A 1153433-nucleotide genomic window follows, 5' to 3' on the forward strand; every position below is an offset into this window, starting at 1 on the left:
AAGTCCCCCTACAATTTCTTATTAGATTTTCATTTTATTATGTGAGCAATCCCTTTACTTCTATTCTCCTATAACATTTTTTTAGGAAAAGTGTTCATTGGTAGTGGGACAAGAGGACGATGAAAACAAAATTTATTTTGAACATCCACATTGAAAATAAAGGGCAATGCCTTGGTTATATTTATGCAATATCTTTATCCACATTAGTCATGTAATATAAGACAGATACAGTTGTAATTTCTCTCTTAAGCTTAAATCTCACATGTAATGGATAATAATTTCATTTTAATGGATTCTTTCACTTTCGCTTGACCATAACTTGCTACGGGTTGAATTGTGTTCTCCCCCAAAAAGAAACGTGAAGTCCTACCTGCAACAGGTCTGAAAGTGACCTTACTTGGAGATGAGACTGCTACCGAGCCAGGCTCGTCTTACCTGTCAAGTCAAAGCGCTGAGACACCGAGGTTTGCAGAGAAGAGAGCGTTTACTCGCAAGGCAGTCCAGCGAGGAGCAGGAAAACGAATCCCAAAGCCGCCTTCCGCCTTCCCAGAAGGCAAGGGGCTCCGGGTACCGATGGGATAACAAATGAGAAAGCACGGCGGCTTGAGGCCTGGGGAGCATGGGGAAAGGTGATTGGAGGAAGGTGTGTGGTTCTGCGCAGGCGTAACTAAGCTACAGGCCTCTGTCAGTTCAGGTCACCGAGAGGACGCTAGCGCATGCCCAGTTGGAGGGTCTTAGATTCAGATTGATTTAGAGGCAGCTGACACCAAGTTCCTAGAAAACAACTCAGGCAAACAACTTATCGTTAAGGCTACCTGCGGCCTGGAGGGCATGCAAATCTTAAAATGGCCTTGATTAGTAAAGGCAGGTGAAATGGATTTAACCATGGTTTCAGCGTCTTTACAGAAGTAAGTTAAAGTGAGGTCATTAGGGTGAGCCCTAACCCAATATGACCAGTATCCTGAAAAGGAGAAAGTGAACACAGAGGCAGATGCAGGGGAAAGACGATATGAAGAGAAAGGGGAAAAGAAGAACAGCTAGAAGCTAAGGAGAGGGACCTGCAACAGACTGAGCTCCATAGAAGATACTAACCCTGCCAAAACCTTGATTTTAGAGGTCTAGCCTCAGAACTTGAGATAATACATTTCAGCTGTTCAAACCACCCTGTTGATGCTACTTTGTTACGGCAGCCCCAGTGAACTAATATAGTACCTGTCCTATATGCATATTGGTTTGTTCTCATCGTTATTCCTCTTAGATTATACTCTTCTAGAACTTGGTAGATACGTCCAGTTCTTGCTAATCACTGCTTTTATGCACATCACCATGTCAGCAGGCTTTAAGGACCTATAGGAATCAAAATACTCTTGAAGGAAATGGAAGAACGAAAAGGACATTCTATATTCAGCAGTTTTCCCATTCTGAAGATGGAAGATAATATTAATTTTAGGGACTTTGAGAAAGACTGAACACCCCCAGCCGGCAATTCCACTTCTTGTTTATGCCAGTTACTTGAGGGAATTACTTCTCATCCAGCATGCAAGGGCTTCACGGGACTGTAAGATTCCATGCCCTTTTACCGGCAAAGGGTGAGGACACAAAGGGCAAACCCTTGGGTTCTCTCTCCTGGGCTCTGAATCTTGAGTAAAGTAATACAAGAATGGAACGATAGTTGGTAATCTTTGATTTCAGTAATAGTGACCTGAATAGATTGATGACTATTTCTTGCTACTAGGATGTACACATACACAGCAAGTGGGCATTTGATAAATGCTTTTAGTCAACATTCTCAGGGTCAAGATAGTCTGGAAGTTAATGAGTCAGTAGTCTGCCCTGCCTTGATTTTTAGTTAAATGTTCAGCATTCTTGTCCATGATGGGCCACATAGACTTGCATGTAGTGATTAACTGAAAGCTTCATTTTATAGCAACAGGCATGATTGACCTGAAACACTCATTATATTTGAATAAAAGTATCCCTGCTTCCCACTGTCACTAGCATTTTAAAGACCACTTCGTTACCATACTCCTTCTCCACAGACTTTATGCACTAAATAATGGATTATTTCAGCCTAACTGATATATCACATGTAGTTCTCTAAGTGTGGGTTAGATTCATGTGGGTTAGTCTTACGTAGTTTGAGGGCAGGAATCACTTTTATAAATCTACTACATCCTCCATAGAGTCTACTTATGGGGTGGGGTAACTTAATTTGGGTGCAGTAAGTACACAATCAACTGATTTTACAGCAATGTTTAAGACCAATTTGTAGAAGATTCATAATTGGGGATTTTTGAGGGATGAAATCAATGGATTTCCCAACAAAGAACAAATTGAAATGAATAATCCAAAGTCTGTTCTAATATGAGTGAGTTAATACTCACTCAATGAATAAATTAGTGAGCAATGTATTTCTCCTTTGAGATCTAAATTATCCAAATATTTATTTTCATATTTCTCCTTGTTTTGGTTTTGGAAAACTGCCTCAGGATTTCTACATGATCACAAATTTTTACGAAAATAACTAAACAGTAAATTCTAGGGAAGAATTATTTTTTTCGGTTGATTCTATTTCATAACTTTTAAAAAAGATTTATTATTTATTTTTGGCTGCATCGGGTCTCAGTTGCGGTGCGTGGGCTTCTCTCTAGTTGTGGCGTGAGGATTTTCTCTAGTTGTGGTGCACAGGCTCCAGGGCACGTGGGCTCTGTAGTTTGTGGCACGTGGACTCTCGTTGAAGTGTGTGAGTTGTGGGATGTGGGCTTAGTTGCCCCGCAGCACGTGGGATCTTAGTTCCCTGACCAGGGATCGAACCTGCGTCCCTTGCATTGTAAGGCGGCTTCTTTACCACCGGACCACCAGGGAAGTCCTTCGTAATTTTCGTGATGGTGAATTTCAAATGTTGGCATATGAAATAATTGAAATGGCAATTTTATGGGTGATTTGTTACACCTGTAAAGCAAGCTCTTCATGAAACAGACAAAAATCAACAAACAAATTTGGAATGTTATCACATTTGGGCCTGGCATTATATATCTGAGGAAAAAATAAATAATAGACTTCTCTCTTCAGATGCTGTGCTTTCAATAATAAACCAAAATTTACTCTATAAGTGAAGGATTATAAACAAGTCACCTTGTGATTAAGCACCATATTTCAGGGGACAGATTTTGAAAGGAATATATGAGGTTTGAAAAGTCACAGAAAAATATTCAATTTCTGTTTTAATTTAGCAGGTTCTTCGTGTTTGGTGAGGGGATGGTGGCGTGATGCCCAGTGTATCTTGTTAACCTGATTTCACATTAATTCAGTACTTTTATTAAATCTCACATGTTTCTGTTTGGGAATTTTTTCCTAAAAAAAAAGTTACCTGAAATTATCACTGTACTAAAGAGCATAGCTTCAGTATGTTTGTGTCTTTATGATGTGTTAATCAAATCTGTCCATTCAAACTAAAGAAACAAGAGTGCAAAAGATCAGTTCTCTGTTTGATGTAGTTTGTTTTAAGGTTCTGGGCCGTTTTTATTTGTTAACATAGATGTACATAACTGAGTTATTTTCAAAGCATCCAGTAAGCTCCTTATCTAAATGAACTTTTTTTCCCTGCAATCATTGGGACTTTGTAGAAATAGTGTTTATACATAAAGTTCTTTTTTTCTTCAATAACGCTATTAAACTACAGTATGAAATCAAGGCCAACCTATTAATAAAGGAACTACAAGTAATGTGAATTATTAGAAAGCATAAGGTTGCATTTTTTACATTTCTAATTCTAATATGTAACAAAGTATCTCCTATAGTATTTTTTTAAAATACTTTAATAAAATAATCTAAATGGATTGGAAATACTAGTGGTGATGGTTGCACAACACTGAGAATGTCATTAATGCCACTGAAGCGGACACTTAAAAATGGTTAAAATGGCAAGTTTTATGTTACATATATTTTACTACAACATTTTTAAATAGAAAAAATTTAAAGAATTTAATATTTTTAAATATCAAGTAAAATATTTCTCAAGTATTAAAAGTAGGAGAGCATTGTGCAGTTTAAGATGTAATGTCAGGACTTCCCTGGTGGTCCAGTGGTAAAGAATCTGCCTTCCAGTGCAGGGGGACGCAGGTTCGATCCCTGGTTGGGGAACTAAGATTCCACATGCCGTGGGCCAACTAAGCCCATGCCACAACTACTGAGCTCATGCCTCAGCGAGAGCCCACATGCCTGCAAACTACAGAGCCCACACGCCGTGGAGCCAGCACACCACAACTACAGAGAAGCCTGCACGCCGCAACAAAAATCCCGCGTGTGGCAGCTAAGACCCGACACAGCCAAAAAAATAAATAAGAAAATAAATAAATAAAAATTTTTTAAAATGTAATGCCACATGCATTATCTTATTTTCTCCCCATCTTTTTGTGCCACATTTGTCTTCTGTCAATTAAATTCACATTAAATTTTCTATAGGACAAATAGTTTTACTGGCTGTTCAGAAAATTTAAACGTACATAAGATGTCATAGTCCCCTCTAAAACAATGTGATAGTTTTTAAAAATTAAGATTTCTTTGGAAAATAGTTGCTGTGATTTCAGTTCTACTTTAAAAATTCATTTGTTGCTTCTTCTGAATCACATGACTTCAATCTGCCATGCTTTAAAAGTTTTCTGGGCAATCTATTACTTTCAGAAGTCATGTCTAATAGCGTAAGTCATGGGGGCAGTGTTTACAACATTCTGAAGAAGTTGATCTGTCTCTTTGGGGATCATTAAGCTGTATCCTCCAGTGGAAAAACCAAAGTGATACTTCAATCATTTTGATTTCTAAATGCTTAAAGACTCAAAAAAAAAATTCATGTTATGATATTGCTATTGTTTAAGTAGTACTTGATTTCTTTATCAGATTTTTCTATAAAGACTAATCAAAGATGTTTAAAGAAATACATTTTAAATAAGACTGTTTCAGCAAAATGTCACTGTTAAATAATTTTTTTTTTTTTTTAGTAGCTAAGTTTTATTTTCTGCAGTAATAAACATTGAAGCATCCCACTCCTCAAGCTGCAGGGAAACAAAACAAGTGAACCAAGAGATACCAAGGGCCAGTAGAGGCAAAAAATTAAACCCAAATAACAAAGTGGCAATTACTCTAAGTTTGAATTCTCTATGCCTTCCCTAGTAGGGGACACAAGGTTAGGCCACAGCCCCCTTTCCTCCACCTAGCCTTTGGGGAAGCAGGGGCCCAAAGCGCCGAATATTCCGAACCACCAGGGAAAGCTAATCCAGGAATAAGTTGATGGAAATCCAGAAGAGGACAAGGTCTTCAGCAGACCATCCAATAGCCGGGGCACTGCCATTCACTGTATATTCCTTATGAATCATGCCTTGGTGGCATTAGGCATCTGGGATCAGAGACCTGTGGGGGCATGTCTGCCCCCACCCCCAGGGGGGGGTCGGAAAGGCACTGTGAGTGTGAACACCAGCAGTCCACTTCCAGGCCCTACAGCCGCGGGTGCTGCATCTCCACCATGTCCTAGGGCACGTGGTGCCGGCTCATCCTTGGGACCAGCGGCAGCTATTTCCATCCCTGCGCCTCTGCCAGGCCCACCCCGGCCTTCTGAGCCCCGGTGACCACCCTCGCCTCCAGGGCTACCTGAACTACTCTGGCGATCAGGAGTTCAAGGGCTTTGCTGACCAACTCCGCCCCCTGCTCCTACAGTGCTGTCCCCCGGGGCCTGCACGGCCACCACGTCCCTCTCTGAGCTGAGCGGAGACTTACATACATTTTTAAGTTATTTAAAATTTAAGTCAAGAAAGTAGCTAGGTCCAGGTTACAAAAAAAAAAAAAAAAGCATCGTTTATGAATTTGCCTGTGATCACATGACATTTTGAAGACAATGACATTCTGGTTTTGTCTTTAGCCTCAGCTTCTCCTCAAAGCCAATCAGTGATGGAAACACTAACATCTGTCAAGCATGCACCCTGGCTGGCACATGGGAGTCACTGAAATAATTTAGATAGTTCCTTTCCCAAAATTTCTTCCCGATATAGCTGCTGAACAGATTAAGTGAAACCGTGTATTGAAAGAGATTAGAACACAGTACTAGAAAAATATTTATCAGGTGTCCTGGGACCTACATTACCAGAAAAAGAATAACACGTGGGAAGTGACAGGAGGGCAAAACACTACTCAAGTACATTGGTCATAAATTAAATGATTAAAATGATTCAAAGCAAGTCAACATCTTAGATGATATTTATCAGTTTTACATGTGCCACCTCCCAGAGTGATCACAATAGTGCAATATTTTCAGCTTCTGGGCTTTTATTTTAGATTTAAATTTTGAGCGTATTTATTTGCTATGATCACATAAACTTCATGGAATGTTTTCTCAAACCGTAAGTATAATTTTAATATATCCAAGTGAATTAAAAATTTCTTCTCCACAGAAACATAATTTTAGGATGGAACTAAATAAGAATATTGGAGCCTATATGCAAAAAGAAAAAAAACAACCCTATCTTACATATGAGTTTATAAACCACAGCTATTCTATGAATACTTTTAATGGAACGTTCTAAAATCGTCAATATTTTCCAGTAAAGGCATCCACTACTCTGATCAAATTCTCCTCTTCTTAAACTACATCTTTCCATAAAATTTTTTTTTAATAAATAAATCTTTCTAAAGAAGTCTCATATATTAAAAAAAGAAGGAAAAAAAAAAGCTAAGTCTTAAAAGTATGTACTAGTTGAGTTCTGAGTAAACTGAGCCGAATTCTTCAGTATCATGTCCAACACTGATATCTTATGGAAACTTGGCTTTGATGTAATTCTTCTCACAATTGCTCAATATGTTCATTTGCCTTCAACTTCCTTCTATTATTTTTACCCATCTTTATTTTTTTCTTACAATTCTATTTTTCCCCTTCCCCATATCAAACTGCAACTGGAAAATAGCTCACTCATTTCTTATTTTCAAATTTCAGTTTTTCTCTTTTGAGATACCAAGTAAGAAACATTCAAATGGTCTTCCCCTCTGTAATGTTTTGTCATTATACACTCTGAAAATGCTACCTGGTAGAACATTCATTTTAGAAGCACCTATGATCTGGCCAAATGCTAAGACATCTGGTAATAGATTTCTTTCCTTGTCATATAAACATAAGTTGACTCATATTTTAAAATTGCTCTTTTGAGTAACAAACATATTCTACATATCATTCTTTCTTAAATAGTAATAACTTGTAGATGTTAAGGCCGTAGAGTAACAACCCATACTAGCATCAAAAGAAATTTATATTAAAAAAATAATCTGACTTGGATAACATAATTAACTATGCTATAACTCTGTAATTATCACACTATATTTTTCTCTCATTACATAATTTTTACATGTGGGGGAAATAAATAATCTAAAAGCTCTATGTGATTATCAGATGCTTTAATGGAGTAGGTGAACTTTAACATAGAATGCTTTCATTACCTTTTATGCAGAGTAAAGTGAGACCATCTCAACGGTAAACAAAAATGTTCTTCAGTAATTTCTCACCCTAGATCCATCAATAAGAACATTTTTGTCCATAGGTAAGTCAATCAGTATTTTTAATACACAGTGACTTCATCTGTGTGGTAAGCTGAATAAAGAGCCACCCCTTTTCCTCCATAACCCCTTACCTGTGTCCTGATCCCTGTGAATGATAACTTACCTGGCAAAAGGGACGTCAAAGATGTGATTAAGTTAAAGATCTTGAGATGGGGAGATTATCCTGCGTTATCTGGGTAGACCCTAAATGTAATCACAGATATCCTTATAAGAGATAGGCCGAGGAAGATTTGACTACAGTAGAGGAAAAAGAGATGTGACCACAGAAGCAGAGATTGGAGTAAGGAAGCCAGGAGCCAGGAGCCAGAAATGACAACAGCTTCTAAAAGTAGAAGTAAGGATGGGCTTCCTCCAGAAGGAACCAGCCCTACAGACACCTTGATTTTATCCCCTTTAGACTCATTTTGGACTTCTGATCTCTAGAACTAAAAGAGGATAAATTTGTGTTGCTTTAAGTTATTAAACTTGTGGTCATTTGTTATAAAATCTACAGGAAACTGATAAAAATCTATAAAAAGGAGTTTCAATTAAGTGACCCCCAAGAACTTTCTATAATTCGAGAAAACTGCTCTGCACTGTCAGCTGTGTGCATTTTTATTTTTAAGCATTTTTATAGGCATAACTTAAAGAAAATCATCTTTCATTAGTTATCGCAGAGGTGACATTCTTTGTTGTAATTAGTCTGTTGGGTATTAACATCAAAAGGCAGCAAACATGAGGGGAGATAATTCTTTTATTTTCCTTTACCAAGTTGAAGGAAAATGTTATGTTGTTGATTTCTATGTTTGAATAGCCAATTCAATTAGAAATTCAAAACACAAGAATCTTGCAGAAATCAGCTGCCAGATTTATTAATCTATCTGAAAATAAAAATACAACCAAACAAAAAGTAGAATAAGAACAGAACCAAAAAAAAAAAATTTAGATACATTTCCCAAGAGTTTATAATGTAATGTCTTGAACCCTTCTGTATGAGAAATATACTTAATGTTGGCCAATTACTTACTTCATTCAGTGAGTTAGTACTGTAAACAGCAAAATATATAATTTGTCCTTAAATATTATATAATCAATATCAATTCTTCCTTGATTCCTTAAAATAACTCATAGCCCAATTTTCTCACTGTCAAACTAGAAGTTTTAAAAGAATAAAAGAAAAAGAGAAAAAAAAGAATACTCAATATAATTTTCACTTAGATCATATTTTAAGGACCCACTTTCAATTTCTCCTTCAATTTCTCCAAATGTGTCAATTCTCTTTCCAGTAAAACTTTAGCTGAATATTTTAAAATCTGTTTTTATTCTACATGCTGTAAATGGCCACATGAGCAAAGTGGGGGGGGAAAGTTCTGATTTTTAAGGCATATTTATTAGCCCATAATGGGCCTAATGCTATATAATGTAAATGTAGAACGAGCCTTGAAATCACAGGTTACATAGATGTGTTGAAATTAGAATTTTTTTTGTAGGATTAAATGTGAGTAGTATTGATTATGGTATGTGGGTTTCCCAATAACTGTTCAATTTAAAGACGTGAGTTGTGATCCATGTCATGTTGGAAAATGGGTAGCCAGGAGATCATCTTTCAACAATTTTTCCTGTGTTCATCATGAAAAGCTTTTATAAGTCGATTTTGGCTTTGTGTTTAGGACTTTTTTAAAATTTTGCTACTGACTCTTTAAAAATTTTTGTTCCTCTGGGATATTGATGGAGTGAACAAAATTCGTGTTTCTTGCTTGAATCATTTTAGCAAGCTCTTCAGAGATACTGTAACACCATTTACTTATGGTTTTGTTATACCCTGCTTTCAGTATTTTCTCCAAATGCAAAACAAAACCAAAACAAAAACCTTTGAAACTTTAAATCTTTAAATCTTCTTTCAAACAATCCAATCACATTTACACGAGTGTCCAAAACAAGATGATGGATAGTACCAGCGCCAGCACTATGTCATACAGCAACTTCCTCATATTCTTTGACAGTTTGTAAATAATTTTCCATTTCACCAAAAGTTACAAAATTTTCCACAGTTTCCCTTAGCAAGCTGAAGCTTACTCTTCATTTTGTCAATGTGCATAAAAGCTGCTTATAGCATAGCATGGCATAAGCTATTTTTTAAGCAATAAATGGTTCGAGTCATCTATTTTGTCCTGAAATGCTATCTGTAGTTAACTGCATTGCTTATAAATGGTCATAGTAAATTCAGCATGAAAGAGAATATTACAGAAAAGACAGCAGCAGAAGCATTAGCATTATCTAATATTTATATATGTTTCAACATAACACAGCAGTAAAAGGTTTAAATGCATATCAATGGGTACCATGTCTAAAAATTACTATAGTACCTATTTAGTGTATTGGATATTTTTCTTAAGGAGTGCTTGCTGTATCTAGAACAGCATATTATGTGATTTAGTACAGTTAATTCTTATTGATTAAATAATGTTTTTATGTACTGAAGGAAGCGAAAGGAGACAGATATTTTTTGCTTCACTGTGATCCCAGATTTACCATTTAAATGAAGATCTCAAAGGACCATGAAAAATATCATTATTTAACTGAAATGAGCTTCAAAATACTTTAACAACAGTATGATTTGTATCTAAAGAGCAAGGTGGCACCAGATACGTATACTGCTACTGGCCTGTGACTCAGTTTGGAGCCAGAGTCCAAAATTGTGCCCCTCATTTACAGTCATGGTGATTACTCAACTTCAGAGAGAATTACCCATTTTATGGTTATCCTCTAAGAGTCATATATAAAGCAAAACGAAACAAAAAGCAGCAAATGCAATCTCTAGATACCTTTTTACAAGAGGTGCAAAAACAGTCATTTCTAACAATTAAACTGCCTTTTACAGTAGTTTTTTTTTTGTACACCTTGCAGAGACTCAGAAAGATAGGGGAAAATGCCCAAGGCAAATAGTCTCCAAGTGGATATTTACACAATGTGAATTAACTGTGTACTATAGACACCCAGAGGAAATGAACATTTTCTAGGTTGTTATGAAATCAAATCAACATGATAGAGCTTCATCATACTTAAAACCTGTAGGACCCCATCCCAAGCCTAAGTAAAAAGTAATCCCCCAATCCCCCCCTCCCATTCACCCATTACCTTCCTGTTACACAGAATAAATGTTTAGATTACTCCCACCCACCCTCAAATAAAGTGCACAGTCCATGGCAGACCATAGAATAATGCAACAGGAAAAGCCCCTTTTTGTGTATTATTATTTAAAAATAAAATACAAACAACAAAAATCAGACAAAGATTGAAGAGAATTCAGAGATTCTCTGCATCTCGCAAAAGAGGAGAGGCGCGAGGAGGCCCTTGACTGTCACTTGTGTTAATACACGTAGCCTTCGTTATAGGGGTGAGGGTTGCAGCAGCCCCCTTCTGGCATATAGGCCATGCTCTCATCAAAGTGGGACAGAGGCACCGTGTCCTCTTCGTTGATATGACGCTCCATGTCTGTCTTCAGCAGTGGGCGCTGATTATCTGGAAAGGCCATGGAGAAGAGGGCTTCTGGATCACATACAAATTTGTAGACGTATCTCTCTCCAGCCACCTAAGGGAAACACGGAAGAGAAATCCCATCCTTATGTGCAGTGCCGGATGGTAACTGGACTTAGCGTGGTGAGCATTTCCCAAGAGATACAAATATCCAATCGCTGCGTTGTACACCTGAAACTAATGTGAGGTTGTTATGTCAACTACATCTCAGCTTAAAAAAACCCAACAACTCATCTTCACCATCCCAGATTGGAAGGGCAGAGAAAGAAATAAACAAAAACATGATTTAATACTCCAGAAAGGATGAATAACAAAAGAAGAAGCAATGAACTATTAACAGATAGAAAAAAAATCCTCACTTTGTGTGATAAACTACGGTTCAATCGAGGGACATGCAAAATGTTGACCTTGAGTAATAATTACATTCATTCCAGATATAGCTAGAAAGCTTAGCAGTTTGCTTGTTTTCATGTAAGTGTAAACTTACATTGCTATTTGGGGGGAAAAAAAATCAATGATTTCATGCAGGCATCTTCACATTACAATGTTTTCCCCTCTGTTTGAAAAGGTAATATCTATAGTACTTATAAAATAACCAGGCCTTTAAAGTGTAGTGTCTCCCTCTTAACATTATATTTCTGAAACTGTAGAAAGACTAAACTTCCAAACCTTGGAAGAAAAATGTATTGTGTTCCTAGTAAGACTAGACTAGTGATTCACTGATTCGCAGGGTGAACTGTTCTTTTTTTTCTTTTTTCTTTTCTTTTGCACTGTATATTCTCACCCGAAAAAAAAGATACATAGCCTTATTTAAACGAAAGATGGATCGAGACGTACCCAGCATTATCCTGGGTACGTCACTTTTAAAAGTGAAAGCAAGATGCCTTAGACAGAAGGTAAGGATGTATATAAAGTGTCAAATTGAAGTAAGACGGTGTAAAAAAGTGAAAGGAATTTAAAATACACGATGCATAGGGAGGAAATGAAAAAAAGGAATGTGACAGCTGCCTGAAATAAAGGAGAAGTGGCGTAATTTGTAGGAAATAACATGTCCCAAACTTAAATTTTGAAGAGTAATGCTTCTCTAGGAAATTATAAACAATTGAGTGGAACAAATACAGCCCTGCCCCCGCTGCCATTAATAGACAATGCTGAGCTTCTCAAAAACCCACGGGGGGGGTTGGGCAGGGCGGGAGTGGATGAATACAGTTCTTTGTATTAAGTTTGGCAGTAACTTTTTGTGTGTATGTAGAGTTCAGTAATTTTAGAAAGGTGCAAATTACTCAACCCCTCTGCTACTTGCTGTGTGACGTGGGGGTATGGTGAGTTCATAGTTTATAAACTATCTGTGCATGTTTGGGAAGAAAAAAAAATTACCAAAAAGCACTGCTGTTCTGGACTCAGATTTAGAATGTTTTTTGCCCTGGATTTTTTTTACCCTGTAAGAGGAATCAATTTAGAGAATTCAAATACTCTGAATATCCTTAGGCTTGAAAACAGCCAAGACTTAGTTTTTATGAATTTGGACATGTTTCTTAAACTGCCCCCAGTTCCCCTTTTTTTTTGTGAAAGGGAGTCAGGAATGGCTTCTTGGAAAGCCTGTTGCAAGACTAAGCTGGAAGTCTCTAGCACAGGGCATGGCAAACAGAGGAGTCTGGCATAAATTTATTCACTTTAGTCCTTCATAAAAAGGAAATTAAGTTCGTAAAGGTGAAATGGTGAAACTGCCATAAAAGTAAAAATAGACCATATCAGAAACAAAGCTTAACTATACTAAATCTCCGTTTCCCGTGTTTCTTTGTTCAAAGCACTTTGAGAATAAAAATAAAATAAATGGCCTGCATACCTCAGAGCATTTAATAACCTGCTTTGTTTTGTCTGCAGCCGCTGAGAAGGAGGCATTTGCTTTAGGATACTGGAAGTTTTTTTGTACAACCTGTTGCTATTGGTTATAATTAGAAATGATTCGATAAATCACTGTGGGGAATTAAAATGTATAATATGCAATCAAGATTATAAAACCTCTTAAGGACTCTGCCTTGACTCACTGTTTTATTTTCCTTACAGTAAACATATTTAGGGCTACTACTATAATTACTGGACTATGTTAAATGCCACAAAGTTTAGAACAAGGGCTGATAACCAACCACGGGACAGAACGTCTTCTGTTATTCAGTTATAATATGGAAAATGCTATACATTCAGTATACACAAACTGCAATGCTTAGATAGATAAAACATGAATTTTGAAAGACTAGCTATTTAAATTATGTGTTAACTTTTAAAATTTCAGAAGTGATACAGGGATATTGGAAGAAAATTTTAAATTACAGATTAAGACAAAAGAAATAATCATCTGATTATATCAACCAGAAATAACCAATGCTTAAATGTTTGTATATACTTTTCCCATCATTTCTAAATTTTGAAATTCACACATATACTGTCTATAAGGTATAATGATCATTACTTCATTTCTTATTTCTTTCATAACTACTAAAATAATCAGGGTTTCTTTGATGTTTCGATCCACTTGGGTTTTATTTTATCCTCTAATCTTTCCGTTTTATTTTCTTTTACATACACCACATACACACAGAGTTTTAAGTTCATGAACAAGCGTGGTCAGATAAACACTTTCCCCATACATTAAAATATATAATTCTACATCAGAGTTTTCTTTTTTTAAAGGACTGCATCATTTTCCTCTGAATGACTATACTAGAACTTACTTAACCATTATGTTAACAGGTAAAGATAAGATGGCAGGACATTCTAAAAAGAGTGAAGCAATGAGAGTCACAGGTGTGTCAGCGAGTGGCAAGTAGAACGGCTCAACACGTGGAAGGAAGAATAAGTATATGTACGTCTGTAAAAAAAAGTCTTGATTGCTGTGCTAGTTATAAGCAGACTTCAACTTTTGCATTTTTCACCTTTCAACGACCTGCTTTTCCTTATATCATATGCAATACCCCAAAAGGCCTGTGATGTACAACATTTTGCTCTCCTATATTAGCTGACAAATAAATAGTTGCTAATAGTTTCCTTTGGCAATTACAGCCTAATAGAAAAAACGTGAGGAGCCACAACATTTTTCTTTGTTTTTTCAACATCTATGCTGTCATTTGACTATTTGATAGCATCTTGCCTTATTAATTTATTAAAGTAAGAGGTAAATAAATAGGATATGTGATAACTGTATAAATAAATAGGAACATGGAAGTGGTGGTATCAGTAATAAGCATAAGTTTGAACACCTTTGAGAATATTTAAGACCAGACATGTCATCCTGAAGATACCCCCTCAAATACCGTGTCTGAAACCTGAGGTATGATTAGACATTTTACGATACTTTTTAGCTCTCTGTGACTGTTCCATTTAGTAAGGGACTTACTGGTCAAGACACACAAGCTAGATATGCCTTGGATTCAGGGTGTGAGATGCATTCACAGCTACCATTTGTTGAAGGCTTTTGCGTCAGGTACAATGCAAGTGTCTCAAGTACATAATTTCATTTAATAATCACAGCAGCTTCACGAGGTAAGAATACCACTGCTTAGTAGCAGAAGAATCTGTTCAAAAAAGGTGATCTAATGAGAAGGTAGCATGCAAACCAAAGTCATGACTGCATTTTGTGTAACACTGCCCAGGGGACCTGCAGAGCACCTACTGTGCAAGCCCACTTGATGTGCCCAATTAGGAAGATGGTGATGAAAACGAAAAGAATGGGATGTATGTGAAAGGGGTTGGCTGCAAATGGGAGTGGTGGATGAGAGAAAGGGAGGAATTAAAAAAGACTCCAGGGTTGAGATGGAGAAGACAGAGCAGATAGTAACTGGTTTTACATTTTGAAGGTGAGATTCAGGGAAATAGGAAGCAATTAAGAATCTAATTCAGCCTTATCTTTTAAGGATCTTCCAAGTTCTAACTTCCAGGCTGGCCAGCTCCAGAGCACAGATTCCCTTTGGTCTAGAAAACTCAATGATGCTGTTTCCCTGTCTTCTAGTAAGTTTCATGGATCAACTGGTCTAGTTTTTCTTGGCAGAACCATGGTGACATAAAACTATGCCACAATCTGTGATATACGTCTGTGTCCCCCCAAATGAACAAAGGATGCATAATAAAACTATAATGTAATATTCACGATGAATAAATCCTAAACGTTGTTCACAGTCAAGACTATTAGATCGAATATGCATGCAAGGCTGAAGGATGTAACAATAACAAATACCCAAATGTTTTATCTTTATTTATTCATTACCTTCTTCAAAAATTTTATATTTTGTTCTAGGTGTAATTCATTTGTTTTATCTCACACCTTTTAAAAAAGCTACCTGGAAATATTAAGAGACACTCATTTGAAATAAAATAAATTTAACTTCATTATACCAATGAAATAAGATCAAATACTTATTTTTAATCAACGGTTTAAGATGTTAAGCTGTCAAGTAATGAAATCAGCCACGAAAAAATGTTTTTCAGAATGAGAACAAGCAATGTTCTGAATGTTTTAAGAACCAGAACAAGAGGGAAAGGTAACAATTCAGTTAGTATTCAAAATTATATACTTGTGGAGAATGTAGCAAAATATCAACGACTTCTGGGGATATATGCTTGCCATATTAGTACGAAAACAATATTTTTTCTACCAAACACAGGAAAGTGGGGACTTCCAGAAAGTCTACTACTTTGTATATGATATTATTACACATTTGTCTATAATGCCCATGCATTTATAAACAGAAAGGCTTGTAATAGCAAAACAAACAGCTAAGCATATGTTAAAGTGGGCGAAAACCTTGCTTCAGCAGTGTAATGATATGTGGCTTTAAAGTATGACATGCAGATGAATGTGCAACATTTCAATGAATTTTAATACTGTATTAGCTGCTTACCTTTTGCATGATTCCTTTCTCATAATAATAGCGGAGTGAACGGCTAAGTTTATCATAGTTCATCGCTGGCCTGTTTTTCTGAATGCCCCAACGCCGGGCCACCTGCCACCAAAACAGAATTACATTGTAGTGTTAAGTATAAACTTATCAACATATCTCATAAAAATTAGTTAATTCATTAATTACTTCCAAACGCTCTAAAACACATCCAAATCAAAAACATAAGTAAAGACACAAACGCTATCATGATCTGCATATCCTGCGTCCTGGTTTGCTTTTTAAACCAGGCCTTCAGTGATCACCCTGGAGCCGAGGCATGCTTCGCACTCTGAGGTTCCCTGTTTTTCCTTCTTATTTTTTCTTTTCAGATAAAACCTATAGATCAAGAGTGGCTTCGTGATCTCTTTGTAAAGGTGTTTTTGAGGTTATGATAAACCAAAGGAAAATAGATATCCTGCATGACGCTGAATAAAAGAGTGAACAAGTGGCACAGTGTGTACAGCAGAGGAAACAGTATACCAATCAGTAAGCTGAACTGCAAATAATTTTTATTGCCTGAAGCAGCATCAGGATAAAATTGTAGCCAATACTACACTGGGGAATTAAGCGTTCATTTAAAGAACAGTAATCAGATGCTAAAAATACGAAGGTCACCGTGTATATGAGTCCACAGACAAAAATCTCTAAAGCACAATATCCACTTTTGTTGTTTAGTGAACAATCTCCGAGCTTCAACAGAGCTTCAGCAAAACCTCCTTCCTCAACATATCTGTATCCCCTACCTCACCACTACCCTGGCTACATGCAGAACAGGGTGGCCTGCTTCTATGACCCCAGCTAAAGTCACCTTCGCATTAATTTCCACTCTTGCTTCATCTGAGCAGAAATTGCAGCTGCCATGCATACCTAGGTAACCCTGAGACACCATTTTTAAATAGGGTTAGAGTTTTCCTTCATGTTCACAGAATTCCAAGTTGTTGCTACGTGTAATATACTAAAACAGAATGCTTTGCAAAGAGATCATTCTGTCTCTCTCTACTTCATTAGCAATAACCTTTCTCCAGAGTTTTTTTTTTTCTCTTTTAAAAACACTGATCCTTGCTATTTTCTCTCTCACTAATTTCTACTTCCTGAATGAAGATACAATGTAATTTGGTCACATATATCAGTATAATTTTTTAAGAGCAGAGAGATGTAATGTCACAGGGACGTGACTATATATCAAAACAGAGTCACTGTGACAGGTACATCTTAAAGTTCCAAAGACAAACTTCGTTTTAATGTAAATGTTCTAAGCAATAGCAAAATGGGCTGATGGCAATAAGAAGTGAAAGCAATAATTTCTAAATAAAATGTCTTTTAAAAAGCTAACAATGGACATCAGTGAATCTTTAATAGACATGACAACTGAACAGCCTGCGAACCTGGAGGGGATGTGAAAATAAATTATTAGTATCTCCTGAAATTGAACAACAATTTCTGAACACTTATGCATTTGTAAATGATACTTTTCTAGAGGCTCACCAGGAGGCACCTAGAAAGTAAAATACGTGCAACAAACTTCAAGACAACACAGTGGAAGTCTTTGGGGAGAGAAAGATGTTTTTTTAATACCATAAGCAGAGTTTGACTTTTATGATGCCAGTTAATTCTCAGCACCATGGGTATCAGTAGACATTTTAAAACAATCAAATTTCTTCTTCTTTTTTCTTGTGGTATGCGCACCTCTCACTGTTGTGGCCTCTCCCGTTGCAGAGCACAGGCTCTGGACGTGCAGGCTCCGCGGCCATGGCTCAGGGGCCCAGCCGCTCCGCGGCATGTGGGATCCTCCCGGACCGGGGCATGAACCCGTGTCCCCTGCATCGGCAGGCGGACTCCCAACCACTGCGCCAACAGGGAAGCCCCCAAATTTATTCTTAGAGCTGTTTCAATATCACATTCATTATAAAGTTGAGGGAAATGGATACTCATATGCCTGAGAGATGCAGACAAGTTGTGCAAGATGAAGGAATAAGATACAGAAATCTGTTGTACAGCACTGTTCCTATAGTTAATGATACTGGATTGAACGCATAAAAATTTGATGAGAAGATAGATCCCATGTTGTGTTCCTATCATGATAAAAATTTTTTAAAAGATTGCAACTTAAAATGAACAGATAACGTAAATAATTTCCAGGATAGGTTAGACCATCCAACAACTAAGAAAGTCCACTCAGCCCTCACATATGACCCCATCAATCACCACTATATCTGGCGCCACTAAAAGCCAAGGTACCAAATGTAAAACAGATAGCTAGTGGGAAGCAGCTGCATAGCACAGGGAGATCAGCTCGGTGCTTTGTGACCACCTAGAGGGGTGGGATAGGGAGGGTGGGAGGGAGACGCAAGAGGGAGGAGATATGGGGATATATGTATACATATAGCTGATTCACTTTGTCATACAGCAGAAACTGACACACCATTGTAAAACAATTATACTACAATAAAGATGTTAAAAAAAAAAAGCCAAGGTACCATTTTCAACATGGAGTGGGTACGATGATGGCAATACTTCCAGTAAATTCCTTTTAATACTCTTTCAAAAGAAAACTTTGGATGTTAATGAGGAGAGTGAAAAGATCTCTATAGCACTCTAGCATTTATCCTTATCACCAAATGAATTAAACAGGAAAATGCAATCGTTCAATTATTATTCAATTTATTTTTAAAATCACGCTTGAATATGCAACAGTAAACCTAGAAATCACAATCAGGCCCTGGCTATCAGACTTCTCGATAACTCTTCCAGCTCAACAAGCTTGCATATTAGCAGAAGACTTCTACTCTGCCTCCTACAGATGCTTCACTATGTCAATAACTGTTCCCTGGAACAATTCCCCAGAACCCATGATTAATTAAAAAATAACATCTCGTTATCTCGAATATCTCAAAAAGAGATGTTAAAGATTATGTGCTTGCTAAAAGTTATCCAAACACACTGAGCAGATAGTCAGCCACAAGACTGCAGTCTCACTCAGTATCATTTGAAACTGCAAGAGGAAATACAAAAAGCGGAACTCATGAGTAATTCCAACAAGGATGGCTTCAGAGCCACCTTTCATGAGCTGTGCTGTCACAGACCCTCAATTAACTGCTGTGTAGTTGAAAGAAGAGGGTGACCGTGGGCCACAGAGACGAAAGAAATTTCGCAAACATTTTCCAAAGAAGAAATTTAAACATAAGCAGCACAGTCATTGCCTGATGGAAGCAATTGTAGCAGTGAGCAATGCAGCAATCAGAAATGGAATGTTTCATTTTGAACAAAGGGCCTTAGGAGACATTGAGCGCTTATTGCACAATTGCCAGGGAGTTAGGCTGACTCTGAATTCCCCTGTCCTTTTTTACTTTCTGAGTCTGATACAGAAAAGGTGTCTAAATGTTGGTTTGTTGTATGGAACAGAAATAATTGTATTCCTTCCCGGCATTTAAAAAAAAAAAATCACAGAAATTCACAATTTGATGTAACTTAATGGTCCCCTGGTCAAGTCTCCTATTCTACTTGTTCAAACATGATCAGCTTAAAAATCAACAATTGCTATATAAAGAACTTAATGACGTGTGCCTAAGTATTTTTACACTTCTGAGTGGATCAATAATCACAGACATAATTCAGTCATTTCCCCCATCTTAACAGACAGATGGCAAAAATAAAAATTCTGTTTCTGCTCACTTATTTTAACCACAGATGGACGGAAGTAATTGATATAAATCCCTGTTGAATGTCCTCAGTTCTAGCATGAAGCAACTCTTGCAGAGATTATTAACATCTTTCACGAGGTGAAGAGCACACATTCCCATCATGTTAAAGGGCTTTCAAATTACTTTATGTTAAGTGTTTCTAGTCTCAATTTTTAGTGCTTCACATTTTTGCGGTTCTTTCACTTATATCATTTAAGTACACCTACATAAAAAATGAATTTCTTTTGACAGCCAAATTAAGTTTTAGATGCAGTACAAAATTCAAACACCCAAACATTTAGCCTATACTCAATTGAATTTCTGATTTAACTTGAGCCCTCAAATGCTACCAGGGTATTGATGTAACCCGGAGTACACTTAATTGTACTAACCATCTCCTCTGATTTCATACTTTATTTAATACATATTCGAATCGGATAATCTCTTAAATCTTAATAAGTAATGTCACCTTATCTTCTGGAAATCAAATTAGGACACGTTATCTGATTATGATTAAATACATGGTCTCATAGAGCAGAAAATGCAAGATGTATAGGCCCATTAGCCTAGTCTAGGTTGTAGATGTCTAGTCTACGTGAAACTAATCACTTTGAGTTAAAAAATAGCTGGATATCTCTCTCTGAATTTTTCGACTTTTCTGAGGTGTTTAGATCCTATAGCCAATATGATCAGTCATAGGCATGTTAGCTAAAAGTCTTCCATTGCTTTCTCAGCTAACGTAAACTGAAGTCAATTTTAACAGCAGCAGAAAAAGCATCTTTAATAAGACACAAACATTTCATATAAAAGTCACCTTTCTTTTGAGATCCAAAATGCTATTTGGTAGGTTATGTTGTAATAATAATAGTAGGCTTGGGACTTCCCCGGTGGTCCAGTGGTAAGGAATCTGCCTGCCAATGAAGGGGACACGGGTTTGATCCCTGGTTGGGGAACTAAGATCCCACATGCCGTGGGGCAACTAAGCCCGTGTGCCACAACTATTGAGCTCACGCACCTCAACGAGAAAGAGAAATCCTGCATGCCACAACTAGAGAGAAACTCGAGCACGGCAACGAAGAGACTGCCCCGTAATGAAAAGATCCTGCATGACTCAACAAAGATCCCATGGGCCGCAACCAAAAAAAGAAAAAAAAAAAAAAATAGTAGGCTTAAGCCTAAAGTTAGTCCTGGGCAGAATAAAAATTGAACTGAGAGGTTTTTCAGGAAAACACTCCATTGGTATGTGCATGGGGGAGGGTTGGAGGAAGAAAGACAGCTGAACAGAATGAAAGGTGTTCCATTTACCTGTATTCTCTCTATCCAGAGTCTTCTTAGGTATGGTGACATTTTAAACTTTATTCCTACCTTCCAAAGGAGCGTACACAGCCCAGCTGATTCAAAACAGATGTCACCAATAATCAAAGGGAAACAATGGTTGTACAGGTCTGTGTCTCCCAAGAAACACTTAAGGAGTAAGAATTTCCCACTGTGGCCCTTGTGTGCCTTTATTGCCCACAGCTACGTCTCCCCTACACCCTCTTACACATGACTTTGTTCTCTAAATGTTCCTCTCTAACCCTCTTGACAAAAATCAAGACTGTCCAAATAATAACTGCTAATTCTCAAGAACAATTCCTCCATACCCAAAACTAGTTGAACTTTGATAGACATCTCTCTTCCTCAAAGACCATCAAACGTGCCCAACTTAGATGCACCTTTAGAGACTTCCCAAGCCCTGCTCTCTTGAATAAAGGATTATGCTAACAATCCGGCTGATTTCCTTCAATTCCGGTAGGATGGTATGCAACTGGAAAAAGCCTGCAACATATTCATGTCTTATTTTAAATACATTCCTGCTTTTTTTTTTTTTTTGGCCCACCTTTTAATTCACAATGTTTCCCTATAGTGTTAAAATTAAAAAATACTTCTTTGGCATATTAATCAAGTCTATGTTTCCTTATATTAGAACATATCTGATCTTCCTAAGTAGAATCTACTAAACTCACCTCTTCAGGCTCAATCAATTTAAATTCCATGCCTCTCCCAGTCCAGGCAATGAAATGGGAATTGGAAGGGTCGTCCAGAAGTGCTACCAAAAACTGCCAGAGCTGAAGTGATCCCCGCCGCTGGTACGTGGGTCCTTCCCGATACATTCCTGGCTCTTGCTTTATATCTCCTAAATTAAAAACATTTTAAGTTTCTATGATTAGCCATGATATTTACATAAAATTTATATTAAACCAATCACTAAAATGGTTACACCACAACCAATTTAAGGGTGTCTATGAAATATACTGTTACCATTAAATAGGGATTTAAAATAGGTAAAAGGGTGAATATAACCCAGGAATCTACAAATTTACACACAACTGTACATATAAAGGTCACTATAAATGCACAAAGGCCAGAATAAATCCATGGAGGTCATTTACTTATAAAAATGCTGTATAACTTTTTTCTTTAGATACTATTTTAAAAACTGTAGTATCCGATCATACTTCTTGCCTTCATTGTTAATGCTATTACTTACTGCTCTAAGTAACAATGCAGAGGGAGTAATCAATTTTAAGCTCTGTGCATTTTATTTGCGCAAATTAAATTCTGCAATTTGTAAATACCTCATTGACCTGCACATGACAAACTAGTGAAAATTTTAATGCAAATACTTCAAAGCAAAGTTAATAGCATCTTAGACTCTGTGAGTTAAGTAAAAACTAGGACAATGTCATGGGTAATTCAGGGCATACTGGATTACCGGTATACCATCTTTCTTCCACACCTTCACTGGCACTCCGCTTTCTCAACTGGCAGCAAATGAAAATTCTCTCATTTTTCCTTGCCTCTTGTTTGTATTGTACTTATTTGAGTTTAGCTTGCTATTCTTCTTCTAAAAGTCCAATTTTATAATGTTTACACACACACAAAAAAGAATACACCAGAGTTTTCTGTTATCTATATTTTTAAACAAGAAAGGTTTGTTTGTGCTACATTTATTTGTTATTCATACAAAGTGTAAAAAACTCTATTAAATAGATTACAGCAGCAAAGGTGTTAGTTTCCAATTCTTTGGAATATCTGGCCAGATATTTTGATTTTACCAAAAAACAAACAAACCAAAAAAAAAAAAAACCACAACTCAGTTTCATGACTACTGATTATTTACTTCTATCTCCAGCAAATTGTCCCAAAAATATGTGGAATTAGTCACATTGGGGATTGAATGTCTAGGGCCCTACAAGCATATCACTATTAATGCATGAATTTCTCTCCTGCACTAAAGAAACAATTCAGACAGAATATATTCGAGCCGATCTTCTGACATTAAGTGTGAATTATAAACCAGACCAAATCACGAGCTTTTTAAAAGTTTCCTTTGGTCAAGAGACAGAAATACACCTCTTAAAATAATTACAGAAAAACACTTAAAAAACCTAAACCAGGGCTTCCCTGGTGGCGCAGTGGTTGAGAGTCCGCCTGCTGATGCAGGGGACACGGGTTCATCCCCGGTCCGGGAGGATCTCACATGCCGCGGAGCGGCTGGGCCCGTGAGCCATGGTCGCTGAGCCTGCACGTCCGGAGCCTGTGCCTGTGCTCCACGAGGGGAGAGGCCACAACAGTGAGAGGCCCGCGTACCGCAAAAGAAAAACCTAAACCAAAATAAAATTATTCACTCAACAGCTGCTAAAAATAATTATGTTGTTTTGGTTTAAGCTATAAAATATAGAAGTGTCTCTTCATACTGATTTCAATGACAGGTTTATTTATCTCCGTTTTTCCTTCTGAGATTTAGAAATTTTCATGGGGGTAACTGAGCAATTATGCAGACAGAGTGAAACACTGTCAGATTCAGATTTTCTAACCTTTAGATTGCTTCTGCCTGTAAATGTGACTGACCATACTGGACTTGTACAATGAAAAAATAACCCTTTCTTCTTTCTTCTTGGTCTCTATTCCTTATAAAATGTAAGCCCAATACTATCTTCCCAAAAATATTTTCTTAGTATAAAATTGAGGAGTATTTCAAAGCCAAAGGGAAAATATAATCAAGACAGTTAGCTTCCCCAAACATGTAAGTGACTTAGACTTTGCCCTGTTAGATTATATCATAATCCTGTCTACAGTTTTGAGCTATTTTCCTTCCTTACGTACCCATACTAATTATCGTGATCTCTTAAAATGTTAAGCTCACTAAGCATGAAATAAACTGATGAAGGTCATGCCAAAAAGTAGACTTTATGCTTTATCTCAAGAGAAAAAGCTGGACTTTAAGGATGTTGATGCTCTGCGAATGATGCCAAAGAAAATAACACAGATCACACCTCTGAAACTCAAAGGTTAAAAGTAACATCTATTATAGAGTAAGGCTGAAAAAGTGATCCCTATTGGAATTTAACCCTGTGACCTTGGCATGAATTTAGCAATGTAAAGGGAGGCTAAGGAAACAGATCTTCCCAAGACTTATATCACCCCTTCTGAAACGTCTACATGTAGCGAAAGCCTGGGGAACACAGTAGACTTCAAGCAACTAATTAGAGACTGCGAAGCAATCTGCACATACACTTTGCTGTTTAAGTAATGACAATTAAAAACTCCTGAGAGCTACCAGGCCATTACAGCCATGATCCCTAAAGTTTGTGCAATCAGCTAATCAGAGGGCCCCTGCTTGTTTCCTGTTAAACAATCAAAGCAGGAAATACGGAGACCGCGCTGAAGAACCACTAAGTCAATCAACTGTTCACTTTTTACCCAAGCCTCTGTGTAGATGCTGACTGCTGCCACCTTTGTCAAGAAAAGAAGATTCTAACTTGACACCCCTTTCTAACGTGTGTGTGTGGGGGGATATTTTCATTTTCATTGCCACAGCAAGTGATATTAAAAGAGTGATGCAGGGCTTCCCTGGTGGCGCAGTGGTTGAGAGTCCACCTGCCGATGCAGGGGACACGGGTTCGGGCCCCGGTCCGGGAAGATCCCACATGCCGCGGAGCGGCCGGGCCCGTGAGCCATGGCCGCTGAGCCTGCGCGTCCGGAGCCTGTGCTTCGCAACGGGAGAGGCCACAATAGTGAGAGGCCCGCGTACGGCAAAAAAAAAAAAAAAAAAAAAGAGTGATGCTTTCCTAACTCCATCTGAAGCAATTACAAAGTAATGTCACATTAGTAATGAACATCTTCCCAGGGGAAAAACAAAAAAGGAGGACTCACAATCACTAACTAAATGGGCAGCTGTATTGTTCCTGTGTTCCATAATGCATGTTTTCGTGAACAATAAAAGGCAAGAGGCTGCATTAGTCATCCATGCATCCACAGTAGCACGCTTTCTCCTCTGCTTTGTTAATTACGGGATCAGCTCTCAGTAAATCTCAAGCAACAAGCTGCATGTCCTCAGCCGGGCAATGGAAAGGGCCCCCTTATTCTACATAAAGCCCAGCAAGAATGACACTCTGTCTAACTCTAAAAATGGGATCTCTCATAGGACAAAAGAAAAAAGCTTCTTAATGGGCAAAGGAAAGGGAATTTATAAGAGGCAAAGTTTAGCGAGACTTGAGTGCATCGTAAGTGACGGGCATAAAGATCGTTAAGTAGCGATGTTGACTGCTTTCAGGAGAGGCGAAGGTGATCTCTCCTCGCCCTCTTACAGAAATCAAAACTTGATACACAATGAAAAACCTACCATCGAATTTCTCTGGGACAACACAGGTGTCATCATAAAACTGCCTGGGGCCCTTTTCAAACATGCAGCCTGTGGGGGGAAATGAAATACATTTACTCATGACAGAAATAACACTCACAAATAAATCAAAATATAACCATTAACGCAAAAGCGGAGGTAGAAAAGGACTCTTCTACTTTTCCACTCCGTGACCTTGGACACATTATTTAACCCCTGAGCCTCAGTCTCCTCATCTATAAAATGGGAATGATAACAAAGCATCTTCCTTATGGGGTTGTTGTGAGGATTACATGATTTAATATATGCAACCTTAGAACACTGCCTAGCACATGGTAATACATGAGAGTTAGCAATTTATATTATTACTAACCAAAGCATAGAGCTTACATAAACACTGGCAAACCTGGGATGTACAACGTATCGTTTCCTTTTCCATTTTCTTCCAAGTTTTGTTATTCAACGAGATGAGAGGGAAATCAGAGTGAATTACTGCCATGTACCTTGCATTATGACCCTGAGGAACTGAAACAGGTACGGTTTACCCCCTTACTTCTTTGCAGAAATATTTAGCTAGGTTAACTTTCTCATGTTTTCATCTTCAATAGCCAAGGCAGTTAAAAAAAACTTGCCTTTTTTGCTGTAACATAACTAAGTCCACAGGAAAAATGCAAAATAAATTGACAGCTTTTCACAATCATTTTCTCCCCCAAATATCCTTGACTGTGGGACTTTCATTTAATTGCTGTTACCTTTCATCACCAGGAAGAAATTTCCCATAGTTTAGTCACAGTTTTATTTCTCAAAAGTATTGGTCTCTGTGGTAGGTACATAATATTAAAAATAGCAACAATAATTATATTGCATTTGTGCAAAATTTTTGGCCTCGTATTTTCTGGATTTACCATCTCATAATACTATCCTTTAAACATGGGGATTTACTTCTATTAATGTTATTTAAACAAAACAACCAATGCTGGACTCAACCTAGAAGGATGGATCTAAGTCATTCACTGAAGATACATAGTGTTGACATCAAGGACCATGCACATAATTCCGGAAATACTTTAAAGGGGAGTCTATCCAGATAAAATCATTTTCATTCATTACTTTGCAGGTATCATGCCCATTAGAACAAAACTTTCCCCCCACGGTTACCATAACACATCCACAACAGAAAACTCCTTTTCTAAGTCTCTTCTGTGAAAGTCCATTCTTAACAATTACTTGTCCCAAAATGTAAAATCTAGGATATTTAAAGGTGAATGTATTTAAATCAACGGTGCTTTATTTCAAAACAATGACTTAGGTCTCTAAAGCAGAACTGAAAATTCCTAAAAGATACACTTCAGTAGAAAGCAGTAAGGTAAGGTGATCTTATAAAAGCACACGTTCTCTTTCAACAGGATGTGGTTGCTGGCAAAAAAGAACAGAGAAGTCCACTTTTCAGCTGTTTATATGCACATGACTCATGTTAACAACCAAATATAAGAGATCATGACCTGAAAAATCTTCCTTTTACTTTAGAAAGAAAAGTTTTAAAATAATGGTTTAGTGGACATAAGTGATTTTCCCCATGTAATATAATGATAATCTGACAGCATCCTTAGGATGTCCAATTATGTTGACACGTATTTACAAGAATTTCAATAGTGGAAAACTTAACTTCTGTTCTGCTGGGATGAGCCAGGAAGCCTTCTTGCCTCATATAAATGGAGTGGCAGCTAGGCACTTCTGCAAGAGGAAACAACAGCGGTCAAAGATGTCTGGAGCTGAAAATGTGCTGTTATCAGTGGACAGAGTGCAGAAAGGAAAAGTAACAGAAACTGACACGAGTCTCTTGAGGGGAACTTGTCAACACATAGTTAACATTTCAGGCAGGGCCCACACAAGAAACTTAAGGATGAGAAGTATCAGTATCATGGTGGATACTGATTCTCCTGAACAGGCAGGTGAATTCGAAGTTTTACCCACACCAACCTTCATAAAGTAAAGGTGGTTTTACCAGCAACCCTGCATAAATGTGATTGTGTCCTCAGTGTCATGACTTAAAAAATATTTCAGGACATGTATGGAATAACTTTGTATACTCAATGTCATGCAAAGCAAAGATCAATAAAAGACTCATTCATAGTTTATTTCATGAACACTGGCTAGAAATTATTATGAGAAGACGAAATTGTTATATCTCTTAAAATTACTCCAGCCTAGTAAGGTGACTGCTCTTTTTTCTTCAGATAGAAACAAGACTGGCTTTTCATTTTGTTAAGCCCACAGGTCAGATTCAAATCCAGTGAGGCTATAAAAGAGAAATCCAACAACTTTTTGGCAAACACCATTGTTACCTTAAGAGTGAGGCCTTGCCTGTGTGACCAAGTTAACTCATCCCTGAGAAAATAAACTTGGTTAATGGTTAAACTTGAGTCATAGTGATGGTTGTGTATCTAATGTGTTTAGTAGCTTTAGATATGGGGACAAGGAAAGATATATAGATTAAGAGACAAAAGATTAAAATTCAAGTCCTTCATTTACTACTAATAAAACTACATGACTTTAGATAAGCCATTTGTGTCTAAGTTTATATAAAACAAAGGGTTGGGTGAGATGTTATCTGAGTCTGTGATCCTCCCTAGTTCTTTAACTCTGAATATAGAAGTTCACTCACATAACCAGAGGTCTATTCATGGTGAAGAGAGTGTAGTTTCAACCTCAAGACCCTCTACTTGCAAGAGCCCTACTGAAATCCTATGCCTAATTTTGTATATGTCATTTCCTTTTCCTTTTCTTTCAGAGGGTTCCCCAAATTTTATAAGTTTTAGGTACCAAAAACCTGGGCCCAACCCTACATATAACATATATAGGTTCCACAGGAATATATACACATGTGATTAAGTTGATTCTATCTTCTGTATGTATTACTTAAGTTTTTAAAACAACATGTACAAAACTAAATGTATAAAATATATATGACAAGTGTGCTATTTAATATAAGAATATATCTTCCTTTCCACCACTTGTAGTAAGTACTTAACTTCTGAACAAGTAATAACATTTAAATGAATGGGAATCCAAAGGCCCTTACCTCTCTTTAACTATCCATCTATAGACTTTCATGCTGTAATAGATAATGAGCATTGTTTAGCCCAGATGTCATTCTTTCTTGGTCTGGAATGTTCCATTTTTAAAGTCTACCTGATGTTCTAAAATTTTTTCTAGTGATAAATATCAACCAAAATATGAGATATTATTTCACAGAAAAAAGCTTATCTTATGTGGTTTTAGTCAAAAATAGCTTAATGGCGATCCCTAATAGCAGTAATATTGAAAAGTATGTGGCAATCAATAGCTTACAAGCCGAAAATAGTGTAAAACTCATTTTCAAACACTTTATTACATTGTGCCTTCTTTATATAAAGTATTATGTAGTATATAATTCTGACCCTACAGGGTTAAACCGTGCTTTCTGATATCAGTGCTTACAATAGGGTTGCAGTGGAGTTGATCTTCTGGGTTAACAAATGATTAGCAATGCATTTTATCCCAACTCTTTAACCAATGGTACTTCAAATCAATTTTTCATGTTATTTTGATTTATTACCAAGGCGTAAGTTCCCTCAGGCAGCTGGGCCTGGAAAGGAGAGTGTTAATGACTCTGCCATCAGCTCCGCAGCTGCTTAGAGGCAAGCATTTTGTTGTACCAATGTTGACACCCTGCCACAAAATACTTTTACTGACTGCTGCCCAGCTGGAGTGTGGCTGTAAAAACAGCTGGCTGGCTCTGGAGGCAGCTAGGAAATGTATAGGTTAAACTCTATTATATATCTAGCGTGACTAAATGTAGTTTCCTCCCCAAAGGGGGAGAAAAAGCGGAAGAAAGAAAATGCAAGCGTTTCTGAGAAACCCACTGTTCAAAGTTGAAGGGTCGGCTTATAAAAGTGCCCTAACATCATATGAAATAATCATAATCCTGGAAAACTAGACATTTGACATCGAAGATAGGATTCGATGGATAATTTCACTAATACTCGTGTCTATTGAACTAGCTGATTTATTGGTTTCTGTTGTACTTATTCTGTAATATTATTCATAAATTCTACTTATTATTCTATGACATTTAAAGTATACTGATTTAAAATTCGTCGTAAATTAATGACATAAAATATGGCTAATGCCGCAGCCTCCATTACGTTTCCAAAGGCTCAACTTGTGGCCTAAGTTCTAAACAAAAAAGCACTGAACAGCAATTTAGAAAAAAATGCATACATGAGAATATATTTGTGATTATGCCAGTTCTTAATACTATTGATTACATCGCAGAGCAAATAAAATTAACATCTCGCTCTTGAAATTGAGACACTTGGCCAGCATCGTTTAAGTCCAGTCTATCTTTAAAATCGGTGCCCTCTGTATGGTCCAGAGAAGCCTGAAAAAAATATGGCTAAGAGAAGTTTACTCCCCTAAAGTAACGAAAGTCATGTTATCCTAAAGCGATATCAGTTAATTTATGACCATCCGAGTGGGTCAGACTCTAATCAAATTTTAGAAACATTTCCAAAGTGATTATTCAATCAAATGACTAACATGGTTAATTAGGAGCCATAAACGTTGCTCTGAAGTTCATCAAAGTAATGACTTGCCCAGAAAAATTACTGCTAATTAAATTGCCTGCTGCTTTCATTTCTACCTTATCTAATAAAAAATCCAACCAATGAAGTTTGGCATTACATTTTAACTTTTGCTAAATGCTCAACTCAGATCCAAACTAGCTAAGTGGCGACTTCAAAGGGAAATGTTTTGTAGCAGGGAATGGAGGCATTTCATACGTATTCGTTTATGTTTATCCATGAAATAAAACTTACATAATTCAGTGACAATAATAAGCTGCAGTTTATCCTGTTCACAAACGTTAAGATGAGAGCATATTTACACTGTCTTAATATGCATCCATGATTATAATCTTAGGATCGTTAGTACAGCAGTGATTACAAACGTTCACCTTGTCATCTAAGAGACCCGGTTTTGAATCTCAGTTCTGATATTTTATGGGAGTATAACATTTTGTTAGTTATTTAACACCTCTTAACTCTCAACCTCCACATCTGTAAAATGGGAATAACAGTGATTTCCTTCAAAGGGTTTTTGGAAGACCATATGGAGTAAGCCACGGGCAACATTCTGCCCACTTTCTGCTAACACTCAGGATTCAATATAAGGTACTTATTATTAACAGAATCTACTTTTAAGTGAACCTCACAAGTATTTAAACTGTGTGAATCACCATACTTAAAACTAGAAATAATTACATATCAAAATTATTTTTGTAACTTTATTTGCTATTCTTAAAAATCATGTATCTATTGAGATGGTTGACATTGCTTATTCGTGTACTTATTCAGTAATATTCTTCATAGATCTATTAACCTATGGTATTTAAAATATATTGATTTTAAATTCATTATAAATTTATAAGGTTTAAGTGAGAAGCTCCATTATATTTTCAAAATATTTGGAGGTACCTCTTTTGAGCTTCTTTTTACAGTATTACTCCCTGATATTTGATGCTAAATGGCTTTAGTCTAAAAAGTTTTAAATTCAATCTGTAAATTGAATTATGTATATTTAATTTAGGGTAAAGGATTGTTTTTTATTATTTGGAAACTTATGGATCAAAGAGCTCTTCAGCATGACCTTAGGATGGGGCCAAATCAGCTTGCAGAAACTAAACTGCCTATAATTTGTCACAGATGAGTTCATGGTGATGAAAGCTGATCTAATATGCTGCAAAAATTCAAAGCAGCAAAGCACTGTTGTCATTTTAATGCGCTAGTCATAGTCACTGTGGCGGAAGTTAAGAAGAAGTAAACTAACACACTAAACTACCTGATTTGATTAGTCTTCACCTTTAGTAACGCAGTTAAAATTTCCTTTAAATTAAGATAAGCAAGTATGAAACTAAAAAGCTGTTTCTTGACTTGCATTTTAAAACTGTATTGGGAAACATAATACTGATTTGGGAAGCTTTACCAAAGGTCTGCCCACAAAGTGCAGTTTTGAAGTTGCTAGGCACTTTTCTGATTTGCATATGCGTTGCCCCATAGTACAGGATGAAGTTTCTTCTTCAGGTCATGGTTTGCCTAAAGTTTCTAGGAGCTATAACAGGCCGGATCAGAGAGAAACTATTTGCCACAGTTGTATGAGACATCCCTATGATTTGTTGAAATTCTTTGTTATCAAATAGTGTACGAAGCTGAAAACACTTCAGATTGTAAACTCTAAATAAGGGGGAAAAAGCACCTTTCTTTCATTTGATGCTTCTAGTTAAATTCCTGGAGAAACAATCAGTGTGATAACTTAATTAAGCATTCAAATCTCTGAGAGTAAATGAGAAATCCCAGTAAAATAGAAATAAGTTTGATGTTGTATTTTAATGTGATTTTGCTTTCATGTGAGTGTACGCTGCAGAGATGGATTGATTACACACTTAACTAACTCCTTGAGGAGGTGATGTAACAAGATCAAGTCCACCTAAACTTGTTTATGGTATAATGATGATGGCGGAAATTAAAACTCCAGGGCCAAAATGTGTGTGTCAACATACATCTGAAATTAACAGGTACTTGGTGAAAAATGTGCTTGTGTGTGTGTGTGTGTGTATTTCAATGTAAACACAGGAGTTTAAACAAGTTTTCAAAGACATTTATTTATCATCTAAACAAATACTGAGCTGTACCAAGAACTAATGGCATCTCATTCAAGAAAGAAGAGCATTAGGACAGATCTTGCCTAAGTTTTGTCTTTCTTAAACTTAAGTTTTTTGTTTCTTCTCATTTCCTGGCAAATTCAGTTTCATGTTTAAAATCCAAAGGTTTTCCAGAGTGCATAAATAAATGAGCTTCATAAAGATGTATTTAAATGCACAGGTCTTCACATACATACTAGTGTAACATCCTTTTACTCTGCATTTCTACTTGCCACATGAAGAGATTTCGTGTAACTAATCAAGAAAATATATTTTATAAAGTGTTCTAAAAAGGATGCTAACATGAGGATTTTTTTTACATCCATACAAGCTATTTATAGAACAAACCTGAAAGTAATTAACTCTAAAAAATAAGGCCCAGTATTAATATGTCTGAATTCAAGTGTGAAGGCTTTAAGTCAAGTTTTATAAGATCTATCTGTTGTCAGTCACAAAAGCTCTATATAAATATAACAACTTAGTCACTGAAACATGTAAAGAAGGCAGAAAAGTTGGAGGTGGCTGAAATCTTAAGAGAGTGATGCATTTGGTATTACTTCATTCACACTTAGATGGGAGCTTTGTCATTAGGATTTTTAGTAAACTGTGAATATAAATAATGTAAAATCTGCAGAGATATTTCTTTTGCCACAGATCAGATGTACTGAATCTACTGTTGACAGACTTTGAGGACAGAAAGAGAACTATGTCAGTCTTTGTATGCCTAGAATAGTGCTTGCAAAACCTTGAAAAAGAAAAAAAAAGTAACACAGTTATCTGCATTCAGATGCTTTTAAAACTTAAAGGCTATATAACCTAAAACAACAGCATAGAATTTTACCTAAGAAACCACAAACTTCTCTTGTAAGCATCTGGGTTTTTTGGCTTTTTTTTTTTTATTGCAGGGGACAGTATCCTACACAAATAACCACCACATTCAAAGAGGATTAGCTTATTATGATCTAGTTGGCTCACAGTTTTACAAGTTTTACAAGCCTGTGGAGGTTTCAGTAAGTTAGAGTTGAAAATAAAGTTGCAATGATAGGAAACACAATTGCACAAAATAAGCACAATTTTAACTTTGACTACTTATTAGATATTATTGCACTCTGACAATTAACGGAAGTTTAAAAATATATATGAGAAAAGATGCCATTAGTTGCCAAAGCGGGCCACAAAAAAAATGCTGAAGTGGGGAAATTTTTCATGATGAGCTTCAATACTGAATTGTTCCCTTTCTGGAACCTACACAATTTGAAACAAATACATCATGAATTGCTTTGTCCTCTCACTCATTTTTCCTTGGATCACCTCAATATTCAGATGATTTAGTCTCCTTGCTTTAAACATGAATAACACTAGCAGTAAGTTCAGTATGACTGTTTCACTACGTCAGAAACAGCATAATTGTACACTATCTTGCTGGCTATGCACAATATGATTGTTTTTTGTTTTGTTTTGTTTTTTGCGGTACACGGGCCTCTCACTGTTGTGGCCTCTCCCGTTGCAGAAAACAGGCTCCGGGACGCGCAGGCTCAGCGGCCATGGCTCACAGGCCCAGCCGCTCCGCGGCATGTGGGATCTTCCCGGACCGGGGCCCGCACCCGTGTCCCCTCCATCGGCAGGCAGACTCTCAACCACTGCGCCACCAGGGAAGCCCCAATATGATTGTTTTAACATAAGAATATCTCTCTTATTTTGTCTTATCCTTTAGCCCTGAAGTATATTTATAAATATTGTAATAGTGGCACCTCATTCAAGAACTAGCAACAGTCTGAGGAAATCTCTAGAAGTTAAGATAAAATCATATCAACAGAAATCCTTATTCTAATTGCCTAGACCCCTAACACTATATTAGCAATTTTACAAACATAGTCATATTTAATCCTCACGAAAACACAAAAGGTATAGGAATTATTTTCCCCTTTCCATGAATGAGGAAACTGAGGACAAAAGAGGTAACAAAACATGCTCAAAATGACATTAGTAGTAAATAGGTAACAGGTCCAGGATTCAGTATAATGTTTCCAGTGTCATACCAAGTGGGTGGTTTTATTTTTTAATGCTAAGAATAACAAAAACATGTGGATGAAAACAGTGAACTGTGAGGGCCCACACACTGCAAAGAAGGGTTAGCAGAATGGAATGTTCAAAGATACTTTTCTAAACTTAAGAGAATAGTAAATAAATCATAATGATATATGCGTGTCATTCTTTCAGTTTTGCCTTGCTTTGTTTTTCACACGTGTTTTTGAATAGCTATCTTTGTAAAATTTTCAAGACTATCTTAGAAGCAATTAAATAGAAAATTTACACACATGTACACACATGATAAAAACCATAATCTATTTAATCTGAAAAAAATTCCTTGAAAAGATTTCAATTAAGTTATGCCTATGTTAGGTAAAAATATTTTATGAAATAAAAAGTCTCCCTTTAAACTATTAAATAGTTAAGTCACTTAAGTATAGAGATCCTTTAAGTGTAAAATATTCTATAACAATATTCTAAACCTAAAAATATATACTCAGATATATACTTGTAAAAAATAAATATTTATCTTCCCTCTCTTGTTCACGTTTATGAAACACACACACAGAGGGAGAAATCCAAATGCGCATCCTTAAACTGTCTCATTTAATTGCAAATCTTAGTTGCACATATGAAAACAGTTGTATGTTCATCTCACCCACTCGCAATAAGCAGTTCTGGGCCTAAGCATCCTGGTTGTTTTCTTTAAAAAGAAACTAAAAATCCTACACTAAAAAAGTACACCCCCCTCCCCATTCTAATTCCCTTTTTTCATGCTAGTTCAACTCACAAGCAGATTATCCCTCCCTTCCCCCTTTCCTGCCTGTAAAATCCCAGTTAGACAAACACTGTGTGGCTGAAATGACATATTTGAATGGAATTCAGACCCACCAGTTCCTGTTTATGTTTCTGATTTGAGAATGTTGCCTTCTCATTCACTATACATTAGGAACACTGCAAGGCCATAAATAGTGTCAGGTTACATGCAGGCAGGACCAATGAGCATTAATCATTACTTCCAGTCAACTGGCAAAAGCAGCAGCTGATGGAACACTATACCCTTCAGCTCTGTATAAATGGACATTCCAGAGAGTAAAGAGTGTGTGTGTGTGTGTGTGTGTCCTTTCAGTCTCCATTTTATGAATGAAACTCCAGGCTCTATAGAGTCCATTCATGTAAGAGAAATGCTTACAGGGCTCTGCCCCTAGGGATCAATCAGTCATGGGTAAAACTGATATGATTGGTTTAAGACAGCCTTCAGCCTTCCATTACTGACTTAAAATACAGTCCCTGTCCATTTGACCTGTGTTAATGCATAAAGAGTAAATCCAGACCATAGTCTCAATTCTCAAATCAAATCACTAGCCAATGCCACTTACTGTAACTGTAGATTTAGAGCATACTGAAGTATTTCTTAGAAAAACTGATATAGTGGACCAAAGTACTGTTTGGGGAGATTTGCTATTTTAACCCAGAACTGAATGAGGAAAACTCATATGAGATCTGCTAAGCAATAAAAAGCAAAGTCAAACTGTGAGCTCTATTATAATAACAAAATCAATTAGGAAGGCATCACCGTCACTTTTCATAATTTAAGCACCTAAATATCAGAGATTAAGTGATCTACTAGTCCACAAATCACACACTGAGAAAAAGAAAATTATATTTGGATTCTAGAGAAACAGGTAAGATGTTAATTCTTTCTGAAGGATCAATAGCTCATTCCTTTAAATTCCCGAGTGATTCTCCACTTGAAATTTTTGGAGCAATGGTTTCAAAGTTAGGAGGGAAAAAAATCAGCTGCCATGTTTTAGGAGAAAATGTGGCCATAAGCAAATGATGCTTAGTAATGGAGTAGGGCCAAGGCTTGGCCTTTGGGAGTGTTAAATAGCAGGTACAAAAAGCCAAAGTTCATGGAACCATAATCATCACTGCGCTGGAAATTACTAAAGATGGTAATGCTTAAAAATATCCAGAGTTTTTAGGAGGGAAGAAAACTATTTATGAGCAATTATGGGAATGATTTGTAAAGAGTCAGTCCAATACCAAACACTGTTAAAACATATAATGGGTTTTATCAGCCATCTGTAACTTGGTCCTTGACTCCAGAGGGAAGAAAATACTTTTCTCTTCCAGTGACCTGAAGCCACATTGGGAAATGGTTGCAGTCAACAATCCCTGAATATATCTCTAACTGATTTCTCATAGGATCTTTGCTATGCCTATAGAAGAAGGAATGAGGAGAAACATGAAAAATGCATGGTCTTTGGTTTTAAATGTGTGCAAGATTTTCTACTATGGTGTTATAATTTAATATTTATCTTCCAATTTCTAATATCTGGCTAATAAAATGATAGAGAATAAATCAAGTTACTACCATATTTAACTTTAAACTAAAATTAAAATACTTGACACAGCCAGGAGGGGAGATGATAAGGAATCCTATAATCTATCATCCAGAGAAAACATGGAACAGAGAAAGACCACTGAAGAGTCAACGTACATTCAATTATTAATTCTTAAATAACATTCTCTTTTTTTGGCTTTAAAAAATTTCAGTATTCTTTTAAGAATTAGTTTTTAAGGTGGTTCAAAGATACGTAAGTAAAAGTGATGAAGTAAAGCTTAATATTTCTAAATGTTTTTATTTCATATTTTTAAAAATTAAAGTTATAATTATCAATCACGGGGCCTTCCGTTTCAGAAATGAAGAAGCTAGTTTATGGCAAGCCTGGAAGTTCAAAAGAAATATCAGTAGCCTTTACTTCTCTTCTCTCTGTTCCATCCAACTTTAATGAGCATTTTTCAACAGTTTCCTTTTGTCATCACTGCATTCCTTGTATTTCTTGAACAATATTTCTGGTTGTTTACTTATGTATAACTCAATTGTTCAGAAGACATATAAGAACATTTATTATAAAATATATGAGGTTATTAGTTTCCCTAAAATATATATCCCCTCTTAAAAAGTAAATAATAAGAAATCATTAAAAAATAATATATCCTGATGACAGAATTTCTGAGCCATTACTACAGGAGTAGTAGTAACAATCATAGTAGTAACAGTTTAGAAATAAGCTACTGAGTACATCTCGCCTTCTGAATTTTGGTGCTTTCTGGGTTTTGTTTTTTTGTAATTTTGTGCAAGTTGAGCCAGTTGATTGAGGCCCTGACAAATCATCTCCAAACACATAAAGCACTATTTACTCATATTTCCATGTGGCTGCAGAAAACAAGTACGTTTTTCTTGCTCTATTATCTACTGATTTCATCCTATAACTTTAACCTTCAAACCATAGTCTAAATTCTGCAAGGGGAATCCCAAGCAATGCTCACTAAGAGCAGCATTAGGAATTACTTCACTATCTTCTCTGCTATCTAAGATAAGTACCCATCAACACAGCAAAACACAGAATAACATTGACAACATAAAAATCTTCTCTCGCCACTTGAGAAACGCAAAACTATTTAACTCTTACGACTACATTGCCAGCTTGGCCCTATGTGAGTACCAGATATATTTGTCAGCTCTCACAGATGAAAGTTAAACGTATTCCTAGTTTTAACGTACTTAACATGAGCTAAGTATTGTGCACCTATTTTATCATTTCTCTGCCTACATATTATTTTTCTACATGCTAAGTACAGATAATTACTCTCCAAATTTGAAGGTTTGTCTATTGGCCTTCATCAAAGTCCTAAGGTGATGAAGTATATGGAAACTTGGAAAGGGTTGCTAGGATTTAAAAATGAAAGATATTTAAAAATGAAAGATTATTTTTCCAAATGTAAGCTTTCCTTATATGTTCTTTTGTTTGTTTTGTTTTTTAATTTTTTGGCCATGCCACACAGTATGTGGGATCTTAGTTCCCGAACCAGGGATCGAACCCTCGCCCTCTGCAGTGGAAGCGTGGAGTTCCAACCACTGGACGGCCAGGGAAGTCCCGTATCTGTTTTAGATACCGCAGTCCTTCATAAGCTTTCTGCTGAAAAATAGATTCAGCTGACAAAAGTTTGAAAATGACTCTTATAGTTAAATTTTAAGCCATCAAGCTATCAAGTGTTTTAACAAAGAGTGAAGTCCAATAAGAAAGAAGGCTCAGACAAACTCAAAGTTTATATAGTCAATCAAAGAATTTTCGAGCTGGCTAGGCCATCAATTTGATACTTTTCCTTCTAATAATTGTTCAGCCTTTTCCAGAAGAAGTATTAGGGAAAGTTACTTCTCTGACAATCTCAATGTTTGATAATGTTTATGGTGTATTTTTAAAAAGGAAATAGAACACATTTTAAACTGAAATATCATTTGAAGTTTTATATTTTCCTACCTTACAACAGTGAGCACCTAACAGAATAAAATCTGGGGACTGTCTAATGTGAAATAAATACCCCCACATTAGGAAAAGCACACCTTAAGTTTTAATGCAAATGCTTTCTTTGCCCTGGGTCACATAGAGCTTTTAAAAGACATAGGCAGGGCTTCCCTGGTGGCACAGCGGTTGAGAGTCCGCCTGCCGATGCAGGGGATGCGGGCTCGTGCCCCGGTTCAGGAAGATCCCACGTGCCGCGGAGCGGCTGGGCCCGTGAGCCATGGCCGCTGAGCCTGTGCGTCCAGAGCCTGTGCTCCGCAGTGGGAGGGGCCCCAACAGTGAGAGGCCCGCGTACCGAAAAGACATAGGCAAATACTCATTCTAAGAATTAGAGAAAAGGGTAAATAATATATCTAACAAATTGTAGATTAAAGTACTTTATCTTGGACAATTATATAGAAAGATAGGCTGTGGACTGTGCACTAAACTAAGAATAAGAAAACCTTGGTTCTGGTTTTGGCTGTTTCACAAAACACCTTTGTAACTGATGGTAAGTTAACTTGAATAAGCCTCGGACATTTTATCTGTATAATAGGGCGTAAAGAAGGAATGTGAATTAGGTGATACCCCAGAGCTTTCATGAGTTTAAAGGTTTATGATTCTATGAAACAGCTATTTGTGTCAATTTCCCAATTGAAAATAATGCTAACATTTACTACCACATAAATGCGACATGCCTCCAAACTGAAAGAAGGCCTCATCAGTACCAGGACTCATGGCCCTAAAAAACACAATCAAAAAATACAGAAACTTTTTCTTCAGAAAACATGACGTCAGCTTTCTCCCTTACCCTCTACAACTACTTCCTCCTCTCCCGAAGCTCCAAGCACACGCTTTCCCCCTTTTTCTTACTTCAGAAACCTTATTCTGTCCCTGAAAGTTCTCTTTCCCCTCTTCCTTCCCAGCTCCTAGCTTAAACTGCTCCACCACAGGGCTGGGAAGTATCTTTTAAACTAATTAAAGTAATAGAATAGGCGCTGAGTGTTAAAAACACCTTATTAATGTATCACCCCCTCCAGTCAACTCCTAGGTTAAGATTTTTAAGACACCCCAAAATGCAAAGGAACGTAATAGCATTACATGATGGTACTGCAAGAACAGTGCAGGGATGAACCTGAAACCCACCAAGTAGCATATTCATTCTCCTCCCTCTCTAAGGCAGTCCTGGAAACAAACGAATAGAAAGTCAGGTTTGCAATGAATGAGACTGTGTCATCTTTAACTTAGCATTCTTTTCACTTATAGTACTGATGTGATTAATTTGGACACTTTTTTTCTTCAATTCTAAATTGGTTGATACTTTAAAATATAATACGTACTCTGTCTGAATAGGAAAGCAGTACGTAAGCACTGTTGAAAGACAAAGCACTTTACAGACAAAATAAATATTGCCTATAATAGCACCACGCATGTATAACCACAGTATTTATGTCCTGAGTCTTATTTTGCATAAGTCGGGCTTTACACTTATAATTCTTTTTACTCAATAGTCTCATTTCACTAAATATTTTTTAAAACCTGACTTCTAATGGCTGCATAGTATTTCTGTTATTGGCAGCCATAACTTACATTACCATTCAATTACTCTGTAATATTCCTCCCCCCCCCAAACATTCATCCTGCAACTCCCCTTCCTTAAGATAATTTTCTGAGAGTGAAAATACCTACTAATCAAAGCACATGAACATTGTGTGCTGATATTTTCTTGAGTCAAACTTTAGTTTCATGTGCCCACCACCCTCCTAAAAATACTACCCGAAGCTATCCAAAACAAAAACAAACAAAAGACGAACACATACAATTCTAATAAAATATGTTGCTGTGAGTATCTAAAATATTTACCTCATTGGGCATTTTGAATCTGCAAAACCTCATATGCAAGCATAATGGGAAAATAACCACGATTTTATGAAAATGGAGCATTGCATCCACATGAAGTGCACAATGCTTATTCAACGCTTTTTACATAGTCACTTGGCCATAGGAGCAAAAGAGAGGAACCAGGTTGGATTCAAGACAAAGCAACCAACCAACAAAAAACCTGTGTCCTGCTTTATGCAGCACTATTAGGCTAAAGAAGCAGAGGAGGGAAACAACAATAATAGATGCAATTGGACTGCTGAGAACTTAATATCATATAATCATGATCACACTGTACTGGTTCACCAAATTGGCCCTAAATATCCATTTTTTTTATCTCCTCAGTGTCTTCTGATCCAAGATTTGTCCCTTTTCCTGAATAAAATTTCTACTCTACTAACATAATATTTTGCAATTTTTTAGCTTAAATACTCAGCAGTTGAAATTGCATTCCTGTAATTATAACTAATAGACCTTCCATTTCCCATATCATAATTAATGTCAGGCTTTATTAGAGCATAATCGTGCTACCTTTTCACTTACAAAGCTTCTTTTATTTTCACAACATTTATGCTATATTGAATTAAGCAATAACGAGTTCTAGAGGCCTTCTTAAAGGACAAGCTTTGGATCACAGATGCTGAGTAAATGGACTATGAAACGTTTTTGCATTGTCTTTAAATCACATTAAGTATTTTCTAATGTGCTACTTGTTCAACATCAATAAGTGAACAAAGAACTTAATGATTCAGTGATAAATACATTAGATTTGCTAAAAAGGTTATTTAATATTCTGTCAGCAAGGATGAAAGAACTAATGACAACAAAACAAAACATCTGGAGATCGTACTTGTTGACGGCAATGTATGACGTATACAGATGCGTCAACTTAATTGCAGCAATTTGGTGGCCAGTAAAACATATTTTGAAACACACAGGTTAATTTTTCATCTGCCCTGGTTACACAGTAACTACAGTTCTTTAGACCACATCCATCCAGAAGATACAACTTTACTATTTAACTATTCAAGCGAAACTGAAGTGTATCTTATTGGCAATATTGAAATTAGAATTCAAAGGTGTTGTCCAACTTTAGCAATCGGAAATATAATTTACAGGAGAGACAGTAACATAAATTAACAGCTTCTCAAATATTAAACAAATATTCCACAAGTCATTTGCAAGCTTTATGGCAACTTACAAAAGAGATGCCCTATGTACCTTTAAAACAGGATACTGGACTGTTATAGACTGAATGATCGTGTCCCCCATAATTCATTGTGAAGCCCTAATGCCCAAAGTGGTGGTATTTGGAGGGGGGCGGGGGCTTTGAGAGGTAATTAGAATAAGACTAGGTCATGAGGGTAGGGCCCCCATGGTGGAATTAGTGTCCTTATAAAAGAAGAGGAAGAGAGACCAGAGCCCTCTCTCTGCCTCATGAGGACACAGTGAGTAAGTAGCCATCTGCAAAGCCAGGAAAAGAGGCCTCACCAGGAAATGAATCTTCTGGAACCTTGATCTTGGACTTCCCGGCCTGCAGAACTGTGGAAGTTAAATGTCTGTTACTTCAGCTTTCCCACCGATGATGGTATTTTATTATAGCAGATTGAGCTAAGGAATGGACTATCCTTCTTTAGGTTAGAAGTGACTGAATCTGTGCTTTTGAGGGTCAGACCGTAGCTGACTCGAATTCATATTATATATGGTCCACAAATAATGCAATTAAACCTCACAGCCCGAGTTCCTATTTTTTTGCCCTCAATGTATTATTTAAATATTTTTCTTGTTTGCTTCACATCTTCTCAGGAAAAGTTACACGTCTTCAACATCATGTTATATATAATTTTATATACAATATAGATATAAGGAGAATATATACGTGTGTGTGTATATGTATATATATATATGTATGGAAAACCACAGAATCAAGAAAATGATTTCAATGATAATCTTTCTGAGATTATACCTATAAAAACATTCTAAAAAACACAAAGAATTTTCTAAAACTGCTATGCCCTACAAGTCCTTTTGAACCAATTATTTGGGCTATTTTAACTGATTTCCATGTAAAGTTTCTTGAAATCATGATGAATTCAAAAAACTGTGCAGCAAATTAAAACGTGGTTTGGAGAGTAAGAATAACATCAGTTAACAGGACTAGAAACTTGCAGAGAAAAATGAATCGTGTCTATAATAAAGCCCATTGTAGTGCAGAGTTCTTAATTATGCCCGTAAATCATGGACAAACATAAAAGGTTCTACAGTGTAAACACTATGGTACATTCTAGGACCCTCTCCAAATTACAGGGCCTGGGACAAGCATTCAAGTACAGTCCCTCACACCATATGTTTAAATTTTTAAACTATAAACCAGCCAAACAAAACGATAAATAAATATGTTCTCTCCTCCTATTCCTTGAAACTATAAAAACATAACAACTTGGAAGGCCAGGCCAAACCTAGAATTTGGGGAAATCTCTAGGATTAGTGCTGAAAGAGGATGGTATGCAGCCAGTTTTCAGTCTTCAGACCCCGGCCCCTCCACACTCCCTTCCTGCCTCTCTCCCTATCCCTCAACCCCACCTTGTTCCACACCACGGGGGCCTCACACACCAAACATATGGGCACAACCAAGCTTCATCCTCATCCTCCCACAAGCAGCTGTCCCTTGGCCACCTCCTTGGACCTAGACAGGAACAGTGTGCTCTGCCTTCAGAAAACTAGGCCTGGGATAAACTTGCTCAGGCCCTGGAAGTGGACTCAAGGTTGGCTGGGCGGGGAATTCATGGGCCCTGGGTAACTGGTATACCTTCCAGAAGTAGAGGTATAGCCTCTCAGTGGGCAACTCCCCTTAGTCCTTTTCAACTTCTTGGCCAATGAGGAAGGGTGGCCAGAGGGAGACTCTCAGTGGTCGGGCTCCTTCTTGCTGAGCTTTAAGACCAGTTTATAATAAAACAGGTAACTTTATGCAAGTTGGAAACTGAAGACCAGCAGACAATTTTCTTTCCTCAAGTAGAACCGATAGAAAAACTCAGCAGAGTTATGCCTAGAGAAGCAATAGTTCCTTCATAAAGAACATCCACAACTTTGCATCCAGATGAAAGGAAGTCACATTGTTTTCCAATATTTTTAAGTCCACAACCATCTATTGACCGTGCTTACAATAACGTTAGTAATATTTTGCCTGGTGCCCTTCTTAGAAGCATTAGCTTTTATTTCATACTTTTTCCCCAAATTCCTGAGATTTCTGAAAGGCAGGTGTCCTGATTTTGAGATTATAACAAAAGAAATGAGCACAGAATAGTTAAGTAATTTTTCTGAGTTCTTAAGGTCAAATATTGGCAAAGTTGGTGGTAACATTAACAATAGACATAAGTGCTTTTTACTTTCGGGAAACCCCAATTCTCCATCTTGACGTACTACTTAGTGAGATCTTTCAGGCTCAGTGAGACTAGAGCTAAGCCTATTATTGCTATTTTTGCTATCCCTCTCCCAATATGGAAGAGTCCTTACTTCCGGACCCTTGGAATCTTGCCACAAAAATAAAGAAACAAACAAACAGTTATAAGCAATAAGTTACTCAGTACAGAAGAATATTGCTTTCTGTAAATACTGTTATTAAACAGTGCAGCAGGAGCAAATGGAAAGAAAGCCCAGAATCAAGAAAAGAAGGATCACGTTACTCTCTTGGGCTGAGAGTGTGCATAATTTTACAAATTGTACTCTTCTTTGGACAGGTTTCATTTCTAGACACTATTTCATCCATTGGCTCATGCCAAAATGGTTTGACAGTCCAACCCTTCACATAAAGAGAAAGGGAATAAATCAGAAAGATGCCACCAAAAAATGGTCAGGAGCCACCCCATCTGTGGCCAACACTAATGAAACTGACAAGCAAGTGAAAAGATTTATCTTAAACATAACTTAAAGCACAGGCCTACCTGAATCATATGCAAAATCTCTGGGCTCCTGTTTGATCATCAGAGGAGGGGGGAAGCTTTGGCTGGCCGCACCACCAACCATGGTGTTGTGTTCATACACTGGGTCGTGGTACTCCTGCTTAAAGCCTTGAGGTGGGAAGGGAATGTTTGGCTCAGACATCTGCCGTTGGTACATGGGACGTCCTTCCCTTGGCATTGTCGGCAAAGGAGGAAAGGAATTACAGGGTTCAGAAAGTTGGCGGCGAAATCTGGGAAATAAGAGAGCATGTTTCAAATAAAATAGTAACAAGGAATACCCTTTAAAAATACTGGCACGATTTTTAGCTTCTAGCTAATGAACATGACACCAGCTGACCCGAAGTGTAAATCTTTACCAAAGACTAGATACTTCCTGGGTCAGTAGCACTGTGATTTCTAATCATAATACACCTTGCGTTCCCCTTCCAATTAGTTCCATTCAGCACTATTTCAGTACCTGACAAAAAGTTAAAGATGTGCTTCGGGGAAGGCTAGGAGAGCATTGTAGTGTTTGCAAGAAATAACACACTCTAACAGTTAAAATGCCCAACTAGAAATCAACTGGATCATTTACCAGATTTCCTTATTAAGAGGGTCTCAAATTAATTATAGACAAGAAAAACAAAACAACAAAACAAAACAGGGGAACCAGAAAGAATCTGATTTCAAACTGCAGCCTCCAGCTTTTAATTCTGTTATCAAACTAACCAACCAACAAACAAAATCAACCACATAAAAACCTCCTTATTGGTTTTCCTTCCCTTACCATCAGTTATCAAGGGAGCGAGAAGGGAATGACTTTCTTCTCAAATGTGCAGGACTCTTACATCTTCAACCATGTCCTAAATAACACTGTATTCTAGTGAGAAATTAAACTGGGAAATATTATAGAGACTGAAATCCAAGCTAGTTGTAAAAGACTACTTCTTTACTGTCAAACAGCAACACAGAACTCACTGGCTTCCAAGATTTTCAAACAAAATATCAGGTTGATAAAAATAAGCATAAAGTATTACAGCAGACCTCCAATGATGGAAGGAACATGCATGCGTCACATAGCTTTGGGACAGGTCGTGCTGTTAGGTCATGAGGAAGTTCTGAGGCCTTGGCAGAAGGCTGAGAGTGAGTCTCTACGCTCCTTCTTTCTTGGTTATCCTGTGTACTGATTGGCTAATCACTTCATCAGTTCAGTTCTGTGTTTCTCATCCTAATATCACTGACCCACCGCAAAGATGTGGATTAATTAAAGATTTAACAGCTCTAAACATGCCCAGGAGTGCTTAAAAATAACCTATCCAACATTTCTATGAGCAAATGTAAGCCTATTAACTCCCCTGCACCTGCCCCCAAAAGCATTCCTCAGACTTTAATTTGGAAAGTTAACATTTAATTTTGGTAACGTTAAATGAAAACAAGGTAAAAGCGAAAGAATGGCAGGGCAATTGCTTTAGCATTTCTAAGAACACTCCACCCTGTGATTTAACTCTAGCCTCTCTGGCTGCCATGGAAAGCACTGAAATTCCACCTACACCTGCAGAAAATAAACTCAGAAACTCAGATATAGCAAAATAGGCTGACTGGCACTGCATTCACTTCCCTTCGCTTGCTTATTTCATTAGCCAAAAAAAGAAACAAATTATCATTAAGAACTGTCAAGGAATGAATAAGAAAATTGTAAGTTAAAAAAAGAAACCAGCTCACTTGGGAAGCCTTCAAAGGAAGATAATAATACTTCTACTAAAAGCTTTGTTGAAAAATCAAGCCATTTGTTTTCGCAAGTCAACATGATTCCAGTTGGTACTCACTGAGGACCAGGAATATATCAAACACACGTGCTTCCTAAGAAACTACAAGTTTGTGGTATCATTCTTATGACCCACTGTAAAGAGAAAGCGACTCCAGAAGCTTTCTGGAGAGAGTTCATGGGTAAGGAGGGCGTGCTGATGAGCTCCTGGGTAAAGAAAAACAGTGCCTAAGTGGTGGGAAACATTGAGAAAAAGAGACAGGGCTCCTGCACAGTGGGTTCAGGAAAAAGTGCCAAAGGGCTGGCCCAAGGAGCAGAATGAGGCTGAGGAAAGGAAGCGGGGTGCAGCCCAGTTGGCCATGAAGCATTCCCAGAGTGAGGTGGGGTGCCTCGGCTGGATGGGGCTATTTGGGGGAAAGGATCTGTTCCCAGAGCAAATTTGCCAATTATAACTGAGGGACTGTCATTTGTTGGCTAGAGCTCTCCAAGAAATCCTCCTCAGAAGCATACGGCTTCAGAGATTTTCCTGGGATCGGCCAGCTGGTGCTGTCCTCAACACTCAGTGGGGGGCAGTGGGAAAAGACCCTGAGCTTCCCTCTTCTAGTTCCGGGCCGGCTGTTCTCAGTCTCAAATATTTGAGTTCAAGTAGAGAAACTAAAATGGGTTTGGCTACAGCATTTCAAGTTAGGTCACCTAAAAACAGCCATACTGCTTGTTCAGCGGTCACCTCCCATAAGAAAGAACTATTCTGCACAGAGCACCGACTATGCAATCTCTAATTCTGGCCCTCATTTGAGGTGTGAGACGCGCTATCAAGAACTCTGGGAAGTCACCAGAAGTAGACAAAACAAAACTTGCTTTTCTTTGGTCGTCTTCTTTTTCCCTTTCAGCCCTGCACAATGTGCATCTGTTTAATGGCCCACCCGGCAATAAGATGTCTTTCATCTGTATTTACAAAACTGTTTACACAGATGCACATACCATTACACTCGGACAAAGTCTCAAGTCCACAGGGTGAGAAGGGAAAGATAATGGGAAGCATTTCATAACTAAAGCACAAGAGGACTCAGGGATGGAAACCAAGGTAGGAAAGTTCTTACTTGGTCTCACATTGGAAAGAATGCTTTCATCTTACCTTCATATCAAAAGAGTTACTGAACTTGAGATTGAGTCCCATTAAATAACCTATAAAAAGCAGATCTGAGTATTCCCTTATTTTCCGAAAGTTGCCAGTGGCACATCTTCTGGTTTCCTCTGCTGATCTGGGAGATTCCTCTGGCTGAGCTATTTTTATAATGGTGTGTCAGAGCCAATTTGCACGGGCTCATTGTTAAATTTTCAGGAATTATGGGAGCCAACTCTTAAACACAGCCATTGTTAAGAATTAAATTATGCAAGTTTAAAATTATTAAAAAATTATATTTAAAACAAAGGCAGAAAACACTCAAAACTCATCAGTTCCTAATTCTTTCACTACATTTTACTACTAATTATACTAATTATGCTCTGGAGGTTATGTCTATTGTATCTGTTTGGCAGAAATACTGTTTCATGGCATGTTACTACACATCTCTTTGCAATTCCACATTCAGGGTTGTCACAGTGATACCCCGGAGTCTGCCATGGGGGCAATATTTACATCACAGACACATCAAATGTTATAGATCAAGGTCCTTGGGTTTACTCCCATAGAGCCTGCGGTTAACCATTTACCAGCACACCACTCACTCTATATAAGTACAAGGTAGAAGGGGAAGAAAGGATGCTATACATAATTGACTTGTGTTTTAAGTTGTATTATTAAGGCCTCTAAAGGTCCTCCAATATTTTATTTCAATATGAATTTTTTCATCTCTAGGAGTCGAGAATTACCCACCGTAACATTCTCTTTACCTCTATGTTGTGTCTTGCATTATTCCTTTCTAAGTAATACTAATTGAGTCTCTACCTCTTTATATTCTCAGCGTTCAGGGTCATGCCTCTACTGACATTAAATATTCATTACTTGGAAAGGAGGAAAGATAGTTCTATCAAATAAGTTTTCTTCTGCAAAACTACGTACAGCTAAACCACTCATCTAAGGTAAAGAACCTCATTCTGTAAGCCACCTACTAAAATTAGTCTCCTAACTTTATAGAAAAAGTACACACATATGCTCATAAAAATGGGATGATCTGATTTAAAGTTTAAGTGAAGCAATTTAATTCAAGCAAAGTGAAAGGGAAATGTTCAAATGTCAGTATATAGATTAATTTTCCATTTTAGCAACCAATTTAAATGTTTATAAAGGAATGTTTATAAATGACCTTCTCCATAAATTATTTATAGCTAAAGATAGAGCAAGCTCTTCCTAAAAATATTTTGCACAGATGTGCAAAATTAATACACTCCCCTTGAATTTACTATAGGTCTTAGGAATTGGTAGTAATAGGACTTTCTTCCAAGAATGCTAGAAACAGTTGTTTTTTTGGTTTGTTTTTTGGTTTTTTAAATGGTACTTGCAGTTACCAGGGGGTAAGGGTGGGAGAAGGGATAAATTGGGAGACTGGGATTAACACATACACACTACTACATATAAAATAAGTAACTGATAAGGACCTACTGTATAACACAGGGAACTCTACCCAGTACTCTGTAATGGCCTATACAGGAAAAGAATCTAAAAAAACAGTGGATATATGTATGTGTATAACTTAACCACTTTGCTGTACAGCAGAAACTAACACAACATTGTAAATCAACTATACTCTAACCAAAAATTTTTTTAAAATGGTACTTGCAGTTACCTGTGGTCCATGGGGTAGCTACTGTCTTGAATGGGCTGCGACGGAGGGAGGTGAGCTGGGAAGGCGCGGTCAGGTTTCGAAGTGTGAGCTGAGTTGGGAGACGCATGGTGCAGGGGGGACACTGGGGTGCTGGATGGTGTTGGGGGGTTGGAGGGCCTCATTCCCACTTGTGGCTTCTGATCATAGGCACTACCCAAGGAATGAAAGAAAAGAGAACATGTGCTTCTTGGGAGCAATTAAAACTTTTTTTTCCCCCCAACCCAAGGGTAGAAAAAATATTTTAGGCTTAAGTCTTAAGGAAGTTGGAATTGCATGTTTTTTGGTTTCCGCATCTCTAGAACACGTAATCTTTGAAACTGTCACACACTTAAAAAGAAAATGGGATAATGAATGTATAACTTGGTAACAGCATAAATATACAACATCTATTTTTAATATATATACAAACAACACAGTATAAGGAACATCTCTGTCAATGAAAGCAGTGGCATATTATTTCCATCTATTCTCGATATGTCTCCTTAAGCAAGTTCCATAGATCTTTTCTAGATCATTAAATATTTCTGATATTATAATCCTTCTATATTACATAAGATTTTAGAATAAGAACTCATGTCAGTTTAACGAGATGCGGATCATACCTGGCTCGTCTGTATTTGTGGTAGAACTCTAAGAAGGCCATGCTTTTGCCTTATTGTCATTTTTTTAGTGTAAAATAAATGACGCCTGGCATTAATTTCCTCACATAGGATAATAAAGGTTTATGAGGCAAATTAATAAAGATTTATGTCTCTGATATCTTTAAACTTTCTTGGAGTATAAGAATAGGTACAAAATAATGTTCTTAAGAGTAAAATCCTGTTATCATCGTCTAACTTCGGAACACAGTTACAAAATAATAAAATGAGTAAGCTTGTTTTTATATACATTATGAATTTAAGTTGCTTTCTTTAGCGTAGCTCTCAGGAATATGATTTAACTAATTTTTGTAATCTAAAAAATATTTTATTGAAAACAAATTGTACTTAAATTTCTGAACAAAAAAAGATGTTCTAGATTAAAATACTGTATTTCATTTTAAAATAAAAAGCATTCATTAATATATATTTTTCTTTAAAAAAGAAACTTTAAAAAAAAACTGACTTATGTAATAATTTACCCTGTTGCACCATCTATACAACAGAATAACATACAAGTGCAAAAATACTTTATAGAACTGAAGGAGTATGTGCTGCATAAGTCTTCCTTGCTTTAAAGCAAAGTCAGTGGAACTCATATTATGTTTGGTCCTACCTATTTCACTTACCAATATTTCTGAATGTGAACCCACTTCTTTTATAAAATGGTTCACATGTCTCATTCCCACATAAAAAGAAAAAATGATACATCTCCTGTCCTAGAATATTACTTTTTTCCCTTATGAAATGCTGTATTGAGTTACACTGTTTGTATAGAAATGGAAATAACAAAATTTAATCCATATATCACTGTGGGAATTACTGGTCCCCAAGAAGAACCTCAAAATATTCAGGTAATTCTTCTACCATTAATTTATGAAAGTCAGATATGTCTTTCTTCTTTCTAAGTCCATAAAGCAGCAGTTATTTCACAGTCACACTTCTGATCAATGCTAAAATGCAATGGCAATTCTATACCTATTTGGTTTATTAATTAAAAATTCCTCCATATGTTAAATAATTACTCTGAGAATACACAGTACTCTTAAGGAGAAAATGCAAAAGTTAAAAACATGATAAAAATAAAACTCAGATTGATCAATATTGTTTTATCTGAACTCAGTATGTTTTATTAGTTGGCTTCTACAAGAGATCTGTTTTATAAAAGCTTTGAAGTTCAACTGAACTGCCTCATCATTTCAGGCTCTGGTGAACCTCCTAGAAAAACAGATATAAAAGACAAGTTGGCAAGAACAAATAGTAATAGAATGTCCAAGCACTGGTCAGGTACTGTGAGACTGCACAAATCGAAGTTTCTCAAATCTTAACTATCTTGGACAACAAACTAGTGAATATAACAAAAAGGAAGCAGACTCACAGATATAAAGAACAAACGAGTGGTTACCAGTGGGGAGAGTGAAGTTGAGAGGGGCAACACAGGGGTAGGAGATTAAGAGGTACAAACTACTAGGCATAAAATAAGCTACAAGGACATACTGTACAACACAGGGACTATAGCCAATATTTTATAATAACTATAAATGGAGTATAACCTTTAAATGTTGTGAATCACTATCTTGTACACCTCTATCTTATATAATATTGTACATCAACTATACTTCAATTTAAAAAAAAGGAAAAAAATTATTCCACGAAAAAGAAAAAAGAAAATATGTTAAAAAAATCTGAGGAAATAGAAGACTCCTTTGGATTATAACGTATTATGAACTGGAATCAACATAATTCATAAGATCACAAATATTTGTAATCATTTTTATAAGTTTCTAAACTAACTCCTTTAAAGAACTACGTACGTCTCTACTATAATTGAGAGTAATAACATGCAATATACAGAGCCAACTTTTTCCGTACGCAATTAGAGGCCGATATGAAAAGCAGCAGAATGCAATTTACTATGAAGGGTTTTTAATGAACATACATGTTATCAAATTTTCCAACAAATGAACAGTGCACTTCTACTGCTCCACCCCCCTTTATTATCACCCGAAGGAACAACTGGCTTTTTAATAGATAATAGCCTCTGCTAAGCCTTATAAAATTCTAACTTTACTGCAATTGTCCATGAATGCATCTTATAGATCATCTGCAAAACCTGTCAGATAACTAATGTACTGCTTAGACCTGCCAAATGGTTCATTTTTTCCTACACACTCTATCTAAAGTGCATAATGCTTTCTTCCTAATGAGAACTTTCAGCAGCTATTCATGCATGCAAAGTAAGAACCTCTCTCTCTCTCTCTCTCTCTTTTTTAAGTGAAGATAGACACAGGAAGCACCTTTCTCTTTTACTTGTTTATTTATTTATTTATTTGGGCACACCGCACAGCATGTAAGATCTTAGTTCTCCGACCAGGGATTGAACCAGTGCCCCCTGCAGTGGAAGTACGGATTCTTCACCACTGGACGGCCAGGAAAGTCCCCAGTCCCTCTTTTCAATCCCATAGTGCATCACTACGGTAGAAAAGTAACTCATGATTTGGATAAAAATGACTGCATTAAAATGATTCTGGGGGCTTCCCTGATGACGCGGTGGTTAAGAATCCGCCTGCCAATGCAGGGGACATGTATTCGAGCCCTGGTCCGGGAAGATCCCACATGCCGCGGAGCAACTAAGCCTGTGCGCCACAACTACTGAGCCCGTGCTCTAGAGTCCGTGAGCCACAGCTACTGAGCCCGTGCACCACAACTACTGAAGCCTGCACGCCTAGAGCCTGTGCTCTGCAACAAGAGAAGCCACTGCAATGAGAAGCCTGCAAAACCCAACGAAGAGTAGCCCCCCTCGCCGCAACTAGAGAAAGCCCCCACACAGCAACAAAGACCCCCCCCCCAAAAAAAAAGATAGGTCTCTGACTTGACCTTTAATTAAAATGATTCTGAAAGTATGTAATCAGACAGTAAATGGTCCTTCCGAGTTCTGCTAAACACATAACCTAATTAGCTTGTTATATGCTGCAGGTGTAACTCATAAAATATGAGTTGAGATTTTATATTATGCTGGAACTGTGTTTCAATAAGAACCATCAGGCCTTCTCTGTACACCTGATTGCTTTACCTGACATTGTACAGGCACTTTTCTCCATAGCTGAATTTAAAGGGCTGTTCTTGACTGCAGGCAGAGCCAAGTTCTGAACATGGACTGTGGGGTTCTTTCTTGATTTTCAGTGGGAGGCCATGAAAAGCCACTAGAAAACAAAACACAAATACCCACAAAAATGAAATACAGTTAGGAATTAAGTACACTAATCTGTTCTACTCCTCTTGGTTAAAATGTCACTAACATTTCATATTAACTTTCATACATAAGAAAAATCACATTGGATGAATTTCATGCAAGAAAAGATTCTGGAGGATCTCCATATACTCGTTGTTTGCTTTTATTGCATAACGAAATGCATGCTTAAACTCTCTCTCATTACTTAAAGTCACATGAACTACTTGTAATTGGTTTAGCGGATATTGACAATACTAGAAGTTTTCAGAAAGTAAGCTTGAAAACATTTCAGAAAGGTTTCCAATGACTAAAGCAGAAAAAATACAGCTGATTATCCAAGAATTAACTGAAGACAGGAACATAAATTTAAGTATTATTGAAAGGAAAATATATCAAATGTACCAATAGTAATGGTTTAATGGAATAACAACTGGACTATGAGAAAGAAAATCCAGATGCATGCCGTTCTCAGGGTAACTAATGATACTTTGGACGAAAGGACAAAAAACTCGACCTCTTTTTAGGCCAGTGCTCATATATAAAAATACACATAAAACTATTTGCCTAACTACTTACCACAAGTGTGAAGATACATTGTGAGAAATATGTTAAAGTTATTTTTCATATATAATCTACCATAAAACAATTATTCTATATGAAATGCTGTTTCCTCCTTTTTCATATGACTCAGTGTCATATGTCATTACTGTTCAATATAATATAAAGACAATATCATAAAATAGGAAGAAATATGTGTATTTGGGATGGAATCATAGCTTTCCAACCAATAAATAAATAAGATTATATATTTTTATTCTTCTATATGAAACTGAACAAATGCATATTAGAGATCCTCAGAATAATTGAAGTTTTAGTATAAATGGAAAATGAATAAAAAGATAAGGGGAAAATAGACATGAGAATGAATTTTATTTTCATACAATTTGCACAGGTATGAATTATCAAGGATAAACACAAGAAGGACACACTGTGGATAGTTACTCCAAGTCCTATAAAACCTGGGATTAAAACAAAATATTAAGTGTATACACTATAAAGGAAGATATTACAAGAGAAGCTTTGTGGCTTACGATGCCATTCAATCTTGATTATGATATTACATCATTATGAACTTGTAGTAACTTGAATGTCATATATAATTTTAGTATAAGAAATTGATATCAAGAGCTACCAAGCTCCAGGAAGATAAATGCTATTTGTTTACGTAAGCACATAATTTTGACAAAAATGTTCAGTGGTACTCAAGAGACATCTGAAACACTGTAGAAAACCAATGTGCCACAGAAGTAAACAAGTTTCATCTAAATTAGTTGTCTAAGGAAAACTTAATAAATAATAATACAATTATTTCGCTGAGTGGTCTATTTCAAAGTATTTTTTTCTTATTTAATGTGTGTTTAATATACCTACTCAAAGTAGAGAGTTAGAAACAAAGGGGAAATTACATGTCTCTTCATATGCAAAGGGTACGTATGTTCATTAACTTTACCAAGTCAGAAAGTTATAATTTATAAAACGTTACGATAGAAGAGGCTTAAGAACCTCAAGAATCAATTGTAACATGAGGACTTGTTTGGATTCTGACTTGAACAAACCAACTGAAAGAGACACCTTTCCAACAAATAAGATATTTCAAGGTGGACTAGGTATTAGATGTTTAAGAAATTATTGTTAATTTTGTTGGATGTGATAATGAAATGGCAGTTGTACCAAAAAGAAAGGTTTAAAGCTAAAGCTTCATAAAATATTTACAGATAAAAAATAAGCTCTGGGATTTTCTTTAAAATACTCTAGAAAAAAATGTATGAGGGAAGAATCAAATAGAAAAATGTTGATAAATGTTAAAAGCTGACTGATGGATAGGTGGCAGTTCACTACATTATTTTCTTTACTTTTACCTGAATTTGCAAGATGAAATGTTTTTTAAATGTGGGAAAAAAATCACAAAAGATTTAAAGTAGTATTCTATAAGAAAATTCTCTCCCTGTGTGTGTGTGTGTGTGTGTGTGTGCTACTTCTTAGAATGACAAATATTGTATGATGCAATCTTGTAATATCTTAACCATGCATTTGTTGCTTTCTTAACAAATAGTTTTCCACTGTTTATTACTTACTTGAACATATACAACAAAATGTGTATACCCTAGTTCAGCACTTTAGATTAAGTAGTAGGTTTTATATTTTCCTAAGAAAAAGCAGCAGCAACATCAAAGGAACTCACTTTGCCATTCAACTAAGTAACAAATCATTATACCTGAAAGATGAGATCTAAATTATATGAATGAAAATGGATAAGAACCTAAAAGCTAATAAATTGCCAGTATGATGCAAAGTTTATCATATTTATCAAAATATCAAACATACCAGAGACTGCCGTATTCAACATTACTATATTTTAAAAGTCTTTGGGACCATAGTGTAGGAAAAGGTTAGTAAACAGGATGCAAAAGGCATTAACCATAAAAGAAAATAATCTACGAATTAGGCTTCATTGAAATTAAGAACTTCTCTTCATCAAGACACTAAGTTACAGACACCAAGAGGATACTTGCTATAGAAAGATCTGACAAAGAAATCATATTCAACATAGTAAGAATTGCTACAAATTAATAAAAGGAAACAAGAGACCCAATTAAAATGGGCAAAAGACTCAAACGGGCAGTTCATAAAAGAAGATACCCAAACGACAAACAAATGAGCAACAAAGCAAGCATATATGAAAAAGTATTCAGCATCTTTACTCATCAGGAAACTGCAAATAAAATCACACGAGGTTTTCACTATACACCCACTAGAATGGCTAAACTGAAAAAGACTGGCATTACCAAGAGATGAAGAAGACCTAAAGCAATAAGAACTACTTATATATGCTGCTAAGAGTATAAACTGACAAAAACACTTTGGAAAATTTTTTGAAGTATCTACCAAGTCTCCATATAAATCTCCACTATGATCCAGTAACTATACTCCTAGGTAGGTATCAAAGAGAAAGGATTGAATATGTTTACTAAAGTACGTGTTCATAGCAGCTTTACTCATAATACCAAAAACTGGAAAAATTCCAATGTTCATTAGCAGAAAAATGGATGAGTAAATTGTGGCTTATTCATACAATGGAATATTCCACAAGAATTAACAAGGAACACATTGATGACACATGCAGAAATGTGGATGGTCTCACAGATGGTAAATTGAGTAAAAGAAGACAAACACAAGAGTATACAAGGAGTACACAGTATATGAATTTCAAGTACAGACCAAACTAATGGATAATGAAAGAATCTCCTTCTGTTGGTGGATGGGAGTGTTCATGACAGAGAAAGGGCACTAGTAACCTACTAGAGAACTGTAAATATTTTATATCTTGCTCTTGGCGGTGTATATATGAGTATATACCTATGTAAAATTCATCAAGTTATACACTTAAGATTTTTGCATTGTAATGAATGTGTATCTCCATAAAAAGATTTAAAAGTATGAGAAGCATCAAGCAATGCTATACAAATTAAGATGTTTGAAAATGTCTGGTGGCCTCCTCTTCCAGCAGAGACGTCTGATCATGTGCTTCAACTTCACATAATAAATAATTCCAGATGACTCATGGGAGGAATGACAAGTCTGGGATACCACTGGGAATGGTTGCTAGCAGGACAGTAGCCTCCTATCAAAATGTCCATTAATATCAGCCTAGAAGCAAAAGGCATGACCCATCCTTGTAGATACACCATTTGGAGCTCTAGTGCTTTCAGACTGGCCCCATGAGTTTCCCAAAGTGACTTTAGAAGAAAGAACACATAAGGATTCCCAAAGTGCTATCAGAGGCAAGTAGATCCCTAAACAGGGGTCCCCCAAATGTGGCCAATCATCAGATTACCGAGGGAAATTCTGGAAAAAAACAAACAGGCATTCCCATACTCCATATGTTACAGGTTCAGTTGTGTCCCCTCCAAATTTTATCCTGAAGTCCTAACCCCACCTCAGAATGTGACCTTGTCTGGAAAATTAGTTAAGATGGGGTCATTAGGGTGGGACCCAGTTTGTGGTGCCTTGTTATGGCAGCCCTAGCAAACTCATACCCTGTTCCCAGAAACTGATTCACTAAAGCTGGTATATAGATCAGGATTCTGTATCTTATAACATTTTCTAGGTGATTCTCATAACGGGGCAAATTTCAAATCCACTATGATGCTTGGCAACACCTGGATCCAGTGTGTGCTGCACTGAAACAGGTCCAGTACTTGAAAAGACGTTTTTTAAAAAACTAACAATGTCTTCCTTTTTGTTAGATGCCAACACTCAAGGATTCTCACAGGTTCTCCAAGAAGTTTAGGGCTCCCCTACTCTCTCCGTGTGTGGGCCTCTTAATCACTGTGTGCCCTTGGAATCATGACTTTTTTTTTCTAGTCGTAAGCCAAATGCGAGGATTTTTTTTTTTAATTGCTGTGTTGAGGGGAAAAAAGAAGCCAGCCTAAGATCGTCAACCTTTTGCACAAGAACCAGAGCTACTTTATTTTCCTCCATTTCACTTTTCTGCTTCCTCGAGATTTTAGATCACAAAAATGACTTCCGTTATTTATTCTTCTTCAGTAAGAGTAGTACAGAGACTCCCACCAGAGAGGGCTGAGCTGAGACCCTGTTGGGTATTTCATCACAGGGCTGAGAGCCTGAGCGTCTGTGAACAGGCAGTTTTCCAGCTCACCGGCACAGTCACAAGTGGAAGCAGCACATTCATTTTGTGCAATTTGCTTTGCCTTCCCACAAGGAGTTGGTGCATGTAAAAGGCTGTTAAGTACTAAATTATTCCTTATCAAATCACCATCATCTGGAGTCATGATCAACACTAATTAAATTACTTTCGCTGAACATGGCTCCAGCCTGCTGCCGAGGCTGCTTAGGTACATTTCATCTCGCTTACTGTACTGTCCTGGCTGGCTCTGGAACCAGGGCTACAGGAATCGGCATTGTTTGTAGTTTTAACTAAAGTGAATCTTTCCTTCTTCAAGTGTATCAAATCAAGTGAGTTAACTCCTTCATTTCATTTACAAAGAAGTGATGGTTCCCAATGATATTATATTATATCCTTATCCCTGACTTCAGACAGTTCAGATCATTTATCTATGAAATCTGCTGTCTTCCTCAAACACGTTTCCATGCAAACTTTTATGACCTGCAACTCCTCTGGACAATCAGATTTTTAGGAGGAGAAGCCAAGAGAACTCTCAAGAGATGATTCTTGCATTTTTTCTTTGATGGAGGCTTGACCTTTAAAACCACATCTTAAGGCTGACTTACAATGACTGAATTCCTCTAATGGTTAAACGTAAGTGCTCCAAAGTACCAGGACTTTAAAAAATGCACTTCCAAAATAAACTTAACCACTTCTTAATTCACACAGTTTACTTGGGTTTATGGTATTCATCGTAAAGTATTTGTTAGATTAGTGATTGTTTTCATTTTAGAACTATGAACTATGAGGCATCATCTTGGATTCCATTTTTTTCTGCCCACATTTTTGACCAGAGACCCACTCTTGTTGTCATCATTCTCCTGGAGCACAGAAATCCCCTTGGCTTTACAAATGCAACAATGCTGGTATACAACCAAGTCTTTGGCTCAGGGTAGACATATAAGTCATATGTGAACATCTACAATATTAGAGATGGAGATAATGAATTTAAAAATTTGCTCATAGGAGAATAATTTCCTAAACAGTCATGACCCTGGAGTATTTTTTGGCACCACTAAATTGAGAACAGACCATGTTATGACTTACTGGTTCATGTTAGTCCAGAGAATAAACAATGAAACTTATGAATTGAGTTTCTGTTTATATTTCTATAGTGAACATGATATAAATTTAAGAAAGATAATATGCTAAACTGTAGGTGTTAACATACTGAACTCTGGTTGAGTTTGGAATAGTGCTAGAAAACACCAGCTATAATGCTTTTTTTTAAAAAAAGACTCAAATTTACATAGTATTATAAAGTTTTTCAAAGAATCTTCACCAACTCTCGATTCTCATCATTCAAGATAAGGACATTAGCATTCCAATTTTGCAAAAAGAATTTTTAAAGGCATGAAGAAGCTAAGCTTCATGTCCAACTAAAGACCTAGGACTAACTTATAACAGCCTAGGAATTAAAGCCATGGGCTTTGGGCAGCAACTCTTGAACCCTTGAGCATACAATTCAAATATATTTTTGAATAAGCACACTTAAGATCTCCTTCATGCATGAGCACCACTACAACATTATATCAGATGGTTCTTTATCCATTTACTTCTTCATTAATTCATTCATTTTCTACAGCCCAGACATTATGCCAGTTGCTAAGGGGCAGGGAATGTGGAGCTATAGAAGAAGCTGAACAGTAAGGCACAGTCCTAACCATCAAGAGCTCACAGAAGTCCAATTAGAGCTTTATTTAGTTGTTTTTTTTTTTAGTTGTTTTTTTAAGAAAAGTTCTAATAAATATATTAGCCAGTCTTCTTTAAGTTTGATCAATTCGTGTGTATGCTATGCATATTTCTGTATACATGATCTTAATAATATATTCTTGCACTTGTATCTAAATGAAAACAGAGCATTCATGCTTGCTTTTAGGCATTCTGCCTTCTTTCAATTTATTGCTGTGGCCAAAGGCATTTAAAAATTCACACCACTCATATTCCACTGAAGGAAAAACATTGCTATACAACATCTAAAGCTTCCCCTTGATTCTGATAACCAAAATGTCACAAGTGATGGGTCCCCTTCTCTATGTGGACACCGAATGTTAATACGGTGATAAATTGTCTTAGCTCTGACCTTTCACTCTGCTTTCCTCCCAGCTCTTATCCTAAGAGTGAAATAGAGCAGTAATTTCTGTGAGTACAAAATAATTACCCTGCAGAGAGAAGCACATCAGATTTTTAACTACTTCTTCTGTAAACAAAACTATGTCTTTGAATCACGTCTGTAGTTTCTGAATCAATATTAGCTGGGAATTTAGAGCCTTGATGAGACTCTCCTGAGTTTGATGTTGCGATTTCTGATCTGCTCAAAAAGTCTGTTTTAGAATAGTCTACTGTACAGTATTCTGGAACAGGGGTTAGCGAATTGCAGCCCATGGGTCAAATCCAGCTTCCCACCTGTTTTGGTAAATAAAGTTTTATTGGAACACCATTCTACCCATTCATTGAGGTAGAGTCTAGGACTACTGAGGTAGAGTCTAGGTAGAGTCTAGTCTACCTAGTCTAGTCTAGGTAGAGTCTAGGACTACTAACAATGGGATATTTGTGACAGAAACACTTTGACCCACAAAGCCTAAAATATTTACTATCTGAAAATAGAAAAACAGAAAAAAATGTCTGCTGATCCCTAGTCTAGATTAGGGTCCGCAATGAGAAAGGAGAAACGTCTGGTACAGTGACCCCTGCTAGTGATAGGGAACAGCTAAATTAGTTAACAACGGATATTTAATGTTGCTTCACTAACCCTGTGTTTACTCTGGCTGTGTAGCCAGTTTAAAGGGATATACACAAAAAAGATGGTGAAAAACATGACATGATATTCAGGCTCTAAAACACTAGAAATTTATGTGTTTTGAGGTATTTCAAGGCATTTACTTAGACCATGGTTATGTATAATGCAGAGAGTTTTTTACACTTGTCTACAAAATATAGCTGAGGAAGTCAAAACAAATCATTCTGTGGACACAAAAGTGTTTGTAAAATAATTTCACTTGGCTATAGCAGCAAATTAAAAAAAACTCTGTAAAAAGGGGAAAAAGTAAATGGTATACATAAATTAGGTTATTTAAGACCAGATACAAGCATGGCATGAAAAATGCATGTAGCCTTTTATACAAATATATATAGTTGGGAATACACTCACTAGATGAAAAGCATTCACTTTAAGTTAACATCACTTCAATTTCAGGTGATAAATGGGTGGCAGTGACCTCAATTAGTACTGGGTTAAATTCCAGAAGCAAAGGGGAAGGCTTGTGTACAAATAAAGACAATAGTGTCACACACTCCGTAAATCCATCTTCCAAGTCTTACAGAAAATCGGCAGGCACTTCTGCTGCATCTGAGCCTCTCTAAGATTCTTTTCCAGTACACTTACTTCTTCCAAGCCCTCCCCACCCCCACTGTGTACACGTACCACTCACACATACACGCACCGACATCCATTACTAAAGGGCCTAATCTCAGCTATCAGCAGAGTGCCTCTATGGGGCCATTAAACCATTTCTCTTGTTTACAGTGCCCGAAGAAAGATGTGAATTATGCCTGTGACAAAACAAGCGATAACATTTCTAAACTGCTATCAAAATGCAAACTGAAACACATTTAAGGACAGAGACCCTGATTCCACTTTCCATGATTTTCCATTATTTGCAGCATCTGGAAATAGATTCACCTATAATATTTCCAAGACAAAAATGTAGACCACTGCACAGCAAGTTGATATATATTTTTTTCTGAAAGAATATTCTATGAGTAAAGCAGTTATCAAAAAGATGATACAATGTTTCTTAAAGGAATATTATCAGTGGGGATAGATCCCATACCTAGTTGGTCCTTTGATGTTAGTTTGGCAACACATAGAATGCTGCACCGTAGTAATCACAAAGATAAAGTAAGGGAGACTCTCACCTCTTGTTATCAATCTCAGAATTTTTAAATTGAAAACATTAGATATGATCAAGTTTTAGCGATTGAGCCGGTGTTTGTACTCAGAAACCCCTGTGCTAAAGGAACCATAAGTGGACACCTTTTGGGTAAAAATATAAACAAGAGGAGCTACTTTAATTGGAGGAAGGCAAACAGTCATCAAACTGCCCCTGCACTGCTCCCAGAAGTAAATGTTCGGCACATGCAAGGAACTTCCTGGGCAGTCTGAAAACCAGAACTGAACCTCAGAGAAGCCACACCTTTCTCAGAAGGGCATATCAAACTCTTTTTCCTAATCCCAAACTCCTCCTATCAGTAACAGGGACTGCATGCTCCATGGCAGGGATTCCTGAATGGTCCTGCCAGGGGTGTACATACCCGAACAAAAGAGGGGATGGAGCTTGAAAAAGTCCCGGAGGTCATCCTGCACCCCACAGCCCCATCCAGAATCTGCTGTGGTGTCTACAGACATGGAAACCAGTGCTGAGGACAGAGCCAAAATCAGAAGCCAGGAATCCTCACAATCTACAGAGAAAAGCCTCACGCAAGACAGTTATTTCTTAAAAGTACACTTCATAATTCAACTTTCTCTACACCACAGACTACCGTTACGCCATCTTAATAGACAGAATAGAATGGACAAGTATTCTGGATTTGGAACCCTCCCTCTTCAAAAGAGGCAACCAACTCTGACTCATCTGAAGGTCACTTATCTACCAGTCCTGATGGTCTAAACCAGAGGTTGCCAATGTTTCTGTTTGGTTCACATAGTGGCTTCAAATAATTTCAATTCGTTGTGATTTTTTTTTTTTTTTCCTTGCGGTACGCCGGCCTCTCACTGTTGTGGCCTCTCCCGTTGCGGAGCACAGGCTCTGGACGCACAGGCTCAGCGGCCATGGCTCACGGGCCCAGCCGCTCCACGGCATGTGGGATCTTCCCGGACCGGGGCACGAACCTGTGTTCCCTGCATCGGCAGGCGGACTCTCAACCACTGCGCCACCAGGGAAGCCCCCGTTGTGATCATTTAAAAATCAGCTTAAAAATCTTTTTCTGGTTTAAAATTCTGGCTTCTCTAGAAAAAAACACAATATCCAGCAACACTGAATCCACTTTCCAGCCTGAAAAATAGGACAGCAGTTGACTGAGCCCTATATCACCTTCCCCTTTGGCCACAACCCATGTTTTCCTATTTGTCACAGTTCCCACCATCGCTACCACTCCACACTCCATTCTCTCTGGCACTAAATTCACTTCCCTCATTTCTATGCTTGGCATGAGAGTTTTCTACACCTCATCAAACACATAGCTAAGAAATCATTAGTCAGTGTGTTTCCACATGTGAATGTGCATGTGCCCAGACACACACACACACACACACACACATTACCTCTAATCAGCAAAAATAACTATTACAAAACTTATAACATGCTCTGGCTTAGGTACTCAAGTACTCGTTCTCAGGCAATAGGGCAGAGCAGTGAAGGTAACAAGTACTTAAATCTGCCTGGTTTCAAATTTTGCCACTGTTACTTACCAGTTGGAAGACTGGGCAAGCCTCTGTGTACTTCACTTTCCTCTTTTATAAAGTCGGCATGATAATAGCACCTGCCCTGTGGAGTCGCTGTTAAGATTAAGTGGGATGCTACGTGTAAAGTACGTAAGTGCTCAATAATATTAGGTATTGGCATTGCTATGATTCAAACCCAGAATATTTACACATGACAGCTAAAAGAGAACACGTAGATCACCCAGAAACATAACAGCAGTGGCTAAGAGCGTGGAGATGAAATTTGGCTTTGCTACTTACTAGCTTAAGGACTTCTGGTCAACTAGGTAGCTGCCACAGGATTCAGTTTCTCCCTGTGTAATATGGGGCTTATCATAGACCTTCCTCAAGGAGTTTGTGTGAGAATTAAATGAGGTAATGCACAGGAGAACTCTGAAGAGTACCTGGCATGTGGTAAGAACTCAGGAAATGTTAGTTATTACCATTATTACTCCAAGCACTTCCTTTCACGGAAGATAAACTGAAACTCAAGAAAGTAAAGTGACCAATGATAGGAACGGGACTTCAACCATCAGAGTGTTACCATACTACGTTTTCTATTTCATCTTGTTTCCAATTTCATAGGGAAACTTCACACATACTACACATACTACTTCACAGTAGTTATGTCAAGTCAACCACTCACTAAGAACAAAAAATGTACACATGGAGAAGAATCTATAAGGAAGGTACCTTGACGAGAGGAAAAAGCAAACAGTGTGGCCTGGCAGAATGAGCATTGGATAAGGAGTCAAGTACTCTGTACCTAGTTCCTACCACCGCTAACTAGCTGCGTGACCTCAGGCACAGTGTGCAACCTCTCTGGGCTTCTGTTCCTCATCTCCAAAACGAAAGCATCAGACTAAGCAATCTTGTAGTTCTAAAATGTAACTCTGGGGGCTTCCCTGGTGGCGCAGTGGTTGAGAGTGCGCCTGCCGATGCAGGGGCGATGCAGGGGACACGGGTTCGGGCCCCGGTCCGGGAGGATCCCACATGCCGCGGAGCGGCTGGGCCCGTGAGCCATGGCCGCTGGGCCTGCGCGTCCGGAGCCTGTGCTCCGCAATGGGAGAGGCCACAACAGTGAGAGGCCCGCGTACCGCAAAAAAAAAAAAAAAAAAAAAAAAAAGGTAACTCTGGGTGTAAGTACCTGCTTGCTGCTGATGTCAAAGAAAAATGTAAAAATCTGATGCAAGAATTCAGAGGGCATAACGTTCTGAGGCCACACAGCTCTAAGCACCTCAAGAATCCGAGGGCATTACTGGATTTTAGCAAATGGTGGTCACTGAAATTCATAATGAGACTTAATGACCAAGAAAAGGCAACATTGGGTGTGATCTACTATATTCAAGAAAGGAGGGTGCATATGCACATTAGAAAGGTGTACCTATGGTTAACATTTTAAAACACTTGATGCTTTTAAAAGGCATTTCATGGACCACCTTCTTTCCAGCGGATGATGGAAAGTAATGTTATTATGTTGATAAAATAAAAAGCAGAATCAAAAGACAAAAAGTTATATTCCTAGTTTAAAAGCATCACAAGCAGCATTCATTTAAAAATAGAGAGACCAAAAAACAAAAAAATAAATAAAAAATTAAAAAAAAAAAAAAAATAGAGAGACCTCGGACAGTGTTGATTCATTCCTCTGAATTTTAAAGCCTAATCCTACTATAACAGTACTTCAGCAGGAGTGGTGCTAAATGATCCTCACCTTCACAATTTAACTGCCAGGAGAAAGTGCCCTGGTGGGAAACTGGTTCTTCCATCTGGAAAAGGGTAAGAACAGGGAAAAGAAGACCTAATGTAAAAACAATCCAAATCGAATCAGTTTTGCATTCTGTACTGGCTTCAAATCAGATCTTCCTTCCCCTACTGGTCCAGTAGATGGAAAGCAGCACGACACTATTTTTTTGGAAAGAGATTCTGTACAGCGAGCCCAAACAGAGAGTACTTCATATCCAGCTGGCAGGAATCAAACCTGAACAAGCTGCAGCTATTTGAGAAACAGATCTAATAAACTGAAATGAAGTTTTGAATCAAGATGCCCACCCAAACCCACACCCCTCAAAAACTGCCCTACTTCATCAATTACCTACTTACGACCTTTATAAATACACAAGATACCTCTTCTGCAGAAACTGTTCCATTGTGCTTTGATATGGATACTCGTTAAGACCTATACGGTTACAAAAATTAATATTACTTCTCTACCTTGTAATTCTGTAATTTCTTCCAAATAATGGACAATACTGTCTTGGAAAAGGCTGATCAGCATCTATTATTATTCCTAGGTGACTTGGAAGATGCCAACACTACCTGGTGTTTCTCAGTCTAGCATGAAGAAGTTCTGAAGAAGGCCATGACAGATGGGCCCTGCTGAATACCCAGACACCAAGAGTGCTCCGTCCTCGATACTGTGTGACCATGAAGACAGCTCCTTCCCACAGGAAGGACATGTAAAAGGTGGGCTTCTTCTATCCTGCACCCCCCTGCCTCGTCCAGCTCTCCAGAACAAACCTCAGATTATCACCCTCTGCAAACTATCTGTATAGATCTCTAACAAGTGGTTCAGATAAAAGGTGGTAAATATATTCTTTGAAATCTATTGATTAAAAAAAAGAAAGTAGGGCTTCCCTGGTGGCGCAGTGATTGAGAGTCCGCCTGCCGATGCAGGGGACACGGGTTCGTGCCCCGGTCCGGGAGGATCCCACATGCCGCGGCGCGGCTGGGCTCGTGAGCCATGGCCGCTGGGCCTGCGCGTCCGGAGCCTGTGCTCCGCAACGGGAGAGACCACGGCAGTGAGAGGCCCGCATACCGAAAAAAAAAAAAAAAAGAAAGTAGACAACAGACAGTAGAGAAGAACCAAGGCAGATAGTAGCATCTAAGGATATTTTTACTTAGAAGTAGCAAACAATAAATGTAATCTTTAATTTTCCTTTTTTATTAAATCACAAATACAGAAGCTCCAACCTAAAATTTTACATTAATTACTCTATAGACCATAGTAACATAAAAAACAAAATTAAGATGATATTTCATTGCCAAAGAAGACTGCCAATTACTAACATGCCTGTCATCACTTTGGAATAATAATTAGTAAAAAGACCAGCAGTTTTCTATGATTTGTAAGTCTTACTCACTAAGAACAAGTAGTCAAATAAATAAGTTTTTATGAAATAAAGTATAACCACTTTCTCCAGTATTATTTTCAAAGCAATGAAATAAGTAATTAGTGATGCAAAGACTTGCTTAAACGAATTTGGTGGTCTTCAAAACTAGAGCAGTATAATTCTAAATTTAGAATTCATCTCACATGTAATGGCTTGAACTAGAAAAGTCTTTAAATAAGCCCAGAGGTAAGAGAAATGGTACATGGGCGACAGAGTGAATACCACCACCAAGACAACTGAAATTCCAAACGTATATGTCACACTCCCAAGTCTAACAAAATTCTATTATAGCACCATTTCTTCAATGTTTGGGCTTTACTTCTTTTAATATTCACCTCTTGAAAAGAATCTTTCAATTCTGATTTGGTGACCCGGTACTGCTTGAAAGATTCTATTTTCTTTCAAATTAGTGAATCCTCACTTTCGATTCATAATTTCAACATACTTTTCCTCCAGGCTGTATGTGAAAGAGCCTGTAATTTGCATGGTCTTAAATTGACCACTTTGGTTCCACAATGATACACGGGATAAGTAGGATACAACACTCAAATGGCTGAAGTACACCTGCAGTATTCTGATGTCACTCTCCTGAAGACATGATTGAGAACAATTCAGACATTATTAGCCACTTGGCTCCTTGTTCAAAAAGACACCATCGGGAGACAAAGTTGAAAATATGTCGTGAATACCAGAGCTAGAAAAGTTTACCCCACAAAGAAAGGCAGCTGCCTAGAGCCAAAAAAAGTACCTTTCAGTAAATGCCAATAAAACTTTACAGGCTGCCAAAATAACAAAGAGTAATTACAAAGGAAACTTTGTAATTTTCCTGACAATAAACACCTTCTTAAAAAAGAAATTATCTGTCACTTGGCCTCAATTGTTACAGATGTTACTACTAACGAAGATAAATCCCACAAACACATCTTACTTAAACCAACTACTAATTTGGTACAAAATTTTTAGAATTTCTTCCCCAAAATAAATTTGGGGATTTTCTTTAAATATGCCCTGTAATATTTAATTCAAGGTACACTAGAGCATTTTCCATGAGAAATTACCACTCTTACAGAAAAGCTTTTATCCAAACTATTTTGCCCATCTTGAAAAATGGTTATTTAACTGTACCAGATTAAGAACTCTCTCCAAGAAAAGGGAGATTCATGAAATATAAAAGTAAATACTATGATTTGGGAGCCACATTTTTAACCCCAAAATAGCCTTTATGAAGAAAAAAATGTTTCATTATTACGTAGAAACATTTAGAAAAGTGCACGTTATTTTTCATACAGCAGGTAATATTGCTGACCAAACTTCCTTATGAAAATCCATAAGATTTTCTTAAAAAATGAGACTCATAGCTAAGTAGAGTGTTTGCTTCCTAAACTGTGACAATACCATCAGCACCTCCAGATGCCAATCAAGCCCTTTTGTCATTTCTTAACAATAAATATTAACTTAAAAAATCTATAGCACGAGTGATATCAGAATAACTATAAAAAGTCTCTACTGACACAGGCCCAGCCTTCATAAATAAAATAAGTAAATAAGCCAAAGGATGAAGGGAGCTTTGGATAGGCTTAAACATGGCCATGAAATAAACAGTCAAGAGATACCACGTAAGATAGAGTATATAAGGAGCTGATTTTACTTTGCAAATGTTTCAGAAAGCAAATGTAAACAATCAGTGTATACACAGATCGCATTTCCACAGCTAAAGGATATGATCCCAAGAAAACTGTTATTGGGATGAAGACTTTCAGAATTACACTAGCATTTTTTAAGTGGTTTCTGTGATTTCTTAACATACTTATTTTTAAAAGATTGCTTCCAGGGCTTCCCTGGTGGCGCAGTGGTTAAGAATCCGCCTGCCAGTGCAGGGGACCTGGGCTCGAGCCCCGGTCCGGGAATATCCCACATGCCGCGGAGCAACAAAGCCCGTGCGCCACAACTACTGAGCCTGTGCTCTAGAGCCTGCAAGCCACAACTACTGAGCCCATGTGCCACAACTACTGAAGCCCACGCGCCTAGAGCCCATGCTCCGCAACAAGAGAAGCCACCGCAATGAGAAGCCTGCTTGCTGCAACTAGAGAAAGCCTGCACACAGCAACGAACACCGAACGCAGCCAAAAATAAATAAATAAATAAATTCATTTAAAAAATAGATTGCTTCCTTTGAATATAAGTTTTTTAAAAAAAATGTATTATATTATAGGTTAAATTAATTTTTTTCTACAGGAAGACATCTCTAATTTTTAATTGGCATAACAGTTGGGAGTTATGAATCACAAATGCACCAAGTCAGTTTATGGTACTACATAAAGAGTTTAAGAGACTACTCTTGTCCACTTTCGCAATCTTCACAATGAACAATTATTGAGAAAGACTTTAACCATGGATAATACAACTTTTTAAATATGATTTTTATACCCTGCAGCCCAAGTTATCTCAAGACATATTTATATAAACTTACAATTATATGTGACTTACTTGCTATGATCTAGGGATATATAATCATAAGAATAGCTGAAAATACGAAATCAAGTATTATACAACTATTCATTAATTACACATACTGATAACCTTAGAAATTTCCTTAATTTTCACCCTATTCACAGTATTCCAGAAGGGCTTCTTAAATGTGTAGAAAATTATCCCCAAATTTTTATTACACTTCATAGAGTTATTGATGTAACTTCGCAGCTGCTAGTTCAAAGGAAGTCTGTTCCTTTTTTCCCCTACTCTAGAGCCTTCCTATTGCATGATCCCACAAGTGCATCCTTGAGGTTACATTACAGGGGAAAACGCCATGTAATAAGATCATTCTGCTTGGTCCTTCAGGAACCAGCCCTGTCTGATAGGAACCAAGACTTCTCACCGGTTACTAAATTTGGCTCCAGAGCAATAGTGTCATGGCAACTTTCCAATGTACATTTTTTACTTTGACTTGCTAATTGCAAATAAGGGGAAATTAGATTACCACATTAAACATAAAAGGTAGAGCATAACTAGGTAGCAGTATTGCACAGGTGTTATTGGAAATAGAAAATCACAGCACGGAGGCAATAATATTTGCATATTACAAATCTTTTTACTTCTACTTTGGACAAAGCGTTTTGTGGTAACATCAAGGTACATATCAAATCATACTAATCTTTGCACAATGCAAGTCTTTATGTTATTCATAATATATAGATGCACACTAACTGGGAAATAAATTCTGCATTGGATTGTATTTTCACATAAATTTCACTTAAATAAATATTAGTTACTAATACTCCTTGTGGATTTAAAAAATTAAAGATGTAAGGTATATATAAATGGATCTCCATGCTCAAATGAGTTGGTATATCCAAACAATCAATGTATTCGCATGTTTAACTGCTTTCTTTTAAAACTGTCAAAACTAGATTTACTGCTGTGTCAACCTAAAGCACCTATTTAAAATTTGCCTCTTGAGATGCTTAGATGTTAACAGCAAGCCCCTGTGAATAAACGGATATTATAATGCCTACTGTTGATCACAAATTATACAGGAATAATCATTTTTCTACAACTGAGTGATCAGAGGATGACAGACAATGAAAACAAACAGCGTTTTTTCAAGCCGCTTAATGTTTTACCGATGTAACACAATGTAGGAAACTCATGAGTAAAATGGACTTTTTTATATTTCTTTTGTATGTTGTATTCTGAAATATAATCTCATTCTTTAGAACACAGAGCTCCACCAATGCGTCTGCTATAACTGCAGGTGTAAAGTCAGTATTAAGTTTGTCAAATACTGTAGCCAGCTGATATGTTCGGCAGCTTATATTAGCACTTAAACCACACAAAGAAGATTTATACAGCCCTCCTTTGTAATTGACATTTCCAAGAAACTAGAAAAATATGAAGATGAAAGAGGACTCGGCTCTCCTTCCGTGTGTGCAAATAGAAAAGATGAACTTTGGAGAAACACAAGGATACCACCCACAAAACAAGTGTATGATCACAAACAAAACAGGCCTGGTTTGCATTCTCCACATCATTCCTTTGAAGTTAATCGAAGCTTTGTAAACTGAGGGTGTGCATAGGGATAAATATTGTCAGATTAAGCTTGATTCCCCTCTCCCTTTACAACTGCATGCGTATAAATTCTTAGCCACTGCACATTTCTTCAATTTACCACATTAGATTCCACCGACATAATTATAACATTTCTGATACAGGTGCATTACTTAGTATGTACCTCTTTTAAATATGGTTACCTACAGTGTGCTTATATGCTGAAATATATGTACAAAAAATATAGGGCTTCCCTGGTGGCGCGGTGGTTGAGAATCCGCCTGCCGATGCAGGGGACACGGGTTCGTGCCCCAGTCCAGGAAGATCCCACATGCCGCGGAGCGGCTGGGCCCGTGAGCCATGGCCACTGGGCCTGCATGTCCGGAGCCTGTGCTCCGCAGCGGGAGGGGCCAGAGCGGTGAAAGGCACGCGTACCGAAGAAGAAAAAAAAAAGAAAAGAAAAAAATATATATTATGCGCCTTTGTTTTTTTCTCTCCACTTTCTCTTCCTCAATAACATGACATCTGATTTCATGCTTAGAAATTTCCAGGCTGGCCTGTTTGTCCTTAGGAATAAATCCCAAATGTACCTGACGGACTTTTGCTGACTCACAAATGTTGACTGTGACCTATCAAATTTCATCTTCCCACTATCCAATGCACACCTATTCTCCAAATACTGCTGCCTTTCTCCCCAAAGGACAGAAAATGCTCAGGCCTTCTTCAGAGAAATTAACACCTGGCCTTCATCTCACCTCACAGGCCCTCCCATCATGACTGGGGAAATCACACAAATCACGAAGAGCCAGTTGAGGTGGCGGATGCACAGAAGTATTGCAAATTAGGCGCTAAGAAGGATTAAGTGCCTAACTTCTTGGGCACTAACTACTAGTCACCTTGAGCAAATTGTTTTCCCCCACCAACCTTAGTTTTGGCACAAAACTCTATCTGGAACAGCATAGGATAGTGGTTATGGGTGTAAACTCTAGAGTCAGATCTGCAACTTGGTCACTGTGTGATCAGAAACAATCCACTTAACCACTCTGTGCCTCAATCTTCCCACCTGAAAAAAAAAGAACTAATAGTTTGCAGTACACAAGGTTGTTGTAAAAATTGGATGATGCATGAAGATATATATAAAGTGCTTAGAAAAGTACCCAGCACACAGGGAGCACTAAACAAGTATTCACTACTACTGCCCATGAAGGGTGGATAATCTCTAGGTTCATTTCATTTCATGGATCATTTCATTCCATGAATCTGGGTTTCTAGTTCCAGGTCATGTTTCATTTGCTTCATGCAGACATTCTCAGCTACTCCAATTTACATTAATCTCTTAAAAAAGCTATAGAAGTTATGTAACATTTATTTAATTTGTTAGTCATGCAGGACTTTTATTAATTTTATAATAGTAATAGTGTCAATAATTATGAACGCCCTGATTAGTTGTATGCGTGCTCCCTTGTTCCACATCTATAGCATCCTGACCATTGAGAGCCTTTTTGTAAGCTGAGGAAATGGAAGTATTGGGAGACTAAGTGACTTACTAAGATCACTGAATTAGAAAGTAGCAGATCGAGTTATGAGCCTAACTAGTAGGACCCCAGAACCTGTACTCTTAGCTGCTATGTTAACTCCTCACTCTACTGTATCTTAACTATCTCAGGCATATTTCACCCTCTTCTTCCAAACTTCCCACTATGTTTTTTGAATTCAAGGATCATGGTTTTGGTTTTTAACATATTTTTATGCACAAGAACTGTACTCCATGTAAATAAAGACTTAAATATTTGTCTATCTTTATCTTGGCACTACATCTATGCAAATAATTCACACAATTTCTAAAATGGAATGACTCTTAACCATGGTTTAAAAATGGCTGGGTCTCAGAATTCTAAATTGTTGATATACTTTTTTTCCTCTACTAGAAATAAACTGAGGGAAAAAGATATTCCATGCAAATGGAAATCAAAAGAAAGCTGGAGTAGCAATACTCATATCAGATAAAATAGACTTTAAAATAAAGAATGCTACAAGAGGCAAGGAAGGACACTACATAATGATCAAGGGATCAATCCAAGAAGATATAACAATTATAAATAGCTGTGCACCCAATATAGAAGCACCTCAACACATAAGGCTACTGCTAACAGCTATAAAAGAGGAAATCAACAGTAACAGTAATAGTCAGGGACTTTAACATCTCACTTACACCAATGGACAGATCATCCAGACAGAAAATTAATAAGGAAACACAAGCTTTAAATGATACATTAAACAAGATGGACTTAATTGATATTTATAGGACATTCCATCCAAAAACAGCAGATCACACTTTCTTCTCAAGTGTGCATGGAACATTCTCCAGGATAGATCACATCTTGATCACAAATCAAGCCTCAGTAAATTTAAGAAAATTGAAATCATATCAAGCATCTTTTCTGACCTCAAGACTATGAGATTAGAAATCAATTACAGGGAAAAAAACGTAAAAAACACAAATACATGGAGACTAAACAATATATTACTAAATAACCAAGACATCACTGAAGAAATCAAAGAGGAAATAAAAAAATACCTAGAGACAAATGACAATGAAAACACGACGACCAAAAACCTATGGGATGCAGCAAAAGCAGTTCTAAGAGGGAACTTTATAGCAATACAAGCCTACCTCAAGAAACAAGAAAAATCTCAAATAAACAATCTAACCTTACACTTAAAGGAACTAGAGAAAGAAGAACAATCAAAACCCAAAGGTAACAGAAGGAAAGAAATCATAAAGATCAGAGCAGAAATAAATGAAATAGAAACAAAGACAACAATAGCAAAGATCAATAAAACCAAAATCTGGTTCTTTGAGATGATAAATAAAATTGATAAACCATTAGCCAGACTCATCAAGAAGAAGAGGGAGAGGACTCAAATCAATAAAATTAGAAATGAAAAAGGAGAAGTTACAACAGACACCTCAGAAATACAAAGCATCCTAAGAGACTACTACAAGCAGCTCTACGCCAATAAAATGGACAACCTGGAAGAAATGGACAAATCCTTAGCAAGGTATAACCTTCCAAGACTGAACCAGGAAGAAATAAAAAATATGAACAGACCAATCACAAGTAATGAAATTGAAACTGTGATTAAAAATCTTCCAACAAACAAAAGTCCAGGACAAGATGGCTTCACAGGTGAATTCTATCAAACATTTAGAGAAGAGCTAACACCTATCCTCAAACTCTTTCAAAATATTGCAGAGGAAGGAACACTCCCAAACTCATTCTATGAGGCCACCATCACCCTGATACCAGAGCCAGACAAAGATACTACAAAAAAAGAAAATTACAGACCAATATTACTGATGACCATACATGCAAAAATCATGAACAAAATACTAGCAAACAGAATCGAACAACACATTAAAAGGATCATACACCATGATCAAGTCGGATTTATCCCAGGGATGCAAGGATTCTTCAATGTACGCAAATCAATCAATGTGATACACCATATTAACAAACTGACGAAGAAAAACCATATGATCATCTCAATAGATGCAGAAAAAGCTTTTGACAAAATTCCACACTGATTTATAATAAAAACTCACCAGAAAGTGGGCATAGAGGGAACCTACCTCAACATAATAAAGGTCATATATGACAAACCCACAGCAAACATCATTCTCAATAGTGAAAAACTGAAAGCATTTCCTCTAAGAAAAGCAACAAGACAAGTATGTCCACTCTCACCACTATTATTCAAAATAGTTTTGGAAGTCCTAACCACAGCAATCAGAGAAGAAAAAGAAATAAAAGGAATACAAACTGGAAAAGAAGAAGTAAAATTGTCACTGTTTGCAGATGACACAATACTATACATAGAAAATCCTAAAGGTGCCACCAGAAAACTACTAGAGCTAATCAATGAATTTGGTAAAGTAGCAGGATACAAAATTAATGCACAGAAATCAATTGCATTCCTATACACTAATGATGAAAAATCTGTAAGAGAAATTAAGGAAACACTCCCAATTACGATTGCAACAAAAATAATAAAATACATAGGAATAAACCTGCCTAGGGAGGCAAAAGACCTGTATGCAGAAAACTATAAGACACTGATGAAAGAAATTAAAGATGCTATAAACAGATGGAGAGATATACCATGTTCTTAGATTGAAAGAATCAATATTGTGAAAATTACTACCCAAAGCAATCTACAGATTCAATGCAATCCCTATCAAATTACCAATGGCATTTTTTACAGAACTAGAACAAAAAAACTTAAAATTTGTATGGAGACACAAAAGACCCCGAATAGCCAAAGCAGTCTTCAGGGAAAAAAACGGAGCTGGAAGGATCAGACTCCTTGACTTCAGACTATACTACAAAGGTACAGTGATTAAGACAGTATGGTACTGGCACAAAAACAGACATATAGATCAATGTAACAGGACAGAAAGCCCAGAGATAAACCCATGCACCTATGGTCAACTAATCTATGACAAAGGAGGCAAGGATATACAACACAGAAAAGACAGTCTCTTCAATAAGTGGTGCTGGGAAAACTGGACAGCTACATGTAAAGAATGAAACTGGAATACTCCCTAATACCGTACACAAAAATAAACTCAAGATGGATCAAAGACCTAAATGTAAGACCGGGCACTATAAAACTCTTAGAGGAAAACATAGGCAGAACACTCTTTGACATAAATCACAGCAAGATCTTTTTTGACCCACCTCCTAGAGTAATGGAAATAAAAACAAAAATAAACAAATGGGACCTAATGAAAATTAAAAGCTTTTGCACAGCAAAGGAAACTACAAACAAGACTAAAAGACAACCCTCAGAATGGGAAAAAATATTTGCAAACGAATCAACGGACAAAGGATTAATCTCCAAAATATATAAACAGCTCATGCAGCTCAATATTAAAAAAAAACAAACCAATCCAAAAATGGGCAGAAGACCTAAACAGACATTTCTCCAAAGAAGACATACAGATGGCCAAGAAGCACATGAAAAGCTGCTCAACATCACTAATTAGTAGAGAAATGCAAATCATAACTACAATGAGGTATCACCTCACACCCATTAGAACGGGCATCATCAGAAAATCTACAAACAATAAATGCTGGAGAGGGTGTGGAGAAAAGGGAAGCCTCTTGCACTGTTGGTGGGAATGTAAATTGATACAGCCACTATGGAGAACAGTATGGAGGTTCCTTAGAAAACTAAAAATAGGATTACCATATGACCCAGCAATCCCACTACTGGGCATATACCCAGAGAAAACCATAATTCAAAAAGACACATGCACCCCAATGTTCATTGCAGCACTATTTACAATAGCCAGGTCATGGAAGCAACCTAAATGCCCATTGACAGACGAATAAAGAAGATGTGGAACCAAAAAAGAAAAAAAAAGATGTGGTACATATATATAATAGAATATTACTCAGCCATGAATAGGAACAAAATTGGGTCATTTGTAGAGACGTGGATGAATCTAGAGACTGTCATACAGAGTGAAGTAAGTCAGAAAGAGAAAAACAATTATGGTATATTAACGCATATATGTGGAACCTAGAAAAATGGTACAGATGAACCGGTTTGCAGGGCAGAAACTGAGACCCAGTTGTAGAAAACAAATGTATGGACACCAAGTGGGGAAGCAGCGGAGGATGGTGGTGGTGGTGTGATGAACTGAGAGATTGGGATTGACATATATAATCTGTATAAAATGGATAGCTAATAAGAACCTGCTGTATAAAAAAAATTAAATTCAAAAATTCAAAAAAATAAATAAATAAACTGAGTTCCTCATGGGAATGAAATACAGAATTGAGAAATATAAAGTACTTTAAAATACAGTATTGTGCCATGAATTGTATTTTGTCACTGAGATTCTTCTGCATTGTGTGATTTTGGAGAGGGTTGGGTTCTTTTTACATGCATTTTTCCCCCCCTGTTCTCCAGGGAGCTTGTAGTACTTAAAACTGTGCTGAATAATAGATAGTATAATCACTGTAAATTAAATGTGCCTCTGCCAATAAGAAATAAAATAAAATAAATAAAAATGGTTGGGTCTGTCAAACCACCTTTTTTTTTTTTCCCCCCCAATTGTGAGTCACAAATACAGTGTTTATCTTTCCTACAGGAAAAACTTCAAGCACTGGGCATAGACAACCTACCACACCAACTAGAGAAAGAGCAGGATCTTCCACAATTTTGTAATGTATACGCTGCTACATCTGTAGTGTTTCTTCCTTGTGGGTTGGTAATGGAGCATAATGGAAAGGAGGGTGAGGTTTACTTTTTAAAGAACCATCTATTGATTATCTCTATCTAGAGTAGGTATATTACCAACAGGTGGTTAGGTAGCAGGAATGACAACACAAACCAAATTTCTTCACCACTAGGTCAATCAAATGCAGTCACTTTCAATTGTTTTTAACTGTATTATTAGCATTACTATTCTGAAACTGTCACTGTAGCTTATGAAATCCTCTGGCCTCAAAAGAGTATAGACATCGATAACGTCTTACTTCTATAGAGTTACTGAGTTATCAAATACTAACTTGCATGCCAAAATCCTGACATAAAATATCTCATTTAATCATTACACCAATCCATTTACTTTCTCCTCTTACTTACAAGGGTTAAAGAAGTTAAGTAATTAGCCCAAGATCACAAATATGGTAAACTGTGGAACTTAAGATTTGAACCTAAAGCCAACATGTTGCCTTGTGAGATTATAGCTACTTTAAGATCTTTATTTACTTCAGTGCTGAACAAGCATCCAACGTTAGTAATTCCAGTTCTGTTTTAGGTACAGCTAGAACCAACTTTTCTTAAATTTAGCACGCAGAGTCCAATTTTTAGGTCGAACACAATTGGTCTGGTAGAAGCCCATCCACTGCCTAACTAATTCATTCATCCTATTTGATAAGGATGATCTTAGGTCATTCACAACTTAAGCAACCAATTACTTTTAAATGGGCTTCCACAGGCCACATCTAAAGCTGAATACCCTTTCATTGCACGTAGTGTTACAGCGAAGGTCCTGGGGATTAATTTTTATTATTTAAATAAGAGAGGATCATAAAATTAGCACCCTTCTAATATAGTTCTCATCTTGATTATTGCTATTTAACTGGTGAGATTTTTTCTTCAGGCTGAGTGAACACTATAATTATTATCGCTTTGCACTGTAAAGGTTGCATCTTGAAAAATCAACACTTTTTTTCCCTTTCAATGAATACATCAACTTCAAAATCAACAAAAACATTGAAGATGCAGGCAATTTTGCTAGACCCACAAATCAGGGTGTCCTTGATCAACCAGAATGCATAACACATAATCTTAAATGTAAGATGTTAACTGATCCTATAACCAGGTCTGTTTTTCAAGTACCGAATGTTTCCAGGTCAACTTTCTGTTTATGAATCCTTAGAGTCAAAATGACAGTAGGTTTGCACAAACAACACTTCTGAGTGTCTTCTGACAGTATCACTGTGGATATGCACTGAACTGCTTAGTGTGACCAACAGTAAAAGGTCAAATACTATTCTTTTGACCTTTTAAAATAGTATTCTTCTACTATTTTACAATATGTGTAGATAAGCCTGTAAGCTGGGAGGTATAGATAATTTCTGAATATGGCAAAAGCAAACAAACAAAAACAACACAGAAAAGTAAGTTGATCAAAATAAATGCATTTGTGAAATATTATATGAATTATGTATTTTGTGTATTTCATATATATTTGTGTATATATAGAATAAAAGCTTATATGGTGTCTTCTATGTGCCAGACATACAGTTGTTGCCCAGGCATCCTCGGGGTATTAGTTCTAGGATCTGTTCCCACCCATGGATACCAAAATCCCAATGCTCAAGTCCTTATTTAAAATGGCATAGTAGTTTATTACTCACTGTTCATTACTTACATATTTTATATAAACATACACAAGTGACCCTAAGGGACGGGAACATTATTATCCAGGTTTTAAACAGGAGGAAACTGAGGCACAATGATCTTAAGTTGCTTATACAAAGCCACACACCTAGTAAATAGAGATTTCAACTCAAGCATCCTAGGTCCAATGCCTTGCTCTTATGTAGTACACTGCCCTTGGTCCCCTGAAAGGATCCCATGTTTATATTACATGGCTTTAGTGTCTATAGCATTAATACTATAAAACAGCATGAATAGACATAAAAATGTTGTACCAGACAGAATGTCAAATATAATGTTCAATTAATTTCTGCACAATATTAGGAATTATTTCTGGCCAAATTATACAATGCCCAAAGAGAAATAGTGTTCCAAACCAAAATTTAAAAATTCTCTTTTGAGAGCTTCATTATTTTGTTAATCAAACATTCAGGATTCCTGAAGCTGAAGGCTTATGTATACACAGGAGTTAACCATACCTCTCTACAACTCAAAGTATGAGCATGATTTTCATAGAGTAATAGGGAACTTAAAGGACTGTCTACTCCACCCGTGCTTTCCATATATGTTATTTTGTACATTGTTATAAATTAGAAGAAATCCATAAACAGTAAGAAACTTTTGGATGTTTTCCATTTTTCCTTTAATTTATTATATTATACAAACATAAATTTATGTATGTATACATGCAAATGGAAAAAATACTTATGTTTTTTATTCACTTGTCTAGTCTTAGCATTTCAAGGAATGACGGGTTAACACATTCTGCTCAGATGCGTGTAAGAGAAAATGCTACAAGGTGAGTTGGTTCTGACATTCACTATCTATGAGACTTTGGGAATCTCACTAAACCTGTATGACGTTGTCTGCTCTGCCTACATCCCAGGACCACTGCGAGGTACAAATGAAACGTGGGTGTGAAAATGATCTATGAATTCTAAATTGCTAAACAAATAGAGATTAGTATTATCACAAATATTGTTTTTAAATTTCATTCTATAGCACCTAGCATAATGCCTGGCACTATGAATATTTGTTGGCAAAACTTACTTTTCATTATGGAAAAAAAAAAGCAATGGTAGGAACTCAACCAAAAGAGCAAGCTTCGATTTACCAAAATAAAGAAGCGAAATCTTAAGATTCTTAAGCTATTATCTATTTAACTACGTAATTAATATGAAAATAAGAGTATTATTTTTCTGATTTCACAATCTGCATTTGAACCTTTATCTCCTATGGGTGCAATTATTGAAAATTCACTTTAGGGGTTTAGAAGACATCTTAATACCAGTCTTAACAAAAATAGGTTTTATATATTTAGAGAGATAGGGAGAGAGAGGTTTACTGATCAGAATTTCAAAAAAAAAATTTAAGAAAAGTGAGAACGATATGTTAAATAAAATACAGTTAAAGACTTTTTTTTCTTTGCAGTACGCGGGCCTCTCACTGTTGTGGCCTCTCCCGTGGCGGAGCACAGGCTCCGGACGCGCAGGCTCAGCGGCCATGGCTCACGGGCCCAGCCGCTCTGCGGCACGTGGGATCTTCCCGGCCCGGGGCACGAACCCGTGTCCCCTACATCGGCAGACGGACTCTCATCCACTGCGCCACCAGGGAAGCCCTAAAGACATTTTTATACGTGGATCTGCTTCTGTGTACATCACACACACACATTAAACTCATACGACTACCTCTCAATATACACAAGAGGATTGGGCTATACATTCCATAAGCACATTCTCCAAACCTTCAGAAACTGCCATTTAAAGGCTAAGGGCCTAATTTCCACTTTGATCAATGAAACAGTTTTATCACAAGATGGGATGCCTGAAGTTTATTGATTAGCTGATAACCTTCTAATGCACCAGCCTTTAATCTGCAATAAAACAGTGAACGAACGTAGAGCTTTCAGAAAGGAAAATAAGGTTTGATTACCCTAGAAGAAAACAAGAACGTGGAGAGACTGAGGAAGGCAAAAACATTCAGAAAAAAGGGAGCAATGACATCCAGTTACTTGGCTTTCCCTGCAGCCCTGTCAGTTGAGACAACTGAGTCACCTGACATTCTAGCCCCAGTGCCATGGACTAGAGAATCAAATCAAATCAATGTAATAAGGCTGTTGTGTCCATGAGGATGGAGGAAAACCACCTCAAACAGCAGTAAGAGTTCACTTCACAGCATGACCTCCATTTCAAAGGAAAAGCTAACACTATTGAAAGGTTTGCTTCAATATTATCCATACATCTTGATAAGAAAGAGCCACTTTTAACCGAGTCCAGTTGCCTTGAGAGTATTTGACAGAACTTTTCCTGGCAACTCTATAGCTGGAAGACAATCTAAGAAGAGCGTATTATGGTTTAGGATTAAATGTCAGTGTTGAGAAGTTCAGAGGGAAAAGTGGACAGAGCAGGGTATATATTTCTTTCTGATCAAAATGTATCCAGAATTTTGTAGCAGTTTATAGATGTTGATCATACTTAATGTGAAAAACCTAAATAATAGTAAACTAAGAATTAAATACAGACACACTAAAATTGGTAAAGCAGATAAACAAAAGCCTACCATAAAGACGTATTGAATTAAACTCATTCCTTTATCTGAAAAATACACATTTGTGCTAATAAGGTTGCAGAGTTTAAAAGTACCTTCTTGAATGAGAAAATGGTTGAGAAAAATATTTTTTATTCCAGGGTTACAAACAGAGAATTTGATAAAGAAAAGGCCACATATAAGTGACAGTGTCTAGGTTCATAGAATTTTTATTTGCTGTTTTACCTACACACAAGTGAGAGCATATACTCTTTTTAAAATCAGAGACAGCCCAAAAATATTTCTGGATTTCAGTTTTTCACCTTTAACATAAGAATGGTGATATCACTAATCTATAATGTCTCTTCAAGCTGCAGCTTTGGGATTTTCATGAATATTTACTACTATTTTGGCAATTCCATGGACACTACGACTGTGACTAGTACTCTTACTAATTCTGCTGCTGCTAACTACTACTACTGTCATAATTACCCAAACTATTCTCCTCCCTCCACCTCCTGCGAGGAAAATATGCCAGGTCTGAAACATTTCTGAAGTCAAAACCTGCACATAAACATGAAAATATATAGTGTTGTCATAAACCTCTCAAATGTTGGAAAAGTAAGATAAAATATTTGAGGAAGAGGAAAAAAAGCACTGTAGCCTAGATAAGGATTGGCAATAGTCCCCAAATACCAAGTCCTCCCATCTTGCTTTCCTGTAGGTAATTAGCTCATATCAGTTCACAGAATATCTTTCTTGGGACAAACGCCCGGCTCTCTTGGTCTCTGTCAATTTATCACACCTTGATAAGAAGAATTTTCAAACAATATTGATGTCTCATATGAAGAACATTCTTTTTTAACAATGTAGGTTTTTTCCCAAGGGTAATAACAGTTTTGAAATCTTTACAAGTGGGCTAAGGAAGGGCTCTCAGGGAAGGAAGATTTCCACAGAGAAAGAAAGTATGAGCTGGGGTCTGACCTCTGTAATATCAGTCATCACATGCTTTACCTACTGAATTATTTTACATCCTAGGTTTCTCTCTGTATAAAACTGGAACAATACCAAGTTATGTCAGAGTATTCGTGCTAAATAGAGATTACTGAGAAATGTGAGATATGAGTCTTAAATAATATTTATCAGAGACCCCTAATCTGATAACTGAGACTTGGCTCTAATGTTACACAAATGCAGACAGCTTTCCATTATCCTTCAAATAAAAATGAAACATGGAAAATAAAAGAAGATATCTGCGTTAGATTTCAAACAACTTAAGCCACCTGTGCATGAATATGTTTTTAGAAAGAGTCTAAGTACCCAAGAAGCTATTCAGTCATTTCAATACTCATTCAATCGCCACAACATGTGAATCATACAAGGATGAGTAGGACATGATCCATCCTCTACAAGCCAATTGAAATAGTGTTTAAATTGAGATGCACACAAAGCATTTATGGGCACACAGAAGTCATTAATTCGAACATAATTAAGGAATAAATGACATATGAACGGAATCTTAAAGAACGAGTATGATCTCAAAATGTAGAGGTTAATACACTGTATATAGTAATATACAATGTATAGTATTCGGTTGGCCAGAAAGTTCATTCGGCATTTTCCGTATGATGTTACACGAACTTCCTGGCCAACCCAATATTAACATGAGAGTACATAATTTTTAAAAAGCTGTAAAATATTCTTCTTAGTCAACCATCACAGGAATTTAGGCTTAGGCTAAAGAGGTATGAACACAGAGAGTCATCCACTGGGAAATCCAGTGGCTACACATTTAAGCAGAGTGCTTTCTGTGGAAATAAACATAAAATTTGAAAAAAACACCTAAGTACATTTTCTTCAGAACATAACAGATCAGAGTCTGAACAGACAATGACTATGAATACACACTGATCCTGATACAATTTCACATCCCTCCACATGGGATGAATAAGACTTTATCAGTTACATGCAATAAGAACGAAAGCTTCACGAGAGCAGAGGTATTTTTCTGGTTTGCCCACCACTGTATCAGCAATGCCTAGAACAAAGCACGGCATATAATAGGCTCAAAACACATTCGCTGAATGAATAAACTTTCAGTGTCTTATAAACTTACTTAGCATCCTTAATATACAACTGTATAGACGTATGTATCAGTAAATAAGTTAAATTAAAATCTCATAAGTAAAATAAAAATGTTTATACTACGAAGATATATTATTCATATTTTAAATAATAAAAATGAAGATAATGGATATGGCTCACGCTTGTAAGCATACATAAGCACTCCAATTTTGCAAACAGAAATATGAATATAATATTTCCCTATAAAACATAAAGGAACAATCACAATTCAAACCTCTTCCATGGCATCTAAAAATCGCTCTTAAAAGCACTGTAAATTCAACAACTAGGAGTAATTATGAAACAAACCTGAACGGTTTAACAATGTAGTATCTATGGCAAAATGAACTTTGCTAACCTTAGATTTAAATAAGATTTAAAGATGGCATACAAAATCATTAGCACACAAAAGTAGTTTTTCTTAAACTTTAATCAGACATTATATAAGTAGGATTTTTAGCCACTCCTGATAAATTGCCGATAAATACGTTCTTGGGTTCACAAAAGCCTCAGCTAATGCCAAAGCAAAGTAGTGCTTGTTGGGACACAATTCATTAGATTTAAAAAAGCAACCACATCAAACCAACCATTTTTACTTAGTGAGACACAGCACAAACTCTCATTAGGAGAAAATTCATTAACAGACAGAAGCAAATAAGCACTGTGCATATTAAGTAGACGTTTAATGTTATAAAAGGGAAAAAATGGAAAAAACAGAACGATATAAATAAAACCCCATAAGAACACTAAACATACAATTATGACATAAAGATTCTCATGTACTAGTTTAGCTCAGATTACCTCTTCATCGGTCCTTTATATCTGATTTCATGAAATTTACATACATTTGGTGGCCCCCAAACGTACTCATTTTCATGACTGCTTTGGCTTTATTTGCAAATACTAATAAATGTTGTTTTTGCTTTTTTAATTCATCAATATATATATACGCATCTGTGTATATATTAAAAATACTAGAACAAAGAACATAACTTTGGTTCTGCAAATACTTTTCCACCTTCATCCCTTACCTAAATTTTCCAATAAATACTATTTGGCTTTCAGACTAATAAATCCAGTTACTGCATAACGATATACTTATTTAATATTGAGTAACGTTCAACCAAAGGCACAGATCACTTTTCTCAAAATAATTTGTTACTAATTATAGGCAGGCTAAGTAGAAAGCATTTGTTAACGTACTCCCTTTGAGCATGTTTCTGAAGTTAATTTCTAGGATAATTTGTTATACTGAAGGCAAAATTAAAGAACGATAAAGAAAATAGGAAACAAAAAGCTAAAATCTTGGGTTGAGATACGTTTAGCTTTCAGCTATAAGGAAACAACAAACTCCAATTTTTTTTGGAAGGTGGGGTTGTTTTCCTTTGTCTTTTGGTTTTCACTTTGGCACTGAGTCTGAACTATCTACCTTATGAAGAATAAACCGGTAGAACCAAAATTTGTGAAAGGGATCTCTCTCCTAGAGCAGATCTTAATAAAATTGATCCAACTGTTTACTTATAAGTACATAGTAATTTATGGTAATTGCTATTTATACATTTCCCCATTATGTTTTTTCTAAAGTCCACTTTCAAATTCAAGCAAGCATTTACCATATTTAGATGTTACCCTTCCTTTTTTCCCTTGAGCGTGGAAAAAGAGTCACAATCACAACGTGGCCTGGGTCTGAGAGATTATTTCTTTGTCATTTTACGGATAAGTAAATAAAGATCAAGAAACAGGCCCAAGGTGTATTATTTAGATTTTCTTTCTTGTCTAAAACTTTGTGGATTCCTGGGAGGTTATCTAAAATGAAAATTATTGCAAGATGCAGCTTATTTTTCACTGGGTTTCTATTTTGGTTTGAAAAATACATTCCTTGTGAAACAGTCAAGCACCAAATTAAATTTTTTTTTGCTGAAAATGTGGTTGCTGGACTCAAAACTGGCATAGATAGGGCAGATGTGCACTCCCAAAGGAAGAGCAGACTATCTAATAACAAGAATCCCTAATGAATGTACTTGGAAAAGGATGGGGCCCCCAATGCTTGGTTCTCTCTAACCAGATTGGGAAAATTCACAATTTACTAGGTAGCCTTCTAAAGTAGAATTGATTGAAGGATGACCGGGATCTACAATCAGCCATGACTTTCTTATAGCTAAAGGTAAGAGAAAATAAGTAGAAAATAGTCTTTGCAATTGGAAAACACAAATAACTCAAGTAAAAATGATAAAAATGAAGAAACCACTTCAACAGTATCATTTGTATATAGATTCAATTCCCTAGTATATTTCAACAAGATGACAATATATTACTTAATAACATCTTCAGAAACTGTATCTATTACATAATGAATTGTGTATGAACAGCCAAGTCCATCTTACAACTTAACTGCAAAAAATTGATGCTGCTATCTTTAGTCTACAAATAAGTAAATAACAGGATAGTAAAATTTCTAACGTTGTGCTCCTTGGAAGGCCTGCATCAGAATCACCTAACAGCTCGTTAGAAATTACAGGGCCCAATTCCAGACCTAAACGGTCAAACTCTCACAGATAGGGACCATAAACCTGCATTTGAATAAGCTTCCCAAATAATTCATATTCACACTCAAGTGTGAATAAGTTTACTGGACTCATGTAAAATTACATAGCTGATGACTTTCAGGAAAATAATTTAAACTTACCCAAAGTGATTATCTATCTGAACAGGACAACAAAAAAACCCTAAAACTGATAAATCAATAAGTTGCAGTACAATTACATTATTTAGTATGTGAGCCAACTACAAAGGAAAAAAAAAAATGGTTGCCTCTAGAGAAGAGAACTGTGAAAAATGGGGAATGATCTTACTTGTGTTTTCCACTCTATCAATATATTGCTTTGATAAAATATTTAAACTGTAAAAAAAAAAAAACCAAGAAAAAAACCCCAAAGCAACAAACAGACCAAAAACAACAAAAACCATACACAAAGGAATCAACCTTCAAGGGCTGGCAATGGCTGAGATCATACACATACGTATGATCGCAGGTGAGAAAGGCAGAAGACACTTCATCCTTGAAATGGATAGTTTAAGTCTGATGACGGTGACATGCTTAAATTTACCTCCAAAAATGTTTAAAAAGAAGACAAAACACAGTAACAAACTCACTTCCTCAAATCTCAGAAACGGAATTCCTCTGTGAATGTGTGCTCACCTTCTGGTAAAAGCAGTTAGAGAAATAAAAGACAAAATCTTCCTGACCAGTCACATCCAAAACATGAATCAGGTAAGAAAGGTTTCAAAATTAGTAACGAAAAGTAAATTTTATAAAGTACTCACTGTCTGTGTAGAAAGGAACAGAATGCAGGAAGGTAGCTTAGTAGAAAGGAAGAAAATTAAGAAACACAAACACTAAGTGGAACTTTCCAACCCAGGACAAACGCATGTTAATATAAAAGGAATTATTCAGTCAGGGTCTGCATAGACCTAACTTCAGCTTTTTTCAGAAGCAGATTTGTAACATGAATCTGTTAAGGTATTTTTTTTCTCCACTTCACTGCAAAAAGCACCCCAAGTGCTGTTTTTTTGTAAAAAAATTCCTACGAAGATGAAGTGCAGCTAGGACTTTCATTTACATAGACAACGTATCACCCGTGTAATAATGGCTTTAAACAGTTGAGTCCGCACACACTGGTTTGTCTTATTTTCAGAATGGGTCACTAGTATTGTGTTACAAACTTCAGTTAAAGTAGAGAAATTTGCAAACTTTTTATATTTACTTTCATAAATATATCAGAGAAGAGTCAAGGTTATTATTCCTTTAATGACATCATTCTAATTGATTTGCATTCCAGTGTTCTTTCTCGGGTGTGAAAGAAAGGTGTAGAGTTACAAGGATCTATCCTACTGGGAATTTTGCATAACCCTGGCTAAACCCCTGGGAATGTTCTGGGAGAACATAAAATGTAAATGTGAATATCATCTATCATGTGAATCACTGTAGAGGAAACATGGAAGGGAACTAATGTAATCAAATGGAAACCAACAAGTTAGAAAAATAGTAACACACAACTTTGTAAATGAAGAAAATGAGGGGTGGTAGATTTTAAAAGACTAGTGGTATAACTAAATTTAAAGTATATGACTTAAAATATAAGATTATTGATGTATTGAATTTAAAACACATGGTTTACAAAAATTCAGTCTATACACAAATTTGTATCTACTTTGGAAAGATAAGGCTCATCTATTATTCTAAACACTCTTTTAATTCTCTTTTCTGAAGAGATATAATTCTACTTCCTCTGGACTAAAGTGTATCCTAAAGTTATTCTATCTTTTTCCACAGTGTCTGAATTCTGAAAAGATTCATTTCTAAGAAACAGTTTGTTTGAGCCACATAATTGTTTTTCTTAACCTCCATTCAATTCCTAGGATGGGCTTGTATGATGTTTTTGTTTGTTCTCATTTGTTTTTAATGTCTATACATGCTTCAAACGTCAGCATCCTTCAAAGGTTACCAAACTATAGCATGACATCATTAAGATTCCAGGTTTCCAACAGAAAAACTTTATAAATAAAAATAAGAGATGCTCAGGAAAATTTTTAGGCAATACCCCAGTGTTATGGTTTAATTTCATTTTTCAGATTTTTTGAATGCTCTGTTCACTACTCTTCTACGTATGCTTATACACGTGACACTCGAATGTATGTTCTGTAATACAGTGCTGGGCAGAAACTTGCCATTCATTCTCCTAACCTACATTTACCAAAGGGCTAAAGCAATAAAAGCAAAAACAGAAGCATTTTATTCGATTGAGGTATGTAAGGAAATCTGATTATTCCCATTGGAAAAAAATAGCCCCATAGAAGTTATAGACGGGCCACACAGAGGGGATGGAGTTTCCTTCTGTTCCTAGAGATAGGATCCCTCTGCCCCACTAAGCTTTTCCAGACAGACAAGTATCAAACATTTGCAAAGGGCATTTAGGAGACAAGATGGCCTTTCAATTCCAATATTTGATAACCTTCTCCATCCAGAAATGCTCTTTAGAGTCTAATCCATATGCCCTATTCCTCTATTTAAATTATTTCCCTCTTTCTCCATCCTCAGTGAAGATTGAAATTAGCTGGTCACCATCATCCGAACAATAGTCCTTTAAGTCAGTGAAACTTAAAATAAATCACATCTCCACTTTCTTCTTATTAGACTATTTCAGATTTATTTTTACGTGTGTTTATAGGTTTCCCTTTATAATTAGGTGTTTTATTCATAAGTCCTAGAGCCATATTTGTTAAACTGTAAATACTCACTCATTGAAGTAAAATAAAATTTCAGCATTCTGAAAGTGCTTGGCTAAATTAATTCATGGTTTTAGCATGTTTTTCCAGAAGGATACTATATATAATGCTTTAAGGCATGATCAGATGTTTCTACCTTAAGAAGGGAATTAGGACTTCGAAAATACTTAGGAGAAAATCAGCACTAAGAAGCTGATCATGGTTATGACAACAATTTTACTTATGGTGCTTCTGAAACACGCCAGGCATACTGACTATGACATGCTCCTAATCCTCAAGAAGTTCACAGTCTTACTGACATGGATCTACAATATTATAATAAACAGAAGATACAAGATGGTATAGAGTCTAACTCTGCAGGGTAAGGATGCAAAGAAAGGTCAAGAAAGACCTCAGTGCGGTGAACTCGCAGCTGAGTCTGGAGTTGGAGGTACACCAGACTGCAAAGCAAAACTTAAAAAAATGTAAAGCAAAATGAACACGTGCAAAGCTCACTCTGTTTGGGGGACTGAAAAATTAGAAAGGCTCAAGTTTAGAGAATGGAGAGACACAGGTTGCTGGGATAGCAAGAGTTAAAACTGAAAAGATAGCCAAGGCCCAGGTTATAGAACAATGTTCTGTACAGCTAAAGAATTAGGACTTTGTCCTGAAAGAAGTTTAAAGAGAAAATTAACAAGGTCACATGGCTGTGTGTTAATATCATTGCAGAGAGCGGACTGGAAGGAGGGAAACCCGAAGGCAAGAACACCAACAGAAAGGCTGATTCACAAGTTCCGTGGAGGCAGAAAGTGGGTGTGAACTAAGGCAGTGAAATATTAGAAATGGAGTCGAAGCCATGAAATTAAGATACTTCTGAGACGTAGAATTAACAACTTGGTACGCAAAGGGAGGCTAATGGTAAAGAACTGGGACGGACTGAAGATAAATTAAAGGTTTTCAGCTTGGATTGATGATGCCATCAACTTAGAAGGGCAACAGAAGTTGAAGAGAGATGCTGGGCAGAAAAAAAGTAAAGATTTCACCATTGGCCTTACTGAGAGTGTACTGTCACTGGAGAATCACATTGAAAACTGGGGGTGCTACGTAAATGGTGTTTTATGCTGATGCTCAGCTGAGGGCGGAGGGGGTGAGTGCAGAGGTGCTGCGTTTTTCTAATTTGCACCAGGACCTCAGTGGTGGATCGGGGCACCAGATGTTCAGTAGACGGGGACAGACTGGAGACCTGCACTAGAGAAAACGACGTAGGAGACATAGCTCAACAGAAGCACGCTAACCACAGTAGCTGATAGCCACATGTGTTCACATACATTTAAAGTCATAAAAAATAAATAAATTAAAAATTAATTTCTTCAGTCCCATTAGCCACAGTTCAAGTGCTCAATGAGGAATGTGGTTAGTGGCTCCTATACTGAATGGTACAGACGTAGATTATTCCCATCATCGCAGAAAGTTCTGTGGGACTGTGCTGGCATGGCATAAGAAAAAGAAGAGGAAAGGTCTGGGGACAGAACCCTGGGAAAGACAGAGAAAGCAGATGAGTGACTTGAGAAGGAGTAATCAAAGGAATAAAGAAAGAAAGAAAAAATCATATGCTGTGAACCTAGAGAAGTGAGTTCAAGGAGACGAATTAATCAAGAATACGAAAAAACAAAAAGACGGCAAATAAGAAAAGGAATAAAAATTACCTTTAGGCATTTGGTAGAGTATTAAAATCATTACCAATTTCTTCAGATATAAAATGACTCCATGAGACTAACTCTCCCACTCAGATGACAGGTTTAGTTTTTAGAAAGAACTCCAGTGCCTCACAGGAAGGGACATGTGGAAATGTGACCATTCTCTTCCCACACTTCACCGAAGAAAGGGAGACCTTGCCTAGCTGTCATCCTTAGCCATCATCCTTCCGGGAATTTCTAAGAGTCTCTAATTAAGGTCTAAACCTTAGCTGAACAGGTTTCTTGAAGTCCTATGTCTAATAAATATATCAAACAGTACAGAAAATTCTCTTCTCAGATCAAAAATCAAGCTGATACAACAGCAGTTACCAGGTGCTGGGGGCAGGGTAAGTGGGGAGTTAGTTTTTAGTAAGTACAGACTTTCAGTAGGGATGATAAGAAAGTTCTGGAAATGGATGGTGTTGGTGTTTGCACAACAACATGACTGCCATTGAACTGCACACTTAAAAATGATTCAAATGATAAATTTTCTGTAATATATATTTTACCACAAATGAAAAAAAATTGTAATGACGCCGAACTAAAATAGGTAACACGGGAGAGAATCTGGAAGAAACCTCTTACGACCCTTGACACCTGGGAAATGTAAGATAGCAAACATAAAAGCTGAAAACATTGCACACGAACATCTGTTACTCAAAGTAACGTAGGTATTTGTGTTAGATTTATGATATTAGGTGTGAAAATATGGGTTTGATAAGTTGTAAGGTATTAAGCATCTGTTGTTGCTGTTGCTACTGCCTCCTGTGAAACCGTCAATGGCCTGGAAAAATGAAACAAGTTGGAGCTTTAATTGGTGCTAAAAGAACAAAAATGTATTAGGTCAGTTTTATAATCAGGATGGCATTTATACCCTTATCTTTACTATTCACACCTCAGGTCAATAGCTGCAGTTTGCTGGGCAAACCATAAATATCGGAAGCAAACCCCGAGGCAACCATGTTGATACAGGCAAAATGCTCATTCTTTGATTAGAGGAGGGGAGAACCCCTGAATCACTCCTCTCGCATGCTATGACAAGCCCTGGAGCAAGGCTCGGGGAAAGAAACACAGAAGGGATCCTAAGAGAAGCCAATGGCTACTTGCATTTGTGTGACTGCAACCGGGAAGCAGATAATGAGGCTAAAAATTAAATCCAAGCAGGTGAAAGTTCATGAGTGTAAAATAATACAATAAGCCAGAGGATGTGTGGTCTAAGATTTTTATGTTATACAATAAATCTCATGAGGATTTGAACTACTGACCGTCTCCCATCAGCACACACACTTTTCCTGCTGGACATACTGAAAAGCTGGAAGTAAACACCCGCATGTTCATGGATCACACCCTGTTTCTTCTCCAAGGATATAAACGAAATAGAGAACAGGACCCTCTTTTAATCCAATCAGTTTTCCTAAGCTCTTTTCAGATCCTACAGGGGTTCTACTGAGGTCACAACCTGACAAATACAATCACCTCATGACTGTAAGGTAAAAAGGCACGGGCACAATGCAAGAAAAGACACTGGAAGTGGAGACCAACCAAAGAGAAAGGATAAAAGCAGGAAACAAAGACAAAGAAAAGTTCAAGAGATGAGTCATAGTATACTTACAACTTTCAGCCTGATAGTCTGGCACAAACTGCTCATCATTGTCAGGTACCTGAGCTGAAGAAAAAACAAGAAAACAAAATTAAGAGAGAAACTGCCAAGGCATAAAGAATGTCAAGTAAGATCTCTCATGGAAGAGCTTTTTAGACTGAGACCAAACCTATGATTATTTGCCAATGAGCTCATATTTAAAATGGCATTGACAGCAATATTGGGGAGGAGAAATAGAAGCCATCATCAGTGTCACCCAGAAAACACGTATGTCAGAAATAAAATGGTGGAAGTTGTAGTCCCTCTGAATTTCACCTGCCACGTGGAAATAAAAGAAACATGCAAAATAAAAGAAGCTACAGGAATTCCATTAGATGCAGTGGGGTTTTTTTTGTTTTCTGTTTTTGCAAGAATGGAGTAAGAAGTATTTCAATTCACCTACTGCCGGTGCTTAAGCGGCTCATTTAAATTAACCACACAATTCTTCCAAATGATGTGTAATTACTACACATATCCCCTCTGCTTTTTAGAAATATCTGCTTTTGATATGTTCGGTCTACTGCCAATTAGACTACCATAATTAAAAATGTTTGCCCTAAATTTGGCCAAAATATGTGACGAAGTTTTTTACATGAAAAGATTATCATTGACTTTGGTCATATATAATAAAATATTATATCTCAATGATTATGGTCACAATAATAAAAATAATAAATAATAAAACAAACTCCATCTTTTCATGCAAAATATTTTCCAGGTGACTATTTAGTACTAACAAAAGAATATCACTATTTCATCAGTCCTAATGTCAAATGACTACCCTATTTTTAGTAAAGGAAAAAAATTCTGAAGAGCAAGAACTTAATGCATTCGGCAATCAAAACACAAGTATATTTTTCACTTCTAGAATATTTTCATCACAGTTAATTTAGGTGTCAAAATAACCTATTCCAAATTGACATATTAAAAAAATGAGTTTTCATCTGCACACACAAATATGCACACTTACAGACATACAAGCTACATAAAAGCTGGGTTTATAATGAGTTATAATCCTAATTAACTTTAGCTATAACCTGATTAGTTAGTATTACTTTACTAGTATTATCTAAGAGTGAAACTTTTTATCCAATCAAGTCATACTAAAACAGATGTCAATTAATTTTTTTAAAAGTGCCTATTCTGTATGGGGAATTCTTATTAACATAATCAGTCTTTGTTGAAAAAGCTTTGTGTTGGTAATTAAGAAAAAAATTCATATAAAAAGAAATTCTACATTTTAAAAATTCTGTATAAAAAAGGAACACAACATACATAGAATTAAAATGTCTGTTGTGTCAGCTTATTTAATAGGATTTAAAAAACCAAATATTTGGTTGAATAAAATTTATGTTATATTATTAAGAGCGGAACAAACGATAATCTTGCCTATTACCAAGACATATGCAGTTTGACATTCAATTATTTTCTAACAACTTTCTTCTGTACACCAATACTTTATTGAAGACAAATTCCATCCTCTGCCACTTAAGAAAACCAAACAAATTAAGCGCTTTTTTCCAAATTAGAACTGATACCTATTTGATCAGCCTGTACTGGAGGAAGAGGTACTTTTTTCTTCCGATTCCACTAATTCCTGATACCAAGGTTAACTAAAGGCCAACAACCTTCAAATCATTGTTCCATGTTATGCTGTGTAAACTGTGTAACATTATTTAACCTCTTTGAACTCCATTTTACTCATCAGTTTAATAGTGATAATATAGGTTTTTCATGAGGATTAAATGGAATAGTCTAAACACAACGCCAGACACAATATCAGATACTCAAGAAACGTTACTTATATTCTTCTTTCCAAACCTCCACCACCCATCCCTTTTTTTCAATTCACACACGAAGTACTACTCAAATCATTACAATGCAAGTTTAATATCTTTACTTCTAATGAATTATATTGGAGACGGATAAAAATCGCAGCTAAAATTTGTACATTAGCATTCTCTTAGCTATAAACATTCTTTTGACAGTACAGTAAACCTGATTTTTCTCAAAGACTCACAAATTATAAGTGGAGGAGTAACCATCAAAATAAGTCTTTTCACCAAAAAAATTACAAAAAGTGTTTTTAATATCTATTTAATAAATAACAGCAGGCAGACAGAATCAAATCCTACACATTTTTCCCACCATATCCACAGGTTTTGGTTTTCCTTTGAAATTAACAGCTAAACTCAGATAACTACTGAGATGCAAAATTATCAACCACAGCAATTACTATGCTTTTAAAAAGCCAACATTTACAAGAATCTAATAAAAACATAATATCCCTTTACAGGAATAGTTAAAAATAGTGGGTGAGTAACAAAAACGTATTTGTAACAGAATATGCTGGTATGACTGTCCCAAAGGCCAGACTTTTTTTTTCTTACTATCAGAAGACAAAGTTGCAATTCAATGATATATATCACTGCAAGAAAGGCGTAAAAATCGCTGATGGATAAGCAGCGTATGTTGGGAGATGGGAGCTGGGGAGGGAAAACTTCAGGAGGAGAAGAAACCAGAAGTTATACCTCACAAATACAGAAAATAGCTACATACCAACAATTTTGTAAAAAGAATAAGAACTGCTATTTCTGTTCTAACTCCTTAACATACTGAATAAATACTTCACACTTATGCCTGAACATATTCCAGAATTTTAACAAAAAACATATGACTCACATTTTCACAGAAGCTAATCTTAAGAAACTGAATAGACCAAATGAAGCAGCATGCTACTTAAATGGACAAAAGCTGAAGTCTACCTCTAACTTCAAGTTAGAGTCAAAGGAAAGCAGCTAACGAAAAACACAAGTTGGATCTGGGCAAGGAAAATATGACAAAGTATTGCCACACTCGTATCGTACATTTCCTTTTTTTCCTCCATTCACGGGGAATTCTGTGAAGTAGCAAACTACAGCTTCCTGAAAATTTGCGGCAAGCCATACCAACTCCAAAGTGGAAAATTAACAATAGAGGCCAACCTAAAAATAAATTAGTTTTTTCACTGCTATCTATAATAAACTATGCTTGGAATAATCACCTTTGGGGAATGAAAATGTTTCCCCACACTCTGTAATTAAAGAGGAAGGGGAAAGAGTAAGAAAGGAGAAGAGAAAGTATATACCAAAAGACCAATAAAAGGCTTTCAAGAAGATGAAGCATGTGGATTTTACTGGTAATAGCTGGAGCGCTTCTATCAGTTCATCACACATTAATAGACAAGTTGCCATCAAGTCTCAGGACTTCGCCTTTATAAGGGAAGTATTTGCACTCTCAGCTATTTACCTACATTATTATCCAAAGTTGTTTCTCCTCTCTCCCTCTCTCTCTCTCTCTCTCTCTCTCTCTCTCTCTCTCTCTCTCTCTCTCTCGTTCTACTACATCGCAATACATATTATGAGAAAGAAACCCATGAAAATATTAATCACAATCTTGATGTCACAGAATCACTAACCCTTATTTTGAATTTTAATATACTTTCTTAACTAACATTTCTTGGGCGGGGCTGGGGTGGGGAGTGCACAATGTCTTTTGTGCTTATTTTAAACCTTCAAATAAAGTAATAATCATTACTTAAGGAAAGGTGAGTGTTGAAATATTTTCCAAGTTTGGCTGCAAACAAGTAAAAACCCCCTTTTTCTTACAAACTAGGCGCCTGTCAGGTTTTCTTTTAAAGCTAGGGAAAAAGTGGAAAAATTACAACTGAAACAAATGTCAAGTTGAAAAGGGGTTAATATTTAATTAAAACCAGTTCTATCCACTGTAACAATGACCTGGAGCCAAACAAGGCGGAAGATGTATGAGTCATTCTTTCTGCCCGTGAATGAGACAGCTGATCTCCTCAGCAATTCCTCCAGACAAGCAGGCAGAGCTGGAGTTCCGCCTCCATTCACAAAAACACAGTCCAGCATGAGCCATGGGGCCCAACCGCAATCTTTTCATGTCACACCCTTCCAGAGAGCTAAAGCAAGTCAACTTGAACTTGCAGTATAAACATACCAGTTTTATTGCTCTGTCTCAAATACAGCTCAAATCCATTAAGGTACACGTTTAAATAAATGACAAAGTTAAATCCATATATATATTTACATATGTTTAACCCATCCTGCTTTATACGGTAATTTGTCACAGAAACTTAAATGTATAAAACTAAGAAGGAAAAAAGAAAAGAGGTAAAGATAGACGGATGGATGGATGGATGGATGGATGGATGGATGGATGGGTGGATGGAAGGAAGGAAGGAAAGAAGGAAGGGGGAAAAAAAGCCAAACCATTAAAGAAATACCTTATTTTTCTTGCTTATTATTCAAATGCTCTTTTTATCTTAAGATTATAATAGTTTATTGCTGAACTTAGTAGCATTTCACTCTCACAGGGTTAAGAAACAAGTTTCTCTAAAGAAATTTAAATTTTCTTTTAAATAAAAGTAAAACAACAAGAAAATCAACCTTCACACAGTCATATTTTGTTTAATCCTAAAATGAAGCTTCAGGCCATGGAAGAAAATAATCATGAGGCCGCTAAGCCTGGTTTTATACCACATCGCTTTTAACATTAAAATGATTGTACCAATGTATAAACATTAATTAATGCAGAAATATAAATACACTGAAACAGATGAAAAAAGAGGGGGCATTTTCCCCATGACAAAAACATCTTTAATATTGATAAAGGCATTCTTTCTGTATGCTCTAAAAGAAAGAAAACAGTAAGTTTTAGTTGTCTTTAGTCTCAAATCAACTTCAATTTCCTAACTAACCTATAGAGAAACTTGAAAACTTAAGCGTAGCTCAGAGCTGTTGTTATTATCCATATATTTTCTCTAATGCTACTGAGGTCTGACTTCTATTATTATTATCATTATTATTATTTTAATTACAATGTTGTGCACAGATCAAAGGAAATAAAGTTATATTATGAAATTCAAGAAATTATACATTTTCTGTAACTGAATTAGAAAAGTTCAGCAATATTTCATTAACATGTATTAGGACCCTCTGGAAAACCGATATCTAGGCTACATCAAATCCGAATTCTATTTTTAACAAATTTTTCTATTTTGCAAATAGACCCTAGATGAAAATGCATTTATATACTTCCAATAAATGTTGAGAAACAGAATACATCTACTCTACCTGCTACCCTTTAATGAAGTCCAAACAAGAAGTCTTTGTTTCATAGTTTAGAGTATTTCCTGGTACAAGAAAAAGATGGAGAGTAGCTCCCCCCTCCCCCCATACAATGACTCTTGCTCAACTCTAAGAAATAGTATGGACTTCTGTAATTTAATGCCTAACTCTCAATTCCTTTTTTATTTAAACCACACAAAATAATGTAGTCTTTAAAGCTTTTTCTCCTTACTGCCTCACATTTAAAAAAAAATCGTGAGTACATACCCAATTTATGTTCCGTTTCAAAAAGAAACAGTCTAGTTTTTAAAAAATAAAAATGAGTACATTATGACTACTGTGTATTATGGGTGGCATTATGTATATTGAGTAACAAGAGCACATATTATTTGATGAAATTCATAATAAATGATTTTGATTATAAATTTAGTATCAGCCACTAAAGTGAACTGAGGAGATAGAATGACATCTCTACTTTTCAGCAAACCTGACTATTAATAGAAGGTCACATAAAACAAAAGGAAAAAAGCTTATCGGCATGAGGGCACGAGGTAATAATAATCTTTAGTGTAGAAAGGTTATTCTTGGAGGCACAACTTTGACTAAAGTGTCCTGGCAGCATGAAACTTGACTTACCACACAACTGAAAAACATTCTACCCTGATGGCAGCGAATCACTATCGACAATTTTCCTTAATATTACTGATGAAAAGAAACCTCAAGGACATCTAGACCAACATCAAAAATAACACTCAAAAGTTGCTATGTATTTATATTAGATACATATGAAATGTATTATTTTTCTTTAAGTTGTGTTAAAGGTAAACTTTAACAAGCAACTTTAAAAGAACGTGATCCTCTTTTAACTCAATTTTACATCCTTCAACTTCTGTCCCCCCCACACAAAAGGTTCCATTTTAACTATGAATTTCTAGGACGCCCTTCCTTAAAGCACCACTTAAAAAAACAGGACGTTACCAGGATGTTGATAGAATTGATATTTGAACTCATTATTTCATGGGATCAAATAATTGGAATTGCCTTTCTGTCAAGTGGCAATCCAATTCAAAAGTCAAAGAATCAATAAATAAAGAATTGTACACAGTAAAATGACAATATAAACTGGCTATGGCAAAATTTAAAATAAGCACATTCTTCACTTTTTTAACTGCTACTCTGGTCACTGAAAACATTACCTTTTCAATTTTCTTCAGAATAAGATGTGATTATTTTAAATTGTGGTGTATATGTTAAAAAACCTTAAAATTGCAGTGTTAGTACTTCAGAACTGATACTAATATAAAGTTATATTCTTCAAAAACATATTTTTGATCCCTGTTTAGAAATTTGGGGGAAGAATGGAAGCATATTTTTTGGAGAGGACTTTAGTGAATTGAAAATGTAACCGGTTCCAACCCCACCCTCAAATAAGTCCTACCTTATCTATCCAAATTTTTCCTTGGACATAAAACACATTTCATAATCCATAATAATTTACCTCTGACCAATCCATGTTACACTTCGGGTCTACCTTATAAAAATTTTTACAGGAAAAAAATAAATTAAACCTGAAACAATATTATTTCCCAAGTATTTAGGGACTGTGATAATTTTTTAAAAATTCATATGACACATTACAAGTACCTTGACTCTCCTGCCTAGTAACATTTTTAGACCTGTTTAACTTCCCCGTGGGATTCTTATGGGAGAAACTTGGTTAATTGCCAATGGTCTTTTTAAAAAGGGTCAAGATGACTTAAAATTCCATGGTCCCTTTCTTGGCGATAAAGAATTATGAAAAGAAATATGTGAACCGTTTATAGTCTGCCAGTTTGGCAATGTTTTAATTTCTGGATGACCAGAAGAACATAAATGAACAGATCTAGCTACAAATAAACTAGTATAATTTTGAGATCTCTTCTTAGCTAATATTGTTCAAGATGTGGGATAAGTTAACATGCTAATGCAAATAACATAATTATATAAAATTGCTAAAAATAAATGTGCAGTCCATTAACAGATAATTTTAAAAACCCACCTCTCTTCTTACTCTTAGATTTTTAAAAATAAAGTTAATGTTATGCTTATACCATGACAGGATACATTAACGTAAAGTATTCTGAACAAATGTTTAAATTATCCTCAAATGCAATCTTACTCATGGTTTGTAAATAGGAGCCCACCTGGGTATTCAATAAAACACTCCGAGGATTAATTCCTGAACTTATTTAAGCTTATAAATTCTTTTCTAAGTAAAAGTCCATGTTCTTTCAAATACATCAATCATTTTCTAGGTTTATTTTATATAAAGCTAAATCTTCAGATCTGATTTACAGGTAAGTTAATTATCATGGGTAAGAATATTCAGTGTAGAGTTTTAAAATAAACTTGGATAAATTACCAAATCACTTATCTGAGGGACAAAGAAACAAAACAAGTCAAAAGTAAAACACTGCACTGAAACTGATTATAAAATGGTAAGAGTCTGTCACAGATTCCACATTTTTAAATTCCAGGAACAGAGTTGCTGTGCACATTCAAAATCTGCCAGCAAGTGCACTGACTTGGAATCAATGAGACTTAAACATTTTAAGAACCAACAAACCTTCCAGAACAATTAAAATAGATATCTGAAGGTATTCTGGATAAGCGAATAAATTCCCTCATAAACATAGTGTTCTCACAACATTTAACTTTGCAAAACTAACAGATAAAATTCATGCAAGAGCCTCTGTGCAGATTTTTCTTGAGAAAGTTACATTTGAATATATGGCTTATGTTGCAATAATAAGTAATCTATTGCAATAAGTTTCATTTACAGTGACAAGCAAAATGACCTTTAAATGTAACTAAAACTTTCATTAATACTTACCTTTCATTAACATACAAATACAATCACCCTTGCAAAGGGATACTGGAAAAGCTATTTAACTTAAAAGCTTTATAAAGATTGCAGAAGCCCTTTGGAAGAACTAGAATATCAGCAAAACAAAGAAACTTATTTTACATGCTAACAGCAACTTGATCAACTGCAAGCAAGACCACTAGAAAAAACACAGCAGTCTGCCTCAAAGTAGCAACAGCATTGCTTGGGTTCCTTTTAAAGAGACCCTCTCTCTTCTTTGAACCATCTTAAAAATCTGTTCCAAAAACTGCATGTTTCCCATGTAATGCAAAGACAGAAATAACACAACTATACTCAATACCTAACTATCTATAATTTTCTCTTTGTATTTCCCACAAAACACATCGTAGGATAAAATTATTATTTCACATTTAGTGTACCAAATCCAAAAGAAAAATTTCAAATTATAGACGCCAACAAAAGTCCCTCAACATTAGACATTTCTCAAGTTGTATAAAGCTGTACTGAAGCAATATCTCCTTGTTCCTATAAAATAAAGTTTCACAAAAAAAGATACAATAGACTGCAACACAGAATTTTATCAAAAATAAAAGTAATGCCTTTAAATATCTCCTTGCTATATTAAATAAATCCTAATAAAAGTGTTATAATAGCAAAGATCAATTTCAACAAACATCACATCATAGTAACAAACAGAAAACATTTTAAAAATCCTCCAATCCCCCCAAGATTTATTTTAAAGCCATGGATTTCCTTAGCATTGGATACACACCTAACGTTCTGTGTTGTGAACAAGGTGGAAAGAAGACACTTGCACTTAAATCTTGAAGCATCCCGTCCTGATGAACCCAGAGAAACTAATTTCTGCCATCAGAAAAGTCCTCCGCCAGAACACCAAATAATGATATGCGCTGCTCTAAAGGAAACAGCAAGCCGAGTTCTGGCTCTAGGAGGTCTCTCGAGGTACAATAATATAAACCTGATCAATTGCAATTAAAATCTGAACAGAGGCTTAGAACTTGAAGTCTTGGTGCATTAGTTCTTGCCAAAAGCAGATGTGATTGTGAGCTGGAAGCAATTTCTCCTGGTAATTTGTGATGACACTGGGTAGTGCAGTCCCAGATTCCCCGAAGACAAACTCATCAGAGGCTCTAATGTATGCATGACACATGAGGTGGCTCTTTTAGAGCTCAATTAATTGGGCTGAACATTAAGACAGCAAGTTCAGGACTTTTTTTCCCTCCCCTTCTAGAGTTGCTTTTCCCCTCCTTTGAAAGCAATTTTTTGCCTTACCTTCTGCAAGCCATGTTTCCTGTAATTGACTTAGATCTTGAAAGAGTTCTAAAAAACAAGTCAAAGACATAAACAAAAGATTTGCAAACCTTTAGCCTACATTAAATGGAAATGTTTGTCATGAAATTAGTACTATAGATCAATTTAATTTGGGGAGGGGAGTCAATATAAAAAGAAATCAGGATTTGTAACTTAATTATATCAATAATCCTGCCCATTTTGATGTCTATTAAGCAATACTTCTCAATATCTTTTTTTTCCCCTTTTTAACAGTTAGCTTAATAAATAAGCTTAGGGACCTCAAACAACACGCATACACTAGAACTCAAAAAGGCTGAGGTAAAGGCATGTCTATCCATAGAAACCTTTCTTAAATATATTCAACTCTTGCTAAAACAGTAGTAGGGGAAAAATCAGAACGACTGAAAAACGTTTTATTTCTATCTTCCGAATCTTATATAAAACATGTAACAGTACATTGTATAATTCTCAAAGTACTATATGTTTTGAAGTTCAACGCCTCAAAACTAAAAGGGACAACTTTTAAATACAAGATTTTGGAAGAAAATTTCTACAGGAATAGGTTTACAAAAGTCAGAGAGATAATTCTCTGGTACCTGATTATTATCAAGTCCAAAACTGTGTATTCTGTCATAGTGGGGAGGGAGAGGCACGTGTAACTTATTTATACTTATATGAAGATTTGAGGATGTTTCAGAATCCAATATACCTAATCTAAATGGCAAACTGAACTTTGGTAATTAAATCTAAGTATGGTAAGTTTATTATGAATGCCTGCATAGGGCTGGAATAATTTATAATATATTGACCTCCTACCAACAGTTCATAAAAGGAATCTGTGACCCAATTTCCCAAATAGGTATTATAATTACTAATTAGGCCTTGATTATGATTCATTGAACATTTTAAGGCCTCACCATGTGGTCATCAAAATCATCAATGAAAAGTTTGATAACAGTATATGGTTTTAGTGTAAGGGGATGGGAAATCAAACAATCACTTACATTGCTCAACTTCTAACACAGGAGAAAAGAGAAATTAAGCAGTGTGCACAGCTGCCTAATTTGTCCCACTGTGTTGGATATTTCAAAATTGTTACCTTAGTGTATGGGATTACTTGTATGCCATATGGACAAAGGTATTTAAACACAAAAGAATGATTAAAAGAAGGTTGTCACTGTTTTTATTTCCTTCTTGCATTAGTTTGTGACAGAGCCATAAAATATCTCTCAACGCAAACTGTCACATCATGTTAATTGCTCCAAATAAAAGTCTTGGTTAAATGCAGTAATTTGAAAGTGTATTATTCTTTAAGGTAAGACTGAAGTGCTTCTCTTCTTTATGAGGGTGGGAAGTATAGGTAAAGAGGGGGGATTCAGCCCCAAATCAAACCTCACCTTCTGAATCATGAGCCAGATCTCTGTTAATGAATTTTCTTTTCCTGACATTTGTTGGTTTCTCGTTACAATTTCTCCCACGCTGATTCTACAAAGGGAAAGATAAAATCCTTTAAAAGAATGTAAACCTCACATGGCACACACACACAGAAACACACATGCATACAAAAGTCTACTGGATCTTCTCCCTAAATAGAAAAATAAAAGTCCATCGTATCAATTCCAATAATCATTTTCTGTGTTCATTTGACAGTGAAAGCTTATGCTGAGAACTCAACAGCCAGGGAGAGTTGCTCCCCTGTGCCGATGGTAATACACTATTTATCAGTCATATATTCATGGTATCTCAACATCAAAACAACATTAAGCAATTACACTTAAAGTCGTTTTAGGCTGGATCAACGCTAGATTAAAACACAGTGAATTTTATTCTCCCTGAAACACCCCTAAAAAAAGAACAAAAACAGAGTGGTGAAATGAAAAATGTAAGAGAGACAATGAAAAAAAAAAGAAAAAAATAAACACCCCATATAAACAAAAAGTGTCAGCATTTGTCTCAACTTCATTCTTTTCAATGTGGCAGACAAACCCAGCCAAAAACTTTGAGAGCAGCAGCTGCTGCTGCCCCCCATCTCCTCTTCCACTCATCTTGAGCACTTTAATCAGAAAAAGGAGTCTTAAAAACAAAACTATGCCTTATCCAAATCACTGAAAGGTAAGCTCATTTTGAAGATTGGGCTTCTAGAAGCAGAGTCGCCCTACAGTGGCAACAAAGCAGATAAAGTATCTGCAATCCCAGCCCCCTTGCCCCCTCCCTCCTCATTCTCTCCCTCCTCCCCACCCCACCCCCTCCGTCGGAGTCAAGTTTATAAACAGCAACTTTCGAACTGATCACTCACATTGGTGACCATGTAAGGCACTTGCTGGTCATAAAATCCATCCATTCTGCTGCTCTTCGCAAATCTCAGCTCAGTATTTTATATTTTGAGCATTTAGCTGGAGATTTCCTCGGGATCTGGACTTCTATCAACCTAGAGGGGAACAAGATGGCTTTTAGGCTACAAAAAAAAAAAAAAAAAATCATGAATGAAGCTCTTGAATTTGCATAGCTAATTACCCTCCGACAGTCCCATTCACAAAAATAACCCTCCCTACACCGCCTCCTTCACCTGGATCCAAAGAGAGACAAGAGAGTTCACAATTTACATATTTTCGGCAATAGCAAAAATCCGAACCAGAGGCGATGTATTTATTTACACTCTCGATGTTTCCCTGCGCGGTCGGTGTACCCCGGGCAGCTCTGATTCGCAAACGTGTGCAAAACTAGCAATGGCGATCAACGAGACTTGCTTTGCACCTAACGGGACTAAAGAAACGGAGACACCTCTTTCATAAGGATAGTTTTTGCAACCCACAACCATGCAATTATCTGGAGAGACATAAAAAGTTGTTGGAAAGACCCACCTGAAGGCCACGCTAGGCGAACGGCTGCAAAAAATTCCCTCCAATTTTAATAAAAACATTAATTATTGCCCAGCACTTCCCCCTTGGAAGCCGAAAGCGCCTCTGACAGAGCTCAATTCGGTGGTTTTTCCTCTACTTCTCCTCCAGGGGCCTCCAATCCAAACTGATGGATCGCTGCCTCCCATTGGCTCCGCGTCTCTTTCACAAGATCGGATTTCGGGCTGTCAATCAGGAGGCTTGCTGCCCCTGCTCGTGAATCTCCCGCGCCCCTCTGCCCATACCCGTGCTCCGCCGGCTGGCGCGGTGACCACAGCCTGGAAACGCCACAGAGCAAATCGACTGCCGTCCTAACCCGCTGCTTATTGTTAAGGCGCCCGGGGACACCGAAGCCATGTGTTTCGAGTCGCCAGTTCCCCTTACTGGTGTGTTTGGTCCACTAATTGGGCTGATTTCCTCAAGCACATTCGTTCGGGTCAGATATATACTCTGAAGTGCGATCCACCAAGACCGTGCCTCCTTAGTCTCCCACCACCCCTCCCTCAAGATCTCCAGCCCCTCTACTTTGAACCTGATAAGAAGCCCACCTCACACTATAGCCTCGTTCCCACTAAGTTTTTGGCCCAGGTTCTCTTCCCATTTTTCAACACCCACCATAACCATTATGGCGCATCAACAACATTATTTTTTTAACGTCATCCTCAAGTAAATCTTTCATGGGACAGTAAAATCTATGGGGAAAGCACCTGGGAGAAGCAGAGGAATTGCTTCAGGAGTGGTTGCGTTGGAAGGGAGAACTACAGAGCGATCTAGGTGAGGTAAAGTATTAAAATAAAATTTGTCCCACGTGTGCACTGGGACAAGGTGTTTCCAGTCCCCGGTGGAGGTGGGGAGGAGCAGGGATAGGTTAGGGGTGGCTCGGATATCCTAGGGACCCGCACGTTTCCTGAGCTTTTGTTATGTATACACGGAGGCGGAGGGTATCACTTACTGTACTTGACGCTTTCACTTCCTCTCCAGCTTTTAAACAGCCAGAGCCGGGAGTTGGGGGAGAGAGGCGAGGGGGGTCGGGTTTCAAGGACAATGACTAGGACGTTAAAAAGTGAGGGCTGCAATTCTGAAACCACTTGCCCTGACCCTCCTACGGGGCTTAGAGCTGTAAAGAGTCACTTCAGAAGCCTCGGCCCAACCGCGGATGAGAGGCCTCGGGGATGGGACCAGGGACTCAATGGTGTTGAAATTCATTTGTGATCCTGGTGGCGACCAGAGCTAGAGACCAAAGGGTGTTTCCGGCAGCTGTTCAGCCCTTTGAGAAACGTGCTGCAGTTCTTAATTTCTAATTGAAAGTTTCCTTCCTTAAATGGAACGTTATGGAGCCGTATTAAACCGGAGTGTGAGCGCACAAGGCTCAATTCCGGACCCATGGAGGTCATGGGTCAAACATTTTTTTAATATTAAAAAAAAAACTTATTACTGGGGAAACACCCAGTAACTGTGGACAGCAAGGACACACACCGTGCGTTCCCTGAAAGTAGTAAATCAGAGTTAGCCCGTCCTAAGGCGCGCACCTACAAGCATTTTGAGCGGGAACTGCACATTTACCCGAGCCGGGGAGGGGTTCGGGCGCAGCCGGGCCTCGAGGCTGGCATCGTGAGGCTCCAGGGTACTTTCTGAGGGTGCAGTCAGGCGGCAAGTGTGTCCCGCCGCCCAGCACTCCCGGGATAACCCAGCCCCCGTAACCTGACCAACAGTTTCCAAAGACCTTCTCTGCGGCTGGAGCCTGACGGGTAACGATGGTAACCGGGAGGGGGCGGAGCTTCAGACTCAGCCCCCGCGAGGTTCTCTCGGTAGCCAATAATTTACCGTCTGTTCCCAGCCCATTGTTGTTTATTGCTGACCCCGCAGCGCTCCGCTAGGAGATTGGCCGCTTTAGGAAAAGAGGCGGAGCCTCTCCCGCCCTGGAGCCACCTTTCGGCTCCATTCACAAAATTCCGGCCTTTCTTGGTCACGTGGTTGGGGGCGTGACGGGGTAGGGGAAATGACACAACAAAGGCCCAAGTTTTCCAAACCACAAAACTTTTCTGCCTCGCTACCCCTTCTCTGTTCCGTCAACGAACAAATACTAGAATATGAGGAAAAGGAGGCTTGGGTCTGGGAGCAACAAAGAGGGGGGAAAAAAATAAGTCCGAAATTAAAGGAAGACTCACAGGGAGATAATTACGGGGTACATACACTGCATATGAGAAAAGCTGCGAAAGAGGAAAGGAAGAGAATAAAGGAGTGGGGAGAAAGCCTTAAGGACAAGCTAGGAACTTAGGCTTGCTGTTTCAAGTCATTGCTTTTAGACTGTCAAAGAGCAAATGGATTTCAGTTTTCTCACAACACTCTAATTTTCATTCCCACCTTAGATTTATCCCATAGTTTGTTAACTTTTTAAAGCTTCTTTTAGGCACACTGCAGGTTTTCACTGGCTGACAGTTTTAGTTTCCATTTGCCAAGACTTCACTTCGGCCCCCAAAAGCACTACCCCTACTTCCCACCTACGCTGGACTGACCAAGAGAAGCTGAGCCTTAATCCTCGGATTTGACTACGTATTGCAGGGGCTCCATAATTTCCCTTTGTATTCTTTAAACGAACTCAGCTTTTCTAACTATTTGATCTTAACAGTAACTGAATATGATAATATGTGAATAAGCAGACAAGCCAGTCTCACTACAGCTTAGTTTTGTTGAAACAGCACACAGTTTTGAAATTAATGTTTCCCTCTAGCAAGTGGACTATCGGACCACGCTCCCTCCTCCCTCCCACTTTCTCTTCTGCCCTTTCTCTTTCTGTCCTTTTTGTGCCGTGATACTTAGTGAGACGCTAGCTTTTAGTTTGGCTTCTGTTTATCTTCTCTGCTTGGCGCTGGGAAAAACCAGTAGACCTAGTGGCTGAAGGCATTGGAAGGGCTAAAAATTCGTTTTTCAGAAATTGTTACCATTGTGGAAAATGTCTACAGAGGCAGCTGTTGTATCCACAGAGAGGAACGTCAAAAGTTGCACAAAGTTTCCACTACTTTTGAAAGTGAGTCTTTAAAAATCAGCTTAGTAAACGCCAGTCCTTCTTGAATGGAAAATTTCATTTTGGCAGGATTTCAGGCATAGAATGGCAGAGCAGAGGCCAAGAGGCTTTGACATTTATTTACTTGTATTTTGAAATTCCATTTGGGTTTTGAAATTAGAGCTCTTGAGAGAAAGCCCACCTCTCCCCCTCTGCCCCCCATAAAAATCCATTTCTGAGTTTGGAAAGTTTTTAACTTGCATAAAAAGCTATTTAAATCTTTATAGTTCCTTTGCTGTTATTTAATAAAATAAAATTCATTAGTGGCTTTTCTGCAGTTAACTTATTATAGCATTATACTGAAAATGCCTGATGTTAAAGCACATTTCTAAAAGCAGCAAAAACAAACTAAAATGGTACTACTGATAGTCTGAAATGGTTAATATGATTAAAATTAAATGAAATTTGTTCAAATTGGGTAGATTATTAAGTAAAATAGTAACCTGTATAATTTTTTGAATTCTTTATAAGCAAACTGTTAATGGCCTAGTTTGCACAGAGCTACATCAAATAGATAAGGAAAAGACAGACCATTAAATAGACAAGTGGGCATAGGAATGAACAGGTGAATATAATTTTAAAGGAAAACTTAGAAACCTGACAGAATAGTGAAAGATAATGAGTGGCTATAGTGGGCTCCCTGTGGGAAGAGAAGCAGGGATTTGAGAGGAGGGTAGACCCTAGGAAGAAGGTAAGGGTATCAAGAAAGTTGACACTGTGTACAAGGTGTTAGCTCCCACTCTAACCCTGCCATTCTCAGCAGGGGAATATCTCCAATATTCCCTTGTAGAGGAAATGTGATTTAAAAAATGGTTAACTGCACTGGAAGTCAGGACATTATTCATTAAAAAAATTTAAAATATCTTTATCCCATCAAATTGGAAAAAAATTCTAATGTCCAGGGATGTTAGTGTTGGGATAAGGGCACTCACATGTATTGCTGGTTGGAATGTGACTTTCTGCAACCTTTATAAAGCAAGTATCTACTAGACCCTAAAATGTCTAAAGTAAGTATGAAGTCAGTATCTACTAGACCCTAAAATGTACAGTATCTATTAGACCTTAGTTAGACCCAATAATCCTGATTTGGGAAATCTGTTCTATAAAAATAAAAGCAATGTGCATAAGGACATTTACTGAAGTATTATGTATAGAAGGGGAAATTTAGAAGCAACTTCAATACCCACCAATGAGGACATGGTTTTTAACATAGTATGATCATTTCATACTTTGGAATTCAATTATGGTGCTTATATAACTATTAAAAAGTATGCTGTGTTCTTGGTTCTCAAACTTGAGATTACTTAAGAAACTCCTTGTTAAAACTTCAGATTCCTGGATGGACCCACAGAGTTTCCGATTCAGTAGACCTGAACTTGGGCCCAGCAAGCACATCACATGAAAATTCTGTTGCAGAGGATTTTGTTGTAGTTGGCCTCTGAATCTTTCTGGGAAACCCTGGGTTGGACCTCTACCAGAAATCCAAAGGGAGACCTGCAAGGTTTACTAGTTTGGACATGTTTTGCTTGACCCACATAATGTTGACATGCTTGGAAATTTCATCATCAACACGTAAAATTTCGATTTCCACTATGGCTTGACAAATCAGAGAATATGATAACACTGAGACTAAATTCCCAAATAGCAACCATCAGCTGGAGCCTGTGAAGCTCTTGTGAAGGAGCATGGGTTTCAGTTTTGCCATGGCCCACACTCTTCCCTAATCCCTGTTTTTCTTATTTATGTTATGTTATTTATGTTACCCACCTGACCCCTGTAAGCATTTGCATGTGTCAGTCCCGGATTACACGTGGCATAGCATGTTAATAAAAGCAAGGGACAGAATATAGAGTATCATATATTCTGTTTTTGTTCAAAAGAAAAAATAGTGTGCATAAAGGTGCCTGTATACACATATAGGAGACATATGTGTATATATACCTATACACCAGTGTTTGTCAACAATTTTTCATTACTGCCTCCCCAAAGAGGCTTTGTGGACATTTTTTATTTCTAATTGCCCCCCTCCCATTCAATTTTAATACTACAGATATACTATATATTTGTTTATATCCTTAATCCTTTGGAAGGTCACAAATTAGTGTAATATCTAACATTTATCCCTCCAAGAACCAATTTTCAACACTTGGGGGCAATATCACCCCCATTGAGAATGTATAATATATACCTTTACTTTTCTCTTTCTATAGGTACTATATTTAGCTAAAAACATTGATTTTTATCATCCCAAAGAATACACATCCATCTCTTATTATTAGTTACAGGTACCTCTAGTAGGTCTGATTGGAGGTGTGAGGTAAAAGATAATCATAGGGGGCTTCCCTGGTGGCGCAGTGGTTAAGAATCTGCCTGCCAATGCAAGGGACATGGGTTCGAGCCCTGGCCTGGGAAGATCCCACATGCCGTGGAGCAACCAAGCCCGTGTGCCACAACTACTGAGCCTGTGCTCTAGAGCCCGCAAGCCACAACTACTGACCCCACGTGCCACAACTACTGAAGCCTGCATGCCTACAGCCCGTGCTCCGCAACAAGAGAAGCCCGCGCACCGCAGTGAAGAGTAGCTGCCACTTGTGGCAACTAGAGAAAGCCTGCACACAGCAACAAAGACCCAACACAGCCAAAAAAAAAAAAAAAAAACCAAACAAAGAAATTTATAAAAAAAGATAATCATGTTTTTCTTTTAGCACGTGGAATGGTTTGTTACAACATGCATGTATCAGTCATTTTCTAATCCATTTAAGGGGTGAACACATTAGTAATTTAGAGTTAATTTTGTAAGAACCATAGAAATTTTCATTTATAGAATAACAATATATCTAGATAGTCATGGATCTTAACTTGGAGTGATTTATAAATTTTAGAATAAATAATGAACAAGAAACAAAACAAATCTTTAACCTTTCTTTGGAAAGAGGACTACTTGCATTTGAAGGCATGGCATTGGTAACATTAAACAGTAAGACATCAGCGGAGTTCACCAATCTCTACCCTTGTAGTTGTTTTCTGGACCACTGTGAGAGATGCAGGTTTGGTGGAGGTGCTTTCCTCACGTAAAAGGGAAAAAATGATTCTAAAAGTCCACTTTAGAAATGGAATTTTATTCTCCTGGGACAAAACTTGATTTAGAACAATCTAAATCACCAGCAATAAAGTTAATCTTTTATGTGTATTACACATTGGGAGGACTATTTCCAGGCTGGCTTCCCAAAGTACCTCCTCTGGGTGGTCCTCCTGGAAATAGTTTGTTTTCTCCAGTTCTGAATCCCAAGGTAGCTTTAGGAGAATATCTTCTTCTGGCCTCTCAGAGCTGGCATTTTTTCATAGCTCTAAATTCTGTGTAAATGTTAATAACTGTCCTTCATTCAGTACTTAGGACCTGATTACAAGTACCTTAGCCACTGGCATATAGAAGGTGTTTAATGCTTGTTGTAGGATGAATGAATCAGTGAATGGATAGCCTACTACTGAACTGCCTCACTCTACAAATATAAACACATTTCAAATATTAACTAAGTAATGTTGTAGGCAGACTGTACTGAAAACAAATAAAAATTTGCTGGACAACTGAAAAGGGCCGATTTACCTGAGTACAAATGGCTTTTTGATAAAAGTTTGTTCTTGATTTATTATCAAAAAGAAAATTAAAAGCTGCCTTGAGCTAAATATATTTCTCCTATGTATAGGTTTCTTTCATTTTTTTTTGACACAGAGAAACATTCTTTGTGATTTCTCAGGATCTGATATTTGTGACTGACAGCAAAGTATCTGAAGTATATAATTCAGAATCATAACTTGTACCAATGTAACCTTTCTTTCTTTTTTAAATGTATTAAATGAAGGGTTTGTAATAGATACCCTTGAGATCCCTTATGAAAGAAGTCTCCTATCTTATTTTTAGTCAGCGACTGTGATAAAGTCACTCAGAGGAAAAAAAACAGTGGTGTAGTGGAAAGAGGATTTTGTATCAGATGGTCATAGATCTGAATGCCGGTCCAACACAGGCTAAATTATGTCATGTCTCTGAGTCTCAGTTTCCACAGCTATATAATGGATATAAAACCTCTTTTCCAAAATTGCTGAGGAAGAAATGAGTTAATGTATTTAAATTGCCTCGCAGAGTTGGTACTCATAGAAGTTGCCTTTCTTGTCCTGTGTGTTAGAGATTTTCTCTGACATAAGACAAAAGATTTCTCCTCTCTGGGTCAGTCCTCCTTGGCCTAATGTCACAGATCTATCCCTGTGACCTTCCAGATGACTTTTAGAACTGTCCTTAATACCTAAGAACAGTCAGCCTGACTTCCTGTTATGGACTTCCTGTCCATGTTTAAAATAATTTTCTAGCTTCCTATCAATGTGGAGGTCAATTCCTGGTCTCCAATACTTATCCTGCTCAGGCAGGGGACTGACACATCAGATTCCTCTCCCTGGTCTCTAGTGATCAGCCAACGTGACGCCTGACACCACATGCCAATTATCTTGCAGTTAAGATCTCCTTGCTGAGTTCAAAACTCTAGCACAGTAGCTGAAGGAGAGAGAAAATGCTGCTTGACGGCAGTGCACAACAGAGGAATTAGTCTCAAGAAAGTAAAACAGAAAAGTTGTCCAAACAGAGCAGTTTCTGCAAAGGGGGCAAGAGAAGAGCCTCGTGTCCCTCACTTCCTTAATACCTAGAGAGTCTTCCCTGAATGAGGGTCACCAATGATCCTTAAGTCAGTTTCTTGGTATTTGAAGAACAATGTGTCTTTGAACTTTGTAATAGTGATTTCACTTCTTTGTGATCTTCCTGAATTCTCTTTTATATTTAAAATGTTCCTTTTGTCCTGAATTTCTTCTCAAGTTTAAAAATAGCCCTTTGACTACAGGCATTTCATGTGAGCACATCAAAGAAAGCTACAAATCTTCTTTGTATCTGTCTGACACACTCTAAATACAACTCAGGTTTTTATTCTTGGTTCACTTTTATATTCTAAATTGAAATTACTCCCTATTTCTCTTGTGTCAAATAATATCAATGCTCATAAGTTTATCAAATATATCTTGGAACAACATAGTCCACCCAGAAAAATAAGTTATTTATGATGAGAGTCTTACCTTTGTTAGGAAAGATTTGTATCTGACACTCTTGACATCATTTGAGTCCATAAAGGAAGGCATTATCAGAAAGGCATTCAGGAAGCGGGTATGTATATGGATACGACCTAAAAATAATTTTGCATTCAGAGTTAAAACAAAGATATTCTTTCCTGTACATATACATATTCTCACACCCACTCCTACTGAAATATCAGAATTCTTAAAATAATAAGTGTTATCAGTTAAAACAGAGGAAAAGGCCATGACATTCATTACAAATAGTCCTTGTTATTTGACTCATTCATGACGTAATGTGAGATATCCGTGCTTGGTTTCTAGATAATTCAGTCTTATAGCTCAAAGGGGCATCAGTAGCTCATCAAGTTTGTTATCAATGCCATCACTACTCTTCTTATTTTCCAACACATAGAGCTATACTTATTTAGAGCTTATCAATTCTTACTTAAGCCTTCCATATCTGATCACTGATCAAGAACATTCTAGATCACTGTCTCTCAAATTATCTGCAGTGAAAGACCAGCGTTAGTTATCCATCACTGAGTTACAAACTATCTCCAAATTTAATGGCTTAAGTTACTCCACATTTATTATCTCACTATTTCTGTGAATCAGGAATCTAAGAAAAACCTAGCTGGGTATTTCTGGCTCAGGGTCTCTCCCGAGGCTGTAGTCAAGCTGTGATCTGGAGCTAGGAAATCTGCTGCCAGGCTCACTCATGTGGTGGCTGGTGCCCTCAGTTTCTTGGGACTATTGGCCACATAGCTCAGTTTTTCACCATGTGTGTTTCTCCATAGGGCTGCTGATGGCAAGGCTTTCAAGTACCCATAATCCAAGAGAGACAGCTCAAGATGGAAATCAGTCTTTTACAACCTAATCTCGGAAGTGACAAACCATCAGTTCTGCCATAGACTATTGGTCATACAGACTAATACAATGTGAGAGAGAGATGGCACAAAGGTGTGAATATTAGGAAGCTGGGATCACTGGTGGCAATCTTAGAGGCTGACTATAAGAACTTTTTTCTTTTCAAATGTCCAGTCTATCACAGATTGAACACAGATTTACTTGCCATTTTAATGTATGCCAAGTGGCTTCCGCAATGAGACCCAAGGCTCCAAGAGAACAGGGACTTCATGTTACTCATGGCTGTATTCCTATCACCTCAGTCATCTCTGAGGGATGACTGTTAAAGGACTTATTAAACACATCCTCTTGTTAAAGATGCGTGTATGGACTGAATGTTTGTGTCCCTCCTCGCCAAATTCTTATGTTGAAGCTCTAACCCCCATTCTGATGGTATTGGGAGGTAATTAGGGTTAGATTAGTTCATGGGGGTAGGGCCCTCACAAGAAGAAGAAGGAGGAAAAGAAAGAGGAACTCTCATTCTCTCTGTCTCTCAAATCCCTTCCCTCCCTCCCTCTCCACTCACAGCTTCTTGAGCACAGTGAAAAGCCAAGCCAGGAAGAGAGCTCTCACCAGAACATGACCATGCTGGCACCCAGATCCTGGATTTCCAATCTTCGCAACTGTGAGAAAATAAATTTCCATTGTTAAGCCAGTCTGTGGTATTTTGTTGTGGCAGCCCGAGAAAACTACAAGAACTTCAAATTACAACACCATTTAGGGATTTAACGCTTCAGGATTGGGATGTGCTTAGTAATAGCTAAACTAAATCCCTTATGCTGAAGTGGAAACTTATTTCCTCTTATTAAATTCTCTGTTCAGCAAATGAAGAAGTGCAGCTGCAGGTCTCAGCGCTCATCATCACAGCATACCAGGCACTGTGTTATATGAGGAAGACACAAACAACATAGCACCCCCAATAGATGAAAAACGTAAGCTAGAAGGAGAGATATCCCAGCCAAGCAGCCTTTTAGAGGGCCCCTCCGTGACTCACCCCGTGTTTCCCCTAACTCACTGTTTCTCCGGCATATTAATCTGCTTTATTCATCATAGGATTTAGCTTGTTTAAAATATTCCCACTTGTTTACATACAAGTGGGAATGGTTTTTGTTTGTTCCCTGGTTTTTGTTTGTTCCCTGACTCTTCCTTACCCACTACAAGATGTAACTCCAGGAAAGTTGGGTGGGTCCTGGTGGTCTTGTTGATTATTTTATTTACAAACCTGCCTGGAATTGGACTGAGCTCAAACGAAGCATTCACCAAATACACACTGAATGAATACAGTTAACTAGAGGTACATTCAAGGCAAGATGGGATCTGTTACGCTTTTCTATAAATCCTGTCTCAAACTGTCCATGACAAGGCCTAAAATTCTACTTTGTTCATTTACGCTTTCACCTAATTTCTGGCCTTTCAATATTTTGATCATTGTTTTTTCCCTTCACTCCGTCCTCTTCTTCCGGCTTTTTAAGCTTTGGCGCCACAGTACAAGCACAATATTCTCGTGTCTGTTCAGTGATTCTACTTCATCTTTGGATCACCTAATTTAGTTTGGAATCAAGTGACATCAATGGGAGTTTTGCATGAATAAGGGTTGCAGATGAATCTGTTCAAATTAAATGGAAATTAAAGAGATGTTTTCAAGGACATTTGTTCTAAAAATTGATCTGCTTTATAATTAGTCTCATGTAAAATTATTTTTCAGTAGTCATGGAAATTGCCAGGTAGCCCACTAACACAAATGAGTAAATTAACCATTACCTAGGAATTTATAAAACTGGGATGGGAAAGGCTTTTTTTAATCAGAATTTTTTTTGGTTAATATTTAACTGTTTATTTGTGAAAAGAAACATTGAGTTCTGCTCTGTGCTAAGCTGTGCAGTGGGCATATTATATACTGCACGATTTCTCTCACCAGATCGTCAGAACAATACTGCAACAGTGGTACTGGTGTCCCATTTTACAGTCTAGGAAACTGATAAAAAAAAGGAAAAGGAATCACCTGGCTCACAGAGCCATCAAGTGGAGGAACAGAGCTGCAAACCCCAGCTCATATGACTCCCAGGTACCTCAAGACCATGAATAATTGGCTGCTGAATAATTGCTCAAGTCTGGTTTGAAGCACTTTCTAATGTGTAGTCGGGACAAATGTGACTACACAATAAACAGAACAGAGTTCCCCAAAGTTTTTCTTGAGGGAAGGACTTGATCTTGAAATACTAATAGATATCTGGAGAGGAAAAAGTTGCCAGGGTAGGTTTGAAAGTTTGAGAAATCCTGAAGGGAACACAAATCAATTTACGACAAAACAAAAGAAAGCAAATAACCCTTTGGCACTTATTAGAACCTTCAACGCACTAATGCTCTGGGTGAATTAAATCTCCATGGTGGTGGTTTAGAGCCCCCTAGAGACGGGGAAGATGGGGACCTGGATTGAGACAGTACAATAAAATTTCCAGAAGTAGTTGATCATCTAACATTTTTCCCTCTTAGAACATTTTTAGGACTAAAGCCCTATGGGTTACAGTTTGTAAAATACTTGCGTAAATTATTAGAGCAAAAAAAAAAGCAGCAATTCTGAAGGAGTTTACAATGAGGGCTGCTAATTATACTGATTCAATATTACCACATGAACACAAAAGATGCCCTTTTCGAATGCTCCTACACTGTTGGTGGGAATGTAAATTGGCACAGCCACTATGGAGACCAGTATGGAGGTTTCTTAAAAAACTAAAAGTAGAGCTACCATATGATCCAGCAATCCTACTCCTGGGCATACATCTGGAGAAAAACATGGTTCAAAAGGATACATGCACCCCAATGTTCACTGCAGTATTGTTTACAATCGCCAAGACATGGAAGCAACCTAAATGTCCGTTGACGGAAGAATGGATAAAGAAGATGTGGTACATATATACAAGGGAATATTACTCAGCCACTAAAAAGAATGAAATTATGACATTTGCAGCAACATGGATGGACCTGGAGGTCATCATACTAAGTGAAGTAAGTCAGACAAAGACAAATATCACTGATATCACTTACATGCAGAATCTAAATTTAAAAAATGATACAAATGAACTTATTTACAAAAGAGAAACAGGCTCACAGACTTAGAGAATGAACTTGTTTGACTTGAGTCCTAGGCTTTGTGAAATTGACCTCAGCTACCTTTTATTGTGTCTACTTTTCCTTATGATTGTCAGTATGGGTTTAAAAGTTATAAGTGATATTTGCATGAAAAGGATGATTCTTATTTCTTAATTTGTTTTGGTTGGGAAAAGATAATAGCATGCCATTGCCTGGGAAATATGAAGGATGCTAAATAATAGGCAGATAACTTTTGGAGAAAGTTATTTCTACAACAAAACTTAAGAGTGTTTGACTGTGAACTTTATTTTTTAATGAGAGGCAGCATAGCACAATGGTTAAGAACATGGCTAGATTTGACTTCTTTGAACCCTGAATATCTTTGTTTTCATGGGCTCCTTCCTCCATTAAAAATTAATAGTAAAACTATAAAATTATATTGTTATATTTTAAGACTGTCTTGGCATAAGAAATCTGAAATTATATATTCAGTGTTATGATATTAGTTATATTATACACTTGATATTATACTTATTATCTACTTGTTATTATTAAATTCATTTTTTGCTTCTGATTTTAAAAGAAACTTAAATTGAAACATTTTTTATGGTCCTCTAAAATATGGCAGGCCCTTGCCTCTATGTCTATGTGCCTAATGAGAAGTCAGCTCTGCTTAAGAATGTAGGTTCTGAAGCCAGACTGCGATGTTGCAAATCCTAGCTTTTCTACTTAGCAGCTGTGTGAGCTTGGGCAAGTTATTTTACTTTTCTGTGCCTTTATTTGTTCTTCTGCAAAATGGGGATAATTAAATACCTCCATCACAGAGTCGATAAAAGGAATTATCTCTTGTCAAGTGCTTAGATCAATGCTTGGCACATTCACTTTCTAGTAGGTTATACCAATTTATTTTATTAAATTAAAAATAGCTGATATTAGAGTTGAAGTTCTTTTGAATAGAAACAGGCTTCTCCTTGCCCAGGAAGACAAATAATAATAAAGAAATGTGTTGCATTCAACTGAGAGAAGATGGGAGAGGAGGTGGACATTGAGAAGGATGAATTCCTGGGGCTACATCGCCTGATTCCAAACTTGCTTCAGCCATTTAATAGTTGTGTGATCCTGGGCAGGTTGCTTAATCTCTCTAAGCCCTGTTTCTACATTTTTGAAATGCGGATAAAAATAGCATCCAGTTTATAAGGTCTTTGTTAATTGAAATGACCAGTTTATGATATACTTATAATAACAGTTACATACTATCAGCAATTATTTTTTTAATTTATTTTTTCTTTGCAGTACACGGGCCTCTCACTGTTGTGGCCTCTCCCGCTGCGGAGCACAGGCTCTGGACACGTAGGCTCAGCAGCCATGGCTCAGGGGCCCAGCCGCTCCGCGGGCTGTGGGATCTTCCCGGACAGGGGCACGAACCGTGTCCCTTGCATCAGCAGGCGGACTCTCAACCACTGCGCCACCAGGGAAGCCCAACAATTATTTTTGTTTCTTAACTTTCTACCAGCTGTTTTGCACTTTAGTTCTCCCTTATTACTTCCACATTTCCTTGGAATCCAGAGTGTTGGCCTCAACTCTATGGAGTGACAGCAGTAGCTGTAGTTGGGGAGCCCAGAGTAGCCTCCTTGATCCAAAGTGTGTAAGGAACTATGAAACTAAGGAAATTTTACAGTATAAATACAAATTTTTTATCATTAAAAAATTCTTTGTCTCCATTTTCTCACCGATCTCCACAAGCACAAGTCCTTTCTTGATTTGTATTATCAATTTAGCCATTACTAAAATACAAAAGTGGTGGAGTGTGAGGAATGAGGATGTAAGAGGGAAATATTAAGTATAACTTCCAATGACATTTGCTGTATACATCACTGGTTCTAAAGAAGAATCTCTGATGTATGATCATTACCAAGAGTGGCTGAAATGACGTTTACATGCAAGCTAATCAATCTTTTCAGGGCAAAATTATATTTGGGGATAAAAATTCATGTGAAGGCCTATATAAGTGTGGGACCCTTGTCAAGTATGAGTCCCCTCTTGTCTAAGGACAGAACTACTTGGATGCTTCATAAGTCTCTTCTATTCCCTTCTATTCTTCCACACTTTTAAGAATGAAAAGGCGTATGACACGTATGTACATTTGGTATTCATAACCTCATTCTAATGGTTGGCTTATGTTCAACAAGTCTTTCATTCAATGAAATGGCATATCTTTAATGGAAGAATAACAAAGAAGGGCAATTTGCATTTCCTGTTCGGTAAAGTGAATACAATATATAGAATTTAGGAAGTGACTGCTAATATTGTCAGGAGGTAGTTATATACTATTACAAAAGATTTGTTTTCCAAATAATATCATACATACAGACATAATTTTTAAGTCTTTAAAAAAAAGAGTTGTGAGTTTTATTTATTTTTTTAAAGATTTTTTGACGTGGACAATTTTTAAAGTCCTTATTGAATTTGTGACAATATTGCTTCTGTTTCATGTTTTGTTTTCTTGACCCCAAGGCATGTGGGAGCTTAGCTCCCCGACCAGGGATCGAACATTCACCCCCGCATTGGAAGGCAAAGTCTTATCCACTGGACTGCCAGGGCAGTCCCCACGAGGTGAGAATTTTAAATCACAGATTGAAAATATGGGTACTTTAGGGTAAGTCTATGTGTGCATAGATAAATATACAAATATAAAGACATTTTTTAAAAATCAGGAGAAAGAAAAATATTTATGACATTTGTCTATTCATACAAGTTTCTACAATTTGACTGCTTATTTTCTGTTTGGTTAAAGAAACCAAAGATATGATTTCTTTGCTGTTTAGATGTAAAAATTTCATACACACTTCAGAAGACAGACTGCATCCCCCCCCCACCCACGTATTATCTATTTTGTGTTAGTTAGTCGTATAATTTTCCTTTAGGGAATGGGCAAAAACTCGCCTTATTGGCTAAGTATTCTTGTACTTCGTACGTACAAAGTATAGCCAGAAAGTTTTACTGCGAGACTTAATCTAACTTTATTTCTTTTCATCCAATGGAAGATAAATGCCTTACGATTCTTTTTTTTTTTTAATGGAAGTATTGTTGCTGTACGTTTTTCTGGATTTTCCATTGAAAATTTCAGCAATTCTGTTGATGTCACATGCTAACTGAAGTCCACATCGATTGCTCTTGATTTCTCGGAGTCTCATGTTTTGCTCCTGATACATGAAAGGGACTCCAGAATGTTTTAATGGGAGGATTTGAGACAACAACCAGACAATAATCTGTCCTGGCTGAGAGGAAGGGCAGTGGAACATGGCAGCTGCATTTGCCTCACAAGTTTACTGTTCTTACACAGATTTTATTTAAGGTGTCTTGGGACACTGATCTTCAACTCAGATAGAAAGAGAAGGAAAAAAAGGCCATAGTCAATATTAGAGCTATGTTAATTTAAATGTCTTTATTAGTTATATATTTTTCAAAAAAAATGACTCGTTGGGTAGCTATTAAGGTACTAGAACTGATAAATGTGTACAGGGTCCTTTTGCAATAAAACTGCCTATGACTTGAAAAATAATTCTTTATGTTCTAGATTTAACATCACCTCCTCCATAAGTTTTGGAACTCAATTATGCCTCTGCTTCGGTTTTCCCAACTATAAAATGGAATTACTACCTTCTCTGCTTTCTTTCCTGCCCTCAAATCTTGTGGACTCCTCTGAGTATTGAGTTCAAATGAATGCCCTTGTTTTAGTCTCGTTAAAGTATTGCAAACAGTTCCCATTGATAAAGGCTAATGTACAAAAAATATGTATGCATATTGTGATTGTGTCATTATTGAGCTGATTTCCAGCAAACATTCTAGATCTTTCAATTCAAAAGAATGCTGGCGCTTTGATATTTTGGCTCTTTGGTTAGCAGTGGGCATATGCCTAACAGATGCTTCTAGAAAAGGGCATTTCTTGAAGAAAATCATAAATAAGGCAAATATACATTCCTTATATTTAGTGAGTTGAATACAATATATAGACTAAAGGATGATGTTTATTTCAAAGACACCGCCATCACCTAAAGCACTTTCAGATTTCATGCTTTGTAGCTGGCATCAATGCTGGCAGGATATTCTTATTGAATAATTTTAACATAAGGGAGTCTTTGAGTATGGATTTTCTTTGAAACAACTAAAACCTTTTGGAGGGCATCTTGTGAATAAAACAAAGTGGGGGCTTCCCTGGTGGCGCAGTGGTTGAGAGTCCGCCTGCCGATGCAGGGGACGCAGGTTCGTGCCCCAGTCCAGGAAGATCCCACATGCCGCGGAGCGGCTGGGCCCGTGAGCCATGGCCGCTGAGCCTGCGCGTCCGGAGCCTGTGCTCCGCAACGGGAGAGGCCACAACAGTGAGAGGCCCGCGTACCGCAAAACAAAACAAAACAAAGTGGGTAATGTTACTTTTGTTCAAACACTGATGTGAGTTTAACGTACTAGTATTGAGACTCACTCTGTTGTGTAACTCAGATGGACTCTGAAGACAATAAGAAAAGGGAATTCCAAAACTGTTAGCTGATGAGAGAATCATTGTAGTGACTCCTTTAACTTTCAACATTAATACATGAATGGCAGTTAAGATGGCAGTTCTTAGGTTATTGGGCTAAAGGCCAGGGAAACAAAGTATTTGGAAAAAATTACCATTATAACAGAAAATTCAAGTTGGCCGAAGCTTTGGAGCCTCTTATCACAATCTTTTTAACTTACAGAGGATACTTTTGAGAATCAGAAGAGTTAAGCAATTTAACCAAGTCCACAGATGTAAAATCAGAAACTGGGACTAGAGTTAGGATACCTGACACACAGTAGAGTTTTTTTCGCACCACTGCATCATGAATGGTGACAAGTTCACTGGGCTGTCTCTCAAAATAACAAAGCTTTGTAGAGGCAAATCTCTTGAATGTGTAATGATGTACACAGATAAGGGCTAAAGAATGCTGTATTTTTTTTATGTTAGGTCTCACCCCTTGAGCTTGTAAAAACAAATTTGAAAGCTTTAAATTTTTCTGTGCATTGGAAAGTCCTAGAGAGTTTTTACCTACGATGATGCATTCTAACAAACAGAACATTGGATCATATATGTTTATTTGATATATATAGTTTGAACTTTGCCTTTTGATGTTTATAGCAGAGGAAAGTAATTCTAATTTAATTATTCAGAGTTATGTTTATAGTTAATTTTCAAAGGAATTTTTATTGCTCAATACTTGCAGCCATTATAATTTTCAGTTTCTAAGTACATGAGCAAGAAATGTCACATTATCTTTCTTGTCGTTAAATCAAATTGCATCTGACTCCAAGCCTCTCCTTGTTTGGCTGGTAAGAGATCCAAATTCAGTCATTTTGGCAACATCCATCTGCCTCTCTAGGACCACACAGAAATCCACGTATTTAATAGGAAGACTGGAACATGGAAGAAGGCCTCAGTTCTTTAGTCAAATATGACTTTAGTGATATGCTCAATATTCAACCCCAGTTTTTTTCCAAAAAAATAAATTATATTTTAATTTTATGTTTTAGTCAACTTATTTAAACTAAAAACAAACAAACAGTTCTTTCATGTATCCCATCCCCATCCCCAGCTCTGGCAACCACTACTCTGTTTTTGGACCTATAAACTTAGTTTTAGGTTTATTCTTTTTTATGCACGAACACACACACACATATATAGTATTTGTCTTTCTCTATCTGACTTATTTCACTTAGCATAAGGTCCTTGAGTTGCATCCATGTTGTTGCAGATAGCATGATTTCATTGTATTTTACGGCTGAGTAATATTCCATTGTGTGTGTGTGTGAGTGTGTGTATACACACACCACCTCTTCTTTATTCATTCATCCATTGATGGACACTTAAGTTGCTTCTATATCTGAGCTATTGTAAATAATGCTTCAATGAACATGAGGCTACATATCTTTCTGAAGTAGTGTTTTGGTGTTCTTTAAATAAATGCCCAGCAGAACTGCTGGAACATATAGTAGTCCTATTTTTAATTTTTGAGATAGTGTTTTCCATAGTGGCTGCACCAATTTACATTTCCACCAACAATACACAATGGTTCCCTTCTTCTCACATCCTCGCCAACACTTGTTACTTCTAGTCATTTTTATAATATCCATTCCAACAAGTATGAAGTTGTATCTCATTGTGGTTTTGATTTGCATTTCCTTGATGATTAACGACGTTGAGCATCTTTTCGTGTACCTGTTAGCTATCTGCATGTCTTCTATGGAAAAAAGTCTATTCATTTTTTCTGCCATTTTTAAAATTGTTTTTGTTTGCTTGAGTTGTATGAGTTCTTTATATATTTTGCATACTACTCCCTTATCAGATACATGATTTGCAAATATTTTCTCTCAGTAGGTTACCTTTTCATTTGTTGATAGTTTCCTTTGCTGTGCAGAGCTTTTTAGTTTGATGTAGTCCCACTTGTTTATTTTTGCTTTTGTTGCTTTTGCTGCTTTTGCTTTTGGTGTCAGATTCAAAAATCATCAACAAGACCTGTGTCAAGGAGTTTACTGCCTATGTTTCCTACTAGGAGTTTTATGGTTTCAGGTCTTACACTCTGTAAGTCTTTAATCCATTTTGAGTTAGTTTTTGTATATAGTATAAAATAGTATTCCAGTTTCATTCTTTTGCTTGTGGCTGTCCAATTTTCCCAATACCACACATTGAAAATACTCTCCTTTGCCCATTGTTTATTCTTGGCTCCTTGTCATAAATTAATTGACCATATATGTATGGGTTTATTCTGTTCCACTGATCTATGTGTCTGCTTTTATGCCAATACCGTACTGTTTTAATTACTATACCTTTGTAATACTTTGAAATCAGGTAGTGTGATGCCTCCAGCCTTGCTCTTTTTTTTCAGGATTGCTTTGGCTGTTTGGGGTCTTTTATGATTCCACACAAATTTTAAGATTTTTTTGTTCTAGTTCTGTGAAAAATGGCATTGGAATTTTGACAAGGATTGCACTGAATCTGTATATTGCTTTGGGTAGTATGGACATTTTAACAATATTAATTCTTCCAATCCATGAGCATGGAATATCTTTCCATTTATTTGGTCTTCTTTCATTTTTTTCACTAAAATGTCTTATAATTTTTAATATACAGGTCTTTCACCTCTTTAATTAAATTTATTCCTAGATACTTTGTTTTTTTGAGGCATTTGTAAATGGCACTCTTTTAATTTCCTTGATTGTTCATTATTAGTGTATAGAAACACAACAGATTTGTGTACTGATTTAAAACTACAACTTTACTAAATTTTTTATTAGTTCTAACAGGTTTTTAATGGAGTCTCTCAAGTTTTTTTATATATAACATCAGGTCAACTGCAGATAGTGACACTTTTCCTTCTTCCTTTCCATGGGTGAGTTATTTTTTCCTGCCTAATCAGTCTGGCTAGGACATCTAAAACTATGTTGAATAAAAGTGGCAAGAGTGGGCATCTTTGTGTTATTCCTGATCTCAGAGGAATAGCTTTCAGCTTGTAACCACTGAGTATGATGTTAGCTGTGGGCTTGTCATACATGGACTTTATTATGTTGAGGTATGTTCTCTCTCTACTCACTTTGTTGAGAGCTTTGATCACAAATGGATATTGAACCTTGTCAAATGTTTTTTATGCACCTACTGAGATGATCCTATGACTTTTATTCTTCAATTTGTTAATGTGGTGTATCACATTGACTGATTTGTGGATGTTGGTTTATTCTTGCATCCCTGGAATAAGTCTCACTTGATTGCGGTGGCGTATGATCCTTTTAACGTATTTTTGAATTCAGTTTGCTAATATTTTGTTGAGGATTTTTGCATCTGTGATCCTCAGGGGTATTGGCCTGTAATTTTTTTTCTTGTGGTGTGTTTGGTTTTGGTATCAGGGTCATGCTGGCCTTGTAAAATGAGTTTGGAAGAGCTCCTTCCACTTCAATTTTTCTTGGAATAGTTTGGAAGGATTGGTATTAATTCTTTGAATGTTTAGTAAAATTTACAAGTGAAGCAGTCTGGTCCTGGATTTTTGTTTGTTGGGAGGTTTTTGATTACTGATTCAATCTCCTTACTAATAATCAACATATGTTCAGATTTTCTATTGTATCATGATTCAGTGTTGGTAGGTTGTAAGTTTCTAGGAATTTATCCATTTCTTTAGGTTGTCCAATTTGTAAGTGATTATTCATGGTAGTCTCTTATGATCCTTTGTATTTCTGTGGTATCAGTTATAATATCTCCTCTTTCATTTTTGATTTTTTTAATTTGAGTCTCTTTTTTATTGGTGAGTCTAGCTAAAGGTTTGTCAATTTTGTTTAACTTTTCAAAGAACCAGCTCCTAGTTTCATTGATCTTTTCTATTTTCTTTTTAGTCTGTAAATTCATTTATTTCTGCTCTGACATTTTATTTTCTTCCTTCCCCTAACTTTGGGCTTTCTTCTTCTTTTTCTAGTTCCTTGAGTTGTAACATTAGGTTGTTTATTTGAGACCTTTCTTGTTTCTTTTTTTTTTAAATTTATTTAATTAATTAATTTATTTTTGGCTGTGTTGGGTCTTCGTTGCTGTGCATGGGCTTTCTCTAGTTGTGGCAAGTGGGGGCTACTCTTTGTTGTTTTGGTGGCTTCTCTTGTTGTGGAGCATGGGCACTAGGTGTGTGGGATCCAGTAGTTGTGGCATGCAGGCTCAGTAGTTATGGCTCGTGGGCCCTAGAGCACAGGCTCAGTAGTTGTGGCTCATGGGCCTAGTTGTTCCGTGGTATGTGGGATCTTCCCGGGCCAGGGCTCGAACCCGTGTCCCCTGCATTGGCAGGCAGATTCTTAACCACTGTGCCACCAGGGAAGCCCCTTTCTTGTTTCTTGAGGTAGGCATTTATCTTTATGAACTTCCCTCCTGGAACTGCTTTTGCTGCTTGCCATAAATGTTGGTATGTTAATTTTCTATTTCCGTTTGTCTCAGAGTATTCTTTGATTTCTTCTTTGACCCATTGGTTGTTCAGTAGCATGTTGCTTAATCTCCTCATACTTATGAATTTTCCAATTTTCCTTGTGTAATTAATTTCTAGTTTCATAACACCGTGGTCAGAAATGATGCTTAATATTATCTCAATCCTCTTAAATTCACTAAGACTTGTTTTATGGCGTAACATATGATCTATCTTGGAAAATTTTCCATGTGCCCTTGAGAAGAACATATACAATTGACCCTTGAACAATACAGTGGTTAGGGGTGCTGACCCTTTGGTGCAGCCAAAAATTCCTGTACAACTTTTGACTTTCCAGAAACTTAATAACCTACTGTTGATCAGAAGCTTTACTGATAACATAAACAAATGACTGACCTGTATTTTGTATATCTACATTTTTATTCATTCATAACATACCTTTTTCTTATTTTTTTGATATTTCTAGGCTATGCAATTCACCTGTGAGTTTTTCAAATTGTTTCAAATCTCCAAAAGATTTTCCAATATCTTTATTAAAAAGAATCTATATATAAGTGGATCCAAGCAGTTCAACTCATGCTGTATAAGGATCAACTGTATTCTCTTGGTTTTGTATGGAATGTTCTGTAAGTACCTATTAGGTCTATATCATTTAAGGCTGATGTTTCTTTATTGATTTTCTGTCTGGATGATCTATCCATTGATGTAAGTGGGATATTATAGTCCCCTACTATTACTGTATTGATGTCTATTTCTTTCTCTAGGTCTGTTAATATTTGCTCTATATATTTAGTTGCTACTATGTTGGGTGAATAAATATTTACAAATGTTATATCTTCTTGGTGGATTGACTCCTTTATCATTATGTAATGCTCTTCTTTGTCTCTTATTATAGTATTTGTTTTAAAATGTAGTTTGTCTGATTAAATATGGCTATTCCAGCTTTCTTTTTGTTTCCAGTTGTATGGAATAACTTTTTCCATCTCTTCACTTTCAGTCTGTGTGTTTCCTTACATCTAAATGAGTCACTTGTAGGCAGCATATAGTTGGGTTTTGCTTTTGTTTTTGTTTTAAATCCATTCAGCCACTCTATGGTTTTTGATTGGAGAATTTCATCTATTTACATTTGAAATAATTATTGATCAATTTATGCTTACTGCCATTTTGTTAATTGTTTCTGTCTGTTTTTGAAGTTCCTCTCTGTTCCTTTCTTCTTCTCTTGCTTTCTTCTTTTATGATTTAGTGACCAAGCCCACTTCTTTTTTTTTTTTTACAACTTTGAGTATAATTGCTTTACAATGGTGTGTTAGTTTCTGCTTTATAACAAAGTGAATCAGTTATACATATATATATGTTCCCATATCTCTTCCCTCTTGCATCTCCCTCCGTCCCACCCACCCACTTCTTCTTGAAGGTAGGTAGTGCCAGTGAAAGGAATCTTTGTTAAGTCCTTCAACAGCAACCTCCCTAGAAGTCCCGTGTACTCAACCAACCTCCCCCAGCTTTTTCCATACTCTTGGGGTTTCTGCAAGGCCTGAGGCCTGGATCCCTATAAATCAAGGGTTCCGTAGTCTTCCATTCCCTTCCTTTAATGCTTCCTCTACCTTGCATCTTTCTCCATTCCTCTTTCCCTCTCTCTCTCTGTCTCTCCAATCTCTAGTATAACTCCTCCTAGTAAACTGAAAACAAAAGCTGGGGAGTGAGTTTATCTTCAGGTAACAAAAGGAACACAAATTCTGGTCACTTACTGGAATGAGGACGGGAATGTAATAGAAATGTCAAAGTAAAAATAATTCGTGTTCTTTCTGATCCTTCCATAGCAGTGAAAATGAAACACAAATTAATATTTCAATAAATTATCCTATCACACATTCTGCCATGAATGTACATTGTATTTTGATCATTATAAACACTGGTATATAAAAATAATGGTTAAGCACAATTCTTTACTACTCCAGTATCCTATCACCAGAAGGGACTCTGAAGCTGATACAGTATCAATTCCCCATTTTATAGGAAATGAAACTAAGATCCAGAGTGAGACATCTTCATTCTTACCATCGTATACTTTGGTAAAGTTAGTATTAACTCCCAGTGCAGCAACTTTGTATTAGAGAAATTCAAACACTTTTCCTTATCAATAGGAATAAATGACTCCAATGAAAACCAAAGAATTTCTTAAAGCACCAACACTGCCAAACTTGACAATAGTTTCAGAGTAATTTGCACATAGCTCTTCCCTGATATAGACTTAAACTCTAGTTAAAATCAGTCAATAAAACATTGAATAAATGCATAGAAATATACAATTAACTTACATTACAAATTACTTCAAATTAGAACATTCTTCCTGCCTCTCCACCCCACCTTATAGAGAAAGCAGAAAATCAACATGGATAGGCATGAAAAAATGAATTTTTTGTTTGTTTCCCTTTTTTTTTTGAAAGAGAAAGCACCTTTTAATTGAAACAAATATTCATACAGTATAGGTCACAAAAATCCAGGTCTTACAAAAAATACAGATAGGAATAGAAAATAACCACTTTTACACTGTCATCTAGTAAATCCCTTTACTGCAGCTGAATTATGAACACATTTATAGGTAGTACTGGTGGTTGTGTTTCCTCTTTAATGATGTAATGATAGTTTGGGGGCCCCACTTTCTTATGGAATCTCCCTTACCTTTTCTCTAACCATGGCAACTGGGCGCAAATAACATACTTGATGGGTTACCCTCTTCAGAATTCCTTATAAAAAAAAGAGAGAGAGAGAGAGAACAGCAATTATTAAACTGTGGGGGAAAAAAAAAGTCAGAATTGTTAGGCCCATTTTGACATGAAATTTCTAATAAAACTGGGCAAAGGATTTTTGGGTTGGATAGCCAACCCAAACAAATATAAAATAACTAAGAGAGAAATTTCAGTACTGAATCTTTAGGTTACAGTAACACCATTTAAACAACTTTATATTTTCAGTTTTCAGACCCCAGGTCTTCAGTGTGAGTGTTGTACAATAATTACTAGCTGCATATTAATTTCCAAGGGGAAAAAAACCAGTTAATCCCTAAATTCTCATTATTTTGAGCTTTCTAAAACAGTTCCATCTTGTATATAAGGGGTTTAAAAGCAATTTAAGGGTTTGACCATCTCAGTATTATTAATGAAAAATATAGCTAAATGTATAGCGGTAGATCTTACTAAGTATCATGGCAAAGTAGTAGGAATTTTGAAATAAAATTGTATGATATATATAGTATTTTGCTTCTCATATGATATTTTGATTGGACTACAGGCAATCACTAGCAATCACTCAGGGAGGCAAAGTTTTGGTAAAATTAATAAATGCTGGATATTTTGTTTAATGATGTCATTTTCACATGGAAGTCAATTTAAATGTGTAAAATATTCTGGAGTGTATCTATATAAACATGATTCATGAGGTTTCCCTTTTAAGGAAGGGTTGACTGAAACTGATTTTGGGTAACGTGTATCAGAATTAATCTGAGTAATTGTTAAAAGTTCAGATCTTAAGCAATTTTCTCATGAATTTTATTACTGCAGATTAAAAATTGTACCTTTTCATTCTTCTGTTTGGTGCAAACAGAAAACAAAATCCAAATCCCTCAATATTTTAAAACATAGTTTTACTCATTTAAATTGCTAGCATTGGGGCTTCCCTGGTGGCGCAGTGGTTGAGAGTCTGCCTGCTGATGCAGGGGGCACGGGTTCGTGCCCCGGTCCGGGAAGATTCCACATGCCACGGAGCGGCTGGGCCCGTGAGCCATGGCTGCTGAGCCTGTGCATCCGGAGCCTGTGCTCCATGGCAGGAGAGGCCGCGACAGTGAGAGGCCTGCGTACCGAAAAAAAAAAAAAAATTGCTAGCATTTAAATGAAGTCATTGTAATTTCTCACACTAGTAGAAATAGGAATAATCAAAAATAATCAGTATAGGCCAGTCATATAAACATTTTGTCAAGTATGAAGACAAAACTGAATATATATATATATATATATATATTTTTCAGTTTCATAATGGAGATACAGAAACTAAATTTCTATATTGGTTAATTTTCATTTATTTTCTTACAAGTTGCACTTATTACAAGGAATATCTAGAATTGTATCTTTAGAAGTTAAACCATTTTGACATATATACATATTTCAGATATTAAATATAAATGTAAACATAATAAAAATTACTTCCTTTGGCCAATGGAATGTGGGCAGAAATGATAGTTTGACAAATCAGAAAAAAGCAAAACAGCATGCCCTAGGTAGCTGCTGCCCCCTTCGCTTCCCATCAGAAAGAAGACACATGAAGAAAACCTGAACCCACCCATCAGTCTGTAGCTAAGCCCAGCTGAATTGTAGCCTAATGCAGAATTCAGTGTAGTTCAGCTGAAGAACAGTGGACATCAATCTCCTAAACACGAGGATCGATGCTTCTTGTTGTATGCCAGTAGAACTGTGATGATTATACAGCGTTGTTGAAACAATAGAATAAGCTTATACAGGACACTTACAGAAATGTGAAAAATAAATACACTGATGTATAAGTGTACATATATACAAATGAAATAAGTGTATAAATCATCTGAACAGAGAATTAGTCCAATATACTTCTGGACTCAGTGTCATCCTTAACAGTATGATTTGGGCAAGTCATTGTGTTACTCATATTTCTCAACTGTCGTGCTAGTGTTGGATGGGGTAGTTTTTAAGGTCCATATACAGTCGATAAAGCAAGAACACCCTTGCATTCCAAGAGTAATTAAAAGTGCCAAAGATAAATATTTCATAAGTTGAGCGTCTCTAGAAAACTATTATTGCAAGTTACATGTTACGATCATTAATTCATTCAGTGGTTCCTTTGAAACAACCATCCTGAGTCCAGTATTTATGCCAAGCACAACAAGGGACGAAGAGAAAGAGATAATGATGTGTTTTTTTGTCTGTAAGAAGTGAAAAACCTAACAGGTGACATAATACAAAAAAGAAAAATCTAAGTGTTTTAAGAACATTACAAACTAAGGGCTTTAAGAAGGTAATCTCTTGCAGCTGAAGAGATTAGGAAAAGCTCTTGGGAGGAAGTGCCATTCACACTGGATCTTGGTGGACATGATTTCAACGGGAAGAAATTTTAAGTCATTTGTTGACTGAAGGAAGGGCATTGAAACAGGGCAGAACTATTTATTTGAAATGCTGAGGGTTTTTTTTCTTTTTCTTTTCTTTCATTAGAGTATACTGTGTCACGGACAGCGTAGATATACGGCTTAAAAGAGAGATAGGGGATATATTTTGAGGATTTTGATTTCTATGTTCAGAAGCTTAGACTTTATCATGTACAGGATGATTAACAACTAAAAATTTTGAAGTGTGCATAGTGAGTGCTAGAAAGTTCCTATGGGTTATATGCAGGAAGAAAAGAGATGAGGAAGACACAAGGGGAGTTGGAAGCAGTTTTCAATGGGCCTGAGCTAAGGTGAGTGGGGGGGGTAACAGGCATTTTAATTTAATTTTTTCCTCCAGTTTTACTGAGATACACTTGACTACAGCTCTGTGTATTTTTAAGGTGTAGGCGGACTTTTTGTTTTGTTCACTGTGCAAAGGCTTTTTAGTTTGATGTCCCTTTTGTTTAGTTTATTTAATCCCACTTGTTTATTTTTGTTTTTTCTTGCCTGAGGAGATAAATCCAAATATATATTACTGTAACTGATGTCAGAGAAGTTACTACGTATGTTTTCTTCTAGAATTTTTATGGTTTCAGGGCTTATATTTAAGTCTTTAATCTATTTTGAATTTATTTTTGTGCATGGTGTGAGAAAGTAGTCCTGTTTGATTCTTTTGCACATAGCTGTCCAGTTTTCCCAGCACCATTTATTGAAGAGGCTGTCTTTTCCCCATTATATATTCTTGCCACTTTTGTCCTAGATTAATTGTTCATATAAGCATGGGTTCATTCTGGCCTCTTTATTCTGTTTCATTGATATATTTGTCTGTTTTTGTCCTAGTACAGTACTGTTTTGATTATTGTAGCTTTGTAGTATAGTTTGAAATCAGGGCACATGACACCTTCAGCTTTCTTGTTCTTTATCAAGATCATTTTGGCTATTCAGGGAAGGGGGCACAAACCCCAGCAATGTGCATTTATTTTCTTTCAGGAAGTTAGCATATTGATAAGATAAAATGGAGTTACTAAAGAGTGACTTTAAACTACTGCCAGATGATAAGAAAACAGCATTTTAAAAAAGGAAATTCAAGTATTAAAGTAATGTTTCTCAAACTTTAGTAGAAGAAGTAAAACTGTCACTGTTTTCAGATGACATACTATACATAGAAAATATGACACTATCAGTAAACTACTAGAGCTCATCAGTGAATTGGGTAGAGTTGCAGGATACAAAATTAATACACAGAAATCTGTTGCATTTCTATACACTAACAACAAAAGATCAGACAGTGAAATTAAGGAAACAATCTCATTTACTGTCACCTCAAAAAGAATAAAATACCAAGGAATAAACCTACCTAAGGAGGAAAAAGATTTGTACCATGAAAAGTCTAAGATGCTAATGAAAAAAACTGAAGACCACACAAAGAGATGGAAAGATATACCATGTTTTGGATTAAAGAATCAATACTGTTAAAATAACTAAAATGCCCAAGGCAATCTACCAATTTAAGGCAATCCCTATCAAATTACCAATAACATTTTTCACAGAACTAGAACAAAAAATTTTTTAATTTGTATGGAAACACAAAAGACCCCAAATAGCCAAAGCAATCCTGGGGAAAAAAAAGGAGTTGGAGGAATCAGCCTTCCTGGCTTCAGACTATACTACAAAGCTACAGTAATGAAAACAGTATGGTACTGGCACAAAAACAGAAATATAGATCAATGGAACAGGATAGAAATCCCAGAAATAAACCCATTAAATTAATCTTTGAAAAAGGAGGCAAGAATATACAGTGGAGAAAAGACAATCTCTTCAATAAGTGGTGCTGGGAAAACTAGACAGCTACATGTAAAAGAATTAAATTAAAACATTCTCTAACATCATACATAAAAATAAACTCAAAATATATTAAATCCCTAAATGTAATGCCAGACACTATAAAACTCTTAGAGGAAAACACAGGAAGAACACTCTGCAATAAAGTGCACCAATATCTTTTTGGATCTACCTCCTAGAGTAATAAAAATAACAACAAAAATAAACAAATGGAACCTAATTAAACTTAAACTCTTTTGCACAGCAAAGGAAACCATAAACAAAACAGAAAGACAACCTACTGACTGGAAGAAAATATTTGCAAATGAAGTAACCTACAAGGGATTATTCCCCCAAATATACAAACAACTCATGCAGCTCTATATCAAAAAAAAAACAAACAACCCAATCAAAAAATGGGCAGAAGATCCAAATAGACATTTCTCCAAAGAAGACATACAGATGACCAAAAAGCACATGAAAAAGTGCTCCACATCACTAATTATTGGAGAAATGCCAATCAAAACTACAATGAGTTATCACCTCACACCAGTAAGAAGAGCCATCATTGAAGTCTACAAAGAATAAATGCTGGAAAGGGTGTGGAGAAAAGGGAAGCCTCCTACACTGTTGGTGGGAATGTAAATTGGTAAAATCATTATGGAGAACAGTAGGGAGGTTCCTTAAAAAACTAAAAATAGAACTACCATATGATCCAGCAATCTCACTCCTGGACATATATTCAGAGAAAGGCATCATTCAAAAAGATACATGCACCCCGATGTTCACTGCAGCACTATTTACAACAGCTAAGACATGGAAGCAACCTAAATGTGCATCAACAGAGGATTGGATAAAGAAGATGTGGTACATATATACGATGGAATATTACTCAACCATACAAAAAGAACAAAATAATGCCATTTGCAGCAACATGGATGGACCTAGAGATTATCATACTAAGTGAAATAAGTCAGAGAAAGACAAATATCATATATCACTCATATGTGGAATCTAATTAAAAAAATAATACAAATGAACTTATTTACAAAACTGAGACAGACTCACAGATTTTGAAAACAAACTTATGGTTACCAAAGGGGAAACATGGGTGGGAGGGATAAATGATGAGTTTGGGATTAACATATACACACTACTATATATAAAACAGATAACCAACAAGGACCTACTATATAGCACAGGAAACACTACTCAATATTCTATAATAACCTATATGGGAAAAGAATTTGAAAAAGAATGAATATATGTATATGTATAAATGAATCACTCTACCATACACCTGAAACTAACACAACATTGTAAATCAACTATACTCCAATAAAACTTAAGTAAAAGAAAATATACATAAACATCAATGTTCATAGCAGCACTATTTACAATAGCCAAGACATGGAAGCAACCTAAATGTCCATCGACAGAGGAATGGATAAAGAAGTTGTGGTACATATACACAATAGAATACTACTCAGCCATAAAAAGGAATGAAATAATGCAATTTGTAGCAACATGGGTGGACCTAGAGATTATCATACTAAGTGAAGTAAGCCAGACAGAGAAAGACAAATATAATATGATATCGCTTGTATGTGCAATCCAAAAAAAAAAAAAAATGATACAAATCAACTTATTTACAAAACAGATACAGATTCACAGACATAGAAAACACACTTATGGTTAGCAAAGGGGAAATGAGGGGAGGGAGGGATAAATTAGGAGGCTGGGATTAACATATGCACACCGCTATACATAAAAGAGATAACCAACAAGGACTTACTGTATAGCACAGGGAACTATACTCAATATTTTGTAATAACCTGTAAGGGAAAAGAATCTGAAAAAGAACAGATGTGTGTGTGTGTGTGTGTGTGTGTGTGTGTGTGTGTGTGTGTATACATATATATATACACACACATTATACATGTATCTATGTATAACTGAATCACTAGGCTGTACCCCTGAAACTAATATAACATTGTAAATCAACTATACTTCAATTTTAAAAATCAAAATAAACTGATTAAAATTGGAAAAAAATGTTTTAATATGCATAAGAATCACCTGGGGTTCTTGTGAAAAATGTAGATTTCTGGGCCTCAGACCTAGAGATCTTGAAAGAGTTGGTGCTGAGAGAGACCCAGAATTTGTAGTTTAATAAGTACCTCAACAGATAACAATAAAGGTGGTTTACAAATCATTCTTTGACACTGGTTGGAATATATAACAGTAACAATAAAAGGAAACACTTATTGCCCACTTGGCTAAATGCATGTATACAGTATCTCAATTTACCCTTTTAGGAAGCCTAAAATGTAGCTATTAATATTATTTCTCAAAGTTACAAAAAACCAAGAATTAGAGGGGTTTTACAGCACTTTAAAAGTCATAGAGTTAATAAGTGATGAATTCAGAAGAAGAGTCAAAGACTGTCCAACTTCAGAACTCATATTGGATAAGTTTATGTTATTAAAGACTGTAGCTTTTGCCTCTCTTCTTATACTTTCTCTTTTCGAAACTTTCAACTGATTGGGACGAGTGCCACATTTAACAGGATTTTCTGATTAAATTTACTCCAGTAAAAAATTTCATTCCTAAGTAGAGAAAGACCAGCTGGAACATAATCAGTCATCATAGTGGGATGCCCTAGATATGAAGATGCCCATCCTACCAAGAATAATACATATGTGCATAGCAGTAATTCTAAAATAAATATAGGAAATTTCTGCAGCATGTGTTATTGTAACTATTTAAGCAAACACATAAGAACTTTAAAGTAGGACGTTATCATTGCCTAGAACATTTTTCTCTCATTTTTCTTTCTGTCTTAAAACTGACAGCTCAAAATAAATCCATCATCTAGAATTTGAAGCATTAATTATTGAAAGGAATGGTCCACAATAAAACATGCTAAAAGTCAGATTTAATTTATTCTTCTTAACTATCTCTTGACCTAAGCTACTATTTTTTTTTAAGACTGAAGGTCCAGTCATTTATCTACATTTCCTATGATAATGGAAGCAGTAGTAGCTTACGGTGTTTGAAGTAAAGGAAATGAGTTAAATATGTTATGTGCCACTATTCGAAGTCCAATCAACCCAGAAAAGACTTTACAAACACACTGAGAAAAAGGCCTAAAGTGGGAATCATTAATAGATTCTTTCCTCCAAAAATTTAAGGAGAAATGAACTCAAAAATTTTCCAGAGTTGGAGAAGCAATTGATATCTGTTATCAGTTGTAATTTTCCAGTTTCAAACCCAACAACTGTTCATTGTTATTTGTTCTTGAAGATGGTGACTGAGAAAAAGGTGATGGTAGTATGTTGCCACTTTAAACTGATAATAGAATTTTTTATTTGCTTTTCTTGTCAATGATATTCTTTCCAGTAGTTCCCTTGCTCCGCAAGTGAAAAGGATAGTGTTAGAAAAATTTCCTTTTAATTTCAGACTTACTAATCAAGGTCCACTTACAAAGTTTTCATTGTTTTTTCTAGGCCACGTAGAGGGAGCTTCTTTTATTTTTTTCTAATACATCTTTATTGGAGTGAAGTTGCTTCACAATATTGTGTTAGTTTCTGTTGCACAACAAAGCAAACCAGCCATATGCATACATATGTCCCCATATCTCCTCCCCCTTGAGCCTCCCTAGAATCCTCCCTATCCCACCCCTTGAGTTCACCACAAAGCACTGGGCGGATCTCCTTGTGCCATGCTGCTGCTTCCCACGAGCCAATTATTTTACATTCGGTAGTATATATACCTCGATGTTACACTCACTTTGCCTCAGCTTCGCCCTCCCACCCCATATCAAGTCCATTCTCTATGTCTACCTCTTTATTCCTGCCCTGCAACTACATTCATCAGTACCATTTTTTTTTAAGATTCCTTTTTTTCCCCACATCTTTATTGGAGTATAAGTGCTTTACAAGGGTGTGTTAGTTTCTGCTTTATAACAAAGCGAATCAGCTATACATAAACATATATCCCTAGATCCCCTCACTCTTGCATCTCCCTCCCACCCTCCCTATCCCACCCCTCTAGGTGGTCACAAAGCACCAAGCTGATCTCCCTGTGCTATGTGGCTGCTTTCCACTAGCTATCTATTTTACATTTGGTAGTGTATATATGTCCATGCCACTCTCTCACTTCATCCCAGCTTACCCTTCCCCCTCCCTGTGTCCTCAAGTCCATTCTCTACATCTGCATCTTTTTTCCTGTGCCGCCCCTAGATTCTTCAGAACCATTTTATTTTTTAGATTCCATGTATATGTGTTAGCATATGGTATTTGTTTTTCTCTTTCCGACTTCACTCTGTAAGACAGACTCTAGGTCCATCCACCTTACTACAAATAACTCAATTTTGTTTCTTTTTATGGCTGACTAATATTCCATTGTATATATGTGTCACATCTTCTTAATCCATTCATCTGTTGATGGACACTTAGGTTGCTTCCATGTCCTGACTATTGTAAATAGAGCTGCAATGAACATTGTGGTACATGACTCTTTGAATTATGGTTTTCTCAGGGTATATGCCAGCAGTGGGATTGCTGGGTCTTGTGGTAGTCCTATTTTTAGTTTTTTAAGGAACCTCCATAGTGTTCTCCATAGTGGCTGTATCAATTTACATTCCCACCAACAGTGCAAGAGGGTTCCCTTTTCTCTACACCCTCTCCAGCATTTATTGTTTGTAGATTTTTTGATGATGGCCATTCTGACTGGTGTGAGGTGATACCTCACTGTAGTTTTGATTTGCATTTCTCTAATTAGTGATGTTGATAATCCTTTCATGTTTTCTTGGCAATCTGTATATCTTCCTTAGAGAAATGTCTATTTAGGTCTTCTGCCCATTTTTGGATTGGGTTGTTTGTTTTCTTGATATTGAGCTGCATGTAAATTTTGGAGATTAATCGTTTGTCAGTTGCCTCATTTGCAAATATTTTCTCCCATTCTGAGGGTTGTCTTTTTATCTTGTTTATGATTTCCCTTGCTGTGCAAAAGCTTTTAAGTTTCATTAGGTCCCACTTGTTTATTTTTGTTTTTATTTCCATTTCTCTAGGAGGTGGGTCAAAAAGGATCTTGCTGTGTTCTGCCTATGTTTTCCTCTAAGAGTTTTATAGTATCGGCCTTACATTTAAGTCTTTAATCCATTTTGAGTTTATTTTTGCATATGGTGTTAGGGAGTGTTCTAATGTCATTCGTTTACATGTAGCTGTCCAGTTTTCCCAGCACGACTTATTGAAGAGGCTGTCTATTCTCCATCATATGTTCTTGCCTCCTGTGTTGTAAATTAGGTGCCCATATGTGCATGGGTTTGTCTCTGGGCATTCTATCCTGTACCATTGATCTATATTTCTGTTTTTGTGCCAGTACCATACTGTCTTGATTACTGTAGCTTTGTGGTATAGTTTGAAGTCAGGGAGCCTGATTCCTCCAACTCCATTTTTCTTTCTCAAGATTGCTTTGGCTGTTCAGGGTCTTTTGTGTTTCCACATGAATTGCAAGATTTTTTTGTTCTAATCTGTGAAGAATGCCATTGGTAGTTTGATAGGGATTGCATTGAATCTGTAGATTGCTTTGGGCAGTATAGTCATTTTCACAATACTGATTCTTCCAATCCAAGAACATGGTATATTTCTCCATCTGTTTATGTCATGTTTGATTTCTTTCATCAGTGTTTTATAGTTTTCTGAGTACAAGTCTTTCACCTCCTTAGGCAGATTTATTCCTAGGTATTTTATTCTTTTCATTACAATGGTAAATGGGAGTGTTTCCTTAATTTCTCTTTCAGGTTTTTCATCATTAGTGTATAGAAATGCAAAAGATTTCTGTGCATTAATTTTGTATCCTGCAACCTTACTAAATTCATTGATTAGCTCTAGTAGTTTTCTGGTGTCATCTTTAGGATTCTCTATGTATAGTATCATGTCATCTGCAAACAGTGACAGTTTACTTCTTTTCCAATTTGTATTCCTTTTATTTCTTTTTCTCCCCTGCTTGCCGTGGCTTGGACTTCCAAAACTATGCTGAATAAGAGTGGCTTGAGTGAACATCCTCATCTTGTTCCTGATCCTAGTGAAAATGCGTTCAGTTTTTCACCATTGAGTATGATGCTTGCTGTGGGTTTGTCATATATGGCCTTTATTATGTTGAGGTAGGTTCCCTCTATGCCCATTTTCTGGAGAGTTTTTACCATAAATGGGTGTTGAATTTTGTCAAAAGCTTTTTCTGCATCTATTGAGATGATCACATGGTTTTTATTCCTTAATTTGTTAATGTGGTGTATCACATTGATTGATTTGCATATACTGAAGAATCCTTGCATTCCTGGAATAAATCCCACTTGATGGTGGATGATCCTTTTAATGTGCTGTTGGATTCTGTTTGCTAGTATTTTGTTGAGGATTTTTGCATCTACATTCATCTGTGATATTGGTCTATAATTTTCTTTTTTTATGTGATATCATTTTCTGCTTTTGGTATTTAGGTGATGGTGGCTTTGTAGAATGAATTTGGGAGTACTTCTCCATCTGCAGTTTTTTGGAAGATTTTGAGAAGGATTGGTGTTAGCTCTTCTCTAAATGTTTGATAGAATTCGCCTGTGAAGCCACCTTGTCCTGGACTTTTGTTTGCTGGAAGATTTTTAATTACAGTTTCAATTTCATTACTTGTGATAGGTCTGTTTATGTTTTCTAATTTTTCCTGGTTCAGCCTTGGAAAATTTTACCTTTCCGAGAATTTGTCTATTTCTTCGTGGTTGTCCATTTTAGTGGCATATGGTTGTTTGTAGTAGTCTCTTATTATCCTTTGTATTTCTGTGGTGTCTGTTGTGATTTCTCCTTTTTCATTTCTAATTTTATTGATTTGCGTCCTATCCCTTTTTTTCTTGGTGAGTCTAAGGGTTTATCATTTTGTTTATCTTCTCAAAGAACCAGCTTTTAGTTTTATTGATCTTTGCTATTGTTTTCTTCGTTTCTATTGCATTCATTTCTGCTCTGATCTTTATGATTTCTTTCCTTCTACTAACTTTGGGTTTTCTTTGTTCTTCTTTAGTTGTTTTAAGTGTAGTGTAGATTGTTTATTTGAGATTTTTCTTGTTTCTTGAGGTGAGACTGAATTGCTATAAACTTCCCTCTTAGAACTGCTTTTGCTGTGTCCCCTAGGTTTTGGGTTGTCGTGTTTTCATTGTCATTTGTTTCTATGTATTTTTTTATTTCTTCTTTGATTTCTTCAGATCACTGAAGAAATTGGTTATTTAGTAGTGCATTGTTTAGCCTCCATGTACTTTTTCTGTAATTGATTTCCAATCTCATAGCGTTGTCATCAGAAAAGATGCTTGATATAATTTCAATTTTCTTAAATTTTCTGAGGCTTGATTTGTGACCCAAGATGTGATCTATCCTGGAGACTGTTCCATGTGCACTTCAGAAGAAAATGTATTCTGACACTTTGGGGTGGAATGTTCTATAAATATGAATAACATGTATCTGGTCTATTGTGTCACTTAAAGCTTGTTTTTCCTTATTTATTTTCTGTTTGGATGATCTTTCCTTTGGTGTAAGTGGGGTGTTAAAAGTCCCCTACTATTATTGTGTTACTGTCAATTTCTCCTTTCATGTTTGTTAGCATTTGCCTATGTACTGAGATGCTCCTACGTTGGGTGCATAAACATTTATAATTGTTATATCTTCTTGGATTGATCCTTTGATCATTATGTAGTGTCCCTCCTTATCTCTTGTAACAGTCTTCATTTTAAAGTCTATTTTATCTGATACGATTATTGCTACTCCAGGTTTCTTTTGATTTCCATTTGCGTGGAATATGTTTTACCATCACTTCACTTTCAGTCCGTATGTTTCCCTAGGTCTGAAGTGGGCCTCCTGTAGACAGCATATATATGGGTCTGTTTTTTGTATCCATTCAGCCAGTCTGTGTCTTTTGGTTGGGGCACTTAATCCGTTTACATTCAAGGTTATTATCGATATGTATGTTCCTATTACCATTTTCTTAATTGTTTTTGGTTTGTTTTTGTGGGTCTTTTTCTTCTCTAGTGTTTCCTGCTCAGAGAAGTTTCTTTAGCATTTATTGTAAAGCTGGTTTGGTGGTGCTGAATTCTTTTAGCTTCTGCTTGTCTGTAAAGGTTTTAATTTCTCTGTTGAATCTGAATGAGATCCTTGCTTGGTAGAGTAATCTTGGTTGTAGGTTTTTCTCTTTAATCACTTTAAGTATATCCTGCCACTTCCTTCTGGCTTGCAGAGTTTGCACTGAAAAATCAGCTGATAACCTTATGGGGATTCCTTTGTATGTTATTTTTTGTTTTTCCGTTGCTGCTTTTAATATTTTTTCTTTGAATTTAATTTTTGTTAGTTTGATTAATATGTGTCTTGGTGTGTTTCTCCTACTGTCTATCCTGTATGGGACTTTCTGTGCTTCCTGGACTTGGGTGACTATTTCTTTCCCCATGTTAGGGAAGTTTTCCACTATAATCTCTTCAAATATTTTCTCAGACCCTTTCTTTTTCTCTTCCTCTTCTGGGACCCCTGTAATTCGAATGTTGGTGCATTCAGTGTTGTCCCAGAGGTCTCTGAGATTGTCTTCAATTCTTTTCATTCTTTCTTCTTTCTTCTGCTCCTCAGCAGTTATTTCCACCATTTTGTCTTCCAGCTTACTTATTCGTTCTTCTGTCTCTGTTATTGTTATTGATTCCTTCTAGTGTATTTTTCATTTCAGTTACTGTGTTGTTCATCTCTGTTTGTTTGTTCTTTAGTTCTTCTAGATCTTTGTTAAACATTTCTTGTATTTTCTCAATCCGTGCTTCCATTCTATTTCAGAGATTCTGGATCATCTTTACTATCTTTACTCTGAGTTATTTTTCAAGTAGATTTCCTATTTCTTCTTCATTTATTTGGTCTTGTAGGTTTTTACCTTGTTCCTTCATCTGTGACATATTTTTTTAACGTCTTTTTTTTTTTTTTTTTTTTTTTATGAGTGAGATTGTGTTCCTGTTTTACTGGTTGTTTGGTCTGAGGCTTCCAACACTGAAGTTTGTAGGCTATTTTGTAGAGCTGGGTCTTGGTGCTGAGATGAGGAGCCCTGTGAGACCTCACGCCGATGAATATTCCCTGGGGTCTGAGATTCTCTGTTAGCTCAGTGGTTCAGGATTGGAGCTCCCACTGCAGGAGCTACCCCCCGACCCCAGGTTCATGAATCAAGATCCCACCAGCCACGTGGGGCAGCAAGAAAAAAAAAAAGAGAATAACAAAGTAAAAAATAAAATTAGACTAGGAAAATAAGAGATATATTAGAAAGAATGTAAAAATAAACATACAGATGAATCAACAGCCAGAAGGTACATCAGTACCACAATAGTAAAACAGAGGAGGAGGGAAAAGAAAAAAAAAAAAAGGCAGGGGTGGGGCAGGAAAGGCCTTGGCTGTGGTGAGCGGGGCTAAGCAACAGCGAGGTTTGTGTGGTTTGTGGGGCCAATGCTTAGGACCCACAGGGCTGGAAAATGCCCTGGGAGCTGTGGGGGATGGGGCTTAGGCTCAAGGAACAGAAGGGGCCCAGGCATGTCCCCCTCCCCTTGTCTCAGAGGGCAGGGGACCTCACCTGGGAGCCCAGCAGGCTTCCTGGGCTCAAGTGGGTGGGGTAAATGCCTTACTCTCCTCTCCTCTCCTGCTCCTCTGGTCTGGGGTCTAGGAAGTCCCCTCCCGCCTGCCACTCCTGATCTCCCCGGCCTCCCTCCTATGCCTCCAGGAACCACACTGCCTGGATGGGGCTTTGGAGGTGGGGGAACCAGCTTGGGAGCTCAGCAAGCTCCCCCACCCAAGTGGGCCAGGCGATCACCCTCCACTCCTCTCCTGCTCTTCCTGGAAAGTCCCTCCCACCTGCCTCTCCTGATCTCCCCAAGTTCAGGGGCACCAATCTTGTCTGGCCTCCACTTCTCCTCCCCCCCTCGGTCCCCCTATGTCCTACCAGTTCATTCCAGGGTTCCTCCCACCTCCTTGGGGGTCAGAGTTCCCCACCAGTTGCCGGCAGGCATCATAGTTGTGGGGAGACGCTAACTCTGCATTTTCCCACACCGACATCTTGATTCCTCAGGAGCTTTTATTTAAAGTTTATTTAGAACCAACTATGTCCCAGACACTGTGCTAAACTATATGCAGAGCCCTGGTGGGTACTGATTTCTCTGCTTTGCTTTCCATTTGTATCCAGCTTGCTGTGTATCTTCTTTTATCCTCCAGGAGCTTATTAACCCTTCAAGCATAAGGGAAAAATTAAAGTCTACTCAGTACCATGAACAGAAATTTTGATATATGATAAAGTATGTATATTTGAAAAATCTATCAAATGAGAGTGGCAGAATTTCTCTAATTCCTTTAAAAGAATCATTCATCAGAGGTGCTAGACATTTGTGGCTGACAGAAGATGTATCAGATAATCCTTCAAGATCCCGTTTTACATATGTCCTCTGGTTTATACTTCAGTATAAACTTTTTTTTTTTCTATGTGGTATATTTTTTATTTATTTTAGCCAGTCACATAACCCATTTTATTTGACTCTCAGGTGAAAACAGAGTATCTGCCCATTTTAAAGATAAAGACACCGTAGTTGAGTAATTTCTCTGAAGTGACACAGGTAGAAAGGAAAGAATTAAGGACTATAATTTATGCCTTTCCATCTTTTTTTTATGCATAACTGATTTACTTTGTTATAAAACAGAAACTAACACACCATTGTAAAGCAAATATACTCCAACAAAGATGCCAAAAAAAAAAAAACAATAAAATGTTGCCATTTCCTCCAAACTCTCAGTATTCACGTCTCATTATTAATTCACCACTCTGTTATTAGGGGTTACCACTGAATCAGTGATGACTCCAGAACTTCTGTAGAAGGGGTTTGGGGCAGGTGAGCAATTCATTCTGGGAAAGAGAGTCTAAAACCAAGTGAACGGCCCTTTACATTAGCATGGGGAAACTTCCCACATCCCACCTTGTCTCAACAGAGCCATTAATCTAGAAAAAACTACAGTGTCACTTTTCAGAGGTCTACCCTGTGTGCACACATGGAGAAGACACTTAGAATGTTAAAGTCAGCATGTTAAGTAATTTTCTTGAAATACTGTAACTAGCACCCTATTACTTTCTTCACAGTCCTTTTCATAATCTATTTAATTTTAGTCCTTTTTAATTGTCTGGTACACCATTAACACCTAAACTCCAAGAGAGAAGGAGCTTCATCTTATTTCCAGTGCCTAGCACATAATGGTTTCTAAATGGAACTGATTCCAAGATTGGCCTCATTTAGGAATGGATCTGTTGTTATAATCAGGCTTCCGAAATCTTTAGTATCAATATGGAATCCTTTCCTCTCACGTTTCACAGGAAGCTAGACTTCTTAAAGCCCAAACATGGATACGTCTGAAGTTTCCTTGACTGATTTAAATTGAATTAAAATAATTATATTGTACAGGAAAAACTTTCAAAATTTTTACATTTTTCAGAACATAACCACCTTTTCTTTCTCTACTTTCTTCCCTTCAAAACAAACTTTGCAACATTGGGGTGAGTTAAATAATCAGAAATCTAGCCCCAAATTAAGCTCTCAATGACATGAAACACATTTTTTGCTCCTTTTTAATAAAAATCCTATATGCAGTACATTAATGTTTTCTTTTAGAAATTACGTTGACAACTTAATCCCTAATTTGAGGCATCCATATAATTGGTTTACAGAAAGGTTCTTCGGCAAAATATATATTTTTTTTTATCTGATTTAGATGATATTTATTTATTTATTTATTTTATTTATTTATTTTTTTAACATCTTTATTGGAGTATAATTGCTTTACAATGGTATGTTAGCTTCAGCTTCACAACAAAATGAATCAGTTATATACATACATAGTATAAACTTTTTGATTACTTGATAATGTGGAGAGAGCCTGGCAGTAGTTCTAGAAATGGAAGACTGAAAACAGGGTGCCATAGTTATTTACTTAGGATATGATTTTATTTATTATGACACCAAAGAGAATCAACTGAAACTGTTTAAAACCAATGTATAAATACGAAAAGCAGATACAAAATGAATACATCTAAATCAATATTCTTACATTTATCAAAAAAATACATCAATAATAAAAAGAATATCCCACTCCTAGCAAAGAAATACAAAGTAATAAACCTAAAAAATGGACAGAAATTATATGAAAAATCTCTAGAAAATTATCTCTTTATGTAACATTTGCATAAATGAAGAGATAGCAGATGTGAATACTCAATATTGCAAAGATTTTGATCCATTCTAAGTGAATCCTATAAATTTAGCACAATTCCACTCAATATCCCAATTAGATTTTTCTTATAAAAATAAATAAGTGCATTTTCTTTTTGATGGAATGACTTTCTATCTCCAACTTTTGTTTCATTTTCTAGCAGCAACTTATATTCTTTAAGTGAATTATCAGCCTGCAATACTTGTTTTATTTTTTTCAGTTTAGAAAAATCTCTCTCAACCTCACGTATTCCTCAAGCTGCCATTTGTTTCCTCTTTCTCTTTACAGCAGTACTCCACCAAAGATTTGTCTATATTTTTAAAGTTTCCCTCTATCTAGTCTTTCTTCAATTCACCCTAACTCTCCACCAGAATGCTTTTATCAAGGTCACCAAGCAACATGACATCCAACATCCATGTTACTAAAACTAATTGTCCTTTCCCAGGTCCTTAATGTATTTGACCTGTCAGCCTCCTTATACACAGCGAGTTGAGGCATGTTTTTCTCCTGACCTCCAGGATACCACACTCTCCTAGTCTTCCTATTTCCTTACAGTTTTCTTCCTCTCAGGCTCCTACTTATGGATCCTCCTCAGCTCCCTGATCTTTAAATTTTGGGGTGACTCCCAGTTTGGTCCTTAGATCTTTTTTCTGTTGATATATAAGTTCTAGGTGGTCTTATCTAAACTCAAGTCTTTAAATACCACCTACAGGTATTCTGAACATTCCCAAATTCATGTTTGCGATTGGGCCCTTTCTCTTGTTATCTGACTCATACATTCAATTGATGACTTGAAGCTTCACTTGGATGTGCATTAGGCATAGTCAATGGACAGTTGTCAGACTCAGCTCCTATTTCCATCACCTCCAAACCTGCTTCTCTCATAGCATTTCCCCATCTCTGTAGATGGCAGATCCATCTCGCCAGATACTTTGGAGACATTCTTGACATTTTTCTTTCCTTTCCATACCCTCCATCTATTCCATCAGCAAAGTCTTTTGGCTTTTTCTTTAAATGTATCAGATTCTCATCACTTCTTAGCACATCCACTACTGTCACCCTAGATTAAGCCTCCATCTTCTCGCTTGAACTAGAGCAAGCAAAAGCCTCTTAAAACTTTGCCATGGACTTCATGTTTGTGTCCCCTCAATTCATATGTTGAAACCTAGTGCCCAATCTAATGATATAAGGAGGTGGCGTCTTTGCGAGGTGCTTAGGACATGAGAGTGGAGCCCTTAAGGAAGGTATTAGTGCTCTTATAAAAGAGGCCCCGGGCTTCCCTGGTGGCGCAGTGGTTGAGAGTCCACCTGCCGATGCAGGGGACACAGGTTCGTTCCCCGGTCCGGGAAGATCCCACATGCCGCAGAGCAGCTGGGCCCATAAGCCATGGCCACTGAGCCTGCGCGTCCGGAGCCTGTGCTCCGCAACGGGAGAGGCCACAACAGTGAGAGGCCCAAGTACCACAAAAAAAAAAAAAAAAAAAGAGGCCCTGCCCAACTCTGTAGCTCCTTTTAGCATGTGAAGATACAACAAGAACTCAGCAGTCTACAACCTGGAAGAAGAGGGTTCTCACCAGAACCCAACTATGCTGGTACCTCATTTACACTTAAAGCCTCCAGAATTGTGAGCAATATATTTCTGCTGTTTATAGGCCACCTAATTTATGATGTTTTGTCATAGCACCCTGAAAGTACTAAGATACTCTTCTTCTTGCTTATGTCCATATTCCCCTGAAATTACTGCCAGTAGAGCAGCAAGCAGAATCCTTTCAAAATGTAAGTCATCACAGCTCCGCCCAAAATTTTTCAAGAGCTTTTCATCTCACCCAGAGAGATAAAATGTCACCACAGTGACCTATAGTATCTTAAATGATATATTAGTCATCTATGGCTATATAACAACTTACCCCAAAACTTAGAGGCTTAAGACAAGAAATGCTTATAAATCACAATTTTTGTAGGTCAGGAATCTGGGGGCAACTTAGTTGGTTCCTCCAGCTCAGGGCCTCTTAGAAAGCTGTAATCAAGGTGTCAGCCAGGGCTGTTGTCTCATAGAAAGGGTCCACTGTGGAAGACCCACTTCTAGTCTCACTCAGGTGGTTGTTGGCAGGCTTCAGTTCCTTGCTGACTGTTGGATGGAGGTCTCCCCTAGTTTTGTCACAGTCCTCTCCTTAGGTCAGTTCACAACATGGCGGCTGGCTTCCACCAGATCAAGTAAGCAAGAAAGTAAGAGAAGTAAAGCAAATTTAGAACCAGAGTCTTTTTACACTTAACCTTGGAAGTGATATCCCAGGATTTCTGCTTTATTTTCTTTACCAGAAACAAGTCACTAGGTCTAGCTCACACTAAATCGTTGGTAGTGAAACACGAGCATGAATGCCAGGAGGTGGGCATCATTGGGAACCAACTTAAAAGCGGCCCACAGCAAATGACTACCCCTCTTCCATTACACATGTGGCTTTTTCTCTTGCCATTTTCATCTCAGTTGCTCTGCTTTAATTACATAGGCTCCATGGATATCCCATGTGTGAGCTATACCCTCTCAGGCCATTTGGGCTAGACAGGTTGAAGAGATTTTTGATTTTTAAACGTTGTAGCCAAATCCTAAGAAGTTGTCTGGAGGATCAAGGATGGTAGTTATCTCATCTCAGCTTCATAGGAATCCACTGTTGTCCTGAAAACAGGAGCATGTTTAGTATCTTGCTGCTGAAACTAGGCTACGTGAAGTAGTACCATGAATTCACAGCATCGTGCATGATGGAAAGTATCTCAGAAATCATATGAAGCTGGCCTTGTAAACCGCAGGATTCTCTTGACCAGTTATGATTTTACCAGCAGGTAGGAAGTGAATCTCAATTATCGCAGAGCTTGTTCATTAGTTAAGATAAGAATGTCATGGTGGCTGCAATGTTCAGAATGATCAACAGCAACAAACAGACAAACCAAAAACCAAGAGGAAAGCAAAACTATTATAAAAGTTTACCAGGTTGAGCTTCACAGGACTTGAAGCAAAGGCTACAGACAACCTAGAAAGCCTGTGAATGAACTGAAAAGTGAATATGATAGGATAGGGGTAAAATATACCATTATTATAGAAGCAAGGCCAGAGATGAGTACCTAAATTGTGACTGTGAAATAGTACACATCATTAATCTGTTCTGATGGAACAGTGAGAGGAAGCGAGAAGGTCTAAAGGACAATAGTATTATAAGAGCTCCAGTTTGATACAATATCTTGCCTTTGTTCCACCAGCTCTTTCATTAGTAACTCCTTATAAAGGTTGGCTACATTAGCAGATACTCCTTCAGACAAAGATCGGGCTTTGTGGGTTTCCACGGAACTTTACTGACAATTAATAAGTATTAAATAATTAATTTCAAGTCAGCAAACAATGACAGGATCTTCAACAATAGCACTACATTTCCCCATTACATTATCTACAGATAAACAAATAAAAAAAATAGTATGATTATTTAGAGTATATCTTTTTCACTAAGTTGCTATCTCCTACAAAACACTTATAGCGTATTTATTATGAACTCATATTTTCTATTTAAATATCAGGTAAAATTTGAGTATAATTACCAGTGTAAGTATCAAACACTAAGAAAGAATACTTAAAGAGAAGTAATTTTACCATAATATTAAAAGTTCTAGACCTTTAAAAATTCTTAGTCTGTAAAAAGTTCACTATAAGTTAGACTACTAAGGCAAACATTCCCAGTTGCTCTATAGCACATAAATAGTAAGGTTTTTTAATATTATATGGTAATGGAAAGGGGTCATGGTTTGGATTAAATGTTTCTAATGCTAGCTAATCATATTCAGAGTTCTCTTTACCTCACATGGTTCACCTGATATTTAAAAATGGGAAGAAATGCATCTAAATCTATACTACACGTTTGAAATTGATAGTTTATATTTGGTATAAAAGGGATAAAATTTATAGTCCTGAGTGACAATTTTATGTAACAAGGCATGAGAATGTAAAATTCCATTCAAATTCCCCTCTTATCACTATTCATGAAAACAGCATTTCTCAGCTGGGAAAGCTAACAGCGATATTACATGGTGACATTATTTCAGAAGAGTTGTCTACGATGCAGAATATCTAATTTTTTCACACATGAGTAAGGACTATGTAAAATTTAGCATTTAAGTTGCATTCTGTACACAATATTTTAAAGGGCAAGGGTAAGTACTTTTTGAAATAATATAATAACCTAAATTAACTTCAAAACAAAATTTAATATTCATGTACTTCTTTTCTTTCAAGTCTTTCCAAACAGCTTTTCCAAAAAGAATAGTATATCTTGATATACTAAAAATAACAAACACTCTTATTGCTGTTTTAGTAAAAAGGAAACTGGAGCATGGAATTGCATAAATGATTTTTCGAAGGGAACCCAAATAAAGTATAGGGGTAGAAGAATCATAATATAGCCACAGTATTCCTAATTTTAGTGCTTGATGCTTTTCTTTTAAATAATAAAACCAGTGGAACAGCCTAATAACATCAAGTGCAAGCAAGGAAGATGTTAACTGCTCTGTTTTCACAACCTTATGGAATCACAGCTGATGCGAAACCATGCAATTTAATCCCCTGTATTTATGGACAAGGAAATTTAAATTTAGAGGCATTGTGACTTGTTCAAGGCCATCGAGTATGTAAATAGCACATACAAGAATCAAACTCATGTGTCCTTTATCCCTTATATAGTGCTGTGTCCACTATGATTAAAATGAAAGAATTCATTCCGGTTGCCAGATATCAATACTTTGATCCTTTATGTAATTAGATTAATGGTATACAGAGTTTTGGTTTTGACTTTAGTATGTTTCAAAAATAGTCTGCACATGAGGCATTATACTGCATCTGCCTTTTATATTTAAGAGGTAACATAAGTTTAATAATCATTTTTACCTAATTCAGAAATAACAAGAAAATATTTGCTACTCTTCACAGCTGATTTTCCACTTATTTGTTTTTTAACAAAATAGCCACCAACTCTTATATTCCTGCAACTTAGCCATCTAAAGCATGTGTCAGCAAGCTTCTTCTGTAAAGAGCCAGGCAGTAAATGTTTTTGTAACTACACAATTCTGGTGTAACTCCCAGGGTTTGTAGCATGAAAGCAGCCACAGACAATAGGTGACTGAACGGAAGTAGCCATGTTTCAATAAAACTTTATTCACAAAAACAGATCATTGGCCCATGGGCTGTAGTTTGTTGACCCTATCTAAAGCATGGTGATTGCAGAATGAAGGACCAAGATGGTGATATGCTATGGCATTTCAGTTCAGGAGTATCTCAAGTTCTGTAATAAGAGCACCATCAAAGTCTGAGAGTTCTGGTTTTCCTAAGTGATATCTAGAAACCACCTGAGTTGGCATAACTTTTAAAAAATAAAATATCTTAACCTTTCTCAGATTTCTTTTTTGTAATACTTATCGTAGTGTTATCACTGGCATCCTATTTTTAGGAGAGAATTAGACAATATACAGAGTTTAAACTTTTCTTTTGGCCATTTTGCACGGTTTGTGGGATCTTAGTTCCCCAACCAGGGATGGAACCTGCGCCCTTGGCAGTGAAAGCATGGAGTCCCAACCACTGGAACACCAGAGAATTCCCTACAGACTTTAAATAACACATTATATTCCTTCTTAATTTGAACTTTTCCAAACCTTTGACCCTCACACCCATTTGTCTCATCACTCATTTTTGTCTCTTCAGAGTCCCAATGAAACGTCAATAAAAGAATTGGAAACAAACTAGTGAATGTAACAAAAAAGAAGCAGACTCACGGATATAGAGAACAAACTAGTGGTTACCAGTGAGGAGAGGCAAGGGGGGAGGGGCAATATAGGAGGAGGGAATGAAGAGGTGCAAACTATTAGGTACAAAATAAGCTACAAAGACACATTATACAGCACAGGGGACATAGTCAATGTTTTATAATAACTATAAATGGAGTATAACCTGTAAAAATCGTGATTCACTCTACTGTACACCTGAAACTTAAATAATATTGGACAGCAACTATACTTCAGTGTTAAATAAAGAATTTAAAAAGGTATAAACTCACAAGTTTACAGAGAACCAGAGGAGTAAAATGATGGGCCAAAATTCTAAGCCCACTTTTGGAAGAAGGGAACCAGAGGGAGTGGTGTTGAGACAGATTAGTGGAGGAAGCTAAGTGTAAAGTACCTGCAGGGGAGGCCCTGCAGGGGAGAGGGCTGATCCCAGCTTCAGGGTGCAAAGTACCGGGAGACTCAGCACTTGAAGGCAAGTATCAGGGCAAGTTGACGAGGAAGTTAAGATGTGAGGCATGGAAGCAAAGATTGGATTAGAGTTTGCATATAAAAAGTGTAGTTGCCTTTTTCCCACTCCCAGAGTCCAACTGTCTCACAGCCTTACGTCCCTTCAATGCCTCCATAATTAGTAGGTACTGGACATTTACTTGGAAGTAACTGAGCCAGAGAAGCTCAGGGCTCAGGGACATCCAGTCTGATGGGGAGCTGGAGAGGAATGGGACAGATAGCAAGGAGATCAAGCTCCAGTCAGGACAGTGAATTCGAGATCCTCTAGGCTTCCTTGTACCTTGTTCCCAGAACACCAGCCATAAAGCCCAAGGAGATGTCTCCTGAGAAACTAATAGTCCTGGAGAAGAAAAGAGAAAACAAAAAAGCCCCACGAAAGGACTTCCCTGGTGGCACAGTGGTTGAGAGTCTGCCTGCCAATGCAGGGGGCTCGGGTTCGAGCCCTGGTCTGGCAGGATCCCACATGCCAAGGAGCAACTAAGCCCGCGCGCCACAACCACTGAGCCTGTGCTCTAGGGCTCACGAGCCACAACTGCTGAAGCCCGCACACCTAGAGCCCATGCTCCACAGCAAGAGAAGGCCCCGCAACGAGAAGCCTGCGCACCGCAACAAAGAGTAGCCCCCGCTCGCCACAACTAGAGAGAGCCCGTGCATAGCAACGAAAACCCAATGCAGCCACAAATAAATTAATTAATTTTTTTAAAACCCACTATGTCTTAACATATGAGGGTCTCAGTTATTCACCCTAAATTCTCAAACCTCAGACTAAGGGCAAGTGGATTATGACACACTGGGATGATATGGTGAGAATAAAACATCAAACAATGAAAAATCTGGGTCCTAGAGCTCAGGATAAAGATCATTAAAATTGGAAAAGAAGAATATAATTATTCAATGTTAATTAAACACAATGCATCAAGTGGTAAGATAAGCATTTGAAACACGTGCATACTGATTTATTCTCAATGACAATCTTGTGGAATGATTATCGTTATCTTCAATTAATCAATTACTAAAGTGAGACAAAAAAATACAGGCGAGTTGCTATTGTTATAAAAGTAATTTTCACAGGTTGTATATTTTTCCCAATGCCTTTCCAGTAGAAGGATTATATATGTCTGCTCCTTGCTGTATCATTTGCTATGCCTCCCTGAGGAAGGAATATACTTTTGCAGATCATGAGCGTCATACTTGTTTATATGACTTACTCTAGACATATACGTAAGCTATATTCAATTAGAAACTTCAAGAACAATCACACGAATTTGTTATTGTTCTTTTCCTTTTTCCAGAAGATAGGATTTTTCTCCTTCAGCCTGGCTCCAGTATAAATAAAGCATGTGAAACAGAGTAGAATACATATGACATAAAATATAAGCAAGGAAGTAAAATTTTCTGTTGTAAACAAACAAACAAAGTTCTCAAACCTCACTTCCCTGTCTCTCCTTTCCAATCTCTCCTCCCCACCCCAGCTCCTCTCAGCTTTTCAGCATTTTATTATTATATGTGGTTTGTCAGCTAAAGATCACCTGTTATTGCAAGAAGTTCTCTGACACAAAAGCAAAAGACACCAAATAAAACATTAAAAACAAGAAAGAAAACTCCAGAATAGGAACCTAGAGGAAAGACCTAACACAGGAAATAGAAGGATACTTACATTTAATAGCGTCAGAGGGATAAGAATATTTATTACATCTCCAAAATGGGAACGGAATGCTATTATAAAGGAGCGGTGATAGAATAAAAGGAAATCTCTTAAAATGAAAAGTATGACCATGACTATAAATCAAAGGTAGAAAGATAAAAAGAGAAAATCTCATAAATTAGAACAATGAATCAAGAAGTGAAAAATAAAGAAAAAATAAAATCAAAGGATTGATCCCAAGTGACAAACATCCAACAAAGAGAGTTTTCTGGAAAGACACAAAAGAGAAGGAAGTTCAATTATCAAAGAAGCAACAAAAGAAAAATTTTGAGAAATTATAAATACTTAAACAAATTCATAAGGTGTTGAGCATATTTTAATATTTTCTAGTCTATAGTACTTTTATATATAAAGAATGGTTATAATAGAGATCAGAAAATGCGATACTATAAAATTTAGAGCAATTTGGAAACATTGACAAATGAAATGAATTATGTATAATGTAGGAGAGGCTAATTTTGATCTATTCTGCTTTAGTCAGATTGGAAATGAGAATACTGTATTCTGTATCATACTTTCAAGGGATAGATACTCCAAGGATGGAGTAATGGAATGAGTAATGGGCAATTTACTGTATCGGTTATTTATTGGTAGGTAGATTTGAAACCAAATCTTTGTGGTTTCAAACAACAATCATTTCGTTTGTTTGTGATTCTAGAAATCAGCAATTTGAGCTGGGCTCAGCCAGGCAGATCTTCTGCTGGTCTTGTCAGGGGTCATTCATACAACTACAGTCATCTGGTCACTAGACTAGGACTGGACACCTCCTTTATGTGTCTAACAATTTGTGGTGGCTAACAGCTGAGCCGCTCTCATCCTCCCAGAGACCAGCCCAGGCGTCTTCGCACGGATGTCTCAGATTCCAAGAAAGTGAGACTAGAGGCAACAAGACCTCTTTAGGTTTATATTCAAGCCTCTCATAACTTCACTTCTACCGTATTTTATTGGTCAAAGCAAGCTGCAAGGCCAACCCGGATTCAAAGCGGTGGAGCAACTCTATCTCTCACTTCTTGTGACGAGCTACGAAGGCACGCGCATACAGGGATGGGAAGAAGCTGTAACCATTATTTTTCAATCTGCTATATTTACTCCAAACCATGTAACATGAAGAATGCTTGAAAAAGTTAGGCATGACAGTATAGGAGCAGTACAGTACAGGAGCTATGGTCATTATTTTTGACATTTGAAGTGTTGTAATGTGGAGGGGACATCACTCTTATTTTTTATGGACACTACAGATCAAATGAAGTAAGTATACAGAAGTTTCAGAGAGTCAATTTCCGTCAAATACAAGAAAGAAGTTTTAAAACTTGTGAAATGCTCTATCAACAGGAAGGATTCAGGTGTATGTGGGACATATCTTTCCTGGGAGGATAAATTACCACAGCTGTGGGTTTAAAAATCTATGGTTACCTTCCAACCTCCTGCATTTTTAACTGAGTTTATATTTGGCCTCTTCTGAGAGAAACACAACTAAACAACCAGGAGAAGGTTGCATTACCTAATCCAGTTGTACATTCGTTGCAGGACAAAAACAAACTCTAGCCCCAATAAGCAAGGTAGACAATTTCCTGGAGACTCTTGTGTTTCCTACTTCTCTATTTAGCTCTTACCTGGGACTGACTCTAGTATAATGGTGATACAGAGACACCTACATTCTTATGAATCCCTCCCGACTCATATAGCAACAAGACCTTTATAAATTTAGTAGCTGAAAGACCACAGAAAGAATAAAAGCAAAGCTGTCGATAAAAGATTAATTATGAGAAAGTTTTCAAATAGAATCATGAAGCCTGCAGGTATATTGGATCAATGTAAAAGACAGGAACTTAACATACGCAGTAGACATTATGTTCAAAGTAAGAATGGGGTTCCTTCTAGACTTAGAGTTAGCACTGGATGTCATTTGATGTGGGTGTGTCCCTTTACTGAGGCGGCTTAAGGAATGAGGAGGGAACTGCTGGGCTGGAAGAATCCATGGATTCGTCCTGTGCCTTCCTCCAGCCTCACTGGAGAGCAGACCATGATCAAGCAATGTGAATGTATGCTTTCCTGTCTGGGTTTTCCTATCTGGAAATCCCCTGGCTGGCACAATTGGCACTCATTTCCTTGCGGTATTTCTAGCAATGCAGATGTGTGTCCTACTACACCCATCATTAATTTTTTTCTACATCATTTAACTGGACTATGTCTAGGAAATTCATATTCTTCCTTCCAAATTCTTCTGGATTTTACTGTGGCAATCTTTGACGACTAGGTAACCCACATAGTGCCCTTTTCCCCAGCTTTCTAAATGAATGTCAAATTTGGACGTTTATATTTATATAAATTTTACTTAAATATATGTTGTATATAAGAAAAAAATTTATGTGTATTATATATAAAAATTGATTTAGAGACATAAATATATGCCCATATATATTTTCATATATATGCATAATTATTTCCAATTTCTCTTTCTCTATCTTATAAAGTTTTAAAAAGTCAAAATAAGGTTTTTAGGAGACTTTAAGTAGAGTTTCCTTCCTGGCAGCTGTTAGCTTTGGTATTTGTCCTCAGTTACCAACAACAAAAATGCCCAGCATTTTATTTATACTCCCAAAGCAGAAAAAAAAAAATACTGGGATTAAAGTAATATGCTCACATTTCAATAACTTCAGCTTCTAATATATTTCTTTTTCCAATAGTTAACCAATCCTTGCTTAAAACACTTATTGCATATTCCTCAGAATCAGCAAGAACACCCCTCACTTACTTGAGAAATCACTAATTATTATTTTTGTTGATCCATGTTTTTATGTATTATTACTGATTCATATTCACATCACATTAGCGGGAAATAGATCAAGTAAGAGGAGAAAATTCCCTACACTTTTCCTCTAACCCCGAGTCTCAAAGGCCATTCCTGTTAACTATTTTATGTCCACCAGAATTCCCAGCTCCCACCACTCTGTTCTTTTATTCCTGTCATTAACTGGCATCGTGCCATACGTTTGGATTTTGATAATTATATATCACTGACATTGTTCCAGATCAACATACATAGCTTTCTCATTAATCTTAATAGCTTACAGAATATTCCTCTATTTTATTTATTGATTTCTTCATTGACAGACATGTAGGATTTTTTTTTTACCCTATTACAATCAATGGTGCAATGAACATAAACACAGAGGCACAAACTTACACTTTTTTTTTTTTACTATAGAGCATTATTTTTTAAGTGGAATTATTGAGTAATAAGAAACAAATTTACCTGTTATAAAAGACAGGTATATAAAAGTATCAAATTTGTACTCTCATCAACACGTTTTGAGAGTATCTTTTCTTCAATAATCCATGTCAAAATATTTTTAAATTTTTTAACTATGATGGGTAAAAAATATTAAAGTGGTACTTACTTAATTTTTAGTGGGAATAACGATTGCTACATAACCTTTGCCCATTTTTGAGTTGGGCCATCTTTTTTTGCATTGATTTTGTATCTAATGATTTGGCAAATTTTATATCTCTATATTTATGTCTCAACAGATCTGTTATAGTTGTTGCAAATGTTTTTCACCTGCCTATTATTTTTTCCATTTGTTTTTCTTTTTTTTTCACACCTTTATTGGAGTATAGTTGCTTTACAATGGTGTGTTAGTTTTTGCCTTACAACAAAGTGAACCAGCTATACATATACATATATCCCCATATTCCCTCCCTCTTGCATCTCCCTCCCACCCTCCCTATCCCACCCCTCTAGGTGGACAGAAAGCACCGAGCTGATCTCCATGTGCTATGCGGCTGCTTCCCACTAGCTATCTATTTTACGTTTGGTAGTGTATACATGTCCATGCCACTCTCTCTTTGTCCCAGCTTACCCTTCTACTTCCCCGTGTCCTCAAGTCCATTCTCTACATCTGCGTCTTTATTCCTGTCCTGCCCCTAGGTTCTTCAGAACAATTTTTTTTTTAGATTCCATATACATATGTTAGCATATGGCATTTGTTTTTCTCTTTCTGACTTACTTCACTCTGTATGACAGACTCTAGGTCCATCCACCTCACTACAAATAACTCAATTTCGTTTCTTTTTATGGCTGAGTAATATTCCATTGTATATTTGTGCCAAATTTCTTTATCCATTCATCTGTTGATGGACACTTAGGTTGCTTCCATGTCCTGGCTATTGTAAATAGAGCTGCAATGAACACTGTGGTACATGACTCTTTTTGAATTACGGTTTTCTCAGGGCATATGCCCAGTAGTGGAATTGCTGGGTCGTATGGTCGTTTTTCTTATGAAAGAACTCTGTGTGCTGTCTCCTAATCACATCCTCTTACCTGTTCCCACTCCACAGAGATAATAATTGTCTAGAAATCTCTTTTCTCATTTCTTGCTCTTTTTCATAAAATATAATTTTAGCACATATGTATGTATTCCTAGATAACATGCTGCTGAATTTTGCTTGTTTTTGAATTCTAAAAACATGGAATTGTACTGTTTATATTCTTCTGTATCTTGCTTTTTTCATGCAATGATATATTTCCAAGTTGAATTCACGTTGATATTTGTAGCTGAAGTTCATTTCTTTTCATGTATTACTCTTATGTTCAAAAAACTGGCTAAACCCTATTTTTAATTATACTAGATGATCCATGTACTTTGTTGTGTTTTCTATGTGGGCGATCATAACACCGTTAAGTAATGACTGTTTTATTTCTTCCACCCCAACTGCTATCTCATTCATTTTTCTTCTTTAACTGATCTTACCCAGCCCTCTCTACTAGGTCGTGTTTTGACAAACCAGCTCCCTCCTACTGAGCCCCATTTTCCCCCACCCTCTACCCTGAAATCCTTGATTTGTAATATTTGCCAGATTCAGTAATGCAAATAACCATAGCCATTTTCAAGCTACCAATAGTATCTTGGAGATGGGAAGAGGGAGAAGGCGTACCTAAAGGACTCTCTTTGAGCCTATACAAGCAGGGTCCACGAGCCCATCATACTGTAGGCACTTTTGTCTGGTCCCTAACTTCTTTTTATCATTGAATCAGATGATTGCTGTAAGTTTTTTTGTTCTTGTGGTATTTTTTTTTTTAATAGATACCTTTGATAGGTTAGACAGTTCTTTTCTATTTCAAGTTTGCTAAGAGTTCTCATCATAGTTTTTTAATATTCCAGCAGGTTTTCTGTGCCTAGGGAGATGATTTTTTTCCTTCCTCCTTTACCTGTTAATATGTAAATGAAATTTAGAAATTTTCTTGTGCTGATACCCTTTATTCCCTTGGTAACCTAACTTGGTGATTATCTATTATCTTCTTTACATAATGTTAGATGTAGTTTGCTAGTATTTTCTTCGGGATGTTGTATCTGTGTACAAGTGGTAGTTTAACTTTATACATACCATTTGGCAATATAATACCCTTAGTTAGTCTTAATGTAGTTTGGGAAGCTTTTCTTCTTTATCTGGGTGAGTCTATACATGTTCTCAATTATCTGTTCCAGAAATATTTGGTAGAATTTTCCTAAAAAAAAAAGCAGGTTGAGACTGGTGCCTTCTTTGTGAGAAGATTTTTAATTAATAATTAAATTTAATTAATGAATATAGGAAATTTCAGGGTTTTTGTCCATAGGTTTTAATCACTTTTGATAAGATTTTTTTCCAGGAATTTTCCATTTTTTGTGTACTTTTAATACTAATGAAGTATTTCATAGTGTTTACTACTATTTATTCTTTATTTTATCCCTAATTATGTCCCATTTCTAAATTGTCTTTTTCTTTTTTCTTTATTAGTCTTATTAGAAGATTGTACATTACATAGTTTTCTTTAAAGAACAAATTTTGTTGTTCTTGGTTGAGCCGCTATTGTAAATTTGTTTTTATTTTATTAAGTTCTGCTTGTATATTTATTATTTCTTCTATATTCTTTAGTTTTTATCTGTTTTTTAATAAATTTATTCATGGTGTACTTTAACATACGCAAGGTAATAAAAGTGGTATCATATATTTTCTTCCAGTACTTTTATCATTTCTTTGTTGTTGCTACTTACGTATTAAATCCAGTTGGGATTTACTTTTGTTATGGGGTATGTTATTTTTCTCCCAAACTGACAGTTAATAGTCTCATCAAGGTTTAGTAAATGCTTTCGAAGTTTGATATCCTCCTTTGAAAACCATATATTAAATTCCCCTCTCTGCCTGGGTTCTTCATTCCATGCTACCTAGCTAGTTATTTATTTGTCTTGTGGTAATATGCTCTTTTAACGATAATAGCTTTATAGATTATTTTAACTTTTAATAATAAAGTCCCCTCTAATTATTTTTGTCATTTTCCTACAATTTTCTTAGCTATTTTCACACACTTATGTTTCTTGATGAACTTTATTCCTTTTAGGATTTGGTAATATGTACGTGTGTTACAAAATTTACAAAAGGAAATACAGAGAAAAGCCTCTTTGTACACCTCTCTGCCAGCTCTTTAACCTCTTATTGGAGACAATTCCTCTTATTAGAGACATTCTATGCAATAAAAAAAACAAAACATATAAATATATTTTCCTTTTATTCTCATAAAATAATAGCATTTGTGATGTACTTTGCCTTTATTCACTTACTATCTTGGCCATTTTCTCAACATCAGACATAAGGGTTTATGTCTGATGAACTTCAGAAACAATTTGGCAAATTTTCAACCAAGTCTATATGTTCTCTCAAGCATATGACCAAATGCCATTTTCAAATGCTATTTCTAGCAACTTAAATCAAAGAAAGTAATATTTTATCATGTCGTATGAGGTCAATTTTTCAATTCAATCAAATAACAAATTATATCAATTTGTGGATAATATTCTTTAAAAGATGAAATATACCAGCTTTCCTGTTATCACATTGTACTGAGGCAGGAAATGTTAACTTAAATATAAACTTATATATATATATATATACATATATACACACATATGTATACATATACATATTTTTCATAAATTTGGGCAAAGTACTTATTCTTCTATGCTTCAATTTCCTCATCTTTTACAGCAAGTATGAATAACTGAGATCTCTTTCAGCTCTAAAAGTCTACTATTTTATTATATTCTCAAAGTAATTACTTCCTGTTAGCTCAAACACAGCAATGTATTGGAAGGATAATGTAAAACATCATTGCCTTTTCTGGAAGAGGTGAATCGTTGATACTTAAAAAGCTTTGTGATCATAGCAGCATCAGTGGCCTCAGCAGTAGCCAGCCATGGGCTGCTTAGCAAAGTATTGCCATTGATATGATTCAGCCTTCTAAACTTCCCTTTTCCCTGTCTCTGGGTTCAAAATTGCATGTTCTTAGGGTGGAGTATCTGGACTAGCTTGACTTGACTTGAGCCTCCAGCCACCTCTGGAACAAGAGGCCAAAAGGAGCAAGAATTGGAGCATTTCACTGTGAATTGAAGCTTTTCTGAAAAGAGAACAACATTGTTATGACTTTGGTAGCTGTATCAAGAGGTGTTTATTCATCCAATATGAACGGTACTCTGAGTATAATTCTGTATACTAGGCATATTATAGTTTTCATAATACATTAGGGAAAGAGTACTGAACACCATTATTAAGTACATATTTTGATTTCACAAGGGCAATTCAATTGTAAACACTAAATTTGCACTGCTTTTTTTCTGTATACATAAAAATTCTTGAATTTTCTTTTCAGTTTACCTCCTTCTTGTTTGGGTGTGGGATTACTGCCAAAATGTAAGGTTGATTCCTTAAAAATATTTTAGAGTCTAATAGAAAATGAAGTAGTATTGATTTCACGAAGAAGTCAAAGATTTCTTATTATCTTACCTAATTTCTAAGATAATACATTCATGTTTGTTATTATATAGCTATTTATTTAATGGACATGGCAGTAGACTGAAAACCAAGGCATGTTACTTTATTTATCTACGAATGAGGACTAATAATTTTGACCTAAGGAAAAAAGAGACTGTAAGGGTTAAGTAATGTATTTAGAGGAACTTGGGAATAAAGGAAGTTGAAAAGGTGACATTGTAAAGGTTTATTCGTGGTCTAGCTTTTCCTCAATAGCTTTACCAGACTATTGCTAGTTTGTGAGCTCTCTAAGGGCTGGAATCAAATCCTTATCACTTATTATTCCTAGAAATTATGGCAAATACTCAATGTCTCTGTATTTGATAGAAGGAAAGTGGTACTAGGAGAAAATACAAATGGAATTACAATACAAAATATACTTAAAATGAGACTAATAAAGCCATAATTGTAAAGGTAAACTGGCATAGAAGCTCGACAGGAATGCATACACAGAGGAAACAGAATCAGGGAAAATGGAGGTCATAGCCCAGCTGGGCCAGACAACAGGCACACACAGAGGATTTGGCCAGCCCTCAAACTCTACTACCCTAGGTAACTGTTGATCATCTTCTTGTCCTTGCGCCAGCCTGTCACTCTCCTCTGATTCTTTGAAACCATACAGATTCTGAAGCCATCCAAGGAATATTTCTCTTTTATGGCTTTGAATCTTGAAATCATATTCAGTTGATATTTGACATACTTGTTGACAGCCTAAATGGATTTTTTAATAGTGTAGCTTAGATAAATCTCTCTTCTATTGTAGGGGAGCCAAAAATGTTTTTATGGCTAACTCTAGCTTAATAAGCAGCCACAGCTTTAAAAAATTCAACCATTTAATTTTTAATATGGATTGGTTCCTTTTGGTAATTAAAAACAAACATTTTGTAGAACTGCCAACATATTAATCAAAACAATATAGTGTTACGTACATCAGGCACTTAAATATGTTTTAAACCTTTCTGAGGTGGAACCATGAAATAAAATTAAAATAGATGGAAACAAGGCCTTTTATTGCTTATTCCCAGTATAGACCAAAGGTCATATATAAAGTTCAGTTACGGCCACAATAAACTTTAGTAGATTCTAAAGTTTGCTTGGGGTAATACATATCTAAATGTTGTGTCACTGTGTTAACATGTAGGACCAGGAAATAAAAGAACTATATAGCACTTTGGTTATGCAAGCCTCAGAGTTTTTGCCACTAGTCAAGGCTGATCAATGATGACCCAGATCTCTTACATTTTTCTTATTAGCAGCAGGGCGAATATGCTGCTCTTGGGTGAGGATAACAATGTAGCTACACCTTTTTTTGGAAACTTAGAGCTAGAAACTCTCTGTTTTAGCTGCAGACCAAATTTAAAAAGCCCCAAAAGAGATGTTTCTTTCTTTTATTTTCTGCCTAGAAAGCTAAGTAATTAGTATGCTCCCAGACATAAGGATTATCAAGTATAATTATTTCAAGGGCTTGAAATGGTTGTGCTTTGTGTAGTTCTATGCAGTGTGCTGGCGTTTCATTCACTTCTATTATTTCTGTACTGCTGGGGGTGTTCTAGAATTATTTTTTGCCATCTGTTATTACATCAGTAAAAAGGAAATCAAATACTAGTTATCTTACATTGGTTTGTAATAAAAGTCAACATGTTAACACTTTTATCTTAATATTAACACGACGTGTCTTACTCTTTGGCTAATATCTTACTAACTTTCCAACCTCAAATCCTGATATATATGTATTTGTATAATATTTTATTATGCCATCCTTGCAGTTCTCTTGGTTTAATCAGATTCTTAGATTATTGGAATATTAAGAATGATCAGACAGCATATGGAACCACAGAAGATCCTGAATAGCCAAAGCAATCATGATAAAGAAAAGCTGGAGGCGCCACAATTTCTGATTTCAAACTATATTACAAAGTTATAGTAATCAAAATAGGATGGTTTTGCCATAAAAACAGGCATGTAGATCAATGCAACAGAATAGACAGTCCAGAAATAAATATGTGTGATTAATTTTCAACAAAGGAGCCAAGAATATACAATGGAAAAAGGATAATCTTTTTGATAAATGGTGCTGGGAAAACTGGATATCCACATGCAAAATAATGAAACTGACCCCCATCTTACACCATACAGAAAAGTCAACTCAAAATGTTTGATTAAAGATTTGAACGTAAGATCTAAAACCTTAGAAGTCCTAGAAGTAAACATAGAGGTTAAGCTCTTTGACATTGGTCTTAGCAATGATTTTTGTGGATTTGATGACAAAACCAAAGGCAACAAAAGCAAAAATAAACAAATGGGACTACATCAAACTAAAAAGCTTCTGCCCAGCAAGGGAAACCATCAACAAAAAGACAACTTACGGAATGGGAGAAAATATTTGCAAACCACATGTCTGATAAGAGGTTAATATGCAAAATATACAAGGAGCGCATACAACTCGATAGCAAAAAACCCAAATAATCCAATTTAAAAATGGGCAGAGAATCTGAATAGACCTTTTTTTCAAGGAAGACGTACAAATGGCCAACAAGTACATGAGAAAATAACATCACTAATTATCAGGGAAATTCAAATCAAAACCACAGTGAGATATCACTTTACACATTCAAAACGCTACACCTTCAAAAAGACAAGAGATAACAAATACTGGTGAAGATGTGGAGAAAAGGCAATCCTGGTACACTGTTGGTGGGAATGTAAACTGGTACAGCCACTGTGGGAAATAGTATGGAGGTTCCTCAAAAAATTAAAAACAGAACTACCACATGATCCAGTAGGTCCACTTCTTGGAGAACCTAGCGGCAGGACAGGAATAAAGATGCAGACATAGAGAATGGACTTGAGGACACAGGGAGGGGTAGGGGTAAGCTGGGGCGAATATATATATATGGTGAAATCACAATCTCAAAGAGAAAATCTGTAGTCCCATATTCATTGCAATATTATTCACAAAGGTATGGAAACAACCTAAATTTCTATAGATGGACGAACTAATAATGAAAAATTAATGAATTTATGAATATGAATATGGATATTATTGGCCTGCCATTTGTGGATGAAACTGGAGGGCATTATGCTAAGTGAAATAAGCCAGACAGAAAAAGACAAATACTGCATGTTTTCACTATATGTGGCATGAGAAAAAAATAAAAATAGAGACAGAGATTAGAATGGTGGTTGCCAAGAACTGGGGGTGAGGGAAATAAGGAGAGGCTGTTAAAAAGTACAAACTTTTAGTTACAAGATGAATTGGGGCAGATGATCTAATGTATAGCATGGTGACTATAGTTGACAACATTGTACTGTGTAATTAAAATTTCCTAAGAGTTGAACTTAAGAGTTCTCAAAAAACCAACAGAAAACACATAAATATGTGAATTAGTGGATGTATTAATTAACTCGCTGGGAATTGCTTCACAAAGTACACTATCATTTCATTGGTCAATTATACCCCGATAAAGCTGCAGAAAAAAAAAAAAGAATGATCAGACATATTTGTCAATTCCACCCTTTCAAAAGGTTGAGCTGAGAAGGTCATAAAGTTCTTAATTCTGAACTTAATTTTTCTCAGTAAATAAATCTAGTTTAATAGTAAGTGATCATCAATTAAATGATGAACTCAGTGTAGTTAGTTCAACACTGAATTCAAGAGAACATTCCCTCTGCTCAAAGACAATGCAGCATCATTAATTTTCAGAGAACTGATAAGTTCCAAGTGCCAATAGTTTGGCCTCTATAATATTTACAAGTTTTAAGCACTTTGAAATAATGTGAAGATGCAGATGGAGTTTGGAATGAAACTTGAACTACCATATAGATCTGTCTGCTTCCTCCTGATTGTTAGTTTTTCCATGTACTTTTGCAGAACTATGAAGGTGAAGATCACTAGACTCTCATTTTCTTTATGTTGATGGAGCCACTGAAAGCCCCAAATCACCACAAAGTCAGGAAATGTGAACTGTGGTCGCTTTCCACAACCTATTATGAAATAAAACTGCTTAGTCTTCTTACCTTATGTGAGGTCTCAGATATTGATCTGGAGCATACATCATCAACAAGCAAACAAATGAATGTGGCCCTCTTCCCCCCTTTAGTCTCCATAATAATCAGCCTGATATTATAGCCAGCTACAAACTTCTTTCTGCCCCCCAAAAGATTAGCATAGGTGCGCTACGAAAAAAGTGTTTTTTATTATTATATACCATTAATGTTCAGTTTATTTTTGCAATAAGACTCTAAAATTACCTTTTTTTATAGGAAGATTTCCTATAGTTCTGTGTTTGGGAAATTCAAGTATAAACAGTAAGAAATGCTCCACCTGAAATACAATATACTGAATTTTGGCCGTTGGAATGTAAGGCCATTTTATAGATGCCACTGAACTGAAATGGTCTTTATTCACTGAACAAAAGATAAGATGTATTTTGCCAGTTAATGCAGCTCTTCAAGTAAAAACGTATAGGTTGATATAAGCTTCCATTTAAAATAAATTTTTGCCACAGCATCATTAAACATGTTCTTTAAACTTTTCATGTTTTCTTAAGAAATAACTTTATCAACTTTCCCCTGAAATAATCAGCCTCATTTGCAGCTGTGAACTAAGATTATTTATTGAGACAATTTGAAAATTCTTAAGAGTTTCTCTAAGGCCCCCAAAAGTCTGTAATGCAAAATACTATAGGATTTAAATGTGTTCTTTGTTTTACTATCACTCTCCGCCATTACAAAAAGTAACACAAATGCAAGCCAAAATCCAAAACTAAAAACCCAAAACAAATTCTGTCATGACAATATAGTTGTGGAACATGTAGAATTTGGAACACAGTAAACTCGGGTTTGAATCTCAGCTTTCCTGTATTACCTTGAACAAAATATTAGCTTTTCTAAATTTTAAATTTATATGTAAAATTCTGGGCAATGATAGTGGCAATCTTGGGAGATTCTTGGAAATATTCCATGATATAGTCTGTTTAGAAGAGCAGCTGTCACAGGAGACAGTGGTTTTCAGGCAAATGCTTGTTGGCTCTTATCAGACTTTATCTATTGTTATGAGCTGATTTATATTCCCCCAAAAGTCCTATTGAAGTCCTAATGCTCAGTAACTCAGAATGTGACTGTATTTGGAAATAGGGCCTTTAAGGAGGTGATTAAAGTAAAATGAGGTCATATGGGTTGGCCCTAATCCAATATGAATGATGTTCCTTCAAAAGAAGAGATTTTGACACAGATGTGTGGGCACACAGAGTAGAGAGAAGTCAGCTACCCACAAGCCAAGGAAAGAGGCCGCAGAAGCAACCATGATGGCACCTTGATATTGGACATCTGGCTTGTCTATCTATGAGGAATTAAATGTCTGTTATTAAAGCCTGTACTGTTTTGTTATGGCAGTCCTATATATCTCCCCAAATTTCTCCTCTTGTTTCAGACTTACTGTGTTGGACAGAAGGGTTGAGCTTATGACTAGGCTAGGCTGTGACCCTAGCACCTTATAACAGCCATAGTCATCAGGTACCCAGAGAGAAGTAAAGGTGAAAGGCAGAGAGAGAGAGAGAGTCCCAGAGCTGCCCTTTGATTCAGCCACTCTCTTTAATTTTGTGAGCTTCCCTCCAAACTTTTTTTCTTTTTAAGTAGGGTTGCAGTTACTTTTAGCTAAAAGAATACTGACTATTCTTTTGATTATTGTTATAAAATTGAACATATGGTTCATGAGGAAAAAAGCATTCTTACATCAACAGAATTGACATGTTATGGGTTAAATTGTATATTCTCAGTCCAAAAAATAAGGTGTGTTGAAGTTCTAACTCCCAGTACCTCACAATGTGACTTTATTTGCAAATAGAGATTTTGCAGATATAATGAGTTAAGATTAGGTCATACTGTAGTAGGATAGGCCCCTACTCCAATATCACTGGTGTTTTTATAAAAAGATCACCATATGAAGAAGCAGAGACATGCAGGGAGAATGGTTTTTAAAGGCAGGCATCATTTCACATTTTTTAATAATACCAATGGGCTTCAATACAGTAGGTTTTCAAAAACTACTTGTTGAAGCTATTTTCGTATGAGGGTTCAGTTCCATGAGCAGTATGTCTTGTTTCAAACCTTGGATCACTACACTACTAGGTATGAGAAGAGTGTCTACCTCTTAAATTGTTGATTCTGAAGTTAGTCTTTACTTTTTCTGCTATTACGTTATTTTATTTCACTTTCTTATCATTTTTCATGTTATATTTTCAGTTTCAACATGCTATAATATTAATTGTATGAAATATCCAAATGAATGAGTACATTTCAGGTCTGTACTGCAACAGGTTTTTCTATCTGGGAATACTGTAGTATTGACAAAAATTACAAACATTTCCATAATTCTCTCAGATTCATAGCTGATAAGTTATATCTAATTAAGTAATGGAATAGCCTCTTATGGAATCCTTTTGGCTAATCATTGTAACTTTGTTCTTTATGAACAAAAGAAAATCATAATATACTAGGATTTTTTGATATCATAGAGATGACAAGTAATGATCACTTATCAGAGAAGAAAGAATATACATAACTTAACTGAAATGTTTATCATTTGGGGAAATGTTTTAGAAAATCTTTTACATAATGGGAACCTAAAAGTCCCTGGACTGAATTTCCGAAAACCAGATTGAGGTTTAACTGCATAGTAATTGTGATTTCGAACCAAATGACTTAAATTCTTAGCATCTCAGCTTCCTTTCTTATATATTATTTTCAAAGCATCTCATCAAGGTAAATAAATAGGAAGCCTTATTTTTCTCTTCTTTTAACAAGGTCTTATTCATACTTGTGTGTGAAGGTTCAGCCCTTTCTTTAAAATAAAAAATTTATGGCACAACTAGTCCTAAAATGAACATTTCAGCAGACATGCAACTAGTATGCAGTAGGGAATCTAGGCTATGGTTTCCTCACCTAAACATTATGTCCTAGTCATGCCATGTAGATTGAAAAACTGAGACATTTTTGCTTCCTTTCAAACTGGCCACTCAACTAGCATTCAGAGAGTTTTGCATTTGAGTCAAACAGATGCTAAAGGGTTGGGAAGAAAGAAAAGGAAGGAATCAAATCTACATCCACTGCAAAAGGAATCTAAAAGACTAAATGACTTGTTGGAAGATATTCTAAATTGCAGCTATTACAAGAACGACATTTTAAAATGAAATTCTACATCAGGGGTTCATAACCTCACATCCACTAACCCCTGGATCCATAAACAAATTTCAAGTGCTGTGTGAACTTGTATGAGGAAAAATTACACCTTTATTTTCATTATCCTCCAACTGAAATTTACATTTCGTTCAATTATAAATGCAGGCAACCAAAGTAGCACTATATATAATTTAATCACCAATAGAAATCAGAGATATTTAAAATCACATTACAGTTGTTGGTGATATCACCAGCTACTGTTTACGCTCACACTGTTTTGACAGTGATTTTACACATTGCTAAGTCTTGTTATTTAATGTGTTAATGGAGTCACACCATTTAAAAAAATTAAATGGCTGCATTTTAATATAATTGGCTTTGCTTTTTTTATAATCCTATATGCTTTGTTTTATGCATTTCAAAACATCATTCTTAGAACTTAGTCAATAAGTGAATACCAAAAAGGTCCAAGACACAAAAAAATGTTAAGAATGTCTGATATTCTGTATTAAATTAGTATAATCTGCTAAGATTTGTGTTTTAAACCAATTTCAAGGACAAAATAAAAAGAATTGGGGGAAATTTTCCTTAAAATTCTCAAAATGGTATAACAATGTCAATTTTAAAAAAGCACTATTGAAAAGAATATAAATGAAACTTATAAGTTTATGTGTATTATTAAATGGTGGGAGGGTAACTGTCTTCCAATAAAGCATACTAATACAATTCTAAAATGCTGACCCTGTGCCAGAAAAGGAAAGCTTTCTTATCTCTCTCACACAATTTCTGTAGTATGAATATGTGTCTGCCAGAGAAAAGACAACACTCACTTTCCATTACTTTGACATTGCCTTTGAAGAGACATGTGTGAAAATTCTCTCACAGAGATTTTGATATATTTAACATCAACTTCCATATTGTTTGCACATTTTTGTTGAGAAATTTTCTAGACACTATTGCCCTTGTGACGGAAATATACCAAAAAAAACCAGGTGTCTTTTCGTAAACCTAAAAGAAAAAAAAAAACTTTAAATGTAACATTGGATTTGGATGCCCAAGAATAAGATTTCCATCAATCTTTACTCTTAAGAGCATCTCTACTTCTAGAAAGAGATAACTGAAATTTTTCCATTTTCTTTTTTAATTTCTGAGGAATTATTGAGGTGTTGTTTTTTTCCTTGAGTTTTGCTTTTTTAAGTGGACATAAAATGTCTTTTATGTTACCATAACATTTGAAAAAACTCTATAGGCAGTGAGAAGTCACCAGATTGGTTCTGAAGATAAAAAGGAAGCATATTGACAAACAAAAATAAGCCCCAACATCAATAACAAATTGATTGTGAGGTCAAGGCATTACAAACCTAATTCAAAAAAATACTGGGCTTTAAAATAGGGTAAATAAATATTATTTATTTTAGGAAAGCCATACTCGGTTACATAGTCATATGCATATTAGTCCTGATTTGTACATGAACATGACCCTAATATCCTCTAATTTCTTTTTCTCTGTATCTATCTTTCTTGAACTTGTGGAGTGAAGTAAAGGGGTGAGGAAGAATGATAACAAGATATTTTAATCTTGCTTGAAAACTTAATGGTACAGTGCATACCAGCTCTTCTAACCATAATCTAACCATAATACACCAAAATAGATATTATGATAACCTTTAATCTCTCTATTGGGATTGTTTTCAAGGTGTGTTTTATGAGAGGTTAAACAAGAAATATTCCTTTTTTAAAAAATGGGGTAAATTAATTCAGAAATTATGAAACTAGAGCCACAGGTATTCAACCACCATCTAGTTTATATTTATTTTTCCACTTTGGGAAACAACATATGAGCCACAAACTGACAATAAAATATAGAGAGTTGAACAACATGGGGTACCTTCTATGTACCATGAAAAAGATGTCACTTTTTGAAGTGTTAGTAGTTAAATCTTTTTCACCATATCTCTTATTACCAAATAGAAAGGTCTTGAAATTGAAGGCTACCCAGTATTCCAGAAAAAACTGACTCATAACTTAAGTCTTTCAGAAGTTTTATAGCTGGTCCTTCTATCTATAGAGAGAAGCATGTTTAAACAGTAAAGTTACAAGAAAGAACGACTGAATTGATCAATTTTTTAGACCTTGAGTGAACAAAAGGTTAAAATCTCCCTCCGTTTTTATGATCAGAAAGCCTTTTCTCTCTCTCACCTAGGGAAATTTAACTCGTTCATTAGCTTGTTAGTTATTCTCTGTTTGAGGATGCGTCATAAATTCCAACACAAATAAGGCAAGAACTGTAACTTTTGCTTTTCTTACTTTCTCTAAAACGTCTCACAATAATAATGGTCCTTGATGTTTGTATGAATCGATTCTTAACAAATGTAGGCTCTCCCGCATACATTATTTTATTCAATTCTTACTAAAACTCAGGAGTAGATACAGCAGTGTTCTGGAGCCAGCCTGTCTCAGCTCCTGAGACCCAACTGCTAAATTTTCAGAAATAAGTTTAATAAAATTAAATATTAAGCTATATAGCTTATAATCACATAAATTATACTTGAAACAAAGGTACTAAATACTCAAGACTCATCATTTCCTAATTACCACAAACTCTATCAATCAGGGATCTTTTTCCTCTACTAAGTAGCTATTATTAGCCTAACTTTATTAATGGGAAAACTGAATCTTGAAGAGTGGAGAAAGTAAGTGACTTACTTAACACAATAGGGACTGGAGCGGGGCCTCTAACCCCTATCTTCTCACTCTCGTTTTAATTTTTTTGTGTCAGTTCCATAAGCCAAAAATATTGAGCACTAATCAATAAGTGAAAAGCATTATAACTGGAAATTTACAGGGAAATCCCAACACCACCTCCATCCTTACTCTCAGATGATGACTTTGCTCTCCATTCCATCAAGAACATAGAAAGTCTCAGGAGAGAACGTACTCAAGCTCCCTCAGCCACGTGTGATCTATCTCCTTGCGTCTACCCCTCACCTTAGGTGAGTTATTTGCATCATTTGATAGTGAGGACTACTCTTCTCTGAAACACATCCTTCTCTGGGATTCCAGGATATCACTGTGGGCTAGTTTTTCTCGCTACCTTTCTGACTGCAGTGTCTCTCTTGCTTTCCTTCTCATCTCACTGACCTCCAAGTGTTGGGCTGTGACTAGGGAAGCTCACCATGTCTCATGGCTTTATAATCTGTCCATCTGTCTATTTATCCACCTTTCTATCAGATTTATATATCTCCAGTCCAGAAAGCTCCCCAGAACTCCAGATCTCTATCTCTCACTGACCTATTTGACATTTCCACTCAGATTTGATGTCTTAAATTTAACATGCCTTAAGCTTAAGACTGAGTTCCTGATATACCTGTCTGCTACCTAGTGCTATAACAGCTCTTCCTACAGTCTTCCCATTTCAGGCCCCAAATCTTGATTCTTTTTTTCCCTCATCCCCCAAATGCACCTAAAAGCCAATTCTTTCAGTAATATTTTCAAAATATACGTAGAATTTGGTTGCTTCCCAGCACCCCCGTTGCCACCACCCTGGTCTAAAGCGACCATTCAGCTCTCATCTCGACTATAACAAAGGCCTCTTAACGCACCTTTCCCTCTTCCCTTAGGCACCTGTTGTCTGTCACCAACACAGTAACCAAAGCGACGCTCTTAAAACTTGTCAGAACATGCCACTTCTCTACTCAGAACTTCCAATAACCCACCTCACCTGGAATAAAAGCCAAAATCTGTACTGGGACGGAAAAGGCTCATCGTGATCTATGGCTCTACGTCTCACTCCCCCCTGGTCCCACCTCCCCACGACCAAGGCTCTCGGACCTCACCTCCTAACATTCTTCCCCTTGTTTATTCTGCTAGTCTTTGAAAACACCTGCCACGAGGTCTCTGTGTTTGTTTTCCCCTCTGTCTGCATAGGATTTTCCAAGTATGCTCATAGTAATGCTCTTATTTACTTAAAGTCTTTACTCAAAAGTAATGGTCTCCCTGTGGCCTATTCTGGCCACTTTAAAACTCAACATCCCGCCTTCCCTACTTCAGTGTTTCATATTCCCTTCCTTTGTCTTATTTACTGTCTTTCTTAGCATTATCACTATCTTATAAAGTATGTTTAACTTATTCATCTTCTTTATGGAATATCACTTTCTGTAACATAATTTTCAGGAGATCAGGAATTTATTTTTGTCTTTCTTTATTCAGTATCTTATCCTAAAACTTAAAACAGTGCCTAATGTTACTCAATACATGTTTGTTGAATAAAAGATTAAATGACAAGACAAAAAATATGGAAATGAGAGCCGCGAATTATCCAGTTATGCTTATATTGATATAAAGAAGGGAAGTTCAGCCAAGCTTCTCCAAGTTACGAGGTAGTGATTGTGGGTATATATACCAGGAAGTCAGGAATTCTGAGGTTTATTACCAGGTAATTCCAAGTCAGTTCAGGGGACATGGGCTATAAGAATTTGTGGATCCTCACTTAAGCACTGAACCATTTACTTGATTTTTCTCCCATCCTGCTAACCTACTTTCAGACAATGTATTCTTTTCTGCATTGTAGAGTTTTATTCTCTCATGCCTTTGGCTTGAACATAGCCCATGTCCCGCCCACCCCACTTCTGGCTTTATATATCAGGAACTTTCAGCTTCACTGCTGTTTACTTTTGTCTCTTACATGTAAATCATAAGAGATATAGTCCTCTAGTGGATATTTTTACAATTTAGGTAACTGGTCAGTCTAAGAATTGGCTGTCTTTGTTTCAGACACACTCTTAGAATATCATCTGGTACAACGGCAGTCAGTGTCTTATTTTACAAAATGGTTTCCTAGGGAAGAACACTTTTTTTAAAAAAAGGTTTAACATGTCAATTTTAATTGGAGACAAAATAATATGCCATTGACTCTCTCGACAAATCTCTATTTCAGGATTAATGGCTACTATCAGTAATTTGGATTTAACATTTTCCTCACATCTTTCAGAAAGTAATGTCAGAAATACCACTATCTCATCTCATGCATTCAGTATAATAATTTTAGGTTAATTCATGCAGTTGAAAATATTTACTAGTATTTATGCAAGAAAATGGAATATACAGAAAACCAAGACTGAGTCCTAAGGACTAACTCTTTAGCAGAAGCTATTAACAAGGAATGGTTGGCATCAAGACTGATGTATTCAGTAAAATCTAATGGCATAAGAAACATCATTATCATGTTAAAAATAGAACAATTATCACAATGCATGCTAGAGTGGTCAGTCATTCAACACATATTTATGGAGCAATTTTTATCTCCATACACTGTTCTAGGCACTATGCCACAGTGGTAGACAAAATCCATAAGGTCCTTGCTTGTATGATACTTAATGCTGGAGGACAAGATGGACAATAAACAAGTAAATAAAAGAATTTCTGACGGCAATGACTGCAGTGAGGAGAAGCAAAGTCCCGGCTGTTATTCTAGATTGGGAAAGAAAGTCTCTCAGGGATAGGTATTAAGCAAGATGTAAATAACAAAATGATACCAGTCATGTGAATATTGGGGAGGGGGCAATATTGCAGCTTAGTGTAATAAACTTGGTAAATTTGAGGAAATTTTATGATAGTGTGACTAGAGCGTAATGGTTGAGATGTACAGCCCAGACATTTTAAATTGAGGATTTTGGACTATACTCTAGGTGGGATAGGAAACCACAGAAAGTTCTTAGGAAGAGAAGCAGCCTGATCTTATTTACTAAGATCAGTTTGGTTGCACTTGTTGTAGGCAGACACAAGTGGAAGATGGGCTACAAATCAGTAGACTATCACAATTAGCAATCATCTAGGTGAGAAATGGAGGCCTAGACAAGGAAGGTGTCAGTGGAGATGGCAAAAAGTGGGGAGACTTAGGATAGTTTTAGGGATTAAGTTGATGGACCGCGTTGATGAACTGTATTTAATAAATTAGAACAAATGGGGAGTAAGAAGTCTGGTTGCACCTAAATATTATTTATTGTCTCACAATAAACTCTACACTTTTAAATTGTTCTGCTTTGCAATGACTGAAAACATGGAACCAACGGTACTCCAACTCACTTTTCAGCAGGTACTGATTTCAGGTTTGCCAGTGAGGGATTCTTGTGTGTGGTTTGGAAGTTGGACAAGGAAGAGGCATCGTTAATTTTCGGTGGGAGCTGTAAGCAGCTGCATGGCCATTGGAAACAGCAGGTACAGAACTTTCCCAGTGACTTTCAGTTTCCTGGGCAGCTAAGATTGGTAACAGTAGTCTCCTGCTTACTTCAATTTCATCCCTCCTTGGGGCTTTCCCAGACTTGCTAGTGGTTGTGTAGTTCTCTAGTTGCCTGAATTAAGTCATTTCCTGTATGAAATGCTTAGAGTCGTTAATATTTTCCTAAACAAACTCTGACTAATATAGGGAGAATAATCAAGAATTCTACTTTCTGGATTTCAAGAGAAAAAGATCAGAGCTGGAGATATAGAGTCACTGGTGTTTAGATAATGAACATGGGACAGGACAAGCTTCCTTAGTAGATAAAAGAAATAGGGCAGGAAAGCATCCTGTGGGTTCACATCTGCTGTCATCAAATAAAACAGAAGTTTTATTGATGAATAAAATAAAGAATACTGAGCAGGAGAGGTCAATCAAAAGGATACTCAGATGGGCATGGCATTATAAATGCCAAGGGAAGAAGATGTTTCAACAAGGAGGGAGGTTACTGAAATCTAGAATGGTCAGGGGAGGTTTAATAGGAGAGGAAGGGCCTTGAAAGGTAAATCTATTTTGAATTAGAAGGAACAATTTTTAGCTACTTACTGAAGACAGCTAGAAGAGTTTGAGCATGGGAGCAGAAATGCTAGTGTATACAGGATCTTTGTGGATGGAGTAGGGTGTAAGAAACATGAGACCCAGTAGAACTGGTGAAAGTTATAGGTGGGGCAGGTTGTTGAAAAAAATAAGGTGAGGGCTCCCTGGTGGCGCAGCGGTTAAGAGTTCGCCTGCCGATGCAGGGGACACGGGTTGGTGCCCTGGTCCGGGAAGATCCCACATGCCGCGGAGCGGCTGGGCCTGTGAGCCATGGCCTCTGAGCCTGCGCATCCGGAGCCTGTGCTCCGCAACGGGAGAGGCCACAACACTGAGAGGCCCGCGTACCACAAAAAAAAAAAAAGAAAAAAAAAAGAAAAAAAAGTGAAATAAGCAAGAGGCTTTTCAATAGAAGACATTTCGTAGGTCTTGATGGCATTGATCATTGACATAAAATAGCTTGTTGGCAGTTTTAAGTTGGACTGATTAAGAGTAGGATAATATTATTGACAAAGAGGGAAGTTAGGAGAAGGAACTGATTCTGCCTTGTCTGTAAAAGTGGCAATTTTTTTTTTTAACAGGGAATAATTGTCATTCAACAGAATCAGAGTTAAAATTCATTGAATAAAAATTTTACTTGGAAATAAATTGCTTTTCTCTTTTGCTCTCTTATTATAGAAGTTCCAAACTTAACGCAAAGTAGAAAGACTAATCTGATAAATCTATGTGTTTTTAAAATCCACTTCAACAAGAATCAACACATGCCCGATCTTGTTTCATTAAACTTCCCCTTCAGCCCCCAGATTATACTGATGCAAATCCCAGTCATGGTATCATTTAGCCTATAAATATTTTATGATGTAACTCTAGAACTCGAAAAAAATCATAACCACGCACAACTAAAATATTAACAAAAAAATCCCTTAATGTCAGTCCGATGTTTAGACTTCAGATTTCCCCGATTTTCTCATATTTCTTTGTTGGTTTGTTTGAATTAGTATCCAAATTATGTGGACAATTCTCTTTGGAAAAAACATGATGTGATGTTAATACCCACAGAAGAATATACATATAACATATAGGAAAGATACAAAGCAGATAATACAACAAATTATCTGAACCCCAAATCCCAACTCAAGAACTAGAATTTATCAACACTGATGAAACTACCTGTTTTCCTCTCCCCTGTTCAAACCCTGTGCCACTGTATCAAAAAGTAGCACTATGCTTGATTTTATATTTATCATTTCCTTGCTTTACTCCTCTTTAAAAAAATAGTTTTACCACATATATATGTGTTCTTAAACAATATGTTGTTTAGTTTTACTAGTTTTTAAGCTGTAAGAAAATATTGCATACTGTAGTTTTCTTTTCATGCAACATAACATTTCTAAGTTTCGTCTGTATTGTTTTGCATAGCTGCAATTAATTCATTTTCACTGCTGTGTAATCCTTCATAGAATGACTATCATCGTTTATTTATCCACTCTCCTGTTTATGAACATTTTGTTTCTGCCTAGTATTTTTTCCTATTATTAACTATGTGTCTCCTATTACACATGTAGAAGAATGTCTATAATATTAACCAAAGAACGACATTGCTAGATCACAGGTTATCATCACATTCAACTATGCAAAATAATGCCAAATTGTTTATCAAAGTGATTATACCAATTAATACTCCCATTAGCAGTTTATTAGAATTCCCATTGTAGCACATCTTTACCAAAGGAAGAACTTTTAGAGTTCTTAAATTTTGCCTGTGTAGTTAGTAAAACCAACATCATCTTGATTTTAATATGTGTTTTCCTGAGTACTAGTGCGGTTGAAAACTTTTTGTATTATTTACTGTGAAACTTCTCTGTGAAGTATCAATAGTAGATCATCTATTTTTGTCCTTTTTCATGGGTTGACTTTTTATAATTATTAATGTAAAGCTTTAATCTGGTTATCTATAATCCTATACTATTAGCATGATTTGAAACACTTTCTGCGAGGTTGTAGATTCTATTTTCACTTTCTTTGTGGTATTTCTTGATGAACAGACATTACTTTAGAATCATTTTAGTGTTAGTGATTTTGGAGTCGCTGTTAAGAAAATTTTCTTACCTCAAGTTTATAAAAATTATTTTCTGTTTTCTTATAAAATTGTAGTTTTACTTTTCACATTTACATTTTTATTTTAGCCAACTTTTGTTTGGATAATTCTGGAATAACTCAATATTACTTTCTTTTAAAGTATTTCATATAAAACTTTACTGATTATAAAATAAGTACCATGGGCTAGACTCCCTGGGAAAGACTCTGAGTTTTTTTGACAAGAGGTTGATTTGGGGAAGAACATCTGTGAGGGGTGAGAGTAGCTGGAATGGGCAAAGGGAGAGGCTGAACGGTGAGGAAATCACAACAGAGGTCTCAGTGACTCCAAGGAGGCACTCTGGAAGCCAGGCCATGCAGAGTAGTCCCAGTTGGGTTAAGGACCAGGGCTTTGTTCTGCCACATCCACCAGCCACCAGTGCAGCTGCTACAGGGGCTAAAACTTTAAAAAGGCAGCCTCCTTCCACCAAAGGCAGTTCCCGGAGAGGGACTGAGGTCTGGGCCTTCAGGGGGCAAAAACCCCTGGCAGCTGAGGGAAGGATCACGCTGAGGGGCATATGAGTAGCACACAAGAATGTAAAAACTTTAATGAGTTTACAAAATAGGGTAGAAAATTATGTTCCCTGCTTTATCTCCAGTAAAAACACGATGTCAGAAACAGAGAGGACATCCAATAAATGTTGAGGGAATGAATGTAACATGAAGTAGACACAAAGGGAAAATATTTCTATTCCCCCTAAGCTGTTTTGTATGTATTTGATGTATTAAATAATTGAGTATGCCACACTGAATAGACTTTGTTGAAGTCTACACTCCGATCATCTTAATTGGAAATTGTTGTGTTCAGTCGGATCCTTTGGTTGCACACAATGGAAGCTTAACTTGAAACAGATGATTGCCTGCCCTCCGTCCCAACTTATTCACCTACCTGATCTGCCTCTGACCATGTGCCCTCCACTGAACTGACCTTTTACCTTACCATTCAGTTAAATAGCTATAAGATTTTGGTTGGAGTCCTTTTCCTTTCTAATGAAGTGTTATGATAATGATCATTAAGATAATTAATTTTGGAATATTTCATTTTCATTAGTTCCATCAGGCCATGAATGTTGGTTTGCTTAAATACATGCCTCTCAATTAACGTATATGGAACACAATACTTGCCTGAGATGTTTCTTCTTTATATGTGAAATTGATGTACCTGGGGGAATTTTTGCCATGTCATTTTTTTAGTTTTTCAGGTAGCAGCCTACCTTAGATCACCTTATAGTCTATACTGAGAAGTCATGGTAAAGGTTCTTCTACAGTTGCTAACAAAGTTCTGTTTTAGAATTTGAGATAAGTTGGACAAATATGGCTAGATAGAACTTTATTTTTATTTTCCAAAGGAAAAAAAGGGACTTATTGAACTAGTGAGCCTTATGCGTTATGTTGCAGAGGAAAATACTTCTCTCTTAAGAGAACTAGCTGCTTTAAACTTGTGATAAATTTTTCAGTCATCTGAATTATACCTTCATTATAAAGCATCTAATTTTAGTCTTAGGTATTGTTCAATTTAGCTTGGTTCTTTGCCATCCTCATTTTAAATTATTTTCTACCTACTAGAGAAAAATATCTACATTATTTTCTTAAGCTTGTTGTGTGTTCAGAAATGATTATATGTATCTTTTAAAAACAGTCAAGAATTCAAGTTTTATAGTAGTTGAATAGGCTTTCTCCAATTTCTTTGAACTCAGAATTTTTTTTAATGCAATTTTTTTTTGTGTGTGGGAGGATATGGTAGAAAAGAAGTGATATACTTAGAAGAGTAATTACCAGAGGTTTTTTTTTTTTCTTTTTTGAGAATATTTTTATCCAAGACAATCAGAATTTTTTGATCAAGTGAGCATAAGGGGATGAGGACAGGTAGGTGTGATTTTCCATGTGTCTGATTTCCCTCCATGAGACTGATGGCCAATACTCCCTACTTTGGAAAATTACCTCCTATCCTCATATGTACGGTTATGGGGGGAGTGGGTGAGCAGTTTGAGATAGTCTGTCTTTGTCCCTCTTGTCATAGTTTATCCATCCAAAAATGGGCATCTGACTTAAGTCTGGTTCTCCAGAACCCTGTCTCAGGATTTTCAGCATTGTCATCCAGAATACTGTTTGTCTCTTTCTAATGATAACTGTAACATGTAAAGTGTGAGCTCTATTTTGGCTGACCTGAAGAAAAGTGAAGAATAGAGCTCAAAGAAGAGCAGAGCTGAGAGATGCTGAGAATATCCTGTGACATTTGCATCCCTGTATCTAGCGGCTCCTCTCACCCAGGCACGTTCTTGTTCTTGAGTTCATGAGACACAGTATCTTACATTAATGATCTTTTTTGTTAGTTATGAGAGACGAAATATTGTTTATGTCACATGCAACCAAAAGACTCGGGCCCAGTATGATTACAGTTTCCCCAGAAGGCTCTAGATAGTAGTCAACAGGTTTCATTTTGAATTCCAACTATGGTCCCTATTGGAACTAGCTGCCTGGGATATTGGGTTGAGAGGGAATTTGAGGTATATATACTTGATTGAGAGAGAGAGAGAGAAGGGGGCATGATCATGTAGAACAGGGCTTCTCGACCTCACACAACTGACATGTAGAGGTGAACATTTTTTGTGGTGGGCTGTGGGCTGCTGTTCTATGCATTGCAGGATGTTTAGGAGAATCTTTGCCCTCTACTCTCCACCCAGTTGTGACAACTAAAAATGTCTCCAAACATTGGTATATATCCCCTAGGAAGCAAAACTGCCCTTGGTTGAGAACCACTGGTACAGGGATATTTGCAAGGGATGGCACAGTAGCAATACGTAAACCAAATGTTTTCTAAAGCAATTTAGATCACATAAAGTGTGCATCCAATTTAGCAAAGGGAAATTAATAATGGGTATTTATTTGTAAATTAGCTGCCCTTTCAGTTAAAAAGATAATCACGTGTTTACATATAAGCTAAAGAAATCCACAGAAAGAAAAGTACATAAGCAAAACCAAATTTTACACTTCTGTTGCTTTTACTTGGGCAGCCGGACAGTGGTCCTCCTTGACATTGCTGTCACTCCTGCGGGCAGCAACCACAGCCTGAAACTGCTCTGACACTCTTTTAAAAACGACAGAAGTCGAGAGTAGTGAGGGCCCTCATGTAGAGGAAAACTATAGAGGATGAAGCCAACACAGAGGAAAGCTGACCTGAGAAATGGGTAATACCGTTTGAGTCTGGGATCCAGCAGGAACTGAAGTCAGTATTTTTCAGATACTTGAGATAACATATCTCCCTCTCTGACTTAGACTGATTTTAGTTGTTCCCTTCTTTCACAACTCTAAAGGTCCTCAGCAATGCAGAAAAGTACGTCAAAGAAAGATCAGGATATAATTCTTTCATTATAAATTGACTTAGATTTATTTTGATGTTTGCATACCACAAAGAGAAGTTATAGAAGCACTGAAGATGGTGTAGTGAAAAAGTTTTATGAGGTAGGAAAATGAATTTTATGAATAGGATTTGTAACATATCTAGAGAAAATAAAATATAAACGTGCTTAGATATGGTTGACTGCTTTCTAGGAAAATTTCGCCATGTATATAATATATATACACCAAATTTAATAGCGATATCATCAATCATTATGTCTCTCGGTATGTGGCTCCTCCCCTTGCGATCGATGAGGAATTATTTCTCTATGACTCCTGCTGAAGCCTTTCCTGGGAGCCACGGTTTATACCATGTGACCCAATCCCCAGGTACAGAACCAATTAGACTAGGAATGGTCTCGAGGACAGTTAATCTGTATGCTTAATGATGTCTGGAGCAAAACAATGAACTTTGCTAAACAGATTCCCTCTTTTAAGGACTTGGACACTAGGTCCTGGTAGAATACACCTGTTAGAAATGTAAGTTGAAGCAGAAATGTCTCCCACAGAAAGCAGTTAGAGAGACTATGATGAACATATACAAGTTACAATGATAAAGAAGGAACCCAAGAATGAAGAGAGAAGGGTAGATTTAAGAGAGAGATCTTGAGACAAGACTTACAGTCAGGAGAAACAGAAAAAAAAGGAACGGCTCCCTAATTGCAGACTTGATCGCTTATGATTTTCTAGTGTCAGTTATAGGTTCATTCCATTCACAATCGTGCCACTTATCACTTGAGTGCCTCTCAGCTCCAAATTCACCCTTCAGTACCTGCTCTGCAATAATGGATTTGACATCAAGCATTTCTCCCTTACAGGAACACATATTAAACCATCAGTAGAGGGCACAAGAGAGGCACGGGGGGAGGAAGAAGGCTGCTGACTCTGGGGTGCTGCCCTTTATCTTGTATTTTATTTTTGGCTCCTGCTGTATGTTCTGTCAGTGGTGGAAGTGTAGGGATATCCACTGATACTGTCCCAGTTGTACCCCCAGAACTTGCAGTCCCTCAGTGACCACGCACCCATGGCTCTCTGGTGACCATCTAGGTGGCCTTCTCTCCTGGAACACCTCATGTACGTAATGTTCCCTGCTCTGCGTGCTTGCCCACTGGCCTGCGCCTTGGACAGTTTTTCCCACAGCCCTGCCTATGAACACCAAGCACTTCAGGACTCACGGCAGTCCTCATGCACTCTGTGCACCTACTCCAGCATCGGCTTGTCTGTACACCTGGAAAAGCTGCTTCCCAGGGCCCTGTCTACACAGACACCACTGGCTCTAATTCTCCAGTGAAAGCTCCGCCGCTACTCCCTCTGTATACCCTTACTTAGGAATCTTGGCAAGCTGCGACCTTATATCCTTTTGTCTCAGCTGCTGTGGTGGACTATCTCTGACCTAAGTAACCTCACAAACTTTCCAGGAGGCTGCAACCACAACTTCTCCAACGAGATTCAATGCCTCCTTTGGAATTCCCTTGTCCAACCTTGTCCTTCACTGCATACTTTTCCTCTGCCCTTAATTAACCCATAGAGTTCTCTGTATATCCTTGTAGTTTCTCCCCTATCTTAATTTAATCATTCATTATACTAAAATTTGTACACACTCAAACTGCTGTGACTTTTTTCTCCTTATTGGACTCAGATGGATTCACCTTCTTTATAGTAAATTCCATTTCTCTCGGGCTAACTTCAATCAATTTCTATATCTTGTGATCACAAGAGCTGGATTCAAGACGCCGGGACACACCACTTAATTCACTCTGAGATTCAGATGCTTCTGCCCTTTTCTTTGACTCCCATGGAATTTCATGAAACTGACCTCAAGGCCTAGATCTGACTGTACGTGCCAAGGTATAGAACACTTAAATCAGTTTAGATGAACACAAGGTTTGACATATTTGTCAATAGTACCAGGAAGAGTTGTGCATACTATAATACTTAAACAGCCACAGGAGAAGGGCAAACCTATATAATTAAGGTTAAGGGTATGTGGAATAACTGACTGAGAGAAGCTTAGTGTGTCCTTATTTCTATTTTAACTCTGTTCAGGTTCATGAATCAATGAGCTAAAGCAAAGACATACAGAAAGAGTAAATATTCAAACAGGATTTGCTCAAGTTTCCCCAGATGAATTGTTAGTCATGCAGGTTAATGTATTCTTTGAGAAAGCAAGTAATTTTCCTGATATACCCATATGCTCTGGGGCTGCAGGTCAATTCTTTCATTTAAGAAATAAAAAATGACAAAATACCTTCAATAATTATCAATGATTGATCTCATTAAGATGTATGCCCAACAAATTTCTGCAAAATTACATTCACAGACGTTGGTCCACTTTGGCACAGAAAACTTTGAAAGGTGGAGATTTGGAACAAAGCTCCTATAACATATCAACCCTTTCTATTTTTAAATATGCTTAGTCATTAATTACATCAACTAACAAGCTAAAAATGTGCTATACAATTTTTTTTAAAATTAGCACTGATATAAAAATATTCAATCATTTTAGGAAAAATGGATATAACACAATATTTCGGGGATTTTTATATATTTTTAAGTGATGTAGTTTATACTAACAAGGGAGAATTAAAAGTAGTCCAACAATCAATAATTATGTAATAATACTAGAAAGAGCAAAGTACAGTGATTTTCAGTATAGCTGACTCTTTAATTACAGGTAAAACATCTTACAGAATATGAAAAGATGAAGAGCATTTCTGCTTAGAAAATCTGATTAAACATTATAGTGTGCAATCAATATGATATTTGCAGCACATCAAAAATTAGTACTGAAATATTAACTACCTCAAAGAAAATTATGGCTAGGTCATGCCATATTACAGAGTGACATTGAAAGAACTGATGAAAAATGTCTTTCTGCATAATTTACTTTTTCATAGTAAAATGTAAGGAAAAAGTTTTTTAAATGCCTTAAGAAATATTCTTAAAATAACATTTAACTGAGATCAACACTTCTACCATCTCAAGATAAAAAGAATAAAGGCATGAGCATTTTTGGTGAGAAGTGGAGTACCAATTTGGATTATCAGAGAAATTATTTCTCCTGAATTAAGCACACAGATATTATTTAACTATAATTTTAAGAACGTACCGAATAAGACATTTCTAATGCAAGTATTCTTGCTCTGAAGAGCACGCAGTATTTTGTGGGGATATTTCTTAACTTAAACATACTATTTACAAGTAGAATTACATACTTTGGGTATAAATCAAAGGTGTTCAGAAATTTTAAGTGTTCAACAAAATTTAGGTTAAAAAGATTGAAAGAAAACTCCCCGAAAAGTAAGAACTACAGACTGATGGTGAAAAATACTTGAATGCAAAAAGAAAAAAAAAAGATATTAGGGGAAAATATTAAATGTCTAACTCAGGCTCTGGATAAAAATAAACTTGTGGAAAGAACAAAATGAAAATATATACAGAAAGTGAAACCCTTATGCCTTGTTTTTTTATAATTGAATTTCTGGAGAGTATAGTTCAAGAGCTAATAGATGAGTTTGGGAAAAAGAACTCAATTATTCCTTAGAGATACTGAGCCAAAATTGAAATATTCAACATACGAGTCCAAATGTTGTCCATTCCTGTTCTTTTGAAAACTCTAAAAGCTTTTTATTTCCACAGGACTCTGGAAGGGTAACATCACATGTTGGTTAAGTGTACAGTTCCACTCAGCTCCACACCTTATTACCTGGCTGAACTTGGATAATTTTCTTAGCTCTCTGTACCTTAGCTGCCACCTGTAAAATGGGAAAATAACACCTGTCTTCTAAGGTGATGTATCAAATAATCGCATATAAAGTGGTTAGAACAGTGTATAACTCATAGTAGCCACTCAATATTATTAGAATACAGTCTGATTATTTTGGTTTTTGGTTTTTTTGCTGCTCCACGCAGCATGTGGGATCTTAGCTCCCCAACCAGGGATCAAACCCATGTCCCCTGCGTTAGAAGCACAGTCTTAACCACTGGACTGCCAAGGAAGTCCCTACAGTCTGATTTATTTAGTAACCTTTCAACAGCATTGATTTTTATACACACATGACACAGTGATAATTAAAGATCATAATTATCGATTCAATCAGCCTATTCATTCCTTCCAGAATAGTCTTATTTAATTTTTCATCATTCTATTTCACTGTTCAAGAACTAATAATGCTTCCCTACTGCATAGGCCACCAGAGCTAAGTTCTATTTGGATTCTAAAACTTCTGTAATTGAAGCCCATTTTACTTATTTGCGCTCCTTTCCTTTTTCCCCCACATTACATCGCATCTGTTGCACTTGAGATTACCCATTCTTTCCTACAAGTGACGTGGATTTGTTGATCTGTTCCATTGGCCTAAACCAGCTTTCTCTTTTCCATTCTTTCAGAAACAGTTCCAAAGCATTTCACTGAGTCTTTGTGCTTGGAATTCCCTTCCTCCTCATTCTTTAACCAGGAATATTTGAATATCTAATCTTTGCAAGGCCCTGCTAGGTATAGCAGGGAGTTAGCCAGCATGGTCCAATGATCTTTAGTGATGATCTGTAGAGGAGATGCACAATGAAATAAGCAACCAGACCATAATCGATCTGCCTAGATTGTTCTTGCCAAAGCTCTTCACAAGACCTGCTCCTCCTTCACTTTCAGGACTTAGCTCCGATGGTACCTTCTCTAAGATGGCTTTTTTTTTTTTTTTACCATCCTGTCTAAAAACAGCACCTGTCCTACCTACAGTCAGTATCTGTCTCATTATCTGTTGAAAAATTTTTATAGAATTTACATTATCTTAAAACGTCATTTCCACAAATGGATTTACTTGTCAAGAAGAGAGTTGCACTGTCCCCCAGCCCAAACCCCCAATTATCCATTAACAACAGTGATGTCGGTGCTTGGCACTGATATTCCTCAGCTCCAGTGTGGGTCTTGATGGCCACAAATTCAACAGAATAATTTCTCCACCCTTGCCAGAGTAAATGGTTCAGGAAAGGTCAGTAACCCAGACCTAAGCTATTCAGTGCAAGACATCCTCCTGGCCACAACACTACAGCTCAGAGTCCAATGTTTGGAAGGGGAAGGGAAGAAAAGATTTCTCTTTTGCTCTGGACGGTATGGTATACACATGAGAAGTCTGGAATTGCTGCAGCCGTTTGGCTGCAAATAGGGAAGTTTTATTTTTTCCTTTCCTAACTGTGTGCCTTCTATTTTCTTTTCTTATCCTACTACGGTAACCAAATCTTCCAGTAATATGTTGAATATGAGTGATGAGAGTGGATATTCTTTCCTTCTTCCTGATCTTAAGAGAAAATGATCCAGTCTTTTACCATTAAGTACTGTGATGTTGGCTATAGGTTATTGTATAGACGCTTGTTAGCAATTCAGGTGACTGTCTTTTATTCCTAGTTTGCTGAAATTTTTTTCCCGAATTGGTGTTGGATTTTGTTAAATTCTTCTTCTGGGCCAATTGATATGATCCATATGATTTCCTTTTCAGACTATTGATATTAATCTCGGGTGGCCTCGGCCTGCTGCGGCTTGAAGCATGGTTTCAGTTCCCAGCCAGAAACTGAGGTTGGGTCGCAGCGGTGAGAGCACTGAATCTTAGCCACTAGACCAGTGGTCAGTGACAAGGCCCTGGCCCTTCGGCTTTGCATAAAAGAATTCCCACAAAGACGGAAAGTGGTGATATAAGTAAAGTATTTATTAGGGAAAAAAGAAGTACACTACGTGTTGATAGACACATGGGCAAGCTCAAAGAGAGAGTCGCACCCTCATGGCAGTTTAAATCACTTATATGGGGCATTTCTTCTGGGTTTCCTTTGGCCAATCATTTTGATGTGCCTCGTTCAAAGCCCGTTTTTGGTATAGCTCAGGATTTTCCCATGTGTGCACGCACATCTCTTAGCCAAGATGGATTCTAAGGAAGAGGCCTATGGGTAGGTTTAGTCACTTGGCATCATTCCCCTTTTGACCTCCAAGGAGCCTTTCTGCACCATGTGTAGTCAGGGAGGTCACCTGACTTTGAGAATCAGGAATATGTGGTTTCTTATCTTCTATCTGGGCAGGGTCCAGCCTCCTCGTTCAATTGTCCTGTTATTCCCATCTCGGAGTATTGGTCCACAGGGAACGAACTCAAACCGTTTGCCCCGGGGCCCGTCTGTCTCCTGCCTCAGTATGATGGATTATACTGATTGATAGTTGAATATTTAACTACCCTTGTATATTCAGAATAGTTACCACTTGGTCATGGAAAAAGTTCTTTCAATACTTGGTTGGGTAAGTTTCACTAATGTTGGTATGGAGGATTTTTATGTAGAAAGTCTTGAGAGACACTGGTCTGTCATTTTTTAGTACTGTCTGACTGTGGTATCAGAACAATTCTCTCATTCACAAAATAGGTTGGGAAGTGTCCCTTCCTCTTCTATTTCTGACACAGATAGTGTAAAATTTGTAAAATTGGTGTTAATTTTTCTTGAAGTGTTGGTAGAATTTTCCAGTGAAACCAGATGGTGCTGGTGATTTCCACTTTCCTCTCTGGGAGATTTTAAAATATGGATTCAATTTCTTTAATAGTTATGGGACTATTCAGATGATCTATTTCACCTCAGTTCAGTTTAGGTAGTTTGCAGTTTTCTAGAAATTGGTACATTTCTTCTAAGTTGTCAAATTCATGAGCATAAAGTTGTTTGCCCTATTTCCTTAATATTCTTTTAATGGCTATAGGATCTAAGGTGACATTCCCTATTTCATTCTGGACATTAGTGATTTGTGTCCTTTTGTTTTTATTGTTGTCAGTCTTGCTAGAGGTTTGTCAATTTTATAGACTTCTTTTGAAGGCCAACTTTTGTCTAATTGATTTTCTCTATTGTTCCCTTGTTTTTAATTTATTGATTTCTGCTCTTTTCTTTATTTCCCTCCTTCTACTTTCTTTGGGTTCCCTTTGCTCTTTCCTTTTTTCTAGATTCTCCATGTGGGAACCTAGAAAATTGATATGAGACCTTTCCAAATTTCTAAAGTAAGCATTTAGTGCTATATATTTTTTTCTCACATGGTTGTTGCTGCATCCCACATATTTTCCTATAATATGAAATTTACTTACTGAAATTTTCAATTCTATATTTTCCATTTTCTTCTGCTGGTTCTTTTTTTTTTATAACTTCCTTTCTTTCCTGAGTTTTCTCTTTTCATTTGTTTCAAGACAATTTATAATTGATCTTGAAGTATTTTTATGAACTGCTTTAAACTGAATGCTGGCAATTCCAACATCTGATTTATCTCATGATGTAAGTTGATTGTGTTTTTTCCATTCTACTTTTTATTTCCCTAGTTCTTACTATGATAAGTGATTTTTGCTTATACTGTATAAGTTTTGCTTGTATCCTGTAAGTTTTCCCATTGTGTTAGGAGGCTCTGGTTCCAATCAGATCTTTAAATATTCTATTTTAGTAATCATTCACTCTGTTTAGCATGCAGATTTCAGCCTAGTTTTGTTCCACTGACAGTTTAATTTTGTGGTGTTTTTTTTTGTTTTGTTTGCCTTCATGGTTTTATTTTGGTCTTCTTGGTTCATCTTATGCTACTGCGGCTCTCACTGCTTCTTGCTGGTATTGCCTGGGGGAATGGATGGGATAGGGATTTAACCAAAGCCGTCTCCTTTGTGTTGCTCAGTACGAAAATCTCAGGCCCACAGGTTCCTGCTTGTGACATTCCACCACTATGGAAATGAAATCCCTAATGGATGCCTGTCCGCCACCCAACTGTAATTATACTGTAATAAAGGGACTCCTACTAGGAAAGCACTAAAGTGACTTTTGCTGTGAGAACTGTAGGAAAATGTAGAAGCAGCCATCACAGATCTTGTTTCCTAGCTTCCTCATAAGGGGCTTTAACATAATAAAAGGAGACAGCTATTCAGGGCATAATTACATGGGAGTCTTGAGATGGTTAATTATAAATGGTATGTATAAGGAGAAAACTGACAGGGTGTTCACTGATAGCTTGGTGGAATTTTATAGGAAATTTAGGAACTTACAACTCTCTAACCTCAAACTTTCTAGGATATAAAAACCTCAAGGCATATATGCTCAGTCTGAGCTTAGACCAATAACTAAGAAAAGTTCTGATGCGGCTCCAGTATTGGTTGTCAAAATGTCCTCTTTTAATGTTAAGTTTGTAATATAAGAAGAAAATTGACATGAACGTCAGGGTCCCTTGACCCAGTCTCCAATAAGTTACCCCAATATTGGGTGCAATGGTTTGAAGGCTGAATAGAAATGTTTAAGCCTATTAGATAAAGGAGTACAGTGTATAGTACTGCCTAGACCTGCCAGTAGGCCTGTTCCAGGTGTAGAATGAATGTATGGGGATATGGAGATGCTACAGTAGTTGGGAAAAATAAATGTCTGCTTAAATTTTGGAATGTATGATAAAAAAATGTATGTCCTGGTGGCACCTGCATTACTTGAGTGGATAATTGGTATAGACATAATATCTGAATGAAAATTCCTCCTAACCAGGTACACAAGAAAAGATATCTTCCCTTTGTCAAATGCTAAGTAGACAAGCAAAATTGAATCAGAATTACCCAAGCCAACTCAAATCAGAAAACATCAGATTCAGGTGTGTATTCGTGTTCAGAACTCATTGTATAATAGCCTGGTGTGGACAGTGAGGCAAGCCAATGGAATTAAGACACCAACAATAAATTACAAGAGACTTAATAACTCAGTATTCTCAATATCCTCACTTTGTGAGATAATATAACCTATTCAACTGATGAATATTTGAACTCTCCCTTATACTGTCACAATCTAATGAGGTGGGACCAAGTCTAATGCAACTGGCAAAATTATAATATACTATACTGATGATATTATAATTATTTCTGAAATTGAGAATCAAACTCAAAGCAACCTTACTATGGTCATGAATCACATGATAATCAGGGATTATTGATTAACCCAACGAAAATCCAGAACCCCACATAGGCTGTGAGGCTCTTAAGGATTACTTGGATGGGAGCAACATATGGCTTATCACAGATCACTAAAAACAAATCGTTTTCACTGCCTGTCTCTCTGTATGAACCATGCCTATTGGAATTTCTTGACTTTTGGAGAATTCATACTCCTTGCTTTGGGATACTGTTGGCTAGAATCCTTAACACCATTGAAAGAAAGTCCATATTTAACTGGAAGCTTGAGCAAAAACAAGTGTTCTTAGAACGGCAGAAGGTTGTAAATCAAGCTATTTCTTTATGACTACATAGCCCTAATGTTGAAATGACATTAACAAATGTTGGCCACCTACACTCATGCCAACTGGAACCTCTCACAAAAGTCTGTACCTACTACTACTACTTAATGGCAACCTATCTAATCTTTTGGACTAGAAAATTATCAGATGCGGTTCTCTGGCATACTCCCTTTGAAAGACAGTTACTGACTTGTTATTGAGCACCTTTGCAGACAGCCAAAGTAAGTAAATGCTTAAGATTGTATTAAGACCTGAAATACCTATAACCATAGGTGATAGCTGGAAGGCATTCCAACAGAGGGCAACACCTAAAGAAGCTTCCTCACAAGATGGAAGGCAAATGGTATGTACAAGAACATGCTTTTTTTTTTTCTGCAAGAAAGGGTCACTGCATTCATAAGCAAGTAGTCTCATTTCTCCTATAACCTACCGTAGAGCTGCCTGAGGACTTACTGATAGCTATTGCTTAATGGGCTTGCTTTTGACCAGGTGGCTAAAGATGCCAGGCAATTGGTCTGGTTTAGAGAGTGCAGTTCCAGAAGCATGACTGGGCCATGACTCAGTGTAAAAGTCAGCTACCCTGCAAACAGCAAATAGTAAAATCCTCATGTAAGAGCTGAATTACAGGCTCTGCTCCTTGCAACGATAAAAGAACTGGGAAAAAAATAAAAGCCCTACTATTTGGGTATACTGACTCTTGGGCTTGTAATTTGTTCTGTAAAATGGGTCATGAAAAGGACCTTTATAAGGGATACTACTCTTTAAAAATCTCTATGGAAATTCTGAGATAAAATCAAAGTGAGGCATGCTGACACTTAACCAAAACAACCCTATGGCCAGGATCTGAAGATGATCACAGTCAAGAAGTTGACACTCTAGTTTGATCTCTTGAAGTGGCAGCTTAGGTCCATGACAGGAACAGACGTAAGGGAACTCAAGTCATGCAACCATGTGCCAAATGGTGATATGTACTGGTAGCCCCCACCAAAGTCAAACGTTTAACAACCAGAAAAGGCAAAGTCTAAAGTTTACCCTTGCCAGCACATAGTGGGCTAGTAGATTACTTTCGCTTTTTACTTATGGCTGGGGGTAGGGAAGTGTACTTAAATGGACACTGACAGGACTTGATTCATGTTCCGGGTTTGGATTTCCATACCCAGTAAACTGAAGCCAATGTTGTTAATACTATTAAAAGACTGGGACAAAAAGGAGTCAATGCTAATACTATAAAAAGACTAGGACAAAAAAATATTGTACCAGTTTGGTCTTCCCAGTTACATTTCATCAGATCAACGCATTCACTTCTCTATCCACCTAATGCAGCAGTGGGTATAGAAACATCACTAACAATAAACATTTCATATTCTTTACATAATAACTGACATGGTCAATTAAAATATCTGTTTAAAATGATTGATGGTGACAAAAGATTAAAGGGCTAGTCTACAAACTTCCGGCCTTATATTTTGCAATTTAATATCAAGAGGTCTAATTATGGGTCTTCATTAGCTAAATTGTTATGCATTTGTGGTGAAATTGGGGAAAAGGGAATGAGGGAGGATACAGGAGCTTATATTCAAGACTTATATTTAAGCACAATATTTTTTCAATGCCAGTCTTAGTAGTTCCTAGACTAGAGCTACTGTCCCAGAGCGTGAAATGCCCAAAATGAGAAATTATATCTGTTAATCTGAACCTATCTAAAAAAATTCCAAAGGGATGAGTGGGATGGATTATTTCTTCTCCATACCTTGCCAAGTTGGGGTTGATGGCTGTAAATGTTTTGTTGCCTAGTGAATGTGATAGTCCCATTCCCAGTATTTGTTCAATCTGACCCTCCATAGGCAGAAATGGAATAAAGGAGATGTTTCATCTAGCTACCAGCAATATGAAGGGTCAGTGCCTGAACCTATCTCAGTAGGAAAGGTTTAGATGAAAATTAATGATAAATGAGAGAAAAAAGAGATTGTAAACTGAGGGAGAAGGAGTCAGTGAATGCATATAACAAAAGGGAAATGCTAATATAATTTTGGTGCCTTGAAAGAAACTTGGAGAAAAATAATAGCTACCTTAGATTTGACTCATATGCACTTGCAGGGAAGCACTCTGTTGAAATTTCCTCCTCATGTAAAGAACTAAGTAGTGAGGTGGATGGCAGCCATTCAACACATTCAGGAGTTGTCTGTGTACTCAAACTGGATAAAATGATAGGAGCTCTGACTATGATCATATGAAACAATATTAACATGGTTATGTATTTTGATTCTAATTTTCCGGGATGTGTCTATTACCAAAGAGACATGAAAGGAAGAAACTTACAGGGAATATTTACTCAGTGCAATCTGGAGAACACAAATTCATAATAATCTGAATAAACACTGTGAGGCCATTAATTGTGAGGGTAAAAGTTTAAAAAGGTGTTGAGATTTGCTCATGTAAGATTATCTGCTGCATGTCCCAACTGTCATAATATTATATATAAAAATAGGTAATTGCCCTGTTTTTGTGGGTAGAAATTAATATTGTAAAATTTAATAAAACTTAAGATAAAACTGATATTAATGCAACTAAACAACAACAAAAACATGTAACCCAATTTTAAGATTAACAAAGGACCAGAACAGATACTTCTCCAAAGAGGATATACAAATGGCCATCAAGTATATGCAAAGACACTAAAATCTCATCATTAGAGAAATGCAAATCAAATCCACAATGAGATATCACTTCACACCCATTAGGATGATCACTATAAAACCACAACAACAAGTGTTCATGAAGATGTGGAGAAATTGGAATGGTGATGCATGGTTGGTGGGAATGCAAAATGTTGCAGCCGCTATGAAAAATAGTATGGAGGTGCCTCAAAGCATTAAAGATAGAACTACCACATGATCCTGCAATTCCACTTCTCGGTATACACATATGTACAGAAGAGTTGAAAGCAGAATATCAAAGAGATATCTGTACACTCATGTTCATTGCAGCATTATTCTTGATAGCCAAGAATTGGAAGAAGCCCAAATATCCATGGACAGATAAATGAATAAAGAAAATGTGGTATATACATACAATGCAATATTATTCAGCCTTGAAAAAGAAAGAAATACTGTCACATGCTACAATATCATTGAAATTTGAAGACGTTATTCTGCGTTAAATGAGCCGGTAACAAAAGGACTATTAACATATGATTCCACTATATGAGATACCTAGTGTACTCAAAATCATGAAAACAGAAAATGGAACGGTGGTTTCTGGGGGCTGGGCAATGAGGAGGAAATCGGTATAGAGTTTTAGTTTTGCCAGATGAAAGAGTTCTAGAGATCTATAACAATTAAATACAGTTAATACTACTGAACTGTACACTTAAAAATGGTTAAGAGGGTGAATTTTGCATTTTTCTTTCTGCTACAATCAAAAATTTTTAAAAACCACTGATATTGATGTCAAATGCATGGGTAGATTAAGTGAAAACCTCCCCAGGTCTTTACATCGATGGAGGAGAATTGCCCTGAAGAAGATTCAGATTTGACTACTTATATATATATATATATTTTTTTTTTTGGCGGTACACGGGCCTCTCACTTTTGTGGCCTCTCCCGTTGCAGAGCACAGGCTCCAGATGCACAGGCTCAGTGGTCATGGCTCACGGGCCCAGCCGCTCCGCGGCACGTGGGATCCTCCCAGACCGGGGCACAAACCCGCGTCCCCAGCATCGGCAGGCGGACTCTCAACCACCGTGCCACCAGGGAAGCCCTACTGCTATGTATTTTTAGAATTATAGTTGTTAATCACTCAGTAAATGTATACCATAAAGTACAGATAGCTGAAGATCAGAGATGCAAAAGAATTGTAAAGTTAGTACAAAAATACAAGAAAGTTTGTGCTAATGTAATGGGATGATTCAGCTGTCTGTTTAAATCCATACCAACTATTACAAAAGTACAAAATGTAATCTGTAGGACATCTTAATTGTGTATTTAATTATGCAGTGTTGTCAGACAAGGGAACAGTTAATGACTAATGGAATCACTATCACTTCTGAATCTATTATTTCACCATAATACATGCACATTTGACCCAAACTGTATACTTTGTTTCCTACTACTACTAGGTTTTGTGGAATGACATATACACAGGAATAATTGTCATTTGTGGCCTGTCTTCCTATACCAAAGATATTTCTACTTTTTAGTTCTATTCTTCCTCTAAAGAATAGTACATGCTGATAGATTTTTAAAAAATTTGTTGGATTAAAAAAAAATTTTTTTGTTATATTGGGGCTTCCCTGGTGGCGCAGTGGTTGAGAGTCCACCTGCCGATGCAGGGGGCGGGGGTTCGTGCCCTGGTCGGGGAGGATCCCCCGTGTCGCGGAGAGGCTGGGCCCGTGGGCCATGGCCGCTGAGCCTGCGCGTCCTGAGCCTGTGCTCCGCAATGGGAGAGGCCGCAACAGTGAGAGGCCCGCGTAGCGGGAAAAAAAAAAAAAATTGTTAGATTTTAAGGAATATAGGGGAAAGGTCAACTCCTTTATTCATACTAAATGATTAAAACTGGTATGATAGTTATTTTAAAATCTGATACTTCTTCCATTTATTATATAATTTTTATGACATCAACTGTAGAGTTACAGTATTCAATTATTATTGCCTTTTCTACAGCTACACTGAAGGACTTGTCTGTTAAGTTTATCTTAATGGTTTGGAGACCTTTATCCCAAGTTGGAATAGTTAGTACCATATTGGATAATAAATATTAACTATAACATATTTTAAAAAATGTTTTTTGATAAGATGCTTATTGAGCACATTGGGGATTTTCAGAACAGTTTTGAGTAAAAAGTGATGTAAATATTTCTACCAGCTATCTTACCACATATATAATTATTTGGCTATTTTTAAGGAAATAACACACATATACGTATAGATTTCGAGAAGTGAAGCTATAGATAGTTGTCTATAGTCATTAACAACTCTTTTCCTCAAAAATGGCATTTTATAAATGTCTCTGCAAGTTCTTTATTAATTTAAATGATGTTATAAATTTGGTGCTTTCCTGTATTTCTTTCTATTTTTGTGTACTTTCTTCAGTTCTCTAGTTGGTCCATTTGAATAACCATAAAACTTAAAGTTAGGAGAAACCGTCAAAATTCTCTCATGGGTTAGCTGTGAATTAGTCTCTGGGAAAGCCCTTCATCTCTAGGTTTCCTTTTTGTTTGTTTGTTTGTTCTTAGACTCCAGAGTGAGACATTGAAAATGTCAATGACTTCAATTTTTTTTTTTTTAAGGTCCTGGAAAGTTCTTTCAAATCAAATCTTACAAAGAAACAATATGCAAAAACAGATGAAAGTCAAGCTTCTCTGATCATGATGGGAAGGCCTAGAGGAACCCTGCTTACTTCTATGATCCACATTCCCCCACCCTTGTTTCCATTAAATCCCCACCCAAAGGGACTCTTTGAAATTACCAGAAATCCATTTACCTCAATTTGAAAAACCTATGGATTCAACTATTGTCAATTTCATTTATTGACTTAAAATCCCAAGTACAAAACCTAATTTACATGTAAGTGATTCACCTAAAATCAGTCTCATATATTAGCAAATTTCTAATTATTTAAAGGAATTAAATAAGATGTCATTTCTAATTTGTCCCTGCAAGGTTTCAGGACTAAGTAACATAAAAATACAGCAATGTGATATTTTATATTTCTGTAGTAAGGGGGTCAGAGTTTGAGATACAGTAGCCTAGAGCCTCATAAATTAAAGTAGATCCCATTTTTTTGTGAGACAGCCAAGAGAAAGTATGAGATTCCTAAATCTCACACTCAAATCGTATTTAGTTCAAGTCAAAACAAGACTAGATACACAAAAGAAATATGTTGTCTTATTAAAATTCAGAACTCAGGTTAAGAACCCCAGTTTTATCAAAGCATTTAAATTTTAAATAATCGTTGAAAGGGCATTGTTACTTATTTTGTGTCAATGGCAATTCAGCAATATAGAGGAAAAAAGCACTTACCCCAAGAAAGGTAAAATAAATGCAAAGGTGAAATAAGGTACAGGGATGCTTTGGGCAACCGTGCCATGAGTATTCTGATGCTCAGTTTTCATTTCCTTCATTAGACCCAGATGGTGCAGTTTCTCAACATACCTAGTAAAAAGGCAACAACAAGATGTTTACAAACTATCAGGCTTCCAGAGATGAAAATGTGACTGTTAATTGCAAAGTTCTATTTCCAGATGTTCAGATAGCTGAGTGCTTTTCAAACAGCACAAAAAGATTCACAGAATAACTCCAAGAAAGTAAAGTAAGGCAAGAGATTAAAAAAAACAAAAAACACTACTGAAGTTTGAGAAATATGAACCCACCATAAAGGAGTGGATATTCAAAAAATCTTGGTGATGGGAACATCTGGAAGATATGTAAAAGCTGTACTAGGAAATAGAACAACCAGTTTAGGCTCACTTTATGAAAGATAAAGCTCATCATAATTTATTTAACTTGAATAGTAAAAAACACGATATACTTCTTTTATTAGGCCATCAGTTGTGAACACCAAGAATTCAACAAGAAGAAAACTAGTATGTTGGTTACTTGTTTTAATAAGTAAAATGATTCTCAGCAAAAGGAATATGATTCTTATCTTCTTTTTTTAAAGTGTTCCTATAGTTCATCATTCTTTCAAGAAAAAAAATTCTTCCAGTGCAGAACATTGCTATATCTTTATTTAAGGACAGCTGCAAATTTCTGTGGATATATATGTCCTATAAAATCAGATTCTACATATATATCAAAATTTTTCAGCAAAGACCATTGAAAAGCTTAATTTCTTCTGGAGCAGATTTGTGAACATGCTAAGAAGTCAAATACGGGTGGTTTTTGGAGCAGTGTAACAGGGTAATTTTCATAAACTGATCTCTGAACACTGCTGATCATATATCAATATTAGTGAAACATTTTAAAGTATGTACACCCTGTATATGTGTATTAATTTTGGTAATAAAGAATAAACCTGTACTTTTATTCTAGCATTCAAGCTACATTATAAAATATATATTATATATAATTTATATCTATATTTTAAAGGATTAAGTGGCTTCTGTGTTGGATGTAATACATCGTGGTAGGTATAACAACTAAACTTCAAAAGGATATCATAAAGAAAACTAATTTTGAGAACATGAGAGTACTCTGGATTAGCAAAGACTAAGTGAAATAAAATTCCAGAAATGAAAGGGCTCTCTGGGAGAGCTCCAGACATCTAGCTGTTTCCTTTCCTGGGAGTATTTGCCAAATATTGGTATGAGCTGAGCTTGGTTTAGGGAGAGGGTCCCTACTGGGGGGAAAGGGAAACCAGCAGAGCTTTAAACAACTGTACATTTTTAAATGATGGATTGATATTTGAGGAATCTCAAATGCATGACTGGCTTTCATCCTGGGATATTTGCTGACTTCTATGGTGGTGTGGGAAGCTGGGGACTGAGAAACATTTTAAAGGCAGAGTGAAATATTCTGTAGCTTTGTGGTGCTTAAGAGAAAGTTCTCCTAGAGGGACTGCTTCAAATTCACAGTCATCTCTGTCTCTAGATATATGTCACATTTGAACCTCCACAGGGTAGAAGTTTAAAAAGCTTTTCTCAAAACCTAATAATGGTGGGAATTAATCCCTCCCAGTGTTTCAGGACCAAGGAAGCAGAGATCTGCCAGGCTCTCAATCAAAAGCCAGATGAAGGTCTGACTGAAGGTCAAACTCATCCAGACCCAGCCTTTCTTTTTCTTTCAAACTAAATAATTTACTCCACTCATTTCTTGCTTGCATGGTTTCTGAAGAGATGTATGATGTAATTCTTAACCTCTGCCTGCATAGGTCAAGATTTGCTGTTTGTCTTTGGTTTCTGCAGCTTAAACATGATGTCCCTAGGTGTAGATTTTTTTGGTGTTTATCTTGTTTGATATTCTTTAAGCTTCTTAGATCTGTGGTTTGGTGTCTGTGATTGAGTTTGAAAAAATTTTAGCCCATATTACTTCAAATATTTTTTCTGATTTTTTTTCTCTTTTCCTTCTGTTATTCTCATTATGTGTGCATTACACCTTTGTAATTTTCCCAGTTTTGGGATCTTCTATTTTTTGTTGTTGTTGTTCTTTTTGCCTCTTTGCTTTTCAGTTAGACAAGTTTTATTGACATATCTTCAAGCTCACTGATTCACTCCTCTGCTGTGTTCAGTCTACTAAACAGGCCATCAAATGCTTTCTTCATTTGTTAGTGATTTTGATTTCTAGCATTCCATTTTGATTCTTCCTTAGTGTGTCTATTTCTCTGCTTATATTACCCATCTGTTTTTGCATATTGTCAATTATTGTTTCCATTAGAGCATTTAACGTATTAATCCTGTTTTAAATTCCCAGACTGATAATTCCAAAATCTCTGCCATGTCTGCATCTGGTTCTAATGCTTGCTTTGTCCCTCTAGACTGTGTTTTCTCTAGCTTTAAGCATGCCTTGCAATTTTTTTGTTTAAAGCCAGACAAGATATACCAGGTAACAGGAACTGAGATAAATAGGCCTTTACTATGAGGTTTTATGTTTATCTTCTAGTGTTCTTGTTATTACCTTTGGGTTTCCATAGAAACTCCATCTTAAAGTTGGTGTCTTTCACCTCTCTTAGTTGTAATCTACTGTTATTTTCTTAGGGTCTCTTGATGTGTTGGTAGGCATTGGGGAGATGAAGTATTCTATAATATTTTGCTTAAATCTCAGGTTTTTTAAAGAGACCTTAATTTCTGGTATATGATTTTCAGAGTTTCTTAGCCTTTTTTTTCCTTCCCTTATGTAGACAGGAAGGCTAGCATGGCTGGAGTTGTCTAATAGCTCTCGCTCTAGGCTAGATAAGGCTTTGCCAGGGTAGTTTGCCTTGAGGATCCACCTTCGATATGGAGACCTGAAGGCTCTAGTCATATTCTGAAATGGTTACTTTCCTCCTTTTGCCATTCTGGAGCACAAGGGGACTTTTCTCTGATCTTTACCACGAGAATCTGGTGAGGATCCTGAAGGTAAAACTCATAAAAATGTGGGCAATCCCCCTAAGACTGTGCCTTTTTAAAATACATTAACTTTTTTATATTTAATAATGATTATATAGTGAAATTGTCCATTACAGAACTGAAACCAACATGTTTAGAATAAAATATAAAAATCCTCTTGGTCCCCACCAATTGCCATCTTCTCCTCAAAATTAACCATGTATCAGAGTTTGATGTGCCTTAGATTTCAAAGAAGGCAATCATATGTTTTGCAAACAGTTTTACCTCTTACTTTCTAACATTTATACCCCTTGTATTACACACATCTTACGTGAGGCTTTAGATCCTCTTTCACTCACCTATCTCTAGTCTTGCCAAGGCTCCCACTGTCCACCCCAGCCACAGACTTCAGTGCTTCCTTCTTAATAATGAAGGTATGAAACCCTATTGATTCTCAAGTATTTAAAAACAAAAAGTTTGGGTGTGTTAGCTCACTATGGGAGACCAAAGGGTCATAGAAGTCACTGGCTAAATCTTTAGCTTAATTTTCCTCCCAGACGAGACTTTTTAAAGATAGTTCTATGAGACGGAGCAACTAATTGTGCTTGACACCAAGTGATGGCCAGCTCAGGAACGAAACCTTGTACTGGTTGTTTTTCTTTCCTAACTCACTCCTGCTTCCCTATGATTGTACTCCTTAAAAAAGTAGCAGCACAAGAACTTTTGCCTTAAGGTCTGCTTCTTAACCTAGGGTAAAACACCATTTTTTTCCTTTTCTTACTCTATTACATTGGCCAGGACCTCCAAAAACATGTTAAAGAAAGATGATAATTATATAGATTTCATGTATGTGAATTTTTCTTTTTGCATTTTCATTTGACTTCCTGCTTGTGATGAGAAGCCTGATGTTGATTTCTTATTTTCCTTTTTTCTTCCTTTTTGAAAGAATCATACACTATTAATTTTTTAAAGATTTTAAAACTCCTCTTTTTTACACATGATTGGTTTGGTCTAGGACCTGGGAGTTTCTTAAGTGGCCTTAGATCTTTGTATCACCTCCTACAGAGGGCTACCAGTGCCTTCCCAGGACCTGTTGTGTGGCTACAATAAATAGTTAAGATCTCTGTTCCCTTCCATGAAATGGGATGGTTATAGTAATTAAGTGATTTGAATAAGGAACTACATCAGAGGTGCTTTATCCTTACCTGGAACTGAGAGAGATGAGATTCTGGATTCTGGAGCTTATATACTTTTCTGGGATGAGAATTTGGGGGAACTTGGGAGGGGATGAGAATATTTTGCCTGTGGAAGTGCTGTGAATTTTGGATGTCGGAGGGTGAAATGTAATAAATAGCCTCTAAGATATTCTATGCTTTTTATTCTGAACTTCCGTGTAGTATGTATCTATATATGTTTTTTTCCTTATATTTCAATTTTGTCTTTGATATTTCCTTTCCATTTTAAGACTTGAGTCTTTTCTTCATCTTGGGAAAATGTTTTTTAGCTGTTCTCTCTCTCATTTTCTTTCCTTCTTTTCATATTTCTTCCTTTGCATTCTTTTCCTTCTAACCCTCTGGGGATGAGATGCTGTATTTTCTGAGAACATTATGTCTTTCAACTTGATAACCTACACTTTTTTTGGTTTCACTCTGTAGTCCAGAAATTTGATTTTATCTTGTATAGTACTATTTATTCTTCATCTACTTATGATTTTACTCTAGTAAATTTTTATTTTGGCAATGACATTTTAAATGTTTCTTGTTCATACATTGAATCTTTCCTATAATCCCATTTTCTCTTTTTTATTTTTCTAGGTACAGTAACTTCCAAACACTCTGAAAATATTATAATTCTTAAATTCTTTTACTTCTTGTATTATATTCCTTTCTGTGGGCTTAACTGTTCTATTCATTCACTTTGGTCTTTCTTTTTTCTGCTGTCAATTTTCCATGACAGATAAATCTTAATCATCTACTTTTGCTTAAGAAATTAATGGAATATATTGACTTTCATAAATGAAATCTCTAGGAATGAGCAAGATCTCTCTCTTCCATTTCTAATCTCCATTTCTTATAGGTTCTTTTTTATCTTCAGGCAACAGTCTCCCAGTAGAGAGATGGCTACAACAACTCCAGGTTAATATTACCACCTTCATTCCCAAAACACCAGCTTTACTTTTGAAAACTTCAGCAAATGCCCCAGAAAATAATTTGTTTAGCCTGATTTAGATCATATATCTTAAGTCCATTTTTGAAGAATTACCAAGGAAATACACATTAGTTATAACACATTTCAATCTTAAACATGATGTTCTTTTTAAAAATAGACCTCTTGCTCTTATTTCAAACTATAATATATACATATATATTTTTTTAAAGCTTTAGGTTACATGAAGTCAATTACTTTTTCCAGTGACATTTGAAAGACAAATTCTTCACTTTAAAATTGCTCTTTCCCATGTAACTAAAGGCTTCAAAATTCTGCCTTCTGATACACAATATTATGAAATCATAAGGAAGATTTTCGTTCTATTAGAATAAATACCAATAGATTGGACAGCTGTCTTGGTAGAACACAAATGAAAGGGTGAGGCCCTGTGAAAATGTAAAATGTTACTTTTTCTTTTTTACATCTTCTAAATTTGGGAGTTCATTTCTGAACATATATGGAATATTAGCACAAATGTAGAATGTAAACTCTAAGAAGCAATTATTTTTACTGTGATTGTGTCATAAGCTCATATTTATTATAGTGTTTAGTTTGAGTCCTGCAAATTTTAAAAGACTACATATAAGTTCAAATTTATTACAGTGTTTTGATTGAGCCCTGTAAATTTTAAAAGATTGCATATAACTTATGTCCTCAAGGAAAGGTTATTCTGCACAATCTCTTCCATGTACTACCAAATCTATAAATTATCCAAAACACCAATAGTAATAGATTAAATTGTATTGACATGAAGAGGAGGACTTGCCTGTTGGAAAGAGGAATATCTTAAGTACAAAGAGATCACTACCAACCAGTAAGAAGTAGAATAAAGAACCGTAAAGATCAGCAGGAACCTGGGACAACTGCATTGAAGACATGTAATCTAGAGATAAAAAAGCCTATTTCAGAAAAGGATCAAAGCCCTAAGAACAGAGAGAAAAACCGCAAAAGGAAAATTTGGGGAGGTGATCATGGAAATAAGCTCTCTCCTGGGTTTTGGCACCAAATGCTCAGAAATTAAAGTTTTACAAAAAGTGGAAAAAAAAAAAAAGAAAGAAAGAAGCTCTCTCCTATTGGAATGAACTTGCTGAAATTTTGTTGCCTCATTCCAAAAATACTTCGAATACATCATAGAAGGGTTTCTTCAGAGACTCAATATATCTAACATCTAAAAGTTCTTTAGTTAAAAGAGGGAGAAGAAAGGATTTTGTTATGTAATGTGCCATGCTTGATTTGAAAAACTTCACAGGTCTTGAAATATCTACTGTGTATATATATAGGTTAAGAAAGGGGAAGACCTTCAAGATGGCAGAGGAGTAAGAGGTGGAGATCACCTTCCTCCCCACAAATACATCAGAAATACATCTACATGGGGAACAACTCCTACAGAACACCTATTGAATGCTGACCGAAAACCTCAGACTTCCCAAAAGGCAAGAAACTCCCCACGTACCTATGTAGGGCAAAAGAAAAGAGATAAAACAGAGACAAAAGAATAGGGACGGGACCTGCACCAGTGGGAGGGAGCTGTGAAGGAGGGAAGGTTTCCACAAACTAGGAAGCCCCTTCGTGGGCGGAGACTGCGGGTGGCAGAGGGGGGAAGCTTCGGGGCTGCGGAGGAGAGCACATCAACAGGGGTGCGGAGGGCAAAGCGGAGAGATTCCCGCACAGATAATCGGTGCCGACCAGCACTCACCAGCCCGAGAGGCTTGTCTGCTCACCCGCCAGGGTGGGCGGGGGCTGGGAGCTGAGGCTTGGGCTTCAGAGGTCGGATCCCACGGAGAGGACTGGGGTTGGCTGCGCGAACACAGCCTGAAGGGGTCTAGTGCGCCACAGCTAGTGGGGAGGGAGTCTGGGGAAAAGTCTGGACCGAAGAGGCAAGAGACCATTGTTTTGGGGTGCGCAAGGATAAGAAATTAAGAGCGCTGCTTAAAGGAGCTCCAGAGATGGGCGTGAGCTGTGGCTATCAGCGCAGACCCGAGACATGGGCATGAGACGCTAAAGGTGCTGCTGCACCACAAAGAAGCCTGTGTGCAAGCACAGGTCACTGTCCACACCTCTCCTCCCAGGAGCCCGTGCAGCCCACCACTGCCAGGGTTCCGTGATCCAGGGACAACTTCTCCAGGAGAACACCCGGCACGTCTCAGGCTTGTGTAACGTCATGCCGGCCTCTGCCGCCGCAGGCTCACCCCGCATTCTGTACCCCTCCCTCCGCCCAGCCTGAGTGAGCCAGAGCCCCCTAACAAGCTGCTACTTTAAACCTGTCCTTGGGGCTTCCCTGGTGGCGCAGTGGTTGAGAGTTCGCCTGCTGATGCGGGGGACATGGGTTTGTGCCCTGGTCCAGGAAGATCCCACATGCCGCAGAGCTGCTGGGCCTGTGAGCCATGGCCACTGAGCCTGCACGTCCGGAGCCTGTGCTCCACAACGGGAGAGGCCACAACAGTGAGAGGCCCGCGTACCGCAAAAAAAAAAAAAACAAAAACCGTCCAGTCTGGGTGGGGAAGAGACGCTCTCAGGCGACCTACATGCAGAAGCAGGGCCAAATCGAAAGCTGAATCCGAGGAGCTGTGCAGACAAAGAAGAGAAAGGGAAATCTCTCCCAGCAGCCTATGGAGCAGCAGATTAAATCTCCACAATCAACCTGATGAACCCTGAATCTGTGGAATACCTGAATAGACAACGAATCATCCCAAATTGAGGCAGTGGAGTTTGGGAGCAACTGGAGACTTGGAGTTTGCTGTATGTGACTGACTGGTTTCTGGTTTTATGTTTATCTTAGTTTAGTATTTAGAGTTTATTAGCATTGGCAGATTTGTTTATTGATTTGGTTGCTGTCTTCCTTTTCTTTTTTATCTGTAGATATATATATATTTTTTTCCTTTTCTTTTTTTGTGAGTGTGTATGTGTATGCTTCTTTGTGTGATTTTGTCTGTATAGCTTTGCTTTTACCATTTGTCCTAGGGTTCTGTCTGTCCGTTTTTCTTTTTTTTTTTTTTAATGTAGTTTTTAGGGCTTGTTATCATTGGTGGATTTGTGTTTGGTTTGGTTGTTCCCTTCTTTCTTTCTTTCTTTTTTTCTCTCTTTTCTTCTGAGCCGTGTGGCTGACAGGGTCTTGGTGCTCCAGCCGGGTGTCAGGCCTGTGCCTTTGAGGTGGGAGAGCCGAGTTCAGGACACTGTTCCACCAGAGACCTCCCAGCTCAACATAATAACAAACGGCGAAAGCTCTCCCAGAGATCTCCATCTCAACGCTAAGATGCAACTCCACTCAACAACCAGCAAGTTACAGTCCTGGATGACCTAGGCCAAACAACTAGGAAGACAGGAACACAACCCCACCCATTAGCAGAGAGGCTGCCTAAAATCATGATAAGGTCACAGACACCCCAAAACACACTACCAGATGTGGTCCTGCCCAACAGAAAGACAAGATCCAGCCTCATCCACCAGAACACAGGCACTAGTCCCCTCCACCAGGAAGCCTACACAACCCACTGAACCAACCTTAGCCACTGGGGACAGACACCAAAAACAACGAACTTGCCACCTGCAAAAAGGAGACCCCAAACATAGTAAGTTAAGCAAAATGAGAAGACAGAGAAACACACAGCAGATGAAAGAGCAAGATAAAAACCCACCAGACCTAACAAATGAAGAGGAAATAGGCAGTCTACCTGAAAAAGAATTCAGAATAATGTTAGTAAAGATGATCCAAAATCTTGGAAATAGAACAGACAAAATGCAAGAAACATTTAACAAGGACCTAGAAGAACTAAAGATGAAACAAACAATGATGAACAATACAATAAATGAAATTAAAAATTCTCTAGAAGGAATCAACAGCAGAATAACTGAGGCAGAAGAATGGATAAGTGACCTGGAAGGTAAAATAGAGGAAATAACTACCACAGAGCAGAATAAAGAAAAAAGAATTAAAAGAATTGAGGACAGTCTTAGAGACCTCTGGGACAACATTAAACGCACCAACATTCAAATTATAGGGGTCCCAGAAGAAGAGAAAAAGAAAGGGACTGAGAAAATATTTGAAGAGATTATGGTTGAAAACTTCCCTAACATGGGAAAGGAAGCAGTGAGTCAAGTCCAGGAAGTGCAGAGAGTCCCATACAGGATAAATCCAAGGAGAAACATGCCAAGACATATATTAATCAAACTATCAAAAATTAAATACAAAGAACAAATATTAAAAGCAGCAAGGGAAAAACAACAAATAACATACAAGGGAATCCCCAAAAGGTTAACAGGTGATCTTTCAGCAGAAACTCTGCAAGCCAGAAGGGAGTGGCAGGACATATTTAAAGTGATGAAAGGGAAAAAACTACAAACAAGATTATTCTACCCAACAAGGATCTCATTCAGATTTGATGGAGACATTAAAACTTTTACAGACAAACAGAAGCTAAGAGAATTCAGCACCACCAAACCAGCTTTACAACAAATGCTAAAGGAACTTCTCTAGGCAGGAAACACAAGAGAAGGAAAATATCTACAAAAAAAAAAAAAAAACCCAGAATTAAGAAAATGGTAACAGGAACATACACATCAATAATTACCTTAAATGTAAATTGATTAAATGCTCCACCAAAAGACATAGACTGGCTGAATGGAAACCAAAAAAAAGCCCCATATATATGCTGTCCACAAGAGACCCACTTCAGACCTAGGGACACATAAAGACTGGAAGTGACGGGATGGAAAAAGATATTCCATGCAAATGGCAATCAAAAGAAAGCTAGAGAGCTTCCCTAGTGGTGCAGTGGTTGAGAGTCTGCCTGCTGATGCAGGGGACATGGGTTCGTGCCCCGGTCCAGGAAGATCCCACATGCCACGGAGCAGCTAGGCCCGTGAGCCATGGCCGCTGAGCCTGTGCATCTGGAGCCTGTGCTCCGCAACAGGAGAGGCCACAACAGTGAGAGGCCCGCGTACGGCAAAAGAAAAAAAAAAAAAAGGAAGCTAGAGTAGCAATTCTTATATCAGAAAAAATAGACTTTAAAATAAAGAATGTTACAGGAGACAAGGAAGGACACTACATAATGATCAAGGGATCCATCCAAAAATAAGATATAACAATTGTAAATATTTATGCACCCAACGTAGGAACACCTCAATACATAAGGCAAATGCTAACAGCCATAAAAGGGGAAATCGACAGTAACACAACCATAGTAGGGGACTTTAACACCCCACTTTCACCAATGGACAGATCATCCAAAATGAAAATAAATAAGGAAACACAAGCTTTAAATGATACATTAAACAAGATGGACTTAATTGTTATTTATAGGACATTCCATCCAAAAAGAACAGAATAAACTTCTTTCTCAAGTGCTCATGGAACATTCTCCAGGATAGACCATATCTTGGGTCACAAATCAAGGCTTGGTAAATTTAAGAGAATTGAAATAGTATCAAGTATTGTTTCCAACCACAATGCTATGAGACTAGATATCAATTATAGGAAAATATCTGTAAAAAAATACAAACACATGGAGGCTAAACAATACACTACTTAATAACCAAGAGATCACTGAGGAAATCAAAAAATACTTAGGATCCAATGACAATGAAAACACGATGACCCAAAACCTATGGAATGCAGCAGAAGTAGTTCTAAGAGTAAAGTTCATAGCAATATGATCATACCTCATAAAACAAAAAACATCTCAAATAAACAACCTAACTTTACAACAAAAGCAATTAGAGAAAAAGAACAAAACCCCCCCCAAAGTTAGCAGAAGGAAAGAAATCATAAAGATCAGATCAGAAATAAATGAAAAATAAATGAAGGAAACGACAGCAAAGATCCATAAAACTAAAAGCTGGTTCTTTGAGAAGATAAACAAAATTGATAAACCATTAGCCAGACTCATGAAGAAAAAAAGTGAGAAGACTCAAATCAACAGAATTAGAAATGAAAAAGGAGAAGTCACAACTGACACTGCAGAAATACAAAGGATCATGAGAGATTACTACAAGTAACTATATGCCAATAAAATGGACAACCTGGAAGAAATGGACAAATTCTTAGAAATGCACAACCTTCCAAGACTGAACCAGGAAGAAACAGAAAATATTTGAATTGGAAAAGAAGAAGTAAAGCTGTCACTGTTTGAAGATGACATGATAGTATACATAGAGAATCCTAAAAATGCTACCAGAAAACTACAAAGCACTGAAATTGAGACTGTGATTAAAAGACTTCCAACAGGGCTGCCCTGGTTGTGCAGCGGTTGACAGTCCACCTGCCGATGCAGGGGACACGGGTTTGTGCCTCGGTCTGGGAAGATCCCACATGCCACGGAGCGGCTAGGCCCATGAGCCATGGCCGCTGGACCTGAGTGTCCGGAGCCTGTGCCCCGCAACAGGAGAGGTCACAACAGTGAGAGGACTGCATACCACACACAAAAAAAAACTTCCAACAAACAGAAGCCAAGGACCAAATGGCTTCACAGGGGAATTCTATGAAACTTGTAGAGAAGAGCTAACACCTATCCTTGTCAAACTCTTCCAAAATATAGCAAAGGGAGGAACACTCCCAAACTCATTCTACAAGGCCACCATAACCCTGATACCAAAACCAGACAAAGATGTCACAAAGAAAGAAAACTACAGGCCAGTATCACTGATGAACACAGATACAAAAATCCTCAACAAAATAGTAGCAAATAGAATCCAACAGCACATTAAATGGATAATACACCATGATCAAGTGTAGTTTATCCCAGGAATGCAAGGAGTCTTCAATATACACAAATCAATCAATGAGATAAACCATATTAACAAATTGAAGGAGAAAAACCATATGATCATCTCAATAGATGCAGAAAAAGCTTTTGACCAAATTCAATACCTATTTATGATAAAAACCCTCCAGAAAGTAGGCATAGAGGGAACGTACCTAAACATAATAAATGCCATATATGACAAACCCACAGCCAACATCGTTCTCAATGGTGAACAACTGAAACCATTTCCTCTAATATCAAGAAGAAGACAAGGTTGTCCACTCTCACCACTATTCAACATAGTTTAGGAAGTTTTAGCCACAGCAATCAGAGAAGAAAAAGAAATAAAAGGAATCTGAATTGGAAAAGAAGAAGTAAAGCTGTCACTGTTTGAAGATGACATGATAGTATACGTAGAGAATCCTAAAAATGCTACCAGAAAACTACAAGAGCTAATCAATGAATTTGGTAAAGTAGCAGGATACAAAATTAATGCACATTCCTATACACTAATGATGAAAAATCTGAAAGAGAAATTAAGGAAACACTCCCATTTACCATTGCAACAAAAAAGAATAACATACCTAGGAATAAACTTACCTAAGGAGACAAAAGACCTGTATGCAGAAAACTATAAGACACTGATTAAAGAAATTAAAGATGATACAAACAGATGGAGAGATATACCATGTTCTTGGATTGGAAGAATCAACATTGTGAAAATGACTCTACTACCCAAATCAATCTACAGAGTCAATGCAATCCCTATCAAACTACCAATGACATTTTTCACAGAACTAGAACAAAAAATTTCACAATTTGTATGGAAACACAAAAGATCTTGAATAGCCAAAGCAATCTTGAGAAAGAAAACCGGAGCTGGAGGAATCAGGCTCCCTGACTTCAGACTATACTACAGAGCTACAGTAATCAAGACAGTATGGTACTGGCACAAAAACAGAATAGATCAATGGAACAGGATAGAAAGTCCAGAGATAAACCCACACACATGTCACCTTATTTTTGATAAAGGGAGCAAAAATATACAATGGATAATAGACAGTCTCTTCAATAAGTGGTGCTTGGAAAACTGGACAGCTACATGTAAAAGAATGAAATTAGAAAACTCCCTAACACCATACACAAAAATAAACTCAAAATGGATTAAAGACCTAAATGTAAGGCCAGACACTATAATACTCTTAGAGGAAAACATAGGCAGAACACTCTATGACATAAATCACATTAAGATCCTTTCTGACCCACTTAAAAGCTTTTGCTCAGCAAAGGAAACCATAAACAAGACGAAAAGACAACCCTCAGGATGGGAGAAAGTATTTGTAAATGAAGCAACTGACAAAGGATTAATCTCCAAAATTTATAAGCAGCTCATGCAGCTCAATATCAAAAAAACAAACAACCCAATCTAAAAATGGGCAGAAGACCTAAACAGACATTTCTCCAAAGAAGATATACAGATTGCCAAGAAACACATGAAAGGATGCTCAACATCACTAATCATTAGAGAAATGAAAATCAAAACTACAATGAGGTATCACCTCACACCCATCAGAATGGCCATCATCAAAAAATCTACAAACCATAATTGCTGGAGAGGGTGTGGAGAAAAGGGAACCCTCTTGCACTGTTGGTTGGAATGTTAATTGATACAGCCACTATGGAGAACAGTATGGAGGTTCCTTAAAAAACTAAAAATAGAACTGCCATAAGACCCAGCAATCCCACTACTGGGCATATACCCTAAGAAAACCATAATTCAAAAAGAGTCATGTACCACAATGTTCATTGCAGCTCTATTTACAATGGCCAGGACATGGAAGCAACCTAAGTGTCCATCAACAGATGAATGGATAAAGAAGATGTGGCACATATATACAATGGAATATTACTCAGCCATAAAAAGAAATGAAATTGAGTTAGTTTTAGTGAGGTGGATGGACTTACAGTCTGTCATACAGAGTGAAGTAAGTCAGAAAGAGAAAAATAAATAGCATATGCTAACACATGTATATGGAATTTAAAAGAAAAAAAATGGTTTTGTAGAACTTAGGGGGAGGACCAGAATAAAGATGCAGATGTAGAGAATGGACTTGAGGACACGGTGAGGGGGAAGGGTAAGCTGGGATGAAGTGAGACAGTGGCATGTACATATATACACTACCAAATGTAAAATAGCTAGCTAGTGGGAAGCAGCCACATAGCACAGGGAGATCAGCTCGGTGCTTTGTGACCACCTAGAGGGGTGGGAGGTAGACCCACGAGGGAGAGCTATGGTCATATATGTATATGTATAGCTGATTCACTGTGTTATAAAGCAGAAAGTAATACACCATTGTAAAGCAATTTTACTCCGAAAAAGATGTTAAAAAAAAAAAGAAAGGTACACAGGGACACACTTTATGTTATCAAACTTAATGCTAATTCAGTTTCCACTTGTCAAATGCGGAAAACACTGCACTCTGAGGTACAGGCTAGAAGATGGATGTAATAAGAGTAAAAGATATCTTGACATGATACATTTAACACACTGCTTTAGATTACTGAGTCATTGTGCACATCTGTGTTATATAGCAATATTTACTTTTGCTAATTGTGAGAGTGACTTACAGCCCAAGTCTGATGAATAGAAATGAACTTCAGCTAGTGAGTGAGATGACCACTGAGCACCCACATTCACTGTAGATTTGAGTTCTTGTCTAACATTTATAGTTTATAAAATCCTAACGAAGTGCTATAAAACTGTGTTTTATTGTGAAAAATGACTCTGGAAAGAAATCCAGCTGCTAGTGGTAGATATTCATTAAGAGTATTAATGTTTTTATCCATAAATTAACATTTTGGGTAAATTCAAAGTGGATTGTCACCTTATATGTTGGCTTGGAAATCTGAAGTTTTCAAACGCACCATAAGTTTTACATGAAAACAAAAATAAGTGATTTGTGAATCTAATTCAGCAAATGTTCTAAATAGTCAAAAATTTGTTCTTATTGTGAAAGATAAAACTTTAGTAAAGTCTGAAAAAGCAATTAACTCCTAGTAAGAAATATGTAACTTCAGAAGGAAACGTGCTTTTGGAGACACGTATTTTAATAGCTGTATAAACAAACAGTAGTCCCATATAACACATGCATGAAAAGTCCAAAGATATCATTGGCATTTTTCAGTTATATGCTATTGCATTTGAAAGCATATATGCTTAGAGCTGTGTTCTCAAATTTGAGAAAGTCTCAGAAAGCACTTTACCAGAATATGAAAGCTCTACTGTATTTCACTCATAATTATCAGGAAGAATTCATGGTGGAGTGGAAATAAAACATGATCCACCGAATCTGGATTCTAGCCTTGATATTGGTACCAGATAGATGTGCCGTTTTGTTCAGGGCACTTATTCTTTCCTGGGTGTGGATCCTTTCTCTTTTAACTGTAGGGGTGAAGGGTGGAGTAGTAAACTCAAGTGGGTCCCTTCTAACTCTAGGCTGCCATGCTTCCTCTGATGTTCTCTGTCTAAAAACTAAATACCAAGGTCCCGAAGTATCTGCAGGTGATTCTAAATCGTTTCAGCTGCTTCTCACTTTACATGCTGGCAGCACTACAACTAAAAAAAGCCTTTCTGTCACGAGATGAGTAAGCAATTGGGATCCATCTACTCTGCGAGCAGCCTGGCTCCTTTTCCCTGCCACACGCCCTCAGAGTGAGTGGGATGTGCCTGCCAAGCCAAACACGATGAAACTGTGGATTTGAACATTAGCCTAAAACACAGAAAAAGTTAAATGCTATGACAACTGTCTATGATTCCATCTACACTTTAACTATGTATTCAATGATAGTATTCTGTCCTTTAAATCCATTTTTGTTGTTGGTGGTTTTTTTTGTTTGTTTTGTTTTGTTTTTGTTTCTTGCGGTACGCGGGCCTCTCACCGCTGCGGCCTCTCCCGCTGCAGAGCACAGGCTCCGGACGCACAGGCTCAGCGGCCGTGGCTCACCGGCCCAACAGCTCCGCGGCACGTGGGATCCTCCCGGACCGGGGCACGAACCCATGTCCCCTGCATCGGCAGGCGGACTCTCAACCACTGCGCCACCAGGGAAGCCCTAAATCCATTTTTATATTCAAATATTTCTATAGTGTTCCCCCTGCCACCTCAGCATTTTATCCTTGAGAATAATGTTTGTGGCATTTTATCTGTGAAGAAATATAAGGAGGGGGAAATAATGGGTTTCATCATACAAATCACTGATGCTCTGTACTCATCTGTGACTCTTGTGACAGAGAATTAAAGAGGAGCAAGGCGTCTAGAGCTTGTGCGAACCCCATGCCTTCACCTAAAATTGCAAAAGAGGTGCTAAGGTCAAGTTCCATTACTCATTTAATTTTAAAGGGCAGAGATTTTTACCATGTTCCTTGATAGCTAAGATGTTTAATCACTGAAATAGGCTGGGGTTTGTAGTCAGGTTTCAGGTTCTGTTCACATGGGACCCCCTCTGAACCTTGCTTGCCTCCCCTGAGCAGACTCCACCGCTCTTTCCCAGTCCACATGGTGAACATGCACCTTAGCACCCATCACTTCTTTTCTTTTTTTTTTTTTTTTTTTTTTTTTGTGGTACGCGGGCCTCTCACTGCTGCGGCCTCTCCTGTTGCAGAGCACAGGCTCCGGACGCGCAGGCTCAGTGGCCATGGCTCACGGGCCCAGCTGCTCCGCGGCATGTGGGATCTTCCCAGACCGGGGCACGAACCCGTGTCCCCTGCATCGGCAGGCGGACTCTCAACCACTGTGCCACCAGGGAAGCCCAACACCCACCACTTCTTGATGCAATCTATCTCCTTAGATGTTTGCAAATATGATGGAGCAGTCCTAGAGCAAAGACCTGTCCATTTTTTCTACTTTAGCAACTAAGAGCCACCTGTCACCTAGTAGGCTGTTATTAAATGCTTGTTGGATTGACCTATGAGTAATGTTCCCCAGATACTAGTTACATCCTCTGGAATTTCTTTGCTACAAGTTCTGCAACAGATGATGGCAGAACTTTGCCCAAGAAATTAATTGCCCAAATTTAAGAGGAAGTGAGGTTGCTTTTTTGAAAATGATAGAGAAAAATTTTATTCTAGTTAATACCTATTGTAGCTAATATTCAGGTAAAGTTTAATTCATGCCCAGCTATGTCCTAAATTCTTTACATATATTGACTAATTTAGTCCTTACTCAACCGTATGTGAAAGATGTCATTATTATTCCCATTTACAGATGAAGAAACTGAGCCCCAGAGAGGCTACTAACTTCAGCCAAGTCATACAGACATTGGCAGAACTGGGAATCAAAGCCACACACACAGACCTTTTACAATGTTCCTGTTCTTAAACATTCATGCTATGGTTCTCTGGAGCTATATTCCATTGTCAGTCAGGTGGAACCGTAATTTTTTTTATATAAGTTATTTATTTTTGGCTGCTTTGCGTCTTCGTTGCTGAACACGGGCTTTCTCTAGTTGCAGCAAGTGGGGGCTACTCTTCGTTGCGGTGCGCAGGCTTCTCATTGCGGTGGTTTCTCTTGTTGTGGAACACGGGCTCTAGGCACACAGACTTCAGTAGTTGTGGCTCACAGGCCCAGTAGCTGTGGCTCACGGGCTTAGTTGCTCCGTTGCATGTGGGATCTTCCCTGGTCAGGGATCGAACCCGTGTCCTCTGCATTGGCAGGCATATTCTTAATCACTGAGCCACCAGGGAAGTCCCAGAACCGTAATTTTTGAATTAATAAAGCTGATTTAGTTCATTAGAATTGGAATACATCATTCAGAAGAATTCTTAATCAGCTATACTGGTTAACAATATTCCCTTTGGTGTTGTCTTTATTATTTAAAAAGAAATAACTCTATAGGATAAATGTAAAGGATTGCCCCATTTAGAAAGAGGATTGATTTTGCAAAAAATCTTTTGCCATCGACTTTGGTTTGCAAATCTGAGAAAGTGTAATTACTTAGCTCTCCCACATAGTTCTAATGTAGCTAAGTTTGTTAAACCAATGAGCAAACTCAAGAAAGCTTTACATATTCTCATATGGCTAGCCACTTGTGATTTTTTACTTTTTGCATTGCCTTACTGACCTTCCAAAACCATATTGGCTGCCTTATGATCCTTGTCAAAATGAGAATAGAAGTATGATAATGTAGATTTTTGTGGTCCAAAAATTGAAAATAATCTAGACAGTCTTAAAAAGCTAGTATCTGGGACTCCCTGCAACCCACACAAGCAGATTGCTGCCTTGCATTTCAGCAGTGGAATAAATATATTATGAATCTAAGGCTGCCTTAAGAAATAGAAAAGAAGGCGGAAAAAAGGTTAAAAAGTAGACACATACTTGGCATCAAGCCCTGTATTGTAAAAACAGATTTTGAATCTGCTGGGTCCATAAGTCATTATAGTACTGAGCAAATAATAAATATGCATTTGTAGGGGAAAAAAAAGTAGTGTTAATAAAGCTGTCAGACTTGAGAGAGGCATTTCCTAAATTGTCAAAGCACTTCCTGCTGCTTCAAATTCAGCTTCTCTTTGGTAAACTGATTATTGCAAAAGAGTATCTGAGGATCTGACAGGATCTATAGCAGTTTTAAGTTAAATTTCTTTTCCCACGTAAGTTACATTTTCATTAATTTCATTAATTTGTTTTTGGCCTTTGAAAAAATAGTCACTTAAGGTATATTTACTATACGTATAATAATTTATTAGGAAATGGAAATTTGAATTACAAATCCAGAAAGTTTCATACAAAATTCCCATAGATGTTGTATTTCATGCAGAAACTGTGCTGCATAATGATCATATGTGATGGATTATTTTACTTTACAAATTATTTCTCCACTATTGATGAGTATTTGGAGTTTACTCTAAAAAATTGAACTAGTACCTGTACTGAAAATGGCATTTGCAAAGGGTGATGTATTTTTAAACTGCTATACTTAAATATATTATCTGATAATAGTGTTATTTAAATTACTATATCTGATACAATCTTTTAAAAATAGATTACGCATACATTGATGAAATTAAGATATATTTGAATATAGTAGCATGATTTTTAGAAAACCTGAAAATCCAGTAGAGTCTCATTCCAGAAAATTTTGGGCAACTACAGAAGCAGGAATGGTATGTGTCCCATGTCACACAAATCAATTAACACTTTTGAACCTTCTTGCTTATTTACCTGTTGGCATTTTTTTACCTTATTGATTTATCTCTCCCTCTTGTTGTATGACTCTTATAATACAGGTCCCTACTTGTTTTTCTCTTAATTCTCTGGCTGTTTCTTCTGAGTCTTCTTTGCTTTCCCCTTCTACTCAACCTGTAAACGTTGATGTTCTTCTATATCCACAGCACAGATATCTCTCCTGAACTTTTTTGCAGATATTTAATGAAACATCTCCATCTCCATTTGAATAATTAATTTGTCCTTTTCCTCTTTCAAAAACAAAAACAGACCATGATACCTATGCTCCTGGGGCAATGTTTCCTATATTTGATGATTACACCAATAGCCATTCCATTGTTTAAACCAGAAATGAGGGAGTCATCCTTTTTTATTTCTTTTATCTCTTCTACTCAGTCACCAGTAACTCTGTATTTTACCCTTCCAATATTCTCGCATATGTCTTATTTCTTTTCTCTGCATTCTCCCCTCATGCCAGGAGCAGCTTCCTTAAAGAAGAATCCAGAATAATACTAAGACTATCGCTTATAATACTTACAGTCCTATAACTGCATCATACTTTCTATCTCTGCTCATCCCGGTCATGACCAGATGTGAGAGCTTTCCAGGTATTACCATTCTACTTTCCTCTCCATGCTTGGTATCCACTCATCTGACCCAAGCACCCACACAGCCTTCTTCACAAAAACCCCACAACTACCAGTTCACCCACTGTGATTACAAAGCTCCCTAGTACCTTTAACCTCCCCTTGAAATTTTCTTCTCTTCTCCTTGCCTCATGTAAACTCCAGATATCTACTGGGGTAACTTCTTCCTATTCTTAACTTGAGGTTGTTTTCTTTCTCCTCTTCCCAATATTCCTTGCAATCCATTACTTCAACTTCATTTTTTTCAGATTTATTCCTCTGGATAAGTTACTTCATCCTTCTCATTCACACTGTCATCTAACAGTCTTCCTTTCACCCAGCTCGTTCACTGAACGCTAGAACTTACCTAATAATTTTTCTCCCTACTCATGTCACTTTTCTTTCCAACTTCAATATGTACAAATCCTCTCCCCTGGTCTTTCAGTTTTCTGCCGTTCTCTTTTCCAAAGACCTTTTCATCCATTTTAGTGCTGCCATTACCTCTTCTGATAATATGAATAAACCTTGTTATCACTAGAAACTTTTAAAGTAGACTTAAAGTAATCCACTGTGAGATCAACAACTTCATTTTTATAGCTTTTCTATCAAATATTTCTATGGCTACAAATATCTGACCTCCGATATGTTAACTCCATCACTTTTCCAGTATCCATCTGCTTCCTAGATCAGCCTGGTTTCTATGGTCCATAAATAACATCTCGCTTTTGCAAATATTCTCAATTGGTTGTGTGGCTTTCCCTCTATTTTTCTCAACTAGTAGGTCTGGATGAGCCCTAACAGCTCTCTTTTCTGTATGTGAACTGAACTGCAGAATAGCTATTGAGGAAATCACCCACCTGAGCCAAGGAGATTTTGCTGCATACGTGTGACATTCACATTTACAAATTTAACATGGTTAATTTAAGATTTTTTGATTTGCACTCAGTGTGGCCCAATAATCATATTACATCTCAAATAGACTTATTGCCCCACTACCTGAAATTATTTTATACCGCTATCTTGGGGCAAAAATTGGTTAACTCCTCTCCAAATCATTTTGTTTTTCTCCTGGACTCACAAGCTCCCCTTGCCTCCTTTGCAGCTGGAAGTAGTCATGTCCCTGAGTTCTGGGCAATGGAATGTAGGCAGAAGATATATCCATCACTTTGGGACTTGCCCCATAAATATCTTCTACATACAATCCTTCTCTTTCTGTGGGCTGAATGGAAAAGCACAGTGAGGACCTAGAAGATGGTGAAGTCACAAGTTGGAAAGAACCTGGGTCATGAGTGATTACGAAAACGATAACTTGTCTATCAGGAATATTCACATTGGTTTTGTGTACACAATAAATAGGTGGGGTTTTTTGTTATTTTCAGCTGCTGAGAAGTTGGCATTTGTTTTGTTATAATAACTAGTATTTATATTCTAATAGAATATTATTTCCTCCTAGTGTATGGTCAGGTAATATACAATTCATTAAGAAAATTGAAACCACCAGAAGCAAATTCTCTCCATTTTCCATCCCTAAACAACCTGCTTACATTAGTACCCATTTTTTCCTTCTTCTCTTTTGTTACAGTGGAATGATTAGCCCTCCTTGTTTCCAAGGACAGTCATTCTGCTAACGTTCTGTGTTCTATCCTTTATAACCTCTTTAAGGAACTATGGCCCCCTCACTTAATTATCTCCATCTCACCCACAGCATCAATTTCTAGCTACATAGGCTCTTTCACATTAGCATACAAACATGCTCTAATCCTCTAATAAAAACCCTGCCTTGGGCTTCCCTGGTGGCGCAGTGGTTGAGAGTCTGCCTGCCGATGGAGGGGACACGGGTGCGGGCCCCGGTCCGGGAAGATCCCACATGCCGCGGAGCGGCTGGGCCCGTGAGCCATGGCCGCTGAGCCTGCGCGTCCGGAGCCTGTGCTCCGCAACGGGAGAGGCCACAATAGTGAGAGGCCCGTGTACTGCAAAACAAAAAACAAAAAACCCTCCCTTAAGTCCACATTTCCTTTCAATTATAGCATTTTCTCTGACTTAACCAAACCTTTTCAAATACTTTCTTACATTTACCCATTTAACACTTTCCTTACATGCATGTTTTATAAATTTTGACAGTAAAGTGGGGTGAAGGGATTCCGAACACAGCAGAAAAAAAAAACCACAAAGAAAAAAATAATCATTCACATGTCTACCACCCTTAACGCTGATAACATTATGAAATTTATGATTTTACTTTTTAAAATAACTTTGTTTTTCAAAGTGATAAATACAAGTTATACAGTTTAAGTTTTGCAGAGAAATTATAAAGATGAAAGATTTGGAGAACAATCTCCAAATACATCTGAAATTATCTTCATTTATACAAAGCAAACGCATATATCATTCAATACATGTAAAAATGAATGATTGATATTTTTTATAGAAATGGAATCATATTGTACATATTATTTTAAATAAGATGCTTCATTTGAATTTTGCTATTAATATTTTATATTCTGCAAACCTATGACTTACTTCTTTTATAAAAATAATTATTTTCAATGTTGTTTACAATTGGATTTCTGTGGGGTTTTTTTTTTGGTTTAATGTTTACCACTAATTATTTTATGCTTTTGTCTTCATTTTCATCCTTCTCTTAATTTTCTGAATTTCTTTGTCAAACATTGTTTCCCTCCAAGAAGGGTGTTTAGGTTGTGTATTCCCTGATATTTTTCACAGCTGAGAATATATCCCTGTTGCCTTTACACTTGACTGATACTTTGGGCATAATATTGTTGGGTCACCCTTTTTTAAGACTGTTGTGGAAACTACTTCATTGTCTTCTGGCCTTGCAGTTTGCTAAGGAGAATTTTGATGTGAGCCTCATTTTCTCCTGTTGTAGGTGAGTTGATTTTTAAGTCTAGATGCTCTAAAAAGACTTCTTTAAAATACCACTTAAATAGCTGACTTAGAATATACGTTGGTCTTGACATTTCTATATCAAATCCTTGAAGACCGTTCTCTTTCAATTTTCAGATTTAATTATTTCTTTATCTCAGGGAACTCCTCTTGTATTAAATTTAAAAATAATCTTCTGTTCTAATGTTGAGTTTTTCAACATTGAGAAAAATTATACTTAATGTCAGCTTATCTTGCTCTATCATCCGTGTCCAATTGTTTCATTCTGTTTCTTTAAGCTTTTTTTTAAATCTGTGATTATTTCAAACACTTGCTCTATGTCAGCAATTTTATTTTTAGTTTTGTCATTTTTGTTCTTTGTTTCTAATTAATTTATTAATTCTATTTTGATGCTTTAATCCTCATTCCCCCTTACATTTGCAATTCTTTTCAAATTAATTTTTATCTTATCATTTCCTCTTGGAGCTTTTTTATAGAAACCACATTTCTTAATTTGTTCTACAACGTGAAGCAGTTGGGAAGAATTTCATTTTGTTCTTCAAGTAATGATTTCCTATTGGATGAGCTCTTTTTCTTTCTTCCCATGCTTTCTTTCTTAAGTTTTTTGCCATAGTGTATTTGCTTAGATGCCATGACAGTTAATTTTTCTTTCTTATTCCTGGTTGTGCCTACCTAGACACTACATTTGCTTGCCTAATTGTGAAAGTAACTTAGCTATTTTCCTGCAGTATCAAGGCCAGCACTGCTTTATTTTCTCCCTGAGATATGGTGTGAAGGCTGAATAATTGTCTCTATCCAACTTCTGTGGGACAGGGAACAGTCAAGAGGGTAGAGGTGGTGGTGTTACTTCTAACAGAATCTCTGCTTTTTCCTTTATGAAATTTTTATGTACACTACCAAGGTTTCCTCTTGTTAGTTATAGGCAAGGGTAAACTGACGTTTAGTGAGCTTATACAAATTTTAGGGCCCTTGTTAAGGAACATAAGGCAAAATTATGAAAATAAAATTAGGTTCAAGGCCTTAAAAGGGACTCATGTAAGTGAGTGAAACCTGAAGCTTAAGCTTTATTACCCTATAGTAAATCTGCCTTAACTAGGTGCTGCCTTAATTCCGTACCCACGTGATTCAAGATTATTTTTCTTATGCAATGTATAGTCCTGATGCCTTTCTCTCTATCAGAGTCACCTTCTGTTTTCTTTCTCCACTTTACATAACTCTACAGCACTTTCCAGATGCTGTTTCCTTTGTTTCATGATCAGAAGAAAAAGAGAGTGTACCACCTTTGGTGGCTTCACTCAAGATTTTGCCATATTGCTCGGGATTGCCTTTGCAAATGTCAGCATGTCTGAGTCAAGGTTCTCCAGAGAAACAGAACGAGGAAGATACATTTTTGATAATATACATATGAGGAGATATATTTTAGGAATTGGTTCACGTCATCATGGAAAATGAGAAGTCCTAAGATCTGCTGTCTGTAAGCTGGAGAAAAAGGAAAGCCAGTGGTATAATTCAGTCTGAGTACAGAGGCCTGAGAAATGGGGAGGCCACTGGTATACCCAGAGTCTGGAGGCCCAAGAACCAGGAGCTCCCATGTCTAAGGGCAGGAGAAGATGGACTTCCCAGCTGGAGAAGAGAAAGACAATTTGCCCCTCCTTTGACTTTTTGTTCTATTCGGCCCTCAGTGGATTGGATGATGTCCACCCACATTGGTGAAAGCCATCTTCTCTACTCAATCTACTGATTCAAATACAAACCTGTTCCAGAAACACCCTCACAGACACACCCAGAAATAATGTTTTACCAATGCCCTGGGTACCCCTTAGCCCAGTCAAGTTGAAACATAAAATTAACCATCACAGGGAGGGGGACAGGATCTGTACCATGCTCTCTCTTTCTACTCTGGTATAGAGTCCTATACTTTTTCCTTTACCCAGTTTACTAATTTAGGTTATTATTGCTTGTTTGACCACTATATATAAATTTTATCACGGGTTTTACTCTAGGAGACAAGAGATAGATATTGTGAGGAATTTCTTAGGGTAAAATTCTCTATTCACTCCTAATCCTTCCAAACTGCTCCCATCACTCCTCTGCTCGCATCAGGGGTACAGTAATCTCCTTGTGGAAAAAATAAGCAATTCTTTGAATTTGTCTTTCTTGATCTCCCAACATAATTTACTAAGACTGTCCACTGGCTTTTTAAAAAAATATTTTCCCCTCTGGGCTTCCCTGAAACAAACTGCTCTTAATTCACTGGCAGGGATTTTGCTGTCTTTTGGCTGGATTCTTCTCCTTGTCTTCTGAAGGGAAGTTGCCTTCAGGCTACAGTCTTGAGCCATCCTCATTTCCTCTGCACTCGTTCATTCCTGGCTTACGTACCTATTCCCGGGGCTAAGATTTCCAAACTGTTATCTGCAGCATGAACTTCTACTTTGAGCTCCAGAAAATGAATGTCTGTCTGTGCTTAGATATTTCACAACTATCTGCAACTTAAGTAAACAAAACAGAATTTTACTTTTGTCTCAGATCTCTACCTTGCATTCCACGTGATTGTGCATTTTAGTAAACAGGAAAAATAAATCATAACCTTGCTCATCTATTTACTGTTGAAAAATAAAACAGATGTACAAAAGATATATAGGTACATAATATATGTACAATTTAATGACCATTAAATGACTATGAACAAAGTAAATACATATGTACATGATACTGACCCTAAGAAATAGATTAATATTAGGAACTTTGATGTCCTTTGCATGACCCTCTCAGGTCCATCTCCTACCCAACTCCCCCATGTAATCACAATCCTGACTGCTCTCGATTTTTCTTATGGTTATTGCATGTATGTAGGTGTCTGAATATAACCATATATGTATATGTTTATATAAATATACTCATATATATATACCTTATTTTAGAAAAATTAACCAATGAAAATTCAATAGTGAGCTCTGAAGCTAACACCTATATGAAAATATGATATATAACAAAGATGGTATTCAGAGATCATTGGGACAAATCTATGGAATAAATGGCACTGGGACAATTAAGCATATGGAAAAAGCTAAATTGGATTTCTGTACCACTCTGCTCATACAAAAATCACTGTTTATTTAAAACAAACACATAAATACAACAAGGCTTGGGAAACAGGGGTGGCACCCATTAGAACAGGAAGATCAAAAAAGATGTCATCCTCTTACACATGATGGCCATTCTGTCCACTGTTCAGCTATGATCAAGATAAGTGAGAAAAATAAAAATAAGGAATGGGTAACTTTAAGAAGGAAATACGGTTATTAAAAGAAAGGGAGGGCCTTCCCTGGTGGCACAGTGGTTGAGAGTCCGCCTGCTGATGCAGGGGACACGGGTTCGTGCCCCGGTCCAGGAAGATCCCACATGCCGCGGAGCAGCTAGGCCCATGAGCCATGGCCGCTGAGCCTGCATGTCCAGAGCCTGTGCTCCGCAACGGGAGAGGCCACAGCAGTGAGAGGCCCGCGTAACACACACACAAAAAAAAAAAACAAAAAGAAAAAAAAAAGGGAAAACATTCAACCAGTATTAAAGCAAAATTTTAAACCTAACAATTGATTTAAATGAGAAAGAGATAACCAAAAATTAAGACCAGAGACTAAAATTTGGAAAACTATAAGACTAAGAATTTGTAAGTTAGAATAAAATAATACTCAAAATGAGGAAAATTTTAAAAGTCAGGGAGATATTTTTTAAGTGGTAAAATTGAGATACATCTGATAGCCAAAAGCTAAAAGATAAAATTGACAAATTCTTAACAATTTGAAGAAAGAGTTGAGAGTTAACAGAAGGAAAAAAGTTAAAAAAAAAAACATTAGAAGGAGACAGGCACTGTGTATTATGGAAAGATTTTTTTAAAAATATTTATTTATTTAATTTATTTATTTGGCTCTGCCAGCTCTTAGTTGCAGCACTCGGGATCTTTGTTGTGGCCTGTGGGATCTTTTAGTTGCGGCATGCGAACTCTTAGTTGCGGCATGCATGTGGAATCTAGTTTCCTGACCAGGGATCAAACCCTGGCCCCCTGCACTGCGAGCATGGAGTCTTAACCACTGTACCACCACGGAAGTCCATTATGGAAAGATTTTTGAGGGCTCTCCAACTTCTTTGGAAATATCGTATTCTATTACGTATTTCATTTTCTCCACATTCTTTTTGGAGATGTGAGAAATAGAATCATTGATTGTCACTCTTTTTTATTTTATCTTTCATTCTACAGCACATCACAGAAATTTTTTATTTCTGGTATACTCTCATGCTTATATTGCCATTTTACTCTTTTGTTTTTCCTTTCCTTTAGAAGGGAAACCTGTTTGTCCATTTCAAGTCACCAAAGTTTTAACATTGTTTTTTGTACAAATAAACCCATGCACAAATAAAACTCAGACGGCAAACTTTTTACAGGTACTAAGCATAGTTTATGTATTTAATAGGTATTTGCTCAACACTCAAGAGCAAGAAGTACCATTATGGTTATCTAAAAGCAAATTGAGATTCCCAATATGAGACGTTTGGATCTCTCTGTCACTCTAAGGCAGAATCTTTGAGGTTTACAAAGTGCTTGGAACACGGGAGGATTTGCTCCTTAAATCACGGTAAATCCGATTATTGCTGTTTCTCCTTCCAATCACAACTAATGAACACCTGCTCTTCCTATTTCTGTCAAGCAATGATGCCTCTGAGAGGCTAAGGCATGAATCTCACTCCTAGCAGACTTAGCCATAAAGAAACTTGCTGCGGCTCTGCAGGGCTCACGTCTGGGATCCAGGCTTCCCAAGCATCCTGCCCTGCACCCCGCCTCCTGCCTGCCGAGAACAAACAGGGGCCCTACGTCGTCACTGAGAAAACTACACGAACTTCACCGAAACCTCTTCCCTTCCTAGTCAAGGAAGATGAAAAGTGCTGCCTTTCGGGTCCACTACCTATGCTCAATAGCATCTGCTCAATTCCATTCCCTTCCTACACACACACACACACACACACACACACACACACACACGTATAAACTATATATTTAAATCCAGATGATGAAATAATATTGTTTTAGAGGTGGCAGATCTCTGTTCTGGACCCCTAAAACAATTGAGCCCTAAGGAAAGAGGGTAAAACACACACACACACACACACACACACACACCTTTCATTCTTTCAATCCCTTACTGTGGTGAAATCAACATCTTAAGGAAGAATTTCTGTGTAAACATGGTAGTCTTATCTGAATCCCTTTTGCATTGCATCCCCTCCTTTTGCACTACTGGTCCCACATCTGTAGCTCTCAGTGCCAATGTTCCACAACCGTTTATTTCTACAATTTCTCGGACTTTGTCACCTATATTTCTGTGGTTCTAGCCTCTCTGGATTCTACTGGTATTAGTGATGCCATCTGCGCCTGCATCGTCTACTCTGCTAAAAATTCTCCTGACTTTGACCCTTGTAAAGTATAAGGTCGTTTCTCTTTGTCTGACTGTATCTTTACTTTGAATATTTTCTTTGCTCTCTTCTATACTCTTCTCCTACTCAGAAAAACTGGGAGGAATAGTATGGTCCAGGCTGTCTTTTAGATGAAAGAAAGAAGCTTTCAGATCGCCTTTGACCCTCAGCCTTCTTTGATACATCTTGAATTGAAGCTTCAAACAGCATCTCCATTCTCCACTCCACCTGAAATGGCACAAAATTTTACAGCCTAACTCTTTCCTGCCCACTGCCCTGTAGGCTACGTCAAGAGATTCTAGTGTGCTTCCGTATTAAGCTAAATCATGAAAAGATTTTAATTAGAACTTAGGCTCATCAAGGAAAGCTTCCATTTTATCAGCTGACTTTCTTCTCTTTATGAAAAAAGAAATGGTGGCAATGTCTCCTATTAGCAACAAACTCTGCCGTTACCTAGTCTGATAAAACTCAGATAGGGCTTCTCTTGTCTTTCCTAAATCACCTATTCTTAGGTTTTCCTTTCTTCCATGTTAGAAAAAAGATTAAGCAGAAGAAAAAAACAATGGTAATTAGCTCTTTGGGATTCACGAATTACCTAAGACTTTGAAATTTTTGTTTTTATGCTAGAATAATTTTCTGGGTGACTAAATTATGTAATTTAGGTAGGTTTTTCTCTCAGAATTTTGCACTATCTAAAATGCATCTTCTGGCAAATGTTTAAATTTAAACTCAGTGATATGTTCCTACAATAGTCTGCTCTAGCCCTATGCTCAAAAATGCTACTATTCTTTTACTGTTTAGAAACATTTGAATGAAAATTTTCAATTTCCCCATAATTGTCTTAAAATCTAGAGCCCTAAAAGGGAAGATGAGTTTAAAAATCCATTAGCAGTTGGTAATTTCTTTTCCTTAAGTCTCAAAACTGTCTATGATATTAAACTATCTTGTATTAGAAGGCACTCTGCTATAACACAAGTTAGCACTGCTTTCATGTTCACAGGTCATTCCAATTCTTGTAAATTGCATAGAATAAACACTGACAATCATGTTGCTTTTCAACAACTGGGATTGAAGTTGTTTATCATCAGAAACCACTGAAAAATTCTTCGAACGCAAGTTGGGATGAGGGTATCTACTTTATAACATAACTATGGGAAAATTACTCAGCTGTCTGGATGTACACTAAATGCAGACATTCTTGGAGAGCACCTCTCTGTTATTTCTTATTCTATTAGTACTATTTTTGACGTTTCTGACCTTTAGTGTCAGAGAAAGTTCTCGTGATGCCAGTATTTGATCCATGTGCGCTGAAATTCAGAAGGAGATACAACATAAACCTAGCTTGAGAGAAGCAAAAATATTTATAGGTTTGAAAAGTTTTGCTGGTCTTGGCTAAACATTTTAGCTTTCGAAACCTAATTTACTAGAAATTAAATATGAAATATGTTAATACATATAGTAGTTATTTAAGTATTTTATACTGCTTTAATATGGCTCACCTATGATATTCTATGAAACTCTGAAGTGATATTCAGAGAATGGCTCTCTCAACCCCCTGCCTCTGCTCACTGTATAAACTTTACCCCCTTATCTCTAACAAGAAATGACATGACATCATCTCTTTGCCTAAGACAACAATGTATCCTTTTGTTATAGAGAGGTTCAAAAAGTTAGCCACACTAAATATGATTCTGGTTTTTATTATGTAACAAATGACACAACCTGTATGGAAGACAGAGTAACATCTCTCTACTGCAGATAGAAAATGAGACAACTGGAACTTGCTGTGCTAAACTGCTGAGATCACCATCATGCATTATTAATTGAAATAAATAAGAAATAAAAGAAAAAATGACTTTTGCTCCTGCTATTTGAAAGGTCTGTAGTGCATTATCTAGTCATCAGTTTGTTTTTACCACATCATGCATCCAGGCTTAAATGATGTGGGTGACAAAAACTCTTTCTGACCTTGTCACTTTAAGTTTTTTCCCCCACCCCAGTGTCTGTCTCACAGTCATTAGAAACTCACTTCCTTGAATCTTGTATTCACAATCACAGAGCCTTGGGAAAAAAGTACAACTGCTGTCATTGATAGGTTATTTCAAAATAACCAAAAATAATATGAGTGAATCTGTCACTTGGAAAACTTAGAGTTCCACATTCTGCTGGGTGACCTTGGAAAGAACACGTAAGTGATACCTACTAGATTTCCAAACAGACAACTGAGGTGGCCAATTGGGCAAAATAGCAGATTTTAGAAAACAGAGGAGGAGCTGAGGAGAAAGAAGGAAAGGAGGAAGGAAGGAAGGAAGGAAGGAAGGAAGGAAAGGAGGAAAGGAGGAAAGAAAGAAAAAGAAAGAGAAAGTTCAATTTATTGAAAAAGCCAATTATGTTTTAGTAAACTTACTAGCTTTTAGACTAAAGTAATCAGTATTTTAAGTTAAAAAATGAGGAAATTTTAATCTCCCAAATAATCTTTGGTGATTTAAAAGTATTTCTGCAAATTCACTGACATTCCTTTTTTCACAAGGAGTCTAATTTCCCTACCCTAGAATGTGGGCTGGACTTGGGAACCATTTTTAATAAACAAAATGTGGTGAAAACCAAGGCTAGGCCTCAAACAGGACACATTTTTTGGTATCACTTCTAGAGGAAACCAGTTGCTATAATATCAGGATACTCAAGCAGCCCTGAGGAAGGTTTATGCAGAGAGCTGAGGCCTCTCAGCCACAGCCAGCACCAACTTGCCAATGATATAAGTGAGCCACCTTGGAACTGGCTATTTCTGACAGAGTCAAAGACACCAGATAACTTCTCACGTGACCAATATCTAACTACCATATCATGAGAAACATCAAGCCAGAACTGCCCATCCAAGCTGCTCCTGCATTCAGGACCCGTATAAGCCATGAGAGTTTAAGAGTGTGTTGCTTCTTTGAGACTAAAGTTTTGGGGAACCAGACAAGGACATTACAAGGAAAGAAAACTACAGGCCAATGTCTTTGATGAACATAGATGCAAAAATCCTCAACGAAATATCGGTAAATTGAATTCAACAGCACATTAAAGGTATTACACACTACAATCAACTGGGATTTACCAAGGGATGCAAGGATGGTTCAACAACTGCAAATCAATTGATGTGATACAACACATTAGCAAAATGAAGGGAAAAAAAGCGTATGATCATCTCAATAGATGCAGAGGAAACATTTCACAAAGTTCAACATCCTTTCATGATAAAAATCCTCAACAAAATTGGTGAAGAGGGAACATATCTCAACATGATAAAGGCCATATATGACAAGCCCTTAGCTAACACCATACTCAATGGTGAAAATTTGAAAACTTTTCCTCTAAGATCAGGAACAAGACAAGCCCCATTCTCACCATGTTTATTCAACTTAGTACTGGAAGTCCTAGTAACAGCAATAGATAATACTTAGCCATGATATACTTTCATTCTTTAGCATCTACCCTTTGAGTTAATGATGGAGATAAATGTCTATTATATATATGTATATATATATGTATACATTCTACTATGAACTTGGTTCTTATAGTTCTCTGCTTAAATTGCAAAAGAAAAATAATGTAATAGAAACAAATATGAATTCCTATTAAAGATGGCTTTAATATGACGGAATAAATAGTCTCAAGGGTAGTGCTCATTTCTCTCTTTTTCTTTTTTGCAGCTAATTCATTCAACAGACATTTATTGAAGTCCAGCTCTGTGCCTGGTAGTGGGAATGTAGCAGTGAATACTATAGACACTAAGGATTTTACAGAGAAGTTAATCTATAATGTATACAATTAATTTATGCTATAAAACAAAGAATTGGAGTGATTCAGCATATTCACATTGTAGCTAGCAAGAAGGCCCTCCACATTTAATCTCTTTGCCTGTGCTACTCAAAATTCTTGTCTATGAGGACGTACATGAGTGTGCCTGAATGGAAATCAACACACTGTTGCCTTCACTGCAAAAGTCTTGCTAAGAAAAAAATAGCAACTGAAATTAAGAGTGTGCCTCATGATATAGGTAACTTATATTCTGGTACAAGCTCCTTATCTCATCACGCACATTCTACCAAGGTCCTTATCTTGCTGTAGACTAGCAAGAAACAGTTTGCAGATGGGCAGCCGGTCTTCTGACCTCACGTTGGATTACACTGCTCTAGACTACATTCCAGCCTTATTAAGAGTTATCACCGGGGCTTCCCTGGTGGCACAGTGGTTGAGAGTCCGCCTGCCGATGCAGGGGACACAGGTTCGTGCCCCGGTCCAGGAAGATCCCACATGCCACGGAGCGGCTGGGACCGTGAGCCATGGCCGCTGAGCCTGCGCGTCCGGGGCCTGTGCTCAAGGGGAGAGGCCACAACAGCTAGAGGCCCGCGTACCACAAAAAAAAAAAAAAAAAAGGGTTATCATCTGTAGCTCAGTTCACAAAAGCTGTAATTTGACTGCATGCATAAGAAAAGACTAAATCTTAGTATAAAAGGTCCCTAACAAATCCCATTGAAGAGTATACTCTGGGGGCATAGTGCTTGTTTGTTTCATACCTGTCATGTGTGGTAGATGAAGGGTAAAATTTTACAACTATAATTTTTAGAGAAATGGTTTCTTTTTTAAATTTAATGTTTACCATTTTTCCCTTTCATCTGTATCATCCACTATTCCTTTTATCATTCTTTTCTAAGATTTATATTGGTTTCATATATAATAGGAAATTAGTTATAATGCTGATCATTAAATATCATGGAAATGGTTAGGAGAGAGAAATATCTAGGAAAATGCTTTCCTTTGCCTGGGTTTAGGGAAAGATAAATTTTACTCTTTTTGTTCTGTATTGGCATTTATGTCATTTTTTCGCTTGCTTTCTATAACAAAAACAATGTTTATTTAATATTATTTATTGAGAGTTCCAATTTTAAAAATTATATAAACAATTTTCAAATCGTTTAAAGCAGAGTAGTATAAAGGAAAGTTATTACAGTGAAACATTTTTAAATTATTTTCCTTGTCAGTAGGTTAAGACACTAAAATTTTAGAGCCAGGATCTTAGGATTTACCTGGTCTCACCCTCTCAGTTTATACTGTATATATTTTTCCTATCGAAAAATCAAAGCCCAATGAAATTGGGCCAAAAGTGGGGGAAATGATGGTAGAACTCATCTAGTAGAGGTTTTTACCACTTCTTTATCGTCTTGCTGCTTGTTTTAGACATACTTTTATCAGCGTGCCAAATTTACATTTGATATCATAGTTGCTATTTTATTCTCAAAATCTTACACGATTTTCTTACTTTCCATCTGACTACCCAAAGGAACGTGCTTTTCTCTATCATGAAAACACTATGAAGCTACAGAACTAGAAATGGTTCAGAAAGACCAGAGGCTGTTCTGACTCTGCACTCTCAAATCCATCACCTGGGTCACTAGTGCATAGTTGCAGGTGAATAATTAATGCAATTGAACTGTGCTCTTGGTTCAGTAGTACCTGCATGTGTACACGTTATTTCTCCTCTACACCTATTTTCTTGAATGTATAATCAAGTTACTAAAGAACGGACTATGAAAACTTTTTAACTGCTTGTTCCACCGACAATAGGTCATCAGTGAAATCCCTCACATTCTTGACTTTTTTGCAGAAGTTGAAATCTGCCTACCTTGGAATCGTTTCAAGTGGCATAGGTTTGCTTCTTCACAGACTGCATGTTCCTCTCCTGGAGGTGCAATCAGCCACTCTCCTGCTCCTTTTTCTTTAAAAAATCCAGTTTTTATGCCCATGATTCCATGTCATGAGACTATCCTATCAAGTATCCTTCCTTGCTGCAGTTGGTGTTTGGCTCTCTCATCACTTTCTTTCATTCCTGGAAAATTTTAGTTCCTGGTTCATGGTCACTCTCTCCACCACTACTTCTGCCACACTTCTAAAGAATTTCAGTATCCACTTAGATGGTCCTTTCAATATCTTTGCCTAGAGTTCTTTGACATCCTTCCCTCCAATGCCTGTGTCTCCAGCTATTCACTTTCAAGGTCCACGCCCTAAAGCTTGTCATTGCCAGGAACTACAGTCCCTCCACATTCCATTCACAAGCATTCTTTTTCCCCCCAGCAACCACATCCTGTCTTTCCAGTTCACTTAGTCTAAAATTCCAACTCCAACAATGGTCTATAACAACAATGGTCTATATAGGCTCATGGGTCTATAACCCATTGACTGCACCATCTTTGATTATCCCTCACCCATCCTCATGTTTCTACTTCTCTCCTTATTCTGCTTAAATTCCATGTTCAGTCACTATAATCACTCCCTGACCTCCACCCTTAGCTACCTTGACTTTCACTCATTTTCTCTGCTCTCTTGGCAAAGCCTGTATGTATCTGTTTACATCCAACTTGTCTCATTTTCTAGTCCTGCCCAGACACATACAGCTGAACACACTGGAGAAAAACATACCACATGCCTTTAAATATGACTGCCAATGAGTTTTTCATGATGCCTGGAATTAACATTGTATTTCCCCAATCTAGTGTCTCTTCCATTTTCCTAGATAACTATTTCAAATCGTCTTCTCTCTCCTCAAATCTCCAACACCTACTCTTTCATGCACATTCTTAGTCCATGATGTAGCATGGCTGTTTTTCTGAGACTAATGAAGCAACAGAAGAGAATTTCAAAATGCCCCAAGAAATGCATATACCTACTATCTGTCCCTGTGCCTATGAACTGTGTCTATTGCTATAAACTGTTTGTACTCCAAGCAGTGATCAACCTTTCCACTTACGTGCTGGTTTCTACTCAACCACTCCAGCACATTGCTTTGGCCAATCTTCTCCCTCTGCTCCATCATTGTTTCTTCTCTGAGATTTTTCTCATAAACACAAAATATTCTATTAACTCTCACCTTAAAACAATTTTCCTTGGAGCGCTCTTCTTTCTTTAGATACTACATCAGATTTTTTCCATTACTTTACAGAAAAATGTCTCAGAATAGTCATCTTCATAGCACTCTCTAAATTCTCTTCCTTTCTTCTACCTTGAACTCACCTCATTCAGGTTTTCATGCTTCCAATTCCACTGAAATGACTCTTGTCAGTGTCACCAATAACCTCTGCATTGCTTCTATTCTTAGTCCCCATTTACTGGACTATCAATAGCATTTGACAGAGTTAATGGGTCTCTCATCCTTAAAACACTGTCTTAACTTGGCTTCCAGTTGTCATGGATTTTCTCCTGTGTAACAGGTTGCTCTTCTCGTAAGCTTTTTTACGCTGGGCTCTCCTCTCCTTGCCTACCTGTAAACTTAGAGTGTTCCAGGGCTCAATCTTTGGACCACTTTGCTTTTTAAACAACATATTTTTTTCTCATAAATCTCAACCTTAAGATCATTTAAATCTTGATGAATTCTAAGTGAACATCTTCAGCCCAGACCTCATCCCTGAACCCCCAACTTGAACAACAAACTGCCTACTTGACCTTTACACCTGAACGTCTAACGGGAGTCGTCAAGTTCACATATTATAAAATGAACTCCTTAGGTTCTAACCTTCCACATCCCATTTCCCTGAAATCTTTATCATCACTTAAACCCATTCTTCCAGTTGCTCATGCCAAATATCTTTGGAATCATCCTCTGACATCCTCGTTTTATCTGTCAGTAACTTCTTTTGGCTTTACCTTCAAAACGTATGCAGAATATAACCACCTCTCACCACCACTTTTTTTTTTTAAAACCTCTCTAGTCCAAGCCTCCATTATTATTCACTCAAATTAATGCTGAAACCTTCTTACCGATTACCCAGCATCTGCCACGGGCCTTCTCACTCTGTTCTTATCCCAACTGTTAGAATGCTTCTTATAAGATATAAATCAGATCAGATCATCCTTCTGCTCATGATTCTTCAGAGGCTTCCCATCTCATTCCATGTACAAGCCAAGTCATTGGAAAAGATCTGGCCTTCTGTTAACACTTCTGGCCTCACCTGTTACAATATCTCACTTTCTCACTTTATTTAAGGCATATTAACTTGCTTTCTCTCCCTGAGACAAGTCAGACATGCTTCCACATGAGGGCCTTTCTTCTTGCTGTTTCCTCTGATGGCAATGTTCTTCTTAGGGACCCATATGTCACTTTTTACCTCCACCAGATCTTGGCTCATACGTCCCCTTCCCCAGGAAGACTTTTTGCAACTCTATTTAAAATTGTACCTTCCATGCATTCCCTACAATTCTTTCATTTTTTCCAGTAGCGTCATCTAATATACTATGTATTTCATATAGTTTACTTATGATCTGCATTCACTCACTAATAAACTAAAAGCCCTGTGAAAGTATGGATTCTGCTTTGTTCACAGCTATATTTCTAGCATCTAGAATAGAGCCTGATGCAGAATATAAATATTAGTGGTATCTATGTTAATTATATTACACAAAGTAATGTTACAAAATGAATGAATTAATGTTGCAAAATGGTTTGTTTTTTTTTACATTCATGATGGTATGAGCAACATATACTAAAAGTGTGTTCCTTTTATTCCTTTAGAGGTGTTTAGCAATGGGTGGTTCAATACAGAAATGATTAAGAATGGAGACACAGGGTCTTCTAAGACTGGGTAGATATGGCAGGCCAGGATGAAAATGGTTAGAAGGGGAAATGTGAGGACAATTAGGACACGAAAGGGATATTTTCTGTGGCTTCAGAGTTAAAGCTGAGAGTCAATCAATTCAGGTACTCACGTGGTGGGAAGATCAAGGTACGGAAGATAATTTTATGAGCTACCCACGTATCCAGTAATTCAGACCAAGAAAAATGCACAGTTTTATCAGCATTTATAAACTAGCAGGAGCCAGCAATCACCTTTTAAATAAGGTGCTAAGGACTAGCAGTCACTGATGGGGGCATATAGCTCTTTACTATTTTCAAACACATTTTCACGTGTTCCCTTATTTGCCTTGGAAAAAGGCAAAGAATCATTTCAACTACAGAAATGAAGTTTAGAAGTTATGTGCCATAGGGGCAGGACAGGAATAAAGACGCAGATGTAGAGAATGGACTTGAGGACACGGGGAGGGGGAAGGGTAAGCTGGGACGAAGTGAGAGAGCGGCATGGACATATATACACTACCAAATGTGAAATAGATAGCTAGTGGGAAGCAGCCACATGGCACAGGGAGCTTTGTGACAGCTCGGTGCTTTGTGACCACCTAGAGAGGTGGGATAGGGAGGGTGGGAGGGAGACGCAAGAGGGAGGGGATATGGGGATATGGCATACATACAGCTGATTCACTTTGTTATACAGAAGAAACTAACACAACATTGTAAAGTAAAGCAATTATACTCCAATAAAGATGTTAAAAAAAAAAAAAAGCTATGTGCCACAGCTAATGTCATATGGCTTTAAATGAGTAGAATTGGTATCTTAGCCAGTCTCTCAGTTCAAAACACTTCCCTTTGCATCATTCCCAGCAATAAGCCAGGCATCCTGATTGGGCTGAATCTACCCAGAGAGGAGGAGGGTTTCATCTCTAGGGCACAAAGTTGCTGTACGGCCATTGGCATGGGACATTCCCTTCCAAGGTGCCAAAGGCTCTTTAGTGTGGCTCGATCCTTTCAGTGAGGCAGGGCTCCAAAACTGTTCAACACAGGGTACTGCTGCTATATTAGCCATCTGCTGTACATAACAATTTATCTCCACACATAATGGCTTAGAACAAGAAACATTTATCATCTTTCGGTTTCTGTATTTCATGGATTTGGGAGCATCATAACTGGGTGGTTCTGGCTTTAAGTCTCTCATGAGGTTTCAGTCAAGATATGTGCCATCATCTGAAGGCATAACTGTGGCTGAAGGATCTCCTAAGGTTGTTCTCCCACGTAGCTGGCAAGTTGTTCTTGACTCTTGGCAAGAGGCCTCCTTTCCCGGTGACACTTCTTCCCCACAAGACTGCTTGAGTATCCTTCTCTAACAATACCTGGCTTCTCTGTAATCGAGTGATCCAAGAGAGCAAGGTGGAAGACGCAACGTCTTTTATTACCTAGCTTTAGACATCACATTCCATCATTTCTGCAGTAGCCTGTTGATTGCATATGTCAGCCCCACTTAATATGCGAGGGCCTAATAAAAGTGTGTGTTTATCAGGAGGTGAGGACCATCAGGGACCACTGCGGAGGCTGGCTCCCACAGCTGCCCGTGGGAGAACCAGGTCTCTTATTTCTAGCAAGAGCATTCTATTTTTGAGAGGATGGGTCTAAATGCTGAGGCCTGGATAAATGGACTTTTCTAATGTTAGAAAAATATTTAACGTAGCTGTTTATGTTTAAAAAATAGTTTTCAATTCATACTTCCCTGCCTGCATTCAAAATATATCTCAGCATTCAATTCTTCAGGAAGCTCGGCCACATCAATCAGAGTAAGAGCAAAACAGTGACAAGACGGGATCTCTCTGCTCACATCATAATAAAACATCTACTACTGGCACTCTGAGAGTAGTCATGGGTGCATAATTCTCATTAATTTCACATTAAATGTCCAGCAAGCATTACCTCATCATATAGGTCCTGTTGCTATAGCACTATCACTTCAACTGTTTTCTAATCAATTTAAGAGTATTTTTGAGCAGAAATAGTGGTGTAACCCAAGTAATCTGTAGATTTATAATGTAATTTTTAGGTTGGAGGAAAAAACATACACAATCCAATTGAACTGGATTGATTAAATTGAGAATTTCGTAACTCTCAGGGAGTTAGTGTTGTTTTTTACTCATTAACAGATAAGAACATGATTATCCATATTAGTAAAACAATTTGCTCAAGATCTAACAAGAAAAATACAGAATAATCACAATTTTAAGGCATCATGTAAAGTTCAAAATAACCTAGTCTAACATAAGTAACAGGTAGTCATCTAGACTAGCACTCAGCCAACTATTTCTGTAAAGGGTCTGATACTAAGTATTTTAGATCTGAGGACAAGGTATTCTTCCACAAGTACTCAAAGAGCCATGGGCTATACATAAATTAACGAGCATGGCTGTGTTCCAGTACAACTGTATTTACAAAAACAGGCAGATACCTGGATTTGACCCATGAGCCATGGTTTTCCAACCCCTTTTAGACTATGGCTCATACACTGGTAACCCAGGCCTACATGAAAACAATAGTAGTTTCCTTTGATTACTATCGAGTTCATGTGTGTGTTTGTTTTTTTTTTAAGAATGAAATCCATTAAGCAAACATGTTCTTGGAGATACAGCCATCTTACACTCTGTTGTTTCAAACTCAGTCAACTTTGAAACAATTGTGTTTATTGGCCACGTCCAAGTGCATTTGAGTCCAGTTCACAATTGGCTCAAAGGCCCTCTGTATTTGGGATCTCACTATCTCTCGAGGTAACTCATTAACCGATTGATTTTATTTAAATGAATTAATCACTACATCCTCAGCTCTCCCTAGTATATTGCATGAATTTATCACATTTTATTAATTTTAATAGTATAGATACTAGTCTCTTCTGCCTGATTGAAACCTCTTTGAGACGTGATATTTTGTCTCATGTACTTTTTTACCTCTGCATCAGGTGCATTGTCCAGCATATAATACATGCTTCAATGTTTTTTTGTTGCTGTTGAATTTATGTCCAAGTTTATCTTCCCCTTTGAACTTCCTTCCATGGGCCTCTCCTGCCATTGGGAGACTAATACTCTAGTTATCACTTCCAAATCCAAACCGTGTAGTCATGGCACACCACTATGCCACTACCTTCACGTTTTCTCTCAGGCTAAATAAATTCATTTTTTCCGATGACTCATCACAGGGCATGGCCTTTGGACCCTTCATTACCTTCATCGTCCATCACTGGATGTGCTCCCACTTGTTGGCATCCTTCTTGAGATGCAATGCCCACAGTAGCACTCTACTGTGCAGTAAGTCTTTATTTAGCACTTACTGCATGCCAAGGCACTGGGCAAGGCACTAGTAAGCCCTGTGCTGAACCAGGGCAAGTATAAGTGGTGCTTTATCTTTTTCTTTGTTTTTTTCCTTTCCCTTGTGTTTTTTAAATATTCTGAAATTTAGCTCAAGATGGAGGATAAGACCTATGGTATACCACCACTGTTTCTGCACAGTTTTCACCCTTTGGCCTCTCCACTGGTCATCATACTGCATCCAATATAATGATAGGGGCTCTAGGAGATTTATTAGAACCCTTGGATATTACATTTCTGGACCAGAGATAAAACTTTATTTTGCAGTTTTATTGAGATATAATTTACATAACATTATGTAAATTTAAAGGGCACAATGTGTTGATTTGATACATTTCTATTGAAAAATGATTACCCCCACAGTGCTAGCCACCACCTCCATCATGTCACGTGATTACCATTTTTTTGTGATGAGAGCATTTGAGATCTACTCGCTTAGCAATTTTCAAATATACAATACAGTATTGTTAACTATAATCACAATACTGTACATTAGATCCTCAAAACTTACTCATTTTATAACTGGAAGTTTGAACTCTTTTGACCAGCAAGAGATAAAACTTGAAACAGTCACTGCCCTCTTTTAGGCTCATTATCTATTTTTGACTTAAATTCAGCCTGGCAAGTAAAGAGTTTGTTAGATGCTACTGGGACTCTTTTGGAATACTAATGAAGTAAGATTCCTTCATCTGTAACACACGTGACTGACAGAATATATTAAAATTCTACAGATCCATAGAAAGGAACTAACAATCAGACTGACAGGCAAAGATAAGACGATACCATTCACAGAAGAGGAAATGTGCATAGATAGTGAACCTCCTCAATGATCTGGGAAGCCCTGTAATACATATGTGGACACATGTAGTTACTTTTCACATGTATCTTATTTCCATTCCCTGGGTATTCATGTACATTAAGAATCTGAGGCTAAAATTTGTGTTCCTGACACTTGTTCAGTTTTTTTCTGTACTGGCTACTCTATTTTCTTTTTCTATGTATTTCTTTTTCTGTGAATTTTAACTCAAGCTATCAAATTTTATTTCAATCTTTTCCCTAATCATAAACATACATACACACACACACACACACACACACACACACACACATACACAGAGTCATCTCTAATTTCTTTATTTCCTTTCCAATCCCCTTATTTCTCCTAACGAAAAGTTCAAAAGCACCAGCAGTGCCCAGGAGACTTCCAATTTCTTATTACAAAGATATGTAAGTTATGTTTCAGCTCTCTTCTAGAAACATTCCAACCTTCAGCATTATAGAAACTCAATAAATATTTGCTACACTGCATTAAAATGCATGTTCATGTTCTTCATATGAAGTCATAAAAGAGGTAGCAGTGATTAGAGTTGATATATACCACAGGGTAGAGAGATACTTTCTTACTAGCTCAGCTATACTTGCCTCTTGAGTACCATTCACCAATGGGTATTTTGACAAGTTCTCTGACTAACATGAGAATTCTTCACCTCTCCCGTCCCCTAAGAATCATCCTTTCCACTTGGTTTCTCCTTCTTCCCAAGGCCTGGATCACTGTTTTACAAACTAATACTAATGAATCAGGAAACCAGTTTATGATTAGCATTTCTTAAATCAAGTGATACCTTAGCCGGAGTCCCTCCCATGCCTCTCTCCCCCAAAAGTAGAAGTTGAGTCTTGAGTATATGTGCAAGTGGTTTATTTGGGGTTTGATCCCAAGAAATAGTAGTCGGGGACTTAAGAGTTGTGAAACCAAGAAGAGAAAAACCAACCCCCAGGTGTGTTGTCTTGGTCATTACTACAGGCACCAGGGGCTAGAGCCCACCGGAGTGACTCTGAAAAGCCATGAGTCATGTGCCTCAGGAGAGGCATGGAAGAGGGATGGTTTTCCACTGGCTCCTATCCCCTCACAATCAAAGATACTCCGAAAATGAATTAATTACCTCACACTTTTAGTATCATGCATCAGAACAGTTGATGGTGTTCTCATCTAGTTCTAAGCAGAGGTGGTTGAGAAGCCCCATGGCAGAAAGCAAGAAACACATGATGCAACTGAGGCAAATACTAGCTTCTGGTTGCACAGCAAAGACCATAGTAAATAGGTGGAGAACATTAAGTCGCTCCAACAAAAGTAAACAGAATAGAATAGGATGGGATGAGATGACAGGGGATAGGATAGATCAGAAAATACCAGATATGTCACAAGTAATAATGGCAAGTGTTATTTCATTAAGGTGGTATTTCAGTTCTTCCTCACATGTGTGTGCATGTGACTGTGTGTGTGTTACTGGATAATGAAGTAAAAAATATATTTCTTGGCTTTGGCCTGTGGTCCAAGTTCGAAAGCCACTTGGGCCAGGCTCTTCTACTCTTGCATGTATTGATACCCTGACTTTCCTCTCTAGAACCCAGACTTTTTTTCTTACTTCTTCTGTGATCACTTTATATTGAACCATCATAATGTCTAATAAACAGAACGATACAGAGCAGTTCCTACATTGTTCATCCTCTACCATTTATAACTGAGTATTAATTTGTAGTTTAAGCATCTTGAATCATGTACAGAAAGCATGTGGACTGGATGGTGGTTTCCCCAGGAAGTTAGGCAAAAGTTTTATATTGTACTTTGTTTATAGCTGAGGAACAATGGCTGCACCTGGGAATCTACTTATGAGAAAATCAATCAAATAAAATGTGGGCAATGCATTGAATTTAAAAAGAATTAAACTTCTGGAGTTTGAAACTGATCTCTATAAAATGCATCTCATTGTATGCATTTGCTTGATGCCCAAGGAGAGAGAAAAACTAAATAATATTTGGAGGCCTACAAATAAGGTACCATCTTTTTTAAAAAAAATTCAGAGATTTGATTATTAGATGATCTTCCCTGATTTCCTCCTTCATGCAAGGGTTTTAGCTATTGTTAGGATATTTTCAAGAAGTACAATGTTTGAGCACAAATGAAAGCACTGAGTTGGATCTTTCACCTATTACGGCATTTATGTTGAAAGACTGTATTAAGGCATGTGAACTGACAGCTTTGGATAAATTATTCAAAAACCCCTCTTCTTTTTTTTTTTTTTTTTTGCTGTATGCGGGCCTCTCACTGCTGTGGCCTCTCCCGTTGCAGAGCACAGGCTCTGGATGCGCAGGCCCAGCGGCCATGGCTCACGGGCCCAGTCGCTCCGCAGCATGTGGGATCCTCCCGGACCGGGGCACGAACCCGTGTCCCCTGCATCAGCAGGGGGACTCTCAACCACTGTGCCACCAGGGAAGTCCTGGGATGGAAGTTTCTATTTCATGCTTAACATATTTGATCTTATTGGTAATTCAATCCGTCAAGTAGACTAAAAAAATTTCATTTATGACTTAAATTTTTTCAGTCTTATAGAATAAAAATAAATGTATATACATTTCAATCATCTTTGTTTGGTTTGGAGCATCTGCTCTGAAAATCTTGCATTAGTGATGTCTAGGTATATAAACATTTAAACTATCATCTCAAGCACTAGAAGTCAAAATGAATTTACTGCTTTGGATTTTGACAAGCATGCATCATTAGTGTGACATTTTCTTACTTAATCCTTGGCCATCCCTAGCTTTTAAATGAAATAATACTTTTTCAATTTCCATTTTCTACTAGCTCTGATGGCTTGAATGCTATTAAAGAGGGGCAGCCACTTCTTTGAAATGTGTGTTTCTGTTCTTGAAATCATTGACAGCATTACTCATAGACAGCTAACCAGTTTCATTCTAACTCTGGGTGTGTTGGTACTTCATCTGGTCTAATATTAAGTCAACTCATCAGGGAACAGAGCCAGAAGAAGTTTTGATAATGATGCAATTCTCTCTGCTGGGAAAGAAATAATAATTTGGAACTAGATAGACACATGATAGGGAAGCAGAGGTGGTGGGCGTGGGGCGTGGGGAGGCGGATTAAACATGTTATCTTAAAGTCAGTAACAAGAATCCCCAGCTCCTCGTTTTCAGTGGCTCCCTGTGTTGCTACAGGCCCACAGGAGGAGCACATTTATGTAGTAGAGAATGCCGCTACGAGCTCCAAATCCCTAGCTGGTGGTTCATGTTCATAAAGTAGGCTGGACCTTGTGAGAACTAAGAAAAAGCCTTTTGCTTCTTTAAGGCTCAGATTAAGTCAAGCTCATACAGGCTACCATGATTTTCCTCCCAACCTTTTATCTGAAGATTGACTCCCTTCATATGGTAAGAAACCATAGAAGATTCAACTCAGAGAAAAAGAATATCTCCCTCCCTCAAAAACTTGTGTGCACAGGCTGCACCTCACCTCCTTTGTGGCCCCAAACCCCACCCCGTCCTGCTCAACTTTCCAAAGGCAGAGAAGCACATCTATGCTTACCTTCCTAGACTCTCCACTTGGAAAGAAACAGAGGAGACGGGGAATGCTGTCCAAATCCATAAAATTAATGATCAACATTTTTTTTGGATCTTACCACATGCCAAGTGATGTCCTAGGCTATTTACATTTAATATTTTATTTTTATAACCCAAGAACTACTACTATTCTCATTTCATAGATTAAAAACCGAGAGTGCTAAGATTTGAGTAGAAGTCCACTGTCAAACAGCTTGTAAGTGGGGGAGCTGGCGTTCAAAAGATAAGCGTGGGGAGGTATCAAACAAAGACAATGCTTTATTCACCTCCCTCTTCCCACCTCAAGCCGTGCCCTTGAGCCACGTGCCCCATCCTGCATACCACCCACTCACCTGTCCTCCTTAGGGCAGGGTAGGGACGGCTGGGAATGTGACTCACAGTAAGGAAGTCTTTAAATGTCATCATTTATTTAACTCTTGGCCTCTATTACTAATAGTCTTTCCTATGACAGAGTCTCTCTAGATTTCCAAGGAGGGAAAGTCCTAAGTCTTTGAGAAGGGAATCTGTTGCATTATGTACATTTACTGAGGTGCTTCTACAAACATTTCACTCCCGTTTGATACCCGTGTCCAAACATCCCGGCATCATGCACAGCTCATCATCTAAAATATGTATTCAGAGCCTGTGCCCTTGAGAGTTAGTGTCCTATGGGATCGCCTTACTTAGGATGCAATTTTAAAGAGGAGAGGTATTTTTACCAACTTTGTTTTTACATTTGTTTCACTCTCCTGATGAACTTGTTTCTCCAAATATTCTCTAAGGACAGGAGAAATTAATAGTAATGAGCTCATTTGGAAAGCAGTGGGCTCATGATCATTTTGGCTTTGTTTACTCTGCTAAATGGTTCCTGCTCATTTTATTTTAAGGAATCTTGCTTAGGCAAGATGCTGAGCGCAGCAAGGTGGTTTTCACTAAAATAAACTTATTGAATTTTGGTGAGCCTCTGGGACAAGAAAGGAAAGACAATTGCCTACAAAATGTGGAAGTGTTATCTTCTGGTAAAGAAGAACAGTAGGTATACGCAGCATCTAAGTGACAAACATGTACATTCCTAACTTCATTTGTACACCTGCCAAATTTCCCCAGCAGCTGTCTGCATTACAGCCATCTGAGCACAAATAGAACAAATGCAAAATTTCCCTGGCAACATGCATCATAACTAAACTTGAAAATGGTTTTTCTATGATCAGTTGGAAAGTTTGACAGTATGTATATTTTAGAGTGTAAAGTTTGTGGAGATTTTTATTCCTTTCATTTCATATAAACATTATGGTTTCCAAAGACAGCACATTTAATACATGGGGATTAAGATGGCCACAGTTTCCTTCATGAAGCAAACTACCTGATATTGTTACAGAGACATTGGGTAGTAACAGTAACTTGACCCAACAATGTCAAGGAAATGAAATGATCACATGTCACAGCTTCCTGTTCTCCATGCACACAGTTTTGAATACCTGGGTTTTTATTTGCTTGTTGGAAAAAGTTGGGGACATGGAAATGAGAAGATACTCTCTGTTGCTTGAGGAGATTCTCCAAGGTGATGTTCCTAGCCTCACGCGTGAGTATCTCGGGAGTTGGCTTACCCAATGTAAGCCTTGGAAGGTAGACTGTGGAAGCATCCCTGCTACTTCTGGCTTGTATTCCTGAACCTTCTCTTATTTATTCTGTTGCTTTATCTGTTTTGCCTTTCTGAGTTTACCCATTTGAAAAATAGGGGTGAGGACCAGTGTCTATGGTACTCAGTTATTCCAGCTGTTAGACAACATAACGTGTGCAAAGTGCTTAGCATAATACTTGGAACATATTCCTAAAGAAAGGCAATTGATCTTCTTATTCGTGTGAAAGCTGGAGAAATTTCTTTATGAATTGATTTTCTTTTTTTTTTTTTGTGGTACGCGGGCCTCTCACTATTGTGGCCTCTCCCATTGTGGAGCACAGGCTCTAGACGCGCAGGCTCAGTGGCCATGGCTCACGGGCCCAGCCGCTCCGAGGCATGTGGGATCCTCCCGGACTGGGGCACGAACCCGCATCCCCCACATCGGCAGGCGGACTCTCAACCACTGCGCCACCAGGGAAGCCCATATGAATTGATTTTCAATGTTCAGAAACTAGGACTCACGTTCAAAGGGCTTACGAAGGGGCTGAGAAAGTGTCCTGAAGGCTCTAATGGGACACCTTGAAAATGGCAGGTCAGGTTTTGTTGTATAGTGAGGCATGATTCTTATCATACAAAGAAAGCTTTGTCTTTCATGAAGGAAATGAGGCAGATGACTGCGTGTGTGTGTGTGTGTGTGTGTGTGTGTGTGTGTGTGTGTGTGTGTGTGTGTGTGTAGTGTTTGCTTTTGGCATTCGAGGGGGAAAGAGAATTCAAAAGCATGTGAAGGCAGACAGAAATTCCAAAATTCTAAGTCTAATCTCAAAATTTAAAGCACAGGGGATTTGGGAACAACATTCAGAAACTGATTCTCCAGAGGACGAGGGGGAAAAGGCGGAGGAGTAAGACGCGGAGATCACCTTCCTCCCCACAGATACACCAGAAATACATCTACACGTGGAACAACTCCTACAGAACACCTACTAAATGCTGGCAGAAGACCTCAGACCTCCCAAAAGGCAAGAAAGTCCCCACGTACCTCGGTAGGGCAACAGAAAAAAGAATAAACAGAGACAAAAGGATAGGGACGGGACCTGCACCAGTGGGAGGGAGCTGTGAAGCAGGAAAGGTTTCCACACACTAGAAGCCCCTTCGCAAGCGGAGACTGCGGGTGGCGGAGGGGTTAAGCTTCGGTGCCGCGGAGGAGAGCACAGCAACAGGGGTGCAGAGGGCAAAGCGGAGAGATTCCCACAGAGAGGATCTGTGCCGACCAGCACTCACCTGGCGGAGAGACTTGTCTGCTCTCCTGCCAGGGTGGGCGGGGCTGGGAGCTGAGGATCGGGCTTCGGTCGGACCGCACGGAGAGGACTGGGGTTGGCGGCGTAAACACAGCCTGCGGCGGGTTAGTGCGCCACGGCTAGCCGGGAGGGAGTCCGGGGAGAAGTCTGGAGCTGCCGAAGAGGCAAGAGACTTTTTCTTCCCTCTTTGTTTCCTGGTGCGAGAGGAGAGGGGATTAAGAGCGCCGCTTAAAAGACCTCCAGAAACGGGCGCAAGCCGCGGCTAAAAGCGCGGACCCCAGAGACAGGCATGAGACGCTAAGGCTACTGCTGCCGCCACCAAGAAGCCTGTGTGCGAGCACAGGTCACTCTCCACACCTCCCCTCCCAGGACCCTGTGCAGCCAGCCACTACCAGGATCCCAGGATCCAGGGACAACTTCCCCGGGAGAATGCACAGCGTGCCTCAGGCTGGTGCAACGTCACGCCGGCCTCTGCCACCGCAGGCCCGCCCCGCACTCCGTGCCCCTCCCTCGGCCCCGGCCTGAGTGAGCCAGAGCCTGCGAAGCAGCTGCTCCTTTAACCCCGTCTTGTCTGAGCGAAGAACAGACGCCCGCCGGCGACCTACACACAGAGGTGGGGCCAAATCCAAAGCTGAGCCCTGGGAGCTGTGAGAACAAAGAAGAGAAAGGGAAAGCTCTCCCAGCAGCCTCAGAAGCAGCGGATTAAAGCTCCACAATCAACTTGATGTACCCTGCATCTGTGGAATACATAAATAGACAACAAATCATCCCAAATTGAGGAGGTGGGCTTTGAGAGCAAGATTTATGATTTTTCCCCCTTTTCCTCTTTTTCTCAGTGTGTATGTGTATGCTTCTGTGTGAGATTTTGTCTGTATAGCTTTGCTTCCACCATTTGTCCTAGGGTTCTACTCGTCCACTTTTTTCTTTTCTTTAAAAAAATTTTTTTCTTAATAATTATTTTTTATTTTAATAACTTTATTTTATCTTACTTTTTATTTTATTTTATCTCCTTTCTTTTTCTTTCTTTCTTTCCTTCTTCTTTTTCTCCCTTTTATTCTGAGCCGTGTGGATGAACAGCTCTTGGTGCTGCAGCCAGGAGTCAGTGCTGTGCCTCTGAGGTGGGAGAGCCAACTTTAAGACACTGGTCCACAACAGACCTCCCAGTTCCACATAATATCAAATGGCGAAAATCTCCCAGAGATCTCCATCTCAACACCAGCCCCCAGCTTCACTCAACGACCAGCAAGCTACAGTGTGGGACACGCTATGCCAAACAACTAGCAAGACAGGAACCCAACCCTACCCATTAGCAGAGAGGCTGCCTAAAATCATAATAAGTCCACAGACACCCCAAAACACACCACCAGACGTGGACCTGCCCACCAGAAAGACAAGATCCAGCCTCATCCACCAGAACACAGGCACTAGTCCCCTCCACCAGGAAGCCTACACAATCCACTGAACCAACTTCAGCCACTGGGGACAGACATCAAAAACAATGGGAACCACGAACCTGCAGCCTGCAAAAAGGAGACCCCAAACACAGTAAGTTAAGCAAAATGAGAAGACAGAAAAACACACAGCAGATGAAGGAGCAAGATAAAAACCCACCAGACCTAACAAATGAAGAGGAAATAGGCAGTCTACCTGAAAAAGAATTCAGAATAATGATAGTAAAGGTGATCCAAAATCTTGGAAATAGAATACACAAAATGCAAGAAACATTTAACTAGGACCTAGAAGAACTAAAGATGAAACAAGCAATGATGAACAACACAATAAATGAAATTAAAAATACTCTAGATGGGATCAATAGCAGAATAACTGAGGCAGAAGAACGGATAAGTGACCTGGAAGACAAAATAGTGGAAATAACTACTGCAGAGCAGAATAAAGAAAGAAGAATGAAAAGAACTGAGGACAGTCTCAGGGACCTCTGGGACAACATTAAACACACCAACATTCAAATTATAGGGGTACCAGAAGAAGAAGAGAATAAGAAAGGGACTGAGAAAATATTTGAAGAGATTATAGTTGAAAACTTCCCTAATATGGGAAAGGAAATAGTTAATCAAGTCCAGGAAGCACAGAGAGTCCCATACAGGATAAATCCAAGGAGAAATACGCCAAGATACATATTAATCTAACTGTCAGAAATTAAATACAAAGAAAACATATTAAAAGCAGCAAGGGAAAAACAACAAATAACACACAAGGGAATCCCCACAAGGTTAACAGCTGATCTTTCAGCAGAAACTCTGCAAGCCTGAAGGGAGTGGCAGGACATATTTAAAGTGATGAGGGAAAAAACCTGCAACCAAGATTACTCTACCCAGCAAGGATCTCAGTCAGTTTCAACAGAGAAATTAAGAACTTTACAGACAAGCAAAAGTTGAGAGAGTTCAGCACCACCAAACCAGCTTTACAACAAATGCTAAAGGAACTTCTCTAGGCAAGAAACACAAGAGAAGGAAAAGACCTACAATAACAAACCCAAAACAATTAAGAAAATGGGAATAGGAACATACATATCAATAATTACCTTAAATGTAAATGGACTAAATGCTCCCACCAAAAGACACAGATTGGCTGAATGGATACAAAAACAAGAGCCATATATATGCTGTTTACAAGAGACACACTTCAGACCTAGAGACTCATAAAGACTGAAAGTAAGGGGATGGAAAAAGATATTCCATGCAAATGGAAATAAAAAGAAAGCTGGAAAAGCAATTCTCATATCAGACAAAATAGACTTTAAAATAAAGACTATTAGAAGAGACAAAGAAGGACACTACATAATGATCAAGGGATCGATCCAAGAAGAAGATATAACAATTGTAAATATTTATGCACGCAACATAGGAGCACCTCAATACATAAGGCAAATACTAACAGCCATAAAAGGGGAAATCAACAGTAACACATTCATAGTAGGGGACTTTAACACCCCACTTTCACCCATGGACAGATCATCCAAAATGAAAATAAGGAAACACAAGTTTAAATGATACATTAAACAAGATGGACTTAATTGATACGTATAGGACATTCCATCCAAAAACAACAGAATATACATTTTTCTCAAGTGCTCATGGAACATTCTCCAGGATAGATCATATCTTGGGTCACAAATCAAGCCTTGGTAAATTTAAGAAAATTGAAATTGTATTAAGAATCTTTTCCAACCACAACGCTGTGAGAGTAGATGTCAAATACAGGAAAAGATCTGTAAAAAATACAAACACATGGAGGCTAAACAATACACTACTTAATAACGAAGTGATCACTGAGGAAATCAAAGAGGAAATCAAAAAATACCTAGAAACAAATGACAATGGAGACACGATGACCCAAAACCTGTGGGATGCAGCAAAAGCAGTTCTAAGAGGGAAGTTTATAGCAATACAATCCTACTTAAGAAACAGGAAACATCTCGAATAAACAACCTAACCTTGCACCTAAAGCAATTAGAGAAAGAAGAACAAAAAAACCCCAAAGGTAGCAGAAGGAAAGAAATCATAAAAATCAGATCAGAAATAAATGAAAAACAAATGAAGGAAATGATAGCAAAGATCAATAAAACTAAAACCTGGTTCTTTGAGAAGATAAACAAAATTGATAAACCATTAGCCACATTCATCAAGGAAAAAAGGGAGAAGACTCAAATCAACAGAATTAGAAATGAAAAAGGAGAAGTAACAACTGACACTGCAGAAATACAAAAGATCATGAGAGATTACTACAAGCAACTCTATGCCAATAAAATGGACAACCTGGAAGAAATGGACAAATTCTTAGAAACAAACAACCTGCCAAGACTGAATCAGAAAGAAATAGAAAATATGAACAGGCCAATCACAAGCACTGAAATTGAAACTGATCAAAAATCTTCCAACAAACAAAAGCCCAGGAGCAGAAGGCTTCACAGGCGAATTCTATCAAACATTTAGAGAAGAGCTAACACCTATCCTTCTCAAACTCTTCCAAAATATAGCAGAGGGAGGAACAGTCCCAAACTCATTCTACGAGGCCACCATCACCCTGATACCAAAACCAGACAAGGATGTCACAAAGAAAGAAAACTACAGGCCAATATCACTGATGAACATAGATGCAAAAATCCTCAACAAAATACTAGCAAACAGAATCCAACAGCACATTAAAAGGATCATACACCATGATCAAGTGGGGTTTATTCCAGGAATGCAAACATTCTTCAATATACGCAAATCAATCAACGTGAGACACCATATTAACAAATTGAAAGAGAAAAACCATATGATCATCTCAACAGATGCAGAAAAAGCTTTTGACAAAATTCAACACCCATTTATGATAAAAACCCTGCAGAAAGTAGGCATAGAGGGAACTTTCCTCAATATAATAAAGGCCATATATGACAAACCCACAGCCAACATCGTCCTCAATGGAGAAAAACTGAAAGCATTTCCACTAAGATCAGGAACAGACAAGGTTGCCCACTCTCACCACTCTTATTCAACATAGTTTTGGAAGTTTTAGCCACAGCAATCAGAGAAGAAAGGGAAATAAAAGGAATCCAAATCGGAAAAGAAGAAGTAAAGCTGTCACTGTTTGCAGATGACATGATACTATACATAGAGAATCCTAAAGATGCTACCAGAAAACTACTAGAGCTAATCAATGAATTTGGTAAAGTTGCAGGATACAAAATTAATGCACAGAAATCTCTGGCATTCCTATACACTAATGATGAAAAATCTGAAAGTGAAATCAAGAAAACACTCCCATTTACCACTGCAACAAAAAAAATAAAATATCTAGGAATAAACCTACCTAAGGAGACAAGACCTGTATGCAGAAAATTATGACACTGATGAAAGAAATTAAAGATGATACAAATAGATGGAGAGATATACCATGTTCTTGGAGTGGAAGAATCAACATTGTGAAAATGACTCTACTACCCAAAGCAATCTACAGATTCAATGCAATCCCTATCAAACTACCACTGGCATTTTTCACAGAACTAGAACAAAAAATTTCACAATTTGTATGGAAACACAAAAGACCCCGAATAGCCAAAGCAATCTTGAGAAAGAAAAACGGAGCTGGAGGAATCAGGCTCCCTGACTTCAGATTATACTACAGAGCTACAGTAATCAAGACAGTATGGTACTGGCACAAAAACAGAAAGATAGATCAATGGAACAGGATAGAAAGCCCAGAGATAATCCCACGCACATATGGTCACCTTATCTTTGATAAACGAGGCAGGAATGTACAGTGGAGAAAGGACAGCCTCTTCAATAAGTGGTGCTGGGAAAACTGGACAGGTACATGTAACAGTATGAGATTAGATCACTCCCTAACACCATACACAAAAATAAGCTCAAAATGGATTAAAGACCTATGTAAGGCCAGAAAGTATCAAACTCTTAGAGGAAAACATAGGCAGAACACTCTATGACATAAATCACAGCAAGATCCTTTTTGAGCCACCTCCTAGAGAAATGGAAATAAAAACAAAAATAAACAAATGGGACCTAATGAAAATTCAAAGCTTTTGCACAGCAAAGGAAACCATAAACAAGACCAAAAGACAACCCTCAGAATGGGAGAAAATATTTGCAAACGAAGCAACTGACAAAGGATTAATCTCCAAATTTTACAAGCAGCTCATGCAGGTCAATAACAAAAAAACAGACAACCCAATCCAAAAATGGGCAGAAGACCTAAACAGACATTTCTCCAAAGAAGATATACAGACTGCCAACAAACACATGAAAGGGTGCTCAACATCATTAATCATTAGAGAAATGCAAATCAAAGCTACAATGAGATATCATCTCACACCAGTCAGAATGGCCATCATCAAAAAATCTAGAAACAATAAATGCTGGAGAGGGTGTGGAGAAAAGGGAACACTCTTGCACTGCTGGTGGGAATGTGAATTGGTACAGCCACTATGGAGAACAGTATGGAGGTTCCTTAAAAATCTACAAATAGAACTACCATATGACCCAGCAATCCCACTACTGGGCATATACCCTGAGAAAACCATAATTCAAAAACAATCATGTACCAAAATGTTCATTGCAGCTCTATTTACAATAGCTCAGAGATGGAAACAACCTAATTGTCCATCATCGGATGAATGGATAAAGAAGATGTGGCACATATATACAATGGAATATTACTCAGCCATAAAAAGAAACGAAATTGAGCTATTTGTAATGAGGTGGATGGACCTACAGTCTGTCATACAGAGTGAAGTAAGTCAGAAAGAGAAAGACAAATACCGTATGCTAATACATATATATGGAATTTAAGAAAAAAAAATATCATGAAGAACCTAGGGGTAAGACAGGAATAAAGACACAGACCTACTAGAGAATGGACTTGAGGATATGGAGAGGGGGAAGGGTAAGCTGTGACAAAGCAAGAGAGTGGCATGGACATATATACACCACCAAACATAAAACAGATAGCTAGTGGGAAGCAGCCGCATAGCACAGGGAGATCAGCTCGGTGCTCTGTGACCACCTAGAGGGGTGGGATAGGGAGAGTGGGAGGGAGGGAGACACAAGAGGGAAGAGATATGGGTACATATGTATATGTATAACTGATTCACTTTGTTATAAAGCAGAAACTAACACACCATTGTAAAGCAATTATACTCCAATAAAGATGTTAAAAAAAAATTGATTCTCAGTCTGTTGTTCATTGATGTTGGATGACACATTGAGATGGAATTTGATGTGCTTCCAAACAGTGTTTGTTCTTCTACTAGAGGAGTACATAGTTCTCTTTTAGCTTTTAAGTTACATGATCTTTTGGGTTTTGAAATCACCTGATAGACTAGAAAATTGATAGACTTCAAAGCAGGCACAGCTAAATTTGAATTCAGCTACTCTTATATCACAATGGAATTTTAGTTAAGTCAATTGCTTTGAACTGAGTGTCCATGATAAGACATTGGGGGGCTTTATACCTATCTTATAGGATTTTTGAGAGAATCAAAGTGAATAATCTATGAAACACCTAGGACCACGCTTGCCTCATTGCAGATGTTTGAAAGAGATTATGTTAGTCTCTTTCCCTTACATAATGGAGTTCTTGATGTTAACTGTGGGTTGTGGTAGCTAAAGAGCTTATGGACATGAACAAGAAAAGGTGTTTCGTGTAAAAGAGCAATTGAATCAGATAATCTTAGGGGATGATGATTCAGTAAAGCCATTCACTTAGTAACACTAACTGAAACCAAAACAGGTACTAGGTTAGTTTCTTACATCCATCCTGACTGCCAGTCTGTACAAAAGCCCTCAAATAATAGGAAACATCTTATAAACAAGCAAACAATCTTAGAGAGAGTTGGCAGTGGTGCTTATTGTTCTTGTTACATGTAGGAGATAAAATGCAGATACAACCCCCTGTACACAAGTAATAAGCTCTAGCTCATTTTTAAAAACTATTATTTTCTAATCTGACTTAAAATGGAAGAGAAAAAAGAATTTTCTATATTTTGGTTTCAAATAAGACATTTAAATTACTGACAAAGTTAGATGTTCTTTTGGAGTACTTTTTTTTTTTTTTTTTTAATAATGACACCTTACTATTAGTATCTTAAACTTGTCTGTGGTACATATTTGTAAAAGGTTTAGAACTTCACAATCCTCCTAAGAGGCAGTAGAGAGGCCAGAGCAGACCACCACAATCTTGAGTTTTCATTCCAAACTTGCTGCAATTTAACCTTCTAACTTTGGCAAAGTGAAAACTTTTTGAACCTCTCTTTACACAGTCATTGAAAGTATGATCTTGATTTTCTGTTAGATCTCTTCTTCAAAAAGCGTTTCAAGGTCATATAAATAAAACAAACAAATCATTTGAAATGACTGCTCTTTGACAAGGAAATCACTACAGTAAAGTAGCAAAATGTTTCCCACTACTGTGAAGAATCTGCTGTGTCATTTTTCAAAACCAGCTGAAGTGAATATTTAAGATTATTCATGAGACAATGTTTTAAGAAATACTCAATTAAAATTGTAATTTTATTCTTTCAAGTGTTGCAGGTTGGTTATGTACACGTTGACTCAAAATACATGTAAATTTAATTCTTTTATTTTAGACGCCACTGTTGAATAGCTTATCAATAAAACATTTTCCAAATCAATCCATGTTGAGTTTTCATATATTTCTTTGTTTTGGTCATGTTAAATGTAGATTTTCCTATATGAGTTGCATATAGTAAGAAAATTATATTGTCACTACTAATAATACATATAAGAACTATTCTATAATCAATTCACTTTGGTTATTGGATTTATTCTTCTACTCCTTGCCAGAAGTAAGCTTACAGCTGGCATTGTAAGACTTTTGTTTAATATTAGAGGGCAAGTGCGATGGTTTCAGAGTTTGGTTATATGAGGGAAACATTAACAAACAAAATCAACGTGATTTGGAGCTTTCTAGCACTTAGTGGCAAAGTTCACTTTGAACTCTAAATTATTTATGGCACAGAAGGAGACACTCGGTAAATAACAGGAAAAGCTTAGAAATCAAATGCAGCTTGTGGTATTTGCTAACATTAACACTTGGGTTCCCAAAACCCAAGCCTAGCGATAATTTATTTACTCTGAATTACTTCCCAAAGAACAGTTACATTTCTGGTGGAAAAAAAAGTAGGACATTAGCAAATGACTGAAAAAAAAACTTCACAAGGGAAAAGAAAAATCATTCTTCTGATTTGATGTTAAAGCAAATTGTACAAAGCTTCCAGGAATCTGAAGATATTTTTTCTTAAAACTGATGAATGCTTGACAAATAGTCTATCTTATTTCAGTATAAATTAACATGGCATGTGTCCATGAAATGCAATATACCACTACCAGGGCAGCAAACAAATACTCACAAGAAAGAAGTTTAGGTGTGTGTATAAATTGTTACATAGATGTAAGTAAGTACATTTTATATGTGTGTGTGTGTGTGTGTGTGTGTGTGTGTGTGTGTGTATATGTATATAATCTGAGAACGCTATTGACTAAAGAAAAAAAAACAACAATGAAATCCAAACACTTTGTGTCAACTAACATGAATTAGAGTCTACTTATGCCAAACCAAGTTAGAGTTATAGAAAAATTGATCTCTTGAATTATCCTTTTCACTTAATGTATTTCAGTATCCCCTATGGTATGCAAGTAATTATCCTTAGTTTTAAAGCATTATCTTTTAATACTTCAATATTTTTTATTTAAATTGGCTTCTACTTGTGGATTTCGTTTGACACCATGAACTTGAATCCTAAGGACTTGATCAACCTCCTTTTTCATGGAAGGAAACGGTCACAGATGATGCTTCCTTTTATTAAATTCAGTAGTGAACATTTTCATTGGCATCTGCTCCTGATGACATCTGGTTTATTTGTTATGTAACAAGGATTTTTGTTGTTGTTGTTAAAGTTGAAGTCATCATACTTTTTTCCTGGCATTTCCCTTAAAGTTTCACTATGCATACCTTCTTAAAAATTCAGTATTTATTATTTATACTGCTCAAGTTCATGGCAAACTCCCTTTAAATATAAATACCACATTATTCATTTTAGTTTCCAAGTGGTGGAGTCCAAATACAGTAATAACTAGAGCATGAGTGCAGCTTTTCCTTTTCTCATTCATCTTTGGGCTCTTACTCGGTTCCTTATTTTCCTTCTCTCATTATTTTATTTTTCTTAGGAATCTGGAGTTGAGTCAAGCTGACTGAAAACCCAGTAAACTTTCTGCTATGCAAGGCTGTTTCTCAAAGGAAGCACTTTATAAAAACTAAATCCCTATCTAAAGATGTGGCTATAAACAGTCCCTACAGACATGGATTGTGTTATCAATTTTTTGTTCCCAGAGGCAAGTAAGATCTGTTTCAGTGGGAAACACTACACATTTTTGGTAGAATGCAACCATTTATAGTTGGGATTGGCAAGGGCACCCTTAGAGAAGATGACAAACATTGAAGGAAGGTAAGCTCTGCTGAATTTTGACCAAGGCCAGATCAGTATACACATGCCAGAATAAAAGGTACTTGATCAGGCAGCATTTATGATTGCATCTATGCATGTGTGTAGGTATGTATGTATGGCTTCTCCAAAAAGAGCTGCAGATAAGTAGATCTGTATTATGGAATTGTTAAAGGGAGGAGCTAGGAGAAAAGGAACCCTACAAAATGGTAGGATAGAACCTCTTGTGACTTCATCATGACGGATTTCCTGAGGTTCCTCACTGGTGACAGGAAAAAAGAAGGAAGCAATAGGTATAACTGTGGGAGATTAGAAATCCTGACCCCTGGCTCCCTTAAATTTAAAGGTAAAGAGACCAGAGTACAACAGGATGTTTTCAGAAAGACCTACTGGCAGGGAAAGTAAACTTCACTCCTAGAAGAAAATAGCTGTGAGGAAAGGTAAAATCTAAGCTGGTGTTTAGATTAAGACAAAGATCTAAGCAGACAAAGATCTAAGCAGTGAAAGTTGTGCGAATACAACTTTCGCTTGGAGGAGGAAGCATACCCCCGCAGAGCAAACGTTGCATGGCGTTATGTTTTATATTTGGGGAAATGGCCAAACATTGTGAGTAAAGGAAAGGAAGCACAACTTTAGAACCTGTGCTTGGGGTGCAGTCACTCTTAGAGCACTCAGGAATCTGCACCAGCATAGGCATCACCTCCAGGAGTTTGTGGACACCCTTTAGCGGTGTCACCTAGTGGCTGAAACAAACAATGGCACAATTGCAGGCATCAAGACTCATCTTGGCCTCTGTCTGTGCCATCACCCCATGCCTCCTTCTCTTCATACTACAGGATCCTGGTGATTCCTGCACCAGAAGGAGGTATAACTTGGTTTTCATGTGAACAGGATATGTGAAAACATGAGCAATCAATTATAAAAATAAATGCTATGTGACTATATCTGAATCCTGAGTTGATAGAGAAGGTCAAAGATTGAATACATACACCTTTTCTTCTCTATCTGCGAGAACACTGTTAATCCACTGAAAGGGCACGAGCAAGTGATACAGACACCATCAGCAGAAGGGAAACAGACTAAGAATGCATGTCCATGTAAGCACAGGCAATGGTGGAAAAGGAGACACTTTCCTGTCATTTCCATGCAGCCAAAGGTTGACAACAGGCCTTGGGAGTGACTTTGACCTTAATTTAAAATCCATGTTAAGTTGGTAGAGATAAGCTAAAAGTGAGTGCATATACTACAAAATATTTATGAGGTATTTACTCTTTAAAGTGTTAAACTAAGGACTCTGTTTTATTGGTAAAATTGCTTCAAATCAGTTTTTAAAGAAATACGTTTTTAAAGTTAAAATAAATAAAAATATGCTCTTCTCTAATCTAAAAATCAAATAATGTTGTAACTTTGCTCTTACCATTATGATTGGAGAGCACCATACCTGGCTGTAGTGTTTCTTAACCAATTTTTCTAAACCAAAAAAAAACACAAAAAAACAAAAAAACTTGAAAGAATCTGGAAGTCTAAACGTTTAAAATAACAAATAATCAATAGTTAATATAAGTATATGCATGATTAGGTTCTCCTTGTTATTGCTATTCTTAGTTATTTCAATTATAACTTTCAATTACATACCTGATTTGGGGTTTTGCATTTTACCCAAGACATATTAAAACTCTGAAAAACCTTGCCAACTCCTGTCAACCCCACTCCTCAATTATCCATATTATCAGGCATTGTTTATTCAGGAGAAGCAAATTTTAGTATTTGCCTAATAAAACATAATTATGCAAATTGCCTCTAAAATTAAATATTCTCTAAAACCAAATATTTTGGAAATAACTATTCTACCATATACTTCTATTGGAGAATTCAGATTTAACTGAACATCCTTCTATTTTAAAAGTCTCATCGTATTTTTTTTTTAACCATTTGGAAATATTTATGGAGATGGGAGTAGTTTTGGAATAGGTGGGTGTTTTATTCCTAGTTAACTGTGAGAATGCAGCCGAAGAACTTAAGTTATGCAGGCATAATTTTTCAAGGTTTTTTTTTTTTTTTTTTTTTTGCGGGACTTGGGCCTCTCACTGCTGTGGTCTCTCCCGTTGCAGAGCACAGGCTCCGGACGCACAAGCTCAGTGGCCATGGGCCACGGGCCCAGCCACTCTGCGGCATGTGGGATCTTCCCAGACCAGGGCACGAACCTGTGTCCCCTGCATCGGCAGGCGGACTCTCAACCACTGCGCCACCAGGGAAGCCCTCAAGGTATGTTTAATGAGGTCTTCTTACCGTCCTAAATATCTGCTTCTAAAACGTGCAAAGTATTACTGGGACTAATTTAGAGAAATTAACAATATGATAGAAATTAAATGATACTTTTGACAAGATAAAGACACCAGAGAATGAGAATTCTGTTCACATATCTGAAGTACAAATCCCAAGACTTAGAAAAGGAATACATAATTTAAAAACTAAAATGAGTTATTAAAAATTGTTTTTCAAATTTGAAAAAGTCAAATTTCAAAATAGCTCAAAAATGAAAATGTCCAACAATTTAAGAATTATAAAATTAGATGCTATTATGCTTTTTAAAAAATATCTGGACTAGAAACCAATGGAAGATTGAGTTTTAGCAAGGAATATTGATTTGATGTTATTGTTTTCTATTTTCTTTAAAGTCAACAGAGGTTTCCAGTGTAGGAGTATTTATAAACTAGAGAATAAAATCAACATAAAATCAAAAGAGTTAAGAATTTATTCTTGAATTTATAAATGTTATTGTTCTTAAATGTCAATACTATGTGTTTAGCGGCAAAGTTATTTGAAACCAAAGGATCATTTAGAAACCTTCATTTATGCATTTGTTAAGCAACAGCATTTTTTTTTTTTAAACCGAAGATCACCACTGATCTTCCAACTGCATGAACAAAAGGGAACCTCTATTTGGCCTATTTGTTTTCTTATATGAAAATAAATAAACTAACAATTGAATGAGCATTTTCCAATAACATTCAAAATTCCTTTCTGCAATATAAAGTTTAATGCCTTGAAATTAATATAGGCTATACCTGACTCCCCCATTGTTCAATTCGATTTACTCTGCCAAATTGTGTGAGGTGGCATGTGTTACGTGTGTGAATAAATGAGAGGTAGACAAAACTTTTGTCTTTCTCTCAGAAACTCTCTAAAAGGTAGAAGACACATGCTGAGAACAAGAAAAAAATACCTATGCTGCAACAACTTTAAAAGAAATGCCAGATATTTAGAGCTGCATATGTTAAGGTAATCTAAAATATTACAAGCCAAAACCCAACAGAGGTCCCAGCAAGCAGTTACTAGAGAGCATAGAAAAAGTTACAAATATATATAAACATTTTGAAAATATTATTTTGCCCCTCTGTAGCTCTTTACAGATGCTAAGTGCTTTAAACTCCTATGTTATCCATTAGTTCTTGCACCGATTGCAGGATAAGTCACAATTCGTTTAATGACTGGAGGCAGGGAAACAAGTTTGGAATACATCAATGAATTCTCTAATAAACAATAAGATATTAAAAGCCCTGCATTTTCTAAGATTGCAAGGATGTTAGACGGTAAAGGAAATATGAGGGTCGCGGCCTTGGAATTCCTTGGAGAGCTCCGAGTTGTTGAGAAGACTCCTAGAAGTCTTCTAGGTCAGCTATTATTCAACGCTTTCCTATCTATGTGGTGGTTAAAGTCCCCTCATCACTATCACACACCTAACTCGGCTCTGGATTGTGATTTTGATGAGATGATTGCTGCATATTTCTTTTATTCTCGTTCTTTCCTCCTTCAGTCAAACTAGCTTATTCTAATTCTAGCAAGTAAAGGCATTATCATTTAAGAATTTTGAAAGCTATTCACATTTATATGAAAAATAACTTCATTTTATTCAGTATATAGTCATTTTTCAGTATGTTATTAGTAGTGTATCAGTAATATATTGGTGTTTCAGAAAAAAACCCTTGCATCGTGTGGTAGATCACTGAAAGCAGAACAAAGCGAAAGCACATAGATCAGTTAGGTAATTATTGAAAAAAGTTCACATGAGGGGTAAGGACCAAAAGTTAGACAACAGTAGGGGGAATAGAAAAGTAGAAGATGAAGGAAAAGACGCAAAATAAACCAAATAGAAAACCCGGGGTGACTGGTTAGATATGGAAGAGTGGGTCGTGTCATTTCCATTAAGTGAAAAAGCAGATACAGACAGGGGAGAAGGCTGTCAAGTGAGAATGCAGAGGAGGCAACTTTCGGGCACAGTGAGTCTGCAATACCCGGGGAGCATGCCAGGAGGCAGTTGCATACCGGACTGCAACTTACAAACGAGATCGGGCTGTTCGTCAAGATTTGAGTATGGGGCGGTGCTTTCCCCAAAGCATCTTCCAAAGTTTTGACTACATAAACCAGGGAACTTGGCGGACTATCTGAAGTGACCTATTGCAAACCTTAAGTTTCACTTTAATATTTGTTCCGTTTTAAACATGTATATGGATTTGTGTTGGATTTTACATAAATTTTTTTTTTTCCAAATCTTAGGTAAATGTGTGAGTCCCAAAGATGCTCATTCTTTGGCACATTGTTACTACCCTACCTTAAAAGGCATGTATACACTGAGTCATGACAAGTACTTTGCAGTGATTTAAGCCTATACTCAATTCCTAGTTGTCAGCTATATGACCATAAGGAGGTTATCTTCAGCTCCAGTAATTAAAAATAGCAACATCATGTAATGTAAACAAAACATCTACCATATTGATTTTTTTTGTCCTTTTGCTTTCAGTATGTAAAGCCCTTTCAGTAACAGTCCTGAGTGAAAATATGAGTCAATAAAATTTGACTGGGAAAATTGAGTAAAGAATGAAAAATATTCTAAACCTAATAATAATATGAAAGTTACTGCTTCTGCTGTAAAATACTTGCTTATAAACTTCCCTAGTACAGCCTCATGAAAAGTTTTTCATCACAACTTTGAGATACTGCGATTTCAAATGGCTTACAGAGACGGTTTAACGGTCCCATCTGCTAGAATATAACCCACATGAGGACAATGGCCTTTATTTTAGTCACGGATGTTTCCTGAGCTCACAGGCATCTTGTAAACAGGTACTAGACTTGTTAAAGGAACCAGTAAGAGACAGACATCATCTCTGTCTCAGTATTTCGGCATATTTCATCTCAGTTGAAACAATTCCTGTAAACAATGTTCCAGACTTCTTAGCAGAGAAAGGGAGAGTGGTAGGACAGTCGTGAGTCTCATCATTACCAAGCAGACAAGTAGTTCTCCTTCTGACGGCAGAAGTGATGTTTTACAGAGGAAAAGATTCTTAAATAAAAGGTAGTGAGTACCTTTCAGAGCCCATGAGCCGAACAAAATTTACACAAGTGTTTTTGCTTATCTGTTTGTCAGCCACACAGCATTTTAAAATTAAGACTTCATACAAAAATCTTAGTTCGCCCCTTCTCTTGGAAAGTGGAAGAAATGGCGATGCCAGTGTACAATACCTTTCTCATTTGGTAAAAATCTGCTTGCCCCGAGTGGCTCCACCCGCTACAAACCACGTGTGAGTGGGCTAGTTCCAACACAGTTCTCACTGTTATCCGATGCCCACTCATGAGGTTTACCTGGTGGGCTACGCTATGTTACCCTTGTTTAAAAAACAATACAACAGGCCTCAAATGGAGTTGCTTATGCTAAGCTTTACATCACCAAACGGAGACCTAAATGTAGTTCCAGCTCTTGCAGAAATGGAATCTTAAACCAATCAGTCAGGAATCTCCCAATCAGCAGTAGTTAGGTAGCTGCCTAATAGATCCCTGCCATTCACTCAAGGAAAGGAACTTTACAATAACCACTCAGATTTTTTGCCTGTAGTTACTTTTTTGTTCCTGCTCCCTTCTGCCTATGAAAGGTTTTCCTTTCGCACAGATCCTTGGAACTCCTTTCTACCTGCTAAATTAGATGCTGCCTGATTCTAACGGAGTTTTGCTCAAATAAACTCTTAACATTTTTAACATGCCTCAGTTTATCTTTTAACGCCCTTAGGCATTTGATGTGCCACCTTTCCCTTCACCTTTGATATCTAGTTCTCTTTACAAGAGTGGTGGGCTTAGGTGGGACATTAATGCTGTCTTTGTGCTCAAAAAAGCTCCCTCAAAACAAGGTTCCCTCCAAAGCAGAGCCTGAGGTTGGGTGTCAGTTGTTCATTTGGAAGATAATGCCAGGAAAAACAAGTGAGAAACGGGCAAAAGTAAGAGACCCCAAGACAAGCTCGTAAAGGAGGCTACTGCTCTGTGGGCAAATGGGACTCAGTCCCACTGGGAACCCTCTAAGAAACCACACCTCTGAATTGTCAGACCTAAAAGGACAAGGGAGGCTGGGACACTCATCAGGGGACTTCCATCCCTGATTGGATGAAAGTTGAGCTGGTGGATATTACTGGGCAGCACACACTTCTGGGTAGAGCCCCCAGGATGTTTGCTTCCTTGCAGCAGAGTGTTTTCTGGCAGTGAATGATCAGTGTGTAGCAAACTTTCCAGAGCTGCAGGTAAACTCAGGTAGGATCTGGGGGATATGGCCCTTTTACAACCGCCTGTATTATGGAATTGCAAATGATCAATGTCTTAAATCTTTGCATGGGTAATAACACTACTTTCTAAATTCTGATTTTTTCAAATTATTTTTTGATTGTATTTAATCTACATCGGTAGGAATACAAGGTGAATTTCCATAGGGAATATTATTTTATAGGGCTGGAACTTGGAGACAGTCCTTAGACTCTGGTAATAAGCTGCCTATATTATACCAATTTTCCATTACACCAAAGACTATTGTTAAAGAAAAAATTATTCACTGACACTTGTTAAAGCCTGCTAAGGAAGACTCTACTAGGGGAGAAGCTGGGGGATAGGTACAGGAACTGTAACTGAGCAGGGCCCTAGGGAGCCTTCCTGGGACAAACCTCCCTCACCCGTGACCTCCAACTGCCACTTGTTTGTAGAAACACCTTAGCTTCCTAGGCCTCCTCCAAGTTGCCAAGGATAAATTTAATCAGAGAAGTGAGAAAATGCGGAAACAAAGGAAGACAGTCAAGCAAGACAAAATAATAATAATTTAGCCATTAACAAAGTCAAGGACCTTTACTGCCTCCTCAAGGGCTCTAGATAATACCCTGAGCCATATACTTTGAGCTGCTTTGCAGATACTGAAACCTCCACCAGGTGGAAGAAATTAATTGCATGTTGCCCACAAGCACATAGACCCCAGACCGGTTGGAACCAGAAGGTTCAGGATTTTTTCATTAAATTTATTTTTGGCTGTGTTGGGTCTTCCTTGCTGTGCACGGACTTTCTCTAGTTGTGGGAAGCAGGGGCTACTCTTTGTTGTGGTGCATGGGCTTCTCATTGCAGTGGCTTCTCTTGTTACGGAGCACTGGCCCTGGGCGCACAGACTTCAGTAGTCACGGCTCGCGGGCTCTAGAGCGCAGGCTCGGTAGTTGTGGCGCACGGGCTTAGCTGCTCCATGGCATGTGGGATCTTCCCGGACCAGGGCTCAAACCCGTGTCCCCTGCATTGGCAGGCGGATTCTTAACCACTGTATCACCAGGGAAGTCCCCATGATGTTGACTCCCAATTTCCTCACCAGCAACCAGTCAGAACAATGTCCACAAGCTGGTCACACACCTGGTAACTCTGCCTTACCCTGTCATTAAAAACCCTTCCCTGAAAGCCGTCAGGGAATTCAGGCCTTTTGCCCACTAGCTGCCTTGACTCCTTGCTTGGTGCCCTGCAGTAAGAGCTGCACTTCCCTTCACCAGAAACCAGTGTTAGTACTGATAGATTGGCTTTACTGTGCAAGCCAGCAGACCCAAGTTTGGTTCGGTAACAGAACAACTGCAGTGGAATTATACGATAGGGGAGAGAGATCCAGGGCAAGGGGCATTCTTGTTGAAGGCAGGCAGGGTAAACAAGTATCACCTGGGCAGTAGTGGGGGATGAGAAACATGATTAGCTATGGAGTGATCAGCTATGGAGTTTGAGGAATCTGGCTAAACTGACTTAGCAAGATTCTTGCTAAAACTGGACGATGCAGAGACAAGGAAGTCCAAAAGTTCAGGCCTAGTTGGAAAAGCATTCAGGGAAGCCTGAAGTTCAAGGAAGGAGTTTCTGTCACTAAAATGTACTGAGAAGACCACCGAATTTATTAATGTCTCCCAGCTGTGTGGGTGGCAACAGCGATGTGTGAAACTCACAATAATAAAGGCTCTGGAATAGGAAAAGCACTCAAGTTAAAGATATGCTAAGTTTTCATCTGGCTGGCAACCTTCTTTGACTTGGGAAACTCTCATCTATGAATAAGAGGCCCGGAACGTCTTTTACACTGTAAAATATTTGCAAAGTACCTTAATTTCCCCCTCAAAACACCTAATAATTTTCATATGAACCAGCTTAAATTCATTAGCATTTGCCAAGCACACTCTTCAAAAGCTTCAAACTGGGACAGCAAACCAAAAGCAGAGGTAAGGCTCTGACCCAGCGGGTAGGGGCGGCTTCATTAGCCGACTCTATTCAGCTATTGCTCCCGCTGAAGCTCAACTTGTAAAGTGAACGTGCAGGAAAACGTGGGGCAGACATAACATAAATAATTTAACTTGAGAGAAGTACTCTAAACCTCTCATTTACAGTCACCTTCTATTATTTCTTATTCCTACCGGCCAAAGTAGAAAGTGTCTTAGGTGTCCAGAGAAAGAGAAAAAATAATTATTAGATTGCAAGCTTCCACAAAACTAAAACCAGGACTAAGCGTATCACCAGAAAGAAAGAAATTACTGAGATCATCGTCTTCAGCAAAATAGGTCTCATCACAGCAGATGCTTTTATTTTTTTCACTTTTTCCTTGCTAGAGTGGCATCACTCAAAAACGAATGAACTAAGAAATAACATTGCTCTCCCTTTCTTCCCCTTCCCCCCTCCATCAATTTATATACATAGGGTCCAAGGTGAGACTTGTGTACTGGATTCTGGTAATCCAAATGCATTTAAGTGAGGATTAAGCACTTCAAATGTACCAAGGATTACAGTGAGAGAACTTTTACTCTATTTTAAAAGGCATCAACTTGTAGCAACAGCTCTGAACATGATTATTGTACTTGCCTACCTCCTTATGTTAGTTTCCTCTTGCTGCTGTAACAGATTACCACTAATTTAGTGGCCTACAACATCACAAATTTATTATCTCACAGTGCTGCAAATCAGAAGTCCAAAATGGGTCTCACTGGGCTAAAATCAAAGTGTTAGGTTCCTTCTAGAGGCTGCAGATAACAATCCGTTTCCTTACCTTTTGCAGCATCTAGAGGCCTCCGCACTCCTCGGCGAGTGATCTCCATCCTGCTGCCCTACAGCACCTTCAAATCCCTTTTTGACTCTGACCTCTGACCTCTTCTACTTTAAAGGACCCTTAGGATTACATTACGCTCACCTGGATAGTTCAGAACACTCCATCTTAAAGTCAGCTGATTGGCATTCTTGACTCTATCTGAAATGGTAATTCCCTGTTGCTGTGTCACATAACATATTCACAGGTTCCAAAGATTAGGGGCTCATTATTCTGCCTAGCAGCTCCTCACCATTCCCTGGAGAATAGAAGGCAGCTACGCTAAATACAGACTATTTTTTCCTTCCTTTTAATATATTTTCTTCTGAAACAAGCAATGCATTTTATAGTGACTTGGGACTTGTTTTAGTGGCTGTCTGTTATTTACTCATTCAAAGATTATTGGGTATCTGATATGGGATGGCCCCAGGGGAACAGTAGTGATGAGGACCCAAGACTGGCTTTCAAAGGACTCACAAGTTTAATGAGAGAATCAGATAAGTAACCATTTAAAATACAAGTCAAAGAACTTTAGCATAGGTGTCAGAGTCTTAAAGGAGCACAAACGACTCACCAGAAAAACTCATTCCAATGCATTCGAGACCAGGGTGGTTCCAGGAATCCTTCCGAATGGAGGTGAACAAACCTTGAGGAAGGGAATGTGCCAATCATTATAAAATCTTACAAGGTGCATAGTCATGGAAGAACATGGCATAACTAGTGAATAAGTAGAACAGTGTAGCTGGAACTACGTTTTGCACACGGGGATAAGAGGGAAGAGGATACAGGAAAGGTTGACAAGGTCCAGCTTATGAAAGCCCTTGTGTACATGAGGGTTTTGAGCTTCTATCATGTAAAAAAGGGTGACCCAATAAGGAATATCATCTATTTCTAGAAAAATACAGGTGGCATCGTAGATGAAGGATTGAAGTAGGGACAATAGGATTTTCCTGCTGTTGCTGCTGCTACTACTACTACAATTAATACTATTACATTTCCTTTGAAGCTGAAAGAAGTAATCTGAATGTTTGCCGATAGAAAATAATTTTGAAAATTATCTCTACTTAATCTTCACAGTAACCCCGAAACAGGTCTTATGTTTATCCCTATTTTAAAGGTGAGAAAACTGAGGCTTAGAGAGATTAATTTTCTCGTGAAACATATTATGTAAAACAAGCAGCTGGGATCAAAATTTATACCTCTGTGCCCAGAATCCTCTTAAAGTTCCCAAAGGCAGATTTATCTTGAAGTTCTCACGCTGAATCTTCTGGTTATCTTACTGGCATGGGCCTATCCCCAAACTTGATGAATAGAGGGAGGAAGCAGCAACCTGCTCAGTCACAGGGCAGAGTCCCAGAGCGCTGATTCACTCTGGGGACCACCATATCCACCAGGACACAAGACGACACCCTGTGTAGCCTAGGGGAGCATCCACACTAATCTTGACCTCAAGTAAAATGAACCCCAAGAGATGCTGCTCTACTCCAAGCTTAGAGGGCATTTTCACCTTGGCCTACTGGCCTCTGGGTCCTGTGAGGACCTGAATGAGCTAGACCACGACTACTGGGGTCAAAGGGCTGGAATTCTCTGAGAAACCACCTGGGATGATATCGCTAATATGCAGAATCTAAAACAAAAATGATGCAAATGAACTTATTTACAAAACAGAAACAGACTCACAGACTTAGAGAACTTATGGGTACCAGGCGGGAAGAGTGCGGTTGGGGGAGGGATAAATTGGGAGTTTGGGACTGACATGTACACACTGCTACATTTAAAATGGATAACCAACGAGGACCTACTGTATAGTACAGGGAACTCTGCTCAATATACTGTAACCTAAATGGGAAAAGAATTTGAAAAAGAACAGATACATGCATATGTAACACTGAATCAGGTTGCTGTACAGCTGAAACTAACACAACATTGTTAATCAACTATGCTCCAATATAAAATAAAAATAAAACAAATTAATTCAACCACACAAAAAGGTTACTTTGGAGAAATTACATTGGAACATTATCAACGGGAGTTAGGAAGCCAAAATAAAATTTGAAACAATCAATTAAAAAGCTTATTCAACCATCCTAGAGAAAAGATAGTTATCTTTCTATTTGCTCTGTGAAAAAATATTACAAAACTGTTACCTACAAGGAGAGGACCAAAGAGGATGCAGCCAAAAAGTGTAGGGAAAAACAGGGAAGTGGACTGGGCAATTAATTCTCTTTCTAAAAAGATATTTTGCTTTGTAATTTTGTATTATTATTATTATTTTTTAATGAGATGTCACTAAATTTTATGAGCTTCAGGACAAAAAGGACCTGGATCGACCCCGGACTACAATTATAATTTAGGTAGGAAATGAAGATCTGGACAAAGACCACAGGGATGATGAGTAGGGAAGGGACTTGATAAATATTAGGTGGTAGAGGGGATGGGACTGAGTGGACGGGTAGGAGTGGTATTTAGGAATGGTTGAGCCTTTCCCTCAATTCTTACTTCAGAGACCAAACTGGTGCAATTCACCTTGAAATTTGTACAGTAGGTGGAAAAAGATTTGTATTATTTTGGAGATTTTTAGTTCGATACGCCCGTGGCGTACTCAAGAAAAGTAAATAGGCAGCAAAAATATAAACTGAATTCAAAAACAGTTGAATTAGAGATACACAATAGGGAGTCCTAGGTGTATAGGTATATTTAAAACCATAAATTACGTGACGTTTATGCAGTAAATATAAGGAAACATATATAATGAGTAAAACAGGGTTGGGGAAGGCAATGATAGATGGAGAGAGAGAAGCCAATGAGCCTGGGCTGAAATGAAAAATATTTAATAACCTATATAAAAGTATGAGTGGATCAAAATGTTTTAAAATTCCCTTTAATTTTTCAAAGAAAATATCTAATTCTCCAAAGATTTCTATCTATGTATCTATGTACCTATCTAATATCTATCTACTCCTGGAATATATTTTGGTGTAAGTAAGCTATCAAATTTTTCCAATGATTTTCAACTCACTTGTTTCATCTGATGTAGCTGTTGCTAGTTGAATAACTCTGGTCCTTGAACTGTGCTCTGACATGGGAACAACATCAAACTCTTCCAACAACTTCTTTATACGTTTGTAGTCGTTAGTCAGCCCTGAATGTGTTTTTTCTTAGAGCAATTGACTCAATGAGATCAACTGGATATCTGGATAGAAAAATGGAGTAAGAGAGAGAGACTTTTGAACCTGCTATGACTCTGCTTCCATTTGTAAGACGTTAGACTATATTATTCTACTAGGATTTTTTTCTATTATTCTAGTCTATTATTATATTATGAATTTTTAACTTGTATTATTTTACATGGGTTTTCTAAATATTTAATTTTTATACATTTAGCATTAACACATTTTACAACTAGTATTCTCTATTACTTTAGTTTTCTGTAAGTTTTAGAGTTTATAAAATTACTTACATTATTTTAACAAAACTCTCTGAAAATGTAGAATGGCCAGATATTGCTTTGAGGCTTTCTAAGTCAGACTTGGTAGTTGTTGTTGTTTTGTCTCTCTTCCAGAATGCAAAATTAATTGACAGACACTTAATCCTAATTTGGGGTTTTGCCTTATTCTTTCTCCCTCCTTCATTACTTCCCTTCTTTATTTTTTCTCTGCTTCCCCCTTTTTCATCCTCTTCTCTTGCTCCTTCCTAATAATTTAAAATAAACCCACTATTCAAATGCCTGATTTATGAATTCCCTAAACTTTTAATGAATTGAGGCAATGAAGCACCCAGGACCTGGTTTCTATCCCTATGCCCTCACTCACCTTCTCTGATTCAGGAGCTCCTTCTTTCTCCTTCTCTCTTCATGTAAAAGCCTAGTTACCCTGGAAAGCCATTTACAGATTTACCTTCTCTAGAGGATTTTTAAAAATACCTTCAACCAAATCACCTGTCCTCATTTGAATACGTATCATATTTTGCTTACCTTGGTTCTTACCTTGGTCAATAATTTACTTAACTCTTCCAATAGATGGAAAGACACTTAAAGAAGAGATTGTATCATTAAAAAAATTCTTTAATTTCTTCAACCCCTTTGTAAAATACCGTGTACCTAGTCAGTGCCCATGAGATATCTGCTGAAGTCAGTTACACAAAATAAAATCAGAAGTCAGTTTCATCCAGAAAATTCAATGTAAGCCCTTACAGAACCCCCAGCCTAGTCTTTCAGTCCCCATGATTCTATCATCCAGTTTGCTGGCACTCCTGGAATCTCTGAAATTGGTGGAATAATGTTCACAGCAGCACCTTGGGGCCAAAGCACCACAAAGTAGAATGATTTGATTCTTAATGACAACAAATTCCACAAATTCCACCCCCAAATACCCAGCCTCCTTTCTCCCTGACAAAAGACAGGTGGTCTGTCTGGTACCCCCAGTGGATATTCACTGGGGTAGACTGACTGTCAATTGCTTGGAGAGTTCATTTACGGAAAAAATCAGGGCAAAATGGCGGTAAGAAATGACACACTGAATGGTTAACATTTTTATTTCGAAAAAGCAGCATACTGTATGTAACACTTTCTGAGAAAATAATTAAGATAGTATAATGAAATGAATTCCATGTTTTTAAGCACAATACAGATGTATAGAATCCTTTAAATGTGAGTTTATTCAAACTTTATTTAAATAGAATGCACTTTGATTGAGAGATTTAAGGGGTGATTTCTGCATTTCACAAAATAAAAGTTCTTCTGCAAGTTTGTTTATTTATTTATTTAAACTTTACATTCTCAACATATATTACAAGGGCTTAATATTTTAATTTAGAACATACGTAGTGTATTTGAATAGCTCTTTGGGCTAATATGTGCCAAGAAAGGTACATTGTCCTTTTTATAACCAATTAAAAACAAACTAACTTTGACACAAAAAGGAATGGGGTCATAAGTTTTGTCTTATTCAAGTAGAATACAGTCTGAGATTCAAAACAGATTCTTCCTTGAAAACTGCAGTTGTTTCCCATCCTCCTAAACAAGGACAAAAGAACAAAATGCAAAAAAATATATGTCATTCATTAATTCTCATTGGATTTAAATTTCCCCCTGCAGTAGAATACACTAAATATCTGAGTCTTTTGCTTTATTCTGGCTATAATCACATAAACTGTTTAAAAAATAAAAACTTCTAAAATTCTGTTTTCTTCACTTTCTTCCAGATATTTTCTCCTGCCACAATAAATTGACCAGCACTCTTAGCGTCAGATACACATGGTACACACATGTAAGTGGAGAAATACATTTATGTCCTTTAAAATTCCTGGATCTACACAGACACCTCCTTTCCTGTTAGAAGCATAGATATCCAGGTTTATTCTGGAATCTCTATTTATCTCCTCAGTGTATGGCAATGTTTAGCAAAGTGCATATCTCTTTTCCCCTTTTCCTCTGACCCCTGCGATCCCCGTTTAATTTTTACTCAAGAGCTTCATCCACTGAAAACTTTGTACAACTACATCTGCTGTATTTAAAAGAGGTTGACTCAACAACGCAAACACTCACCCACACACAAGTAAGAAAAGTTTCCATCTTCCAAAGCTAACATTATTTAATATTCCTATATACCATGGAGCTTTCAGTTTGGAGTTTTTCTTAAAATATATATCCTTCACTTGAAGCTGTCATAAAAATGGGGAGAACACCTTCTCTGATTTCAAAACTATCAAAGTAGGTTTTTAAAAACTACTTTCCAAACCCCAGGAGTAGTGTACTCGAAGGGCAAGCTCATCAGTATCTTTAGAAAATGAGTTGGGAAAAGTAAAATTTGATTCCTATTTGAACATTTATTATTGGTACCAATGAATCCTACTGACTGAGAATGTAACTACGATCATCACTAATTATGATACAGCTACAGTGAAGTAAAGCTGCATCCCATTATTTCAACGATTGAAGTCTGATAGGCCGGCTGTTTGATTTCTCTCATCCCACTGTCTATTCAACAGCTTTTCACTGCACAGACTGTTAAAAATGATTCACAAACTGTTGCTGCCTTCAAACTATATACTATAAAAGGTAGCCAAGAAATAACGGTATGTTGTACTGAACGTAAAGTAATTAGTGGCTTCTGAATATGTTTTTGACACAAAGCCTTCCTGCCCATTGTAGAAAACTTTGTCAATTTATGTGAAAATATTTATTACCTGTAACCATAGATACACAAAATCAATGTGTGTGTTATGTAACATGACATCAGTAATGCATTTGTTACTGCTTTGAGATTTCTTCTGGTCTTGATTACAGCTCTGCCAAATAACTTTTTTTTTTTTATTATACAAGGGCAAGTGATTGCTTGCTACATTTGCAATTGTAATGATAATTTTCCTGAGAATGTTAAATTATGTCTTAATTTATTCAAAAGATTTTATTTTCAAAGCAATTAAACTTATTGTTGATTGATATTTACCATCCAATGTTCCTGGAACACTAAAAGAATACGCTTTATACATAATCTTCCATTATAGCACAATGCTTGAGGGTAGCCATTTTACATAACAGCATTCAGTTGAGTCTTCAAATCAAAGAACAAAAATTATAGCAATTTCACTTGAAATCCATAAATCCATGCTCAGGATTATGTTCAACAGAATCACTAAATGTAATTTGTAATTCAAAGATGAATGAATCAATAGAAAAATAGAACTGATAAATCATTAGTACTTTAATGCAGAGTGGAGAGAGAAACTAATAAATCATGCACTTCAAGCACTTGTTTTCCTTATGGCACGTTTGAAAACATAAAACATACAATGATAAGATGCAGGTCAATATGAATGAACAATACCAAATCTGCTCAGAATAGCATTTCATTTTATATCATAGGCTTAATGAAACACTTAAAAAATACTATTCCATAATTTCTTCAAACAATCAGAGAATCCACCCAGGCCATGAAATACTTTAACAACAATCTAGGCCGTTATTTCCAAATAAATATTTGAAATGTCACAGAGATGGGAGTAGAGGAGGTGAGGGGGAGGGTGCAAATGCATGCATGATTAACTTCAATGAGCTCAATATTATTACAGGTATCAATTTATACTAGAAAGGAACTGATACAATCATTTACTTTCTCAAGTGTACTTAACTGACCCATTAAAAATTACAGACGTCTATATTTATAAATGACCAAAAGAGCAAGAAATCAGCCATTGAGCTTTGATTGTGTGGTACGGCTTATTGTCTGTGAAAAGTGAGAATTTTAATTATAATTAATGGGTAATTCACTCTCTTCCAGAGTTTTAGTCATCACAAAATTGCACATTAGAACCATAGATTTTCTCCACAATGCTTAATTAATTATGCATTAACTCATTTCTCTCAAAGCATCTTTTTCTGAATCTTTGGTGGGAAACAGTTTATTAGGCACATAGTTTCAAACATCTATTTGGTTACTGTTGTGATTAAGAATTTTCTTCTAAATTCACATGCAGAAGGGAATAAGGCTTGCCATGTTAACATACTTTACTGCCAAGTAATATGTTTCCACTTATGTCTGGAATTAAAAACAAAACTAAACAAACTAAAAACCACTTCCTACTTCTTAGCATAAGAATACTTTATACCTGATATCTTAAATTCCACTCAGAAGCATCAAGATGTCGAAGAAAAACTACTTAGATACAGCAAGTAGACAACTATTTAACAAAACCTTTCAATTAAAAGCTTCTCCTCAACTCACAGGTCAAAGATCATTGATATACTGTTTGATTCTAAAGGGAAAAGTATAGCGATCTGCAATTATGATTATTGTAGCATTATTAAGTAGTGCTTATTAATAACTGGAATCACATTTCCCGTGATATTTCCTTTTTTTGTTGTACAGGTTTTTTTTACAGGTTAGTAAATGGAAATTGGAGAAGGAATGGGTAGGAGACAAAAAAATTTATGGGAATGCATGCAACAAAAATAGGCAGTATCACTTCATGTAAACTTCTGCTTTCTTCATGCAAAGATGCTTATAAAAACTGAGACATTAAATTTTCTAATAGCTGGATTTTACATTAGCTCAGTAACAAAAACTGTTAAACCAATTCCATGATTTTGCATGAGCAGGAGACTTGAAATTGTTCAACGATTTCCAGCATAAGTGTTCCATGGCCCAATTATGCTAATTAAATCTCTAAGAATGAAAAGATACAGGATTATTCCTTGCTTCGGTTTCTTGTTCTTTTGATGAGGGAGCAGAACAACCCGGTTTTTGGAGGAGGGCCCATCAGCATCGGGGCTTGGTTCTTGTGCATAATTTTTATCTAGGGAAAAAAAAAGACAAAGAGGGTACAGTAATCTCCAGATACAACACCAATTTCTGAGAATCTCTCTTAAGGTTAATAATATCCCCTGAATTACTGAAACAACACAAGTGTAAAATGTATTTTCAGAGTTTCTATTATTTCAAAAATATTTTTAAGGAAGATAAGGTATGTATTTAAACTATATTCCAATGCTCAGGGTGATACCAAGAAATTAAATTTAATTGAAACTACATTTTAAATATCATATTACTTCTAACCTCTCTTGTAATAACACCCCCAAATTCCTTGTTCATGCCACGTGATTATCTAGTATAATTTATTGACCATTAGTTATGTATTATTTACTTAAGATAGGAAAGGCTGCACCATTATAGTATTCAGAATCCCAGTTATAGCCCAACATCAAGATGTACTTGATATCAAGGCAAGCCTTATTTACTCTGCTAATCAGATTGTTTCTCTCTTTCAATATGAACTGCAGGGCTTAATTTCAAAACAATCATTACGAATGAAAGTCAAAAGTTAGCGTGCATAAAAGGTCAGAAATGATGAACTAGCTTTCTAATTTGTTAATTAATTGGTAATAGAATAGAATCAAATATTGAAAAGCCTGCTTAAAACATTCTGAGAGACTGTTCTAAAGCTACTCTTTTTGATTTCTTTGAAATAAAACTACGAATCACCTTAAATGAGACAACCTTAAAGTAGATTATGTCTGCAATTTTCTCTAATTCAAGCCTAAATTAGAGAAGACATTTTATGAATATATGCTATGCTCAAAGCTAATTGAAAGCAATTATCAAAGTGGCATTTTGTCTGTGACTTTAAGATACATTGTAAGATAATAAATGATTCTCATTATGTAATAAAAAGGTCACATCTTGCCTTTGGGCTAGTGACGCTAAGAGTTTTTCAAAAGCAATCTGAGACATTTTCTTTAGAGAACTGCGACTAATATAAGAACCATCGCTTATTAAATATCAGTTGTCACCAGCACAGCACCCGCATCAGAGATGAGTATTTCTTTCAAAAAGAAACACCACCTCATTAAAAGCTGCAAAAATATATCTCTTAAAGTGCATAGCTGACATTTTCAAGTTAAACTGAATATCCTTCACTTGTCATTGACTAATAGCAATGAAACAAAAAAAAGTGGATGTCACGTGGACACGATCATTAAAACCAGCACTGGGGCTGTTGGGAAATGGAGATTTACTTCACAGTCTAGAAAGACAGAACTGTGTTAAAAATCAGGATAAACGAACACCTCTTTATTTAACTCTGTTGGAATCAGGTTATTCTGGGAAGATTCAGTGTTCTTTGTACTGTAAAGGTAAGTTGCACCTGTAAAAGGCCACCAGGCTAAACCAGCCTCAAACTCTCTGGATATCTGATTTCATTTTATTTTATTTTTCTTATCTTATGAATTGGGGAATCAATAGCCAGATAGTTAAGATGCTAGAATGCACCTATCTATGTAGATTGAAAAAGATCTCTACCAGATTTTCTCTCCTAATAATTCACTTTCAAATTACGCCCTACCTTATGCCATTGATTTTATACTCCTCTAGAGTATAAAACCTAATACACCATCATTCACTCATTTATTCATTTCACAAAATGTAGCAAGCCCCTAATATGCCTCAGACACTGTACCATGAACCTCTAATAAACAAAGTACAATCTCTATCCCCAGTAAATTATAGTCAAGTAAGAAAGAGAAATTTAACAAGCACGTTCAATAGTGTTATAGATGCTGAAATACAAGGCTAAGCAGAAAGGCACTATTTTCTTTTTAACGCTGAAAATAAAAATGAATCTTTTTATAAAAATATGTTAGCTTAAAATGAGTACCTGATGAGGCAGTTAACACATATTACTTATGTCATAACCTTAGATTCAAACAGAACGTAAGTAGCTAAGGTAAAAAAATAAAGATTTCTGATTCCCAGTTGCTGGACTAAATCCTTTAGAGGGTATGATAATATTAGGGCCTTTTGGAAAACAAGATGATTATTAACAAATTATTGTTGTTAAGATGTTGGAAGAAATATATCATTCTAGTCACAAAAAAGATTAGCATCAATTTACGACAAGGCATAGCCCAAATACCTCAACTTATTGTGTATGAGATTTTGTTTGCCCTTTGTATTTTTTATGTTCTTTGGATTTTCTTTGATCATAGCTATCTTTTCATTAACAATCCCTTTTAAAAGAAATCACATGTTGCTATTCCTTTGAAAAATAGCACAGTATCTCATTCAGTGCTCCTGACACAGTGGGACCCTTAATCCATACTACTGACTGATTCGAATTCTAGGTTATAGTTTCAAAGCAGGATAATGGTCCTATTTTTAAAATTATCTGTAATCTATCTTCTTGGTTATTTAAGCACTCCTATGGTCAAGGTACATAACTCTTTCTTTATTTTAACATTATTTCCGTACAAAATGCAATCTACATCTTTCTGTCTGTTATTCATAAAAATGAGAAACAATTGGCTGTTTTCCTCTTAGGGGAGATTACATGGAGGAAACTCGCACTCATAAGATGTCTAGTATGTATCCAGGCTCTTTGCATACATTATGTCATCAGATAATTATAGGTCTTTGTATATTTGAGCAGAGCAAAAACTACTCCACTAAGGATGAGAAAAATTCCAGTCCAGGTGAACTGTTGGTACTGTAGTCACAGCAAGTCCAGGTGAGGTTTCAGAAAGCTGTAGAGACTTAAGTGTAATTTAGGTTCAGATGGCCTGTGTTGGGGGAACCTGGTTAAGGGCGCCTCACCAGGCATGGGATGACTCACATGCCTGTTTCAACTCCACATCCTTATATTTTTATTACTACTTTTTTTGAGAACATGTTATCTACAAGAAAAACAATACGGACTAAGGAACAGATTTTATCCCCCAAAGATTTTATTATATTAAGTCTCAGCAATCTGAAAACATGAACCAAACATTAGGTTCTCTTTGAGTGTTTCCATTTTTTTTGAGTCAGGTAGTTACTTCTTAGTTGTTTCTCAATACATCAAATATTTATGGAGCACCAGCTATGGGCAAGGCAGTTTGCAAGACTGTTTAGTTTGGAAGAGAACCTGAGATTATAATTGAGAGAGAATTGTGGGCACTCATAAGCAATGGTGATGGGGCTCCCAGGAGCTGGAATGGCTGTACGAAGGTCGAAGAGCATTGCTAAAAATGCAAGATAGATACTGTCAGAATTAGAATGATGTTCTATTAGGAACTCTTCATTTTTACTTATCATCTATTCCTTTGGAAAACAACAGCAGCAAAAGTCTCATGACTCTTTCTACTTCTGTCTTCCTATTTCAAATTAAGATTGGACACATCTAAAAATATAAACAGAAAAAAAATGATTTCAGTTTTATAATTATTCAATATGAAATAAAAATTCACATATAGAAACCAGATGAAGGATTATAAGGCACAGTTTTCTTGTTTCTATGACGTCGTCAGGGTTGCATGGTGTGATAGAGAGCTCCACCTCATAATTGTAATATGACCAATAATAACAAGAATAAAAATAACAAGATTTGGCTTTTACTGTGTGCTGAGTACTATGCTAAGTGCTTTATACACGTTATTCACATGCTACCTGTTTCATCCAGCTCTTTGAGTTGCTCTTGACAAAAGTCTACTCCCATAAAAGTAATATTATCAAAGAACATAGAATTGAAAAACGATGTCCTAAAAGGGATAGAAGAGAGGTTTATATCTTACAGTACACGGTGAACAGTGTCTAGTCCCACTAGACTTTTGTGTTCTCTCTGAAGACTTTTAGTCCAACTAAAATTGAGGAAGACTGGAAGGTCTTCCTGCACTCATTCTCCAAGCAGTATTTGGCCCAGCTCATTGCAATTTTCTTTCCTAGCTCCCTGTCTCTCAGCATCAACTATTCCTAATACTCTTCATTGTGAAGAGTAGTTATTTTTCTTCCTCATGTGATAGGAACACCCTACTTAACACCCAGTCCCTGAATGACACATCTACCGAATCAAGTGCTTATCAAAGCATCCTGATAAGATTGGAATAAAGATGGATCTATTCTATCTTCAAGGAATTCTCACACCTAATATCAAAAGAATATTTGTTCATAATTTTTAAAATATATTATCTAATTTTACCCTCTCAACAACCCTGGGAGCTAGGTGTCAACACCCTTATTTTACAATACAGGACAGAAACTTAGGTTCTGTAACTTGCACTACACCACTCAAGTTGGTAAGTACAAGAGCTGGGTTTTGAAAGCTGACTCAAATCTCCCAAGCACTCCGTGTTAATTCCCACCTCTGCACTTCTGTGTCAATTAGTGCTTTGGAGAACCTTCCCTCAAACTTTGACCCCTGTCCTGCCCAGCTCAAATAACACATTATTTTGAAATTTCAAAGCACAGTAAGATAAAGAAGATTCTAAATGCCCTCTGAGAGGAAAAACAGAAAAATAAAAATCAGCATGGCATTAAGCTTCTCAAAAACATGAGTGGTAGAAGAAAATGGAGAAAAACCTTCAAACCCCAAAAGAAAAGTTAATTTTATCTTAGAATTCTATACTTAGTCAATGGATTGATTAAATGCAAGGGTACAATGAAGATACTTTCATTCATAAAAGGTTCTAGAGAGTTTACCATTTATGTGTCCTTTGAAACATTTTTGAGTGTGTTCTCCAGCAGAACAGATGCGTGAGCTAAGAAAGATTAAAAAAACAGAGGGTCACATTGATAACACCAAATGCTGGTGAGGATGTGGAGCAACAGGAACTCCCATACATAGCTGCTGGGAATGCAAAATGGCGCGGCCACTTTGGAAGACAGTATGGAGGTTTCTTACAACACTAAATATACTCTTATCATATGATCCAGTGTTTTCACTCTTGGGATTTAACCAAAAAAGTTGAAAACATAGGTCTGCACAAAAACCTGTACACAGATGTCTGCAGCAGCTTTTTTCATAACTGCCAAAACTTGGAAGCAACCAAGAGGCCCTTCAGTAGGTGAAAGGATATATAAACTGTGGTATATCCAGACAAAGGAATATTATTCAGTGCTAAAAAGAAATGATCTATCAAGCCATGAAAAGACATGGAGGAAACTTAAAAACACGTTATTAAATGAAAGATGTCAATGTGAGAAGGCTACATCCTGTATGATTCCAATTACATGACATTCTAGAGAAGGGAAAACTACGGGGACAGTAAAAAGATAAGTGGTTGCCAGGGTTTATGGGGGAGAGTGATGAATAGATGAAGCACAGAGGATTTTTAGGGAAGTGAAAATATTCTTTAGGATGTTATAATGATGGATACAAGACATTACACATTTGTCCAAGCTCATAGAATGAACAACACCAAGAGTGAACCCTAGTGCAAACTATGGACTTTGGATGATTATGATGTGTCAATGTAGGTTCATTGATTATATCAAAGATACCATTTCAGTGGGGAATTCTGCTAGTGGGGAGGCTATGTGTGTCGGGTGGTGGGAGGTATATGGGGAATCTCTGTACCTTTGTCTCAAATTTATGGCGAACCTAAAGGTGCTGTAAAAATTAAGTTTATTAAGAACAAGAATAACAACAAAAAGAGTATCCAACTGAGACCCAGGATGAGAGATCTGCAAGAAACCTAGGAAGAAACCTGCAGGGAAGGGCTTTTGCCATATAAAGAAGGGAGTGGGGATAATAGATTAATTGATACCATGTAGTTTAAAAAAATTAGAATTATTATAATGATTTTACAAAGAAAAAAGAGATTATAAAAGCTTTATAGGAAAGAAAATGTAATTGTGTGACAGTACTTAGTTCTACAGTTGACAACATTGTCATAATCTCAATCATTACATGTTTTATATTGATTTAAATAAAATGTTTCTTCAGAAGCAGAACAGCATACTGATTAAAAATCAGACTGCCAGGGTCCACCACTTCCTATCTGGAGACTTTGGGCAGTAATTAATTTCCCTCATCAATACTGTAGAGACTTTGGGCTTCCCTGGTGGCACAGTGGTTAAGAATCCACCTGCCAATGCAGGGGACAGGGGTTGAACCCCTGGCCTGGGAAGAACCCACATGCCATGGAGCAACTAAGCCCGTGCGCCACAACTTCTGAACCTGTGCTCTAGAGTCCATGAGCCACAACTACTGAGCCCGCATGCCACAACTACTGAAGCCCACGTGCCTACAGCCCATGCTCTGCAACAAGAGAAGCCACTGAAATGAGAAGTTCGTGCGCCACAACGGAGAGTAGCCCCCGCTCGCCACAACTAAAGCCCACGCACAGCAGCAAAGACCCAATGCAGCCAAAAATAAATAAATAAATAAAATAAAGTTCCATTAAAAAAAATACTATAGAGACTTTAATATAGTGTCCATTTCATTGGTTTCTTGTAAGGACTAAATGAATCAATGTACACAAAATGCTTAGAATGTTACCTGGCACATAAAAATCACTCAGTACACATTAACTATTATTAAGAGTTAAATGGAGTAATGTAAGAGTATTAAAAACCACTTTCCATAGCATAAATTAAGTAGAATATACCTAAAACTATTAAGTCAAAAAAATTACAGCAAAGCAGATTGTTTACAGACATGCAGTAAACAATCAGAAGAGGCAGCCAAAGAATCAAAGAGTGGACCTGGTGACACAGAAATGACGGGACAGAGGCTAGCCGTTTTTCTTGGAACGCTATACCTTCTGGTTTTTTTAATGTGCACATATTATTTTGATATGAGTGTTAAAAAAATTAACAATGAGGGGACCTTCAAGATGGCAGAGGAGTAAGACGTGGAGATCACCATCCTCCCCACAAGTACATCAAAAAGACATCTACATGTGGAACAACTCTTACAGAGCACCTACTAAATGCTGGCAGAAGACCTCAGACCTCCCAAAAGGCAAGAAACTCCCCATGTACCTGGGTAGGGCAAAATAAAAAAGAATAAACAGAGACAAAAGGATACGGACGGGACCTGCACCAGTGGGAGGGAGCTGTGAAGGAGGAAAGGGTTCCACACACTAGAAGCCCCTTCGCGGGCGGAGACTGCGAGTGGCGGAGCGGGGAGCTTTGGGTCGGCGGAGGAGAGCACAGCAAGAGGGGTGCGGAGGGCAAAGCGGGGAGATTCCCGCACAGAGGATTGGTGCCGACCGGCACTCACCAGCCCGAGAGGCTGCCTGCTCACCCGCCGGCGTGGGCGGGGGCTCGGAGCTGAGGCTCAGGCTTCGGAGGTCAGATCCCAGGGAGAGGACTGGGTTTGGCTGTGTGAACACAGACTGAAGGGGGCTAGCGCGCCACAGCTAGCTGGGAGGAAGTCCGGGAAAAGGTCTGGAACTGCCTAGGAGGCAAGAGACCATTGTTCAGGGGGGCACGAGGAGAGGGGATTCAGAGCACTGCCTAAACAAGCTTCACAGACAGGTGCAAGCTGCGGCTATCAGCTCGGACCCCAGAGATGAGCATGAAACGCTAACGCCTGCTGCTGCAACCACCAAGAAGCCTGTGTGCGAGCACAGGTCACTCTCCACACCACCTACCACCCCGGGAGCCTGTGCAGCCCGCCACTGCCAGGGTCCCATGATCCAGGGACAACATCCCCGGGAGAACACAGGGCATGCCTGAGGCTGTTGCAACATCACACCGGCCTCTGCCACCACAGGCTGGCCCTGCATTCCAATTATGACTACTGTACCCTTCCCTCCCCCTGGCCTGAATGACCAAGAGCCCCCTAATCAGCCGCTGCTTTAACCCCCTCCTGTCTGGGTGGGGAACAGATGCCTAAGGGTGACATACATGCAGAGGTGGGGCCAAAACCAAAGTTGAACCCCAGGAGCTGTGCGAACAAAGAAGAGAAAGGGAAATCTCTCCCAGAAGCCTCAGAAGCAGTGGATTAAATCCCTACAATCAACTTGATGTACCCTGCAGCTATGGAATACCTGAATAGACAACGAATCATCTCAAAATTGTGGCGGTCGACTTTGGGAGCAACTGTAGACTTGGGGTTTGCTGTCTGCGACTGACTTGTTTCTGACTTTTATGTTTATCTTAGTTTAGTGTTTAGCGCTTGTTATCACTGGTGGATTTCTTTACTGGTTTTGTGGCTCTCTTTTTTTAAATTATTGTTATTTTCTATTAAAAAATTTCTTTTCCTTTCTAAAATTAATTTCTTTTTTTCTATTTTTTTTCTTTCTTTTGGTCTCCCTTTTCTTCTGAGCCGTGTGGCTGACAGGGTCTTGGTGCTCCGGCTTGCTGTGAGGCCAGAGCCTCTGAGGTGGGAGAGCCAAGTTCAGGACACTGGACCACCAGAGAACTTCCATCCCCATGTAATATCAATCGGTGAGAGCTCTCCCAGAGATGTCTGTCTCAGCGCTAATACCCAGCTCCACCCAACAGCCAGCACACTCCAGTGCTGGACACCCCATACCAAACAACTAGCAAGACAGGAACACAACCGCACCCATTAGCAAAGAGACTGCCTAAAATCATCATAACTTCACAGAAACCCCTAACACACCACCTGACGTGGTCCTGCCCATCAGAAAGATAAGATCCAGCCCCACCCACCAGAACACAGGCACCAGTCCCCTCCACCAGGAAACCTACACAAGCCACTGAACCAACCTCACCCACAGAGGCAGACACCAAAAACAACGGGAATTATGAACATGCAGCCTGTGAAAAGGAGATCCCAAACACAGTAAGTTAAATAAAATGAGAAGACAGAGAAATACGCAGCAGATGAAGGAGCAAGGTAAAAACCCACCAGACGAAACAAATGAAGAGGAAATGGGCAGTCTACCTGAAAAAGAACTCAGAGTAATGATAGTAGAGATGATCCATAATCTTGGAAAAGGAATGGAGAAAATACAAGAAATGTTTAACAAGGGCCTAGAAGAACTAAAGAGCAAACAAACAATGATGAAGAACACAATAAATGAAATTAAATATTCTCTAGAAGGAATCAACAGCAGAATAACTGAGGCAGAAGAACAGATAAGTGACCTGGAAGTTAAATACTGGAAATAACTACCTCAGAGCAGAATAAAGAAAAAAGAATGAAAAGAACTGAGGACAGTCTCAGAGACCTCTGGGACAACATTAAACACACCAACATTTGAATAATAGGGGTCCCAGAAGAAGAAGAGAAAAAGAAAGGGTCTGAGAAAATATTTGAAGAGCTTTTAGTTGAAAACTTCCCTAACATGGGAAAGGAAACAGTCAATCAAGACCAGGAAGTGCAGCGTCCCATACAGGATAAATCCAAGGGGAAACACGCCAAGACACATATGAATCAAACTATCAAAAATTAAATACACAGAAAAAATATTAAAAGAAGCAAAGGAGAAGCAGCAAATAACACACAAGGGAATCCCCGTAAGGTTAACAGCTGACCTTTCAGCAGAAACTCTGCAAGCCAGAAGGGAGTGGCAGAACATATTTAAAGTAATAAAATGGAAAAACCTACAACCAACATTACTCTATCCAGCAAGGATCTCATTCAGAGTTGATGGAGAAATTAAAACCTTTACAGACAAGCAAAAGTTAAGAGAATTCAGCACCACCAAACCAGCATTATCATAAACACTAAAGGAACTTCTCTAGGAAGGAAACACAAGAGAAGGAAAAGACCTACTATAACAATCCCAAAACAGTAAAGAAAATGATAATAGGAACATACATATCGTAATTACCTTAAATGTAAATGGATTAAATGCTCCAACCAAAGGACATAGACTGGTTGAATGGATACAAAAACAAGACCTGTATATATGCTGTCTACAAGAGACACACTTCAGACCTAGAGACACACACAGACTGAACGTGAGGGGATGGAAAAACAGAGTCCATGCAAATGGAAATCAAAAGAAAGCTAGAGAAGCAATTCTCATATCAGACAAAACAGACTTTAAAATAAAGATTATTACAAGAGACAAAGAAGGACACTACATAGTGATCAAGGGATCAATCCAAGAAGAAGACAGAAGAATTGTAAGTATTTATGCACTCAACATAGGAGCACCTCAATATATAAGGCAAAGGCTAACAGCCATAATAGGGGAAATTGACAGTAACACAATCATAGTAGGAGACCTTGACACCCCACTTTCACCTATGGACAGATTCTCCAATATGAAAACAAATAAGGAAACACAAGCTTTAAATGACACAATAGACCAGATAGATCTAACTGATATTTATAGAACATTCCATCCCAAAAAACAGAATACACTTTCTCCTCAAGTGCTCATGGAACATTCTCCAGGATTGACCATATCTTGGGTCACAAATCAAGCCTTGGTAAATTTAAGAAAATTGAAATTGTATCAAGTATCCTTTCTGACCACAATGCTATGAGACTAGATATCAATTACAGGAAAAAAATCTGTAAAAAAATACAAACACATTGAGGTCAAACAATACGCTACTAAATAACCAAGAGATCACTGAAGAAATCAAAGAGGAAATCAAAAAATACCTAGAAACAAATGACAATGAAAACACGATGACCCATAACCTATGGAATGCAGCAAAAGCACTAATAAGAGGGAAGTTTATAGCAATACAATCCTACCTCAAGAGACAAGAAAACTCTCAAATAAACAAGCTAACCTAACACCTAAAACAATTAGAGAAAAAAGAACCAAAAAAACCCCAACGTTAGCAGAAGGAAAGAATCATAAAGATCAGATCAGAAATAAATGAAAAAGAAATGAAGGAAACGATAGCAAAGATCAATAAAACTAAAAGCTGGTTCCTTGAGAAGATAAACAAAACTGAAAAACCAGTAGCCAGACTCACCAAGAAAAAAAGGAAGAAGACTCAGGTTAACAGAATTAGAAATGAAAAACGAGAAGTAACAACTGACACTGCAGAAATACGAGGATCATGAGAGATTACTACAAGCAACTATATGCCAATAAAAGGGACAACCTGGAAGAAATGGATAAATTCTTAGAAAAGCACAACCTTCCTGGTTCTTCCTGAACCAGGAAGAAGTAGAAAATATAAACGGACCAATCACAAGCACTGAAATTGAAACCGTGATTAAAAATCTTCCAACAAACAAAAGCGCAGGACAAGATGGCTGCACAGGTGAATCCTATCAAACATTTAGAGAAGAGCTAACACCTATCCTTCTCAAACTCTTCCAAAATAAAGCAGAGGGAAAACCGCTTTTAAACATATTCTTGGGCTTCCCTGGTGGCGCGGTGGTTGAGAGTCCGCCTGCCGATGCAGGGGACACGGGTTTGTGCCCCGGTCTGGGAAGATCCCACATGCCGAGGAGCGGCTGGGCCCGTGAGCCATGGCCGCTGAGCCTGAGCATCCGGAGCCTGTTGCTCCACAACGGGAGAGGCTACAACAGTGAGAGGCCCGCGTACCACAAAAACAAAACAAAACAAAACAAAACAAAAACAAAAAAATTATTCTTCAGGCCACCATCACCCTGATACCAAAACCAGACGAAGATGTCACAAAAAAAGAAAATTACAGGCCAATATCACTGATGAACATAATGCAAAAATCCTCAACAAAATACTAGCCAACAGAATCCAACAGCACATTAAAAGGATCATACACCACGATCAAGTGGGGTTTATCCCAGGAATGCAAGAATTCTTCAATATATGCAAATCAATCAATGTGATAACACCATATTAACAAACTGAAGGATAAAAACCATATGACAATCTCAATACATGCAGAAAAAGCTTTTGACAAAATTCAACATCTACTTATGATAAAAACGCTCCAGAGAGTAGGCATAGAGGGAACCTACCTTAACATAATAAAGGCCACATATGACAAACCCACAGCCAACATCGTTCTCTATGGTGAAAAACTGAAACCATTTACACTAAGATCAGGAACAAGACAAGGTTTCCCACTCTCACTGCTATTATTCAACATAGTTTTGGAATTTTTAGCCACAGCAATCAAAGAAGAAAAAGAAATAAAAGGAATCCCAATCAGAAAAGAAGAAGTAAAACTGTCAGTTTGCAGATGACATGATACTATACATAGAGAATCCTAAAGATGCTACCAGGAAACTACTAGAACTAATCAATCGATTTGGTTGAGTAGCAGGATACAAAATTAATGTACAGAAATTTCTTGCATTCCTACACACTAATTATGAAAAATCCGAAAGAGAAATTAAGGAAACACTCCCATTTACCAATGCAACGAAAAGAATAAAATATGTAGGAATAAACCTACCTAAGGAGACAGAAGACCTGTATGCAGAAAACTAGAAGACACTGATGAAAGATATTAAAGATGATACAAACAGATGGAGAGATATACCATGTTCTTGGATTGGAAGAATCAACATTGTGAAAATGACAATACTACCCAAAGCAATCTACAGATTCAATGTAATCCCTGTCAAACTACCAGTGGCATTCTTCACAGAACTAGGACAAAAAAATTTCACAGTTTGTATGGAAACACAAAAGACCCCGAATAGTGACAGCAATCTTGAGAAAGAAAAATGGAGCTGGAGGAATCAGTCTCCATGACTTCCGACTATACTACAAAGCTACAGTAATCAAGACAGTATGGCACTGGCACAAAAACAGAAATATAGATCAATGGAACAGGATAGAAAGTCCAGAGATAAACCCAAGCACATATGGTCACCTTATTTTTGATAAAGTAGGCAAGAGTATACAATGGAGAAAAGACAGCCTCTTCAATAAGTGGTGCTGGGAAAACTGGACAGCTACATGTAAAAGAATGAAATTAGAACACTTCCTAACACCATACTCAAACATAAACTCAAAATGGATTAAAGACCTAAATCTAAGGCCAGACACTATAAAACTCTTAGTGGAAAACATAGGTAGAACACTCTATGATATAAATCACAGCAAGATCCTTTTTGACCCACCTCCTAGAGAAATGGAAATAAAAACAAAAATAAACAAATAGGACCTAATGAAACTTCAAAGCTTTTGAACAGCAAAGGAAATCATCAACAAGACAAAAAGACAACCCTCAGAATGGGAGAAAACATTTGCAAACGAAGCAATGGACAAAGGATTAATCTCCAAAATATACAAGCAGCTCATGCAGCTCAATATCAAAAAAACAGACAACCCAATCCAAAAATGGGCAGAAGACCTCCACAGACATTTCTCCAATGAGGATATACAGATTGTCAACAAACACATGAAAGGAGGCTCAACATCATTAATCATTAGAGAAATGCAAATCAAAACTACAATGAGGTATCACCTCACACAGGTAAGAATGGCCATCATCCAAAAAAATCTACATACAAAAAAGGCTGGAGAGGGTGTGGAGAAAGGGAATGCTTTCGCACTGTTGGTGGAAATGTAAATTGATACAGTCACTATGGAGAACAGTATGGACGTTCCTTAAAAAACTAAAAATAGAACTACCATATGACCCAGCAACCCCACTACTGGGCATATACCCTGAGAAAACCATAATTCAAAAACAGTCATGTACCAAAATGTTCATTGCAGCTCTATTTACAATAGCCAGGACACGGAAGCAAACTAAGTGTCCATTGACAGATGAATGGATAAAGAAGATGTGGCACATATATACAATGGAATATTACTCAGCCATAAAAAGACACGAAATTGAGTTATTTGTAGTGAGGTGGATGGACCTAGAGTGTGTCATACAGAGTGAAGTAAGTCAGAAAGAGAAAAAGAATTACCGTTTGCTAACACATATGTATGGAATCAAAAAAAAAATAGTTCTCATGAACCTAGGGGCAGGACAGGAATAAAGACGCAGATGTACAGAATGGACCTGAGGACACAGGGAGGGGGAAAGGTAAACTGGGACAAAGTGAGAGAGTAGCACTGACATATATACACTACCAAATGTAAAACAGATATCAGTGGGAAGCAGCCACATAGCACAGGGAGATCAGCCTAGTGCTTTGTGACCCACTACAGGGGTGGGATAGAGAGGGTGGGAGGGAGTCACAAGAGGGAGGGGATATGGGGATATGTGCATACATACAGCTGATTCACTTTGTTATACAGCAGAAACTAACACAACATTGTAATGTAAAGCAATTATACTCCAATAAAGATGTTAAAAATAAAAATTAAAAAAATGAAAGGAATAGAGCCACAGACAATTAAAATAAAAAAATTAACAACAGCAAAAGCAAAAATCCCTCTGCAGTGAACTGTCTTCCTCTCTAGAGCTTTGGTTCTCCTAATGTGGTCCACAAACCAGGAACACTGACTTCATTGTTAGAAATGCAGACTCCCAGTCCCACCCAAGACCTGAATCAGATTCTGCTTTGTAACAAGATCCCTAGGTGATTCACATGCATGCTTCAATTTGGGAAGCCCTGGTCTATTTGTCATTTACTTCTTTTTCTAAGGGGTAAGACCTATCAGAATCTGACTGACTAAACGAATGACCAGCACCTTCTTATACTCACCCCCCAAACATATGGCTGAAAGCTAATATCAATGGAACCAAATAACCTAATTTAACTCAAGTTTAATTAGCCTTATTGTTAATCTACTAGGTACCAGCTTATTTCAGCTTAGTGCTGGCGATTCCAAGTTGAACAGATACTTTTAAAAACATAACTGAGGTGCACATAGTCAAATGATGGTAACACACGCAGTGGTAGGATGTAACACGCCTTGTGCTATGGAGATATTCTCAGAATGCAATGCGAGCACAAAACAATGCCATTAAGATCATGGGGGAAGGAGCGGACATAATTAAACTGAGTCTTAGCAGCATCACTCTGGAAGTGTAGCTTAGGGGCTGTGTGCCATAACAGAGACAGGGAGATCAGATGGGAGGTGAATAAAATAATCTAGAAAGAAGTAAAATGGATTTTACTTGCAGCAGTGGCAATGGGGATAGAATACAGGGCAGATTTGAGAGATAGCAAGGAGGTACAATCTGCAGGACATGACGGATGTGTGGAGTATTGGAAAAAAGAAAGATTCTAGTATGACTTTCATGCTTTTAGCTTTGTTTGCTATGTGTGTGTGGTGGTGGTTTTTTATAGAAAGACATGTATTTTTGGCAGGAGTGAGAACCAGGAAGTTAGTGAACTCTGTTGAGTGTGACATTCTAAAGGAGCTGCTTAGTGTCTTTGGGATATGAAAGTCTGGTGTTCAGAAGGGAGAACAGGTCTCGAGACAGATTTGGGTGTAACAATCCTATAAATAACATCATCCATTGAAAAGAGATTACTAAAGGACAAATGTGTATCAAATGTGAATATCAGACATTAGACTGCATAATGGGGGAACATGGACATATAATAGTGAAGTAAGAGGGAGATACTATGAAAGAACATGCAGACAAGTAGCCAGGGATGTAGGAGGAAAAAAAAAAAAGGAAAGAAGTACCATCATACAAACATTTCCAATCAATCTTCAGAGAGGCCTATTCTTCTTCTATTGAGGGTGAGACCTTCAAATTACATGTATCTAGGCTAGGCATGCCTCCATTTGTCACAATCGTTTGCATATAAGTGATGTAAGCTACTAAACTGTTTATATTAATTCTAAATCTAGAAATCATATTTGAGAGTTATATACTATAGGATGCTTATGCAATTTAGGGGTTGGCAAGCATTTTCTGTAAAGGTCTATATGGTAAATATCTTAGGCTTTGTGGTCTATGAGGTCTCTGCCACTGTAGCACAAAAGTATCCGCAGACTTAATGTAAATAAATGGATGTGACTGTGTTCCAGTAAACTTTATGTATGGAAACTAAAATTTGAATTTCATGTAATTTTAACATTATGAACTATTATTATTCTTTTGATTTTTTTCAACCATTTAAAAATGCAAAATATATTCTTAAGTCTTTGACAATGCAAAAACAGGTAGCTGTGCAGATCTGGCCCAAAGACCATTACCTGCTGATCCCTGATGCAATTACAGTCAAATACTGAAAATTGCATCTAGAATTATGAGGCATAAGGTGGAAGAAAGCAATTTTAATTTAAAATTATGACTTAATTGGTCAATAGCTAAAAGATGAATACAAGTGGAAATAGTTTCAAATGGCATGTCTTTGCTATACTGAGTGCCACCATTCAGAATTCCTTCTGTGAAAATTCTGAATTAGAACATATACTAGCTTTCCCAATTTTGGTAACATATCAACTGATCAAATTTGGCTTAAATGTTTAATCTCTTTGTTGCTTTGCACCACAGTGGGCTTAATAATACTGTGTTTCTTAGAAAGTACATCAGCAGGTAGCATTTTCCTTTTTAAATATTCTCCCCGTAACTAGCCAAAATTTTCTTTCCCTGATTCACCTCTTTAAGAGTTTATTATCACTGGATTTATTCAGCTACCTTAAAAATGAATGGGGTTTTCAGAGCAAAATAAATGCCATAAAATATCTGCAGGGAAAGCTTAATTTAGCAATTACCTGGAACATCAAAAGTTACCTAGCTTGATTCTGGAGTGAGACTGTCTCTTTCCAATAATGGAAACCATTTTGAATTCATGCATGTAGCTGAGCCATATGACAGCAGGAATAAAGAGCACGCTAAAATTTTCAGGTCCATAACTGCCAAAAAGCAAAGCAATGAAACATAACAATTTTCTAAAATCCCTGTGCCAGATTCTTTATGATTCCAGCCATTATTTTCTGGAATGATAGTAATTTCCAAATTTAATGTCAAAGTCTTTGATCTAACATCAGATTCAAAGAAATCATTGTGAAGATTTACAATAACATCTCTAACAAATGGGTTTGAGAGGTTTACTTGCTGATTAAATTCACAGGAATTTTAAATAGGTATGGTAATAAGAAAAGAGAAACTTTCTCCTGAAAGTGATGGGCTATTTGGCCACATTGCATGGGAAATATTCATACCTGGATTTGAAATCTCTTTTAAGATATAAATTTGGTTCTCCTTTTATTTTATGGTCGTAAGTTGGTTACCAGGGAAGGTCAATGACATTTTTTAAAATGTTTTTATAATTTTCATGTCTTTACAGAACACTTATACCCACAACTTTAACACAGTCACTATTTTTCTTTTCCTAGGGTCTCTCCAAATATTTTGTCATGTGGGAAAAAAGAAACAAAAACTTTAAAAATGAACAAAACAATACAAAAAATTCTCCTCTTTGACTATAACCAGAGAATATTAGCAATATATTCACAACTCGTGATTCTACTTCTTCATAATATTTCATATATCCTTTTTTACACGGTTTTTTCACATAGCACTGGGGTTAAGAGTATGGATTCAGGACATGAAGCAAGGGTTTGAGTGCCAGCTTGGCCAGTGGCCAAAGGATCTAACATTTTTGAGCCTCAGTCTCTATTTTCTAAATGAGGATAACGATACACCTACTTAAAAAGACCACTACAAGTACCAAAAGAGGCTATGCCTGTCATTTATATGCTTAATAACTGTTACCTATTATTTTTAACATAATTATGTTTAGTCCAATGGAAAACACATTTTGCTAACCTCTCTCCCATCTGAGACAACAAGGCTTTTGGGATTCCTTGGGTGACACTGAGAGATGACATTTATGGCCATCTGCCTTCTCTCTGAGGAGGCCAGAAGCACCTGGTAGGATTTCAGTCACATGCCAGGCTCCAGGTCTACCAAAGGAAAGACTAGAAAAAAATCCATGTCAGGCATTTACTAACCCCCAGAAAGTATGGGTGTTTTAAACCAAGGGAGACCAAAAGCCCACACTGACAAAAATGAGAGAAGAAACTTCTGTCATGACCCAATTTCTACTCTCAGCTAGATCCTTAATTATCTGGAGCATCACAGCGTTGACCGAAAGACTTTCTCATCAACGTTAAACTATTTCATGGTAATCTAGTCAACATGTTGACATGTTACTCATAAAAAATTGCAATCCCATAATGCAATGATAATTGATATTCCTAATAATGTGACTAAGATATTGATTAGGGAGCATAATGATTTGAATTAAATTGGAGTAGAGAGGACAGAGCCTGATTACTTTCCAAATTCTCCTATTTCAGATAATTGTTCCGTCATTTATTCAGTTGTTCAAGCCAGAAATAGGGATCATCCCTGGCATCTTCCTTTTCCTCCTATAACCAATCTATTACAAAGTCTGATCAATTTTATCCCTCAAATATTTTCTGTATCTCTTGACTGGTTTTTGGTCTTTCTATCACCACCATTCTAAGGCCTGAACAACTGCAGAAGTCTCCTGATTCGTTGTCTTCCCTTCCAATCTATTCCCCACCCACAATGATCTTATCACCATGCAAATCTGATCACATCACCTTCCTGCTTAAACTCTCCTTAGTTCCACCTGACTCTTAAACTGAAGCTAAAAATTCTTCCTATATGATTGAAGGTCCTGCAGCTCAGATTCCCATGGAATCACCTGCCTCACCCCACAACTCCCTTCCTTCTGTTCCACAGCCATCATGTCCTCTTTCAAATCCTTCCTTGTAAACATCATGCTCCCTCCCACCCATGTTGTTCCCTCTGCATCGAACACTCTTCCCTCTGTTATACCTAGTCATATGCTTCTCATCCTGTAGTTCTCAGGTCTATTTTGAGTTTCTTTGAAAGTCTTCTTGGATCTCCTCTGACAAGGTCAATTCTCTCTACTGTACCTTCTCTTATTACCATAGTTCCATAGTGTCACAGTTCACAGTACCATGAACCTTTCATTCACGGACCTTACATCTTTCTTGAATTTTTATATTTGTGTGATTCTTTGAGTAATGGATACCTGAAAAGAGTTCAGAGATCATGTCTTTGTTTTGTTTTCTCTCCATTATAACACTCTAGGACAAAATTCAGCACGTTTATAAAGAAGAAATTCAGTAGGAATTTGCTGAAGGAATGAAGAAATCAATCATGATATGCCTGACTTGGACTAAATAATTGTACTCTTTTCTTAATTTTTATTTACTGATTTCAGAATCACATTTAATAGTAAATATCTGTTTTGTTTACCCCATGAAATTGTGACAAGGATAAAGCAATGTATAGGCATACCTTCTTTTATTGCACTTCACTTTATTGTGCTTTGCAGATATTGCTTTTTTTTTTCTCTCTCTACAAATTGAAAGCTTGTGGCAACCCTCTATCAAGCAAGTCTGTGCACACCATTTTTCCAAGAGCGTTCATGTATCTGTGTCACATTTTGGCAATTGTCACAATGTTTCAAGCTTTTTCATTATTATTCTATTTGTTGTGGTGATCTGTGCTCAGTTACCTCTGATGTTACTATTGTAATTGTTTTGGGGCAACATGAACTGTGCCCATATAAGATGGCAAACTTAACAGCTAAATTTTGTGTGTTTTAACTGTTCCAACGACTGGCCATTCCCCCATCTCTCTCCCGCTCCTCGGGCCTCCCTATCCCCTAAGACACAACAATATTGAAATTTGGCCAGTTAACGACCCTACAATGGCCTCTAAATGTTCGGATGAAAGGAAGAGTCACATATCTTTCACTTTAAATCCAAAGCTAGAAATGATTAAGCTTAATGAGGAAGGCACGCCAAAAGCTGAGACAAGCGAAAAGCTAGGCCTCTTGTGCAAAACAGCCAAGTTGTGAATGCAGCGAAAAAGTTCTTGAAGGAAACCAAAAGTGTTACTCCAGTTAACACATGAATGATAAGAAAGCAAAACAACCTTATTGTTGAGGTGGAGAAAGTTTTAGCCGTCTGACAGAAGACGTATCAGCCACAACATTCCCTTAAGCCAAAGCCTGATCCAGAGCAAGGCCCTAACTCTCATTTCTATGGAGGCTGAGCAAGGTGAGGAAGCTGCAGGAGAAAAGTCTGAAGCTAGCAGAGGTTGGTTCGTGAGAGAAAGAAGCCGTCTCCATTACAAAAAAAGTACAAGGTGAAGCAGCAAATGCTGATGTAGAAGCTGCAGCAAATTATCCAGAAGATCTAGCTGAGATAGTTAATGAAGGTAGCAACACTAAACAACAAATTGTCAATGTAGACAAAACAGCCTTACACTGGAAGATGCCATCTGGGGCTTTTATAGCTGTAGAGGAGAAGTGAACGCCTGGCGTCAAAGTTTCAAAGGACAGGCTGACTGCCTCTTGTTAGGGGCTAATGCAGCTGGTGACTTTAAGTTAAAGCCAACGCTCATTGACCATTCTGAAAATGTTAGGCCCCTTAAAAATTATGCTAAATCTACTCTGCTTGTGTTCTCTAAATGGAACAACAAAGCCTGGATGACAGCACATCTGTTTATAACATGGTTTGCTGAATAGTTTAAGCCCAGTGTTGAGACCTAACGAGCAGGAAAAAAGGTTCCTTTCAAAATATTACTGCTCATCGACAATGTACCTGGTCATCCAAGGGCTCTGATGGAGATGTACAATGAGACTACTGCTGTTTTCATGCCTGCGAACACAACATCCATTCTGCAGTCCATAGATCGAGAAGTAATTTTGACCTTCAAGTCTTATTATTTAAGAAACACATTTTGTAAGGTTATAGCTGCCACAGATAGTGGTTCCTCTGATGGATCTGGGCAAAGTAAACTAAAACCCTTCTGGGAAGGATTTACCATTCTAGATGCCATTAAGAACATACCTGATTGATGGGAAGAGGTCAAAATATCAACATTGATAGGAGTTGGGAAGAAGTTGATCCAACCTTCATATATGACTTTGAGGGGTTCGAGACTTCAGTGGAGGAAGTAACTATAGATGTGGTGAAAATAGCAAGAGAACTAGAAGAACTAGAATTAGAAATGGAGCCTGAAGATGTGACTGAATTGCTACAATGTCATGATAAAGCTTTCACAGATGAGGAGTTGCTTCTTAAGGATGAGCAAAGAAAATGGTTTCTTGAGATGGAATCTACTCCCGGTGAAGATTCTGTGAAGACTGTTGAAATGACAACAAAGGGCTTAGAATATTACATAAATTTAGTTGATAAAGCAGTGGCAGGGTTTGAGAGGATTGACCCCAGTTTTGAAACAAGTTCTCTTGTAGGTAAAATGCTATCAAACAGTATTGATGCTATAGAGAACTTGACTGTGAAAGGAAGAGTCCATCGATGCAGCAAACTTCATCGCTGTCTTATTTTAAGAAATTGCCAAAACCACCACAACCTTCAGCAACCACCACCCTGATCAGTCAGCAGCCATCAACATCCAGGCAAGACCCTCCTCCAGCAAAAAGATGATGACTCACTGAAGGATCAAATGATAGTTAGCATTTTTCAACAAGAAAGTATTTTTAAATTTAGGTTTGTACATTCTATTTTAGAAACAGTGCTATTGTATACTTAATAGACTACAGTATACTATAAACATAACTTATAGGCACTGGGAAACCAAAAAAATTCATGTGACTTGCTTTACTGCAATATTTGCTTTATTGTAGTGGTCTGGAACTGAACCTGCAATATCTCCGAGGTATATCTGTAATATGTTAAAATCCTCTCATTTTTTTAAAGTCTTCTCAAATAACACATGTGCAACTGTGTTCTGACTATTCAAGAAAATAAAAACAATAAATTATTAAATTCTATTCAGTGTATTTTTGTTAAGTTTTTTCATTCAAATTCTTGTTTGAAATTGGTAACCCATCCTGGGAATATCTCTACGAAACACTGTGCTCTGTTAGTGGAGAAGAAAGCTTACTCTTTAAAACTTTCAACAATACAGTACGTTGCCTTTTGAGGAAAAGCTCAGAATATGTTAGCCATATTTTCTAATTATAATACACAAAATCAGAAGAAATGAAGAGCTAGATAAGGTCTTCCACAAGGCAGTCTGTGGGAGAAAAGTCGGGCTCAGGCCTTATGATTCTACAGTTTGTAGCCACCAGAAGAGAGACCTCTAACTGCTCTGGAAAGAAATCAAATCTACATGCTAGTACGATGATGCACATCAACTAAGAGACTATTAACTTTACGCATTCTAGAGAAATATATTCAATTTTGAACCAGATGTAAATATAAATAAAATAACTATTGGTATTCTAGAAAGCTAATGACATAATTCTGTTAAGTGCATATAATTTTATCACTTTTAGTGTGTTTAGCAGTCCTGGATCACATCAGTATAAATGCATAAGGTATTATGTACTTAGTACATTTCTCATTTCAATTTTTGCCCTTTCATGTCTTTGGACTTTGTGTCCACTTTGGGTTAGGAGTTCCTATCAAAGAACAAATCTATGAGAGATGCTATTTTCTTTGAGCTAAACTGAAATGAACTTTTGTAAATTAAAAATGAGTAGATTAATTCAGGTTTCACAATGAAAAATAAGAGAACAATGTAGGTTTATTTCATAATATTTAAATAGAATGTATTAAAGAAAAGAGCTATAAAAAGGTAAGTATAATTGTAAATATAACCTGTTTGGGATAACTTTTAAAATATAGTCAGAAAAAATTCTTTAAAATATTTTTGTATAAAATGCAATCAAATCTAATCAGTTTGGCATTAATTAAGCTCTAATAACATACTTCAGTATCTCCCCTAAGTAGTGTGATCCGCTTCCCCTTCATCCAAGGCGATTTGTGCACATTATGGTGTCATGATAATTTTAAAACATACTGAGAAAATGACAGAGCTGCAAAATTAAAATAAATGATTAATGGTATTTTTTTTCATGTTTTGTACTAACAGGTATTACTGAGTCTTTAAATTAATAGAGCTGTCAAGCTCATGGGTGTTACAGATCCAGCAATGAACCAAAATGGAAATTATATATTCCAAAGACACCTAAAGATGACACTTTGGAATATTTTAGATTTTAATTAGTAGGTGCAATTGTTTTGTTCCCTGTAACCACTGCAAATTAATTGGAAATTAGTCACAACCAATCCTTTTTCTTAACAGTCTGAGATGAAGAGGTTGGTGCTTTACACCTTAACATTCTTGTTTGGGGGCCAGAAAGTGCATATGCAGTAAATTGCATTGTCAATTACCAAAAAAGAAGCTGTTGTGAAATTAGGAAAAAATTATGCACAGGTAAACAAAACTAATTAATGCATAAGTAACAGGGGAACGGAACACGCAAACTAATGCCACTAAACACTAACGTGCCAGTCTTTGGGGAAAAAGGCTTAGAAATGCAAAATTATGTAAGAGTATTTACCAGTGAAGTCTTAGGTAACAGGACGCTTTTAGTTTATGTTTTATTTAACTGCTTTTGGAGTCTCACTACCACTCACACCTTAAAAAGTATACCCACCAGAACAGCAATCTGATTATCCAAATATGTCTCAAGATGACAGAAGACTGTTCATTTTCTGTTCCTCAAAATATCAAGATTTACACTCATGGAATAATAAATGGCAGTATTTTCTTAAGATTTATTCTTATTTTGTATTTAAGTATTAGGCAAAATGCAATTTCCAGGCATATCAAGAAAATATTCACTGTCTACACCTACCTATTAACAATTTTCCTACCAATAATATATGGGTTACTCTTTTTCTTTTATCACTAAAAATACACGTTACCTTGCCTGCTTTTCTCCCCCTCTAAAGTAAGCCATCAGAGCCGCTTAAGATTCTTTAAAAATGATGTGTCTGTCATCCCCAGGCGCCATGACAGTTCTGGAGGCTAACCATAAAAGGCCAAAAAGTGGGCAGTGTCCAATTCCTGGAAATCCCCACCCCTTCCCCAAAAGAGTCGGAATAATCCTCCTACTCTTTAGCCTAAGAAATTACCCAGCCCATAAAAACTAACCACCCCATATTTCAGGGCTGCTCTTGCCTTTTGAGACAGACCGCATTCTGTTTGGGGAATCTGTATCTCTCTAAATAAATCCACTTCTTACCTAAAAAAAAAAAAAAAAAAAAAAAGTGCCAATTTTCTCTGATTTCAATGGCTTAAGCAAGTACTACTAGTTCAATGGTATAACTTACTTTGAAAATGCAACAACAGCTCAATAGGAGTTTCTTATTAATTTATTAATAAATATCTATTGAGGATTAAAAAATATGGTGTGTCTGCAAAGGCAGCAAGTGTCACGTTTCAATAGCTGTGTAACTTTTAATGAGAAAATAATATACTTATAAAATTTTGAAAATAAGACTAATTTCCAGGAAATCAACCTGGTACATTAGCTATTATTTAATATTATTTAAACTTAATAGACTTAACACAAGGGTCTTGGGAGATTCAAGAGTTAGGTAACCTGCAGGTTTCATGCACTATTCTATTCTGCATGAGTTTTAATATAATTTTCCTTTTAGATAATTACTAAAGATGTTAAATATTATGGGGAAATGATATCTTTTTTCCAGTATGAGTTTATCTGTGATTATAGGAAAACAGTAAAAGTCACTGCTACATTTTCTATAGCACTTTGGCTAGATCTCAAATAGATGTCATATATTATCCCAACATAAAATAACATGAGTTTAACTATTTTTTTCCTGTATGATTCAGGATAACAAGAAAGTTAGTCCAAACAATGAAAAAGAAGAAAATTCAGGTGCATTATAAAATATAACAATACTTAATATATACCACAAAATAATTAATACTTCCTTAGTGTTGATAAATGTGATGCAAAGTAATTTTCAACAACCCTTCAATACTCTCTTGTGATTTGTAGGTAGCTGGTTTTAGGAATAAGGAAATAGTTCCAAGATTAAGTAATTCTCTGAAAGTCCAGAGGTCACGGATACAACATATATGAGACACTGGATTCTGGCCTTTATTTCTGTTTTCTACCCATTGGGATCTAGTTATTTTGCACAGTATTATTACTAAGCAGTTCTTTCCTCCCCTTCATATAGAAATCCCATAAAACACTGTTTTCAAGGAGTGAAAAATATTTTTAACCTCAGACTACTTTGAATTGTTGCTAATGGGCTAGAGAAGTGGACCATTTTAGTTGCGGATGCCAGCTTGCTCAAACTAACTTCTAAAATATTAAAACCTAGAATGCGTTTCAAATAAAAAGCTGCCACACAGAAGTTGTAATAAAATGGTTGAGATTCTATAATTAAAGAGTGGTAAGGCTTTGTAATTTCTAACCTGTTTTCAGTTCCCAGGTCTGTGATCAGTTAATCCGGGTAGTAGGTATAAGGAGACCCACCTGCCATAAAGATAAGCAAATTCTAGCTGTTTTCCTACTTCTCAAATTTGCCCCATTCTCCCCATAAATCTTTTAATGTTCTGTTTATATTTAGGATTTAGTAGCTTCTTTTCAGGAAACATTGTTCTAGCCACAGTTTGCCTTTAAAAGTATTTATTGTATCTTTAGTAACCAAGAGAGACGTAAGCATATAAACTATGGAAACAAGTAATCTGTCTGATATCCTTGTACTTCCTAATATAATATCGTGTGAAATTCTCATTCAAATGGTATTCCCAAGCAGAAAGAATTTTCATGATATTCAGCTGTACAAGTGAGTTGAAAGGGCTGTTAAAACAATCTCTTTCTGAAAATTGCTTAGTGTGCTTCTCAACTGTAAGTGCCCTGTGTTTGGTTTGCTGTGGTTAGAGCTGCCAGAGAAAGTCTCACTGCCTCTGCCTGTCTTACACTCACTACCATGCATCACAGAAAATTTCAGAGACCTTGTATTTTCTTCTCTCTCAACTTTTTATCCTTAGGCAAATAAGCCTAATGAACTGATGACAGGTTTGGGAGTAGAAAAACAAGTTAGAAACAGTCCCAGTTTTATAACTCTTTGCTTCATGACCTTGAACATTCACCTAACCTCACCTCCACGGTCTAAAAGCCTCCCATATAATCACATAACTCGCTTGCAATACTCTTAAAATGTTTGCCTACAGACAAAGTAATCTAAAAAAACATCTCATGTGGTCATCCACATCATTACTGCCTAGAGAAATACATAAAACTTAACTTTATCTTTATAGGTGAGTAGAGAATCTCTGCCTTTTTGGTCAATTATTTTCACTCAAATAACAAGGTAAGTGTAGTCTCAACTGCCTAAATGCAGGACATAAAAATGGGAAAAAATTAATGAAGTTTTCTCAAAATGGATAAGATTTATAATTCAAGGTTTAGAGTACTCCTCAGACTTATTTAGAATTTCTGTAAAATATATGTAAATGGGGACTGTACTGTGAAATCTGTAAGTTGGCAGATAAGTACTTCCGGCTAATAATATACCAATCTGATGGGGACTATTCATGCAGATCTCAAAATGGCCATATACAAAATCTAAGAAGAGTGGTGGTGTTTTCAGTTCTAGTCAAGAAGAAGTAAGCACGTGCTACCCTGTCTCTCCCACTGAAGGCAACTACAAACCCTGCACAGAATGCACGGAGCAGCTAACTGAGGATTGGTGAAAAGCAAATGACAGCACGTAGATTGGGGAAGGAAACCAGAGCATGAAGTGCCACTGAGCCAGTGATGACCTTTCTGTTTTTTCTCCCTTCTCATATTCCCCAGTCTGGAATTAAAGGCAGCTCAAAACCTGGAACTGTACACCAAGTACAGATGGAGAGCTCCAAGAAAAGCCCTGTGTTTCTGGGGTAGGAAATGAAGGACATACAGGGAGAGGTCAGAGAGGGTGAGAGAAGTATCTTGTGTCACTTCTCCCCCTCCCCCCCGCCACCCCAATCTCTCCCATCCCAGTCTCCTGGCAATTCCATAGCAGTGGCAGGTGACTACAACTCCACTAAAGGAAAGCCCTTCTCTCTGGTCAGTGAAACTACGGTCCCAAAAGCATGGGCAAATACCTGCTGATTTTTTTCTCTCTTCATCCCCTTACCACAGGGCCCTGGAAGCAGATACTATATGAAGAAGTACATGGCAGTTCAGAGAAATGAAAGCCTTCTATTTCTAGTCAGAGGAGCCCTGGGAGTCAAAAAACATCAGGGAGATCCTAGAGTGGAGAGGGCCTCAAAAAGACTATCTCTTAAAGTTGTATGTGATCTCCTGAGTTTACCCCTGAGCAGTGTATGCACAGATTTGACCTTATGAAGCATACTGACAATGTAGAGCACTGAATTAGGGGATAGACCACCACCCAGGTTCCAGATAAGCCTGTAGATCTTGTACATGTAGGATAAATCTAAATAACACTGCAAAAACTTTGAAAATTGAACTGACATTAGAACCACAGCTCACAGGCAGCAGACCCGGATTTGTGGCCTGAACCTAACTGGGTCATTTACCTGCTAAAATAGCAACAACAATAACAAATCAATATTCCCCACAAGAATTAAACAACACCTAGAGTCTAATAACATGATTGTATCATTGTTAGGATACAATCCAACATTTTTCAATATATGACGATCCAGGAAAAATCTCAAAAACTCCCAAGGGGAAAGACAGCCAGTGATGCAACCTCTGAGATGATAAAAGTGTTGGAATTACCAGACAAGAAATTTACAGCAGCAACTATAACCATGCTCCAAGAAGTAATGGCACACACTCTTGAAATGAAAGGTAAGATAGAGACTGCCAGCTGAGAAATAGAGGATATGAAAAAAAAAAAAAAAGGAACCAACTGAAAATTTTACAACAGAAAAACTCAACGACCAAAATAAAAGTTAACTGCATGGGCTCAAGAACAGCATGGAGATAAGAGAGGAAAAAGTCAGTGAGCTTGAATATAGATGAATAGATATTATCCAATATGAGCAATAGAAAGAATAAAGAGGAAAGAAAAAATTAACTGAGACTCAGCTTTTGGGATACTACAGAAATATCTAAAACATGTCATCAGAGTTTAGAAGGAAAGGAGAAAGACTGTGGTGCTTAAATCAGTATCTGAAGAAATAATGGCTGAAAACTTCCCAATTGGGCAAAAGACATAAACCTACAGATTCATGAAGTCCAGAGAAACTAAAACAGAATAAGCTTAAAGAAATCCATGCCCACTCAACAAAATCAAAGTACTGAAAAGTAAAGACAAGGGGAAACATTCCTGAAAGCAGCCTGAGAAAAACGCTGCATTACCTATTGCAGAGCAATGATTCACATGTGGACTTCTCATCTGAAACCATATTATGTAAAAGACACTATGTGAGGTATGATGAGGAATTAAGGATGAAATCATAAAATGTTTACAATTAAGTCAGAAGAGCTGGACACATACATGCATTGCTGAAATACAAAGCTGTGCATTGGGATGGCATTAAGAAGATATTAACAGAGTCACAGGAGTATAAAGGATCAGGCAGTTATTTCAGACAAATGGGGAGTTAAAAGGTTTCATGAGGAAATTGTCTCTAAGTTTGGCATTGAAGGAAGGGATTTTATTTTATTTTTAGTATATATGTATTTATATCCCATCACTTTCCAGAAAGATTTTGAAGTAACTTATAAAAATATATATATATCCCAACAGCACAGGATAATTGATTCAGGCAAAATAATAAACTGTAGGTAAGATTAAATGAAAGAAATGCAAACCATGGGTCCTACAGAACTGCTGGAAGAAACCACAGATTTCCTGGGAGCCTGCTTGAAGGCCAGAAAAATGTATCTATTTCTAAACCACAAAATAGGGGATGGAGATTGCAGGTACATAATTAAGCAGTATGAGTAGAAAGTCTTTGGAAAGTGGTCCCTATGAAGCATGGCTGGCTGATGGAAGCCTTGGGAGAATGATTTAATACCATGACAAGGATATTGAACTCTACGCTGTGTGAAATGAGGAGGCAATGAACTTTGAGATCAGGGAGTTGGATGATCATAGTTATGTTGTTCAGCAGTAATTCTGGCAATGTGATGGATGGCTTTGGCTATACTGGGAAGCAAAAAATAATGTATTAAGTAAAGAGAAAAAATGTAAATAAGGTGAAAAAGAACTGAATTCTGTTATAAATGGTCGAGTTGTAACTGATTACTAATACAAGCCACTGAGGGAGGCAACAAAACATCATAATTAAGGGAAAAGGCATTAGAGCCCACTGAATACCTCTATCTGTGTGGCCTTGGTCAAGTTGCTTGGCTTATCTGCTTCAGGTTTTGTTTCTTTTTAAATTTATGATATGGGAGTTATAATAACTTTACTGACTTCTTAGGGTTGTTCTGAGGATTAAATAAAAATCAATATGAATGTACAGAACAGAAACCAGTATATCATAAATGATGCTAAATACTGTTAAGCATTATTACCATGGTTTCTTCCAAACATCTCAATGACATCTCAGTGTTTTGTAAATTCAGTTAGCCTTCATCTACATATCACTAAATTCCTGGGACTGGAAAATCTTACATTTATAAAATGTTTATTTTCTATCTTAATGTCCTGAGATTAAATTGTATTTCAGGAAATGATTTATGATTATTTTAAATAATTACAACAAACACATCAGAAAAAATTTAATACGCCCTGAAACACTGTTCCTCTTTTTAAAGAGCTTACATTTTAAAGCTGTGCTGAATATATTCTCTTTGCAAAAACGAGTGTCAAAATGAAGATAAACTCCAAGTAACTTCAGTGTCTAGGGCCATGGGAAAAAGATCCAGCCTTCCTAAGAGAGGGTACGAGCAAAGGCTAGGCAACTAGCCGATGTGTGAATCAACTAGAAGCTAGAGCCAGAGACGCAAAGTGGCATGCAAGTCAGAAAGCAGCATCTTATAGAATGGTCCACTCAGTGGAAATGGGGACTGAAGGAGGCAGTGGCTCTTAGGGCACTAAATGACCAAGTATCTGTTCCAAGAATACTAGGGATCACACTTAAAGCAGTAAGACTACCAGGCTTGGCGGGGATTGGCTAATTACCGGCTCAGGGCTGAGTTGAGTGTTGAAGGTATTTAATACTAGAGGCTGAGACTGGGCAAGTGGGTCAGAGTCCTGAGAAGCATTATACCAAGGAAGGTATTTAAAACAGGCAAAGAGAGACCAAAACACATGTAAATGCCTTCCAGAAGTTGCCTTGACTTCAGCTATCACTTTCATATTTTACCTGTGGTCATTTCACCATTTAGCTTATGATCTGTTTGTGACGTCCCTCCCATTCTCTACCACGTGGAAGAAAGTTTCAGGAATCCTTTCTGACTTAATCATAGACAAAGCACCCAGAGTGATATTGCATTACAACCTGTTTGGCATTACTTTTCATAAAAGTAACACAAGTAATAACTAGTACATGACTATTAATATTTCAGCGTATTAACAGAATGTAGCCTATACAATGTGTAAAAGTTCAATCGTCCTATTTCAGGAAACAGAAAGATTACATCTTTTAAGGTTGAGAAAGTATTTCTTCTTCGATACATTCAAAATTCTTTGCTTTGCGAATGTAATGAATAAAGATAACTTAAAATAACTTTTACATGTATGTATATATGAAAAATATGTGAATGAATTGCTAGCCAACCTACATTATGTTCAGTGAAAGATTTAGTAGAAAGCAGTTTTTAAAATTATTATACTACCCCAAGAATTATTTAAGAAACTCACGAATTCAAAATGCACATGGTGTTGGCAGCCTAATGATGTGTGAGGCACAGTGCTATGCTCTGCAGGTACAGGGATGACTAAAATCATAGTGCCTGACCTTAATAAGCTTACGTCTACCCAGAAGCTAGTCAGAAAAGCCGATAACTTCAATTTAACGTAGTTAGTTCTTTGATAAAGCTATGAAGCACTGGGGCTGCGCTTTTAGACTAGTTGGGGTCAGGGACGGGATAGAGTGAAGGGAGGGGTGATATTCAAAACAGAATTTATGGAGGAGTGGCAGCATGAAATGAATCTCAAAAAATGAGTTGTGTAACTCAACTAAAGAAGGGGAAAGGTTTATTTGGGCAAGAGGAAAGTATATGAAAATATGAAAAAGAAGTAAGCGATGATAGCAGTGAAACAGGAAGCCTGATTCAAACTATATTTTATCAGATAGAAAGTAATTAAATGTTCTAATTGGAAGAGTGTCATGGTGAGATTAGCATTTTCTAGTGATCGTTTTGGTAGAAAAGTGAAGGATGGATCTAAATAGAAAAAAAAAACATGGGGATGGGGAAAGATTGATGTGGCTATTGCTGAGAGTGAGGAGAAATGAAATGGGCCAAATCTAGGACAATGGTGGTAGGGATGAAAAGAAAGAGTCCAGAAATATGCCATATTATCAAGTGGGCACAGTTAGTGAATTTTACGGTATGGAGAGAAGTACAGGATGACTCTCAGATTTCTAGCTTAGGAAACACTGGGCTCCACTAACTCAATATGGTAAAGGGAGGAGCAGGGATTTTGGAATTGAAAGAAAAAGTCAGTATATGGTGGATGGGGAGGAGATGGAAGGAGGTACATGATGCGTTCATTTTGGTTACACTGAATCAGAGGCTTAGCATGGTCACTCCTCACTTAATGAAACTTTACTAGACACCCATCACTCAGAATAAATTGGGGTGGGAGGGCTGGGTGTGCAGATACAAAATGAAATCTGACCGAGTGTCTGACCTCCCATATATTACTGCTCTTCCTTGTCTCCCCGCTAAGCTGTTCATTTTTTTCTCCCCCACAATGGGAACATATGGACAACAGAGTCAGTATGTTTGAAGTGGTCAGGAGGAAGGAATGGGGAGGAAGATAGGAAGGGGAATATAGTTAGGCTCTGGAGTCCACCCTAAAGAAAGGCTCTTCATGAACTGTTTCAATACAATGTCTTCTAGAATTAATTGTGTCTTTAGTTTGTTATGCTTATTAACATAGCTAACTGTTAAATGGCTAAAATCCATCCTCTGTTAACTCAGTGACTATTACAAAACTGTGAACAAAGGAGTATCTAACAAGTTTCTGTTGACTACTTTATAGTGAGATAATTTAAAAGGTCCTAAAAATAATTACAACATGTGAAGAGACAGTTTTAAGCTTTTTGTTTTTCCTGGTAATTGGAACTTAGGATTAGTGAAATTTGTAAGTAAATATTATCTTATTTTTTTTCAATTACTTTTTTTATTGTGATACAATATATGTAACAGAGAATTTACCATTTTAACCATTTTAAGTATACAGTTCAATGGCATAAGTACACTCACACTGTCGTGCAACCATCAACACACCTATCTTCAGAATTTATATTACTCTGATTCTTAAAAAAATATTAACTGATGTAAGAATCAAGACCCACTCATCACATGATTTTCTATTTTATATATTGCACTTAAAGAAAAGCAGAACTTCTGCTGTGCTCTAAAATTATATCTAGAGCAATTTCTTCATAAATTGAGTATCAGCTTATGGATATTTAAATTCAGCGAAGAATTTTAACATTCTACCATTTTTATGTTCTGTAAGAGAAACGTGTTATTCAGTTGAAGCAAAGAACACTCTTAAGTTCAACCATACCAACACTATGAATACTAAATACTCTCTTCAGTTAAAGTGAAATTTAAAGTTCAGATCTCCATGTGGTTCTAGGAAAAGAAGAGTTGGCCAGGATGCGAAATAACAATAACGAGCCATAGTCTAGTACAGTTCTTGGTCCACTGTGTTGACTGCAATAAATGTTTTAAATGAATAAGAGAGTTTACACGGAGAGAAAACTAAATAGTCGTTATATAAAAATTAGTAACTTAACAATTGTTTAGATCATGATAATTAATAGGTGAAACGAATATCGTGTTACTCGCTGAGAGAAAAGTTAACAAAAGAGTCATTAGAAGAGCTTGTGTGAAATAAGCTACAAGTATTATAATGCACTAATTACATTTTAATAGATAAAGACTTTTTAAAGCTAGGGAGAGGCAGTAAGTGATTTATCAAAGGTCATACTCTGGAGCGGAGGGTCACAGGGGATGGCCTGGGGCCTTCTCAGGTGGAGATCCAGCGTGGGGAGTAGTCATGAAGAGTGCAGACAGTGGAGCCAGGCTACATGCGTTTCAAGTTCTACTCTGCCACTTACTATCTGGGTGGAATCAGGCAAACTATTTAACCTTTGTCTGCCTCAGTTGCTTCATCCACAAAATGAAGCTTATTATAGGATTTCTGTGAGAATTAAATTTGTCAATACAGGTCAAGTGTCTCAAACTATGTGGCACAAACTAAAAGCTTAATAAATGTTAGATATTTTTATTGCCATTAATCCTTCTTGATTTAAAACATGGCACAGGGACTAAATTTCCCTTCTCCCTGAGAAGAGTCCAAAGGAATGCAAAGTACTCATGGAAGGTGTTCTGTTTCACTGTCTTTCATTTATTCTTTTGTGACCCAGGCTGAAGAAAAGTGACCTTTCATTAAGACAAGAATACTGCTTCTACCACTGCCACTACCATCCTGCAACATGACCACAATCACCACCACCACTGTGACTACCATCAGTGACAGCAACTCTACCAGTTCATCATTACCACCATCACCACCATCACCACTACCACCAGCATCATCAGAACTACCGTCACCATAAGTTTCACCACTTTTTCCACCATCACCATCGTGATGTTACCCCTAGCACCATCATCCTAATCTTTACCAACAGCACATCGTCACCACCACTGGAAACAACAAAAACAAGACCTTTAATATCCATGTGAGTGTAAACGTGAACTCAGAAGTGTCACTGGCAGAGTGAAGAAAAACAAGATGTAAATATATACATGCTAGTAAAAGGAGGAACAGGAATTTTTTTAAAGGATATTTGGAACCAAGTACAGAGATAGCAGTAGGCATAGGAAGTAGTCATTTTTGAAAGATTTTTTGACAAGTTTGTCTTACATTATTATTACATAATTAATGGATTTCACAAACTTAGGGTTCAATTAGCTAAAGGAATATACCAGGAGTAAACAAAAAGTCATATTTATGTGCTGTACACAAAGATTGAGCCAAACGCTTCAGAGTAAAACCAACAGAAAGGTAAAAATTAAGACTCCCATGGTATATGCTAAGCTGTGCTCTTTGAAATTGGTAGCTAACTAGTGGTTAAGAGAACGGGCTGTAATCAGAGTCCTGGGTTTGAGTTCCATTATGTGCTACATACCTGACCTTGAGTAAGTTATCTGACCTCCTAATGACTCAGTTTTCTCCATCTGAAAAATGGTGATATCCGTTATTTAGAGTTTGTGTGAATATTTAATGAATACTAATATAATGTTGTATGTCAATTATTTCTCCAAAAACCCCCAACACCACTCACCTGCAACCATGTTAAACACCAGCACTTAGCACAATGCTTGTATTAATCTAAGATTAAGACCTACCTACCTCTAAAAAAAAAATTTTTTAAAAATTAAAAAAAAAAAAAAAAAGAACCTTGTCACTCCCTAAACACTTCCCCCTCCCAATTTTAACCACGGAGTAAATGGTACCCTCATTCACAGATAACAGCTACCCTCCATTCATCCCTTTCCCTCATTCCAATCCCTCATCACAAAGGGAACTCATTAACAACTTCTCCCTGTTTCACCTCCACCGTGTAGCTCAAATCCACCCACTTCCTGGCCCCTTCTGCTGCCGAAGCCCAGACCACTCTGATAAACCCCGTTTCCCAGCTGCTACTCAGTACAATCCATTCTCCACATAGCAGCTAAGGTGAACTTTAAACATGTAAATCAGATGATACTTAAATCTTTCAATAGTTTCCTACTGCACTTAGAATCAGATGCTAATTCTTTACCATCATTTTTTCTACTTGATCTGTCCCCTGCCCATCTTTTCTACTTTACCTCTTACACTCTCACCCTACCTCTAAAAATTGTCGTTCCGTCATCCTTCTTACTGTTTAACATACTGAGCTTTTGACCCTCCTTTCAAAAAGGGCTCCCAGACTCACTTGTCTAAAGTAGTACTCTTCGGGCTTCCCTGGTGGCGCAGTGGTTGAGAGTCTGCCTGCCGATGCAGGGGACACGGGTTCGTTCCCCGGTCCGGGAGGACCCCATGTGCCGCGGAGCGGCTGGGCCCGTGAGCCATGGCCGCTGAGCCTGCGCGTCCGGAGCCTGTGCTCCGCAACGGGAGAGGCCACAACCGTGAGAGGCCCGCATACCGCAAAAAAATAAAAATAAAACTAAAAAAATAAAGTAGTACTCTTCATACTCCATCCAGTTCCTCTTTGTCATTTTTCATAATGCTAGTAATCAAAAGTTATATTTATTATGCGTCTGTTTATATTTATTAATTTATTTAATCTCCTATTATCAGAATGTAAGTTCCTTGAGGACAATTATATTATTGAATACATTCTATTCCATGTTCTATTATTCCTATGTTTTATTATTGATCATGACGTATATTATTGATCAGGTTTCTATTCTTAGTGCCAAGAGAAGTGCCTAGCATATTTATTGAAATGCAATAAAATGTTCACTATACAAATGAAATTTAGGGAGATCTAAATGTCTGAGTGAAATAATATCTCAGTATGCAGAGAACAACTACAATGGTCGTTTTTCTATAGAGAAGGAAGACCTCAAATCCCCAAGTGGAGGCAAAAGAACAGATGGGTAATAAATTCAGGGAGAATTATGTTTGACGATCCCATAAATATTTTTCTTATAAGTCGTTCTGAAATAAGTACAAGAAAGGTTAAGAGAAACTTTATCAATTTTGCTTAGTTCCAGAGTTTATAATTGATCTACGGTATCCAAAGATTATACTTTCGCTAACACAAACATTCAAGTGCTAATCATTGCCAAAAAAAAAAAACAAAACGGTACTGGGTGATAGGTCCAAAGCTTAGGTATTGTGATTATGTACTTATAGGAGTATGTGATTAGTTAGTTATGGGAATATATAGTATCTGGGAAGCAAAATTGAAAGTGACAGCATTTTAATTACTCTGTACTCACGGTGCATGGGGTCTGCATCCATGGTTCCCCATCGATCTGCATTGGCAGAGACTTGCTAGTCCTGGGGAAAAATATTTCATTTTAAGTTTAACATGGAAATACTTGATACAACAGACTATATGTCCCATAAAAAATTATGAGACCAGGGAATGCAAATATGGTAATAACTGGGCTCTGCACTCAAGTTATCTCTTTGAAAGGAACTTCAACTTTTGTTTTTTGGCCACACCACGTGTCATGTGGGATCTTAGTTTCCCAACCAGGGATCAAACCCGCACCCCCTGCACTGGAAGCTCGGAGTCTTAACCACTGGACCACCACGGAAGTCCTGGAACTTCAACTCTTGACTATTAATGAATACTTTGAAAGGTGTCTTAGTTACAGGAATGTTAAGAGTTTCCTGGTAACTGTCGTGATATAAACAAAAATTCTGGATGCCAAAAGACAAACGTAGTGTTTATGTTTAATGCCACAATCAGAATTCCTACAGCCAAAAGGGCCTCCCTTGTTTTCATGCAAACCCACATTGTAAATGTGGAGAAAAAGTGTTTGACATCTCAGATTTTCCAGTATCAACACTTTCATATATATAACACCAATAATATCTGTGCTATAATCTGTAGTTTTACGTTAGGGTAAAAATAGACCTTTTCTCTACAGGTAAAATTTTGAAAAAATGTTTTTTGTAAAGATTTAAATGTAATACACATATAAAATCTTACTTTATAATAATCCATTATTTAATTTATAGAAGTAATGGTAGACTTTAGTCCATGAAAGAATGTAAGTTAATGGTGCGTCAACAGTGTTTCCATTGGGTAATTTGCCTAGTAGATACTTTGATGCTTCAGTAAATTAAACTGAGTGTGAGCCAGATTAGAGGGGGTAGAATTTGTATGTTAGAATTGTATCCACGGTCTCAACAAAAGAGAATCAAATTCCAATGGACATGGTAAGTAACAGTGAACCAACACTTTGTAAATACTGTCATTTTCATTATTTTGAAATATATCAGCATTAATCACTGATAACTTGAGGCACAGATAAAACAAACATGGTTATCAGAGTCTTGTATGGCTTTAATTAATTTGTAGTTATGCCATGTCAACCTCCTTTCTCAATTATAGAGAAAGAGCTACCTGATGACCACAGAGGAGCACTGAGCCAGCCGCCGCCCAGCACTTTTCAGTCCTGTGTATATTTGCCCCATCTCCATAGCTCCTTCCAAGCCAACCACCTCCAGCAGCTGATCGCTCAGATCTGAAAGAAAACAGAAACCTTGTAAATTACAGTGCATATGCATATGTGCACAATTTCATGTCATTAGATGTTATGGAAATGAAAAATGAAAGCTACTTCACAAAGAAAGCTTCTCTGTCTTGGATACTCTACTAAAAGTAACGACAAGATGGCCTACTTTTGAAACTCTCAGTTTAACCAGACCCTGAGGTGCTGTGGGAAAAGATGTGCTGTCAGCTTATTCTAAAACAAAACGGGAAGAATGGATTCTGAGCCAAATAATGCCAAAAAATATACCAGTAGTTTTTAACATCAACAAACTTAACGTTATTCCACATGTATATATGGAACGTTTTACATCCCACAGCAGACATTTGGCGGCAGCAAATACACATTTCAATACTATAAATAAAGTATGAGGATATGCTGTCAAACATGATTTTGTTAAATTACTCGAAAAAAAGACCTTAGAGATCATGGAATTAAAGTTTCTCAATTTAAAGATAAGACTTGAGGCCCTAAATCATTGAGTGACTCGTCCAAAGTCATAGGTAAACTTGAGCAGGATGTCAAGTTTTTCTTGAATTTGAAAAAAAGAAATTTTTTTTTTTATGATAAGGAATGTGCTACCAAATTCTACTTGGGAGTAGGTTTGATAATTAGCACAATATAATCATAATTTTTTTTTTTTTTTTTTTACCAGAGGACAGTAAAAAGAGGCTAATAGTATTACATATTGCTTGTCGACTGTTTCCTAAGTGCCTGTCACTGGATTAGCCACTCTCTGTATATCACCTTACTGGCTCCCCCCGCAAAACCAGTTTAAGACAAATATGATTATTAGAATTTACAGAGAGAGAAGCTAAAAATTAGAGAAGTTAATTTATTCATATTAACATACATAGGAAGTGACAGAGACAAAATTTGAATCCAATCACTCTGAGGCCTAACCACAATGCTGTATTTGATAAATGAGCCATACCAAAGAGAGATACTTTTAAAACTTATAGAAGTATTTCTCATTTAGGGAGTGAGAGTGTTCTGTGTGAGCTCCAAAGTCCCTTTTCAACCTGAAGACTTTCACTCAGTGGGAAAGCAGAGGAAGTACTAACGTCAGTAAAAGCCGACAGAGCGCGGTCTCAGCACACAGCCCCTTCGCTTACTTATTTGGCTCAGAACGCCTGAACCCTTGATTTGAAGGTAACATTCTAGATGCACATATATGATCCTTTTCTATACTGATATTTTCATGTAATCCCATGTATTTTCAAATGTCAATAAATTGTTTAGTATTGTTTTAGCAGCAACAAAAGCTGGAGGGGGTGGCATAGAGTGGCACAGGGTAGGGCATGACGATTATACAGATAACCATGTAATAGCTAGTCGTAGCTGAGGGTGGACTTGAAGAAAAACCAGCATGTGTGTGTTGTATGTACTCCATTTTGTACAGAAAGCCCTCATTCCCCACTAATGAATCCATCTGAGCACGAAGTTCAGAGAAATAAATGATATATTTTCAGCGTTGTTCAAATGTGTGGTGAATAGCACTTTGAAATCTCAAAGTTTGCTAGGCCCATGATCTTTGGCAAATTTTATATAGGCCCTGAAAACAAAACGTGTAACCAATCCACTGTATTTTTTTTTGAAGAGAACTGACTTAAAAAAAACTATTATTTTTTAAACTTTAAGCTCTAGCTGCAGCATGAGATTTCTTCACGTGGACACGATCATTCAGCTACCAGATCAAATGTTAACAAGTCCTAATAACCGAGAACATTCACCTTGCTGTTCTAAACCCTATTTAGACTTACTTCTCATGAAACTTATCCTGTGTTTCTAGTTTAAATTTATGTTGCCAAGAACAGATGGACAAGGAATGGAAACATATTCTTTCAGCTGTAGCCGGCACTAAAATGTGCTTGGCTCTATAGCCTGGGTGTTAATATACGCATTTTTTAGATACATGTCAACCAGCAAACTGCACTGTGGCAAGCACTAAAACCCCAGATGTGTGTCTGGTGATATTTATAAAACAACAACCACCACAAAAGTGAAGTTCATATTTAGTATTATGTATTTTCCACTGCTTGATAGGTGAAATGTTATGCTGATTTCTGTAAGGATCTGGTTGATGGAAACTATGCTACAAGAAATGAAATACTTTCTCACAAGAGAGTTAATCTGTATAAGCCCTAACTTCTCCATGAATCACAGGGATTGTCTACACCCACACCATATTGCTACTGTCTACCACCCTCCTTCTGATTTTTTTCTTTCTTTTAATTTGTCTTTGTTTTTCTCCCTGCAAAAATGCCATGAAAATCAATTCTACCATTAATAATTGGTAATGAAGACATTTCTTACAGATTTAGAAGACCTAGGCTTTCAAACTTTCATGTTCTTGCTAACACAAAGAACTGTAGAGGAATGGTGGTCTATTTACTAGCTCTGGTCAAAGTAAATAAATACCATATTCCTTCTAATTAAGTGTTCAGAAAAAAAAGAAATTCTAATTTGTGCTGCATAAATTTGCTCCCATAAACACTTTGACATTTTTTTATACAGAAGCCTGCAACGTCTGTGTACAATTGCTGCCTCTTACATACTGTCTTTGAGGTCAGGGTCCTGACTGACTTCAGACAAAGATAATTTCTATATAATTTTGAATTCTGTTTCTACATGCGGTATCATCTAGAAACATCAGAGACTTCCTCACGTCACATTCTAGCTAAAATTTACTTTAAGTGCAGGTCCCTTGGGATGTCATAACCAACCAGATTCACCTCCTTAACTGGTCTGCGACCTGGCTATTGCTTTCATACTTAAAAGTAGGAGTAGTGAACTACAGCCCATGAACCGAATCCAGACCACTGCCTGTTTTTGTATGGCTTGCAAGAATGGTTTTTACATGTTTACAAATGGAAAAAACAATTTAAATGACATATTGTGACATCTGAAGATACATTAAATTCAAATGTCACCATTCACAAATTAGTTTTTATTGGGACACAGCCACTCATTCGTTTAGGTTTTGTCTATGTCTGCTTTCACACTACAATGGCGGAAGAGAGTGGCTGCAGCAGAAATCACATGGCCCAGAAAACCTGCAATATTTATTATTTGGACCTTTAGAGAGAAAGAGCCAAACTCTGCTTAAGAAAACATTAACTACTTTGGGCCACTGAGTTTTTCACTTTAGTACTGCCACTATAAATCCTAATGGCATCACAGTGAGTGGCCTGAAAGACATAATGTCCGAGCACTCATTCCTCAGTGTGTGTATTGGTGCATAAAAGAGCTGCTCTCAACCATGGCATCTCACCACACTCATGTACTGTGAGGTTTCTTATAGTCAGTTTGTTATCAATCATGTAATACCAAAGTTTCTAAATAACTCGGTTACAAAAGAAACTAGAGCAGCTTCACATTCAGCATTACGCTCAGTCATTGCATCTGGTTGGCTTTCTTGCGTGTGAAAGTAGAATCATAGGTAGGAAGGCAGAAGTTGCATCTGGGCCAGGAGATGCAGGTGAGAGCTCCCCCTGGGGAAGTCATCCGCTGAGCACTGAGAAAGCCTGACCTCCTGATATTGGGAAGTGTGTCTATTCCAAGGAAGATAGTGCTTTTGATCAATTAATGATATGAGATATACTTCTGAAGGGGAAAAATAGTACGTTCCTGAAAGAGTTAGCATATCTTTCCAACTTGCTCCAGGGGTACAACAGAGGCAACAGAATCTGCCAAATTTGGTATTTTCATATTTAAAATAGAGAGTCTAGAAGAGGTACTTCAGAGGGAAGAAACTTAATGAAATAAGCAAAACTGGCATACGGTAGAGCAAGATTCTTAACACGGGTCAGTGACTCTGAATGCAGAAGAATGTAACTTTTTCACTAACATGTAATTGAAATTAAGCACTTCTTTCAATTATAAATTTAGGCAAGAAACCATAGTCGTAGTAGAAATATCTCTGACTTTGTCACTGACAGATGTCATAGATATTTCCATATCACATTACAGTTGTTGCAATATTTCAAAATTCTATTTATAGTAATCTTTACTGACACCTTAATAATGATTGAGCCCCTCCCAGATTTCTAAAGGTAATTTATTAGTATGGGAAAAGAATCTAAAAAAGAGTGGATATATGTATATGTATAACTGATTCACTTTGCTGTATACCACTGTAAATCAACTATACTCCAATAAAAATATTTTTAAAAGAAGCACATATATTACTAAATCAAAATCTTAACATTTCAATATAATTGATTTCCTTTGTAATCCTGCATATTTTTTTGTGAATTTAAAAACATTACTCTGAGAGTCAGTAGATTTCACCAGACTGGCAAAAAGGACTATAATTCAAAAATGATAAGAAACTCTACTTTAGAGTTTAATTTGCCTTATGACTTTGTATATCTTTTCCTGAACATTGTAAGTGCTGCATTAGTGTTACACAGGGAATCAGGGGTATGAAACGTAAAATCTGAAAGTCAGGGGTGCGGTATAGATTTGAGAACACAGGAGCAGAACAGCTAATAAATGGATAATATTTATTCGTAGCTTAGGCTCTTCATTTTTGACAGTTATACCCTGATAATATGTCTCATTACGTAATTGTTTCAGACTGCCATATGTAGGGAACAGAAGAGGATGCATTACGAACACAGACTGAATGTGGGTTGTAGCATTTTGGCATCTCGTTGAATATAGTGTGTACTGAAGGGAGAGGAATGGGGTGGAGGCAGGGCAGGACATACTCCTTCATGCATGGTGTCCAGCAACATGCTGCAACACAGGGGGCAGCTATGTCCTGGGGCACACTCATTGACTCAGCAAGGACATTTTGTCATCACCTAAATTGCTAATTGTATCACCAACAATTAAGTCCTTATTTGGCCAGGGCGAGACGAAGCTAGGTATAGAGTTGTACCTTCTGATTGTGGGTAGATTATATGCCTTCCAGTGATGCTCCTTTTATCTAGCAGACATTTGAAACATGCCTGAGGATTCAGAATAAACTTTTAAAAAGCCAAGGGATGTATGAAATTCCTCCATCAAAGCAAATGCTTCAAGGATTCTTTTCTAACATGTCCATCTATTGCCCGTTGATTTTTTTTTTTTTTAATAAATTTATTTATTTTTGGCTGCGTTGGGTCTTTGTTGCTGGGTGCAGGCTTTCTCTAGCTGCGGCGAGCGGGGACTAATCTTCGTTGTGGTGCGCGAGCTTCTCATCGCGGTGGCTTCTCTTGCTGCAGAGCACGGGATCTGGGCGTGCGGGCTTCAGCAGCTACGGCTCTCCGGCTTTAAAGTGCAGGACCAGCAGCTGCGGCTCACGGGCCCAGCTGCTCCACGATCTTCCCGGACCAGGGCTCGAACCCGTGTCCCCTGCATTGGCAGCCAGGCTCCCAACCACTGCGCTACCAGGGAAGTCCTGCCCATTGATTCTTAATTTAGATGTACTCCCCATGAACATAAATAGCTATTTTCCCCTACCTCCAAAAATTAGAAAATGCAATTAGCAAAGGGCCCGAGTGGACAGAGCTAAGCAAAAATGTATTAATATGAACTCTGTGTTTCACAGTACAAGTATATTTAAAGCAAAATTTTAGCACCTCAGGGAACCTACTATACAATTACAGGTCTATCAAGAAAATGGAGATTATATATATGGTACGCCTACTATGAGCAGGCTCTCTTCTAAGGGATTTACAGGCATTTTTTCCATTTAAGACTCCCAATAATTCCTTGAGGCTGGCATTATCCTCCCCATTTTATTGATGAGGAAACTATGTTACCAGTTCAAGTCTTCACACATAGTTGAAAAGCTGGTTTTCCAGCTAGGTTTCTTGACTCCAAAATCCATGTTATTGTACATATTGACCACAGTAAGAACTAACCAATTAAATGTTATCAGTAATTGAAAGAAAAAATACTACAAAAAAATATGTGATACCTTAAAATAGTACCATTAATAATCCCATCAGTAAATCATTTCAGATGCTGTCACCAAATTATAATACAGTATAAAACTCTCATTCACAATGCTACTCCAGGTCATGTGTGTGAATTATACTGTGAGGAGTCTATAAGAAGGCTGAGAAACACAAAATACTTTTTGAAAGGACTTCTATCCAAAGTAGTCAGAAAATAAAAACGAAAAAGTTTAGAATGTAGTACACAAACGGATTAAAGAGTTATGAAAATCTAGCAGTGTGAAATATCCCATTCTTTGCTGAAATCTGAAAAAATAAGGAGTTAAAGGTATATACATAAATATATATACAGCGGAATCACATGCCTGACTTTAAAAATGACTTTTAAAGAATAGATTTCATCATCTCTTTTAAAGCCATCTGTTTTTTAAAAAGAACCAGCTAGAGCTGACTATAACTTCGTGTATTTTCATTCTAAAATTCTGAACTTCCCTAAATGGATCCAAAAAAAAAGTAAAGACCAGAAATCATAGTGTGGCATACTGTCAACACCTCTCTATTGTGACCAAAGTAGTTCAGGGCCTGCAATCACTTTGTTACGGCGTACTTGAAAGATGACCTTCACCTCAGGACACACAACCCAAGAAATCATACGCATTTCATTCACAAGGCCATAAAGAGCCAGCTTAAAGACTTCCCACAGCAGTCTGTTACAACTGGCAACGTGGATTATCAGTAAATGTAAGCAGAGAGTTTATGAGCACAAGCTAGCAGTGAATCTGAACACTGCTGCTTCTGGGATCTTGAGTCAGTTTGTTCTCGTTAAGCTTGGTGGAGGGAGTGAAGGCTGTCGCTTGTTTTCTGTGTGAATGAGCCATTAGTGTGTGAGGGGATGTTTTCACAGCACCATGCCTCCCCTGCCCTCTTCCATAAACCAAGCTACTTCATGTGTCTCCTCATATTAGTGCCATCACTAAACAAAGTGAGTGCCCATGTACGAAGGCTGATGTCAGCAAATTCTGAGTTAACTTCTGGAGGGGCATCCTGCATCATAACACTGATACCTGCTAAGGGGCTAAAGTCACAACCAATCCTTACTCTCCTAAGAATTAAGCAGTTCCAGGGCTTCCCTGGTGGTGCAGTGGTGAGGAATCTGCCTGCCAATGCAGGGGACACGGGTTTGAGCCCTGGTCCGGGAGGATCCCACATGCCGTGGAGCAACTAGGCCCAAGTGCCACAACTGCTGAGCCTGCGCTCGGGAGCCCGCGAGCCACAACTACTGAGCCCATGCACCGCACCTGCTGAAGCCTGGGCGCCTGGAGCCCATGCTCTGCAGCAGGAGAAGCCACTGCAACGAGAAGCCCACGCATTGCAACGAAGGGTGGTCCCCGCTCGCCACAACTAGAGAAAGCCCGCGCGCAGCAACGAAGACCCAACGCAGCCAATAAATAAATAAAATTAAAAAAAAAAAGAATTGGCTACCATCTTTAAAAAAAAAGAATTAGGCAGTTCCAACAATTAAAAAACAACTTAAAATCCAATTTAGTAGAGGGTAGTGCCAATATTATTTTACATATGGCTATGTATGTGATCTTTATATTCAATTTCCAGAAGCACTATGCACACCAGTTTTTTATTGAAATGTATTACAGAATATAATAGGATAGATTTACTGTCGCCTTATTTTAATTTCAACAAAATATGAAACACACTTGTGAAAAGGTAAAATTTTTAAATCATGGTAGTACATTTGAACTAATTTATAAACTTAAGGCTCTAAATTAAAGACAAAATATAATTGTGAAGAATAGTGATTTATACTAAAAATCATCCTGTATAAAAGAGCTGGTTTGGATATCCAATTATACCTGGTAACAGATAAATATTATACCCCTAGCAAGAGACTGAGGAACCCTAATACATTAGGGTTACTGTGCTTTCTCAAGCCATTTGCATAAAAGCACTGCTGGTCAGAAGTAAATCCTACTCTTCTGGCAGTCTGTCTTCAGAAAGGAGGCTACATAACTAGATAGAATGAAATCCAAATCTTCTTTGGAACTTTTTGATAGCGGTTAAAATATAGGATTATATCCTGAAATCTGGTGTCCTGCCAGAGAGCCCTTGAAAACCTGCTGAGTTCAAGGCTCTGCACAACAGGAGTCCCAGTTTCTGATGAGAACAGTGTGGGTTTAAGGAGTTTTAATGTTTTGCAGGAGCAAGGACTCCACCCCAATCCCCACAACTGTGGACAGGGCACGAGGGCAGGACTGAGACAGGAACTGTGATGGCCTCAGGCACTAACAACACACTTAACATCGTCATTGCCTCGCCACTTAAAGATGAACGAACAGAAAAAAAAAAAAGATGAACGCTTCTTTTTTATTTATTTATTTTTTTTGCGGTACTTGGGCCTTTCACTGTTGTGGCCTCTCCCATTGCGGAGCACAGGCTCCAGACGCGCAGGCTCAGCGGCTATGGCTCACGGGCCCAGCCGCTCCGCGTTATGTGGGATCTTCCTGGACCGGGGCACGAACCCGTGTCCCCTGCATCGGCAGGCAGACTCTCAACCACTGCGCCACCAGGGAAGCCCGATGAACGCTTCTTGACTCATTCAAGTCAGAGAAGACACTGCTTCATTTGGCTTTTCATTCTTTTAGGCTTATGGTAGATTATAGACAGATGGGCCAACATCTTTAACAGGCTACCGGTTAACAAGTTAGTATAGATTTAAACACACCTGAATTCTTCTGTTTTGTACATATCCTCCCTCTTTTCTTTCTTATGCTGTAAGAGAATTCTGTTTCATGACTTTATAGCTACAGAAGAAGAATTATATTACATCTTGGATTACTAAATTGAATTAATGTTGACATAAGTAGTTTTATTTGGATGGCCTTTTTAAATTAATCCCATTTGTAAATACTTATAAGAAATTCAATATCCTTTGTCATGTCAATTACAAAGTTAGCAGAGAAATCCATTCCACACATGAAATCACTTAGAAGAGAGAACTTGTAACCTACTACTGTGTAGGAGATTTTCAGTGTCTATTCACCTCATGAGCTTATTAATCATGTACTGACAAGTTTCCAAAGAGCTTGAATTTTTAAAAAATAAAGAATAAGCCCTTGTTTGTAGACATGTTGAGGGATTCAAATAAGTACAAAAGGTCTCTGTGAAAAAGTTTTTCTTTACATTTTAAAAAGCATGTCATTTTATCTTTATAAAAGAACTACACTGATACTAATTCATCTTCTAGGAAATACAGCAACAACATTCATGACTAATAGTAACATGAAAAGCAGAAATGGAACATTCAAAGTATGTTCATCCCTAACAACACTTGAGAATGTAAGAGAAGTTCAAATGTAAACTTTCAGATTTCCAAACTGAGAAACTCAGGACTTTATCTCCCCTTTCAAGGAGTGCCTTTGGGGGTAGTGGAAGCCAAAACCTCTTTCATAGTACAAAATTTATGAATATAATTCATTCTTCTCCTACCTCCTCATATAAGAGATATATCCTTTTTAAAAAATAGTTTAAAGTACTACTGTGTTGATACTCTTGGTACAAAGAAAATTTATTCTATTTAGTAGTATATTTTTAAAAGTTATTTATTTAAAAGGGCTTCACTGTATTGGTCTTGTAGCCCTTCATACAACTGAACAAAAGCAGTTCTATGAAAGAAGTCTAAACTTGGACAAATCATAAAAAAAAAGCAAAGTTCCTCTCTGTTTTTATCAAATTTGATTGCTGCAGCTGTTCCCAGTTTCTGTATTTTAAAAATAGTCTTATTCAGTGCCTTGTTGGCTAAAGGCCAGAGTGCCATTAGAACATGCTGTACGGAAAACCTCTATTCAGTTACAGATACAGAAATATATTTAAGATCAGTGGGGGTCATCTGCAGCAAACACTTGGAAAGGAAAATAGAATTTTAATGTGTTTGGACCGATCGCCACTTTTACCCGATAGTTTAAAGCTCCTGTGCAGAACCTTCCTATTCATCTTTTTCCTCTTAGTTGGGTAAAAATGCAGAATGAGTATCAATTTCACTGGAAAAATATTATTAGAAAGTTCTATTCCTCAAATAGTATTTGTATAGCTGAGATTCACATTTCAAAGAATACCTACTAGTGGCTTCTGTTGGACAAGTTGGTAGGTATGCACCCATCCAGTGGAAAGGTACATACATATTACTGAGCAAACGTTACAAAAGGATTTTCAACTTCTCTCTGATGTAGGCTACCTAACTAAGGTCACTAGGTGTGAAACAGACCCATGTATGCAAGGGAAATGAGCCTAGGGACTCATTCTGGACTGACAAATTCATCCTCTTGGGCTTGAAGTATGTGGGGATCAGGTCAAAGAGTTGAATTATTTGGTAGAATCTCAGAGCTGTACTCAGATATTCAGTTCTTTCCTTATTTTTTTTTTTTCTTTTAGGAAAGGATTCAATAAAACTAGCATTTGGGACTAAACAGATTCATAATGGAATGTTAATTTAAGTTGCAAGTAAAAAGACTGTTCTGCAATGATCATCAATAAAAAGAAGAAATTTCTGAAGCCAAGGAATGAGAATAATAAGGAAGAATTAAAGAGCAGGTGTCTAGAGAGAACCCACGTGAGAGGAGAACTCTTCATTACGGAATGTATATCACTGACAAGAAGTTTACCTTTCTTGAAAGCTAACATGCTAGCTTTCCACAATTTGGGAAAGTCTGGCAGGAAACATGAATTTCTGGAGTCAGAGACCCAAGACTTTATTACCCACAACACTGCTGTCAGCCCCCTGAACCTCAGTTTCCAAAAGGTGAAGCAAAGAGCATTTCCAGCTTAGAGTCAAAGGGGGATAGAGAAACAAGGTCAGCATTCTGCAGGCTTCTTGGGATAGGATTGGGCTCACTGTCAACCCAGGGGCAGAAGCAAAACCCAGACTCGTGTTATTTCCACAAGGAATGAGGATGAAGAGATGATGCCCCGGTGTTTCTGGTGCAAGACACATAGAACCAAAAATTCAGTGGGATTGAACTGGTATGTAGAACAAATCTGTACCATAACTGGGCTAGGGGCAGTCTACTGTAAAGAATATCTTTATTACTCTATTAAGTTCATACAATAATTTAACCGTTACTCTTTATGAGTTCTGAAATAAAAGTAGTAGTGATGACAAAGTATACAATAAAATATACGATATTTTTAGATCTCTGGGTAGAATATTAGAAAATAAGACATTTGTTATTTACCACATGCTTATTATAATCTCAGGAATAACAAAAACAAAAATGTCAAGACAAAAAATATCAGAGAAAAATTAAAATCATACCTATCAGTTGCTAAGCTAGGTGCTAAGGATACAGTGGGTGAGCAAAACATAAATAAAGACCGAATACAATCTCTGGAAAGCAGAAGTTCACATTTCAGTGTAGGTTCAGAAATGAACATAGGTCTGGAGCTCCTAGAGGGCAACTTGCTACTACATGGGAGGAGCCATTCTGGTTAATAAATTGTTTGAGCACTTAGATTCAGCCATTCCTGAACCTTGCCAGTGATTTTTTTTTTTCTATATGACCAAATATATACACTTTGTATCTTTCAAAATCATTTCAAACATTTAAAATAACAGTCTAGTTTTTTTTTTCTTTAATAGATCTCTATTGGAGTATAATTGCTTCACAATACTGTGTTAGTTTCTGTTGTACATCAAAGCGAATCAGCCATATGCATACACATGTCCCCATATCCCCTCCGTCTTGAGCCTCCCTCCCCTCCTCCCTATCCCACCCCCCTAGGTCATCACAAAGCACCGAGATGATCTCCCTGTGCTATGCTGCTGTTTCCCACTAGCTAACTATTGCGGTACGCGGGCCTCTCACTGTTGTGGCCTCTCCCGTCGCGGAGCATAGGCTCCGGACGCGCAGGCTCAGCGGCCATGGCTCACGGGCCCAGCCGCTCCGCGGCATGTGGGATCCTCCCGGACCAGGGCACGAACCCGCGTCCCCTGCATCGGCAGGCGGACTCTCAACCACTGCGCCACCAGGGAAGCCCCTAACTATTTTACATTCGGTAGTGTTATTTAGCCAGTTGAATTGGGTTTCCCTCACTTACAACTGAATGGCACCCGAGTGTCATGACTTCCGGTTCTTAGCATTGCCAGATTCACCCTCCTCAGTGTACTCTGGTGGTATCATTCTCCTTCCCTGACACATTTCATTCATTTGTATTCACTAAAGTGCAAGAACCTTGGCATTCAGCTAGCCATAATCTTAACTTTATTTCCAATGTTCCTCTATGCAAATTTTCACACCTTGTTCAAACTACTATTTTTCTGTTCCCTAAAATAGGTCCCATTGCTACTACTCTACTCCTCAATATTAAGGAAAGCTTTTTCCTCTCTAACGCAAACTCTGTTAGTCCTTTAAGGTTCAGTTTAATAACATGTCTTCTGTAATGCTTTCTTTTATGTCACCAACCCGCTGCTAAATGTTATAAAAACACTCTATCTTTATGACCCTTTCGACACTCAACCCACACTGTGAGGCAGCAAACACAGTAACAAAGATTCACATAAGGTGGACCTGGAGTGCAAGACCTAGCAGTTAAAAAATGACACGTCACTTTTCACTTTGGTCATCTCATTGCCTAATGGACTATATGAGAGCTCCTAACTGTTGAGCATAACCATTATCAATATTTTAGTCCAATTATGATTCCCCCCCCACTACTCACAAAAGTAATCCCAATTTTTACATAGCTATTATGAATTTCCAATGATCTCATTTTGTTCCATCCTGATTAGGAATTTTGGCAAGAATTTTTATTTTCCTGGTTTAAAATTCATCTTTGTATTTTGTTATCTCATACGTATTGTTTCAGAATAACTAACATTCATTGCTCATTTATCCATTCATTTCATGCTACAAAATTACACTGAATACCAAACAGATTCTCAGTAGATCAATATATGCCAGGTACTGTGGAAAGCAACTGAGACTGATGTGAATGATGTTACAGTTCCTAACTTCAAACAGGTTAGTATCCTTAAGAGAAAAGATAAAAAGAGTAAAAAAAAAAAAAAAAAAAAACCAACAAAAACAAAAAACTGTAACGTAGTATACTTAGTGCTGCAATAGACACATATTCTATGTATACATTGACAAAAATGCTGAGTGTTTAATTCTACGGATGGTAGCTGGGGTGGGGAGAACTTGGATAGGAGAAGTTTAGGGGAAGTCTTTCTGGACTGATGATATTGATGGTAAATTTTAGTTTTCTGATGCTGGGTTAAGTGAAGCTCTTCCAGGATGAGGTATGGAAACACAATGACATTTAAAATGACATGGTATGTTCAGTGAATTATAAAAGTCTCCATTTTCCTGGATTGTAAGTAGCATGAGGAAGAGTTGTGAGAAATGAGGTAATGAGGACTCAGTCATGAAGGGCCTTATAAACCTTGATTGGATCCTTGGTTTTCCATGCATTTGACTGAGGGCCAGTTAAGATTTCTAAACTAAGTAGAGAAGTGATTACATTTAAAATTAAAAGTAACATTTAGGGAGTGATGTGGAAGATAGACTGCAAAGAAAGGAGGTGAGAAGCAGAGTGGTCAGTTAGAGCACCGCTGAAATAACCCTGGTGAGGGATGACAAAGACATAAATAAGGCCACGACCATGTGCATGGAAGGGAAAGTTGCGTAGGAGATAGCACTGGCAGTGTGTGAACTGGGAGATGGGGAGTGTTGGAAGGAACGATGATGTCCAGGTTCATGCTCGTGATGCAAGCCGATGGCAATGTTATCAACCAAGATGAGGAAAGCTGGTGGAAAGCCAGTGGGAAAGCAGAGAACAGGGTGAGTTTGGCTTAGGATATGCTGATATCATGGTCTCTGTGGGACATTCACAAAGAGCCCTGTGAAAGTCCAGAGAGGACTGCTTGGAGAAAACATATCTATAGATATGAACACTATCTCTAAATTAACTTAAAATCTTAAAAGGTTGAGAATCATACACTGGTGTTTTGGAGTTTGCTGTTGTTTTGTTTTGTTTTTAGATCCCCAAATGTACAACCTGGCACACAGCAGACAATCAATAAGCATATGTTAAATTAGTAAAAATGTACTGTATTAAGTACACTTGAAGCTTTTCTGATAGGCCTTTATAAGTCCTCCAAAAAAAGACAGACTCACCTTTGAATTTGTTTTATAATGAGTACTCGCTGGGAAAAAAAAGGCTCATGATTTTAGAGAAACATTCTTGAAGTGACAAACAACGTATTGTTTTTGATTAAAGATAAATATTCATAGATTATCTTTTATACAGTAGTTACTTCTTACATTTACCTGGCTCTGTTTTGTTTCCCACATTTTTTCATGATTTAATACACTCATAGTATTTAAGAACTATGGTTAAGCCATTGTTAGATGAATTTTTTTTTAACTTGCAATGGAAGATTTCTTACTGATACAATTTTATAGAGGGAGAAAAGAAGTCAAAGAAGATAAATTAGGGTGTCTAGGGTTCTTCTCAGGATATTACATTTACTCCCTGCATCTCAAGCATACTGGTGGAAAGATTCTTTGGAATCTGGATAACTGTCATTAGTTAATAATGTCAAGGTAATTTTGAAAGGCAAAAGCTCTTCTTATCTAGCCATTTTGTTTTTGGAAACTCCTTTGTCATTACTAATTCTTCTCAACCTTCGACATGATTCAAAATATTGATAACTTCATTATTTTTACTGACTACTGTAAAGATTGAAATCAGTTGGCCACTTTCTTTGGTATATGTTAAATAGCATAAGTAAATTAGGACTAAGTCTATAATACAATAAAGTATTATATAACTACCAACTAAATGTTTTGTTTTCAAATGTTTCCAAAAATGATTATAATTTTTTTTAACATCTTTATTAGAGGACAATTGCTTTATAATGGTGTGTCAGTTTCTGCTCTATAACAAAGTGAACCAGATATACATATACATATGTCACCATATCTCTTACCTCTTGCGTCTCCCACCCACCCTCCGTAACCCACCCCTCTAGGTGGTCACAAAGCACCAAGCTGATCTCCCTGTGCTATGTGGCTGCTTCCCACTGGCTATCGATCTTACATTTGGTAGTGTATATGTGTCCATGCCACTCTCTCACTTCATCCAAGCTTACCCTTTCCCCTCCCCGTATCCTCAAGTCCATTCTCTAGTAGGTCTGCATCTTTATTCCCGTCTTGCCCATAGGTTCTTCTGACCATTTTCTTTCTTTTTTTTTAGATTCCATATATATGTGTTAGCATACGGTATTTGTTTTTCTCTTTCTGACTTACTCCACTCTGTATGACAGTCTCTAGGTCCACCTACCTCACTACAAATAACTCAGTTTCATTCCTTTTCATGGCTGAGTAATATTCCATTGTATACACGTGCCACATCTTTAAACATTCATCTGTCGATGGACACTTAGGTTGCTTCCATGTCCTGGCTATTGTAAACAGAGCTGCAATGAACATTGTGGTATATGACATGACACTTTTTGAATTATGGTTTTCTCAGGGTATATGCCCAGTAGAGAGATTGCTGAGTCGTATGGTAGTTCTATTTGTAGATTTTTAAGGAACCTCCATACTGTTCTCCATAGTGGCTGTATCAATTTACATTCCCACAAACAGCGCAAGAGGGTTCCCTTTTCTCCACACCCTCTCCAGCATTTATTGTTTCTAGATTTTTTGATGATGGCCATTCTGACTGGTGTGAGATGATATCTCATTGTAGTTTTGATTTGCATTTCTCTAATGATTAATGATGTTGAGCATTCTTTCATGTGTCTGTTGGCAGTCTGTATATCTTCTTTGGAGAAATGTCTATTTCGCTCTTTTGCCCATTTTTGGATTGGGTTGTTTGTTTTTTTGATATTGAACTGCATGAGTTGCTTGTATGTTTTGGAGATTAATCCTTTGTCAGTTGCTTCATTTGCAAATACTTTCTCCCATTCTCAGGGTTGTTTTTTCGTCCTGTTTATGGTTTCCTTTGCTGTGCAAAAGCTTCTAAGTTTCACTAGGTCCCATTTGTTTATTTTTGCTTTTATTTCCATTTCTCTAAGAAGGAGGGTCAAAAAGAATCTTGCTGTGATTTATGTCATAGACTGTTCTGCTGGTGTTTTCCTCTAAGAGTTTGATGGTGTCTGGCATTACATTTAGGTACTTATCCATCTTGAGTTTATTTTTGCGTATGGTGTTAGGGAGTGTTCTAATTTCATTCTTTTATATGTAGCCATCCAGTTTTCCCAGCACCACTTATTGAAGAGGCTGTCTTTTCTCCACTGTATATTCTTGCCTCCTTTATCAAAGATAAGGTGACCATATGAGCATGGGTTTATCTCTGGGCTTTCTATCCTGTTCCATTGATCTATCTTTCTGTTTTTGTGCCAGTACCATACTGTCTTGATTACCGTAGCTCTGTAGTATAATCTGAAGTCAGGGAGCCTGATTCCTCCAGCTCCGTTTTTCTTTCTCAAGATTGCTTTGGCTATTCGGGGTCTTTTGTGTTTCCACAGAAATTGTGAAATTTTTTGTTCTAGTTCTGTGAAAAATGCCAGTGGTAGGGCTTCCCTGGTGGCACAGTGGTTGAGAGTCCGCCTGCTGATGCAGAGGACACGGGTTCGTATCCCAGTCCAGGAGGATCCCACATGCCATGGAGCGGCTGGGCCCGTGAGCCATGGCTGCTGAGCCTGCATGTCCGGAGCCTGTGCTCCACAATGGGAGAGGCCACAACAGTGAGGGGCCCGCGTACCGCAGAAACAAAAAACAACAACAAAACATGCCAGTGGTAGTTTGATAGGGATTGCGTTGAATCTGTAGATTGCTTTGGTTAGTAGAGTTATTTTCACAGTGCTGATTCTTCCAATCCAAGAACATGGTATATCTCTCCATCTATTTGTATCATCTTTAATTTCTTTCATCAGTGTCCTATAGTTTTCTGCATATAGGTCTTTTGCCTCCTTAGGTAGGTTTATTCCTAGGTATTTTATTCTTTTTGATGCAATGGTAAATGGGAGTGTTTCCTTAATTTCTCTTTCAGATTTTTCATCATTAGTGTATAGAAATGCAAGAGATTTCTGTGAATTAATTTTGTATCCTGTTACTTTGCCAAATAAATTGATTAGCTCTAGCAGTTTTCTGGTAGCATCTTTAGGAGTCTCTATGTATAGTATCATGTCATCTGCAAACAGTGACAGCTTTAATTCTTTTCCAATTTGGATTCCTTTTATTTCTTTTTCTTCTCTGATTGCCATGTCTAAAACTTCCAAAACTATGTTGAATAAGAGTGGTGAGAGTGGGCAACCTTATCTTATTCCTGATCTTAGTGGAAATGATTTCAATTGTTCACCATTGAGGACAATGTTGGCTGTGGGTCTGTCATATATGGCCTTTATTATGTTGAGGAAAGTTCCCTCTATGCCTACTTTCTGGAGGGTTTTTATTATAAATGGGTGTTGAACTTTGTCAAAAGTTTTCTCTGCATCTATTGAGATGATCATATGGTTTTTCTCCTTCAATTTGTTAATATGGTGTATCACGTAGATTGATTTGCATATATTGAAGAATCCTTGCATTCCCAGGATAAACCCCACTTGATATTGGTGTATGATCCTTTTAATGTGCTGTTGGATTCTGTTTGCTAGTATTTTATTGAGGATTTTTGCATCTATTTTCATCAGTGATATTGGACTGTAGTTTTATTTCTTTGTAACATCTTTGTCTGGTTTTGGTATCAGGGTGATGGTGGCCTCGTAAAATGAGTTTGGAAGTGTTCCTCTCTCTGCTGTATTTTGGAAGAGATTGAGAAGGATAGGTGTTAGCTCTTCTCTAAATGTTTGACAGAATTTGCCTGTGAAGCCATCTGGTCCTGGGCTTTTGTTTGTTGAAACATTTTTAGTCACAGTTTCAATTCCAGTGCTTGTGATTGGTCTGTTCATATTTTCTATTTCTTCCTGGTTCAGTCTCGGAATGTTGTGCATTTCTAAGAATTTGTCCATTTCTTCCAGGTTGTCCATTTTATTGGCATATAGTTGCTTGTAGTAATCTCTCATGATCCTTTCTATTTCTGCAGTGTCAGTTGTTACTTCTCCTTTTTTCATTTCTAATGCTACTGATTTGAGTCTTCTCCCTTTTTTTCTTGATGAGTATGGGTAATGGATTATCAATTTTGTTTATCTTCTCAAAGAACCAGCTTTTAGTTTGACTGATCTTTGGTATCAATTCCTTCATTTCTTTTTCATTAATTTCTGATCTTATCTTTATGACTGCTTTCCTTCTGCAAACCTTGGGGGGTTTTTGTTCTTCTTTCTTTAATTGCTTTAGGTGTAGGGTGAGGTTTTTTATTTGAGGTGTTTCTTGTTTCTTAAGGTAGGCTTGTATAGCTATAAACTTCCCTCTTAGAACTGCTTTTGCTGCATCCCATAGGATTTGGGTCATTGTGTTTACACTGTCATTTGTTTCTAGGTATTTTCTGATTTCCTCTTTGATTTCTTCAGTGATCTCTTGGTTATTAAGTAGTGTGTTGTTTAGCCTCCATGTGTTTGTATTTCTTACAGATTTTTTCCTGTAATTGATATCTAGTCTCATAGTGTTGTGGTCGGAAAAGATACTTGATACGATTTCAATTTTCTTAAATTTACGAAGGCTTGATTTGTGACCCAAGATATGATCTAACCTGGAGAATGTTCCATGAGCACTTGAGAAGAATGTGTATTCTGTTGTTTTTGGATGGAATGTCCTATAAATATCAATTAAGTCCATCTTGTTTAATGTATCATTTAAAGCTTGTGTTTCCTTATTTATTTTCATTTTGGATGATCTGTCCACTGGTGAAAGTGGGGTGTTAAAGTCCCCTACTATGGTTGTGTTACTGTCGATTTCCCCTTTTGTGGCTGTTAGCATTTGCCTTATTTATTGAGGTGCTCCTATGTTGGGTGCATAAATATTTACAATTGTAATATCTTCTTCTTGGATTGATCCCTTGATCATTATGTAGTGTCCTTCTTTGTCTCTTCTAATAGTCTTTGTTTTAAAGTCTACTTTTTCTTATATGAGAATTGCTACTCCAGCTTTCTTTTGATTTCCATTTGCATAGAATATCTTTTTCCATCCCCTCACTTTCAGTCTGTATGTGTCCCTAAGTCTGAAGTGGGTCTCTTGTAGACAGCATGTATACAGGTCTTGTTTTTGTATCCATTCAGCCAGTCTACATCTTTTGGTTGGAGCATATAATCCATTTACATTTAAGGTAATTATCAATATGTATGTTCCTATTACCATTTTCTTAATTGTTTTGGGTTTATTATTGTAGGTCTTTCCCTTCTCTTGTGTTTCTTGCTCAGAGAAGGTCCTTTAGCATTTGTTGTAAAGCTGGTTTGGTGGTGCTGAACTCTCTTAGCTTTTGCTTGCCTGTAAAGCTTTTAATTTCTCCGTCCAATCTGAATGAGATCCTTGCTGGGTAGCGTAATCTTGTTTGTAGGTTTTTCCCTTTCATCACTTTAAATATGTCCTGCCACTCCCTTCTGGCTTGCAGAGTTTCTGCTGAAAGATCACCTGTTAACCTTATGGGGATTCCCTTATGTGTTACTTGTTTTTCCCTTGCTGCTTTTAATATTTGTTCTTTGTATTTAATTTTTGATAGTTTGATTAATATGTGTCTTGGCGTTTTTCTCCTTGGATTTATCCTGTATGGGACTCTCTCTGCTCCTGGACTTGACTAACTATTTCCTTTCCCATATTAGTGACGTTTTCAACTATAATCTCTTCAAATATTTTCTCAGTCCCTTTCTTTTTCTCTTCTTCTTCTGGAACCCCTATAATTCAAATGTTGGTGCGTTTAATGTTGTTCCAGAGGTCTCTGAGACTGTCCTCAATTCTTTTCATTCTTTTTTCTTTATCCTGCTCTGCAGTAGTTATTTCCACTATTTTATCTTCCAGGTCACTTATCCGTTCTTCTCCCTCAGTTATTCTGCTATTGATCCCTTCTAGAGAATTTTTAATTTCATTTATTGTGTTGTTCATCATTGTTTGTTTGCTCTTTAGTTCTTCTAGGTCCTTGTTAAACGTTTCTTGTATTTTCTCCATTCTATTTCCAAGATTTTGGATCATCTTTACTATCATTATTCTGAATTCTTTTTCAGGTAGACTGCCTATTTCCTCTTTATTTGTTAGGTCTGGTGGGTTTTTACCTTGCTCCTTCATCTGCTGTGTATTTCTCTGTTTTCTCATTTTGCTTAACTTACTATGTTTGGGGTCTCCTTTTTGCAGGCTGCAGGTTCATAGTTCCTGTTGTTTTTGGTGTCTGTCCCCAGTGACTAAGGCTGGTTCAGTGGGTTGTGTAGGTTTCCTGGTGGAGGGGAGTAGTGCCTGTGTTCTGGTGGATGAGGCTGGATCTTGTCTTTCTCGTGGGCAGGTCCACGTCTGGTGGTGTGTCTTGGGGTGTCTGTGGCCTTAAGATTTAGGCAGCCTCTGTGCTAATGGTTGGGGTTGTGTTCCTGTCTTGCTAGTTGTTTGGCATAGGGTGTCCAGCACTGTAGCTAGTTGGTCATTGAGTGGAGCTGGGTATTGGTGTTGAGATGGAGATCTCTGGGAGATTTTCACCGTTTGATATTACGCGGAGCTGCAAAGTCTCTTGTGGACCAGTGTCCTGAACTTGGCTCTCCCACCTCAGTGGCACAGCCTTGATGCCTGGCTGGAGCACTAAGAGCCTTTCATCCACACGGCTCAGAATAAAAGGGAGAAAAAAAAAAAAAGAAAGAAGAAGATAAAATAAAATAAAGTAAAATAAAATAAAATAAAAAATAATTGTTAAGAGTAATTTTTTTTTAAGAAATAAAGAAAACTGGACAGACAGAACCCTAGGACAAATGGTAAAAGCAAAGCTATAGAGACAAAATCTCACACAGAAGCATACACATACACACTCACAAAAAGAGAAAAAGGGAAAAAAAAATATATCGTTGCTCCCAAAGTCCACCTCCTCAATTTGGGATGATTCGTTGTCTATTCAGGTATTCCACAGATGCAGGGTACATCAAGTTGATTGTGGAGATTTAATCCGCTGCTCTTGAGGCTGCTCGGAGAGATTTCTCTTTCTCTTCTTTGTTGGCACAGCTCCTGGGGTTCAGCTTTGCATTTGGACCCGCCTCTGCGTGTAGGTCGCCTGAGGGTGTCTGTTCTTCGCTCAGACAGGACGGGGTTAAAGGAGCAGCTGACTGGGGGGCTCTGGCTCACTCAGGCCGGGGGGAGGGAGGGGTACGGATACCGGGCGAGCCTGCGGCAGCAGAGGCCAGTGTGACGTTGCACCAGTCTGAGGCGCACCGTGCGTTCTCCCGGGGAAGTTGTCCCTGGATCACGGGACCCTGGCAGTGGTGGGCAGCACAGGCTCCCCGGAAGGGGGGTATGGATAGTGACCTGTGCTCGCACACAGGCTTCTTGGTGGCGGCAGCAGCAGCCTTAGCACCTCAAGCCTGTCTCTCGGGTCCGCACTGATAGCAGCAGCTTGCACTCGTCTCTGGAGCTCCTTTAAGCGGCGCACCGGGAAACAAAGAGGCAAGAAAAAGTCTCTTGCCTCTTTGGCAGCTCCAGACATTTTCCTGGACTCCCTCCTGGCTAGCTGTGGTGCACTAAGCCCCTGCAGGCTGTGTTCACACCCCCAACCCCAGTCCTCTCCCTGGGATCCGACTTCCGAAGCCCGAGCCTCAGCTCCCAGCCTCCGCCCGTCCCGGCAGATGAGCAGACAAGCCTCTTGGGCTGGTGAGTGCTGGTCGGCCCCGATCCTCTGTGCGGGAATCTCTCCGCTTTGCCCTCCGCACCCCTGTTGCTGCGCTCTCCTCCGCGGCTCTGAAGCTTCCCCCCTCCGCCACCCGCAGTCTCCGCCCGTGAAGGGGCTTTCTAGCGCGTGGAACCCTTTCCTCCTTCACAGCTCCTTCCCACTGGTGCAGGTCCCGTCCCTATTCTTTTGACTCTGTTTATTCTTTTTTCTTTTGCCCTACCCAGGTACGTGGGGGAGTTTCTTGCCTTCTGGGAGGTCTAAGGTCTTCTGCCAGCGTTCAGTAGGTGTTCTGTAGGAGTTGTTCTACATGTAGATGTATTTCTGATGTATTTGTGGGGAGGAAGGTGATCTCCACGTCTTACTCTTCCGCCATCTTGAAGCTCCTCCAAAAATGATTATAATTTGATAACGTTTTTAAAATTTAAAAATTCTTTCTTTAAATTAGAAATAGGTACTTGTCATTATAAGATGCTAATCATATCCTCACATTGTTAGTTGTTAGAAGTATTTTATGAATTTTGAATTCTATTAAATGATGATTTATTTTTTCCAGATAAGTCACCATGCAAGAGGCACTTACTTATTACACATGGTTTTCAGCATATGTTGCAAGTTTATTTTAATGCTGAAGAGGCACATTATGATCAAAGCAGAATTCTGCCCAATTTAAACTGTTCCAAGCTATTTTCATACATTCACTCATGTAATACTGTAAGATTTACATTAAAATGAATGCTCCTCTACAATTAAGTGATTCAGTCAACATTAAAAAAAAAGGTGCAAATGTGTGCAACGTGAAAAGAAAAACCAACAGATGTGCGAATAATCTCTTCTTGCGGGCCAGTATCAGAAAGAACAGTAGCCCCCCCCAAAAATGTTCCAACTTTTATTCTTTCTATACTCTAAAGTTTTCTGTGCCACATTAGAGGACACACACAAGAACATTCTCAGGATTTTCCCTAATACTGATAACTGGATTAGCCAATAATAAATTGGAATAAGGAGCAAATAATAAACTATAAAATCAATAATAGCACTTAGAGATGGATATATATTTTGATTTTATCTCATTCTTATACTCCTCTATTCTGATAATGAATAAATTCCAAGGGCAGCAAATGGTTCATCCATGTTTAGAGAAGTTTCATATGTATAAACCAGAAATATTCAGCATTAAAGCATTTAAATTGGAGTGAGCCAACCAAGGATACAGTAACAAAAAGAAAAGCTTCTGATCCTAGAGGTCACTAAAGCTGTAGGCCAGTGCGTGCAGCTGTCCAGGTTGTATACCACATCTCTCTAGGGTCACCATTCACATCCTTGTCAAGTGAATGGTATCTCCTCAGATTTTACAGAGCACATCCTATACCATCATAAACACTTGGGCGCTGGAAAATGTCGTGAAGCTGTAGGAAATGTGAAGAGGCTTATTTAGATGGAATAAATGAGGTGCAAGTGCTTCATATGGAAACTTGTATACTAAGGCCTAATATATGCAAGCATGTTCAACTCTTACATGACATAAGGCTTAACTGTTCTGATTTATTGCAGCTCTTCTACACATATCCTCGCCCTCGGTAAACTGAACATTCTAAGTGTGTCTTATGTGTGTGCGTCTATCTAGACAAAAATGAGCGAGGAAATGATTAGCCTGAGGTTTCTGGTTAAGTCAGTGGCCATACTTCAGTCCATTACATGAGACCCATTCCCCACACACATTTTAAATTGGGAAATATAAAACTGCTGAGAAAATATATGGTTTACGATTTGGTGAAGAGTTAATATGATCTAAATTGTCTCATAAAAATCTTCATTGGCTCTTTGCCCATGAGAACTAAAAGGTTCAAGTTCTTAGAACTGGCTAAAAGGAGGTTGTGTTTTTGAAATGTCATGAGAGAGCCAGTTCCCTTGTTATAACAAAAGGTTAGCTATTACTTTCCACACAAAAAAGGATATTGAAAGTAGGGTCATGGGTATGGGAGGGGAACATATGCTCAAGTGCATCGATTCAAGGAGAAAAAGAAATATATCAGGTGAATTGTTTCTGTTCTTTATCTCTGGTAGTTATTTTCATGTAACTCTTTGAAATTAGGGGATGTAGTTTTATTTGGAAAAATTTTAATCATTTGAATAAAGCATTCTGTGGGTGTATATATGTGTGTGTATCAGCCCATGTCAGGTGTTTAACAAAAATATCATAGTCTTTATTTCCTGTTAATCAACTTAATTCTGTCTCCATTTTCCCATTACTCCATCTTCTCTGTAAATTTCATCTCAGGTATTTTAAAGAACAATTTCCTCTTTAAAGGTTGTATAATAGCCAGGAAAATTTGAAAACAGCCTCTCAGTGTCATCTTGCCACTGTTATTCACAGTGTACATGTTTGCATTCTGATGCCATGAACATGTGGGACTGAGGAAACTTGTGGAGACTTGTTCTGGGGCTTTTTCCCAGCTCTTCCATCTGAGGACATCTTACCACCTTCTCAGGACTCTTCCAGGGAGCCGACTGTGGTGCTATACTGTTCTTAGGACACACCCACAGCAAGCTTTTCCCCTGGCTGGCCTAGCAGAACCTCTCCTCTCTCTTTCCTTTCCCCTAAAAGTTCCTCTTTCTTTGGAACATCTCATATTATCTCTTCAGAGAGCAAAAGTCACAAATTGTTGGCCAGAGGGCTGAATCTGCTACACAGACTTGTTTGACTCGTACTATAACATGTTCTAAAATTTTTAATTGCTGCTAACATCTTTTATTAATCTCTCAATTTTTTTCTTTTTTGCGGTACGCGAGCCCCTCACTGTTGTGACCTCTCCCGTTGCGGGGCACAGGCTCTGGATGCGCAGACCCAGCAGCCATGGCTCATGGGCCCAGCCGCTCCGCGGCATGTGGGACCTTCCTGGACCGGGGCACAAACCCGTGTCCCCTGCATCGGCAGGCGGACTCTCAGCCACCGCGCCACCAGTGAAGCCCTCTTTTTCTTTTTTTAAAACCACTCAGTTGAAGTGTAATTGACCTATGGAAGCTGTATATATTTAATGTATACAATTTGATGAGTATGGAAATAAGTATACACCCATGGAACCATCACCACAATCTATGGCACAAACATCCATCAGTTCCAAAAGTTTCCTCCTCTCTTTTTTGGTGATAAGAACACTTCAGATCTATTCTCTTAGCAAACTTGTAAAGTATACAATACAGTATAGTTAACTATAGGCTCTATGCCGTACGCTAGATCTCTAGGAGTTATTCTTCTGGTACATCTGAAACTTTGCACCCTTTGAACAACACCTACCTGTTTCCCTTCCCCTCCAGTCCCTGGTAACCCCATTTCTATGCTCTACTTCTATGAATTTGACAATTTTAGATTCCTCATATAAGTGGGATCATGCAGTATTTGTTCTTCTTTGTGTGGCTTATTTCCCTTAGCATAAAGTCTTCCATTCCATCCATACTGTCACAAATAGCAGGATTTCCTTCCTTTTTAGGGTCGAACAATATTCCACTGTATGTATATACCACATTTTCTTAATCCATTCATCCATTAATAAACATTTAGGTTCCCCCCATGTCTTCCCTATTGTGAATAAGGCTGCAATGAACATGAGAATACAGATACTGCTTCAAGATTCCGATTTCAATTCCTGTAGAAATATACCCCAAAGTGGAATTGCTGGATCATATGGTAGTTCTATTAATTTTTGAGGAACTTCCATACTGTTTTCCATAGTGGCTGCACCAATTTTTATATTTCCATCAACAGTTTACAAGGGCTGCCTTTTCTCCACATCTTCACCGACACTTTTTCCTTTCTTTTTTTAAAAGAACAGCCATCCTAACAGGTGCGAGGTGATGTCACTGTGGTTTTGATTCATATTTCCCTGATGATCAGTGATGTTGAACACCTTTTCATATACCTATTCTTCATTTATATACTTTCATTGGAGAAATGCCTATTGTATTTTTGTTCTGTTTTTGCTAATGAGTTGTGGGACTTCCTTCTACATTTTGGATATTTACTCTTAATCAGGCACATAGTTTGCAAATATTTTTCTTCCATTCTGGTTAACATTTTTTAGAAAATAAGTAGAGTCCACATAAACATGTAATTCTCAGATTCTTGAAAGATTGCAAGATCCGGCAACGCTGGGCTGACCTGCCCATCTTGCAAATCTCCTTGTCTAGTTCAAACCAGTTCCTGCCCGGAGTGTTTCACTTCTGGCCTCACTTGCCATTTGTGTCTTTGCCTTCTGAGCTTAGAATGCTAATTGCAAAAAGTCCCAGGCTGGAATGTGGAAGAGTCTTACTATATCCGTAAAACTGGGAATGGCAAAATACAGGCAGACAAGTCAAATAATAATATGTTGTGTATAAACTTTACAGAATGCAGACAGAGAGATGAATAGGCAGATAGATGTAAGCAAGAAAAACTATAGACTTTGAATAACGTAATTCCTGCTATTTTATACTAACCAGGTGATAATTAATTTAATAATGCACATATTCAAAAGAAAAATGTGTGTACTAAATAAAAGCTGTCAATTCCTTAAAGAGTTGGCATTTCTGAGATGAATTAGAAAGGCATGGTATGTGTCCTTATAGAGAGTCCAGCCTAGTAAAGAGAGGAGGTGGTGTGGGGAATCCATACAGGCAAACAGTTCATTAAAACACCAAATGAGAAAAGGTGACAGGGATTAAGACAGGGCTAATTAGGTAGCTTGTCGGAAGGGAAATCCTTAAGGGAAGATTTCCCAGAGGAACTCACGTGTCAGCAACAACCTGAGAATGAGACTCAGTCAGGTGAACAGATAGGCAATGGTGGTCTCAGGCAGAGCCACAGCATGTGTAAGGGCACAAAGAAAGGTGAGATAAATCCTGATGCTTAAAATGACTCAGAAATTGTTCAATATGGCTGCAGCATGGAAGTTCAAGGGTTATGAGGGAAAAGGCAAATTAGGTTTAGAAAGTAAGCAAGTGCTGGGCACATGGTTTTATAAACTATCTTAAAGAGTTTGAATTTATGTTGAAGGGCTGTTGGCCCTCCACTGAAATATTTTACGTAGCAGAGAGCATAATCAGGTTTTTGGCACTGAGACCCCTCTGAAATCCAGTTTCTTCAATCTGTAAAGTGGAAATAATGTCATTTAACATGCTTGCCTTATTGGATTATTGCAAAGATCATATAATATAATACATGTTAAAGTTCAGCAAACTCTAAGATACAAGTAAACCTCATACTGAATAAAATTCACTTCTTTCAACTATTTTTGTAGCAAGATCTCTGACGCGTAACTAAATTTTATAAGACAACAGAAGTAAAGTACAACTTACAGCAGTCACTAGCAAATACTCAACTAAGAGAAAGACAGATATTTACAGAAAACATAAATATTAGGGTAAAAATGTATGAGATGGAGATTAAAGGTGTTGCCAAGAACTTTTTTTTTTTTTTTTGTGGTACGCGGGCCTCTCACTGTTGTGGCCTCCCCTGTTGCGGAGCACAGGCTCCGGACGCGCAGGCTTAGTGGCCATGGCTCACGGGCCCAGCCGCTCCGCGGCATGTGGGATCTTCCTGGACCGGGGTACAAACCCGTGTCCCCTGCATCGGCAGGCGGACTCTCAACCACTGCGCCACCAGGGAAGCCCCGGCAAGAACTTTTAATTAACCTTTTATATTGTTTCTCTTATTGGGTGCTGAAGACATTTGTTGTGCTTTTTTGTTCCTACCACTTTTAAAGTAATCTCCCTATGTTTCGGGAATATAAAATCTGCCTTTACCAGACAGCAGAAGCTCACTTGCCCTGCCTTCTTTGGAGTCAGCATATGATTCATTAGCATGTAACCCACCAGCACATGATCGATCTGCATGTGACCCATCGCAATGTGATCCACCAGAGTGCGATCCACCAGGCTGTGACAAGGGCTTCGCCAATCAGGTGCACCAACGTGAGGCTTTGCTTTGGAATGCAGTGGCTTGAAGAAGGAGGTGACAGGCAGAAATGACTGTGGCCAGGATGGCATGGAGATAGTGTTTCCTGTGGGAGGAGTGTCAGAGTGTAGCATCCTGCGTCCTTCATCTCTATGGTAAGGCATTGTACTCCTACACAGAAGCAGTGACAGTCAAGTTCCCTGTGGAAAAGTTAGGTGATACACTTTGCCTGGGGTTCCTGGCAGTGCAGCTTTTAGGCCTGATTCTCTGTCCTTTTGAGAGAGACTGGCGCTACTAATAACATTAAATAAATCCCTTCTTTCTTGCACAAGTTAGACTGAATCCCGTTGTTTGCAACTGAAAATCCTGATATATATGTCAAAGTAAGACTATGATTTTATCCTGAGATGGCAACTTTTTAGTGCTACTGCATTATTGTACTTGGGAACTAGGGTGAGAGTGTAAATGTGGAACAAAAGGAGAAAAACATGCATCCCAATACTATATCCTCAAAGTAAAGTAAAAAATATTTTTAAAAATTGGTGTTCTTGGGCTTCCTTGGTGACGCAGTGGTTGAGAGTCCTCCTGCCGATGCAGGGGACACGGGTTCGTGCCCCAGTCCGGGAAGATCCCACATGCCACGGAGCGGCTGGGCCCTTGAGCCATGGCCGCTGGGCCTACACGTCCGGAGCCTGTGCTCTGCAATGGGAGAGGCCACAACAGTGAGAGGCCCGCGTACCGCAAAAAAAAAAATTGGTGTTCTTAAAATTTCAACTTGACTTATCAACACAATTTCTCATGTGATCCTTGAATATGTCTACATAATTTTGTTTGTAAAACTCCACTCTATGATCTTCTTAGTAAAGGTTTTTAGTGATTAAACATTCAAACCTTATGAAATCTGAGACCACACTTCTGCTCCCTAAGTTACTAATTGTGTGACTTTGCAAGCACCTGTCCCTTTGTTTGTAAAATGAAATAAAAATATCTATAAGACAATATATTCAGAAAAGCACCATGCTTGGTACAAGACAGGTCTTCAATAGTTGCTAGTATCATTAGCAATAAAAACATTTCATTTAGCTAGGAAAGCATTCCAAGGGTTGAACAGGTATAGTGAGTATTAGTACTTTAGATTCTAGACTGGGAGTGCAGTATTAGAAGGCCTTAAAAAAGTCAAAAGGCACAAAGACTAGTCTAGGATAAAGAAGTACAATACATTCTATTTTATCCTCATTTTTGAAGTAGGAGGCAGGAAGGATTAATGGAGGTTCAAGTTCTACTTCAAGCATCTTCCATCCATTTTACTGGATGACAGCGACTGCCAGAGAGCCCTGATTTCTTCCTCTTTATACTTCTTCTTCTTCTTTCTTTCTTCTAAGTTATGGATTCATGTTTCTTTCTGCCTGTGTGTACACATATGCCAGCATTTTTGTATTGAATCAAAGAGTTCTAAACGGAAATGGTGCACTAATTTTAGAATATTTTGGAAACTGGCTTTTACTGCTTTCTTCTTCATTTTTCTGCATTCTAGCTTTATGTCTTTAATTTTGGAATACAGCACTACTAGGTAACCTCTGCAGCCAGCCTGATTCTCTAACTATTCACTGAATACACTGCTAGTGTTTGTTCAGCCCTATCCTAGTGCCCCAAGAGTTGTCAGAAATAAACAAAAGGACATTCACTATGACTAGTTTTAATTTTTTTCATTTACTTTCTTTTGCTTCTTCATTCTTCCTTTTGGATTCTCCTCTTCTTTCCACTTCATCTCTTAATTAGCTGGCTTCTTGATAGCCTCTATATTCTGCACAATGAATTCCTAAATTACCAGGATAATATAATGGAATGCATTGTTTCCCTTCTTCTCCGTGGGCGCATGTATAAATCTCAGACAGAATATAATTGTGGCCATATGCAGAGTGGGAAGTAAGCAGGACATGAATATAAACCTGGGAAACTAGTACTACTGATGAAAAAAACTCTAAAAACCATCATCACTCATCAATTTTTTAAATGTAGCTCATGTTTAAACATTTATTTGTTTCAAATGAGTAATGAAAGGCAGTTCCATCTCCCCCTAAACCAAAATTAAGTAGCACTGAAATTCCTTTTCATGGAGAGTTATTTCAAAATTAGGTATTTGGAAGGATACAGACACAGCTTGCAACTATAAAAACAAGATCAAACATTCTGATGCCCTTTCCCTACTTCAGTAGGACAGCAACTACATAAGTCTGTTCTCTAGAGTAATGATCTTGCCTCCCTCCAAAGGTTTTTTTTATCCCGTATTCAGGAGGTCATATCCAGTCTCCAGCTGCACAGAGCCCCACTCCTGTTAATTTAAAACGGGGGCTTCAGAGGTTCACACACAGGAAAATCCGCTCCTTAAGAGGTAAGCTCTACCAATCTCCCATTTGAAGGAAAAAACGGAGAATTTAGCTCTGAACAAAATAATCTACTTATATAATCTACCTTCACTAATCAGAAATAAAAGCTTAAAAAAGTTCATAAAATATCTTTGCTTATACATAGTTCAGTTTACTTCCATGTCTTAGTAACGGTTTTATTTTATTATTATTTTAGTAGGGGAGAGATCTGGTATTGTTATTTTTATCATCATTATCAACATCATCATCATCATTTTGTTAAGTTATCTGGCAGATACAGAAGGTTATTCACCCTATAGCTGTCTCGTTTTTTAAAAAATGTTGAGCATTCATTGACAAGAATGAAAGAAATCTGGTTGAAGATGCAGGTGCACTAATAAATGGGTGGTCTTTGGATTACAGTATTTATGTGTAGTACGGCAAAGCTGAACAGAAACCTAAATGTTATACATACAAAGTGGTACAACAAGAACATCTGTGTTGGGGGGATTGAACTGGCATGGCTAACACCTCCAGTGCCAGGTGCAAAGGAAATTTCAATACAGCTTGATAATCTTGACTGCTAGCATCTGCCTGCATCAGATTATCTCCTACGTTTCTAGTCCACCACTATCCGTTAGAGTATTTATGTGATACATCTGCTGGTGCAATGGCCAAGCACAAAGTAGAGACGCCTCCATTACCGGGGGCAAACGCCTGACTCTTTAACTCAACACAAAGGCAAACAGGAATTGTTTTCAGGATCAAGGGCAGCCAGCCAATTCTACGATACTGTTCAGCCGACAGCACTCCAGGAAGACGGATGCTTGTGGCCTTTCAGTTTAGTTAGATACACATCCATGTGCATAATCTGGAGAAGGTTAACTCTTCTGTTTAAATTTCTGTCTCTAAGTATTATTGCCAGGAAAAGAACAGAATTTGAACGTGTCGTGAGAATCGTAAGAGAGTTTTAATGTGACTTGGCGCGATGCGGAGTCTCTACATACAGCTCATTTCAGAATCAATCAGTTGGTGGGGTGAGGATGCTGGAGATCCTCCATCCAACAGTCTCCACAGCACGGAGCTTCACACAGAGTATGTCCCTCTCTTCAAGTCTTCAAATCTCACTTACCCTCAAGAAATGACCATGCCACCTACTGCTGAGAACCTAGAAGTCACTAGCGGGGCTGCTTCAACAGTCCACCATTTTAGAGCCTACACAAACCAGCACCCACCTTTTCCCCTTTGTTTCCTGTTGCAATAGATTTGTGGGCTCTTTATCTTTACAGAACAAGCCCATTGACACCTGCATTGTATCCTCACCTTTACTTGAATTTTCATGCACTCTCTCTCTCTTCACTGGACTCCTTGCCATCTGAATTTTAACGCACTCAGGATTCTCTTCTTAAAAGAAACCTCTATAGATGCTTGTTTCCCTATAATGGTCACCTTTCACCACTGCTCTCCTCTTTTTCAACTAAACATTTTTGTAAGTTTCCTTACCTTGTTCCCCTCCTACTCACCTCTCAAACCATTCAACTCTGGCTGTTTTCCTTAACATTTCATTAAAATTCATCATGTTGATTTCATAAGTCATCCTTTATGCTGCTAAAAATCAAAGGACTTCATCATCCTAATAGAGACATTGCAGCATTTGACATATATGACTACTATTTCTCAGGCAGTCACCTAGCCTCTGCTTTGTAACACACTCTCACGTTTTGTTTTGTTTCCTACATCTCTGGCCACTTATTCCTAGTTGCCTTTTCTCTCCCTGTTTCCTCTAACAATTAAAGGATGGAATTCTGCAAGGTTTTGTCTTGAGTCATCTTTTCACTATACTCTTTCTTTAGAGATTCTCATTCACCAACATGGCTTCAGTTACCACCATTTTGTAGCTGACCTACTCATTTTAATTTCCAGTTTTCTAAAATTCAGGCCGTAACAACAAACTAGTCATTCAGCATCTGAATTTGAATGACTCATAAGTACTCCAAACCCAACACTTCTGAAGTTAACTCATCATTCCCATTACCCCCCCAAATACTTATTTCTTTTCTAAAGTCTTCAATTCTTCCAAATTTCACTACCATCCACCCAATTAATTAAGCCAGATAACTTAAGCTGGGTTTTGACACCTGTCTTTCTCCTTCCTCAAATCTAACAATTACCAAGACTTGTCAGCTAACTTTCATAAATTAAACAAGTTATACATGAATATGTACTTTATAAAAAATGGCAAAAATGTCCATTACTTCCAATATTTGTCCATCTTTTTCTTTATCTAAAGGTAAAATTGTATGAATTTGGTGTATATTCATCCAAATCTTTTGTCTATTCTTTTATGTATTCATGTATGTACCAGTTCAATTTCAAATATATGATTAGTTTGTATGTCAGTTTTTTACCAAACAAAAATTATAACATACTCTGTAATTTGATTTATTCAGACAAAAACACGTCCTGTGGAATTATTTTTGTATATAAAGATTTGTCTCATTTTAGTTAATGCACAAAATACCACAGTATAAGTGTCCCACTGTTAGACTTTCTTCCGTCTAAACTCAGGCTTTCTCCTTTTTCAATTATAATGCTGCAATGAGTATCATTGTACATGACTCCTTATATGAGTGTTTCTCAAGGTTGAAGAATAGAGATAATACTCCCAAGTAGTGTTGGGAGACAATTCTTTTCAGATTTCCCAATTTCTGTTTTGTTCTGCGCTATCTTTTCAAGCATAAATAGTGAACATTCTTGGAAGATAACATGTCTCCCTCCAGAGCAAAAGGAAGGCATGCTTTACCCTACAGTATAATAATGCTTTCCCTAAGCTCAGAGTTCTTCCCTATAATGTAACTCATTGCATGGGCAAATGTTACCCGGCCTTCTCTGAGTTGTCCTGTGGGAATTAGGACTTTGGGAAAACAATGCAAAGCTGCCGATGTTCTGGCTACTCTATTGTTATGAGTATAAAACTATACTTCATCTGTAATTCAGGATTCCTGTGTCTTCCACCAGCATTTTTATAAAACGGTGGCAATGGCTATATAGTTTATATTCTCATCATAAGGGTATGGAGAATACAATCTTCCCCATATTGTAGCCAATGATTTATAGCTTACAGTTTATTTCCAAACAGGAGAAAAAGGGTATCTCACTGTTTTAGTTTGTGTTTCCTTGGTTATTAGTATAGTGAGATGGTACATGTTTCTCTCCCCTTCTCTCTTTCCATTTGCTCCTTCCCAGTTACTCCTGATACTGTTTTTACTTTTGTTCTCTGATACCACCATCCTAGTCCAAAGTAACTGTAATAGCTTCCTAACTGGTAGCCTCGCATCATTCGGTCTCCCTCAAATGCAGAATGCAGATCTGATCACATCGCTTCCCTGCTTAAACACACTCAGTCTTTCTGATTATCCTTAGGACAAAACTCCAAACACTTGACAGGGCCAACATGGCCTCATATTTTCTTCTCCCTGCTCACCTCTCTAGCTCTATCCGTTGCCATTCTTGTCATCATTTTCTACAGCAAACATAGCTTTTCGCTTTCTCAAATATGTCAGTGTTGTTTGGGGGATGTTCATCCATTTATGAAATCAAATGCAATATGCTATTTCGAATTCATGTTTTCAAAGAAAGTTATTATGATTTCATGTTTTGGAAATAAGAAATAAAAAATGTGTTTTGGTTGTACATTTAACTTTTTTTTTTTTTTTTTTTTTGCGGTACGCGGGCCTCTCACTGCCGTGGCCTCTCCCGTCGCGGAGCACAGGCTCCAGATGCGCAGGCTCAGCGGCCATGGCCCACGGGCCCAGCCGCTCCGCGGCATGCGGGATCCTCCCGGACCGGGGCACGAACCCGTGTCCCCCTCATCGGCAGGCGGACTCTCAACCACTGCGCCACCAGGGAAGCCCGGTTGTACATTTAATACAAACAAAAAAAAGAAGTACAGGAAGAACACATATGGAAACGCTACATGGCAGTTATTTCTGGGTAGTAGGATCAGTACATATTTCTTATTTTATCAGTAGTTATTTTAATTTCTTTGTTCTTCCCTTTTCTGCAACAAACACATTTTACTCTATTAGTTAGAAATATTTTTCTCAAAATCTGTTTTTTTCCTTCTATTTTGCACTCTTCTATCACATTATTAAAACAAAACAATGAAATTTCAAATGTGGTACATGGTTCTACCTGCAAGAATGTAGCACAAATCTGAAAATACCAAGAGAAGATTAAGTGAAAGAACTGCTTCTTTATCCTCACCTAAACTAACTTTAAATTCGTAAGAACTAAGGAAACACAGCATGAAGTTGAGAGAAAAGTCTGTCGACTGCTTCATAGGTTTTAGCGTCACATAGTACTGTCTTGGCTTCCATTTATGTCTCCCACCCTCTCGCTCGCGCTCCTTTGCTCTTCCTCCCACTCAACACTTAATAATCACTATCCCAGTGCAAGAATGCTGCTAATCCAGTCGAAGGAGTTCATGGTGAAATGGAGGAGTTGATCTATAAACACCTACCCTCACTATGATGGCAAATGATAAAACAAAAGCATGAAGGCAATGATTATGATGAGAGGTACTAGTGGAGTGGAGTCTTGAGGAAAATGTGGACACTTGTTTGGTGGCTGAGGGATGCAGTGAGATTTTTCTTACAGGGAAAACAAAAAGAATACTGCAGGTTAGGGCAAATAAAAACAACTTCATTAAGAGAGGAACCTGTAGTATCAGTATGCATGCGTGACAAGTTGGTTAGTGACAAACCCGGGAGAAAATTAAAGTTCTGAGACACATTTTTCTCAAGAGTAAAATATGGATAATACATTAAGAACACCTCACAAAGTGCAGGCCCATGGTAAGCATAAATGTTAGTATTCTTTCTCTTCCATCTCTTATATGCACATCTCCTTTCTCTCAAATTCCACAGCAGTCTATGCATGTAGATGAGCCCACAATAATAAGGATGGTAATGATAACAATATAATCATTACTATTTAGAACATTTAATAAGTGCAACTGTTTTATATGTTTTACCTCATTTAATCCTCAAATAGTCCTGTAAAGAGGGTACTAGTATCTCCATTTTACAGATGAGAAAACTGAGGTAGAGTTAATTAACTGGCCTAGTTAATTAATAGTGGAGCTGGGATTTGCAAGCAGGCATTCTGATTTGGGATTTGAGGTCTTATCTAATACGATTAGTATTAATGTTACTTCTCTGTGTACTGAAATCATATATATATATGAAAAAAATACTCGGAAGGCCTATATTTTATTCACAAAAGTCAAACATTTTCAAACATATTTGTTTATACAATGCTAAGCTTGTTTTCTCTATAAGTGTGCCACTGTGTACATATGGCCTGGATATTATTTCTTTAAGCAGACTGATTTGCAGATTCACTCACAAATAGTTACCAAGCTCTTACTATGTGTCAAGCCTTGTACTAGGACTTTAAATGGTTGAAAACAATTAGATACCATTCCTGCCTTCCGGGGCTTTACTGTCTAATGAGGATAACAGATTATAATCAATACTATGAAGGAAATGAACAACATGCAATGATGGGAAAGAATAATAAGGGGACAATTTTGATTTTTTTCCTTTACCTTTTTAATCAGGTTGGAAGTTGAAGGTAAGGAATGTGTTTAGGAAAAAAATAGAATGACATTGGTAAAATATGGTGAATATTACTCAAATCTCAGCCATGCCTGATACTTTTTGGACTTTAAGCTTATGCTAGTGTATTGGTTATGTCATGAGTGAAAAATTTTGCTTAAAATATTATTATAAACACAAATTATAGAATGAAAAAGGTGGTTATGAAATTACAGACAGTATGTTACCACTTTCATCAATGAGCATGTGGGGGAGGGGCCTGGGGAGGGAGGTGTATGTTCAGAAAATAATTTGAAGGATTTGTACCAATGTTTTGGTCATGGTTACCTTTGAAAGATGGAATTATGAATGATACTGTGTTACTTTTCAAAACTACATGTTTTCTATACATTTTATCAATTTTAAATATTACATTTAATTTAAAAAATCACACAACGTATTATATAAAAAAATTCTTCTGAACCTCTAACCTAGATTCTTATTTCATCTTGTCCACTGAATGAGAACTTGAAGGGGTTGAGAAAGTCATTTTTCTCTTTACATTCCAACGTATGCATCAAACAACAAGAGAAAAGGCTAGAGGGTCTCTAAGGCAACTTACAGATACAAAGCACATTGTATTTCTAAAGGATATATGGGAGGATTCTAAAGTACTATATCTGGATATTAAATTTTAAAAAGCGAGAATAATTCAAAGTTTTATTTATAAATAATATCATCTTTTCCAGTAATAATTTTAATAATTGTGAGCAACTGTCCACTGATTTTCTCTACCTTAATTAAATTTAATGCTTGGATTTTTGTTTGCTTCCTTGTAATATGGATTTTTTTTCTAGACACCAAATCTCTGAAGCTTGTACTCCAGTTGCAATCTCTACAATTTCACTTTTCCCATTTTCATTAACCTATAAGAAAAGCAATATCACAAATATTCTTTGTTGTTAATCTGGACTAGCAGTCTAAAGTATTTACAAATCTTTTGTGACCACTATCAACTTCTGAAATGATTAAACATACCAGGTTTATATAAAAGTCTATGATGAGAGTATCAGAGTGAGAAGAAGGGTGCCAGGAGTCAAGAAATTCAGGTGCCTCAAGAACCTAGAAAAGATCTATTTTTACATGCAGCACTGAAAAATTTATCATCACACAGTACTCTGCTGAGCGGGAAAAGAGTGGTAAAGATGGTGAAGTAGGAAGATCATGAGCTCACCTCATCCCACTGGAACACCCAAATTACAACTATTTGCAGAGTAACTATTGATGAGAAAGACTTAAAAAGCAGAAAAGACCTGCTACAACTAAAGATATAAAGAAGGAAGCATGGCGAGATGAGTAGGAGAAAGAGATATGCTAAAGTCAAGACCCATACCTGGGGGTGGGCGACCCACAAACGTGAGGATAATTATAACTGCACAGGTTCTCCCCAAGGAGAGAGCCCACACTGGGCTCCCCAGCCCAGGGGTTCTGCACTGGGAAGAAAAGACCCCAGAAAGTTTGGCTTTGAAGGCCAGTGGGGTGTACTTTTTGGGAGAGCTAGAGGTCTGTAGGAAATTGCGACTCCATTCTTAAAGGATGCACACAAAATCTCACATGCTCCAAGACCCAGGACAAAAGCAGTAATGTGAAAACAGCCTGGGTCAGATCCACCTGCTGATCTTGGAAAGCCTCTAGGAAAGGCAGGAGGCAAGTGAAGCTCATCTTGGGGACACAGACCATGGTGGCAGCTGTTTTGAGGAGCCTGTTCTACCATGAAGACAATGGAGCTAGCAAGTTCCATTTTAAAATCCTCTTCTAGCTTATTAGTACTGGGCCTGGGCCTGGGCCCCACCCACCAGCCTTTCTGCACCAGTACTGGGACAACTCAGGCCAAGCAGCAAGCTGGATGAGAACACAGGCCCACCTACCATCAAGCCAGGACGAACCCTGGACCCCAGAGCCCAGGCCCTACACACCAGCAGGCCAACATCAGCTGTGAGACACCTTGGACCCTGCTCCAGGTCCAGGATCTGGCCCCACTCACCAGTGGGCCAATACCAGCTTTGGGACAACCTAGACCCTGCAGCCAGCCATGTCGGGAACTGGCCTGCTAACCAGCAGGTCAACACTAGATCTGCGACATCCAGCTCTGCAACCACCCACCTCAGGACCCAGTTGCACCCACTAATGCACCAGCACTAGCCCCAGGAACCCCTGGGGCTCCACAGACTTCCTCACCCACCAGTGGCCAGACAGCCTCCACACAAGGTAGGGTATGGCAACCACCCAGACCAGAGGCCAGCCATGCTTATCTGACTGACCACAGTAGTCAGCGTGCTATAACAGAAGGGCCCATGCAGCCCACATAGGGGGCACTCCTAGAGCATGCAGCTCTGGTGACAAGAGGGGAATGCACTGCTGGGATGCAAAAGACATACCCTACAAAAGTCCACTTCTTCATGATCAGGAAACATAACCAAATTACCAAATGCATAGAAATAAAAACAGTAAATCAAGCAAAATGAGGTAACAGGGGACTATATTCCAAGTTTAGGAACAAGATAAAAGTACAGAAGAACTAAGTGAAGTGGAGATAAGCAGTCTACCCAAAGAAGAGTTCAAGGTAATGATCATAAAGATGTTCAAAGAGCTTGGGAGAAGAATGGCTGAACAGAGTAAGAAGCCAGAAGTTTTTAACAAAGAGTTTGAAAATATAAAGAAGAACCAACAGAGCTGAAGAATACAGTAACTGAAATACAAAATACACTAGAAGAAATCATGAGTAGATTAGATGATACAGAGGAATGGATCAGTGAACGGGAAGCATAATAGTGGAAATCACTAAAGCTGAAGAGATTTTTCAATCTGCAAATCAATCAATGTGATAGAGGATATTAACAAATTGAAGAACAAAAACCATATAATCATCTCAATAAATGTGGGAAAAACTTTTGACAAAATTTAAGATCCATTTATGATAAAGCCTCTCAACAAAGTGGGTGGGTGGGGAACATATCTCAACATGGTAAAGGCCATATATGGCAAGCCCACAGCTAACATTATACTGAGCAGTGAAAAGCTGAAAGCATTTTGTCTAAGATTAGTAACAAGACAAGAATACCTATTTTCACTACTTTTATTCAACAGAGTATTGGAAATTCTAGCCACAGCAACCAGACAAGAAAAACAAATAACAAAAATCCAAACTGGAAAGGCAGAACTATAACTGTCACTGTTTGCAGATGATATGATACCACACATAGTAAATCCTAAAGATGCCACCAAAAAAAAAACTACTAGAACTCATCAACGAATTTGGTAAAGTTGTAAGATACAAAATTAATACAAAGAAATATGTTGCATTTCTATATATTAACAATGCACTATCAGAAAGAGAAATTAAGGAAACAATTCCATTTATAATCGTATCAAAAAGAATAAAATACCTAGGAATAAATCTAACAATGGAGGCAAAAGAACTGTACTTGGAAAACTATAAGACACTGATGAAAGACATTAAAGAGAACACAAACAGATGGAAAGGTATACTGTGCTCATGAGCTGGAAGAATTAATATTGTTAAAATAATCATACTACCCAAGATGATCCAAAGACTCAGTGCAATCTTTATCAAAATACCAATGGCATTTTTCCACAGAACTAGAACAAATAATTCTAAAATTTGTACAGAAACACAAAAGAACCGGAACATAGCCAAAACAATCTCGATAAAGAAGAAGAAAGCTGGGGCTTCCCTGGTGGCGCAGTTGTTGAGAGTCCACCTGCCGATGCAGGGGACACGGGTTCGTGCCCCAGCCCAGGAAGATCCCACGTGCTGCGGAGCAGCTGGGCCCGTAAGCCATGGCCGCTGATCCTGCACATCCAGAGCCTGTTGCTCCACAATGGGAGAGGCCACAACAGTGAGAGGCCCACGTACCACAAAAAAAAAAACAACCAAAATGAGATTATCATCCGACACCTATCAGAGTGGCTACTATCAAAAAGACAACAAATAACAAGTCTTGGCCAGGATGTGGAGAGAAGGGAAACTTCACATATTGTTGGTGGGAATGTAAATTGGTGCATCCACTAGAGAAAACAGTACGGAAATTCCACAAAAAATTAAAAATAGAACTATTATATGAGCCAGCAATTCCACTCCTAGATATTTATTCAAAGAAATTGATAATGCTAATTAGAAAAGATATGTGCACCATTATGTTCACTGTAGCATTATTTACAATAGCCAAGATATGGAAACAATCTAAGTGCCCATCTGTAGATGAATGGATAAAGAAGAGGTGGTATATATATACAACGGACTATTACTCAGCCATAAAAAAGAATGAAATCTTGCCATTTACAGCAACAATGGACAGACCTACAGGGAATTATGCTAAGTGAAATAAGTCAGACAGAGAAAGACAAATACTGTATGATTTCACTTACACATGGAATCTGAAAACCAAAACAAATGAACAAATATGACAAAACAGAAACAGACTCATAGATACAAAGAACAAACAGCTAGTTGCCAAAGGGGCTGGAAGTGGGGGAAGAAGAGAAATATGTGAGCAAGATAAAGAGATACAAACTTCTAGTTGCAAAATAAATGTCATGAGTATGAAATGTACAGTGTGGGGAATATAGCCAGTACTTATGTAATATGTTTGTAGGTTGACGGATGGTAACTAGACTTATCCTGGTGCTCATTTTGAAATGTATAGAAATACCAAATTACTATGTAACAGGAACTAACACAGTGTTGTAGTAAATTATACTTCAAAAACAAACAACTCAAAGAGATCAGATTCACTGCTACCAGAGGTAGTGGGTCAGCGAGGAGGAATTGGATGATACAGTTATAAAATAAATAAATACTAGGGATGTAATGTACAATATGATAAAGGTAATTAACACTGCTGTATGTTATATATCAATATGAAAGTTAAGGGACTGAACCCTAAGAGTTCTCATCACAAGGAAAAAAATTTTTCCTATTTCTTTAATTTTTATCTATATGAGATATGTTCACTGAACTTGCTGTGATAATCATCTCATGATGTAAGTCAAATCATTATGCTGTACACCTTAAACATGTAAAGTGCTACATGTCAATTATATCTCAATAAAACTGGAAGAAAAATAGTCTATGATGAGGTCACAGGGGAAATTCCAAAAGATCTGGCTAGAACATAAATGGAAAACAGCAAAACAGATCTCAAAATAAGCTAAAAGAAATGTATACACAAGTCTTTAAAAATGGCATCACTCCTCCATGTATAGACATACGAAAATTTCCATTTATAGTTGAAGTTATCAATTTCCTTCTCTCCTTGTGAAGTCACCACAAGTTTGCCAGGTGGACTGAGCCTTGACAGAAAGTTATGCTCCTCTCAAGGCAGCTGATTCTCCATCATTTTTTTCCCACTTTCCTTTTCCTTTTTCCTCCCTTTATCCATTGAGGTCTAGGTGGTAACAACTTCACTGCATGTGATCTCATAGTCCTACCCATAGTACTTTGTAATAAGTCCTTTGTGAATAAACCCACCTCAAGGTAACCTTACTTGAGTGCTTAATCTGTCTCCTGTTAGGACCCTTACTAATGCACAAATGTTAGATTTCATTTGACTTTGAAATAAGATAAGTTTTATTTGGTAAGGTAGATTCATATAAACACAGATACACGTATCAGACATGGCTTTTGTTGCTAACACTGCAGTCTTCAAAGAGAATTTGAGCAAACAGAATGATCATTTTCAATATGAGTTATTTAATATTTATGTGTTCAAAATAGAGAACAGAAAAAGGAATGTATTGGTTTATTGAGAGGAAATGGAGAAAGAATTTGAAATCTTTTCCAAATGGATAATAAATCTGAGCTCTGGCCTAACTTAGCTATGACACTTGAAATCATATTTACAAGGTTAGAGTTTTAAAAAGTTCTAAATCTTGATCAAGATCATGTGTCTCAACATTGAAATCATTTTGAAAAAGCACTCGTTATATAAAAATATCACCCTAATAAAAAAAATTGTGAAAACCACAATATTTGCTCAACCTCGTAGGTGAATTTGTTGGTGGTCTAAAGCTGTCTGCCAAAGAAAGCTCTTTTTGTGCTGTAAATTGACCAAAGGCCAAATGCTAATGGGAATGAAGACCTGATCTGCTTTGGAAGTGGCTCTTGTCCATAATGAATCAAAGATGGCTTGAAGGAAGATAAGAGGAAGCTGATCATACTTTTGTCCATTTACGGAGATTCTACACGAAAATATTACATTACATCCTTTGAGAAAGTATTTAAACCACCATTCCTGGGACAGAGACTTTTTTTTGTACAGCTTTATTGAAATATAATTCACATACCATACAATTCACCCATTTAAAATACACAATTCAATGTTTTCAGTATACTCACAGATATGTGCACAATTACCATATTAAATGTTAGAACATTTTCATCTCCTCTAAAAGATACCCTGTATCCTTTACATATTGTCCCCTTAGTCCCTAATCTCCAAATCTCTTTGTCTCACTCTCTCCCCAGCAATTACTGATCTACTTTCAATATCTATAAATTTCCATATTCTGGATATTTCATATAAATGGAATCATATGATATGTCACCTTTTGTGATTTGCTTCTTTCACTTAGTATAGTGCTTTTAAGGTTCATCTATATTGTAGCATGCATCAATACTTTATTCCTTTTTATGGATGAATAATAATTCATTGCATGAATATACTATATTTTGTTTATTTTTCCAATGATGGACATTTTGGTTGTTCCCACCTTTTGGCTTCTATAAATAATGTTGCTATAAACATTAATGTGCAAGTCTTTGTTTGACCACGTGCTTTCATTTCTCTTGAAAATTTACCTAGGAGTGGAATTTCTAGGTCATATGATAACTCTATGTTTAACCATTTGAGGAACTGCCAGACTATTTTCCAAAGTGGAAACATTTTACAATCCAACCAGCAAGGAACAAGGGTTATGATTACTTTACATCTTCTTCAACACTTATTATTAATCTCACCTTTTGATTTTAGCTATCCTAGTGGATGGGGAGTGGTAGTTCATTGTGGTTTTGATTTGCATTTCCTTGATCAGCAATGATGTCAAGCACTTTCCCATGTGCTTATTGGCCATTTGTATATTTTCTAAGGAGAAATATCTATTCGGAACCTTTCCTCATTTTTGAATTGGGTATTCAACTTTTTGTTATTGAGATGTAAGAGTTCTTTATATATTATAGATATAAGTCCCTTATCAGATACATGATTCACAATTATTTTCTCTTATCTGTGTGCTGTCATTTCACTTTATAGATAGTGTTCTTTGAAGCACAAGTTTTTAATTTTGATGAAGTTTAATTTATATATATTTTTTCTTTTGCTGCTCATGCTACTGGTGTCCTTTTTTTTTTTTTACATCTTTATTGGAGTATAATTGCTTTACAAGGGTGTGTTAGTTTCTGCTTCATAACAAAGTGAATTAGCTATACATATACATATATCCCCGTATTTCCTACCTCTTACATCTCCTTCCCACCCTCCATATCCCAGCCCTCTAGGTGGTCACAAAGCTCTGAGCTAATCTCCCTGTACTATGTGGCTGCTTCCCACTAGCTATCTATTTTACATTTGGTAGTGTGTATATGTCCATGCCACTCTCTGACTTCGTTCCAGCTTACCCTTCCCCTCCCTGTGCCCAAAAGTCGATTCTCCATGTCTGCGTCTTTATTGCTATCCTGTCCCCAGGTTCATGAGAACCATTTTTTTTTAGGATTCCATATATAGGTGTTAGCATACGGTATTTTTCTCTTTCTGACTTACTTCACTCTGTATGACAGACTCTAGGCCCATCCACCTCATTACAAATAACTCAATTTCATTTCTTTTTATGGCTGAGTAATATTCCATTGTATATATGTGCCACATCTTCTTTAGCTACTCATCTGTCGATGGACACTTACGTTGCTTCCATGTCCTGGCTATTGTAAATAGAGCTGTAATGAACTTTGTGGTACATGACTCTTTTTGAATTATGGTTTTCTCAGGGTATATGCCCAGTAGAGGGATTGCTGGGTTGTATGGTAGTTCTATTTTTAGTTTTTTAAGGAACCTCCATTATGTTCTCCATAGTGGCTGTATCAATTTACATTCCCACCAAGAGTGCAAGAGGGTTCCCTTTCCTCCATACCCTCTCCAGCATTTATTGTTTGTAGATTTTTTGATGATGGCCATTCTGAGTGGTGTGAGGTGATACCTCATTGTAGTTTTGATGTGCATTTCTCTAATCATTAGTGATGTTGAGCAACCTTTCATGTGTTTGTTGGCAATCTGTATATCTTCTTTGAAGAAATGTCTATTTAGGTCTTCCGCCCATTTTTGGATTGGGTTGTTTGTTTTTCTGATATTGAGCTGCATGAGCTGCTTGCAAATTCTGGAGATTAATCCTTTGTCAGTTGCTTCATTTGCAAATAGTTTCTCCCACTCTGAGAGGTGTCCTTTCCTCTTGTTTATGTTTTCCTTTGCTGTGCAAAAGCTTTTAAGTTTCATTAGGTTCCATTTGTTTATTTTTGTTTTGTTTAGGTTCCATTTGTTTATTTCTATTTCTCTAGAAGGTGGGTCAAAAAGGATCTTCCTGTGATTTATGTCATAGAGTGTTCTGCCTATGTTTTCCTCTAAGAGATTTATAGTGTCTGGCCTCAGATTTAGGATTTAATCCATTCTGAGATTCTTTTTTTTTTTTTTTTATGGTACGCGGGCCCCTCACTGTTGTGGCCTCTCCCGTTGCGGAGCACAGGCTCTGGACGTGCAGGCTCAGCGGCCATGGCTCACGGGTCCAGCCGCTCCGCGGCATGTGGGATCTTCCCGGACCGGGGCATGAACCCTTGTCCCCTGCATCGGCAGGCGGACTCCCAACCACTGCGCCACCAGGGAAGCCCTGAGATTATTTTTGTGTATGGTGTTAGCGAGTGTTCTAATTTTATTCTTTTACATGTAGCTGTCCAGTTTTCCCAGCTCCACTTATTGAAGAAGCTGTCTTTTCTCCATTGTATATTCTTGCCTCCTTTATCAAAAATAAGGTGACCATATGTGCGTGTGTTTATCTCTGGGCTTTCTTTCCTGTTCCATTGATCTATATTTCTGTTTTTGTGCCAGTACCATACTGTCTTGATTACTGTAGCTTTGTAATATAGTCTGAAGTCCAGGAGCCTGATTCATTCAGCTCCGTTTTTCTTTCTCAAGATTGCTTTGGCTATTTGGGGTCTTTTGTGTTTCCATACAAATTGTGAAATTTTTTATTCTAGTTCTGTGAAACATGCCATTGGTAGTTTGACAGGGATTGCACTGAATCTGTAGATTGCTTTTTGTAGTATAGTCATTTTCACAATGTTGATTCTTCCAATCCAAGAACATGGTATATCTCTCCATCTATTTGTATCATCTTTAATTTCTTTCATGAGTGTCTTACAGTTTTCTGCATAAAGGTCTTTTGCCTCCTTAGGTAGGTTTATTCCTAGGTATTTTATTCTTTTTGTTGCAAAGGTAAATGGGAGTGTTTCCATAATTTCGCTTTCAGATTTTTCATAATTAGTGTATAGGAATGCAAGAAATTTCTGTGCATTAATTTTGTATCCTGCTACTTTACCAAATTCATTGATTAGCTCTAGCAGTTTTCTGGTAGCATCTTTAGGAATCTCTGTGTATAGTATCATGGTTGTGTTAGTTTCTGCTGTATAACAAAGTGATTCAGCTATATGTATACATATATCCCCATATCCCCTCCCTCTTGCATCGCCCTCCCATCCTCCCTATACCACCCCTCTAGGTAGTCGCAAAGCAGCGAGCTGATCTCCCTGTGCTATGCAGCTGCTTCCCCCTAGCTATCTATTTTACGTTTGGTAGTGTATATATGTCCATGCCACTTTCTCACTTCGTCACAGCTTACCCTTCCCCCTCCCCAGATCATATGGTTTTTATCCTTCAATTTGTTAATATGGTGTATCACATTTACTGATTTGTGTATATTGAAGAATCCTTGCCTTCCTGGGATAAACCCCACCTGATCAGTTTATGATCCTTTTAATGTGCTGTTGGATTCTGTTTGCTAGTATTTTGTTGAGGATTTTTGCATCTATGTTCATCAGTGATATTGGCCTGTAGTTTTCTTTCTTTGTGACATCCTTGTCTGGTTTTGGTATCAGGGTGATGGTGGCCTCGTAGAATGAGTTTGGGAGTGTTCCTCCCTCCTCTGTATTTTGGAAGAGTTTGAGAAGGATAGGTGTTAGCTCTTCTCTAAATATTTGATAGAATTCGCCTGTGAAGCCATCTGGTCCTGGGCTTTTGTTTGTTGGAAGATTTTTAAATCACAGTCTCAATTTCAGTGCTTATGACTGGTCTGTTTATATTTTCTATTTCTTTTGGTTCAGTCTCAGAAGTTTGTGCTTTTCTAAGAATTTGTCCATTTCTTCCAGGTTGTCCATTTTATTGGCATATAGTTGCCTGTAGTAATCTCTCATGATCCTTTGTATTTCTGCAGTGTCAGTTGTTACTTCTCCTTTTTCATTTCTAATTCTATTGATTTGAGTCTTCTCCCTTTTTTTCTTGATGAGTCTGGCTAATGGTTTATCAATATTGTTTATCTTCTCAAAGAACCAGGTTTTATTTTTATTGATCTTTGCTATCGTTTCTTTTTCAATTATGTCAGATCTGATCTTTATGATTTCTTTCCTTCTGCTAACTTTTGGGTTTTTTGTTTGTTTGTTCTTCTTTCTCTAATTGCTTTACGTGTAAGGTTGGGTTGTTTATTTGAGATATTTGTTGTTTCTTGAGGTAGGAATGTATTGCTATAAACTTCCCTCTTAGAACTGCTTTTGCTGCATTCCATAGGTTTTGGGTTGTCATGTTTTCATTGTCATTTGTTTCTAGGTATTTTTTGATTTCCTCTTTGATTTTTTCAGTAATCACTTGGTTATTTAGTAGTGTATTGTTTAGCCTGCATGTGTTTGTATTTTTTACAGTTTGTTCCTTATAATTGATATCAAGTCTCATAGCGTTGTGGTCAGAAAACATACTTGAAATGATTTTAGTTTTACCAAGGCTTGATTTGTGACCCAAGATATGATCAATCCTGGAGAATGTTCCATGAGCACTTGAGGAGAAAGTGTATTCTGTTGTTTTTCGATGGAATATCCTATATCAATTAAGTCCATCTTGTTTAATATATCATTTAAAGCTTGTGTTTCCTTATTTATTTTCAAATTGGAGGATCTGTCCATTGGTGAACGTGGGGTGTTAAAGTCCCCTACTATGATTGTGTTACTGTTGATTTCCCCTTTTATGGCTGTTAGCATTTGCCTTAGGTAATGAGGTGCTCCTATGTTGGATGCATGAATATTTACAATTGTTATATCCTCTTCTTGGATTGATCCCTTGATCATTATACAGTGTCCTTCTTTGTCTCTTCTAATAGTCTTTATTTTAAAGTCTATTTCGTCTGATATGAGAATTGCTACTCCAGCTTTCTTTTGATTTCCATTTACATGGAATATCTTTTCCCATCCCCTCACTTTCAGTCTGTATGTGTCCCTAAGTCTGAAGTGGGTCTCTTGTAGACAGCATGTATACAGGTCTTGTTTTTGTATCCATTCAGCCAGTCTACATCTTTTGGTTGGAGCATATAATCCATTTACATTTAAGGTAATTATCAATATGTATGTTCCTATTACCATTTTCTTAATTGTTTTGGGTTTATTATTGTAGGTCTTTCCCTTCTCTTGTGTTTCTTGCTCAGAGAAGGTCCTTTAGCATTTGTTGTAAAGCTGGTTTGGTGGTGCTGAACTCTCTTAGCTTTTGCTTGCCTGTAAAGCTTTTAATTTCTCCGTCCAATCTGAATGAGATCCTTGCTGGGTAGCGTAATCTTGTTTGTAGGTTTTTCCCTTTCATCACTTTAAATATGTCCTGCCACTCCCTTCTGGCTTGCAGAGTTCTGCTGAAAGATCACCTGTTAACCTTATGGGGATTCTCTTGTATGTTATTTGTTGTTCTTTCCTTGTTGCTTTTAATATGTTTTCTTTGTATTCAATTTTTGATAGTTTGATTAATATGTGTCTTGGTGTGATTCTCCCTGGATTTATTCTGTATGGGACTCTCTGCGCTTCCTAGACTTGATTAACCATTTCCTTCCCAATATTAGGGAAGTGTTCAACTATAATCTCTTCAAATATTTTCTCAGTCCCTTTCTTTTTCTTTTCTTCTTCTGGGACCTATATAATTCGAATGTTGGTGCCTTTAATATTGTCCCAGAGGTGTCTCAGATTGTCCTCAGTTCTTTTCATTCTTTTTTCTTTATTCTGCTCTGTGGTAGTTATTTCCAGTATTTTATCTTCCAGGTCACTTATCCGTTCTTCTCCCTCATTTATTCTGCTACTGATTCCTTCTAAAGAATTTTTTCTTTAATTTATTGTGTTGTTCATCGTTGTTTGCTCTTTAGTTCTTCTAGGTCTTTGTTAAACATTTCTTGTATTTTCTCCATTCTATTTCCAAGATTTTGGATCATGTTTACTATCATTACCCTGAATTCTTTTTCAGGTAGACTGCCTATTTCCTATTTATTTGTTTGGTCTGGTGGGCTTTTACCTTGCTCTTTCATCTGCTGTTTCTCTGTCTTCTCATTTTGCTTAACTTACTGTGTTTGGGGTCTCCTTTTCATAGGCTGCAGGTTTGTAGTTCCCGTTGTTTTTGGTGTCTGCCCTCAGTGGCTAAGGGTGGTTTAGTGGGTTGTGTAGGCTTCCCCTTGGAGGGGACTGGTGCCTGTGTCCTGGTGGATGAGGCTGGATACTGTCCTTCTGGTGGGCAGGATTGCATCTGGTGGTGTGTTTTAGGGTGTCTGTGTACTTACTATGATTTTGGGCAGCCTCTCTACTAGTGGGTGGGGTTGTGTCCCTGTCTTAATAGTTGTTTGGCATAGGGTGTACAGCACTGTAGCTTGATGGTTGTTGAGTGGAGATGGGTCTTAGCACTGAGATGCAGATCTCTGGGAGAGCTTTCGTAGTTTGATATTATGTGGAGCCAGGATGTCTCTGGTGGACCAGTGTCCTGAACTCAGCTCTCCCACCTCAGAGGCACAGGCCTGACACCTGGCTGGAGCACCAAGACCCTGTCAGCCACGTGGCTCAGAAGAAAATGGAGAAAACAAGAAAGAGAGAATGAAAAAGACAAAATAAAATAAAGTTATTAAAAAATAAAATATTATTGAAAATTTAAAAATTAAAAATAAAAAGAAAGAGGAACCAAACCAAAAAACAAATCCACCAATGATAACAAGTGCTAAATACTATACTAAAAAAAACAGAAACAAAAAAACAAACAAAAAAAAAATGGACAGACAGAACCCTAGGACAAATGTTAAAAGCAAAGCTATACAGAGAAAATCACACCAAGTCCACCACCTCAACTTTGGGGTGATTCGTTGTCTATTCAGGTATTGCACAGATGCAAGGTATATCAAGTTGATTGTAGAGATTTAATCTGCTGCTCCTGAGGCTGCTGGGAGAAATTTCCCTTTCTCTTCTTTGTTCGCACAGCTCCTGAGGTTCACGTTTGGATTTAGCCCCGCCTCTGCGTGTAGGTCTCCTGAGGGTGTCTGTTCTTCATGCCCATCTCTGGTGTCCATGCTGATAGCGGCGGCTCACACCTGTCTCTGGAGCTTGTTTAGGCAGTGTTCTGAATCCCCTCTCCTTGCTCACCCTGAAACAATGGTCTCTTGCCTCTTAAGCAGGTCCAGACTTTCCTGGACTCCCTCCTGGCTAGGTGTGGTGCACCAGCATCCTTCAGGCTGTTCACGCAGCCACCCCCAGGCCTGAACTCCCTGGGATCTGACCTCTGAAGCCTTAGCCTCAGCCCCCAGCCCCCATATGCCCCGGCAGGTGAGTAGACAAGCCTCTCAGTCTGATGAGTGCTGGTCAGCACCGATCATCTGTGTGGGATTGTCTCCACTTTGCCCTCTGTACCCCTATTGCTGCTCTCTCCTCTGTGGCTCCGAAGCTTCCCCCCACCCCATCTCCACCAGTGAAGGGGCTTCCTAGTGTGTGGAAACCTTTCCTCCTTCACAGCTCCCTCCCAGAGGTGCAGGTCCCCTCCCTATTCTTTTGTCCCTGTTTTTCCTTTTTTCTTTTGCCGTACCCAGGGACGTGGGAAGTTTTTTGCCTTTTGGGAAGTCTGAGGTCTTCTGCCAGCATTCAATAGGTGTTCTGTAGGAGTTGTTCCACATATAGATGTATTTCTGAGGGAGGAAGGTGATCTCCATGTCTTACTCCTCTGCCATCTTGAAGGTCTCCTACTGCTGTCTTATATAAGAATTCAGTGCCAAATTAAGAAATCAAGATCTACCCCTATGTATTCTCCAAAGAATTTTATAGTTTTAGATCTTACATTCAGGTCTTTGACTCAAGTTAATTTTGGTATATGGTATAAGGTAAGGTTCCAATTCCATTCTTTATATGTGGGTGGCTTGTCCAGTTGTTGCAGCACTGTCTATTCAAAAGACTCATTTCCCCATTTAATGGTCTTGGTGCCCTTGTCAAAATCAGTTGACCAGAGACACATGGGTTTCTAATTTCTATTCCATTGATCTATATGTCTATCCTTATCCAAGTGCCACACTGTCTTGATTACTTAGTGCCTTATACTAAGTTTTGAAATTGGGAAGTGTGAGTATTCCAAATTTGTTCATCTTTTGCATGACTGTTTTGGTCGTCCTGGATCCTGTGCAATTTCATATGAATTTTAGAATCAGCTTGTCAATTTCTACAAAGAAGCCAGCTGTGCTTCTGACAGTGATCACACTGAGTCTATAGATTAATGTGGGGAGTATTACCTTTTTAACAATTCAGTATTTTTCAGTCTATGAACATGAAATATTTAATTTAGAGTTTATTTAATTTCTTTCAACAATGTTTTATAGTTTTCAGAGTATTAGTTGAGGTTTGAATTTTGTTTAATTCCTAGTATTTTATGATGCTATTATTATATAAATGAAATTGTTTCCTTCATTTCATTTTTTTGAATCTTAATTGCAAATGTTGGAAATACAACAGATTTTTATATAATGATCTAGTATCTGACAAGCCTGCTCATTTATCAGTTCTAATAGTATTTTAGTAGATTTATAAAAATTCATAAATAAAAGATCATGTTATGTAAGAATAGAGATTTTTACTACTTTCTTCCCCAACTGGGTGCCTTTTATTTATTTTTCTTTCCTAACTGCCCTAGATGGAACCCCTAGTACAATGTTGTATAGAAATAATGAAAGTGGACATCCTCGTTTTATTTGTTCTTAGGGGGAAAAGTATCTATTCTTTCACCATTACATATGATATTAGCTGTGGATTTTTTTAAACAGATGCCCTTTATCATGTTGAAAATTTTTACACTAGTTTGTTGAATGTTTTTAATCATGAAAAGATATCAGAATTTGCTGAATGTATTTTTCTTTGTCCGTTGAGAAAATCATGTGATTTTTGGTTTTACTGCAGTGATACGATGTATTACTTTAATTGATTTTCAGTTGTTAAACCAACTTACATTCTTAAGATAAATAACACTTAGTCATGGTGTATAATTCATTGTATATGTTGCTGGATTTGCTTTGCTAGTTTTATGTTGAGGATTTATTCATAAAAGATACTGGTTTGTAGTTTTCTTTTCTTGTTCTGTCTTTGTGTGGGGTTTTGGTGTCATGGTAATACTGACCTCATAGAATGAGTTAGGAAGTACTCCCTCCTCTTTTATTTTTTGGAACAGTTTGTAAATAATTAATACTAATTCTTCATTAACTGTTGGATAGAATTCACTAATGTAGCCATCTGGGCCTGCACTTTTCTTTGTTTGTAGATTTTAACATTATTTTAATTTACTTATCAATTCAGATTGTCTATTTCTTTATGAGACAATTTCTGTAGTTTGTGTCTTTCTACAAATTTATCCACTCCATCTAGTTGATCTAATTTATTGGCCAATAATTTTTCATAGTATTCTTTTATAGTCTTTTTTTTTTTTCTTATGGAAAGTACTAATATTCCCTCCTTCATTTCTGAGTCTAGTAATTTGAATCTTCTCTTTTTCTTGGTCAGTCTGAAGTTTTATTAATTTTGTTGATTAATTAAAGAACCAGGTCTTGGTTTCCTTGATTTTCTATTATGTATTTTGCTAATTTCTGCTTTAACCTTTATTTTTTTTCCCCTTCCTTTTGTTTGCTTTAAATTTACTTTGCTCTTTCTTTTCCCCACTGTCTTAAGATGGAAGGTGAGTTTATTGATTTGAGATCTTTCCCCCTTTTAAAAATTACATATTCAACCTTATTACTTTTCCATTTTTTTCTAAGCACTGCAACCTATAAATCTGGAATCTTTTGTCTTTATTTTCATTCATCTCAATTTCCCTTTTGATTTTTTTCTTTGACCTATTGGTTATTTTGGACTATGTTGTTTAATTCATATATTAGTGGGGTTTTCCAATGTCTATTGTTATCAATTTCTAATTTTGTTCCATTGTAGTCACAAAACATACTTCATATTATTTCTGCCTTTTAAATTTTACTGAGGATTGTTTTATGGCCTAGCATATGGTCTATCCTGGAGAATGTTCCTTGTGCTCTTGAGAAGAATGTATAGTCTCTTGTTAGATGGAGTGTTGTAGATATATTATATAGATATTTTTCTATATAGGTGTTTGTTCAGATGTTATATAGTAGTTCATAGCATTGTTCAAATGTTCTACTTCCTTGTTGAGCTTCTACCTGGCTGATCAACCATTATTGAAAGTAGAGTACATATGTATCTGACTATTTTTGAATGGTCTATTTCCCCCTTAATTTCTGTCAGTTTTTGCTTCACGTATTTTGGTACACTATGTTATGTGCACATATGTTTATAATAATTATATCCTACTGATGAGTTGATCCTTTATCATAAAGTGTCCCTCTGTATCTCTAATAAACAGTCTTTTTGTAAACTGTTTTTCTTTGTGATGTTAGTATAGTCACTCCAGCTGTCTTGTGATTGCTGTTTGTATATATTCTCCCAGTCTTCTACTTTCAACCTATTTTTATCTTTGAATCTTAAGTATGTCTTCTATAGATAGTATAGAGTTGGATTATGGTTTTTTAGTTTGTTTGTTCGTTTTTCCTTTCTGACAATCTCTGTCTTTTGATTAGGCTTTTAATCCATTCACATTTAATATCTTTTTTATATAGTTGGATTTATGTTTGCCATTTTACTTTATTGTTTGTGTTTCTTTTGGTATGTGTCTCATATCTTTTTTGTACCTCTTTACTGCTTTTTTGCAAGTGAATATTTTTTAATATAGTATTTCAATTAATTTAATGATTTAATTACTTCAATGACTTTTTCCATTATATTTTCTTGAGTGATGTCAGTATTTGCCCTGAGCCCTACCACATACATCTTTATTTATAAGAATCAGTTTCAAATTTAGTTTAACTCAATTCCAGTGAGCCATAAAAGTATTACTCCTGTAACTCTACTCCCTTTTCTATCCTTTTGTGATACTATTTTCATATTATTTACATTATATATCTATAAATGTTAATAATATTTTAATATTACATTTAAAATTATTACATTATATAATTTACTGTCTTTTAAAGAAGTTGAGAGAAGAAAGGAGAGCAAATAAGTATAGGTTTTGCTAATTAACTTTATTTATAATTTCTGGATCTCTTCATTTGTTCCTGTGGATCAAGCTACTATTTGGAATTAACTTCCTAGCCAAAACAGCTTAGATTACTCACCTCTGTTGTATAAGTTTGCCAAATGTATCACATATGTGTATGTTATAGGTCAAACAATACATTACCCGTATAATGTTTTATACAATAGCTTTTAAAATCAGTTAAGAAAGGAGAAGAAATATATAAATATGCTATATTATATAGTTACATTATTATCTTTATTACTGTTTTTCATGTGTTCATGTGAATTCAAGTTACTGTCTGGGATCAACTGCTTTCAACCTAAAGATTTTCTTTAGTATTTCATATCATGTGGGTTTGTTAGCAACAAATCCTCATGCTTTTATTTGGGAATATGCTTATTTTGCCTTCATTTATAAACCATAGCTTTGCTCAATACAGAATTCTTAGTGACATTTTTTTCTTTGAGCACTTTTAGTATGTTATCCCCCCCTTTTTTTGGCTTCCACTGTTCTGATGGGGAGTCACCTATTAATCTTACTGGAATTCCATTGTAAATTAGAGTGGTTTTACTTCTTGCTGATTCCAAGATTTTCTCCTTATCTTTGGATTCAATATTTATACTGTGATGTGTCTGATTGTGGATCTCTTTGTGTTTATACTCCTTGGAATCTGTTGAGTTTCCTAGATGTGTAGATTAATGTTTTCAATAAATTTGGGAAGTTTTTAGCCATCATTTTTTTTTTAATAGTTTTTATGCTTCTTTTTCCTTTCCTTCTGATACTCCTATTATGCTTATTTTGGTGCGCTTGATAGTGTCTCATTATTTTTCTGCATTGCATTTTTCTTAATTTTTTTCTTTATTCTTCAGATTGCATAATCTTTATCAATCAATTTTCAAGCCACTAAGGTAGCTCAAATCTACTGAATTTTTCACTTCAGCTACTGCATCTTTTAGCCGCAGTATTTAAATTTGGTTCGTTTTAAAAAACTAATTTCTACCTCTTATAGACATTGTCTGTGTGGACAAAGAATGTCGCCTGCCATATAGGTAAACAAAGGGTGTTCTGGCCATCAAGCCATCAGTCACTGCAGCCGCCCTGACTGTGCACCCTGAGGGGGATTCAGGATGGAAAAAAAACAAGACAGTTAAGGTGCATGCATATCAAAGAAATGATTTCAGTGAGCCCAGAAACTTGCATATTCCCATATATAGAAAAGTGCTAAATTCATCAACTTGAGACATCTGGTATTTCTTTAGTTAACAGTAATCTTTGGATGTTCTGCCTACCTGGTTTTTGTTGCAGAGACTCCTATATATCCCTTACCTCTTTGAAACAGTCCCTCAGAGCTATCTGAAAATCTGTCTCCCAGGCTTAAATCCTCAGTAAGTCTGCTGAATAAAATGTAATATTCAACTTTTAGGTTGTCCATTTTTTTAAATAGACGTCTTTATGATGTAACATTGTCATCACACCTTTACTTCTTTTATCATGATTTCTTTACTTTTTTGAATATATTTAAATGGTTACTTTGAAGATTCTGTCTGTTGAATCTAACTTTTGGTTGCAATCACAGGCAGTTTCTGTTGTCCGCTTTTCCCCCCTTGTGTATGGATCATACTTTCTGGCTTCTCTGCAGTTCTAGTATATATATATATTTTATTGGAAACTTGACACTTTAGATAATACACTTTGGCAACTCTGGGTACTTCCCTCTTACCCTAGGGGCTTGTTATTGTTATTTGCTTATTTATTTGTTTAGTGATTATTTCAGTGAAGTCAATTTTCCCATTACTACCAACCCCCCCACTCCCACCCTCTAGCATGCAGCCTCTGATGTTGCTCCTCAGAGAACACAGACTTGGATACACCTATAATCACTCTGGGATGACAATGATTTTTTCAGCGTTCTCTTTGTCTCCTTCCATTACCACAATAAGATCTAATACTTGGTAAGCTTATTTGTGCTCTTATTTTCCCTGAGGCATGAACTGCTTGATGGACTGATCCAATCAAACTTGGGACCATCCAGAAAGATACTTCCTGAGATTCCTGTTTGAAATCTGTTCTGATCCAAGGAAGATACTTTCCAGATGCATCTATGCCTGATTCTCCCCAGCAAAGTACCCAACTTAAAGTTTAGTCTATATCTCCAATGAAGCTATCAGTCTCCTCCCAACTGACTTTTATCATAACCACCGTTTCTGAGACCATCCTTCACTCTAAACTTCTCCACATTATATTGCTAGTGAAGTCAGTTCCTGTGGGAAGAGATGTGGAGCGCTCTATTTTACAACATGTTTTTTTTTTTCCCCACTGCAAAATCTCTGAGCTACAGCTCTGAAGCAGAAGTGGGGACAATAGGATACTTCTCTCTGAGAAACACCTCCACTTTATGAGCTGAATATTCAATTGATGGGCCAGGGCACAGTAGTTCTAGCAGATTTTCTTGAGTGTTGCTTAATTTGTTCATTACATGACCTATGTTTGCCTTCCTTAGAACCACTTCAGAGACTCTGAATGTTCCCCTAGGATCATTTCTGAAGACTTAATTTTTTTAAAACAATTTTTATCAGTTTCACTAGGGAGTGAGTCCACAGAGCTTTCTGTGCTATCATGTCAAAAGTGAAACTTTCATTTTTATCTTTTTTTTTGGTTGAGATTTGGGACTGGATTTACATAATCCAGCCACATTTATTACTTGAAATGTTTGTCCTTTTTTACAGCTTGGATGCAGTCAAGCTACAGAACCAGGTAATTATTATATATAGACATTAAAAAGAGAGTGACCAGTAAAATATTGTGATGAATTAGTTTTGATCAGGTTAGCTAAAGACAAAGACAATCACATGATCTATTAAGAGGAAGTGATAGAAATCAAGACAATAATAAAAATGAGTTAACTAAGAGTACAAATTTCTGTTTTCCCTACAACAAAAAAGACCTAAATTTATTCTCTAAAGTCAGCCAGGTTTATGCCTATGAAATGTGCTACTGTTACATGAAGGGAATTTATTTTTTTAGCAGAAGAATTCAGGCCATTTAATTTTATAATTAGTTTCTCTGAAATGAATTAGAAAAATATTACTCTCCTCCATACTTAATAGAATTTCTATTTATTTTTCCCTCCCCATGAGTCACTGATTTTCTAGTTTCTAGACTAGTCACTGAGTTTTGGTTTGAAATATCTGAAGTTCAAATTATTACTTGGCTATAGTGATCCAAGGATTGAAAAAATGTCTAATCACAACATAAATAACCTTTCAGAATCCCAACAAAGTATAATAGAAATGAAATAAGTAAAAATAACCCCCTACACACAGACAGAAGCATATCAAGAATTATTACAAATGGCTGAATTTTAGGGAAAAATGCTATTACAAATATGTAATCCCTAGTTTCTCATTTTACCCCAGATTCTTAGATTTAAAGCCAGATTCCTTCATTATTTCTGACCTGATATGAAACACCATCTGGCATGTGAATGTTAAGAGGATCATATGTAAGCAAAATATTTTCTCTCTTTCTGATTCTAACACTTTTTAAAGGCATGTAGATTATTTAGGTTTGAAATGTGAATTACAACCAAATTGATAAAGAGATAGGATGGTTTTCAGTATCAATTTTTTAAAGTAATTACACATTTAAATATTTTAATTGGCATTCCATAATTCTCTTTTAAATTTTAGCCTCATGACTTTTTCTTGAAGAAAGATTAAAATCAAGCCCTCACAAAGCAAATGATAATGTAAATATTTTTGTAATTATTTTATGATGTATACACATGTCAAACTGAATCCATAGTTCACCAAATCTATGTTGGCCAAATTTTCCAGATAATTAGCAAATATTTATCGATATCCAGTAGTCTTACTTATAATACATGAGCTGAATCATATGTGAAAAATACATTATGGCATTGCAATTTATTTCTATAATTACTTTTTTTTTTCTATAATTACTTTTTAGATGAGGAATTCCTGCTGTTTTTAACATTTACTTAGAATCATAAACTTTCAAAGCTGGTAGCTAATAGGTCATGTGGTTAAAATATTTAACTTTAAAGATAAGAAAGCTGAGGTCTACAGTTTACATAATTTATCTAAAGACCTACAGCTATTTAGTGAGGCATCCAGGGTTAGACTACAGGTTACCAAAGTCTTGGTCCATTCTACTTTGAACCCTACTATGCTTCTTTCATAACCTTGATGAACTCCTGTCCAGAAAATCTCACTTTGGAGGGTTTGAGATATATATGGTTGCTTCATTCTCACTTACACCACACTGGAAACTGAAACTAGATTTACACTTTAAAAAAGGTTCCTTTTTCTTAAATTTTTACTCAATCATAATGGCTAAGTGCTTCAGTTTCAAAACAATTCCGAAATGTGCAAGCTACTAGAGAAATTTATGAGCAAATAGCCAAAAAAAACTAGCCAATTTAAATTTAGAAAAATAGACTACAATAAAAATAAACAAAAATGATTTTTTAAGCTCAATCATCAGGAAATAAGAGTCAATTGAGTTTCCATTTCAAGTATGGAATAACTAAGGCTCACTGGGTTCTACCCTGATAAAATTACACAAGAAGGAGGGGAAAAAAGGAAGGAGGAAGAAGGGAGAAAGAGAATCAGCAATCTTTGTTGTTCCAGTCCTTTATGTTGTACTCCATGAAAAAAATATGCAAATACCAAATGCATGGAACAAGCGTGAATGATTTATATACATCTCATATAAATATATGTAATATTTATTCATTTCATTAAAACAGAAAACCGCAGGAAAAATAATGGGACACTTAAAACTTGAAGTCCTGTTAAAGTTTGATCTACTCTTTTTCACCTCTTGCATGGAAGATCACATCTGTCTTCAGAGTTCTGGACAACTATGTGTGCTACTGAAAAATATTAAGTAAAATAATTTAGCAAATTTCATTTGCTGTTGTTAGTTGTGTCTACCAAGAATATCATCAATTAAGACAGCATTTATCAAGCCACTGTCTATGCTGATTAGCTACTGTAAAGAGTGATTTAATCACTCATATTCTTTAGGCTCAGAACTCTCAATGTCAGCATCATAGAGAATTTCTGGTTTTGAAGACTAAGGTTATTATGTCACGTGCTTCTGTGGTTCACTAATTCCTCTGACAACAGGGTTCTCTGTAACTTATTTTTATTTTATTTTATAACTGATGCCTGTTTGCCTAGCGACCACAGGATAGAAACAGCTAGAGTGCATGCTACTGATTATTTCCTCAATTTGAAGGGAATAAATATAGAGGCTGACAACATTGAAGGACAACAACTAAGTTGCTAGTGGACATACTCTGGTACACAGTCCACTTCCCGTTGCTACATGTTCTATGTTGATGTAGAAAATGTACTCATTATTATTTTAATACTTCAACCTTCTGAAGTGGCCTGTCTCTTGTGACTGGGAGTTTCATCTCATTATGTTTTTGTAAAATTGCAGACTCTAATTTGAATAGACACTAAATTTAGTATGGGTAGTCCAAAAACCTCTTTAGAGCTATGTTGATAGCATGCTCACATAAGTGCATGCACACGCACGTGCACACACAATGTATAATACTACACTGAATGCATCATGATGATGGTTGTCCGAACAGCACTACCCACAATGAAAAGTAGCCTTACCCATAAGAGTAGAACTGAGCAGAAGTATAATTGGCAGATGCTTTTGTCTTTTGTGGTAATCAGAGAAATCATAAGAGAAAAATGAACAGTAAGGTTTCCCGGGACAAATGAACATTCAACCTCTGCCACTGTATAGAATGCATTAAACATTAAAAAAATTTTTTTGTTTCAAAACTCATTACTTCTGTTACTTACAAAGAACATTAAAGCTTAAAACCACCTGACATCAGTTTTTTTTCTTTTTTGTTTGTGTGTATGTGTGTTTTCAAATATTTTCCTATGAATAGTGGCAATGAATTAAGAAGAAAAGCATTTAGGATAAGTTATAGTAAATTTGACCACACAAATTTCATTAAGAAATTGAGAAAATGATCAGTTGGTACTGAAATATATATATATACACACACACACACACATATATACACATATATATGTGTGTGTGTATATATGTATATATGTATGCATATATGTATGTGAAATTATACATATATATATACACACATGCATATATAATTTTTTTAGTATAATAATGAAGATTTTAAAGGAAGCTTAGACATAATGTAGTCTGGTTCTTACATTTTATAAAGGAGAAAATCAAGGTATATATGTGTAAAAGTATAATTTTATACTGTATATTGCACAAAACAGCAGTATAACACATTTTATATTTATCCCAAATAAATTTAGTTATTTTCTATATAAAAATCAGATTTGATTATTTATTTGTTAAAGGTGTTTTCTAATTTTAATCATTGTACCTTATTTCACTTGTTCATAAAATTTTCTCCTCATTACTGATATATATATATAAGAATATATATATGATATGTATATGCATATTTATGCATATATCATTCATTTATTTTGTTCTATGAAATTTACACCACGGTAGAAATGCAAGAAAATTAATTAATCCAAGGAGAAGATTCTCTGGGTTAATTGTTATGGCCTATTGCTTTATCAATAACTACAAAGTATATTTATCTTTTGTTCAATGACTGTCATTCATTCCCAAGAAGTGTGTTGCTAAGTGAAAAGTTCTTAAATAATTTTAAAAAATTAATTGTACTGAGATAAATTATGCTGTATTCCATCCTAAGCTAAGATAAACAAATAATTTTCACTATAAGAAAAATATGTGAACTGAATAACAAAAAGAAGTGTATACGTAATTAATGATAATTCAAAAGTAAATAAACATTAGTTTGTGCATAAACTACAATGTAATGAAATTTAATTTTCTTTGCCAAAAAAGCAGAGTAACTTTATAGTGAGAGATGGTTGGTGGAGGAGGTATGAAAAAGTTAGTTCTTGGAAAGTTCATTCTTACTGCACCATTTTTTTCCACCATATATATTTTTTTAACTCATACGGGCTCATGCTTCTCCTGTACTAAAACTAACTTAAACTCACAGAGGTTGGGGATTTTTGTTTCCATATATAAGGAGCTAAGATGTCAACCACTCTGTCCTAACAACAAGTAAAAACCTGAACAGACTGAAAAAGTCAACTCTTCTTGGATCCCTAAGTGAGAGGAGAACACAGAGAAAATCGGTCTCCAAGACTGGAGAGACAGGCAAATGTAGGGAGTCTAGGCTTACTGGGGCAGAACTTAACTCACAAGCAAAAACTGCTGTGGGAAACAGTGCTGGGGTAGCAAAAGCTAAATGGTAAATTATGAATTGCTGGAGGCTCAGTGAGAACAACTCAGAAAGTTAAAACTTCCAGGGGCCTCCAGTCACAGGGGGTCCTTTGAATATTGTAAGATTTACCTCCAAAAACTTAACCAGATTCCCACAGTAAATATCGGAGAAAAATCCTGTTGGGCTCTGAACATGCAGGGGGTAAAAGGAACCATTTAAAAATATACCAGAGTGTTTTGTTTTGCTTTGTTTTTTTTTTAACATCTTTACTGGAGTATAATTGCTTTACAATGGTGTGTTAGTTTCTGCTTTATAACAAAGTGAATCAGTTATACATATACATATGTCCCCATACCTCTTCCCTCTTTCATCTCCCTCCCTCCTACCCTCCCTATCCCACCTCTCTAGGTGGTCACAAAGCACCGAGTTGATCTCCCTGTGCTATGCAGCTGCTTCCCACTAGCTAACTATTTTACGTTTGGTAGTGTATATATGTCCATGCCACTCTCTCACTTTGTCCCAGCTTACCCTTCCCCCTCCCCGTATCCTCAAGTCCATTCTCTAGTAGGTCTGCATCTTTATTCCCGTCTTGGCCCTAGGTTCTTCATGACCTTGTTTTGTTTTGTTTTGTTTTTTAGATTCCATATATATGTGTTAGCATAAGGTATTTGTTTTTCTCCTTCTGACTTACTTCACTCTCTATGACAGTCTCTAGGTCCATCCACCTCACTACAAATAACTCAGTTTCATTCCTTTTTATGGCTGAGTAATATTCCGTTGTATATATGTGCCACATCTTCTTTATCTATTCATCAGTCAATGGACACTTACGTTGTTTCCATGTCCTGGCTATTGTAAATAGAGTTGCAATGAACATTTTGGTACGTGACTCTTTTTGAATTATGGTTTTCTCAGGGCATATGCCCAGTAGTGGGATTGCTGGGTTGTATGGTAGTTCTATTTTTAGTTTTTTAAGGAACCTCCATTATGTTCTCCATAGTGGCTGTATCAATTTACATTCCAACCAACAGTGCAAGACGCTTCCCTTTTCTCCACAGCCTCTCCAGCATTTATTGTTTGTAGATTTTTTGATGATGGCCATTCTGACTGGTGTGAGATGATATCTCATTGTAGTTTTGATTTGCATTTCTCTAATGATTAAGGATGTTGAGCATTCTTTCATGTGTCTGTTGGCAATCTGTATATCTTCTTTGGAGAAATGTCTATTTTGGTATTTGGCCCATTTTTGGATTGGGTTGTTTTTTTTTTTGATATTGAGCTGCATGAGTTGCTTATATGTTTTGGAGATTAATCCTTTGTCAGTTGCTTCATTTGCAAATATTTTCTCCCATTCTGAGGGTTGTCTTTTCGTCTTGTGTATGGTTTCCTTTGCTGTGCAAAAGCTTCCAAGTTTCACTAGGTCCCATTCGCTTATTTTTGCTTTTATTTCCATTTCTCTAGGAGGTGGGTCAAAAAGAATCTTGCTGTGATTTATGTCATAGAGTGTTCTGCCTATGTTTTCCTCTAAGAGTTTGATGGTGTCTGGCCTTACATTTAGGTCTTTAATTCATTTTGAGATTATTTTTGTATATGGTGTTAGAGAGTGTTCTAATTTCGTTCTTTTACATGTAGCTGTCCAGTTTTCCCAGCACCACTTATCAAATAGGCTGTCTTTTCTCCACTGTATATTCTTGCCTCCTTTATCAAAGATAAAGTGACCATATGTGTGTGGGTTTATCTCTGGGCTTTCTATCCTGTTCCATTGATCTATATTTCTGTTTCTGTGCCAGTACCATACTGTCTTGATTACCATAGCTTTGTAGTATTGTCTGAAGTCCAGGAGCCTGATTCATTCAGCTCCGTTTTTCTTTCTCAAGATTGCTTTGGCTATCGGGGTCTTTTGTGTTTCCATACAAATTGTGAAATTTTTTGTTCTAGTTCTGTGAAAAATGCCATTGGTAGTTTGATAGGGATTGCACTGAATCTGCAGATTGCTTTGGGTAGTAGAGTCATTTTCACAATGTTGATTCTTCCAATCCAAGAACATTGTATATCTCTCCATCTATTTGTATCATCTTTAATTTCTTTCATCAGTGTCTTATAATTTTCTGCATACATGTCTTTTGTTTCCTTAGGTAGGTTTATTCCTAGGTATTTTATTCTTTTTGTTGCAATGGTAAATGGGAGTGTTTTCTTAATTTCACTTTCAGATTTTTCATCATTAGTGTATAGGAATGAAAGAGATTTCTGTGGAGTGTTTTGTTCTTTTTAACAAAACCTGTCTTGGGAAGAGGGGATGGACTAATTAGTCACAGCTTAACCTGCTGCAGTATTATTAGAGCTTAACCAGCCAGCGAAAGGGAAATACGCAACTCTAGCCCACTGTAGCCATTCTGAACCACCCAAGAAGGGAGCAAAAAGCAAAAATACTTCTAAAGTTCACAGTCAAGAGAACTAAAAGAGTGAGACGTAATGTAGGACTATAGAATGCTCCCTTCCCCTTACAACTCACTACCACATTACTAAAAGCCAATTTATAGCCATTCCTTTTACTTGGTACATCACATCCTTCTATCAAGAAAATTTCACAAGGCATAGAAAAAGGCAAAAAGCAAAATTTGAACAGAAAGAGCAAGCATCAAAACCAGACACAGCAGGGATGTTGGAATTTTCCAACCAGGAATTTTAAACAACTGTGATTAATATGCTAGTGCTCTAATGAGGACAGTATGCAAGAACAGAGAACATAAGCAGAGAGATGGGAATCCTAATAAAGAAATCCCAAGGAAATTCTAGACATTAAAAAAGACAGCACTATAGCAAAAGTTTTGAAAATGCTTTTTATTGCTTAACTGAACATAATTGAGGGAGGAATCTGAATGAAGACTGAAAAACACAGAACAGAATATCCAAGGACTGTAGGACAACTACAAAAGGTGTAAGATACATGTAATGGGAATATCAGGAGAAGAAAGAGAGAAAGGAAGAGAAGAAATATTTGAAACAATAATGACTGAGAATTTTTCCAAATTAATGTTAGACATCAAACCACAGATCCAGGAAGCATAGAGAACACCAAGCAAGATAAATGCCCCCCAAAACCCTATATCCAGGCATATCATTTTCAAATTAGAGAAAATCAAAGACAAAGAAAAAAAATCCTGAAAGAAGGCAGAGGAAAAAAAACACATTAAACCTATAGAGCAACGAAAATAAGAGTTACATCCAACTTCTCCTGAGAAATCATGCAAGTAAGAAGAGAGTAGATAAAACACCTAAATTGTTGGAACCCCCCCCCCACCAACCTAGAATTCTGTAACCAGCAAAATTACTCTTCAAAAGTGAGGAGGAAATAAAGACTTTCTTGGACAAACAAAAATAGAGGAAATATATTGCCTGTACTTGCCTTGTAAGAAATGTCAAAATGAGTTCTTTAGAGAGAAGGAAAATAATACAGGTCAGAAACTCAGATCTATACAGAGAAAGGGATGACCAACAAGAAGAAATAAGTGAAGGTAAAAGAAACACTTTTATTTTTCTAATTCATAATCAATCTAACAGATAACAGTTTGTTCAAAATAACTGCAACAATGTATTCATATATATGCTTATATGTGCTTATATATGTAAAATAAATGAAAGCAACGATAAAAGGGATGAGGGGAAGGAATTAGAATTATTTTGTTATTGTAAGGTACCCACACTATGGATGAAGTGGTATGGTTTCATTTGAAAGTGGACTTTTAATAACCACTAGAGAAAGTTAGAAAAAAAACACAACTATAACTGATATACTAAGGAGAGAAAATGGAATCATATGAAATGCTCGATTAAAATCACAGAAAGCAGAAAAAGAGTGGAAGACAAAAACAGGAACAAAGACCAAGGGCAACAAATAGAAAACAGTAATTAATATTGTAGTTGTTAATCCAACTGTATCAATAATCACTTTGACCGTCAAGGGTCTAAATGCCCTAATTAAAAGACAGAGCTTGGGCTTCCCTGGTGGTGCAGTGGTTGAGAGTCCGCCTGCCAATGCGGGGGACATGGGTTCATGCCACGGAGCGGCTGGGCCCGTGAGCCATGGCTGCTGAGCCTGCACGTCCGGAGCCTGTGCTCCGCAACGGGAGAGGCCACAACAGTGAGAGGCCCGCGTACCACAAAAAAAAAGAAAAAAAAGACAGAGCTTGCCAGAGAGGATCAAAAACCACAACCCAACTGTATGTTGTCTATGAGAAAACCACTTTAAATATAAGGACACACAGATTAAAAGTAATTAGATGAAGAACAATATACCATGTTAACACTAATCAAAAGAAAGCAGAAGTAGTTATATTAATATCAGACAGAGCAGACTTTAAAGCACGGAAATTTTTCAGAGATAAAGAAGTGCACTACATAATCATATAGGCATCAATTCTCCAAGAAGATAAAACAATTCTTAATGTGTATGTGCCTAATAACAGAGTGTCAAATGACATGAGGCAAAAACTGATAGAACTGCAAGAAAAAATAGATGAATCCACTATCATAGTTGGAGACTTCAACACCTCCTTCTCAGAAGCAGAGAGATCCTGGAGGCAGATAATCAGTAAGGACATAGCTGAACTCAACACTACCATCAAATCAACTGTATATAATTGACACCTACAGACTATGTCATTGAACAATAGAAGAATACACATTTTTCTCAAGATCACAGAGAACATCACCAAAGTAGACTACATTCTGTGCAATAAAACACACTTTAATTTAAAAAAAATCTTATTCTTACAACATCTGCTCTCAGATCACAATGTAATTAAACTAGAAATCAGTAACAGAAAGATAACTGGAAAATTCCAAAGTACATGGAGAATGAGCAATACACTTCTAAATAATACATGGGTCAAAGAATTAAATGAAAATGAAAACACAACTTATTTCTGGGATTCAGCAAAAGCTGTGCTTAGAGGGACATTTACAGCATTGAATGCATACACTACAACAGAAGAAAGATCTAAAATCAATAATGTAACTTTTCATCCTAAGAACTAGGAAAAGAAGAACAAATTAAATTTGAAGTAAGCAGAAGAAAACAAAAATAACTAGAGCAGAAACTAATGAAACTGAAAACAGGAAATCAGTATAGACAAATCTATGAAACCAAAAGCTGGCTTTTTGAAAAGGTCAATAAAATCAACGAGCCAGGCTAACTAGGAAAAAAGAGACAGGGTGCTAATTACTAATATCAGAAAATGAAGGAACGGATATCACTACAGATGCCACAGAAATTTAAAGAATAGAGGAATATTATGAACACTTCTGTGCTCACAAATTTGAAAACATCAATGAAACGGATCAATTCCTCAAAAGACACAATCTGCCAAAACTCACACAAGAAATAGATGATCTTCCAAAACAGAAAGTACCGGGCCCACACGCGTTCCACAGTGAATTTTACCAAACATTTAAGAAAGAAACTATACCAATTCTATATTATTTCTTTGATGCAGAGGGAATACTTCCTAACTCATTCTATGAGACTAGTGTTACTGTAATATCAAAACTGAACAGTGACATTATAAGAAAACTATCACCATCTCTCATAAACTTAGATGAAAAAATCCTCAACAAAATACTAGCAAATTGAGTTCAAAAAGGTATTAAAAGTATTATACACCATGACCAAGTAGGATTTATCCCAGTTATGCAAGACTGGTTTAACATGGAAAAATCAATTATGTCTTGCATCACATCAACAGACAAAAATCCAACACCCATTCTTGATAAAAATTCTCAGTAAACTAAGAACAGAGGAGAGCTTTCTCAAGTTGATAAAGACTATCTACAGGAAACCTACAGCTAACATCATATATTAATAGTGAGAAATTCAAAACTTTCTCGCTAAGATCAGGTATAAAGATGTCCCCTCTTATCACTCCTTGTCAACATCATACTGGAAGTCTTTCTTAATGCAATAAAGCAGGAAATGGAAAAGAAATGGTGCACAGACAGGGAAAAAAGACATAAAATTGTCTTTGTTATCAGATGACATGATCATCTATAGAGAAAATTTGAAAAAAATGGCAAAAAAACCCCATGAACTCCTGGAGCTAATAAGCAATTACAGCAAAGTTGCAGAACACAACGTTAACGTACAATATTGGTTGCTTTCCTAAATAAAAACAATGTACAAGTGAAATTTGAAATTAAAAACAAAATACCATTTACATTTGCGCCCCCAAAATTTAAATCTAACAAAATATATACAAGATCTATATGAGGAATACTATAAAACTTCAATAAACAAAACTGACCAACTAAATAAATGGAGAGATATTCCATGTTCATGGATAGGAAAACTCAATATTGTCAAAGTATCAATTCTTCCCTAATTGATCTATATAGTCAATGCAATTCCAATCAAATCCCAGCAAACTGTTTTATGGATATTGACAAATTGAGTCTGAAGTTTATATGGAGAGGCAAAAGACTCAGAATAGCCAACACAATATCAAAGGAGAAGAACGACTGAGGTTAGAAAACTAATGTTACCTGACTTAAGGACCTGCTATAAATCTACAGTGATCAAGACAGTGTGATATTAGTGAAATAACAGAAAAATAAATCAGTGGAACAGAATAAAGAACTCAGAAAGAGACTCTCATAAATACAGTCCATTCATCCTTGGCAAAGGAGCAAAGGCAATACAATGGGGCAAAGGTGGTCTTTTAAACAAATGGTATTGGAAAAACTGGACATCCACATGAAGAAAAAATGAAATCTAGACAGAGACCTTACACTCTTCATAAAAATTAACTAAAAATGGATCACAGTCCTGTCATCACAAGATGAGAGGACCTAGATGACCTTGGGAATACCATTTTTAGGCACAATACTGAAGGCACGATCCATAAAAGAAACAGTTGATAAGCTGTACTCCATTAAAATTAGAAACTTTTGCTCTGAAAAAGACCACATCAAAAGAATTAGAGGAACCACAGACAAGAGGAAAATATTTGCAAAGGACACATCTGATAAAAGACAGTTATCCAAAATGTACAAAGAAGTCTTAAAAATCAACAGTAAAAAACCAAATAACCCAATTAAAAAATTGGGCAAAGACCTTAACAGACACCTCATCAAAATGATATACAGATGAAAAATGAGCATATGAAAAGATGCTTCACATTATATATCATCAGGCAAATGCAAATTAAACAAACGATGAGATACCACTACACACCTGTCAGAATGGCCGAAATCCAGAACAGTGGCAACACCAAATGCTGACAAGTATGTGGAGCAATGAGAACTGTCATACTTTGCTGGTGGGAATGCAAAATGGTACAGCTACTTTGAAAGAGTGTTAGGAGGTTTCTTATAAAACTAAACACACTCTTACCATACAATCCAGCAATCATGCTCTTCAGTATTAATCCAAAGGAGTCTAAAACTTAGGTCTGCACAAAAATATGAACATGAATGTCTATAACAGTTTTATTCATAACTGCTAAAACTTGGAAGCAACCAAGATGTCCTTAAGCAGGTGAATGGGTATATTAACTATGGTAATCCAGACAGTGGAATATTATTCAGTAGTAAAAAGAACCGAGCTATCAAGCCATGAAAAGCCATGGAGGAAACTTAAATGCACATTACTAAGTGAAAAAAGCCAATCTGAAAAAAGACCAGTGGTTGCCAGATATTAGTGGGGAGGGACAAACGAATAGGTGGAACGCACAGGATTTTTAGGGCCATGAAAATACTCTGTATGAGACCATAATGTTGACTACATGTTATTATACATTTGTTTAAATGCACAGAATGTACAATACCAACATGAACCCTAATGTAAATTATGAACTTTGGGTAATTATTATGTCTCAATGGAGGTTCACCGATTGTAACAAGTGTACCACTCTGGTGTGGGATACTGATAATGAGAGACCCTCTGCATGTGTGGGAAGCAGGGGTGATATGGGAAATCTCTGTATCTTCCTCTCAATTTTGCTGTAAATCTAAAATTGCACTCAAAATATGTTTAAAAAATAAAGTCATAGAACAGGAGCCAGAAAACATTGTTGGGACAAAAAAATGTTTAACACAAGTTTGCCTCAAAACAGGAGGATTAACGCAAAGTGTTGTAAAAGATTCTTTCTCTTCAGTCCCTCACTTGGCAAATTCACACAAATCAAATTTATTTTGCATTATTTATTTTATTAGAAAATGTGACTTCCCACAAATTGATGAATGCATTTTTGCCTAAAACACTAATTCAATATAAAACTTCTTATGGTCTAGTCACATAGTATATTCTTGGGGAAAAAGTCATTTCACTGTGATAAAAGAGAAATTTAGTCTGAAAAACGGTATATATTTTCAAAAGCTGTTGTGAAAAGTCATTAATTGAAGAATTATTATGTGAGGTAATCTGTAAAGTCAAACATCTTCCACAAATTAAGAAAAAGGAGAAATTAATGACACCAAGATAAGACAGAACAATAACTGAACTATTTCATTTGAAAAACTGGTATAACCAGAAAATTATTGTAACAGTAACAACTTTGCCACATTTCATATAGCAACATCAATTCACAAGTATTTTAAAATGTTAACTAAAACTTCAGAACAAACTTGCTAGATTAGTAGACCATCCTCACTACTCTTGTCCCTTTTCATTCTCTTTGATGTTTACTTTCCTTATTTCAGTTCCTATTAAGAACCAACCTCCTCTATGCAGTGTAGCTCTCATACATGCTATTACATCTGTCTGGAAAATGACCTTCTCCCTATTTCCTGCTAAGTCCAAATACTTCAGGGCAGTCTTCCTTCCTCTGTTACCAGATGAGACATGTCCCTAACGTGAAGATCTATTATAAATATCTTTACAACAATTAATTACTATGTAATTATTTTTATCTTTGTTATTACGCTGTAATCCTCCTGGAGGACATATATCAAGTCTCTGTGATGTTCATTTTCGGATGACAGATTGGATTAAACAGGAATGTACTTTTTAAGGACTATTCAGGTGATGCCATATTTTTTAATACTATTCTATAAAATAAAACTGTTCCATAAAAAAGTAATTTATTAGCATTTTAAAGAACTGACTATATCAGAAATTAATGAAGTAACATCTACAAAAGAATACTTTGGCATATTGAAAATTAATTATTATGTGTATATACATTTGTATGTATTTGCACATATATGCTATATCTGTGTGTATATACATATATGGGTGTATATATACATATATGTGTGTGTTGTACATATATATGTTTATATATATAGTCTCTTGGTATGGAATGGAAGATAATTTTCTGCTATTCAGGAAAAATATTGCTTTAAACTAATTACTGTGTTATATTCTCTGACAATGCCTTCAGGTTCACTATACAGTAATTCTGATGACAGAAAAACATGCTTACTGGTTTTCAAAAGGAAAAAGAAAAACTTAGTTGATGTGCATTTATAAGGAGAAAAGTACATACTATTGGAAGTATATCAATAATACTATTCAGTGGGCTTCCCTGGTGGCGCAGTGGTTAAGAATCTGCCTGCCAATGCAGGGGACATGGGTTCAAGCCCTGAGCCAGGAAGATCCCACATGCCATGGAGCAACTAAGCCCGTGCGCCACAACTACTGAGCCTGTGCTCTAGAGCCTGTGAGCCACAACTACTGAGCTCACAAGCCACAACTACTGAAGCCCGCGTGCCTAGAGCCCGTGCTCTGCAGCACGAGAACCCACTGCAATGGAAGCCCACGCACCACAACGAAGAGTAGTCCCTGCTCGCTGCAACTAGAGAAAGCCTGCGTGCAGCAATGAAGACCCAACACAGCCAAAATAAATAAATAATTAAAAAAATATTATTCAAATATCCCAAAGTTATCAAGTCTGTCTTATAATGTTCAATTTGGCTGAAGCCCCATCCTCTGAGTTGGAGAGAAGTTGATGAGGTTTTACTGAATTTTCCTATTAGTATTCTTAAGAGTTCTTAGGAATGCTTTCATGCCACGCAAATCTGCCAGATGCTTAGCTCCTGGTAACCACTGCCCAGATTTTTCTGCTGGTCCACTCAAGCTAGCTCTGAACCACTTGTTCAGATTGCTGGATTCCTTCTGTATCCTTCTGCCTCTCCTTTAATTCCCCTCCCATCTATGATACAATTAAATAAAGATTTAAGAGAAGGGAATTAAATGAAGAAAAGCAAAAGGTTAAAGTGGATATTAAATATCCCCTCTTCCAGAACGCATAACTCTTGCCTCCCCAGGAAGTCCAACCTCTGGGCCTTCTTTATCCTCAATCCTTCAGTGCTTGGAAGTTTCAGAAGCCATGTGTCTTCAGTAGACAAATGACTGCTCAAAATCCGTTCCCTTCAAAGTCCAGGGAAGTTTGGGAGAAAAAAAGAAGTTCTTTCCTTCGGGAGCCCAATGTTGCCTCTGTCTCTCTGTCTCTCTGTCTCTCTGTCTCTCTGTCTCTCTCTGTGTGTGTGTGTGTGTGTGTGTGTGTGTGTGTGTGTGTGTGTGTGTGTGTGTGTGTGTGTGTGAAGCTGGTAAGATTAACAGTGTGACTATGCATTTACTATAGGAGAAAATTCCCATCCCACCAAACAGGGTGATCCAGACTCTGGAGACAAAGGTAAGTGAATCTTTAAAGAAGACCAATTGCTTCTCAAAATCTGTGTGATTGTCTTACTCTACCTGGCATGTAGCATGCACTAAGACAGGATGAGCTCAAATTCCTAATTTGGAAAGCAAAATCTAACCCTTTAAGGGCACAGTCCTTCTAAGGAAGCACCCAAAATACATTAAGAAAACTTAATATTTACTGTGAATTGTCTGATTATTTTACTAGTTCAAGGTTTATCTCAAAGCCATGAAAAGGTACTTGTATGACTAAAAAGTGCTCTGTAAAGTGCAGCTCCCAGAATGATGAGCACAAGTGCTTTAAGGACAAATTCCAGGCTCCACTTTACAAGCAAAAATTCTTCACAAGCCCTAAGATGTCAGTTTCCAAGCTCCAACAATTTTAAGGTCTAGACTACATCCAGAGCAACAGGAAGAATCTGCTGGCCACTTAAAAACAGCATTTTGTCCTTGCCACACAGAGACAACTCAAGCTTATTATCCACGCTCGATATTTTGCTTTCGTGGTTTAAAAATGGAAGAATGATTTCTTGAGGTATCTTGGCTAGAGTTGGAAGACAGAGGGGAACACAAGAAGGGAACTCAAGACAATGTGAGCCTATGTATAAAACAGGCTTGCCTTAAGCTATGAGCAGGCAAAGAAAGAAGAAAAGGAACATAGAAAGGAAGTAGTGGGAAAATGATTTTTTCAGACAATTCTCCACCCTAGTCTGGTTAGCCAATGACAAGTTGGACTATCTGAAGCGACTGAGTGAAGAGCAGTGTAAAAGTCTCTCTTTCTTTTTCTTTGTACTTTACATCTTAGCCAAGGGAGGATGTTCATATTTGCTGTTTTGTAAAGAATTCATGCCAATGTCTCTTCTTTCCCATACACTGGGTCCCAGAATTTCCTTTTTGATGTTCCTTTGAGTCCCAGGCCTCATTTGTCACCACTTTAAGTTGCAAACTTAACAAGATAAATGTTCTCACTTGTTCCTTTTGTCCTTTTGTCTTTGTCTGCTTAGCAAGTGTGAGAGAGTGTGATTGGGGAAAAGTCCTTCCTCATCATTGGTTCATAAGCCTCAGAGGGAGTAATAACTATTCTTAGTCAGAGAGACTGAAAATAAATCCCCGAGGTATAGGTAATAACGTAGACATGCATTCCATCTGCTAAAATAATGTAGATATGCATGGTATCCACTGAAATAAATATTCTATGCTCCTCTATAAATTGCTTAAAGATGATGATCATTATCTAAGAATATGAAGTATAAGCTATATGGAGCTGGGAGGGGGGCAGGTAGTCCCAGAGGAAAATTACCTATATAATTAAGAACCAAACGTCAAGAAATAGAAACCAGAGTAGAGGGAGAGTGAGTGAGGTGCATCCGTAGGTAGATGGAGAGAAGAGTGCCCCCTACCTCTCTCCCTGCCCTCCCTGCTCCTACATCCAGAAAGGGAAAGAAAGCAGGAAATAAAGCTTCTGTTTGTCACTCCCCACATCACAACTGCACTCAACTAGACGAAAGGCTTGGCAAGGGCAATTTTAACTGTGATCCTCCGAGTGAGACGCACACCTAGTTTGGGTTCAAAAAAGGAACCCAAGATGCCTAGAAGGCATGGTACCTTCAGAGTACTCTTCGCCAGGCAAATAACAGCCCTTGTGAGCTACAAACCTCTGTCTGCATGTTCGTTCTTCTACCTTTCCTTGGGATGAAACTTTCCATCCTGGAGGAAAAGTAGGGAACTTTGTGATAGACTTTGAAATTCAACATATTACATAAACAGTAAAGAAAAAAAAATCCTCTATTCTCCCTCACAAACACAGTCACATACATACTTGCCATTGTTAGGTAACTGGGGAATTAAGGATAAGGTGTTAACCACAGATTTAAGAGGAAAATAAATTTCATATACTATTCTCCAAAAGTAAGTAAGAATTCTTGAAATTTGCAAATACACATCTGTATTTTTTTGGTTCTTAGACTATCTGGAACTATCTTAGCAATATCTCTCCAATAAAATATTCCTCTTCTTGAAAACGTGAACCACACAATGCTAAGTGAAATACTTACTACAAACATTTCCCCAGTGTTTTAAATGCTCCAAATGCCAAATAAATTACTAGAAAAAAAGATAATGTTTTTGAAAAAAGCTTCATGTGAATGGATTGTTTATACATAGATTTAGTATCTGAAACAAAACAATAAAATTCAGTTTAAAATAGCCTCATTATATTACACCACCCTATCCAGATTTTATCAATACTTACACCCTTGGAAAGTTACTTCCTATTGATATTTTTCCACTGGCAACACTAAAATCCCAAAGAAGATAGAAAAGGTGATGGAGGGGGTGTATTCCTAGTCTTATATCATTGCAGTATTCACTTTAAAGCAATGTAATCCTTTTCTGTTTCTGCCCCAACATTTCATAATTATGTCATTTTACAAGAATTGTGTAATTTACATAACCACCTAAATTGTCATAATTGCTAGAAAGTGCTGAAAAAGCATACGTTAGGCATTTCAGATTCATTTCTGCTCTCTGTTTTAAATGCACTTGAAATGCCTTTTGCATAAAAATTCTTTTGGTCAACAAAAAAGTAACTTGGGTTTGATTTTGAAGGAGCCATCCCTCTGCTCAAGCCGACTCCTCCTCTTCCTCCAGGAAGACTTTGCCAGGTGGATGCTGAGGTTCACCTAAGTAAATAACTCTCTCATCTTGATTTTATGGAAGAGGAAACTGAGAGCCACAGAGATCAACTGACTCCATCTGAGTCTCACAGGTCATCTTCGCAGAGTCAAGGCTAGAACTCACTTTTTTTTGACTTGCATATTTTGTTTACTGTCCCATACCTTTATCCACTGCATTTAGAAAGAGGAAAAAGGAAGGACAGAAGAATGGAATGGTCTCCCCACAGTTTTCTCAGCATGCCATTTCCATTATAATTATCTTAACCATCTGTTTTGCTTGGAACAGGCAAAAGAATTTGATATTAAGAAACTAGACTGTCATTCTGTACAACAGAAGAAAGGCTTCAGAGATGGGACCCTATTTCAGGATGCGGGAGTGAATGTCAATTTTATCAGGGGTTTCATCAACATCAGTGAAGTACAATGCCAGTATTTGATCACTACTCCCTGGAAAACTAGGGGCTCATAATTTCATTAATAACATTTTATAATTAAACATCATTGCAGTATATGGTAGTTGCTGAAAGTGTAATCAGGAAACCCTCTAAAAAGCTAATCTATCCTTGCATACTTAAAAACAATGTATTAATGTTTAGCTTCCTGAAGCTAATTTGGATGTTATGTGAATCTATAAAAATCTGTGGCAATATAAGTGATGTGCATTAATAGCAAACCACATTTCTGGAGTGTTTACCCCTTTCATGTGCACACATATATGAGCACATGCAGTGTACACAACACACAAACATATGCAAATTATGATACTACTAAGTCAGGATGAGTTCTGAAATAAAATAAATAAAAATGAGCTCATTTACTTATTTGATACTTTTTTTCAAATGTTACTGCAAAATATGCATTTTAATTCTGATTTTAAAATAGAATTTAAAGAGTGATGTCACTATTTTGCAGTTACTGACTTTTCAAATTATAGATATCATTTGAGGAACCAATAATACTTCATAATCATCATTTAAAATGAATTATAATTGTTACTTGTTCTGATGCTTGGTTAAATTGTAACTATCAACAAAAAAGGCAGCTTATCACTTCCCAAATAAGTAGGGAAGGCACAGCAATTTTCTTAGAAAAGTGAAGAGATTATTCAGTACAATTAAGGAAGAAAAGTAATAAACTATTATTTCTGCCAAAAAATTGGGAAAATATTAGCAAAGCTAAGAGGAACCAGAGACCCTTTGAACAATCATTATTGTTCCAGAACATATAATTTATCATAATGTCACTGAAGAAGAAAAAAGGAAAAAAATAAAACAATATATATTTTGATAAAAAGATATTCTGGCTGTTAAATAAAAATCAAATTGAGAATCAAATTTCACGTAGCTGATAAATGTAACACAGTTCCTGTAATTTTAATGAAATGATTTTAGAAATAGTAAGAAATCTTTATCTGAAAAAGAAAGTTCATAAAATGTTCTAAAAATCAAAGCAATTAAACTTTTCCCAACTATGAACTATGTACGAGAAAGAAGTAATTTAATTCCAGATTTCTCTTTTCTGACATAGTTATTAGCAAAAGATTTATCAACCTTATCAACTCAACACACTTAAGCCAATTTAGTTCTTATACCAGCAATACTAATAGCTTGATGAAATCTCAAAAACTGAAACTAAATGGAAAAAAGTTTTAACGAAAATAAGCATGTGGGTCACTAAACATTTTCAGAATATTCCATCTTTTTTTTCCCCTTCTGGTCACTTTTCTTATTTCCTTTCTTAAGTCTTAATGTAATATTTACCTTCTACTTTCTGAAATTTTTCTCAGCATGGTAGAAGACCAATAAATCAATCTGGTATACTAACCCTAGTAAACAATTTGGGGTATAGAGAAACAACTTTCTGAGATTTCTTACATTTATTCTCTTCTTGTAAATAAGGTTTATTTTTAAAGCCATATGTAACATCCTGCAGTCTAGCATTACACTTGCCTAACATTTTTCTATACTAATTACTCATAATAACCTGTTACTCTTTTAAAAATATGTACATATGTATAGATATAAAACATCTATGTGTATATATTACTTATGTATAAATATAAAGAAAGTTGAAATTGACTCCAATGGAACAAGGAGCATGGACATGAACGCTATACTCAATTTGTCCATACTTTCCTCCTTCCCTATGTCCCTTCTTTCCTTCCCATTATTTTTCATTACTTTCTGGTTTGTGCATTGTTTTTTCTTCCTCCAATTCGACCAGCTGGGAAAACGCTAATAAATGAGGCACCTACTCTTTAAGGTAGTATGGTCAGTCCACTAATGTGCCTGTGTAGCCACCAAATAGTCACTAATGTGAGAAAATATTGTCTTGAGTAAGTATAAATAATATATACTTCATTTTTTGGGTAATATTTTATAATTATTCAAAGGATAACTTCTTAAAATACTATTTGAATTTCAATTCATATAAGGTTCATGCAGATATTCAAGATATTTTGAATAAGAATCAGAAACAGGTCTGACAGCAATGCAATAGTTTATATGAAGGAATCAACAATGTGATTATCTGAGATGTGGTACAAGCCATCAAAATACATCATTAATTTGGCAACAAAGATTAGAAATTATCATCAAGTTCACCTTTTAAAGATGATATAAAGGTTTTTTAATTTCATGTATATATTTTTTATAATCATTGTAGTGTTTAGTGAATGTTAATCATTCATTCAATATTAAACACAAACATAGTCAAGAAATCTGTGGTCCCTAAGAGTTTATAATTATTAAAGGCTACTTGTTATTACTATGTATGTCATTGAAACCTAACAAAATAATTTATATTTTGAATATATCTATTAAATCGGTTGGTATCCTCTCTATATACAATTGTATAATAAATATCTCTCAGAGGTTGGTGAAAGAAAAATGTTTCTTTTAAACCCATGAACTTCCTTTTATCAGAAATAAAAATTAGTGAAAACTGTTATTTTTGCCTTGGTTTCCATGAATGCCAGGGCTAAATTTCGGGCTCAACTATAATAACCTTTCTTGGAGTACATTTTCTGATTTAATAAGAACAAAACTCAGCAATGCTTATAGCAAATAACCATTCTCAAAAGAGTATAGGACAAAAGGGTCGAGTTTTTATCTTCCGAAGGGAGCAGCGAAGTGGAATCGAACCTGAACTCAGGCAGAGAAGTTAAAGGCAACATTCTCTATGTTGGGTGTCTGGGTGGTGGTGGGTTGGTCCTTGAGTCCTCAGAACCTTCTGGCCCAATCTCCCTGGATTAGGTTGGTGGGCAGGAACATTCTTGGCATCACTGCTACTGGTCTGGAAGTTGCAGTGAGTTACAAGATCTGTACTATCCCTGCTGATATTTTAAACCAGAGGAGACAACTGTCTCCAGGTACCAAACCCAACTGAAATACAGGAAGATAAGGATGATGTACCCACACCTGTGGTTTTTCAGACGGGTAGCTGTATAGAAGCAACCAAAGCGACTTAATTAACTTCACAATGACACAATGCTGCATTTTATGCAATTGGATTCATCACATTATGGCAGGAGTTTACAGAAGTTTTCCTCCTTTCAACTCTCTACCATTTTAATAAACTCTACCATAGAATAGGTGAACTCAGTTAATCACAACAGGTAATTCCTAGTAAAAGCATACGTCAAAGCAGTAGCTGGGTACTATTTGAGGAAAATATCAGTTGATAACCACATATTATACCTATGTATAAATGGTGATTAACTTTCAGATGCTTGTTGAAGTACCACAGGAATAACAGCCTAAGAAAGTTAGCATGCTTTGTCTTAGGTCTCAAAATTTTTTTCTTTCTTTTCTTTTTTAACTTGTCAAAAGAAGACAGAGGCATATAGAGCAATGATTATATTACAGTGAAGAGGGATTTTGTTCTGTCAGCAATAGAGCTTCTTCCAAGGGAGACAGATGAATGCCCACTCCCAAAGCCTAACTTTGTAACTGCTTTTGCTGTTTGTTTCCTCTCATTCATTTTGCATCCATATTAGGCTTGCATCTGTTTATGTACTTGTCTATTATTCATCTACAGGATAACTGCTCAGCAGTCGTTACTTCCTTTCATATCTTTTCTGCATCTTTTGTTTCCATGGGTTGTTTTGGCAATAAAATCAAGAAAAGGGTACAAAGCTTATAAAAAAGTGCAGTTGGAACATCATGTTTTTATGGCTCTAGGAACGTTATTGCTGATTTCAAAAAGTTTAAAAAAAATGTTAAAATGCATTCAGCAAAGTTTAAAGCTCATAGGTATGATAAATTTGAAAATTTGAGAGCAAGGAATTTAAAAAGTGCTTTCTAAAACAGCTCACTATTGTTTGATCTTGACACGGAAGACTGCCTTGTGCAATTTTCTGTACACTGTACATTTTCACACTAAAATCTCAAGCAATGCAGTCACAGTAATTCCTTACATTTATATAGCGTTGCATAATTTTATTATGTGTTTATTCATCCATTATGTCCTCTGAACCTTCTAGGTAGATAATCAGCATCTTCATATGAAGGCAAAAAAGGAGAGTAAGGATGTTAAATTATGTGCTAAGGTCAAAAGGTCAATGAATCTCTGGGCCTAGACTAGCATCTACATTTACCTGACACCCATCCAGCCTGGTGTGGGCCAGGAGAATCCTCACAATCAAGTTGCCGCAGGCTTCTGTGTGCCAGTGGGAGTGAAATATAATTTGGAACTCTTAGATTATGTAAGCATAGTTCTCTGTGTGATTTTAAACTATTATTGTGTTCCCAAATTCAGTAAGACTCTACTGGTAATTAAGGTCCATTATCCCAGAACACAAAAATTTTACCTTTTATATCAGAGGGATAATGGATTCTCTGAAGCCCTTCCATTCACCCCAGAATAAAAACTTCAACTCTGTAGTGTTTCTTAAGAATCTGATTCCACATGCTAGGTTGAGCCCAACATAATGTTAGGTTATTTACAGAAAAAAAAATTGAAGGTACATAAAACCAATTCAAATACTCAGAAGCAAGACATCTGTATAAACTCATGCATTCGGAATATGCTTAACACTTGTTTCTTTGTGAAAACTTCATATGTTTACATGAGATAATCTGCAGATTATTAGGAGTAATTGCTATTTTCCTTATTCAGATACTTGTTAATGTGTTCAATAAGCCTTCATGAGTATGAAGAACATGAAGAACTACTCAAAGGCAACTGCAGGGCTTTCCTGGTGGCACAGTGGTTGAGAGTCTGCCTGCCAATGCAGGGGACACAGGTTCGTGCCCCTGTCCGGGAAGATCCCACATGCCGCGGAGCGGCTGGGTCCGTGAGCCGTGGCCGCTGAGCCTGCGCGTCCGGAGCCTGTGCTCCGCCACGGGAGAGGCCACAACAGTGAGAGGCCCACGTACCGCAAAAAACAAACAAACAAACAAAAAGGCAACTGCAATGTTATTCCTTCAAATGCAAGGCCAATTAATCGTGACAATATTAAATTCCTTAAATTTTGATAACCACAATAAAAGAAACAATGAAAATCATGATAAAGTCCTTGTGTACTATTTAGGCTTGGTTGAGTTAAAAATGTTGAAAAAGACACACACAATTGGTTCTAACTAGGGCAGGAATTTTATCCGAATGATGCAAAATATTCCATGGTTTGGGAAGCCTAAAGGACTTCTCAAATTGAAAACAGTACTAATTCTTTCATTAAATTCCAAAGACTTCTACTGGAGCCTATTACGATAGGTTGTGACTTCTAAAACAATGCTGAGATGGGGTCATTGGTGATGAGACCAAGTCTTCAGCTGGCCTGATTATTATGAGATTGAAATTTAGTAGGTATAGGGGATTCATATGAGATTGGAGTTTAAAGTTAAATCTATAGAGATATATGCATTTTACCACATTGCAGTTTATAGACCCTACAGGAGGAACATATTTAATGTTGACGGGAGATATCATTTTAAAATAACGTGATTACCTGACCAGCCACCATACATAAGTTGTATTTAAAACATTAATGGAAATGGAAAAGTGAGGAAGAGGAGAAGACAGCACAGCAGAGGTACCCAAATGTTCTATATGCCCCCTCATCAATTATGTATTGCTAATATACTGCCATTATTCAGAAAACACTTTTATGCTTAGGAGATTTCATTGTTAACTCTCTCTGTTAAATTATTTCAACCTTCTACATCCCGTAGCTGCAAGAAAATAACAAAGCAATCCTGTAAAGCCAAGGTTCAGTTTAAAAGAATTTTTCGGGCTTCCCTGGTGGCGCAGTGGTTGAGAGTCTGCCTGCCGATGCAGGGGACACGGGTTCGTGCCCCGGTCCGGGAAGATCCCACATGCCGCGGAGCGGCTGGGCCCGTGAGCCGTGGCCGCTGAGCCTGCGCGTCCGGAGCCTGTACTCCGCAACGGGAGAGGCCACAACAGTGAGAGGCACGCGTACCGCAAAAAAAAAAAAAAAAAGAAAAGAATTTTTCTTTGGTAACTAGTAGCACTTGTGAAAAATCACAGGATTTTAACAAGCCATTTGCATTGCATCCAAAATAACCAAGAAATGTCAATGTTTATATAGTTGCTTATTTAAAAAGTTATTATCTTTGGAGTGGTTAATCTATCATTCAGTGATAAGTGGCAAAATGATTTTACTTTGGCCCGTGATATCCAGGATTCTTCTCAGAAACCTACGTTCATGCTTCCTCATTGTTATCAGAGCTGTCACTGTGGCACAAGATGACTCGTAAGAAAAAATAAACTACTTCCCTCTTTCAGTGCTCTCAACCAGAAATGCCAGAAAGTGCCCCTTACCTTTTGTTCCCTACCAAAAGAAAGATCCTTGGTGAAAGGGCTTAACTTCTGCCATTTGGGTCTCCTATTTACTTTCAGCAAAAAAGAGACAAAAAGCAAGTGGTGAGAAGAAGCTGCCTTTGCCCTGTCATCTTGCTCTTCTTTGTTGTCTTTCAGTTGCTCGGTAATTAACTCTTGATAAGCTAAGTGACATGCTCAGTAAATGGTTACAATTTAGAAGGATTAGTAGAGGTGCTATTTTTAAAAAAAACTTAATAAGCCAAAGAATGCTCTGGAAATTTTTATATGTGCCTCTCAGTGAATTTGTAGAATCTGTGAGTTAATCATTTCACAAACCTTTGAGGGAGGGTCTCTTCAAGTCTCTTTCAAGTAGCCATGACCACAGATATAGCCTTAATGTCTATGTGACTTTTGTCCTCTTTTTTTTTTTGTTTTTTGCAGTATGCGGGCCTGTCACTGCTGTGGCCTCTCCCGTTGCGGAGCACAGGCTCCGGACGCGCAGGCTCAGTGGCTACGGCTCACGGGCCCAGCCGCTCCGCGGCATGTGGGATCTTCCCGGACCAGGGCACGAACCCGTGTCCCCTGCATCGGCAGGCGGACTCTCAACCACTGCGCCACCAGGGAAGCCCTGTCCTCTTTTTTTGACTCTTGGTAATAAATGCCTACTAGTGGTTAGAAACTCAAGCACCATAAGGAAATGGTCCGAAGTAACTTAACTGCATTCTGACTTAGATCATTAATTAAATGTATGGATCCTTCTTGTAAGCTCACCTCATGAGCATCTAATTAAAGTAAATGCTCATTATTATTATTATAAATTATAACATTAATAATTCCTATGCACACTGTATATCAGATAAAAGCTCACAAAATAAAAACAATCAGAAGCCTGATTTTCACTTAGTAGGTCAAACATATAATTTTTCCTACCTAAGATTTTTACCTTAGCATTTTCTTCCATGGTGATCCATTATTCTATAAAGGCTATCAAAATCCTGAATAACTTTGACCACGTGAAGGAGCCCTATGTAAACCCTAATATATTAAAATTATGTATGTGAATGTTGCGTTCCTAAACCCAACTCATTCCACTTATGAAAAATGACATATAAGTAATATCCTATAACACTTATTATGCACGTCCTAAAATTGTCCTTAAGAAATAAGCTGACTTTTAATCAGCTTACGCACACTTCAACAAGAAACAGTGCAAATTAAAAGGCTTTAAAAATTTAATTTAATTAAAAATGTTTTGTTTTAGCTATTTGACTTTTACCTGAAAGTAGAAAAGCAAAATAAAATGAGTGAGTAAAAGTGATTTGCCTGAACTCCAGGGAACTTACAAATACATCATGAGAACATTTATGCAGACATAAGAACAGAAAGAAGGAGAGTGTTAGAGATATAACCTATGAACTCCAGGAGAAAATATTAAGAAAGGAACAATTTCACAAATATTATAAATGACTGCAAATTAATGATTAAATAATAAAGCATAAAGAAAATTCCTTGCAATAAATTATTTTTAGAAGTAACAAATATAAAATAGCTAGCTGGGATAATAGGACAAATTGCATTAGGTTGCTGACCTGCAGTAATTTATGTATTTCAATACATCTATACAAAAAGGCCAACATGAAGCAAATCAACATTCTCTGGTCCATATGTATTAGGCAGATGATGCCTGACGAACAAGAAAACCTAAGCTGATTTCATTTGATTCCACGAGTCCCTGACCTGCCTGCAGGCTGACATAATTTTCTTTCAAAGAAACCAGTCTCTGGTGGTTACCAGACTTGATCTCATCCAGTGGAGGATGAGTTCTCTTTGAATTACTGGAGTGGGGTGTACCCTAGGATGGATAAATCAGCCAAACAGAAAGGCCTAACAGGGCAAAGAAGCAGTAGGGCACCTATCCTTACATTGTCCTGAAAATGACCTCAAGAATGACTTTCCACGAGGTAAGAGGTAATTCTGTCTCCACTTTGGTGTAGCTTATATCACTCACAGTAAAGGTCACAAATCATGACAGTCTTCTGTGCTTGAGAATCAGATTACTGTTTGTCTGAGAAGGAGCGGAGAGCTGGAGGCCTGCTTCTCTTAGGAATCTAGGTCAGAATTCATCCAGTAATGCCACCCAAGCCCTTCAAAGCAATATCTTACATTGTGGAAATACTTTGAGCAAATCCTGACGGTTGTTCATAAATTATATTACAACCTGAAGGAAGAAAAAGTTATTCTGTTCTTTTTTTGGCTCTGGCTTTTCATAAGGTAAGTTATAAAATTTAATTGGTGACCTTGGAGAAAGGTCATAGTTCTTAAATTCAACTATACCCTTCATAACTTCCAAGTCAATAATAATAACTGAAGATGATGTTAGTGTTTCTAAATTCAATAGAAGTGTCAGCAGCAGTAAATATACAAGAACCACATCCAAATATATGAAGGCTTTATATCTATCTATCTATCTATCTATCTATCTATCTATATACACATATATACACACATATATATATATGAAGCTTTCTGGGTGTTCCTGAAATACTACAAATGTTCAGAATTTGCACTTCATGCAAATAGGAAGCAGACACATATTCCTTAATGAAGGTGACAATATGAAGATTGGCGATCGGAAGAGGATATGATGGAGAAAGAATTGCAGCGATAGAATAATCTTTTTTAAAAAATGCAGTTTCAGACATTAAATGCAAATAAATGAGGAAGTCCATGAGCATTAAGCCTATTTTTAGGCAATTTACCTTTTCTTAGACAAAGAAAAAGAGAGATGGAAAAGGAGAAACTAAAATGGAAAAGGAGAGACTTCGAGAGAAATTTACATGTCGCTCTGAGGCTGTACAAATGTTGCCAAAGCTGTGCCCAGCACCTACTAATGTGTGGGAAACAGAATTGGCACTTAAGAAAGTGCTGTGTGCTGTGACTACAAACTCTGGAAACCTATTGCTCCTGTGGACAGAACTTTTAGTTCCCTCAAGGCACAGGCAAATCAAAGGAGGTGATGGACTGCTGATGAGAAACAAGCAATACGGAGACATTTAAAAATTCCCAGAGCTAGATGGATGTTTTTTATTTGCTTTTAATATCAAGTAACTAACTCAGATATCCTGATTTTTATCTTTAGAAGTCAAGTTCATATGCTGAAATTACCAGCATTTCATCCACCTACACCTAAGACTTACTCAAAGTAGGCGAAGCACACTTTTAGCTCCTGATATGGCATTTCGTTTTCCAAAACAAACAGATTAAGGAATGTCTTCTGAAGCATTAGCACATCAAAGCACACTGCTATTCAAATACTTCATTTAGACAGAAAATATTCAAGTTGGATTATTTCCTTAGCACACTGCATCTGATAAATAAAAATCTCCCCTCTTAACATTACTACTGTCCTCCCAATAAAACTGAGACTACAATCACCTTTGACTGTAGCTTCTTCCTGAAATTAAGCCCATAATACTGTCAATTCTTCCTTTAAAATGACGCTTACTTTGTCCTTTTTATTTCTACAGCCATTGCCATAATCTGAACCTAAACTGAGAGTAATAACTGATTTCTAGTCCCACTTTTTCTACTTGATACTGGTCAGATCTTCTAACTTTACTCTTTATTTATTAAATGGAGGAGTTGAAGATTGCTAAATCTAAATTTCTATTATTGGTATTTTCCTTCTATATGCAAAAGGTATGATGAGAGATTTTGTGGGTGATGGGGGAGCAGAGATCTACTTTACAAGTGCTTATTATTACATAAAGAGAATAAGGCGACTTCTGGCAAAATGAGAAAGACTGCGGAAGACATAAAGAGGAAATAGAACATGACCCAGGTCTTGAATAATGAGAAGAATGTTAAAAAGCTAGAGAAGGAAGGAAGAATGAATTTACCCACCATCATTGTGCTTGTTAATAGTTTTCTCAAAATTATTTTTTCATAAAATCTTTGAGCAGTGTCACTAAATACCAACCACTCATTTTTCCACAACTTTCATTACCTTTACGCACCTGTAGAGAAAGAGATGTAGGGAGCAATTTTTGAATGGAGGGAGGAATGAGATTCATGGAAATGTCATAGAGGAGTCTTCCCAAAATTTGAAACTAATTTATCCATCGGATTTAGTTATACGAGGGAAATACACACACACACACACACACACACACACACTCACACACACACCATGATAATCTTTGGCAATAACAAAAGAAAAGGCTATCTGCTACAGCAAATATCCTACTGAAAACTCTGCTGAAGCCCCAAACTCTAATTATAATTACTTAGGGATAAGGTCTGGTAAAGAAGATTGAAATTTGACTGCAATTGATTAAGTAAAAACAACAACAAAATGACATGTTTTAATTACATCACGCCCTTTGGGGAAAAATACCACACAAACTAAAAGAAAGGAGATGAATAAGCTAGGTAAGCATAGGGAAAGGGGAATCCTAGAAGCTGGTGCTGGCCAAAAGGTGAGGAGACTATCCAACTGGCCTCCAACGTTCAAACATTACGGTTTTCTTGGCAAGACCAGTGAATTAATGAGTAAGAGTGCTTCAAGCTATTTTAACTAACGAACAAGTTTGCCAACAAAAATTATAATAATTTTACTCTCCATTTAATATGTCTTCGTGAAGAAAATGTACTGGCTAGATCAGAGTGAAAACAGATTTATTTGACAACTTTATCTCATCCTAAATAAGAACTGACATTCTCGTCATAAATTGGCTTTCCATATAACAAAAGAAAGAGGACTTCTTAAGGGACATTTCTTAGCTGGTTTGTCTGCAATGTTCACAACGGACTCAATGAGCCCAGAGATCTATATGTAACACTGCTTGAATTTTTTAAAATATCAGTACTGGTTAGATGTTAGAAAAATTCAAGTACGGTTGATTCCAGGAATGCAAGGATTCTTCAATATACGCAAATCAATCAATGTGATAAACCATATTAACAAATTGAAGGAGAAAAACCATATGATCATCTCAATAGATGCAGAGAAAGCTTTTGATAAAATTCAACACCCATTTATGATAAAAACCCTGCAGAAAGTAGGCACAGAAGGAACTTTCCTCAACATAATAAAGGCCATATATGACAAAGCCACAGCCAACATCATCCTCAATGGTGAAAAACTGAAAGCGTTTCCACTAAGATCAGGAAAAGACAAGGTTGCCCACTCTCATCACTCTTATTCAATATAGTTTTGGAAGTTTTAGCCACAGCAATCAGAGAAGAAAAGGAAATAAAAGGAATCCAAATTGGAAAAGAAGAATTAAAGCTGTCACTGTTTGCAGATGACATGATACTATACATAGAGAATCCTAAAGATGACACCAGAAAACTACTAGAGCTAATCAATGAATTTGGTAAAGTTGCAGGATACAAAGTAATGCACAGAAATCTCTGGCATTCCTATACACTAATGATGAAAAATATGAAAGTGAAATCAAGAAAACACTCCCATTTACCATTGCAACAAAAAGAACAAAATATCTAGGAATAAACCTACCTAAGGAGACAAAAGACCTATATGCAGAAAATTATAAGACACTGATGAAAGACATTAAAGATGATACAAATAGATGGAGAGATATACCATGTTCTTGGATTGGAAGAATCAACATTGTGTAAATGACTCTACTACCCAAAGCAATCTGCAGATTCAGTGCAATCCCTATCAAACTACCACTGACATTTTTCACAGAACTAGAACAAAAAATTTCACAATTTGTTTGGAAACACAAAAGACCCCGAATAGTCAAAGCAGTCTTGAGAACGAAAAACAGAGCTGGAGAAATCAGGCTCCCTCACTTCAGACTATATTACAAAGCTACAGTAATCAAGACAGTATGGTACTGGCACAAAATCAGAAAGATAGATCAATGGAACAGGATAGAAAGCCCAGAGATAAGCCCACACACATATGGTCACCTTATCTTTGATAAAGGAGGCAGGAATGTACAGTGGAGAAAGGACAGCCTCTTCAATAAGTGGTGCTGGGAAAACTGGACAGGTACATGTAAAAGTATGAGATTAGATCACTCCCTAACACCATACACAAAAATAAGCTCAAAACGGTTTAAAGACCTAAAAGTAAGGCCAGAAACTATCAAACTCTTAGAGGAAAATATAGGTAGAAAACTCTATGACATAAATCACAGCAAGATCCTTTTTGACCCACCTCCTAGAGAAATGGAAATAAAAACAAAAATAAACAAATGGGACCTAATGAAACTTCAAAGCTTTTGCACAGCAAAGGAAACCATAAATAAGACCAAAAGACAACACTCACAATGGGAGAAAATATTTGCAAATGAAGTAACTGACAAAGGATTAATCTCCAAAATTTACAAGCAGCTCATGCAGCTCAATAACAAAAAAACAAACAACCCAATCCAAAAATGGGCAGAAGACCTAAACAGACATTTCTCCAAAGAAGATATACAGACTACCAACAAACACATGAAAGAATGCTCAACATCATTAATCATTAGAGAAATGCAAATCAAAACTACAATGAGATATCATCTCACACCAGTCAGAATGGCCATCATCAAAAAATCTAGAAACAATAAATGCTGGAGAGGGTGTGGAGAAAAAGGAACACTCCTGCACTGCTGGTGGGAATGTGAATTGGTACAGCCACTATGGAGAACAATATGGAAGTTCCTTGAAAAACTACAAATAGAACTACCATATGACCCAGCAATCCCACTACTGAGCATATACCCTGAGAAAACCATAATTCAAAAAGAGTCATGTACCAAAATGTTCATTGCAGCTCTATTTACAATAGCCCGGAGATGGAAACAACGTAAGTGCCCATCATCGGATGAATTGATAAAGAAGATGTGGCACATATATACAATGGAATATTACTCAGCCATAAAAAGAAACAAAGTTGAGTTGTTTGTAATGAGGTGGATAGACCTAGACTCTGTCATACAGAGTGAAGTAAGTCAGAAAGAGAAAGACAAATACCATATGCTAACACATATATATGAAATTTAAGAAAAAAAAAATGTCATGAAGAACTTAGGGGTAAGACAGGGATAAAGACACAGACCTACTGGAGAACGGACTTGAGGATATGGGGAGGGGGAAGGGTGAGCTGTGACAAAGCGAGAGAGAGGCATGGACATATATACACTACCATACGTAAGGTAGATAGGTAGTGGGAAGCAGCCACATAGCACAGGGATATCAGCTCGGTGCTTTGAGCCCGCCTGGAGGGGTGGGATAGGGAGGGTAGGAAGGAGGGAGACGCAAGAGGGAAGAGATATGGGAACATATGTATATGTATAACTGATTCACTTTGTTAAAAAGCAGAAAGTAACACACCATTGTAAAGTAATTATACCCCAATAAAGATGTTAAAAAAAAAAAAAGATGGGGAAAGGAATCAGGAGTCAGACAGATCTGGGCTGACTATTGGCTATACGGCCTCTACCACTTCGTAGCTGTCTGACTGAGCAAGTCAACTTAACTTCTCTGAGCCTTAATTTTCTCATGAGTAAAATGGATTTAATAATACCTATATTGAGGGTATTATGAAGATTAAATGAGATAATACATATATAGCATTTAACAGAGTGCCTGCACATATTAAGCATTCAATAAATGTCATGTTATTTTTATGATTACATCATAGTAACAGTTCAAAGGAGAGGGTGACATTGATATGTGCTAGTAAAAATGTTATTGCTGGTGAAAAGTTTTATAACATAAATCTTCTGATCTCATGTAATTCTGTATTATCAGATTTAATAATTAAACTAATAAAATTATTTCTGGAAAGTGAAAAAAAAAGAAAAATTAAATCTAAATGCAATGGCTAATGTTTATTGGGTGATGATTATTTGCCAGGTAGTGCTCTAAGTACTTCACATCTAATCTTTTTTTTTTTTCTTTTTTTTTCTCGTGGTACGTGGGCCTCTCACTGTTGTGGCCTCTCCCGTTGCAGAGCACAGGCTCCGGACACGCAGGCTCAGCGGCCATGGCTCACGGGCCCAGCCGCTCTGCGGCATGTGGGATCTTCCCGGACCGGGGCATGTACCTGTGTCCCCTGCATCGGCAGGCGGACTCTCAACCACTGCGCCACCAGGGAAGCCCCACATCTAATCTTGAAAATGGCTTTGTGTTACGAATTTAAAACCAATCTCATTTTATGGATGAGGGGACTGAAGGACAGAAACATTAAGAATCTTGCCCACCATCATACAGGTGGCAAGTGGAGGAGCCAGAATTCAGAAGCAGCTAATCAAGCTTCTGTAGGCACATTCATAACCACTGTATCAAACTGCCTACCAGACTACCGAAAATGCCTAAATTCATCTTCTGTGCTAAGAATGGCATATAATTTACTATAAAACTATGTAACAAATTATAATTGAAAAGAATACATTCAGTAGCTTTTAAAATCAAGTTCTATGTTTTTGTTTTTTGTTTTTGTTTTGTTTTGGGCTAAGGAACTGGGAGTAACTTTAAGAAGTCTGGCACAGAGATCAGACACGTGAGTTTTGGGCCTATACCTTCCTCTGGGTCCCAGTTGTCTGGCCTTGGCTATCAGCACTGGATTATCTAACATTTCCTTGAAGGCCCATATTATCTACTCGTAATAATTGATTATTAACCACTGAAATAGCTACAGCTCCCTATTTCGCTATCCTTAATGCTCTTATGCCTGAAGTCTCTCTGGCAACCAATTTTTTTTCCCCTCCTGCCGGATTAGAGTTTTGAATACGGTAATGAGGACAATGTGATGAAGTCTAAGTGTTGTGTTAAACCAATTAAATTCACCTTCTCTTACAGCTGTTCCCCATTGCTGGGCTAAGAATTATTTTCAATCAACAAACTTGAAAAAGTCTTGATGAAAGATATAAACGTTGCAACAAAGATGAAAACATTCCCATATTATCCCTGAAAAAATAAAATAATTTAATTGGAGGTGTTTTAATGATTAAAATATTTTAATATTAATCACTCTCCTTTGTTACTACATTATGTGTATTGCTACTACACATAATGCAATCAGCAGAGTCAATACATGTATACTCTTATGATGACAAAAACCAAGACACAGGGCTTCCCGGGTGGCGCAGGGTTGGGAGTCCTGCCGATGCAGAGGACATGGGTTCGTGCTCTGGTCTGGGAAGATCCCACATGCCGCGGAGCAGCTAGGCCCGTGAGCTATGGCCGCTGAGCCTGTGCATCCGGAGCCTGTGCTCCGCAGCAGGAGAGGCCACAACAGTGAGAGGCCCGCATACCGCAGGGGAAAAAACCCCCAAAAAACCAAGACATAGAATTCAGTTAAAGACATATCACTCTACTCGAAGCATCCCCCTTGGTCCCTCACTAAGTGGGAAGAAAAAAAAAGCATAAAAAGGTCTTGAAATATTTTCAGAGACCTGTAAACAGGGAGCATAGCCAGAGGTTACTTGGAGACCTCTCTGCTGTTGTGAAGGTAAGAGTGAAAAACAAGGCTAAAATAATGCCCTTTCCAAAGACTTTCACACACAAAATAACACTATGGGTACCAACTTCTAGCTCCCAAACTTACCTCTCTCTACTAATCCCTTCACTGTAGTTTGTGAAAAAGCTCTGCTTCTTTATTGCATTATCCTCCCAGCTTTTTTTCCTTCTCTTCCCTTCATAGCTAAGCTTTTAGCACAGTTACCTGTGCTTTATTTTCTACACTTCCTCACCTGCCATTCACCCTTCTGTAACTGCATTCAAGCCTTGATCATGTGCTCTGACCCCACTGAATCTGTGCCTCCAAAGGTCACGGAGGTCCTACTAAGTGCGAGACATAATGCACATATATTTCAGTCCCTCTTCTCTTGACCTTTTGGAGGCTTGTGAACAACCCTATATTCCAGAAATTCTCTTGTTTCAATCTCTTTATCATAATGTCCTCTTATGATTCTCCTCATTCCTTATTTATCATTCCTTTTAAATCTTAGCAGAGTTTTTTCCATTATATTATTACACTTTCAAAGAACCAGTTTGTTTTATTTGCTTATCTATTAAATCTTTGTTTTCTATTAAATCAATTTTTACTCTTACCTTTTATATTATTTCACCCTTTCATGTTTTTTGCATTTATTCTATTTTCCTAACCTTCTAAGTTGATTTATTAGCTCATTATTGTCAATCTTTCTTCATTCCTAGTACTTACATTATAGCTAGATAATTTTCCCTCTACTATTTGAGCTGACACTCAAATTTAATCTATAGCATTTTATATTTAATTTCATTCTAATATTTTAATTTCATTTTGATGTCTTAAATTTTCCAAATTATGGATATTTCAAGTGTAACTTTTTTATAAAAATATTTTAAGTGGGAGAATAAAATGATCTGCTTTATGTGTTTTAAGATTACTCTGGCTTTTGTGGTGATAGTGGCCAGAGTAGATGTTGGGAGGTAAACTGGAGGTTATTGCAGTAGTTTGAGAGAGAATGATATTTTTATAAGGATGTACATAGTGAAGATAGAGAAGGAGTGGACAGATACAAAATAAAGTTGAAATTACAACAGACAAGGTAAGCAGCGGCATCATGAAAAACATTAAGAAAAAAGTGTGTAAAGGGTAAGCAAGGGCCAGGAGCCAGTACTTTCTCTATATGAGTCCTGCGCTCTCTGCTTTCTCAATATGAGTCCTTTCTAATTAATTAAATAATAAGAGTAACTCATATCGGGTCTAAGATTTCAGTTATCTGAGCCTGCACTAATGATTTCCACCTTTAACAAAAACACAGATATATTTTTATTATGTTAGTAAACAGACCTTAAATGATGTCAATATAAAATAATGACATTCTTTATTTGGAAGAGTCTCTGAATAGGAAAAATAAAATAAACCAAGGGACCATGACGAGTATAAGTTGACATGCATAAGAGTAAGAGAACTTTGTGAAAAGGCTTTATATTAATAAATCCTGTTCAACATTCACGTCTTTGAAAACCAATAAGATTTTATGTTAGATATCATTTCCTTGATATACTTGGTTGAGCTTAATTTTTAATGGGCACCCAGAACGAGAAGACTTCGTGTTTATGTTAGGGATAGGAAGACCGTGCTTGGTGAAGGTACTTTGGATAAGAAGAGGAATACAGATTCTTTTTGTTGGTGCCTTAAGATTTTTTTCAGAGTCAAGAATCAATAAAAAGTCTGAATTAAATACATTTTAGACTTGTTGCCCAGAGGAGTAATTAAAGATATATTTTCAAAGACAACAGATGCAATTTACAGACTGCTGAAATTAGGGTGAAATGCAACAGGACACTTTGTCCTATAGCTTCCTTGCATAACCCAAGAACATTTAATCAGTTCAAATCTGCCTGAATGGAAGAGAACAAAAATTGCTGGAGGGTGAAAGAGATGGGAGGGAACAACCCAGAGATGGCAATTGCTGCTGTAGCTCACCAATAGCAGCAAGTGTTGTGGAAATACACATAAGCACAATCAACTCTATGTACAGCAGAAACTTGGTGTTTGGTACAAAGAGGAACAGACCTTTCACAGTTGATTTAATTTGCCCATGTTACAAAATGGAATAATGACCCTATAAGGAATGAAAAAAGGATCCGTAGCTCTAGGGTGTGTTGCTTCAACCAGGATCCACCTCTCTAGAAAAAATGTTATTAGCCCTAGGAAAATCTGCTTTTAAATTATTATCGGGAGGCATTTATTTTAAACCAAGAAATTTTTGATTCTTAAAGCCTAATTCCAGTCCTGCTAATTTGTAACGTACATGTCTTATGTATTTGTCTATGACATTTGTTCAACAGGTTTGAAGCAACTATGTAATAGCACAAGGTTTTTTTCCCTTGAACTCTATACCATTCCCTGTTGAATGTGGTTTCAGAAATCCCTTGGACACCCTTCCTACCTTGAGAAATCCCCTGGACATCTCCTTCCTACCTTGAATAGGGTACAGATTCACTAATGTGCATTGACAGTCTCTTGTCCTGCCTAATGAAATTTTTCATTGAAAGAAAAAAGTTAAATGCAAACTCAAAAGAGAAAAGTACAACTATGTTCAGTAATCTTTGACATATAAGGGCTATTTTATATATTTATCAACAAGAATTATTTTTTTAAAAAATGCAATATTGGCAATGTAACAAGGTCTGTTAAGTTCACCCCAATGAGATTTTTTTGTATTTGTTCAAAATACAGTCAATGTTCATCTAGTTAAGTGAATACATTTAAACTGTTCATTGTCATTGCATTTGCCTTATAACTCTGGAGCACCTAATACTATCAATGGAAAGCTATGGGTTTCTCTCTTTTGGTAAGTAATAGGAATTTCTGATATTGTCACTGGAACATTAATATTAAAGAAATTTTAAATTGTTTCCTCCTATTTCTCTTTTCACCTTTGATCTAATATTAAATGGTGTGCCTTAATTTCACAAGAATCTTATTATGTAAAATAAATACATTTTAAATTGTTGAGCACTTTTATCTTCTTGGTTGGCAAATATGCATGTCCTGACTTTGAAACTTTATTGCAGATTAAAAACAGATTAAAACACACACACACACACACACACACCCCCTTCCTTGAATTTGCTTAGGAAAGAAATCCATCAAAATAAATAATTCATGTTGGGATGGACTGAAATCTAGTCTTTTAGGAGGTGCCAACAGATGGTTTACATTTATAGAACGCACACTTGCTGACTTCCAAACAGAAATTAAAATTCATAAAGTATATCATTAGTACTCCTTATAAGCAGCATTATGTTTATGATATGAATTTGGATTTTCCCAGGTGAACAGTTTTCCATCATAATTTCACTAAGAAAAAAATGAAACAAACTGCTTTCTAGTTACTATTTTGTGTTACCAAGTTTAAAATTAAACCTTGCTGGTGATCATCCAGCAACACAAGCCAATGGGCTCAGAGCTAGATGAGGCTGTTGTTTTCATGACATTCAAGATTTCATAAGAACTCTTAGACATTTTTCATCATTCAAACAATAGGCATTATTACAAATAATAAAATAAGGCAGCTTCTCTAGCTTTCAATTCTTATCACATCAGTTAGGTTAGGAACTTTCAACCAATATAATTAAAAGTGAGACTTCAGCTTATTAAAGGTCAGGCAACTAGGCATTTTTAGTTAATTTTAGCAACTCTTTGGTCTAAGTGTGGCCACATAATACCATGGAATTACAGTAACATTTCATTTTTGTGAACCTGACTACTAACCAAAATGTTAACATTTAACTCAGGTAAGGTTATGATTAAAACTTGCTTTAAGCCCACAAAAAGAGATGCTTTATCGCTCATTAAGATTTTGTCTACCCAAGAGAAAGGGGAATATTGTTAACTATGCATTTAATGCAATCAAAAGTCAAGAAAACCATTATAAAAAAAAATAGGTCTGGGACTTTATTCACTAAGTGCAGCTAATGGCTTACTTGATTAAATTAACTAAATAAATGACAAAGCTTCTTCAGAATGACTGCATTTACACGTGCAGAATGTAAGAAAATTAACTAAATGAACCGAGCAATTGCTAGATGATTTTAACCATGTTTTAACTGCTTTAAATTATGCAAGGAATTGTTTTCATTCTCTTCTTCAACATGTTGGGTTGCTCGATGCCAAAATAATTTAGACAAATATTTATTTACAGTGGCGAAAACCTGTCATTTCAGTAAAAAAAAGTCAAATATAAATGTTTTGGTATCATAGAAATAAAGCAACTAGTGCTTAGGCTGCATTTGTTACTTTTCAAGCAATGTTTTCAAAACGTATAGCTAGCGCCTTCATATTTTTATGCAGACATAACTAAGTGCTAGCATGAATTATTTGAAGCAATGTAATATTCTCCCTTTGTAAACTTTAGATATTATATGCTCAATGGTGAATGATGAGAGACGGAAGTTTTGGACACATCTACTCAAAATCACCTAGAGTTGAGTTGGTAATTTTTGATTTTTCAATGATTGACTTGATATGTTATTTAGGAATTAAAATAGACATTATATTTAGATTCTACTAGTCCATAATAAATTTAATATGTAGTATATACATGATCAAATATAAAATAAGATTGAGCAAGGTCCTCTTTCTTAAAATGGATGTAAGAAGAAACCAAAACATATTTTATAAAGCTATATTTTATTCTAACATAGAATATAACTTTTGATGTTTTAAAAAGGGATACAATAATCTGGTGGTATCTTTTAAATTTTAAGTACCAGGATTCTTTTTTAACTGTCTGTCTGATTTTTTTCAACTAGACATGTAGTTGAAAAGCTTATATTACTATATTCTTTTCTGAAAAGCAACTGGCATTAAATGTCCTTAGAACACAAAGCAGAAATAAATTCTTCCCTGTAAAGCTTCCTAATTAAACAACTTAAGAACAAACTGTGAGAATAAGATTATGCTTAGAGAAATTGTGCTTAATATGTTACAGAAGACTTTGAATAAATCCTGAGTTTTGTGGTGAACAATTAATAACAGGGATTTATCTTCTCTGGCCTTAGGTTAAGATAGGTGTAGTGAGGGCAGAGGGAGCCCTCTGGAGAGTAACAGCTCCCCAGATGATAACCCAGAATTGGAATTTTCAGCTTCACAAAATAAACTTAATATCCAATGGTGTTGAGTGGAAAGAGCTATCTCTCTTACCTTGCAGCGTGGATGGAACCCAGATTTATACACTGTCCCTGGAGGAATGGCTGGGAAGCCTTCTGGGCTCAGGGTCAGAAACCTACTACAGGGCTATTGCAAAGTATAGTTCAAGCAGATAGAGGTGAAACATCCAGACAGGGACTGGATATGAGATGATGGACTCAGAATTCTGGCCAAATCAGCTCTTACTAGTCAGACCTCATTAAACTGAATCAAAGTATAGCTCAGAACACCAACTGGGCAAGCAGCAATGAACTAGACAAAGGTTACTGCCCTCAGACCCAAGGGAGCTAGAAAACACTTTATCCAACAAGTCAAACTTTCCCTTACCATCATGAGGTGAGTTAGGCCGCACCCCTCCCTTCACACATCCAGATGAGATCTGGAAATCTGAGGAAGGGGACAGGTGGCTAAGAACTCTGAGGGGCTAAACATTTTATCTTAGAATAACTGAACATTATGTAAAGAGATTCATTAAGTGGCATAACAAGCACAGTTTAAAATAGATAGGACTATATGTTTTCTTTCCTGCTACTTAGCAGATGGCAGTAAATTAGACTTGATTAATTATTGGTAAAATAAACTAAATGTCTTCTACATACCTGAGTAAACTGTGAGTTTGCAAGCATACAAAAGCAGGCAGGACTGTTAGGACTATCATGTTCTTTATTTTGCAATGACGTATCCTACAACTAGGTGAAGGAGGAAACCATGAAAAGACCAACTTTTTAGTATTCATATATTTTAACAGAAATCTCTCTGAAATAGCCATAACAAATATTCTCAGTTCAGACTTTTTACCTTAACAAAGCCCAAAGACAAATGAAAACACCTGCTTCTCGGGACCTCAGTAGGACATCTAGGGATGCTCCTGTTGCTTTGTTTCCCAGGCAGGAATCCTAAAAAGATGTTTGTAAGTCCTGATCATAATTAAGGTTCTCACTCAGAGTACAGGCTCAACTATACCTGTGAGTGGCAGAGATCATCAAAGAACAGGGCCCAACCCTTAAAAAGGCCAAGTAGCTACTGTTTTTGCACTTTTGGGAACTCTGACTCACCATATAAGAAATCTGGCTACTCGTATGGACTGACTTTTAGAGAGGTCATGTGGAGAATGAGAGTCTCAGGACTACATGGAAAGGAAGAGAGGCCAAGCTGTCCAAGTGTCCCAGCAGAGGTGCAGGTGTGAGTGAGCCATCTCGGACGTTTCAGCCCATCTGTGCACCTAAATGATCATAGCCCCAGCCAACATCACCGGGAGCAGAAAAACTGCCAAGCTGGGTCCAGTAAACGCATAGAATCACGAGAAAAAAAATGCTTGTTGTTTTAAGCCACTCAAATTTGGGTTGGTTTACCATACAGCAATACGTAATAAACCTGAAACTTTACCAGAAGTAGGGTTTTGCTGAAACACAAATCAAAAATATGTGGCATTGGGCTTCCCTGGTGGTGCAGTGGTTGAGAGTCCGCCTGCCGATGCAGGGCACACGGGTTCGTGCCCCAGTCTGGGAAGATCCCACATGCCGCGGAGCGGCCGGGCCCGTGAGCCATGGCCGCTGAGCCTGCGGGTCCGGAGCCTGTGTTCCGCAACGGGAAAGGCCACAACAGTGAGAGGCTGGCGTACCGGGGGGGGGGGGGGGGGGAAGTGGCATTGTCTTTGTCATGGGGACTGGGCAGAATCTGGAAGGACTTTGAGAAGATTGTTATGAGAGCTGGAAGGCTGCTTCTTTCAGCTTTCCATCCCCAGCTCCCATTATGCGACAGCAACTTCATCTTCCTGTCTCTGGTCCGTTTTTTTCCCCCAAGCCAGAGCTCATTCTAAAAACAAATCTGATGATGTCAGATTTAAAACCTTTCAAAGTAACTTCATTAGGAGTTGGATACAATTTTTCATTTTCATACCTGGTACTTTGTGATTGTGCTGATTTCTCTGGTCCTAATCCTAAGTACACACTTTTTGGCTTTAGGAACTTTTCTCTATGTTTGGAATGCTTCCCTTTGTCTTGCATTCTCCCATATTTTTCTTTCCTCAGTAGTTTCAGTTCAGATGTTATTCATCTTACTCCTTAAACTTCCATACTTCTCTGCTACCCACCCCATACTGTGTTCATTGCTCCAGCTAACACATCTTTTTCTAACCCCCTGATATTCATATTCCTTTCATATTGTGCCTTCCAAATCCTTTCCTTGACTGAGCTAATTCCCAAATGTCCTTCTGGTACTTCATTTGGGAAATCTCTACCCACTTTTCCAAAGTTGAGTTAGGATTCTATGATATCCCATCCTTGCCCCAGTAACTGCATTTTTAAACTGTCTGTTTTATATGTATCTTTCCCCTTAGATTCTCACTAAATTGAAGACAAGAGCTATGTCTATTTCTCTCTACCCCCAAGGTTGAAAATAGTATCTGGCACACAGTAGGGTCTTTAAATAAATATATTCTGAATAAATGAATAAGTAAAAATGAATAAATGATCAAGCCAACTACTTTTGTACTTTTTCCTAAATATAATTTTCTTTCTGGCAAAGTAAACATACATAAAACGTCTTCCAATTTGTGGTGTTTATATGAGTTTTAGTGTGCTTCTTGCTTTTACTGCAAGGGGATTATATAGTGAGAATGGTGGTTAAAATAGGGGAGTTTGGGTTGTTGCTGAAGTACCCTCTTGCCCTTGGCCAAGATTAAGTAGGTAAATACTACTGAGTGCATGTTAGTGCTGCATAAAAGGCAACCTTCTCTATGGTGGTCTATTCTCTGTGCTCATTCAATTGTTATTTTTACAAAGCAAATAGCTATCAGTGTGTAGAGAAGCCATCAAGTTCTTATAGATGGTTTAAAAATACTGTTTTTAGTTTGTATGCCTTCAAATTGCGCTTAAATAACACAGTTATTTTTGACTGATTGATTCTAAGAATTTTGCTATTACAGCCAAACTATGACATTTTTCATCATATATTTTTAGCATTTTTAAAGAATGAAATGCTTTTCTATTTTTTAAAATGATTTTTCACTTTGAGTTTCAGCCAAATATCTCAAAAATCCATAGCTCCTAGAACTCAGAGAAAATTAGCAAGGCCAAATAAAATACATGTGGCTTACTGCTGCAGCTGTATATTTTAAAGAAAGCTAATATATCGACTGGTTCTTAGAAGTGCAATCATAAATTGCTGTCTTTGAACAATGTTTGTAGCTATAAAGGCTAGAGATGATGTCATTTTGCTGCTACAGGTAAAGAGGTTTCTGTGTGTTCGACCTTTTAAGTATTTCTATTGAGATTCTAAATACCAATGTACCAAAATATATCCACCATTATTTATCCAACATGTTCAAAATAAAATGACAACATTCCACTGTATCAATTTATATCTTTATATATTTTTACCCTCTGATTATTTTAATGGTTCAGTTGCCTTTTAATACACAAAGAAATATACATTGGTTTAACTAAATGGACAATGCTGTTCATTTTAATATAGCCTCATAATTTAAAATCATCATTGTCTAATCAATTTCCTTGATATTAATGATCACCAGCAGCATTACAATACACCTGCACTTAAGCAAGCTAATGTGCTTCAGTGTAACTGAAGTTTTTGTGTTTTAATTTCTTTGTCATATGAACATTACCTTATATTTTAAAGCCAATTTCACTTGAAATATAGATTATGAACAAGTTGGTTTCCCTCTAGAGATATCTGTTGTATATGAGATTTACTGGTGCATAAGCAGATGTCTCTGCGTGTCTTCCAGGGTGTGGCAGATTAAAGATGCCACAATTCTTTGATGTTTTTCTTATCAAGTCTTAGAAGGTTCTGTGACTGTTTAAACTAAAAGAAAACAGCAGAAGTGATACTGTGCCAATTCCTGGGCCAGCTCTTAGGAAAAACTGGCATCTTCCACCTCCTGTCTCTTGGAACTACATGGACCATAGATGGACCCACATCTACTCAGGCTTTCAGCCCTCTATGCTAAGGTGCCCAACTGAAGCCCAGAAAGTGAGCCTGGTCATGCCACAGGGAGCAGAAGAATTACCCACCAAATTACTGACCCACAAAACCATGAGTTTTAATAAATGGTTGCTGTTTTAAGCCACTAAGCTTTGAGTGTTTGTTATAGAACAACAAATAATCAGAACATAGGGTAAATGGTGTGATTCTCTGGGCTGACACTTCATTTTGTGATTCTCTTTCATGAAACTATTTCAGAACTATTCTACTAACTAGGTTACAATAGGCCAAACATCTAAATATCAGAAAATAACTCACTACAAGAATATATAGAAATATTGAAATAAATTAAGTCCATAATTCCAGGGCTAAAGAAAAAAATCAGGGTTGCCAACCAAGTATTACCCGGTTTTTCTATTTTGGAGGTAAGTCAGGTCTATTAGTTTCTAGCCCATTGATCTAACCACTGAATAGAACTATCTGATTTGTAGGTTTTAAATGTCTATCTTAAACATTAAAATAACACACACAAACACACACACACTCCAAATACTTCTTTCATATCACCAGATTATAAAGTGTTTTGTAAGTCATCTTGTAAAGATTCTGTGAACTAAGCAATGAAGTCACCCACCACCCACAGGCAGCTGCTTCTGGGGAGGAATTAATCTTCAACAGCAATAAATAAATAAATAAATAAAACAATGGGATGAAAAACAACATGTACATTTTAGTATTCATATATATGTATATAAATACAAAGAGATGCTTCAAGCGTATGCAAGGTTACTGGTTTAGAATTCAAAATGAAGAGGTGCCCAAAGAATTCTCAGAATAAAAATGTAAAAACATGTAAGAAATTCTTCTTCTACTTGGTTTCTTTTAAAATTTAAAAATGAAGCTAGCACAATTTAAGAAATAAAATAAATATGTTAGAGGATGTAGAATCTTTGGGAATTCCTAGAATTACTAATCAGTTTTGGAGAAAGTTAATTTTGCTTTTCCTTTAAGAAAAACATGCAAATCTTCCAGTGGTTGAACAATTTAAAAGTATAACATTCACAAAGTACACAAAGTATAACATATTTAGAACACACACTGAACATTTGGAAAATAAGTTACTTTATGCATCACTTCTAACAGGGAAGGGGTTATTGAAAAACAATCTGAATATCAGAACATTAAGTATCTTTGAGTTTGATGGTCTCTCTATAGGCTGTAAGGGTAACATACTAGTTATCTATTATAGCAGCTTAAAACTGCAAGCATGTATAAACTCAGAGTTTCTGTTGGTTAGGAATTTGGGAGTGGCTTAACAGTATGATTCTGGCTTAGAGTTTCTCATGAGGTTGCAGCCAAGCTGTCGTCAAGCATCTGAAGATTTACCAGGCTGATCTGCTTCTGTGATAGCTCACTCAAATGGCCATTGGCTGGATGCCTCGGTCCCTCACTGGTAGTCCCTTGCCCGGTAGATCTCTCCATAGGGCTACTTCAGCAGCCTCATGACACGGCAGAGGGAGGGATGAGAGAGAACTATCAGGGGCTTTCTCTGAATTCACCATTTCTCCAGCTCCACCACTGAGCGTCACAAAAATCAAACATATTCTCTCGAAGTGCAACTTCACATTCTGGCAGTGTGGGAGCAATCCAGGTCAAGGTATTAGCTGGATCAGAGGAGGACAACCAGCACTGAATTGTAGTTCATAGATTTAGAAACTTTTTGTTTAGATGCAATCCATTTTTCTTCTTTGTTTTACTTGTTAGGGAAATTTGGTTTTACTCCTGAGAAATATCGGGATGTGATTTGAATCTAAAATACATCTTAGAATTAGCTACATAGAGAAGGTTTTACGACACTTCTTAAGATAGGTCGCAAATATTTAATTATCTGTATTAAAAATTCTGTAACGTTCCATAAGATAGAGAATTAATGGGTAGGCACTGTGGAAAGATGGAAATATACTGACTTTTCTAATCAGGGGTCAAGGAATCCTACGCCTTTAACTAAGTTTATTATAAGGCTTTTATTGTTGCTGTTATGAGAGAAGGATATCTATCAATTTACCTCATGGGAAAGGGGTTTAATTTTCAAGATGTACGTGGATAAGAGAGGAAACAGAAAAGTAGAGCCTTCAAAAGTGATGCAGCTCCAGCATCGGGCTACTCTGTTTCTCTCTCACAGGCTGCACACTCTGTCTCTCATGGCATTTTCACTTTTTACTGCACATACGCTACATTTTCATCTCTTTCTCCCTCCTAACTAGGCTCTTCCGCTTAATCATAGTTTCTATTCCCTCCCAACTTCAGCTGGCCTTTGGTGTCCTGGCTGCTCTCACCCCTCTGTAAACCATGCATTTCAGCTGTTAAGGCACTCCTCAGCCTAGCTTCTGTGTTGTGTAATTTGGGTCAGGACCCCACCCATCCTTTCGAGCAGTCAGCTCTGACTGGGGCACACGTGGGCACAGGGGTTGCAAAATGCTGCCTCTTTAGGAAGAGACCTGGAAAATTTGCTCCTCTCAGCAGGGGTTTTTTGGTAATAAAGGCATTCATTCTGAGGCCTTGCCCAAGTAGTACAATGCTAAATAAATAGGTGAATAAATGGATACAATATTTTAGTCCTATCTCTTCTACTAATTTCCTATATGACCTTAAGGAAATATTTTTATCCATGTTTTATCTGTCAAAGAGAAATTAATTTTTTTAACTAAATAGACATATTGAAGGCTTATTTCTGTGAAGCTATGACTAAAACTTGTGGAGTCTTGAAAGATGCTTAAGAAGTCTGTTTACCTTCAAAAGTGATTAACAGGAGGGATGTCGCATGTAAACAAATAAATAAAATATGAGGTAGAAAGCGATTTTTTAAAAGAGAGAGAATTTAAATATATAGCTATTCGGGTTCAGATTAGAAGTAGATAAATCATAGATAGCAATATCTTCCTTAACTACTTTATAGAAAATATTTCAACTGACATAAAATGGGTACAAGCTTGAAGGGAAAGGACTGTAGGGACAAGTTTTGAAAAGAACAGATTCCTATGGCAACACAGGCTCTCTTATGAGTAAACAATAATTTAGGAATTGATGACTGACCAAAAATTTTTTAAAAGCTGCCTTGAACTTCGAAAAATATTTTATAAGCCTCTCAGAACTTTTTTTTTTTAAAAAGTCTATGGTCAAGTTTAAATTCATTTTCTTAATACTATAATAGATATCAGAACTTCCATTCAAAGGGAAAATAATACGAGAAAGAGAACATGCCGTGGTCCAAGCTATGCTGCTTGCTGTTTTTATGTTCTTGTACAAGTCTTTGAATTTCCAAGGCCTCAGTCTTCCTTAAAAACGTGAAATGACTAGACCAAAGCATTTGAATATCCGTGTACCTCTGTGATTCTATTGAATCTGATGCAATTAGTCAAACAGTTACCTGTCATTACAGAGGCTGTGGTGTGTACATTTTAGCACCATACCACAATTTAATAACAGGGCACTGAAGCCACAATGCCTCCTATTCTGTTCCATCGCTAATTTATCAGGGGCTAAAAGCAACCGAACTAAGGATCCCAGGCAGACAATGGTGCCTTTGAGGGGCAAGGGAAGCACCGTTTAAAGGGAAAGCATTACCATTCTAAAATAATGGTAGAGCACATGGCCTGAGTACTTTGAAAGAGAGCACTACAAAAAAGGTATTCTCTGTTTAAATGCCTCAAACACAAAAGCTTTTAGTTGGGATTTATAAGGAAAAAAGAAAACAAATTCCAATAAATTGGTTTCCTTTTGTTATGTATGCTGGTGCTAAGGGGGTGAGGATATAGGCAAACTATCATTTGCCAAAAATCTAACAATACTATGTTTCTTATTTAGAACAAAACCTTAACATTTTGCTAATGAAGATAAAGAAAGCAGAAGAGACATTTTGGTGCTCTTGCCTGTTCTGGTTATTGAAAGACCATGCATACAACCATACCCCTTCAGTGTGTTAGCGTTACTGTTACATGTCTTTGGCCTCTACTTTCCTTGACACTTCGATTTGAAACAAGTAAACAAGCACACAGTACTATACGTGAAGATGTGGTTTAATTTAATATGATTTGAAAGGCAGCAATGAGACTAAAAGGCAAATAACGCTTGCTAATTATGTCCTTTATATATTATCTTTCACAAACAACATATGATGATAGTATATTTATTTGGAGAATTAGATGAATTAATGGTCTGTCAATTTAAAGAAATATAAAAGATATATGTGAAAGTAACCTTTTAATATCCAAATCAGGTTGGCACATATAAAAGATACATGTGAAAGTAACCTTTTAATATCCCAATCTGTTCACAGATTCTCAGTACTAAAGTTCTTTAATTATAAAAAATTCTATACAAATGCCAGGCATTATTACTGCCATATACAAAATAATAATATATGCAAAATTATTAGTTGGAAGAAAAATCTCATATGATAAAAAAGGAATGTGTTTTCTAAATCTATATACATGACCATAAACTATGAAAGAACTTTTAAGGAGTTAGATCAGAAAAACATATTTTCCAATCATTTTTTGTTGAGATTTATGTCTTTGAAGAAGCCATGCACATAGTAGGTTGAAGATTACATTGTACAGTAGTTTCTTTATCTGCCACATTGTTAGGACCTCCTTCACTATGCCCATTTTCACTCTACTTTTGTTGTTTAAACAAGATGTTATCCATGACTGAAAACGTTTTTTTCTCTGACCCCTTACTGTCTCCATGTAACAAAATAAGTGACATAAGGACCATGAGATGTTCATAGTGCACAATATTGACGTTTAACAATTTTTATCTTCTACAAATGGCTGCTGCCCTAGCATTCTTAAATGAAAGATTCCAACTACAAATTCCTTGTGAATAATAAAAGATCTAAAAGGGAAAGAAGAATATAGTTTGTAGATGGTAGTATTGAGATTGGGAGCCTATTTTTGGGGGCAGATAGAATAGATGAATGAATGGATGTTTCTGATAACAGGATATTTGGTATAGCAGAACCAGGAGATGAAGATAATGCAAGCCAATCTGTTTGTCCCCCTATTAGTCTAAATTCATAACAAGGATCACAATTTTCCTCAATAGGAGATGTGATGATGTTTTGGCAATCTCGTTTCAGATGAGATTCAGTAATAGAGTAAGACCATGAAACTGACGTGCATGTGTAGTTTATGGATTCAGGTTGACTGCTTGATACTCGTAGCCAATATGTTTCTATCAAGCACTGTGAGCTCTCTGGTTTATCACGTTGTGCTTATAATGACAGCAAGGCTAGAGTGCTGGGTTTGGGGTTGATTAGGTTCTTACCATTCTGGTTAGCATAGTATAATATTATAATGGTGGGTCTTCATGTAATAAGGCATAGAGAACAGATTTTAATTGACTGACAACTCTACGTACAAATGCTGTGTATAAATTTTCATGGTAAAATTCATTTCTCTTGTTCTGAAAAGGCATGTTCTAAAATTGTAGACATGATATTACTCAGTTGTTACTAGTAAGTGGTCCTACCTTCCTTTCCTTCCTTCCTTCCTTCCTCCCTCCCTTCCTCCTTCCTTCCTTTGCTCATGCTGGGGAGAGTGTGTGTACATTTGTATAAAGATATATCTGCATATTAGTAATTTCTTTTTGCACCCACAGATAAGCAATATGATAATATATGGAGTTAATTATTTTAAAATTTTACTTGCAGAATGATTTTTAGAGGGATTTAAATTATTGGAAGCATATTTATATTTCATCGTATTGTGGAAGACTGTCCTGGATTTGAGCATCTGTGTCCCCTTCCGAGGGCTTGAGCAATGTACTTGCCGGCTTGGGTGCAGGAACAGTCCAGGATTTGAAGAGGTACCTGCCTGTGTGGTCACTGACTGCCCGCTTGCTCCAGAGTAGCTCCCCCCGAAATCTGACAGTCCCATGCTTCACTTTCTCCCTTTGGATTTTGGCACTGTATCCAGATGGTTCCTTGCAGGTAATATGCAATGATCTGTTCTGTTTTTGGCAATAGCCTCCAAATTTTACCTTACCTTTTCCCTTGTAATAACTAATCCTACCTTCTTATACCTGGCCAGAGTTTTTTTTTTTTACTAAGATGCATACCTCCTCTAATGTATAAAAGATCTTCAGTGATTTCTAGTCACCCCAATTCAGATTTGTTGGTACAGCAAAAAAGACCCTTTATGAACTGACTCCTGCCTACCTGACTTTACATTTTTTTATCACTTGATACTTTTTCTCATTAACGTCAGACTTCCAGTTTCTCACGCTGTGCTGTTTCTGCCTGTGTGTGTGTTACAAATGCAGCTTCTACTTTGAATGGCCTTCTCCATTGCCTTAGATAAATTTCTCTTCTTTGTTCAAAATTGAGATTAAGCATCACTGCCTCTGAAACTTCCCTCTACCACCTTTGGGCAGAAGTAATTAACACTTTTTACGTTTCCATTGCTTTGAATATACTTAACTTCCATAGTTTTGCTTTGTTTTATTCTGTTTTTAAAGGTGCATATCTTCTTGAATCTTGAGGCAGACACCACAGCTCATATATCTTTGTAGCCCCAATTCCTACCGCACACCCCGACACAGAGTTGTTAATCAATAAAAAGTCTTCGTATGAAAACTTGGTCAACTAATATTTAATCATAAGCTTTCTTTTCCCAGCGACAGAACACAAGGTACTTGGTTATAATTCAGCATGAGCCTATTTCTTCAGCTAAACCAGGCTTACGCTTAAATCTTTCCACATTTTCCCCCTTTAATTGCTTTTCATTCAGAGAGAGGAAAGCAACATTTAGCAAGCACTTAATTGCAGCATGTACAGAATGAGTCAAATGAACTCCATGTGTGTACATTTTAATAGTTTCAATTCATACAGGGTCTCTGCCTCTGGAACAGCCATACTTTCTCTGCCTCGGACATCTGACAGAAGATAAGAAACAACTAAGAAAAAATAGAGTTTCTTAACAAAATCAACTAGCAATTCTTAAGAGACATTACCAAATCCACAATGTCAATGATGTCCTGCCAGTAAAGATTAGAAGAATTCCAGAAGTTTGAAAACACATCTCCAAAGCTAGTTCATAATGATGATGAAGCTAATCAAATTTTAGGACAATGTCAATTGTAAGTAACAAACTAAACTGTCATTTAATCATGTCTTTTTTTTACAAATTTTTTTTAAATAAATTTATTTATTTTGGGCTGCATTGGGTCTTTGTTGCTGTGCGTGGGCTTTCTCTAGTTGTGGCGAGCGGGGGCTACTCTTCGTTGTGGTGTGCGGTCTTCTCATTTTGGTGGCTTCTTCTGTTGCGGAGCACGGGCTCTGGGCTCTGGGCTCTAGGCACGCGGGCTTCAGTAGTTGCGGGACACGAGCTTAGTTGCTCCACGGCATGTGGGATCTTCCCAGACCAGGGATCGAACACGTGTCCCCTGCACTGGCAGGAGGATTCTTAACCACTGTGCCACCAGGGAAGTCCCAATCATGTCTTTTGAAGTGAGTACTTTTCTAATTCTTCATTCATAAAGATAAATTTCTTTATTCTTTATGAATATAAATGCAAAAAGTTCTGAGATCTCATTCATAATTTTAGTTGCTAGCCAGAATTCTATACTATGGTACTAGACCTATTAGTATACAGAAAATATTTTGTTCTTTTTTTTAATACTTAAAATTCAGAATGTATTAAGTTCATGTTTTACTGTGATGTAGTAGTTGAAGCTTGATTGTTTCTTAACACAGTTACATCCGCCTCCACTAAGAACTATAGGCTATTTAGTGACAGAAATTTTTTTCATCAATGATACCACACAGCTCCCTATTCCCTATAATAAAGGCAAGTAAACCTGTTTATCATTCTTGTTGAATTGTAGAACTACATATATATATATATATATATTTTTTAGAACTACATATATTTTTATAACCTATCTCCTCCCCTCAAACTTCTTTCAATAGGTAAGGATTTCTTGACAATCCACTTTTTTCCAAAAAGCATTTTTTTAGTTTATAAAGACATGATAAAACATGAGTTAAATTACAGTAGATCTACATGATAGAATATTAAACACCACTGAAATTCTATTAAAATATATTTATGGTATAAAGTAGATGCCCAGGGTACATTTTAACTGAAAATTGAAATGGTGCTGACATAGGACCTTCTAGAACTTGGTGCCAAATGGTTATATCATATTTCATTAACATGCTTTTTTAGATCTAAGGCATTTTAATAATTTTAATTTAGTACAAGGGCATCCTGGCCTCACAGAAGCTACTGTGAAGTATATCTGAAAGGTGAGAATTTTAAACACAATTCGATCCCATGGCATTGCCTCATTTGCACCTTGGTTCTTTTGGGGTACACTGGAATATATAATGGGTAGGAAATGGCAGAGGCAGCTGAGGCTGTGACACTTCAGGAATGACAGAGAAGGTTTCTTTGCAAATTTTCTTAAGATTCTTATGATTCTAATGTTATCAGGATCAGAAATGGAGAAAATGGCAAATACTATGTCCGAGCCAGGAAGATCATGTTTGCAGGTATATGAGAAATCACACCTTGAACTTGCTGAACTGGCTGGGAAGAATTTGAAGGTGTTAGAATTCTTGACATTCTATAAGTGAGGCCTCTACTTGAGTTTTTACTGTTATAGTCCTAGATGGCTTTGGCCTGGGAGAGAAAGATTATAATACATTTATTTTTACAATATCTTTTAGTGCCATGTTTCTGGTATATTTCACACACTGAATGAATATACTAAGTTCAAATTCCTAATTTGAAAAGAACTCACTCAGGAATTGATTGTAAGAATATATTTTAGTAGTTAGGCCTAATTGGCAATTGCTATTATTTACTTCTGACCAACTATATATTTTCCCAGGAATAATAAAGTGCCCCTTGCACTTTTAACCATTACCCTATCCTATTTTCTTCCTTGCAACTTTTATCCTGCTTTTCTGTGTTTCCCTCTTAACCGTCCACCTTCTTTACACCCTCTTTCTACTCTCTTTACCTTCATTATTTTATCCTTGTAGAGCAGCCAAAGTCAGCCTTTGCTTGTTAGTCAGTCTCCATGGGCAAGTCCCTCAATGTTTTCACTGTTTACATGAAAGCATCCGAATGTATAGCAAATAGACCAGCTGGAAACCTCCCCACAGACAGACGCATCCAAACAGGAGGTTCCTTGATGTGTTGCGGTGGGTCAGGCTGGTTCTGCTACCAGAAAGAACAGCCCACACCCATATGCACTGCTGCTCCTGAGTGCAAGACTTGCGATAGCATCCACAAGGTCTGGGTCTCAGCCAACACTTAGCCCTTAGAACATACAGTGATACAGAAAGATGTGACGACGACAGAGTTTTGGAGTACTGTTTGTAGCATGCTGTTCTTTGGCATAGTTCTTCAGAATCGAAGAACACTATTTCTCCTAATTTCCCAAGACACATAGTTTATTATAGAATCAGTCTTAAGAATGTCTATAGATTTGGAAGCAATTGATCGATTTAATATTAAACTCAATATTTACTGTAGATGTCTTAGAAATTGTTTTGAAATGTTGCAACAGAGATGCCTACTTGAACAAACCACCTAATTTTTAGTTTTTTTTTCAGAGTGGGGAAAGAGGAATATTAATGAGACAAATACAATGATCTTTGGCTCTAACTGAAAAAATGTGGTGAAGATTTATCAACAAATGCAAAATATACTTAAAAACCAAGACAAATATATTTGAATGCATTTTACAACAGGCAATTTCGGAACAAAACTAATATATTTGCATAAGTATGCATTTATATTACATACCATACTAAAATCCTGTTTAAAAATTAAACACTTCCGGCCATTTACACATTCTATTTTGAATATTATACATACGGGCTAATAACACACATTTAATCCGTAAATATTTTGTTCTAAGTCATGGTAACATGCCATAACAAAAAAAGGATAATACCATTCAAAAACACTGTCTTAGGTCTAGTTTTTAAAAATATCCCTTTCTTTATTTATCACTATATTTTAAAAATAAAAGAAAAATAAATAAGAAAAATTCCAAAAAATAACTCTCTAACTAAAGCAATTCTGTAGGAGTAGTGTGGTTAGAGACACATATCTTTAGACCCTTCTAAGCAAATGCCTTGATAAGATATAAGGGGGACTTTGCAAATCCATATGATTATTATCAAGGAAAACCCAGCAGTATTTTTCTGTCCTTTATGTTTGATACTCTAGGGTGGTCAACCTGAACTACAAACTCATTAATTGACATTTCAAAAATGTACAAAATCAAATGCTATAGCCCAATCCAAAGTGTATGTAGCACTTTTATAAATCTGGCATACATTACAACCAACATGGAACCACATGTATGTAAGGACGCTCACAGACACAGTGAAGGAAAGGGAGACTCTGCCTTGACCCAAAAGCCCAACACAGGCACTGGGTGAAAAGCTGTATTCCTTATTCCAAGCAACCTCAGATTTTCAAGGCACTGCATTCCAAGAAAGTGATTTGGAAAATGAAAGAGTGAGCATTACCTCTCTTAACTCTCTTTGTGAAAGATACGAAATTGAATTCCAGAGACTGAAAGTTAATTATTTCATCGTCTACAATTTGAACATCTTGTATAAGAATGACTTCTTGGACTTTACTTTTGGCCCTGGAAAACCTACAAACTCTGAGAGATGAATGCTGTACCAGTCAAGAAAGGCTAGGTTATCCTGTTGCACAAAGAACCTAAGGTCTTGGTGACTTACAACCAAAAGGTTTTATTTAATTATTTATTTATCTATTTTTTTTTTTGCGGTACGTGGGCCTCTCACTGGTATGGCCTGTCCCGTTGCGGAGCACAGGCTCCAGACACGCAGGCCCAGCGGCCATGGCTCACGGGCCCAGCTGCTCCGCGGCATGTGGGATCCTCCCGGACCGTGGCACGAACCCATGTCCCCTGCATCGGCAGGTGGACTCCCAACCACTGCGCCACCAGGGAAGCCCGAGGTTTTATTTTTTATTCGTGCTACACATCCAAGATGAATTTGTAAGTTGGCTGCATATTTCCTTCAATCTACCTGGAACACTGCTAGCTGTTGCAACGGCGGGGAAGAAAGGACATGCTAACTATACACTGGTTCTTAAAGGTTCTGCCCAGAGGAGACACCCACTACTTCTGCTCATATGCCATTCGGCAATGAGAGTCTCATGTCACACCGGAAGTCAAGAAGTTATATGAGCAAATGTAACACTTTCTTCTATCAGGGGAAAGTCTGTGAACAATAATACAGTTTACAGATGGCATCAGGCAACATAATTTCCAGGAGTGAGATAGAGGAATTGCCTGCCACGGTGGACTAAATCAGGGAATGTTAGTTAGACACTTGGATGGACTGTAATTCTGTGGTCAAGGAAAATGATCACAAATAACGGATCCATTGTGCCCCCCACCCTAAAATATTAGGGAGGAAGTGCCAAAATATCACACTATCTAAAAGTAGGCAAATGCTGTTCATTGTTAAAAACAGAGAGATGAAACATTAATTCAAGGAATTTCTTTATTATTGGCCCAGGTACATGAAAAAATTTCATTTATGTCTCAAGTAGACACGAGCTTGAAGTGAAATGGGTCCTAAAATGTCTTCTCAGACTTTGGCTCTTTCCTTGGTAATCCCAATTTTTTTGGGTTCAGGACTCTTAAATCCTCCTTAGAGTAAATTCTCCAACCAGTCTTATAGGAATCTATAGTTTTCGGTACTTGAAGACCTAGACCTAATGGAAGCTTGAAACTGTTTCTCTCTACCAGTTTTTTTAAAAAAACATTTATTTATTTACTTTTTTAGGCTATGCCAGGTCTTAGTTGTGGCACGTGAGACCTTTAGTTGCAGTATGCGGACTTCTTAGTTGTGGCATGCGGACTCTTAGTTGCAGCATGCATGCAGGATCTAGTTCCCTGACCAGGGATCGAACCCAGGCCCCCTGCATTGGGAGTGTGGAGTCTTACTCACCAGACCACCAGGGAAGCCCCTACCATTTTTGTTTTGATGAAAAAAATTTTCAGTGTAATTTCTTTTATGTGACCCAGATAAAAGTCCCAATTTTAAAATTTCATTCTCAGAAATTTTTATAGATTTCTAAATAGTAAATAGTAAATGGCAGGAATACATCCAGGTAAATTATTCAATGTAAGCAGAAAATTCTGCCATTGCTAGTAAAAAAACCATAAACCCTGTAAGTAGGCAACAAATATTTTGTTGCACTAAATGTTTTGCTTCTGTAAGCAGCAGACCATAATGTCATTTTAGACAACAAAGCAAACATTGGCACAGAGAGCTAAGAGCTAATCTCAGGAGTTTCAGATAGAGTACCTTCTGGAAATTGCTAGTAACATCTACTATTTACCTTCTTTTCAATTTCTTCACAAAAGAGGCACAATCTCTGAGGGACAAATGCTCACTTTTGAGGTTTGAATGTTATGTTTATCAATGCAGTGGAAACAGTAGAAATTATGACAACTTATTCTGTTTGTGAAAGGTCACTTTGGTCTAATATTTTTGGTTTTAAAAAGTAATTGTGAATGTCTTTTGGGAAGATATTAATTATAATGTTAAAGTTCAAAAGTCCTTCTCTATGAGAAGTTCTCTCTTTCACTGCATTTTCATCTATAGTGGATATGACGTGATTCACTTATGTTGCCTTCTCTTTCTTCTGCTGGATCTTCCCTTGCAAAATGGCACGACACTGTCAGCACTGACTAAGAATGCAAAACAGGGTAAGCCTGTCTTTCTCACAGTATTTTAAGTGTATTCAAGCTGTGAAAAGTGTCGCAGCGAGGGCTTCCCTGGTGGCGCAGTGGTTGAGAGTCCGCCTGCTGATGCAGGGGACACGGGTTTGTGCCCCGGTCCGGGAAGATCCCACATGCCGCGGAGTGGCTGGGCCCGTGAGCCATGGCCGCTGAGCCTGCGCGTCTGGAGCCTGTGCTCCACAACGGGAGAGGCCACAACAGTGAGAGGCCCGCGTACCGCAAAAAAAAAAAAAAAGTGTCGCAGCAAAATTCCCATTCTCTGTCAGCTGAACTCTATTTGCTCATATTTATATCTTGGATTGACTACAATTCAAACCTGTGTTTTTTTTTTTTTTTTTTAAATAAATTGTCCCAAAATAAAAGGTATATTTCAGCAGTGTTTTGGAACTCCTAATCAGGGAACCAGTTTTTGGACAGATCTATACCATTCTTTCTCTGGGAGTATCAATACTTAAACCAGCAGGTGAAAGTACATTTTATTAAATGGCTCATTCAATTCAGATCCTGGGTGGTCTTACTTATGGATGAATTGTACTGCCATCCTAAGAAAACTATTTAACCTATCTGCACTTGGAGAGAGCCTCTGCATACCTTCTATCTGATTTCAGATGATGAGATGAGAGGTTTCTGGTTTTGAAATCAGGTTTCTCAGAGGTGCTGGTCTTGACAGTGGCTCTTACTTCATTAAAGAACGTATAAGATAAGTATGCAGATCTTTGGCCACTACTGGTTTCATTTTGGGCCATCTCTGCATGATGCAAAACGCCAGATCAAAAATTAGTGAACTAGTGTTCTGGGCTTTCTGGATGGCCGAATCAAAGACTGAGAAAGCTCAAATGATTGTGTGTAAATCATTTTTTTTTTTTGTATTAGAATGTATTGGTAATTTTTTAAAAATTTATTTTAATTTTATTTTTTGGCAGTGCTGTGTGCCAAGTGGAATCTTAGTTCCCTGACCAGGGATCGAACCCGTGCCCCCTGCATTGGGAGCACGGAGTCTTAACCATGGCACTGCCAGGGAAGCCTCATGTAAATCATTCTTTGGATGAGAGGATAAACGAAAAAAAGAAAAAAGTTCAGTAGACACCTACTGACATGTCCCTTCAAATATATGTGTTTAAAAAATAATTTTCTTTATATTTAAATTAGAGATATTGTTATTTGTTGAATATGCACATTATTAGTTTAGTACAGACATTAAGCTTAGAAACAGCAAATCACTGAATAGTCTGGAAATAAAGCTTCTTTTATAAATTTGCTCACATAAAAATATAAAAACTCCTGAGAAATCATGTCAAGAAAAACAGTTTATCTGATTCTGCAGGTGCATGATAAAAATATCTCAGTGCCCAACTTCTATTTGTACCTGCCAAGATGAAGGCAAACAGGGAAAACCATGAAATCTTCCCATGGTTTCTGTATTTCATTCCATTGTGCATTACCCAATGTCATCTTCTTTTCTCTTCACAGGATAGGAACTAATATCTCATACCTGTGGCTGATTTATTCTCCAAGTCCTATGCCATATATTGCTATTTTTTAAAGAGTACTTATGTAAAATATGCTCAATAAAGAAACTTGTAAAACAGAAAGAAAAAAATAAAAAAGAAAACATATGAATCACCTGACCTGTAACCATTCAAAATAGGTAATGGTAACAAATGGTTTGTCTTTCTAGTACTTTTTTTTTTTTTTTTTTGTGGTACGCGGGCCTCTCACTGTTGTGGCGTCTCCCGTTGCGGAGCACAGGCTCCGGATGCGCAGGCTCCGGTTGTGCAGGCTCCGGATGCGCAGGCTCAGCGGCCATGGCTCACGGGCCCAGCCGCTCCGCAGCATGTGGGATCTTCCCGGACCGCGGCACGAACCCGTGTCCCCTGCATCGGCAGGCAGACTCTCAACCACTGCGCCACCAGGGAAGCCCTCTAGTACTTTTTTCTTTGTCTACTCATCTCTTCCTGGGCTTCCTTCTCTTTTCTATTTGCCTGTTTTTCTAGGTGATATCCTTCTGGCTTGCCTATAATCCATCCTCCACAGAGCAGACTGAGTTTACTTTCTAAAACCCTCTAGTTTAAAACCCTCCATGGTTTCCTACTTCACTCTGAATAACTTTCAAAGTCCTTATATGCTGTTCTTGCTGAATCTTTTACAACTTTCCTCTCTGACTTTGTACAGTCTGTTTTTCTGACTCTCCTCTTCTTTATTAGCGTTCTATTGCTGAAACAAATTAGCACAAACTCAGTGCCAAAGACAAATTTTTTTTGTTTGTTAGTTTCTGCTTTATAACAAAGTGAATCAGTTATACATATACATATGTCCCCGTATCTCTTTCCTCTTGCGTCTCCCTCCCTTCCACCCTCCCTATCCCACCCCTCTAGGTGGTCACAAATCACCGAGCTGATCTCCCTGTGCTATGTGGCTGCTTCCCACTAGCTAGCTATTTTACGTTTGGTAGTGTATATACGTACATGCAACTCTCTCACTCCGTCCCAGCTTACCATTCCCCCTCCCTGTGGCCTCAAGTCCATTCCCTATGTTTGCATCTTAATTCCTGTCCTGCTCCTAGGTTCTTCAGAACCAGTTTTTTAAATTCATATATATGTGTTAGCATAAGGTATTTCTTTTTCTCTTTCTGACTTACTTCACTCTGTATGACAGACTCTAGGTCCATCCACCTCACTACAAATAACACAATTTCATTTCTTTTTATGGCTGAGTAATATTCCATTGTATATATGTGCCACATCTTCTTTATCCATTCACCTGTCAATGGACACTTAGGTTGCTTCCATGTCCTGACTATTGTAAATAGAGCTGCAATGAACATTGTGGTACATGACTCTTTTCAAATTATGGTTTTATCAGCATATATACCCAGTAGTGGGATTGCTGGGTTGTATGGTAGTTCTAGTTTTAGTTTTTTAAGGAACCTCCATACTGTTCTCCATAGTGGCTGTATCAATTTACATTCCCACCAAGAGTACAAGAGGGTTCCCTTTTCTCTACACCCTCGCCAGCATTTATTGTTTGTAGATTTTTTTTTTTTTTTTGCGGTACGCGGGCCTCTCACTGTTGTGGCCTCTTCTGCTGCGGAGCACAGGCTCTGGACGCGCAGGCCCAGCAGCCATGGCTCACGGGCCCAGCCGCTTTGCGGCATGTGGGATCTTCCCGGACCGGGGCACGAACCCGTGTCCCCTGCATCGGCAGGCGGACTCTCAATCGCTGCACCATCAGGGAAGCCCCATATTGTTTGTAGAGTTTTTGATGATGGCCATTCTGACAAGTATGAGGTGAGACCTACTGTAGTTTTGATTAGCAGTTCTCTAATGATCAGTGATGTTGAGCATCCCTTCATGAATTTCTTGGCAATCTGTATATCTTCTTTGGAGAAATGTCTATTTAGGTCTTCTGCCCATTTTTGGATTGGGTTGTTTGTTTTATTGATATTGAGCTGCATGAGCTGCTTGTAAATTTTGGAGATTGATCCTTTGTCAGTTGCTTCATTTGCAAATATTTTCTCCCATTCTGGGGGTTGTCTTTTCATCTTGTTTATGGTTTCCTTTGCTGTGCAAAAGCTTTTAAGTTTCATTAGGTCCCATTTGTTTATTTTGTTTTTATTTCCATTTCTCTAGGAGGTGGGTTAAAAAGGATCTTGCTGTGATTTATGTCATAGAGTGTTCTGCCTATGCTTTCCTCTAAGAGTTTTATAGTGTCTAGCCTTCGATTTACGTCTTTAATCCATTTTTTTTTCTTTAATCCATTTTGAGTTTATTTTTGTGTATGGTGATAGGGAGTATTCTAATTTCATTCTTTTACATGTTGCTGTCCAGTTTTCCCAGCACCACTTATTGAAGAAGAGGCTGTCTTTTCTCCACTGTATATTCTTGCCTCCTTTATCAAAAATAAGGTGACCATATGTGCATGGGTTTACCTCTGGGCTTTCTATCCTGTTCCATTGATCTATATTTCTGTTTTTTTGTGCCAGTACCATACTGTCTTGATTACTGTAGCTTTATAGTATAGTCTGAAGTCAGGGAGTCTGATGCCTCCAGCTCCGTTTTTCTTTCTACAGATTGCTTTGGCTATTCCGGGTCTTTTGTGTTTCCATATAAATTGTGACATTTTTTGCTCTAGTTCTGTGAAAAATGCCATTGATAGTTTGATAGGGATTGCACTGAATCGGTAGACTGCTTTTTGTAGTATAGTCATTTTCACAATGTTGATTCTTCCAATCCAAGAACATAGTGTATCTCTCCATCTGTTTGTATCATCTTTAATTTCTTACATCAGTGTTTTATAGTTTTCTGCGTACAGGTCTTTTGTCTCTTTAGCTAGGTTTATTCGTAGGTATTTTATTCTTTTTGTTGCAGTGGTGAATGGGAATGTTTCCTTAATTTCACTTTCAGATTTTTCATCATCAGTGTATAGGAATGCAAGAAATTTCTGTGCATTAATTTTGTATCCTGCTACCTTACCAAATTCATTGATTAGCTCTAGCAGTTTTCTGGTAGCATCTTTAGGATTCTCTATGTATAGTATCATGTCATCTGCAAACAGCGACAGCTTTACTTCTTCTTCCTTTATTTGGATTCCTTTTATTTCTTTTCCTTCTCTGACTCCTGTGGCTAAATCTTCCACAACTATGTTGAATAATAGTGGAGACAGTGGACAACCTTGTCTTGTTCTTGATCTTAGTGGAAATGGTTTCAGTTTGTCACCATTGAGAACGATGTTGGCTGTGGGTTTGTCACGTATGGCCTTTTTTATGTTGAGGTAAGTTCCCTCTATGCCTACTTTGTGGAGGGTTTTTATCATAAATTGGTGTTGAATTTCAAAAGCTTTTTCTGCATCTATTGAGATGATCATACAGTTTTTATCTTCAGTTTATTACTATGGTGTTTCACATTGACTGATTTGCATGTATTGAAGAATGTTTGCATTCCTGGGATAAACCCCACTTGGTCATGGTGTATGATCCTTTTAATGTGCTGCTGAATTCTGTTTGCTAGTATTTTGTTGAGGATTTTTGCATCTATGTTCATCAGTGATACTGGCCTGTAGTTTTCTTTCATTGTGACATCTTTGTCTGGTTTTGGTATCAGGGTGACATTGGCCTTGTAGAATGAGTTTGGGAGTATTCCTCCCTCTGCTATATTGTGGAAGAGTTTGAGAAGGATAGGTGTTAGCTCTTCTCTAAATGTTTGATAGAAATCGCCTGTGAAGCCATCTGGTCCTGGGCTTCTGTTTGTTGGAAGATTTTTAATCACAGTTTCAATTTCAGTGCTTGTGATTGGTCTGTTTATATTTTCTATTTCTTCCTGGTTCAGTCTTGGAAGGTTTTACTTTTCTAAGAATTTGTCCATTTCTTCCAGGTTATCCATTTTATTGGCATAAAGTTGCCTGTAGTAATCTCTCATGATCCTCTGTATTTCTGCAGTGTCAGTTGTTACTTCTCCTTTTTCATTTCTAATTCTGTTGACTTGAGTCTTCTCCCTTTTTTTCTTGATGAGTCTGGGTAATGGTTTATCAATTTTGTTTACCTTCTCAAAGAACCAGCTTTTAGTTTGACTGATCTTTGCTATCATTTCCTTCATTTCTTTTTCATTTATTTCTGATCTGATCTTTATGATTACTTTCCTTCTGCTAACTTTGGGTTTTTTTTTCCTCTTTCTCTAGTTGCTTTAGGTGTAAGGTTAGGTTGTTTATTTGAGATGTTTCTTGTTTCTTGAGGTAGGCTTGTATAGCTATAAACTTCCCTCTTTGAACTGCTTTTGCTGCATCCCATAGGTTTTGGGTCATCATGTTTTCACTGTCATTTGTTTCTAGGTATTTTCTGATATCCTCTTTGATTTCTTCAGTGATCTCTTGGTTATTAATTTAGCATCGCTGTGTTTGTATTTTTTACAGTTTTTTTCCTGTAATTGATACCTAGTCTCATAACATTGTGGTCAGAAAACATACGTGATACAATTTCAATTTCCTTAAATTTACCAAGGCTTGATTTGTTACCCAAGATATGATCTATCCTGGAGAATGTTCCATGAGCCCCTGAGAAAAAGTGTATTCTGTTGTTTTTGGATGGAATGTCCTATAAATATCAATTAAGTCCATCTTGTTTAATGGGTCATTTAAAGCTTGTGTTTCCTTATTTTCATTTTGGATGATCTGTTCATTGGTGAAAGTGGGGTGTTAAAGCCCCCTAGTATGGTTGTGCTACTGTCGATTTCCCCTTTATGGCTCTTAGCATTTGATTTATGTAATGAGGTACTCCTATGTTGGGTGCATAAATATTTACAATTGTTATATCTTCTTCTTGGACTGATCCCTTGATCATTATGTAGTGTCCAATTTTGTCTCTTGTAATAGTCTTTACTTTAAAGTCTATATTGTCTGATATGAGAATTGCTCCTCCAGCTTTCTTTTGATTTCCATTTGCATGGAATATCTTTTTCCATCCCCACTCTTTCAGTCTGTATGTGTCCCTAGGTCTGAAGTGGGTCTCTCGTAGATCGCAATATATACGGGTCTTGTTTTTTTATCCATTCAGCCAGTCTATGTCTTTTGGATGGAACGTTTAAGCCATTTACCTTTCAGGTAATTATCAGTATGTGTGTTCCTATTACAATTTTCTTAATTGTTTTGGGTTAGTTTTTGCAGGTCCTTTACTTCTCTTCTGTTTCCTGCCTAGAGAAGTTCCTTTAGCATTTGTTGTAAAGCTGGTTTGGTGGTGCTGAATTCTCTTAGCTTTTGCTTGTGTGTAAAAGTTTTCATTTCTCCATCAAATCTGAATGAGATCCTTGCTGGGTAGACTAATATTGGTTGTAGGTTTTTCCCTTTCATCACTCTAAATATGTCCCACCACTCCCTTCTGGCTTGCAGAGTTTCTGCTGAAAGATCAGCTGTTAACCTTATGGGGATTTCCTTGTATGCTATTTGTTGCTTTTCCCTTACTGCTTTTAATATTTTTTCTTTGTGTTTAATTTTTGATAGTTTGATTAATTTGTGTCTTGATGTGTTTCTCCTTGGATTTATCTTGTATGGGACTCTCTGCAGTTCCTTTACTTATCTCCTTTCCCATATTAGTGACATTTTCAACTATAATCTCTTCAAATATCTTCTCAGTCCCTTTCTTTTTCTCTTGTTCTTCTGGGACCCCTATTATTCAAATGTTGATGCGTTTAAAGTTGCCCCAGAGGTCTCTGAGACTGTCCTCAATTCTTTTGATTCATTTTTCTTTATTCTGGTCTGTGGTAGTTATTCCCACTATTTTATGTTCTAGGTTACTTATCCGTTCTGCCTCAGTTACTCTGCTATTGATTCCTTCTAGAGAAATTTTATTTCATTTATTGTGTTGTTCATCATTGTTTGTTTGCTCTTTAGTTCTTCTAGGTCCTTGTTAAACGTTTCTTGTATTTTCTCCATTCTATTTCCAAGATTTTGGATCATATTTACTATCATTACTCTGAATTCTTTTTCAGGTGGATTGCCCATTTCCTCTTCATTTATTTGGTCTGGTGGGTTTTTACTTTTTTTTTTTTTTTTTTTGGGTTTTTACTTTTTACTTTGCTCCTTCATCTGCTGTGTATTTCTCCGTCTTCTCATTTTGTTTTACTTACTGTGTTTGGGGTCTCCTTTTCTCCTTTTGGGGGCTGCAGGTATATAGTTCCCGTTGTTTTTGGTGTCTGCCCACAGTGGGTAAGGTTGGTTCAGTGGTTTGTGTAGGCTTCCTGGTGGAGGGGACTGGTGCCTGTGTTCTTGTTGGTGGGGCTGGATCTTGTCTTTCTGGTGGGCAGGACTGCATCCAGTGGTGTGTTTTGGTGGTGTCTGTGAACTTGTGATTTTAGGCAGCCTCTCTGCTAATGGTTGCAGTTGTGTTTCTGTCTTGCTAGTTGTTTGTCATGGGGTATCCAGCACCGGAGCTTGCTGGTCGTTGACTGGAGCTGGGTCTTAGCGTTGAGACAGAGATCTCTGGGAGAGCTCTCGCTGACTGATATTATGTGGGGCCAGGAGGACTCCGGTGTGGTGGTCAAGTGTCCTGAACTTGGCTCTCCCACCTCAGAGGCTCAGGACTGACACTAGGCTGGAGCACCAAGACCCTGTCAGCCACTCGGTCAGGAACGTGGGGAGTTTCTTGCCTTTTGGGAAGTCTGAGGTCTTCTTCCAGCAATCAGTAGGTGTTCTGTAGGAATTGTTCCACATATAGATGTATTTTTGATGTATTTGTGGGGAGGAAGTTGATCTCCACATCTTACTCCTCTGCCACCTTGAAGGCCCTTCTCCTTTTATTTCTTAAATATGTTTCAGGGACCAAAAATGTGTTTGAGTTATACAAAACTGCATGTAGCTAAAAGGAATCTGTTAAAAGGCCTGTGTGGTTTAGATTTTTACTTATCTTCATTTTCTGTCTGAGTTCAGGGTTATGGGACCTGCAACTTCACTTATTTTTTTTCTTGGACATGGTTTTCTGCAGTAGTTTATTTTCAATACACGCTGTCAAAAACATAGAACTTACTCTTGCTTCCCAGTAAATAAGTAACTGAATCTTCAACCCTCCCTCTACCTTGTTTCATGAGCTTTATGTTCTTTTCTATAATTGGTTATTTTCTAACCAATCCTCATAATTTTAATTTCTATCTATCCAAAGTTAGTGGAGGTGCTGGCTATGGAAGTAGAGTATTGGAGGAAAGGTAGGTACTAGCAGGTAAAAAAAGTAAAGGGACATTTTATAACAGTTCAAGACTGGCTACAATGTATAGTTTCTAGGGAGAGAAGTAGAGGAAAAAAGCCCCATGTAGAAAAGCCTAAATAAATGTAGAATTACATTTCTATAACAAGTCATTTGACCAATGTATCATAATATTCTGGAGTAGTTTTTGATTCATTTTAAGGACTCAATATTAAAAGGGTGATGAATAAATTACAGAATATATTAACCAAAGTTTTGGGGGGAAAGCCAGATTAGTTTCAACACAGAAAGCTAAATAAGGTTAACAAAACTACTAATGTGCTTCATTTAGACCAACAACTACAAAGTGTTATCCGCATTTCAGCTCATCGTTCATTCTCATATTTTCTTTCTCTCTCCCTCTCCCTCCCTCCTTCTCTCTCTCTCTGTCTCTCTCTCCACACCCACACCCACACACCATGTTATACCCATGGTGATAATATTTTATGAATCAAAAACTGAGTCACATGGTTTGACTAAATGGATAGGAGAGTGTATGAGGGGTTTGGGGAAAGACAGAAAGGGGCCAGTTATAAACTCACTTGGGGTTTACTTTTACACTTGCTACCTCTCTTATATTGTGTTACTACAGGTCTCCATGGGGCATACCCTCCACTCTTCACTCCTGAGAAGTATTGTCTATAGAGCTATTGTTAATAATTTGTGTTATAATTATTAGTATTACTGAGCCAAAACAGAAACAAAACATCCCCCAAAATCCCTGCATTTACAACCATAGGAAGAAAGTATTTTAAAATGGCATGATCCCCTATAATACAGGACCATAAGGTCATGATAATCGTATACTAACTACTTCCAAACTCACAGAGAATATAATTGCCCTTTTATGATTGCCAAAAGAAATCTACCAAGAATTATAAAATATCTCTGCTGTAATTTCTGAAGTCCACCAATATTTTCCAATCTTATGTGATGTAAATATTTCCTAATAAAATTAACTCAAGAAAAGTTTGTTTCTATTTTAGATGTCACCATTGTTTTAAATATGATAGCAAAGTACACCTTATTTGTCCTGTTTCACGTCTTTCTCCTCTAATCATTATTATGATATTTCTTAAATGGTCAATGATATGATTCACAGATTGATGCGTACAATGATACTGTTACAGTTACCCAGTGTATCACTTACTCCACATTTAAAAGCCCTTTGTGAAAATGATCATTTATTTTATTAGTAATTAGTAATTATAAACTTACCCGATAAAGTTAACTCTTCTATATATCTCTCAATACTTTCAGTCAAATTTAAAATTTTCTCTTGACTTCATATTTCATTCCTATATTAGATATTTCTTTTGTTCTTTAATACTTGTCCTTCTTGCCTTTAATCCTGAGTTTCTTAGACATCCAGAATCCAGTTTTAACAAATATATCATTCATAGAAATGTCTCCTCTATGGCTCTACTCTTTTTTAATTTCCTGGTTTTGAGTAGTTTTATTTCTAGTCTCAACAATGAACTTTCAGGTACCTCATTTCAACTAAAGCAAATGGTTGTTGAATTCAATGACTCACTCAGCAGAGAAACTCATTAGACAATAGTTTATCAAAGGCTACATTTGTTTTGAACCAGATGGGTTTTCTTAAGGAAATCCTTTAACTGGATGCAGATTTGATTGGATTTTAGCTTTCCTACACTATTAGGCATCAGAGTTTCATATAACACATGCAGCCTGCAATATATTTGTATATACTTGACATGATTTTAATAGCCAAGGTTTTAAAAATAAAAGACTGTACTATTCTTCCTTTAGTTTATCTGTTTGTGGTATTTGAAATTTTATTTGTTTTAACACATGTATCATCTTATAAATATATTTCCAAAATCTAAAATCTGAGAATATATTTTAAAAATACAATGTTAAAGAATAACACCAAAGATAATCTCATTTGACTAAGATACCTAGTTGCAGTGGAATAGGAATAGTTGATCCTAGAAACAATTTTCCCTTGGAAGTCAACCTCTTTAAAACCTCTATTTCCTATATCATACATATCCTAACAACTGGCAAGTCCTGAGATTTCTACCTAAAGAAAAAAAATCTCTCTCTACAGCTATCATATCCAGCCAAAGACATCTTCATCTGTTGCACAAACAACAGCATTACTGGTCTAGTTTATATCCTGTCTTCAACTTGTACCACTTAAATAAATCCATTCTCCTTAAGGCAGTCAGTATTTTTTTAAAATACAAATTAGGGAGACTTTACTTATTGTAATAAGAACTAGGTAATTTGGGCCAATCCTACAAAAAGAACAACTAGTGCTGTTATATACATATGCATGCATATACATAAACATATTCATGTACATATACACGAACAGATTTATGTGTATGTGTGTACATGTGTGTTTATATGTATATATCCATCTACTTAAAGGCTCAGAAAGCTAATAAGAGAGAAAGGAAACTGGGCCACCATCTGACTATGGATGGAGATCCCCAGGGCAGGTGGATGACTTTTGCCCTGTGGGCTTTCATTCATTCCAGGAGGGGTGGTTGATAGAGTAAAGAGTGTTTCTGTCACACTCATGGGACTGAGTTCCAGGCCAGGAAAGTAGGTGGCTTGGGAAACACTCTTTTTCTTCATTTGGGACCCCAAATGGCAGTACTCTAGCAATAAGAGCCAACTGGAATTAGGCAGACTCTCCCAGGGACTCCAGTTCTGTTGTGATTCTCTCAGTCTCTGTAATACTTTATAGCAACAAATATGAACAAACTAAAGCCAAAGACAACAAAACAAGCAAATTTCACAAATATAATCTCAAATAAATAAATGTAGATATAGAAGAATAAATACTAAATGACTGAATTTATTTCAACATGCAAGTTAAACTATAATGTTTAGCGATGTCTTGTTAGGTGTTAAAATTACATGGAAAATCAAGAAAGCATTTATAATCAGAGTCAGGATAATGGTCTCTAATGCGGTGAGCAGTGGCTTGCAATTGAAGAGAGGACATAAAGGAATTTTCTGGGATGCTGCTGATGTTCTGTTTTTTGGTGATGTTTACACAGGTGATCACTCGGTGACAAATCACTGAAGTGTATTTTTTGTTGACACCTGTGTACATACATGAGTGCTGTATTTTATCCTAAGACTATTAAAGTGTTTATTAGATCATGTTGTTCCCTACTGGAAACCTTCCAATAACCTGCCATTGTCTGTCTCCTACTCTCATCTGAAAATAGCCTGCTTTCCCCCTGCTCATTCCACTCTAGGCAAACAGAGTTCCTTGCTCCTGCTCAAAGAGACAAAAAAATTTTACCCACATCGGTCTCTGCACCTGAACTTCCTTCTCTTCCAGCAAGACACTTTTATTGGCTTGTCACGTAACCGTTTCCTCGTTTTTCAGCTTAAAATTAATTGCAGCTTTCTTAGAGATGCATTCCTTGACCACTCATTCTAAATGCAAAGCCACCCACCAATTACTCTATATCACCTTGTTTATTTCCCTCATATTAGAAAGCTCCATATGATGAAGCTGAATTTAGAAGTTTTTGCATATATTTTAATCTTTTACTTACTGTAAAATCTTTGCTATAATTTAAGATCTACGATGGCAGGTATTCTTTTGGTCTTTATTCTCAACACGAATTAATCTTTGGCCAAGAAAAAATGTCTTTAAGATTCTTGAGATTAGGGACTTCCCTGGTGGTCCAGTGGGTAAGACTCCACACTCCCAATGCAGGGCGCCTGGGTTCCTTCCCTGGTCAGGGAACTAGATACTGCATGCATGCTGCGACTAAGAGTCCCAAAAGCTGCAACTAAAGATCCTGCATGCTGCAACTAAACATGCCACAATGAAGATCCCACATGCCACAATTAAGACTCGGTGCAGCCTAAATAAATAAATCTTAAAAAAAAAAAAGATTCTTAAGATTAGTCTACTAGACGATGGAAGTTAGGAGAAGCCTAACGTCTCATTATATAATTTGGTTATCATAGATATACTGCAAGGCAAAAAAGATATTTATTTATCCCAGCTATTTATCACCTGAGGACTGAAAAATCTATCAAGTATTAGAGGGGATATACTATCATACACACAAATAATTTAATGTTGTAATGAAATCCTAAATTAGAAAATGGGCTTCTTCATTCTTATTTTATTTTTTATGTTATATGTCTGTAGTCTATACAGCTTCCTCTTGTAGAATTAGCATCATACACTCACACACACACACACACACACACACACACACACACACACACACTGATACATACACAAACCTTAAGGAGGTTGCAAATTTTCTTTTTCAAAAATAACAAATCAACCTGTAATTCTTCAAGTTAAAGGTAAGGTTTATTCATTTGCTTCAAGTTAAAATGACTAACTTTCAGATGAATTATCTTTTTTAGATTTTATTTATTTTTTTGAGATCTGCCTAGGCTGTCAGGGTTCTACATTTGGCATCATTACACCCAGTTAATATAGGATAGCTTATTTTTATAGTGTGGTGTTTTATAGATTTTTTTAATTGCACCATTAAGAGCATTTTGATTTCTGAAATATTACCAGATTTTCTTGTCATAATACATAACATTCCACTGTCTCACTTTGTGCTAAGCCTCACAGCATTCACTTACATCCAGTTTTCTGCCTCGGAAGGCCAGGTAATGAGATGAGCTTTGAGAAAAGAAATTGCTGGTTTAGTTTTGTTTTTTTTTTTGTTTTTTTTTGCGGTACGCAGGCCTCTCACTGTTGTGGCCTCTCCCGTTGCAGAGCACAGGCTCCGGACGCACAGGCTCAGCAGCCATGGCTCACGGGCCCAGCCGCTCTGCGGCATGTGGGATCTTCCCGGACCGGGGCATGAACCCGTGTCCCCTGCATCAGCAGGCGGACTCTCAACCACTACGCCACCACGGAAGCCCACTGGTTTAGTTTATTACATTAGAGTCCAAGCAGATTGTTTTCTCTTCAAATGTTAGCCAAAGTTCAGTTCACAGATACTTCCCCTGGTAAGCAATCACCGCCAGTTTAGTGTCCAGCAGTGAGTTCATAAATGTAATTTGACTTTTGATTTTTAAAATGAGAAATAAAATGTCTATTTCAATATACTGTGAATTTTAATGGAAAATTTGTGGAATTTTTCAACTTCTCGATAAAGTAAAAATTTGTCCATTTATGACACGGTAGGCCTACTTTAAGCCTAGTGAAAACCGCTAAGGAATTTAGATTATTGACACTGATTAGCTTTGGCAATACTATAGAATTATTTCAAAGACAGAAGCAGTCTTCAGTTTTGAAGTTTATGCAGGTTATTACTGTATTATCTGTGACTATTCACTCAAAGTAGATACATATCGCAAAAATACTACTTTAGATTCTGAACTTATTTCTTTTTTTGTTGTTGTTATTAGTTGTTATTATTTAGTTAACTTAATCTACTTGCACAATATTTTTGTTTTGTCTGCTTGTTTGCTGTTTTTTTTTTTTTACCTCATTTCTAATGATATTAAGTAGAGGTCTAATCTCTGGTAGTTAGGTGTGAGGTTGACATGGGGGACAGTAATGCAGTCATGATTAGAATGAACTGATTTTAAAGACAGTGACCTCTCTCATGTATGTGGATATAGAGGGTATGTTCGGAATCACTGTTCAAATGCAGAAATTCAAAGCTTTCTGAACACAGAAATGTTTAACGACGGCATTCATTTGTAGATATAGTAGTTTGTGATCCATCAAATGGCACAGTTGCCACTAGCTTTCAGGGACTAGAAGGTCTTATTGGCAGTGTCCCAACACGTTGCGTCCGTGTAATTTTAAGATCCTGATTTGCTAACAATCTTACCATAGTACTGATCATTATAGTCTTTTCAGGTTTCTTATTTTAAAAGACAAATATTAGAAAGAAGAAGACTCCACAGTAATTTCCACAGCTTGACAAGATGACTAGACTGCCAGTCTGTTTGACTTTATTTTTTCAGACATTCATATTTAAACTTTTACCTAAATGATTAATGTCAGTTTGTACGAGAAAAGCAGAGAGCAAAAGCAGATGAACTTTTGAGGGTTAAAGTGAATGGATAAGACCTAGTTTAATTCTAGGACTTAAATTTGAAGATTAGATTTATTCATCTAGTTGGCCTGAAATCTAAGTGATATTTTTTATCTTTTCCCTTAGAGGTGACAGTCCGAAGTAGGATTTAATTCATTCTAAAGCAGTTAAATTTTTTGAGAAACTATTTACTTATTTGGAATCATTCAGTTTTATCCCAGTGGCATTGAGTCAGTCAGAGTCCCTCTCTCCCTCTGTCCCCCCCATATATATATACTATATTATGTATTATATTGTCAGTAAAACAAGATAAAGAAGTTAAACAGACTAGAATCAACAAAAAGCTTAATAATGTATAAAACTAAAATAAAGTGAGCAAAAAGGGAATAAAAGATATTAGTTGAAAAGCAAAAGAGTTACTGGAGAAATTAATGATTCTACATTTGGTTTCTAAGAAGGGGCTGTTAATTAATGTAGCAAGAATTTGGCTGTGATTTGAACAGTGATTTTTTATTTTGGCCAATATTTATAAGAATAAAATAGATATTGATATTGGTTATTATATGTTTATATTTCATCTTTCATCAAGTGAAGTGAATTTTTTTCTCAGAATTTTTGGCTGGCTGGGTTGATAGAGCAGAGAGCTAAAGTGAAATGTTCCCTGGATCCACTGACTCCATACTTCAGAACTAGGCCTGTGTTTTTGTTTTTGTTTTCTAAGAGTTATAATGTATACCGGAAACTACACTGGCTTTGGATAGAATTGAGTTCTTAACCTCACTTCACTATATAGCCACTTTATGAGTTTGAAGTTTGAGCACTATTTTAAAAGCTGCGTCAGTTGCATCACCTGTAAGGTTAACATTGAAGTATCCCTGTGATGTGCACAAAGTTTTTCCTCAGCTTCATGGGTTTCCGGTTCTCCCCTGGTTCTGCTGGTTCCCCACCACCACCACAAATAATCATGGGATTACTAACTGTGTACCAGGAACCAAGCTCAGTCCTGGGGAATACAAAAGGAAACAAAAGAGATATATTCCCTGCCCTCATAATTTTTACGGTTTAGTAGGAGAGAAAGGAACACAGTCCAAGTAAGCAGGCCAGTAATTAGCTAATTCTATTGTGACTTCTTGCTGAATGTCTTTAGCTCTTCAAATGTGTCCTCTTGCCCCACCAGAAACCTAGAATAATACAAACATTTCTCTCCCTCTTTGGGTACCTCATTCATTCTCATTCTTCAAGTCTCAGCTTAGTATCATGTATTTTCTAACTTCCCTAATATCTTCCACAAGCTTTGGAGCTCCTAGTATATATTTCTATCACCAGTACTTACCCCTATATACATATAAAATATGCTTTTAATGGCTATGCCATGATTAATATAACATTTTCCCTAAATCTGGACATTTACATAATTTCTCTTTATGAAATGAATATATTTAGATATAAATCATTTCTCTGCTTATTAGCTTGTAATAGATTTCTCTAATAATGTTTATTAAAGGATCTAAATCTTTTTTATAGTATATTGCTAATATTAACATGTTATTTAATGGTATAAAAATATATGTTCAGAGAACAGCCAACATAGAAATGCAATTTTTCTTTTAATCACAAACATCTTTGCTGAGTCTTGTAATAAAAGAGAAAGTAATATTGAGGCCTAAGCATCTTTTTTAACATGTATGAGGTGAGGATATGGAATTAGTTACAAGATGACAAACATTAAACAGTAGTTTAAAAACTATCAGGTAAACCTAGAAACAAGTATGAAACTGTAAATCTTAATATAGATAGGCGGGAAATGTATGAGCTACGTGAGGGAAGAACAAGGGAATATTAAACCTGATGGGAAACTTAAGGGGAGAAAACCCTTAGAGGCTCTGCCAGGGTAGAATGAGGTCTTGTTTCTAGAATAAGCTAAAAGTATGGGACACATTTTTCTCAGTTCCCTGGGTAGGTCTCTAACAGTCTCTATGCTCTCTATTCTACTATAGATAAATGATTTGAGTTTCTTCATCTTAAAAATTGGCAAAACACTGCTTTCTTTGTAGGATTGTTGTTAGGACTAAAGGAAATGATCTGCTAGAGGCAGAGCACTCTCTCTCTTTTTCATCATGTATACTCAGGGGCTAGCAATGTAGTAAATCTTGCATACAATTCTTTTAATGGCTTAAGTGAAAGCAGATACCATACTGATTAATCACCAATTCCAGGCAAAAAGTGAAAGCCAGAGGGCTTCTTTTGCAAGATTTAAGGAGATCTAACCTTCTGTAGCCATAGAGCAAGGAGAGCAAAGGACCAGGCTTGGCACTCAGTCATGAAAGCACTGGACTTCAGAGAAGTTTGGTTTCCTATTCCATGATCAGAACCCTGAGAGTTGCAATAGTGATATACGGTTACCTGGACAGATGCAATTCAGAAATTAGATCTCCTAGATTCTCTCTGGGCTTGTAAAAATTGGCTCTATGTCTCTTTTTACTAGATACTATTCTGCACACCCCAACTTGAAGATCATGTAGAGACCTGACAAGAGGCAGGTTTCTTATAAAAAATCCTGCCTTCCCTCAGGATTTGCTGACATTAGTCCCCCTGACAACTAGACAAACGTTAACGGTCAAATACCAGCACAACCAGAACAGAGATGCTATGGGGCTGCCAAGAGAGGAGAGGGGCTATCAGTGAAACTGCTGAAGGATCTGCAGGAGCTGGGAGAGTATGCACAGCATGGGTCCTGCGGGTCAACAGGTGATAAAATCTACATTTAGATACAGTAGTTAATTGATAGGAGAGCACTCTCCTGTGATACAGAATTTAAAACCCTGGCACATATCCTAGGAGATGGTGTTAACAGCTGCCAGGATGGTTCTTGTAAGCCTGGAAAAATTTATGACCTATGCTAAGTGGGTGGAAATTCCAGAACTGCCATGGGATATGAAGGAGGAAGAGATCAAAAGACTCAGTTGCCTGAGAAAAAATATATACGTAAGGCTAGAAACCCAACCAGCTAACTAGAATCTACAGGATAGCCCATCAGACACTCCATGTACCAAACAGTAATGAATGTGCTGTGGAGAGGGATACATCAGTATCACTGAGAAGCTCAGTGGTAGCTGTCTTCTGTAGGCAGGGTAGGAAATGACACTGCAGAATTGGGATTCCTCATAAAAATGGGAATGACAGAATCTCTAAATAATAAATACCAAGAAGTGGCTCTTAATGGCCAGAAGAAAGGTAGGTGCAATCATTGCAATGAACAGGAATATAGGAGTGACAAACCTGGGGTATAACCTTAAGAAAAAAAGATAGAGTAAATCAATAGAATATGGAGCCCCTAACTCGAGACAGATGGGCAGGGTGTCACTCAATTTATACAATGAAAATAAATCCTTTCTCTGTTCCTCTGTCTACCCTGCTCCTGTTCCCCAAACACTATCTCTTGCCCAGTTTGTAGATCTGAGTTGAGTCTCAGACTTTTGTGTGAAGACTATTTACTGAAGGACAGGGCAGATCTCTAAGACAGAGTACCTAGCAATACCATGAGAGCATGGGGCAGTAATTCCCCCAGTCCTTTCTGAAAGATACTAAAGGCCATTTACTCAAGTGACTATGCACTAGGCAAAGAAAAATATCCAGAACTTTTGAGGACTGCTAATTCAGAGTCAAAATTAAAACTGAGGCCCAAACTGATCCAACAGTCCTCCTCATAGAAAGAAAGCACATGGGAGGAAGCCAGATAATAAATGGAGTTCTGGCCTGCGGCTGGCACATGGTAGTCCACAGACCCATCAGGTGGTCTTTTCCAAGACCTCCAAATGTATTGTTGGATTGCACACCCTTGCAAACTGGCAGATCCTTCACATTGGTTTCTTGTCCTGTATATAAGAACTATCAATTAATGCCATCCACAAAGATTTAAAGAAAGCAGAGGTAGGAGTCTCTGGCATATTCTCTTTTATGACACCAGTCTAGACTTATTAAAAATAAGGGATGGATTATGGCATGTGACAGTGGAAAACTAAACTTGACCAAATAGTAATCTCAACTGCATTTGCTTTACAAGATACAGTATTTTTCTGGAGCAGAGTAACACAGCCTTCAGTGTGAGGTATGGAAGATGTATTCATTTCTATCTCTTTCAGAAAGAAGAATCAAAATAAGTTTAGATCCATGTGGAATAGACAACAGTAAACTACAGAGTCTTAGTCTGGGGCCCTGTTAACTCTCTTGACCACTGTCATAATGCATATGGAAGGACCCATTGAGTCATAAGCTCAGAAACCCATTGCAAGATAGAAGTAGTACACCTGGATCGGACATGAGTAGGGTCAGAAAGTATGGAAAGTTGCATGAAAAGGTGGCCCTGTCTCTACCACTGCTGGACCAGCACCTCTCCTTCAGCTCCTTTCTATAACTCTTAGGACTAGATGTCAAAGAAGGAAAAAGTTTAAGCAGGTTTTATAGATGGTTTGTCTTGTTATGTTAGTATGCATCAAAATGGGCTGCTGTTCTACTAAAAAGCTTCTTAAGGATGGAGGTAAAGGGAAATTCTCCCAATGAGCAGAGTTTTGGGAAGCGTACCTAGTCATCCTTTGTGTGGAAAGAGGAGTTGTGGAAGGCTAGAATTTAGAGGGATTCATGTATATATGGACAAGGAGTTCCAAAGATGCTTGTGTATAGATTTAAAGGAATGGGAACAAAGTCTGAAGATCTCCGTATCATAGATGAACACCCACCATACAGGTTCCTCTACAATATAACCAGATAGACAGAATGACTCAGTTAGCTGATAGGGGAAACTAATCACATTGCCAAGGGACCCCTCTTTCAGCAAAGAAGTAGAGCAGAGGGCATATTATTGCAGAATACACTGGTCCGGTTACTTCAGCTACCAAGAAGATGCTGAACTGATAGAAAAATAGAGTGCTACTTAAAGACTCAGCCAAAGTACCGATCAGGAGATGATACCCTGCAAGGATAAAGTGTCACCCGCTAGACACAGTATACATCCTAAATTAATAACTATTGTATGGTGCTTTGTTCCCAATACTTAGAATGCATGGATCTGGGAACAAAAGAAAGAAAGTACAAGTGGTCTTATTTACCCTCCCTCCTAATGACCCACCTTGGGAATCTGTGCTTTTCATCCTTGCAGCTTCAGGCTCTATGGATCTAGAGACCCTGGTATCCAAGGGGAAAATGGATGCTGCTACACAAAGGGAGGAAGGAACACTATGTCTGATGTTTAGGTTACTACGGGATTGTATCTTGATGCTTCCATGACCCGATTTAATGAAAAAGGGACAAGTACAGAAGCCATAGCCCAGGAAAGATGAGGATCTGGGCAAATCCGTCAGATAAGCTGCCTAGTTCAGCAGAGGTACTAGCTGAGTAAGAGGGCGCTAGAATGGTGGTGGTGGAGGAGGAGGGTAAGAATTATTGTGGCCTTGAGATCAACTGCTGCAGCAGAGACTTCTGTTAATCTCATTAACACATCTCTTGTAAGTTCCCCAGGAACTAAAGTCTGCCTTCAATCCTGGAGAAGTTGCCCGTAAGTGGGGCAAACTATAAGAAGCAATTTGATTGAGTGGTTCAGTGGGTAAATTAGATATTCTGCTGTACCATGCAAATCTGCCTTATGTCATGACCAAATCACCCAGCTCCCATCTTCTAGGAATAATGGCTGCTGGTCACTTAATAGCTGCACCCCCATCCTGGGATCTGTCATCTATCCCAGGGAACTGACTCAATGATATCTACTCTCCCTTTCAGGAGGCATCTATTCAGAAGGAGGTTGATGGAAATATTCAAAAGCCCAACCGACAATCCAGGACAACTCAAAAGGGCTGTCCCAGGTCCTGGAGGATCACTCTGAGGTCTCAGTTACAATACATTTGTGGATCTGCTTTTCTGTCTTCCCAAACCTGACTTCCTCACTTCTTACATGTGTCACTCCTGAGACTCTTCTCCAGTAAACTTTTTGCATGAAACTCGCTGCCTCAAAGTCACAGTTTCCAAAGAATCCAATCTAAGACATCGGTACACCCGCATTAAACAAAATATATAGGGAGACTGATAATAGAATAATATTTAAGGGGATTGAAAATATATGCATAATTAAAATGTGACAAAAGTATCACACAAATCAGGTGTGTCAAAAATTTTGTCTTTTTGAGATAACAAACTTAATTGCATGCTGCTCATAAGAGACATACCTGAAAGTTATATAAAAATGTTGAGAATAAAGGATAGAAAGGGATTTGCCATGCAAAGATAACCAAATAAAGCATTTTTATCTATGTTAATATAAGGCAAAATCATCTTAAGGTAAGAAGCATATTTACAATAGGCGAAGAGGGATACACCATAGTGATGAAAAGAGTAAACCAACGAACAATAAGAACAATGAAACCTTCTAAATATGCATATCCAAAATATGTATGAACCTAAAACATAGCACTGACACGAGTAAAAACCAGTTGACAAAACTATAAGGAAAAATACATCAAAACATCATCATAGTGAGAAAATACCTCAATCCATAGCTGATAGGAATAGTAGATCAAAATCAATTTAATTTTAAAAAGCTTTGATGAACACATGTACGTGAAATGTGTGCCCAAGCTGATCATGCGGTGGGTCATAAAGCAAGTCTGGTCACATTTCCAAAGACTGAAATCTTTGACAGTGTGTTCCTGACCACAGTGATATCAAGCTAGAAGTCAACAACAAACAAAAATTCTCAAAACTATTAGAAATAAAGCAATGAGGCCCTAAGTGACCATGGGTCAAAGAAAAAATGAAATTAGATAACACGATAATAATAAAATATCAAAATCTACATAATCCCACTAGAGCCATGCTTAGGAGGCAATGCAGAGCCGTCAATGCATATATTTGAAAAGAAGAAAAACTAAAATCAATCAGCTAAGAAGTCAACTAAGAATGTCAGAAAAAGAACGGCAAACTAAAACCAAAGAAAGTAGGAGAAAGAAAAAGATATTACAAAGGTGAGTAATGAAAAGTTGTGTCATTAAAGATAATTCCAAGGGAAAGAAAAAGTTCTCAAACTGACAAAAGAGGAAATATGGAGAATTTATATAATGTTATATATATTTTTAAGATAATTACATTTTCAAACATCATAAGAAAAACTTTGGGTGCAGATGGCTTCAGAGAATACAGTAAGATAATATACTCCTTAACCTGTATTACAAGGCTGGCATAATAATTTTAAACTAGTTAACCTAGCTAACTAGCTCAATCTGGTTAACCTTGTTAATTCAACCTAAATAATAATATTATAAGAAAGTAAGTAGTGATGATTTTCACGAACATAGATGAAAAATTCTAAATCTATTAGTAGTAGTAAATTCAATACAGTGCTATGTAGAGAAAATAACACATCATGCCAAGTTAGATTTATTTATGGAATACATGGTTGCTTTAAAATTTGAAAATTAAAAAAAGTAATTCACAGAATGAAAAATAAATTTGTATGATTTTCTCAATACATACAGAACCAGAATTTGATAAAATTCAACACCCATTTATAGTAGAAACTTAGTAAACTAGAAATAAAGGGGAAATCTTTAGTCTAAGATGTATTTATAAAAGTATACAGCAAACATCAGATAAATGGTGAAATACTGAAATCCACCTTTTCACCTTCCAAAATCAATATCCATTATCACCACCTGCATTCTGTGTTGTACTGTCAACCTTAAGCAGGGAAATAAGAAGAGGAAAATGAAAAGGTCTGAGAGTAGAAAAACAAGAAATAAAACTGTCATCACTTATATCTGACATGATTACAAATATTTAAAATCCAACAGAATCTATGCATATACTATCAGAACTGATAAGTGGCTTCATAAAGTTTTGTATCTGTATACAGTGACAATTAGAAAGTAAATATTAGAAAAGATACTATTTAGAATAGCATACCCAAACATCAAATATCTAGACATAAGACTACTACATCAAAAATTATAAATCATTATTATGAGAAATTTTTTTAAAAAGCTAAATCAATGGAAAGAGATAGTATGTTCATGAATTGGAAGGCACAGATTGTAAAGGTATTAATTTTCCCTAAATTCACCAATGCAATTCCCACAGTCCCCGCAGTTATTTATTTATTTACCTACTTATTTTTAGATTGGAGGAATTAACATGCTGATTCTAAAATGTGTAAGAAAAATTTAAAGGGGATGTTGTTCTTGAAAAATAAGACATTAATCAGGACAGTGCAGTATTGACATGAACGTCAAATAGACCAATGGTGTAGAACTGACAATGGTCAGAAAACTGTAGCTGTGAGTCAAATCTGGCTTGCTGCCTGTTTTTGTAAGTAGTTTTATTGTAACACAGCCATGTCCATTTATTTATGTATTGTCTTTGACTGCTTCTGTGCTACTGTGATAGAGTTGTGTAGGTGCGACAGAGAGCATCTGACCCCAAAATTTAAAATATTTGCTATCTGACACTAGAGAAGTTTGCCTATTTTTAGTGTAGAATATAGAGTCCAGAAATAAATCAATACATAAATGGAACTTGGCATCAAGATTATGTTACCACCAAGCAATGGGGTAGGAGCCTTTTCAACAAATAGTGCTATGTAAATTGAATAATGATATGCAAGAAGAAATTATTCTTGACTTCAATCTTAAACCATGCACAAAAATCAATTTCATTTAAAAGTCAAACAAGTAAAGCTTCTTCAAAATAACACAGGAGATGTTAAAAAGATTTTTAAAAAACTAACTGCTGATAAAAAGCAATAATCAAAAAGGAATAAATTAATACACTGAACTTCAATAAAATCAAATCAAGATGTTCTGATTTTCAAAAGGCATCATTAATAAAGAGGTAAGCCATACAGTGGGAGAATATATTTGCAACCTATAGAACCAACAAAAGACTCTAGTTCTTTCAAATACAAATACATAGCAAGCTAGCTAGATCGACCCAATAAGAAACAGGCAAGAGACTAGAGGATATCCAAATAGCCTGGTCACATAAAACAGTGCTCCACATCGTTAGTCAATCAGTAATATGCATATTTAAAACACAATAAACCAGAATGGCCAGATTAGAAAGACCCATCATACAAAGTGTTGGTGAGGATACAGAGCCAATAGGAAGCCTTGCCTGCTGACTGGAGTGTAAATTGGTAAAACCACTTTTAACAGTATCTACTATAGCTGAATATACACATACCCTATGATCCAGCAGTTTTCATTTCTTAGTCTATACCCAGAAGAAATACATATCCACATCAAAAGACCTGTGCAATAATGTTCAAAGCATTTATAATAGCTGCACACTGGAAAAAAGCTGTATACTAATATAATGAATACACTTGAATAAAGAAAATAGAAATTAAAGAGCTAGACATAAATGAATATATGCTACATGATTCTATTTATATAAAATTTAAAAACTGGCAAAACTTATTGTTTTAGAAGCCAGGATATTGAGGAGGACGCGGGCTTGGTGGGTAGAGTTCTGTGGGGTTGCTAATATTCTAATTCTTGATCTGGAAGCGTAGCTACATAGACGTGTTCACTTGTCAAAATTCACCAACTGTGCAACTATGATGTCTACAGTTCTCTGTACAAATGTTATAGTTCAGTAAAGTGTTCAGGTTTTTAAAAAGGATAACACATAGTAAGGCAGGGAGTAGGGAGTGGGAGAGGACATTCTAGGTATGTGGTCAGGGAAACCCTTTCCCAGGGGAGCATATTTTATCAGCAATCTGAAAGAAGCAAGGATGAAGCCACGTGAAACTATGTGAAGATCTAAGGTAAGAATATTCCAGGCAGAGGGAGTATCAGTGCAAAGGCTCTGAGATGGTACCACGCTTGGTATATGCAATGAGCATCAAAAAGGTCAATTTGGCTTGAGTGGAGGAAGTGAGAAGGAGATGGTCACAGATCAGACTGGCTGGGCACATATTAAACTACTGAATGAGTAACTTATGTGCATATTGACACTTCTGGTCTTAACATGATGTTCTTTGTTATCTGTCCATTAAATATACATAGCACATTGTAAAATGATTTAAAAAACCCTATCTACTAACCTTAGGAAAACAGATTTAAAATGAGGGTAATAAATGTGCTCAATTTAAGAGCTCATTCCTGTTTCATTCAATCTTTAAAGCTTTGTCCATCCTACACAATTCCTAATGAAGACAGAAACCATCAGTTAATCAAGAAAATAGCTAGACTGAGAAAAAAAGTGTTGATAAAAGCATAATCTGCTTATTCACTGATCATTTATGGAAAAAAGGATTATAGGCACATTTTATACATACATATGAAGGGTTTGTATAGAGATAATGCTAGATTTAAGATCCGACACCAGCAATAATGGAAACAGAAAAGCAGAAAATCATTCTTTAAAGGGACATATTATTCTTGGGATGCGCAGGCTCAGCGGCCATGGCTCACGGGCCCAGCCGCTCTGCGGCATGTGGGATCTTCCCAGACCAGGGCACGAACCCGTGTCCCCTGCTTCGGCAGGCAGACTCTCAACCACTGCGCCACCAGGGAAGCCCAGGACATATTATTCTTAAAGACAATTTATACTAGGGTAGTCCAAGAAGATCAGGCAATGACATTTGAGACAACTGAAACTTATTCTGAGGGCAAAAGAATATGAACAACAATTATACTTTCTACATTTTAAGAGAACCTACACATCCCACACTCCAACTCTGTGAGAATTTTTCCTTTTTAATTTAAAAATACTAGTGTCAACAGTACCAACAACGGTAAAACAACACATGCAAGAACAATAAAAATTCAAAGTCTTGAGACCATCCAAAGAGCTTCCCTGAGAATTGTGAATGGCCTGCCATGAGATTATACCCCTTCTGCCTAGAAAGAGTTGTGCAAAAGCAGGAGGCTTTAAAGAAAATCACAAAACTCCGACTTTCCCCTTCTTACTGAGTCTATGTTAAAGGGCCGTAAAACTTGTTGACAGTTCTTGCCACATCTATTGGCACACAGTACCGGCTTGACAAGAGTTTTGCAGCCTAGCTGGGGCCCATGACCTGTCCCCTGTACTCTCTTAGAATTTATTTTCACCCCAGCAGGCAGCACCTCACAACATCGGTAATTTGTCAGGCAGCTTGTACTCTCCAGTACAGCCTACTTAACAGGGGGTTCTTATAAACATCTCTGTGAATCATGAGTAATGCCGCCAGGAGGGAAACCGAAATTTAAGAGCAGTGAGTACAATCTGAATTGATGGCTCAGGTGACTTGGTCTTGGCTGCAAAATCAATGGGGAGTGGTCGTGGGGGAATTTGCTTATTTGGATCCCAGGGAATCAGTACCGTGGCCACCACAATCTTAAGATCTATGTGAGAAAGTGAGAGATGGAAGGTGTGCAACCAAAGGGAGTGCAGAAAGCAAACAATGTGTTCCATGATTCACCATGAGGAAGAGAGGAATGAATGAGCAGATGAGACACCAAGAAACTAAGCAGCATAAACAAAATATTTCCATCATCCCAACACCTGGAAAGAGTGAACTGTATTTTAATCAACTTTCATTGGCACAAATATTTTAATAGGAATTGCCCCTTTCTTGGGAAAGGATGATAAATAACTGTTTTAATTCAAAGTTGGATCACAATGCAGTCAGTACTATACTCCTCATCAGATCTCATTTAAAGATTTCAAGTACTGAGAATTCTACTATTTAATCATAAAATAGTTTCTCAGGAAAGGAAAAATGTGTCATAATCTGAAGCAAGAGTCCTATTTATTTTTATAATTCTGTGGAGTCAGGATTAATTCTTAGAAGGGCTATTTTTTCCATAGCTGGAGAATGACCCCTTAACCTTTGCCTCCTCTCTCGCAAATGTGGGCCAAATATTAGAAGTGCTTCACATATTCTAGTGTGATAGCTTTGTGAATATCCTTAAGTTGATGAAATAAATATAAGACACCTTACATTTCTATAGTAAATTATTTGAAATGTGTTAAGATCCACAAATCACTCTATAAGGTAAAAAAAAATTCCGAAAAGATTATTTTCACTTACATACAGGTTAGGAAACAGACTTTGCCAAGTTAATACGTGGTCTGAGGTCACAGACTTCTTTCTCTTTTCACCATAGAACTTATTATAACCATATTCTTATAGTCCAGAAAACTAAAAACTAAAGCCTATCTCTAAGAAATCCACTGGCCTACAATGTCCACATCAAAAGTCTTTTCCCTCAGGGGCTGCTGACTTGAAAAGAAAGTAGGAGGCAGACAGCCTGGATTGGGAGAGAATTCTGTGTAAGACAATTGGTGTGATATTATTTTGCGTGGTTTTTTTCTTGCCATGGAATATAACTTCTTTTTATCATATACCTCATGGGAAGACATAAAACCAAAAAAGAAAAAAGTCAATACAGTATAGTCAACAACACGGTACTATAAACTCCAAAGTTGCTAAGAAATTAGATCTTAATTATTCTTAACACAAAAAAGAAATGATAATTGTGTGACATGATAGAGGTTTAGCGAACACTATGGTGGTGATCATACTGCAAAATATAAATGCATCAAATCAACACATTGTACAACTTAAATTTACACAATGTTTTATGTCAATTATATCTCAACTTTAAAAATGAGAAAAAGAAATGTCAATACTGTCTTGGTACACAATTTTCCTACAGACCTCCAGAAGCTACTGTCTTCTGATCCATAAGTAGGTGTAAATGTGCTACAAGGATCAATCAAGAGTGAGCTGTTCAGCTGCTTTAGCAGGGTCACTCTGGGATGGGCCTTCTCATCTGAAGGAGGAAGAGTAACGGAATCTGAAGAAAGCATTATTCCCAAAGGATGACACGCAACGGAAAAAAAGGAAAGGGAGACAGAATGAAGAATTCCCTTCTACCTATTTTCATCTCTTTTTTCCCTTGAAAAATGGGATAATGATTTGTATTTTAGAGAATACTTTGTTCTATCACACTTTTCTCTACTGCTATTAAAACAAAAATAAAATTCCCCTTCCTTTCCTAAAACAATGCTTTGGTTCCCCTGGTTTTCCTTCTGATTGGGACTTTCCAAAATAAACTGTGTTCAGGTGATGCTTTGCTTCCATGCATCATTTTGATATCTGCATGTCTATATGTTTTTCCCCATAAGTGAAGTCGGTATATATACACACCTGCACAGATACACACTCACACACACAAACTCTGTCACAGCATATGCGTGATCAAGGCATTTTATCTGAGTACTCACTAGTAAATACACTCTTCTATAAAGTCTGCCAGAGGTATTTAAAATGTCAGATTTTTTAAAAATTTAATTCAATTTTTATGCCTAAACTAACACATTTATTTCATTTTTTTGGTTTGCAATTTTGGATAACTTAACTTCTTGGCTTGCAATGGAAGTTAAATTTCAGTATCTACCATAAACAAAATATTCATTCCCTTCCTCAAGAATGAAAACACCTATTATAATTCCTTGTTAATTCCTAACTTTTGGATGAACATTTGGATGAAGAGTTTACAAAGATTACATATATAAAATATTCAGAAACCAAACAGCAAAAATAAAAATGAAACCAAAAAAAGCAATAGAAATCTAAAATAGTCTATCTTAACAAAACAAAAAAGATGAAGACCTATATAATCCCTCTAGAAAAAACAGGTTTCATTAATAAAAAGGACAGAAAATATATTAATGAAGAATTGTAAAATAATACCTAACTACAAAATTGTACAAAACCTCATATTCAACCTTTGACTCAAAATAGCATTGTTAATATAATATGTCAGCATATTTTAGTTACATACGTTTAAAGTGAGACATACAGATTAACTCATTTCCTAGCTCTGAGAGTTCTTCAAATCCTACACATGTTTAAATTTGATTCAATTACTATCTTTAAAAAATCAAACAGCATCTTTCATACTTTTATACTGAATAAAAGATGCATTGACTCCTTGCTTCCCACTAAGCTCACTAGATATCCTGTACTTCAGTCTTAGTGAGTTTGCCTGGATGATGTTAAGACTACAATATAAGAACTCTTTGGAAGAAAGTGTTTATCATCAAGTATAGCAGGCTTGGCAAAACCATCCATGATTAATATAGTATTTTATTACTGCTCAATTACTTACCAGATTTAAGATGAGTTAAGGTATTTACTTGCATGTGACCCTGGGTAGGCTTATTTCACAGCACCAACATGTTCAAATATGAGGTGATATGGCTTAGACCGATTTTCTATTGAAGTCACATTTTTGTGCATATGAATTTGCTTTTAATTTTGAAACGACATTTAGTCACAAATCCCATGAACCTTTCTTGCAGTAAATTTAAAAATGGAATGTTCTTTGATATTGGTTGATTTTCTACCTCTTACTATTCTAAAAAGATATTCTGAAAATGTGAATGACACTTAGTAAGAAAATGTATGATGTAATATTTTGGATGGAGAAGTATGTATTTTCAAACAACAGTAGGGAAGAAGTCAGTATGCTAAGGGCTTTAACTATCCGAACAGACATGGATTTAAATCATTGTACATAAAAGGATTCTTAAATACTTTTTGTTATTCGATATTAAAAAAATGTTTGTTTCATTCACAGAAATTGAGTTCTACAAATAGCAGCTGATTCTTTCATTAAATCAGAACCAAACTGCTGATTTCATTATTAATGGTTAGCTTTGACATGTTTAAAAAGGGTAGAAGATACTTAATAGACTTGTCTTCGACCTTGAAATGAACAACTGTTCAGGGAAATGGAATTGTTCAAAGATACATTTTCTTTCTGCCAATCTGTGAAATATAATTATTCTCTTAATGAATCTCTCAATGAGTAGCACTCGTTCAGAACTTGAACAGGTAAAATATAATGATAATGGGAGCAGCTTTATAAATAAAAGGATAAAATGAGGTTGTTATTTTATACCATATTACGGGATGATTAGAATAACAGTGCAGCATTCATCAGGCATTTGAACTTTCTCAAAAAAGCTCCCTGGGGGCTCATTTAAATTAGTTATGTTTATCTATAGAGATTTTTAGTCTTATTTCAAATGACTGTCACCTTACAACACTCAAGCCTCAATCTTTAGCTTACTCTAATTAATAGCTGTACTGTACAGTAGCCAATAGACATTGTTTTAGATACTGCCTAAAACAGACACTAACCCCCCCCCCAGTTTATAAATCTACAATTTATCCAAGGAAGACCAATATAACTATTTTTAATAAATCAGGGGAATAATTATTCAGTTTGGAGGGAATGGTGGTCTATATGAATCTCTATCAATTTCCACAAGAACAGAGTTGGCTGGATACTGTCCAAGAAGCTATCATTTCTTTGTTAACTAGCTCTATACAATAAAAGACTGTATGTGTAAATACTAAATTCATGGCAATGGAACTCTAGTGGTTAGTTGTTTTGGTTAACTCAAAGGCACATACAGCTCAAAGATAATTAAGTAGATGGTGGGATTTGATTTTTTTCAAGAAAAAGTCTCTTTGCTCTCTGCTGGACGCACCTGGAAGCCTTCGGTAGTAAGACAAATGAGTGCAAGGAGTACCAGGTGCTAGACTGTGGTGTTTTCATTATATCCATTAAGGTAACCAGAAAAAAAAAAGACATAAATAAAGAGGGGTAAAATAAAAGTTCAATATCTCTCCTGGCATGACATGAAATCTCTAAATAAGAAATCACTCCAAAAGTTGGTGCAATTAAAGTTTCATACTCAATAAGATTACAGTTTTTCTTGGCTATTTTCTATCTTGATGGAAAAGAAAACACGGTTTTTAATACAAATAGAAAAAAATAGAATCATGACTTATATTTAACAATTTATGTAGCTGATTGCATGTTTTTTTGATAGTTCTTTCATGTTTACTCTTTAAAAAAAATCCTCCCTAAATTATTTTCATATGTCCTGATTACAGGAAAATTATTTTAACTTCCCTGGGACACACCTATTACCTGAGCTCCAAACCATCACCCTCAATTGACAAAGTTACTACAGGGTTTTATATTTAGGACACTTCTGTGACAGCCCTCATATTTGGAAACTTCATGTGAGCACTATTTGAAAGATGCTCTACAAGTGTTAATTAGTTGAGGCCTATATAATCAGCCAATATTTATTTAACTTGGAAATATGTTTTATATTTCTACCACGCATAGGTTAAATTTACTAAAAATTATAATGCAGTTTTAGCCTGTGTAAATGACCTGCCATTATCTTCAAAAGACTCAGAATTGGATATTATGTTGGATTGGATATTACAGAAACAAGTAAGATGGTTGTTTTATCACTGATATTAGACATCAGCATCATAGAGAAAATAACCCATTAAAGCATTTCTATTTTACATCTTTCTCTGAAGTTACAATTAAAATCAATAGTTACAAATGCAGAAGAGTCTCAGAATAGTATTAGCATTTTGAAAATAAAGAAGGTATTCTGCCTCAGAAGTCAGAGAAGGTTAACAGATGAGCCTTAATTTAAAACCTCAAGTAAACAAATTCCTTTCCTTCTTCCCTTGCATCTATTAAATCGATTGCCAAAGCATATATTTTTCAAAATGCAACTGCTACTAAAAACTCATTTTTTTTTCAAGTTTTCCCAGATTCATTAGGCGAAAGCAAGCGGCTCCTTGTTCTGTCATTCCTACCTACCTGTTCTTTGAATTTTCTCCATTTCCCTAACTTCAATTTGCTTTCAAGAATAAACCTTTGATTTCAATGATCTCATTCACATATTAGAAAACACCACTTTCCTGTTTAAATGATTACTTACTATATTATAACCAAAATGATCTCGTGGCCTTACCAGTTTCACTATAAGAAGTTGAGAATTGTACTGCACGTCAGATTTTGTTTCTAGAATTATACTGTATGTCAGATTTTGAAAATTTGACTGTTGAACACGGGGTATTTGTCAATAATCCCAGCCACAGAATGGTATTCTATATAGCTCCAGAAGGAATATAAGAATATTCTGAAGACTGTCATCTGTTTTGTTACTAAAATATTAATTTATTCATATTTATGGTTTCTGTTTTCAAATTTCTAGGAGGCTAGCAGTTTCTGTGAAGTCTTTATAGTGTCATGACAAATAGAAATTTCATAAATGCTTCATCAAAATATAGATGGTTTTATAGGACAACTAGGCCAAATATAAGAGTACATGATCTTATATTTTGAAAATGTATTTTTATTTTTAGGTACAAGAAATATGTCTTGTATTTTCTAATTTCTTCTTACTTCTGTTTTATAAACTTTAAAGGCATGCCTTTTGTAAAAAAAAAAAAAGAGAGAGAGAGCTATCACATTCAGATATCCAGGTTATGATGCAATCTTCAAATGCAAACAGAAATTTTGATATTTAGATAGCTTTAACAAGTACTTGCTATTATTTGCATTATCCAGTCCTGGAAAATTTCAAGGAAGGTAGTTTAAAAACATACAATTAGAAATTCATTTTGAGACATCTCCTTAAAGGTTACTAGATAACAAATGTTTGGATCTATGTATTTTCAACTAATGCAATTATCATGGTATTAGTATATGCATATATTTCTGTAAAATGCAACATCTCAAATGCCATGATCTTTTCTCAACAATTTTAACTTCCAGGTATAATAATGTAACATGAAATCCTTTTCTTGCTTCTAAATTTAATTGATTTAATCACTGAATTTAAATGCTTGGAAATTGTTCTGCTTGCTGGTGTCTGAATGCCAAATACATTATCTACAGTTCTAAGATGAATGTTGCAGTTATATTTAGACAACTTAAAACACTGCCTTCTAAATTACCCTAAATAACCCAGAGAAATGTCTAGAAAAATTGATAGTAGTGCATGACAAATATCCATTACCACCAACTTACAGGTAAGTATAACTTTTACAAGGAGTAAAAAGTGTCAGACTTACTATTTAAATGCTCTTTGTGCAATTTTCCAGGCAATAGAATGGACACCACACGTAAGTTAATCTCAGCTCTTCCAGGACTCATAATCTCCATTTTAAAGATGAAGACCTTGAAGCCAATAACCTGATTTTTCTTCAGCAGCAAAAGACATTCATCTTTGGCCAAGCTTTCATAGACATCAACTCATTTGTTCTCTTTGATCAGTTTGGCTTGGATTGACCTTTTTTTCTTCCTACTTCTTCAGAGTTTTCAAAACAATAAAGTCATTTGATATAGACAGAGTCTTTGACAGTCAATCAGATCTATAGTGTCTCCCTTCTAGCTCCTAAAAAGAATCAGGATTTTAATCTTCCCCAGTACAGAGCACAGACATCAAATAAAGTGGGGTAGGGGTATGTGCAGTGTAAGTTTCTTTGGGGGGAACTTATACATAGTACATTTTATGCAAGATAATGAAGAATAAAAATAATGTGTTCACTAAGTATTCAAAATTGGGGCTATGCAAATTATACAAAGTGGTGGAATCTGTACTATTAGCCTAGTGGAGTTTTCTATACTTTAGCCTTTCTAGTTCCACCGTCACAATTTTTTCCATATCCATGCACTCCTCTATTATTTTTTAGTTTTGCCTTTTACTCCATTTTTACTTAAATAAATTTATTTCAAAAATAAAATTATTTAAAATTACAAACTAAGAAAAAAGCATTCCTTACCATAAAGAGAAAACAACTGCAATAGTACATATAAAAACTGTCATACTTTAAAATATTCATCTGGGTACTGCTTAAAGTAGCTCAATTTTCCATCAGTGTAGTGTATACTACACTTTGAGAAATTCTGCCCAAAGAAAAGAATTTTCATTGGTAAATGGGAATTAAATCACTGAAAATTGCATGGACAATATCATGTTAATTAGTTTTTAAAATAAACTTTTCTATCTGTATCCTTATGTGGAGTAGACATGCACCTAGTTAATGAGGTTTCAAGCAGGAAGTCCAGCTGCTCCCGACAGTACCGCCCTTAGCTTCTGGCAAATGTTTGAAATTCTACGGCTTGAATGTAATTACTTTTGCTCAGTGGTTTTCAAACTTTTTAAAGCAGTCAACCTTTTCTGTTTTTCAAATGAAGCAATACTTTTAAGACCAGTAAATTAAAGAGAAAATTAGAATTTTATTTGTGCAAATATATTTTACACGTTTAAATTGCTAACACTTGTGATATAGTCAATCTATGAGAATAACAGTTATTTTGATAAGGATAGTTGCAGTGTTATAGTGTTATATATTTTTCAATGATCTCTGCAGTTTGTTTTTATTGTATGATACTGGGAATATCCTGATCCAGACAGATATGTAATCATAAATGATACGAACTTTTTACATCTCACTTGGCAGTCCTGCACCATTCTGCATTCATTACTGGAAAATGGTATAGTTGGACTTGTATCATCAAAGCTTACAACCATTAGAATGCCTAAAAACTGCTCGTATTACTTGAGAGGTCCTCGCTGTCAAAAAGCACGTTCACAGGTGTACTTTTAATATAGTTTTTCAACTTAGTTAATAGAAATTTACTTGCTGTTTGCCTCAGATGTTAACTAGAAGTTTCAATTAGTCAAATTTACCTTATTCTGCATATTTAGCTGCAACTTTGTTTCAATTTTATCACTGGTTCTTTACCAGGAGTTGTGAGCATGTTTATATCCTACATCTCTGTTAAAAGTGCATTTGATATACAAACTAGTACAAGTCTGTTATTTTGGGCAGCTAGTTAACAAATGCAATTTTTTATGAGCAAAAACTTTTCTAAGGAGTGATTTCCATTTTCATAAAAAGCATTAGTATTGTCACCTTGTTTTCACTTCCATTGATTGTTATGCACTCTTTATTGCTTGTGTCAAACAAAAGTACCTGAGCTTGCAGGCCTTTTAATTCCTCGTGATTCACATACACTGTGGTGGTAACGTTCCCCTTCGTACATCATGGAATATACAAAGATGTATTTTAAAATGACCATTGCAGAGCTACAGACTTTGCAATTAAGGTCATAGTTATTGAGTTGTTTTTTATTTAGATGTGTATATGTTTACAAACATATGTGTTTGTAAACATATCATTTTATCCATTTTATCCATTTTATCCAAACATATCATTTTATCCATCTATCTATGGATCAATACACCCATCAGGAAGAAGAAGAGGAGGTGGAACCGGAGGAGGAAAGGAAGTTATTTTTCTTTCTTTTTCTTTTTTTTTGTGGTACGCGAGCCTCTCACTGATGTGGCCGCTCCCATTGCGGAGCACAGGCTCTGGACGCACAGGCTCAGCGGCCATGGCTCATGGGCCCAGCCGCTCCGCGGCATGTGGGATCCTCCCTGACCGGGGCACGAACCCGTGTCCCCTGCATCGGCAGGCGGACTCTCAACCACTGCGCCACCAGGGAAGCCCAGGAAGTTATTTTTGTCTGGTAACACAATTTGATGATTTGGGAATTGTCAGTATGACAAAATGTTTTTATAGAACACACTTTACAGTGTTTTTATTATAGGTTTTTATGTTATTGTTCCAAAATATGACAGAAATGAATTTAAACCAAGTTTTTACAGAACCTCTGAAGAACTGCAGTTATAGCTCAATGGAACACAGTTTGAAAAATAATGGTTTATCTGAAGGCTTTTATTTCTTTTAAAATGCAAATACCTCTACTTTCACCTGCAATCAGTCATTTATATATTAATGTGAACAAATTTATTAGATATCTTTCTGAGACTTGGATTTAATGCAGAAGAAGAGGAGGCAAAGATTAACTCAGCAACTGAAAGAAATGGGAAAGACTGAATATTAAGGCTAAGAGCACTGAAGATCTAATTTGCCTACTTTACAATTTTGCTTAAAGACCATGACATCTACATATGATACACCCATTTTTATTTCCAAAAGAAGTAAAACAAAACAGGCAACAACAAAAGAAAATGACAAACCCACAAAGAAAGTGTCTGAATTAGATGAATGTGAGTATGTGTATGTTTCAGAACTGCATCTGTTTTAGAGTATTTTGCTAAAACAATAATGTAATTAAATTAATTACTTATAATTTTGATCAACTCGAATTAAATCAACTGTAAAATTTCCAACCAGTGAATTTATTAATTGAAGATACTCTGATCTTATGCTGTGAATGTACTCAAAGATTGCAAGCAAAAAAATTGTGCAGGAGTTCCAGTTTATGTAGGGTGAAGTATGAATGAGTATGTAATGCTCCAAACCTGATCTTGTACCTTTGATCTATGACATTTTTTAAATTAAAACAAACTTGTAAACTTTTTTCTTAATTTAAATCCTTCTACTAAATTAAAAAAAATATCTTTACTTCAAGAATCTATAGTTAGGTATGCTTCCCCCATTCTCCCCACCACCAAAAGCTTTCTAAAGTTTATGGAAACAAGCATCCATTCTAATATAGTAAACATTCAGTTTAAACTTCAAATTTTTTACAGAGCTATATCAGAAAAGTTGCTAGTTAATATTTCAAGAAAGTACAACTTAAAAAGAAGAAATTTACATTATTAATTTGTTCATTTATTTACTTATATTTTTCCAAGAGTGAAGTTACTAATTTGAATCTGGGTTAAGAAAAGTTGTTGGACTAGAATTACAGTTCCTGTTATTTCATTCTAAAGGCCATACCTGTAACCATTCTGTGTAAATCTGAAAATATATTTAGATTTAAAATACTGATTGACCCTTACATTTAATACTATTGTCTTTGTGTCAAGAAATTAAAAACAAGATCAAATGATAGAAACATTTACCCATTTCGGGAAGGGATACATGCAGATATTTTAAGTAGTAAATTTCTTTCATTTCTGATTATTAAGTGTAACATTTAAGAATTAACAGAATAAATGTGAAATCAAAACTTTGAAGCATTTTGAAATACTTTTAGCTATTTTGTTGTAAAATATATCAAAATGAAAAAATCTTGATAAAATTAATAAAAGACTGATTAACACAGAAGTCTTTTTAAAATATTCAGCTGATAAAGTCATTTTAAGCATTCAATTACACTGATCTTGAAATAAAACTAAACCCAAACTTACAAGCATAGCTGGTTTAGAGAGGGAAATAAAAGTTGAGCCAAATCAATTATAAAGCATGCTTTTGTTATTACTCATACAATGACCTTCAAAAACTCTGATTTCTAATGCTTTTCCCAATCTCTGTACTGAGAAAAATGTATCCCTAAGTCACAAACCCTGTAGGTTCTCACTTCATTCCTCCTTCTTTCCCAAGTTTATGGAAACTTGGTCCCAATAGTTTCATAGTACAAAGCAAGAAGACAGAATGGGAAGAGAGACCTTTTCCTAGGGTTATTTATGGGCACTGACACTCTATACAATACTTCTGGCTGATTTGTGTGTGCTTCATTCCAAACGTGTATTCCTTAGCATACAAAGGGGGATGAGTGAGACCAACAGACAGCATGTCGGCAGTAGCTCCACAGTATACAGACACTTGTCCCGGTGGAGCACAGCCATGAGTTTTACAAACTTTAACATCTCCTTGGGCTAACATAGTTGGCGGCTGAGCACTGAGAATCAATTCAGATACATATCTGAAACGTCTACATGCAAAGGACATACCAAGTATTAATAGGCAGTGACCAAACAGAAAAATAAACCTAGAAATTATCATTTTATATATATAATATATGTAAAACTTTTTTAACTATATGGACTATATTACTATATGTACTCATTGCTTCCTTAGGGATAGAAGCAGATATTTTTTAGGTTTGCTCTTAGTATGGTCCTTGAACTAATTTTTAAACTTAGAAAATTTTCAGGAATCTTTTTAGAAATCTGCATTTACATTTAAATATAAATGCATTATTAATGTCAATAAATCCTAGAAATTAGTAATTATACCTAATTTCTCTCATTTTAAAATTCATATAGCACAAGCCTACTCATCTTTTCTACGTACTTCTTCAAAAAACCATTTTCCTCCATGTTTTCATACAGTTATATTTGTTCTGAATAGAAAGCATCTTAAAGCTATTTCCTACCACCGCCAAGCCTATCAACCATCCTCACATTTTATTTTCTTTATTTAAAAAAATATTTATTTTTATTGAGCCCATAAGGCTGTGATCTCTTCACATTTTGCCTTTGTGACACTGAGCTGAGCCAATACGTTTTCTTGGCCATCTGAATGCCATCAAAGGTATTAGATAGATTCTGGAAGGTTAAAAAAAATAGTATGGATACTATACATAAATTGGGGCATCATCAATTATTATAATACCAAAAGATTATAATAACAATTTGGTGTCTTTGTTTGTACAGTCTATCAACAAGAATTAGTTGTCATGTCCCAATGTGAAGTATAATTCAATGGAGTTGAAAACTGATCCATAGTTAATCTAGCCTATTTTGTTAGTCCTTTGCCCTTTGTTTCCCAGGTATTCTACTTTTTACTAAACTTCTGGAAAAATAGAAGCAGATAACCAAAACTGATCGTGGGATATTTTAAAATGCCATCATATTTAGGACAACAGTTTCATGTAAGATAGCTTCCTAATCATAGCCTGACTGAAGAAAGCCAAAAATAAAACTTGCAACACACCTCAGAAAAGCCTTAACTAGACCCTTGTTATAGCAACTCAAACATCTGACCAAGATGATCACATTCCAGAATTTAATGTACAATACATCCTATATTATTATCCACTAAATAGCCACGTATATTTTATTTTCTGTGTCAAGAGCTATACCCACAAAAAAGAGAATAAAGGAGAAAAAAATCCATGAAAATATAGCCAGTTTATACATGATTTTAGAATCTAATATTAATCACACTTGCATATCTGATATAAAAAATACAACTGCATAAATATATAGAGTATAGTGCAATGGAAAACTCTTACATTTAAAGTAGTCTTTAAGAGCCAATTAAGAAGCAACAATTAAATGTTAGAAAACTTACCTTGACTTGCAAACTTCAACTCTTTGGCATCTGTGAGCGTGGTCCTTTTGTCAGACCCTTTTTTCTCTGTTCGGCGATGGCTTCGTCTTTTCTTAGACTCTCCCCAAAGATTGGACCCTCCATGCATGCTTGGTATATTCAAAATAGCAATTCCTTCCAGAGAGATGTTTATTAAATCAATCTGTACTCCATCACACTGATTAGAAAAAGGAAAAGAACAGAAACAATTTGATTTCATCTTTTGTATTTCCTTATCTTTTAATAAGAATTTTAAAATCTATAATCTTGTCCTTTCTAAATAAACCTTTCAAGAACACTTAAATGGTTACCCTAAAGGTCAATATAAAAGATAAAGCAACCAATAACATTTACCAGGCATCATAAATAGTCTTTAAAAATGATCAAATTAAATCATCAGTGTATCTCTGTTTACAGAAAACATTCGAAAGGGGCCCAGTTTAGTGCCTGCATATATAACCAGCTGCAAATTTCCAATGTGTTACAAAGAGGTTGATTCTGGAAAGTTTTGTCAAATTTCAGGCAGAAATTTTAAGGACTGCTCCTATTTAGAACACACTGCAAGGTACTATTGGGGGAAAATAGAGAAACAGAATTCATAATTAGGGCCTCATTTTTGGGGAGCAGAGAAAGAAATGGCTTAAGAGACTTTTGAAAAAAGAGATTCAAAGAGATCTGAATTACAATGAAGTGGCCAAGGATGGTTTCTTGAACTAGATTAAGTTCCAAGCACAGTGTCAAAGGCAACGGGAGGTATGGTTATCTAAATGAACATGGAGAACCAGGCAGGCTGAGTGAAGGAAATGCCAAGAGCAGCAGCAGTAAAAGGAATCTCCAGGGGCTTCCCTTCCCTGGTGGCACGGTGGTTGAGAGTCCGCCTGCCGATGCAGGGGATGCGGGTTCGTGCCAAGGTCAGGGAGGATCCCACATGCCGCAGAGCGGCTGGGCCCATGAGCCATGGCCGCTGAGCCTGCGCGTCCGGAGCCTGTGCTCCGCAATGGGAGCGGCCACATCAGTGAGAGGCCCGCGTACCACAAAAAAAAAAAAAAAAAAAGGAATCTCCAACCTATCATTACTTTATAGCTGCTTTAACGAAAAAATGCAAAGTAAAATCAGTCAGCCAGATTTTTTTGTTTGCCTGGTGAGAAGACACCCTTTCACTATGCAAAATATGGAACACTCTACCAGACAATGCTTTGCAATACTCAGAGTGATCACTTTTTATTTTTTGAATTTTCCATACATTTCTACTGATGCGCATGTGTGGAAAGTGACAAGGCCATACTGTATTTTTGTAATTATGATTTATTTATTCATTTGCTTTGAGTTTCCTAAAATGGTACTTATTATAATACAGCCCAGATATTGTCCTCCCATTTTCAGTTAGACGTCAATATGAGCGGAGATGTCAATATGTAACACTATGCTTTACAAACAAACTTTGTTAGGGATGTGCATTTCATCAGTTAAAGTATATCTGCAGCGGGATTGTTTTATTTGCTATATGTTTTATTACAGTAAAAAAAAAAAAAAGGTGGATACAATTTCATCATTCTCTTTCTCACCATAATCATGATTTTTGAAACTGGAAGAGATAATCCTTCACCAAAATTACAAAAACAAAAAACAAACAAAAACCCTCTCTTTTTCTACATTTTCCTCATCATACTGAATCTAATACTGTATCTTGTTCACTAAAATATAAAAACTGTGAAATAAAGCAACACATCTTGAGCCTACTTGGCAGGGCTAGAAACAAATTCTAGAGAAGGTGCCAAGTTTTCATTCAATTTATTTCAACGAGGGTGAAACCAAGGTCTGGATGATGCCTTTTCTCCCCCTAGAAACAACTGATTTTTTTCCCCTTCTTTTCATGTATTAAATTAAGATGACTTCTTTTTACTAAAGAATTCTGCTCATGTGTATACTCACTTACTGCTATATATTCTAGATAAACAGATATTAATTTCATAATTAAAAGTAATCTTGTGTAAATACCCTGCAGGCCTCAATGAATCAAACACATACTGTGTGTCAGGCCTCCTACTGTCTTCAAGTGGAATGTACTGGCTGGATAATTAGATAGTACATATTTTTTAACCTTATTTGCATGCATATTATATCTTTTGCACACTGACAAGCAGCAGTAACAACAAAAGTCAGATTACCACAGGGAATTCCCACAAAGAAGTCTTCATTCCTTATAATTTGCAGCCTAAATTAAAATAATTTGATCTTTGACAAGGATGAAATGTCAAGCAGAAGGGGGTCCTCTACAAGCCACGGCCTGTGGCTTCTGAAATCTGCCTAATTTATGTCAGTCACTTCTTAATACATATTTAAGTATTACACGAAAAAGACGATAAATATGCAATCTGACACCTTTGGTATTTCCCTGCTGTTAATTTATAAAGGTCTGGCTTCCCCCAAACTGACTAAAATCATTTAAATAACAGAAGAATTGTGAAATAAGCTGGAGTTGAGGCCTGGCTTCCATTTTCACTCAATATTGAACACAGCAGGTAGTACACTAAGACAATTATTTGACTAGGCCTTCGAACCCCACTGTGACAAGTTACTTTCAGAATTAGTGAAGGAGTATTCCTTTGTTCATCTGCAAAAAAGGAGAGCATGTTGCAAATAGGCTTTTTTTTTTTAAACTGAATTAGGGGAATCACATGTGACAACTGAAAAACATCAGTGTATACTATTATTCATGTTTTCACTCTTCAGAGTCTTGGCACGTGTAGTTTTAAGGAAACAGTAAGCAGCTCTGTGAAAAGTGAAAAAAATTCTTAAGAAATTCCAAAGAAGAAGGACCAACGGAGAACACTGAGGTTCCTGTGAGAGGAGGACAGTGTACTTACATAAATACCTACTTATTAATAATTTGTTTCCACTAGTTCTTGACCCCAGGCTACCTTCCTCTGTTTGCTTTAACGTTATGTTCATTAGTCTGGAAATTTCCAGTGCTGGCTCTGATGAAGACCAGGAGTTGTATAGCACACCAGTTGAGTGCATGGAAATAAAAGCTGAGGTGAAGGCTATGAAATATAAACAAGTTATAATACTGTGTCAGATAATATTTTCATCCACTTTGAAGATTTATGATTTTTAAAAAGGTAGCTACAGAGAAAAAGAATATAAAAGCTTAAAAGCTAACAGCCTTGGTTAGTCAATAAATCCTGAATATTTTTATTATGTTGAAGAGAGGTCGTTAACGTATACTACTATGGGAGCTATTTTCAGGGTGCAATGTTGTGAGGCCATTGTCCACTCTTTTCAGTTTTGAAATGGAAGATCTTATTCTAGAGACAAATTTACCTAAAAGAATATGGTTTAAATTTTTCTTCCAATATATTTTAATCCTAGTTTATAAATATACCCTGCACCACATTACACAGAAGTGTTAAAGACAAACTTTTATATGTGAATTTAGTGTTTTAGATTCAGTTAACATGTCACTTGACAGAAATATTTAAAATATGTGAAGAACTTTGGAGAGCCATAAAAGTGTGGATAATAAATATGATGAGATATGATTAATGATGAACTGTAAATATTTTTTCATAGTGAGTCTAATTCTATGCCCAGGTCAGATAAAAATTATTCATAATTTTACTTAATGAAACATAAAAACATTGCTTTGTTCATTGTTTAAAATGGTATGGTGTAAAATGACTTAAATATACCTGCTTTAGAAGAGTTTCTGCAAATTCATACATAATTCATAGGATAAAATTATTTATGTTTTGCAGAAAACTATAACAGCAAACCTACAAATTAAAACGTACATATAAAGGGCTTAATGGGATTAGAAGGCTGTGGTATTCTATATTTTCCCAGTGATTAAGCCCCGTGTTTTCTGAAATGCATTTGAAAAGTATTACCCACAAAACACAGTGTGATATAGGGACCCAGAACATGCCTTTTAGGTGATTTTACTGTTAGCTGGCAGTCCAGTGACGGTGACAACAGTGCTGATTGCAGATAACTGCAAGATTATTTTTAGAGTGGAATGGGAGATAACTGGTAAAGGAGAGGAAGATGGAAGCACACTTGGAAAACAGGAATATTTGAAACTGGTACCATGTATGCACACACACAGTTGCTGAACATGTTGACAGTAACAATAACACTGCTGGTTCAAGATATCAAACATTGGGGCTTCCCTGGTGGCGCAGTGGTTGAGAGTCCGCCTGCCAATGCAGGGGACACGGGTTCGTGCCCAGGTCCGGGAAGATCCCACATGCCGCGGAGCGGCTGGGCCTGTGAGCCATGGCCGCTGAGCCTGCGTGTCCGGAGCCTGTGCTCCAAAATGGGAGAGGCCACAACAGTGAGAAGCCCGTGTACCACAAAAAAAAAAAAAAGATATCAAGCATTAGCTATAAGTATCAGCAGAAAAGCACTTTAATTTTACATGTTTCTCTCTTTCAGGAGATTCTGTGAAAGCCAGAAATTACTGCTGGAATATTAAATTTCTTACCAAAAGTTATCTTATTAAAAATAACTTGTGGTAACTAAAGAAGAGAAATTTCACCTGTGGTCACCTTTCATCTGTGTCATTTCTTCCTCACTCTCCTCAGTAAGAAAAATTATAATGTATTTATCTTAATGAAACGGTAACAGTACCTCAACCCCACATTTCTTGTACTTTCCTGGAACAGGGAGGTATTTTTTTTGTTTTGGACTTGATGAGTCCAATTTTTGATTACTAGGACCATCTTTGTTGAGGTCTACACCTTTAATGTCTCCCTTCATCATTGTTTCTAGAATTTCATTGCAAAAAGAAAAAAGAAATCAACTGGGAAGCTTTAGAAGAGAGGGAAGATCTTTTGCCTGTTCTTATCACACATGCGCGCACATGCGTGTGTGCGCACATACACACACACACACACACACACACACAGAAAGAGGGCAGGGAGATACTTTTGGAGGTGATGAAATGTTGATGGCTTTGATTATGATTATAGTTTCATGGGTATATTCTTTTCTCCAAACTCATTAAGTTGTCTACATTAAATATGTACAGCTTTTTGTAGGTCAACTATGCCTCAATAAAGGGTTTAAAAAAGAATGTTCATTCACACGTTTCATTTCTACTACTCCAAGATGGTGTTTTGGTAGCGGTAAGGATAGGCTACGGTTCTCTAAATGCACGCTGAGAGACCGTCCAGGATGAATTTGATATAGGTGAAGCACAGACTAAGCTGTGCTTAGTCTGCCCTACCGCCTTTAATAACTCTGTGCTTTCCAGGTTACTGGGCAATCAGAATCTTATCTTTCAAATTCTGCTAATTTATTTTGTGTCCCTGACACTCATCTTGCAATTTGTTAATCCTTGAGCTCATTTAGGTTTTGTAGAAATACTTAATCATTAAGACAAAGGTCAGTATCTGAGGAAATTCCTGGCCTTAAAATATACCACCCTCCCAAGTCTTACCAAACACCAAAAGACTCAAGTACTTTGGAGAATGGGCCATTTTATTCTCTCATGAACTTTGCCTGGTACATGGAACAAATAAAAAACTCATGAACTTTGTAAGCTTCAATCCCAGATGGTGACCTGAGATTCTCAGGTACATATCCATGCCCCAGGTAGTTTTATACAAACTTTGCTTTTAATATATTATCTTGTAAATTTAAAGCTTTTCATTTAATCTTTTTATTTCTTTATCTTTTGTTACAAAGTTAAAAGATAACTGAAATTCTTTTTTTTTTTTTTGAGGTACGTGGGCCTCTTACTGTTGTGGCCTCTCCCATTTTGGAGCACAGGCTCTGGACGCGCAGGCTCAGCGGCCATGGCTCACAGGCCCAGCCGCTCTGCGGCATGTGGCATCTTCCCGGACCGGGCCACGAACCCGTGCCCCCTGCATCGGCAGGCGGACTCTCAACCACTGTGCCACCACACCAGGGAAGCCCCTGAAATTCTTAAAATTAAAAATTTCGAAACCAAAAGAAAGCTGGAGTAGCAATTCTCATATCAGACAAAATAGACTTTAAAACAAAGACTATTAGAAGAGACAAAGAAGGACACTACATAATGATCAAGGGATCGATCCAAGAGGAAGATATAACAATTGTAAATATTTATGCACCCAACTTAGGTGCACCTCAATACATAAGGCAAATACTGACAACCATAAAAGGGGAAATCGACAGTAACACATTCATAGTAGGGGACTTTAACACCCCACTTTCACCAATGGACAGATCATCCAAAATGAAAATAAATAAGGAAACACAAGCTTTAAATGATACATTAAACGAGATGGAGTTAATTGATATTTATAGGACATTCCATCCAAAAACAACAGAATACACATTTTTCTCAAGTGCTCATGGAACATTCTCCAGGATAGATCATATCTTGGGTCACAAATCAAGCCTTGGTAAATTTAAGAAAATTGAAATTGTATCAAGTATCTTTTCTGACCACAACGCCATGAGACTAGATATCAATTACAGGAAAAGATCTGTAAAAAATACAAACACATGGAGGCTAAACAATACACTACTTAATAATGAAGTGACCACTGAAGAAATCAAAGAGGAAATCAAAAAATACCTAGAAACAAACGACAATGGAGACACAACGACGCAAAACCTGTGGGATGCAGCAAAAGCAGTTCTAAGGGGGAAGTTTATAGCAATACAAGCCCACCTTAAGAAGCAGGAAACATCTCGAATAAACAACCTAACCTTGCACCTCAAGCAATTAGAGAAAGAAGAACAAAAAAACCCCAAAGCTAGCAGAAGGAAAGAAATCATAAAAATCAGATCAGAAATAAATGAAAAAGAAATGAAGGAAACAATAGCAAAGATCAATAAAACTAAAAGCTGGTTCTTTGAGAAGATAAACAAAATAGATAAACCACTAGCCAGACTCATCAAGAAAAAAAGGGAGACGACTCAAATCAATAGAATTAGAAATGAAAAAGGAGAGGTAACAACTGACACTGCAGAAATAAAAGAGATCATGAGAGATTACTACAAGCAACTCTATGCCAATAAAATGGACAATCTGGAAGAAATGGACAAATTCTTGGAAATGCACAACCTGCCAAGACTGAATCAGGAAGAAATAGAAAATATGAACAGACCAATCACAAGCACTGAAATTGAAACTGTGATTAAAAATCTTCCAACAAAGAAAAGCCCAGGACCAGATGGCTTCACAGGCGAATTCTATCAAACATTTAGAGAAGAGCTAACACCTATCCTTCTCAAACTCTTCCAAAATATAGCAGAGGGAGGAACACTCCCAAACTCCTTCTACGAGGCCACCATCACCTTGATACCAAAACCAGACAAGGATGTCACAAAGAAAGAAAACTACAGGCCAATATCACTGATGAACATAGATGCAAAAATCCTCAACAAAATACTAGCAAACAGAATCCAACAGCACATTAAAAGGATCATACACCATGATCAAGTGGGGTTTATTCCAGGAATGCAAGGATTCTTCAATATACGCAAATCTATCAATGTGATAAACCATATTAACAAACTGAAGGAGAAAAACCATATGATCATCTCAATAGATGCAGAGAAAGCTTTTGACAAAATTCAACACCCATTTATGATAAAAACCCTGCAGAAAGTAGGCATAGAGGGAACTTTCCTCAACATAATAAAGGCCATATATGACAAGCCCACAGCAAACATCATCCTCAATGGTGAAAAACTGAAAGCATTTCCACTAAGATCAGGAACAAGACAAGGTTGCCCACTCTCACCACTCTTATTCAACATAGTTTTGGAAGTTTTAGCCACAGCAATCAGAGAAGAAAAGGAAATAAAAGGAATCCAAATCGGAAAAGAAGAAGTAAAGCTGTCACTGTTTGCAGATGACATGATCCTATACATAGAGAACCCTAAAGATGCTACCAGAAAACTACTAGAGCTAATCAATGAATTTGGTAAAGTGGCAGGATACAAAATTAATGCACAGAAATCTCTGGCATTCCTATATACTAATGATGAAAAATCTGAAAGTGAAATCAAGAAAACACTCCCATTTACCATTGCAACAAAAAGAATAAAATATCTAGGAATAAACCTACCTAAGGAGACAAAAGATCTGTATGCAGAAAATTATAAGACACTGATGAAAGAAATTAAAGACGATACAAATAGATGGAGAGATATACCATGTTCTTGGATTGGAAGAATCAACATTGTGAAAATGACTCTACTACCGAAAGCAATCTATAGATTCAATGCAATTCCTATCAAACTACCACTGGCATTTTTCACAGAACTAGAACAAAAAATTTTGCAATTTGTATGGAAACACAAAAGACCCCGAATAGCCAAAGCAATTTTGAGAACGAAAGAAGGAACTGGAGGAATCAGGCTCCCAGACTTCAGACTATACTACAAAGCTACAGTTATCAAGACGGTATGGTACTGGCATAAAAACAGAAAGATAGATCAATGGAACAGGATAGAAAGCCCAGAGATAAACCCACGCACATATGGTCACCTTATCTTTGACAAAGGAGGCAGAAATGTACAGTGGAGAAAGGACAGCCTATTCAATAAGTGGTGCTGGGAAAACTGGACAGCTACATGTAAAGGTATGAAATTAGATCACTCCCTAACACCATACACAAAAATAAGCTCAAAATGGATTAAAGACCTAAATGTAAGGCCAGAAACTATCAAACTCTTAGAGGAAAACATAGGCAGAACACTCTATGACATAAATCACAGCAAGGTTCTTTTTGACCCACCTCCTAGAGAAATGGAAATAAAAACAAGAGTAAACAAATGGGACCTAATGAAACTTAAAAGCTTTTGCGCAGCAGAGGAAACCATAAAGAAGACCAAAAGACAACCCTCAGAATGGGAGAAATATTTGCAAATGAAGCAACTGACAAAGGATTGATCTCCAAAATTTATAAGCAGCTCATGCAGCTTAATAACAAAAAAACAAACAACCCAATCCAAAAATGGGCAGAAGACCTAAATAGACATTTCTCCAAAGAAGATATACAGACTACCAACAAACACATGAAAGAATGCTCAACATCATTAATCATTAGAGAAATGCAAATCAAAACTACAATGAGATATCATCTCACACCAGTCAGAATGGCCATCATCAAAAAATCTAGAAACAATAAATGCTGGAGAGGGTGTGGAGAAAAGGGAACCCTCTTACACTGTTGGTGGGAATGTAAATTGATACAGCCACTGTGGAGAACAGTATGGAGGTTCCTTAAAAAGCTACAAATAGAACTACCATATGACCCAGCAATCCCACTACTGGGCATATACCCTGAGAAAACCATAATTCAAAAAGAGTCATGTACCAAAATGTTCATTGCAGCTCTATTTACAATAGCCCGGAGATGGAAACAACCTAAGTGTCCATCATCGGATGAATGGATAAAGAAGATGTGGCACATATATACAATGGAATATTACTCAGCCATAAAAAGAGATGAAATTGAGCTATTTGTAATGAGATGGATAGACCTAGAGTCTGTCATACAGAGTGAAGTAAGTCAGAAAGAGAGAGACAAATACCGTATGCTAACACATATATATGGAATTTAAAAAAAAAATGTCATGAAAAACCTAGGGGTGAAACAGGAATAAAGACACAGACTTACTAGAGAATGGACTTGAGGTTATGGGGAGGGGGAAGGGTAAACGGTGACAAAGCGATAAAGAGGCATGGACATATATACACTACCAAACGTAAGGTAAATAGCTAGTGGGAAGCAGCCGCATAGCACAGGGAGATCAGCTCGGTGCTTTGTGACCGCCTGGAGGGGTGGGATAGGGAGGGTGGGAGGGAGGGAGACGCAAGTGGGAAGAGATATGGGAATATATGTATGTATATAACTGATTCATTTTGTTGTGAAGCTGAAGCTAACATACCATTGTAAAGCAATTATACTCCAATAAAGATGTTTAAAAAAAAAAAAAAAAAAAATTTCACCTTTGTTAACCTCTCTATGTATACAGATAACTGAAATTCCTAAAATTAAAAATTTCACCTTTGTTCATCTCTCTATGTATATATTTATATTTCGATTCTCCAATTGATTTGTTTCCTTAAATATTTTGGCAGCAAGCAACACAATTCTTGTTTTTTTTTTTTAAATCATGAAAGAAAATGCTCATATGTGTGTCTCTGCAATAGAGATGCAAGAGAATCTCTAAATCATAGGATTTTGACGAAGACTAAGACAGGTAATGGATGTGCATTGCTTAGCTCCAAGCATGAGGTATATTTAATAATAGATAAATCTTAGCTATTGTTTTTATCAACTATTAGCCCGTGATATTAATATTATTCCAAATATTCACCTTTTTCAGAAAACAGCTTCCTAAATGAAAGAGAGATACGAGGTAAAGGGTCACACAGTAAATGCTTTGTTTGGAAGAAGCTGTCATTAAAACATATATCCATTACTTGAGGTACTCTTGTACTGAAGTGGTTTTATTCTCTCATATATTTTCAAACCATAGTTGGTATAATTTTAGGCCAGGAAGCAACAGCAAACAGAATCAAATTTCCAAACTGCTGTTTTTATTATATTTAATTATGAAGTAACCTTGAGGGTAGAAAGGCGTATTCTGCTAATATGATAGACTGGATTCATTAAAAAGTGAGTAGAGAAGCAGATTTTACATTACCATCCTTCCACACACACACACACACACACACACACACACAAAACAAGCTTTAGAATTAAGATAAATTCATAAAATTATAACAGTATTTCAAGATATGCAACAATAGAATGGGGAGTGCACAGTGCTGTCTCTGATTTATAAATGCTACTCCAGTGGTGCATAGAATAAGGCAGTAAATGCAGAGCTGGGAAGACTTGGAGGGCATGTAGAAACATGACCCGAAAGAGCTCTTCTCAAGATGTAAAGCTCAGTGGAACAAAATCACCGAATTCCATCACTTGTAATGTTAAAATCAATGTTTTCCATACCTATTTTTATCACACGTCTTTTGCTATGTGACACAAACTTTTCCTTGGACATTTTTCGCTTTGTGACATACATAATGTTATACTATAGATCGATGTTTGTTTTTTGTAAATTGAGACTTTACTCTTTAGAGCAGTTTAAAGCTCATGGCAAAATTGAGGGGAAGGTACAGAGATTTCCTGTATACACCCTGTCCCCACAAATGCACAGCCTCTCCCATTATCAACATCCCCACCAAAGTGGTACATTTGTTACAACTGATGAACCTACATTAACACATCATAATCACCCAAAGTTTACACTGTCCATTAGGGTTCACTCTTGGTATACATTCTATGGCTTTGAACAAATGTATAATGACCTGTAGCCCCCACCACTGCATCACATGGAGTACTTTTATTGCCCTAAAAATCCTCTGTGCTCTGCCTATTCCTTCCTCCGTCCCCCTTAACTGGCAACCACTGATCTTTTTACTGTTTTCATAGTTTTATCTTTTCCAGAATGCCATATGTTCACATCATACAGTATGTAGGCTTTTCACATTGGCTTCTTTCACTTAGGAAAATGTATTTAAGGTTGTTCCATGTCTTTTCACAGCTTGGTAGCTTTTCAGCACTGAATAATATTCCATTGTCTGGATATACCACAACTTATTTTCTCATTCATCTACTAAAGGACTTCTTGTTTGCCTCCAAGTTTTGGCAATTATTAAATAAGTTGTTACTAACATCCATGTGCATGTTTTTGTGTTAACATAACGCTTTCAACTCCTTTAGGTATATAGCATGTATACTGTATGACTGCTGGATCATAAAGTAAGGGCATGTTTAGCTTTGTAAGAAACTTCCGAACTGTCTTCCAAAGTGGCGGTACCATTCTGCATTCCCACCAGCAGTGAATCAGACTTCCTATTGCTCCGCATCCCCACCAGCTTTTAGGGTTTTCAATACCCTAATAGGTGTGTAGTGGTATTTCACTGCTGTTTTAATTTGCATTTCCCTGATGAAATATGATATGGAGTGTCATTTCAGCTGCTTATTTGCCATCTGTATAGCTCCTCGGGTGAGGTATCAGTTAAAGTCTTTGGCCCAGTTTTCAAGACGGTTGTTTATTTTCTCATTGTTGAATTATAGGAGTTCTTTGTATATTTTGAATATACAAAGTCCTTTATCAGATATGTCTTTTGCAAATATTTTCTCTTAGTCTGTGGCCTGTTTTCTCATTCTCCTGACATTGTCTTTCAAAGAGCAGACATTTTTAATTTCAGTGAAGTCCAACTTACCAATTATTTCTTTCATGGATTGTGCCTTTGGTGTTGTATCTAAAAGGCATCACTATATCCAAGGCCATCTAGGTTTCCTCCTATGTTATCTTCTAGAAGTTTTAAAGTTTTGCATTTTACATTTAGCTCTGTGATCCATTTTGGGTTCATTTCTGTTAAGGGTGAAGAAATGTGAATAGGTTTTTTTTTTTGGCCTGTGGATGTCCAGTCATCACAGCACCATTTGTTTAAAAAACCTTCTTTGTTCCATTGTATTGCCTTTCATCCTTTGTCAAAGAAGAGCAGACTGTTTTTATGGGAATCTATTTCTTGGCTCTATATTCTGTTTCATTGATTTGTCTGTTCTTTCACCAATATCACACTGTTTTGACTACTTTATAGTAAGTCTTGAAGTCAGGTAGTGTCAGTCCTCCAACTTTGTTCTTCTCCTTCAATATTGTGTTCAGTATTCTGAGTCTTTAGACTCTCAGGATAAACTTTAGAATCAGTTTGTTGATATTCACAGAATAATTTACTGGAATTTGGGGATTATATTAAATCTTTAGGTGAAGTTGAGAAGAACTAACATCACAACAATGTTGAGTTTACCTATCCATGAACATGAAAGATCTCTCTTAGATAATTTTTTTTCAATCTACATTCAGTGGTAGGCGAAAGTAAGGAGAGGTGCAAGAGGCTTCAGGGTATCCACCCTATATTCAACCAGAAGCCATACCTTAAATTTTTTTCATTTTTGCCTTTTGCTGCAGATTTTCTTCAAGCATCGGTTTCTGAGGGCAGAAATGCTCAAAATCTACTATATAATGATTTCTTAAATAATGAGCTTTGAAGGTAAAGGGAGGTCTTAGATGATTTTTATAAATATATATGTACATGTAGCTGTATAAGTATATATATACATATATATATGTATATATATATATATATATATATATATATATATATATAACATACACATATTTATCATCACAAATAGCAATCAAAGTGCCTATTGAGCCCAAATCCTTTACCTCTTGTGATTATATCCCATTTCAGGGTTATGATCTGATTCAGTCATGAAGAGCTTTTTCTGTTCTATGACAATCAATTCTACCCCTAATACTTCAATTTATTTGTCAATCATGATGAGGAAAAAGTCCAAAAGATTACATTCTTAAATAGTACCACTTTTGCTGTTATTATCATTAACAGTAAGTTAGAAAGCTGGGATAATGAAGAACCTAGCCAGACCATTATTATGATTCTCTGTGGTCCATAACTACTTTTGTCTACCAAACTTATTACCCTAATATTTGCCACTAATGATTTAGGTCTCAGTAGACACATTATTTATTTCTTTTTAAAAAGAAGTGTTAAAGCCAGTATTTCTCAATTCATATCAGCTAGTCATTAGGTGTCCCTGTTTCATAATTCTGTTCCTTAGATTTGTCTTTACAACTTAACAAAATATAACTTTTCCTTTTTCTTTAACCCCTAAAAATCTCTCAATAAAACTAACTCATTTTCTATTATAACTCGTCTCCAAAATTTTTAGTCCTACAATGTCTATATTTTTGGTAGATGTATTTGCTCTAAATCTTTTTAAAGTGTATCTTTTCTTGCTATCTTTGCTCTCTTTCTTGGCTTTTCCACTTCCTACAAATGTAATGGGGAAATGGCAACCTCAGGAACTGAGAAAAGACCTAGTTAATGAATGGGAATGGGAATGGAAAAGTATATGTTTTAAACTTTATTCATAAAAGTAAGTACAATTTTAGTGAACTGTGTTTTAAAGGTTATAAGATATTGAGACCTGAAAATAATAAGTTTTTAAAAATGTATTTTGCAACTTTTTTTCTTTCCCTTCAAGTACTTCCTTTTATCTTACATTTTTCTGTCCATACTATGCCCACTGATTTCTAAAGTTGTGTTCCACCTCTCATTCTTTTATGCTGTATTAAACAACTCATACTCAAACTTAACTTTATATTAGTATTTCAGATGTGCTAGACTCTCAATGAGTGACAGAAATCACGTTTTAGAATCTTGGGTAAAGCTATATGAGTCGCTAAAATCCTAACTTCCATGGGCTAGCACAACATATTAATAATCAAACTCAAGCCATTTCATAGTATTATAAAGATAATTCATTTTCTTACTTCTATTTCTACAGATTCATGCAGCTTCTTGCAGGTGGCTGAGAAAGTTTCAGATGTGCCAAACTCAAAATACCAAAATTTGTTCTTCATTCTGAAAAAGGAAAGGAAGAAGCATCTTAGGCAATTATCAATAACAGGAGGGATTTTTAAAAATGGGGTAGCCCTGTCTTGTATTATAAGTGATAAAAAAGGTTTGAGGACACGTACCATCCATTATGTAATAGATGGTCACATAATTTTCAGAGTTTAACTGTAAGCATCAAATTATATGATTGTCCCGGAGGGGATTATAGGAATGTATTGATCTGACAGATTCAAGTATATCTTTGCCTTTTCTATAATACTGGTTGCTCAGATTTTGAAATATGGTTTTAGTGCTTATGATTCTTAGTTTGTTCTTAGACAACTTGATTTTAGACCAGCCACTCTGTAACCATAAAGAGAGAGAGAAAAAAGAAAAGTCTAGGCTTTTCATGAGGAAAAGGAGACCAAATTTAAATATGCTCAATTTTTCTAGATGCCTATGCATTCATTAGAAATTATCATGATTGGAAAGTATATTAAAAAGAAAAAATAGTAGTTATCCATAAAGATAAAATTTAGTAATTTTTGGATAACTATTAATTATTTTTTAAAGATACTGTCCTCTGTTATATGAACAATAATGGGAAATTATGATACAGCATGAAAGAACTAAAGAAATAATATATTTTATCAACATACAGTTACAAAGAAAATATAGTTTAAACTATTTCAGTATTTAATCTGGAAGTAAGATGCTCAAAATTTATTTTCTCCCACAAATCAATGACCATATCTTTGTTTCTTTGTACCAGATAATTAAATTAATGATCATTTAATGTAATTTTACAAAGGCTGACTAGATTTTTATATTAGCCAGTAGTGGATTTAAAAATTCATTCTCACAAAAGCTGCAGTTTTTAATTATACATAGTCTAACAAGCTATCACGCCCTCAATTAGAAGAAAATACAGGTAAAATGGGATAAATGCTTCCTCACATGAAGGCAAAACAAAAAGAAATTTTTATAATGATATTCAAATATCTCACAACAAATTACTTTTTCCTTATAAACATGGATATACTTTTCACATTAGAATGTAAAACATTTCAACAATTAAAAAAGACACTTGGCAAGGACCTGACTGCTTAATGCAACCCTCTTACTTGTTATGTAAGATGACATGGAACCTAATACAGTGCTTATTATTATGCTGTGTTGTATAGAGTTCTCTGATATAAAATTACAAACTATAAAAGTAATCTTATCTATCTAGACATACCCAATAATATTTAGCCTCATACAAGTTTTTATTTGCTTACAAAATTTTCACTAGCCCTTCTTGCACTAAATACCATATTAAAGCCAATAATCTGAAAACCAAGATAAGTTTCATAGGACTCTAGCACCATGAATCATTATTCTTTTCTAGAGAATCTCTCCTTGGATTATGGTCTGATTTAATATATCTGAGTAGACAGAAATAGATGATAGCTAGTTAGATAGAACAGGGCAAACATTTAACAGTAAGATCTGTGGGCCTGAGTTTACATGTAAGTTTATATTAAATTAATGCAAATAATGTACATTATAGAATAAATGTAGTTTTACAAATTTACACAATGGCTGAAGTTAATGGAAAATTTAGTTTATGGAAAATTAAAAATATTTTCCTATTGATTCATCATTATCATGAAAAATATATCATTCAGCATGGTATGAGAGGAAAATATTGTTCTGTGTGAAATGGTCTCCAGACAATCAGAACAATATGTAGTACATGTTTTATTACTGTTTGGAATTGTCTTTCTACATTCAACAAGTTTTCTAATAATATCTTTCTGTTGGCCTTTTATCCAGACCTTCCTGGATTCATTTATTCATCCAGTCATTCATTCAACAAATGTTTAGTGAGAACATTCACTTCCATATGCTATATTTAGTTCTAAAGATACAAATATGAACACGATTATCTTTGTCTCTAAGAAGCTCAGAATGGTTAAGATTATGGGCATATAAAATAATAGAAAAGTTAATTCTCTAAATTAGATATGAGCAAAATATTGTGAAAAAACACTTCAGTGAATCACCTGCTTTTGCCTTGAGGGGTCCAGAAAGCTTTAGAAGACGAGAGCGTTATAATGGATAAGTAGAAGGCAAACAGGAGAAAGGTGAGACAAGTTCTGGTGTTTTTAGGAGTGCAGTGTGACTTAACAGATTGCCTAAGTATGGGCTAACTAGGGTCTTTTTCAGAATGGGTATGCCAAGTTAAGGGGTTTGGAGTTGATATTATAGATTTATAGGATGTCTAAAAGAATTCTGTTAGCAGTGAAGCGACATAGCCAGCTTTGTTGGATAAATAAAACTCACAGAAATGAATAATTGGGCTGGAATGGCGAAATGTTGGTGCTGTGGACAGAAACGTGGCTGTTGGAATAGTACAAATGAAAGAAAATTCAAGGCCTAAACGGAGAGGCAAGGAAAATGGAAAAGAGAGGCTGAATTTAAGAGACATAAATGAGGGAGAATCAATAGGAACTGGTGGTATTAGATTATACTGATTTCTGCCATATCTAGGTTATCTCTAGAGGTATATGTGGGAATATCAAAGCATTACTCCAGCAAAGAAAGGGCTATGAGTCTACATTTTGACAGGTTCTGTGACGTAATGATGTAATGTACACTGTATCACAGTTTGAAAATTATATATATACATACATACACACATGTAAATGGTTACTCCCTATTTTTTTTTTCCATTCTGTCCATCAAATTTCTTCATAGCTTAACCAGGATGATGAGGAGCTTGTATCAGCTAACCAAAATATACTCATTTTAGCAAACACATCACAAGAAACAGAAATTCTGAGAATTTACATTCAGTCTTTATTCACCATATTAGTTAGCATTACTGCTCATGTGCAAAAGCTGCTTTAAATTCTCCATTATTACAACCATTTTATGTTTCACTTAGATAAATATATGGAGGTAATAAAAAGCACATAGAATCAGATTCCACATGACAAATTAAAAGCTGTTAAATTTTATTTTTTTTCAACCCAACTGGTCTTTAGGTTGTAGAAATGCAAAAAAGCACATTTAAGCGTGTATGCTATTTATTTTTATGGCTCACATTAGAAAATGATCCAAATAATTCAAACTCAGATTTGTCAGAGAAAACATATAGCTGTGGATTTTAAGAAAAAGGTAACTGGACATTTAACCCACTATGAAATGCTCACACCAGAGTCAAATTTATTGTGTTCTTACACAGGTTTTGTGGATACAGGTAAGATGACAAATGTCCTACAAAAAAAGTTATTCATACTGTTATAATTTTAAGCCATTAATATACTAAACCGTATTTCAATGAATTTAATTGTAAGTCTACAGGCTTCAGTTTAATATTTAAAGTGCTTGGCTACCAGATGGTCAGGTAAAAATAAAATTAGCTCCCATTTACCAGGCATTTTCTTACTACCAGTAATTCTGCTTCTTTTATATATCTTCAGGAAAATGTGAACTATCAGAAATATTGCTCAGGCAAAACAATTATTCCTGTCATAATGAAATTTAGTTAATATTTAGTTCTACAAGTTCTGTTCAAATACGCATTTTAATTTCTAGCAATATATTTTCCTTGGAACTTTTCTTCCTGGTTTACAAAGGTTTTTCGTTGTTTTTTTTTTAAACTTTTTCTGCTAAGTAATGTTAATGCAGCAAACATAAAACAAAACAAACAAAACATGAATTGCCAGTGCATTTACCAAAAATAATACCAAAGAACCTAATTAGATATGACGCTCACTCCTAACAAAGATGCAACATAAAAAGGGTGAAATTGCCTCATTTACCTTACTGTAGAAAACTCTAAAGTCATAAACACACAGAAAGTTTTAATGCAATGAAATTACTCTTAAATTAAATGTCAACTTTTTCTCACAGGTGTGCTTCTTTTATTATTTTCATGTATTTAGTGATGATATAGCAGCTTTGGAAGACCATTTATATATGTATAAAACTGAACTCTTCTAATAGACACTTGAATCCCTTTTCAAGCATCCTTAACTGGTTCTATCTATACTGTATGAATAACATGATCATCAGATAATAAAATCCTCTGACCTTTGCTTATTATTTATTTTTTTATAAGTTTATTTATTTATTTACTTTTGGCTGCGTTGGGTCTTCATTGCTGTGAGTGGGATTTCTCTAGTTGCAGCGAGAGGACGCTACTCCTCATCGCGGTACGCAGGTTTCTTGTTGCTGTGGATTCTCTTGTTGCGGAGCACGGGCTCTAGGCGCGTGGGCTTCAGTAGTTGTGGCTCACAGGCTCTAGAGCACAGTCTCAGTAGTTGTGGCACACGGGCTTAGTTGTTCCGCGGCATGTGGGATCTTCCCAGGTCAGGGCTCAAACCCATGTCCCCTGCATTGGCAGGCGGATCCTTAACCACTGAGCCACCAGGGAAGCCCCGATCTTTGCTTTTATTTTAGTTTTAAATTCTATTTATTTTTTAAATTTATTTTTGGCTGCGTTGGGTCTTCATTGCTGCAAGCGGGCTTTCTCTAGCTGCGATGAGTGGGCGTCTCATTGCGGGGGCGTCTCTTGTTGCGGAGCACTGGCTCTACGTGTGCGGGCTTCAGTAGCTGTGGCTCACAGGCTCTAGAGCGCAGGCTCAGTAGTTGTAGCGCACAGGCTTAGCTGCTCCACGGCATGTGGGATCTTCCCAGACCAGGGATTGAACCCGTGTCCCTTGTATTGGCAGGCGGATTCCTAACCACTGAGCCACCAGGGAAGCCCCGACCTTTGCTTTTAAAACGAAAGCAAAAATATAATGTCCTAAGTAGCTTAGTTAAAATGGATTTTAAATGAATATTTTTTACTCATTAAAGATGTTTCAAAAATTTCATCATTTACATTACTTTGCTTCATTTTTGTCCTGTTATGAAAGCATTTCAACAGTCATTTCAAAACTGGTTTTAAAATTATTTTCTCATGGAGAAAAATGTTTCTAACAGTTCGATAACTTTATTTTAATACAAAATTTAGTCTTACAATTTGATGGAATACTCTAGAAACATAGCAGGAATTTTGAATTTGGCTAACAATAGTGGTGATGAGAGACGTGTCACTGTTGACTTACGGCAATAGGGTAAGTGTTTAAAATGGTACATTTATGTCATAGAACTCAATTCAGTTTTGTTTTTCATTGCCAAGAGACGTTACACCAGACATTGGTTATAGGGTTACTCATTTATTCCTAATTGTAGTGAGGTATTGCTCTTAATATGATTATATTTTATAAAAAGAACTACATTTTATTGAAACCCTCAAACCTATGTTTTTTAAAAATAGCAATTTATACACTCTTATAGCAAAAGAATAATGTTGATAACATTATTTCATAAGGAAGGAACATGGCTGTAATTACTACAGTGGGGACATTTTATATTCACACCGAAGACAGCAAACATTTTTCATGTTTGCACACCACAGGTAAAGATATATTTTTTAAATGACATATAAAAATGCTTGTATCTAATGTTCATTCTTAAGGTATGCTTGTTAAGCACTCAAGAGACAGTGAAACAGGCTACAGAAACTTCAGACAGAATCATAAAATATTCCACCTTGGTATGTAAAAAGAGATGGATATTCTAATGGAAAAGTACAAAAGCAGTAGTAATGCCATATTGCAGAGTCGAAAGAAGTATACATACATAGTAAGTCCCCAAAGAACAATGATAAATTAATAATTATATGAAATGTAAAACTAAACCTATAAAATGTTTAAATGGTGTCCAAGATGTTTAGACCTGAATATCTTTCAATAATAATTAGATCTCTATTATTAAAATAAGTATTTCATAATCATAAAAAGTTCTTTAAGAAAACTGTTAGGGAGATGAAATGAAATTTGTGATAGCCATGTTTTCTGCTGTTACTGAGCATGGCACTGTCACAGGTAAACCCAATGAGGTTTAGAAGTCACTCACCCAACATCATATGGGAAGTGCAAAATGTAACTTAGGAATTCTAGCTTTTTTCCCATACTGTCTCTCATTAAATATAATAATGAATGCAGCATCACATGAAACTTTTTTCTAAGCCATAAGGGAAATGTTATAGGTGAGATGGGTGATCATGATTAAATTGTTCTTTTGTTCATATTTCTACTCCTAGTTTTTTTTTTTTTTGCGGTACGTGGGCTTCTCACTGCTGCGGCCTCTCCCGTTGCGGAGCACAGGCTCCAGACGCGCAGGCCTAGCGGCCATGGCTCACGGGCCCAGCCGCTCCGTGGCATGTGGGATCCTCCCGGACCGGGTCACGAACCCGTGTCCCCTGCATCGGCAGGCGGACTCTCAACCACTGCGCCACCAGGGAAGCCCTAGAAGTATTTTTAATCCCCCTCTCCTGATTATTTAAGTCAACTAAAGATGACAATGTAATCTAGCGCTGACAAACAGGACCTGAGAGATCTCTCATTCTGAAACAGAGACATGTACAATGGGAAAGCTAGGTCCATTCTTTCCCCTGTTTTTGCATGTTGTCAAGGAAGGAGATTCTAATTGGAAATGGAGCAGCCATCTTACCACCATGAAAGGAAAGGCAAGGGAAACCCAGAGATGCTGATCCAGATTCCCGAAGAGAGTTGAACTTCCTAATCAGTCAATTCTGAAACAGTCCATTTCTGGATCTCCACTCATGTGAGATTTATAAATAGACTCTTATTATTTATGTTGTGTATTCTGTTACTTGTAGCCAAAAGCACATTGACAGCACTATTATAGTTCTAAGAGAATTTTCACATATATTATGATCAATGAGATATTTGGAAAATCCAAATGAGGTGATATATTTGTTATACAATCCTATTTTTCTAGGTGTGAAATTTGGTGGTAACTGAAATAAAGGAGTTAAGGTAGAGAATTTCTGTTCAGCATAATTCCCTGTGCTTATCTTGTGACTAGATATGCAAATATCACCGAATATGCTTTCCTCATCTGACTTGCTATCCCCTGAATTTTTAAAGAATTATTTCCATGTTTATATACTTGAAATAATCTTGGGAAAAAACTCACAAAACATCCCTCTTTGAAGTGTCCCAAATTTGCAACTGATGCTTTTATCAGAGTCACAGACTAGTAAGCAGTTGGTAAGTTCATACTTCTCACCTTCCCCTCTTCCATATCCAAAAACTTAGAAATAGAGTCAGTGGGTGATATTTGAATTAATAAAATATACCACGATGTCTGAGATTATATACAGAAATATTTAAGGTAGAGTATTTCTCACTAATATAAATAGACACATGTATAGCCTAGCCAAAATTGATAGTGAAAATGTAATGAAGGTTTGTATGCATCAATATAAAATAAAGCTCTCCTTCTTTTAAAGGGATTATTGTATTCATAAATAGAAAATGTCCACAACACAAAAACCCTCTTCAGTATGTATAAAAACAAAAAGAGGAAGGCACCACAAATGCAGGAATTAGCAAGTCTCCATGCCTAACTCTGAACGTCAGGGGAAACTAGACTGTTCTCTCTAGTGGTAAAAAAATCATTTATCCAACGTTCTGAGCACCTACTCTAGACATGGTACTGTGATAGGCAATGGAATTACATTTGTACATAGGACAGAAGAAGTCTCTGCTCACATTACAGTTAATTTTTAGTCAGGAAAAAATACACGAAATGATTTAATATCAATTGTGATAAGTTCTAAAAAAGGAGGTTTATAGGATGCTGTTAAGAGTGAACACAATAAAAGGGAACAGCAAAATTTCTTTAAGGAAGGAAATTGGCCAGATTTTTCAAAGAGTCTAGGTAACAGAGTTCCTTAACCCATCCTCCTTCCTTTGCTCTAATTCCAGTTACCAAGCAATGTGGAGTTAATTTTGCTTTCCACGGATTTTGATATGATGTCCTGAACTATGGAATTGTGTGTATTCTACTCTCTGGAAAGGAATCACCACCACTTTCCCTTGGTAACTTGAGCAAGTGATTAAAAGCCTGATCACTTCTGGGTGCCATGATAAAATGATGTTTTTCCATTTACTAAAAATGAGGACGAGACTGGACTATGGTCACACACTTAACATACTGCTCCCTAGGATGACTGCTGGAAGGCCTTCACAGGCAGCTGGGACAACTAGCTGGATAATAAAGTGAATATGCTGACCTAGACTGTGAAAGAATTGCTTGCGACATCCCCTCTCTTTCTACCATTTACCAATTGACTTCCTTGGTTATATTTGTCTCTCTCTCTCTCTCTGTCTCTGTATCCCTCTTTCTCTGTCTTTTTTATTTGCTTTTACTGAATGTACTAAACCAATCAATTATTTAAGCACCAGATATAAGAATACAAAGGTTCTTCAGTGTTAATATATAGTTTGACAGATATTTAAGGAGCACCTACTTAGTTTCAGGGAAGTTAATTAAATGTAATAGTTCAGGTACACTTATAGTAAAAACAGCTCCAGTTTTCTGACCTGACCCATGGACAACTCTTTACAACTAGAATATGAATTAACTGGTAACTTTCTGCATTTGACTACGAGAAGGAGTCAACATTATTAAACAAATAACTCTGTCTGACGGCATTTGCTTTGCATGTTAAAATATTAATGACATCTGAAATCACTACACAAAGCGGTTTCAAACACAAGGAATTCAACATGTGAAAAAGGAGACTATACAAATAGTTTTGAAAAACACATCTACTTTTCATCACTGAAAGGCCAATTAATTCTTTTCTATTACTACCCTCAGTGTCATAGAATAATTTAAAATCAATAATTATGAATCATTAGAACATATTATACCTTGCTACATTTTAAATGTTTCTCCTAACCAATTTTTAGATGCTATGTTTTGTAAAACTTACAAAAATAAAGAAAAAAATTACACCTCTCTAGCTCCTTCACACATCATTTTCCTTACCTATATTCTGTGACGACTAACACAGCGTCACAACTTAAAAAAAAACTTCTAATAAAACTTGTTTCTATTCTCTGAAAACTAGTTAAGTGTTTTACCTTCTGATTTTCTTCACACATCAGCAGTCCTTTTCCAATTTTGTAACAAGAACCACAACTTTGCATTTTGAAAATGTTGTTCACCTTAAAACTTCTCTCACACTAGAATTACAAAATGGGGCAATCCTCCTTTTCCCAATGCTACAGAGGACTGGTTTTACACACACATTAATTATCTTGTAGAAAAACGATAAGAATAAGAATCAGACTACTTGAGCTATATTGAAAATATTGATACTTTTAATCAAACTGAAGAATTATATAGTCTAACATATGAATCAGTAAACCCATTATTATTTAGATTGCATTTTTTGTCACTGATTTATGTCCTGAGGGACCCAGATGACTCCCGGAAATATCATGATCTGTTTTTGTTTCCAGTCAAGATGCTATAATTTATATAAAATATTCAGGCTGACTTGTATATAAACTAATTGACAGATGTAGGCATTATTATTTGGAGATTAATCATTGTGCTGGTACACTCAAGTACATGTTGGGTAATTCTAAGAAACATTTCCTTTCCTTTTCTCTCTAGTATTATCTATTTTTTATTTTAAAAATAAGCCTAGCCCATATACTATTTTCTCCTGTTTGAAATTATGCCCAAATAAGCAGATAATAAATGGAGATGAATTATAGTTGAAGATATTTTACAAGATAAAACCTTTTTCAATTTGCATTACCATCAACAAATCAATAAACCAACATTTTTTGTCATATTAATATACTTAGCAACACGTTGTATCGCTTTCCAGAATTTAAATAAAAAGTCATCTGTATCTTTCACTTGAGAAGAACAAAATGATACCCTTGTTCAAAAAAGTAGTATATAATCTGAACCTAGATACAGTATTGAAGTTATTTCATCCAAAATATTATTGGATATTTATAGTCGCTCATTTAGGTGACTCAGAGATGTTTCCTATTATGAACAGATTATAGAGATTGCAGAGGATAACTCCTTGTTATTTTTATCTATCAGTACGAAAACAAAATCTCTTGGAGGCCCTTTTTAGTAAGTCATCAAATGTAAAATAATCATAAGGTTACTCATACCTACATAATATGTTTCAGTGTTGCTAAATCTTGCCAGAGTTCATTATTATGGATTCATGGAAATACGTATGTGAGCAAGAACTCTCCCGTTGCGGAGCACAGGCTCTGGACGCGCAGGCTCAGCGGCCATGGCTCACGGGCCCAGCCACTCTGCGGCATGTGGGATCTTCCCGGACCGGGGCACGAAACCGCGTCCCCTGCATCGGCAGGCGGACTCTCAACCACTGCGACACCAGGGAAGCCCAAGAACACTACTTTTCATTCAGCCATCTCCCCCCAAATTTAGAACCTAATCATTTGAGACAGATGAAAACGAAAAGCGACTTGCTTAGGAACATAAAAGGGGAGACCAGAGAAAGGGATTTCTATTATTTTTGCTCATTCATTCATTCAACAAATATTTACTGAATACCTCTTATGTGACAGCCACCATTCTAGTTGCTGGTAATTCATTAGTGATGAAGTTCCTGCTCTTATATTGCTAATAGCTTTTATTTGTTTAAAGGTGAGATTAGATTGCCTATTATCACTTAGAATTGATGAACCACTCTCTCCAGTTCTTCTCATTCTTAGAGCAGAGCGTATATAAAATGAAAATCCAAAACAAATACAAAAAATTATAAAACATTTATACCAGCCAATTCCTGGACTAGTTTTCAAAACTAAATTATAATTGCCTTTATAATTAATTAAAGTATTATTGAATACAGCAGTAGATTGTTTAAATGGACACAAATTCTTCCCAATCCTGTATGCAAGCCATTATGAAACGGGACTATGCCACATCTCCCTTCCAGAGGTAGATCTCTTTCTTCACCCCCCTGCATCTGGACTAGCTTTAGTGACTTTGACCAACAGAATGTAACAGAAGTGATGTTGTACAAGTTCCACAGCCTAGGCCTCAGTGGCCTTGTAAATGCCACTTTCCCTCTCTTGGAGCACTGTCCTGAGAACTCCTTGTTGTGAAGACATCCAGAGTGGAAAATGATGTGAAGAGGAAGATCTAATAACCTAGTTGAGCCCAGGCCCAGCTCATTCACTAACTTATTGCATATGAAGAGATGCCTAGTTCACCCAAAGAAGTAAGAAAAATAATAAACTGCTGTCATTTTCAGGTGCAAAGTTTCGGGGTGGTGTGCTGTGTAAAAATGGATGAAAGACACACAAACTTATCATATATCTTGGAACACGCTAACCACAACATACACAGAAGTCAGCAAAAGCTTCCATAAATTCTGCCTTATAGACTCTGCCCTACAGCGTAGTGGGAAAGACAGTAATTCCTCAAGCATACAAATATTGTGAAATTGCTATGGTACCATGGGAAGGAGGAAAAGTGGAAATATTTCATGAGAGGTTATAATTCCTGGGAGGGGAGCACATTTCTGGCACAGATGACTGTCAGCACAAAGGCCCTGTAGCAGAAAACATACCGAAAGCCACGTTAAGGAGGCCAAAGAACCTAGAAGAGAGAGAATGGTAGCTCAGTGTGAGTAAGTGCTGCTAGATTAGGGCCAGACACTTCACTGCAGAGCATGCTTGTCTTATGATGAATACTGGCAGCAGCAGTGCTTATACTGAATTGGTATGTCTTTATCTATGTGTATTGTTTCTTTTTGATGCAACTATTTGCTGCATGAGCATTCAGGAAGTGGCAACACAATATGTTCCTAAAAGATCAGCAGAGCAATGCTTGTATTTCATTGTTAAAACTCCTTGCATATCTAAAGCCTCAGAGCTGAAACTAAGTAACCTAAATAAATGTAATGATGGAAATGAATTAGACAGAAAAGAGCTCTGGTAATTGTGGTTGTATTCATCTTTCAATTGAACAATTTAGACTTTTACGTAGAAGAAAAGGAATATGATAGGTCAATTAAGTACGGTAATAACCGGGCAAATCAACAAGTCTCTGTTGTACAAGTTGACTCTGTACTATGTGGTCATCAATTTCATTAACTTAGTATAATATAAAGAGTATGCAAAATTCTGAAGGGGAGATAAAAATTCTCAAACTCTTATTGTTCACATAAAAGGAAAGTGTCAAGTGAAAAAGTAACAGCCAATTATTTCCAATCAGATAAAACTACTGAAATATTTCTGTTGGGAACAAAGTCTTGCTTTCCTCTCAGCTCAAAAAATACAGACATAGCAAATTAATATTCCTGGAGTTCCCCTCCTTTGCTTATTAGACTCACAATAATACTGCTCAGAAGGATGAGGAGGCATTTGGGGAGATTATTGGTTTAAGCAATAACCCCTTAAAGCAAGGCAAGCAAAAAGAAAAAAGAAAGAAAAGAAAAAAATCTGAATTCTTTTTGTTACATTCAATCGTCACAATAGAGTAATTTTGTCTCATCATCTATAAATTTATCATCCTGCTAATACTTCGGTTAAATCATTTCATGTAGCACATAATATATATTAATAAGCTACTAGACTTTTTCTAATAATCTACTTTCCTTTCCACTTTAGATTTAACAATCATATAATAATCACTGTTCTGCTTGCGAATGAATCATATGCAATAGTAAGGAAATAGCTAAGAGGGAGATGCAGCCCGTGAGAGATTTAATCATAGGAAATGGCTGACTTTTTATTTCCAATAACCATCTGCACTCGGGGTAAATCAGGTGCTAATGAAGCTCAGGCCCAGGCTACATGGGAGCATAAATCTCAAGAACCAAAAGTCATGGAGCAACAGACTTCAGAAAAACAGAATTTTCTACGGCAATGTACCAAGATTATCATATAGAAGGTCACCATCTGCAAATGTGTCACATAAATGAATACATTTGGTAGACCTAATACCACTTTATGACACTGGCTATAAGCATCAAATATATATATACCTTTCTTTTGAAACCTGACCACTCTAAACTATTATGTTCATTTATGGTTTCCTCCTAGAGAGTCACCATGTTAAGGGCTGGAGTTCCCCATGCTAATTTCATTTTAATCTTCTCCAAAGTGACTTAGAAGTACTCAATACTTAGAAAATCAGTGATGGAAATAAACGGATTAATTGTGGAATCCCACTTTTAGAGCAGAAAAGTACTAACAGATTTTTTTTCCCCCAGTGAATGAGGAAGCCAGATCTAAACCGGGTAGAATTTGTGCCAGACATAGGATTAGACTCAAGTCTTTTGAGAATCAACCAATATGACAATGTCTTCTAAGACTTTCTGTTTCTGTCATCATAATCCTCCACTTCAGGCCTCACTCAACCACTATTGGGGTAATACCCACAGTATGGATCAAGACAGAAATAGAAGGGCAAGGACAGGCCACCATCTCCAGAATCAATCAAATTCTGTCACAAAGAAAGGATTCAAGTCTTGAGCACTTGACAAAACATTGACCTTTTTCTACATGCTAGTGTAAAACATGGATCATATCTATCCCCGTGATTATTAATGATTATATTCTTAACCCTCTGCAAATAATAACAAAAGCAAGGACCTGGAATCACAGGTAAAAATGAGGTGTGGGATTTCTAGTAACACTTGAGTCGACCTGAATTCCCTACCATCCCCAGCGTAACATGGCTTCATCATTCTCTACTTGTTACCACATATGCAGGAATTCTAGTGAAGTGCTAAAAAGTCTTTTCTCTCACTTTTGTAAAAATAAATTAGAAAACAACAGCCAATTAGTCTGTAGCTAGCTTTATGAATTACTGGAGTGGATACAAAGAGCAATGGTTCTTAATTATCTGTGGGTCATGGATACCTTAAGAATTTGATGAGTCATGAAACTTCTTTTCTGAAATACACACATGACACATATGTAAAGGATTATGCCTAAAATTTCAGAAGTTTTACAGTCTTCCTGAATTCTACTCACAGTGCCCAGAACCATGTAAATTCAAGTTACAAGTTATAACTATGGTCATATTTGCAACCTTGAGAACTGACAAAAATCTGAGGTGGTATGTATTATAAATGACAGACCTTTCATGTAAATTTCTTTCTTTTTTTTTTGGCTGTGCCACACAGCTTGTGGGATCTTAGTTCCCTGACCAGGGACTGAACCCAGGCCAAGGCAGTGAAAGCGCCAAGTCCTAACCACTGGACTGCCAGGGAATTCCTTGTAAATTATTTTTAATTTCTTATTCAAAGTTACTTGGTACCAGCATTTATCATGTTTGATCACAATGCAGTTTTCAAACTGTGTTTTCCCATTATCTACATGAAATAAATTGATGGTTGTTTTCAGTTAAAATTGAGAAGACAGGCACATTTTACTATTTCGTAGATGTGAGGACATGATATTAGATATGTAGTTATATAGTGTTTTACTATTCTAACAAGAAGTCACAAAATTAGAGTTGATTACATTTTATGAGTGGGTTTTAACCCTCAGTCTGTAATTGTGTCTCCCTCAAATTTACATTGCTGTATCCCAAACACACTGGCATTTGACTTATTAGAACCTAATGTGCTGTTAGAGAGGAGCATTTGTAAACATATCGTATTATTTCCACTTTGATCTGTCTTTTTCTCTCATTGATTTTAATACATAGCAAAGAACTAATAATCTTTGTTTCATTTTACAAATTATTATACCTGAAGCCAAATCCTAGTCTAGTCTCAATTCCACAAATAATATGAAGTGCAAAGCAATTTTATGGCATCTAATGTTGTAATCAGGAACATTTTAAAAATAATCAATTTTTACTAAAGAGAGATGATAGTAAAAGCTAAATATTAGTTCTGAACTTAAAGTTTTCTTCAAAGATTTCCTCTAGAAAGAAATATACTTTTATAATTATATCCCTGATTGTGTTAAAAATATTAGAAATTCTTTAAAGCAAAATGTGAAGGAACATATAGCTGGTGATACAGCCTATAATGCAAGTACATCATAACTTGTGGCAACAAGCCGCAGAGTTCAGAAACATGCCAAAACATTGCAGTCAGAAATCTCTGCATCCTTGTTACTTCGCTTCTGCTTGTTTTGTGGTATCTTTACCATTAGAGCAATGTATATATAGGAAGAATTCAAGACAATGGTAATTTCCTAAGGCATTTCTTAGAGCAATTAGAAGGTAACAAATGTAAGTTATGAATCTATTACTTTACATATTCACATTGTTTTAGGTGTTCATATACTACCTTAGACAAAATATAAATGGTAAATGTTTTAAAAATTATGGCTCTAGAAGAATTTATTCAAGTATATCCTTCAAATCTGGCCATTTAAGTGTTATTTCTATTACTTTAAGTCATTATCATCCATTGCCTTATTTCATCACACAATTTGATAAATATTCTCTCTTTTGGGAACAAGGTGTAATTATACTTCTTGCGCCCTTTATGGTGGGATGGGGCCATGTGGTGACTTCTGACTAATGAGATGTTAAGGAACACGGCGTAGGTCATTTCAGGACTGGAACATTTAATTGCCAAAGTAAGCTCCTCTGGAATTCTCTTCCCTTTTTTGCACATTGAATGACAAAGTACAAGTACATGGCTGTGCTATCAACTTGGATCCTTGACTGAATAAACAAAGCTCCACTGTCCCTGCAAAGAGCTTGGAACCCGATGGAGAGGAATCTTTGGTGGTTTTCAGCCACCCTTAGTTTGGGGTTATTATCTTAGCATAATACTTCCTAACATGTGCAAAACATGCTCTAACATATATTTTCAAACATGTTGTTCTACTCCCAAACTATTCTCCAAAAGGTAGCCATGTTTTTGTTCATTTGTTTCAATTTGTGAAACAGTAACTGTTATATTGAATTAAAATGATTAAAGTGAGGTTTTCACAAAAATTAATTCCTGAAATTTGTCTTTAAATTTATTCTATAATTAGTTCTTTACTCAAAATAAAGTTTTACTTCATTAATTAAAATGCTGGTTTCATCAAGACTCCTAACTTAAAGTGGAAATTTCTTCCCAGCCATAGCTAGTGGCTGGTGTAATCAGAATGCCTATGGTAAGGAAAGGGGAGGCAAATGCTTCACTCCTTTCTGACCTAGGACTTATTCTCTTTCTGCCCTATCTTACTACCCCGTTCTCTGGCCTTTCTGATTTAGAGCATGGAGCAGGGGAAGAGATAAGGAGAGTAAGAAGTTACTAGTTGATTTGTACCACAGTGGGAAAACTTCCACTAGTGCTTTCTAGTTTTGTTGTAGTTTAAAAATTTGCGGGCTTCCCTGGTGGCGCAGTGGTTGAGAGTCCGCCTGCCGATGCAGGGGACGCGGGTTCGTGCCCCGGTCCGGGCAGATCCCACATGCTGCGGAGTGGCTGGGCCCGTGAGCCATGGCCGCTGAGCCTGCGCGTCCGGAGCCTGTGCTCCGCAACGGGAGAGGCCACAACAGTGAGAGGCCCGCGTACCGCGAAAAAAAAAAAAAAAATGTGCTTCTCCCTTCAGCCCTTGCTTTCATTGTTCAGAGATTTCTCCCCGCACTGCCTTCCACCCCCTCCCCGCAACCCTGGAGATATTTCGACCATAGTCCCCTGACATGGTCAAGTGCATTTCCACTCCAGCTCATCTTGCCCTCCTCCACATCCTCTGGATGGCTGTCCATCTAACTTCCATTTCCTTGCGCTGCAGCCACTTTGTCGTTTCTGAAGGATCTAAAACAATCCCAAGGCACCTTCTGTTCTCCCCTCTGCGACCCCTCCTCCCGTCCTCACACAGCGCACGTATCTAACCCTCAGGCTGCATGTTTTGCCCTGGCGGACTCGGAGACCACAACGCTTCCCACACTGCAGTCCTCTGCTCTGCTATCAATAGCCCCTTCAGTCAGTCTCCTGCCCTTTACCTCTCTCAGATACGAATCACACACACCATGGCCTACAAGGAGGCAGAGACACAGAGACATTCTCCAAGGAAGCTCCTGAAACCTCCTCTCCCGACGCTAGGTTAGGTGGGTTTTGCAGGGGCTGACTTCACGAGGAGGGTAAAGAGATCCTGACAGCATATCTTCCTCCAGAGGAATCCACTTCAATAATCTTCCAGTTTATACCCATTGGCTCTTTTTTTCTTTTTGCGGTACATGGGCCTCCCACTGTTGTGGCTTCTCCCGTTGCGGAGCACAGGCTCTGGACGCGCAGGCTCAGCGGCCATGGCTCACGGGCCCAGCCGCTCCGCGGCATGTGGGATCTTCCCAGACCGGGGCACGAACCCGCGTCCCCTGCATCGGTAGGCGGACTCTCAACCACTGCGCCACCAGGGAAGCCCACCCATTGGCTCTTTTATACTTCAGTGTGGTAGACTATTTTAATAATTCACAAGTTGGTTCTGTATTAGCACCTCTCTTTGGACTGAACGTGCCTCAGCTGCAGCTCCCATTACAATAATCTGTTCCAAATATAAGTCGAGTTTTGCCAAATCCACCTGCTCCTCCGCAACTTCATCCCACCCCCACCCCCCAAATACTGACTAAACTCCTTCAGTGACTTCATTTGAATTTAGGATACAATCTAGTTAAGCCTATAAAGTCCTGTGTGACTGCTTGTCTTAACCACGCTGGGATAGTAAGAGCTAGTCATAGGGGTCTTCTTTTATTCCTGCATGAGAGCACTTTCTTGCCTTACAGCAGGGTAAGGGCCAGATCATTCTTCGTTGTGGGGATTGTCCTGTGTGTTGCAGAATGTTTAGCAGCATCCCTGGCCTCTACCAATTATATGCCAGTAGCATTTCCCCCTTGTGGCCGTCAAAAATGTCTCCAGACACGGCTAAACGTTGCCTGACGAAGGGACACACGTCTACCCATTGCCTTAGAAACTTCATGTAGGATACGTCCTTTGCCAAGGTTTCTTTTTCTCATTCTTCACCTAGAAAATTCTTACTCATCTTAGACTTGGCTGACCCAAACTAAATCAGCTCTTCTTGTTATAAAGCATCCCGTACTTCATTTTTCCTTTGTGACTAGATTGGTTTTGGTTTTTTTTATTTAAATAATCTCCTCCCCTTCCTGTCCACTTTTCAATGGTTGGTATGTGGCATACAACGCACACCAAAGTGAGAACAACAAAATGAGTCCATTGCTAATGCAACTGAAGTCTGAGGAGAAAGCCAAGACTCTGCTGGGAGAGCCTTCCAGGCCAGTGTAACAGTTTTAATTTTCTTTTAGATACGCAATTTGCTGAATCCAAAGCTTTCGCTGATGTTTCCTTTTGAAGTGGGATAGATGAAACTGAGTAAGCAATAATAATAAGAGCTAGCACTTATTGAACATATACTATGCGTCTTATGTAAAATGATACATTCAATTCTCACAGTGATACTGCTAATGGTATTACCTTTATTTTACAAAAAACAAAACTGAGACACAGAGAATAAATTATTAGCTCAGGGTCAGGCATTGGTTTCATTGTTGAACTTCGCTCAGGCCAGGAAGAGACTTTTCTTCATTCTTTATACTCGCTGTTCCCTCTCCCTGAATTTTCTTCCCGCCAAACAATCACACGCCATCCAGGTCTCTATTCAAATGCCACCTTCTTAGAGAGAACTTTTTGGCTGCTATGTTTTTTTTTTGTTTTTTTTTTTTCTTCGGTACGCGGGCCTCTCACTGTTGTGGCCTCTCCCGTTGCGGAGCACAGGCTCCGGACGCGCAGGCTCAGCGGCCATGGCTCACGGGCCCAGCCGCTCCGTGGCATGTGGGATCTGCCCGGACCGGGGCACGAACCCGCGTCCCCTGCATCGGCAGGTAGACTCTCAACCACTGCGCCACAAGGGAAGCCCTGGCTGCTCTGTTTAAAATTATAATCCTTGACCCTAAACTGGTATTCCCTGTCTTGCTTTCTTCTGTAGAACTTCCTACCTTCTGAAATACTGATGTACTTGTTGATTATCTGCCTTCCCAAATAGACTAGAAGTTCTTTGAGGAAAATGATTTTGTTTCATGACTATATCCTCAGTGCCTATAACATGTCTCACATTTGTTAAGTTCTCCATAAATATTTGTTGAATAAATACACAAATACATTTCCAGTTCAACATGGGGGGTCTTAGTATTTGTTTTTTGTTTTTGTTTTGTTTTGTTTTGTTTTTTGCGGTACGCGGGCCTCTCACTGTTGTGGCCTCTCCCGTTGCGGAGCACAGGCTCCGGATGCGCAGGCTCAGCGGCCATGGCTCACGGGCCCAGCCGTTCTGCGGCATGTGGGATCTTCCCGGACCGGGGCACGAACCCGTGTCCCCTGCATCGGCAGGCGGACTCTCAACCACTGCGCCACCAGGGAAGCCCTGGGGGTCTTAGTATTTGAACCAGACCAGACAGCACAGAGACCTGGGTTAAAATACTGGCTCAGACTTGTTTCAAGAATGATTTCCTTTCAATTTTCTACAAATCAGGATACCGGCTGTACAAATATTATACAGAAAATCTAGGATGGGAGAGAGAAGTGGCTCTCTTGTACCTCTCTCATCTCTGCCCAGGGAGCTAGGCTCCTAGGCAGAAAGCAGGTGGGTACCCGGCTTGCCCTTGCGGAAGGCTGCCACTTAAGGTGGGTCTCAGCTGGCACAGAAAATCCAAGACAGTTGCGCTGAAACTGGAGGTGGACAGAGAGCATTCTTCATAAGGCACCAAAGCCACTTACTATGATAACGCCCCATCATAACCGTTTATATTTCGCAAAACTCTCTTTAATTTCATAAATAACCTAATCCATCATGCAGTATTTTAAATGTCTTTTCTATATTTCTGGTCACAAAGATTATGAAAACAGATGTATACTTTCGTCACAAAAATAACCTTACATCGGATGAAGATTTTACCAGTAGCCCCCCCCAGTTTAACAAAGTGACTCACTATGCAATTTTTCATTTTAAATTAAATCATAGGAATAATTTTCCTTTCTACCTAAACCCATTAAAAGTCCAATATTTTATAGCAGAGATAACACTGAATGATTCACAAATTAAGGAAACCATTGTTAACAGTGCTCTAAACTTTAGGAAATAGAATTATAAAAGCCTTATAAAAACCAAGACTGCCCCTGCCCCCTGCCCCTTTCAGCACTATGTGTGTTGCTTATTCAAATCTAAACTTATGAAGAGTTTTGTGCTAAATAATTTTCTAAGGTGATAAAGAAATACCCAGATATTTCCATGCAGGCAGATTGGTGAGAGGTTGATCGAATACTCCAATTGTAATGTTTCTTAAAGCAGAAGTGGTCTTTCTATAAATGACGAAACTTGGAAGAGAAAACTTCAGTTGGTGTGACAGTCTGGGGACTCTTCCTGGCCCCCAAAGCCATGGGGAAAATTTCCAGGAGATTCATGGCACAGGGCCGCCCATGGCCTCTGTAACTTAAGCCAATATTTAGGAAGCCTAAGTGCATGATTGTCTGCACTATGCAGGTTCAAGTAATGATGTTACAGCACTTGGGTTACAGTATAGGGGGTTCTGAACCACGAGAACCCCTAAATTTGAGACAATTTTGTGCCATGATATTCTCAGTTCTCTCTCAAGGGATTTTATCCTTTGACCCACTGTACAGAATTGTTTCCTAATTAGGCTCTTTCAAAGCTAAAAGGGACAAAAATAGGGCCGAGCAGCCAAATGTACCTTTTATAAATCTACCTCTAAACTTGTAGAGAACTCTAACAATGGTTTCATTAATTTAGCAATCACTCAATGTCATATCTATTATAATGTACTAAGCTCTTAAGAGAGAAAGAAAAAAGAAAATTGTTTTATTCCCATGATTTAATTTAAAACGAAAGATGAAAAATTGCAATGATGGTAGTCTTTTAAACTTTTTTGATTTGCTTTATGACTTAAAGTATGGACTTGCTTTTCTTGAGGGCCATGCTTTTGTCTTCCTCAGTGTATAGTCTTATCTTTCTAAGAACAGGTATGAAAACACTTAAGTGACTTTAATAAAAACTGGTAATATGTATTTCAAACTTGGTAACAAATGCAGCCCCAGAAGATGCATATAAAAACAGTGCATACCAAAACAACATACCTAACCAGGACCCCAAGTTATCGGTGGTAACAACGAAACACCTTGTCTCCCATCAATAATCATGTACCTTACATTGGCTGGGCCCCTCTCCCGGATCCCTGGGATATTCCAGAGATTCTTGCAGGATCTTCCGGAGATTCTTGCCAAATCCAGTTCCCAGCTCCCATGGTAGGTTATGCTCCCCTTGCCATGTGCAAAACTGTTCACAGCCAGGGATTTTCCCTCTGAAGTGTCTTTGTAGATAGTACAATACTTTTCCTTCTTCACAGTGCTGCTTGCATGATGTCCTAAAATTTCTGTCTTTTCAATCCACAAAGGGCTTTTCCTGAATGGAAATGTATTGGATCTGCCAGACTACTCAGTGCCTCCTGTGATTCTGCAGTGCAGCTGAAGTATCTCAAAGTTATTCAGTCAGACAGTCTCAAGATAGTTTAGATTTTGCTCAGAATGGCCCAGCCAAAATTGTGTAAATTGTGTAGCTGCACAGAAGAAAGGCTTCTACTGAAAGCAGAAAATAATGAAAGACAAATGAATTTAATTTGACGCTCATGACACCCCTTTTCCTCCCTACTAATTTTGAAGCTGACCTCTTTACGAACACTGATTCTCTTTGGAGATTCAGTCATTTCTAGGGGAAGAGAATGACATTCTAATCCATTTGCATATGTAAACACAGTAAAAAAAATATATAGTAATGTTAATTTCTCAGTTTTGGATGTTTACTTCTTATTTTGGCAAATGTATTATGACTACCTAAGATGTTAACTTTAGGGGAAAGTGGGTAGAAGGTATATAGAAATTCTCTATGCCATCTTTGCCACCTTTCTGTAAATCAAAACTTTTTCCAAAATAAATATTTTACTTAAAAAAATTATTTAGTGATAGAAGTGATCTCCAGTAATTCAAAAAGTTAAATACACACTAGGGAATGATGCAATCAGTCCATATAAAGGACAGAAAATTATCTAATACCTATCCTAGATATACTGACTGTTTTCATTAGAGACTAACATCAAAATCCTCAATGGAAATATTTCTGTATAACACACTGAGAGATCCAGGGGAATGCATGCAGTGGGATACGGACTGAAAACTTAAAAACTCAAAAGGACCAAAACCAGCTCTTATTTTAAGTAAACTGTGTACTTGAAAACATTTACCTACTTATTTTCTTCAGACCTCCTTTTTACTAAGTGATTATGCAAACAGAATTAAGAAGGGGAGGGGAAAAAAACCCCTGTATTTGTTCTTGTCCATTGTAAATATTTACACATTTTGGTGAAGGAGAAAAACAGTTGTTAGCAAAGTTGGCTTGAAAGAATAGGAGGAAATGTTGGTTAAAAATAAAGCATAATGACATTGAGGAAAATGTCACCTGAGGAAGAATTTTTTTTAATTTTTATTTTTCACCAACATCCGTTTTTGAGAGTACTGGAGACAATTATGCCACATACACATTTTAAGACAATTTTTCCCATTACAATAGATATCTTCATTTTCTAAATTTGTTATTTGTAAGTCGAATTCATTTCATTGGCTTCACTTTCTTGTCTCATTAAGCTAAATTCAGTGAGTGTTTGTTTTGAGCCCTCTTTAAATAAGAGCTCCTATTTCTTTTCATTATCTGTAAGTCGTCCATGTACAAAATCACTTTCGTTGCACCAACTTTCCTATTCATACACCACAGTTACTAGAAAGTGTAAGATGAAATCCATCATTAGGTGCCTCAAAGAAATTACGGAGTTGTTTTTTTCCCCACTTTCATTTCTTGCCCATACTTGGAAATTTGATGATTCAGGGAAGGAGGAAAGAGAGTGGGGGGAGTCCTGACTGATGTCAAGCGTCTGGCGAGTTGATGACTTCAGTTGGCTTTAAGCAATTGATTTTAATACAATAATTTTGTATTAAATAATACAATTGATTTTAATACAACAATCCTCTTTTAATCTCTTCTAGACCTATGTCTACCTCTGGAGACTGGACATTCCTCTCTCCTGATGACAGAATGTGCAGGTGTGCACCCTTAGGCTCAAGCGTTGTCCAAGGAGATGCTGTGTACAGGAGGTATATGCAGACTGAGGTGTCCTGCAGATGAAAGCTAAGCTCCTTACAATGCACCATGGAGCTGGGCGTGGGAAAAGAAGAGGAAAGGCCATTGCTGAGAGCTGCGGCCAGGGCCTCATTCTCTCTGCGCTGTCATATCCAGGTGAGAAACGTCAAAGAGTTGGAACCTGGCCCTCTATGTTGTTGTACCAAGGTAATCAGATACAGCCTAGTTTACTTAACATCCATAAACAAGTTGATGTTAAATAAAATAGATTAGATTGATTAGATTGGTTGGATTGATTTAAAACTTTTAAATATTTAGATATAAGTATGGTATGTGGACCTCCATTTTACTTTTCTTCCAGGTCCTAAAAAACTCAGGAACAACGCTGAGAAGAATAATTCCAGCAACTAAGACTTATTGAATGGCTTCTATGTGTCAGACACTATGTAAAAAGTTCTACGTGTACTATTTTAATTCAGATAACAACCCACTGAGATAGGAACAATTTGTACACACATTTTAGAGATGAGAAAATGGAAAATGGAATCTATCTTATGAACAGATTTTCCTTTTAGTCACAGTTTGTAGGAATGCTTCTTTTTTTGGCATTCAGGAAGTAGATGTCCTCCCCAATTTCTTCCTGTATTTAGACATGGCCTAATCACAAACTTTTTCCCAAAATATATTGGTCTTAGAGGATTGGTGATGATGTTTGCCACAGTTTCAATTTCTTCTGTGCTTGAAGTGGGAGAGCATCCAAACTCAAGCAATCTTTAGCTTTAGTTACTGATTCTGCCAACTCTTTGTAATAATGCAATCTTTTCATTTTATCAGTGTGATATCTTTCTGAATCCTGAAGTATGTGTTTCACACACGTTCAAATTCAGCCATCTTTCTTCTCCAACTAATTTTTACAAGACAATTTAGGCTTCGACTGCAAACAGCTTTCATATCAGATTTCACCTCTGACAGTCTGGTAGCAGCTGCCTGAATGGCTCTACAGACAAGGACAATGGAGTTCCACATGGATGCAGTAGGAAAGAGCAATTTAGAAAATGAGTGTTGGAGTACACTGTCTACGAATTTCGTATCCACAATTAATACAGTTCTCGTGTACAGATACACAGAAGGTAGCATTTTTGTCCACCAAAGTGTTATTCAGTGAGGCAAATACAACATATAGAGAGGAATATGCCTCTTATTCATTCATATATACTTTCCTTTTACTTTCTCATCAACCATTCCCAATGACCTTTTAAGTACTCGTGTACATATGCACACATGCACTCACACACACACAAACACACACATCCTAAAACATAAAGTATAGGCGGACTTATGCAAGAAAAAGGTTTGATCCCGTTCACAAAAGTAATTTCTGTACGTTCTATTGATAGGTATGATCAGTTAAGGAACACTTACTAAGGGAGTATTAAAACCAGAAAAACAACTCAGGAAATTAAGCATTTGGGAGGACCCAAAGGTATTTTTTAAAAGAGGAGTGTTTACAGTAGGAAGGATCATAAGGCTTGTGAGTTTTTATTGAACTACAGAGGGCTTTCCTCTGTAGTTCTAGATTGAGGAGAAATAACAGAAGGTGCCTGGGGGTTCTGGGACATGTTTCTGAGTCTGAATGGACAATGGTGTCGACTCTCAGCTATGGTCAGGCAAGAAACTGAATAATCTCACTCCTGTTCTGACGGCCAATTTGGTAACATTTTGGTACTTCTTAGCAAAAAGAACTTCCTTATTTCCTTTTAGAGTAGCCTGAAGAGTAAGATCTGTGGTAAAAACAAAACTCAACAGCAAAGTTGTTTTTCAGTAACAGTTCCTATTTATAATGGCTTATTTCACTCTCGGGGAAGAATATCTCTGGAGAACACAGTGTTTCTAAATATCATTTCATGTCTCCTTACCTCTTTTCTTTTGGGACTGATGCCCAGGTAGTTTATCTGAGGTATACCAGTTCCTGAAGTACTCAGGAAGTCAGAATTTCACACAATCATCAAATGAATATTAGAATCATTTTCAAACTTATGACTAATTCAATCAAGTATGATCATATTTTAGAGCACATAATATAAAACCCAAAACCACATCAGTTTAGAAAGACAGGATTTTGTTCATTTTTCAGGTAGCAGACATCAGGAGGTACACAGTCCTTTGTGTTGGCTTCTCGGTGTCATCAGGGACCCAGATTTCTATCTTTTTGCTCAGTCATCATCAATGTGTGGTTTCTATGCCCATTGTCCAGCATGGCCTCTATTGCTCTAGCCCTCATATCAACATACCAGGCCAGGAAAATGAAGATGCCAAGGAGAGCAAAAAGAGGCTCCTTGCTAGTCAACCTTTTTTGCATCCTTCCTGAATGTCCCATACAACATATCTGTACTTGTCTCACAGGCCATAACTTAAGTCACACAGTCACATGAAATTGCAGAAGAGGCTGAGAAATCTAGTCTTTTAGCCGAATGCATCATCACCCTGAATTAAACTCAGGGTTCTATTTCTAAGGAGAAAGGGGAACATGGCTATGGAGTGGTATCGTTTAACATAGCCTGTTTATAGAGGACATGCTAATTGGCTTTCATACTGATGTTATAATAAAGCATGTAGTTTGTTTATAAGAACCAAGATTGACTATACTGTGTGGCAGTCTTTGGTTACCATAAATCATGGACTGAGAGGCTTTTAAAGATGAGGTATGCACAGCCTAGCATTTCTGTAACAACCCACTTACTCATTTCTACCTTACTTTCAAGCACAAGATACCTAAATGTTAACAAATCTGTGAGGAATAGGCCAAACTGATCCATTAATTTATGTAAATAAACTTTTAGATAAGACACAGTATCAATTTTGAAAATCAGTGTGATTGAATTATTAGTTGACTATATATCAAATACATAAAATAACAGCTTCTTAAAAAGCATCTTTCCTATTCTAGACCTAAAATTAATAAATAGTATTTAAAGGAAGGGTGAGAAATACATGTTGCTGGCCAAATTTGGCTTACCATGTTTTTGTGTAAATAAAGTTTTACTGGAACACTCAAGTGTTTACATATTGTCTGTGGTTACTTTCACTGTATGATGGCAGAACCGAGCGGCTGTGTCAGACAGTCTGACCCACAAGGCCTGAAATATTTACTGTTAGACTGATATTGAAAGAAATGTGCTAATCCTGGTAAAGGCATAACAAAATAACAGGACATACTGAATTTTCCTCACACTTAGAAGAGCCCACAGAACTCTCCTGAAAAACTGCTTATATAGCTGTATCATTTAATTATATAGCAGGTTCATCAGTTTTTACCTTGACTGTGACTTGTTCTTAAAGAATGACAAATTCCTTCCTCTTAAAAACGTTTACTCCAGTGTTTCTCAAATGGGGGCAATTTTGCCCACCAGGAGACATCTGGCAACATCTGGAGATGTTTTTATTTGTCACAACTGGGGCAGGGAAGTGTGTAAGAAGCTGCCACTGGCATCTAGTGTCCTGCAACGCACAGGACACAGCAGCCCACCGTAACTATCTGGCCCTACCTGTCAATAGTGCTAATCTTGAGAAACCCGGTGGCAAGTGAGAATGTGAACACGTGGTTGCCAATTAGCAATCACGTCCCTTGAAAGAAAGTGTCCTGTGGTAGTCTATCTCAGTGGTGGTCGCTTTGTTATGTTCCCTTATCTTTTTTTTCTCTCTGAACTAAAACACCATTTTTACTTGCACTTATCAACTCAATGTTTTCCATTCATCACTTAAAATGTACTGCCACAATGTTTCTCACAATGGGTATCATGTTAAATGCTAGCTCCTAAGTTCTGCTCTGAAAGAGAAAAGGATTCCATGGCCAAAAGAACTGGGGGAAGGATGTTAATAATACCATAATATCACCACCTTGGAGATTCACCACATACAAGGAAAAGGCTCTGAGAAGTCTGGTGGTGAAGAAACCTATGAACTTTGGGCACGTGGATTCTGTTGGGGCAGCCAGTTATGGACAGAGCTCTAGAATAAATACAGTAGATCAGTGGAGCAAAGTGCATGCCAGAATTTTCTAAACAGTGTTCCCAGGATGACTCATTCCATCTTGGTCATCAGTGGGAAAAATAAGGATTCCTAAATAAATAAGTTTGGAGATTACTAGGTTAGACATAGTTTAATAAGTTTATTTATATTATAGCAATGGTTTTAGCCATTTTTATGTGACAAATCCTTTTGACAGTCATAGATCCCTTCTCAGCATAATGTTATTAAATACATAAAACAAAATGTATAGGGCTTCAAAGGAAATGAATTGTATCGAAGTACAACTATCAAAAATATAAAAATAAATGTGTGGCATATTAATGCAAGTATTTCTTTATTAACACATCAAATAAGACCTACTAGATCTAATAACTATGAACATTTTGAAATAGGCTTGAGTATAAAAAATTTTTCATAATAGTTGCAACAACTATAATTTGATATGAAAACATCTGTCTGTGATTTTTATTTGGAGACTAGGTCTCAGGTATGGCTGTTACTCCTGGAGTTTTTGTCTTCATGCAAATTGAAGGAAATACTTAATTTCAGTGAGAAGTAAAAACTAACATATAAAACATCACAGAGCCTTTAAAATGTTATGCTGATTGTGAATTTCCAAGAGTGAGAGTTGTAGGACTTATGTGAACTTGTATATGAATACAACAATATGGGAACTATTAATTTATTTCAAAAACACAGTTCCACACGGTATGTGGGAAATTCTGCTCTGAACCTGGAAGCTTCTAATGTCATACTGCAGTACTGCATTTACAATCATTGTTTTAAACTAGCATTTTCAAATCCAGTTCAACTCCATGATAACAGCTGTTGTTTTCTTTACTATTTCACTTTCAGAAATAAATTTTTAGAATTTTCTTTGAGCTTCACAGTTGTTCGTATGAAGTATCTCCATTTAAACTCCCAGGATAAAAGGAAAAATGAGTTGTTTCACACCTCTACATTTAGGGATTCTAGGCTGACTGTGACCTTTTGCCCCAACACATGACTATGTATCAAAGATGATTCCTTTCTAATTCAGTGAACTCATTCATCAAGAAAGATCTGTGGTGAGAAGGTATTTTTTGGCACGGGAATTGTGACACAACTATGTGCCATTTGCTGAAACAGTTGCACAGATTTTAGTAAAAAGCAAAAGATAAGTGAGAAAGAAAGTGTAAGTTGTCAGTCCGTGAATTACTGCTGCCCCTGGTCTACAGTAATTACAGCAAAGTGGTAGCTGACTGTCCCTCTGGTGAACTCCAGCAAGCATGGTTTTTTCAAGCTTATCAGCTTAACATGTACAGCTCCTCTCCCAGGAGGCCCAGTCTCTTTTAAATGATCAAATATTTTGATGGAGGAAATAAAGGACAAAAGGGCAGGGGGAGAGAAACAAAAAGATTATTAACATTAATTAGATTTTTGCAATTGTTATATTTAAAAGGTCTATATAATAGGAGGCTTCTATTTTTTGATTTCTCTAACTGGTGCTTGCCATTTTAGTGACAACTAATAGATATAACAGAAAACAGGCAGGGAGCTAAATTTTATACTGTGAAATCAAAATAAATTAAAAAATCAGAGAAAGCAGTTTTTAAGCTACACACTCAAATGACTGATCACCACTGCTATGATGTTTTAAAATAGTTTCATCCTCTCAAAAATCTCACGTGGTATGTGCTCTGTTATTATTCCCATTTTACAGGTTATTATTGTCAGATGGAGAAGTGTCCTTTTCAAACACCCACCGCTAGAAAACGGTGGAACTATTATTTGAAGGAAAATTCTTTTACAGATTATATAAAATGCTCTTGAAATAATGTTAAGTGAAACAATATGCAGTTTTTCCAAATTTTTGCTTTTAATATTAAGCAAATATACATAAAAACCTAGCTCCCCCCGAAAAAAAAAAGACTGAAAGGGAAAATACTAAAAAGACAACAGTGCTTATTCCAGGCTGAAGGAATTATGGGTGATCTTTTTAATACTTAAAATTTTATGTATTACCTAAATTTTCTACAACATGTAAATATGGTTTTATTGTCAGAAAAAGAAAACATTATAAAGATAATTGTATATCTTTGAAAATTATAAGAATAAGTAGATTGATGAATGCAAAGTTCTCAACTGATTTTTTACTGATAATATGATTTTTAAAATTCTTTTAGTAAGGTGGGGAAAAAAGAATCACTGACAACTTTCCCAAACAGCACCATTTCAAAAACTTTAAAAGACAATAGATATGGTGATGACAACTAAGAAGAGAGCACAGAGATAAATCTGAAGCTTATTCAACTCTTTTCTCCCTCTGCTGCCAACACAGAATAGAGAACTTTTATATAGAATTTCAACTGTTGTCCTTTACCCCTTTGTTAACTCATTCTAAACACGAAGGCAAGCACTCTTGGGAGGATCATTTAAAACACTAACTGCCTTTTCATTACGGCGTTGTCACACCTTGCCAGAGTGAACAGCAAGTCACAAACAATTTGTTGTTGTTATTGCTGAAGCATGTCTTTCAATATTATTACTGATTTAAGAGTTGACATCTTTTCTAAAAGTCAGACTAACATGGTAGCATTTGGGATGAGCCCTCTTTTGTGTGTCTGCTTCATTCCTTTGTTGGAGTTCCACATTTTCTGTGTGTGGGATTGAAGAATCATGGAAAATTGCCACTTGTGTGATAAATTACTGTTTTCACCCATCAAACTTTGAAAATGCTCCATACGAGCCTTGCACGCCATTATGTTGTCCCATCTAGGACCCTTTGAAAGTCAGCAGGGTGCATCTGGCTGAAATTCAGTCAGGCGATTAAATTTATTCAAGCTTGGTGAACTTGAGAGCTTTCAAAAGGAGAGTAGCTGAAGGGATGAGATTATAGTCCTGACAGCCCTCTGGAAAGGTGTCTGACATCTGACTGCTCATAGTGAGGCATGATACCTGTTTCCATTGATTTGCAACAAAGTCTTTCTCAATAAGCATTTCCACTTAACATTTCCTCTCAGGGAACCCATGCAGTTGAAGATATTTACGAGTTGCTTTCAGCTTAAAAATAAATCACCTCTAATTCCTCTAAGCGAAATCAATCAAAAACCTGTAAAAAATGGACTGGTTGTTTGGTCGATTCAGGCAGAAAAGTAAACAGCACTTCAGCTTTTCTCCGCCATTAAGGCCTAAATGGCCTAGAAAGTAAATCAATATTTCCAGTCAGCCTTCTGGCTATTGTTTAGCCAGTAGATATGGATTTGCTCTGGCTTACTGCTCTCCTTCGGGACTAACCTATAATCCTCCGAGAGGAATAATAAGTTCGTTATCTAGTTCAGCTCTCTGTTGTACATTTAAATGGACCACATCCATCAATGGCCCTTGTTAAAGTTAAAAGATGAGGCATGCCATTCAAGTCCCTTTATAGTGAAACACTTCTAACATATATAGGGGGACATTATAACTGGTTGACAAATGACCTCCAAACCCTAAGTGGGGTGCAGGTAGCAATTTGAGTGTGAGAAGACATATATCACAGCTGTTTCCAGAGAGAAAATACTACGTACCCATTTCTGAGTAAACTATGATATACACATAAAGCTATATGGTAACAGAATCTTTCACTATGCCTACTAGTCTTTCTTCAATATTTCTATTTAAATACTGGTGTGATTCCAAATGGTAAGAGCTATTCAGAACTTCCTTGTCTGCTGATGCTGCGAACCAAACTAGCTCCCTGTCGTCATGTCAGCAAATGAAAATCTCTCATACTTTTATTAATTTCACTTTAATAATTTGTTTTAATAGCTTGATAATAAAGTTCTTGAGGATTCCAGAAGAGGAGAATCTTGGGGAAAAGAGATTTCCTTGAAGAAATTAATTTTTACTTGTCGTTTTCAGCTTGATAAACTAAAATTCTCCTTTAAGTGCCATCCATGGCTTACCCTGAGAAAGATATAATGAAGGAATAATTTTTCTCTGAACTATTTTATACACTTAATTCTTACGTCATTGTATTGATTTCTTGATAAGAACCACAGAGAAAAAGATGAATTATAATCATTTGAAATTTCAAACATAGATATTTAGAGTGCACAAGACATTTCTTCAACAAAATGACAGCCACAACAACAAAACAGAAAAAAATCGGGGTTACTTTTCATGCATCCAAGAGTCACAGGTATCTTTCATTATATGTTGGTCTACATTTCATTCAGACCTTTTTTTTTTTTTTTTTTTTTGGTGGTACGCAGGGCTCTCACTGTTGTGGTCTCTCCCGTTGCGGAGCACAGGCTCCGGACGCACAGGCTCAGCGGCCACGGCTCACGGGCCCCGCCGCTCTGCGGCATGTGGGATCTTCCCGGACCGGGGCACGAACCGGCGTCCCCTGCATCGGCAGGTGGACTCTCAACCATTGCGCCACCAGGGAAGCCCTCATTCAGACATCTTTTCCACAGCTTTATTTAAGTAATATTATCACAACAGAATTGAGAAGGGGAAATACAATTATTTGATATTGCAGAAGAATTTAGAGGATGGAATAAGCATGCAAAATATACTCATTTAGGAGAGAAAGTGTACCAATTAATCGGTATTGATTTAGAGGAGGTAAAATGCCTCAATCTGAGGAGAGGTTTTTGCTGTTTCCTTCTTTAAGAACTCACCTCTTCAATTTCTGGAATGTTTGTTTTAGCTTCAAATAAATTATATCTTAAATTAGACAAAATATTTAAGTCTTTAGAAATTTGTTTTTAGTAAAAATTAATTCAAGAAAAATCAACATAAAACCAGTATATATTCAGTTTGACATATTTATTATCTCTACTTGCTAGTTAGAGGTATTTTTGTGATTAAAATATTAAATTTAGTAACAATATCACATTAATTCACTTCTAAGAATTGACAAAATTAATTTTGTATGGAAATGTATAATTTTATCTATTTTGTTTTTGCTGTGTTTTGTAAGTCTATGGTAAGAGTCTGACTGAAATTTTGCCACTTGAAAGTTGAGCCCACTTTCTCCCCCCGCAACCTTTCATATTCTCCATCCCACTTGAGCGATGATGTTTTAAGGAGGATGGAAGAAGGTAAGTTGAAAGATAATGAAAAACGGCTGTTTTGTGTCTTCCAGACATGACATATGGATACTTAAAATTCATACTTCTAATTCTTAGTAATATACATATGTAAAGATAAAATGATTGAAAAATTCTAACTATGTTCTCATTGTAACACTGGATTGGAAAGATATAATACTGAGAAACTCTAGTAAACATATGAATGAGAATTAGACAAATAATTGATTTAGAAAATTGAGTTGATTTTTATCTCTAACTATACTTGAACATCTCTGTTAAAATAGTTATATTGGGGCTTCCCTGGTGGCGCAGTGGTTGAGAGTCCGCCTGCCGATGCAGGGGACACGGGTTCGTGCCCCGGTCCGGGAGGATCCCACATGCCGCAGAGCGGCTGGGCCCGTGAGCCATGGCCGTTGAACCTGCGCGTCCGGAGCCTGTGCTCCGCAACAGGAGAGGCCACAACAGTGAGAGGCCCGCATACCACAAAAAAAAAAGAAAAAAAAATAGTTATATTAAAATCGTTTGAAAATATACATAAGAGCAATACCTCCTAGTACATTTTTAATATAAATTTCATATGCTTCCTCAAAGAATATGGTATGAATAGCCTGACAGCGCCAAAGAGTACCTGACCACATTTTGTTTGTCAAGAAAGTTTTATCTATACTTTTGATATTAACTGATTTAGAAATTTTAAAGTATGTAAATTTTCTACTTTTATTTGCTTCATTTTATTCTGATGTCTGAAAAACTAATTTATATAGAAAATATTGCTATATTAACATGGTTGAATATGTCAGGCAAAACTTTTTAAGATATGATTGTAACCTTTATCTGGGAACTGTGAATACTAGATAACAGTGCTATAATAAGGTAGCAAGGGTCTAGTTTACTCTGTTATCTAGTTAATATCATGATGTAATCACTCGTCTAAGAAAAGTATTCACAAAATATCTGTGTCCTCATAATTACCAGTAAGTGGGACATTCTATGTATTCAACATGACTGTTGAAGAATGTATAAATAATTAATAAGTAAATTAATGTATATAAATTAGCAATTATTTTGTTTCTGTAACAGAAGCTTAGGCCATTTATCCATGGACCCCTTGGGTTTCACTTGGGCCTCAAGAGACACTGAGTGAATTCAGCAAGTGAAACAGATGTGGTGCTCTTATCTGCACTCAGGGAGTGAAGAGTAGTTGAAAATAAATGATTTGGGTCAAATTCTATTGGAAATTCCAAAACGCATTGGCAAAAAGTGGTTCCGATACACAATTACAACTAAAAAAAAAAAGAATTCAAGGATATTTGATCACATTTAATTGACCAGAAAAACCTCTATTCTACACTTTAGGTACAGATCTACTTTGGGGTACAAATACAGATATCTTAGATAACTTTGGGCTAAGAATTTACCTAATTTTCCTATACAGGAGATAAAACTTCTACAGATATAGCTCTACCCTGTAAGTATTTTAATAAAGGACTTGGCAAATTTTGGCTTGCAGCTCAAAACAAATCTGTTTCTGTATAGCCTGTACATTTGTAATTGATTTGATGACAAGGAACACAAAATTTGAACCCCAATAAAGCAAAATGTTACTCCCTCAAAACAGAAAATCCATGCTTTTCATTAGTAAATATGTATTACCAATATAGCACTCAATAAATATTATATTTTAATGTTATCAGTAAAAATGTATGAAAATTTGCTTTCCTTCTTGTTACTTAATAATGTATATAAAATCCTTAATTTTGCATCTTGGCCTGAAACCCCTAAGTATTTACCATTTGGCCTTTACAGAAAAAGTTTGCCTACCCTTTTTTCAAGATACTGCTCTACTCCCTAAAGATCATAAAATATTTACATTGCTAATTTACCTGATACATCATCTTTGGGCCTTCATGTTTTCTGCGTTTCCTTCACCATTTATTTACCTGTCTTACTGGTCCACCAGTTGCTTATGGAGCAGCCAAGGATAATGTTTTTATAGTCTCTAATGACTTGTTTCTAAATCAAGACAGGAAACTGTGACTACTATTCTCTTACAGAAAAACTATAAGCAAGCTCTCTGAAGTGACTTATATAACATGAATCTTGTGTATACCACCTCAGAGCCACATGACTAAGAACAATATGAGTCCAATGACACAGGCCAAAAGGAGATTATAGACACAGCTTTATGCTGAATTTTTAAAAAATGTAAGCACTTGTAAGTTCAGTTCATTTCTTTTTATCTTAAATAGCAAAATTAACCTTTTTCCATTTAATTCATAGTAGTATCTAGAAATCAGTGATGGAAAAGAAGATCAATTAGGTCATTTAGTTCCCTTCCAAGGTTCCAATTTTCTCATTCAGCATAATAACTTTGGCCTGTCCAAATTTATGTGACTGAAGAGATAGGTTTCCACAACTTAACTTGGGAGATATTTCTAAATCAAATTCATCTGTACCAAAGCATCATTAAAGACTTTGCTATTAGAATTATACTAAATTGTTCTGTGCTTAATTGCATCTCATTTTTCCTTTATTCCCCTTTGCTATCCAAAGCAAACTATTATTTTTTCTTTGACTATATTTTACACCAGCTAAGTCCATATGTATTACTGAGAAAGAATGTATCAGTAATGGTTTCTGTTTATTGTGTTGTTGCATAAACATCTGTGTTCCTTTGCTCAAACTACTGCGAAAAGGAGACCCCTTTGTATTAAAAATTACCACATTTCATAGGAAAATTGCTTAAATTCAGCAAGCATTCCAGGGGCTTATATACAACCTTTTCTAGCTTTATTTTTCAACATGTCAAACCATGAACACCTATGTAACTTGCACTTTCTTATACATGTGCATTTCCCTCCTGCTATCCGTTTCCCCATCAATGCTCACGTTTTGATTTTCTGAAACCTCAATCACATTGTGTTTTTTTTCCTGCAGTAAAGCACAGCCCCCCTACCCTTCATTGATTAAGTCTAACTCAAGAAATTCTGAGGATGCTAGGTTCCCCAGCATATCGTTCTCTTCTTCCTGCCCAATTGATGGATATCCTGTAACACAACCTTGAATCCAAAAATTAGCCGATTAAAGAAGTATTAAGAAAATCCATATATATGACTAAGTCAATCCATCAGTGTTTTGTTCAGTAGGATCACCTTTTTCTCTATAAAACACCACTGAGAAAATACCCCTGCCAGGAGGTAGTAATGAACTATGACCTCTGAGAGTGTTGCAACAGGAACTAATAACAAGGAAACATTTGCTATTAGAGCAAATAGACTCCTAATCAACATATTATCGATCCTTCATTTTTGTCAAGTTCATTTTGTGCTTTAAAAAATGATCCTACAGTAAGGCTTTAATAGGAAAAGTGGACTAATCTGATTTAAACAGTAAATGCTATTAATTATGAAAGACAGTCAATAAAAAGCTTGTTCTTCCAAACATAAAGGCAAATCTTACAGTGGCTTTGATTTATGGTAATGAACACAATGATTTTCACTAGCACCTCTTACTCCCATACCACCATTTGCTCTTTTCCGTGCTCACACATTAGAAAAATCTTTAATCTTTGTAATTCAAAGGAAATTTTGGTTAAAATTATTTCTTCATAATTTTATTACTACACTTTTTTATTTACAATAGATAAATCTATTATTTAATAGTTTGATACTGTTTCTGGAGTAAATGTAAGAAAATTTAAAAATCTGATTTTATAAAGATCTAGGTAAAGTTTTTAAAGTAGCTAATTATAAAATGTTGATGTTTGAATTTACCATGTAAGCTTTAAACGAGAATTCCAGCACTCTGAAATCCAGATGAAAACATTTTAAAGAACCATCGTGTCTAAATAATGTCTTACCATATGTACAAATATGTACCTTACCATATGTATAAATATGTACAAATTCCAAATATGCAATATTTTAGATACTTGGATCAATTAAAGTCATTTTTAGGTTGAATTAATTTATTATTCACATTTTCTGAAAGAAACCAAGATATGAATTATTTAACTGATAATAAACTCAGTGAATTTAAGATAAGTAAAATCCTTGAACATTTAGGCCTAACCTATTGAATTTCTCCAAGAAAAAGGGTAAATATTTCCCCCTAAAAATGACTTCACTGTAAGCAATACAAGCTACTCTATATATCACTTCAATAACATGAAATTTCTTGGTTATAAAATATGCATTTGAAGAACTACCTTCAATATAAGTTTTTCCACTGTGAGTCAGCAATATATGAATTAAAGTTTGCTCTCCTAGACTGTAATTAAGTGACTATGTCACCAAAGGTAGAGCAGGTCAACCTTACATATCTGTAAGGATGCTATTTTCGTCTTTATATGAAGAGTAAGTTAACTGGTTAGGAAATAGTATCTTTTAAATATAATAACTAAATGAAAGTAAAAACAAATTCCCAGAGTCTAGTCCGATTGCAAAATGTTACCTGAGAAATCCCAAATGTTATTCTAAATTTTACTGAAGATTTATTTATTTGAAAAAAAACAATTAGTGTCAAGGTGAAAATACAATAGCTTATTTTATAGGATAGAAGAGGCAGAGAAGTCTAGCTCTGCATGGTGTATAAGTGATCAAAACTTTACACAGAACAAATATTTTACGCCATTTTTCTCAATTATTAAAAGATTATCTTTTCTAAGTAAAGTATGTTGGCTTACCATTAGGAATCTCATTAATTACGGATTCAGAGGCATTATTAGTTAAACCTTACATACCGGGATCTAGTACAAAGACAATACTCAAGCTCACCCCAAAGCAGGAAGAACCTCAGCTCTATGTTGTTATGGGCCAAAAGGCTGTTATGAGCTTTTGTTTGTTGATTGGGATTTTTCAAATAGCATAATATTTAACAACATTGATGACATGTAGGTCAAAGCAGAAAGCACATTTAAAAAGAATCAGTATTTTATTTTTAAAATGCTGTACGAACTGTGCTGTATAGTGCTTCTTGGTGCATTTCATACTAGGGTGACAAAATGCTTTAATTCACACCCAGCTCTTCCATAGCGGAAGCTGCCATGCTATGCAAGTATCTACTAAGTTGATAGAGTAAGATAACACTAAAGACCAAGGAAAGAATAAAACCATACAGGTTTTTCACGAAATAAAAGAAGCAGAATATGTTGCCCTGTTTTCTACATCTGACTGACTCAGAGCAGGGAGAATTCCCAACTCTGAACCGGGTTGAGAAATTGTCTACTGATCAATCCCCAAGCTTTTTATTGTAAAAATTACATTACATGAAAATATTGGAGGGATATAATATTCTGTACAAGGAACTTTTCAAGTTTTCTGAGTTTTATATTTATTTACACAAACTGGGGGACAGAAATCTCCATAAAAATTATGTTTTCTTTCAATTTTACATAGGTAGTCAGAACATGACAAACTTTCTTGATGACAGATTACCTTATTAGCATTAATACTTGTGTATAAGTATTATCCCCTGAATAGGGGATAAGAACTGCCAGTGCATTAGCTGTGGATGTTTGCTGCCCTCAGACTGTTTAACCATAGTGGTTGGCCTACTTTTAACATGTAGACTATTTGGGGGGCACAGAAGTTCTTGCACATTTACATCTTTCCCCCTTTCCATTACCCAGTCATTAGAAATCATCTATGGGTGTATCTTCAGGTTCTAATGTGGTTAGTTAGCTCTTTGCTCCTTCTCTCCTTTTTTTTTTTTTTTTTTTGCGGTACGCGGGCCTCTCACTGTTGTGGCCTCTCCCGTTGCGGAGCACAGGCTCCGGACGCGCAGGCTCAGCGGCCATGGCTCACGGGCCCAGCCGCTCCGCGGCATGTGGGATCTTCCCAGACCGGGGCATGAACCCGCGTCCCCTGCATCGGCAGGCGGACTCTCAACCACTGTGCCACCAGGGAAGCCCTCTCCTTTTAAGGTAGCTCATCTCTAGGCTATGCTTTCCTTGAGTTCTGGAGTCCAGAACCACTGTTGCCTTCTACCAACAAAGCTGCTTTTCCTACTGTGCCTCTTCATGGTTCATTTTCTTCAGCATTGCAGTCACATTCACCACTTTCATCACTATCATTGACCTGCATCATTACCACGATGGTCCAATGGACACTTCTTTGCCGTGTGTCCTCCCTTTTCACTACACATTTTCACTTTTACTTGGGTATGTTTTGTTTAATGCTGCTACTCTTTTGCTTCTTGGCTTTCATGTGAAAAAAGTGGATTGTTCTCATCAGCTAATCAAAGTATTTACTATTTGGCTGCTTTCTTATATCAAGTGTAATCTTTGAGTGTTCTACTTCTTTTATATAACTTTAATTGCTCTTAGTTGCCCAACCATTAGACTTTGTTTTCAAGGAGTTGGAAGCCTCATGTATTTATGCTCTTTCAAGATGAATGGGGGAACAAGAAGTCTGGTTACAGATAGCCAAAATTTTACTGCAATCTCTGAACACTCAGCATTGATATAAATATTGGATTCACTTCAAAGAATGCTTTATGCATTGCAGAAAATGTGACATTAGCACCATAAATTGCTCACATACTGCATGCAACTACCTAAATATCTACTTTGATCTCATCCTCTTGAACGATTTTGATCAATGATAATGACTGGTTGAAAGCTTAAAGATGGTAAAAAGAAGAAATGCCCAGTTTTATAGTATCCATTGTGAAACATTATGCTAAACGACATTTACCAATAAACAGTCTCCTATGTTTCCTATGAGCTGAGGCTTTGAAAATGTCCTTGCAAATACAAAATGTGTAATTAGGAAAATAGAAAGACACCTTATAATGAACATCAGTATGACTGGTACATGGTTCTAAAGGTATAATTCATTCAAAGGATGAGCAACTGACAACGCTTTGAGCACAAATTCACATTTATGATTTTGACAAATTCACACTATCATTTTGAAAATGAACAGTGAGGCAGAGCTACGACTACTTTCATAAAAAGAAAAACTAACTGGCATGTGTGAAGGCAAAACCTTGGACTCTGTGTTTATTACCATTTTGTTCTTCTCAAATAAGAAAATCATCTACTGAAGTCAAAGACTTAGTAGTAATTTATCTCTGATGAGCTAGAATGAGGGCGCAGACAGAACAGTGGTTAGAAACACATCACGGGAATGGAATTAGAATGAACAGAGGTTGACATTTATTACCTGGAGTCATCTATGAAGTAATGTGAGCTTAGATTCTAACCCATAGCCTATGACTAAGAAAATGCAGGAACAAAAGGTAATGGTCTCTGAAAGGCCTTGATTTTGAAAGTCATTTAGGTTTCTAAGCTGGCTGTCAGTGGTGGGCCCAGTCTGAGTCCAGGTAAGATCTAGGGAGTATTTAAGTACAACTTTAGGAAGTCGTCCTGAAACATGCCTGCAAATCCTGCAGATCTAGGAATCCTACTCCCATTTACACCTGGTGGACACAGAAGAAAGGTATGATGAAATCAGTAAGAAATTTTGAATCAAGAAATATGAATCCAATGAATTTGCCCTGCAATTTATAAAACATATAAATCTAAACCAATATTTTAACTTCTCTAAGCCTCATTTTCTCACTGGTAAAATGGGAATACCACTATTATCATCACCACCATTACTACTCCTGAAACAAAAGTACTCTCTAGCTTTTGAGAATATATCTGAAAGCACTTTAGTACGTAAAACAGTATATTAGTATCTATTATTATAAATACATAAGAAAAATTATATATCCACCATGTTTTTGGATATGGATCTAACTATGGGAAAAAAAAAAATCCAGCACTCCACTTGAGTGTTCAGTTCTTTCATAATTATCTGTAGCTCTATTTTATGCCATCAACCTAAATGTTAGAAGTATTTATGATATTAGTAAATCCAGAATAATTATATTTTATCATTAACACTTAAGATTACTGAGTACCTCAATTCTAAAAAAAGGATATTTCTATAATGGAAACAAAGATGAACATTTAGACTCCATATTGAACCACACTGTAACCTTTAACTAATTCCACAGCCAAGTACTAAGGTTCGAGAAAACAAGGAGGTTGATTACCATGATTGTACAGTGATTGTACAGTGACTGTCCTATACACTTACTCCCATGAAAAAGTGAGCTTTGATTTTGGCTTAAGAAAAGAGAAAACTTAAAGGTTGACAGTAATTTAATTGAGACAGACTATGGAGTGACATTCAAAGTGTGTGTTTCTAGAATGGCAAAGAAAATCTGCTTCAACATGGTGCTCTTTGAAAAATCCATTTCTCTTGAAGTTCTCAAAGAGAGACAGGACACGAAACAGATTATTTTGAAGCCTTTGAAATTAACAAAATGAAAAAATTTTTAACAATGCTCAGACTGCCAATTTTTTTTCCCTTTTAATAGGAGAGATACACGATGACAATATTAACAAAAAATTTAGATTATTATGAAAACAACCATGAATTCTAACAAGAATATTAGAATTTCTTTTCAATCTATTTTAAGGGAAGGTCTACACAAATATTTAAAAGACTATCAAAATAAAAGCATTTGTACACTACAGTGTGTATAATAATAGTTTTCTAAAAATCCATTTTGAAATACCATATAAACCTCTTCAATTAAGTTGCGAGTCTAAGATAAAAACACCCTTTATGGTCTCCCTCAGAGTCAGGATCATGATTTTACTTCCTTCCAACTGTCAGTAATGCCAAACATAATGCATATTCAGTAAACAGTCAGAATAACCCACAGATTTCCTTGCATTATGTTTAATAATTTGTGACTCTCAGAGAAGTAAAGCAGTGATTCCTTAGAGAAATCACCCAACTAATCCAGTCAAAATTTGAGTACTTCAGGCCTCTTCTGCTGTTTCTACACTGGCCAAGTACAAGCGTCTACTCTGGCTTTTGGACAAATACTGGTGCCTGTACAGAAAGCACCATATTCTCCAGATATCTGGCAAGTAACAGACTTCATCTTGCCAGTGTAGAAATAGCATTAGAGCAAGACTAATTGCTGGAAAGCCTGTTCAGAAAGATTTGTCATTCAGGATGGTAAAAATAATCCCACTTTTCAGAGTACATTCAAACTTTTTTCTTAATTATCCAGTATTTAATAGAGATCAAAACATTTCCACTTCTACAAGTGAATGCATTTTATGCAATACAGTTACTTCCTTTGATTTGAGTTCAAGCAGGGGAGCTAAAACGAAAAAAAAAAAATTGTCTAGACTTACCATGTTTGTTCCTTGTGTAAGATGAAATTTATTAAGCCTGAAATGTGTTCCATAAATATCTTATTGAAAAGTCGCAATGCCAAGAGGGAGAGATATTTTAGACATACACTTGAAAATACAGTAGAGTATAAACAGGTTAGACTGAAGTGATGGCTCTAGAGATGCACAGTAGAGGGAGTTTCAGGGAACCTATGTGGCAGGCCATCCTTGACCCCTTCTTAACTCAATTTGCTGCCCTGTACTAGAATGTGCTATCTTGTTACAAAAATTGCCACCCAAAATGCCTGCTTGTAGCAGCAGTAGCCAGCACCTCTCCTGACTTTAGTAACCTGATTCTGCCAGTGGCCACATCTCTAACAAAACCCATTGCCTGTGATTATTTTAATTGTGGGTTCAAATTTCTGATTTTTAAAAAAATGTTCTCCCCTAGAGTTACAATCATAATCCAAAATGTCTTCCATTGTGCTGGGTCAAACTACCATAGTCTTATCAAAACAAAGTCCAGATTAAGCCAGTTTCTTTACTCTTAACCTTTAATGGTGATATGAACATAGCTATTGGATTTCCAGCATTTAGTATCCTTATCTACCATCCCATGAGTCTAAGAAAGCATATCTCTGATTTGTAACACGAGAGCCAACGTAACCACAGTAAATAAAAGAGAAACACGTTATGATGTTAAGCCATGTGCACTGCCTGGCATTCATTCAGTTCACTGTAGCTGAAAAAATAACTGTGAGGCTCCATAGCCCATTAACACAGTGTTAATTATTGTCATTGTCTCATCAGTGGTTTGTTTATGACAGCTCTGGCTGACAGGAATAGTGGGATGTTCTGTCAAGGGCATCACCTGATGAGATTTTTATTGGCAAAAGATCTTTCTTTCCTTTACTCAGCTACATTAGGGGAATCGGTGCTTCATTAACTCCAAACATAATAGCTTGCATTAGGCCAGTTTTAAAATGTTTTAAATAATTGGTATAATAGTCTCCTTCTAGCATTACAGTTAACCAATTCACTCTCTAAAAATGGAGACACTCTTCAAACTTTCTCAGCTCAAAAAAATTCAACTCCATGGCAGTGAAAGGGAAACACTGCCTCACTGGGGGAGACTTTCTAAATACTGATCGAACTTTTTCTCCCTTTATGTATGACACCTGTGACTGAGAGCAATTCCATAGGGGGAAAAAACCTATCTCAAGTGGGAAAAAACCCCCAATAATTTATATACACACACACATACAAACATCCTGTTCAACTAATATGAATCACTGTCCTTTTTCTTTTTAATTGTGGTGAAAAGACTTTTAAATCTCCCTCAATGGGAGGGGGACTTCAGATTCCTTTGCAGGGACTGATAATTGCCACTTTCTCTTTAATTCTCTCTCTCTTCTTCTCTTTAGATATAGGTTATCTGAGAGAAGTAGATCTATTTCGTTTCTTGTATGATTTTAATGTTTTTCAAAAGAAGAAAAGACAGTAACATTCTTATCGTCAAAATTGTTTTATCACAGTTTACCAGTTTCTGTAAGTGAAAATATTTCAAGCTAAACTGAAGTTGCTTACAAATCAAATACACAGAATAATTTTAATTTAATGATAAAGATGACACTCCTATCCACATCAAATAACACCTAATTTTAATTCCAAGAATATATTTTCTTACTAACAATTTTTTTATTGGCTGCTAATTATATTCTTTATGACACTGGATGTGAACTTCAATATAAAGTTTAAGAATTTTATGTTTTTAATGATTCTGTTTCCTTATTTATGTCAATGGAGTCAAATTTGCTTCCCTGCATAACTTACAATAATGTTGTCAGAATATGAAATGTATGACTATGATAGTGTGTAAAAATAGTTATCAAAATGTGAGAGGTTATTATCCATAGCACAGACCTGGGCCATAAGCAGGTAAGTGTGCTAGTTAATTGTATATGTCAAGTTGGCCAGTCTATGATGCTCAGTCAAACACTGGTGTTTGGTCAAACAGCAGTTTACAGGCTGTTGTAAAGATATTTTTTTAGACTAACATTTAAACCAGGTGACTTGGAATAAAGTAGATAACCTTCCATAATGTGGGTGGGCCTTATCCAATCAGTTGAAGGCATTCAGAGAAAAGACAAAGGTCCCTGTGCAGGAAGGGATTCTGCTCTCCAGATTGCAACACAAATTCTGCCTGAGTTTCCAGTCTTTGGATTCATGACTGCAATGCCAACTTTAGCCAAAATTCCCAGCTTGCTAGCGTGCCGTGCGAATTTTGTCAGCCCTCGCAATCCAACTGCTTGAGGTAATTCCTTAAAATAAATCTCTTTCTTTCTCTCATATATATACACATACATACATATATATAATGTACATATATGTAATGTTTTTATGTATTTTATTACATGTGTTACACATATATTATAATATACATCCATCCTACTGGTTCTATTTCTCTAGAGAACTCTGACTAATACCTCTCTTATAAACTGAGCTCAGAATCTCTTCCCTGATAAGAAAATGTCTGACATTTTGGAGTAAGGTCTCTTATTGTGTCATCATCATTTCCTGCTCCAAGAGAGGAGGACAGTTCTGCCAAGAGATACCACGTCCTCCTTCCTCTAGCCTTATGCAAGCATGAAAGTAATTAATTCTCATGCCTACTTGAGTTGGGTTTGGCTTCGGCACAGCATGCTTTCCCTAGCAAACCATAATTGTTTCTGAATAATTGATCAGTGACGAACATTCAATTTTCTTTATCTTCTCTTCCTCTCATTCTCCTATGATATATTTTCATTGGGGAACCATTTTCCACTTTAAAAAGAAAGCCCCAAATGTAAGGCCTTTTAGTGATCAAATCAATTTATGATGCTTTCTGCCAATTCACATCAACTCCAATGCAACTCCTCTTGGAGAACTCTTAGAGAACGCTAATTAGTGTCCCACAGTATCCATTAGTTTTCAATAAGGAAGTAAACTCATGTAAAGACCTTGGAAACTATTTACATATGACTGCTTTGCCATCTATCTAATCACCACAGTGACTTGCTCTTTTCAAATATCCTTTGATAAAGACTGTTATTTAAACCACTGAACCCTACATGAATCATGGACTCTGCCAGGATAAAGACACCTAAAATCAGGACCAGTGACACTCATCTAAGCTTGGTTAATTTGCTTAGTGATTATATTCTTTACTTTTCTCTTATGTAAGATTACATTATAGTAGCACCCCACTTATCTAATTATTATAATTCTTTAGCCAGGAGAATGAGACCTCCTTTTAAGAAAGAAGTAAGAGATTCCTTTGAGGAAGATAGTTTTCAGAAAGTTCACCCATTTTATCATGTCAGAAAGAAGAGGGTGGCTTTTTGGCCAAAGGCATGCTTACTGTGATATGCAAAGCTGATTTACAAAGGTTGAATATCTAATTTCCTCTTAGAGTCAAACACAGATATAAGACCAAAAGTAAGAGTAGAATAGGCTAGAAACTGCTGAATGCTGATATTGTGAGAGGCATCCACACGCACTCTCACATATCTCCATTTAACCTACTGTTTCCTTCAGATGCAATGCCCTTCCTTCCTCCGCCAACATCTGAAATAAAAATGTTACCATTCCCTTTTCTTTATTGAATGCTATGCTATGTCATCCGTATCCTTCCAATGTGCTGTAACCAAGTGTTTAAAAGAGCAAATCCACAAATGGACTTTATTTCATTATTCATTCTCCCTAAGAGCAAATTAGCATATGTACTCAATTGCTCACTCTGCTATAAATTATTCCTCAAATCAAATTGTAACTCAATATTCAAGGCAATTTTTGTTGTGTGAAATTAACATTTACTGGGTAGTCTCTATATGCCAGAAACTGAGTCCAGTGATGAAAACAGAGGTGCAGCCTCATTTCATTAACAAACTTCCCAATGCAGTGGTTAAGATGAGACATAAAGGAGAAAGAGCTCTCTACGAAAAAAGTGAAAAAAGGCATTCTACATCAGAGCAATAAGGAGGACAAAGAAACTATGGCAGTAAAGAAATTGCTATCTTTTAGGAATAGATGCAACTACAAACTGGGACTGGCGAGGCAATGCAAGATTAGCAAGAGCAGTGAAGTCTCTACTACCTCTAACCTGCAGGGACAAAAAAGGAGACACAGGACGACCAGAGCCCAGGCAAAGTTTCACTCTCACCCTAAGATGTCATCTGAGGTGGTCTGCCCAAAGGAAGCTGGAGTCAGTGAGGAAAGCCACTTGCTAGGGATGCTGACTCAGAAAGTGGGAAGGAGAGAGAGCTTTAAGACTCCCCTTTACCCCTTCCTCCATTATCCCGTTATCAATAAAGTCCATTATCAATGACTTGCAGTGGCGGAACCAAATCAGATGCCAGGTGACACAATATACCTGAACAATTCAGCCCCCGATATACCAGTAGGAAAAGCAAAGGACAAGGAACTGATCTGAGAACATGTTGGGCCAGAAGTGGCATTAAGATTCTTCAGGTCTTTAAGGCTCACCTCATTTAATACTTTGGGAAAAGGACCTTACTGCGAAGGGAAAGAGGATGGATCTGGAAATATTACATTTTAAAGAAAAATACTGCCTATCCCGGATATAAGAAATTGGGAAACTCAGACAAAAGACTGGGGTCTGTGACTTGGTATACTCCTGGTCAAGACCACACTTACAGGCCCTATCTGTCTGACTTCCAGAAAGATGAAAAACTAGAAATAAATTTTGATGGTGACCTTTATTTCTTTAAAAGAAAAACAAGCTCTTAGGGTGCAGAGGACTGGCCCACTTTGGGGCTGTCTAAACCATTTCATTCTGGTAAATGCACAGAGTGAGAGAAACCTCCAGAAGATCCTAAACTTTCTGCTATTAAGCTAAGTGACATCTTGAATAATTCATCTATATGATATGAGATACCAGCATATTTGCATCTCATTTTGTGGAATTATTTAAGTAACATACAATTTCCCAAGTGTTATGTTACTAGGCTGAATGAAGAAGTAAAGAGGAGAAATTGTGGCTCGATCTATGTTTGCAGTTTTCAGGAAAGATATATAGCAAATGAAAGAGGAACAGATTGCTTGAGGATACAGTCAAGTGAGTGACTATGGGTTCGGTACTGAACAGAAAACTTAGTTCAAGGAGATGCTGATAATTTTGGGAGAAAATGCAGGAGTCGAGTACATGAGGTCTTTACGAGGTCAAAGAGCAGTTAAGGAGTGCAGGAGGGAGAGAGCTGAAAGGATAAGAAAAAGTCAGAGATTGAGGGCAATGATATAGTTTACTGTATGAATATGACAGGGAGTAGATGAACACCATAGAAAGGATAGTTTTTCTAGTTCATAGGTTTCAGAAACTATAATCTCAGGGAGCTAAAAAGTTGAAGCCAAATGGATTTGGATTCATCAAATGTATTACATGTTTATAATATCTGATTAATAAATAATCTCAAAAGTCTCACTGGTATATAATAAACATTTTGTCTTAAGCCCATGGGTCTTCAGTTTGACTGTATTTAGTTGATCAAGGCTGGGCTCACCTGGGCTACTCTGCTGCAAGGTGCCTGTGTGGTGGGCCTTTGCTCCAGTATCTAGGTCTCTTCCATGTTGTTCATTCAAGAGGCGAGGCTGATGGAAAAGAAGCTACCTGGGCATGCTCTTCCCATTTTGGGTGACAGGAGCACAAGAGGCAAGCCTAACCATACAAACAAATTAAAGCCTTAACTCAATTAATATATGGTAACATTCCACTGGCCAAAATAAACTGCATGACTCAAACTGAAATTAATGAGGTGGAGAAAAAGAATCCACCGTTTCTAATGAGTTGTATTACAAACTGATAAGGCAAAATCTGTGGTTAAAGACAGTGAGTGAAGAATTCAAACGGTGATGTAATAAGAATGAAGACAAATACTATAAATCAGGTGCCTTGATGGTTCCTTGAGACTAAAGGGAAGTGAATGAGAGGTCAACAGACACCACCCACAAGGAGAGAGAGAATAAACAGAAGTAGGTAGTAAATTTCAAAGATTACCCCTTCCCGCCCTCCTCTAAAAGAAAACAGAAGAATAACAGTCTAGATAGAACAATAAGGCAATGTTAAGAACAGAAGCTCCCATCCTCTGGGAAGCAGCGAGAGGGTATGTGTGACTAACTTTGTGTTAATTTTGCCCTCTGTATTTTCCTCGCAGGTATATGAACAGTATATGATCAATAATATATACTTATTGGAAAGGATGGGTATTGACACAGGTGGATGTTAGAGGGGAGAAAATCATCAACTCTAAAGTAGTTTTGTACTGAACACAAAATCCAACAAGTCTGGAAGACATCACTTTTCAATTCTTGGAGTCCATACTGATAATTATTAGTAACCAGGAGCTAACACTGTATAACACATACTCTAAGAAGGTAGAACACATTTTAGCACATAAAGCAGTGAAGAAAGAATACAGTGGTTCTTGACAAAGTAAACATATCTGTCACTCAGAGTGCAGTGATCATTTGAAGTTTTGGTCTCTGAAGGTATGAGTGTTAGAGGAACTATGATTGGTTGGGACTTTGTAGAGCTAGGCATTATTAATAACCTCTGGGTGTCAGAAGCATTGGGGACAAGTCAATTATGGAAGTACTCAGAACTTTATCTCGGGGAGAGTAAGCACAGATGTAAAGAAATTTTTCAAATCAATGAGCAAATAATTATTTATTTATTTACTACTATATGACCAGTATGGTTTAGTTACAATAGGGAATATGGAAGGATTATAAAACAAAGCATTCCTATTCACAGGTTACATCAGAGTGAAGTTGACGACATTATTAAAGCTACCAGGCATTTAGGTGAACAGGAAATGTTTGGATTATCATACTGAGGGGAGGGCAAAATACTTTGGGGAGGTACACCTAATAACCTTCAAAATTTATGGAACAATTGCCATTTCTAACTTATTTTATAATCCTATTCTTCTAGTTCACTGCATTTTTTTAATTTTAATTTTTAAACATTTTGCATTTTTGTTGTTCATTATTGCAATAGTCATTGAATTTCAACAAACACTATGATACTACAATGAACAAAATCCCATCCATATGCAAATCTCTTAGCTATTCTTCCATCAATTTTTCTGACATTTTAATCACACCAGGGCTGTTTACATATATATATATATGTATACATATATATACACGTATACATATATATAATTTATGAAAATAATCTTTCAGCAGAATCTTTTAACAGATTTAAAAATTTATAATAGCTGTATATTTTTATAAAGTCTGGTTATGGGTAACTTTCTATTCATTTTGTTCCAAATTCATTTCATGTGTACATTCATTCTATTTCTAAAATCCTTTGCTATTCCTATCTCTAAGACATTTTTACTCAGCAAGACACATCTAAAATAAATTTCATCTACATTCGCTTATATAACCAACCGTATTTATAAAAGCACATTTCTTTCAAGAATTATTTAACCTTTATCCATCATCAAAATGTTTTCAAGTCAAATCTTGAATATGATAGAAGCATAGTTTTAAATTATTTGGCTAAACAAAAGAGTAAAAATGACTGCAATATTAAAAGTACACACACAAGCGTACATATATACTACATAAACAAAATTAAAAGAAAATTGACAAAATAGGAAAATATTTGCAATATATGAGGTATACAGTTAATGTCCTTAATATAGAAAGAGCTATGAAGAATGAATCATATTAAAAAATTGTACCAATAAAAATGATAAAAGACTAGACAACTCAGAGAAAGATACAAATGTACTGAACCTCACTTGCTTGTATTCAAACATACAATGATGTACTAAAAATAAATTCATACACCTTTAAATGGAAAAAATATATTTCCTTAGTAACAATAGGAAGAGCAATAATAATGAGAGCACAGATACAGAAATAGAGAAGATTAATACAAATTCTCTGAGGGCATGACAATAAACATCGAGAAATTTAAAATGAGTATAGCCTATTATTAATAAGTCTTAGTGTAATCAGACAGTCTAGGACTCAAATTGTTGGTCTGCCATTTGCTTGTTATATAATCCCAGTAACTTACTTTGTGCCATGAGTTTTAACTTACCTTTCTGTATAATGGGGATCATAATAACCACCTTACAGGATGGTTGTCAAATAAACAATAAACATATAGATCTGACAAACAATAATCACTCTTTAGGTAAAAACTGCTAGTATCTCATTATTCTCCTCTATCTCCTTATTTTCCTCTGGAACTAATTACACATACAAACAGAGCTTAATATACAAAGATGTTAAGGAAGTTATTAACTCTAACAGTAAAATAAGAGGATGCTGATTTAATACACCTTGTTGCATTCATATGGTGGGATAATACACAGCCACTTCAGTATTATTACAGAAAAAATAATAAAATTATTTAGTAAAAGTAGTCAGGCCATACTGGTATAACAAAAATATCAGATTGTATAAATAATATGTTTTATTATCACGATTTTGTCTACATGTGTATGGGATATGAGTAAGAGCAGGTATTTATGTGTGTAGGTCGTGTTTGGACATGATATGATGTGCATGCATATGTCACAGTGTGCATGTATAAGCACAGAGAAAAACCAGATGTCTATCAACATTCATTTATCCAAAAATATATAATGAATTCCTGCTATGAAGCAGATACCACACTAATTTCTGGTGATAAAATTCTCAGAAAAGACAAACACAAACACAAACTTGTATAACAGCAAACAATATATTGAGAAGACAGATATTGTTAGAATAATCTCATGAACAGATTTCAAATTGTAACTAGAATAATGCTACAAAGACATATAGAAAAGCATGTAACAGGGACACTGACTTCTAAAAGGAAGTCAGATCAGGCTTCCCTACTAAAGACAGAATGAAACTGAAATCTGAAGGAAGAACAGGATATACACAGTAAAAACTGGATGAAAGATAGCTCAGAGAATGCCCCGAGTTGGAAAAATGCAAGGGACTTCAGCGTGGTTTTAATAGATAAGCACTGTATCCAGTGAGGCTGGAGGGTCAGGTGAGTGACAGATCCCACAGGGCTTACAGGGCGTTATTAAGATTTAAGGAGGTGTTCATATAGGTGAAATGATCAAAGATCTGTTTGAAAAACATTACTCTGGCTACAGATTGAAGGTGAGCAAGTCAGTGAAGAGAACTGTGAAGTTACCTGAGTGATGCAAGGAAGAGATTACAGGACCCTAGATCAGGAAGGGGTTGGGAGAAATAGAATGAAGTGATGGATCTAGAAGTTACTTATAAGGCAAAACTAAAATTATATAGCAATGGACTGGATACGGAGAGTGCAGAGGAAAGAAAATTATAATATCTTCCTTCTGGAGTTACGAGAAATAAAAAACAATAAGTCACTTAAGTGCTCGGTACAGGGCCAGGCACAGAACGGGACTGATACTGAGTGCGAAGGAGCCGATGAAGGTGGTTTATAGGACCCTAAGTTGCATAATGAGAACAGTGCTGCCATTCACGAGCTGGGAAATGTTGGAAGAGCATCAAGTTTCAGAAGGAAAATTATTAATTCAGTTTTACATATCCTGACCTTGAATTACCTTCAAAATATGCAAGAGCAGATGCCAATGAGGCAGTTGGATAAATTAGCCAGGTTCTGAGGAGAGATCTGGATTGTATATAGATTTGGGAATTACATAAGGGGTCAATAAAGTTAAAAGGGCCTAATAACATGTCTTTAGCTATTCCAGATAAAAGGAGAACAATCCTGAAGAAGTGATAGAGCAGAAGTGGCTAGAGATATGGTATCACAGTAGCCGAGTGAAAAAAGAAGTGTTTCTAGAAGAATCCAACTGTAATGAATCCTGCAGGGAGCTCATGTAAGAGGCAGTTAAAAGAAATCTCACTGAAGAAAGTGACATGAAGGTCACTGGCACCCAGAGCAAGAGAGATCCATGTAGACAAGATTGGATGAGACTTGACTAGTGAAAACAGAAAATGTAGAGAACACCTTCAGCATGTTAGCTATAAAGAAGAGAGGCAATAAAGAATATTAGCTAGAAGGGCACACGCTATGCAAAGAAAAGAATTTGTTTTCTAATGATAGAGATTTGGGCATATTAAGAATGGAGATTTGCTCTTAGAAGTTAAAGGCTAAATCTACAGTAATCGAGACCAGAAATAAGCTCCTTTGTCGTCAATTACTCTATGACAAAGGAGCAAGAAGTGCAACGGAGAAAAGACAGTCTCTACAATAAGTGATGCTGGGAACACTGGGCAGCTACTTGCAAAACAATGAAATCAGAACATTCTCTAACATCAGATACAAAAATAAACTCAAAATGGATTAAAGACCTAAATGTAAGACCAGGTCCTATAAAACTCCTACGGGAAAACATAGGCAGAACACTCTGATAAAAACTGCAACAATAGGGCTTCCCTGGTGGTGCAGGGGTTAAGAATCCGCCTGCCAATGCAGGGGACACAGGTTCAAGCCCTGATCCAGGAAGAGCCCACATACCATGGAGCAACTAAGCCCGTGCACCACAATTACTGAGCCTGCACTCTAGAGCCCGCAAGCCACAGCTACTGAAGCCTGCGCGCCTAGAGCCCATGCTCCGCAACAAGAGAAGCCACCGCAATGAGCAGCCCTCACACCACAGCAAATAGTAGCCCCTGCTCGCCGCAACTAAAGAAAGCCCGCACGCAGCAATGAGGACCCAACGCAGCCAAAAATAAATACATTGAAAAAAAATCACAACAATATATTTTTGTATACATCACAAAAAAACAAAAGCAAAAATAAACAAATGGGACCTAGTTAAGCTTAAAACCTTTCCCACTGCAAAGAAAACCACTGACAAAACCAAAAGACAACCTACTGAATGGAGAAGATATTTGCAAATGATATGACCAATAAGGGGTTAATATTCAACATATATAAACAGCTCATACAACTCAACATCAAAAAAACAAACAAACCTATTAAAAATGGGGAGAAGAACTAAATCAACAGTATTCATACTGTTTGAAATAGATTGTACATATTTTAAGTTTACAGGGTTACAATCTTTCACAGGTAATTCAAGAAAAAATTAAATAAATTCTAGTAAAAGATATTTCAATACCTAACAATAAAAAGATGAAGTAGATGAATATTAAGGACTAATGTGCATCCTTTCCAAATGTCTAGAGCTTGGAAAGTGAAAGCTCACTTAAGAGACTGGGGTGGGACAGGTCAGAGATAAGTTGAGTATAAGGAGTATGAAGGGGGTTAAGCAAAGTTTATTTACCCTCTGAAAGAAGAACAGAGCAGACTTTGGAAAGATTTTTAAATGTATTTGAACAATTAAAAGACAGATGAAAAGAATCCCATGATATCAAGAAGGCAGTTTCACTACTATGTGACATCCAAATTGTTCTGGAGATGGTACAGTATGGTACAGCTAAAGCCCACCCCCCACCCCCCACGGCTCCAAAAGTCAGATACAAGGGTTTGCTCTCGTCTCTGCCAACAATAATGAGGGGCACTTGTCATTTAATTAATCTAAGCTTTAGTTTCTTTACATGTGTAATTAAAGAATTTTCCTGTATTATCTGCCTCTTACAACATTAAAATTCTTTACTTCTGCTACCAAAAGAAGAGTAAAGCTATGCTGCAAGAAAACAAAACAAAACAAAAACAAGAAAACACTGCTGCAACCTTAAGGATCTGTATAGCATGATATTATCAGAACTTTTTATTGTAGGTCCCTGTGTAACTGGGAATAAAAGCTCCACACATTCCTTGGCTTAATTCTGAATAGAGGTGTGAAATGACATTCTCCAGACTTAGGGATGTGTGAAGGGCACTTCACATTTCTGACAAGCTGAGTCATTTGACTTTATCCCCTGTGTAACTTTATCCATTAAAATCCTATCTCTTGTGCACATAATTTTACAACTACATACAATTTAAATACTCTGAATAAGACAGCTAGTCATTTTAAGACTTTTTAATGACATCTACGTTTAAACCAACAAAACGCTACAATAGAGTATCAGTAAAGAATGAGTTTAGAAAGCTAACACATGTATTTCTTGAAGTAAACATGTTAAAATAAGCATGTAAAAAATAGTGAACGGATGACATATAAAGTAATTATAAGTAAATACATCTATTCTTTTCTGGAAGTTTTATTTTCTAGTAAGTATTAAAATTGGTTTGGCTTTATGCAAGAAATAATGATTAACTTTGAGTCACATTATATTTATGTATTTTTAAATAGGGCTTTACTTTGATTTCATTATATATAAATGAATAAAATTCTGTGGTGCTTCTTCTCAGCTGTGTTTCATAGAACTAGGTAAATTCTGAAATTTTGGAAGAGGAATCCACTTCCATTCTTAACAATTATCTCTTAACTTTGTAAACTATATACTGTTTGAAAGTATATACTTTAAAATGTTCTTAAGATTATGTATCAGGATCAGAATCTTGCTCTTAGCCTTAAATTCGTTCTTGAAGAGTTTAAATTCGTTCACTTCTATAGCTCCAAGTAAATTTACTCAACATTTCCTCTGGTGACCCACTGAAAACTTTTCTAAGCTGCAACTCATGCCTTTACTGGTCAAGGCTATGCTCTGCTCACCAGGCATCACTCATGGGATTACTTTCTTCCTTCATGCTAAGTATCCGATACTACTGCACCGTAACAGTTAACATGCATATCATTGATATGAAAGGCACATATATTTAATGGAAAGGACTAGGATCATAGGAACAGATATTATATTTTAGCTTTTCCAGTAAAGCACTCTATGACCTTGGGGAAGACATTTAAGTTCTCTGCTCCTCTACTGTTTTTAGTAAAGATTAAGTGTTTTCTGAAATCCCACTCCATCTAAAGTTATAGGATTCTACATTTTTGAGTATATTTATGATGATTAATTCCATAATATCAAAGACTTCCTTGTTTACACATATCTTGATGTTGTTATATGTAGACACTGTACTACAATAAAACAAAAACTGTGAAATAACCAGCAACTTCAATATTCACATACAACACTTCAGGAAACACGACAAAACATACTGTTATCTTGGTTCAGTGAGATAAGCTATGAAATTTTTGAGCAGTAAGAGCCATTGGAATTAGGAAGTATCTACTAATTCAGAATATAAATATTTTGATATAGTTTCTCAATGTTTTCCTTGTTTACTTCACTTGGGAAACATTATTTTTGAACTTCAACAAAGAGATTTGATAAATAACATTTACAATGATTAAAAATCATTCACCACACAAATGAACTTATTTACAAAATGGAAGTAGAGTCACAGATGTAGAAAGCAAACTTACGGTTACCAGGGATAAGGGGAAAGGGATAAACTGGGAGGCTGGGACTGACATATATATACTACTGGATATAAAATAGATAACTAATGAGAATCTGCTATATAGCACAGGGAACTCTACTCAGTACTCTGTAATGGCCTATGTGAGAAAGGAATCTAAAAAAGAGTGGATATATGTATATGCATAACGGATTCACTTTTCTATACACCTGAAACTACCACAACATTGTAAATCAACTATACTCCAATAAAAAATTTAAAAAACCATTCACTCGGGGGCTTCCCTGGTGGCGCAGTGGTTGAGAGTCCGCCTGCCGATGCAGGGGACACGGGTTCGTGCCCCGGTCTGGGAAGATCCCACATGCCGTGGAGTGGCTGGGCCCGTGAGGCACAGCCGCTGAGCCTGTGCGTCCGGAGCCTGTGCTCCGCAACAGGAGAGGCCACAACAGTGAGAGGCCCACGTATCGCAAAACAAACCCACTAAAAATAGAGCTGCCATATGATTCAGCAATCCCATTCCTGGGCACATATCTGGAGAAAATTCTAATTCAAAAAGATAACATGCACCCCAATGTTCACAGCAGCACTGTTTACAACAGCCAAGACATGGAAGCAACCTAAAAGTCCATTGACAGATGAATGGATAAAGAAGATGTGTGTATACACACAACACACACACACACACACACACACACACACACACACACACACACAATGGAATATTACTCAGCCATCAAAATGAATAAAATAATGCTATTTGCAGCAACATGGGTTGACCTATAAATTATCATACTAAGTAAGTCAAACAAAGACAAATATCACATTATCATTTATATGAGGAATCTAAAAAATGATACAAATGAACTTATTCACAAAATAGGAAAAGACCCACAGACATAGAAAACAAACTTATGGTTACCAGAGGGGAAAGAGTAGGAGGGGAGGGGAATAAATTAGGAGGTTGGGATTATCAGATATAAACTACTATATACAAAATAGATAAACTACAAGGTCCTACTATAAAGCACAGGGAACTATATTCAATATCTTATAATAAACTATAATGGAAAATTATGAAAAAAGAATATATATATAGTTATAAATATATATAACTGAATCACTTTGCTATAAACCAGAAAGTAACACATTGTAAATCAACTATACTTCAATTAAAAAAAAAGTTATAAAACGAAAAAAAATGAAAAAAAAAACTTTAGGAATATATATGTAGACATTCTACAATATTTTTAATCCAGTTCTTGTCAACTATAAAACTACTGAGTTTGGGAGATACAAACTTCAGTTTTGCAAAAGCTCAGATCATAATTCCTTTTTGGCTTTTAGTCGTAATGAAGGAGATTGTAATCATCTATTTGTTGATACTTGCTATGCGGCCAAAGACAAAGTGAAAAGAATGTTATTTGGTTTGGGCCTGGTGATCATCACTAAACTGGATGTTCTCTGTGAAACTGTGTTGAAATTATTCAAAGTAAAGATATTTAATTTGAAAACAATATTGGAGAAGCACTGATGGTGTTCTACAAATTTTTTTTTTTTTTTGCAGTATGCGGGCCTCTCACTGTTGTGGCCTCTCCCGTTGCGGAGCACAGGCTCCGGACGCGCAGGCTCAGCGGCCATGGCTCACGGGCCCAGCCGCTCCGCGGCATGTGGGATCTTCCCGGACTGGGGCACGAACCTGCGTCCCCTGCATCGGCAGGCGGACTTTTAACCACTGCGCCACCAGGGAAGCCCGGTGTTCTACAAATTTTAATGAAACCATGACCAGGAAGTGGTTCACAAACAATTGAATTAGATTTAGAGGCTCCTAATTAGCTCTAAAAATGGCCCTCTCCCTATCAAGATACAAAGTATGTGAAAAAAGAGTGCTAAATATCAAATAACAGTCCAAAAAGTCCACCCTATGCTCCATAACTGTGGTCTACGTGTTGCCAAAGAGATACATACTTGGTCAGATCAAAAAATGAAATGGACATTCTACACGGTACTTGGAACATAGGGTGGGGGGGGAGGGAGGAGATCATGCAACTTCTTAAGTAATGTCGTGTACTGCAGCACTTTTACTTGACAGATACATTTGACACTTTAAATATATCCAAACTGAAACTTCAAGGGACAACCGTCAATATTTTTGCTTATTTTATATATTAAAAAAATTTGAACTAAAATGCAGCCCTAGGCACCGAATACTGGTGTTTAAAAAAAGGTTCGTATTCTAGACTTGCTACATGAGAGTAAAGCTCCTAAAAACGATTTCATGGGAGAAAAATATATATATTATCTACTCTATATCAAAGATGAATTTAGGTGGCAATATTTTCATTGTGATATGACTAAAAAATATATTTTGAATCTTGTGAAGAATCCTTTTCTCACTGACCCTCAGTCTTTCAAAGATAATATGCAGGAGGGTTTTCAGATTTCAGTTTCAATTCATTTGCCAATATATATTCTAGAAAATCACTTTAGAGAGAATCTAGGTAAAACACCTGTCTGCTTACTATAAATTCAGTGAGCAGACTTCTGGGGTCTCTGTCTCATTTATTCCAATACAGCTTTCAGAATGTTTTTTCTCTGTATTTCTGAACTGAATCACCACAGTAGATTTGAATGTGAAAGTGACTGCACTGTCCTTAATGTTCTACCTCATCCATGATATAAACTCAGAAGCCTCAGGTAGAAATTCTCAAAGACATTGCACACAGTTTCATTTACCTTAAACTTTAAATTTAGGCTTCAACTACATATGGCTAAGATGTTGATTTATTTCAATTCAGATATTAAGTAACTAAATCCTTATCTAGCTGATGAGAAAGAAGCCAATCACTCATACTTTACAAATGTATATGCTTGTTTTAATTTTTAAATTAGTGTCTCAGAATTTTACTTGTTCAGTCACTGAAAAGTCTCATGGTATTTTGGAAAAGTTAATAACTCTAAAGAACAGGGACTCTGATATTCAAATGGCTTTAAATAGTGAAGCCTTGTATCTGCTAGTTACTAGCTGTTTGGCCTTAAACAAATGACTTTTATAGATAGATAGATATACAGACAGGTAGACAGATAGACAGAATGATAAAGATAACACATTAAACAGGATTTTGTTCAGGCTTAATAAAATAATTTATGTTAAAAGTACTTAGTAAACTGTAAACGATTACATAATTTATCACTTGTTATTGACCTTTTTTTTTTTTTTCCAGTCAGATAAAGTAGAAAGTAGATATTTGTTCTAAAACAAGTTATTCAAACGTCTTGGGTCAACTGTCTCTAGAATTTCTGTTTAAAAAAGAAGGAAACATTTTGCCTTTCAATCCTTATCAATGGAAAAACATTTCACTCAATCTCAAAATATAATTTCCACTGATATTTTATTGGGTAGAGTATATTTTAAAAGCTCTAAAATAAGAATATTGTAATGGAAAACAATGTTTAGTATCAACATTGAATAGGCAAAAGCATACTCCTGTAATCAGACATACTTAGACATGCAGCTAAAGAAAATATACCTTTGGGAGAAACTCTGACTGCTGTTACTATTCTCAAACAAATGTGGAACTCAAAAGTACCTATTTCAGTGCTGATATTAAATGTCTCACCATGTTCCCATTATAAACCCTTCTTTTAGGAGTTTATAATGGGCCATAAAAATTCACTTCAGGCACTACTTAGCATCCAAAAAAGCTATTACAGCCTCCTGGGAAAATAATAAGAATATTTATAGAATGTATACATATAAATATTGATATATTATGTTTACTTATTTTTAAAAATGCACTTGTGACAACTAATCTCCTTTATCAATTTGCTGAATCATATTACCTTCTTCAGTTCCATTAACCTAAAAGGAAAAATACAATTAAATTCAGTGTCCTTTCAATTGTTTCTAAATATGATTAATCTAGTGTCAACAAAGTACTACTTCAGAATTTGCTTGCTGGCCTCTAGAAAAATCAAGAGAAGGACCAATCCCCTTCAATGGGAATAAACTCATATATTTTTTTTGAAGTTTATTTTTGTGTCGTTATTGTTAAGCACTGCCGTTGCAAAAATTGTATGCAAACAGAAACTCTGCTATTCTATTAAATAAATGAAGAGACATAATAGGAAATATATATATTGTCTTTAGATGATTACTTTAGAATCAGAAAAACTTGAAATTCATAAACATTTTATTCAGGTAAAAGACCATCCAATTTTCCCACAGTCACTCACATACAGCACCAAGGTAACAAAGAGAACTCCCAGGCTTTATTTATTTCAAATATCAAAGGACCCTCTTGAAAAGAAAATGTCTTTGTTGTATTTTACGTGATAGTACAGTTTTAAGATTCTATTTCTCCCACAGGATATTTTTAATCTTAACTGCTAAAAAGTTCTTCCATTAAGACATTTTTAGTGCTTAAGGCCATGTTATTCATGCATGAGTTTGGGCAATTAAAAATTCTATGGATAGAATAGAATCTTCAAAATCTAATAATAATGATGAGGATGATTAATAACAATACAAGGAATACTAACAGCAAGTACCTTTTATTGAGTACTTTCTATATCTCTGGTACAGTGTTAAAGTTCTTTATATTCATTATCTCATTAAATTACCAAAATAACTCTATGAGGTCAATGTATATTTTGATGGGAAAACAGGGCTCTAGGGTACAAAATGACTGATACAATATTGTATAGCTAAACACTGGAAAACGCTGGGACTCAAATTTTTTTTTTTTTTTTTTTTTTTTTGCGGTATGCGGGCTTCCCACTGTTGTGGCCTCTCCCGTTGCGGAGCACAGGCTCCGGATGCGCAGGCTCAGCGGCTATGGCTCCCGGGCCCAGTCGCTCTGCGGCATGTGGGATCCTCCCGGACCGGGGCACGAACCCGTGTCCCCCGCATCGGCAGGCAGACTCCCAACAACTGCGCCACCAGGGAAGCCCTGGGACTCAAATTTTATTCTGAGGATAAAGCCTGCATTTCATGATCATGCTCTACCTACCTCTCTTCTAGAAGACCACCATTATGATTTGGTAAATTAAAGGTCCTAACAATAGGAACAGTATAGCTGATCCAAGTAATAGATGGATAACTAGATGACAAGACAGCCAGATGGCCAGACAGTAAATAATACAATATCTCTTTGTGATTTTCAAATTCATAATATTTTTTGTCATTCTAGAAATCAGTCTTTAAGTTTATTACACACCTTTGTATTCCAGTCTGAAAGGTAAGATAAAAAAAATGTCCTATCTTTAAAATAACTGTCGAAAAGAATAATGCTATTTACCTTTTGAAATCAGCAATGGAATATTAATTACATGAACACTAATAAAATTATCTGACATTTAAGAAGTTTTAAATGGCTTCCTAACTCTTACACTTTTAGTCTTTACCAAATAGGTGCTCAAATATCATCTGGTCCATAATTAGTATATAAAAGCCAATGAATCTAGTTATGCATAAATTTTTAATTTAACTGTGTAATTACTCCTTAGTAGTTCATTAAACTGGTTTGGAAATATTCTGAAAGGCTTAGTAATAGGTTTGCATCTTTCAACTCACAAGAATGTTATTCCATATAAAGCTGAACTAAAATTCAGAAAGGAGAATTTCTGAAAAAAGTTAACTGAAATCATTGACATTTCACACAATGATGATTACATCTAAACCACTGACATACATTTAACATTTATAACTGCTCCAATCTTTCAATCTGGTACATGGAAATAAATTGAAAATAAAACTCTTGATCTCTTCTTCATCAATCTGGTTCTCCTATAATATTCTGCCCTTAATAAATGGTTCCTCTACTCTTCTAGTTGTTCAGGCCTAAATTTTAAAATTTACTACTATTTCTCTTTCATACCCCACATATAATCAATCAGTGAATCCCATTAGTATCACCTTCAAAACATATCCAGAATCCAGCCTCATCCCATCCCCTTCACTCACCACCATCACTGCTTACTCCAACCAGCATCACTCCCTACCTAGACTTGGTGACAGTCTCGTAACTGGTCTTGCCACTTAAATCCTTATTCCCATTCAGTCATTATTCCACGCAGAAACCAGAGCTGACCTGGTACAACTTGCCAAACCCCACCAATCAGTAAAACCTAATGCTCATCACTATGAGGCCGTAAGTGGCCTGGATGTCTGCTCTTCTGTCTTCATTCTCCCCACTCCCATTTTTCCTCTTGCTCACTCTGCTCCTACCTCATTGCCCCCTTGCCTTGAATATATCAAGCCTGGATTTGTTCCTGGACCTTTGTACCAGTTCTCCTCGCTGCTCAAAATACTCTTCCCTCCAGATCTTCTGTATGTCACATCCCCTTCCCTTTTCTAACTCTCTGCCCAAATGCCATTTAGCAAAAAGCCTTCTTTGATCTCCCTTATATAAAACAGTTAAGCTCCATCAACTCTCTATCTGGAATCTTTATTATATTAATATCCCAGGCACTCTGCTAAATGTATTATTTACACTATCTCATAATCTTCAGAACAATTCGAAGAAGTAGGTTTTACTCTTTCTCTTTCAACCAGAAGACTGGAGAAGTTAAGTAACTTTCTAAAATTTACACAATAATCTAGACATGTGGCTAAGATTCAAACTGGGTCTCCAGATTCTTCAGCCCTTGCTCTTTATCAACTACCCAATCCTGTTTATTCTTCAGAATGCTCCCAGTTTTACAAAGGGGGACATGATGATGAAGAGTTCAAGATAATTGTTCAAGACCACACAGCAAGTAGATGGTAGAAAAGGGATTCAAACCCAGGTTGAACAAATCTGGCGATTACTCCCCTGCATCACACTGCCTTCTTAAGGAAGAGGAGACATTGTCACTACTGGCAATCAACATCTAAAGATAAAACATGTGTTCACCCTGCATGTATTCTGGGTTTTTACTTACTTACCCAAGTCTCATGTAAGTAAATGATTATTTCAGTTCTATGGTTTGGTTGGGGTAGAAATGTAAGAAAAGTATTCATATTATAAAGAACATTACTAATACTGACTTTATCCTAGAAATTATTTAGAGTTGCGCTTTACGATTCCCATTGATTTTTCCTTCTTTTATTGGCTAATTCATTCTACCCTCTTAATAACATAACTGCTAAACTTCTCATTTTTCAATGTTCATACTGGGCAACTGAATTAAAATTTCTCTAAAATAAAAACTAGGAAACCCTTTAAATACACCTTTAACCATAATATAAAGCATATTCTTTTAGAATCTTTGTAATGTACCACCGGCATTAAGGCCATAACACAAATTATCTTTTATTGCTTGTATATTTAGTGAAAGATAAAGATCGATTGTGCAATACATTTGTTTTATAAATAAACCAGCCTTTACATATTTCATTGAATTTAATAATTATCATGGGTGAAAAATCCCATTTATACACTAGAATCAAACATAATCTAACAGAAAGGGCATACATTTATAAATTTATACAAAGATATACTGAGATGTACCTGGTCTATCTACATCCAACACACGGAACCAATCAGCTACAAACAATAATCTCATAGTCCCTATTACACATAAAGTCATTAAACTAGAACTTGGTTACAAGATTAGTTATCTCCTATTTTCTCAACATTTATCCAATAGCAGGAGAAAGAAGACAAGCTGTCTTGTGACAACATTCTGCAGTGTGTCATTAACATTATGCTGTAATCAGACTTGCATTAAAGATGATTACAAGTGTCTTTGGTGCCTAATAAGTATAGTCCCATATCAGCACACAAAAAGGAATATTTTATATCATTTTAAGTTAGTATTAGTAATAACAGTTTTACTCCATTCCTCTCAAAGTCATCCCAAATAACAACATTTTCATCTAAATTTTTCTGCAATAGTTTGAAAAAAAAATACTACAAGTATTTACGATTACTGAAATTGGACTTTTAACCTCAAACTCCTTTTGTTGTTGTTTTTTAAATCTAGATTTAAGCCACCATTGTGGACATATATTTATATAAATAGAAAAAGGAATATTTGATTCAAGAGGAATATACCACAGACCAGTTTCATGTGTAGTCCTCATATGTAGTTTCATGAATTACCTACCCCAAATTATCTGTAGGCATTTGAGAAGGCTGTTCAGTCTACTTTTGGCAATACAAGCTCATTGCAATAGAAATTTGCTATTTGTGTATTAAAGGGTAAAACTGGACTTAGAAATCTGTATACTAAGCTAAATAATTTGAAGCCATGCAATCTGCATGTGAGATATATGAAATCAAAACCTGATGCTTTACTGTATAAATAAACTTCCCCTGGAATACAGCAGGAGGTCAATAAATGTTTGTTAAATGAATGTATGAATGGATGACATGACTTCATCGCATAAGAAAGCCACCCATCACAATAATTAAGGGCACAGAGGGAAATAACAAGCCTTTGCAAAATGACTTGACTAAACGATCTTACACCCTACCCCATCACCCCTCTGCCCTGCCTCAGATTTAAGTGATTTCTTTTTTTGTTTGTTTGTTTGTTTAGTTTTTTTTTTTTGCGATACGCAGGCCTCTCACTGTTGTGGCCTCTCCCGTTGCGGAGCACAGGCTCCAGAGACGCAGGCTCAGCGGCCATGGCTCACGGGCCCAGCCGCTCCGCGGCATGTGGGATCTTCCCAGACTGGGGCACGAACCCGTGTCCCCTGCATCGGCAGGCGGATTCTCAACCACTGCGCCACCAGGGAAGCCCTAAGTGATTTCTTGATAATGAAGTATTCCAGTCATTTCTCCTCAAATTATGAGTAAAGACAAACTATTAAGCAGATTACAGATCCTCATGAAAGCTATCACCGAGCGTTGAGTTTAAAGTTTGTTGAATCTAGTACAATTACTTCTACCAACTCTGTATTAATCAATACTACTATTGAAACTTTACTTTTACTTAAGAACAGTCATATCTCTAAATCCGTTTGTTTCATCATTGTTTTATTGTTTAATGACCGAAAAATTACCTGACCTTTTTTTTATAAAAACATGATTTGAAACAAATCTATCTGCAGAAAGAAAACAAAAATGTAGGGATTCAAGGCCTGAAATAATTAAATATTTCTTATATCACTAAAAGGTATCATTTAAGAGTCTTCCCAACTTAAGGTATTTAAGCCTTTTCCTTATTCTTTATTTATTTTACTTTAATTCAATTTATTCAAGTTTCCATTAACTTGCATTTGTTTTGGCTTGAATTGTTTTATAATATTTTATTTCTGTTTGACAGTTTAGTTTGAATAACTCATATCTCCAATGTGAAAATTAAATCTGACCATAATGTTCATATAAACACTAAAACAATGGTTAATATAAATCGGTGACCACTTTGCTGTTTCTAATCATAAAGTTGTCCCTATGAAATATTTTATTATGCATATTTACATGAATCTTGACATCTTAGATCCAATTCTTCTCAAATAAGGATTGATTAAATGCAGCTGGCTAAGACAAAGGAACTAAGTACTTTCATTTCTCAAAAGCACTTATTTGAACAACTTTCTCGAAGTCTCTGTATGAAGGCTTTTCTGACTTGCTTATGATTTCAACTAAAATTTTAACTAAGATAAATTAAAATAGTTAAGCTTATAATAAATTACTTTATATACTATAATAAATAATAATAAATGTACTTCATATATTATTAAATAAATTTATACACCTATATTTCCTCATTATTTAAATAAAATTGTTAAAGAGAAACAAGTGACCCAAAATGGAGTCACTTATGCTTAGCCCCATCAAGACTTAATACCTAACCTAACTGCAGTTTTGTTTTAGCCTCTCCCAGTAGAATTTTAAACCTATCAGTCTGGAATTTCCTGATCCATATTAGTGAATAATCTGCCTGATAAGACCCCTGTACTTCCTGTTCCCTAAGGGAAGGTGATCTTGTCTGAAACAATCTGTTCTTTACTTTTGCTAATACCCCTCTTGTCCAACCCTGTTTCTGCCTATAAAAGCCTTCCATTTTGTACAGCACTTCCCAGTGCCCTTCTACTTGCTAGATAGGATGCTGCCTGATTCATGAATTGCTGAATAAAGCTGGTTAGATCCTCAAATTCACTCAGCTGAATTTTCTTAAACAAAATCTATTAACTTTCCAGCTTCTATTTGTTTTTATTTATATTTTCATTTGTTTTATAAATAATATTTACAGAATGTAATTATCAGTCTTATTAAATAACTTGTATGCAACTTGTAGTTCTTTCATTATAGTATTGTTAGGAATGTTTTTTGCATGTTCAAAAATATTTGTGTCCAAGCAACATTTTAGCTGGTTAAAAATTTGGGGCCTCACTTTTTACATATTTAAGAATTTTGTAGGTAAATCTTCCTACTATCTTCTAAAAATGTATGCTTTTTGTGACAAGTCTGAGACCAACCAAAAATCTTTAGGATCAACTTGAAATTTTTGGCCCAGATACTCCAGAGAGTCTTTTTCGATATTTCAAACCTAATGTAATATGATATGTTTTCATGTCAGTCATTTCATTTTAAACTGTCTTTAAACACATTTAGCCCTTTAAAACTATAAATTCAAGTTTACATTCATTTCTGGAAAATTTTTAAAGTATATATTTGTATTTTTTTTTTATGTATGCGGTTGTTTTCTTTCAGAACATCAATTTTGTACTGGTTTATTCATTTGTTCAACTGGCAATTAGCAATAATAAGGACTTACTGTTGTTATGCACTAGGCAATGACTGTTCTAGACTCTGTTTTATAACCTTTTCTGTGTATGTATGTATGTGTGTGTGTGTGTGTGTGTGTGTGTATACATATATACATATATATATACATGATGGAAAAACTTCTCACTACAGTTTTATTCACTTCCACTTTTATTTCATTTCAGTTTGCTTTGCTTAATCAATTCTGTTCTCTGCATCCCTTACTCCTTCCATCAGTGCCTTTTTTGTGCTACTCTCATTTTGGCTTCATTTCTGTAATTGTTTTATATACATACATCTTCCATGCCTTTCTTAATTTCCCTCTTCCAGTTCAGATTTTATCTTTGTACATCCTGAGATATTGAATTTTTCCCTTGACTTGTTGCACTGAGGCTTTTGATGGGCCTGGGTGAGTGGATGTTTTGTGATAATAAGACAGATGTGATTACTTTCTGCTCATGCAATATTTTCCTGGTGGGCTTTCTCAGCCTGTATTTTTCTCCCTTTTTCTATTCCTGTATCATTGTATAGTCTGTACTGGTACATTTTCTTCATTATTCATCTTAAGTGAAGTATTTACTTCATTTGGACCATGGGGATGAGTTGGGGATTCTACTGCAGAAGAGCAGAGACCTTTTTGTCCTGATTTAGAGAAAGCTTGTTAGGGCAGAAATAGATATTTGCGTAAGCGTGTGCATGTATGCATTTGTGTATTACATTATAAACCCCCTCCTCCTTTAATCTTGATAGTTACTGATTCAGATTAAGGGAAGACCTGAGAGCAAAAGAAATTGAGCCTTGTAGCCAGAGACCTTCAGAGAATTAATAACCAGGACAGTTGTCTTGGGAAGGAAAAAATCTATTTTGATAGGAAATAGAGGAATTTTTGTGTTATTAATGATGGTAATTTATGAATGCTATGGATGTCTTTAATCCTTGTCACATGTAATAAATATCTTAAAGATATTTAACATACATATTAAAGATATTTAATAATCTACACTTCACCCTGGGATTTTTCTACTTTCTGATGGGCTCTAGAGTACATAAGAAAACCTATTTGGGGGAAATAACGGCAAGCCTACTAGTTTTAACACATATCGTTCTGGCTTCCCTTAGTAAACCATTGGATTTACTCATTCTTTGCCTTTTCTACACTTCTTACTTTCATTCTTTCATTGTTGGGTTAGCTTAGACTGTATTTTGTTGTTAAAGTATGCTAAGTCCTTTTTTGGCTGATTTTGGCCCCTGGCAGGATGATGGTTAGCTTGCACTTCCACATATCGATGGCACCTTTCTGAGCAAAACGAAGTAAGACTCAGAACAAGACCTATGCTCTTATATCTAATATACACTAATCTTTTAAAAATATTTCACATTCCCACCGCTTTTATTTAACATAGTATCAAAAGTCCTCCATAGCGATCAGGCAAAACACAAATAAAGGGCATCAAAACTGGAAGGGAAGAAGTAAAAGTGTCACTATTTGCAGATGACATCATACCATATATAGAAAATCCTAACGTCTCCACCAAAAAACTATTAAACTGATAAATGAATTCAGTAAAGTTGCAGGATATAAGATTAATAAACAGAAATCTGTTGCTATTCTATTCACTAATAATGAATTATCTGAGAGAGAAAGACAAAGAAACAATCGGTTTAAAATTGCATCAAAAAGATAAAAAACCCAGGAATAAACTTAACCAAGGAGGTGAAACAAAGACCTGTACCCTGAAAAACTATGAAAAACTATAAAACACTGATGAAGGAAACTGAAGATATAAAGAAATGAAAAGATATCCCGTTTTCAAGGACTGGAAAAACTAGTATTTTTAAATGTCCATACTACCCAAAGCAATATATAGATTTAATGCAATCCCTAACAAAATAGCCACAACATTTTCCACAAAACTAGAATGATCCTAAAATTTATACAGAACCACAAAAGATCCTGAATAGCCAAAGCAATTTTGAGAAAAAAGAGAGTTGAAGGTGTTACACTTCCTTACTTCAGACTATTCTACAAAGTTATAGCACTGGCACAAAAACAGACACATAGATCAATGGAACAGAACAGAGAGCTCAGAAATAAACCCATGCACTTATGGTCAATTAATCTACAACAAAGGGAGCAAGCATATACAAGGGGGAAAGACCCTCTCTTCAGTAAGTGGTGGTGGGAAAACTGGACAGCTACATGTAAAAGAATGAAGTTAGTACATTTTCTCATACCATATACAAAAATGAACTCTAAATGGATTAAAGACCTAAACGTAAGACTGGAAACCATAAAACTCCTAGAAGAAAATGTAGGCAAGAACACTCTTTGATATAAATTGCAGGAATATTTTTTTGGCTCTGTCTCCTTAATCAAAGGAAACAAAAATAAAAATAAACAAATGGGACCTAATTAAATATAAATGCTTTTTGCACAGCAAAGGAAACCACTGACAAAACGAATACACAACCTACTGAATGGGAGAAAATATTTGCATAGGATATGACCTATGACCAATAAGGGGTTAATACCCGAAATAAACAGATCATAGAACTCAATATCAAACAAACTCAATTAAAAAATGGGCAGCAGACCTGAATAGACAGTTTTCCAAAGAAGACATACAGATGGCCAACAACCAAATAAAAAGATGCTGAACACAACTAATCATCAGAGAAATGCAAATCAAAATGATGAGATATCATCTCAAACCTGTCAGAATGGCTATCATCAAAATGAACACAAATAACAAGTGTTGGTGAGGACATGGAAAAAAGAGAACCTTAGTACACTCATGGTGGGAACATAAATTGGTACAACCACAATAGAATATAGCATGGCCATTCCTCAAAACACTAAAAACAGAACTACCATATGATTCAGCAATTCCACACCTGAGTATACATCCAAGGAAAAGAAAATACTAATTCTAAAAGATGTATGCACCCCAATGTTCATAGCAGCATTATTTACAATAGCCAAGATATGGATGCAACCTAAGTGTCCATCAACAGATGAATGGATAAAGATGATGTGGTAAATATACACAATGGAATACAACTCAGCCATAAAAAAGAATGAAAATTTGCCATTTGCAACATGGATGGACCTAGATGGTATTGTGCCTAGTGAAATAAGTCAGAGAGAGAAAGACAAATACTGTATACTATTGCTTATATGTGGAATATAAAAAAGTAAATGAATGCGGACGTCCCCTGCAGTCCAGCGGTTAACACTCCACACTACTCTCAATGCAGGTGGCACAGGTTCGACCCCTGGTTGGGGAACTAAGATCCAACATGCTGCACAGTGTGACCAAAAAAACAACAAAAAGGAAATCTTTGGTATGGCCAAAACATTAAGTAAAATAAATGAATGAATATAACAAAACAGAAATAGATTCACAGAGAACGAACTAGTGGTTACCAGTGGGGAGAGGGGAAGGGGAAGGGGCAATGTAGAGATAGGAGATTAAGAGATACTAACTACCATATGTAAAATAAATAAGCTACAAGGATACACTGTACAGTACAGGGAATATAGTCAGTATTTTATAATAACTTTAAATGGAATATAATCTATAAAAGTATTGAATCATTATGTTATAATTAAAAAGTGAACAAGTGGCTGAATAACAGGAATTTAATTGGATCAACCTAATCTTAAGGATAGACGTAAACTGTGCTGCTGAAAATGTTTGGAAATTCAAACTACTCTACTTCAACTCTCTGAAACCATTTCATGAACTAAAAGGAACAATCTGATAGCTCTTACATAGTAGACTTTTACATTATCTTCAGATAACACTAAGTATTTACCTTCTTTAAGGCAATGCTGTAGCAGCCTTAATCTATAATTTAATAGCCTTAATATATAATTTATCTATAATTATTAACCATAAATTTTCTGACAATATTTTAAACAGATTTATACTTAATCCAATAATTAAACTGATTAAGTTATACATATATTACTAAAGTATTGATAAATTCTTGAGGAAAAAGATGTATATATTGATTTATATGAGATTGCTCATAAAAATTATACTGCAGCAAAAATAATTTATATGTATGTAATCATGGGAAGGCCACATGAATACATGGTATGAGAGATCATGTCTTTATTATGCTCTTCACTTGCACATTTATATTATTACTTATAAGTGTACGTTTTGCAATGTCTTGACATTTGTTAACTGTGAAAGGCTATGCCAGATATGCTTCAGTGGAAAATGTAAGTGCTTGCCCAGAAATATAAAAATGATGATGTCTCTTCTCCTAATAGTTACATATTTTTATTTCTGTTGATAAAAATAGACTTCAATATGCTTTCATATATGCAAAATTCCCAGTTTGCAAAATCCCTTGCAATTATTGGTTTCTTGCTAGTAGGTAAAGAAATTGCTACCATCAAATCAGAAATATTTCCCTTTGTAACTTTCTGTCCTTGTTGTTGCACTATGGCTCCTATAAAATGTTCTGTCACTCTATGAATTGTTACAATTTTCAAAGAGAAAGTAATGAGAAGTCCATATAATAACCCTTCCTTGAGTCATGTACTCATGTACCACCACCACGTCCTTTCAGTGAAAAATCGGGCTGCAAACACTACCAATGTGTGTGGCAGTCTTTTCCAAATGTCTTTGCTCTTTCAGGAAATACTTGTAAACTGATTCAGCCCCAAACTGTTTCCAACTCTTCTCTGTTTCTTATTCATGATTCGACTACTTCCCCAGGTTTGGTCTGTGGCTCTCATGCCCCCGAAAGATTTTCAATTACCCTTCATGGCCTTTGACTTTAATTCTACCCACTATATTTCTTGGCTTGCTACTACTTTTAAAAGGTATACACAGAAATTGACCTCTAAGAGCCAGTCAATTAACCATAATCACCCAAAGAAGGAATTTCAGGAGTGGTTCCCACGTGCTCCCACTCACTGCCAAAGTTTTGATTTCTTTAGCCTTGCTCTGATTTCATTTCCTCCATTTCCCTCACCTCATACTTCCCTTTCTATCTCTCCTCCTCCTTCCTTTTTTACAGTCTGCTCCAGAGCCATTTTTCTTTCTCAAGTGACACATTCCAGATGTGCCATCTAGGAGGGATAAGGAAATATGAAGCCCAGAAACCAGTCCTAGGGAAGAAAATCAAATGCAGTGAATGGAAGAAACTCCAATAAGCACAGATAGAAAGAGCACATGAGTGTTTTGGGGATCTTCCCAGTTCCCACCTTTGAAGACTAAAGTTTTCTTTTTTTTTTTTTTAACGGTACACGGGCTTCTCACTGTTGCGGTCTCTCCCGTTGTGGAGCACACGCTCTGGACGCGCAGGCCCAGCAGCCATGGCTCACGGACCCAGCTGCTCCGCGGCATGTGGGATCTTCCCGGACCGGGGCACAAACCCGTGTCCCCTGCATCGGCAGGCGGACTCTCAACCACTGCGCCACCAGGAAAGCCCAACCATTACCTTCTTTCATGTATTTATTTTAATTTTATTTAAACATCTTTATTGGAGTACAATTGCTTTATAATGTTGTGTTAGTTTCTGCTGTAGAGCTGCTGGAAATACTGACAGCTGACAACAGCTGGGCAGGGAAGAACCTCTTAGGCCTACATCATAGCTTCTCCCAGGGAAGAAGATAACTGGTCAATCCAAGACAAAAAAGTTTCACCCTTTGTTTTAAGAATGATTCTCATGGGCCATTCCTGCTCTAGAGCTCTCCATGGGATCAGCTGAAGCCTTTTTGAGATTTAGTTAAAATTCCACTCTTCCCAATCCAATTTCTTTTGTTCCCTCAGCAGTGTTGATACCAATGCATTTCCTGTAAACAAATCTCCATTTCAGAAATCTTTTTTCTAGGGAACTTGACTTGAAACTATAGGCTTTGGGGTCAGAGAAATCTGGGTTTGAAACCAAGCAATTTTAACTTGCTCTGTGACCTTTGGCTTTTCAGTTTCCTCAGCTTCTATCAACAAAAAATGGTAACATGAAGGCAATGGTATTGTATTTTATGAGAATGACACCATGGACTTGTGTAACCTATCTGAAAAAAATGACTTAAGTGAAAAATTAAATAATATATTTAAAACACATCATTTTGCAGAAGAGATCCTCAATAATTAAAAAAAATCCCTTTCTAACTTTAGAGAGGTTGAAGAAAATCAGAGGGCAATCAAGCACATATACTGATAATTAAAAACAACTAATTACAATTTTTGGAATATAAGATAGTCATCTCAGAATCAAAAGGATCTTCAGTTCTTTTAACTGGACCAATAAACTAAAGCTAGACAAGCAGTTTGACACTGCTGAGTTATCTTTATTTTGACCAGGAAAGCTTACTCTTTGTATCAGGCAGAATAACCCCTACCTTCCCCAAAGTTGTCCAATCTTTTTATGTCCTCACCCCCTGAATCTATGAATTTGTGAGTCTACTTAGTCAAAAGAGCTTTGCAGGTATGATTAAATTTAGGACTTTGAGATGGGGAGATTATTCTGGATATCTGGGTGAGCTCACTATGAACACGAGAGTTCTTAAAAGTAGGAGGCAGAAGAACATCAAAGGGATATGTGACACTACAAAAGAGATTAGAAGATGTGATGTGAGAAGAACTCAGCCTGTCGTTGACGGATTTGAAGATGGAGAAAGGAGGTTATGCTGGAAAAGTCATGGAAATGGATTCTTCTCTAGAGCCTACAGAAAGGAATGCAGCCCTGCCAATACCTTGTCCTTAACACAGTGTGTCAAAAGTATCTGACCTAGAGAACTGCAAAATAATAAAGCTTTGTGTTGTTTTAAGCCACTAGGTTTGAGGTAATTTATACAGTAGCAAGAGAAAACTAGTACAACCTTCATGACTCACAGTAAGATTCTCAAGAACTAAACCAGGTCTAGGTCTGTATGTAGGGACTAAGGTTGGGAAAACAGTGAAAGAAAAACATAAATGACTGGACTAAAATATATTTGTTCTACGCCAATGGTTGAATAAAATCTGCATCATACTTTTCCCACTCTAAGCTTGTTCGGCCAGTTCCATTCTCTTGCCCTTCCAATGTGCCCTCTTCTCCCCACCTCCCTTCAAATTCACACATACACCAGAAAAGTGATGTTGCTCCCAGTCTATAAAACTATCACGTGGAGGAACATCAGAAAAGTTTATTTCCCTACTTTTGTTTGTTATTTTATTTATTTTTTGGGGGGCTTAATATCAGCACCCAGTTATCTGAAATTAGCTCTTGATCTAGATTTTTAGCTCTTATCAACCCCTACCTAAGTTAACTTTTCTCTTCATATTTTTCCAGAAATAAGCATTGCTCTCACTTCCTTTTCGTTGTTGCTTATTCATATCACAAAGAAAAACTATAATCTGTTGATCAATCACAATTAAAGAAATCTCTACATTTGTATGTGATTTGAACATAAGACTAAGTTCTGGATAAGGAGGCAATATGCATAGGACTAAGCGAAGTCAGACAGACTTAAGTTTACTTTTTGCTCCCGTTTGGTCAGTATCTGATGTCCAGAAGTTTATTTCAATGTCTAAGTCACAATTATCTCTTCTGAAAAGCAGGATACACTGACCCAACAGGGTGATTTTGAGTACAGTAAATGCACTTAAAGTACTGTGGCAACTAAATAGAAAAATAAACTTACAGTTTATTAATAAATGATTTTTAGTTATTTTTTATTATAAGAATCAATGAAATTAATAAATAATGCCTTGACAATGCTCCCAACATGATAATGAATGTCATATTATCTTCAATGGTTCATCTGCTCATGTCCACATATTTTTCTAATTTATGCTATTTCCCTTGTGCAAGAAAAAAAGTGAAATTACTTGCTTTTATCAATTGGAAAATTTAATTATATTTAAAAATAATATTCAATTTTCTATTGTAAATCATGACAGAAAGCAAGTTTTCTGAATTTACTTATGAGAGCAATCTCTGGAAATGTATTCCAAGCTCCCAAGAATAAGGTACAGTTGTAAATTTTTGGCACATGTTGTACTAATATTTCTTTTCCGGAAATATAGGGCAAATGAGTATTGTTATTGATTACGATTTAGAAAAATATCAAAGAAAAGATCAACAGAAATTATCAGTGTTCTTCAGGCAGAGAGTATTTCAAATGGAATTTAATGCCTAACTGTATGCTAACTGTATTAGCATATTTAGAAATTGCAGAATTTAAAAAATTAATTCCCAATACCAATCATTTTTTTTCCTATTTATTTTTAATAGTACTGAATGTTTAACTCTGAGCAAAGACCATTATAAAATAAATAGAAGCTAAAAATTAAATTCATCAAACTAATATTTATTACAATAGTTGGATTTATTTAGCAACAGAATGGATATCACACCTCCTGTCTGTCTGAGGACTGAGAATTCTTGCTCCCTGTCTTCATAGGCATTTCTGACTCCTTGGATAGTTACATTGGCATGTCATCCACTTGGGGACAGGGTGCCATAAAGCCCTGACCGCTCTCTAGCCTTCTGTCAGAGAGGCCACCCTTTTTAAAAAAACACAGTGTTTTGTTTTTAAACTAAGTTTTTCATTTCACTCAGTGACTTCCTAGTGATTCATCTGCAAGTTGTATACCTATTTCTACAATAAAATTCATTTAAGGTAGTCTTGCCTTAGCTCAAACTCTAGGAGGCTGACCTTTGTTTTAAGTAGAGGGTTTGCAGTATTATATTATTAAAAGTACTGGAAAACAAAAAAGCGAGCATAATCCTTGAAAATATTTAATGGAATCTCAGAGTGAAATTACTTAAGTGAACTATTAACAACTATATCATTGTTAAAATGCTTTCACAGAATTTACTAAGACAACTCATTTCACCTTCCTTGATGAACTTACTCCGTTTGCATGTAGGCTTTTCTATCTCTTTTCTGATTTTCTTTTTGCTTATTTGTGTGTTTCTGCAGTAAAGAACTGCAACCTCAGCAAACCATAAATTTCACTTTTATACACAAAACACTTTTCTGGGAACCAAGACACTATGATTTATGGAGATGCATTTCATTTTTAAATATACAAGGGAGCTGAAACGATAACAACAGAAAAAAAATCCTTATATTAAGACCCAGAAAAAGTGATTGTAATTAAAAATTAAGCTGGATTGATTGATTCAGTAACCAAATCCATGAGAGTAGAGAATCAATTTTTACATTACTCAAGTATTGCAGAATTAACATAAAATGACTTTGATAATCCTAAAACTATTCATGCTTTTATACTGATTTCGAGTTCCCTCCACATTTACTGGTTTCTGGATTAAAAAAGTAAAATTTAGTTTAAGCTGAGGAGCAATACTGACTCTACAGAAAATACGTTCCACTCTTAAAAGTATGCTAAACATATTCCTTAAAGTTTCTCATTAGAAATTATTTACTTAGCAAATGTGACTGCACATGCCAGCTTTCTTTAACTGATTTATTATTTTGATTGCATATCTCCCAAATACGTTTTCAACTAAGATAATTATGTTAATTGGCATCTTTAAAGGGAATCTTCAACACAGAGAATTGTCTTCAAGGTAATCTCTGGGGAGTTAAAATATTTTCAACAATTTATCATGAGACTTTCAAAAGTTAATTCCCAACTTACTCTATAACCCCCCAAATTGCCCCTAGCATTCTCCTTTAAGTCCTTCTTAGGAAATAAGAAGATTGTGCCTTAGAGAATTCTACGGAAAGCATTTTAAAGGCAGAATTTATTGGCCTTTAAGTAACTGAAAAATAAGACAAAGAAATTGAAGCTTAGAGTTTAATATTTTCCCCTCAGCATAGGAAAGATGAAATTACAAAATTAAATCTTTTATTGCAAGATACCAAAATGACTAAAACCATTAATATGTGATAGTACCTAGATGGCAAAGCCTTATTGTCAAGCCTGAAGTTTGTGAAGTTTTTAAGTATTTTATTCTATAAGTATGTACCTAAATCAAATAGAAACTCAGGGATACTAGGACAAATTAATTCAAACTTGACAGATTGCTGATCCAACTTGTCAGTCTAGCACTAGAAGAGCCAGGATTAAGAAAGTGGGGCTCAAGCTCTCTGCCTTGGTATCAGGTACCCTGTCATTGCTGTACCCTGTCATTGCTTAGTGAGCCTGATGGAGTCACATTAGTAAGTCAAGAGAGCAAAGGCAGTCTTTTTTTTTTTTTTTTAAACAGTCTAACCAAACATGTGACATTTGGAAGAGGACTTAGTAGAGAAACCATCAAAAATACTGTGTTATTTTTGTATTCATGTTTTAAAAAGCAAAAAAAAAAAAAAAACATGTAAATGCAGACTCTTATTAAAGGGATACTATCAAGGGATACTATTAAAGGGATACTATCAAGCTAGACTTATGTGTTACTGAGAACAATTTACTACCCAAACCCATTATACAGTTAACATAGTAATTTAGATAAAAACAGAAAGTGTAGTGAATCTTGCTTCCTGGAGTGACAGAGGTTGGGGCACGCGTGAGATTTCAATGAACTACACTTAGAAGTGGCCATGAATTATAGATGACAGCATAGTTAGGTGCATTATTTCATCTCAAATTAGAGCTGACATTGTGAAGCAAGATGTCCTTCTAGCAATCTAAGTAAGTGTTGGCAGCAAGAATAGGTTTCAATCTAGAAATATATTCCTTAAAGAAACAGACAATTAAGTATCACCTAATTATCTTCTCTATAGCTTTTGAAAGGTTAACACTTCCATGTTCTAAAATCTAAGTAATGAGAAAAAAATACAGTGACCTGAATATACTCTCTAACCTTTAACAATTTCTAGGATTTTTTAAACATTTCAAATCCTATAATGATGAAGAAATTACATAACAGTAGGGAAAGCCTTACTATTTTTTTTTTTTAATCCAGGCTCTTTCCAAGGCAAGAGTGCCTTATATATCATTGAAAACATAGCCAGATGAGACTTCTCCAACTAAAGTGTGTTTAAGGGAAACAAACCTGAAAGGGGTGTGTGGTTTTCCTAAGGTAGGCTTGCTTTTATTACATGTACTTATATCCAAACTGCCTCTTTATATTTATTCTTCATAACACTCATTCCTGATATAAGCTGATGTACTGTTAATATTACTCCTACTTCAGTAGAGAAGAAAATGAGGTTTTTACGGCATTTGCTAATGTTTGTTAAAGAAGAATTTCAATATAAAGGCAATAAATATTTTTATTTCTATTGAAAGATTATCATAGAATGTCAGATATAAAATGATAAATGAAAATAATATAAAAATACCTGTATTCCCCTCACATAGTTCCCCTCGTCTCTCCACATAGATAACCACTTTCTTTAGTTTGACATTTGTCATTTACATGAATTATGCTTTCTCTATACATGTATGAATCTCTAAAACATATAAAAAATTTCGCAAGTTTTAAAACTTTTCTGAAAATGTTTTCAGAGATATGTATTTTTCTGTACTTTGCTCTTTCAAATCCAGCATTGGGGTTTGTGAGATACATTCAGGGTGACAGATGTAACTCAGATTCTTTCATTATCATTGTTGAATGATATTCCATTGTTTGAATTTGCTACCACACTTTACTTACTGACCTACTGTTGACGGCACAGTAGGATGACTCGAATTTATCTTGCAAGTATAAACAATGCAAAGAGTGACATTTTAAAACAAGTCTCATGGTATACATATGTGAGAATTTCTCTAGAATACATAGCTAGGAACAGAAGTGCTGGGTCTTAGCATATGCACATCTTTAACTTTATATCTAACTGAAAAACTGCTCTTCAAAGTGTTTCTATCAACAAAAACATGATAGGCAGTGTTTAAGATTAGCCTTTGCTCCTCATGCATGCCAACACTTGGTATTGTCAGACTTTTAATTTTAATTATTCTGATAGCTATAAAATGGTAGCTTTTCATTTCCTTTTTCTTAATTGAAATCAACTGAATAGTTTTTCTTGTGTTTACTGGGTATTCATTTTTCCTCTTTTAGAAATGCTGTTTTCATATCTTCTGCCCATTTTAATAAAAAAAACCTCACTTTTCTGTTTATAACCACAGAAAGCCTCTTCATATTCCAAATAATAATCCTTTGTCAGTTATAGACATGCTTTCCTATGGAGGGGGCGTGTTTCCAGGCACTCCTTTCTAATAGTATTTTTCTATGCTTGCACCAATGCCACATTCCATATAACCTTAATTATCACAGCTTCTTAATACATATTGGTATTTGGTAAGAAAAACTCTCGAACTCTGTCTTGATTGTTTTTAAACATTTGCCTTCCATATACATTTTAAGATAAGCTTGTCCAGTTTCTTTCAAAAAATACTCTTTTAGGATTATAAATGAATTAAAAAACGAGGAGAACTGACATTTTGATGACAGTCTTCTTACCAATGAATAGGGTTTTAACACATTTCCATAAATGCATCATTTTTTTGTTCTTGAAGGTCTTATGCAACTTTGTTAGATTTATTCCAATGTAATTTGTATTTTCTGGCATATTTGTAAATAGGACCTAATTCTCTTTCCTTTCAATTATATATGATAACTACCTGTTAAATATCAGATGGCTCATATTATTTCTAATAATTTGAATGTAGACTAGTTAATGTTTTCCATAGAATCATGTATATGACAAATGACAAATAAGGACAATCTAGTTTCTTCTTTCCCAGTCATAATAAATTTTATTTTGTTTTACTTCATGTTTTTGACTTACTGATAAGTTCTAGTACAGTGTTCTACAGAAATAATTTAGATTGTAAGCATCTTTGTATCATTCCTCAATCATAAGGACGTACCTTCAATTTTCATCATTATGTATCAGGCTTGTTAGATTTTCTAATAGTTATTCTTCATCTTTTACTCCCAGTTGCTAAGAATTTTAATTAGTGGATACTTAATTTTATTTACTGCCTTTCTTTTTTCATTTTAATGAGCTATTTAATAAATTATTTTAAAACATGTTCACTTTTGATATATGTCTACTATAATATCCTAATTTTGAACCGCTCTTGTATTCTTGGGATAATCCAACTTGATTATGATGTAGTTCATACTTTAAAATGTATTTGTTTTAGGATTTGATTTCCATGTATTTTCTTAGAATTTTACATCTATGTTAATATTTGAAATTAGATTTAATTTTCCTTTCTCATCCTGTCTTAGATTACGTTTATCAATATGTTCAAACATAAAGTGAGTGGGTAAGAGTTTCCTCTTATATACCCTCTAGTTGCTATGCATGATATTTAAATTAACACTTCCTTGAGTACTTGTTCAAAGTTGTTTTAAAAAACATCAGTGAATGAAAGGGTGTATTAATTTTTAACTACTGATTTAATTACTTTATTTTATGTCTAATAAATTTTCTTTGGTTAACAGTTTCAAAAATTGTATTATTCTTACAAATCGTTTTTTCAAATGCATTATAATAAAGTTCTTTACTATAATATTATTTTATATTTATTATTTTTACTTCTGCATTTTAATTCTCTTATAAAATTCCTGAAATTCTTTATTATTTCTGTGTGATCTATCTTGCTAGAATTTTTGTCTTTTCCATAAACAAGTATTTAACGTGTTTTGAATTTAGGTTTTGTTGTATATCTTTAATACCATCTCTTACAAATATTTTAAGATATCTTCAAATTTATTTGAGTGTATTCTAACTTTTTAAGTTAAATGATTGGCTCATTAAATTTTTGCTTTTCCCCTAAAATAAGCATTTACAGCTATAACTTTCCTTTAATTACACAGTAACTCTATCACAAAAGTTTTAATATATATTTTCATTATGCTTCATTTCTAAATATTTTCTACTGTCCATATGACTACTTTCTTTGATCTACAATTTATGTGTAATTTTGAATTTCTAAATAAAGGTTTTACATATTTTCTTTCTGTTCTATATGGTAATTGATTTCAATGATTAACTTTTTATATGAAAATACAGTTTACATGATAATGATTCTTGAAAATGTAGCATCATTTACATATTGGTCAATTTGATAAACACAAACTGACAATCCCTGTTTTGTATCTGTCAAATTTAACTCAAAATGATACATTGGATATGCCTTTGTGTTTTCTATTTTTATTGCCTTTTCTAGGGATCTTTTATAAATCCTGTTACCTTCCTTTGCTTTACTTGACATTTATTTCCTTATTTTTTCCTTTACTGGTTTGGAAGTAGGGTTCTACTTCTAAAGCATACGGTAAACTTAGAACTTTTAAATCCCATCATTTCTCTCTCAACTCACATGTTTGAATTATACTTTGTTGTCTACTTCTCAGTTAGACATTACTGATTTATTCATCCAATGTTTATTCAGATATGTCTACTTTTATACAAATTTCTTTTCTTCTCACATGCTAAATCTTTTATTCTGAGAATACATTAAATTGAGAACTTCCTGAAATGAAAGTTTATTGCAGATAAGCTCTCTTAGCTTTTGTAGATACATGTTTTCATGTGCCTTCTAGTGCCAAAATGTTAACTCAGCTGATTTTCAAATCATGGGTTGACAATTACTTTCTCAGAAATGTGAAGATATTCTGCAGTACTCTGGCTTTTATTGTTGATGTTGAATAATCAAGTGTCCCTTGTGTTGTGTTCTTTTGAAGATAATTTGTCCTTTCTCTCTGGCACTTTTAAGGTTCTCTCATTCTCTGTTTCTCTTTCTCTGGTACTCTGTAGTTTTAACTAAGATGAATCTGGAAGTTTTGTTTCCTTCTTTGTTTTTGTGTTGTCATTATCCTGCGAAGAATTTATTATGATTTCTGGAGTCAGAATTTATGTTCTTTGTTAACTCCGCAAAATGTTTTTGCACTATCATTACCATTATTAGTTCTCTCACCTCTTTATTATCTACTTCTAGAATCCAATCACATGCTTCTCTAGTTAACATTTAATTATTTCTCATTTTTAAAATTTGTTTCCCCATGCGTTGTTCTAGCTTTCATTTCACTAATACTATCTTCAGCTGTGTTCTAATATGCTTATTAATCCTCCATTGAGAATTCTTTTACAAATTTCAATAATCATATTTTATATTTATAGACATTGCATTTAGTTTGTTTTCCAGACTCATTGGTATTTTTTTAAATAATCATGTTTCTTTCTCAAGTTTTTTTTTAAATTGTTAACCTTTAAAAAATACTTACTTTTAATTTCTGCTAATTTTAGTATTATATCTTTTGGGAGTTTTTTTTTCTTTTGGTATAAATCTGCTTCGTTCTGTTTCTCCTGTCTTTTGTTCATGACAATTTATATTCTCAACCACTTTTAAATTTTCTATTGTGACTTCTTATTCACTGAGGCTTCTTATTTTATGGGTGGGAGCTGTACAAGTCCTACGTTGAGAGTTAATCTCTCCAGGTAGAATTTGCTTTTGGCTCTGCAAGGTAACCAGTGGTGATATCAACCCAGAATTACTTTAAATTCTCACCTGGGGTTTTTTTTATACCTCCAGAGAGTGTAGAAACTTCAGTTCCAAATTTGCAGGAAGTTCAGTCTGTGGTTTTTACTTCTACATGAATTTTTACTGTACCAACTTTGTGTCCAGGCTGAAACAAGTATCTTTTGTCATTTCTTCTTGCTGAGGATGGATTTTTCTTTCGACTCTGTCTTTTCATTCAGTTTAGAGCATTTCAAACGCTTAGGTTTGTGTGAAGGTAACCTTCTAACACCAAATTAAAGGGGCTGAGGATCTTGTCTTATGACCCCAATGGAAAAGATAAAACGAAATATTTGAGAAAACTAAATTTTGTAGACATGCCCAAAGCAGCTTCACTTCCAGTTAAACTTAGATCACCAATTTTCCTCTCTCAGTTCTGAACACTGAGAAATTCCCTCTTACTTGCAACACAGCCATGCATTTACATATATATATATATATATATATATATATATATTTTTTTTTTTTTTTTTTTTCGGTACGCGGGCTTCTCACTGCTGTGGCCTCTCTCGTTGTGGAGCACAGGCTCCGGACGCGCAGGCTCAGCAGCCATGGCTCACGGGCCCAGCCACTCCGCAGCATGTGGGATCTTCCTGGACCAGGGCATGAACCTGTGTCCCCTGCATCGGCAGGCAGACTCTCAACCACTGCGCCACCAGGGAAGCCCCATGCATTTATATTTTGCATTTTATCATAGCTAGGCATTTATATTTTACCCAGCATTTTTAAGTGTTTGGTTTGAGGGTTTTCAGGACATCTGTCCACCACAATGCCAAGAAATAAAAGACTATATTTAATTATTTGCATTTCTGACTTTGGAAAAGAAGTTTATAAACATTGGCTATTATATTATTATTAAAATAATAATTATTATAAATTATTGTATTATTAAAATAATTATACTTTATACATATAATTTAAAATCACCTCGTTCACTGCAAATACTCTCCTTTATATGCATATATGTTAGATGATGATGTCAACAATTTTGGTTATCATACTACCAAATTTTATAAATCCTTTTTATTGCTACAACTTTAGCAATTTGATAATAATGGTTCTCAACAATATTCATAATGATTACTCATCTGTAAGATGAAATAAAGTCACATGAGGTTTTAAAATTTTCCATCCCCCAAATTTCTAAATTTTTGTGTCAGATTTTGATATTGTATATGGTAGTTATAATTTTTAGTATTATTCAGTTGCAATGTATTAATACTATTTTTTTCTAACTGAAAATTTTATACTATTTTTCTTAGTAAAACTTTACTGTTATAGCAATATCATGTGTGACAAAAAGATAAGGTATGTGTTCATTAACAACATTATAGCATGGTTGCCAAATGCATACACTTTGAAGATGGATAGATTTGAAAGATGGATAGATAAGAATTCAGATGTTGTATCCAACAATACAAGTTTTAAAACTTACCCGACCTCTCTTACCTTCAGTTCCTAATCTGGAAAATTTGGATACTAAATATTGTAGCATTAGGTGCTAAAGTAACAAAAACAACAATAATAACAACAACAACAAAATAGATAACACTGGGCAGTTACTGAACACTGCACTAAGTATTTGATATTGATCAGACATTTTCATCTTCACAGGAGACTACAAAGGAGGTCCTATTGTTACTCCCACTTTACAAATATATATGATGCATGTAAAGCCCTTAGCTTAATACTTACTACATTATAAATGCCCCAACAAATAGTATTTGTTATTCTTACGTATTATTATGGCTAGTATTACTAAGTTTAAATCCCTACAATTTCCATATAAACTCATGAATACTGTGATCTTAGGAGTGCTATTTAAAAAGGCATAAACATAATAAATAATATATTATCATATCTGAAATGCCCTAAACCACCACTGAATATACCTGTTTATTCCCTGTAGCAAATTCATTTGAGAAATACAATAATTAACTCTTTGGTTACTAAATAAAAAATGCTTCTTTTCCAATTAATGAGTGATAGAGAAATGGCATTAATCCTTAATCTATTTCAGACTATCTATCAGTACCACTATTGTCCCCCACACCTCTGTCATTTGTATACTCTTAATGCTTCCTTTACTAGCCATCATGATGGTTCCTTTCTCTGCCTATAAGATCCAAGACAAATTTCTTTTCTGATCATTATGGTTAACTGATACCAATTCCTAGGTTTCCTTACACTAACAAAAAATGAATAGCAGAGTATATTTTGAAGGTCAAAATAATAAAAATCAAGAAGAGAAGGCTAATCTTATTTTTCTAAAGTATAGGGTCTATAAATTATGATGATTTTTATAAAAAGTATCATCTCATATTTTCCATGTTATAAATGAAAAAGGACTGTATTTATTGTTTTTCCTTCACTGAATGAGTCTGAAGTACTATAAAACATATCAAAACAAATACATATCTATTGGTTATAAAATGAAGGCATTTAAATTACAAAACATGGAAGACAAAAGAAAATAAAATTTTAATTAGAAAGATTGACTAATACATAGGATCACACATCTGAACATCTGAAGAATTTTAAAACTTATCATAGAAAACAAAGCAACTATCAACAGTCACTCACAATGTTAATCCTTGAATGATTCCTTACTTTAAGTTCATATAATCATATAAACTACACTGGACCTTCATCAAGAGGACTATTTTCAGGGAATTGTCCAAAGATAAATAAGCATTTAGAATGCTCATTAGAAGTTATTATGGCCAATTTAATAAAAAATTCATTAAACATTCCCAGGAAAAATTTGTGAGGGCAAATTTTAGCAACATCTTTTAGCAGGTGACTATTCTGTACAGACATTTAATAGGAAAGAAAATTGGGAAAAAGTTCCCAAGTACTAATGCTCCAGTTGTATGAAAACTCTAACATCAACTCATTACCTACTGTAAAATCATTTCAGAGAAAATGGTTCTTAAAAATTTGAACTAATCTTTTCCCTAGCTTGTTTCTTAATTCTTGCTGTTTTTCTTTGTGGTACCTTGTCATGATGTGTCTTTTAAAACCTGCATGTCTTCTAGGATGACAAACTGTGAAGAAAATAAAGAAGTAAATCCTCTGATCTCTTAATTTCCTGTATCTTCACAATATATTTTGGATACACTGTCTCAAAGACTGCCCACATTCCATTGCATTATTATGTGCAAGGTGAAATTAGTAATCATTATTAAAGCAAAAGTTGATCTATACTGGAAAAAAAAAATCCAAGTAGAAATATCCCGATTTTGCTATAGTCCTTTTTCTTAGTTTGTCAACCATATTTCTTTTTATTTTTCCAAATTATTTAATGATGTTTTACTAGGACACACAAAATGCAGAAATATACTTAAATAAGAAGAACAAGCACAAAGGAAATAATGGAGAGAAGGCCATAATAATGGAGCCCAAAATGAGGCTAAAATGCATGCAGTTTGGCTTTAATTAACTGTGATTACAAGACTAGATAAATCATTTTTTATCTTAAAAGGTAGAACCTGTTTCCAAGGATCATAAAGAGAACCCTGCATCTTAAAAGGTAAAGTATCCCTAATGACATATATACATTAAACACAGCCACAAGTTTCATGTTCCTTATAAACCAAGGCATCTATCAAAAAGCTATTTTTTTTTTGGTTAGAATTGTGATTTTCCAAAAAAGCAAGCCTAAAAGTAATGCCTTCTGTGAAACTCAACTACTTTTTGCTGCAGAAATTCCCTAGAGTTCAAAGTCCTATCAGAAGAGGATGTCTACACTGAACTGTTAGGCTTTTTTTCTTTTTACTTTTAAGTTAAACTTCAATCACCATAATTTGTAACATGAGGAAAAGCCATGTTTCACTGACTTCCTTGGCTGTTTAGCCTGTCTTTTATACACATGACAACCAAAATTGTCTCCAAACACTTCTAGCAATCTCCTGTTTAGTAAAGTTATAGGGTCTCTCCATACTTCATAAAAGGATTCCCTTTGAAGTCAGTTTGTGCTCTAAAAGGCATGGAGAAAATCCTGTCAACAGTGGACCCGAGTGCCATACGCACTTTTGGTATTTTGAAAAGCTTAATTAATGTTCCACTCAAACAAAGTGTATTCTTTTCTAGGACAGTTATTTGTACATCCTTAAAACCACTTCTAAGATCCTCATCAAACCTTCCTGAGAACTTAGGTAAATTGGTTTACTTAGTTTTTTATCAGCTGCTCTATTAACTCCTTAAGAGTGATATAATAGGGAAAAGAGGTATAGTTTTCTTTAATAAAAACTTGCTTTGTTAGCTTTTACACACTACACATATTACTTTAACACATGGCATGCAGCCAGAAACTGAGTGTTATCATGAATGCCAATTTAAAAAACAATTCAACTAAACATTGACAAATGATCAAATCTTTGACTAATGATATATATACAATAAATTATGATAAAACACCAACTTCTATTCCATGTGTTCTAAGAGCTTTCTGTATTTCTCTCTTACCCAGCTTACCATTTGCTCAATTTGTATCTAAGGACACATGTGAAGTCCCTCCTCCAGGGTTCTGGGTAAGAATTTGTCCAAGGGCATGTAGAGGGTCAAATAAAAACAAGCTCATAGATATCATCTCCCACAGGTCAGAATGGCCATCACTAAAAAGTCTACAAACAATAAATGTTGGAGAGGTTGCAGAGAAATGGGAACCTTCCTACACTGTTGCTGGGAATGCAAATTGGTGCAGCCACTATGGAAAACAGTATGGAGGTTCCTTCAAAAAACTAGAAACAGAGCCACCATATGATCCAGCAATCCCACTCCTGGGCATATATCCAGAGAAAATTCTAATTAAAAAAGATACATGCACCCCAATGTTCATATCAGCACTATTAAAGTAGCCAAGACATGGAAGCAACCTAAGTGTTCATCTACAGATGAGTGGATAAAGATGTGGTATATTTATATAAGGGAATATTATTCAATCATAAAAAAGAATGTTGCAGCAACATGGATGGACCTAGAGATTTTCATACTAAATGAAGTCAGACACAGAAAGACAAATATATGATATCACTTATATGTGGAATCTAAAAAAAAATGATACAAATGAGCCTATTTACAAAACGGAAACAGACTCATGGACATAGAAAACAAACTTATGGTTACCAAAGGGGAAAAGTTGGGGGAAGGATAAATTAAGAGTTTGGGATTAGCAGATACACACTACTATGTATAAAATAGATAAGCAACAAGGATCTACTGTACAGCAAGGGAACTTATTTAATACCTTGTAATAAACTATAATGGAAAAGAATCTGAAATATATATGTGTATTGATGTATATAAAACTGAATCACTTTGCTGTACACTAGAAACCAATGAGATGGAGCAGGACCCTGTAAGGGCCCTCCCTGGTACACATTCTGTCCATGTCCCCTGTTTCTTGTCTGTAGAAAATAAGCTTCATTCAGCCCCCTTGACCTTTCCTTCATTCTAAAGGGCAGATTCAAACAGTTGCTAATCAGGGAAGGGAGGAAATGCAGAAAGAAAGGAGGAGCAGTCAATTACAGCCTTGGGGCAGGGTCCTGGTTCCTCCTGAAGGAATATACATGACGTTATCTTTGAGCTCTTCTGTAGGAACTAAGGCCCCAACCCAGGTGGAAGATGGTAACTTCAAGCTGAACACAGTGAACACAAGATTCCTGGAACACCACCCTGTTACCTCACCACCAGCCAATCAGAAGAAAGTCACACACCATGCAGCCCTCACAACAAATTTTGCCTTTAGAAACTTCTCCCTGAAAACCAGAAGTTCAGGGTTTTTGAGCACAAGACACCTATTCTCCTTGCTTGGCCCTGTAATAAACCCTTCTCTGCTCCAAGCTCCAACGTTTTGGTTCGTTTGGCCTCACTGTGTGTGGGGCACACAAACTTGGGTTCAGTAACACTAACACAACATTGTAAATCAACTATACTTAAATTAAAAAAAAAAAAAAAGCTCATAAATTTGGCCTCATTAATGCCAGGCTCAATTCCAAAAGCTTCCAAAATGTGGATCATGGGTCGGGTACATCAATATATTACAATGGGTCTGAAAATTCACATATGCAGAAAAACAACTATAGAAATACTATGTTGCACCTATATACACTGATAATTTTCAGAGATATTTATTTTAATTAGAGTATAAGATGTACTCATTTTAAAGCATTGGTATATTTATGTTACTTTGTATAACCTTATATTTTCTCAGTCACTGGGTACTAAAAGTACAACTACCAGCACCTCCGGTTCTCAGACTTGAAATATTGAAAACCCTTCCAGATATGAACAGACCTATGCTGATAATCATGCAATGGCTACCACAGCTGCTTCTGTCATAGCACACCCACTGGCATTCTAGAAGATAAAACCCATTAGCTGTTTCTAAGCTTCTATGTGTATTAGAATATTTCCCTGACTTTGGTCATCTCAAGCAACACTAATTCTGTACCTTCACTGGAAATTTTAAACCATGTATCTGATTTTTAGTAAGCTCTTGACTAAAGAGATATTATCTAAAGCCTGACAGAGTGACACTGAAATTCCAAGGAACTGAGACCATCTAATCTCTTTAAAACACAAGAAATCCCTTTGTTGGATACTCTAATTTATGCATGTATTTACTTATCTGCTTATTCATTTCCTTATTCACCATATACTTAGGAGCACCTTTTGGGTGCAAGGACATACACTAAGTGTTGATGCTATGCTCATTAAGAATTTAGCAACTTAGCTGGAGAGATACTATGAATTACAGAAACAACTTAGTACAACTTAATGTTTTTATATGTGTAGTTTAGGCTATTAGTGTTGGAGGAATTTGGAAGGGGAAGATCACATAGGAAGAGTGTGAAAAAGAAAACCATTATACAGGAGATGGGTTAAAGTAGACATCTGAATGTTGTGCGTGATGTAATTTATAGCTTGTGGGTGGATACGGGTGTACTATTGGAAGGCTGATCAGCAACCTAGTTTGAGGAAGCTACAGGTTAAAAGATGCAAGGAAGAAAATACAAAAGGAATGGAATACTGACACTAGAATGCTTGCCTGTGCAAACAAGGTTGGTTAAGGCAGGAAAATCAAACACAGACAGTTGAAAAGACCTTGAATGCCTTACTAAGAATTCTGAACTTTCTGTTATGCAACAGGGAGTCCTAAAGTTTCCTAAGCATGATCATGACCTTTAGCTAAACACTTACACTTGTGAGGTGTCCAGCATTGTTTAAAATCGTTTGCGAATAATAACGCATTTATTCTTCACAATGAAACCGAGCAGGACCCTGGGCACAGAAGCCTTTCTCTGTGTGTCTCCCGTTTCTTGTTTGTAGAAAATAGGCTTCAGCCTCCATGACCTTCCCTGAGTTCCAAAGGGCAGGTTCAAAGAGTTGCTAATCAGGGAAGGGAGGGGATGGAGAGACAATGGAAGAGCAGTCAAGAAACAACAGTGTGGCCTTGGGGCAGGGTCCCGGTTCCACTTCAAGGGATACATATAACAATATCTTTGAGCTCTTCCACAGAACTAAAACCCCCAACAAATGGAAGACATTAACTACTTGATGAAGCCTTCTTCATTCCACAGAGAAGATCACAGTTTGATAACCTTGAAAATCACAGAAGCTCATCAGGAGACAACAGGAGGCCAGATTAGAGGAATGCAGGCCCTGAACACACCCTGATCCTTAACAGCAACCCTGCCCTCCAACCACTGCTATAAAACTCCTCACTAAATCGCCCCCAGGTTGGGACACACAGTTTTTGATGGCACAAGCCCGCTGTGGTCCCTCTTTGCCTGGCAAAGCAATAAAGGTATTCTTTTATACCTCACTCGAAACTCTGTCTCAGATTTGATTTGGCACTGGGGCACAGAAGCTGAGTTTTCCGCATCAATAACAACTCTGTAAGGTAACTAATTTTATCATCCATGTATATGATACATAGTTAAAGAGCTAAGAAACTGAGAAGTTAAGTAAGTTGCCCAAGGTCCCAACTAGGAGAGGCAGGACTGGGACTCAACCAGGTTCTATGTTCTTATCCATGACTCTATCAAGTGAATGAATGAGCAAAACAAATCTTCAAGAAAATCAATCTGAGTGCAACATAAAGGTGTCTTAAAAGAACTGGAAAGGCTGGGAATGGACTTCAGTTAGAAGAATTTTCAGCAGTACTTGCATGGGGTAATGTGATTTAAACCAGAATTGGGGCTGTAAGTAATGGCTGAATGGGAAAAATTCAAGAGTCATTATGAACTCAAAAAACGGAATATAATGACGATACGATAAGTTAAACCATGTCACTTCTCAAAGAATCTATGTGTACAAATATACATAAAACAGTAGAAGTTAATAATCATATCTTTTAAATGCTTGATAAAATCTGTTCTTTTAAAACTCAAACTCAGAAGTTGTTTTAGTATGGTTTTCCTAATTAGGAAATTAATTTTTGTTGAAAAGCAACAGCCAAGTGTTAAATGTGAAAATATTGACCACGGTTTGCTAGGTTCTATTCTACGTGGCGTTAACTTTCTGTTTGTGTAACTTCACATTTTACTGATTCCTTACAGCCGAAACTGTGTCTTTGTGAATTGTCTGTAAGATTTGTGGGATATAAATTCCAGGTTATTTTGAAGTTATGCCTGTTTGTATCATTCGCCCACTCAAGATATCACACATTCTTCCAACCACCCCCTACACTTGGAACAGGCACTCAATTAATATACGCCAGGCAGGCAGGCCACCTTGCTCTTCTCCTTCAAAAACTCCTAAAAAACCATCTGTTCTGGGAGGCATTCCAGCTAAAATAACCACCTACTACTTTCAGTTGCCTGTAATCTCTACATCCACTTTCTTGAGCACAGCTGACATATTTTACCATTACAAAATCCATAAGACAAGATATTTTCTAAATATCTTATAGTGGTATTTAACCTCCCCTCAAACATCTACATTCCCTTAATGCATATTCTTGCAAGCTTTTCTTTCATGACAGATTAAGGAAATATCAGCTTCAAAAGAGTAAGAGAATTAACTTTGAATTTGTGTGTGGGCTCTTGGATCAAAATGTTTAGCCAACCCAGTTAGTTATTCTGATCTCGGTGTTGTGCCAAACTCTCATGGAGAACACTCAGTGCAACTATCTAATTGGATGCTTCATGGACATACTACATAGCGTAGAAAGTAAACAATGTAGTAAACTGTTTAATTAAATCAGTGCACTTCGATTTTCAAAGTTCAGTATGGTTTACTTTCTAGGCAACAACAACTAATTGTGATCTTATGATATTTTTGATAAACAGTTTCATAGAATAAAAAATAAAAATATGACAAGAACACATTTTATGATTATGCAAAAGAGATCCAACAGAGAATTTCTTCTAATTTTTGAAATATGAAATGCATGTATTGTCATGCTGGCTAATAACAAAATCCTGCATGCCTGTGAATCCCTACTACTTGTGTAAATATGCATAACTTTGTGGAGATGGCATTATCCAGGTTATAAACTAATCTAAAGACATGCATTTTTGACCTCTGCAAAAATCAGGCCTAGCTGAAAGATAAAGGGCCTTCTTTGTATTTCCAGAGCTGGGATTTACAGATCAAGAGACAGGTGTCAGAAAACTGAGAAGAATTAATGCATGGAAGCTATAGAATAAGGATACACAGTGGGGATTTCTGCTAAACTAGAAGGGCAAAGCCCTGGTATTGCTGGGTGGAAGTGATGGGTGACAAGATGGGAGCCAAAATGCTGGTAATGGAAAGACAAGAGATTAGATATAAGTGTTGGCCTCCTCATTCTTCAGGTCAACCCCTCAGAGTAGGAAAGGAAAATACCTAAGTAGGATGAGACAATCAAAGAACCTAAGAATAGCCTTGGGATATCCTACCTGTGGGTGGAAAGAACAATGTTTTCCTAATTCTGTGCCCTACATGGCATAGGCTCAGTGAAGTAGCAATGGTGAAGGCGGTGTCCAGTCACATGGATCTGGAGAAAGCCCCTGAGGGTCGCAGAGACCTTACTGTGGTGAATAAGCATCTTGGAATTATAAGACCCTTCCACAACGTGGACTCAAAAGTGTTAAGAGGACGAAGGAGGAGGAGCCACAGATTTAGGATAAGTTGGTTGTTGAGTGTGTGGACCACTGAGAAAGAAGGCAGTTACACAGTCCACAATCATGGGGAGCAGGTATCAGCCAGATGCCTAAACTACCAAGTGGGTCTCCACAGAGGATATCAGGGGAAGATGCCCGAGGACCGCCTGACTTCTGCTACACTTCATCAGAGAGAGAGACCGCCTAATAGAGAGCAGAGAGAGAGATTTTTCCCAGGTTAACAGGAAATGGATTATTCCCTTCGCATCCAAATATTGTTCTGGGAAGGAAAACAGGCAGGACAAAGCCAGTGAATAGAGACTGATACCTAGAAAAACTGGGTTGTTAAATGAAAGAGAAAAAAATTTTACATCAAAAAAGACAAGCATTTTAATTGACAGAACCAATTGTTTATTCCATCAGTGAGAATGGGGACTCAAAAACAAGATGAGATCAATAATAGAAATTAGGGCTTCCCTGGTGGCACAGTGCCTGGGAGGCCACCTGCCGATGCAGGCAACACGGGTTCGTGCCCCGGTCCGGGAAGATCCCACATGCCGCGGAGAGGCTAGGCCCGTGAGCCATGGCCGCTGAGCCTTGCGCGTCCGGAGCCTGTGCTCCACAACGGGAGAGGCCACAACAGTGAGAGGTCCGCGTACCACAAAAAGAAAAATAGAAATTAAAGAAAGGCACTCTTTTGCACATGTAATTTATGATTGCTTTATATTTTACTGCTTGTATTAATATGGCTATTGTCAAGGCTTGTAATTTTTATATAATAATGTGAAATTAACTTAGCTACTCTTACCATTACCTCTAGCCCACAAATACTTAGAGATCATTAAAACTTCCACTGAAAGATAACAAGAGAAGTTTAAAATGTGTATCTTTTTTTTTTTTTTTTTTTTGCAGTATGCAGGCCTCTCACTGGTGTGGCCTCTCCCGTTGTGGAGCACAGGCTCTGGACGCGCAGGCTCTGGACGCGCAGGCTCAGCGGCCATGGCTCACGAGCCTAGCCGCTCCGTGGCACGTGGGATCTTCCCAGACCGGGGCACGAACCCGTGTCCCCTGCATCAGCAGGCGGACTCTCAACCACTGCGCCACCAGGGAAGCCCTATAATGTGTATCATTTAAAACCCGTTGAATACCTACTGTGTTAGGCACCTGATAAGCAGAGAAGATACAAAGATGAATAAAGCATGATTCTTATATTTAAAAATTTAACATAGTAATTATTTCTAACAATATTCCTAATTTGAAGACTTTAAAGACAATTTCTACTTTTTTAAAGTTCTTTTTGAAGTCTTTCAACAAGTTTGTTTTGAAATTTATTTGGATTTATTTGGAAAGGTACACCTGTTTTCTGACTGTTTAGAAAATATTAATTATCACCATCAATATGCTTGCAATACTTCCTGCCAAACAGAAAAGAGCATGCATGGCATACATCTCTATGCTTAAACATCTCAAGATCACATAAAATAATGCATAAAAAGCAAATTTAAAACTGTAAATCAGCAGGCACATGTGTTTTATTATTTAAACAATAATGATAAGGGTCAAAAAATTTTCTTAGAACATAAAAACAAGCAGATAATTACTTAGGATAGGTTAACAACTTTATTCTCATATGAATTCCAAATTATTCAACTATGCATTACAAGACAATATTTATTTTGAAATTAAGGAAAAACCTGTGACCCTTGATCTGCAAATTGTGTCATTTAGTACAAAAGTATTTATGCTTCACTTCATTTATTAAGGCCCCAAAGAAGTATTTATATAGCAACTAACAGTTGGATAACTATTGTTTGCAAATCATTTTATAATACACTTCCTTGACTGAAATTTTTAGATAAGATGCCATTTGTCCAAACAGATATATCTATCTGAAGGTAAATTTAAATCAGAGCCCTATGAAGACAAAAAACGGACCAAATGAGACTGACTGAATTCACACTACACAATGAAAATCATCAATAGTAAATAAAAATGAAACAGCTAATATAAACTAATATATGCATGTGCATAGAAATGGAAGTAGTAACGGCTCATGCATATCACAGTTACTACCTGCCAGTCACTGTTCTCTGAGTTTTACATTGACTTACATACTCCTTTCTACTCTCCAGGGTAGGAACTACTGTCATGCCTTTTTTTACAGAGAAGGAAACTGAGGCACAGAGAGGGCTAAGCTCTTTGCCCAGGGTCACCCAACTGGTAAGCAAAGAAGCCTGGATTTAGATTTAGGCTGTCAGGTTCCAGAGTGTGTCCTTGTCACCACTATAGCCATTTCAAAGATCAAATTAAATGGTTCTGGTACATACTGCTTTTCCTAACAAACGAATAAACAAAGCTGACACAGATACGACTGAACACTCAAGAGTATCTATTTCACATATTGTCCTAGTGCACAATTTTGTGTAACACACATAGATCTGAACTAGAATGTGTTACTTTTTGCATAGCATCTCAGTTTCTCCACAATTGCTCAAATTTCACACACTACTTAAGATGAGAAGTCTACTTAAATTCCTCATCCACTGTACAAGCAGCACCCACTTTTTGAACGTTTGCTTTACGTCACTTCACTTTTGCAAAAGACCTACACGAGTACCTGTTCTCCCTAACCTAAAGAAAGCCTAAGAGGATTTTCACTTTTACAAAAAAAAAGACAAAAGCAAAAATAGCGTTCAGATTTGTTTTGCAGCAAGAAGCGGGCACCCTAGCCGCAGAGTAACACCTCCAAGCTCCTTCCCTGGGAACTGAACTCAGCATCTCAGTATCAAGTCACCGTAGCTTTAAACTGTGTGTGTGAGCATCTGTGCTTTATCTTGAATTATTTTGTGCATCCACTAGCAAGCCTCTTCGCTTTACGCTATTTTGGCTTACAGAAGATTTCATAAAAACGGTCTACTTTTGGATAGCGAGGGAAACCTGTATTTCTCAATTATATCTATTGTTTATGTCCCTATGTTCTAGAACTTGAGATTTCCCCTCCTTTCATATGCTCTGATATCTGTCCACACTCTTTTGAACATTTTCTCCATAGTTACAGTTTTCCATATATTCCAGGGGGTAAATTTCTTCTGTAAAGGACCAGATAGTAAATATTTAGGCTATGAGGATCACGTGGTCTCTGTCACAATTCAACTCTGCCCTTGTGGTTTGAACACAGACATAGAGAGCAGGAAAACCCATGAGCTTGGGTGTGTTCCAACAAAACTTTTTTCACAAAGCAAGCAGAGGACTGGAATTGGTGCGTGTACCATAGTTTTCCGGTCCCTAATATATCTTGCTATGCTACATTGGGAAGTGTTTATATCTTGTGCTGCCTTTTGGGAGGGAAGTATAATTTGAAAATGCTCTCCCATCTAGAGAAGCCACTTAATTCTACAGCATTCCCTGTATGTCTCTATTAATTTTATCTTCTCTTTTGACCATGATTTTTACTGGAAAATCATCTTGGGCCAGTTCTTGGATAGTCGGTATTTTCACAAACATTATCACACTAGATAGCTACAATAACCCTGTGAGGTGCCTGACCAAAATCATTCCAATTTACAGAGGAGGTTACTCCCACAACCAGGAATAATAATATAGCTTCTTCTTTTTTTTTGCAGTACACGAGCCTCTCACTGTTGTGGCCCCTCCCTCTGCGGAGCACAGGCTCCGGACACGCAGGCTCAGCGGCCATGGCTCACGGGCCCAGCCGCTCCGCGGCATGTGGGAACTTCCCAGACCGGGGCACGAACCCGTGTCCCCTGCATCGGCAGGCGGACTCTCAACCACTGCGCCACCAGGGAAGCCCTAATATAGCTTCTTAATCTAAAGTCTCTGCTCGTGTTACTATATAACATAGTTTTTGAATTACACAGAAAAATCGTATGTGATTATTATCAGATACTTGCTACCTCTTAAATACTAAAGTGGTGTTCAAAAACTTCCTACTCCATTTTCCACTTCCTACAAATCACTTAGTACTTCTGACCTGCCTTCCTAAATTCCTAAAGAATTATTGGCCCCTGTAATGAGGACATCACTGTTCCTCATGCACTTCATTCAAATGATAGTTTTGACAGTACATTCTGATGGGGATAAAAAGGAAAGAAAGTGGTATTACTTTAGCTATATTCTATGCATTATTCAATTTAATGTAATCTTTTAACAATCCTGAGAACTAGGAATTCTGTTGTTATTCTGGAAATGTTTCTGTTGTTACAGGTGATAAAATGGAGGTAATTCTAAATAATTTGCACAAAGTTTCAGAGCTGGTAAGAAGCAGAATCAGAATTCACACGTTGTGTGCACTTTGTATGACATCAAGACATACCAGTTCCCAACCTCCAAATCGTCAATATACTTTTTCTTATGTAAACTCTGCTTAGAATTCTCTGTATTTCTTAATGAGGACCAGGAAAACTTGCTTGCATCATTTAAACAATAAAGTTAAAAATCACAGAAATAACTTCAATATGAGTTTTATTACTGTTTATGAGCTAAAGAGCTTGAAACATTCTGAATGAAATTAAAACACATTTCATTGGTGTGGAATCATGAACACTTGTCAAGTTGTTTTGTACAAAACTCTCCAGGTTTTCACAGCTATATAAAATCTCCCTCAGAGAAATAACTGCAGAATGAAAAAAACCAGATGTGGCATTTTTGCATATTATCAACAAAAATATCTTTTTATTTTATCTTGCCAGTGTCTTACCACAACTGCATTTATGTTGTAATTCTGTACATAACATGTACAAAGAAAGTACATGACATTAGCAGTACATGTAATGGTCTCCAACAAGGTTTTCTGGTTACTTACAGTTCTCTAGAGATTACCTTTGCACAGGAACTAATTCTGTATGTTTCCTAACTAAAACCCCACCTTTCATGCTGTGCACTCAAAGCTACACCAAACTTTCTCCACTCTATTAAAAGTAATCGAATCAGAACGTTTAAAGGTATTTTAAATGAATGTGCACCGAACAGTCTCCAACTTGGTTCAGGAAATAGATTTAGGAAAGTTTTTAATACCCTGCAAACTTTAAGAGGAAATTACCTTTCGTTATTTAAAGCTAGAGAAAATTGGGCTTTAGAACTTTAAGACAATGTGCTATCATCAAGCCCAAGGCAATGAAAAGAGTCTTTCTTTTCAAAAAGTCACTGTTTTGCTTTTGTAAATTGTGTTTTCACTGTTGGAAATTCAAACACCATATAGTATTTTTTAGACTCTTACCTGTGGGAATGAGTTAATTTTGTGTAATATAAAGCTAAACTTGAAATGTAACCATTTGTACTATCTGACAGCAATTTAAGCCCTCAACAATATTAGAAATTGAGGCTGCTAATATACATGCACAAACTGATTCTATGTGACTTCTGAAAGATTAAACTGCACACCCTTTGTGGACAGAGCAAGAAATTAAATTAGGGTATGAATGAGTGCAGTTTTACTACGTAGATGTTCCAGCAAAGCCTAACACTATTGCTTTACTTGAAAAGTTAATCACCTCTCATGTTATTTTTTCAATTGTTAACCTTCCAATGAGTCATACTAGCTTAAAATTAACTTGGTACATTAGCTGTATTCACCTGAAAGTTCACATAGAAACATATTTTATAGCTTTTAACTGTTTCAAGTTTATATAAAGGATTAAATATATTTTAACAAGCATCTACATAACTGACATGATTATTTTATTCTAATCTGAAAACCTAATTATCACCTTATTATGGAGGACAAGGAACAGCTTTAGGGGCAAATTAATGTATCCTATCAGTGGGACAGTTTGTCACTTTATTAAATAATCATCATCTTGGCAGATAAAATTGTTATAAGCTTCATCAAATGAAGAAAAGAGACGGGACCCCCTCACACTATTAAACATTAAAATTAACTTCCCACAGGTTTCTAAACAGTTTACTACACTTTCACTGTGTTGGATCATAAAGTAGAAATGACAGCATTAAGTTCTCTTTATAACATACAAAGCAAACATATTTCACATCTTTTAAAAGTAAACAGATTTCAGACACTACACAGATATATCATATATTTAATTGTACACAGTTTAAAAGTATGCTGCATGTTACAATAACAAGAAATCATCATGTACTAGTAAAGATAGCATGTAAAAGGGCCTGCATCATTAAAAACTAATTGATATTATTAAGCAATTACCTAAAACACACAGTTGCCAATAATTTCTGTACATTAAAAAGCTTCTATGTGCTTAACAAATAACTGTTTTCCTTATTTTCTTATCTAAATGGAAAATTTAAGAAAATTATAATAATAAATATATGTAAAATAAGAGATTTGCTAAAATGCATTCTGAAGAAATACAGTATTACTTTTTAAAATATTTATAAAATGAAATTTTTGCAAGATCATTAAATATTCTAAACCAAAGAGGTATGTTGAAAAAGTCTTATAAATAATTAATGTATTATATCATAGTAATGCTATTATTCCTAGCTTTAATTATCTAAGAATTTTTAATTATTTATTTTTAATTATTCTTATAATTATTATTTAATTATTAATATTTTAATTATTCTAAGAATTTTTTTAGAATGCCCTCAGTTCCAATAAGAAAACTGTTACAGACATTTTGGCTTTTATTTAATTAGTAATGCTACAATTAAGAAAGTATCAAAACTCTGACTTTTAGTTTGACTTAAGTAATGTCCTTCCCACATCAAATTAAAACTGGTCTTGTCTATCAAATGTGATCAAAACCTCCTTAATTAGTTAGCAGGACTATGGTACACAAATGGCCTTTGACCTCTCAACAGAGATTGCTCAGATTTTGGCTTTTTGTAACAAACTCTCAAGTCCGTTGGCCGGCATTCAAATAAAACTCAAATTACACTTTGCTAAAAGAGATGCATATTTACACAAGAGAAGGGTATAAATATCTACCTCTGCCATTAACACAACACTCAGCAAAACAATTACTTTGCCAGTGTGCTTATCAAGAAAGGACTCTTCCCGCCTCGTCTTGAGCTCAAGGATTGCTGCAATGACTGAGTGCATGCAGGCCATCGCCCTCTGCTGGTTGGATTCTTCAACTTCTTTAAAGTACTTAGAGAATCTTTTCAAGACTTGCTTATAATGATGTCCTAAAGCTTCTTTCTTTCTGTAATTAAGGATCTATGGAAACTATATAAGAATTTGAACTTTAAACTTAATTCCAAGAATTCTAATAAAAGGAAGCTTTCTGTGAGGGTCACAATAAAGGTAGATTCTTACATTCCTTATCCTAAAAGTTAAAGAAACAATTTAATAAGTTAATATGCTTAAATAATAAATAAATGCTTCTAATAAAACAGTCTAAATAAGCAAATAAATAAAACAATCTAAATAAATGCTAAATAAATGCCTCTGATAAAACTATTAATAATAATGTATGCAATTACATATATTACTATAATTATATGTAATATAATTTTATCTCATAATATATGAAAATATAATTCTCCAATGACTTAAGTCAGTGTCTTCAAAAAGCATAGCTGATTATAACAAGTATAGTTCAAAATAACCAAACCCAGTCACATAACCCAGTTTTCACTAATCTGGATTTTACCAATGCTCCAGTTTACAGATGATGGAGCAAAAATGACTCTTATTTTACTAGCTGTTCATCTCAATCCCAGACATCCCACGTAATGCCACGCGCTACTGTCTATGGAACTGACCTGGATATTCCACAGATAGATACCTCACATTCGACAAGCACAGCATCAAATTCATAATCTTCTGCCCACATACCACCTCTTCTTCCTACATTCACCTCTTGGGTGGTGTTGCTACCATCCTGCTTTCATTCACCATTCCCTTCAACATCCACATTCACAGCCGTATCAATTACTAAATTTGATAACAGTAGTCACTTTTCTTTTCTAAAAATCCATTTCCTTAGTCTTATGTCCTTGTTTTAAACCCTACAGTTGTTTCATATTACCTCAAGGGATATAAGTCCCAGTTTCCAATGGGACTATTCAAGTTCTCTGTGATCTGAGTATGATCAACAAATCCCCTTCAATTTTCCGTTTCTTACATTTCAAACACTATCTATCTATCTATCCATCCATCCATCCATCCATCCATCCATCCATCCATCCATCCATCCATCTACCTACTACCTACCTTGAACTATTTATGGTTCCCACCACATACTGGTATGTTTTATGCCGCTTTACCTTAATACATGACATTGCTTCTATTAACTACACAGTCACTTGTAAAGCACCTAATCATCTTTTAGAACCATGTTCAGGAATTATGTTTTCTACAAAGTTTTCCCTCGCACCACCACACCACCGCCACATGAAAATTATTTTCTCCTTTGTATACTTAGGTACGATATTTTGGTTACTGCATTCATCTCACGTACTACACGTATTGTTTGCATGTATCTTTCTCCTACTAAGCCACAAACTCTAAGAGGCTGGAATGGTATCGAACTCATCTGTTACCCTGAACAATAAAAATATTTTCTGGTTAGTAGATATGTATTAAATGACTGTTCATCTGGACAGAATGGTTAGTAACTTGCTGCGTATGTATCCTAGAGAAGTTTCTTAAAATTCTAACTCTGTTTTCTAATATACAGAGTGGGAATAATAATAGTAACCATCTCCTAGGGTTGTGTATGACTTAAATAAAATAATCCAGGAAAACAATTTGGTAGAGTATCTGGAACACAGTGCAGCCTTTAAAACATACTAGTGATGAGTTTTATTATAGTACATTGTTAGAACAAAAGACAACTATTAGATTTATAAGTACTCAGCTACAAGAATTCATAATGAAAATAAGATGGGTACTAACTATCGTGACATTATTTTAAGGGGTCATGGTAACCCAAGCTTTCTTCCTTAATGCAATAATTTTTCTCATAAAGATTGATAAGATTAACAGATAAAGAGAAATCAATAGAGTTTTCATTAGACTTTGCATTCTTTCCCTCATATAATAGTTTCAGTTAGTTTATGTATATTTGAATATAGTTTAGATCATTAAGCAAATACAAAACAGGCTAAAACATCTAGTTTGAAATGTAAAAAAGCTGATAATGTAAAGTAATTGAGCATGAATATAAATATATCTCATAATAATAAATTCATAGATTACATGAATTACAGGACATGAATGTTTCTGTACCTTAGAAGTTACAGAAACTACAAATGACCTTTGTAATGTGAATATGTCTTAAAAATTAAAGCAGAATGAATAAGAAAAAAGTTAATGAAAATAAATATGCAAAAAACACGTGTAAAGAATTGATTAGGTCTGTGGTAAAAACTGAACAAATTATGCCATCACAGTGAATAATAAACTTATCAGCAAATTAGAAGGGTGACATAAGTGGCATGTGCCCTGCCTAGAAATAAATGGACATATAAAGATTTAAAGTTACAAAGGTGATAAATGTGGGACTGACTGCTTGCACTACAAACAGGTTTTATTATATAATGTTTTCTCATAGTATCTGTATTTTTACTACATTAAACAGATGCAATAGAAGATGAGGACCACAGAAATTTAGATGTAAGTGGTTTCCTAAACCCAAGAGAGTGAACTAAGAATCCTAAAGTCTACGAACAGCCCAACTCACTTTCACAATATGTGACGATTTTGGCAGAGACTGCTAATCAACTTCCATTTTCTTTTCTTTCTGTGTGTACTAGAGCCTCCCAGGCTTTAGGTGGGCCCATGACCCCACAGTGGGAGACCACATTTTCCTGAGCTCTTGTCTTTCAGGATGGCTGCTTCACTAAGTCATAACGTGAGCAGAAGTGACATGTGTGACTTTCAGTGGAGGAACTTGGTGACGATGCTGTAAGCAGTGGACATGGGTATGAGAAGACTATCTTTTTGGGGGGATAACCTCTTTCTTTCTCACCTCAGACAGAAACAGACACATCCTTCTGGTAGCACAATGTACTTAATTTTGCACTTAACTTCGGTGATAGTTTTTACCACATTTTATTGTGATTACATGTTTGGTTTGTCTTCCCCACTAGCCTGCAGGCTTTTCAAGGGCAGGAAGGATATTTAATTATTAACCTTATTTATCTTCCAAAGCACTTTTACATTACAGACCTGCCTGTAGTAACTATTTCTCTCATGTTACACATTAAAAATAACGGAAAAAATATGAAATTGCGTTAAGGGTTTTTGTGTTAAAGTTGTGGGGTTTTTTTGTTTTTCAAAATTTGGTAGTAATCATTTTGTTTTTATAAGTAAAAGGATATAACTGTGTAAAACTGTAACTCTTTACTGAATAAATAATATATTAGTATTCTTAGAATATTAAAACACTGGGCCATAAACTAAGAATTGCTTAATTTTCTGAGGTCAATATTTGCCTAAGAAAATGATATATATTTGATGTGTATGCCTGAAACATTTCTATTTTGGTTATATGGTAAATCTATTTGATGATTAAACAGCTTCTTGAATACTTATACTCAAGTTTCCCTCAGCACTTAGAAAGATTTTCTGAGAAGAGCAGAGCAGAAACCTACTTTTAAAAGATGTGTTACACAGCAAGTCAAATAAATATTAAAATAAAATATAAGCTATAAACAAAAATCAGTGTTGAATAAATACTTCTTTTTCTGTTCCACGTCAAAGACAGAGAGGAGAGACAGAGAGAGAAACAGAAAGAGAGATCGGAAAAAAAAATCAAACCCAAAGAATACACATTTCCTTAATTATTTGAAGATCCACATTACCTAATTATTTGCGGATTCAGGTATGCTAGACCCTATCCAATGTCTTTTATAGAATAAAATTATTTTAATGTAGATCGTAACTGCTTTTAAATTTTCAGAAAGTTTAAAAGTACTTTTATAAATGAGCTTAGGACTTGGACAGATACTTATATACCAATATTCATAGTAGCATTATTCACACTAGCTCAAAGGTGAAAAGAACCCAAATGTCCATCAACAGATGAATGAACAAAATGTAGTATATACATACAACAGAATATTATTCAGCCTTAAAATGGAAAGAAATTCTGACTACAATACGCTACAAAATGCTACAATATGGATTAACCTTGAAGACATCATGCTAAGTGAAAGAAGGGACAAATTTGAACGACAAATATTGTATGGTTCCACTTACATGAGGTAGTCAGATCACAGAGACAGAAAGTAGAATGGTGGTTGCCAGGGACAACTGGAGGCGGGGGAGAAAGGCGAGTTACTTGTTTAAAGGGTAGAGAGCTTTAGTTTGGAAAGAAAGAAAAGTTCTGGAGATGGGTGGTGGTAATGGCTGCACAGCAATGTGAATGTACCAAATGCCACTAAACTGTACACATAAGAGTAGTTAAAGTGGTTCATTTTTTGTTATATATATTTTACCACAATTAAAAACAAATAGTTAAAATACAAAATATCAAATTTTGAAAAAAATTCCCTAAAACAAACTAAACATCTGGTTTCATTCCTGTGGCTTTAACAAAAGCCATATAAATGTGTTTACATAAATAAAAAGAGTTTTTATTCTGCATAAAGAATTCTACAAAGTTGTTAGGTTTTGTATATGATGAAGCTTACATTAAAAAACTGAAGTTTGAAAACTTTGAAAATTTGGAATTCTGAAACAACCATAATCAGATTTAAAAAGTAAAAATAGAAAATTCTAACAACTAGAAAGAACATTGGAAATAGCAATCAGTAAGACCTTCCTTTATTTTTAATGTTTTTATGGCCTAACGCAGTTGGCATTCTTCCCTGTGCACCACCAACTCCAACATTAGTTTCCTGTTTAAGTACTTTGCTCTTTATTGCCAAATTCCTTTGAAGGGTCATAAAAAATACATGCATTTTTTTAAATAAAGCTTTTCTATTGTTTGAGATCACTTCAGAGACTCTGTAATATCAGAATTATGATTATAACATAAATTTCATGCCCTGAGTCCTTCAGGCCTCCATTTTTGATATTCACAAACCAGAATTATGAAATTTTCAAATCTACTCTCAAACTTTTGTCTCTGACATGAATTTCAAGTCTTTTGAAATTTAATAACTGAGAATTGTGATCCCTTCCTTTTTAACCCTATCATGAAGTAGTAGTTGCATTAAAATACAGTTTGGAAAAAGGAAGAGCCAGGAAGTTAAATCAAAATTCTTCAAGGAGGACTTGCCTGCTGGCGCAGTGGTTAAGAATCCACCTGCCAGTGCTGGGGACATGGGTTTGAGCCCTGGTCTGGGAAGATCCCACATGCCGTGGAGCAACTAAGCCCGTGCGCCACAACTACTGAGCCTGTGTGCCACAACTACTGAGCCTGTGCGCCACAACTATTGAGCCTGTGTGCCACAACTACTGAAGTCTGCATGCCTAGAGCCCGTGCTCCACAACAAGAGAAGCCACCGCAATGAGAAGCCTGCGCACTGCAACGAAGACCCAACACAGCCAAAAATAAATAAATTTATAATGAACTTTTTTTTCTAAGGATAGCGAATGATCCTTAGGAAGCAGCAATTGAGTGGATTCATTCTAATGAATAGAAACAGCCAATCTAAAACTCAGGGAAGGGCAGAAACAGCAAAGGACAGAGAAAAGGTCAAAAGTCAGGCCAGGAACCAGATCTTAGATCGCCTTGTAAACTAGTAAAGTTTGAGAAATTAATGAGTTTGATAAAGCAAGGCAAGTTAGCTTTTTAAAAAGATCACTCTCAAAGAAGTTGCAAGAGACTAGAGAAGAGAGCATAAACTCCCAGAATTCTGAGGATCGCTAACAATTATGGCTTGGTTAGACAGCAGAAGCAGCCATAAATAAAACTAAAAACTTAGTAGGAATACGTAAGATGGTATGTTTTATGGATTAAGACGACACAAGGTTTAGAAAGAGAGTAACTGACAAATTCAAAGTCAATTTCTGTAGAGGTTAAAAAAAAAATCTATATATTGGATAGAGTAACTGACAGATCTTCTGTGACCTTAATGAGAACATTTTCCCTTCCAATGGAAAGAGAATCCACACCAAATTGGTTTTCATAAGGGAATGAACGGACAATGGGAAAGTGTATAAAACTTATTAAAAGAGTTTGGTTATAAACAGATTAAGCTGGATCAGGTATAGCTGGAAAAAAAGGAAGATCAGGAGACTGATTTTTTTTCTTTTTTTTTTAAGTATAAAGAGAAAACCTAGGTAGAACTTGACGGGAAGATGTTAGGAAAGAGCTTGAAATAGTAGGATATAAAAGATCTGGGAGAGAGGAATAAAGTATGCTTCAGGTATAGAGAGAGAGAAGATGGTGGTGGTATGGAAGAGATATGGCTCACAAGAGGTAGGGATTGGCCCTAGGTTAATGGATGGCTAACTTATCTGTTATGTTAGAAAGGACGAGGGAAAGATGGACGTTGATGTAGATAGACTATTGGTTTGTGATTTGGGAGTTGGGTTAATCACTGTTTAACTTGTGGTTTCTATTTCTATCAATATTTTTTTCATTGCAGTATAAATCAGAATCATTACCAGGAGGAAAGGTTTGTATAGAGTGAGTAATGTTGGAAATGGGTGGTGTTGTGGAGGTGGAGAGAAGGAACTGGATAAGCAAATAGATGTAGGATTACCATTCGTTACTGAACACTCAGATAAGTTTGGTCTTGTTTTGTGATTTTCTGCAGTAAAGTTCAACATCCCAATGAGTTATGGGGAAGGGAGTCAACTGGGTAAATACAGAGCTAAGCTTTCGCCAATGGAAATCAGTAGAAGAGGAAATAAGTTTAGCTTATTGGCAACAGTGGTTGAAATAATAAACATGTAAGAACAGCATCAGGTATTTTCTAGTGAATGACACTTTCAGACCAGACTCTGTAAGGTAGTATTAAGATTTATGTACAAAAGAACAGGTTTAGAAAAAGTCAAAAAGAAAGTAAAAATGTTGTAACATAAGGATCCAAGTTTAGTAACTGATGATTATAATTGCTTATTAGTATGTACAGTGAACACAGCAGCATCTATTTCCCAATCCCCAATGACTCTGTTGCCATCTAGAGATCTACATGGTTCTAAGGGAAGTCATTTCCATCCTCTGGTGAAAGTGACCGGTCCAGCGGCAGGCATGTAACAGATGCAGAGCCAATAAGAGTGACAATCAGAACTTCCTTTCTCTCTTTCTCTCTAGACAGTGTGGGTTTGTAGATGTAAATCTTGGAAATATTTGACTACTATAACCTAAGTCTGTCTGAGGACTAAGTTAACATATGAAGCAGGACAAAGACCAGAAAATAAAAGAAAAGTGAAAGTAGGACCTAATAATTTTATTTATCTTTGGATCAAACTTGGCCTGAAGTTCAGGTAACCGAACACAGACACTAAGAGTTGCCGAGCATACATGTTGCAGGGGTCCAGGTTTGGCTTTATTAGAGGCCATATTCCTTGCCATTCACCAGGAATAGGAGTCTGCAAGAAAGGCCTTGAAGGTAAACTCAGACTCTCTAAGAAAAATCAGAGAGGCAAGGTGAAGACAGTGTGAGAGAGAGCGCTGACGTGTCCTGTGGGGGTTGTAGGCAGTGAGTGAAGAGGTCATAAATCGTAACTGCTCATACTCATCAGGAACTTGGTATTCGCTAGTCACTTTTTTTTTTTAGTTTATTTTTTTTTAATCTTTATTGGAGTATAACTGCTTTACAGTGGTGTGTTAGTTTCTGCTTTATAACAAAGTGAATCAGTTATACATATACATATGTTCCCATATCTCTTCCCTCTTGCGTCTCCCTCCCTCCCACCGTCCCTATCCCACCCCTCCAGGTGGTCACAGAGCACCGAGCTGATCTCCCTGTGCTATGCGGCTGCTTCCCACTAGCTATCTACCTTATGTTTGGTAGTGTATATATGTCCATGCCTCTCTCTCGCTTTGTCCCAGCTTACCCCTCCCCCTCCCCATATCTTCAAGTCCATTCTCTAGTAGGTCTGTGTCTTTATTCCCGTCTTATCCCTAGAGTGCTCTTCATCCACTGTTTCTCACGTAGAAACAACCCCCCACGACCAGTGCTATTAGTAACAATCCTCGTTACGTGATTAGAGATTTGGGGCACAGAAAGATGAGCAGTCTTTCAGAAGTCACACAACTGATTTCTGAACGGGAAGAGCCAAGATCTGAAGCCAGGAAGACAGGCTCCAGACCTCTAACTAGCACACATATGTGTCTGTCTGGGGGAGAAAAGAATTCAGTCAAGGAGATACACGTATGGCTTTTCAAGATTCCCTGCTTATTAGTTCTAAGTGCATGGTGAAATACAGCTCACTGCTTCATATGATATATAACGAGTGCCACTCCTAGCTGTTCGCATACACCACAAATATTAAGACTTTATAGGAGACGTAATCCACGGGAGTTTCATGAGTTGCAAATAGACGTTTGGATGTTCACACAAACTGGCCTGAGGACAGAACTGAGCCATCAACTGTGAGAAGATCATGAATAAATGCACAAGGTGGCCTCAGGAACCCTGAGGTCAATATTTTCCATATAGCTCTCCTTTAGATCTTACGGGTTTGGAGAGCTTAAGTACCATTTCCAAAGAAATATTCTGAATAAACAAGGTATTATTATTTAAATTTTAATTATTTCAGCTCCAAAGCTACTTCCAGGGACCATAAACCCAAGGGAATTTAAACCAGGCAGGAGTTGACAGTGGTTAGGTGGACAAAGCATAGGAATGAGAAAATCAAAGTGGTTTCATGTGTCAGTAAGTCAGTCAAAACATATTGCCAAGTTCTGATGCAGTGCCTACTCTGGATATAGCAGGTATCCATACAGCTGAGGTCCAAACTTTCAAACAGCAAATACTACATACGATGGTGTTTATACACAGAAGCTGGATAAATTCTGCTTGGTACCTTATTGCTGTGATCAAGGGAATTTATTTTGAACAGTGAAGCTACAGAAGTTTCTAAGGAGTAATCTAAAGTTGTGCTCCTTGAAGAGTAGCTCTTAGACCATGTTTTTCACAATTTCTAGATTTATTTAACAAAAATGAAGACTTCTAGACAGTACCTTAAACCTGTTAAATAAAAATATAAAAGGACAAAAACTTGTATATAAGTATACTATATATTTACCTATTTATATCTTATAATTATTATATACAGATCTACATAAACTTAAAAATTTATTATATGCTTATTTTTCACAAATATATATTTATTTTAAAATTTTATTTATGTTTATTATTTATGATTTATTAAACAATGTTTATTTAGATAAAATATAAGTAATATGTAAACAAATGTATACATTTGTATTTATATAAAATATAATGTATACTTTTACCCTAGATGATAAGACAAAATGGCACCAATGGTCACAATTCACATGACAGAGTCATGCTGGTGGAACATCTGACACAGCAGGATTAGCACTGATGTGGAGGAGAGTTGCTCAGTTTCTGGAAAGACTCTATGCCTAGGATCACTGAAGCAGTTGTTCCTTCTTCAGAAGGTCTGAGATGAAAGTCATTAACCCAATAGAGTTGGGGATAAAGTGCCAGTAGTTGCCCAAAAATAAGTTGTTTTTAAAATTTAAGTTGTCCTTTAAGTTACAGTAGCCTGTTTTCCAAACCAGATCATTTCACTTCTGTCTATAGAGATGAATCCGTTTCTATGTCACTTATATAATCTATCTGAAGATGATTATACATAAAATCTAGCATTCCGTTTGCCACCCTCACCAATTCTTAGCAAATTATAGACACCCTATGATCAGGCCTAGCGCGGTGAAGATATGGGTGTACAGGACAGGTCTCAAGGTCAGCATCAGTGTTTAGCAGTAGCTGCTGTTAGTGAAATGCAACCAGCATTAAGATTACTTAAATGCTACCAGATGCAGAGGGACCCAGAAAATGAAGAAGACAATTGGGAATTCCAACAGAAGCTTTAAGTCAAGAACCAAAAGAAAGTAAGTGCCATAGGAACAAGGGCAGGACATGGAGAAACAAGGAGACATTGTAGAGGCACAGTTTACTCCTGACTGTGCATATGTATTAAGAGCATGAGCTTCTGGTTTTCCTGCTATGAAGTATTATGTGGACAGTATTCACCTCCATAAAATGAAAATAGCAACTGTTACAGAGTAGACTTACTTTGAGGATTAAAGAAGACATCATATGATAAAAATGAGTTAAGGACGTGGAAGTGTTGTTCCTAAATAAATAGTAGCCTTTATTATAATTGTATGTTGCAATATTATTGCCATTAAACTCTAAGCTCCTTTGAAACAAGAACCTAGTATTATTCATCATTGAATCCCCTCTGTGAACGTTACAGAACATGTTTTAACAGTCCTCCGATTGAAAAGTGATATCTATATCCCCTCCCTTTGAATCTGAGTGAGCTTTTGACCACTTCAATCAATAAAAAGTACAGTGAATATGAAACTCTGTGACTTCCAAAGCTAAGTGAAGAAAATGCCATAGAGCTTTTCCCTGTTCTCTCAGGATACTAACTTTTAGAGGCCTGAGCTGCCACGTCAGAAGTCTGGCTATCCTAGGCCACCACACTTTGAAAATGCCTAGGCCGCATGGAGAAGCCATTTTGTAGGTACTTGTGATAGTTGATTTTACGTGACAATTTGGCTACAGGGTGCTCAAATTAAACATTATTTCTAGGTGTGTTTGTGAGAGTGTTTCTGGATGAGATTAGCATTTGAATTGTTGGACTCAGTAAAGTAAATTACCCTCCCCAGTGTGGGTAGGCATCACCCATACTGTGAAGGGTCTGAATAGAATAAAAGGCAGATGAAGGAGGAATCTGCCCCCTTTCCCCTGCCTCACCGACTGAACTGGGACATCTGACCTTCCAACTGAGATTAACACCATCTGCTCCCCTGGTTCTTAGGCCTTTGGACTCAGACTGAATTACACCACTGCCTTCCTGGGTCTCCAGATTGCAAAGGTAGATTCTTGGACTTTTTAGTCCAGCATCAGCCACCAGACCTGAGAGTAACCAAGATTCCATCCACTAGCTATCAAATAACTTCCAACCAGCGAGTCTTCCCAGCTGGAGGCCCAGACATGATGAAGCAAAGACAAGCCATCCTTGCTTCACCCTGTTTGAACTGCTGACCCACAGAAGCTATGCATGTAATAAAATGATCGTTTTACATTGCCAAGCCCTCAAGTAGTTCATTATTTAGCAATAGTAAGCAAAACAGATTTTGATATGTGGAAGTGAATGGCCGCCACAACAAAAACAGAAAACATGTGACATTTGCTTTGGAACTGAAGGGTGAGAAGAACCTGGAAGAGACAGGAGGACACTGCCGAGCCTTAGGATACTGCTAGTGAGGGCTTGAACAATGCAGGAACAATGCTATGGGAGAGGGGAAGAAACTGAACTCATTATATGGTGGCAGAAAGCTTGCTATGGAGCAATAGTAAAGGGAATACCTTGGCAATTAGCGTATTTTTGGCCCCTTATAAGTGTTTGTCAAATAAAATCTTTAAAAATACAATAAAGTTATAGCATGTCTGCTATTTTTCTTGCTAGAAGCTGAGGTGGGGAGGAAGAGATTTTTAAGATATTAAACTTAAAAATTCATAATAAATCAAGATTTTGTATTTCTACTTTCTAAGTCTCCTCAGAAATTTACCCATTAAGGAAATATTTTCTTCATATTTTAGGGCTACTACACAGAATTATGAGGGTGGCTTAAATAAGATTCCCTACTTTGTGAAAACACTGCTCATGTAGAAATACAAAGCAGAAAATATAAACTTCAAAATGCTGCATATTCAAGAATATTATCTTTCTCTTCAAAGAAAAATGTATGTGAGGAAGCCTGTTTTTAAAAAGTAAACCTACCATTCAAAGTTAATATTTTAGAATTATTATATTCAGTCAGAAAATAATGCTGAACACATCCTTATAAGAACGTGTATTCGAAAAGGAAAAGCATTAGTAACTAATGCTTAGGTGGAGCAAGAAACAATGGAGAGCACCTAATCAGTTCCAATTAGCCATGCCAGAGGATTACTTTCCAGGTAAAATTACCTTATAATGAGGTGATTAACCTCTTTGGAAAGAGTTCAAGATAGACTTACTTTATACTTAATATATCCTATATAGAAGTGGTATAATAAAGGTCCTCAAGGTTCCACGCCAGGGATAATTTCTAACAAGAATCAACAGATTTTATTCTAGAAGAACCCAAAATGCTTACATTATTGATGGAATAAATCGTAAAGCATCTAGATACTATAAATTAGGCATTTACACTTCATATCAAATTAACTAACTTATATGGAACTAACTTTATACTAAAGAATGTAACAACTGAACTCTAACGAATTACAAATGCTAGCCTCTAGATTATCTACAAAATCAAAGGAAAAAACATTTCTGCTGTTCACACTGGTCAGTGTTACAGGCTCATTCCCCAAAGTCAGCTGTCCACTGTCTAATTACTTTAGTGGATCCCCTCAGCCCCCAGAGCACACCTGGTTCTTGTTACAGTTAGAGAGACTAATGCTAAGCCAGGGAGTAGGTCTGAACACAAAGGAAACAGAAGCTTCAGTGTTTTCAACACAAAAACACTTGGTAAATTGAGGACAGGGTTTTTAGAAACAGCAGCTTTAACTGCTGGCTAAGTTGGTTTTTCCCTTAAAAGTGATAATTCATTAAGGACTACTTGAAATTATATATCTATATATCTATAATATGTATAAATTTATATATTATATATATATATATTTGCTGTCAGCTTATAATAAACAAGAAATAATTTACTTTTAATTTGATAATTATTTCCTGTAAGTTTCCATGTAGGCACAGGACCTATAATAATGAGCAGAAATTTTTTTCTTAAACTGCCTTCTGTTTAGTACCCTTCCCTATAAGAAAACACTGTATATCTTGGATTATTCAGTTGTGATTTTTCGGACATTTCTGAATTAACTACTGTTACTTCACAAATCTTGTTTTTTAATTTGGTATCCTAGGAAGTGGGTGTGTATGTGTATAAAATTTTTGCAAAAACACTTGCAAATTCATGTAAAGCAAAAACACAAATCCTGGGAATAGAAAGGCAAAATCAAGGAAGAAAAAATTTAGAATATTTGCATGGAGATGATACTAATAAAATGTAAGTATCTTGCAAACAAAAACTAGAAATAAATGTTTCTTCTTCAACTAAATCAGAGAATATATAAGCAACCCTTACTTCAACATATACCCTTTAGAGCTCAATGCTCACCTTAACTTAGGAGTCCCAGAAAATACCCATCTGTACTGTTACAATGTAGACTTTTCTTTCAGTTTACATTCTTCTGCAGAACCTGTAACCATCTAAGGTTTATATGTAACCCCAAATTCATTTTCCTCATTTGCCTTAGAGAGTCAAAAAATACAGGGTCTAGCTGGATGCCCATCATTTAAAAAGAACTCATTAAATGTCTGCAGAATAATCAACCAAATCAATAGGAGACAGCAATGTTTTATCCAAACTTCAGGACCTTCACTGATCCTTTTGTTACTCCCCTGCAGTGTCAAAAATAAAGGAAAGAAAACAAGAGAGCAGGAATAAGAAATCTGGAGAGAATGAAGAAAAGGCGGAGTGAGAGGTAAAGAACGAAGAAAAGTTACTGAATCTCTTCCTAATTTACCCTCCAGTTCTCACGCACTCTATTCCAAAGAACTATCTTACAAACATGATTTTGAACAGCTCGGACATAAAAGTGAGGATTATGGTTCAGTGATACCAGGAAATAATGCAGAAAGATTCAGGTGAACTGAATCCCTTGCATCAATGTGCACACAGCTCTAACTCACTTAACCATATTTTCATCTGCTCAGATCAGACATATTTAAATGAGTCTCAACATACAAATGAAACTATATGGAGAGAATAGCATAGTTAGTAAATTATTTTAAAGGTCTTATATTAGAACTATATTGTAGCAAGAATACATATTATGAAAAGCTTACATAAATATGATAATATGAAAAGCTGAAACTCACAGAAAATGTATGTAGCATATACATACACAAATAAATAAATATGCATCACACATATATATATATGTACACACATGTATAAATCTATATATTATCTACCCATCTATTTATCTACACACTATATGGCTTATATGAGGATAATAGTTTCATCATCTGGAAAAGCTGACTTAATAACGCTTACACAAAAAAATTCAAGAAACGTTATTTAAAGGATATAATTGGAAGGGCTTCCCTGGTGGTGCAGTGGTTGAGAGTCCGCCTGCCGATGCAGGGAACACGGGTTCGTGCCCCGGTCCGGGAAGATCCCACATGCCGCGGAGCGGCTGGGCCCGTGAGCCATGGCCGCTGGGCCTGTGTGTCCGGAGCCTGTGCTCCGCAACGGGAGAGACCACAACAGTGAGAGGCCCGCGTAGCGCAAAAAAAAAAAAAAAAAAGAAAAAAAAGGATATAATTGAGTAGTCATGCTAAGTGATAATGAAAAATGAGTAAGTTTCATTTTTAAAAATAGACCAAAGTTGGGTACGTACACAGAAAATAAAGAAATAAAAAATGCCTTAGCTCATGGGAGTCTCATGACTATGTAATTTTGTCTAAAAGGTCCCTGTACAATGTGAACAATTCTAATGAATAGAGATTTTATTTAACAAGACAGATGTTTAAACTTTTAATATCAAGAGTGCCATTTCCCTAGTTGGTTTATAAAAGATGGTACCATTTACAAATGTGGAAGTTTACAATGAAACATAATTTACATTTTTAAATAGAAAAAAATGCTTCACTATACAATAATGAAGTTGTCTTGACTGATGGATGCAAAAGTGAGGTCAAATGCCTAAAATAAAATGCCACACAGAATTTAAACACTGCTTGTGAAGATTTGAACATTTATTTTGTTGAATTGTAAGAATATATTGTGACCTGTTTTGACTAATAATTAATAATCATTAAGAATTATTGCTAACTGATAAAGTTGATAATACAAGTGCTAAAACAAATCAATAAGTAAGCATTCATTAGCAAGGCATTCACAGAGCTCAGGGATTTATATTGTAAAATTTTTGTTTGTTAACACTGCTGGCTGGAGTCCTTGGATATTAAATACAAGAATACCAGGGCTTCCCTGGTGGCGCAGTGCTTGGGAGTCCGCCTGCCAATGCAGGGGACGCGGGTTCGTGCCCCGGTCCGGGGGGATCCCACGTGCCGCGGAGCGGCTGGGCCCGTGAGCCTTGGCCGCTGGGCCTGCGCGTCCTGCGCGTCCGGAGCCTGTACTCCGTAGCGGGAGAGGCCACAACGGTGAGAGGCCCACGTACAGCAAAAAAAAAAAAAAAAAAAAAAAAAAAACCAAGAATACCAAAAAACCTTTTAGTACCTAAAAGAATAGTTATTGAGGATCAAGACTCATTCTAGGCATATTTCAACTCTCTTTCTATTATCTTTTTTGGCAATATAAAAAGCACAAACTATAAAAATAGTAAGATATTTTGAAACAAATATACCACTTACTAATAAATAATGTAATGAATACATTTAGCAAGTATCTATTGAGTGCTCATTATATACCATGCACTGTGTAGATACTAACGTCCCAAAGAGAGTCTCATTCCATGATCTTAAAGCCTATTGTCAGAAAAAAAAACAAGAATCATTCCACAGAATGAGTGTCATCTTAAAGGCATAGGCACATTTTCTAAATTCATGTAGACTAATTTAATTTCTTGAGTAATGTGCAGAGCACAGAATCTTTTCAAAATTAGCTTTTATTAATATAGTAACATCAAATTATCAGTCTGGAACACCAATTTTTCAGTTTTGTTTCTTCTCACACATTTAGAAGGCAAGGCCCTCTGGCATATCTTATATCACTACCTAGATTCTGAGTTAAACTGCCTTATTTAAATTTACATATCTGTTTCAGTTTTCTAGTTGTAGATGTCTTCACAAAAAAAGCTGAAAGTAGTACAGAAATAAGGCACATACCTCTTGAACAGGGGGCTAAGAAAACGATCTTTGTGTCATTCAGGGAGTTAGAGACCAGATAGTTTTTTGGGGTTTTTTTTTTTTTTTTTTTTTTGCACTACGCGTGCCTCTCACTGCCGCGGCCTCTCCCGGCTGCGGAGCACAGGCTCCGGATGCGCAGGCTCAGCGGCTATGGCTCACGGGCCCAGCCACTCCGCGGCATGTGGGACCTTCCTACCGGGGCACGAACCCGTGTCCCCTGCATCGGCAGGCGGACCCTCAACCACTGCGCCACCAGGGAAGCCCGACCAGATCGTTTTAAGTGATCAATGTGACAATGAAGTAGTATCTTTGTGCAATATTGCTAACCCTCAGTGTTTGCTAGCAGGTGTATTAAGTGTTGTGTATTAAGAATTTGAATTGGTTCTTTAAAAACAAGCTATGACTATATTAAAAAATCTTTGTAAACCACCGATACTTTTTCTATACTTAGTTCCATTCTGCATATTACCTATAAGTCCTTGTCAATGATACACAGATTTACACATGGAATTCAACCATTTTACATTTTCTCCAAAATTATTATAACCCTTCATAATTATAATGTTAATAGATAGATATTATAGTGTGTTTATGTACAATTGTTAATATCTTTTTTTAAAAAAAGCAAGAACTTAAAATGCTTTTACTAAATAAAACCCGGAAAGGTGTAATATATTTGAATTATGAGCATCAGTGTGATGGTAAATAGTAATAGTCAAGTTATATAAATATTTTAAATACCAATATTATGTAATAAATGGTTTTAAATAGTAGCATAGATACTTTAAGAATTATTTTTTCCAGCTTAAAACAACAGAAATATTTATTTAAATTCAGTTTGAAGACTACCTTAAAGTTTAGAAAGTTGAACAGCATATTTCCTTTTAACAGTTAACTTAGATTTACGTAGAAATTTGGAAAAGAATATGATATAAACCTCTCAACTAGCACTCTCTTAAGCACCACCGGAAAAATCATTATCTTTCCCAGTTCTTTCAATTTCTGTCATAAGAAGCATAGAGAGCAGAACTATATATTTTGGTAATTAATTTCCTTAAGATAATGTTAGAAACATCACGTTCTTTAAAATATAAATGAATTTCAAGGTGAGCATGCTAGAGGATAATATTAATGGCGTGTGATTTATTGTGACAAGAGATCTGATCTGAAACACCATTATTCGGAGTACTTAAAAAAATCCATTTGCAAATTCCTGAAAATATGAAAGTGCTATAGCCGAACCTGTCTCAATGTTGTAATCTGGAAACCTGTCCTTTTAAGTATGAAACTGCTTGTGCACAAGCTTGGCATGTCTTCCTCATAGAAATTTATGAGACCATTTTCATAATCTGAATATGCTGTATTGCAGTTTAGAGAATTACCTAAATGCTTGTAACTCTGAGTGAAGACAACCTACAAAAGTACAGATTGAAATGTATATGGATAATTAACTTGGTGATGTATATAAATTTAGGGCCGATTGTTATCTTAAAAAACAGTTGGCAATAATTTACCGAGCATCCACTGATATACCTGGCATTCTTTGAACTCACAACAGAAACATGTGACCTATAACAATCTAGAAGGTGTTTTCTATGTTATTACTGTTCCAAATGAAATATCCCCCTTAAAGTATATAAGCAAGATTTACTTGTGACTTAAATTTACAAGTAAGTTTCAATAAGATGTAATTTTACATCTTATAAATTCATCGGGGTATATAAACACATTAGGAAACACATTAGTAGTAAATGGCATCTAACCACATGTTGGGCAGTGAGCAATGTCATAAATTAGTACTGCAGTTGAAAATAAAAACTTAAATAGATATATGTAAATAACAGAAGTCTTATTAAAAAGAATTAAAATTATTCTGGAGAACAGAACTGATTACCTTTTATACTTGAGGGAGGATCATAAATACTGGCATTCTTAAATATAGGCTGTCAAATTTGAGCATCACCTAAACATACTGATACATCCCTCCCTCCCCCATGTCTCTCTTTCTCTCGTTTTCTCCCCTCCCTCCTTCTCTCTTCTCTCCTCCCTCTGCTGAATAAGTTTGGGACAAAAATTTTCCCCCTTAAGCATTTCTTAATTCCTTTAATGGGCTTTTAAACTGTAAAACTCCTGGTGGGTCACACTGCATGCAGCATTTTTCAAATAGCGTTTTTTTTTTTTTGCTAGAAACCTATTTTAATATCAACACATGAATGCTTCACAGAATGGTACTGGGGTAAGCATAGGATAGTTGATTCTATAATATGGCTTTATGTGCATTAATAAATATGTTCATTTCCAGAACATTCAAGATGGGTCATCAAGTGCTGAAATATACTACAAAGTGAATATAATTTCATTGTTACATCAATTTTTTTCATAGACTTCATGAAATAAAATTAAATCTTGTAAAATGAAAGTGTCTATTCTAGATATAAAAAAACAGGTGCAAAATTTTAATGAAATTACTTTTGACTTTTCATTTTGTAATATACGTGGCATAAAATTCAAACAGTACAATAAAAATTCAGTATCCATCCCAAGCACTTGGTTCTCTTTTCCAGAAGAAACCAAAGTTAAAAGATTTTTGTGAATCCTTCTAAAGATATTATGTGCACATACACATATTCTTTATACACTTTTTCCATTTTCCTTAAAACAAAAATCATAGATGTCTGAACTATGAAAGAAAGAGCAAACCACAGCATCATGATTTATCATTAAGGCAATACCTAAGGCACATTTTACAAATATGTTTTCATATGTCTTGCTAAAACATTTAAATAGATCAATATAATGAAAAATCAGATAGGGTCTCACTAACCATGAAACTATTTAATATGATGATTCTTGTATAAAGTAGTACACTAAAGTCTACAGTTAAGAAAAATCTAAAACAGATTTAAAAATACATTTCAACAGCATTTATTTATTATGAAACTACATGGAGGAAAACTATGTCAATCTACTAGTGTATGACAAAACTGAAATAAACATAAGAATTTCCAGGAGCAGTTGTCTTATGTGTTCTGTAACGTTTATGGTACAATGTCAATCTAGCCAAATACAGAGACCATATTGACTTTGAACAGTAATATATAAAGCACTTAAATAACTCTATATAAATGCTGATTATGATTTTGTACCTCTGTGAAATGAACAGAGTAGAAATGCGTATAACTGAAGCAAAAGATGATTCACTGCTTCTGCCCAATCTTTCCTGGCTAGTGGGGTGGAGATAGCCATATTTCCTTCTAGAAATGGGGAAGATAACAAAGCCAAAGCTTTCTCTACTTCCCTGAGTATCAGAAAAAAGTCAACACCTACATTTTAGAGGAAATAATTTCTGCCTATTTTGGTTTTCAAGCCTTTTTCACTGTGAAGACAAAGTCTTTAAAAGTAGTTTTTGTCAGCATTGATATTTCTCTGGTTTATTTTCCATTTAGCTGAGGCCCATATAGGACTGATAGTACAAAGATTAACGGTCTTACATGATACCTACGTAATGTACAGTTACTCACCATGATCAAATCAGAGCCTCATGTTTTTCCTTCGGATTTAGGATGATCGCTCCTCATATACTTAGCCATGTAAAGACTTCCAGTATATCTTAATAAGGTACTATTTTCACCTTACACTTGAAATCTTTCTTCTCAGCACATAAGAATGGGCTTAGTTAGATATGACCACACTGTATTCCTCATTATAACCTCACTAAAACCGAACAAGAAAAATGAACACTTTTGTCTTAATATTTACACATACACCAAGCCTTATTCAGTCATTATATGTAAAGTGCTTTATACCATATAGTGATCTTTTTTACGACATAGTTCATCAACAGCAACCATAATTAAAATGTTATCTTACCTACTATTGAATTTTTCTGGGTGTTTTTCTCTCATGATGTGGAATCTGTGAGCAATGGAAGCATCCTAAGAAGAGAAACAGAAATGAAAAATAAAACAGTTTATGATCCTATTATGTTGTGGAAATAACAATTAAAAGAGAAAAAATTGAAGATTAATATTTTAAATTAACTTTTCCTAAACAATGTCATTGCAAAGAAGATATTCTGCTATTAGGCAGAAATGTGTAATCCACATAAATTCCATGCAAGTGTGATTTAGTCACCATTGGTTACTTTTCATATTTACTTCTAGGAATTGATTTCTATTTAATTATTATTATTTTTTTTTTTTGGCAGTACGCGGGCCTCTCACTGCTGTGACCTCTCCTGTTGCGGACGCGCAGGCCTCGCGGCCATGGCTCACGGGCCTAGCTGCTCCCCGGCATGTGGGATCTTCCTGGACCAGGGCACGAACCCGTGTCCCCTGCATCGGCAGGCGGACTCTCAACCACTGCGCCACCAGGGAAGCCCTGATTTCTATTTAATTTATATATCTCCTTTAATAATTGGTTTTGGCCTCATGCTTAAAGTATGTTTAAGATAGTTCATATGAACATAAATGTCAAAAAGTAGTTGAAAATATTGTTACACAAAAACTAGAAGAATGGTTTAAGTGGAGAAATGATCAGGTGGAGAAGCTCCTAGTCCTTTGAGATTAATTATGGGTAAAAGTATCATTTGAGGGTGCATATCTAGTAAAGGTAAGTATAATATGTGGCTTCAAAGTTGGCTAAGAGTGTACTGGATGTGTAATTATTAACTGTTCATTCCACAAGCTACTTTCTGACATATCTTGCTTAATGGAGAAAAACAACAAAGGGAAAAATTTATTTTTGGAGAATTGGGAACAAGTGTAACTGAACTCTGAGACCTCAAATGCACCAGTTCTGCACCCTAATGGATGTTTCTCCCTTTTAGGAAATTCATTCAGAGTTTCTATGATACAGAATCACACAACGTGTAAGATTGGTAGAGTACTTTGATTCAGGCTTTTCAAGTACAGACTGTTCTTGCTGACTTTTAATAGTTGGCCCTGTTATTCCAAGCAGGGAGATAATTTCCCATGCTTCATCTACACATGATTAATCACTCCAATGAGAAACTAATATATTTACCAGTAATCTCAAAGGAAATGGGGCTATTTTAGAGATTAACGGTTAATTTCGTTTCATAGTAGAGATAAAAGAAAAAGAAAAACCAAACACAAAGGAAATAAAGAAGTTGTGTATTTGAGAGAATCCTGAAAACACTAATCAAGGATTAAAAGTCTAATGAATGAAATGAAAAGGCTAATGTGCTTACTCATGCATAACAAAGCATGAGGCACAACAAGAGAGGGACCAATGCCCGCTGCAGATGGCAGACCGAGAGCTGCTTTTCCCTGCAAGATAGAGCTGTGATAGAACTCTAGTTTTTTCTGTACAATTTTATCCTCTAAAAATTGAGTAATTGAATTAATCCATGTGTAAAGGACACAAAAGTATAGATAGGTGCATACTGAAACAACACTTGTAAAATAAAAAAAGTTATTTAAAAATTCTATGGTTTGATATCCTAAGATATAACTCTGTTATATATGTGTGGTCAATTTCCTGGTTTGCTAAGTAAGAATATCAAGGTGTTCACGTCTATTCGTTCAACAGCTCTAAAACCCAGTCACACAGTTTCTTCCTTTTTAAAAAATTCTCACTAATAAGTCATAAATATACTTTTTTGAGAATGTGCACTTGTCTTACTGTGGTACGAAATTATAGAAAAAATCTGAGTATGGTATATTATGTGGCATTATCATTAATTTTAAAAATCACTTATTTTGACTTTATCCCTAATCTGGTTCAAAATCAATCTGGAATACCTTATAATTAAATGCATACATCCAACAGACCAGTTAAGCAAAAAGTAAAGAAATATGAATCAAGGACTAAGAATGAATGATCAATATTAGTTATCCACAGGGAGACTATCATTGAATTTACCTCTGCTTGAATTATTTGTTTCCATAAGTTATAGCACTGAAACTTTTAAAAGCAGATTGTGTCAGATAATTTGCTTTATAAGCATACACTTTTGCAATAAACAGATCTCTTCCTTTCCAAAGCAACACAAATAGTACAGAGAGAGGGAGAAAGGAAAAGAGAGGAGGAAGGAGGAAAGAGAGAGTATCAAAAGAAGACCATTTATGTAGACTAGACTATAACTGCCTAAATTCCCAGAAATACAGAACACCAAATGGCCAAAGATAAACTTAACCTTCGCTCCTCTATCTCCAAAACACTCCGGCAAAGAATCATGTAGGAAAGAGAGGGGAAAAATAAAAACTCGTGAGGAACACTGGTATGCCTTTTCCGTGTGTTGAATGGGTCCCACCCACAAAGAGAGAGCTGGCCTTGCTGACTACAGGATGGATAAGGAACAATGACAGCAGGTGTTCATTTGGATGAAAATTCAGACCAAATTCCCATGGGACCCTGTCCTTTTGGCATAACCCCAAGAGGCTTGAAAGAGAACTGCCAAACCCTGCAAACTTATCCAGCAGCCATATTTCAGGGGCACTAATGGGTCTCTAAAAAGAGACCAAACAAGAAAAAGCTAAAGTAATGTTGGTTTTTTACATAAACTTTGCACTTTCGGTCTCTATGCACTGCAGTTTGTAGGAAACAGAAATTAAATTGGCATCACTTTCATATCCTAGAACGGATAAACTTTGAATTTGGACAGACTTTCACTTCCAAGACTTGTGACTGTGAGCAAATTGCTTATTTACCATGAGTCACAGCTTCCTACCTTTAAAAGAGGATACTGGTACCCCTTTATAGTATTGTAGTGAGATTTTCTGAGATTATTCTGTATAGCAATTGCAGTAGTGTTCTGTTATAGCTGGGGTGTTCATATATTCTATATCCATACTAGAATGTTACTTAAAGTAAAAAGAGGGTGCTAAAAAAGAGTTGAATTGCATAAATATGAAAGATGTATTTACTGACTCTCAATTTGGTTTTATTATTTCCTGAATTTATACTTTCGTTTTAATTTAAAAAATAAAATCAGATCTAAAACTAAAACATATCCATCTTTATTAAAGTAAAAAAAAATAAATCCCATTATGTTCATTTTCAAAGTAGTCTGTGTAGTAATTTGTATGTTACTTTATATACATGCAAATATGTGCGTGCGTGTGTGTGTATAGACACACACACACACAGGTATACATATATCAGAGAATCAGCTTCTTAGCCACATCTGCCTTTAATACTCTGCACTGGTATTTTTCTAAAGACTGATTTTTTTCTTTTCCTGTAAGGGCTTATCATTGTTTTTTTAAAATAAACTTACCCTAAATCCCCCAAATTGCATTTTAAGTTATTAATTTGAAAAACTTCATTATTTTCTGTGGATCATAACATTTTAAATTGAGAAAATAAAAGTGCTAGATACCTATATACAGCGAATTCTACTAAGAGGAGGACATTATCAATACTAATCTTTTTCTTAAAGTGTAAAATATATTTGCCTAAATACGTCATAGGTACTATATTTTTTAATCCATTTAAAGAAACTTTATCTGACAAATATTTTTACAAAACTTGCCAAATAATTTGTATTTCTGGAAACTGTATTATTATTATACCAAATTAAATATCTTCTCAATTCATTCCATTTTAGGATAGAATATAAATCTAGCCAATTACAAATAAGTATTATCAAGAGTTATTCCAAAATGCAATCACAGAATTTAAAACTGAACCTTGTATGCTAGGTGAATGAATTTTCATTGATTTCTTGAAATAGTTCAGTTCCTCCTTACTTTTGGATGGATAAATCACAACGTCTTCCTGTGTGTGAGCTTTTTTTCCTTTAATAATTGCAATTTGCTAAGGAGCTTCAAAAGCTGAAGTTTGTGGTGTTTTATTTGTTGAATATTTTTAAAGATTTCCTACTGAATTTTTGAGGTATTATTTACATACAATAAAGCAATTTTAAGTGTACAATTAAATGTTAGACAGAGGTATCAATAACCACTTTCACAATCATGATATAGAAAATTTCCATCACCCCCAAAAGTTCCCTAAGGCCCTTTGCATTTATATACACACAAACACACACACACGTATATGTATATGTATGCGTGTATGTATATATATATATACACACACACAAACACTCCTCCACCTTTAAAAATCACTGATCTGCTGTCATTATAGTTTGCCTTTTCTAATATTTCCTATAAATGGAATTTAAAAGTACTCTCTTATGTCTGGCTTCTTTCACTTACTATAATGCTTTTGAGATTCAGCCATTTGTTCCAGTGTCAGTGGTTTGTCCCTTTTTATTGCTAAGTAGTACTCTATTAAATAAGTATACCACAATCTGTTTATTCATTAGTTGCTGACATTTGGCTTTTATGTATAAAGCTGCTATGAACTTTTCAGCACAATTCTTTTTGTAGACATGTGTGATTATGTCTTTTGGGTAAACACTTAGGAATGAGACCGCTGAGTTACATGGTATGTGTATATTTAACTTTATAAGAAACTGCCACATAATTTTTCAAAGTACTTGTACCATTTTGCATTCCTACTAGTAAAGTATGAGAGTTCCAGTTACTCCACATCTTTACCAACACTCCACATCTACACCAACTCTTGACAGTCGTTTTAATTTTACCATCCTAATAAATATGCAGTGGTATCCTTTCTTGGAACCTTAACCCTTATGAGTCAGCACCATCTGCTTCGGCAGAGAGGTCTGCCAATTCTGATGAAACTATACGATATGAAAGTTCTGGTACAGACTTAATAAATGTTCCCAGTTCCATCCCAATTGATTCATCTTCACAGCTTTTAGTATATTTTCTCATTTATGCTGTTCAACAATTCCAAAATAGCAATGAGCAGTCTCTGGAAGTCAATTTGTGCATTCAACCCCACACTCACCCCACGCACAACCTCAAGGGTTTCAAAGAATTTTTTTTTCTATTAAATTCCTCCAAAAGATATTCAGAGAATATGTGCTTAGGGTCTCCCTTGAAGAACTCTGAGCTCTCAAATTGATTATGATCTTTTTCTTTGGTTAAACTATACTTTAAATAAAAGTAATGTTAAAAAATTCAATATATATAAAAGTATATGAAATGAAAAGTGAGTCTCACATTTCCCCAATTTTAATTCCTAGAGATAATAACCAAGACCCTTTCTCATGCATCATTTTGAAAACTGTCTATATATAAAGTATACATGTATGAAAATATATATGCACATATGTATATTTACAAAAATAGGTTTATATTATACAAACTGTGCTGAAACTGGCGTTTTTTTCACTTATAAATAAAGCTCAGACATCTTGTTATATCAGTAAACTGGTATTTTCCTGAAGTTTTTAATGTCAGGAACCTCTTCCCTTTAATGGATGTGCCATTATTTATGTAGCTATTTTCCTACCGGTAGTGGTTTGGGTTTAATATTTTGCTACCAAATTTGATGTTGTTTAATATTTTGATACCAAATTCTATACAACCTTTATGCAGCTCTGTCAATATTTCTTTACAACAAATACTCAAGTGGAATTCCTGGCTAAAAGTGTATGTAAATATTACATTTTATTATAGAGTGAAAAATTATTCTCCAAAAAGTTAACATATTCCCACTAGTAGTGTCTAAGATGACTGGTTATCATTAAGTTTATCAATTTCTGAATTTGACGGGCTAAAAGGTATGTCACAATTGTTTAAATAAATTTTCATTATTGTTGATTGAAATTGACTATCTTTTCATATGCTTTGTTCATATTTATTCTTATGTGGACTACCTATTCAAGTACATTATCCATTTTGTCTGTGTACATTAAGGAAACATTTATTTATATTAATAACCATAATGATAACAATGAATAATAATTAAATATTTACTACTGTTAAAGCACTGTTTTAAAAGCTTTACATGTAGTGTTTCATTTAACCTCATAAAAATTTTTATGAGCTATCTATTGTTACCTATGTGCTATGAATGAGAAAACTGAGGATTATGGATCTTAGAATCATTCTAGACCATACAGGAAGAGGTTGTGGAATTAACAGTTGAATACAGGAAACTGCCTCTAGAACCCAGGCATTTTATGCTTTTTACTAGTGTAGACAAAGTCATGCATTGCAAATATTTTACAAGTTTGTTTTTTTACTTTGTTGTACCTTGTAGAGTTTTAAATGTTTTTATTTCAGATATATCAACAGTTTCTTTCTGAGCTTTGAGTCATGCTTAGAAACATCTTTCTTTTCTCCAGAATTAGGAATACTACTACTTTTTGTATGTTTTGGCCTTTATGACTTCATATTTTGCAGTATAATATTTGAATCATTTTGTATTATTTTGGCATAAGAGTTAAGTAGAAATCTTGCCGAATTTTTTCCAAAATACATATTATGTATATTAATAGGGTTTTTGAATAATTTACTTTTCCCTCTGTTTGAAAGACACAATTTATTACATAATAAATTTCCATCTCTGCATCTCTGTTACTCTGAACCAGTATACTAAACTATTTTAAATGTAGTTTTGTAATCAATTTTCATATCTGGAAGGGCAAGTGTCACATTCCCCATTTATTTTACTCTTTTAAAAAATTTTATGGTTATATAGAAGATTTGTACTTTCTGGTAAAATGTGACATCATTTTTATTCAAATTACCTTGCTATGAATACCCAGCCAAAATCCTTTGGTATTGCAATTAGATCTGATTTGATAAATTTTGGGAGAACTGGGATATTTTATAGTATCAGGTCCTATCTTTTAAAATATATATTTTCCTGCTTACTATGTTTTCTCATATGATTCTTAGTAGGCTCCAAAGTTTCCTTCATATTAAGTCCAATGTATTTATTTATGTTAATTTCATACATATGTATCTTACTTTTGTATCTACTGTAATATACCCCTTTCTTATTTTATCTTTTTAACCGGCTATGTTTTATATAGAAAACATTTTTTTTTTTTTTTTGCGCGGTACACGGGCCTCTCACTGCCGCGGCCCCTCCCGTTGCGGAGCACAGGCTCCGGACGAGCAGGCTCGGCGGCCATGGCTCACGGGCCTAGCCACTCCGCGGCACGTGGGATCTTCCCGGACCGGGGCACGAACCCGTGTCCCCTGCATCGGCAGGCGGACCCTCAACCACTGCGCCACCAGGGAAGCCCAGAAAACATTTTGATTATTATTAATCTTTTAAACCTTATAATTCTGTTATTTTATGGTTCCTTTCAATTGATTCATATTTTTCTGGGAATACAGTCCTATCATCTATAAATAATGATACATGCTCTGGCTCTGTTCAAACATTTCCATCTCTAAGTCTTTTTTTCTTATCTAATTGCTTTATGTAGTACATGCAGAACAATACCAAATGGAAATGCTGGTATGCTTTTGCAGATTTAATTTAATGAGACTATATGCAGTATATTATTATTAATCAAAATGCTGGCTTTCGCATAGCACAGGGAGATCAGCTCGGTACTTTGTGACCGCTGGAGGGGTGGGATAGGGAGGGTGGGAGGGAGGGAGACGCAAGAGGGCAGAGATATGGGAACATAAGTATATGTATAACTTCACTTTGTTATAAAGCAGAAACCAACACACCATTGTAAAGCAATTATACTCCAATAAAGATGTAAAAAAAATGCTTTACTTTTGAGAAATTAAGTTTTTATCAGGCTTGGAAATGATTCATCTAGTTATATTTTATTAAGAGTTTGTCTCCCTTTCTTGATATATTTTTCCATACCCATTACCATCTTAACATACAGCATGTTAACACAATCTGACATGCTATGTATTTTTCTTTTGCAGCTTTTTAATCATCTTCTCCTCTTAAGCTTTGTGTAAGGTTATGTAAGCTCTATGAGGACATGACATGTTTTATTCATTGCCATATCACAGAACTAGATATCATATCATATTACTAGCCTAGGAAAGACCAAGCACTCAAATTGTGATTGACTGAATGAATGGACAAATGATTAAAATGACCACCAGATACTGACTGACAATGTGCAAAGCAGAGAGGTTAAGAACTTGGACTCTGGAGTTAAAATGTCTGGGTTCAAGACCTGGCTCTAAAATTAACGGATCTTTGACCTTGAAAAGTTTCTCAGGATATCAGTGTTTCTAATTTCCTACCTTTAAAATAGGAGTGATACTAATAGTACCTGCTTTATTATGAAGATGTGATGTTCTAATACCGGGAAGATAGCTAAAACAGCATCTGGCATGTATAAAGCAAGGAAATAAATGTTAGCTCTTATTACTATAGAAATATAGTTATCATTTTAAGATTCACATGATTTTCTCTTTTGGTTTATTGATATAGTAAATTAAATAAATTCCTATGTGCATTGGATGAAGTACCTAGAGACAGCTGTGCTTTGCTATTTAAAACTCTGTGGACTTTAAAAAGACTATCCTGTGCATATGTGACACATTAAATAACAAACCCAGAGGGAACAACACACTGTAAAATTCACATATTTCTGTACTAGTACATATGAATACTGACTTAAAGAAAGATAAGTTAACACTACAAAGAACATGTTTTCCAAGGTTAGATTTTGAAATTTTAAATATGAGATTAGAGTCCCATAATATATTTACCATCTGCAATAAACAATCTTTGCTCTCCTGACAATCTTTACCTGAATGTGCGAATTACATAGTGTCCTCTCTGTTAATATATTATTTAAGAAAATTACACCAATAGCTACAAATGGGATTGTTTCATAGGCAGATTTTGTCAGATATTGATATTTATTGTGTTGGCTTAATAAAGGGAATCAGAAGGTTCCCATTTTTATGGTTCAGAATAGTTAATAGTGCATAGGATTTGTTCTTTGAAGGTTTTAAAGAATCATTTGTGAATCGCTGGCCTGGTGGTTTTTGGAAGCAACATTATGACAATTTTTTCAAATTTCTATGATCTATTTAGGTTTTCTCTTTATATGTAAGTTAATATTTTTCACGATGTCATCTGCAGTGGGCTGAATGGTGGCCCCCCAAAGGTATCAAAACCTAATCCTTGGAACCTTGTAAAGTTTTTGCAGATGTGATCAAGTCAAGTATTAACATTGCTTGGGGCCGGTGACTCCTTTCTATCTTATTCTTTCTTTCTTTTAGAGTAGGAATGACTAACTGTTATACTATGCTTGTTTCATCACTGTTTAAAGCAGATAACTTGTTTTCTAGTTTTACAAGTTCACAATTTTTCCTCGGAATGCATAATACTGAGTCTCACCTATAACTGATTTTGATGATTTAAAAGATAGGATTTGGGACTCTGAGGTGATGATATTCAGATAAGACTTTTGACTTGAGTTGATAATATAACAGATTGAGACATTGGAGATCCTCAGATGATGTGAAAACATTTTGCAAGTGGGACAGAATTGAATCTTTTGGGGTCAGAACGCAGACAGTAGTGGGATGAATGGTAACCCCTAAATATATCTGTCACTAATCCTTGGAACCTAGAAATGTTACCTTATATGGTAAACTTTTTGCAAATGTGATTCAACTAAGGATCACGAAAAGAGGAGATTATTCTGAATTATCCAGGTGGGACCTAAATGCCCTTACAAGTGTTCTCGTGAGACAGAGACAGAGAGAGATTTTACAGACCGAAGAGGATGAGGCAGAAACTGGAGTGATACAAGCACAAGTCAAGGAATGCTGGCAGCTACCAGAAGCTGCAAGTGGCAAGGAATGTATTCTCCTCTACAGCCTCCAGAAGGAGCACAAACCTGTTGACACCTTGATTTCTGCCCAAGGATATTAAATTTGGACTTCTAGTCTCTCGAATTGTGAGAGAATAAATATCTGCTGTTTTAAGCCACAAGTCTGGGGTAATTTCTTACAGCAGGCATAGGAAACTAATACATCGTCTATTCCTACAGTTTTTTTGAGAAAAGCATTATCTAACAATATTTTAATTTTGTCTGAATCCAGTTATTTTTATTCTCAATTCTAATTGCATTATTTTTTATATTTAACATGATGTTTGGAACCTGTAATTTAGCAAAAAGCAAAAAGGCATATGAGAAGATTAAAATAGGCATAACAAATTCTGTATGTCAAATACATACAACGGGATGAAACAGTCAAACAGAAAAATCTTAGACAAGCAGAATCTCTTGCTTGGACAAGAAAGAATTCAACCTTAGAAAACCCTGATTAGTATTTATTAACATTGCATTGGAGGTCTTTAGAAATGCAATAGGTCAAGGAAAAAATAAGAAAAGGTGTAAGTATTACGAAGAAAGAGAAAAACTGTAATTATTTATAGATGACATAATGCCCTATATAGAAAATCCAAAGGACTCATTTGAAATCCACGTAAGTTAAGAGTTTAAAGAGTTATACACATATACGAATAGCATATAAAATTAGTAGAACTAACTACATTAAAACAAAGTAAGGGAAAATTATCCCATTCACGACAACAACAGTTACAAATATCAAGGGGAAAAAAAACCTACCATTGCAAGTCCCACAGAAAAAAATGAGAAGTACTGAAGGAAACAGAAGAACAATCAATGGAAATGCATACCATCCTGAGCTGCAATGACTTAAGGAGTTGGGGTTCAAAGACGTGAGGGGTGGTAAGTTTCTTCTGAACTTGAGTATCAGTGGAAACAGGTGGACTTTTCTCTATTAGATTGCATTTACTGTCTCAGAACTGGTTTTTAGTATGTAGGTGTGTGCATGTGCATACGTGTATGTGATTCCAAAGGAACTCAAAGACATCAAGATGTGTATCTGCAACTTACCCTGCTGTGAGTACTTTAGATGGAACCCATTGTGGACCTCTGTTAGTTAGCTTTGGATTACATTCCTGGGACAACCAGGGCATTTTTCTAGAATTAAAAACTCAGACTTAGAGATATACATGACTGAGAGCAAGAAGAAAGGTCTTAGAATAAAGTCAGTCCTTGGGGTAGGATACAGGATTTGCTAAATGGTAGACACAGATTCAAAAGCAGAGTTTTCAATGGGAGACTTTTGCAAAAACTTTTCACTTTGAGCTGGCTTCTCGTGAATTACTTAATTTTTTAAATTAAGAAATTTCTTTAAATTACTTTCTCTTGGATGATGACAAATGTTAAATTTAGCATTTAGCTTAAATTATTGCATTCAAATTTTATAATACTCTTTAGTTTTCTTTTCTTTTCCCCAATTATTTAATGAAGTTGGAGAGAGTCATGCCACTCCAGGTGACCCTGTTGCAGAGGGAGGTGAGACTTGGAATTATAAGTGAGATGAGGCCCATTCCCACTTCAGCGTCTTTCCACTCTGTCTCCCATTTATGAAGAGACCCTTGGGGAAATGGCAGCTTTACATTGAAAGAAAGTACATCATCAGTATTCCATCAAAAAAGAGATGATATACACTAATCTGACAAGGTACATTTATCCTAAATGAAGGAAAGTTTATTCTCATTAAATGATTATCAAAAAGTCTTTGGAAAACTAACAGCCTCATGCAGAATACTGGGATAAGTAAATGTAAGCTGTTACCACACTTAAGTCCTTCAGACAATGTGAGGAGGCAGTTGCCAGACCCAGAAGAAGAGAGTTACCTGGAAAAGATGGCCTTGAAAGAAAAAGACATCCAGTTGCAGGTGAGTTTTCATTGAGGTAAGCAGAAATATAAATACACTAACCGTATTTTCCTCCCTTCCATCTCCCCCTGGGGCTCGCAACTGGCCAAGCAAATCAGAAGGAAGAGGGCAAGAGGTATCTGATGTCTGTACAGGACACTGCTCAAGCAGAAAGATGGAGGAAGGCAGAGAGAGAATCTAGAGAGGCACACAAGCAATCCAGAATGGAGGACTTGGTCCTAAAGATTCAGTGCTTACAGCAGAATGGAAAACTATGTATAAGAACAGAAAAGTCTAAGAAGCATAAGCACCAAATATATAAAAAATAATTGACAACTAAGATGTCCATTGGACTATAAAGTATAAATTGTGTCTATATATGTATGTATATAATATACACATGATTACAAAATGATATATAAAATTTTGGATTAATTAAATAAAACAGTATTACATGGTACCTGAAAATAAACACTGAACTTTCTTATTTTAAAAAGTCACATGCCTGGCTTTATCAAATTTTCTGGCTTTATCAAAGAATGATGTATTCCACATAAATATATTACCACCATATGTTATACACTAGACTTTTAAACTTTATTAATTTGGGATTAAAAAGTATTTTATGAAATATGTAAATTTAACTTATAGATTAATTTAATATTTTATCTCATTGAAATTGATATATAGCATCACCTTTAAGCTACTCCTAATGGCTAGGGTCAACCTATTAAATATCACAGACTTTGGGTGAAGGGCTGTTCACTCTACACTGAATGACTCCAGACTGCTATGTTGTGGTGTTTCCTAGTTTTCTTAGGATTTTTCATTCCTTTCCTCTTGAATCATGTTAAACTATTATCTTTCATTTTTGCTCCAAAAAACAGGCCTGTCCCTAGCAGTTTCCTTCTGTTTCATAATCTCACTTTTCATATTTTGAGAAGAAATAGAACCTTAGAATTTTAAATATAGAATTAACCTCAAACACTGCTCATAACCTAGATGAGCAAAGTAGATTAAACAAAGCCAATACAGGTCTGGAATATGGTCAATAAGGATAAAAGGTGGTAGAAGAGTCTATAGTGTTCCCCTATAAGTGAATTTCAGGAATTCTGTGCATGAAATTACAGTTCATTATTATAACTATTCCTAAGCATTTTATTGTACTCAACTTCCTAGATTGCCATTTTATTCCAAAAAGCCAAAGCTATTTAAAATTATCTTTGATAAACATTACCGGAATGTAAGTATTATATTTTTCATCTCCTATAAATAAAAATCTGTTAAAATTGTAAGAGATTTTGACAAGAGTGAAAGAAAAAGTACCAATGATTAGTCCGAGTTTAAATTCCAAAACAGAACACCCATACCTAAAATTATGTAGTAAAATGAGAAGATTTCACCTAAATTTTAACAATCTTACTGAAAATTCCTCCTGTTTACAGAGCAGAAGAGCTCATGAAACCAGACAGACTAGTTCAGGTCACTGGAAAGAAGATTTGACTATAGGGAATAGAGAGACACAAGCCAAGAAGAGCACTTAAATCACAAGTCCTGATCCTGCTCTTTGTCACACACAACATATGGGATTAGCAGTGCCAGAAAACTTCTAGAACAGTTCATATTAACCTTAAATTCTGTGAACAAATTTGTAGAAAGAATAATAAACTTACTATACACTTACTAGTATCACAACTGTATGATTTCTATGGTCAAAATGCTCCCTTATATATAATTTTGTTTTACTTCGCCAATTCCTGACTGGTTTTTACCTCCAATTCCTGACTGGTTTTTAACTGAAAGAAAAAAAAAACTAAATTTCTCTCAAAGTGCTTCTTTCGGTTAAAAATTCCTAAATTTGAAGGCCAAGAAATCTCAAATTTAGTAAACAGTATAGACAACATAATTGGTGACTGAAGTGTAATCCAAATGATTGCTTTTATAATTTCAGTTTGATTCCTAACAGGAAATGATGTAAGGAGATCTTGAAAAATCCATGAACACCATAATTCGAAAAGATACATGCACCCCCCAATGTTCACTGCAGCACTATTTACAACACCCAAGACATGAAAGCATCTAAATGTCCATCGACAGATGAATGAATAAAGAAGATGTGGTATATTTATACAATGGAATATTACTCAGCCATCAAAAAGAATTAAATAATGCTATCTGTAGCAACATGGATGGACCCAGAGATTATCTTACTAAGTGAAGTAAGTCAGACAGAGAAAGACAAATATCATATGATATTGCTTACATATGGAATCTAAAAAAATGATGCTCTATTTACAATAGCCAGGACATGGAAGCAACCTAAGTGTCCATCAACAGATGAATGGATAAAGAAGATGTGGCACATATATACAATGGAATATTACTCAGCCATAAAAAGAAACGAAATTGAATTACTTGTAGTGAGGTGGATGGACCTAGAGTCTGTCATACAGAGCGAAGTAGGTCAGAAAGAGAAAGACAAACACCGTATGCTAACATATATATATATGGAATCTAAGGGGAAAAAAAGGGTCATGAAGAACCTAGGGGTAAGATGGGAATAAAGACACAGACCTACTAGAGAATGGACTTGAGGATATGGGGAGGGGGAAGGGTAAGCTGTGACAAAGTGAGAGAGTGGCATGGACATATATACACTACCAAACGTAAAACAGATAGCTAGTGGGAAGCAGCCGCATAGCACAGGGAGATCAGCTCGGTGCTTTGTGACCACCTAGCGGGGTGGGATAGGAACAGTGGGAGGAAGGGAGACGCAAGAGGGAAGAGATATGGGAACATATGTATATGTATAACTGATTCACTTTGTTATAAAGCAGAAACTAACACACCATTGTAAAGCAATTATACTCCAATAAAGATGTTAAAAAAATAAAAAAAGATACACAGTCCACAGTAAATATCACAAATGATTGTTGCTGCTGTGCTTACTATTCTATTAAACGTGTAAAATCCATAAAACACTTTAAGTTCAAAGTTAAATATGAATTTTTACCTTTATAATTATGTCTCTGCTATTCACAATTGTGGTTAATGAATCAGAGACTGTGGCATCACTAGTAAAAAATGAGCTTGTGAATAAAATAGAACTCAGGCCCACCAGACCTACTGAATCACAATCTGCACTTTTACAATCTCCCCAGTGTACTTGTGTACCCATGAATAGTTGAAAGGTACATTTCTACCTCAACATGTCTTTTCTGTCTGAGAAATACACACATTTTATCCAGTTTGATAGAAATAAAACACTCAAAAATGCAAAACAAAAATGATGCAAATGACCTTATATACAAAACAGACATAGACCCACAGAGAAAACAAAAAAATAGTTACCAAAGGGGAAAGGAGGCAGGGATAAATTAGGAGTTTGGGATTAACATATACACACTACTATACATAAAATAGATAACCAACAAGGACCTACTGCATAGCACAATAGTTTGTAATAACCTATAAGGGAAAGGAATCTGTAAAAGAATATATATATATATTACATATAACTGAATCACTTTGCTGTACACCCGAAACTAACACAACATTGTAAATCAACTGTACTTCAATAAAAATCCTTGAAAGCCCAATTAATAACACTTTTAGTAATAGCTAATCATTAGATCAGGAGCTCTCTTTCTATAGAGCCTAAGATGAGAACTAAAGAAAAGGTGTGCAGTTTATATAATAAAGACACAGAAGTTGATACCTTAGTAGCACAGGAATATTTAAATCAACTTTCATAGTTTTGGTGATGCCCTGATTAAATTACTCTAGTAGAGAAAATCAACGTGCCTAAAACCTGATGTAAACCTGAACTTCTCAAGAGGTACTGTAGTGTTACAGAGCAGTCCTGGAAAGGGAAACCCTAGATATTCCCTTTCAGAGGGTTCAGATGGAGTCAGAAGGGACTACAGAGGGGAATATGAGTTAGTATAATAGGAAGATACCCTCCCCATGACCGACAAGAAAGAAGTCAACCCTTGTTTCACAGTTAAGGTGTAGGATAGGACCAGAGTCAATGATATCAGGTCAGGACCCCAGGGCATGAGAACGTGGAATACTGCACATGATGTTACAGCATAAGGACAAAAGACAGGGACCATTTCCATAATATCTCAAATAAGGAATAATTCTTGCTTTAGCAAAATAAATCTAATTTGACACCTGGTGTATGATTACCAGTCATTAAACTGCAGGTGAGAATGACCAAGTTGATATGAGTGCAACAAGAAAATTGGAGTGAGACGGGGTGAAGGAAGATGTAGTGAAATGGGCAGGAGAAGGAGCTGAGGTGGACACGAAGGAAGAGGGGTACTGAAAGTTTGAAAACAACAGGATTTTTATTTACTGTCTGTAAGTAGGGAAGAGAGTAGTTGTTAGAGATGAGGGTGGAAGTAAGCCTGCGTGTAAAACAGGAGGTGGCGGGAGTCCCCTGGAGGACAACAGTGATGCTGGGAGATAAGTAGTTTAACAAAACCAAAAAGAGAACTAGTATGATTTTCATGGAAAAAGTATAAAAGTAAGGCTCTCTATAAAACATTCACAAAGTCAATGAATGCCAGCAGTCCCAATGATGCACCAAGCATTAGTACAAGGTGCAAGTATATAGTCTTTATCCTATTTAAATTTATAAGGTAAATACGATGATAAAAAAAATACTGAAGGGCTCATCAGTTTGTATAACCTATCATAAGTCATCAAGTTGGAGTAGCCATACATACATATATATATACACACACACACATACATATAGTTTATAGTCATGTAGTCCGCTGTCTCTAAAGGCCAATTGCTTCCAAAATGATTCTAGCTTTATTACAGGAATTATTTCCAAATAAGATTATGTTCTTTATATCTGAAAAATGATGATACTAATTTGGTTGGTTGATCTCAGTAAGGTATTTGAAAGTGACAGCATTATGTTTTTATTTGGTCTGTCTTAGGGGAAAAACTCATTGAAGAGTATTGCACTACGTTTCATTCTCTTTCCTCTTTCCTACTCCTGTCCCTCCACCTTCTCCTTCCTATCTATCTGTCATCACATAGGAAAGTTCCTTAGGTAGATTTCATCTTTTTTTCTATAAAATATTCCTTTCCTAGAACTGTATACCTACCCAAGGGATATGGTTCTAACTGGGTAAAACTGGGCTGTGGCAGATGCTGCTTGTTGCCTTCCCAATATCTATTTCCCTCCTTTTTTTTTTTGCGGTACGCGGTCCTCTCACTGTTGTGGCCTCTCCCGTTGCGAAGCACAGGCTTCGGACGCGCAGGCTCAGTGGCCATGGTTCACGGGCCCAGCCGCTCCGCGGCATGTGGGATCCTCCCGGACTGGGGCGCAAACCTGTGTCCCCTGCATCGGCAGGCGGACTCTCAACCACTGCGCCACCAGGGAAGCCCTTCCCTCCTCTTTTTAACCAACAGAACTCTTATTTCATCTGGCCAGCCATATACCCAGCTAATAAACAAGCAAGCAAGCAAGCAAGCAAACAAACCCTAAATCCTCAGGGTTCCTCTTTACAGCAAAGAATGGTCATATAGATATAGTTCCTATCTACCCACCATCACCACCACCACCACCAATTTACTTGCAGGAAAGTGGATGTAATTCCTAAGAGGTATAAGCAGATAAGTTAAGGATAAAGGCCACTGCTGAAAACTGCACGGGAAAAAATAAGGAGCCTGGTCCTTTAAAACATCTTGATGGCCACAGTAGCTCTGAAGTGACTTCCTCCAGATGTCCTCCCGAGAAAAGAATCCCCTAACTTGTAATTTTGTTATTGCTCCATGAAGCCAAACACAAAATAACGAAAAAATAAGGTGATACATTCCCTAGCAAATCATTCCTCTGAAAACACAAAGTCAGGGAGTCTGCAGATTCTGTAATGGTGATTGCTGGGAAATATTTCACTCAATAATTTTTCCTTATGCTTAAAATTACAATGTTATATTTATACAGAGACATGATTTCTAAAGGATTTCTGGAAAATTATCTGTTTTCACCTGATTACTTTTGCTAAATTAGATATTTGGCTTTTTTGACAGAAACAGACAGATATTTATATCTTTATTTCAGAATGAAAAGATCTATCTGGGTTTAATAGACTTTCCTGAGGTTATGCAGCTCTCCAGAAGGGCAATCCGTGGCTCAGGGTGTGACTCCCTTATTTAACCCAGAAATATGGATATTCACTTAACGTTCCTTTTGATCACGTTCTTGTCAAGAGGTGTTTCAACATTAACTGCTGTTAATGCCATTGGCATATCATATTTCCTAAAACAACTAATATTATTCAGAAAATCAGGAGAAGCTGCTTGCATCCATAATTCTATTTGTAATCTAATAGTAGGTTTCATTTAATTAATGATGTATTTCCTAGGTGATGTTGGGAAACAAAATGATGTTGATTGGTAATTGTTAAATAAATACATCTGTCCTTATTATTTGTCCTCAAGAACAAATACAATGTTAACTGTCCTTTCTTGTAATCGTATTTTCTCGAAGAGAATAAAAAATCATATTTTCTCCTTCAAGAGAATAAGATCAGTCAGTCAGTAGCTTGAGACCATAATCAGAGGCTCCTAATTTATCTAACTTAAGTTAGAAGAACTTGACTCCAAAATCACTCAGCAAAACTACCTCAAGCCTTGATGCTATAAAGGACATCATACAAAGTGACTACAGAACTCCCACATCAGTAAACTAGTACTTTAAAGAGGATAAAGGGCTATATTCATCACCCTTATGAATGAATAATATTGGTAAGTGGATTTGCAAAAGATTTCAGAGATAAAATTACTTTTCTTCTAACGTAATATAAAAATTAAAGTCTACTCAGTATCTTGAAAAAAATTAAAATTATAAGGGAAAGTAATTCCTGTTTGTCTGCTTTTTACAACTCCAAAAGAGGGCTGTAAGTAGTCTATTAAGGGCCTTGTGATGGGCAGCAGAGAAAATAGCAATCTTTTCAACAGGTTTTATTTACTGAAGGAAGGAGCAATCCTACTGGGAAGGAGGGGGGAGCTAGAGTCTGGGGCGGAGATGATAGCTCTAGTTGAAAGCACTAAAGGAAAATCCATAAATAAAAATAAAAGAACAGGGCTTCCCTGGTGGCGCAGTGGTTGAGAGTCCGCCTGCCGATGCAGGGGACGCGGGTTCGTGCCCCGGTTCGGGAAGATCCCACATGCCGCGACATGCCGCGGAGCGGCTGGGCCCGTGAGCCATGGCCGCTGAGCCTGCGCGTCCGGAGCCTGTGCTCCACAATGGGAGAGGCCACAACAGTGAGAGGCCCGCCTACTGAAAAAAAAAAAAAAAAAAAAAAAAAAATAAAAGAACATATCAAAATTCCTTCAGTAACATTTAAAATATTTGGTCATGTTTTTCCAACCTAAAAGTAAAGGCCTAATCCTTATGCAAGGGAAAGTATCTTGCATTTTGGCTTGTTTGAAGATAAGTAAACACAGTTGTCACATTTATTAGTGTATTACAGATTACACAGACGTATAGAATTAATGAATATTAGAGACATGACTTTAATCTCTGCCTTGCACAAATCATGAACCCCTGTGAAGTATTCCTGGGATGTCCATAAGAAGAGAGGTACTAAAATTTCAGACTCCTAAATATCTTCCACATGCCATTCCTGAGCAGTTATTACACACGATTCAGTACTGTGTGTCCTACAAGATTTATCACAGTGGCAAATAAAGACATATAACCCTTAAATCTTATAATATATACAACACTATTTGTGATAGAACACAAACTGTTAACACACAAGGACTCACAACTTCCTCCTCTGCTGTTTGCCCACTGATTTTTTTCCCTCTTCCCCTATCAAGTGCAAAAAGAAAGTTCAGATGCCTCTTAAACTGACTTTCTGGAGAAAAGCACTAAAAAAAAAAAAAAAATTACATTTCTTATGAGATATCTAAAAGAGTCAACTTCATAGAATCAAACAGTGGAATGGTTGTTGGCAGGGGCTGGGGAGAGAAAAAACAGAGTTATTAATTAAAGGGTATAAAGCTTCAGTCAAACAAGGTGAATAAACTTTAGAGATCTGCTGTACAACACTGTACCTGAGTCAATAATATACTGGACACTTAAAATTTTGTTAAGAGGCTGGATCTCAGTGTTCTTTCCACAATAAAATAAAATAATAACATAAAAATAATTACTATCCCCAGAGGGGGAATACAATACATCTGAATGGGAATATAACACATCAAAAAGGGAATATAATACATCTGCTGCACACCCTGTGGGGGTGTGTCATCAAAAAGAGTGAAAAGATCAAGAGAAGGCAACATAATGGAAGGGAAACCAGTGAGTGCTGTTGGAATTGGAGAGTTGAGAGGTGCTGGAGAATGGGAGTGGACCAACAATGTGCATATGAGTTGTGTTCAAGGGAAATGTGAATACAGATGAAAGATTCTGTTTGGGTCATCCTTTAAATTCAACTTTGCTCCAAAATAAGCTAGTTGGTCAATAGTGTTTCACACACAGACTTTGACTTTTTGGACATATTAGACTTTCTCACTCTTTTTATTTACACCTGTGAAGGTGGGCTCATCTCCATCACAAACACAGCTAACCAAAGGAACTTTCCAAACATACCTGGTTCTCCTTCCCTCTGTTACATCACAGGTCCCCTTCCTCCATTCCAAGACCAGTCCCCTGACCCGTGCTTGGATCCTATCCCTTATCCATCTCTTAGGAATCACAATACATTAGGAGTTTATATCCTTTCTCTCCAGTACTTCATCCTCTGCTTCTTTATAGGCTCTTTTTCCATAACATTAAGATTCTTCAGGTATCGATAATGTAAACAAAAATCCCTTAACCTCCTGTGCTTGCAAAATATTGGCACTTTCGTTTTACCCAAACTTCTTAAAAGTACTGACTAGAATTTCTGACTTCACTTCCTCACTCCCTCTGACCCTACTGAAGTCTGGCTTTCTACATCACAACTTAAAATTTTCAACTATGATTTCTCTCTTTGCTTTCTCTACTAACTTTTACTCCCTATCCTACTGCCATCTACAGTGTAATTCATCACTCCATTATAACTGATATCCTCGATCCTGAGGCAAATTTGACTCTAATTTGTTTCCCTCCTTTCTTTAACACTCTTTCCTGGACTAGGATCAGACCAACTCCTAGTTTTCCTCCTATTTTCCAGGCCATTTCATCTCAGTTTACTTGGTTACTCTCCTGCCTATCTCTTCAATAATGGCTTTCCTTGGAATTCTGTCCTCATATTCTTTTTTCTAACTCTACACAAGTGGGTCTGAAAAGGAAAGGCTATTCATGTTAGGGAGATGAGACTTGATTTCAAAAACAAGACACTACAGAAATGTTTTAAACAGCGCATCTTATTTGCATTTTAGAACAATTACTTGGACACTATGAATGATTTTTTTGGTGGGCTCAATGGTAGGAAGATATAAAATAACTGCTGAATTAGAACAGTAGTAATAGTAGTAGTGTGGATGGAAAGGAATATTCATGACATATTTAAGAGATAAATACTGGCTTTGATGATTGATTGATTGAGTGCTAAGTAGCAGGAAAGTATTAGAAATGACTCGCTGGTTTTGGGCTTGAGTAATTTGATTGATATGGGGCCTCCAAGTGAGATAGAATAAGAATTGGAAGTTCATCAGAGATGACAAAGTCTTCTTTGGTCACAATGAAGCTTTTTGCTTAACTTTTCAGTGAAATTTAACATCTAGTTTAAAAAAGTATATACAATGAATAAATGGACACAACTGTGTAACCAACATCCAGATTGAAAAAAAATAGCACATTTGTGTGGTCTCCAGAAGTCCAGTCCCATCATAAGAAGTTGACTTTTAGTCCTATAACATTTTCTAGTGAGTGTTCACTTGACTCAAGTGTAGGTCATACATAAAAATTACACACACACACACACACACACACACACAAAGAATAATAGCCTCACCTAAATATTATGGTAAAATATGAGATTTGACTAGAGTCACTGCCTATGTCTTTGAAAGGCTGAAAAGCTAAAAGCCTATTTAAAGTTATTTCTGGCATTCATGAACTTATGTGCAACTGTAATTATGTGATGGTGTGTGTTAATAACTTTTAAATAATTAAACAAACAGTGGACTAGATTGATGGTTAATGAGAATATTTAGAGAGTCTGTGTTAACTAAATATTAAGAAGAATATTAGAATCTCAAATCAAAACTTATGTGATACGGGCTTCCCTGGTGGCGCAGTGGTTCAGAGTCTGCCTGCCGATGCAGGGGACATGGGTTCGTGCCCCGGTCCGGGAAGATCCCACATGCCGTGGAGCGGCTGGGCCCGTGAACCATGGCCCCTGAGCCTGCACATCTGGAGCCTGTGCTCCACAACGGGAGAGGCCACAACAGTGAGAGGCCCGCGTATTGCGCAAAAAAAAAAAAAAAAAAGAAATAGGTGACAAGAAATTTAAATCACCTGGATATTTCATATTCAATAGCAATACAAATCATAAAAATTATATATTTATAGTACGTGGAAATAAACTTGAGTTGAAAAATATTATTCATATTCTTTGTATGTTTAAAGAATAGTTATAACCACAGTCAAATTTTGTAGAAGTAAAACTATCACATATACAGACATAACCATTTTCAATATATCTACTTTGAATGCTTAACCTATGCAAACACTTTTAGAGACGTATTTGCCTAGTGTTGCTACTTCTGATAAAATCATTTTATATCAATGTGTTTAGCAAAATGGTTCTATGATTAAGCAGACATAAATGTTCAATTACATTTATTTGAATAAATTGCGGATTAAAAATGCGTTTCATGTTCCACATTGCTGTTTGAAAACTAAAAAGAACTTTCTATGTCTCTGGACTTAATTCACCATGAAAAGTTCCACATATAAAACTATCACTTTTAACTCTAGGTACAAAAAATTCATCACAGAATTACATATTGTGGCTATTTACTCATCAGGGTAAATAAACAGAAATGTGATCTTAATCAAATGCCATAATCCAATACAAGATCTATAAATACATGAATGGGCAAAAAGTTCCAAGTATTTTGGCACCAACATATTAGTGTCAATCTTTTAAGGGCTTTGAAGGTTCAAACATATAAAAATGTTCTTCAATTAAAATTATATATTCTCCCTGCTTAGAGAAGATGTATGGCTAAAATGTACTTGTCTTATAAAAGTTTTCCTTTAAAGAATGAATTTTCTACTACATTCAGTATTTTATCTCATTTAGTATTTACCATTTAATCTTATATGGTAATGTGGCATTTTAGTTTATTTAGTGCTTTATAAAATGACAAGATTTTTGATGTCTCACTCAAAATGTATGCACAGCTTAAGACAAACCATATTTAATACTTCAAATGGGATAATTTTTTTTCCTGCTTTGTGCTGATCTTAATTCAGGACCCCACTATCTAAAAGAGGTACAAAATTTCTCAGTTTTTGCCAATATAAGAATATAAATTTAATCTAAACTTTGTTCACCTCTTTTCAAATAAACATTTATAAAAATGGTTTTCAATTAAGAATTATAACCACTTAAAATTAGTCTCATAAACAAAATATTATGGGGCACCTTGGACTGAAATGTTTTGCTAGGCAAAACATCACTGACTCTCTGACATCAACTATGCAAAGTGAACAGAAGAATGAAAGCGCGTATGACTTTTAAAGATATTCAAAATTATACATTTGTAAAACAGTACTTTGCTTCCATGATTTAGTTAAATCATTTTCTGCATGTCAAATTATATGCTATTCTTTCGCTCTAATGTGAAATGAAAAAAAAATACAGACCCTAAACCAGTATCTAGTACTACTAGTGTTTGCAAGCCTAGTGGATGTATGTGATATGGCTTCATGATAAACAGTTATCTTCCCATAATTAGCAATACTGGTTCAACAAACAAACAAAAAACAGCTCTTGAGAAAGGCAAAGGTATTAAGAGGTAGTTTAAGTCAAATTTGACATTATTCTCGATATCTACCACAATCAAATTATTTATTTTTGTTGTTTAAATGAAAAGTCCAAATACATTCCTATTATATTTCAAGTTGACCTGTGAACATCCAGATGCAGTTGCCACTAATTAGTGGCACCACAGAATCCAGAAACAAGTCTTTCCTGATACACACAATGGAAAAGACTTTAATAAGTGAATACCTAAGAATCTATAATACCATTACACAAAGAGAACTATAATAACAGTCAACAAATGGCTTTTTAAAAATGTACTATTTGTCACTAAATACACTGCCATTATAACAAAAAACCTTTTGTGCTTTAAAAGGGTATGTTTCTCTCAGTAAAATATTTATGCTTTTATAAATTACCAGACTATATAGCTCATCCACAACAATTTCACTGTTGTTGTGTAAAATAGTAAATTATTTCTTTTAAATTATTAATTCAATAGAAAAAAGAATTTTTCAGGCTTATAGTCTTTTGAAAGGACAGAAAAATAGATGAAACAAAACCAAAATGACAATTTCAGCATTTAAAATTTACAAATGATAATTCAAACAAATGTTATGACATTTAAGATAATGAAACCCTTCATTTATTCTGCTATCTGGTATGAGTTTTATTTCACATATAAGGAGTCAGAACAGATGTCCAAATATTGTAATGCCAAAAGAGAGTTAGGGCATATCTTGATTAATACCCTCAGAGCAGCCTGTGGTGTCTCTTTAAAACTGGCATGCATTACCTCAAAACAACTATTTAAATCCATTCTAGGAAATATAGTTAGACAAAGCATTCCAGAGACAAAAAGAAAACAACAAAGCTCAGTATAATCCTTTTAGCAATGTGAGTTGCATCTTATTGACAGACCATTCATTGCAATCAGCAAATGATTAATTGCAAATTTGTTGCTAAATTGACCACACTCAAAAAAAGAGACAAGCTTCAGGCTACTGTTAAAGAGGAAAAACTTATGTTAAAAATGATTGGAGACTTTTTGCAGGGAATTAATTCTAATCAATATGCTTGTTGACTACACAGTAGAATAATGACTCCCTTAAATAGGAGAGGTACCCATTATTGTAGACATTGAAATTAATATTTAACCTACTGACTTGCAATTTTTTAAAATTTATTGAAGTAGCATTTTCTTGCCTTACCTTTAATAAATAGTTCATGTTTTATAAAACATGTGCAAAAGATTTGTTTTCCTATTTCAAATGTAGATTGCAGACGTAATGCCCATATGGTCAAACTTATAATAACTGCCTGAAGCAATTTGTTCTTGGATTTTTAAAGATAAACGTCAGTGGCATATTAAAAATATAAAAGGTGATAAGATAGTACGATGGATGAGTATTTGTCTCTCAGTAACAAATGGCTTTTATTTCTTTACAAACAAAGCACCTTTAGGGTTCTTTTATTAAAATCAGAGTGTTTCAGGCAAAAAAAGAATGGTGCAGTGGTATATTATTATAGATACTTTGTTCAAAATGACCATTTTCATAAAACTAACTTCCAAAGTCATTTCTTGAATAAATATTTATTGAGCACCTACTATTGGCCAAACATTGTGCTCGGTTCCAAGTTGACAACATTAAATACACTTAGACCTGTGCTTAGGAAAATCACAAAAGTTGTAAATCTCTACTTCCCTGTCTTATTTTTCTTTGAGCTTCACTGGGGATGCAACAGTGACAAAGAGGCAGGAACAATACTCTGAAGTTCTTGGGAACAGTAGAAGCAGTATTTTTTGCAATAAAACTGAAAGTAGAAGATGAGCAGAGTTGCTTCAGATATTTACAGAAGTTCAATTACTACTAAAATTATGTCAGTGATTATGCAATTCTATTTTCAGGTAAGGTATCAAAAATCAATATACCTAATAGGAATGTATTTCTAAAAATGTGTGAGGGTGCTTCAAGATATAGACTGTACAAGGGAGGAGAGTGGTATGAAAAGTGAAAATCTTTAGTTTTCAACACTAGCCCTCCATGTTGACATTACATTATTCTTTTGGGAAAACTACACCAAACTCTGAATTCCATTCCCCACAATACAGAGAATGTCTTCTTTGGTCAACGCTATGCTCCTGGGTTCTTCAAACAGGGCAACTTAACAAAATGTGTCACTATATTCCCTAGTACACATCTAGACAGGCACAAGTGAGCTTAAAGCGCCTCTGCTACATAAGAGAACACCAAATGACCCAGAGCTTATAGGCAAGAATTGGAACATGGCAGGATCACCGAGAATAATAACCAGAGAAAACCATAATTCAAAAAGATACATGCACCCCAATGTTCACTGCAGCGTTATTTACAATAGCCAGGACATGGAAGCAACCTAAATGTCAATCAACAGAGGAATGGATAAAGAAGATGTGGTACCTATATACAATGGAATATTACTCGGCCATAAAAAGGAATGAAATAATACCATCTGCAGTAACATGGATGGACACAGACATTGCCATACTGAGTGAAGTAAGTCAGAGACAAATATCATATGATATTGCTTATATGTGGAAGCTAAAAAAAAATGGGACAAATGAACGTATTTACAAAACAGAAATAGAGTCACAGATGTAGAAAACAAACTTATGGTTACCAAGAGGGTAAGGGGAGGGAAGGGATAAATTGAGAGATTGGGATTGACATATACACCCTACTATATGTAAAATAAATAATAAGAACCTACTATATAGCACAGGAAACTCTACTCAATACTCTGTAATGACCTATACGGGAAAATAATCTAAATAATCTAAAATAATAATCTAAAATAATCTAAAATAAAAATAAAAATAATCTAAAATAATCTAAAAAAGAGTGGATATATGTATACGTATAACTGATTCACTTTGCTGGACACCTGAAACTAACACAACATTGAAAATCAACTGTACTCCAATAAAAATTAATTAAAAAATAAAAATAAAAAATAATCTACTGAAGGTATCGAAAGTTGGATATTACTATACATATAGTTGAGCAAACTGATGTTCAACACTGCTGGGTAAATCACGCAATGTTGCAAAATCAGTATCTGGCTTCAAATGGTATTCAAACTCAGCTCTCTTCTAGGAGACGGCTGGTTATCTTATTTACACAATATCACTGAGCGCTGAAAGAACTGCTGTCTACCACCAAGTGCCACTGAAGGAAGGACAATTGATGTTCTATCACTACTAAACCTCAAAGCAAAAGTTTGGTCGTAAACTTAACTTTATTAATAAAAACATATTTTTACTTATTTTAGATTTTTACATCCTATTTGTACTGAATTAAATTCTTATACTTTTAAAATACGTGGGAAAATAATCACGTTTTATTCTATTTGAAGGGTTTAGGTCAGTACAGGAATATTTTCTGTCAAAAGGCATGTAAGTTATATCTATTCCTCAATTTGTGGAAAGTATCTTTTAAAGCAAATAAACACTGTCTTGGTAAAGCAAATTTGCTGCCTTACACATTCTCCTTCATAGCATTTGTTGAAGATGCTTACCTTGCTTAAATGTCTTTAAAGCTCATTAAAATATATTCACAAATATGTGTTCCATTTTTAAAAACTGCTCTACTAATGATGCATTAATATAGCTAACTTAATTAACACACAGTTTTATAAAATTATAGAGATACAAATCGAAAAGAAATACAGCACAGGTAATAAGCTATCGAATTCTAAAAACTTGAAGAGTTTTTAGAGATTCAAACTCAGAGATTCAGAGAGTAAAATAACCTGTCTAAATGTTAGTGCTGAACCAGGAGTACAACAAAAGCCTTCTAAATTAAAATGCAGGCATTCTTTCTATTTTACGTTAAATCATCTGAATTAAAGTCATTTAATGTAACTTCAGGGAATTATCAATTTGTTGTGTTTGGAGTTTTTCTGCCTCAAAAAGTGTAAAATTCTATCAACGAATACTAGGATTTATCCATAAGCACTTGTCAGCTTTTTGCTAGCAAGGACACACAAGACCAAACTAATTTGGATTGTACAATGAGAAGACATTCACCCCAACAGACTGAAAATGTCAAAACTACTAATTACTTTAAATAGTGGTATATCTATATACTTGCCTTAATTAATATGTAAATGTATTAATTGCTCCCATGTGGGGAACAAATTATAATTGATAGGGAAGGAGAGGAATCACTTGGAGATGAAGCTAGAAAAAAACTAGATTTTGAAGAGAAAGAAAAGACATTTGTGTCAACATGAAAGGCTTTGACAATGTGAAGGTAGAGTTTTAATCTGATTTGATTGACGATTGAGTCCTCATCGTAAGTTCTTGAACAGAGGGAGGGGAAAACGTATATCTTAGAGATGGGCCTCAATCTAAAAAGACAGCTGTGACTCTGTTTTGGAAAGGTTACCTTATTACTACATGAATAAAAGGCTTTTACATGCTTCTGAAGCGGTAACATGTAGCAAATAATGCTCCAAATGTATTTATGCTCAAACTTCCTTTTCTGTCCTTTTTACTGGTTTTTGCCCAGCAGTATAACTCAGTTTGATCCGAGACGGCATGAAGTAGTTGTCTGAGGCAGAGCATTACCAGCTTTGGTGGGACGCAAGGCTTCATTTGATTAAAATAATATATGGTTCCATTTTTTCAGTACGTTTTGCTCATTTGGAACTCTTCAAGAGAGAGATGGGTGAGGTTTTTTTGCTCCCACAATCTACAAAGACATGATTTTTATTGGCTATCAATATCACTTCTGAAAGATTCACTTTTGGTTTGACTCCTCTGTCTTCTGCTCCAAGTCTTCTTGAATACCAAAAATGAAAATAAGATATCCCAGATCAGGGATAGATTAACTGAATCATAAAGATGTAATCTCACAGATCATCTTGTTGGAAAATTTCTTTTAGAAGCAAGAAAACTGGGGGAAATACCCTGAATGGAATGATTTGCAAATAGTTAATGAGCTGTGGCAGAGATAACTGTCTCTTGATTCCTAGTGTACACCCTTAGACTACATAATCTAACTTTAAGGCCTAGTAGTAAATAACTAAATCAAATACCTTCTGAAAAGTGAGTGGCAGAAGTTGCTCAAAGCACGGCTGAGTGAAGTTAAGATAAAGGATAGAACAATTAAATACTTTTCCACATACTGAAAACAGAAAACCTAAGAACTGCCAAAGTGGATCAGACAGCCAGCTCATCCCAGTGTTTTCTTTCTGGCCATGGCAATAAGAAGAGGACACATTTCTTCTCCCACAGGTCAATCTCAAAATTGGAAAATAAGCTGAATTGAGACTGTAACTCAACAGCCTGTTTGCCCCTGTGGAGTTATTATTCATGAATTTCTTCTAGCTTTTTTGAATATTTGTATATATTTTTGTTTCCCAATTTTATATGCTCCTATGAATATTCTTGACTGTTTATTTGCTATAAGTCAATGTTAACTTTTAAGAATCAAACAATGGCTTATTTTCTTGTATTTTTAGTTTGATTAACATCTTTGCCCTTATAACTTTACCGACCTAGACTACAAGTTATCTTAAACTTCAACGTTTTGGATAAAAAGTTCATAAGACTTTCATATTTTTATTGATCAACCTTTCAAATAAAATTACTTTACCTTTCTCTGCATTTAAAAATTGCTCATAGTTTACTATTAATTCACTTATTCAGTTAATTTTTAATATATGTTTGGTACCAGAGTAAGGGCTTGAGATAAGAAAACAGACATGATTGAAGAGCTCCTTGCTTTCCTGTTGCTATCGTAACTTTCCTAAAGTGGAATAATCAGAAGTACAAGAAGTAACTCTAGTAGCATTTCTGTATACTTTGTGAAATCTCAACTCCACCCTTTTGATTTTACTATTATTGTTAACAATAATATAAATTAAAACTAAATGATATATACTACTCCTAAACATAAGCAATCTAGAGGTATTGTAAGCATTTTGCCTGGAAGTGTTGGTCTGCGGACTGGCTGGTGGGCAGATGCTCAAAGGACATCAGGGAGTCTACTGGTGGGGATCTGAATACAGTGCGGAAAATTTTACTGGGAACTGGAGAAAAGAGGACCTGTGTTGTAGAGTGGTAAACTGTCTAGCAACATTTCTCCTTCTTGTTACATGTAAGATAGGAATGGTACCTAATAAACTCATGAATACAGCTGCGAAAATTTCTAGGCAAAATGTAAAAAACAATTTCACATCTTCCAGCTGCCTATAGTAAAATGAGAGAGAGAGAGAGAGAGAGAGAGAGAGAGAGAGAGAGAGAGAGAGAGTGAGTGAGTTAGGGAGGGAGGGAGGGAAAGATGGAACAAATAACAAAGGAACTTAAGTTTTAAAGCAAAATTTAAGGAAAAAAATTAATGAGCCAGGACTTGATTGGTTTGAAAAAACTGTTTCTCATTTTCAGCCCCTCCCATCAAAAGATTCTCAAGAACTGGCTTCAGAGAGAAGATAAAATCCAGGCACTACAAATAACACATGAACTCAGGCTTAAGATCACCAAGTTGTTACTAAAATTGTTTGTTAAGACCTAAAAAATTTTAAGGTCTTGCTTAGTGGATCTTCTAAAGAGTCTGCTTTATAGACTTTCAGGTAATAGGGTTTTTAAGAATCTTAAGGGAATCCTCCCACAGCACGCTCTTAGGCAACCCAAGTTAGAGAAAAGTCTATCAGGAAGATATATAGGGGTATGGTCTGTTGTCTAGTGGAGTGGATTTATAATTTGACACACAGGAAGCATGAAAAGTTTTTAAAGGAACTCTTCCAATTGGACTGATGGGGACAGCGACAGTACAAAATGAAAAGAAGTTGTTGAAGCTCCAACCTACTATATGGGAAGGTAGCAGGCTGAGAAAACTGTTTAACAGAAAACATGGGCTATTTTTTTCTGGAAAAGACATAGTGTCTCAGACAGCAGAACTAAGAGTTAAGAGAATCATCTCCAGGAAGCTGAGCTAGGTAGTAAACAAGAAACTTGACAATATGTGCTCTGCTGAATTTCAGAATTATTAAGAACCAGTAACCGCTATGTACTTTGCATTTCCTTACTTTTTGAACGGAAGTGTCTATGGCCTATTATCCCACACCATTGTATGTTGGGCGTGTATAGAGCGTAGAGATAATTTGTCTCTATAGTTAATAGATCTTTATTTCAAGATAAATCATACTCAAGGAGCTGTACTAGAGGAAGTGCACTCAGGAACCTCATCTATGCCTGCACCTGATTTAAATAACAAGCTTCTGGAATTTGAGCTGATGTCATAACCGATGAGGTTTTTGAGGGTCTTGGGAGATAGTATATTTTGTGTGTGATATGGCCATAAATTTGTAGGGGGGAGAGGGTGAATGCTGCAGCTTCTCTCAGTAGCAGATGTCAATAGATTCTATGCCTATCTGATCACGTCATACCCCAATGAAAGGTACAGTCTATTTCCATCTTTCTGAACCTGGGCCTAACTGACAGAATGCAGTGGAAGTGACAATCTAGGCCTTGAAGCTTCCACCTTTGTCTCTTGGAAAGCTGTTTCTGAAATGTGTGCTTTCCAGGGGACCCACCCAACCTCCAAGTAAGAAGCTCAACTAACTTGAGACCTCCATGATGTGAGAAGTGAGAGAAGAGGCCTTCCCACCCTGAAGGGAGAGAGATAAGTCAAGCATCCTGGAGGGAGAGAGAAAAGTACCAAGGTACCAGACATGTGGGTGAAGAAACTGTTTTGTAATTGGATCCTCCAGCCCCAGCTGCCAGAGCTAATGTCCATGAATCAGAGATAAATCACCCACTGATCACTTTCCAAATCCCTGCCCTACAAAACTGTAAGATAAAATTGTCATTTTAAGTCCTTACAGTTTGAAGTAGTGTGTTACACAACAATAAATAACTCAAGCCAAACACACCTATAGTATTCACTTATGATTCTGAAATACTTTTGGTAATAGTTGTTTTTTCGGGCACTAAAATGCAATTTATAAAAGCTGGAGCCTTACATGCAGTTGACAGAAATAAAAACATCATAAAATTTGACATTAGATTGACAACTTAATTCAAAGTTTAGTTTCCATTGTCTTGGGTTTTATAATTGCAGTTAAAATGCCAGTACACAGTCCTTGAAAATATGATACGACCTATACCACTGCTCCCATCAAAGTGCATCCCAACTGCAAAAACCCTCTTGGTACCTGTACTTATCATTCAAAGCCCAGCACAATTCCTACCATCTTTGAAAAACCTTACCTAGTATTCTGACTCTCAGACTTCCTTTCTCCTTCACTTAAGAACTTTCTACTACCCTCAGCTTGAACTCCAATCTTCCCTTCAAGGATCAGTTTACTTATAGAAAACTAGAATCAATGAAAGCACCACTAGACAGCTTAAGATTTCAAAGGGTTTGTGCTGTTCTTTTGATTTTTTACTTTCACTCCAGCAATTAAGTTCCTGTCTTTTTTTCCCCTTGTGATTTTGTGCCTCTCCAGGATTTAATTTATGTAAGTGACTGTATGTTGTTGTTAGTCCTTGCTTTATAAACATCTGCATGCTTGCACAAACTCCATATTTGTGTGACTATCTCCTCCAGGAACTGATTCATCCTTGTATATTGTGTTACCCTTAAGAGGAGATTAACAAACCTCTTGCTCTCTACTATAACACTGCATGGATTACTTACATATACTGATTTGTCACATACTTTGAACTTACGATCTGTATTTTGACTCGTTTTTACTTAAGTGAAAGTGTTAATCATCTTATTAAATTGGAAGTACATTTTAAGGAAGAATTACCTGAGGTATTCTTATTATAGAGTGATTTTCAAAGATTAATATAAATAAGATCACCTCTTAGATTTATTCAGGAGATCTGGAATGGGGTTAAAATCTGCACTCCAGATGTTTCTGGTCCAGAGACTATACTATAAACACTGTTCTGTGCAATGAGGATGAGAGTCAAGACCATTTTCTAATAGTAACATAAAGCGGTGAGAGACTAGAGAGCAGATCCAGTTAGAAAACCTTCGCAAAAGTGCAAAGGAGAGCCACCAGAAGCCTGATCTAGACAGTGGAATTGGGGATGGAAAGGAGGGGACAGATGGAAGCTAAACTAGCTATTAATACGTTCCTGCAACTGTTTTCTATTAAAGCTGCCTTCAAAAAATGAAAATGCACTGTTGTAAGCACTAAAGCAAACAACCAAAAAGATGTTTTCTTAACTGGGAAATTATGATGTGCAGTTATGTTTGGTATCTAAATACAAATTCTGCATGTAGGCTGCATTTATGGAAGAACCAAAAACAACCACAATACACTGTATCGTAGCAGAAACAAAATAAACTAGCTGTACTTGGCATAGTAATGATAAGCCCTTTAAATTAAATCTTTATGCAGATTCTATTTCATACTCCAAACTTTTCATGGAGCCTGTGTAATTCTGATATGTAAACCAACAAATAGATATGCTCTGTGTATTGAGTAGCCGGTTTGGGCACCAGCTGGCTTGGCTGTATGCCTTTCTAATGGTAATGAAGTCACACAGCTGCTAGGACAATCAGCTGGAGTTCAGATTATCTCCAGCTAAATGGATATCCATTGACTAGCTTCTTATCCGGACTCATTAAACTTCGGTACTGACAAATGAAGAGTGCTTAGAGGTTTATAGCTAAGAGGTATCTAGAAATGAACTTGTTGACTTTTTTCCCCTATAGCTTTCTCCTTGTGATTCACAGGGTATCATTCATCTATTTGAGATGTGTGATTACTAATGTACTATAAAATTTTAAGTACTCTTCCATTACTGTTTTTAAAGTGAACAAATATTCCAAAAGTAGTCACATGCATCAATAAGTTGTCACTATATGAAAACAAAAGCATCACCAAAAAGTACTGTTTTTCTTTAAACCAAACAGAGAAAGACATGATTCTCAGAAAAAGTTTAGAGTTGAACTGAAATTGATTTTTATTTAAAGACTCTTCCTTGCAAGTATTGTAGTGAATAATTTGCAAGATTTGACTGTAGCTACACTAGTTTACATGTCACAGCAAACTAAATTTCTTTCAACCTAACAAACTAGATAAAGTGTATCAGTGTAAGTTAGTTAATTCTGTATGTAATCATCCCTTGAACATGCTAAAACTTTTTCAAATCCTCAAGGTAACAAGAACTTGAATTCAATACCTGTTACTCTCTAAAGGTCAGAAGCAGAAAACAAGCCTTCACATTACAGTAAAGCTCTCCAATGTTCTTCCTTTACCCCCTGCTGAAGTCAAAGCATAGAGCTCAGAAATAATATCCCATGTTTTGAACTGGTCAACTATTTATTTCATGTATTAAATTTTTTTGGTTTCATTTTGTTTCAGGATTGCCTAACCTTATTTCCCACTCTCATCCTCCCTTATCCTGCAGACTACCTTCTACTTGTCACAAGTTCACTGCCTTTGTGAAGATGTTAAAAATGCTTAGTCCTCGGGGCTTCCCTGGTGGCGCAGTGGTTGAGAGTCTGCCTGCTAATCCAGGGGACATGGGTTCGAGCCCTGGTCTGGGAGGATCCCGCATGCCGCGGAGCGACTAGGCCCGTGAGCCACAACTACTGAGCCTGTGCGTCTGGAGCCTGTGCTCCACGAGAGAGGCCGCAATAGTGAGAGCCCGCGCACCGCGATGAAGAGTGGCCCCCGCTTGCCACAACTAGAGAAAGCCCTCGCACAGAAACGAAGACCCAACGCAGCAAAAATAAATAAATTAATTAATAAACTCCTACCCCCAACATCTGGGGGAAAAAAAAAAAAGCTTAGTCCATGTTTTCCAACTTCCACCTCCAAAAATCAGTTTAAAATTGCCTCCTAAATGTATATGTATATAATTATTTGCCTTGGAGTTTGATTAAATGTCCTTTAGCCTCTTCCTCTTCTTGAAACAGAAAACAAATCTTTAGCAGATCTTCCTCAAGAAGATATGGAAATAGAAAAGTGCTGGTGAAGTACAAATGTGAATGAAGCTCAAAACCCCAGTTTATTTGCTTCTTTACAATGTCCTCATATAAATTCTCTATCCTCTCTCTGATCTGCAGTGTACTTGTTTAATTTCTAGATCTCTTTACTGCTGATTCTAAAGACAGAGCAACGTTCTTCCCCTGCCAGTAATGTGATTTAAAATGCTTTCACTTTGAGCTACAGCCAGATACTTCTGTAGGTCTGCATCATATTTTCAAGTGTAAGTACTACAAGGCAGGACCTATGGCATTATTAAACGCATATTCTCTAGCTTACAGTGTGCACTAACACTATGACTAACCACACTTCCTGGTAACTCGGAATAAAGATTTTGGCAGAATCCTCGTATTAGGGAAGAACAAAATTCCAGGCCTTCCCCAAACCAATAAATGTAAACTCACCGCAGGACGGATGTTGTCCTGACTCCACAGAGCATGCTCAGAGCAAGTCCAGACCTCCACGCAAAGTACATTTTGGGGAGGCAAAACGGCAAACTCCTACAGTCAAAAACTACTACTTAATCGTTTTTTAAACTTTTTAAAGGGAACAAGTATGTCCTCTAGTCTCAAAACATTTACGCAAAAAAAAAACAAAAAAAGGTAGAAACTATGCAAATAAAGTGTCCCTATATTGGCACAGTGTGACACCGGGAGTCAGAAGATCTGCTTAAGTCTGGGAATTTATGAGAATCACTTAATCGCTTCTGATTAGTAAAACAGGAGTTCAGATTTCATTCATTCACAAAACAAAGTATGCCATAGGCTGCGCAAGGCCCTGGAAACACAGAATTAGAAGTCCAATACACAGACCTCTGAGGAGATCACACCTGGGATGCCTAGGGTACCTGGAAATTCAAGATTCTGTTAGTAGGTGAATGGGTAGGAACATCATTACTCCGTTGGATTTTCCACACAAAAAAGATTTAGTGCTGACATCCTCTGCTATAGAAGTGGCTGTTGATATTCCTTGATATTCTGTTCTCTTCTGTATTTCCTAGCAGCTTAACCATTGACTAGTTCTGGCCAGTAGATTGTAACTGGAGGAAACAGGGGCAATAAGTATCACCTGTAACCAGGAGTAGTTACCTGTTCAGGATTCCTTCTTTTTGCCCTGTTTCCCACTCCATCTGTAGGCTGGATGCTGCCAAGGTGACACTGTACTTACAATATAGCACAGGTACCGGCTGCAAGTACCTGGGCTATTTAGAGGACAACTATCTAACCCATGGACAAGATATAACATCTACTGGGTTAAGCGATAGAGATTTAAAGGCTTGTTTTTTTCTTGCAGCATAACCTAGCATAACATGCTTAATTCAAACTATATAATATTAAAATTCTCACTCACTGACATAAAAAATTAAGATAAGTCAGTGCTTTTCATGACAATTCCAAAACCTAGCATCTTATTCTCTGGCCCTCAAAACGTAAGCATTTAAGCTCTGATATTTTCTCCAAGGAACGCTGCAATTTTAATGGAATACATAACTCTCCTGAGCATACTGTTAGAGATGCTCCTGAAATATTAAATGTGCCATGTAAAATCCTTAATGGTCTATTACTAATCAGCATTTTCATGGAGAATCCACATATGACTTAATGTTAAATATGTCAAGCCATAAGGTGTGTGAGGATGTTTTCATTTTGTACTTGCATAGAGATTTTCACAGTGTTCTTATTTTTGATGCCATTTGGGAGTATCTGTGGATTCCATGTCTTTGTTCACCCTTTCTCCTCAGGTATCCACAGAAGGCCATATGTTGAACCAACGTGGTACCCCCTGAAGTAAGTTTTCCTCTTTAAAATGCTACATTTTGCAGCATTCTACGTACCATCTATCTACATTCCATTATGTTGGCACAGGTCTGACCAACTTGCAAGCAGGCAGAATGCCAAACACACAGATGGTATGGGGGAAAGAGCCAAAAAAAACATGTGAATCAACTGTGGGTACTGATGGCATAATTCCCAGACATGAAAGTCCAAACACTTGTCCATCCTAAGCTTACAGTACATACTTACAGACACGCAGATTTGTCAACAATAATCTAGCACTGACAGATTAATTTTATAAAATATTTTTTAAAGCCACCTTTGGCTGCTGAGGATAGCTACAAGGCAATAACTCCACAAAGCTTGGTGTTCAATCTTTTGTCATTACCCAGGTGACTCTTCAAAAGACAAATAGGCAAGACGTTTAAAAAAAAACTGTTTCTAACTAAATCAGTTTTAAATAAATGGAAAAAGTGTATCTTGGCTTCATTCATATATACTGTGCAATAAAAACAGAAGACAAATGTCAATAAACTATATGCTAGGACCAAAGACTGCACAGCAGGCTTCAAATTGTGGCTGTTAAATACTCATCTTTGACCCTTATGTCTGTGTGATCAAAACTGTATTGTTTTAAAACCAGTCAACTTTATTATCAGGATTGGACCTGTGAGCACAAGAAATGGACAGTCCATGATTTGAGGATCTTTAAATGGATCACCCACTTATAGAATGCCTTCCCTGCTGTCTTGGCAGTTTGCCTGAAATTTCTTAAATTATTGCCACTTAGTTAGGTTAAGCTATTTTATCTCCTGAAGGTGCCTGTTAGAAGGAAAATGTTTTATTAGGGAAAATAGAACAGAAGACTTTGGATTTGGGGGATAGATGAGGTGTGATTATTGCAGCAAAGGCCCTCAGGACCTAGTGGGAAAGACCCCCAGAATCCCTTCACCTTACTCATAAGCTGTACTGAGGACAATTCCTATTAAATTGGTTTTAGAGAGAACATCTATTAAATAAGTTGATACTGAACTTCTTGAGGTTGAAAATAGAAAATTAATTCAGGACCTAGATAACGTATTTAATATGTTCAGAGTGAGTGAGTAATATATTTAACTCAGGTCTCTTGAGCCCAAATCCAGTGCTATTGTTATTATCCTATCATCCTGCCATTTTACAGAGTTGAACTAGTTCGTTTATTTAACTTTTAGAGTTAAAGATGTGAATAGGAATATTATATTCAATTTTCAAGAGACCATTTATTAAATGACTACTAGCATGTAAGTGCAAGATTTCAAACGAGAATGGAGAAAATAAATTGTCCTTTCTAAGTGGCTGGTTAAATCATGTTATATTTCCATAATTTTCTTAAATTCCATAGCATATAGTACACACATTTAGTCTCTTCTATGATTAGACACCTCACTACCGTTTGAATCTTGATTCCAGGTCAATTTATGTCCATTGTCTATAGATGTATTTTGTTTACCAAATAATGAATACATACTTCCAGTGTAACACATTCACGTTTGCAGAACATCAAACATAGTCACAGAAACTGGCATTTGAGAAGTCTACTTTAATCCTTATTTTCCTACAAGATGGAATTATTTGGCTACATTTGATTACCAAAGAGGATTTGTATAAGTGACATATATTCAGAGCCTACCCAGAGAGTAAAGTTTTTGCAATCATAACTTTGTTTTTCTTGAAAGATACTAAAATGTTAAGAAATAGGTTTACTCTTGAAGTTTACTTGGATATGAGATAGGATTAGAATGCCCTAAGGTTGCTTGAATCTTCTAAAATTTCACCCTGAAAACTCAGTTTCTTTTATTTTTAATTTGTCTTAAAACATTCCTATAGATAGCTCAGATTTTAGAAAGTGGCTTACAGCCATTCCTCAAACAAAGAATCTAGTAGAGTACTTTACAGATTTCTCAAATTATAATTAAGGTATACAACTGGTAAAAACTTACTGTTTCGTCAATTTTCCCTACTAAATGTAATTAAGAGACTCCCTGTCCATTAATATATTGCAGAACTCAATTATAACACAGCTAACCATTACAGAGGTTCTGAAAGACCACAAATCATAAAATCTCCCTGACAGCAGAAGTTTACACACCAAAACCTGAAAACAGCTTATTTGCTCTGTGACAATTCATTTATTTTTTTTATTCCTTCCATCATTCAATCATATGGTCATTTATGCATTCACCAAGTAACTGTTGAGCATTTATTACATGTCAAGAACTGGGGCAGTTATTGAATATAAAGAAAATACAGTACGTAGCCAAAAGAAAATTCCTTTGGTACCAGATTCAGAATTGAAAAGATTATATAACTTCTGCAATGAATACATGAAAGGAGATGAGATTTTCATTCACGGTAGAAAATGTCATCCATTACAAAAGTGCTATTAATAACAGACCTTTAATATTTAATAGAGCAAAGTGATTAAGACAGAATCCATACTTTATTATTCTATCTTCTACATGTATTAAGTAGGTTTGACCACATTTGGGGGTATTACATGTAATTAAGAATAAAACTAAAAAACATTTTTTTAAATCTCTATAGGACATAGTAGATGCCTGTGTCCATTTAGAGCAATCATATTTATGTCAACAGCTTATTCTGCTTTTATTGAATGCAAATTTGTTGTATAATTTTCACTTTCTCACTAAAAAAATAACAAAATGAATTAGCTCTGTGAGCATGAGGGGACGTTTTTTGAGAATTTATTCACTTTAAAGACACAGTCACACAGTCTAATTCTGGAAGCAGTTAGGACAAATAATTATTACCTGTACTTTCCTGTTATACCAACACAATGGTTTTACTAAAACAAGATTTTTTCAACATACCTACTGGATTTTAAACACTATAGTTGAATGCCAATTTTTTTATCATGAGTGTTGTCAAAATTTTATATTGAAATACATTTTTTTACTAGGTTGTAACTGTTTTTACAGGTAGAACTACATGTTCATCTTTGTATACTCCTTGGGACGTGGCATAATGTTTCATTTAATAAAAGAGTGTTAAAATGAAACTAGAATGGTGAACATATGGATGATTTTCTAAATATAAAAGTCCTCTATGCAGTTACTATGTTCCACTGATTACTAGTGGTTAAAATGTTCTACCTGCTATTTTGTGCCTAAATTTGTTGGTTCTGCTTTTGAGCTACAGACATTTCTAGGCAGTTAATTACCAAAAAGTAATCTGATTCTTGTTTTAAAGTTTCATTTCTTTACAAGGCAAATTAAAATCTTTAAACTCATGAGATAAATTATAAATGTTAAATGTATAAAAGCGCCAATGAAAACCCTACTAATTAACATGAGAACTGATTATATTTCAGATGCTATTTAAATCACGCTTTTTAGTTCTAGCCAATGAAATACTCCTATAACATCTTTCTAAATTGTGATGTAAATAATAAATCAAACTTTGATCTTCTTTTAAAATTATGCAGGTACCCACCCACCGTAAAAAAAAGCTGTTTTCCAAAATTCAAAAATTTTAGTTCAGAATTGACAAATGAAAATACATAAGGATCACATTCCCACCTGAAAATAACTTAAAAAATAGGACATTAACTTGACTTTCTTAAAAGCTATACACAAGTAGAACTATCAACTGCATTATTTGAACAATGTATGGATATTTCCAACTATTACTTGCACTCCACAGAATTTGATTGTAACTGCAAGTAATCTTTTATTTAAATATCTGAATATAAAATGTATTATGGATTGGTAATCTAATTATAAAACAAGTAATTAAATATTTATGAGCAAAACATGCTTATCAGAATCTCAAAGATATTAACATATTGAGCTATTTTTTTAATCAAATGAACCTATTTTTAATTTTACCCTGTATTAAGTATAGTAATAAAAAGAATGCTCTGAATTAATTTTTACTACAACTTTACAAGAAAGGTGCTACTAACTTCCCACTCAGAGGTGGGACATTCCCTCAACAATAAAGATTTCTTAACTAATGGTTCTCATGTTTAGAACATTATAAAGTCAGTTAAAATATTAAAATCAGGTAACAAAAATTAAAAATGGGAACACTCATTATGACATGAATATATTGTTTCATTTTTTTCTATTTCATTAGCAATTTCAGGAAAATTATTCAACATCTTCGAGGAAATTGATTATAGCAGATTCTGTGACTATTTGCCAGGAGAATAATGAAATCAGCAGTGGCAGTGTTCAAGATCTCAAAATACGGAAGGGAGCTGTTTGCTTTGAGATGGATTGTCTCTTACGTGCTCCTGACGGGCAGATCAGACACTCCCCCCCACCCCCACCCCCCATTATTATGAACAAACCAGAAACTGATTCAAACAAGCTAACATGTTTAATAATTTAAAGTTATTAAACTATCTTTTCATTAGTCTATTAACTAGAATATCACTGTTTTCAAAAAGGACTTAGGCACTTTATCAAAAAATGTATGAAAGGGGGAGAGGGAAAAAATCAATAAATTTCACATTTCAAGCGTCTAATACCAAAGTATTCACACAGCATTGCTACAACCTGTGCAACATCTCAACCTTCTGCCTTTTCATCTAGAAATAAGAACTTTATCATTAAATTCTTTGAATAATTATGTTGGCTATTTTTCTTAAACCTACTTAGATTATAAATAAATGACATGGTTATTGCAGAAATGTAAGAAGATTTCTCATTTCAAATTGCTATCACAGAAGTCCTATTTTTTTAAAGGCAAAACCAATTGTTTTACAACACAAGTAAAAAACAATCTATCCACTCTAAGAATAAGTAAACTATTATTGAGATTCCTGGGACATAAAACAAAAAGTAATCCTCCCCCCAAAGAGCACATAATTTGAACAAAGTCACTGAACTAACTGAAAATACAGCTATAAAAATCAAACTCTACATATTCTTCCAGAGCCATTATAACAGTACTATCTTAAAAATACTTTCTTGCATACTTGGAGAATTCAATGTACTTTCCAAAATCTGTAATTTGCACTCGAGTAGTTTGGGTTTTAATTGAAGATCAAGAGTAAACAAATTAGACCCAAATGGGCCAGGCAGATAATGAAGATGCATGAAGAAAGCTGTGTGGGACAGATGCACACTGAAGAGCCCATTTTGTCTCAAGGGATACACAGAATCTCCTCCAGCTCAATACTGCCATGTAGGGAAGACCAGAGGAGTACTATCTCATCTTGTGATTTTCCAAGGGAAACACGAAATTTGAATTTTATACGGAATACTTCTGTTTAAAAAGTGTTTGCACTTTAAAACATTGAAAAAAACAACAACAACTAAAAATAGCTCTTGGGGTTGCGGGGACTCAGGAGGTAAGAATTTTTTCCCAAAGAGAGAGACAACCACACTACTATTGGAATATGAAGGTATGTGGCTCCCAAATTTTAGCATGTAGCAGAATCACCTAGAAGCCTTGTTAAAAATGCAGATTGCTGCATCCGTTGCCCGAAGTTTCTGATTCAGTAGGTCTGGGGTAAAGGTCTGATAATTTGCATTTCCAACAAGTTCCCAGGTGATGGTGCTACTGCTGCTACCCTGATATACATTGTCCTATCTTCTTTTTTAACGAAAAGTAACACATCTTAAGACTCCATTAAAATTTTTAAACGTTACTGAAGTAAAACATCAATACAAGTATTTACATGGACATAACTTTTCATTTCTCTTGAATGAATTAAATTTTTAAGAAACTGCCTAACTTTTGGAAAGTGGCTGATTCACATAACCCATCAGAAATTAATGAGGGTTTCGGGTTTTGCATATTCCCTCCATCACTTAGTATTATCTGGCTTTTGATTACAGACTTTCTAGTAGGTATGCAGCAGTATATTACTGGAATTTTACTTTGCATTTTCCTAAAGATTAATCATGTTGTGTTCTTCATCTGCTTATTAGCTTTTAAAAATAGCTTTTTTGGTGAAATGTCTATTCAAGTCATTTGTCCATTTTATATATGGAGTTGTCTTATTATTCTTGGATGATAGCTATTTATATTATATGGATAAAAGTCATTTATCAGACATGATTTGCAAATATTTTCCCCACTATAGCTTGTCTTTTTATTTTCTTAATGGTGTCTTTTAAAGCGCAAGCATTTTTACCTTTATTGGACTCCAATTTATCAATTTTTAGTTCATGGGTCATGCTTTCACTACTGTGTCTAAGTACACTTTGCCTAACCCAAAGTCACGAAGATGTTCACCAGTTTTCCTCTATATTTTTAGTTATTATTCTGGATTTTGGTAACTTGTATCTTTTCTCGTATTTTCTTGGTCTAGCTAGATTTCATCAGTTTTGTTCATTTTATCAGAGACTAAATCTTTGATTGGTTTCACTGATTTTTTTCTATTACTTTTCTAGCTTCTATTTCATTGATTTCTGCTCTAATATTTATTATTTCATTCCTTCTGTTTGCTTTGGATTTAGTTTGGTTTCTTATGGTGGAAACTTACGTTATTGATTTGAGACATTTCTTCTCTTCTAATATAGGCATTTAAATCTATAAATTCCCTTCTAAACACTGCTTTAGCTACATCCTATAAGTTTTCATATGCTGGGGGTTTATTTTCATTCAGTTAAAAATATTTTAAATTTTCTTTGTGATTTTTTCCTTTGATCATGTATGATTAGAAGTATCTCGTTTAATTTCCACTAGTTGGGGTCTTCCCAGATTTCCTTCTGTTGTAGATTTTTAATATAATTTTGCTGTGGTCAAAGCAACGCCTTGTATGTCAATATTTTTACATTCATTGAGACTTGTTTTGCAGAACAGCAAACTGTTTCTACTGTAAAATGTTCCGTGAGTGTGAGTGAGTGAACAGAATGTGTATTCTGCAGTCATTTGGTGGAGTGTTCTCTATATGCCAATTTAACATAGTTGGTTGACAGTGTTGTTGAAGACTCCTATATCGTTGCTATTTTCTGTCTAGTTTTCCTATAAATTACGAAGAGTGAAGGATCGAAAAATCCAGGCAATGTTGTTAAAGTTTTCATTTCTTCTTTTAATCTTTCAGTTCTTGCTTCATATATATAGGGGTTCTATACATTTAGAAGTGCATGTACATTTACATCCTGTATTCCAAGGGTGCATGTACATTTTTAAGTCTTATATAGTCCTGATGTACTGCCATTTGTCATCTTTAACACTCCAGTTCTCTTATGGTTACTGTTTGCATGGTATATCTTTTACTATTCTTTTACTTGTAGCCTATTTGTGCATTTGAATTTAACGTGAGTCTCATATATAACATATAGACAATTGGATTTTTTTTTTTTTTTTTTGCGGTACGCAGGGCTCTCACTGTTGTGGCCTCTCCCGTTGCAGAGCACAGGCTCCGGACGCGCAGGCTCAGCGGCCATGGCTCACGGGCCCAGCCGCTCCGCGGCATGTGGGATCTTCCCGGACCGGGGCACGAACCCGTGTCCCCTGCATCGGCAGGCGGACTCTCAACCACTGCGCCACCAGGGAAGCCCGACAATTGGAATTTTTAAAATTTTATTTATTTAATTTATTTTTGGCTGCGTTGGCTCTTCGTTGCTGCACACAGGCTTTCTCTAGTTGCAGTGCGCAGGGTTCTCACTGCAGTGGCTTCTCTTGTGGCGGAGCATGGGCTTTAGGCGTGCGGGCTTCAGTAGTTGTGGCTCGCAGGCTGTAGCGCTCAGGCTCAAGAGTTGTGGCTCATGGGCTTAGCCGCTCCACCGCATGTGCGATCTTCCCAGACCAGGGCTTGAACCCATGTCCGCTGCATTGGCAGGCGGATTCTTAACTACTGCACCACCAGGGAAGCCCTATATAATTGCATTTTTAAAATCCAGTCTAACAATCTCTACTTTTTGATTTGGGTATTTAGTCCATTCCCATTTAATATAAGTATTAATAAGGCTGAATTTATGTCTGCTATTTTGTTACTGTTTCTTCTTGTCTAACGACATTTTACTCTTTTCTCATTTACTGCCTTATTTTGTGACAAATATATTCAGTGTATCAGTTCAATCTCTCTGCTGATTTAAAAAATGATACTTTTCTCAGTGGTTTTGTTAGCGATAACAATATGTATCTAAGCTTATCTAAATCTAATTCAACTTAATTCTGCTAAAATACAGAAATTTTGCTCCAATATATCTCCTTTTCCCCCTCTCCATTTTATGTTATTATTGCCATATGTATTGTTATAATCAATATATTACAATAATCTCTCTATATAATAATGCCAAATTATAATAATTGCTTTATACCATATTATGTATTTTAAAGTAATAGAACAAGAAAAAAACAAATTTATAGAAACTTTTATATTTACTCATACATTTATCATTTCCAGCAGTCTTAACTTCTTCCTGTAAATGAGTTATTCACTGGTGTCACTTTCTCTCACTGTGAAAGACTTCCTGTAGTACTTTTTGTATGGCAAGAAATCCTATATGAAATCTTTCAGTCTTTATCTGGAAAGATCTTTATTCACATTTATTACTAAAGGATAATATTGCTCAATATATTACTCTTATTGACGGTTTTTTTTTCTTGCAGTAGTCTGAATACATTATTCCACTCTTCATCTTCATTGTTTCTGGTCAGATGTCAGCAATTTTCTGTAGTCATTCACCTGTATGAGTTGTTTCTCTCTTGCTACTTTCAAGATTTTCACTGTCTTCTAATAATGTGACATATTATGGCACGTCTCAGTTTGATTCACTTAGTATTTATCTTATTTGCTTATTTGTTGATTTCCAGGATCTGTAGATTACTCTTTTTCATCAAGTTTCGGGAGTTTTCAACCACTGTATCTCAAATTACCCCCCGCCCCTCTTTCCTCTTCTTCTAGGACTCTCATTACCTGTATATTGGTATATGTAATATTGTCCCAAAAGTTTCATACTCTGTTCATTTATCTTCAGTCTTTTTGTGCATTCAGATTAGAAAATTATCATTCATCTGTTTTCATGTTCACTGGTTCTTTTTTCCTTCTCTTTTTACATCAATCTGCTATTGAGCCCTTTCATCTTTGTTACTGTACTATTCCACAATTCCCACTGCTTCTTAAATAATTTTTTCTCCTTTGATATAATCTATTCACTGAGTCATTATTTTCATATATATTTTAATTCTTTAAATAAAGTTTATTTTTTAACATATTTATAATAGCTACTTCAAAAACTTGGTCTACTATTTTCAACATCTGGGAAAATTCAGGCACTCTCTACTGACTTTTTTTCCCCTAAGAATGGGTCACATTTTATTTCTTTTCTTTTTTTTTTTTTTTGCGGTACGCGGGCCTCTCACTGTTGTGGCCTCTCCCGTTGCGGAGCACAGGCTCCGGACGTGCAGGCTCAGCGGCCATGGCTCACGGGCCCAGCTGCTCCGCGGCATGTGGGATCTTCCCGGACCGGGGCACGAACCCGTGTCTGCTGCATTGGCAGGCGGACTCTCAACCACTGCACCACCAGGGAAGCCCCACATTTTATTTCTTTGCACATCTCATAATTTTGTTGAATAGTGAACTTTTTAGATAATAAAACAATCATGGATTATGCGTTTCTGTTCTTAAGGCTATTGTTATTGTTGTTTTGCTAGTTTGTTTAACTAACTTGCCTGGACTAAATCTGTGAAATCTCTCTCTCCAGCAATGCATGATGTCCTATAATGTATCGTTCAGCTTGTTTGTATTTTTTAAAACCTGGCATTGTAATAGTCACCTTTGTGATCATATACCTCAGTGTTCCAATGAAGCTTGGTCAAAGTTTGTCCTCACCTACCTCGGCCATTAAGTTTTTTATTTTTTGCTGATAGATCTATTTGTGACCCAGATAGTACATTTAAACTTTAGACTGTGTTTACAAGTTTGTCCAGGGTTTTACTTCTTATAAGGTTCTAAGACATCTCTGCCACACAGACAGAGGCTCTACAGGCCAGAGACTGTGGGTTGCTTAGGACTATTCTGTTAAGAGCATGCGCTTAAGTTTTTGTCAACTTGTGATATATAGCAAGTTTACCAAGCCCTTTATGTCTGTCCCTCACATACTTCTCTGTCAAGTTTTTGGACACTCTACTGGCCCGGCATATGCCATATGGGCTTGCACACTAAGTCTTAGAAAAGTACTAAATCATCCTTGTTCATTTGCTACCGAGCTGACCACTTTAACTGACAACACTTCAAATTAAATGAGCCACATTTGGCAGTGGCAGCAAGGCAGGCCCCTCCTGATTTAACTACCAGATTGATACAGCCGGGGAAGGGAGTGATAGCATATCCAGGCAATAATACGATAGACTTGAATTTTTCTTGCCTTAAGTTCAAATTTTTCTTGCCTTAAGTTCAAATTTTTCATGAATCAGCACCCTTCGCTTTATATTTTTGGTTTAATCCTAGAGCAAAGAACTGTCTGCTATTAAGTTTATCCAGCCTTATACTTGTTTTGGGGGTGAAAGGATTTATTGACCCCTCACTTGGTCATGCCATCCATTGACTTTTGATTGATTTATACAGGATTACTAAAAAATAAAATAAGTTTTTAAGATCAAGAAACCGACCTCTTTTTGTGCAGAAGAAAAAATTGAGACAAGAAAAAGTATAAAACTGACCAGATCTGAACTAAAAGTTTTTGACCAAGTTGAATCTAAACCCAACTTTAACAGCCCCATACCATCTATCTCATTATGCTTCCTGAGCCAAAGGAGTCAGAACTATTATAGTCGATAGCTGTTGATGCTAAAATAAAAGATAACCTTCAATAATAGGAAGCTGTGAATCCAGATCAAATGGATAACACCCTTTCCTCTCTTTGCTAAATAATAAATTCTCTTTAAAAACATATTTGAAGGTAAAAACTAAGTTATCAGTCACAAGTTCTCTAAAAATCACTTAATTTTGATAACATCTCCTTTGACAGAAGGTATCATGGAAACCATCTGAGAAGAGAGACTTCCATTTCCCTTGTTCATGAAAGTTGTTTAAACTGAAGAGATTAGTCTTTCTAATAGCTGGTACAAGACATTCCACATGCACGCTTGTCACAGGTACAGGCTTCTTGATTGACAAAAAATAGGTTATTCCTCTATTCTGAAGAACTGCTTCCTTTATACAGTTAACAGTCCAGAAGGTAGACTTACTTACAGTAAGCTCAGGATCCCTGAGAATATCTGCGTTAAAACTACACTCCAAAACAAGGCTACATACAAAATATGTTTATATATTAGAACATAGTGTAATATGAATAATATCAATAAAACAGTCATATGCCATCTTGTTTGGATATAATTATTACATACAAATGTTCTCTGCAAATAATTATGAGTCATAAGATATCAAACTGCTGCTGAATATGTTTCATATGAAACACTGAATACTGTAGTAGAAAGACCTTGAGTTTCAGAGTCAGACTTATCAGCGCTTGAATCCCAACTCTACTACCTATTAGCTGGGTGATTTAGCCCTTCTCTGTTTTAGATTCCTCATCTTAACAAGGATTGCAATATTACCTATACTGTATTTCTCTAATAACTAAATGATACTACACTACATAGAGATATTTATTAAAGTATCTGACATTACAGACCAGAGGTAATAACTGCCCTTCTCTCTACATCCCCTAGCTCTGAATGGAGGCATGTAGGCATACTGAATAAACCGATTGTTCTGTATCTCCTCAAATAGCCATTTTGGAAATATCTCACACTGATTTAATAAGAGCTGAGAAATGATTGTCTATTAAATTTTTGTACTGTATATTTATTGTGTTATATTCAAAATATAAGATGCATTTCATATTCCAAAATAGTTTCTTAGGAAACACACTAGCAGTTTAAATTTAAGTTTGAAAAAAAGAAAAGCCAATGTTCTTGGGAAATAGCATTCCCAGTGAATTGGTTATAGTTCCTTTCTCTGAGTGTAGGTAACTGTTCTCACTCCTTTCTGAATTCCAGACAAGGGAATTGTAAAAATAACACTCTTTTCCCAAACATGAGCCAGGCTATTTGTTACTTGTGAAATCCCCAGATCCCACCTACATATTTCAAAATAGTTCATTCATTAAACTCTACTTTCAATTATCCCAATTTGAATGGTGCCATCTGTTTCCTATTAGGATTGTTAAAATATTAAGGAATTATTGTTAATTTTGTTAGATATGATAAATGTATGGTAACTGTATAATAATGCCTTTAGCAGTTAGAGACACATACTAAAATATTTACAGGTAAAATAAAGATGGCAAGACTTTGATAATTATTGAAGCTGCTTAAATGTACATAACCTTTATTTTACTCTTCTCTCCATTTTCTGGTGTAGTGGAACGTTTCCAGAGTAAAAAGTTAATTTTTTTTTTTTTTTTTTTTTACTATGGCTACTTTGTTTTTCTTTTTCCTTTTTTTTTTTTTAACATCTTTATTGGAGTATAATTGCTTTACAATGGTGTGTGATAACATAGTTTTAACATTATCTCTAGTTTGGTGGTCCTACCATGAACACAAACAGCACAACCATTTCTAAGAGATTATAGAGGGCTGTCTACAGCCCTCTACAGTGAAGATACTGTAGATATTGCATTGTTGGATATTTAGGAACATCCATGGTTTCTACTTAATAGATGTCAGTAATATCCCTCCTACCAAGTCTATGATAACCAAAAATGTCTCCAGACATTGCCAGATGTCCCTGGGGAGACAAAATTACCCGCTGTTGAGAACCAATGCTTTAAGGGGCATATTGCTTTGCATCTACCTAAATTCTAATTACTACCAAAGGATTATAACTCAAAAAATAGCAAGAGTTAAACAAGAATAAGAAATGAAGGGGCTTCCCTGGTGGCACAGTGGTTAAGAATCTGCCTGCCAATGCAGGGGACACGGGTTCAAGCCCTGGTCCAGGAAGATCCCACATGCGACAGAGCAACTGAGCCCATGTGCCACAGCTGGTGAGCCTGTGCTCTACAGCCTGCGAGCCGCAACTACTGAAGCCAGCGCCCAGAGCCTGTGCTCTGCACGCAAGAGAGGCCACTGCAATGAGAAGCCCACGCGCAGCAACGAAGAGTAGCCCCTGCTCGCCGCAACTAGAGAGAGCCCGCGCACAGCAACGAAGACCCAGTGCAGCCAAAAAAATAAATAAAATTAAAAAAAAAAAAGAAATGAAGAATTTTGAGAAAGGCGTTGCGGTAAGAAATAGGTTTTCGACTAAAAACATTTCTAAACGAAATAATTTCAAGTAATGTGTACTGAACGTGAGGATCTCTAAGAGAGCGCCACAATGAGCTGTTGCTTGAAAGTCTAAGTTGCTTACAAAGCCCAGGAAATAGTAGGATGGCAACCAATGCATTTTTCATCAATTTGCTTTGCTATACCTTCATCTAGAACAGTTCATCACAGAAAAGGAATGAATTTTAAACCTTCATACATAAAAGCCAAAATTGGTCACTGGTAAATACACACACACACTTTGATATGAGTAAACTGACTTTTAACTTACCTAGCATTTCACCTGTTTCTCCCACCATCCTTTTTAAAATATCAAGTGATAATGTTAAATATGGTTACTTGAAGAGCTAACTGAACTTACTCTTATGTATTTACAAAGCCTACAAGTAATAACATATTCATTTATTTGGCTTTTGAGGATCTTTATCTTATTCTAAATATACTCAGCATTTATGTTCAAAGATAGCCTTGAACTACCTTGAATATGCTTGCATATCTTAGCATTGATCTCTAGTTGATTTATTTCATCTCTACAACTACATAGGAAGCTCGTTTGGTTAGCATTGTCCACTGTATAAGGAAAAGCACTGGGAACAGAATAAAGCCTGAGTAAATACTTAAGACTTAAACTGAGGAACATTTTTCCTGTTTTGTAGTCACCTTAGCTTTTAGCGTCTCCATGGAAGAAAAGCCAAAATTAAAAAATAATAAAAGTAGGGCTTCCCTGGTGACGCAGTGGTTGAGAGTCTGCCTGCCGATGCAGGGGACGCGGGTTCGTGCCCCGGTCCGGGAGGATCCCACGTGCCGCGGACCGGCTGGGCCCGTGAGCCATGGCCGCTGAGCCTGCGCGTCCGGAGCCTGTGCTCCGCAACGGGAGAGGCCACAGCAGTGAGGGGCCCGCGTACCACAAAAAAAAATATATATATATATATATAAAATATAAATAAATAAATAAATAAATAATAATAAAAAAAGTAAATATCCACAACTGCTGGTGAAATAGCAACTTTTGGCACCAGCAAATTAAGGTTAGAACGGATTTCAACTCAAAGTTTTCCTGGAATTTTTATACATGCCTGACTCTGTCTGAATTACTTTGGGGAGTTTCAAAGAAAGTGCAGGACAATATTACCGTAAATGTTGTAAGTTTGATTCGGTTTAGGATATACTTTTCCCTGTTAACACCAATAATGCCAATTTCTTTGAATCAAACATGGCTGTAATTAAAATAAACATGTAGAAAATAAAGCATTACAGAATTAAAAGAATTACATAGTTCAGTAGGAAATTCAACCATGTAAAGCTATTTTTAAAGCATCAACTTTTATTTAACTCTCAAAGTGGAAAATTATCAATTCTTGCCATGCAACAACTCAATAAAAAGAAAATGTGCTAACTATGATCTTTTGCTGAGTGCCAGGTGCTGGCACTTAAAACTTCTTGCTATAAGAAAGTGAGATGGAAATTTTTAGTGTGTGAACCTTGTACTGTGTAATTTAAAATGGTCTATTAGTAGCCTCCCAAAAAGCATCTTTGGGTAAAATGAAAAGAGATACTTTAGCAAAAATGAACAAACTGATGGACTACAAAATTTTCAACAGTTAATATAAACTCTGGATTTTCTCTTTCTGTACATATTTGTATTTATTATCCATGTCAAAAATCTCAAAAAGCAGTCAGCACTACTTTAATAGGCTTTTCTACTGCAATGCCACCTGCTCTCACCTTCACAACATGGCCCACTCGCTCAGGCAGTTCTTCCCCAAGGCAGCCTGCAGTGACCTTTCCATGCCTGAGTCATAAATCCCTAAACATAGGGGATGAAATCACTGACATGCTGCCTTACATATGCTGGTGTGAATGCACTACAATAATTGCTCTGTAATTACATGGTAATTACTGGCCATTTAAGTACATTTAAGAACAGGGTGAGTACTATGTAATCAAAGACTAATTATCTGATTATTCCTGTCTTTTAAACTGTAGGCTTACAAGATATAAAAATGCTAACTTGAAGTATAATTATGAAGTAATCCGTAGAAATGGTATTTGTATTGTGGTTCTCAACAGTAATTGCAGAATACCTATATTGTAATATATATTCTATAAAGTGATGACAGAAAAGAATCAATACTTTATACTAATAGAGCATAAATATGGGTAACCAAAAATATTACACAACTCATTAGAAAAACATGGGAATGGGGATATATATTTTACAAGATAGGTAATCAGTCTCTGAAATAGGACTTGTTATGGTTTACCTATAAAATACAGAATACTATTGTATCTTTTAATACTCATTTTTTAAACATCTTTATTGGAGTATAATTGCTTTACATTGTTGTGTTAGTTTCTGTTGTATAACAAAGTGAATCAGCTATACATATACTTATATTCCCATATCTCTTCCCTCTTGCGTCTCCCTCCCACCCCCCCATCCCACCCCTCTAGGTGGTCACAAAGCACCGAGCTGATTCCCTGTGCTATGCGACTGCTTCTTTGCACACTACTTCAAAAAAACGTGATAGGGCAAATAACTGAGACAGGGATAGAGAAGTGGAATGAATACTATAAGGTCAAAGGAGACAAAGTTAAGAAACTGATCATTTGCACTGGGTTTTAGTGGCTTAATCCAAATGAAGAGTGTAGCTTAAATTCATTACTAACTGGTAGGACCCAAGTTGGAATCATTTATACACCCTCACTGTCTTCTCTTCCTGAAATTACTAAGTGACATAAGAACTGTCTGGATAACTATTTAAAATGGTACTGAAACACACTAAAGATATTTACTTAAAATTATTTTCAAAGCTTCAACCTTAAGTTTGGAAAGGGAATAATAAAGGATCCTCTCCTGAAAAGTTGTCTGATACAGGCTGAATTCAGAAACCTAAACAAATACAAAAACTGTGGAGTGGCAAGGATACCAGGAGAAGGATTTCATGGGATATGGTTTACATATGTGTTTGCTGAGGAATGGTGCTAAAAATTAATAATCTGTAAAACCTTTTAAGTAACTATTTTTTCTTTAGTAATATGATTAAAAAACCAATAATATGAGCCCTGAAATAAAGATCATGTTGATTCCATTACAAAGTAATTATGATGACATTTTGTATGTAATGTTGGCATGGAGCTCTAGAATGTGTTAATACCATCATTTGCCATGAAAAAATGTCTTTCAGCAATAGATAAAAATTCCTTCTCTAAAGGATAAGGCTGAGTTGACAGCATCCAAAGAAATGATAACGCTATCAAAATGGAGCTTGGTTACTTTCAAATTCTTTGCTAAATTTTTCAACATAGTCTTAATGCTACTATTTTTTAGTATTTTTCTATTTTCTGCCACAGCCCCATGAAATACAATATATACCTTCAAGTATTTTTGCATTTGATTTATTGATTTATGAGCCTTGATTTATATTGTTTTGCCTGCTATGTTCCTACTCCAAGGAATTCTACACTACAATAAACTGCAATCTGAAGTACTTTCAAATACTGTCTTGTATAGTTAGCCAGATACAAATGCATAGTCAAATGAAATGCTATTAGTAGTCACTTACGAACTTGTTAATCTTTTAACCTGAGCAGCTATTCATAAAGTGAAATCCAAAATGGACTGGGGTAGATTTATTTGATCAGCATCGATTAATTCTCGTATCATTAATGAAGTATTTTCTTTGATTGAGATCTCATTAAAGGTTTCTGTCTTATATAAAAACATCAATAATCCTTCAAAGACAGGAATGCCATTTTACTGAGACTATATTTTCTCATGTTGTAACCAAAACTTACTTATAATTGCTTTTCCAAAGTGAATCGTTCCACTGTTAATTTTTAAAATAAATTACTATACACTGTTTCATGAAGCATAAAAAATTGGGAGGTAATAAATATAGATCATGCATTGGGTAATGCCTTTGGTCAGGCTGAGGAAGGGAGGTAGTAAGCAATTAACATGGCTAGCCATTCTGTGTACACAATAACTCATCTCAAGTCGCCTTCTTCCTTGATCACCTGTCAACTGATACAGCCTACAATTTAAAATTCCTGTCTCCTTTATGAGAAAGGAAAGCTGAAAAGTGAATGGCATATATAAAATATGAAAAGATGCTTTAAGTGAGTTTACCATACAATACTGGGCGTCTCATGAACACATCCATGAGATCAAGCTACCCACTACATCAGGTTCCTGAGAAAAAATGTGCCATCACACAAAAGACAGCAAAGGTGGCTCAAACTCACTTCTTAACAATCGCACCATGAATCATTTATGTAATTTACCATTAGACTAAACCTCTTCTTTGTTTTCATTTTCCCCTACTAATTCATTGCTCTAGTACAGGATGGCGTTTCTCAGAAAATAAAGAAGCTAGCAGAAAATGTCATAAATGGATACAAAGTTTTCCAGCTCATTTTATCTAGGCTGTTTCCCCTATAAAGTATCTTAAGAAAATATATAGTAGAGCTAAAGAATCTAAATCTAAAGCAAACCATATAAAAACCTGCTATATAATATGGAATAAAAAGAAAGTAATTTTAGTCCATTTAATAGTCTGTCAAAAAATTTTTGCAATTATTTTTACATTTTTACACTGGCAAACGCATATAAAGGAAAGTTTATGTCCTCAAATGCACTTTAATCTATCCCTTGAAAAACTGCTACACTAAATGGAATATCCACTTTCACCACTTATATTCAAACATTCCACTGGAGTTTATAGCTAGAGCAATAAAGAAAAGAAAGGAATTACAAACATCCAAATTGGAAAGAAGAAAGGAAAACTATACTTTATTTGCAGATAACGTAATCGTAGAAAATTCCAATCCAACAAGCCCAACAAACAATTACTAAAACAAGATACAAAAATCAATCTAGAAAAATCAACTCTATTTCTATATACTGGTAATGAACAATCTTAAAGTAAAATCAAGAAAATAATTTTATTTATAATAGTTCCTAGGACTAAATTCTCAAAAATACATTTCATATAAAGGGGAAAACCTGTACAAAATATTGCTAAGAGAACTGAAGAAAGTCTAAATAAAGTGAGAGTTTACGTTCATGGATTGGAAAACAGTATTGTCAAGATAGCAATTTTACAGAAATGTCCTATAAATTTAATGAAATCCTTATCAAAATGCCAGTAGTTTATTTTGGAGAAATTGACAAGATGATCCTATAACCTATGTGGAAATAAAAAGAACCCAGGATAGTCAAAACGATTTTTTAAAAGAAGAAAATTGAAAGACTTAAAACTATCTGATTTCAGAGCTTACTAAAAAGCTATAGCAATGGGGAGTATGGTATTGGTATAAGGATAGGCATATAGACCAATAGAACACATTTACGAGTCCCAAAATAAACCCTTACATTTATAGTCAACAGAATTTTGACAAAGACATCAAATTAGTTCAAATGGGGTAGAGGACAGAATTTTTAGCAAATGGCAGTGGGATAAATGGAAAACAATATGCAAAAAAAAAAAAAAGAAGAACTTAGGCTTTTCATTCAAAGCGTATACAAAAATTAACTGAAAATGGATCCCACATCTGAATAGATGAGTTAAAACTACTGAACTTCTGGAAGAAAATATAGGAGAAAATCTTCATGACCTTTGGGTTGGACAAAGAGTTCTTAGACATGACATCAAAAAAACAATGATCCACCAAAAAATTTTTAAATTGGACTTCATTAAAATTAAAACTGTTGTACGTCAAAAGATACCATTCAGAAATGGAAGACAAGTCACAGAATGGAAGAAAATATTCAAACATATATCTGATAATGGGATTATATCCAGAATACATAAAGATCTCTTATAATCAACACTAAAGACCCAAGTTTTAAAAATGGAACAAAGATTTGAGTATTTAATCAAAAAAGATATATCAATGGCTAACATGCATGTGAATAAATGATCATCATTTGTCATCAGGAAAATACAAATTAAAATCACAATGAGATACCACTACACACCTACCACAATGGCTCAAAAAACGACTATATCAAGAGTTAGTGATGATATGGAGAAACTGAATTGTTCATGTAATGCAGGTGGGAATGTAAAATGGCACACAGAGCCCCTTTGAAAAACAGTTTCACAGTTTCTTAAACTGTTCAACAGGTACTTGCCAAACAACTAAGCAATTCTACTCCTAGGAGTCTATCCAATAGCAATGAAGATATATGTCCACACAAAGGAATGCATGTGAATGCATCATTATTTATGATACTAACAGCCCAAACTGGGAATAATCCAAATACACATTAATTAATGAAAGGATGTACACTACTTGATATAACTATATAGAACACCACTCAATATTTTAAAAAAAAATGAACTACTGATGTATGCTATAATATTAATGAACTTAAAACATTATGCTAAATGAAAGAAACCAGATGCAAAAGACTGCATATTTATGATTCTAATTCTATAAACGTTTATAGACATTTTTCCAAAGTAGACATATAGGTGGCCAACAAGCACATGAAAAAATGTTCAACTTCACTAATCAGCAAGGAAATGCCAATCAAAACCACAATGACATATCACCTCACACCTGTCAGAATGGCTATTATCAGAAAGACAACAAATAACAAGTGTTGGCAAGGATGTGGAGAAAAGGGAAACTTCTTGCTCTGTTGATGGAATGTAAATTGGTACAGTCACTATGGAAAATAGTATGGAGATTCCTCAAAAAATTAAATATAGAACCACCATAAAGTCCAGCACTTCCACGCCTGAGTATTTATCCAAAGAAAACGAAAACACCAATTAGAAAAGATGTGCACCCTTATGTTCCCTGCAGCATTATTTACAATAGCCAAAATACACAATCAAGCTAAGTGTTCATCCATAGACGAATGGATAAAGATGTGGTGTGTGTATATAATTTATATATATATAAGACACATAAAAATATATGCATATATATAATAGAATATTACTCAGCCATACAAAAGACAAAATCTTGCCCTGTGCAACAACATGAATGTACCTAGAGGGTATTATGCTAAGTAAAATAAGTCAGACAGAGAAAGACAAATACTGTAGGATTTCACTTATATATGGAACCTAAACAACACAAAAATGAACAAATATAACAAAATAGAAACACAGTCGATACAGAGACTAAGCAGGTGGTTGCCTGAGGGGAGGGGTGGAGAGAGGAGAGAAATGGGGGAGGGAGATTAAGAGGTACAAACTTCCAGTTGACAAAATAAATGAGTCATGCTATAAAATGTACAGTGTGGGAAAAATAGTCAATAATTACATAATATCTTTGTATGGTGCCAGATGGTAACTAGACTTATTGTGGTGATATTTTTGAAATGTATAGAAATATCAAATCCCTATGTTGTTTACCAGGAACTACCATATTGTTGTAGATCAATTATACTTCAAAAACAAACAAACCAACAAAGTCACAGAAAAAGAGATCGGGCTTGTGGTTACCAGAGGTGGGTGTGGGGAGAGTGGGAATTAGATGAAGGCAGTCAAAAGGTACAAACTTCCAGTTAAAAGATAAATAAGTACCAGGAATGTATAACATGATAATTAACACTGCTGTATGTTATATATGAAAGTTGTGGAGAGTAAATCTGAAGAGCTCAGCACAGGGAAAAACGTTTTCTCTCCTTCTTTAACTTTATATCTATATGAGATGATGGATGTTCACTAAACTTATTGTGGTAACCATTTCATAATGTATATTATTCAAATCGTTATGCTGTATGCCTTAAATTTACACAGTGCTGGATGTCAGTTATATCTCAATAAAATGTCTAGGCAAGACAAAGTTATAGAGACAGAAAGTATATCACTGATAGTCTGTGACTGAAGATGGGAGTTGGTAGTAACTTCAAATGAACACTAAGAAACCACTGAACTGTGCACTTAAAATAACTGAATCTTAGACCATGTAAATTATACATCAATTGCTATTTAAAAAAACATTAGAGGAATAAAAATGATACAGAACAGAAATTTGTTAAAATCCCCCCAAAAAAGAGCAGTAAACGAGGAACAAAGGAACAAAATTTCATGAGACCTATAGAAAATAAAGACAAAATGGCAGATGTAAAAACAACCATATCAGTAATTATAGAAATACGAAAGGACCATCACTTGCATCAAAAAGTAGAGATGGTCAGTCTGGATACAAAACAAGATCCAACTATATTCTCTCTACAAGAAACAGGCTTTAGATTCGAAGACACAAATAGGTTGGAAGCAAAGGAGTGACAAACAGTTATACCATGTAAATAATAACCACAAGAGAGCTAGAGTCAACATAGTAATATGTAAGAAAATAAACTTTAAAACATGAAATATTGTTAGAGGCCAAGAAAATGAGGTATCACATTAATAAACTGTCAAACATAAGGAAGATACAATAATCATAAAGTATGCACACATAACAATAGATTCCAAGATACATAAAATAAGAAGCGACAAAATTGAAAGAAAAACAGACAATTTAACAATTATATTTGGAGAGTCAAATACCCCACTCTTAATATTAGGTAAAACAATTCAAAAACAGATGGCTAAAACAACACTACCAACCATATCGACTAAGTTGACATTTCTTGAACACTATACCCAACAGAAGCTACAGATTCTTTTCAAGTGCACAAGGAGTATTATCCAAGATAAACTATACATTAAACCAGTAAAAAGTATCAACAATTTTAAATTTACTGTAATGGGCCAAAGGATGCACTTCCACTACAATGACATGAAACTGGAAATCAACCACACGAGAAACAAAGAAAAGAGAAATCCCCGAACATTTCTTAAACACCACACTTCTAAATACCCATTGATCTAAAAGGAAATCATGAAGGAAACTAGAACATTTCTGAACTGAACACATATCAAAACATAAAAAAAAAAAAAAGTATGGGTTGCAGGTAAAGCAGTGCACAGAGGGAAACTGGTATCTAAAACTATCGTTTCTATAGATACAGAAAAATCATTTGATAAAATGCAATAAAACTCACCAGGATAAAAAAATCTATCAACAATCTAGCATTAACAAGGAACTTCCTCAGCTTTGCAAAAGACACTGGAATTTAATTGCTAAACTCAAATTTAATTGCCAAAGACTGGGTGTCTCTTCCTTAATATTGTAAACAAGGAAAGTATACCTACTCACTGGATTCTAGCCAGTGCAATAAAGTAGGAAACAAAAGAGAGAGAAAGGAGACTCATGGCTGCCTAAGGTTGGAGGTGGGAGCAGAGACTGACTGCAAGAACATGAGGAACTTTTGGGGATGACAGAAATGTTTTACAACTGTTTTATGCATATGGTTGCACAATTATATAAATTTAATAAAAATCACTGAACTTTACCCTTACATGGGTTAATTCTATGGTGTGTAAATTATATATCCTAAATGTTTTTAAAATATTGCTGAGATATGAAAGTTGAGTAAATTACTTACATAATCCACAATTAAAAAATTTTTCATTTTTAATTTCAAAAAGACCCATGTAATGCTCATTCTTCTTGACAGCCACAGTAATTCAGTAATAAAAGCTCAATCCCGGAGTTGCTATCCAATTCCTCAAACAGCACACTAAAATGGTTTATACTTAGGACATGTCTTTTGGTCACCTTCAAATTACTGATTTGCTTCTACACTTAATCAAGATCCAGAAGTGTATATTTGACCATTAAATAGTCACAGTACGTGGACTGATTGTCTTTTAGGGTTAACCCCTTCAGGATGTAATACTTAGACTTTTAAATTATTGATCACAATATACTTTTAATTCTATGTAATAATTTGTAAAATAATTTTGAATAATCTCCTATAGCATGAATTTTCATGTGATAAGCAGAAAAAAACATCAAGCCCGTTTCCGTTATCACATCATTGGTTTCACTTAAGTGAAATATTTGACAGTATGCAAAAACCCTGGGTTTGCTCTTGCAAGGTGTAGGCCAATGATGTTATGCCACAGTCAACAGTATCATTTGATAAAGGAATTTTCCCATACATCATTTTTGGGGTATAAAATTTACTAACCTTGCAGATGTTGTTATAATACTCTCAGCAACCATGTGACATATTTACTATGAAAATGTGACTTTAATGATGCCTTTGAAATGTTGGTCTTTTCCTTGCCTTTGGCAAAAGTAATAGTAATCAATTTTGTAAACATTGTATTATGATTGTCCTGAAATAACTCAATTGGTTTACCAGAGAGGTTATTGTGTTTTGTTTGAAAATTAAGCAAAAGTTCATACCCCCAATTGTCAGAGACATCTGACCTAAAAAGCTCTAGGGTGAGCTAAAAAAAAATCATTAATACAATAAAATCTAATTTAAAAAGATTTTTATCTTCATAATTCCTATCATATCATTTTCTGTTTTGGCTACTTGTGCAAAGTCATCACACTTGTTAATTTGTTTCCCTGAGAATATTCAGTTTTACCTTCTACACCTGTAAGAGTCTGGTTCACAGTTTGAGTTACAACTTCATGACTGATTTCATCATATTTATATTCGAATGGTTTATTTTGAAGCTTTGATTAATTTCCAATGAACTGTGGATAAAACTCAATGTAACTGTAAAAATGACAAATGCATATTTAAAACACACAAACAATAAATGCAAATAATATGAAAATATTAGGTGAAAGGAAATTTACCCTGTTATCTGAACATGTTCTAGGATAAACTGATCAACACTGTCCTTTTCGCATGCATATACCCTTTCAAATGCAACTATTTTTAGTAGTGTAATAGGGTATCTATGAATATAGTAATTAATGTTATTTTCAAATTTGTGCAATACATGTGAAAAAAATTTCACTGTGGTTTCATCGAAGCCACCAGACACCTGGTTGACATTTGATAGGCTATAAAGATCCACTAGTGGTCCATGGTTTACACTTTGAAAAATACTGCATTAAAAATGTTGTGTCTCTTTTCTTCCAGATAGACTCATATTATAAGCGATAACCTGTCCAAAGATTTGTGATATTCCTTCATTCATGAGAACAGACAATAACTTAAGTAAAGAGCAATTTACTTGAGAATTATGAAAACGATGATTCGTTCATGTTAATGAACACTGAAATAAAAATGATTCACAAACACAGGTCAGTTATAGTACCATTTCACTTGTGAGGCACAGTGAAATGCTTCCAAACTGGATTAGAAGATTTGGCAGTGGCTTGGAGCCCAAATGGAAACGTGGGACTGTAGGAAATATACCTTGCTACTTGTTAAACATAACAAATGAAGCAAGAATGAACTGAGCCCACTGAGGGTAAACAAGTAATAAAAGATAAAATATCACTGATATTTCCCCACGAATACATGTATGGAATAACACTTTAAAGTAATTATTTGTGTTTTAGAGTTCTTATATTAAGAAACAATAGACTGATATTTAAAGAGAGCTATACAGAAGCAACCTAAAGATTTAAAAATTTCCCAAAGTATGTAAATGACTTATTCTCTCAGCCATAGGCCACGTTGTTTTACATTCTATAGGATTTTCCCAATCACATCCACATTAACCTACTCTCAAATTTTTACCACCACATCCTCTTTTGTGTTACAGACCTGAATTTCCAACTCAATCAGTACCAGAGTGTTTCTGAAGTCAAAACATCTTTAATAGCCATGTCAACCTCAATTCAGATCCATCACCAGAATTTCTCAATTGTTCCTGTGGTCCTTAGCACACTGATTTCTAATATTCCCATTCTAAAAATCCTGTTCTGTTTCATCACATCATCACTGCATACCATGGAAACTGCTAGCCTCTGAACTCATTATTGGCCTCCCTGCCAGCACTTTTAAATACATTTTATTGGCTGAAGTCAGACTCTTCTTCCTAAAATACCATTCCTTTCCAATGTTTTTCCAAAATCTTCCAGTGGTTCTTTATAGACTACATCTTAACTTCCAAACTCCTTATCAATTTTTTCATGGTGAACCAGACTGCTGTTTTTGAACTCTCACATGATCATCTACCTGCAAAAACCTGTCAAGTCACAGTGGTCACTCTCCCCTAAACATTGTTCATGCTACCTAAATTCCCCACTTCATAACTTTGCTCACATCATTCTTCTTGCCCAGGAAACTCTTGCATACTTTATTTTCCTATTTAATTCCTACATGCCCTGGAATAATCCAGGAGAAGAAGATTTTCCATATAATTTTACCAGTTTTGCATTTCACTACGTTGCTTGGTCACCTGAACCAAGCTGTAGCTGCCTCTCTCTTGCAGAGGCAAAAGATTCAGATATTCAAATATGAATATAACACTTCTGCCTGCCAGTGGTCCAGGCACACAATTGGAGGATTTTCTGTTGGGGAAGATTCTGCTTGGGACTATCTTCCTGAGACGTCAAACACGCCTCCCCTCCCCTCCCCTCCCCTCCCCCAGCAGATTGCCAGCTAAGTTACCATTGAGGTCAAGGTACTTCAGGAGATTATGGTGCGCAAATAAAATGCCCTGTCTCTACAGCTAAACTGCTCCCAAATGTGTGTTTACCTGACTTTGCTGTGATGGCTTCGAAAAAAGAGTGGATAGGTCCACTGGAACTATTTAAGGAATCTGAGATAAAGATTTATTTGCACAGTTTCATGCTATGGGCCACAACACATTACAGGTCCACGTCATGTTTTATTCTCTTAAAAAGGTCAGAAATTAAACTAATTTCTAAATGCACAACGATGAACAAATTTCCATTTTATCAAGGCTACGGTACTTAAAAAGGGTTTGTTTACAAAGAAAGAACTAACTTTAGAGTTCATGGAGTCAGAAAACCTACCTGAAAGAATGGAAAAAAAGACTGAATTTTGATATTGCCCTCCCCCTTACCAGCTGCATGAAGATGAGAAAATTGACCTCCCTGAACCTCAGTTTTCTCATCAGCAGGAATGAGACAGGAGTAGCAGTGACTAGCTCACAGTGATGTGGAGATAATTAAATGAATTAAAATTTGTAAAGCATCTAGTACCAAATACGCTCGAGTATAGTAGCAGCTCAATAAACAACAGCTCATTTTTATGGCAATAAATTTAAAACTCAAGATATCGCTAGCTCAGAAGGTAATGACCGGTTGTACATGCTAGAGAGAAAGCTCCACAAATTCTTTCTGGACACAACTGCATATACCTCAGGGATCTCAAAAGGACACAAAGAAGATTTTAAGTGTAGGACACCATAAGCATTTTTTTAAAATTTCATCTTGATAAAAAATAAAGATATTAACTAAAATTTCTTTTTAATATATTATTAAACATATTACATTGCTTTCAGGATAGAATTTTTACTTCTCTATAATCTAGCCATTAATTCTGAAATTTCAAATGACCTTGAGATAATTAAAAAATATTCAAGTTACAGTTATAAGATAACCATCAGATATGTAATCACATATATTTAGGAAATTTCAGCAGAACATCAGAAGAAAGTCTTTGTGTTGGTACAGGTTATAACAATGAAAGAAAATTCCTTCTATTTCGGTGCAGTCACTGAGAATGTTAACTGACTAACCTCATCTAATAAAAATTACACAATATAAATTCTTATAATTTTGTATTTATAAATATTTAGCTGGTGGAAATGTAAATTGGTACAGTCACTATGGAAAACAATATGGAAATTCCTTAAGAAATTAAAAGTAGAACTTCCATATGATCCAGCAAACCCATTTCTGGGGATATATGTCAGGTAAATAAAAACAGTATCTTGAAGAGAGATCTGCACTGCCATACTTACTGCAGCATTATTCACAATAGTCAACATACAGAAACAGTCTAAATGTCCATCTAAAGAAGATATGGTGTGTGTATATGTGTGTGTGTGTGTGTGTGTGTATATATATACATATATATATATACACACACACACACAAATGGAATATAAAATGGAATATTATTCAGCCATGAGAAAGGCCATTCTGCTGTTTGTGACATGGTTAGACACGGAAGGCGTTACACTAAGTGAAATAAATCAGGGAAAGACAAATACTGTATGATATCACTTATATATAGAATCTAAAAAAAGCCAAACTCATAGAAACAGAAACTAGAATGGCAGTTACCAGCAGCTGAAGGTCGGGGGAAATGGAGAGACATTTTTCAAATAGCACAAATTTCCAGCTATAAGATGAATTAAGTGCTGGGGATCTAATGTTGAACATGGTGATTATAGTTAATAACCCTGTTTTATATACTGAAAGTTGCTAAGAGAGTAGATCTTAAATGTTCTCACCACAAAAAGAAATAGTAATTATGTGACGTGGTGCAGGTGTTAGTTGACTCTATGGTGGTAATCATTTTGTACTATATAAGTGTATCAAATAAACATGCTGTACATCTTTAACTCTGACAATGTGATATCATTTATATCTCAGTAAAGTTGGAATTTTGTATTTGTAAATGTGTAGTAGAACAGCAGTGGTTTTCATAAGCCTTGAAGATATTTATCAAGTGATATGCGCTTATAAAACAAAGTGAATAAACCTAACATTCAGAATCATTTAAACAATACAAAAATCTTCATGATAGGAATTTAAAATTCATTAACACATGTTTGGAGTCACTCATTTTTGTGTATAAAAAATGTCAATAACATCTTTTATTCTCATGGACCCCTAACATAGCTGATACGCAAGCCGAATTTTTGTGTCCAATGGAAAACAATTCAGGTTAGTTTTCAAAGAATATCCAGATTATCTGGCACATTTATTATCTGGATTATACGGACAGTCAAAAATCCTGGGGCATGAAAATAGTAATGATAAAACTTCACACACTGTTTTTGATGGGAAAATTCTTCTAGGACAAGGGTGTTAATAAATTCCTCAGTAGTGGCGTTTTCTCTTTTATAGAACTCCATTTTTGCTTTTTAGGCCTATCACACTATTTTTTCCCCCTAAAAGTCAGTTCTTTCTTTGCTTTCTAGGCTTGCTCCCAAATGTCAATTTTCCCTTTCATTCACTCCCACTTGTATTTCTACTGTCAGATGCTTCTTCATGCTCGTGCCAAGATATGTATTTTTTTTCAATTCAGCTTTTGAACGTTTCCCATTTCCTTTATACCTGCTATTCCACCCTTTCTATCACCATCCCTTCTAACTCCCTCTATTGCTCAATGTTTTATCTCTTTCACAGATTCTCCTTAAACTGCATTTACTTCTACTCCTCTTTATGCATTCATGCTAGGATAGTCATGAGGACTGTTTATCCATATTTCAGTCTCCTTTCTCTGGGCACTATCAGAAATTAGGAGTGGACACGTGACTTGCTACAGGAAAAAAAACAGTAAGTGAACCAAAGTGATACATATCACTGTCAGTCAGATCCCTTGAAGAGCCTGTGTGTAATTCACTCTATCTCTTTTTTGCTGCCAAGGCAACCATCAACTTTCCAAGTTGTGGAGACAACATTCAATTATGGGTCCATGAATGAGGACGATATGGATCAGAGAATCCTGGCAACATATGCTGGACACACAGCTTGAATGAAAAATAAACTGTTTTTAATCCACTGAGACTTGGAGGGCTTTTTGTTACCACACTGTAACAGAAATTGTTATCTTATGGAGGATGTTATCATGATATTTTAAGTAAAGAAAAAAAACCACATATGACATTGGCTTAGCTGTTAGGGGTAGGATGCTATGTAGTGAGGAAACTATTATCAGAGGTAGTAGGAAACAAGGTGATGATTCACATTATACTTTGGTGAAAGTGGATCATGTACTAAATATCTTGAGCTATAAGAGAAGAAGTTTTTAAAAAAATGTAGGTACTCTGTGTCGGTTGTCACTGCTGGTATCTGGCAAGGTATTTCAAGGAAGAAATGAACACAAAAAAGAACTGGAGATTTTGCAATGAAGAATAAAAGAATATAAAGAGAGAATTCATTAGGGCAGGAAGAGGAAACTTCTCAAACAGTACAAGATAAAACTGAGACAGCTTTAGAGACACAAAAGCAGATTAAAACTCAGCTTTTGTAAAGAAAAAAATATGGATTCAGAGCTATTATTAAAAACTTTCAATTTATTAAACTGACTCAGGATAAGGCTGTGATTCAAATTATAGTCTTCATGCACATTTTTAGAACCTCTGAAAGATTAACATTCATTAGAGAAGTCAGGCTAACGTGTGGCACATAGTAAATTCTTTTAATTGCAAAAGATGGCTCAAGGAAAAAAATGATTAAGGTTGAGTGTCTATAGCTGAAGTTTATATAAATAAAGTACCCTCAATTAAAAGGAACTCTGGGTGTAAGTAGTAGACCATTTTGCTGACTGGAATCGAACAGCTAGTCAACTAAGTAGTCAAAATATTTTAAAAAGCATGAACTAAAAGAGATAAGTGTAGAAGACTGAGATGACCGATGAGGCCCCAACAATCTATGAGTAGAATCTGTGCTGAGCAAACATATCATCTCTCAAGAGAGACCAGTTTCTAAATGCCTATCCCAGATGTAGCCAAAGAAGACAATGAAAAATACTAAAGCAAAGGGACTGTGAACGATGGACAACGGGGTCCCTTCAAAGCAGAAAAAAGGTTTAATTAGCTTCCATTTCACATTCCCAGTGTTGGAATCCTCACAGTTATATGCTCAGCAACCTTTAAGAAACGCTAAAATGCAGGCTCAGCTGGGTGACTTCCATTCTTTTCCTTTCTGGGAGCATGCACTGCGGTTATCCTGTTCCTGATTCACCATATAGCAGGTGAGAAAGAGGACAGACAATTGTTATTTTTAATTCTACGTTTCTAACTCAAGAGAGGTCACCCAAAGAACTGAGGTAGACTACTTCCTCACCTCCTGAAGAAAAGTCCGATTAGGCTGAGATCGTGGACTCCGACCAGTTTGGACATGACTGACTAGGAGTATAGGGGTAGCATCCTTGATCAGGGCACGACAGTACTGGGTGTGGGGCAGAGATTAAACTGAGTATTTCCTAACCAAAAGACCTGATTCTGATAATCACTGGACATATCCCTCAATATTCTTGTTCTTCTAACGGGTTACGGTAAAAATAAACTCCCCTGCCCCCTTGTAGTTACCTGTGGCTGCATACTTCCTTTAGTAATAAAATGTAAACTCTTCCGTGCCAGCTTTAGGTAAAAGCCTTTAAATCCAATATGAATTTACCATTTCCCCTGTCATAGTGAAAGGAGATGTTCCAGAAGGGGAAGACTCTATCAGCCAGAGTCCCCTGAAACAGCAGACCTATCATACAGTGCCTTTGGGCTTCCCTGGTGGCGCAGTGGTTGGAAGTCCGCCTGCCGATGCAGGGGACAGGGGTTCGTGCCCCGGTCCGGGAGGATCCCACGTGCCGCGGAGCGGCTGGGCCCGTGAGCCATGGCCGTTGGGCCTGCGCGTCCGGAGCCTGTGCTCCGCGGCGGGAGAGGCCGCGGCGGTGAGAGGCCCGCGTACCGCAAAAAAAAAAAAAAAAAATACAGTGCCTTTTGGACCATGAGGGATATATAACACATTAGCAAGAAACAAACCTTTGATTTTTTTTTAAGCTCCTAGATTTTGAGAGTTTGTTTGCTCAGCATAACCTAGTCTATCTTAGCAAATACACATATTACTTTTATTTAACTTGTTATTCTGCTTTTACCTAGTAACTGCATCTGTAAAAAACTAAAGTCAAAAATAACTCAGTTTTTCATAGTTTTTCAAATCTTCTCAGCTATATTGCAATGTTCTTTAGAGGAAATATCACTTATTATGGTACTTAAGTAATATTCTTACCAACTAGGACAATTACTTGCATGTATATAGAAACCAAGGATTTGAATTGATTTTTACTTGAATTAATCTTTCAGTTTCCTTCTTAAGTGACTTCCCAAGTTCTTAATGACTTCTGGTGAGCATATATCTGGCTTTGCCTATCAAATATCCCTTCCCTCTTTTTCAGAATAAAATCTCTCTTTATAATGGACAACTTATTCCTTGTGACTCAAGTAGAAATAAACTCATCACCATCAGGACTACCCTTCTTTGATGCAATAGTACCTCAGGACACAGTGATTCCCTTAGGAATGAGTCTCTGCAGGGCTGGGCTTCAGGGGCATAGGACTTGTGTCATCAAAAGGAGCCTCACCATCAGGATGGCCTTTCAACAGGTTCTACTGCTTCATTCTTGAACTCTTAACTTTTGAACAAGTTAAGCTTTTTCTTTTCATTTTACACTAGTCCTTACAAATTATGTAGCCCATCTTCAGTGTATGTCCAAAACTTTTTCAATCAAATACTTCCCTAGGGTTTGCTGCTGGAACTGTGAGGTAAGACTGCATCTTTCTACTATGGATGTAGAATTTCAGGAAGTGATTTCTCCCAGTAGATGGGACGAGTCTGTAGTAAGCAGATCTGAAAACAGAGAAACTGAATCCAGACAATACTGTCTGGACCCAAGCTAGAAAATAAATCAAAGATCAACTGAGCCACGGGACAGAATAAGTAATATGGTATCGATGACTGTGTTGAGCCTCCAAACCCAGCTTGAAGCCTGAAACACTCCTGGATCAGTTATGTAAGTCAACATGTTCCCATTTTAGCTTAAACTAGCATGACTGGGGTTTTGGCCATGTGAATCCCAAGCAGTCCTTAGAAAACATGTTTTATTTCTGTGTTGAGTCTCATTTGTTTCCCTAATTTGCTAAAATGTTCTTGGAAAAGCACTATACTTTGCATAAAGTAAGCTCTTTCCTGGTTAATTGATATCCATAACAATCACTGAATGCCTGAACTTGTTATAGATTCAGGGCTCAATATGGAATGATACGTATGGAATAAAAATCTGGTTATGGGTTTGAAAAGTCACTAATTCCTTACTTTATTTCTCTGAATTTTTCTTACACGTACTCAGTGCAGATGGAATGCCATACCTCTGCTTTAATGCTTATTGTAAAAATCTCCACATTCTCAAATAATCCGAAATAGACCTGATGCATGGAGTGCAAGGGAGAACTAACCTAATCACAAGAAATCAGGCTTTATCTTCAATTTATTCATTTCTGTACATACAATATAAAGAATAGACATCTACTCCTGCCTTTCAAACAGAAACGGTAAATGGAATAAAATGCAAATGTATGACAATTATATTATGATAATATGACTAACGTATTAAGATGGATTGTTAATCATTACTTAGCAAATTACCACTTTCGTATGGAGAAAATAATACCTTACATATATAATGAATAACATTACACTTGGACTAATATGGTTGTAAGTTAATTATAGACTACACAGCTGATTTAGTTTCATTTACCTAAGGAGCTGTTCTGACCCTGCTGCAGATTAATTACATCTTCAAGAATACACTCTCATTTATCATTGTCACTTGCAGCATTGTAGCTCTTAGCAAGTGTGTAGGGCTTTTTTTTAATATTAAAAAAAATTCCTTAGCTACGATACATTTTGCAAGTTTAGTCATTAAAAGTACATGACAGCTAAAACCAGGTGAGATTAAATTAGTTATGGAACATTAGGAAAGTCCATGTCCCAGAAATTAAATGACTGTAAAAAAAATAAAAATAAAAATTCTGTTAAAAATCATTCAAGTCAGACAAAGGCCTCTCCTACGTTTATAGCTTTTTTGGGAAGATCCCATGCTTTGAAATATATGTGCAGAAAATGTACAGCACATTATGAATTCCTTTATGCACATTAAGCAGCTTTTCAATATGCCTATTTTCTAAAATTGTTAGAAATAGTCAAAAGAATAACATGCTAACCTTTATACACATATAGAAAGTTTTGTTTAAATTATGATGGAAATTTTATAATGCTTGCTTTTCTCTAACAATGAGAATGTTCTTAATTAAATACGAGCGAGAAGAGGAACCAAAGAGATCTGTCTGTAGCCTGGAAGAGAGTGGAACATTTATTCATTCACAGTAAATCATTTAATTATCTATTGGGAAATGCTGTATGCTAATATATGTGCAAAGAGTAGGCACACCTGAATAACTTACATTCCTGACCTCAAGGTGCTCAGATTCTAGGGAAAGACAGACAAACAGATGACTATAAAAACATGAAAATGTGATTAATGTTAAATAAAGATCTGTGAAGAGTAACATGAGGTACCAAAAAAGAGTGGCAAACCCACTTTGATAGCTCATGAAAGACTTTTTAAGGGGAAAATAGCCTGAGTTGATTATTCACAAATGGACAGCTGCTGACCTTATAATTTGCTAACTAGAAAAGGGTGGATATATTTGTGAGAAGTTAGTGGTCGGGGCTGGGGGAGGGATGAAGGGGATCGGTTTCACCCAGACAGACTTGATGACATGAGTAAAACTACAGATCACGAAGAAGCATTTTAGAAACTACTGGCAGTTTCCAAAATGGAGATGAGGCTGAAGATGTGTCAGGGCCAGAACACGATAAGGAGCTTGGAATTCATCTGTATGAAATAGTGGGCCACTAGAGGCATGGCTGTCTAAGCAGGGCATGGACCTGAAGACTTAGGACTGGAGGCAGAGAAGAACCACAAGGAAGCACTGCAATAGTGAAAATTAGAGGTGATAAGGGTTTGAGCTCCTTCAGGGCTAAAAAAAAAAAAAAAAAGGAAAAGAAAATACTTAGAGAATATTCAGATACAGAATCATCAGAAGTCCTCCATTAGGTTTGGAGGTTTGTGAAACTCCAAGATGAGATCTATGTGAGTGGTACAGAGAATGCTGGCCTATTTTCCGATGATGTTTGAAATCATGGGGAATGAAATAACCCAGGCAGATACGGGGAGGAAAGAGGAGAACTGAAAAGCAGTCCTGGTAATCTTTCACAATTAAAGGGCAGATGAAGTCAGAAAAGCACATGCAGGTGACACATACTCAGCAAGGTGGTCAGAAAAGAATTATAAGTTTTGAGAGGGTATGGGGTTGAGGAAGCCAAAGGAAGTAAGTAAAGAAGTTCAAGAAATAGAAAGTGATTCAAGGTTAAATGAAGCAAAATACTGAGAAAGATAGTGTTACTGAACTGGTACATTTGAAGGTCAAGGGTAACAACAGACGGAGAAGTTTCAGGAACGTTAGTGTGTGAGACACTAAGTAGCAAGATACAAAGCCAGCCTGCATTGGTTCAGCAAATGCGAGATGAAGACAACTAAAATTAATTGTTTTGGACTCAGAAATTATCTGGGAATAAATATTTCCTTTTTTAAATGTAATGTGGGTTTTGCACTTTCTTCTTTCCCCAAATATTTTATATTTTAATATTTTAAACACTGCATTGTATCATCTTCAGAGATCAAAAATTTGTGTCAATAATCAAAATCCACTATAAACTTTCTTGAGTGATAAAGAAAGTACAGGAAAAGTAACTCAGAAGTATTTAACTCTACACATGAAAAAAGAAAGAAAAAAAAAGAATACCTGGTGGGGAAAAAAAAGACAATTGGAAAATATAGCAATCAGTTGCTTAATGAAAGAGCAATACTTGAAAATTTATTAATAACACACGAACAATTTTGTTTCAGTTTTAGATTCAAATTTCTAGTTTGGGGTTTTTGGTTTTGGGGGTAAAATCAAATTATAGTATTCATTGTTGGTTTTTATATGATGGATCTGTTTTGAAAAAATTCTCAATATTTTGCTTGATCCTTAATGAATAACTTATTTATCATTCAGTAAAGAGTAAGTTAATTATTTTTTAAATAATTTACTGAAGAGTTTAATGTGGCCTAGCCAAAAAAAGAGAAACACTATGGAATTGTAAGAAAATGATTAGAACTGAATTTACATTAAAATTTTGTAGGTAAAATAAACTGCTGTGAGGTAAAATTATCAAGCATTTGAGATTAGCAATCTTTTGGTGACTGACAATTTATTCAAATACCGTGACTCTTTCTTAAGATAAATAACCTATTTCAGAAACAAATGTCCTATGAAACAATCTTCCAATAAAAGCATGAAGTAGACTATCCAGGAAAAACATATTATCCAATACAGCATTAATGTCATTATAAATTTCTTCTTGTCATAAAATGGGAAAAAAACTTTTGAAAACAATGTCTTTCTATAATGAGAATTATAGGCTTTACTTGATTAATGTTTTCAATTTCTCAAATGTATAATCCAAGTTCCTCACTTAGGAAAACACATAAATTATTGTTGGCTTAATAACAGAATTATCTTTAGACCAACAGAATTTGGCCAAAACAAATTTAAAGTTAAGTAATAAAAGGGTGGTAGCTTAAAAATTATATGTTTATAATAAAATCATAGATGAAGTGGATATACAAAAGGAAATGAGATTTAAAAAAATAGATTTGATCATGTTCAGAGTCTAATTTTATTGATTTCAGGACCAGACCAAAAACTCTATGTTCTTTTTTTTTTTCTGTACGCGGGCCTCTCACTGCTGTGGCCTCTCCCGTTGCGGAGCACAGGCTCTGGACGCGCAGGCCCCGCGGCCATGGCTCACGGGCCTAGCCACTCTGTGGCATGCGGGACCTCCCCGGACCGGGTCATGAACCCGCGTCCCCTGCATCGGCAGGCGGACCTTCAACCACTGCGCCACCAGGGAAGCCCCCAAACTCTATGTTCTTAACCAGTCTGTGATCATAACTAAATTTATACGGTTGAGACTTCCTTTGTATCTTCAGTAAAGGCACAAGGAAATAAGTAATGTAAGAAAGGGCTAATGACTAAAGGAATTCTGATTGCTAACTATGCCACTAACTTGAAATTTATAGTTATGAGAATTCAGTAGTCACATTTTTGCTACACTGGAGGAGTAAGAGGCTTTTAGTGACTAAGGCTGAAGGATATTAAATCATAACTATGCAAGTATCTATTTGATAGGACATTTGGGTGGTAATATAAATGGTGCACTAGAAGTCCACTAGTCTTTGTCAGATTTCTTCCAGACTCAGAGAGTAATTCCACAGAGCGCACAGACCCATTTCCAATTTCAGAAGTACTAATATGGAAAAGGTTTTAAATTTCATGTTGGCTTTCACTTTTTACACTGCGTGCGATACTAACTTGTTTCTGGATATGTTCTACAAAAAATGGAGGACCTTTCCAGAAGCCTTTGAAATTCTTACTGCCTTGCTTGTTTCTGCTCACAGTGCTGACGTCTGTGTTGAAGAGTATCCAAATTGGAACTTACTGGGATGATTAACAGCTGCTACAAAATCAATACTCTATGTAGGGAAAACAGAATTGGGCTAAGACAATCTTACATGAGCACTATTCTGTGGCTGAATATCTATCGATGTCAGCAAGCCAGATATAATTTATGTTAGTAGAAGCATTTCCATGGATATAATCCATGGGCTTTTCAGAGTCAGCCTCAGAGACCTAGGGGGTGGGGATTCATAGGTTTTAATTATGCATAATTATGCATATTCTCAGTTGCAAAGATGATCACTGATATACTTAGTGAGAAACAGGTTTACTTAAATCTTTTATTATTTTCACATTTATTATGGTTGAAATACTATGTCACACTATTGCTACTGCAGTCTAACTCAAAATGAGTCTTAAAAGTTTTTCTCCACAAATTAAACTGAAAGGTAATACAGATGTTTGCGTATTTGGTTTATTATACACTGATGCCCCAATTAACAGTAAGGTAATGGCTGACATACATCCTAAAAATCCTTTATATCTATTTTTCTAGGGCTAAATATTCTTTATAATAATTATGCTCTTTATAATAACTTAATATCATAAATTTAAAATAACAAGATAAATATGCTGACAGTTTAAAGGGACAAAAATTAATTCCCTGAAACGTTACTTATTTGTATCTCTTGTAGCCACATTTAAGGGAAGATGCATGTGTGTAATGTTTTACGTCCAATATGCTGGAATTCACACTTCTTTCTGGCATGATGTTCATCTTTGTATCCACTGTAACGCTTATCCAGGAATTACAGCAGGCACTGAATAAGTATTTGTGGAATAACCTAATAAATGAACTCTTTTCTGACTAAAATACTAATCAGAACTAGAGTACTAAATGACCACGATGACTCAATATTTTAGAATTTTTTATACTAATGTAAGTACAGTATACACCATAAGTTAAGAAATATTTATTCAACAACGCCATTTATAAATCCTGGTAAATGGCCCATAAGAGGAATATTCTGCTGTTCTGTTAAACTGGATCCTCTACTAGGAGTACCTTTGCGTTCTAACACCCTTCCTTCTCTGACATTACACGTTCATACTCTCCTTATTGCAATATGGCACGTGTTGCTTGGGTGGATGATTACTCACACGACAGGAAAAAGTTAATGGTTAAAGGGACTTAAAATGATCCTTTGTGTATGTGAGGCAGCTATTATTAATTTGAACTATATTTGCATTTTAAATATATAATCTCTCTTGCTTTCTGTACTGGTGAGAAAAGTGAATGTTTTTCAACAGGGAACTCCCATCGAGCCTGGGTTCTACAGTTCCCAGATGTTCAAGTTTCCCACCAGTATCTTTTCCAGAAATTAACTCTCCAGCTCAAAGCCACAAGGACAAAAACATGAGAAGTCAGGGTCACTGTAGTTATGGACTGGGAAAGTCACAGTTATCAACAAAACCAGAAAGGTGAAAAGTAAAATTAATGAGCCAGTGGTCTTAAGGCTAACAATGAGGGCCTTGATAACTTTGGGATGCATAAGGCCAAATCGGCAAAGGGGAGATGGCCAAAGAGAAAGTGGAGCTGTTGCAAATGGAGAAAACACTAATTTGAAAAGATACATGCACCTCCAATTTCATTCGTGCACTGTTTACAATAACCAAGATGTCGAAACAACCTAAGTTGAACTGATGGATGAATGGATAAAGGAGATGTGGTATACGTGCACAATGGAATATTAGCCATAAAAAGAATGAAATCTTGTCATTTGCGACACCATGGATGGACCTTGAGAACATTATGCTAAGTGAGATTAAGTCAGAGAAAGACAAATACTGTATGATCTCACTTGTATGTAGAATCTAAAAAAATAATACAAACAAAACCAAGCTCACAGATACAGAAAACAGACTGGCGGATGCCAGGAGAGGGGATGCAAAATGGGTGAAGGGGATCAAAAGGTATAAACCGCCAGCTATAAAATAATTGTCATGGGAGTGTAATGTACAGCATGGTGGCTACAGTCAGTAACACCACACTGCATATTTCAAAGGTACTAAGTAAGAGAGTAGGTCTTAAAAGTTCTCATCACAAAACAAAAAAAGAAAAAAATTGTGTATGGTAATGGATGTTAACTAGAGTTACTGTCATGTTCATTTTGCAGTGTATACAAATATTGAATCACGTTGTACACCTGAAACAAACATAATGCTATATGTCAATTATACCTCAATAAAAAAAGAAAGAAAAGAAGAGGAAGCAAAGGCAACAACACTTGAAACAGAAGCCTTTGTTATGGTCTGGTACAGGCAGCCCAGAACAGATGAATTCACTGTGCAAAGTGCACCAAATAATCTCATACAAAACAGAAAATATTTTCCATTCAGCAGTGAAAGACCATGCACACGCTTAGTCACTTTCTATCATAGTACCTTGCATCTTTTCCTTCATAACACTTACCACCACTTCAAATTCATTTGTTTGTCTCACCCCCCCCTGAAAATGCAGATTGAATAAGAACTGAAGTTATGTCTGCTCTACTCTCCAATACTGATTTTCACTATAGTACCCAACGTTTAAAGAATGTCCAGCACATAGTGAACATAAAGAAATTTAAGGAAAAGATGAGAATGTATGAAACAAGAATCAACAGAATGGCAAGTATAATTTAGTAAAGTCTATCCACTTAAAATAAGCAAATAAAACCACATCAAATTTCAAATCATTATTAAGACAATTTTTATAAGAGGCAGGGATATAGAACAGGTCAGAGTGAATATCTGAAGGAGAATTTAAGCACCATGGTAGCAGGTTTAGAGACTTCGATACATTTGAAAAATCCTGTGAAATTTTAAAGATTGCCCATGGTCTTACAATATTTTGAATCACATTAAGAAGAGAAAGTATCATTTCCCTTTCCAAATCCCTATGTAAGAATGTTAATATAGTTAACATCTTGGCATATATGTTTGCTGACTCTTTTATATGTTCTTAGAGACAAAGCTACATAAAAAACCGTTCATATTTTATCACCATCATCATTCTTAACATTTATTGAGCATCAGCACTAGATACTGTTTGTTGTGAGTTTTAAGAGTCCCTCACTCAACCCCCAGTACTTCCTTAAGATAGCTATTATCCTCATTCTCTAAAGAATAGGAAAAAGAGTGCTTAATTACGGACAATTTGCTTTTGTGATTTACCATTATAATTTTGAGACCTCTTTTCCTGTTCAAAATGATAAACTTTTAGGTTGTTCCCAACTGTATGTCACTAAATATAATTGGTACAGTTTAGGCTTTTGTATTATTTACTTCTGCAGAATGGATTCTTAGAAATGGGACTGATGGCTCAAAGGGTATTCACATTTTAACAGATACAATCAAATTACTCTCCAAAAGATTAAATTGATAGACCCACCACACAATTATGAATGTGCCTATTTTTGTATACACCCATTGACATTAGATACTACCACTCTTTGTAATTTTCAATAATCTGAAACAAGATAACCCATTGTATAATTTTTCATTTCCTTATAAATTAATAACAGGAATCTTTTTATCTGGCTATTCATTGTAATTTTCATAGTCTTAGTCTACTTTTCCATTAGATGTTTTTTATTAAGAATTCAACATTTTAATTTATTAACACCATGTTTATTACTTGTGTTGGAAATATTCTTTTACTTTTGTTAATGAGTTTTAATATACTTTTTTAAATGAAAGATTATGAAAAGTAATTTTAATTTCCTTTTCTTTTACGGGTCCTAAGTTTCTGGTTTGCCTCACACAGGTTTCTCCTACCCTAAGCAATATACTTTGATATTTTCTTCTAATATCTTATAAATGTATTACTTATTATATTAACATTATCTTATACTATATGTTAATTTATAAGATATAATTTGCATTTTTAATCTAGTGGATGTATATTTCACATGGATATGAATGCAAATGTAAGTTTATTTTCATTCAAAAGAGTAACCAATTCTGTCACCTAATTTACTGTGCACTTCATTTTTATCCAATGATCTGAAATTTCAACATTTTACAAGTACTAAATTCTCTGCATATCTTTGTCATCGTTTTGGTCTAACTTTACATTATTTTCTATTTATCTATTTTTTGTACTATCATATTTTAGTTACATTAACTTGACAGTATTCTGCACATGGCAAGGAAACTGCCCATTAAAGGATATTAATTATCTCAAAAATATAAAGGCATTTTTGTATAATTGTAAATTATCATTTATCAAAACGACTACCAGTAATCCTACTAGAGTTCTCAGTAGCAATGGACTAAATTTATAAATTAATTCGAGGAGTCTTGATTTCTTCCCACATAGGAACATGAGATGACTTATTCAGGTTTTATTTTATAACTCTGTATTAAATTAGTTTTCTCCCTATAAGCTCAGTGTCTTTCTTACTAGATGTAAACCTTGATACTTCATAGTTTTCTGATATCATTAACTAAATTTATATTAACAGGTAATTTTTTTTTTTTTTTTTTTTTGGTGGTACGCGGGCCTCTCACTGCTAGCAGTGGCCTCTCCCGCTGCGGAGCACAGGCCCCGGATGCGCAGGCTCAGCGGCCATGGTTCACTGGCCCAGCCGCTCCGCGGCATGTGGGATCTTCCCGGACCGGGGCACGAACCTGTGTCCCCTGCATCGGCAGGCGGACTCTCAACCACTGCGCCACCAGGGAAGCCCTAACAGGTAACTTTATAAAGGAAGGCTTCAGGGTCATTTTTCTGTATATTTATCTAGTATTTGGCAGCTTAAGTTGATTTACTAGTTTCATTTTTAGTTGATGCATATTTACTATATACGTCATCGTATCATCTTCAAATAACAATAAGCTTGTCTCTTGTCAATATTTATGACATTTAAATTTTTATTATTATTAGCTCACTTTTCTAAAAGTGATTAACTAGAGTGGTGATAGAAAAATCCCTGTATTCTGCCTGATTTTATTTGGGATGCCTCTAGTATGCCACTACTACTATAATATTAACTATTAATTTGCAGAAAATGTTTTACACATTTTCAGTAGTTTTTAATTATTAAAAATAGCAAACCTGGGCTTCCCTGGTGGCGCAGTGGTTGAGAATCCGCCTGCCGATGCAGGGACACGGGTTCGTGCTCCGGTCCGGGAGGATCCCACATGGCGCGGAGTGGCTGGGCCCTTGAGCCATGGCCGCTGAGCCTGCGCTCCGCAACGGGAGAGGCCACAACAGTGAGATGCCCGGGTACCCCCCCCACACACACACACACTAGCAAACCTTTTTTTTTTTTTTTTTTTTGCGGTACGCGGGCCTCTCACCGCTGCGGCCTCTCCCGCCGCGGAGCACAGGCTCCGGACGCGCAGGCCCAACGGCCATGGCTCACGGGCCCAGCCGCTCCGCGGCACGTGGGATCCTCCCGGACCGGGGCACGAACCCCTGTCCCCTGCATCGGCAGGCGGACTTCCAACCACTGCGCCACCAGGGAAGCCCACAAACCTATTTTTTATTTAAATAATTATACTAACATTGACCCATTTTGACTTTATTGAAATAAACCCTACACAGTCAATAGGTTTTAGTTAAATAGAATACCTGAATTTATTTGCTAATTTTGATGTTTTCAACTGTTGTATTTATATACACATATGTATGCTCTTTTGGGGGGTTGTGTTTGAGGTATTGATACTGAGGTTTGCCAGCTATGTAAAAAGAATGAGAAAACATTCCATGTTAATCTATATTTTGGAACAATTTTTAAAATGTAAGAATTATTTGTTCTATGAAAAATCATTTGAAATGACAGCAGTTTTAATAGTTCTTTTACTACATTTTTACGTCTTCCTCTTTGGCTATGTGCTTAGAGAAATGGTTCTCAAAGTATGACCACGGATAGGAAATATTGGGATCACCTGGGAGCGTGTTACAACTACAAATTCTTGGACCCCAGCTCAGACCTACTGAAAGCCTGGGTTTGAGGATCGTCAGTCTGCATTTTAACAAGCCCTTCAGGTGATTCTGATACATGCTTAAGTTTGAGAACTACTGCCTTAGATTTCCTACCCCTTCCTCTTCAGCATATTTCAGCTTTCTTCATTTGGACAGACAATACTCAAATTTCTTCCACATGATAAAGTTTACTAGCACAGATGCACAGGATATACTCATAATTATTTAAATATTTTCCATAGCTGTGGTTATATTTTCAAATTTATTATGCTCTGTGTTTCTTTTTGTTTTAAAAACAAAAAAAAAATTCTTGGAGAGACGAGTCAGCAAGATGGCGGAAGAGGCGTTTTCAGCCATCACCCCCCCACCCCCGCCTAAACGAACATAGATTTTGACAACCACTAAGGAATAGATAGTAATACCTTTGTTGGGAGTCGGGGAGTCCACCGGAGAAATTCCAGCACACCACTTGAGCAAAAAATCCGAGATCAGACCCATTGAAGGGGGTAAGAACACTGTTCCCTTTACCTGCATGGCCTCTCCCCCAGAGTGGCACAGCTCAGTGCCAAGAGAGGCTCCACTAAGCCCGAGATTTTCCCCGGGGGTGGGGAAAGTGGGAGCGTTGGGAGCGAGTGTTCAGCTTCCCACGCCTCCAGGACGCTGCCCCAAAGGCCACTTCTTTCTTGCCTCACCGGGAATAGCGAGTGTCTCAGCACAAGCTGCGGTGTCGGAAGAGGCTGGGAGCAGGTAGGCGAGAGGAGGACTCAGAGCCACAAGGGCCTGGACCTCAACAAGGGGCCCTGGAGCCTACAGACCAAAGCACGGACTCCTTCAGCAGGCTGGCGAACAAGCTGCTCTGGAAGCTTCAACTGATGATTTCAGCCCACCTGGCGCCTGCCACGCTCTGCGTGCCTCAGCCCGCCCCGCCCCCTGGCTGACGCGCCATGCGTGCCCTATGCGTGTGTGCCGCGTGGGAGGCCGAGCCCCTGCGGACTGCTGGTGAGCATGCGCGGACGGATGGCTCAGCTCCGCGGAACTGTCCGAAGTTCCCCAGATCTGCGCATTTCAGGGCTCTGCCCTAAGGGAAACACACAGAAGGCTCTCAGCACCCACCCTGGCTTTGGGGGATGGAGAGAAAGCAAACAATGTTAAGAATGCCTCCCCCCACCTTCCCAAAGAGGGAACAAGAGGCGGGGAGTAGGTGCATCTATAGAAAAAATCCGACAGAGCCTCAGAATCCTTAGCTGCTAAGGCAAGGTGTTTCTATGCCCAGGCGGTCAGTAAAGACTGGAAAAGGTGACTGCTTTGTAAAATGCATACTATGGCTCTTGAAGCAGCCCTGTAACCTGGCCTCAGTCCTTCTTAGCAGTGGTCCCAGTGGTCCTGTCTCCTCAGGGACCCAGAGGGAGACATGCCCATCTACGTCCTTCCTATTGCCCACTGTGGATATTGAAGCAGCCTGTAACTCAGTGCCAGCCCCTCTCAGCTACTACATCTGGCAGTGTTTCCACATTTTGAGGTTTACACTTACCAACAGTCATTTGTGTTGTTCCCAACACTGTTTATGCCAGTTTTAGTCTTTATTATATCATTCAATTACCTATTATATAAATGGAAAATATGATTACAAAAAGAAAGTATTTTATATGAAAACGAAGATGATTTGGGAAGATTTGATATAAATGCAATTCTAAAACTGCTGTAGAATTATATATTCTTTGTTATAAAATCATATGTAAGAAAAATCATTATAAAAGATTTTTTAAACTATTGTAAAAATCTAGAAGGATTTTATACTGATTGCTTCACAAGTATCTTTTGAATTTTTGTTCCACTTAAAAGAAACTAAAAATGGAAATCACAGATGGTTTATTATGGAATGTGATTTATACAAGCAAACTTTGTAGAACCCCAGTCGATGATGCACATTTAAAGAAAGGACATGAGCTGGACCTATAAGAAAAAATTCGTCAATTCAATTATATTTATAGGTTTTAGGTTAAATGAAATATCCAAAGCTATGTGTACCTTTTTTATGACACTTGTTTTACCTTTTAATTAATGTCTAACTATTACCTCTCGTAGACAAACTCCTGCTGTACATAAATTGGATTTCATTTCCCGATTATATTCATTGCATCATTCAGTGGCCTCTCTTAAAAGACAGACACCACACCTTGGCTTCCAAGTCTTCAAGACATGGCAGCAGCCACTTCTGCTACTGCCTTTTTTGTCATTCATTCCCACCTTCTATCTTTATGTTCCAGGCACACTGACCTTATAGGTCTTTGAACACAATGGGCCTTTTCTCTCCTTGAGCTTTTCACATACAGTTATACCTGCTTGGTATGCTCTTTCCATCTCTTTGGTGTCCACCTGATTTATGTGTATTCCATAGATCCTCTCTTAAATGTATCTTCCTTATATAGGCCTTCCTTGACCATGAGACCTAACGTTGTTGTCCCTTATTCTAGCTCATGGCAACTTTTGTTTTCTTTCACAGTATACATCATAAGTTTCCAAAAAACTTGTATTTGTGCATTTGTTTTTCAATGCTTTTTCTACTATTAAACTCCAAGTTCTAATAATGAGGTGATCTCTTTTATTCACTTCTATAACTCCAGGTCCTGACCAAACAAAAAAGGTACTTAGTTTTTTTGTTTATTAAGCAAATGAATGAAGAATCAACAGTGAGGATAAAACTAATGGCATGTATGAATTTGACGGTGATGCAACGGGTGAACAATTTTCTAACTGTGATCTTTGAGATTATCTATAGTTATTAAAGTGCAAAATCAGAATGAAAGGTAGAACATAGCAGTTTTTCTTATTAACTTCTATAATCTATATAACATCCAGCTGTTAAGTTTCTCATGAGAATTCTCTCTCACCTCACAATAATATGTTTAGTGATTATACAGACTTTTTCTCTCTTGTTCACTGCCAACCCTCAAACGGTATCTGGCATATAGAAGGTAATAAATAAATGTGCTTTTTATTTAAGGATCACCACTGTAGATGAATACCTATTCTCAGATTTAATTATGATTTCAGAATTATTTCCAATTGTTCTGGCTAAAAGTGAAAGGCATTACAAAAAGAAATTAGCAGAAACTGGCTAGTTATTCACCAATTTCCCTTCTCTTCTTGGGCAGACAGAATTCCTTTCCCAGCTTCCTTTCAATTAGGTGCATCTAATTGATTTGGATATGGCCAATGGGTTACAAGCTGAACATCTTACAGGCCTGGTCTATTAAAAACAAACAAAAAAACAAAAAAACATAAACGCCAACACCTCACCCTCTTTTGTTGCCCAACTGTTGAAATAGAGAGGGCTCCCAACACCTCACCCTCTTTTGTTGCCCAACTGTTGAAATAGAGAGGGCTCCCAACACCTCACCCTCTTTTGTTGCCCAACTGTTGAAATAGAGAGGGCTCCGTGTATCAAGAAGAGGGTGGAGCCACAAGATGGAAGGACCCTGGGTCAATGACTGAACAAGTGGAGCAGAGCCTCTCCTCAAAAGTCAACCCCTGCTGTCCTAACGTGAGGGAAGAACTAATTTTTAGTTGTTGTCAGACCACTAATATTTTGAGGTTTGCCTCACAGGTTCTCTAAAAATTTGAAGTAAGGTTTTATTTACACTGTAAATCACTTACAGTCAGTATATAAAAGGCAGTCATTGAAATAATGAAAACAACACTGACAGTAGAGTCAAGTTTTGAGACCACCTTGTAACTAGGAGGTAGGAGGGTTCCTAGAGATAATTTCAAGTACAAATTATGTGCCATCTTAAGCTTGGCCCGTGAGCCATGGCCGCTGGGCCTGTGCGTCCGGAGCCTGTGCTCCGCAACGGGAGAGGCCACGACGGTGAGAGGCCCGCGTGCCACAAAAAAAAAAAAAAAAGTTGAAATATCCCCCTTATTCTTTCAATGCTCCAGTTCCACTGTTTCTTATATATTCAGGAATATATAAGCTTGAGGTACACAATTCATTTCTTTTTGTTGTTTGCTGGATTCACTCACTGGGGCAGAGGAATGTAAGTTGCTAAATAGAAGGTGGCCTGGCTGAGTGACAGCCAAAGCTTGAACTCTCTATAAGGTCTACTGGTCTGATTGTGACCCTGAGTGTTGATCCTCCGTCTTGCTGGGACAGAGGCAAATATCTCAGGGAAGGATGCTCTCCCTCTCTTCACACCTCTCCTTCCCATGTCAAACTCAGTGAAAGAGGCTCCAACTTAAATGGAACAGGACCCTTCTAAAGAAACGCAATCAAAATCTACCTTGTTAAAAAAAAAAAAAATCTACCTTGTTTAGTTCTGTTCTACCTTAAAATCATAAATGAATGCTATTACATATTCTTGAATTAGGTCCTAAACCTTGCATTTCAAATTTAGTACTTCAATATATCCAGCAATTGCCTATCTAATGTAGAGTTCTAACAAAATTTTCTCCCTCTAGAAAGGTAGTTTTTGAACACTTATCAACTAAGCACCATTATTTCTCCAATGAGATTTTGGGCCACATCTATACTGAGTTTCGATATGTGTCTCTCTGCTTCTCCACTGAGTCCTTCCTCTATCATTCATTGCACTATTTTATTATAATTATCCAATTCATTTGTAACATGTCTTATCTGGTAAAACAGTTCTCCATTTCTTTTTATTAAAATTGACTGAGCTACTTTGTTATATATATTTTGGAAAAAGTTTTTCAAATTTGTCATAAAATCCAGCTCTAATTTTGATTACTTACAGGTTAAAGGTATACATTAATTTGCATATTACAGATTATTAAGCTATCCCATCTAAGAATAGAAAATGTCTCTGTTTATTCTGATCTGTTATGTCTTTGTAGAGAGTTTTAATGTTTCTGTTTTTAGGTCTTGTATATTCTTTATTAATTTTTGGATGGTTCTAATTTTTTGGTTCCTGTTTTCGTAAATGTATAGATTATTGCTTATATAATAGAATAATATTGAATATTTAAGTTGATTTTATATTTAGTAACTTTGCTACACTTCCTTATTTAGTCCTAAAATATTTTCAGTTGGGATATTATGTTTTGTCTTTACGGGGGGGGATTTTTGGTCTTTTTTCACTCTATATTATTTATTTGCAATTCTCTTTACAATATTTTTATAAAATCAATTTTGCAGTAGATTTGATAAATTACTTTCAAAGATCCAGTTTTTGGTTTCACTAACATACTCAATTTTTTTTGCTCTTGTTATTCTTTGCTGTATGTCCTGTCTTATTTCTATTACAGCTTTCCTTTTCTTCATGTGTTAGCTATTTCCCCTTTTCCAACATCTTGAGTTCTGTATTTAATATTGGTTTGTTGATGCCAGGTTTCTCACCCTCAGCCCTATTGACATTTTGAGCTATGTAATTCTTTCTTATGTATTTGGGGGCTATTCTATGAACTGGGAGTGTTTATCAGCATCCCTATCCTCTACCCACTAGCTTCCAGTAGGAATCCTCTCTTAGCCATGGCTATCAAATGTGTGTCCAAACACTGCCAAATGTCTCCTGGGATGCAAAGGAAATAACTTCTGTTGAGGACCACTGAAAATTGATCAAAGGCATATAACAAACTGAGAACTATTTATTCAAGAAAAACTACTGAACCTAAGAGAAGAACACTGGCAATCTGTGATGTTTCAACCTTGAGCTGCTACCCTACCCTCCACCTCCATCAGTACTAAAGATCTACCAGGGTGGGGCAAGTTATGAAAGCAAGCAATTTTACTGTCGGGGGAGCTCACATGACTTGGAGTGGAAGCTGGAGAAACTCCATGACCCAGAGTTATCCAAAATAATAGTGATCTCAGTGGCAAATGTAGCAGCTTGCCTCAGTTTGCGAAAGTGATTAAGGCAAGCAACTAACCAGCCAACTAGCCAGATATTCAAGGAGATCTTGAGAATGAGACAGCCATAATGGGCCTTGATATTCTGTCATATTCCTGGCTGTCTGAAAGGCTATATGAATGTACAAGGTCGCATATATGTTCAGGAAAGTCCAAAGAGGGCCATAGTTATTTATACATCTTTGGCTAAGTGAGAGGCCTTCTACATGAGCAGAAGAGACAAAAAGGCCAGCAGATACTAAAAGCTGAATCAGATTAATAATTGCCTGCAGTTTGTATGTGTTCCCCAATGAACATACAGGTTCAGTGGCAAAGGGATGAACTGTCTCAAGGTGTTTAAGCACAAACGTTGGTCAAGCATGCTGACACAGGAATGATCCCTAGAAGCCAGGATTAATATAAAAGCAAGAAGAAAAAACAAAAACAAAAATACTGAGGCATCAGTATATCCATACACTACAGGGGAGAAAGGCTCCTTATAATCAGTGGAGGGAAATCCCTAAGCAAACACAGGAACAAGCATAACACCTATGGGAGAATGCAAATCCACAGTTGTTATATTATATAAAATCTCTTGTTTCCAACAAAAAACTAGCAAATATGCAGAGGAATGGGAAAGTATTTCACATTGGAAAAAGCAAACAATGTCTCTGATGGACTCTAGATGTTGGACTTAGCAGACAAAGACTTCAAAACAGCTATTATAAATTGATCAAAAAAACTAATGTAAACTATGCTTAAATAATAAAGGAAAGTATAAGAACAATGACCATTCAAATATCAATTAAAGACCTAGAAATATAAAAAAGAACCAAATAGAAATTCTTGAGTCAAAAAGTACAGTAAGCAAAATAAAAAATTAACTATAGGGACTCAAGACAGTGGCATTATTCATAATATCCAAAGACCAGAAGCAATCTAAATGTACATCAACCCATGAAGAGATAAACAATATATGACATATCCACACAACGGGATACTTACTACTCAGCAATAAAAGGAATACAGTATTCATGTAGCTCATATAAGTGAACCTCAAAACATTATGTGAAGTGAAAGAAGCTAGGTGCAAAAAACGATATATTGTATTATTTCTTTTATATGAACTATCCATAAAAGGCAAATCTTAGAGGTAGAAAGATTAGAGCTTTGCTTGGAACTGGGGAAAGGACCCAGAATTCACTAGAAATGGGCATGAGGGTTCTTGTCTTGGCGATGAAAATGCTCTAATATGGGATAGATTTATTAAATCATTAAAAGGTTTACTTAAAACGAGTGAATTAGGTTGTGTGTAAGTTATTTGCCAATAAAGCTGTTAAAATATTGTTATTCATATCAAATATAAATAGAATTTTAATGGATCAAATGCATTACATTTTTCTTGCAAATAATAATAATTATCATGGTATTAGTAAAGATTGTATATTTAGCCTTCATTATGCATCATTATACGAGGCTCTTTAAATGTATAATCACATTATTTACAACTATGAGAGAGAAAATAGTAACTACCATGATACAGGTAAATGAATGCACACTAAGAGGAAAAAAAAATTGCTAAAGGTAGCTTGACTCCTAAGTTCATGGACTCAACCAATGCTTTTTATAGTTTGCTAGCTGTGTCTGTGTGTGTATGTGTGCACATGCACATGCATAAGAGAGAAATGAGACATGATGTAAGACTAATATTGGGAAAATATGTTCAATGGAATGTAATGCTGTAGATAATATATTTTAAGACTTCATAATTACTGGGTAATATGTATATAAATACAAGTAAAATTACTGTTAAAATTATTAATTTCTTAGGGATTGAAATTTCAATAACTCTTTAAATTGCCAAAAGATATTTTAATTTCGGTCTCAAATTTTTCAAGAAAGTAAGTGAAAAATTAACCTTTTGACTTACTAACCACTTGAGAATACTAGCAGCATTTTTCTTAGACTTTACACTAAACCATAAATTTTAAAATAATGTCTATAAATTAAAACCTAATAGGTTATGATATTATAATGTAGATTTCAAAATAAGAAAAAAGAAAAAATTTGATGCATTGTTTTCACATTTTTAGTAATGTGAAACTGTAGCTTATACTCTAAAACTTATAACTACCTTATAAACCATTCTAAGCTTCATTTTACTAACACAAATGGTCAAGCCAATTACATAAAATATAGTTTCTTTCCTTTGTTTAACACATGAAAAAATCATCACTGATTCTCTGACTTTAAATAAATTCATAAGCTTTACTATTACCCATTAGAAGAGGTGCTTTGCTGACACAAAGATAAAATAAATTATTTATAATCAGTAAATCTTCATAGTATAAGAGTTTACATCAGTGATTATCCAGAACTGGTAAAAAAAGAATGGTTAGTGGAAAATCTTACCACGCCAATGGAAAAGTAATTATTGATGATACTGTAAGGCACTGGGTCTCCCTTCTCATCTTTGTCATTAGGTATGACTTCAAACTTCCACCTGTCCAACATGATTTCTGTGCTGTTTTCAATGTCTTTTAAGATTTTCATCAGATTCTCACCTTCATAACCTAATGAAAAAAAAATTATCTTGAGAAAAAATATAACCAAATAACAAAAGCTATAATTATATATGTTTAAGCGTGTGAATATGTGTGTATCATTCTAAAGCTAAATAATGCATTTTAAAGCAAATTCTAACACAGGTTGAAGAATTAACTATAATCTTCTTATACTCATACCAATATTTTATCTTTAGCTTTAATTTGTAACTCATATTTCGCTCCTGTGGGACAAATTCACAGTACAGCCAACTGCCAAATGAACATCTCCAATGCATACCCCTCACAAAACTTTTTATCAATGTATTTATTCAAAGTGGAATTAATGATGTGCTTTGGTATCATCCTCCTGTGAACTCTCCGTCCGAAAAACAGCTGACTTTCCCCTCCACCCAGTTGCTATAGTAAAAAGCCTGGATGCCATGTTAGACTTGTCCCTTGCTTCTACTCCCTCTGCAGGCTTTATATTTGATAACACTTTTTTCCAGAAGCCACCCTCCCAAAATAATGGATTCTGTACAGTACCACAGTACACAGTTCTCAAAACTAGCCCTACCGTAGAACTAGCATGGTGCACTATAGTTATTTTCATTTTTCTCCCCACAAGTTCCTTTTACCAGGTGTGCCCTACAGTAAATGTCCAACAAATCCATTTTTAAATAAATCTACTATAGATAGCCACCATGGCCAGAAAAGAAACTTGTTGCTTAATATTATACTTTCTCTTAAATGTACCTTTAGGTATCTAACATTGTAGTTAATTAGGGCTGTAGCCTAATCCTGGCTGTATTATTTACTTCAGTGTCTGCTTTTAAAATTCTAAACAGTTTCTTCCTCTGTAAAAACTTAGGTTTGGTGTGAGAATTAATTGAGAAAAAAAATGAGAAAATGCATAAAAGGTCTTAGTATATAAGGCAAAAGAATAGAAAGTTGTCAACAATAATACTGACAATGACATTAGAATTTGAAATGTACTAAGTTAAATAATCTTTCTAACTCTATACACATCTTTACAATGATATTTTGAGTAGCAACAATATTTTCATAGATTTTTTTCCGTGTCCAACTTCATTCTATATTTTAATAATTTATTTGTTGAACAAGAAAATGCCAGAGGCTATGAGTCCTCGTTAGATGTGTTAGCACACATAACTCTGGAAAAACCGATTGGATTAAAAGAAAACGGAATAGGCACTGTAATATGGCAAGATTAAATTACATTTATGCTGTATTTGTTGAATTAACTTATTAGAGGGGCAAGGCAGCCAGAAACCAGGAATACGTATCTTGGAGCCTACCATCTCTTCTTACCTTACACAGGTCTAGAAACTAATTGTGCACCATTCAATACACACAGCAAAAAGTACAACAAACAACGACTACACAGATATAAACATTAGAAGTATTAAAAACCATTTCAATAAATGTCATACCATATTTTATAGCATAATTCAAAAATTATGAACTTACATAATATACATATAATTGTACTCAGTGATAAAACACTAAATTGTTTAAACTACAAGAGTATAGTAATTAAGCGTACTTATTTTTCAGGTGTTTCTTAATAGTTCCACCCTCATTCCCAATGTTTATTTTCTTTTTAATTTCTTTTAACGCCCCCCAAATAAATTATATATATATGTTTACCTATTGCATTGAGTTAAAAACAGTTAAATATATTCACCTATTTTCCAAATTCTACTCTTGTTTGAAAATAAGTATGATCGTTTTAGATATAAATGAATTTATATACATTAAACTAATGTATAATATAGTATGAAAATATAGTATATTTAATATACAGTATTATACACAAACCCACTCAGCAGAAATATGAGTAAATGATAATGCTCTAAAACAAACATTGAGCTTGTCCTCAGCTACATCTCAGGTTAATAGAAGCATTGTTCAGCATAACACCGGAAAAATGTAGGAACGACAACCGACCAGGAGACAACATAATAGAATTGAATTTAATGAAAGAATTAATACAGCTAGATTAAGTAGGGTCAATTAACTTAAATTCTTTAGCAGGATATGTTCTCAAAGTTTTTATGGCTATGTATGAAAAAGGCTGGTATCAATCAGTCTTCTAGCCAAGGAAAAATGGAAAGAGAGAGGCAATAAATCTATTTGGAGAATCATACCTGCAGTTCAGTGCTAATTCTCAAAGGTGAAGAATTCCAAATTGTAGTTCCCCATTTAACAAATATCTATGCCCTACTTGTTTAGATTTATCTGTGCTCAAGCTTGTTTAATAATGATCCATAACTATAAATAGGATTCCTGAACTCAAAAGATTATATTTTTTAAAAAAAGATAAATTAAACTTACTAACTATGCAAACAAAGCTTGTTCCAGAAAAGAATGATGCTATTTTGCTTCCATTATTTTCATTTAAAGCCTATAATCACTCTAGGCTAAGCAACCAAATGAAAACGTAATTAGTATTTATCTTCGCTTTAATGATATGATGTTATCATAATAACTGATTCTATCTAAAATGTCATAGAGATTTTTACAAATTTAAAATCACATAAAGAAAAGCAACAACGTATTTGTAAGAGTGTGCTCCATGTAAAGTTCTGCCTCCTACTCCCTTACTCTTCACAAAACATTTTTCTTGCAGTAAACTTCAGAATTTTGCTTGAGATATTAATCATTGCCAGAAAAATTGCAAAGAGAATGTAAATTAAGTATTTTTTTCAAATGTCCTACAACATCTTATATTTGTACAGTGTTATGTTTTCCAAAATATGTAAATATACTCATAAAAATTAAGCTTCCAGTCAATAGATTCCAGTGATATTACGTGAACAAAATGATTATTGGTTGAATAAAGTAATTTCTTTCCCAAATGTTAGGCATAATGATAATTACTATAATTACAGGAAGGACTCAGCCCAGACACTGGGGAAACAATTTGACAGTCGGGTGTAAGAACCTCCAAGGCAGATACCATTATTTTCTTCAAGTTCTGATGAGGAGTCTGAGGCACACAGTTGTTAAGCAACTTGCTCAAAGTTAGACACCTGACAAGAAATAATGCCACCCCAGAGTATGTTTCTTTATTAGTAAACTCTAGCAGATCACACCTCCATTTTCCTAATTGCTCACCTTGGGCATCTTGCAGTCCCCCTTGATACCTCACTTTCCCCAAAGTCCCTACCCAATCCATTGGCACGTTGTATCAGTCTATCCCTGAAAATGTCAGTGTGTGCACTTGTCTCATTTGTACTACCACCGCCCTAGCCCAGCCCATTTATCCTCTAAATACAATGGTAATCCAAATTCTCCTTTCAAAAACTATGATTCCCCACATTGCCACATTTTCTTAACAGTCTTTTATGCCCCCAAATTAACCTATTTTGAAAACACAAATGTCACTGTGCCACTCTGCTTTTGAAACTCTTCCAAAGTTTCACTGTGTGCTTCAAAGTCAATCACATAAAATTTTTACCATGACCATTAAGACCTGCATAATCTGGCTCCAGATTCTCTCTCCAATGTCATCCTATTCACCCCGCTGAGGCCATACCTACCCACTGCCCCATGACCTCTTAGAGTTACATCAGCCTTCCTTCAGTCCTTTCAGTACAAAGAGCTTGCTCTTTCTTCCTCATATTTTAAATCCAGCTTAAATGTTACTTCCTCAGAGAGGTCTTCTTGACCATATAGCTGAATAGTTCCCCTCGGTTATTCTCTGAAAATACACTCTGATTCTTTCATATCCTTGACCTTATTTTGTAATTATATATTTCATTATTCAGTGATTTATTGTCTGTGTACGCAATGAAAATGTAACCTCCAAAAGGGTAAGAACCCTTTATTTATTTTCTCATTTAATATCCATCACCTAGAACAGTGCCAGCACATGCTAGACATGCACAAAGAGTTCATCATCAATATACACTTTGACATATACTATAATCCATGTGTCTTTGGCCACTGATAAGAATATCTTTAAAACTGTTTACAAGGAAATAATTAAAGGATGCCCTGAATGGAACTTCTATATCAATTTTGAGATTTAAGTCATTTGCCAGCTTGAAGCCAAAATAAAATTATTAATTTTCAAATATCAAAAATATTTCCAGAGGAATACATAAGAAGCCACATGCATGATTCTCTTCCTTTTAATCAATACACGTATATTAACATTGGCAAATATAAGCATCTCGTAAGCAATGGTTCATTCCATCTATCTATCTATCTTTAGATTCTATACAATTTAACTCACTATTTTATAATATTCTCCTACTAAGTTATATCCTTAATGAAAGTTACAAATATATCATATACCATGTTTTTAACTTGGTTTCAAATTCTGTCAAATACACAAATACATGTATATACATCTTAGAGTTCACAAGTTGCCCAGGTATTCATGGAACAATTCTTCTCAAATTTTGTTGTAAATCAAGTTACTTAGGGAGTTTGCTTAAAAAAAAAAATCAACTGCCCGGGTCCCATCTCTAGAGATTTCCATTTAGCATATTTGAAGTAAGGTCGGTCCACTATATTTTTAACAAGCTTCCCAAGGGCTTCTGATTTACACTGTCTTACTAGACACTTTTCAAACTTCTCTGAGTTTAGATGCTAAAAATATTTAGGATTAGGTTCTTGTTTATTTAGCAAAATATAGTTTTCTTTTCTTTGATATCTTCTGGTAAGTTTAGCCTGTTAATGACACTTCAAATTATTTTAAGATCTCATCTTGAAATATTCTCCCTTTACTCACCTGTTCCATCTACACTATTCCGTTTTCAGTTCCTTCAGTAATGTTAAGTGCCTTTGTATCTCTGGGCCTTTGGACTTGATGTTCCCTCTGCCTATAATGTCCACCCCCAGTTCTATATGGCTCCATCATTATCCACCTATTAGGATTCTTCTTATGTCACCTCATCAATTCCTAGGTGAGGTCGTTCATTATGTTGATTATCATCTTACTTGTCAGTAGGAAGTCTCACAATTTACACATGACTTCATGTTCCACTAGAATTTAAGGCTCCGTTGAAAGCAGATATTTTTTCTTTCTATTCTTAACCCTGTACCCCAAGTGCAGAACACACCACCTGGTGCAAAGTGGGTCTCAGAAAATGTGTTACCTCTTGTACTTATTCCTGGACAAGTCATTTGTTAGCCTTTCAGTTTTTTTCCTTTGTTTGTGATTTTCTCACACACTCAGAGATTACAAATGTGAACATTATTTTAGAGTTAACCCATGCTTATCTCATTTCTTAAATTGGAAACCCCAAAACCAAAAAGGGTTGGAAGCTTGCCTGCCCCATCAAGTATATAATTAGCACTCACAGTCTAACTCTTGGTCCACTATTTGTTTCTCTACTCTAGACGAGTGTTCAAAATTATACTACATATCTGACAGCAATTATGTTTGCTGAAATCACATGGCAGCTGTCATGCAGTGAAGAAATGCTGGATTTAGTTTTGGGGGGAAGGGTGCTCTGTACTATATCTGTTTCTTAAGATTTTTTTCTTTTTTTTTTTAGCTATTTTACCTCCTCCCCATCGCAGGCATCTTGCTAGATCATTGCCGGTCCCGAGAGGCAGAATAGCCACTGGAGGATGCTTGACTACATTTGCCTTTTCTGTAGAATTGAAAAATTGAAATAAAATAAATTTTTGATCACAGACAGAACAACAATGAAATAAACACAGCTTGGCATGGAAGGCATTCCACCAGGTACTTATAAACATAAAACATTCTATTTTATAGTTATATACAATCATAAATTGATTAATTTGTATGTATTTCTAGCAATTTATAAAACAAATAAATACCAAAATTCACAGAGTGACAGGAATTTTCAAGACTTATGCATGAGGAAAGCCTTTTAAATATGTTAATTCAGTTAAAAATTGTAGCATGTTTGAATTAACTCCGTTGAAATTCTCAAGAATGCAGGTATATACAACATAGGAATATTCATACAAGGACGTAAGCAGCGTGGAGAAGTAGCTTCCTATAAAAAGTCCTTTGCAACATCAACTCGAGGTACACTTGAAGGAATAAAATATTTTGAAAGTAGTGGAATTCTAAAGGTTAGTAAAATGCTAACAATGGTTTTGTGCTGCTCTGTGTCAGAGTCAACGACGTAAAAGATTACCTGGTTTTGTTTGAGGTTCAACATTATACAACATAGTGTTTGAGTCCAGTAAAGATATTTGCCACTGAAATTCCACATGCTTTTGTTTGACTCACTGAGCAAATCTCACAAACATGTATTATTTTTCTTTATTCTTCTCCCTTTTCAGCCCTTCAAAGTAAGCATATGTGGGTGTGTAGGAACGGGGAGGGAATAGATTATGTAGGGATGTGCCACAGTGTACTAGCCAAAGGCTTAGATTTTGAGGGCTAATGCAAACCAACAATATCCTCCTGTTTTCACTAAAATTCTTACAAGTTCTCAGATACTGTTCAAGCAACTCCTTAATTTTTGCAGTTCTTGAACTCTGGTTTTCTCCTTAAATATATTAATACTACTGACATTGTTTATTGGAAGGCCAAAGAATACAATTTTCCCTGTTTTTCCTGTTTTAAAAATGTTAGTAGATTAAAGTCGTTAGATGCTTACCAAAAGTGTGCTGACAATATGTATTCATTTTTAATTTGAATATTTTTGAGAGTATGAAAAGGTAGAATATTCTCAACTGCATTGACTAAATAAAAGTTTGCTTCAATATATATAGATAGTAAAACTTCTTTTGAATCTTTTGAATCTTTTTATGAAGAGGCCTATTTTTAAAAAAGATTGGTCAATGCAGATCCAGAAATATTTGACGGTTTATTAAATTCCAAGAGAAATGAATGAGAAAAGAAGGATTTCTAGTTACTTGTAAATTATTTTGTCAGTTAAAAATTTGAAATACAGACGAATAAATTAAGCCAGTAAACAGTGTGCAACATTCCAGATGTCTAAGTGTATCACTATGTACTTTATTTAATGCATCCACATCCAAAGATATGGATGCACTAAATAAACAAACAAAATACACAGAATTTAAGGTTACCACTCTCACCCCAGCTACGTTAAATGTGTGTCTTCATTACCTATGCAGTCCAAAATCCACCCCACAGTTCCATCTCCACCGCAGGCTAACACTCTGAAATCAGGAACATCACGGAAAAAGCTTAACCTGAAAAATAAGCACGTTATGGCACGTGATTGATATTTCAAAGTTAGGACATTTTTAGTTTTGTATATTTAGCATTTCATCTAATGAAAGATTTTGATTTTATTGAAAAACATTAAATTCTTATGTAGAATGAAATTCTAAAATAAAAGTATTAACATGTCCTAAGTTAAACATTGTCATTATATACTCTATATTCTATAATAAATATATTTTTTCTTTTATCAACTCTAAAGTTAAAAAAATAAAGTTAATAAATTATAATAATTTTCACTAAGATATACTCCCATATGCGGTATGCAGTTCACATAATGCAGAGTGACATATACAAAATTGTTTCATTTACTAATTTTTATTGATAAACAATTCTTTTGAATAATTATATAAATGTGACCAATAGGTCAGTAAATATGTCTTTGAGAGTTTTCTGCCTTCTCCATTACTGGGAGAAAATGATCAGACTGCATATGAGGTTTTAGCCAACTGTATTCAGTGTTTCCTTCTGACTGAATCTGCAACTAGAAGCCAGGCTTCCCCCTGTCTTTTGACCTGGCTGGCAGTGTTTGCCACCCAGGAATACTCAAGACTAATTGCGGGGTCAGCTGTGATAAATGTCCACTGCTTCTGCTGCTACTGCATGCAGTGTGCTTATTAATGCAACCTATTACAAATATTACAAATATTACAACCAATTACAAAGGCAGGTAGTGCCTCCAGTTATACAATCATACATGCCTATTTTCTTGTATAAAAAAAAAAGAAAAGAATTGAAATAGGACAGAATATTTAGAATGTGCCTCTTCACCTTTCTTGCCCCAATGGTAACAATATAATACAGTTGGTCCTCCATATCTACAAGTTCCACATATGCAGATTCAACCAACCAGGGATCAAAAATCTTAAAAAAAAAATCCAGGGCTTCCCTGGTGGCGCAGTGGTTGAGAGTCCGCCTGCCGATGCAGGGGACACGGGTACGTGCCCCGGTCCGGGAAGATCCCACATGCCGCGGAGCGGCTGGGCCCGTGAGCCATGGCCGCTGAGCCTGCACATCCGGAGCCTGTGCTCCGCAACGGGAGAGGCCACAACAGTGAGAGGCCCGCGTATCGCAAAAAAACAAAACAAAACAAAACAAAAAATATCCAGAAAGTTTCAAAAAGCAAAACTCAAATTTGGTGAGCCGCAACTATATATTTACAAAACATTTATATTGTATTTACACCTATTTACATATAATTTACATTTTATTACGTACTGTAGTAACCTAAAGACGATTTAAAGTATGCGCAAACACTATGCCTTTTTATATAAGGGACTAAGAGCATCTGTGGATTTTGGTATCTGGAGAGTCCTGGAACCCATCCCCAGGTATTCTTGTGGATACCACAAGAAAGTTTTCTATAGGATTACATATATAAATGTACACATGTAAATTTTATCACACACATATTTTTAACATAAACAGGATTATGCTATACATCCTTTTAATTTATCCGTGTGCATTTTTTTGACTTAAAAACGTCAGAGATCTTTCTGTGTCAGTGTACATATAAAGATTTATTATAAGTGAATATTAAATAGGGTATATAGTCTATGATTGAATAAGTCATTTCATGTACTTTTAAACTCTTTAGTGTTTCACTGTCACAAAAAACCAGGTATTGTAGTTAACATTATTTGAATACATTTATGTGAACAAGTGCATTATGTTCTGAAAGCTAATCTTCTATAAGGGAAAATACTCCACTACAACATTATGATACCCTCTGAATGGCGCCCACTGTAGAAAATTATGGGCCCACTTCCTTGAAACTCCAAAACACTACATATAAACAACTTTATGATGTTTCTTCAATAAGTGAAAAATACCATGGTGCTGTTATTGCATAATCACATGCCTGTTTACTAGTGGGTTGAACATATTTTTGTAGGTTTACAGATGTGTGACCTCCTTTGTGAACTGCATCTTTAAAGCCTTGTCCTTCTTTTCCATAAGTTGCATTTTATTATCTTATAAACTCTACATATTATGAGTGATATTTTTATTTAAATTAGCATCATTAGAAAAAAACATTTGGTTAATGTCATACAAACAGTGCGTAAACATAATAGAAATGTAAACAAATCAACTAAAACCCCATCCCCTGATACTAAGAGCCATAAATATTTAGAACATGAAAATTTCCTGTATTTCCTCATGCATTGTATTGTGGGCATTTACCTTTCGTTAGACATGTTGAAATATTTTCTTCCAGACTATCACTGGTTAGTTTGCTGTTATATAAGCAATATAATAAACACCTATATACCAGCTGCCCAACCCAGAGAGTAGAATATTCCTAATAACTTACATATACCTGCGTTCTTTCCCTATAGCACCCCCTTCCTCGTTAACAAAGGTGACCACTATTCTGAATTTCAGGTTATCATGTGTATGCCATAAACAACACATTGTATGTTGCTTTTTCATCTCAGCATTGTTACTAACATTCCTCCACGTAGTAGCTGAATTTCCATCCACGTGTAGTTGAAGAGTTATTTCTACTGCTGTGTTTAATACCATTTATGCGGGTATGCATTTTAAAATCCATACAATGGATATTTGGATTGATTAGCTTTATGTTCTCATAAAAAATGCATTTTCGACATATTTTCTGGTGCTCACGGACAGTGACCACTTTTGTAACTTTACAATATCATGCCAAACTGTTTCCTATAGAAGTTGTACCAATGTAGGTACGTAAAAGAAGGTGGAAAAAAACTGTGCAGAGCCCATCCTAACACTTGTAATGTCATACTTGGTAATTTTATGTGTTTCCTCATTTGTGAAATGCCTTTTCATATCTTTACTCCTTTTTTACTTGTTGATTTGTAAAAATTCTTTACTTCTTGATTTTAATCCTTTTGGGTTTTTTTCTCTTTTTTTGGGCAAATATTTCCTATAGGTTTAAAGTTTTTTACTTTCCTTAATGTATATTTTAACAAGTATCATTTTAGTTTTAATGTATTCAAGTTTATCAATCTTTTGATAAATGGCTAGCACTTTGGCCTGCTTTGTGTAACAATGTTTCCTCAGTGCACAGAAGAGAGTTCACATTTACTCTCCTAAAATTTCAGTTTTAATTTTTTAAAAAATTTATTTATTTTTGGTTGCGTTGGGTCTTCATTGTTGCACGTGGGCTTCTCTAGTTGTGGCGAGCAGGAGCTACTCTTCGTTGAGGTGCATGGGCTTCTCATTGTGGCGGCTTCTTTTGTTGTGGAGCACGGGCTCTAGGCATGCAGACTTCAGTAGTTGTGGCACGTGGGCTGAGTAGTTGTGGCTCGCGGGTTCTAGAGCGCAGGCTCAGTAGTTGTGGCGCACAGGCTTAGTTGCTCCGCGGCATGTGGGATCTTCCCACACGGCTTGAACCCGCGTCCCCTGCGTTGGCAGGCAGATTCTTAACCACTGAGTCACCAGGGAAGCCCCTTAGTTTTAATTTTGACATAGAAATTTTATGTGGTGATGTAAGATAGGATGGTGTGAGTTACTGGAATAGAATAGATAATATATATAAAATATACACAATATTCTAGAGTGGTTCTGTCTAGTAGTGATCCCTTTTTTCTTTTCCCTTCTTCGCTGCCTTCTTTCATCCCTCTGCCCTCCCTTTCTCTTTCTCCATTCCTCCCGTTCTTGCCTCCTTTCTTCTGTCCTTTTGGGTGTTGTGCAACTATTTTTCTTTTCATTTTTAAATCCATCTTTTCATGCTTTGGATAATTCAGTTTTCTATCATGCAAGTCCATCATAAATCAAATTTCCATATGTGGGTATTTTTCTTTTTAGAATCTGTTCTATTTTATTCATGAATTTGTCCATCTCTGAACCAGTACCACACTCTTACAACACTATAGCTTTATAGTTAATCTATGTCTCATTGAACATGAAATCTTAGCTATTATTTTTTTCTTTGCTTTACTGTACACATATTAAATTTAACTTGTCATATCCCATAAGGGTGAAAATAAAAACACACACACAAAAATCATAAATGTTTTAAAAAATTGCATTACATGAAGTCTATTGATCAGTTTTAGGAGAAATAACATCTATATGGTGTTAATTCCTCATCCATGAATATAGGATTTTTCAATCAACTTATTCTTTAATATCCTTAAATAAATTACAACATTTTTTTGCTTGCAGGTCGTTGTTAGATTTATTCTTGGTTGTCTTAAAGTTTATGTTGGTATCTTAAATTTTTAAATTGTTTATTAAAATTAATGTTTTTGTTGCTGGTATATATAAATATATTTGACTTTTATATATTGATCTCACAAACAGCCACATTACTCCTCTTTTCTATTGCCTATATTATGTTTGTAGATTCATTTGGATTTCTATGTAAACAACTGTATCATATGCTAATAACAATGGTACTATTAGTGATCTTCAATCCTTATAATTGTTATTTCTCTCCCTGTCTTATTGTGCTGGCCAGAGCTTCAATACTTTATTGAATTAGAGTATTTATACAGAATATCCATATCTTGTCCCGGAATTTAAATGGAATACTTTCATAATTTCCCAACTTAGGATGATGTTTGTTGTACGGATTTTCTTTTCTTTTTCTTTTTTGAGCGACACCTTTCATACAGATAATAAAGTTTTCTTCTATTTCTGTTATATAGAATTTTTATTATGAATCAATGTTAATATTCTCTGCACCTTGTGAGATATTGAGATGATTTCATTTCATTGGTAATGTGGGCATATACACTTACATATTTCTGCATTATTAAAATATTCTTATAATACTTTCATATACCCAAATTGGACACTGTTATTAATATTGTTATAGAAAATTGGTTTTGCTTTGCTAACATTTTATTCAGAAGTTTTTGTCTACATTCATGAACACAACAGACTATTTTTCTTCTTCATACCATCTGTAACTTTTTATCAAAATTTTTCTGTCTCATAAAATGAATTGTAAAAGATGCCACCCTTATTTTCCATTTTTTGGAGGCATCTATATAATTTTGGAAGTTCCTTAAAACTGGTAGCACTTGCATATCAACTATCCAATTTCTAGTGAGTCTTTGATTTCTTTTTTTTAATTAAGAAGTATTAAATAATTGTTTCAATTCCTTTAATTATAACTGAAAAAGATCCTATTTTCTAATTCTTTCTAAATCAGTTTTTACCAATTACATTTCTGCTTTAATTTGTCTATCTCCTAAGTTTTCAAAGACCTTGTCACTGAAACCTACAAAAGCTTTTCAAATTAAGCCAGGAGCTGAAAAGTTTATCATAGAGCTGAAAAGTTTACCATAGTTGTTTCTGGTGAAAGCCTAACCATCCACATGACTCACCATCGCTCTTCCATCCATGATGATGTTTCATCTGTTTTCTTTTAAAATTGTCATCTTTGGTTCTTCAGCAGCATCCTAACCCCAAACATAAACCCCATGTGACTCTCAGACCAGCTTACTCTCTGTAAGTTGATTGCTAAATGGATTGAAAAGTTGACTTCTCTATCTTAACTTCTTAATCCACTTCATCCATGCAGTTTTCCCTGGAGAGTCACTCATTCCTTATTTCATTCATTCCTTGAATAGTAGCCTTGGATAATTATTTAATCATTCTGAGCTTCAGTTTTCTTATCTTTAAAATTAAAATAATACCACCTGCTTTGTTGGGCTGTTTTAAGGAATAAACAAAGTGTGTATGTAAATTACATGGTACTATCCAGAGGTTATTATTAATTTAATAATTTTATCTTTATTAAAAGTAGTAAACACATTTCATAGGTCAGATTGCCACTCCTCTATTTTACCACCTCTCCCACCCACAGCATTCTGGCAAAATAGTCAGCAAGAGAATTTTCTAACAAGTGAAGCTGGATGGACATTGATGAGACTTCTCCTACCTCCAAGCTGATACTATTAGGAGACCTATTTATGGCACTGGGGACAGTAAGTTCAGATGATAACAGCTCTGACTGAGAACAAACAAATGCAAGAGACGTGGAAAGAGTCAAAATGCAGGGCTTTATGTGACCATTGACTTTTCATTCATTAAGCTGCAAAGACCAGCAGATGTGAGGCTCCCACTTCATAGGTCATCCTAACGATGGGGAAGGTGAAGCCATGTGGAGCGTCTGAAAAGACTCCCTTTTGCGGAAACTTTAGAACCGTATACTGTACGTTCCACCTATCAATTTCAACGTTTCACTTGAAAAACTAGTAGGTATGAACATTTTGTAATGAAATAATCATTCATGGTTCCTGAATTTATTTTTGCCATTTTATGGAAATTTTAAAAAATTAAAACGATTTTTAAAGCAGATAATGATTCTTGAGTCTTCAGTGTTCGTAATTATAGCACTGGTTCTCCTAGACAGTTTAATTTATCCATGATAGCTAAATTTGAAAAAAGAACCTATGTTAATGTATGTTTAGTAGCTCTGTGTCCAATGCCTTCTTATCACATATGCTCAACAGCCACCACTACAGCACATCCTAAAAAAAAGTGGGTGGTAAGATTATAATGCTTAATACCACTAAAAGCAAGTCAAAATATTTCATCTAAGATTCAGAAGTCTACTTTCCATTTTAAATAAGTTTTAGGATAAAACTGATATAGAAAAATTAGTGTCTGACAATAGTATCTAAAAAGCACACTACAACAACTCGTTAAGAAAGAAAAACTGCAGTACTGATTCCATTATCTTGGAGAGTGTCTAATAATGAGATTTCTTAAATGACAATGTGTAGGAATTTCTTTTTATTCCAATAGCACATTTTATTATTCAAGGAAAATAAGTGATTACCTGCCATTTATATCTAATTTTGATGTATCAGATTGAGCATATAAATATAATAAATGTATGGCTACTAAAGAGTGTACATATTGTACATTATGTTATAAAGTTATATTCTTTAATACTTAAAGGAAACCAATGTGCGATTGATAAATACTGTTAGCATAATACTCCAGAGTGAATGCTCATTTAATTGTACATATTCATTCTTTTGTATTAAAGAAACACAAGGCTGAAGGATCAAAAATGATTTTATCATATGTCATCAACTCTCTTCCTCTTCTTCTTCCTCCTCTTTGTTTAGAAAAAATAGTTTACTTAAAGAGCTTGCCTTAAGAAAGGTCTGCATTTTGATTTAAACATTTTGAGCCAGATACAGCATACTTATCTCTTATTATTCAGCTCAATTCATATTCATACCTGTATGTACACAGTTACATATTATTCTTACAGTTATAGGATTAGATGGCTTCACAACTCTCTCACTAAAATCAGGCAGAATTTTCTGGTCTGTGATGTTGCCATTGTTTATTAAACTTTTTTTTTTTGGTCTAGAAAACCAATTCTTAATACCTTCCAACTCGTTTTCTAATACCCAAACTGTATCTATACATACCTTGGTGTCACTGATATTATTACTGCTGCTGCAGCCACTCTGACAAAATCTATGCATGAAGCAATTATGTCCCTCAAAATTTCTCTATGCTATATATTTAAAAAGGGATTGGGGGATATGCCATCTTTTTCTGTGGATTTTGATAATGTCAGCTTCAAAGTGATGACTCATCAACTTTAATGTACCTTCCCCATCATTTCAGCTTAAAGTAAAACTAATTATAACTATGTCTTCCCATCTTGAATCTATTTTACCAATAAATTACAAAGTTTAGGTAAATAAGGAAGTTCACCTGTTTCAACGAATTTGGCTAGTCTTTTGAGGATATTGTATGAAGATGAATTTATACTGTTTTGGGGGGGCATTTAATGTAAACAGTGGAATGGTTATAAACAAAATGTTATTTGGACTCATCATTATGAACCCAGTAAAATTTAATACTGTTCTCATCATATTCAGAAAAACTTTCAGAGTATTTGAGAAAATATATATCCCAATGAGCCATTAATAATTGAAACATTAATTTCATTATCTCTGGAAATCTCAAAAACATCTCGTACGCGTATGTGTATTTTAGAAGAAAAAGGGAGAGAGGCAGAGAAAAATGATGATAAGAGACAGAAAATGAATGAATATTTACTCTTGGGAAACCTATGATATTATGCCATTAAATAACTTCAGTATTCTCCTTAGTGTAATACAAAATAGAAAGAAGTCAATAAATAAGCTCTGTAAAGTAATCCAAATATTTGTTCCTTCTTTGAATGGTGCACATACTTTTTGGAAAATTAATGTGTTAAAATGAATATCAGATGCTTTCAAGTCATTTTTTTTTTTCTTTTTGCGGTACGCGGGCCTCTCACTGCTGTGGCCTCTCCCGTTGCAGAGCACAGGCTCCGGATGCGCAGGCTCAGCGGCCATGGCTCACCGGCCTAGCTGCTCCGCGGCATGTGGGAATCTCCCGGACTGGGGCACGAACCCGTGTCCCCTGCATCGGCAGGCGGACTCTCAACCACTGCATCACCAGGGAAGCCCTTTCAAGTCAGTTGTGAGTGAATAAAAACAAAGGAATACTTAGTGAGTTTTATTTTATATGCATCAGATCATTCCACCAAGTTAACTTTAGAATGTGAAGAAGTTATTTTGAATTAATAAATATATCTAGACATCTATTTTAAAAAATTACTTTGACTAGAATCAAATACAAAAGAATAACTATGCCTAAGAAAGAGAGATACATTTCATGGAAAATCCATATACCTAGAAAAGTAATTTTATGAATGATATAACACCTGCATCAATTCGCTTATTTAATATGCATTTATTAACTACAACTGTGTATCAGGAACTGGGTTAGAGTCCAGAGACTCAAAAGCAAGATAAGAGTCCTTGCCATCAAGTATCTTAATTGAGAAGGCAGACAAGAAAACATCTGATTCACATTGCTATGGGATGTTTTAAAAACAGTTAATGCAGAATAACTAGAAGAGAATAAATGCATTGTCAGAGGGGATGGGAAAGTGAATGGTCTTTCCATGCATCAAGTTAGTGAATAAAGCTAGTGAACAGGTTTAGAAAAGGGTGAGAAAATGAGTTTAGTATTAGAATGTGAAATTTTAGATACCTATGGGACATTAACATGGAAATGTAGCCTAAGTCAAATAAACCTACATGGACAGAGAAATCTGAGATGGAAGAAGATAGTCGGAAGCAATCCGTGTACACTTGATGATCAAAATCATGAAAAGAGAATAAGAAGAAGGAACATAGAGTTGTATTGCAGCAAAGGAAACCATAAGGTTCCTTAAACAACTGAAAATAGGGCTACTATATGACCCAGCAATCCCACTCCTGGACATATATCCAGAGAAAACCATAATTTGGAAAGATACCTGCACCCCAATGTTCACTACAGCACTATTTACAATAGCCAAGACATGAAAGCAACCTAAATGTCCACTGACAGAGGAATAGATAAAGAAGATATGGTACATATATACAATAGAATATTACTCAGCCATAAAAAAGAATGAAATAATGACATTTGCAACTACATGGATGGACTTAGAGATTATCATACTAAGTGAAGTAAGTCAGACAGAGACAGACAAATATCATATGGTATTACTTACATGCGGAATCTAAAATAAATGATACGAATAAACTTATTTACAAAACAGAAACAGACTTGCAGGCTTAGAAAACAAACTTATGGTTACTGAAGGGGAAAGGTGTGGGGGGATGGATAAATTAGGAGGTTGAGATTAATATATACACACTACTATATATAAAATAGATAATCAACAAGGACCTACTGTATAGCACAGGGAACTCTACTCAATACTCTGTAATAACCTATATGGTAAAAGAATCTGAAAAAGAATAGATATATGTATAACTGAAGCGCTTTGTTGTATATTTGAAAATATGTATAACTGAAGCACTTTGTTGTACATTTGAAACTAACACAACATTGTAAAAAAACTACACTCCAATATATTAAAAAAAAAATGCTGGAGAGAGAGTGGAGAAAATGGAACCCTCCCACACTGTTGGTGGGAATGTAAAGTGGTACAGCCACTGTGGAAAACAGTATGCAAGTACCTCAAAAAACTAAAAATAGAATTGCCATATTATCCAGCAATCCCACTCCTGGGTATATATCTGGACAAAACTATAATTTGAAAAGATACATGCACCCCTATGTTTATAGCAGCACTATTTACAATAGCCAAGACATGGAAACAACCTAAAGGTGCATCGATGGAGGAATAGATAAAGAAGATGTGGTACATATATACAATGGAATACTACTCCACCATAAAAAAGAATGAGATAATACAATTTGCAGCAACATGGATGCACCTACAGATTCTCATATTAAATGAGGTAAGTCAGAAAGAGAAAGACAAATAACCATATGATATCACTTATATGTGGAATCTAAATTATAACACAAATGAACTTACCTATGAAACAGAAACAGACTCACAGACATAGAGAACAGACTTGTGGTTGCCAAGGGGGAGGGAGAGGGATTGATTGGGAGTTTGGAATTAGCAAATGCAAACTATATATATATATATATATATGTAACTAAATCACTTTGCTGTATATCAGAAATTAACACAACATTGTAAATCAACTATTCTTCAATAACTTAAATTAAAAAAAAAACGATCATGTTGCAGTACAACAGACATGTACATGGATTTGCTCTTTTATGAGACTAAAACCTTGAGCAAATCTTAAGCTCCCTGATCATGAGTTTCCTTATTGGCAAATGGAGAAAATGCTTAACTCTTAAAGTGATAGTATTTTGCATATTCCCTAGCATACAACCAACAAATCACTATTATTATTATAAAATTAAGAAAGCATATATACATGAAATGAATGAAGTTCTGAGTGTGAAATTCTAAGAAAAAATATATTAAAAGAAGTGACTAAGGAGAATGTATCCAGATATATAATAAGCAGCACCTCAGAGATAGGAGACATTGATTTTCTAATATCCAAGGGAGATGAGACTTTTAAGATAGGTGAAAACAGCTAAAACTACGTGACTTAACACTTAGCAATTTATCAGTGACAATAGCAATGTCAGTGGAGAGTAGAGTCAAAACCCCAACTGCACTGAAGAGGTGATGGAAAAGTGAAAGAATAGCCCATTTTATTAGGAATGTAGTTGTGAAGAGACAAAAGAGTTGAGAAGGTAAGTAGCTATACATATCCATAGAGATTTTTCAAATTAATGAGAGTATCCTCAATTTCACATGTTGCTCATGTTTTTGCAACTCCACAATGACGTGGGAATTGTTTTTCTGTTTTCCTTTTGGTCTTGAACCTCTATCCTTTATCCATTCCTGTTGTAATTTGTGATTATTATAACACTTTCATCATCACACATGTTTTCATAAACTAATCCAAGTCACTTTAACACAGAGTAGTCATATGTTAAAAAGGGATTACATACTTGAGCTAAAAAGCCATTAGAATAGGAACAGCTCAAGATGTAATAATAAGAGGGTGGGAATAATAAATTAAGTATCAAAGAACCAAGAGGAACAGGGACCCAGAACAGAAGTTGAAGGCACCTTATTTAGGAGGAGAGATGCCTCATCCAGTGAGAGGGAAGGAAGTCAGGATGGGTATGAATATCAATGTGTTCATAAGGGTAGGAGTAAGGAAAATAAGTTAGAATAATTTACTTGCCATGGCCTCTGATTGATTCATTAGGAGCAGGGATGAATACTGGTTTTGTGGAATGTGATGTTTAGAAAAATCTGAAACCCTCTTTAAGAAAAAAAATGCAAAAAATGTATATAAATTTAGGTTTAGATAAATTATATATAAATATATAAATGTAATATATGAATATATACATAAATAGTTATTTAAAATAAGAAATCACAACAAACTGAAAATTTAAGATAGCTCACAGATATGACATCATATGATCTAGAATAAAAACATAATAATTAATTAGCTTGATATACTTAAAAATTTTCCATTTATTGGCTTTTCATATGAACAATTTTGAATAACATATTTATGAAGAGATAAAAAGATGAGATCAAATTGTAGATTTCTATAAGCTGATTGCCTCTATATCAAATTGCCTTAAACTTTCATGCTTCTTGAGTTTTAGAGTTTTAAATGCAAGAGCAGGGCATAATTTGAAAAAGTCTAGTTGGTATAGTATTATCCATAGAAATGTTTAAAGACTTCATTACTTCAGTGACCTAAGACTTGAGTCTTACTTTTTTTTCCCCAAAAGGTCCCTTAGCACCTGTAGGATCAATAAGAGAATGACTGTATAATTTGTGAATCTGTGTGTGTGCATGTACACATGCATACAACTTGACAATTAAGGCCTTCATTGTAATTCATAGACTATTAAAGTGTCTTTGAAAGCAATTATAATTTATGTGCATACCAAAACCAATGCAAAGCATATATTCTCATCTGTATGTTTCTTACATTAGTAAAACATGTATTTTTGTCATGATGATGTGCTCCACCAAACTCTGTATTCCAATTATCACCATAGGAACAAATAATTGAATCTTAAGCGCTGAACTTTTTAACTGAGTCTGTGATAACATTGATCAATAATGTCCAATGTTTTACCATCATCCAAATGAACTTCCAAAAACTTGATTGGGGGTCCACAAGTTGCATGCACTCAAATCATTATTGCAATAAATGAATTTTCTATTTAAAACATCTGATCACTCTAATGTAAAACCGGCATTACTGGATCTTTTTAAAGTTCTTCTTTTGCTAGTGGACCAAAATCTTAACAGCTATTACTTCACTTACAACACACATAAGAAAAGTTGAAATTGAAAATGCACATTAATTTAAAAGTCACATTTGATCTAAATGAAAAATCATGCTTAAAAGAGTGCTATACAAAGGGATTTTCTGCAGTTTCAATGATTGCCTTCAAGCAGAGAATTCGCTATTAATTTGAGGCAGATACTGATGCTTCTTTAGCATTTTTGTGTTTATGGTTTCCACATGGTCAGTGATATCACTAGAGCTCCCATCGCTGATAGTAAAGATTGATAAATATTTCATAGAAGTTATGTATTCATCATCAACACTTTTTAAAACAAAAATTCATAGAAATGCAGAACTTAATTTTTCATTTAATATTCATTTTCATTTTTGAGATATATTTGCTGAAAAGTTTTATTGCAAAATAAAAATGCATAATATAACACAATATTTATAAACTACATGTTTAATTTGTAAGACACCAAGGAAGAGTATTCAAACTTCATTAAACGTTCTTGGCATGACTGCTCATCTTCTCTTCCTCACATATATTTCATGTACATCTAACCTGTGATTTCCCACATCTCCACTGACAATGCTGATTGCTATATTTGTTTCCACTTGCATCTCACAAGGAGAGGAGAGGCACAGGCCACAGCATAATGGACTGGTATAACAAGTATACCAGTTGGCCAACAAGGGCTTTCAGTGAACATTTATTTTTGTCTTTGAATTCTCTGTACACTGTATTTCACAAGAAGTTGTTGCTTATATGTGGGAAGGATTGGGAAGAGAAAGTTTTTTTGCTTTTTTAGATGAAATGATTATAGGTTAAAGTGAGAACTGTGTTCACTGGACATGTAAGTGTCTTACATCTGACTAGAGGATAACAGCTGAAGCAGGAATGTGCAAATTAGCTCTCAAACCCCTCAAGTTTATTATAATGTATCCATTAATAATAATACTTAAACTAAAAATACAAAATTCTTATGCTAATACTAAATTGAGTTGGATACTGGGACACCAGGAATAAACCAGAAGAGTCCTGGGTAAACTTAATTATTACGGTCGCAGTAGTTGTAAGACCCTATGTGATTTGGCCCGTCAGTGCTATTCTAATATGCTATCTCTATCCATTCCGCTCCAGCCATGCTGGCCTTCCTGCTAATGTTCCCCAGTCGTGTCAAATATTCTCCCATCATGGTGCTTTTCGTCTTGCTCCTCCCTCTGCTTTAAATGTTATTCTATGTGATGACCAAATGGCTTGCTTCCTCATCTCCTTCATGTCTATACTCAGTGAGTCTTTCCCTGCTCAGCCTATTTAAAATAACCATCACAGAACACTCACTACCAATGTACACTCTGTTTACCTTCCCTGCTGACATGTGTATATTTTATTAGTTTAATGTGTGCCTTCCTCCACTAAGACCATGAGGGCAGGAAGTGATGTTTCTTTTGTTCATAGTGATTTTTTCCTGACACCTGGTAGCCATTGAATTAATACATGCTGAATCAATTTATATTACTAATACTATTATATATATATAGATTGCTGTTGTTATTGTTAAACTACCATTTCACTTTTACTTAGTTGTTGAATCATTATTCTGTTTGAGTGTGGACTACATTCAATAGGCCACTGTTATTATTTCTAATTAAATTATAGGAGTACGTTACTACATTATCATTAATAAAGGATTCTGAGATAATCATCTGCTATGAGTTTTCTTATTTTCACTCATTAGTAAGATGCTGTTATTTGACTCCCTGGAGCTGACGGTAAAGTTGTGCCAGGGAGCTTGCTGGACAGGCTTAGATAATAATAGCAAACTGACGATAGTCAAATAAAATAGTTTATGATACTTATTAGAAACTTGCCTTTTGTAGAATAAAATAAGAAACAGGTAGAAGGATATACACAAATGCATTGGTTATTTCCAACAGCCAACTTAGGAGAAAATATTCTTCTAGAGTGTTCAAGGAATTTGGATAAAAAATCACCTCTAAACAATAACACATGGATCTACAGTCTGTTACTGAGCTCTTCTTTTCTCTGTGAATTGAGTAACAAAAGTTCAGAGTTTTCAACATCTTTAAAGTAATAATAGATTTGTTGATGTTTGTGGAAAGTGACTATAGACTTGTAATGCCCAAAATTCTTTCACGAGGCTAGAAGTTATAGGACTTTTAACTGTAAAGCATGTTACATTTTGTTACTTGTATTTGACATGTTGATCTTTAATACAGATGCATATATCGCTTCTCAAACTCAGTCACTCCATTGATCAAGGCAGAGACAAAATTATGCTCACACATTTAATTGGGGGGGATTGCAAAATAATCTGCATCATATTTTATGATTAATCATTAGGACTGAAAGGGTCAATTGAGTGCTTTGTTTTTACATTAGCAAAGCAACGATTTTTTTTCCTGGAAATTTGCAGTAGAGCTGCATTGAATTTTGATGAACATGTTCTTAGCATTTTGAGGATTTTGTTCAGCTCTCTGACACAACAAGATTTCATAACAAGAGACATATGTAATATGTCATAGTTCTGATTCAAGAGGGTTTTTATTTAAGTAAAATATGGTAGAAACTTTGTTATATAAAATGATATTTTAAATTAAGAAAGTAATGAAATCTGTGGAATGTGTTATGTGTTTTCTAAATTACAAATTTATTTTAACAGGAGAATGTATTCCAAGGCTTTACTATGGAAATATGTGTGATACTTGGAATATGTGAATCTGTATGTTGACTGTTAAATTTTATTTTTTTAATTATATATGTTTTACAGTTAGTTCAGGTAGATGAAACCAAAGATTTTTTTAAAGCACCTATTTCACAAACAATTCATTGTTGTGATTGTTCACTATGCTGAACAATCTGGAAAATAAGTTACATAATTTAAAAATATTTATCTTATATATTTTTTCAATTCAATAAATACTTGTTATTTTTTACTTAAATATTTTAGGGATGATATGAGAAAAAGCCATCTGTACTTTCATGAAGCTGATAATCAGAAGGGAACAACCAACATCACGAGTATACAAAAAACTTGATATTAACTTTTCATAAGTCACATTAGCATATGCAGTTGGTATAACAGCTAGAGATGTGCATATTTATTTTAATGTTGTGAAGGAAAAAAAATCTCATTCTGTGAAGACCAATGAGCGATATATGTTTTATATTTCATTTTTGCAACTAATTTATACCTCAAAACCATTCATTCAATTATATCATAATATGCTTCATCAGGAAGAAACAACTTACATGATACAGACTCTAGTTTCAGATATCTTTAAGTAGTCATTATCAGAGTGAGAGAATTTATGTAAAGAGATACAGTAAAGACAAACAAATAAACGTCTATTTCTATCTTGAAAACAAAGATAAAAAGGGAAGTGACCAGAGAGCTTTGGTATTTACTAGATAATTTACATTAGGGATTAGCAGAGTTTCAATACATCAAGAAAAGCATCTAAACAAAATGTTAGAAAAGAAGAATAAAGATAGGACGAGAGAAGAGAGGCATACAAAAAGATCTAAAAATTTGGTATTGTAAAGAGGAACAATGGGGAAAAAAAGGAAATTAAAAGAATGAATAACTGCAGGCTCAGGGTGGCAGATAAAATATTTTTTAAAAAGTGTATCTATAGTACCATTGGAAAACTAATAAACCAGGAATAGAAATGAAATTAAATCACAAATTAGAGTAGTAAAGAGACCTTACAGAATAGAACAACTTAGAAAGCAATACATTGAAAGGGAACTGCTGCAAAAGGCACCCTCTGTCCCCATGGCTGACCCAGGATCAGGGATGGCACAGCTAGAAACAGGGGTGGGAAGAGTTATGACACGTGAGGTCAGTTATGGGATTAAGTGAAGGATTACAGCATAGCCTGGCCAGGGTCCCATTTCAGAGGAGCTACCTGGGGGTTTGCCTCCTGGATAACAACTGAGGAACGGCTCTCTAACAGAAGTGCATGTCTACCATTGGGCATGCAGCCTGGGCACTGGCATCAGATATAAAACAGGGCATTCTCATAGTTATCGAGATGAAAGTAGAAGTTCAATACAATTCCATTCAAACTCATACTTTAAAAACTCGAGACAATAACAACACATTGAAGAGAGTAAATGTCATTAAATTTTGAGAGAATAATTAGGGAGTTACATTATATAAAAGTCTCCAATGAGAATCAACAAATAGATCCATGAAGCAAAGGAAAGGGAAGCAACAGTCTAACATATATATTATTTCACCATATATAAAGTACGTCAAATCAGTGGTGAAACAGTGGACAAATGAACAGCTTTTGTTGGGACAGCTAGATTTCAATCTGAAGGAAAAAAATGTTCCATGCCTACATCATCCTAGTCTGTCAATGCATCTCTAAGAAAAATGTAATCTTTAAAGATTAAAGGTTAGAAATTGAAAACAAAATGAAAAATTAATAAAAGACATAACAATATTTCAGTAATTTTGGCTTGAGTAAAGGTTTTTCTAAAATATAAAGTTGAGAAATCATTCAGTGTAGAATTAGCAATGAAAATTTTATATATTTACATGGACAAGAAAAAGAACAAAATATACAAACTGAAAGCACACAGAACAAATGAGAAGAAAACACTTGCAACATATATAAAATGATAATATTTATACAATAAGATTTTAAAATGAACACAAAAAAGACAAATCAAAAGGAAAATAGGCAAATAAAAGAGCACACGTGTAAAACTGATAGCTAGTGGGAAGCAGCCGCATAGCACAGAGAGATCAGCTCGGTGCCTTGTGACCACCTAGAGGGGTGGGATAGGGAGGGTGGAAGGGAGGGAGATGCAAGAGGGAAGAGATATGGGGATATATGTATATATATATATATATATAGCTGATTCACTTTGTTATAAAGCAGAAACTAACACACCATTGTAAAGCAATTATACTCCAATAAAGATGTTAAAAAAAAGAAAAAAGAGCATATGCTTTACATAAGAAATCAAAAGTTTAGTATATATAAGACAAAATGCTTGTTTGGAGCACCTGTTGGTTTTGCCTTATTTGACTGTGGGGAAACATGCTGCTGAATACAGTTTTGGTACGTCTATCAAACAAGGAAACCAACTGCATTGACCCAAACACTGCGGTAGGCATGTGGCCAAACCCAGGCCTATGAGACACTCCTTTTCTAAATTTGAAAAATGTGAAACACAAAGATCACGATAGGTTGCTGGTGCAAAAAACTAATGCTTGTCTAAGAATTTATTATTATAAATTATATTATTATAAATTATTATAATTATAAATTATAAATAATTATAAATTATTATAAATTTAATGGGAAGTTACTCTAATTGTAGCATATCAATATGGCCTATAATACCTATTATATAGTAATTAATCTACTAAATCAGTGGTTTTCCATGCTGTCTCCACATAATCAGCTGGGGAGCTTTTAAGAAACTGAAGTGCCTAAGCCCACCACTCAGATATTCTGAATCTGGCTGTACTCCCAACACCTCCTTCAACCCATACCTATGCCCTCATAGGGAGTTCTCCATTCTCACAGTTTAAGGATAAAAAAACAGATTTACCAGTGCCTCTCCATGATATATCAGAAGTAGCTGGAGGTAGGCTGCTATGGCAGTACAAATAAACTGGGAATAATTTGAGGACAGAAAAGAATGCCATTTGACCTCCGGGCAGTATCTCAAACAATAAAATGTCCTGTTTACCTTTTCTGGACAGAGATGTTTAGAGTTTAGGAAACATACCAATTTAATAGTACTGACTAACAAATATTTCTTACACTATTAAGGACTCGGAAAGGATAAGAATGGAGAATTAGTGATGGAAGCAAAATTTATATGAGTGAATTTCTCAGAATGGACCCATAACTGGGAGTCTAATTGCTCCAAAGGAATGCCAGATAGCAAGTTTTCTTAGTCACTCTCAGTGAGTGTTCAAAACACTCATGTTCATGTTGGTAGGGTTGGAAGCTTTGGAAGGGATAAACAACATGAATTTATCTTCAACAAGAAGAGCAGGTACTGACTCTGGAGTACTCAACTGTCATCAAATGAACCAATTAGTGAATTCCAATATGTTGCTATACCTCAAGGGAACCTAAGCCAGCTACTTAAGGGTAGCCTAAAATCCCTGGACCCTTTCCATAATGCAACTGCAGCCATTTGTCCTCACTAACTAGACATTTGTTCTAGCAATTGGATTTACTTTTCTTTCCCATTATGCCTGTGTCAGTGGTCATAGCAAATGACTTACTGAATGCCTTAACCACTATCATAGTGTCTCACATATTGCTGTCTCCTTTCAAGGAATACCTTCACAGAGAAGGAAGAAAGACAGTGGGCTGATGTCCCTGTGACATAAAGGCCTTCTTATATGTTTTATCAAGGAGAAACAGTTGTCCATAGAACACTGAAATAACCTACTAAAGACTCAATCACTGAATCAGTGGGGGCACTTAAATGGTGTATGATCAAACAGCTATATCATGTGCTCTGAACTATACGATGCTGCTTTACCCAATTCAGAAAACATGGTTCTGGAACCTAAATGTAAAGCTTGGTGAGGAAACTTACACTTACACTTAATACTCACTGTGAATCTTAAATTTATGTGTCAAATTGGCTGGGCCACGGATGCCCAGAAAGTTGATCAAGCATTATTTTGAGTATTTCTGTGAGGGTATTTTTAGATGAGATTTAACATTTAAATCAGTAGACTTCATAAAGCAGACTGCCCTCGCTAATGGGTGACCCCCATCTAATCAGCTGAAGGCCTGATAGAACAAAAGGCAGACCCCAACCCAAGAAAGAGAAAATTCTCCAGCCTGATCACCTTTGAACTGGGATGTTGATTCTTCCTAGTTCTACAGCAGCTTGCCAGCCTTTGGACTCAAACTGGAAGATCAAATTACAGATTTGGATTTGTCAACCTCAATCAGCATGTGAGCCAATTCCTTATAATAAATTTCTCTCTATACATATGTACTATTGGTCTGTTTTACTAAAGAACACTGACTAATACATGCACTTTCAAATATTTTGCTTCACATTCCCTTGGTTTTGAACTCCTATGGTTGAGATGTTTTAACACCAAAGAGGAATGGTAGCATATGAGACAGTAAAATTTTCATTGAATTGAAGCTAACACTTGGGCATTTTGAGGCTCCTCGTACCACTAGACTAACAGGCAAAAAGACAGATAGGATGTTAACTGGTATAACTGACTCTGATTCCCAAGGAGAAATTACGTTTGCTGCTATATAATGGGAAAAGGGAGTACTAATAGGACCTCTACTCCGATCATTGGTTTAGTTGTAAGGGCTAGGTTACATACAGTCACAAACAACCCAAAATCTTCATGGCATAATCTCACAGAGGCTTCTTTATCATCCATTCTACAGGGACGTGGGGTAAGCGGGGCTGGGGGTAGGGGCTCTCTCGCGTGGTTTTCACTCTGGCATCCAAGCTAACCAACAGGCCAATATTGAATACTGCTGGTCACTGTGGTAGAGGAAAAGAAAGAGTGGAAAATTTACTTTCTGCTCACAGTTTATTTTACGAGAAAGCCATATAGCCACTCTTAATACCTAAGGTGAAAGGACTGAAATCAAGATCAAGTGCCTGGCAGAAGACCTGGAAATATTTGATAAACAGTACTAATACCGTCAGGTACTACCACGCCTGTCATTCAAGGCACACGAGAAACAAATTCAGCCCTATACAAGCAGTACTACCAAAATCTCAGACCTATCAGGTAAAAATATTTGAGTCACTACGCTGGGGAAACATTTCCAAGAAGCTGAGAAATGTTTTATGTTTCAGCTACAGTTTTCAATCAGTAGTAAAACCAGGACTATAGACTTTACATGTGTTTTATTCTTTGTATTATTAAGAATATCATTTAATGAAATTCATATTTAGAGTTAAATATGTAATTTTCTCATTACATTTCTGTATATTGAGACCAAATGGATGAAAGGAAAGGAGAAAATAGTCATCTCCAGAGATGTTTTAGAGAACCAGGACTTGAAGCTGGATATAGTAACAATATGAGACTTGGGATTGTCTACATTTTAGGAGGATGTGTATTTTTGGCTACATATTTAGCAGTAGCAATATGTTGAATGGTATTTTTTTTCAACTTTTATGTTCAGAAAAGCAGAGATATTGGATAACTCAATGGTTGGACCGTAGTGAACACCTATTGTTTATTCCCACCGAGAATTCATCTTTCATCCTCAGGTTATATAGCATCCTCATTTGGCTTTGAGGAGACAAACAATTTAGATAATAGTCTTGACAGGACTGTTAAGTCAAGATGCTCCATCCCGAAGTAGCCAAGGCTGTGGCATGGTAAACAAGAGAGGCTAATAAATATGCTTCTCCTGGGGATATAAATTTTGAATATAAAAGCAAGCATACCAGAAACAATTGGAATCAATTTCTCTTAGCAGTAACTCCTACGGACTCTGTCTTTTTAGTCATAATTTCCTCAAATTGTCCTGATTCCTATCCTTTCTGAAACATAGTTCTTCATTTTTCCATTAATTATATGAGCTACTTCATCATTTTCCAGTAAACTCTATTCTGGATCATAAACCAGATTATATTTCTGTTGTTTATAGAAAAGTCAATCTAACTAATGCCATATTCAACTTTATAACTGATTAGCCATGCAAATAAAAATGATAAGGATATATTTTCACCTAGTATATTTAACAATAATAAAAATTACTGAAGATAGCCAATTTAAAGTAGGGCATGGGAAATAAAACATTATATACTGCTGCTGGGATTATAATTTGATACAAACTTTTTGTATAGTAATTTGGCAGAACCTGAGAAGTAAAATTGAAAATATTTGAATATGCTTCTAAAAACAGATAAATTGATAGACATTAACTTAAATTATGCCAATTATTTAAAAGTGCAGGCAATATAAATATTTCCCAATAACAGAATAGTTAACAAAACTATGGAATACTGTGCAGCTCTTAAAAACATTTAAACTGATCAATATCTACTGAACTCAAACAATATCCACCATATGCTTTTCAGTAAAAGGAAGCAAGTTGCAGAGCAGTAAAAAAACTAGTCTAAGTTATATTAAAAAATCCATTTATCTATGCAACACATATATGTGTGTGTCTATATATGAATACATTGTATATATATGAATACATTCTATACATACAGTAGTTTTTATATTTATAGAAGTTCTTGGAGGATATGCACAAACAATTCACAATAATATCCTTGAGAGGTGGTAGTGCTTAAAGTGGGGCCTTTAACTTAATTTCTAAATAATATTCATTGTAGCGTGGAATTGTACAAGTACACTTATTACTTTTATTTTTCAGTATATTAAACTAGAGAAGATAATAGGATGACTAACAGTTAAAGAGTAAAAGGAAACATGTAATAGATATTTAAAGTGGAGTAGGAAAAAAAATGAAATGAAATGAGAAAACAAGGCTAAAATCAAGGTTATTGCAATAAATTTACATAGAGCTACAAAGTGATGTTATTGATTATTAATTAATAAATGATATTGATAACAAATAACAGTCAGAGGACATATTATGTGGTAAGCACATTTTTATATGCTTCATGGGTAACACTCAACTTAATTTTATAACTAGCCTACGAGGCAGGTACTATTCCTTCATTTCACGGAAAAGACCATGACGACACAGGGTGGTTAAATGATAAGGTTTATAATTAGCACAGTCGTTACGTATTTAGTTTAACTATAAAATACAAGCAAATCCTGGATTTACTTGGTCTGGTGGACCTACAGAGGTCTTGGAGTAGCTAAACTTAATGCAAAATTCCTTAATCCTGCAGATTAAGAGCTACTTCTTTGAAGTTCAGAGAATACTAAAGAACAAGAAAAAGAGGCATCCTGACTGAGCTTCTGTGTTAATATCAAGACTTTACTTTCCTTGTCTTTAACTAGACTGGAACGTCCAGCATGTGTCTCACCTAGCCAATAATCTGACCATGATCCTCTACCTGGTGGAGTCTGGAGTTTGACAAAAGCAGTGTTCTGAACTAAATTCCTGTGGTGAGCCTGCCTTCTACAGCAAGGAGTTCCACACATCATGGCTCAGCATTTGGAAACTAGCCCTGGACAACAGGTAGCAGTCAATGGAAGAAAAAGATGAGTATAATTGTGGGAGCCTGTGCTAATTAATTGCATATTATTTACATTTATCTAACATGAGATACGATGGCATAAATTTTATTCTGAGTATTTAAAAGACAATTTTAACATTTGGTTTCTCATTTCTGAGAATAACCTAGAAGACTTATTCTAACCATACCAATTTTGCTTTTTTTAAAGAAGTTTAGTTACAGAGCTTTTCTCTACTTCATCTGGTCTAATGTTTACTATCATGTTGACAGAGAGAAATCAGATCAGTGGAAGAAAATGACATTAATTAGTTAACTAGGCCAAGTTAATGATGAATTATTTCAGTGCATACTTGTGATATCAAAAGTATATGTATCTGTTGAAAAATAATTGTATTTCACTACACCTTGCCTATTAATAAAGTATCTTATAAAAGAGTGATATGTATTAGAGTTTGTAAGTAGTAAGTGAAAAAATCATATTATGATTTCCATTCTTTGTTAATGAGAAGAATTAAAAAAAAGTTTTTTTTATTCTGTAGTAGATCTATGTCCTATATTTAATAAACGGAAGGAGAGCAGTTCTTCTAACACATAGATGGTTTAGTAATTTAAGGACCCAGCTAGTATATGTGTATGTCTGTGGTGTGATTATACTTATTAACATTACTACTAGCAGTATGAGAATTACTTCACAATATTTAGAAAGGAGGAAAATCTTATTGAAACAGGCCATTTTGAAAAACAGCACCTGCGTCAGTTTCTATTATGTAGTTGATATTCAACGTTGTTTTGTATACTAATCTGGCTGCTGTATTTGAATAAAATTACTTCTACGTTTGTCTGGCTGCTTATTTAATTAATTAGTGTTAAATGAATTAATGGTAATAATATATATAGGCTTACCCTGGCATTGGTCCATTTCCAGCAAGACTGTAAACCTGACGAGGATTTAGCAGATATTGGAATTTTCTGTAAATTCTATAAAGATGAAAATATGGAAGGAAAAAATAAAATTTAGTGATATTTTTATTCTAAATATGCACATGCGTTTAGAACACCCTCTATCCTGCTTTTAAATGTTATTTAGCTAATAAGAGTTCAAATTAATATTTTAAAATATCAGTATACAATTAGTTAAATATCTTCTCTTAATAGATCTTTGGGAAATTTACAGATTATTGGGCCAATGTAACAGAGATGAAAGTTACTTATCCCATATGTAAAATGGGATTGGACACTGTATGCATGAAAGTAAAGACTGTGACTTTAGCTGCTTAATTATTTCACATGAACAATCATCTTGATGAGCTAGATCACAAAATTGCTAAACGATTTCTACAGGCACATATTAAATAATTCATTTTTTTCTGAAAGAACTCAATCTTTGCATAACAAATGCAACAGAAATGTTTCTAAGTACACACACATCCCATATCAGAATTCTGAGACAAAATATTAAAAGTGAAGGAATATATTTGGTTTTTAAAATTAGTTTTTATATATACATGTGAAAATATTACTATATATCTTAACATATTCATATTATGTGTACTGAAACTCTCCAAATATCTACTTATATCCTCCCACGTCCTTGTGCAATACCCTCAGATTCTGGATCTTGAATAATGATATCACCTAGCATCTCAAGAATGATCTTAGAGTCATTCTCAGTACCTCCTTTTCCCCAGGACCTAAAATCGAGGACAATCCTGCACCTTCTAACTGAGTAATGTCTATCATACCTGGTTATTCTCACTGCCTTACAAGTTCTCTCACCAGCTTTGTAAAAGTCTTGCCTATTCAGCCTTCTTCTGTACTTCTATTTAAGTACAGTCATGTTGTTTCCATGATGAAAAGTTCCTGTCAGTGGCAAGTTACTTTTTTTTTTTTTTTTTTTTTTTTGCAGTATGCGGGCCTCTCACTGTTGTGGCCTCTCCCGTTGTGGAGCACAGGCTCCGGACGCGCGGACTCAGCGGCCGTGGCTCACAGGCCCAGCCGCTCTGCAGCGTGTGGGATCTTCCCGGACAGGGGCACGAACCCGTGTCCCCTGCATTGGCAGGCAGACTCTCAACCACTGCGCCACCAGGGAAGCCCGCAAGTTACTTATTAAATATTTTATTATATTTAAAATAGTTTATGTCTCGTCTTTCTCCTCCTTCCTCTTAAACTTCAACCTCACTGAATATCTCTTGGTTCCCTACCAAAACACCACACCTCTTTCCACACATCTGTCTTTTTTCTTCCTTCACCTGGCAAACATCTACTTATATCAGAACCAACTCAAAAGCTAGACTTCTGAGTCTTCAGAGACAATCATTTCTTCCTCTAACTTCCACAGCACTTTTATTTTAAACACTCCTAGCTTAGCTTTTGCCTTGGGGTTACTGTAGTAAATCTGTTTACGTGTCTGCCTCCCTGTATGACCGTGTCTTCTGTCTCATCCCCAGTTCCTAGTAGAGACTGGATTCCCTCAAGTGTTGCTGTCTGAATGATGTGTGAACATTTTCACACCTGTTGACTGGTATGGGAAACTATGTGTGAATATATAATTGTTACCTTTTTCTGCTTATCTAATACATCGAAGAAGAAAACCTACATATTTTGAAAGGAAAACCCTGAATAGAATTCCATTATTTGTGAAAGATGCTTCTTATGCATTCAGGAGAATTTATGACTGCATTAATAATAGATCTCCTTTAAACATATTTATAATTCTTTTGACTTTGAACGGTCCCTGTGGGTGTATAAAGGACAAAGCATAAGTGGGTGTGCATAGAGGAGCACTCAAATATCCTCCCTCTCCCCCATTAAATTTAATTTACTGATGACTTCAGTGCATCTATCTGTAGATATATATTTTTTAATTTAAAGAAAATTATTTTTATGTACTGGGAGAAGAGGGAGGCAGATATTCAATTAAGGGTCATTCTACATTATTAATGTTATCTTAATTTGAGGGGAATGTTTCCATTTGAAATATATTTTTTTTCACTTGATACTTCATTTGTTTCTAATTTCCAACATGAATTTAAGTCTCATCTAATGCTTTGTGAAGAGTTTACTTCTTTTTCAAGATATCCATAATATATACAACTAACAAACTGTGAGTAGGAAAGGAGAAAATAATTTTAGCATCATTATTCATTTATATACCTAAAAGTGAGGCAACTATTCTCTTTAATAAAGCATTGTAAATATTTTATATTATTAAGTCACTAGTTATTTAAAATAACTTGTCTTGTTTAGCAGAGTTAAAAGTATAACTATACGATGATAAAAGGGAAAACTTTTTAAGTAGAAATAATATTTTGTTGAATGGAAAATGACCATTCTTCATTTAATTGAAATGAAGCTGGAAAGTTAAATGGTAGGAAAGGAAATTACTTTTCAAAATTCCTTTATTCATGGAAACATTTCAATTTCATTATTTGGTGAAACCACAATGTAAATTTCTATTTTATTATCATAGCGTCTGTGTGAGTGCTTTTATCTGATTGCTCATTTTTTGGCTGGAATTAGTAAAGAGTTCTAGAAATTATTAAGAAAGGTACAACTGCATTTCTGTTTCTGACACTCCTTCTTAGAAGGACATAAGATTTACTCTTCAATGTGGTGATTTTCAGATTTTTATTAAATATTATGATTTAATCATTAATTTTACAAAAAGGAAAATTTTTTGTTGTCCACATGAATACTGAGATACCTGGTAATGCAGCTCATTGTTATTCTGATTAAATATACTGTGCTTCTCCAGGATATATGGCATCATGTTCTCCAAATGAACATGCAGAAAATCATTATAATATATTTTGTCTAGAAGCTGGATATAAATTCTGTTTCTAACTACTGGGCAATCATTTACCTGAAGTCACCTTGTTGACCATTTAGAGAACCAATTTTCATTCAACAGTATTTATGGAGCCATGTTGTATGCAAAGCTCCTTGTTAATGGCTAGGGGTGATAGGCAGGGTAGAGAGAATTCAGACACCTGAGATATGATAATAAAAATATCTATAAAAGGCCATTATTATATTAAAATTTCAACTGTAAAAACAAGGAGAGATCATACCAATATACATTGTTATATAGAGATGATAGCAACACTTATTTCACATTAAAATTAGTGAACCATGAGGTATAATATTTTTAAATGTTTTTATACTATAAATTTAGTTTATATTTTTACAGATATATAACATAGTAAATAAATGTGATTTTTAAAAACATACCGTTCTCCTTGCTTCCCACCACTTTTGGGGTTCACAAAAACTAAAAGTGGATGAGTACCAGGAACAGGAGTGATCTAGAAGAAAAGTTGAATATGTGGACAAATTATTTATATTATATATAAAGAGAACCCCCCCCCGTTATTTCTAAGTCGTGAAATGCCAATTAGCAAATTCAAGAATATGGTTCTTTTGTTCTGTAATGTGGATAGAAGATAGATAGATAACAGATAGATCTAATTAGCAACATAATTAAATCCTGTGCTTTGACTCCATATATATCAAAATAAATACCCACTCCACTAAGAGGTGATTTTTCTAGCTAGGAATAGGGCAGAGGGGAAGGCAGCTATGAAAAGGGAATAACCTCTCAATAGCTAGGAGATGAAAACAATAGGTACAATTCGTGGGATCGTGCGTAAACCATACAGAATAGAGCGGATTATGGTGGTAGAAAAGATTAGAAAAGAAAGGGATCAAAGTATAAGTGAGCCCTACTCTTACAGACAATCCCTACTTTAGAGCTTTATAGCACATTTGGAATCCATCTTCCCGACCACTTGTAAACTAGTATCTAAATAAGATGGTTTGAGGCCACTTTCAGTCAGAGTCCCCATCTATACGATGTTTCCTCCATGCTTTCTTTTCCTGCTTGAGAAGAGATGCCAGTTAATCCAGTCTATTTGCTAAACAGGAATCCATTAAATTGACTGTGTCCCTATATGCCGTGCACTGCTTTCATCACCATACATTCTCCTTTTAACCAAAAAAAGTGCCTGTCTTAGTGGAGCCTATATTCTGGTGGAGAAACAGACAAGAAACAAACAAATAGGGACTTCCCTAGTAGTCCAGTGGTTAAGAATCCACCTTCCAATGCAGGGCACATGGGTTCAATCCCTGGTCAGGGAACTATGATCCCACATGCTGCGGGGAAGCCCACGCGCCACAACTAGAGAGAAGCCTGTGCTGCAGGGAAAGACCCCGCGTGCCACAGCAAAGATCCCACATGCTGCAACTAAAACCCGACGCAGCCAAATAAATAAATATTTTTAAAAAAGAGAAACAAACAAATAAATATACATTTTGTAGTGAAAAGTATCACCAGAAATAAAGCAGGTAAGGTGCTAGCACTTCATCGGTTGGGGGCAGAAACTGTTTTTGATAGAGTGGCAAAGGAGAACACTTGTATTTTACTTGAATTCAATGTTAAGAGGTAAGCTGTTTTAAATAAGAGTATTCCTATTCAGTGTATACCTATGTAACTCCCATCTAAACATAGTTTGATAAAACAATATTTTAATAACAAAAATATGCAACCAATGCAGTCCTCTAAATATTAAGTTGAAAAGTTTTAGATCAATTTACTTTTTGAAAGTAGAGTCAAAGTGTCCTTCATTGCTCTAGTATTTTTCCCTTAGAAAGTACCTGAAATATTTAATGAGAAGACTAAAAACAACCATTTTACCATATCAGGTTCTTCCTTTTGTTTAAACAATATAAGTTAAAATACCCTACCAACATATTTTCCTCCAATTCTTGTGAAATGCCATTTTTCTCATGAGTATAGGCACTGGGAAATTGTTGAAATCTTCACACTATATGAGAAGGTTGAGTAAAATATTCTCAATTCTTATACTCTTACCCAACTTGTTCCCATTACAATCTATTCTTTCTGACTCTGTTTTACTTCCTCTTGTAAAGAGGACACATAGGTTTTGTCCCATGTGTCCTCTTTACAATTTGATTTGTCTCTCATTCAGTTGGGAGATGAGATGGACAAGCTGGATCTGTAGTAACTCCTCAGCTCTTCACCCCTGAACTCCATATGCTCAATCAGCTACTGGACAGAAAGTACCTACTAGCTTAAGACACTGTGCTATAAACTTGCAATGTGACTTCCCCCTCCCCCCATTAAAAGAAACACCAAAACACACCTCTGACTACTAGTATTCAGTTTCCTTTACTTCTCATTCTATTACAAAATCAGATAGAACTCCTAAAGTTTTCACATGCAAAAAGTAAGACTAACAAATGTGGATTTTAGTTGATTTTTGCATTTAATTTGAATTGTTATTCCTTATTTTTAAAGAGAGGGGAGATTCTCAAGGTAATTAAAATATTTTAGCAAAACATAACATCTGAATCCAAATACTAATTAGGATGATCGTCCCAAAATTCAATATTCAGTTTACCATTACATGAAATTACATTAAGTTCATTTGGGCAAATTTCCATATTCATTTGAAAATATATTTTGGAATAACTTTCAGAAATATTTATTAATTGAAGTGTTTAAAGGCATAATTATGACTTATCAAATAAAGGACAGTACCATGCTACACAAAATTGTGTTCTGAGGAAACACTATTACAAACAAATAAAGATCCCACTAAACTATATTATGGTCTGTAGAGGATCTGAAAATATAAAAATATAAAGTATAAAAATATAAAAACCTAGATGTCATTTTTAGGGGTGAGTAGATGGATAATTAGATCAAATGGATTAGAAAAATAGGAGAGAATCTAGATAAAGAATTTAGGATAACGATGATACTCTACAAGTGATAAAAGTCAAGAACCCGAAACGGAAGTACAGGAAATAATAAAATCAAATTAGCCAACTTTTCCTCACATATCCCCTTAACATAAATTATGCTTGTAATATAAGACTGTATAAAAATTGGAAACTTTAGATATTTATTTGTAAGTTAACAGGGACTGTGGAATACCCCTCTGACAATGATTCTAACAGATTAAAACACCTGACCTAATGTAATCTCCATTTAAGGAGTAGTATGTGATTCAATATCAAACCCACTAAAACTCTGATTTTAGGGGATCATTTAATGGTGGTATTTATACAAGAAATGTCAAGGTTTCAGGCAAATCGGCATCGTTTTCAATGCTCATTCAAAAAGCTTTTAAATTCTGCTAAACTTTGGTACTATAAAAAGAAGGTCAATCTAGCAGAGTAAATTTAGGTGCCAGGAGACCAAAGGCAGCGTTTTTTAGATTTGAGAGCCAAAGACCTACAGTACTGCATAGCCATTTTCAAATCTACAAGTTAAAAATAAACAACTTCTGTGTTCACTAATAGTCCGGAAATAAGAAGCAGCATCTTAGTGACAGAGACTGCAATTTGTCACTTGATTCTCGTATTCCTCTTCATCCTTAGTAAAAGAACCCTGAGTTTTAGGATTGCCTACATATGAGGACATTCTCTTATGTAAACATAGCACGACCACCAAAATAGAGAACTTAACACGATTCTGGACTAGCTGCTTTTGTTATAAAAGCCATTATTGAGGCAACTGGTGAAACTTGAATGGGATCTAAGGATTAGATAGCACTAATGTATCAATTTTATATTCAAGTTCACTAATTCTCTTTTGAACTGTATCTAATATAGTCTTTAACAGGACAAAGTTTGGTTTTTTACTTTCATACAATAATTCTGAAATAAGATATAAAACTCATTTATTTTGAAAAGTGATGTACTGTCATCCTAAAATGTCATATGCATTTTGTTATAGACTTTAGCGGGATGGGAAGCAGTTAGACAAAAATACAAGTATTTTAAAAATTCTGTTAGTCTAAAACTATTTGATCTTGGAAGTAAATATTTTTATAGCACTTGAAGTAATTTCAAGTGGAACAGTATATAAAACAGATGAAAAGCAAATTACTATGTCTGAAGTGTGAAAGAACCCTGAACCTGTTCTCAGCTTCCCATCACCCCACTCTTGTGCTTGAGGCATCTCTACGGAGTCCTGGGCTTCTCAAAACAGTTTTTAAAAAAAACATCGGGGGGCTTCCCTGGTGGCGCAGTGGTTGAGAGTCCGCCTGCCGATGCAGGGGACACGGGTTCATGCCCCGGTCCGGGAAGATCCCACATGCCACGGAGCGGCTAGGCCAGTGAGCCATGGCCGCTGAGCCTGCGCGTCCGGAGCCTGTGCTCCGCAATGGGAGAGGCCACAACAGTGAGAGACCCGCGTACCGCAAAAACAAACAAACAAACAAAAAAAAAAAACCATCAGGATAGGGTAATACAGTATAACAAAGAAAATACTGACGGTGGGAGAAAGTGTTCAGGAATATTTTACAGCATGTGTGGTACTTGAAATCTTGCAGAATGGTTATAAATTAGGTGTGAAGGACACTGCAAGAGCAAACAGAATGGATTCTCCTCTATAAAGAATAGAGCTAATCACGTGAGATCGTATTTACTCACATAAAGGGGCAGTTTCAATCATATAGAGTAAACACTGAAGAATAGGACTTTAGGATCAGACTGGTTTGGGATCCCAGTTCAACCATGCCTTTCTACAGATATGCTCTCCCTTAGTGCCATCGATATGCCTTTCACTCCCAAATTCATAACCGTCCTCACCCCTGAATTCTAGATTCACATATCTGTCTGCCTGCTCGACATTTCCATTTGGATATCTAACAGCATCAGAAATTTCGTTCCAAACTTTATTCATCCAGATCCTTTTCCATCTCAGTCAATGGCAACTTCATCATTTCAGTTCCATGGGCCAAAGTTCTTGGAGATGTCCCTACTCTTCACTTCTTAATGAGGCCTAATCCCACTATCTGACTTAAAATTATAGACAACTCCAACTCTCAGCCCTGACACATCTTATCTTATTCAGTTCCATTTTTTTCATTCCATTTATAACCTAGCACATTATATGGATGGAGACATGGACTCATTTTAGAGGTTGTTATATACTCAAAGTATAGAATAGTAATTCTGGACTTAGGGAGTTAAAATGACAGTGAAGAGCTGATTGTAAGAATCAACAGGCCTGAGGACTCCAAGTGGGCATACACACACATATCATCAAAGAAAAGGAGTTAATTTTATACACACTCTATACATTTCTGTATAGTGCATATATGTATGTTTACAGTATTGGGAACTGTAAGGATGAGATATTACAAATAATAAAGACAGTAGGGATAGAGAAAAGCAGTTGTGGCGGGGAAAACACTAGTTCAGTTTTAGATGTTTCAGTATAAAAGTTCCCCTTTTTATCTTTTGCTAAGAGTATTACAAACTAGACTTTTTGGTTTGCAAGTGATGCTTATGCTTGAAAACTTTTTTCAAAGAATAATTAGGGACACGGTAACGTCGGCTTAATACAGTTTAAACAACAGTTCTGTTTTTTTACTTATTTGTTCACATGTGGATAATCATCTGTATTTTCACATCTACTGCACGTTAAGGAATTGTAGTTTCAATGACATTTGATCATATGTATTAAGTGTAAACCTATGGTATGAGCGATGACAAAGACGGAGTACCTAACCACCTCTATTTGAAGTCCCCTAGGACTGGGGTTAATTAATGAGACTCATCCTAAGGTTATACATGATCTATTACTTCCTCTAATTAGAAATAATAATCCTGATCATTATGCTGGTTAGCTGGAAAGAAGTAAGATGAATGTGCTTAACTATGATTAATAGTCTTTAAGTAGTGTAAATCTCTTCTGTCACTGAGTTATATGCAAACTGGGCTGCAACTCAATGCTTTTTTATGATATATATAATTTTTAAAACTTGCAGAAAGAATTAATTTTCTGTAAGAACTTTTTACCTTTTATGATAAAGAATAAGCATTTTATTATTTTAAAATTGATTACCACAACAAAAATGACTTATTTTTCCATTTTGTATGAAATGGTTATCCAATAATTTTATTCTCTTACCTTTTAAATATTTTCTCCCAAATTATGTGAATACCTATGTGCATCATATTTTAGTCCATTCTGCTGAGGTGAAACAGACCACTGCATGTGATTATATACCAATATTTTTTTAAGTAAAAAAATTTTAATGATGATGATTACAGTATTTACTTACTGCTGTTTTATAAGGGCTGATGTCTTCCCTTTGCTAACTGACAACTTTACCTGACACTTTTTTTTTTTTTTTTCTCTTTGCGGTACGCGGGCCTGTCACTGTTGTGGCCTCTCCAGGACTGGGGCATGAACCCGTGTCCCCTGCATAGGCAGGCAGACTCTCAACAACTGCGCCACCAGGGAAGCCCTACCTGACACTTTTATATGTCAAAGAAAGCTATGAAAAGTTACTATCTGGTTAGAGAAATGAAACACATCCACAGAGAAAGTTAATCACCTATTGTTTTTGATGTGACTAATTTAGTTGTAATAAGATTGAAAATTTTGGATCCTTTTTGAATAAAAAAGAAAACACAACTTATATTGCTATGTCAGTTTAAAGTCTTTAGAACACTCCGCATGCACCATTTAATTTTGGTTCTGATGTCTGAGTGAAGTCAGATGTAACTACACAAATCTTAGGAAACTGAGACTAAAGCAGTTATAATTCTAGTGCATTCATGCTTTTTATTTCAAACTTTGCAAGAATGTAATAGTACATGGAAGAGCAAGGTGGTCAGAAATATAGCATTTCTGGACCTGTTAAAATTTGTTAACCAAGGAGACAGGGATTTTAGGAGTAAAACAAACTCTGAGTCACATGGTCCTCATTCACACCTCACTAACTGTGAGGCCCTAGGAATAATTTGACTTCAGAACATCAATATGCTCATTTTTAAAGTGCTAATAATATTTATCATATGTTAGAGAGTTAAGAATTCATAATTATCTCATATGTTCATTGAGAGGTGTCACTTAATACACATAAAATATCATCACAGTGCCTAGCATATACTGTTTAACAAATGATGCGTGTTTCCCTTCCATGTTGAGAAGTATGTGCCTAGCCATATGTAAAATATACTTGAATTTTAAAATTAGGTTTCCCTTTTGTTATTTTCATTGCAGGAACCCAGAGGGACTAAAGATTTAAACTAATTGATATTGTCAATTGACTTATTAAAACTACAAATGTTGATTATTTTCCACTAAAAGTTTCACAGGATCACTTAACAAACTAAAAGCTTTTGCTATCAAAATTATGAATAGATTTCATATTTGGGGCTTTCAATGAGATCGCTTAACACCCAAGTATGCCTTTCAAAAGGTGTGGACACTGATTTTCTCTTTCGATAATTAACTTCTATACTCTCTAACCAATGTAAATAAATTTATTGTTCCCAATTTCCTCTTTTTACATTTGAGTTTAATAATTCATAAACAATATTCTATTCTCAATGTCTTTTATTATGTCAAAACAAAGCAGTAAACTGGTTATCCATATTTAAGCAATAATTACTAAATTTTCAATGAGATATTCAAAACAATGAAGAAGCAAGCATTTAGGCAACTACTGTGTGCTCTCAACTGTGCTTGTAAATTAAGAAATATAAAAGACATAATAACCCACAGAATCACAGATAAAATAATAAATAAAAAAAGATATAAAATCATGTATACTGAACACAACTATGTGACACAGTATATCTTTGTGCGGTAAGAGGTTGGTAAATTTTCTTGGAGAACGTGAAACTTGAAGCCTATTCTTAAGGAAAGGAATTAAAAATTGGAAGAGAGAAACGTATAGGTAGGAAAACAAAACAAAAGAACTTAATCCATAGATTAAGCCAAATTCTTTGATTGTGCTCATGTTTGACTGAGAAACAGAGGCAAATAATTACAATAGATTCAATCTGTAGGATGTCTTAAAATACAGATGGAAAGAAATGTTACTTTTGATGTCAGAGACCCTAGGGGTAATTTAGAGGTTTTTAAAGTACTCAAAACATGATTTTGAGCTACCTGTGTTAATTTAAACTAGAAATATACATGGAGTTTTAATTTCAACTTAAAATATTGGAAGATATGGATAAATTATAATAGATTTTATTAAATAAACTTTCTTTTTTGTAAAATTAATTTATTTATGGCTGTGTTGGGTCTTCGTTGCTGTGCGCGGGCTTTCTCTAGCTGTGGTGAGCGGGGGCTACTCTTCGTTGTGGAGCATGGACTCTAGGTGTGTGGACTTCAGTAGTTGTGGCACTCGGGCTCACTAGTTGTGGCACTCGGGCTCACTAGTTGTGGCTCATGGGCTCTAGAGCGCAGGCTCAGTAATTGTGGCACATGGGCTTAGTTGCTCCAAGGCATGTGGGATATTCCCAGACCAGGGCTCAAACCCATGTCCCCTGAATTGGCAGGTGGATTCTTAACCACTGTGCCACCAGGGAAGCCCAGATTCTTTATTTTTATTATTGATTTAGAAAAAAATTCCACACAAGTAGAGTTCATTTTATTATTTTCTGAAGACATTTTGTGAGTCAAAATCACTTCCAAATAGATATAATAATATGTGCGGAGAACGTATACGTAGAAATAAATAATGCATATGTATATAATAAAGGTATATATGTAGTAATAATTTGCCAAAACTTCAGATTGACACAAGATCTCTTACCAAGTTGAGTTTAAATGGAGATAACATCATAAATGATTAATCCAATCAGAATGTCACTCTGTCAACTATAAAACTGACATCTTGATAAATTAATAAAAATGTTTCTGAAATTGTCAACTGAACAAATCTGCACATTAAATAAACGTGTTGATAGTTGGACATATGCCCTTCTAAGGGCATGGAAGTAACAAATATGAAAGCTACAAACATTTGGATTAAAAAAAATCACACCTGTAGGCCTTGTCCATCCACAGTAACAGAGTTGGCTCTTTGCATTTTGTTCTTGTCAATCACTTTGTTTGACAGCTGGAAACCACCCTTTTCCTTTTTCACTGTTGCTTGTCTTTCCTGTAAGGAAAAAATCTTTTATAAAAATACTGAATTGTTTCACTACAATGGGCAACATAGAGAAGAATTTCATGGCTACAGACTTGGGCCCAGGTTCCAAATTTGGAGTTTCTAGTGAATAATATGAAAGCTAATGTTTTCTACTGGCTCAAAATATATGATAGATGTATGATCAAAATATCAGTTAAAGAAAGGATGTGAAAGAAAACCAAACTGTATTATCCCTACGTACCCAATTATGACTCTGTTAAAAATTATTAAAGAACACTAAAGCTAATCATTTTCAAAAACAATGGTGCAGATAATAATACAGGATTGTAATGTAAAGGATTTGGTACTGAGCACTGAAAATAATGCTTATAAATACATGCAATATTGAAAATGAATACATGATGGACCCTTAAGCTACTATTGATTATCAAGAATGGCACATAACTTAAAACACACATTCCATCCCAGCTAATTGCTACGTTCACCATAATAGAAAATTTTTTTATAGTGGTATTCTTCCTGTTTCTATTTCCTCTCTTTTCACTCTTTTCAACACAACCCAATAAACTTTTATCACCATTAATCCACTAAATCAGCTTTTATTAAAATCACCAATGACCTGCTCATTTGCGCCTCACCTGTTGGTCAGTCTTTACCTTCTCAATTTTTAAACACAGTTTGACAGAATTGACATCTACCCTCTAGAAAACATGCCTCAACTGGGTTCCGGGACACTTCTTTCTCTTAGCTCTCCTCTTACTTGACTAACTGCTCCCTCATAGTCCTTTTTGTTGATTTCTCCTCCAGCTTTATAATCTGTAACGTTTAACACTTGACCTCTCCCTTGGACCGCTCATCTCCACAATCTATACTCACTCCCTAGGTAACTTCATTTAAAACCAAGGCTTTCAATTTCACTTTGATAATGAAGACTTGCCTACCCACCTTAAAAATAAATCCCAAACTGGACGATTATTCACCACATGCATCATCACATGGTTTAAGCACCCGTTATTTGCCTTAATCATCGTAGCCATCACCTTAATGGACCAATCAGCGTCCACCTTTTGTCTCCCTACAGTCAATTTTCTATATAACAGCCACACTTATCCCTTTTTACTCCACTCCAGCTACAACTACGTCACCTTTGTTTCTTGATCACAACATTTGTGCTCTTAAAACAGGGATCTTGCAACCACTCTGAACTCTGCTGGACTGTTCTTGCTCCTGGTCATATGTAAGACAGGCTACTCTATTCCTGTGTGTGTGTGTGTGTGTGCACTGTTTCACATCAGATCCTAGATCAGTGCCTGATAAAATCCCCATAAATGAATGCGGAAATAAATTAATCTTAACACTAAAAAATCAAAAAATTTAAAGTGCCTGAAATATTGTGTTGAGAAGGACTCCTGGGGCATGTCTAGGTTTGTTGTGAAAAACTGTCCTGATCAATTAGCAATGTCTGCCATGTGTGCTTAAAAGTTTGAGTGCCACGTATTTCCTATCACTTATTCAGATATATATACATTTCTGTTCCTATATTTACATATATCTTGTCGATTACTTTTCAATTACTGTAATTTAGGAAAATATTTTAAGTGGAAATATTTTAAAAGTAAAGCTCTTTTTAAATATATTAGGGCCAGATGGAACAGAAAACGTCTCAGACCAAAATAAATGCTAATCAGTGTAGTCCTTTTATAGTCCTTGTAATTTCATGGTGCAAAAATACTGAATATATTTTTTGTGTGGCTGAAAATGGATGGTGTAATAGGATTCCTGAAATTCAAATTCTTTGGAAAATGATGTACTTTCATATAAGCATAATTTCTGGCAAAAATATTGATATTTTAAAAAATAGATCATTTCTTCTAAGCTTGCAAATAACATTTTGTCCATAGATAGTTAAGGGTATAATGCATAAATGAGTGAATTATAGGATGAGGTTTGGAATCAGACATCCCAAGTGGAATCCCATCTCTGCTACTTAAATACTATGTAGACTTAGAGAACGTACTCTTATTCAAAATGGAGTTAGTAATACCTATTTCTCAAAGTTGTGTATGGCTTGACAGAAAATGTATAAAGTTCTAATATTGTGCCTATATTAGTGTATGTGCTCAATAAATGAAAGTTATTGTGAATTATGTAAAATAGGTATGGTTCTTCCATTAGGGTGCTCATCAATGTCACCATTATGCAAAATGCTTGTTATATTTCCAAATACATATATATGAAAAAATCCACTAGTTACAACAGGCATATGTTTAAATAAGTAAAGCTCAATGTTTATATTAGAAAATCCACAGCAGCTTGTGCTGAGTGCAAGCATGTAACACTGTTGGTGGGTATGGGAATAATTTTTTTCCAGGTTCTAGCATGCAGGTAAATAAAACATGGAAACAATGTTCTATAAAAACCTATATTGTGAAAGTTATAACTTATCTTATATGTCTTATATTCTGCCATGTAATCCAACAATTATTATTTAGTATTTAATTCCTAAATGCTTAGGTTATAAGAACTAAAATAAAATTTTAGCCACATTGGAACTTGGTATTTGTGACCAGACTATTTATAAATGTAATTCTGGAAATTTAAGACATGTAAGTATATGTCTGTAAAGAGTTACCAAATTATCTATTAATATTATTTTATTCTTAGCTATGCATATAGCTAGGGAGAATCTTGTGTGGTGAGAATCTCCAGCTAACAGTTAGCAGTTGATTAAGTGGTTTCATGTCTCTCCAGGGAGTCATCCCTCTGAATAAATTGTGGATTAAACTAAACTAATGCTTTCTAGTAGCAACTGTAGCAACTGAAATATAAAAAGAAATTTTAAAACTCTAAATTGTGTTTTCAATTGATAAGATTTTCTTTCTGAAATCTAGACTCATAAGAGGTATATAACAAGTTAATAAAAAAATCTTCAGTCTACCCATTGGCAGGTGAATTTTATTATATAATCTGGATAATACTAAAACTTACATTTGTTTAAACACACACACACACACAATCAAGAAAAGCAAGTGGTTTCTTTGAGGGAAATATGCTTAGTGGGTAGAATTTGTGGAATTAATCAAGGCTGACACTTTAAAAACAGGAGAGACTCATAATCATTTAATTTTTCCCATGGTTTTCTTTTTATTATACTCATTTGTTTTAGGTTTATTTCTAAATTGTATGGAAGTCTCTCTGAACTATTCACTGTATTCTACTTAAGCAGCATAAGCTAACAGGAGGGTAGTTGGATACTTTTTCCTATTTCCACTAAGAAAAATCTTTACTTCTTTCCTCTTTTATATGAGGGACAGGAAGGGTGAAGTAATTGCATCTTTGAAAAATCTGATGTTCACAAAAATTTCACTGGCCTCTTCGGGGGGTTAATTCACCCTGACTGACTGAGTTCTATGATGATATTTAAGAAAGTCACTTCCTATGTTGAAGTTACTGAAAAGTTTCAGGAAGAGCTCACCAGCATTATTCTGCACCTTTATTCAGGATAAAATTGCTCTCTAATAATAGGGGCAGTGCTTATCACTTCACCATCAGTTCTTTTTTTTTTTTTAAGTTTTTGGGCTCTAAATCACAAAATAAATTACTTTGTTATAATTAAGGCAAATTTTATTCTGCTAGATAAATTATCCCAAATATAAAGAGTGGGCTTCCCTGGTGGCGCAGTGGTTGAGAGTCCGCCTGCCGATGCAGGGGACACGGGTTCGTGCCCCGGTCCGGGAAGATCCCACATGCTGCAGAGCGGCTGGGCCCGTGAGCCATGGCTGCTGAGCCTGTGCGTCCGGAGCCTGTGCTCCCCAACGGGAGAGGCCCACGTACCGCAAAAAAAAAATAAATAAAGAGTTGGAAAATGATTGCTTTAATCAATAGAAATTATTCAAACACTGAAAAGGGGTACTCTAACAAAAAAATCATGAAAGAATATAGAACATGTAACAAAATATAAAATACAGTTATTGATATTTCAGCATTTTCAAATATCAACCATTTGTGTTTGCTATGCAGACATTTAAAATATAGAATTCAATGTTTTGTGATCCTTAGACTACAAGTAGAGCAACAGATCTTAACTGGGGAATATATTGTATTAGAATTCCAAAAGAATAATCATCGTAATGAACAGAGAAGAAAAGCTGAAAGGCCAGTCACAGAAAACAGAAAGATGAAATAAATGAAATAAAAAGATGTCACTTTAAATATGTGCTCTAAAATAAGTCTTTTTCTATATCATGCTGATTCTCAGAAGTAGAGTATTTGTAAGTTGTTGAAAACTGCTTTCACAAAAGCGATGCTTACCACAATACTTAAGCCTGCAGTTATCGATCACTCACAAACGACAAGCAGCAAGTGATGATTACCTCAAGCACAGGGTTTTCTTCTTTTTGTCCAACCTCAGCATGAGAGACAGGCAGCAGCAAAGCACCGCTATTGGTACAAAGCCACAAAGGGTGGGGGTAGGCGGTGCTTGGCTGCCAAGAGCACCCTTTACTGGAACCCTGGAACTTGCTTTCTCTGCTACTGCACCGTGTGCCCAAATGGAGACTTAGCCCATTCAGCCACTGGATCTAGGCCCCAAGAATTTCCCAGGAACCCTAGAATTTTAACCTGAGGAACACATGGATATTCACAATATAAAAGATCTTCCTGAAGCAGGAGTGTTACCATGTTCATCTGGGCTTATACAAGTTATGAGCTCCAAGAAACCAACTTAATGACAGTTGCACCTTTAATTATCATAACCTTATTATGGGATTTGAACATTTTCCTGCTGAGAAACATTAATTCATTTCAAAAATGGCAAAGGCTTTAAATCTACTAGAAATCCTTAGAAGTTGCAGCGAGACATGGCTGAGTAGCAGTCTTGGTTTTTAGAAATACTTTTATAAAGTTTTAAACATAACTATAATAAATGATATAAAGATTTCCATTTCTTTTTAATCAGTTAAATAAGTACTTATTCAAAAACAAAAACAAAAATTACTTTGGGCAGAGACAAAAATATGGGCTTGGAGGCCGAATTCTAGCTCTGTCTCTGTAAAGACTTGGGCATGTTATTTACTATCTCTAAGCCATCATTTAATTAATCTATAAAATGGGAGGGTTCATGTGATGACAAATTGAGAAAATGTCAATGAAGGTACCAGCATAAATTAGGCACTCAGTAAATGGCAGTAATTTTTAAAATATAAAAAAATTGGTATGTTTTATCATTAAGTTTAACACAGGTACACTGCTTGGATTATAGTAAAGATAGGTGTTGTGAAGAAGTACTTTATTTACTTTATAGTATTTTATTTGTTTGTCCACTATGTCACCATAACTTGGGATAATTGTGATAATCTGAGTCTTGTTTGTTTGTTTGTTTTTGTTTGTTTTTGTTTTTGCGGTACACAGGCCTCTCACTGTTGTGGCTTCTCCCGTTGCGGAGCACAGGCTCCGGACGCGCAGGCTCAGCAGCCATGGCTCACGGGCCCAGCCGCTCCACAACATGTGGGATCTTCCCGGACCAGGGCACGAACCCGTGTCCCCTGCATCAGCAGGCGGACTCTCAACCACTGCACCACCAGGGAAGCCCAATCTGAGTCTTTTGCAGGAGGATAGAAGACAACAAACTAGACAGAGTCAATCCTAGTCTTAACGTACTTGCAGGTACTACTCACCAACTCAGCCTGAAGGTATAATTTATATCTTGATCCACAGCCTTGGTTTTCATACATCGCACATGATGTGCATATTCTCTCCTAGGATAATTTCATACTGAGTGTGAACCACTTACAAGATTTCTGTTCAAGAAATCCTGATTGGAAGAAATGAAATTTAGGAATGGGAAGGTCCATGTCTAAATCATTTGTTTGGGCTGTGTTTACTAGCATATGGTTGGGCCACTGTAAAATTCTGTATGAGTGTATGGACCTCAACCTTACTCACTCTCCATTCCCTTTGTAAACTATAATAATTGATGGCCACCATAAGCCGAAGCTTAAAAGCCAAGAGGTAGCTCTCTTGTATATTCATACTCATCATCTCTTTCTGCCAGTTGAGTTAAATGCTTAACCTAGTGATTTCTATGTAGTCCCCAATCTGTTTATTCAAGTTCTAAGTAGAATTTATTTTATTATTGGTACTGTGGAATTTAATTAGCACTCAAACTATTGAGTTTTGAATATAAAATAAGTTATTTCCATGAAAAATTACTTGCATCCTTTGGAAAGGCACAATAAAACAAGATTGTGTGTGTGTGTGTCTGTGTGTGTGTCTGTGTGTGTGTGTGTGTGTGTGTGTGTGTAGGAAGAGCAGTTAAGTTGGGCTGGACACAATGACTAAAAGATTTGAGAATTAATAATAGAAACAGATTTTTTTTTTACACTCAAATTGCTTTGCAGATGCCTGTGAGTTTTTCTTATACTTTAAAACAATTGAAAGTAATTGAAAGCAATTACTTTCATTAATAAACAAATATCTTTTCACAAAATAAGGAATGCTTTTGTTATACTTTAAAACAATTGATAATTGAAACTTATCAAGGGTGTTAAGGCTGTGCTATATGCGAGAAAGGGTATATGCCATTTCCAAATAATAGATGTATCCACATAGAAAAGCCCTTGATCCTATGTGAAAAGTTTAGCCAATGAATATACGTTTACATATTTTAAGTAAAATGTTTAAGGTATATACACATTTTTTCTATAAGTTCCCCTACATACACTTTAACCACATGTTCAATTAACCAAAAAGCAATTGTTCTTGATGGTGGTATATAAGGCTTCGTGTGTGTGTGTGTGTGTGTGTGTGTGTGTGTGTGTGTGTGTGTGTATTCACACAGTCACTCATGTATATATCTATACATGTGCTTAAAGAAATTTTTGGAACAACGTAGTTGAAAAAAGCTTATATAATGATTTCAGACACGGTAGAAAGTTTAAGTTAATGTAAACCAATACAGCTTGCCAAAACAAAACAAAACAAGCAAACAAACAAAAAAACAGTACAGGAAGACTTTTAAAAACTTTAAAGCAGACGAAGAGTTTTTCTTGACAAATAAAAAAAGCATGTTTTGAAAACAGCAGTTTTGGTCTCTTTATTCAATCTATAATAATACAAATTATTTAACTAAAAGTGGGAGATATTTTGAGATTAACAAGTCTAAAGAGAAAACTTTAAATCTCTCAGTTCATCATTTGATGAGCTATGATAGGGGCAAAAATAAACTCAAGGATCTTAACATATAAAGTTAATTCTCTGACACTTAAATAATTAGACTAAATAATAAACTTTCCTAATACCTTTGTCACCTGAGTGTGTAATTTAACGTCTACTTTATAATAATTATGATAATGATGGTATCAACTGACTTAAAGAATATAAAAACAGTTTAACATCTCTCTTAGAGTAGAAACATTATATTTCAAGCATAGCTCCTAGTATATTTGTAAGTATATCTATGGTTACAAAATGAAATTTTAAAAAATTTTAATGAGGCAGTCTACACTGATTAGAAAACGTTTCGGGGGAAGAGAGGTTATTACATTTTTGTGCAATTATGTTATCCTCTAAATAAATCATATTCATATAGTATTCAGATATTACAAGTAATATTTTCTAAGCAAGCAGATGCAAATTATAAATTTAGGTGAAAGAATACCACCTGAGGATATCCTTTAGAGATAACAGCAATTGAATGGGATATTGTCACAGAACAATGTGGAGGCTTTGCTTAATTAATTAAAAGGTAAAGTTAACACTTTACTGAAAATAAATGTTGCGGCAATGCCTACATTTATTTTCAAAATCAAAGTCATTTACTTTGTGACTATATTTTATTTCATTGACTTTCTATGCAATGTCATATGCTAAGTGATTAATGTAGACCTACTCTTTTAAAAGCGATGAGGACTTCAAAGTGAGCAAGAGTTTCTCAATTTTCTATCATTGAAAAAAGCTACATTTTAATGGCTTAGAGGAGTGAACTGTTTGGGTTTTCTGCAAGGTTTAAATGTGACAGATAGGAATAATGCTATTCTTATACACTGGTCAAAACTCTGCAAAGTAACCTTTATTTTTTCCTGCATACTTTGTGCCATTTATCTTCTTGTTTCCCTAATGCTTGTCACAAATGTTGATTATAAAGGCTGCAAGTCTATCACACATGAAAACACAAAGATCCCAATTTCAAATATCAAAATATGAGAAAAAATAAAGCCTACAAATTAATTTTAGTATGTCACTGATACAGCCCAAAATGTTCTTTATAACAATACGAGATGTATAAATGACCTATAATTGCAAGTGTGAAAACCTTTGCTTACGCACCTCAGGGACTGAAACTCCTGAAGTGGGCAGAGTCTGCTGAAAAAAGAGAAGCTCATATTAAAGCTGAACAAAAAAAGTCATACTGAAAACAAGTACCAATGAAGGTTCTTATATCACTACACACGTGTGAAATAAATGAATACATTACAAATACATTTCCTTGTCATAATTTTTCTGCTTACTTCCATTAATAAACCAAAATCTTTTCATGAAATAAGGAACATTCTAATGCAGAGGGGATTAGACTGTAGAATTACTTATCCAAAATACAATTTCATATACTTAAAGTAGACTAATCTTTGGCCAGCTTCACAGACCTCGCTACAATAATACTGATGTATTACATTCATATTTTGGAATGAGAACTCATCTCCAAGTTCCATTATCCTTCATAAACCATTCTTACTAATTTTTTAAGTTGCCCATTTACACAGCCCACCATTTCACTTTCTAGTCCAACTTTCAACCCTTTCTACAAATACTCAGTGTCTTTTGATGTAGACACAGCTTATGGTGCTGATTTTATTTTGTGATACTCTGGAGATAAAAAATATATATTCCATTAATAGCAGTAAAAAATAAAAAGATAATTAAATAAATAGCAAAATTTTACTTGAGAGTAATTATTAAAAGATTAGGTTAAATACACTAAAACCAGTCTTCATGACAGCATGTCTTCAATTACCCACCACCCTTCCTTTTCTAAGTCACATTGGGAAAGTTTTTTTCTGGCAAGAAACAGAGAGAAGGTTACCAAATTCCAAAAGCCTGTGTCCTGTGGGACGTTATAACATAAAACACAAATTTGGAAGAATAGGTGATAAATCACACTCAATACTAGATAAAGATTTTCCTTGGTTGCAGGGAGTAGGAAAGCTGGATGGGAAGCTAGTCCTTAGACATTGTGTGTCTCTAGAAAGAAGAGAGCAGTCAGTATATTTGAGTTTCCTCTCCTGGACCAAGCTATGTGTGTGAGACTCCCAAAATGAGAATGAAAGATCTGAGAGCACAGTTATTAGTTTACTGCCTTACCCAGTAGAACTCCAGGAAGGCAACAAAACACAAAAGAATAAATAGCTGCATGTGAGGCTTCATGGCTGCTTGTACAGATATGGAGTAGAAGGATCCAATGTACCCAAAAGCGGAACAGAAGGAGAAGAAGTCTAGGGCAACCCTAGATAAAATTAAAGTGTCTAGGAATACAACTCTACTTGGAATATATTTCCAGGGGCTTCCCTGGTGGCGCAGTAGTTGAGAGTCCACCTGCCCATGCAGGGGACACAGGTTCATGCCCCGGTCTGGGAAGATCCCACATGCTGCGGAGCCACTGCGCCCGTGAGCCATGGCCGCTGAGCCTGCGCGTCCGGAGCCTGTGCTCCACAACGGGAGAGGCCAAAGCAGCGAGAGGCCCGCGTACCGCAAAAAAAAAAAAAAAAAAAAAAAAAAAAAAAGAATATATTTCCATAATATAAGTAAAAAATTCTGCAGCAACAGATTTTTAGTAAAAAAAAAATCATGAAGTCTGGGAGGATGAACTCGAGTCAACTAACCCATTAACAGGAGAAGCCTTATGAGGGCCATTGCTGTTGTTTCTCAGATGGACTGACAACAGGTTTGGTAGAACTTTCATTGCAAGCTTCTGATGTCAGTAATATTCTGGATTTCTGAGTCCAAGTCAGCCTATATAACACCTGGGGCAATGGGTGGTGGGGAAAATGTTTGCGTTTGCTTCAGTCGGGACCAGCTCAAAGCATTTTGTCAGCCTTCTTTCTTTCTTATTTCTTGGTTGAACCTTAGACCTAAATAAACATTTAAAGACATGAATGTAGCCCTTTCATCTTTATCATAATATACAAATATTCGATCTCCTCAAATCCAGATTAAGTGCCTTATCCTATCCCATCCCATTGACCAGGGACTCTCAAGCAATCAAACTAAGATGCCCATCAGGCAGTTTCTAGGGCATGAGTCTCAGATGCTTTCTGTCTTGGGAAGCGTCAATGCTCACTGTGCATGTCTGTACAGAGCAAGTCAATAGAAAGCCAAGTGAAAAGACTATAGTTACCAAATGATTCAGACTAACAACCAATTGCAGTGCAAGGACTTCAAATAGCATAGCTCCTATCCACCCCACCACTACCACCAAAAAAAAATAATAATAAATCAATCAATAAAGGATATTTTTGAGCTAATTATGGGCATATGATATAGACAGAATAACTACTGATATTATGGAATAGTTAATATTTTCAGGTGTGATAACACTATTGTAAATGTATAGAAAATTGTTCTTACCTTAGAATGTGCCTGCTGATGTTGTGTCATACTACCTGCAATTTACTTTCAAAAGGTCCAACTTATTATATATTATGTGTATATTGTAAAAATGTATATTTATGCATACATAGTCATATATATACATATATGTATATAAAGAATGATTGAAAAATAATAATTAGTTCATATAGGTTGAGGATATACTGTATTCACTGTATTTTGTTTGAGAATTTTTGTAATGAAATTTGGGAGAAAAACTGATCTCCCTTTCTAAATTTTTTATACATCCTTTTATTCCTAAAAGAGTGCAAAAATGTTTCTACAACGAAATAAAATATATGTGTGTGTGTGCGCGCGCGTGTGTATGTGTGTGTGTGTGTGTGTGTGTGTGTGTGTGTGTGTATGTGTGTATTGGGTTGGCCAAAAACTTTGTTTGGGTTTTTCCGTAACATCTTATAAAGAAATATAGGTAAGCATCTAGGTTGCTGGGAAAAAGAAGCAGAGAGAGACAGAGAGGGACCATTTGAAAATAAACGATAAAAGGGGTTCCTTAAAAAAATAATGTTTCAGATGAGGCAGAAGTTCATATAGTCAGGTATTAGCCTTTTCCAAATCTGTTCATTTTGAGGGAGTGTCTAATGATGGAAAAAGAGTTCTGAGTTTTTATTCACAGGGGTTTCAAGTGCAAAAATGTACAGGGGCCAAGAAGGTAATACAAATGGGCCCAATGCCACGAAAAGGCAAAGACTGTGCCAAGCTGGATAATAAAAATCCCACTTTAAGACATCCCCCACAGAAACACGATGGGATGAAATTGAAGCCTGGCTGCCATGTTGCTACCACTTTCATAGAGAATCTGTAACTTACAGATATTCGTGTTTGCAGCCTTCGTTTTTCTCAGAGTAGTGGTGATGTGAGTTATCTACAGACAGAGCGAGCGAAATTGGCAGAGAGGTAGCAAGATGAAGAAAGTAAGAAAATAGTAGAGATTTTGTCACTACTTCTCTGAGATTGGGAAAGCAGCTGATGAGTAACAGGATCAAGCGAAATTAAGGGCTCAGCTGGAACTAGAAGTAATAAATATGTAAGAGAGAAAGCCACCAGCTCTGAGAATTTCTCCAGTAATCCTCAGCCGTCTGAGAGCAACACTAGAAATTCATTCCAAGAATAAGGGGGATGAAAAGAACATATATATGAGCTCACTTTCAATCAAGATATGGAGGCAAAGAGTATACATTAAATTAACATGCTCATCAGTAGCCTAACCCTGAGTTACAATAAGAAAACCACGGCATCTGGGCAAAAGAAAAAGAAGCAAGTTGAAAGAAAACAAATTCAGAAATTACATACTTCTTTTTTATTCTACCACGTATAATTTTTAAATATCTAGGATGAACAGAGTAAATGTTTCAGTTTTTTGAAAATTATCACGTGTGTAATTCTAAATGTAATGTATTTTTAATCAGAATTAATACAGGAAGTGTGTATTTTTTATTTAATCAAATGTGAGGTGTGACTACAGAGGAATGTGATTGATTTTATTTAATCAGTATCATTTTAATATTAAATAGAATACACAGTACAGATAATTAGTTTAAAAGATGCATTTGCCTTCAGGGCACTTATTAAGTTTAACCTAATATCAAGAATTTTTAAAAGTCCTATTATTCTTAAGTATTGAGATATCTCTTGTCTTCATATTTCCTAACATGTAATCATTTTAAATTGACAATTTAATTCAAATTGTCATAGGACAAAGAAAAAAATCTTTGATGGAGAGATTATTAGAGGTTTGACTTAGTTTAACTATAATAAGAGTATAGTACTCACATTAAAAGGGTCATCAGTTATTTCAAGAAAAATGAACAGAATTATACCTTCTACCTATATAAGGATGTTCATATTTTTTAAAAATTGCTTTCATGTTTATGGTCTCATTTAATCCTCCCAATAAAACAAGAAATCCCATTTTCCAGATTGGAAAACTGAGAATCAGAAAGTTTAGATGACTAGCCAAGAAAATTAAGTTAGCAGCAGAATCCAAATCTATTGCTTCCCTTTGCAGGCTTCATTTATTAAAAGAACAGCAGGGTTCAACAAGAACTTTTTTTAAAAAGTTTCTTTTTGGCCATGTCTCATTTTTTAAGCGATTTGGAAATAAAATTAGTTTAAATGTTGATGAACACTCCAAATATTTAGAAACCACAAAGTATTACCGGTTCTGACAGGCTTGGATATCAGTATGGAGTAGCTGAATACAATAACTCCAGTGCCATGATAAACGTAAACTGGCCAAATAAAACTATTTTAAATAGCTTCTTTTCCTTATATAACTGGATATCCCTGGCATTAAAAAAAGTGAGAGACAGAAAAGCAGGTTTGGGAAAAGAACAACTGTCTTCCTAAAATGGTGCACTGCCACAGTCTAAGAGGGGAAGCTGTTCCTTCCTCACACATGATAATAAAATGTATCCAGGGCATCTCTAGGTATAGAAACTAAATACATATTTGGTTTCCATGAATTTTATTTTTACATTGAAGCTTCATAATTTCTTTAACCTTTTATGATTTCACACATCCTTAAGTGTGTACACCCACACATCTGAACACAATACAAATTTTAAAAAGAAATGGATCAGAAGTGATTTTTATACTACTATTGCATTTATTAACATCTTTAATCAAAGGTTATTTCAGTGTATGACAAGTGTATCAATTAGAAGAAACATAAATTATTTTTCTTTTCAACTGGTCCTTGACATATCTAATAAATATGTGCGGGGGAGGGTTGGACTGGGAGTTTGGGACTAGCAGATGCAAACTATTACATAGAGAACAGATAAAAAGCAAGATCCTATTGTATAGCACAGGGAACTATATTCAATATCCTGTAATAGATTGCCAACAAACACATGGAAGGATGCTCAACATCTCTAATCATTAGAGAAATGCAAATCGAAACTACAATGAGGTTATCACCTCACACCAGTCAGAATGGCCACCATCAAAAAATCTACAAACAATAAATGCTGGAGAGGGTGTGGAGAAAAGGGAACACTCTTGCACTGCTGGTGGGAATGTAAATTGATACAGCCACTATAGAGAACAGTATGGAGGTTCCTTAAAAAACTAAAAATAGAACTACCATATGACCCAGCAATCCCACTACTGGGCATATACCCTGAGAAAACCAGAATTCAAGAAGAGACATGTACCACAATGTTCATTGCAGCACTATTTACAGTAGTCAGGACATGGAAGCAACCTAAGTGTCCATCAACAGATGAATGGATACAGAAGACGTGGCACATATATACAATGGAATATTACTCAGCCATAAAAAGACATGAAATTGAGTTATTTGTAGTGAGGTGGATGGACCTAGAGTCTGTCATACAGAGTAAAGTAAGTCAGAAAGAGAAAAAGAATTACCGTTTGCTAACACATATGTATGGAATCTAAAAAAAACATGGTTCTGATGAACCTAGGGGCAGGACAGGAATAAAGACGCAGACCTAGAGAATGGACTTGAGGACACGGGGAGGGGGAAGGGTAAGCTGGGACGAAGTGAGAGAGTAGTATATATACTGACATATATACACTACCAAATGTAAAATAGATAGCTAGTGGGAAGCAGCTGCATGGCACAGGGAGATCAGCTCGGTGCTTTGTGACCACCTAGAGGGGTGGGATAGGGAGAGTGGGAGGGAGATGAAAGAGGGAGGAGATATGGGGATATATGTGTATGTATAGCTGATTCACTTCGTTATACAGCAGAAACTAACACAACATTGTAAAGCAATTATACTACAATAAAGATGTTAAAAAAATAATAAAATGGAAAAAATTTAAAAAATAAAAATGCCATTTTAGGACTTAAAAACAAAATCCTGTAATAAACCATAAGGGAAAAGCATATGAAAAAGAATATATATATTGAATATATATATATTATATATAATGAATATATATATAACTGAATATATATATATATATATATATATATAATTGAATCACCTTGCGGTACACCAGAAACTAAAACAGCATTGTAAATCAACTATACTTCAATAAAAAATTGTTTTAGAAAATACACATATTGTAATCTTATCCAGCATCCTTTGCCTAACCACTTCTCACTGGAGCCAAATTTTGAAGTTTGCACCAACATAAATTGAAAGATAAAAAACATTTTTAACTGAGATGATTTCACTACTCTTATAACTGCTCACAAAAATGTTCTATTCTTACTCTTGTTACTGTGATTGTTTATGCATATTTGCAGAGTTTCGTTCAGGAGATACTGAAGAGAAGGGCGTGTGAAGCTCCCTCCTTAACAGCTCCCTCAACATTCACGTCTCTGTCCAGAAAGAAAGCACCTTGAACCGTCAGGCAAAGTACAACGGACATTTGGAGACTTAGGTGGTGCCAAATGTTTTCAATAAAAATGTTAAAAATATGTTTAAAAGCGATATTAAAATCATTTCAAACACAGATTTCTACATATAAAAGCAATCAGCAAGAATAATGTTATTGTCTTGCCTACTTGATTATCTAGTGAAATAAAGCCATTAGAAATGTTATCCTACTTGGTTAGGTCTCGTAAAATTTTCAGAAGCCAATATGGTTACAGAAGTGTTCTTCAATTTCTTTCTGGCTGTGATCCACAATAAATATTTGTATATTTACACACTTGTAAAATAATTTCACAAAGACCACTTACACAGTGTGTGCCACTCTCTGATCTATTATTCTCTTTTTTCATTTCTATTCTCCTCTACTTTACTTCATTATTTTTCTTCCCATTCCTTTTTTGAAGGTATAGATCCCCTAAATTTATTTCATACCTCACCAATTTCTTTTGGGGGAGGGGGCGGCAGCACAAACATAAAAGATAAGTTTAAAACATGGGATTCAGGGTAAGGCAGGTATTGCTTCTGACACTTGCAGGTTCTGTGACTTCAGGTAAATTTCTTAATCTCTCTAAGTTTCTTACTCTCTTCAAATGTAGAGGGAGTATCATAATTATACCTACCATTAGAATTAATAGGATGTCTAGCTAATAAGTTCTCAATAAATGGTAATTGTTTTATTAACTGTAGAACCCAAATATTTCCACTGCCTGCTTAGGGCTCAGCAAGAAAGGACTGACTGCACTTTCTTCATCTGAAAATATTTTTGTTGCTAATAAGGAGGGACCCCACAGATTTATCTTTTAACGAAAGCATCTATGTGAGGGCTATTAGAAGAGACAGAAGGAAGGAAAGGGAGGGGGTGGGGAGAAGAGATCAAAGCCAGAAAGCAATGAACCAAAAGGAGAGGGGGAGCAGAGAGGCTTAGAAGAGAAGAGGGTGGGAAGAAGACAGTCTCCTTAATCTTACAGACTGTCTCTTCCAAAATCTGAGCAAAGGAAACAATGAGTAAAGGAAAGATGGGAGTCAATATTTAGACCATGGCTTTAGTTTTGTGTTTGAAGTACTGCAAAATTCTTAAATATCAGATTCAGATAATTCCAAAATGCATTTCAAAATGAAACATACACGTCATTATTTTTTCATATTATTCTTTAGAACTCTTACTTTACAAATAGATAATTAAGAATTACCTATTTATGGGTATGTGTGTGTATATATAATTGTTTGTGAATTTTGGGCACAGGAGTCCAAATGCAGTCGGTGGTTTGAAATAAAAAAGCACCCAAATAGAATAGATTAGTACCTACTGAATTTACATTCATAAAATGAATCAATAATACTCCCTGCTATGCCTATTTTTTCTCTCAACAAATATACGAACCTGTTCTAGAAATGTACCATTGTATCGTTAGTGTACCACTGCTTTCTAAAATACAGAAAAATCACTGAAGGTAATGAAAGAATATTAAAAATAATATTTAGAATTAAAGTATTATGCTGCTAAGTTTTCATTTTCATCAATCTTGGAAAAGACTTTGAATTTAAAAACTAATAAGTTATAATGAGATTTGTTCTCATCCTTTGCCCCTCTAAATATCCACTGATCTCACACCAAAGCATTTTCTAACCAGGTTAAAGTCCAATTGTGTACTCACATTAGGCTTAGATTCAATTGACTTAAAATTTTACACTGACTGCCAGTCAACCTTATCATGAACTTTCATTATGTGCATGTAATTAATTGGGTCCAACGAACAATATCAGTACTGAGTTATAGACTCTTTTCCCCCGACCATATAATTAGAATATAATTACCCACAGGATATCAGAATGATGCAAAACCTTTCCTCTAAATGCGCCCTCATTAGGAAACAAGTCTCAATGTACATTTATTCAATCAGTGTGAATTAATTAAAATGTTACTGAAATAAAAGAGGGCAGCGATAAAGAGTATCTGATATCTATTAAGAGACTATCACTTGAGATCTGCATGCACAGTTTATATTTAAACCCATTTAGCTCAAGTAGGAGCTTTACCACATAATGTTACATATATCCAGTATGCTAGGAAATCTGAGTAAATGAGTCAGTGTGTGCCATTGTTTTTGAAGAGAACATAATACACAATGAATACAAACATCTTAAAGAATCTGGGTAAAATTCCAAAGGCCCCACCACTCCCTGATGAACCTACAAATTTGTTACCATCAAATGGAACATATTCGGTGGACAAAAGTCACTTTTACTTGAAGTAGTCAGGTAATTAGTTGTTCATCTCATACCGTTTTATTACAAGTCTGACCTATTTATTCTGATCTGGCTTAGGACATGATAGTTGGGAAAGTCTAGACTTACCAAAGCACTAACTACTTTTTTTTTTGTTAATTGAGAAAATAGCCTCAATTACTCAGGCTAGATCAAGTTATTTCAATCGCATATTTTCTTTAAGCAGAAGATTCCTATGCACCTAAGAATATATTTTTTAACAGTATGCATGGTATCATACCACACATTCCAATTACACAAAACATGGAAAAAATAGTAAATGCATAAGGAAGCCATAGGACATATGATCCATGTCCCACGGGAAGCTGCTGATTCACATAAAATCATTCTTCCTAAAAGCTATTTATCTTGGTTTCTTTAAACCTGTCATATTGTCATATGCAATAACATTTTACTGAATAAATTAATAAATAACCATAATACAAAGGAATACTCAGCATTATTCAAGAGCGATATCATAAACAGTAGAAAAATTTTTAAAGCTAGGTAGCATCTCTGTATAGTAAGATATACAGAGAATTTCAAACTTTCTATGTTGTTGCATAATTCTTCAGACATCTTTAGCTTTAGAAGTAGGTTTTATAAAACTTTATTCTGGTAATCAAAATTTGGTATTCATACTTATAAGTAAATATGCAGTGGAAATTCTGAATGAGCTCTAAGATAAATGAAACCGTCTACAAATTACTCTTTTTAATATATGCTTTAGAAGCAAACTCCAACCAATCTGTCAATTATTGCTAATTATTGCTTGTTTTTTTAAGAAATTTTAACTCCATAAAGTTGTATATTCTTAAACGTTCTGAATGTATGTTATATTTACAAAATGGTATAATGTTTCTTTCAGATATTAGATTGGTCTTAGGCAAGACCAAAAACTGAAAGAAATAATGAACTCACTCTTGCTAAGCAAGAAGGGAGATTACTGCAGACAGGTTTGATTTATTTTGAACATGAAAAGTTTTTTTAGAACTTCAGTAACAAAGACATGCAACTATAGTTCCTTGCTGAAAATGCTGTGATTTGACTAACATTAACTAAAACACCACATTTACTAATGTAATCACCACAAAAAGAACAAAAAAATTTCTAATATAATACGAACAGTTTTAAAATTGCATCTTGTAGTAAACATCAATTTTCATTTTCTGAGAATTAAGAGAGTATTTATAATATTTCACATGGACTACTGTATTACTTAAGCTATATTTTTAAAAATCTGGTTTTAAATATAATTTAATATCCAGAGGAAAATGTCTTAATTCTCCCCAGAATTTTGAACTGTTCATTTAAACTCTCTAGCTGCAATACCACTTTATTTTAAATATTAGGCATTTTACAGTACCATCTATTGGATACTTTATACTACTGCAACAACATAACAATCACAAGCTTTTCAAAATTTAGTAATAAGTATAAAATACTTCAAATGCTACTCCAGAAACTAAACACAATGCTAATTTGACATTCATTAATATTATCTCATCATTATACACTTTAAACTCAATTTTATTAGCCTATAACAATAAAATTCAATTATCATGGGTTAACAATGATTTTAAAAACATAAGCTTCCCTGTTGCATATTCATTTTGATTTGTATTTAATATTTATATCACTGTCTGATGTATTTTCTTCTTGACTCAGGAAAAAGAGCGATGACTGTTGGAGTAAAAGAGCTGACTAAATGTTATTCATTAACTCAGGAAATATTTGTTGAGCACCTACTTCATGTCAAATTGAATTAGGTGTAGTATGTTGGCTTTCAGATCTCTGTGGGATACCCAAGAGGAAATTTACAACATGATGCTGAGTATTCGGATCTAGAGGGTTTAAGGGAGAACAAGCTTAGATATATTCAAAGGTGGTAATTGTAGCCATGAAACTGTACAAGGTAATTTATACAGAGCATAATGACATTAGAATATAGTTAAAAAATGGAAACCTAAACATATTTAAGAACAGAAAGAGGTCTAGGAGTTTAGCAATACGGATAGTGTGGCCAAAGAGGTAGAAGAAAAGCTAGTAGAAATGTCTTAGATGACAGACATATGAGACCAGACATTTCAAACACTGTCAAATGCTGCAGGGGATTCAAAAAAGATCGTTCTTGGAAAGGATGTCTAGTAGATGCTTCTGGTATTCCAAAGCAGATCCTTAGTTACCTGGCCAGGGCATCTACCCTCAGCTGCTCTGAGTGTCGAGTGCTGAGAACTCCCATCTGTCCCATTTTCTGCAGAATTAGCCTTTGCTCACTGCAGCAGGCTCTCCGGGGAGCACCACCTATCCTGCAGGAGGCCATGGCTAATAATGAGTGACACGGGTTACAAAATGCCAGCCCCTTGTTTTAAGTTGAGAAAAATCCTATGGTATGATTTTGTTCCAGAGCCCCCAAGGTTTAGGCCAAAGCTTAAACTCTCTCTGTGACCACCTCTTTGCTCAAAGCCTGCCTCTTTCCTCTTCTGCTTCCTCCTCCCTTAAAGATTTTCGTTTTTAAATAAAGAAACATTCCTCTCTTTATATATCACACATATTTAAATCCCCGGTTCATGTTCTACTCCTTGGGAATCCAACTAAAAAGAGTGCCATTGGATTTAGGATGGATGGCCAGAATAGTTTTAGACTCATTTTACAGTCAGAAATTAGAATAATGTGGGTTGAAGAGGAAGGAGGAAATTTGACACAGCGAAGGTATCTTTACACCTGCATATACTTATGGCTACATTAAGAGGCAGGCAAAGACCACATCATACACAAATATGGAAAATAACACTGTACAGGAGAAAGAACAATTCTTCCTCTGGTATGGGTTCTTTGACAGACAAGTAACTAAGGGTATAAACAGAGAAGTTCAAGCGCTGGACTCAAATTACAGTGCTGTCAAATGCTACCTAATATGAGCATGTTGGACTACATCTTGTTTGAGTTTTTTTCAATTGGAAGCTCACAGATCAGTATATTATCAGATTGTGACTAATGCCATAAAGGGAGAAAAATGGGGAGTTCTGGGAGAGAGAGGGGCAGAAAATGCTCAAATGAAAGAAACTTGAGGAATGTAGGCCTTGGATGACTCAAGGATGTTGGAGAACTGGTAACCAAATGAAATAACTTGAGAATATTGGTGGTTGGGATGAAACAGGAGTAATGTCATAGGGAATAGAACACCAGGTGATCAGCTGTATTCCTCCAGAATTTGGGTTTCCTTGGGCAAATGAGAAGGAATTGGTGAAAGCTCCTATGAGTATTAGGAACAGAATTTAAAATGATAGATTTTATCATCTAGACTGAATGGCAAGGAGTGGGCATGGAGGTCTCCCATAGAACTAAACTATCCTTATTCCATATAGAGGGAAAGAAGGTTGAACTAAGGAATGAACACAGGATTGAGTCAAAAATCACTTCACTATGCATGAAACTGCTGTATGGACAAAAAGTTATATATAAATTAATTCTGGCTCAGGTTTCAAGTGAAATTTGAGAATAGACAAGTTATATTTAATAGTAAAACAGAGGAAAGCATGTATCTAAATACTTCATGAGCACCACCATTTCATCTGGAATCATTAAAACCACAAAGGTTACCTTTGCAAGGTAGAATTTATTCTTAAGTGTCTAGTGGTGAAGGGACTCAATTTTACTGAACTCAAAATTTAAAACTTAGAAGATGTGAATGATATAAAGCATTTATTTCTACTGTAATGAAACCAAATCTGGAAAATTGCCCTGTACTAACCCCAATCTTTCTTTGGAGGGTATAAGCAGAAATACCAACACCAAGGTATACTTGGGAGTTTTTATGACAGTTTGGGGCCATTTGGTCTTACCAACGTTTAATGAGAATAGCCAATTTTGTACATCCTTGCCAACACTGAGTACTATCATTTTAAAAATATTTGCCAAAATGGAAGGAAAAAGTTTATTTCATTTTTCAGTTTGATAGTCTTGAATATTTATAAGCTTTAGGTTTTAAAACTATTTTTTAGTTTTTTGCATTAATATTACAAAACAGGGCTTTTTTGTTATAATGCTTATGTTTATCTTGATTTGTAAATTTTGGTCTTTACCATTTTCTAAAGAAACTTTTGATTGGCCAAGGCTGTCAACCTTTTATTTCTCTTTTTAGGAAAAAAGATAAAAAGACTTTCTAAAGGCAAAAATTAAATCTTCAATCCATGTTTCATTTATTTTGGAATAGGTATGAAGCAGAATTTATCTTAATTTAGTTTCCCATATGGTTATACAGTAATCTCAACTCCCCTAATCTCCACTAGCCCCTACCAGATTTGATATGCGACCTTCATCATATACCACACCATTACATAGAGTTCAATGTTTTAGACTTTCTACCAGTTCTTTATATCTCCTAGAGCCACTATTACATCATTTTGATCACTGTAGCTTTAGTAAACATATTCTTAACATTTGTTAAAACAGGTCTTTTCTTACTACTCTTCTTTCTCAGAATTTACGTTTGTGCACATTTATTCTTCCAGGTAAACTCTGGAATAATTTTGTCAAGCAAAAAATATTACATGGAAATTGAATTAAGTAGATGAGTGAATGTGAAGAAATATAGGTACTTTTTAGTTCAACTTGATTTTCTTCAGTATACTTAGACTTAAGAGAATACTTTTAATTTTTTGTTTAGGGGTAGCAAGGTCTCCTTCCACCTTGTTTTCATTCTCCTTTGTACTATAGGAGATTTTCTTAACCTTCTCCTCCAAATACTGATTCAGTTGTTCTCAATGCTGATCTTTCCCTATGCAGATACTGATACATTTTAGTTTCTGATAAGGCTTTACTTTTTTCTCTACATTCTTAACCTTCTAGATATCCCTTTCAAATCAGTATACTGTGAAAGAGATGTTTTCTTTAGTATTCTTGGTCATGTAAATTTATTAACATTTTCATCTGCTTGCTGCAATGAATCTTCCTGTATGACATCCTTCTAACTTTTAACTGTTATGCATGTTTCTTTGTTTTCTTGTTGCAGAATTATTACTATTTTATTTTGGCAATAGGTACTTATTTACACTAAAATGCACTTTGGCCATAAGCCATCAGTCTGCATGACAGTTGTTATAAAAAAGCAAAACCAAAGGAAACAAGTACTATACCAATTATAGCAATATTATTGAAGTGTAGTCCTGTACCAATACAATTTCACATTGAAGAAATTAATCTCGGGTCTTCGTAATAACAGTAACAAGAAAAAAGTGTTGCTCTAAGTGGATGGTTTGTTTTTAAGTTGTGAGTCTTCACAACTTAAAACAATTGTCAAGCCAGTATTTCCCCCCTTTTCCAAAGGCTACTAAGAAACTCAGGGACAAATTTGCAAACCACCTCTGTCAACTTTTTAGGATACTGTGATATGAATTTCTAAGTCTAACTTAATTTTGGAACAAACTTATTATGCTTTATATTGCTGCTTATTGTATATTCACATAAGCTGCCTTGAAAATTGTTGGTAATAAGTTGTAGAATAACAATTCACTAATAGATAATCTTGCATCCTCACTTTTGAATCAGACACATATATGATATCCTTTATTTTGTTTGAGTCTATTTTATACATTTTAAATTTTGAATATTTTTAATCCTTCTTTAGATAATGCTTATTTTTGTCTACATGTTTTAGATCTCTATCACATTTTCACTTAGCTGAACTTCCAGTTTATGTCATATTAGCCTTTTGTTTTTCACCTTCTGTAAATCATGACAAAACCAAGAAAGTACATGTTTCTTTCCTTAAAAAAAATTATTATAACTTGCTCTGGATACAGCAACATTTTAAGCATAAATTATAGAAACTTGTAGGAATATTTTTTTAGCCTATTAAAAAATAAACTAAAACTTCTATTTAGAGTCCTAAAAATAGAATTATATCATATTCATTAGGTAAAAAGTATCATTAACCATGATATATGAACTTTTTCTTTTATATTAGATCCTGCTTATGGGTATACATATTCTATATAATATAGCCTAGGTTAGCATAAAGATGGGCTATAAATCAGTAAAACCAATCTAATTAAGACAATGTAACAGGTAAATGGTTCATCTCACAATGCAGATGATGGAATCATCACTTAGTGATGCTGGGGCGTTTTCAGATTTCTTTTACTATATGCCTTTAAAGTATATGTACATGGAAGACTATGCCCAACCAAAATGGATCTACACGTTATTTTATAAACATTATCGCTCTTTAGTGCTGAATATATCCTTCATTGGATTTTGAAGCAGAAAATGATAGGCAAAAAAATAGAAGAACATTAAGAATTTAATTCTACATACTTAAAAAAATAAATAAAAAGCAGGTATCCTTTATGTATAATGCCATGAAATTGAGTCTGAGTTAGAGTTTCAAAATATGGGGAAAAAATGAGATTCCTTCTTGCCTATCATTACTCTGATGACAATTATGAATTGATCTATAATGAATATTAATTAAATGAATATTAAGTAATGACATTGATGAAACATTATTGAGCACTGACAATGTGCTTTATCCCACTCCTTAGACAAAAAAGAAAATTGCATAGGCACAAACCCATGGTACCTTACATAAAGAATTTTCAAGAAAATAGATGACTTCAGTTACTATGGTTAAGGTTAAAGAGGTAAATGGAAAAGAAGAGTGAAGCAGCTGAAATGGATGTTAAATAAAACCTGAAGCTCAGTGCAGCAAGTCACAACCTTAGCCAACTGTTCACACCTCTCCACCAGGCTCTCCTCACTTCTGGGAGCTCTCTAACTAGTTCAGGAAATAAGGTTACTGAGAATTCAATATCCAACTTTCAGAATTACAGAGAATTCGAATATCTCCCTCCCTCTTTTAATTAGCTGATGTTTGGTATTGAAGTTGTCATTATTAACTGTTGCTGGTTAGGGTTAAGTGAAAGATAAGACAGGAAGAGGCCATAATCCTTGGACCGTGAGAAAGAAATGCATGCTATACTTCCACTCCCTAACAGGCCCCTGACATCACTGAGGAGTAAACACATGCTCGAAGGAAAGATTTAACATACTCTATGCTATTTAAGACTTACCATATCTACAATGAATAATTTAGTAGAATTCTTATAATAGTGGAAGAGCAAGCAAGATCGGAAGAAGAGGAAAAGTTAATGTAGACATATGGTTCTCTGAGGGTGTTATACCTAGAGATACATAGATTGCTGCTTCAGCAACACCATCACTTGGCCAAGTTTACAGAGTTATAGTAAAGAAGAGAGAGAGGTAGAACTGGAACCATCTGAATCAGATCTAAAGACTATGATTAAAATTTATATTTTCTCAATAGTTTTGTTTTCCTTTCTCTGATCTAACAAGTTTTATCATTTATCTTGCTGGCATTCTTCAAGGTTAATTTAAGGTAATATAGGGTATTATAATAAGAGAAAGTATTCCAGGAAGAACACACCACAATTGGTCCAAAAGAAGCACAATGATGAACATATTCTTTGTTTTATATCACTTCCTGCCAATGAACACTATATTTACTGTATATTCTGATAATATTATGTCTGTTTAAAAGTAAGATAAAATAATCCCACCAAATTAGTTTTTTAAATGTTTAAATAATTAATAGTTTATTGTAAAACTAACTTTTGGCTTTAGGATTCATTTCAAGCACTGTGTTCCTGATTCGGAGATGTGTTTACAGTACAGAAAGAACTAAACAACTGTGAAATCTGACTCATTTGAACAACCAAATAAGTACATTTTGGGAAAAAATGATACTTTCCAGTATAGATTAGAGAGTAACTTGGAGAAGCCACTCTTCCTAAAGATGTTCACTAAGGTGTTATTTATGAGATTAAAATAAGGAATTGCAAACATGCTAAATATAAACACTGTTTCAACTGAATTATAATATCTTCAACTAATGAGATATTATGCAGCCATTAATAGTGATGTTACATAGTATACAGAAATACATAAGCACTTAATGATATCAGTTTAAATGTAAAAACAGGGTGTCACATGATATGTCAAGTTTAATTACAAAAATGCCAAAATATACATTTAAAAATCAAGAGGCAAACTTTAATAGTGGTTCTATTTATACATTAATAATGGTTCCTATATAACTGTTTTAGAGATTTTTAAATGTTTTCCTTTTCAACTTACATTGTTTTTATAAATTTTATTTAATAAATGCATAGTTCTCTTTTAATAAAGGGTTAAAATTCACTTTCTGGTTCAACATAATGCTTACAATAGTAGTAATATTAGATGATATCAACTGAGAACTTACTATATTTAGGCATAGTTCTAAGAAATTTTCATGAATTAATTCACTTAATTCCATTTTCCAAATGGAATGCATAGGAACAAAATGCTAATAACTTGCTTCATGTCGTAAAACTAATGAAAAAGCCAGGGCTCAAAAACACAGTATACTGCTAGCCTTAATTGGGTTGAACCAATTCACTCTCACACTTGCAAAGTATGAACAATCTGATTGCTTCATGTCCTTTCCAAACTTAGGATTTTTAATTATCTTAATCATCCTGATGGGTGTGTAGTGTTATCTCTTGAGATTTAAACATGTGCTCTCCTGACGAGTAAAGATGGTGAGCATATATTCATATGTTTATAAGTGATATGTGTATATATATTTTATTCAAATGTTTCTTTAGATCTTTTGCCCTTTTGGATTAGATTGTTTGTTTGTTGCTTATCATTGGTTTATGTAAATTATCTTTATACTCTGGACACAAATCATTTGTCACCAGGCTGTAACCACTTGAAATAACTTGCCTACAAATCCAGAGTTCATGTTAGAAACTTAAGTTTCTGGTCTTCCATCCTTTCTGGCTATCACCATCCCATGCTTACTTTTGCTTTCTTTCTCTTCAATTGATCTTCCATACTTCATTTCTAAAACTTTTCATTGGGGTCTCTGAAAACTTTGCTCAAAACAAACTAATTGTTCTCTTTCTTTCTAAGTCCCTGTCACTACCTCTATAACACTTCCGAGGTTGCTCATTCTCTCAAACATTACTTGCTCTATTTTTTTGATCATTTTGTGTTTGCTTGTTTTTGTTTTGTTTTTTATGGACTAGCTTGGCTTTGCATTAAAATCATCATTCTTCCAGCCCCAAAGTAGAAACTCTTATCATTTGAGACTCATGGAATCTAATAGTTCTCTCCTCTACTCTTATTCATTACTGTGATACAGCAACCTTTCCACCAAGACCCTGTAATTATCCCAGGTGGTTTTATGGACAAGATGAAACAGACCATGCCCAGAGTTCGTTGACCTCCTAACACCTAGCGAACCTCCTCTCTGCACACCAGCTGAGCCACCCAGATCCACGGCTGCATAATGGACTTTACCATCCTCTGCAACTAATCTATTCTGAAATCACATCAAACCCTAATATTCTGCTCTCTGCTACAATATTCTCTCCTGTTTCCCTCATTTTCTTCCTCTGTTGGTGTTTTCTGATGATTTGCCTCACAACCCAGTAATTATATTCTCATATCTCCTCTGCTCCCTGCTTTAAATTTATTGTAATTCACACTGTTAGCTGAATTATCTTTCTAAAACAAAATCTGATCATGTAGTCTCTTATTTATACTGGATAAAGCCCAAATCCGTGACAAGAAAGGTCAGGCTTTTCACCATCTCAGACCTTGTCTTGCCTGTCTCTCCACACCTCACCTTTACTAATAAGACTTAATAAACATTTTGCTGTTTCAAGATCTCACTCTGTACTCTCTTATTTCTGAGACTATTCATATAAAGTTCACTTTGTATTTGCTGGCCAAATTCTTGTTTTATTCAAGATTCAGCTCAGGCATCATATCTTCAAGAAAGTTTTCATTTACTCTTTGAATTACACTCAGGATAGATGAAGATTCTCTTCACTAAAGCCTCAGTAAGTTAATACTTACCTCACCATAATATGTAACCTCCCTGCCTGTCTGGCCCAACAGACTCGAAATTACAGTAAATAAAAGAACTGTGCTTATCTGAATTTTTAGCTCCAGTTACTTTAATAAAAGCCAATGGAAGGAAGGAAGAAAGAAAGAAAGAAGGAAAGAGAAGAAAAAAACAGAAGGAAACTGGCACTGCAGATATTGTAAATAAAAATAATGTACATTGATTATCAGTAATGATCTTAAAAATTCTTTAAAGGCATAGTCATAACAGTTATATGAAGAGTGGATACTTAAATGTAAAAAACCCAACTTTAAAGTAATCAACATTACATGATGTATTTTATCAACTTTACTAATATATGTTGATGTAGAAAATTATTAATAATTAACCCCTTATTTACAGACTAGAACCTTGCTTTTAAATTATAATGTAAAATATTTTATAAAAAGAAAACTAAATCACAGAGCTAAATATAATAGAAATGATTTTAATGATGATCTGCTTTTGCTGTTCAAATATAAAATTTAAAAAGCTACTTCTTCATGAGACATCTCAAGTATTCATTTGTTGACAGTAGCAGAATTAATTGAATAAAAGCCTAACCCAAATTGAAGAATCAGTATAAAAACACGTGTAATCACAGAGACCCAGTTAGCCTGATAATTAAAAAAATACATAAAATTTATAATGAATGTAAGACTACACCATGGCTCTAGAGAAGTTGATCAAATATACAGCTTCCACTATAAAATTATTCTGAGAATCAGAGGGACTCTATCTAGCTTATTCTATTGATTTCTGGAAACTAAAAAAGTTATATACTAACAAAAATAGTTTTAAAGTACTAAATGAGGCTAAATTTTTCTAAATTTTACTAATTTTTTCTTACAGTGAAGAAAAATTTATGAAAAGGACAACAACAGACTTACAGATTAGCACACAGAAATAAACACACATCCCATCATCATGTTCAAATGTCAGGATAAATTGAACTCTACTCTTCTCAAGGATAGAAGATAAAACGTGATAGTAATAAGGCTCATAGGGTTCGAAAGATAACAAACCATGATAAACAGAGCAGAGAGGGACTTCTGTTAGGTAATGAAGGCATCTCCAAAAACATACCTTTTTTGTTACAACGAGGGAATTTCATATAATTTTTTTAAAGCCTTTCAGTGCACGTTGATGACATAATGGCGAGTCCAAATTTAATTAAAGCAAATCTGTGAGGGACTAACACAACATGGACCAAGTCTGTCTTGAGTTAGGGGTAAAACTTGGAACATAAAGAAGTGGGCAAACTCCATGCTCATCAGGTCATGTTTTATGTGAAACTGCTACAGTTTTTTGCATTGACATTTGATTGGGATTGGACAGCAGAGATTTCTGAGTGTGATCCAAAAAAAGAATCAGGAATGCATTTTTGATGGAGTCCATCAAAGGCAGAACATCCGTTTTGACAATCAATTGGTAAAGGTTAATGGCCTTTTCTGGAAATTAAGTTGTTGATCAAGAGTCCTGACTGATTGCATTAGATTCACTTTCTACTTGTTTGGAGGTGGGATGAGCTATGCAATACCTCTGTAAACAGTTCAGAATTATCTTCAATATGGCAGTAAATAGACTGTGGTTCCAATCATTTTTTGCTGGAAAATTCTCAAAGAAAGCATTATAAGTACCTAAACATGGTCACAAAGAATCTTGATAAATTTTAAGCAATGAAGCTTTTTGTGATAGTATTCTCAAAATATACTAGAAGCCAACTGCAACTCCAGAAATCCGTGATTATATTTGATGTATGGAATCACTGATTACATTTCTATTTTAATTTCAGAGTAGTTGGTTTTAATCCATTTTTGTGGCCATAAGCACCATCAAGACAAATTATTTGTGGAATCCTATTTAATTATTTGTGGAATCCTATTTTAGTGCATGCTTATAAAAGCAGGTCATCAGTGCAAAGAAGATGCTGACCTTGCTAATCTTCATAACAGGTGAGCACGTACGTATTGAATCATTAAAGTTAGTAAGTGTTGAGGAGGGATTGAGGGATGAAAAGAGAGGTACAGAAATTTTAAACAATAAATAAATAAAAATAATACCTGAAGAGATGTTCTAAAATATAAGAAGACTGCTGCTATGGACCTCGACCTTAAAGTGTGTCATTAAAATGCTTCAACCAGCAAAAAGGGATCTGTAATGAGTTTATATTGCTCATTGAATAACCAATTCCTGACCACAGGATCAAAAGCAAGGGATAAAAAACTTCAATAAAATCTTATGTCTTAAGTTCTTCATTTCACATTTTCTAGAATAAGCTAGAAATGATATTGATGACCACTTTGCAATAATTGAGTTTGAAACTCACCTGCTCTTCTTAGAGAACATGATCATGAAAAACTCATATTATTTGTGAGGACTATTTTCCTTCAATGAAATTTTAAAAATTTACAGCAGGTGATACAGTGTGAAATCATTCCTGGGAAGTTAATGAGAGTTCACAAATTGAAAAGCTTCCCGAGCCCATCAGTTGTAGCATATTAAGCAATTTTGTGTGCAAAACAACTTTATTAATTTGTTTAAAGTTTTAGTATTTAAACAGTTAATGAGTTTAAGAGTCAATGTACTTATTCCATGATTGGAAAGCAAACTTTAATTTCTACTTAGCAAGGCAGCAAGGTAAAGTGATTTAGGCTAATTTATTGACATGTACAAAACCACAAGGACTTAAAGAGCAGGTGTACTTAGAGAATTACAAGTAGTTCAAATCCTTGATTCTAGTGCGTAAGGTGGTGTGTGAGGGATTAGATGGGTTGATCCAGTTAAAGAGCCTTGTTTACCATGCTAGAGAGTTTGGCATTGATTTAAAATACTTTAAATATTTAAGAAGGAAAATAGTTTATTGTATTTTTGAAAGTGGATCCAGGGAGTAGTATCGAGAATGCAAAGAAAAGAGGAAATTCAGAGATTATGCTATTAGTACTAGGAGAATTCTGGAGAACAATTTTTGGGTGACATATGAGACAGTTACAGTTGGGCTGAAGAAAAGAGAAAGAACATCAGAATAGGCTGTCTAATGATTAATTTGATATTCAAGATGAGGCACCAATTATAATTCTTAGGTTTCTGGCTTGGGAAAGTTGGGGAATGAAGGTTCTAGAGAAGGCAAATAGGAGAAGGCCTGTATTGGGATTTGGAGAAAGGGCAGAAATGATGAGCTCAGGGTATGAGCTCTGGGTCTTGGGTTCCGGTCCTGAATTGTCACTTCATAGCCATGTGACATAGGAAATTACTTAATCTGTTTCTCAGTTTCCTCATAGGTAAAATAGAGATAGTTACAATATTTACCTTATGGTGCCGCTGTGATGATTAAATTAATTCATACAAATCATTATCAATAACTGCAAACCCTTCATAATCTCAACTGTTTGTTACCTCACTCATTCTTGTAACTTGACACCAAAAACCTTGATTCCAACAATCTTTTTTTTTTTTTTTTTTTGCGGTACGCAGGCCTCGCACTGTTGTGGCCTCTCCCGTTGCGGAGCACAGGCTCCGGACGCGCAGGCTCAGCGGCCATGGCTCACGGGCCCAGCCGCTCTGCGGCATGTGGGATCTTCCTGGACCGGGGCACGAACCCATGTCCCCTGCATCAGCAGGCGGACTCTCAACCACTGTGCCACCAGGGAAGCCCCCAAACAATCTTTGATTCCATTGTAATCCACAATGTATTTTCCTAACACCCCTTACTGTACTTCACTCTTCATGTCCTTACTTCCTTGTTTCCCAGCTTAATTTCCATGGCCAATCCCTATAATTACTCCCTTGCTCATACTCTCAACTCCTTTGCTTCTCTCTCATTTCATCATATTGGGCAAAACACAGTCTCATTAAGGCTGCCCCATGCCTATTCTACTCCTGGGCCTAGAACGTAACTGGAGAAATATGACTGAATATGACCAGAGAAATATACCCATCCAAGCTGACTGATCTTGTTCTAAATCCACAGTTATTAACAGGAAGAGACTTTACATTATTCCCTGGCAATCATATGGTATTTCTTGATCCACGTAGCTCCCACTCTCCCAGGTGACTCGTGTGTAACTCATTCCTGATCCTCAAAACTCTCATACCGTCTTTGCTCTTAGCAATGACCCACCTTCCTACTTTTCTAAGAAAATCTAAGTGTCATATCTTTTTTCCATTGTCACCCCCTGAACACACCAGTTAGATTGATTGTTCTTTTAAACATGTAAGTCAGATCACTCTCTCTTTTGGTCAAAAGCCTCTAATGGCTTCCAACTTCTTTCACAAGAAAAGCTAAAGACCTTAGAATAGCCTAAATTGTCCTACACATATGAAAATCTTAAGACATATTTCACCTTCTCTACTAGTATTCCCCCTGCAGAAGGAGACCCAGTCACTAATTTCTTTGATGCACTTCAGCTATGTCAGGCTTCTCCTGCCTCTGAGTCTTTGCTTGTCCTTCTTCGGTGACTCCTCTGTCTACAAAGTACTGGCCCCAGAGAGCCACGTCGATGACTCCCTCACATTCCTCAACTCTTTACTCAATTATTTCCTTGGTGAACTCTTAACTACTTCTTTTATAATTGTAGTTCCAGCATTTCTTCTCTTCTTTTCCTACTTTAATTTCGTCCTTTAAGCTTTACATACCACCAGTAATTTAATATAACCAGGTACTAAATACTGTACTTATTGCTTTGTTTATTGCCTATTTCACTCCACTGGAATGAAGACTCTATGAAGGCAAAGATTTGATTTGGGTTTTTACTGTTTTTCCTTCTACTGTTAATACTACTGGGTACATACTAGACATTCAATAAATACTTTTTGAATGGATTAATATATTTAGCATAGTAGCTGGTATAGTATATGTGCTCAGTAAATAAGTTGCTGTGATTACTTATAATAATGATAACATATCAGGCACATGAACAACATGGAACCTCCAGGTTTCAGCACTTGAGATTCAGACTAGGAGGAGGAACTTAATATAAATTAATACGGTAATGAAATAAATAAATAAACAAGATCCTGCTGGGAAAAATGTTAAGAGCAGAAAGCTGTGGCATGTGAGGGCAGGTCGTACGGATGAGCCAACATGGGGCAGGTTGAAATCTTGAAAGCTAGGAAAGATATTAAAAGGAAGTATCCAGAGAAGCAGAAGAAGAATAAGGAGACGATAGTATAATGGGTGTCAAGGTAAGGTAGACACTCATGAAAGAAGAGGTGGTTAGCAATGCCTAATACGTCAGAGTATATAGTACCAAGGAAATGATAACGTAGCAAATGTCAAGCTACAAATCATGATAAATACCACAGGAAGATTTAATGAGTGAAAGTAAATCTTCAGAATCAAAAGTATCTACAAAAGCAATGAAAGAGTTTGCAAGATTGTTAGAGACAGGACTATTCATTTAACCCATGTTCTTTACCTTTGATTCTCTCAAAGAAAGCAAGGATGGAATAATAAAAGAATGTATCTCATGTTTGAACTTATAAGACCAGAGGTTGATATAAGTAGGCCGAAGAAGTAGTCTCACTGAATTGAACAGGGCTTTATACCTAGATAGCTGGATAATAGAATGACATAATAGATTTCTTCTTATAGTTAAAATCTGAGCACAAGGATGCATCTAAATCAGTAAAATTACTACACTTCTTAAAGAGAATGCAAATATATAAAAATTTTATAAGTTCTTTCTCTTTAAGAAAACACTACAAAAGAACATAATACCAAAATTCATCTAAAATGTATTTTAATATGGCTCTCATTATTTTTAATTAATCTTATTTACTACAAGATGTATAATATATCTTACATGAAGAAAGGAAATTTAGAATTAGTTACTGCTCTCCTCAGCCCCATGGAGGTATTTACTTCTGCTTTATATTTGCAGTTTGAGAAGAGAGTTTTCTTTTTTTTAAATAAAGGAATTTAGATACAACCAGCATTTTACAGATAATTACAAAATGAATCATAAGTGGGTGCAAATTGAGTAATTTGATTAATTTCTAAGTTGACCTTTAGAAAAGTATTTGTCTAACATTTCTTACTTGTTGTATTTTTATTATATCAAACTGAAGTTCCAGCTAGTTAACTTCCATGTTGTTTTAAAAAAATGAGAACTGCATTATAGATATGATAGTTTGTTTTGTAAAATAACTGTTTCACTTTAGAAAAAATTTGGATTTTGAAATGTAATATGAATATTATCTTTGAATAGCTGCTTCTCTTTCTATCAAGATTTGTTCTTTTCAGGATTACCTCACTTACACATTTTTCCCTTGTATATTTATTAAATCAAGGAATTATTTTGCAGGTAAATTTATTGTTCACTAATGAAAGATAAAATACACCTAATGGCAGTGCGTAACTCTCTTCAAGGTGTGTGTCCTCATTCTAAGTAGCCTCTGACTTAGGTGAAAGACCTCCCGACTGCAGATACATAATGTGCATCTCCAGCAAAACTGTCCATAAGAATAACTTCATTATTCTGGGAAGCCAGATCTATAAAACATGTAAAATGTGGAAGTGTTCTTCCCATACAATTTCTGGTAACTACAGCATGACTAAGTGATAAAACCTGAGTCAGCTTCAGTTACAGCATACCTTACTAAGACGTTTATTGTGCCATGAAGGAAAAAGGAAATATAGTGGGCAAAGGGGTATTTTCTGAAGCCATGAGGTATTTTAGGTCTATTGAGTTCTGCCTTGATCAATGGAAAAATGATCTCTGGAAGCACTGAGTGGTAGAGTGTACCAGTTAGTCACAGACACCCCAAGTTATAGCAGAATGATGAGAAGGAAAAACTCACCAGTACCACTGGACAAATTGTTGTAGGTGGTAAAATATGGTCCTTCAAAGGTCCGCAGTCACATTCAGGTTTCAGATGAGAAGCACATTTATTATGCAGCTAGGAAAGGAGAAAGGGGACACTATCAAATTTTGCATGGCAAGAGCAAACATGAAGCAGATTATATTTTGCCCAAGATACAGCAAATATATTTAAAGAATTACAAGAACAAACCAACAAGATCATAAAGGGATTCATACTACATTTGCCCTTATATATATTCTACCTTAAATAAACTGTTTAGCAACTTCTGTGACCCAGCCTATATATTTTCCAATTCTCAGAAATGTTTATATTCGAAATGTGCTTTAGGTTTTCTACCAAAAAGCCCGATTTCTTTGACAAACACACATTATTGTCCATTACAGTCCTTCCCTGGCTTATCTGTTAACTACTACGCACTGTGGATGCTTTTTTTTTTTTTTTTTTTTTGACCCTCCTGTTTTCTCAAAGTCATTCCAAAGTGCACAGCTCAGTATGGGGCATAATTGATCCCATCATTAGTTTTAACTTTCTAATTCAATATGTAAATGTAACCAGAGATTCATCTCAGTAGGAGCAGGATATAAATATAAGAAGACGATTATGATTATAAAAATTTATATTTATCAGCTCTACATTAAGTATGTGTATAATCATGTAACATGTTATTTCCTTTTCTACATGTAAAAACCTAAGCTGATATTTTTATCAACCTGTCACAAGTTTAAATTAAGGTGTTATAACATAGTATATTAAATAGTGATTTTTAAAAAATTGAGATGATAATTCTTATTGGAACCATACAGAATTGCTAAAGTAGTAGTTGTTTAAAGGCATCTAGGGGTATATCTGCCCTCTACTCCCTATCAGTTTAATATAAATATCCGTACTTTAGAAAAATGATACATATTAATAAAATAACGTCTTGTTCAAACCCAAAAAGGAGCTGCTTCATTTTTCAGTTTTGAACCCAAAACCACCCCGTTTACATCATGATTACATTAATTAATTTCCGCAACAAACCTACCTTTGTAACAGTTAATTAACAACCAACCATAGGAGTCTAATGGGGTTGATCTACTGTTAGCGATAGTATAGCTCACCACTATTGAAGGGGTATTTCTGTCGTCCTTGAATCTAAAACATCTGTCACGTCCTGCCTTGGAGTTAAGGCTACTTACACAGTAATTAACTCACACTAGGCCACATTACATGAAATAAAAGTATCTTTACACATTCATCAATAATTAGCAGTTCTGCTTCTCCGTGGATGTAAACTCCTTTTGAAAAAGTGGTTTAATCTTATCAGGCATTGCTGATCTTTGTCAAGAGGCAGGAGGTATTGAAGATAAAGAAGCAGTTGAAGTCACGTGCAAAATAGGAATAAATTAACAGACACTCACTTGGCAAATGCAAATGCATAGTTTCCTCCAAATAAAATCAGTGACTGGTTTAAATATATTAATTTATTGGACTTAATTTTCTTAGAATAAATCATGGCCCTGAAATTTTGGATTTAAACCAATAGATTACCAAGTATTACAGGTTAAATTGGTCTTTCCCCAAGTGATTTCCTAAATCCTAGTACTTGTGAATATGAACTCATTTGGAAATATCTTTGTAGATGTATTCAAGTTCAGTTGAAGTTATACTGAATTAGGTTGGGTCCTAATCCAATGACTGGTGTCCTTATAAGAAGAGAGAAATCTGGACATAAGGAGACAGGTATGAAGGGAAGAAAGCCATGTGACAACGGAGGCAGAGATTTGGTGATGGAGCCACAGGCCAAGGGACACCAAGGACAGCCAAGGATGCAAGGCTCTACGAAGCCTCTACAAATAGAGAGATGTAAGAAGAAAATTCTGTCTGTACACATTGAGAAAGTACTGATTTTTCACTCTTGACTGCAGTTAGTGTAGCTTTACATGCAACTCTGAAGGACAGAGATGCAGGGCACTGACCACAGGTACATAAGCTGAGTGCCTCAGCCTCCTCCATGCCTCCATACCATGTGTTTCTAACAATCTACAACTGATATGATAAGGGATGACTAACCTCTCTATACAGTTATTTGAGGGTTACCAGATGTAAGGAAAGATAACAAGGATAACATGAATTTAATGACAGCTTTTTGGCATTTAGGCTAGTTTCCCAGCAGGGGGGAAAAAAAGGAACTGAGGACTCAGGCAGAATCACACAGTTGATAAGCCAAACAGAATGTGTGTGTAAAGGGTAACTCTTCGTATTGAGGTTGGAGGGTTTCAGAGCATAGGTACCAGCAAATGGTCCTATGAAATACTGCTCTCTGCAGAGCTAAATAAAACCAGCATGGCATTGTCCATTTTGATTGTCACGTGGTCCATATTCCCAAGTTTTGTCTAGGCAGCTGCAAGGCAGAGTCTTGCAAGAACCTAGGCATGTAGCAGGGTCTACAAGGAGGTCAGTAACCATATCATCATCAGTGAAACAGGGAGACGCAGTGCAAGAAAATTCTCCTCCCCAAGAAGTCTGTATTAACTAATAATGTGCAAGGTGCCTTATACTTTTATGAACACTGGAGTCTGGCAGCTGTTATAGTTGGATGTCCATCAACATCATGAGATTATTTACAACCAGGAGTGTCAAACCAGAGGACACCATGATGGAAAATACTGATCATTCCACAATGTGTATAGCAGGTCTAGTGCATTTATCATACTGCTCAGAGACATACTTGAGGACAAAATATAAAACGTGAAAGCCAATGAGAAAATGCTTATATTTCCCAGGACTATTTATCAAGATTAAAAGTGAACCTCAATTTTGCTGTGAAACTAAAACTTCTGCATAAAGTCTCTTTTTTAAAAAAGAGCAAATATCAACAAAATAGAAACCATATAATAGAATTTAAAAGGTACTTTCCCCCAAAACTACCCGAAAACGGGTTATGTTCTGTTTCTTGATTAGGTGGTGGCTACACAGGGTGCTCATTTGTGGAAAACTCATTGAGCTCTACCCTTAAGATATTTATACTTTTCTGCATGTATGTTATTTTTCAATAAAACTGTAAAAAGGAAAAAAAAAGTGAATATAACCAGCAATAAAAACAAGTTGCTTACACTGGTCACCACGACATTTTACAGAAAAAGACACAGCACAGCTGAGTCCTTCTCAGTGTCAGTAAGATACTGAAGTCTGACAATTGTCTTAAAGATAACCCAGATCCCAAATCACCAAAACAGAAAAAGCCTCGTCAAGAAGAGAAATAAACTAGAACACTGATGAATCCTGCCTCTTAAATGAAATGGCCAGTGAAGCCCCAGAGAAAGGAAATCGTTACCTTTTTAAAAGTGTTTTTATTTTTGTTCACATTTACCTCTGCATTTTTAAAGAGTAAGGCATAAAAATCTCAGGTCGTTATTTTATTATATGTACAGAAACGTCCATTCATGTTAAGGGAATCAGTCCCTTACCTAGGAAATTCATAAAATATAAACCAGCTATTCCTGGAAGTGAATTAAATACTTGGAAATAATTTCAGAGTTTATGACAATTTCCAATAGCACCTAATTTAGAGCCAGGTCTATGTTTATTGAAAACAGCTGTCTCAATTTAGGAAGAAAAAGAAAATGTGTGAATGATGTGTGTGTGTGTGTGTTTACTGGATGGAGTTGAGAAAAGAGTGAAGGCATTGTATTGAGAAGAAAGCAATGTAATCTAAGAAGTCAAAAGGGAGAAAAATAGAAAAAAAAATTTTCATAAGAATTTGGAGTCAAAAAAGAAATAAATCATTTTCCTACAGAAAAATGAAGTGACCAGATTTAGAGGCACATTTGCTGGTTTATATACATTTTTTTCTAACATTTTGCCATTTCAGGGTGCTGCCTTAATGCTGGCATTGGCTAAAGCATGAACCTTTCTATTTTAAAGGCATCGGAAACCTTTAAACATTATTGTTAGGAGTTATTATTTTTTTGGGGGGGTATTTGCCTCACTTTTTTATTTTTTAACATCTTTATTGGAGTATAATTGCTTTACAATGGTTAGTTTCTGCTGTATAACAAAGTGAATCAGCTATATGTACACATATATCCCCATATCTACTGTCTCTTGTGTCTCCCTCCCTCCCACCCTCCCTATCCCACCCCCCCAGCTGGTCACAAAGCACCGAGCTGATCTCCCTGTGCTATGCGGCTGCTTCCCACTAGCTATGTATTTTACATTTGGTAGTGTATATATGTCCATGCCACTCTCTCACTTTGTCCCAGCTTACCCTTTCCCCTCCCCGTGTCCTCAAGTCCATTCTCTAGTAGGTCTGCGTCTTTATTCTGTCATACAGAATGAAGTCAGAAAGAGAAAAACAAATACCGTATGCTAACACATATATATGGAATCTAAAAAAACAAAAAATGGTCATGAAGAACCTAGGGGCAAGGCAGGAACAGAAATAAGGAGTTACTATTTTAAAAGAAGTAGCAGCCCTACATGATACCAAAAGTCAATAATCCACAGTCATCGTATAAGCTTTCGTTTGCGAAGCTCAAATGACATGTATCATCCTCCCATCCTGCGAGTCCTGCCTGACCGCGGGTATGTTACCGCAACCGGAGCAAATGATAACATGTTTTAAATAGAGGTTTTACATGTCAAGAAAATATGTTCATGGCAGAAATGAACAGGTATAAACAGTGTGATCTTAAGAATCAGAGAACGTAAGCAAGGGGAGGAGGAGAGAAGCAATGATGACATTCAGCCCGGCTGATTGAATTATAAAGCCCAGGGGAAATGGTCGCCTAATGGTAGAAGGTAGTTTATACTGCTCTCACTTAGGATTTTTCTGTTTTTATTTTTTAAGTGGTTAGATTTACAGAAGGAGATAAAACCCAGTTCTAAGAGCCTAACATTCTATCTACATAATGGCAAATAGTATTATATCAAGAAGCCACAGGTTCTGAATAAAAAAAGGGTGCTAAAATGGTTTTTTTATCTTTAAGCATTTGTCTATACATACTTGTATATTTGAGGCAGATTTGAGTATTACAGGATGATTTAAAAAAAATTTTAAATCATGCATTTAAAATTCACTATTTAGCAGTAAGAAGAACAGTGTTATCAGTCATGAAAGTGAATTATCGAGGACCTCCTCGAAAGTCAGCACTCCATCAAGATTTAGGGTTATTAGAAGAAAAATGTGTATACTGGACCCGGAGCTGGATGAGACTGTAGTCTAACAGTGTAGATGACGCTAGCATGCAGACGTGACACTGCTGGACAGCAGTTCAGTCTTTCCTTTGGTGTGGAATAAAAGCCTAGAAAGTGTTTAGAAAATGGCAAACATTATTATCAAGGAAAATTTCAAGGAAAATGTGGAACTTAATTTGATTCCTGAGGTATAGTCAAAATTTGAGGTGGGTTCCTTCAGGGCAATACTAGAGTAAGCAAAATAGGGGGGAAGCATGGCTTTCCCAGAGGCCTGTCAACAGACATGCTCGGCTACAGCAGGGACTGGGCATACAGGGGACTACTATATACGTCATGTGCTTAGGTTTGGGTCGGATATTTGGAGAAGTAAAAACCAGGTTGAGGTAGGAAGAGGTGAGATCTGCATTTATTATCACAGGACTATTATAGGTTGCTGAAGGTGGCATATGATAACAAACTAGTATTTTCAGAAGATGACTCTGGAGGTGGTTTGCAGCCTGTGTTATAGGAAAAGTACCTTCTGTTAGGGAGATAAGCCAAGATTTCTGACTCTAATCTAGTTAAGAGGTGCTAAGAGCCTGCACGTGGGCTGTGAATGGTGAAGACAAAAAACTCAAATCTGAGAGAGATATTTTAAGGGGAAAACTTCAAGTCTCAGAGATAGGTTGGATATATGAAATAGAGGTGAAAGACAAGGATAAAGGAGATTGACTTCTGTTTCCAATGATTGCAAGCCTGATGTTACCATGTCTGATAGAATACAGTTGGAATAGCTGTTCTTAGTGAATATAAATAAATCAGCTTAGTCTAGGATTTAGTGATATTCGGGACCACATGGTTCTGGGTGCTTTTAGAATATGCAGGTGCTATTCTTAGACTGGGCGACTACAGACCCTTCCAGAGGTGAGTAAGAGGTGGCATGAGTAACATTCATGGAGTGCCCTCTGTGAGCCACGGGATGGGTTTTGTGCCCTCACCTGACATTTTAGCTAGTTTTCACTATGATAATAATTGTCCTTCCATAAGCACTAGTAGGTATAGGGCCTTCCCTGAACACAATGACATACATTTTTTTAAAAAAATCCATTTAATTCTTACAAAAATCTTACAAAATAGGTATCATTAAGTCCATTTTACAAATTAGGAAGCTGGCCAAAGCTTTTTACATACTTGGCCCAAGATGCTACAGCTACTATCTTACTGGTTGGACAGAGACATTCTTAAGAATCTGGTCAGTCTAACTTACGACTAAGTTAAAACTCAAGCCATTTCCAAAAGTCATATGTACAAAGGAAGTGATGGCATTTGGAAAACCACTGAAATGAAGCCAGGTTTCGTTATCTTTGTTTCTCTCTGCAATCTATTCCTCACGGACTCCGTTCAGATAGGTCTTACTAAAGCTCAGCTTTGACGGTGCCATATCCCATCGCAACTTCTGCTAGTTCTTTGCTATATTAATAGCACCTTCCAGGAGCATTAAGACATAAGAAAGTAGATTCAGTTTGTTTAAAGGCAACCAGTAGTGTAAGTGTCAGTCAAAAGCAGATCAACTTTATACTAAAATTTTCATACAATAGTTCAGGAAGAAAGTATAATTATACTAAATATATAAATGTTTAGAGGTAAATATCCTCTGTTTAACCCAGGCAAAAAAAATCTATAAATTAATAGATATAGTCTTATAATTGCTTAACATTAAAAACCAAAACAGCACAGAGGCTGAAGTTATTTTTAAGAAGGCTATATATATTCTTCTGGATACATGAGGACTTATATAAAAATATCAAGTCTTGTTTCATGAACCAAACACCCACAGGAACCCCGGAGATCATGGTTTACAGCAAATCAGGCTAAAGTTAGCCAGAAGCCTCGGGTCTTGCGAGAGCTTAGTAAGAGGGCAGCCACTTTTCCCTGACTCTGCCTTATACCCTTCAGTGGTCCCTGGTTAGCCTGTGTCCTGAGTGGAACTCGGGATTTAAATACATTTACAGCTTATATTGTGCTTTGCTGTAGTGACCAAAGAGTCATCTTCATGTACACTCTGATCTTTTGTTAAGAATAAGATGTTAGGGACATGCTGTCTGAACTGAATTAGATATGAAATCCTTAGATTTTAAAAAGCAGAGTTTATCCACAGGTAGCACCTTCTTTCCTATAAAAGGAAAGGCCTAATTTCTTACAACACTAGGAACAGGATCAAGACCAAATATAAATATGTAACTGGAGAGTGCCTGGGCTAGAAATACAGATTTTGGAATCACAGATGAGAGGAACCACTAAAACAAAAGACAGACAACAAGAAAAACAAAATGGAATATAAAACAAGAAAAAAATCTCAAGATGCCCTGATTATCAATAAGACCGTTAGCAATGGTAACTTTGAGGAGAATGATTCCCATAGAATGAAAAGGGCAGAAGATATACCTCATAGAGATTAAATGGGGGAAGGAGAAGAGGAGTCAAGTAAAGAAAGTTAAAATCTCCAAAAGCTTTTCTATTAGGAAAGGTAGCAATGCATAGTTTTATTTAATTTTCTTTAAATTTATTTATTTTTATTTTTGGCTGTGCTGGGTCTCTGTTGCTGCGCGTGGGCTTTCTCTAGTTGTGGCGAGGAGGGGCTACTCTTCGTTGCGGTGTGTGGGCCTCTCATTGTCATGGCTACTCTTGTGGTGGAGCACGGGCTCTAGGTGCATGGGCTTCAGTAGTTGTGGTGTGCCGGTTTCAGTAGTTGTTGCTCGTGGGCTCTAGAGCACAGGCTCAGTAGTTGTAGCACACAGGCTTTGTTGCTCCGTGGCATGTGGGATCTTCCCGGGCCAGGGATCAAACCCATGTCCTCTGCATTGGCAGGCAGATTCTTAACCACTGCGCCACCGGGGAAGCCCAGCAATGCATATTTTTAGAGTGTTCTAACTTTAAACACATTGGTTTTTTTTCAAGAAATAAAAATGGGAGGATCTTCCCCGGTGGCACAGTGGTTGAGAGTCCGCCTGCCGATGCAGGGGGCACGGGTTCGTGCCCCGGTCCGGAAAGATCCCACATGCCGCGGAGTGGCTGGGCCCGTAAGCCATGGCCGCTGAGCCTGCGCGTCCAGAGCCTGTGCTCCGCAACGGGAGAGGCCACAACATTGAGGGGCCCGCGTACCACACACACACAAAAAAAACAGGAAAGAAAATAACAGATCTAAAACATTACACTTGAAATGTATGAAGGAGGGCTTCCCTGGCAGTGGTTGAGAGTCCGCCTGCCGATGCAGGGGACACGGGTTCGTGCCCCGGTCCGGGAAGATCCCACGTGCCGCGGAGCAGCTGGGCCCGTGAGCCATGGCCGCCGAGCCTGCGTGTCCGGAGCCTGTGCTCCGCAACGGGAGAGGCCACAATGGTGAGAGGCCCGCGTACAGCAAAAAAAAAAATGTATGAAGGATGGCAAAATAACTTGAAATACAACGAAGAAATAAACTCTGATATTCTCTAACTTCAGCTTATAGTAAAGATATAATTAATGAAAGATGCACTTTATGGGGAAAGTAAGAGGAACGGGCTCCTATAAGATCAGAAATAAAACCGAAATATTTTTATAGATGCTTAGCAACAAAAAAAAAGAAAACTAATATTTTTTAATGGCCCAAATTTTTTAAAAAATGAAATAGTTTTGGTCTTCTTAAAACTGAGAACTCAACATGTTTAAGTAATTTCTATGTGTAATTTAAAACATTGTTAGACGTTTTATTACAGTAACACTTCAAAAAATAAAACTGTCTTTCATAATTGAGGAAATTTCAAATGTAAATATAATTTAACCGAGTAATAGCTGAAAATGATTGAAGAAAATGTGTTCATTTTTAAAAAGTACTTAATTGTACTTTTGAAATGCAAGTCACAGTTTGTTTTTCTCATTATCCTGTGTGTATGTGTGTGTGTGTGTTTAAGAAAAATTTTTAAATAGCGTGTGTGTTGGGGAGGAGGGGCACTACAGAGAAACGTATCTGCTTAACTGAAACAACGCTCCCTACCAGTTTATTTCCACAAAAGCAATAATTTGTCCTATAACAAGATGACTCATACACTAGCTGTAAAAAGAAAACACATCCGATGGGGGAAAAAACCCAGCCCCATAAACGTTTTTGGACCAAATTGTAAAAAATGGCTATTCTTAAAAATGTGCGTTCTAATTAATTTCCAGAAGTACAACATGAAACACTAGAGGTACCATCTAACACCTGCATTTATTCCAGAAGTTACTTGAAGCAGCTTTGACAATTAAGCAAACTAGGTAGAGTGCTAAGATTTCCTGGGAAAGACCAAGTGATCTCTTCTTTCTCGACTGTCAATACCATTAATGACTAGCATTTACATCCATATTTGTTATCCCTCAATTTATGATTTAATTAAAGGAGCAAGGCAACACCATGTTGTAAAGAAGGGGTAAGTGAGTTCTTAGAAGCATCAAGAACTAAAATATGGACCACCTGCATCTCTACCTAGTCATGTGGTCATTGATGACTTGCATAGATTTTTCTTGGTCTTAGTGTCCTCACTATAAAATTAAGTCTTTTGGGCTTCCCTGGTGGCGCAGTGGTTGAGAGTCTGCCTGCCGATGCAGGGGACGTGGGTTCGTGTCCCGGTCTGGGAGGATCCCACATGCCGCGGAGCGGCTGGGCCCGTGAGCCATGGCCGCTGAGCCTGTGCGTCTGGAGCCTGTGCTCCGCAACGGGAGAGGCCACAACAGTGAGAGGCCCGCGTAACGCAAAAAAAAATTAAAAAATAAAAAAAAATAAAATTAAGTCTTTGTACCACATTATTCATTGTGCTACCCTTTTTAAGCCCATAGATTCTATGATTGGAATAAATTTAGAACATGTAGAATAGAAAATTTTACCAGAATAGTGTTTTCGGGCAGAGGGATAGCTGAGCTCTACCCAGTCAGTATCCCAGGCTCACTGCCCACCCACAGCCATGGTGTCTGGTTACCTTCCTGGCAGCTCCTAGAACTCCATGGAGTACAGATTGAACACCTTATGACAGTATTATCTCTAAGGTTGTCACTAGCTCTAAAATTCTCGATTCTATGAGGACAAATCTGACCTTGACATTTATCCCTTTGGAAGCCACACATGATATAAGAGGCCCCCATGAATTTATGCTAACTTGGACCTAGTCTAAAATTCAGAATGGCCTTCCAGGATAGGACTCATCAGAGAACATGGGATATACCATCTTCATCGTGAGTGAATGCTAGAGATTTATCCTTCGATGTTACTCACTGTGATCTGACACCAAACACAATGCAGTCCTGTCAAGCCCTGGTAACATTTAACCGTTTTGTGGCACTTATCACACTTGGTTGGGCAGTTGCCTTCAACCCAGTAATGGTGCATCACCTAGAACACAACAGAAGCACTGTGGTAAGAGGAGGCATCCATAAACACCACCCTCAAAAAGCAAGCATGGCCACACACTCACATCAGTGTTCTTCTTGGACTTTACGTAAGTCTTGATGCAAGAAGGAGGTGCTCTAGCCACGCAGCGCTCATGGACTGTGTACTTGCAAACTGAAAGGAAACATGTACGCAAATTCAGAGCTAATCCTGGTCCTGATTGCAATTTTATACAGAAAGAATGACATTAACAGAAGCTCGTTTCATAGCCACTGCTCCCTAATCAATCCAATCAGCCACATCAAGGAAAAGTCCAACTCGACTGTTTTTACCATGGAATACAAAAGGCCAATTAGTACAGGAAATATTATGCATGTGAAGAACCAAGACTCCTCTATCATGGCAATAGCAGGAAATGCTTAATTAAATCAGGCCTCACTCAAATTTTTCACAATAATTCCCAGATGACAAACATACTAAAGACAAATTGATGACTGCCAAATGGCTTGGTGTCATTTGCTAGAAGGAAGAGATCTATATTTTACAAAGTATAGGCATGAGAGCAGCTGGCAGGCATGGGAATAAAAGCCCATGAGTTTATGCTATTTTGTCTATTGATTTATCTAAACCTTAAATGGCTGATTAGTCTATTTCCAGAGAATAGATTTCATCATATGCCAGGCCTTCAGTTAAACTTCATCCCTCATTGCCATCGTGGCACTGTTTGTCCAAAAGGAACAACCTTTGCTGGGCAGCATATTGTATATATATATATGCAAAATTTTATATGTATCTGCAAATATGTATAGAAACACATGTACAAACATATGTGTGTGTATATAAAACATATAATGTATATAAAAAACCAACACGTACACTTTATTGGCATCTTTAAATTACTTCATGGCTTGATTCTCAATATAACTCAGGGTCATATACAGATATTCGTTAATAAAACACTGGTTTCAAATTAAGAATTCTAAATGCATAAATACATAGAATAAAAATTAAGTAAAAAACAACCAAGCAGCTCTCTCAACATAACAAACAAAAATTGACCACTGCATGAACTTAGAATGAAAATATAATATTTATATAGTAAAACTATTCCCAAACAACCACTTCTGTGATTTCCTTTGGCAACATTGAGGAAGAAAATGCAGTTTCTCTTCTCTTCCACATTGGCGATAATGTTGAGTATTACATTTGCACACTAATCAGTTAAAATTTGTGAGCATGGTTCTCACTCTTATATGATATTGCCCATGTTATTTGAGAATTACCATTTTGTTTCATAAGCTCCCATCAATAGACAGTACCATGAAAAATTATTTTCCTTAAAAATAATAAAACTTTGAAAACAAATTACTTCCTTTGTACATGGAGAATGTTCTGGTACAAACAGCCTTTTAAATGTGGCCACTAGAAACTGCCCTCTAAAGCAGCGCGAGGTAATTATGTAACTTTATTAAAATCCTTAAACACGTAAGAAAGCACTTAAAAGTGTACCTACTATATGGTTTTTAATGTAAAGTAAAACATCTGAGAGAAAGGCAACTCCCAAATATGCTACCAAAGAAGCTGTTAGCTAAAAATAATATCTGAAAATTATGTATTATATGGAAGCCAGGTAAAAAATTAGATTTAATATAAATGCACGAAAATGGGATATGTCTAATGAACTTGACAATTTCAGTAACTCCATACACTGCAGAAAAGGGCGTGGATGGACAACGTGCTGGACCAAGACAAAGTCACACTTTAGTGAGGAGGACTCAATATTCCCTCTGTTTTTTTTTTTTTTGGCGGTACACGGGAGACTCTCTCTCAACAGTGAGAGCACTGTTGTGGCCTCTCCCGTTGCGGAGCACAGGCTCCGGACGCGCAGGCTCAGCGGCCATGGCTCACGGGCCCAGCCGCTCCGCGGCACGTGGGATCTTCCCGGACCGGGGCATGAACCCGTGTCCCCTGCCTCGGCAGGCGGACTCTCAACCACTGCGCCACCAGGGAAGCCCTCCCTCTGTTTTAGCAGAGGCATCAGGGAATGCAAAAGCTCCTCAGGTATACATGTTGTTTATTTAAAACTTCTTAAGTGCCTTTTATAAATTGTTACATATACTACCAGAAAGTACGCCATAGAATAAAATAAATATTGTAAAGATAAGTGTACCGAAATAAAAATAATGGCCACAATTCATGAACTGGCAACACTTTGGGTTCTAATATCCATTAACCATACATTACATTTTCTTCGTTATAGAATTAAGAATCATGTGCCTGAGGTATAAGATTAGTGTGTATTCCTTGTGATTTCTTAGTTTGAATGGAAACTGATAATCAATTATCTTTAAAAGACTGAAAGGAATTAGCTCATTATAGGAAGACAATGTGAATAAAGCGATAACTTAAGGAGGGAAAAAAGACAAATATGCATAAGATATAAATATGAGAGACCAATGGATATTTTCATAATACTCCCAGAAGAAATGGGAACCATGAATAAATTAAACTACAGTGGAAAGAAAATGGCTAGTGAATGGGGAAATGTCCTTATTTCTTTTCCAAGAAGAAGGTTTTCCAAAATTGAAGAAAGTTAAAACTAGAGTGATCTAAACCTTCAGAAACATACTTCAGGGAAAGATAAATCATAGGTACGGGAAGGGTCAGGTGATTTCTTAACTCCGTCTACAAATAGGACTATTCCACGAAATCAATCGCTTCTCACCAGAGGTGATGACATCCGGGCAAAGCAAACATACTCACAGGAGCAGCAGAGGCCCTGCTTCCCCACGCCGATCAGCATGTTCAAGCAAAGATTGCAGTAGGCAGGTTTGTTAAAGTGCTTGAGTCGCCACACATGCTGTCCGTCATCCTTCACATTCTGCATGGGACGCAAGAGAAAAAGATTTCACTTAATGAAGTAAACAGTGGAATATGTAAGTGCCAATAAAATTCAGAGCTGGACTGAAGCATTTGAAGACAATCTGTTATTTCATCTCTGACTTTCTCCAAGATTGCCACAGAGTCTAGAAAACCACGTGTGCTCTAGTGGAATGAGATCCTGCTAACAAATATCGGATGCTATAGCAACCCACAAATTCTTGCCTAATATCAACAGTTCAACAGCAGGTCCCAACCATCATAACCGTCCGCCAAACTGAGAACTCCTCAGAACAGAGGCGTGTTTGCCTCACCTCTGTATACTTTACTCCTAGCACAATTCCATAAACAAATCAGTGAATAAAGGAAGAGAAAATACTCTTGAGTGGAAGATTCTGAGAGATTAAAACCTTGACAGAATATGTTAACCCTTGCTTAATGGTAGGAATATGCAAATTTCATGATGGTGGTTAGCTCTTATAAGGAGGTAGAAGGGTGGGATGGGATGGGAAAGAATGACACTTAAAAGTAAGTTATTCATGATATTCTAAGGCTTCAGTTGGGGGATTCCTTATATGTTATAATTGACGCTAATATATTTTTGTATGTCTCAAATACAAAATTTAAAAACATAAACTTTTATAAGGCTCTAATTAAATTATTATTTGGCTTCTCTTTTACAAAATATGAATGATTTTAATCTCATGGAAAGATGGCAAAAATATTAAAACTATATTACTGTATTTATTTATAAGTCTCTACCATTATTTGCCACAATAAAACCTTGAGTTCAATTAATTCACATTTTAGCAAAACGACTGTAATTATTATTTATTCTTCTAAGTAAAACTCTATATAATATTATAATAGCTATTCTCTATTAGATACATTGAAGTAAAATGAAATAATATGATGCTTAAGATTCCTTACAAGGAGGTGAAGATATTAAATGAAGTTATTATACATCATTACTTTTATTACCATCATTTTCTGTATTAACATGTAGTCCTTGTACATCATGTACCAAACTATATCAAACTCAGATTAATTTTAGACATCATTTATTGGTATTCTATAGAAACCACTGCAGGTCATGGTTTTTTAGGTTAGTCAAGTTGCCATACTTCTTAGAACACGTTGAGCTAATACTTTTTTGAGCACCTATTATGTGCTGGGGCACTAATACAAATTCTGTGGTAGTGAGACAGTATAAACATGTCCAGATCATTTTGTTTCTCTGGATAATAAAATATTAATAATAATGCTTCCTAACTACTTTTTCCTATTCCCTATCAAGAGATAAACCACCAGATTTGAAGTACCCAATTGAATCCACAGTCACTAATTCCTACATTAGAACCAGAAATGTCAAATTTGCATCATAATATGAAACATTAATGAAAATGCTTTCTGGGAGATAATTCTCCATGGGTCTCTTGAATTTCTGCACATTTTGTAAGCAGAAGAACTGTCCTTTTCTCCAAGTTATCTTTTCAAAGGTGTTTGAATAACATACAGCCTTGCACAACAGAGATGTGCAGAGGGCAGGCTTCCTTACTGTCTGGTGTAATAAAGATAATTTCTCCCTTCTAAGCAAAGGTTTAGCAAGTTTGTTTACTGCGTATTATAAAAGAGTTAGTTTCCCCAAGCCAGGGGTTCTGAGCTCTGATGCTGTGCAAGGCAATTACTTGGACCTCTCTCCATCACCCCTAAGAGACTTCATGCGCCAGGAGAACTAGCTCAGATGTGAAGCTCCTATTGCTTCTTTGCTGTGAGTAAACAAGTTTTTGTTTCTGACCCAGGCACTCATGTCCTCTGCCAGCACCCATGGAACTGTGGCAAGCTCACTTGTTCACTTGCAGGTAGGGTAACTCTCAGACCCTTCATGGTTCTTGACAATGCTCAGCTTCATTTTCCTGACAAAGAACTAACAAGTTCTCAGCAAAAGCACTTCTGCAGAAGGTGCCATGGAGGGGACATCAGAAGACAATGGTGTTTCAGGGTTTTTTTTCCAAAGCTTAAGAATTTATAGTAATTTCTGAATCCAGTTCTGGTCTGCTCAAGTCATATGATTTCTAGTATCTTTATTATGTGAATGGAATGCTTTATATATTTGTTTAATTTTGCTATAGCTTCCAAACTATCTATGTTTTAAAATTTCTATTCCTTCAAATAAGAATAAGATACCCTGATGTTAAAAGCTAAAGAGGTTAATTTTTTTTAAACATATTGATAAAGTTAGCATTAAGTATTAGTTTAAATAATTAGATTAATGCTTAAAAAGACATTTTTAAGTGAAAAAGAGAAAAGAAAATTTAATTTTCATATGTATTACTGTTCTCATAAGCCTTGTCATTTTATTTTTAAATGAGTGTCCATTACATGTGAATAAGCCTTCTCTTGTTGAAGAGCACATATGGACTAAGTTAGCTGGCATTTTCCTTATCAAAAAATAAACAAGTCTGAACGTGGGTGTTCTGTCAATCAGAACACTTAGCCATGTTACAGGCTGCCACTGATGCACAAATCCATTACCCCGACATAAAATGCTCTACCAAAAAACAAATTAAATCACTTTATAGCTCTTAGCCGGATACATTGCCAGAATATTCAGAGGATGAAATATGTATGTGACTTCAAGAGAAGAAATTGAAACCAGGAGCCAACTACTTCTAAGCAGCGCAAATTAAACGCCAACGCTATGTATTTTCATGTCTTGTCTTGTTTGTCTTCTTTAGATGGTAAACTTACTGGGGAAGGGGGAGACTCTGTCCCTTACTATATTCTATCAGCCAGTAGAGCATACGCCTCTTAGTACTTCCACTGCAAATAAATATTTATTGTCATAGAGAGGAATTCATTTTTATAAAAAAGCAATGAAGAGGGAATCTGGAAGGCTTGATTCCTGGCCTCTGATGAAAATGTGGATAAGCCATTTCACCTTTCTTATTTTCCTCTCTAATAAAATGAAAGTAACCACTTTCCTCACCCAGGCCATGGTGTGAGGTTTCATTATACAATACCTGTGAAGTCAATTTAGCTCCTCAGAAGACTGGTGTTATATAAACAGCAAATATTATTACCGTCATTGGGTTGAGTTGTGTAACATCCCAGTGTTTCAGCCAAAATATCTGAGAAGGATGTTGGTAGGTTTATGATACTTTATTTCATAAAAGTTGTGTTCTACTGGTTTTTTCATTACCAGACATTACTCTTAATGAAAATTTATTCCTGATATTTAGTAAACACTGTATTTTATAATGAAGCAGTTCAGTTCTGTGCATGTGTCAGAGAAACGTTTAATGAAACACAGGCAAATTAACACAGAGAGGGAGTGCCAGGGTCTTCCTCGCCTTCTAATCCCTTGTAAGTCAAAAGGAGGCTTTGAAGGGACGAATGCTGTCTGGAAAATACTGAAAACTATTTCATTATCTTAGTGATTTCTAAAGTATTAGTTTTTTCTGTAAATACCTCAAAGATTGCAGACAGTGTTCAAGTGAACTAGGGCTGTTATAAATAATATCATTTTTTTCGAAGGACCTCAAGGAGAAATTTCACTGATGTCACAGCCAAAATGCTCCCATCCCCCTGCCTAGCCAGGTCCCTGTTTCAACTGACCTCACTTATGACACGTAGAAGAGCTAAGGTCGCACATGGATTCCAACTCAAGAAATAATAAGTGCCGTTAAATTACCTTACTTTTCTGTTCAAGGTCTCCCCAAAATTATAATGATATGAAAGAAACTGTTCTTTTAGCCAAAAAGATGAACTATATCAAGCCTGAGGGAAGAGAATGCAGAAAGAAGCTTTGAAATTCTGAGTGGAGCTGCAATCAACTGCCCATCTCCAGATCCCACTTTCTGAACTCAGGCTCAGACCCTAATAGTCTTAAGGTTCAAATGCCATTTCAACTGTCAGTAGCATCACGTGGTTAATTTTCCTTGAATGACCCAGTGTGGAATCTCAAGAATTGTTGCATTTATCCAGCTTCATAACTCCTTTCTAGATTGTGCAAACAGCAGAACAACATCTTAATCAAATTAAATTTTAAAAAATAGAGTGTGAAACATTAGTTTTCCAAATATAGCTTAGTCTATTAAGAATACATCATCTTCTGCTTTCCATCATACTCATCAAGGGACACATTTCATCAGAAATCAGGAAGCAAACCAAAGAATGACTTCTACTTTATTGAATCAGGCAAAAAACTGTATCCTAAAACATTTCGATCAATGGCAAAGTTTAAACTATACATAGGGATTAAAGACCAGGACTCTGAGAACATATAGTGAAATCAACATACATAACCTTTCAAAAATCATACAGGCCAGATTTGGGCCCAACAATCCAACACTAAGAAGTGAAGGTATCCTTATTTTAAGCCAGGCTCCTATTTAAATGTGCATTCCTGTTTTTATGATAATATGAATTCAGGAATTTTCCTTGAAAAACCTAATAATGATCCAAGATTACAGATTTCAGGAACTGGAGCATTACTAATTATCCTGTTCATCGAGGAAAACAAATGTTTGAACTGAGAGGATATCAGGAAAGGAAAGTGATATTCCTGACTAATTTCTTTTTACATGTCCAGATAAGATGACTGGCAAAAAAGTGACCTAGTTAGTTAATAATCAAGCCAGGGTGAAGGCCAATTTGATAACATTCACTGCCACTCTACTATCTCTTCGTTAGTTCTTATGTCTTGCTGGGGTGGTCTAATTGAGCTAAATTGAAAAAAAAAAATCAGATTTCTCTTTCCAAGATAATTTTAAAACAGTTAACACTCATTCTGTTTGTATGACAGATTAATGATAGAATAACTTGGGGGTCAGCAAAACTATGGCCCTTGGGTCAAATATGGCCAGCAAGCTATTTTGTAAATAAAGTTTTATTGGAACACAGCCCTGCTGTCATTTAGGTGGTGTCTGTGGTGGCTTTTGCACTGTAGCGGCAGAGTCTAGCAGTTGCAACAGAGACCTTATGACCCACAAAGCCTAAACTATTAACTATCTGTTCTTTTACAGGCAAAGTTTGCCAATCACTAGAGCAGAGTTTATTGCTAGATACAGTTATTTAAAAAAGAAAATCATTTTCCTTCAAAATAAGATTTTTTAAAAAAGCAATTCTTCACTGAGATGAATGCTGAAGGAAGAATGAGTAAGTCTCAGGCATAAATTTTTCATTGTAATCAAAATCACATATGCCACCCAAACACTCGATTTTACTTCAGATGTAAGAGACTATACCATTTCATACTGGGTCTCATGAAGTGTGAAGGACTTCTTGTAAGAGAAAGGAAATGACTTCTACTCCCTAGCATTTGATAAAGAATTAGGTTCTGATAAACTACAATTCTGATCCTAGCACCACAATGGGTATTAGGTAAAATAGAGTACTTTAAAAAATTCTGTTGATGGAGAAAAATGAACTACAATAAAATCACAACTGCTCTACCTTACATTTCACGTGAGGACTGCTCTCCCAGGGCAATATTCTTATCTGGGTAATTGGGCTAATACACCACGGTCACTTTCAAATACACTGTGGTATTTAACATGCACTATCAATTAGCATCTACTCCCTGAGCTCATAATTGACAATAGACAAGAATATATAGGACAACATAACAAGACAGGCCTCACAATAAATGGCTGAATTCAACCTAAAGCTTCTAGATTTCTAATCTCATAAGCAAAAGTGGGGGGCGAAGTAGGAGGGAAGGACACCATGAATCAAATTCTCTACAGGTAATAACAAAACACATTTACTGCCTACAGAAAAGGAAATAAATCTCAATTACTAAAAAAGGCCCTCATCACTCAGTTGTCATTGTGTCATTACTGGTTTGTAAAACACCTACCATGCCTGGGAATTAAAAAGCTGTTTTTAACAAATAGATGCTCTGATTTGTGATCATAATTACATAGATTTTCCATTTTATTAAAAGCCAATTTTAAAAACATTATTGACTTATTCTTTTTTTAAGAAGTGAAGAAAATACTCTCAGAATTGTTCTTCACAGGGGAACCATCCAATCTCATATCCAAGTTGATCTACAAATGTTAAATAATGTAGCCCTGCCATCTAGTGGCCATGACTGGGAACCCAACTTTGGAACACAGCTTGGGTTTCTTTGAAACCCTGAATCGATTTCTCCTATTAGCTCCAAAAAAAAAATCTTTTAACGAAAAACATAAAATATAAATCTAAGAATATGAATATAAAGTAAATTATGTATCATTAACCTGATGGACATTAATGGCAAAGAATTGTCATTCCGTTGAAATAAAGTTACTGCTACACTAGAAACCGATGAGGTACATTGTATTTGTTTAAAATATTTTTAGTTAAATCCACATAGATTTGTGGACTATATTTACCAATGCTATTTTCATAATTTCACAAATATATGTATTTATGAATAAAACTAAAGAAGTTCTAAGTAATATTTTCCAAAAGAAAACATTATTTCAAAATCTTTCTGTGATATTAAAAATATAGATGACTATATCTCCATTTCTGTACTTTCCTGTCCAACTCTCAACTACCAAATGATTTACTTACTTCTTTCATTCTCTCATACAAGAATTTCCATAAATATTTAGAATAAAAACATTTTATCTTTAAAAATATAAAATTCCCTTTGGGAACCATTATCAATAGAATTTCTTGAATAGTCATTTGTCAACTATTTTTCAGTATAGAATATACACCAAACCTTACAAAGTTAATATTTAGTCAGTTTTCTTTCTGTTTTCTCCCAACAGTCTGATTTACATATGCTTTTGACAGAAGGTATATTAAACAATAAACACATATTTATGATACAGAGATATATAGTAAGTTATTACAAAAGATACTAGGTCATGTATAGTATAAGAACATCAGATACAGGAAGTATTGCTTCATTAATTTGTAAAATGTAGAAATATGTATCTATTAACAATAAGGTCTATATTAACTTTGTTTTAATAAATTATTTACTTTAAGGGTAATTTCCTATTTATCATCTATTAGTAATTTTTCTTTTCCTTCCTCTGACCATGTCTAAAATCCCATGGGCCTCATGAAGGCTAAGATTAACCTGAATGTAAACGAATTTGAAGATCCAGGTGAACTGGAGACAAATTCTACCATCTGAAACCCATTTATATATTCCCAAACCCATATGTAAATATGTACAAACCTATTTTTATATACTCTCACATGTTTTACAAACACAGACTGCAAGATCTCTTGAGAACTGTCTTTAAAAAAAATTGGTGTCTTGAGTAACTGCGGTATAGTCTTGAATCTGAAAAATCATTATTGCTGGTAACAGGAAGCATGGAAAATGTGGAGGTCAGCAGCAAAGTGGTGGACATTACATTCTTGCATCTCAAAACTCTAAATATTCTATGTGTCAGGGTGCTCTCCATCAGTAATACTCTTTGAATCTAAGTATAAATTTTACTATACTCATGTTAGAGTTAATTCTTATTTATTAAGCTAAGTATAAAAATCTAGCATTGACTCATTGGATTTTTAAATTAACTATTACTAAAATTCACACGAAGCCGGGGCAGCAAGATTTGGACTCTAAGTCACTATCATATCACATTCTGATCTTATATGGATCTACTTTATTCCCCAAACCACCAGTTTTAAATACCACTGGAGGCAATGATATAAGAGAACTTCGACAGGCTTAGAAGGAAGAACGTTGACAGACTGTTGATATGTAAGGAAAACATTTACACACATACACACACACACGCACACACACGCATATAAACTCAACCACCTCTATATATAATTGGCTCCCCCAACTATGGGTTTGGTTATTAATAAAATAGATCATCTTCATGGGGAGGGGGAGCACAGAATGCAATAATACTGGGATGTTTCTTGCATTAGGTAAAATAAGGTCAATGTTTTCTTTTAACAAGATTGCACTTTAAATAGTGGAAAAAAAGAGAGAGATTATGTATTAAATAATACGTAATACCTAGAAAGAATTAATATATTTGTGGCAAGTATTACTATACAAGGAGTTATTGTCAACTTGTACTGTGACATACGTATTACAAGCAGGCACTCACTATATACTTAATGGTAGAAAATAGCCAGATGAATTTATAATCAAAATGTATAAAAGAGAACCCCACTGACTTACCACCAGGCCACCCCCTCTCTGTAAATGCTTACATTTTCTAAGCCCAGGAGCACAAGAAGTGGAATTGTTGTCATGCCCCCTTGAATCCATTCCTCCAGAGAGACTGTTCCATCATGATCATAGTCAATTTCTTCCATCATTTCATGAAGGATCTGGAGAAGAGGAGATGAGGAAAAACTTGAAATAAATCAATAAGATAAGTTTCATATGACACAACAAAGTATTGCACTGAATTGGTTATGATAAACTGTGACCAGCAGCTAAGTAGAGAGTTGAGGTAAATATCTAAATAACTCGGTACCATGTTAATCCTATTGAGCATATAGTAGCTTTGCTATGATTTCAAAACCCTGACTACTTACACTGACCAGCTTTGATAAATAAATGCTTAACTTATTAATATTTTGTCACTTGGATGGTACAGCTTAAACAAGAAGGTATCTCTAACCATGAAAGTGATCTTTAATTGCTTTCTCTAGATTACTTTAAAAAATTCAAATATATGCCAGACAATGACAGACCAAATTAACTTCACGGCAAAGAGCTGAAATAATTCTTCGCTAAGTGGTGTGGGGCGGAGGAATTAAGTTGCTTTTAACTGCCTATCAGAACTTAATGGAGCCAAGAAGTTAAACAATCAAATAATTTTTTGATTAGATTTCTTTTCTAAGGAAGACTTGCACAGAGTGTCCTAAAGTGTTCTCCGTAGTGGCTGTTTGTAATATATTTATCTCTCGGCTGCATAGCGCTAATATTAGCTGTTAATTCGAAGGGTTGTTGTGAGGTCAAAGGTGCTAATACATTATAAGTATCTTTGAAGAGTGTCTAGCATATATAGTAAGTGTAATACAGGTGTTGTTAGTGTTATATTAGCAGAAATTATATTTGCTAATATATATTACCCAAACATATTACCCCTGGCTGCTGGGAAGGCAAAGTACCTCCCATCTAATGGCACTAAAGTGGCAAACATGGTAGAATGCAGTGAAGGAAGTAACTCACCACATTTATCTAATATGGAGCTTTTAATCAACTTGAAAAAAGAAAGAAGTACAGAGAGCATTAGAAGAAAAATTTGAAAAGGTGCAATAAATGGAATAACGTGATATGTGGACAGAAGTATTATTTGCCTCAACATCCCTGAACTTAGTGGATTGGTGTCTTTCCTCAGCAAGTTTTTGAAAATCAGATTATTTTCCTTCATTGAAACAAACTTATCTATAGGTAGCGGAAAGAGACTCTTTGGAACAAAGTGATGTTGAAATAATTATTTCATCACACTCAAAATGAAAGACAAGGGAAATCATTTAGAATTGGGCAAAATGGCATAAGGTCTCATTAAAAGGCCCTCCCCCTTGAAGACACTCTGATGAACTAGCAGAAATGAACAAATGAGGAGAGAAGTAAAACACAGAGTGTTTGTTTCAGAGGGCTGATACTTTCATACTGTACTTAATAAATCTAATGGTAGAACCTGGGTTAGTTTTTAAAAACTCCCTTCGAGGGCATCTCAGTCTACCCTGAGCCATCAACCTGAAATGTACAATTCTCTTTAGTTATGATGCAAACTTACCAGGAGTCAGACAACGTGTACAAATGTACACATGTGTTTAAAATGGGGAGAGCTGCTGAATCATCAGGCAGGATGAGGCAGTTACTATGACAGCAAACAGCCGTCTTTTATCTTTACTCTTTATACTGTCCACAGAAAGGGCAGACTTGTCAGTATGTGTCACAAATGACTAATAATGCTATATAGCTTTTTATTTGTATTTTCCAGTAGGTATTTGTCCTAATTAGACTGCCCAACCACTAACTGTTCCTTCTTTAGAGCATCCAGATCCCTCTTTTCTCAAACCCCCCACCGCCAAATATGGTGATGTGGTGGTGCCTCCTTCTGCGCTCCAAGCTGATTGAAAAAGACCCCCCTTCCCTCTATTACTCCAGTGAGGACAAGAGCCTTGATTGATAGGTGAATTATATTCACATGAACATAAAAGTGCATGTATCTTTTACATTTACAATGTTGTGTTTTACATTAACATAACCAGAAAAGGCAGCAGAACTTATGAGTCCTTTGATTTCAGTGCAAATAGTATTAAGATGAATCAAACGGTATTCTTAGAATTAAATACGTTACCATCTACTTTACTATTCCATATGCATACTGCAATTTTGTTAATGATACCCGCCACTCATCATGTGCACAGCATGTGTGTTTCCATGTTCAAAAATAAAAAAAGGAAAAAGAAAAATCAGCTGAGTTAAAACTTGGAAAACCCTAATCCCAGTAAGAAAGGCGCTCTCCCTTTCCATGACACTGCATTGACTTTGTTGTACTTTAACCGCATGAGTTTGCAAAGCAAGGGAAAAGCTATCAGACCGCTCCTATCACATAATCATGCCATTACCGTGCTGTTGACTGCATAAATGTGAATTTATATGGTTAAATAGGCTCTTTGAATTCATACAAAATGTAAACCATTTACATAAAATTGATTTGTATTTACTTAATTAATATACAATATGCTAAACTTAGTTGGTTTCAAAGAGAAACTAAAATCAATAATATTCTCCCCCAAATATTCCTGTGGCCAAAGTAAAAGTTGCGAATCATGTTTGTTTTAATGCACATTTGAATAATGTTGTAGCTTTGATATAAATCTATTGAAAATAAGAGGTTTTTAATGCTCTTATAGGCATTGTTAGATACTATTTCTTGAAACAATTTGATTAAAGTTTCCTAGCTCAATCTTTAACTAGCTGCAGAGTTTTGGGCAAGTAACTAACATTTTGGGGCCTCCCAGCAAGCCCACTCCTGGGCATATATCCAGACAAAACTATAACTCGAAAAGATATATGCACCCCTATGTTCATAGCAGCACTATTTACAATAGCCAGGACGTGGAAGTGACCTAAGTGTCCACCAACAGATGGATGGATAAAGAAGATGTGGTACATATATACAATGGAATATTACTCAGACAAAAAAGGAATGAAATAATGCCACTGGAGCAACATGGATGGAGCTACAGATTATAATACTAAGCGAAGTAAGCCTGACAAAGAGACAAATACCATATGATATCACTTATATGTGGGATCTAAAATATGACACAAATGAACTTATCTACAAAACAGAAACAGACTCACAGACATAGAGAACAGACTTGTGGTTGTCAAGGGGGAGGTGGGTGGGGAGGGATGGATTGGGAGTTTGGGGTTAGCAGATACAAACTATTATATATAGAATGGATAAACAACAAGGTCCCACTGTATAGCACAGGGGACTATATTCAATATCCTGTGATAAACCAGAATGGAAAAGAATTTGAAAAAGAATGTGTGTATATATATATATATATATATATATATACACATTCTATATTCCCCAAATGGGAATATAGTTTTATATATATATATATATATATATATATATATAACTGAATCACTTTGCTGACTCAGTTATATTTTTCTACTGAATCACAGTAGAAATTAATTTCTACTGAATCACAGTAGAAATTAACACAACATTGTAAAGCAGCTATACTTTAATAAAATAAATGAAAAAAAATTGGGGGTCTCAATTTCCTCATCTGTAAAATGAATAAAATAGTAGTATCTACCTTGTAGAGTTATGAGCCTTAAATAACACATATGCAAAGATAACAGTGCACTGTGCATAGTAAACCATCATTAGTGTCTTCTTAATCGCCTTCATCCTCTTTTAGATTGAATATTTTAGCTATTTCCATATAAGGAAAATCATGGCGATCATAAAAAACATGTCAGTTCTGACTTTTTTGTGGCATGGTATGACCTTAGCAGTGTCATCAGCAGCTTCTGTTCACCTACACCTATATTAGACTACCATGCAAATTAATTTCCATGAGGAAGAAAAGCAAAAGTTATTATTACTAAGGGCTTCAGAAAACCACATATACTTTTTCTTGTTCAGAATCCACTTCAGCTATTGATTAGAAATAGTAATTTAGAGTTATCAAAAGACATATACGCACTATTATATATAAAATAGAAAACTAATAAGGACCTACTGTATAGCACAGGGAACTCTACTCAATACTCTGTAATGACCTATATGGGAAAAGAATCTAACAAAGAGTGGATACATGTATACGTATAACTGATGCACTTTGCTGTACACCTGAAACTAACACAACATTGTAAATCAACTATACTCCAATAAAAAAATTTTAAAAAATCAAATGCCAGTAATATATTAGGATTGCAAAAAAGATGAAAGAGAAAGGGGTCTTCTAGAATGTAGCCAACAGTTAAATCATTCCTATACCTACTGGATTAAGTTCAGTGACGTCCCATTCAAGGTACTCTGCCACATGCATCATCTGACTGATGATATTTTCTAGTTCCTGGAGGAGAGGGAAGGGAAGGGGAGGGAGGGAAGGAAGGAGAGGGAAAATGAATACAAGGTCTTAGTAAGTTCTTCAACTTTGACTTACAGGAATTGATTTGTTCAACATGTAGCTCAAAAACTAAAGGAGTGAGATGATTAATTTTACATAAAAAGTAAACATATACCTCTGCATTTTAAAGGCCTACTTAACTATACATAAAAGAAGAGCCTAAATATACATTCCTTTGTACTCTGTCTAGAAACCTTCACCAGGAGAGGGCACAACTATACAAAGAAAGGTTTTCTTCCAGGAGATTTTTAAGAAAATTTTTGTTTGGAAAGCAGCATCTGATGAAAGTAGGAACCTGCATATTTTCACAAAAAGCTGTGATTTTTAAGTACTGAGTATCCTGACCCCACAGCTTGAAAACAGGTGTGGAAGGGTGGTGGGAGGAAGGGTTTGAGGGCAGCTGAGCGTTTTATTTTTATTCTGATACACTGAGAACGTATACTGACGGTTCTAGCCATTTACTGGTAAAATTTGCTCTGCTAGAGGTGTGTTCAGGTTAAGGTTTGGAGGCTAAGTGCATGCAGAGTTTATTTTATGAGGGGATAGAATTTTAGTTTGAATATTCACATTCTTCTGCTCAACGTCAACTCTTTGAAGAACTGCTGGTTAATATATATGCCTTGGCTAAATAAATTATAACATTTTTTCATACCGATTTATTTAATGTTTTAATTTTTCTGTATCTTCAGAAAAGATTAAACATACTTTGTGAATGCCAATAATTTTAAGGGTAGTCCGTCCATGACAATTAAAAGCGGTATTTCATAGTACGATAATGTAAAATATAAGAAATATAAAGAATAAGGCTTGAAAGTATATTAATAAAATTTATTCTACTAAAACCTCTGATCTAATGTACGTGGTATGCATAAAATGAAGAAGAAAATATAGTAAAAGAGGGGTTTTTTTTGGGGGGGATTCATGGATCCCTCTGAGAAGCTGATGAAAGCTACACTCTCTCTCTCCAAAAATATATATATGAAATCATGAAAATGTTATATAACACAGGTCATCCCAGAAACAATGCAAATATAAATGTGTTTATTACAGATGTGAAATATTTTAAACACTAATCCCTTGCAATTAGAGGCTAGAATTGTGTGTGTGTGTGTGTGTGTGTAACTAATCTTCCAGTTACTTTATCTTTGCTTATATATGCCTTAATGGTTTGGAACCGTTAAAGTCTCTGGATATGTTTGGAGGAACAGAAACTATTTTTGGTGGACTATTGTGTACACATGTGGTACTAGATAAGTCATCTAACCTCTCTAAGTTTCCTCAACAGTAAAATGGGTATTCTAATAGTACCTCGTTCACAGAGTTGCTACCAAGATTAAATATGCTGTTCTATGAAATACATTTATCTTATCTGGCACAAGTGATCAATAAACATTAGCTAGCATTATTAGACATACTGGTCATTTCTCAAAGTATTAATTTTCTTCTGTTGTGTCTCCAGTATATGAACATAGCCTTTAAATTTCAAAGACAAATGATATCAGAAGGTGCGCTTCCTACCTGACAATGAAGGAAATATCCTGGGGTAGTAAGTTATATGGAGAAAATCACAGAAATTAAATCCAGACCTTTATTTTAAAACAGACTAATTTAATCATAAACAAACTTATTTATCCTCAGCTCATTGTTTAATATTGGGAATATAGTTATAAATATTGCTAGTAATCTACTATATGTTAACCAAAAAATGGCCAGAGACCAAGAACAGCATTTGACTAAATTTTCTACTCAGCTGCCAACCCATGGCTAAGAGCCTAGTAAAGAAACATTGTTTTAATTTAATTAAAAAGAAAAAGAAAACAAATCTGCATTAAAAATATAATTTGCATTAGTGTAGTCAGAAACGCTACAATAAGCATATTGACATATGTAGTAGAAATCTAAACTTCTCGCCGTGAAATGCTACCAGAAAATGAGCAAATGTATCATGTTGCTTAATATTCCTAAGTGGAAAACTGAACACTACTAGGCACTTAAAAATAACAGCATTTGAAAAATTAGAAAGACCCTAACATAAGAAATCCCACAATCACAGCATCAATTCAGATTGGTGGTCATTTCCTAGAGTAAGAATTATATATTTGTATCTCTCTCTGGAGAAACGAATGCACCATTATCCTACTCAGTGTTACATAAATATGTCTCTAACTTCACTGCTTTGCTTGTAACAGTCTGTTTGAGTTCTGCCATAGACAGACATATCAGATGATGAGAGAAACTCATTATCAGAAATAATGTTTATTTTAATCAATATTAAATATATCAAAACATTTGTTTTTACATGTACCTATGTACTTCAAAATTTCCATAATGTGACACTTACTCTTTGGTTAATATTCTTATATTACCTTCATAGAACAGGACATGATATAATATACAAAATGTTAAATAGAAAATACATCATTGGTGGAAACTGAGATGGATATATTCAGGAGGCCCTGATTTGAGAACTAAGAGTCTAACTTCTCCTCTGAAAACTGTCAATGATTTGCATATACTACAAATAAAATAAACATTTAATTATTACTTTCTGTGAGATGGTATTTTTCTTCTATTCATTTTTATGAGTAAAATTATAGATAGAGTGCAAGTTGGATTTAAAATCAGATGAGAAGGGAAGTTTGCCAAAGCAGTTTTAAATATAATTACCCATTTCATCAACATATGTGAGTAACAGTACTTAAAAAGTGGGAAAATAATAAAATGATTGAATCAAGTTCGTAATTCCTTTAAATTCTACCTGTATTCTTGATATTTTCCTATATATGTGTGTATATATATATATATATATATATATATACACATATATATATATATATACACACACACACATACACACATTTTTTTTCTTTTTAGATCAATGGTCTCATCTTTCTCTTATATTTTATTCAGACAGGGTTGAAGTCTTTTTTATCTTTCTGTACATAAAAAAGTCACTTTTTTGTAGTAAAATTATTCAATAGAACAACTGTAATCCTAACAGTTTCCTCAGATCACTTGCTTTCAAAAAGTCAGATGATAAAAATGCTGTGTGAGTGCATGGAAATTATATTGTATCTTCTGTGGTAATAGCTATAAATTTATTCATTGCATTTTTCAGAACAAACTACTTTGAAATTTTCACAGAAAATTTGAAGGAAAAAATTACCGAGCTGTCCAGGAAGCCATTTCCATCCGTGTCATAGAGGCGAAACATAACTAGAAATAAAAGAGGTGTTGAAAAAAAGATTATAGGTGAGTAAGATCAATGCTAGAATAAGGCATATTCTTTAAAATTTATTTTCTGTCAAAAACAAATACTACTAAATCCCTCCCCTCCTCAAAGCAATTGATTTTGGGATCATTTCTCAAGCTTAAAGATGAATTAATCATTAATAAAAATACTGGATATCAGATATAAATTCTACCAATTTTTGTTATATAGCTAGAAAACACTAAAAAGTGCTATTGTTTGTTCAAATTTGTATTACAAGATCATTAAATGGAAATTCAAAATAACAGAAGAGAAGGAATTCAGACATTCAGAGTCTGAATATTAAAGGACAGAGTGGATAAGAAGAAATAACTAATTCAGAGGTCTGGAAATCAATTATAATTTGGAATCTACCATCCACTGTTATGTGAGCTTAGTCAAACGCTGTTTTCTTATCTATAAAATAAGGATAATCACCCTGTCATAAGACACACATTTGTTAGGGATAGGGGTTAAGAGCTACAAACGACTATGCATAAAATAAGCTATAAGGATATACTGTACAAGACAGAAATATAGCCAATATTTTATAATAATTATAAATGGCGTATAATCTTTAAAAACTGTGAATCACTATGTTGCACATCTGAAACTTACATAATGTTGTAAGTCAGCTGGATATATGTATATGTATAACTGATTCACTTTGCTGTACACCTGAAACTAACACAACATTGTAAATCAACTATACTCCAATGAAAATTTAAAAAAAAAAAGACACATTTGTTGTGAAAGTGAGATGATACACACAAAGGTGTATCAAAAGCTGTAGGTCACTACACAAATATATAAGCCATTGTTTTGATTAATCCTTAAGCAGTATGGGAAAGGAAAAATTAGTGCAAAATAAGGGAATTTTCCTGATAGGGGATGCAAAGACATAAATGGCATTATTATCATGGGTATAATGGTGTATTTGTTTAAATCGGAGATGTAGTTTCATAGGGTAACCACTCTTTGAACTAATCAAATGAGGAAAAAGACACTATTGGCTCTGTGCTAGGGAGCTCAGGAAAGCAGGATGGCAGAGGTCCATGCCTGGCCTGAGGATTCCCCTTGTATAATTCACACACCACCAGGAGACTACAGAAGAGGCTGCAGGTGCCGTTTTGAGATAAACAGAGAAGAATGACACAGCTGTAAAAATAGAGGAGTGGAAATGAGGGTTTGTGTTGGGTTTGTATAATTTCCTGGAGAGTCTTGATGTCTGAAGTCTATAATATCAACCAAAGACATTGACAACTAGGAGACATAATTATGCAATGACCTTAATCTGTAACTCATTGTTATTTTTATATTTAAAAATAAGTATTATATTTCAAAAATTCTAAGATATTTATAAGATGCAAAACTACTCTGCACATCACTAAAAGGAAAAAAATGCTGCCAATCTAGCTAACGTGTTCTATTCACTGTAAAATGGAAACAGACTTTAAAGATGTTGAAATGTAAGTGGAAATGTATACCTATTGAATTAAAGGATAGAATGTTAGGTTTGCTAAAGAATGTAAATATCTTGATTTGCAAACCATGATAACTGTTCTCTGTTATATATTAAATGAGAATAAAATTCAGAAAGAAAGAAACAAACAAAAAAACTTACCACAACATGGATACTAAGCATTTCAAGATTTTCTAGTATAGCATAAAATGGTAAAAATATCTTTTTAAGTGGCAAAAATTCATACACCATTCAGAGAAGGGGTTAAGTACCAGGAACAAGGCAAGGACTTCCAAAACCTAACTATATTTTAGAATGAGGGATGCTTGTGACTCTGTTAATCCTTATTGGAGTAAATGACTGCTAAACCATTTCATACAGCTCAGGTATATGGATATTTACCTATGTCTACTGGTAAATCTTGTTGGCAACATGAGCTCAAAGACGTACACACAAGTGGGGTGGGTGTGTGGTACCTGTCATTCATTTTGGGCAGCATCTGAAACATCTTCCTAAATCCTGAAAGCCAGACTTTATAAAGCACAATAACAGATGAAAGGCCAGATACCTTCCTTTACTAGCCTGACTTGAAAATAGGGTTTGCACATGACCCAGCCTCTACCAATCAGAAGCACAAGCCCAGATGATTAATCAGATGCTAGTGACCCAAGAAAAAAGGGGCTTCACAGAATCCATGCTGATGAGAGGCAGCAGCAACAGCAGTAATTGATGAAAGGGGTGTGTGGCAGGGGTGGTAGCACTGAAAGGTGCTCTGTCTGTCCACAAAGAAGCAGTGATGGGTTGTCATACGTATAAGAAAAGAGCTATTAAAACTATCTTTACTTACAAATGATATGTTTGTACCATCAGAAAATTCTTTTGAATCATCAAAAAGAATTGGAACGTATATGTATACATATTTCATATATATGTAAGAATTTACATTATGTATATACGTATTAGAACTTATGTAACTGATATGTTATCTATATCTTATTATTAGAACATATATCATATGTATTATATCTTATATTAGAACTTATATAACTATATAATTAGATCTTATATAACATATAGGTTATATGTTTTATATTAGAAATTATATAATGTATAAATATTAAGACATATGTTTATATATAAATATACATAAGTATATGTATTTAGTGATATGGTCAGATTAAAAAGTCAGTTGCAGTTTTACATACTAGTGAAGAACAATTAGAAAATGAAACATATCATTTACAATAACATCCAAAAACCTAAATATATAAGATAAATTTATCAAGAGTTGGACAAGACCTCTGTGCAAAAAATATAAAACTTCACCAAGAAAAATTATAGAAAACCTATATAAATGAAAAGATGTATTATGTTCATGAATTGGAAGATTCAATATCATTAAAATGTAAATTCTCCACAGATTGTTCTATATAACAGATACAATCTCAATAAAAATACCAGTAGCTTTGTTTTAAATATTAACATGGCTGATTCTAAAACTTACATAAAAATAAAAAAGACTTACAATACCCCAAACAACCCTGAAAAGGGAGAACACATCAGAAGAATTTACATGACCTGACTTCAAGAGTTGCTAAAGATCAAGTGAATCAAGATAGTGACATGCTGACTAAGGGCTACACAACGGAACAATGGGAAATAGGAATATAGATAGAGATCCACACACTTATGGTCAACAGGGACAAAAGCAATTCAATGAGATAAGAAACGTCTTTTCAAAAAATGATGATGGAACAGTTGGATGGATATTCATATAAAAAAAAGTACCTTGACCCTTACTTCACACCAAACATGAACATTAGGTCTAACTGAATTTTAACTTTAAAACTAAAAATTTTTGAAACTAAACTTTAACATTAAAGCAGCGCTATAAACCTTCTAAAAGAAAATACAGGACCATATCTTCATAACCTCAACATAAGCCAATATGAACCATCAAAGATTTTTAAAAAATAGGTAAATTAAACTTCATCAAAATTGGAACTTCTGCTCATCAAAAAGAAAAAAAGAAGACTATTAAGAAAATAAATAAGCCAGCTGCAGATTTGAAAAAAATTTTTCAGAACACATATATCTAACAAAGGACTTGTTTCTACAATGTATGAGCAAACCCTAGCTCAGTAATAAAATAGCAAACAACCCAATTAGTAAAGAGGCAAAAAATCGAACAGATGCTTCAAAAATGGAAGAGAGGTGAGTAGTCAGTCATAACAAAGTACTCAACATCATCAATCGTAAAGAAAATGGAAATTTAAACCACAATTAGAGACCATCATATGCCTTCTAAAAAGACTCCAGAATTCAAGTTTTTTCCCCAAGACCAGTCTACCAAAGCTGCTTACCTTCTCAGCCTCTTAGGTGCCTAAGAATTTACAGTTTAAAAATACTGGCAAAAGCCTGGCTCCCCGCTCCCAGAAATTTAACCCACAAATCCAACTTGCCTTGAAAATTTCCTAAAATTTACAAACAGATTTTTTTAAAAAAAATATTGAGTTTAAATGTTCTAGTTGTTTCTAGCAGAAAAGTTGGTCTGAGAACACTTTACTGTTGTATGAAGTAGAAGCCCTAGTATATTTTTATATTAATTTCTACACACATTAGCAGGAGATAATGGCTGTCTATAAATCCTGTCTAATTCACCAAGGAACAAAGTTGGAGAACTTTAAGTTCTAGTTAATAATTATAGCAATAATAAAAACAGTATACATATATTGAGCACTAAGTATCTTGTAGTCTAAATCTCACCAATTATAAATCAATGATAAAACTTTCCTTCGATTCCGATGTGAGAGAGGAATTCTAGAACTTTTATTTTCAGAGGTAAGTCTACTTTCCTAATTTAAAATTGTAGTGGGGTCATGCAAAACAAGAAATATTGAACACACATAGTTACATTGCCTTTCTATTGAAGGTCCACTACAGTAACAGTAAGGGATGAAACAGGCATAAACCCACAAGTACAAAGAAAACGTGAGAGGAGACAAGAAAAATAAAATTTTAGAAGCTGGAAAACACATGGTGTCTGATGTAGAAACCTGAGAAATATAGACGTAAACTGGTGGTAAAGAGGAGGCGCAGATTCACACAGTAAAGGAAACATAATCTTCATGAAAAGAAATTAAACCTTTAAACACTACCCCTCACGGCTTGCACCTGAGGGTATGCCAGCCCTCTACCTTAAAGAAGACTGGATCTTTGAGCTTTATAGCAGTCAAGCCACAGGGACTCTGAGTTCAGGGTACTCAGGCATTCTGATGGTAGGGGTCCAATACCAAAGAGTGTAATCATGTGAAAATGGATATACTGAACATTGAGAAATGTAAGTCCCCTTGCTCATCTCTGATGAGTCAGACTTAAACCTCATCTACCCACCCACCTACCCACAACCACCAAGTAGTTGTTTCAAAACAAAGTAATTTGGAAGAAACCAGCAAAGCAGGGAGAGGGGAACCTAATAAATAAGAGGAAAGATTCAATCCATAAATAAGAATAATAGCAAATAAGGATGGTGCCGACAACAAAAAGGATTCTCTGTGAAGTGAAAATTATACTAGAAAGAGTAAAAAAAAAAAAAAAAAGTCATCCTAGATGTAGAAGATGTACCAGATGTCAAACGAAAGACATAAAAGAAAAGAAGTTGGAAAACAGGAAAATTAAAAAATATAATAAGTCGAAGTTCTGTCATGGAGTTTGAACATCTAAAAATAGTGATTTCAGAAAGACTGAACAAGTAAAATAAAGGAGAAGGTAACTAACAATGAGAAGATGAAGGAATAGATGGAGAGCACAAGTTTCCAACTAGAATTTATGGTGGAGGATTTAGGAATTAATTAGTTATATAGGAATAAAGAAACTAATCAAATAAAGAGAAAAAAAAGGCAGTTATTAACACCACAGAAAATAAAAATTGTTTGGCTTGGTAAGCCTATAGAACCTTTCCCTTTTAAAAGCATATCTGAATAATACTGATAAAATTAATAGTGATCCTCAAACATTATAATAAGACTATTTTTTCCTTAGAATTTAAAAGTAAAGTTAGTCTCCAAGGTCAAATGAATCATTGAACAAAGAGGTTTTATTTTTAAAACCAACATATAAGGATATAGATTTTTAGGTGCAAAAATAATTTAAGCCCAATATTAAAATTATTCTGTCAACATGATAGCTTCCAAAGGTGGGTACCTCTTAAAAACTTACAAACCAGTTTAACCCACATTTTTTCTATTTTTATGCTCATGCAATTATACTTTATATAGAAACAATTATGTGCCCACACATGAATTTGGTTAAGAGCTCAAAGGAAAGGCACATTACACAATATGAGGGTAATTCTTTGTATCTAGAATTTGTTTCTTTTCCAAAAGATGTGCAAGTTTTTAATCTATTTTCCCATAGAATATGTTTTTGTACTTTGTATAATATGTTATTGATATGAAAATATTATTATGGAAATTGTTTTTAAAGATTATAAAGTATATATTTTAAAAAGCATTTAAGCCAGAATTTGTTTAACTCACAATTTTTTACTGTTTTATGTATTTCAAGACCTATCTAATAAACCACAAGGGCAGAGGTGAAAATCATTTGTTTGGAGTTTTTTTACATCTAATATAATGGTGTTATACTTTCTTCTTTTCTCCACAAAAGAAACAATAGGGCTTTCCTGGTGGCGCAGTGGTTGAGAGTCCGCCTGCCGATGCAGGGAACATGGGTTCGTGCCCCGGTCCGGGAGGATCCCACATGCCGCGGAGCGGCTGGGTCCGTGAGCCATGGTCGCTGAGCCTGCGCGTCCGGAGCCTGTGCTCCGCAACGGGAGAGGCAATAGTGAGAGGCCCGCGTACCGGAAAAAAAAAAAAAAAAAGAAAGAAACAATAATCTAAACAAGGAAAGGCAGCTTTTCAAAATAAAAAGGGCACCTATACAGCAGGTCAGAAATCATACATTTTAGTCACAGATAGCTAAACTGGTGGTGTAATTAATAACCAGTCTCTCTGGGCTTTAAATGTTTCATTGACAATATAGGAAGGTTAACTAGATGATATTTGAGGACTTTTCAATATTAAATTTCAGTGGTTCTAAGATTAATACTAGACAGAGCCGTAACTTTAACATACAGGGTAGTCCTCATTATCTGCATGTCAATTGTGTATTTTTCTGGACATTTTCCTATTGATTTCTTTTTAGTGATATATTTTCAGTAACTGTAAGCTAACTTAAAGTTATTCTAGCTAAGTCATTAATAATTTGATAAACTCTAATCCCAATGTGAATGCCACATTTATACTTTTAAATAAAAGTATAAATTTAGTACTATTTGATGCCTTCAATAATTCACCTTATCTTCCTCTTGTCAAGCACCCATAGACTTCAATACAGTTCCATTTAACTAGCATTTATTGAGCATCTATCTTTTGAAAAACACACATATATAAGTGGTAGGTGCTAGAGTGGGAAGTGCAATGGTACAAGGAAGGAGAGTAAAATAATCTGATTAGAGATGGCAAGAGGACTCATGATGTGAGCTTAGGCTTCAGTGTAGACTGGACTGGATCTGATATACGCTGGGAAAGATATACACCCCTAGCAAATGCACATTATAAGCAAAGGCATGAAGGTGGAAAAGTTCAGGGTTTGTCTGATAATTAAAAAGTAGATTCATATGACTGGCACTTTTTTGTGCAGGTCATAGCCAAATGCAAGACTGGCCAAGTAGGTTGGGGTCAAATTGTGGAGCCAGATTAGTTTATGGATGCTAAGTTAAGGACTTACTTTGATGTATTATTCAATAGGGAACTACAAAAGGGACACATTCTTCCTGAGTCAGAAGAAGAGGAAAGAACAGGTATAGAAGTAGACAAGTTTTACGCAACATGAGAGAAAGTTATAAGAATTTACAGCTAATGAGTGAGATGATGATTAATTAAGTAGGTGTTTGAAGTAACAAAGCATCTGAATGAACTTTTAACTAGGAGAAGTCAATGACCAGAGAAACACTGAAGGCACTGAAGGCCAGCTGAGGTTTTGAGAAGAGTTCTAATCCACAGAATTATATTATCATTTCACAAAATCTCTGGCAGCTCAGTATATGAGCAAATAAATTGGATGTTCAAAACTAAGTGAGAAGGAATGATTGACCTCACGAATTACGGGGTCAGTCTACATTTGAAGGGGTGGGAGGCCCAAAAGCAGCAAGCAAGTTTAGGAGGAAGTGAAGCGGTCAAGGGGCAAGAATTCTTAACTTACTTTTTTTTTTTTTTTTTTTGCGGTACTGCGGGCCTCTCACTGTTGTGGCCTCTCCCGTTGTGGAGCACAGGCTCCAGACGCGCAGGCCCAGCGGCCATGGCTCATGGGCCCAGCCGCGGCATGTGGGATCTTCCCTAACCGGGGCACGAACCCGTGTCCCCTGAATCGGCAGGCGGACTCTCAACCACTGCGCCACCAGGGAAGCCCATTAACTTACTTTTATTTCATTTAACATTCACATAAATGTGAAGGAATTTATGTGAGCAAATATTGGTTCATTTAATTCTCATAGCAAACATACAAGATAGACATTATTATGATCCTAATATTACAGCTGGGGAAGCTGAGGCCTGAGAGGTTTTAACGATGTGCCTGGGTCACTCAGATAGTAAGAGTCAAAGCTAAGATTCATTCAGTTAGTGAAGTGAAGGGTCCAGCCTCTTGAGTACTGTGCTATGCTATATTTAAACTCAAAGCAGAAAAGTAAAAAGTTACGTGAGCTTAGGCTGTGGTCAAAGCAAAATACTAGAATTTAAATTTATAGAATAAGAGCAGTCTTTGGGAATTAAAAGACTTGGGGTATTGCAACAAAAGTGGGTGACTGAAATAAAATGGAGTTGAGGTCACAGTATTTGAGGAATCTAAGAAGACTCAAAGAGGGATGTATTGAATGGCTCTCCATAAAGTACTGTAGTGGGCTTAAGGTGAAGAGGGCAAACCAGACCTGGTACAATGTTCTTATCTATGAACCTTGATGGTTGGTAACTTCCACCAAGACAAAAATAGAATTCCTCCACAACTTCAGGACACACACACATGCACGCACGCATACTTTCCAAGGGTTCGTGGGAACAGGTAAATAAATACCTTCTACTTGATGGGGCCTCAGAACTGGCAAAGACCACAGGGAGGCATTAGGATTGAGTCAAAGACAGTGAAGGAAAGCAAGTTGAAGAAATGGCATATAATCAGTGGAAAGTTCAAAAGCGTTTGTTAGTTTCCTTTCAATGAAAAAAAAAATGCTTTATTCTAAACATTTTGTAAATGCCTGGCAGAAAAGAGAGGTGCGGGAGATTAGAAGTGGCAGTAAGCACTGAATAGATTTATAAAACATTGTTTTTTGGGGAAAAAATATTTAAAACATGTCATTAATTTATCTAATAACCCAGGTAAAAGAACGTATCAAATAATGCCACCATCAATTCCAAGAACAATTGTAGTTTCAGATGAATTATGTGTGTGTGTGTGTGTGTGTGTGTTTTCATTGGACTGAAGGAACTGCATAAACCAAGGCTTCTCAAAATGTGGTCCCTGCAACATCAGCATGACCTGAAATGAAAACTCTGAAGTCCTATTCCAGGCTTGCTGAATCACATATACTCAAGTTGGGGCAGAGCAAGCTGTGTGTTCATAAGCCCTGCAGGTGATTCTTATGTGCGATAAAGTTCAAGAAACTCTGGCCTAAGACAACATGTCTGTACTCCTTTCTGCTTAGCTGCTTAGAAATTGAGATTCAAAAACATCACTCACCTGCAAAAGTTAACTATATTAGATGCTTGATTATATCTACTTCTGTGTTAATTTTAATTATTTTCTTCTCTTCTTTCCTCTAGTATATATTACGTTTAATAAGTCATAACCATTTTGGAAACATATATTAAATGAACAACCATTAGATTTCTTTAAAGACATTGAAAAAATTTTAGAATCTATAACTATAATATACTATATGAATGTTAGGAATTTGTAAACGCGCAACTGTAGAAGGGAAAAATGTATAAGTACATAGCTAAGAAGCTGGGCGAAAGAAATGGATTCTGATTTAACTGATGTAGGAAAAAGCCTGGCATTTAGAAAACAAACCAACAAACACAAGCTCCAGATGAGTAAGGACCAGGTTAAGGTCCTCCACACTTGAGGAGAGTAGAGAAGAAAACTAGAACAGAGCTAGAACCTTAATGAGTTTCTGAAATTGAAATGCATTTTCTTTCAAGAGTCTGGTGAAAATCACAGAAGTAATGCCAGGTGGTAACAAGTCTGTCTATGCAGGAAGTCTAAAGAAATGAATGGTATAAGCTCGAAAAAGAGCTGGAAAACTTAAAGAACCGAGGGAAGGAGATTGATAACACTGAAGAGAGGTAAGTGGCAGGTCAGGTTCAACTTGATTCATCAAGTGTTTCTGAATCACTCGTGGGTTAACATTATGGCTGGCAACTGTGGACGAGGACTGCTGAGACACAGATTCACATTGAGAACTTACAACATACCTCTTAGGAATTCTACCTTAAAAACAAAATACTTGCAGTTGACCTAAAAATAATTAAACTGGATCACAAAGACCATGTTGGGGAGAAGTAATGGTGTCTTTATTTATTCTCAGACCTGGAATAGAATCTTTGTTTTGTTTTGTTTTTTTGCTGTACTTGGGCCTCTCACTGTTGTGGCCTCTCCCGTTGCGAAGCACAGGCTCCGGACACACAGGCTCAGGGGCCATGGCTCACGGGCCTAGTCGCTCCGCGGCATGTGGGATCCTCCCGGACCGGGGCACAAACCCGTGTCCCCTGCATCAGCAGGCGGACTCTCAACCACTGCGCCACCAGGGAAGCCCGAATCTTTGTATTTTTAAAATCATCCCAAACACAGTCCTAATAACACCTGAGAAAACTTTCTCTCTGGCCATTACTTCAATAAAAATTCACTAAACATTAATATTTATTTTGGAATGAGAGAGATTTCTGTAGGTTCTTAGGAAAACAAATAAATCTTGAAATGCAAATATTCAACATTTAGAACTAATAAATATGTATTTAAAGAATGATGTTAATATGGTTTATTCATAACTTAAGCAGGTGTTACTATTAAATAATCATATTACATTAAATTCTTTATTAGTAAGAGAAATATTATCAAAAGTTACTGTTAAACTAAACATGCTACCCAGTCATAATTCTGAGGTGTCACAATACTCTACATTTACTTTAGAAATGTCAAATTTAGGATTCATTATCTTTACTATCATTTCAGTAGCAAAAAAAATTTAATTCATTTTAATGATATCTAATACAATCAGGTTAATCAGCTTATTGAACAAACCACCAGCTCTGTATTTAGCAAGGGCTTTGGAGATAGAATAGATTATTAAATGACGGGGCTTGCAGTAAAGGTTTGAAAAATAGTTTCTTGCCTTGCAATGAGTACAGTTTGCCACCAGAGAGAGCTCAGTTACTGTATTTTATTAAAGAGAGCACTTATTTCCTTTCAACTAGATTGAAATTCTCTATCTGAAACGCCTGCTACATGGTAAAAGAAAAAAAAGCTATTGTTTAATTATTTATAATATTCAGTCAACTTCTAGAAATGAAACTCTCATGCTTGGTATTTAAGAAATTATTTGTCCACGGCAACGAAAGTTAGTGCAGAAGGTTTCAAGGAAGATTTCCAGAGAGAAAGGCTCAGGTTGCCTGTGGATAGTGAACCCTTTTTCTGCTTAATGGGAAGACCTCCTACATACTAGAAATAAGTGTATTTTCAAAACAACACAAAGGATACTTTTCAATATCGTCTGGTTACCAAACTGAGCAAATTCAAAAACAAAAACCATCAATTGATAAACATGCTCAAGAAATACTCAGTAATAAATGGACCTTGATCAATAATAACCTAAAATTGATAGATTCTTAGTATCTTTTAATTGTCTGATTTTCAATTGGAGGATTTTTTTATAATTATTAACCAAGGTCACGTTACTTAATAAGAATGTAAACAACCACAGTATATACAATTTTAAGTTTGTCAATATCCAGTCCTATCCCCCCACCCCAACCGTGATAAGTAAACTAAATGAAGAAACACATACACTCCAGTTTATCCTCAGGTCTTCCTCTTTCAAGGAGAGACAGGTAACAGACAATATCCTTCAGGTGGATTACTTCTGGGGAACACGTATTTGCTGGAGAAGTACGGGGAGAGGTGATGGCACCTTTATTCATTCTCAGACCTGGAAAAAAAGATTTGTCTTCATATACTTAAAAATATTCACAGTGCTCTCAAACAAAAGCCAACAAAGGAAATAGAGAGATAATGCCTAGACCATGTAGAGAAACTGTATACTTCTGAGGCGTGAAATAACCAAATTCTCTGGTCTCTAGTATAACAGAGACAGACATTCTATGATTCATTTAAGTAATGGAGAGTCCTTTGGGATTTGGGGACATAGGGACTGCTCTGCCTACTCACTGGATGGTGTTTGGGCCAGAATCCTATCGCCCAGAGTTAGTTGGTAGACAGATTTCAAAGCATGAAGAACTACTTTCCTATTCCACTTTTCTCTGCCTTAGGCAGTGACAGCTGTGAATCAGCTGGGAAGACTGAAAAATGGTCTTTCACAAAAAACTGAAGAAATGTGAGTCTGTCCCAATATGATTATTATATATTGATGGTCAGGAATCATTCATACATAAAAACATGTATTTATGTCAAACGGTTGCCAGCACCGTGAATAAGACATCCTTTTTGCCATCAAGGAATCTGCCCATGAATAAGAGAGAAAGAGAACATAAACAAAAATCTGGATAAACATGACAGATTTAATTAGGTAAGAACATACAACTGTAGTTTGGTTTTAATATGGTCCATACTTTATTTATTACATCCATTCATTGTGCCTATTCCAAGACAAGGGTAGAGAACCTGAATATCTGTTCACAACAGCTGACGACTGCAGAATATCTGATAATTAAATCGAAACTCTTTCACAATAAATAGTTCCATCTTACAGAGAAGTCTCTGAAACCAGATCATATGTATCTGACAAGACCTCACGGTAAACCCCAATTATCCTTTGAGGTCTATTTGGCCATATAAAAGGTATGTGGGTTAGATGACTGATGGGCTGAATGGCTACTTGATTCCTAATTAACCAGGAGTTACTGGAATGCAGGGAATAATCTTAACCAAATACAGTTCTACAAGCCTGTCATTCATCTGGCATTCATCAGCACACCTCCACCTGACCACATCTCTTGCTCTGGTCTATCTCTTTCCATGTATAACTTTGATTGAACACCTGTGATTTCCTTCAGCCATTTCAAGATATCCAGGAGTATAATTTAATGCATGCCGAAAAGCCAGCAGTTAATTAGTTTAGTATTCACAATGTTACTACTAATAAAATGTACCATTTATTGAATGTACACTATGTGGCAGGAACCATGCTGGGCACTTGAACATGTATCATTTCAGTTAATTCTCCCATTAACCCTGTGAGGGGAGATTGCATTAATCCCATTTTACAGATGAGAAACAGGCTTAGGGAGATGAACTGCCCAGCGTTTCATAACTAGCAACTTTATCCTTTTTATTCTACGCTAATAGCTTATAGATTATTTTTGTTCAAGGCCAATAGTAAGGAAAAGTAAGAAAAACAGTTTACATCTTAATCCAGCACAAATAACACACACACACACACACACACACACACACACACACACACACACACTAGTAGGTTTCATAACTGTGCCAATGTTTTCTGTGTTAACCTATTCTCTTCTTTTTTATTCCATTCTTAAAATTCTGTCAAAGACCCCTTAAACTGAATTCATTACCCACCATGGGTCACAATTGACAGTTTGAAAAACAATGCTTTACATCTTTCATTTTTTTACCAAAGTCTCCTTTATTTCAAATACATCTCTATGCTTCACATTGATTCCACTTCTGTTTATAGTTATTGAAAAAGATACATATATATATATACACATATTATAAATGGATTTCCTCCCTTAACAAAAGTGTCACTGTATATCTGATACAAACTAACATAGTCACTTTTATAATCCAAAGGCAGAGAACAGAAGACAATCCTGAGCTTTGAAAAGAAAATACCTGACTAATTCTAACTAATCATCTAAAGCCTAGCCAGCTGCAGAAATAAGCAGTTTCAACTTATGATAAAAGACATTTTGGCACTGATCCTTCACATGACCATAACTTCCAGACTCGGAGAACACAGCCCTTGAATTATGGTTGGATAAACTATGACCTAACCCATCCTGCCTGATGAGCTAATCCTCTCTTCTATGCTCCCCGCTTATGGTACTGAAATGATTTAATCAGCTTGATTTAACTCTTTTATACAAACTCAGCGTAAAACAAGAATAAAAAGCATGTATCATCACATTCATTTGAAAGAATGCCAAAAGGTATACATTTTCACTTATATATATTCACTTATGATCATTTGTATATATAAAATGAAGGTTATGGTATTTCATTATCAATTTTCATAATACTAAACACAAACATTTGGAAAATATGAGTATCATAATTTTCTGTTTGCCTTTCCTGTATGTAATGTACATACTGAATATGAACATTAATGTATAATTTCAACTTAACACTACTTTTGAACAAGAAACATGTTACTATACTAAAATTATTTTGTTTGACAAAATGAGTTGACTATTTGCCATTTTCTGTTCATGAGAGGTTGTAAACAAAAAGTTGTATCATGCACTGAACTGTGTCATAGTTTAACATTTAAAAGAATTTAAAGGTTATTTTAAAAAGAAATTATGGGCATGTATGACAACACACAATGAAAAACGAATCAGTTTTTCCTTAAGTGCAATTTCAGCTAAATTTGAGAGGTAAAACATATACTTTTCGCAATGATTTATAGGGTGCATCAGAGAAAGAAAAATAAAATGTCAATGAGCTTTTCCACAATTACTTTACAACAAAACAATTACAGAGCTGGACCACTAAATCTTGACGTGTTGCGTTGAAAAAGCTCATAGGTTTGTTTCAGCTCCTAACCCCCTACCCTAGATCAGCCCACTTTCTCTTAAGTGGTGAAAATGTTTCCTTATATTTTCACTTAATATTTTGAGAGCAGGCCCTAGGGCCTCAATCTGTCTTCAGAGAGGTTGTTTTTACACCCTATTCTACCCTTTCAAAATTTTTTTTTTCCTGTCCCTAAACTTGGCTATAGCTCTTTCCCAGTATTTACCTCCCTCTAGGAAAGTTCACTTCCCAGAAGAAAAGTCCTTTTCCTTTTAAGCAGTTTGTGCTAAGGCTTATACAGGACACACACGAGACCATGTAACTGGCAAACAGGACATAGCAAGCCTGGTTTCTTGGCTGCAGCTCCTCAATGAAACGAGATGGTAAATGGAATCTTACACTTCTCTTTAGCAGTAATAGCCTCTGAAGAAGAGGTTCAAAAGTCTACTTCCCTTGGGACTTCCCTGGTGGTGCAGTGGTTAAGAAACCATCTGCCAATGCAGGGGACACGGTTCGAGCCCTGGTCCGGGAAGATCCTACATGCCCCAGAGCAACTAAACCCATGTGCCACAACTACTGAGCCTGTGCTCTAGAGCCTGCGAGCCACAACTACTGAGCCCACGTGCTGCCAATACTTAAGTCCATGCATCTAGATCCCATGCTCCGCAACAAGCCACCGCAATGAGAAGCCCGCACACTAGAATGAAGCGTAGCCCCCGCTTGCCACAACTAGAGGAAGCCCCCGCACAGCAACGAAGACCCAACACAGCCATAAATAAATAAATAATAAATAAATAAATAAATAAATAAATAATTTAAAGAAAAGGTCTACTTCCCTTTAACAAAGGCCATTTTAACCCATCCAAGCATCGGTGAAACTCTCTTTAGAACTGGAACTGCACATGAAGCTAGGTAAAACACAATGTGGTTTTTTTTTTTTTTTTTGCCTCAAGTGGTCAATATTTAGCTCAGAAGATCATGTGACTGACATCCAAATTTGCAGGTTCTCTGACTTGCCCAAGGCTATGCTTCTTTAAATATTTCCCCACAAAAGTGACCCATATATACCTATACACATATAATATATATTACAAGGTACAACAAAGTACAAAATAAAGTGAAAAATAGGCAAGGTAATTAGAGCCTATTAGTTTTATTAGGAATAATTATCTTGTACTTCGATGGCATTTTTCTGTTTTTATGATGATTAGATATATGTATATACATATATATATATATAAACATTATTCTCTTCAAAGTTTTAACTACAAAAAGAGTTAGCGTTAGTCAAACTGAATATTGCCTACGATTATCACATTCTTCAAGCACACGATTTTCATTGTATTCCAATACAGACACTCCATTTCTTAAAACAATGACCTAAAAAGTTTTATTCTAATAGATACTTTTAATTCTAGTCTCTAGGTTCAATTGTTAGCAAATCAGTTTTGGGTACATGTTCAATTACTGCCTCTGCTCCAGTTTATTTTATTTTCAAACACTTGCATTCCAGATAATGAAAACGGCAGCGTTATCTCCACTGTTTCCCTTCATCTATTAAAATGAAATATTCAAAACTGTTATTATTACTATGAAATAATGATACGAATTAAAATTCTAAACTTATAAGGCAATAAAACACTCTGGCAATTTGGTTTTTCCATTTTTTTATACTGGTTCAATTTGCAGAAATTTAACAGGCTTATGAAGCAATTTGTCACATAGTGTAGTCATATATCATACTTCCAATATTCATATTAATAGTCATGATGAGTAGCACAGATAACCAAGAATAACAACAGTTACTTCATATTATCACACATTTCATGATTTTTAGACAACCTTCTAACTATGCTTGTCTTAAAATAATATAATTTAAAAAAAAATTTTTTATGCTTACACAAACCTGCAGCAAGATGAGATAGCCTGGGTAAACTAGATTGTGATTCCTCATAAAATGAGGACAGGCAATGGATACAGTCCATGACAAGAGACTAGGGCCAGCAAAATCCCTCTAAGAACATCATATGGGTTTCATCTTTTTGGCCACTGGCAAAAACCTGAAACAAGCAATTATAAGGAACAGGGCTTGAAGCAGGTCTTTGGGGGTGATGTTCTAGGAGCAGAACAAACTCTGCAAAGGAGCAAGGCTCCTGGCTGTGTGCCAACAACACTGACCCTGCAATTCCATTTGTGAGAGAAAACCATTGTAAAGCAATTACACTCCAATAAAGATGTTAAAAAATAAAATTAAAAAAAAAAGGGTGGAAAATCAGAGAGTAAACTACTGATAGTCACATAGCAATCCCAGGAGTTCAGAGTTGAAGACAGGCCATCTAACTCCAAACTTTGAGCTCTTTTCAAAAGCAGTAAAAGGAAGACTTGCTCTATCAGTCCTGTCCAGTAAAATATTCTTCAATGATAGAAACGTTCTATGTACACCTTGTTCAATATAGTAGTATTAACCACATATGGTTGTTGAACACATGAAATGTGGCTGGCATTTGACAGAAGAACTGAATTGTTTTAATTGATTGTTAACTAACTTAAATTTAGATTTCAAAGTTACATTGGGCTGGTGGCAACCATAATGCAGGTGACACACTGTCTACAGGCAGAGAATTGAGAGTTGGTTGAATTACTCTGCTTCGTGACTATACCTAACCATGGGAATTAAGCCACCATATATGAAAAGAAGTCATGCTACCAAAATTTGTATATTTGTCACGTTAAAAAGAAATCCCAATAATACTCCTTAAATTTGACTGTATTCTTTCAGGATGTATGACATCTTAGTGGAAAAAAAAAACTATATTGAACTTGACCTTTATCCTGTGTTTGCAAACTAAAACACAGGAAAATGATCTGTTTAATTAATAATGGTAAAAGTTGGCATTCCTAAGGTACCTAATGCATTACGTTTTTGAGTCCCACAATACCCAGTAAGATACATATATTTCTTATCTCCATTTCGCATTTGAGAAAACAAAGACCAGTTGTGCATCCACAATTCAAAAGGCAGCCTGATGTGGGATTTCATGCTTTAAGTATAATTTTGTGGGGCTAGAGAGAGAAAAATAAAGCAGAAAAATCTGTCTCCTGCCTCTCAATAAATGACCTTTTGTTTTAAGGGTCTGGTTTTCAAGACTCTTGAGAGTGCATACATTATTTCATAAACCTTTGGAAGGAAATTAGAAATCCTAGCCATGGCTGAGAGCTCTAAATTCATCTTCCATTCAGATCAGTCCTTGGGCCATCCACTTAATACACCCACGAAAATACATATTTACCAAATCTTTACCTGCATTTTCTTATGGGAAATGGATTATGAATGATTTTTCTTAACTGTGTTTTTTAATAGGTATACAACTAACATATCCTTTATAAACATAAACCTAAATAAATATTAAGGTCCTTTAATATTAGTCATGTAAAACCAGGTTCCAGGCATTGGAGATAAAGTACTGAACAAAGGAGATGAAAACTCCCATTTTCATAGGGTTTTTCTTCTAGCAGATCAAAGCAAATGCTCAATACCATAGCTCATTTTCTAGCTTGCTACTAAGTATTTTTAGAGCATAACACAAATTAAATAATATTATGATTGATATGAGTCTCTGTAAAGTACTAAATATCTTATTGCCCTCATGAGAATCTCAAAAACTGTAAATAAGTATTTGTTAACATATTATGCAAAAATCTTAAGATAACACTATCATTTAATATGTAATTATTAAGATGCAATTCAAAATACAAAACCCCTTTATTTTGGGTCAATAAATTTAACAGCAAAAATGAACACTTTGAAAACCAAAATTTTACTTAGCATATTCAGACAGAACAATAAAGAAACCTATATAATCAAGTTCAGTATATTCAAACCCATTTAATAATTAAAGAGGAGATTTGGGAGAAACTTTTCTTTTACCGACAGTAATTTTATCATCAATGGGGCCTTGAAGTTACGGAGTTTTCTCTGGTTTCAGGGAAGGATTTTTAGGGCTTTCAGGGTTTCAGGATAAAAAATTTATTGGAGTAAAATAATTTTTAGATTACTACTACTACTAATAATGATTAGAAGTCTGAATTTGGTACTATAGAGGCATAAAAAATGTAATGGCTGACATACATAAATGCTTACTGGCCAATGGATAGAAGTTCTTGTATCTTTATTTCTAGGGCATTTGTATGTAGGTATATAAGCTGCACAGACTATAATTGGTATTATCAATAAAGCATATCAACAGTGATAAAAGCACAAATATATTTGAAATGCCCTACTGTGTGCCAAGAATCTCCGCATCTCATAGTTACATAAGTCTTGTACTCTGTTCAATTTGTGTTTTATGGAACCTGGCCTGCCCTTGTTTGCATGGTGGAAACTGAAGTAGCTTATTAGACACAAAAGGCCTATAAAGCCACTTTACACTACACACACACACACACACACACACACACACATTTTTACTACCCTTAAAACAGTACTGATAAGAGTAATACTTTTTTCTCAGCACAGTTAATGAAGTGTGTTTCCTGGCAAGAACACTCAGTAAGGTCATTTGGCAAAAGAACATTTTCCCAAAGGTTTAAGTACTTCATTTTCATTGCACAATTTTCTGTTCTTAACTTGATTAACTTCCTTATGGACAAAAGGGCATTTGTCCATACCACAATGGACAAAAATGCCATTGTGGTATGACTCTCTGGTTGTACAGACAACATGAAAAGAGCTAAACACCATTACGATATTGTAGCTTCACAGAATTCACTAACCATTGCCACATCAAATGAGCAATGAGAGGGGACCCAAGATAAAGTACCTGAAGTTTTTCAGAGATAGTTTTTATTATTCTCAATCTTAAATATCTTTGGAACTTTTTTTTTTTTTTTTTTTTTTTTTTGCGGTACGCAGGCCTCTCACTGTTGTGGCCTCTCCCGTTGCGGAGCACAAGCTCCGGACGCACAGGCTCAGCAGCCATGGCTCACGGGCCCAGCCACTCCGCGGCATGTGGGATCTTCCCGGACTGGGGCACGAACCCGCATCCCCTGCATCGGCAGGCGGACTCCCAACCACTGCACCACCAGGGAAGCCCTGGAACTTTTTTATATATCTTTAGCCTCATCTGTCTTCATGATAGCTTCCACACCACTGACAGTGGAATTATTTTCTGGCTTACATCCTTTTCATGGCTCTCCAATTTCTTCTGGATAAAATTCAAAACATAGCATGATGGACAACACTCTCTACCATGGGGTCCTGGCTACCCACCTCACCTCTCCTCCAGTCATGTCATCTGTCCCAGCCCAACTGAGTCAAGGCACAGCCCCAGATCTCTCAAGACTCCCCAGAAGTCTACCTTCCTCCACTCTCTGAAGGCAGTCAGGACTCTAATCCTGCCAGGATTGCTCCCCCAACTCTACCTCCAGGCTGTGCCCAATACTTCCAAGGTCATGACTACTATCTACTCTGGGACCATCAAAAATGACCTTATGACCCTCATCCCAGTTTCAGTCAGTCATGAGAAACCTAGGACTTTCAGTCATCCTCAGCCTTGACCTGCACTTTCTATCTGATTCATTTTTGCCAACAGCATTCATTCCATTTGACGTGCCACAAATTTTTATTTTTAGGAGTCTTTCTCTCACCACTAGAATGTATATGACTATGGGAGGGGTAGCTCTGTTTTGCTCACTGATGTACTCCCAGTAATTTGAATAGTACCTGGCACATTGTAAGTGATCAATAAATATTTTTGAATGCATAAATATTGAATGTCTTAAAGTTTGTGCATTGTCCTTTGATGGGACATGATTTTAAGATTTAAACAGAAATTGTATATGTTGCTTTCTCTTCTTGGAACTCCCTTCTAATCCACTCCTTCCCATCCCTCCCACTACCTCTACCTGGATAATTTCAATTTATGATTAAAATCTCAGTCACATGCTCCTGATACATACAGCACAGCACTTGTTTTATTGTAGTAAAACTGACCACCTATCTGTTTTTTTCCCTGACTCTACAGCATCCTCAGCTTTCTTGTGGAATTCCTGGCACATAATGTGTTTTTAAAAATGAATGGTTGGATGCATAAATTAAGGAAATAATAAAATGGTACGACTGGTCAATTCACTACATGATCTGATTTAAACGGTGCTAGGAAAATCTTCTCTTTGTGTGCTATAAAACAACTAATAAGAAATAACAAAAACTCTTACACTGACCTATGGTTAATAAAGGATGTTCCTATTATAAAGTCAATGTTTTGGACACTGGGGAGCCCAACAGGAATATATAGTATGAGTGTCTGAACCAGTTAATAAATCACATCACATTCTCTTCTAATTGCCATATTCTTAGAGAAAGTAATTGTTATTAATAACTGCTGTTAATTGCTATCCTACACAAAACGAAAAACAATTTAGCTGAAGAGGGTTAATTCCAGGAGTTTCTGTGTGACAACTGTCAAAGGTGGGATTTGGAGAGAGGCAGGGATGTCCCAGCTAATCTACAAGAGGCAGATGGTGGGACTTTAACAAGGGTGACAGGGTTGCTTCCCAGCTACACTCTCTAGGTATCCCATCTTACTGATCACTGCATCTATAGCATGGTACACAGCATATGCTCTTGAATTAAAATCAAGCATTAGCTGAGACCTGAAGGAGCTGGGTTTTGCTGTGAAATAAGGGCAGAGGGTACATCATGCAGAAAAGCCCAGAGTCCTGAGTAAGCACAGTAGGTTTTAAGTCACAGCAAACAGTTGGATATGAAAAGAATCTGGGTGCATGGGGCAAGGCGACAGAGAATGAGGACGGTAGGCAGACTCTATAAGCTGCATGGCATTGGCTTAACGCTATGGAACTCAGATTTTATCATCTTCTTAACTGCACTGTCCAGGCCCTGGAGTCTCTGTAAGGTCACTTCAGGAGGGGGTGTCTCCAGAGGTAGGGGGAAGGCAGAGTGACTAGGACTCCCTGTACTCAGACCTCTCCTGCACCACCCTCAAAGCAAAGTAACTCTGCTTTAATCGGCTTTAAATATCAAGGATTTATGTTTACTTGGGAAATAAAGGTTTAAAAAACATTCCACAAGGTGATTGTGAAAGCCTGCACTTGGGAACCCATGAATAATATCATCAGGCTTCTGTGTTAGAAAGAACATTTTCCCGATGGGAGGGCAGGGCCTGGCTGGGAGTCATGCTAACTGATAGTCTAGGACACAAACAATGATGTATCAAACTGACACAGGCAGAATGTTTGAGAAGAAGTTACAACGAGTAATAGCTTTTTGTGATTAACTAAACCTAAGTAGTGAGGCAGTGAAGGGTAGGAAGGGTCCAAGATTTTAGGGTAGGGAAATTGATAAATACTCAGGTTCCTTTCAACCAGAAAGAAGATAGGAATAGAAGCAGAGTTGGGTAGAATATAATTATTTGACTTTCCAATCCACTTAGTTTGACTCCTTATGGAACACTCACTCAGATGAAGGGCTCCATCTGGAATATAGTAATATGCATTCTCTGTGAGCTGAATAAACCGTTTTGGGTTGTGTGGGAAACAATTGAGCATTTTATTTTAGACAGCACCTGTTTTTTTGTATGATGTGAAAAAAAATGGCATCTGTTGAGAGTGAGGGGAAAGATGAATAAACTAAAGGAGGTTTAAAAAGTTTAACCTGATTGATCTAGGAGACAGTATCAAGAATAAATACTTTTCAGAATAGATTTTTTTAAAAGCTGAAGAGGTGTTAAGGCCATGTTAATACTGGGTGTTAGGAATGTGTAGTGACAACAACCTGCATGCATATTTATGAGATTTCTCCCTGGTTATGCTCCGTGTGCAAATAGCAGGGACTGAAATATGGGATCATGACAGTGATCCATGGTTGAGGGTTTGTGAGCCACTTGCGGAAAAAAAAAGGATTCCAAATAATTAAACATTTCTGTAAAGATAATAGTTCAAGTGATAGATTCTAGGGATGAAGTTAAGATCAGAAATTGGTTGTTGGACTAGCAGAGAGGTTTAGGATTAGGGATTTGGGATTTACAATGAAGCAGAAAAGGTTATAAGAAAGCTGGAAAGATGGTATATTGGGGATATATTTAAAAACTAAAAGACCAACATGGGAACAGCAGAATTAATCATCTTATATTTAAATAGGGGATAAGAAGCACTTAACGGAAACAAAATGTTCCAAAACAATACATAATCCACTACATGAAATGCCAGATGGATCATTAGGTTCAACAAAACACAACTACATACACACTCATAACTTTTATACCTATTTATAATTATTTTTAAATGTTTTATTCTATAAAAACTAAATGCTTTACTTTTACCAAATATGTGATCATTGTTCATTAACAAGAATAACATTTTTTTCCTTTAAAAAGTTTGTCTTCTTATTGAGAAACCTTTATTGTTCAATTGAGGTACAGAATCAAGAATGGCTACCATATTCCTGATGGTAATGTGGTAATGAAATACGTGAACTCTCAGAGCAGATAAACAAAGCAGATTATATAGCACCTCTTTATTCAAAATTAATTTGTAATTTTTTTCAACCACAAATACATCTTGCGTAGATAACTTAGATTATTGCAAAGCAAGTTTCTAGGAATAAAAATCTATTTATCTTTCAGTTTCTGAGTCAAGGCTACCCCAGGCCTTGAAAATTTTATTACTGTCCAGGGTTCCTTATTTCCCAGAATAAAAACCACTATCAAAGGTAATTCTGAAAATACACAGGATGAGAAACAGCCCTACAAAGGACACTATGCACCTATGTCTTAAAATGTGGAGGCCACGCTTTGAAAAGGCATCACAGTTTAATTTATTATTGCTGCATGAGGGTTACGCAGCCTATCTTACAATTCCTTTCAAGTAGGTCTATGCAGGATGTGTGATTGTCCCAAAAGAAGTACTATTTGTTATTCCTTATTTTTTTTTCCCATTTTGAAACATGGTTTGATCTCTACTCCTTGTAAATTTGGTATCTTCTACGTAGTACTTACTATGTGCTATCTGAAGAAAAGAGGGTTTGAGGTTTGAATTTCTTATAAAACTACCAAAGTAATTAGATTGTCTCTTTCCTCCAAGTGTGACACAATTAGTTTGAGTCTGTTGACTCAGAGAGACAACATATCAAAAAATGTTCCCCCTTCTTCCTCAAGACAGTATTTGTCTTCTTAAAGAAGACAGTGTTTCCCAAGGACAGTATTGCTTCATGTAAATTTAAATAAGGGACAACTTTGTTATTTCTAAGGAATATGCAATCCATTTATAGCATGAAATGGAGAACACAGAAGTTTTCATTTCTAGATCCAAGTAAAAACCTGTCTCATATAAAAATTTTCAGCCCAGAACACTTGTAAGCTCTGAAACCACACTTTAGGACAAACTAAACGGAACTCATTCAGAGAAAACAGCAAGTGTGGGGAGTCCTCTCAGTTCATGGTATAAGGGGAATCATTCCAGGAACAAAAAATATTTGATGGGTAGTTAAAGGTTATAAGCATATTAATTGCTCTATATTTTGAAGGGATCATCTGTTTTAAAAAGCTTGGATCAACATGTGATTGCTCGAGGAAAAATATTTTACTCCATTAACAGAAAGGGAAGCAGCACAACATAAGGCTTAATAGTGTGGACTCTTCATCAGATTGCCCAAGTTTTGTTTCTGGCTCAATCACCTATTTCTTAATTATATGTTTTAAGCTTTTTATTTATTAGAGTGCTAATTAGTAAAATTCTCCTCACCTCTTTACCCACACTTCGATATCCTATGTTGTGACGCTAGGACGGGAAGTCTCGACCAGAGGCTCCCACGGGATACTTAATCCCCTCTCAGGGGATCTGTAAGGTCAAAATGCTATCAGTGATGACTCTGAGATATCATTTGCTTTTTTCACTCTCAGTCTCTCATGGGTGTACAGTGGACTTTTCAAGGGGCTACCTGACATGATATGGCAACACAGCAGCGGATGTGGTTATAATTTTCAAGAGCCTAAAAGAGTCCTGAGATCAAAGAGTTTTGGAAACACTGCTGTAGACTATATTTCTCCATTGCCAGATAGAAACCTGTTGGGCTCACAGGGGGCACTAGAGAGACAAGAGAAGGGAGGAGGGAGAAGGGACAAGTTCCTGCTGGTCTACCTGCACTTATCTGTTAGATCTCTCCAGCATCTCACCGTCCCAGCATCTGGTGCCAGTAGCAAGGCGCTCTAGTCTCGTGGCAGCTTACTGCCACACCAAGAAGGCGCAGTGAGCTCCCGCATTCAGTCCTGCACAGACCATGGTGATGCTGTAAGAGGTCTGACTTCCAGGGCTGCACACTCCTCCCTGAGCTCCTGAGCTATCAGAGCCAATCAGGAAGGATCCCCTCCACAGCAGTCTGACAGTGAGACCTGCCAGGCAACACCCACCCCCCAACTCTGCCTCCCAGCTCCTAGAGGTCCTCCTTCCAAGCTTCTGGGTTTTGAAGACTCCAACCCAGGGGAGGCATCTGCTTCCTGTGGTTCTACCTCTGTGTCTCAGTGCTCATCTTCACTTTTTCAACTCTCCAACACTGTTTAACCAGTTTCCTGTTGCACATTTTCTAAAGTAATATAGTGAGATTTCTATTTTCCTGACTGTGTGGAGAGTGATACAATTAGTGACAGGTAGTAATGCATTAGGCATCTCTAAAAAGCTACACCTAATGAGAGAACCAACCATCTCTATGGTGACAAACTGAATTAAGTATCTAAGAGAAAAATCTAAACTCTGTTCTGAGTTTACAAATCTAAAAATGTGAAAGTATATTGGTAATTTGAACAAATGATATTAAATACTATGTTTTTACATAACTTCCTTGTGACTACATATATATTTTTATATATATATATATACACGCATATATATATATTCCAGTCATTTAAAAGAGCACTTTCCTATATTTGATGGAAGTATCTCTTAAAATTATTACCTAAACATAGACTTCTAAGACACTGAAATGACAAGTGATGAATAATGATAAAGTATATTTTCTCTAATGTTTAGTTGCACAGTCTCAGTATGAAAGGATAAATCCTGCAATAAAGGTAATTTTTAAACAAATCATCTCAGCTTACAGAGAACTTACAATGATTTTTCCCTTTCAGGTTTTTGCATTACATACATTTTTAAAGTAAATAATTAAACTTACCACCCGAGAGGAGAGCAGGCTTACTTTTTACCATTGGACTAGAATGAGGAAACTTGTTGCTAAATGACATGAAAAGGTGTGTTGTGAAATCATCAGGAAGCTCGGCTTCCAGGAATGTCTTCATAAATAGCTTGAAACCTTCAAAATCTATTGTCTGGAAAAAAAATTCAAACATATATTTTAAGACTCAGCCAATGTTAAGATTCTGTGCTATGCTCAAAATCATTAGTAGGAGACATGACCTCAAACATTCTTAAATCCAAGTCTACAAAAGGAAGGTAACTATTTGAGAAGTAAATCCGGCAGTCAGTCCTAGGTTGACACTGGTTAGTAGATTTGTATGTCTTACCTGAAATAATGGAGCAGGAAAACCAGGAGCTTTTCACTCAGACATCTCTATTTCCACAGTATCTATGTGGCCTTAACATTTTTACTCTTTGAAACTTAATTTCCTCCTCTGTAAATTGAGTGTAATATCCCCAATCCCGTAAAGTTGTTATGATGATTAAATCAGACAATTATGTGAAGATGCCAATGGAGAGTCATGAATACTCAGAAAGAAAGGTATTTCTCTCATCTCCCTTCTTTGTCTGAACATTGTTTTCGACAATTGGAGAAAGTGGTTGACATGAAAGTTTCACCCTAACACCAAGACGAATGGATATAAAATTCTAAAGTGAAATTCTAAATCTTCCTATGCAGATTTTCAAAGAAATCTACTTCACGATCCATGCTTACTCTTACTCATTGCAGGACTATAAAAGCGTAGACATTTACATGCAAAGAACCATTGCTACTTTGGGAATCTCCATGTCCACGTGGGGAAATGGTGATGGGAGCCATTTCTATCCTCAAGTTAATGAGAGGATTTCACAGGAGCTACTAGGAGAGCTTGCTTTCTCCAAGTAAATGAGGACAGTGGGCCAGGATCTGACTCCTGCCTGGGAAACTGAGGACAAGGCTACAGGTACTTGGGACAAAGACAAGAAAATGGTATTGTACTGGGCTTGGCCAACCCTCCTTGTGACTGCAGGGACAATAATGCATAAACGTTGCCTAGGAAATAGCTGTAGACCTCATGGAAGAGAAGGCCCCTGGAGCTGTGCTGGATACTATCCAGTAGGCCATTTGAAGGGACTAGGAAACCTACAGAGAAGAAACTGAGATAAAGCCACATCTGTCCAGATCAAGAGACTGCAAGCGCTATAGGCTTCATAGGAAGCCCCTGAAGGGCACTTTTTTTATTACCCAGTTTAACGTAACTGACATGAAACTAAAAATAAGGAAAAAATAAAACTTGGCAGATTAATGCTCCTAAATTTTTACAGAATCCTGGCAGAGGAGAATAAAATTAATTCCATAAACTGATATTTTGGATACAAAAAGTCTATTTTTCCTATGTAAAAATATTGGGATAAGGTGGTAGAGAACAACTAATTTTATTATTGTACTGTTTTGAATAAACCTAAAAGGGAATCAGACATACAGGGGTATCATTAGGAGAAAGTAAATTTTTGCAGATTAGATCGCATGCCCTTTAAGTATATGTACTGTGTATGCTTCTGTACCTAACATAACCTCAAGCTAATACAAAACAAAACCAAAAACGTCACTTTACTTATTAATGGTTCCAAGACTCTGTCTACAACTTAATCTGACATTTTTGGTTAAACTTAACTTAGTCTTGTTTTGCTTATTAATTCTCAGAAGGGCACTTCAGATGTTTATATTGGTGGCGGTGAAAAGACTTCATTTCCTTCCATATTTAATGAATCACCTCCACCACAGAATATTGTAAATTCTACTAGAGGACTGAACCACAAAACTAAAAACTGTGAATAATATGAATATATAAAGAATAGCATCAATTAGCAGAAGTACTTTCAAAAAGCAAATTGCCACAATGAATGAAGCCAAGGTTTCAAAATACACAAATGAGGCCAGAAGCCAGACTAGTATATCCAAATAAGTTGCCTTGAGCTGGGCACCTATTCTTACTAATAGGATTCCTCAGGATGGCGTATCAAAAGAGAAGTAATCCACACTCAGCTGGATGAGTGACCAACACTTGTCAATAATCTTCAACATGTAAGAAGGTCCATGGGGAACGCAGGAGTTAATGCTATATGCCAAGTTATTGGAAATTTATATGGTAAACATTCACAAGCATTGTGATTAAAATCAAAGTTACTTATAGTTGCTTTTCTTCCTGTACCCTTTTGTAGTCAGCACTGTGTTTGGAAACATAACAGATGACAGAGCATGGTTTTGAAGTCAGACTACCTAGATCAACTCTCAGATCCAACACTTTCCAACTGTGTGACAGTGGGCAATTTATTAAGTTCTCTGTGCCTCAAATTCTTCATCTATAATACCAACCTCTTGATTTGTTAGGAAGAATTCCAAAGGGTATTTGACGAATGGGCCTTAAAACCATATTAACTTAAATGTTTCCATTTGCATTTAACAAATCATTACATGGTTCATTGTTTTTTGGTGGGTGTTTTTTAAAATTGTCGTTTTTTACTTGTTTTTCACTTTTTTTTGCTTTGCTTTTTGAGAAACCAGGTAATAAAATGTGAACAAAGACTATAATTGCTGAAATTTTTTTCTCTGAATCTTCCTTTATAATAAGATTATATTTTAAAACAATTATTTCAAGCCAAGGGTTTGATGTGGGAGCAGGAAAACAACAACAACTAACCAAACAACCAACAAAAACAAAAACAAGGACTCCAGAATAAAACGATTTTGTTTCATATTCCAATACCTCCACTCACCACCTGAGTGATTTGGGGCAAGAAACATATTTTCTCTTTTTAAGGAAAAATCTGCCACATCCCAAGCGTGATAACCCACATAGGACCTCCTTGAAATTGGTGCTTGTGATTTCATGATGAAAACCAGAAAAATAGACAACCAAAAGGAAGAAGTGAACTTAATGCATGACATCCCTCTTAATAAGGAATACATTTCTCCTTGGTCCTACTTTTTTCAGATCTCAGGAAAACTTTCAGAATTTTCTCCAGTGTTGTAGCTCTCCCTTGCTCAGCAGTCAAAAAATAGCTTAGTTTTATTATCTGACATCACTACACCTTAATTTCCTCCATATAAGATCAACTGTTCAGCATTGCTGCCTAAACGTAATAATAAATTGACGTAAAGCACTTAACGCACCCTTGGACACATAGGATGTAAAAGAAATAAAATAGTAAAAGAAAAAAAGGAATAAGTAAAAAGAAGCACTTGTTTGAGGTTAGATGGGTTTTTTCATTATCTTAATTTGCCCACCTCTTTATTGGTCCAAGAAACTAGAATTTCATTGCATTTTTCCAAATCTAACCCTCTGTTTTTGGGGCCTTAGATATTTTGCTGTAATTTTTCTGTGTCAGGCAACATTGGCAAATTACTGCCTTCAGAAAGCAAGCCTTTAAAAATAGATTATCTTACTTTAAAAAAATAAAAACTTATCATAGACATAAGAATAGAATAAAGATTTCCCTAGTTCTTAAATGATTTCCATGAGATGATGTCATCCTATTCATGACTGAAGTTTTACTGATGATGTCAACTTTTTCCTCCAACTTCTTTACATTATTGGTGGCAGCAAACTTCCTTTCTCTTACATTTCCTGTCATTACACACAGCTTAAAATGCTGCAAACCCCAAACTTCTTCAGAGCCAAAAGGCAGCTGCTTCAGTGTTTCAGATTCACTGAGGAATTAATCTTCAATGCCATTCCTGGTTAACCCATTTTTTTCTTATTAGCAAAAGATTTTCCAATCCTTTCTAAAATTCTATGCTGTCCAAAGTACCAAACATTTCTGTAAGTGGATAATGTCCTCAATCTATACATTTTCCTTATCTCATGATTTAGCAGAATATCTTGAAATTTAAGTATCTTATTTTCTACTGCTATCATCTAGCAGCATTAGCATTGGTTTTTGAAGACTGTGACCTTTAAATAGAATGAGATCATTTATATGCATAGCAATCGAAACACTAATGAAAAAAGTAGGGTCAGGCAATTGAATGAGTGTTCAAAAATCGAACTGGCTGTAAGCTCAAAGACAGATACATCAAATGATGTTTAAAATTTTGAAAACTGCTTTTTCATTTTTTTTTCCTGAAGGAACAGGCACAGACTATTTAGGGAGATAACACAGAGAATCTGTAAAGAATACAAACTTGGGAAGCTGCTCAGATGTTGTTGCCAAGTTGGCACAAACCCAAAAACACATTTCTATATGCCTTTCATTACTATATCTGACCATCTGGTTTCTTGGTGTTTAAATCCCTGCTAATACTAAAGAAATAACTCTAGTATTCATCCAAGTAGATTCAAAGTGAATGAAAATAAATGTCGTCATTCTATCATTACTTTAATTTATTTTGGCAGTCTTGGGATGAAGATTTTCTCATATTCAGCAAATGTTCATCATGCATACATCCACTTTGTACTGGGCTCTGTTCTCAGTGGTGTGGTAAAAATGTTACTGATATATGCAAAACTCCTTCCACCAGGAAGCTTATCTTCTAATGAAGGGAATAAGAAAAAATCCAAAATAAACAGGATAAAAGTACCGTGTCTGAAGGTATTAAATGTTGCCTAAAAAAATAAAGAAGGAAAGGTTTATATATGGGGGAGGGGTGTTTACAGTTTTAAATCTGAGGACTAGGAAATGAGAATTGGTTCTTTGAATAAAGATTTAAATGAGATGAGGGAGAGAGCTTCGTACACATTTGGAGAAAGAACATTCCAAATCAAACAGGTGGTGCGAATATCCTGAGGTATTAAGATGGTCCTGTTGTAGAGGATTTGCTGTAGGAGCTAGTGAGGAAAAGCAGGGGTCCCGAGCAGGACTGAGGGAGGACTAGAGAGATAGGATCTTTGGTGGTGTGTGGATGGGGGCTGATCCTGTAACATGTACTAGACAGTCAATAAAGCATTATGGTTTTAAGGTAGAGAGGAACAGTTACTGGAGGGATTGCAGCAGGAGATCACATGGTCTAACACATTTTAACAGGATCATATGACCATAATAGGATCATAAGACTCTTTTATATAATAGGATCATTTTATATAATAGGATCTTATAACTTTTATATCATACAAAAGATTGTCCAATTTTCACACTTTCTAACAAACTTGTATACACAGCTGATTAATAAGTGATCTTTAAAAGAAAAAAGGAATCGTTGAACTATTATAGATTAAGGTACTAGCTAAAACCATTCACAAAGAAATGACTTTAATTCATTTACCAGCAAGTATGGACTGAGTACCTGCTATGTGTACAATACTGTTGGCTACTGGGCAAAAGAACTCTGATCAAATGAGGTAGGCAGTGACTTAAATTAGAGGCTTTCTTTCACCATTTCCATTTCAATTCTGCTGTTTAATTTATATCATTAACTAATTATATTAAATTGAACATTGATGTAAAGGTCACTGAACCAAAGTATATAAATTAATATGTAGCATGGCTAACTTCCTGAGATTTCAAATACATATTTTTTTATATTAAAATACTTTCAGAAGAAAACTGTGCACTTTAAATGTCTCATTGTTTATGCTTATTTTGTATTGCAATTTATTGTTCATTACTTCAAATTTCAGAGAGCTCCTTGATAGTCTCCTAAAACTGCCATGGAGAAACTTCTGTTAAAGAGTGAAAGTGAAAGTGTGAATTTCACATTGGATTTTTAAAGCTTAGTTTTGGCAAATGAAATTATTTTTACTTCCTCAGAGGTGCATAATTTATTAGTTGTACTTGTCTTTACCTAAAACTAACATTTATTAAGTCTCAGTAAAGAGAAAATTAGAAACATGTTTTTCAGTAAGACGATAAATGGCAAGAATAACAAACAATGCTACTCCAAGTTATTTTAGTAATTATGAAATACAAATAATGGATTAGAAGAATTTTAAGCAGATTATTTTTATCGTGATTTTCAGTATATCTTGTGATCAAGAGTCTGTATCCAACTACATTTTGTACTTAGCAGGAATCCGTCCTACTTTCACAGAGTAGGACGTTGTCTTGCCTATGTTTCAGTGCTGTCACTAGAACTGCTGTGAGCTGTTACTGAGGCACACACCATATGCTCTAAAAGTTATTTCTCCTCAAAAACTCAATAAAGATTTTGGGAACAACTATGCATATATAATTTTCATTAACAATGTCAGTTTTTAATGACTGCTTACTTGCATCTTTATTTTGAAAGAAAATTTCCAAAGGGAGTTCTCTTAATGAAGGTATGTGTGCAGGCAGAATTACAAGTATCTCTTCTTCCCTGCTAGACTATAAGATCCAACACAACACTGCATCACATAGTGCTTAAAATAGTGTCTTTTACATTGTAAGTCCTCCTTATATATTTGAAGTATGGACACTGGAATAGCAAAAAAAGAAGAAACAAAATAGCACAATTTCACTCAATTACCTCTTTGTAGGAAATCTAGCAACAAAGAAAACTGATTCAGGTAGGATGGTAAGAATTTGTGAAACAGAATAAATAGAAAAAGCTTCTGAGCAGGAATATACTGTTTCACTTAATAAATCTCAAATGAGATTATTTTAAAGTATAATAGCATATGGTTATATATTTAATATTGTAGATTAAAATAAAATAAAATCAATAAAACTAATGATAACAAAATAACCAAAAATTTGGAAAGGTTTCAAATATATACTATCCTATAAATTCTATTCTTTCTAATCCATCAAGGCCCAAATATACCAGGGTTATTATTGGGAGAAAAATCAAGATGGGAAGGTGTAGAAGGCAGACTAGGAAATACTCAGCCAGCATGTGAGAGTGAGGGATTGACATTTTACAACTGGGTAAAGACTTAAGAATTCAGGGCTTAAGAATTCCCTGAGTTGAAGCATTTTGTCAGCAATTTGAAAATATATTTAATAGTTTGACACTTTTTGATAGCAAAGATCATCTTAACCATTTCTATTTCTCCCACAGGTCCAGATACAATATCCAGTATATAACATACATGCAATAAATGCATTTGGGACACAACCCAATTATTTTTGTTCCAAGTGCTTTTCTCACTTTCTGTATATTTATCTCTCACCACTGCATGCTTTTATGCCAAACTCTTTCTTAAAGCCTCCAATATCTCCTTTTAATCTTCATAGTTAGTGATACACTCTATTATCCGTAAGTGGAAAAATAAAATTAGGTGTTTGCTTAATATGTTTGTTGCACATAATGGAAACTCTCTAGATGTTATTGTGTTCCAGGAACTGCACTAAGTATTAATATGTTATGTGTATGCTATACTTCAATCCTCACGATAACCCCTTAAGTAAATGCTACTAACACTCCTATTCTATAGACAGAAAGCTGAGGCTCAGAAAAGTCAAGCAAATTGCCCAAAGCCAAAAGCTCCTAGTTAGTGCCAAGGATCTAAATATTTCTGACTTCAAAGGTTACTATGTTATAGTTAATCAAAGTATAATTCTATAGACAGATTTTTATTTTTCAATATTCATACCTAGTACAACTGGTTTATCACCATCAAATGTATTGACTAGTGTATCAATAAACTAGCCATTAGAGAAAAAAGGAAAATAAAATAAAGTATAAAAATAAAAAGTAATGGCATAACTATCTCTACTCAGTTCCACAATCTTGAAAACTGAGTTGACTGTAACTCTTTTTGACATACTAAGTGTAACCTATTACTTCTTTTTTTTTAACCTATTACTTTTGACCATATATCTGCAATGTGTTCTAACTCTGCCCCCAGCCTCTATTACAATCCCAAATGCCCTCCCAGTTTTTGTCATTTGATTGGACTGCTTCAATAACTCATACCTGATCTTCTCTTTAACTTAAGCCTGTTGTTCACATTGGCTTTAGAAGTATTTTCCTAAGTGGAAAATTTAACTCGTTGATCTTAGGAATATCATTCATGATTTCCTTTACTATTAAAAAAAACCCTTAAAATCCTTAGACACTCTAGGCCATTCTACATAAATCTCTAGATTTATTTTCCCCTAATATCCTTAAATGTACTTCTGTTCAAAAAAACTATTCCTATTGATGAAAACACACAAACAGAAACAACATACAAACCTTAAGATAAGTTTTAGTTGTAGCAAGCACCTAAAGAGTTTGCTCTACCTGTCCCTGAACAAGTGAAAAAGATCACCTGAAGATCCCAGCGTCACTTTTTCTCTAACTGATTTTTAACTCATATAAATTATTGAATTTTTAACTCATATAAATTATTTTTAACTCATATAAATTATTTATAACTCATATAAATTTTTAACTGATTTTTAACTCATATAAATTATTTAATAAATGTTATGAAAGAAATGAAAGAGCGACCTACACAGAATGTTTAAATACTGCATATCAAAGTTAGCTGTTATGATTAAACTCAGGAGAGTTACTAGTTTATTTTTTAAATTATTTAACCTTGTTTTTAAAACTCATCTGTAGAGAAAGCAATTGGAAGCAATTAGTATAATTGTATTTTATATACCCTAAATATTTACCTATTGTTAAACTTCTGTATATTTATTACAGAACACTAAGGGAGAAATGGATCAGCTGTGACATATCAACTGTAACAGATATCACCTAGCCACGTGAAGCAGTCAAATCATTAATCCAAGCTTTCAATTTAGGATAGATGTAGCAGATGGTCCGTTCTCAAATTCTAGATGTTTTCAGAGATATAAAATAGTTTGTTTTTTTGGTAAATGTTGAGATTTGATCCTCAGTGCAATTAAAAGAAACATGCAAGAAGTTATTCAACTTGATTTGTTTAATTATGACATAACTAATTAATCTCACAAGTATCCATGCAAATATTTTCTCAAATTGTTGGATGTGGTTCCTTTCTATGCAAGAGCAATTCTCTGAGTATCAAGGCATAAAAACTGAAGCAACATGGCGAAATAAAAGTTACTATGTATTTAACAATAAGTAATACAAAGGCAAAATTGGGTTAATAACAATTGTAGTAGGCATTTTATTCTTCAATTTGCTGGTACGTTTTCAAAACTGTGTTCTGGTTGTAGCTTTGATAAGAGGAGGAAGATGACTGAAATTGTGCTGATAGTAATAGGGAAGAGAAGCAGAAATACTGGTTAACATGTTACATCCATTCCTTGCTAACTAATTGTCCTGGCATTTATGCAGTTGTGAGAGGTGGAGCAAATACAACAGACACCATAACTACTGCCAGGACAGCGCTCTGGATTGCAACCAGGCCTGATAGGGGAAGCAAATCCCATGTCATGTCCTCCACTCATATCTCACGGTAGAAGGAAATTAATTTAGCGTTGGGAAAGACATCAGAGTGACAGCGTTATATTTACTACTTTATAGATGAGGAAAGTGAGGCTCTGAGAAAATCAAGGTTACAGGATTGGTTGGGGTGTGTCTCAGATATTCTCCCTTTCACCTTTCATAAATTTTCCAGAACTTTCATATGAAATCGTGTTGCTCCTTACAGCGTGATTCACAGCCACTGCCTCAAAACATCAATGGAACACCTGGCAGACAGAGACTTAAGTATTTTGCATATACTTTAGAATTTAACCCTTTTAACAACTCAGTAGAGACAATACTCTCTTCATTTTATAGGTGAACAAACTCAGGCTAGGAGAGATGAAGTAACTTGTCCAAGACCTGCTCGTATGTGGCAGATATGGATTTGAACTCAGTTCAGTTGGAAACCTAAGACCCCTAAGACCATGTTTTCTCTGTTATACTTTCCAGGTGCTTTCTTTAATGGTAAAGGTTGAATTTGGTTCTGGAAGTACAATTATAGCTTACAATACAAGGGTGTTTATAGCATTGCTAATAATTATAATAGTGTCAATATCCTTGTTAAAGACATTTAAAATATACATTAGGCAGCAGCACTACAAAATGTAGGTTCTGAAATCCCAGGTTTCTTATTAAGGGGTTGAAGCAACTCACTTGTCTGAATAACACAAACCCAGTACAGAGTACTGAGTACAAAGATAGAGTACACCCAGGGAGCTATGAAAATTTAAGTCAGCCTTAGGCCAAGAATCATCTAATGACAGGAAATGTAAAAAGAAAACCCTACACTCACAGAACACTGATAAACAAAGAACACACATAGAGTAATAAGTATGCATGCCCTCATTCTTTTTCCTTTTGGCTACCCTCAGCTTTCTGCATTCTTTCTACTCTGCAACTGAAATTACTTCCCTACTAAACAACTGCATATGGAACAAAGGCTGAGCCAGGAAAAGGAAGGAAGAAGCTCATTCTACTGACCCCAAGAAAAGACGCTCATTTGCCACCAGTTTTCAAACAGCCTGGAGCAGGGATGAAGGTTGTGCAGAATGGTGTGTTTGTTGAGTAAGGTGTTCAACAAATGCCCTTTAAAAACTAGGGCCTGCTTAATAAAAGCAACTGTTTACTCTGAGGGGTTGCCTCCTAACAACATAAAGTTCATGTAGACTGTCTTTGGGGGAGCTAGTAGGTTTCCACAGAGGTCAGGGATGAGATCAGGGAAAGGCCATCCTGTGAAAGGGGCTGGTAAAAATCATCACCGTCAATGAGTTGCCTTTTCAGTTGTGCTTCATCCTAGGAGACTGTAGTATGTAGGACGAGTGTCTAAGTCAGTCAAGATCGTTCTGATGTAATCAATTGTACTCGGACATGTTGGGGATGAAACTGCAGTGCTTGTTGTCATTGAAACAACAGGGAAACTTGTGAATAAGAAGCAACTAGTACATAGCCAGTATTGTCCAAGGGAGACAATGTTATGGTTTTAGACAGCTCATGCATTTTAGTAAGATATATTCCCAGCAGGATATAAACATCTCCATTTAGAGAACTCAAAAATGTGTTGTAATTCTAGGGATCCAACAGAACTATGGACCTAAAACTTCCTTGACAAAATGGACTTTACTAGGAGAGACTGGTTGAAACAACAGATGGATTGCTCTTTTTCCCAGGAGGGCTAAAATCAAGAGCTTTTCACTCATATTTTCTTCACAGATTCTAACAGCACTGTAGACCAATTAAAAAGTCCTTATCCATCTCATTTAAAAGCAATTATTAAATCTCCCACTGTAAAATAATAAGTTAAGACTTTCATTAAATAGATCATTTTACCAGAGCCTGATTCTATTTCGGTAAAATTACAAAATTAAGTTCAAGGGTCTACAAAACTGAAGCCGGCACTCTGGACCCTTTTTGATTCTACTGAGGTATCAGCTCCTCCATTTGAGTCTTTAATTTAAACAAATACCAGTCACTTACAACTTTATAAGTATTACAGTTAATATTGTATATTATACGAATCTTATTGGCACAGAAGTGTAGCTCAGTGATACGGATAAGAAATTCATAGCTCACATCAGAATAAAGAAAGAAAAGACAGATTTTAATAGAAAAGAAAATGTCTTACTTGTTTAAGAATGTCTTGTTTCTGCGCATGCAAGGAAAGAAAGAATACATGCGTTAAGGTAAGATAATTTATACTTATCATCTCATATTGTTGATAATTTAACTAAAAAGTCAAGTTTACAGATTGATTTTAAAGCATACCCTAGATCCATGGGTCTAAAAATGTGGTTCGAAAATAGCGGCTTCAGCATTAGCTGGGAAACTGATAAAAACAGAAAATTCTGAGCCCCATTCCAGAAACTAAGGGGAGGAGGCAACAACCTCTGTTTTAAGAAGACCCCCCAGGTGATTCTGATGCCAGCTAAAATGTGAGAATCACTGAATCAATCAATCTTAGAATGTAATAAGCAAACAGTTCTAATTGACATGAGATAAATATAATGAATAACACATACAGTAGAATTAAAACCTTCCAGAGAAGAATGTGAAAATATAACAGTATATATATAGATAAATTCGATTATACTATTCCCCACTCCTATTTCCTTCTATTAGAATAACATACCCAGCCTCTCTCCACCCCTTTAAAGACAAATATCTTTCTATACATAAGCCACTGCTTAATTTCTTCCCATCTATTTAGATGTCAATGAAATAATTTGGTGTGGAATTTGGAATCCAGGGAAAAAATATTTATATATGCAATGACAAACTGATTCTTTCTCACAGTATAAAATTCGATGACTCTCATGAATCAGTTACATCTGAGATGTTCTGAGTGTGTTTTACTATGAACCTTCTCACAAGGACTGGATGGCCACTACAATCTACCTGTAATCATACTCTTTATATTGTCCACATAAGATTAGGTGGAAACTAATAGGCATCTCTTACCTTGTTGGGCATGAGTCAGTAATAATTATGTGCAATGGAACAATGCTATGCTCATTACAGAAGCAATGTAATGCTTGCAATGACATGCAATGTCATTCAGTGTATGTGAAATACCTTTCCCTTCCCCTTATCCTTCTCATCTCCTCAGGTCTTCCCTCTCATTGTAATGGCCTAGCCAATTAAGTGAAGAGGAAATGTCTTAGACTGGGATTCCAGACAACCAGATTTTAACTACAGTTATTGTCACAAACCTAGATGGTTAATCTTGGGAAAGTCATTTTACTTTCTTTTTTTTTTTTTTTTTTTTTTTTTTGCCGTACGCGGGCCTCTCACTGCTGTGGCCCCTGCCGTCGTGGAGCACAGGCTCCGGACACGCAGGCTCAGCGGCCATGGCTCACGGGCCCAGCCGCTCCACGGCATGTGGGATCTTCCCGGACCGGGGCACGAACCCGTGTCCCCTGCATCGGCAGGCGGACTCTCAACCACTGCGCCACCAGGGAAGCCCCATTTTACTTTTCTTAAGATGAGTTTCTTTACTTAAAAACTTTATAATCATATTTGTTTGGTTATCTCAACACTTTTCTCAAGTTTTTATTCTTAAATAATCTTTAAAGCCATTGTTTAAATTTATATTTTATGAGTCTGTCATTTATTTCCTCATAGGAATTAAAAATAAATGAGTCATCCATATATTACACAATATTTCTCCTCTATTCAAATAGACTTAAACAGGTCACATTTTCATTGGATTAAGCTTTTATACACAGAGCTTTTATAATTCAGTAGCTCAAGTGAATCATAAGAAAAATAATGCATCTACTATTTAAGCAGCTTTACTTTGTAAAGGGGAGAAGCAATTTTAAAAGATATTTAGGTTGTTTTCTCTTTGTAAATACATTTTATATGGATGATACAAGCCACCTCCATTTTAGAAAACCAAGTATTAGTCATTTACTCCAAAGCAAGACTAGATTAATCACTTTTCTTGTACAACTGAACATCGATTAGGTAGTCACTCATCTATGCCTACTTTGGGCTCAACTTGACCAGTCAATAGAGAGTGGTAACTGCACATGTGAGTTGACAGTATGAATTATTTCCTACTATTAAAGTAACCTTTTATAAACTTGATGAAGGCATGTACTGAACAGAATCTCTAGGCTTTAAAGATTTATTTCTAAACACTGAATATTCCTAAATATTTCCTATTGGCTTTTGTAAAATACATACTAGTGTTTAAAAGACTCATAAAAACTTAAAAATTTTCTCCTGATGGGAAAATACCTATCAGCTTTAAAATCTGAGAGTGATTTCACTCTTAAATTAGAAATACTTTTGGGTCTTAATGAGATCTAACTTTTTTGTTTTTCAACTGTTCATTATTTTAATAATGCACTTCAAGAGCAGACCTGTGCACTTATGGAGAGGTATTACATTATTGAAAAGGCTGACATCATATGTGTGTCTAACAATGAATCTAGTAATTACCTCAATAAATCCAGTACATGGTGATTGATAATCCCCATGAAACATATAATGTCAGTAAGACTAAGTCTTGAGAGTCCTTTAAATAAGAAATAATTGAAGCAAACAAGATCACATTCCAACTGAATTTATAGCCGACAGCTATCTTTAGGGGGAAAAAACTGTTTTTCTCTCTGTATGTAGATTAGATAACATGCATGTTTTCAACTATGATTGGGAAATGTAAATATTAATGAATTTTGGGGGTCTTACAGCAATTCAGTAAAGCTGTCATCTTTACCTTTCCAACCCTGCTTTCTTGGTCTTTGAGATTTTCAGTTCTACCAATTTATCTGCCAACATTCTTTCTCTCACTCTAAAGCATCTAGGAAAATGAAATGTGAGGAAAATGCAGGCCAGATGCCTGCTTTTTTCCCTCATGATATAGGCAAATGGGAGTAGCTTTAAATTGTCTATTTTCTGCATCATTTGTAGGCACTAAACATTAACTTTATTTTTTAAAAAGAAAATAAATCTTAGGTTAAAGAGCTTTAAAAAGTATAATTATGTATCAGAATGCAGACAGAATAAAAATATGGAAGGAAAAATAGTAAATATTGGAGTAAGAATAGTAAGTACTGGAAATACTAAAAGGAAATTATAAAACAATATGAACATTTTGAGGTCAGAATTTAGAGATTCGGTTTTGACTAAAATATTAGTTCTATGAATCCCAGAGAAGTTAAATATTAAGGATAGCCAAGAACTGTGCTTTTGTAAACATTCAAAACCACAATGGTAATGAAAACAAAAAACAGATCACGTTTTCATCAGCAAACAAATCTATCTAATGAATGGCTAGATAATACATCCAGGCAAAAGAGTCTTCTACAAAGGGCAGTTTCTTTTAGCTCCCATACAACCCAACTGTCACTTGGTGAAGCTGCAAAAGAACTTACAGCAATGATGATCAAACGTTTAATATGTAACATTTCTCAGCTAACCCTGTCTTAAAGACAAGGTTATTAACAAATAATTAGGGAGGGAAAGACATTCATTCAACCAAGGTGCTTCAAAGCAATTGACAGGACATAAAGTTTTTATAGGGAGACATTCATAAGCTTATTGGTAACAGGCTAAAACAAGATAAGGAGAAAAAATTCCTCTCTTTGTATCCAAGCCTGCTCTTTAAAGTAAGAGACCACTTATATCCATCACGGAATCTTTCTTCAGTCAAGGGAATACTGCCTGCCCCATGCCAATGTTCATTTGGGGTTAACATCTGTAGGTCATAGAGTGAGAGTCAGACACACTTTCTCTCCCGTTCTATCTAAAACTGTTTCCTGACTTTTAGGAAAAGAACCTAGCATGTATTATAAATAATCTATACACTTCCAAGCACACAATATAGAAATGTTCTTTTCATTAGAAAAATGCTTTTGGGTGAAAAAAGTAGTACACCATTTAATGTATCTTCCAGAATAGCATTTCATTATGAATTTCATTTTGTATATGAATATCTATTTCCAAGGACTCTTTATTAAGAAATCCCTCCTCCAAACATCTATATGAAACTTAAATAAAGAAAAAAGGTTTTACCCCTTCAGGATTATACTTTGCAAGCACACCATTACCATGGAATTCTTCAAGAACGTCTTTTAATTTCTTTGTAGAATCTGTAAGAAATAGAAAACACACAAATTATTTATATATGCTACTGTGGTTATATAATACAGTCCAGAAACAAGGACTTCTTAAAATATAAATAAATATCACCAGATATTAAATTTTAAGACAAACATGCAAAATGTTCTTTACCATTTTTGAAGGGCTATCTAATTGGAAAAGGCAATCACAAAAAAAGAAACAGGGGAACTCCCTGGCAGTCCAGTGGTTAGCACTCGGTGCTTTCACGGCCCGGGGCCAGGTTCAATCCCTGATCAGGGAACTAAAATCCCGCAAGCTGCACTGCAGGACCAAAAAAACCCCAAACAAACAGGAAAAAGTATGTTTTGACCAAGAATGGGGACACTGCCTATGTATTACACAAACTAATGTGCAAATAAATGAATAGGTAGTATGCTTCCTCCCTGTTTCTTTTGATAACGTAACTTCTAAATTAATGAAATAGTCTTAGTTTTTTTAAAAAAATAGGTATTCTTTGTTAAACTTAACAATACACAGTGCATTTTTCAAGAATCAGTCTATTAACTAATAATAGCCCTGCTGAATAAATAAGAAAAATAGAATCCATTCAGAGGCAAACTATAGATCTTAGTATTTTGCAGGCATTTTCAGAGAGAATTTTCTAAACATACATAAAGTTCAACTTATTTTATATCAATTAAGAAAAAAGTTTAGATATGTTATGAAAAGTATTTTAAATTATGTTTTGTCAAAATCTTTATAGTTTTCAGGAGTTTCATCATATTAAGATGGTAACAAAAGAATCTTGAATTAATGCATGAAATAATGTCATGGAAGAACACAAATATTATGAGACTTAAAAATTATATATAAATATAATAAAATATATGTATTCAATCTACTAACATAATGTTCTCATAGTTATCAAAATATAATTTTCACTAAGAAATCTCAGAATTATATATTTAAATGAGAGGAAAACAACACCTAACAAATACTGCTGTCATTTAAATACTCAATCAGTTTAAATAACAGTGATAAAAAAAGCTTGAAATTAAAATGTGGGAAATAAAAGATTTTTAGTTTCCTATTAGGAAACAGGGCATGGATATTATTTCCTAGCATTTGAATATAATCTTTCCTGACTACCTCCTAAGACCCAGTGATTTTTGAATCATCATAAAACAAGTTCCAGTTCCCCAAACACTAATTTACAAATGAGCTTTTGAAACACTCTAAAAATTCACTCTTAGATGCCCATCAAATGCATCATGCCTGTATTTTACAAATTATACTTTCATTTGTATTTATAAATTTGTTTCTTTATACCGTAAATTCTGTTTAGTTTTGTATGTATGTGACTGTATTTTTTTATTGTGATAAAATTCACACAACATAAATTTACCACTTTAATAACCATTTTAAAGTATACAATTCAGTGGTTCATTAGTATATTCACAATGCTGTGCAACCATCACCACTATCTGTTTCCAGAACATTTTCTTCATCCCCCAAAGAAACCCCAAAACCCTGGACTTTTCATACAAATGGAATTATATAATGTATTGTCTTTGTGTTTGACTTCTTTCACTTAGCATAAAGTTAATGTATGTTGTAGCATGTGTCAGTAGTTCATTCCTCTTTACAGGTAAAAAATATTCCATTTTATGAATATACCACATTTTGCTTATTCATTCATCAGCTGATGTGCATTTGAGTTGTTTCCATGAATAATGATGCTATGAACATCAGCGTATACATGTTTTCGTTCAAATATATGCTTCAGTTCTCTTGGGTATATGCCTAAGAGGAGAATTGTTGGGTCATATGGTATTTCTATGTTTAACGTTTTGAGGAACCGCCAAACAGATTTTCACAGGGCTGTACTATTTTACGTTACTATCAGCAACGTCTGAGGGTTCCAGTTTTTCTGTATCTTTGCCAATACTTGTTATTTTTTAGTTTTTTAATTAAAGCCATCCTATGGATATAAAATGGTTTTGATTTGCACTTGAGTAGTCATTTACTAATGACTAGTGATCTTGAACACTTCTTCACGTGCTTATTGGCCATTGGACCATTTTTTAACTGGGTTGTTTGTCATTTTGTTGAGATTCTCTGGGTGTGTGTGCATCTGTGTGTGTGTGTGTGTGCGCGCGCGCGCACTGTAACATGCTTGAAGTCCGTACAGATTCCTATATATAAATATTTTTCATTACATATCTTGCCAGCACTTTCAATACTGTGATCAAGGTTAATTTGTTATTCTGTGTCCCTTGCTAAATTGAAGGTTTCCCTATGGAAGACAATGCACATTTTCATTTTTGCACAGCATTCAATTTATTACAAAGCTGAAACAATAGAATTGCAATAAATATTGGGATTGAAATAATCACAGCTATTCCTAAAATACAACAAATTACAGTAATTGCTTTGATGTGCACCTTGGCAGAAACTTATACTACTTCAGAGATCAGGTGCTATATTAAAAAGAGACATGAAGCTGACTCCTTACTTTCAAATCCTTCTCTGGGGATGATAAAGCACTATTCTAAGTTAGCAAAACACCTTTTACTTCCTCTTGTTTATTAGATGCAGATTCAGACCCTTCTGTACGTACCTACAGAGACATACATATATAGATGTGTAAATCCTGGAATAATATATCCCAATAGACTATTTTAACCATAGCTTGGCTCCATGATAAAACTGAAGGGGAAGAAGAAAAATTTGGTTTCTTATACACAGGACTTCCACAGAACTTCACAGATACCATGGGCTTTTCATTTCACATATGCATAGGAATACACAATCAGTAATCATTTATAGATGCCCTGGAGAAAGGAACAGCCTTCAAAATTATTCACGTCACTTTTTAACAGTTTACTGGTCATAGTTTACACTGAAATATTCTTAGTGGGAGACCGCTAGGAATAAATTAATGAATTAAGAGCCAAAATCTCTATTTCTGTGACTGCATTTTCCATGAGCTGAGGCTCAGTGATGATCTTGGTCTGGGACAATTTAAGAAGCTCTGATTCATATTCAGATGAATCACCATCAACTCAACTTGCTCCTTTTCCAATTCTCAAGTTCCATTTTTAACATCTTGACATCTGAAGTTTACCCACAATCCAATTCCCACTTCACAATCTAGTTTAGAACATGGAGCCTTATCTTGCTCTTCTATTCATGTCCCAGTAAACTTTTTGGGTCCAACCTCCCTGAGACTAAAGTCTTGACTTTTCCAGCCAATCTTCTATAGATGGAGATTGTACATGGAATATCAGAGGGTTCCAGATATCTTGCCTTAGCCCCGTATTATTTAAACAGAATTCCCTTATGTAAACTGTCTTCATATCTGTTTGGATTCCCAAATTGCACTGGATTGTGAAATACCTACTGCTGTGTTCTAGTATCTTTATAGGAACACCCACTTACTTATTTTGTAACTCAGTTGCTTTTCTGGATTTGTTCCTATTACCTATCAACATAAACATTCCTAACTTTTGATTATAATCAACTGTCTGTCCAAAACAACATTGGGCGGGAATTCCCAGCAGCCCAGTGGGTGGAACATTGTGCTTCCACTGCAAGGGACATGGATTTGATCTTTGGTACGGGAACTAAGGTCCCACAAACCACATGGCTTGGCCAAAAAACAAGAGCAAAAATACACCGGGGCAGCAAAGAGAAGAAAGGATGCATAACTATGTCCAACCTACCCTCTAGTACAAGACATACCAAGGAAGTGACACCTAGATGAATAGATAGTAGCTGAGTGAAAGACATAGTTCCAGTCATATTTGAGCTAATATTGGAACTTCAAGTATGAGAGCACAGTGACAGATTCTGGGCTGAGAAATCCAAGCAGGAAGCCAGACAGGCAGGCAGCTGTGAACTGGGAGATCAATTCACTGCTAATACGTATTTGTAATGGGACAAAGGTCCGGCTTCCAAAAAAGATTGGCAACTGAAATGCCAGGCAGCCAGGTAAAAACAGCTGCCTTAACCCTTGGGATAAGGGATTAGGACAGATGCTCAGCACAAACTATTGGGTCTCCTAGAAAGCAAAGGAGGATCACGATGAGGCAATTCTGAAATAGAGGGCTAATTCCAGAGTCAACAATGCTTGCCTTGGCTACTAGGGCAGAAAACTTAGAGAAGAACACTGGATACCAATGGCTGCCTTCTGACTAGCATATCCATCTTACGAGGAAGTAACTTAATGTTATTAACCACAACAAAGAGAACAGGGTCATTTTAGGTTGTCTTTTCCAACACTCTCAGCATCATCTAAAAAGTAAGGTGGTACTAAGCCCCAAAGCAGGAGTAATTCTGTTGAGCAAACACTTTTGATATATGCTGAAATGGAGGAAATCTACCTGGGGATTGAGAGGGGAGATTCTGGCTTGTCTTTCTAGCACCTGCTCTAGTGCATGAGTCGTCCCAGAGGTCCTCTAAAGTACTCGCTCCCTGTGAATCCTCTCATGTCTGGCTGACTCACATAATATCCAATGCCATGAGAGTTAAAGTAGCTACATTTCAGAAATGTTCAGTTAGGAATATTCTGAATGTGTACATGATTTTCAAGGAAAATTTAAATCCTTTCATATAATCCTGACATAAAAATAAATTGAAAAGTGTATTTGGCAATGATTAGGAAATAGAAGAATCAAGCTAATGGGTCCCAAAAAATGCTACATAAAAAAGTAGAACACTTTTAGTTTACTCCCTCTCTCTTTAGGTGTCTGTTGCATCTTGAATAAGCTTCCCTTGTGATTTTACTGCCTCTTTGCTTCTTTATTCCAAAAAACTCAACATGTGTTTGTCAGATTAATTGCGAAGGCCCCATGGAGTAATGGAAAGATGTAAAGCCAGATAAATTTGGATTTGAGTCTTGGCTCCAGAACTCTTGGCTGAATGTCCCTGGGCATATATTTAACCTCTCTGTGGCTCAGTTTTCTAATACTTGAAATTGGAATAATGATACAGACCTTGAAATACTGTGTCTAGCAAAGTGTCTAGTGCCCAGTAGATTCCTGTTCCTTTGTTCCATCCTAAACAGACTTCAAACACATCATCATCATTCAATATTTCCTTTTGTCTTTGAATTGAAGCACAATTGGCATCATAGATGTCTCAAAATATGATCCAAACATACCTACAGATATTTATTTTCTGTGCCTTCCATATTTACAATTCAATATACAGACATCCAATTCCCACGGTATCTCATGATTCCAGAGTCCTTCCTTTTCTCATTATGTTCTTTTTGCCCAGCATTCCCTTCAATGTCAAATGAAGTCCAAGCATAATATATGCCATAGTTTACCTGCCACCTTGTCTGCAAAACTTCTCAGGGCCACCTTCAACTACAGCAGACAGCAATTTGCCCTGTGTGGAACTCCTCATAATAATTCTCTTAGAATCTATACTCGATTTATGCATTGAGTACTATTAACACTATGAATTAAAGTTTGCATGTGTAGAGTGTTTTGGAGATTGCAAAGTGTTTGATCTTCTTATGTCATTTAAAACTCAAAATTGGGCTTCCCTGGTGGCGCAGTGGTTGAGAGTCTGCCTGCCGATGCAGGGGACACGGGTTCGTGCCCCGGTCCGTGAGCCATGGCCACTGAGCCTGCGCGTCCGGAGCCTGTGGGAGAGGCCGTGGCAAGAGTAAGAGGCCCGCGTACCGCAAAAAAAAAAAAAAAGAAAAGAAAACTCAAAATTACCTTATGACTTCATCAAACTTTCTCCCCATTTAAAACATAAAATCAAGGTTAAAGAAGTCATTATTTATTCAAAAATCACACAGATAAGAGATTAAGGTACTGATCCAAATTCTTGTATATGACATAAATCTGGTCTCTTTATGTTAGAAAAAGAACTAATAGAATTTTCCATTACAGCCAAGTCTTCTTCTTTGGAGTCCATGACTTTTATTAAGTTAGTCCAGAGAATTTTATTACTTATTTTTCTAGTACATGGAAATATTCTCTTGGTTTTTTACCGACTTAAATTAACAGATGAAGGATACATCTTCTATGTATACAAGAAATATAACAGGAGGGGTCAAGATAGTGGAGAGAAAGATTCTGAGCTCATCACCTTCCATGGGCACAGCAAAATTACAACTATTTACAGAGCAACTATAATGAGAATGACCTGAAGAATAGCAGAAAAGATCTTCTACAACTAAAGATATAAAGAAGGAACCACAAAACTGTGGGAGGGATGGAAATGTGGTATAGTCAAGAATAACAAACTGGAAGGCAATCACAATTGCAGAGGTTCCCCCCAAGGAGTGAGGGGTCCCACAACAAGCTCCCCAGCCCGAGAGCCCTGCAGCAGAAAGCGAACATCTGGCTTTGAAGGCTAGAGGGACTGGCATTCGGGAGAACAGAAGGGCTTTAGGAAACAGAGACGCTGCTCTTAAAGGGCAAAAGCAAAATCTTCACATGCTCTGAGACCAAGGGCTGAGGCAGTAATTTGAGAGGAGCCTGGATCGGACCCATCTACTGATCCTGAAGAGACTTTTGGAAAGGCAAGTCCCCAGTGTCTCACCCTGGGGACACATGATGGTGGCAGCCAGTAGTTTTACCACCCAAATAACAGTCATAGCCACTGTGAGAAGATTATTCTATTCCAATGGTTAACAAGAAGACTATCAAACTTATAAAATTAATTTGTCATTTTTAAAAATAACAAGTTTTTAAAGAACTGACTGTAGATTGATAATCTTGTCCTTTTTTTTTTTTTTTTTTTTTTTTTTTTGCAGTACACAAGCCTCTCACTGCTGTGGCCTCTCCCATTGCGGAGCGCAGGCTCCGGACGCGCAGGCCCAGCGGCCATAGCTCACACGCCCAGCCGCTCCGCGGCATGTGGGATCTTCCCGGACTGGGGCACGAACCCATGTTCCCTGCATCGGCAGGTGGACTCTCAACCACTGCGCCACAAGGGAAGCCCAATAATCTTGTTCTTTATCTGCCAAAGTAAACAGTGCCATGGGTCCCTGTTTCAGTGAGGACATTGGGTTTCCAGGGAAAACTGAGAGCTTTGACAACTTGAGAGAGGCTACCAATGCCTTTAATCTTCATGTTACACGGGACCATGGAAAAGTCATCTTTTACTTCTCTTAACTGATTGATTTCAAAAGTTTCCTTCAAAATCTAGACTCCCTAGCAGAGACTTTTTTCCCCTTATCACAAAGGATATTTGTGGCCTAGAAATCTTTCCTGTGCCCAGTCAGAAGCATCTTTGCAGTGGCTGTTTTAACCCTGTAGTAATAGGGTTGTGTTAGCTGCAACTGTTTTAAAGAAGAGACTTTTCTAATATAAATATTGAACTAGCATTCATGTGCATAACATATGAGCACAGATCTTCCTCAACTTACGATGGGGTAACGTCCTAATAAACCCAACATAAGCTGAAAATACCATAACTCAAAAACGCATTGAAGGGCTTCCCTGGTGGCGCAGTGGTTGAGAGTCTGCCTGCTGATGCAGGTGACACGGGTTCGTGCCCCGGTGCAGGAAGATCCCACATGCCACGGAGCGGCTGGGCTCGTGAGCCATGGCCGCTGAGCCTGCGCGTCCAGAGCCTGCGCTCCGCAAAGGGAGAGGCCACAACAGTGAGAGGCCCGCGAACCGCAAAAAACAAACAAACAAACGCATTGAATACACCCAACCTAGCAAACATCATAGCACAGCATAGCCTAATGAAGATGTGCTTATAACATTTACATTAACGTATGACTGGGCAAAATCATCAAACGCAAAAACAATTTTATAGTAAAGTATTGAATATCTCATGTAATTTATTGAATATTTACCGAAAGTGAAAAAGAGAATGGTTGTATGCGTAGAGAATGGTTCTAAGTACACGGGTTGTTAACCCTTGCAATCCCATGGCTGACTGAGAGCTACCGCTTACTGCTGCTACCTGGCATCATGAGAGAGTAACGTACTACATATGGCTGGCCTGGAAAGAGATCAAAATCTAAAATTCAAAGTATAGTTTCTATCGAAAATATATTTCTTTTGCACCACCATAAAGTCAAAAAATCATTAAATTAACCCATCGTAAGTTGAGGACCATCTGTAAATGATACAAAATTAAATTTGATAATTAACATTTCCCTTAGCTATATATAGTACTTAAAATTAGCGAAAGAGCTTTATCTTTGTCTAACCAAAACAGTTGTGTTTTTAAACCAGAGGTACTCAAACCTGGATCCATCTTACGATCACCTGAGTGATTTTTAAAATACACTGATGCCTGGGCCCAAAACACAGTGATACAGATTGCATTGGTCTGGGGTGGATCTCAGACATAAGGATTTTTAAAAAGCTCCTCACATGATTCTCATATTCAGGTAAGGTTGAATTAACCATTGCTCTGATTCTTAAAAAAGATACACAAAGAAACGGAGAGTTAATCAGCAAATTTTTCCTGCTACATTTTCCTATATATGTATATATATTTTGTCTGGTTGTTGCTCAGTGGGCTTCTATCAGGGAAACAAAAACTTATTAGAACATTTTATATAAAAATTTTTCTACTCTCACCTCTGGTCACAATGGCAAAAAATAGTATTTTGAAATTCCAGAAGTTGACATTGCTATTAATGCAATTCCTCAGGTGATACAGAAGATGCTCTACTTAAATTGTAGTCAGCAGCAGAAAAGAAACACCTACAGCAGTATAGAATAAAACATTTGGAGAACTAGTCATCAAGAGACAGAAGTTCACATCTACTTGCGTGAAAATTTTAATAAAACTACCAAGAGACTGAAAAAAGAAGTAACTATTGTTAAAAAATAGTCACACTGTAGCACTTTATATGCTAGTTGAAATCTATACACTTGGATTTTAAAATACACCCTAGGAAGAATATTCTAATGATACAACTACACTAGGAAAAGATGTAAAATAAGCTCTTAAGGTGTCCTTAGTATAAGTTTCCTCTCCACGTGTTCTTGCAAGTTCTTGGGATCATTGTTAACTTGAAAAGACAACGGCCATAATATCTTCCAGAAAAGGGCTATACACATTGCAGTAGCTAGCTACGTCTATTTACCTGGAAAGACAACTATTTAACTCCAGAATAACTTGATCTGAGACCATGAAGAAAATCTCCTGTCTCCTTTTAATATCATTATTTGCTGATAATACTCTTAAACGACTAGTCCTTAAAACACTTTTATGCGTTTGCTATTATTTTTTCCCTTCTTCATCTACCTATGCTTAACCTTTTGATGTGTGCATCTACTGCAATGCCTTGGACAAAATATCTGTAGGAGTGAATCTTAGATAAACAAAATATCTGAGAATTTTGTTAATAAACCTAAGCCAGCTGGACACTGTCCTAAGAACCCGTGAAATAATTTATATTACATGCATATAGTAATGTATAGGAAATTCACCAGGAAAATATATGCTCTCATTTGAGCCAATCATCTATACAATAACAAAAAGTTGATACGGAAAACAATTTTAATTAAGAATTTTAGGACTTGCCCGATGGTGCAGGGGTTAAGAATCCGCCTGTCAATGCAGGGGACACGGGTTCAAGCCCTGGTCCGGGAAGATCCCACATGCCACTGAGCAACTAAGCCCGAGCGCCACAACTACTGAGCCTGCGCTCTAGAGCCCGCGAGCCACAACTACTGAGCCTCTGTGCAACAACTACTGAAGCCCGTGCACCTAGAGCCCATGCTCCACAACAAGAGAAGCCTCCGCAATGAGAAGTCCGTGCACTGCAATGAAGAGTAGCCCCCTCTCGCTGCAACTAGAGAAAGCCCGCACGCAGCAACAAAGACCCAATGCAGCCAAAAATAAATAAATAAATTAATTAATTAATTAAAAAAAGAATTTTAATTGGTGCTGAATTGCCTGGTTAGATTCAGTGGAGTGCTGGCAAATGTTTAACAACTGCTGAGGGTACAGAGTGCTCACTTGAAATGTTTGCTGATTTAGCTCTTATAAATATTCCCATCATGGCCATTTCAAGCCTTCAGTATGACATCGTGAATGTGGAGTTGGGAAGAGACGATAACATTGGACTCGTATGAGCAGTAGTTAATGAACTAATAAACATAAAATTTTATATACTCTAGGGAGAAAGAACAAGTCTTTCAAAACAAATAAAGATAAAAGGCATAAACAAAAGCCCCAGCTGCAAGTGTGCAATTATTCTCTCAAATATTTGAGAGGCATGCATTGAGTTTAAAACAAGTATTATTCTAAGTACCTGGAATATATTATTGCACAAAACCAAAAATATTCTGGCTCACATGGTTTATAGTCTAGTGCAAGAAGATAGAAAATAAACATAATACATAAATGTTAAAAGATTTCAACTATTATGGAAAAATAGTACAAGGTAAAAGGGATCATCAGCTTGCAGGACAGTTTGTGATTTTAAACAACAAGTTTAGAGTAGACTTTTGTGAAAAGGCGAGACTTGGGCAAAACACTGAATCTAACTTATGTTTTAAAGGAGGCACTCTGTTCACATAAAGCTAATGAAATCTGAATAAGCTTTGTGCATTATACCAGTGTTTTGATAGAATTTTATAAACCATATTTATGTAAGATATAACCATCTGCAGCTGGTACATGGGGCCTCCTGTACATATTTTTTGGTAAGTTTCTGTGAATCTATCATTCCTTCAAAATATTTTTTTAAAGGAGTACTCTACTGTATTGAATCTAGACTGCAGAAGACAAGGATAAAAGCAGGAAAATAATTATGGAATTACTATATTAATCCAGTCTAGAGATATGACTGTGCTTGAAGGTATTAGTGATGGAGCAGATTATTTTTTATTATTATTATTAATTGTTATTTATTTATTTTTGGCTGCGTTGGGTCTTCATTGCTGTGCGCGGGCATTCTCTAGTTGCAGCGAGCAGGGGCTACTCTTCAGTGTGGTGCGCGGGCTTCTCATTGAGGAGGCTTCTCTTGTTGAGGAGCATGGGCTCTGGGCTCACAGGTTTCAGTAGTTGCAGCCTGCGGGCTCAGTAGTTGTGGCTCGTGGGCTCTGAGCTCAGGCTCAGTAGTTGTGGCTCACGGGCTTAGTTGCTCCACAGCATGTGGGATCTTCCCAGACCAAGGATCAAACCCATGTCCCCTGCATTGGCAGGCAGATTCTTAACCACTGTGCCACCAGGGAAGTCCCCTTTTTCTTTTTTTTTTAAATTTTTTTTTTTTTATTTTGACAGATTATTTTGAAAGCAGAGCCAAAAGGGTTTCCTGATGGATTGGATATGGGTTGTGAAAGTGAAGAGTCAAGAGGATCCCAAAGTTTTATGTTTGAAGAACTGGATAAAGAGGAATGGGGAACACTACAGAGGGAGCAGGCTTGGGATGGAGAGTTCTCAACTCTAGTTTTAGGGATTTTACAATCGAGAAATCTATTAGACATCCAAGTGAAGCAATCAAGGAAGCAATTATACATAAGTGTGGAATTCAGAAGAGGGTCTGAGCTAAAAAACTAACTTTGAGTGTTATTTATATAAATGATGTTTAAATCCAGAGCTGGATGATACCACATAGAGAATAAATGTAGAAAAGATACCAAGGACTGAGACATGGAACACTCTGAATTGCAGACATCAGGAAAAGAAGGGGAACATGTAAGGAGACGAAGAATGAGTATCGAGTGAAATAGCAAGAAAACCAGGAGAAGCAAGTGGCATGAATTCAGTGTCACATAATGTCAAGTAAGATGAGGGGCAGAAACTGATCACTGGATTTAGCAAGAAGAAAGTCATTCGTGTCCTGTCAAGAACTGCTTCAGTTTAGTGCTGAGACAAAAGCTCTATCACAGTGAGCTAAGAGAAAATAAGATGGGAGGGGTGGGAGGCAGCAAACAGAGGCAACTCATTCAAAAAGATCTGCTACAAATGGAAGCGAAGAATTTGGAGCAGTAGCTGGACTGCAGGAAGTGGACTCAAGATAATTCTTTAAGAGGAAAAAAAAGAAAACAGCATGCTGATAGAAATGATCCAGTAGACCGGGAACAATTGAAAATGAAGGGAAAAGAAGGGAAAGCCACTAAAATGGTGTCCTTAAGTGGATAAGAAAGAACACAATCTCATTCACAGCAGGAAGTCAGAAGGTCTGGCTTAGGGTGTGGGGCATGGACAGTTTACCTAAGTGAGATGGGACAATATATGGATTCATGTGATGCGGGAGATAGATGTCCAGTTGGTGTGTGTAAAGTTTTCCTCTGATTACTTTAGTCAATGGAGGAGAAAGAAAGGCCATGAGCTGAGCAAAGAGGACAAAGGAAAAGATGGTGATTTGAGGAGAGGTGTGAGGTGTTGAAAAGACAGCGGAAGTGAATGGACAAGGGAAATGGGGCATGACTGTCAGGCCACACGGAAGGCTAGTCAGCTATAAAATAGGGGGAGAGTTAAAATTAACTAGGGTTGTGGTTTGTCCATCCAAGTGCTATGGAGTGAGAGGGGCAAGAGAGTTACGGGGGGAAACAAGGAGACTATTTCAATGATTTCTCATGGGGCACTGCCCTCGGGTGTTAGATCATTACTTCAACTCAGGAAGAGTCCCCTGTGACTCCTCTGGTCATCCTCTTCAGTCTGAGAGAAAAATTTGGGGCAGTTACTGTGCTTTTCAGAGCTCTATGCCCTCTACTCAGACGCCAACCTGCTTTGTACCAGCCATAATGGGATATGAAAGAGAGAAATTGGTACTTCAGGTTATTTTCTATGTGTGTTTCCCCAGAGCTAACCCTACCTCGGTGGTTCTTGTCTTTCTTTTTGTCCCCTTTCCTTCAATTTTTCTCCATTCTCTTAAGTGGCCAATTATGCTTGGACACATAACATTCTGTTTAATAACTGTCTTTTCAGCCTTCCCCCTTGTCCAGAGGATAAAATAGAAAGCTCAAGTAGTTAAGGTCTACGTAGACCCATCATTGTTAGTAATGAAAAGGGTTATTTCTCTAGAGAGGCATAAGCCTCTTGTCCCTTTTTCCACCACCCCTGCTCTTCCCTTCCTTTCCGACGACTCTACCCATGCCAGCACACACTCACTCCGTTCATTTTGGAGAGGCTGAAAAATAACAGGAAGATAACTGACACTTTCTGTTCCTTGACAACACTTTATAACTTGTATGGTTGAAGTTACATATTTTTTCCCCACTCCTTGAACTTAAAGTCTGCTCTTTTATTCCCTATATTTTTTTCTTTCTTTTTAAAAGTTATTTTGAGTCATTTATTAGATTCAGTGAGGGTAGGCTTTACAAATTGAATTCACTGTATTTTTCCAGAGAGATAGACTAGATTTATATATATATGTATATGTATATATATATATATATATAGTTGCAAGAAATGATCATGCAGTATTGTTCAAGTCGTTCCTTCCCAAATATGATGTGGCATCTTCAAACTAATGAGCTCATTTTCAACTAAATATCAAGATGTTTAGATTCGCTAGTGCTAATTAACCACCATTCACTATTTGTGATGACAATGTTGCTATTAGTAAATGGGGATGATAATAATAATATCTTCCTTGTGCTTCTGCTGAGATTAGTACCTGGTGCACATTAAGTATTATTATATTAACTGTGAGCCCTTATCCTCATTTCTGCTGTCAGATTTATACTGAGCTCTGGGAAATTTTTTTTAACCATAAACTTAATTTCAGATTATTATCAATTTTCATTTACTTTTGCATTTTCACTAGATGCTTTAAACTTCCTATCTGCAACAACAACCAAGATACAATGTAAAATGATTTCAATTAAAGTTATATTTAAATTATCAATTTTGACCTTGTTATGGAAAATTCACTTTGATAGGCAATAGCATTAAGTGCAGTCATTATATGTTTCAATCAAAATATTTAATGAAATGCAACTATGAGTTACAATTTTAAATCTGTACACCATTAAAAATCTTGAAACCCACACTAGTTCAGAAGATGAAAGTTTTGTTTTACTTTTTAAGTTCTTTTGTGAGTTGCAAAACATTTACTGAGGAATCAGACAGTCTGGAAACAATAGTATATTCTGTAGTCGTAATGATAATAATATCCCGTTTTAAGACAATACAAAATTACCAACATTTCTAAGTAGTTTCTGACCATAAAAATTGGCAGCTCTCTGTACATTTACCAACAAACACAATATTATGCAACCTGGAAAAATAGAAAACTATTTACTTTGCTGGCATACATATTTCAAAGAATATAATTTGTTCACATAGATATTTTAAAGAACGTAAAACTCCAAAAGACTGTCCCCAAGTTTTAAATTCAAAATAGACCTCAAGGAAAAGGAGCATATTTATCTTGTGGCTTTCTGTACCCACACTCACCCATACCATGCCTCTGGAGGCTGTGAAAGCTTTAATGTGAAAAGGCGGGATGTAACCATACATGGAATTATTGTAGACCCTGGTTCTCAGATGATCTGCAGGAGAGTCCTCTCATAAAACAGACCTCGATTTTGTCCCTCTAACACTGAGAGATTAGAAGACACAATATTTTAGGACTCTTCCAGCCACAACAGTCTATGATTCATAATTTAAAACATCTCCAGATACCCTAGAAGGATACTCAACTCCACACCCCCTAAATATCCCCCTCCTAAATATTCCCATCTCTAATTCTTACTTCTCTTAAGTCTTATCCAACTTTCGAACAGAAAGTTCAGATTGAGGAATCTGGAGATGTCTAATCCCACTACCAGATAAACTGAAAACAGGAGAAAGCAGCAAGAATTCCAGTTCAGAAAGGAATATGTTTTTCTGGCATGGCAAATTCTCCAGGACATTAGAACCTCTAATAATATTATAGTACTGGTGTTATAATTGAGAAATGTATTTAGAATTATACTTACTACTCTGAAAAGTGATTGGCTTTGATTAAGTTCCCTTCAGTTGACAACTTTAAGCTGAGGAATTTACCTACCATGAGACAATCAATCTTTATATGTTTACACATTATCGATCAGAGAGCAGACTGAAGATGAAACACTGTGTTTGGATACTGTCGCTTGGTTTTCTGAATATCCCTATCAGGCAGTGTTCAGAAAGGAAATTTATGGTGGTGGTGGGTTTTTTAATGGTATCTCTCACAGTCTACATCTTACATTGGTATATTTGCTATAATGCTTCCAAGAAACTTTGCCATAATTTGTGATCAAATTTTTAAAAAATGCTAATACGCTAATAAATGAGCTGGCTATTCTAAGTGAGAGGATTTCTGATGCAATTTAGCTATATTCCAGCCATTTACCTATTAGGATAAAGGCTTCTCCCACATTGTTTAAATATTTCTGGAGATCTAAAAAAAGAAGGAAATGATTAATGGTGATAATTTTGTAAAGGAATTTAGTTACAGAGCACTCAGAGATGGTTTAAGGACTGTGTACCATGGCACAAGTTACGAATCAGAAATGAGAAGATGAATGAGGCTGTAGCAGCCTCCCAGGGAACTGCAGGAATCCACTGATCGATGTGCTTCTATCTACTACAGAGAAAATTCTCGGTCATTTTGGGGGAGAAAAAAAAATACCTGCCAGGAACACAAGGGCTGCTGAAAGTAAGCTAACACTGTTTGTAAGTTTCTTAGGCTGCTGTAAAAAATTACCACAAACTTGGTGCCTTGAAACAACAGAAATTTATTTTCTCATAGTTCGGGAGGCCAGAGATCTGATATTAGGTAACTGCAAGGATGGTTCCTTCTGGAGGCTTTGAGGAAGAATCTGTCTGATGCCTCTCCCTTAGCTTCCAGGGGCTGCTGAAAATCCTTGGCAATCTTGGCCTTGTTGACCGATCACATTGATGTCTGTCCCTGTCGGAACACAGTCTTCTCCATTTCTCTGTGTCTTCTTCTCTTCTGCCTTTTATTTACTTATTTATTTATTTTTTAAATAGATCTTTATTGGAGTATAATTGCTTCACAATACTGTGTTAGTTTCTGTTTCACAACAAAGCGAATCAGCCATATGCACACACATGTCCCCATATCCCCTCCCTCTAGAGCCTCCCTCCCATCCTCCCTATCCGAGCCATATACGTCATCGCAAAGCACCGAGCCCATCTCCCTATGCTATGCTGCTGCTTTCAACCAGCCAACTGTTTTACATTCGGTAGTATACACAGGTTGATGCTACTCTCACTTCTCCCCAAATTTGCCCTCCCACCCCATGTCCTCAAGGCCATTTTCCATGTCTACCTCTTTATTCCTGCCCTGCAACTAGGTTCATCAAAAACTTTTTTTCTTTTTTTTTTTTAAGATTCCATATATATGTGTTAGCATATGGTATTTGTTTTTCTTTCTGACTTACTTCACTCTGTATGACAGGCTCAAGGTCCATCTCACTTCAAGTAACTCAATTTTGTTTCTTTTTATGGCTGAGTAATATTCCAATGCACATATGTGCCACATCTTCTTTATCCATTCATCTGTCGATGGACACTTAGGATGCTTCCATGTCATGGCTATTGTAAATAGTGCCGCAATGAACATTGCGGTATATGACACTTTTTGAATTATGGTTTTCTTAGGGTATATGCCCAGTAGTGGGATTGCTGGTTCATATGGTAGTTCTACTTTTTAGTTTTTTAAGGAACCTCTATACTGTTCTCCATAATGGCTGTATCAATTTACATTTCAACCAACAGTACAAGAGGGTTCCCTTTTCACAACTCCCTCTCCAGCATTTATTGTTTCTAGCTTTTTTGATAATGGCCATTCTGACCGGCATAAGGTGATACCTCATTGTAGTTTTGATTTGCATTTCTCTAATAATTAGTGATGTTGACCATCCTTTTATGTGTTTGTGTGCAATCTTTATATCTTTTTTGAAGAAATGTCTGTTTAGGTCTTCCACACATTTTTGGATTGGGTTGTTTGTTTTTTTGATATTGAGCTCCATGAGCTGTTTGTATATTCTGGAGATTAATCCTTTGTCTGTTGGTTCATTTGCAAATATTTTCTCCCATTCTGAGGGTTGTCTTTTCGTCTTGTTTATGGTTTCCTTTGTTTGCAAAAGCTTTTAAGTTTCATTAGGTCCCACTTGTTTATTTTTTTAAATTTCCATTACTCTAGGAGGGGGATCCAAAAGATTTTGCTGTGGTTTATGTCAAAGAGTGTTTTCCCTATGTTTTCCTGTAAGAGTTTTATAGTGTCTGGTCTTACACTTAAATCTTTAATCCATGTGGAGTTTCATTTTGTGTTAGATGTTAGGTAGTGTTCTAATTTCATTCTTTTATATGTAGCTGTCCAGTTTTCCCAACACCACTTATTGAAGAGGCTGTCTTTTCTCCACTGTATATTGTTGCCTCCTTTGTCATAAATTAGGTGCCTATAAGAATGAGGGTTTATCTCTGGGCATTCTATCCTTTACCACTGATCTATATTTCTGTTTTCGTGTCAGTACCATACTGTCTTGATTACTGTAGCTTTGTGGTATAGTTTGAACTCAGGGAGCCTGAATCCTCAGACTCCATTTTTCTTTCTCAAGATTGCTTTGGCTATTCGGGGTCTTTTGTGTTTCCATACAAATTGTAAAATTTTTTGTCCTAATTCTGTGAAGAATGCCATTGGTATTTTGATACGGATTGCACTGAATGTGTAGATTGCTTTGGGTAGTATAGCCATTATCACAATATTGATTCTTCCAATCCAACAACATGGTATACTTCTCCATCTGTTTATGTCATCTTTGATTTATTTCATCAGTGTTTTATAGTTTTCTGAATACAAATCTTTAGCCTCCTGAGGCAGTTTTATTCCTAGGTATTTTATTCTTTTTGTTGCAGTGTAAATGGGAGTGTTTCCTTAATTTCTCTTTCTGATTTGTCCTTGTTGGTGTATAGGAATGCCAGAAAATTCTGTGGATTAATTTTGTAACCTGCAACCTTACCAAATTCATTGCTTAGTTCTACTAGTTCTCTGGTGGCATCTCTGGATTTTCTGTGTATGGTATCACGTCATGGGCAAACAGTGACAGTTTTACTTCTTCTTTTCCAATTTGTATTCCTTTTATTTCTTTTTCATCTCTGATTGCCGTGGCTAGGACTTACAAAACTATGTTAAATAAGAGTGGCGAGAGTGGACATCCTTGTCTTGTTCCTGATATTAGTGGAAACGCTTTCACTTTTTCACCATTGAGTATGATACTTGCTGTGGGTTTGTCATATATGGCCATATTATGTTTAGGTAGGTTCCCTCTATGTCCACTTGATGGAGAGTTTTTATCATAAATGGGTGTTGAATTCTGTCAAAAGATTTTTCTGCATCTATTGAGATTATCATATGGTTTTTATTCCTTAATTTGTTAATGTGGTGTATCACATTGATTGATTTGCGTATATTGAAGAATCCTTGCATCCCTGGGATAAATCCCACTTGATCATGGTATACGATCCTTTTAATGTTCTGTCAGATTCTGTTTGCTAGTATTTTGTTTCAGATTTTTGCATCTATGTTCATCAGTGATATTGGTCTATAATTTTTTGTGTGTGTGATACCTTTTTCTATTTTTGGTATTAGGGTAATGGTGGCTTCATAAAACAAATCTGGGAGTGTTTCTCCCTCTGCAATTTTTTGGAAGAGTTTGAGAAGGATCAGTGTTAGCTCTTCTCTAAATGTTTGATAGAATTCACCTGTGAAGCCATCTGGTCCTGGACTTCTATTTGTTGGAAGATTGTTAATTATGGTTTCAATTTCATTACCTGTGATAGGTCTGTTTATATTTTCTCATTCTTCCTGGTTCAGTCTTGGAAAATTGTACCTTTCCAAGAATTTGTCCATTTCTTCCTGGTTGTCCATTTTATTGGCATATAGTTGTTTGTAGTACTCTCTTATAATCCTTTGTACTTCTGCATTGTCAGTTGTGATTGCTCCTTTTTCATTTCTAAATTGCTTGATTTGCATCCTCTCCCTTTTTTTCTTGATGAGTCTGGCTAAGGGTTTATCAATTTTGTTTATCTTCTTAAAGAACCAGCTTTTAGTTTTATTGATCTTTGCCCGGGTCTTCTTCATTTCTATTTCATTTACTTCTGCTCTGGTCTTTATGATTTCTTTCCTTCTACTGACTTTGGGTTTTCTTTGTTCTTTCTCTAGTTGTTTTAAGTGTAGGGTTACATTGTTTGAGATTTTTCTTGTTTATTGAGGTGAGATTGTATTGCTATAAACTTCCCTCTTAGAACTGCTTTTGCTGTGTCCAATAGGTTTTGGGTCATCGTGTTCTTGTTGTCATTTGTTTCTATGAACTATTTTTTTATTTCTTTTTTGTTTTCCTCAATGATCTCTTGGTTATTTAGTAGCTCACTGTTTAGCTTCCATGCATTTGTGTTTTTTACAGTTTTTTTCCTGTAATTTATTTCCAGTCTTACAGTGTTGTCATCAGAAAAGATGCTTGGTACGATTTCTATTTTCTTAAATATTCTGAGGATTGATTTGTGACCCAAATGTGATCTATCCTGGAAAATGTTCCATGTGCCCTTGAGAAGAAAGTGTATTTTGTAAAGTTATTTTTTATTAAAAGGTATGTTAGTTCAGATTCTCTGAGACGTTCATGAAAGACACTGGAGAGATATCTGTGAAAAATAAAAGGGACTGGGCATAGACAGGGAGAGCCTTTAGATTCTAAAGCAGGTCTAGCACTTGGGAAAGGAGACAAGAAGATGAAAACTGGGTAGGCAGGCCTCAGAAGTGGTGAAGCTCTGAGAAAGTAGTGAGCTCCCGGTTGGCCCCCAGGCCAACACCACTGTGCTTGGTTACTGCATGGGAGCAATCCAGGGAGAGAATGGCCTCACCATCAATACTGTAGTAAGTCCAAAGCATAATGCTAAATGATGAAGAGGTAGTCAAAGCTCAGTGAAAAGCTTTCTGTCACCATTCATCAAAAAGTTTCAAGAAGAATTCAAGAAGAAGGAAAAATTTGCAAACAGCTCTCCTGGTATATCTAGGGTATGTCCTGCTCAAGGACATCCTTCCAGGATTGTTGATTTTGAGATAACGTGCAAGTGATCCTTACATCTCCCATTACCACTGTTACTGTTACAGCCAGGGGTACTGACAACCTTGAAGGCATATTATATGATATGAGTGATGCATTATGTGCAGTGAGGTGCTAATGGAGATGACTCTGCTCTAACAAAGGATTAGTGAAATGGTCCTGAGAGCAAGAAGGTACTCATATTAATCAACTGGGCTTTAAAACAGACCTCATGCCTAACAATAAAGTATGGAAAAACACACTGTTCTATACTTTTTTGGTAAACTTCCAAAAGTTTTATGAAGAGAACTAATGAAACACACATCTTGGGTCTAGTATAAGAGCCCAGATTTACTACTGTGAACAGTGAAAATGTTGCAGAATTGGTTTGTATGCAATAGCAAGAAATTACAGCAAGAAATTCATTCAGTGTAATTATTACTGTGAATTCAAAGAAAATATAAATACTTGGTACAAATCTCTAAATAAATTTTAGATCATGCAGATAAAAATAATTTGGCAAAATACCTGAATAAACATAGTCTGCCAATTATTCTTTCAACTAAAAATGGTATACTACGAGAAAAGTGAATAATTCAACTTGCACCTCCAATAATCAAAGCAAGTGCTTTTCCTTGGGACAACATCTTTCTGTGTCAATCAGAATTACTTATGCATACTTCCTATTTTATTACATAGAACATTAAGAAGATGCACTCAACAGCAATGATTTAATTAAACTGATTATTTGTAATATTTCTTCAAGGACATTCTTAAATAAATAAATTTAAAAAATAATTTGACAAGTGCATGTGATCATGACAGGAATATGAGCATCTCATATTATATTATCACCAGTTTAATTGACACAAACAAAGGGAATGGAAACAGATGCGGAATTCGAGTTTTAAGCCTCCTATTGTTGTGGTCTCTGGCATCAGCTGGTAGTTAACAACCACCCATTTCTGGAGTTAAAAGAGCCAACAAGACAAAACTGTCCACTAGTTCCATGTACTTGGACATGGTCAAACCTCAAGCATTTATTCCTGCCTCTCTCCCCGCTTCACCAGCCCCCTTCTGCTTATCCTCCCCCTTCAGCAAGCAGCAGCTTTGACTACATCTTCCACCCCACTTTTCACTTCAATCAAGAAGTCTGCAAGAGTTTAATTTTAAAATCTACCTCATAGGGGCTTCCCTGGTGGCGCAGTGGTTGAGAGTCCGCCGGCCAATGCAGGGGACACGGGTTCATGCCCCGGTCTGGGAAGATCCCACATGCCGCGGAGCGGCTGGGCCCGTGAGCCATGGCCGCTGAGCCTGCGCGTCCGGAGCCTGTGCTCCGCAACGGGAGAGGCCACAACAGTGAGAGGCCCGCATACCGCAAAAAAAAAAAAAAAAAAAAACTACCTCGTTTCTTTGTTGTTTTTGTTTTAAGGGTTATTTTTATTTACTGCATCTGTAACTTAATCGTTCTTCAAGTTTCTGCTTAGGGGGAATAGGTAATTCGTAGCTAATACTTTACACAGCAGTATCATTATATACTACACACATATACACTAATAAGCTCAAAAAGTGCTAAATAATTAAGTGTTAAATGATTAAGTAATTGGTGCATGAGTGCTTTATATTATGCAAAAGTCTGTTGAGTTTTGTATAGGTGCTTCAGTATTTATTACTACTTTGGAAGATTTGGTTGGGTGTTTTTATAGGCTGGGAATGCATGTTAACTTTCCTATTAAAAATAATGGCATAGAAGCTTCTACTATTTTAAAAAATCAATAGTCAACACATTTTCAATAATGGATTTGATTCAGATAATGAGGGATGAATACATTACACCTACTAAGTAGAAACAGAATGTATAAAGTCAGTGAATTCAAAGTAACTAAAGAATAACCAAGAAGGTAATGAGGAAGAGACCGCAAGTGTGAGAAAAGCCAAGAACAGCGTTGGAATATAACCCAGCCAATTGGAGGAGTCAAATAAACCTGTTCTAAGTAATCAATAATGAGGAACAGAGAAATGCATAAACAAACCATCTATACCATAGAAAACTTCAGGAGATGAGTATGGGAGGGCTTCTGCAGTGGACAAAAGATGAGATCACCAGGAGGTATAAATGAATCTTGAGTAAAAATGACTATACTGTCCAATAACTGTGGGAAATTCTTTTGTGTTGCAACCTGTCAAACATCATGATAAAATCATGTTTATACTAGACAGCGACGTTCTCATAAACCCATACTGCCTCACAAAATTTTTGTAGTGTGCGCTGCAAAGGAGAAAAAATAAAGGACAGTAAGCTCATTTTCCTGACAGTGTGACTTTTGTAAACTGGCTTGTGTTACTAGAATGTGTGACAGCCAGCTGCCTTGTTAGTTTTTTGGCTCTGACTTGCTTTAGTGTTATCTGCTCTCACCTACAGAATTGGGAGGAGTATAACGACAAGTTACAAGTCTGAATGTGCATAAGAGATTTACAAGCTGTGGAGAAATCATCTTGATGTTGTTTTTATGATAGGAAGAACCTGAGAAAGACTGGGAAAGTATCTCCTCCAAAGTTAAAGTTAAATTAAGAGAATTCCAAGAAATTAAAATAAACTTCCATTATTACCTAGTAAGAGCTTTACCTAAGGCACATTATTCTAGCACATATACAACTATAAAGAAAATTCTAAATTGTTTGGATGTTTGTTTCAGTTAAAATCTGAAATTATGGACAACCTGAGAAGAGGCAGTGTGAATTGGAAAGTGTGAAAGATTTTAGGTTTTCTCTTATTCGTATATTACTATTATTGTCATTTTGCTATGGCGTACTTACTGGTTTTGCTTGAATGTTACTCTGAATGAGGTTATCGGATTACCTTTTCAACAACTGTCACTTTGCAACTGTTATTTAAATCTTGAGCAGATTATAGTTGAATATCAATTACCCTTTTTTAAATTTAAGAATCTATGTAGTCATATGCAAGAATCTTTTCCAAATTATTAGATTTTCTAAGAAAGTCTGAATTAACCAAGACAGATGGCCAATTACACGAAATTGGCAGCAAATCTATCCAAATTCATAATATAAAAAACAATAATTTGTTATTGTCTTTAGAATTCTGCGATTCCTTTCCTCCCTTTCTGTCACAGATTACTTTACATGCCCCGGCTCTCACTGCCCCGGATGACATCATATTAAGTGGCATGTGTCCCTTTGCCATTAAGATTTTCAAGTATGAAGGCAAGATTACTGTATTTTTTATGAATATATAGATAATAATGCCCATTAAAAAAAAAACGGAATGCACTTAAATACAAAAAGATAACCATCTATAATGTCTCTATCTGCAAATTACTATTATTATCATTGTGATATCCTCCTGGAATATTTTCAGTATGCATGTATAAATACATAGTTATAAAACTGGCATCAGAAGTTATGAAAAATGGGATTACAGGTTACATGGCATTTTTCAAGGTGCTTTTATATTTAATGTATTTTAAATATTCTTTCATGTTAATAAACATATATCCAAACCATTAGTATCACTAGTATTGGCTGAACAGAGTGTCCTTGTTTGTCTGTGTTTCATTTACTAATCTCTTATATTTAAGCACTGAAATTATTTAAAATTTACATTAATGTTAAAAGTATAATAAACATGATATATACACGTATCATTACACCATATTTGGTTCCATCCTTAGGATAAATTCCTGAAGGACACATACATGGGTCAAAGGTTTTATATATTTTAAGGCTTTTTTTTTTTTTTTTTTTTTGCCGTACGCAGGCCTCTCACTGTTGTGGCCTCTCCCGTTGCGGAGCACAGGCTCCGGACGCGCAGGCCCAGTGGCCATGGCTCACGGGCCCAGCCGCTCTGCGGCACGTGGGATCCTCCCGGACCGGGGCACGAACCCGTGTCCCCTGCATCGGCAGGCGGACTCTCAACCACTGCGTCACCAGGGAAGCCCTAAGGCTTTTTTTACATCACGCTGATTTGCTCTTCAGCAAGTTTGTACCAATTTAATTTGTCATAACAGTGTGTAAGTAGAAGATGTTTGTTAATGTGTATAGAATCTGTACATGATTCAAATGTGGTGCAAATCTACTTGCATTCTAACTACATTAATCACGTGCTGAAGTAAAAATGACACATTAATTTCAGATTCCATATTGCTATGAATAATTAAGTAGACGTAGGTATTACTAGTACATAAATCCTCTATTTTTTCTTGCATTGTAGCAGAGTGATTACTCAGCATCATGCTCTTAAAGATTATCAAGATAAAGGCATTGAAGAATAAAAGTGCTCTCAAGTGGAATGAGCATAACATTCAGAGTTTGGAGACTTGTACTACTAGGGCAAATATATTCCTTGGACCTAATTTTTCTTATCTGTACATAAAGATGATAGATTGTGCAATTTGTAAGCCTTTTCCCGTTGTAAAACACTCTGTATATGCTACATTGCAAGCTGCATTAAGCTAATGACCATGACTTACTTTCTTAATTTTTCCCATAGCACCTGGCACATAAAGTACTTCCATAAAAGTCATTTTTATATGCTACACAGATTACATTAAAATCTCTTTGTAAATGAGTATGCCAGCTGCTTATTAACCAAATCTCATTTCATAGGATTGTATCAAAATAAACTAAGAATTGATTTTACAGTATTAATTACTCTATAACCCTTTGCAGATGGAACCATTCTTACAAGTTGCTTGATTTTTTTCCAGAAAGTAAAGAGAAAAAGGTTGAGGTCCCATGTAACATTTACTGATACAAAATATTCAGTCAACTAAGAAAGCATTTGTTTTTATATTTCTCGCCTTCAGCTTAAAGAGAGAATTGAAGAGGGAACTGGCCTTTAACTTCTACTCTTGTATAGATAGCTCTGCATTTTCAAGGTATGTATTGCTTCATTTCTGTGACTTTTAAATATATTATGAATTAGTAGAAAGAAGAAAATATTTGTTTTTATTTTTATGTCAATTGCTTAAATTAACAAAGGGAAATTGAAAGGTTTAATTAAGAGACATAGCTGCCCTGTTTTAACATTATTCTATTACTCTATTTTTAATTATGGAAGTAGTATGCTTATAATCATCATTTAAGAGTAATATGGTTAAAGTAACTTGATTAAAATATTCGATCAGTACCACAGGGTATAAAATAAAAGTAAAGGCTCACCCAAACCCCAGAATTAACTATTTTCACCATTTCTATTCTGCTTAGTGATTTCTGTTTCTTGTCACAATATTTATTTATTACCTGATATAAAAGAGCTATGTTTTATATACACCTCCCCCAAAACACACAGATCTATTCAAAATTTTACTGGTTATATGACTAGCTTTAGTTCTCCTGATTGACATTTTATAACTGATAACTGCAAATAATTCACTAAAACTCTATTTCTTGATCCTTCAGTTTCAAAGTATCTGTTGTCTGCTCTCTGTGAAGTCTGGGAAAATTGTTTGGCCTACAATCTATTTCTCTATTCCTTTTTCCAACTTTTCTTAACCACACCTTTATGTTTGCATTTTTATTCTGTGATGGAGATTCCTCCTCTATAATTAAATTTGTGGTTGGGCGTATGGCCAACTTAGATGTAAAACTGGGGCATGGAATGCAAGAAAGTCATCTGTGCTAATTCCAAATTGGGACACTTAAATAGTGATACACCTTCTTCATGCTTTGTCTTCCCTGTTTTTGCCACCTGGAAAATGAACAGGACCTACTCCCAGCCTAAATGGCAAGGCCACAAGATAAAAGTACTCTGTGAAGTAGAACCACCCAAAGATCTGGAACATGCCCCACGTATTTTGTGTAGGAAGGATATAAACTTCCTTGTTCTTTAAATCTCAGAAAGTTTGGTCTCTCTGTTTTCACATCTTAGCCCACCGTAACACACTTCAATATTTTTTGCCTGGTTTTTGATTCTAAAATTTCACAACCACTTAGCATTTATAAAAATAAGCATATAATAGTATAATTTACTTCTTAACCAAACAGTGTGATTTGTCCCTGAGGGAAGGAGCTGAAAGCTAAATTAATCTTATGTCACTTGAAAAAGAATGTTTCAAGCATCAAGTAGATTCCATTTTCTTATATTCAATCAACAGCTCAAACCATGCCACACCTTTTAGTTTGCATGGTATTTTGAACATGATATTTTTATTTATCAATATTTTTTCAAAATTCCTTAATGCCTTTCTTTATTCTGAGTTTTTACTAAATGAATACTAGACCTTATATCTCTCTGTTATTTTGCCCTTTGTGTAAACTGGATCCACTATTTACAGTCAGAGCATTAAGGTCTTCTTCAAATATATATTGTATTACTCAACATTTTTTTAACATTGGCATCATAATTTTAATTTCAGAGATGTTTTCCTAATCTTTGTTTCTATTTCATCATAAATTTTCCTGTTTTGTGATGAAACATTCTCTTAAATCTCACTAACAATAATACTTACAAATGCTTTTTTATACTATTAATTAAACCTATACTTTAGTGGAAAATTAATATTTTTTCAATATTGGGTCTTCCTAGGATGAATATGAAATATTATTCCTTTTATTTATGTCAGCTTTAATAAGTTTTCATAAAACTTTCTAACTTTCTCCATTAGGTGTTATACATATTTTGTTAGATTTATTTTTAGGTACAGTATATTTTTGTTGTTATTTTGAATGACATCTTTTTTTAAAATTACATTTTCTGGTTGCTGTTTTTGGAACATAGAGCTTTTTTCTATATTTATCTTACATCCAGCACCTGCTTACTTCAATTACTAATCCTCAAAATGTGTTTATAAAATGTTTGAATTTTTTCCTTTATCATTAATATTATTATTTTTTAAATTACAAAAGCTGTACAAATTAGTTGTAAATAAATATACAAAAGCAATAAGAAAGTGCAAGCAGAAATTTTCTCCACCCTCCCTTGGGTTAATGTATATATTTTTACCTTTCTTCCAGTTTTACCGAGATATAATTGACTTACAGCACTATATAAGTGTAAGGTGTACAACATAATGATTTGATTTATATACATCATGATGACCACAATAAGTTTAGTGAACATCCATCATTTCATACAAATACAACATTAAATAAAGAGAAGAATTGTTTTGCTTGTGATGACAACTCTTAGAATTCACTCTCTTAACAACATTCACATATAACATACAGCAGAGTAAATTATATTTATCATGCTGTACATTACAGCCCTAGTACTTATTTATCCTATAACTGGAAGTTTGTACCTTTTGGCTGCCTTCCTTCAATTTCCCCTCCCCCTTACCCCTGCTTCTGGTAACCACAGATCTGATCTCTTTTTCTATGAGTTTGTTTGTTTATTTGTGTTTGTTTTTGAAGTATAATTACCCTGCAACACTACTGTAATTCCTTTCACACAATTAGGTGATTAGTATTTCCATACATTTCAAAATGATCATCACTGTAAGTCCAGTTACCATGAATTTTAAATATAGATAACTATATCATCCATATACTATGATAATTTGCTCCTCCTATTCCAACGCTTGTATCTTTTGTTTCTTTTCTTATTTTACTGACAAGGACATCCATTATAATGTTCAACATAAGTAGTGACAATGGACATCCTTGCTGAGTTCCAGATTTTAGAGGGAATACCTATATGGTTTTGCCATTCAAGATGATACTTATATTGTTCTGTTAAATACTTTTAATCAAGTTGAAGACATTTTTTGTTTTTCTCGCTTATAAAAAATTTTTAATCATGAATATCTATTGAGTTTTATTAAATGCTTTTAATGTTTCTTTTTCAACATGAATCTCTTATTGTAAATTGAAATTAACTGCATTTTGTGTCAAAAACTCTTTCATTCCTAGAGTAAATGTAGTGAGATTAGGATATACTGTATTTTTTTCAATTATCACAATCTATTGACTTGTCCTCCTCAGCCCACATTCTTTTTTTAAATTTATTTATTTTATTTATTTATTTTTTGGTTGTATTGGGTCTTCATTGCTGTGCGTGGGCTTTCTCTAGTTATGCCGAGCTGGGGCTACTCTTCGTTACGGTGCGCGGGCTTCTCATTATGGAGGCTTCTCTTGTGTGGAACACGGGCTCTAGGCGCATGGGCTTCAGTAGTTGTGGCATGTGGGCTCACTAGTTGTGGCTTGCGGGCTTAGGTGCTCCACGGCATGTGGGATCTTCCTGGACCAGGGCTCGAACCCATGTCCCCTGCATTGGCAGGCGGATTCCTAACCACTGCACCACCAGGGAAGCCCCCATACGTTCTTTTTTGTACCCTTCTGCTTTGTATGTTGTATCCTGTAATATATTCTTTGAATGGTTACACTTGAGATAAGACTATACATACTTATATTAGAAAAGCCTAATTTTAATATAAAATCTGAACAATAAGAGAGCCACTGAACACTTTAAACATATTCACCTCCCTTCCAAATTATATGCTATATCAATTAGTTTTAGTTATATATTTATTAGTCATCATAAGAAATTATCATGATTATTTATAGACTTAACATTGGTTTAACTTTCTGGTATTAATCTTTTTCCCAGGGCAACTTGGCTTCTTTATTCTATTACCCATCCTATGCTAGATTTTTTTTTTTTCTTTTTTGGACTTTGGGAATTTTCCACGCTTTTTGTGAGTTCAACAACAATATATTTTAATGCATGCTTACTTTTTAAAGACTTCTCAATATGGCTAGACTGCCACACTGATGAAAGAGTCTCTCATTCTTTTACTAGAGCACAGTTGTCATCAACTAAGGTTCTGGCTGTGTCACAGTAACATGTCCTACATCCCTAGGTAGTGTGAGATGAAGGTACCAATGTAATTTCTATGAAAAAGAGCAAGAAAGAGTCATCTAAATATTCTGAGTGACTTTCATCCCTATTTTCCATTTTCCCTTGGCAGTTTACACTTATTTTATCATATGATTATCATATCAAAGTCTCAGAAAAATATACAGTAAAAAGTAATAGCATATAAAAATACGATACTTCAAAGATTTAGAAACAGCTAATTGGCTTTTTAAAATCATTTTCAGGTATCTTATTCTTAGTATCTCAAGAAAAGTATAAAAAAATGGCAAAATTTACTAACTCTAGGAAATGGTTTTGGTCTTGCGTTTTCTAACCTTGCCTTGTCATTTGATTTATTTTTAAGTAAAATATTTTGGTTCTAATACTGACTCATTCCATCTAGGTAGTTCATTAAAATCATATATGTATATGTGTGTGTGTGTGTGTGTGTGTGTGTGTGTGTGTATATGACATAAATATGTAATAGAGAACTGAACTAGAAATCCAAGGCCACCTGCATCAAAAACTTGTGAGAAAGAGCACATAACAGGAAGAGTGTGACACAAAGAAAGTTAAGCCCACTTTTCCAAGCTAAAATTCTGAAATAGAAAATCAAATATTGAATCATAATCTCAAAATATACAGACACTGTACATTCAAAAAATCATAAGATTATTTCTGAAATACCAGATTAAGGTAAATATTTATCTTACTTTCCAAAATTTGGGGTAACTCAAATTTATCTGAATAGTATTGGAAAGTGCAATATTCAGATATGAAAGGAAGAATTTTTCTTTTTCGCTACAGCTGAAAGACCTATGGATAAAAGAAGGCTATATTACAACTTTTTGTCCCATAAGCTCCAAGAATTATTTATGAAATAGTTTTTGAACTCTTTGGCAGAAAATCATTTGGGAGAGTCATCTGTCTTTTTTTGCTCTTCATGACATTTCTAAGCAATGGTACAGAGATCTCCTGTGTTACAAACTTCATAGGACGCAAAGGTCAGAAAAATTTTCAGGAATACACACACACACACAAACATATACCCTTACAGTATTACAGATTGTGAAAAAATTCATGGCTAAGACTGAGGCTGGAGCAGAACAAAGACACACCCCAGACCCCAGGGACACTGCACGGAGTAACAAGCCACAGTAGGACACTGCTGGGAAAGAGAAGGATAGCCTTCCTGTACCCTGATCCCAAGCAAAAGCTTGCTGCTGTTGGAGAAGGAGCAGTTCTAACGCCCTTTAGAACTTTGCCCGGATACTAAGCAGAGGTATGTTGCCTTTGGGGTAAGGCCAGCAAAATTTGGAACCTTACAAGCCCTGATGATCAGGTATACAGAATCTTTCTCAGTCCGAGGACACAGCAGATGATAGGAAACCCTCTGCTGTCATCGCCATCCCACCTAAAGCCATGTGTATTAATCATGTCTTGGTTTTCTGTATTCTGGTGCTTTGGTATCTTAGGGCCTTGCTGAACCTGGAGGGATGGTTCCTTTCAGGGTTAGCTAATTCCTAGAGAGAGCAAAAGTCTTGCCTGTGAGTGCAGCTTTCATCTCAATCCAGAGCTTATATCCCAACTACGTCCTGAGTCAGGCTCTCACTCTGGACCACAATCCATCTGCTCTCCTTACCCCAGAGCCAAGTACCAGACGACTAGGGACAGGCCCAATGACAGCCTGCTGAAATTATTCAAATTAACCAATCCTAAACTGGCTTACCCTGCCTCACCCATTCTTTCCCACAGAAATCACAATAAAGGCTCTCACTCAAGTTTTCTCCTCACTCCCTCTGCCTCCTGATTGACCCTGGTGCTTCCCCAAGTGGCCCCTTGTCACAGGGTGTGCCCCCTTCTCTTAGGATCTGTAAGTGCAACAAACTATCTGCTCAATTGCAATCATTCCCTGATCTGTTGGCTTTGCCACACCTAATAATAATATAATCTATTTTTTTACATTAATTTTCATCAGAGTATTGTTGCTTTACAAGGTTGTGTTAGCTCCCACTGCACCACAAAATGAACCAGCCATACACATACAGATATCCCCTCCCTTTTTGGACTTCCCTCCCATTTAGAATACCACAGTGCATTAGGTAGAGTTCCCTGTGCTATACAGTACATTCCCATCAGTTGTCTAATATATTTTTAGAAACACCTTACACCAAGTGACACATGACAGCAGTCTACATCTGACAAGTGGGAGGCAGCAGAAAGTTTCATCTGTGCCACAGGTACTGAGCATCTGCTGAAAGATGGCAGTGGAGCAAGGACACTGAGAAAACAACCTCAGCATTGCAGACCTGACCTTCAGCAAAATAAAGCTGCAGTTTACTACTGGGGAAATTTTTTTAATTCAACATTTAAATTTGAGATAATGGTAGATGTATATGTAGTTCTAACAAATAAGGCAGAGAGATCTCATGTGTTCTTTTCCTACTTTTTCTGGGCATTAAATCTGGGCATTCTATCCTGACCATTGATCTATATTTCTGTTTTTCTGCCAGTACCACACTGTCTTGTTACTGTAGCCTTATAGTATAGTCTGAAGTCAGGGAACCCGATTCCTCCAGCTCCGTTTTACTTTCTCAAGATTGCTTTGGCTATTTGGAGTCTTTTGTGTTTCCATATGAATTGTAAGTTTTTTGTTCTAATTCTGTGAAGAATGCCATTGGTACTTTGATAGGGATTGCACTGAATCTGTAGATTGCTTTGTGTAGTATAGTCATTTTCACGATATTGATTCTTCCAATCCAAGAGCATGTTATATTTCTCCATCTGTTTATGTCATCTTTGATTTATTTCATCAGTGTTTTATAGTTTTCTGAATACAAATCTCTAGCCTCCTTAGGCAGTTTTATTCCTAGGTATTTTATTCTTTTTGTTGCAGTGGTAAATGGGAGAGTTTCCTTAATTTCTCTTTCTGATTTCTCCTTGTTGGTGTATAGGAATGCCAGAAAATTCTGTGGATTAATTTTGTAACCTGCAACCTTACCAAATTCATTGCTTAGTTCTACTAGTTCTCTGGTGGCATCTCTGGACTTTCTGTGTATGGTATCACGTCATGGGCAAACAGTGACAGTTTTACTTCTTCTTTTCCAATTTGTATTCCTTTTATTTCTTTTTCATCTCTGATTGCCGTGGCTAGGACTTACAAAACTATGTTAAATAAGAGTGGCGAGAGTGGCCATCCTTAACTTGTTCCTGATCTTAGTGGAAATGCTTTCACTTTTTCACCATTGAGTATGATACTTGCTGTGGGTTTGTCATATATGGCCATTATTATGTTGAGGTAAGTTTCCTCTATGCCTACTTGCTGGAGAGTTTTTATCATAAATGGGTGTTGAATTTTGTCAAAAGATTTTTCTGCATCTACTGAGACGATCATATGGTTTTTATTCCTTGATTTGTTAATGTGGCGTATCATATTGATTGATTTGCATACATTGAAGAATCCTTGCATCCCTGGGATAAATCCCACTTGATCATGGTGTATGGTGTATGTATTAAAGTTCTGTCAGATTCTGTTTGCTAGTATTTTGTTTAGGATTTTTGCATCTATGTTCATCAGTGATATTGGTCTATAATTTTTTGTGTGTGTGATACCTTTTTCTGGTTTTGGTATCAGGGTGATTGTGGCTTCGTAGAATGAATTTGGGAGTGTTTCTCCCTCTGCAATTTTTTTGGAAGAGTTTGAGAAGGATTGGAGTTAGCTCTTCTCTAAATGTTTGATAGAATTGGCCTGTGAAGCCATCTGCTCCTGGACTTTTGTTTGTTGGAAGATTTTTAATCATGTTTTCAATTTAACTACTTGTGATAGGTCTGTTTACATTTTCTAATTCTTCCTGGTTCAGTCTTAGAAAATTGTACCTTTCCAAGAATTTGTCCATTTCTTCCTGGTTGTTCATTTTATTGGCAGTAGTCTTTTATAATCTTTGTATTTCTGCAGTGCCAGTTGTGATTTCTCCTTTTTCATTTCTAATTTTATTGATTTGCATCCTCTCCCTTTTTTTCTTGATGAGTCTGGCTAAGGGTTTATCAATTTTGTTTATCTTCTCAAAGAACCAGCTTTTAATTTTATTGATCTTTGCTATTGTTTTCTTCATTTCTATTTCATTTGTTTCTGCTCTGATCTTTATGATTTCTTTCCTTCTACTGACTTTGGGTTTTCTTTGTTCCTCTTTCTCTAGTTGTTTAAAGTGTAGGGATAGATTGTTTATTTGAGACTTTTCTTCTTTCTTGAGGTGAGATTGAATTGGTATAAACTTCCCTCTTAGAACTGTTTTTGCTGCATCCCATAGGTTGTGGGTTGTCATGTTTTCATTTTCATTTGTTTCTATATATTTCTTTATTTCTTCTTTGATTTTTTCAGTGATCTCTTGATTATTTAGTAGTGCACTGTTTAGCCTCCATGTACCTGTGTTTTTTACAGTTTTTTGTTTTCCTGTAATTCATTTCCAATTTCATAGTGTTGTGGTCAGAAAAGATGCTTGATATGATTTCAACTTTCTTAAATATTCCGAGGTTGGATTTGTGACCCAAGATGTGATCTATCCTGGAAAATGTTCCATGTGCACTTGAGAAGAAAGTGTATTCTGCTAATTTTGGGTGGAATGTTCTATAAATATCAATTAAATCTATCTGGTCTATTGTATTATTTAAAGCTTGTGTTTCCTTATTTATTTTCTGTTTGGACAGTCTGTCCACTGGTGTAAGTGGGGTGTTAAAGTCCCCTACTATTATTGTGTTACTGTCGATTTCTCCTTTCATGGTTGTTACCATTTGCCTTATATATTGAGTTGCTCCTATGTTGGGTGCATAAACATTAATAAATGTTACGTCTTCTTCTTGGATTGATACCTTGATCATTATGTAATGTCCTTCCTTATCTCTTGTAAGAGTCTTTATTTTAAAGTCTATTTTATCTGATATGAGTATTGCTACTCCAGGTTTCTTTTGATTTCTATTTGCGTGGAATATCATTTTCCATCCCTTCACTTTCAGTCTGGAAGTGTCCCTAGGTCTGAAGTGGGTCTCTTGTAGACAGCATATATATGGGTCTTGTTTTTGTATCCATTCTGCCAGTCTGTACCTTTTGGTTAAGGCATTTAATACATTTACATTCAAGGTTATTATCGATATGTATGTTCCTATTACCATTTTCTTAATTGTTTTGGGTTTGCTTTCGTTGGTCTTTTTCTTCTCTTGTGTTTCCCCGCTTAGAGAAGTATCTTTCGCATTTGTTGTAAAGCTGGTTTGGTGGTGCTGAACTCTCTCAGCTTTTGCTTGTCTGTAAAGGTTTTAATTTCTCCATCAAATCTGAATGAGATCCTTGCTGGGTAGAGTAATCTTGGTTGCAGGTTTTTGTCTTTCATCACTTTAAGTATATCCTGCCACTTCCTTCTGGCCTGCAGAGTTTCCACTGAAAAGTCAGCTGATAACTTTCTGGTGATTCATTTGTATGTTATTTTTTGATTTTTACTTGTTGCTTTTAATTTTTTTTTTGAATTTAATTTTTGTTAGTTTGATTAATATGTGTCTTCGTGTGTTTTTCCTAGGGTTTGTCCTCTATGGGACTCTCTGTGCTTCCTGGCCTTGGGTGACTATTTCCTTTACCATGTTAGGGAAGTTTTCAAGTGTAATCTCTTCAAATATTTTCTCTTCTTTTCTCTTCTTCTTCTGGGACCCCTATAATTCGAATGTTGGTGCATTTAGTGCTGTCCCAGAGGTCTCTGAGATTGTCTTCAATTCTTTTCATTCTTCTTTCTTTATTCTGCTCCTCAGCAGTTATTTCCACCGTTTTGTCTTCCAGCTCACTTATTCGTTCTTTTGCCTCTGTTATTCTGTTATTGATTCCTTCTAGTGTATTTTTCATTTCAGTTATTGTGTTGTTCATCTCTGTTTGTTCTTTAGTTCTTCTATATCTTTGTTAATTGTTAAACATTTCTTGCATTTTCTCAATCCGTGCTTCCATTCTATTTCCTTGATTCTGGATCATCTTTACTATCATTAGTCTGAATTCTTTTTCAGGTAGATTGTGTATTCCCCCTTCATTTATTTGGTCTTTTAAGTTTTTACCTTGCCTCTTCATCTGTGACATGTTTCTTTGCCGTCTAATTTTTTTTTTTTTTTATGTGTGGAGTTGTTTTCCTGTTTTACGGGTAATTTGGCCTGACGCTTCCAGCACTGGAGTTTGTAGGCTATTGGGTAGCGCTGGGTCTTGGTGCTGAGATGAGGAACACTGTGAGACTTCACTCCGATGAATATTCCCTTGGGTCTGAGGTTCTCTGTCAGTCCAGTGGTTTGGACTCAGAGCTACCACCATAAGAGCTTCCACCCAAACCCATGCTCACAAATCAAGATCCCGCAAGCCCCGTGGGGTGGCAAAAAGAAAGAACAATAACAAATTAAAAAATAAAATTAGACTAGGAAACTAACAGATATGTTAGAAAGAATGTAAAACTAAAAATATAGATGAATCAATAACTGGAAGGTACATTACTACCACAATAGTAATAAAGAGGAGGAAAAAGGAAAAAAAAGCAAGGACGGGGGAGAAGACCTTGGCTGTGGAGAGCAGGGCCTGAGCAAGAGAGAGGTTTGGGCAGTGGGCAGGGCCAATGCTCAGGACCCACAGGGCTGGAAAAGGCCCTGGGGCCTGTGAGGGGTGGAGCTTAGGCTCAAGGAACAAAAGGGGCCTAGGTGTGGCCCGAATCCCTGATCTCAGAGGGCAGGGGACTTCACCTGGGAGCCCAGCAGGCTCCCCGTGTCTGAGTGGGTGGGACAATCGCCCTCCATTTCTCTCCTGCTCCTCCTTGAGGAACCCTCCCACCTGCCTCTCCTGATCTTCCTGGCTTCAGGGGCACCAATCTTCTCTGGCCTCCACTTCTCCCCCCGCACTTGGTCCCCCTACATCCTACTGGTTCACTGTGGGGTTCCTTCTGTCTCCTTGGGGGTTAGCATCCCCCACTACCGGCTGGCAGGCACCCTAGCTGTGGGGAGACGCTAGGGTCTCCTAGCGTCTCCTCCCCTACTGTTGAGTTTTGAGAGTTCATTATATACTTTACATAGTGGTCCTTTTTCTCAGGTGTTTTGCAAGTATTGCAAACACCATCATGACTCCTCCCCTACTTTTGAGTTTTGAGAGTTCATTATATACTTTACATAGTGGTCCTTTTTCTCAGGTGTTTTGCAAGTATTTTTCCCAATGTGTAGCTTGTCGTTTCTTCCTTATTACAAAGTATTGCACAAGTTTTTTATTTTGATGAAATCCATTTTATCTATTTTTCCTTTTATGCACTGTGTTTTTAGTGTCAAGTCTAACAAATTTTTGCCTAGCACTAGATCCCTAAGATTTTCTTCTATTTGCTTTTCTCCTAAAGGTTTTATATCTAAAATATAAGGCTGTGATTTGAGTTAATTTTTTAATAAGATCTAAAATTTAGGCTCATTTGTTTGTTGGTTTCTTTATATAAAAGATGCCCAATCGCTTAAGCACTTTTTGAAAAGCTCTTTTCTCCATTGAGTTTTGAACCTTTTGTCAAAAATTAGCTGGACATAGTTTTTGTGGGTATATTTCAGTGTTCTCTGTCTCCAATAATCATGTCTCTAACCTGAAAATACTACACAGTCTTGATGACTGTGGCAATACAATAAAATCTTGAAAGTGAGTAGTTTAATTCCTCCCACTTTATTCTTTTTCTAAATTGTTCCGGCTATTCTAGTTCCTTTACCTTTTTCATATAAATTTTAGAATAATATTGTCTATATCTACTAAAGAAATCTTGCTGGGATTTTGATAGTAATTGCATTCAATCTGTATATTATTATAGGGATAATTTCTATCTTTGCTATGTTAAGACTACCAAGCCATGAACATATCTGTCCATTTACTTAGATTTTCTTAGATTTCCTTCATCTGAATTTTTACTTCTGAACACATAAGTCCTGTGCATATTTTGTTAGAATTATATCTAAGTATATTTTTGAGTAATTATAAAGGATATTGTTTTGAATTTCAGTGTCCATATGTTCTTTTCTAATTCACTGAATTATAATCGACATTTAAATGTTTCTTTTATCCTGAAAACATTATAAACTCCCTTAATAATTTTAAGAGTTTTAAAAAATGATATCTGAGGATTTTCAACAAACACAACTATGTCATCTGCAAACAGCTATAGTTTCATTTCTTCTTTTCTAATCTATACGCTTTTTTATTTCCTTCCTTCCCTTATTGCACTGGCTAGAAATTCAAACACTATTTGAATTAGAATGGTGAAAGTAAACATACTTCCCTTGTTCCCAATCTTGGGGAAAAAACATTTGTCTTTCAACATTAAGTAGAATGTTAGCTGTATCTTTTTTGTAAATGTTCTTTATCAAGATTAGAATATTCCTTTTTATTCCTGTTTTCCTGAAAGCATTTCTTTATCATACACATTTAATTTAAAAAAATGACTTTTGTGCACTGATTGATAGAATTATGAGATTTTCATTCTTTAGTCTGTCAAAACGGTATACTGTTTGATTTTCTTAATATTGAACCAATCTGATATCCCTGGAATACAGCCAAACTTGACTATAGTGTATCATTTTACATATTTTGTTTGCTGATATTTTGTTAAGATATTTTGCATCATATTTATGAGGGATGTTGGTCTATAGTTTTCTGATTTTGTACTGTCTTCATCTGGTTCTGGGATAAGGGTAATACTAGCTTCTTAAATGAACTGCTATTTCCTTCCTTCCTATTTAATGGAAGAGTATGTATAAAATTGGTGTTATTTCTTCTTTAAATATTTCATAGAATTCTCCAATGAAATCATCTGGGTCCAAGGATTTCTTTTAGGGGAGTTATTAAATCATGAATTCAATTTCCTTGATAGTTATAGGGCTATTCAAACTATCCACTTCATATTATGGAATTTATGATAGTTTCTGGTTTTTGAAGAATTCACCTAAGTTGTCAAACTTACGTGTGTAGAGTTGTTCATGGTATTCCCTACTTATCCCTTTGATGTGTGCAGGATCTACAGTGGTATCCTCTGCTTCATTCCTGATATTGTCAGTCTGTGTCTTCTCTCTCTTTATTTTGTCACTCTTTCTAGAGATTTGTGAATTTTTATTGATCTTTTCAAAGAACCAGCTCTTGTTTTATTTTTCTTTATTTTTTTTGTTTTGTTTTGTTTTGAACTCCATTGATTTCTGCTATCTTTATTATTTCATCCTCCAACCTTCCTTTGGATTTCATTTGGTCTTGTTTTTCTAGGTTCTTGAACTGAGAGATTAGAATATTTATTTGAATTTTTCCTCTTTTCTAATATATGCATTTAAGTGCTATAAATTTCCCTCTCAGTCTTCATTAGCTGTGTCCCACAAATACTGTTATTTGCATTTTCATTAAGTTCAATCTAAATTTGTATTTCCTGTGGAAGTTCCTCTTTGACCCACTGTTTATTTAAAAATATGTTGTTTGGTTTCCAAGTGTTTTGAGATTTCCTATTAGCTTCCTGTTATGGATCTCTAGTTTGATTCCATTGTGCCCAGGGAATACAATTTCAATTCTTTTAGATGTGTTAAATTTTGTTTTATGGCCCAGGATATGGTCTATCTTGTTGCATGTTCTATGGGCACTTGAAAAGTGCCATGTAAGTATTCTGCTACTGTTGCATGGAAAGTTCAATAAAAAAATGATTGTATCCTATTGGTTGATGGTGTGGTTAAGTTTTTTATATCCTTGCTTTTTTATGTCTAGTTGTTCTATCAATTTTTGAAAAAGAAGTTTTGACGTTCCAACTCTAACCACAGATTTGAATATTTCTACTTACAGTTCTTTCAGTTTTGCTTTACACATTGTGAAGCTAATTGTTTGCTGTAAATACATAAGGACTGCTCTGTCTTCTCAGTAGATTATTCCTTTTGCTATTATATGATGTGCCTCTCTACTTATGGAACTATTCTTTGCTCTGAGTCTACATTTTCTGATATTAATTTTTCCATTCTTATTTTATTTTGATTAATATTTGCATTATATATATGTATTTTCATCTCTTTACTTTCAATCTGCCTATATCCTTATATTCGAATAGAGTTCCTTGTGGACAGCATACAGTTGGTCATGATTTTTAATCTACTCTGGAACTATGTATGTTTTAATTGACTCACTTAGACTATTTGTATTTAATGGCTTAAGTCTGAATTTTTGTTTTGTTTTGTTTTCTCTGTTTTTGTTTCTCCCTTTTCTTTCTCTTGTCTTCTCATGGGTTACTTGAACATCTTTTAGAATTCCATTATGATTTCTCTTTAGTGTTTATGTTTGTGACTGTATCCCTTCAAGAGGTTTTAGTAGTTTCTCTAGGAATTATACTACACACATAAAGGTTATCATAATCAACTGGTGTCACCATTTTGCCAGTTAAGTGAAATGTAGGAAACTGACCCTCTTCTACATGGCTTTACCCTCCCCTGTTAATAATATAATTGTTTTAAATATTTCTTCTCCATACATTTATTTTGCCAAGAGAAAGGAAAATATTTAGAAATAAAAAGACTTGTACTCAAATGTTCAAAGCAGGATTATCCTTAATTGCTGAAAACTGATAACATTAAATTCACAAGTAAACTCATAAACAAATTGTGGTACATCAATACAGTGAAATATAGCAGCAGAAATAAGAGTCAACTACTGATGCAAGCAATGAGGATGTATTCAAAAGCATTATGCTGAGTGAAAGGAGAAAAGAAAACAACAACAAGATGAAAACAATATATGACTCCATTTTTATGACATACTTAAAGAAAAAACTATAAAGACAAGAATCAAATTAGTGGTACCATGGGCTGCATGTGGTAGGTGTGAACTGACATAAAGTGGGCTGCAGGGAAGGAACTCTATGAGATGATGGAAATTGCAAATTAAAAATTCAAAGCAGTTAAAATCATATTACTACATGTCTAAAGTACTTTGCAAAATGATTTCATACATTATCTCACGTAATCATCATATGAACTTTCCTACATAGCTCGTGCTATCCTTTTGTTATTTAAACCTAATGAGACTGCAGCTCAGAGAGAACCTACAATTTCCCTAAGGTCACTAATCTTGGGAAAGTTAGTAGAGACAGTAAAGCAGCAATTGGACTGACTAATCATATCCTATATTCCTTACATGAATATACTATGCTATGCTAGTATATGATTTTTCAAACTTCACACCTCAAGCAGAATAAGTGTTGCATGTAAGTAAAAAAAATCCAACAATATGTTTTAAAGGCTGACATTCATGGGTATGGCCATGAGAGCAAGAAGGTTAAAGAGTAAAACTGAGGGACCTAAGAAAATGTAAACCAGTCCTTGAAGAGAGACAATAAAAGCACAGGAAAAGCAGAATAATCAGCTTTATTTTGCTGATATCTATAAATATGTTGTAAGTAAAAAGAAAAACTATTTGGTGCATCTTAAAAATTGTCTTTAATCTGCTTTTCTGAAAGGTTCATAGAGGTTGTTTTCAGCTCTAACATAACACATCCAACACTTTCCATCAGAAATTAAATATGAGCACATCTGTCTCCTTATTGGTTATTCTTCTGTCAAATGTTCCAAAGCAATAAAAAATGGACAATCAGATGAATCACAGATCAGAGGGCAACTTGCCACTTTAAACTGTCTAAAGAATTTTCTGACATTTTCAGTACTGTATTACTTAAAATAGCCAAGTAGGTGGGTATGGTGGTTATTACTGTTCCAGGAATAGATTTGCTTACAAGCGGCAGGAAACCTTGACAGAATTCTGATTGATAGTTGTACAGTCATTCACCTTGTTTCAAACCTATCATTTGCTTTGCCTTCCCAGAGCAAAATGTTCTAACAGTCACCATATATGAGAATGAACAAGTGCCGAGCTTATTCATGCCACTCTAATCCCCAAATCCAATTAGCATTCAACCTTGTCATGTAGCTACCCTTCTAATGCTTTTTCAGCTACATGCAGGTCTGTGGCTCTGATTAAAAACAGTGGGTGGCCTTGATCACTTAAGATGCTTCTTATAAAATCATTAAGAGCTCAGCAGAGAAAGAGGATGAGACCAAATAGAAAGATGGAGACTACATAACAGTCCCAAAGAAATCCACATTGATATATACCAAGAAAGACATTCTCATCTTAAACCATTCAATGACAAGATTAGACGAGGAAGATGGAAAAGCAGACAATACTCATATTTTTGCAATATGAACTTGAATAATACAATAGAGGGAAGAAAGAAAACATAATTTTCTACTATATGCCTACTATATGGCTACTATATGCCATATACTCTTCAGATTCATATTAATTATTTCATTTATCCTCATCATGATCTTCTGAGGTACTTATTATATTCTCCATTTTACAAAGGAGGTAAATAAAGATCAGAGATGCTAAACAACTTATCTGTGTCCATGGATTCAATAAGTATCAGAGAAGACTTCAAATCCAGGTCTCTCTGATCCTAATGACTAAGCTATATTTTAGGGGCTTTTTTGGGTCTCCCAAACCTATCATTATATAATTCCACTTTTTAATTTATCAATTAACTTCTCAAAAACTACATTCTCTTTTAATCATATTACTGTATCTGTGAGATATCTATTTGAAATGACTTTCTCTCTACAATTATGTATAAGTACAAGATGAATTTGTTAACTGCCAGGAGTGAAAGAAGGATCCTGCCCAATTACTAAAACAAATGTATATAACTTTGGGAATCATTGAAAAAGGACTGTTAGAGAGAAAACTTCATTAGGTAATAAAGAATACAATGTAGGGCTTCCCTGGTGGCGCAGTGGTTGAGAGTCCGCCTGACGATGCGGGGGACACGGGTTCGTGCCCCAGTCTGGGAAGATCCCACATGCCGCGGAGCGGCTGGGCCCGTGAGCCATGGCCACTGAGCCTACGCATCCGGAGCCTGTGCTCCGCAACGGGAGAGGCCACAACAGTGAGAGGCCCGCGTACAGCACAAAAAAAAAAAAAAAGAATACAATGTAGCTATAAAGAAACAGTGAGAAAGGTCTTTCTAGACTGCTAGGGAAACAGTACCAGTTAAAATAGGCTGGTAGACTCAAGTCAAAAGATGAACACTAATGCAAACAAACAAAAATCTGTTGAGCAAACTTTAAAACTTACTTTATAAATGTAATATCAGAATACTTTGGGTTTGCTTAATATACTGACACCTCATCTTTTTGCAAAATGGCTTTAAGGAAAAGGCATCGTATCTACAGAATTATCATTAGGCCCTTCATACTTCTTCTTTGCAAATACATTTAATTCAATCCACTAGAAAAATTTCCCCCATAGAAACATAATATTGATCTCATAAAAAGAAATACTAGGGCTTCCCTGGTGGCGCAGTGGTCAGGAGTCTGCCTGCCAAGGCAGGGGGCACGAGTTTGAGCCTTGGTCTGAGAGGATCCCACACGCCACAGAGCGGCTACGCCCATGCACCACAAGTACTGAGATGCGCCCACCTGGAGCCTGTGCTCCGCAACAAGAGAGGCCATCGCAGAGAGAGGCCCGTGCACCGCAGCAAAGACTGGCCCCCACTCACTGCAATTAGAGAGGGCCCGTGCACACCAACAAAAACCCAATGCAGCCAGAAATAAATAAATGAAATAAATATATTTTTTAAAAAAAGAAATACTATAGGGAATTATTTCCATGTTAAACTGAATTTCTTGAATTCAGCAATTAAATGAATTTAAAGAAAACGTTCTTTCAGCAGAGCACTGACATTCTAATTAAGGAGAAAAGGAAAGCACAGGTATGAGAAAATATATAAACGATACAAAAAGTCAGGTGAGACAAAATTACCAATTGAGATGCTTGACAAAGGACTGCACATACTAACCATACTTGTGTATAATATACATCTTAGAGGAAGAGGAACTGAAAACATCAGAGACAAGAGCTAGAGAAGCTTCTTAGAATTGCAACAGGAAACAGTGCATTTGCTACTCTGCATAAATACTGTACTAAATTTTAAGACAAATAATGGCAGTCATTCTGGCAAAACTATTGAAAATGCATTCTATAAGAAATGGTGAAAATGTGTCTTGGGATTGGTTCAAGATGGCGGAATAGAAGGATGTGCTCCCACTCCCTCTTGCAAGAACACCAGAATCACAACTAACTGATGAACAATCATTGACATGAAGAAACTGGAACTCACCAAAAAAGATTCCCTACATCCAAAGACAAAGAAGAAGCCACAATGAGATAGCAGGAGGGGCACAATCACAATAAAATAAAATCCCATAACTGCTGGGAGGGTGACTCACAAACTGGAGAACACTAATACCACAGAAGTCCATCCACTGCAGTGAAGGTTCTGAGCCCCACATCAGGCTTCCAAACCTGGGGGTCCGGCAATGGGAGGAGGAATTCATAGAGAATCAGACATTGAAGGCTACTGGGATTTGATTGCAGGACTTCGACAGGACTGGGGGAAACAGACTCCATTCTTGGAGGCACACACAAAGTACTGTGATCATCAGGACCCAGGGGAAGGAGCAGTGACCCCATAGGAGACGGAACCACACCAACCTGCTAGTGTTGGAGGGTCTCCTGCAGAGGCGGGGTGTGGCTGTGGCTCACCGTGAGGACAAGGACACTGGCAGCAGATGTTCTGGGAAGTACTCCTTGTCATGAGCCCTCCCAGAGTCCGCCATTAGGTCCACAAAAGAGCCAGGTAGCCTCCAGTACTGGGTTGCCTCAGGCCGAACAACCAACAAGGAGGAAATCCAGTCCCACCCATCAAAAGACCAGCGGATTAAAGTTTTACTGAGCTCTGCCCACCAGAGCAACAGCCAATTCTACCCACCACCAATCCCTCCCATCAGGAAACTTGCACAAGCATCTTAGATAGCCTCATCCACCAGAGGGCAGACAGCAGAAGAAAGAAAAACTACAATCGTGCAACCCGTGGAACAAAAACCACATTCACAGAAAGAGAGACAAGATGAAAAGGCAGAGGGCTATGTACCAGATGAAGGAACAAGATAAAACCCCAGAAAAACAACTAAAGGAAGTGGAGATAGGCAACATTCCAGAAAAAGAGTTCAGAATAATGATAGTGAAGATGATCCAGGACCTCGGAAAAAGAATGGAGGCAAAGATCGAGATGACACAAGAAATGCTTAAAAAAGATCTAGAAGAATTAAAGAACAAACAAGCAGAGATGAACAACACAATAACTGAAATAAAAACTACACTAGAAGGAATCAATGGCAGAATAACTGAGGCAGAAGAATGGATAAGTGACCTGGAAGACAAAATGGTGGAATTCACTGCTGTGGAACAGAATAAAGAATGAAGAGAAACAAAGACAGCCTAAGAGACCTCTGGGACAACATTAAACACAACAACATTCGCATTATAGGGGTCCCAGAAGGAGAAGAGAGAGAGAGAAAGGACCTGAGAAAATATTTGAAGAGATTATAGTCAAAAACTTCCCTAACATGGGAAAGGAAATAGTCAGCGATGTCCAGGAAGTGCAGAAATTCCCATACAGGATAAACCCAAGGAGAAACACACCGTGACACATAGTAATAAAATTGGCAAAAATTAAAGACAAAGAAATATTATTGAAAGCAGCAAGGGAAAAATGACAAATAACATACAAGGGAACTTCCATAAGGTTAACAGCTGATTTTTCACCAGAAACACTACAAGCCAGAAATGAATGGCATGATATATTTAAAGTGATGAAAGGGAAGAACCTACAACCAAGATTACTCTACCAGGCAAGGATCTCATTCAGATTCAATGGAGAAATCAAAAGCTTTACAGACAGGCAAAAGTTAAGAGAATTCAACATCATCAGACCAGCTCTACAACAAATGCTAAAGGAACTTCTCTAGGCAGGAAACACAAGAGAAGGAAAAGACCTACAAAAACATACCCAAAACAATTAAGAAAATGGTAATAGGAACATACATATCGATAATTACCTTAAACATGAATGGATTAAATGCTCCAACCAAAAGAAACAGGCTTGCTGAATGGATACAAAAACAAGACCCATATATATGCTGTCTACAAGAGACCCACCTCAGACCTAGGGATGCATTCAGACTGAAAGTGAGGGGATGGAAAAAGATATTCCATGCACATGGAAGTCAAAAGAAAGCTGGAGGAGCAATACTCGTATCAGATAAAATAAGACTTTAAAATAAAGAATGTTACAAGAGACAAGGAAGGACACTACGTAATGAGCAAGAGATAAATCCAAGAAGAAGATATAACAATTATAAATATATATGCACCCAACATAGGAGCACCTCAATACATAAAGCAACTGCTAACAGCTATAAAAGAGGAAATCAATAGTAACACAATAATAGTGAGGGACTTTAACACCTCACTTACACGAATGGACAGATCATCCAAACAGAAAATTAATAAGGAAACACAAGCTTTAAATGACACAATAGACCAGAGAGATTTAATTGATATTTATAGGACATTCCATCCAAAAACAGCAGATTACATTTTCTTCTCAAGTGCGCAGGAAACATTCTCCAGGATAGATCACATCTTGGGTCACAAATCAGGCCTCAGTAAATTTAAGAAAATTGAAATCATATCAAGCATCTTTTCTGACCACAACGCTATGAGATTAGAAATCAATTATATGGAAAAAAAGTAAAAAACACAAACATATGGAGGCTAAACAATACATTACTAAATAACAAATAGGCCACTGAAGAAATCAAAGAGGAAATCAAAAAATACCTAGAGACAAATGATAATAAAAAAACACAACAATCCAAAACCTATAGGATGCAGCAAAAGCAGTTCTAAAGGGAAGTTTATAGCTATGCAAGCCTACCTCAAGAAACAAGAAAAATCTCAAATAAACAGTCTGAACTTACAGCTAAAGGAACTAGAAAAAGAAAAACAAACAAAACCCAAAGTTAGCAGAAGGAAAGAAATCACAAATATCAGAGCAGAAATAAATGAAATAGAAACAAAGAAAACAATAGCAAAAATCAATAAAATTAAAAGCTGGTTCTTTGAGAAGATAAACAAAATTGATAAACCATTAGCCAGACTCATCAAGAAAAAGAGGGAGAGAACTCAAATCAATAAAATTAGAAATGAAAAAGGAGAAGTTACAACAGACACCGCAGAAATACAAAGCATCCTAACAGACTACTACAAGCAACTCTATGCCAATAAAATGGACAACCTGGAAGAAATGGACAAATTCTGAGAAAGGTATAATCTTCCAAGACTGAACCAGGAAGAAACAGAAAATATGAACAGACCAATCACAAGTAATGAAATGGAAACTTTGATTAAATATCTTCCAACAAGCAAAACTCCAGGACCAGATGGCTTCACAGGTGAATTCTATCAAACATTTAGAGAAGAGCTAACACCCATCTTTCTCAAACTCTTCCAAAAAACTGCAGAGCAAGGAACACTCCCAAACACAGTCTACAAGGCCACCATCACCCTGATACCAAAATCAGACAATGATACTACAACAAAAGAAAATTATAGACCAATCTCACTGATGAATATAGATGCAAAATTCCTCAACAAAATACTACCAAACAGAATCCAACAACACATTAAAAGAATCATACACCATGATCAAGTGGGATTTATCGCAGATGCAAGGATTCTTCAATATATGCAAATCAATCAATGTGATACATCATATTAACAAATTGAAGAATAAAAACTGTATGATCATCTCAATAGATGCAGAAAAAGCTTTTGACAAAATTCAACACCAATTTATGATAAAAACTCTCCAGAAAGTGGGCATACAGGGAACTCAGCTCGACATAATAAAGGCCATATACGACAAACCCACAGCAAACATCATTCTCAATGGTGAAAAACTGAAAGCATTTACTCTAAGATCAGGAACAAGACAAGGATGTCCACTCTTGCCACTATTATCCAACATAGTTTTGGAAGTCCTAGCCATGGCAATCAGAGAAGAAAAAGAAACAAAAGGAATACAAATTGGAAAATTGTCACTCTTTGCAGATGACATGATACTACACATAGGAAATCCTAACGATGCCACCAGAAAATTACTAGAACTAATCAATGAATTTGGTAAAGTAGCAGGATACAAAATTAATGCACAGAAATTTCTTTCATTCCTATACACTAACAATGAAAGATCAGAAAGAGAAATTAAGGAAACACTCCCATTTACCACTGCAACAAAAAGAATAAAATACCTAGGAATAAACCCACCTAAGAAGACAAAAGACCTGTATGCAGAAAACTATAAGACACTGATGAAAGAAATTAAAGACGATACCAACAGATGGAGAGATATACCATGTTCTTGGATTGGAAGAATCAACATTGTGAAAATGACTATACTACCCAAAGCAAAATAAAGATTCAATGCAATCCCTATGAAATTACCAATGACATTTTTTACAGGCCTAGAACAAAAAATCTTAAAATTTGTATGGAGACACATTGGTATCTATAGTCAAATAGCCAAAGCAGTCTTGAGGGAAAAAAACAGAGCTGGAAGAATGAGACTCCCTGACTTCAGACTATGCTACAAAGTGACAGTAATCAAGACAATATGGTACTGGCACAGAAACAGGAATATAGATCAATGGAACAGGACAGAAAGCCCAGAGATAAACCCACGCACCTATGGTCAACTAATCTATGACAAAGGAGGCAAGGATATACAATGGAGAAAAGACAGTCTCTCAATAAGTGGTGCTGGGAAAACTGGACAGCTACATGTAAAAAAATGAAATTAGAACCCTCCCGAACACTGTACACAAAAATAAACTCAAAATGGATTAGAGACCTAAATGTAAGACCGGACATTATAAAACTCTTAGAGGAAAGAAAACACAGGAAGAACATTCTTTGACATAAATCACAGCAAGATCTTTTTTGATCCACCTCTTAGAGTAATGGAAATAAAAACAAAAGTAAACAATGGGACCTAATGAAACTTAAAAGCTTTTGCAAAGCAAAGGAAACTACAAAGAAGAAACAACCCTCAGAATGGGAGAAAATATTTGCAAACAAATCAACAAAGAATTAATCTCCAAAATATATAAACAGCTCATGCACCTCAATATTAAAAAAAGAAACAACCCAATCCAAAACTGGGCAGAAGACCTAAATAGACATTTCTCCAAAGAGGACATATAGATGGTCAAGAGGCACATGAAAAACTGCTCAACATCACTAATTATTAGAGAAATGCAAATCAAAACTACAATGAGGTATCACCTCACACCAGTTAGGATGGGCATCGTCAGAAAATGTACAAACAACAAATGCTGGAGAGGGTGTGGAGAAAAGGGAACCCTCTTACACAGTTGGTGGGAATGTAAATTGATACAGCCACTATGGAGAACAGTATGGAGGTTCCTTAAAAAACTAAAAATAGAACTACCATACAACCGAGAAATCCGACTACTGGGCATATACCCTGAGAAAACCAGAATTCAAAGAGTCATGTACCACAATGTTTACTGCAGCTCTATTTACAATAGCCAGGACATGGAAGCAACATAAGTGTCCATCGACAGATGAATGGATAAAGAAGCTGTGGCACATATATACAATGGAATATTACTCAGCCATAAAAAGAAACAAAATTGAGTTATTTGTAGTGAGGTGGATGGACCCAGAGTCTGTCATACAGAGTGAAGTCTGAAAGAGAAAAACAAATACCTTATGCTAACACATATATATGGAATCTAAAAAAAAAAAAAAATGGTCATGAAGAACCTAGGGGGTGGGCTTCCCTGGTGGCACAGTGGTTGAGAGTCCACCTGCTAATGCAGGGGACACAGGTGTGAGCCCTGGTCCGGGAAGATCCCACATGCCGCGGAGCGGCTAGGCCCGTGAGCCATGGCCACTGAGCCTGCACGTCCAGAGCCTGTGCTCTGCAATGGGAGAGGCCACAACAGTGACAGGCCCGCATACCACACAAAAAAAAAAGAAACTAGAGGCAAGACGGGAATAAAGATGCAGACCTACTAGAGGATGGACTTGAGGACATGGGGAGGGGGAAGGGTAAGCTGGGACAAAGTGAGAGAGTGGTAGTGTATATATAGATATATATACACTACATACACTGCCAAATGTAAAATAGATAGCTAGCGGAAAGCAGTTGCAGCACAGGGAGACCAGCTTGGTGCTTTGCGACCAGCTAGAAGAGTGGGATAGGGAGGGTGGGAGGGAGGGAGATGCAAGAGGGAAGAGATATGGGGATATATATATATGTATAACTGATTCACTTTGTTATAAAGCAGAAACTAACACACCATTGTAAAGCAATTATACTCCAATAAAAATGTTAAGGAGGGGCTTCCCTGGTGGCACAGTGGTTGAGAGTCCACCTGCCGATGCAGGGGACATGGGTTCGTGCCCCAGTACGGGAAGATCCCACATGCCGCGAAGCGGCTGGGCCTGTAAGCCATGGCGGCTGAGCCTGCCCGTCCGGAGCCTGTGCTCCGCAACGGGAGAGACCACTACAGTGAGAGGCCCGCATACCACACACACAAAAAAAAGTTAAGGAAAAAAAAGAAAAACTAGAAATAGAATTACCATATGATCCAGCAATCCCACTACTGCGTATATACTCAGAGAAAACCATAATTCAAAAGGACACATGCACCCCAATGTTCATTGCAGCACTGTTTACAATAGCCAGGTCATGGAAGCAACCTAAATGCCCATCGACAGACGAATGGATAAAGAAGATGTGGTACATATATACAATGGAATATTACTCCGCCATAAAAAGGAATGAAATTGAGTCACTTGTAGAGACGTGGATGAGTCTAGAGACTGTCACACAGAGAGAAGTCAGAAAGAGAAAAACAAATATTGCATATTAACGCATATATGTGGAATGTAGAAAAATGGTACAGATGAACCGGTTTGCAGGGCAGAAATAGAGACACAGATGTAGAGAACAAATGTATGGACACCAAGGGGGGAAAGCGGCAGGGGGTAGGGGTGGTGTGATGAATTGGGAGATTGAGATTGACATGTATACACTGATGTGTATAAAATGGATGACTAAGAAGAACCTGCTGTATAGAAAGTAAAATAAAATTCAAAAATTCAAAAAAAAAAAAAGAAATGGTAGTGGAACTTCTCAGATTCAGAAAAGACAAAACCATTGGAATGGGATTCCTCACTTCATCTTGCCTTATCAGGGAGTGTCATTCCACCACTACTGTCCCAAACAAACCCTCCTGCCTCTTCTCCCTCCATGCCTCACTTGTGGTATTCAAATACTACATTTTCTCTCCAGCTTCCTGAATGTACTGACTCTGCTTTTGCCTTCTGTGTCTGGGTTTCTGAACCTTGCTAGGATATTCAGCTTTTAGAAATCAGGGAAGATTGTATGGTTTTTAAAGTGTCACTCAAATATTTTGTATTCTTAGTACTTAAGAGTTTTTTATGAAGATTATTAATATTGCTTGCCAGAATCAGAGAAATGTACACACATCTCAGGTTTTACAAAAAGTGTATGTACAAGTTTTAAAAGCAGAATTATGATAAGATTAACAATCTCCATGACAAATTCTTGTATTACGTCTAATGTTACAATTACTGTCAAAGTGTGGGATCTTGCCCCTAATTTATGTTCCTTTTAAATCAAGTGTTTGCTATTTTATTACAAATTAAAGACTATTAAGATGATTTTAAAAATTTCTATACTTGGTTTAATTTCCAGCTTATAAAATTATTGCCACTACTATAACTGCAACCTAATTTTAAAGGAGCAATCATTTCTACAATTCTTTTTTGCCTCTCTTATTTTTCTTTTGTTATTAATTTTACAAATGCAATTATTTTTGTGCAAATGTCCACTGCAGTCAGTAGGAATGTGGGACTACAGCATTTAGGTTGATAGACCCATTAAAATCTAGCCAGCCTAACATTAGCAAGGTCAATAGTGTAGGTATTTGGCTTATCTCAGCCTATTTTGTGAAAAATTTGCAAAATATTATTTTTAATTTCTGTGAACCTCTTGGAATATTTTTTAAAAATCTTTCCTTATCATTCTTAATATAATTAGTTTAAAAAACAAGGTTGAAAATTTACCAAATTTTGATAGATGAAATTATCATTCCATAGTAATATTTCAAATATGTGGAGAAGTTTAAAGCATAAAACCATGAACATCTGTGTACCCACCACACAGACTTAACAAATGTTAAAATGTTATATTTTTCTTCAGTTCATTTACAAAACTCAACACAAAAAATTACAGATTCACCAAAGCCTGTATACACATTCCTCTCAATCCTACCTGGAAATAACCAGTCCTAAAACTGAAGTGGATCTTCACCATCCTGATTCTTTTTACATTTGCTGCATGTTTATTTATTATATTTATTTATGTATCCATATACAGAGAGACAGTAAATATTTAATATTTACATAAAAGTTTTTATTTTTGTAAATTTTTTTAGCATAAACATAATGAAAAATCTTAGAAGTGACAGTGCTGAAAAAATAAAGCAGAAAAGGAGGGTTTGGAGTGTGTGAGCTAGGGGTAGTTTGCAATTTAAATAGAGGAATGAATGTAAGTCTCCTGGAGAAGGTGTCATTTGAGCAAACATTTTAAGAAGCAGGAGTGGTTTATTTTCCTCCTCTATTATTACATTGGTTTGGATCTCTCAATACCAGGATACAGCTTTCCTTATTTTTATTAATGCTTTTGCTTTTTTCTTTTATCTAACATTGCTATACTAGCTAATTGTGTCAGTACGTTTATGTGCAATGAGTGATTATAACTTACCTAAATAACTCCTGCCATTATTTTAACTTCACCCTGTCTTGTTTGTTTCTCATTTCCTTGTTTTTGGTTGATTTTAAAACATCAAATGGCTTTCTTTTTCTTCAAACTTGTTAGACACCGTCTCCTCTTCATTACTGAATTAATCTGTTTGAATTTATTATGACTGCTATTTAATTAAATTTATTTCTATCACCTGGTGTATGGGAGTGTGTGTAGTACGTGTGTGTATGTCTTATCTATCGTGATTTTTCTTTGCTTTATATCTTTAGAAAACTAGATACCACTTTTTAACTTGATTAGTCTTATATGTTTAATACAAATAATCAATATAATTTTTCTAACAATGTCTAAAATAGTTCAATTTTTCTATTACTTTTCCAAAAGAACATTAGCTTATTTCAGTCACAAATGAAGATGTCCCTTATTTTCCTTGTAACTATTGTCTAGAAATTTAATACTTTCTTTTGAAACTTAAAAAAAAATACTTGTTATTAATTATTCCACTCAATAGTGCATTAGATTTACCTCTTGTATTATTTCTCCACACTGAGTTCACTTTTTGTTTTTGGTGTTTTTGTTAGTAGTTCTTTCATTCAGGGACTTTTTGTGCAAAACTTTGAGACTGAGTATTTTATTTGCCTATACTCTTGAAGCAATAAATATCAATTTATAAAATTATACTTTAACAGTTAATTTTCTTGAGCATTTTCAATTATTTTTTCATTGTGTTGTGATATCTCTCATTGAAGAGGATGTCAGCCCCTAGTCATTTTAAAAATAAAGTCAGGCATAGCTTTTTTTTAGATAAACTGTCATTTTGTTTTCAATTTTTGAAATACCTAATTTATCAACACTAGTAAGCTTTTGTAACAAAAGGGTGTGAACTTATAATTCCATCTTGATAAGTATTCCAAGGAAATGATCCCTATGCTTCATTTTGGTTCTCACAATTTTTAAGCCTGTAACTTCCTTCCAAAGTAATTTTACTAAGAATTCATAGAACTTGAATCTCAAGTATATTTATATATTTTTAATTAAAATATATCCTATATTTGTAATTATGTTTTAAAAGAGCTAGCTTTTTAATTCAAAGTGAGGTTCAGAAAGATCAAAAAATGTTCTTTAACCAATTCATATCTGAATGATTCTAACTAATATCCTTTCACATATGTATAAGGGATTATTGCCTAGCATTGTACTATATCTACTGATCATATGGCTATAGATCCTATATTAAAGTTCCTGAAAAGAATCTGGATCTTATACATGTATAAATTAAAATGCAGTGAAGGTCATGACACAATACCTTGTTCTTCATTAACTAGTTCTGTAAATATGTGATTCTAAATAAAAGGAAAAGTAAACACAAACAGACAACTTATAATTATTCTCTGCTTTATAAAAGCCATATGAATGGCACCTACAGTGCTATAGTTAGTAAGAGGAAAAATTTTAAATATGACATTGTACTCATGTTCTTAATTCACATGGCATTTCCTTGGTTGATGTATAGTGTTCCTCCCATGCTTTCCCAGGGTACCTTGTAATTGTCACATCTTATTTTCTGTAATGAATGGCTGTCATATTTGCCTACTTGGTATTCATAGGCTGCCCTCTCTTTACCGGTGACACACCAATTTCCTTTAAGAATCCGCATTGTTCCTACTCTCAGACTGTGTTGTTCCAGAAGCCCTCCCTATTGCACAGCTACAGGAATAACACTATAATCGAGGCCCAGACAATGAAAGCCACAGCACTCCTGGCGATGAGAAAGTGAGCTGAGACACCATCTAGCATCATCAGCTCTAGGATTTCCCTGAACAATTAGAAACAATGACAGCTCTTTCTGCCAGATTTGTAACCCAGTAAAGTATTCATCAATCACTGCTCGAATCATCCTGCTACCAGAAGAAGAGACAAGGATGCTTTTGGAGAGAAAAATCAGAGCTGACTGATGGAGGCGCATTCCTGAGGGCATGAAGCTATGCCCAAAGCTCTAACGGTCCTGTAATTTTTCAGTTAATTAGGTAAATTCTCTCTCTTTCTCTCATTCTCTCTTTTGTAGTAGACAAATAGAGTTTAGTTTCTCTGTAACTGCAGGAGTTTTACCTCACAGATCATATAATTGCCTGTTCTCTCCTCTGTATCACCCACTATATTATGTCTCTTGAGAACAGAGATGATGCCTTGTTAACCATTTTATGTTCAGTTTCTATTATAGTGTCCAACTCTAATAATTAAAAAAGAACAAATGATTTTTATTCATTTTTATAGTTATAAAAATGCATTCATTTTTATAGTTATAATACCAGTTATTATTAATTTAAAATAATTGATAATTTTGTCTATAATCCTGAGTTAAACATCTTGAATTGGCACCAAATAAATATTATTTTCCTTCTACACTGCCCCATGGGGGATTATTATGAACAACTGGATTATCAGATTAGAAAAATAGTTATCAACTATGGTGTCAAATCACACTGATGAGGGAAGATCAGTATTAATGTGTATCAGAAATGAGATAAGTGACATAGAAAGGGATGGTGTTGAAAGTCCTGGAAATGCCTCATAGCTCACATCCTCTCATCTCTGCCACAGAGCTCCTGCATTCCAGAATTATATTATCCAACAAATATGGTAAGAAACATTTGGGTATTACTGCTTTAGAGAATCTTCTCAGAACAATAGTCCTTTTTTGGTTTTGGTTTTGCTTATGAAATATTTCACAGTATGAAAAACATGCCCTCAAACTAGCTTCAGTAATTGTAGTATTTTGTCATATTTGTTTATCTGTCATTTATCTGTGTATTTACGTATTTTGGTGTTACTTTATAGTGTTATAGACATAATGACACCTCACCTATACATTCTTCATCATGCAACTCCTAGGAGTAAGGATAATGACAATGTCACAATGCCACTATGACAGCTAAAATAACTGACAATTCATATCTAGTATCTAAACCATATTCAAATATCCCCATTTGTCACAAAAATGCCCTTTAGAGCTTCCTTTTTTAAACTAGATCCATGCGTTGCAAATGGTTATTCAGTCTCTTTATTGTAGACTAATGGGATTTCTGTTGAGTAATGTTTCTATGAATGAATAGACCAGATTATCCTTTCCTGAACGTTCCCCAAAATACTATTTCCAAAAAATGTTAATGTTTACAGCACAGAAAATATTACTATGAAACAAATAAGTTCTTAAAGAAGAAGAGTTCTATACAAAAGTAATAAATAATTAGCAATACGAAGAGGGCACACGGGTTAACAAGCTGGGGATAGCTGTAAAAAAAGATTCTGAGCTATTCAAGTCATGCATAAATACTACTAAATGTTCATCACCCTCCACTAAAACGCTTAAGAGTTCAAAAGAAATGTAGTAAGACTGAATTTTAAGAAAAGGGAAAGAGAGATTGCAACCCTAAATGATTTCAAGGACAGTATAAGGACACTGAGCTGGAATCAGTAGCCAGTGAAGGAGTTTTGTACAGGATGAAGACTTGATGAAGGTAATAATTGGGGAAAAAAATGAACATAGCACAAGACATTACAAAAATGAAGTAAAGCATGGACATAGGCTGTTACAGCAACCCAGGTAAAAACTGACAAGGGTAGAATGTTTGCTTTTAATTCATAGGCTTCATTTTGCCAGGAAAGGCCAAGAGACTCTTCAGAAACGGTGGAAATAACTACACTAAGATACAGGTATTCCAGGTCCTTACACAAGACATGTCACTAATTAGCTGTGTGGCCTTGTATAACTCAGGAAAAGTACCTAGACCTCAAAGTTCTCATCTGAAATCTAAGGGGGCAAAATAGATGACAACTAAGGTAACAGCTCCAAGTTCCTCTTACTTCAGGAATGAGTGGCTCTGCCATATCAAACATCCTTCATACACACTCAAAGTTTCTTAAAGTTTTCAAATGATGTGGATATAAAAGCACTTATTTTTTAACGGGAGTTAAAGAGAACTTTAGAAACAAAACTTGAGAAAGTGTTAACTTTAATGTAGGCCAAGTTTTCTCCTAGCATCCTCTTTATAGCTATTGTGGAAAAGTGCAATAAAACTAAGAGGCAAATATAGATCAGAATATCTCATAAGAAAGTCTATATAGAAATTTAAGTATTTTTACTAAATTATTTATAAATAATTGTTTATATGTAAATACTTCTTTGTATGTACAATTCAATTGTGATTTAATTTGCAACAGTATTAACTATTCACCCATAAGCACTAGGTTTCTTGCTATAAGCGAGGGGTTAATATCTGATATTTCAGGCTAAATACTAACAGAGGCCATATTTTCAAAGGCCATATCAAAAGGAATGAGTGAAATATCAAGTTTAAGATTTCAAGTTCAACTGAAGCTAGGGCGAAGGAGTGTTTGTGAATTATATGGGATGTGTCATCACCCCCAGGAACATGGAGGTCTTATTTTACCTTCCACCCAAGTAAGAAATGTAGGGTTTTTGACAGCAAATATTCTAACACATCTGGGATCCTCTCATAAGTGTTCATTAGTAAAGAATGCATAACAGTAGGCATTTTTTTTTGCCAGAAAGTATTTCATTCTTAGGTTTTAGAAAATATGTTTTACAAAATCAGCTTGAATATATGCCTGACAAATAGATATCAAATAAAAATATATAGTAATTTAGAGCCAATAATGCAGCAGAGTTTTAGACTGTAAAAGGATAGGGAATGAGGAACATTAAAAACAGTAAATGTAGTTCTTTCCTCAAGAAAATTCTGATATTGTTCCTTTAGATTACATGTATGAAAGTGAGTAACAGATCCTTTATTCAGCATCCCGTCATATTTTAGCAATGTCAGGGTGCTGCATTAACAGGAACAACATGTCTACGTAGATTTCTAATATGAAACTTCTAGGATTGTCCTTACGTTCCTGTTTTCCACTAACTCTGGTGCACAAGCAAACCACTGTTAAGTAACTTAGGATCTTGTGTTAACTCCTTTAGATGACTGAATTCCACTTTTTTTAGTCCTTTATTTAAGTTTTTCCTAGAGAAGTGAAAGAACGTATCCATATTGAAAACATGAATGACTTACTATACTTAGAAACTTGCCTGAAACTAGGAAAAATGATTCTCCAAGGCTGTATTCAGAGATCAGTGGCAGAAGCTCCCATGTTGCCACTCTCAAAAAATGGCAATGACTATGGAACAAGACAAGCAAGCTATGGTCTGGTTTCTGACACTCTAGTGAAACCTAGTCACTCCTGACAATTAATCTCTATCCTGAGTGAGTATGTCTCATCCTGAACTGGTTTTCTCATTGTGATGCTCGGCTATGTTTAGGTTATAACATTCTAGGACAGCACTTGCTGTCATCTAAATATAACACAAGACACAAAGGTGTGTCACAAAAGTTAGTTAAAACTTTGTAGTAGCCACACTAAAAAAAAGTAAAAAGCAATGGGTAAAATTAATTTTAATAACTTATGTAATTCAATATTTCCAAAATATTAACATTTCGACATGTAATTGATATATTAAAAAATGAATGAATACCTTTATCTTACTAAGTCTTTGAAATGTAGTGTTCATTTCATTTACGAGCAATTAGAGTAATGATATTACACATGTTCAATAGCCACACGTGGCCCGCAGCTACTGTATTAGACAATATAGTTGTGGAATGTTAAGGTTTCAAACGCTTTAAAAACAGTGCCAAGCAGAGTGCCATGAGCTTGAAGATTTTTAAAATGCTCTTTGATTATCATGGTATAACTAAAAGCTGGAGCTCTGGAGGCCCAGAAGAGACCTATCTGAAATACGCTGCATTTCTCACTCTCTATTAATACAATCCTTGTAAAGTTGTGTTGCTTTAAAACCAAATAGTGAGGGATGAATTAGGTGTTTGGTATTAACATACACACACTACTCGATATAAAATAGATAACCAACAAGGACCTACTGTATAGCACAGGAAATTCTACACAATATTTTATAACAACTTATAAGGGAAAAGAATCTGAAAAAAAGATAGATATTGATATAAATGTATGTATAACCGAATCACTTTGCTGTACACCTGAAACTAACACAACATTTTAAATCAACTATACTTCTATTAAAAAAAAATAGTAAGGGCAATTTTAATAATATTTAAATTGTTCTCAGTGTTTAATGGTAAAGAATTATAACTACGAGTTATACAGTAAGAACAGTACATACTTTTAAATATTGGCTCTTCTGAAATAAAATCCATGCTTCTCATAAAGTTTTTATTATTCAGATACTAAGTCCTTTTAATAGTTTTTATTTATTCTATATTTATAAAAGTGGAAATGGAGAATGAATAAATCCTATCCACTCTGAATGAAAGAATATTCAAATTAGCTATGTAATTTGTTAAAACAGCCTAAAATCACAATTTCCTAAGTTGATCATTTTCATCCCATCACTTATCAAGTTTCTAAAACTGGGGCTTCACTGTTGTGGCCGCTCCCATTGCGGAGCACAGGCTCCGGACGCGCAGGCTCAGCGGCCATGGCTCACGGGCCCAGCCGCTCCGTGGCATGTGAGATCCTCCCGGACCGGGGCGCGAACCCGTGTCTTCTGCATCGGCAGGCGGACTCTCAACCACTGCGCCACCAGGGAAGCCCCACTGTTTTTTATTGTGGTAAAATACACATACCATAAAATTTACTGCTGTAACCATTTTTAAGTATATAGTTCTGTGAATTAAGTACACTCACACTATTCTGCAAGCATGACCAGCATCCATCTCCAGAACTTTTTCATTCCTCCCCCAACGACATGACATGTTCTACCCATTAAACATTAACTCTCCATTCCCTTCTCCTCCCAGTCCCTGGAAATTATCATTCTACTCTCTGTTCCTAGGACTTTGACTACTCTAGGTACCTCATGTAAGTGGAATCATACAAGAGATGTCTCTGAGACTGACGTGTTTCACTCAGCATAAGGTCTTCAAAGTACATCCAAGTAATAGCAGGTGTCAGAACTTCCTTCTTTTTAAGGCTAATATTTCTTTCTATATACAAAACACGTTTTGTTTATACATGCATCATTTGATGGACACCTAGGTTGCTTCTACCTTTTAGTTGTGTGAAAAATGCTGCTATGAACTTGAGTGTACAAATATCTGAGTCCTGGGCTTTTACTTTTATTACCTGTCCTAAGTTTGTGGACCACTTATCTTTCCTATTTTTCTTTCATTAAGATGGTGGCAGATATTTCTTTCACTTTAAAATAAGATAAGGGACTTCCCTGGCACTCCAGTGGTTAGATCTCCACGCTCCCACTGCAGGGGCACGGGTTCCATCCCTGGTCGGGGAACTAAGATCCTGCAAGCCACATGGAGGGGCCAAAAAAAAAAGGTAGTAAAAAACAAAATAAAATCAAATCTCTCCTCTTTGTGCTGGTAATATACACAGTATTTTTCCTAACAGAACAGATAAATTTATTCCCCCGAAAACTTAAATTTTATCTGCCCCTTTTTCCCTAGTTCTTATTCTACTATATTCTTTTAAGGTCATCATGCTTCAATATTAAGTCACTGCACATGTAGAAATATTAGCATAATGAATTCTGAAAATTAAAAATATCTGCAGAATACTCTAACCTACAGCTCCCTGGTTCCCAGATAAATTATCCCAGTTTCACATTTTGGTTGGAATTTATCTTGTCACATACTCTAGGCTTCAATCTTTCAACTCTCTTCACTCTATTAGTTCTCTCAGCACCCACATGTGAACTATTCTTGGTATTAAAAACTCATTTTTAAAGCAATACAATTTCAACAACTAAAATACCATGTGTGCTTGGTTAGGTTAAATTTAGCCTTGTGAAATTGCACCTTAGCAATTTTGCAGCATCAGTAAGTGCTTCTCCTATCACCCGTTCCGTTTTATCCCCAATCCACAACTCAGATTCGATTGTAATCTCTTCCCCTCTAGTAAATACAGCTTTGAGGACGTATGATCCAAACCTTGGAGAAAAATTAACACAGTCATGTACCAAGTATGATCTAAAAATAAGAAAACAAAGCTCATGAAATCTTGAGAACTGATCCTCAAAGCAAAAGCAGACTGTTCTCTTACTTTTGCGACGCCATATTTAAAGTGTTCAAAGACTTGTGAGAAGCATATGATAATCTTATTAATAACCAGAACTATTCCAAGGACCTTGACTTCCTGAATTTCTAACACATTCAATATTCCTTACTTCCAGCTATTTCTTTTAGCAAGCCTTAGTAGGAGAGGAAGGGAAATATAGATGAGCAGATGTAAATAATGCAACATTTAACTTTTGCCTCAACTGCAAAAGAAAACTACTCTCATACTTAGTACACCTATCAGGCATATTTCCTCAACTTTCCCAGCCAGGATTGCTCTTGGGAACATCAAGCTCCCACATAAATGAAAAGCAGTGAGAGAGAGAGAGATGACATGGAAAAAATATAGGCATACATGTATGTAGCCACTTTGAGCCAGGATTTTTATTATTGTGGCTGAAGATACTCTCGACAGTAAAAATTTCTTCAATACTATTTTGATTAATAAAGGACTAACTGATTTCAAGATCACAAAATCTTACATAAACGTTTGGGTATTGGTCTCTGTTTTATTCATTTATGAATGGAACTGTGGTTGGGTTTAGAATTTTGGAGTCATTTTCCACTCAACATTTAACTAATGTAACTTTATTTTCTTCTGAAAATTGGTTAAGAGAGAAATCTGAAACTAGATCAAATGTCCTTACTTAGAAATCACCTGCTTAAGTGCTTATAAATGTTTTCTTTATCCTTCAAATTTAAAAATATTATGAGAGTATTCTAGGTAAATGTTTCTTTTCATTAATCCTATCAACCCCTTTGGTCAGTAGATTTATGTCCTTCGTCAGCGCAGAAAGGCATATTCTAACACATAATTAATTAATGTTTATGATCAATTTCTTCTGCTCTTTTATTCTGGCATTTCAATTACATACAGTATTTTATAATTTCTCTAGTCTTCATATTTACTATTTTCCTGGTGTTCTACATTATTTAAAATAAAGCATTATGAATTACACATGAAATATTATAAACTACAAATAAATACAAAGGGTTATAATCAGAAAATGGAGGAATTAGGAAGGAGGGGATCCATTTTTGTTTGTTTGCTTCTTTGTCGCTTTCTTGTTTACATCTTGATTGCTGCTGCCTATCTGACTAGGGCTGCTGGTTATCATTCACTACAGGGCAGGCATGCAGGGTCCACAGTTTCCTGTGCAGGTATGAAATCATCATTCAGGGCTTCCCACTGCACATTCTTCTGACACTGGAAACCTGCCTCCAGCTCATCCTCTCCTCCCACCCTAAGCTAGTCAAATTCCTCTTCCAAGGTCCCCTTACCAGGAGGCCTCCCTGTGGGGGTACAGCACTTCCAAGATAATTCAAGCCTGGCCAGCTTTCACTAAATCCATTTAACCAAAGGGAAACTCACATGTCCCTGCCATGCCAAAAGATGAGGTATAGGTTGCCCCTCGTCTGCCTCACTTCTTCCAGCCACTCGTTTCATATGATTATTTTTCCTCTTGCGTTAGGCAGGTGCCTGGCACATGAACAAACCTACTGCCTAAGACAGGATCCTAACAGAGAGAAGCGTGTCTTAATCTCTTCTTCCACCATTCTGATCTCTAGGAGTGGTTCTCTTGGACACCCAATCCCCTGGCTTTAATCTTGGGGGTCAAAGGACTTGAAACCACAGAACTACCCACCAGCTAGGCTCAACACTCTTTCCTCCTCTCCTTCCTCATCTCCTTCTATCAACAGCAACAAAAAGGAGTCATGAGATCACAGACTGTGTACAATCATGAAAATAAAGGAAGCAGTTGGGAAAATATTGTGAGAGACAAATCCCTGGACCAGATTTATTGGACACCAGAAAATGGATAAAATATAACCTTGGGTTAAACTGCAGAAGAAAGGTGCTGATTTTAAATATAAAAGGCTTATACTGCAGGCTGTTATAATATACTTTTACTGTCTATCTGTAGAGAATAGCAACAGAGTCCCTCTGCATGCTTATTAGGCATTATCTTTATGTTCCTTTTCATTCCCCACCAGCTTGACATTTTGCCCCAAGTTTTTCTGATTTCTTAACCATGTTGATGGTTGGAAGTTACTGAACCTATCATTGATGATTGTTTTTTGGTGTCCATTTGTTGTAAGGTAGAAGGAATGGTGAGTACTAGTCAGAATAGCAAGTGAAAAAAGAGGATGGGCTATGTAATCAGACAGACCCAAGTTCCATTTCTGACTACGTGGTAAAGCATGCCACCTCTCTAAGCCTTAATCTTACTAGTCTGGAAAACAGTATAAATAATATCTCCTAGGTTTAATGTAAAGATTAAATAAAATAGTGCAAGCCAAGGACATAGCACACTGTTTTACATATGGATGTATGGTATTACAGGATGATACCTACATTCTCTGTGAATGCTTTTATTGTAACAGCAAAGACAAACACACAAACAAAAAAGAAACCTCTGAACCAACATTGCTTACAACAATAATGTTTGCAAAAACCAAACAAACAAACAAGAAACCTCTGAACCAAAAATGCCCTCTAGGTAACCCGACATATTTATGCGAATATCATTCAGGGATGAACTCCTGATGAGAAGTATGACTTTATGTTCTACGCTGCTGATGGGACACACTTAATACAGAAAAGCTCATGGACTACTGACACAGTTTTCTGTCTGTAATGTGCTCCATTTCATACTATGCATCAATATTTGCCTTTTTATTCTCATTTCAAATCCTTGCTAAAGTTCAGACCTAATTCCAATTTTTTCAGATTTCAAGAAATACCTAAGGGCTAAGAGTATTATGAAGTTCATCTCCAAGTTACTTTAGTTTGATTATAATCTCTCTCAGGGATGGAGATCTTCACTTCTGAGGATATTGGTTTACAGCTGTATCGACCACACACACATATGTAAGACTAAATGCCACTGAGATACTTTAAGTCATTTGTCCCGCTAAGAATGCATCTCATAGTCTAGTAAATGTTGCAAGTTTCAATTTGTCAGTCATAATATATGTCTAGCTACATTAGAATAACAATTTAATTACAAAAAGCACAGGTACAATATTTGACTTTAGTTAAAAAAAGATGAAATCTAGTCAGATATTATTACTATATTTTTAAAAAATCAAACAACCAAATATAAGTAAAAACATAATAGAGTCTAAGGGATTAACTACAACAAAAATGATCAAGGAGAAATTAGTAATAAAAAACTGAGCAAATATTAGATTTTGGTTTGCAAAGTTTTAAAAAAATTTTCTGTTTTGAGGTGTCTAATATCTATGCTTCTACAATAATATACTGATTTTAGAATTTGAATCAGAAGTAGATATGTTAATTAACATACTTTTTTTTTCCTTTTTACCAGGGAAATACATGTTTTCATCTATAATAAGCACAAATGACACAATGTTTAGATTATACTGTCAAAACCAATTGTCTACTTAGTGTCTATTCCCATATCTGCCACAGATATTGACAATAATGATACAGTACAAAGTAAAGTCTATTTTTAATCAATTCCCAGTAAAATATAATAATACAAATGTACATGTGCATGCAGAAGCACACAGATTATGGCATGATGCTGATAGCAAGAATCAATTCTGGTAACAATAACAATAAAAAAAATCAGTAGGCGTCGCATGTATCTGCCAAGTCTAATTCTGAATTGCTCTACTATGTGCTAATATAAAAGAAAGCAACCCAGACACCAACTGGGAAAAACTCCAGATTTTCTCTTGGGTATACAAATCATGACTTCTGCTAGGAAACTGTGATAATACCAATGTTCCAGAAGATCAGAACATGAATTCTTAAGAGCCTGAAACCTCTATAGGCTCACTGAAGGGCGGCCCTTAACAACTAAACACACTTGTTTCAAAAATATCAAGGGAAATTGGGCGATTGTCACAATCCTCCTACAAGGGACTGTTGAAAGTTATTTTCCAGAAATAAAAATAAAATGGCTAAATTCAGGGGTGGTCCAATTTCTATTCTTTATTAATTCTGCCCCCTCTAACTCATGCAGTTCTAGAACCTTGAACCAGCAGGTTATGATGAGAATGCCAACCAACCTACATCAAAGGAGAGCAATAAAGAGACAGGCGGGGTGGCCTCCTATGCTCCCCAGCAGTGTGGAGAAACTTAGCCTATTAGAACCCTGCAGGTGCCCCCTTCTATTCTGCCTCCTGCCCTCTTGCCACAGTGTTGGAAAACTTCTGGGTAAGGCTGTGGGTAGAGAATGTGAAGAAAGGAATTATAAAATAGCTGCAACATGAGGGAAACAGAAGCAGAAGCAATGGCTGTCTGGTGAAGAAAAAGAACTAAAGAAAACAATTGTCTCCAGTCCAATTATTGTATCAGTCAGGATTCTAAATCCAACTTTTAGTTGTCAAGTGGAAGTTTCCACTTTGCAAGCGAGGAGAAGGGAATGATGATAAAGACAATAGCATGTAAATATTGTTGAAACAATATTTGGACTACTGTATGCTCAAAATCTATGTATTAGGGATGGTAGGTACTATTTGAGGCACAGAGAAAATAACTATAGATGATGGTACTGTAATGATGTGCAGAAACAAAAAGTCAGACATATGTGCCTATTACAAAAACAGACATAGTTCTACTGCAGTTTAAAAATGAATATAATGTAGCAAATATTTAATTACTCATTAAAAGAACTGATTACAGCTAATCATTAGGATATTTGCTCTTTCCTTTATTTTACTCCTCTGTCCACTTTTCTCTTCCTTTTGGTTTCCCTTATTCCATTCCCTACCATTTCCAGATGCAAATGATTCATTCACTTTCCATATTTGATTTCTTTTGACCAATATCTTCCATTTTTGTAATACATACAGAGTACCTAGTGTATATTGATACAAAAGGGGTATAAATGGACATAGAGGCATTGACTTCCAGTTATACGTATTCTATGTTGATAAACTAATTGGTTTATTGACCAATAAGTGGTAAAAATTATACTTACTAGCCCTATGTCCCTATGACATATATACTATAATTATCTACATTTTACAGATGAGGAAACTGAGGAACAGAAATGAAGCAATTTGCCCAAAGCTGCTTAGTTTGTAAATCAAAATTCAAACCTAAGCAGTATAATTCTAAGACCACATTCTTAACCACTATATCATATGCCTTAAGAGTTTAAAAAAAAAAAAAGTACAAAAACATTAGGTTAAGTCATTACATGAAGAGTGAAATGAATGGTATAACCAATATATGTAATAAATTCTGAAAAGACAGAGATTAGGACAGGTTGAAATATTCAGCGAGAAAACCCTCCTCCCTCACCTGATGTAATGTTTGGAGATCTTGTGAGGAGGAGAGAAAGGTAGAAAAAGAAGAAAGAGAAGAAATAGAAGGTAGGAAGAAGAGAGGAAGAAGTTACCAAATTTTTTTTCCACCCTTCCATCACACTGCCCTATGCCAGTTCATTATAGAAATTACCTAGTACCTTCAATCATCCATCCTCTAATGATTCTCTATGCTTTAGGGCATGCCTGGTCACCTTCTATAGAAACAACAGAGATTCTGGATCAACAAAGAACCTTTTAAACCCAGTTTAAATTTGCCCTTTTTTTATACACCATCCAGAAAATCCTACCCCTTTAGTATAATAATATGCAGGCAATCTTGTATTTAAGTTTAGAATTTTATTTATTTTATATACAGCAGGTTCTTATTAGTTATCCATTTTACATATATTAGTGTATATATGGCAATCTTGTATTATATAACATTGGGATACAGTAGTGTTTCATTGTTTTCCAAATTGCTTATACCACACTTCATTTCGACTTAGAGTTGACTGTCTCTATAATCTAGTCCAGTAAGTGCTAAAATCCTAAAACAAAGCAAAACCAAAACAACTTGGCAGTGGTATTTTGCAATGCCTGATATTATAACACTTGGAAAAATTCCCTTGGGTTGGGCATTTTAAAGCATTTCAAAAAAAAATTTTTAACTGCACATATAATCAGGAAATAGTGTTTATCATTTATGGTTTCCAATTAGCTAAAATCTTATATTAAATAAGCTTGTTGAAAAATTCAAATTATTTCATTTCAAAGACAAGCACAAGAAAAAAGCAAACATTCTCAATGAACTTATAGTTGATCATTGGGTGGACAGATGGAGAACTTTTAATGTGAGTGGATTGTGCGTGAAATGTTATGGGGGATAGTGCTCTTTCCTTGATATGACTTTTCTATTGGGTTTAAGGCAAGAAACTCTAACAAAGTTAATCTAAAATTATTAAAGAGATTTATCTCAGAACTAGCACTTTGAAAAGTCTAGAACAAAGTATGGTTCTGTTGTTAAGTCAAGCTAGACCAGGAAAACTGCAGTGAATCCACTGAATACTTTCTGACCCAAATTTCATGGTGATAACCTCAGACTAGGCATTTTAGAAACATCTCATGTATTTGCAATAAGTATGCTAAGCTCTCTGTACTCTGTGTGAACATATTCAACCAGATTCCAGAAAGGTCTACCTACACTTAATTACTGGGAGATATTTTTAAAAAGAAAAATAAAAACGGTCTATTCACATTCTTCATATCTATGTCAATAACATACCCATGACTAAGAAGAGGGGAATCTTAAAATCAGAAAAGTTTATTTTTGTATCAAAAGTTTACTTTTGTTTATTTCTGAGTATCCTATCATGTCCCTTTCTATATATACAGACTAGAACAATTTTCTCTATCTTAAGTTTAATTAATTAATTAGATTCATATTTATTGAGTGCCCACTGTGTGTTAAATGTTATGTTCACAAGTTGGATATGTATCTGTGAATTCTAAAGTTATGGAATGATAATAGCACAAATTCAAAATGCAACAACCTAATGGAGTAACAGAATTGTGTTTTAATTTTTGTTTTATTTTGATGGAACAGAAGGGAATCAAGAATTCAATTTTATATCTGTTAAATGTGAAATGTCAAGGAGACATCCCATTGAAGTTGTCAACTAGACAGCTGCATATTTAGAGCTGAAGTTGAGAGGAGAGGATTCGGTTAGAAATATACATCTGGAGGTCATTGTCACACACATTTCATTTAGAGGAAATGAAAGTTGAGTTTTAGAAGGTAAGTGAATAGGAACAAAATATATGCCTCTTTGTCCTAGTGATTATTTTAAACTGGCTGTTTTTAAGAAAGAATAGACACAAGTGAAGCTCTGAAAACTGAGTACAAGTTATTTTTTGGTAACAAAAAGAAATTACATTTATAAGAGAAACCTCCATTTGTAAGGGTTTTTCCCTCACTGTACCAGGAATAGGAGGATGACCAAATCTCTAGAAACTGTTACCAACGGAGAAGGCATCAACTTAAATCTGCAAACCAACCTTACCCACGTTTACTGTGTTTTACCTCCCATAACCGAGTCCCCACTCCCAACATCTTTTCTCTTTAGCTGAAGATGCTATTTAAGGTGATGGCTTCAGCCATTTCAGAGATTTACTCAGCTTTCCTGGGTGTCTCCCACATATATAGAAGGTGACCATGTTATTAAAATTTTGTTTGCTTTTCTCCCATTAATCTGTCCTAAATCAAGTTAATTATTACACTAGCCGAAGAATCTAAAAGGGAAGATGGGAAAAGTTTTCATCCTTAAGCTGGCAACCCACAAAGGGACCTTTACTGCCCAGACACTGCTTGCTAAAAGACTACTGCAGCTGAGCCATCTGGGACCTCTGACAAAAGCCAGAAAAGGTAAGAATTCTTATGATGTCAGTTTCACAAATCTCTGCCTACAAGGTCTGATGAAAGTGGGAGTCCTTTCCTTTTTCTAAATTTAGATTAGCAGGAGAAAACACTTGTGAAACTAATTACTTGTGTATATCGACTTTGGTAATAATTTCCTATGAGTACTCTTGTTTTCTACTGATGGCCCAGAGATGGTCATTGTTTGGTGTGTCATTGGTGTAAGGAGGAAAACCACAGGTCTGATGAGGTTTCCCTTTCATCTTCTTCTGTGTCCTGATAGATTGGCTTTGTTTCCAGTGAGAATATTCTCTCTGGTCTCCAACAACTGGAGGATGCACATACTGGCATGCATTTGGTGGACAGCTGAATAGGCCATGCATCCAGTAAGCAGTATTCTCTTTGTCCAGCCATGACAGCTCTCAGGGGAGTTTGTCATAAGGGGGTTCCAGTCCATAATGGGCCTTTGTCCTTTCAACCTTTGTTGTTTTGTTAGTCCTGGAAAAGTACCATTCAGGTAGCACCTGTACAATGTCACAGATTAGTGGGTCTGTTGCTGGAGGTATCTCACATTCTCCTGGGAACCTGGAGACACTGTTTGCACTACACCATTCTTAACCGCCCGTGACAAGGAAAGTCCTCGCTTTCTGAGGCTAACTTTGCGAGTGAACATTCTGGATCTTGTGAGGGCTGCACTCTTCTTGTGGTTTGCCTCTTACACCCTTAGTCAAGCCACAAAAAGGCATATTAGTTTGAATCACTATTGATACTAATAGATCTCACTCATCAATGGGCAGACAATGGATCTTTTGGATAGCACTATTTTTAAAAGGTTTTTAGAGTGCTCTCATCCTGCACAATTCTTTTCCTGGTACCTACAGAAAGATCAAATTGGAAAGAGGACAAAGAATTATTAACAGCTGGCCTTAGGAGTTCCTTAATGGAATCAAACAACAAAAATTGGACTTAGAACAAGAAGTAAGGCCAACATCCAATGTAAATTCCTTTCTCAAAATCTCACCCCATCTGCCTGTTTTAACTTCCCTTTTCTTACAAGATTTATAGAAAGCACTCCAGCCTGATCTCCAGGACCTTGGTACACAGGTGAGTCATGTAAATACTGAAAGCCAGAAGATAAATTTAGCAGAAGCACCTGGGACAGGCAGTAGGGCTCACTTTACTGTTTCTTACCACTCCTCCTGAAAGGAGCAGGACCCTGTGGGACCCTCCCAAGTACAAATTCTTTCCATGTCCCCTGTCTCTTGTGTGTAGGAAATAAGCCTCATTTAGCCTCCCTAAACTTCCCAGGGTTCCAAAGGGCAGATTCAAACAGTTGCTACTCAGGAAAGGGAGGGAATGCAGAAACAAAAGAGGAACAGTCAAGAAACAAACAGTGCAGTCTTGGGGCAGCGTTCTGGTTTCTCCTCAAGGAATATACGTACCAATATCTTTAAGTTCTTCTTAAAACTAAGGAACTAACGCCCCCACCCAGGTGGAGGATGGTAACTTCAGGTTGAACCCAAGATTCCTGGAGCACCATCCTGTTACCTCACCACCAACAATCAGAAGAAAGTCTGCACACAGTGGACGATAATGAAGACTCTGACCCCCTCCCCAAATGACTCTCCCTTTAAAAAGCTTCATGGTCGAGCAGAAGCCTCAGAGTTGGTTTTTGGACATGAGTCCACCTTCTCCCCAGGTTGCCGGCCTCTTGGATAAAGCAATCCCTCCTTTCCAGCCGACACTTGCCTCTTGAGTATTGGCTTTTGAGCTGCAAGGAGCCAAACCTGAGTTCAGTAACACTCCTAATTCCCAAGCCTCTGTAATCAGGCTCTGCCAGCTTCAGACATTTCTACGCAATGTCCTCTGCAGATGTATCCTGAATTCCCATTGCAAGTAATTCAGGTTCCCTGGACAGCTGCAGATCTTCAAAAAACTACTGAAACCAGAGGGTGTAGTGTGAAGGAATCGTTTCATTTTGTAGATCAGTATCATCAGCTTCCTGAGGAACCTTTACTGAAATGGATTATGAGGGTGCAGTTGATCCTTGAACAATGCAGGGTTTAGGGGCACCAACACCTCACACGGTTGAAAATCCATGTATAACTTTACTCTCATCCCTATTTGTGGTTCTGCTTTCATGGATTCAATCTACTACAGATTCTGTAGTACTACTGTACATATTTATTGAAAAAAATCTGTAATAAGTGGACCCATGCAGTTCAAACCTGTGTTGTTCAAGGGTCAGCTGTTGTTACCGAGTCCAAGCTCGCTCTGCTTGCCGCGTGGCAGGCCGATGAATTGGAGACGAGGTGTTGAGGCAAGGAACACGACTTTATTCGGAAAGCAGGCAGACCTCAAAGACTGCAGACTAGTTATCTCCGATAAACCATCTTATCTGGGTCTGGATGCCAGTTTCTTTATAGAATTGGAGAGGGAGAGGAGGTGAGGAAATAAAGTAAAAGGGCCATCAGCCTTGCAAAACATCTGGAATGACCAGCCTTGGTGAGGGAATGTGTTAGTTTCTTTTGTCTTGCAGCCATTTGCTGGTGGGCAGGGTTCCCTGAGGCAGGCCTTTATGTAAGATTATAATAACAAAAGCAACGAAAAGTCAAAGAAACAGATCCATTGTGCAGTCCGATTTAGCTCTTCCCTGTTACACTATCACTTGTTTGGGAGCCCTTCTTTAGCTTTGAGCACTGCAGAGCAGAAGAGCACATTTAGGTTGATACAGAGCCGAGATCTCACTACTCCGGTCACATAGTAAATGCTGTAATTAAGGGGTCCCTTTCACAGGAGCATCTGATATAATCTTATTGTCGCGAAACCAAAAAACAGTTTTGGGAAACCTTATTAAACTTGCTGTCTCAGCTTCCCCTCATGGGTCTTACAGATGCTAATAAAAACATTAAGTTAATTAACAAGAGAATGAGAAGAGGCCAAGGGGAGAGGAAAGGGACTCTTCCCAACACTGGAAAATTTTAAATGATAATTAAAGAATAGAGTGAATAAATTGAATATTGATTGGGGCAAAACAAAGAGGAAACAGAAAGGGGAGAATATGAGGACTCATCCCAGCAGTGTAGACATCTTTAGATGGTTATTAAGAATTGGATAAATAAAATGGACATTGATGGGGTTAAAACAGAGGTTTTGATACAACACAATCAAAGGTTGAGTGGGCCAACAGGGACCTCCTGCTGTTCCCCCAACGTTAAAGGGCCCCAAACTAGTCTACTCTATTTACCGCAGCTTGAAGAAATTTAAAAACTAGAAGGCAGAAAGCAACCATTTGGGTCAGTAGTTAGGCAGGTGAGTCAAGTTAACACTGACAAAAGGGCCAAGGTCCCTTGGCTCAATTCCTTTCTGAGTACCCAAAGCTTTTTACACAGGAGTGAGTAAAATGGTCACGAGGTGAAGAAAAAAAATTTCCAGGACTCTACAGGAGACCCATGCGCTGTGGCACAAAAGCCATTGGTGAATGTGCGGAACAAATGGATTGAAAGACTATAGAAATGCAAGGGTTGACAAGATCCTAAAAAACTGTAATGTTTAAACAGGCTTTATGTAAAGAATTTGTGTGAACTTTACCTGAATGCTTTATGGGAATGGATATTATGTCTGGGCAGGAGCACTTCTCCTACTCGGTATTGTGAAACCAAAACATGCTGATGTAGTCCTAACTATATTCTTATAGATAGGATGTAAGAGTTGATGGAATGAAGTTCAAAGTTTGTAGTGTGGAATAAAATTCATATTTTATGGCAAAACATGAAAAAATTAAACACAAAACATTATTCTCTGACCTTTGGCCTCCTCTCTCCTGTCTATTGTGCATTGTGTATCTGCATTACGCATCGACCAAACCTCCGCATCAGCAGAAATACCTGCTCAACCATAAAGAGCAACATTCTCCTGGCGCCAACAAAACAACTCCTTAAAAGATAACATTCCTTCTTGATCTTGTAAGGGGTCACGGTGACCCACCACTTTGCACTGGCAGATCTGCATTGTGTAAACTGTCAATAATATGTCATCTAATGTGTAGCCCTATGTTTCAAAACACTTATATAGCTGCTTTGACTTCTAGCTGGTAGAACAGTTCTGGGAGCATTCTGAGATCCTGCTGCAGGGTTACAATCCTCAATTTGGCTCAAACAAAACTTTCCACTTATTTCTTAGACCGACTGATTAACTTTTCAGGGACAGTATTAAAAATGGTCTATTTGAACAAGCTTTATGTGAAGTGGTTGTGTCTCTTCTACCTGACTGCATTATGGGGATGAACACTGTAGCTCACTGGAGAATGTATCCTCTACCTAATACTGTAAAACAGAAGGCATGTAAATCTAAGCAATATTAACTGGACATGTTAAAGGGAATCAACAAAACTGCCTGAGACCACATAGTGTGGTATAGACGCTGCAGGCTGATTAATATTCAAGGCTTGATAGAAGCCAGAGGCTTTCTCCCCTAAAGTGAATTGGCCTAAGATTGAATTATGCACTCAGAAAAAGAACACCCAAAGGCCTTTGTTAGAATGTTTTATCCAGACTTTACAAAGGCATAAATCTTTTGGTTTCCACCTTAGCTGGAAATCTTCAACACGATATAATAAAGAAAATTGAAGATAATTTAGTTGGGTGGGTCAGCCCTTGATACTCAGTCTGCAGTCCAATTCTTTGAGAATTTGCAAGTAACCATCCAGTCTGTCAAATCTCCACAAGGCCAGAGGTGTGGCTCCACAGGCAATTCAAAGCACTACCAAGACCCAAACCTCCCCTACTCATCCCAAAATGCCTGCAGGTATTGGGAGATTAGAAACAGAATTGTTCTGCACTTGAGAAAAAAAAAAAAAATTCAATGTAAGTACTCTAGACCTCTGATAATAGGGAAATATGCCCCAAAACCCCATCATGGAAAAAAAAAAAAACCTGGATACTTTCTCTGTGCTTTTCTGATGTAGATTTTTCCACCCCCTCCTGTTCTCTAGGACCATTCCTTGAAACGCAAATTTTAGGGAGCTGTTTCTCATCAAAATAAATAAATAAATAAAAGGAGGAGGACATTTGGAAACTGGGCAAGTGAAAAATCTTTTCCACAAATAATAGTAACTATACAAGGTCTCTGTGTCTGTCTATAAGATTATTTGTGTCTATATATGTATACTGTAGATATGTGTTATTTTTCTACAACTGGATGGTATTGCCAACATTAATTTGTAAAAGAGCTCTATTTAATTGGGTTGAAGGCAAGCATTTATAAGGATTGGGGTATTCTAAAATTCTCAGAAATATAGAAACTAACTGAAATGTTTTTCAAGTTCATATGATGTGGGATAATCTTCGATAAATAAAAGCTAGTTGAAGTTTGTTGGCTTAATTAAAATAGGCATGTCTCAGAGTTATAAGCATTAAATACAATGCATACAACTTTTATTTTGCCTGAGTTTACTAGTCAAATAAATTCATCTTTTATCTTTTACAAAACTTGTCAACAAGAAAATTAGCTTGAGATGATGGCTGACTTTGTCTAATGTCTCATGAAGTTTTAACGAGTAATCTAAACACAACTGTTGGAAGCAAGTAAGTGATTTAGATAGATGTAAGTAGGATAAGAGTTTTTAGGTAAGCCTTTTGCAATAATTATGTTTTAGGGTAGGTGTACTTAAAAACAGCTTCCAAATATTTTTGGTAACTTGAAACTTTAGAGTTTTGCTAACTTAAATGATGGAACTTTACTAACATCTAAAAAACATTTCCAAAAAGATACACAGGAAAACTGAGTAACTCTCCAAAATGACCCAAGTCACCACCTTAAATACCATTTCAAGTTAAAGACAAAAGAAAGATGTTGAAGTAGGGGAGGACAGTTATGGGAGATTACCAGGAAAAGCACAGTAAAGCAGGGTATATTTCTTATTCAGATTTAAGTTGGTGCTTTCTCCAGTGACAAGAGTTTCTAGAGATTTGGTCATCCTTCTCTTCCTGGTACAAAGAGGGAGATGCCTTTACAAATGAAGATTTCTCTTATAAATGTGAATCTCTCTTACAAAAGGATAACTTTAACTTGGTTTTCAGAGCTTCTCCTTTATCTGCAGTTTCTTAAAAATAACCAGCTCAAAATCATACTTATGTTGAAGCGGTATATTTGGGTATGGCATTTCTGTTCCCCCTCATAGTTAAAGAATAATTAAATAGGTGAGGGACTACAGAATGGGGTAAGGGAGCTTATGAAAGGATAAGTATAAACTACCAAATGACAAATACTAGTATTAGAGCCTTCTACCATTGTTCTTACAAGCTCAAAACCACAAATTAAAGACTTGAAGTTCTGATTATGAAGGTTTATTTCTAGGAAGATTTTTCTTTCATCTCAGAAATCAGGGATGTCTTCAACTATAATATTTTTCTACTCAATATTTTAAGTATAGTTGGATGATGTAATCTATTCTCAGCTGAATTCACCAAGGATTTAAGCCAATTTATATATTTTTATTGTGTGAAATAAAATTCATATTTTATGGCAAAACACAAAAAATTCAAATATAAAAAAATTTTCTCTGCCCTTTAACCTCCTCTCTCCCCACGACTGTGTATTGTACATCTGCATTATGCATTGACCAAACCTCCCCATCAGCAGAAATACCTGCTCAACCTAAAGAACAATATTCTCCTAGCATCAACAAGACAGCTCCTTAAAAGATAACATTCTGGGACTTCCCTTGTGGTGCAGTGATTAAGAATCCATCTGACAATGCAGGGGACATGAGTTCGACCCCTGGTCCAGGAAGATCCCACATGCTTTAGAGCAACTAAGCCTGTGCACCACAACTACTGAGCTTGTTCTAGAGCCTGTGTGCCACAACTACTGAGCCTGTGCTCTAGAGACCGTGTACCGCAACTACTGAAGCCCGTGCTCCTCAAAAAGAGAAGCCACCGCAATGAGAAGCCCATGCACTACAACAAAGAGTAGCCCCTGCTCGCCATAACTAGAGAAAGTCCGTGTGCAGCAAAGAAGACCCAAGGCAGCCAAAAATTTTAAAAATTAAAAAAAAGAAGATAACATTCCTTCTTGATCTTGGTGGGTCACGATGATCCACCACTTTATACTTGCAGATCTGGATTGTGTAAACTGTCAATAATACATCATTTAATGTATAGCCCTCTTTTTCAAAAAACTTATATAACTGTGCTTTGACTTCTAATGGACGGGAACAGTTCTCAGAGCTTTCTAAGATGCTGCTGCTGGGTTATAATCCTCAATTTGGCTCAGATAAAATTTTCCATTTCTTCCTTAGATCAACTGATTCATTTTTTTGTGGACAACTGTGAACAATTCATCTCATAATTTAAGAATTAAATTTATATCTACTTATGTCATTTCATACAAGTATAAAGAGCCTAAAATATCTTTGTACATTAAAACTAAGTGGGAAAAAAAACTGTTCAGAAACTATAACTGAGAAAGCAATGCAATCTCAGTACAAACTAAACTTAAATTAGGTAGGACAAAGAAATAATTAAATTAAGGGATAGAATATTGAAATATGTAGATAAGCTGCAAGATTTAATTTTTAATTGATTTTCATTTCTTGTATTTTCAATTATAAATTTTTATTCCTAAACCAGATTTTTAAAGTGTTTTCTCAAAAAAAATTTATCTCTGTGGTCTACTGAATATATATGTCATTATATATATATATATAAAATATATTATAATATATATTACATATAACACATTTTATACATATATATACACACACACACACACACACACACACAGAGGGAGAGAGAGGATACTTTTGTTGCAACAGAAATTAACCTTTGGGGGGAAAAACAGTTATTATAGCATCTTACTAAAGGTAAAAAAAGAAAACACAAGGACACAAGATTTTATATTTAATTTCAACTGAGAAAATGTAAAAAGTTGACAATACAATGTCAGAGATAAATTTTTAAATTTATGATTATTTTCTTAACTGAGAAAAAATGGCGATGTTTAAAATCAATTACCCCTAAACAACTCACACAAAAATAACTAGATTAACAATCAAGAAGGAAGTGAAACTAAAGGTATTAAAATTTTCCCTGTTTCTCCATATTTTGCAGATTACCTGCAAAGAATATATATGGCCTTTAAAAATAAATTTTAATTCCTTTAATTGCTCTTACTCCCCAGTCTATATTAGCATAACTGTAACCACACTGACTTTTCTTTTAGTTGCATAATCTTTTTCTCCTCATTTTTTTCTCCCTAAATAAACAGAAGTGATAAATGAAGTAAGATTCCATGTCTGAGAATGTAATAATTTTAGTTTTGCCAATTAAGATACTAATTTTTCTCTAGGATACTGATTTTCTCTCTCAGGATTATGATAAAGAAAAACAGTGATTGAGGGAAGAAAATAGGAATGAAGTAGAATGAAGAGGGAATACAGACTGAGAAAAAGGGAGGGTGAGAGATGGATCAAATTTAGTTATTTTGGAGAAGAAAATCAGCAGCAAAATATCTTCATTACTGATCAGAATTCAGATATTACATTATATAGCTAAAAAAATTATTAAGATCCTCAAAAGTTTCTTCATTAGCCTAGACTTGGAGAAATTTGTATATATGGTTTGATGTGTAATTACCAAGGCAAGTTACATCAGAGATTAGAAGACATATTAAGTTTATTTACACCTACTATTTTTTAAATTACTAAATTGATTTAGTCTTTGTCATTTAAGATCACATTAAACTTATATACAACGTCACTTAGGACTCTATTTTTATTGATTATAAAAATCATAATTTTAGACTTTTCAATTCTCATGATAAATGACCTGTTCCACATGGATCAGTGCCAAGAGAAACAGCTTGTTTGATGGACGTATAAACTGGAGACAAACTAAGAAAACTATGTACAGGTGAGCAGAGATACTACAGAACAGTCATTCAGCTGTTGTCCTGCATGTTTTCCTGGGTGGTGGGAAATATATGGCACCCAACAGGCTTGAACTGAAGAGCTCCTCTCTAGAGCAGGATGGTGTTTCAGATATACCAGGCTGTTCATTGGCTGCTTCCTAATAAGGCACTGCCACCACCCTCCAAAAATACTTTTTCAAAGGTTCACAAGTTAAACAAGTGAGGCAGGCAATTTCTTCTTTCCTTAAAATTAACGCTCTATTCGAAACAAAAGTAAAATCGAATTCCTACCTTTTGAAAATAAAAACATAACTGAATTCTTACCTGTACATTACAGCAACAAAGGCTAGACTGTGAGGTGGAGGACTGAAGGAACACAAATACAGAGCTCTCCTGGGCTTCCTGACTAATTCATTTCATTTTTGTCAACTGCATTAACTCTACAAATGCAAACTTCCCTTTGCCCACTTACTGGATTATACCTTCAACATTTCTTGTTACTACCGTTGCCTGAGGCAGCCTATCTGATTTTACCTACCCTGCTCAGGGGCTTGCACAGAGCTGTAGTGTTAAACTTGCAGTAAAAAGGAGTCAAGCCTTTAAATGCATACTCAAACAACTTTGGCGGACCTCTTCATATTTCTCCCTACTAAAGCCTGGAAGTGGATTCTGCCAAGAAGAAATGTACCTTCTCCATCGAACCTTCTGCCCACAATCTCTGATTTTTTCATGAGTCTCTTACTGCTTTCAAAGTGACTCCAACTCCCTGCCCATCGGAACTATCTCAAGGCTGCCTTAAAAGGTGTACTGAAAACACATGGAAAATGATCCATTTCTCAGCCCAGCAGCCTCCAAGAAATATCAACTTTATATTTTGTCTTCTTGGCCAGAGCAAACATGTGCATCCTTTATGAATAATTTGAACTTCCTAGTCCCTTTATTCATTTTTCCCCTTCCTATTCTCATTCCTGTTGGAGAGCAATTTTGTTTGTTTACACTTTGTTTTTAAACTAATGATCACCCAAAGGATAACATATAAAGAATCAGTAGAGCAGAGTGATTAAATGCATGGATCCAAGACACAGTCCACCTGCTTTGAGCCATGGCTCTATAATTTAATACCTCTAAGACCTTAGGCAAGTTATTTAATTTCTCAGAGCTTCAGTTTCCTCATCTGTAAAATGGAGATAATCATAATAATTGCTGGCCTCATAGAGCTGCCATGGGGATTAAATATGTTAAAGCATAGGTACTTAGAAAAATGTGACCAAAGTGAACTCATGATAATCTCTTTATAAGTATCAGATAGTATATTATATTTGCCATCCAAGATGTGTTCTGAGCAATAATAAATATCAGCATGCAAACATCTGGCTTGCTTTAAAAGTGCACCATTCTGAATACTCTAAAATAGACCCAAGGTCTGCAATGAGCTATCTTTTGTCCTCATGGGATGAAGCCATAATAGCTGATTGTGACTACATAGGACACCAAAATAATGGTCTTGCCAGCGTTGATCCTGTGGAACTAAGGCAAGATGGAGCCAAGACACTACAAAGGGCTATAAAAAGAGGAAGCAAAACAGGAGAAGAAAGGGCAGAACAGATGAATAAATGTTTTGTCTCCTTCTTTGTACTCTAGGTATATTTTGGATCAGATACTAGTGGTGTTACATTCTTTGTGAAACATGGACTGTTCCCGAACACCCTTTAAACATTGTATGGAGTAATAGCATGGGAACAGTTGGAGAAGGCATCGCCCAGGATTTTTGATGTTTTGTGGAATGGCTACACCTACATCAAGCATTCTATAGAAAGTTCCAGAAGCTTCCACTGTGGCATTTAAACTGACACTAGAGAGACATAGAGCATTTTAAGAGAAAAGTACTGACAACATGGAGTCATCTTGGACTCTGAAGTGAACCTGAAGAAGAAACATAGGCTTTGAAAATGCTGTGTCCACTCCAAAGTTAGGAGCAAGCTATATTATGTGGAGGGTGTGTGTGTGTGTGTGTGTGTGTATGGATATGTATATATGGAGGAGAATCTGGAGAAATCTTGAGAAACTGGCAGCATCTCTGTATATTGAGCTCTGTGCTATCAGTAGTTTAGAAAGCAAATTTTCATTAAATTAGGAAATGTTGAGATACATATGCTAAGCTCTTAATCACCTGGGCAAGAGAACATAAAATAAATATATGCAATTCTGTGATACACTAGAAAGTTTTTACAAAATATGCTAGAGAGGATGGTTTAGGAAAAGAAAGCCAGTTAAGACTCAAACAAGACCTGGTAGGAGCAACCACATGGCCCAGAACTAAGCTCTGCCAGCGATCAACCTCTCCAAGATGTCTGGATATCTCTGTGGTTTTTATTAATTCAAGGGGATCAAGAAAAGTCAGAGGTTATGGAGAACCAGGAAAAAAACAGAAAGAGTTGAAGGAGGAGGTATCATATATCAACCCATAAGATACGGCTAATTGAGAGCTGAGATGTTAGTGGACACGTTAGGTGGCTGAAATAAGAACTTCCAAACCTCACCTCATGAGTAGAGGTGACACCATGGGCAAGCTATGGGATCCACTTCAAAAGGACACCACACCACACCAGTGCAAAAGGACACACCAGTGCAAAAGGACACCACACCACACCAGTGCAATCGGGAGGAATGCATAGCACAGGCTATATGTATAAATTATGTTTCGAACGGATTCTTTCCTAGAGCTGGACAAAATGACATCCTATTGGATCTGACTGGGCTTCCTGTAATAGAGTCCTATTGGTGCCCCTAACTTGCAAGACCCTGAGAAAAGTGTAAAGAGTCCAAGGTGTCTGCACTAACAGAGGAAGAATTCTGGACAGAGTCTCAGGGGACTATTATTATTTAGTTCATCTCTGGGCATCACTGTCCACATTTCCCTAGAAAGACTATGGACATAACTCTCAGTGGTCTAAATGTACAAGGTTCTGTGCACCTGGGCTGACTGCACTGAGAAGCCCCTGCACGTGGACCCAGCACCTGTTAAGCAGACTAATGTTGCTAACTAAGGTCAATTCCAACTTCTTTTAGGTATTGCCCTATTCTTTACCTCTTACAGGAGAGACTGACTGGCATCTTCTCATGCTCTCCTTACATGCCTTTGTGCCAACTTGTATGGTCAGTTAGAGGTCAAAAATATCATGAGAGCAGTTCCAAATATTTCAGCCTACAGACTACAGTGAAAAGAAGCCAAACACAAAGTACAAACTTTTTTTGATACTGAAAGTTTTCAGATACCCAAGGAACTGAAAAGAGTAGATGAAAGGGAAACTACAAAGTAGGAGAAAGAGTTCTTTCATTTAATGTGGAATTTGGACTCAGAAACACTGAAGCAACATACAATTATAGGACACATGGAATTTTACCAGTGATCAATTTACGAATGTCTGTTTCTCCAAGATGGATTCTTTGAGGGACTACATTAAGGAACTCTTAAGTTAATGGTATTGCTTTTTACTTCTCAACTCTATGCTTTTTAGATCACACTGGGATATAAGGTAATACAAGGGAAATTAGCAGAAAACTCAATATAATGGTGATGGCAGCCAATAGTGGAAAAAGAAGGAAGAATTCTGAAAGGTTCCCTTCACCAGAAAGCAACTTTGGAAATAGCAGAAATTATCATTCAGTGGAGCTGTACCATATAATAGTGCCTCATAAATGACCTATGGAAGCAGTCACTGCTGCTTCAGAAATACTTCCCAGAGACGCTGAGAGCAACACCTGATGTCTTTGACACCCAAGAAGAGAAAAAAGACTGGAGATCATTAGAGTACAAGTTTTCTGACCCCAAAGAGCCCAAAATGTTTAAGACGTTTAATTTTTTTTAAATTCTGCCACCCGTGAAGTGAATACGAGGGGAGTGGAAGGGAAAATGTGCCCTCCCAGAAAGGTTTATTTAAAATAATTCAGGCTCATAAGTTTAAAAAAATGTATGCAGTATTTTTTCCCACCACAACCAGTTAATTTGATATTGGTAATAGGGTATTTCAGTAATCACATCAAATCATATCCCACCAATAATCAGAATATATCCTTTGTTCTATGCTTTCTTTGGGATTCCTTTCATTACAGGCTACCTCCTTGAATATCTTCTAACTAAAGCAGAGCTTTTATGAGTAAATTTCTAGAGAAAGACTTTCATTTGGCAAAAATTTAAAAATACCACTATTAATCTCTGATATCCATAGGGAAACTATAAACGAGAAAGATTTGGCAGAATTGTGTAAACATCTGGAGGACTCTCCTCTCCAAGTCAAAGCTGTGGCTACCAGCATTTTACTCTTTTCCTGATTTTATTTTTCATTTGAGAGTTTTGATTTCCCACTGTATTCAGTTTGGGGGCAGGTTTCAAGGGACAGTGAATTATCCTAATCTAGTAAGAAACTAAGCCTTAAAAAGGTCTAGAAGTCATTTATCATTTGGCAGCTGTAGAAGCTCAAACAGTAACACATTCTGCTCTAAAGGCACTTATGACATGGGGCAGGACCCTCAACGTTCATTCAGTTGCAAGGGGTTCTCAAAGCATTCAGCAAAAGGGGAGACTTTGCCTGGAGTGGAGCTATTTGTCGCTTTCTCCCAGATCCTTTCTGTGTTCATTCTATAATATAAAGCACTGAAAAATAAATTAATGGTGATTGCTACTTGTAAGAAAAAGGTGTGTGTGTGTGCATAAATGTGTTTTTAAGAAACTAATTTTTTTAAATAAAATTTACGAATTAAGCCTATTTTTCAGAGTAGACTCTAAAATACCTGTAAGTAAATGGGTTCCCCTTCATCCTCCCTGGATGAATACAGAAAAGTAGGTGAGTCTCCTAGCTTGAAAAGTAGGGCACAAATAGGATGGATCTGAAAACCCAGTGGTAGGGCACAGGGAAAAAAGAGGGATCAGAGACCAAGATGAGGAGACTTCTGGGCACAAGTATGAGGCTGCCTTTATACAGAATGAAAGGCAACCTGGTGGGAAAATATGTGTTTTCATCAACTTCTGGGCTACTGATTATGGTGGTAAAGACTATTATAAGCTTATATTCTTTGGGAGACAATTCTCAACGTTTCTTTCATGTTTCTGCAGGTTTTACAAGCAGGGGCACAGACTACTTTTTTTCCTCTAAACTATCATTTCAAGGATGTTTTTGGAGTGAAAAACCTTGAGAGACACTGATTGTGACCCTCTGTTGAGCAAACGGAAGGTTTGTTTACTGTCTATTAAAAAACATTCAGCTTTCCTAAACTTGGAGTTCTCCTATGACTCAACCCACTGCTTGTGCAAAGGTTACCTGGCCCTTTTCATCTTTCCCTGTGAAAACTAAAGTAGGGGGCTTCCCTGGTGGCACAGTGGTTAGGAATCCACCTGCCAATGGAGGGGACACGGGTTCGAGCCCTGGTCTGGGAGGATCCCACATGCCGCAGAGCAGCTGAGCCCGTGCACCACAACTACTGAGCCTGCACTCTAGAGCCTGCGAGCCACAACTACTGAGCCTGCATGCCACAACCACTGAAGCCTGCGCACCTAGAGCCTGCGCTCCACAACAGGAGAGGCCACCGTGGTGAGAGGCCCGTGCACCGCAACAAGGAGTGGACCCTGCTTGCCGCAGCTAGGGAGAGCCCGCGTGCAGCAACAAAGACCCAACACAGCCAAAAATAAGTTAATTAATTAAAAATAAAATAAAATAAAGTAGGGAGCCAATAAAAGCACGAGGTACATGATGTTTTCTGTGACATGATAAACAAAGTCCTCTTTCTCTGCCTCAGGAGTCTTGCATCTTCTTCTAGCATCATGACGCCTCAGCAAGCTAACTTCTTACACTGTAAGTAGGGTAAGATCTCAGACCGCTACAGTCTTGGCAATGTTCTTCCTTATAAAATACATTTTTGGGTATGAGAAAATAATCCTTACACCTGAAGATGCCTAGGCAAGTCTCTGAAAGAGGCCGCAGGATTTGACAAGAAACTGGAAAACTGGGCCACAAGAAGTAGGAATGTATTTCTCACATAATCTCATAGACACAAACGTAAAATTCAATAAATAATAAAATTAGAAACGTGTATTTGGGAGAAGCAGAGATACTGAACTACAGAAAAAGAAAAGAAATAGTAGAAAGATAACTCAGAACATTCTAATGATAATAACAATGAAAGCAATAATTAACTTACATACGGTAGTTTGCATTTTACAAAGCATTTCCGCACATATTATTTTATTTGAGTCTTACAACATTCTTGTGAGTAGGTTTTATTATTTTCTTAATTACACAGCAGAGAAAATTAAACTTTAGAAAGGTTATGTAACTTGCTAGCGGCCAAAACGAATACATTAAGTAAATAAACAGTAGAGAAGTACTTAAGAAAACTGAATAAAACCAAAACAAAAATCTAGATTTGGCCATAAGCTCAGAATCTTTCAGCACCAAGTTTTTCCCTTTATATGCTGCCCTCCTTGTTCCCTATAAACATGTCTTTTTCTCTTATGTGAAAGAACAAAATCCCTCTTTTTATTCTATTAACTTTAGATATAATCTTTCCTCTTTTTTTTTTTTTTTCACGGCTAAGACTCTATAATTGTAGTTTAGGTATTCTCTCTGCCTCTCTTCTTTTCCACTCAGTTAATATCTTTACTTTCTCCCAATGACTGTATGTCGATAGACAATGTTTTACTAATGCCATTCACAGATCCATATTTTATGACTGTTGCTGAATTCTTCAATCTTGCCCTCAGTGTTTATACACATGTCCATGTGCACACATACATGCTCAGACACAAATAGGTACATGCACCAACACATACTTCCAATTCTTCCTTAATGTGTCACTTTCTTTCATGCTTCAGCACATGGTCTGATATCTAATTGGAGTTTCTCTGCTTTTTTAACCCCCATTCAATACTTTCAATTAAAATTACAATTCCACTCCCCTTTCAATACCTATCCACACAAAGAGTTAAAAGCTCCTGGAGAGTCTTGCATAGATTTTGGTTCAAGATAGTGACATAGGAGGCTGCTGAACTCACCTCCTCCCGTGGACACACCAAATCTACAGCTACATATGGAATAATTTGCTCTGAAAGAACTCTGTAAACTAGGTGAACGTGAACGACCCCTACGCATAGGGTAAACAAGAAAAAAACATCAGAATAGGTAGGAGAGGGCTTCCCTGGTGGCACAGTGGTTGAGAATCTGCCTGCCAATGCAGGGGACACGGGTTCGAGCCCTGCTCTGGGAAGATCCCACATTCCGCGGAGTAACTAGGCCTGTGCGCCACAACTACTGAGCCTGCGTGTCTGGAGCTTGTGCTCCGCAACAAGAGAGGCCGCGACAGGGAGAGGCCCGCGCACCGCAATGAAGAGTGGCCCCCGCTTGCCGCAACTAGAGAAAAGCCCACGCACAGAAACGAAGACTCAACACAGCCAAAATTAGTTAATTAATTAAAAAAATAAAAATAGGTAGGAGAGGCTGAGGCACAAGCTTGCCATGAACCCCACCCCTACTGTGGTGACACACAACTGGGAGGGAGCTCACAACTCCCAGCTTCTCCCTGAGGAGCCAGGGGTTTGAACCCCACATATGGTGCCCCAACTTTGAATACTTCCACCTGAGAGACGGGCCCCCAAAACATCTAGCTTTGAAAGCCAGTGGAGCTTGTGTCTAAGAGACCCACAGGCTATAGGGAACTGAGAAACTGCTCTTCACAGGCTCAGGCGGACTACCTGTGGCTAAGCCCCCAGGTCCAGTGCAGAGGCAGCAGGTTAAAATCTGTAATGCTCCAATTTCAAAATGAGAATATATTATGTATTGCTTATCAGATGTCTGTACATAGAGAGGTATAGATACAGGTACACATTAATGCGATCAATACCACAGGGAGGAGATCATGGAGTGATACAGAATTTTAAATGAGTAAAATGGTTTCTCCCAGGAGAAAGTATGCAACATTTTGTGTAGGAAAGATGTCCAGTCTTTCCATTAAAAAGGACTACTTGCTTATCTTAAAAGCTGTGGCCTGAGGAGCAAGTATCTAATTTAATACACATCTAGGGGCTGACTGCAATACTCTGCAGAGGCAGGCACCACCTTTGCTCTGTCTCCCCCTGCCTCACTCCAGGTTGCTTAATATACCAGAAAGGAGCTTGCACACAGGTCTAGTGCCGCAGCTTTTGCAGCTGGGCCCAGGGGATGCATCCCTTGATTAACTGGCTCTGGTGGCCAGTGAGGTTTATGTTCTGGGGTCCCACAAGCCTGTAACAGAGAATCCATTCTTAACTGCCTGATCCCCAGGGCACAGCATAGAGGCTACAGAGTGAAACACAGTGTCTCAGAGAAAGATGCCTATTTGCAGATCATGTACCAACAGGTACCTGAAAGGGTGCTCTACATCACTCATCATCAAGAAAATGCCAATCAAAATCACAATGAGGGGGGCTTCCCTGGTGGCGCAGTGGTTGAGAGTCCGCCTGCCGATGCAGGGGACACGGGTTTGTGCCCCGGTCTGGGAAGATCCCACATGCTGCGGAGCGGCTTGGCCCGTGAGCCATGGCCGCTGAGCCTGTGTGTCCGGAGCCTGTGCTCCGCAACAGGAGAGGCCACAACAGTGAGAGGCCCGCGTACCGCAAAAAAAAAAAAAAAAAAAAAAAATCACAATGAGGGGACTTCCCTGGTGGCGCAGTGGTTAAGAATCCGCCTGCTGGGGCTTCCCTGGTGGCACAGTGGTTGAGAGTCCGCCTGCCGATGCAGGGGACACGGGTTCGTGCCCCAGTCCGGGAGGATCCCACATGCTGCAGAGCGGCTGGGCCTGTGAGCCATGGCCGCTGAGCCTGCGCGTCTTGAGCCTGTGCTCCGCAACGGGAGAGGCCACAACAGTGAGAGGCCCGCGTACGGCAAAAAAAAAAAAAAAAAGGGAATCCACCTGCCAATGCAGGGGACACGGGTTTGAGCCCTGGTCCGGGAAGATCCCACATGCCGCCGAGCAACTAAGCCCGTGTGCCATAACTGCTGAGTCTGCACTCTAGAGCCCGCGAGCCACAGCTACTGAATGAAGCCCACGAGCCTAGAGCCCGTGTTCTGCAACGAGAAGCCTCCGCAATGAGATGCCACACACCGCAACAAAGAGTAGCCCCCGCTAGCTGAAACTAGAGAAAGCCCGTGCGCAGCAACAAAGATCCAATGCAGTCAAAAATTAAATAAATAAAAATTTTTAAAAATCACAATAACACTTCACTCGTGTCAGAATGGCTATCACCAAAAAGATAAGAGATAACAAGTATTGGCAAGGATATGCACAAGAACCTTGTACACTGCCAGTGGAAATGTAAATTGGTGCAGCCACTATGGAAAACAGTATGGAGGGTTTTCCAAAATTTAAAAATAGAACTACCATATTTTCCAGCAATTCCACTTCTGGGTATATACCTGAAAGAAATAAAATCAATATCCTGAAGAGATATCTGCATCTTCATTTTCACTGCGGCATTATTTGCAATAGCCAAGACATGGAAACAACCTAAGTGTCCGTAGACAAATAAATGGTAAAGATAATGGTAAAGACAGAAAAATGGTATATAAATGGCATTTAATATTTTATATATAATTTTCTTTACAACTTATTTGTATACATATATAATCTACCCATTAGAAAGAAGGACATCCTGCCATTTGTGACAACATGGGTAGACCTTGAGGGCATTATGTTAAGTGAAATAAGTCAGAAAAGAGAAAGACAAATACTGTAAAATCTCACTTACATGTGGAATCTTACAGAATTTAACTTACAACGAACAAAATGGTGGTTCCCCAAGGCAAGGGGCCGGGGGTGAAATGGGTAAAGGTGTTTAAAAGGTACAAACTTCCAGTTATAAGTATAGCACAGCACCGTGACTATAGTTAACAATGCTGTACTGTATATTGGAAAGTTGCTAAGAGAGAGCACCTTAAAAGTTCTCATCTCAAGAAAAAGAATTTTACCTGTGTGGTGATGGATGTTAATTAAATTTATTGTGGTAATCATCTGCAATACATATCAAATCATTATGTTGTACACCTAAAACAATGTTTTATGTAAACTGTACCTCAATTAAAAAGAATCTTGCATATATAATATCCGGAGTAAGTATTTCACTGCTTTATCATCATTTGCCATGATATTTGTCTCTCTGAATAGACTAACCTCTTTGATGGAAAGAACTACGATATCCATTTCTGTATTACCTAGAACCAAGCATAATGCCTAAGAGTGAAGGGTACTCAGTACTGTTGGCTGAATAACGACCAGTGAGTAAAATTAAGTCCGTCTAAGTCTGCAGACTCATATTTGTGTGTGTGTGTGGCACTTCCTGCTGTAATGTGGGTGGTGGCATCTAAGGAAACTTCTAGCAAATCACAACCTTTAATCTACAGCTGAATTAAGGATGAAGTACATAACTTAATCTGTATGAATCTTTGCGATAACTTTTGTTACAATTTGTCATACTAATATTAGCAATAAAAACAAGAGTAATTATTTATAGGTGGGGAGCACTGTCCTCCTTTTATAAGATGAAGAAACAAGCTTAAAGTGACTGTGATGACTTGCTTAAGGTTCCAAGGTAAATAGTAGGTTATATTTTATTTGTGTGATACTGTCCACATTAGTAGTTTTCACCAAGTAGTTCAGTCTCCCCCAATGCTGGACAGACAGAAGGAATGCATTTCTCTACTCCCTTGAAGTTAGATGTGGTCATGTGGATTGCTTTGGCCAAAGAAACGTAAGCAAAACATTATCAGGGAGAAGCCTTAAGAGCTAGCACCCAATGCACAAAGTCTATTTCTCTGTCACAGCATCTGCCAATTTTAAAGTTGATGACTGCTCCATCTGACTGGGACTTTTGATCAAGGATAATGTGAAATTAAACCATTTGCTGATTCAGATTTGGAAATGTAATAGGAGCAAGAAATAAACTTCTGTTTTGTTAAGCCACTGAGATTTTGTGAATTTTTCAATCACAGTCTAATTTGGTCCACTTTGACCAAAATACTTCACAGAAGTCCTAACTTCACTATTAAAGTTTGTTTGACCATAAAACTTAATTTAAGGTTTTGGGGCAAGTTTGAAAAGTTGAAAAAGATGTTTAAAAATCATTGAAAATGATATCTTTTTAGGATACTAAAATAATGGAGACTTAGACATTCATAGTTATTACTTTCTTTTACTACTGCAGATTTAGGTATTGAAAAACTTAAGGTATATGGACCCAGAGAAGCCACCAACAGGAAATTCAGTCTGAAGCAGTACAACAAATAGGAACTGGAGCCAGAGATGAGGCGAGAGAGATTATGCAGCCAACATACATTCCAGAAATAAAATCTGGGTCAGAGCCAGGAACTGCCGAGCTAATCAATGTGAATCAGAAGAAACAGGGTCGGAAATGAGAGACATGTATTATCTAAAATAGAGTCAGAGATCCTGATTTCAGACAAGTGTCAGGGAACATCAAGACGTTCCACATAAGTAGTATAACTGAGGAGTCATAAATCAAAGAACAAAAAGTCCTCATTTGATGTTAAACCACCACAGTCACCACCATCATGAGCCTCATCAAAACAATAACTGATTGAGTCCTGAGCACGTCACAGGCCTCTTCACACTTAATCATCATTGCAATCCTAGGACAAAGGTGAAGAAAATGAGGTGCACATCACGGTACTGGAACTCAAACCCAGTCTAACCTAACACCAAATTATGTGTTCTCAGCCACTAGGTTAATTGACTCTGTGCCATTTATTCTTCTGTCTTGTACAAAGAGAGTAATTAAGTGGCTTGGCCTTCCAAAACAGAGTCAGTGTACAATAACAAAGGGCCTAGGACAAACTTAAGAGCTAATCCCAGTGGGACAAACTAGAAAGAGGGCTAATATGTGATCTAAATTTGCTTAACAATAAATTGAATATTCACAGGTCAGGAGGTCTAGTCTCTCCCTCCAGTCTCCTTAACCCATCATGTATGGATTAAGCACAAAACACATCTCAAAGACACAGATCATCATGCTAGAGGGTGGGGTTTCTTGGGAGAGGAAAGCTACTTAAAATGGCCAAGCACTTTACCAAATTTTTTATTATAATTGCTTCCTGAGTTTATTCTCCTCTCTTTTCCCTCCTATGTTTTTCATAAGGAAGAGTGAAGGAGGTTCCAGAGATGGGAGAATAGCAGCGTGGGTAGAATGATGATAACTGCTCACGGAGGTTGACACAGGATCCCCTCCATGTAGCAGGATAAGGGAGCAGAAAGGTGTTCTGGGGCCAAAGCCATAGTTAGAAGCTCTGCTTCTTTGCTTTGTCCTGTGTACAAAAGCCCTTTGAGAGATGGCTGTGGCTGATGGAGATAAGAGGACCTGAATCCTGGGTTCTAGATTCCCCTATTTTAGAAACACGATTACCAATCTGTTTATTAACAAAGTGATCTCTGTAAGAAATATAAATGAATTACTAGTTTCGATCTTTGTTATCGCTTATTGTGCCGTAGCAATAGGCCAGGCAATGTGCCTGACGGAGATCATCTGCCACCTCTAAGGCTTATTGTGCGTATTAAATGAATTAATATTTGTATATTATTTAGAATACGGTACTAAAAATCGATTATTTACGATAATGATTACTGTCTCATTAAATCCTACAACACTGTGAGGTAGAATTCTACTTTTCCAGGTGAGGAAGCTGAGGCACAGGTAGTACATGTAAGCTTCCAAGGTCCCAAGGCTCGTAAGTTGAAGTTGGGGCTGCGGTTCAACACTGTCGAGTATTAGTTTGCCTACAAAGCCTGTGCTCTTTCCACTAAGCCACACCACACACCTCACTTCAATGGAAGAAACTGTACACTAGGTCCAAATATTAGGCATGCTGGTCCTTATTGAAAAGAACAAGTCATCAAATAATTCTGCAACTCTCTACAATGCCAGCTGCTATAAAAAGTATGAAATTTATGAGAGTTTGGAAGTGTTCCCACTGTAATAACATAGTATTTTTCAAAAATAATGTACACGCTATATAACACGCTTTGTATACAGCAAGTAAAAAGCTAATCCTAAGTGACGATACGTGGGCAGATAATGAATCACTTGGAAATACTGTGTAGATTTTACATAGAAAATATTGTTATCCATGAAAAGATTCCAGGAAGCAACGACAAACTAATAGTGTGATAAGCTCAATTCTCTACACGGCAGGAGTGAGAGCTGTCCGTCTTATCACAACAGTTTGGATGACTTTTTATGAAGATTGGAAAAGAAAAGGATACTCCTCTCCCACATATCAATGGAAATGCTCCCCATAGAGGGACTCAGCCTGAAACCCTAAACAGGAGCATGGGCTCAGCATGCTGTAGGCAGCCACAGCAGGCTTCACATTAGCTGCCTTCAGCCTTTGTGGGGACAACACAGATCCGAGGCTGCCAACAGCACCAGAAGCTTCTACCTTGTGGGAAGAATGTGGTCTTATAGCAGAAAAAAAAGACATTGGCTCTCAATGCTCTAAAATGCAGCACTTTTTAACTTGATCATCAACAATATGTTCAAACAGCCAACATAACACACTCACTCCCTCTCTATTAAAATAATAATCGTAAACAGTTATATAACTTGCAACTCACCAGGCACTGTTCTCATTACTTGACATATATTAACTCATTCAATTTAATCCTTACAACATTCGACATTATTTATTATTTTTCCCATTTTACAAGTATGAAAATTGGGACACAGAGATGTTATATAACTTGAAAGTCAGACATCTAAAATATGGTACGACCAGGATTTGAACACAGCTGTCTGATGTGCTACCTGCCTAGCCAGGAATGCTGTGCCAACGTCCCTCTATTTTTCCCCCAATTAATTATGAGGAAAGCCTAGAAACTGAAACAATATGTATAGTTACAGGGTGTAATGGACTAAAATTTGTGTCTCCCCTAATGCATATGTTGAAACCGTACCTCGCAGTATGAGGGATCTTTGAGAGGTAAATAGAATTAGATGAGGTTCTTAGGGTAGAACCCTGATGAACTGGATTAGTGCCCTTATAAGAATCCCAGGAGAGCTTGCTGCTCTTCTCTTGCTCCTTCCACCATGTGAGAATACAAGAAGTTGGCGGTTTGCAGCCCCAAAGAGGACCTTTACCAGAATCCATGCTCGCACCCTAATCTCAAACTTCCAGCCTCCAGAACTATGAGAAATAATTTTCTGTTGTTTATAAGTCACCCAGTCTATGGTGCTTCGTTATAGCAGCCTAAACAGAATACGACACGATATATTGTGGCACTTGTGGAGAGAACTCAAGATCAGATAACTTGAGAAAAAGATCTTTATGGTATTATTTAAGTCCAACACTGAATGATTTGGTTTTGTGGGTAGGGGTTTCATGAACTCATTCATCTCAACGAAGAATTTGACGACCCCACCCCATTCCCCAAAAGCGTATAGAACACTTATTTGAAATATATCAGATATAATCTTAGCATGCTGCAAATTTAAACTTAAATTAATAACTTTTAAAAAATTTAGTCATTTAATACATATAAACAATTTCTTATGGAAAGTTACAAAACAATTAAAATCTAATATATCACTTTTCTAATAGACTACAGAGGGATGTCACTTTGCCAACACTGCATTGCAACATGAAAAATCTGGTCCTTAAATGCTGCTGATAAACTGATCACATGTACTGAATAGCATGGAAAATATACCACTTTTATAATCTTCAGGATAATAAGTTTGTTTTCTGTTATGTTTTGACAATGGCAATTCATTACACAAAGATCCATCTAATCATAATATTCTTTGCTATTTAATTATACAGGAAACTTCTTAGAGGATTCGGTCTAACACTCTTCATTGTTGTCTTGGTTATTTAAAAAAGAGTAGCAAGTCTAATGATCATGGAATCAGCACTATTTATTTCCTTCACAGTTAACATGTCTTCTCATAAGATCCATTTTAACCATGTTCTTATACTCACTGTGTCACTACTCACTACCAACTTATTGAATGCCCATTAATCTTTGTCTCAAGAGGTTAGAACTTTTACATTTATGACAATTCTTTTTACCACTTGTTTTAGGTATTTCTGCAAACCTATTACTAAATCAAGCATTTTAATGATATAATTAAATGTACCTCCATATTCCTTAGCCAATAAAATAAAAGTGGCAGCCTGTAATATATTTAATACTTTAGTACTAAATTCTGTTTATCAGTTCAAATGCAATTTGACTATCTAAGCAAAAGTTATTGTAAATAATAATTTAGCTATTATGGCAATAATTTATCTATTTTATACTAGTGCCTCCACAGGCATGTTTCCTGTAAGTACCCGAATACTGGAAAATATATTTTAATAATCCAGCTAAATTTAGCATAATCTAAACCAAACCATTATGTTTATTTTACTTGGGAGATTATGTCACCAACTTCCCCTGTCCTCCAAGTCAAATTTTTAGAGCTAAATTTTAGAACTGTCTCTTTCTGTCTCTCTCTCTCTCTCTCTCTCTCTCAATTCTCGTAATTTATTATTGCCCAAGTTCTCTTCCACTAGTTTTAATGATGTAATATTTGAATCTATGCTTTTCTGGTCATCATTCTCCATCCACGATTTTTTTAGTCTATTCCAGTAGCCCACTGGCCTAATTTCAGTCTCTTTGTCACATATACTATTTTCGTATTTGTAAATTAAGCTTCTTGGAGCATAGCATTGTTCATGTCGCCCTACGCTTAACATTCTACAATTACTCTTCACTGCCTAACTCAAGTTGAGCATTGTATATTTAAATTCTATCTCATTTTTATAGCCTTACCTCCACTTACTCCCTTAATTTGTAGTGTGGCTAAATGTAGCTCATCCCACTTCCTCAAATATATGCTAAATTTTTCTTTTAATTTATATCATTTTTTCTGCATTTACCATGAATCTATTTTTTAAGATTCATTTCAAATTCTACTTCTTCCATGAAGCCTTCCCTTTTTCCATCTCTAGCTGCATACTATTGCCCTACAGATCCCTAAACTTTGCTTGTAGCACTTAGGTATTTCACCTAGCTATCGTTTATCCTAGAGTTGTTTATCCATTAGTTTCTAGCCTTCATTAAACTGTAAATTCCAAAAAGGGAGGGTCCATATCTGTTCATATTTGCATCTCCTACAGTGCCAAGCAGAATACTCTCCCTAAAGAAGATGTTCAGACATATTTACTTAATTATTGGATATATCACAACAGTAAAGAGCATATAGAAATTACAAAACATAGGTAAATCATTTTTTAGCCAGTTTAGAAATCACTGAGTATAAACATGCAGACAAGAATTCAGCCATTCTGGGATAAATTGTCTTCATGTGATAAGTAGATGAATTGTGCTTTCAGTGGCTGAAAACAGTTTTTCAGTAAAAGGACCACATTTTGATGTCAACAATTTCTGATTCTCCCCTCCATTTGATAGTTGCTGTATTTTTATCATTATTGATGGAGAAAACTTACAGGTTACATGGGTTTGCATCTCCCTTACAAATACCCACCAGCAGCACTCTGATAACCTCACCCAGAACACTTCAGCTCTCCAGTTAGGAAAAGTCTGGAAAACCTATGAAATTGGCCTCTTCAGATGATATACATTGTTTATTAATGTTCCTGACTTATACTATGTACCCCGTAAATGTGTTATTATTCACTCACATATCTATTTCTTATTATTCCAATCCTCCATTTGAGTTTAATCCTTTTCTCTGCCTCTTCATAATGAGATTCAATTCACTCCTGACACTTCTCTCCTACATGACCCAATTCTCTGCATAAGCATCTCCAGCTGTTCCAGTTTTTGCCTCTTTCACTATTGCGTGCTATTGGTTCTTTTTTTGCTTTCCACTTCTTGCATTTTATTCTCTAACACTAACCATTCTTATTACATTCCCTGCATATTATTTTTTCTCTACTCATCGTGCTCCCAGCCTTTTGCTCCCTCCTATTTATTAGTTGCTTCATTTTCTCTCTTCAATACCTTGACACAGTTGCTACCCAAATTTATTGTTGAAACTCAATTTGTGAAACAGATGTATTTTTGAAAATCCATGGTAATAAAAATAAATAAATACAATTTTACTGTTTATGTGTAAAGAAGCTTACCATATTAAAAAACTGCATACTATAAAGTGAATCACCATGGCCTATCTTTTGTATCAATACACACACTAAACAACGTGGTGTAAGATCCTACACCTTCTCTTTCTTTTACAACCTCTAATTTCAGTGCCATGATGTATCTATGACTCCCTACTCCCAATCTTTTTGAAATGTTATGCAGGAAAAAAAAAAAATCTCACTTTTCCCCTTACTTCTGCTTATCCTTCTTCTTGGTTACAGACTCACCAGTCTCCATTCTCCCAAACTATCTTATCCTTTGCTTCACATCTATTACAGCGGGAGTGTTTCCAAGTTCACTTTTGCATCTAAAGTTCTAGTTCTTTTTCTTTGAGATCTAATGTTCAATTTAAGTTTACCTTTTCCTTTTTCTCATGCCAAACTGGTAGTCTCAAGTTCACTTACTTGAAAACACAAAAGACACACCTGTATTTATCCCAATGCTGAATGGGATTTATAATCTGTTTTGGTAAGTAAATAATTACATTGTTTAGTGCAAATACCAAGTCAAATCATATTATCAATATGAATACTTACATTCAGCATATTTCTGAAGCTGGGAAAATTCTGAGGGGCTGAGATGGACCCATTTTTCCTGGTTTGTCATGGTGGTGGTGAGGAGATCTCTTACATACCAGGTGAGAAATTCTTTATTCAGATGTTTGGCAGAATTTATGCTTCAAAGTTTCCACATGGCATGTTTCATTATAAAATACCTCAAGCTTTCAAAATATGCAATCTGTCAACAACGAGACCACTGTAGATATGGGTTTGTAGTTTCAATAACGTATTAAAGCACTGCAGAAAGAAAAAAAGATTGAAAGATTAGTATCATTAAACAAAGAAAAAAATTGACAAGTTATAGAATGTTAAAGATTTTTAATCCCTAAATAATATATTTCAGTTATTCTATGTTGCATAATAATCTTTAATTGCTCACTCTAATGGCATTTTATACACATTTTCTAACACCAAATCATAGAAGAAATATGATTAAAAATACAGTGTGAAGAAAATTTTATAAGGTCTAGTTTCATACAAGGAGACTTTTTTTTGGTTCAGTTTTTTAAACTTTGCTCATTCCAAGAGCAAAGAAGGGTGTCATTTTTATCAATCTAAACTTATCAATTTTTTAATATCTAAACAAATGTTATGTTTAGACCCAGATTATTAAGTGAAGCTAAATAAGCTCTAAAGTTCCCTAAATATACAGTCTGCTAGTCTACCAGCTTTCCAGCAATGGTTTGGAATGGTCATCAGTGGTAGCACATATATTTGCAATTATGCAAATCAATTTGGGCAGGTTATATAAATTGGGTTTTTTCCCCTAACAATTAAAAAAAATGATAATTTTAATTTTACCATCTATAAAAATCTCAATAAAATTTACCAAATTAAAGCAATTCCAAATGTCTGACAGACTTTCATAATGATAGTAGACGGAACTACTGTGAATCATGCTTAAAAATAAACCCCTAGGTTGTCATGGACCTACATTCACTGCTACATCTGAAAAGGCAAACAAAATGAAAAACCATCTGGTTTCAACTTTTTATCAGAGACAGTAATCAATTGCTCAGTAACAAAGCAGACTGGCACTGTAATCATTATAGAAACTAAAATATTTAGAAACAATTATTTAGATAATTTATGAAATTAAATGACTGGAAGGATTATGCATATAGACGTCATTACCTAAAGGCATGGTACCTGTATTTGGCATTAGTGCCTAACCTTTTTTCGGTATCTATTTACTGTTCTCTATCAATCCCACAACCTCACTGTCATATTCTGTCATCTTATCCTTAAGAAAAAAAAACAAAAAAACTCTTGTTGGTCTCATCTCTTCAGGGTTCCTGCAATCAGTTTTATAAGGTGGTAGTTGGCTTTTTAAATGGAAAAAAATGCAGATACTGATGCATTAACAGAGGCCAAATTGCTAGGTCTTTTTTCTTCCCAGGGGATGCACTTACATTACAACCATGACTTTGTGGAAGCAACACAAACTAAAAGGAATAAGAACATGTGATGGATATTTCTTTGTGCTTTCCACCCAGTTTCTTCCTGCTGATTTCATCCTTCACATGGATTTCATCTTAATTCTTTGCTTCTCCCCAGTTAAATGCCATTTTGGTGGGACTATAAAAAAAGGTGTTCCGTTCTCTCCTATCCAAAGGGAGACAGATGATTCCGTCACATTTTGATCATTAGAATCCATCTCATGGGGCTTTAAATGTTGAGTGGAGTTATTCAAGCATAGTGTGAAAATAGCTCTGGTCTAAATGATTACAGCAATAATAGGATACCTGTCCCTGTCTGAGTCTGACTCTCCAGGTATCTTGTCACTTCTAGAAGTAAGTACCATTATTTTAATAAGGGATTAAGTGGGCCAGAATCAGTTTCTGTTGCCCGCTATCTAAAAATCTAAACTGATGATAATGGTGGTTCATTTACTCATTCAAAAAAAAAGTGTTTATTGATCTCCTATGTGCTAGAAAGCATTCTAGGCACTGGAAATACAACAAAGATCAAAACACACAAAAGACGAAAATAAGGCTAATTCCAACAATGTGTCAGTTCTACTGAGAGCTTACAGTGTGCATGGCATTCTCCTAACAGCATTCCTGTGTTGGATCATTCAACCTTCACCAAACAACTCTGTGAGGTGCTAATACTGTTCCATTTTGACAAATGAAGAAACTGACACCGGGTGATTAAAATCTGATAGATGACAGAGACTGCTAGAAACCCACCCAATATCCATTCTTTCTTTCTTCCTTGGTAACAGAACCCTAATTTTATTAAATGAAAATATATCCATCTAAACAGCTATATTCCTCAGGTTCTTTGCACGAAGAAGTGGCCAGTGAGATGTAAGTGGATGTTGGGTGAGATATATAGGAAGGTTCTATTTGAGGAAAGAGCTAGCAAGTGCTCTTTTAATCTTTTTTCTCTTCCTCCAACTTCTTACCTGGAATGTTGACATACTGGCTGTGAATTCAACAGTTTCTGATACTAGTGAGATAAATTTTAGAATGGAAGCCATGTGCTAAGACTGAGAGAGTCCCATAAAGTAGACCAGGGGTAGGCAAACAGTTGACTGCAGTAAACATTGGCCCACAATCTATTTTTGTAAATAAAGTTTTATTGGAATACAGACACACCTATTAGAGAAACCAGTAAGCAGCCAATTTTTGAAAGGATTTCAATGTCAAACAAAGAGGTTTGGGCACTATTCTAAAGGTAGTAAGGAGCAATGAAAGAACACAAAAAAGGCCAGAAACCAGATTACTTTGGGAAAATGTCATTTTGAAAAAATATCAGTGTCTTCATTCAGATTCTTTCTCTTTCACTTGGATTGTGATAGCTTCTTAATTGGCCCCCTGAGCTCTCTCCTTTCCTTAACATGGCCTACCCCTTACCGCCCATGGGTAGTCATGAACTGAGATGATTCCAGAGGTCTGTCTGATAAATTACCAACAAGTTAATTAATAAATTAGAATAGTAATTCATTACTTAATTAATTATAGTTTTCCACCTGGCTACCTGTGAGGAAATTTATTAAAATTCCCCAGTTAATTTAGTGTAAGAAACTCAAATTTAAAATGACTGGTTGGGCTTCCCTGGTGGCGCAGTGGTTGAGAGTCCGCCTGCCACCGCTGCAGGGGACACGGGTTCGTGCCCCAGTCCGGGAGGATCCCACATGCCGCGGAGCGGCTGGGCCCGTGAGCCACGGCCGCTGGGCCTGCGTGTCCGGAGCCTGTGCTCCGCAGCGGGAGAGGCCACAACAGTGAGAGGCCCGTGTACCGCAAAAAAAAAAAAAAAAAAAAGACTGCTTAACTGACATCCTTCAGATCTTTAGATGAATGCTATCTTCTCAGTAAAGTCTCGCCTGGTCATTCAATTTAAAATTTAACATTCCTACACACCATCCCTCCATCACACTTTTGTTTTGAATATAACATCTTATTATCAAATATTTAAGTTATTTATATTATTTAATATTTGTCTCCTCACACTAGAATTAGGGGTAACGTTAAGTGGTTTTAAGCCCTGATGGGATTCCACAAAAAGAACAAAACAACTAAAAATACGTATTGAGTTTGCCCTTGATATTCATCTGAACGTACGTGTTAGATTTTGTGCCACCATCCTCTCATGGGCTCTAAGATACACATCCCATGAGAGGAGGGATTTTTATCTGTTTGTTCAGTGCTATTTCCCAGTGCTTGGAAGAGTGCTTGGTATATATAAATATTTATAGAATGAATTCACTTAAAGGCTTTTTTCATAATGAAAAACATGGGTAGGAGAGTTAGAAGGAGCCTCTGAGGTTGATAAAGAGAAAATGGCTCATAAGGAAGGAGTCAGGAACACAAGTCACTATGGGTTTCACTTTCCTGAGAGGCCTCACCCCTTCCCTTCAACTGAATGGACATAAACAAAAGAAGTTGTGCTTAGAGATACAAAGCTTTTACAGTTGAAAAAGAAAAAAGCTTTATTTCACAGAATTTTTATGTTGGGTTGTGAAATATAACTGACTTTGTATAAATGAGAATCATTCCCAAGGAATGCCATAATTGAGATGTCAGTTAAGCAATTAATAATAACACTTACACATGAGCATCAGGACAATATTTAACTTATTTGTAGATATTTAACAAAAACACTACTTAGTTTTCCTTTATTTAGCGTGATCTTGTCGACGTAGGTCTTTACTTTTTGTATCAAGAACAGCATTTCTGGATTGATCTAATGCATTTGCATTCTAGCAAGAGGTATTTAGAGAGTAATGGCATCCCTGAACCATGCACAGTAAATTCTCTGGTTCTTAGATTTGGTTAATCCCAACACCCATATGCTTTGAATAAAACTTCTCATCCTTCTCCTAATGGGTGCCTGGAAGCCTTTGGTTTCTCACAATTCTGGTAGCTCTCATCATATGACATGCAGCCAGATAAGAAAAAAATTAAGGGTGGGGTACAAATGGAGAAGGTTCTCCTAATCAAATCTTTTAAACTAGTTGAACTAACATATCATAAGTCTGTAAAGAGAAATGTTGCATGTGTAATATTATATCAAGAGCCACAGCTATTTTCTATGCCTCAGAAGGAGATAGGAATGATGGCAACATTTCCTTAGAGTCTCTGCCTCTTTATAAATGTATAGAAAGAAAATGAGAGTATTCAGTTGAGATTCCCTATGATGCTTTCACAGACTTCCTGTTCCTCTGCAAGGGGTTTTCTTTAGGCATATAAAATGAAAGCCAAGAAGAATCCACTTTGCTGGCTGTTGGAGTGCATTCTCATCTAGTGAATGGGTGTGCCACTTCAGTGAGTTGGTGGCAGGAAATAATTATATTGGAGGAGTTGGAGAAGGCTCTTTGGCCTATTGTACCTGGACTAAAACACAGTCTCCATAGTTAGTAAAGGAAATCAATTACCTCACGAATAAGGTACAAGCAATGTCTAGATAAATGGATCTGGCTGGTTGGATGCACTGTATGTTAGTCACATTAAGTGTACATTTCTAAATATTTATTCAAAGTCAGCATGTGATGACTCCGATCATTGAATAAAGTTAATACACACTAAGGCACACTGAAGACTCTATGTATATGAATTTAAGGTATTAGGATGACTGAAAATATTTACTGGGTCTCAAGGGTCATAAATCCCCAAATATAAGGTAACCCATGGAAAAATCACAGAAGTGAAAAAGGATGAGACCCAAAATATCAATCCTAGAACCTCTGAAAGAAAAATAGGACAAAATTAAATGGAATATTACTGTTATCACTTGATTTATAATTATTTGTTCATTTATCCATGAAAAGAAGTCTAAATTGAGACCCAGTGACATACTAGGGACTGAGCCAAGTGCTGGTGATGTAGTTATAAGTAAGACAGTTCCTGGATCTTGTTTGGGGGAAAGATCCACATTAAACAAACCAACTGCACAAATAAATAATTATAAACTGTGATAAGTTATATGAAATACAGGTAATGGAATTCTATGAGAGTACAAAAGACAGCCCTGATTTAGATTAAGAGATTCAGAGTGCAATCCACAGAAAACTTTTATTTAAATTAAATCATAAAAGTTGAGTAATAGTTATAAACTTGAGTGAGAGGAACATTCTGAGCAGAATCCGGAAGTGAGGAAACAAACAAACAGACAAAAAAATAGAAATATTAGAAGAGTCCAGAGAAGGCAAGTATGACTGGAGCCTGGTGAGCACGAGAGAGAGAGAGGCACATGATTAGACCACAGAAACAGGTAAAGGCCACATTATGGACATTCTTAGAGGCCATACTGAGGATTTATCTTAAGTAAATTATGAAGCCATTGACATATTCTGAGGAGGAGATAAACATGGTCCACATATATTTTAAGAAGTATTTTTCTAATCACTGGATTGGAAGGTGACAGGAATGGAAGTGGGAAGGTCAAATAGGAGGCTATTCCAGTAACTGGATGACAGCTGGTAGTGGCTTTAACTAGGAAAGTCATAGTAAAGATGAAGGTAAAAAGCCAAACTCAAGATACATTTCTGTAGCCAGATCTGATAATGAATAGGATACGTTGTATGCAGGATGAGGGGATCAAGAACGGCTCCTACAGTTTTGGCTTGAGCACAGGGTACAAAAAAGGTGGAGTTTAAAGTTCCTAAATACTAGAACAGTATCAGGTGTGAGAAGAATAGAAAAATCAGTATATTTGTTTTGGGATGTGCTAAATTCATAAAGAGACATCTAAGTTTAAAGGAGTAGTAGACAGTGACATAGGCCTAGGGCTAATAAAAGAGACACAGAGGTATGATATTGTGAGTTGTCTGATACAGACGATGTTTAAAGATGTGGAAGAAATACATAAGTTTGCCTGATATGGCAGCCATGAAGCTGTGCTACTAAGCTCTGCCTTCAGGAAAGAACTTGCATCAGCTGCAAAGAGTACAGTTAACTGACAGCCTCGAGCTCTTTTGCCTTTAGAATACATTCAGCTTTTGAACCAAGGTCATACTCTTCACAGGTAGAGGTCAGTGATTAAAGATGATGCATGCATGAGGGTCATGCCACTTTTGTCCAATGGGGGAATCCTTTAATGATCTCTATTTGCTCCAGAACACCCCAGTGGACCGGCTGAGACTCTGTCATGTCTGCATTATAATCTGAAGCTTTTCATAACCAACCCTGCATCTCCCACGTTCTTTCTTTTCCCAGATATTAGTTCTGCCTCATTGTTTGAAGGCTCTTTTTGCCTGATCCTGCTTTTCTTCCTTTTTATCTTTCACAGGAATAATTTCCGGATAAGCCTTTGTAACTGTAACTCCACCTAAGTCTTTGTTTCCTGGTGAAGGAGCCCATGTGTCAGGATCCCAATAGGAAACAGACGGTACCCTTAAAATGAATAAGTAGGAGTTTAATAAAAGGATTATTTAGCAAGTGTGGACAGAGGTTCAAAGAGCTAATAGAAGCTGGTGCAGTATCCTGATCTAGAAAAAGCTGGGAACTTACTGACCCTAAGCTTGAAGGGACTAGGGATGTTGCAGCTAAGAAACCCCAGAGTATACAAGATCATTTGATAGGAGCCATGGACTTAGGTAGCAGGATGTATCACTCTTCGAATGACTTAGCTGGGCAGGAGATGGGAAAATAACTTCCCTCACCCTGTCATCTTCCAACTCTCCAATATCCTTCAGTGCCTCTCACTGACCAAACCCAATCATAAGCCAGAAGGCAAAGACAGCCGTTGGTGCAGTTTATATAAAATTGCCCCATGAGTCACAGAGCAAAATGGGAAGAGGATACATAGGGAATCTGAAGGGACAAATATGAAATATGAAGCACATCTGCAGAAAGTGTGTGGTATGAGAAAGTGTGCCCAGGACAAAGCTCCAAGGAATTCCCATATTAGCAATTAGAAGTGGAAAAACACTGGAAAAAAAAAAAAAAGAAGAAGAATATGGTGTCAAATAGACTACAGAAGAGGAAGAAAAGAATCCTTTAAAGGGAAGATAGAAGGCACTTTTCAAAAGTTGCTGAATATTTAAATAAGAAGAGAATTGAAATATCCAAAAGCAACATGCTGGTCACTGGTGACCTTAGCAAAACAATTTCTCTGAGGCCGAGCAAGCCAAATTGGAATGGGTTGCATGGCAGAATTGAGTCTGGGAAGACTGTGAATATCATCAACTCCTTGATAAGTGTGATTGTGAGGGGGAGTGGAGAGCTAAAAGTAGCGATGGAGAGAAGAATACGGAACCAATAGATTTTGTTTGTTTGTTTCTTTGTAGGAATCACTGGAAAAATTTGTAAATTGAAGAGAAGAATTTATAGTAGGAATGGTTCAAGCTTCAGGAGAGAGAAACTGACTGCTGTTTCAAAGACCTTAAAAAATAAAAAGGACTTTAAAAGTCCTTAATAGAAAGAGAAGTTCCATAAAATATCTGAAGGCCAAAATTAATCTTACCAATGTGTACAGATGCAAGTGGTTTTATAGATTTGGTGCTTAGAAAATGGAAGATTTCTGGTCGATGACTTAGGTTTTCACAACTTTTATATCTCTATGTATGTTATTAGCTGACAGATTAGTTAGGCAATGATGGGGGAAGAGGAAAGTAACAGTGGGAAGATATGAAAAAATTACATACAAATGTCGTAAAGTGAGCTCACTAAAGGCATATAGTAAAAAGAGCAGGCAGAGTTAAAAGCTAATGTGATATTGCTATCCATTAATTTAAAACTATAACAGCCTGATTTTAAATGATTATAGATTAAGGCAAATAAAGGACAATTAATCACATTCTTAACCTACCACTTCTGAATCCGATAGATCTGTATACTCATTCAAGTTCTGAGCTGTCTTTCCTAGGTAAAGCAATTCACTTAACCTATCTAATTCCTTTTTCATGAAAAGTGGATAATGCCACCCACCTCCCAGAGGTATTAACATTTAATGAAATAACATGTGCACGATGCATAATAAATAAAAGATTCTCAATAGAGGGTATTTTCTCCTTGCTTTTGTAAGGATTTAAGATATATCTATAGTATTTAATTTGAACATATATATAGTATGCATATGGGGGAAATAGATTAGAAGTCTACAAACCTTTCAGAAGATTATGGGGTGGCTTAATATAAGATTCATAATTGTGTTATTTCTGAACTCTGCTGACACTTCTAAGGGAAAGCTTTCACAGTGCAAAACAGGGAAATCTATCTATCAAGCTTTGTATTGTCTACATTTTGTAGTCCCGGTTTTTAATTTGGATTATTATTTTATTTTATTCTTCTTAAGAAAATTACTTTAAGTGAATTTTCTCTTTCTTTCCACACACGGTTTTAAGGAGGACACATCTTAGAATAAAGAACATAAGGTGAGGGGAAAATGGTGATTATGTACTAGGTAGAACTTCTCTCAGTGTGAAATATTGAGTGCAAAGTGCCCTGAATGTAAAGTACCCTTCTAGAAACTTGCTATACTCTTCCAACAGGTGATGTCTGTTTCTTCCCCGTGTACTTGTGAGTACCTTTATGACTACCTTTTAACCAACAGATTACAGTGGAAGTGATACTCTTTGACTTTCTAGAAGAAAGCCCTAACTAGTCATGTGAGGAGACCATTTGGAGACACCATGCATAGGTGCACAAGCCAACAGTCTAGTGAAGTCTCAGTCAATAGCCAGTATCATCCCTCAAGTATGTGAGTGAAGACGCCTTCAGATGATCCCACCCCAAGCTATCAAGTAGCCTCCTTCTCCAAGCTGGCAGTCTCCCCAGATGAGGCACCAAATAGAGTGGAACAGAAACAAGCCAACCCATTAAGCCCATTCTAAAAGCCTGACCCACTAAATCCATGAGCACAATAAATGGTTGTTTTAAAGCGCAGAGTATTTTGTGGTTTGTTATGGGATAATGAAAAGAAGTAACTTAGAGCGATATTTGAAACATACAAAAGTACAAAAAACTGTTATTCTACTATGACGATGATTACATTTTCATGTATGCTCAAATATGAAAAATGTATATGAGTGTATGTGTGTTTAACTTTTAATTTACCATTCTTACATTATATGGTCAAGTTCATATTGCTATGTATTTTCCATCTCCCTCTGAAGAGAGCAATAGAGCCTTTGGGAGTTGAGTATAAATAACATAGGTTTTCTTCTAACTCTGGACTTTACAGCAATGGATTGCTGAAAGACTGAGAATGTTGGAGCAAAAAATAAAAACCTAGCAGAATATATTGGAAAAAGGCAAAGATCCTGAACCCAGAAAGAGAAAAGATCCATTTCGTATGCCATTTTTTTTGTTGTTATATTTTGACAGGGAAGAAGGCCTGTTTGTATCTTCTATAAACATTTTCCAAATACAAATTTAACCCCAAATAAGGAGGAGAAAATGAAAAAGAATAACTCTTTCCTTCCACTCTCAGAACGGGATACTGATTAAGGAAGAAGGCCATTAAATGGTTTTTTTCAATCTATTTGACCTGGGACTTTTTCAACAGGAACAGATACTTCCTAGAATGTTGATTATTGTAAGTTGATAAATCTATCTTCACTGTTTTCCATGCCTAACTTAAGAAAGCAGAAAATCACTAAAAATAATTCTCCAAATATTAACTGTTCCCCTGAAGAGCCTCTGATATAATACATTCAGATTTTGTATTGAATTAAATATGCATGTGTTTACAATCTTCTTCTATTAATTAAAAAAATAATAAATTCAGTCTCAGGCATTTCCTGGAAATTGATGATTGCTGGTAAGGAACTAATATCTTGCACACCTTTACTCCCTAGAAAATAATCAACTTTAAAGATGTTATTCAACTTCAAGTTACAGTACACAACTGCCTAAGGAAAATCATTATTGAAGTACGCTAGGGGCCTTTTTACTAAATGAAATTTGATGTCTGCTCTGAGAAACTAGTAATGCTTGCAGTAAATCCACAGTATAAAAACACAGAGCTGGATTCAATTTACAGACACAGAGATAGATGACAGCCATAGAAGAATATTAAACATCTTTTAAAATTAGCGATTTTTTTTAACCATAAACTACAGAAACTTCTAGAAGTGAGCTTGAGAAACTTTTGGAATATAACCACTTTCCTCTAAAATTTATGTAAAAAATGGTGATTAGTTTAAATTTCACATGACATTCTATAAGCAAAATATACACTGTCTCCATCCCTCTGGTCATTGCATTATGAAACACCTATATGCCATCTTCCTTCATTCATTTGTCCTAGGCCTTCTCTATTCCATTATCAGCACTGAAATCAAGGTACCCTTTCTAAAAATCCATCAGCATTTGTGACTCCTACATATGACATATATAATTCAACATATATAATTCAACCATAAATTCTAAACTGGCTAAGAGAACACTATTTTAATAAGGTAACTTTGAAGCTATATTTGCCCTAAAATTGTCAATTTAAACAATATTTAACTTCCTTATATCCCATTCACATCTTGGGCAAAATGATAATACAAATAATCTCAGGAGTGTTAAATATGCTGTGGAAGGGCACCATGCTTATTATAGTGGATGACTGAAAGAAGAAGGATTTCTTTCAAAAGAACAGATAGACTAATGAAATTAGGCTATGGTCTATGTTACTTGTCTTAAAGAAAAAAAATGTGAAAGTTTTTATAACCAAAGAAACGTAAAAAAATGATTCTAATTCTAAACTAGAATAATTCCTTGGTAGAAGCATGATGTAGTATAATGCATTCAAGAGAGCCTGTAGGACATCCTTCAAAAACCAGAAACAGTGACAAACTGAACCATATTACAAAGGTTTTAATGTGGGTTTCTAAAAAAAGAGACTGAAATTAAATTACTCTTTCTGAGAAGAATTCAAGGTGTGAAATGAGGTTGTAATATTTTAAATCAGGTCTAACTCAAAAAAGATTGAGAAACAGTAGCAGCTGTTTGGAGATCAGCAAAGAAATAGCACACCTCAGCCTCTCATGGTTAGAATGGCCTAAATATAGCAGCACTTGTAAATCCAGGGAGAGCTTAAATCAGCCGTGAGATCTACTTCCAACTAACAGATTCCATCTTCAAAGTTTTTTCAGAAAGAATATATTCCTTCCACTTAATCACATAGTTTTGATCTTGAGATATTTGTTACAATTATGTTTCTGTGACATACTCAAAAATGAGGAAGACCTGGAAAGTTGATTCTGTAAATCTGTATTTCCATTGACCAACAGACATAGCTGACTCTCAACAGAATTAAACACATACACACATACACTCACATACACAAACACACACGTACACATTCTGTCAGAGACTAACTGAGCATTTTGTTTTCCTGAGCTATATAAGTCATTATATAGCTCAGATATTTACCCAAAGTTTTTTTGAATATAATGTTTTTGGAAAGATCAGATTCTTTCCATACTTAATTCACTGTTCTCATTTTAATTTCTAAATATTAACACCCTATTTAATTTTTATTGGATATGACTTACGACAAAATTTTCTTTCTTTTCTTTTGAAGAGTGTCTCAAGTGTACTTTAAAAGATATTTATCCTGAGAACAGGGAATAAGTAATAAAAACATAAATTTTAATGTAAAACATGCAGAAGACAATATATAAAAATATCATTTTATAGAAATATGATGGTATTTAGTGTCAATGTGCTAATTTAGATGATGTAATGAATACTAGTAATTAAACTTTTCCTGAACCTATAGTACAACTGAATCTCTGAAGCACGTATGTCTATCAGTTTTAATGATAGAAATAATGCTGTAATCAAATATGAAATCTGATAGCATTCAAGATAATTTATACAAGGGAACTCATAAATGAACAAATTTCAATTAATAAACTCTGCCTTATTAGCCTCCTGAGGCTTAATTTCTAAGAACTGAAAAATCCCAGATTAAATTTTAAAAACTGTCTCGTTGGAATATAACACATAGATCCCAAGATGTCCTTTGAAAAAATTTTCTCATTGAAATACAAATAGAAAAGTTCACAGTAACAACTGATCTTTTTTCTAACTGTAAGCATATATTATTTTCAATCACACAAACGCACTCACATCTTTTAAAGTCCAGATATTAACACTGCTGTGTATTATTTCTAGCTTCCTTTATTCTTTTACTGTGTTTGCAACATACACACATATACATATCTGTGTGTGTATATGTATATATAATGAACACTGTATAAGTACCATTTTACATGTTTTGTTACTTTATATAATTTTTATCACATTATCTTTTTCTGTAACTTGCATTTTTTCAGTAAATTCTTCCATAAATAAATATATATATGAATATGTAGCTCTGATTCGTTCATTTTTACTGCTGTGGAGCAAAAGCATTCATTGTACATTGCATCAAAAAGAATAAAACACCTAGGAATAAATCTACCTAATGAGGCAAAAGACCTGTACTCTGAAAACTATAAGACGCTAATGAAATTGAGGGAGACACAAACAGATGGAAAGATATACCATGTTCTTGGATTAAAGAATCAACACTGTAAAAATGACCATACCATCCAAGGCAATCTATATATTCAATGAAAGTTCTATCAAATTACCAGTGGCATTTTTCATAGAACTAGAACAAAAACTTTTTAATTTGTATGGAAACACAAAAGACCCCGAATAGCCAAAGCAATCTTTAGAAAGAAGAAGAGAGCTGGAGGAATCAGGCTCCCTGACTTTAGCCTATGCTACAAAGCTACAGTCAGCAAAACAGTATGGTACTAGCACAAAAACAGACATACAGATCAACAGAACAGTATAGAAAACTCAGAAATAAACCCATGCGCTTATGATGAATTAATCTATGACAAAAGAAGCAAGAATACACACGAGGAGAAAAGACAGTCTCTTCAACAAGTGGTACTGGGAAAATTGGACAGCTATATGTAAAAGAATGAAATTAGAACATTCTCTAACACCACATACAAAAATAAACTGAAAATGAAGTAAAGACCTAAATGTAAAACCGGATCCTATAAAACTCCTAGAGGAAAATACAGGCAGAACACTCTTTGATATAAATCGCAGCAATATTTTTTTGGATCTGGATCCTAAAGCAATGGAAATAAAAACAAAAATAATCAATTGGGACCTAATCAAACTTACAAGCTTTTGCATAGCAAACGAAACCATACAACTAAACAAAAAGACAACCTACAGATTGCAAACTAGGTGACCACCAAGGGCTTAATTTCCAACATACACAAACAGCTCATATAGCTCAGTATCAAAAAAACAAACAACACAATCAAAAAATGGGCCAAAGACCTAAATAGACTTTTCTCCTAAGAAGACATACAGATGTCCAACAGGCACATGAAAAGATGTTCAACATAGCTAATTATTAGAGAAATGCAAATCAAAACTACAATGAGGTATCATCTCACTCTGGTGAAAATGGCCATCATCAAAAAGTCTACAAATAATAAATGCTGGAGAGGGTGTGGAGAAAAAGGAACCCTCCTACACTGTTGGTAGGAATGTAAAATGGTGCAGCCACTAGGGAGAACAGTATGGAGGTTCCTTACAAAACTAAAAATAGAGTTACCATATGATCCTGCAATCCCAATTCTGAGCATATATCCAGAGAAGACTATAATTCAAAAGATATATGCACCCCAATGTTTATAGCAGCACTATTTACAATACCAATACATGGGAGCAACCTGAGTGTCCATTGACAGATGAATAAAGAGGATGTGGTATATATACACAATGGAATATTATTCAGCCATAAAAATGAATGAAATATGCCATTTGCAGCAACATAGATGGACCTACAGATTATCATACTAAGTGAAGTTAAGTCAGACAAAGACATATATCATATGAGATCACTTATATGTGGAATCTAAAAAATGATACAAATGAACTTTACAAAATAGAAATAGACTCACAGACATATAAAACAAACTAATGGTTACCAAAGGGGAAACTGGATAGGGAGGGATAAATTAGGAGAGATTAAAATATACACACTACTACATATAAAATAGATAACCAACAAGGACCTACTGTATAGCACGGTGGAAAAGAATCTAAAAAAGTATATATATATATGGAATCACTTTGCTGTATACCTGAAACTAACACAACATTATAAATCAATATTTCAATAAATTTTTTAAAAAGTATTCATTGTATGAATGTACCAAATTTATTCATCTAGTCTATTTATAGAATTTAATTTTATGACTAATTTTTCATTATTAAAAAAATAATGCAATTGGACATTTTTGCATGTATTTTCCGGGCACATAACTATACATGTTATATAACTATATATAACTATATATATATAAAAAACTATATATATATAACTATATATATAACTATATATATATATATATATATATAACTATACATGCAATTGCTGGATTGTAGAGTACCCTTCACTATATGGTGCCAAATTCCTCTTCACAATGAACTTACTTTAGTGAGCTTATTAAGTTTTTGCCCATGAGTGTGAGAGATACACTGGAGGGTGAACCCCAATGGGTCATGCCCTTAGATAATCCCCTCCCCTTAAATCTTGGTGGGAGCTGTGACTTCCTTTTAACCAATGGAATATGACGATGGTCACTCCCTTGATTAGGTTTCATTACATGCCAAGAGGTTTTGTAGATTGTAAAAGTCCCTAATCAGCTGACTTCAAGTTCATCAAAAGGAAGATCATCCTGAGTGGACTCAAACTAGTCAGGTGAGCAAGCCCTTTGAAAGAGGGTCTAGAAGTCAGAGACTTAAAGCAGCAGAGTCTCTTTCTCTCTCTGTTCCTGGCTTTGAAGAAGCAAGCTTCCATGAATTTTACAGCCTCACAAAAAGAAATTCTGCCAACAACCTGAGGCAACACAAAAGTAGATCCTTCACTAGTCAGACCTCCAGGTGAGAACGTAGCCCTGACAACACCTTGATTTCAGCCTTGTGAGACCCTGAGCAGAGAATTTAGCTAAGTTATGGATCAGGAATCTGGGCACAACTAAGAGATACTAAATGGATGTTATTTGAAGTTGAAAAATTTGTAGTAATCTGTTAAGGAGGTATGTAAAAATAATACAATGGTTACAAGATGGCCCATTATTTTAGTTTTAGTTTACATATTTCAGATTCTAGAACACTTAGCACCTCATGTGTTCCTTGGCCAGTTATATATCCTTTCCAATAAGCTACTTATTTACATCATTTTTCCATGTTTCTACTGGGTTATTTTCATTTTTCTTTTTCATATATAGGAGTGTTCATATGAGTTTATTGCTTTAAGTATATCTCAGTTTTTGATGGTAACTTTATCATCAGGATTTTAAATTTTAATTTAAGTGTACATATTTTTATTTTATAATTTATTATACATTTTTAGTACCACATGCAATTCTAAATATCTCAAGAGACAGAAGTCTAGAAAATATAAATGTCCAAAGCGAATGAATCTTCTGTTGTATGGGTAATTTCTTACTTGACCTGTGACCTCTTAAAATTAATACTTAAAAGATACTAGCGCTCAGTTATAATTAAGGTTCATACTCTAGGGATCTATAATAGCATTTTTTCAACATAATGCAAATGAATATTCAAGATTGTGGTAAGAATTGGGACTATGAAGTAAAACTGTTTTCTAATATTGGCCTACAACACTATAAAAAAAAATACCCAAGAACAATGCTTTAGGTTCTTTTGTTTCTAATATATCTTTTGTTTCCAATTGCTCCATAAGATGCTGCTCCAGAGATCGTCCACAGATCCCAATGTTCAAAAATAACTACAGTTAAAAGGACTTTGAAGACCAACAGTAATATAGTCAAAGAACTAGCATGATTATACTCTTCTCATGCTCGTTTTAGGATATGAATATATATCTCCTGAGGAAAGTAAAAATAGAAAGTATGTGTATACAGAGATAGGAATACAGGTAAAAGCAATGGAAGACATACGTAAAGGTGTACAATCAACTACATTAGCTTAAGATCCTGCCCTGTGGAACACAAACAAAATTTGTTAAATGAGGTGGCAGCTTTGAAGGGAGTATAATTACTTGGCCTGCAAAATGTGTGTTATAATTAGGTGGCAGAGCACCATGAGGGATATTAAGTTGTCATGGTGTCAGATGGCAACAGATCAAGGAGTGAGAGAAAAGAGAAAGAACCACTAGAATAGCAGTAAGCCAAGAGATATGAATAGGAACCTCAGTTAATGACCAAGATACAGCGACAAGACAGATCATCAAGGGAGTTGATAAAAACTAGCCAGAGTAGATAAGGTGCAGATTTTCAAATCACACAGTCATCAAGTGACAAGTGCATGTCACTGTCATGGGCTCTGGGGGAAATAAACATGATTTAGGCAGTGTTCTTGGATCTCAGTGACCTCACAGTCTATTTGGAAAGACAAACATAAACACATTCACCTTTATATGAGGCACCCTGGTGAATAACCGTGCTTTGGAAGCACAAAGGTGGGAGTGATTCTGACTGAGAAGATTAAGGAGAGCTACAAAGAGGAAGTGCACAGTCCAAGTCTGACCTTGAATTACATGTTCACCAGGAGAGAGAGAACATGACAGAGGGCTTTCCAGGCAGCAGAAACATTGTGATCAGCAACCAAGAGATGATACAGGCAGAGAGGACAGTTGTGGGGTATGTCAGGAAGAGAAACCAGAATCTGGGCAAAAAAGAGATTGGTGCCTGGACAAGACATCTGAATACCAAGAAAAGAAGAAGGTAAAGGGGGGCAGTGTCAGAGCTGGGTCTCCTTGTCAGTCTTGGTAATAAGATTTGATTCCTCAGTCATATGTGAAAAGACATCCTCGGATGGGGAGGGGGGCGTGTCCTGGAACCAATCCCCAGTGGATACCCAGGGACAAGTGTATACTGTCATTACTTTATTAAATATATATTTGTTCAGAGTCAGAAACAGACTTGTAAGTGAGCCAGAAAAAAGATAGGAAAGTTTGACTTCAAAAGATGAACCAAGAGAGCTGAAGTACAGGGATCACTGCTTTTTATCTTCAGCCTATACAAGAGTGGAGGAGGTAACGAGTGGGGTACGATGCTGGGAAAGACATTTTGGGTTTTGTTTGTTTTTTTCATCATTTTAAGAGTTCACAAATTTCCTTCTCCAATCTTCTCCTACCAAACCACTAAAGATTACTGCTCCTTTAATTGTGGAATCTCTGTGTTGTTTAATAAATATCTTCCTTTCTCACCTCCTTTCCTGACTAAATGCAAACACCTGAAACAGATTAAATGCACATCTTGCAATAGCTGTGTTAGATCCAAGGATCCCATTTACGTTATAATGTCACTTACAATACACTCTAAGGGCACCCAAAGAGATGCAACATATAGCCAAAGTTGTAACAAAGGCCTAGTAGCAGAAATTTAGGTGATTTCAATAAACAGCCATATGACCAGAAAATTGTACCAAGAAATAATTTGATGACATCTTATTGTTTTGATGACATCTTACTCATTTTCACCATCACAAACAAAATGACAACAAGAAACAATTTCATTAACTATAGATATATGGAAAAAGCAGCTTTATATTTTCATGCTTAAATGATATATTCTAACAACAATGTGCCAGGTATTTCCTTCTTTGACTATAAAGGACAGCATAATAAATACTTTAAATATCATCTATCATTTCTGTCATTTTAGAAATTGTGAAATTTTCTAACTTAAAGCACTCAGTTAAAAATGTTTTACATTTTAGATCTCTAAGGGAGATTTTCTCACCAAACACAAATGTCACTCATTCTTGATAATTCATTGCCTCTTTTGCAACATAACTGCTTTATGGACAAAATCTGAACTCTGATAACAATCATACACATCTATACTTATCTCCCATTACTTATTTCTTTTATATGTGTGTATAATGCCTAATAATTTGGTGCTCAGTAAATTACCTTGTGAAGGGCAGACAAAAACTGAGATAAGTCAGGAAGAAAATGATTTTTAAATGGTATTTTGGCATCATTTTCTAAAGACAAATATTCTATTCTTTTTATTACACTGTAAAATTGGATGATAGGTAAATCCCGAGGGATGAGTATTTCAGTGAAACAACATTAATCTAGAGAAATGTTTAATTGGATGCTTTTACTGTTACTTATTTATCAGTTTTATAGTTTCAAATGGCATAGTTAAATGTTATTTACATTTAGAGGATCACATACAATTATCTCCTTCCTTGACTTTTTCCCCTCAGGATATTAAATTGTTCATGGACAGTGTCAGGGGATCTTTGAACACCCTGTTAATATGTGCAAAATTGTGTGACTATGTGCACAAACTTAGAAGAGAAAATTCATAGATTTTGTGACATTCTTTAAAGGTTCTAAGATTCTAAATATTGACATCACCTGGGAATTTTAAATGATGCCATATACTTCCTTCATAAACAGTGAAGGATACATTACATCCCTATATTAACTATATCCTGGTAAGAAAATGATTCTTAGCAGTGATGAAGGACATCATTGCAGGGGAAATTCAAACTCAGAATTCAAATTCAGGATGATTTTCCCACAATTTCATTATATTTCAAGGTAGCTGGCATATGTATATAATTATAGGCCACTGAAATTCTTTGGCCACAAAATCTAGTATATGACTCATATAAATGTACTGGGTTTTTCACTGTTTGTATTTTTTTTTTTTTTTTTTTTTTGTGGTATGCGGGCCTCTCATTGTTGTGGTCTCTCCCATTGCAGAGCACAGGCTCTGGACGCGCAGGCTCAGCAGCCATGGCTCACGGGCCCAGCCGCTCCGCGGCATGCGGGATCTTCCCGGACCGGGGCACGAACCCTTGTCCCCTGCATCGGCAGGCGGACTCTCAACCACTGTGCCACCAGGGAAGCCCTGCTTGTATTTTTTATATGTTATATTTCTCAGACTCTGAGGCAGCCAATAAAATGTACAAAAATATTTCTGCTCAGTTATACTTTCAAATAAGTGTATTAAATAGATTTTATAATATAAGAATATATGCTTAAATGTTTAACTTTCAGCTTAATCCATATTTAAGAAATTTGTGATATGGTTTAAAAAATGAAAACAGTAAATGATCAATAAATAGAAAAATATAAAAATAGCTAACAATCATGAAATGCTCTCTATAACCTAGGTACATGTTTAACCCTTTATATTTATTTAGTCGTTATAACAACTTTCTGGTGAGATAATATTATTTCCATATTTCATATAAGAAAACTGAGATGAAGAGTTTAAGTTATTTGCCTCGAGTCACACAGTTAATGAGTGATGGAGCCAGAATTCAGATGCATGGGGACCAATGGAGGAACCTCCTCTCAGCCAACTGTAAACACTAAATTTTATTGCTACCTTATAGACTAAATATTTTATTTTATATTTAAAAGTCTGGGATTCAATGGGGAAAAAAAGCAAAAGGAACAACTAATGGGCCCGCATCACTTCTCTTTACAAATTCTTTTTTTTTAAACATATAGTGCAGTTGTATCTCCTCACTCACCTTTACAATTTTTGTATATTTGTGTTTTATTTCAACCACTTTAGTTCTATTGCCTTAAATGGATTACACAGGTCACACAAATCATTAAATTTACTTTTGTTTTTTTCTCTGCTTTCCCTCAGGGAAGATTATTTAAAATAATTTTCAGTAGAACTCATTTTCTATTAGACACTACAAGAGGTGATGATAAGAGCACTAGCACAGAGTCAGGAAATGCGAACCTGCTCATGGCACTGAGCCCTAAGGAAATGCTTAAATTATTTTAATAAAATTACTCTTTATTTTTATTTGATGGTCCAGAAATGCTAAAACACTTTTAATTACACTTCTTTTAGTTTTAGTGAAGTTGTGAAACTTTTAATATTTATCAGACATTTGTAATTTTTTGCACATATATGAATAGGCTCTTCTTTTTCACTTTGTCCATTTTCCCACCAGGATGCTGTTTTCTTAATATTTTATACTAGGTATTAATCATTTGTGTCTCATGTGTTGTATTTCTCTCATTTAAATTTCAAAAATACTGGGTATAGTTTGCAATTACAGTAAAAGGAAAAGCACTAGATCATTCCGTGGCAGGGTTCTATGGTCTGGGAACATAAGGAGCGAAGGGAGCCACCTGACAGACTTTGGGGGGACTTTGTTGGCATTTGGGGAGACAGCTGAGCAATGGGTGCTGAAAGGACAGCTCCTACCTGCCCCACTGCAGTAGTACAGCACCTCTGCAGGGAGTCTCCCCCTCGAGCCCTCACCCTGAGTGGAAAACCTTCCAGGCTGATGGGGATGCTAAAGGATATAAAGTCAAGGTGAAGGATGAACCACAGAGAAGATGTGTAAGGTTATCTGCTAAGCCTGCTGCTTCAAAGCCAGAGCCCAAGCCTCAAAAAATAAATAAATAAAACAGAAACAAAACTAATATTATCTCCATTAAAGTTACATATTTTAGAATATAAAACTAAAATTTCACAACATACTATTTAATATGAGAAAATGGGAAAATCACTTCAACCCCAAGAGGATTGATATTTACTACATACTTATGGTTGTATAAAAACTTTAAGAATATTATAATATGAATCAAAATATAATTTTAAAGTTTGAGGTAGCATATGTTAAAATTAAAAAGATACTAAATTAAAAGTGGGACATTGACTTTGCAAAATTAAAGTTATTTAAGAATTTTTATCTTAGTTTAATTTGGCTACAGAAGTTATTTTATAATCATCTTTATTTTATATAATAGATACGTTTCTGTAGGTATTCCTACTTGTTCTTAAATCACTTAAATGACAGAGCATATATATATATATATATATATAAATTCTTAAAATGCTAGGAGATAAATACAAATAGAGTTATGTATGCCTGGTCATTAGAGAAAAGGTTTCACAAAAAATGAGGTATTTGAGCAGAATCCTTAGAGAAGCACTAGGAACTAGCCAGGCTGAAGGAACGATATATATAAAGACAGAAAAACACATGTATTATCTAAGGGTGTTATAAGCCAGTTAACAGGACTAAAGAGAGGCTATGCACAAAGCGGTGATAGATGATAACTGGGGGAAAACGTGGAGTCAGAAACCAGGTAGAGGCCTTAAGATGTTATTCTTTGGGCAATCGGTAACTCTTGTAAAAGTATAAGTAGGAGAATTTCATGGCTTTATTCGTATTCCAGACAGAACTGTGCTGGCAATGAAAATAGAAAGGTGAGCTAGAGGCAGAGCTGCTGGTGAGGCAGCTTTGCAGGGGTACAAGTAGAGCTATGTAGGGAGAGACACAAAAGTCATTGTGGTGGGGATGAAGAGGAAATGGCAAATTCTAGAGATATTCTAGAGCTAAATCTGTAAAGAATTAATGACCTATTGATGAACTAAAAGATGATCACAAACAACCCAGGCGAATAGTAATTCCATTAATGGGACTCTGGAAAAGCAATGGATTTATGTTATGGTTAATAAAATGACTTTAATGAAATTACCTTATATTTTTGAGACCTGTGAGTTTCCGTCTTTGCTTATTTCCAGTCCCTGTTTCTCCTACTACAGCTCCTGGCTCCCTTGCTACCTGAGTTTAGCAAACCATGACATAATTCCCATTCAGAAACAGCTCACACAAGAAAGTCAGAAAAATTAGTTTCAATTAAGTTTAGAATACAGATGGCACCTAAGTTTTTAGTTACATTTGAATTTATTGGGCTCTCCCTTAGATATAATAAGTCCATTTCTAAAAAGTAAAATGAGTAGCTGTCAAAGAAATTGACAGTCATCAAAATAAATCGTCACATGCAGAATGTTCCACAAGTATTATTTTAAGTCTTCTGAAGAGCATCCTCAAATAAAACGACTTTCATTCATTAGTAGTAAATAATCTTCTTGATTGACAGAGATGGAGACTGTCATGTGCTAGTACTAACTTTTGAGCTACAACATTATACAAAGCTTGTGGAAAGTAAGCACAAATAGGAAGTCTAAATTATTTTGTAATAATTATGAATAATATAAGTAAGTATTAAGCCTTAAAATCATGTATGAAAGTAGCTCAAATGGAGTTAAATGATTATTTTGATAGGGCAACAGTTCTCAACCTGTGACAATTTTGCCCCTAGGAGATAATTGGCAATGTCTGGAGAGAGTTCTGATTAAGACTGTGGGGTGGGTGTGGGGACACTTTGACATCTAGTGGGTAAAGGCCAGGGATGTTACTACACACCCAGCGTTGCACATGACAAGTCCCAAAGAATTATCTGGCCCCCAATTTTTTTTTTTTTTATATATAGGTTAGGAACTTTTCCTATCCTTCTTTTTTTTAAAAAAAATTATTTATTTATTTATATTTGGCCATCTTGGGTCTTCGTTGCTACACACGGGTTTCCTCTAGTTGCAGTGAGCGGGGGCTACTCCAAGGCAGTGTGTGGGCTTCTCACTGCGGTGGCTTGTCTTTGTTGAGAAGAACGGGCTGTAGGCACATTGTCTTCAGTAGTTGTGGCACGTGCCCTCAGTAGTTGTGGCTTGCAGGCTCTGGAGCACAGGCTCAGTAGTTGTGGCACATGGGCTTAGCTGCTCTGTGGCATGCGGGATCTTCCGGGACCAGGGCTTGAACCCATGTTTCCTGCATTGGCAGGCCGATTCTCAACCACTGCGCCACCAGGGCAGTCTTGGCCCCGGATGTTACTAGTAGCAAGGTTGAGAAATCCTGTTACAAAGCACTGCAATGTAAACTGGTGCTTTTTACCTATTGATATGCATAATCCTAGGTGAATTACTATTTTTATGATGCTGGTGACTATTTTATAGGCCACTTAATTATTTGAAGAGAGTGGTCCTATTTCTTAATGCAGTCACATAAATTTATGAAATACTTGCAGAAAATACCCATTTTCTACTTAAACTGTCTTTCTGAAATGTCATGTATCTTGGGTTTCAAGCACTTTAAGAACTAATTTCCAGCAGCATAAAGAATATATTAAGGCCAATATTTTTTGGCTTTCATTTAAAAAAAAATAATACATTCTTGAAATGTGTTTTATTTTATAAGATGGTACTTGCTAAATTACTCTTTAAATTTAAAAAGTGACTTTGTGCTTTCTGAAATTGGAACACTAATTTTTCAAAGTCATTTGCTTAACAGTGTTTGTGAAAAACAGTAATAAAGCTCTGAATATTTATAAATTAAAAGCAAATGTAATTAACCTAGATAAATATCTGAAATGAAACATATTTTCTCCTTTACTTTTAATAGAATATGAAACTAACTTAGGCTTCTGTTTACTCCTTTGAGAATCATCCTTATTAATAATACCAGCAGAGATGAGGAAATACAGTTTCTTAGGATATACATGCAAGAAGCACTAGCACTGAGTCCTTGACTGATGTCTAATTCTGAGATATCTGCCAAAACAATCAAATCAGCTATCCAGATATCGTTAACAGAATAATAAGTAAGGTATCATCAACAAAGGATACTGCAGCGTTTCTGAGGTGTTACCGCTTGGATTTATAGCTGATTTCAAATTGTACGCAACGTGATGTAGTAACAAATTATGAGATTTGGAATCAGACAGGCCTGGATTGAATTCTGTCTTTAACATCTCTGCATCTCCGTTTCATCATCAACATGTAATCTCCATGTCTGTGGACTTTGTTCTGGCTCTCATCTGACCAAGAACCCTCCTGAGGTCAGTCTTTCACTGACAATATGTGGACTATATGGAAGGTGTTGTGATAAAATACAGAAGAAACTACTGCACACATTTTCCTTTAACCTCCCCTTGGCCACTGCTCCTTCCGCAGCTCCCCCATGCTTACCCGTCCCCTCTGAGATGGATTCTCACTTTAGAGACCTTCTAGGCACAGCAGCTCTGGCTCTGCTCCCAATCTCATGCCTTCCTCCCATCTTCCTTTAACTCTCCACTTTACATTTATGAACCATTTCTCTTCCCTTCAACTTCTCTATTTTTCCATTTTCCAGTCTCCCTCTTTAGAAGTGGGAAAGAGGGTAAATCCTCCCTTATATGTGATATGAGAAAACAGTACCTACAGCAAGAGATTCTTGTGAAATTAAAGTGAAACCCTAAGAATCTACCATAGTCTCTGCTGCATATTTCAGCACTCAGTCAATGTTAGTCAATTGTTAGCTCCTTGCTTCCTTGCACAAATGCAAATTCCAGATACCTTAAGGAAGATGAAGACATAAAACAATTCCATGAAGACACTGAAAAAGGAAATCCTCTGTGTCTTAGAGGTAAAGATAGAACATTTTTATCAAACTGCAAGGACAATCCTTCTAGATATTATAATCTAAACATTGTCAGAATTCTTCATAACTTGATGTTATAAATCCTTGCGACGACAATCACTAAAATAACCAAACTCACAGAGATGAGCAATGGCGTCTTGTCAAAGTGAATATTATATACAAAGTAAAAACAATCATGTTCCTCATCAAAACGAGTAATGAAAAACTAAAAACAGCCCATGTAATTCTTGGAAAATGCAATTAATAATTCAGTCTTGGTTTTTATTTCACATTAGGGCCCACCTTAGAGACTTAGAGACTTTATCATGTTTTGACAATTAAATACTTAAGGCTTAACTGGGTCCATAATTTCCTGTGCATTTTAAAATTTAAAGGTTTTTTTTTTTTTTACTAACTCATTTTATCACAATTTTGTAATTGAGCATACATTCCTCCCAAAAGAAAACATTCTTTCCTCTTGTAGGAAAATGTTTAAGCTGCAATGCTATTTCATAGTGTTGTTATCAATGCCCATTCTTAAATGAATCAATCAATTCATATCAATTAAGTACTTCACTCTGAAAAAATATGATCATCTCAATAAAAGCTTTTCTGAAAGTTTATTCTCATTGAATTATATAGAAGTAGTTCATTAGTAGCAAAGAATATATACATACATTTACTGTATATGGGCATTTCTCTGTTCCATGCCTAATTTATCTTTGAAACAATTATATACACAAAATATATTCATATTTTTAAATTAATTATGCTTTGCATTTATAATAATTTGCTTGTATCTAGTCACTATCAATGGATCATGACACAGCAATAAACAAACAAGAGATAACCCACTAACGCTCATGCTATGTCAGATCTAGTTTATGATTTGGGAGACAATGTTAAATGTTTTATAATCTGGCACTTATATTACACACTCTTTGACTGTTCTTCCACCTCTCTATTTTCTAATTTCCTTTATCAACTTTTCTCCCTTTATGTAACACCTTGACCCAGAGTTGTATCTTGGGGGTCTTGGCTTTACATACATTTTCCCTGAGTGACCTCACCCACATCTACGGATCCACTGGCACCTACATAAAAAAGCCTTCTAAACTTATCTGAACCCCTAATTCTCACCCGACATCCAAGCCCACAGAGCCATATATTAAACTGAGATTTTCATCTAGGTATCCCACAGATAACTTATACGAAGTGCTCTCTCCACTCCCCTGTTTAATCCCATCTTGTAGCTTCCTATAACCTGCACTGTAGGTACACAAGCAATTTTGTAGACATTGAATAAATGAGTGAAATGAAATAAACACATGAAATAATGAGTTAATTCTTTAGAAAATATTTTGGCCTTCTATTGAGAATATTCTCCCTATCATCTTTGGAAAAACTCTTTTCCCATTTTCTCTAATTATGGAAATCCTGACATAGACTAACTTAAGTCTGACCTTGAGAAAATTTGTCTCTAGGTTCCAAGATTAACCTTATTCTGATTTACTATCCTTAAGGTCAGTCCCATACAGCTTATTATTTATTTATAAAATGCTTGCTGTTCTCTGCTTTTGGTAATGTTAATATGCCTAAACGCTTGGTATGCTAATACTGTCTAGAATTTGGACTCAGAAGGATTAGGCTTCTTGTTTTTTATAAAACATGCTTAGTATAGTGCTGAAAAAAATTCTTGGAACACACAGATCACCCATCTATCAAATAACAAGCATTCAGTGAGCCTTTTCTAAGTGCCCAGCACTGTTTAGATTTTGTGAAAATATTAACATATTTATTTTAATTGCTACGTATGAGAAGATATAAAGGTGGATGGCATGGTGCAGACAACAGCTGATCATTATCAAAATGAATTTTAATGTTTACCCATTTAGTTTCTGTACTTTTATCTTAAATGACCTTTAGAAGTTTGAAATGTTAACATTCTCTAACGCTTTTTGCTAAAATTTCTATCATGGATATGGCACTTTGCCAAAAATAAGCTATCATGAAGACAGGACTGAGATTCTCAAGAACATTCACCTCCCTAAGTTCTTTGCGAAGCAAAGGGCAAATGGTGATTCATTAGATCTAAAAATAAATATAAGTTTGCAAAGGATGAAGAGTTGAGCATCATAAGTCATTTCTGCAGTTTAATAAAAGAACTATCATTTATTAATCTCCTCATATTGTTCATTACACAAATATGCTACCTATAAAGTATACCTATTTTTTCCAATGAAATGCTGATTCTAAATAAGAAAATGGTAGAACCGGGGTAACAAATACATGATATACCTGCTACCACTAGACACTCAAACAGCCAAGATAATAAATAAATAATTAAAATATTTTACTGTTGAGTCAAGAGGCAGGCTCAGACATTTCCTCCGTACAAAGCACTGGAGGCAAATACTACCAGTTGATTAATGTTGGCATATGTAATGAAACCTATTCCTTACCTGCTCTAAAATCACAGAATTTACAGGAAGTAGCTAGACAAAGTGTCTGTCATATACTGTATTATACTCCAAATGCCCAGTACAGTTACTGATTTAGAGTAGGTACTAGATAAATGTTTGTTGAATGAATAATATAATTACCGGTGAATATTTCTATAGTAGTGACATCATCATCACTGTTTAAAGAACCCAACTGGCTCCAAAAATTATGAAAATGAACTTCGCATGTTTTGCTGCCATTAGTTATTTTCAGAATTGTGCCCTCTATAGGTGCCTTTTCTCTAAGACTATTCTAGCCTCACTCCTAGCTCCCAGCCAAGAAACCTGCTTATTAAAATATTCACGTTATAAATAATACATATTTCTCTGAGAAGCTTCTTCAACTTTGAAATAGGCAATATGAAAGGCATTAAGAATTCAACATCTTATTTGATAATCAACAGAGTAGGAATACAACTATTTAGTGACAATCATAACACACTAAAATGCAATCCCTTGCCTCTAACGCCAAAATGTAAGTTCAACTACAAGAGTAGAATCAACTACAAGAATTGACTCATGTAATGGAAAATTCAAATCACCCTCAAAGACAAGTACCCTGGCTCAGCAATAGAACTTTCTAAAATCTCTGTTAAACTTCTTAGGAATCAAATATTATCTTCAGGAAGTTCTTGTTTTGGAAATTATTTTTTGGCACATAAGGTCAACACAGACAGCACCTCTTTCTATTACCCCTCTGCAGTCTTCCATTCAAATACGCAATCCCTCAATTTAGCCATCTTTACTTGTTCTGGTACAAAGGACAAATAAAAATTTTCACATTTTGTTCTTAATCATGAAAGTATCCTGTTTAGTAGTACCATAATTAACATCTTAAAATATTTAATGTATTAACACCCTCTACTCTGATCACAATGACAAAGTAAATAGATAAGGCAGGAAGATAATAAAGCTGCTATAAATTTAGAACGTTACTCAAGTACAGCAAATAGTAAAAGTTCAAATACATTAGTTTTTTTTTAACAATATACCTAAGATTTTGGTGGGAAATGTTTCAAATGGAAAGAACAAATACAAATATCACCAATCTAGTATCAACTGTCCCAATCCACTTTTTATATATATTCTTTATATATACACACACATGCATACACACATTTATATATACATACATATGCATATGCACATGCTTTTCCATGACATGTACAACGATATAGTTAATTTTGAGCTCCACTATTTCTAGGCAAAGTTACCCTTACAGTCCAAAATTATAGATTCATTATTACTGAAGATCTCTGAACTGAGTGAAAATTATTTAAAAGTCATTAGGTTTCTTTAAAGAAATATAATTGGTAGAATTCAGTAATGGCAGTATTTATGTATTCTATTAGTAAGTTGATTATAAATTATTACATAGGTGGTTAGAACACAGATATAGAATAATGATTTTTATTAAGTAGTCAAAATGTGAAAAAAAACAATGCTGAGTTACTAAGAATGAATCAAAAATATACAGTGGTGATTTAAAAATAGTTTTAGTAATAGTATTTTTTTCTTTGAATAAAATTCTACTAGTACAGTCAATGTATCAGAGGTTGAATTTCTCTAGTTAAAGATAGAGATGTATCTAGTTACCCTGCCATATGCGCATGCACACACACGTTTGTCCTTGAGAAACGTGTTTTGAAAACGCTCAAAAAATAAGGACCTGAGTTCCTCTGCTCTATCTCTTTAGTTGCCTCATCCACTTCTCTTTAATCAGGATTTATTTTATCACAACTGATCTCATGGATCATTTCGGTGGACATGCATTCACTATGACACAATTTTTGTGGAGAAAAGTTTGTTGATACAGCTTAGCATTGGAAACAGGATATATTTTCCACGTTTCAAATTCAATCCATTAAGGTAAACAATATAAACATACTGTTTTCATTCGTCTTACTATGTCAGATGCGATTAATGTATGAGAATTCCAATTTTCTTATCTACAAAATCTCACCACGAGATTATAATGAGGAAAAATACTACACTAATTTAAAGTGCAGTAAATAATACACTATTAATATATAATACTAAATATTAACATATGATACTATGTACACATATATGATTTTTAAAAAGTAGGAGAGTATTGCTACGAAAGATAGCAGTCATCTGAAATATGGCTTTTTTCAGTAAAAACTGAAAAAAAGTAACAATTGCAACAAAATTTACTGTACCCTGAGCTTGGAGGCATTATTCATAATCAACCCCCCCACATAGATTTATTATTAGATACATTAAAAAACTTAGATCACACAGTCCCCTGCATGTAAATTTTCAAGTTGTTCCTCTAAAATAAGTATGAGGAAAAAATAGCTCTGCCATATCTTCCCTTCCCAAACTCTTTTTTCATCTTGCTAGGTTAAGGAAAAATAATTAAACAATTAGATATTTTGCATAATGCCATAGCATCTTTGCACGGTAAGAGATTTTTCTTCTGTTTGAGAAAATAATACTCATTATCTACAAAGGAGTTTGATGTGTCATTAAGAATTTCAGTGTGATGGGGTCAAAATGAATTTCCCTGAAATCCAGGACAGCATACAAAGAATAAGATAATTTAACAACAGTTCAAGCAACGTCGTATTACAAGAAGTGATTATAAAGAAACGAAGCTGCCTCTACAAGCCACAGACAAAATAAGTCCGTTCCTCTAAAACTATTTATCATCTAGGACCTTCTATTCTTTTTCAGACATCCTCACTGAATGCCAAATGCTATTTTTTTTATTTTGCAAGGGAAATTCTGCTTCCTGTATCTGCTTGTACCTTAAAATCTAGGAATACTTTATTCACTTTTTAGAAGTCATCATGCTTTTTTTTTTTATTAAACCAAAGATAACTCAACAGTATATATTTGAACTATACCAGTTTGCACCCCTCTGTAAAATAAAAAAGCTTTTGGTAACTGCTGGTTGGTATAATGTCTTATGTTTTCACAATTACTTATTTGTAAAAATAAATAATGCAAAACTATCAAGACCACCATCAATCTTTTTGCTCAATAATTGTCAATAAAGGTCATTATGAAATTTATGTGAATTAATATGTGCATACATGTTAGATTTTGCATACACATACTACAACCTTATCTCAAAATGACCTGTATTAGGATAGAAAGAGGTGATTTTTCCTAATACACTATTAAGTATCATTCAAGTCAGTAATAAGACCTTTATAACTATCATGGCTACATTTTTGCGTTGAGTACTAAGAGTCAAGCTAGAACTCAACCAACTTTCCTATACAAGCTAGAACTCAACCAACTTTCCTATTTCTTAGGTTTTCATGCTTATTTACATCAGTGCTACCAAATCAGTTTTATATTGTTGTTTTTTTAAATTATAAGTTGTAACAAATTCAACTCAATATAACTTACTTGCATTTCTGGACTTGTCTTTTGTGTACAACTGATATTCAAATTGAACTATATGATGCTCTGTAGGGTCATTCGATGACATGGGCATGTCTCCTTAACAGCCAGGCTACATACATATTCTATACTTCAAGTCCACTATGCCTAGCACTACTATAGTACATTTGATGTAAATATCTGTAATCAATTGAATCAAATCATAAATAAAATTTTAATCTATATCTCAAACCACGTTTCTCATACGCTGTGTATTATTTAACGAAGATTAGTAACATCCACCAAATTCTGTTTTTGAAAATAAAAACTAGTCAATGTCTGCCATTTCAAGATTTCCATGCTTTTTCTGTGCTTAGAACTGTGTTTAGTGCTGGAAAGATAATAAGAAGACATTAATATTTTTAGACTTGCATGTGAAAAAAATATAGTCAAAGGATTTACATGACCACAGTTAATTAAGAGGGTTATTTTTCTTATGAAACAATGCTGAGGATGCTAGGGGAAGTTTCATAACTACCGAATATTGTCACTGCAGTCTCCGAGAATTCACATATATGATTTGCCCTCTACAATATTATTGCTGAAATTTGGCCAAATTTTTTGGTCTCATCCCTACTTAAATATTCTTTTGAAAAATTCTGTTTGGGGCAATCACTCTGGCATTGCACTTCCGTCACCCTTGTGCACAGCTTGTGCTGGTCTGCATGTGTCAGTGGCTTATAACTTATATATAACTTCTTTTGCTTTGGAATGTTTTCCAGAAAAAAATCAAGCATATGATAGACTAAGGTAACTTCAAATTTAAAAATTTTCCCAGGGGATAATTAAATAACGCTCCACAGTGCAGAGTTCTACAAATAACAGCACCTTGAAGCTTTTGAAAATATGCTGGTTTGTTATGAGGAAAAATCACATATAGGAGAATTAAATCAAAGCCCAGCTTTGAGGGACTGATTATCATTTTATGACTTTTTGTTATCTCTAGTGCCTAGTTTATGTAAGTATGTGTTCAAAAAAGAATTCATACTTGTGCCAATTTTTACAGAAGGGCAAAAACAGACTTTTCATTTTGTTTAACTTACAGTGACTTTGGAATTGTCCAGTACGAGGGAAAATGCGCCAATAACATTTTATCAGTGAAATATGCACATATACAAATACAGTCTGTCAACAAACATTCTTTATGTCTGTTAAACATATGAATATATAAATCAAGCTAACCAGAAAAAATTCATGTCAATAATAATCCAGAAGTTAACACTTCCACCTTTTTATTTTATCTGCATTTATAAATAGTAGTGCAGAGTAAAACTTGTACCAATTGTTCTTTCTCTTTTCCAATTGCTCTAATGTTCCTGCATTGAAGCTTTAAATGATGTCAGCAACTAGGTTAGTTATATGAGTATACATTTTACTGCAAAGTTTATAAGTTGGTGGAAAGGCCTTATAAACTACATTTTTATTGGGTGTAAAAAACTCAGAGATAGATATTATTTATATTATGTGATCTATTAAAATATCTTACAAACTAATTTTGCTTTCCTCTTATTGAATTCATTTTGTACCTTGCATATATTTTAGCTTAGGAGCTGTAGGTCATAAGATTCCCCCCAAGCCGTTCAACTTCATATCAAATGCCAACAACTATTTAAACATCACCATCACCAAAATAAAATCTATAGCTGTATAAATCATTCTATTTTAGGGCTCAAAAATCCATGCTTTCTTTGATAAAGAATAAATGATATATTCACGGTCTCACGTTACCAGACAGAATAATGTATCATACAGATTCCTGATATATTTGTTTTTATTAAGGAAGTACTGTGTATCAAGGCTCACAGCTCAAGGTAATATAACTCTTTCCAAATAATGACAAATAAAAATGATCTATATTAATGTGTTTCAAAATATTCATGACCTGAGGTAAAGGATATTATCCTGTTTAGATACCTGATTTGTCTATGGTTAGTTAGCCAGGCCTATTTAATGAGACAATTTAACATGACAAGCTTCCACTCTTTGCATTCAGTAAATGACTGTGATCAGATATATCACTTGAAAGAGAGACTGTTTCTATCACTTCAGATGGGAGTTCACCCCCTAAGTATAAAACACTTAACTCTTTTCCAACTTATCTGGATAGTTTATACTTCATCTTGTCAGAACATCTAAAATAATACTTTCATTCTGTCTATGTATTTATGTCTTTAGAAGGTTCTAATACAAATGGCCAAAACTTTTTTTTTTAATCTGAAATGACCTAGGGCTATAAAGTCCAAAGAATATGCCTATGATCTTGAATATTTATGTTAGTAAACGGACTTGTAAAACTCCTTTCTTTTATCCAACAAAAATGTTTACAATAACTACCTTATAGCTGGGACTAAAAATCAAGCAAGGGTATTCATTCTTCTCCAAGGTAAATTAACCCTATGTTGAAATAATCCTGTCACATGAGACTTTTGTATGACAAGTCAAAATTCTTTCGAAGTGAAACAATCCAGAAACTGTCAATGTAAGTAATAAATGACAATTATACGCCCGATCCTTGTTTTCTCTCATAATAGGATCCTACTTTTTAATAATTACATTTAATGGGCCCGTGAGCCATGGCCGCTGAGCCTGCGCGTCCGGAGCCTGTGCTCCGCAACGGGAGAGGCCACAGCAGTGGGAGGCCCGCGTGCCGCAAAAACAAAACAAAACAAAACAAAAAACTACATTCTTCAGAATCCTTATGAGAGTTCATGACTGGGGGACATAATCTCTATTGAAGGATCAAAGTGACAATTGTAGGCAAGTGACATTTAAACTAAATCAGCTAAACAAATTCTGGAAAATGTGGTTCCAGCCAGAGTGTATGGTAGTAAATAGGAAGACTTTAAGGTAAGAGAGAATTACACTTTTTTAAAATAAACTAAAAGCTAGCTATTGTTCCTAAATGCAGTTAAAGAGTGCTAGAGTTGCTCAAGGTCAAGCTGGAGCAGAACTGCATCACAAAGGACTTACAGACTGGGGTAAGAAGTTTGGATTGCATTCTAATGCCATAAGAAGCGCCTTGAAAGATAAAATTATATGTATAATAATAAAATTAATATTCATTTAAATAAAATGCTAAAGTATCAAAATTAAAAAGGTCTTTAGGAGCCTCATATCAATCTCATAACCTTAATCTAACCACTGGTAAAGCTTTGTGTATACCTTTTCTTTGCTGATACAACCTCATCATAAATAGGGAATATTGCTTTTCTAGTAGTTGTTTTTATTTTTTAAAGATATGATCTTTATGTAAGTCAAATCATTAAGCTGTACACCTCAAACTTATACAATGCAATATGTCAATTATATGTCAATAAAACTGAAAGAAAAAAAGATTTGATCATAGGCTACACATTCTACAATTTACCATTTTTACTTTAAAAGTAGAATAGACATACAGGTGATTCTAACTCATTCTTTATGACATCCACAGAATATTACATAGTATGGAAGTATAATTTACTCAGTAATATCTCTACTGATGCTTATTTGCTCTTATTTCCAGTGTTTTTGTTTTTTTTTTTTGTGGTACGCGGGCCTCTCACTGTTGTGGCCTCTCCCGTTGCGGAGCACAGGCTCCGGACACACAGGCCCAGCGGCCACGGCTCACGGGTCCAGCCGCTCTGCGGCACGTGGGATCTTCCCGGACTGGGGCACGAACCCGTGTCCCCTGAATCGGCAGGCGGACTCTCAACCACTGCGCCACCAGGGAAGCCCTTATTTCCAGTTTTATACTATAATAGATAATGCTGCAATAAAAAATCCCTGCAATATTTTATATCCAAGTATCTTTACTGAATAAAAAATAATGGAGCTGTTGGGCCAAAAATGATGAGAAATTTGAATTTTAATAAGTTATGGCAAAATGATTTCCAAATTCTCCCCAGTATTTACAGAATTGCTGATAACTTGCTCATAAGAGAGCAATTTCACTACACCCTTGTCAATACTGGATGTATTGAAATGTTGTTAAATTTCTCCAATCTAATGGGTGAATTCTGGACTATATTACTGTTGTTGGTAGTTGTATGGTCATCATTTTGTTTCTGTGACAACAATTGAGATTGGGTATCTTTTCACAGGCTTAGATATCAGAATCACTTTTATAAATTGATTGTTCTTATCCTGTTGAATCATTTTTATGGCTCTGTAACTTTTTTAAAATTGGTTTTTGTACAACATTGAATATTAGCGAATTTAACACTTTCCTCATTTTATGAATAAAATGTATTTTCTCCCAACAAATCATTCATTTTTAAAATTTTAATTGATACTTTTTTTCATAAAGGTGTTTTAAATTTCTATATAATAAAACTGTCAAAATAACATTTTGCATGTTCCTTGAGAAAATATTAGGAGTTAAGAGTGTACACAGAACTATTAAATCATACACTTGTGTCTACATTTGGAAACAGGTAAAAGGATTACTAGGTGTCATTTCAGTATAGTGGCTAGGTGTTGTATACCAGACACACCCTAACTGGAGATTTTCTGACTTTCTAGGGTTGTGTACCTTTGTTCAACTTCCTATTTACTATTGATCAGGATATGCTACAACTACATAAGAGTTAACTTGCAGAACTGACTGAAACGCTGATGACCCTTCTTTAAGAAAATTTTAAATGGTTTCTGTCCAAGAGAAATGCAAATGACTTCTAGACCAAAACTCAACTGTTACTATTTATTTTCTTGAATGACTTTAACCACATTTGTATCATTTCTTAAATTCATTTCTTCATTCCTTTAAGTGACGAACTCTGTAAACCTCACATCGTCTAATTCTCTTTTGAATTAGTCCGGGCATTTTACAAATTTGTTCATTAATTGATGATGAATAAAATCTTTGGAATGTGGTCATTTTGTATTTTTATGAAAGTCATATTTTTAACAGAAGTTTCCTAAGCAAGAAATTTTGGTGGTCTCAAATAGAGTGATGAAAATAAAGAGTAGTGGATTTTGCAGGTTAAAAATAAATAAATATGAATATATTTGAGTATAAGGGAGAAAGAGGAATGAAGGGTGAGAGAGAGAGAGAGAGAGAGAGAAAGAATGAGAGTGAATAAGTGATGGAAGGCAGTCCACAAGAAGGGGAGAGTGTTTGACAGAGCACAGACTAAGACCTGAGATTCCACAGGAGGACCAAATCTTCCTCTCTCACACTAGCAGAAAGAAGGAGGGGTGGGGATGGAATCATGTTATAATTTGGTAGGCAGTGTTGAAATTCCTGTTTTAATGTTTGAATTTCTGTTGTATGTTTCTACATGAAATATGAGTCATGACGATCTGAGAGTTGGATGAAAAGTAACGGTTGAAATTTTAAGAAGAATGGAAAGGTTGTCATTTTTAAGCATATAAAAACAAGCTTTCCAGAAAAAAATTAATAGGATTATTAGAGTGAAGTACTTAGTGTATATATATATATATATATATATATATATATATATTTTGATATCCTTATTTATTTAACTAATACTACATTGTCGTACAAAAGACAAAAGGCTCAGGGTGGTCAAAATTACAAAGACATTGAAATTATTATCTAGAGGTGAAGAAAGACAAGTGTTGCGACCAGCAGGCCAAGAGGTGACAAAATGAGGTGAGCCAGGTGGCCATGGAGAAGCCACGCCCTCCCTAAGGGATAACTGCTCCTCTCCAGTAGGTCACTGCTTCAAGAAGGGAGTACACACACCCAGGATATCCAAATCTGCTTTCCCAAAGGAAGACAGACACGCAGATTTCCTGGTTTATACATATCAGAAACTCAGTGTTTTAGGAACTTCAGGTTTGAATCTCTGAGGTTAGAAGTCAGGCAAGTGCTTTTCCTTGAAGAGTGGGGATGACCAGGAGGGGACACCTGGGGGACTGCTGGGAACTTTCTGTTTCTTGATCTGGGTTGGTTACATGGGTGTGTGCAGCTTGTGAGTATTTCATGGAGCCATACACTTAAGATTTGTGCCTCTCCTCTCAGATAAAAAGGTAAAAAGAGAAAAGCTATACATATATATGTGTGTGTGTGTGTGTGTGTGTGTGTATGTGTATATGTATATATATATATATATATATACACACAATTTGTTTGCAATGTATTAAATTTATCCTCTCCAATTACGAAGGCTTGATGAAGTTGGGAGCTATGCCTTTTTGCTCCCCTTTAGTACCTATCACAGTGCTAATATTTGATTAGATGATTACTAATGACTGCTGGTAAACAATACATAACTAGAATATACAATATATAGATGTAAGAAACATTAATAAATTCAAATTTTCTAGTTTCTCTGAATAAATATTTAAGATGGAAGAATACACACACACAGATAGAGATGTTAGAGACAGATATGAGAGTGACAGAGATGGAAAGAGAGACAGAGGTACAGGCAGAGATAGAGATAATCTGCCGGGCTTTTCTAGGAGTCTGTACTCAAAGATTTGGGGTTTCATATTAACCACTGTGACCATTTGTACTTTTGAACAAACTGGAGAATCACTTTTTGGAGACCTCTTATTAGAAGAGGTGACCTGAACCTAGATGTTTAATTGGCATTTTGCTCACACCAGTAGACTGAGTAATTCTGCAAATAATACCTAACTCTGTGATATCTAATTAAGCCCCTAATCAATGCTTTAGCTGGATGAGGCAGATGTAAATGTACAGTCTTTTCACTTTTAGCCCTATTCTAAACACAATTATACCCAACAAACCAATGAATCAGTAGAATAAGATACCAATAATAAACAGATGCTCTCATCACAATTCTGTCTTTTGTCACAATTAGAGCAAGCTTCCTATTCATGTCATTACAGAAAACAGAATGGAAATGTCCTTTTAGGACAAAGTTTCCTTCTAGGCCAGGGGTAAACAATCTTTTTCTTAAAGGATCAGAAGGCTTTAAGGCTTAGGCTTTGAAGGCCGAAAGGTCTCTGTTGCAGCTACATAACTGCTGTTGGAGTGCGAAAGCCGCCACAAACAGTACGTCAACAAATGACTTCAGCCATGTTCCCATACATTCTGTTTACAAAAACAGGCAGACCTCTCCTTTAGGAAAACCTGGGAGATTTTTGTTTTTGTTTTTTGGGGTTTTTTTGTGGTACGCGGGCCTCTCACTGTTGTGGCCTCTCCCGTTGCGGAGCACAGGTTCCGGACGCGCAGGCTCAGCGGCCATGGCTCACGGGCCCAGCCGCTCCGCGGCATGTGGGATCTTCCCGGACCGGGGCACGAACCCGTGTCCCCTGCATCGGCAGGCGGACTCTCAACCACTGCGCCACCAGGGAAGCCCGAGATTATTTTTTAATATAATTATTTATTTCTCTTATATCATGGTATCTATTCTTGAAACAGAAAGAAGCAGAACCATTTAACTAGCAAGTCTTCCTCTCAGCACAGCAGTACTGCAGGGAAAAAAAAAAGTTCATCTTTGAATAATCATAGATTCCAGATTATTCTTTATGCCCAGGCAGCCCATAAATTATAAATAAAATGGACATAAAGCCATGTCAGGCTGACCTTCTCCTTTACCTTAGAAAGTTCTCACACAGGTTTTTAAAAGGTCTGTACTTATCCTGGTCTGCTTCCCAAACATGGAGATAAATACGTTCCCTGACAGCCTGACTTTTTCTAAGGCAGCACTCAATGTATCACTCTCCTAGAGCACATTTTCCAAAACCTGACAGAAACATCCCTGAAACCTTCAGAGGGGAAAAATAAACCCTCATCTCAGGCTGTGCAAATTACCACCAAGTATAGCCATGAATAAAATAGGAATCAATCCTGATTCATGTTTTTGGAACATCCTAAAAAACGGCAGCTCAGGCTCCAAAGGCCAGTGCTCAGCAGAACTTAGACCACAGGAAACAGAAAAGATGTTAAATATTCTTTTCTTATGACACTTTTTTCTTTTTTTCAAGAAGCCAATTATTGGAGATCTCTGAGTGGAACAGTATTAAGCTTGATGCGTGGCTACTTCTCCTAAGGCTGCTTCCTTCAAATTATGTATAACTGAGGGGAAAAACACCCCCAAATCTCCAGACTGATGATCTGGAACACAAAAGCAGGGCCACTGTTGCCAGAAGGGCTTAGTTAAATGTACTCAGTTCCTGAGAGCACAGGAAAACACATTAGCAATGATTGGTTTAGAAAACTGGTGACTTGAAAGCTCCTATCCTTAAGGAAAAAGATCTGGGACAGGTAACTTTATGTTTCTTGATGGGGAGTAGAGCCAAAACCAGTCTGTGTGAGAAGGAAAAGAGAGAATATGTACAGGTGGCTGAAGGAATTGCCCACTTACGTTGTAGTCATTTGTTCACAAATATTGGAAGCACTATGGATACTCTACAAATAAATTTCCTATGTTCAAGGACCACTGTGTTGTTAATATAAGAAAGCAACATGCAGGACTACAGACAAGGAGCTGATAAGATATATGTCGAAGTACACAAAAATGTGGCGGAACAGAACCTGGGATTGGGGAGGGGGAAGGGCTGAGTAAGAAAGGAATGTTTACTACAGAGAGAGATTAGAACTGGTCCTTGAAGAGATGAAAGAATTGAGAAGGAGGAAACCCTGTGGTGGGGGGGGAGTCTTCAAAAAGAAGAAGGAGAATGCATTCTAAGGGGAAGCATGCGAGAAGGCTAACGTGGCACCTAACAGAAACAAAAGGTGTGCTCTGAAGCGGTTAAACGTGCCTCTGTACATACAGGGGGCATAGCGGGAGGCTCACAGAATCATCACAGAAGCTGTACTAACTGATTGCCAGCTTTGTGCCAGGGGCCGTGCTAACAGAATTTCATGAATTTTGACTTTAAAACAACCACGTAAATGAGTTGCTTTTATTAACCCCATTTGTAAATAGAAAATTGTAACTAAACAACTCAACCCAAATCACACAACTGGTAAGTGCTAAAGTCAGAATTTAAACCAGGCAGTTCCTAAGGACTGTCTTATACAGTGTGGCAGGTTAAGGAGTACCAACAGATTTTATTTTTTTTTAGCCTGAATGCCATCCCAAGGTGAACCTACAGCTTATTTAGAAGGAAAAGGGGAAACACTGAACTATTTTGAGCAAGGACACGAGAAAATCAGAATCTTATACAGAAAAATTGATACTGAGGATTTAAAAAGAAGTATAAAGCAAGGAATGGATTGAACGTGAAGAGACCACATAGCAGGTTAAGAGTACAGGTGAGTGAAATTTAAGAGTCTGAAATTGCCTGGTAGGGGGAAAAATGGAAAAGAAGGAAGAAATGCGAGATACAAGACGGGAAAGATCAAGAGATGGAACTGAGTCAGCTGATATGGAAGCTGAGAGGGTACTAGGAAGAGGGGACACTTCAGTATGACTGAGTCTGGGATCACAGGAAGGAGAAAGCTGGGAGAATGAAAATAAACTCAGTTTTAATAATATTCTTGAGGAGTCAGTGGGATAATAGACAGAAAATCCTAGTAGGCAGATGAAAATGGCCCACAAAAATAACAGCAAACCCATGGAACCCTGCTCCAATTTTCTCTCAACTGGTGCCAAGGCACTGCCTCTCTATGACAAATGACAGAAGCTTAGAGGTCATTTTGGACTTCTCCACCTCGTTTCCTCATGTACTCATATCCTGATTGTCATAAGCACTATTCACTTCATAAATGTCAGATTTATCTTTCTCTCCACTTACACTGTTACTGCTGTAATCTAGGCTAAAATAATCACTAACCTTTATTACCACAATGGCTTGCTAATGGGCTACTCAACGTCCATCTGGTCAACCTGCAATTCATCCTATACACACTACAGCTAGAGTAACCTCATCAAAACAGATAATGTGGTCCACGTATCTACATCTCCCTTAAATCATCAGTTATGTCCAGTACTCTAAGGTTAAAGACAAAACAGCCTTGTACCATCTGTCTCCTCTTTAAACCCATACATACCCACTCCAAACTGCATGGACTTCTTTCAGCCCTCAAGTTTGCCATACAATACAGCCTTCTTATATGCTTTTCTACTCTTGCCTTATTATCTAGTTAATACCTTCAGACCTCACTTTATTATCGCTTCATAAAACCTTTCAAACCCTCTTGACTAGCTCAAACAATACTGTTATATTTGGACCACTCATTTCATGTGCAATTTCCGACTTACTTGTACTGGGGTTTAATTTGTCTTCTCTGTACTTTAACACCAACCACTCACATTTTGATCTGCTTCAGTCTGAATTTTGCACCATCACTTCCCTGAAACTGCCCTTTGCAAAGTCAACCAAGACCTCCCTTTTCCAATCCTGTAGTCAATCTGCAGCCATCTCACTGGTCTTCTCAGTAGCAACTGACACATTTCAATAGCCTCTTCTTATTGAAACACTTTCTTATGTGGCATCCTGGAAAGTACATTCTCCTGGCTTTCTCCTGCTGCCGCTTCTCACTTACCTTTGCAGATTCCTCCACCTCTTCTCTACCCCATGAAATGCTGGTTTACCCCAAGCCTCAGCATTGCACTTTCTCACCTACATTCAATCTCTAGGTGACCTCTCTTGGTTCCAGGTCTATAAACGAAGTTCACATTTTTTTTTTTAATTGAGGTAACACTGATTTATAACATTATATAAGTTTCATGTGTACAACACTAGATTTCTATTTCTGTGTACCTGTACCATGATCGTGACCAACAATTTAGTTTCCACCCATCACGGTTGATCCCCTTTACCCACTTCTCCCTCCCTTTCAATCCTCCCCCTTTGGTAACCAGTACACTCTGTTCTCTCTGTCTCTGTTTTTGTTCAGTTTGGTTTGTTCATTTATTTTGTTGACACTGACATTTTTGTCTCCAACAACTTCCCTTAATTTCAGCCTTGTTTATCCAACTGCCTCCTTAATAGCACCTATTGGGTATATTAAAAACATTTCAACAAACTATTATATACAAATAGATAAACAACAAGGTCCTACTGTATAGCACAGGGAACTATATTCAATATCCTGTGATACATCATAACGGAAAAGGTCATGAAAAAGAATATATATATACATACACATACACACACACACACACATATACACACATATATATATACACACATATATATATATAACTGAATCACTTTGCTGTACACCTGAAACTAACACAACATTGTAAATCAACTATACTTCAATTTAAAAAAAACATTTCAAATATAATATGCACAGAAGAATGAGACATTTTAAAAATAAATATAAAATAGTATATTATTTAAATTAGCACCCATTCTCTATCGCTTTCCACTTGCCCTGACTTACCTTTCTTCATGACACTCATATATAAAATTATATTATATATTTAATTTTTACTTTCTCTCTCCTCCAAGAAAATGGAAGTTTTTGAATGGACTATTTTTACACTGCATTTCTGATGCCTAGAATAGAAACTAGCACCAAGTCGGTGCTCAAGTATATTTATTAAACTAAATAATAGATCATTAATATCAATCCATCTCACTAAACTATAAAGTCACTGGCAACAGAAATTATTTATGTGTTTGAATAGCATTGTTTTCTGAGTGCCTGGCAAATAATGGTCAATAAATGCTTTTTGACTGTTTGAATAAATAGAAATACTATCATAGTAGTGCAGTCTTACCCATGACAAAGAAGGACAGAGTTGCAACAGTGAGTGCAGCTATCAAAAATGGCAAATGCTGAAGAGGCTGAAGATGACAAGAAATTATAAAAGGTAAATGCACCTGATAATTCAGAAATTACTAATAAATTTTAAGGCCAACTGTAGTATAAGTGCATATTGACAGCAATTATAATTGTCTAAGGTATTAGTGGGACATACAGAGACAGAAGACCCCAGGGTAAGAATTCTATAGTAGATATTATTCTTAACACCTGGGACTCCTTCACTGTCCCTGCCAGTGTTGATATTTCCTGCACCATTAAATCAACTGGGACTCTAATGCCTCTTTTCCCCACACTTAACCAGTCCTCTTTCCCAGTGGCATTTTAAATCTGAAAGAACTGACCATCTTCATTTTTATCTTTGCGTGAATAAAGAGCCATGCATCTCAAAGTTAGGAATTAGGTCATTGCTTAGAATGCAGAACGCTGCTATAAAGTTAAGTTTCAAAGTTGGCTGCATGTAGGTAGTGTTTGAGCCCTCTTATTTAAATACTGAAATTAGGAAGTATAAGTAAATAAGGGCTGGTAACTGTCTATTGGCTTGTCAGAATTTTTTTAAACTTAATGATTTCTGTAACATTTAACAAGACTATATAGCTTGCACTCTAGGGGGTATGATATGGATAAAGAGGAACACCATGGAACAGCAAGCGCCAGGAAGTGCTGATGTTATACAGGAAGTGTCAAGGAATCTATGTCTAGCTCAGTAGAGATCTTTTGTATCACTGACTCTTATCTGGTCAAAAGAAAAAAATCTGGTTCAGATTCTAGCATTGGCAAGAATTAGCACCACGACTCAGCTACATTTGGCTTTCACTTCTATTTACAATTACACTAGCAAATAATCCTTGCAGAGAATAAACACAGGATTAAGAATGCAGGTAAGTAAATGCTCCCTGAGGCTTTGTGTTATTCCACACAAGGGCAGTCAAAGTTCAATACTACCAGAATGCCGTACAGAGGGCGGAATCCTCCCAGTTAACACAGTGCAGGACCTGGGATTTTGGTCTTTTATCACCATCTGGGTAGGGGGCCCATGTCAGCACTAAAATGTCAGCCCTCTTCGTTTTAGTGGCATTCTTGCTGCACCACAGATAGATACTTCTATCTTCTCTTTCTGGTGCTTCATCAGGCCAACCAAACGTAAAGTTCAGCAGGTCTGGCTCTAGCCTACCACAAACCCCACTTGGAAAATCGCCTCCAGCCCCAAAATAGATGGGAGAGGAAAGGAAGCTCATCTCACAAATCGGTACTCAGTTTAAGAAACAGAATTGCATATTAGCTAACAGGCAATGAACATTCCTTGGGTAGTAACAGACCACCACCATTTTGCTCAGTGTATAAGAAAGAACAAGTCTTCAGAGGCATCAATGGATAGTTTGTAATTAATCCCTTGGCAATATAAAGTGGAAAGTGAAAGAAAAAGACTCTTAAAATAAGAAAATAAAATCCCACCCCCAACCGACAAAAACAAAAACGGTGGAAGGAGCAGAATCTGGACAAGTAAGACAGAGGGAACCTTGACCTCTATGACCTCTACCACCTTCAACTCAGGCCTAACAAGGAATTCATTTTTCAAAACTGAAAATTAGTTTTTCATTTTTTTTCCTGTTTGGCCTAGAATAAATATTATACAGAAATACATTAACCTCTTTCAGTGATGTATAAATCCAATAAAAAAAGAGAAAAAAATCTAGCATATGTGTTAACGATGTATCAGCTTACGAGAATTTACCTAATCCTAAAATCTAATAGTTTCCCAGGTTGAAAGGCTTCTCTTTCCACAGAGTTTTCACTTCCTTGTAAAGTTACACTTTTTCAAATCCCACAAATAAAATTAATGAGGGCACATACTATATTGTGTTCTAAGCAAAATGACTAACTGTACTTTTTTTAGGTCACAGCTAACCTTATTTATTTATATTGCTTAGGTAAAAGTACACAGAAGAGAAATACTAGAAATTCAACAGTTTTTTTCAGGGACAACCTCAGTCTATGATTTCTGAAGCTACACGTAAATGAAAAATCCACACTTGCAAAGTAGACTAGTGTACTGCTATGAATAAATCCACTTAAAGTTAAAGTTGACATGAATACTGTTTCCCCCCAAAAATACCTTCATGTATCTTCTTAGTTGATATCTGCTTCTACAGAAAGAAAGGAGAATGGACAGCGTTATGGGAAAGCAAGAATCTGAACTAGTGACCACTCACTCATAAATTGTGCCTAGAAATCACAATGAAAGCTTTCTATAAGAATTTTCCCACATTTCTTATAATAAGTATTTGATGTGGCTAAGAAAAATATTTTCTTTCTGTCATTGGCACATCATCATTTAAATGAGGCTCTGAGAAAGTGACTAAGCACCGGGGAAAACAGACTAGGTTATTTTCTATTCTCTCCACATATGTGACCTCTTAGCCTTCTGTTTACTTCCTATAAGCCCTCAAAGTCTCCGTGCTTGTTCTTGTCAAATACTAAAAACAACCCTGATCCTTTTACTTCTTTATATGCAGTTTCACAACTGAATGCCAATAATCAATCCACAGAATGTGTCAAAAATAAAACAAATGCCTAAATCTAACATAAGCTGCTAAACTTGGAGAAATAAAGCTCTAATGACTACACTTGGTCAAATTAAAAATAATCTCATTCTCTCACAACAGAATCACGTGATTATTATCTCCAGAATGAGCAAACATATTTATTATTATTATGTATCAAGGGGAAAACATATGCTGAAGCACAGACAGTTGTTCAGAATTAGTAAGAACCATACTGAAAAAAGGCAGAGAGGAGGTAAGAAAGAGTAGCTTTCAGAGAATCAAGAATAAAAACACTGAGAATCAAGAATAAAAACATTGTCCCTACTCAAAAAAGAGGCATTTTCAAAGTTCACTTATTTATTCAGTGGTTTTTTTTAGGTACCTGTTTTGTACCAGCTACTGTTCTAAGCCCTGAGAAAATAAAGAACTCAAGACACAAAGGAACACAAGCAAGGTGAGAAAGGAACACTGACAGGGTATTTTAAGCAGCTTAATGTCAAAGGAACACTGGATTGGAAGAGGATAGAGTGGCAATAGACATTACTGAAGAGATAAAGAGGGGCCGTGTCATGGAGCTTTGTCTAAAAGCAAGGGTACAGAGAAGGTGGGTGGCAATGGGAGAGAGGGTTGAAGTAATTGTGGATATTAATATTTTTTACATTAAAACCAAATTTAATTAAAATATTTAAATGCCAATACAAAAAAATGTAAATGACACAAAGAGGAAAAGGTTACAGATACTCAAGCACTTCTTTTCTTAAGGAAATATAAAGTACATGTGTGGCAGGGCTTTATGCGAAGGCTGCTGTGGAGAATGGCAAGGGAAATTAAACATGGGAACTCAGAATTACCAACGTCAGACTAAGATGGGAGATCACAAATTTATTATGACACTAGCTTTCATGGTTTTGTGATTTTCAATAGCATTCAATACCCCAAGTGAAAAAGCAAAGCCAGAATGCTCAATCGAGAAAAGGTAAGGAAAGAAAAGAATACAAAGGAATAAAGACTTGGGCAAAAGAGTTATTTAAGTTGTATACTAGGTCTTGCCTGGATAGTACAGCAAGCGTGAATGAGAAAAGAATCACTGGAAGAAAACAAGGTAGGTCAAGGTACTGGAGACTGGTGGGAGGTAGAGAGAATGAGGTGATGATTGTTTCATGATTCATCATTTCAAAGATGATAAGTTTCAGGTAATATCATTCCATATCAGGAATGAAGTCACTGTCCAGTGGTTAACACGGAATAGAGTGAAATGTCTAAGAAGGTAAGGTGGTTAAGGAATTTCTGTAGGGTATTAATTGACTTGTCAACCTATATACTTTAATCAATCATAATCAAGACAGGGGATATAAAGAAAAAGTGTCATCCAGATTTCTAAATTTGAAAGAGTAATAAAGAAGATGACAGATGATACTAAAGAGGGTAGGTGATGATGATATATTGATAAAAGGCAAAGCAAATAAAACAATGTATCTTGGATAAACTGTTTTCTTATGACATATCCTGAACTGCTGAAGGGAGTCACACATTGAGGTAAACTTTTATCATTGTAAATTCATAACTCAAATAGCCCCCCAATATTATCCAGATTCTAGTAGATGTCTCTGGTCAGTAAATCCTCCAACCCTGTCCAAAAACTTCAAACTTTCTCCACTTTGTACAAATTCTATACAGCAAATTTAAATTCCAGAAATATCCTCAATTTAGCACTACAAAACACGCACACGTATTCAGATTGCTCTTTTTCTCCTTCCTTTCCTCTTTCTTTACAGAGAGTGTTACTCCTGGTCAAAGTCAACTCATATCCCTTATGTCTTTAAACCAATTTAATTCCACATTCTGTAGTACCCATCAAACATTCCCTTTTAGCTTCTATATTTTTAATTACCTCAACTTCTCATACATATTTAAACATGCTCAAAAAGCTCCCACTTTATGAGACAAAAAGTTCCCTCAAAATTCTATTATTCTCCAGAACCAGCTCTATCTTTTTTCAAAAGCTTCATAGACAGATTTTTTGAATGGGTCACTCTCTCCATTTCCTGAGCTCCTACTCAATCCTTAAAACATTTTCATTGGGGTTTCACCCCAATCACATCATTAGCTAAGATCAGCAATGATCTCTCTGTGTTCAAATCCAAGGATCTTTTTTTTCATTCCTCATCTTAATTAACCTCTCAGCAATATCTGGCAGTGATGATTAATTTGTCTTTCTTATGGGAGGTTTTTCTCTGGTCTTTGATATACCACAAATCTGTTATTGTCTTCCTCCTCTGTGACAATTCATTTTCCTCCTTCACAATCCCATCTACTCTAATACACTCTGAAATACTAGAATTCATCAAGATTCATTCCTAAAATTATCTTCTTTCTCATTCTACATTATTTTTCACAGATTCTTATCTATTCCAAAGGAATGGATTATCATCTGTATCACAAAATTTATACATCTCTTTCCCTGTTTGCTGCCCTCATCTCTTTATTCATGTAGCCAACTGTTCACTCAAGAGTTATGCTGGATGAATGAAAGGAGTACTGGTTTCCACAAGAGGGTAAAAGAATAATGCTCTCTAAATATATCTTTGTAAATGCTTTTATTGTCCTTTTTTTTGATAAATTCCAAATTTCCTCAAGATCCAACTCAAATTCTAAATTATCCGTGATGAATTTTTGTCTCTTATTTCCTCATCTCCTATAGCAATCTTACATGTAATCCTCTGCACCTACTTTTATTGCTGCACGTAGCCCATTGTGTTATAACTTCTATATCTATGTGTCTTCCTCCAACGCCCACTTCAGGAGTTACTTAATGTTAGGGCCACATTCTATTTATAATTTTCTTCCCAGAACTTACTAATCTGAGGTATGCTAGATGCTTGAAATTTTTTAAATGAATAACTGAACGCCAACAACGAACAACAAATTGTGTTCTGGGGTTTTCAAAGATGATAGATGCTCCCAGAAGGAGAGATTCTATAATTAAATAAGGTCAGGGAAGTTTGTACTAAATCCCACTCCCAGGGAGTCTAACACACACTTGCATCTGAAGAACTATAAGAAGTCCTTAATATAGAAAACTATTTAACTTTAATGTTTACATAAGGAAAGATTTCTTCCCCTTCTCTTCTTTTACAACACATATTAGTATTCCTCAAACATTTTTTCCTTATGTCTTGCGATAGTTTGGATTTTAACTTATTAGGATCAGCAAAACAGATGTTAAAGAACCAGAGGGGGGGGAAAAAAAAAGAACCAGAGGGTATGGCACATCCTCTTTACCCAGGATGCTCCTCAATGGTAAGACACAGGTGCTAATGCCTTCAATATAGCTCTGACTCATCTTTTATTTATTTATTTTTAAATTTTATTTTATTATTTTTTTGGCTGAGTTGGGTCTTCGTTGCTGCTCGCGGGCTTTCTCTAGTTGTGGTGAGCGGGGGCTACCCTTCATGGCAGTGCACAGGCTTCTCATTGCAGTGGCTTCCCTTGTTGCAGAGCACAGGCTCTAGGCACGAGGGCTTCAGTAGTTGTAGCACGCGGGCTCAGTAGTTGTGGCTCGCAGGCTCTAGAGCGCAGGCTCAGTAGTTGTGGCGCACTGGCTTAGTTGCTCCGCGGCATGTGGGATCTTCCTTCTTATTGTTTTCTTTTTTTATAAAGTTATTAATTTCAAGAATTTAACCATATAAAATAGAAAATTATTACAGCCACACTGAAACCATTATTTTATATATTTTTTGAAACTGCTCTTATAAAAATAATATTGTTACCTAAAAACCAAATGTGCCACCAGGCACTTATGCAGGTAGCTTGAATGATAGAAGCACTAAGAGCTCCAAGACACAATCCCCACTTGAAGCTCAAACAACTTACCACTTTACTCCCACAAAATATTGTCTAATACAGTTTGGATAGAGTACATTTAAAACCAAGGACCCGAAACAAAACAACAGTCCTCCTCTGAATGACTTTTCTGCTATGCTTTCTTCAGTGTGTGACAAGGAAGGAACCTCTACTTGCCAAACAGAAAGTTCTGACATATGGTGTGGCAGATAACATTATATAACAGTAAAGAACCCATCCTGGTAATCAGAACTCTTATTAAGAACAACAGGATAGCAAAGTGACTCATCAGCTTGTGTGCTCTTTCCCGATTCTAGTAATTTGGGACAAGTGTGGGGAAGTTACAGTTGTTTATGTGCAGCCCAAAATGACAGGCAAGAGAAGTTACTAAGCAACATTAAGTACTTGCATTTTTCTAATCTTTTAAAGCTGCCACAAGCTGAATAGTCCTGTAACATAAAGGTAAAGGGAAAAGCAATGTGGGAGTCATGTTTTTGACTGAATGAAAATGTTTTGCTCAATAATTCTGAAATTCTGATTCACCATGAGTTCATCTTTCTTGGTTTTAAGGATTACTTCATGGGTATAATCCCCTTCTACTCACTGTCAACACCAGAAACCTGCTCTATAATGAATAAAAGCATGGCTGGGGGGAGTAGTTCCTATGAGTCTTGAAACCAGTCTGTCCTCCAGTAAACAGGACCTTTGTTCTCTATTTCAGCTTTTTGTTTCTTTCATAGCTCTTACTACTACAACAACAACAACAAATCATGTTCTTGCTTCCTTGTTTAGTGTGTTTGCTTCTGTGTTTTTCTCTTTCACTAATGTGCGTTCAGTATTGTAGGAACTTGCCTGTTATTTCACTCTTCCTTCCCTGAGCCTGGCACCATGCCTGACAATAACACTAGCCCATCCATGACTGAGGGATGAAACAGAATACAGTGTCATGGTGTTAGTAGTTCTGTTTCTTAAGGTGATGCTTTTAATAACTATGCCTATTGAACCTTAAATTTCCCAGAAGTAGCTGAGGGTTGCTTGCAATCTCTAAAACACACACTAGGAGAGGCAGGCAAGTGAGAATTCTCCAGCTCTTATTTCTTTTCATTAAGGAATCGGCAAAGGGATTCCTTGGTCGAAAGCTCAGGAAGAACATTTCCTTACATCCTCTGTCTCAGCAAAACAAGTTGCTGAATAAACTACAAACTCATCTTTTGTGCTTGAAGTCTGTTTTCAGGGCAAGGATCCTGCAATGCTTCTCCACAGCACCTCTGTTTCTTCCTCCTTTCCAGTTCATATAATTCAAAAGGAGCTGACCTAGGTAGTAATACATGTCCTCACAGAAGAGGTTACATTTTCCCAGTCTGCTTGGGTACAAACAGCAGAGTAGTCAATATAGATGAAAACAGAAGATCATTTCGTACCTTAAATGAATGATAGCTGTGACCAAATTTTAAGAAGAGGAAGAAAACTAAAACCATAATAAGAGGTTTTTCATTTAAGAGGAGGGGAATTAAAATTTCTCAAGGTTGATTGTGTGCCAGCCAGTCTCCTGAGGGGTGTTTTCATGTGTTATCTAATTATTCTCTGTTAACTGTTATCATTCTTTTGTAATTCAATAAAACCCTTTTGGGCAAAAGAGTAAGTAAAGAAGACACTATATAGAGGGTGTTTATTGTAACATTTAATAGATTTTATGAGTTGTATTTTAGTAATATAAAACTAAAACGAAAACTACTTATAGATTTAGATTTCATTTAGAACATTTTCTCTGCTACTGATACTTCCTTCTTTACCTGAGGCAATATCCCAAATTAACAGGAAACCATAAATAGCTAATGGGACTTCCCTGGTGGCACACTGGTTAAGAATCCACCTGCCAATGCAGGGGACACAGGTTCAATCCCTGGTCCAGGAAGATCCCACATGCTGTGGAGCAACTAAGCCCGTGTGTCCCAACTACTGACCCTGCGCTCTAGAGCCCGCGAGCCACAACTACTGAGCCCACACGCCGCAAGTACTGAAGCCCGCGTGCCTAGAGCTGGTGCTCCGCAACAAAGAAAAGCCACCTTAATGAGGAGCCCACGCATGGCAAGGAAGAGTAGCCCCCGCTCGCCGTAACTAGAGAAGGCCCACGCGCAGCAACAAAGACCCAATGCAGCCATAAATAAATAAATAAATAAAATTTTAAAATAAATAAATAGCTAATACTTTTGCTTATTTATTATGTCCCTTCTGTTCTCAGCCCCTTACATGATTAAATCATGTAATTCTACGAAATGGGTATCATTTTCATTTCTCCCTGCTTTTCAAAGAGAAATCTAAAGCATAGAATTTAAGTAAAACTTGCTCAAGGTCATACAAGTAGTAAAGATTTGAGGCCAGGCAATCTGAACACAAAAAATAAGTTTAAGCCCTATATCAGTGTCTAAGAATGGAATGATGAAATTCAAATGAGCATCTCTGCATACTGAGAAATTATACACGGAGTCAATTTCTCCACACCTTCATCATGAATCATCAAAACATGGTACAAGGGCTTCCCTGGTGGCACAGTGGTTGAGGATCTGCCTGCCAATGCAGGGGACATGGGTTCAAGCCCTGGTCTGGGAAGATCCCACATGCCGCGGAGCAACTAGGCCCGTGAGCCACAACTGCTGAGCCTGCACGTCTAGAGCCTGGGCTCCGCAACAAGAGAGGCCGCGACAGTGAGAGGCCCGCGCACCGCGATGAAGAGTGGCCCCCGCTCGCCGCAACTAGAGAAAGCCCTCGCACAGAAACGAAGACCTAACACAGCCAAAAATAAATAAATAAATAAAGTAATTTTTAAAAAAAATTAAAAAAAAAAAAACACATGATACAAGCTGAGATTCTTTAAATGCAATTGTACTTACATTACAAAAGAAGGCCTAGCTACCTCACTGGGGTAACCTCATCCTGAGATTAGTCTGTTGATAGAATTTCAAAGAGATTTTAAATAGCTACCACACTTTTCCTTCCATCTGTCCTTTTCCTGGTTATAATTTCATATTTCATAACTAATTCACGTGGATTGGAAAGAGACTAACATGGAATTATTTGACCTAAGATGACACCTTTAATAAAGATATTGTATTTTGGAAAACCTTACATGACGTCTATCCAGTCGCATTGTTATAATACTTGAATACTTACTGAAAGAAATTTACAAAGTCATTAATAGGTAAAACCCAAATTATCCCATAAACGGAAAAAGGTTCTTTTGGGGGAGGGGAAATGGGGATTGATTTTTCCCACCATTTCTTCATTTTTCTCTAGTGGTAGTCAAGTTTCTAATGTCTGCTCACTGATATGACTCAATATTTTTCAGCTATGACTGAATCAAACTCTCAGGACTTTTCCTCAAAAGAAATAAGAGTTCAGGAAACAATTTATAAAAAGCACCGTTTCACAACTTTATTGTCCCACAGAGCAAAACATCTTTAATGAACAATTTATGCCAATATTTGTTTTTCCCCCTTAAAGATACATTGGTCCAGAAATTAGATATCACTAGAAGTTTCAATATCATGATTTGGAAATAAGTATGACATCTGTCATATTCTAAAACGTTATCTCCTATACTTTAGATATGCAATACCAGAGAGGGTGATAAATGTCTTTTGAGTAATTTTATACTAATTATGAGTTCAATGTATTAAAATATACTATGTGGCTCAGACCTTTTAACTTGCATTTGAAAGACCATTCTCTAGTCTTTTTGGGGGGTAAAGCCTGTGAAAGTGGAACTCCTTATTTCTTCAGAGAATTGAATTAGAGCTTTAAATTGTTTATAAAAGAAGTGTTTATTGAACTCTAATAATGTATTAGACACTAGGCTCAGCACTGAAGTCCCAGAGATAAAAAAAATATTTTGTTTCCTTCCTCAGTGTAGATAAGATTATTTCAACCTTCTGTGGCATATTCAATTTTAAAGTCAAGCACACAGTTCAGTGGAACCACAGAGAAGGACAGTTGGGCCAGTGGTAGAATACAAATAGAATTCAAGAAGGTCATGATGCTAGAGCAGAAGCTTAAGGGATATAGATGCATCATCAGGTAAAACCTAACAGACTGAGGGCAGAGGGATCTGGGTGTCCAGAAAGAAGTTATAGACAGAGATAGGTGTAAGCAGAGACAAAAGAGGTGAACAAATAGCTTGCACCGTAGCTTATTTCCAAATCACATAACAAGCCAGTGATAGTTAAGAGTAGACTTGGAGCCTTTTGGTTAAAAGCATGGGCTCTAGGGCCAGACTGCCTGGTTCATGTCCCAGCTCAATTCTAATTTCTAACTGTGGGTGGTAAGTCCTTTAACCCTCTTAGGCCTCAGTTTTCTCTCTTATAAAATGGAAATAATGATGATAATAGGATTATCACATAAGAGTGTTTTCAAGATTATATGCCAAGATGCTTATACAAGCAACTGGCATGTAGTAAGCACACAATAAAAGTTACTATCATTATTTTTAAACTATGAGGGCAAGAGAGCCAAAGCACCACATTCAAAAACCAACCCTTGAAACTAACTACTTCTAACCTCGACCTGCAGTGTCACAAATGACGAGAGAAAAGAGAAGGAATCAGGGCTGACAATGTGAATGTATTTGCAAAGCCCCATCACCATCTAGATCTATGACAATAATAGCTCAGTAGCATCAACTTTCCTTATGGAGCATGTACAAAAGTATAAATATACTTTGATTTTGAAGATGAGAGCTTTTGTGCTCCTTGATCTGTAGTGATTGGCTTATTGCCAATATGAAATAACTGAGTCAAGGACACTGTTTCAAATTTACAATGCAATACAGACTCCCTGCTAAAAGACAAATTCTTCATTTCCAACTGTTGACTCAGATAATACTTGAAAAAGAATTTCATCTGTTTAAATTTAGCATGCTGAGAAAGACCAATCTTAAAATATTGTTTGGCTTATGCCCATAACATTTTCATTTTATTCCTTGTTAGTATTTGTCTTCTGTGATAAGACGACAAATGACAGTATTCACGCTATTCTCCTTAACACTCGAATTTTACCGAAATGAACTATTTTGTTTTTATCCTCACCACTTAAAGATGGCCTTTCATTTCCTGGCAAATTTTCAGAAAGTGATTATGCAAGAACCAGTAATATTTCCAAGCACTGTTTTACCTCTTCAGTCATCATCTGGCCTTTCTCCCTACTTTCCTTTGAATCATCATTTTTCCTCTTCAACACACACATACACATACACACACACACACACACACACACAAAGGAGATTATCTGAAAACAAGCTAATCTAATTTTTATAATCAGACCTATGTAAGGAGATATTCTGAGTCTCTGCTTCATGTGTGTTTTTAAAAATCTCCACCCCACACATAGCCCAAAGAGGCTGTTTCCTAGAGTCCCTTGGAACACAGAATCTGGACAAGTTCTCGTCCCAGCCTCCCGCCATGCGATCTCTTTATTTTACTCCCACAATAACTCCATCATCTTTCGTCCCAGCAAAGATGCCCCAGCTTCACTGCCAAGGTTCACGAAGCCACAGCAGAACACTGAAATTGGAATTGCAAAGTATGCCACGTTTGGATCTAGAGTCAATTTAGGCTCCTATGTAGGTAGATCCAATCTTGGGTGTCAGTACAGCTGGGAGTTCTCTCCTGACTGATACAATTTTTCAAGCACTCTCAACCCACGCCATCCGCAAAACAATAGGCTCATTCCACTTGATCCATGGTAGAGTACCATCTTAATAAAACAATGTGGCAAAGTCACTAAGAGTTAGAGCTAGTCACACTTGGGGGCTAATCCTAGCCCACCATTTACTAAACATGCTGTTTTATGTAATCTGCTTGTTCCCTCTGGGGTTGAACTTCTTATAAATGGGAGAGCATGCCATCTCCCTCCTGTAGCTTTTATCCCATAAATGAGAAAACATATTTAAAGTGCTTAACCTTGGGAGGGGCAAGACAGGGGAAGATACAAACTACTACGTTTAAAATAAATAAAATACAAGGATGTAATATACAGTCGAGGGAGTATAGCCAGTATTTTATAACTTTAAATGGAATGTAATCATAGGAATATTGAACCACTATGTTGTACACCTGAAACTAATATTGTAAATGAACTACATTTCAATTAAAAAACAAAGTGCTTAACCTAGGGCCTGGCATTTGTGCACTCACAGTAACTAGGAACTAGTCATGCATTGTGTGGTGAGAAAATCATACATGCAAATAATCCAAGGAGTTATCAAGGAGTTGCAGTGGTAACCAGTCAATACCTAAGGGTGGGGACTTCCCTGGTGGTGCAGTGGTTAAGAATCTGCCTGCCAACAAAGGGGACACAGGTTCGAGCCCTGGTCCCGGAAGAACCCACAGGCCACGGAGCAACTAAGCCTGTGCACCACAACTACTGAGCCTGTGCTCTAGAGTCCGCGAGCCACAACTACTGAGCCCACATAGCCCAACTACTGAAGCCCGCACACCTAGATCCCGTGCTCTGCAACAAAGAGTAGCCACCGCTCACTGCAACTAGAGAAAGCCCATGCACAGCAACGAAGACCCAACGCAGCCAAAAATAAATAAATAAATAGATAGATAGATAGATAAAATACCTAAGGGTGAACAGGTGTATGGGATTCTTACTTGAGGTCATATTTTAGGTTGGTGTTTTACAAGAGAAAGAAAATGCCATAGATAGGAGAGGGGCAATAGGAAGACGTTTCTTCAATAGTTTATCTAGAGCTTCCTGCAGACAGATGCTTCTAAGCTAAAGGTATTACGCTTAAGAGAAGAATGCAAGAGTATCAAACATACATAAGCACAGTACTGTTCCAGTTCTGTTCCTGTAGCCAGGAAAATAAGCATCCAGGAAATGGTATTCTTAAAATGTCATTTCAAGCTTATGTATCAACATCACAGTCATGATTAGTAGGCAGAATTAGACGGAGGGACCAGCTGATCTTTGTCTGGCTTGTCTGGCCACAAGTCTTCCTTCTTTCAAGTGTGCAGGGAAAAGCATGAGTCACAGGATACTCGTCTAGTTCAGACACTGTTCCAGCAAAACTTACCAATGTTTTAAACTTTAAAATAATTACTTATTTCAAAAATGGTTTTGGAAATCTTCTCCTCAGATATAACATGAGGTTTGTTTACCAGCAGGACAACCAAAATATGAAGCCAAGGTATTCCCGAAACTCAATGCCATCTACCTAAGTTTCTATCTTTAAAGAAATTCTGACAAACTCCTATCCAACCTAAACTCTTATCAATGCCAATCAGGCTCTCAGCCTGATTTTTCTTCTCTTTAGCTAAATTCTTAAGGTTCAGGTAATGATTTATTCTAGAGTAGCAGGGAACTGCTTGCAAACTCACTCCAAACATGTTCTTTTAGTCTTTGTATAGATGTTTCCTTTTCTCTTTTTTTTTTTGCTAAAAATTTTAACCACCATCATGCATGCACTATCATAACAAATATATCCCCTGGATTACATTTGACTTGGTGATTTACTAAGTCATACGGACAGTTTTTTGCACCAAGAAATTATGCATGTGTGGAATGGGTTACCTCTAAAAAGTTGGATATTTCAATAATAACACAAATATATCTGGAGATCCCCAAGATGAGTAGGCAAAGTAATTCATATTATATTCAGAATATGTTTTTAATAAAATAATCAAGATTAGGTGGGTTAGAAAAAGATTAACACAACTGAAAACTGAAATAATTGGAGGAGACTGACCTTTAGTTTCCTCTTTTCTAATTGTGGAGAATTTCAGATTACTTTGCATTTCACAATAGTTGTTTCCTAAGTTTCGACACCCTTTTAACCTATAGAATTTATGGAAGTACACATGAAAGTGTTCAGCTTAAAATCCTGGATTCTGTTTTAGATAACCTCTGTTTTTCCATTAATATTTCTTGGAGAAAACTACAGTAATACAGTATTTTCTTCAGTGATCCTGTGGCTAAGTCTAGTATTTTTGTGACATATTCTTTCTGCTTAAGAGATTCCCGTTTTTTTCTCCATTATAAAAATCTAGTCAGTGTAAAAGAGGACCTGGTTAGAATTACCCCAACGTTTTCAGATTAATTATTTCTAGTTTCCTTCCTGAAAAAGACCTTTAGTATTCTGCCTGCATTCACATTCATTTGGTCATTTGCTTTACAATGGGCTGGCCTTTGCTGACCTGTTTTTACCTCCTTTTAAAAGTTGGTTATCTGCAATTTGAGCCACCAGTAGAAGTCATTTTTAAAAAAGTTTTTTAAGCCTCACTTTTTGCCAGTGAACACCATGCAGCTTGTTTCTAAGTATAAAGCCATCTATGTAAAAAAACACCCCTTAGAAATCACAAGGAAGGCACCATTTAGCAAGTGGAGGAGATGATTGCAGTAGTAAGAAACTGGGGGAATCCTGCACCCACTAAAGAGTACTTGAGTGTTTATCATAACATCAGTCTCGCCTCGACTGTTGCCTAGCAATTATCTAAAGACCTACTTCACATTTTATTTTAATTTAATGAAGTAAATCAAAGACTTTTGTTTTGTTTGATTGCTTCTTTACAGGTTAGGAACAAGTCTGGAATGAAACTTAATTAACTGGGCATTTGAAGATCTAAGCCAACCTGTTTACAAATTTTCTGTTGAAAATGCAAGCTGCTATCTGTTAGTAACTTTCAGAAGCCCACTCTTGTAATTAAATCTAGAATGCATGTACCAGTTTTGTTGCCGAAAATCACCAAGAACAGGGTGCTTCTTGCAGACCTAACCAACAAGCGGTCTCTGTCTGCCAATAACTGAGAGTAACTCGACTATACCGTAACTAGGACAGGAGTCAAGGAGACAAACCGATTTAATATCTCATGGAGAATTCAAAGCTCTGCTTTTCTAACTTTCCTCACCATTTCTTGTCAGCTTCCCTTCCCCCGCACTACATACCCAGAAGCCACTCAAACTGCCAACCGTGTCGAGTTGAACTTACTGCAGTGTGATGCAGGCGAAGGCTAGGCACATCTCTGAAGCCAGAGCAACTGCTTTTCTGGAGAGGAACTGGGACTAGCCAGCTAGCAGGATCCTTTCCAATTCACACGCTCCGCTCAGTCAGGAGTCCCCCTCACGGCTCGGCTTCCCCAGAGGAGTGGAGCTTCAAGAACTCTGCTCACAGCACCTCCTCCTCCTTACTTCCACCCCCTTCCAGAACACACAGCCCATTCTAACTAGTGTCTGAGAGATGGAAATCGATTTCTAGTCAACCACAAGGGCTGCCTGCAATCCCCCGGTTCCTGACAATTTGCAACTCAAAAACAGCGGAGGCTGAAAGATGTAGGTTTCCGGAGCCTGAAAGTCAGCTTTGGCAGTCCCCTTCCCCACCCCTCACTCCTCCCACTTCCCCCCTCCTCTATCGCGGCCACCTCCAGTCTCCCACTCAAGCTAGGTATCAAGAATGATTATTTTATTATCCAAACCAACAAGCATCAGGAGGAATTTGTCAGAGATGAAATACCTGTTGTCCATGACTAATGCTCTTCTCTCCTGTCTTTGAGTCCTTGATTGATATCAAGATGCGCTGATATTGGAAATCTGTGCGGGTGTGTGTGTGTACGTGTGTGTGTGCGTGTGTATGTGTGTGTCGACGAGGCAATCCGCCATGCAGCGGCTGCAAGCAACAGCCCTGCCTATCTCTGGCTGCCGCTTCTACAGCTGCTATTGCTACTATTGCTGTTGGAACTCAGGGGAAATGAGACAGGGAGACAGTGCTTTACAGCTATTTAACTGCTGGACCAGTTATAAGACATGGGAGGAGACTGTGCAGGTGTGACCAGCTGTTGTTGAAACATTGAGCTTGATTCACGGCAATTACTACCATTCAGGATACAATTCCCCTCCAACAGGAAACCTGATACCTGTCTCCCCTCTCGCTTCTACTAACTATAGTCCTTGATGGGTCATTTTGCATCAAACACCTGCCTAACCCACTTCTAGCAACTGTAGAAGCTGCACACTCTATTTCTATATTAGAACTTGGTAACCTGGGAACAGGTGACTGGGGGATGGATGAGGATGAAGAAGGAAAAGTATGGGGGAGAGTAAGTGAATATTAAAAGAGCTGTATGTATGTCTAACCAATTAGGGCACAGATAAAAATGCAAATTTTGAGCTCTGTGTGTAAAATAATGCATTGGGGTAACAAAAAGGCAAGCCGGTAAATAACGATGCCTGTTTTACAAAATGTGTGCAAAGCCAGCTAGTTATTCAGGAGCGTGTTTAACAGCTTAACTGCAGAGTATCTTGATACAAACGTGCCTTGGTAGCTCTCAGCTCCTGTGTTACATCTAGTGTGATTTCCATGTGTTAATATCACCGTCAGCTACAAATTCTGGTGAAATCTACTGGTTACCACTGCCTATGAACACTCCCTTTCTTCTTATTGGTTGCTCATTCTCTGCCCTGTTATATCTCCAGATTATTCTCACATAAGGTGATATTCAGAACTTACAAATTGAAGACGTTCTCCAAACCCCCAGAGACAAGAATACTTCTTAATGACTAACGTGATTTGCTTTAACAACAGTTTGTCTTCATGTTCTTGTTTCTGTAATAGATCAGGAGACTACAAACAATCCCTCCTAAATAAACACACACACACACACACACACACACACACACACACCACTTAATTGAATAGTACTATTAATCCACTTTCAGCATTCAATTTTCTGAGCTAAAAATAAACTTAATTCCTTTTGATTTTATTAGTAATGAACACCTTTAAGTATTTCTGCCTTGCTCTGAGCAATTTTCGTATTTGCCATACATTCTTCCAGTTGTTAGGAATTGTATAGTCAGGATTAAACTGAACAGGTGTTAATGCAGAAAAAAGAAAGACCCTGGAAACAGAGAACCCAGAAGAAGGAAAGGAACCCAAAAGGATTAAATAATACATCTTTTCCTGATCTGTTTACCTTAGAAAATCACTGCCTTTAGCTAAACAAAGGCCAGTTAACATGCAAAGCATTTCTCAATTATCCAATAAATATCAATTGACCAAAACCAACCTATTTACAATTGTAACAGAAAAATGTTTTCTTTTAAAAATCATGCAATACAGTAAATTGAGAGTATCCAGAACTTTTTTTTTTTTTTTTTTTTTTGCGGTACACGGACCTCTCACTGCTGCGGCCTCTCCCGCTGCGGAGCACAGGCCCCGGACGCGCAGGCCCAGCGGCCATGATTCACGGGCCTAGACGCTCCGTGGCATGTGGGATCCTCCCGGACCGGGGCACGAACCCGCGTCCCCCGCATCGGCAGGCAGACTCTCAACCACTGCGCCACCAGGGAAGCCCTCCAGAACTTTTTAAATGTCAAAATCCTAATGAAAAATGATGTCAAATAGCCTCATATTTTTGCCTCAATTTTTGTCTATTAAATAAGTATTATACAACATACAATCGATATTAAAAATATGAAGAATAACTTCACATTTTCATACTTATATATAATGGAATGTAAGAAAGTAGGCAAAAGTAGTGTACACTAGAGATACATTTGACACAGAGGCTAACTTTATCCATAGGTGATGTGATGTGAAGGTTATCCTGCCCTTTGAATTCCATAGTTTAGTATTTAGTATTTTGGCTTTACTTTTTTTGGCTTTACTTTTACTCTTATTTTAAAATTCAAATATATTTAGGAAGAACAGTTACAATTTAAACATTCTTGAGAGAGAGAATTTATTAGTTATCTTTATTACAGACAAGCAGGAAACTAAACATCCAGGTTAGGTAGAGAAGGAAAAACCAGGAAGTACTGAAATAATTGGTCAAGAGCATTTCACACCAGTTTGACTAGTTTTTAAAACACTGTTTACAACATTATTGAGATTTAAAGAAGAAACAGCTTTCTTAACAAAACTATCACACAGTCCCTGAGGTTTGGCAACGGAAGAAGAAAATCTTCAGCTGGGGATTAATGGCTGACCCTTAATCTCTGACTCCTGCCATTCAGGATTTTCCATTTTGTAGGAAAACTTATAAATCACTGCTTTATAACCTCATTCTCATTGCTCTAAGGTGCCTAAATTTTCAGAAACTTCATAAGGATCATTGTATAATTAATCAATCTAAAAAAAATAGTGATAGAAAAATGAACTTGCTCTGTAAATTCCCATTAGTCAACAAAATCCACAATTTATGGGAATATAGAAAGAAATAATTTCTTAATTTTCAACTAAATCTCTTTTATCATAGAAACATGGATTCCCAAACTAAATTCCATAATTTAATAATATTCAATCACTGAAGAAAAGCCAAAGGTCGGTAAACCTACAACGGCAGAAGCCCTGTTTGTTTAGTTCACTCATGTACCTCTGGAATCCATCAAAGTGCTTAAAATATGATGTGTGCATAGCAAATAGATTTTTAATAAATGAGAGAATGAGTAAATGAATTAACCTCTGAATGCAGGGCATTGGGAAGATAAGTGAACTGGGAATAAAGATGTTTAAATTCTCCCAGCCTCTACTCTGCTGGTAAGTAACTGTGGCACTTTAGGCAAGTGACTCACTTCTTGTGGTCTCAAAGCATCCTTTCAGGCGTATCACTCACAGACTCCACAACACTGTGTAATAAATGTCTGCCCCCAGTATTCCTCCAAAATGTTTTTTCTACTATACAAGTTCAATCAATAAAATTCTCTAGAATCTCATTTCCTGAGCATTTTACAAATGGTAACATTAGGACCCATATAGTCTCTAAGAAACACATGGTTTTCCCCCACTTTTGACTCTCAAATCTGCAACTAGTCTATTGAGTACCAGACCACACACTTAAAGAAAATAGAATGTTACACATTTAAGTGTGTGTGTGTGTGTGTGTGTGTGTGTGTGTGTGTGTGTTTCTAAAATAATAGTCCTGAATCAGCGATTACAAGCAAGGCCTTTGTTGACCTTTTACAAATGGAAATAAGCTAACAAACAAACAAAAATTATGAGAAACAGAGCTTAAATAACAAAATTTCATAGATTACTTACAGTAAATATAAATCCATATTCAATCACAGACTTTCATGTAAACTGGTGTTTAAAAACACCTTATGTTAATTTTATTCAACAAACATTTACTGAGCATCAATTTAGTGCAAAGCATTGGAAAGAGAAACACCGTCCAGTCACAGCAACTGCTTTTAAAGGACATATGGCCCTATAAAGAAATGTATTCCTACTTTGTAATTAGAATTTTTTGATTTAAGTATATTATGTTTCAGAAAAATAAAATAGCTCAAATTTATATCAAACATGATTTAAACCCTAGCCAAAGTCGACTTAAATGATGAAAGGAGAGCTACTTCCTAAATTGAGCAGACTGTCACATGGGAAATTTTCCACTGGTTTCCAATCCATGACTCAGTAGATGTAGGCTGGGAGGTTGGGGAAGATCCAGAAAAGATAAAATCTTATGGAACTACCTTTAAAAAATAATACTCGTAACATGTTGGATATGGATAGGTCCTTTGACCTCATCTAGTCCGATTCTCATATTTTATAGGATAGGAAACTAACATCTTAGTTCATCATGGCTTATTGCTGGGACGGCCAGTTACCAGTTTCTGCACTGGCGAGGAATAGCACAGTATTAGACATGCAAAGCTCTGGCACAAAAAAATCATGCTTTGATTCTCAGGTATGTCAATGACTAGTTGCATGGTCTTGGGAAAATTACTTTTCTACGCTTCAGTTTTCTCATATGTAAAATGAGGATAATTTTTTTCAGCTTCACTGAGGTACAATTAACAAAACTGGAATATATTTAAAGTGTACAGTGTGATGATTTGAGACACACATACATTATGGAAGGATTCCGACTATCAACTTAATTAACACATCCATCACTTCACATATTTGATTTTGTGTGTGTGTGTGAAAACACTTAACACTTCTATACTCTTAGCAAATTTCAATCATACAATACAGTCCTATTGACTATGTCGCCATCTTACATATTAGATCCTCACAATGTATTCATTTTAAAACTGAAAGTTTGTAACCTTTTACCAGCCTCTCCCTATTTCCCCCACACCCAGCCCATGGTAACAATCATTCTGCTGTTAATAGTGCAACTTTTTTTTTTTGTTTCCTGTGGTACGCAGGCCTCTCACTGCTGTGGCCTTTCCCATTGCAGAGCACAGGCTCCGGACGCGCAGGCTCAGTGGCCATGGCTCACGGGCCCAGCCGCTCTGCGGCATGTGGGATCTTCCCGGACCAGGGCACGAACCCGTGTCCCCTGCATCGGCAGGCGGACTCTCAACCACTGTGCCACCAGGGAAGCCTGCAACTATTTTTTTTTTTTTTATTCCGTATATAAGTAAAATCATGCAGCATTTATTTTTCTCTGTCTGGCTTATTTCACTTAGCACAATGCCCTCTAGGATCACTCATGTTGTTGTAAATCATAGAATTTCCTTCCTTTTAAGGCTGAATTATATATATATATACATATATATATATCAATCATATATATGTCATATGATATATACATTTTTATATATATGTATATATCATACATCCATCCCCTGGGTAAGTGCTGAGTGGTGGAGGCCACAAAAAGGAGAAAGCTCCTGTTGGATTAACACTGCTGGCAGGTCATGGGTGGGACTCACAGTGACCTAACTGCTGACTCTTGCAGTGGTCCCAGTTAGTGCTGCTTACTGGAGTGAGAGCCACCCCCTGGTTCCTGCAGGGTACCCATCAAAGGACACAGGATAGGAAGTCTAGGATGAGAAGTGCAACTCAGAATGAAGGCCAAGGAGAAGCAGATGCTCTGCAGCAGCCAGAAAAGGTCCACATGCTGAGGTGGAGGCACATCCTGTTATGTGTGGGCATATATATATAATTTTCTTTAGGTATTCATTGGTCCACAGGCACTTAGGTCGTTTCCATACCTTGGCTATTGTGAATAATGCCGTCATGAACAGGGGAGTAGAGATACGTCTTCAAGATAATGATTTCCTTTCCTTTGGATATATATACAGAGAAGTGAGAATGTCAGATCATATAGTAGCTCTATTTTTAATTTTTTGAGGAACTTCTACACTGTTTTCTATAGCGGCTACACCAATTTACATTCCCACCCACAATTCACAAGAGTCCTCTTTTTTTCACATCCTTTCCAGCATTTACCGTTTTTCTTTTTGATAACAGACATCCTAACAGGTGTAAGGTGACATATCATTGTGGTTTTGATTTGCATTTCCCTAATGATTACTGATTGTTGAGCATCTTTTCAGGTTTGTCAATTCTGTTTATCTTTTCTCTATTATCTTTTAGTCCCTATTTCATTTATTTCTGCTCTGATCTTTGTTATTTCCTTCCCTCTACTAATGGGATTAGTTTGTTCTTCTTTTTCTAGTTCCTTGAGGTGTAAAGTTAGGTTGTTTATTTCAGATCTTTCTTTTTTCTTAATGTAGGCATTTATCACTACCAAATTCCCTCTTACATCTGATTCTGCTGCATCTCATAAGTTTGGTATGCTATGTTTCCATTTTCATTTGTCTCAAGTTGTTTTTGATTTTTCCTCTGATTTCTTTTGGATCCATTGGTTGTTAAGGAGTATGTTGTTTAATCTCTACATATCCGTGAACTTTCACTTTTTCTTCTTGTAATTGATTTCTAGTTTTATACCATGGTGGTTGAAAAAAATGCCTGATACAATTTCGATCCTCTTAAATTTATTAAGACTTGTTTTGTGGCCTAACATATGATCTACCTCGGAAAATGTTCCTTGGGCATTGTGAAGGAATGCTAGTGCTGGAATGAGTGTTCCATGTATGCTTGTTAGATCTAGAGTGTAATTTAAGTCTACTGTTTCCTTACTGATTTTCTCTCTGGATAAGCAAACCATTATTGAAAGTGGGGTACTGAAGTCCCCCATTATTATTGTATTGCTGTCTATATCTCTCTCCAGATCTGTTAATATTTGCTTTATACATTTAGGAACTCTGACATCTGGGTGCATAAATATTTAGAATTGTCATATAATCTTGATGAATTTGCCTCTTGATCATTATATAATGGCCTTCTTTGTCTCCTGTTGCCATCTTGGCTTAAAGTCTATTTTGTCTGATATAAATATAACTACCTCTGCTTTCTTTGGCTTATCTGCATGAACTCTCTATTGGGTAAATCACTTATCTCTGTTTCACTAAGATCGGTTTCCTAAAGATTTATCTTGTTCTTTTGTTTGGAACATATTCCCATATTTATTCATTTTCCTTGTCTCTCCAAGTTGGTTTCTGAACATTAGATAAGACAGCCACCTCTCATAGTCTTGACAGACTGCTCTCTTGTAGGAGATAAAGCTTATCAATCAGTCCGATCCAAGCTCCGGGTTGTCTCTCAATCCTTTGTGATTGTCCAAGCTGCAGTCTTTGTTCTTAGTGGTTCCCAGTATTTGAGAGTGTTCCAAGACCTGCCAGTGCCCCAAGAGGGATGATGGCAGTCAGCACCTAGATGCAGGGTAATTAGAAGCCAGATCCTCAGCTAGCAGCTGGGAAAGTATGCATTTAAGCCTCTCCCAGGGGAAAACTGGCAGATGGGCATTTTTGCCTGCTTCTTCTGTGCCAAGTATGGGTGTAAACCATGGTGTGCAGGTGGGGTGCTCCTGCTCCCATTTAAAACTGCTTCCTTAGGGGCTTCCCTGGTGGCACAGTGGTTGAGAGTCTGCCTGCTGATGCAGGGGACCGGGTTCGTGCCCCAGTCCGCAAAGATCCCACATGCTGCCGAGCGGCTGGGCCCCGTGAGCCATGGCCGCTGAGCCTGCGCGTCCGGAGCCTGTGCTCCACAACGGGAGAGGCCACAGCAGTGAGAGGCCCGCGTACCGCAAAAAAAACCCCAAAAAACTGCTTCTTTAGAAGACACAAATAAATGGAAAGATATCCTGTGCTCATGGATTCAAAGAATTAATGTTGTTAAAATGACCATACTACCCAAAGCAATCTACTGATTAAATATAATCCCTATCAAAATCCCAATGGCATTTTTCACAGAAATAGAACAAATAATCCTAAAATTAATATGAAATCACAAAACACTTCAAATAGCCTAAGCAATCCTGAGAAAGAAGAACAAAGCTGGCACTGCACTTCCTAATTTCAAACTTTATTATGAAACTATATTTTTTTTTGGATGAAACTATATTAATCAAAATAGTAAGGTATTGTCATAAAAACAAACACATAGATAAATGGAACAGACTAGAGAGCCTAGAAATAAGCTCATGCATATATATATATATAGTCAGTTAAGCAACAAAAGAGCCAAGAATATACAATGTGGGAAGGATAATCTCTTCAATAAATGGGGTTTGGAAAACTGAACAACTACATGCAAAAGAATGAAACTGGACTCCTTTCTTATACCATACACAAAGATCAACTCAAAATGGAGACTTGAATGTAAGAACTGAAACCATAAAACTTCTAGAAGAAAACATAGGGGGTACGCTCCTTGACATGGTTTCTGGCAAAGATTTTTTGTATATAATACCAAAAGCATGGGCAATAAAAACAAAAATAAAAAAAGTGGAGTACATCAAACTAAAAGCTTCTGCACAGCAAAGAAAACCGTCCACAAAATGCAAAGGCAACCTATGGAATGGGAGAGTACATGTACAGACCACATATCCAAAAGGGGTTAATATCCAAAATATAAAAGATACTTACATAACTCAATAACCAAAAAATAATAACTCAATTACAAAATGGGAAAAGAATGTGAATGGACATTTTTCCGAAGAAGACATACAAATGGTAATAGATATGTGAAAAAGTGCTCAACATCACCCGTCATTAGGGATGTGCAAATTAAGACTACAGTGATGTATTATCTCACACCTGTTAGGATGTCTATCATCAAAAAGACAAGAGATAACAAGTGTTCATGAGGATACGGACAAAAGGGTACCCTTGAGCACTGTGGATGGGAATATAAATTGGTAAAGCCAGTATGGAGAATAGTATGGAAGTTCCTCAAAAAATTAAATAGAGAACTACCATATGACCCAGAATTCCCACTACTACATACAGATCCAAAAAATGAGAAGACGATCTCAAAAAGACATCTGCACCCCCCGTTCATGGCATCATCATTCACAATAGCCAAGATATGGAAACAACCTAAGAGACCATCAAAGAATGAATGGATAAGGATGCAATGTGTATGTATCTATCACACATACATACACACACACACAGTGGAATCTCATTCAGTGGTGAGAAAGAAGACAATACTGCCATTTCCAACAACATGGATGCACCTTGATGGCATTACGCTGAGTGAAATAAGTAAGACAAAAGAAGACAAATACCGCATGATATCACTTATATGTGGAATCTTTTCTAAAAAGTCAAACTTATAGAAACAGAGAATAGAAAAGTGGTTGTCAGAGACAGCAGAGTAGGGTGAGAGAAATAGAGAAAAGTTGGTAAGAGAGTACAAACTTTCAGCTGTAAGATGAACAAGGTCTGAGGAGCTAATGTAAAACATGGTGACTACAGTTGATAACACTGTATTGTGGAATTGAAATTTGCTAAGAGAACAGAACTCAAGTGTTTTCAGTAAGTTGAATGAATGAGTGACTGAATGAATGAATGAATAAAAATTGAGGTGATGAATGTGTTAATTAACTAGATGGGAATCCTTTCCTTTAGATACACATATCAAATCACCACAATATACACTTTAAATATGTTATAATTTTACTGTCAATTATATATCAATAACGCTGAAATTTAAAACAAAATTTAAATAAAAACTACGAACTTATATACAAATCAGAAATAGACCCACAGACATAAACAACAACCTTATGGTTACCAAAGGGGAAAGAGAGGGGAAGGGATAAATTGCGAGTTTGAGGTTAACATACACACACAATTATATATAAAACAAATAACCATCAAGGGTCTATTGTACAGCACAGAGAACTATACTATACTCAATATTTTGTAATAACTTATAAGGGAAAAGCATATTAAAAAGTGTGTGTGTGTGTGTGTGTGTGTGTGTGTGTGTGTGTGTATATATATATATATCACTTTGCTGTACACCTGAAACTAACACAGCATTGTAAATCAACTATACTTCAATTTAAAAAAAAAAAGCAAAAAACAAACAGAACAACAACAACAAAAACTACTCTGTTTGCTATAGTCCTGTTGGAGTTGTGAATGCAAGCCCCATTGGCTCTCAGGGCCAGGTGATCTGATGGCCATGTCCCTCAGGTGCCTGTCATAAAAGTTGGCACCTAGGGTATGTGTACAAGCTACTTCAAGAAAGATGTGAGTAATGTGGTTTTATATAGTTGGAGTGCACTAGAGGGAAAAAGCAGCAGAAGTGCCCACTGGCTCCCTCTGGCAACGTGAAGGATCACAGCCAGCCCCGAGAAGCATGCAAATTAGAAGCAGGATGCTCAGGCAGTATCAAATAATGTACGTAATAAAGTACCTTCCAAGAAAAGACTGATAAATGGGTATCTTTGCCTGCTCCCTCTGTGCTGAGCCCTGGGGTGAGAGTGTGGCTAGTGCCTGAGTGCCTGTTAAGAACTGCTTCTTTGTTTCCTATAGCCCTGCTGGTCTTATGGACGCAAACCCCTTTGGCTTTCAGATCCCTTGAGTGGAAGCCTTAAAAGTTGGGGCACAAGATGTGTGTTTCAAACCATTCACTCCTCAGGGAGAAGCTGAGAGTTAGGGGTTCCTTCCCAATTTCACAGCCCTGTGCTATGAGTGGGGTTTATGGGGAAAGTATGTCTCAACCTTTTCTACCCATTTTGATGTGGGTACTTTCTCATTCACCTGACGTGGAGGAGTCACTCAGCTAGTTTCTGGATTTCTCTCAGCTCTGTATATGTAGCTGCTGTACAATTGGTGCAGCCATGAGAGGAAAGAAGTTCAGGAGCCTCCTATGTTGCCATGTTGATCCCTCCCAGAATGAGAGAATAACAGCACCTACCCCATAGAGTGGTTTAGAGAATCAAAGAATTTGGCACATGTAAAGTACACAGCACACTGCCTGGTAGAGTTCTAATGTGCCCACGCACATGCATTCCTGTGCATGCATACACACACACACACATTCACATGCACACACATTCACACACACACGGACTATCAGTTTTGTGATTATTACTTCTCTTCATTGGAGTCATAATTTATGAGGTTAATGTTTAAGTAAAAGACTTTCCAGTTATTTAATTTTTTTAAACGAGTAACGATGGTGGACTCTGCATGATTCACTTAGGGGCAGCAAGCACATTGCTGACCTAAGGAATTCTCCTTTTTAAAATCAGGGAGAATTCCTCGTCTACTTCAAAGAAGGTAAACGGTGTTAAAGAGGTCTGATGGAACAGTGATAACATGAATTACTGAAGAAACCATTCAATCAAACTTTATAAAGCATCCACAGTACGTGAAGTCCTAAGTTACATACATACTTAAGGAACCATAGAAAATGCAGCAGAACACGATTTAAAGCACAAAATAGAAAGCCTATGACAGAGAAACTGTAGTATTGAAACTGAAGTTTTATGTGGGAAATTAGCAGACTCTAATACAGCCTAGCCATTCATTTGGCTGTCTCCATGATAGATGTAGATTACACCATAATTCATTTAGCAATGGCCATTCACATAGTCAATTTCAGGAGAAATTCCTGAAAATGGCCATATTTTATATTGTATGATCTCATTTTATTATTTAGACCAATGGTTTAAAAGAAGACAAAGCATACATATTCTTTCATTACTGTGTTTTTGTTCCTAAGAAACCAGATAGTAGATTTAACTAATTCTCCTTTGTCTTCTCTAACCCTAGAAGAGCATCCCAGCATTCTCCCTAATACTCTAGAGGCCATTTATTTGTTTGTCTTTCGCTGGACTTATAGGCCAAATTATATTTATTTGCACACAGCCTACAAACAGAAAGCACTCAAAGATTTTTCAATTGCACTGATACAGAGTTGTAACAAATAATCCTTTTAAATGCCATTTTTGAAAGAGAATATAAGCCTTCATTTAACAGCTAAATATTTATAACTGAATGCCATAAATTTCAAGATAATAGATACTTTAGCTTTAGCTATTTAACTGGTTAAATATGGTTTATATCATTTACAGTTTAGGAAAGACTGCCTTAAGTTGGGGGCAGAGCTTGAATAGCTTTCTATTGTATCCTTTATGTGATTAAACCTTAAATTTTTACTAAACTGAAACTTAGATTTCTGTAACTTCTAGAATGGCAGGTAACCTGAAGAGCCTGTATTAAAATTTGCAACAGTAATTATATCCACCTGCATTATGCATTAAAAATGCACACACATATAAATTGTTTTGGGTGAATTTAACAAAGCACTTCATTGATAAGACAAATGCTATACGATCATGAAAATTTTAACAAGATTCATTATCTTTATATTCACTACTGTGAAATCAGCCATCTGTGGTTGTATCTGTCCTTGAAGTTAGTTTGAGAAACTGAGGATGTATTTTTTCAATTAAACTTCTCAGTCCATACTGACTGAGAGATAAATATAAATATTAAAATATTAAGTATGTACACAAAATAGAGAAGCTCATTCTAAGCCTCAAACATGTTTTTTTGTTTGTTTCTTTTAAACTGAACTCTTATTTCTTTGTGATAGATTTCTAGTCTATGATTTCCCTGCATCCAGCTTGAAGAGTTTGAAGGAGGGAAAGGATGATCATGTATGTGACCTGCACACCCCAAACAGCTATGTCTATTAAACTCAATTCATTTCACCCTACAGTGAATCATTTCTTATCTTCAGATTGTAACCATACTTTTAAATGTCAGATTCTCAAAAAACTCAGCATAAAGAAAAGATCTCCTGAAAGAGGGGGTGTTTTGGTGCACTGTTGTCTTTTTCTAATCATTCTTACATGCTTTTTATAGCCTTGGCATTCTTCTTATATATATCAATATCAGGTATATATTACATTACTGGGATTCAGCTTTGTCGATCTTCTTAGAGTATTATGGGGAGAAACAGAAAGAACAATATTTTTCATCGTAGATTTACTAGTTACACCCAGCTCAATGTTTAGAACTAAGATTTCTTGGCCAGTATGAAAAATTAAATTTGCAAATGGGCTTCATCACATGCCAGCTTGCAAACTAAAAATAAACTGCATAATTAAAAGACAATGACTAAATATATTTTTAAAAATCAGTCACTTTTCCTCAGTTGGCATGACCTGAATTCAGGCACCATATCTGCCCTGGATGATTTATCTAAAAATGGCTTTTGAGGTTGAATAGTTCCGTGAAACACTGGTACATAAGCATCTTTACATCAACGGGAATTGACGTCAAACTCTTATGGAAAATTTTTCACATATTATGATAATCCTGGGAAGCTGTGATGTCATGATACTTCATACAAACAAAATACATGATATTGTTTTAAAAGCAGGGAAACTAACACCTATAGTAAGCAAAATTTTTCTTGGAAAGATTTATTCAAAAATACTTTTTAAAAGGTTTGATAGAGCATAAACCTTTATGTTAACTTTTTGTCCACCAAAATATATTCATTTTCAATAAGAACAAATCCTTTTCCAGTATTCTAGGCACTAATCAAAGAGCTATATATTACACCACGGCACCTCATTTAACAATCAGAACTATCTTATGAGGCAGATACTATTGTTACTTCCAATCTTCAGATGAAGAAACAAAGTACTGAGACCTTAAGTAGTTTATCCAAGGACCAGATTCAGTGATGAGTGATGGCAAAGGCACTGGAACTTTATAAGTTGGCTGCAGATGTCATATTCTTAAGCTCTGCAATATCGCTTCTCTACTTCTAACAGGTAAATATCACTTAAGATATGAAATCAGAATGCTTACAGCAATATAACAGATAATTGATTAATCTCTGTTTAATCAGTTCAGGATGTTATTAACACTTGAAATGTCAGTAATTTATATTAACTTTAAATTACTTGGAAGTAGATTTCTTGACAATTTACTATTTTAATTAAACTACAAATTCAAGATTCCTTACATTTCTCATGTTAAAATTTATTTCAAGCATATGCATATTTATTGTAACTGATAGTCTGTAGCAGATATATGTCATACCAAGGTAATGAATAATTAATAGAGCCATTAATTTATGCATTGTAATGGAACACGGTACAGTAGTACAGGTAGTTTCTCTGTGGCTCTCCCTCATTACACTGTAAATTCAGTGAGGCAAGGACTATATCTCATTTGCCTTTGTAGCTTTAGTTCTTTGAAAAAAAGTTGGGATTAGAAACATTGCCAAAATTATCACAGCATCAATAAATGTATTTGTGTAAGGATCTGTCCAAATGCTGAAAATACTTTAAGCAGTTGATTTTACATTATGTAAATGTTATAATCTGGTGTTGAAAAGTAAGTATATTTTCCTTTTGAGGGCTTAGGATAATTATACAGTGTATTTGTTGTTTGTTTGCTTAATATCTGTCAATTTCACTAACTTGTAAACTCTATGAGAGGGAGGATTATAATTTTTTTTTTTTAACCACTATAGCTCCAACACTTAGCTCAATGCCTGGCAGATGGTCACTCAAGTTTAATGATTTATTAATTTTATCTATTAATTACCCACATCTAAATAAAATTAATAAATTCAGGAAGAGTTGGTAAGTCTTTTTTCTTTGTTTCCCTTCAAAAAACACACTGTCTTTTCCAAGTCTAAATCATCTTAGAAAGATGTGTATGATCACCTGAGGCTTTCATGAGTGCCTTAAGCTACAGGATAAATATCTGGGTACCATGACCCAGAGAAGCCAAGTTGTAGCAACACTATATTTCATTTAACCTAAGATAGGAGACCAAAGATTCAAAATAAAAGTGAGAGTAAGTAACTGAATTAATGGACCATTCTCTATTACTCATTTTCTGACTTTATTTATACAATACATTGGAATGTTTTATGACACTAAAACAGTGTATAGAAGCCATAAAAACGAAGGGGTTGGGCTTCCCTGGTGGCGCAGTGGTTGAGAGTCCGCCTGCCAATGCAGGGGACACGAGTTCGTGCCCCGGTCCGGGAAGATCCCACATGCCGCGGAGCGGCTAGGCCCGTGAGCCACAACAGTGAGAGGCCCGCATACCAAAAAAAAAAAAAAAAAAAGGGGGTTGGCTATCAGGCTAAGTTCTTTGGCCTATGATCAAAACACATCTGAGTTTTGATTTTTGGACTGGTTTTAGTTTCTGCTTACTCCTACTTAGCTCTACTTCCCTGTCTTTTGGTAAAAAACTCTGGTTTTCCTTTGGAAACAATTTTGTTGCAATGTAAAGATACCCTGTTCCTAAGGTAAAGGGACCTAAGTTAAGCCACTCGCATTCTCTCCCTAGAAATTTGAGTTTCCCAAATGCAGTTGATAATTCCATTAGAAACATCTTCAAATTTTTCTATCTAGATCTTCAAGTCAGCCTGTTTCCTAACCTTTCTAAGCCTGGTCCTACTGTGGTTTATTTTAGTTTATGAACCACTTTATATTTGCTGAATGATACTATCTTGCATCAAGCAGCCACAATCTGTTTAACTTTTCTGCAACAAGCACATTAGCAGCTAGATCAAGCAATGATGAAACACTCAGAATGTGCATCAGAAGAATGACCTCATTGGGAGAATGGTTAGGGTGATTCACCTGGTGATCATGAGTAGAATGTATTAGAATAAAAAGAGACAAGCACCAAGAGAATAATACAGGATGCTATTGAAAAGTTTACATGACAAGACAGAACTGTCTTAATGAAGTTAAAATGCAAGGTATTTAGTGTTACATAGAGTCAGCCACAAAATTCATCATTTTTGTTTTTTCCCTAGCTACAACTGAGTAGGACTAAGTAGATGCCAATGTCAAAGCTAAGTATTTTAGTGGAAACCAGTTGAGTTGTCTGCTTCCTCACCATTATCATTCTCATGATTTCAATGGTGGCTCCAGGCTCTATTTCTTTTGTAGAGTGCTAAGTGTCCCGCATATACGATGGCCCCTCACTTACCTACCTCTTCCCTACCTACAAACCATCTCTTACATCGCCTTGTACAAGAAATTCTTCTCTGTTCTCTTTAACTTGCCCCTTCTTGTTTCAAATCACTGTCCCTTATTTAACTTGTCAAAAGGTCACTACTCTCATTTCCTTAATAGACTATTTCAGACTTTACGGTTCTCTTTGAGACTCCCACTTTGCACGACCTCCTTACTCATAGCAAATGACCATGTCTTCCACTTCATCAAGAAAGGTGATGCTATCAAGCATTCTGCTCAGCTTCAGCCAGACTTACACATAATGTTACAAGATATAGGTCAGTGAGTCTTCACCCCACCATGCTGTCACTCACATTCACACTCTTAACTCAAGATGTTTCCTCTGTCCTTTCAAAATTGGTCCCCCGTGACCCCTTTTTGCTTTGTTTGGGTCAAGCAACTCTTGCTTTCATATCGAGTTCAGGTCTCCTCTCCTCTAGAAAACATACAATTTATCCTCCTGTTAACTCTCATAGCACCTGTGCACTCAGCAATTCTTGTACATTTCACCTTATATATAAAATGCCTATTAGTTTCCCTGTTACTCCAACTAAAATATGTAACTTCTTGAGGTTAGGCATCATACTGATCATAATATTCATTATTCTTACACATGGAAATTATGCCCTGCCTGCTAGATATGGTGCTAGGCATTATAAATACAGAGATGAAAGATACATATTTTCCTAACATCAAGAGCTCACCAAGCAATTCAAAGACTACAGATGAAGGTGATAGCAATAGCAAAAGTAGGGCCAGGAGAGTAAAGAAGGGTATGACGTAAATCAAATCAAAAAAAAAAAATGGGAAGAAAATGACATGGAACTTTTCATTAGGTACTTGACATTTGAGGAGAATTTTCAAGGATGAATTGCTAAATGGAATAAAAAGATAGTCTCTTGACTTAGAATGTTATCCTTGATATATAAAGAGCTTGGAAGTTGTCACTCCTCTCCTCACATCAAGACAAATCTGAACAAATGGAAATCAATGGCTTTTCTTGTAACTATCAGAGATTTGAGGTCACAAGGCAAAAATACCATCCAAACCTGGAGACACAAGCAAATACAAAGAATCACAGCTGGGATCAGCTTACCAGCAGCAGAAGCCATATATTTTGAGGCTTTGTTGAGAATACAGCCTCATATATAGTTAGGATCACTATGCATTCTTGGTAGATGGAAACTTTTTTCATTATGTAATGGCTCTCAGTCTCTAGTAATTTCCTTTGTTCTGTAGTCTACTTTATTTGATATTAATATTATCATTCCTGCATTTTTCTACTAATATCTACAAGGTATTATTTCTTTTACTTTCAACCTCTGTATATTTAAAATAAAATTGCTGTAGATGAATACTGTTGGATTATGTTTATTTTAATGTCTTTTAATTGTTGTATTTTGACTATTTACCTATTAGTAATTATTCACATGTTAGAGCTTAAGTATGACATTTTATTTTTGTTGTTGTTGGTTTCCTCTTTTTCCCTTTTCTTACATTCCTATAGGTGACTTAAAAATTTTTTTAGGACTTCATCTTGATTTATTCATGGTGTTTTTTGAGTATATTGTTTTGTATATGCTTCTTAGTGACTGTTGCAGGTATTACAATATATCCTCCTTCAAGGAAGTTTAAAGATCTTTTCTTTAGAATGCTTTACCTTTCTCACTTTTAAAGTGGAATCTTAAGTGTATGTTGACTGACGATAATTTTGTTTTAGTTTTCTTTTGTCTGAGAATGTCTTTATTTCCTCTTCATCCCTGATATTTATTTTCATAAAGAATTTGTGGTTGACATTTGTCTTCCAAAACTTGAAAAATGCCACGTACTTCCTTCTGGTCCCCATAAATTTCAGATAAGAGGTCTACTGTCATTCAAATTAGTGGTTCCACTATAATTAATGGGTTGCTTCTCTGTGGTCACTTTTGAGAATTTTTTCTTTGTCTTTAGTTTTCATAAGCTTAATTATAATGTGTCTTTGATTCCTTTGAGTTTATCCTTTTTAAAATGTAACTTAGCCTTAGTTTTTAGGTTTATGACTCTAACCAAATTTGTTAAGTTTTCAACTGTCATTTCTTTGCATATTTGTCTAGTCCCACTTCTGTCTTCTCTGCTTCTGAGATTAGATGATGGGAATGTTAACTTGCATTGTAAATTTTTAAAACTTTATATTTTCTGGCTGCTTCAACATCCCCACAAACAGGCTATGAGCACCCCACCCAGATGATAAGAACCAGTGTGATAAGGCTTGATCCTGCCACAAATTCCCCTTTTCACTTTCCTATGAGCGAGACCTAGCGACATTCAAATGCACCAAAGAAATCTCCTCACCGTTTCTGTTTGTGTACACCACCTGACCCCCCAAAAAAGGCGTTTGTCCACAGGTCCTTGCTTTCTCTCAGCTTGCCACTGCTTGGTTGAACCCATTCCCTTAGGGTTCCTCTCATCTGGCCCCCTGTGGCATGTGGTGACTCTCTCTAAGACTTCTGAATATATTATCATTAAATGTGTGTGTGTGTCTGTGTGTGTGTGTCTGTGTGATTCTTTTCTCCTTCTACATCAAGCATCAAGTGTCAATACAGGCAATTTTAGAGTTTCCTGTTGCTGGAGCTGCTGGGAGATGGATATTTCTACTTACCTGTTTCAATTATGATTTAGATTTTGTGCATCCTGATTTTACGCAAGATGGGGAGGATGGCGGTCTCCTCCACAATGAGTGGGCCCTAGGCTTTTGCCCTCTGTCCCCTGTATTCCTATTACGAACATATCTCTCAAAATACTATGTCTAGATTCTATGATGAGAGTAACTAATGGAGTCACTCGGGATTCTGAGAAATCTAATTAAATAAAATTTTATTGCGGAAGTCCTTTCAACTTGGCAACAAAAACCTATTTAAAATTACATTTATATATAAAAGTTAATGAAAATAGATATACTAAAATATAGAGTAAGTCTTTCAACAAATATTTAGTGAGCAACTATTATTTGCCAGGCACTAGTAATTCAGAAATGAACATAAGGCCATGGCCTCATGGAACGTGCATCCCAGTAGGTGAATTTATAGAAATTTATTTAGTAGCAGTTATGGTAATGTAAGGACTCATCATATACACAAGAAATATTAACCATATAAATACCTAGTTATCCTAGCAATACTCTAACTATATCAGAATTTTCCCAGTATTTTAATGAAACCATTAGCCTCTCAAAATAATAAATAAATATGTTCTTTTCTCTGTTAGATTATTAAAATTTCCTTGATCACACAAATTTCTTTGTATGTTATTGAATTTCTTTGTTCTTTCAAAGCAAACCTTTTTTAATAGAGATATACACAGGCTGGATTAATATCCTCAGCGCTTCAACACACTCCTCTCTGCTCTATGTGTCATTTAAAACACTCTTAACAATGTCAGCAAGGACCTCTCTTTTGTCAAATCAACTCACATTTTTTTCTCTTTACCTGAATTACTAATAGTTTCCCAAATGCATACCACACTTCCAGATTTTCATACATTCTATTAATCCTGCAAACTGTTACACTTTGTAACACACATTACTGGTTATGCCACCTCCACGGGCAAAATCTCCCAATGCTTTTTATTTTAATTAAGTTTTCTCCCTGACTTTTTTTTTTTAAATACATTTAGTTTATTTATTTATTTATTTATTTTTGGCTGCGTTCGGTCTTCATTGCTGCGTGCAGGCTTTCTCTAGTTGTGGTGAGCGGGGGCTACTCTTCGCTCCAGTGCACGGGCTTCTCATTGTGGTGGCTTCTCTTGTTGCAGAGCATGGGCTCTAGGTGCATGGGCTTCAGTAGTTGTGGCATGCAGGCTCAGTAGTTGTGGCTTATGGGCTCTAGAGTGCAGGCTCAGTAGTTGTGGTGCACGGGCTTAGTTGCTCCGCAGAACGTAGGATTTTCCCGGACCAGGGCTCGAACCCATGTCCCCTGCACTGGCAGGCGGATTCTTAACCACTGCACCACCAGGGAAGCCCCTCCCAATGCTGTTTTAACTGAAGTATAGTTGCTGTACAATATTATGTAAGTTACAGGTGTACAATATAGTGACTTACAATTTTTAAAGGTTATACTCGATTTACAGTTATTATAAAAGATTGGCTATATTCCCTTTGTTATACAATATGCCCTTACAGATTATTTTATACATAATAATTTGTACCTCTTAATACCGTACCCCTATATTGCCCCTCCCCCCTTCCCTCTCCCCACTTGTAACCACTAGTTTGTTCTCCATATCTCGGAGTCTGTTTCTTCTCTGCTACATTCACTAATTTGTTGTATTTCCCAATGCTTTTCATATCAGTTAAGGGACATTCAAGAATTAGAAACCAAGCTAGGCTTTTCAAACATAGATTATTTACTATAAATAATTGGTTACTCAGATATCAAGAGGCTAAAGCAAAAATGGGATATAAAAGAAGTAGTTGAGGCCCCTACGACTTGAGAAACAAAGTCCCAAAAGTATCACCAGAAACTAGGAGTTCAACAAAGCTACTGTGATGATGACCAAGGGGCTTCCAGGTGGCATGTTGGAACCTGGCTGGGGTTTGGCGTAAAAGAACAAGAGGTGAGTGAATGAAGTGGAAACTTTATGGGTAATTCTTGGGCCACTTTGGAAAGTGCTATGTGGCTGGCTCTAGAAGTACCAATCAGCACTAGAGCTGCTACAGTCTGCTGATGCTGAAAGGATGCTGACAGAAACTACAGGCAGAAAGACAGTCCCTTCTCTTCTCTAACTTTCCAATCACACACCATTGCTTCCCAGACAGTAAGGGAATTTCAGAAATGGAGTTTGCAGATTCCCATTCTAATATCACAGAGAATATTATAAAATTGGTGAACATGGCAATGAGAAACAATAACCACCAGAGTATACTTCACTTATGATAAACCTTTGCTTCCAGATTAATCATCTACTAAAGCCATCACCACTTATTATTCTCGATTAGATTATTCCCTATCACCTGAACACACTTAAACTTGCCATTATGCACATCATATAATGACAACTTCGTATCCCTGGAGTACTCTTCCTGTTCTCTCTTTATCACTGGAAATTGTACCTATCAATCCTTTAGGTTCTCTCTTAAATTTGATTTGTCTATAAAGATTTTCTTTATCCCCAGAGTTAAATTTTTATTCTTAGCATAGTGCTTCGCATATAGTCTATGGGAACTGTGTGTTGCATGAATAAAGTGCATTTTCAAGCTACATTTGTACCTCTCTCAAGGTTACTACATTCCTCCTTTTTCTTTAAATAATTATTGTGCTAGTTTTATCAGTTTACAAGTTCCTTAAGGGAAGAAATGATGTCTTACTCATATCTGCAGTCCCCGATGTTAAGTGCTCATCAATTGATGGAATTTCCAAAACTGATGTATACAAAGAGAAGAAAAGAAAAAGTTCATATATTCACAAACGTTAATTTTAGGAAGACAAAATTTCAACTAGCTTCAGAACTCAATTTTTTTTTCAGTTTTTCTACTTTCCGCTTTTCTGCTCATTAATTATAATTAATATTTAAGAGAGCAAACATACCTCACTTTCAGTGGCCCCAGAAGTCTCTCTACTCAGTTGACGTTTGAAAATTGCTAGGCACTGGCTTTGTTACTTTTTCTTTTATCAATTATGGCATATAAGTGAAGAACTGGGAAAAGCTGTCTCCCTAACAATACAACACCTCAGTACATCCTCTCCGGAATCTACCCCTGACTCTGTAGAAAAAGGATGTTCTGTTAGTAGTAATTTTTCTTCATGGCATCACAAAAAATGACCACCTTTCTGAATCCCCTTTCATTGTTTTATAACTGCACATGATCAATGTGCTCAGGAAAAAGTGAGCATTTAAAGTACCTGTCAGCTCTGGATTCAATAAACAAGGTTTCAGTATTTCAACCTCATGAATAATTTCAACTTCCATTTGATCAACAGAAAAATAGTTTCAATTATTTTTCCTTTTTAACATCTCTAACACTCAAAATTACTAATTTAATAAATAAATCACAGGGGATGAATACTACTTTAAAATTTTTAATGACAAACCTTATTTATTTATATGAAAATATGCTAAAATACATTTTAATATGCTAAATAAGCATTTATAATAAGAATAAAAAGTATGCTATTTATAAATGCAATTATCTGATAACCTGCCTATCAATTCTTTGCATACAGAAGTGCTTGGCATGCTGTAAGTCATCAATATGATCTCACTGAATTAAAAATTCATTTTCATGTATTTATTTTTTCAGTCATTGTTGTGAGATTAAGCTACTGCTTTTTGAATGTGTTGATTGAGGACCCCAAAGTAGACAATTTATAAGCAATAGGAAATCATTAAATGCTAATTTTAAGAATAATCAAGAGTGAATCTTTTTATATACATCCTACCATAATTTGTTCCTGTTTATATCTCTAAAATATAATCTGCATAATATAATAAATTTTGTCATGTAAAAATAATATGCAAAAAATGGGCATATTTCTGAATGAATACTCAAGCAGATGAAAAACAGACAAAGCCAAACAATTACAATAAGAAATGTCTGTTTCAATCAGTCCCCTTAACTTGATTTAAAACTCCATGTGGTATATTGATCTGTACTTGACATCTGCCCAAGTTTTTTAATTCAGTGATTTTCATCAGTGACTGAAGCAAACAAAAAAACCCCACATAACAGTATTTGTTTGCAGTTATCATTTTATCTACAGCGTAATGTTACATCTGGAGTCTTGTGGTTCTAAAACCATATTACGAATGCTAAGACAAGGCTTAAAGCCAATTTGAGTTTTATTGGACAAGAAAGCATTCCAGTGCCTTCTTTATTCCGGACACATCAGCTGACAAATCAGTGGTGACCAGGGTCCTGTATCACTGTGGGCTTTAATGAGCTTGCAAATGGGATCTCAGTTTAAAGTGGCTTTGGCAGCCTTATCGATCTGTGAATTCACGATGTTTTTATAGGAAATCTCCAAAGAAGGAAGACAGCATTTATTGTGAACTGTGTAAGACATGTGGGTGTGTCACACTGAGTGTTTTTTTTTTAAAACCAAGGAGAAAAATTAAATTCCTTTTACAGCAACAGCAGGATGAACTCTGTAGGTTTTGAATGGACTGCAAATGAGTCTCACCAAGGCTCAATAACACGCCTCAAATATGAGAATATCTGTCAAGGTTTTTTTTCTAAAAATATCCTACCATGTAATTCCTGACAAAAAATGTTTACATAAAAATAATATAATGAAACTATTATTACATGCATTCTTGACCTAAAGTATTCACGTAAATCTTTCCATTGGCTGTTTATAGTGGGGTTTGGTCATCATGAATAAGAGCAACAATTCCATATAAAAACAGAAAATGAGGGAGTCAGTGAATGTAGAACAGTGTTCTACATGCTCTTTATAAGACCTCTAGAGTATATTACATGCAGAATATTCTTTCTTTGCTGTAAGGCTTTAAGCAGGCTAATGACATTGTGAATATTTAAGAGGAAAAACAACATGTCCTCTCTCTTCTCTTCCCCCTCTTCTGTCCTCTTCTGCCTTCTTCTGTTCCCTTCCCTTCTTTCCCTTCCCCTGACCGTCCCTCCTCCTCTCTCCCTCCCTCCCTCCCTCTTTACCTTCCTCCTTCCCTCCCTCCTTCTCCATTTCTGTCCGTCTCTCTCCAAAAAATTTCACGGAACTCATATTTGACAGGAAAGTGCTTCTCTAAACAAGTCACTTCAAAAAAAAGGATCTTACTTAAAATGTAGATTCTAAGTCAGTAGGGTGTGGGGACTCTTCATTCCTACAACATGACCTGCTGAGGCCTATATTGCTGGTCTGTCAACCACACTTTGAGTAGCAAGAATATAGGATTCATTCTGAGAAATGTTAATCTAGGCAAAAGATAATGGGCAGCCAATCAGGGAATGGTGTGACTATAAAACAGGAGAGTGGTTTTTCAGAGCTATGAGCTTCAGTGATAAGCAGTATCTCCAGGTATTAATATGGTTGACAAGAAGAAAGATGATATTATTAGCAGAAAGAGGTGTCAGTATTCTCAGTGGATTTGACCTGTAAAGCGAGTTCCATTTGGGCATGGTTGAGGCATCAGCATGATCCTAGGTGAAGACCCTTAACCAATAGTTAGAAATAAAGTTTTTAGTGGAGAAGAGAAGTCAGACCTGTACCTCTCAATTTAGTTAGTGTCTAAACATGATAGTGGAATGAAACAAAAATGGTTGAAAAACAGAGCTTAGTAAACACACATTTTGGAGGTGGGTAATGTAAGAAATGTCACAGAAGAGACAGAGAAGGAGCTATCAGAGGTAGGAGGATAACCACATATGAAGTGCCTGAAAAGAAGAAAGTTTCAATCTGGTGCTTTCAGAAAATACAGAGAACTTGAGAGTACAAAGGATAAGAAATACATGAAATGATTTTATTTGCTAGTTAAGAAGTCTTTTTTTTTTTTTTGCGGTACGCGGGCCTCTCACTGCTGTGGCCTCTCCCGTTGCGGAGCACAGGCTCCGGACGCGCAGGTTCAGTGGCCATGGCTCACGGGCCCAGCCGCTCCGCGGCATGTGGGATCTTCCCGGCCCGGAGCACGAACCTGCGTCCCCTGCATTGGCAGGCGGACTCTCAACCACTGCATCACCTGGGAAGCCCAAGAAGTCTTTTTAAAAACAACTTGTGGAGTATTCAGTATCAGATACCAAAGCGTAGGTAAAAAATAGAGATGAGTCAATGAACCTAGCAGGTATAGAGTAATTAAAAAAAAAAAAAAAAAACAATGAGGAGAAAAAGAGAGACTGACTGAGAGGGTAACAAGGTTGAAGGAAAGATTTCTTTTGTTTTGCTTTCTCTGCAAAGGGCAAGCTTCAGCGCACCAGCTGGGGACTGTACAAATGAGAATGAAGGAAACTGATGGAGAACAGTTCCTGTAAAAAACTGACTAAACTGGATCAAAATCACAAGTGAACATACTCCACCTGAATGAAGAGGAACTCTTATTTCAGGAGCAGGATGGAGAGGAGGATGAAGGTAAAAAAAGTGTTTGGAAGCTTCTACATGTTACAACAGGGGGGACCAGGGGAGTGTCAGACAGGTATTTCTAGAGTGCACTTTCTGTTCCTTTGTCAGTCCTTAAATGTCCTGCATAATTTTGATTTGTCTATACAGATCATTCTTCTACTCCCTAAAGAAAACATGAAAGGAAGGAAAAGAGGAATTGAGAGGGAAGAGGTCACAGTTTAGGGTTGCATGTAAACATAGGGCAAGCCCATCTCCCGGCTCAGCATCCTTTCCACCTTCTTTTGGGAGCAGATGTAGACTTCCCTTTGGGAGACTATCCTTCGCCCATTTTGTGTGATCCTGCTCAAACCGTTACTCAGGCGCCCAAGTTTCCAGGTCAATAAAACTTGCCTTGGGGCTTCCCTGGTGGCGCAGTGGTTGAGAGTCCGCCTGCCGATGCAGGGGACACGGGTTCGTGCCCCTGTCCGGGACGATCCCACATGCTGCCGAGCGGCTGGGCCCGTGAGCCATGGCTGATGAGCCTGGGCGTCCGGAGCCTGTGCTCCGCAGCGGGAGAGGCCACAGCAGTGAGAGGCCCGCGTAACGCAAAAAACAAAAACAAAACAAAAAACTTGCCTTTCCAGGAATATTCTAGGAGTATGACACCAGGATAGAGGATGATTAAAGTAAAATCATTCCATTTGTGGGATTTATGGGAGACTGGCCTTTAATTCCTATCACTGAGCTCCTTGCCCTCGTCTTTGTTCCTCCCATGATGTGAAGGTTTAACTCTGAGTCTAATTTTCTTCTTTTTCTTTCTGTATTCTTTTTAAACATACTTGCTCAAAATTGGTTTTGCAACCACAGAACCTTACCTAATGCAGTACTAAGTACTGGAGGTGACAATTTGACTTACTTGGTAGTTTCTTACAAGCAACAATAAGAAATATTTAATATAGATAAATAGACTTACTCATTCTTACTAGAAAGATGACTTCAAACCTCCAGGCAGTTAAATGTTCTTCTTGCATGCTTTTCTAGCATTCTGTGTGCATACCTTATATCATATTGAATGATATAAAGTCACCTTCCCCACCAAATTTTAACTCTTCAAAGCTAGACTACCTCTTCATTATATTTCTGTTCCATGCATTTAATTCTGTGGCAATCAAGTAGGTGATCAATAAATATACATCTTTCCCCAGTATGAAAGTGTCAGTAATAGATCAGATCTTTTTTCTGTATGTTATAAAGAGTTAGTCTCAATACTAAAATCATCACTTGCACTTATATTTGATAACATATAGTTAGTGGTTTGTGAAATGTCCAAAACTCCCTTAAGTGTTTTATTCTTAACCTTGGTGGTTAAAATGTTTTTCTCTATTTAAAATCTTCTTTATGCAATGCTCAAATTCTGAGAAAATTTAACAGAACAGACAGCCCTGAAGGAGTGGCAATGCTGACAAATTCAGAATTTTCAAGAAAATTTTAACGCAATCAATATTCCTGTATCTCAGAAATCTTTAGCTGGTAAAAAGCATATGGTTATTAAAGAAAGGTAAATACATGGTTCCATTTTTCTAAAATAAATCAAAATTGGGGGACAATGTTGATTAATGTGAGCAAGTAGAATGATGAGCCTCCCATGTTAGTGTGCAAAAATTAATGACTCCATGCTCAATTTTGTCTTTCAGTAGTTTTAGAAAATTATGTGATAAAATACGATTTTACCTTTATGGAAATCTATTTAAAATTCACTTTGGAGCTGGTTAAATATCCCCTTATAATGACTTTCTGCTAAAGTGTTATGAAACTCACTTTTATTCTGATCATTATTTTTCATCCCAAATCAACTGGACCTGACTTCTTCCTTAGATTACTGAGCATCATGGTAATGACATTATTATATGATTAGATGTACAATTATCCTACATTTTCATCCTTTTATTATTTCACATAATATATCCAGGGCTTTTACAACACAATACTATCAATGCATTAATCTACTGATTTATTACTAATAGAGTTAAGATAAAAGTAAACGCCATCTTTCTGTTTATATCAATAAATGCAGCTTAATTTTTACACGGATTCAAATCCTTTTTGAATATAAAGTTTATATGGAGGGACGGCTTCCTAAGGAAAGATGCTCCCCCCCTTTGAAAGGAAGAGAAAGCATGCATCTATATTTATAAAAATCTAGCTAGACTGTATGGTTAACATAATTGGGCAAGTCAGCTCCAACCACTGGACAATCATGCTCACATGTACATATGGATGTAGATTTTCTAACTCCAAGTTCATTGTCGTTTCTTTCATGACATTCCAAAAAATATATATAATATATATGTTCTCCAAAACATATATGATACATATAACATACATTATCTAATTTATCTCATTTGTAAAATAGGAAAATGATTAATACCAGCTTCCTAGCACTGTTGCAAAGATTAAATGAAATATTTATATAATATGCCTGGACAGAACCTGACACAAACAAGCAATAAATAAGACATTTTTTCCTTATCTTTTCTTTCCTCTACTGTTTTCACAGCCTCTCTCTCTGCCCAGCTATAGTATATGGGAACGTACATACAACACACTAGGACCTGAGGAGGCACATGTGTTTATACTCACACAGATGCAGTGAGTGATACAGAAATCTATGGACATACTGCATATTGTCCGTAACTCTTCAACACACATACAATTTCAAATTGCTTAAAAATATGTTTATGTTGCCCATTTCCAAAAGGCCGTGAAAGGACTTTTAAATGTACTTTTAGAAATGACATCTAAGAGAGAAAACAGAACACAAAGGACCATGATTTAAATACTAGATGTGAGGAAGACAGAGTTATATTTTTTCATGAAAACTTATGAGATGAATTACTTATTCTTGCTCAAAGCAAAGGTCAACTAACTTCAACACGGCATGGACAGTGGGAATGATTACAAATAGAATTGATATTGTCATGAAAATTGCATCTGTTCAAGCACATGTAAAAAAATTAAATTATTGAATCAGTGGTGCTTTATATAATGAAAAAAAGAATCTTAGCTTGAGATTGTATGGAGGAGGTTATATGAAGAGACTGCCTTATCCATAAAAGAATACAATATGTGGTTTTACATGATTTTTTTAAAAAAATAAATAATTTTCTAAAATATTAATTTAAATCAGAATTCCTATCACAAGGTTCACAGAATCAAAGGGTACTTAAATGGATTTCGTGGAGAGTGTTCACTGTGGAAATTTTATGCATAATTTATAAATATATATAGCTATCCATGGAGATAGTTTACAGCTATAATCTAAGAAATTATTTAAAGGGCATTATATTTTTTAAAAGAAATTAATTCACATAGCTATGTTGTTGTTGTCACAAGGATTAATAAACAAGGGAGAAAATCTGAAAAAGAAATTAATATTTGTTGTATACAATGTCAAGAACTTCTAGTAGAAAAGAGAAATTCTAATTTTTGTAGTGTGTCACCTTCTTATTTTACTAAGCATCTTCATAATGTTTCAGTTTGTTATGCTTAAACCTAAAAAGTATAAGGTCTGCTTAGGTATCTAAGAGCCTAGCAACAAGAAGATTGTTATAAGCCATTTGTTACTTTGCTTGTAAAACAAACTTCTTTACATAGAAACGGAAAAACAAAACTGTTCTGTTATGAACCTTTTATGTTTCTGGCATTCCACTTGTTTCTGGATCAATTATTGTTTAAATGTAAATTTTTACCTAATAAGATTTATTTTTGCATGCTTAACTTTTCGAAACATACGGAAAATATGTATATATATATTTAAGTGTTATCCTTGTATTAATACGATTATTCTGAGCACACTGGAGTCAAATTAATGTAGTTATATGGCATATAATAGTAGGTACTGAATAATACCTATATAAGAAAAACACTCTTCTATGTTTACATATGTGAATAGCTTTAAAATCAAACAAACCTGAAAATATATGTATGTGTGTATCTTAATTTATATAACATATAGTTTATCATGTACATTCAAAGAGAAGTTGGGGAAAAGCAAACGTTGAAAGAGATATACTAGACATAAGAGAATGTTCTCAGTTCCTCCTATTCTTCTTTTGTCCAACATCTCTTACTTTTTTTTCTTATATCAATGAGTTCAATAATCCCACTCAGCCCATTATCATTAATCTACTGCTTTCACTGCAGAACCTTTCATACTAATTCTTATTCTTTCCCATTCACTGGCTTCCACATAAAATAAGCATATTATGAAGGGCGAAAGGGAAAAATACTCCTCCCAAGGGTCAAAAGAATAAAGGATAAAAAGTCATTTGTTCAACCAACGCATCTGAAGCAATTCTCTTTACCTAGGTAGCTTACAAATCTAAGTATAACATATTGAGAATTGTATTTTCTTCATCTGAAAGGAAACTTGTCAACAGAAGGCAAATAATATTTATGGGGCCTAGAAAATGAGATTCAGTAGGAAGAATGTATCAGAGCATCGGAAACAGAATAACAAAACTGAGATTACAAACACCCTAATCTTATCCCCTTTCCATCTTCACTATTTTTTTTCCTAATCTGGACTAAAAGATCATTTACTTTAAATCCACTCGTTATGAAAATTCTTAATTTTTCCCTCCTATGTTTCTACTGAAATTTTATTTTTAATTTCAAACTTAGCAGTATGGCATTTAAAATAGTGATCTGGCAAACCGATCCTCTCGCACCCCCTCACCCTGCTAAAATATATTAAGTCTCCGTATTAACTACAACATACAAAAAGTTTAATGCGCTATTGGGTTCATTAAAACGTGAAGGAAATTTCCAAACTGTAAAACAACAACAACAAATATGAAGTTTAACTTCTAGCAGAGGTAAGAGACAAGGAAAATATAAAACATAACGTGTTTTACCTTAAAATATCAACAATCAGACATCAGTATGCTATTTACAGGTCCCCCAGGTATCTGAAGAAGCTGAAGCTTGCCGCATGAACTTCAGGACCCATAGCAAGGTCCCAGAAATGTTTATCCAATTGACTTTTGATATGGTACAGGCATCAAGGTTTTTTAAAACTCCACCAGGTATTTCTCTACTGTGCAGCTAAGGTTGAGAACTACTTAGTAGAGCAAAAGGATCCTTCAAGTGTGGTCCCTGGACCTGCAGCACCAACATCACCTGGGAGCTTGCGAGAAACACCGATTTCAGCCTTTCACACCAGCCCTGCTGAATAAGAAACTCTGGGGGTGGGGTACAGCAATTTGTGATTTACTAAGCCCTCCAGATGATTCTGACGCTGCTCTAATTTGAGAATCACTTTATCAGGGGATCAAAGAAGGTTTTCCAAAAGAAGTTTTATCTATTTTGGGACTTCACGTTTTAAGTAGGAGTGAAGAGGGAAAATGACGTAGGTCTGCATTTCTGACTCCTCGGCCCCCAAGTTCAATTGTTCACAATGTGCTGAGATGCTGCATTTCTAATAAGATGACAACTGATGTCCATGACACTGACTATGAGAACAGTCTTTTAATAGTGGGTGGACAGCATTTCAGGGAGATGAGCATCGAGGATGAGAGAGTTTGGAGAAATACATTGAATGTCAGGTAGAGAGTTATGAGATGAGGCTAAAAAATAAAAAGTAAAATTACGCAAAGCCTTGTAAGATACACCAAGGTGGTGAATTCTATCGTAAGTTATGGTAAGTCATCAATAGATTTAAGCAGCGTAGGGATGTGATTAGATTTGCATTTAAAATAATCACTCCAGCCACTGAATTGAGAATAAACTGCAAGGAAAGAAAAAGTGAAAGTTAGAAGATTAACAGAAGGGTATTAGAGTCATCCAGGTAAGTGTGGTGATTTTATTGAATTATACATATGGTGACAAGATAAGCAAATGTGGACATGTTTGAGACATATTCTGGAGGAAGAACCAAAATCAATAATTATTGATATGTTAGATATTAGGTAAAGACAAAAGGAGATATGAATAATGCATATATAATGAAATATATTAAATGTGAAAGTATAAAATATACAAAATATGTAAAGTAGGTACCTACTAGATAGCCAAGTGGGGATAATGAGTTAATAGTTGTCTATACATGTCTGGAGCTCTGAAGAGAAGTCTGAGTTCAAGATCAAACGTGGGTGTCACTTGTATGTAGATATTTTAAAAAATACATTGAAGGGCTTCCCTGGTGGCGCAGTGGTTGAGAGTCCGCCTGCCGATGCAGGGGACACAGGTTCGTGACCCGGTCCGGGAAGATCCCACATGCTGCGGAGCGGCTGGGCCTGTGAGCAATGGCCGCTGAGCCTGTGCGTCCGGAGCCTGTTGCTCCGCAACGGGAGAGGCCACAACAGTGAGAGGCCCGCGTACCGCAAAAAAAAAAAAAAAAAATACATTGAAGCTGTGGGGAGAGTATACAAAGAGAAGCTGGCATACAATTGAGCCTGAATGAAGTCTAAAATTAAAAGATTTTCTAGAGGAAGAGTGGCCAACAAAGGAGGCTTAAGAAAAGAAGCCAAAGAGTTAGGAAGAACTCCCAGAAGACTACCAGGTTATAAAGGCAAGAAAAGAAACTGTCTAGAATAATGTGAGACCAACACTGTGATAAGCTGTTGAGATGTCAAATAAATTTAGGACTTGAAAGCACACATTTGATTTAACAATGAAGATAATTTGCAGGAGCAAGTCCAATGCAAACTTCAGGGTAGAAATCAGATTTTTTTCAACTGCAGTAAGAAGAGAAGTAGAGAGAACCCTTGCAAACAATTCTTGTCAAAGTTAGTGCTTCTCAATCTCTTTTGCAAGCTCAATTCTCTTTTAATTTCTTAAATGTTGGGATTCCTCTCTTTGAATTTCATTCTACACACTTTCATAAGTTATCTGAACTATATCTTTTCCTTTAAGCAAAACTTTGACCTCAGAGCTATTTCGTTACATTCACCTAACTTCTTTCTGGAAATGGATTTCTATTGTGAAATTCTCAGTGGTACTTCAACTCCGAGTCCTCACCCCAAATAAACACACACATTCTTGATCATCATCCTTTTTTTGTGACTGGCAACAGCTTCAGTGAAGTTGCTCAAGTCAGAAACTTGGGAGTTCTCTTTGACTTTCTAGTCTTTTCCATGACTAAGTACAAACATTCAGATGTCCTGTTGATTTTTGTCTCTCTTACCACTCTACCAAGGATTCTATTCCTATGCCAGTCTTTTTTTTTCAACCTGTATGATTTTTTTTTCAATCTTTCTTTTCAACCTTTCTTTTTTCAATCTACCTCAATTTTGTTTTTCCAGTCTACAGTCCTCTTCCTCTCACAATTTACTCTCCAAATTAAATGCACTACTTGAGTCAAATTTGATCATCTTACTTCCCTTTCTTGAAATATGTTGGTTTCTCAGTGCAACCAGGAGGAAATCCACAATTCCTTAGCAAAATGAACAATTTTTAAAACATCACTCCCCCTTGACAATCTACTCAAACTATATCCTACCACTTCCACTGCCATACAAAATTCTTAAACCATAAAGCAACCAGTTTCCCAAAGTACTGTATTATTTCTTTCTGTTTTTACATGAATTCTTTCCTTTATGCTCAAAACTCTTTCGGCCATACCATCTGAAATTAACTAACTCCTACTCATCTTTCAAAACTCAGTACAGGTATAATTTCCCATATTAACTGAGCTTTTGGCCCATCTCCCTTCTCCAACCCCTGCTGGCTAGGCATCCTCCCCAGGTTTGTACTGTTTCTATTATAGCACTTTTTGAAAATTGTAATTGTGTGTTAACTTGTTTGTCCCCTTGACCAAACTGTGAGCTCCTTTTCTTTGAAGCACTAGTACTTGTCATATAGGAGTAATTCTATTAATGCTTGTTAAGGAAATGGGTGAATACTACGTGTGACAAAAAATGGTTGCTTTGCTATTGTATTAAGAGTCAAAAAGAACATTGTTGGGATTAGAGAATTATAAAGTTACATAGACCTTAAAAACTTTTTAACATATACTTTGTTGTAAAAGTGGGGTGAAATTATTCAGTCATATAGAATGGCTTAAAACAAAAAATGATAGTTGGAGACAGATGATCTTGATTCAAAATCCAACTGCAATGTAACAGTTAATGACCTTGGGAAACCATTTAACCTAAGTTTGTCAGTTAAGAGATTTAATAACCTCATAGGATGGTGTTATAGACTGAATCTGTCCTCCTCAAATTCATATCTTGAAGACCTAACCCCACCTCTAGCGTGACGATATTCAGAGGTGGGCCTTTGGGAGGCAATTAGGTACAGACGAGGTCATGAGGGTGGGGCCCCATGATGGGATCAGTGTACTTAAAAGAAGAGGAAGAGACCAGAGCACTCTCTCTCTCCCTCTCCACCATTAGAGGATAAAAGAAGGTGGCTGTCTTCAAGGCAGGAAGGGAGCCCTCACCAAGAACTGAATGTTTGCACCCAGATCATGTAACTTCCCAGCCTCTAGAACAGTGAGAAATATTTATTGTTTATGCTACCCAGGTTCTGAGATTCTGATATAGCAGCCTGAATGAATTAACACAATGGTCAAGCTCACAGGATAGTCAGGCTTTTAGATAAGATACTGCGTAAGAAAATGATTTATGCTCTCCATTGCTTTTATCAAATATTGGTTATAATTTTGAAGACCCAGGTCATGAAGCTATTGAAGAGGCAGAACCAGGACCAGAAATCTAGGTTCTACAGGTTTGGTTTGGGCATGGCACTGCTTGGATCTCCTAGGTTTCCAGTGGGGCCATGTGGGCCTAGAGTGGTCACAATTCATCTGCTCTGGCTGTAACTGGCCTTTTCCATTTTCCCAATGTACTATACAAATTATAACACTTTCTAGTTGTGCACTGACTGCATCAAAGTTAGATATCACTAGCTTACAAAACCAGTCCACCTCCCCCAGCCCCACTGCCCACCAATGGTCTGTCCTGGTTGCCAGGCACTGACTGCTTTTAAAGTAGAACACTAACAGGGTTCTGGGCAGGCAGCTGTAACCCTGAAGCTACTGGCCAGAGGCAGAGCTTCAGGGCCCTTTGGAACCAAGGAGGGCCTGTTTATGGTCATGAAAATGTCTTTCCAACTACTCCTGCAGCAGCTGCACGGTACTCTGATGGTATTATCTGAATTATGGATACAAGGCTTAAGTCTCTTTGAGCATCCCTTGAAATTTTTGGTTTATGCTGCTTTGATTGATTGTACAGTAAAAACTTGATGCACTTTGAGGGAAAATGACCTAGCCAAAGGATCTGCTGCCTAAAGGATAGAGTATCTTGAAGTCAGTAGGAGGAAAAAACTCATTACATACACCTTCGATGCCCTTGAACCATGTGCAGTGGAGGCCAGTCCTCTGATGCTGTAAACTCTGTGTCTGGCAGAATTTAATATTGATGTGAACAGGTCTAACTTTTCACTGGGGGATAGAGTCAACCTTCTTGACTGAGAACAGAAAAGCCAGTCCTATAAAATTTTACTTCATGGAGTGATGACGGCTTATCTTGAAGGACAGTCAAGGTCACTCAAAGCCATCAAAACTACTCCATTCCAAAGTGATTGAGTCCAAAAACATCTTAAAAACATCTCAGAAGACTGTAGAACATCAGAGGGAAACATTAATATTATTCATGTGAACATTCAGCTTCAGGAAAATCTAAAGCTGCTTGTCCAAGAATATGTTAGCTGGAAAGAAAGAGTGCAGGAGCTGAAGGAACAAAAAGGGATGCTTTAAAACTTCAACACCCAATGAGAAAAGAAGGGCAGTGATAAAGATAGCCAGTTAAAATACCTGACTGAAACTGTGCTCAGATGACATTCACAGATGATGCATATGATCGTGAATATACAGGTAATAACCATATAAGTATTTGCTGTTACAAATACTATAAGTAGAAGGCATATCTGAAGGTGGACATCTCTTAATTTGATTTTAGGTCATTAGAGTTGAACTATTTAGAAAGAACTACTAGAAGTTACATTGAAGAAGCAGGTATGAGATGTGTGTCGTCTGGAGGAGAGTAATACCTGCAATGTGGGAAAAGTGATTACTCTGAGAGAGATTAAAACTAAGGTTGGCAAAGCTCAAGTGATAACAAGATGTATCAAAAAATATAATTCAAAGTATGTTAAGACCCCTGTCCAGTAACTTTAAGAAGCATGATTGCTTTGACAGAGGTGCAAATTGGATAGAGACTGAGAGATTAACTAAGATAATTGCCATTGCCATTCATGTGCAGGATACTTGACACTTTTCAAAGAATTTCAAATACAGTGATTTATGTAGCAGAATCTTTCCAAAACCAAAATTAGTTTTACCTCTTCACGACTCTGATGTCCACACAGTAAAAGACTAGATTTGTTAAAAGACTGAGTACTGTTACAGTAAAGTTGATTACCATCACACCTATATGCTGTGATTTAATTAGTATCACTCAATATCTGGTAAAGATTTTATGAAGCCTTTGTTAAAATTCAAACTCTGCTGCCAAGTAGTAACATATTATAGGGGCCCAAATTTTTAGGGGACGTGAAAGTGAGCTGCCCATTAATTCCATTTATCCAAAAATTAATATGCATTTTCTCTGTATCGGAGAGGCTACATGAATAAGACAGCTTCTCAGCTTTTAATTAGAAGTTCTTATCCTCTAACAACATTCCAGTGCCTGTACAAGAAATATTATTGTAACATCACAGACCAAAGTAATTGCATAAAAATACATAGGCTCTTAGAGAAGAGAAAGATAAATATACCCATGCGTGCAGCACAGCAGATGTTAAGATGAAGTTTTGGTTGTATCTGAAGCATGGAGACTTCACTTAGGTAAAAAAAGGGAGAAAAGGCTTTTCATGAAAAAAAAAATATACAAAAGGCAAATGAGCAGAGAACAAAGTTAAACATTCTTGCAGCCTTCCTTCTTGTCTCTCTCTTTCTGGCTTCCTCTAATTCAACCTTCACAATTCCATTGCAAAAGGAATGAAATCTCTAACCTGAGGCATGCCAATCATATGCTAACATGGGCTATCAAAGGCCCAAATCTGAATTTGTGAGTCTCTTAGTTTTCTAGTTTCATGGTTGAAATTTCCTGTTGCTAAATGTATTGTCTTATTAAATATTTTGCTTCATTTTTTTAAACAAAGATGGCATAAGAAACGTTAAAAAATTCTTAGTCTGTTTCAATGCCTCCAAAAGTTAGTTGCCAGACAAACTTTGAAAATTGCTGACACTCCTTTTTTTCTTTCTAACTATATTATTTCTGAAGCTTTTTGGAAATGTTCCAAGAAGAAATGTGTGGAATGCTGCTTTGACCCACTTAAAGAGTTATTTATCTTGTGACACCTTTGGGATGGTAAAATAAATAATGTTGCCTAGTATTGGAGACATTTTCTTATACAACCAACTGTAATATAAAGTAGAATACCTTAAAAGTAAGAATTGGGGAGCAAAAGAACATGAGGAGAAAGAAATGGAGAGATTAATTCCAACCAAGGAAGACTGAGAAAGACTACAGGAAAGTGTCTACAAGGATGGGGTGGGATTATGAATGTATTTTCTGAAACTAGCTATTATTCACCTAACAATGGTCCTGATACTCTTTCCTCACATTACATATTGACATATATTGTGTTTTGTAAGCTCCTCTTTTGTACATGAGACTGTTATGATTTATTACCATGCCTATGTCTATATATTACAGATTTTATACCTGTCCCAAAATATTATATATATAAAATGCCTAAAATATATAATTTGACAATAAGGCAAATAGTCTCATTTATAGAGTTATACATGAATAGGTGAATATAACATACAGTGAAATTTCAAAATTAAGTTCACACTTTATAGTTGCACAGAATCTGTTAAACTGTAGAATCTGTTATTTTGTACACGTACAATTTAAATGCACTGTTTTGAAACCCTTATACAACTTCTAAATCGTTCTTATATTATTCAAACAATTTTGGTAAGAATTAAGTCAACCTCCAGTCAACCCTGGCACCCATATCACTGTACCCATCAGCATCCCCAACTGCTGTGATAGGCATTAGTTTCCCTTCCATCTGCAAAGTTCTCCACGATGTAACTAAGAAGGTCTCCAGGAGGTACCTGTGATCTCACGAGGATGGGCTCTTTGTGAGGGACCCTTACATGAGACATGGTAGTTTAGTTTTAGACAAAGTCGATGGCAGATGGTGAACATGCAAAAAGGAATTGAGTGGTCTCCTAAATTGTTAAGCACCCCCTGTTAAAAGATAAGCTGAGCACATTTAAATTTTCAAGAGTTTATTTGAGCATACATCAGTTTGAATTGAGCAGCATGAAACCCAATGTAGTTAAGAGTGCTCTACCGAGAAGAATCAGGGGAGACCTTTTTAGAGAGAAGATGAGGAAGGGAAGCAAGGACATTGAATGGCTAAATCTTAGACAGCTGCCTTAAATGGGAAAGCCTAGTTGGCTATTTGTGATGGGTTGTTCTTGGGTTTCATCTCCTCAGAGCTGACTGCATTGACTCTGACTTAGATTTTGGTTTGCTTACATAGGCTACCGAGGCATTAGAGCCACCTCAGTCTAATGGCCTTCCTGTTTAATTACATTAACATCCCTCTCCACCAATACCTCTACACACATGCACACCCCTTCCAGAAGATGCTACTAAAATAGCAAAGAGAGAGAGAGGGAAGGTGGGGGGGTGGAGAGAGAGAGACAGAGAGAGGGAGGGAAAGTCAAACCCTCAGGAAATTTGTTTCACTATTTTAAGCCAAAACTACCTGATTTTCTTCTTTAATGACTGGTTTTATGACCAAATGTCCCAAAGATGCCATTTCCAGTTTCTTAAAGTAACCTGCATTTTCATTACTTCAGGGTTTTCAACTCCAGCCTCTTTGTGGATCATCTCCACATGAGTACCGTGCACATCCTTAGCCAATTTTTATCATCTCATCTCCTCATATGTGAATAGAGCTCTTTTCATGATGATTCCTGCCACCTGCTGGGCGCACAGCTAGATGTTGTTGCCGCATATTGTACCGTGGTCTCCTCGTCCTTAACAAGGAGCTTCTCTTGAGAAGGAACATTTAGGTGGGCTAAAATTCTAGGCATAAGGAAATGTCCCAGTTCATATCTCAATAAATAATCTTTATTCTTACATCAAAAGCCAAGAAAGAACCTAACTACATAATGCCAAAGTTTCAATGTGGACATTGTTTCTGGGATTAATTTCTTTTTGTGGAAAAATCACTGATGTTGATTCAGTATTTTTTTGGTTATTTTGTTTGGGATTCCACTGAGTTATAGATCAACAGGAAGGGAAGCTGGATGAAACCTGACATCTTTACAAATGTGTCTTCACATTTAGGAATAGTGAATACGTTTCCACTTGCTCAGATCTTTTATATAATTTAGTCAAATACTGTAAATTTCTTCATAAAATCCGTGCATCTTTACTGACAGGTCTATTTCTAGGTATTTTATAGTTTGTTTTTTTTCAGTTACATTATCTAATTGCCTATAGCTGGTTTATATGAAAACTTCTGATTCTGACAGAATGATTTTATACCTGGGTCATGACTCTCTTGTTTGCCAGTGTAGTAGAGAGATTTTTAAAAAAATACGTTTTTCATCCATTTGGGATATTTTAAGAAAATGAGAGTTATATGCCTTTATTCACTCAATCTGCCATCATGATCCAGTTTCCTGAATAATATTTTTAAATTTGGGGGAGGAAACTAATTTGGGTATTCACAGCCCTACAATCCATTAAGGACAACATAACTCATTTGTAACCTGGTAACCATTTTTGTTACTCAATTACACATTGTGGTGCTAGCTGACTAAGTAACTGCTCCAACATGCCCACCTGAAAGAGGTCACTGGAAATCTCAGTAATTTAAACATTTTAGGTCTATTCTTCCACAATCCTTGCTGTCAAAAGAAATGAAAAGCTCCAAAGTTAGATTTTATCACTGAAAGTAGAAAAGAATGCAAATATAAACTTGTTTATATTGTAATTTGAGAAAATTTAATCTATATATTACTTTATTTAATAGAGCAAATCTAGCCAAGGAGTGAAAATGACAATGACAATTGTGATTTTCCTCCAAAACTTCAATTGATACTGACTAGTGTGATAATATTGTCACTGTCACATAGCATTGTCTTTTTATTCATTCTAAAGTTGATGTGAATACTGTATGCTTAGTACTGTGAATCCACTTATCTTCTCTACCCAGATTTTGAAAGTTATAATAACAAATACTTCTTTTGCTGTCAAATCAAATCAAATATAAGGCATTGATAAATTTTTCATTACCCAGGATCTCAGGCAGAAGGGCTCAGGACAAACACCAGACAACATGACATCCCAACTTAAAGATTTATTATATGTTTTAATTCCACACACTCACTTTCACACCTGACAATCCCATTCTTGGAAGTGATAGTTATTTTAGGGGTTGTATGGTTTATTTAATGTGTGTTCCAGTTTAGAAATTATTTTTTTAGGTTCTTTCTTTATTGCATTTTTCTTTGGCATAACTCTACTTATATTCGTTTTGTCTTTCCTTTTATTCTTGAATTTTTATCCTATTTTGAAAATGGCCTTGTGTTTCACTTGTTTTGTAGATTACTGTGCATGCAGATTAACTGCTTGTTTGTATTTGTTTTCTGTTTTAAATATTTATTTGTTTCGCTGTGTCGGGTCTTAGTTGCGGCACATGGGATCTTCGTTGCGGCTCACGGGCTTCTCTCTAGTTGTGGTGCACAGGCTCCAGAGTGCGCGGGCTCAGTAGTTGCAGCACACAGGCTCTCTAGTTGTGGCACACGGGATCTAGAGCGCACGGGCTCAGTAGTTGCGGCATGTGGGATCTTACTTCCCCAACCAGGGATCGAACCCACGTCCCCTGCATTGGAAGGCAGATTCTTAACCAGTGGACCACCAGGGAAGTCCCAACTGCTTATTTTTTACATAATAAAGTTTTATTGAACAGAATATTGACTTTATTTCCATATCTCTCCTTCCATTTTCCACTCAAGCACTTCCTGCTGTAGTTCAGTAAGCAAAACCTTTCTAATTTAAAAACACACCATTTGGAATTCTAGGCAATGGTCCTGTCTCTCAAAGAGTTGTACTCACTAACTTGATGAAAATATACCTTTCTTATTAACCTATATATCTCCAGTGTGGCAGTCACGGAGATGTGCCATGATGATGCAAGGACAGACTCCCTGTCCAGCTCTGCAGAGTGTGGTTCAGATGACAGCTTCCACTTGTGAAGTCTTTCTCATTCACCACACATTTTGAGCCAGGGCCACTCTTTGGATGCAGCGGATAGTTGAGTAAACTGTGGTACAAAGGTTGTGTCATTTCTGCTTAACAAAGGACTCTTCTAACAGGCAACCTTTCATTCAGACCTCTCTGTTGGATTGGCAAAATTTAATAAATCCAAAATCTGGCCTGGAAGTTTCTCCTGCAGAATACTGCTTCTTCTCCCCGTCTTTATTTTACAGGTGTTACTCCACAATAAACCTCTGTAGCCCTTCTGAGTAGATCCTCAGCATCTACTTCTCAGAGGATCCAAATTGCATAACATGAAAACACATTAGTGCAGGCTACTGAATAATGACATTTATCCACCGGGTAAAAACACTTCTGCTCTTAGCCTTGATATCATGTGGGATGATATATTTATGAGTCCTTTATAATCACAGTCTCACCAACCGTACAACCATTTGTCTAGAATTGTAAAAATATACTTGTCAATATGAACAGTGTGTGACAAAGTCGATAATCATCGATAATCATCAGTTTGGTTTATTATATTAAGTGTGTAATGGTTTACATATTTTTCTGAGATACTTCAGACCCTCAAACATGAGAAATAAATTATACATCCATATTATAAGTTCCCCTATTTCTACAATTTCAGAAATGAATATGGTACTTTCCAGTTCGAAAGGAGCTGTTTTCAATGTCATTCTGCACTTCAGCTGCAGAAGTGTAGAGGACATCCTATTTTACCTTCAAACAACAGCAGCAACAGCAGCAAAAGCACAGCATTGCTTTTTTCAAAGATCAAAATTACTTTAACATTTTATATTTTGAATAAAATGATTTATTCTGGGGTAGAGAGTACATGTTTACATTAAAAAGCACAAGCTTTTCATCATGGTCCTAGCAAATCCAGTTTTTGATGTAACTCACTCAAAATATAATGAAACATCTCCCTGTGTCTCTTTAGAACACATTAATGTTTATGGAATTCCTTGTAAGTAGATGTAGGTGTAGATGTGCATGTAGGGGGGTGTGTGTGTGTGTGTGTGTGTGTGTGTGTGCGCACGTACGTGTGTGTATACATACAAAATAAGACAGTACTAGTAGCAAGGCTAATAAATGCTCCTACAATTATTTCAAGTGGTGGTTTTCATTTTCCATCTTATTTTCAACAAATATACAAAATCTCACAGATGCTGATGTAAACACTATTTTATTATTTAGGATTCTATTGGTTTCAAGTGATAGAAATGCAGGTAAAATGATCTTAGGCCAGATGTGGACTACGGCCTCCAGAACCAAGAACTTGTGAACCAGTTGTGCTCTCTGCCCCTCTGTCTGTCTCTCTCTCTCTCCATTGCTCATCTTTGCCTCTCTTGGCCTACTTGCTTTTTTCATAAATTCACATTGGATTGGGGGTGGGTGGTATATTTGTCCTTGAGAATCAGTTACCTTACTAAAATCCAAAGGCAATTGTTTGACAACTGTTTGATATGCTAGGGAGTGATGGAGCAAGATTTGATTGGCAAATAAGCATGCTCTAGAGCTCCCGGTGTTAACACGTGCTCTATACCCATTCCACAGCTAACATGTATCAAAAATTTTTTATTCTTCCTTTCAGTAGGTGGAAGATTTATTTTAATTCAACCAATATTAATAACAATCTACCATACTGCAGACACTGCATTAAGCACTGGAAATATGTGGATAAATATAGTATAGACATTTCCCTGAGGTAGTATATAATACAATAAGGAAGAAAAAATGTAAAACTAAATAATGAAAATGTAAATATATATGATATTTGCTATAAGAAATTTATATGTAAAACTTTACATTAGTAAACTTGATTATCTTTAGGAAAAAAGGGTAGAAATTTGGGAGTAAGGAGAGATTCTACATTGAGATGATGCCTGATGAACATTTACAAGAATTGATGTGTTTAACAGTTGAATTTTATAAATAAGAACATAAAGTGCTAAGGCATAGAGTCACAGAATTAACACAGCACTTTGAATAATTGTAACTATTTCAGATAAATGGAGAAAAAAGCACAGGAGTAAGCTTAATAGATAGAGTTATATGGATAGCCAAAGCCAGAAAAAGAGAGATCTTATAGGTTATGAAAAGAATATAGGAATTTATTCCAACATAATTAAAAAATTTTAAACAGGAGTTGGGTGAGCTAGGGGCAGTGAAAAATTTTTTTTAATTTTAAAGAGATCTTTCTGGCAAGAGTATGTAGAAAAGATTCATGAGTAACTAACTGTTGGCCATTATATGAGATCGGGGTCAAGAAGTATAATTTCTTTAACCAAATCAGTGACACCCAAGATTGAAGATTAATGATAGAAACCTGAGCATCGTCTACAGCATGATTTCTAAGAAAAACGCTTTAGAACAGACCTTAACTCAAACAAACAAAACAAAACCGAAACACTTGTCTCTTAATTGTGGTTTAGTGATGGTGTATATTCATCACATATACATACCACCTAGTTGTCATAAGTAAATATATAATTTGATTCAAAACACAGAAAAAGAAAATAGAACTGAGTGACAGTAGCATATGTTAACACCACTATCCATGTCTATTAAATTATTATAGGCCTAGCATCAAAAGAATAGAAAACATTATGAGAAAACCTTCTGATCAGTTCTGAAGTCGTGTATTTGACTTCTCAATGCTCTCCACGATTTGGCAGCACCCCCATATATTAAAACCCGTTTCCAACTCACGCTCCGCAGCCACACTCGAAAACGGCCACTCCCTTCTCCCGCTTAAATGCTCTATTTTCTTCCTGACTCCATACATTTAATTGTATTTTATCCCATCCTGACATGCCTTTCATTCTTCTATCAACACAACTATATCCTCCCAAATTCTCAAGGCCTGGCTCGAGCTTTTTTCTTCCACGGTGATTTACTGTAACAGCCCATGCTAATCATTTCCTTCTCTTATTTCCTAGGAGTGAAGGAGCAAGATGCAATTTAGCTTTTAAATTTATCTCCCTTGTTAGACACAGCGCCTTGATGGAAGGACTGTCTTAAAAGGCTTTTTTATATTTCACATAGCACAGTACTAAAGGCATAGCAAAATTTTGCTAAATAACTTTTCAGTGATTCATGCTGGTGATATCAGAATGGCTTGGCATCATTTTGCTTGTTCAAGGAAAAATCCTAATTAAACAGCAATGGTAGAAGTTTTTAAGATGTTCAATCAATGTCGCATACTCCCTGAGTTTGTGCTACTTCTATTAGAAGAGAATGACCAGATGAGAGATCGAGCTGGATTTTTTTCCTTGACCCCATTCCACGATAACCTCAGGCAGTCTAATTAATTTTTAATTTTCTTTCTTGGTCACCTCAAGTACAGGGATGTTGTAAAGACAAATAACTGAGAATTAGAGAAGGAAATACTTCCGTTTGATTGCTAACACAATTTTGTTAAAATATACCATATAAAAGCTATGTTACAGAACATTATATAAAAATAAAATGATAAAAGATTCTTAATAGCTAAAGCCCTTTAGAATTTCATCTTAAGGACATAATATGCATAAATTGTACTTTTTACAACAGATTCTGACACATTTCACTCATTCTACACATAATGCAAATTTTTGCAGGAGCCAGTTATCTGAAATGAATGAATTTTAGTGATATGCCTCATAGTAGTTATTGGTTCAGCTGAACTACTGAATGAATACTAACTTTAAGTTTTAGACAGAAACTTCAGCTGGTTATCTACAGAATTTTTTTTTTTTACATGAAAGATGGAGACAATTTTAAATGAAAAATTTAATCTAAATGTGCTAGGGAAAAATCTAAGAGGATTGAAAAACTCCCACAGAATGTATACAAACTATTTTTACCCACATCACACCCTAAACAAGAAGTGCTTTCTAACTTTAGAAAATGTGATCGGACTCATTTAAGGTGGATGTTTTTCATAATTTTTAAAAACTACTGTAAAAATTATTTGACAATTTCAGAGGATTTGGGGGCAAAATGTAACTGTAGAGCTTAAAAAGACTTGAATTATCTTTGCTGGTGAACAATCTTGTTTAAAATGTAAAAATCAGTAAAGTATATAAAACTAATGAATTCCACTGGAGAATATTAGCCAGAAAAATAATTAGAGCAAAAGGTATTTGAGAAACAGAGGGAGGGAGAAAGACAGACAGACAGACAGACAGACAGGTGTAAGGTTAGTCCAAGGTAGGAACCTACTCTAATAGTTGCTGGGGATCTGTGAATGGAATATTCTTCTTTCTGACAAAGGCATGGAGAGGAAAGTGTGGCAGCCCACTCAGCCATATTCCACATATTAGAGAAATTCAGAACTGAAAAATATGTGTGCCCACCTTCTGCTTAATGGTACTGACAGCAGAGAATTCACAAATGTTTCTATTATTCTCATATCTTTTTATCTCAGACAAGTTTGATCTCTTTTCTCCCTTCCATTTTCCCCCACCAGATACTGAAATACATATTAAGATAATAAAAACAAAAAACAACAAAAAACAAAAAGATAATAAAAACAAGCTTCCGTTGACTTACTCTTATCATAGTCAAGAAACACAATATAACAAGCCTGCTCTTAGATGATAAGCAACAATTAGAATGTGAACAAGTAAAAAAAAAATGAGCTCCTAACTTGAGGCTTTAGAAAATTTTATTTGAAAGATCTTTGACTTATTGTGTTTGTATGTGTGGCTAACTGATTCAAGCTACATGTAACAGTGCTCTTTTCACAGTGAGAAGTAAAATATCTGTGATAATCACCCATTCGTAGCTCTTTTTAATATAGAAGATGAAACTAAAATCATAGGTTCTCAAGAGAGCTCTTTTGATTAAAAAAATTAATATATCCTCTATCTTTGATGGCTGGAAATAAAAGATTCTGTCTTTTCCCATTTACCTTCAGGGGTTTTTGTTGTTGTTACTATTTGGGGTTTTTTTGGTTTTTAGTCTTGAATTATGTAGCCAATAATCAAATCTCAGACGTGGAAGTGACTTGAGTATCATCCACTCCTTTCTACTATCCATTGCCTGAATTCTACCTATAACCTGACTGACAGACAGTTATTTATTCTTTACCCAAAGATTTCTTTGCGGTGAGAGTCAGGCCCCTTTCTTTGGGAAAGCATGGACTAAATTAAATTGACCCTGCTGAAATGGAAGTAAATTTTTAGTATCCATCTTATAAATGCAATGTATGGTATCCTTTATTTGAGCATACATTTTTATCAAAGAACATAAAATTTCATGCTTTTAGCATATTCACCATACATTTTCATCATTCAAAGAATGTGATGTATTTTGTTCTCACAATAATACTATTATTCTGGGCATTTTCTTATTATGTATTGTCAACTATTTTTTTAACTTAAATACAAGAATTTCCATTAATTTTTGTAAAACGCTAGCTCTTTATTTTGACTTGTTTTCCATGTGTCAAAATTATTTTGATTGTTCATTCCCCACCTGAACTTTCACTGTCCTGTCCTGCATTCTGCCATTTGTAAAAGAATTAACAAAAACTTTGATAACAACAACTGTGCAAGGAACAGATGATGCCGGAATCAAAGCAAGGGTAGACTCTTGGTGTTACCATCAGTCCTCTTTAAGGATTCTTGAATCATATACAATGTAAAGACAATTAGGGCCCCAGCCTCAAGTGATCATTCATTTAATACACTGTTAAGATCTCACACAAAAAAAGTAATTCTAATTCCTGTTGAATACAAATATGCTGGAGGAATGGTAAAAAGGAGTGATTGCAGAAACCCTCTGACTATAGGAAACTCTGGGTTGTTTGAAAGTGAAAATTTATGGGATCAATTGGTCATTAAGTGCATTAACATGATTTGGACCTAATTAATGCCAGTGATTCCTCTAGTATGACTTCATTCATTCATTTCTGAACATTTAAAAATTTTAGCAAAAGGTAGTTGCTATTAATAATAATTATTATTATTACTATTATTTACTATCAACACTACTATCACTAGATGCCCCCCAGATCTGGGAACTTCAGCACTGAACAACACAGAGAATTTCTTTTTCTGACAAAGTACAATTTGTGAGAGGGAAACAGACAATGTAGCAACATTTGTTTGGATGGTATCAAGCCGTGACGAATGCTTTGAAGAAATAAAATACAGTAATAGGAAAATGTAAAGTCTTGTAATTGGAACAAATTTGTTAAATAAAATTAAAAAGTGGCTTATAATGCTAAATTGCTTAATAAATGTTAGTTGAATGAATAAATTAAAAAATGAACGCCACAAGGGAAAAAGGAAATGAATGAATGAATGATTTGGAGGAGAAAAAGACAAATAGGACAGAAATCATTCTCAAAATGCCCACCCATCAATCTCAAAGAGAATGCAGATAAAACTGCCCCTCAGAATTTCCTGTCCATTCCCCAAAGTTGCCTTTTTGTGACTTTTCCCCTGGAAGGGCTTTTCTTGTTTCAACAGGGAAACAAATCTTGTTGAGAACACACTGTGTATTATTCCTAGACTCTCTTCCAAAAGATGGCCCTGAACTCCTCCTGCCACGGAGAGTATTTATAGATCTCTCTCTGGAGTGCAGATCAGCTGTTTATAGTAGGCTAACAGAGAACACAGGGCAACAGGAGGTGTCACAGGGCTCTTGAAACATTTTTGTGTAAAGCCCTAAAGTGCAATTTCAAATGCAAATCTAAATGAAAAATAATTAGCATTTTCTTTCCTTATCCCAAGGAGTCAGATCATGTAAACTATTTGTATCAAAATGAAAAAAACAAATAAACCCATGCTCCCTAAATGACAATTTCAGTCATTGGAATTAATTTCTCAGTTGAACAACATCTGCAAGTTGGATTGTTCTTTTGCTGTTTCTGTTCAACTCAAAATATTTTCTGACAGATGGTGATATAGCAATAAATAAGGCCTGTGTACTTCAGAGGCCGGAAAGTGCCTGGGCTCATGAAATAAATATCATAAATAAATATATTTTAAGGTGTCCCTATGTTTACTGAGCTCTGAGATCGTAGAGGAAAAAAATCTCATTTATATTGCAGAAAATAAAATTTCCTACGTCCTTTCTTACTTCCTCACAATACTAACAAAAGACTTATGGTGTATTCCTGGCAGAAAATTCTGGCCACAAGATATCTGCTTTGTGGACACTAAATATAGTACTTTTTAAATGGTTATTTGGTTTAAAATTTGTAGGTGAGCAAAAATATCTAGTCAATTTTCCATTTCCTAACTACAAGACAGAATCAACTGAATTTAGGGCTTCCCTGGTGGCGCAGTGGTTAAGAATCCGCCTGCCGATGCAGGGGTCACAGGTTCAAGCCCTGGTCTGGAAAGATCCCACATGCTGCAGAGCAACTAAGCCTGTGTGCCACAGCTACTGAGCCTGCGCTCTAGAGCCCACGAGCCACAACTACTGAGCCCACATGCTACAACTACTGAAGCCCATGTGCCTAGAGCCCGTGCTCCGCAACAAAAGAAGCCACAGCAATGAGAAGCCCGCACGCTGCAACAAAGAGTAGCCCCGGCTCGCCGCGAGTAGAGAAAGCCTGCACACAGCAACGAAGACCCAACGCAGCCAAAAATAAATAAATAAATAAATTTATTAAAAAAAAAAAATCTATAAAAAAGAACTGAATTTAAAACAAACATTTGTGAAACCAATTAGGTTTATTCAAGAAAAAAGAAAGGAAAAATAATTAAGCATATTAACATTAAGCTTATGAAATGCAATACTGTATGTGGAAAAATTCCTGGATTCATGAAGGCCTTTTATTTTTTCTTTAAGTCACAGTCATGCCTAAACCTGCTTGTAAAAGAACACTGAATGTAACTTTAAGGTAAATCAAGATGATATTGTCTTAGTAAAATAATGACAGACTACTTTGCCTTAGGAACTGGATGTGACAAAAATCAGTGTCTGGAATGCTTGTCATTCTAGTCACAAATGCCACTTTTACCATGCACTGCAAATAAACTAAGGCTTGATATATACTCTAACATACATACTAGAAAAAAGTTTCCATTTTAAATTTAATATTTTTTTAAACGTTAGGATTCCTTGTGTACTATAAAAGCTATTTGATGTAGCTTAAGCAGGCAAAATGTAATAAATCAGAGTCTGTGTATAACAAAGATTTTGCTGTCCTTTTGCCCTAAATGTATAAGCAGATTTTATTTATTTCCAGAACAATGAACCAAAACACTTGCTTTTTAAAGCCTAAAGAAAGAAAAAGAAGACAGTACTTTGCTGCCTTCTAGTTCTGACTTGCTACAAAATCACAGAACTTAAATAAATTTAAAACACCAGGTGAGGGAGTAATCATCACATTAAAATGATTAATAAAATATAGGACTAATATCCTATGAGATCTGAACTATATATTTCTTAAGATTTGAACTGCTTTATGATTTTGATGCCCTAGCTTTCTCAGAGATTACCAAAAAATCTACTGTTGCTTAAATCTTCAAATAAAAAAACTGTTCTCAGGGTACTGAGTTTTAAGTTTGTTTACGTCTATAAGAATTTCTAAGGAGAGACATAAAAATAAAATTATTGTAAAATATATCACTTGGATTACAGAGAAGAATAAACACAAAAGCATGTAAGTGTATGTTTCTGTATGTGTGTGCGGGGAAGACTGCAGAAATTAGGTTAACTTTATATAGGATATAGGAAATCTAATGCTTGTGTTATTATATGATAAAAATAGGTTAGATGAATGTATTGAACAGATTTTTTAGTGATATACAATATGCTCTGCTAAAGACTTACTTTAAAATAGAAACTATAATTTGCAAGGAAATTATGACTCATGGAAACAAATCTCTTAAAGCAATCAATTTGACTTTTTTTTCACTAAAAATACAACTCTGAAATTCTCTCCTCTTGAAGCTTTTGCATATCCAATAGACTCTGATTCTTTTTCTTCTCTGTATCTATGCTTATCTATGTTTAATTTTTTAAAATGCTAATTGAAGCATATTTAAAATGTCTTCTATTGAAATATTTATTTTCGTCTTTGTCTAGATGGTGTATAATACAGCTATATAAGTAGAATTTAGAAAACAAAAGTTGTTTAGTTTTCTACTAAAAATAGTATAACTGGGGGGAAATGTTATAATCAGATTATGTACATTTGTGATCTAATACAGAGATTTACACACACAAATATATATATATATATATATATATAGAATGTTGAATTAATCATATCACTTCTCAGAGAAACTTCAGGCTGTTTATAGATAAATATTATCCATGTTCAAATTTTTGCAATTATTTTTCCCAATTGTTCCAGATAGATACTTGAATAATACAAAAAACATACTTGAGTTTTTGCATCAAATAATATACTCAGAATAGCACACCCTTTGCCGAGAATGTTTGTTTTTCTTTCAGCATTTCTAGCACCTAACGATACAACATAAATTTACAATAAAAGAAACAGTGTTTCGATAATATTCATTAAGAATTTTGTAATTAAGGTAACACAGTGTCCATCTCCATGATTACAGCTCCTATCACTTACCTGCCTGTCATATTCCCTAACGGCTGAATATGAAAAGTAGACTTTTAAAATCAAGATAGGTTATACCTTTGTTTTTCTTTGTATAATCAACCATATCTTACAAGGAAGGAATTCCTCTACAGAGTTTCTATTTGGCTCAGATCAAATAAAAAAGGCAAACATCACTGGGAAAATTGCCATTTGTCAACTGTTGCATGTCATATCATGTGGTGATACAGTTCTCTACACAACAAATGTCAGAATGCTGACACTCTACTGTACAAACTAAAGTATAAAATTGAGCATAAATAATCTAAAAATATTGGCAGCAGTACATTTCTAGATGAGTGGAGTTAGTGATGACTAATATTTTCTTCTGAAGGCTCTGGTACACCTTTATATATTTTCTATAGGACATCCTTAGTGGGAGCGGAACAGAGAACACTTGAGAGTCAAATTACTTTTAAAGTTAACAATGAAAAAATGATTTTGAATCCTTGCTTAATTAAAAATGGAACAGTACAAGAGGGTGACTCATTTCTATCATAAGGAGCTGAAAATTAAAAATTAAGCAATATCCTAAAAGTATATGTGCAATATCCTAAAAGACTGATTCAAATACTACCTCACATAAAAACCTTCATATAGATCTCAAAGCTCACTTATTTATTTAGACTACTCATTGATATCACAACACTGTCCTTTCTTAAATGCAAAACAAACAAAACAAAAAAGCAGGTAAAGAGAAGGGTATTTATTGCCTCAAATAGCTCCTTATAATGGTAAAAGAATTGCTTCCTTTCTAACCGACTGAAAAGTTACAGGATACAGTCCTCAAATATTCAAATCTCACCTTTAGAGAAACATAAATGTGAATGGTTTCCTCATCCAATTGTGATTCAACATTCCCTAATCATTAAGGTACTAATTTATGCAAGAAAGTAGGGGTCCTAATATGTGTTACATTTTTTTTTTAAATTTAATTTTATTTATTTATTTTTGGCTGTGTTGGGTCTTTGTTGCTGTGCGCAGGCTTTCTTTACTTGTGGTGAGCGGGGGCTACTCTTCGTTGCAATGCACAGGCTTCTCATTGCGGTGGCTTCTCTTGTTGCGGAGCATGGGCTCTAGGCATACAGGCTTCAGCAGTTGCAGCATGTGGGCTCAGTAGCTGTGGCTCACGGGCTCTAGAGTGCAGGCTCAGTAGTGGTGGCGAACGGGCCCAGTTCGTCCACGCCATGTGGGATCTTCCCAGATCAGGGTTCGAACCCATGTCCCCTAAATTGGCAGGCAGACTCCCAACCACTGTGCCACCAGGGAAGCCCATGTGTTACATTTTATTCGGAAATATAGATGACAATTCCTCTTACTAGGTAGCTTAGAGTGACTAGTTCTTGCCATAATGTTGTCAGTGATAGTGACATCAATGTACTTCATGGTAATCAGTGCAGCGATTTATCTGAGAAAATATTAGTGCTGATTCCTGATGTGTTTTACATTTTAAAATGCTGAAAAATATACTGTTTAATATATTACAGGTAAATGGGCTTTACTTAAGTAAAGCAGACCAAAACTCTAGACAGATTGATTGATCCATGTATCTGCAAAATGTACATTAAAAAAAAGCATCTGAATGGGTAAAGGGGATATTGATGAACAAGCCAGGAGATCATGATTAACCGGTTGCTAAGGAAGATCCTGCTCTCAAGTGCCTTTGCCAAACACAAAATCTCCTCAAGTCATGGGCTCGGTTTAATTATTTTGTTAAATCCTTTTTAATTTCTTTGGACTCCAAAAGTGATATGGTGGTGACAGTCCTGAATTCTGGATTCCATCCCTCACAATCTTGGCAAAACACTTTCAGTCCTCACCTTTCATGCCAAAGGGTTGTTACTGAAACTTCAGATGTTATACTTGGTAGTTCAATTACCTCTTACTCCAATGCCTTGCAGACTAATGTCACAATAAGCAACGAGAAGAACATTGGCAGAACCTCTCTGAGATGGAGAGGAATCCCCCGTTTTTAGGTCACCAGCATATTAAAAATGAAAACAACATATATAAACAAAAAGGGTTATAATTTTGTATATTTAAAATGGTTTCTTTTTATAAACGATTTTAACATCAAACTGTGATACAATAATTAAGCTTTTCACACAAAATTATAGGATTTATTTTAAAAATAATAATTCATAATGAACTGTGGACATTAACCAGTAAGGGATCCCATGCTGAAATTTGGAAGAACATTACTCTCTTTTCCAATCCAGGCAGCGAGTCTCTGTAACTGATTGTGCAGCCTCATTCTTAGACCTTAATGCCTTCATGCATGTGTGAATATGGCCAGTCATAATGCTTTATCTATGAGTAATTAATCCTAATTTAAATAAAGGATATCAGAGGCACTCAGGGCAAAGTAGACCTTACCATACCAAAATTCCAGACTCAGAAGTTTTAGTTGTTGTTTTTTAAATTTATACTTTCTGGACTGTGTAAAATCTAAACACGGGGAGGGGGAAGGGTAAGCTGGGACAAAGTGAGAGAGTGGCATGGACATATATACACTACCAAATGTAAAATAGATAGCTAGTGGGAAGCAGCCGCATAGCACAGGAAGATCAGCTCAGTGGTTTGTGACCACCTAGAGGGGTGGGACAGGGAGGGTGGGAGGGAGACACAAGAGGGAGGAGATATGGGGATATATGTATATGAATAGCTGATTCACTTTGTTATAAAGCAGAAACTAACACACCATTGTAAAGCCTAAAGAAAGAAAAAGATAAATAAAGATTTTAAAAAAAAAAATCTATCAATTTTTGGAGGATAAACTATGAAAACCGCAACTGGATTACTTTCAGTTAGCTATTTGCTTCATTAATCATTCTCATTGGTTGGACTCTAAAAAGTAGCATTGCTTCTTTGCCAGCCTTGTAATTTCACTTCAAAAATGGTGACTTACACATGGCCAAACACGATAATCTCTCTGCACTGACAGGAATATCTTTTAGTTGATTAAAAAAAAGGATGTGTTGGGCTTCCCTGGTGGCGCAGTGGTTGAGGGTCTGCCTGCCGATGCAGGGGACGCGGGTTCCTGCCCCGGTCCGGGAAGATCCCACATGCCGCAGAGCGGCTGGGCCCGTGAGCCATGGCCGCTAAGCCTGCGCGTCCGGAACCTGTGCTCCGCAACGGAAGAGGCCACATCAGTGAGAGGCCCGTGTACCGCAAAAAAAAAAAAAAAAGGATGTGTTTACTCAGGGCTCTGTTAATAAAGATAGATTTCATAGAGCTGATTTTGATTCAGTATTATTAATCAAGGGTTTTATTTCCATGTAGGCAATTTCACAAGTCACAGAATTGATATTTGCAGTTTTGAGCATTTACTTTATGGCATACCATCTCAGACCGGTTTAGTGTGGAGGGACTGGAGGCCAAAAGCAATATTGAATGTTTGCTGTCAGTAGCCTGTTTGCTCACTATATTTACATCTATAGAACCATACATATGAATATATTCATACTCTTGAGAAATTATCATAGATCAGAGCTTCCCAAATGGAGACTATTTTGCCACCCAGGAGGCATGTGTCAATATCTGGAGATATTTTTGTTTGTCACAACTGGGTAAGAGAGGGTGCTACTGGCATCTATTAGGTAGAGGACATGGATGGTGCTAAACATTCTGCAATGCATAGAACAGGCCCTCACAACAGAGACTGACATGGTCTCAAATGCCTCAAATGTCAATAGTGTCATGGGGTAGAAACACTGCTATTCTCACACACACACACACACGCACACACGCACGCACACACACAGGATACATAAAACAAGCTGATCATCATGGCCACATACTGTTGCTCAGAAAAGTAGATCAAATAAGTTGCATCTTATAAAATGTTAATGTATCGGGCTTCCCTGGTGGCGCAGCGGTCGAGAGTCCGCCTGCCGATGCAGGCGACACGGGTTCGTGCCCCGGTCCTGGGGGATCCCACATGCCGCGGAGCGGCTGGGCCTGTGAGCCATGGCCGCGGGGCCTGCGCGTCCGGAGCCTGTGCTCCGCAGCGGGAGAGGCCACAGCAGTGAGAAGCCCGCGTACCGCAAAAAAAAAAAAAAAAAAAAAAAAAAAATGTTAATGTATCAAGGTTTAATCTTAAGCATGGTATGTGGTGAAGCATCCCAATTTTCAGACACATGCTCAGGCTACCTCAAAACCAGTACCAGTGCTGGACACTGTTTCTTATATGTTGTCATTAAACATGTGGTTTGCTGAACTGAGATGAATGTATCTTGCTGCAATACATACCTATTTGGGAAAGTCACCATACTTCCACTCAGCAAGACTTGCTAGACAGTACAACCCTAAACGATGCGTGATAGCCTGTTTACATTGTGCACGTGCTCTGTCTGGATGGCTAACCATATTGTCCAGAGCATATTTTCAGACCCATTCAGTAAAGTCTTCTGGATGCTGCATAAGAGCATAGGCTCACTTTGTTTTTGCTTTGTATTACTAAACATGCGCCCAGGAAAACATTTACCACCCAGAAGAGATCAAACCCAAGATAACACACTCTCTCTGGTAGGAAAAAAAAAAAAAGAAAAAGGAAAAGAAAATGAAAGATTAATTCAAAAAGATTTGAGATATCAAGATTGCACAGAATGTTTTATCATAATTGGTATATCTGTCTTCTTTAGCTTAAAAATGATTATTTTCCCTAACTGCATGTTTTCTTACTTCTCATCACTTTTTCTCCCAGATTGTCCTATCTTATCCTTCAATTAGCAAGCATTCACCTAAAATACCTGATATACTCCATAAAACTATTCCTACAAATAATACTGCAAGTAGTTGAGGGAATTACTAGGCACTGGTATTGCAGAAGAGAACTGTCCAATAGGACTCTCTGCTCTGCAGGAAATTCTCTTCTGCACCCACCAACACAGTCACAACCAGTAGCACGTGCCTACTGAGACCTAGAAATGTGGTCAGTGTACCTAAGGAAAAAATTGTTCAATTTTTTTATTTAACTTTGACTAGGAGCTAGTGTATCGAAGAGTGCAATTCTAGAATACCGATGACTCAAAGAAATTGAGGTTACAGGGAACAGATAAAACTGGTTTGAACAGAAGGACAGAAGAAATACTAAAACAAAAATGGAAAATGATTATGATGAATCAATGCCTATAAGAGTTTAATCTTCTTTTGACATTTAGGTTTCTTTGACATTTACGTTACACGGCTTTATTGGAGGTAGAAATGTCTTATCTAATTCTTCAGCAACTTGATGTGACTTATTTTTGCTTTGGGGCAATTTTAAGAATTTAGAAACTTCAGATTTGGGTGAAACATTCCTGTCATTGATTTATAGTAAAAGAAAACCAACTACATGTTTTATGAGATTTAAAGATCTTTTTGATAGAGGAACAGAACACATGGACATTTGGATAGATGAAAGGGAGAAGTCTGCTATTTAGCACTCCAGAGGAGAGATGGCTGCCAGACAGGGACACAGAAGAACTGCCCTCTCTACCACCCCAGCAGGTATCAGCAAGCTATAGCTGTAGGGGATAAAGGGGAGAGAGTCAGCGAGGCTCGGAGGCATCCCTGTGGGTTGGCTAATTTGGATGATTTTTCAGGCTCAGGGCATAGGGGCGGTCCTCAGTTTTGTCTGGTTCCTGACTCTGAAGCAGTTAGCATGGACGCACCGTGATCCTGAACGTGAGAGCCTGATAAGGGAGGTGGTTGGATTGTGGACTTAATCAGCCACTCAAGAAGCAGAACTGACCAGCTTTTAGTCAGGTCCTGAAAACTGGGTCAAGACAGCGCAAAAACAAACCTCTCTTACAGTTGACCTCTTGTTGTCTTGGCATCCGTTTCGAGTTCAATTATCTGAAGAATTCCAGTAGCCCAAGTAGTAGAGGAGACTTTTACAGAGTGGCATATAAATGCCCCTAAACTGCCTAGGAAAACATTTTATTATGGCAGTCAGAAGGAGGGAGACAAGTAGAAGTATAAATAGGTCAACCGTATCCAAGTTTACTGTTTATATGGCAAAAACAGATCTGAAGTTTGGGGGTCTCTAACAAGATCATGGTGGACTTGTAAGGTGTGTGACAGTATGAATTATGTAGTTTTTGATAATAATATCTTGGTGTATCCCTTGAGTCAAGGTGGTAGGTACAGCAGTTTTGTTGATGGAGAGTGTGAACTGCTAGTTCAGCAAGGTATAGGTGAGTCGTACTTGTTTGTAGCCATGGGGAAGGGGTGGTTTTGGTGGCCGTAGACACAGGGTGGGCACTTGTGGGGGGCAAGGTAGAGCGAGAAGGGAAGTAGGAGTAGGCCCTGGGGAGTGGGAGGTCCAACTGAAGGGTGGACCAATGTGAGGAAGTTACCTACGTGGGGAAGAACTAATTTCCATTAATTTTTTAATAGCACAGAGAGCAGTAACCTTTGTAAGATTTCCCTTTAGGTATGCAAGTATAGCTATAGAACAAGGAGCATACCACAAGCTAAGTAAACAGCAAACGCAGGAAACACAGAATCCCTAACGTCCAACGAAAAAAAACAACAATAACTGTTTCATGTCAGCATCTTAGGAGAGGCAACTGGTGGGTGTGGCTGGTATGGTGGTCTCAGTGTCCAGGGAGTAGTTGTCTCTGTCACAGGGTGCAAAGTCATTTCCAGTGGAGTCGTCTTTGGCCCAAGCAGTGTCATCAAGGGTGATACCTTCTCAAGAACAAGCTCCTGGTCCAGGGCAATGTGGTTTGGGATATGGCACTGGGGGTATCCTTTATAAGTGGATACCCACTCAAGTTAACATGGGTTTTGTTTTTGTGGTTCTGTGGTATTGTAACAAGACTGAGATTCTTGTAAAATATCAAGGTGATTTGGTCCTGGGAGCTCGACTTATAAATATCTTTCAAACAAAGGCTTCATGGGTGCACAAGTAGCAAAGATGACGCTTGCCTCAACGAAGTTGTTATCATTGAACCGAAGCACCAGAACCCAACTGACATAATTAAATCCCTGATTAAGGGTGGCCAAATCTAAAAGCTCCCAACTGTCCAAGATTCTGTCCAGATGGGTGATGAGAGGGATTCTACTGCAGATAGGTTTTTAAATCACATGGCCTATTTGGGGTGCATCTTGTTACTGGGATGGCACGTTTGTCAATTAAAATATCTGTGGCTGAGCTTTGAGCTCCAGCATAGCCTATAGGCAGGCCCTCCAATTTAGGCAATTACCATGGGCCCTCTGCCTCAGTTGTTGGCTTGGTTGGTAATGGACAAGCCAGTGAAGACTTCAGGTTGTAGGGGTGTGGGCTCCAGCATCCGCTAAGTTTGGTTAAAACGATGGTTAACTTGGAGTGTTGGAGCCTCTGGACTTCAAACCAATGAACGCATCCAGACCAATAGCAATGAGGCCAACAACATAGTGTGTGGCTGCACTTGATAGACCTTTGCTGTTTGATGTCAATCCTTCTCTGGCTTGTATTATTACCAATGAAGGCTTGTCTGGCTTCATCACTATGGGATATGGTGTTGATTTTATTATTATCTCCTAATGTTATCTCCATTTTTATTTACCAAGTCCAGTTTCCTAGCTCCCTAACAGCCCACACTGTCTGAGGGAATAGTCCTGGAAAAATAATTTTAATTTTCTGGAGGGAATCAGATGGAGAGCCAGGATTAATTATCTACCCCTCATAACCTGAATACTGATGAAGATTTTTTGAGTGGTAGAAGTTTAGGCTCAAATGAGTCACATTGTCAGATGGGCAGGTTCCTGGCCCATGGGACAGTCTATGGTTAATGGGTCCCAGAAGAGTATGTACCCTACATCTGGCCTCCAGCGCTATGGGGGGGAATGGCAAATTTTCTGACTCTTGGGTCCTGTCCTTTATCATGGACATACCAGTTAGGAGATGGAAAGCAGCACCGTACCACTGAGCATCAGTTATGATGGTGGCAATGCCACCCATATAGTCTATGAAGTTTCACTGCTGTTCCATCAGTTGATCCCAAGGGACTCCCCAGGTAGCTAAGGTAACTGGGAGAAGGGCAACCTCATCCAGCAGCCTGGCATCTGGCAAGAAACTGAGGAGAGGAGAGACACACCCCTCCTCCAGGTGGAATATTCCAGAAGGCCCAGGTCTGGTTCCATTCTTTATCAAGGAGGTCTAAGTAGAGGTGCTCAGATTGAGGGGTGCTGCATTTATGACCCAAGGCATAATGGGCAACTGGGTATAGAAAGTCACAGGCTGAAGGATCCATCAGAACCACAATTTCTAGGAAAGACCAGTATGTGGCCAGTGATTTTTGCTCTAATAGTGTACAGCACAGAGCCAAGGTCGGTTTCTAACATCAGAAGCCCAAAGGCAACCTATGGCCTTCATAAGAGTCCTGAGACTCCTGGAGGTGTGAGAAGAGGTTGCTAAAACTTCTGTAGTGAAGGAGTCTCTGAGGAGAGTAACACGAGTGCCTGTCAATTTTTTTTCTAAATCAGTGTTTTTAATAAAGGGAAATGTGCTTCTGAGAGAAAGTAACTGAGCTTGTTGGTTTGTAGTCCTTTCAACAATACAACCTGATTATTTAGCTGAGAGTAATTACTGAGATCCATACCATTCAGTGACTCTCCGTATTTAGGCAAAGAGAAGCCTCACTGGTGTTTCCTTTTAGAAGAGACACATCCACTGAGATGAAAGGCCCAACTCGATTTTTCATGAGATGCTTTTACTGTGATTTTCATTCTCTTCATGTCGGCATGCCTTGTGAGACTGTGTTTTATTGCAAACCTTTTGCACCAGCCAGCATATTCACACATAAATGGGTGCTTTTCCTCAGGCAGAGAGAAAATATGGCTCTTGAGACCAAGCATGTTGCATAGCTTCCACCATGGTCTTCTCTTGGACGCTGACACACATTCCTTTCTGGGACACGAGTTTTCACGTGTTGCTTACCCTCACCTCTCTGCTTGAATGTTTTCTGGCATACTTCACATGTTATTTTCTTTTTAGCGGGTTTCTCTGAAATGTTTTTGGCACAGTGAACATCCCTCTTGACATAACGTGGCTCTCGTAGACTTCTCTTCTCATCCTTTCAGACTGCCGGGTGAAACAAAGTGCTTGCCACTTCTTTCAGGGTTTCACTTGAACAGTGATTCATTTCTCTGCTGGCACTGATGGATTTCTAGCTGCTGATGTTCTTAAAGGTCTTCTTACAACCTTCAAACTGGCATACGTATTGTTTTTGCTGATTTTCATGTTTGCACTCAAAATGTTTCTTCAAGCTTGATTTTGTTGAATTTTTATTTTTTTATTATTATTTTTTTTGCAGTACGCGGGCCTCCCGCTGTTGTGGCCTCTCCCGTTGCGGAGCACAGGGTCCGGACGCGCAGGCCCAGCGGCCATGGCTCATGGGCCCAGCCGCTCCGCGGCATCTTCCCGGACCAGGGCACGAACCCGCGTGCCCTGCATCGGCAGGTGGACTCTCAACCATTGCGCCACCAGGGAAGCCCTGAATTTTTATTTTTAAAAATGTTTTTGGCCTCACGGCGCAGCTTGTGGGATCCTAGTTCCCTAACCATGGACTGAACCTAGGCCCTCGGCAGTGAGAGCACAGAGACCTAACCACTGGAGCACCAGGGAATTCCCTTGTGTTGAATTTTTAATCACAACCACTCTCTGAAGAATAAATAGCTGTTCTCCCATGTGGATCAGGATGTGGCATCTCCCAGGGTAGTCCCTGGTGATGGCTTGGCTACACTCTTCATTATCACAAACCCATGCCCTCTCCCCATGTGCTTGCACAGGTGCATATCTAGCTTTCAGGCCTACTGCGATTGGCTCTGGAGTCTGGTAAGGAGCAAAAGAACCTCCTGGGGACCATGGGGAGTGGGGGAGGGAGCAAGGGCAGGGGTGGGGTGGGGCTGGGCTACTGCCTATCCCAGTGAACAGCATCTGCATAGAACACGTCAGTGACAGGCAGGAAGGACACTGCCCCCGAAATCAAAGCCAGGCACCCCAGGGAGCACCGTGCAGGGCCAAGAAGACAATCACACGTGTGGCCCCTTGTGGTCACCATGTTCAGGCAGCCAAGACTCTGGCCAGAGTGAACCACTCTGGACCGACCCCACATTCTACCCAGGTGTACATTCTGGAATGTTTCCCCGTGGGGCCTATCGATGTTAATTTGGACCAGTTTTATAACCTTTTGTTGGAGGGGGCCCCCCATTCAAGGCGGGCTGATTAGTAAGTAACAGTATCAGAGAGAGTAAGTAGAATCTCTACACGAGGACTATATTGCCTCCAGAATGCAACACTGACTAAACGATGCTGGAGTTTTATGTCCTTAATGAGTGTGTTAACAAACGTCCTTAAAGGAGGATGTCATCGCTGGAATATCATATCCGTGCTGATGGAGAACGGTGGATGCAGTTAGATGTTGTCTGCAGAGATTGTGCGCAATTGCAAAGAGGTCCTTACTCTAGAAGGTGGCTGGAAAAGGTGCATTGCTTCCCTTGGGGTGAAGGCAAACTGACGCTGAGAGGCTGTTAAAACAGGCACTGAAGAGAACATATTAGCCAAACCTTTTGCTATCAAAATATTTACTGGTTGTTAATTGGATGACATCAGTAATTTTAATAATATCGGGTATTGGGAATGGGGACCTTAATGGATGGGACCATAGTATTAAAGTTGCAGTAATCCACTGTGAGGCATTATTCTTTTTTTTTTTCCTTCAATTTTTGAAGGTTTAAGAACAGGCGAATTTGCCTATTAAATGGAGAGGCGGTGGACATAATCACCCCTTTATTAATTAGGTCTTATATGAAGTTTGAGTTCTTGAAGGCCCTGTTTTAACTTAAATTGGACCACTTTAATATTTTAACTGGGTCTTTTTTTGTCAAGCCAGTTTCTAAGTGCCAAAGACTTTACTTAGCTTCAATTTATTACTCATTATTTCAGAGTGTCTATTTCCAATATAGAATATTTTAGGGCAATAGATATTATGACTATGGGAAACTTAGGCAGACTATAACATAAAATAAGGAATACCCTTTTTTCCTGTATTTTATGTTTAGTTACTCTCCTAGGGTTATAGGGAGTTCCATGTTTAAATTTAGTAGGATCTTCTGATAAAACTGTAATATGGGATCCAGTATGATTAAATCTATGAAGCTTTGTCAACTGGTGCATTTTAGCAGTTGTTAAAGTTAATTTAGCACCTATGCTGTAGAGGCAGAAAAGGCAATCAGCACCCTTTTTATCTTTTTGTCATAGAAATTATTTCAGTAAATTTTGGATTTTCAATTGTTTTTAAGTTATGGACCTTTGTTTAAAAAATATTATACACACACACACATATAATTCATTTTTTATTTTCTCCCTCTGTATCTAGGTTTTTTCCTTTCATTCCATTATTTTCCCTCTGTTTTGGGCTTCTAGGCACCTATGCCTGTGTTTTCAGTTTGTCTCTGTCTGATAACTCAGTGTGAAGCATGTAGGTGGTTATAGGAAACGAGGGGTAGGGGCTCATGGCCTGCCTTTAGGCAGCCGGCTCTTACTCCAGGCCTTCCCAGTCCACCACTAGAGGACTAGGGTTTGCAGCCTCTCCTTGGGACAGTGCAGTAAGACCCACTGTCAGAAGTATCAGTCCCTTCGCATGTTATGTTGGGGCGCTTACTAAGGCCTAAGCACAATGGTTAGTGGTCTTGTATTATTTAAGTAATTGGATACCTGGCAGGTGTTCTGAAGGGGGTTGCTGGGATGAAATCTTTGTTTCCTTGAGCCAGAGGGCCCCTCCGGATTACATGTTGGGTGGCTGGTCTTAGAAGGTGCAGCCTGTGATATTCCTGACAGTCTAGGGTGCATAAAGCTCTCTGTGGACAGCAAGGAGATACGCAGCAACAAAGAAAGGTAGCTGCTACCCACACCTGAGCAACATCAAAATGACACCCAGCTGCCGTTTCTCTCCCATGGGGGAAGCCCAGCCAACAACTTCCTGCACAGGAGTCCCCTGAAACACACAGACCAACCAGAGTTTTGCCCCAAATAATGATGAAGAAACACCACCACCACCAAGGAGAGTCCCCTGGAATAGGTCTCTGCCAAACACAGACTGTGACTAGAAGCAGAACCACCAAATCTTCCAGCCTGGAAAGCACAGCTCAAGTAGCCTCAGGCTGCAAGACTAAAGCCCAAGCTCAAATTCCATCCCAAACTGCTCTCCCTGTGGTCTGGAGCCAATTACTGAGCCAAGAGCAGCTCAAAAGAAGTTATCCAAGAGTCAGTGGTTGTGGCCATAGTGCCAACTGTATTACAAGACTTTAAGAATTCTTTTGATGGCGGGATACAACACACTGATTCATGCAGATGAAAGGCTGAATGTTTTGTTACTTAACGCTACTGAGAGAGATGGCCGCTGGGCAGGGCCACACAGGGAATGACACCCAGGGAGGGAGTCACAGCAAACTAGAGTTGTGGGGTGCAGCTAGGTAGGCAGCTTTGGCAAGCAGCGTGGGGTTAGTTAGGTTTTGCAGGCTCCCTGAGGACCGGCTGATTTGAATCATTTAGTGTAGGGCTTATCCCTAGTCTGGTACTTGCAGTGATTGGGGTGATGCCACGTGGCCCAGAGTATGAGCACCTGGTCAGCGAAGTTAACTTTTCATAGCACATGGTGGGCTCTAGCAAAGCGCATCCTACACTCAGAGGCCGACAGCAGCCGCACTGAAAGGCTGAAAGCCTGGCACTGGATAAATATCCAGGTCCCTTCACAATTTATAGGCACCTAGAGATCTAATTTAAAAAATTTGTTTAATGATTGACAAAGGCCTATATTTTTTTTCCATTTCTTGGCACATAAACTGCATGTTTACATTAGGCACAATTTTCTTAATTACTTTTTTTATAAACATGAAATACTGGTTCATTTGATGAAATTCTTTCCAGAATTTTCTAAAATTCCAATAAAATACGGAGAAATGATGTCAGCTCTTAAAAACCTCCCATATGAGTGTTCATTTTGAAGCCTTAAGAGAGTTACTGAATTTCACAAAGTGCTATATTTGTAATAAACCTGCTGACTAAGGAAATCTTACCACAGATTAATTCAGCAGGGTTAGGCAAAAATAAAATATCATAGTTTCCCTACTCTTGGTCAGTTTTTAAATGTTTTTAAAAAATTAACAGACACACTCCAATAAATGTAATTTTTAGGGTTTATAGCAGCCAAATTAATATAGCAACCCAATATAACATTAACAGGCTACTACAATGATTTTATGTAGAGTTGTGTAAAGTAACTTCAATTACATATTTCATACTGCTCAGCAATCCATCTGTGTTAATCTAGAAACTTCATCTCTCAATTTCCCCAATTATTACTTTAATTTTTTTTTTCTCTTTCCCTCCTTCCTCTTTCTTTCCTGTTACATTAGAGGCAGTTTTTCTTTTCCTATCTAGGGTAACTCCTCCCATCTGTGTGTTTGGACCCCATTATAATTTTTCAGGAGTATTATCCAACTTCCCTTTCCTGAATATTCAACCAAACCTTCTCAACTAGATCTTTTCCATCTATATGGAATTATTCCTACGCCTCTATCCCATATCATCCTTACTTACAGCCCTATCTCTCTGCCATTCCACTGTTAATCTCTTTTAAAAAATTATGTTTTGCTGTCTTTGTTTATTCATCTCCTATGCATTTACTAACATAGTTTATGCCAACACAGCTTTTGTACCATTTATTTATGGAACAATCCTTCCTAAGGTCATCAATGACCTCCATTTTTTGGCCCCATGCCAAATCTAGGGGACCTTTTTAGTGCTCATTTCATTGATTTCTCGGCAGCATCTGGCACTGCTGTTTACTCTTTCTTCTATTACCCTCTTACTTTAGCTCCCATGATGCAATACTCTTGTACAATGCCAGAATTAAAGTACCTGAGTGAAAGCAACATCAGTAGGAATTTAAGAAGAAAAGAGATGAAACACATCACCAGCAAACCTGATTGTCCAAAGATAATCATGTGATTGTTGCATAGACTATCCATCAAAGTCCCTTCTCCTTTCTTTAGTAGTAACTGGACATAATATGCCCAGTTATATTACATTTTTCAGCTTCTCTTGCAGTTCGCTGTGGCCATCTGCTGAAATTCCCTCCAAAGTTAGGTAAGAAGCACTACAACGGTCCTATGAAACTTCCCACATATCCTGCTCTGTGCTCTTACCTGTTTCATGGGGGCAAGTCGAACATGGCAAAGATATAGTCAGCTCGGATCTCTGAATGACTAAGTGAAGCAGAGATAACCCCCTTTCACTGTCATAAACATACATCTCCTTGGGCTGGAAAATGTTCCCACAGACTTTAATGTACATCAGAAACACCTGGAAAGTTTAACACACATTGCTGGCCCTCCACACCAGAGTTTCTGATTCAGCAGATCTAGAGTGGGGCTCGAGAATCTACTTTCCTGACAATTTTCTTTCTTATACTTTGAGAAGTGCTGTCCTAGACTACTACGCAAAAAGAAACAAAAGTCTTTTATGTCTCTTTTTTCAGCCATTAAATTCGGAGTCTATTGCTAAAGGACTTAAGCTTCCCCTATCTAATTCAGAAATGATTATGGAAACATTATCAAAATTATCTTATTTTCATGCTGGTACGAGTAGCCAATTTGACACAAAATACAACAACCTTAGAAGCACATTGAGTGACTGGGAAATGGGTCAAATTGTCTAAGTTCTCTGTTTTGTCATCTTCCTACAGATTGTCCTATTTCCCCTAAATCTGACCTCCAGCTTATAGGCCACAATACCGTCCAAAGATGCTCAAATGTGTAAATAATTAAGGAATTAAGGCTTAGAGCAGAAGAAATAGGGAGACAAAAAATGGAAGGGAAAAGGTACTTCACAAAGCAACATGATTGTGAATTTTGAAACTAAAAAATATTTAGAAAAATAAAATTAATTCCAAAATTTATTTGGTATTTTTGGGTGGGAGTAACTGGGGTGGGGGGAAGAATGTGTATGTTATTTGGAACCAGGATACAAATTACAAATGCTCTCCAGAGAGAATGGGTATACTGGAGAGGAGCCAGCAGAAATGGTCAGTGATTCAAATCCTGTAACTGAGCAGATGAGAAACCTTGGACTACTGAGTTCAACCACACGGGGAGTGATCTAGACAAGCCCTAAGATCCCAACCAGATTTGACAATCTGACTCTGTTGCTGAACTGCTTATTTTATAACAGGGAAAAGAATAGATCTTTACCATCCTGCAATGACACATATATAGTAGGCTGAAAGCATTTTTGATGGACAGATATGTTTTTCATGACATTTAACTAGAATAGTGAGAGAATTCCATCCTTAAACCTGACATATTTCAGTTTAAACGCCTTGGATTTTTTTTCTTTTTTGGTGGGGGAATAAAATTTGAAGCTTGAAACGGAAAGTTGAGACATGCTGATTCTTATAATTTCCAAGTAGTACAGGAAAGGGAAGAGAGCTTTCCTTCTTTAAAGACAGTTTGTATGACAGCTTTACTAATATTTAGTGTTTAAATTTGCCTCGGGTTTAGGAGATGCTTTTATTTAATTATCTTCTAAATGTCCTAAGGCCACTTAATGACTGAACATAGGTTTTCCCTTTCCCATTGTGATTCTCCATCTATTTCATATAACCATGATTGAGTTATTTAAATCGACAGTCTCTTTATTGGATGACATTCAAGACACCTTAAATTTTTCAAGAAACCATTCAGACAAAGTAATGACTCCTTTACTCCTTCTCTCCTTAGGTTAAAAGCATAAACCCTAAAGAAACAAAAATATTGGGTTTTTTTTTACTATTTCTTATTTTAAAATTTTATTTAGTATTTATTTTTTGGGCTGCACTGAGTCTTTGTTGCTGTGTGTGGGCTTTCTCTAGTTGTGGCTAGTGGGGGCTACTCTTCCTTGCGGTGCGCGGGCTTCTCATTGCGGTGGCTTCTCTTGTTGCGGAGCACAGGCTCTAGGTGCGTGGGCTTCGGGAGTTGCTGCACTTGGGTTGAGTAGTTGCGGCACGTGGGCCCTAGAGCATGCGGACTTCAGTAGTCGCAGTGCGTGGGCTCACTGCAACTACAGTGAGTTGCAGTAGTTGGGGCATGTGGACTCAGTAGTTGTGGCTTGCAGGCTCTAGAGCACAGGCTCAGTAGTTGTGGTTCATGGGTTTAGTTGCTCTGTGGCATGTGGGATCTTCCCGGACCAGGGAACAAACCCATGTCCCCTGCACTGGCAGGCAGATTCTTAACCACTGTGCCACTAGGGAAGTCCCAAATATTGTCTTTGTGTTATCAATGATACTCTAAATTTTGCTCCTAAAAGTATATCTTATAACTTCTCATCATCCCATGTCTCTCTCCCGTTTGACTATTACATGAGAAAATGGAAAAATTTCCAAGTAAGAACAAAGTGTGGCAAGTTAGGCAAACCAGAAATTGAAACAATAAAATGAGAAAACACCTACCAAGGAAATCTAAAGTTAATCTGATTTTGTAAAGCAGGAAGAGAACTGACAGATGACCACTAAAGTCACTGCACTGTACAATGTATTATAGAAGCACATTCAATGGAAATAAAAGACACGAGAGACTAAATTCTCATGTTAGGGTGATTTCTAAGGACATCAGAGCCCAGAAAACCTGAAAGTAATATGGGAGGTCTGATCTCAAGCCCTAACTGTTCTATCCCACATCTTACGAGATTGACTGGTTTACAGAGTGAACTAAATTTGATGGAAATGTGTTCTGGAAGTCTCTTTATTTTTAAGCAACTATTCCACTTGTCATTCCTTTTTGATCCTTCCCTGCTCCCTGATGGAACATTATACAAATCTCATAACTTCCAAGTCACTTCTATTTCCTCTTCAATCATTATGACTCACTCTCAGTCAACTTTATTCAAAAGATCAATCCAGTCTAAATCAGAGCTTCAATCTCTAATTCCATTCAAAGCTTGTTTCTCCTCCACAACTCAAGACTGGCCCATGGCTCAAAGTCTTCCTGTGAGAAAAGGCATTTTTACTTATCTTTCGCTTTCCTTTATCCTTCTCCTCCTTCCTTTTCTGCTTCCTCTTGTACTGAGGTGAGAAAGGGGGAATTGGAGGAAGAGGGGCAACAGTCTTTCCTTATATTTTTGTAGTCAGGCCTTTGTTGTCTTTCATGACAGCATTCCTATATGTTTGCTCTCTTAGGGCATGTGTGTGGATTTTTCAGAGGGCCGGGGGGGATCTCCACAATGCATAGGATTGTAGTGTGGAAGCTAGGCTCTGGGGACTCTTGTTGGCAGCTTCCCTCTTTCACGGGGCACATTTAAGACAACTTGAGCTGGGCTACTCTATTCTGCATCCATTGGCCTATGAACCCTTGTCATTTCCAACAGCAGGAATGCAAGTCACTTCACCCCCTCAGGTCTCTCTGCAATGGTGGACTGTTCTACCCTTTCTCCTACCCACAGAAGACTCCAGGCAATAAACAGGCCTAAGTCTTCATGTACGTGAATGCTTCCCCTCTGCCCGGATTGAATTAAGCAATGTCTCACGTTCAACTACAAGGGAAGTTGCAAGATGAGGCTGAGGTTTTATGCCTCTTAAAGCATTCAACCATGGTGTGCTGCAGTCTGCTTTTCTTAGAGACACTGCCAGCCTCTGTACGCTTTTCTTAGGTCACCTTACCTTGGGAGGGAAAGAGTCTCCATGTCCCAGTATTCTCTTCTGAGCTCCCGGCTCAACAACCCAGATGAATTCCCTGCCTCCATAAACTCTTCTAGACCTTATTTAGGCTGAATGGGATGTGAGGGTGAAGGTCAACAGAACCGTGTTAAGCGAATATGAAGAAGCCTATGGCACGGCACCTTCTATCTTATCAAAGCAACAAGGAAGGGTCAGAGGGGAGGCAAGTCCATTTAAGACAAGGGATCTGATTTGAGGATGACACACCAAAAATAAGCCACATGGACTACGATCACTGCCCTCATTTACCTCCAGAAAAGAGGACTGGGTGCTGTGCCTGTGCTTGATGGCCTCCTCTAAAGAATTATCGTCACGTTATATACACTACCAAATGTAAAACCGATAGCTAGTGGGAAGCAGTCACATAGCAAGGGAGATCAGCTCGGTGCTTTGCGACCACCTAAAGGGGTGGGATAGGGAGGGTGGGAGGGAGCCGCAAGAGGGAGGAGATATGGGGATATATGTATATGTATAGCTGATTCACTTTGTTATAAAGCAGAAACTAACACACCATTGTAAAGAAATTATACTCCAGTAAAGATGTTAAAAAAAAAAAAGAATTATTGTCACAGAATTTTCAGCTATTTCACCCCACTAATACTGATACTCAATCATTCTAAGCCTACAGCACTAGACTTTGGAATGATCTCATACCCCAGTAAGCACTGTCATTGCTGCACAATCTTGTTAGAATTACCTTGTTGACAGTGTTAGGTCCGTTTTGCAGAGAAGGAAGCAGAGCACTTCTGGGTTGACGAGTGCTATCGGAGGTCTAATTCATGAAGGGCTGCTGGTCCGCTGAAGCAGGTGGTCTCTGCTATGGAAGAAGTGTATTTGATGCTGAGTTTGTGAAAACCTACAACGAATAAATATATTCCCATCGAAAAACCCCAGCAAAACAAAACCACACACTTACTGTGCCATCTTTTTTTAAGTACTGTAAGAATTACTTCTAACTACTTGACACTCTAAAACAGGGGAGCAATTTCTGCCTACAATGACAAACTCTGGAGCACCATCTGAGAGCACAGAAATAGAACACTTAACTTCCTGTTACCGAGGTGTTGTGATATTGGACAAGTTACCTAACCTTTACCTGAGTTCCCCAGCTGGGCTGCTGTATTAATGTCCTAGGAGCGCTGTAAGAAACTACCACAAATTTGGTGGCTTAAAACCATGCAAAGTTATTCTCTTACAGCTTTGGATGCCAGAAGTCTCAAATCAGTTTCCCTGGGCTAAAGTCATGGTGCTGACAGGGCTTGTTCCTTCTAGAGGCTCTAGGGGAGTATTCATTTGTTTGCCTTTTCTAGCTTCTAGAGGTCAGCTGCATTCATTGGCCTCACATCACTGCAACCTCTTGTTTCTGAAGTAATACCTGCCTCCTCTCTGATCTCCTGCTTCCGTCTTTTAAGACCCCCTTAAAAGACAGACTACAGCCCACCTGGATGATCCAACTTAGTCTCCTCATCTCAAGATCCTTAGCTAAATCACATGTATAAGGTCTCTTTTTGTTACCAGGTATCGTTTACAAGTTCTGAGGATTAGGATGTGGACATTTAGGAGGCCAACATTCAGCCTACGACAGTTGCTTTAAGGATTAAATTAGATAATATACATAAAGTACCCACCGTGATGTCTGGCACATATTAACACTCAGCTCAATGTAGGAGCTCAATTAATGTTTATCAAGTGAATTAAGGGGATGTATAAATCTAATGTGTTCACTTTCTTCCTTCTACCTCCTCATCCTATTTAGTAGGTTGTATGATTTTGGTTAAGACACCCGATCACTAAAGAGTCCCTCCTGCCTCATCTATAGAATTAGATATATTTATAACACTCCCTCTAGAAATATAATGATGGATAAGACTGACTTGGCGTCTGCCATCCTTAAGTTTAGAAGTTCACATTCTCTTCAAGGGAGCAGACAATAAAATCATTTTATATACAATATTATGATATATATTTATAGATATATGATATTAATTAGTGCCATTACAGAACTTAGGCAGGGAAGGAGAGATAGAATACTGGGGGAGGGCAGGATCATGGACAGTCCACGCTCTCCATGTATACTGCACTGTCAAATGTCACCTCCATAAAGGACTTGATTGACCACATGATCTAAAACAGGGTCACTGCTCCCCTACCTAGCTTTCTCTCTCTTTTTGCCTGAATTAAATTTTATGGCACTAATTACTCTCTCAAATTATATGTATTTATTTTATTTATTATTTTATTGTCTGCTCCCTCTAGAACAATATGAGCTTCGGGACAATGGGGGTTAATTCTGTCTTGTTCATCATTATACTCCTAGAAGAGACTGATAAGAGTAGGAGCTCAATTAATGTTTATCAAGTGAATTAAGGGGATGTATAAATCTCATTAAATACTAACACTAATTCTACTTAATTAGTTTGAGAAACAGTGGTAGATACACAGTTGTTTCATATCTAACTGTATTTGTAAGATAAACAAATACATTTTTGAATATGTGTATCATCTACCCAAAGATTGTAGTAAAAATGGTGAATTTCTGTGACTGTTTATCAGAAACTTCTATTTTTTTCTTTATAACATCTATGCCAAAGGATAAATGATAATCTGTATATAACATTTATTTTAAAGACCACATATATGTAACTTATCTTTTTACCACTTAACTTGAAAAAAGTTGTTGAAAATGTTTCTCTCATAATCATTTTCTGAAAATTGAGTAACTAGAGGATGCATGCAGGAGAGAGATTATTTTCTCATACACAGGGAAGAAGTATACAGTACTACAAACATGCATGCAGATCTCTAATAATTATGAAAATAGGAAAATATTTCAATTCCAGTTGGACTTCATATTTTAATCTGTGGTATTTTTATGTTCAATGAATATAGATAAATTCATAAAAACACATGTTTCTTAAAATGAAAGCAATGACAGCCTTTAAATAACAACAGTATTCTAACTATGATTCACTTTCAATTATACAGGTTAGAATGAACAATTTAACTTGGTGACATGTTTACAAACCAGCAACTCTAAATTTATTGTTTTTAAGATGTTTGTCATTTAAACTAATGTCCTTGTTAACGAATTGTTGATTGAAAATAAGAACACGTGGTATTTACCTGTTATTTCAATTAGTCACCATGTATATATATTTTATATATATATATATTATATATATATATACAATTTTGTTTAAATGAGCACACTGCCCAATATAGGATTCTAGATTTAGAGATATCTTTAAGTAAAAATATTCAAAATTGTTGTTGCCTGTTTTAAAAATACCTCATTCAAGAATCCAATTTCTTTTTAAAATTGAGGTTGGTAAAAGTTATCTAAATAAAATTGAAATATATATTGGTTATCTGATCTACAAAAATTAAGAGCAGAGTTCACATACTATTTAAATACATATTGCTATCCCAGACATTTCCACTAGTTCCAACTGTCTACACTGTAAGTCAATTTAGTTGTTTTGAGAGTTGGTAAATATGAGCACCCTACATTGTTTACAAGCTACATTTTTCCACGATAAGGTCAAACGATATATTTTCACCGAAAATACTAAAGGCTTCAGGATGGGTACCGCTCATTAAGGATGGCCTTTCTAGCATCACTGGTTCCTTTAGGGTTGATGTGGCAGAAGGTGATGAGCAGGTGGACTCTGCTTGTGCAGGGAGAGGACCTGCCAGGTTGGAAGCAGCAGTGGGTGGAGGCCTCACCCAACTTCTCACTCTGCCATGGCCAACTAAATATGACCACAAATGCTTTGGCCCTCTTCCCATGAAGAATTGGGGTCTTGCAACCCTGCCCCTTAATATGGGCTGGCCGACGACAACTGACCAATAGAGTTTGGCACAGTGAAACTATTCCAGTTCTGGGCTTAGCTTTTAAGAATGTGGGCAGCTTCCACCGTGGTCTCTGGGAGCCCCAAACGTCCACATAAGTAGTCCAACTACCTTGCTAGAGATATCATATGGTGAGGCCCTAACATTGCATGACAAAAGAAAGGAAGAGAAGCCCAGCTGAGCCCAGCCCCCCAGCAATCCCCACCAAGACGTAAGGCATATAAGTGAAACAGTCTCAGACTCCCCAGTTCAGCTCAGCCAACAGCTGAATACCACCCAGTGATCCAAATCATTTCCACAGAGAGCAGAAGAACTGTCCAGATGAGCCCTACCTGAATTCCTGACCCCCAAAGCAGAAGATATATTAAAGTAGTTGTTTTTCTCACCCACTAACCTGTAGGGCAGTTTATTAGGACAATAGGTAACCATAACATCTCCTAAGTAAGTCACCCTGACTTTAGCATAATTACCTTATATGTTTGAAAATCATTTTTGTCAAGCCATGTCACCAGATTTAACTCCAGAACGGGATGCACTGTCTGTTTGCAGTGGCCACAGTGATGAACTGTGGAAATGAATGTCTCACCACTTGCGCAGTAAATCTAAACTATGTAATGTTATAATGAGCATGCAAAATCACTCATGTTCTGCTTTACAAGGTCTAGGAGAAACTGAGAAGGGCAGATGTGTCAGTGTATATGTCCTTCAAAATCGGGCTCTAAAGCAGATCAACTGGACTTTCCTCTTTAGAAAAGAGCTAACACTGACTGTTCAGTCAGTTAGATTCAAGACCTTAGAACCATTTTCAACTACTGTATTGCTCAAGTAAAATTAATATCAGAACTCTGTAATATCTACCATTTAAAAAATCTATTGTAAAATCTTTGCCTAATCCCCATTTATGGGTTTGATATCTTCACTACCTTTTTCATAGTTCCCCAAATTCATTCCACTAATACTTTCATGATATCGTTTTCTACCTTAAAACCTTGCAATAATTCCTAATTATATATGATATTAAAAATCAACTTCTTATCCTTGTTTTCATGTCCTTCCACAGTTCTATAGTATTTTCTCCTGTCTACTCCAAAATTTACTTTTTTTTAAACTGCTGGTCAGAGACTTCCCTGGTGGTCCAGGGGTTAAGAATCTGCCTTCCAATATAGGGGACGTGGGTTCAATCCCTGGTCAGTGTGCAGATTAAGCCTGCACACTGCAGCTACTGAGCCTGCGTGCTCTGGAGCCCATGCGCCACAACTAGAGAGCCCATGTGCTGCAACTCCTGAGCCCGTGAGCTCTGGAGCCCACGCACTGCAACGAAGAGCCTGCATGCCGCAACAAAAGATCCCGCATGCTCTAACAAAGATCCCGCGGGCCACAACTAAGACCCAAAGCAGCCAAATACACAAATAAATAATAAAAATAAATAAATAAACTGCTGGTCAGTAATATTTAACTGTGGTAAATAAGATCCAATCCTGAAGAGGTAAAAGTTACATTCTTATATCTGCCCAGGTTGAAGGTAGAATGATAGAGTTGAAGAGGTAAAACGGGCTCACGTCCTTTGGCTGCTTTCAGATCACTGCCATGGGTTTTAAGTCAATTGAGAAACTGCTTGATGGGCCCTCTAATGGGTATCAGCTCATATATCACAATGACAGACTTATGGACCAAGGAAAACTACAGGAAACATTTCCCCGTGGTTAAAATATCTCTACTAAGAGCCTTCAACCAATCAGTAAATACCTCCTGCTTCTCTCAACCTACCAGTCTCAACTGATACTCTGTTTTGTACAGCTCAACTTTTTTTTTTTTTTTTCGCTTTACTATTATAGAGATCATTTATTATTTGGTAACTTTGGGAAACTTTTCAATTGATAGACATTCATATGCTTAACATCTTTAACATTTAATTTTTAATTTCAAAATGTTTAAGACTCAAATGAAAGGGGAAACAAACAGTCTAAAATCCTTTGTACACTCCTAGGAAATAAAAAATATGTAGGAAAAAATCAAAAACCTATTTTCAATATTTTTATATCAATTATATGTCTATAGCTTTAAAATGTTTTCCTCTTGGCTGTTTCCTTGCTGTCATATTGTAGAGTAGTGGTTTTTAAACTTTGGAGTGCATTGGGATGATCTGATATACATATTTAAAATGCTGGTTCTAGAGCCCATTCCCAAAGATTCTGATTAAGTAAGTCTGGCATGGAACCCAGGAAAAGATGTTTTCTTAGGTTGGCTTCAGGCTTTTTTTTTTTAACATCTTTATTGGAGTATAATTGCTTTACAATGGTGTGTTAGTTTCTGCTGTATAACAAAGTGAATCAGCTATACATATACATACATCCCCATATCTCCTCCCTCTTGCGTCTCCCTCCCACCCTCCCTATCCCACCCCTCTAGGTGGACACAAAGCACGGAGCTGATCTCCCTGTGTTATGCGGCTGCTTCCCACTAGCTATTTATTTTACATTTGGTAGTGTATATATGTCCATGCCACTCTCTCACTTCGTCCCAGCTTACCCTTCCCCCTCCCCGTGTCCTCCAGTCCATTCTCTACGTCTGCATCTTTATTCCTGTCCTGCCCCTAGGTTCTTCAGAACCTTTTTTTTTTTTTTTAGATTCCATAGATGTGCTAGCATACGCTATTTGTTTTTCTGACTTACTTCACTCTGTATGACAGACTCTAGGTCCATCCACCTTGCTGCAAATAACTCAATTTCGTTTCTTTTTATGGCTGAGTAATATTCCATTGTATATAAGTGCCACATCTTCATTATCCATTTATCTGTTGATGGACACTTAGGTTGCTTCCATGTCCTGGATATTGTAAATAGTGCTGCAAGCAATGAACATTGTGTATACAGCTCATTTTAAAACCACTCAAACCAAGCCCCAATACCCCGTAAAAGCTTGTCATTATTTCCTCAGATTGAGAAACTCCCAAGGTTTGCCTGTGGAGTGTCCTCCCTTGCTACATCAAGCTAAATAAACTTGGCATTGTATTACTACAGATGTATCCTTGGTAGCCTTTGGCCAATGGGCTTCAAAACTACCACTAATGAAACATGCAATCTTGGCCTATTTACTTAATAGTCATGAACCTTATTTCTCTTTCCTTGTATAATACTGATAATATTTATCCCATAGTATGTAGTGAGGTTTAGAGACAATATGGAAAAAGTACCTAGTGTGATATATACTAGATAGTAAACATTAGTAGATAGTGGGTAATCATTTTATTGGTATATTTAAGTTGTTTTTAAAAATACAAATTGTACCTAATAGAATTGGCAGTGCTCCTGATATAACTCCTGGTTTATTTCTTTTAAATTCAATTTTCGTAGTAGCCCATGTCTGGGAATATAAATCTGAATGAACTGTCAGACAGGGACATCTTGAATAGGGACAACTAATGCTAATTTGGAGGACTGAATAGAATGTTCATAGTCTATTGGCTTTTGAAAACTAGAACTAAAACTGGACTCAATGACCTTTCAAAATTTTCTGTCCTTATTAAATCATGCATCTAGAAAAGAAAAAGTCAGCATCCTGCATTCTTGATGTGATCAGAATTTGATCAAGATTGTGAAAGATGAATAAAAGGGAAGCAGTGTGTTTTGAGACAAACGAGCAAAGTAATTTAATAAAATGACGGTAAGGTAATGAGAAAATGCAGAGATTTTCCAATTTCCTGTTAGAGTGTATGCAGTTTCAAATTATAATTAATTAGGGAGGAGGCCAGTGCCAAGGTCAATGCCCTAGGAGGCAGACTCTGAGACTGACACTTGCTTGCATGTGGTGTATTGAGCAGCGCTCTTCAGAACAACAACCAAAAGAGAGGTAAGCAAGCAGGACTGGTCAGAGGAAACAGACAGACTGTGAAAGGGTGACCACAGAGGACTGACCTGGTTCCCTGGGGGGCTCTGGAGTTGGCGTTCCCCTTAAGAGATTTCCCAAATTGAGGCAAGGGTGCTCAGCTTTTGTTCCCTTTTACTCCTCCACCTGTTGTGGAGACAAAGCTCCCTTTGGCAGAAGGCAATTCTTGGGGAGGGTTGTGAGCCAGGAACACCCTCAGCTGTGGAGGGAACTAGTGCATTGTTTCTAAAGGGGGGTCTATTGAGTGGACCTTAACATCCAGTACAGTAAATTTACAAATTTATCTACTCCTGTGTTTTAGGACATATTATCTGTCTTCAAATGTCTTCTATTTGCCCTTTGAGGAAATAAAGTAAATATTAATTTAAGACTTATTGAGGAAAGAAGTTTGAATGAGTCTATATTATCAAATGCAATAATAAGACATTCTTAAAATAACTACCCCTTCTCCTTTCTGCATGTAGATTGTTGTGCTGCGGTTTGACAACTATTTTCACCTCGCTCTCCTGTATTTATTCTTTGAAATATTAAACTAGATTTACGCGTGGTGAGGATGAACATCTTCAGAACTGGGTTGCTCATGCCTTTGTTCTTTAATCACATTTTTGGTGGGTTCCTATTTATTATTTTGTCAATAGCATAACAGTTGAGTTCTAATTTTGCTCTTCTTCTTATTCAAAATTGGTAGAAGGCTGCCTGAGACAAGCAATTTGCCAAGTGCAGCCACTGAGCATTCAACTGCTAGTGCATGGAAGAAAGGAACAGCTTCAGAGGTGCTTGTGTGAGACATACATCACATACCAATTTATGAGCTGAAACTTTCCCCAAATACATTTATTTGGTTTCTACATGAGACTGTTACCATTTGATTAATTTATTTACCTGGTGATATAATGTAAAACAACCATGTAGGATATTTGTATTGGTTTTGTTTTTCCTTCATTCAGTTACTGAACGTCACCTCAGTGGTGATCTATGCTAGTCTGTTTCCTGCTGCATATTCCTATTTCCTGATCCATAAAGGCTATGTCTAGTACTTCATCAAGCAAACATGAACATTTAATAAATTATTTTCACGTGTGAATCACATGACTAGGTACCAACTTCTTTTATAATAAGAAACACTATTTAATAATGTGCTCCATCCATTTAGATTTTTTTTTCTTCTTTCAGGCACCAGTGTCTGTGATATCTCCTTGAAGTCTTGTACCATTTATGAGGAATGTTACATAGGTAAAGATAAAATGCTTCCCTGCAAATATTTAAAGTATATATTCTGAAATAAAACACTTTCCCTAGTAAGACAGTAGAACTACGACATTCTTGGAGACAAAGAAGAGTAAAATATGAGGCTAACGTTCCGCTGAAAATGATGGCTTGTCCTGCTTGAGATGACTGATATGGTCTTAGCATGTAACCTGTGCTTCATTCCACCCCGGGCATTGCCATTCTTTTGTTCTGCCCATTGGAGTCTTCAAATTTACTGTGGAAAGCTCAAAGACCATTTTAACTTATCTGCAGGGATAGTGCCGTTCATTTTCCATTCTCTATTGAGACGCTAAAATCTCTCAATGAGTACCTTATTTTATGATCTCATTGAGCCTAATACATCCTGATGAGTAATCAATTGTACCTGTGGAACACCTATGTCACTTTCAGTAAACCTCTGAAGAGTAATATCACCCTAGAAATGATAAAAATGTGTCCACAAGCCATGTGTACTATTTGAAATGCATAAAACTCTCATTTTAAAACAAATTATCCTTGTTCATCCTCTTTTAGATAAACAGAGGATGTGTTTTTTCTGTCACGCTCTGTTTTGAGTGTGCTGTTCTGATTTGCCCATTCCAAGTTAAAGAAAATGGAAATAAATTGATATGTCTTGGAAAGTTCTCTGACCCGATATACTTGATGAACAAAATAATGATGATTAAAATTTTCAAGTTTATTAAAACCTATTCATTTTTATTCTCTTTAATGTGTATGTATTACGTTATAGGTCTACAACAAATTTGGTTGCTACTTTTAAAACTAAGAATCAGTGTTTTAGACATTAGCATGACAGAATGCCCTTTTAGAGTTTAGAATAATAGGATATATCATTTCACTAGAACCTTAAGAAAACTTCAAGAGGTACCCATTTTATAAATGAGGCCTCAGCTCAGACAAGTTAATAAGTAAACTGCTTGAGTCCACAGTACACGACAGGTCCAGAGCTTAAACTTTTGATTCTCAATCCAATTTCTTTACTCTTTTTTTTTTTTTTTTTTTTTTTTTTTTTGCGGTACTCGGGCCTCTCACTGTTGTGGCCTCTCCCGTTGTGGGGCAACAGGCTCCGGACGCGCAGGCTCAGCGGCCATAGCTCACGGGCGCAGCTGCTCCGCGGCATGTGGGATCTTCCTGGACCAGGGCACGAACCCGTGTCCCCTGCATCGGCAGGCGGACTCTCAACCACTGCGCCACCAGGGAAGCCCAATTTCTTTACTCTTAACCATGGTATCTTTATTTATTGAAATGCACAAGGCCCACTGGCCTAGTTGAAAGATCCATTGTCTATGAAAAACTAACTAAAAATTTCAGCTTACCTAGCAGTGGTAGGTAAGAGTACTCAGAGTTAAGCGTACTGAAAGTTAAAGAAGGAAGAATGACAAATAGTAGTCAATACATGGATTTAAACGTATGAGGCAGCAACATCTGTTTAAGAATTATAATTCTAAACACCTAGAGACAATATCATACCCTAGGTTCTCCTAAGTTTGTTCATTTGACACGTAGAAGGTGAACATGAACTAGACTATAGCAAAGTTCCAGAGGCCTAGGGACTTTGTTTGCAGTTCTATCCCTACTACATAAAATAGTACCTGGCACATAGTATAACATATTGAGTGAATGAAAGAATTAATAGCTTTTAAACAGCCAACCTATGGAATAATTTATTTAAAAAACTAGTTCCTTGGCAAATATGAGATTAGATCCTTGGGCAGGAGGAAAAAATAAAAATTCTACTATTTTGAAATTACTCATTGAAGGCGGACTTTGATCATAAAATACAACGTTTGTGCTCAGAAAGTGTAAATCCTTGATTGATGTCTAATAAATAAATATCATAGAGCTAAGTTAATGAAGAATGCAAACTGGGGAATCTATCAATGAATTTGGAGTGATTTTTTTTAAACTCTTAAACACTGAGGAAAAAACTAATGCCTCTGGTTTTAATTAACATTTCTTCTTGATGGTTTACAATTAAGCTAAAAAGACCAACAGGAAAGTCTTTCCTGGGGGGAAGCAAAAATTGCAATTTATTCAAACAATTATCTTATTGGTAAACACTTATTCCTGAGGCTCAATATTCTGACCTTTAGAAATGTCTACAATTTACGGACTGGTAATGCTTTAAAATAATTCTGTTTTTGTTTCTGAAATAAAATACTTCCCAAACTCATTTTGACAGAAAGTCATTTGACAATCTTCTGTGTGACATTTTTACAATTAGTCTCAATTACATATGAAGAGTGAGCTGTTTGCCTCATCAGGTAATAGGCACAAAGATTAATAGAATGTTGTTGAACTGAAATGGACCTCAGATAACCTGGTAAAGCCATTTTACTTTTGCAAATGAAACGGAATGAGATCCAGAAAGCTGATGTGACTTGCCCAAGGTAACAGAGTGAGATACTATCAGCGCCAGGATTGAAATGCAGAACCCCAGCCCATTTAGCAGCAGGGGACTCAATCGGTACAGAAGCATGGTCCTTAAAAAACTATGGAATAGTTTTTCTCTCAATTTAACCCATTTTGACAATTTACAGGTAGCACTGTGCCACTAAGTGCTGTCTAATGACAATCAAGAAAGCAATGAAACCCTGTTTTCTCAAAGAAAAGAGTACCCCATACTCTGCAGTTATCTCTGGCTCCTCTTTCTTTCAAGTACTATATGCATCCTGTCACTGCCTCCTTTGAGGCTACTTATATATGTCTATCCAGAATCCATGCTCTTTCAAGATTCACTGACCTTGATCCAAACTGCAGCCGTCATTCATCTGTTTATTGCAGCAGTCCTCCTCTGTCTGGTCTCCCTCCTTCTTATCCTACCTTCCTGTGTCTGTTCTCTAAAACAAGGTTAAGTCAAGAGGTTTGTACAAGGCTGAAAATCTTTCTATGATTCCTCATCTGTCTCTGAATCTAAACCAAAGTCCCTACTGTAACCTCCAGGTTCCATGTTAATATTCCCTGAAAATTCAAGTCAAAGAGATAGAGATGTGTGTGTGTGTGTGTATGTGTGTGTGTGTGTGTGTGTGTGTGTGTGTGTGTGTGTGTTTATTGGGAGTGGATGGCTCTCCTCCAAATTCATATTTTCCACTTCCAAAATCCCACCATTCTCAGGGAGTTGCCAAACACTATGGCCTCAATAGAACTGCTGGGACATACAACCAAATTCACTATCTACACAAGAAACACTATGTAGTATTTTTTTCCTAGTGTTTATCAAGTTGTAGCCTGAATATAGCTCAAGGAAAGTTTCAGATCCTTGGTGGCTAGAAGCAGGTATTTGAGCCAGTGAACTGATGTGGGTCTGTTCTGAACTAATAGTTGTTTACCTCTCAACCCAAAGTCTGCCACGAGGGCAGCAGGTTTTTCTATGAGATTAAACCATTTAACATCCCATTCAAGGATGGTCTCTAAAATTAAGGGCAAAAGCAACCTACGAAATGGGAGAAAGTATTTGCAAATCAAATACCAGATAAGGTGTTAATAGTCAAAATATAAAAAGAACTCACACAACTCAATAGCAAAAAAAAGAAACAAAAAATGATTAAAAACTGGGCAGAGGAACTGAACAGACATTTTCCAAAGAAGAGATACAAATGGCCAACAGGTATATGAAAAGGTACTCAATATCACTAATCATCAGAAAAATGCAAATTAAAACCACAGTGAGATATTGCTTTACACCTGTTAGGATCACTATCATCTAAAAGACAAGAAATAATGGTTGGCAAGGATGTGGAAAAAAGGAATCCTTGTGCACTGTAGGTGGAAATGTAAGTTAGTGCAGTCACTATGGAAAACACTATGGAGGTACCTCAAAAATTAAAAACAGGACTACCATATGATCCAGCAATCCCACTTCTGGGTATATATCCTAAGGAAATGAAAGCAGAATCTTGAAGAGATACCTGTACCCCTATGTTCATTGCAGCATTATTTACAATAGCCAAGATATGAAAACAATCTAAGTGCTAAGTGTCTGTCAATGGATGAATGAATAAAGAATATGTGAGATTTTATATATATAGTGGAATATTATTCAGCCATGAGAAAAGATATCCTGACATTTGTGACAATATGGGTGGAACTTGAGGGCATTAAGTGAAATAAGTCACACACAAAAAGACAAATACTGTACGATATCACTTATATATGGAATCTGAAACAGATGAACTCATAGAGACTAGAATGGTACCAGAGGCTGGGGGTGGAGGGAAAGGGGAGATGTTGGTTAAAGAGTGCAAACATCCAGTTACAAGATGAATCGGTTCTAGGGATCTAAAAGGTACAACTCGGTGGTTATAGTTAATAATACTGTACTATATACTTGAAAGTTGCTAAGAGAGTAGACCTTAAATATTCTCACCATAAAAAAGAAATAGTAATTAGGTGATGTGATGCAGGTGTTAGCTAACACTATGGTGGCGATCATTTTGCGATATATCAGTGTAATAATACTATGTCAAGTATATCTCAATAAAGCTGGGAAAACATAAATGGGCAGCCTTTTATTTTTTCCCATAAAACAGCCTCTGAAGGGAAAAACCAGTTGAAAAAAGAGACCTTATTTGGGCCATATCACCCTTTTGAGCCAAGACTCAGCACGCTTATGGGGAGGCCATGCAGGTATGAGGAATGTTCTACAAAGTCTCTCACTTTTCTCCCCTCACTTCTACGTCTCTGTAATGTGTTATATCTGTGCCTAATGTGGAAAAACTACAGTTAAGCCTTAGGTAGAAAATGCAAATGACAAAGAGAGGTGCAAATCAGGGTGTAGTTGCTGTAAGGATCTCGTTCCCACAATATTTCATAATCAACGGTGCCTTTGGTGTAAGCATTTTTGTTTCTAGTTGGGTTCTATTTTAGAGTGTCAATACCCCTCAGAAAGGCACCGTGCAACTAAAATGTTATCTGAATGAGTTTATCCAGCCCTTTCTTCTCCATCAAGAGGGAAGAAAGTAACCAAAATATGGGGGCAGGTGTAGGCAGGTACAGGGTGGGTGGGATGAGAACCTAAAGGAAAGTGGGTAGTCTAGAAGGCGGGTAACTATTATTCAATCCATTGTACACATCTGGATACTAAGGCTGAGAAGCTAGCCTACCAGGCTACTAAGTGGTGAAGCCTAGGTATGCACCTACCTATAGCTGACTCCAAAAATCCATACAATTATTTGCTAGACCAAAGTCAAGTTGACCTGAGGGTTAATTATGTTTAATGTTATCAAGCTGCCTACCTTTCCTTTGCTCTTTCTCTCCTAAAGGAATAATGGACAAATACAATGTTATAAACAAATCACAGCAGATAATTTTGAAAATGAAAGGCAGTATCACTTGGTAGTTCAGAGCATTAAGTAATCTTGGGCTAGTTGTCTCTGTTCCTCGTTTTTCATCTGACAAAAATGAGATAAAAATACTTACATCCCAGGGTGGTTGTGAATCAAATGAGGGCTTAGAATACTGCCTGGCACACAGAAAGCATTCAGGGAAGGCTTTGCTATTATTGGAGTTATTGGCTTCACTTCGATTCTACATCTTACTTTTTCCCCAACTGATCAGAACGTCTTTATTATTTTTATTTTTACTTATTTATTTATTTTTAACATCTTCATTGGAGTATAATTGCTTTACAACAGTGTGTTGGTTTCTGCTTTATAACAAAGTGAATCAGTTATACATATACATATGTTCCCATATCTCTTTCCTCTTGCGTCTCCCTCCCTCCCACCCTCCCTATCCCACCCCTCAAGGTGGTCACAGAGCACCGAGCTGATCTCCCTGTGCTATGCAGCTGCTTCCCACTAGGTATTTTACGTTTGGTAGTGTATATATGTCCATGCCACTCTCTCACTTTGTCACAGCTTACCCTTCCCCCTCCCCATATCCTCAAGTCCATTCTCTAGTAGGTCTGTGTCTTTATTCCCGTCTTACCCCTAGGTTCTTCATGACCTTTTTTTTTCCTTAGATTCCATATATATGTGTTAGCATACAGTATTTCTTTTTCTCTTTCTGACTTACTTCACTCTGTAGGACAGACTCTAGGTCCATCCACCTCACTACAAATAACTCAACTTCGTTTCTTTTTATGGCTGAGTAATATTCCATTGTATATATGTGCCACATCTTCTTTATCCATTCATCTGTTGATAGACACTTAGGTTGCTTCTGTGTCCTGGCTATTGTAAATAGAGCTGCAGTGAACATTTTGGTACATGACTCTTTTTGAATTATGGTTTTCTCAGGGTATATGCCCAGTAGTGGGATTGCTGGGAGAATGTCTTTATTTTTAAGGGAATTTTACTTTAATTTTGGGGTTAGTTTTGTATTTTTAAAAGTATTACATATTTGTTTAATAAAAGGCAAAACTGTTTAAGTCAGAAAATTAAAGTGCTTACGTTTTTCCTCAATACCACTTCTCACTCAGATGTTACTATTGTTTATATGCATATATAAATATATACACAATTTTTTTTAGTCATTTCCACTTCTTTTCCTGAGTTGTGACTTTGCTCTTCGCAATTTCTGGCTATCAGTGACCATGAAAATGAACTCGAAACACTGCCCATCTTACAACAAACTAGCTCTAACGACAGATTTAAATGTGCAAAAGGTGCACCTGGAGCATATAGTGAAGCACCTGGGTGCACTTCTCTCCATCTGCAAACTCCCATGTTAGGATGAAAAGAAAGGTGTTTTTCATGCCCGGCGAGGATCCCAAAAAGGAATAAAATATTCCTAAACTGGCACTCCTGAAAGAGTGTGAACCAACAGCAAAAAATCTCAGCTGCAAAGCCTAGGTCCTCGCTCTCCCCGCCCATTTTGCCCTTCCTCCACCCCAGACACGTGCTAATCCAGGTGCAACCTGTTTAAAATGAACTCCAAGGGCAGAGGCAGCAAGTGAGAGGGGCAGGGGACTGGGGTTGTTGGAATGGAGGGGGTGGGAAAGGAGGAGGCTGCCTGGGTTGCCTTGGCAATACAAAGAAGAAAGTCAAGAGGGAGGGATTTATATGGTGATGATAATTGCATTTGCTAATTGCATCTATTGTGCTGACCTGCCTGCTTCCCCAGTTCTTCATTCTGAGTCATTAAGCCGTTCCCAGAACTTCCCTAAGCAGTGTTATCGCCTTCCCATCTACTTTTGTCGCCTCTCCCAGTCCCCAGGCTCAGTTACCAGAATGCTACCTTTGCCAAGGCACTGGGGAAGGCTCTGGTGACTATGCAAGGTTTTAGAGATCCTGTAGGAAAATATCTCCCTGCTGGAGTTTGCTGGAATATTGCTTGGTGCTCAACCATAGCATGGATTTACAACTAAAAAAAGCAGCTGAAAAACTAGAGAAAGTAAATCTGAAAGAAACTGCCCACAGGGAAATGCAGGCTGCAAATAATTCGCCGGGGTGGTGGGGGTGGTGGGGAAGTGGTGGAGGGTGGAGGCAATATTGAGCAGTTCATTCTGGAATCCAGTGTACCTTCAGTTGGAAAGGTGCCTGGACAGGGCTTGGAGATTTGTTCCCTCACTCCCCCTGGTGGGGCTTTCATTTAATGACAGCAAGAATCTGAGAGGCTAAGCACATCTGAATACAACAGTACCTACTGTGAATAATGCTTTCTTATACTCCCTCATCACTGAACTGAAGTATTAGCTTCCATCACTTCGCAGGTGGTAAAAGTCAACAAAGACATTACAAAGCATGCCAGCTGCCACTGCTGTGTGGACACATTCAAAAGTCACGCAATATATTTAAATATCTCAAAAGTAATACGTGCGAGATCCATGCTGAAGTAAGTTGCTCACAGTAATGCTTTTCATTTCTAGACATATTCACTGTTCCCTCTGATCTTTATTTACAAGCAAAGCCTAAGAACTGGCCACCTCTTCAGTCTATTTTTGTTTCCCTTAATTATTTTTATCTCCTTTGATTTAAACATTTGCTCTCCCAGGTTGTTCCATCTCTACTAATTTTCTAAGAGTAAGATTTCTATTTTGTTCCAACTCCTGCATTTTAACAACAGACCTCTTCTGAATTCTCACCTGGTGTTTCTGTATTTCTCAGGCACTGACGCATTTCACTGCTCAGAAATCAAATTGGCTCCCGCAAGGCTGTAAAAGGCAGGTCAGGCCGTCTCTAGGCTGCTCAGTGTCTATCATCCTGTTTTGCATTTGGTCATAAAGCATGGCAGATTTATCTGAGTGGAAAATTTTTTCTATGGAAAAGTTTAGTCACTGTACATATTGGAAAAACATTGCCTGCCAAAGAGCAGATTCCACACCATTCCTAGTCTTTGGTCTCACATCAGTGTTTTTCACTTTTATAAGCCTATGAAATTCCTTGCAATCATCAGTGATGGTATGGGGAAAGGGAGAAAGGAGGCGGCTTTGGCTGGGATCCCTGATCATTTTGATGGATTTGCTATAAATATATCTGAAACCTAGGCCCATTACAGGCTCTGTGATCCTGAAACTGCATTCATTACTTTGTCTTTGTATACTGTCACAGTATTTATCAGTACGGGGTGGTTCATCACGCTGGAATTGGGAAGGTGAGCAGAATGTGCCACCTCAAAATATGCCTCCCTTGGCTTAAGGGCTATTTTAGGCTGATGATTTTTAAGAAACAGCAGACAGAAGAAAACCTCTGAAAAACGAGTAGAAATGACTCTTTTGTAAGAGAAATTTACATCTATAAGGGAAAATTTCTAAATCTCTAGCAACTCTTATCAGTGGAGAAGGCAAGAACTTAAAACCTGCTTAACCACCATTCCCTTCATAGCCTTGCTGGCTGGGTGTCTCCTGGTCACTTCCCATAACCTGCCTCCCTGCCCCCAACATCTTTCCTTTGTCTTTAGCTGGGGGAAGCATTTAAGGTGCTGACTTCCGTCATTCTGAAGAGTTACTCAGCTTTCCTGGTTATCTCCCATGTATACAGGAGGTATATATGTTATTAAACTTCTGTTTGTTTTTCTCCTGTCAAATCTGTCTTTTATTACTGTGGGGCGGGAGGGGGTGCAGGGAGGGGTGGGTGGTGGTTCCAGCCAAGAACTGAGAAGGGTAGAGGGAAAATTATTTTTCCTACCCTTCAATTGCAAAGCATTTTCCGTTAGATTTCAACACAGGTCTGAATCTGCCTGGCTGCCATGGTTGTTTTCTTACTGACACAAAATGTGGAGGGGGTGGTGGTGGTATGAGGATCCTTAATGGTATTCCAATGGTGCCCTAAAGGAACAAATGGAATTCAACTTGCTGAGAGCTTGGGGGACAGTGGCAGAGTCCCTTCACACGGGTCCTCTAGTGGCAAATATTAATAGAGGAGAGGGTCAGAGAGGAGGAAAGGAAACAGCAGACTTTATGGTGGCTGACAGGAATGGTTCATGAGCCCACATGCAAATCCCTTAAGATCTCCCAAAAGTAATGGAGGAGGACTTTTTAGGAAATGAAGGTCCTGTATTAGTAATTGAGGATGACATGTTAATTAATTTCTATTAATGGTAATTAATCTGTACTCTGGGAGAAGACAAATGGCAGAAAAGTGAGTTCTGTATTTTCAACTGTAAATTGACAAATGTTTGTGAATGAATATGTATTCAGTTTTGACTCTGCTCTAGGAAGTCTGTAACGTTCCAGTAAACAAGACAGACTTGGTCCTTATAGATGGTAAACAAATTATAACAAGAAAGCAGGTTAATTATAATTGGGATAAGGGATACAAATAAAAAGTACATGAAAGTATATATTTGGGGAAAACCAATGCAAGCCTCAGGTGATGGGATGTGAGGCAGGCAAGGGAATCTTCACTGTAAGCAACATTCAGTTGAGATTTGAAGGAAGAACAGAATAAAAGTCGGCTAGCTGAAAGGAGTCTGAGTTGAAGGATCATTTTGAGTAGAAGAAACAATAGCTGTGATGATGCCAAGTGAGGGAATTATGTGGCTGGTCCACAGAGAGTGAGGAAAGTTGGTGCTGACTGCAGTGATTAATGTTGGCAGGTCCAGTTTAACACAGGGCATGTTAAGAATTAGAGGTTTTTTGTAAAGTAGTGATGTCTTCATGCTAAATATGTATAAGTACTCAAACCATTTATTCCCTCAAATATTTATTCTCAAATACCATATGCCAGGCTAGATCCTATGGCTAGACCCTATCACGGAAAAATGAATCACTGTTTACTATGTACTCACATTATTTTTAAAATGTGAGAAAAAAGTGTTGTAAAAAAAACATACGAACTAACACAACACTGTAAATCAACTATACTTTGAAATAAACTTTTAAAAATTAAAAAAATTCTTTTTAATATATGGTACACCTAAAACTAATACAACATTATATATCAATTTATATTTCAATTTTTTGAAAGAAGACATAGAATAGTTTATGATTTGAGAATTTCCAGGAATTCTGAGCAAACAAGACAGATGAGATTTCTCCTTAAACAGAGTTTACATTCAAGGGGGGGAAGTTATAACTAGTAAAAAATTCATAAAAATCAAATTAACACTAGTTTATTAATGGAGAAAATAAATCATGATGTGATAGAGAAAAACTGAGTAGAAGGGGCTACTTTAGATAAGATGGTCAGGAAACTCCTCTTTGAGGAGACACTTGGGCTGAGACATGATATGAGAGGAAGCCAACTATTCAAAGCTCCAGGAGAAAAGCAACCACTATGATCCTCAGATGGACAAGAGCTTGTCCTCTTCGATGACACAGGGAAGACTAATGTGGCTCAGAAATAGTGAGCGAGAGAGTGGTATTATAAAAAGCAGGCCGTGGAAAAGATTACGGCTTTTATTACGATGGGAATGGGAAGTCATTGAAAGATTCCAGTGGAAGAATAATGCTCTTGTTTTTGTTGTGGTCGTCTAATATTTCTCCAGTGCTGATACAGTATGGATGAAAAGGGAAAAGAATGGAAGCAGAGAGACCAACCTAAAGGCTATTGCATTGGTCCAGGAAAGTGAAATGGAGCAAATATTAAGAGTGGTGGTGAAGATGGGGAGAAGTAGACGTGTTCTAGCTAAATTCTGGAGATTAGAAATGGTATAACTTGTTGATAAACTGGGTTATGGGGAGGAGTAGAAAGATGATGAAGGTAGATTCCTAAACTGATAATGGTGCCATTTCCGGAGATAAGAAAACTTAGGGGGAAATAGTAAGAGCTCTGATTTGGACATGTTAAGCATGATGAATTTTAGATATTTGATGAAGATGTCATAGGAGAGGCTGGACATTAATCTAAAGCTCAAGAGGAAGAAAACAGTCAAGAGTCAAGTCAACTTTATAGACCGGGGTCCATGGGCAAAATTTGCTCTAAAGATATATTTTATTGATTTATATAGAATTTTATTTTGTTTTAAAATAGTCATCAACATTTAAAAATTGGGAGAATTCACAAAAAATGGGATCTGGTAATAATAGCTCTGCATTCTCACAAGATTCTAGTGACCTGGAGCTGAGTAATGCCTGTGCCTCTCCTGAAGGGCTTTTGCCCTTCCATCTGCCACACTCTCCACCACTCCCCACTGTCTCTTCTACAATTAGTCTGAGTGTCAATGGTCACTGAGAATTTTTTTCTAGTAGAAAAATATTTCCATTTACTCATGTCTGAACCAAACAGGGAGAAAATAGGTAATCCTGAAGACCCTGTTTTATTTGTATCCAGCCTGCATGATTCTTCTTATTCATCTGTTTCCTGTGAGACACTTACAGGTAGTGAAATCAGATTTCACAGCATAGAAGACAACGGGAATGTAGACACAGGGCAAGAGAGGGCCCCGTCACAGGGTTCAAGGTCTTGCCACTTTCCAATGATGTGAATCTTCCTTCAGATCCTATCAGGAAGGGAGGTAGCAGAAGATGAGAAGAGAAAGCAAAAGAAAACGGACATCAAGAAGGCAAGGCAAAGAATAGCGGAGGAAGACTGGTATTGAAATTTCCCCAGAATGAATGGAAAAGATGAAGTAACACACACAGACAAACACACACACACACACAGCAAATGGTCCCTCAATGCCTACTTGAGATTACTGAAGGAGGGCCACAATAAGATTTTGTCATGGTTACTAAGCTCACTGTAGAGCTCATGCTATTATGGCTTTGAACACTAAAAAGACAGTTTTAGAAAAATAAATCCTCTCCTTTCTGACATAATGAAGGAATTTGGTGTTCTGGATAGTCACCTACCCTAAGGAATAAAGTGGCCCTATCACCCAGGTTGATATACCATATACACCACAAATGTATTTCCACAAATTTATGAAAAGGATGACTAGTCATGCAGAGGACGTAGCTGCCTCCATAGTACCCACATCTTAAAATATTTCCATCACCAAGCTGTCTTAAGCATCAAACTTCTACTATTCCTTAGACTTAGACTAGCCTAGCCAAAATAAAGTACAGATATTCGACCTTGACATTCCACACACTTTCAACAACATACAACTATCAACTGTCATGGTAACAAAGGCACGTGCAAATGTGAAGGGACTGGATGTTGCCGGAAGATAAAATAGCAGGCAACAGCTGCCTCTGCGTATACTGTTTTGTGTGCACGCACGTTTTGTGTATTATGTAAGAAGCTATAAGTGTTCTTTTATTAAATGCATATCAGAAAAAACGAATGTAAGCAGTAGAAGATAATGGGTCATATCTGATTCAAAGCCCAGCTGGCCTGGCCACCACCCTATCAAGAGACAGCATCTGTTCCTTCTCCCCACTGCACCTGTGCAGTCCTGAAGATGGCTTTGACCAGGAGCACACAGTGGAGAGGATGCTGTGCCAGTTCTGCGTGCAGCCTTGAACTGGTGTTGACAGCTGCTCTCTCTCTCTTTTTTTTTTTTTTTTTTTTTTTTGTGGTACGCGGGCCTCTCACTGTTGTGGCCTCTCCCGTTGCGGAGCACAGGCTCCGGACGCACAGGCTCAGCGGCCATGGCTCACGGGCCCAGCCGCTCCGCGGCATGTGGGATCTTCCCGGACCGGGGCACGAACCCACGTCCCCTGCATCGGCAGGCGGACTCTCAACCACTGCGCCACCAGGGACGCCCAGCTGCTCTCTCTTGGAAGCCAGCCACTTCATAAAAAGAGTGACTACCCTGAGATCACCATGTTGTGAGATGTCAGAGCCACATGGAGAGGCCCTAACAGATGTAATGCCAGGTAGAGAGAGGGAACCCAAGGGGCAGCTAGACACCACACCTGTGAGTGAAGAAGCCCCACTGGAAATGGATCCTCTGGTTCCAGCTGCTCCATCTGATACCAAGAGGGTCAGAGACACACTTCCCAGCCGAGACTTTCTGATGCAAATTCCTGATGCACAAAATTATGTGAAGTGCTACATATTTGACACCTCATACACCCTTAATAAATTCTAATAACCATAGTAGAAAACAATTATTTGCATAGTTCATTACAGTTGAAAAAGGATATAAATTTAATCCTTAAAATTTCTCTATGAGGTAAAATTACCACTTTCACTTTATCAGTGAGAGTTTAGAGAGTCAGAGAAGATAAATCATGGGCCTAAGATATCACATAGCTGTGACAGAAACACCACCTGGTCTTCTAATTCTAAGCCAGATGCCCATCCACAGCTGTCCTCTAGAAAAAAATAATTTTCCCTTTTAGGCATTGATTAGACTATGGGACTGTCTACACTAGGAGAAAAACAGCTAATCATCTCTCTTCCCTTTTGCACAGTATCTGATTTTACATTGTAGGGAAAGGATTTCTGAGTATCATCCCTATGATTAATCCATGAAGCCCCGAGCTAGCATTTATTTCCATGATAAACAGAAGGTGAATCAAGGACAATTTCTTCTTTTCAGTAAAGTACTTTGTGTTATGAGAAATATGATTTAAACCAAGTCAAGTTTCTAATTAGGACCAATCATGCCTAAATTATAGTAACAGAAAATGGATGTGTAAACATGTATACATTCACATACATATCTATATTCACTTAAGGTTTTCAATAACAAACTACGCTTTTTCACATTATGTATTTATTTAATTTCAGTCTGATTCTAAAACCTCTTGAAAAGCTTGCTTAGCCATCATTGGAGATTTAAATAACATGGAGGTGGGCAAAGACAGTCCCCTACGAGGCTCTTCACCCCGAGACACTCAAGTGCATACTCAGCAGTGGCATCTCCTAGGATTTACTTGACTTTCATCTCCTATTGATTTACCAGTCATGACTTGTGTGATGTCATCATTACTGAATAATAGCAGCCACTTCACAGCTTTCCTCTAGTTTTCACACCATTCCCCCCAGATGCTAGCTGACAGCAGTACCAAATCTGGTATAAACCATACCCTTCATCAGTGAACATACTCTTGTTCCTGGTGGGTGGGGCAGGGCACCGAGAAAGAATCACACAGAAATATATATACATATTTATGTAAGATATATGAAGCTTTCTAGTTCACACATAAAAACTACTGGTCAAATTTCCCCCAAATTATATTTCAAGATAGGACAGATATCGTAAATGATCATGAGCGTTTTTTTTTTAAAACGCATCTTTATGTAGGTATTACTCCTTTCGAGTACCGAAAGGAAACTTCATGTCTCCTTGGCATGAAGTATCATGCAATTAGGGAACGGAGATGGAGCGAGGAGAGATTTAGCATTAGTGGATTCTCTAAAAATAATCTCAGTTTGAAAAGATTGCAACACTTTGTTCTAAGGATACATGAATGATAGTTACTTGATCACTGTATTTAACCAAACAAAATCATACATTTTACAACCTCACTGTATTAAATAGGGCTAATACAACTCATACGTTGCCCTCTAAATTATTACATTTCACCCAATCCTTTCAAAAAATATATTACCTTTTTAACAAAATATTTTCCTTTTCTGGGAAAGCTTTTTTTATCCACGGCCTCCTCCCCCTTTCCAGCCCACACACATGCACATCCCAAATGGGAACTGAGATATTTTACCACACACTGGCTTTGCAATTGCTTTCCTAGCCTTTCTTTGGTGTCTTTTTCCATTCTTCCAGTTTCTAATATTCTTTAAATCTCAAAACCTCAGATTTGTTTGCTCAGTTGTGAGCTCATTCTCTAGAATTCCAACATAAGTATAGGTCCTTTTAAAAAAATAACCTATGTGGAAGTCATCCTTTTTGTTCTTATGTAATATATATATATATACACACACACACACACACACACATACACACACACACACACACACACATATATATAAAACCAAACTAAGTTTCTCGTGCCCAAAGTACTCACGCTCACAATACTTGGTAGCAACACTATCCTTAAAGCAAATGAGGACAAGGATAGTTGAAATCATTATATTTATATTCCTATTCCTATTCTTGGCATAGTGGAATACTAAGAGACCAAAGCCACTAAACCCAACCTACTACTTATCTACAGAAAAACCAGCCAAATCCCAGTTATATAAATAAAGTGAACACCTATTGTATTTGGAGTTTAAACATAACAAAAGAGAAGTAATTCCAAGTCAAATAACTTGTGCCAGTTATTTTTCTAATATTTGTATGGTTATGAGATTGATATCTTGTGTGTACTTTTCTGGGATCTTGTTTGAAAGAGAAAGCAAGTAGGTCCTAGCTTAGACCATTTCTTGACGTCTTGTCTCCTACTCAGCTGATGAGTATCTATCATCACTGGGACTATATCAGTGGGCGTTAACCTTGGCTGGAAATGACAGTCACCTAAGGATCCTTTAACATTTACCAGTGACTGAGGCCCAACCTAGACAAGTTAAGTCAGAAACTCTGGAGGTGAGATACGACCTTCTGTATAGTGAAAAAAAACTTCCCAGATAATTCAGGGCTAGATCTACTGAAGCATCCTCATTCCATTATGTTTTTTAAAAAAAAGGAAAACAATTATTGCCAAGGTCACACACTTTGACATTCTAGGATTCAATATATAAAACTTGGTCATTTGTCCCACAGCTGCTATAGTGAATGGTCTATAGTCTTGTAAGGATTATAAACTTAAAACAAAACCATGGTGCAAAGATAATCCTTTGGAGCCTATTAAGCCATGAAACCCAAGTCTAGATTTCAGCTGGCAGTCTGTTTCAAGCAGGTATGGAGGTGTCAAAGGTTAGGCAGCCCTGAGGAACAGCTCTCACCTCATATATAGGTTCAACAGAGCAATCACAATGAACACAGCTCAAGAAGAAAATGAAGTCCTTCAATCAACAGACCCTACTTTCAGATAAGTCATCATCATAGTTGAAGATAATGACTGGGCCTGAATGGATTTTGAAGGACAGCCAGACTACAGATATACAAGTCCTGGACTGTGTGGAGAGCTGGGAAAAGGAACCAGGAAAAGAAAGACCGGGGTTCCATGAAAATGATTTCCCTACATTAACAATTTTTCTAAACCTACTTTTATATTCCGGAAAGACAAATCATTCATCATTCTGCGTTAGGACTAAGGATCTCTGATTTGCCAGGTTATGGACACTTAAAATGTTCAGTGTCTGACCAAATTATAAGGTTCTGAAATTAAGTGTCTTATCTCAGGAAGAAAAATATAACCTTATATTAAAAAGTCATCAATCAAACTTAATATACTTAATTTTACCTATCCCAAAATTCTTTTCCTAGCAGGAATAATATTTGGTTCCATTAAGAATCAACTGTGAAAAAAATTTTTGCACCTAGTTACAAATGTTCTATATGGCATGGAATAACTGATTCTTCTATTTTTGGTTCAGTTAATGAGCTTTCTCAAAGGAGATGACTGCAGTGCATTAAAAGAAATCAAGTAGGGCTTCCCTGATGGTGCACTGGTTGAGAGTCCGCCTGCCGATGCAGGGGACATGGGTTCGTGCCCCGGTCCGGGAAGATTCCCACATGCCACGGAACGGCTGGGCCCGTGAGCCATGGCCACTGAGCCTGCGCGTCCGGAACCTGTGCTCCGCAGTGGGAGAGGCCACAACAGTGAGAGGCCCGCGTACCGCAAAACAAAAACAAAAACAAAAGAAATCAAGTGAAATGCCTTTCCTGAATGAAATTAACGCTAATCTGTTGGAGTCTTAATAAAGTTGTGATAGCATGAATAGTTCATATATACTGAAATGCAATAAGCAGTATTCTCCCTGTACTTTCCTATGAATTTCCTACTACTTGCATCCTCACTAGTAATAGCGATCCAAGGATTAGTCTTGGATGTACTGGAGAACGTCCTGCTTTAGAAACAAGGACATTTGGTTCCTGATCTGCTTGTGTTATAATATATTCTATGAATTCCAGTAAATTATGAAATTACTACCCTTTAAATTTCTCCATCTTTTAAAAGGGAGCAATATACCTTATTTCTTTCTGAAGACTTTTGTGAGACTAGTACACTCTGATGAGACAAAGGGCTTTACAAAGCACCTTAAATATTTGTAAAACTAAGTATGCTAAGCAACGACTTCTTTTTGGTACAGTGTGGACATACAGTTTGTGAAAGCAACTTACATGGGTACAAAGATGCATTAATTCCTTCATGTGTGAATTATCAGTCTCTGGAAAGATAGACACTCTTAACCAAAAGGTAATTATGGCTGTAAATGGAGGAGGAAGTTAAGGGAGGTGATAAATGCTTGTCAACTGGTAGCGTCTGGCTTCACAAAGAGAAAATAGATGCAGGAATGATGATGATGTCCCTGTTGTCCAAGGGTAAACACAGTAGTAGACAGAATCAGAATGACCCACCAACAAGGTCAGGTTCATGGCAAAAGTGATTCTGTGGAGAGCATGAGGATAGCTATTGAAATGGATCAGCTCTTAGGGTTTCTTCCAAGGACAAGCTTTTCCTTCCTCCCAATTACTGAGCTAATTATTTCTTCTTTAATTAGTGTTACTGGATGGCTTGTAAACAATATTTGATGCCGTCAAAGAAGCAATTATAACAGATTTTCTTCACTCAACTGGGAAACTAAACACATTCTTGGACTGAACTAGGTTTTCTCCTTTTGTTTGAAAAACACTAAGAAATTAAACTTCTCTGAGAGGAAAAATAAATTTTTTACTTAACTATTTATACTTTGTATTAAAATGGCATGTATAACCCAATTTTTATTAAAAATTTTCCATCTATGTATTTCTAGCTATCTATCCATGTGTTCTTCTCTTGGCACATATGAGAGAAATGCATGGAATTGTGTTAATCTAATTTTTAACAGTATTTACTTGCATATAAATACCAGATAATCTTTTACTTTTTTCATTTGGATTTGATGCATTTTTAAAAATAGCAAACATGCATTATTTTTAGAAAATAATAAATTCATTTTGAAAACATTATTCAAATATTTAAATATAGGCATAACTGTTATAGTGGGAATTCTCAAGGACCTACTAATGTGTGGTAGTTTTGTTTGTTTTAATCACAGTAAGAATAATGTAGAAACTCAGATTTTATCACTGACAATAATATATGGTCTCTGTCATGGTAGTCTATATATTTGTATGCAAATTTATTACCTGAGACAGTGCTGGAAACTTTTGAAATATGTTCACAAATAAGAACATGATTGACTAACAAATTCAAGACAGCAGAAGAAATCCTGTAACTGCTGCTTTGAAGCTATACTTTTTTTTCATTATTTCAGTTGGCATTAAAAAATTGGTATTATTATCATTACCCTATCCAATTGCTAAAACAATGTTTTTCCAATTTTTGTAATTCGCTCTGCTTGAAGAGGTTTAAATTGCAAAAAGATTAAACTATAAGGTACTTAAGAGTGGGTATCACGCCTCATTCAACTTTATCTTTTCTCCTAACAGAGAGGTGAGACCCTCTAAAACACGGCAGGGGCTCAATAAATGTTTGAAGAATGAATGGGAGAAGCATGGCTCTTGCTTTCTTGCATTCCTACTAGGATGAGAAGAGCCGTAATGTACTCTACTGACTTCCTATGTGATCGAGACAACATGGGTTTTGAATCAGACAAACCTGGACTTGAACCTTGATTTTCTCATTGAATAATACCTAGTTTCTCTAAGCTAGTGTTTCTCAGTCTACCAAGGGGCCAAGAACCTTCTTTTTGTGTAGGATTGTGTGAAGATACAATGAAATTGAGATGCAAATCCCATATAGCTCCTGGCACAAAAACTGCCAGACGGAATCATATTTTTTTTAATTTTTGTTAAGCCATTCAAATAAAGAATGACTACATGATCTGGTTTGTGAAACTAGATGAATGTGGGCAATATGACTAAATCAAGGGGATACAGGACTATTCAGATCTGAAGGCTGAGATAAGGAGAGGGAGGAGTGGTAGACAGACAGTGAGTTCAGACTGGGACAAGTTGAATTTAACATTCCCGTGAGACTTCTAGATGGTCTAATTCAGGAAAGAAGTCTTTATTAAAGATACAGATTCAAGGATCACTAGAATCTTGATGATTACTGAAGTCTTAGAAGTGATGTGCTCACCCATAGAAAGACTTAACTTTCTTTACCTTTTCAGTGTTATTCACTCCTTTGACAGATTGGTAAAGTCTATGAAAGCCTTAAGTAAATCATTGAAATGTGTAGAATTAAATAAATAGGGTCACAAAGAAAACCACTTATTAAAATACAATTATCAAAATATTTACAAAACACATTTGAGTTATGATCACAGATCTGCCTCTTTACTAACAAATCAGTAACAAACTCCTGTGGAAAACCTAATAGCTACTGTAATTTCAAACTAGTGGTGGGTATAAATGATATATTGGGTATCTACAGTAACTGTCATGTGATATAAAAATATTCAATTTCTGTTAGTCACAAAGATACAGGTACTGTTACCACTACTGTGGTTTTTGCCTACCTTCAAATTTTAAACTAAAGGTTAATGAATACAGTTGTAATGCTTTTTCTTTTTTTATAAATTTATTTATTTATTATTTTTGGCTGCATTGGGTCTTCGTTGCTGAGCCTGGGCTTCTCATTGCGGTGGCTTCTCTTGTTGCGGAGCACGGGCTCTAGGCTCATGGGCTTCAGTAGTTGTGGCTTGAGGGCTCTAGAGCGCAGGCTCAGTAGTTGTGGTGCACGGGCTTAGTTGCCCTGCAGCATGTGGGATCTTCCTGGACTAGGGCTCGAACCCGTGGCCCCTGCACTGGCAAGTGGATTCTTAAACACTGCGCCACCAGGGAAGCCTTGCAATGCTTTTAAATCTTATCCAAATCCATAGGTCCCCGTGAATTATAAGAATGGCTTTTAGGTCTGTGAACTTCAAGTTAAGAATATCTGACTTGGACTAACAGAACCCTGGGGAGAACTCATCCTTAAGGGGGACACATAGGAGAAGCAGCTGCCAGTTAAAGAACTTAAGAAAAGGAGTTAGGAGGGGAAAAAAAAAATCAAGAGAGAGTGGTCATCTTGAAGTCAAGATAGAACACAGTAACTACCAGTAGGTGGTGGCCAATGCAATACAATGCTTGAAGGAGATCAAATCAAGTTTGAAAAGCAAACAAGTTTAATAAATAAGAAGTGATTGGTGTTCCAATGCTCCAGTCTCTATTAGCTACACAAGAGGAACTCAATGCTCATTTTGAGCACAAAATAGAACTTGATATATTTAATAAAAATAATTACTCAGGTAATTTTGACCACATACCTTAGACATTGCAGATATTTCAGAATAAATTAAAATTAAAACAATTCAAAAGTTAACAGAAGGACATTTATAGATTATTGTGCTTTATATTAGGTCATACCACCTCTATGTGATGGTCAAATGTTTGTATTTTTAACTAAATTAACTAAATGTATAATACATGCACCTGAAAAAAAATCCAGCAGTGCAAAAAAGGTCAGACATAAGGATCTCTCCTGAGGTAATAAATTCTCCTCACAATGGCTATGCCTGTTAAACATCTGTGTATTCTTTAAAAAATTTTCAATGCGTATAAAAGCATACATACATAGTAATTGTATATTAATACATATATAGACCTTTTTATACTAAAAAGTACAGTATAAACATTTCTCTACCTTTTACTTTTTACTTAAGAATATATCTTAGAGGGGCTTCCCTGGTGGCGCAGTGGTTGAGAGTCCGCCTGCCGATGCAGGGGACACAGGTTCGTGCCCCGGTCCGGGAAGATCCCACATGCCGCGAAGCGGCTGGGCCCGTGAGCCGTGGCCGCTGAGCCTGCGCGTCCGGAGCCTGTGCTCCGCAATGGGGGAGGCCACAACAGTGAGAGGCCCGCGTACCACAAAAAAAAAAAAAAGAATATATCTTAGAGATAAACTGTATACCTTTTAAACGTTATTGCACAGTAATTTATTAAATGGATGAACGCTTTATTCAACCAATGACCTATGAGAAGTTAAGTCACTTTCAGTGTTTTGTTATTGAAAAAAAAAAAGCCCCAATATATTTGCATGAAACATATCTGAAAATCTATCTGTGGTCTAAATTTTGAACACTAAATTTTCTAGTTAAAAGTTAGATATGAATTTCTAATTTTTATGGCTATTGCCATATCACCCCTCTACGGTCCTACCAAGCTGCTCTCCCACATTCGTACGGTGTATGAAAATTCCTGCCTTCCCACACCCTTATCTGTGTACTATCAAAATGTGCTTTTGCCAAAGTAATAGGATAAAAACATCTCTTTGTTGTTTTAATTGCATTTATTTAAATGTGAGTGGGACTGACCATCCTTTCCATTGTTTAGAACACATCTAGATGACTAGATATCCCATATCTAGACGGCTGAAATAATCTGAATGAATGCAGCTGATCTAATATTTAGGCTATTTTTATAACAGGTTCAAACACACAATCCTATTAAAACTGCTTGAATAGCGTGTTCAAGGCACATAAAATGACAAGATTAGAGTCCATCTTAATTTCCCTCTTCCTCTCACACCCCACATCCTTTCCATCAACAGATCCTTTATCCAGCATCCAAACTCTTCTCATCACCTCTGTAGCTACGCTTTAGTACTATAATCAACTCCTGCCTGGGTTATTACAATGAATCACATTAATAGATTCCATCTACTCTGTCCTTTCAAGCCTGCATTCTATTCTCAATACCCATTAGAGGGATCCTGTTAAAATGTAAACCACATCAAATCCACCCAAGTAAAAGCAAGAGTTTTTGCAATGGTCTACAAACCCTCCAAGAGCAGGGCCTCTACAGGCCATGGGACTTCATCTGATGCTTTGTCTGCTGCTCTTCTGCTAAGGTAAGGCCCAGCCACCCTGACCTCCTGGCTGTTCAGTAAACATGCCATTAGGCTCAGACATTTAACAATTCTTAATTTTCTTTACTCAGACAATTAAAAAAAATAAAATAAACTGCATGGAAAAGACTGAGAAAGGAGAAGATTATTGTTAGCAGAGAGTGTTTCATTTAGAAGTTTGGTTTTGAAATCAGGAGTTTGGAATACCTATTCCTTCAGAGTGACATCAACTACTTCAGAGTTCCATGTGGAACTCTCATCCTGATTTTATAAAATACAGTTCAAGAATAAGTAAATGGGAGTTATGTCATTTCTAAAGATGGTACAGTGTTCATTAACAAGTATAGCCGTGTCATGTGATTCTCAGCTCCGGTTTGGGAAATTCTGATAAGAGAAGCACTTGTAGTCCTGAGAAGGAGGGGTTAAGAAAGGACTCAGATATTTTACAGAGACAGCCTGTTAGATACGTCCCAAAGATTGTCAGGAGAACCCGTAAACAATTAAAATGGTTTTCTTTCAAGACTCATCAAGCCGTCCAAGGGCGGAACACTCTGAACGTCCTCTTTGCTGCTAGCTGCTACTAGCCAATCTAAAAAAAAATTACTTTTACCAAATCATCTGTATTTGTTTTCTTTTCTCTCTCATCTTTTATGTAAATCATTCTGCTCTTTCTCCTTTGTTGGATGAAAAGAATCTATTGATTGATATAACTTATATACAGGTGAAAGCATTTCCTAAAAATTAACTATATGTTTGAATTATTCTTTGGAAGTGTGTATAACAACCAAAACTTTCATCTCCAGATGGAAAACCTGGATTTACTTTTCTAAAGACTTCTTTATATGTACTTGTTGATTTAATTTTTTGTCAGTAATATCCAAAACCATTTTAAAAGAATAACAGGGGCACAGAGCTCTGCTATTCATTGTGATATATCAGGTTTCCTAGTTTGCTCTCTTACAGGAGTTTGTAGTCCAATGGGAAATAGACTAAACTAAAACCTATATCTAGTTTAACTGAAGTTCAATTTCTGCTGGCATTGAGGAGAAACCCACTTTGTCCCTATTCCTTCCCTGTCCCATTTTGAACCGTTTGTGGGGTAGAGAGAGTAGATGAATGATGGATCTCAAGGATGGATCAATGGATTTAGGGCACATGTGAGGCAACATTTGGAAGATATACAGCTGCAGCTGGAGGGTAATGTGAGCCCACTCAGTGACGTGATGGCAAAGGTTAACAACTGGCCCTGTAGGTATTTTTGATGTGGAACTACTGTATTAAATGCCTAGGATTGCAAGAGTTTTTTTTTTTTCCCCCCTAACTCTCAATGTGCTTGAGGTCCCATGTTAAGAGTTCAAGGGTTGAACTTCCAGGAGAACTTTCACCTTTCACTGATAATAGAAGACGTGAAGACAAACAAACAAAAGCACTGTGATAATTAACCAGCAGAATGTGACTGCCGATCTAAAAATTCTGTATCATTCTTAAATGAGCAGGGAATCTAAGTGCCAGTAGAGGCTGGGAAGAAATAGTAAAAAAGAAGGGAGAAGGAAAAGAGTGACTGAGGGGGAGAACATGGAGGAGAGAGATAACTTGGTAATTGTTAGCAAAAGTGGCTGATTTGGTGAAATGAAACAGAAAAACATGGAAGAGGAAAAATATCATACTCATATTATTATTAAATTTGCTTCCAGTATCAACATATTTGGAAGAATTAAATACTGATATAATAACTAAGTCAATGTTCATACTGTGCATTAAAATACATAAAAGCTTGCAAAAATTTAAATGTGATAATTCTAAAAACTATATGCTCAGGAAATTGATAAGTCTCTTTGGACAGCTAAACTCAAGGTTTTTGTGTGCTTTAAAGTTTTAAATGAAGTAGTCATACAACCATCTACTTAAAATAAGAAATTAATCATAAATGATATGTGAATAATCTCAATTTCCTGAAAGTTCAACTGTTAAATTACAAAATAGTTCCTCACTTTCATTTTCAATGCTCACTAGGAGATAATTACTTTTATCTTTATGCATTTTTTCATGAGTAGGCCTCAGAATTTTTATAAACAGTTTTGAAATCTATATTAAATCTCCCACTGCCAAACAGCTCTAGGACAACAAAGAAGAGATGGAATTTCAAGGTATTTTCAAAGGTCTCTCTAAACCCTGTTTAAAAAAATGTATTCCACTTTTTTTAGTTTCTATCGCATCTTTTAAATAAATGGCATATTACCAAAGCAATGAATTTTGAAATGAATTATTCAGCAGTGAGTTTGGAAATGTCCTGTTTACTGTCCATTCCCATTTCAGTCATTACACGGTCCTAAATGATGTTGGAATGTAAGTATCACTGAGAGAGTTAAATTAGAGTATGTATGTGCCATCCTCATAATTAAAAATCCTAGTGAGTACCAGAGAGTAACTGTCTACATAACAGGGAAAGAGTCTATCCCTTGATTATTTGCACTTATGAATGATATAGCCAAGGAATCATATCAATAAACAAATGCATAATGACAAAAGAATTTAGATCTTACAGAGTATTATATGATGTTCAATAATACAAGCTAAGAGAAAAACAGAATATCCACAGTTGAAAGTTAAGAAAGATTTACATATACACATATTTCAGTAATTCTTTGTAATGTAGTGGACTGCTTTTGCATGTGCTGATGAGGGAAACTAAATTAAGCCTTAGAGGAAAATCCATAGTGACTAGAATAAATGGAGATGAGAATGTAAAATATGTGGTTAAAAGACAAAATGTGAGAGCACTATTAGGAAGAATAGAGAACAAAAGACAATTAAAAGGAGGACTGAGTGACACAAGGATAGTTTGAAGATATAAAATGAGATTACATTGGAGTATTCTAGAACTGATAGGTAAAATTGATAAATATATGCAAAAATTACGATAAACCTTTTTCTTTCCCAATTTTTAAGAGAATCAAGACTAAATCATGTAATTTTTTACTCCCATCCTTCTTTCCTTTATATCAACTTTTTCCAATCTTCATCTCATACATTTCTGATGTCTTCAAAACTTTCTCATCAGTTTCTGAAATTCTACCTTCTAAGTCACTGAGGTTTCTCTTTCTTTAAAACAATTTAACCAATAAATGATAAAACTGCCATTTATCCAGCTAGCATTCAAAAGACTGCTCTATCATTTTTCTTCCTATGTATGATTGAATGTTAATTTTAACTATTAAATTCTAAACTATACACTAAAAAAGAACTATCACAAAGAGAAATTAAGGAAATAATCCCATTTACCACTGTATCAAAAAGAATAAAAAACATAGGAATAAACCTACATAGGGAAGAAAAAGACCTGTACTCTGAAAACTATATGGAAATGATGAAAGAAATTGAAGATGACACATACACATGGAAAGAAATACCATGTTCTTGGATTGGAAGACTCAATATTGTTAAAATGACCACACTACCCAAGGCAATCTACAGATTCAATGCAATCCCTACCAAAATACCAATGGCATTTTCCACAGAACTGCAACAAAAAAATCTTAAACTTTTTATGAAAACACAAAAGACCCCAAATAGCCAAAACAATCTTGAGAAAGAAGAATAGAGCTGGGGGAATCATATTCACTGACTTCAGACTATACTACAAAGCTACAGTAATCAAAACAGTATGGTGCTGGCACAAAAACAGACACATAGATCAACAGAACAGAATACAGCCCAGAAATAAAACCATGCACTGTGATCAATTAATCTATGACAAAGGAAGCAAGAATATTCCATGGAGAAAAGACAATCACTTCAATATGTGGTGCTGAGGAAACTGGACAGCTACATGTAAAATAATGAAATTAGAACATTCTCTGACACCACATACAAACATAAACTCAAAATGGGTTAAAGTCCTAAATGAAAGACTAGATACTATAAAACACCTTGAGGAAAACATAAGCAGAACACTGTTTGACATAAATCTCAGTGATATTTTTTGGATCCACCTCCTAAGGTAAAGAAAATAAAGCAAAAATAAACAAATGGGACTTACTTAAACTTAAAAAGGTTTTGCACAACAAAGGAAACCATCAACAAAATGAAAAGACAACCTACCAAATGGGAGAAAATATTTTCAAATGATATGACTAATAAGGGATTAATATCCAACATATACAAACAACTCATACAACTCAACATCAAAACAAACAAACAAACAACCTGATTTAAAAATGGGCAGAAGAACTGAGCAGACATTTTCCAAAGAAAAAATTTCATATGCAGACACATGAAAAGATGCTCAACATAGTCAGTCATCAGAGACATGTAAATCAAAACCATAATGAGGTATTACCTCACACTTGTCAGAATGGCTATCAACAACAACAAAAACACAAATAACAAATGTTGGCAAGGATGTGGAGAAAAGGGAACCCTTGTGCACTGTTGATGGAAATGTAAATTGGTGCAGCCACTGGGGAAAACGTATGGAGGTTTTTCAAAAAACTAAAAACAGAACTACCATATGACCCATCAATTCCACTCCTGGGTATATATCTGAAAAAAACAAAAACACGAATTTGAAAAGATATATGCCCCCCAATGTTCATAGCAGAATTATTTACAATTGCCAAGATACGGAAACAACCTAAGTGTCCAACAACAGATGAATGGATAAAGAAGATGGTGTGTGTGTGTATACACATACATACAATGGAATACTACTCAGTCATAAAAAGATGAAACATGGCTATGTGCAGCAACATAGATGGACTTGGAGGGCATTACACTAAGTGAAATAAGTCAGACAGAGAAAAAAAACACTCTGTGATATCACTTACATGTGGAATCTAAAAAAAATACAGCAAACTAGTGAATATAGCAAAAATGAAGCAGAGTTACAGATACAGAGAACAAACTAGTGGTTACCAGTGGTGGTGGTGGGGCAACAGAGGAATTGGGGACTGGGAGGTACAAACTACTTGGTGTAAGACAGGCTCAAGGATGTGTTGTACAACACAGGGAATATAGCCAATGTTTTATAATAACTGTAAATGGAAAATAACCTTTAAAAATTGTATAAAAAATAAAGAAATATCCCATAAAGAAGATGCTCTATCATTTTTCTTCCTTTGTATGATGGAATGTTAAATTTAAGTATTAAATTCTAAACTGTATATTAGCACATTAGAGACAATTCAACTTGCTAAGGAAAAACTGATAAAAAATAAGTGCAAAATTAGAATATTATAGGACATTTGAAAAATGAGGAAATTTAAAAAACTCATTCTCAATCTATCTATAGTTAATGACTCAGTAAAATTATTCTCACTGCCTTTTAAAAAAAATCACTGATTGTTTTTAAATTACTTTAAAAGTTTCTTTTTTTCTTTAACTACATCAGTCTTTACTGACCACTCATTGTTCAAAGGACAGAACTGAGGTCAAGTGTTACTGCAAGCAGTTTTAGAAATACAGCACTAGATGTCATCTAAAATTGATTGGAAAGACAAACCAACTAAACAACAGTCCACAGGATGGAGTAGAGAGCAAAGGATATATCTGAGGAAATCAAGAGGTAATCCGATTGTGAGAAGCACAGAAGCAGAGGGACAGCCAGCAGGAAGGAAACAGCGTGTGCCTTCTATCCAATGGATGGTAAATCAGGTTAACTAACTGCAAGGAAATGGCATTACTTTTAGCTCTAACTTAACTTCACTCCCAATATATGTGTTCTTGGAAAATCTGTACTCATATTTCTATTCTCCTGGGTAATATTTTGGAGATATTTTCTTTAATATCTCTATTGGAACATAATTGCTTTACTATGGTGTGTTACTTTCTGCTGTATAATAAATTGAATCAGCTATACATATACAAATATCCTCGTATTTCCTTCCTCTTGTGTCTCCTTCCCCCCTCCCTATCCCACCCAACTAGGTCATCACAAAGCACTGATCTGATCTCCCTGTCCTATGTGGGTGCTTCCCACTGGCTATATACTTTACATTTGGTAGTGTATATACGTCTATGCCACTCTCGCAGTTCACCCCTGCTTACCCTTCCCCCCCACCCCGTGTCCTCAAGTCCATTCTCTACGTCTGCGTCTTTATTTGTGTCCTGCCCCTAGGCTCTTTAGAATCTTTTTTTTTTTTTTTTTGGATTCCATATATATGTGTTAGCATACAGTATTTGTTTTCCTTTTTCTGACTTACTTCACTCTGTATGACAGTCTCTAGGTCCAGCCACCTCACCACAGATAACTCAATTTTGTTTCTTTTTATGGCTGAGTAATATTCCATTGTATATATGTGCCACGTCTTCTGTATCCATTCATCTGATGATCGACACTTAGGTTGCTTCCATGTCCTGGCTATTGTAAATAGAGCTGCAATGAACACTGTGGTACATGACTCTTTTTGAATTATGGTTTTCTCAGGGTATATGCCCAGTAGTGGGATTCATGGGTCGTATGGTAGTTCTATTTTTAGATTTTTAAGGAACCTCCATACTGTTCTCCATAGTGGCTGTATCAATTTACATTCCCACCAACAGTGCAAGAGGGCTCCCTTTTCTCCACACTCTCCAGCATTTATCATTTATAGATTTTTTTGATGGTGGCCGTTCTGACCAGAATGAGGTGATACCTCATTGTACTTTTTTTTTTTTTTTTTTGCGGTACGCAGGCCTCTCACTGTTGTGGCCTCTCCTGCTGCGGAGCACAGGCTCCGGACGCGCAGGCTCAGCGGCCATGGCTCACAGGCCCAGCCGCTCCGCGGCATGTGGGATCTTCCCGGACCGGGGCACGAACCCTCGTCCCCTGCATCGGCAGGCGGACTCTCAACCACTGCGCCACCAGGGAAGCCTCTCATTGTACTTTTGATTTGTATTTCTCTAAAGTTTAGTGATGTTGAGAATCTTTTCATGTGTTTGTTGGCAACCTGTATATCTTCTTCGAAGAAATGTCTGTTTAGGTCTTCTGCCCATTTTTGGATTGGGTTGTCTGTTTTTTTTGATATGGAGCTGCATGAGCTGCTTGTATATTTTGGAGATTAATCCTTTGTCAGTTGATTCATTTGCAAATATTGTCTCCTATTCTGAAGGTTGTCTTTTTGTATTTTCTATGGTTTCCTTTGCTGTGCAAAAGCTTTTAAGTTTCATTAGCTCCCATTTGTTTATTTTTGTTTTTATTTCCATTTCTCTAGGAGGTGGGTCCAAAAGGATCTTGCTGTGATTTATGCCATAGAGTATTCTGCCTATGTTTTCCTCTAAGAGTTTTATAGTGTCTGGCCTTACATTTAGGTTTTTAATCCATTTTGAGTTTATTTTTGTGTATGGTGTTAAGGAGTGTTCTAATTTCATTCTTTTACATGTAGCTGCCCAGTTTTCCCAGCATCACTTACTGAAGAGGCTGTCTTTTCTACATTGTAAGTTCTTGCCTCCTTTGTCATAGCTTAGATGACCATATGTGCGTGGGTTTATCTCTGGGCTTACTATCTTGTTCCATTGGTCTATATTTCTGTTTTTGTGCCAGTACCAGACTGTCTTGATTACTGTAGCTTTGTAGTATACTCTGAAGTCTGGGAGCCAGATTCCTCCAGCTCCGTTTTTCTTTCTCAAGATCGTTTTGGCTATTCAGGGTCTTTTGTGTTTCCGTATAAATTGTGAAATTTTTTGTTCTAGTTCTGTGAAAAATGCCATTGGTAGTCTGATAGGTATTGCATTGAATCTGTAGATTGCTTTGGGTAGTAGAGTCATTTTCACAATGTTGATTCTTCCAATCCAAGAACGTAGTATATCTCTCCATCTTCTTGTATCGTCTTTAATTTCTTTCATCAGTGTCTTAAAGTTTTCTGCATACAGAAAACTTTCTGCATACAGAAAACATCTCCTCTTTGGGGGAGATGCTATTCAAACCAGTACACACTTAATGCTCCATGGTCCAGAAGTGCTCCCAAGCAGAAACCCAGGTGATTATGGGCATAATATATCTGTTTCCCCTCTATTAAATATCCCTGTTCTGCCTATTGTACAATATTGAAAAGTTTTTCCTTTTAGTATATTTGGTCCAAGGTTTCAGTTGTTTAGTGCAAAAGGGCTAGTCTGCTACTAGTTACTACATCATAGTCCAGAAGTGGAAATTTCTCTGAATACATAAAGTTTTAAGTAAAAATTCCAAATGTAATTATTTTTGAAGTCTCAGTAGAAACTTTTTCTAGGTGTTGGCTGTGGAACCAACCTAAACTCAGGAGGACACCAAATTTTGATTTTCCTTCTCTGACATTTTGGTTCCTTTGTAAAAAAAAAACCCAAAAAACTATGTGCATTGGGTCCTCTGAGAAGGAGATGCTGAGTTAGGAGAGCTAGGAGTACAACAGATTTGTTGGCGAGTTATACTAGTGAAAGGAAAGAGGTAGAAGTAGGATTGGGAATGGGGAGCCATCAGGCCCTAATGCAGAAATGATGAATTCTGACAGCTCAATACGGAGGAGGGAATAGCCCTCAGAGAAGTCCTGCTTTGGATGGAAATGACTGGGCCTCTGTACCACAGTGTTTTGCAGTCAGTGACTGGGGCCACCACCAGAAGAGTGTGATCTTAGCTCAGAAGTGGAGGCTGGCCTGAAGGAGTTAGCACCTGAGGCTGATGGCACAACCACAGTCCTTGCGACTGCTCAATGAGTCCTTACTTGAAGAAGAGCTGAGTGGCCCATCTCCAAATCTGCCACTGTCCTCCCCGTGTGCCACATGAGTCCACTTATCCATACACATCTGGGGAGCCCTTATCCAGAATTTGAGTGCCCTTGCCTTTGTGAGGGGACACTTAGAAGGATGATATGAATGTGGATAAAATATGATCCCTTTCACAGTGGTGTCTTTCAGGTCTTCCCAGAAATGGAATCTTTTGGTAGATCAGCATGCTTTACCCAGAATACTCATTCATGCCCACTGCCCTGAGCTTTTTAATTCATGTATCAACTGTCTGCCAAAGCATTTCTGGCATTTCAACTTGGTGCAGCAAAGCCATCACTTTCTGGAGGTTTCTAGTACCATCTCAGCAGTAAATTTTAGAGTTCTTCCTGTGGTGTTAAATCCTATATCTCAAAAGAGGTCCCAAGGCAATAAAGGCACTCTTATCCAGTCTTATATGACCGTCTTGATCAAGCACCCTCAAAATTGAGTCCTACTTGTACTCTCCCAGTTCCTGACAATACTTGGCAGCTAACCATTACAGCTCTTTTGACATATAGCCCTTTTTCTCCCTTAAGATATGTGACCTATTCCTAAGATATGCTGCTACTTATTCCTTGTTAGTGGCTTGAAGACAGGAGAGGAGGTAAGGCTAGGTCCTCAAGTTAACCCCTGTTGTTTTGGTTGGGAGAGGTTTCTGCAGTGCCTTCCGTCACAGGGAGATCGCAAGCTCTTAAAAGGGAGAACTGGCCACGTATGCAGACTCTGAGGTTCACCAAGATTCCATGCATCAGGGTCCCAGGTTCTCCCAACCAGGGTCATGACCTTGGCACAAAGACCTGCTCAGCTGAATATTAAAATGTCACTGAAACTTAAAAACTCTATTAAATCCTTAGTTTATTTTCTCTTCTCTCCCTCTGCAGGAGATAAAGCCCTCTGGCTCTCACACTTAGTTTTCAATTATTTGTTAAAAGCTTTTAACCTTTCAACATCTTTCAGTTAGGGTATCAATGAAATTTAATTTCAATCAACAGATTCAACTGACCTTGTATGCATTGTTTTCTCTGTATTTGCACCAGTGACATGGTGAAATTTTAGTAACCAGCTACCAGCTTGAGCTGGGGACTATCCATGCCCCACAGTCCTCCTGACATATGGTTATCATTTCCAGCTGGGCAGGAAGTGATCCAGTTCTAAAACTCCAGTTCTGGCATCGAGTCCGCTAAGAGTCAGATACCAAAATGTTGTTAGATGTACAACAGTTATATTGGGAAGACACACCTGAGAAAGGAAAGTGGAAGGAGCAGGATTGGAACGGGGTAGTCATCAAACCATGGTGTAGCTCAAAGAGTCTGCAAAACATGAAATGAACTGGAAAAGTTCTGAGCAGAAATGACTATGTCCTGACGTCACAGTCTTGCTCAGTCATTGGCTGGGGCCTTCCTGTAGAAAGCATGTCTTCAGTTCAAAAGCTGAGGTGGGCCTGACGGAGTTAAAGCTAGAAGGCTCTCCAAAGTCCTTGCGGCTAGACAACGAGTCCTTGCTTGAAGAGGGATCTTGATGCACTTCTATGTCTACTGTAAGTAGCTAAGTAACCAAGTAATTGAATGAATGAATGAATGAATGAATAAAATAAAATAAATATTCTAGCAGCAACAATGATTTCACTAGTAAAGCAGCATGTCCTGGGTAAGTCCATGACATACCGATAACCAAAGGTCACTTCAGGTTTTTCTTCCAGGTCACGATATGAAGACTTTGGGCAATGATGTATAGCAGATCTCCAAATGTTAATTTGAGAAGCCTGGGCTGTACTGTGAATTAGAAGCCAGATTCAGAGTGATCCATTAAGGACAAGTGCACCATTGACTTTGCTGGATATGAATAACCCATATGTAATTTGGTATCACAAATGCTTTTTCCAGCTGTACTTTACTGAAAGTACCACCCTTTACACAAATGCCATTGTTTTCTGTGGGGAGCATTTATTGTGCTCTGTATATAAACCAGACCTACTTCAACTCCTCACAAAGTCATAGGACACAATAACTGGAGACATTAGTAAAGACAATAAATTCATCCAGAGAAGATGCAGCAGAAACACGTAAGAAGGACAATTTTAAAGTACAGTTGACAGTGAAAAGACTGGAAAGTACAGTTGACAGTGAAAAGACCGGTGAAAGTTTGGTAAAATAATAAACCTGTGGTAGGTGGAGAAAAAGTGAGGACTATTATTAAGAGTGTACAAAATCCACTTTCAGAGACTAAGCCCAGAAATACAGAAAGTATCACAGATTGGGAAAAAACATTAAAAAAACAAATCAGTTAGAAGTTAGAGGATATTAGATATGAACTGGAGATTCAGACAAACAAGAGGGAGTTCCAGATTGAAATCCTATGTTACATTTGCTAAGGCAGGTCTACTGCAAGGTAATGAAGATCGTGCGACTATTTAAAGCAGAGACAAGCATATTTTCTACACCCTTTTCCTTTTCTTTTCCCAGGGAGTAGATCTGAAGGAAGGACAGTGGAGAGACTGAGGAATCATGTTCCTAACTAGACAAAGGGAGAGCTCTTCACAGAATTGGTCACCAGAAGTAAGCATGTTTGTGCTTATCTATGTATATATTTTATTCTTTTTTTAACATCTTTACTGGAGTATAATTGCTTCACAGTGGTGTGTTAGTTTCTGCTGTATAACAAAGTGAATCAGCTATACGTATACATATATCCCCATATCCCCTCGTCTTGCGCCTCCCTCCCACCCTCCCTATCCCACCCTACGTGTATTAGAAAATTCAAAATAATTTGCACAAAAATTGGAGCTAGGGACTTCATAGAAGGCTAATATTAGCAGATTTTTAAAAATCTGATATTGCAAATATCTGAAACATCTCTTCAATTCCCATGTTGTAATTTTATGCTCTACAAGCAATCTTCTGATTATAGCTTGGCTTTTCTAGATTTTGTCCAGAGAAAGAATGCATATAGGAGCTTAGTCCCTATACAGCAGCCTTTATAGTCTTTAATGTAAGCCAGTAAATCAGTGTTCTTGTTACAGACACTGGTGTTTTTGAGTTTAATTTGATTTCACCTGTGAGAGATAGATAGCGCACCATTTGGTATGTGCAACATCAGGTTTCTGTACCTATGTGGTTGAAGGCTAGACTGTGAAATGAGTTGATTTCACAAAGGTAAGAGCCAATTTATAGGGGCCTGTCTGATAGGCACACAATCCCAGATTCCTCATTTACTGTGAGATGAATCTTCGAAATTTTCACCTATACTATAAATCATTATTAGAATCTTTTAGAACTTCAGCTCTATGAGCGCAAGCAACTTTGCTTTATTCACTGAGGTATCCCAAGTACCTATAACAATGCCAAGCATAAAGGAAGCACTCAATTTTACATATTGTTAACAACTCACTCTCCTTAAATAAAATTGTTCCTGTGTATAGTTTTAGTATAAGTTTTAGATAAATTTAGATTTCTATAAGTAATTTGGAATTATGGATTTATTTTCTTTGTACACTTGAACGATTCCTAGGGATCCTGAAGCATAAAGCAAAACACCACTCTCTATTCTAGAATTTATGACAAGCAACATATATTGGCAGCTGTTAAATTAACAGTTAACATTACAACCTATCTAAATTTATCTATTTTACTATAAACTGTTTATTTTCTTCATTTGTATTTTTAGCCATATTACAATTTCTTAAGGATGGTGAAATATTTCCATATTTGATAGACTATTTTCTCTAGAGAGGAATTTACTAGGTGTTGAGATATTTCACGGGTAAAATTATCATCTTCAATACAAATGGAAAAGTGAGTATAACCAATTCTTGTCATACGAGTGAGTGCAGAAAAAGGTTTGGTGCTTATAAAAGCTGGAAAAGTTAGCTTCTAATTTTCTGTTTTTCTTGCAGTTATAAAATGCTTCAGAATTCTAATGTACAATATGATTTCAGATATTCCACTGTAACATACTTGAAATCAAGTAAAAAAATATTTACACTAGTCACATTGTAAATGGATTCTGAGAGTTTAAGTGTCATGATTTTCTAAATATTTAAAGACTAAGCTACCGTTCAAAGTGAAGTACTCTCAAAGAAATGAGTAAAGTACAGAGTCAAAAAGTGGTGGAGGGGGTTAAAACCTGAGCATAGTGCTGGGCTGTCATGGTGATTGCTTCTGATTGCCCAGTATGGTTTTCTCACCTGCTCCTTCTTCTAGAAAAGACTCTTAACTCTGGTTATAGAGTGAGCCCAGTGCCTAGACATACTCCACAATAATGCCAGGCACATGACCCAGCAGGACCAATCAGTGCCCTTCTCTGGAATTTTTATAAGAATATTGGGGGTTCAAAGGGGAGATTAACTTCTGCTCTAGAAGGTAATCTACATAAAGTAAACTTGGAACTTGGAGCAGCATTTTCTCAAGCCACAGGGCAGAAGTTTGTCAATGGGAGGAAGAAACACAACACACAAACTAAACAGAAATAAAAAAGGAGATCAAGAGAAGGGCAGGTTGCAATGAAACTGATTTACAGGGGCAGATTTTTGAGATCTGGGGTGTCAAGGAGGCTTTTGATCAGTCACTTAGTCTACTTGGGCTGCCATAAAGAAATTCCATTAGTATTATTTATAGGTATTTATTTCTCACAGTTCTGGAAGTTTGGAAGCCCAACAGCAAGTGTTGTCAGATTTGGTTTCTGAGGAGTGCTCTCTTCCTGGCTTGTAGATGGCCACCTTCTTGCTATGTCCTCTCTTGGCCTTCCTCTTCTTCTTATAAGTCCCCCAATCAATCTAATTAGAACCTCCTCACCCTTATGATCCCATTTAAGCTTAATTACCTCCTAAAAGTCCCATCTCCAAATATCATCACATTGGTGGGGTACAGATTCAACATTTGCATTTTGTGCGGACACAGGTTAGTCCCTAGCAATCACAAAGTGAAATGCATTTCTTCACTTTTGCTTGATCTTTCCCACATGAGTGCCTTTCTGCGGCTGTTCCCTCCACTTTGCCTGTTTAACTGTTATTCATCCACAGCTCAGTTCATCATCATTTCTTCATGGGAACTTTCTCTGACGTCTATGATTAGGTGAAATATCCTTATTACACTCTTATTTTATGTTCTCATACTGTCCCATGCTTTTCTTTTGGAGCACTTTCATAACTGTCAGGTTATTTGTGCAAGAACTTGCTCCAGGTCTGTTTTCCTATTTTATTCTAATATTCTTGGGGCCAATGACTGTGTCTTATGTGCTCACAACTGCATCAGCAATATTATCATAGCTCCTGGTATTCTGTAAGTAGTAAATAGCAGTTTCTTGAGTAAAAAGATAAATATGAGACTAATCTGGTTATAAAATAAAAGCCCAAGTATTTTCCAAGCAGAGGTAAGAGCATATGCAAAGACTCTGAAATAGTTAGAATCTTATCTGAATGAAGGAGCTATGAAAAAGGAAACTAAACTAACACACATTGTTAATTAACTATACTCCAAAATAAAATTATAAAAAGAAAAAAAGGGGCTTCCCTGGTGGTGCAGTGGTTAAGAATCTGCCTGCCAATGCAAGAGACACAGGTTCAAGCCCTGGTCCGGGAAGATCTCGCATGCTGTGGAGCAACTAGGCCCTTGTGCCACAACTACTGAGCCTGCAAGCCACAACTACTAAGCCCGTGTGCTGCAACTACTGAAGCCTGTGCACCTAGAGCCTGTGCTCTGCAACAAGAGGAGCCACCGCAATGAGAAGCCTGCACACTGCAGTGGGGAGAGGCCCCCACTCGCTGCAACTAGAGGGGGCCCACACACAGCAATGAAGGCCCAACGCAGTCAAAAATTTAAAAAAAGAAAAAAAAAGAAAACTACATTGAGTGAAACATGGAGGGTGAGGAGGGTGGAAGGCTTGGAAGGGATCTGATTCTGCAGTTTCTTAATTTTTCTGTGAGGGAATTTTGTCTTTTTTCCTAAGAGAAATGAGCATATGTTGAAAAATTTTAAGCAAGAAAATGGCATGCTTTGTTTTGCATATTATTAGAGTCTTTCTGGCTCTTAAGCGGGAAATAATTGGACAAGAGCAAGATGGATATAGGTCGAACAGAGGGGAGGTCTTCTAAGAATCTAGAAAGGAAATAACTGAAACTGAACTGAGGTAGTGACATGGAGGTGGGAAACCAAGAATATTAAAAGGTGCTTGAATGAGCACATACAATAGTTTGTATTTAACCTATAGTAAGGCAGTCCAATATTTCGATTATAACAGGCTAATGCTCCCCTTTGTAAATAATGTCAATTTCCACTTATGTCAAAATTACTCAATATATGCTGTTATGGTTAAGATAATTTCGTGCCAAGAAAATATAAATGAGGGGTAGCAGTAATAAATGAATGGGAAGTCAATGATTTGCTATTAAAATCCTTCAGGCATTCAATTTTATGGAGGCCCTGCAACCAGCTAATAAAGTAACCAATTCATAAAAATGTATAAACGCACTTCATAATGTTCAGGGTACGCTTGCTTATATCTGGCTGTCTTAATAATAAATTCCAGAGCTTAAGTCAATAGGTATATGAATTAGAGGTATTTTGCTGAGGGCTTTATTTTATAATCTTTTTGTAAAGTATGAAATGCTTAATTCCATTAAACAAAAAATTCAGTGTGAAGCTTATAAAAATTCTCAATAATCAGAAAACATTACTAAAGTTTTTGAAGGACGGAAGTTGTTTTGCTCTTTCTTTTGTTCTTCTATTGACTTTCAGTCAACAGCTGGGTGTCAGGAATTTGCTTATTATTTTAAAATTAATTTGAATAGTAATTAAAGACTGGTAGAAAATATCTGCATAATGAAATATTTAGGTCAAGATGGGTGACTGAATACTCAGGTTTTTCTCTACTCCTTTTGAAAAACATATTGAAAGGCCCAAAATAAATACTAATAAAATAATACCTGTGCTAGTGACCTCAGAAGACTGCAAGGACTTAGTAAACAAGAGAACTGAAGGATTAAAGGAATTGACTGAGAACTAAAAGGGGTCAGTATGATTGTGAAAATTAGGATAGCTGACGAGTTGGTAAGTCCATGCCGCCCAACGACAGAAAGCAGCTTCAAAGGTGAGTTTTCATAACAGAATCTTGGAATCACCATCAGAAGGGGACTGAGGACTGTTTGCTTTATGTAGTCTGCCAAAGGGTGTCAAAACAACTACTCTTATTTTCTTTCTCTAAATGCTGCTGGCTCCAGTGTTTGCCATGGCTTCACCAGGGGAATAAAGTTCACCAAATGAAATGTAGACGTTTTGATGTGGAAAACTCTAAGAGCATTGGGGTTGTGGAAGTAGAGTACTGCCGTAAGAAAAAGGGGATCCCAAAATAAGAAAAGAAACTATGAAAAGAAAATTCACCTAGTCATGGTCCTAAAAGTCTTGCTTTACACTTCCACAACCACTTTAGAAAAGCTTTGTTAATTTCCACAAAAATAACCTGCTAGAATTTTGATATGGATTGTATTAATTATATAGAGAAATTAGGAGACAAATCACATCTTTACCTTACAAGCCTTCCAGCTATGAGTATGGTATATCCTGCCATCTATTTAGGCTTTGGTTCATCGCTATAATGTTTTATAGATTTCCACTGTAAAGTTCTTGCACATATTTTCATGTTCATTCCCAAGTACTGCCTATTTCTGATGCTAATTTAAACACTGTCATTTAAAAATATTTTCTATTAATTGATGTTATTTTGGAAATGCAATAGGATTTTATATATTGACCCTTTGTCTTGCAATCTTGGTTAATTAACAGACTAATTTTATCTCATGTAGATTGTTTTCGGTTTTCTACATATATACGTTGTCCACATACTACAATGAAAGCTTTTTTTCCATTTTATTTTCTATTCCTATATATTTATTTCATTTTCTGGCTTTGTTGTAAAAATTAGGACTTCTAGAAAAATGGGTGACAAGAAGAGTAAGAGTGAGCGTCTTTGTACCCTTCCAGCTCTGGAGGGGAAAGTTTTTGAAATTTCACGAGTGCATATAATATAGGCTGTAGGAATTTGTGGGTATGTTGTATCTGATTGAGAAAGTTAGTTTTTCCCCAGGGGTGCTTAAGAGGATTTTTAAAAAAAAATCATGTTTCACTGTTCAATTTTATCAAGCGCTTATTCTGCATCTATTAATAAAAGCATATGAATCTCTTTTTTTATCCTACAAATATGTAAAGTACACTAATTTTTGATGGTTAAACCTGCCTTGTATATCTAAAATAAATCCAACTTAGTTTTGATATGTCTTTTATATATTGTTGCATTTGTTTTTTATTGTTGTTGTTGATTTATCTGTATTTTAGCATCTATGTTCACTAGAAAGATCAGCCTGCAAATTTCCTTTAAGGTCTTTGCCAGGTTTTGATCTCAACATTATGCTGGCCACATAAAATGAATTGGGAAGGGGCTTTCCTGGTGGCGCAGTGGTTGAGAGTCCACCTGCCGATGCAGGGGACACGGGTTCGTGCCCCAGTCCGGGAGGATCCCACATGCTGCAGAGCGGCTGGGCCCATGAGCCATGGCCTCTGAGCCTACACGTCCGGAGCCTGTGCTCCACAACCAGAGAGGCCACAACAGTGAGAGGCCCGCGTACCACAAAAAAAAAAAAAAAAAAAAAGAATTGGGAAGTACTCCCTTCTTTTCTATCTTGTATAAATTGTATAGAAATTATTTCTTAAATTCACCAATGAAGTCCTCTAGTCTGTTTTCTTTGTATCATGCCTTTTAAAAAACAATAAAACAGCTCTATAGAACCATAACTCATATTCCACTACCCAAATAAAGTTTGCAATTCAACTTTTTTCTTATATTCACAGAATGGTACAATAATCACTACAGTCAATTTTGGAACATACTGATCACTCTGAAAAGAAACCCCATATCCTTTATCCTTCCCATTTATTCTCAACTCCTACAAACCTAAGCAACCACTAATCTACTTTCCAACTATACAGATTTGCCTAATATAGACTTTTCATATAAACGAAATCATAAAAAATGTGGTCTTTTGTGACTCACGTGTTACACTTAGTGTAATATTTTCAAGGTGCATGAACGTTGTAGCATGCATCAGTATTTCATTAGTTCTTATTGGCAAATAATGGCAAATAATGTTTTCCTGTATGGATGTATATACCACATTTTATTTAACTGTTCGCCAGCTGATAGACAAATCTTCTTTAAATTATTTATTGACTTATTTATTGGCTGTGTTGGGTCTTCACTGCTACATGCGGGCTTTCTCTAGTTGTGGACAGCGGGTGCCACTCTTTGGTGCGGTGCGTAGGCTTCTCAGAGCGCAGTCTCAGTAGTTGTGGCACACGGGCTTAGTTGCTCCACGGCATGTGGGATCCTCCAGGACCGGGGCTCAAACCCGTGCCCACTGCATTGGCAGGAGGGTTCCCAACCACTGCGCCACCAGGGAAGTCCTGATAGACAAATTTTGAGTTGTCTCCATTTTTTGGATAATATGAACAAGGCTGCTATTAACAATCATGTACAAGTTTTGGTATAGACATGTTTCCAATTCTCTTGAGTATATACCTAGGAGTGGACTTGATGGGTCATATGATAAATCTACGCTTAACCTTTTGAGTAACTGCCAAACTCTTTTCCAAAGCAGCTGCACTATTTTAAATCCTCACCAACAGTGTGTGAAGTTTCCAACTTCTGCCCATTCTCTACAACTTGTTATTATATGTTTTTTTATTATAGTCATCCTATAGTGTTAATTGATATCTAATTGTGGTTTTGATTTGTGTTTGCCTAATGAATAATGATGTTGAGCATCTTTTCATGTGCTCAATGGCCACTTTTTGGAGTAATGTTTATTCAAACCCTGTGTTCATTTTTCAATTTGGTTATTTGTCTTTCTTGTTGAGTTGTAAGAGTTCTTTATGTATTTTGCATATGAGTCCCCTATCAACTATATGATGTGTAAATGTTATGATAAAGGGATTATGCTCCAAGAACAGGCAGTAGGACTAAATGTTAGTATACCTAACAACAGAATTTCAAAATACTTTCAGCAAAAACTGAGAGAATCCATATATGGTGTAAGGCCTAAAAACAGAACCCAAAATTACGTGCTAAAGACATCTGGTGAGATCAAAAGGTTTTTGAATGCTCTAACTGCCAATTCTCCCCCTGGACTCTGATACCATGTATAAGTCTACAGTCCAAGGGAACCAGGCACAGTTCTTGCTTATCTCCAAACACCTGCCTTCAGTAAGGTAGGCCATAGAACTATTCAAACAAGCCAAACACATCAACCACTGGAACAAGGGGTCATCCTACCTTCTTGATACTACAAAGCCCTTGGTTGTTCACCCTTCCCAAGTGTAAACCTGGCTGGTCTGGCATGGTGTGCAGTGTCTTCCTACTGCATGCTGTGACTTTATGTGACTAATAAACTGCTTTAATCTCATCTTAGTGTCACGTGTCATGTGTATGGCCATCCCCTTAACCTAGGATGGAACCCCTTCCTCACCAGTAGGATGAATAGGAGGCATTTAAAACAGCTGGCATAATGAACAGCACAACCTAGCCACAACCTAGGATACTTGGTTAGCTTTAACGAACTGCTCTTGGCTCACTAACTTGCTCTGTGATACCCTGAAGCCTGCCTGGGACAACTGCTGTCAGGTTTCTCTAGTATATATAAGTGCTACAATTATACAAATGCTCGTGTACACTTTGTTGTCTTTTTCGGGTGTTGCCAACTCTACCAATCCTAAGATATTCTCATCTCTAAGGTGAGAACTGCTGTTAAGTGACTCTACCCCGTATGACTCTCAGGTTCAGACTGTATTTCGCAGGTCATCTCTGAGGCTCCCACTGTTAAGGCAGCAATGACACAGTGCCTTAATCAATCTAAGCTTGAGTCCTGCTTACCAAGGGTCAGGCTAGAGCTCTCCAGTCACTGCATCTAGCCCGGTGACTGTCACTGGATGCCCGGTGCAGCCATTCAGATAATTTTTTGTCATTGTGCACCTCTGAGATAGGGAGATGGACCAAATATGGTTCTCTGTGAAGTATGCAGAGATGGAGCCCACCAGCCCAGGGAGAATTATGCATGGAACCAGGTTGTTTATCAAGGAGCACTGTTGTTTAGGCAAGAGTAGTATCCTTGCCCATCTTCCACGCTGCTACTCCTCTTGCTGTTGTCACGAGCACTGACACAGTGGTGATAACAGGCACATGAAAAGATGTTCAGCATCGCTAATTACTAGAGAAATGCAAATCAAAACTACAATGAGGTATGATCTCACACCAGTCAGAATGCTCATCATCAAGAAGTCTACAAATAATAAAATATGCTGGAAAGGGTGTGGAGAAAAGGAGACCCTCCTACACTGTTGGTGGGAATGTAAATTGGCACAGCCACCATGGAGAACAGTACAGAGGTTCCTTAAAAAACTAAAAACAGAGTTACCATATGATCCAGCAATCCCACTCCTGGGTATATATCTGGAAAAGATAAAAACTCTAATTCAAAAAGATACCTGCACCCCAATGTTCACAGAAGCACTATTTCCAATAGCTAAGACATGGAAGCAACCCAAATGTCCATCAACAGATGAATGGATAAAAAAGATGTGGTACATATATACCATGGAATACTATTCAGCCATAAAAAAGAATGAAATAATGCCATTTGCAGCAACATGGATGGACCTAGAGATTATCATACTAAGTGAAGTCAGACAGAGAAAAACAAATATATCACTTATATATGAAATCTAAAATATGATACAAAAGAACTATTTACAAAGCAGAAATAGACTCACAGACATAGAAAATAAACTTATGGATACCAAAGGGGTAAGGAGTAGAGGGAGGGATAACTTAAGAATTTAGGATTAATAGATATAACACTGCTATATATAAAGTACATGAACAACAAGGCCCTACTGTATAGCACAGGGAACTATATTCAATATCTTGTAATAAACTATAATGTAAAAGAATATGAAAAATAATACATGTGTATAACTGAATCACTTTGCTGTACACCAAAAACTAAAACAATCTTGTAAACCAACTATACTTCAATAAAAAATAAAGATTAAAATCCAAAAAAAAACACAAACGCAGTGGTAACAGACTTAAAAATAAATGGGAATTTATTACCTGAGAAAGGTGATATTTTAAATAATTAGAAAGCGTAAATTCCCTCATAAACCCTACGGGAAAACTGAATAGGAATTTGGGGTGAGGGGAAATAATGTGCAGTTTCGTTAACTCCTTCCTTAGGCAAAGCAGAGTGGGATCAAACTTTAATATAAAAATTTGTAACCATAAAAATAACAGAGAGGAAAAGAAACTTAAAATTAGATTGAGGAGATAGTTTCCAGGACAAAAATGAAACTCAAGAGTCATACAAGCACACTTAATTTTGACTGAATAAAATTTAGAAATGTTTAAACAGTAAATAATATTATAAACAACAAAGCAAGAGTCACAAAGAATAACTAAGAAACAAACGGTTGCCAATGTTAACTTCCCAAAATTAATCTGTGGAATTAGGCCTGAACTAACAAGAATAATAATAAGTTTAGCTGGGGATGTGGTTGTGTTGGTTTGGGGGTTTTATTTTGTTTTTTTTTTACCTACAGTATTTTAAGGCCAGTCAATATTTATTGAGGTAAACATTAGGTTACTTTTATAGATGGGTTATATTTCATAGCATATAGAAATGATCTTTATTGTTTCAAAAGTCCACCTGATCAGGTCCAACTTCAGTTATAATTTAAGTAATAATATATCAATTAAGTAAATTAAAAAATAATAATTATATGATCTAATTCTAGAAGGTTTAAGGAAATAAAATTATATATTGTAAAAATTATAGTAAAGCCATCTATATTCTGGAAACAGTACCTTAGAGTTTATAATTGTATAAAATTTCAAAAGAGTAAATGCAACTTCAATTAAGTAACAAGTTAAACCAAAAAGGGATCCATCAGAATTAATTTAAAGACAGAAAACAAATCAGATTCCTTCTGAGTGTGTAAATATTTGGGATTTGCCTGCTCTAAGCCTCAGTCAAACCTACACACCACCCTACATCCCTGAGAATTCACATCTCACCCCTCCCACTCTCTTGAGGTCCTGATGAGAGAGAGAATAACCAAACTCCCTAGGGCCACTGCCCTACGCCTCATGTAGAACAGCAGAAACAAAGGGGCCACTTGGAAAAAGTTGTATTTAAAACTCTAATTCAGCCAACTTTTGCCTGTTGTGACCATTTTCTTTCCTTAGATCATTGAGTTTTCTCTTGGTCGATATTATAGCCAACAAACTTTCTTGAGCTATTTTCTCATGGGAATTGATCCACCTTGGGTTGAAGGAAACAGAATATCCAGTTGTTTCTCCAGGTCTTTGACCATCTTTCTGTAGAAGTTAAGGTTTTGATACAAAAGGTTAATGTTTTCGTAAACTATGTAAAATTTCTCCTCCATTTCTAAGAAGTAAATTCCCTCCTCAATTGATTTTCTGAAAAACTGCATTTCATATTGTTGATTTAGCTCTGGCAGTGTCTGGAGAATCAAGGGAAGCTTTTGAATCTCTCTTCCAAACTGTGCATTTTCTCACTGCACAGAAAGATGGCTGTTTTGTTTGGGAACTTTTAAAATACTCGTTCTTTCTTTCATTTAATTTTATTTAAGGAGACATTTAAGTTAACAGCATCAATGAGATTCTTCAAATTGACCTCTAATAATCTTGGTTTCCATTTTTGACATCCTTTTTGTCCAATGCCAGCTTGTCATCATCTGTGCAATCTTCTCTAAAGAGAGCAGGTAAGTTTATCATCTTAAGCACAGATTCAACCTGAGTTTTTTTTTTTTTTTTTTTTTTGCGGTACGCGGGCCTCCCACTGTTGTGGCGTCTCCTGTTGCATGTGCAGGCTCAGCGGCCATGGCTCACGGGCCCAGCCGCTCCGCGGCATGTGGGATCTTCCCGGACCGGGGCACGAACCCGTGTCCCCTGCATCGGCAGGCGGACTCTCAACCACTGCGCCACCAGGGAAGCCCCCAACCAGAGATTTTTAACTGGTTCTCTTTAGAGCTGACTTCTTGTTCCCTTTGTGTGTTGACATTTTCTGTTATTTTTTTTCTGTTCCTTCAACTTCTGTACTCTTCCTTTCAGCATCTTTTTGGGCAAGCAGCTGAACATTTTCATTAAAGACATTATTTCTTTCTGATTTTGTTCTGTAGTCTTCTGAAATGACTTTAAGATATTTTAGGCCTCAGTCACTTGAGACTGGGGAGTTTGACACCTCTTTTGAGTGACTGTGTCTGTCTTTTAAGACTAGCCATCATTATCTCATGAAGTGAAATTTTTGGTGGACTCTCTTTTCTGTCCTTGATCGAGAAGGTCTACTGTATTCCACAGGGAAAAGGTAGACCTGTTTGCATCTCTATTAAGTGCTGCCAAACACAGAGTTTGTAACTCCAGGTGACTGGCTTCCATCACAGGTGACTCCAGGGCTTCAAAGGTGTATGTAATGGGTCTAACCATCTAACTGACTTTTCGTGACTCTTCAACTCAAGCAGCAAGTCTCATGGTTAGCTTTTTTTTCCCTCAAAGTACATTGTCTTTTTATAACAAAAGCAATCAAAATTTCCAAGGGAAAAATCAAACACACTTGAGGCTTGTGTCTATAACTGAGACAATACCATCTGAGCACTCCACAGCTGCCACAAGACTGGCTGGAAAGACATGTTTGTGGCCATTGGCAGGTCAGGCCTTCCAAGGCTCCAAAAGTCACTGCCTCTGACCTCTGGACTACAACTTCCTGCCTAGAATCCTGTGAGTACTGTACCTTGAAACAAGTGTCTAACAACTAAGACAGACCATCAGTGGGGCTATGGGGCAAGGAAGGAGGGCAAGTTTATAACCTAGTACTCTTTAATTTTGTTCTGGTCGCTGCACAAGTAGAAAGGGTTCTTATTTGTAGTATACTGGGGGAAATGAAAAAGTCTGATTATAGCCAGAGAAGACCAGCCACAGGCTGTGACCCACAGGTTAACCATGGGGACGTAGGTGGAACCACGCCATAATCAAACCTATAGAACTAAAAATGAATTAAACTGGGTTTCTAGTTCTGTTTCTGTTTGCTCAACAACTTCATGACTTCAGACTTGAAAACAACAACCAATATGAGGAACACAATGCAGATTATAAATTATCTTCCTTTGGAGTATTCTATTTAAGCCCCACTATCCTATGAGGTTGGCAATCCCATGAGGTTGAAACTCCTAACAAGTCCATCATCCTATGAGGCTGTTAAATCTCTCTTAATGGATAAACTTACACTTGGACAGGTTAAATGGCTTGGTCAAAGACACCAACTAGTAAGTTGCAGGGTTTGATTTTTAATAAAAATCAACTGACTCCAAGTTTAGAGTTTTTAAGAAATACTTCTACATATAGACAACCTACTCACCCATCCTCCACTATTAAAATACAGACCTTGGTAAACAATGTCTATAGGCCACGAAACTCAAATATCCTCTAATCCCATTCTTTTCATCTTTTTAATACAACAGTAAAGTGTCTATCACATGTATCATTCATGCATCCATTTGATGATCCCTAATGGAACAATTCCTATGTGACAAGTACTAGGGTTACAAAATAGTCTGGTCAAGGAGACAAGCAAGTTAAAAGACAGCCAGAACATACTGTGAAAAGTGTTATCAGAGAAGCTAGTACAAGCCTAGGGAGATGGACCAAAGGCTCAGTACCATGGAGAATGACAGAGAAGTGAGTTTTGAAAGAAAAGTAGAAATTAGTTAATTCCAGTGCTAAGACCAGAGGATAGAGTGTTCAGGGTAAAGAGAACACTTCATTAAAGATAGTCAAAAAATTGACCTGTGATTTTCAAAACCACAAATAGCTTTATATTTGAAGCACTGCGCCTGATGACTAGAGTGACAGGATATCATTTGAGCACACTATTATAGAGCAATTATAGTAAAAACCTGGCAAGGACTTTTGATTTTCCATCTAATATGTAAGGAGCTTCTAAGTCATCACTCCAGTCCTCACACCAAAAGAAGCTGGAAAAACTGAAAAAGTATGTTTTGAAATATGCCTAGAGCTCCCTATGTTTTTAAACAAGAGAACTGCCCTCAAGAGAATCTATTTTACCTGAGCCTAACTGTCTGGGGTTTTACCTAAGCTGAACATACCTGGAGGAAGGGAAATATGCAAATATAGCCTTCTCTAGCCTTTGATATGGGGGAGGAGAAATATCCAACTCAGGCTCACTAAAAGACTGAGACCTAATCACAGGCATACAGAATGCTTCCCCTTCTTCCACACCTTACTAGGGCTCTTGTATAGTAGTTAGGGATTACAACATATACACACAAGTCTTAGACCTTATTTAAGGACTCTAGACCCAAAGAAAACATGGGAGATAAAAACAAGGACATTAAAGGAAATTTAGCCTCTGATACCACACATACAGCAAAGAGTAAACCCAGCCTAACTCCTAGCCAGTTAAACATAAAGCTTACAGCCTACCTCTGTTCCTTTAACTTGATACAGCATGTCTGACTTTTAACAAAAAGTAAAAAGATGTGCTGAATGCCAAAAAACCCAGTCCAAAGAGACAGACTCAGTTACGGCAGAGATGCTGGAAATATAAGGCTGGGAATTTAAAACACCTATGATTAATATGCTAAGGGATATAATGGAAAAAGTGGACAATATGCAAGACCAGATAGGTAATATAAGTGTTTCAAATGCTAAGAATTAAAAAAAAAGTTAAGATGATACAAATACAAAAGTGAAAGACTAGCCATCACTACCAATCCCATGTACATTAAAAGGATAATAAAGGAATATTATAAACAACACTATGCTCACAAATTTGGTAACTTAGAAGAAACTGACCTTTTCTGAAAGATGCAATCCACCAAAAGTCACACAAGGAGAAAATAGACAATCTCAATAGGCCTAAATGGATTAGAAAAATTGAATCACTAATTAATAACTTTTCAAAGATAAAGTACCTTGCCCAGATGGGTTCACTGGTGAATCTACCAAATATGTAAAGAAATGATACCAATTCTCTACAGTCTGTTCCAGAAAATAACAGAGGGAACATTTCTTAACTCATTCTACGAGGTCAATATTACCCTAATACCCAAACCAGGCAAAGACATTATAAGAAAGGAAAACTGCAGACCAATATTTCTCACAATCATAGATACTAAAATCCTTAACAAAACATAAGCAAGTCAAACTCAACAATGTATAAAAAGAATTATACACCATGACCAAGTGGAATTGATTCTAAGTACTCAAGTTTTACTCAACATTTGAAAATATTTACATACTTTGAGACTATTTTTCTATGTGACTACACACATAAAATTGTTATGAATTCCATTTTATCATTATAAAGTGTTCCTCTTATTATCCACAAATGGCTTGAGTGGAAAATACGGTGTGGCTTTAAGTAATGAGGTTTTTTTCCCCCCATATGTGCAGTTTGAAATACAGTTGAGTCATTTGAAATGAATTACTCAATTTTGCCTATTATTATACCAGAAGCCTTGATTGTACATGTTTATTGATATAGTTGAAATCTTCAAGTCCTCTTGCAATTAATGTTTTATCTTTAAATTTCAGAAAGAGACATGTGCATCCTGCAAGGGGGGTTTGCTAATATCGGACCAATTTTCTTGTCAAGAATAATTAGCAAAGCTAATAAAAGACAAATAAAACCTTATTTTTAAAGGCATCAGAGAGTTACCAAGACTAGTAAGGACTTGAGGAAATAGTTAAGTGGTAAGAAGAACCTTTCCACTTCCCCCTCACATGTTGTAATTTTTTGAATTTTTAAACAATGTTAAGAAGACTACATATTTGCTTTATTCAATATCTTCAAGAGTTTAAAGCTATTTCAATATTATCCTCTTTATATTTCTAGAAATAGTTTTCCAAATTTCTACACTTGTGTCCTTAAATGTAAGTATTGATAAGAGTCTCTAGAAATGTAAAATCTGGCCATAGCAAATCCACTGCAAATGTACATCGAAAACAATGGGAATTTTAAATTGATAAGGGGGTATATAATCTTTTCTACATATTGGCCTCACTTAAGACAGGAAATCTAATCAGAGATAAAGTTTCTTAGTGAGACAAATTAGAAATTAGGGCAAATAAACTGTCATCACGTCTAAATCTTCTGTGAGTGCAAGCTTGTACGTTTCCTCATGGGTTTCATATGGAACTGCTCTGCACTGAAGAGGCAGACAGGATTAACTTGCTGTCAAACAAGGAATGAAAAGTAATCCTTGTTGACAACGTGTACCTGTTGTGAAGGAAGCGACGACACTTTCTTCTAAACACTCAATTTTCCAAATGTTCCTAACCAAAATCTTGTGTTTTCTAAGAAAAAATGTTTCATACAGGCCATTTCTCAGTAAGGAATGTTTTAAAGAGTCTGATAAAGATATGCTAATGTGATACCTCAATTTACATATGATTTGCTTATATACTTATGGCATATTGATTTTTTTCTAGTGAAAAAGACGCAGGTGGGGAAATTTAAGGTATGCACATCTGTATCTTTTATAAGAGATGCTTTTTCCTAAGTTTTGGAAGAATACTACCGTAGTCCCCCTTTACCTGGGGGTGATACATTCCAAGACTCACAGTGGATGCCTGAAAATGAGCCTAGTACCAAACCCTACGTATACTATGTTTTCTCCTATAGGTACATACCCCTGGTAAAGTTTAGTTTATAAATTATGCACACTATGAGATTAAAAACAATGATTACCTATAAAATAGAACAATTATAATAATTCACCACAGTAAAAGTTATGTGAATGTGGTCTCTACTTCTCTCAAAATATCTTATTGCACAAATGTAAATATCTTATTGCACAATGTAAAGCCTTTCCCAGAGCATTTATGCACTGTAGCTCTACTTTTTCACTTTGAGGTGCAACAGCAAAACTACCATGAATTTCTTTTTCTTTTGCCACAATTTCACAGAAGACCTGTTCTTACTGTACATCTTAGCAATCTCAGCACATGATTTTTTTCCTTATCTCATTAAGTCGAGAATTTTCACTTTTTCACTTTATGGCTTCTCTTTGGCATAGCTAAATTACCAGCATCACTGCTCTTGTGCATTGGGGCCACTAAGTAAAATAAGGGTGACTTGAACACAAGCACTGTGATATCAGGCAGCAGATCTGACAATGAAGATGCTACTAAGTGACTAATGGGCAGGATATGTTGGACAAAAAGTTGATTCATGTCCTGGGTGGGACAACATGAGATTTCATCATGTTACTCAGAATGATGTGCAATTTAAAACTTATGAGTTATTTATTTCTGGAATTTTCCATTTAATATTTTTGGAACTCGGACCATGGAAAATGAAACCTCGGATAAGGGGAGACTACTGTACTCTAAAATAATGTACCCTTCTAAGTATGTTTTATTACATGATGTAACTCAATTTGACATGTCATAGTAACAATATATCAGGCTGAGGGTATTTTGAAAAGAAACATTCTTGTTCAAAAGACTAGCAGTTCAAGATATTTAAAATACACACTGTGCAAGATTTGGGACATTTTTAATCTCAAATTTGTAACAAAAGTCAGTAATTGTGCTATACTAGCTTTTCAAAAATAAATGATTTATCCTATTTACTGTTGGGAAGTAGTATTTGTAGAGAAGGTCAACACTGATTTTTAGAATAATTACATGTGTTTCAAGATATTCTCCAGCATATATAAGTGCTTTGACTATACACACAGTTTTTCTCCCATTGAGACCATCTCTCTACACTGAAGGTTTATCATTTTATTAAGTACACTTTAGATATTTACCTGCATAATGAAACATACAGAAATGAAGAGCTAGCCATGACTTGTTGACAAATAAGACCCATTAATTTGCTGCCAAGTTCAATTTTGTAACAGAGTAATAACCAGTTTGTAAAACAATAATCTGGCTGGAATTGACTTGAACAAACATTAGTTGAACAGTTCTTCATTTCATCATAGAGTGGGAAATGGGACCAGAGAAATCTACACTTGTCCAAATTCTCAATATTAGTGTGAGAAAATATCAAATCTGAAATTTGGGTTCCTGTGTGTCTGTATATTGTACCTCACACACAGTCCTTTAAGCATGTCAATGTCCTCTCTACTGGGGAACAAAGATGCCATTGAGAGTGAAGAAGAGAAGTGGCCCCAGGCAACCACCAACAGTTTCATTTTCAGCATAAACAATGTATTTTTGAAAAAGGAACTAAAGTTATGTGAAGAAAGACCTGAACCTGGATTCAAAGTCAAAAGTAAGTTCATAGGCACTTGTGACTCTGTTTTTGGCCCCAAACAAGTCACTTTACAACCCTGGATCTGTTTCTTTTTCTGCCTGCTTTCCCTCATAAGGATGTAAAAGTTAAATAAGACACTGAATTTGAAAGCTCCTTGAAACATGCAGAGCGCTGCAAAGTGTGAGGCATTAAGGAATTGTATGAAGCGTTCCTAAAGTTGGGTGTGACTGACTTGGCAAGTGTGGACCCAAGAAGCAGGCCTAACAATTTACCTCAATTTCCAATGTGTAAAATATGTATAAATTAAAAATTATATTAATGATTTCATTTAATATATTGTATATATTCTAAAGAGGGTTTTATTTCTCTCTTAATCTCCTTAAAGCCTCTCACAGGGAGCTGCACATAGCAGGCTCACAGAAATACTTCATTTATATTGTGTAACATATATTAATTATATATTCATATATAAATAGAGTTGAACACTGTTTTAGATTTATTTTATACAATCACTCTTGAATAGAAAAATGAAAGAAACTATGAAGCATGAGGAAAGAAATGAAAATATAAGAGAGCTCATTTTAGACCCCCAAAGGAAATAACTATAGGCACGATAAATATTGAAGTATATTTGTATTAACCTGTACACACCATAATAGCATCTAAAACCTAAAGTGTCTATATTTCAACAGTTGTGTTTTGCCTTTTACAAATAGGGTATCTGCGAAACCTAAACACATAAAAATATAATAAAGTAATAAAGATATTTAGATTATAACAGAGAACATGGAAAGTAATATTAATAAAGTGTAGAAAAGTAACATGAAGCTTGAGTTCCAAATACACTGCTCAAGTAAAAACTAAATTATTTTATTTTAGCATATCTGTCAGTGAGAAATTGTTCAGTTAATTTGCTTCTGGAGTAAACGACCATGCTGATGTTCATCAAATATTTAGTAATAAGTTCTAGGCTCCCAGATATCAATGATTTGGGTCCTTTTTTGTGAAATATGTCAACTTGTAAATTTGTTACACTCTATGCAATGCATTGTGAGGGAGCTGGTTCTTAATTTCAAGGAAAAATATGGAAACATTTATATATTTCTATTTTTACTAACAAAATATTAAGCCATAATATCCCAGAATATATCACGTGAAGTTAGTAATACTAGAAATCAAAGAAGCTCAAATTATATTATGCATTATTTTTACACATAGCAATGTGCTTGTTTTGGGTGAGAGCAGAGAGGGAATACACCTAACAGGTGAACTTACAAGTACTGAATAGTGCACACTAATTTATATGGAAATCTTTGGGGAGCCCTTTGAGGGAAATTATTTTTAATGAAGTCCATAATTGATATTAGGATATATACAGATATATTTGATAGACTTGGAGGAACAAACAGAAACCAAACTGTAGGAAACCAATGAGATGTGTAACAGATTTCTCCATAATGGAAAATGTCTGGCATAGAAAGACCAGTTTAGCATCAGGATTGAGGATAAACGTTTTAGATTGGGATTGGTAGTATTGAGAACCAGAATCAGACCAACCCAGCAATTTAGTGAGTATAAATATGTCTGGGAAAAATTATTCATTTGAATCAAAAGAACTATCCTAATAAATTCTATAACATGAAAAAAATGTGTGCATATTTTAGAAGGAGAGATTATAAAATCTCATTTAGTAGCCCACAGATTTCAAGAATATTAGGAGATAAACTCTATAAATATAAAGTAATGGTGGCAATTTAAAACTATTTAAGAAATATTTTCCTTTTATGGATTAAAAGGGCAGAATAAAAATTTATCATTTTCAATATAATTTTTTCCTACAGATTAAAATTATATGTAGAGATTACAAAAGGACTCTGCAATAAACCTATAATGAATTTACTGAGGTAGGGATGATAGTATATATTTAGTTTTACTTGTTCCTGAGGTTTTATAATATGAAGTATTTTTTTCCTTTTCCCTCTTTTCCCTTTCTATTCTCCTTCCACTCCTCTATTGCACATCCTTTTCCAACATTCAAAACTTCCTTATTCATCTCAAGAATTTCTAGTTAAATCATATCATTACTGCTAGCCTTCAGATATGCATAGCAACTTTGTAGAGAACAACAGTCTCACTAGACATAGCTTCTCTTGCTTGGTTGAGGAAGCAAACTAAAGAAAAAGTAAGTGAATATACACGATTACTGAGAAACCAGTTGAACACAAGTATATTTGTCATTTTCATACAAAATGGTAAACACAATGAACGCGGTTCAAGGATTCACGTATTAACAAATCATTTACTCACTGACCATTGAGACAGATGCCTCAACTAAAAATAACACAAAATAGAGAAAAATACCTCCCACTATACTAATGATTGAAAATTTAGAAATACTTATGTACTAAAATTATTTCTCTTTAATCTAAGATTAAAAGCATTATGAATTTAAATTTTTACTGTGTATATATGATGTAATAATATAATGAATGGAGACACATTAGGAGAAAATGGAAAATCTGTAAAATCATTTGGCCATATTAATGCATTAGGAGATCTAACATGAAATAGACAGTTAATACCCCACCATGAAAAGTGTGAGGCTCTTAAACTGCGTATTATAAGATCCCATACAAAGTTCCCAAGTATAAGTATATATATAAGAAAAAATCTATACACCAAACAGTAATCTCTGGCACTTGAAAGTACAAGATATTAAGGAATAATATACAAATGTGCAAATAGGAAAAGAAAAAACAAAACAAAATGGAATATAGTATGCCCTTTTAATGTCATCGTGTACCTTTTCTAATAAGGATCTTTTCTTTTTCTAGGACCCAAGAGAATGTATCTGTTTTTTTTACTTTTCTATTTATTATTTAATTGTAGTCTACAAACTGTGACGTTACATATTAACTTGTGAATTTCCATCTGGTAGACAAGACTAGCCCAAAGGTTATGGATTTACTGCCATGTAACACGGTAACCAGGATTGTACCTAATTAACAATCTAACCCTTACAACATTCTTCTCCTACTCTTCCTCCTACTCCTCCTTTACCTGTTTTTTTTTTTTTACATCTTTATTGGAGTATAATTGCTTTACAATGGTGTGTTAGTTTCTGCTTCATAACAAAGTGTCACACACAAACATATGTTCCCATATCCCTTCCCCCTCGCGTCTCCCTCCCTCCCACCCTCCCTATCCCACCCCTCTAGGTGGTCACAAAGCACCGAGCTGATCTCCCTGTGCTATGCGGTTGCTTCCCACTAGCTATCTACCTTACGTTTGGTAGTGTATATATGTCCATGCCACTCTCTCACCTTGTCACAGCTTACCCTTCCCCTTCCCTATATCCTCAAGTCCATTCTCTAGTAAGTTTGTGTCTTTATTCCTGTCTTACCCCTGGGCTTTACCTTCTTATACACCTATAAATTCTCAGCTTCTCAAATGCTCTTGGAATAAGCTTCACTATTTTCATTTTAGTGATTTCCTCATTAATGGGTGTTAAACCTTTGACATTTTATTGGGGTGTAGGGCGGATCCTTACAGTTATTTCCAAGTGCCAAAATTCCAACAGTACTTTAAGCTACCCCCCATTCCCCCCTTTCACCCTTGCTCCTGTTCGTGTTCTCCCCAGTTCTGTTTTCATTTTGTTTCAGGTACTTGATCAAGTTTGGTTCTGATTCTGGTCTGCGTATGGCCAATAACTTATTTCTAACTGGGTAGCAGCAGTGATTAGGATTCTAGTTTTACAATCTGAACATCTGACAATATTTACTGAGGTGATGGGGATTTTTTCTTTTTCAGTCATGTGAGAGATGATAGATAAACTGGTTATTTAGTTTTTTATTTTGTGTTATTTTCTATTTGTGAACTTAACTCAATGAAGAAAACATTTCTTGCCCACTGAAAGGAGAACAGCCCTTTGAGACAGCAGTGATTTTTTGTAATTGTTTTGTGTCCATTTTTAACTTGTGACTGAGGTTGTAAAAAACGAACCTGCAAGCTCTACATATCTGTGTGTTTATAATTAGGAAACACCTGTACCTCTTGATATGAGTTTGAAATTCTTCCTTCTTTCATGTTATAGCAATATACCGAATTATAAAATCTCTTAACTTGAAGGGGTTTTGTTTAATTAGCTTATAGAGACTAATGAAGGTCACATAAACCAAGTATTAGGGAACCCAAGAATTAGGGAAAATTTGGGAACAAAAACAACTGAACTTCTAAAACTTTACACTAGTATTTTAGGAATTGATAAGTATTATTAATTAAGAATTAATAAATATTCAGTACCATTTTGGTATGTAAGCTTAATATAACATCCAATATTCTTAAGGACCTGGACAAATGTTAAATCAAATAATTAATAAATAATATTTAGATACTTCATTAAATATTAAGACTGAATTTTATTTCTGTATAAAATTAAGACTGAATTATATATAAATATTTACACACATATGTATATACACACCTTTTTTGTTACTTTAGTATGTTAGAGAGTGGCCATTCTTGGCGGCCAAGTTAATGAACATGCCCATTTAGTCAATTAAGAATTAATAAAAGGGGTGTGGTTAACAGTAGGTAGCACATTATTTTGCTCAGGATCCTTTGCTGTCTGTCAACATGCTTGGCATTAACAGTCAGTTACCAATCAATACCTTCCAGTTTCCTCCTTGCAATAGAACTTACACTGACTGAAAGTTATAATTAATATTAACTTTTGAGATTAGACCAGGAATTATAATGGCATGGAAAAAATGACTCTGTATGTATGCGATAAGTTCTTGATTTTAAGAGAAAAAAGAGAGTAGTTTTCTCCGCAAGTAAATTTGTCAGGTCATTTCAGAATATACAAAATCAAGTAAAGAGAAACACTTGAACGTGTATAGCAAGTTTTAGAAGGTTTGAGAGAAGCTGATTTTATTTACCTTGGAAATAATCTGCCTGCAAATAATAAATCTAAAAAGAAGCAAAGAAATATGTGAAAAATTTGGCATAATGTTAGTATTGATGACCTTATCAATAATACATTTTAAAAGGAGCTTATGCATTTTTAATTGCCACATAATAATGCAAAACTGAATTTGGATATCAATTAATATGACAAGTATGTTGTCATTTCTTAACAAGGGGTATTAAAACAGTATGTCCAAAGGTCTGCATTTTCATGCCTCATCAGAATAACTACATAATTTTCTGTTTTTCTGTTTTGACTCTGTCATGTCCTTGATATTTAAACAATGAAGATGTATTGCTCATATCTGAAGGAACTGAGGTTCCTTCTCTCATGTTTACTTAAAACATTATATTGCCACATTGGTTAATTGTTCTTAGGCATCGAGGAGTCTATTTTAATCAAATGACGAAACCTTGCTTGCTAATCTTTTTTGTCTTCCTTTAAATCAGATGCTAAACGTAGTCGGAAAAAATGCATGTCTTTTATATCTAAAACTAAGTTTAGAGTTCTCAGAGAGTTTCTGGGAACAAAACAGGCTTGTTTTTTCATCTTAATCAAAAGGGAAATAGAAAAAATTAGATTCATTTGATAAGCTCCATGTTTCTTGGCTAGCTTAACACTATTATAAAAGATGCATGGAAAGACATTTCAAACCAAAGGATGATTTTATACAAGTAAATTGTGAATTATATAAATATTTCAGAGATTTTACAATTTTCAAAATGGATTTGAAAGCCCTAAAGTTTTGTCAGTGCCCTCGCTGTCCTTAATATGTTCTCAGAGGCAACACTGATAAAATTCTTATGAAAGAATTATTCATTGCGCCCCAATGAATTATTCATTGCACTCCTCTCCACACTGATATCATTGATTCTGTAATAAATTAAGTACAGTCATTCAGACTCATCTACCGATGTTTTCTGCTTTTATCTCATGCTTGCCTGAAGGTTCTATATAGAATATAGAGAAATGTTCGTCTTCAGCAAAGAAAGGTATGCTCGGTCTCCGGGAAAGCAATAAACAAGGTGTTTTAAAACTACTGATACTTCAAGGAATAGACTCACAGTTACAGGCTCTGGAGCTTAAACCTGCCGTCATTTAGAAAACTGTCAGACTGTACCAGGAGATTCAATCTGGATAGCTAGGCTTTTTTTTTTTTTTCCCAAATCTAGAAGCAGAAAACTTTATAGACAGCTGACTTAAGACTAGGTAAAAGAATTCATCCCATTGGGCTGAATGAACTAAGAAGGGGAATTTGTGGTTCTTTGCAATATTACTGATTTAATTTCACTGTTCTATTTTTCTGATGGGTATATAAGTAAGCTCATTCTCTTCCTCTTAATCTATGTGTATCCTCAATTTACTAGTCTCTTTTATCCCTCATATTTCAGAAACACATTCTTCTGAGTGTCTGCACTTTTCATGAAAATATATTTGCAGAAGTTAAATAAAAATCGCTTATCCTTTTACTGAGGTCTAATTGGAGATATCAATGGTGAATCCAAGGTCATACCTAGAGTGTCATATTGGGAATGCTGCTCATTTAATCAGAATATGTCAAGCCCACATTTAAGGAAGAAGCTCCCACATGCAGTCAATGCTCACAGGGGCCTCTCAGGTAAACTAGCCCGCTTACCTCTTACACATTTCTAGCCTCACCAGTAAGGAAGGTCCTTCCTGACAGACCAGAGACCTTAACAGATTTTATATACCTCAAAGAAAGTAAAATTCACCAAAGTTTACAGGAGAGACTTTATTGGTCTTGGTTTCCTAGCCCTGGTATAAAAGAACAAACAACATAATCTTGTAAAAATCCAAACGGAACTTCTTTATGAAAATTTCTAGACAGATTTAATTCTCCAGTAGATGTTCAGTAGTTACTCAAAACGGTGCAAAACTGGGTGCTTATGGAGACTTAAATTGTCAATAAACACCTCTTACTGTAACTATACAAATAAGTCATCCAACCATAATGTGGTCAACCTTTGTGACCAAGAACATTCTTTAGAGACTATTTAGCAAAATGGGGGGACTATTAAGAAAAACTATCCAAAATTTGGAAAAAAGGCAAAAGAAAGTACATGATGTTCTTTCAATGTCGTACCAGAGTACTGTTTTCATAGGTTCAGTCGAGGGTTATTAAATTCTCTAGAAGAATGTACCTGTGATTTTTGTTGTGATGTACCATCTAATTTGAGCTCAAAAAACTAAGTGACATGGTCACTTGGAGATTTCTGTCTGGGAGAAAAGATATGCCCAGTGGGATTTTATTGCCCTGTAAAACATTACCAAGTTTTATATCTAAACTAGAAATCTTCTAATATTCTCTTTTTAAAAATGTATAAAAATACTCAGTTACACTGGTAACTACAGTTTAACTCCTACTGGTTCCTTCATTAATGAGTTAAAAATTCTTTGACATGTTCATTCTATACAAGAGTCAAGTTATCGAAAAATATGCTTTGAGAAGGTGAATTTGACATACTAATTTCTGTATTTTTTAATGTTTACATTGATTTTATATTACTTTGTTACCAGAAAAAAAGTCCCAAAGAACTAAATTATATTATCTCTTGTTGTAATATTTTAAGACGAGGAAATTCCATTTTTTTCTTCTTTCATATCTAAAAATAGTCACAGTTATTTGGTATTGAGCACCCAGTCCACCCGCAATATATCTGAAATACAGAATATAGATTCAAGATACAGTGGTATTAGGCGATCTCTCAGATATGCTTAAGGACACTACTGTTCTCTTGCATTGATCAGAAGTATTTTTACCCTCCCTGACACTATTGGTCATGTCTTCTTACTAAGCTCTGTGGACTAGGTCTGTCAGGTAGTGGCAGTCTGTAAGTGAATGATGGAGAAGAACAGACACATCAATGCTATATCCTAAATACTCTGAAAATAGAAACTCAGCACCACTTTTCCACCTTTTCCTACCCACACTCTGAACATTCCCTTGAAGGAAAGGGCTACATTCCATTGTCCTACAAAATATCCTATTACAATGGAAGCCCAGTTGCATAAAGGCAATACAAATTTTCTTAGAAAAAATTTTATACTTTATTTTTGTTACTTTGGGTGAAGCAGAAAAGAAAACTCTGAATAAAAATGGATTTATCAGAATTTTACTTCAAGTAAGGATTTCCTAAATGGAAAAAGAAACCATCTTTTGCTACATTCCTGTTGCATTTGTGAGTACAAGACTGAAGAAAAAAATTTTTAATATGAATTCTCTGTGGCAATGAAATTTGTCACTTAAAGATAATTCAATTTTCAGACAAAGTAAATGTATCTTAGGTTGCTTTTGGTTTTGAAGAGTTTCTAATTCTCTCTAGTAATTCTTTTTTTCCTTGCTGACATTTTCAGTTTGCACAAATTGTACCAACCATTAGAGAAATTTTAAGGATTTCCAAAAAAGTAGTGTTAGGCCTAGCAGTCTTTTATGGAAGGATCTTTATACAGCATTTAAAAGTTTGAAGAAAAACACAAGATAATTGTCTATCCTACCTTCAAAGGATAAACTTAGGAAAGAAAAGTAGGCTGTGTTGAATAGTGAGATCATAATATGTTGATGCTGTTTTTGAAATTGTAAATTGTTCTGAGGTTTCAAAGATATTGGTTAGCCTGTTTCTAAAGGGCTAAAAGTTTCTGAAATAAATTCTCAGATGAAGAAATTCTTGTTTGGAACTTTAGAGAAGGAAGCAATTAAACTACAAGAAGATTAATTTAAATGTGCTGATTCATTAGCTAAATTAATAAAAACCAGCTGTATTTATTCTAACAAAATGACTAGAATGAAATTTCCAAAAAATATGTGAGATGTGCCAACATGAAGATTAGTATAGTCATCTGGACACTGTATACATTTGCTCTCAGCAGGACACTATCACAGGTATTTTTATATCACAGAGATTAGGAAGCATTCCACCCCCAAAAAGATCAAGTACAAAATGAAGTGACTGGAGGCCGAGTTGCATTCTCCTATAAAACAGAGGGACAACAAGTGCCCTAACACACTCCAGAGGGAGCCCCCCACTCAGAACTCCCACACTTTTCTTCCATTACATTTCTCTGTTGGTTACATAATACGCTGTAGATATTTCTGTTACTTTATTTCCCTCCTTCCTCTTGATGACTGCTGGCTCCACTGAGCCCTTTAACTTGAATGAATTTGACAATAAATTAGCTGTATATTTTCTGCAATCTATTTCCTTTCAGCTGTTTTTTATGTTTTCTGAAATAAAACTCTTAGAAGGAAAATGTCTCATGTGACTTATTTAGCTGATTTTTATGCATGAATATGTGTATGTGTGTATATGAAGAGAATTTTACTTGGAAAGAGTACTTCTTCAATTTAGAGAAGTAGCTGTACGTTAGACAATTCTAAAAACATCTTATGCCTCCATTCTTTTATGACTTTATCCTATCCATCTAGGCAAATTCAAAAGCATAGGGGAAATATATGTTTCTAATGCACCAGAGAACATTTTGGCCTTAGATTTAAAATTTCCAATTCAAGCAATAGAGAAAGAAAGAAAAAAATGGCCCCTAAGGAATGGATTAAAACTGAAAAATAATTCAAAGGAACATTTGTTTTGGTTCTTAAATCATTTAGTCACACAAAAAAAGAAGTCAATGTAGAAGAAAAGAACTTGTACAATTATTTTAATGCAATTTGCAGGAAATATTAGGCTACTTTCAAAGACTAGACATTTTAAATTTGCAAAATCTAAATGATCCTGGTATTACTAATTCCCTATTGTGTTTTATTCTCATTCCTACTTATACTTCTATTTAATTATTTCTTTTAATAATGATTATTATTAAGGCATACTTTGAAAAAAACGTAGTGCCTTGAAGTATTTAATGGCAAATAGCTCCATATGGCCTTTCCCACACTTTTCCAATTTATTTTGTCAAGCGGAAAATAGTTATGCATGTATGGATATAAGAAGTTAAAAGTCTTAAGACCAATGCCTTTGCTTAGAGGAAATTTAACATCTTTATATTTCAATCCTACATACTTGTTGCAAATCACAGTAATAAATGCTGTCAAACTCATACCTGTAAATTAAATATTTTACAGGCCTGAAATATTACTTGCACTTATCCTCAAGTAAATCACTATTTTATTATTTTTTATTTTTTTAACCATCTTTATTGGAGTATAATTGCTTTACAATGGTGTGTTAGCTTCTGCTTGATAACAAAGTGAATCAGCTATACATATACATATATCTCCATAACTCCTCCCTCTTGTACCTCCCTCCCATCCTCCCTATCCCACCCCTCTAGGTGGTCACAGAGCACCGAGCTGATCTCCCTGTGCTATGCGGCTGCTTCCCACTAGCTATCTATTTTACATTTGGTAGTGTATATATGTCCATGCCACTCTCTCACTTTGCCCCAGCTTACCCTTCCCCCTCCCCGTATGCTCAAGTCCATTCTCTAGTAGGTCTGTGTCTTTATTCCCGTCTTGCCCATAGGTTCTTCATGACCATTTTTTTTTTTTTTTAGATTCCATATATATAGTTTAGCATACAGTATTTGTTTTTCCCTTTATGACTTACTTCACTCTGTATGACAGACTCTAGGTCCATCCACCTTACTACAAATAATTTTGTTTCTTTTTATGGCTGAGTAATATTCCATTGTATATATGTGCCACATCTTCTTTATCCATTCATCTGTTGATGGACACTTAGGTTGCTTCCATGACCTGGCTATTGTAAATAGAGCTGAAATGAACATTTTGGTACATGACTCTTTTTGAATTATGGTTTTCTCAGGGTATATGCCCAGTAGTGGGATTGCTGGGTTGTATGGTAGTTCTAGTAAATCGCTATTTTAAATTATATGTATGTGTGTGTCACTGCATGATACAGACACATATGTATATGCATTCAACCATAAAATGACAGAATTCTCAATTCATCTACTAAAAAATAAGGTGAGAGGAGACAATTATAATAATTTGCTTGGGGAAACGGAATCTAACATATGAAATAGTTTGCCTGAAGTGTTGACATTTAGGAATTAGTTGTTACCATTACTGATAGCAATATCAACAATATGCTGGTTTACTAAAAATTAATATATCTGAATTTTACCTATTTGGTAAAAAACTACTTAGTATACTGATGGCCTCTCTTGGGCAAAATAGTCTGATAATTCAGATAACAGAGAGGCAATGGGGAAAAAGCTTTTCTTTTAGATACTGGTAAAAAGAATATGCTCGTTCTTGAATATATCAAGGGATAAAATCATCTCTTTGAGAAAATAAATAGGGAAGGATGGAATACATGTAAATACAATTTTTTAAGAGCTCCTCTTTTAATCAAACTTGTATTACCATCTTAATACTTGGCAAAAGATACCACAACCCACAGAGCAGAAAAAACATTTGCAGTATATATATCTAACAAAAAAATGACATCCAAAACAAATTTACTATAGGAGAAAGAAAGAAAATCCAACAGAAGAATGTACAAAAGACTCAAGCAGATATTCGCAAAAGGTTCTATTTAAAAAGCCAACAAATATCTGAAAAGGTATTCCTTATTGTTACTTATAAATCTCTAGATTGACTAAAATGTAACATACTTACAGAAAAATACAACACAGTAACAGGAATGATCTGCAACTATTAATACATGCAACAGCATGGATAAATTTCACAAGTAAAACGTTGAGACAAAGAAGTCAGAAACAAAAGTGTACATAATGTATGGTTCTATTAATAACAAAAAAGGCAGAACTAATCTAAGCTCTTAGAAGTCAGGATAGCAGTTATCTTTATTGCTGGGGGTATTAAGTGTAATGCGGTACCCAAGAAAGATTTCTGGTAGCCTAATAATGCCCTGTCTCTCGACCTGGGTGCTAGTTCCAGTACTGTGTTCAATTTGGTGAATACTCATTGAGTTTGACCCTTGAGATATGTTCTTTGCTTGATGAAAGTTAAAAAAATGAAAGCTTGTCTTCTGAACATTTCTATGAGAATGAAGAAAGACAAAATATTGTGGAGAGAATTATATTTATGAAAAAATAACATATAAAACTGTTTGTAACTCTTACTATTTCAAAGATAGCTCTATGATAAACTTCTTTGAACCAAAGGTTTCTTTTCAAATAATTATCATTCATAATTAAAATAAAAATCAGAGTTTTACTGTACTTGTATTTGGTTTTAGTTATAAAATATATCAATATATAATATAGCAATTAGCAGTGTACCTACATTTAAAAAAAAAAAAAATTGAAGGATTCATTGTGGTTGGCCCCATTATATCCCCTTCAGTTCACTTATATGGCCTCTGGTTAAAACCATATGAATCACGGTGGATGACGATGTAAAGAATGACAGTGTTATCAAAATGGTAATCTTAATTAAAACTGCCGTGCCCCATATGGAATAACTCAGATTAGCACAGTCTTTGGCACTTAGCATGCAGCAATTGATTTGGCAAAAATTTCCTTCTTGAGCTCCAAGATGGGGAGGTCAAAAGCAGTTTGCTTTTATATGTTAAGGCCAGCAGTACAACTTCAATGTAGAACTCAGATTAATTCTCTTCTTCTATCATAATATATCCACACAGACTTTGATTTTCTTTGATATGCCACACAAAATCACATATGATGTTCTTATATGTGGTCTACAGAGTATCACACACAATTTACTATCAATAACACCATATTGATCCTGGTGAGCAGAATGTTACAAGTATCCTAGATAACCTAATAATTCATTGTCAGAATATAAAAGATATTTCTTGGAGCTGGCTTGCAACAGCTTGTGAGATCCAAATGTGCATAGTTCTTCACAAGTACACATTTTGGAATGCCCCTTTGATAATTTGAAATCAGCCATGGTGGGAGTATTTCCATGAAAGAATTTACATATCTAAAAACCGCTACTTTTTTTTTTTCCCCTAGAGAGCTGATTGTTAAACATTTACCAGTACACTACTGGAGAAACTCTACAGATATTAAGGGGTTTACTGCACTGGTGAAATTTCGGAGGTCTGGAGGACAATGTTCTATGATGTTTTGGGATATCTAAGATAAAAAGCAAGTCCTTTACCTTGTACTTCCTGCTACAAAAAACTAAGACAACAGTTATAGGCCTTTTGAGATTTCCGAAGTAGCATATAATACACTTGAGAATAATATCCTAGCTCATTTATCACAAGCTGTGAATGGTTGCTAGCTGAGAGTAGATCCCAAAGGAAAAGAGGGATCTGAAGCAAGTTCTAAACTGCCATCCATAAGCTATATGTTACTGAGTTACTAAGTCATGTGATCATGGGTTATTTCAGAAAATCATCATGCAATGGAAATCAATTAATCAGGACAGAACTCAAGAAGTTCTAAAAAGCACAAGAAAATTACATACATTAAATCATTTACTCCACATCAAACCTTATGCCATAGATACTATGACTTAGAAAGTTTTAAAATAAAAGGAGAGAAAAAGCTACATGAGAAAATCATGAAAAATAAATATGGTGAATTATAATTTTCAAGCAAAGTAGCATTCAGAGCAAAAAGCAATAAATGTGGAAAGAAGTCACACTCTAATATAAGCAAGTGTGTACATTACAAAGGCATAAGGATTAAAAACGTGCCAACAGTGGAGCAATAACATTATACATCTAGTGAAAATGAGCCCAAATTCAGTCTATGTACCTCTAACCAGTAATAATCAAGTATCAACAAACCAAAATGAAAAATCACATTCTACACAAATAACACCCTCACTATAGTTTGATGACAGAGAATGCAGAGGCTTTAAAATAACTTGAGTAAAGAAAAATAATAATTCACCACATAGCAGCATATGATCTCTCACACTATCATGTCACTTCCTCCCTGTCAAGAGGCTTATGGGAACGAAAGCAAAGGATGAAAAACCACAGCAAAGAGAAGAAGGAGCCTAAGCTATTGGTGTTATACTTGCTTTTTAAAAGGAATTTAAAATTTTTGCTCATTGCTATTGCTTTGGAGTGATTTATAGAGCAATGAGACAATCTGGTTTTTGAAGGTTTGGTAGAATTCCTTTGTGAAACCATTTGGGCCTGGTACTTCTGTGATAGTTCCTTAATAATTTTCTTGATTAGGAAATTGCCCTATTGAAGCTACTGGGGTTAATTCTGTTAAGCTGTATTTCCCTAAGAAATTATCCATTTCATTGAGGTTTTCAAATTTGTTTGCATAGAGGTCTGCAAAGTAGTCTCTTTAAATTTCTTATGTTTCAATGGCTATCCTTGGTATTTCTTAGTTTGAATATTTATGCCTTCTTCTGTTTTCTCTTCATCAATTTAGCTAATGGTGGGTTTGTTTTATACCATATATCCATCATGAATGAAAAATTTATTGTATTTGCCTTATGGTCACTGTGTGCTTCTTTAATCTAGAAATTCATTTTCTACCAGGAAATCTATGAATATGCTTCACTGCTAACATGGTTCAAAGGAGGAAAAAAATCATGAATTAAAGAAATGTCAAATTCTATAATATAAATCACGGTCCAGTCCTGATTATAAAACAAATAAAACTCTTATTAAAATATCAGTAGAAGAATACTACTTAACACAATTTATAATCAGATGATAAAAATCATGCTAAATGGTAAAAAAGAGACATTTCTATTAACTGAAAAAGTACTGTAATAACTACTGCTAGGAATATTTTTATTTAACTGAAAAGTGTTAGCTAATATAGATTAGAGGAAAAAAATAGGAGCTAAAATATTTAATCAATGGGAGCACTATTAAAGTCTCACAAAGTAAATCAGTGATTCTAAAACTTTTTTGTGCATCAGTCTCCTTTGGGAATCTGATCATTATTATTCTTTCCTGGGGAAAAAATGCCATATAATCTTCAAAGTTACAAAATTTTGTATGAAACATATTTTATCCCTTTGAAATTCAGTTATTATTTATATATAATACAGAAACAGTATTACAAAGACATATTTCTCCTACAATTTTTTATCAAAAAGTTGATTACCACATCAGAAAAAAGGAAATTAATACAAGTTGTACAATAAAGCAAAAGAAAATTTAATTATAGTCAAAAGTGATTTTCAAAATAAATATGCTAAAATGAAGTTTAAATAAGTATTTGAAAATGTGGAAGAGTTTGAAAAATGACAATGCACATGTAATTGTCTCTATTTAACCAGTTTTATTTTTATTTTAATGGTCATACGTGCTGAAAATTCAGACTCACAAACGTATACGGGAACAAAAAATATCAAGGATTTCTTTGACAAAGATGTCTAAACTGAGGAATATCAGAATTCTCAAATATTCTTCAAGGTGAATTTATGCTATAATTGCCTTTGGACTTATGCCAATAATACCTATCTGGGTTTGAAAAGTGCTATTTATTTCTGCAAAGAAACAATTGAGAAACCACCTTCAAGTGTGAGGTAATCTGAGCAGGTAACCCTCCAAAGAGTTTTACAATGTTTCCAGGTGACTGAACATTTTAACTTTCAGAGACAATAAAAACCACTGTCATTCTAGATCCCTACATTTCTAACATATTTAAAAGAGATGTAGAATATTTTAAGAAAATATCAATACCATGCCCACAATTAATTTGAAATCTCATTAAGTTAATGTTTTTTCTAAACATATGTAAAGAAAAAATTGACTCAATAAAGAGAAAATATCAATAAATCAATAACTGCAGAAAATGTTGAAAGAATTAAAAAATTACATCCAAATAAAGCTCTGGGATTATATAACTCACCAGTGAGTTCTTCCAAGCTTTAAAAGAACAGCTAATTGCACATTATATAATTCATACACGCATTTTAAAGTTTTTTAGGTTAACAGTGTATCTAAAACCTAATTTGGGTGATGGGAATTTATTATACGTATGTATACAGAAATTAAAAACTGAAATAGCTGAACAATCAAATCTCACAAAATATGAACTGGTAGACTACTCAGCATAAAACTGACCAATATATCTTACCTTATCCTTGACAGACATTTATTATTACTATCTAATCTAGCATTTCTTATTTACACCGACCACTTTTTTTTTTTTTTTTTTTTTGTGGTACGCGGGCCTCTCACTGTTGTGGCCTCTCCCGTTGTGGAGCATAGGCTCCGGACGCGCAGGCTCAGCGGCCATTCCTCACGGGCCCAGCCGCTCCGCGGCATGTGGGATCTTCCCGGACCGGGGCACGAACCCGTGTCCCCTGCATTGGCAGGCGGACTCCCAACCACTGCGCCACCAGGGAAGCCCTACACCGACCACTTTTTGATTTTTAATCTACTTTTGTCTTAATGACTTCTTTTCTCTTTGTAAGCTCTGAATTCAAATGTCTCATGGTGAGAAGAGATAAAAAAATGTGAAACTATTTGGGGTAACTCAACATCCATTACTGATCACCTAGGTTGAGTACATTTTTTTCATATAGGCTCCATATAAACAAAGCATGGATTCAAGCAATCAATTACATATATGTTTAAAAAAGATTGTATAGGAACAGTAAGATAAATATATATGTTAAAATCTTACTTAAATTCTAAGCAACTGAAATCAAACACCACGATTAACGTAGATTTAGCCTATCAATTAAATAATAATGTTATATAATCACTATATTATATCCCAGGTGACTAGGAAAAAATGATCATGATTACCTTAATAGATGTCTGTCTCTAGGGAATTCAATTAAACTGTACTTAAGGGCTTCCCTGGTGGCACAGTGGTTGAGAGTCTGCCTGTCGATGCAGGGGGGACGGGTTCGTGCCCCAGTCCAGGAAGATCCCACATGCCGCGGAGCGGCTGGGCCCATGAGCCATGGCCACTGAGCCTGCGTGTCTGGAGCCTGTGCTCTGCAATGGGAGAGGCCACAGCAGTGAGAGGCCCACGTACCGCAAACAAACAAACAAACAAACAAAAACCTGTACTTAAAATTATTTAGAAAATAAAAAAGAAATCCCCTTAAACTACAAGCTAATATGATACTAGAATTATTCACATTAAAATTAGAATGTTGCTGTCAATGTTATTTTAAAGTCCTTCATTTGGTACATCTGGCCAAAAAATTGTTTTTTTAAAAGAGTGTTGCACCAATGAAAAGAACGAATCTATATTTTTGTTGTTTTGTTTATGCAAATGTTGTTTGAGTTATTTTGCCTAGTATATCCAAAGCAATGATTTGGAAAATTATAAAAATTAAAATTAATGATTTCAGTAAAGTGGATGTGGATCAAGATCAGGGCTGGGAAATGATTACCTACAAACCAAATCAGCCTACTGACGGTATTTGTTAACTTTATTGGAACATAGCCACGCCCATTCCTTCAGGTGTTTTCTATCACTGCTTTTGCAGGCAGAGTTAGAGTAGTTGTACCAGAGACTCTACAGCCTGCCAAAGCCTAAGATATTAATATCTAGCCCTTTACAGAAACATTTGCTGACCCCTGACAAAGAGAAAATATTTGATCATCAAAAATTTTAACCAGCAATTAATAGTTCCAGAAAGAAATAACAAAGAAAGATACAGGGAGGGAAATTTCTCAGACTTGAAACCTATGGGTATTCAGACTGTAAGGGCTCTCTGATTACTCCACATAACACAGGAAGAAAAACACCACAGCAAGTCAGGCAAGATCATAGTGACACTTTAGACCTACATTCAGATCTCCTTTCCAGAGAAGGAAAAAGATTACACACAGAATTTGCAGGACATTTCTAAAGATAAACATAGAAAACTAAAAGCCGACGAAATAATTCCAGCCTATGACTCTATATATTTAATGTAAAGTCAAGTCATGATTAGACATATAAGGTCTTTAAATGCTTTACTTCTGATCTCTTAGAGAATATACTCCACCAAAATTAGGAAGTAAGCACCAAAAAGGAAGACATGAGATCCAACAGGGAAGTCAGAGGAAGAAAATTCCCAGGATGACAAAAAAAAAGTAATGTTTCAAAGCCATACGTGCGGTAGGCTTTGTGGAAAACTAGGTCAGATGGGAGCAGGGGGACAGAGAGGTCCCAGAGGGACACAGCAAGGGAAAAACAATAAAACTTATAGATGTATATGAAGTATTGGGCCATACTGAAAATAATTTTACAGTTCTTTGTAAGCATCTGGGTGCTGACTTAGTGATAAGTATATAGAATAAAGCAACTGAAGTGAATGAAGTAATTCCAAGATAAAGAAAAACTCATAAAAGAAATGAAGCGTTAAACTGACCATTGTGATGCTTACATTTAGATGTAACAAATCTTGTCAGACTGCTCTTACTTTTCACACTCTATAGGGACTCTGAGGATAATGTGTTTTGTTATGTACTGCAAATTTGTTGATGGTATACTTTATTGAACAGAAATTAATTTTGCTGTAATAAAATGTATCAATTAAGAAAAATGAAGTGTTAGTATCTTTAGTATGTCATTTAAGTGTGAGAGTTCTGACAATGGCTCAACTGCAATATCTGCAAAACCATAAAAATGTAAACACTGAAATCTGACTTAACCAGGAAGTTGGATATTAGTATTTTAGGAATATGGCTACAGAAGTAGAGTCCCAAAGGCAAGATGAACTCTACAAGCTAAATCCTCCTCTATAATGTAAGTCAATAAGTAATGGCTAACAGTGAAAAATAAAGACAGAGCTCTATAAACTACATTAGTTAGAAACGTGGAGACAGTTTTTAAAAGAGGAAGATGGAGGCATAAAGGAAGTAGTAACTGGGAAAGGAAAAAAAAGGGGCAGTTTTATTACCAGCTGTGTATTACTATTAGAGATTTAAAAACAAAAGATCCTTCTTGACCCACCTCCTAGAGAAATGGAAATAAAACCAAAAATAAACAAATGGGACCTAATGAAACTTCAAAGCTTTTGCACAGCAAAGGAAACCATAAAACAAGACCAAAAGACAACCCTCAGAATGGGAGAAAATATTTGCAAATGAAGCAACTGACAAAGGATTAATCTCCAAAATTTATAAGCAGCTCATGCAGCTCAATAACAAAAAAAACAAACAACCCAATCCAAAAATGGGCAGAAGACCTAAATAGACTTTTCTCCAAAGAAGATATACAGACTGCCAACAAACACATGAAAGAATGCTCAACATCATTAATCATTAGAGAAATGCAAATCAAAACTACAATGAGATATCATCTCACACCAGTCAGAATGGCCATCATCAAAAAATCTAGAAACAATAAATGCTGGAGAGGGTGTGGAGAAAAGGGAACCTTCTTGCACTGCTGGTGGGAATGTGAATTGGTACAGCCACTAAGGAGAACAGTATGGAGGTTCCTTAAAAAACTACAAATAGAACTACCGTATGACCCAGCAATCCCACTACTGGGCATATACCCTGAGAAAACCATAATGCCAAAAGAGCCATGTACCAAAATGTTCACTGCAGCTCTACTTACAATAGCCCGGAGATGGAAACAACCTACGCGTCCATCATCGGATGAATGGATGAAGAAGATGTGGCACATATATACAATGGAATATTACTCAGCCATAAAAAGAAACAAAATTGAGCTATTTGTAATGAGGTGGATAGACCTAGAGTCTGTCATACAGAGTGAAGTAAGTCAGAAAGGGAAAGACAAATACGGTATGCTAACACATATATATGGAATTTAAGAAAAAAAAATGTTATGAAGAACCTAGGGGTAAGACAGGAATAAAGACACAGACCTACTAGAGAATGGACTTGAGGATATGGGGAGGGGGAAGGGTAAGCTGTGACAAAGCGAGAGAGAGGCATGGACATATATACACTAACAAACATAAGGTAGATAGCTAGTGGGAAGCAGTTTCACTTTGTAATAAAGCAGAAACTAACACACCATTGTAAAGCAATTATACTCTAATAAAGATTAAAAAAAAAGAGGATTTGTCAATTATGATTCAATAAAGATGGAGAAAAAGTAATGTAAAATAAAATAAAACCAAAACCTATTATTGCTTAAGAATGCAAGTTCTATATTTAAAAGGCCTATGTATAACCTGAACTTGGCCACTTACTAACTGCAACTCTGGGTAACTAAATAAATCTGTGTCGATTTTTTTCCTTCTTAATATAGGTATAGTAATAACAGTAACTACATGTGAGACATAATAGAGAGTAAATGAACTAATACAAGACATTTATTTTAAAAACATATTTTACTTTGCTAAAATAGCAATTACAGTTTTTAAGTAATAAATATAAATGACAAAGCAATATCTTTACAATAGATTTACAAACGAATAATCTGTATTAGTAATGTCTAAGACCTATACAAAGTGTCACCAAACTGAAAGAGAAAAATTTTGAAAAATCTTGAATATGAAATCAGTCTATTTAAAATTATTATTAATTCTAATAATAAAAGCTATGTTTTCACGCTGCTGAATCAAGCTATTTTATTTGGAGACAACTGCATACAACGTCTTTATGAAGAAGGTGAATAGAACAATTTTCATAAAATTTTATAGATATTTAGAAGACCACTGGTTCTTACATATTCTTTCTTAGGGAGACAATGTTAAACTAATATATAAATGAAAGAGAACTAGGGCACCTACCAGGCACCAGTGGGGGACCACAGACACCTAAGGGGACGGGAGGAACCACCAGCAACTGGGTAGGATGTCGGGCATGGGGGGGAGTGAAGGAGGAGGAGAAGTGGAGGTGGAACGGGACTGGCGCCCCTGAGGGGCGGCTGGGGGAGGAGAAGGGATCCAACACCTGAAGGGGGAAATTGGGATCCACTGGGAGGGCACAGGATCAAAAGGGAGCGTGGCCAGGTTTCCCCCGCCCACTTGGGCCCCCACGAACCTGCTGAGATACTGGGCCTGATCCTCTGCCCACTGAGTACCCCTCCAGCTGCGCAGGTCTTGAGGGAGTGGGAGGGAGAGAAGGGGGAGCAAAAGTACAGGCTGGACCTCCTGTGGTGGCAGCTCTGAGTCCAAACTGCTGGACTAAAAGAGAACCTCAGACCCCAAGGTATATCAATCGGAGAGAGGAGTCCCGGAGGTCCTCAACTCAGCACCAAGACCCAGCTCTATCCACTGCCTGCAAACTCCAGTGCTGGATGTCTCAGGCCAAACCACCAGTAAGACAAGAATACAGCACTACCCATCAAAAAAAAAAAAGAAAGGACAAAAAAAATGTTACAGTTGAAGGAGCAAGGTAAAAACCTATAAGACCAAATAAATGAAGACAAAATAGGCAAACTACCTGAAAAAGAATTCAGAGTAATGATAGTAAAGATGATTCAAAATCTCGGAAACAAAATGGAGAAACTACAGGAAACATTTAATGAGGATCTACAAGAACTAAAGAACAAACAAACAGTGATGAACAACACAATTACTGAAATTAAAAATACTCCAGAAGGAATCAATAACACAATAACTGAGTCAGAAGAATGAATACATGAGCTGGAAGATAAAATGGTGGAAATAACTGCCAGGGATCAGAATAAAGAAAAAATAATGAAAAGAATTGAGGACAGTCTCAGAGACCTCTGGGACAACATTAAACCTTTGGAATATAGGGTCCCAGAAGAAGAAAAGAAAAATCAAGGGTCAGAGAAAATATTTGAAGAGGTTACAGTCGAAAACTTCCATAACATGGGAAAGAAAATAGTCAATCAAGTCCAGAAAGCACAGAGAGTCCCATACAGGATAAAACCAGGAGAAACACGCCAAGATACATATTTTTTTTTTTTTACTTTTCATTTTTTAAAAAAAATTTTAACATCTTTATTGGAGTATAATTGCTTTACAATGGTGTGTTAGTTTCTGCTTTATAACAAAGTGAATCAGTTATACATATACATATGTTCCCATATCGCTTTCCTCTTGCGTCTAAGATACATATTAATCAAACTTTCAAAAATTAAATACAAAGAAAAAATATTAAAAGCAGCAAGGGAAAAGCAACAAATAACATACAAAGGAATCCCCATAAGGTTAACAGGTGATCTTTCAGCAGAAACTCTGCAAGCCAGAAGGGAGTGGCAGGACATATGTAAAGTGATGAAAGGGAAAAACCTACAACCAAGATTACTCTTCCCAGCAAGGATCTCATTCAGATTTGACGGAGAAATTAAAACCTTTACAGACAAACAAAAGTCAAGAGAATTCAGCGCCACCAAACCAGTTTTACAACAAACGCTAAAGGAACTTCTCTAGGCAGGAAACACAAGAGGAGGAAAAGACCTACAAAAACAAACCCAAAACAATTAAGAAAATGGTAATAGGAACATACATATCAATAATTACCTTAAATGTAAATGGATTAAATGCACCAACCAAAAGACAAAGACTGGCTGAATGGATACAAAAACAAGACCTGTACATATGATGTCTACAAGAGACCCACTTCAGACTTAGGGACACATATAGACTGAAACTGAAGGGATGGAAAAAGATATTCCATGCAAATGGAAATCAAAAGAAAGCTGGAGTAGCAATTCTCATACCAGACAAAATAGACTTTAAAATAAGGACTATTACAAGAGACAAAGAAGAACACTACATAATGATCAGTCCAAAAAGAAGATATAAAAATTATAAATATTTATGCACCCAACACAGGGGTACCTCAATACATAAGGCAAATACTAGCAACCATAAAAGGGGTAATCGACAGTAACAAAATTACAGTAGGGAAGTTTAACACCCCACCTTTCACCAATGGACAGATCATCCAAAATGAAATAAATAAGGAAACACAAGCTTTAAATGACACATTAAACAAGGTGGACTTAATTGATACTTATAAACAATAACATAAACAACATCCAAAACCAACAGAATACACTTTCATCTCAAGTGCTCAAGGAACATTCTCCAGGATGGATGATCTCTTGGGTCACAAATCAAGCCTTAGTAAATTTAAGAAAATTGAAATTGTATCAAGTACCTTTTCCAATCACAATGCTATGAGACTAGAAACAGTTACAAGAAAAAATCTGTAAAAAATACAAACACATGGAGCCTAAACAATACGCTACTAAATAACCAAGAGATCAGTGAAAAAATCAAAGAGGAAATCAAAAAATACCTACAAACAAATCACACTGACCACACGACGAACCAAAACCTATGGGATGCAGCAAAAGCAGTTCTAAGAGGGAACTTTATAGCAATACAATCCTACCTCAAGAAACAAGAAACATCTCAAATAAACAACATAACCTTACACCAATTAGAGAAAGAAAAACAAAAAAAACCCAAAGTTAGTAAAAGGAAAGAAGTCATAACGATCAGATCAGAAATAAATGAAGAGGAAATGAAGGAAACGATAGCAAAGATCAATAAAAGTAAAAGCTGGTTCTTCAAGAAGATAAACAACATTGATAAACCATTAGCCAGGCTCATCAAGAAAAAGGGGAGAAGACTCCTATCAACAGAATTAGAAATGACAAACGAGAAGTAACAACTGACACTGCAGAAATACAAAGGATCATAAGAGATTACAACAAGCAACTATATGCCAATAATATGGACAACCTGGAAGAAATGGACAAATTCTCAGAAGAGCACAACCTTCCGAGACTGAACCAGGAAGAAAGAGAAAATATAAAGAGACCAATCACAAGCACTGAAATGGAAACTGTGATTAAAAATCTTCCAACACACAAAAGCCCAGGACCAGATGGCTTCACAGGCAAATTCTATTGAACATTTAGAGAAGAGCTAACACCTATCCTTCTCAAACTCTTCCAAAATATAGCAGAGGGAGGAACACTCCCAACTCATTCTATGAGGCCACCATCAACCTGATACCAAAACCAGACAAAGATGTCACAAAAAAGAAAACTACAGGCCAATACCACTGATGAACATAGATGCAAAAATCCTCAACACATCCTGGCAAACAGAATCCAACAGCACATTAAAAGGGTCATACACTATGATCAAGTGGGGTTTATCCCAGGAATGCAAGGATTCTTCAATATATGCAAATCAATCAATGTGATACACCATATTAACAAACTGAAGGATAAAAATCATATGACAATCTCAATAGATGCAGAAAAAGCTTTTGACAAAGTACAACACCCATTTGTGATTAAAAAAAAAAAAAAACCTCCAGAAAGTAGGCATAGAGGGAACTTACCTCAATATAATAAAGGCCATATATGACAAACCCACAGTCAACATCATTCTCAATAGTGAAAAACTGAAACCATTTCCTCTAAGATCAGGAAGAAGACAAGGTTACCCACTCTCACCACTATTATTCAACATAGTTTTGGAAGTTTTAGCCACAGCAATGAGAGACGAAAAAGAAATAAAAGGAATCCAAATTGGAAAAGAATAAATAAAACTGTCACTGTTTGCAAATGATGTGATACTATATGTAGAGAGTCCTAAAGATGCTACCAGAAAACTACTAGAGCTAATCAATGAATTTGGTAAAGTAGCAGGATACAAAATTAATGCACAGAAATCTCTTGAATTCCTATACAGTAATGATGAAAAATCTGAAACAGAAATTAACGAAACACTCCCATTTACCACTGCAACAAAAAGAATAAAATATCTAGGAATAAACCTACCTAAGGAGTCAAAGACCTGTATGCAGAAAACTATAAGACACTGATGAAAGAAATTAAAGATGATACAAACAGATGGAGAGATATACCATTGTCTTGGATTGGAAGAACCAACTTTGTGAAAATGACTATACTACCCAACGCAATCTACAGATTCAATGCAATCCCTATTTTTCACAGAAATAGAACACAGGCATTTTTCAAAGAACTAGAACAAAAAATTCACAATTTGTATAGAAACACAAAACACCCTGAATAGACAAAACAATCCTGAGAAAGAAAAACAGAGCTGGAGGAATCCCGGACTTCAGACTATACTACAAAGCTACAGTAATCAAGACAGTATGGTACTGGCACAAAAACAGAAATATAGATCAATGGAACAAGACAGTAAGCCCAGAGATAAACCCACACACAAATGGTCACCTAATCTATGACAAAGGAGTAAAGAACATACAATGGAGAAAAAACAGCCTCTTCAATAAGTGGTGCTGGGAAAACTGGACAGCTACATGTAAAAGAATGAAATTAGAACACTCCTTAACACCATACACAAAAATCAACTCCAAATGGATTAAAGACCTAACTGTAAGGTCAGACACTATAAAAGGAAAGCATAGGCAGAACACTCTATGAAATAAATCACAGCAAGATCCCTTTGGACCCACCTCCTAGAGAAATGAAGATAAAAACAAAAATAAACAAATGTGACCTAATGAAACTTAAAAGCTTTTGTACAGCAAAGGAAACCATAAAAAAGACAAAAAGACAACCCTCAGAATGGGAGACAATATTTGCAAATGAAGCAACTGACAAAGGATTAATCTCCAAAATATACAAGCAGCTCAATTTCCAAAAAAAAAAAAAAAACAAAAAACACAAACAACCCAATGCAAAAATGGGCAGAAGACCTAAACAGACATTTCTCTAAAGAAGATCTACAGATTGTCAGGAAACACATGACAGGGTGCTCAACATCACTAATCATTAGAGAAATACAAATCAAAACTACAATAAGGCATCCCCTCACACCGCTCAGAATGGCCATTATCAAAAAATCTACAAACAATAAATGCTGGGGAGGGTGTGGAGAAAAGGGAATCCTCTTGCACTGTTGGTGGGAATGTAAATTGATACAGCCACTATGGAGGTTCCTTAAAAAACCAGAAATAGAACTACCATACAACACAGCAACCCCACTACTGGGCATATACCCTGAGAAAACCATAATTCAAAAAGAGTCACGTACCACAATGTTCATTTCAGCTCTATTTACAATAGCCAGGACATGGAAGTAACCTAAGTGTCCATCAACAGATGAATGGATAAATACGATGTGGCACATATATACAATGGAATATTACTCAGCCATAAAAAGAAATGAAATTGAGTTACTCGTAGTGAGGTAGATGGACTTAGAGACTGTCATACAGAGTGAAGTAAGTCAGAAAGAGAAAAACAAATGCCATATGCTAACACATATATATGGAATTCAAAAAAATAAAAATGGTTCTGAAGAACCTAGCAGCAGGACAGGAATAAAGACACAGACGTAGAGAATGGACTTGAGGACACAGGGAGGGGGATGGGTAAGCTGGGACGAAGTGAGAGAGTGGCATGGACATATATACACTACCAAATGTACAATAGATAGCTAGTGGGAAGCAGCTGCATAGCACAGGGAGATCAGCTCGGTGCTCTGCTACCACCTAGAGGGATAGGATAAGCAGGGTGGGAGGGAGACGCAAGAGGGAGGGGATATAGGGATATTCATATGCATATAACTGATTCACTTTGTTATAAAGCAGAAACTAACACAACACTATAATGCAAATATACTACAATAAAGCTGCTAAAAAAAAAAAGAGATACTCTATGAAGATCAGCATTTTGGGTAACTTTAGAAAGGTTCCTAAGAACCTAGTTTTTTCAATTCAGCCTCTTAATTAGACTTCATACTTTCTTTGTTATATCTTTATATTGACCATTGTATATTAACAGCCCTTTTGAAACAATAAGATATCCTTCCCATTGTACCATTAATATTTATTTAAAATTATTGGTTATAAAAAACACTACTAACCTTTTGATGAAATGGGGGAGAAGTGTTTTAAACATTTGCATACATATCTAAAAGCTTGGTCCAGAGATAAACACTTAAAAGTGTGTGAAATTGTTCTGAACTCTAAGGAAAGCAAAATAGTTCATAGACCTCCCCCTTCTCCCTCCAAATAGAATAATAATTATGAATAGAGACTGAGCTCATAGCAACCATTAACTTTCATTGTAAACTGAGGAATTTAACCACCCAATGTGTGACATCAATGGGATTTATAGTCTCAAAGTAGTTTGCCTGAATACACCCAACAATACCACACTTACACTTATAAAAATGTCCTGGCATCTTGGATATAAGGTCTGGAAGAACACGTGATCTTCTTTGCTGGTTCAGTCCTGCCCTCATCACTACTGTGTGCACACCCAGTTAGTTATGATCCCCTCCCTGGCTTAACTGCAAAAGCACCCCACCATTCTAAGGAGCCAGATACATTTTAGGATTTTCTGGAGAAAACAATGATATAAAATTCCACATTTTTTCTGAATAGCTAGTCTTTTAAAACAGACACAGTACATACCTACTTATATGGTATTTTAAAAGCATTTCCAAAGGTTTCTTTTTCAAAACACTTCAGGGAGCAAATAGAGGGGCATAGTAGGGATAATTTAGTAGTTCCTTAACAGAGAAAAGAGAGTAACTGGACATAAAACAAGCTTTGTTGGGAAAACTCTGCAGAAATGTGTATACAGTTGATTGCTAGGGTGGACTAGATATGGTGGGATGATCCTGATTGGTAGGACACAAAATGGGAGAGCAGAGGCATCACAGGGAAGTAGAGATAGCATATCAGAATGGTTACAAGCCCAGTCTGGAGCCCTGCTGCATGGATTTGAATTCCACCTCTGTCACTTAGTAGCAGTGTACTGAACAGTTGATTTACCCATCGTGTGCCTGAGTTTACTCATCTGTGTAATAGAAACAATGCTAGTACCAACTTCTTAGGATTGCAGTGAAGAATAAATTGACTCCTGGTTGTGCTTAGAATAAGAGAAGCTTGCAGAAAGAACATCCACATGGGCAACCAAAGGTGTAATTTTCTTGCTCCTCAATTTGGCCCAGGTCTGTCTCCGATGATTTCTTTTTCCCCAGATTTGCTGCACTGGGGCCTTTTTACAGATTATTTCACATCTGCGTGAAATACTTCATGCGAAAATTCGGGCAGAGGGTTGAACTCCCTCAAAGGAGGATTAACTGGTAAATGATTGCCAAGCACTTGGAACACTTGAAGTGTTCCAAAAATGTTGCTTGTTAATTTTCCTCGTCCTGAGAAGGGCCAGCTGATGACAATTCTAGGCTGAAGTATCTCATGTCACATAAATACCTAATCCAAAGTTGTTGTGAAATTTCCAATTTGCAAGTGGCCAGAGGGCACACGAAGAAGACATTCACTGAAGAGCAGCACATTCTGCACCTGGCATAAGATTAGCAGCTGCTTAAGGAAAATGTTATTTCCGGCATTTGGTTTTCAGTTTGATTTATTTTTTCACATCTGACTGGTTAAGGGAGCCTCACATAGCAATCTTCCTGTCATATAAGAAGATCATATGGTGAAACACAATATTATCTAAGAAAAATCTGCCAGATTGAGACTATGGAAATAAATTAGATTTTTTGTGTGGTTAGTACGTCCTGCAGATGACAGCACATTCACAATTTTTATTGTATTATAATCCTTTAGAAAAGATACTTAATGGTCCCAAAGGCATCTTCAGCAAAAGTACAAGGTGAAATCTAAAAGGAGGCAGTTTTCATGGAATTGTTAATTGCACAGGAGTACCATCGAGAGATAAATATTCATAAGTCATTAACAAATTCCAGATCAGTTCATGATTATTCATCATGAGAGCACATGTACTTGATTTTATATGAATTATTCATTGGCTTTGTTTATGAACATCTTTAACTGATTAATGGCAAATCTTGATGAATATTCCTGAACTGTTCAAACCGAAGCATAGATCATAATGAATGAAGTCATGCATTGCTTTTCAGGAGTGTGAGATGAATAGCTGGTACAGGAAGAAAAACAAGAAATTGCAATGGTTTTGCAAATATGTCTGGTTTGTAAATCTGGGGGCTCAGCTTTTGATTAGTAACACATTGACAATCAACATCCCACCCTTTAAGCTATGAGTCTTGGCTTTAGCCTCCAAAAAGGTGACGGAAGATGGTGCCAGGAAACATGTCTCAAGCACTTTAGAGTTTCTCTGGTCCATCTTTCTGAAACCAGGACTTGTAGATCATGCATTTAAATAGCTTCTTCAAATATGGCATTTAATTCTAATTTACCCAATAATATTATTTTTTATTTGTATTATACTGTGGTAATTACTGTAAAAATTAACATGAGATTTATCCTAATATATTTTTAAGTGTATAATACAATATTATTAACTCTAGGCATGAAAGCGTACAGCAGATCTCGAGAATGTATTCAGCTTGCATTACTGAAACTCCATACCCATTGGTTAGAAACTTCCCATTTTCTCTTCCCTCCTGTCCCTGGCAACCACCATTCTGCTCCCTACTTCTGTGAGTTTGACTGCTTTAGATATCTCATAAAAGTGTAATCATGCTGTATTTATCCTCCTGTGGATGGCTTATTTCACTTAGCACATCATTAAAATTCATCCATGTTTTCACATATTGCACAATTTCCTTCTTTTTTAAGGCTGAATAATATTCCATTGTGTGTTTATACCACATTTTCTTAATCCAATCATCCACTGATGGATAGATTGGTTTCCATATCTGGCTATTGTGAATAGTGCTACAATATGGGAGTGCTACTATCTCTTTGAGACCCTAATTTCAATTATTTTAGATAAATACCCAGAAGTGAGATTGTTGGATCATGAGGTAGTTTTATTTTTAATCTTCTGAAGGACCTCCATACTGTTTTCCATAGTGGCTTCACCATTTTGCATTCCAAAAAATGCAAACTGGTACAAGGGCTCCAATTTCTTCACATCCTCAACACTTATTGTCTTTTTCCTTTAATATCCATCCTAACAGGTAGGAAGTGATACCTCACTGTAGTTTTGATTTGTATTTACCTAATGATTAACGATGTTGACCATCTTTTCATAAACCTGTTGGCCATTTGTATTTCTTCTTTGGAAACATGTCTATTCGAATTCTTAGTTCATTTTTTAATGCTACTGTTACTTGTTTCAATCTATTGATTGTTTCTTTTTCTGTGGTGAAGATTTTTAGTTTGATTGGAATATTTAATATTGTTAAAATGTCCATACTACCAAAAGCAATCGATAGATTCGATGCAATCCTTATCAAAACCCCAATGGCATTTTTTATAGACACAGAAAAAAACAATCTAATCTGTATTTGGAAGCACAAAAGACCCAAATAACCCAAAAACCTGGAGGAAGGAGGACGAAGTTGAAGGCATCACACATCCTTGTTTCAAAATATATTACAAAGCTACAGTAATTAAACCAGTATGGTATTAGCATAAGGAAAGACATTTAGACCAAAGGAACAGAATACAGAAAACCCAGAAATAAATCCACACATCATATGGTCAACTGATCTTCGATGAGGGTGCCAAGAGTGCACAATGAGGAAAGGCTGGTCTCTTCAATAAATGGTGTTTATAAAAATGTATATCCCCATGCATAAAAGTGGAATTGGACCCTGATCTTCCACCATAAACAAAAATCAACTTAAAATTGATTAAAGACTTAAACATAACTCCCCAAACTATAAAGCTTCTAGATGAAACCGCAGGCAGAAAAGCTTCATGACATCTTGGCAATGATTTCACACATAAAACACCAAGGCACAGGCAACAAAAGCAAAAATAGGCAAAAACTGGAACTACACCAATAATATTCTTGACCACGAAAAATAACCTTATTTTTTCATAAGAATTGAAGTTTCTTGATGATAGATTATTTTAAAGCCAGTAAATGAAGTACATTAAAAAAATGGAAAAATTAAAAGAGAACACAGTCTATGTTTTTTTTCCTATGTTAAAACTTAGTAGAATCCTGGCATATATTTATATGTATTCATAAATCAATTTTCACATATATTTTTCTTATTTCTGTATTTTCAACCTGACTTCTGGCATGCCAAGATATTTGTACAAAAATAACATTTTATGATGGAATTGGAAAATAACATTCTCATATTATTAATTCGGATGACACTAAAATACTAAAGGTAAATTTATTTTGTGGCACAGGCTTGAGTTAGAGTTTATTACAAAGTTATTATTAGAATAGTCTATTGAATCAGAGCAAGTCATAGAATGAAGACAGATCCTTTGGGAAGTCTGGATAATAAAATGAAGTAGGTAGTAAAACCAAGTGAAAACATGAAACAAGGCATCTAGGAGGAACATTTTATTGATGTTAGATATATTACTGTTCTTGATTTTTATATTTTGAAAAGCACAAGGGATAAATCACAAGCCATAAGGAAGAAAGTTTCCCTTGTATCCATGGCTTAATTCTCCTAAAATTTTTGTGGATGCCCTGAATCTGGTAAACTGCTTGACAATTCCAAAAATCTAAGTATATTCTGTTTAAGGCCAATCAAATTGCCACACCACATCTCTTAGTATTAATTTTATTAGGCTAGAGATTCCCAATCAGATTATACATTTCAATCATCTGTATGGATTTTTGAACACATATACACTTTGAATGAGAATTTTTGAGGGAAAGATATTATGTATGTTTAGGTTAATATGTTCCACAGATGATTATAATCCCTTACAGTAGTATCCAATGTGTTCATACCATAGGTGGTAGACTGTTTTCATTATTGACCTTATTCTACTCCCCACCCAGTGTCCATGTCTTTTGACCTAAAACCAAACAGTACTCTCCCACCCTTACTATGGATTTGGGCATAAAACTTGCTTTGGCCAATGGAATATTAGCAAGTGTTTTAAAAACAGAGACTTGAGAAGTACTTCCAAGCTTTCAATTGTGCCCTTGCATGTCTGTCCTCACTAAGAGAATATGCTCAACCCAGACATTTAAGGGCACATGGAGCAGAGTCAGTTGCACCAGTTTTCCCAAAGCCAGCCTACATCAGTTTATAGCTGGTTGAGTCCCAGACCTGAGAATAAGTCCAGCCAAAATGAACAGAACTCCCCAGCTAACCCCAGCTAAATCACTGAACTCCAGACTCACGGTCTAATAAATGCTTATTGTTTTAAGCCATTGAGTTTTCATGTATTTGATAATTCAGCATTAGACTGTCCAAAGAAAGTTGATACACCATTTTAAGCAATAAATTATTTTAGCTTGATTCCAATTTATAGCTCCAATTACAACTCTTTGGAAAAGGCCAAAGTAGTGTAGGAGAGTTACAGAAAATATAGTCAGGTGATGAGTACATTTAGTGAGAAATATTTTAACTTAGTGATTTTGATCATTTGAACCACCAAATATGATTAACACATGATACATTGGTAAAAATTTTAATCCCTTATCATTCCATCATAAATGCCACAGAATATCCATTGAGTCTAATAAAATCTGTATCTAAAAAACGGCTAAAATCTGTATCTAAAAATCAGCTAAATAAACAATCGGGTAATGTGTAAAAATTTTAAGAATCATTTTATTCATTGATCTATTATGTTTTAAGAATAATATTTTTGCTATTCGAATTATGATATACATATGCTATATATGTATACATATATAGAAAATGAAATAAATAGCATAAGATAATAATAATGATAAAAAATTACTGTCCAACCTCTTAAAATATAAACAATCTTAATATCAGAAAGCATATTCTCTATTATATAACATGCTATTTGATTGATCACAATTGTTTTCCAAGTTTTTAGAAACTAATATGTCATGAATCTGTTTGGCTATAATTAAATATTCCTTTATTTTTCAATAGCATATTAATGAGTGATACATTTGTGTGTATGTAGAAAAGATATACTATGAATATAGAGATGCATTATACAGAGATGACACATTGCATATGGAGAGAAAATATATCATGTATACATTATTATGTATATAGAAAAGAGAAAGATTCAAAACATAGCCAAATATATTCCATCTAGAGAGTAAAATAAGGAACAGGAATCAGAAAAAAAAAAGCTGAGAAGAAAAAGTCAGAGAAGTAAGAAGAAAATCAGAAAAGTATGATGTTCTGTAAATTAGAGAAGTCAGAAAGCTTTTCTATTTATGGACTTAAGTGATCTCAGCTTTTCTCATGACAATGCAAAAGAAAAAGAAAAGGCAAAAGAGATGAAAAGAAAGGAAAAGGTATTTTTATAGCTAGCTAGGTCTGAGTGGTATTAAAGATTTTACTAAAATGTCAGTTCCCTTTCAATATCTATCTGGTCTCACCTACACTGTTCTAGTAATGTTGGGAGACTCTGGGAACACCATTAAGTACTGGTAGATGAGAAATTATTGAAGCATCAAGTTGAGACACATGATCTCTTAAGTCAAAGAGAAGGTCATTTTGCCATCAGTGCTAATAGACAGAGAGACCATGTCCTGGGCAACATTTTCTGTCCAATATCCTATCAGAATAATCAAGCCATTTTCCTTTTTAGTCAGTTTAATACAGGTTTTTAAAACAGTTTTTTAAATTTTTATTTTAGGGCAAGCTGCAAGCTTCCTTACGTTTAGACTGAGGCAACTCAAGTATTAGGAGTCTGTTTTACTTGATGGTATCAGGCTCCGACTGTCTTATTCATTTTGGGATTGTCTCCTCAGGGCTACATATTTTAGCATCAACCACTATTGCAAACTGAAGCAGGAAGGTTAAGAGGCAGCAGAAAAAGGAAAGTGTAGAATGAAGTATATAAACAAATTGTGGCAGGGCAATTACACCCAAGCCAGCAGAATCGTGGTCAGAAAACCATTTATCTGGCACATATCTGGCTTATTCAATAGGTAATGTGTCAAAACAGGTAGATATGTGGAAGAACTACTGTTAACTGTCTCTCAGAGCAAATAATGATGGAATTTAGGAAAACAACACTTGTTTTCACCTATGCATATGCTCCTCAGTGATTCTTTCCTATAAAAAAATCTCCACCACTCCTCCTTTTATTTCCCTACTTGCCCCAGTATCATAATTCTCTAAGTTTTTTTTTAAATTCCCTTTCAAGCACTCTTCTTCATTTTGATTTTTAAAAATGTTTATTTCAGGGCTTCCCTGGTGGCGCAGTGGCTGAGAGTCCGCCTGCCGAAAAATTTAGAGTTAAGACTGTAAACTAGAGCATGCTGGTGTATTTCAGGAACAGCAAGAAGGCAATTGTTGCTGGAACAAGTAATAAAGGAGGAGCTTAGGAGGACATGAAAGAGGCTAGGGAGGCTAGATCATATATGTCTCATTGGCCTCGGTAAGGAAATTACAATACTTTGGGGAAAGTATGTAACTTTCCTTAAACTTAATATGAATAATTCATTTATGGCAGCATGAGATGTCAATATACATGTGAAAAAAGTTAAAGAAAATATATTAAATCACCACTTCTAAACCATTGCCAAAAACTTCTAAGTAAAACTCAATCACGTAATTTCTATATTATCCTGTTATAATTTTAAACTATTCTACTACAGACCATATAGAATCTGGGAAGAAATTCATCTAAACTCTTACCAATACAATAAAGACAATTTAAAAATCTTAATTTCAAGACAAATACAGTGAATAAGTTATTTTTAAAATGGGCAATAATTAGCATATAAATTTAATATAAATGATACCATAGGAATATGACTGTCTAATATCAAAAAGTAAGAATCAAGTCATTATTAGGAAGTTCTTTTCTTCTTTCCACTACGATAGCACCATGGACAGTGACTAGCCAACACCAATAGTTAAGCCCAGGCTGTTGGTTAATATGGAAAATTCATAAATACCACCAAGGTTTTTAAAGAAGACTCAACTACATTATAAGGTTTTGAGGCAATAATTAAAATCAGACATTTGATTTAGTTCCTAAGCTTCAAGATAAAGCATAGTATAATGTAAAGAAAATTGATCCAGGAATAAAGACAAGTATTTATACATAGAACTAAATAAAGTTCTAAACACAGAAAGCTAGGCTATCTTTGGTAAGCCAATTAACATTTCTGGAGTTCACTGTATTCACTGTAAAATGGTGAGATGGAAAGAAAATTCAGGAAATGTTATCTTAGGTCCTCTCTGCTCTAAACTTGAATAATATTACCTAAAAGTTGTCCTGTACACTTGGATGAATGCAACCCTAATTTACATACCCATGCCACTGATATAAACTTCCAATGCTTTCAAATCCACTCAGAAAGAATGTCTAACACAAATAACTGCTTCAATATATTGAATACTGAGCATCAACTATATGGAAGTTAGAGAAGAGCCAAACCAAGCTAACTTAGCAGTATAGAAATTTCATATTGCATATAAAAAGATCAGAGGCAGAATGACTGCCTTATTTAGTGGATACATAACATCATAATGAGTCAGTCTTTCTATGCTTTTTCTCTGCCTACAGGTATGTTGACCAATTCTTTATGCTGGCTCAACTTATGTTCCCAATATGAGTGCCAAAATTTCAGGTGTCACAAAAGAATCCATCAGAGAGAAGACTTTTAATTTGCCTCTACTTTTCCTTGATATCAGTGAGAATAACAGTCTTTTAAACCAGAATCCTCCTTGCAGATTTTTCCTCATCTCTATTGAGCCAGAAGTGAACCACATGTTTGAGCCATCAGCATGAAAACTGAATTATAATCATAGGCTTAGCTGAACAAAATTAGCCCCTGGTATGTACATTCTGAAATATATGACCTTCTCTTTAGTATATGGCTATTCAGTGCCTGTGCAGAATTGGAGTTCTGTTAACAAGAAAAATGAGAAATGGCTATAAAGTCTACACAGGTTCTACCCCATTCTGTATTCTTCTCTCTATGCAAGCTGACATTGACAGACATGTGCAACTGCTTTGCAATGAGGCATCGTTTAGGAAACTGACCATCTCTTAATAGGAAGACTCTTCATCCATGGCTTTTCAAACGCTTTTGAGTTTTATCAATTATGAGCATCACTATTATATGACTTTAGATTAACAAATATGATTAATATCTTATTAGTGCAGTGCTTATAACTCTAGTTCAACTGATAGTTTGTTGACGAGTATTGCAACTACCCTGTTTTATACGTTTATTCCACCAAATTTATCCCAAAAGCTTATTAATAAACCATGACATTTCCAGTCACTCTCATTTGCTATTGAATGCTAAATTGTACCCAAAAATATTTACTAAATTATCTTTTACCAGGTGTAACATTATCTTACCCAAAATGAGATTTCTCCTAATAATTCCATTTTATCATTTCCCTCAATCCTAATACCCCTAAGATCTACATTTTAAGTTTTCTTAACGCTAATAACCCTAAATCCTATGATTTAAATATGAAGTGCAATTGACTTAAAATATTAATGCAATTATTCACTTAAAATCTTTTTCAAATCATCATAAGAGAGTACGCCTTAGTTTTCTTTGCCAGCAGGGTCATTAGCACCTGAATAACATAAAATTTTTCAAGTAACATGCGAAATGTGAAATTTTACTTTCCAAAGCAAAGTCCTAAGCCAATGAGGAGGTATTAAGCATTATTAGCCTTACTTTATCAGTGACACAGGGCACCAGATTTGCCACACTAAAACCGGAGACGGAGAACAAGGTCAACCTGAGTATAATAACCAACTCTATTCTTAATTCTCTTAGTCACAAAAATATGATTAATGCAGCAAATGCAGGCTTGTTACCTGATTATTATCCCTTCTGGGTATGACATAATTCTGTCTGTCTCTTTACAAATATATTCCATGTGTGATGTTGATCCAGTGCTCTGCAAAACACACCAGGAAGGCATTAAAGTCTCTTTGCTCAAGAGAAAAAAATCATTAGATTTATGCACGCACTGAAAATGGGGATTTATATTATTAAATGCCATAAGCCATTTTAGACAGGGTTCTGGTTTTTCCAAGTACGACACCATAATTGTCCTATGAGGGAGACAAAGAATGGGAAAAACAGTGATTACTTGATCCTTCAAAGGGCAATGGCTCTTGGATCTATAAAATGGATTACTATATGTTAATTTTCTGATGATGTATTTTGGGTTTATTTTGTTTATTCTGTATTTTGGGTTATGTTTTGTTGAAGATATGCAATATGAAAGGTTGTATTTAGTCCCATAAGTTGGGCTCAGTTCTGTCCTTAGTGTCAAAGTCTAAAGTCAATGGGTAATTGCTATGAGAACGCTGCTTCTAACTTCTCCATCATGGAATGCATTTAATATGTTACAGTTTCTGAAAGTGGGGGAAAAGACAAAGACAGAGGTAATGAAAAAATCTGAAGACCCTCTAGATCAGCAGGTATGCATTATCTCTATTTATACCGCTTAATATATAGTGATTGCATTTTTAAAGAAGCTCAACTGCCCTGTGAAAGGTCAACCTGCCACGGGTAGCACATCCTTAGTAGAACCTAGTGCTTCAAGACAAGTGATACATATTGGCAGAATAATGCCAAAGGGTGGACTATTATCACTTGGAAGCATTTCTCAGAGGGTTAAAGACAGGTTGTCTCGCTTTGTGAAATCTGCACTTATGGAGTTAAGTTATGCACCTTGAAAAATCTGCACTTATGGATTAAGAACTGCCTATAAAACTTTTCTGTATGGAAACAATGATTTATTAGAATCCTGAAAATAAGTTCCTCAATACAATTATGAATAACACTTTATAATGAACAAAACCTTATGATTGCAATATTAGGCAGAATAAGTTATTTTCAGGAAAAAATTTACAGGAAATTGTAAATATGAAGGTAAAGTAGTATTCCTGTTTTACACAACAGATTAAAGGTCACAGGCCTAGAGATCCACAGCCATACTAAAAAGGCAATTGAAGTTCAACAAAATCTACCAAAATTTCATAGCAGTTGTCCTTCTGAGTTTGATTTAGCAGATCACTGGGTGTATATTGTAAGAATTCAAGTGGATTTGTTGATGTATATACAAGTGGAAAGTCAATATCTAAAAACAAGGTAAAAATTGAAAATAAAATAAGTGAATAGACAAACATAATTCTTATGTACATTGAAATAACGTAATTAGGTGGGGTTTGTTTATAAAACGCTTTTCCTCTGTAAAATCAAATGTTTCTGTAAATCAAATGTTCTGATTTTTAAGTGTACTTTTCCCATAAAAAGTTTTAAATTAACTTTGCTTTTGATTTTTTAAATGTTTTCTATTGATTTTTTAAAATGTAGAAGTAACAAATAAATCTAAGGAAGAAAACATGAATCACCCATAACCAGTATATGAAAAACTGTCTTTTCTCTGATTATCTTGTAGGAAACTAAAAAATGCACTAAGAAAAATGTAACATTATTAACCATTACTGTTTTGTTTTGGCAGAAGACTGCTCTATCCAAACATGTGGGGCTTTTTATAAATTATTTTCTTTGGTAGATGTTGAGGGTTTTGAAAAGATCAACAGTCAATAAACTCAGTTAATTTAATTTACATTTATCAATTCATGTACTTCACTTGTTCATTCATAAGTCGCAAGTGGAGGTTTCTCTCACCAAAGAAGATATGAGAGAACTGACTACCAAAGAAGAAAAGCTGGAAAGCATGTGACTCCAAAAGACATTTTGTTAACATTTCCGTTTTCTAAATAATTAAAATATATATAAAATTATTATGAGATTTTTAACTGTAATTACTATTCCAAATGGGAAAGAATCACAATAAATGAGAATCAAGTTATTTTAAAACAACTGAAAATTAAATAATTGAAGAATCGTTTACCTTCTAATATAGATGAGATTTATTTGAACTATTTCAGTTCTACTATACTAAGAAAACATATGGAAAAATCTTTAAACACACTTTTTTCCAGGTCTCCAAATTTCTCAAAAATTATTCTTCATATCTTACTGTGGCAAGATGTAGCTACAACATTTATATAAATCTATGTATTTTTACATTTATGGCAAAGCCACAGTATAGTTGTCACTTTATGCTTTTATTAAATTGAATAAAACTGTAAATTATTAACTAACGGTAATAACTACTATTCATTGAGGATATTCTATGACAGACTATACCAGGTACTTCACCTACAGTTGAAGTCACAACAAACCAATGATATGAATAATGTAAGAGGAAACTAGAGATCAGAGAGGTAAAGTGATTCACCCAGTCATTCCATTGGTCAGAAACAACCAAGTTTGAACCCAAGTCTATTTGATTCCATTCTGTACTCTCAATAATAATTATGTATCACCTTGCCAGCTAATACTCCTGCCACTTTCATATCAAGCAATGTAATGGATTATAAAAGAAAAACAAAGTTATGTTAGAAATCTGTTTAAGAGGCTTTGTTTAAATTTCATTCAAAATGTTTTGTTGGCAGAACGTGAAGCCACACTCCAACTACTGATAGAGGTTTTATACGAGAGAACCAGCTATACAGGGCTAACATTTCTATCATTTATTATTTATATATTGCTTTCCTCCAAAAGTAATCTGAGGCATTTCTAAAATTGACAAAATTAAGACATTTGTAATAGTTTTTAACATCCTAACTAATATGGCAGAGTAAAGACTGGCTGATCCTGGAATTTCCTAACTCAAAAACTAACAAAATTAATGGACGAGGATATCTGGGTTGTGTGTTTTCCAGAAGCAAAAGGATCCAAATGCACTGGGGAAGAATTCAAAGCTCAAAAATATCTCAAGAAAGGATAGAACATATTCCAACCAGGTGGTGTAAGCCCTGTAACAGAACTCCTGACAAACTGCCAGTTCCCAAACTGAATACATAGTTCTAACGTAGCACTGTTGACCCTAACCCACTCCCACCTTCCCCTACACAAACACTGGCCCATGCTCAGGCTCTTGGAACACCAAAGAGGACATACAATTTATATCCCTCAAATAAAATGTTAGATACAAACAAGTCTTAGATAATGTAGTAAAGAGAGTTAAGGAGAATTTAACCATACCGTATCAGGAAAACAAAACATTAATAAAATTGTTCGAGTTAGAAATGAGTGAAAGGAGAAAAGAGGCAGAATGACATCTACTCACAACACTCTACGAAGGTAAACTAAAGACCACAGAGTGATGAAATAGTCAATTTTGAGATTAAACAAAACCCAGACACACAAAAATAACCCTACTAATGTTATGGTTGTTTCCACAGAAGAATTTAAAGACAGCATATTTTTAATGAAATGAGATATTAAACATGAGATGATTAAAGTGCCAAATTAAATGAGTAGGAGGATTTTAGACTTACAGGAACAAAATCATGAACCAAGCCAACAATATTACAAAAGCAATGAGCCTGAGACAAGAAAGTGAATAAAAATGGCTGAAATAAAATGGCACAGAGAAAGGACTTAAAAATTACAGTGAATGCCAAACAGTGGGAAAAGAACTAATTAAGACAACTAGAAAGAATATAGTGGGTAAGGAGGACACAGATTATCCACTATCAGGATAATCTGTCTCTCTTTGGTAGACCACCCAACACATGGAAGAGAAAAAAATTATTAAAGGCCATGACAGAATAACATTTTCTTCCAGTGAAGGAAGTATTAAATAAGTATATTGAAAAGGCATGTGGTGTTACTAAAAAAACTAATTGGATTATTGAGGAAACATTATACACTGAGACACACCCTGGTTAAAATGCTGTTATTTTCAAGATAAGAAAATAATTTTTCAGGTCACTGCACACAAAAGTAAGAGGGAGAGAGGCTGTGGGGAGTGGGAGAGAGAAAATCAGACTAGTCTGAAAATCAGACTAGTCTGATCAGACTAGACTTCTCATCAGTATCCAATATCATGAGACAAAAACTAAAGACTGAAATATTCCAGGGGAAAAATAACATGATCCAACTTTTTTATCCTCAGTTTAGCTGTCCTTACAGTATAAAATTAATAGGCAGATATTGCTAAACTGAGAATAAGTCAAGGTAAATAGAACATATGATCCCGTGCTTAAAAGATAAAATGTGATGAAATTCAATCAATTTAGGAATTAAACTTTAAGAGCCAGAGAACGGCTCACCAGACCCAATTTCTTTCCATTTACCACAGTCAGCCAAAGAAATGTACTAGATTGGGGTCAATAAACTTTCCGAAAAGGGTCACATAGCAAATATTTTAGGCTTGGCAGGCTTTAGGGTCTCCGATGCAAGTATTTTACTGTGCTATTTTAGTTAAAATTAGCCAGAAAGAATACGTAAATAGATGGGTATGGCTGAATCTCAATAAAAATGTATTTACAGAAACAGACAGCAGGTTGTATGTGGCCTGTGGGCTGTGATTTGTCAAAGCATGGGTTAGATGCTGGCCACTTCCCTACTAGCCTGAGCCGCTAGTGAGGAGAGCTAGAGGAAAAGCCTCAGTAACCCACCAAAGAAATGCGTCATGAATGAGAAATAAATCTAGTTTTAATCTGAGATTTTGGCTTTTTTTTTAAGTCAGCATAATCCACTGTGTCCTGCATGATAAAAATGAGAGTGTGAGTTGGTGCAAACATTTTGTAAAGTAAACTGAACAGTAAGAAGAACACAGAGATCCCAATGGTGAAACGAGATACGGTTTGATAGGTGTGTACACAGTCGTACTTTTAGTAAGTGTAACTAAGTGTCCAATTATCGTCATCAATGTACATTAATTAAATCCGTAGTAGAGATTATAATCTTTAAATAATTCTAAATGTTTATATTATTATATTCTGTAATTTCCAGCTATAAACTGCAAATCATTACAATTTTTAGCCACCTGGCCATAGGTGTATCACTGTGATAGTTAAATTATAAGGTGATATGTTGAAGAAAACCTGAGTCACTGAAATTTTCATCTGTTGTGTCATTAATAATTTCCTACTACGTTGAAATATATATGATGTGGTGAATACAGTAAATGTTCTCTTTTACTAACTAGTTAGGGATATGAGCATTGTAGTATATTTAAATGTGTTTGTTGCGTTCCTACTGATTTTTATATTTTTTCATTTTAGACTCGTTTCACAGGCTCTGTAGTTAACTCGATTTTTCAATGTTTTTGTTAGATTCTGGTAAATCTACATCCGAATACTTATGTGAAAAATTTTATTGAAAATACCCGTTCTCTCACAGTTCCTCATTTAAAGGACATGTACGTATGTTGAGCTGTACTTATTCTCCTCTAGGACTGTTAATATCATTGCCTACTCTATCTTAAACAGCTTTCTTCTCAAATGCAAGATTACAAATTGTATAATATGTGCTTCACTTTTAATTTGTGTTTTCACTTATACTCATAGGAAATGGAGGTGGAGAATCAATGTGGTAATCCAGTCTGGCTGGTGGAAAACAAATTCCCTCCTTAATTGCTTAATTCTTCATTTACTTTGTTTAGACACAGCTAAATTACACATAAATGAGACAGACAGTCATGACCATGTTAAGGACATGTGGTTTTGTTTGTTTCTTCAGGGTAAATTACTGACATTCAGAACTGGCTGCAACATAAAAACATCAGCGAAGCAATTACTATACAATTAACTTTTTTTTGAAACTCAAGCAGGATACCCTCAGATATTATTGATGGAGGCTGCTAATTCTGATACTCCCTCTGGGAACTCTCACCAAATAAGATGTGTTCAATATGTCTTCAATCTATACTCGGCAACAGCAGTAAAGGATATATTAATCTAAGACACCTCCATAAACAAATCAATGAACCAGAGGACTCAAGCAAATTTGTATAGACCTTGTTCCAGTAACACATTTCACTGGCTGTACTTTTAAGTATCTCATTAGCTGTCCATTTAGGATAAGACATTATCTTTCCCCCCAGGTGGTTCACCCTATGTGCTCCATGGTGACAGAATGTCATTATCAAGCTTGCAGGGATGCACAATCCTTTAGCTACACTGCCAAAAAGGTGTTCCTGATAATGCCAGAAGCCATTCAAGTAAAACTTCAGAATTATTGGTTTTCCTGTGCAAGTTTTGAATCTTAATTATCAGTCTCTTTAGGTTTTTAGCATGATGGAAAGATTACCTGATAAAGCACTGTTTTTCTTCTTTTATAGATTGATCACCAAAAATTTTAATAATAAAAATCATCATAATGTATAAATTTGTTACAAGGAAAAAATTACATGTACTTGAGGTATTTTTCAAGGGATGTTCTCAGTTGTTTTTCTTTTTTCACATGAAAATTGATGCTCATGAAAGAAGCGACAGTTATAATTATCAGTCCACCTCCTCACACATGAAAGCTAGTAAAGATGTAAAAATTAGAGATGGCACCCTTATTACAGCATTTCAGTACAAAAGCAGGGATGAGCATCAAAATTAGATGAGAAGGGGCAGGGATCTTTTATTTCAGGTGGAACTGCAGGATGAGAAGGCATTATTGTCAATATCCTGGGGAAGTTATTCTTCAAATATGTGTTCTTTGAAAACATATAGGTCTCAGGGATTTGGATAACAATTTTGTCCTTAACGCTGCAGCTACTAGTAAAGCTACTCATAAAGCAATGTTGAGCTAAATTCCTTCAGATTATTTTTAAAATAAATTAAATTACCAATAGAATAAGAAAAAATCACATGTCACTGAAAATAAGGAAGACTAGGAAAACCCAAAAAATATATTGTCAATACAGTAATGGTCAGCTCCTGGTCCTATTATGCACACCTGCAAAATATTTTTCTTCACCCTACAGTCTCTCTTTAGAAAATGTGTGATTTGGTTATCTCTCTAGACAGAAAAATCCAAATTTATTTTCAGCTTAGATCTTACTAGCCACTTCTTCCCCAAACTAATAATAGTTGAGCAAATCTGGTATTTTTACCAACAATCTGCCTCAATAAATGGGACTATCATTATCCTATTTACCTAAGTTACAATACTGGGAGAAATCCTAGATTCTTCCCTAATTCAACTTATCCCCTACCATCCAGTTGACATTTTAACTCCTAAGTATTTGGTGAGACATGAAATAATAAAGTGACCCTACAGCAGCGGCTTTAGGTTGCCTGGTTAAAAAGCCAGCTCTAATTTTTAGTGTTTCTAAAATCTTGAACAAGTTACTCAAACTTTGTAAAGATTAATTTCCTCTTTTTTTTTCAAGTGAAGATAAAAATAGGTCTAACCTTATATGGCTGTCATAGGATTATGTGATATGATTTACGTAATAAATTTGCCACGGAACAGATCAAATAATAAGTGCTTAAAGTGTTATCTGTAATCATCATCAGCAAGAGCAGCAGAAACAGCATCACCATCCTCATCGGCATCACTGTCACCAGCACCATCGTCATCATCATAATCATCATTTTGAATCTATTCCTCTCTCTATTCACACTTCCTCTGTCTTAATCCAATCTCTAGCTGCTGACCTTTGGTTGATAGGACACACTCCTATTAGCCTTCCTGTTTTCAAACTTATCACTCTTTGAAAGTGATTTTTTTTAACGAAAACTGATCATGTCTCTCCCCTACTTAAAATATATCAATCGCAAAACCCACCTCTTGAATATACAAGGTTTGATGGTTGATCATTATGTGTCTCACCTGACTCATCTCACATACTCCATCTATTAAAGAAACTATATTCCAGGTGTTTCAGAAGTGCAAGCACTGCTTAACATAAAATTCCATCCAGCCACAATCTCATCTTCACCTGAAGAAAACCTGCTATCTTTCCCTCTGGGGGGCTCTCCATGTTCCCCCAGTATACATGTGTGCTTCTGTGTTTCCAAAGCACCCCGTTCATACCTCTCTCATTCACGTCACTGTCTTGTAGTAAACTGTCCATCTTCCTAAGTAAACATTATGCTTCATAGTGGAGAGACTATACATTATGTATATCTCATATCTCTAGTCCTTGCACAGTGCCTTAGGCATAGCTGAAACATACATGGATGGGAAATGAATGCTATTTTTTTCAGCATTCTTTTTGTAAAGACTTCTTGTTATCCTTGATCTTACTGTCTCCAACAAACTACATCAAATTATTACAAAAACCTACAGATGTGACATTCTCAGTGACTTACACATCCAATCCCAACCCCTTCTGAAGCCACTAATATGCATCAGCTCCCAATTTATTTGTTCTCTATTTTCTCTTTTGTCTAGTGCACCTCTACATTATTTTGGAGTTGATCTTCCAAAGACAGAGGGGGAAATTCATTTACTCTCTCAAACTAAGACTTACCTATCAGTGTTTTTCTCCTGCTTTCCTCCTATTTGCTTTAATATACATTACTATTTGAATTTCCATTGCATGCACACATGAACACACACACACACACAATCTTAGAGTCTAACTTCCTCCTCTTTTCTGATCTGACCCCCCTCTTAAATCTATGGCATTCTTCACTATTTCTTCAGGTTGCAATGCTCTCATTCCACCAACTTTACTGGTCGAAACATTACCAGTAAGACACACAACTCTTAAACTCATGCTGAAAACAAGAACAAAAACTTTTCAATTCCTATTGCAATTATGTAATTGCAATTATGTAATTTTCCTTAGGATCCTCAGAGAAATTTGTTATTCTCTTAAGACACCTAGTATGTTCTACTTTTGACATTAACTTTTCAGCCTAAACGAGCTATCTACTTAAACTAGCTCCACCATAAAAAGAAGGCCAAAAATGTTATTGTACTTTAGGCCAAATAAATTAAACCTTGCAGGGTTTTTAATTGTGTATTTTATTGAAAGCCATGGATAAGCAACTTTGCTTATTACTGGAAAGCTGATGTAAATACTTCAGGTATTATCACTGTTTGACTCAGAGTAGTGGAACACTTTCTTGCCTTTTCTCTTGGCATTTTGGGTAACAGCGACTTTTTTTTTCTAATAATACTATAATCTTTTTCTGCTGTTAGTGGCAATTTTCATCATGTCAGTATCAGGATGCAATTGTTCTGTAGTCAAGGTATCATTTTACTACTCATAAATCATGACATAAATTTATCTCTCTCTTTCAAGTAGATTACTGATTTCATTTAAAAGTACACATTAGGGCTTCCCTGGTGCAGTGGTTGAGAGTCCGCCTGCCGATGCAGGGGACACGGGTTCATGCCCCGGTCTGGGAGGATCCCACATGCCGCGGAGCGGCTGGGCCCGTGAGCCATGGTCGCTGAGCCTGTGCGTCCGGAGCCTGTGCTCCGCAACGGGAGAGGCCACAACAGTGAGAGGCCCGCGTACCACACACCCACACACCCACACACCCACACAAAAAGTACACATTAAAGTAGTTGATGAATATCTAATCAAAACAAGGGTTCATGTTTCATGTGAATGAACACAACATGAAATTATGCATCTAGGATATGATATAATAGTATTGCACATTATTAGCATGTATTATTAGAAAGGTCTGGAGTGGGAGGTTGAAAACCTGAGGCCATTTGTAAAGATGGGCTCATCAAGGTGGAAAGTTTCTTGATTTAGATTGCTGTAAAGAGGAGTCTTACATACTACCTGAATCAATTTAAACACATTGGACATACAAGCAGAAAAGCTTACTTTTGGTATTAACTTCACTTTATCTAGGATTTCTAATCTTTTGATAGCTGTGAAATTACTTTTTACTTTAAAAAAAGTATACCCAGGGCATCCCTGGTGGTGCAATGGTTAAGAATCCCCCTGCCAATGCAGGTGACACGGGTTCGATCCCTGGTCGGGGAAGATCCCACATGCCGCGGAGCAACTAAGCCCACGTGCCACAACTACTGAGCCTGCGCTCTAGAGCCCGCGAGCCACAACAATGAAGTCCATGCAGCACAACTAGTGAAGCCCACGCACCGAGAGCCCGTGCTCCACAACAAAAGAAGACACTTCAATGAGAAGCCCGCGCACCACAACGAAGAGCAGCCCCCGCTCGTCACAACTAGAGAAAGCCCGCGCACAGTAACAAAGACCCAATGCAGCCAAAAAACAAAAAAAAAGTACCTCCATTCTTTTAAGTCCTATATGCCAGAGACATCTCTTGAATATTCACGTGAATTTAAATAACTGGCTTTAAGAATTTGGAACAGGGGGGAGAATAAAATTTTATCTTAAAACAAGGGCTGGGCATCAATATTTTCTAGGCCTAAAAACTACATTTTTGGAGATGTAATCTTGCTAAATATGATTATTCTGTTTCTTAAAAATTATAAATAAACTATTTCTTTCCAAAAAGGATTTTGAGGTTACTTGATCACACTGAAGCCATACCTGCAAACATACCTCTGCTTTAGGTATGTTATTTTTTTTTAATTTTATTATTTTTTTAACAGTTTCATTGGAGTATAATTGCTTTACAATGGTGTGTTAGTTTCTGCTTTATAACAAAGTGAATCACTTATACATATACATATGTCCCCATATCTCTTCCCTCTTGCATCTCCCTCCCGCCCACCTTCCCTATCCTACCCCTCTAGGTGGTCACAAAGCACCAAGCTGATCTCCCTGGGCTATGTGGGTGTTTCCCACTAGCTATCTATTTTACGTTTGGTAGTGTATATATGTCCATGCCACTGTCTCACTTTGTCCCAGCTGACCCTTCACCCTCCTTGTATCCTCAAGTCCATTCTCTAGTAGGTCTGCATCTTTACTCCTCTCTTGGCCCTAGGTTCTTCTGACCACTTTTTTTTTTTACATTCCATATATATGTGTCAGCATACAGTATTTGTTTTTCTCTTTCTGACTTAACTTCACTCTGTATGACAGTCTCTAGGTCCATCCACCTCACTACAAATAACTCAGTTTCGTTCCTTTTTATGGCTGAGTAATATTCCATTGTATATATGTGCCACATCTTCTTTATCCATTCATCTGTCGATAGACACTTACGCTGCTTCCACGTCCTAGCTATTGTAAATAGAGCTGCAGTGAACATTTTGGTACATGACTCTTTATGAATTATGGTTTACTCAGGGTATATGCCCAGTAGTCGGATTGCTGGGTCGTATGGTAGTTCTATTTTCAGTTTGTTTTTTTGTTTCCATTACGCTGGCTTCTCACTGTTGTGGCCTCTCCCGTTGCGGAGCCCAGGCTCCGGATGCGCAGGCTCAGCGGCCACGGCTCACGGGCCCAGCCGCTCCGCAGCATGTGGGATCTTCCCGGAGCGGGGCACGAACCCGTGTCCCCTGAATCGGCAGGCGGACTCTGAACCACTGCGACACCAGGGAAGCCCCTATTTTTAGTTGTTTTCTTTTTTTTAAGATATTGGGGGTAGGAGTTTATTAATTTATTTTTGCTGTGTTGGGTCTTCGTTTCTGTGAGAGGGCTTTCTCTAGTTGTGGCAAGCGGGGGCCACTCTTCACCGTGGTGCGCGGGCCTCTCACTGTCGCAGCCTCTCTTGTTGCAGAGCACAGGCTCCAGACGCGCAGGCTCAGTAGTTGTGGCGCACGGGCCTAGGTGCTCCGTGGCACGTGAGATCCTCCCAGACCAGGGCTTGAACCCGTGTCCCCTCCATTGGCAGGCAGACTCCCAAGCACTGCGCCACCAGGGAAGCCCTATTTTTAGTACTTTTTTTAACATCTTTATTGGGGTATAATTGCTTTAAAATGGTGTGTTAGCTTCTGCTTTATAACAAAGTGAATCAGTTATATATATACATATGTTCCCATAACTCTTCGCTCTTGCGTCTCCTTCCCTCCCACCCTCCCTATCCCACCCCTCCAGGTGGTCACAAAGCACCGAGCTGATATCCCTGTGCTATGCGGCTGCTTCCCACTAGCTATCTACCTTACGTTTGCTAGTGTATATATGTCCATGCCTCTCTCTCGCTTTGTCACAGCTCACCCTTCCCCCTCCCGATATCCTCAAGTCCGTTCTCTAGTAGGTCTGTGTCTTTATTCCTGTCTTACCCCTAGGTTCTTCATGACATTTTTTTTTCCTTAAATTCCATATATATGTGTTAGCATACGATATTCGTCTTTCTCTTTCTGACTTACTTCACTCTGTCTGACAGACTCTAGGTCTATCCACCTCATTACAAATAGTTCAATTTCGTTTCTTTTTATGGCTGAATAATATTCCATTGTATATATGTGCCACATCATCTTTATCCATTCATCCGATGATGGACACTTAGGTTGCTTCCATGTCCTGGCTATTGTAAATAGAGCTGCAATGAACATTTTGGTACATGCCTCTTTTTGAATTATGGTTTTCTCAGGGTATATGCCCAGTATTGGGATTGCTGGGTCATATGGTAGTTCTATTTGTAGTTTTTTAAGGAACCTCCATACTGTTCTCCATAGTGGCTGAACCAATTCACATTCCCACCAGCAGTGCAAGAGTGTTCCCTTTTCTCCACACCCTCTCCAGCATTTACTGTTTGTAGATTTTCTTTTTTTTTTTTTTAACATCTTTATTGGGGTATACTTACTTTACAGTGGTGTGTTAGTTTCTGCTTTATAACAAAGTGAATCAGTTATACATATACATATGTTCCCATATCTCTTCCCTCTTGCGTCTCCCTCCCTCCCACCCTCCCTATCCCACCCCTCCAGGCTGTCACAAAGCACCGAGCCAATATCCCTGTGCCATGCGGCTGCTTCCCACTAGCTATCTACCTTACTACGTTTGTTAGTGTGTATATGTCCATGACTCTCTCTCGCTCCGTCACAGCTCACCCTTCCCCCTCCCCATAACCTCAAGTCCG

At 36.4% G+C, this 1153433-nt stretch overlaps 2 protein-coding genes and 1 pseudogene across 8 annotated transcripts; all 3 read right to left on the minus strand.

Annotated features, from left to right (window-relative positions):
- Positions 1 to 10792: 10792 nt before the first annotated feature.
- ETV1 (ETS variant transcription factor 1) lies at positions 10793 to 105302 on the minus strand. Of its 2 annotated transcripts, none has more exons than XM_060156123.1 (13): positions 105257 to 105302; positions 103093 to 103224; positions 102194 to 102281; positions 100776 to 100823; positions 91458 to 91511; positions 52631 to 52760; positions 48881 to 49069; positions 44333 to 44580; positions 27057 to 27125; positions 25395 to 25463; positions 21733 to 21902; positions 16008 to 16109; positions 10793 to 11167 (listed from the first exon to the last, which is right to left on the minus strand). In XM_060156123.1, the coding sequence occupies exons 2-13, from the start codon at positions 103135 to 103137 to the stop codon at positions 10946 to 10948; spliced, it is 1434 nt and encodes a 477-aa protein (XP_060012106.1). In that variant the 5' UTR covers positions 103138 to 103224; positions 105257 to 105302; the 3' UTR covers positions 10793 to 10945. The 2 variants fall into 2 exon arrangements, with proteins under 2 accessions (XP_060012106.1, XP_060012105.1); XM_060156122.1 differs by lacking the exon at positions 105257 to 105302 and adding an exon at positions 103363 to 103499.
- A 164497-nt stretch (positions 105303 to 269799) lies between these two features.
- On the minus strand, positions 269800 to 918568 carry DGKB (diacylglycerol kinase beta). Of its 6 annotated transcripts, none has more exons than XM_060156126.1 (25): positions 918453 to 918568; positions 824333 to 824409; positions 820437 to 820457; positions 809006 to 809159; positions 794894 to 795034; positions 783228 to 783277; positions 779933 to 780007; positions 775649 to 775768; positions 767342 to 767459; positions 764664 to 764752; positions 764465 to 764581; positions 754003 to 754101; positions 728290 to 728322; positions 719857 to 719973; positions 711263 to 711336; positions 707936 to 708010; positions 684074 to 684159; positions 682521 to 682610; positions 676847 to 677007; positions 589887 to 589951; positions 472072 to 472162; positions 457669 to 457864; positions 306711 to 306831; positions 305572 to 305632; positions 269800 to 269907 (listed from the first exon to the last, which is right to left on the minus strand). In XM_060156126.1, exons 1-25 carry the CDS (start codon positions 918520 to 918522, stop codon positions 269800 to 269802), a joined length of 2409 nt encoding a protein of 802 aa, XP_060012109.1. In that variant the 5' UTR covers positions 918523 to 918568. The 6 variants fall into 6 exon arrangements, with proteins under 6 accessions (XP_060012109.1, XP_060012107.1, XP_060012110.1 ...); XM_060156124.1 differs by having other exon boundaries at positions 728290 to 728325; XM_060156127.1 differs by lacking the exon at positions 820437 to 820457.
- Positions 918569 to 1034725: 116157 nt separating this feature from the next.
- On the minus strand, positions 1034726 to 1035954 carry LOC132524337 (transcription factor IIIA-like; annotated as a pseudogene).
- Positions 1035955 to 1153433: the final 117479 nt, after the last annotated feature.

The sequence above is a fragment of the Lagenorhynchus albirostris genome, chromosome 8 (genome assembly GCF_949774975.1).
Source record: "Lagenorhynchus albirostris chromosome 8, mLagAlb1.1, whole genome shotgun sequence".
Classification (NCBI taxonomy): Eukaryota; Metazoa; Chordata; class Mammalia; order Artiodactyla; family Delphinidae; genus Lagenorhynchus; species Lagenorhynchus albirostris.

Bases quoted from the DNA above. Each gene is read 5' to 3' on its own strand.
- ETV1 (XM_060156123.1), bottom strand. From the start codon at position 103,137: ATGGATGGATTTTATGACCAGCAAGTGCCTTACATGGTCACCAAT. The intron at 49,070-52,630 runs GTAAAGCAATCA...TTCCTTGGGTAG, and splicing joins AAGTGCCTGTACAATGTCAG to TGCCTATGATCAGAAGCCAC. The intron at 21,903-25,394 runs GTAGGTTTTTCA...TTTTTAATTTAG, and splicing joins TGTCCCAGAGAAATTCGATG to GAGATATAAAGCAAGAGCCA.
- DGKB (XM_060156124.1), bottom strand. From the start codon at position 918,522: ATGACAAACCAGGAAAAATGGGTCCATCTCAGCCCCTCAGAATTTTCC. The intron at 708,011-711,262 runs GTATGTTTTTAA...TCATCTTTATAG, and splicing joins GGTGGGAAGCAAGGAGAACG to AATTTACAGAAAATTCCAAT. The intron at 677,008-682,520 runs GTAAAATAGCTA...TTTTTTCATTAG, and splicing joins ATGCCTGCGATGGGGAGGAG to GTTATGAAGGTGAGAATCTG.